This window comes from Salvelinus alpinus, chromosome 13 (genome assembly GCF_045679555.1).
Source record: "Salvelinus alpinus chromosome 13, SLU_Salpinus.1, whole genome shotgun sequence".
Taxonomy (NCBI): domain Eukaryota; kingdom Metazoa; phylum Chordata; class Actinopteri; order Salmoniformes; family Salmonidae; genus Salvelinus; species Salvelinus alpinus.
In genome coordinates this window covers 32,562,365-33,644,810 of record NC_092098.1, presented here as the reverse complement: position 1 = coordinate 33,644,810, position 1,082,446 = coordinate 32,562,365, and the positions used below count along the sequence as shown (strand labels likewise).

General features: G+C 42.6%; 1 protein-coding gene and 2 non-coding genes across 7 annotated transcripts; 1 reads left to right on the top strand and 2 right to left on the bottom strand.

The window, feature by feature from the left end:
- Positions 1 to 25,234: 25,234 nt before the first annotated feature.
- On the top strand, positions 25,235 to 25,369 carry LOC139538095 (small nucleolar RNA SNORA57). Its single transcript, XR_011667668.1, has one exon. It is a non-coding gene; the product is annotated as a small nucleolar RNA SNORA57 (small nucleolar RNA).
- Positions 25,370 to 178,682: 153,313 nt separating this feature from the next.
- Positions 178,683 to 704,985, bottom strand: LOC139537577 (cell adhesion molecule 1-like). Of its 5 annotated transcripts, XM_071339048.1 has the most exons (12): positions 704,860 to 704,985; positions 347,999 to 348,016; positions 319,041 to 319,187; positions 301,014 to 301,166; positions 294,623 to 294,760; positions 284,789 to 284,947; positions 270,033 to 270,129; positions 267,726 to 267,898; positions 241,710 to 241,796; positions 222,174 to 222,206; positions 186,575 to 186,703; positions 178,683 to 184,213 (listed from the first exon to the last, which is right to left on the bottom strand). In XM_071339048.1, exons 1-12 carry the CDS (start codon positions 704,930 to 704,932, stop codon positions 184,095 to 184,097), a joined length of 1,326 nt encoding a protein of 441 aa, XP_071195149.1. In that variant the 5' UTR covers positions 704,933 to 704,985; the 3' UTR covers positions 178,683 to 184,094. The 5 variants fall into 5 exon arrangements, with proteins under 5 accessions (XP_071195149.1, XP_071195150.1, XP_071195151.1 ...); XM_071339049.1 differs by lacking the exon at positions 222,174 to 222,206; XM_071339050.1 differs by lacking the exon at positions 241,710 to 241,796.
- Positions 546,158 to 546,213, bottom strand: LOC139538084 (U7 small nuclear RNA). The gene has a single exon (XR_011667658.1). It is a non-coding gene; the product is annotated as a U7 small nuclear RNA (small nuclear RNA).
- Positions 704,986 to 1,082,446: the final 377,461 nt, after the last annotated feature.

The window sequence follows — 1,082,446 nt, the reverse complement described above, 5'->3', positions numbered from 1 at the left end:
TTCACCTACTCTGTTTCACCAAGACATGGCGGTTGGAACCAAAAATCTGAAATTTGGACTCATCAGACCAAAGGGCAGATTTCCACCAGTCTAATGTCCATTGCTCATGTTTCTTGGCCCAAGCAAGTGTCTTCTTCTTATTGGTGTCCTTTTAGTAGTGGTTTCTTTGCAGCAATTCAACCATGAAGGCCTGATTCACACAGTCTCCTCTGAACAGTTGTTGAGATGTCTGTTACTTGAACTCTGAAGCATTTATTTGGGCTGCAATTTCTGAGGGTGGTAACTCTAATGAACTGCCGCAGAGGTAACTCTGGGTCTTCATTTCCTGTGGCGGTCCTCATAAGAGCCAGTTTCATCATAGCGCTTGATGGTTTTTGCGACTGCACTTGAAGAAACGTTCAAAGTTCTTGACATTTTCCATGTTCATTGACCTTCATGTCTTAGAGTAATGATGGACTGTTGTTTCTCTTTGCTTATTTGAGCTGTTCTTGCCATAATATGGATTTAGCTCCATTTGTTTTAAGACCTTCTGTATACCACCCCTACCTTGTCACAACAACTGTTAGGCTCAAACACATTAAGAAGGAAAGAAATTCCACAAATGAACTTTTAACATGGCATACAACTTTTAACATGGCACAATTGAAATGCATTCCAGGTGCACCTCATGAATCTGGTTGAGAGAATGCCAAGAGTGTGCAAGGCTGTCATCAAGGGAAAGGGTGGCTACTTAGAAGAATCTCATAAATTATATTTTAATTTTACACTTTTGGTTACTACATGATTCCATATGTTATTTCATAGTTTTGAAGTTTTCGCTATTAATCTGCAATGTAGAAAATAATAAATAAATAAAAACCCTGGAATGTGTAGGTGCTCTGTGGGATGGTGTGTCCAAACCTTTCACTGGGGTTGTATGTGTTCTGTGACTTACGTTCCCTCCCTGCAGTACAGTTGATAACATGGCTTTTTAGCATTAATAGTAAATCTTACTGAAGCATATATCACTTGTTGGTTTATTCCTCTGTACTGGAACATCTACTACTCACACGAATCCTCTCAGGATCCCTCCCGCTTGACCAATTTTCCTCTACTTTCTTCACTGCCTCAGCATACGACACCTTCAGCACTACTCTAACCCTGGAAACCTCAACCTGCCTCTCTGGCACCAAACATTTCTGATCCCCAGCCCCATGGGCACCCCTACAATTAACACACAATACTTCTTTCCCCAATGCTACGCATTCCTTTGTCTCATGCCCTTCTGCACACTTCTCACATCTAGGAACCTCCCTCCTACACACTGCTGCCACATGCCTTTAAACTTGACATCTGTAACAACTTAATTTATTCGGCACAAAAAAATGTAATATCCTGACATCACTTTGTCGGGCAAAGACTCAATATGAATACTCAAAAGAACAGACAATGACTTCGGTTTCACCACTCACGCCACCCTGTCTGCATTGCACCAAACGGCGAGCATCACAAACAGAGAATCGTTCCCTTCAGTTGGTCCACATTTACCGCTACGCGGTAATCAGTCCTTTCAATGGCGCCCTTTTCTTGAGAACAAAACCAGTCACATCTCTTGTCCCCATTCATTTTGCTTGAAGTGCCTGCTCCCTCTGACCAGCAGAAACAAACAATTATCACAAGACCACTTCTGATTACCTTCTCTGATTCCACAGCACCCGACTCTGTTTTCACCCAACCTGAAACCACAAATGGATCAGCCAAAAAAGTCACTCCTACTGCCAGACTCATCTTTATCCTGACCATCGGTGCAAGCCTTGAGGTCAGAGAACTTCACACCTGCCACCTCCGATAATTCGCCCTCATTCACTTCCATTTCTCCTCCAGACCTCGATTCGGTGTACGACTCACTCTGCTTACACATTCTTTTTCGACAAACCATCTCGCTTTTTTCCAGACACTTTTTTTTTTATGGATTCAAGCTCCCCCTCTTCCTCCCTCTCTCTGCGACCTCCTCTGCCTCTTGTTCCCCTCCATTTCTCCTCCATATTCCAAGTATATGTCTCCTTATGATAATATTGCACTTCTAACATACATGTCGTTCTTGCCCTCTCAAGGGACTCTATTTTCCCGAGCTCTCTACGACTCCAACAAAACCACTCAATCCTTCGTCAGTGGTTGGTCTTGGGGTTAGGTTGGCGGATTGCATCCAATTTAAAGGTGCATACACCGCCACCTACTGTATTAAAGTATGAGGCCAGTCACGGCTGACCTACATTACATTTTATTCCTGTTTCTAAAAGGAAAAGACGAATTCCACCACCAACTAACCCTCCACCTACAGTGCCTTCGTAAAGTATTCAGACCCCTTGACTTTTTCCACATTGTTACTTTACAGCCTTATTTTAAAATGCAATAAATAAAACAGCCGGCCACGACTGGGAGACCCATGAGGCGGCGCACAATTGACCCAGCATCGTCTGGGTTAGGGGAGGGTTTGGCCGGCCGGGATGTCCTTGTCTCATCGCGCTATAGCTACTCCTGTGGCGAGCCGGACGGTGTTTCCTCTGACACATTGGTGCGGCTGGCTTCCGGGTTAAGCGAGCAATGTCAAAAAGCAGCTGTAATCGCTGCCAAAGGTGTGTTTACAAGGTATTGACTCAGGAGTGTGAATACTTATTTAAATGAGATTTCAGATTATCAATTTTTTTTTCAATACATTTGCAAAGAATTCCCAATGTTTTTGCTTTGTCATTATGGGGTAATGTGTGTAGATTGAGGAAAAACACATTTAATCCATTTTGAATTCAGGCTGTAACACAACAAAATGTGCAATAAGTCAAGGGGTATGAATACTTCCTGAAGGCACTGTACACATTACTTCCACTACCTTGTACCGGTACTCCTTGAATATAGTGTCATTATTCTATTGTGTTACTATTTCCTTAATTTGTGCAAATTTTTGTTTTTTAACTCCATTGGTAAAGGCTTTGTAAGTGAGCATTTCATGGTAAAGTCTACACCTGTTGTATTCTGCGCATGTGACAAATAAAATTTGATTGAGACAATTGATTCTACAATGCCTTCAGAATGTATTCACACGCCTTGACTTTTTTTCACATTTTGTTGCGGCCTGAATTTTAAATTTAGATTTTGGACCACTAATCTGGACGCAATGTCAAAGTGGAATTAATACATTTACAAAAAATGTGAAGCTTTAATGTCTTGTGTGAAGCTTTAATGTCTTCATCCCTTTGTTATGTCAAGCCTAAATGCTTTCAGGAGTAAAGTTTTTTTTAATGGACTCACTTTGTGCAATAATAGTGGTTAACATGATTTTTGAATGATTATCCCATCTCTGTACCCCACACATATAAGTATCTGTAAGGTCCCTCAGTTGAGTAGTAAATTTCAAGAACAGATTAAACCACAAACACCAGGGAGGTTTTACAATGGCTCTCAAAGAAGGGCACCTATTGGTAGATGACAAAAGGGATTTCACCATGGTAGGGATTTCAGCATGAGGCCAATTGTGAGTTTATAACAGTTTAATGGCTGTAGTAGAAAAGTGAGGATGACATTGTAACAACATTGTAGTTACTCCACGATACTAACCTAAATAACAGAGTAAAAAGAAGGAAGTATGCACAGATTAAAAATATTCTAAAATATGCGTCCTGTTTGCAATAAGGCACTACAGTAAAACTGCAAAATATTTGGCAGAAAAATTCACTTTTTATCCTGAATACAAAGCAATATGTTTGTGGCAAATCCAACACGTTACTGAGTACCACTCGTCATATTTTCAAGCATGGTTGTGGCTGCATCATGTTATGGGTATGCTCGTCATCGGCAAGGACTAGGCTTTTTTTATTTTATAAAAAGAAACAGAATGGAGCTAAGCACAGGTCAATTCCTCGAGGAAAATCTGGTTCAGTATGCTTTCAAACAGACACTGTGACGTTCACCTCTCAGCAGTACAATAACCCAAAACACTACGCCAAATATACACTGAAGTTGCTTACCAAGACGACACTGAATGTTCCTGAGTAACTTAGTTACAGTTTTGACTTAAATCGGCTTCAAAATCTATGGGAAGACTTAAATGGCTGTCTAGCAATGGTCAACCACCAACTTGAGAGCTTGAAGAGTTTAAAAAATAATAATGGGCACATATTATGCAAAGCTCTTAGACTTACCCAAACAGACTCACAGCTGTAATCGCTGGCAAAGGTGACTCTAACATGTATTAACTCAGGGGGTTGAATACTTATCTAATCAAGATATTACTGTTTTATTTTTCAATTCCAATTGAAGAATTTTCCCCTGCTGAGCATGGCGGCTAGCATAGAATATTAGCAGTCTACCATTTCCTATTAACAGGCTAGTTTTACTTCGTCTATGATTTGTTAATGAGATAGGGCAGCATCTGCACCCTGTGGTAACATAAAACACCTTCACAATTTTCCACTCAGACACATCATTACTCTTTCCTACCTACACCAAAGATTTTTTATAACTAACGTTTAACCCAAGACAGACCACAGCCTGTAGTTTCCAATGGGAGCAAATTATTTAGTTGTTAGAACAAGCAAGGAGGTGGGCAGAGCCAAGCATGAGCTAGTGAGTTCCTATTGGCGCGTTCTAGCAAGTATTTGCATATTTCCATTAGGGAACGCCTACTCTGAAGTGCGCGTGTGCAATAACCCTCTTCACACGGTCATAACTGGCCTGTTTGGGTCAGGTTACCGTGGATCACAGTCCTACAGAGACATCTCTCACTGCCGTAGAGGGGTGGTTTTATGACACCTCACGCCCATTGTAAATCTTAAGGCAGCAGATGTGAGTGGACCCTATGGAGAACCTCACTCAGAACAGTAACATGCAATAAATGGACTTTGGGACAATATATTTCATCAGCCAAAATGGTGGTAATAACGATAAATGGAATATGAAAATGAATGTCGTTTTTGTTATTAAAAGTGAAATGATGACGTTATGACAATGTAACTTGAAGAGTTTATAATATTTACATGTTTGCATACTGTGCGTTGTGTGGAAAGTATCCAAATCAAAGGGAATATTTTTGTATAAGTGAACTGATTTTAGTTGTCTTTTATTTATTTTAATTTGATTTATTTCACCTTTATTTAACCAGGTAGGCTAGTTGAGAACAAGTTCTCATTTGCAACTGCGACCTGGCCAAGATAAACGCATAGCAATTCGACGCATACAACAACACAGAGTTGCACATGGAATAAACAAAACATAGTCAATAATACAGGAGAACAAAAGGAAAACAAAAAGTCTATATACAGTGAGTGCAAATGAGGTAAGATAAGGGAGTTAAGGCAATAAATAGGCCATGGTGGCGAAGCAATTAAACCACTGGAATGGTAGATGTGCAGAACATGAATGTGCAAGTAGAGATACTGGGGTGCAAAGGAGCAAGATAAATAAATACAGTATGGGGATGAGGTAGGTAGATAGATGGACTATGTACAGGTGCAGTGATCTGTGAGCTGCTCTGACAGCTGGTGCTTAAAGCTAGTGAGGGAGATATGAGTCTCCAGCTTCAGAGATTTTTGCAGTTCGTTCCAGTCATTTGGCAGCAGGAAAGGAAAGGCAAGGCGGCCAAAGGAAGAATTTGGCTTTGGGGGTGACAAGTGAGATATACCTGCTGGAGCGAGTGCTATGGGTGGGTGCTGCTATGGTGACCAGTGAGCTGAGATAAGGTGGGGCTTTACCTAGCAGAGACTTGTAGATGACCTGTAGCCAATGGGTTTAGCGACGAGAATGAAGCGAGGGCCAACCAACGAGAGCATGGTGGGTAGTGTATGGGGCTTTGGTGACAAAATGGATGGCACTGTGATAGACTGCATCCAGTTTGTTGAGTAGAGTGTTGGAGGCAATTTTATAGATGACATCACTAAAGTCGAGGATCGGTAGGATGGTCAGTTTTACGAGGGTATGTTTGGCAGCACGAGTGAAGGATGCTTTGTTGCGATATAGGAAGCCGATTCTAGATTGAATTTTGGATTGGAGATGCTTAATGTGAGTCTGGAATGAGAGTTTACAGTCTAACCAGACACCTAGGTATTTGTAGTTGTCCACGTATTCTAAGTCAGAGCCGTCCAGAGTACGGGTGCTGGACGGGTGAGCAGGTGCGGGCAGTGATCGGTTGAATAGCATGCATTTAGTTTTACTTGCGTTTAAGAGCAGTTTGTTGGCCACGGAAGGAGAGTTGTATGGCATTGAAGCTTGTCTGGAGGTTAGTTAACTTGTTTGGGATAGGGGGCAGCATTTTCACTTTTGGATGAATAGCATGCCCAGAGTGAACTGCCTCCTACTCAGTCCCAGATGCTAATATATGCATATTATTATTAGTATTGGATGGAAAACACTCTGAAGTTTCTAAAACTGTTTGAATGATGTCTGTGAGTATAACAGAACTCATATGGCAGGCAAAAACCTGAGAGAAAATCCAAACAGGAAGTGGGAAATCTGAGGTTGTAGTTTTTGAACTCACCCCTATCGAATACACAGTGGGATATGGGTTATTTTCCACTTCCTAAGGCTTCCACTAGATGTCAACCGTCTTTAGAACGTGGTTTCAGGCTGCTCATGTGAAGGGGGGCCGGATGGGAGTTGTTTTACTAAGGGGTCTGCCTACAGACTCGTTCTCAGTCATGCGCTTTCACTTGAGAGGTTGCTCTCTTTCCAGTGCAATTCTACAGACAATGGAATTCTCCGGTTGGAACAGTATTGAACTTTTATGATAAAAACATCCTAAAAATTGATTCTATGCTTAGTTTGACAAGTTTCTTCGACCTGTAATATAACTTTTTTAACGTTTCGTCTGAATGGACCAGATCGCGCTTTTGGATTGTTTACCAAATGTCCTAACAAAAGAAGCTATTGGACATAAATGGACATACATGATGGACATTATCGAACAAAACAAGCATTTATTGTGGAACTGCGATTCCTGGGAGTGCATTCTGATGAAGATCATCAAAGCTAAGTGAATATTTATATATGAATAATATGAATAATGTTGACTACCCAACATGGCGTATATTTCTCTGGCTGGTTTGGGCTCTGAGCGACCTTCTCAGATTATGCTTTTTCCGTAAAGTTTTTTTTAAATCTGACACAGCGGTTGCATTAAGGAGAAGTGTATCTAAAGTTTCATGTATAATAGCTGTATTTTCATCAACATTTATTATGAGTATTTCTGTGAATTCATGTGGCTCTCTGCAATATCACTGCATGTTTTGGAACTACTGAATCTAACACGCCAATGTAAAATAAGATTTTTGGATATAAATATGAACTTTACTGAACAAAACATACATGTATTGTGTAACAAGAAGTCCTATGAGTGTCATCTGATGAAGATCATCAAAGGTTAGTGATTAATTGTATCTCTATTTGTGCTTTTATCCGCTAGCGGAACCCCAGTCCTAGACAGGTTAACACAGTGTCCAAAGAGGGGCCAGAAGTATATAGAATGGTGTCGTCTGCGTAGAGGTGTATCAGAGAATCACCAGCAGCAAGAGCAAACATCATTGATGTATACAGAGAAGATAGTCGGCCCGAGGATTGAACCCTGTGGCACCCCCATAGACTGCCAGAGGTCCGGACAACAGGCCCACCGAATTGACACACTGTACTCTATCAGAGAAGTAGTTGGTAAACCAGGCGAGGCAATCATTTGAGAAACCAAGGCTGTCGAGTCTGCCAATAAGAATGTGGTGATTGACAGAGTCGAAAGCCTTGGCCAGGTGGATGAATACGGCTGCACAGTAATGTCTCTTATCGATGGCGGTTATTATGTCGTTTAGGACCTTGAGCGTGGCTGAGGTGCACACATGACCAGCTCTGAAACCAGATTGCATATCAGAGAAGTTACGGTGGGATTCGAAATGGTCGGTGATCTGTTTGGGTCTAGAGTGTCACCCCCTTTGAAGAGGGGGATGACCGCGGCAGCTTTCCAATCTTTGGGAATCTCAGACGATACGAAAGAGAGGTTGAACAGGCTAGTAATAGGCGTTGCAACAATTTCTGCAGATAATTTTAGAAAGAGAGGGTCCAGATTGTCTAGCCCGGCTGATTTGTAGGGGTCCAGATTTTGCAGCTCTTTCAGAACATCAGCTATCTGGATTTGGGTGAAGGAGAAATGGTGGGTTGCTGTGGAGGGTGCCGGGCAGTTGACTGGGGTAGGGGTAGCCAGGCTGAAAGCATGGCCAGCCGTAGAGAAATGCTTATTGAAATTCTCAATTATAGTGGATTTATCAGTGGTGATAGTGTTTCCTAGCCTCAGAGCAGTGGGAGGAGGTGCTCTTATTCTCCATGGACTTTACAGTGTCCCAGAACTTTTTTGAGTTAGTACTACAGGATGCAAATTTCTGTTTGAAAAAGCTAGCCTTAGCTTTCCTAACTGCCTGTGTATATTTGTTCCTAACTTCCCTGAAAAGTTGCATATCACGGGGGCTGTTTGATGCTAATGAGGAACGCCACAGGATGTTTTTGTGCTGGTCAAGGGCAGACAGGTCTGGAGTGAACCAAGGACTATATCTATTCCTAGTTCTAACTTTTTTGAATGGGGCATGCTTATTTAAGATGGTGAGGAAGGCACTTTTAAAGAATAGCCAGGCATCCTCTACTGATGGGATGAGGTCAATGTCATGCCAGGATACCCCGGCCAGGTCGACTAGAAAGGCCTGCTCGCAGAAGTGTTTTAGGGAGCGTTTGACAGTGATGAAGGGTGGTCGTTTGGTCGCAGACCCATTACGGATGCAGGCAATGAGGCAGTGATCGCTGAGGTCTTGATTGAAAACAGCAGAGGTGTATTTGGAGGGCGAGTTAGTTAGGATGACATCTATGAGGGTGCCCGTGTTTACGGATTTGGAGTTGTACCTGGTAGGTTCATTGATAATTTGTGTGAGATTGAGGGCATCAAGCTTGGATTGTAGGATGGCCGGGGTGTTAAGCATGTCCCAGTTTAGGTCACCTAGTAGCACGAGCTCAGAAGATAGATGGAGGGCAATCAATTCACATATGGTATCGAGGGCACAACTGGGGTCAGAGGGAGGTCTATAGCAAGCGGCAACAGTGAGAGACTTGTTTCTGGAAAGGTGAATTTTTTGAAGTAGAAGCTCGAATTGTTTGGGTACAGACAAACAAGTTTTTTTGCCAAACTAACAATGTCTTACTGTATTTAAATTATTTTATTTGATTTCAACTAACTTATTTTTTAATTCAATTAAGTTAATTGAAGATTTCGATAGCTTGCAGAGTTCTGTACTACTATCTTTGTAGTAGATTGCAACACCACCCCCTTTGGCAGTTCTATCTTGGAACAGTTCTAAATGTTATAGTTAGCGATGGAGATTTCACGTTTTTTGGTGGTTTTCCTGAGCCAGGATTCAGACACGGCTAACACATCCGGGTTAGCAGAGTGTGCTAAAGCAGTGAGTAAAACAAACTTAGGGAGTAGGCTTCTAATGTTAACATGCATGAAACCAAGGCTTTTACGGTTACAGAAATAAACAAATGAGAGCACCTGGGGAGTGGGAGTGGAGCTAGGCACTGCAGGACCTGGATTAACCTCTACATCACCAGAGGAACAGAGGAGAAGTAGGATAAGGGTACGGCTAAATGCTATACGAACTGGCCGTCTAGCACGTTTGGAACAGAGTAAAAGGAGCAGGTTTCTGGGCACGATAGCATAGATTCAAGGCATAGTGTACAGGCAAAGGTAAGGTAGGATGTGAGTACATTGGAGGTAAACCTAGGCATTGAGTAATGATGAGAGAGATATAGTCTCTAGAGACGTTTAAACCAGGTGATGTCATCGCATATGTAGGAGGTGGGACAACATGGTTGGTTAAGGCATATTGAGCAGGGCTAGAGGCTCTACAGTGAAATAAGACAGTAATCACTAACCAGGACAGTAATGGACGAGGCATATTGATATTAGAGAGATGCATGCGTAGCCAAGTGAACATATGGGTCCAGTGAGTGGTTGGGCTGACTGGGGACACGGCGATTCAGACAGTTAGCAGGCCGATGCTAACACGCTAACAGTTAGTAGGCCGGTGCTAAACAAGCTAGCAGCTAGCAGACCGGAGCTGGCAAGCTAGCAGTTAGCAGACCGGGTTAGCAAGCAAGCAGTTAGCAGGGGCTAGCAGTTAGCAGACCGGGGCAGGCAAGCTAGCAGTTAGTAGACCGGGGCTATCAAGTTAGCCTTTGGGGGACGTCGTGATGGGGGTAAATCTGTTTTTGCCTCTTCGTGACGTCGATAGACCAGTCGTGGAGTTAGTAGGGTTCCAAGTAGCTCTAGGTAGCTAGCAGGCCTAGCAGGTTAGCAGAATGGGCCTTCAGCGGGCGTCGCGCCTGAGGGGCCTGTTGGAATCCTCGGGCAGATTATGTCGGTATTCCAGTCGTAGAGGATCGGTGGGGTTCCGTGCCCCGTACCGGCAGTAGAAGGGGTCCGGATATTGTAGCCCAGGAGTGAGCCGGGAGATGGGTCTAGCATGGGCTAGCCCCAGGCTAGTTGGTGCTAGCTCCGGGACGGAAACGTTAGCCAGGAGTAGTCAACCCGGGTTGCGATTAGCTAGCTGTGATGATCCAGATGAAAAGGTTCAGAGTTTGTGGTAGGAATTCGGGGATATGGAGAGAAAAATAGGTCCGGTATGCTCTGGTTTGAAACGCGTTGTACGAACTGGCGAGAGCTTTCCGAGCTAAAGGTTAGCTGATGACCGCTAGCAGTGGTTAGCTGACTGATAGCTGGTAGCTAGTTCGCTAGCTAGCTTCAGTTGAGGTATTCCAGTTCGGAGGTAAATAGAAATACTTTAGTAAAGAAAAAAAAACAGATCCACACCACATTGGCTGAGGCGGGTTGCAGGAGAGTATTTTGAAGTTGAGGTTTAGGAAAAATATGAAAAAGAATGCGAAGAAAAATATACACATGGGACGAGACAAGACAAAGACGTCTGACTGCTACGCCATCTTGGATTACAGTCTAACGAGATCGTAACTAGATACGCCCCAGAGAACTTGCCATAAAGATGGAAACGCCCCTTCCTGATCCGAGGGTATAAAACTTGTGAGTTAAGAATTTACAATTCGGACTAGGTGACAACGCACTGCAGCCAAGGTCTACGATTAGTCGCAACCACAAAACGCAACACGAGTTTGAAGACAAAAGTAACTCTTAACGATCAACGCTACGGTTGAGTAGTTGTATCTAAGGTGAATTCAAGCAGGACCACACGGTTATTCTCTCTAAGGAATCGTGTGTCTACACTGCTTTCATTCCCGCACTGGAACCATCTACACGGCTGACCGTCCTCAGAAACAGACCACTAAGAGAAAGGACACTGACATTGTGTGGACAATCAGACTTAACCAAAGAGGTGCCGCCATCAGAGGAGAAGGCGGAACTCGGTCCATGACGAGATACCCCAATGGAGACCTTCGACAAGTAATTATATTCTAACCCATAAGAGCGGCAGTTCGGGGCAAGGTGTTAGGGCAAACTAAGCATAGTTTACAGATGTATGCAAGTGTGTGTCACGACTTCCGCCAAAGTTGGTTCCTCTCCTTGTTCGGGTGGCGTTTGGCGGTCGGCGTCGCCTGTCTCAGCCTCCAGTATTTATGCTGCAGTAGTTTGTGTCGGGGGGCTAGGGTCAGTCTGTTATATCTGGAGTATTTCTCCTGTCTTATCCGGTGTCCTGTGTGAATTTAGGTATGCTCTCTCTAATTCTCTCTTTCTTTCTCTCTCTCGGAGGACCTGAGCCCAAGGACCATGCCTCTGGACGACTACCTGGCATGATGACTCCTTGCTGTTCTCAGTCCACCTGGCCGTGCTGCTGCTCCAGTTTCAACTGTTCTGTTCAACTGTTCTGCCTGCGGCTATCTAACCCTGACCTGTTCACCGGACGTGCTACCTGTCCCAGACCTGCTGTTTTCAACTCTCTAGAGACAGCTGGAGCGGTAGAGATACTCTCAATGATCGGCTATGAAAAGCCAACTGACATTTACTCCTGAGGTGCTGACTTGTTGCACCCTCGACAACTACTGTGATTATTATTATTGGACCATGCTGGTCATTTATGAACATTTGAACATCTTGGCCATGTTTTGTTATAATCTCCACCCGGCACAGCCAGAAGAGGACTGGCCACCCCTCATAGCCTAGTTCCTCTCTAGGTTTCTTCCTAGGTTTTGGCCTTTCTAGGGAGTTTTTCCTAGCCACCATGCTTCTACACCTGCATTGCTTGCGGTTTGGGGTTTTAGGCTGAGTTTCTGTACAGCACTTTGATATATCAGCTGATGTAAGAAGGGCTATATAAATCAATTTGATTTGATTCTAGCCATCATTGAACCGCTTTTCATTTTCCTTTTGTCTTGTCTTCCCACACACCTGGTTTCAATTCCATCATTACATGTTGTGTATTTCACTCTCTGTTCCCCCCCATGTCCTTGTCCGGAATTGTTTCTTGTAAGGGCTTGTGCACGTTATTTCTGGTGTGCGACGGGTTTCGTACCCATTGTATTTGATTGTTCTGTTTACGGTGATTTTATTTATTAAACTGCGCCGTTGTAACACAGTTTTTGCTCTCCTGCGACTGATTTCTCTCCCGCCAGTACGCACCCCTTAGTGTGCTTTTCTCTCATGCACACTCTTTCAAAAATCGTCATATTGTGTTGGTCCGGGAGGGACCAGTTTCATTGTACTAAGTTCTAATAAATAGCCTAGACTATCTTATATTATCATTTAGCTTGTTAGTAAATGAATAATCAACTCAATATGGTGTGTATGGAATGATTTAGTGAGACTCAAGTTTGGGCAGATTTACGAATTATGCGATGTTCAGGATGAGACTGTAGAGGAAATGAATTAGCGACTGCTGTAAAATGTATTATTCTTTGAGTTAATTTGGGAAATGGAAAATCATTAAAACAAACTTTTCCCATGGTGCCCCAGGTTACTGAGGTAATGATTACCTGACTGATTTAATCACGTAATTATATACATAATTATTCGATAAACAGCAGTTGTCACATTAAACCTCTACAGGATCGGTGGGTCCCTCTCGGGACGGTTGAGCTAACGTAGGCTAATGCAATTAGCATGAGGTTGTAAGTAACAAGAACATTTCCCAGGACATAGATACATCTGATATTATATATTTCTTTCATTTAACCCCTCCACCACCCCTCTTCTGAGGACACATCTATTTTTTTATTTTTTTTTTACAGCTTTTTTTGCTACATATACATGGTACTTTTATATATATATATATATATATATATAACAACAATATGTTACCTAACAAATGTATCATATCTGATATTGGCAGAAAGATTATCAAGAATAAGAACTGCACTGTAAAATGTAGTAGCTTTTGCAGTGAAATAATACCATGCTTTTGTTGAGGAGAGTGCACAGTTATGAACTTGAAAATCTATTGGAGTGTTGATGGTGGTTAGAAGGGTTCGCTTGTTTGAAATGCAAAAGCTTCTCGGTAGCTACTGACAAAGAACATCAAGATGAAGCAGCTGCTTTACAAGTGGAATGCACTGTTGAGCGCTGCATCCCGAGGGTTTTGTGCTGATTGTACTGAGATTGTGACAGCCGGTTAAATGGCGTCCCTTGAGAGGGCAAGAATGAGATGTATGTCAGGGGAAATGCAATATTATAAGGAGGCATATACTTGGAAAAAGAGGCAGAGGGTGAGCTTGAGTTGGTTAAACATTTTGGAAAAAAAGGGAGATTTGGTAAAGAAGAATGGTAGGAAGTGTACACTGGATTGAAGACAGGATGAGAAATGGACGTAAATGAGGGCAAAGTATCGACGGTGGTAGGTGTGAAGTTCTCGGAGCCTGTGGCTTGCACTGAGGCTCAGGATAAAGATGAGTCTGACAGTAGGAGTGCCATTTTTGGAAAAGGTGGACCCTTGCCTTTTTGGCTGATCCATTTGTGGTTTCAAGGTGGGTGAAAACAGAGTCTGGTGCTGTGGAATCAGAGAAGGTAATCAGAAGTGGTCTTGTGATAATTGTTTGTTTCTGCTGGTCAGAGGGAGCAGGCGCTCCACATTAACAGAATAGGGACAACAGAGCTGAATTGCTTTGCACTGAAGGAAAGGGAGCCATTGAGAGGAGTGATTACTGGGGTATGGTTAAATGTGAAAGTTAACCAACTGAAGGGGAAGATTCCTGGTGTTTGTGACGCTTGTCGCGACAGACAGGGTGGTGTGAGTGGTGAAACCAAGTCATTGTGTGTTCTTTTGAGTATTTGCCTGACAGTGATGTTAGGATATCCCATACAAGCTTTTTTTAAACATTTATTTTACCCAGTTTTCTCCCCAATTTCCTGGTATCAAATTGGTAGTTAGTCTTGTCTCATCGCTGCAACTCCCGTACAGACTCGGGAGAGGCGAAGGACGAGAGCCGTGCGTCCTCTGAAACACAACCAAACCAAGCCGCACTGCTTCTTGACACAATGCCCACTTAACCTGGAAGCCAGCTGCACCAATGTGTCAGAGGAAACACCATGCACCTGGCCCGCCACAGGAGTCGCTAGTGCGCGATAGGACAAAGACATCCTTGCTGGCTAAACCTTCCCCTAACCCGGACAAAGCTTGCCCAATTGTGCGCCGCTTCATGGGTCTCCCGGTTGCGGCCGGCTGCGACAGAGCCTGGACTCGAACACAGAATCTCTAGTGGCACGGTTAGCACTGCGATGCAGTGCCTTAGACCACTGCGCCACTCAAGAGGCCATACAAACTTTTCTACAGGTGTCAAGCTTATGGGCATGTGGCAGCAGTGTGTAGGTGGGAGGTTCCTAGGTGTGAGAAATGTGCAGAAGGGCATGAGACAAAGAAATGTGTTGCATTGGGGAAATAAGCGTTGTGTTAATTGTAGGGGTGTCCATGGAACTGGAGATCAGAAATGTCCGGTGCGAGAAAGTCAAGTTGAGGTTTCCAGGGTTGCAGTAGTGCAGAAGTTGACATATGCTGAGGCAGTGAAGAAAGTACAGGAAGCTGGGTTAATAGGGATAGGCATCCCGCTAGTGGGACACCAGCCTACAACATCCAGTGAAATGGGAGGGCGCACAATTCAAATAAATAATCTTAATATTAAACATTCATGAACATACAAGTATGTTATATAATTTAAAAGCTTAAATTCTTGTTAAACTAACGTCATTTTCCGATTTACAAGAGGCTTTACGGCAATAGCATACCATGCGATTGTCTAAGGACGGCGCCCCACACCAACATATCAGATCAGCCTACTGCTGTTATGGATTGTGAAGGAGTAAGTTAATTTGGCCATTAGGTTGATACTGCTGGGTGCATTACATGTCTTAACTGTTTTCCCCCGCCCACGTGAGCTTGCCTTTTTTTTACTGCTTAAGGATCTGGCTATTTTTTTTCAATTTTCCCTTAAAATGACATGCCCAAATCTAACTGCCTGTAGCTCAAGACCTGAAGCAAGGATATGAATATTCTTGATAACATTTGAAAGCAAACACTTTGAAGTTTGTGAAAATGTGAAATGAATGTAGGAGAATATAACACATTTACTCTGGTAAAAGATGATGCAAAAAACAAACATGCGTTTACATTTTTTTTTATTCATCCACATTGAAATGCAAGAGAGGCCATAATGTAATATTGCAGTTCAGTCACAATTTATATTTTGGCCACTAGATGGCTGATTGATCCAGTGAAGCATTGCAATACTGGCCTGCCAGAGGCACATTTTGCTGGGCAACTTGCTATTTTTACAATATTTCTGACTTATTTTTATTTTTATTTTTTTTTAACCCCTTTTCTCCCCAATTTTCATGGTATCCAATCGCTAGTAATTATTATCTTGCCTCATCGCTACAACTCCCGTACGGGCTCGGGAGAGACGAAGGTCGAAAGCCATGCGTCCTCCGAAGCACAACCCAACCAAGCCGCACTGCTTCTTAACACAGCGCGCCTCCAACCCGGAAGCCAGCCGCACCAATGTGTCGGAGAAAACACCGTGCACCTGGCCCCCTTGGTTAGCGCGCACTGCGCCCGGCCCGCCACAGGAGTCGCTGGAGCGCGATGAAACAAGGATATCCCTACCGGCCAAACCCTCCCTAACCCGGACGACGCTAGGCCAATTGTGCGTCGCCCCACGGACCCCCCGGTCGCGGCCGGCTGCGACAGAGCCTGGGCGCGAAACCAGAGACCACTGCGCCACCCGGGAGGCCCCTCAAAATTTCTGACTTCTACACAATTTTTTATCCGCCCTGATGTTTTCGATTGAGATCTCTTTCACTCAAAGATAAACACATTTTATATCTATTATAATTTGGTTTAAAACAACTCATTCCTCCAAACAGTTGCAAAAATTCTGTTTTGCAAGGAAAAGTAGCATATCTATTGGACAGGTTGAGATGGGTTCCTCTCTGTTTGCTGAACATGTCCAATAGATATGCTACTTTTCCTTGCAAAACAGAACATTTTGCCACCGTTTGGAGGAATGATTAAACACCTGTCAATGGTGTTTCATTTGCACAATGCTGAGGGTCCCTCAGTAAAAATGCCCTTAACTTCTCCAACAGGTTCAATAAGTGGTGTACACCAATTGGCTTGCTGTGCATTTCATTTACAGCTCACCCTTGTCTTGTGTTTATGGTGTTGGAAGAAACATCTTTCCTGGTAGAATGACTAACTTTTGTATATTGGTCAAAATGCATGCTTCATCAAGTGGGGATGAGGGAATAAAATTACTTGAATTGTATAATCCATTGAATATGGATCATCCCTGACATGTATTGGGGGGGTTAAAACATCACTCATTCAAAGCCTATACTGTTCTGTGTTCAATAACTGACAGCAAAATATGTCTGTTGCAGTTGAACTGGAGACCAAGTGTGCAAATGAAGTGCTTCTACACCTGCATTGCTTGCTGTTTGGGGTTTTAGGCTGGGTTTCTGTACAGCACTTTGAGATATCAGCTGATGTAAGAAGGGCTTTATAAATAAATTTGTTTTGAAATGCCACTGACTGGCTTTAACTACTGAATGGTTTCGCTTTGTATTAAATTTTACCTAGTTGGGAATGGTTGGATCTACATGGTCAATGACTCTGATTATTGCATTTACTTGCCTACCTTTCCACCTGGGGGAAACCGTTCAGGCAGGTGGTTCACTGGCAGTCTCTCCACCTTGTGCCCGTTCATTCTCCTTCACAATCCCATTAAGGAAATAGTCAGACTCACTGTAGACTTGTCATCCCCTATATTTATACATATGGGATGTAAATAGGGAAACGATTGGAAGCCCAACCTGGGCGAAGGCCAGTCAAACAATCGAGGACCCCAGTAGTGAGTATTTCAATCACCAAATTATGCTGATCCCATGTAATAAAATGTCAATGGACACATACAAATTTGACTTACCAAATCTCCAATTAAAATAGTATGTTCATGATATGGAGTTGCTGTAATGTGAACTCCATTTATTTTCTTGTCCTTCAGGTCCATATTACTGGCTATGGGTTCTTCATAGGATCCCAGTAGTAGTAGAGACCTTGCTGTGAGTATAACTGACATTTTTGTTATTGACGAATGTCCTGTGTTAAAATTAGGCCTAACTTTTGTGTTCCCTTGGCCCTGGGTTTACCTGAAGACATGAACACCAGCAGGAGTGAAGACCTTCTCTGTGAGCATGACTGACACATTTGGCTGGTTTAACATCCTTCAGGTCTTTTATTACATTGGGGGTTGTTAGTTGATCATTTAAATGAGCTTCATATCTCAAAGTAGTTATATTTCAGAATTGTAAGCATTAACAAATTCTCATTTTAGTAGTGAAGCCATTATGAAAACATATCTCATGTCATTTTGGTAGAATATACTTTCCTAATATGGCCAACATCTCAATGGCTAATAGATACGTTGTAGGGTGTGGCTTATACATTATAGCGTCAGAAGGGACATGGCTGCAAACACAGGTCGCTTGTGTAAAAGGCAAGCGCGCTAACACATCGCACCAATAGGGTTAACCCACTTGGTGGGAATTGTAACGCTGCTCATTAGCAATTAAAAACAGTTTGGCTCGGTCAGGTGTAACATTTTTGCATTTTCTCCTTCCGTTCTAGCGTTGTGAATAACATTCCCTGCAACTGGCGACTTCAGACTAAAAGTTCACCAAGTTCTCAACATTCGCTCAAGACTGTTTGAAGCCCTAAAGGAACTACTTTGTCTTCTGGTTTTCAAATCCAACTTCAGTCTCTGCATACCGGTGGATTATTGCAGAGAGGCTACCTCTGACATTTGTTGGTCAATTTCTTCAACAGAGGATCATGTCTATATAATAATAATCAAACATACATTAGTAATGGAACGGAAACAAAGACTCTTTGTTTAAGTATTAAAATTGTCCTTTAGTAATACAATTGTAGGCAGAAGTTGATACAGAGTACAGTATATGATAGCTCTCCCCAGGTTCTGCAAAATGTCTAAGACATCCTGTAACTCATAGCCTCTCCCAGTCCTCCTGGCGTGAGTTTCCATGGCAACAACATTTTAATAAATCTAACTTCACCCTGACAGCAGCAACCATCTTGTCAGCAATTAAAAGCTCAGAAGTGGGTTTGACCGAAACTAGACCTTTCATAACAAGGTGAACGAGTCCAAACATCTTCTAACAGGTGGTTGTTTTCATCAGGCCTGTGGCAGCCTTGGATTCTCAGAACCTCAGATAGCCAGGTGGGGCCCAGACAGGAGGAGTATGTATGAACGTAGGCAGTTTCCGCCTTCTGATAGTGTCTGAAGGGCACAACACTCAAAACAGCTGTTAATACACAGAGGTCTCCTAGAAGAGGAGACCTTACAGTTTATCATAACAATTTATTAACCCTTTAAAAGGTATGAGACCTTGGTTTAACCCCTTCACATTCCTCCGATGAACGTGGCAACTACTGTATATAAAGAAAGATTTACTGCCATCGAGGGATGTCAGAGGAACCTCTGCAATAATCCACCGGTATGTAGAGACTGTCCCTTGGGAGCCACATGGAGCATGTCTCCAGAACATGTCCAGGCTGCAGCAGGCATGGAACGCCAACTTATGGTGAATGCATTGTTATCCAGTGATCTGTCATACAAGGGTCCAAAAAGCTACATTGGATGTATTCTACACTAATCCATAGGCCCATCCCTCATGGCCAGCTCTGCGACATTCTGAAGCAAGACCGTCTGTGTGACATCCTGAAGCAAGGTCACTGGCGCAACCCATTGGAAAGATCGTTCCATCATCCAGCCTGTTCAGCCTGCCCTGGAGTCAGGTGAGAATTGCAAATTGTGTTGGTTGGCAAGTATCTTCTAATTCACGTGTCAAACTCGTTATTCCACGGAGGGTTTTCACTCCTCCCTTGTACCTGATTGACGCATTAAGGTTTTTGAGCATTTAATTATTATTATTATTATAATTTTTTTTACAAACTGCTTGTTTGGTATTGTTAGTTGGTGCACCCTAAATGTTTGAATATTCACATTTTTGTGGCTCAGTTGGTAGAGCATGGCGCTTGCAACTCCAGGGTTGTGTTCGATTCCCATGGGGGACTAGTAAAGAAAAAGTACAAAAATGTATGCACTCTTGATAAGAGCATCTGCATAATGTAAATGTTTAATAATTAACTGTAATTGTTGTATCGAACTTGGCTGTTTGGTTTATGAATTGTCCAACTGACAGCAGAATAAAATCTTGAATGTAGCTTATTCCAGATTTCTTGCACTACTAAATCTGAATACTTATCCAAATATGAACTTCAGTGCAACAATGCACATTTATCTTTGTTTTTCTCTTGCATGTAATATGTGGTCTTTAGATGTGTGGACTATTTTACTCATGTAATATGCTATGTGAAATGTCTGTTTTTGATATTTTGGCAACAATGATGATTTTATAAATAATTATTTTTCATGACTGTATATAGTCATATCTTCAAATTCGCCTCTAGAAATGCGTAGCGCCATGATCGGATCAGGCATTGTCCAATCAAATGAAAGATGAAGCGCATTCGTGACGAGGAAGTTTCTTTCCATTAGATATGTGCCATTTATGTAGTTTCTTTAAACCGGTACAGTAGTTGCAGATTGCTTACCCGAGTACATACCGCTGAGGTATGTCTACAGTTTTGATGACATTTTACTCCTCACCAAGTGGCTTGGGATAGTGACACTGGACACTTGAGTCAGGTATGGAACTCTACTGTATGATTACAGAAATGTCATGTATCGCTCTAATGTTTACAAATCTGAAATAAAGCTGCATGTTTAGGTGCGTAGTGGGATATGGGCTCATATTAATGATGTAGAATGAGGATTGATGGCAATTATTGGCCTAATAGCTACAATGTGTGTTGATATTACAGGAATGCCCCTTATCTGAAACATCGTCACGTATTATGAGGTGATGTCTTTTTGCCGTGACTCCTTTCAATTTTAGATAAGAATTTGTTCTTAACTGACTTGCCTAGTTAAAAAAAGGTTAAATAAAAAAAGATGGCCAACAATGCATTTTTTTTTAGGCCCATCTGACCCTAAAAAGCAATGCACACAACGTAACGTTAGTGTTTTTGTTTGTTGCCAAACGTGCTGAAGGTGTACATGAGCCTTAATTGTTACACTTGTAAAAGTACTGTATGCACAGTGCCTTCAAAGTATTTACACCCCTTGACTTTTACCACATTTTGTGTTACAGCCTGAATTTTTTTAATCTATTAAATTGAGATTTTGTCACTAGGCTACACATAATACCCTATAATGCCAACCAAAGTGGAATTATGTTTTGAGATGTTCAAGTAAATGTAAAGCTGAAATGTCTTGAGTCATTAAGTATGGTGAGCTGAAAGTATTGGGACAGTGACTTTTTTTGGTTCTGTACTCCAGCACTTTGGATTTGAAATTATATAATGACTGAGGTTAGTGCAGACTGTCAGCTTTAATTTGAGGGTATTTTTCATTTTAGAAATTACACCACATGTTGAACATTTTAAGGGACATAAAGTATTGGGACAAATTCACTTGTATTAAAGTAGTCAAGTTTAGTATTTGGTCCCATATTCCTAGCACACAATGATTAAATCAAGCTGGTGACTCTACAAACTTGCATTCATTTGCTGTTTGTTTTGGTTGTTTCAGATTTTGTGCCAAATAGAAATTCATGTTAAATTGTTCACTTTTTTATTGTAAATAATAACGTTTTTAAACACTTCTACATTAATGTGGATGCTACCATGATTACGGATAGTCATGAGTGAGGAAGTTAGACGCATATATCATACCTCCCCCTAAAGCATGCTAACCTCCCCTGTTATTGTAATGGTGAGAGGTTAGCATGTCTTCTACATTATTGTGGGTGCTACTATGATTACGGAAGGTCCTAAATGAATCGTGAATAATGATATTGTTTGTGTCTATAAACTCAGCAAAAAAATGAAATGTCTCTTTTTCAGGACCCTGTCTTTCAAAGATAAGTAAAACTCCAAATAACTTCACAGATCTTCATTGTAAAGGGTTTAAACACTATTTCCCATTCTTGCTCAATGATCCATAAACAATTAATCAACATGCACCTGTGAAATGGTTGTTATGACACTGTCGTGTCTTTGTCGTCATTAAAAGTGAAGACTGTTATTTTATCAAATCAATTCTGTCAGTATTACGTGATTAAACTAATCCTAGTTAATTAAATGTACATGAAGTCGGGGCACCACGGAAAATCTTCAGATTACAAAGTTATACTTTTGTGAATATAACTCTATAGATATTTTAATATCTGATCAATTAGTATTCTATTAATGAATTATTATTTACCTCACGTCAGTCTCATCTGAACGTTGTAAATTGTTGGTTATCTGCACGAACCCAGCCTTTACTATAAATCATCCATACACCAATTGGCTTAATCATTTATTTACTAACTAAATAATCACAGAAATGCACAAACAGTAGATATTGGTTACTAACAAATGATATGGAAAATTCCCTAGTGGGCTAAGCCGATACGATGGCTTGGTGGACTGAGACAGAAGCGGGAAAGACAAAAGCGATCACTACACACAATTGATAATTATATTAATTGAAATGCTAACCCTTCGCACATGAACGCTCACTCATTCAGGAATAATTGCAATCAATATATATTTACGCCCATGTGTCATTGTGATCTTCTCTGTTGGAATCCGGTCCGTCTGCTGGAGAGTTCATCCGAGTCTCTCTCTCTTTCTGTTTCCCTGAAGATCAAAGACTTTTGTGGTTAGAATGGATACTTCAGAGTACCATTCAGAAATGTTCTCATAGATAGATGTTTTGTCGGTATTGTCGTCCTAGGTTTACATAATTTCTAGCTACAGACTAGTAATTAGTATCTAAGATTTGCTCTTATTCTGTAGGGATCAATAGTCTCAGAGTTTAACCATTTCCAGCTGTGTAGCCAATGCTCCACATGGTGTGGTTTTCTAGTCTTGGTACTCAAACCTGTGCCACCTCCGCTTACACCGAGGTATGCGTGGTCTAAACTATTCGCAATCACAGCTCACGCTGTGTGTTTGCTCAGTCTGAAGAGGATTTTCTTAGGAGGGGCTTTTATTCGTAACAATAGGAAAGGCGGTTCCATGACGCCAGATTGTGTCTGTGCTCACGGGGGCAATGACTTAGTTAAACTTTAATGTGAGAGAATTGTATTCCCTTTAAAGGTTTAACATTACATCATTTCACAAATAGTTTCATCTTTACTCATTCATTTTATACAAGAATTAGATGCAAACACCATAATTGAGAAATGTACACATTCACAGATATAGTTGTGTGTTTCCTGTCCTTCGTGAGGTCACCAAATGAAACGCACTCAACATAACTGTCCCTTTATTGGTCCACGGACCCTTCCCACATTCTCACAAGTGGACACAGCTTAATTTTCCCATTTTGGGGATTTAGGAGTTCAGCCACGTGAAATCCTTTGTTCATTCTGTGGTCTCTCTTTCTGCATGGCCAGAGGGAGAGGGCCAGGGGGAGAGAGTCTATGCCAGGAATTTACGACCTGAGATAACAGAACCTGGGTGTAGGAGAGCGAGGGGGAATCCACGATCTATACCCAGAAAGGGCCACTGTCATGACAACACATCTGGTGACTGACACGGCCATGGCATATGGTTTACATAATTGTCATGCTCATCAAAACATTTAGTGACCACTTGTGCCCTGTGGATGGGGGCATTGCCATCCTATAGGGGCATAGCCATAAAAATTGAAAAAGAATGTCCTGCCCACCATTTTTACAAATGACCCTAAGCATCATGGGATGTTAAATTGCTTAATTAACTCAGGAACCACATCTGTGTGCAAACACCTGCTTTCAATATACTAGGTTTCCTTTATTTTTGCAGTTACCTGTAGGTCCCTTCACAGACAATGGCGAAAGTGCATGTACTACCACAAACTCCTCATTTGCAAAGTTCGCCGTATTGTACAGTGCTCTCGGTTACAATTTTTTTGTATCAACATTGCTACAGAATACTTGATCCAAATTCTAGCTCCATGACAGGTGGAACTTGAAAAAAACAAAAGTAGATTAGGCTGATTTATTGGCGCATTGAACCATGTCGCCGTGCTCAAACAATGTCATATCTGTATTTCTCCATATTAATGCACCTTCGCCATTGAAAGTGGATTGTTGCTGTATAAGTGATGTTGGAGGTGCAGTATTACAAATCAGTCTACAATAATGGACAAACACTGTATATTAAAAATGCACTATGCCGAAATCGCTCTGCCACTTCCTGACAAAACAAGCAACTGTAGTGTAGCGAAACATTGTACCATCTAAACTGTGGTGAAATATATTTTCAATAATCCAAAATATGGTATTTTCAGCTGTTTGACGCTGGTGTACAAAACCGAAAGTAGAAGATGCTAAAACAAAAGGTATGGGAAGCATAGAAGATGCTACCACATCATAGACTTGCTTTCAATGAGAGACCGATCTAAAACTCACATTTCTATGTGAATTTGGTCAGGTCACCCAAGAAGTTACACATATTGCAGCTTTAATAAGTCATATCATTCTGCTCATTCTCTTATGGAGTTAACATTGTCTTAAAGTTGATGAATAGTGATCCCTTAACGCGCCAATCCCGTTAACGGGATAGATTTGACAACATCCGGTTAAATTGCAGAGCGCCAAATTCAAACTACAGAAATATCAATATTCAACATTCACGAAAATACAAGTGTAATACATCAAAATAAAACTTAACTTCTTGTTAATCCCGCCGCTGTGTCAGATTTCAAAAAGGCTTTATGGCGAAAGCAAACCATGCGATTATCTGAGGACAGCGCCCCGCATACAAACACATGAAAATCATTTTTCAGGCAGGTGCGACACAAAAGTAGAAATAACGATATAATAAATGCCTTACCTTTTGAAGATCTTCTTCTTTTTGCAATCCCAAATGTCTCAGTGACACAATGAATGGTCGTTTTGTTTGATAAATTCCTTTATTGTTTGATAAATTCTTTATATCCCCAAAATGTCCATTTATTTGGTGCGTTTGATTCAGAAATACACCGGTTCCAACTCGCCCAACATGACTACAAAGTATCTAATAAGTTACCTGTAAACTTGGTCCAAACATTTCAAACAACGTTCCTAATCCAACATCAGGTATCCTAAAATGTAAATAATCGATCAAATTTAAGACGGGATAATCTGTTTCCAATACCGAAGAAAAATAACACGGAGCGCGCTCCTGTTCACGCGCAACAAAAGACTAGGGACCTTCAGAATGACACATACAAAGAACAGTACTACTAATTCATTTCTCAAAAGAAAAACATCGACCAATTTCTAAAGACTGTTGACATCTAGTGGAAGCCATAGGAACTGAAACCAGGTTCCTAATAAATAGGGCTTCCCATAGAAACCCATTGGAAAATCCTATGACCTCAATTTTCTCCCCCCTGGATGGATTGTCCTTGGGGTTTCGCCTGCCAGATCAGTTCTGTTATACTTACAGGCATTATTTTAACAGTTTTAGAAACTTTAGAGTGTTTTCTATCCAAATCTACCAATTATATGCATATCCTAGCTTCTGGGCCTGAGCAACAGGCAGTTTACTTTGGGCACGCTTTTCATCCGGACGTCAAAATACTGCCCCCTAGCCTTAAGAAGTTTTAACAAATGTGCACGTTTGCCCCTCCATTTCTTGGCCTATATATTGTTGCTAAGTACTTGTGTATGTAATGTACAGTGGTAGAACAAAACCAATGCTATTTCTTTGATACCCATGTGTATTGTCTGCTGGTCCTAGCCTCAATTGCTGGCACACTTGAAGTGATCAAACGGGTCCCTATGTTTTGTATGCCATTTATTCCTCAGCAAATATGTTTTTAAATACAATTCCTTTTGGAATCCTGTTCACTTAAATTGACCATCTCTGTGACGTGTTCCCTCCCCTCAGCACTTCCACAAGCCGCACCACGTGTGGAAAACCCACCACACTGTTTGTCAGCCACGCCTTCCACCCACTTGATGGCTTCCTGCAGGGCCTGCCTTACCACGTCTACCCCTTTCTCTTCCCCCTGCACAAGGTGCTCTACCTGGCCCTCTACATCTTCGTCAACATATCCATCCATGATGGCGACTACCCCGGCCCACTGAAAGAGGTGGTCAACGAGGAGGCACACCACACGGACCACCACCACCTCTTCTTTGACGTCAACTACGGCCAGTACTTCACCCTGTGGGACCGCATTGGTGGGTCTTACCGCAACCCCTCGGTACTTGAAGGGAAGGGCCCCCTCGACTGCATTCGCAGACTGACGGCTGAGGGGAAGATGAGCACTAATGGGGCTAATGCTAACGCCAATGTGCACACAAATGGGCATGCTAACGGAAACAGTACGAAGAGCAAGGAGGAGTAGTTTGCACATGTGGTCTAGTGTCATGATGAATGAGTGCTTAGCTGGTAACGCTAAGCTAGTTGTCATTGATAGCTTAGGTTTTTTTAAATGTTTAATTTCACCTTTAATTAACCAGGTAGGCCAGTTGAGAACAAGTTCTCATTTACAACTGCGACCTGACCAAGATAGAGCAAAGCAGTGCGACGCAAACAACACAGAGTTACACATGGGATAAACAAACGTACAGTCAATAACACAATAGAAAAGTCAATATACAGTGTGTGCAAATGTAGAAAGATTAGGGAGGTAAGGCAATAAATAAGCCATAGCGGCGAAATAATTACAATTAAACACTGGAGTGATAGATGTGCAGAAGATGAATGTGCAAGTATAGATAATGGGGTGCAAAGGAGCAAAACATTTTTTATATCAATATGGGGATGAGGTTGTTGGGTGGGCTATTTACAGGTGCAATGTTCGGTAAGCTGCTCTGACAGCTGATGCTTAAATTTAGTGAGGAAGATATGTGTCCAGCTTCAGTGATTTTTGCAAATTCGTTGCAGTCATTGGCAGCAGAGACCTTGAAGGAAAGGCGGGCAAAGGAAGAGTTGGTTTTTGGGGTGACCAGCGAAATATACCTGCTGGAGCGTGTGCTACTGGTGGATGCTGCTATGGTGACCAGTGAGCTGAGATAAGGTGGGTCTTTATCTAGCAAAGACTTATAAACAGCAAAAAAATAAACGTTCCCTCACTGTCAATTGCGTTTATTTTCAGAAAACTTAACATGTTCTCAATGGGATTGAGATCTGGGCTCTTTGCTGGCCATGGAAGAACACTGACATTCCTTTCTTGCAGGAAATCACGCACAGGGTCATGTCAGGATGAGCCTGCAAGAAGGGTACCACAGGGAGGAGGATGTCTTCCCTGTAACGCACAGTGTTGAGATTGCCTGCAGTGACAATAAGCTCAGTCCGATGATGCTGTGACACACCACCCTAGACCATGACAGACCCTCCACCTCCAAATCGATCCCACTCCAGAGTACAAGCCTCGGTGTCACGCTCATTCCTTCGGCGTTAAACGTGAATCAGACCATCACCCCTGGTGAGACAAAACCGTGACTCGTCAGTGAATAGCACTTTTTGCCAGTCCTGTCTGGTCCAGCGATGGTGGGTTTGCGCCCTTAGGCGACGTTGTTGCCGGTGATATCTGGTGAGGACCTGCCTTACAATAGGCCTACAAGCCCTCAATCCAGCCTCGCTCAGCCTATTGCAGACAGTCTGAGCACTGATGAAAGAATTGTGTGTTCCTGGTGTAACTCAGGCAGTTGTTGTTGCCATCCTGTACCTGTCCCGCAGGTGTGATGTTCGGATGTACCGATCCTGTGCAGGTGTTGTTACACGTGGTCTGCCACTGCGAGAACGATCAGCTGTCCGTCCTGTCTCCATGTAGCGCTGTCTTAGGCGTCTCACAGTACGGACATTGCAATTTATTGCTCTGGCCACATCTGCAGTCCTCATGCCTCCCTTCAGCATGCCCAAGGCCCCTTCACGCAGATGAGCAGGGAGCCTGGACATCTTTCTTTTGGTGTTTTTCAGAGTCAGTGGAAAGGCCTCTTTTTAGTGTCCTCAGTTTTCATAACTGTGAGCTTAATTGCCTACCGTCTGTAAGCTGTTAGTGTCTTAACGACTGTTACACAGGTGGATGTTCATTAATTGTTTATGGTTCATTGAACAAGCATGGGAAACAGTGTTTTAACCCTTTACAATGTAGATCTGTGAAGTTATTTGGATTTTTACGAATTATCTTTGAAAGACAGGGTTTCTTTTTTTTTGCTGAGTTTAGATGACCTGGAGCCAGTGGGTTTGGCAACGAATATGAAGCAAGGGCCAGGCAACGAGAGCATACAGGTCGCAGTCGTGGGTAGTAAATGGGGCTTTGGTAACAAAACGAATGGCACTGTGATAGACTGCATCCAATTTTCTGAGTAGGGTGTTGGAGGCTATTTTGTAAATGACATTGCCGAAGTCAAGGACGGTAGGATAGTCAGTTTTACGAGGGTATGTTTGGCAGCATTAGTGAAGGATGCTTTGTTGCAAAATAGGAAGCCGATGCTAGATTTAATTTTGGATTGGAAATGCTTAGTTTACAGTCTAACCAAACACCTAGGTATTTGTAGTTGTCCACATATTCTAAGTCAGAACCGCCCAGAGTAGTGATGCTAGACGGGCGGGCGGGCGTGGGCAGCAATCGGTTGAAGAGCATGCATTTAGTTTGACTTGCATTTAAGAGCAGTTGGAGGCCACGGAAGGAGTGTTGTATGGCATTGAAGCTCATCTGGAGGTTTGTTAACCGTGTCCAAAGGAGGGCTGGTTAACACATTGGTCCTTTTCATTCATCCCCATGAAAATAATCAATCTACAGTTGTTTACCTTTGTCCCTTGTCCCTTGAATTACTTTTTCCTGTTTCAATGCTAGGTAAAGGCACAAGGCAACCTTTCCTTAAAGACATTTCACTGAAAAGCACTATGCTGAATATACAGGTGAACAAAAAAATTGTGGAACTTAATTTCAGTTTCTATATTTGCCAAACAAATACTTAAAGGTCCAATGCAGCTGTTATCTCCGTATCAAATCATTTATGGGTAACAATTAAGTACCTTACTGTGATTTTTCAATTAAAATGGCAAAAATAAAACCAATAGCTTCTTAGCGAAGAGCAATTTCTCAGGCAATAATTTTGTTAGGACTGTCTGAGTGGGGAGGGAAATCTAGCTGTTATTGGCAGAGGTTGGGAACTATTTGTTAATAGTCTATTGCAATTTCTAAACCAGTGACAATTTTTCATTGGGATAACTTTAGCAGGGAGGGAAAATCACCACGCTATTCTCATAGTCATAGGCTATACAAACCTAGCAGGCCACTCACCATTTCCTGGAACTCACAATTGTTGCCTTGAGAAATATTTGCTTGTTTTCGCGTGCACTCAATGAATGCCACTGATTGTGTCTAATTAGATGTATTTTATTGTGACAACACAGGACTGTCTGAGCTGGGGGGCAATGAAATAGGATGTCTAGTGCTGATTTAATGCAAGCAAATAAATGCATGATGTTCCTTGACTATGTTACTAGTCAGATTTGGTCATGCTCATACCCAGTTTTAACCTCTTGTGGCTGAAGGGGCAGTATTGAGTAGCTTGGATGAAAGGTGCACAGAGGTGCCCAGAGTAAACGGCCTGCTCCTCAGTCATAGTTGTTAATATATGCATATTATTATTAGTATTGGATAGAAAACACTCTGAAGTTTCTAAAACTGTTTGAATTATGTCTGTGAGTATAACAGAACTCATATGGCGGGTAAAAACCTGAGAAAAAATCCAAACAGGAAGTGGAAATTCTGAGGCTGGCCGAGTTTCAACCAAGATCCCATTGAAATCACAGCGAGATATGAATGAGTATTCACGTCCTACGGCTTCCACTAGATGTCAACAGTCTGTAGAACTTTGTCTGATGACTCTACTGTGAAGGGGGGCGGAATGAGAGGAGAATTAGTCACCATTGCCATGAGGTGACCATTCTTTCACCATGCGTGTTCACATGAGAGGGAGCTCCGTTCCATCGCTCATCTGAAGTCAATGTAATTCTCCGGTTGGAACGTTATTCAAGATTTATTTTAACTACATTCTAAAGATTGATTCAATACATCGTTTGACATGTTTCTACTGACTGTTACAGAACTTTTGGACATTTCGTCAGGTTTTAGTGAACGCGCTTCGTGACTTTGGAATTGTTTACCAAACGCGCTAACTAAAGTAGCTAATTGGACATAAATAACAGACATTATCAAACAAATCAAGCATTTATTGTGGATCTGGGATTCCTGGGAGTGCATTCTGATGAAGATCAAAGGTAAGGGAATATTTATCATGTAATTTCTGGTTTCTGTTGACTCCAACATGGCGGCTAATTTGACTATTGTTCTGAGCGCCGTCTCAGATTATTGCATGCAAGTTTTTTTGAAATCTGACACAGGTATAAGACACATGTATGTCTGAGGAATTTTAATTATGAGATTTCTGTTTTTTGAATTTGGCGCCCTGCACTTTCACTGGCTGTTGTCATATCGATACCGTTACCGGGATCTCAGCCTAAGAAGTTTTTAAACCCTTTGGGACTTAGCGCCAACACCATTGGCTGCCTACAGAATGGTGCAGGATAAAAGTAAAGTCTATGATGAATCTAAGTGGGTGTGATTGTGTATTTGTATCTGAAAGGTCTGCTTTAAAACGCAAAACAATCTGGGGCAAAAATATCCCAAAATAGTAAGTGGCTGCCCATTCAGAAGTTGGACTTGCATTCATTTTGACTTTTGAACAATGATTTGGGGTTTACAAGCAGCAACAAGGTGAATCCTATTGTATATGGACACATCGAATAATGTATGGTAAGCTCATCCCATAGGCTGTTTTGCAGCGAACTCTTTTATTGCTAAACCATGAAAAATAGTTTGGCCACAACACTCACTATTGGATGAGGCAATGTGTACAGTAATGCATGTGGAATACTATTAAATCAAATAATTGACTGCAATTATGTCTGGAAGGGATAGGTTTTAAAACAGTGACTTGTCGTAGTTTCTCAAACCTAGAAACGAATATATAAAGATGTCTGTCACATGGAACTTAATCTTATTAAAGTACTGTGCAGTCTCCCATTTGAAACTATTGGAGGCTACAATTATATCAATATCTGAGAAGCCTTCTATTAATCCAAATAGTTTCATTACATATTCTTCTTTGTGTTGTCTCAAAAGTAATAATGATGGAATATTCCCAACTCCCAAGACATGTTTTCATGCATGACGCAGCACTCTTGGTGTTATTTCTGACTAAATACAGCAGAGGGAGCTATTGCATTACCCAAAGTATGTCCATTTCCCAAGGTTTTCTTTTCAGTGTCTTATCTTTTCAATTAATGAAACATCAGGTCAACACAGCAAAACAACACTCCATTGTGTTTTCGTTAGGATCCCTTTCTTTTACATCAATTGTTACAACGTAGACGCAAAACATGTAGCCCACAAATTCCTAAATTAATAGTCTGTATGGACAGTAAACTCATGGAATAGAACTGTAATGCTCTTGAGCTGAGATGCGAGGAGACAGTATTGGCTGTTTGATGCTGTATTTACATCAGTATGTGTAATTGTCATTGTATTTACCTCTGGCTTCAAAATAACATTTAAGAACCATCCACATTTGAAGGCAGTCCCACTACCTGCAAAAATGTATCTCTAGTTGCATAATTTCAACAAACTATATGGACATTAAGGGGGTGGGATTATTGATTAATAATATATTAATTGATAAGGATAAAGCCACAAAGGTATTTGGTAATGTTTAGGCTGATTCAAAAAACTCTTGAATGTTAGGGTGTGCCAGGCCCAATTTCTGGAAAGATTGACAATTTACAAGGTAGATTGCTCAATCTGTGGCATCAAATCCCTTTGAAATTGTAACAGCTCGCAAACAGTGCAATTCGGTTATGAACCAAACAAATCAAGTGAACGATATAAAAGAATAGTAGATGAACATGGCTATCTTGGCTGGAAGTGTTTTGGGATTCACATTTTCCAGTGTGCATATTTTACTAACACTCTTGATCTACCATCAAAATCATGCAGTAAATAATGAAACAATTATTGTCATGAAATTGTTTATACCAATTTATTTGTACACATTCCCTCCATACTTGTCTGGCTTCAATGGCTTGGTTGTACTGCTTCAATGGCTTGGCTGAATACTGTATATGGTTTTGTTGTACTACATATATTTTTTTAAATCATAATAATTAAAGTGAAAAATAAATGAAATTCAGGAGCACCACAATGCCTACTCAACCCATGCTCTACCAAGGTTTTCCCAGCACACAGCTTTGACCTAGTTGCTATGTTGGTCTATTGTAGTTCAAACAATGTGTATGCAGGTTGCTTAGGATTCAAACCTTCTCAAACAGACTAATTCATATCTTAGAGGAGTTGCTCCCACAATGTGTTTTGTATTGCATACAAGTTAGCATTGGATTCTTCGCACGCCACACTAATTCCATTCCACTACCTTTTCAAGTTTTTGTTTAAATATATGAAATATATGAAAGCAGGCTTTGCTTTTATACTTAAGACCATCATGCTCGATTGAGTGAGCTGTTTTGTCTTGTAATGTGGTGCCAGCCTATTTCCTTAAACCTTTATTTTAGCAATACATGTCACTGAGAAAAAACTATATTTCATAACATATTTCTTTGGTCAGTAGGTGCCCAACAACAACAGGTGGTGTGTTGGACATTCACTCATATTTGTGATCGATTGCCTCAATTCGTTCTTATGTAGCAAAATTTTAAAATGTGTTTTACATTTTATTTCACCTTTATTTAACCAGGCAGGCCAGTTGAACAAGTTCTCATTTACAACTGCAGCCTGGCCAAGATAAAGCAAAGCAATGCGACAAAAACAACGACGGAGTTACACATGGGATAAACAAACGTACAGTCAATAACACAATAGGGGGAAGAAAAAAAAAATCTGTATACAGTGTGTGCAAATGAAGTAAGGAGGTAAGGCAATAAATAGGACAATAGTGGCGAAATAATTACAATTTAGCAATTTACACTGGAGTGATATGTGCAAGTATAAAAAGTGGTGTGCAAAAGAGCAGAAAAACAAATATGGGGATGAGGTAGGTAGCTCACACTTAAAGTTAGTGAGGGAGATGCAGTTGACGTCGGAAGTTTACATACACCTTAGCCAAATACATTTAAACTCAGTTTTTCACAATTCCTGATATTTAATCCTAGTAAAAATTCCCTGTCTTAGGTCAGTTAGGATCACCACTTTATTTTAAGAATGTGAAATGTCAGAATAATAGTAGAGAATGATTTTCAGATTTGATTTCTTTCATCACATTCCCAGTGGGTCAGAAGTTTACATACACTCAATTAGTATTTGGTAGCATTGCCTTTAAATTGTTTAACTTGGGTCAAATGTTTTGGGTAGCCTTCCACAAGCTTCCCACAATATGTTGGGTGAATTTTGGCCCATTCCTCCTGACAGAGCTGGTGTAACTGATTCAGGTTTGTATGCCTCCTTGCTCGCACATGCTTTTTCAGTTCTGCCCACAAATTTTCTATAGGATTGAGGTCAGGGCTTTGTGATGGTCACTCCAATACCTTGACTTTGTTGTCCTTAAGCCATTTTGCAAAAACCTTGGAAGTATGCTTGGGGTCATTGTCCATTTGGAAGACCCATTTGCGACCAAGCTTTAACTTCCTGACTGATGTCTTGAGATGTTGCTTCAATATATCCACATCATTTTCCTCCCTCATGATGCCATCTATTTTGTGAAGTGCACCAGTCCCTCCTGCAGCAAAGAACCCCCCACAACATGATGCTGCCACCCCCGTGCTTCACGGTTGGAATGGTGTTCTTCGGCTTGGAAGCCTCCCTCTTTTTCCTCCAAACATAACGATGGCCATTATGGCCATACAGTTCTATTTTTGTTTCATCAGACCAGAGGACATTACTCCAAAAAGTACGATCTTTGTCCCCATGTGCAGTTGCAAACCGTAGTTTGGCTTTTTTTATGGCGGTTTTGGAGCAGTGGCTACTTCCTTGCTGAGCGGCCTTTCAGGTTATGTCGATATAGGACTCGTTTTACTGTGGATATAGATACTTTTGTACTTGTTTCCTCCAGCATCTTCACAGGGTCCTTTGCTGTTCTGGGATTGAGTTGCACTTTTCACACCAAAGTACGAGGACACAGAACGCATCTCCTCCCTGAGCGGTATGACGGTTGCGTGGTCCCATGGTGTTTATATTTGCGTACTAATGTTTGTACAGATGAACGTGGTACCTTCAGACGTTTGTAAATTGCTCCCAAGGATGAACCAGACTTTTCTGAGGTCTTGGCTGATTTATTTTGATTTTACCATGATGTCAAGCAAAGTTTGAAGGTAGGCCTTGAAATACATCCACAGGTACACCTCCAATTGACTCAAATGATGTCAATTAGCCTATCAGTAGCTTCTAAAGCATGACATTTTCTGGAATATTCCAAGCTGTTTAAAGGCACATTCAGCTTAGTGTATGTTAACTTCTGACCTACTGAAACTGTGATACAGTGAATTATAGGTGAAATAATCTGTCTGTAAACAATTGTTGGAAGAATGACTTGTGTCATGCACAAAGTAGATGTCCTAACCGACTTGCCAAAACTATAGTTTGCTAACAATAAATCTGTGGAGTGGTTGAAAAACGAGTTTTAATGACTCCAACCTATGTAAACTTCCGACTTCAACTGTAAGTCTCCAACCTCAGTGATTTAAATTTTTTGAAATTCGTTCCAGTCATTGGCAGCACAGAACTGGAAGGAAAGGCGGCCAGTGTGTTGGCTTTGGGGATGATCATATACCTGCTGGAGCGCGTGCTACAGGTGTGTGCTGCTATGGTGACCAGTGAGCTGAGATAAGGCGGAGCTATACCTAGCAAAGATTTATAGATTACCTGGAGCTAGTGGGTTTGGCGACGAATATGTAGTGAGGACCAGCCAGCGAGAGCATACAGGTCGCAGTGGTAGGTAGTATATGGGGCTTTGGTGACAAAACAGATGGCACTGTGATAGACTGCATCCAATTTGCTGAGTAGAGTGTTGGAGGCTATTTTGTAAATGACATTGCCGAAGTCAAGGATCGGTAGGATAGTCAGTTTTACGAGGGTACGTTTGGCAGCATGAGTGAAAGAGTCGTTGTTGTGAAATAGAAAGCCGATTCTACATTTAATTTTGAATTGGAGATGCTTAATGTGAGTTTGGAAGGAGAGTTTACAGTCTAGCCAGACACCTAGGTATTTGTAGTTGACCACATATTCTAAGTCAGAACCGTCCAGAGTAGTGATGCTAGTCGGGCGGGCGGTTGCGGGCAGCGATCGGTTGAAGAGCATGCATTTAGTTTTACTAGCATTTTATGAGCAGTTGGAGGCCACGGAAGGAGTGTTTGTATGGCGTTGAAGCTCGATTGGAGGTTTGTTAACAGTGTCCAAAGAAGGGCCAGATGTATACAGAATGGTGTCGTCTGCGTAGAGGTGGATTAAAGAATAACAGAGAAAAGAGTCGGCCCGAGAATTGAAACCTGTGGCACCCCCATAGACTGCCAGAGGTCCGGACAACAGGCTCTCCGATTTGACACACTGAACTCTGAGAAGTAGTTAGTGAACCAGGCCTAGAGCTAGAAAATGATATCATACACTGCAGTTGAGGAACAATGGGAAATTCATTTTGCTTTGAAAGTTGATAAACTTGTAATCCCACTTTTGAGAAAATGTCCCTTGAATATTTGGTACAACCTACTGGAGAGCTCTTTTGCCTACACCCATTCAGCATCGTTCACACCCTCTTAAGCTTTAGCCCATTTTATATCTTCAGACGGAATGGGTAATTAGAAACAGCTGCTTCTTGACGAGGGGGCGGGGTCAGCTCCAATGATCAATTGGGGCCGACCAATCAGCTGCTTGGGGAGTTTCCAGGAATTTCTCCTGAAACACACACACTCAAATACAAACCACAACACATAAACTGGGGAACGTAACACCAGCTGACATCATGTCAGTGATTCTCTCGTTAGCACAGGTGTGAGTGTTGACGAGGACAAGGCTGGAGTTCACTCTATCATGCTGATTGAGTTCGAATAACAGACTGGAAGCTTCAAAAGGGAGGGTGGTGCTTGGAATCATTGTTCTTCCTCTGTCAACCATGGTTACCTGCAAGGAAACACGTGCCGTCATCCTTGCTTTGCACAAAAAGGGCTTCACAGGCAAGGATATTGCTAGCTAGTAAGATTGCGCGTAAATCAACCATTTATCGAATCATCAAGAACTTCAAGGAGAGCGGTTCAATTTTTGTGAAGAAGGCTTCAGGGCGCCCAAGAAAGTCCAGCAAGCGCCAGGACCGTCTCCTGAAGTTGATTCAGCTGCGGGATCAGGGCACCACCAGTACAGAGCTTGCTCAGGAATGGCAGCAGGCAGGTGTGAGTGCATCTGCACGCACAGTGAGGCGAAGACTTTTGGAGGATGGCCTGGTGTCAAGAAGGGCAGCAAAGAAGCCACTTCTCTCCAGGAAAAACATCACGGACAGACTGATATTCTGCAAAAGGTACAGGGATTGGACTGCTGAGGACTGGGGTGAAGTCATTTTCTCTGATGAATCCCCTTTCCGATTGTTTGGGGCATCCGGAAAAAAGCATGTCCGGAGAAGACAAGATGAGCGCTACCATAAGACCTGTGTCATGCCAACAGTAAAGCATCCTGATACCATTCATGTGTGGGGTTGCTTCTCAGCCAAGAGAGTGGGCTCACTAAACATTTTGCCTAAGAACACAGCCATGAATAAAGAATGGTACCAACACATCCTCAGAGAGCAACTTCTCCCAATCATCCAGGAACAGTTTGGTGAAGAACAATGCCTTTTCCAGCATGATGGAGCACCTTGCCATAAGGCAAAAGTGATAACTAAGTGGCTCGGGGAACAAAACATTGATATTTTGGGCACATGGCCAGGAAACTCCCCAGACCTTAATCCCATTGAGAACTTGTGGTAAATCCTCAAGAGGTGGGTACACAAACAAAAACCCACAAATTCTGACAAACTCCAAGCATTGATTATGCAATAATGGGCTGCCATCAGTCAGGATGTGGCCCAGAAGTTAATTGACAGCATGCCAGGGCGGATTGCAGAGGTCTTGAAAAAGAAGGATCAACACTGCAAATATTGACTCTTTGCATCAACTTCATGTAATTGTCAATAAAAGCCTTTAACACTTATGAAATGCTTGTAATTATACTTCGGTATTCCATAGTAACATCTGACAAAAATATCTAAACACACTGAGGCAGCAGACTTTGTGAAAATTAATATTTGTGTCATTCTCAAAACATTTAGCCACGACTGTACAATAGACTGCCGTAATCACCCCGAGACAGACCTGGCTAATGTGATGGATCATGTACTAGTCTTTTGTTTAGACATGTAGCTAGCTAGCTAAACAATAAACCGGCATAATTCCAACTCATACTACTACCAATACAAACATTGTCATAGCTGTTATGAATCCGCAGGGAGCTAAAGCTAACAAACTATGTTCAATGTTAGCTAGTTAACATTAGGTTATAACTAGCAATGCAAATGGATTTCTGAATGGAATAATATTACTACACAGATCATACACATAAGGTTAGATGGCGAGCCAGCAAGCTAACGTTCGCTAGCTAACAGTACGCGTTAACTTACAATAAAAACGACTTTCTGACAAAATGAGGAACTTATATCTGAAAATGTTGCAAGACTCTTACCTGTATACATGGAGGAACGCTTCATGGCAGACTGCAACCATTTTACTAGTTTTGTTTGTAGCTACATCTTGTTTGGCCAGTGTTGTCAAGTGACTCTGGTTCACACTGACCGTGGCATGTGCAGAAAGTAGCCCATCACTTTGTTCAACTGATCTGTCGATAGCGGCTGCTAAATTCAGGGCATCAATGTTGTAGAGAAAAGTAGCAAAACTTTTGTAGTTCTCGATGGTTAAAATATCTTTAAAAAATGGTGCGGTAGAAAGGACTTTCAACACATACTGAACAGCTCACTTTAGACAAAACCATTCTACATGGCAGACCAATCCAAACTCATCTCCCGGTATGTCCAGCCCATTCATTACCTCAGCCAATCATGGCTAGTGGGAAGGTTCCTGGCTTTTTCCGTGGCTAAACCAACTGGGCTCGTAATTGTAATGTTTTATTTGTATTTATCGATGAAATACAAGTTTGTTATTAAGGAACATGAAACTTTGTTTTAGAAGGATTTTCTGCCAATAAACGCATTTTGATAAAAATGTTTACATTCAAATCCGTCTCGTGTGAAGTAGTGCGACATATGCCTAGTTTCCTGAAACGAGTCACATTTAGAAGTCTATAGATCCTGTCTCCATTCCTGATTTTCTGTAACCTTTAGCTTACCTGTGTAATATTGACATAAGCTCAGAAACACGTTGCTTTGCAAACACAGTCCTGTTTTATCAATTGCTGTGCTGATCAATGGGCAGTTAATTACCTCTGTCAAATGAATATGTAGCTTAGTTGTGTGTATTTTATTTTTGCAATAAAGATGGTGACGCTACAATAATACACATTTACAATATCTGAAAATACATACAGCCTAATGAGATATAGAGTTCACATCAAAAGTTTGGACACACCTACTCATTCAAGGGTTTTTATTTATTTTTACTATTTTCTACATTGTAGAATAATAGTAAAGACATCAACACTATGAAATAACACATATGGAACCATGTAGTAACCAAAAAAGTGTTAAACAAATCAAAATACATTTTATATCTGAGATTCTTTAAAATTAGCCACCCTTTGCGTTGATGACAGCTTTGCAAACTCTTGGCATTCTCTCAACCAGCATCATGAGGTAGTCACCTGGAATGCATTTCAATTAGCAGGTGGGCCTTGTTAAAAGTAAATTTGTGGAATTTCTTTCCTTCTTAATGCGTTTGAGCCAATCAGTTGTCGTGTCAAGGTAAGGGTGGTATACAGAAAATATCCCTAATTGGTAAAAGACCAAGTCCATGTTATGGCAACAGCTCAAAAAAGCAAAGAGAAAAGACAATCCATCATTACCTTAACACATGAAGGTCAGTCAATGTGGAAAATTTCAAGAACTTCATGTGCAGTCGCAAAAACCATCAAGTGTTATGATGAAACTAGCTCTCATGAGGACCGCCACAGGAAAGGAAGACCCAGACTTACCTCTGCTGCACCTCAGAAATTGCAGCCCAAATAAATGCTTCAGAGTTCAAGTAACAGACACATCTCAACATCAACTGTTGAGTGTGGACTGCGTGAATCAGGCCTTCATGGTCGAATTGCTGCAAAGAATCCACTACTAAAGGACACCAATAATAAGAAGAGTCTTGGTTGGGCCAAGAAACACGAGCATTGGACATTAGACTGGTGTAAATCTGTCCTTTCGTCTGATGAGTCCAAATTTGAGATTTATAGTTCCAACTGCCATGTCTTTGTGAGAGAAGCAGAGTAGGTGAAAGGATTATCTCCGCATGTGTGGTTCACACCGTGAAGCATGGAGGAAGAGGTGTGGGGGTGCTTTGCTGGTTACACTGTCAGTGATTTTTTTAGCATTCAAGGCACACTTAACCAGCATGGCTACCACAGCATTCTGCAGTGATACTCCATCCCATCTGGTTTGTGCTTAATGGGACTATCATTTGTTTTTCAACAGGACAATGACCTAAAATACACCTCCAGGCTGTGTAAGGGCTATTTGACCAATAAGGAGAGTGATGGAGTGCTGCATCAGGTGACCTGGCCTCCACAATCACCCGACCTCAACCCAATTGTAGTCCAAACCCAATTCCTCATGAAGCTGGTTGAGAGACTGCCAAGAGTGTGCAACGCTGTCATCAAGGCAACGGGTGGCTGCTTTGAAGAATCTCAAATATATTTTTATTTGTTTAACACATTATCTCATATGTGTAATTTCATAGTTTTGATGTCTTCACTATTATTCTACAATGTAGAAAATAGTAAACATAAAGAAAAAAACATTGAATGAGTAGGTGTGTCCAAACGTTTTGACTGGGAATGTATATACAGTGCCTTCGGGAAGTATTCAGACCCATTTACTTTTCCCACATTTTGTAATGTGACAGCTTTATTCTAAAATGGATTTAAAAAGTAAAAAACCCTTAGCATTCTACAGACAATATCCCATAATGACAAAAACAGGTTTTTAGGAATGTTTTAGAAATGTTTTCAAATGTATAAAAAGACAACAGAAATCCCTTATTTACATAAGTATTCAGACCCTTTGCCATGACACACGAAATTGAGCTCAGGTGCATCCTGTTTCCATTGATCATCCTTGAGATGTTTCTACAACTTGATATGAGTCGACCTGTGGTATATTCAATTGATTGGACATGATCAACAGCCTATAGGGAGGAGGTTAGAGATGGTCAATCACAACATTCTTATTGGCATACTAAACAGCCTTGGTTTCTCAAATGATTGCCTCGCCTGGTTCACCAACTACTTCTCTGATAGAGTTCAGTGTGTCAAATTGGAGGGCCTGTTGTCCGGACCTCTGGCAGTCTCTATGGGGGTGCCACAGGGTTCAATTCTCGGGCCGACTCTCTTCTCTGTATACATCAATGATGTCGCTCTTGTTGCTGGTGATTCTCTGATCCACCTCTACGCAGACGACACCATTCTGTATACCATTCTGTATACCTCTGGCCCTTCTTTGGACACTGTGTTAACTAACCTCCAGACGAGCTTCAATGCCATACAACACTCCTTCTGTTGCCTCCAACTGCTCATAAAATGCTAGTAAAACTAAATGCATGCTCTTCAACCGATTGCTGCCCGCCCGACTAGCATCACCTCTCTGGACGGTTCTGACTTAGAATATGTGGACAACTACAAATACCTAGGTGTCTGGTTAGATTGTAAACTCTCCTTCCAGACTCACATTAGACATCTCCAATCCAAAATTAAATCTAGAATCGGCTTCCTATTTCGCAACAAAACTTCCTTCACTCATGCTGCCAAACATACCCTCGTAAAATGGACCATCCTACCGATCCTCGACTTCGGCGATGTCATTTACAAACTAGCCTCCAACACTCTACTCAACAAATTGGATGCAGTCTATCACAGTGCCATCCGTTTTGTCACCAAAGCTCCATATACCACCCACCACTGCGACCTGTACGCTCTCGTTGGCTGGCCCTCGCTTCATACTCGTCGCCAATCCCACTGGCTCCAGGTCATCTACAAGTCTCTGCTAGGTAAAGCCCCGCCTTCTCAGCTCACTGGTCACCATAGCAGCACCCACCCATAGCACGCGCTCCAGCAGGTATATCTCACTGGTCACCCCCAAAGCCAATTCTTCCTTTGGCCGCCTCTCCTTCCAGTTCTCTGCTGCCAATGACTGGAACGAACTGCAAAAATCACTAACGCTGGAGACTCATATCTCCCTCACTAGCTTTAAGCACCAGCTGTCAGAGCAGCTCACAGATCACTGCACCTGTACATAGCCCATCTGTAAATAGCCCATCCAACTTCCTCATCCCCATACTGTATTTATTTATTTATTTATCTTGCCCCTTTGCACCACAGTATCTCTACTTGCACATTCTTTCATTCCAGTCTTTAATTGCTATATTGTAATTACTTCGCCACCATGGCCTATTTATTGCCTTACCTCCCTTATCCTACCTCATTTGCACATGCTGTATATATACTTTTTCTACTGTATTATTGATTGTATGTTTGTTTATTCCATGTGTAACTCTGTGTTGTTGTATGTGTCGAACTGCTTTGCTTTATCTTCGCCAGGTCGCAGTTGCAAATGAGAACTTGTTCTCAACTAGCCTACCTTGTTAAATAAAGGTGAAAAAAACTTTCCCCCTACCTACATGTACAAATTACCTCAACTAACCTCTACCCCCGCACATTGACGCGGTACCGGTACCCCCTGTACATAACCTCATTATTGATATTTTATTGTGTTACTTTTTTATATATTTTTTAAATTAATTTTATTTAATATTTTCTTAACTCTATTTATTGAACTGCAATGTTGGTTAAGAAATTGTAACTAAGCATTTCACGCTAAGGTCTGCACATGTATTCGGCGCATGTGACAAGTAACATTTCATTTGGAAAGGCACACACCTTTCTATATAAAGTCCCACAGTTGACAGTGCATTCTAGAGCAGAAACCAAGCCATGTGTCAGATGATGAGTGTAGCTGGTGCATGAAGCCAGGCCCAGGAGAGCAAAATGAGTGAGCAACGTACTTTACTCAATAAAATAAAGGCACAAGGTACAACAAATACACTTGACCAAAAACCCAACAGTAAACATTACGCACGGGTGAACACAGCACCCGTCAAAAAACCAGCCATCATACCGAACTGAACATAGAAATAAACACGCACAACAAACATGTGGGAAGCAGAGGGTTAAATACATGAACATGTAATTGGATAATGAAAACCAGGTGTGTAGAAAATAAAGACAAAACCAATGGAAAATGAAAGATGGATCAGCGATGGCTAGAAGACCGGTGACGTCGACCGCCGAACGCCGCCCGTACCAGGAGAGGGACCGACCTCGGCGGAAGTCGTGACACCATGAGGTCGAAGGAATTGTCCGAGAGCTTCGAGACAGGATTGTGTAGAGGCACAGATCTGGGGAAGGGTACAAAAAATGTCTGAAGGTCCCCAAGAACACGATGGCCTCCATCATTCTTAAATGGAAGAAGTTTGGAACCACCAAGAAGCTTCCTAGAGCTGGCCGCAGGCCAAACTGAGCAATCGGTGGAGAAGGGCCTTGGTCAGGGAGGTGGGCAAGAACCAAATGGTCACTCTGACAGAGCTCTAGAGTTCTTCTGTGGAGATGGGAGAACCTTCTCGAAGGACAACCATCTCTGCAGCACTCCACCAATCAGGCTTTTATGGTAGAGTGGCCAGACGGAAGACACACCTCAGTAAAAGGCACATAACAGCCCGCTTGGAGTTTGCCAAAGGGCATCTAAAGACTCAGACCATGAGAAACGAGAATCTCTGGTCTGATGAAATCCCAGATTGAACTCTTTGGCTTAAATGACAAGCATCGCGTCTGGAAGAAACCTGGCACCATCTCTACAGTGAAGCATGGTGGTGGCAGCTTCATGCTGTGGGGATGTTTTTCAGTGGCAGGGACTGAGAGACTAGTCAGGATCGAGGCAAATATGAACAGAGCAAAGTACAGTGAGATCCTTGATGAAAATGTGCTCCAGAGCATTCAGGACCTCAGACTGGGGCGAAGGTTCACCTTCCAACAGAACAACGACCCTAAGCACACAGCCAAGACAACGCAGGAGTGGCTTCGGGACAAGTCTCTGAATGTCCTTGAGTGGTCCAGTCAGAGCCCGGACTTGAATCTGATCGAACATTTCTGGAGAGACCTGAAAATAGCTTTGCAGCAACGCTCCACATCCAATCTGACAGAGCTTGAGAGGATCTGCAGAGAAGAATGAGAGCAACTCCCCAAATACAGGTGTGCCAAGCTTGTAGCGTCATACTCGAGGCTGAAATCGCTGCCAAACGTTCTTCAACAAAGTACTGAGTAAGGCCCTGAATACTTATGTAATATTAGCAAACACATAAAAACTTGTCTTTGCTTTGTCATTATGGGGTATTGTGTGTAGATTGATGAGTGAAAAAAACATTTAAATACATTTTAGAATAAAGCTGTAACGTAACAATGTGGAAGAAGTCAAGGGGTCTGAATACTTTCCGAATGCACTGTGTAGACACTGAGTGTTAGGAACACCTGCTCTTTCCATGACATAGACTATCCAGGTGAAAGCTAAGATCCCTTATTGATGTCACCTGGGGTATGCTAGTACGTGCCAGGTGCACCGGTTTGAGTGTGTTTTTCACACAGTTTCCTGTGTGTATCAAGAATGGCCCACCACCATTGGAGTCAACATGTGCAAGCATCCATGTGGAATGCTTTTGACACCTTTTAGATGCCATGCCCTGACTAATTCAGGCTGGGTGAGATGTGTTTTGTCTCACATCATTTATTGTCCAAAGCCCGGTTACCCAAAAGCCTCTTAAGACTAAGCTCATCTTTAGAACCTTTGTAGGCGCTATTGTTAACTCTGAGGTGTTTCCCAAAACCATTGTTACTAAAGTTGCACTTGAAAACACTTATTTACCAACTGCCTCAGACCACTTGTAGAACAGCTAAATGGGCCGTTCGATGCTTTCTTCCCCTTTTGCATCACTTTATACACAGAAGATCTCCGCTAATCATAGAATCAAGATTTTTATCTGTCTGTGACGGCCGATCCCTTCAGATCGAAGTTGACTACAATACAAAGTTGCCATTGTCTTGTTATAAACAAGCAACGGGTAGAAAGATGCTTCAAACGAAAACTGATATGACTGCATTAAAAGATAAATACAGTAGGCTACATAGGCCTATATACACTACATGACCAAAAGTATATTGACACCTGCTCATCGAACACCTCATTCCAAAATCACGGGCATTAATATAGAGTTGGTCCCCCCTTTGCTGCTTTAACAGCCTTCCTCCACTCTTCTTGGAAGCCTTTCCACTAGATGTTGGAACATTGCTGTCGGGACTTGGTTCCGTTTAGCCACGAGCATTAGCGAGGTCGGGCACTGATATTGGGCGTTCCAATTCATCCCAAAGGTGTTTGATGGAGTTGAGGTCAGGGGTCTGTACAGGCCAGTCAACTTCTTCCACGCTGATATCGACAAACCATTTCTGTATGGACCTCACTTCATGCACGGGGGCATTGCCATGCTGACACAGGAAAGGACCTTCCCAAAACTGTTGACACAAAGTTGGAAGCACAGAAGTGTCTAGAATGTCATTGTATGCTGTAGCGTTAAGATTTCCATTCACTGGAACTAAGGGGCTTAGCCCGAACCATGAAAAACAGCAGTTGGCACTATGCTCCTGGCATCCGCCAAAACCAGATTAGTCCGAAACCAGATTAGTCCGTCGTACTGACAGATGGTGAAGCGTATTTTCCACTGCTCCAGAGTCCAATGGCAGTGAGCTTTAACCACTCCAGCCAAACCTTGACATTGCGCATGGTGATCTTAGCCTTGCGTGCGACTCCTTGGCCATCGAAACCCATTTCATGAAGATCCCGACAAACAGTTCTTGTGCTGACGTTGCTTCAGAGGCAATTTGGAACTCGGTAGTGAGTGTTGCAACCAAGGACAGGCGTTTTTATGCGCTACTCGCCCAGTTACCTTCTGTGAGCTTTTGTGGCCTACCACTTTGCGGCTGAGTCGTTGTTGCTCCTAGAGTTTCCACTTCACAATAACAGCACTTACAGTTGACCGGGCAGCTCTAGCAGGGCAGAAATTTGTTGGAAAATTTGTTGGAAAGGTGGTATTCTATGACGGTGCCACGTTGAAAGTCACTGAGTTCTTCAGTACTGCCAATGTTTGTCTATGGAGATTGCATGGCTCTGTGCTTGATTTTATAAGTCTGTCAGCAACGGGTGTGCCTGAAATAACTGAAGCCACTAATTTGAAGGGGTGTCCACATACACTATATATACACAAGTATTTAAATCATATTGAAATCAATTTCATGTTCAATCAATTTAGTTTGTTTTGCTAATTGTAGGCTAAATATTAAATTTAGTGCATAGCCTAAGCATTAAAATAAGCCGCCTCAATATTTGCAGCCATAGGTAATCATTTATTTCTAGGAACGGATCCGTTGTCCGTATCTAATGTTGAGGTAAGATTTGAATGGAGAATGCTGATTCGAGAGCAGCGCTGCCTTTCATTTGATCCTATCAGTATCGACACATGCTCTAACGGCGCACTTATTGAAAGATCTCCCTATGTGGTGTTTTGGGAAACTTATGGGAGTTCTTCAGTCATTATAGAAACTATGCATCGTTAAAACACTTGTAAACTTAAGTTCTATTGCTATCGGGAAACTCGGCCCTGACTATTACTTCATAGATATGGCTACCAGTTCCTGTAATTGACTCTCAAAGTACTGAATAAGTTGAGTGAGCATTTGTAAAAAAATTAATGAATAATGATAATAAACATCCGGGGGAGTCCCCATAGAACCCCTACAGTTTTTACTTGTTGATGGGTACTTCCCACTTTGGGGACCTACGTCAACATCTTTGTTTTGGTCTTGTCAGGCCGTAATTTTTTTGTCTTTTTTGGTGCGGTCCAAGGCCCTTGATTTCCCTAAAAACACACCACTTCGATAAAAGTGACTATCCGTAGCAGGTTAGGAGAGCATTTTCGCTAACACTAACCCTTTTCATAACCATAACCTAATTCTCCTAACCTGCTGTGTTAATTCTCCCAACCGACTGCGTAAATTTTAACCTGTTATGAAAAAGTCGTAGCTGTATCAAAGTGGCAAGTTTTTAGGGACCAAATCTGAGCCAATCATAGACATCTATGTGTGGCGAAATCCTGCACTTAAGTGCTCTGCCACTTTAAGAGCGCATGAGCAGTAGGAAGGAGGAGATAAAAGAGCTCGTTAAGCTCTATTGGAGAGAAGCTATTGATTGGCGCGACAGTTTTTGTTGTGTGCTATGCTGCAGAGGTTTTTTGTTTGTCTTCAGCGTATGTGGTTGTACAGTGTTTGGATCAATCCTCGGTGTGATCGCTCGACGACGTGGTTGTTCTCATTTGGGACCACGATGGTTATGGATCAAATGGATAAGTAGCAACATTTGTTGTGAAGCGTTCAACTACAACCCAACATACCATCGGACAGTCAGACCGGATACCTGCAACCTCAAGACCACAGCTAAGCCCTCTCTTGTTCCCTTTCTCTCTTTCTCTTCACGCTATGTTCCAGTGCTTTACACTGCAACCGACTCTATTTTCTAAGTACATTGACGTTTCATTGGAGCTGGACTAGTGTGTATATGAACACCACACATTCATACCCTCTGCACTCCTTCCCAGGAAGAAAATACAAACTATTGCAAATCCTCTGTGTGATGACTGGGTTAATTTGTTATTGTATGAAGTTGCTGTTTATTGCTCTGCCATTATTGTTATATGAGGTATGTTTGGTGGGGTTACCAAGAATTGTGGAAGGACTGTGATGTGATGTGTGATCTATAGGGTGTGTATTCTTTTTCTCTCCGCTGGCTATCTGGTCAACAGGCTACACTCTAGGCAGTCTCTTCTGTTGATGTGTGTGGGTCTGGTAGTGGTACTCTCGCTGTTCTACTATTCTTTTCTTTCGGCAGGGTTAATACCTGCCTGGCGCCCGAACAAAATCTTCTTTACCTTTCTCTAATTAATACCGCTACAGAAGTGGCCCCCGAACAGGGACTTGAACAGAAACACCCCTGACACCATCCACACAAAGTTGAAATCATGTCTTTTGTTGGAACCCCATACTGTGTCAATGTGGACACACCTAATGGTAATCGTGTTCAAGATTCTTTCATTGTGGAAGGATTAGATGAACTAATGGAGTTGGATAGCACTGACCCTAATCCCCAGGTTTCTGTTTCGCCTATAACCTCTCCACCATTACCCTCACCTCAACCTCTTCCTGTTACCCTGCCCAGAGAGACTGGGAGAGGTGTCTCTGTGATCACTGGACGACTGGAACATCAATGGACCCACACCAATCATAGTTTGACAATGCAGGAGAATGCCATTCGCAAACTCAGTGAATGTGTGGAGGCTCATCAGACAGATGTGCAGCGGAGGTTGGATTACCTTCCCTGTCAAATGGAGGAAAACCAACAACAAATTGTTCAGAGACAGAAATATTCACACGATTCTCTGAAACAGGATATTCAGGGACAACTGCACCAGTTCAAAACGCAAATGGAATCTAACCATCAGCAAGTCCTAATCTATCTTGAGGAGGAACAAAAACAGAGAGCAGAGGAGTCAGCCTCTGTTGTGAAGGGAGTGTGTTCTTATCTGAAGGAAGTTATGGAGGACATGAAGAACTCTCTCACAGGGGAACTACGATTGTTGTTTGAACAAACTAAAAAGGACACCGTTAATGAGATGGAAAAAGCACAGAAGGCCACAAACCTTCAAATGGAAGAGCTGCACCAGGAGGAAATGAAAGGCTTTTCCCTTCTGGACAAATCTTCTGTACCTCCCTCAGGTTTTACCTCTGCCACTGGCTTGGTCAGTAACGGAATAGGAACAGGTAGCACTACAAAACCCCCTATGAAGATACTGTTAAACAGAACTCCCGCTGAAACTGTCATGCCTCCTCTAGAGCGCTCCCTCCCTATCAAACTACTTTTCCCCACTTTTGGCAGCCCAGAAGATGATGTTGATCCACTGTTTTTCTTATCTAAGTGTAATGATTTTCTTTCTATCCGGCCCCTTACTGACTGGGAGGTTCTTGCCACCCTCCGCAGTGCTCTCCATGGTACAGCAAGAGACTGGTGGGAGATAGCCTGTGAACATGTGAAAACCTGGGAGGAGTTTCAAAAAATATTCCTCTCAGCCTTCCTCTCAGAGGATTATGGGGATGAACTGGCGGAACGTGTTCGTAACAGAGTCCAGGGTGAAGCAGAGCCAATACGGGACTTTGCTTTCTCCTATCGAGTTCTATGTAGGAGATGGAAGGCTGACATTACTGAGCCGGAGATGGTCAAACTCATTCTAAAGAACATGATTCCCCGCCTTGCTAGTCAACTTCGAGAACGTGTGCAGAATGTGGATGATCTGGTGCGTCTGGGGACTCAGTTTGAGAAGGACTGGAAGCACCACCTTCAAACTAAAAACCCTGTTCCTTCATCCCAGTATACCCATAGCTCTCTGGGGGCTAAACCATCTCAGATATTTGTACCCAAGAGCCAAGACAAAAGTCCAGTGATGTGTTGGAGGTGTAAAGTCCAACATCCTCCAGGTTCTTGCCCGCTCTATGTCCAGCGTCAGGATTCCGGAAAAGGTCAGAAAGGACAGAAGACCGACAGTCTAGACAGACGTGGTGGCTTGCATACCATTGGGTCAGCCTTAATGCCCATGAAGCCTTTAGACATCACCCCTAGCTGTCTTATTACTATTCCGCAACAACTATTGGTGCCCCTGACTGTTAGGAACTGGCGAGGGAAGGCCATAATTGACACAGGAGCAACTTACACCCTGATGCAAGAGGCCCTGTGGCAGAACATGGCATTACCTCATGAGGAGCTACAAACATGGGAGGAGGGACCATTGTACTTGGCCAATGGAGAACCTACCACCCCTTTGGGCTGGATTAGTATAATAATACAACTGCATGATGAGACTATTAAACTTCCTGTGGCTATTCTTGCAGATTCAAGCCTTGCATTTGCTGTAGTCCTTGGTCTAGACTTCCTGTTCTTCAGTGGACTGACCATCTCGATGTCCGAACCCTCCTATCGGCTGCACTCTGACTATTCCCAGCCTCATCCATTTCAACCTGGTAATGCACTGATTTCAGGCTGGAGCCTGCTACATTATGCAGAGTCCGGACAAGGTCAAGTCAGAGATCGAGAAAATATAAAAAGACAAAGACAAAAACATGTTCCACCAGTGAAGTCGGAGAACCCAACTGTCACCCTGATTACCGCCGTACCCCCCCTTCTATCCGAGAGCAAAAGCAAACCTGATGCTGATTTCTACATCAAACAAGCAGTGGAACAGGCATGTCTGTCGGATGAGGAAAGGTGGAAGCTCTCCCAGATGTTGGAGATGAACAGTGAGGTCTGCACTCTTACACTCGGCCGTACAACCATCTTCAAACACAAAATCTATACCCGGCATGATGTCCCTATTAAGCAGCGTCCCTACAGGTTGTCCCCCGCCAAACTGTCAATCCTCAATGAACTGCTCAAAAGCATGTTGGAGAATGGAATTGTGGAACCGTCTTTTTCCGGATGGGCTTCTCCGGTTGTCCTGATTCCTAAGAAAGATGGTGGATATCGATTCTGTGTGGACTACAGGAAGCCGAATGCCATAACAGAAAGCGATGCCTACCCTCTACCAAACATAAATGACATACTGGAATCTCTGGCAGGAGCATCTATCTTTAGTCATCTGGATCTGAACAGTGGTTATTGGCAGGTGGCAATGGATCCCGCTAGTCAGGACAAGACTGCCTTTGTCACCCCTGCTGGTTGGTACTCCTTCAAAGTCATGCCTTTTGGTTTGAAGAATGCTCCAGCAACCTTCCAAAGGTTGATGGAGACTGTCCTGGGAGATCTGAGGGGTAGAAATTGTCTTGTGTATCTGGATGACATCATAATCTACTCTTCCTCTGTCGCGGATCATCTGAAAGACATACAGTCCGTCTTCGACAGACTAAAGGCTGCAGGTTTGACCTTGAACTTGAAGAAGTGTCGTTTCTGTTTGCTAGAACTCAAGTTCCTTGGGCATGTGGTTAATGCTGAAGGTATCCATGCAGATCCAGCCAAAGTTGCAGCCGTGCAGGAATTCCCCATTCCCACATCCCTCAAGGCTGTTCAGCGTTTTCTGGGTATGGCTGGATGGTACCACAGGTTTGTGCCTGACTTTTCAAAGGTCGCCGAACCCCTCAACCACCTTAAGAAGAAGGGTGTGAAATTCCAATGGACCTCTGCATGCCAAAGTGCATTTGAAACACTCAAAAACAGTCTCATTACTCCTCCAGTGCTTGGACATCCTAACTTGAATGCTCATTTCATTGTGTACACGGATGCAAGTCAAACAGGACTTGGAGCCGTCTTGGCTCAACAAACAGGACTTGGAACAGAAGAAGTTCTTGCCTATGCAAGTCGCACCCTTAATTCAGCCGAGAGGAATTATTCAACGACTGAAAGAGAGTGCCTCGCTGTGGTCTGGGCTTTGGAGAAATGGAGCTACTACTTGGAGGCGAAGATTTTCACCGTTGTCACAGACCACGCTGCTCTGCAGTGGGTTCTGGCATCAGGCAAGACCAACAGCCGTCTTATTCGCTGGTCTATCCGACTGCAGAAGTTTGACTTCATCATTGAGTATCGCAAAGGAAAACTGAACGTTGTACCAGATGCCCTTTCTCGGATTACAGAGACTGCCAATGTTTGTCCTCCCTTGTGCAGCACTTACACTACCGCTAAGTGTCTGGATGATTCCTTTCCTCTGGATGATGAGAGTGTATGGAGAGCACAGCAGAAGGATGCTGCCATCATGGTGATCCACAAGAGTCTGTCTGAAGAAGACTCAAAGAGTCGTTTCAATGATAAGTATAGCATAATTCAGGATACAGTGTATCGAAAAACTCCAAGAGGAGAGGGAATACACAGCTCCCATTATCGCGTCTTCATTCCCTCTACATTGAGTGACCAGATAATCCAAGCTTATCATGCTAACCCCATGAGTGGCCATCTTGGAGTTTTTAAGACGTATCGAAGACTACAAGAGGTGGTTTACTGGCCAGGCATGTGGGTTGATACCCGGAAGTTTGTACAGCAGTGTGAAGTCTGCCAGAAATACAAACCAGACATTGGCAGACCTGCTGGAAAAATGCAGCAGACCGTGGTAAACCATCCAAATGAAATGTTGGGAATTGACCTCATGGGACCTTTTCCTCCCAGCCGGGGAACCCGGAATGAATTTTTATTGGTGGTAGTGGACTACTACACACACTGGGTGGAGTTGTTTCCACTCCGCAAAGCCACTGCATCAGCCATTGCTCTAATTCTGCGACGGGAGGTCTTTACCAGATTCGGAATTCCAGACCAAATCCTCTCTGACCGAGGTCCGCAGTTCATATCAGGAATATACAAAGAGCTTTGTACCTACTGGGGTGTAATTGCCAAGCTGACCACAGCCTACCATCCTCAGACCAACCTGACCGAGAGGGTAAACCGTACCCTGAAAGGGATGATTGCTTCATTCGTGGGGGATCAGCACACAAGGTGGGATCAACATCTTCCTGAATTTCGCTTTGCACTGAACTCTGCCGTGCAGGAGACTTCTGGGGTCACTCCCGCTGAACTCCACCTGGGAAGACCACTAAAAGGTCCGATGGACAGAGTCTTGCAAAGTTCTAATGTTTCACCTGACTGCCCAGCGTTTGATGCCGTACAGCACCACCACACCTTGCTAGCCAGAGTGGAGGCCAGCAAAACCAAAGCCAAACAACGACAGCTGAGAAACTATGATAAACATAGACGAGACGTGTGTTTCCCACCCCAGTCTCGTGTCTGGGTACGTTCCCATCATCTGTCGAAGGCATCTAAGAAGTTCACTGCCAAGCTAGCTTCGAGATGGAAAGGCCCATACCGTGTAGTGCAGCAGTTGGGACCAGTGAACTACTTGGTCTGTTTGGAGGACACTGGGGAAGATGTCAGGACGGTGCATGTTGTTGACCTAAAGCCTTGCTACCCTACGGCAGAAGAGCTGGATCGCAGGCAAAAGCAACACCTGCAGAAACTCTTCGTGGAGGACTCTGATGATGAGGACTTCCCTGGTTTTGGATAGCAGGAACATTAACTTGTCAAAGCCTGCATCCTCTCTGTTTCTACAGGCTTTGTTTTTTTCATGGGGGGAGGAGTGTGGCGAAATCCTGCACTTAAGTGCGCTGCCACTTTAAGAGCGCATGAGCAGTAGGAAGGAGGAGATAAAAGAGCTCGTTAAGCTCTATTGGAGAGAAGCTATTGATTGGCGCGACAGTTTTTGTTGTGTGCTATGCTGCAGAGGTTTTTTGTTTGTCTTCAGCGTATGTGGTTGTACAGTGTTTGGATCAATCCTCGGTGTGATCGCTCGACGACGTGGTTGTTCTCATTTGGGACCACGATGGTTATGGATCAAATGGATAAGTAGCAACATTTGTTGTGAAGCGTTCAACTACAACCCAACATACCATCGGACAGTCAGACCGGATACCTGCAACCTCAAGACCACAGCTAAGCCCTCTCTTGTTCCCTTTCTCTCTTTCTCTTCACGCTATGTTCCAGTGCTTTACACTGCAACCGACTCTATTTTCTAAGTACATTGACGTTTCATTGGAGCTGGACTAGTGTGTATATGAACACCACACATTCATACCCTCTGCACTCCTTCCCAGGAAGAAAATACAAACTATTGCAAATCCTCTGTGTGATGACTGGGTTAATTTGTTATTGTATGAAGTTGCTGTTTATTGCTCTGCCATTATTGTTATATGAGGTATGTTTGGTGGGGTTACCAAGAATTGTGGAAGGACTGTGATGTGATGTGTGATCTATAGGGTGTGTATTCTTTTTCTCTCCGCTGGCTATCTGGTCAACAGGCTACACTCTAGGCAGTCTCTTCTGTTGATGTGTGTGGGTCTGGTAGTGGTACTCTCGCTGTTCTACTATTCTTTTCTTTCGGCAGGGTTAATACCTGCCTGGCGCCCGAACAAAATCTTCTTTACCTTTCTCTAATTAATACCGCTACATATGTTTCACAAGTTTGAACAGCACAGTACAGCAGAGTAGTGGTTCTCAAACCTCTCCATCGGGACCACAGACCGTTCCAGAGCTAGCACAAGCACACCTGATTCAACTTGTCAATTAATCATCAAGCTCTTAAATAGCTAGTTCAGAGCTACAGAAAAATTGTGAAACGTCTGGGAGTCCCCGAGGAGAGGTTTGAGAACCATTGCAGTAGACCACAGCAGAGTGCAGTACGTTACAGTACAGTAAAAAAAGTAGAGTCTTATCAACATTCATTCAGAACCGAAAATGAACCTGATTCCAACGTCCGGAAGAATGTATTTTCAACATCCGGAAAATGCATATTTTCAACTTCCTGAAAAAACATAAGATCAACACACCAGACAGACCCATTTCTGCTTGAGCATCCAGAACAAATTCCAGCCCTTTCCTTATGATGCATTAATTCAATACACCCTCTTCTGTCAATGCCATTTTTTTCATACCATTTCATCAATGTACTTTTCAGTGTTTTCCTGGAAACCTGAAACCAGTAAGCAAAATTGTTTAAAATACGTATTTTCCAGAGATTGAAGTTGGGTATTTTCACCTTTCATTGAGAACCTAAACTGAACCCAACTTCAATCTCTGGAAAATACGTATTTTAAACAATTTTGCTTACTGGTTTCAGGTTTCCAGGAAAACACTGAAAAGTACATTGATGAAATGGTATGAAAAAAATGGCATTGACAGAAGAGGGTGTATTGAATTAATGCATCATAAGGTAAGGGCTGGAATTTGTTCTGGATGCTCAAGCAGAAATGGGTCTGTCTGGTGTGTTGATCTTGCTAGCTAGATGGCATGTGCAGAGTCACTGCAATTCACAGCCAATGCACTTGCATGTGCACTTGCAAGGACCGGGTTTAGATTCAACATAGCTAACTGTTGTTTAGCAAGACTACAGTTTGTGTTGTGAGAGGCTGATCTTGGTTGAGGAAAAGTATGCTAGCTAGCAGTGTTTGAGCTGAAACTGACATCTGGCTGCACATACAGCTATCTACCCAGTTTGACTGTATCATGCAATTTATAAAGATGAGCAATGCCCGTTGCATGTATTATAAGTTAGCAGCATGGCAGTTTCCCAAAGTTTGGTGTTGACTATGCACTTTACTTAGCTAGGTAGCTAGCTAGCTATGTTTTATAGAAGAATGTAGATATCTAGCTAGGATATATTGTCAACATTGGTAGCTACAGTCTTGTTGGCTTGTAGCTAATGTTACTGGCTAGTTGGCTAGCTAACTGGCTATAATAGCAGCCAAGGATGTTCGCTAGCTTATTTGTTTGTGCTCTGATTTAGTTTACACAGATCTCAGCCATATGAAAAACCCTCCATAGCAAAATATACGTAGCTACTAACTATCTAGCTGCTGCAGTTACGCAGCAACCGAGTTGTTGGTCCTAGTTTAAGAACAATGCGATTCGGCTGAAAAGATGTTAGCATTGTCTGAAATTATACATAAAGGCAGCACAACGTTGGTTCTTGACGTACAAACATAAGCATGTGAGGGCGATCAATTATACATTTAATAACAACTGTTGCACCTACAAACTTAGTCAATCCAATCTTTTTTAAATCCAATTCTCATTTTACGGACGCTGTAGTCTCGTTTTAATCCAACATCTAGAATATGAGCTAGGTAGGCTCAAATAAAACTCAATTGCTGGAGACCCTGTTAAGAAATCTGGTATGTGGTTATTGGTAACAGCCAGACGGCTCATGAGAGAGAGTGTGTTAATTAGCAAGTTAATTAGCAAATTTTCATTGAGATTGGTGGTATATTGGGAAACATGAGTTTAACATTGAGCTTCAACCAATGCCTATACTATTTTCCCCACAGTAATACATTAAATGGCCAGTACTGGGTTTGACACCCCTTTGCCTTCAGAACAGCTTGAATTCTTTGGGGTATGGAGTTACGCAATTGGTATCAAGGGACCTAATTTGTACCTTGAAAAATGTTCCCCTCACCATTACACCACCAGCCTGTACCGTTGACACCAGGCAGGATGGGTTCAAGGACTCATGCTGCTTAAGCAAAATCCTGACTCTTCCATCAGCATGACGCAACAGGAACAGTGATTTGTCTTTTTCCACTCTTCAATTGTCCAGTGTTGGTGATTGCGTGCCCACTGTACTGTACGCCCTTCTTGGTTTTAGCTAATAGGAGTGGAACCCAGTGTAGTCGTCTCCTGCAATAGCCCATCTGTTACGAGGACCGACGAGTTATGCGTTCCAAGATACCGTTCTGCATACTGTTGTCCTGCACCATTATTTGCCATGTTTTTGGCCCGTCTGTTAGCTTACACAATTCTTGCCATTCTCCTTCAACCTCTCATAAACTAACTGTTTTCGCTCTCAGGACTGCCATTTGTTTCACCATTCTCGGTAAACCCTAGACACTGTTGTGCATGAAAAGCCCAGGAGGCCGGACGTTTCTGAGATCTTGGAACCGGCACGCCTGGCACCGACGATCATACCATGCTGTCACTTAGGGCACTCGTTTTCCCCATTCTAACCTTCAATCAAACAGTATCTGAATGGCTTGATGCCTGTCAGTGTCCAAGTGACTCACTATCTGCAGGAGCGAACCACTTTCGTGAACGGGGTGGTGTACCTAATACACTGGCCATTGAGTGCATCTTGCTCCTCGTTTGTCTCTCTATAAAAAAATACACATTTTGAAATTAGTGAAAAGAGGATGTCTCTTCAGTATTTGCGTTTGACACGTGACCATAGAGGTCTCCTCCTTCACTCTTTACATTCATCCTGCTCTCTTCCTTTTCATTCTGGGCGCTGGAGATAAAACATCTTTGTTACTCTAGTCCTCTTTGTGTTGAGACGGCAGTCAGCGCTTAAACGTTATTGTCCTCCCTGCTTGATCAGTCTTGCCTTTTGAGCTTGGACAAATGGGCAGACTAGGAAAGCCTCTTGAAGATCACACATTGGACTTACATCATTCTGGAAACAGAGAGCGAATCAGATTCAAGCGGAATTTATCTCAAGTCCTTAGTTTTGCCAGTGCTGAGCTCCACAGGTCCTGACCTCTTAGATTTGTAGCCTGGTCGGTTTCAAAGCCACCTTGTGTAGTACATTCTCGTGAACTTGTGGATACCATTTTTATGTCTCTGCGTGCAGTTTGATGGAAGTCGTTAACTAGCATTAGTGCAATGACTGAAAGTCTATGGTAACTGCTAGCATCCTAGTAAATTCCATACACTTCAATTGATTGCGCTAACACTAGTTAGCATTGGCTCGCGAAACTACCTCTAACTTCCTTCATACTGGATGCAGAGACAAAATTGTATCCATCAGTTCATCTGACTTTAAGGAAATAGAAAAAGGTCTTGATTGCCAAAATCCTGAAGTATCCCTTTAAACATTACAGCCTTTCCCCAGGCCCAGATGAAGCCTAGTCCTGGACTGAAATGCATGTTCAATGGGGATTCTCCATTCAAAGCGCTTTTTAGTCTAGGACTAGAATTAATCTGTGTCCAGAAACCATCTGTAGATAGATTATTAGTCACATGCACAGGGTTGCAGATGTGATTGCAGTGTACAGTGACAGTGCAGGTCAGAGAGAGTGAGTGAAACAATAACAAATAATGAAACAATAATAATAATAATAATAATAATATATACATATTTACAGATGGAACCATGATAAATGTCCATTGGGGGCAGGGTACATGTCCATTGAGAGTGGTGAAAATGTCCGGGGGGGTTAGGAAGTCTGGAGGGCAAGAGGGGGACGGGGGAGTAGGTAGCTGACTAGTGGTGGCTATGGTCTGGGGGTAGAAGCTATTGGCCAGTCTGACAGTTTTTGCCACGATGCTCCTGTACTGCCCACATCTGAGTGATGGAAGCGGGGACAACAGGATGTGGCTTGGCTAGCTGAGGTCCTTCTCGGCCTTCCTGTGACACCTGGTGTTGTAGGTGTTCTGGAGAGCAGCCAGTGTGCGTTCGGCTAAGCTTACCACCTTCTGTAGAGCCTTGCGGTCAGCGGCGGTAGAGTTTCCATACCAGGCTGTGATGCAGCTTGACAGTATGCTCTCAATGGTGCTCCTGGAGAACACTGTGAGGGCCTTCTGGGTCATGCCACATTTCTTCAGCTTCCTGAGGTTGAAGAGTTTCTGTCATGCATTCTTCACCACGGTGTCCGTGTGGTTTGACCATTTCAGCTCATCGGAGATGTGTATGCCGAGGAACTTGACGTTTTTGACCATCTCCACGATGGCACCGTTGATGAGAATAGGGTTGTGCCCAGCCTGGTTCTTCCTGAAGTCCACAATTTGGCTCCTTCGTTTTGCTGACGTTGAGGGAGAGGTTGTTTACCTGCCACCACGCCGTCAGAGTGCCTACCTCCTCTCTGTAGGCCGTTTCGTCATTGTTGGTAATTAGGCCTACTACTGTCTTGTCGTCAGCAAACTTGATGATGGAGTTGCAACTATGTGCGCTTTGTTGTGAGCTTAGAGGTCACTATGGTACTGAAGGCCGAGCTGTGGTCGACGAACAGCATCCTCACAAATATATTCATTTTTTCCAGGAGGGTGAGGGCAGTGTGCAGTGCAATGGCGATTGCGTCGTCCATGGATCTGTTGGGCAGTAGGCAAATGGTGATGGTCGAGTATGTCGGGGAGGGAGGAGTTGATGTGGTCTTTGACTGGCCTCTTGAAGCACTTCATGATGATGGAAGTGAGTACTACGGGTTGGTAGTCATTCAGTTACTTTCCCTTTCTTGGGCACGGGATGATAGTGGACATCTTGATTCGCTCTCTCCTGCAGTCTCCTGCTGTATCGACCTCTGAATGCTCCAACTGACATCTACTGCTGAGGTGCTGACCTGTTGCACACTCTATAACCACCGTGATTATTATTTGACCCTGCTGGTCATCTATGAACGTTTGATGGTCATGTACTCTTATAATATCCACTAGGCACAGCCAGAAGAGGACTGCCCACCCCCGAGAGCCTGGTTCCTCTCTAGGTTTCTTCCTAGGTTCCTGCCTTTCTAGGGAGTTTTTCCTAGCCACCGTGCTTCTACATCTGCATAGCTTGCTCTTTAGGGTTTTTGAAAGATTAGTGGAATCTGTGTGGGTAGCTGGACAGGTAGGATGACTGACAGTGAAGGTGAACAGGTGGTCACGTGTCAGGTGACAGAAGAATGGATGAGACTGAGGCAGGAATTCCTTTAACCATAAAGTGGTATATTTACTGAGTAGTCTGTGCTGCATAACAAAGGAAACAAAATAACATGTATCCAATCAAATTCATAATCACAAAGATCAAATCACAACAATCATTCATTATTAACATAATTAGGGAATTCAACAATCCAGTTCATTAAGAAGTCAATAGTAATCACTCGTGAGTCATTTAGGCTCTTAACTATTTATCATGAAATAAATACAAACAGTGAATGGTCATTCAATCAATAATCTCCTTTAGTTTGATATCAAAGTCGATCAGTTAGCAAACAATGACGTTTCTCATTTCACCCTTTCAATTGTCTTCATGTGTACATGTAATTAATTTAATTACATATTAACCATATCGATTGCATAATTGGCCTATGAGGATCCGTATGGCCGCAATCATTTACAATTCACATTACACAATATGTTTGAAGCGTGCGCTCCAAGCCGCGCTCCGCGATAATAACTATAAACAATAACTGATGGCCCACTCTCCCGATCGCAACAGATAGTTCAGATGAAAGGTAACAGAGTCGGTGGACTTACGTGGATTCATGGACGCACAGAACTTCTCGAGCAGACGGAGTTAAGGAAGAGAAAGCAGCGAGATCAGGCGATGGCGTTTTCCTCCTTTTATGTGGATGAGATCTGTCGGTCATTGCCACCTGACCTAATTAAAGCGCCCCTGGCCCAGCTGAGTAAGTGGCCATGAATTAAAGGATTATTCCACCAACTCCATGGGCCTTTTCTACAGTTTTAGACTGTGTTTCTGTATAAGTACTTTGTGACATCTGCTTATAAATACATTTGATTGATTGAAGCAGGAGTGGATAATGGCATGAGCTAGAGAGAGATTGAAAATGTCACAAAACTCATCAGCTTCCTGATCTGCACATGCTCTGAGGGCGCGGCTATGAATGCTGTCTGGGCCGGCAGCCTTGCGAGGATTAACACGTTTGAATGACTTGCATACGTCCTACATAAAAAACGTAAGCACTTAGCATTCATGGTCCTCTGGAGCTCTCCTCGGCAGCTCAGCGTCGTTATGCTTGAAGCCAGAGCGAAAGGTGTTTAGCTCGTCTTGTAGGGCGGTGTTGATATCCACGACTTTACTGGCTTTCTTTTTGTAATCCGTGATCATTAGAAGCCCCTGTCACATACTCCTCTTTTCACTTTGCTCCTCCACCTTGTCCCTACATTTGTGTCTCTCCATCTTGATCGATCTGTGTAGGTCGTATTTGTACTGTTTAACCATGCAATTATACCTGGTCACCCGTGTTTTTAAGCAGCATGACTCTCCTTCAGTTTCCCGACGAGGTTGCCATCAATCCAGGGTTTTGATTCAACACTTAAGCATTTGTTTTATGAATCCGGTGACATGAGTTGGCGTATTCGTGATATTATCCCCCGAGGAGACCCGGAACGTGATCAAAACAGTCCGGAGAGTGGATTCTGATTCCGTCTTGGAGCGTGGATTCTGATTGGTCAGACCAGCGTTGTACAGACCTGACCATTGTTACTTCCCTCTTGGCTCTTTTTTTTGTTGGCAGGGAGGAGCAAAATGGAGTCGTGGTCCGATTTCCTGAAAGGAGGATGGGAGAAGGCCTTATGGCAGACCGAACAATAGTGATTAAACCCTTTACCGCAATATCTTCATTCTAATTGATTCACCAGGGACCTTCTGCGTTTATTGGGGAGTGTATTAATCTAAGTATCTTTGGCCTCTTCAATCAAATATAGTATATCTCTGTAGAGATTAGGTTTCTAAGGTAGGGTAGCAGTTAATTCTAGCTACAGGGCTGAAATGTTATATATAGACATAAAGAGACAATGGTTTGGTGTGTTATGGCTTTGTCAAAAGCACAGTGTTATCATGGCTGACAAAGGTGACAAAAAGCTTGGTTTATCAATGGTTCAAATAAACTGAAATTGTGTTGCACTGATGATCAATTTCCTCAAAATCTGTTCCCACCTTGGTTCATCTACATAAATAATGAATCCAATAGCTTTGTCCAAAGACAACAATGTCCTTGTCTCCCTTGCCTCATAATGACCAACGATGAGTGAAAAGACAGGACATTGCTTAACCCTGTCAAGTCCTTTTCAGATCAGTGGACATTGAGGAAATGTCACAAGGTATTTGGAAGCTATCAAAGATATAATCTATCGTGGACAGATATGTATGTGTAAACCATAGAATCTGTAGGGACTGAATGGAATGTGTGGGATAACAAGCAGCAGTAGTTCTGGTGTTTGGGTTTTTGTCACTGGTTATTTGGATCAGGATTGGGCGAAGGAGGTGCTTCAACTGTTTTTCTTCGACTGCTTTCCGCATGTGTCCACACAGATTGGAAAGTGGGGTGGGGTGGGGGGGATTTCTCAAACCGGAACTCTCAATTTCTAACATGTATAGACCCAGAACTTAATCACAAAATTGACCAAATTACACAAGATTTTTGTTCTGGGTTAAGATTATCAAAGATTATCTGAGATTATCAAAGTTATGATAATTTGGTTAGCTTTTGGCTCTAGAATGCAGTGTTACTGCCATTGGTAATACATAAGATTTAAATGTAGAATATTGGATGTGGAAATCCCTGTTTTTCCACATTTTCCTACATTTCTCTTTTTTATTTTTTACTTGTCCACATAGCAACAGCAAATACAGTGCATTCAAAACGTATTTGGACCCCTTGACCTTTTCCATATTTTTTTATGTGACAGCCTTATTCTAAAATGTATTAAATCGTTTTTTTTTCTCTCATCAATCTACACACAATACCCCATAATGACAAAGCAAAAACATTTAGCATATTTATTAAAAATAAAAAACATATCACAGTTACATGCAGTACCAGTTTGGGAATAATTGAGCCTGCCTTTTTACGGTCTCCAAACCAATTGTGTTATTGTGTGTGTTTTTTCGTGTTATTTTTACTTATTTTGCACATAATGTTTCTGCCACCGTCTCTTATGACCGAAAAGAGCTTCTAGATATCAGGACAGCAATTACTCACCTCGTACTGGAAGAAGATTCTTTCTTTAACGAGTTGGACGCAAAGGATTTACTTCAGGCTCAAATCCCTGTGATGCGCATGAGAAAGAGACGGAAATATCGGGGACGTAGGTTGGGGTGCCTTGTAAGGATCCGACGGCGAGTGGGAAATCTGCCTCTACCATCTGTACTATTAGCCAACGTATAATCATTGGATAACAAAATAGACTAACTACGATCACGAATATCCTACCAACGGGACATTAAAAACTGTTGTATCTTATGTTTCACTGAGTTGTGGCTGAACGACGACATGAATAACAGCTGGCGGGTTTTACACTGTATCGGCAAGATAGAACAGCTGCCTCCGGTAAGACAAGGGGTGGCGGTCTGTGTATATTTGTAAACAACCGCTGGTGCACAAAATAAATAGTAAAGAAAACAAACAAACTGCATCTTATCCCCCAGAGAGACCGTCCTGGCTCAGACGTTGTTCAGTTCTTTGAGAAAAGTGTACACTTCTCCCGGTGTGTTGAAGAGATGGCTTCGGCCTTTGTACTGAACTTTCATCCGCGCAGGGTGGATGAGGCAGCCGGTGATGTTCTTCTCCTTCAGTGCTTTGGCGGCAGGTCTGAACTGCTTGCGACGTCTGGCGAGATCCGCGATATCTAAAGAAGTCTCGAGGTTTTGATCACCTGAGGTAGAGTATCTCATTATAAACTGTAGACCACACTATTTACCAAGAGTTTTAGTCTATATTCTTTGTAGCTGTCTATTTACCACCACAAACCAATGCTGGCACTAAGACTGAGCTCTTTACGGCAATAAGAAAACAGGAAAACGCTCATCCTAGTGGCCGGGGACTTTAATGCAGGGAAACTTAAATCTGTTTTACCTCATTTCTACCAGCATGTTAAATGTAGAACCAGAGGATAATAAACTCTAGACCATCTTTACTCCACACACAGAGACGCTTACAAAGCTCTCCCTCGCCCTCCATTTGGCAAATCTGACCATATTTCTATCCTCCTGATTCCTGCTTACATGCAAAAACTTAAGCAGGAAGCACCAATAAAGAAGTGGTCAGATGCTAAAATACAGGCCTGTTTTGCTAGCACAGACTGGAATATGTTCCGGGATTCCTCCGATGGCATTGAAGAGTACACCACATCAGTCACTGGCTTTATCATCATTGACCGTACATACCTCCACCCGGAAGCCATGGATTACAGACAACATCTGCACTGAGCGGGACTCTAACCCAGATGCTTATAAGAAATCCCGCTATAACCTCCGACGAACCATCAAACAGGCAAAGCGTCAATACAGGACTAAGATTGAATCGTACTACACCTACTCCGAAACTCGTCGGATGTGGCATGGCTTGCAAACTATTACAGACTACAAAGGGAAGCACAGCCACGAGCTGCCCAGTGACACAAGCCTACCAGATAAGCTACATTATTTCTATGCTCGCTTCGAGGCAAGCAACACCGAAGCATGCACGAGTGCATCAGATAATCCGGAAGACTGTGTGATCACACTCTCCATAGCCAATGTAAGTAAGACCTTTAAACAGGTCAATATTCACAATGCCGCAGGGCCAGACAGGACGTGTACTCCGAGCATGCTCTGACCAACTGGCAAGTGTCTTCACTGACATTTTCAAACTGTCCCTGACTGAGTCTGTAATACCAACATGTTTCGAGCAGACCACCATACTCCCCTACCCATGAACCCTAAGGTAACCTGCCTAAACTCTCCTTCCGTGGCCTACAACTGCTGTTAAATGCAAGTAAAACTAAATGCATGCTCTTCAACCGATTGCTGCCCGTACCTGCCCGCCCGTCTAGCATCACTACTCTGGATGGTTCTGACTTAGAATATGTGGACAACTACAAATACCTAGGTGTCTGGTTAGACTGCAAACTCTCCTTCCAGACTCACATTAAGCATCTCCAATCCAAAAAGAAATCTAGATTCAGCTTCCTATTTCGCAAAAAAGCATCCTTCTCTCATGCTTGCTAACATACCCTCGTAAAACTGACTATCCTACCGATCCTTGACTTCGGCGATGTCATTTACAAAATAGCCTCCAACACTCTACTTAGCAAATTGGATGCAGTCTATCACAGTGCCATCTGTTTTGTCACCAAAGCCCCATATGCTACCTACCACTGCGACCTGTATGCTCTCGCTGGCTGGTCCTCACTACATTTTCATCGCCAAACCCACTGGCACCAGGTAATCTATAAGTCTTTGCTAGGTATAGCCCCACCTTATCTCAGTTCACTGGTCACCAGAGCAGCACCCACCCGTAGCACACCCTCCAGCAGGTATATTTCACTGGTCACCCCCAAAGCCAACTCCTCCTTTGGATGCCTTTCCTTCCAGTTCTCTGCTGCCAATGACTGGAACGCATTGCAAAAATCACTGGAGCTGGAGACTCATATCTCCCTTACTAACTTTAAGCATCAGCTGTCAGAGCAGATTACAGATCATTGCACCTGTACATAGCCCATCTGTAAAGAGCCCAACCAAGTACCTCATCCCCATATTCTTTTTTTGTTTTTTTGCTCCTTTGCACCCCAGTATCTCTACTTGCACATCATCATCTGCACATCTATCACTCCAGTGTTTAATTGCTGAATTGTAATTATTTTGCCACTATGGCCTATTTATTACCTTACCTCCCTAATCTTACCTCATTTGCACACACTGTATGTACACTTTTGTGTTATTGACTGTACGTTTGTTTATTCCATGTGTAACTCTGTGTTGTTTGTGTCGCACTGCTTTTCTTTATCTTGGCCAGGTCGCAGTTGTAAATGGGAACTTGTTCTCAACTGGCCTACCTGGTTAAATAAAGGTGAAAAAATAAAATAAATTAAAATGACTACCGACCCGTAGGCTGGTCATGACTCACATCAACACCATTATCCCAAAAACCCTAGACCCACTCCAATTTGCATACCACCCCAATAGATCCACAGATTATGCAATCTCTATTGCACTCCACACTGCCCTTTCCCACCTGGACAAAATAAACACCTATGTGGGAATGCTATTCATTGACTACAGCTCAGCGTTCAACACTATAGTGCCCTCAAAGCTCATCACTAAAACCAGCCCCGTCGCGGACCAGGATGTCTTGCTCCCAGACAGACTAAATAACTTTTTTGCTCGCTTTGAGGACAATACAGTGCCACTGACACGGTCCGCTACCAAAACCTGCGGGCTCTCCTTCACTGCAGCCGAGGTGAGTAAAACATTTAAACGTGTTAACCCTCGCAAGGCTGCAGGCCCAGACGGCATTCCCAGCCGCGTCCTCAGAGCATGCGCAGACCAGCTGGCTGGTGTGTTTAAGGACATATTCAATCAATCCTTATCCCAGTCTGCTGTTCCCACATGCTTCAAGAGGGCCACCATTGTTCCTGTTCCCAAGAAAGCTAAGGTAACTGAGCTAAACGACTACCGCCCCGTAGCACTCACTTCCGTCATCATGAAGTGCTTTGAGAGACTAGTCAAGGACCATATCACCTCCACCCTACCTGACACCCTAGACCCACTCCAATTGGCTTACCGACCCAATAGGTCCACAGACGACGCAATCGCAACCACACTGCACACTGCCCTAACCCATCTGGACAAGAGGAATAGCTATGTGAGAAGGCTGTTCATCGACTACAGCTCAGCATTTAACACCATAGTACCCTCCAAACTCGTCATCAAGCTCAAGACCCTGGGTCTCGACCCCGCACTGTGCAAATGGGTCCTGGACTTCCTGACGGGCCGCCCCCAGGTGGTGAGGGTAGGTAACAACATCTCCACCCCGCTGATCCTTAACACTGGGGCCCCACAAGGGTGCGTTCTGAGCCCTCTCCTGTATTCCCTTTTCACCCACGACTGCGTGGCCATGCACGCCTCCAACTCAATCATCAAGTTTGCGGACGACACTACAGTGGTAGGCTTGATTACCAACAACGACGAGACGGCCTACAGGGAGGAGGTGAGGGCCGTCGGAGTGTGGTGTCAGGAAAATAACCTCACACTCAACGTCAACAAAACAAAGGAGATGATTGTGGACTTCAGGAAACAGCAGAGGGAGCACCCCCCTATCCACATCGACAGGACAGTAGTGGAGAAGGTGGAAAGTTTTAAGTTCCTCGGTGTACACATCACGGACAAACTGAATTGGTCCACCCACACAGACAGTGTTGTGAAGAAGGCTCAGCAGCGCCTCTTCAACCTCAGGAGGCTGAAGAAATTCGGCTTGTCACCAAAAGCACTCACAAACTTCTACAGATGCACAATCGAGAGCATCCTGTCGGGCTGTATCACCGCCTGTTACGGCAACTGCTCCACCCACAACAGTAAGGCTCTCCAGAGGGTAGTGAGGTCTGCACAACGCATCACCGGGGGCAAACTACCTGCCCTCCAGGACACCTACACCACCCGATGTCACAGGAAGGCCATAAAGATCATCAAGGACAACAACCACCCAAGCCACTGCCTGTTCACCCCGCTATCATCCAGAAGGCGAGGTCAGTACAGGTGCATCAAAGCAGGGACCGAGAGACTGAAAAACAGCTTCTATCTCAAGGCCATCAGACTGTTAAACAGCCACCACTAACATTTAGTGGCCGCTGCCAACATACTGACTCAACTCCAGCCACTTTAATAATGGGAATTGATGGAAATTATGTAAAAATGTACCACTAGCCACTTTAAACAATGGCACTTAATATAATGTTTACATACCCTACATTACTCATCTCATATGTATATGTATATACTGTACTCTATATCATCTACTGCATCTTGCCATCTTTATGTAATACATGTATCACTAGCCACTTTAAACTATGCCACTTTATGTTTACATACCCTATATTACTCATCTCATATGTATATACTGTACTCTATACCATCTACTGCATCTTGCCTATGCCGTTCTGTACCATCACTCATTCATATATCTTTATGTACATATTCTTTATCCCTTTACACTTGTGTGTATAAGGTAGTAGTTGTGGAATTGTTAGGTTAGATTACTTGTTGGTTATTACTGCATTGTCGGAACTAGAAGCACAAGCATTTCGCTACACTCGCATTAACATCTGCTAACCATGTGTATGTGACAAATAAAATTTGATTTGATTTGACTAAGCTAAGGACCCTGGGACTAAATACCTCCCTCTGCATCTGGATCCTCAGCCTGATCACAGACAACGATAAGACAGCCTATAGGGAGGAGGTCAGAGACCTGACTGTATGGTGCCAGGACAACAATCTCTCCCTCAACGTGATCAAGACAAAGGAGATGATTGTGGGCTACAGGAAAAGGATGACCGAGCATGCTCTCGTTCTCATCGATGGGGCTGTAGTGGAGCAGGTTGAGAGCTTCAAGTTCCTTGGTGTCCACATCACCAACAATCTATAATGTCCAAAAACACCAAGACAGTCGTGAAGAGGGCACGACAAAGCCTATTCCCTCTCAAGAGACTGAAAAGATTTGACATGGGTCCTCAGATCCTCAAAACGTTCTACAGCTGCACCATCAAGAGCATCCTGACTGGTTGCATCACCACCTGGTATGGCAACTGCTCGGTCTCCGACCGCAAGGCACTACAGAGGGTAGTGCGTACGGCCCAGTACATCACTGTGGCCAAGCTTCCTGCCATCCAGGACAAATTGTCAAAGACTCCAGCCACCGTAGGCATACTCTGCTACCGCACGGCAAGCGGTACCGGAGCTCCAAGTTTAGGTCCAAAAGGATTCTTAACAGCTTCTACCCCCAAGCCATAAGACTCCTGAACAGCTAATCAAATGGCTACCAAGATTATTTGCATTGTCCCCCCCTCTCTTTTACGCTGCTGCTACTCTGTTTTATATCTATGCATAGTCACTTTAAATCTACCTAAATGTACATATTACCTCAACTAACCTGTGCCCCCGCGCATTGACTCTGTACCAGTATCCCCTGTATGTAACGGCTGTCAATGTCGTTCTCCTCCTCAGACGAGGAGGAGCATGGATCGGACCAAGATGCGGATTGGTAAGTATTCATGATTTAATGGCAAACCAACAAACACTACAAATTAACAAAACAACAAACGTGACTAACCTGAAACAGTCCTGTGTGGCCCAAACGCTGACACAGGAACAAACACCCACAAAACACAAGTGAAACCCAGGCTGCCTTAGTATGATTCTCAATCAGGGACAACGATTGACAGCTGTCTCTGAGAATCATACCAGGCCGAACACAAAATCCCAACATAGAAATACAAACATAGACAACCCACCCAACTCACGCCCTGACCAACTAAAATGAATACAAAACAAAGGAAAACAGGTCAGGAACGTGACAGAACCCCCCCCTTAAGGTGCGAACTCCGGGCGCACCAGCACAAAGTCTAGGTGAGGGTCTGGGTGGGCGTCTGTCCACGGTGGCGGCTCTGGCGCTGGTCGTGGTCCCCACCCCACCATAGTCCACCCCCGCTTCCGTGGCCTCCTCCCAATGTCCACCCTCCATGTCAATCCCACTATACTAAAGAGCAGTAGCAGACTGAGGGGTAGCACCTGACTGAGGGGCAGCACCGGACTGAGGGGCGGATCCTGGCTGGCTGGCTCTGGCTGGTCCTGGCTGGCTGGCTCTGGCTGGTCCTGGCTGGACGGCTCTGGCTGGTCCTGGCTGGACGGCTCTGGCTGGTCCTGGCTGGACGGCTCTGGCTGGTCCTGGCTGGACGGCTCCGGCTGGTCCTGTCTGGTTGGCGGCTCTGGCAGATCCTGTCTGGTTGGCGGCTCTGGCAGATCCTGTCTGGTTGGCGGCTCTGGCAGATCCTGTCTGGTTGGCGGCCCTGGCAGATCCTGACTGACGAATGGCTCTAGCGGCTCCTGACTGACGAACGGCTCTGACGGCTCGGGACAGACGGGTGGCTCTAACGGCTCGGGACAGACGGATGGCTCAGACGGCGCTGGGGAGACGGATGGCTCAGATGGCGCTGGGGAGACGAATGGCTCAGATGGCGCTGGGGAGACGGGTGGCTCAGATGGCGCTGGGGAGACGGATGGCTCCGATGGCGCTTGGCAGACGGCCAGCTCTGACGGCGTTGGGCAGACGGGCAGTTCAGGCGCCGCTGGGCAGACGGGCAGTTCAGGCACCGCTGGGCAGACGGCAGACTCTGGCCGGCTGAGACGCACTATAGGCCTGGTGCTTGGTATAGGCACTGGCTGCGCTGAACAGGAGGAAAGCTCTGACAGCGCTGGACAGGTGGAAGCAGCTGGAGAGAGAACCCGGAGAGACAGCCTGGTGCGGGGGGCTGCCACCGGTGGACTGGTACTTGGAGGTGGCACCGGGTATACCGGACCGTGAAGGAGGACACGTGCTCTTGAGCACCGAGCCTGCCCAACCTTACCAGGTTGAATGGTGCCCGTAGCCCTGCCAGTGCGGCGAGGTGGAATAGCCCGCACTGGGCTATGCTGGCGAACCGGGGACACCATCTGTAAGGCTGGTGCCATGTATGCCGGCCCGAGGAGACGCACTGGTGGCCAGATGCGTTGGGCCGGCTTCATGACATCCGGCTCGATGCCCAACTTAGCCCTACCAGTGCGGCGAGGTGGAATAGCCCGCACTGGGCTAAGCACGCGTACTGGGGACACCGTGCGCTTTACCGCATAACACGGTGTCTGACCAGTACGACGCCCTCTCACTCCACGGTAAGCACGGGGAGTTGGCTCAGGTATCCTACCCGGCTTTGCCACACTCCTCGTGTCCCCCCCCCCAATACATTTTTGGGTCTGACTCTCGGGCTCCCAACCGCGTCGCCGCGCTGCCTCCTCATACCAGCGCCTCTCTGCCTTCGCTGCCTCCAGCTCCGCCTTGGGACGGCGATATTCCCCTGGCTGAGTCCAGGGTCCTTTGCCGTCCAGGATCTCCTCCCATGTCCATTCCTCTTCTCTCCATTGCTTTTGTTCTTGCCGTCCTTCTCCAATCCGCTTGGTCCTGGTTTGGTGGGTGTTTCTGTAACGGCTGTCAATGTCGTTCTCCTCCTCAGACGAGGAGGAGCATGGATCGGACCAAGATGCGGATTGGTAAGTATTCATGATTTAATGGCAAACCAACAAACACTACAAATTAACAAAACAACAAACGTGACTAACCTGAAACAGTCCTGTGTTTTTTATTTTTTATTTTATTTTACCGTTATTTTACCAGGTAAGTTGACTGAGAACACGTTCTCATTTGCAGCAACGACCTGGGGAATAGTTACAGGGGAGAGGAGGGGGATGAATGAGCCAATTGTAAACTGGGGATTATTAGGTGACCGTGATGGTTGAGGGCCAGATTGGGAATTTAGCCAGGACACCGGGGTTAACACCCCTACTCTTACAATAAGTGCCATGGGATCTTTAATGACCTCAGAGAGTCAGGACACCCGTTTAACGTCCCATCCGAAAGACGGCACCCTACACAGAGCAGTGTCCCCAATCACTGCCCTGGGGCATTGGGATCTTTGTTTAGACCAGAGGAAAGAGTGCCTCCTACTGGCCCTCCAACACCACTTCCAGCAGCACCTGGTCTCCCATCCAGGGACTGACCAGGACCAACCCTGCTTAGCTTCAGAAGCAAGCCAGCAGTGGTATGCAGGGTGGTATGCTGTGGCCCAAACGCTGACACAGGAACAAACACCCACAAAACACAAGTGAAACCCAGGCTGCCTTAGTATGATTCTCAATCAGGGACAACGATTGACAGCTGTCTCTGATTGAGAATCATACCAGGCCGAACACAAAATCCCAACATAGAAATACAAACATAGACAACCCACCCAACTCACGCCCTGACCAACTAAAATGAATACAAAACAAAGGAAAACAGGTCAGGAACGTGACACTGTATATAGCCTCGCTACTGTTATTTTACTACTGCTCTTTAATTATTTGTTATTTACATTTTTTACATATCTATTTTTTATTTAACAATTATCTTTCTTAAAATTGCATTGTTGGTTAATTAAGGTCTTGTAAGTAAGCATTTCACTGTAAGGTCTACACCTGTTGTATTCCAAGCATGTAACAAAAAACATTTAATTTGAAAATTGGACACATCTACTCATTCAAGGGGTTTTCTTTATTTTTACCTTTTTCTACATTCTAGAATAATAGTGAAGACATCAAAACTGTGAAATAAAACACATGGAATCATGTAGTAACCAAAAACGTGTTAAATCAAAATATATTTTATATTTGAGATTCTTCAGCATTGCACACTCTTGGCATTATCTCAACCAGCTTCACTTGGAATGCTTTTCCTTCACTCTGCGGTCCAACTCATCCCAAACCATCTCAATTGGGTTAAGGTCAGGTGGTTGCAGAGGCCAGGTCATCTGATTTAGCTCTCCATCACTCTCCTTCTTGGTCAAATTGCCCTTACACAGCCTGGAGGTGTCATTGTCCTATTGAAAAACAAATGATAGTCTCACAAAGTGCAAACCAGATGGGATGGTGTATCGCTGCAGAATGCTGTTGTATCCATGCTGGTTAACTTCTTATGGCTGCAGGAGCAGTATTGAGTAGCTTGGATGAAAGGTGCACAGAGGTGCCCAGAGTAAACGGCCTTATGTCTGTGAGTATAACAGAACTCATATGGCAGGCAAAAACCTGAGAAAAACATATATGTATTGTGTAATATGAAGTCCTATGAGTGTCATCTGATGAAGATCATCAAAAGTTAGTGATTCATTTTATCTCTATTTGTGCTATTTGTGACTCCTCTCTTTGGCTGGAAAAATGGCTGAATTTTTCTTTGAGTTGGTGGTGACCTAACATAATCGTTTGTGGTGCTTTCGCTGAAAAGCCTATTTGAAATCGGACACTTTGGTGGGATTAACAACAAGATTACCTTTAAAATGGTATAAGACACATGTATGTTTGAGGAATTTTAATTATGAGATTTCTGTTGTTTGAATTTGGCGCCCTGTACTTTCACTGGCTGTTGTCATATCGATCCCGTTACCGGGATTGCAGCCATAAAATTAAGTGTGCCTTGAATTCTAAATAATACACACAGACTGTGTCACCAGCAAAGCACCCCCACAACATCACACCTCCATGCTTCACGGTGGGAATCACACATGCGGAGATCATCCGTTCACCTACTCTGCGTCTCACAAAGACATGCCAGTTGGAACCAAAAATCTCAAATTTGGACTCATCAGACCAAAGGACAGATTTCCACCAGTCTAATGTCTTTTACTCATGTTTCTTGACCCAAACAAGTCTCTTCTTCTTTTTGGTGTCCTTTAGTAGTGGTTTCTTTGCAACAATTCAACCATGAAGGCCTGATTTCATGCAGTCTCCTCTGAACAGTTGATGTTGAGATGTGTCTGTTACTTGAACTCTGAAGCATTTATTTGGAATGCAATCTGAGGTGCAGGTAACTCTAATGAACTTATCCTCTGCAGCAGAGGTATCTCTGGATCTTCCTTTTCTGTGGCGGTCCTCATGAGAGCTAGTTTCATCATATAACTTGATGGTTTTTGCGACTGCACTTGAAGAAACTTTCAAAGTTCTTGAAATATTCCACATTGACTTCATGTCTTTAAGTAATGATGGACTGTCGTTTCTCTTTGCTTATTTGAGCTGTTCTTGCCATAATATGGACTTGGTCTTTTGCCAAATAGAGCTATATTCTGTGTACCACCCCTACCTAGTCACAACACAACTGATTGGCTCAAACGCATTAAGAAGGAAAGAAATTCCACAAATTAACTTTTAACAAGGCACACCTGTTAATTGAAATGCATTCCAGGTGACTACCTCATGAAGCTGGTTGACAGAATGCCAAGAGTGGGCAAAGCTGTCTTCAAGGCAAAGGTTTGCTACTTTGAAGAATCTCAAGTATAACATATATTTTGATTTGTTTAACACTTTTTTTGGTTATTTCATAGTTTTGATGTATTCTCTATTATTCTCCAGAGTAGGTGTGTCCAAACTTTTGACTGGTACTTTAAGTTTTCAGACTCTTTACTCAGTACTTTGTTGAAGCACCTTTGGCAGTGATTACAGCGTAGAGTTTTATTGGATATGACGCTACAACCTTGGCACACCTGTATTTGGAGAGTTTCTCCCATTCTTCTCTGCAGATCCTCTCAAGCTCTGTCAGGTTGGATGAAGAGCTGCACAGCTATTTTCAGGTCTTGCCAGAGATGTTAGATCAGGTTCAAGTCCGCGCTCTGGCTGGGCCACTCAGTGACATTCAGAGACTTGTCCAAAACCATTCCGGCATTGTCTTGGCTGTGTGTTGGAAGGTGATATTTCGCCCCAGTTTAAGGTCCTGAGCGTTCTGGTGTAGGTTTTCATCAAGGATCTAAGTACGACCCTGCCTCACGCAGGAAGCGGCGCAGGTCCTAATCCAGGCACTTGTCATCTCCCGTCTGGATTACTGCAACTCGCTGTTGGCTGGGCTCCCTGCCTGTGCCATTAAACCCCTACAACTCATCCAGAACGCCGCAGCCCGTCTGGTGTTCAACTTTCCCAAGTTCTCTCACGTCACCCCGCTCCTCCGCTCTCTCCACTGGCTTCCAGTTGAAGCTCGCATCCGCTACAAGACCATGGTGCTTGCCTACGGAGCTGTGAGGGGAACGGCACCTCCGTACCTTCAGGCTCTGATCAGGCCCTACACCCAAACAAGGGCACTGCGTTCATCCACCTCTGGCCTGCTCGCCTCCCTACCTCTGAGGAAGTACAGTTCCCGCTCAGCCCAGTCAAAACTGTTCGCTGCTCTGGCACCCCAATGGTGGAACAAACTCCCTCACGACGCCAGGTCAGCGGAGTCAATCACCACCTTCCGGAGACACCTGAAACCCCACCTCTTTAAGGAATACCTAGGATAGGATAAAGTAATCCTTCTAACCCCCCCCCCCTTAAAAGAGTTAGATGCACTATTGTAAAGTGGTTGTTCCACTGGATATCATAAGGTGAATGCACCAATTTGTAAGTCGCTCTGGATAAGAGCGTCTGCTAAATGACTTAAATGTAAATGTAATCTTTGCCTCAATCCTGACTAGTCTCTCAGTCCCTGCCGCTGAAAAACATCCCCACAGCATAATGCTGCCACCATCATGCTTCACCGTAGGGATGGTGCCAGGTTTACCCCAGACGTGACGCTTGGCATTCAGGCCAAAGAGTTCAATCTTGGTTTCATCAGACCAGAGATTCTTGTTTATCATGGTCTGAGAGTCTTTAGATGCCTTTCGGCATCTCCAAGCAGCTGTCATAAGCCTTTTACTGAGGAGTGGCTTCCGTCTGGCCCTCTACCATAAAGGCCTGATTGGCAGAGTACTGCAGAGATGGTTGTCCTTCTGGAAGGTTCTTCCATCTCCACAGAGGAACTCTAGAGCTCTGTCAGAGTGACCATTGGGTTCTTGCTCACCTCCCTGACCAAGGCCCTTCTCCACCGATTGCGCAGTTTGGCCTGCGGCCAGCTCTAGGAAGCTTCTTGGTGGTTCCAAACTTCTTCCATTTAAGAAAAATGAAGGCCAGGGTGTTCTTGGGGACCTTCAATTTTGCAGAAATGTTTTCTTACCCTTCCCCTTATTTGTGTCTCTACACAATCCTGTCTCGAACAATTCCTTCGACCTCAGCTTGTTTTTTTCTCTGACATGCACTGTCAACTGTGGGACCTTATATAGACAGGTGTGTGCCTTTCCAAATCATGTCCATGTAAATAAGGTATTTCCGTTTTGAATTTTTTTAAATAAATTTGCTAACAATTCCAGAAACCTGTTTTCACTTTGTCATTATGGGGTATTGTGTGTAGATTGCTGAGGATTGTTGGTCATGTCAAGGGGTCTGGATACTTTCCGAAGGTACTGTATTACTTTGCAGAATAACCATGAAAAAGTAGGAAATTATTGAACAGAGGAAGAATTCTTTTAACTCTCACTATCATCCAAAGGTCAGAGTGCTACACGAAATGGATTAATATATATATAATTTTATAGAAATTCAATGTATGGGTGATTATGCAACTTCGGGCACTTTGGCCGTGCAAACTTTCAGAAATGAAAACTTATTCAAGCACCATTTTAACAGTATTGTACTTGTCTTTGATTTGTCTAGAAACTATATCTGATAATGGCTGCGATCGTACTATTCAGGAATTTATATATTTTTGTCATTTTTCCCAGACAGCCAATACACAAATGTCATTTCCATCACGTCATTAAACATCCAGTTTAGTTGAAATAGAAATATCATACAATTGATTTATAACGGATTTCTTATACATTTGTACATGAACTTGTATTGAATATTATTTAAAGTGATTTTTAAGGTTTTCCTATTTATTAATAATTCAACATGATGCCTGAATGTATAAACTTGCCTTGGTGACAGCTGAACACATTTTATTTATCAAGAAAAATAAGATATTTTCACCCAACCTTTTTGTGAGATTATGATAACAACCATATATTTCCATATCTAAAACAAATACATGTATGTAAATTATACATAATATACTCATTTACCTCAAAATATGGGTTGTGATGGAAATGACGAGGTGTGGTGGAAATGACAAGGTGGGGTGGAAATGAAATCTATGTAAAAAAAAACATATGAAAACAATATTTTATTGCAAACATTTTGAACAACAACCATTGTTAAACATTTCAGACCTATACTGGGTTGTAGGCCCATCACTCACAAAGTGTACAGCAGTAGCCGATGGGCAGAGCTCAAGGAAGTAGGCCAGTGTTTTTGAGAGATGGGCCCAGATAACAAAGGGGTCATGCCGCATAGAAGAGCTCAGTCAGTGAGTAAAGTGAAACTGTATAATTTGTGGTATATCCAACACAGGTGTGGAGGGTCATTTGCTTGTGAGAATCACCAAAGTGAACTGCCTGGATTTCACTGGTGTATTTACACAGGTAGTTCTCTGCAAAGTCAATATGCACAATGATCTCCTCTTTCCCCAGATTCTCTTAATTCTCTCAGTTTGGAGTATTGGTGTCGAATGTTGTACACGTGTTTCCCCAACTTCTCTTTCAATCCTTTGGAGAAGTCCTCCAATAGAATCTGCAGTGTGCCACATACCTTTTCTTTTACTGTCAAATGTACAGTGAACTTCTCCATGTTTCCCTTGTTTTTCTTCTCTCTCTCTTCAGCTTTGTTTTTCCACTCAAACCACCATGTCTGCTCACCAGCATCAAAGTCAGATGGTTTAAGCTCTTTTGCATGACAAAGGCAGCACTCTCTATACATGCACTCTTTCTTCATGTTCTCACAGCACAAAGACTCAATAAGTTTCTCAATGTTGCTGCAGCTGATCACTTTGTGATGCTGTAGTTTGTCCGCCATGAACTGGATGTTGGCGTGGGTTTTGCAGAGACGTGTCCCTATCCTGGACTGCTGGCTTGACAACCCAAAATGGACTTATTTTGCAGATTTCACAGTAGGAAATTTGAATTTCTGAATATTCCCTCTTAAACTTCTAATAAAGGTTCTGAATTGTGCCATTCAAGAAGCACTTCTGCTTTTTCTTCTTGTTCCTCGTTACTGTGTCCTTTTTCCCTGTTGTTGCTCTGCTGTTGTCATCACGTTCATAGAATCTAGTGATTTTCTCTTCTGTGGCAGTGCTAATTCTGTTTGACTGATTTTTCCTGGAGTATTGAAGACTTGATGGCCTGTTTTCATTTGCCATCATTGCTTTTGCTGAAAATCCAAATTCTCTGTTTGTGGCTTTGACCAGGCCATACTTTCTCAGGATGTTGCCTCTGAGCATTTTTGAAGCCACTTGTTTGTCTTTGGCACTGCACATTTTTTTATACTTTTGTTTTAACTCTGCAATGATGAAATTTTGAAACAATAAAATCCTTCTCAAGTTCTTCGGAGTTCCCTTCATTTGCTGTTTTGTCTTTTGGGAACCTTGTCTCTTCATTTTGTTCATCAGTTGGTCATAACCTTTTTTTGTATTTCTCAGCTTTCCGTAAAGCATTATCAAGTTTGACATTTGTCATACTAAGATCTCTGTATTCTTTTGAGCGACCTCTTCCAACCTTTTTCCTTCCAGCAAGTATTCGACTTCTCATTCCTGTTGCAGACGATGAGGAAGGGGTATCAGGGCGTGCATCAGGGGCAGGCAAGTTAGGGGCAGGTATGTTACCCTCATGTTCTGGCTGCAAGTCATCTGGTGACTGAGGTGGTGTGTTGCCTGATAGGTACAGTGGGGAGAACAAGTATTTGATACACTGCCGATTTTGCAGGTTTTCCTACTTACAAAGCATGTAGAGGTCTGTAATTTTTATCATAGGTACACTTCAACTGTGAGAGACGGAATCTAAAACAAAAATCCAGAAAATCACATTGTATGATTTTTAAATAATTAATTTGCATTTTATTGCATGACATAAGTATTTGATCACCTACCAACCAGTAAGAATTCCGTCTCTCACAGACCTGTTAGTTTTTCTTTAAGAAGCCCTCCTGTTCTCCACTCATTACCTGTATTAACTGCACCTGTCCACACACTCAATCAAACAGATTCCAACCTCTCCACAATGGCCAAGACCAGAGAGCTGTGTAAGGACATCAGGGATAAAATTGTAGACCTGCACAAGGCTGGGATGGGCTACAGGACAATAGGCAAGCAGCTTGGTGAGAAGGAAACAACTGTTGGCACAATTATTAGAAAATGGAAGAAGTTCAAGATGACGGTCAATCACCCTCGGTCTGGGGCTCCATGCAAGATTTCACCTCGTGGGGCATCAATGATCATGAGGAAGGTGAGGGATCAGCCCAGAACTACACGGCAGGACCTGGTCAATGACCTGAAGAGAGCTGGGACCACAGTCTCAAAGAAAACCATTAGTAACACACTACGCCGTCATGGATTAAAATCCTGCAGCGCACGCAAGGTCCCCCTGCTTAAGCCAGTGCATGTCCAGGCCTGTCTGAAGTTTGCCAATGACCATCTGGATGATCCAGAGGAGGAATGGGAGAAGGTCATGTGGTCTGATGAGACAAAAATAGAGCTTTTTGGTCTAACTCCACTCGCCATGTTTGGAGGAAGAAGAAGTATGAGTACAACCCCAAGAACACCATCCCAACCGTGAAGCATGGAGGTGGAAACATTCTTTGGGGATGCTTTTCTGAAAAGGGGACAGGACGACTGCACCGTATTGAGGGGAGGATGGATGGGGCCATGTATCGCGAGATCTTGGCCAACAACCTCCTTCCCTCAGTAAGAGCATTGAAGATGGGTCGTGGCTGGGTCTTCCAGCATGACAACGACACGAAGCACACAGCCATGGCAACTAAGGAGTGGCTCCGTAAGAAGCATCTCAAGGTCCTGGAGTGGCCTAGCCAGTCTCCAGACCTGAACCCAATAGAAAATCTTTGGAGGGAGCTGAAAGTCCGTATTGCCCAGCGACAGCCCCGAAACCTGAAGGATCTGGAGAAGATCTGTAGGGAGGAGTGGGCCAAAATCCCTGCTGCAGTGTGTGCAAACCTAGTCAAGAACTACAGGAAACGTATGATCTCTGTAATTGCAAACAAAGGTTTCTGTACCAAATATTAAGTTCTGCTTTTCTGATGTATCAAATACTTATGTCATGCAATAAAATGCAAATTAATTATTTAAAAATCATACAATGTGATTTTCTGGATTTTTGTTTTAGATTCCGTCTCTCATAGTTGAAGTGTACCTATGATAAAAATTACAGACCTCTACATGCTTTGTAAGTAGGAAAACCTGCAAAATCGGCAGTGTATCAAATACTTGTTCTCCCCACTGTAGGTCTCCATTGCAACGGTTCTCTTTAAAGTCTGTCTTCTATTCCGTTGGTTACATTTCCATTGCCATCTCTTGTTTCTTTGTTCTCGCTTTGTAAGCTCAGAGATAGACTTCACCTCTCCCTTCTCTTTTTTCTTCCAGTATCTCTCCCTGTCTTTTTGCAGATGTTCCTGGTATCGTATACGAACATTTTTTTTTTTTTTTCAATGTCTGTGACCTCTGTGCTGTTTTAAGTGGCATCTTCTAAAAAATAAAGACAAATACTACTTCGTTTTCAACTTGTGGACACCTTGGAGCATTTTATAGATTAAATTAATTTAAAACATGATTAAATAGCCCCAAAGTAAAAAAAAAATTAAAAAAAATAAGTAAAAACGAATAAGATAATGGATTTGGGTCATTTCCACCACTTTCTGTCATTTCCACCACACTTAAGTTTGTGATGGAAATTATTGTGATGGAAACTACATTTCTACAGTTTCTGGAGAAAATTGACAGACAGCTTAACATGCTTTGATTAGTATTACAGCTAGCATATCGTTTACACTAAATACACCAATTACATTCAAAAGTTCTACCACAAATTCTACCACAAATTAAAGAAATTATAGCCTGTTTGGAAATGACTGACAATTAAAGTATTTTCTACACAAGCAATATTTACCTCGATATTTCTTCAACTTCTGAACATCACATCTGGAACAACTGTCCACTGCAGCCATGTGCCTCAGTGTCACAATATGTTTCCATGGAAACTAAATTAACATTCTCTTGAAAAAACTTTATTAATGAGGAATTTGTCCTCAGTGGTAGAAATGACACCACTCCCAAAGGACAGGTATATTTTGTGTAAAAAAAAATATAAGGGCATACTCACAATAAATATTGATATAGATTTTATTTAATTGACTCTTTCTGTAGTACATACCATTATATAATGTGTAATTATTAATGTTTTCTCATAGAAAAACATAGTAGAAGCTTAAAAGTCTGGGTCAGGGACAAGGGCAAAATAGTGAAATTGAGGTATAAAATGCATCTGAAAAGTAGCTAAAAGACTTGATAGAGAAGTGTTTTAAAAAGTATGGGGTGATTCCAGTGTGAACTTAACATACAAATATTTGTTTTATTTTTATAAAATCCCCCAAATTGACCCGGGGACATGGAAGTGCCCGTAGTTGCAGAATCACCCGTATACATTTTTTATATACTGCTTTTCAGCATGTGTCTGTGTGTGTGTGTGTGTGTGTAGGTGCAAATCCGTGTGTGTTTGTTTGAAACTTAGAGAGGCAGTGTTTATGAACCCAATCACTGAACTTGAAAATTATATTTTATTTCCTGCTGGGTGAAATGGATTTATTATACTGTAGATGTGCGTGGGGTGCTGTGTGACTCATTTGAATCCTGGCAGCTCGCGGAGGTGACGTGAGACATTATTTAAAATTTAACTTAACTGTTTAGAAATACTCGGGAAGAAGCCGTATAGAGGTGGCCGCCACATTGAGCACAGCCATGCTACAGCACTTCCCTGTTATTGGCAGAGAGGTTTGGAACTCTCTTATTAATATTAACTCATTTACAACAACAAAAAACATCACACCAGAAACGAGCTGAAATTTCTGGTGGTCTTTTCAAACAACTCTTACACTAAATGGGCATTATCATCATTTTCACATTTTCACAGTATTATTCCAACCCAGGGTTTTCGTTAGGAAAATGGGGCACTGGACATTTGACAGGCAACATTTACCGGACATTTGTGAAATCTGCCGGTCCCATGTGTATTGGGTGCGTAACCTGATCAGGGTGTTCACCCATGGTGCTCAGAATGACACAAATCACATTTACATTATGGTCATTCATATTAACAAAACATGCAAGTCGAGGAAGGAATGATGTGCTGTCCTTACTAAATGTTGATGTGTACTTTGAAGATGTTACGGGCATAAGCATTTTCACAATTTCACAGTATTATTTGAACCTCAAATGTATTTAAAACTCAGGAAATCACGTTTTTGACTGCACTGGGCCTTTAAAGAGAACTGATTATGGTCCACAAAGGAGTGGACCAATCTGTCAGCATTCATCTACCTGCAGTAGTGGCATCATAATCCTACCTTAAAGATGAACTACAGATCAGACTTTGTGTAGTCTAATTTGTGGGCATTTTCTATCATACTAAATAGAGCATGATGGAAAATTGCTTCTTGGTTATAAGTCTTCATGGCAGACTGCAGATTAACCTCCACACCAAATATTCCCTTTAGAAACACTTGGCCCAGTGTTTCGGTCTGCCAAGTAAGATCTAGAAATGGGGCGATAGGATGCCAAGTTTGGCACGAGGGGAGATTGCCTGTCTGTTTGGGACTATATTTCCTCTTGGAAGACACATTCATGCCCTGACCCAGTGTTAGTGATTGAGACAAAAATGTCACAGCGTGCCTTCTAAATGATCTCATTATGTACCTAACAGCTGTTCTCCCCCTGCACTGTGTCAGTGATGGTAACGAGGCAACGCTTCCCAAGGACACCCACAGTGTCTCAAGGTTGCAGACCAGTGTTATGTCAACTCATTTCAAATACTTATGCTGGGCTTGATTGAGCTTGGCTGGAACAATGGAACCAATAGAAGAATCACAAAATTGTTATCCCTTCCTATCTGTAAAAGTATTTGAAAGATTCCCAAATAGTATTTGAACCCAAGATGGGAAGGTTGGCGGCCCGAATTAAAGTAAAATTGTATTGATCGCGTACACATATTTAGCAGATGTTATCGCAAGTGCAGCGAAATGCTTACGTTTTATGTCTCCAACAGTGCAGTAATACATTATAATGCAAAACAATGCACACAAATCCCGCAAATAAAAAGAAAAAAATGAAGAAACATCAGAACGAGCAATGTCAAATCTGGAATATATATATACATATATATATAGTACCAGTCAAAAGTTTGGACGCACCTACTCACTCAAGGGTATTTATTTATTTTTTACTATTTTGTACATTGTAGAATAATAGTGAATACATCAAAACTATGAAATAACACATATGGAATCCTGTAGTAACCAAAAAAGTGTTAAACAAATCAAAATATATTTGAGATTCTTCAAAGAAGCCACCCTTTGCCTTGATGACAGCTTTGCACACTCTTGGCATTCTCTGCCTTGTTAATTTGTGGAATTCCTTTCAACCAAGACAAAAAACAAAACTCCCCGATGTTTCTTTTAGTGGTGTCAGCGTTCCGTGAAGATCGACACTGGTAGACGAGAAGCAGGTACAGGGGGAGCATTTAATGAGCAAAGGACATGGAACAGGACAGGACTGGGTCTGGACGGGAGAAAATAACGACATCAATGCTGACACAGGGAACAAATGGGGGAGCAAACAGTTATAGACGGGGCAATCAACAAAGGGAAGGAGTCCAGGTGAGTCCAATGAGCGCTGATGCGCGTAATGATGGTGACAGGTGTGCGTTAGTAGCCTAGTGGTTAGAGCGTTGGGCCAGTAACCGAAAGGTTGCTAGATTGAATCCCCGAGCTGACAAGGTAAACATCTGTCGTTCTGCCCTTGAACAAGTTAACCCACTGTTCCTAGGCCGTCATTGTAAATAAGAATTTGTTCTTAACTGACTTGCCTAGTTAAATAAAGGTTAAACAAAAAATAAAATAAATAATGAAGGACAGCCTGGCACCCTCGAGCGACAGAGACAAATTGAGATGGTTTGGGATGAGTTGGACCGCAGAGAGAAGGAAAAGCAGCCAACATGTGGGAACTCCTTCAAGACTGTTGGAAAAGCATTCCATGTGAAGCTGGTTGAGAGAATGCCAAGAGTGTGCAAAGTTGTCCTATATCGACATAACCTGAAAGGCTGCTCAGCAAGGAAGAAGCCACTGCTCCAAAACCGCCATAAAAAAGCCAGACTACGGTTTGCAACTGCACATGGGGACAAAGATCGTACTTTTGGGAGAAATGTCCTCTGGTCTGATAAAAGAAAAACAGAACTGTTTGGCCATAATGACCATCGTATTGTTTGGAGGAAAAAGGGGGAGGCTTCCAAGCCGAAGAACACCATCCCAACCGTGAAGTCTGGGGGTGGCAGCATCATGTTGTGGGGGTGCTTTTCTGCAGTAGGGACTGGTGCACTTCACAAAATAGATGGCATCATGAGGTATGTGGATATATTGTGTGGATATATTGAAGCAACATCTCAAGACATCAGTCACGAAGTTAAAGCTTGGTCTTCCAAATGGACAAAGCATACTTCCAAAGTTGTGGCAAAATGGCTTAAGGACAACAAAGTCAAGGTATTGGAGTGGACATCACAAAGCCCTGACCTCAATCCCATAGAAAATGTGGGCAGAACTGAAAAAGAGAGCAAGGAGGCCTATAAACCTGACTCAGTTACACCAGCTCTTTCAGGAGGAATGGGCCAAAATTCACCCAACTTATTGTGGGAAGCTCGTGGAAGGCTACCCGAAACGTTTGACCCAAGTTAAATAATTTAAAGGCAACGCTACCAAATACTAATTGAGTGTATGTAAACATCTGACCCACTGCGAATGTGATGAAAGAAATAAAACCTGAAATAAATAATTCTCTCTACTATTATTCTGACATTTAACATTCTTAAAATAAAGTGGTGATCATAACTGACCTAAGACAGGTTAAATTTTTTTTTTTTTTTAAGAGTTTAAAGGTATTTGGCTAAGGTGTATGTAAACTTCTGACTTCAACTGTATGTATGTGTGTTTGTGTATACAGTATGTTTATACAGTACCAGTCAAAAGTTTGGACACACCTATTCATGCAGCACTCCATCACTCTCCTTCTTGGTCAAATAGCCCTTACACAGCCTGGAGCTGTGTTGGGTCATTGTCCTGTTGAAAAACCAATGATAGTTCCACTAATCAAAAACCAGATGGGGTGGCGTATCGCTGCAGAATGCTGCGGTAGCCATGCTGGTTAAGTGTGCCTTGAATTCTAAATAAATCACTTACAGTATCACCAGCAAAGCACAATCACACCACCTCCTCCATGATCCACTGTGGGAACCATACATGCGGAGATCATCCGTTCACCTACTCTGCGTCTCACAAAGACATGCCAGTTGGAACCAAAAATCTCAAATTTGGACTCATCAGACCAAAGGACAGATTTCCACCAGTCTAATGTCCATTACTCATGTTTCTTGGCCCAAGCAAGTCTCTTCTTGTTATTGGTGTCCTTTAGAAGTGGTTTCTTTGCAGAAATTCAACCAGGAAGGCCTGATTCACGCAGTCTCCTCTGAACAGTTGATGTTGAGATGTGTTTGTTACTTGAACTCTGTGAAGCATTTATTTGTGCTGCAATCTGAGGTGAAGTTAACTCTAATGAATGTATCCTCTACAGCAGAGGTAACTCTGGACTTGGTCTTTTGCCAAATAGGGCTATCTTCTGTATACCACCCCTACGTAGTCACAACACAACTGATTGGCTCAAACACAATAAGAACGAAAGAAATTCCACAAATGAACTTTTAACAAGGCACACTTGTTAATTGAAATGCATTCCAGGTGACTACCCCATGAACCTGGTTGAGATAATGCCAAGAGTGTGCAAAGCTGTCATCAAGGCAAAGGGTGGCAACTTTGAAGAATCTCAAATGTAAAATACATTTAGATTTGTTTAACACTTTTTTGGTTTACTACATGATTCCAAGTGGGTTATTTCATCGTTTTGATGTCTTCACTATTATTCTACAATGTAGAAAATAGTACAAATTATGAAAAACCCTTGAATGAGTAGGTGTTTCCAAACTTTTGACCAGTACTGTATGTACTGTATAGTTAAATGCACTAAATAGGAACAATGGCCAATGGGTACATATTGAAGAAGCGCATGTTCACCCCCAGAGTCTTTTTACGTGTTTATTTCCAAAGGATAAAGCTAAGACATGAACAACTTCATAGTTAAGAACACTAAAACAATATGGAAGAAAATTAAACGTATTCTACAAGAACCAATATACTTCCCACAAAACACAACCCTATGGAGCAATCATTGAATAGCTTTTCAGAAATCAACGATAAATTGGTCCACATGGAAAACTAAAGACATTGAAACCATAAATGTATTTCTATGACTGAATTAAAAAGCAATTTTGGACTGACCAATGTAGATAATTTCAAATAATGCAACTTAAAAATGTAATGTCATGAAATGTCTATTTGAAATCTTTTGGAAATCAGAGTAACCTTGAGGGAATCTTATTTGAGTCAGAAAAGGATGTTCATACAATATGTAAGATATACAAAACCTTGCAAAGAGCATATCCAACTGATGGGGGTGTGAGCAGGTGGGTCTGGGCAGATGAGATGTAGTCGTAGTTTGTCTATGCTTGTAAGTTATTTTTCGTAAATGTATTTGTATTTTGTAAAAGAAAAATGCAATAATAAAAAGGTGCATTGAGAGCCCCAGGTTAGTCCATCTGCAAATAGTGGCCTAGTAAATTCTCAACACTCTGACTTTACCTCTGTCTAAATGATGGTGAATCTCCACAGGGATATGTGGAAGAAATAGATGATTGATTATGTAAGGCTTATGGTCTATTCACTTTGGGGCGGCAGGTACCCTAGTGGTTAGAGCGTTGGACTTGTAACCGAAAGGTTGAAAGATCAAATCCCCCACTGACAAGGTAATCATCTGTCGTTCTGCCTCTGAACAAGGCCGTCATTGAAATTAAGAATTTGTTATTAACTGGCTTGCCTAGTTAAATAAAGGTAAAAAAATAATAATAACAATTATTTTAAATCGGCATCTTTACAATTAAGATCTAATTAATTGTCTTTGCATTTTAGTTTTGTCTCATGAAAAGGAATAGAAGATCTTCAATGATGGTTACTTTGATGAGATTGAACAAAGTTTTATAGTGGGTTTATTAGTTCATCTCAAACACACCTAATTTTCTCAAATTGAAACATATAACAGGCAAATGCATAAAGTAGTGTGCATGGTGTGCATTTCCAACATGTTCTGTTTAGAGTGGGCCTCGCCACCACAACTTAGGATAGATGAGAAACTGTTTCCTTTGAAAGTGTCTGAATTCATATTGCTGATGACAGAGAGATGCCATCTAGCTTTGATGATCAATGGAGTAATTAAAATGCAATTTCATTTAGAAATTCTTTCAGAATGGCTCGCGTAAAGTAATGATGTGATGCAAATTCCCATTTTCTTTGTTGCAGCAAAAGAGAATGTTATTATTTCGACAGATTTGTACTTTTACATAAGAGAAGAATTAGTGTTCCGAAGAGAATCTTCAATTCTACTCAGTCATAAATATGTGATCTGAGAAGAAAGCAAGGGAGACTGTGATAATTACTACACATTGGAGAAGATGACGTGGAGTTAGGTCATGTTTTTTTAACCAATAGCTCAATCACAATGCTTTCTGAATGAATGCTCAGCATCTTTTCTGGCTGATAGATTCATTACCAGACTCGAATTAAGATACCTGGCACTCCATATCCAAGAACCTTATACAAAGAAGAATGTAATTAAACATTCATGTAAATAGGTGTTTGTGTTGTTGAAAGCTGGAACTGTGTATGAAAAAGGAACACCCTTTTGTAATGTTGTTCAAGTTGACCCTTGATTAGATCTCCTGCTTTTTCCAGTACCCCAATCTCCAATGTCAGCAGTTCTAACAACTAAACTTAATTGGCTAGCTAATTAAGTGAGGGTGACTGCTAACTTCAAGGAGTCAAGGAAAGTATCGTCACCACACAATATTTTGAATCCTTACGAATCTTTGCTACACCAACACTACATTATTTTGATAACTGTGCCCCTATGGCTTGGAATGCCTACTGTAGCTGTAAGAAAAAGGCAGCTCTGTACTCTTTGAAGAAATGTAGTTCCAGAGGGGCTCTTTTTAAAAAAGAATGCTCATGCTGCAGGATACGTTACAGTGCTGCTTGTTCAGAGCTGCTATTTAGTTTCCCTGCACACATCAACTAGTTTCCTACTGTCCCTGTCTGTCTGCGTCCCACAGCAGGCATGGACGCTTGGTCTCAGACAATTTTTTGCCCAGTCATGGACAAGTCTTCTACACTGAACAAAAATATAAAGGCAACATATAAGTGCTGGTCCCATGTTTCATGAGATTAAATATAAGAGACGAGAGGAAATTTGTTTACATCCCTGCCAGCGAGAACTTTTCCTTTGTCAAGATAATCCATCCACCTGACAGGTGTGAAATATAAAGAAGCTGATTAAACAGCATGATCATTACACAGGTGCACCTTATGCTGGGGACAATGAAAGGCCACTCTAAAATATGCAGTTTTGTCACACAACACAATGCCACAGATGTCTCAATTGTCGTGCTGACTGCAGCAATGTCCATCAGAGCTGTTGCCAAAGAATTTAATGTTAATTTCTCTACCATAAGCCACCTCCAACGTTGTTTTAGAGAATTTGGCAGAACGTCCAACCGGCCTCACAACCGGTAACCATGCCAGCCCAGGACCTCCACATCCGGCTTCTTCACCTTGCGGGTTCGTCTGAGGGAGGATGGGAGGGTGGTGGAGTGGAGGAGTATTTCTATCTGTAATAAAGCCCTTTTGTTTGGAAAAACTAATTCTGATTGGCTCGGCCTGGCTCCCAAGTGGGTGGGCCTATGCTCTCCCAGACCCCCTCCTGGCTGCGCCCCTGCCCAGTCATGTGAAATCCACACATTGGGCCCTAATGAATTTATTTCAAATGACTGATTTCCTTATATGAACTGCGACTCAGCAAAATCGTTGATGTCCTGTGTTCCACAGATTCAACTAAGATGATTGGGTATACATTTGTCCTCAGTTGGGTGATGGTTATGTGTTTAGAGCCAAAGACAACATTGGCATGTGGACCACGCAGCTAAACCACTCTAAACCATTTTAAATGATTCTTCCAAGGGTTCTTCGCCGTGTCCCTGTACCCCTTTTTGGTAGCAGGTAGAACCTTTCACCCTTTAGAACCTTGTAGAACCCTTGTTCCTGTAGAATAACCATTTTAGAACCGTCAAATCAAATGTTATTTGTCACATGCGCCGAATACAACAGGTGTAGTCCTTACAATGAAATGCTTACTTACAAGCCCTTAACCAACATGCTTTAAGTAGAAAATAGAAAATAAAAGTAACAAATAATTAAACAGCAGCAGCAAAATAACAAGCCAGGCTATATACAGGGGGTACCGGTACAGAGTCAATGTGCGGGTGCACCGGTTAGTTGAGGTAATTGAGGTAATATGTACATTTAGGTCGAGTTAAAGTGGCTATGCATAGATTATAAACAGAGAGTAGCAGCAGCGTAAAATAGGGGTCTGGGTAGCTGTTCAGGATGTAGAAGCTGTTAAGAAGCCTTTTGGACCTAGACTTGGTGCTCCGGTACCACTTGCCGTGCGGTAGCAGAGAGAACAGTCTATGACAGTCTATGACATATTTGGAGTATTTGACAATTTCCAAATAAAATAAAATTGTATTAGTCACATGCGCTAAATACAACAGGTATTCACCTTACAGTGAAATGCTTACTTACGAACCCGTAACCAACAATGCAGTTTCAAAAAATACACATAAGAATAAGAGATAAAAGTAACAAGTAATTAAAGAGCAAATAGTCTGATCAGAAGGCCTTCCTCTGAGACCGCCTGGAATAGAGGTACTGGATGGCAGGAAGCTTGCCCCCAGTGATGTACTGGGCCATACGCACTACCCTCTGTAGTGCCTTGCGGTCGGAGGCCACATACCAGGCAGTGATGTAACCAGTCAGGATGCTCTCAATGGTGCAGCTGTAGAACCTTTTGAGGATCTGAGGACCCATACCAAATCTTTTCAGTCTCCTGAGAGGGAATAAGCTTTGTCGTGCCCTCTTCATGACTGCCTTAGTGTGTTTGGACCATAATAGTTTGTTGGTGATATGGACACCAAGGAACTCTCAACCTGTTCCACTATAGCCCTGTCGATGAGAACTGGGGCGTGCTTGGTCCTCCTTTTCCTGTAGTCCACAATCATCTCCTTAGTCTTGATCACATTGAGAGAGAGGTTGTTGTCCTGGCACCACAAGGCCAGGTCCCTGCCCTCCTCCCTATAGGCTGTCTCATCGTTGTCTGTGATCAGGCCTACCACTGTTGTGTCATCGACAATCTTGATGATGGTGTTGGAGTCGTGCTTGGCCGTGCAGTCATGAGTGAACAGGGAGTACAGGAGGGGACTGAGCACAAACCCCTGAGGGGCCCCGTGTTGAGGATCAGCAAGGCGGATGTGTTGTTCGTACCCTTACCACCTGGGGGCGGCCCATCAGGAAGTCAAGGATCCAGTTGCAGAGGGAGGTTTTTAGTCTCAGGGTCCTTAGCTTAATGATGAGCTTTGAGGGAACTATGGTGTTGAATGCTGAGCTGTACTCAATGAATAGCATAGGTTGAATAGGTTGGAGTCATTAAAACTCGTTTTTCAACCACTACACAAATTTCTTGTTAACAAACTATAGTTTTGGAAAGTCGGTTAGGACATCTACTTTCCAACAATTGTTTACAGAGAGATTATTTCAGTTATAATTCACTGTATCACAATTCCAGTGGGTCAGAAGTTTACATACACTAAGTTGACTGTGCCTTTAAACAGCTTGGAATATTCCAGAAAATTATGTCACGGCTTTAGTGTCAGAGCTGCTAGGAGTACTGGGTGGAGGAGTCAAGCGCAGAGAGCAGGTATTCAAGAACGTGGATTTTATTTCCTGTAGACAGGGAAACGATCATGCCCAAACACACGGGCGCATGAAAATACCAGTCCAAACACACAGGACTAAACTGTCCGGAAAATATAGAATCCACATAAAATCCAACACCAAATAACAGAGAACAAGCCCGCACAACAGCCAGCGGGCCACCTACCCTTAAATAGCCTACCCACCAAACTAAACTCAAAACAGGTGCACCCAATCAGCCCAAACTAACAGAAACAAAAAGAAAATAATCGATGGCAGCTAGTAGGCCGGTGACGACGACCGCCGAGCGCCGCCCGAACAGGAAGAGGCACCATCCTCGGCGGGATTCGTGACAGTACCCCCCCTCTGACGCGCGGCTCCCGCAGCGCGCCGACCCCGGCCTCGAGGACGACCCGGAGGGCGAGGCGCAGGACAATCCGGGTGGCGACGGTGGAAATCAGCCAAGAGGGAAGGATCTAAAATGTCTCTCCCCGGTACCCAGCACCTCTCCTCCGGACCGTACCCCTCCCAGTCAACGAGGTACTGCAAGCCCCTCACCCGGCGTCTCGAGTCCAGAATAGCTCGTACAGCGTACGCCGGGGACCCCTCGATATCCAGAGGGGGCGGAGGGACCTCCGGTACCTCACCTTCCTGAAGGGGACCAGCTACCACCGGCCTGAGGAGAGACACATGAAACGAGGGGTTAATACGATAGTAAGAAGGGAGTTGTAATCTATAACACACCTCGTTTATCCTCCTCAGGACTTTAAATGGCCCCACACACTGCGGCCCCAGCTTCCGGCAGGGCAGGCGGAGGGGCAGGTTTCGGGTCGAGAGCCAGACCCTGTCCCCTGGTGCGAACACAGGGGCCTCACTGCGGTGGCGGTCAGCGCTCCTCTTCTGCCGCTCACTGGCCTGCCTGAGAGAGGCCTGGACTGCCCGCCAGGTCTCTTTAGAGCGCTGTACCCACTCCTCCACCGCAGGAGCTTCGGTCTGGCTCTGATGCCACGGAGCCAGGACCGGCTGGTACCCCAATACGCATTCAAATGGCGACATCTTAGTTGAGGAGTGGCGGAGTGAGTTCTGGGCCAACTCTGCCCACGGGACGTACCTTGCCCATTCTCCTGGCCGGTCCTGGCAATACGACCTCAGAAACCTACCCACCTCCTGGTTCACTCTCTCCACCTGCCCATTACTTTCGGGGTGATACCCAGAGGTAAGGCTGACCGAGACCCCCAGACGCTCCATAAACGCCCTCCATACCCGGGACGTGAACTGGGGACCTCGATCAGATACGATGTCCTCCGGCACCCCGTAGTGCCGGAAGACGTGGGTAAATAGAGCCTCCGCAGTCTGTAGGGCCGTAGGGAGACCAGGCAATGGAAGGAGACGACAGGACTTAGAAAACCGATCCACAACGACCAAAACGGTAGTGTTCCCCTGAGACGGGGGAAGATCAGTCAGGAAATCTACCGATAAATGAGACCATGGCCGTTGTGGAACCGGGAGGGGTTGTAACTTCCCTCTAGGCAGGTGCCTAGGAGCCTTACTCTGTGCGCATACCGAGCAGGAAGAGACATAGAGTCTCACGTCCTTAGCCAAGGTGGGCCACCAGTATTTCCCTCTAAGACCCCGCACTGTCCTCTCAATCCCTGGATGACCCGAAGAAGGTAGTGTATGAGCCCACCGAATCAATCGATCACGAACACCAAACGGTACGTACCTCAGGCCAGTAGGACACTGAGACGGCACAGGTTCTACCCTCAACGCCCGCTCGATGTCCGCGTCCAACTCCCATACTACCGGGGCCACCAGACACGAGGCTGGAAGAATGGGAGTCGGATCGATGGGCCGGTCATCCGTGTCATAGAGACGAGACAGCGCGTCGGCCTTAGTGTTGAGGGAACCTGGTCGGTAAGAGATCGTAAATCTAAAACGAGTAAAGAACATGGCCCACCTAGCTTGACGCGGATTCAGTCTCTTCGCCTCTCGGATATACTCCAGATTGCGGTGGTCAGTCCAGATGAGAAAAGGGTATTTAGCCCCCTCAAGCCAGTGTCTCCACACCTTCAGGGCTTTTACCATAGCTAGTAACTCCCGGTCCCCCACATCATAGTTCCGCTCCGCCGGCTCCAGCTTCTTAGAAAAGAAAGCACAAGGACGCAGCTTCGGTGGTGTGCCCGAGCGCTGTGATAGCACGGCTCCAACACCAGCCTCGGACGCATCCACCTCCACTATGAACGCTAACGAAGGGTCCGGATGCGCCAACACTGGAGCCTCAGTAAACCTTGCCTTCAACTGGTTGAAGGCTCCATCTGCCTCGACCGACCACCGTAGACGCACCGGGCCCCCCTTCAGCAGTGAGGTAATGGGTGCCGCCACTTGGCCAAAACCCCGGATAAACCTCCGGTAGTAATTGGCAAACCCTAAAAACCGCTGCACCTCCTTTACCGTGGTTGGAGTCGGCCAATTACGCACGGCGTTAACGCGGTCACACTCCATCATCACCCCCGAGGTGGAAATGCGATAACCCAGGAAGGAAACGGCTGGTTTGGAGAACACACATTTCTCAGCCTTGACGTACAGGTCATGCTCCAGCAGTCGCCTAAGCACCCTGCGCACCAGGGAGACATGCGCGGCGCGTGTGGCAGAATAGATCAAGATGTCATCAATATATACTACCACACCCTGCCCCTGCAAGTCCCTGAGAATCTCATCTACAAAGGATTGGAAGGCGGCTGGAGCATTCTTCAACCCATACGGCATGACGAGGTACTCATAGTGGCCTGATGTGGTACTAAACGCTGTTTTCCACTCGTCTCCTCCCCGAATACGCACCAGATTATACGCGCTCCTGAGGTCCAGTTTTGTGAAAAAACGTGCTCCGTGGAATGATTCCATCGCCGTAGCGATGAGAGGTAGTGGATAACTAAATCCCACTGTGATTGAATTTAGACCTCGATAATCAATGCACGGACGCAGACCTCCCTCCTTTTTTCTCACAAAAAAGAAACTCGAGGAGACGGGTGACATGGAGGGCCGAATGAACCCTTGTCCCAGAGCTTCCGTGACATATGTCTCCATAGCCAACGTCTCCTCCTGTGACAATGGGTACACGTGACTCCTGGGAAGTGCAGCGTTCTCCTGGAGGTTTATCACGCAATCCCACCGTCGATGAGGTGGTAATTTAGTCGCTTCCTTCTTACTAAAAGCGATAGCCAAATCGGCATATTCTGGGGGAATGCGCACAGTGGAAACCTGGTCTGGACTCTCCACCGATGTGGCACCGATGGGAACTCCCACACACCTACCTGAACACTCATCTGACCACCCCTGAAGAGCTCCCTGTCGCCAGGAAATGAGGGGATTGTGAATGGCTAGCCAGGGAACCCCCAAAACCACTGGAAACCCAGGTGAATCGATAAGGTAAAAGCTGATCTGCTCCCTATGATCCCCCTGGGTTACCATGTCCAGCGGAATCGTGGCCTCCCTGACCAACCCTGATCCTAACGGTCGGCTATCTAGGGAGTGCACGGGAAAAGGTGGGTCTATCTGCACCAGCGGAATACCCAACTTACGGGCGAGTCCGCGATCCATAAAACTCCCAGCTGCGCCTGAATCGACTAGCGCCTTATGCTGAAGAGAGGGGAAAAACGCAGGGAAAAAAATAACCAAAAACATGTGACCAACAGGGAGCTCTGGGTGAGTCTTGTGCCTACTCACCTGGGGTGGCCGAGGAGTATTCCGCCTGCCATCTCGACTCCCAGATGGACTCCTCCAGCACCGGTCCGAAGTGTGTCCTCTCCGGCCACAGTAGGTGCAAGAGGAGCCACCTCCTCTGGTCCCCCTAGATGCAGCTCCTCCCAACTCCATCGGAGTTGGAGCGGGAGGGCTGGGAGGTGGAATGGACAGGACCCCCTCTGAACGCCCGCGGGCAGCTAGCAAGTTATCCAGTCGGATCGACATGTCTATCAGTTCATTGAGGGAGAGTGTGGTGTCCCGACAAGCTAGCTCCCGACGGACGTCCTCCCGGAGGCTGCAACGGTAATGGTCTATTAAGGCCCTGTCATTCCACCCCGCACCAGCAGCCAACGTCCGGAACTCTAAAGCGAACTCCTGGGCGCTCCTCGTCTCCTGTCTGAGGTGGAACAGACGCTCACCCGCCGCTCGGCCCTCTGGTGGGTGGTCGAACACAGCCCGAAACCGGCGGGTGAACTCCGCGTAATGGTCCCGAGCCGAGTCTGGGCTGTTCCAGACTGCGTTGGCCCAGTCCAGGGCCCTCCCCGACAAACAGGAGACAAGGAGGCTTACACTCTCCTCACCCGAGGGAGTCGGACGCACGGTAGCCAGATAAAGCTCAAGCTGGAGCAGAAATCCCTGGCAACCAGCCGCTGCTCCATCGTACACCCTCGGGGGGGTGAGACGCAAAGTGCTGGTCCCAGCCGATGACCCTGTAGGAGTGGGTTGTGTCGTCTGCAGGGGAGCTGAAGGGGCCGTCGGGAGACCACTCCTCTCCCATCGTTCCATCCTCTCCATCATCTGGTCCATCGCTGACCCGATACGATGAAGGACAGCGGTATGATGATGGACACGCTCCTCCATAGTTGGGAGAGGGGTGGTCGCTGCTCCTGCTGACTCCATATGGTGGTGCGGGCTTCTGTCAGAGCTGCTAGGAGTACTGGGTGGAGGAGTCAAGCGCAGAGAGCAGGTATTCAAGAACGTGGATTTTATTTCCTGTAGACAGGGAAACGATCATGCCCAAACACACGGGCGCATGAAAATACCAGTCCAAACACACAGGACTAAACTGTCCGGAAAATATAGAATCCACATAAAATCCAACACCAAATAACAGAGAACAAGCCCGCACAACAGCCAGCGGGCCACCTACCCTTAAATAGCCTACCCACCAAACTAAACTCAAAACAGGTGCACCCAATCAGCCCAAACTAACAGAAACAAAAAGAAAAGAATCGATGGCAGCTAGTAGGCCGGTGACGACGACCGCCGAGCGCCGCCCGAACAGGAAGAGGCACCATCCTCGGCGGGATTCGTGACATTTAGAAGCTTCTGATAGGCTAATTGACATCATTTGAGTCAATTGGAGGTGTACCTGTGGATGTATTTCAAGGCCTACCTTCAAATTCAGTGCCTCTTTGCTTGACATCATGGGAAAATCAAAAGAAATCAGCCTAGACCTCAGAAAAAACATTTGTAGACCTGCACAAGTCTGGTTCATCCTTGGGAGCAATTTCCAAACGCCTGACGGTACCACGTTCATCTGTACAAACAATAGTACGCAAGTATAAACACCATAGGACCATGCAGCCGTCATCCCACTCAGGAAGGAGATTCTGTCTCCTAGAGATTAATGTACTTTGGTGCGAAAGTGCAAATCAATCCCAGAACAGCAGCAAAGAACCTTGTGAAGATGCTGGAGAAAACAGGTACAAAAGTATCTATATCCACAGTAAAACGAGTCCTATATTGACACAACCTGAAAGGCTGCTCAGCAAGGAAGAAGCCACTGCTCCAAACCGCCATAAAAAAGCCAGACTATGGTTTGCAACTGCACATGGGGACAAAGATCATACTTTTTGGAGAAATGTCCTCTGGTCTGATGAAACAAAAATAGAACTGTTTGGCCATAATGATAATCGTTATGTTTGGAGGAAAAAGGGGGATGCTTGCAAGCTGAAGAACACCATCCCAACCGTGAAGCACGGGGGTGGCAGCATCATGTTGTGGGGGTGCTTTGCTGCAGGAGGATCTGGTGCACTTCACAAAATAGATGGCATCATGAGGTAGGAAATTATGTGGATATATTGAAGCAACATCTCAAGACCTCAGTCAAGAAGTTAAAGCTTGGTCGCAAATGGGTCTTCCAAATGGACAATGACCCCAAGCATACTTCCAATGTTGTGGCAAAATGGCTTAAGGACAACAAAGTCAAGGTATTGGAGTGGCCATCACAGAGCCCTGACCTCAATCCTATAGAATATTTGTGAGCAGAACTGAAAACGTGTGTGTGAGCAAGGAGGCCTACAAACCTGACTCAGTTACACCAGCTCTGTCAGGAGGAATGGGCCAAAATTCACCCAACTTATTGTGGGAAGCTTGTGGAAGGCTACCCAAAACGTTTGACCCAAGTTAAACAATTTAAAGGCAATGCTACCAATACTAATTGAGTGTATGTAAACTTCTGAAAGAAATAAAAGCTGAAATAAATCATTTTCTCTCCCACTATTCTGACATTTCACATTCCTAAAATAATGTGGTGATCCTAACTGACCTAAGACAGGGAATTTTTACTAGGATTAAATGTCAGGAATTCTGAAAAACTGAGTTTAAATGTATTTCGCTAAGGTGTATGTAAACATCCGACTTCAACTGTAGTTTTACCAACATTTAAGAGCAGTTGGAGGCCACGGAAGGAGTGTTGTATGGCATTGAAGCTCGTTTGGTGGTTTGTTAACACATTGTCCAAAGAAAGGCCAGAAGTATATAGAATGGTGTCTTCTGTGAATAGGTGGATCAGAGAATCACCAGCAGCAAGAGCGACATCATTGATATATACAGAGAAAAGAGTCTGTCCGAGAATTGAACCCTGTGGCACCCCCCATAGAGACTGCCAGAGGTCCTGACAACAGGCCCTCCGATTTGACACACTGAACTCTATCTGAGAAGTAGTTAGTGAACCAGGCGAGGCAGTTATTTGAGAAACTAATGCTGTTCAGTTTGCCGGTAAGAATGCGGTGATTCACAGAGTCGAAAGCCTTGGCCAGGTCAATGAAGACGGCTGCACAGTACAGTCTTTTATCGATGGCGGTTACGATATTGTTTAGGACCTTGAGCGTGGCTGAGGTGCACCCATGTCCAGCTCAGAAACCAGATTGCATAGCAGGGAAGGTACAGTGGGATTCTAAATGGTCGGTGATCTGTTTGTTAACTTTGCTTTCGAAGACTTTAGAAAGGCAGGGCAGGATAGATATGGGTCTGTAACAGTTTGGGTCTGGAGTGTCTCCCCCTTTGAAGAGGGGGATGACCGTGGCAGCTTTCCAATTTTAGGGATCTCAGACGATACGAAAGAGAGGTTGAACAGGCTAGTAATAGGGGTTGCAACAATTGCGGCAGATCATTTTAGAAAGAGAGGGTCCAGATTGTCTAGCCCAGCTGATTTGTAGGGGTCCAGATTTGGCCGCTGTTTCTTAAAATCAGCTATCTGGATTTGGGTGAATGAGAAATGGGGAAGGCTTGGGCAACTTGCTGCGGGGGGTGCAGATCTGTTGGCCGGGGTAGGGGTAGCCAGTTGGAAAGCATGGCCAGCCGTAGAAAAATCCTTATTGAAATTCTTGATATTCATAGATTTATCGGTGGTGACAGTGTTTCCTAGCCTCAGTGCAGTCGGCAGCTGGAAGGAGGTGCCGTTATTCTCCATTGACTTTACAGTGTCCCAGAACTTTTTGGAATTAGTGCTACAGGATGCAAATTTCTGTTTGAAAAAGATAGCCTTTGCTTTCCTATTTGAATGTGTATGTTGCTTCCTAACTTCCCTGAAAAGTTGCATATTGCGGGGGCTATTCGATGCTAATGCAATACGCCACAGGATGTTTTTGTGCTGGTTAAGGGCAGTCAAGTCTGAGGGGAACCAAGGGCTATAACTGTTCTTAGTTCTACATTTTTTTTATGGGGCATGCTTATTTCAGATGGTGAGGAAAGCACTTTTAAAGAATGACCAGGCATTCTCTACTGACGGGATGAGGTCAATATCCTCCCAGGATACCTGGGCCAGGTCGATTACAAAGGCCTGCTCGCTGAAATGTTTTAGGGAGCGTTTGACAGTGATGAGGGGTGGTCGTTTGACCGCGGACCCATTACGGACGCAGGCAATGAGGCAGTGATCGCTGAGATCCTGGTTGAAGACAGCAGAGGTTTATTTAGAGGGCAAGTTCGTCAGGATGATATCTATGAAGGTGCCCGTGTTTACGGATTTAGTGTTGTACCTGGTAGGTTCCTTGATAATTTTTGTGAGATTGAGGGCATCTAGCTTAGGTTGTAGGATGGCTGGGGTGTTAAGCATATCCCAGTCTAGGTCACCTAACAGTACGAACTCTGAAGATAAATGGAGGACAATCAATTCACATATGGTGTCCAGAGCACAGCTGGGGGCTGAGGGGGGTCTATAACAAGCGGCAACAGTGAGAGACGTATTCTGGAAAGATGGATTTTTAAAAGTAGAAGCTCGAATTGTTTGGGCACAGACCTAGATAGTATGACATAACTCTGCAGGCTTTCTCTGCAGTAGATTGCAACTCCTCCCCCTTTGGCAGTTCCATTTTGGTGGAAAATATTGTAGTTGGGAATGGAAATTTCCAAATGTTTGGTGTCCTTCCTATGCCAGGATTCAGACATGGCTAGGAGATCAGGGTTGGTGGAGTGTGCTAAGCAGTGAATAAAACAAACTTAGGTAGGAGGCTTCTGATGTTAACATGCATTTAACCAAGGCTTTTACGGTTACAGAAGTCAACAAATGAGAGCGCCTGGGGAATAGGTGTGGTACTGGGGGCTACAGGGCCTGGGTTAACCTCTACATCACAAGAGGAACAGAGGAGGAGTAGGATAAGGGTACGGCTAAAGGCTATAAGAACTGGTCGTCTAGTGCGCTGTGAACAGAGAATAAAAGGAGCAGATTTCTGGGTGTGGTAGAATAGATTCAGGGCATAATGTACAGACAAGGGTATGGTAGGATGTGAGTACAGTGGAGGCAAACCTAGGCGTTGAGTGACTATGAGAGAGATTGTATCTCTGGAGGCACCATTTAAGCTAGGTGAGGTCTCTGCATGTATCTGGGCTTTAGGATTGATAATAATTTGGATTGACTTTTTAAAAAATATAAAAAAGCTGAGATTTAAAGTAGGCTTCTTTTATAGAAATATATCATGCCTCTCTCTGAACAGCAGGAGGCAGATTGTACAGTCAACTTTCCTGCCAGTTCTTGACTACGGTGACGGCATTTATCGGAAAGAAACAGCAACTTCTCCTAAACCTTTGGATGCCGTCTACCATAGCGCCCTTCGCTTTATCACAGGTCATACTTTTAATAAACATCACTGCATCCTGTATCAAAAGGTTGGCTGGTCCTCATTGAAGTCCAGTAGATCACTTAATTACTCCCTTTTTGTTTACAAAGCTCTCCTATACAAGCTTCCGACTTACTCAACTTCGTTGTTTAAGTATGAAAACATGATATATCAAACCCATTCACAGATAACTAGAGATGCCTCGGGTCTCCACCGAAATAAGTAAATCCGCTTTTCTAGTTTTAATGCTCCACGTTTTTGGAATCACTTATAAAATGTATTACATTTGGATTCCCTGGTGCCACTAGGGCAATTAAAAAAAATGGATAAATGAGTTTCCCAAAGTGTGCAATTTTTTTATTGACTTTATGAATTTGTTTATGATGTTCTAATGTAATGTACTTGTTATTATATCTTGTTATTCTGTCTTGTATCTTGAAGTTTTTAAATATTTTCTATAATCAGGGGAGCCCAATTGAGACCAGGGTCTCATTTTCAATGGTGCCCTGAGTACCTAAAATAAAAATGTATAAATGAATAATAGCAAAAAATCTAAATGAGCCTTTATTCCTCTTTCAGCTGGGCTTAATTAATTATTCGAACCAATGTAGCAAGTAAGGCTAGGTCAATCACTGTGCGACGGGGCAACTTCAGGGTCAAGAAAAATAATTTAAACGCATAAATACATTTAAGTGTGTACAATGCTGTACAAAGCCACTGAAAGATGATTGCTTGATCAGATACTTACCGTGTCAGCAGGTTCAAACGACTGTTGCCTTGGTGACCTGTATTTTGGTTTTCAACAGTTGCCTAATTTAATTGGTGCTTTGCTTGATTGCTCTGCCTAACTCCATTTTGGTCCTTGCACTCCAAAAATAAAAAGCCGTTTCCACAGAGGTAGTCATGCATTGTCCTAGCAGAAGAAAAGCTGATTGTCAAGGGACTTTATAACACAATGTCAATATAAATCTGACCTCTTTCTGAATATAGACTTTTAAAGAGAATTAAAAGGCCTTGAGGGTAATATAGATTCTCCACTTTCAAAAAGTGGTAAAAGACTAAGTGTCCCTGCATGGATGGCACATCTCGTCAGTCTTTTTTGATTAACAAAGATTTTTCCTCGCTCTAATATCCATTACATTTGCTAAGAGAAAGATTTTGAAAATGGCAATAAGACAATCTACAATTGATATGTGTTGGGTGCTACAAAAAAAGTGCCTTAAGGACTAAATAGTTGTCCTGTCATTGTCCTGACATTGTCTCGTTATCTTGATGTTGTCCTGACATTGCCCCATTATACTGATGTTGTCCCTTTATCCTGATGTCCCATTATACTGATGTTGTCCCTATATTCTGATGATGTCCTGACATTGTCCCATTATCCTGATGTTGTCCTGACGTTATCCTGATGTGCTTCTCAAAACATGACAATTGCATTACAAATGCCTCATAATGATATCCCTCTTTAAACGTATTGTATTCTTAGAAGTACAAGTATCTGGAAGAACCTTTTGTGTTGCCACACCGGCGGAACCTTTCCAGATCAAAAAGGTTCCTCGAGGAATCCCTCTGAAAAGGGTCTTCGAAGACCCGCTGTGTAAAGGTTCCTCGAGGAATCCCTCTGAAAAGGGTCTTCGAAGACCCGCTGTGTAAAGGTTCCTCGAGGAATCCCTCTGAAAAGGGTCTTCGAAGACCCGCTGTGTAAAGGTTCCTCGAGGAATCCCTCTGAAAAGGGTCTTCGAAGACCCGCTGTGTAAAGGTTCCTCGAGGAATCCCTCTGAAAAGGGTCTTCGAAGACCCGCTGTGTAAAGGTTCCTCGAGGAATCCCTCTGAAAAGGGTCTTCGAAGACCCGCTGTGTAAAGGTTCAAATCGGAAACTTTCTGTGATGGGAGAGGTTCAATTTTGAACCTTTTTAATAATATATTGTACAGGTGGCAGCCTATCAGATTGGAGGTGTGGCTTATTGGAGGCATGGTTTTTCTGATAGTTATTTTTGACCACCCGTTAGTGCAAAATACATTCCTGTTCATCATGTTATGTTTGTACACAACAAATAAAAAATTACCCTGAAAAGTTTTGCATATTCTACTATAATATTAATAATATTAACATTGCTGATTACATATAGTAATAAAGTGGTAACTATTCCAACTTTGGGATTTCCATAGGCTCTTGAGGAAATCATACATCTCTGTTAGCCTCATTGAAGCTATAAAACTGTCATTGTTCGACCTTAACATGTGATGACAATATAATAGAACAGATGAACACGAATGACATTTACTCCAACGAGAAGCCAAAAAAGATCTGTTTAAAAGCCACACTCCTACTAGGGTTGGGCTGTATCAAGATGTTCATACCGTTATACATTTAGATTTAGGTTGGTTTCAACCACTCCACAAATTTCTTGTTAACAAACTATAGTTTTGGCAAGTCGGTTAGGACATCTACTTTGTGCATGACACAAGTAATTTTTCCAACAATTGTTTACAGACAGATTATTTCACTTATAATTCACTGTATCACAATTCCAATGGGTCAGAAGTGTATATACACTAAGTTGACTGTGCCTTTAAACAGCTTGGAAAATTCCAGAAAATTATGTCATGGCTTTAGAAGCTTCTGATAGGCTAATTGACATCATCTGAGTCAATTGGAGGTGTACCTGTGGATGTATTACAAAGCCTACCTTCAAACTCAGTGCCTCTTTGCTTGACATCATGGGAAAATCAAAAGAAATCAGCCAAGACCTCAGAAAAAACAATTGCAGACCTCCACAAGTCTGGTTCATCCTTGGGAGCTATTTCCAAATGCCTGAAGGTACCACGTTCATCTGTACAAACAATAGTAAGTATAAACACCATCGGACCACCATCGGACCACGCAGCCGTCATACCGCTCAGGAAGGAGATGCGTTCTGTCTCGTAGAGATGAGCGTACTTTGGTGCGAAAGTGCAAATCAATCCCAGAACAACAGCAAAGGACCTTGTGAAGATGCTGGAGTAAACCGGTACAAAAGTATCTATATCCACAGTAAAACGAGTCCTATATCGACATAACCTGAAAGGCCGCTAAGAAAGGAAGAAGCCACTGCTCCAAAACCGCCATAAAAAAAGCCAGACTACGGTTTGCAACTGCACATGGGGACAAAGATCGTACTTTTCGGAAAAATGTCCTCTGGTCTGATGAAACAAAAATAGAACTGTTTGGCCATAATGACCACCGTATTGTTTGGAGGAAAAAGGGGGAGGCTTGCAAGCCGAAGAACACCATCCCAACCGTGAAACACGGGCGTGGCAGCATCATGTTGTGGGAGTGCTTTGCTGCAGGAGGGGCTGGTGCACTTCACAAAATTGATGGCATCATGAGGTAGGAAAATTATGTGGATATATTGAAGCAACATCTCAAGACATCAGTCAGGAAGTTAAAGCTTGGTCTTCCAAATGAACAATGACCCCAAGCATGCTTTCAAAGTTGTGGCAAAATGGCTTAAGGACAACAAAGTCAAGGTATTGGAGTGGCCATCACAAAGCCCTGACCTCAATCCTATAAAAAATGTGTGGGCAGAACTGAAAAAGCGTGTGCGAGCAAGGAGGCCTACAAACCTGACTCAGTTACACCAGCTCCGTCAGGAGGAATGGGCAATTTAAAGTTAATCAATTTAAAGGCAATGCTACCAAATACTAATTGAGTGTATGTAAACTTCTGACCCACTGGGAATGTCTTCTTGGTACTGTCTTCTTGGTAAGCAACTCCTCCGGAAAGTATTCAGACCCCTTGACTTTTTCCACATTCTTTTACGTTACAGCCTTATTCTAAATTTGATTAAATAATTTTTTCCCCTCATCAATCTACACACAATATATCTTAATGACAAAGCAAAATCTGTTTTTTGAAATGTTTTTTAATTTATAAAAAATAAAAAACTCAAATATTACATTTACATAAGTATTAACATAAGTATTTGGCAGTGACTACAGGCTTGATTCTTCTTGGGTGTGACGCTACAAGCTTGGAACACCTGTATTTGGGGAGTTTCTCCCATTCTTCTCTGCAGATCCTCTCAAGCTCTGTCAGGTTGGATGGGGAGCGTCGCTGCACAGCTATTTTCAGGTTTCTCAAGTCCGGGATCTGGCTGGGCCACTCAATAACATTCAGAGACTTGTCTCGAAGCCACTCCTGCGTTGTTTTGGCTGTGTGCTTAGGGACGTTGTCCTGTTGGAAGTTGAACTTTGATGCCTGTCTGAGGTCCTGAGCGCTCTAGAGCAGGTTTTCATCAAGGATCTCTTTGTACTTTGCGCCGTTCATCTTTGCCTCCCTCCTGACTAGTCTCCCAGTCCCTGCCGCTGAAAAATTTCCCCACAGCATTACGCTGCCACCACTACTCTTCACCATAGGGATGGTACCAGGTTTCCTCCAGATGTGACGCTTGGCATTCAGGCCAAGCGTCAATCTTGGTTTCATCAGACCAGAGAATCTTGTTTCTCATGGTGTGAGAGTCTTTAGAGGCATTTTGGCAAACTCCATGCGGGCTGTCATGTGCCTTTTGCTGAGAAGTGGCTTCCGTCTGGCCACTCTACCATAAAGGCCTGATTGGTGGAGCGCTGCAGAGATGTTTGTCTTTCTGGGAAATTCTCCCATCTCTACAGAGGAACTCACCTTCCTGACCAAGGTCTTTCTCCCCCGAATGCTCAGTTTGGTATTGTGTGTAGATTGCTGAGGATTTTTAAAAATGTAATACATTTTAGAATAAGGCTGTAATCTAACAAAATGTGTAAAAAGTCAAGGGGTTTAAATACTTTCCGAAGGCACTGTATATTTGGCCTTGTGTTTAAGGTTATTGTCCTGCTGAAAGGTGAATTCACCTCCCAGTGTCTGGTGGAAAGCAGACTGAACCAGGTTTTTCTCTAGGATTTTGCCTCTGCTTTGCGCCATTCTGTTTCTTTTTTTATCCTGAAAAACTCCCCAGTCCTTAATGATGACAAGCATAACCATAACATGATGTAGCCACACATGTGCTTGAAAATATGGAGAGTGTCACGGATCCCCAGGTACTGCTGCTTATTCTGTTCACCAGTTCCGGAGGTCTACTTAACCGGCTTTCTCGGCTTCACTGAACAGGATTCATTATCATCCACCTCGGACTGTATTGTCTGACTACACACACCTGGTTCCCATTCCTCCTGATTAGTATGTTATATATGTGCCCTCTGTTCCCTCTGTCTTTGTCAGTTATTGTTCCCATGTCCATTGGTCGTGTGAGTACCTATGTGTTGGTGCAGCTGTTATGCTGCGTGCTTTATAAAATGTGTATTACGGGTATCGTCCCGTGTTGTTCAACCAGGTTTACCCTCACTCTTATGTTTGGGTACAGCCCAGTGTTTTTGTATACGTGTTTGTTTTGGATGCATTAGAAACTCCTATTGTGTATTCCTGCGCCTGTCTCCAAATCCTTTATACCAGTCTGACAGAGTGGTACTCCGTAATGTATTCTATTAGCTCAACCGTCCCGTGGAAGGGACACCGATCCTGAAGAAGTTTTAAAGGTATATTCAATGTCTGCTTTTACCCATCTACCAATAGGTGCCCTTCTTTGCGAGGCATTAGAAAACCTCCCTGGTGTGTGTGGTTGAATCTGTGTTTGAAATTCACTGCTCGACTGAGGGACCTGGATAATGTTATGTGTGGTATACAGAGATAAAGTAGTCATTAAACAATTATGTTAAATACTATTGCAGTGTGAGTCAGTCCATGCAACTTATTATGTGACTTGTTAAGCACACTCTTACTCCTGAACTTGTCATAACAAAGTGGTTGAACACTTATTGACTCAGGACATTTTAGCTTTTCATTTTTAATGAACTTGTAAAACTTTATAAAACAAAATTCCACTTTGACATTATGGAGTGTTGCCAGTGACACATTTTTTTATCTCATTTTGGGCCTCCTAAGTGGCATAGTGGTCTAAGGCACTGCATTGCAGTGCTTGAGGCGTCACTACAGACCCGGGTTTGTTCCCAGGCTGTGTCACAACCAGCCGTGACCGGGAGTCCCATAGGGCGGCACACAATTGACCCAGCATCGTATGGGTTAGGGGAGGGTTCGGACGGGGTGGCTTTACTTGGCTCATCGCGCTCTAGCGACTCCTTGTGGTGGGCCGGGCACCTGCAGGCTGATCCTGATAGTCAGTTGAACAGTGTTTCCTCGGAAAGAAAGGTGCGGCTGGCTTCCGGGTTAAGCGGGCAGGTGTTAAGTAGCATGGTTTGGCAGGTCATGTTTCGGAGGACGCATGACTCGTCCTTCGGCACTCCCGAGCCCGTTGGGGAGTTGCAGTGGTGAGACAAGATCGCAATTGGATATCACAAAATTGGGGAGAAAAAGGTGAAAACTTTTGTTCTGATTAAAGTATCAATAAAACTGGCCATCCTTAGACTAGTTGAGTGTCTGGAGTATCAGCATTTGTGGTTTTGATTACAGGCTCAAAATGGCCAGAAACAAAGAACTTTCTTCTGAAACTCGTCAGTCTATTCTTGTTCTGAGAAATGAAGGCTATTCCATGCGAGAAATTGCCAAGAAACTGAAGATCTCGTACAATGAGATAGAAAGAGGAGTGGGAGGCCCCGGTGCACAACTGAGCAAGAGGACAAGTACATTAGAGTGTCTAGTTTGAGAAACAGACGCCTCACAAGTCCTCAAATGGCAGCTTCATTAAATAGTACCCTTAAAACACCTGTCTCAACGTCAACAGTGAAGAGGCGACTCTGGGATGCTGGCCTTCTAGGCAGAGTTGTGTACTACTCCCTTCACAGAACAGCGCAAACAGTTTTCAGCTGTGCTAACATAATTGCAAAAGGGTTTTCTCATGATCAATTAGTCTTTTAAAATTATTAACTTGGATTAGCTAACACAACGTGCCATTGGAACACAGGAGTGATGGTTGCTGATAATGGGCCTCTGTACACCTATCTATATATTCCACAAAAAAATCTGCCATTTCCAGCTACAATAGTCATTTACAACATTAACAATGTCTACACTGTATTTCTGATCAATTTGATGCTATTTTTTAATGGACAAAAAATTTGCTTTTCTTTCAAAAACAGGGACATTTCTAAGTGACCTCAAACTTTTGAACTGTAGTGTATATATAATCTCAATTTAATCCATTTTATATTCAACAAAATCTGGGAAAAAATCAAGGGGTGTGAACACTTTTTGAAGGCACTATAACTGCCTTAGAAGCTAATGTATTCACAATTTTTTTTAATCTTCTGTACAAAAAGTGAAGGGACTACACATTTTGAACAAAGGTCTTGTCATTAGTTCAATCAAAATTGAGACATTAGCTGTAGGAAGATTATTAGAAAATACAATGTGTCAATGTGTTTGATATGTTTGGTAATCTTGACAGAGAAGACAAGCTTAGAGTACTCCACATAGTGTCCATCACTCAACAGGCATCTCTCTGGTCTTTACACTTCTGCCACTAATGTAATGGACATTCTGTCTTGGCTGGGCCGGGTTGTCACATCCACTCTGAGAAATATTGGGGACATTGTCCATGTGGGGACGTCTGTGTTTTCCCTTTGTTGTCTCTCCATGTTGTCCATTGGTCCTCAGACCATTCTGCTTGTGGTTTACAGGTTGGCCACAGAGGGTTCATATGGATGTGTTGCCTGGAACCCTCTTCCCCCTGCAGATTATGAGGTTTTCCAGGAGTTGGCAGGCCATCTCTCTCTCTCGCACGCCTGCACACACACACACACACACACACACACACACACACACACACACACACACACACACACACACACACACACACACACACACACACACACACACACACACACACACACACACACACACACACACACACACACACACACACACACACACACACAAACTGGAATCAGAATATGTTGGCCACAGTTCCTCTGATGCCTCATTTGATCTTTTCCTATCTGACTCCTTCAAGCATATCCAACCTCCCTGAAACATCTCTGCCAGACTTCTCCCTCTCTTCCATGCAACAGATTTCACTCCTGCTCTCCGTCCCTCCTACACAGACTGGTCTTGCTTTAGATGAGATGTTACACCAGGCTCCAAACCATCGCCTGCTGCCTATAAAACCTCTGACTCGCTGTTGTAGCACAACATTTTGAGTATTGTGTTTCACTATTACTATTGTTTATTCACTATTATAAACTGGGTGGTTTGAGCCCTGAATGCTGATTGGCTGACAGCCATGGTACACCAGACCGTATACCACAGGTATGACAAAACATGGCCAATATACCCCAGCTAAGGGCTGTATCCAGGCACTCCGCGCTGTGTCATGCATAAGAACATCCCTTAGCCGTGGTATGTTGGCCATATACCACACCCCCTTGTGCCTTATTGCTTAATTATGATAACCAAAATTGCTTGTTTTGGAATTGCATTAGGTTTGAGCCAGCCCACCAAATTTGGGCAGTCGCGCTCACTTATGCCGATATTGTCTCATAGTGATTATTTTTAAGGTCTATGTCCCTAGAGTTGGAAAAGGTGTGATTATAGTGCAGCAATAGTAGCTTTCTGTGTGTTATCACTTTTTCTTCCATTTCTCCATCCAATTAATTTTTCCCATAGGGATTTTACCCTATGACAAACAATGTCCGTATACACAAAGTTATTGCTCACTTATACCCTCCAATCACACAGGTTATCATTGGAAAGCTTGATTCCCAGCTATACACTACACACACAGAACTTTGACCTTTGACCTCTAGGTTATATATCAGAATTACCTGTATAAATTACTTTAAAAAGGAAACCCTGATGCATTTTAAACTTTATTTGACAAGTGGTTCAGAAAGGTCCTTTCAAATTATCTACTATATAACCAACTTTGAAAACACCAGCTACAAATATTGTAAAAATCGCCCATATTGGATGCTAAGCCATAGAATTCAATTTAATAGAGCAGCTATGTTTATGGGTTCTAACTTTGGTGATATACAGTAGATTCGGAAAGTATTCAGACCCCTTGACTTTTTCCACATTTTGTTACGTCACAGCCTTATTCTAAAAACTTTAAATTCCTCATCAATCTACAGATATGTTAGCATGTAAATCTTGGTGGGGCCACAAAAAAAAAAGTGTGATGCATGCCAGCAAAACCACAACACTAAACAATACATGAATTGCACTATAACGGTGACAAACGGTGCCCACAAACTGTTAGGGCCTACATAAAACTGTCCCAACGTAAGTCCCAACATCTTACCACTGCTACACCTGGCTATCAGTGGAGCCTTGTCTGGCAGTGAAACTGTTCATTCAGCCTCATATACTGTCTTAAAAAAAACATAGCTGATATGGATGACTTGTTTAAACAAATGTGGTTTCTAATGACAATTGATATGTAGAAACTATGGCATAAGAGGACGACAAGCGGATAAGAGGCAATCCATAATTTCGATTGACATTCATGAGCGAGCTAGGACGGACGTAGTCAATATAACTATTTGTTTAGCACTTTTGAAATGTACAGCTACAGAATTCAGAACATCTTACAGTGTTCTCCCTGTACACCAAGTCAGAACCTTAGGACAAATAAAGGGGGCATATAAGCAGACAATGAAACCTCTTACAATATTCAATGATTACATTTCTCTAAAACAGGTTATAGGTTACATGTCAGCACAGTACACGAAATTAAGAAGGGTAAATAGACCAAATTATTTGGGTGAGGCACATGGCCTACTAACATCTTACTACACAACATACCTTTAGTATTACTTTCTTAGCTACAGTATACATATCTGCCTGGCATATTACATAATTTATGCAGCAGGATACAATACATTTTTGGACTCACCTTGTTGTGCTGTGCTCACTTGAACAGGAAGGTGGCGCGGTGGTCCTTTGTGGGCAAATTTTGTCATCAAAGTCTGTCATTCTCTGGATTTATGGTGCTTTCAAAACAACTGGGAACTCAGAAAAAAACAAGGTTGAATCATGATGACGTCATTGATCTTCAGGTTGTAGCTCTAGAAAGAGGCCGGATTTACAATTCCGTGTTGGATGACCGTTCAAAACGTATTTTCCCAGTCGGAGCTTGTTTATTCTCGACTTTCCAGTTGTCTTGAACTCACTGAAGTCAAGTTTTTGCAGTTCTGAGTTAAGTTGTTTTGAGCGCGGCACAAATCGTGCTTCATTGACAGCATGACCAATGTTGAATGTTTATAATTTTAAACTTGGAAAAGTGCTCCTTAATCCCATATTTGGGACCACACAGCCACTCCACTGAATAGCAGGCTAGTGATTGCTTTGCAGTGCTTGCAGTTAGCCACTGTGTCACTGATTCCTTCCAAACCACTCATTGTTAAATTTGCAATTTCCAACTTGTTGTGTAATGTTTATGTCCAATGGCCGATGAACACTGATACGTTTTATCTATCATTTCTCTTCATTATTTCTCTTCATATGACAAGGATTAAAAAGGATTTGCCAGTAGATTGTCGACTTGATTCATGATAATGACTGCTACCTAAGATTTTGAAAGTATGATGTTAACATGATCAGTTCAACCAAAGCTACTGTACATATAATGTGATTTGACATCATTTTATCTGTGGCCAATGACCTTGAGCCTTCTTGGATGGGCACTTCTAATGTAACTCTATGGCAGCACCCAAGGGGCTAGAATTTTCTAGCTCTACCCTTAAACTTGGTAGTGACGTAGTGTCCCCATGAGTGACAGAGCACTAAGCCAATCACGGTGCAATGCTCCATATTTTCTGCTGACTTGCCCCTCCACCACCACAGAAAGCACTCAACTAGGTTGAAACACCTGCATTTTGGAGCTGACTTACTCAAGAAAACATAAAAGAGACCATGTTTCTATGCAGATTTATTAACTCAGTGATATATACTACCGTTCAAAAGTTTGGGGTCACTTAGAAATGTCCTTGTTTTTGAAAGAAAAGCAAAATAACATAAAATTGATCAGAAATACAGTGTAGATGCTGGCCTTCTTGGCAGAGTTCCTTTGTCCAGTGTCTGTGTTCTTTTGCCCATCTTAATATTTTCTTTTTATTGGCCAGTCTGAGATGTGGCTTTTTCTTTGCAACTCTGCCTAGAAGGCCAGCATCCCAGAGTCGCCTCTTCACTGTTGACGTTGAGACAGGTGTTTTAAGGGTACTATTTAATGAAGCTGCCATTTGAGGACTTGTGAGGCGTCTGTTTCTCAAACTAGACACTCTAATGTACTTGTCCTCTTGCTCAGTTGTGCACCGGGGCCTCCCACTCCTCTTTCTATCTCATTGTACGAGATCTTCAGTTTCTTGGCAATTTCTCGCATGGAATAGCCTTCATTTCTCAGAACAAGAATAGACTGATGAGTTTCAGAAGAATGTTCTTTGTTTCTGGCCATTTTAACACAACGTGCCATTGGAACACAAGAGTGATGGTTGCTGATAACGGGCCTCTGTACACCTATGTAGATATTCCACAAAAAAATTGCCATTTCCAGCTATAATAGTCATTTACAACGTCTACACTGTATTTCTGATCAATTTGATGCTATTTTAATGGACCAAAAATTTCTAAGTGACCCCAAACTTTTGAACGGTAGTGTATATTTTATTGACATTGTTTGCAAACTGATATGTGACACGTATTAATGCCAAAATAACATGCAAAACAGGCAAGCTCTACCCCACCTGCCCTGAATGATGGGTTGCCACTAACAATACTCCATAAAGACAAAGCAAATAGTTTTTTTTGTGCAAAAATGTAATTACATTATGAAATATCACATTTACATAAGTATTCAGACCCTTTACTCAGTACTTTGTTGAAGCACCTTTGGCAGTGATTACAGCCTTAAGTCTTCTTGGGTATGATGCTACAAGCTTGAAACATCTGTATTTTGGGAGTTTCTCCCATTCTTCACTGCAGATCCTCTCAACCTTTGTCAGGTTGGATGTGGAGCGTCGCTGCACAGCTATTTTTACCGTAGGGATGGTTCCAGGTTTCCTCCAGACATGACGCTTGGCATTCCGGCCAACGAGTTTAATCTTGGTTTCATCAGACCAGAGAATCTTGTTTCTCATGGTCTGAGAGTCCTTTAGGGACCTTTTGGCAAACTCCAAGCGGGCTGTCATGTGCCTTTTACTGAGGAGTGGCTTCCGTCTGGCCACTCTGCCATAAAGGCCTGATTGTTGGAGTGTTGCAGAGATGGTTGTCCTTCTGGAAGGTTCCCCCATCTCCACAGAGGAACTCTGCAGCTCTGTCAGAGTGACCATCGGGTTCTTGGTCACCTCCTGGAAGGCTCTAGGAAGAGTCTTGGTGGTTCCAAACTTCTTCCATTTAAGAATGATGGAGGCCACTGTGTTCTTGGGGACCTTCAATGCTGCAGATATTTTTTGGTACCCTTCCCCAGATCTGTCCCTCCACACAATCCTGTCTCGGAGCTCTACGGACAATTCCTTTGACCTCATGGCTTGGTTTTTTCTGTGACATGCACTGTCAACTGTTGACCTTATATAGACAGGTGTGTGCCTTTCCAAATCATGTCCAATCAATTGAATTTACCACAGGTGGACTCCAAACAAGTTGTAGTAACATCTCAAGGATGAAGAATGGAAATAGGATGCACCTGAGCTCAATTTCGAGTCTCATAGCAAAGGGTCTGAAAACTTAAGTAAAAATAAGGTATTTCTGTTTTTTATTTTTAATACATTTGGAAACATTTCTAAAAACCTGATTTTTCTTTGTCATTATGGTGCATTGTGTGTAGATTGACGGGGGGGAAATGTATTTAATCTGTAATTGTAATTTAAGGCTGTAATGTAACAAAATGTGGAAAAAGTCAAGGGGTCTGAATACTTTACGAATACAATGTAGGCACGAAATTGCACACCAACAGCTAGAACAGGGTTTTAAAAAGATTTGTATATATATTTCCATCCCAGAATTTACACATGAACCACACAGAGCCTTTTCCCAATATGGTTGCCAAACAACTCAATGGGGTCTTGCTGGACCATACCTTTTTGTAATATAATTGTAGTATATGCTATACCCAGAAATACCTTAATGTTCATAGTGATGTAGAATAGACAACCCATGAGCCAGGTGTGCCAGATATAAAGATATTAAATTATTCACAGAATTGTCTTAAGAATATGCCAAAAAGCTGTCTGAATCGCTGATTTCTGAAGATATTATAATCACTATTTCCAATATTTCTTCAAATGTTTAAAATTGATATGCACATGTGAATAGTCCTGGATGTAAGCTGATTAAAATGATATACAATGTTATCCTATTAACTTTTTTTTCATAAAACAGAGGACAAGAAACTGGTCACGTACAAATCATTGTGCTGCCTTGTTTATAGACCTTTTCAAGGCCTTTGACACTGTTGACCATCTCATTCTCATTTGAATTGACTGAAATAGGCCTGGATCAGGCTCCTTGTATGTGGTTTGAGAAGGATCTCTCAGACAGGATACAATGTATGATTTCTTATGGTGTTAAATCTAGTTTCCTGGATATGTCAAAAGGTGTACCGCAGGGGTCAGTATTGGGACCTGTTCTCTTTACTATTTATATAAATAATATTGGTCTATCTGTTAAAACTTGTTATATTCATCTGTATGCAGGCGATAATGTTATGTATGCCATTAACCCAACTGTAGACCAGGCATTGTTAGAGCTGCAATCTGACTTTGTTGTTTTACAAAAAGCCCTGGTTGGTTTAAAACATGTACTTAATGTGGGCAAGATTAAACATATGTGGTTCTCAAGTTCTCTTTTTTTTTCAAATGGACTACATATTTATTCTCATCGATTGGGTTCCCGCCTATAAATATCTGGGCATTTGGATTGATAAGGATTTAATGTTTAAAAAAACATACTGATGAGCTATTGTAGTTAAAAAGCTAAGATTTAAAGTGGACTTATTTTTTAGAAATAGATCTTGCCTCTCCCTAAACAGCAGGAAGCAGATTGTCAACTTACCTCCCAGTTCTTGACAATGGTGACACCATTTACCAGAATGCAGCAGCCACTACTCTTAAACTTTTGGATTCCGTTTACCATAGAGTGCTTTGCTTTATCACAGGTGACAGTTTCAATATGAATCACTGCATCCTGTATCAAAAGGTTGGCTGGTCCTCATTAAAGTCCCGTAGATCACTTCACTATTCTCTTTTTGTGTACAAAGCTCTACTATACAACCTTACAAATTACCTAACTTCGTTGTGGAAGTATAAAAACATGAGTCACCAAACCCGTTCACAGGGTTGGTTAACTCTTGAGGTTCCTTGGGTCTCCACCGAATTAGGTAAATCCACCTTCAGTTTCAACCTGCAGAACTCCCTGCGTCTTGATTCCCTGGTGCCGCTAGGGGAGTTAAGTAGTCTGTTGATTTTCTATTGCCCTCATAATGAAAACAGCTAATACGATAACATCGTATATCATTTTAATCCGGTCACATCCATGACTATTCACATGTACTATACATATCCATTGGTTGAAGATTAAATATTGCAATTATAAATTATAACATCTTCTGAAATCAGCGATTCATACTGCTTTTCAGGAACATTCTTGCCACATTTCTGTGAATAATTATACATCTTTATATATCTGGCACACCTGGCTCATGTGGTTGTGTATTCTACATCACTAGGAACATTTTAAGATATTTTTGGGCATACTACAATTATATTTCACACAGGTATGGTCATGCGAAATTGTCCAATTAGACCCCATTGAGTTGTTTGGCGGCAATATTGTGAAAAGGCTTCTGTGGGACTAATGCATAAATATTTTGATGGCCCTGTATCTACAAATCTTTTTAATACCCAAGCCTAGCTGTGTGTGTGCAATTTGGTGACTGTACTACATGGAATTATATGGCTAAGCTTTCAACATTCAATGGCACAATATGGGCAATTTTGAAACAATAGTTGCAGCTGGTAATTTCAAAGTTGCTTATATTATATATCATTTGAAAGGTAATAGACCTTCAAAAAAATCACTATGAGACAACACCTCTGGCTCATGGACTACTATGAACTCCTATTTAAAATACTTTACCAGATATGAGCTCAAGCCATGGTCACAATCTTATTTGAATATCAACTTTGCAATTTGGACTTGGTTAAGCTGCAAGACAGGCAAAATATAAAAAACGAGACCAGAGACACTATTTGTGAAGTTTCTTATTTTATTTTAATTTGGCCCTCAAAAACAAAATGCATGAATAGAAGAAGCCTGCGATATGTATCCCGAGCAGAAAATGAAGGCAGAGGCGCAGGCATCAAACACCATCTCTGGTACGTCTCATTGCCTCTGCGACAGGGTAGACGTCAGCCTTTGTTAACACAAGTGTCCTCAGGCTCGCTCTGTTGTGCTTCTGTGACCTATGGGAGTTTGTGAGTGAAATACAGTGAGGGAGTGGAAGAGAGTGAGAGGGGAAAAGGGAGAGAGACAAAATAGGACTATCTCACTGAGGATGTTGTGCCTACTGAGATTCACCTAGAATCTGTTGCACTTGAGGCTGCTGCCCCCCCCGCCCCGACTCTCTCTCCCACCCTGTTTATTTATTTTTGTGCTCTTTGCTCCCACTCCATCCCCTTGTTTCTTTCTCTGTTGTTTGTGTGTGTACGCTACAGAACATGTATCCATTGTTTTGTTTATCGCCCCTCAGCCTTGCTATGAGCCGTGCTCTAATAAAGCCCAGAGTTTTTAGGGTCTGACTGATACTGATACAGACATAGTGGAGCAAATCAACACTCTTTTCCTCACTGATTACTCATTGTATAGATAGAGAGTGGTTGGAGTGAGACAGCTCCACAGTGCTCTTGTAGTTCAATAGTTTAATATTCATGAATTATTGATTACCACCTGAGACTTAATAAACAATAACATGACTAAGGCATGAGAATTTGGATTGCAGTTCTCCGAGGGAGGATTTTGTAGATGATGATGCTTTCAGCATGCATTATTTGCTGCACCACTGAATATATCAAGCTATTTGGACAACATCCCATCCTTGTAGTCATTCCATACCGTCAGAAAAAGCATAGGAGTAACAATTCACTCTGTACAATAATGACTTATATAGTTGGCAACTGATCAGGGTACAACAGTACATTGATAGCAATCAACTGAAAATTATGGAAGGTGATGACTCATAGGGCAAGGATGACCAAATGACTGGCTGTGCCCAGACAACCCAGAGACAGTGATTGACTAGGTAGATCTGGATATTGTTCAGGGGGATTTGTTTGGTACAAACAGTGATATGAAGATATGCAGAACAGTAATAGAACAGTGGTTGCATTTCAATGAGCTTCTACTTCTAACTGTATGGGAGGTCATCTTGTGCAGTCTTAATAAAAATAATAATATTACATTTAAATTATAATGCGCAGTCTTGCTCACCTAGAGATCACTCTCTTTAATCTGTAGCGTATATGTGGAAAACAATTTGTGCAGCAGTTGTGAGAGCCAATACAGTTTTGATGATACTAGTATTAAATTTGATACGACAGTCTTCTTTTGCATATGATATTCTGTGAGGATGATCCAATCCCCCAATGAATATGCATGCAAGGCATCGACAATCTTTCACCCGTCCAAACTCTTCAAACTTGGTAACCTGTGCGAGAGGCAATCCTTCCAATCCTACAGCAATAACAGCTACTGACAAGGCAAGAGAAGGTGATTCTACATAATTTCATCCTGCAGACAGAAAGCTCAGAGGCCCGTGCTCAGTAATGATTCAGCAGCAGCAGTGCAGATGCAAGGCCTAGCTCTGGAACAGTGCACAGCAACACGCATTCAAAGGCAAGGTGCCGATTGCCGAATCCTTACCTCAAATAGACCCCCCCTTTTTTTTATAGACGACATGAAAAAGGAAGAAGTCTGCTTCGGAGGGCACAGCACCTCTGGCAGACATGGTATTTATGGGGAGAGTAAGGTGAGAGTGTTGCTACTTGTTGGCTCACTACTTTTTAGACTAGATGCTCCTCAACCAGCACACTACTTTAGGTGAATGTCCTCAGCTTTCATTTGCTGATGTGATACATTTGAGGTGCCAGGTGCTTTGAGTGAAAAAGACATGATTGATGGCTGGGAAATCGCAGATACTTAAACCAAACTTTGCCAAGGAACTCAGAAGTCCAAAGAGCCTTCCCACTAATTTGATATTTTTGTTTTTCGCTCTTGGGAATCCTTGCCTCAATTTCCCTTCTGAGCTTCTCTGACAGGGAAAATACGCCTTGTTGTCAATTTGGATTAGGAACAAGGAGATGTCACGAAATGGCCCTACATTTATTAGTGTCAAAAAGTGCAGTAGCTAGGGGGGACATAGAAGAGCTGTCTTAGGGGAAAAAGACATTGTCAAGTTTTGGGATTTTGTAGAGAAAGTTAAAGCCTTCTGCTTCTCTGACTGACAGTGACATTGGCAGTGTTTTGATGATGCAATACCTGCACCAACTCCTGTCACACTTGGTTCTCTTGGGCCTTAGTGTTGTTACCTATCTAACGACTTTACTATTTTTAGGATAAATAATACCAATTCAGTAGTAGCAAGACATCATGAAGACATCCTGTTGTTAACAGCTTCCAAACAGTGTCTGTCTAACTTGTTATTTCAGAGATGTAAGTTATGCATTATTTTGGTTGCGGCTTATAAACAAACCGAAGACTTCAAACATCCAAATCCCATAATGCGTATCCAGGTAGAACTAAATAAACGAGGACTTAAATAATAAAAATTGATGCCAGCTGTTCATTTGTGTCAGAATGAAGAGACAAAGATGTTTTCAGTCCCTTTTTATACCTGACATAACCAGGGAATCAGGCAACTACTTCTCCCCAAAACAACAGTGAAAACTCCAATGGCAGGCATACAAGCCGACAAGCATACAACCAGTCAGTCAGGCATCCGGCTAAATTTGCATTCACCTGCTGAGACGCCACCACTCTGTCAGTACTCGAGGAGCGAAGAAGGCCGTCACTCATAGTCTCTTCAAATGGCCCACACCGCTCTTGTGAAAGTGTGTTACTCAGGGTGGTGCATTGACATAGCGCTCCGAGAGCCAAACTGTCCCACATGGCATGGTCACACAATGCGACAGCGAAATGGGAAGTATTTTTTTGAGGATCTTTCACTTCCATCAGAATGCATTTCATTTCTGAATTAATCATTTCCTGAAGTCCTCAATCTCAAGCAAACCTTGATATGTTATTCCAATGTCATGTTGGAGTATTTCCCCTCTAGTATCCTAAAATGTATGGGTTAGCTGAAGATTGACTGGAATGGGAGCGTTTCATGATGTAGTGTTATACACAGAGTACAAAACATTAGGAACACCTTCCTAATATTGAGTTGCTCCCCCTTTTGCTCGAAGAACAGCATCAATTCGTTGGCACATGGACTCTACAAGGTGTCGCGTTCCACAGGGATGCTGGCCCATGTTGACTTCAATGCTTCCCACAGTTGTGTCAATTTGGCTAGATGTCCTTTGGGTGCTGGACCATTCTTGATACACACAGGAAACTGTTGAGCATGAAAAAACCCAGCAGCGTTGTAGTTCTTGACACACTCAAACCGGTGCGCCTGGCACCTACTAGCATATCCCGTTCAAAGGCAATTCAATATTTTGTCCTACCCACTCACCAATCCATGTCTCAGTTGTCTCAAGGCTTAAAAATCCTTATTTAACCTGTCTCCTCCCCTTCATCCACACTGATTGAAGTGGATTTAACAAGTGACATCAATAAGGGATCGTAGCTTTCACCTGGTCAGTCTATGTCATGGAAAGAGCAGGTGTTCCCAATGTTTTGTACACTCAGTGTATACCGTTGGCACCATACAGGCCGTTTCAAGATTTAGATGCGCAGCTCTTCTTAGTTATCCCTAATAAGCATCAGCTGTCAGAGCAGCTTACCGATCACTGCACCTGTACACAGGCCATCTGTAAATAGCCCACCCAACTACCTCATCCCCATATTGTTATTTATTTTTGCTCTTTTTCACCCCAGTATCTCTACTTGCACATCATCATCTGCACATCTATCACTCCAGTGTTAATGCTTAATTGTAATTATTTCGCCACTATGGCCTATTTATTGCCTTACCTCCCTAATCTTACTACATTTGCAAACACTGTATGTAGATTTTTCTGTTGTGTTACTGACTGTACGTTTGCTTATCCCATGTTTTACTCTGTGTTGTTGTTTTTGTCACACTGCTTTGCTTTATCTTAGCCAGGTCACAGTTGTAAATTAGAACTTGCTCTCAACTGGCCTACCTGATTAAATAAAGGTGAAATAAAAAAATAAACGAAATATATTTTGCGCTCCAAAAACTTCACAAAAAGTTGACGGAAGAAATTGTGCACAACCCAACTCTAACTAACAAGCTAAAAAAGATATCCTTCCTTTCATCTATCACACGGCTTAGTGTAGATGGCTTTTCCCCAGCTAGCCAAGCGGGAAAGACCTGAAGTTTGCTTTCATGGAAACGGATGTAAACTTTCTGAAATATCAAAGGAATGTTGCCATGTCCAGAAGATGCTTGCACAGCTGTCCTCTCCACTTAGCTGGCTGCATCCGACCTCTTTGGGGTGATGTTCATTAGTACTGCACACTTTGCTTGAGTCATTGAAATGTGGTTTTCAAGGTCAGTTCCATGAAAACCACCAATGAACTTATTTGACTTCCAAGAGACATTGATGCCAAATAATTGTAATGTAAATCTTACTCCCCCCTTTCCCCACTAAGTTGGTGGAACTGAATGAGTTGATGAGTATGGCAGGAACTTTCTGAAAACAGTACAAAAAACATTTTTGCTAGATAGTGAAGTTAGACGTTTAGTATCATATGATAGCATACAAAGAGTGGATGATTAGGGACACAGTATTGCTTGAACACAAACTACATGTGCAAAATGACCCTGGTGTCTAAAAACTGTAGTGTAGAGAGTAGTGTAGTGTAATGCTGGTGTAGATGGTAGTAGATGGTAGATGGTATTGTTTCAGTATCTCACAACTTCATTAATTCAATTCAATAGAGATAATCTTCATTTCCAGAACTTAAACCTACAGTGGTTGCTATCACCACACACAAACTGATAAGACCAAAATTGTCTCTCTATTGAAAACAAGTAATCTATCTGGTGCCAAGTAATGACGATTTCCCAAATCCAACAAGTTGTTTTCCTTATCCCACGACGACTGGGGTCTGTCACGTGTAAGTGGTCCGTATGAGGAGTACTTGGGGTCTTGACAGCCCCCCTCTTTATTTAGCCCCCATTCGTATTTCCGCCTCACACCACTGACAGTCGGATAACAGCATATATATATTTAGCCTGTTATTGAGTCACCTGCTGATGTTATTTGAAATCAAGCATGACAAGATTTGGTAATAGCGGGAATTCAATGATCCATACCCCTGGCTCTCCTTCACTTGAAATTAAACTAGTGGTCTTGCTTACATCTTCTCAGAGGAAAGCTCCAGTAACGTTAACAGCTTCTTTGTGAGTTGTTTCTTTCTCTCTTTTTTTATTTCTCTCTTCCTCCGAATGTATTTATCCGAATGATCACAGTTCCTCCTCGTCCAGATGCGGAGTCGAGACAAAAGTCGGGCCCTGCTGTAATTTGGTTTCAATCGGAGTCATCCTTGTCAGTTACCCAAAAAGAGATGGTCTTTGAAGTGGCATGCGGAAATGTTGCCCGTCTAGTCAAGAGGTTCAGACGCATTTCATAAACAGCCAGCCTACCCCAGCAACAGAATATTCTGTTTTCATGTTCAGGCTTTTAATCTATATTCAGTTTCTGGGAATACAAAGGGCATAGTTTAATTCTATAGTGGTTATTTGCTGTTATGATAACAGTAAGTATGCTAATTTCAAAACTTGAACATATTGTTCCTTCAGAAATCATAGTGGTTATTTGCTGTTATGATAACAGTAAGTATGCTAATTTCAAAACTTGAACATATTGTTCCTTCAGAAATCGTTCATACTTACTTACTTATTCCACATTTCGTTGCATTACAACCTGAATTCAAAATGGATCAAATCTTTTTTTCTCCCCCATCTACACACAATACCCCATAATGACAAAGAGAAAACATGTTTTTAGACATTTTTGCAAATGTATTGAAAATGAAATACATAAATACCTAATTTACGTAAGTGTTCACACCCCTGCCCTAAATCACTACTTTGTAGAAGCACCTTTGTCAGTGATTACAGCTGTGAGTCTATCTGTGTAAGTTTCTAAAGCTTTCCACACCTGGATTGTGCAACATTTGCCCATTTATTATTTTCTAAATTCTTTAAGCTCTGTCAAACTGGTTGTTGATCATTGCTAGACAACCATTTTCAGGTTTTGCCATAGATATTCAAGTAGACTTAGGTCAAAACTGTAACTTGGCCGCTGTCTTCTTGGTAAGCAACTCCAAAGTATATTTGGCCTTGTGTTAGGTGATTGTCCTACTGAAAGGTGAATTCATCTCCCAGTGTCTGGTGGAAAGCAGACTGAACCAGGTTTTCCTCTAGGATTTTACCTGTGCTTAGCTCCATTCCGTAGATTTTTTATTCAGAAAAACTCCCCAATTCCTTAACAATTACAAGCTTAACCAGATGCAGCCACCACTTTGCTTGAAAATAATGGAGAGTGTTACTCAGTAATGTGTTGTTTTGGACTTTCCCCAAACATAACACTTTGTATTCCGTACAAAATGTTTATTGCTTTGCCAATTTTTCTTTGCAGTATTACTTTAGTGCCTTGTTGCAAACAGGATGCATGTTTTGGAATGTTTTTAAGCTTCCTTCCTTCTTGTCGGTGTATCAATTAGGTTAGTATTGTGGAGTAAGTACAATGTTGTTGATCCATCCTCAGTTTCCTCCTATTACAGCCATAAAACTCTGTAACTGTTTTAAGGTCCCCGTTGGCCTCATGTTGAAATCCCTGAGCGGTTTCCTTCCTCTCCGTCAACTGAGTTAGGAAGGACACCTGTATATTTGTAGTGACTGGGTGTATTGACACACCATCCAAAGTGTAATTAATAACTTCACCATGCTCAAAGGGATATTCAATGTCTGTTTTTATTTTTTACCCATCTACCAATAGGTGCCCTTCTTTGCGAGGCATTGGAAAACCTCGCTGGTCTTTGTGGTTGAATTTGGCTTTGAAATTCAGTGCTCAACTAAGGGACCTTACAGATAATTGCATGTGTGGGGTACAGAGATGAAATAGTCATTCAAAAATCATGTTAAATACTATTATTGCACACCGTGTGAGTCCATGCAATTTATTACGTGACTTGTTATGTGACTTATTATGTGACTTGATCCAAGTTCCAAGATGGCGTAGCAGTCGAACATGTGTTTTGTCTTGTCGCGTCGCATGTAAATATAATTCTCCATCCGCCCGCCCGACTAGCATCACTTCTCTGGACGGTTCTGACTTAGGTATTTGTAGTTGTCCACATATTCTAGGTGTCTGGTTAGACTGTAAACTCTCCTTCCAGACTCATATTAAGCATCTCCAATCCAAAATGAAATCTAGAATTAGCTTCCTATTTCACAACAAAGCCTCATTCACTCATGCTGCCAAACATACCCTCGTAAAACGGACTATCCTACCGATCCTTGACTTTGGCGATGTCATTTACAAAATAGCCTCCAACACTCTACTCAGCAAACTGGATGTAGTCTATCACAGTGCCATCCGTTTTGTCACCAAAGCTCCATATACTATCCACCACCGCGACCTGTATGCTCTTGTTGGCTGGCCCTCGCTACATATTCGTCGCCAAACCCACTGTCTCCAGGTCATCCATAAGTTTTTTGCTAGGTAAAGCCCCGCCTTATCTCAGCTCACTGGTCACCATTGCAACACCCACCCGTAGCACATGCTCCAGCAGGTATATTGCACTGGTCATCCCCAAAGCCAACACTTCCTTTGGCCGCCTTTCCTTCCAGTTCTCTGCTGCCATTGACTGGAATGAATTGCAAAAATCACTGAAGCTGGAGACTTATATCTCCCTCTCTAACTTTAAGCATCAGCTGTCAGAGCAGCTTACCAATCACTGTACCTGTACACAGCCAATCTGTAAATAGCACACCCAACTACCTCATCCCATATAGTTTTTTATCTTCTTGCTCTTTTGCACCCCAGTATGTCTACTTGCACATCATCATCTGCACATCTATCACTCCAGTGTTGATGCTAGATTGTAATTATTTCACCTCTATGGCCTATTTATTGCCTTACCTCCCTACTCTTCTACATTTGCACACACTGTACATTGATTTTTCTGTTGTGTTACTGACTGTACATTTGTTTATGTGTAACTCTGTGTTGTTGTTTTTGTCGCGCTGCTTTGCTTTATCTTGGCCAGGTCGCAGTTGTAAATGAGAACTTGTTCTCAACTGGCCTTCCTGGTTAAATAAAGGTGAAATAAAAATAAGTAAATAAAAACTTGTTAAGCACAATTTTCATTGTTAATCTATTTGTAAACATTTCTAAAAAATAGAATTCTTATTTGACATAATGAGGTAGTCTGTAGACTGTATTCATTTGAAATTCAGGCTGTAACAACAACATTTGGAAAAAGTCAAGGGGTGTGAATACTTTCTGAAGGCACTGTGTGAAAATCATCTTCTGTCATCTGAAATGGAGATTGGTGATTCTGGTGATTCTTAATTTAGCCTGCTTGTTATGATAATAGTAAGTGTATATGGCAATTTCAAAACTTATAACTCAGTCAAAGTCGATGTAAAAAGCATCACCAATTCAAAAGATGTTGGATTTTACTTAGCAGATGGCGTAGACAGTTGTAGCACACCTGTTAAGTCCCAACGGTGTCGTATGCATCAATTCCTCAAATTTTTGCAGTCCATTCATCTCTTAATTCTTTCAGTCTCATTCATGAAACAATCACAATACAGCGACAACAATACGTTTCTATATTAAAACACAAATGAATAAACAAAACATTATTACGATATTGCACACTAGCCCCATCTATCCTTATCACTTATGAGTGCTCACTCTACATTTGTGACTCTGTTCTCAGTTCAATTACCAAGTGCTGCAACTGGGGAGTTGCCTCTCCAAAATGAATACACTTTGATCTCTTTTGAAGTTGTCAGTACTAAATAACTCTGTCACAGCCATCCACAAAAAAATACTGATATTTGTTCTCTCTCCAATTGCTTTGTCATACTGACTGCCAGCTAGGATGAATAACAATTAGGTGACAGTGAATAGGAAGATCTACTTTTCTTTTCAATGGTGTCTACCGTCTTCAAACACATATTTACCATACACATTGTCATTCCGCCTTGTACGCACAGACACTCAGACACATTTAACAGTTCAACGTAAATGTGACAAAGCACTTGTACTGTGAAAAAATATAAAATATACCTTCAAAAGAGAGCCTTTAGATTACATTGTCACATTCCAGCAGTTACCTGGTTGCTTTTATTTCTGTTTGTATTAAACATACACAGAACTGTTTTGTTGTTGATTATTTGACATTTTACTGCATTGTTAGGAGCTAGTAATATAAGTATTTCGCTGCACACGCTATAACATCTCCTAAACTGTGTACGCATCCAATAAACTTTGATTTGAACATTATCATTTGAAAACATGATAATGTCTACTTAAACAGATTTCCAAGAATGCTCTTTTATTGCATGAGTGAGTATTTGCAGACATTCCACTATTAGCTATGGTTAGAGAGATAATGTGGCTAAAATGTAAAACATCTTTCTTTATTATGCCTATTGCTATTGTCATGGTCCTGGTGCTATCAGTGAAGTGTATCCTTATGGTGGGAGGTTTGTGGTCTGAACCCAAGCTCAAGTCTTCAGTCTGTCTGAGCTGTGACAGTATTGTTTAATGCATTTACCTCATACAAAGCACTTAGTTCCATAATCATTTTTAAATCAGGTCATGGAGATTGACAGTACTTACAGTATAAAAGGATACAGTGGGGAGAACAAGTATTTGATACACTGCCGATTTTGCAGGTTTTCCTACTTACAAAGCATGTAGAGGTCTGTAATTCTTATCATAGGTACTCTTCAACTGTGAGAGACGGAATCTAAAACAAAAATCCAGAAAATCACATTGTATGATTTTTAAGTAATTAATTTGCATTTTATTGCATGACATAAGTATTTGATCACCTACCAACCAGTAAGAATTCCGGCTCTCACAGACCTGTTAGTTTTTCTTTAAGAAGCCCTCCTGTTCTCCACTCATTACCTGTATTAACTGCACCTGTTTGAACTCGTTACCTGTATAAAAGACACCTGTCCACACACTCAATCAAACAGACTCCAACCTCTCCACAATGGCCAAGACCAGAGAGCTGTGTAAGGACATCAGGGATAAAATTGTAGACCTGCACAAGGCTGGGATGGGCTACAGGACAATAGGCAAGCAGCTTGGTGAGAAGGCAACAACTGTTGCCGCAATTATTAGAAAATGGAAGAAGTTCAAGATGCCGGTCAATCACCCTCGGTCTGGGGCTCCATGCAAGATCTCACCTCGTGGGGCATCAATGATCATGAGGAAGGTTAGGGATCAGCCCAGAACTACACGGCAGGACCTGGTCAATGACCTGAAGAGAGCTGGGACCACAGTCTCAAAGAAAACCATTAGTAACACACTACGCCATCATGGATTAAAATCCTGCAGCGCACGCAAGGTCCCCCTGCTCAAGCCAGCGCATGTCCAGGCCCGTCTGAAGTTTGCCAATGACCATCTGGATGATCCAGAGGAGGAATGGGAGAAGGTCATGTGGTCTGATGAGACAAAAATAGAGCTTTTTGGTCTAAACTCCACTCGCCGTGTTTGGAGGAAGAAGAAGGATGAGTACAACCCCAAGAATACCATCCCAACCGTGAAGCATGGAGGTGGAAACATCATTCTTTGGGGATGCTTTTCTGCAAAGGGGACAGGACGACTGCACCGTATTGAGGGGAGGATGGATGGGGCCATGTATCGCGAGATCTTGGCCAACAACCTCCTTCCCTCAGTAAGAGCATTGAAGATGGGTCGTGGCTGAATCTTCCAGCATGACAACGACCCGAAACACACAGCCAGGGCAACTAAGGAGTGGCTCCGTAAGAAGCATCTCAAGGTCCTGGAGTGGCCTAGCCAGTCTCCAGACCTGAACCCAATAGAAAATCTTTGGAGGGAGCTGAAAGTCCGTATTGCCCAGCGACAGCCCCGAAACCTGAAGGATCTGGAGAAGGTCTGGAGGGAGGAGTGGGCCAAAATCCCTGCTGCAGTGTGTGCAAACCTGGTCAAGAACTACAGGAAACGTATGATCTCTGTAATTGCAAACAAAGGTTTCTGTACCAAATATTAAGTTCTGCTTTTCTGATGTATCAAATACTTATGTCATGCAATAAAATGCAAATGAATTACTTAAAAATCATACAATGTGATTTTCTGGATTTTTGTTTTAGATTCCGTCTCTCACAGTTGAAGTGTACCTATGATAAAAATGACAGACCTCTACATGCGTTGTAAGTAGTAAAACCTGCAAAATCGGCAGTGTATCAAATACTTGTTCTCCCCACTGTATCTGTCATTGGGTTTTCTGGTGCAAAATGTATGTTGGTATTTTTTGTGTGATTAACAAACAAATTGAAAAACATGATTTGGTCTTTCAATTTTGGCCTTATGAATGTGGGCCTTGGCAGTGGTTGTGCAGGAGGGAGCTCCTAGCTTTGCTAGTGGGACAGAGTGAAATCAGTGATCTTGTCCCGCTCACTCTAGCCCTGCATGCTATCAGAGCCAGCCACACTAATGTGATGGACATAGCAGACATTCACCGCTTCTTTTACCAACAGTGCTTCCAGATTTGTTAGCTCTACAAACATGGGCACCACACAAAGCTTCTCTCAAGCCACCACCAGGCAGGCACAATGCTGTTCAATGCCAACTGGCAAGATAATAAAATGGCTGCCAGACACTTTGTCAATATTTCTCTCTTTGCACAGCCTGGCTAGCTGCTCCCTGATAGAAGTAATGTTGACTGAATGGGTTTGAGCAGCTCAATGGGCACAGAAGTAATTTCAATGTCTAGTTTTGGTTTACATTTGGTTGAGTTGTCAACTAACGTGAATTCAACAAAACATTTCACCATGTCATTAGATTTAGGTTGAAAGTAGTGTGAAAATAAGATATTCCCTCACGTTGATGACTTTTTCAAACCCAATCAGTTTTCCACGTTGATTCAATGTCATCACATTGAATTATTATATTTTTAAATGATGTGGAAACAATGTTGTTCAACCAGGTTTTGCCCAGTGGGATGCCTCTGGTGTGGCACGCCAGACCACAGGAGAGGAGAGCGGGGAGGAGCAGATGGGGGAAATTCTTCAGCAAAGCAGTTAATTAAAAACAGATGCTGAGTGAATGTGGCGGTGGGAGAGTTCAGGACAGCACACCATGCACGATAGAGATGGCAGTGGCATTGCACTCTATACCACTGTACCTCTAGTCTGTACTGGCCAAAGACCTGTCGAGTTGGGCCATGTTCAGGAGTTGTTCTTTTCATCATTTAGCTGTGCACATAATTGATTTACGAGCTGCAGGATGCAGTCTGGGTTTGTTGAGGTCTAGGATGCTGCAGAAAATAAATATTGACAAGACAGCACATGCTGAAATATGTTGCTTTTATTATCCAAACATTCTGCTCATATATCGAACGGCTTAGTACTTTATGTATACTCAATTAATTATATACCGAACATATTTTTATGTCCAGCGCTTTTCATTTTCCAAGAACAGACTTGCTAAAAGTATTTGTTTATTTTCTTCCTAGTGTTATCATGTGATTTTTAGTATCGTGGTATTTGTTGTATTGGGTGTCAGATACAATAAACCTAACAAAAGCACAAAAGGATTTTAATTTGCTTCCTATAACTTTGTGTAATATTTGTTACTTGGGTACATTAATGCAAGACAGAGTGAGGAGCTATAGGTACTGCCCGAGGCATTTTAGAACCATAAGCTCTCTAACTGTCTGCTCACCTACTGTCTCCTTGTCAACAGAGCGCAGTGAAACGGAATGCAATCCAAGTCCTCTAGTTAATTATACACTATGGCTTTTATTTGATGGATTCCTAATGTATGTCCATTTAATTAATCTTGTCACTTTTAATAACCAGTCCTATTTATTTAACGAGGGAAAATGGAGCAGTATTATTAGCAATAAAGGTAACAATGTTCTTCCAGAGGCCTACTGCATGTTTTGGCAAAGCCCATACTCTTGGTTTCTGGTTGTATTAGTGCTTTGTGTGTTATTGAATTGTTGTGGATGTTCTGCATTGTGATATAGTTAAAAATGTCATCTCATATATCAAAAAAGGTTAAGATGGTTGTGATATAGATTTGTTACTGTTTCAACCTGATTATTGTGTTGCCAGATTGCATAGGCATATATTTCTTTACGTACTTTTTTTATTTTTTTTACCCATATTGAGAGTGCAAGCTGCCGAGCATGTTAAGCGATGTAGGTCCAGTTAACAGTGCAGAAGGCTAATAGACTTAAAAAGTGATTTTCAGTGCTTATGGAGGTCTCTGTTGGCATGAATACGTATTATAATATTTTGTATATTATACTTGGTCAATGTCAGGCATATAGAATTGGATATAATTTGATCTCATTACCAAAAGCCTAGAGCATACTCTGTAAAGCTGTCCAGTGAGTAGACTATTGCTAGAGGACAACTGCCCAGAAGTGGCCTTTGCTCCCAATGTTTCCTGCACTTGTGTGCATAGCATGTGCACAGGTTATCACCACAAGATGAGACTTTCTCTGGCTTTCAATCATTAAATAACAGGCAAGTGTATGAAGCTCCTCAATGTAATGATCCCTGGCAACTTGGAAAGTTCAAAGTAAATTGGCAAGGGCAAAAAAAGGACCATCATCTCAGGGTTTTCGCCACTGATCAAAATAGATAAATCAGCCAGTTTCGTTAAATAGAATTTCCATCACTGCTCAACCAGTCCCACAAATAGGTTATCTAGGATAATGGCTGTGAGGCTTCATTACCTCCTTATCAAATTAGATTTCTCTTTCTCCTCAAGGCAGATTGGAGAATGATTACTGATTTAACCAAGAAGGCTCTTCAAAACTCCCAAAATTTAGAAATGCTCTAATGAAAGGGAAATTAGTCTATTTCATCCTCAAACTTTGCTAAATCACACCACATAAAAAGAGGAGTACTGTATAAAGAGATGAATATGAGGGCTGTGATTGTGTCTGTCTGCAACTAACTTTTTGGAGTTTTGAAGCATATATGAAACAACTTCAAACGCTTCACAGATAAGTTGAAACTCCATATGGTTAAAGTATAGTTTAACTGCACTGAAGAAAAATATAAAACGCAACATGTAAAGTGTTGGTCCCATGTTTCATGAGCTGAAATAATAGATCAGAGAAATTTTCCATATGCACAAAAAGCTTATTTCAGTTTTTTTGTGCACAAATTTGTTTATATCCCTGTTAGTGAGCATTTTCTCCTTTGCCAAGATAATCCAGCCACCTGACAGGTGTGGCATATCAAGAAGCTGATTGAACAGCATGATCAGTACACAGGTGCACCTTGTGCTGGGGACAATAAAAGGTCACTCTAAAATGTACAGTTTTGTCACACAACACAATGCCACAAATGTCTTAAGTTGAGGGAGCGTGCAATTGGCATGCTGACTGCAGTAATGTCCACCAGAGCTGTTGCCAGAGAACTGAATGTTCCTTTTTCTACCATAAGCCTCATCCAACATCGTTTCAGATCATTTGGCAATATGTCTAACTGGCCTCACAACCATATACTAAGTGTTTGGTGTCGTGTGGGCTTGCTATTGTGAACGGAGTGCCCCATGGTGGCGGTGGGGTTATGGTATGGGCAGGCATAAGTTACGGACAACGAACACAATTGCATTTTATCAATGGCAATTTGAATCCACAGAGATAACGTGACGAGATCCTGAGGTGCCTTGTTGTGCCATTCATCCACCGCCATCAATTAATGTTTCAGCATGATAATGCAACACATCACGTTGCAAGGATCTGGAAGCTGAAAATGTCCCAGTTCTTCCATGGCCTGCATACTCACCAGACATGTCACCCATTGAGCATGTCTTGCATGCTCTGGATTGATGTGTACGACAGCATGTTCCAGTTCCCGCCAATATCCAGCAACGTCGCACAGCCATTGAAGAGGAGTGGGACAACATTCCACAGGCCACAATCAACAACCTGATCAACTCTATGCCAAGGAGATATGTTGCACTGCATGAGGCATATGGTGGTCACATCAGATACTGACTGGTTTTCTGATCCACTCCCCTACCTTTTTTATAAAGGTATGTGAACAACAGATTCATATCTGTATTCTCAGTCATGTGAAATCCATAGATTAGGGCCTAATTTATTTCATTGGCTGATTTCCTTATATGAACTGTAACTCAGTAAAAACGTTGATATTGTTGCATGTTGCATTTAGATTTTTGTTCAGTTAAAGTTATTCTGGGCTGCATTTTACAATGAGCATAGATATATATGGTCATTAAAGATCCCATGGCACTTATCGTAAGAGTAGGGGTGTTAACCCCGGTGTCCTGGCTAAATTCCCAATCTGGCCCTCAACCATCACGGTCACCTAATAATCCCCAGTTTACAATTGGCTCATTCATCCCCCTCCTCTCCCCTGTAACTATTCCCCAGGTCGTTGCTGCAACTGAGAACGTGTTCTCAGTCAACTTACCTGGTAAAATAACGGTAAAATAAAATAAAATAAATAAATATAGAACCACATACGCAATCTATGTTATTGCTACAGTATGTTACATGCTTTGCCAATGACATTCCTGAGGTAATATAGTGTGCCAATATTCTTGGAAAGTGGATTGTGTCAAATTCTATAAAATGTACACACAACTGTAGATACCAAATCTTCAAAAATGACAAGGTATTGCCACAACAGTATTACAATAGCTAGCAAAATAGGGTAGGGGCAGTTGCTAACTGACTATCTAGCTAGCTAAATAACTTGGCTCATGTTGGGCAAAATAAACACATTTACAGCCAGTTAAGCGCTGCTCCACTCTCTACTAACAAACTGGTATCTTCACTAATGTTTACAATTTTATGTTTGCGATATCTCCACTTCCAAAGCATTTAGAAATTCGAATAGATACAGTACCAGTCAAAATTTTGGGACACACCTACTCATTCAAGGTTTTCCTTTTTTTTCCTTTTTTTTTTTACTATTTTCTACATTGTAGAATAATAGTGAAGACATCAAAACTATAAAAGAGCACATATGGAATCATATAGTGACCAAAAAAAGTGTTAAACATATTTTATATTTGAGATTCTTCAAAGTACCGACCCTTTGCCTTGATGACAGCTTCATGAGGAATGCTTTCCAACAGTCTTGAAGGAGTTCCCACATATGCTGATCATTTGTTGGCTTATTTTCCTTCACTCTGTGGTACAACTCATCCCATCTCAATTGGGTTGAGGTCGGGTGATTGTGGAGGCCAGGTCATCTGATGCAGCACTCCATCACTCTCCTTATTGGTCAAATAGCCCTTAAAACAGCTTGGAGATGTGTTTTGGGTCATTGCCCTGTTGAAAAACAAATGATAGTCCCACTAAGCCCAAACCAGATGGTATGGCGTATCGCTGAAGAATGCTGTGGTAGACATGCTGGTTAAGTGTGCCTTGAATTCTAAATAAAATCACTGACAGTGTCACCATCAAAGCACCCCCCCACCATTAAACCTCCTCCATGCTTCACGGTGGGAACCACACATGCAGAGATCATCCGGTCACCTACTCTGCGTCTCACAAAGACACGGTATCAAGGCACAAGGCGAGACTCAAATGCAGATAGTTGGAGTCTTACAATGTTTATTAATCCAAAGAGGTAGGCAAGAGAATGGTCGTGGACAGGCAAAAAGGTCAAACCAGATCAGAGTCCAGGAGGTACAGAGTGGCAAACGGGCTCGTGGTCAAGGCAGGCAGAATGGTCAGGCAGGTGGGTACAAAGTCCAGAAACAGGCAAGGGCCAAAGCGGGAAAAACGCTGGTTGACTTGGCAACATACATAACAAACTGGCACAGAGAGACAGGAAACAGGGATAAATACACTGGGGAAAACAAGCAACACCTGGAGGGGGTGGAGACAATAACAAGGACATGTGACACTGATCAGGGTGTGACAGTACCCCCCTCCCCCTAGGGACGCCACCTGGCGTCCTACCTGGGCGCATACCTGGCTGACCGGGGTGTCGGCGGTGGAAATCGGCGATGAGGGCCGGGTCCAAGATGTTTTTAGCAGGAACCCAGCACCTCTCCTCCAGGCCACAACCCTCTCAGTCAACCAGGTACTGGAAACCCCTGCCCCGTGGTCGAACCTTCAGGAGGCGTCTCAACGTATACGCTGACTGGCCACCGATAACCCGGGGGAGGGATGGGCCTGGAGACAGAAGACAAAGGACAGTGAGACACGGGCTTAATCCTAGACACATGGATGGTAGGGTGAATACGGAGGGTACTGGGTAACACAAGACGGACAGCAGTGGAACTCAGGACTCTGGAGATGAGAAAAGGACCATTGAACCGGGGAGACAGCTTGCGGGACTCTACCCGAAGGGGCAAATCCCGAGTGGAAAGCCATACCCTCTGCCCAATGCGGTAGCTGGGGTCCGGCGATGGTCCGCTCGTCTACGATACACCTAGTGTTGGTCTTGAGAATAGCCTCCCTGGCTCTTCTCCAGGTACGTCGACAGCGGCGGACAAACATCTGGGCCAAGGGTACGCTGACCTCCTGCTCTTGTTCAGGGAAGAGTAGCGGCTGATACCCCATGTAGCACTCAAAAGGGGAGAGTCCCGTGGCAGAACTGGGAAGAGTGTTCCGGGCATACTCCATCCAGACCAGTTGACGGCTCCAGGTAGTGGGGTTAGTTGAGACCAAGCACCTTAAGGTGGTCTCCAGGTCTTGGTTGGCTCACTCCGACTGACCGTTAGTTTGGGGATGGATTCCGGATGACAGGCTGGCCGACGACCCATAAGGGGTGCAGAATGCCTTCCAGAACTGAGACGAGAACCCCGATCGGAGACCATGTCTACCAGGAGTCCATGGATCCGGAAGACATGCTGCACCATAAGCTGGGCCGTCTCCTTGGCAGAAGGTAGTTTGGGGAGAGGGATGGAATGGGCAGCCTTGGACAACCGGTCGACTACTGTTAGAATGACAGTGTTGACATCAGACGGAGGGAGCCTGGTGACAAAGTCCAGAGATATGAGACCAGGGACGATGAGGAACTTGTAGTGGCTGCAGGAGGCCAGCAGGAGCTTGCCGTGGAGTCATGTTTTGAGCACACACAGTGCATGCAGTGACGAAGGCAGAGACGTCAGGGACCATTGTGAGCCACCAGAAACATTGTCGGAGGAAGGCTAGTGTACGACGGGACCCTGGATGACAGGTCAGCCTGGAGGAATGAGCACATTCCAGGACCCGGGACCGGACTGGGTTAGGAACAAACAGCCGGTTAGCCGGGCCCCCTTCAGGTCCAGGTTGGGAGCATTGCGCCTCGCGAACCAGGTTCTCAATACCCCAATTCACAGTGGCAGCAAGGCATGAGGTAGGGAGAATGGTTTCGGAAGTCGAGGGTGTGGCAGAGGAACTGTATAGGCGGGAGAGAGCATCAGGCTTCAGATTTTTAGACCCAGGACGGTAGGAAATGGTAAAGTTGAATCTGGTAAACAGGAGGGCCCACCGGGCCTGCCTTGAGTTGTGGAGCTTGGCTGAACGGAGATATTACACGTTTTTATGGTCGGTCCAGACCAGGAATGGCTGTTCTGCTCCTTCCAGCTAATGCCTCCACTCCAACGCCATCTTCACCGCCAGGAGTACTCGGTTGCCAACATCGTAGTTCCTCAGCAGGATTGAGACAATGGGACAGGAAGGCACAGGGATGAAGCTTCTGATCCTGGGCAGATCGCTGGGACAGGATGGCCCCCACTCCAACATCCGAAGCATCCACTTCACCACAAATTGACACGACGGGTCTGGATGGATGAGGATGGGTGCTGTTGAAGATGATGGTGCAATCTCTATTGCACTCCACACTGCCCTTTCCCACCTGGACAAAAGGAACACTTGTGAGAATGCTATTCATTGAGTACAGCTCAGCGTTCAACACTATAGTACCCTCAAAGCTCATCACTAAGCTAAGGATCCTGGAACTAAACACCTCCCTCTGCAACTGTATCCTGGACTTCCTGACGGGTCGCCCCCAGGTAGTGATCTGCCACGCTGATCCTCAACACAGGAGCTCCCCAGGGGTGCGTGCTCAGTCCCCTCCTGTACTCCCTGTTCACCCACGGCTGCATGGCCAGGTACGACTCCAACACCATCATTAAGTTTGCAGACGACACAACTGTGGTAGGCCTGATCACCGACAACGACGAGACAGCCTATAGGAAGGTCAGAGACCTGGCCGGGTGGTGCCAGAATAACAACATATCCCTCAACGTAACCAAGACTAAGGAGATGATTGTGGACTACAGGAAAAGGAGGACTGAGCATGCCCCATTCTCATCGACAGGGCTGTAGTGGAGCAGTTTGAGAGATTCAGGTTCCTTGGTGTCCACATCAACAACAAACTAGAATGGTCCAAACACACCTAGACAGTCGTGAAGAGGGCACAACAAAGCCTGTTCCCCCTCAGGAAACTAAAAAGATTTGGCATGGGTCATGAGATCCTCAAAAGGTTCTACAGCTGCAACATCGAGAGCATCCTGACTGGATGCATTACTGCCTGGTACGGGAATTGCTTGGCCTCTGACCCGCAAGGCACTACAGAGGGTAGTGCATATGGCCCAGTACATCACTGGGGCTAAGCTGCCTGCCATCCAGGACCTCTATACCAGGCGGTGTCAGAAGAATGCCCTAAAAATTGTCAAAGACCCCAGCCACCCCAGTCATAGACTGTTCTCTCTACTAGCGCATGGCAAGCGGTAGCGGAGTGCCAAGTCTAGGACAAAAAGGCTTCTCAACAGTTTTTACCGCCGAGCGATAAGACTCCTGAACAGGTAATCAAATGGCTACCCGGACTATTTGCATTGTGTGCCCCCCAATCCCTCTTGTTACGCTGCCGCTACTCTGTTTATCATATATTCATAGTCACTTTAAATATACATTCATGTACATACTACCTCAATTGGGCCGACCAACCAGTGTTCCTGCACATTGGCTAACCGGGCTATCTGCATTGTGTCCCACCCGCCAACCCCTATTTTACACTACTGCTACTCTCTGTTTGTCACATATGCAAAGTCACTTTAACCATATCTACATGTACATACTACCTCAATCAGCCTGACTAACCGGTGCCTGTATGTAGCCTTGCTACTTCTATTGCCTGTCTTTTTACTGTTGTTTTATTTCTTTACCTACCTATTGTTCACCTAATAACTTTTTGCACTATTGGTTAGAGCCTGTAAGTAAGCATTTCACTGTAAGGTCTACACCTGTTGTATTTGGTGCACGTGACAAATCAATATACTTTGATTTGATTTGAACCGATGCTTCAGGTCCACAAAGGCTTTGTCGACAGCTGGAGACCATTTGAACGGTACTTTGGGTGAGGTGAGTGCCGAGAGGGTGCTGTAATTCCGAATGAAACGGCGGTAGAAGTTTGCAAACCCAAGAAATCGTTGCAACTGCACCCTGGACGTCGGTTCAGGCCAATCCACCACTGCTTTCACCTTTCCAGGATCCATCTGAACATTGCCCTCAGCAATGACATATCCCAGAAAGGTGAAAGTAGAGCGGTGGAACTCACACTTCTCGGCTTTCACGAACAATTGGTTCTCCCGAAAGCGCTGAATGACCTGTTTAACATGGAGTACATGTTCTTGGGCAGATCGGGGGAAAAAACAGGATGTCGTACAGGTAGCCGGACATACCGGTTTAGCATGTCCCAAAGCACATCATTGACCAAAGCCTGGAAGACAGCGGTGGCGTAGGTGAGTCCAAATGGCATGACCTAGTACTCATAATGTCCACTGGCTGTGTTGAAGGCTGTCTTCCACTCATCGCCCTCGCGTATCCGAACCAGGTGGTAGGCATTTCGAAGGTCCAACTTGGAAAACATGGTAGCCCCTTGGAGAGGTTCAAACGCCGAGGAGAGGAAGGGTACACCGATTTTTGACAGTGATATCGTTAAGTCCCCGGTAGTCAATGCACAGGCACAGGGTCTTGTCCTTCTCCAAAAAGAAAAACCCTGCACCGGCAGGAGATGCAGAAGGACGGACGACCCCAGTGGCCAGAGACTCCTCTATGTACTCCTCCATAGCTTTGGTCTCTGGTTCAGACAGAGAATACAACCGACCCCGAGGTGGTGTAGTGCCTGGGAGAAGGTCAATGGCACAATCATAAGGATGGTGCGGTGGAAGGGAAGTAGCACGTGCCTTACTGAACATTTCCAGGAGGTCATGGTATTCAGTAGGAATGGCAGAGACATCCACTGTCTTGCTAACATCCTGAAAAGGATGACTTCGGGAACGCTGTGCTGCTTGAAAGCAGTGGGAATAGCAAAAATGACTCCAACCCAGGATGGAGCTTGTGGTCCAGTCAATCACAGGATTGTGTTTTTGTAGCCAGGAGACCAGACCTCTCACTCTTGCGTTCTCTTAGGCGTCCATCAATTTTAATGGTTAAGGCGATACGAGAATTGAGGTCCACCAGCAGTTCCCGAGAAGCTAGCTCATCCTTTACCTCAGATAATCCGTGCAGAAAAGTATCAAAAGACACTCTGGATTCCAGGCACTCTCGGCGGTCAACGTGTGAAAGTCCACTGCGTAGTCTGCTACACTAAGGGAATTGACGCAAGTCAAGCAGTTTGCTGGCCGCCTTTCTACCAGATACCGGAGACTCAAACTTTTCTTACCTCCGCCATGAATTCCTCCAAATGACAGATTGTTGTTCCCTAACTGCCGTAGCCCAGGAGAGCGCCCTTCCCAACATTAGCGTAATTATATACGCTATCTTCGATCGGTCTGAAGAAAACTAAGACGGCTGTAGCTCAAAAATAAGCGAGCACTGAGAAAGAAAACCCCGGCAGGTACCACGATTCCCCGAATAACGCTCTGGAGGAGGTAAGCGGGGTTCACGGGGAGTTGGGATAGGCTGTACAAACTCACAACAGATAGGGAAAAAATTCATGGGTGATTGGGCTTTTTCAGAGGTGGCAGACAGCTAACTCCCTGATTTACTCCATAATAGCCTTTAACCCATGGTCGTGGCGTTCCGTCAAGGAACTGAGCCATTCCAAAAGGCCCTGTAGCAACTCCCGATGTCTCCCAATGGTGGCTCCCTGCAAGGAGACAGCTTGGCGGAGCTGGTCCAAGTCTGCTGGGTCTGTCACTGACAGTTCGTACTATCAAGGCGAGACCCAAATGCAGACACAGGAGGCAGATGGTTGGAGTCTTGCAATGTTTATTAATTCAAAGGGGTAGGCAAGATAATGGTCGTGGACAGGCCAAAGGTCAAACCAGATCAGAGTCCAGGAGGTACAGAGTGGCAGACGGGCTTGTGGTCAAGGCAGGCAGAATGGTCAGGCAGGCGGGTACAAAGTCCAGAAACAGGCAAGGGTCAAAACCGGGAAGAAAAATGAGAATGCAAAAAGCAGGAGAACGGGAAAAACGCTGGTTGACTTGGAAACATACAAGACGAACCGGCACAGAGAGACAGGAAACAGGGATAAAGACACTGGGGGAAAAAAGCGACACCTGGAGGGGGTGGAAACAATAACGAGGACAGGTGAAACTGATAAGGGTGTGACACAAGGCAGTTGGAACCAAAAATCTCAAATTTGGACTCATCAGACCAAAGGACAGATTTCCACCAGTCTAATGTCCATTGCGTGTGTGTCATTGCACACGCAAGTCTCTTCTTCTTATTGGTGTCCTTTAGTAGGTTTCTTTGCAGCAATTCGACCATGAAGGCCTGATTCACGCAGTCTCCTCTGAACAGTTGATGTTGAGATGTCTGTTACTTGAACTCTGTGAAGCATTTATTTGGGCTGCAATCTGAGATGCAGTTAACTCTAATGAACTTATTCTCTGCAGTAGAGGTAACTCTGGCTCTTCCTTTCCTGTGGCTGTCCTCATGAGAGCCAGTTTCATCATAGCGCTTGATGGTTTTTGCAACTGCACTTGAAGAAACTTTCAAAGTTCTTGAAGTGTTCCAAATTGACTAACCTTCATGTCTTAAAGGGATGATGGACTGTCATTTCTTTTTGCTTATTTGAGCTGTTCTTGCCTTAATATGAACTTGATGTTTTACCAAATAGGGCTATCTTCTCTATACCAACCTTACCTTGTCACAACACAACTGACTGACTCAAACGCATTAAGAAGGAAATAAATTACACAAATTAACTTGACAAGGCACACCTGTTAATTTAAATGAATTCCAGGTGACTACCTCATGAAGCTTGTTGAGAGAATGCCAAGAGTGTGCAAAGCTGTCATTAAGGCAAAGGATGGCTATTTGAATAATCTCATATATTTTGATTTGTTTAACACTTTTTTGGTTACTACATGATTCCATGTGTTATTTCATAGTTTTGATGTCTTCACCATTTTACAATGTAGAGAATAGTAAAAATAAAGAAAAACCCTTGAATTAGTAGGTGTCCAAACTTTTGACTGGTACTGTATGTAGAATCATATAACACCTAGTATGAAAAATATATCATTAGGCAGTGCAAGTAAGGATAGGAGACACTTAAAACATTTGCTGTCTGTTGGTTGACAGTATTAGTAGTAGCTTCTTTGTACATCACCTCAAGGGTCCCTCAGTAATTCAAGCTAGTATTCCCACAGTTTATGCTCTGGCAATTTAAGGCCCTGGTCTGCAAGGGGCTTCAGTGGGCAATCCAGTTTGACAAATGGCCAAAGTGACAGCACTCTGTCACAAACTCACTCAACAACTCAGTGATAGCTCGCTCTACCCAGTAGTAGTGCCTGCCTCTCTGAATGATGAAACGGGAGACAAAGTAATAGATGCGACCAGGAGACAGGCCCAAGAGAGGTCAAACAAGTCAGAATATACAGTCAGAAGCTGTATATTCTTGCCAATTCCCCTCGAGGACTCCTCAGAATGCATGACCTTAAATTACTCTGCTAGAGTATATCCCTTCCCCACTTTGCTCTTCAGCTAATTAGTCAAAAGTAACAAGAAAGACTAGCCTTTATTAGCTTTGGAATGCAATCAATCACTGCCGTGCAGTTAATTGGTACGGAAAAAGGGCAGAGCTAATTGTCCACTGAAATGTACTTCCAGCCAATCAGTTTCATTATCTCGGCACAGGCCAGATGCTAAATTAGATGCAATGAAGTTATACATGTAGTCGTTTGCACGTTTTGGGAGGTAATGTGAGATGCGCTTATCTCTTTGATACTACATATCCTTGAGCCTCGGCTTGATTTGTTTTTACTTTGATTTATGGTTAAGTTGCGTGATCCCGACAGGTTTTTATTTTTTAATGATGTACAAATCGAATACCAATATACAGTGGGGTCTGAAATTATTGATACCCTTGATAAAGATGAGCAGTAATGACTGTATAAAGTAAATAATTAAAATACTGAGCTATATTATTGTATGCATTTTTATTTGAAAATGTTGGCTGGGTTGTGTTTAGGAGGACGCACGGCTCTCGACCTTCACCTCTCCCGAGTCCTCTCCTAAACTGCAAACACATCCAACAAGTTTGAAAGTATATACTGAAGAGCTGCGCTACAGTGCAATAGAAATTTAAAGGCAATGTTCCCGCGCTGTATATGTCGGCTCAATCGGAAATGACCTTTACATTTCAATCGCGCTAGAGTGCTGAACTTAAGCAATATGGATTGAATCCCTACCATAGCAGCAATCTTTAATGCAAAAGTCAAATCTAATAATCAAATAAATAATGCATGTACTCACTACAAAGTCTTGCTACAGGCATTGATTTGATAGGTTGATTAGATTACATTAGAGAGGCAGAGATGCTGGTTCAAATCCCAGGGCTGATGTGGAAAATCTGGAGGGAGTATTTGTGATCCCTGATTTTGAAGTCATGTCAATCAAATTTGTTATAGTTCCAACTTGTCTGTGAGGCCTCTTTTAGAGTGAAGGCCTTTTGATCAGGTATGCGCTACTTACAAAACACAAAGACAAGTCACAACTGATCCTGCTTGAAAAGCCTACAATTGAAACATACATTCAGACATAAGATTCTGTATGCTGACGTGTTATCAAAAGTGAGCTTTTAATGCTGTAAGCAACACAAACATAGCGCCTGAGGCTGGTGCTAGGCAGGGATGTTATACATTATGCGAGAGTGAGTCTAAACACAAATGCAGACATTGTGAATGTATTGTAATATCATTTATTTTTGTCCTGTTGCATTAGCCATATACTATGACGGACTTTGTGTGTAATCATAAAAACATTGTCAAAGTGATTTTTATAGGCTCCAAGCTTGATCTGAGGATGAAAGGTATTTGTCCTTGCTCTCTCACATTTTCAAAAACATTCACAGTAATATTTTACATCCAGTTGCAGGTTTGTGCTTCCCTTTTAATGTTTCCCTTTGATTTTCCTATTACCAGGTGATGAAATGACTTCTCTGTGCTTGCTTACCTTGAATGCCTGGGATGGAATGCAATGCATCCTGTTGTTGCTTTCTTTCTGAAGACACTTCTACACTTGGTTTAGAGCTACAAAACTTTTGCACAGTTTAAAGCAACATCATGCTCCCAGGAATTTGGTTAGCCAAGTCATTCGCACAGTAGAGGTTAGGCTATATGACCCAAAACTGAGGACATATTAGTGTTAAACTGTAGCCATTTGAAATCTTACAGGAACAAAAAGTATTTCGTACCTACAACTCACAAGTCTGCAGTAACAAACACATGTAGAGATTAATTTCACTAGGTTTGAGTTTAAATCTGAGGAGAATTTACCAATCAAAATATGAGGTCTACCAGGCTACAAACGGATGAGTTTGCAGTAGGCTAACCTTTCCACGATTCAGTCCACTGTGAAATTATGTTGTTAGCCTCCAGTGTGGGTAGCCTACCTGATGAGTTTGCTGAGGTGGAGAGTAAAGTGCTGGGTGGACACGGTTCAGGTAGGGTAAGGTGAAGTACTTCAGGGAGTGGGCGCTAACAACTAGATCTCGATTCCCTCTAGAAGCTAGAGCCCTATGCTATTCCCACTGTCTGGCCAAATCCACACAGTGGCACAGTGTTGCTTTATAGTTCCATAGAATGATAGTTTCTCTGACTTCCTCTAGGCACCCTTTACAGTGAAACTTTTCAGTTAGAAATGTATTTTTCATGAATGAAACACTGATATAAACCAGGTGTTTATTTGGTGTTTAGTAAACACAGAGATGTCTATCTGACCACCTCCATGGCCGCACATCCTTTAATGTTTCTCACATCTCATGACCTTATTACAATCTTGATTTCATAGCAAAAATAAAAACAGCACTCTGTGGTCTATCTATTCAACATCCTGCTCTCCATCTCTCTGCTGTCTGTCTGTGGACTGTGGATACTGAGAGAATGATTTCACCCGTCATGCCCCAGTGCCTCCGTCGCCATACCATATGATGCATCGTCCATTAGGCTGAGAAAGAGTGAGAAACAGATAGCGAGACACAGGGACTGGAGTCATTGTGTGGGCTAAATACTGTCCCCCCGAAGCCACGGCGCAATTACTCTTCCCTCCACGTGCTGGGTTATCTGTTCCCTTGTACATGAAAGCAATAACGTCTTCAAAAGGGCAAAGGCAGACAGGGCTCTCTGCAGGGATGCAGAGCGAGCCAGCTTCGGGGAGTCTCTGTCAAGACACATTATCTCTGAGAATTAACAAGGTAAAGAAAGTCTGCCAAAGACAATTTTTCCACAAGACAATCAACTAAAAGACTATTTTGGTAGGAAGAAGAAATCACACTCCATTTTGAAATTGTGTACTGCAGCAATGACCTGCAGCGGAATCTATGGGAGCAAACATATGGGAGTAACATCTCGATATTACTGATATGGGCGCGTCACTTATGCCGGAAAGGTAAAATTCACAACAACAAAATGGCCAAACAGTAAATAACGTCAAGGGCATTGGGCACATAAAATCGGAGACGGCACTTAAACGCTTGTTTGACACAGAAAGAATGGTGGTACCCACATGGAGGGGAGATAAATTCCTTGTGTTCCCTCCTTGTCCTTTCCCCAGTTAACCTCCTCTTACTGGCTGCCTGTCCCGACTTGTCCGCGGTATCTAGCTGGTTTGCGTGATTGGTGGCAGGGAACACTGACAGATCCTCATTTTGTCAAAGCACTCCTGTCACAGTCGTTGGTGTTAATGCCTTGTAAAAAACAATTCCCCTTGTTCCGCTTCTCTGAAGCTTTCCAATAAACACAGGTTTATTCTAGATGGTTTGCCTTTCCAAAAGCCACCTGGCCCTGAAATCACGGGGGAATTTGTGGTTTGAGATCGAATATACAGTGCATCCGGAAAGTATTCAGACCCCTTGACTTTTTCCACATTTCCTGCAGATGTGACACTTGGCATTCAGGCGAAATAGTTCAATCTTGGTTTTGTCAGACCAGATCATCTGAGAGTCCTTTAGGTGCCTTTTGGTAAACTCCAAGCAAGCCGTCATGTGCCTTTTACTGAGGAGTGTTTTCTGTCTGGCATGCTACCATAAAGGCCTGATTGGTGGAGTGCTGCAGTGATGTTTGTCCTTTTGAAAGGTTCTCTCATCTCCACAGAGGATCTCTGGAGCTCTGTCAGAATGACCATCGGGTTCTTGGTCACCTCCCTGATCAAGGCCATTCTCCCCCGGGCGGCCAGCTATAGAAAGAGTCTTGGTGGTTCCAAACTTCTTCCATTTAAGAATGATGGAGGCCACTGTGTTCTTGGGGACCTTCAGTGCTGCAGACATTTTTGGTACCCTTCCCCAGATCTGTGCCTCAACATAATCCTGTCTCGGGGCTCTACGGACAATTCCTTTGATCTCATTGCTTGGTTTTTGCTCTGACTTGCACTGTCAACTGTGGGACCTTATATAGACAGGTATGTGCCTTTCCAGATCATGTCCAATCAATAGCGTTTACCACAGGTGGACTCCAATCAAGTTGTAGAAACATCTCAATGATGATGAATGGAAACAGGATGCACCTGAGCTCAGTTTCGAGTCTCATAGCAAAGGATCTGAATACTTATGTAAATAAGGTATTTCTGTTTTTAATTTTTAATACATTTGCAAAAATGTCAGAACCTGTTTTCGCTTTGTCATTATGGGGTATTGTGTGTAGATTGATGATGAAAAAAAGTTACTTAATCAATTTTAGAATAAGGCTGTCTGAATACTTTCCGAATGCACTGTATATATTTGACTTTGACTAAGAGAACTGTCGGTTGTAAATTGTGTCTGCCGGATTGTAGGCTGTGTACTTTTAATTGCAGTTCAAATATGTTAGTTATTCCCATCTGACCTGAGTGATATGATTGCCCATAGGTAATTTCCAGAATGAGACTGACTTACGGAGATGCTGTTTCATGGTTACTGAACATAGTCTTCCATGGCTGTTTGCTGCAGTCTTTATCTAACTCCTTAGACCTGGGTCATCTCCACCCATTTGCTCTGCTCAGATGTTTCTCTAAAGGGGCAATGGCACAATACAAAACAAATACAGTCATGGATGTGTACAAAGATGTCAAGGATATGTCATATATTTACTCAATATTCTTTGGCTATTCATTATACATAAAAATACATGTATTTTCATGGCTGCCAAGTCCCAGAGGGACTATTATTTGCTGGGAACTACTGTATCAAACTTCTTCCAACTGTTTGCAAACGTCCATCTGGCTTGTGCATGCTTAGCAGTTTTGAATGCTCTTTGGGACTGAGCCACCTCATTTTCAAAGGGTAACTCTAAAACAAGTTACCTCACTGGTGTTCATGCTACCGTTCACGTTTCACAGAAATATGAATGAACTAACAGTACTTTGATGTGACAAGGTTATATAGAGACATTTAATGTAGGATCTTCATTTGCTCACTCTGTTGCAGGCTGGCTCAAATTAAGATCTGTATGTTTGCAAGTGATGCCTCCTGTATTTTGGCATATGAATACCCAACCCCCTCCTACAGGTGCGTATACTCCATACCATTATTGATTCGTCTCACCAGCTTGAGTAATGAAGGTGACTAGGGGGTGTATTATTTTTTAGGATACTGGTAAGTAGGCAACTGATGTTTGTGTGTGTGTGTATGTTTAAATAGCACATCTCTGATGACACAGTTCTCTCTTCTACCTCTCTCTCACTTTTCTCTCCCTCCTTCCCTCTCTGCATGAGTCTCCTATACTGTCAAAGCTTTAATTTGACAAGTTCCTGGACCACCGCTTCAGAGATCTTATATTGAAGGAAATTCAACAATACCTTTCCATTCTCCCCCCATCCTCTCCCCTCTCCTATCCTCGCCCCTCACCCGATCCTCTTCCCTCCCCCGTCCTCTCCCCTCACCCCACCCTCTCCCTTCCCTCTGTGAAACCTCCCTGAGACCCTTGGAGCTAAACCCAGAATAAAAACTGTCAATCTCCACTAGACAAAATACACAAAATGCTTCCTTCTAATTAAGTACATTTCTCAGTTGTATTCTTATTAAAACATCTCCAGCTTGGACACTTTGGAAGCATTAAAGATCCTCACACTCACGCTTTTGAAAACCTTTAATAGCGGCTTAGGGAATAAAATTGGGTTTGCTGAGTATTTTTCCTCTCCAAATCTCTTATCCCATGAGGAGAAAAGAGTAAATGACTCAATTGGTGAGTCTATTAATTTCTCTGATGATTGAAAACTGCAGACTAGTCCACAAGAGTCTTCATTGGGAGCTGTTAGTGGATAAACAGGACCTACTTATTTTTGTTTGGAGGAGCAGTCCACTCTTTTTCTACCGCCAAAAATGTTTATGCTAATTAGCGTTGAGCTCTTGGATTGAGATCAGGTACAAGACCGGAAGTTTAGGCATTTTAATCAAGCACTGCCCTTTAATGTGTGTTGATGACTTAACATCCAACACTACTGAGTATTACAAGTGGTGTCTTTAGGGGCATTGGTATTTGAGGGTCAGGGCAACCTTAGCCTTCCGAAGTCTGAGCACTCTTGACTTGATAAACAAAAGAGTTTTGCGGAACAAAGACGCTTAAATCAATTGCTGCTTATCTCCTTTTAGCCCACACTTGTTAGACAAACCAGACAACAAAAGGTCAAGTCTTTCGAATAAAAATAAATTGCCATTGTTTTCTAAAAACATTGTGAATGTGAGAGCCAGTTACTCTTTTCACTTAGTGTAGAGGAAAAAACTATTTAGCTCTCGTTAAATATATTTCCTACAATCTGTATAACCGCTCCTTACAGACTTATTTTCTTGGTTGTAGTTGACACAAATAACAACAGTTATATTGATACATATGAGTTGACCCAGATGCATAAGGACAATAAGTCCATTTAAGTCCATTATATTTAATTTCAACTCTCCCAATCTGAGTTTAACCCACACATCTTCAAAAAAAAAAAGTTTTATATTTCTTTTAAAGATTTCATGAAAAATATATGAAGGGCATAGGCTGCTGCATGTATATGAATGTAAATAGCATAAAAATAGAACAGCTCCCTCTTCCCCCCATACACAACCACCCACACCAAATCATGTCAAACTGCACTAACAGAGTGTCACCGACAGCAGATTGTCATGGTCACTCCTGACATGAAGGCTGATATCGCAGCATATCACACTGTATGTAGAATCCAACACACCTGAATAGGAATCGTGATCTATCTGTGCCTTTCTGGACATCGATCGAAGGTGTCATCTCAAGTGTGCATTGAGCAAAGGCAGTTACAGAAGTACTTAGTAGACAGAGCAATACGCTCTCATAGGGGAGAATCATAACTCCCAGGATCTGACCTCTGGAGCTGGAGATGCTGTTGAGGCATCAAAACACTTTGAAGTTCAATAATGAGGATGACTGCGAACACAGCTGTCTGTAAATACATCAAGGCAACATTATAGCTCTCACTCAACATGAATAAGAAAACCAAACAGACAGCGGGATTGACAAACTGAATCCTTTGATATTCACCAGTTTGTTGACAGAAACTGATGTACTTGACTGACTGTGAATATGCTGTCAGCGTTTGTGCACACGTGCGCCCCTATTTGCCAGCACACATGTTCGGGTTTAAGGCTTTCTGAACACAAGTTCAGAACACAAAATCTTTGGAATATGCATTGGATTCAAATTGCAAATGAGAACAGGCGTCCAAATCCTTTGGTTTCTGACTACAAATGTTAAGTGTGTCTTACTATCATATCCCCATCACTACCATTTGATTGGGAAACAGAAAACAACAACAACCCACCATCCAAACAAATGGTGCCCCGGAAGAGGAATGCAAACAACATCTCTAAATGCAGAAATGAAGCCTCGTATTTGAGTGAAGTCAGGAACCTGGAGTCATGTCAAGACTCCTCTTCATTTCATCTTGGTGCCAGCCACTTAACCAGATGTCCAGCAACATGGCTGCGTGTGTCTGGCCCCTTTGTGGATCCTGCCAAAGGCTGTGGGAATAATTCAAAAATAGTGCTTGATGGCCAGGGCCTGGTTGGGTCCCTCTACATTCAGCACAGGCACAAACACAAACAGTTGTGTACGCACACGCACACACACACACACACACACACACACACACACACACACACACACACACACACACACACACACACACACACACACACACACACACACACACACACACACACACACACACACACACACACACACACACACACACACACACACACACACATGCCATATGCACACACAGACAGAAACAAAGAGGTAGGCACACAAATGCTCAAATGCACAGGCAAACACACACACCCTTACACAAACACATTGACACACACACACTGTGTGCAGCTGAGCCCCTCTCTGATGAGAAGCAGTGGGGGTGGGTGGACCAGAGTGAGTCCTGCTGGGGCGGCATCCACAACCTGCTGCAGGGTGGGAGAATGCCTGATCAGGGCAGTGAAGATTGGACATAGGTGGAGGTAGGGGAGAGGACAGGAGGAAGAAGGGTCTCTGTGTGTGTGTGTGTGTGTGTGTGTGTGTGTGTGTGTGTGTGTGTGTGTGTGTGTGTGTGTGTGTGTGTGTGTGTGTGTGTGTGTGTGTGTGTGTGTGTGTGTGTGTGTGTGTGTGTGTGTGTGTGTGTGTGTGTGTGTGTGTGTGTGCACGAGCGCGTGTGTGTACGCGCGTGTACAAATCCACACACTACTACAGTTGCCTAGCTAATAGAGACTAACAGACAGAAAGAGATTTTCTGGATTTTTGATATCATTATTGCTCCCATTCATCGAGGACTGTTGGCATCAGATGTTGCACTTCAGGAGAATTACATATTTCAGGAAAAATTGGAAAGGATTTAACAGCATGTCTGCTACAGATAGACATTACAAATAAAGCCTCTTTGAATGTTTCCAACCAGTAAGAGCTCCATTGGGATGAATGGACCTTGTTATTTCTCTTTTTCTCTTCAATCCCTCTTAATTTACTGTTGTGTTGGAGGATATGGTTCCAATCATTAATCAAGAAGGGACAAATGGAAAGAGAGGGAGAAAAGATAAGAGGGAGGGAAGGAAGGATAGAAACTCTGATTAATTAATCTTGTTCTAGTAGGACATGTCTAATTGTAAGATCCATTAAGTTGATATTCAGGACTCCCATGTATTGTGCTAAATGTCAATGCAATGGCTGGCAGACATTGAGACAAGATTATTTCTTCCTGTTGGAAAAAACAGGATGCCTTGGTGACCTTTACGATCATTCGGAGATACCAATGAGTAATCAATTACATTGCCAATCAAACCGATGCAGCACTAATAAGTCATAATAACTTGTTTATTCAATGCAATTAATTTTAACCTCCCATAAATGTAAGAGAGACATAAGACAATTATTCAGGTTATAATTTAAGTAGTATCAAATTTGGTTTTGAATAAAGCTTTTCAGTAAGGACCTTGTTACATAAATGTTCACTCCCCAATATGTTATTCACAATAAAACACTATATATAGGAGGAAATAGTGGAGAAGGCTTCCAAATGGGGATGTGCAGGGATAGAGGTGGATGTTGCTGTCTGTACCCAGGTTGGCCACTAGAAGGAGCTCTGGTGCCTGAGATCTCTCCCTGTGATGTTCAGAGGGATAGAAGTAGACAGAGGTATGAGTTAGTGTGTTTATGAAAAAAAACTTAATCTCCAGTGTTTGCAGTGCATTATCTACCACATGTCTCTGATGTAGACGGCTTTATTGCATACATACACCATTGCCTGTACTGGACTATCTCTGATAATTGGAAACCAGTGATAATCTCAATGTATTGAATGAAGGCAATTGAGTACACATTTCCACAAGATGTTTCCACACCTTGTATGTGTACATGTATGCATGCACGCCCTATGTGTTAGACATTCGTGATTACAGTACATCTGATGCAGTAAGGCTAACTGATGCAGTAAGGAAAATTGCCGTGTTTACAATGTAGATCCCAATGTGATATACAGTACATCAACATCAGTGACACAAATGCTTACACTAGATGTAATACCAACAGCATGTGATATCTGTATATGAGTCAGGTGTGGTAGTTTGTCCTCAATGTCCAGTAACACTTCTGTGATCTGATGAGAACTCCCATTCTGTCTCTGTTGAATGTACAACAAATTAGGGAATAACATTTTTATTATGCATTTAACAATAAAGGTATAATTTTTGAGGGCATTGTTTGATGGCAAATACTTCCTATGTAGGTAGTACATAACTGTTGGTGCAATGATCATGCAGAGGGGTTTTTCCACACGATGAGCGAGCACACAGCACTCACTCTCACTGTGCCTGTGCCCTAGCGTTGGAGGGCAAATACTTCCTAGTCCTATCGCTCCCTGACGTCCCTTCATGTCAGCTCATTACCTTTATCTGCGTGAGGAGCGATCAGAAAAAAAAGTCCTCTCACATCCTGTGGATTCGGAGCAGTACGCCTTTAGCACGGGGGCCTCTGGGGCACTGTGAGGGGTCACACCTCCGATTCCCGAGTCATCATACTCATTGGTGAGTCGTGTGAGGAGCTGTTGATTTATCACTCTGATTAAAGAAGGCGAGACAGAGATGGTGTTTTGTCTGTTCCTGGGTTCCTTTGGTTGGCCACACCTCCGTTAGCATATTAGCGTTAGGGGGTAGTTTAGCATAAACAAGAAAACAGCTGTGTAGTTTAAACTGAACTCTATGTGGAATTGTTATCACCCCATTTCTTTTTTATGTAAGCATATCACCTTTATAAAATATTAGTATGCTCCATGCTAGTATCGTCCAGCTGGGAATCAACAATGATTTCACAACATGAAATTTAACCTGTGACTGACTCAGACCTGCTACAACCGACCGCAAAGGTATTGCTCAGTGAATGTCTTTTGGATGACTGAGCATTTAGTTGTGTTGACTTGTAAAACAAGTCTACATTTTCTTACAGTTGAACATCTTCCATTTTCTTTTAGAGATGTTTTTGAGTGTACATTTACGTGGAACATCACTAGTGGTCCTGTAAATTAATCATTAAACACTTACCAGTTTAACCTGAAGTGGCGTTAAATTGAAAGTTGAATAATTTTAACAAATTTCATTGGATGCCCTCATCATACATGCATTGACAAACTTTAATTGGGAATTGAACCCGGATTTACCTAGCTTTAGATCAGTTGTTATTGTTTTTATGGATCTCTTTTTCTTACAATGGAGTTATTGTTAAATGAGGAGAGTGGAGAAATGAAGCTGAGTCTATCCTAATTCACCTGCCGTGAGCGAAAGGTACACTTACTGTTCTCCAGTAATTGGAAAAGTTTGGTTTCCATGGAGAACAAATGACAAATTGTCCCTCCAGCCAGACACTTACAGCACACTTTAATTACATTCAAATAATGTAAATCAAACAAATAAGCAAAAAGCTGTTATGATAATGGCCATGCAAAAACAGAACACTTAGGACTCTATTCAATCTGTAAAACTGAAGCATTACAGATTCCGCAATAGAAATGTAAAGGTAATATGCAGCGTTTACCGTGAATGCAGTCTCCGCTAAAACGGGAACATGGTGGCTTTTCCATTTCAATCACCCTGTAAAGCTGAATTTCCGCTATGCGGATTGAATAGAGCCCTTAAATGCCATGCCTATTGAATCCTCTTAATGTTTAACACATGTGAACTCACAATGCTTTAATACTCAGAAAATAAAATTTTAATTTAACCGTTTGGAAATGTAAGAGACACTGTGAAGATGAACAGCTAAAACCAGCAGGTGGCTGGGGTGTGCTAGTTGTCGACAACTGGTGGCAATTCAACATGTTAAATCGTTCCCTTAATGACTGCCAATATTCTGGTCAGAGGCGATATTGTGGCCAAATCAAATTGTATTTGTCACATGCGCCAAATAAAGTGAAATGCTTACTTACAAGCCCTTAACCAACAATGCAGTTTTAAGAAAAAAGTGTTAAAGTATATACTAAAATAAATTAAAATATAATAACAAAAAAAAACAAATAACAAATAATTAAGGCGCAACAATAAAATAACAGCAGCGAGGCTATATACAGGGGATACCGGTACAGAGTCAATGTGCGGGGGCACCGGTTAGTCGAGGTAATTGAGGTAATATGTACATTTAGGTAGAGGTAAAGTGACTATGCATAGATAATAAACAGAGAGTAGCAGCAGTGTAAAAAAATGGGGCTGGGGGGGGGGGGAGACAATGCAAATAGTCCGGGAAGCCATTTGATTACCTGTTAAGGAGTCTTATGGCTTGGGTGTAGAAGCTGTTGAGAAGCCTTTTGGACCTAGACTTGGCGCTTCGGTACCGCTTGTCGTGCGGTAGCAGAGAGAACAGTCTATGACTAGGGTGGCTGGAGTCTTTGGCAATTTTTTGGGCCTTCCTCTGATACCACCTGGTATAGAGGTCCTGGATGGCAGGAAGCTTGGCCCCAGTGATGTACTGGGCCGTACGCATTACCCTCTGTAGTGCCTTGAGGTCGGAGGCAGAGCAGTTGCCATACCAGGCGGTGATGCAACCAGTCGGGATGCTCTCGATGGTGCAGCTGTATAACTTTTTGAGGATCTCAGGACCCATGCCAAATCTTTTCGGTCTCCTGAGGGGGAATAGGTGTTGCTGTACCCTCTTCACAACTGTCTTGGTGTGTTTGGACCATGATAGTTTGTTGGTGATGTGGACACCAAGGAACTTGAAGCTCTTGAAGCTTTTCTGTAGTCCACAATCATCTCCTTTGTCTTGATCACGTTGAGGGAGAGGTTGTTATTTTGGCACCACACTGCCAGGTCTCTGACACCCTTCCTAAAAACTGTCTCATCGTTGTCGGTGATCAGGCCTACCACTGTTGTGTCATCGGCAAACTTAATGATGGTGTTGGAGTCGTGCTTGCCCATGCAGTTATGGGTGAACAGGGAATACAGGAGGGGACTGAGCATGCACCTCTGAGGGGCTCCTGTGTTGAGGATCAGCGTGGCAGTTGTGTTGCTACCTACCATTACCACCTGGGGGGCGGCCCGTCAGGAAATCCAAGATCCAGTTGCAGAGGGAGGTGTTTAGTCCCAGGGTCCTTAGCTTAGTGATGAGCTTTGAGGGAACTATGGTGTTGAACTCTGAGCTGTACTCAATGAATAGCATTTTCACATAGGTGTTCATTTTGTTCAAGTGGAAAAGGGCAGTGTGGAGTGCAATAAGGATTGCATCATCTGTGGATGTGTTGGGGCGGTATGCAAATTGGAGTGGGTCTAGGATTTCTGGGTTGATGGTGTTGATGTAAGCCATGACCAGCCTTTCAAAGCACTTCATGGCTACAGACGTGAGTGCTATGCGTCGGTAGTCATTTAGGCAGGTTACCTTAGTGTTCTTGGGCAGAGGGACTATGGTGGTCTGCTTAAAACGTGTTGGTATTACAGACTCAGACAGGGAGAGGTTGAAAATGTCAGTGAAGACACTTGCCAGTTGGTCAGCGCATGCTCACAGTACACGTCCTGGTAATCTGTCTGGCCCTGCGGCCTTGTGAATGTTGACCTGTTTAAAGGTCTTACTCACATCGGCTACGGAGAGTGTGATCACACAGTCGCCCGGAACAGCTGATGCTCTCACGCATGCTTCAGTGTTGCGTGCCTCTAAGCGAGCATATAAGTTATTTAGCTCGTCTGGTAGGCTTGTGTCACTGGGCTGCTCATGGCTGTGCTTCCTTTGTAGTCCATACTGGTTTGCAAGCCCTGCCACATCTGACGAGCGTCGGAGCCGATGTAGTATAATCCTGTATTGACGCTTTGCCTGTTTGATGGTTCCTCGAGGGCCATAGCGGAATTTCTTATAAGCGTCCGGGTATAGAGTCCCACTCCTTGAGAGCGGCAGCTCTACCCTTTAGCTCAGTGCAGATGTTGCCTGTAATTCATGGCTTCTGGTTGGGGTATGTACGTATGGTCAATGTGGGGACGACGTCATCGATGCACTTATTGATAAAGTCAGTGACTGATGTGGTGTACTCCTCAATGCCATTGGAATAATCCGGGAACATATTCCAGTCTGTGCTTGCTAAACAGTCCTAGAGCTTAGCATCTGCGTCATCTGACCACTTCCTTATTGAGCGAGTCACTTGTACTTCCTGCTTTAGATTTTGCTTGTAAGCAGGAATCAGAAATTGGGAGGTCCAACCCCTACAGCTAAAATGCATTCTTGTCCACCTCGGGTGGAGGTTTCACCAGATCTAACTCTATATTATTAGACGTGCCAACCTTGAAGAATGAGTACCACATCAGTGCGGCGGCAGTGCCCCTGACTCCCACGACAGCACCCACACACTTCTCAAATAATAGGCAAATGCACCTTTTTTAGCCTTAATAATAATAATAATGATTTTGGCAGAAGACTGCCTCAGTAGCAATGGTAGGCTGTTATGGGTACTTGGTCATTGGCTGCTCTCCCTGTAAGTAACTAACTAGAAAAAAGTGTAAAATCAGGGTTCTCCCTTGGAGAGGAGGTAGCAAGGTAGGCCTAAGTTGGTGGTGATGGTGCTGCTAATGAATTATTTTCTACTTAATGATTGAAAACAAAGCGAGAACCGGTGGAACCCTGCCCATAATAAGAGCATGTGGACATAAAACCAAGGCAACATGCTTACTTCAAACCCAAAAAACATCTTGCCTCAAAAAAACGTCTTGCATAGTGTCAAAAATGATATCGTACCAGCGTAGTTTGACCTCAAATTGCATAGCGTGTACAGGTTGGCAGGTCTGTATTATTTACAGACTCAATATCCAACCACAGAGACAAACTCCATAGGTGTGAGAGACTACAGATCCAATCATATGGCGCATGCCAACACCAGGCGTAAACTGGGTCTTAGTTGGTTCTACAGCTTACTAAAATACACTAAATACAGAATCCTTAGTTTGCCGTATTCTCAGATTTAATCATGTCCACTGCATTACAAAAGTTTTTATTGGCCTGAGCGTTTTCGCCCTAAAGGTCCAATGCAGCCGGTTGTATCTCAACACCAAATCCTTTCAGGGTAACAATTGTTTTATTATTATTTGTATTTATTTAACCTTTATTTAACTAGGCAAGTCAGTTAAGAACAAAGTGTTTTTTACAGTGGTGGCCTACCCCGGCCAAACCCAGACGACGCTGGGCCAATTGTGCGCGAAACTATGGGACTCCCAAACACGGCCGGATGTGATACAGCCTGGAATCAAACCAGGGACTATAGTGACGCATCTTGCACTGAGATGCAGTGCCTTAGACCACTGCACCACTCGGGAGCCCATTAAGTACCTTGCTGTGATTGTTTTAAATTAAAATTGTCAAAAATAAACAAAAATTGCTTCTCAACAAAGTGTAATTTCTCAAACAAGAATTTTGCTAGGACTGTCTGAGTGAGGAGGGGAATACTGAAGAAAAAAACCTGTTATTGGCAGAGAAGTTGGGAACTATCTTTGTCATTGGTCCATTAACAAATGTTTTGCCTGTTGATGTCACCAGGCAGGCCAAAACTCCATCCCACCAAGACAGCTCTTACACTAAAAGGGAATTATGATAATCTTCTATATTTCACAGTATTATTCCAACCTCATAGTGTGGAAATATACAGTGCATTCGGAAAGTATTCAGACCCCTTGACTTTTTACACATTTAGTTACGTTACAGCCTTATTCGAAAATGGATTAAAACACAGGAACATTTGACTGCACTGGGCCTTAAAGGCCAGTTCTACCTCACAAAATAGAGTTTCAGTGTGTTATCACAAGAAGAAAAACAAGACAGCAGATATAATTTATATCCCAAATGCTTTCAGTTCAGAGTAAGATACATTTTTGGCGGACGGGTGAAGAGATTAATTGATTTTATTATCTCCCCTGCTGGAACCTTCTGTCTGTGTAACATTAATATAAATAACAAAATAATAATAATACAAACGTTTTATTATGAGGACAGGAGCATGATATGACCTTTTGATACAGAGGAGAGCGCGCCACTGCCTTTTTCCTGAATTGATATTGGCGCAGTGTTGACAGAGGGACATCAGCTACAACACACATTGCAATTAAATGGCTCCCAGAGCAGCTGTGAATGGTCCATTGAAATGGGAGCTCCATTTGAAGAAGGTTGGGGGCTGTAAATGGTGGAGCAGGGTGACTCAGGCCATTACAAAGCCACAATGGCCACCGCGGCGCTCGCTATCAACTAAAGAAGTGAAAGCAGGCTCCCGATGGGGAAGCAATGGGGCTATGTTACAGTGGTTGAGGAAAATTAATGGATAGGCAACTGTGTTTACTTGCCTGCCAAAGTCTTCATAGAGAGTAGTCCGTTTTAATGGCAGGGTAGGTAAACAACCTTTCTGTCCACTCCTAGCATTGAAAAGGACAGATCTATTTCTGGTGACAGGTTATGATTAGACAGTGAGTCAGGCAGGCAGGCAGCCTTGAATACTCCAGTTCCGATGGCACCAACAGAACATTTTGTCCCTAAATTGTTTAATTTCAGTAAATAACCTTTCAAAGCAAGCTTCTCTAATGCCTGCACTAACCACCAAACACCCATTATTTTCAATGTGCAATTATTAGCACAGCAGTGATTCAGCAGAGGTAATTACAAATTAGGTGGGATGCTTTATCTCAGCAATTTGTGTCCAACTACAAACCCGCAGAAGTACAACTGAAAATCTGACTTTGTTTTGTCCCCTCTTCATTTTTCTTACACCCATATGTAAATGTCAGAATTACTGGCTACCCAGCAAACCAAAACGGGTTCTGTGAATGTTCATTAAGTTGTGGGAAAGCTGTAAGAACATTCCCCCAAAAGTTCTAATAACACAAATTCTGTCCAGTTGTATTGGGTTGGGGTCAATTTCAGTGTACTTCCTGAATTGACTGGAATTGAAAAAGCCCTTACCCCAACCCTGGTTGGTGATTCTACAAGGTTGGTATTAGGGTAGAAAAACAGTCCTCTGATATTGCAAGAATGTTAATAGAACATATATTGATGTTCTTTTAAAGTTCCTAAAACATTTCATTATGTTGTGAGAACTGTATGGGGACATTACAATATATACACTCTAAAAATAAAAGGTTCCTGGAGTATCCTTTAGGGGTTCTTCAAATTGAAACTGTGGGGGAACCCCTACAAGTTCTTCGAATAACACTTTTAAAGGGTTCTTCAAAGAACCATGTTTTAATGGATTCTCAAATAACCTTTTGAATAACCTTTTAGGGTTCGTTTTTGAACTACCCCCCTATTATTATTATTACGCATAACAATAACACAATATTTTTGTTGTCGGTGTTTATTATGATTTTAATGGCAAAGGAGAATAGAAAAATCCAAATATGAGGTAAAGTCCCAGCAGATCCCCATGTCCAATTGATATATCCTCTGTGTAACGGCATTCTACGTCGTCCTCCTCCTCAGACGAGGAGAGGAGAGGAGAGAGGGATCCACTTTTCATTTTCCATTTGTTTTGTCTTTGTCTTACACACCTGGTTTCAATTCCCCAATTACTTGTTCATTATTTAACCCTCTGTTACCCCATGTTTGTTTGTGAGTAATTGTTTATTGTATTGCGGTCCGTATTTGTGGCCTTATATTTATACAACGTGTATTGTGATATTATTGAGTAAAATTGCTTTCATTACTCTTATCTTATCACCAGCTACACACAGACGCTTTACAGAATTACTCACCAGAAATTGAGTCAGCAGGAGCAGACGACCCCCCTTTTGCGGTCGAAGAGTGCGTCCAGCAACACGCGGATAGATGGGAGAGAGAAGGAGGTCTTCCAACGCCTCCACCAGCCCCACTACAGCAGGCTCCACTGTCCACCCCTCCTTCACCCGGTCCCAGCGGGATTCGGCTCGCACTCCCGAGGGAGTATGATGAGACGGCTGCCGGATGCCAGGGGTTCCTACTCCAGCTGGAGCTCTACCTAGCGACCGTCCACTTGGCTCCTTCAGGACGTGAGAGCGTGTCTGCCTCTCAGGCAAAGCCCTGGAGTGGGCCAACGCCGTATGGAGTGAGGGAGACACGGCGTTGGACCATTACGCAGAGTTCGGGTGAACTCCACCTGTGGCAGGGGACGAGGAGCGCGCAGGAGTTCGCTTTGGACCTCCGGACCCTGGCCGCCAGCGCGGAATGGAACAACAGGGCCCTGATCAATCACTACCGGTGCAGTCTGCGCGAGGACGTCCATCGGGAGTTGGCCTGCCGAGACACCATCACGTTGGACCAGCTGGTAAACCTGTCCATCCGGCTGGACAACCTGCTGGACACCCGCGGACGTCCGGATCGGGGCCCGTCAGTTCCATCCCCCAGCACCTCCGATCCGATGCCCATGGAGCTGGGAGGTGCTGCGTTTAGGGCGACCGGAGGAGTGGTCATTCCCTGCACCATCTGTGGCCGCAGAGGGCACACTTCTGGTCGGTGCTGGGGGGTTCCTCAGGGAGTCGAGGCAGCAGGCAGGTCACTATCGTGTCACCCCAGGTGAGTCGGCACCAGGCTCACCCAGAGCCCCCTGTTGCTCACATGTATGTTTCTATTACATTTCCATGAGTTTTCCCCGCATTCCCAGCATAAGGCGCTCGTAGATTCAGGCGCAGCTGGGAATTTTATTGACCGTTCATTTGCCCATAGTTTAGGGATCCCCCTTGTTCCTGTGGATAAGCCCTTCCCTGTGCACGCCCTAGAGAGTCGACCATTAGGGTCAGGGCTGATTAGGGAGGCCACCGCTCCACTAGACATGGTTACGCAGGAGGGTCACAAGGAGAGAATCAGTCTCTTCCTTATTGATTCTCCTGCGTTTCCCGTGGTGCTGGGCCTACCCTGGTTGGCCTGTCATGACCCCGCTATTTCGTGGTAACAGAGGGCTCTTAAGGGGTGGTCACGAGAGTGCTCAGGGAGGTGTGTAGGGGTTTCCATCGTTGCGACTACGGTGGAAAGTCCAGACCAGGTCTCCACCGTGCGCATCCCCTCAGAATTTGCCGATTTGGCTCTCACCTTCTGTAAGAAGAGGGCGAATAAATTACCACCCCATCGACGGGGGGATTGTGCGATAAATCTCCTGCTAGACGCAGCACTTCCCAGGAGTCACATGTATCCTCTGTCACAGGAGAAGACGGCGGCTATGGAAACATATGTCTCCGAATCCCTGGGGCAGGGATACATTAGGCCCTCCACTTCACCTGCCTCCTCGAGTTTATTTTTTGTGAAGAAGAAGGATGGGGGTCTGCGCCCGTGTATTGACTATCGAGGTATCAATCAGATCACTGTGAGGTACAGCTACCCGCTGCCTCTCATTGCCAATGCGATCGAGTCAATGCACAGGGCGCGCTTCTTCACAAAATGTATTCTCAGGAGCGCTTACAACCTGGAGCGTATCCGGGAGGGGGACGAGTGGAAGACTGCATTTAGTACCACCTCAGGGCACTATGTGTACCTCGTCATGCCGTACGGGTTGATGAATGCTCCATCAGTCTTCCAGGCCTTTGTTGACAAGATTTTCCGAGACCTGCACGAGCAGGGTGTAGTGGTGTATATCGACGACATTCTGATATACTCCGCTACACGCGTCCGGATCCCCCCCGACCAAGCACCCTGTTCACCAGGGACACATGCTCGACTGTTGGAGCATGACCTGTATGTCAAGGCTGAGAAATGTCTGTACTTCCAACAGTCCGTCTCCTTCCTAGGGTACCACATTTCCACTTCAGGGGTGGAGATGGAGAGTGACCGCATTTCAGCCGTGCGTAATTGGCCGACTCCCACCACGGTAAAGGACGTGCAGCAGTTTCTAGGGTTTTCCAACTACTACCGGAGGTTTATCCTGGGTTTTGGTCAGGTAGCAGCTCCCATTACCTCACTGCTGAAGGGGGGACCGGTGCGGCTGCAGTGGTCGGCTGAGGCGGACAGGGCTTTTGGTGACCTGAAGGCTCTGTTTACCTCGGCTCCCGTGCTGGATCATCCGGATCCCTCTTTGGCGTTCATAGTGGAGGTGGACGCGTCCGAGGCTGGGATAGGAGCTGTGCTCTCTCAGCGCTCGGGCACGCCACCAAAGCTCCGCCCCTGTGCTTTCTTTTCGAAGAAGCTCAGCCCGGCGAAGCGAAACTATGATGTGGGGGACCGGGAGCTGTTGGCTGTTGTCAAGGCTCTGAAGGTGTGGAGACATTGGCTCGAGGGGGCTAAACACCCTGTTCTCATCTAGACTGACCACCGCAATCTGAAGTACATCCGGGCAGCGAGGAGACCGAACCCTCGCCAGGCAAGGTGAGCCATGTTCCTTACCCGTTTTGTTTTCACTCTGTCCTACAGACCAGGTTCCCAGAACGCTAAGGCAGACGCACTGTCCCAGATGTATGACACAGAGGAGCGGTCCATGGATCACACTCCCATACTTCTGGCCTCTTGCCTGGTGGCACCGGTGGTGTGGGAGCTGGACGCGGACATCGAGCGGGCGTTACGCACAGAGCCCACTCCCCCCCCCCCCCAGTGTCCAGCTGGGCGCCTGTATGTTCCGTCTGCTGTCCGCGACCGTTTGATCTATTGGGCCCACACGTCACCCTCCTCTGGTCACCCTGGCATCGGTCGGACGGTGCGTTGCCTTAGTGGGACGTACTGGTGGTCCACATTGGCCAAGGACGTGAGGGTTTATGTTTCCTCCTGCTCGATGTGCGCCCAGTGCAAGGCTCCCAGGCACCTGCCCAGAGGGAATTTACAACCCCTACCCGTTCCACAACGGCCGTGGTCGCACCTGTCGGTGGACTTCCTGACGGATCTTCCTCCCTCACAGGGCAACACCACGATCCTGGTTGTTGTGGATCGGTTTTCTAAGTCCTGCCATCTCCTCCCTTTGCCCGGTCTCCCTACGGCCCTACAGACTGAGGAGGCCCTGTTCACTCACGTCTTCCGGCACTACGGGGTGCCTGAGGACATAGTCTCTGATCGGGGTCCCCAGTTCACGTTCAGGGTCTGGAGAGCGTTCATGGAACGTCAGTGGGTCTCGGTCAGCCTCACCTCAGGTTTCCACCCCGAGAGTAACGGGCAGGCGGAGAGAGTAAACCAGGATGTGGGTAGGTTTCTGCGGTCATATTGCCAGGACCGGCCGGGGGAGAGGGCGGCGTTCATCGCCTGGGCAGAGATGGCCCAAAACTCACTCTGCCACTCCTCCCCTAACCTCTCTCCCTTCCAGTGCGTACTGGGGTATCAGTCGGTTCTGGCACCTTGGCATCAGAGCCAGATCGAAGCTCCTGCGTTGGACGAATGGTTTAAGCGCTCGGAGGAGACATGGGACGCCGCCCATGTGCACCTGCAACGGGCCGTGAGGCGGCAGAAGGCGAGCACCGAACGCCACCGCAGTGAGGCGTCGGTGTTCTCACCGGGGGACCGGGTCTGGTTCTCGACCCGAAACCTGCCCCTCCGCCTGCCCTGCCGGAAGCTGGGTCCGCGGTTTGTGGGGCCATTCAAAGGAGACTGAATGAGGTATACTACAGGTGACAGCTTCCCCCAGATTACCGTATTAATCCCTCGTTCCATGTGTCTCTCCTCAGGCCGGTGGTGGCTGGTCCACTCCAGGAGTCTGAGGTGCGAGGGGGCCCCGCCGTATGCTGTTCGAGCCATCCTGGACTCGAAGCGTCGGGCGAGGGGCTTTCAGTACCTCGTGGAGTGGGAGGGGTTCGGTCCCGAGGAGAGATGCTGGGTGCCGGTGGAGGACGTCTTGGACCCTTCGTTGCTGCGGGAGTTCCACCGTCTCCATCCGGATCGCCCTGCGCCTCGTCCTCCGGGTCGTCCCCGAGGTTGGTGTCGGCGCGCGTCAAGGGGGGGTACTGTCACGACGTCCGCCGAAGTCGGTCCCTCTCCTTGTTCGGGCGGCGTTCGGCGGTCGACGTCACCGGCCTTCTAGCCATCGCTGATCCACTTTTCATTTTCCATTTGTTTTGTCTTTGTCTTACACACCTGGTTTCATTTCCCCAATTACTTGTTCATTATTTAACCCTCTGTTCACCCATGTTTGTGAGTAATTGTTTATTTTATTGCAGTCCGTATTTGTGGCCTTGTATTTATACAACGTGTATTGTGATATTATTGAGTAAAATTGCTTTCATTACTCTTATCTGCTGTCCTGCGCCTGACTCATCTCACCAGCTACACACCGACGCTTTACATTTGGGGGCAATTTTTAGTGCCAAGAACCCTAAGGTTCTTCAAAGAATTTTGAGGATCTGAGAAAAAACCTTGTTGAACCCCTAATTTTTAGAGTGTAGGTATCTAAAACACAAAACATGTCCAGTTGTGATGACATGCTTGCAATGTTTGTATCAGAGTGTTATTCCAATGTTCCCTGAATGATAAATGTTTTGCACAGTCTATGGAAGTTTCGTTCGTGTCTTATAGATAGTGATGAGCGATTAAAAAAATGTCTTCTGAATCAGGGTTAGTTTGGCAGCTGGGGTGAAAGAGGAGCGATTACGATAGAGGAAACCAAGTCTAGATATAACTTTAGCCTGCAGCTTTGATATGTGCTGAGAGAAGGACAGTGTAGCCTCTAGCCATACACCCAAGTACTTGTATGAGGTGACTACCTCAAGCTCTAAGCCCTCAGAGGTAGTAATCACACCTGTTGGGAGAGGGGCTTTCTTCTTAGACCGGTCTGATCAGTCCAAAATTGCGATTTTGATTCCAACTGCTGTGTCTTTGTGAGACGCAGAGTAGGTGAACGGATGATCTCTGCATGTGTGGTTCCCACCATGAAGCATGGAGGAGGACGTATGATGGTGTGGGAGTGCTTTGCTGGTGACACTGTCGTTGATTTATTTAGAATTCACGGCACACTTAACCAGCATGGCTACCACAGCATTCTGTAATGATACGCCATCCCATCTGGTTTGCACTTAGTGGGACTATAATTTGTTTTCAACAGGACATTGACCCAACACACCTCCAGGCTGTGTAAGGGCTATTTGACCGAGAAGGAGAGTGATGGAGTGCTGCATCAGATGACCTGGACTCCACAATCACCCGACCTCAACCCATTTGAGATGGTTTGGGATGAGTTGAACTGCAGAGTGAAGGAAAAGCAGCCAACAAGTGCTCAGCATATGTGGGAACTACTTCTAGACTGTTGGAAAAGCATTCCAGGTGAAGCTGATTGAGAGAATGCCAAGAGTGTGCAAAGCTGTCATCAAGGCAAAGGGTGGCTACGTTGAATAATCTCATATATAAATATATTGGTTTAAAAACTTCTTTATGAAAGGTGGCAGCATTTTCAATTTTGGATGAATTGCGTGCCCATAGTGAACTGCCTCCTACTCTGTCCCAGATGCTAATCTATGCATATTATTATTACTATTGGATATAAAACACTCAGAAGTTTCTAAAACTGTTTGAATGATGTCTGTGAGTATAACAGATCTCATATGGCAGGCAAAAGCCTGAGAAAAAATCCAAACAGGAAGTGAGAATTCTGAGACTGGTCAATGTTCAACTCATCGCCGATTCAATTCCCTGTAAGATATGGATCTGTTTGCACTTCCTACACCCTCCACTAGATGTCAACAGTCTGTAGAATGTGGAATGAAGCTTATGCTGTGTTGTGGGGCCGGATGGGAGGGGAATGAGTCAGTGGTCTGGCAGATTGCCAGTTCCTGGTCACGTGCTTTCCTCATGGTATCGCCTTGCGTTCCATAACTTCTACTGACATGAAGGAATGCTCCGGTTGGAACGTTATTGGATTAATATGATAACAACATCCTGAAGATTGATTCTCTACTTAGTTTGACCAGTTTATTCGACCTGTTATATAACTTTTTGAAGTTTTCGTCCGAGTTCGCCTGCATTTGCGCGAGCGTTTGGACATGTGCACTAAACATGCTAGTAAAAGTAGCTACTTAGACATAAGTAATGGACATTATCGAACAAAACAACGATTTATTGTGGAACTAGGATTCCTGGGAGTGCATTCTGATGAAGATGATCAAAGGTAAGGGAATATTTATGATGTAATTTCGTATTTCTGTTGACTCCAACATGGCAGAGAAATGTTGTTATGTTTGAGCGCCGTCTCAGATTATTGCATGGTGTGCTTTTTACGTAAAGTTTTTTTGAAATCTGACACAGCGGTTGCATTAAGAACAAGTGTATCTTTAATTCTATGTAAAACATGTATCTTTCATCAAAGTTTATGATGAGTATTTCTGTTATTTGACGTGGCTCTCTGCAATTTCTCCGGATATTTTGGAGGCATTTCTGAACATGGCGCCAATGTAAACCGAGATTTGTGGATATAAATATGCACATTATCGAACAAAACATAAATGTATTGTGTAACATGATGTCCTATGAGTGTCATCTGATGAAGATCATCAAAGGTTAGTGATTAATTTTATCTCTATTTCTGCTTTTTGTGACTACTATCTTTTGCTGGGAAAATGGCTGTGTTTTTCTGTGGCTATGTACTGAGTTAACATAATCGTTTGGTGTGCTTTCGCCGTAAATCCTTTTTGAAATCAGACATGTTGGCTATATTCTCAACATGTGTAGCTATAATTTGGTGTTTTTCATGTTTGATTTCATTAAAGATAGATTTTTATGGTAATATATTTGAATTTGGCGCGCTACTTTTTTTTCTGGCTTTTGGCCAAGTGGGACGCTACCGTCACACATAACCCAGAGAAGTTAAAACTTTTTTGGGTTACTACATGATTCCATATTTGTTATCTCATAGCTTTGATGTCTTCGCTATTATTCTACAATGTAGAAAATAGTTAAAAAAAATAATAATAACAATTTAATAAGTAGATGTGTCCTAACCTTTGACTGGTACTGTAAATGTAAGCAGAGTGAAAGTGACTGTCAGTAGGATAAATGTTCATGTAAATAGTAGCAGCAGCGTATATGGTGAGTGTGTTGTGTGTGTGTTCATGCTTGTGTGGGCGTCAAGATGTGTGGGTGTAGGTGCGTGTCAAAGGTAAAATGGGGCGTGCTTATATTTGTCCTGTGTGTGTGAGTATGTGCGTATGTTGGTTCTTCTAGCCTTGTGGGGACCTAAAATCCCCAAAAGTCCCTACAAGGATAGCCAAACAAGGAAAATTCTCCCATGTCCCATGAGGACAAAGGCTATTTTAAACTTTGGGGTTAGGTTTAGGGTTTGGATTAGAATTAGGGTTAGGGTAAGAGGCTAGGGTTAGGAGTTAGGGTATGGGCTAAGGTTAGGAGTTGGGTTTGTGTTAGGGTTAAGGTTAGGGTTAGGGAAAATATGATTTTGAATGGAAATCAATTTTAGGTCCCCACGAGGATAGGAGAACAGAAGGTGTGTGTGCGTGCGAAAGTGTCAGTGTAAGTGTGTGTGAATATGTGGTTATAGTTAGAACCTGGAGTGTGCATGAGTCAGTGCAGATAGTCAGTGCGGACGCCCACGACAGATAGTGTGGTCACTGGGTCTGTCATGGATCACAGATACTGTATGTAATGTAAAGAACATCCCAATGGACAAAAACTGGTTGAATCAATGTTGTTTCTATATAATTTCAACAAGAACATTTTATGTGATGACGTTGAATCTACGTTTAAAACCGTTTGGATTTGCAAAAAGTTATCAACGTACGGGAATTTAGTATTTTTGTCACTTAACTTTTAACCTAAATTGAATGACATGGTGAATTCACATTGAACTGCCATCTGTGCCCAGTGGGATGCTATGTTGCTCAGATTCCCCCACGCGGCACCAAGGTACCCAAAGAAAACGATGGACAGAGTTTCACCCAGCGCGTTTGGTTTGACAGTATAAGCTTGTCTTTAAGCACAAGTTATTTATCAAAACCAAAATAACAGTGAGCCAAACTGCAGAACAATTTTCAGGTGGAGGTAAACCAACAAATTCCTGTGTGCTGTATTAACTGCTAGGTAAGTGGATTGCACAAAATAATGACTTAAACCAACTATGAGGTAGAAATGACAATATTTCTCCCAGTTACTAAGCTTCAATTACACATTGTATTGAATTGTAACAAAGCAACAAAAACAGAATATGTTTAGCTAAATTATGACAACTTATAAAAGATAACCCTGCTGTATAATTTCAACAGTGGTGAGGCAGGAGGAAATATTTGAAATAGACAGATTATTTGTGGACCACAAATGAATTCGAAACGTAAAAAGGCTAGCATGTAGCTTTTTCCTGCCAGTGGTGGACATAGTTTGTGTTGAGCCATAGAAACACTTTTGTTGAGTTCAATAGACAATTCCACCTACCTTTTTTCCTCTCAAACTTAAGCAATTTTGATAATCAGCATCCTCTCCACCTCTTGAACTTGGTCATAGTGAGAAGTATATTGATGCAATTTATGTCCCACTTTTCTCAGGTGAAATTCTTCCTCCGTCACATAGAGCATTAGTGGTTCCATTTAGATCTAAAGAGGAAAATTATAGCTCCATTTATGGCCATAATAAAATGTGCCTTCAGAAAGTATTCATACACCTTGATTTATTCCACATTTTGTTTTGTTACAGCCTGAATTGAAAATGGATTAAAAAAGACACATTTATCACCCATCTACATACAATAAATACCCAATAATGACAAAGTGAAAACATGTTTTTAGAAATGTTTGCAAATGTGTTGAAAATGAAATACAGAAATCTCTCATTTACAGTATTCACACCCCTGAGTCAATTAATGTGAGAATCACCTTTAGCAGTGATTACAGCTGTGAGTCTTTCTGGGTAAGTTTAAGAGCTTTGCAACCCTGGATTGTACAATATGTGCACATTATTCTTTAAAAAATTATTCAAGCTTTGTCAAGTTGGTTGTTGCTCATTGCTAGACAGCCATTTTCAAGTCTTGCCATACATTTTCAAGACGATTTAAGTCAAAACTGTAACTAGGCCACTCAGGAACATTCAATGTCATCTTGGTAAGCAACTCCAGTGTATATTTGGCCTTGTCTTTTAGGTTATTGTCCTGCTGAAAGGGGAATTCATCTCCCAGTGTCGGGTGAAAAGCAGACTGAACCAGGTTTTCCTCTAGGGTTATGCGTGTGCTTAGCTCATTCCGTTGCTTAACTATTACAAGCATTCCCATAACATGATGCAGCCACCCCTATGCTTGAAAATATGGAGAGTGGTACTCAGTAATGTGATGTATTGGATTTGCCCCAAACATAACACTTAATATTCAGGACAAAAAGTCCTGTGGCAGTGTGGCAAAATTGGTTTGCCACATTTTTTGCAGTATTAGTGCCTTGTTGCAAACAGAATGCATGTTTTGGAATAGTTTTATTCTGTACAGGCTTCCTTCTTTTAACTTTGTCAGTTAAGTTAGTATTGTGGAGTAACTACAATGTTGTGGATCCATCCTCAGTTTTCCCCTATCACAGCCATTCAACTATGTAACTGTTTTAAAGTCACCAATGGCCTCGTGGTGAAATCCAGGAGCGGTTTCCTTCCTCTCCGGAGTTAGGAAGGATGCCTGTATCTTTGTAGTGACTGGGTGTATTGATACACTATCCAAAGTGTAATTAATAACTTCACCATGCTCAGAGATATTCAATGTCAGCTTTTTTTTTTTTACCCGTCTACCAATAGTTTCCCTTTGCGAGGCATTGGAAAACCTCTCTGGTCTTTGTGGTTGAATTTGTGTTTGAAATTCACTGCTCGACTGAGGGACCTTACAGATAATTGTTTCTGTGGGAAACAGAGATGAGGTATTCATTGAAAAATCATGTTAAACAGTATAATTGCACAGAGTGTGGCTATTCAACGTATTATGTGACTTGTTAAGCACATTTTTACTCCTGGAGTTAGGGGATTGAATACTTATCTTTTTATTCATTTTATTAATTTGTACAACTTTCTAAAACATAATTCCACTTTGACATTATGGGATATTGTGTGAATACCAGTGGCACAAAATCTCAATTTAAGCTATTTTAAATTCAGGCTGTAACACAACAAAATGTAAAAAGAGTCAAAGGGGTATGAATACTTTCTGAAGGCACTATTATGTACAGTTTCTCTTTTTAATGTTTTTTTTTCTTTTTTTCTTTCCCCCCCTCTTTTTAAAGGGGTGGATCAACTTAATATTGTGGAAAGAATGTTGCTGTAACGATCGTCTTCGGGAGAAAGAGAGGAGGACCAAAGCGCAGCGTGGTAAGTGTTCATGTCTTTAATATAAATCCAAAAACTGAACACAGGAACAAAAACAATAAACGATGAACAAACGAAACAGTACCGTGTGGCGACAAACACTGACACGGTAACAAACACCCACAAACCAAAAGTGAAGCCCAGGCTACCTAAGTATGATTCTCAATCAGGGACAACGATTGACAGCTGCCTCTGATTGAGAATCATACCAGGCCGAACACAAAACCCCAACATAGAAAAACACACATAGACTGCCCACCCCAACTCACGCCCTGACCATACTAAATAAAGACAAAACAAAGGAAATAAAGGTCAGAACGTGACAGTTGCTTCCAATTTAATTGTCTGCATCATTTCCAATCTCCCATATTATTTTTGTAAATATATACAGTTGGGAGAACAAGTATTTGACACACTGCCGATTTTGCAGGTTTTTCTACTTACAAAGCATGTAGAGGTCTGTAATTTTTTATCATAGGTACACTTCAACTGTGAGAGACGGAATCTAAAACAAAAATCCAGAAAATCACATTGTATGATTTTAAGTAATTCATTTGCATTTTATTGCATGACATAAATATTTGATACATCAGAAAAGCAGAACTTAATATTTGGTACAGAAACCTTTGTTTGCAATTACAGAGATCATACGTTTCCTGTAGTTCTTGACCAGGTTTGCACACACTGCAGCAGGGATTTTGGCCCACTCCTCCATACAGACCTTCTCCAGATCCTTCAGGTTTCGGGGCTGTCGCTGGGCAATACGGACTTTCAGCTCCCTCCAAAGATTTTATATTGGGTTCAGGTCACAGTTGAAGTGTACCTATGATAAAAATTACAGACCTCTACATGCTTTGTAAGTAGGAAAACCTGCAAAATCGGCAGTGTATCAAATACAGTACTTGTTCTCCCCACTGTATATCCATACACGTATGCATACATATACACATATACACATATATACATACACATACCTATATAGACATACATACTTTTTTAAGGAATATACCTTTATTATTATTCCCCGCAAATCCTACCACCGATCCCCCAATTGGAGTAAACTAATAAACACTTCTGCTTTTACCTTCAATTTATACATCTTATACACATTTTACAGACACAGTCTACTTTACAATAGTTCTCTCTTGTTTGTTCTTAGTCCTTCCTCTATTTCTGATGTCCATCCAGTTTGATTTCTATTTGTAACTGTGCTATTTCACAAAAGTTCCGAACCTATATACATTTTACAGATCCCGTATGCTTTACATTGTTTATCTTGTTATTAGTCCCACCCTTCAGCTCCATTCAACCCCTCCCATCTATCTCTCAACATCATCCATTTCGGATTTCTATTTGCCATATATTTTTCAACTGTGCTGTGATACTTCACAAAATAATTGAACCTTCCTATTCTCATAGCTTCTACAGATTGTAAATTCAAAATACAATTTTTTGCTAAAATAATTATTATTTATTGATTGATTGACTATGGCTTTTCAAATCCCCCAGTATTGCTATCTGTAGCGTTAGTTCTAGGCAAATGTTGCAATTCTTCAGCCATTCCTGGACCTGTGACCAAAAACGAGCTACATATGGACAATACCAAAATAAATGATCTAATGACTCTGCCTCCTCACAGCATAATCTGCAGAGCTGGGAAGATTGTATCCCCCATATATATAACATTCTATTAGTTGCAAGAATTTTGTATAGTAATTTAAATTGAAAAATTCGACGTTTTGAATCCGGCGTTGTTTTGCGTATCAATTCATAAACCATGTGCCATGGAATGGGTACATCGAAAATCTCTTCCCAATTATTTTGCAATTTATATGGCACAGCTATCAGTTTTTTGGTCCTTAAATGAAATTGGTATATGTTTCATTTATCACACTTCACCGTTCTTGTGATCATTTTGACCCCACGGGGTGAGATCTTGCGTGGAGCCCCAGATCGAGGGAGATTATCAGTGGTCCTGTATGTCTTCCATTTCCTAATAATTGCTCCCACAGTTGATTTCTTCAAACCAAGCTGCTTACCTATTGCAGATTCAGTCTTCCCAGCCTGGTGCAGGTCTACAATTTTGTTTCTGGTGTCCTTTGACAGCTCTTTGGTCTTGGCCATAGTGGAGTTTGGAGTGTGACTGTTTGAGGTTGTGGACAGGTGTCTTTTATACTGATAACAAGTTCAAACAGGTGCCATTAATACAGGTAACGAGTGGAGGACAGAGGAGCCTCTTAAAGAAGAAGTTACAGGTCTGTGAGAGCCAGAAATATTGCTTGTTTGTAGGTGACCAAATACTTATTTTCCACCATAATTTGCAAATAAATTCATAAAAAATCCTACAATGTGATTTTCTGGATTTCTCATTTTGGCTGTCATAGTTGAAGTGTACCTATGATGAAAATTACAGGCCTCTCTCATCTTTTTAAGTGGGAGAACTTGCACAATTGGTGGCTGACTAAATACTTTTTTGCCCCACTGTATATCTCACTAGGTCAGGGTATTTAAGTCTCCATACATCCATTAATTCCAATATATCCATGACATTCATGATTTCCTTAAGTGCCTGAGGGTGATAGTTTGTATTGTGATTTCCTTTCCGGTCCATAGAGGTATTTAAGACCGTATTAAAATATCCCACCATAATAATAGAGTCTAGTGTTGCTTGTAGAGTTGATAAATTCTTATATATATTTTCAAAGAAGCTTGGATCATCATTATTCGGACCGTATAGGTTAATAAGCCATATCTGTTTATTGTCCAATAACATATTTAAAATAATCCATCTACCTTGAGGATCTGTTTGGACAATTTGCACATTTGGATCAAAATTATTGTTAATTAAAACCATCACCCCTTTTGAATTTCTTTGCCCATGGGAGAAATATATTTCGCCCCCCCCAGTTCTTTTTCCACAAAACTTAATCTAAAACTGTTGAATGGGTTTCCTGTAAACAATAGATATTATATTCCTTCTCTTTTAGCCAGGTAAATACTGATCGTCTTTTCTTATTATCTGCTAGTTGTATTATCTGCTACAATTGTAACTGGCTATACTTATTTCACCACTTACCATAATGAGACACAACTTTCAATTATTTTTATCAAAATATATGTTTGTAAACGTACTATTAAAAAGTAACATGATGATTGAGTGTCTATATAGCTGTACCATGATATTTGCATTTCTACTAAGTAAACCTCCAATTGGTCCCTACTATTCCACCCGCTAAAAGCCCTCCTCATCCCGAGTTGGGTTGTCATCCCAATGCCCGGCAGACCACCCTCGACCCCCTGTATCCCATAGCCCTGAACCGACTGGGACCCATCCTTTGAAAAGAGCACACTTTCCGAATTGAAGTAGATCAACTGCCAAATGCAATTCCATCGCCCTCACCTCGATTTGTATTATATATAGCTGTGGATCATCCTCTATTGTCCCTAACATCTTTAACTCCTTCGCAACAGTTGTGGGATACACACATACACCCACACACACTCAACCCTTAACACAACCATAAGCTCACTTTCTCAACAATTGCACCATCCCAGAGCCCAACTCAAGATAGGTCTTGATTTACAAATGCACTTGCAGTTGCAGCTGCATGAGAAGGCCTGCAAGACCGCACAAAAAATGAGCAAAAATTGAGAGATTTTATTTACCATTGTCACATCCTAGATGATGGAGGTCAAATGTACACCTTCTTCCTGAAACACCCACAATACGGTCACCCGTATTGACCAAATTCCCAAGCATCTCCATGCAGTCCGACTTTGATTTTGTGCCACCAGGGTCACAATAATATGCCCCCTCTCTGAATGTCCGAGTGTGACCCCCTCCCCATGGATTACTGCAGCTAGTGTTGCCAGCACTGCCACTGCCTGGGTGGGGGCACCCCACCAGAATCCCCACCGGCTAGGTACAAGGTCGTCAAGGTTTTCATTAGCAGCTTTGAGAATTTACTTTGTGTGGTATGCTCTCCCTTTAGGGGGCTTTGGCTTTGCAGGACCAACCCTGCCAAGCAGGCTTAGAATCTTGAGGGGGCGGTGCTGCTCTTGGTCTCTGACCTCATTTTGGCTGCATACAGACCGCTTACAGCAGGCACATAAAACAGTTAGGGACTTCTCCTTAGTATCTGGGTCATTCAGGTGGGTGTCTAGGGTATGGGGTCATGGACCGTACCATTAAAATAGGATCATAAATAAATAATTAGCTATAATTTATTTAAAAAATGTAGTTCCCCATGATAGGACAATACTAAATCAAATGTATCATTTATTTTAAAACTGTTCCACCATGATAGGACAATAAATAAATAAGACGTATAATTCATTATAAAAGTATATCCATCATCTGAATAACATTGAAAGCCCTCTCATACCCCGGCTCACAGCAATACATTGGCTCTGGGATATGCAACCATTTCATTACTCACTCACTCAACTTTCCAAACATAACAAATAAAATAAAAAATAAACACACACCACACCATCCACACATACTGTGCCTTCTGTTTACTTAGTTTTTTGTCTTCACTATGTTGAATTAGTGCTTGTGTGTTCAATTAGTTATATGTGAAGATATATAGAAAAGCTATATTTTTTATTGTATTGTTACAATCCATAACCGGGCTAGAATTGTGTTTATTTTCCTCATCTATGAGAACTTTGTCATTTTTCAAATAACCATGGAGTAGTCTTTGTGTCTCTGAACAACTGGTTATCAATATATAGTTTATCAACGACGAGAGCTACTCGTTTCGCTTTTAATTTATTTTCTTTGAAAATTGGATACATAACTTTGCGCCGTTCTGCAATTTCCTTCGGAAACTGATCATTCATGCCAATTTTGGTCCCAGCAAGTCTTTTACCCAGGCTTTTAACCATTATTTTATCTTTAAATGAAGCAAATTTGGCAACGATTGGGCGTTCATACCTTTGGGCTCTCTGTCCGAAGCGGTGTACACGTTCAAGTTCAAGTTGGATTTTGTCGATACCTTCGCGTGGGATCTGAAGCGCTGTAAGGAGGAACTCTCTAACTACAGATTCAGGAACTTCCCCTTCTTTCTCCTGGATACCTGTAAGTACCAGATTCTCTCTCATTGATCTAGTTTGTATGTCCAGTAAGGCTTCCCTCAGAACGGTGTTCTCCTTTTTCATTTCGGTTTCAATCTTATTGACTGTCCCTTTTAGCTTGTGTGTTTCCTTCTCCAATGTCGCAGCTTTTTCATCACTCATCTTTAGGCTTGCCTTCAACTCTTTTATATCCTTACTAACTAATTCAAGTATACCCAGTTTGTCATTTATTGATTTTAACAGATCGGTTTCGACCTTTACCATTCCCGGTGGTGAAAATATTTAATCTTCTGTGTCTGTAGAAGAGTCACGTTTCCGTTTTGAAATCGGTTCCCCTGTCTTACTCTCCGTCATGTTTGGGTATTGCTTGTTTTCGTAATAATTGTCGATAAATGTCTCTAGTCTTAAGATTTGTTTTGTGTTATTATCCAGATTGAAGGTTATCACCCACCAGATTATGTAGTGCTAATATTTTAGTCTAACTTGCAGATATTGAATATTACGTTTTATCTTGAGGTGCTCTACATAACTTCGTTCAGTCCGCCATTACCTTTACGTCCGCCACCTTATGTACTGTTTTACCTGTCACATTGTTAATGTTTTGGTCGTTTTTCAGATATCTGCATGCCAGCAGTAAGTGCAAACATGGAAATAGTAATTGTGTGTCAAAACTAGAGTAAAATCACAGTCAGAAATGTGAGTGAAAAATAACACTTTGCTCATGCAGTGCTTCTGTTCTTCCAGGCGAAGTAAATGCCAGGGGAACTGGTGCTCATGCCTTGACATGAAATCTCCGAGCAACACATGTGGATCATTATGGAATCCTCCTGACAGGGGGTTCCAAGTTTAACACGTCCCCCTCCTCTCCCCTTCTCCTCCTCCGCAACCACAAATGTCTTTATGTCTCAGGACAGCAGATGATGCCACATGACATCTGTGCTGGGCTCTGGCAGCCCGCTAGCAGATAGGCTTCTATCAGTGGTACAAGGTGACTTTGAGCCCTGGCAGCATGACAAGCTGTTCCAGCGACCTTGCTCAGGCAATCAAAAGCCAGGGCTTCATACAGACAACATCCCAAAGTCAACATCTGCAGTAGGCTGTCGCGAGAGATTGCCGCTGAGAGTAGGGGTGAAACTTCACCATAAGACACCTTGATTGCGTGGGCAGCAGTGGTGAGAGCTGCTGTGTAGTTTGGAGAGATATAGACTTACTTTGAATCTCTTGCAGTATTGTCCAACAGTGGGAAATGTCAAAATGTCTCGGCAAAGGAAGAATAACAACAAAATGTAAAGTATCCAAGAGCGTAGGAATGCCAATTCTACCTGAATGGCTAGGGTTCAATTTGGAGAATCAACATGGCATTGCAATTATAGTTTGAATGAAGCACAATAGTTCTAGATCTTGACATTTGTATTGCTTTTATATAATATTTTTTACAGCAGTCCGTATGTTTGAGTGGACACACTTTGTTTCGGGAACACTCAGAGAGGGTAAATAGCTCCATTGTGTGCCGAAATTGTGTTCTTGACACAAGCATGGGCAATCTATAGGCATGGCCATGGTTGAGCAGTCACAGAAAGTGTGTTGTTTGAACTTCTAAAGGCTTCCACCATGGGCTCTGTTCAAAGAGAATTCAAAATGTTAGATGAAAAACTATAATCAGGAAATGTCATCAGGAGTGTGTGTGTGTGTGTCGTAACTGTGTCAAACTATAAGTGAGGATGCATCACGTCTTATTTCGATGTGGAAAACAATTTCCATAATCACAATGATTTCAGTATGACATCCTTCTAAAATGTTTTGCTGAATCTGTGACTAAGCAATATGGAAAGATATTAACATTGTACTATACTGAATTTACTCTTAAACCCATAGAATCTGTCCAGAGAATCCAGAGTTTCTGACCTTTTCAGAAGTTGTCACATTAATTGAGTCTTAAGAGGCTCTACCAATCGTTTTATAATTTACTTAATTCATTCCAATATCCATGTTTAAATGTGCTGCTACTTGAACTTCATTTTGGTGAACTTTTAATTCTACCTTTCAAACTGCCTCTGCCTCGTAACGTTTCAACACACCTAGTTGATATTAATTTAGACAAAAGTAGAAATGCACTGAGAGGAACTCTTTGTTAGGAAGTGATTCATGATCATAAGATGTAACATGTGAGCACTGGATATAGACTAAAATGTCTGTATTATCACATTAATAAAAGGTTAGTCATAAGCACAACCTAATGTTAAAGGACCAGTGCAGTTTTATATATACTGAACAAAAATGTATAGTATTGGTCCCATGTTTCATGAGCTGAAATAAAAGATTCCAGAAATTGTCCATATGCACAAAACGCTTTTTACTCTCATATTTTGTGCACAAATTTGTTTACATCCCCCAAAAATTGGCATTACGTCCAACTAGGGCTGTTACAGTGACCATATTACCGCCTGAGTCATGAGTCATGGTAACTAGGCTTCTCCAAGCTCGGATGCTGCTGATGGTCATTAGTAGCCTACCAAACTTGATAACTGTCTGGTACTCAGCACTCAATTGTCGCTCTAATCACTTTGACATCAATGCAAATGTTTTCGAAAATCAAATCAAACACTCAAGCCCATGAGCTCATGTTGTGCAATATTTATATAGGCTATGTAATTGCCTAAGAAAACAGAGTTTTGATGGCCTCTATTAAAAAGAGGATCCTATCAGCTTTCTATAGACTAGGCCTACTATATTTATTATCAACTTCCCTAATATTAAGCACATTGCTTAGCTTTACAAAAGGAGTATAGCCTACCTGTTTGGCATGAAAATGAACCATGGGAAAAGCGTCCTCCATTCGCTATTTAAGCGCATAAACGCCAGCCCCTGTTCCGAGCAGGTGCATAATAATGGTCAATTCTAAATCCAGACTAATTTCACACAAATATTATTTAGTATTTGTAAAGACAACATTAAATTAAGAAGACGTCTAAGGAGTGACAATAGCTTGTCACTTGTGCACAGCTTGTGTAGTAAGGCAAGAAACAGCACACCTTTTTTTGTGTGGCTTTTTCAAATCATAGTCACACATCTCATTTAGCTTAGCCCATAGGCCTATATATGTTTTGATAAGGTTTGATAAGGAGGGCGAAGTGGTGGGGGCTAATAGGGCAACCCTGTCTGTTCCCCCTATAGAGAGGGAAAGAGGAAATAATCCCATTGGTAGCAATCCTAGCTTTAGGACAGTGATTTAATCAAGTTTACAAACACGGTGCCTAACCCTACCTTTCCAAAACGCAAAAGAGATATGGCCATTTGACCCTATCAAAGGCCTTTTTGGCATCGAGGAAGACTACTACACTAGGTTATTTGTTTTTGTTAGCATGGTGAATTATATCAAAGAACCTTCTGAGATCATTGGAGGACAATCTATTAATTATGAAGCCAGTCTGATCTGGGTTGACCAGCAGAGGGAGCAATAACTCTAGTCTTTTAGATAGCATCATGGTGATCAGTTTACAGTTTGTATTAAGGAGAGAGAGTGGTCTATAGGAGGCGCACTTTTGCAGATGTTTCCCTTTCTTGTGAATTACTGTAATCACAGTTTGAGAGAAAGAGTCTGGAAAGCAGTTGTCCTCCCCGTCTTTTTTAAGTACCTCCATAAGGTAGGGTACCAACAGCTCCTTAAATTCTTTATAGAACTCTGAAGGGAAGCCATCCTCCCCAGGAGATTTATTAGAAGATTAAGATTTAATGGTCTCCAACAATTCAGGGACTGAGAACTGTTCACTCAAGCGTTCTCTGTCTTCCTCTGACAGGCATGGGAGGTTGAGAGTGGAGAGAAAATAGTCAATCTCTGATAGATCATCGCTTGATTGGGAAGTATAGAGGTCCTCATAGTATTTCTTAAAATTATCATTCATTTCAGTAGGGTTGAAATATCTCATTAGTAAGAGTTTCTATAGCATTATTTCTCCTCTTACTTTCCTCTGCTTTCAGTTACCATGCCAATACTTTGTGTGCTTTCTCTCCTAAGTTCGTAGTAACGCTGTTTTGATTTAGTGATGGCCCTCTCAGCTTGATACGTGTTCAGAGTATTATATTTCAGTTTTTTATTTACCAAAAGCCTGTATAGGTCTTTAGTCGGGCCTTTTATCAGATTCAAGGCCTTTCAGTTCGGCACCGTGTTTTCTCTTCAACCCTTTAGTATAAGCAATGATCTGTCCCCTCACATAGGCTTTCAATGCGTCCCAAAGAATGAAACTGTCAGGAGCAGAGGGTTTGTTTGTCAAAGTGAAAATATTGATCTGCTCTTTGATGAATGCACAAAAGTCAGGTTGCTTCAGGAGTGTAGAATTTAGTCTCCATGCTCCATTTACCTTGGTAGGAATGGAGATTGATAACACCAGAGGAGAATGGTCACTAAACAATCTGGGGAGATAATTGGTATCTAACACTCTATGAAACTGTTGGGTTGTTAGCAGAAAGTTATCTATGCGTGTTGTGTGGGTGTGAATAAAATCAGTAGTCCCTATCCTGTGGGTGCATCCGTCTCCAGACTTCTAGTAAATTGAGATCCTTCATGAATGACATGGTGAGCTTGGCGGCTTTGGTAAGAGGAGAGTGTTTCAGAGGACCTATCAAGAACTGTATCTAAACATTGTAATCTCTTCCAGCCAGTAGCCATCCTGGTGGTGCTTGAGCAAACATATTGTCATCGAAGTTACGAGCATAAATATTCAATAGGGTCCAATACTTCGAATACATATGCCCATGCACCAAAACAAACCTGCCTGAGGGATCAGACATAGTGTTGCTGACACAAAAGGGGATGTCTACTTATCAAAAGTGCAGCTCCTTTTGCTTTTGAGTTGAAAGAGGATGCAAAAACGTGTCCTACACATACCCTCTTTAATTTCTTGTATTCACTGGCTGTAAGATGTGCTTCTTGTAAGAACCACTACTAAAGGACACCAATAAGAAGAAAATACTTGCTTGGGCCAGGAAACAGGAGAAATGGACATTAGACCGATGGAAACATGTCCTTTGGTCTGATGAGTCCACATTTGAGATTTATGGTTTCAACCGCCGTGTCTTGTGAGACGCAGAGTAGGTGAACGGATGATCTCTGCATGTATGGTTTTCACCGTGAAGCATGGAGGAGGAGGTATGATGGTGTGGGGGTGCTTTGCTGGTGACACTGTCGTTGATTTATTTAGAATTCAAGGCACACTTAACCAGCATGGCTTCCACAGCATTCTGCAGCGATATGGCATTCCATCTGGTTTGCGATTCGTGGGACTATCATTTGTTTTTCAACAGGATAATGACCCAAAACACACCTCCAGGCTGTGTAAGGGCTGCATCAGATGACCTGGACTCCACAATCACCCGACCTCAACCCAATTGAGATTGTTTGGGATGAGTTGGACCGCAGCGTATGTTTGGAAAATGTATTACCTGCACAGAAGGACAAGTTGGCCAATCGAATAGGTCAACTTTTGTATCATGGGGGATAGTAGATTGACATAGGCTAGTGCTTCTGCTATTCGTTAGGCCTACCCCATCTTGTTGGCTGATGAAAAGTAGGTTAAATGTGGACAGTTCTTCCAATATCTTCAATATTTTTGTAATTTTTTTTTTCACCTTTATTTAACCAGGTAGGCAAATTGAGAACACATTCTCATTTACAATTGCGACCTGGCCAAGATAAAGCAAAGCAGTTCGACACATACAACAACACATAGTTACACATGGAGTAAAATATGCGCCTCTGAATTTGATAAGAAGGATGCGCACAGTTGCGTTCCCGATGTGTCGGTCTTCACTTGTAGCCTACTTCTTAGCTGTGAGAAGGACCGATCATGTGACGGGCATTGGCTACTAAGAATTGAGATATCGGAGAGAGCCATGTGAGTGAGAGGTGCTTCAGAGCATGGCAGCAGGGGGAAGGGAATTACAATTATTATATTCAGCCTAAGGGTACAATGACGATGACGATGGTCATTATGGCCAAACAGTTCTATTTTTGCTTCGTCAGACCAGAGGACATTTCTCCAAAAAGTACAATCTTTGTCCCCATGTGCAGTTGCAAACCGTAGTCTAGCTTTTAAATGTCAGTTTTGGAGCAGTGGCTTCTTCCTTGCTGAGTGGCCTTTCAGGTTATGTCGATATAGGACTCATTTTACTGTGGATATAGATACTTTTGTACCTGTTGCCGCTAGCATCTTCACAAGGTCCTTTGCTGTTGTTCTGGGATTGATTTGCACTTTCACACCAAAGTACGCTCATCTCTACGAGACAGACCTCGTCTCCTTCCTGAGTGTACTATTGTTTGTACAGATGAATGTGGTACCTTCAGACGTTTGGAAATTGCTCCCAAGGATGAACCAGACTTGTGGAGGTCTACAATTGTTTTTTCTGAGGTCTTTGCTGGTTTCTTTTGATTTTCCCATGATGTCAAGCGAAGAGGCACTGAGTTTGAAGTTAGGCCTTGAAATACATCCATAGGTTCACCTCCAATTGACTCAAATGATGTCAATTAGCCTATCAGAAGCTTCTAAAACCATGACATCATTTTATGGAATTTTCCAAGTTGTTTAAAGGCACAGTCAATTTAGTGTTTGTAAACTTCTAACCCACTGGAATTGTGAAACAGTGAATTATAAATGAAATAATCTGTCTGTAAACAATTGTTGGAAAAATGACTTGTGTCATGCACAAAGTAGATGTCCTAACCGACTTGCCAAAACTATAGTTTGTTAACAAGAAATTTGTGGAGTGGTTAAAAACTAGTTTTAATGACTCCAACGTAAGTGTATGTAAACTTCCGACTTCAACTCTACATATCTTTATCCCAGTCATGTGAAATCCATGGATAAGGGCTTAATTAAATTATGTGACTGATTTCCTTATCTGAACTGTAACTCAGTAAAATCTTTGACAATGTTGCGTTACTACTGTATTTTCGTTCAGTATATTTACACACTATGAGGTTGGAACAATACTGTGAAATTGTGAGAATGATGATAATGCACTTTTAGTGTAAGAGCTGTTTGAAAAGTGGATGGTGTTTTAGTGGGATGCCTGGTGACATCGCCAAAATTGTTAGCAGACCAATAAGAAAGTTCTAAACCTCTGTGCCAATTACGTCTATCAGTTTTCCCTCCCCGCTCAGAACACTCCCAGACCACATAGAGAAACAAGATTCTCAGGTCTGATGAAACCAAGATTGAACTCTTTAGCCTGAATGCCAAGCGTCACGTCTGGAGGAAACCTGGCACCATCCCTACGGTGAAGCACGTGGTGTCAGCTTCATGCTGTGGAGATGTTTTTCAGTGGTAGGGACTGGGAGACTACTCTGGATCGAGGGAAAGATGAAATGTGCAAAGTACAGAGAGATCCTTGATGAAAACCTGCTCCAGAGCGCTCAGGACCTCAGACTGGGGTGAAGGTTCACCTTCCAACAGGACAACAACCCTAAGCACACAGCCAAGACAATGCAGGAGTGGCTTCGGGACAAGTCTCTGAATGTCCTTGAGTGGCCCAGCCAGAGCCTGGACTTGAACCTGATCGAAAATCTCTGGAGAGACCTGAAAATAGCTGTGCAGCGACGCTCCCCATCCATCCTGACATAGCTTCAGTGGATCTGTAGAGAAGAATGGGAAAAACTCCCCAAATACAGGTGTGCCAAGCTTGTAGCGGCATACCGAAGAAGTTGAGGCTGTAATCGCTGCCAAAGGTGCTTCAACAAAGTACTGAGTAAAGGGTCTGAATACTTATGTAAATGTGATGTTTTGTAAAAAAAAATATATAATCTGAATGCACTGTATTTTCAACATTTCAGCCATGTTGCTGACCTGAAATGGGCCTTCATAAGGTAGCAAAGCTCAACAGAGTGATGCAAGGTTCTGGCAGGAAACTCCAGTCAGTCTTTATCTCAGCTGACAACCAGTGCGCAGAACGCTACCAGATATTGACAAACTCTCCTACATAATGGCACTCTACGTACGTTGACCAGTCCAGCAAACAGAATTGTAGTGCAACTTTGCTGCTGCTTTTGCCCACCTCCACCTGCTTTTAGTTGCGCTTTTTAGTCTGTTGGGAGGGAATGGAATATATTCTGCTCCCTGCCCATAACCTGGACATAACAGTAGTAGTCGTTTTTTATTACATAACATGTAGGCCGTACGTGGCAGCTAAAAACTGAATTGCACTGGCCCGATTATGGATGCATACAAAATGTTATTTATATTATGAGAGCATCATCCTTGGCCCGTTGACACTGTACATTGCTGCTATGATGTTTGAGTGTCCACAAATAGTAGCGGCTCTTTTGGACTTTCTTTGACTGACTCGCCATGTATTGCTCTTCAAAAATGTAAATGTGTTATTTCTCAAGAGATTTCCATTTCCACAGATTCTACAGTTACCATTAGATTCCCACACTTACTGCTATCTCTGTTTTCATGAAAATAGTATCTCCTCTTATTGAAGATGTAGCTCAATGGGTAGTACTGCACTTCCCATTGGGAGACCACTAATAGATTTTCTGGCAGAGCACAAACCTTGTAAAATGTATTGTGTCTCTCTTGGTGCTCCTCAGAGTATCATATTTCTATTAATTAGGAGTAGTTTTTATACATGTCCATGTGGGTTATGTGTGTGATGAAGATGTCATGATATTCGTAGCAGAACTGTATTGGTTTGGAGGATGAGCTTGTTCTTAATATGCTCCTCAAACCACAAAAAGGGGTTAACGGACTATGTAACAGCTCTGAAAACATGTGAGGCCATCCATCCAATATTAAGCACCACATTTTGTCTCTTTATACATGAAAAGAATGAAAGGAAAAATGAAAAACAACACATACACAAGTTACTTTGAACATTAATATCTTTTTCTTTTTTATTAAGACAAGAACTCTTAATTTTTTGTAAAAATGTCTATTTATGAACCAATACAAAATGTGTATGGGAATGTGGATATATTTTTCTTCATTAATACACATTAACATTGCCCTAGTACAGCAGAAAAACTAAAATAATCAACCGAAAAACAATGAAGTGATAAACGACCAAACGTTCTGGAAGGAAAACTAAACGTCCAAGACATGTTTAAATTGATAGTTGCACAGCCACAGCTGTGTGTTCTGTTCCTGCATCATTTTAACAAACGGAGTACTCTTTCATTGTGAACTATGTCTATACAAAAAAATACTTAAACATCTTATACAGTGCACCGAATATTTAAGAAAATTCATAAAACATGTACAGCTTAAATGCAAAACAAATCACCAGTTGTCTCTTGATCTAAAATGATTGGTGTACTTTTTTATATATATACTTCATCAATGTGTGGTGGGCCTTAGACTTTGCATTCTACCTGAGATGCAATCACACCATTCAATGCACATGAACCTGAGACAGGGCATTAACAAAGAAATGTAAAAAGTAATTTGATAAAATAAAAAAGAAATAATCAACACTAAGACTACCAAATTAACTGTAGCATGAGTAACAAAGGGGACATTTCATGAAGAAGAAAAAACTGATAACACACAGAAACAGAAATGACAAAAATGACATTCTATACTCAAATATCAAACTAATTCCACACATCTCTGGACTTGTTACACCCGCCCAAATTGTTGTCCATCATCGAATTGTATTTGATTTGCTGTTCATTTCACCAGGGTTAAAGGAAAATTCCATCCCAAAACTTTCAAAATACATAAATCGAGCCGGTATGATCCATTTCGCATCATATGATTCAAAACGCAGCTATATTTATGTATTTTGTGTATTTTGACAGTTATATATCTTCAAAACTTGATTGCTGACATGCAAAACATTTTGGGACTATATCAACAATGGACTAATGAAACAAATACCAAAATATAGTTTTGGGGTGGAGTTTCCCTTTAAGTAGGTGATCATACAAATTAACATTTGTTTTATGTCAACTACGCTCGAGTTGCATATACTTTCCCCAATACACTCCTGTTTCCTATTGGTTCTGACAGTGGTCACCATTACAAACGACAACACACACCAGTAAAAGGTTAAGCAGAAACATATACAGTACCAGTCAAAAGATTGGACACACCTACTCATTCAACGTTTTTTCTTTATTTTTTACTATTTCTACATTGTAGAATAATAGTGAAGACATCAAAATGATGAAATAACACATATGGAATCATGTAGTAAACTAAAAAGTTTTCAATTAAAATATATTTTAGATTCTTCAAAATAGCCACGCTTTGCCTTGAAAGCTTTGAACACTCTTGGCATTCTCTCAACCAGCTTCACCTGGAATGCTTTTCCAACAGTCTTGAAGGAGTTTGCACATATGCTGAGCACTTGTTGGCTGCTTTTCCTTCACTCTACTGTCCAACTCATCCCAAACCATCTCAATTGCGTTGAGGTTGGGTAATTGTGGAGGCCAGGTCATCTGATGCAGCACTCCATCACAGTCCTTCTTGGTCAAATAGTCATTGCACAGCCTGGAGGTGTGTTTTGGGTCATTGTCCGGTTGAAAAACAAATGTTAGTCCCACTAAGCGAAAATCAGATCGGATGGCGTATCGCTGCAGAATGCTGTGCTAGCCATGCTGGTTAAGTGTGCCGTGAATTCTAAATAAATCAACGACAGTGTCACCAGCAAAACACCATCACACCTCCTCCTCCATGCTTCACAGTGTGAACCACACATGCAGAGATCATCTATTCGCCTACTCTGCGTCTCACAAAGACAAGGCGTTTGGAACCAAAAATCTGAAATTTGGACTCATCAGACCAAAGGACAGATTTCCACCTGTTTAATGTCAATTGCTCGTATTTCTTGGCCCAAGCAAGTCTCTTCTTATTATTGGTGTCCTTTAGTAGTGGTTTCTTTACAGAAATTCGACCATGAAGGCCTGATTCACACAGTCTCCTCTGAACAGTTGATGTTGAGATGTTTCTGTTACTTGAACTCTGTGAAGCATTTATTTGGGCTGCAGTTTCTGAGGCTGGTAACTCTAATGAACTCATCCTCTGCCGCAGATGTAACTCTGGGTCTTCCTTTCCTGTGGCAGTCCTCATGAGAGCCAGTTTCATCATAGCGCTTGATGGTTTTTGCGACTGCACTTAAAGAAACGTTCAAAGTTCTTTACCTTTTTCGGATTGACTGACCTTCATGTCTTAAAGTAATGATGGATTGTTATTTCTCTTCGCTTATTTGAGCTGTTCTTGCCAAAATGTTTTTTTTACCAAATAGGGCTATCTTCTATATACCATCTCTACCTTGTCACAACACAACTGATTGGTTCAAACGCATTAAGAAGGAAAGAAATTCCACAAATTCGCTTTTAACAAGGCACACCTGTTAATTGAAATGCATTCCAGGTGACTACCTCCTGAAGCTGGTTGAAAGAATGCCAAGAGTGTGCAAAGCTGTCATCAAGGCAATGGGTGGCTACTTTGAAGAATGTAAAATGTAACACTTTTTTGGTTGCTACATGATTCAATATGTGTTATTTAATAGTTTTGATGTCTTCACTATTATTCTACAATGTAGAAAATAGTACAAATAAAGAAAAACCCTTGAATGAGTAGGTGTGTCCAAACTTTTGACTGGTACTGTACATCGACCCAGTCCACACAGCTGTGAGTACATGTATTAAAATGCCAACCTACAGAATGAGTGAATAGATGTGTTCACTTTGTAAGAACAGACTTTTTAAGGTCCAGTTTTGAATGGAAGCCACCACACTTTTGACCAAAGCAAAATAATGCTCACTGTTAAATACAAGTCACACAACCTCAATCTAAAAGACGGTTACATTCTCTCTGTTGTTTGATCTATTGAAACAACAGAGGGGATCCAAAATGTTTCACATGAAGTCACACAGTCTAAAATGGAGCATTTAAACGAGCCAGAAAGCCACCACTGTCCCGATAAACAACCAGCATTGTCGTCATACAGTATTAAATCAGTGGTAGCTCCTTGTTCAAGATATTATATTCGGAATAAACATCAAATCAAACACGTAAGCAACAACATCTTTTCAACCTAATTGTCAGGTCAACAACCTCAGCAGGACAGTAACTAAATTCAACAGCAATGTTTACTGTAGTGATGTAGAAATGAAAAGTAACAGTTCCCCCAAAAGTACTTTTGGCATTCCCCAACTCTCCCTAACTGGCCCTTCCACATTGTATCATCTTTAAGCTTAGGCAGATCATTTGTAAAGAAAGAAAAATAGGAGACTGTATTATGTTGTTTTAGAGGTTCACACTCACATACATGCAGTGTTGTGTTGGCTGACTGTTTGGGCAACTGAAAATTGTTGCATCATGACAAGACCATGTACAGTCCAGAGGCTGGGGTGTGATAGTAGGGGAAATAAGGCCCTGTCTCCCGTGGTAATTCCGAGTGACACACATGCTCCTCAACTGTCATGAGTGTTTTACAATATGGAGTGACAAAACTCACAACAAACAGCTTGTGATAATCAGAAAAAACACAAAACTATTCTGTCATGAAATTCCACTAGGTTGTAAAAAATATTTCCTGGCACGGGTTTGTGTATAATACATTGGTGTAAATATAATGTCTGGACATAGTTTGTATATTGTTGGAACTATTCGTTCTGGTGCGTCTGAATTGTTTTGAGATTATGTTTTGTATTGAAATCATATCCTTTGAAAAAATGCCTTAGACAATGATTGTAGGTCCTTTGCTCATACAGAAGCTATGATCACCTATGTATCACCATCTCCTTTAAAATCCTATAACCCTTTTAAATCCTCTAGTTCTAATTTATACACAAGGCTGGAAGAATACAACTACTCTACATGTGAGATTTGACTGTTCAGCATGTAACAATATGAAGGTAGTATCGCTTTATAAATGTTGATTGCAGTTAGTACCTCACAACCTACAGTAGATTGATATATGTATTATAATGAGGATATTCACCTTTGACAGTCAACATTCATTTATTAGTTTGGAGATGTCTTCCGGTAATTTCTTATTGAAATTAATCCTATCAGTGTTACCTTTTTTTTTACCAACTTTATTACAGCTTGGCTAAAGCGAGGCAGCTTGATTGAAAGACAACGGGTGAGTATACACCACCAAAGAAACCATTAAAAACAATTTATTTTTAAAATGTTTTGTTGTTTGTCAAAAATATTTCTGAATGAGAGAGACGATGTAAAACCCCAAAATGTCATCATAAAACATGAAATGCCTGCAGGGGGATTGCGGTTCCATTCATTGGAACAGAACAAAAACATAATTGTACAGAGAATAAAAGGTAAAAATAGTGAATTGAAAATGCTTTTAAGTTCAGCATAGCGAGGGTGAAATAATGTGCCTTCTACTTTGCTTATTCCAAATAGTACCAATGTTTTAAATGTGCTGGCATATCTAATAAGAAAAACAAATTGAAGAGAGAGGAAAGAATACAAGTCATCCACAGTGAATAGGAATTGGCTCAGATAAAATGAAAACAAGGACAGTTTGAGACCAACTGTCCTCCATTGTCTTCCTTTAGATTATATTTTTGTGTGTCTATTTTAAAGAGGGGGGTAATGTTATTTATGTGTAATAATATGTTCCTCATGTACATTTTTCGAAGATGATACGTAAAGCGTTGGATGTGTTTTGGAGTTATCAAAAGGTTTGGAAAAAAAGAAAGGTAGTGGCTTGAGACTAGGCCTGCTCACAGTTTAGTGGAAATAGGGTTCTTCTGAGGTTTTGGTATGCAGAAGAGAACGTGTGTGCGAACACAGTGGGAGAGATGAACAGAGCCACTGTGTAATTCAACACTCATAGGAAAGCCAACAGCACAATCATAATGAAGAGAGTGAAAGAGGGAACGGTGAGGAGCAACGGCATGTTGACGGGGGGAAAAAGAAGAATGAATAGAAAAGAAATTCAGAACAAGGCACAGAATTTTCTGCAAATGGTTGAACTAAACAAAATTCGTACCAGCAGTTTTGGGAGGTGTCGAATGGTGAAGCTCTACAGTGATTTCTGGCAACATCTGGCAACCCCCAAACCCCCCTCCCTCCCTACCCACCCTTACCAAAAACCTACTCTCCCTTCCCTATCTTTCCACCTTATACACACAAAACTGTTCCTCTTCAGCTGCACAGACTGGACTATACATTGTTCAATCCCTGGCAATCACCACTAAAACCAACCCATCCTACCCAACCATACTTAAACCCCAAGCACCCCTCACCCAAAGACAGTATGGTGTCCCACAGGGGACAGTATTTGGACCCTGTGATTTCTATATGTAGTACTCCTTTTTCTCGTCCGAATTGTTGTGGCCCCCCTCTGCGTTGATAATGGCCGTGTCTGCATCTGCTGCATCGTCGGCTCCTTTAGCTTCATGCGTGAAGTAGGTACCTGAAGGGGGGAAAGGATAAGGAATTAAAAAATTGATCAAAATGGACACTTCATTCCTAAGCTCATGAATGACTACTGATACGTTTCCTTGACATTAACAAGCAAATCATTGAACCAAAACGACCCATCAGGTTAACTGTAAAATATACAGTCGTGGCAAAAGTTTTGAGAATGACACAAATATACATTTTCACAAAGTCTGCTGCCTCAGTTTGTATGATGGCAATTTGAATATACTCCAGAATGTTATAAAGAGTGATCAGATGAATTGCAATTAATTGCAAAGTCCCTCTTTGCCATGCAAATGAACTGAATCCCCCAAAAACATTTCCAATGCATTTCAGCTCTGCCACAAAAGGACACAAAAGTAATTCTCTTGTTAACACAGGTGTGAGTGTTGACGAGAACAAGGCTGGAGATCACTCTGTCATGCTGATTGGGTTCGAATAACAGACTGGAAGCTTCAAAAGGAGGGTGGTGCTTGGAATCATTGTTCTTCCTCTGTCAACCATGGTTACCTGCAAGGAAACACGTGCCGTCATCATTGCTTTGCACAAAAAGGGCTTCACAGGCAAGGATATTGCTGCCAGTAAGATTGCACCTAAATCAACCATTTATCGGATCATCAAGAACTTCAAGGAGAGCGGTTCAATTGTTGTGAAGAAGGCTTCAGGGTGCCCAAGAAAGTCCAGCAATCGCCAGGACCGTCTCCTAAAGTTGATTCAGCTGCGGGATCGGGGCACCACCAGTACAGAGCTTGCTCAGGAATGGCAGCAGGCAGGTGTGAGTGCATCTGCACGCACAGTGAGGTGAACATTTTTGGAGGATGGCCTGGAGTCAAGAAGGGCAGCAAAGAAGCCACTTCTCTCCAGGAAAAACATCAGGGACAGACTGATATTCCGCAAAAGATACAGGGATTGGACTGCTGAGGACTGGGGTAAAGTCATTTTCTCTGATGAATCCTCTGATGAAAAGCTTGTCCGGAGAAGACAAGGTGAGCGCTACCATCAGTCCTGCATCATGCGAACAGTAAAGCATCCTGAGACTATTCATGTGTGGGGTTGCGTCTCAGCCAAGGGAGTGGGCTCACTCACAATTTTGCCTATGAACACAGCCATGAATAAAGAATGGTACCAACACATCCTCAGAGAGCAACTTCTCCCAACCATCCAGGAACAGTTTGGTGACGAACAATGCCTTTTCCAGCATGATGGAGCACCTTGCCATAAGGCAAAAGTGAAAACTAAGTGGCTCGGGGAACAAAACATTGATATTTTGGGTTCATGGCCAGGAAACTCCCCAGACCTTAATCCCATTGAGAACTTGTGGTCAATCCTCAAGAGGCGGGTGGACAAACAAAAACCCATAAATTCTGACAAACTCCAAGCATTGATTATGCAAGAATGTGCTGCCATCAGTCAGGATGTGGCCCAGAAGTTAAGTGACAGCATGCCAGTGCGGATTGCAGAGGTCTTGAAAAATATTGACTCTTTGCATCAACTTAATGTAATTGTCAATAAAAGCCTTTGACACTTATGAAATACTTGTAATTATACTTCAGTACTCCATAGTAACATCTGACAAAAATATCTAAAGACACTGAAGCAGCAAACTTTGTGGAAATTAATATTTGTGTCATTCTCAAAACTATTGGCCACGACTGTATATTGTATTATCTCCTAAAATGTATGCCTTTGGCACGTCTACACAAACTCTAATGGAAACTGTAGCTTCAAAATTATACATCAGGTACTAGGTTTTTAATTCTGGTAGGTAAATTCTTTATTTGGCACTGCGAACCCCTCTGTTGGCATTCCTTGGTTGGCATTCAAGATTTGCACATGAAAATCTATTATTTGATTTCCATGAAACAAGCCAAACCAAGGGATGCTCAAGATTCAGCTTCAGCTCGGCTCATGCCTCCAAATTAACCTTGTCAAGTTCAACGAACGTGTGTGAATGAGCAATCCACTTCAAACTTCATTTCCGACAGGGATTATTCACATCCCAACAGTTTTGGGCCTGATAATAAAGGCGATAGCCCAGATTGAATGGAGAAGGGCAAGGAGTAATTTGGAATCAAAACCAAACTATTGGCTGCACTCCAAAGAAGACCCCTTCAAAAGTACAGTAGCCATAACAGAGAGAAAATAAGATGGGGCTCAGGAGGTATGGTAGAATTTCTAAAACAGAGTTTGGGGGGAGAGGGAAGTGGTTTTCTGATTGCTCTGGACAATACTAGTATGACACTGAGTAAAATAAATCATAAAATGATAGTGTGTCTGTGCTCTTTTAAAATGTTTAACCTTGTGATTCCACAGAGGTGCTTCTAGATAGAAAACAAAAGGCTTCGTAACATACCTTTGTGTCTTGCAAAGTACCGTCCCAAAATGATGAGTAGACAGAGCATGGCAAAGACAACCACAGCCACCACTCCTCCGATGACCGCATGGTCGACCGCTCTCGGTGCTCCCTCTCCAGCCCTGGAATCTGTAAGCAGAGTAACAGACACCTTTTACAGAATCCACTAACAGTGCATGCCAAAGGGAAGACATCATGTCCACTTTGGTGGATAAGAGATCTCCAGAGAAATAATTATGACATAAATCACCTATAGTATATTGTCAGCTACTCCAGCCTTTGGAGTTGGAGATTAAGGGCTGATATTACAAGTTGGATGTAGGGGTGTAACGGTTCACCAAGCCCACGGTTCGGTACGTATTGCGGTATTGGGATCACGGTTTGGTTTCGGTAGAGAGGGAGATTTAAATGCCAACAGTCACTGTAGTTCATTTGTATTTATTTAAGAAAATACAAAGTGTTGGTACACCATGATTCCATATATGATCATGAGTCATATAATACCTGATGAGAGCACAATCAGGAATACCAACACTTTGTATTTTCTTAAATGAAAACCCATGATTACTCAATAACGACACTAAAATAAAGTGCAATATAAACATGGCTCAGACATTGTATAGGACTATGCTATAATGTTTTCTTACAAAGACAAAAATATCCACACTTCTGTGACTCTCATAAAGGGTTAATATAGCACGGTACTTCTCATTTGCCACTCCGGGGTAATGTGATGGGCTGTCAGTGTTAAGTAGCTCTCTGTAGCCCTGGAGGTCCAGCCATCTGTAGTAAGCGCAATACAGGGTACATTGGACAATTAATTGACAACTTTGGCTTCATCTTGCTCATAAAGAGTGGGTACTATCGGTTTGCTGAAAAGGGTGTGAGAGGACAAAGTTTGTAACGTGGCTCAAGCACTTTTCATGAGATGCTGAAACCCCCTATTCTTCTCAACCACCGAGAATGGGCGCATATCCATGGCTATAAACATACCCATCACTCTTTAATTTATTTTACCCAGTCAAAATAAGCTGCAAAAGGGCTGCTTGAATGCAGAGGGGAGATTAAGTTGTTTTGTTGTCTTTTTGCGTTTCAGTCTTGCTCCGGTGGTAGGAATACTGGGGTGATGTCGGCGTAAATGTGTCAACATTTGCATTGGCTATTCTCGTTGAGCAGTGGCAACATACTCTCTCTGTCCATCGCCGTTGTAATCTACTGGGAAGACAAATGTTCCCAAACGGGAGATTTAAACGATGATGGAAGATCCTCCAATTCTGGTTTATCAACCCCACCACTCGCCATCGTACAGAACTAGTTCCCAGCTGCGCCTCACAAAAGGACCATTTGAAATGCTCCAATTAAGATTTTAATTTTGATTACAATGTGTACAGGCTCTACGGAATGGCCTGAAAAAAAAAAAAAAGGAGTTTATATTTAATCAAGAGGCCTACAAAGCAGTATAGGCATTGCCTATAGACCTAGTGTTTTAATTTTGTATCTATCTTTTTTTATGTATTAATTTGGGTTCACAGTGTGGACCGAACCGAGGTTCATGTACCGAACGGTTCGGTACAAATACGTGTACCATTACGCCCCTCCGCAAAATGAGAATTATCAAAACATTTATGAAATTAAACAAATAAATGATCTTTCTAAAACACAATGTGAATCAAGTTAAATTTATATTTTATATTGCAGCTTCCACTATAATGAAACTAAATATCAAATTGACTGAATCATATAAAATGGCCAGAATGTGGCTTGAGTTTGATTTGTTAGGCAAAATGACTGTCTTCAGAGAATCGCTATACAAAACGCATTTCAAATCAAATCAAATCATATTAGTCACATGCGCGAATACAACAGGTGTAGACCTTACAGTGAAATGCTTACTCACGAGCTCCTAACCGACAGTGCAGTTTTAAAAAATACAGATAAGAATAAGAGATAAAAGTAAGAAGTAATTAAAGAGGAGCAGTAAAAAAATTACAATATATACAGGGGAGTGCCGGTACAGAGTCAATGTGCATATCACATAGTATGTTATCCAATTTACAGTAAGGGGATGCATAACTCTACTGTGGTTGGCCATTTACCTGAACAGCAGACGATAGTAGAGCATTTAAACATGATTTATGAAGTGATACAGGCGGTTCTCAACTTCAATATACCAGAGCAAGCACCACTGTTCAAATAAATCTGGCCCCTGCCTTGTCTCGAGTCAGGGCAATACATTTAGCCTGCAATGACTAAAAAGTGCGGATCCCAGGCAATTTCTAAGAAAGATTTACACCAGCTTGGCGTGAAGAACAAGGCACTTGCCTTAGAGGCTCCAAGCTGTAATGATATGTGAAGGCTATTGATCAAGTGTAGGGATCCATGACAACCAAAAGTTAATGGCGGTTTGTGGACTTGATTGGTTCTTCACAGTGCAAAGGAGGAGCAAAATCTTTCATCAATAGCTCACACTGCTAGGAAATGATAAAGTTTGGGGGAGAGAATAGATAGGAGGCCGGGGGCATTGACAAGGCCTTATGTCAGTGAGAGGGAAACGTTTCAGATTCATTGAGGGGTTATACATTTGTAAAAGTGAGAAACTAGTTGTCCTTTGGCAATAGCCTACGGTCAGTGGTGTAAAGTACTAAAGTAAAAATACTTTACAGTACTACTTGAGTAGTGTTTTGCGGTATGTGTACTTACCTATTTATATTTGACTACTTTTACTTCACTAGATTCCTAAAGAAAAGTATGTACTTTTTACTACACCCAAAAGTACTCATTACATTTTGAATGCTTAGCAGGACAGAAAATGGTCCAATTCACACACTTATAAAGACAACATCCCTGGTCATCCCTACCGCCTCTGATCTGTCATCTCTACTGCCTCTGATCTGGCGGACTCACTAAACACAAATGCTTTGTTTTTAAATTATGTCTGATTGTTGGAGTGTGACCCTGGCTATCCGTCAATAAAAATAGTGCCATCTGGTTTGCTTAATATAAGGAATTTAAAATTATTCTTACTTTTACTTTTGATTCTTAAGTATATTTTAGCAGCTACCTTTACTTTTGATACTTAAGTATATTTAAAACCAAATACTTTTAGACTTTTACTCAAGTAGTATGAGAATAGTGTATTTTTTCCACCATTGCCTATGCTAAATATCACAGCTACATTCCCATATACTGTATATCAAAAGACACACAGGTTCCATTTTGTCATTCCGGGTGTTTAACTCCAGACTTATTTATGTTAACAGGTGCATCTCCTCCAAAGAGCTATCTCGGAAAGATAGGAAGGCTAGAGGGAATGGAGAAAAGGAGGGAAAAATGAACAACCATCCTCTTTGCAATCGACTCGCGTGGAATCCATCAGCCCATCCCTCATAGGTACACACTGCAATCTCTCGCACTCATCTCTAGCCTAAATCCCAGCTCAAGGCTTTTCCTGTGGGAGCTCAAAAAACTAAACTGGCAAGCCACAACTTATTATAGGATAACGAAGAGTGAGAGAAGCCCATGCTGTTGTGGAACACGCCCCCCTTCTCCTCACCCAACTCACCTCATAAACAACTTACTGGTGGGGGAGGGAAAGGGGAAGAGAACGCCACAGTCACAGTGCTACCTGCCAAACTCAACCAAACATTACTTGATAAGCCTAATAGGTTATTTTAAATTCAGATTTCCTTTTCCGCGCTGGGCAGATTCAATTAAAGTCAGCAGAAATCCTTTTGACACCTAATTCGCTCTTGTCAAAGAGGGAGGTAAAGACGTGCGTTAACACACTTTCCTATTAAGATGTTAAAGTGGATCTTGGGCTGCACCAGTCCGTCGGGGCTGGGGGATAAACAGAGGCCTATGGAAATGTCAGGGAATTTCGCTCTGTCCTCTCCCCTGGATAAAAACCTGTCCTTTTTCAGTAAATTCTGTACTGAATGAGGGACGGGTGGATGAGGAAGGGAGGGAGGAGAGGAGGCACTGGGTCCACGGTGGGTTTGACGTCCCACTCAGGTCATTCGCTCCGACTGCACTTGTACTTGACACTAATTAACATAAACTGACAAATGGACTGGGCTTGGGGAGCCGACTGTCGCCTCCCATCCCTCCTCGGGAGTGATCTGGCTCCCATTTGACGTCCACCCCTAACCCCTCCCTTCCTCCCTTGCCCCGCCCTCCCCTGCCAGCCTCTGTGGAGCAGCCGTATGACATGGGGCTGGGGAATGCAGTCAACAACAATCAGGCTGTAGATTGGCGTTTATGATGGCTCGCAGTAAGGGGCGTTGCTCAGGTAATACAGAACGCCACTGTACTCGAACGCAATCAGAAGAGGAGAAATTGTAATTTTATAAAAGTCCACTGTATACCAACATTGTTGCATTGTGTAATTTCAGAGAGGGCAGATGGTTTGGAAATTAGTTGCTTCACTCTCGCACACAAACCAACAAACGCCTAACACATAAGATGGCGCCGAAGACCATTGCTGACGTTTTACATCCTCCAAACCAATTGTGCAATTTTGTTACTTTTTTTCTATAACTTACTTTTTTACTTATTGTGTATATAATGTTGCTTCTACCGTCTCTTAATACCGAAAATAACTTCTGGACATCAGAAAAGCGATTACTCACCACGGACTGGAAGAAACTTTTTCCTTTAACGAGTCCGACGTGAAGGATATCCTGCTTTCACTGGAAAAGGCCCAGATCCACGCCTTTTGCGTGAAGACGCGGAAAAGGGGACGCAGATCGGGGATCCTTCCGAGAATCCAGAGGCGAGCGAGTAAACTCCCAATGCCTTCCATTCTTCTTGCCAATGTGCAAACTGCAACATCTTGTGTTTCACCGAGACGTGGCTGAACGAAGAAACCGACAACATAGAGCTGGTGGAAGAGACGGTACCTCTGGTAAGACGAGGGGTGGGGTTGTGTGTCTTTTTGTCAATAACAGCTGGTGCACGATGTCTAATATTAAAGAAGTCTCAAGGTATTGCTCTCCTGAGGTAGACCACCTTTACTCCACACACAGAGATGCACACAAAGCTCTCCCCCGCCCTCCATTTGGCAAATCTGACCATAATTATATCCTCCTGATTCCTGCTTACAAGCAAAAACTAAAGCAGGAAGTACCAGTGACTCGCTCAATAAAGAAGTGGTCAGATGACGTGGATGCTAAACTACAGGAGTGTTTTGCTAGCACAGACTGGAATATGTTCCGGGATTCATCAAATGGCGAGCTGCCCAGTGACCCGAGCCTACCAGACGAGCTAAATGCCTTTTATGCTCGCTTCGAGGCAAGCAACACTGAAGCATGCACAAGAGCACCAGCTGTTCTGGATGACTGTGATAACGCTCTCGGTAAATGATGTGAACAAAACCTTTAAACAGGTCAACATTCACAAAGCCGCTGGGCCAGACGGATTACAAGGATGTGTACTCAAAGTATGCGCGGACCAACTGTCAAGTGTCTTCACTGACATTTTCAACCTCTCCCTGACCGAGTCTGTAATACCTACATGTTTCAAGCAGACCACCATAGTCCCTGTGCCCAAGGAATTGAAGGTAACCTGTCTAAATTATTACCGCCCCGTGGCACTCACGTCAGTAGCCATGAAGTACTTTGAAAGGCTGATCATGGCTCACATCAACAGTATCCTCCCAGACACCCACTCCAATTCGCATACTGCCCCAACAGATCCACAGATGACACAATCTCAATCACACTCCACACTGCCCTTTCTCACCTATGCGAGCATGCTGTTCATTGACTAGAGCTCAGCGTTCAACACCAAAGTGCCCACGAAGCTCATCACTAAGCTAAAGACCCTGAGACTAAACACCTCCCTCTGCAACAGGATCCTGGACTTCCTGATGGGCCGCCCTCAGGTGGTTAGAGTAGGCAACAACACGTCTGCCACGCTGATCCTCAACACTGGGGCCCCTCAGGGGTGTGTACTTAGTCCCTTCCTGTATTCCCTGTTCACCCACGACTGCATGGCCAAACATGACTCCAACACCATCATTAAGTTTGCTGACAACACAACAGTGGTAGGCCTGATCACGAACAACGATGAGACGGCCTATAGGGAGGAGGTCAGAGAACTGGCAGTGCGGTGCCAGGACAACAACCTCTCCCTCATCGTGAGCAAGACAAAGGAGCTGATCATGGACGACAGGAAAAGGCGGACCGAACAGGCCCCCATTAACATCGATGGGGCTGTAGTTGTGCGGGTCGGGAGTTTCAAGTTCCTTGGTGTCCACATCACCAACAAACTATCATGGTCCAAACATACCAAGACAGTCGTGAAGAGGGCACGGCAAAACCTTTTTCCCCTCAGGAGACTGAAAAGATTTGTCATGGGTCCTCAGATCCTCAAAAGGTTCTACAGCTGCACCATTGAGAGCATCCTGACCCGGTTGCATCACCGCCTGGTATGGCAACTGCTCGGCATCTGACCGTAAGGCACTACAGAGGGTAGTGCGAACGGCCCTGTACATCACTGGGGCCAAGCTTCCTGCCATCCAGGACCCATAAAAATCGCCACCGGACAATTTACATTGACATCCCCCCCTGTACACTACTGCTACTCGCTGTTTGTTTGTTACCTATGCATAGTCACTTCGCCCCCACCTACAGTTGAAGTCGGAAGTTTACATACACTTAGGTTGGAGTCATTTAAACGTGTTTTTAAACCACTCCACAAATTTCTTGTTAACAAACTATAGTTTTGGCAAGTGGGTTAGGACGTCTATTTTGTGCATGACACAAGTCATTTTTCCAACAATTGTTTACAGACAGATTATTTCACTTATAATTCACTGTATCACAATTCCAGTGGATCAGAAGAATAAAGTTGACTGCCTTTAAACAGCTTGGAAAATTCCAGAAAATTATGGCTTTAGAAGCTTCTGATAGGCTAATTGACATTAATTTAGTCAATTGGAGGTGCACCTGTGGATGTATTTCAAGGCCTACCTTCAAACTCAGTGTCTCTTTGCTTGACATCATGGGAAATTCAAAAGAAATCAGCCAAGACCTCCGAAAAAAGTTGTAGACCTCCACAAGTCTGTTTCATCCTTGGGAGCAATTTCCAAACGCCTGAAGGTACCACGCTCATCTGTACAAACAATAGTACGCAAGTATAAACACCATGGGACCACGCAGCCGTCACACCACTCAGGAAGGAGACACGTTCTGTCTCCTAGAGATGAACGTACTTTGGTGCGAAAAGTGCAAATCAATCCCAGAACAACAGCAAAGGACCTTGTGAAGATGCTGGAGGAAACAGGTACAAAAGTATCTATATCCACAGCAAAACGAGTCCTATATCGACATAACCTGAAAGGCCGCTCAGCAAGGAAGAAGCCACTGCTCCAAAACTGACATAAAAAAGCCAGACTACGGTTTGCAACTGCACATGGGGACAAAGATCGTACTTTTTGGAGAAATGTCCTCTGGTCTGATGAAACAAAAATGGAACCGTTTGGCCATAATGACCATCGTTATGTTTGAAGGAAAAAGGGGGAGGCTTGCAAGCCGAAGAACACCATCCTAACCGTGAAGCACGGGGGTGGCAGCATCATGTTGGCATCATGAGGAAGGGAATTATGTGGATATATTGAAGCAACATCTCAAGACGTCAGTCAGGAAGTTAAAGCTTGGTCACAAATGGGTCTTCCAAAAGAACAATGATCCCAAGCATACTTCCAAAGTTGTGGCAAAATAGCTTAAGGACAACAAAGTTAAGGTATTGGAGCGCCATCACAAAGCCCTGACCTCAATCCTATAGAAAATGTGTAGGCAGAACTGAAAAAGCATGTGCGAACAAGGAGGCCTACAAACCTGACTCAGTTACACCAGCTCTGTCAGGAGTAATGGGCAAAAATTCACCCAACTTATTGTGGGAAGCTTGTGGAAGACCCAAGTTAAACAATTTAAAGCCAATGCTACCAAATACTAATTGAGTGTATGTAAACTTCTGACCCACTGGGAATGTGATGAAAGAAATAAAATCTGAAATAAATCATTCTCTCTACTATTATTCTGACATTTCACATTCTTAAAATAAAGTGGTGGTCCTAACTGACCTAAAACAGGGAATTTTTATTCGGATTAAATGTCAGGAATTGTGAAAAACTGAGTTTAAATGTATTTGGCTAAGGTGTATGTAAACTTCCGACTTCAACTGTACATGTACAGATTACCTCAACTAGCCTGTAGCCCTGCACACTGACTCGGTACCGGTGCCCCCTGTATAAAGCCTCGTTATTGTTATTCTTATTGTGTTACTTTTTATTATTACTTTTATTTTAGCCTACTTTTGTAAATAAGTATTTCACGGTAAAGTCTACACTTGTTTTATTCTGCGCATGTGGCAAATAAGGTTTGATTTGATTTGATCTCATCCAGTCCATTCTTCTCCTGTAATATTCAATAATTCACAGGGAATTGGCATGGTAATGAAAACCCCTGAAATGTCTGTCCATCTAAATTGACTGAAATGTGTCACTTAATTATACATATTGCACGGTGCTTATAGAGAAGTCATTACCACCAACAGCAATCCTTGTTAAACACTTAAGATTTACTCATATAAGACTGGAGGAATGGCGTCTTCCTGCCTTTCTATACATCAAACAGATATGGAGGTTAATAAGGAGATAACATGGTGTATGTTTTCAACTGATTGAAACAAAATCCTTAAGGCACATTAACCCTCCGTCTCCCTTCACCATGTGGATTAAGATCAAGGCCATAGTCAATCAAAACAGGTATACAGTCGCTTTCGGGTGAGGCAACACAACAATTCTCCTTGTGTTGCATGTTGAAAAAAAAGGTTGACTTTTTTATCTCACACAGTACACTTGGTTTAAAATTAATCCAATTGTGCATTCTCACAGCACAACAAAGTGTTGTTATGTCTAACCTAGACAGACCTGGTTCATGTTTTGTCTGAACAGGGCCCAGAATGCAAACCTCTGTGTAACCAAATGCCTTTGAAGACAAAGTGCCAGGACCCAGCGAGCACAGGCACCCAGATCTCTCTATCCTCCATCACTCATCTTTCGCCACAGCTGCCCCCCCCCCCCCGCCCCCCCTATGGAGAGGGAGATTGCTACAGACATGGAGAGATGGCACAGTGCTACAAGATGCCAGGAAATCAGGGCTGAACGTTTTCCTCCATCCCCGGGCCTGTCTGGGCCCTGTCTGTCCAGAGGCTGGAGCCCCCCAAGGCACAATACTATGGACCAACCTGGTGTTAATAGGGCACAGTGGGCAACCCTTCTTTGTGAGGCATCAGGCCTGTCTCAAGGTCAACTAAGGTCATGAGAAGAGAAAGTGTATGAGTTGGAAAGTTAGAACTACGTTCTATAGTGCATTCGGAATGTATTAAGACCCTTGACTTTTCCCCAAATAATGTACGTTCCAGCCTTATTCTAAAATATATATATATTTTTTAAATCCTCATCAATCTACACACAATACCCCATAAGGCCAAAGCAATTTTTTCTCAATTGAAAAACCCCCCAGAAATATCTTATTTACATAATTATTCAGATCCTTTGCTAGAAGACTAGAAATTGAGCTCAGGTGCATCCTGTTTCCATTGAGATGTTTCTACAACTTGATTGGAGTCCACCTGTGGTAACTTCAATTGATTGAACATGATTTGGAAAGGCACACAACTGTCTATATAAGGTTCCACAGTTGTCAGAGGAAAAACTAAGCCATGAGGTAGAAGGAATTGTCCGTGGAGCTCAGAGACTGGAATGTGTTGAGGCACAGATCTGGGGAAGGGTACCAAAACATTTCTGCAGCATTGAAGGTCCCCAAGAACACAGTGGCCTCCATCATTCTTAAATGGAAGAAGTTTGGAACCACCAAAACTCTTCCTAGAACTGGCCACCCAGCCAAACTGGGCAATCAGGGGAGAAGGGCCTTGGTCAGGGAGGTGACCAAGAACCCGATGGTCACTAAGACAGAGCTCCAGAGTTCCTCTGTAGAGATGGGAGAACCTTCCATAAGGACAACCATCTCTGCAGCACTCCACCAATCAGGCCTTTACGGTAGAGTGGCCAGACGGAAGCCACTCCTCAGTAAAAGGCACATGACAGCCCACTTGGAGTTTGCCAAAGGGCACCTAAAGGACTTTCAGACCATGAGAAACAAGATTCTCTGGTCTGATGAAACCAAGATTGAACACTTTGGCCTGAATGCCAAGCGTCACATCTGGAGGAAACCTGGCACCATCCCTACGGTGAAGCATGGTGGTGGCAGCATTATGCTGTGTGGATGTTTTTCAGCGGCAGGACTGGGAGACTAGTCAGGATCGAGAGAAAGATTAACGGAGTACAGAGAGATCCTTGATGAAAAACTGCTCCAGTGTGCTCAGGACCTCAGACTAGGGCGAAGGTTCACGTTCCAACAGGACAACAACCCTAAGCACACAGCCAAGACAACGCAGGAGTGGATTCGGGACAAGTTTCAATGTCCTTGAGTGGCCCAGCCAGAGCCTGGACTTGAACCTGATTGAACATCTCTGTAGAGACCTGAAAATAGCTTTGCAGTGACACTCCTCATCCAACCTGACAGAGCTTGAGAGAATCTGCAGAGAAGGATGGGAGAAACTCCCCAAATTCAGGTGTGCCAAGATTGTAGCATCATACGTAAGAACACTCGAGGCTGTAATCTCTGCTAAAGGTTATTCAACAAAGTACTGCGTAAAGAGTCTGAATACTTATGTAAAAGTGATATTGCAGGTTTTTTTAAGTGTAAAACCCTGTTTTTGCTTTGTCATCATGGGTATTGTGTGTAGACTGATGAGGGGAAAAAACAATTTAATCCATTTTCCAAATGCACTGTATTTCGGTAAGTTACTGTTTCTCACAGGTGCAAGGCAAAAAGCAAGCCATAAAATCTGAGAGCCTTCAATGAATTCTGCTTACACTATGTTCACAAAAGTGAAACTGAATTGTGAACTGTACATAGAAATATTTAGACTTCAACTTCATTTGAACAAATGGAACCAACATTTTTGAAAGTAAAGGATGAAAATATATTTTTCAAGTTCATTGAAAAGTCATCTAAACTTTTCCTTTCAGCAAATCTACGTAAATCTAAAGACTGAGTCTTTTCAACTGCCAAAACACAACATTCAACCCAAGGTAAGTTGATGTATTGAAGTCAGAGAGTCGTCTTCTTTGTATGGAGAAAATGGCAGACAGAACCAGTCTCTAGGCAGTCCTCAATCAGACAACAACTGAAACAAACACCCAAGTGACATTTCTGGGTTTTCAAAGTACAACTCCAAGACAAAGACCAAAAGAGAAAGAGGAATAGGTCCCAACAAAACTGTGTGGATGCAGGAACTTGGGGTTGAAGTGAAATACCAGTGTGAACACAGTCGTGATGAAGGGAATTAAAGGATGACTCTCAGGGGGTGTCCATCTGCAGACCTCATTGGGAGTGATGTCATGTGGGGTTACCCTCAAACACGCTTCCCTGATAGAGTTGGTGACCGGCCCTTATAGGAAGTCATCCACGGACAATGGAGTCACGGTAACACTCGCTGAGGGATGGCTGGCTTGATAGGGTCGATGCACTCTGCTGCCCACACCTTTTATAACCCGAGACACATTCTCCGACAACCAGAGAGGAAAACACAGGCATGATGGAGTCTATGGCGTGTTGCTGCTGTGATGTGGCGATGTGTCATGTGAGTAGCAACGCCTTCCTGTGGGGATCATCAACTTGGATTCCTTTGGACCAAAGACATCACCAAAGAAGGAGCGTTCTTTTAAGATATGTCCCCTCTTGCTTTTTCAAACAGGAAACCTTGGGGTAATATTTCTCTCTCTCTCTCTCTCTACTGAACAAAATATAAAAACAACATGCAACAATTTCAAAGATTTTACTGAGTTACAGTTCATATAAGGTAATTCATTAGGACCTAATATATGGATTGGACTGAGAATACAGATATGCATGTTGGTCACAGATACCTTTAAAAAAAAGGATCAGAAAACCAGTCAGTATTTGGTGTGACCACTATTTGCCTCATGTAGTGCGACACATCTCCTTCACATAGATTTGTGGCCTGTGGAATGTTGTCCCACTCTTTAATGGCTGTGCGAAGTTGCTGGATATTGGTGGGAACTGGTACACTCTGTCGTACACGTCGATCCAGAGCATCCCACACATGCTCAATGGGTGACATGTCTTGTCAGTATGCAGGCCATGGAAGAACTGGGACATGTTCAGCTTCCAGGAATTCTGTACACATCCTGCTTGCAACATGGGGCTGTGCATTATCATGCTGAAAAATGAGGTGATGGCGGAGGATGAACGGCACGACAATGGGTTTCAGGATCTAGTCACGGTATCTCTGTGCATTCACATTGCCATTGATAAAATGCAATTGTGTTTGTTGTCCGTAGCTTATGTCTGCCCATACCATAACCCCACCGCCACCATGGGGCACTCTGCTGACATCAGCAGACCGCTCACCCACACGACACCATGTACCATCTGCCTGGTACAATTAAAACCGTGATTCATCCGTGAAGAGCACACTTCTTCAGCTTGCCAGTGGCCATCGAAGGTGAGTATTTTCCCACTAAAACGACGGTAAAGGTGGCTTATAGTAGAGAAATTAACATTACATTATGTGGTAACAGCTCTGGTGGACATTCCTGCAGTCAGCATGCCAAGTGTACGCTCCCTCAAGTTGTGTGACAAAACTGCACATTTTAGAGTGGCCTTTCATTTCCCCCAGCACAAGGTGCACCTGTGTAATTATCTTGGCAAAGGAGAAATGCTCAATAACAGGGATGTAAACAAAATTGTCCACAAAATCTGAGAGAAATTTGCTTTTTGTGCGTATGGAACATTTCTATGATATTTTATTTCAGCTCATGAAACTTGGGACCAACACTTTACATGTTGCGTTTATATTTTTGGTCAGTATATATTGTCAGTGGGAAAGTAGAGAAGATCTGTGTCTATAGTTCTTGCTGAAAATGTATTGTCCCCAGTCATCCATACCTCCCTGTGGTTCTGGGTTTTGATCTAGAACAACACACTCCAATTTACCCCCAAATGACCTAAATGACAAACGCCCAAGCTATATACTAAAGCCCCACAGACACCTGACTCTGTCCTCCCTTCACTCCTTTCCGTACTCGTTCTCTCTTTCTCTCTATGATTGTTTTGTTAAGTGTCGCCAGAGGATAGAGAGGGTGAGTGTTTCCATCCCTCTCCCAGTTGTTTGCTGTTCAGGTGGAGAGAGAGTGGAAATGTGTTGTTCTCCCTCTTCCACCCCCCATCCTTCCCCCATCCAATCCCCACCCCCCAACTTCTCCCCATCTCGTGAGTGGAGCCTGTAGCCACACTTGATCTTGCTCTCAGAGTCAATTACTTTGCTTCCTCGGGATAAGGCTGCTGTTTTGTAGCACCCTGGATCGGGGTGCTCATTGTCAAGTTCTAATGACTTTCTCAAAGGAAGCAATAGATGCTATCCTCTGGTGGACAATTAAAATAGTATTCAGTCTGGCCTATCGCCATCTCTCCTTGTTTTGTTGCTTTTCGCCATTTAGGATGCACTCACACACAAACCAATATGCACAACATTATTTTTGTAAATCTCCACTATGCATTTCAAATACATTAGTCGAGCCAATTTATGAGCATCGCTCACTGAAATCAAGGATACGTTTCAGGGTGTCTTTGAAAAGATCTTCTCTGTTTCAATAAGCTAAATTTGTGAATTACCTAGCCAATTCCAGGAACGGCCCTCCCACTCCAATTGGTCAGCTGTTGGAATGTAAAATAAATCCCGATCTGTGAACTATCCTACAGAGGCTAAAGGCTAGCCTAGAGATGCTTTGTCTACATGCCATAGGTACTGTATACAAAACTGCAAACAAAAATGACTGTGTGTATGTGAGTGAGTGAGTGTATTTGTGTGTGTCCAAGTCTGTAAATATGTGATTGAATGTGTTGGGTTCTGTGAACACACTGCGTGCCCGCTCATGGTGGCGTGTAGATCTGTAGCTCTGGCCTGTCCCCTGCTGAGGTCCGTGTGTATTATGATAAGGAATGAGGAGACTAAGCCATTTTCAGATTTAATATCTCATGATTAGAGATAATTAGACGGCAGCACAAGGAGGCAAAGCATGGCAACAGTCCATCTCGGGCTCTGGAGTGTGTGCCTATGCTGGTGTTCACAGGGCAAGACGTGTACACGTGTCTGTATGTGTGTGTGTGTCACAGGGACTAGGGGTCATACCTTGGGTGCTGCCGCAGCATTCTGTGGCACGTAATTTAATTCTCGGCCATTTTTTCTGTTACTGCTAGTGTGACTATCAGAGGGCATCTTTGAGAAGCATTTGATAGTATTCCGTATTGGCATTACCAAAGAATTTAAAACCTTTTTTGTAATAACATAGTATATGGGTTTTATTTTAAGAAATTTGCGTAATTCATTTGATTAATATTATGGTGTTGCTATTCAGAGAAAAGTGAAAACGAAACCCTCAGCGTTTCCGTTAGGATGGAATGGAAAATATGGCGCTGTACAACATGACGGTTGGGAGTAGGCTACTGGATTGGATGATTCTAAATTGTTTGCCTTCATTAGACAACTTTATTCCAATATTTCTGTAAATCAGTGATATTTACTCCCAAATTAATTGGTTATGGATCCATAACTAAAGCAACATCTGCATTTTGAAAGAGTCCCATGTTAACTACAGTATGTATTGTAGACTGCACAGTAGCCTAATAAACAAATAAAAACATTTCGTTAATAAAATAATGATAAAAAAATACTCTTCCAAAATGCAGATGTTGATTTAGTTATGGATCCATAACGAATTACTATGGGAATAAATATCACTGATTTACAGAAATATTGGAACAATATTAGTTAGAAATGTAACACTTTAGAGTACTTTAGCATTGAATATATTGCAAGTTGAGGGACTTTCACAACAGTAGCCTGGTTATAAAAAGTATATTGTCCTGCTAATAGGAAACATTTTCATGATGGGCTACACCTGCTACAGTTGTGATGTCTTCACTATTATTTTACAATGTAAAAAATAGTAAAAATATAGAAAAATCCTTGAATGAGTAGGTGTGTCCAAACTTTTGACTGGTACTTGCTTAATTAATTTGATTAATATTATGGTGTTTCTATTCCATGAAAAACAAAAAACCATCTGGGTTTCTGTTAGGATGGAACAGAAAATATGGCGCTGTACAACGTGATGTCCGGCAGTACAGTACTGGGCTTTTTAGCTAAAGAATCCCTGTGTCGTGCTTGTCTCAGAGCAGAGTAAAACAGTGCTAAAATAGTTGTAGGCTTTTGCTTCTAACTTCAATATGCTCTTTAAATAAATAAGACCAACTCCATTTTTAACAGTATATCTAAAAATATTTTTTTCAATGACATGACTCTCCGCCAATAATTACATTTAGAGGATTGGAGGACTCTATATTAATATCTAAGGGGCATTTTCCGTTAGGATCTGTGAGAATATCTAAGGGGCTTTTATATAATTCTAAATTAATTAATAAAAATAATTGCTTTGTTTAAAAAGTAACAACATTTTGGAGATTTCGTTTTCATTTAACCTAGAGTGAGCAAGAAAAAGGCAATTCTTGTAAATAAAGCCAGTTATTTAGAATTATTTACTTCTGGAGAAACCTAACTTGATTATTTAGCAGACATCACTTGCTTATATTCAGTTAACACATATCTTAAGAATATCATGGAATATTTGAACATTTTCGTTTCTCCATGCTTGTGTCTCAGAGCAGCGCGAAACGGTGCAGAAATAGATTGCCTCAGCGGGAAGGCTATGTATTCTGTGCCCACCCGTGGTATCTCTCTTTGGTTACACATCCTTGGAATAGCAGAACAGCATAACGGTCCGGGCAGCCCTTGCTGTGCCTGGTGAGCAGTTAGTCAAGTTCTGTTGTCAGAAGAGGAATGGAAATATCAGCGTGAACCGAAAACCTGACGAACCCACCACGTGCTGTATGTTGACTCTGCCTGTCGGAGGTGGAGTTACAGAGCTCCCAGGTGTGCCTGGCAGTGTCTCCTGACCCCTCCTGTCTCAGCCTCCAGTATTTATGCTGCAGTAGTTTGTGTTGGGGGGCTAGGGTCAGTTTGTTATATCTGGAGTACTTCTCCTGTCTTATCCGGTGTCCTGTGTGCATTTAAGTATGCTCTCTCTAATTCTCTCTTTCTCTCTTTCTTTCTCTCTCTCGGAGGACCTGAGCCCTAGGACCATGCGTCAGGACTACCTGGCATGATGACTCCTTGCTGTCCCCAGTCCACCTGGCCGTGCTGCTGCTCCAATTTCAACTGTTCTGCCTGCGGCTATGGAACCCTGACCTGTTCACCGGACGTGCTACCTGTCCCAGACCTGCTGTTTTCAACTCTCTAGAGACCGCAGGAACGGTAGAGATACTCTTAATGATCGGCTATGAAAAGCCAACTGACATTTACTCCTGAGGTGCTGACTTGCTGCACCCTCGACAACTACTGTGATTATTATTATTTGACCATGCTGGTCATTTATGAACATTTGAACATCTTAGCCATGTTCTGTTATAATCTCCACCCAGCACAGCCAGAAGAGGACTGGCCACCCCTCATAGCCTGGTTCCTCTCTAGGTTTCTTCCTAGGTTTCGGCCTTTCTAGGGAGTTTTTCCTAGCCACCGTGCTTCTACACCTGCATTGCTTGCTGTTTGGGGTTTTAGGCTGGGTTTCTGTACAGCACTTTGAGATATCAGCTGATGTACGAAGGGCTATATAAATAAATTTGATTTGATTTGATTGTGACGCCATCTCATTCCTTTTCAACACGTGTGAGTCAATGACTATTCAAGCCATTGACTCACTGATGAATGAAGATGATGAGCGATCGGCAAAGGCAATCTGTGGGCATCACGGCTCGGTAAGAAATGTTTTATTTATATATACAGTTGAAGTCAGAAGTTTACATACACCTCAGCCAAATACATTTAAACTCAGTTTTGACAATTCCTGACATTTAATCCTAGTAAAAATTCCCTGTCTTAGGTCAGTTAGGATCAGCACTTTATTTTATGAATGTGAAATTTCAGAATAATAGTAGAGAGAATTATTTATTTCAGCTTTTATTTCTTTCATCACATTCCCAGTGGGTCAGAAGTTTACATACACTCAATTAGTATTTGGTAGCATTGCCTTTAAATTGTTTAACTTGAGTCAAATGTTTCGGGTAGTCTTCCACAAGCTTCCCTCCTGACAGAGCTGGTGTAACTGAGTCAGGTTTGACTTGCAAGCCCCCCCCTTTTTCCTCCAAACATAACGATGGTCATTATGGCCAAACAGTTCTATTTTTGTTTCATCAGACCAGAGGACATTTCTCCAAAAAGTAAGATATTTGTCTCCATGTGCAGTTGCAAACCGTAGTCTGGCTTTTTTATGGCGGTTTTGGTACAGTGGCTTCTTCCTTGCTGAGCGGCCTTTCAGGTTATGTCGATATAGGACTCGTTTTACTGCGGATATAGATAATTTTGTACCTGTTTCCTCATCACAAGGTCCTTTGCTGTTGTTCTGGGATTGATTTGCACTTTTCGCACCAAAGTACGTTCATCTCTAGGAGACAGAATACGTCTCCTACCTGAGCGGTATGACGACTGCGTGGTCCCATGGTGTATATACTTGCGTACTATTGTTTGTACAGATGAACGTGGTACCTTCAGGCGTTTGGAAATTGCTCTCAAGGATGAACCAGACTTGTGGAGGTCTACATAGTTTTTTCTGAGGTCTTGGCTGATTTCTTTTGATGTCAAGCAAAGAGGCACTGAGTTCGAAGGTAGGCCTTGAAATACATCCATAGGTACACCTCCAATTGACTCAAATGATGTCAATTAGCCTATCGGAAGCTTCTAAAGCCATTACATCATTTTCTGGAATTTTCTAAGCTGTTTAAAGGCATAGTCAACTTAGTTTATGTGAACTCTGACCCACTGGAATTGTGATACAATGAATTATAAGTGAAATGATCTGTCTATAAACAATTGTTGGAAAAATGACTTGTGTCATGCACGAAGTAGATGTCCTAACCGACTTGCCAAAACTATAGTTTGTTAACAAGAAATTTGTGGAGTGGTTGAAAAATGAGTTTAAATGACGCCAACCTAAGTGTATTTAAACTTCCGACTTCAACTGTATGTAAATATATATATATATATATTTGAATTATCAGAACATTAACCATTTGTGTTCTGTAGTTTCAACCCAATGTTTCGTCTGACTAACAAAGAACTTTGTGTCCTGCAGGCCCAGGGATGGATCAAAGCTGGTGAGACATTCAATAACGTCCCCTTCACAGACGAATCAACCGTGGCCCTTGAGCAATTTGCTCAAAATTTGTTTTTGAGGTCACATGCCATTTCAATGCTAGCCTATGGGAAAAACAAATAGATAGGACCCAGATCACAGTTCCTATGGCTTCCACTAGATGTCAACAGTCTTTAGAAAGGGTTACAGGTGTGTTTCTTGAAAAACGAACAAGTAGTTGTAGTTTCTCCAAGGTGTCCCTCATTAGAAAACTAGTCTTGTTGCGCGCGTGAATGAGATGCGCGCGCTCTTCGTTATTTATCTTCCCTATTGAACATACTATTCTCCGTCTTAAATATGATTGTTTATTTAGATGTTAGAGTACCTGAGGATTAATTAGAAACATCGTTTGACTTGTTTGGACGAACTTTATCGTTAACTTTTTGGATTCATTTGTACGCATGTTGAACGAGTGGATTACTGAAATCAATGGCGCCAACTAAACAAACCTTTTGGGATATAAAGAGGGACTTAATCGAACAAAACGACCATTCATTGTGTAGCTGGGACCCTTGGGATTGTAAACAGAGGAAGATCTTCAAAGGTAAGTGATTTATGTTATCGCTATTTGTGATTTTGTGACGCCTGTGCTGGTTTGAAAAAGTATTTTGATGTGGGGCGCTGTCCTCAGATAATCGCATGGTATGCTTTCGTCGTAAAGCCTTTTTGAAATCTGACAAAGCGGTTGGATTAACAAGAAGTTAAGCTTTTAAACAATGTAAGACACTTTTCATGAATGCTTAATATTACGATTTTTGTATTTAGAATTTCGCGCTCTGCAATTTCACCGGATGTTGTCATAGTGGCATGCTAGTGGGACACCGATCCCAAGGAGGTTTTTCAGCATTGAATACATTGCAAGTTGAGGGATTTTCACAACAGTAGCCAGGCTATAAAAAGTCTATTGTCCTGCTAATAGGAATCATTTGCATGATGGGCTACGTTCTTTATTGTAACCACAATGTCATACATAATTTGTATCTACCTTTCAAATTACTTTTAGAGTTTGGGAATTACACATGTGCGCTTTCTTTTTAGTTACATTGTTTTAGTTCGAACGTGAAGACTTTTTTTCTTTAAATTATTGTTTTATGTAGGATGCTACATTTTTGACCAGTTGCAATTGTAAGTAGGTCTAATAAAAAAATCCTACTTCTAATAGGCTGTTAAGCCTCATAGTCTACCTCAGCCAGTTAAAATAACTTATGTAGGCCGAGGCTCCGAAAGAATAGGCGCCAATTAAGCCCTCTTGTTGTTTGTAAAGTCAAATTCAAAATTAAAAAGGCACTCGCACATCTGAGCTATCTTTTTTGCAGGTGCATGGTAACAGACGGATAGATGAGGGAAAAGAAGGAACGCGCACACTGCTCTTGATCGTATCACTGATCTTTAATAAGTTTTATATATCGGAGTTTTTGTGAGTTTTTTAAATTAGCACCCTTATCTAGACCTAGCCACACCCACATCCGTTCCACGCATCGAAAAGGGTTGGAGGCAAATTAAAAACAAAGTGCTACAAAATATAACAATATGCATTTCATAAATATTCAAATAAAGTGTGTACATGAAGCGTATTAAACGTCTGTAAAACCACAATGAGGACGTCGACCTACCAAGCAAGTTTTCATAAATCATTGAGTACAGCGTAAGAAAAAAAAGTCAGAGTAATCTGAAATAGGGGCATAATTCATGTTCAAATTCACAACATAACATACACAGGCATTTTATCACTAAGACCTTTAGGAAATAATGTCTGGAGGGTGATAATCCAAAAACATTCTGGCTGATTTTCTTTTGTGGCTGGCAGTTGGCATGGACCATTTTATCGCGTAAATAAAACATGCCAGTGTTTCTTGACCGCATCTCCTACTTTTTGCGAGTTCAAAGTATATGTAGTTGTGAACATTACAGGGTGTTCTTAAGCTTTAACGGGTCTTTTTTGTAGCAGTTCATGTCTTGTTTTCAGCAATGCTAAATTAAGAGCTTCATCCATACATTGTGGAGAAAACCCTCTTATTAGAATCCCATTGCGCATCTCCTCTGCTTTTTCTAGATAGTCCTGAAAATGATTTGTTGCAAGTTGGTTAGGAGGGGGGTTCACACCTAGCTCAAGTTGGGGAGGGTGTCACACCTAGCTCGGCTATTAGACACGTCTTTAGTAAAGGTTGAATAGTCTACTGTTCAGCTAATAGCCCATCCTGCTATGCTTGTGAAAAACGAATAATAATACTTTTTCCCCTTTCCACGTTAAAGATTCCAATTGATAAAGTGTTTTTAGCCACAATCGGCCCCAACCCCAAGTAATACATTTGGGCACAGTTGATAGTGTGCTGGACTTCGGGCTAGAATGTTGAGGATTCGAAACCTGCTCCCTGCTTGCTATAAAGAATGAGTTTGATACACCTGGTAATGGATATGGCTGAAAAAAAACTGGCTAAATAGCGATTTTTGTAAATTACCTTTGACAAAAAATATGCTCAATCGATTGTCTCTACATTAACTAACATATTCCTCTCAATTGTACATGTTTTGCTTGACTCATTATGACGTTATAACTACATACATTTGCTTCCCCGTAATTATTTGTCAGCCATCTTTGCTGATGTCACTATGGACGGGTGGACCACATCAAATTCGTCATTGGAACCACTCGATATGATTGGTCATATAAAAGCATTGAGACCCAAATGCATAATGAGTGCTCTAACTCCCCCTTGTGGTGGTCTGGAGCAATGAAGCCGTGACGCTGGGTACCTCTAAGTCCCGCGCTGTAAGCTCTCAACTTTTAAAGGAGGAACCACTGTAGCTCTGCAGTATGCCACGCCAATCTTGTATATCACACACAGCAGCATGTTGATATGCATGTTCTCTTATGGTGCTATCCTTCTCATTGTCTTATACTTAAGCAGGTCTTATAAGTATAAGGCAGGGTTGGGGTCAATTCCAATTGAATTCTTGAATTCACTCATGAAGTGAAGAATTTACATTGAATTCAATTAAAATTTCAATGATCTCCAAGTTATGAAATTGGAATTAGACTGTTTGAACTGGAAAAAAATGTAATGTTTGGAATTTTATATTTGTACATTTCTCAGTAAATGGAATGAATGCGCTCAGTATAAATAATATACTGCAGGATTTGTTTTAGATCATTTAAACTTGTATTTTGATTTCCAGTGCCTGAACAATGACATGATCAGCCTGAAAGCCTGAGGGAATTGAATTTGAATTCAAATTTGTAGAATTGTTGGGAATAATATTGAATTGGCAATTTAATTATTGGAATTTACCTAACAAAGGAATTAAATTATCGCTGAATTCAAAGACTGAATTTGAATTGAATTAAATGGAATTTACAGGGGAGGGAATCGAATTAGAATATAATTTGTGGAATAATATGAGGAATTAACCCCAACCGTAGTATAGTAATTTGAGGAATTAGTAATTTGAGGAATTAACCCCAACCGTAGTATAAGGTCTGAAGTGTTTTACCCAACATCAATATGCCGATAAAGGTTAAGGATATGTGTCACGTTCTGACCTTAGTTCCTTTGTTATGTCTTTATTTTAGTTTGGTCAGGGTGTGAGTTGGGGTGGGCATTCTATGTTGTTTTTTCTATGTTTTGTTCTATTGTTCTATTTCTATGTGTTTGGCCTAGTATGGTTCTCAATCAGAGGCAGGTGTCAGTCGTTGTCTCTGATTGGGAGCCATATTTAGGTAGCCTGTTTGTCATTGTGTGTTGTGGGTGATTATATTTTCTGTTCTGTGTTTATGTCACCTGACAGAACTGTTGCGTTTCATTCTCCTTTGTTATTTTTGTTTAGTGTTCTCTGTTAAATAAATCTAATGATGAACACTTACCACGCTGCGCTTTGGTCCTCACCTCATTCCAACGACGAGCGTTACAATATGTGAAAAAACTCACTCACTCTTCCATAAGTGTCAGTTAGAAGCATGGTCACCTCACTCAGGAGCACAACCAACAAAGGCAACTGGGGCAACATGTAGATATCGCTCTGCCATTATCTGGTTGCTAAAATTATGCATTGGCCAATTTCAGTTTATGTGACAAAACAAGCAAGCGTAGAGAATCATTGTACCATCAAAATCACTTTTAAATATCTTTAAAATAACAAACAATTTTGTATTTTCAGCAGTTTGAAGCTGGTGGACAAAACTGAAAGTTAAAGACTCAAAAGTTAAACTTAAGGAGGTTGCGGGGGAGGGGATGAGGATGAGGGGGTAGAGTTGTTTGAATTCAGGTGTTATAGGCAATTCACCTAGTTTCCACAAGGGGGCTTTGTTTCACATGTATCTCCTTTAAGTACCACCATTTTAGTATGTGTACGGTAAAGTCAGAGGCAGTTCAAGAAGGAATAGTGAATTAAACCTGTGTGCAACTTGCCCAAACACATTTATCCAAACCATGCGTCTCTTTCCACATTCTCTGAAATATAAATCAAAACCTCCAAGAGCGTACGGAAACAATTGTCCACACGCCAAACAAGCACATTGCCGTTTCGGGAGTACGATCAATTTGAAGCGGAGCAATGCCAACCCCTGGGGGGCACCAAAAGTATCTAATTTCAAAGGATGTGTTGGCAGCGGCCTGATCTGAAAGACAGGAGATCTGCTAATTGGATCTTCTAATCTGGTAATTAAGCATGATTGCAGTGATTGCAGTGGTACGGCTGTGTGCTGCCTGCAGATAGGAAGAAAATCAAAAGACAGAAGCATCCAGCAGGTGGGTGCCATACAAAACTACATTCATAACTACATATACTACATGTGTTATTGCATAGCCTCACTAGATATACCTGCATCACTACTGCACTGGCCCTGCTGTCAGTACGTGTAATTTAAAAGTCCATCGAGCCAATTTAATGATGTCAATTTAATATTTTGCCTCCTGGATAATGCGTTAGTTTGCTTGTAAATAAAGTACCTCAGCTTAATGCAAGTCAAGAAGCCTTTTGACACAGAATGTGTGTGACTAGACTTTGGTAACTGCTTGTTTAACTTGTAAGAAAGAACCTGTACAAGTTGACAGACAGTCAGATGATTGTGTGCCAAAACTGAATTGGTTGGATGGTTAGATTCTTTAGAGTGAATTTCTTTAAACACTGGGAAACACAATTTTAAGAGAGGTAAAACTGTCCTGTTTTTACCTTCACAGAAGAGAAAGCATCAAGGAAAGTGTATAAATATAGTGTTTATTTTCGATAACAACTACCTATTTGAGATGTGTGTTCCAGATAGAGGAGTGTCTCCTTTTAGAAAAAGACAAACAATGATTCTAATTACCGATTACACTGAGGCGTGGCCTACTGAAGACAACAACCCTGCTCTATTCAATTCCATTTCCACAACATTTCCTCAGCAGAGAACCTCTGGCGTTGCTTTGAAAGCGTTTTCAGTTAAACATATAAACAATCTAATTACTTCAAAAACACAGCTTTGGTCAGTTTGAATAGAGAAAAAAACAACAACCTCAGTCATAATTTAATTTCCAAATCATGATCTGGGATAGCTCTGCCATTTCGATCTTAATTGTTTAGTTAATACATTTAATCTGGGTGCCATGGTAACGGTAGACTGATAGGTGGAAGGCATGACATCTCTCCAAAAGCCGTTTCAATCCATGGAAGAGTATTATTAGGTCATGATTAAGGCTTCTCTATTATGAGATACGGGGACAGTGGGGAAAGGTGAAAACAATGTAAATTAATACCAAGTCTTTTGTTGTTTTTCCACTGCCTGTACAGCCATTATGCACATAATGAATGAGAAATTGGGTTCCATGCTACTCCATGAAGTCCCCTCTCCATTCACTGAGTTTGGGGTCAAGATTTTAATGAAAGAAAAAGTACTCCTCTCATTGCGGTATTGAACCAGGTTTTCTGAGTTGGACATCTTAGGAAAGACCTACATACATTTGGATGTTTTAAATGGAGCTCTCTATGGTATCTTGGCAACCATTTTAAAACCTAATTGAGACTTTGATATAATCATGGACTTTGAAAAATAGACCAAACATAACTGACATTCAAGTCTATGAGCTACAAACTCAGGAAGTTTGAGTTAGAACTAGGTCATGGTTCTCTCCATAACCACATCCTAATGTATCCCAGCGGCCTCTTGAGTTTGTCAAAATGTTCAGGGGACTCGCCAAGTCCAGAGACTCCGCAGCTCGTCTCATAGATACACCACTAGCCACATTGATAGGAGGCAGAAAAAAAGAACAGAACAGCGGAGCAATAACTGCTTTCGCTTCGCCGTTTGCCCTTTCTTCTCCTCTCCCGTCTGTTTATCATCCCCTCTCCAATTCCCCCCCTCGCTGTCACCAAGCTGCCTGGAGCCTTGTCATTACCGTGCCGGCCGACAAACTCCCCAAGATTTATATTTACAGTAGCGAGGGGCGGACAGGAGTGGGCCGCCGGTGTGGCACGGAGGAAGGGGAGGGAGAGGAGGGCAACCTTTACAAGCCGGTTAAACCAAATATATTTTTAGCTTGACAGAGGGTGCCTGAGGACTCCTTGTATCAGACAAACAAACCACCCCATTAAATTCCTGCCACTTCAATGTAGTTGTAAAAAAATAAAAATAAGGAAAGGCAGAATATCCTGTGGCATGTGAAGAATTAGGGATGGACGTTGTGGCAGGGCTTGGTTGAAATTGGATGTTGCTTATTTTCTTAGTGTGTCCACATATAGATGCCCCCCCATCCCACTGTGTTGCATATGTAAATCTGTGTTAACACCACAAGACAACACTGGCGACCAGAGTTTGCCCATTGTGCAAGAGCCAGGGGAAGTGAGGATTGTAAGGGCTAATCCAGGGATAAGATGTCTGTTCCAGGGAATGGTGCAAAGCCTCGGGCGAGCAGGGCCCATTTCTCAAGAGCAGAGGGATAAGGGCTCATTCTTGTCCCTGGCTGCCAAGGAAGCAGTCGACCCTCACCGACGAGCATACAGGGAGGTTCGATTTGACAGCCGCCACCTTTGCCTCAGCGCGGTGGTGGCCGGCGTTCAGCTGGTTGATGGCTTTGAGTTGGACAATGAAACCTCCACAAAAAGCAGGGAAAACAGGTGGAGAGAATAAAATGTGGTAATGAATGAATGTTGGCCTAGCAGGGTTTCATTTCCTAGCTGTAGGCCACTGTGAGCTGACATTGTCAGGTTTTGGGGTGATTTTCTGTCCCTTTTTGAGGATACACGGCGCAATCTTGCAGAGCTTTCTTGTTGAGGCCATTGTTCACAAAGCACGCAGTGATAATGGAACCCTTTATAGCAGACTGAGTACAGTGTTCAGAAGAGGTGATCTCTAATCCAAAACCTCATCTCAAAGGGGTCTCTGCTCTCATATCTGCTATTCCACAGATCGGTTCATTTTTCAGTCAGTCATTGTACCGTTGCTTTAAAAGGCTTACGGCAATCAGAATGTGCATCATTTCTTTGCAATATAAATCTTAAGATCAAACAAAACAAATTAAGGCAGATTTGGAAATACATTTTCTTTGAGGGGCCAAATCAAATCTTCACACCATGCAGAGAACTGAAACAAAAAAAACTGCAGGCTAAGAATCATTGCCAGAGAAATACAAATTGTAACTCTGCCATTTTAAACAAAATTTCTAAACTGGGTCACAGAATGAAAAATGGAACAATAATTGAAGAAAATGGCTCAACTGAAGGGCTAGAGCTTGCCCTGTTGCCAGCAACCACCACCATTGATTCTCACTTCCCGCCAAACGGCAGGGAGTCCAAGCCCCAGACGGCCCCTTGGGGGTCCACTTAACTGTCAACCGAGGATGAGTTAGAGTGGGAGAGGAAGAGAGTCCCCTTTTGGTTGTCTGCCTTAATGGTTTTTAAGTCTCCTGGCTAATTACTGCAGCATATGTGCCTAACCTGAGAGAGCCCCACAGGTGGGCTTCCAGGAATGGAGTGGCAGGCTCACAGACACACCACGTGCTACAAACACACACCAAAAATCATTAACACAAATACACCTAAACCCACACATTCATATACTATCAACGTCCACACAGACAACACACATAAAGCGAAACAGCTCTCAGACATACATGCCATTTACAAGCATTCCGTGTTCACACATAGTTTCTCCCACCTCTTTCCCTGCCAGTAAGCATGACTTCCAAAGTCAGTGGACTCATTAAGGCAGTAATCAAGGAATCAATGAAAACCCTGACAACTCCGAGAGACCAAAATAATAAACACACCAGGGGGGAAAAAATCAGAAGTGGCATGTCTCGCAACGACTTGTGTTCCCGTCATTTAATGACCAGATCTTATTTTTTAAGGCATCCAAATGTGGCAAACTCTGTTCCGTATTAAAGAGAAAAGATAAGTCTTCCGCTTCACCTGCCACAGTTCCAGCTGGGAGCAAAATGGCCATTATCCTGCCGTCTTCCCGCTCCGCCATTGCTCTGCCAGGGGCTTCCTGGGCCTACTTCAATTATCCCCTCCTCCTCTCACACGCCGCCCTCACAGGCACGTTGGCAGGGGTGTCCTTTCGAGCGCGCTCACCTCTCCACATAGAGGGCAGAGCTCGCCATCAACTAATGGAACAGACGTCCGACTATGCCCTTTCCAAAAATAAAATGTTGATAAGAGCAGAAGATTCTGTAGAGATGTAGCCCCCACGCCAACCCAAACAGGGGCTCTCAAGGGTAGCACTAAGCAGAGCGTGATGTATGAAATACTTATGTAATACATTTTACAGTGCTACAACAGGTTACACTGAAGATGTCTAAGGTAGTCCATAGGCCAGCCGTACATGCTATAGAATGCTTTACATTCTGTTGTGGAGAGGACAGCAACAACAGCACTGCAGTCATCTTCATCTCTATGCATGGGGAAATCAGTCACCATATCTGCACTGTCAATCTCTGGTGTGGTGCGCTCATTAGAGACAAAAAAGTCGGGGCAAGTCTAATCCCATCTCTCTCTCCTCACACACCTGGGCTAAGCTAGGCTATTCATAGGGATGAAACGGGCTAAAACACTGACTCAGCAAGTCATCTCTCTGTTGCCCCGACTTTTTTGGGATGTGTCCATCATTTCTTCTACTTCACCCTCGCATTTGGGAGAAACATTCCAATTGGAAGGTGTGTGTGTGTATGTGTGGTGGGGGGGTTCTTGAAACAAGATGTTCAATAACGCCAGCTTCTATCTGCAACAACAAGCAGGGGCATCACCATGGCAACAGCTTTCGGGGGAGAGAGGATGAGGCATGAGGTAGTTAGCTAGCACTGGCACTCTCGGCATGTAAAACAGGCGCGCATCAGCGGAGGCTCAGCTCATGTCAAACAGAGGCTTAGGTTACTTTACGAGGGGAGACAGAGAGAGAGAAGGGGGAAAGATAGAGGGAGAGATGCAAATAAGATGTTGCTTAATGTTCCCAAGATGCAAATGTCTTTTTTTTGTTGAGGATAGCAGGAAGTTTTCTTCAGGAGTTGTAGCGACAGCTTCAGGAATATGAATGAAATTCATTCTGAATAGCATTCAGAAAAGCACAGGGCCCTCAGCTACACATTGGGCAATGGTGAGCAGGTATTTACTGGCCTTGAGGTAATTTAAGCATGAAAAACAAGGTAGGACAACGACCAAAATCATGTACTCCTAAATGTCATGCATGAAATTGACACACACAACCACCCACCAAAAAACAAGTGGTCCTTGAAATTAAATTGCATTACTTCGACAATGAGGTGAAACATTATTGCCCTGCCACCAACCCTCCTTCTGCCTTGATCTGTGTAGTGATCTGAACACCGGCACTGGCTGGCTTCTTGTAGATCTATATTTTTTGCAATCCAACTACTTAAGGCACATCATTAACCAACTGGCCTGGACAGGCTCATGTTTGCCGAAGCCGGAGCGAAATGTGTTGGCTTTGCCACCCTGAACAAGGGATGATGAAATGACAGAATGAAGTGAAGTGTGTTCAATCATCCTCTTTGGAAATGAACAGAGAGAACGAGGGACCATGCCTGAATGCATCCACAGAGGGAGCGAGGGAGAGAAAGAGAAAACACGGGGCAGCAGACCAAATGAATGGGATTCTTAGAATAAAAAGTCACCAGACTTCTCCATTCTAACAGAGGAAGAGAGCGGATGCACTTTTCGAATAGAGAGAAAATGCCAACGTAATTTATCATAAAATAACACTTTAACCCAATAACACAATGGTAACACTTTACTTGACATCTAGCGTCATAACCATGTCATAATATGTCATAACAGATGACATAACCTGTCATAATATGGTCATAACACTGCCATTACCCATATATTTACACCTGTGTTTTTTTAATGTGTTTTTTTTATGACAGCTACAAAAGTGTCAAAACCCACATGTATTAAAATGTTTTTCCCCCACGCTAATGTCCCACTTGGCCAAAAGCCAGTAAAAATGCAGAGCGCCAAATTCAAATATATTACTATAAAAATTTAACTTTCATGAAATCACACATGAAAGACACCAAATTAAACCTACGCTGTTGTTGTGAATCCAGCCAACATGTCTGATTTCAAAAAGGATTTACGGCGAAAGCACACCAAACGATTATGTTAGGTCAGTACATAGCCACAGAAAAACACAGCCATTTTTCCAGCCACAGAGAGGAGTAACAAAAAGCAGAAATAGAGATACAATTAATCACTAACCTTTGATGATCTTCATCAGATGACACTCATAGGACTTCATGTTACACAATACATGTATGTTTTGATCGGTAAAGTTCATATTTATATCCAAAAATCTGAGTTTAGGCGGGACGCTACTGTCTCACTTGGCCAAAAGCCAGAGAAAATGCAGAGCGCCATATTCAAATAAATGACTATAAAAATCTAACTTTCATTAAATCACACATGAAATATACCAAATTAAAGCTACACTGGTTGTGAATCCAGCCAACATGTCAGAATTCAAATAGGCTTTCCGGCAAAAGCAAACAATTCTATTATCTGAGGATAGCACCATAGTAAACAGAAAGAATCATATTTCAACCCTGCAGGCGCGACACAAAACGCAGAAATAAAAATATAATTCATGCCTTACCTTTGATGACCTTCTGTTGTTGGCACTCCAATATGTCCCATAAACATCACAAATGGTCCCTTTGTTCGATTAATTCCATCGATATATATCCAAAATGTCAATTTATTTGGCGCGTTTGATCCAGAAAAACACTGGTTCCATCTTGTGAAACGTGACTACAAAATATCTCAAAAGTTAACTGTAAACTTTGCCAAAACATTTCAAACTACTTTTGTAATACAACTTTAGGTATTTTTTAATGTAAATAATCGTTAAAATTGAAGACGGGATGATCTGTGTTCAATACAGGATTAAAACAAACTGTAGCTAGCCTTCTGGTCATGCGCCTCTAACAAACAGGACACGTCGAGTGACCCTCAATCAAGATGGCCGTACTTCTTCATTACACAAAGGAAAAACCCTCAACCAATTTCTAAAGACTGTTGACATCCAGGGGAAGCGGTAGGAACTGCAAGAAGGTCAATTAGAAATCTGTATTCCCAACGAAAATCCATTGAAAAGAGAGTGACCTCAAAAAAAAAGAAATCTGAATGGTTTGTCCTCGGGGTTTCGCCTGCTAAATAAGTTCTGTTATACTCACAGACATGATTCAAACAGTTTTAGAAACTTCAGAGTGTTTTCTATCCAAATCTACTAACAATATGCATATCTTATTTTCTGGGGATGAGTAGCTGGCAGTTGAATTTCGGTATGCTTTTCATCCAAACGTGAAAATGCTGCCCCCTATCCTAGAGAAGTTAAATCCACGTTGTTGTTGTAATTAATTATTTAAAGTTGTATTTTTACACTTTATGACACTGTCAAGAAGTATTATGACCATTCTGAGTCACTTTACTTGGACTAAGAAAATACACTTTATGATACTGTCAAGAAGCATTATGACCATCAAAATCATATAAACCAGATTGGCCTATCACGTACATTCCTTTAGGTCAGTCACCAGTCAAAAAGAGGGTGTCCTGGCCTGCCCCTGAAATCTGCTCCTGCATTCATCCCAGTCATCAACAACAGAGAATATGGTCAATTTCAGAAAATGTTACATAAAAAAAAATACTGTTGAGAAGTAGGCTATGGTGTAATGGAATGTTTTGCCTTGTGTGGTAGGTTTGACACTCCTATGTAGGTGTCATAATCAGCCATAAAATAACACAATATTTGTCAGGTCTAAATATGTGTCATGACAGTTATGACCATTGTATGACAGGTTATGACATGTTATGTCAGCTGTTATGACATATAATGACATGGTTATGACACTAGGTATCAAGTACAGTGTTACCAATAAAACACACAAGTTGACACGCTATTGATAAATCATACATTTTAAAAAGTCCGGGTGGCCTCTGGCACAGTATGACATTAAATACACGTGGATCAGGTAAAGGAAATGCCATTAATACCCTTGGTACCAGTGTGTGGCGATAGAAGTGCTGTCTGACAGTGAGGCTGACGTGCTGATAAGGGTTTGATCTATCTCACCCGAAGAGCAATGCTTCCTCTGGCCCTGCACTGCAATTCATATTCCTGAGGTAACCCCACCAACTGAATAGTGTCAGCTACAGTGAAGAACTTCTGACAAAGGGGATGATGCAACAATGTAGCATAAATACACAAATGGAACTGCTTTTCTTTGGTGGTAATGTACTGGTTAATCTTCACTGACTTCCTGGTTTACTGCAGTATCTTTCTTATTTTTGTAACAGCTTGTTGCAATAGGCAAAAAATACACTGTTATTAGAGAGGAGAAACATCTCCAAAACAGTGAAAGGGCACCAAAACAACAAGAAGAACACATTTTGCAATGATAGAACACAAATGTGTAATACTTCTGTAACAGACTAATATTTCACAGCGACCTGTGTGAAACGTGTTTTGTTGGCGTCTTTGTATTTTGTTGGCGTCTTTGTGACTAAAATCTTTTTTTAGACCACTGAAAGAATTTTCTGAACAAGTTTCTGAACAGAGTTGCAAAAACACAGGTTAATCAATATTTTCTATCTCGCCGATAAAGAAAAGCCGTAATGTTATTCTCAGAACCAAGAGAGAGATGCACAGGTCTTACAGGTCACAAACATTGATTCAGCAGTCGGAGTGAAATAAATCTGCTTGACATTTTACATTAAAACACATTTCACACCAAACTTGGCAATATTTTAAGAATTTGAAGAAATTAGATTAATTGTGTGTGTATACAATACCATACACCCCCCCCCCCCCTACTTTCCCAGAATAGCTTTACATGTACACATACAGTACCAGTCAAAAGTAGTATACTGAAGATAACCGTATTTGGTAAAAGACCAAGTCCATATTATGACAAGAACAGCTCAAATAAGCAAAGAGAAACGACAGTCCATCATTACATTAAGACATGAAGATCAGTTAATGTGGAACATTTCAAGAACTTTGAAAGTTTCTTCAAGTGCAGTCGCAAAAACCATCAAGCGCTACGATGAAACTGGCTCTCCTGAGGACCGCCACAGGAAATGAAGACCCAGAGTTAATTGTGTTAACTTAACATGACACAACGAATAGTTTCCAGTTTAACAGCGTTTACTAAACCGTATTTCCACAGTACATGGTTGGCATTGCACTCAGGTCAGGTCCATCAACAGTGAGACTACCGCACAGGCGTACTAATAACAGAGTGATAGCACCGTAATAACAGAAATATAGGGATACTTAAAACATGAAGTTAACAAACTGCATCTCAGATTGCAGCCAAAATAAATGCTTCACAGAGTTAATAGACATCTCAACATCAACTATTCAGAGGCGACTGCCTGAATCAGGCCTTCATGGTCGAATTGCTGCAAAGAAACCACTACTAAAGGACACCAATAAGAAGAGACTTGCTTGGGCCAAGAAACACAAGCAAAGGACATTAGACCGGTGGAAATCAGTCCTTTGGTCTGATGAGTCCAAACTTGCGATTTTTGGTTCCAACCGCCGTGTCTTTGTGAGACGCAGAGTAGGGGAACGGATGGTTCCCACCGCGAAGCATGGAGGAGGAGGTGTGATAGTGTGGGGGTGCTTTGCCGGTGACACTGTCAGTGATATATTTAGAATTCAAGGCACACTTAACCAGCATGGCTACTACAGCATTCTGCAGCGATACACCATTTCATCTGGTTTGCGCTTAGTGGGACTACCATTTGTGACCCGTTTCAGGAAACTAGGCATAATGTCGCAAGCCACGACTTCACAGGAGAGCCATTTGGAGGTAAACTATTTTTTCAAATCAAAATGCATTGTTTGGCAGAAATGCCTTCTCGAACAAGTGAACCTTCATGTGCCTTAATAACAAACTTTTATGCCATCTGTAAATACGAATAAAATTGTTAAATTACGAGCCTAGTTGGTTTTCCTGCTAGCCATGATTAACTGAGATAATGAGTGGGCTGGACATGCAGAGAGATGAGTTTCAGATTGTTCTGCGGTGTAGCATCGTGTCTATAAAATGAGCTGCTCGTTATACGTAAATAATCCATTCTACTGCAGTTTTTTCAAAAGATATAACGTTAGCCATGGAGAACTGCAAATATGTTGCTTCTGCTCTCAATAACTTTGCTGCCCTACATTTATCAGTTGTGATGGACTACTTTCTGGAGGACAATCGTGCCATGCTGACACTCTCCGACTCTGAAAACGAATCAGACGATGAGGAAGTTCCGATTTAGGTAAAAACATTTTTTTTGAAGACATTATTGTAGTCTTCTGATGACAGTGATGGGGAAGAAACGGCGATCAACAGTGTTGTTGTCACGGAAGAAGTTGACCGAGTTTTGAAATCAGTGGAATTTCTGTGCAAACTAAACGGAAATGACACAGGACGTCTTATTTAATGAAAGGGGTTGCAGTCTGCCGTGAAGCTAGCTACAGTTTCAGATATTATACGTTTCTAATTTTGTCAGGAAGTTGTTTTCATTGCAAATTTAAGCTTGCTGTTAGCTAGCTAGCTGAAGTTCGATGGATGGCTTGCTAGCTAACATTGAACCTATTTGGTTAACTTTAGCTAGCAATGACAATCGGTTTGTATTGCTAGTACTCTATGGATTGGGATTATAGTTCATTGTTTAGATAGCTAGCTAACGTTAAAGTGGCATGTCTAAATGACGTGTATATCACCTCAATTACCTTGTCTAACCGGTGCCCCCGCACATTGACTCTGTACCGGTACCCCCTGTATATAGCCTCGCTACTGTTATTTTATTGTTGCTCCTTAATCATTTGTTGTTAATATTATTAATATATTTTTTACTTCAGTTTATTTTAGTAAATACTTTTAAACTTTTTCACTGGAAAAGATTAACGGTTGAGTTTGATATAAATTATCTAAAAACGTTCGCTTTCACATATGCTTAAACCCTAATTTACATAACCTGAGCATAATCTTGAATAAAGGGTGGGTGTCATTTCAATCATATAAATACAATTCATAGAAGGGACCTATCCCTTCAGACCACAGAAATTTAGCTGGTGTCTGTTAATATTGGTTAATATTTGTCAGAACTCTGCAGCAACAGCTCGTGATCTGAGTTGAGTGTTCTGAGCCAATGGGGATTAGCTGATAGAATGTGATGAAGGCCAAGGGTTTAATTAACATATTAGCCTACGTAGATATTAGCCTACATAATCACAGGAGAGATGTATCAACACAGGTGCCTAAAAATACATGAACTTGAGGTTGTACATCCCTATGTATAATTCATATGCGCTCCGAATGTCACACCCTGACCTTATTATTCTCTATGTTTGGTTAGGTCAGGGTGTGACTCGGGTGGGAAAATCTATGTTTTCTATTTATTTGTTTTGGACGAGTGTGGTTCCCAATCAGAGGCAGCTGTCTATCGTTGTCTCTGATTGGGGATCATATATAAGTTGTCATTTTCTTTTGGGGTTTTGTGGGATCTTGTTTTCTGTATAGTTTATTTGCCTTACAGAACTGTGCGCTTTCGTTTTCACATTGGTTATTTTGTTTGAGTGTTTTTTGAAAATAAATATCATTAACACTTTCCACGCTGCGCTTTGGTCTCACTCGTTCAACGACGGACGTTACACCGAGGGTTATAAGGGTAGTTTTCTTCCAAAAAACACCAGTCAGTGTTAAGTCTATTTTTTGCCGAATACAAAATTGCCTTGCCTTCTGAGCTCTGTGAAAAGTTTGCTGTTTGTGCCTTATGTGGACGGAAACAAAGTGGTAATTGTCTGTCAAACTGAACTACGCTGTCTGAGTACCTGAGTGGTAGCTAAAGGTTTGTGATGTATCACCTTAATTAAGAAACCAGACACATAATTTAAATTAATGAAAAAATTATTTGAGGCGGGTTATTATTTATTACTTTTGGGTGCAAAATGAGGACACTTAAGGCATACTTCAACAAGGAAGTATGCACCCTCATGGAGATTACGAGTGGGCATTTTGATTAAAGAAACCCAAATGGGGTGATTTTGGATTTAAGGTGAACCAGCGAGGGTTTCTAACACTGATGGCCAGAAAGACAGACGGAAAGACAGGAAGACAGACAGACAGAAAAAAGGATGGATAGTCATACGATAGCCTGGTCCCATTTTGTATGTGATGTAGCTAACTCTTCTCTCATTGTCATGGCATACAGGTTTGGCATAACAAGCTACGAACACATAGAGGAGTTATCTAAAAGCACAAACTGGCTAAACGGACCAGCAGGCTTGTCATACAAATGCCCAACCCCAAATTGACCCCTAACTCCTCTCTTATAGGGGAATTTGGCCTACATAATATGTATCAGCAATGCTGTCAAAATTCCACCTAGCCTATCAAAGGGCAAGATGGAGCTAATACCATATTGGCTATACCTTTCTGATTCTTTCAGATCTACACAAGTGTGTAGGGGCAAGGTGATGTTTTGGGATTGAGCAATAGATGTAAAAACAGACAGAAAAACATACACATAGACAAACAAGCAGAGACAGACGAATGAAACCATAGCAAGTCATCTTTTCATGTAGTGGCAGAGAGTACAGTAGAGTAATCAAAGGAGAGCAAGACATTAAAACAGCGCTGGTAATCAGGTGCCATGCTGTGGTGGGGCATGCTGTGGTGGGCAGAAGAAAAAGAGGAGGGAAGAGATACCAACCGTGAGCTGCGGGTTCAGCGCTGGGCGTAGTGTCTGAGCACACGAGGGTGAAGGAGAGGAGCGAAGCGGAGGAGCAGTGGTGGTGGTGGAGGGAGGAAGGGAACAGGTGGCATGCAAAAAAAGGAGAAATGGGGGCGGGAGGGAGGGAGAAAACAAATGGAACCCATAAGCAAGCATTTAGAGACCAGTACACGACAAGGACTAAGACATGAGGCTTGAGGGAAATCAAAGAGAATCAAGGTAGCACAAAGATAAAGCACAAACACATCGTACGTCAAACTGTGAGGGGAGACACAGACAGCTCATCAATAGAATACAACTGCACACACACACTCCTGCATTATGTTGGAGTCCATTGTGGACATATGTGATTCTGGGGCGTTGGGGAAAACATTTCACATATTTCGGTATGGCTGTGCATATTTCGATCGATATGACATGACTTTGGGAATCTCAATAAATTACAACAGCTGAAACAACCTTTGTCAAATGCAATCATACTAACCTTGATGTGACAAACTGCAATGTTACAGGGCATGCATACTACCAATTGGACCTTTGAGTTAGGAATTAAAAATGTTTTGGTTCCTTAGAGGAGAGAAAATATCAATTTTTCGCAGTCTAAAGCACTGCATATGAAAACCTTCATCCATTTTTATATTTCAGTGACAAATATTATATTTTCACGATCAAGAGTATTCCAATGAATTACATGTGGTTTGCAGAGGACATTAGGTGATAAAACAAGCACTGCTCTATCTCTGCAGCCAATAAATCTGAATTTGCTGTTTATTTAATTTATCCTTTCAACTACAAATATCCATGATGGATCAATATAAACAAGCCATTAGTTTTGCCGTTGCCTGTACACATTTAAATTCACAATGTACTATCGCAAATTAGTCTAATGCATGGAAGATCTTTGTCATTGTCCCCATGCAGTGCCATTGTGGGGACACAAGCAAAGGTTGTTTTCCCTTTACCAGACCTTTACTTCATCAGACCTCGAGGTGCAGGAAACTGTAAAGCTTGTTATGCAATGTCAATCGCTGCAAGAGTGTGGTGTAACTCCATATTCTGCTCCCTCTCCAGGGAGATTAAACCAACATCTAGTTGTAATCCGATTGTGGTCTTTTGATGATTTTGGGTAGAGTTTTACCAGTTTCCTCTGTGTTTATCCAAAATCTTAGGAAACAAAGGAGATACAATTTGACTGCGCTCCACCGTATCTGTGTAGGGGGAGATGGGAACAGGGGGACTGACTGCGATCGGATTACTTTACATATTGCCTTCAGAAAGTATTCATACCCCTCGACTTTTCCCCAATGCTTTGTTGTTACAAATTTGAATTAAACTGGATTTAATAGTATTTCTTTATCTACCCAATATTTTGACAAAGTGGAAGATTTTTATTTATCAAGGAAAATAAATGAAAAAACACTAATATGCACTACGTGGCCAAAAGTACGTGGACACCCCTTCAAATTTGTGGATTTAGCAAGTGACTTTCAATGTGGCACCCAATATGGGATGCCACCTTTCCAACAAGTCTATTCGTTCAATTTCTGCACTGCTAGAGCAGACCCGGTCACTGTAAGTGCTTTTACTGTGAAGTGGAAACATCTATAAGCAACAACTGATCAGCCGCGAAGTGGTAGGCCACACAAGCTCACAGATCGGGAATGCCGAGTGCTGAAGCGCATAACGTATAAAAATGATCTGTTCTCGGTTGCAACACTCACTACCGAGTTCCAAACTGCCTCTGGAAACAACGTCAGCACAATAACTGCTCGTCGGGAGCTTCATGAAATGGGTTTTCATGGTCGAGCAGCCGCGCACACAAGCCTAAGATCACCATGCACAATGCCAAGCGTCGGCTGGAGTGGTGTAAAGCTTGCCGCCATTGGACTCTGGAGTGATGAATCAAGCTTCACCATCTGGCAGTCTGACGGACGAATCTGGGTTTGGCGGATGCCAGGAGAATGCTACCTGCCCAAATGCATAGCGCCAACTGTAAAGTTTGGTGGAGGAGGAATAATGGTCTCGGGCAGTTTTTCATGGTTCGGGCTAGGCCCCTTAGTTCCAGTGACGGGAAATCTTAATGCTACAGCTTACAATTACATTCTAGATGATTTTGTGATTACAACTTTGTGGCAACACTTTCCTGTTTCAGCATGGCAATGCCCCTGTGCACAAAACAAGGTCCATACAGAAACGGTTTGGCGAGATCGGTGTGGAAGAACTTGACTGGACTGCACAGAGCCCAGACCTCAACCCCATCGAACACCTTTGGGATGAATTGGAACGGCAACTTCAGCTCCTGACCTCACTAATGCTCTTGTGGCTGAATGGAAGCAAGTCCCCGCAGCAATGTTTCAACATCTAGCGGAAGGCGTTCCCAGAAGAGTGGAGGCTGTAATAGCAGCAAAAGGGGGACCAACTCCATATTAATGCCCATGATTTTGAGATGTTCAATGATCAGGTGTCCATATACTTTTAGCCATGCAGTGTATCTTAGTTAGATAAGTATTCAACCCCCTGCATCAATACATGTTAAAATCACCTTTGGAAGTGATTACAGCTGTGAGTCTTTTTGGGTGAGAGCTTTGCACACCTGGACTGTTCAATATTTGCCTTTTTTTAATTATTATTATTTTTAAGCTTTGTCAAGTTGGTTGTTGATCATTGCTAGACAGCCATTTCCAAGTCTTGCCAGAGATTTTCAAGACGATTTAAGTCAAAACTTTAAATAGGCCACTCAGGAACATTCAAAGTTGTCTTGGTAAGCAACTCCAGTGTATATTTGACCTTAATTTTTTTAATTTGTCTCCCAGCGTCTGTTGGAAAGCCGACTGAAAGAGGTTTTCCTCTAGGATTTTGCCTGTGTTTAGCTCTATTCCATTTATTTTTATCCTAAAAAAACTCCCTAGGCCTTGCCGACGAGCATATCCATAACATGATGCAGCCACCACCATGCTTGAAAATATGAAGAGTTGTACTCAGTGATGTGTTGTGTTGGATTTGCTCCAAACATAATGCTTAGTATTCAGGACAAAAAGTTAATTTCTTTCCCACATTTTTTGCAGTATTACTTTAGTGCCTTATTGCAAATAGAATGCATGTTTTGGAATATTTTTATTCTGTAAAACTTCCTTCTTTTCACTCTGTCATTTAGGTTAGTATTGTGGAGTAACTACAATGTTGTTGATCCAGCCTCAGTTTTCTCCCATCACAGCCATTAAACTCTGTAACTGTTTGAAAATCCCCATTGGCCTCATGGTGAAATCCCTGAGCGGTTTCCTTTCTCTCCGGCAACTGAGTTAGGAAGGACGCCTGTATCTTTGTGTCTGTTAATTTTTTATTTTTTACCCATCTACCAATAAGTGTCCTTTGCGAGGCATTGGAAACCCCCCTAGTCTTGTGCTTGAAATGCACTACTTGAGGTACCTTACAGATAATTGTATGTGTGGGGTAAAGGGATGGGGTAATGACAAAAAATAAGAGTGAGTCCATGCAATGTATTATGTGACTTGTTAAGCAAATGTTTACTCATGAACAAATTTAGGCTTGCCATAACGAAGGGGTTGAATAGACATTTCAGCTTTTAATTTTTAATTTGTAACAAATTCTCACAAAAAAATCCACTTTGACATTGTGGGCTATTGTGTGTAGATCAGTGGCACAAAATCTCAATGTAATCAATTTTACATTTCTGAAGGCACTGTAGTAGTGAATTATATAGTGAAAATAGGGCCATTTGGGACATCCTGGGATGAAACACGGAGGACTCGGCTGCTTTTAGAAATGCATGGAGATGTCTGCTTGCCAATCAAAGCAGCCTGTCAGGTAACATGGTTTCTCACTGTTTATCAAAGCAGGCCTGTACCCAACCAATGTTAGGTTTGTTGTTGAGAAACCTGTCAACAAAAACAGATACTATCTAGCACATCATAAATCACGTGAACAAGGTCAATGTGTCAATATTGGTAACATAACAACAATATATGTATCAAACATATCTAATTCTGACAGGTTTGACCATCTCAGTCATGGTTAAGTCGGGTCTGGATGCATTTCCAGAGGTATATGTAAACAGACCACCCATGTTGACTCCGTTTCCCTTTCTTATCTACTGTAGACATAAGAGAGTGAGTGGAGGGAGGTGTTCTCACTTTCCATACCACTCTTCTCACTACCTCTCATGTTGCATCATTGCGCTGTGCCAAGGAGTGCAGGCTTCTCTACACTTCTACATATCAAACCGTCAGGGACACGAGAGTTAACGCTTCGCCTCCCTCGTATTTATTGCCAAAGGAACAGGGAACGGGTAGAGATCTCAGAAGGCAAGACCAGATAAAGTCCCTATCAGAGACTATTCCTATGGTCCTCCAGAAGAAACACATTGTAGTCTGTGTTAAGTAATGCCACAGGCCTCCAGTTAGGATGACAGCTCTTTAGCATAATCACTTGAGGAGCTTCTCAGCGAAGCCACTGGCTGTGTCCGAATACGCGTACTTGCGTTCTAAATAGTAGGCATTTTGGTTATGCAAAAAATATTATATATATTATGTGAAATTTTGAGTATGCTTTAAAACCTCTTATCGCTAGGGGTCAGATAAAAAAAAAAAAACATTTAAAAAAATAACGTACCCAACGTAAACGGACATTTTCTCTGGCCTAGATCGTAGAATATGCATATAATTTACAGATTAGGATAGAAAACACTCCAAAACTGTCAAAATATTGTCTGTGAGAAAAATAATACTTATTCTGCAAGCGAAATCCTGAGAAAAAGTAACCCGGAAGTGATATTTAAAAAAAAAAAATCTTTGTTTCCTGGCCTGTCTAACCTCCATTTAAAGAGGTATCAACCATATTCTTTTACCAATGGCTTCCTCATGCTGTGACCAGGCTTTAGACATTTAGATGTTTCAAAAGAGGTCAGGTGTCCTCTCTTAATGAATAGGTTATGCTCCGGTTGAAATATTATCGATTATGTTTGTTAAAGACAACCTGAGGTTTGATTATAAAAAACATTTAAAATGTTTCTACGACCATTTCGGATACTTTTTGGGATTTGTCGAACGGAACACGGCTTTTGTTTTCTCAAAATAATGCGCAACCCAAATAGCGTTTTTTTGTGATAAAAGTAATATTTACCGAACAAAAATAACATTTGTTGTGTAACTGGGAGTCTCGTGAGTGGAAACACCCGAAGATTATCAAAGGTAAGCGATTAATTTTATTGCTTTTCTTACTTTCGTGACCAAGCTACCAAGCTAATATAAGGCTAAGCTGTTATAGCATTGAAAGCTACACTCACAAAAGCTTGGATTTCTTTTGCTGTAAAATATATTTTCAAAATCTGACACGATAGGTGGATTAACAACAAGCTAAGCTGTGTTTTGGTATATTTCACTTGTGATTGCATGATTATAAATATTTTTAGGAATATCTTTGAATATGGCGCCCTGCAATTCAGCGGTTGTTTAGGAAAGTGAACCCGTATTCGGTATCCGTAGCGCAGAAAAGTTAAATGCCAGGATGTCATACTAATTTCGGCTTTTCATCTAGTAGAATTCGCTGCACACTATTGAGGATAAGAATCGTCTTTTGAGACGTGTGTTTGTCAACAGCTGATAATCAGCTGAGGGGACGAGCTGCACCAAAATTAACGAATGACGGGAATCAACGTAATTGAGCGTTAGACTACGCATTCTTAGTAGGATGAGCCGTATCAGTATGCTGATACGTGTTGTTTAATAGTATGTAGTACGATTAGTAGACAGTATGCAGTTTAAATAAGTAGTAGGCAAGCAAGATTTCGGACACGGCCACTGTTTCACCTCCTCGGCCTGCTCTTTAAAATGTATTCTGACCTTTTAAAAAGGGTTCACTGCTTCACTGTTCGCTTTTTACTAGCGCTTCCTTAATTGGGCTGATTGTAGGCCTGATCACCTCTGGTACACTTGAAAGTAGAATGAGTTATCAAAGAGGAGCAGACTGCGTGTCCTCAGGAAGGAGGGAAGAGAAAGACGGTGCGGTTCAATGACAGTGTCCTGAAACAAGTAGGCATGAAGAAAAGAGAATCAAACGTCTGGCACAGTCAAATCGTTCTACATTTTAAGACGTAGTATGACATCACAGCCTCTGTTTGAGGTCTAGTAAAATCTTTTCGGGAAAGACGGGCTCTAAGCAGTCCTCCTAAAACAGCTGGAGGGGCTGCTCAAAGGGCTCCGCTAGGGATGTGTCCTGGTTATGTGTGCTACACTAGCCTGCTATGCGGTAGTAATATATCGCTGCTCATTCAAATCAAGCAATACAATAAAGCATCTGTCTCTGCAACCCTCAATCATTGGTGGCCCCTGGATGTCTGCTAACCCCATTACTTGGCTGTGACTGCTGCACCAGCCGGTCAATATGTCTACTGATGAGCTATCGCCAGCCCATGATTCGGACCTCCTCCTCCCCCTTCTCCCTTTCTCTCTCTTGCCTTGTGTCGCAGGTCACCTGAGGCACTAGCGTCCTTGCTGACATCAGCAGACGTGACAACGGGCTACTGATAATACCACTGCACCACAACCACTGCAAAATCTGTTCTGGTTGACAGTACATAGGAGAGAATCCCCACTGGAACCAGTGTCTGCACTGTAGAAGTAAAATGCCCACAGTTATATCATGCTTTTTAGTCCAGGAGGCTTGATATGGGTTTGATAAGAGTCAAAATCAGTGGTGTAGTGGAGGGTAAACACTCATACAGATCTGCAATCTTAATTTGACCAATTTCTCACAGAGGGAAAGTAATCCTGCAGCAACAGGAAACGTGAATTATTATGTGGATTATAATTATCTGACATTTTTGTAGGGGTTTTTCAATTTTTCGTTAGGGAGAATACATTAGGCGTAAAATGTTTTTGCAAAGTGTTTACCCACCTTTTGTGAAAACAATTATTGAAAGCATTACTTTACTCACTGCGAATGGTGATCAGCGTTTACCAAACTATTTTTTAACTCTACATAATTGGTAAAAATACTAATCTTTAGTGGAGTACATTATCTGAGGAAAGATACTATGATATGACCCTCTGGATAAACACTACATGACCAAAAGTATGTGGACACCTGCTTGTCGAACATCTCATTCCAAAAACATGAGTGTTAATATGGAGTTGGTCCCGCCTTTGCTGCTATAACAGCCTCCACTCTTCTGGGAAGGCTTTCCACTAGATGTTGGAACATTGCTACCTGGACTTGCTTCCATTCAGCCACAAGAACATTAGTGAGGTCGGGCACTGATGTTGGGCAATTAGGCCGGGCTCCCAGTCGGCGTTCCAATTCATCCCAAAGGTGTTCAATGGGGTTGAGGTCAGGGCTCTGTTCAGGCCAGTCATGTTCTTCCACACCGATCTCGACAAACCATTTCTGTATGGACCTCGCTTTGTGCACGGGGGCATTGTCCTACTGAAACAGAAAAGGGCCTTCCCAATACTCTTGCCACAAAGTTGGAAGCACAGAATCGTCTAGAACTTCATTATATGCTGTAGCGTTAAGATATCCCTTCACTGGCACTAAGGGGTCTAGCCGGAACCATGAACAACAGCCCCAAACCATTACTCCTCCTCCACCAAACCTTACAGTTGGCACTATGCATCGGGGCAAGTAGCGTTATTCTGGTATCTCCCAAACACAGATTTGTTCGTCGGATTGCACATTGTGATCTTAGGCTTGTGTGTGGCTGCTCAGCCATGGAAACCCATTTCATGAAGCTCCAGATGAACAGTTCTTGTGCTGACATTGCTTCCAGAGGCAGTCTGGAACTCTGTAGTGAGTGTCGCAACCGAGAACAGACGATTTTTACCCGCTACGCGCTTCAGAACTCAGCGGCCCCGTTCTGTGAGATTGCTGAGCCGTTGTTGCACCTAGAAGTTACCATTTCACAATAACAGCACTTAACATTGACCGGGGCAGCTCTAGCAGGGCAGACATTTGATTTACAGACTTTTTGGAAAGGTGACATCCTATGACGGTGCCACGTTGAAAGTCACTGAGCTCTACAGTAAGGCCATTCTACTGCCAATTTTTGTCTATGGAGATTGCATGGCGGCGTGCTCAATTTTATATACCTGTCAAATGGGTGTGGCTGAAATTTGAAGGGGTGTCCATATACTTTTCTATATACAGTGCCTTCGGAAAGTATTCAGACACCATGACTTTTTCCACATTTTGTTACGTTACAGCCTTATTCATTTAAAAAAAAATTAAACACACACAATAGCCCATAATGACAAAGCAAAAACAGGTTTTTAGAAATGTTTGCTAATTACATTTTTTAAATAAAAATGAAACAACACATTTACGTAAGTATTAAAAACCCTTTACTCAGTACTTTGTTGAAGCACCTTTGGCAGCAATTACAGCATCAAGTCTTCTTGGGTATGACGCTACAAGCTTGGTACACCTTGGGGAGTTTCTCCCATTCTTCTCTGCAGATCCTCTCAAGCTCTGTCCGGTTGGATGGGGAGCGTTGCTGCACAGGTACTTCCAGGTCTCTCCAGAGATGTTCGATCGGGTTCAAGTCCTGCCTCTGGCTGGGCCACTCAAGGACATTCAGAGACTTGTCCCGAAGCCACTCCTGAGTTGTCTTGGCTGTGTGTTTAGTGTCGTTGTCCTGTTGGAAGGTGAACCTTTGCCCCATTTTGAGGGCCTGAGCACTCTGGAGCAGGTTTTCATCAAGAATCTCCCTGTACTTTGCTCCGTTCATCTTTGCCTCGATCCTGACTAGTCTCCCAGTCGCTGCCGCTGGTGGTGGCAGCATGATGCTACTTGTTTCTCATGGTCAGAGTCTTTAGGTGCTTTTTCGCAAACTCCAAGCGGGATGTCATGTGACTTTTACTGAGGAGTGGCTTCCGTCTGGCCACTCTACCATAAAGGCCTGATTGGTGGAGTGCTACAGAGATGGTTGTCCTTATGGAAGGTTCTCCCATCTCCACAGAGGAACTCTGGTGCTCTGTCAGTGTGACCATCGGGGGTCTTGGTCACCTCCCTGACCAAGGCCCTTCTCCCCGATTGCTCAGTTTGGCCGGGCGGAAGATTGTCGGAGGTTCCTAACTTCTCCCATTTAAGAATGATGGAGGCCACTGTGTTCTTGGGGAACTTCAATGCTGCAGACATTTTTTTGGTACCTTTACCCAGATCTGTGCCTTGACCCAATCTTGTCTCGGAGCTCGGATAATTGTTTCGACCTCATGGCTTGGTTTTTGCTTTGACATGCACTGTCAACTGTGGGACCTTATATAGACAGGTGTGTGCCTTTCCAAATAATGTTCAATCAATTGAATTGACCAATCAAGTTGTAGAAACATCAAGGATGATCAATGGAAACAGGATGCACCTGAGCTCAATTTCGAGTCTCATAGCAAAGGGTCTGAATACTTATGTAAATAAGCTATTTCTGTTTTTTAGTTTTAATTCATGTGCAAAACATTCTAAAAACGTGTTTTCGCTTTGTCATTATGGGGTATTGTGTGTGAAAAAAATATCTAATACATTTCAGAATAAGGCTGTAACGTAACAAAATGTAGAAAGTCAAGGGGTCTGAATACTTTCCGACAGCACTGTATAGTGTATTCTTATTCTGTTAGTGGGTGGTTACAGCAATCACTACAGAATGACATTGCTTTGGCCACAGATTATATTAATCATAATAGTCCCAACATTCTATATTTAAATTAACTTGACATCAATTATCTTGCTTAATTGACATCAATTATCAGAGAATGTCCATTCAAATCAAGGTGTAAATACAACAAAAATGTAAGAATCAATCCTTCTGTTGATGCTCACACGCACACCAAGCTTCATTGTTGTAGGACGTAGGTGATTCAGGCCTAGCTAGCTGATTACCTTCCCCAGCCTGCTTTATGACTTCCATCTCCTTGGAGCCATCATGGAGTGCAAACATTGCCTCAAATAACAATATACCTCTACATAAAAAAGACGTATTGGGTGCATTTCTGTGTTTGCATGTTGCTAAGCCTAATAAATTCAGCGGGATGCGCTCAATGAGCGGTGTATCACACAACTGCAGTTGTTGTTTTCCCCCATTGTAAAGCAATTGACCTTTAGTGAATTAGCCCATCCTCTGCCGGCGAGCCATCACTCTCTGTCCCTGCTTTATGCTGCTGAAAAGAATCAAGAGAAATGGACAACTCTATCTTGCAAGTGCTTGTGCAGGCAAGGGCAATTCATTTGTTCAATCCCAAAATCAGTTTACCAGATGGTGTTTATGCAATTTAAGTATTGACAAAAGCGTTTTTGTTGTTGTCGTCGTTTTTATGTTTTTGTGTTTGGAGGGGGGTGAAATGAATTGGTTGCCGTCTCTGTTTATAGCTTTTCATCAATTAACAGGCGGTTGCACCTCGGTCTCCTAATTCATTTCCGTTTTATTAGCGGGGGTACATTTTATTAATGGCTTTTTCTGTCTCCCAAACGCTGCTTTACGAGTGTCTATTTACGTTGCTGGGTTGAGCTGACTGTAATTCTCTGACGTCTCGTTTTGGTACATCATTAGTCATATACTGTATTTAAGCTGAGAGAGAAAGGGAGCGAAGAAGTAAGGGGAGGGTGGGAAGGAGAGCAAGGGATGGAGAAAGAGAGGGGAGAGTAGGAGAGAGAGGGAGCCAGAGAGAATGCTAGAGAGGTGTATGAAGAGAGAGCAGGAAAGATAGAGGTAGGGAGTGTTCTAGATGACTGAGTGTCTTGGTATCTGTGGACTTTTCCAAACAGGAGTGGGTCCGCATTAGAGATGACATTAGAGATGACAATAACTACTGTTGCCCCTGACTACCAAAAGGACAACGGCCTGCCCTTAGGACAGGGCCAGCACAAAACGCTGCATGTCAAGCGGAAAAGCTCTTGCTTTGCCTTTCTGACTGACATAAAGATAGAGAAGGAGATGGAGGGAACGAATAAGGGAACAGAAGAAATGGAGGGAAACAATACAAAGAGGGAGGGCAAGAATAAGGGAAGCTGAAAGAAAGATTTGGTAGGAAGAATGCTTTGGGAATAGGACCAAAAAGAATGCGAGATAAAGGGAGGGATAAAGTAGATGGGAGAGGGTAAAAATGGAGACGTACAGATAGAACGAGATCGAGCTTTGGCCTTTAATCACATTTGTAAAAGCTTTTTAAAAGCAAAAAAAAAAAAAGGCTAAATATCGATAAACATACATTTCGGAGCTGTGTTTAGAGGGCATTTTTTAAATTTTATTAATGACATCTGTCCCTCGTGCGGATGGTAGTGAGCAAGGTCCTTCCATATAGCCATTTATTTGCTGTGTAAATGGCAATTTAGTAATATCTAAATGTCACCTCCTGAAGCCGCTGAGCGCCTTAGTCTTGAGTTGAGGCTATAATAGATTTTTATAAAAGTGCAGCATACCCCCATTCCAGTCTCCTTATAGCCAGTTTATCAAAAATGTATTACATTTCTAAGTGGCATCTACCCCGCGGGGGCTTTGATAGATTTGCTTGCCGCTACTGCCTCTGATCTATACGCATCTGCGCTTGTGGAGAAATATAATCAGCCGGCAGAGCGCATAACGTCCATAAGAGACTGTTCCCTCACATCTAAATACACAGGAATAATGTTAAAAGCTAAAAGCAAAAAGACGGCCTGGGAAAGATACCCGTAAATGGGGTTTATCTTTCTAATAATGACGAGTCTGCCATGTTGAGTTCCACTTTATTAAGTGCAACAACATAGGAACAATGTGTCATCATTATTTACAGTGCAGTATGTCTACAGCATGTGCAAGTTAAGTTTGTCACTGCGTTCCTGCATAAGTAAACTTCATTCTCAGTAAATGTTCAGTGCATTAACGTCTATAATCGTGCAGGAATGCTGTACTGCGGCTGACCCATTGCTTCCAACTCATTGGGGTATGTGTGTGTCAGGGTTTCCGTTAGGAAAATGTGTCACCGGACAACGGGACCAGGAAGATTTGAATTCACTGTCCATTTAATAAACATCTTTTGGGAGCATAATCCATTAGGGCGTCCATCCACTGTGCTCAAATCACATTGAGATTATGGTAATTCATCTTAACAGAATATGCAACTCCTCATTTTCAAACACTTGCCAAAATGTAATTTGCGGGAAAACTCTATTCTAAACAGCGCACTTGATGACAGTGGTTCCATATGTGACAGAAATGTAAATCTCCGTTAGAAACTTACACTGAACAAAAATATTATCGCAGCTTGCAACAATTTCCAGTTAAAGTTCATGTAAGGAAATCAGTCAATTGAAATAAATGAATTAGGCCCTAATCTATGGATTTCACATGAATGGGCAGAAGAACACAGCCATTGTTGGGCATGGGAGGGCATAGGCCCACCCACTTGGGAGCCAGGCACAGCCAATCAGAATGAGTTTTTCCCTCAAAAGGGCTTTATTACAGACAGAAATATCCCTCAGTTTCATCCGCTGTCCGGGTGGCTGGTCTCAGACAATCCCGCAGGTGATGAAGCTGAATGTGAAGATCCTGGGCTGGCGTGGTTACACGTGGTCTGTGGTTGTGAGGCCGAGTGGGCGTACTGCCAAATTCTCTAAAACAACGTTGGAGGCGGCATATGGTAGAGAAATTAACATTCAATTCTCTGGCAACAGCTCTGGTGGACACTCCTGCAGTCAGCATGCCAATTACAAGCTTCCTCAAAACTTAAGACATCTGTGGCATTGTATTGCGTGACAAAACTGCACATTTTAAAGTGGCCTTTTATTGTCCCCAGCACAAGATGCACCTGTGTAATGATCATGCTGTTTAATCAGCTTCTTGATATGCCACACCTGTCAGGTGGATGGATTATCTTGGCAGAGGAGAAATGCTCACTAACTGGGGTGTAAACAAATTTGTACATAAAATTTGAGCAAAACAAGCTTTTTGTGCGTATGGAAAATGTCAGGGATTTTTTTATTTCAGCTCATGAAACATGGGACCAACACTTTACATGTTGTGTTTATATTTTTGTTCAGTATACATAAAGCAGACAAATAAAAACAGTAGAAAATATGATAAATTAAGGTTCTTTCAATTGCATTCATCCTCCCTTTCGATATGTCTTGAACTACTCTTTTTATCAATTCCCCATTATATACGTTTACTACTAGTGACATACAGTACCAGTCAAAAGTTTGGATACGCCTACTCATTCAATGGATTTTCTTTATTTTTACTATTTTCTACATTGTAGAATAATAGTGAAGACATCAAAATTATGGAATCATCTAGTAACCAAAAAAGTGTTAAACAAAGCAAAATATATTTCAGATTTTAGATTCTTCAAAGTATCCACCGGTTGAACAATAAAACACCTCATATTATTTTATTGCGATACTAGATTACATGAGTCTGACAAAGCAGGTAACAGCCTACTTAGACACACCCACTTGTTTGGTGTGAGTAGAAGGTGTAACTAATCAGCATCGTTATTAGGTCTTTGGTCTTTCACTTAATCCAATCAGATGGCATAATCGAGCACAATGCCTGTTTTTTCCCAGTCTAGATTTGTTCCAACCGTGCGGAGAAAGGTCTGTCAGAGACTTTGATTGGATTTCTAGTTCAAGGCTGCTCTGCTCAAACACCAGTTGTAAAGTGTTGTTTTGTTTAAGCACAATCAGGAGATTTGAAATTGCAATGCCAAAAATGGCCTTTAGCAACTGTTTCTGACAATGAGTGTCATTATGAAGAGAGAATCGTGCATTTACTAACCGTTGCAGATGGCTTTATGTGGCACTAAGTTGAAAATCTAATACAATCAAATGGTTATAGTTAGTCCACAATAGTATGGCAACCGAGATGTCGTATTGACCTAATAATAGAGTTGACTAATGATTTGTGACAGTTGGCGATAGTGACAGGTCACATCCATGTCCATTACTCACTTAACAGAATGTTTCAACATCAATTATAGATCAGCTGGCAGCCTGCAAATACTAGGGCTCGTTGTCAAAAAGCGTCTCACAGTAGAAGCGCTGATCTAGGATCAGGTCCCCCTGTCCATGTAGTCTTATTCATTTTTACCTCAAAGGCAAAACTAATCCTAGATCAGCACTAGGTAAGTACATGCGGTCCCAGATCTAGAGGACCCATTGGTATCTTGTCAGTGTTTCTCCAAGACAAAAAACAATTCAAGTCTGTTTTGTTTGGGGGGCTTAAAAGTAAGCCTATGCAGTAGTAAGGAGAAACATTGAATCTGCAGTAACTGGTGAGCTAAGGTAGCATGAGTTGCAACAGAAAAATAAAATCTATTGCCTGTTCATTGCATCAGGTACAAGATGATACAAGAAAGGCAGGGGAGAGATCAGAGCTAAATGTATCAATCTAACTCCTTTCTGTATAATAGCCTTAACAGGAAATAGGATCAAACGAGTGACTCCATGCAATGATAACATCAGTGCTCAGCATTTACAACGCCGGCTCCAAAGGCTAACAAAAGTTTAGTCGAGCACCGATCTGAACTTTAACATATCACTTTACCGCTAACTGTCGAGGTCATTGTGAATGCATTCTCGCGACAGCGCAAGGTGACAGTTAACTTTTTCCATATCGCTTTTGCATAAGGCAAATATATTTTGAGGAGTGGCAAGGGACCTGAACTTTTCTGGTCGAAGTGAGACGCACCTCACTAGAGAAAAGAAGAGTCTATGGCGCTACAATATATGAATGTGAATGGAAGAGAAGGGAGTCGTCCGCCTGTCCCAGTCCCAGCTTTCTTGTCTGAGCGTTTGAAAATAGGGCGTCATTGTCACCCCTTAGGAAACACAAAGGAGTCAGACAGGACGGGATACAGCCCCAGATCATGATAAGATTGTGGGAGCAACGAGAGAGAGAGGAGAGAGAGGGGGAGAAGGGAGAGGGAGATGGTGAGAGGGAGAGAAAGGGAGAAAGAGAGAGGGAGAGAGAAAGCGGGTGAACATTTTAGAGAGAATTGTGATGGGCGCAAGCGGGCAGCTCTGAGGAGTGCCATTGACAGCCTCGAGTTGCAGTGGGAGGGACCCTGAGCCTCTCCAGTAGGAACACAAAAATATAATCCAAGATGGCAGCCAGACAGTCTGTTCATTTGTATGTCTGATCGTTGAGATCTGAGTTTGTGTTTTAACACTATTTTTCTTAATATGAATTACAAATGTAAATATCTCTGCCATTTTTAAAGTCATGCCCCCTTCCATCCTTGAACTTTCCAAAATAAGTATATTTAACACACGTATGCTTTTAGAATTTTGATAAGAAGTTAAGAGGACACGTAATTTCCAAGAAGTTACTTGTTTAAGTCACATGAAGGTAAGACGTTTTTATTTATATACAGTATAGTATCAGAAAGAGCAGAGTCTGAGGTTTCCAAAACAATTAAAATACTACCAAATTGAAGAGATGAGCTCTATTTCAAAATGTAACTTTTTCCAAGAATAACCACTGTTCCATGCGCTCCACACTTGAGCACATGGAAACAGATAGCCTATATTAACATTAACGAATTAAAAAGCTATTGTGTTCTTTGAATTATTTTTGTATTCTAATGTTACTCAAGACCTTCATAAACACAACCAAAATATTTGTTTTACGATAGCATACTGTATATGAAATGTGTTTATTATTTATTAATCTCTGAAGCTGGAGACTCTTACCTCCCTCACTAGCTTTAAGCACCAGCTGTCAGAGCAGATCAAAGATCACTACCCCTGTACATAGCCCATCTGAATAGCCCATCCAATCTACCGCATCCCCATACTGTATTTAAAAAAAAAAAAATTATCTTGCTCCTTTGCACCCCAGTATCTCAACTTGCACATTCATCCTCTGCACATCCTACCATTCCAGTGTTTAATTGCTATATTGTAATTACTTTGCCACCATTGCCTATTTATTGCCTTACCTCTCTTATCCTACCTCATTTGCACATGCTGTATATAGATTTTCCTACTGTATTATTGATTGTATGTTTGTTTATTCCATGTGTAACTCTGTGTTGTTGTATGTGTCGAACTGCTTTACCTTATCTTGGCCAGGTCGCAGTTGCAAATGAGAACTTGTTCTCAACTAGCCTACCTGGTTAAATAAAGGTTAAATAAAATTTAAATAAATTATTAGACTGTTAGAATATTGGAGTCAAAATTACTTGTTTTGGCTTGAAGGGGGGTCCCCAAGAAGCCAGGCTTTTCTAGTGTTAATTACCCTGATCCTGTCACTTTGATGTAAATGTGGATGCTATATACAGTTGAAGTCGGAAGTTTACATACTGTACACTTAGGTTTGAGTCATTAAAACTTGTTTTTCAACCACTCCACAAATTTCTTGTTAACAAACTATAGTCGGTTATCTACTTTGTGCATGACACAAGTCATTTTCCCAACAATTTACAGACAGATAATTTCAGTTATAATTTACTGTATCACAATTCCAGTGGGTCAGAAGTATACATACACTAAGATGACTGTGCCTTTAAACAGCTTGGAAAATTCCCGAAAATTATGTCATGGCTTTAGAAGCTTCTGATTGACATAATTTGAGTCAATTGGAGGTGTACCTGTGGATGTATTTCAAGGCCTACCTTCAAACTCAGTGCCTCTTTGCTTGACATCATGGGAAAATCAAAAGAAATCAGCCAAGACCTCAGAAAAAAATTGTAGACCTCCACAAGTCTGGTTCATCCTTGGGAGCAATTTCCAAACGTCTGAAGGTACCACGTTCATCTGTACAAACAATAGTACACAAGTATAAACACCATGGGACCCCGCAGCCGTCATACCACTCAGGAAGGAGACGCATTCTGTCTCCTAGAGATGCACGTACTTTGGTGCGAAAAGTGCAAATAAATCCCAGAACAACATCAAAGGACCTTGTGAAGATGCTGGAGGAAATGGGTACAAAAGTATCTATACCCACAGTAAAACGAGTCCTATATCGACATAACCTGAAAGGCCGCTCAGCAAGGAAGCCGCCACTGCTCCAAAACCGCCATAGAAAAAGACAGACTACAGTTTGCAACTGCACATGGGGACAAAGATCATACTTTTTGGAGAAATGTCCTCTGGTCTGAGGAAACAAAAATATAACTTTTAGGCCATCGTTATGTTTGGAGGAAAAAGGGGGAGGCTTGCAAGCCGAAGAACACCATCCCAACCGTGAAGCACGGGGTGGCAGCATCATGTTGTGGGGGTGCTTTGCTGCAAGAGGGACTGGTGCACTTCACAAAATAAATGGCATCATGAGGGTGAATAATTATATGGATATATTGAAGCAACATCTCAAGACATCAGTCAGGAAGTTAAAGCTTGGTCGCAAATGGGTCTTCCAAACGGACAATGACCCCAAGCATACTTCCAAAGTTGTGGTAAAATGGCTTAAGGACAACAAAGTCAAGGTATTGGAGTGGCCATCACAAAGCCCTGACCTCAATCCTATAGAAAATTTGTGGGCAGAACTGAAAAAGAGTGTGCGAGCAAGGAGGCCTACAAACCTGACTCAGTTACACCAGCTCTGTCAGGAGGAATGGGACAAAATTCACCCAAGTTATTGTGGGAAGCTTGTGGAAGGCTACCTGAAACGTTTGACCCAAGTTAAACAATTTAAAGGCAATGCTACCAAATACTAATTGAGTGTATGTAAACTTCTGACCCACTGGGAATGTGATGAAAGAAATAAAAGCTGAAATAAATCATTCTCTCTACTATTATTCTGACATTTCACATTCTTAAAATAAAGTGGTGATCCTAACTGACCTAAAACAGGGAATTTTTACTAGGATTAAATGTCAGGAATTGTGAAAAACTGAGTTTAACTTCTTGACGCTAGGGGTCATATTTTTTTAAATAACGTTCCCAAGGTAAACAGACTATTTCTCAGGCCCAGATCGTAGAATATGCATATAATTTACAGATTAGGATAGAAAACACTCCAAAGTTTCCAAAACTGTCAAAATATTGTCTGTGAGTATAACAAAACTGATTTTGCAGGCGAAAACCTGAGGAAATCTAACCTGGAAGTGATTTTTATTTTTAATGTTTTTTTTATTTTTAATTTATTTTTAAATCTGTGTTTCATTGCCCGTCCCTCTTCCATTTAAAGGGGTAACAACCAGATTCCTTTTCCAATGACTTCCTCAGGCTGTGGACCAGGCTTTAGACAGTTTCAGGCTTTTATTTTGAAAAAGATTTTTCAAAACTAGTTGATTAGTTCCTGCGCGCGAGAGGGGTAGCTCGATATTTTCTTTCTCTCTTTTATTGAATAGGTTACGGTCCGGTTGAAATATTATCGATTATGTATGTTAAAAACAACCTGAGGATTGATTATAAAAAACATTTGATATGTTTCTACAATACTTTTAGGAATTTTCGTCGAGCGGAACGAGGCTGTGATTTTCTGAACATAACGCGCAACCCAAATGGCGTTTTTCTGTTATAAAACTAATATTTATTGAACAAAAAGAACATTTATTGTGTAACTGGGAGTCTCGTGAGTGCAAATATCCGAAGATTATCAAAGGTAAGCCATTAATTTTATTGCTTTTCTGACTTTCGTGACCATGCTAATTTGGGGCTAGCTGTTCTAGCATTGATTGATACACTCACAAAAGCTTTGATTGCTTTCGCTGTAAAGCATATTTTCTAAATCTGACATGATAGGTGGATTAACAACAAGCTAAGCTGTGTTTTGGTATATTTCACTTGTGATTCCATGATTATAAATATTTTTAGTAATATTTTTGAATTTGGCGCCCTGCAATTCAGCGATTGTTTAGGAAAATGATCCCGCTAAAGGGATCTGTGCGCAGAGAGGTTAAATGTATTTGGCTAAGGTGTATGTAAACTTCCGACTTCAACTGTATGTCCACTATTATTTTTTAGATCTCAGTCTCAATTTTATGGAAATTGTTTGGAAAAAGAATCCTGACTGATTAGGCCTGTTTTTGCCTTGGTCTATTCATGACTGACACCTGTTTGGAATGTTGGGACGTGCTGAGCCAGGAGCGTCTGTCGGTGCCCAAGGCCTGCGATTCTGATAACACCATTATGTCTGCATTTGTCATATTTGCTCATATTTTCTAAATCATGTCAATTTTCGGGGTTAGACTTCTGACATTATTATGTACCAGACCAAGACATGCTCTATTTTTTAATCAGACTTGGTAGAGATTGCATGGTATCTACCAGCCCAGGATTTGGTTGCAAACTTCCAGAGATCAACAATAAAAACATAACAATACGTCTCAATCTTATCAGGACTGGCAGACAGCAAATATTTCAATTTTCCTCACACACTAGGGGGTTGTCAGGTCATACATTACCATGAGTAGAGGGTGGTGGTAATGATACCTGTAGAATAAACATGCTTACATACACACACACTCACAGTGTGGATGTTGTAAGTGGTGGTGTTTGTGGTGTGGTGGGTAACGCATATGCACACAAACAATGCACGCACAACCAGCACACGCACACACAAACACAGGGAGGTGGTGGGAGGTTATACTGTACCTGCAGTGGCTTCAGGGAGAGAGATGGTGGTGGTGGTGGGAATTGTGGTGGTAGCTGTAGTGGGTATAGGGGTAGTGGTGGGGGCATCTGGATGAAGAAAACAAATACATGACAGACACAGAAACTAATGAGTAAACCATGAAAACAAAATACACAACGAAACAGACCTGGGGTAAAATACCACTTGAAATCTTTCAAATACTTTGAGCGTTTGTGCTTGGCCGCCTAGAGTGCCAGATTGGCAGGGTTGAGCTTTGAGACTGTTGTATTGGCATGAAGTCAGGCCAGCATAATCAAGCACAGATAAAGTATTAGAAATGATTTAAAATAGTATTTGGACCTAGGTCTGCAGTGAAATAAGGCAATTGTGATGAGGACATTATTGATACCAGTGATAGTGTATTTGTGTACCTCTAAGCCTGTCATAAACCAAGTTATGTAAAACATTAATTAAGTTTAGGTATTCATTCCAAGTAGTTAAGAAGCCGTAACTCACGGTTTAGCCCTTCCTCATTGCGAGGCTACAGTATGTTAACAGGCAATCGCATTGCCCCTATTGGACAAGTAATTACCATGTACAATACCAGTCAAAAGTTTGGACACACCTACTCATTCAAGGGTTTTTCCTTTATTTTTACAATTTTCAACATTGTAGAATAATAGTGAAGACATCAAAACTATGAAATAACACATATGGAATCATGTAGTAACCAAAAAAGTGCTTAACAAATCTAAATATATTTTATATTTGAGATTCTTTAAAGTAGCCATCCTTTGACTTGATGACAGCTTTGCACACTCTTGGCACTCTCTCAACCAGCCTCATGAGATAGTCACCTGGAATGCATTTAAATTAACAGGTGTGCCTTGTTAAGAGTTAATTTGTGGGATTTATTTCCTTTTAATGAGTTTGACACAATCAGTTGCGTTGTGACAAGGTAGGGGTGGTATACAGAAGATTTGGTAAAATACCAAGTCCATATTATGGCAAGAACAGCTCAAATAAGCAAAGCGAAACGACAGTCCATCATTACTTTAAGACATTAAGGTCAGTCGCAAAAACCATCAAGCACTATGATGAAACTGGCTCTCATGAGGACCACCACTGGAAAGGAAGACCCAGAGTTAACACTGCTGCAGAGGATAAGTTCATTAGAAATACCAGCCTCAGAAATAGCAGCCCAAATAAATGCTTCACAGAGTTCAAATAATAGACACGATCAATTGTTTTTCAACAGGACAATGACCCAACACACCTCCAGGCTGTGTAAGGGCTATTTGACCAAGAAGGAGAGTGATGGAGTGCTGCATCAGATGACCTAGCCTCCACAATCACCCAACCTCAACCCAATTGAGACGGTTTGGGATGAGTTAGACCGCAGAGTGAAGGAAAAGCAGCCAACAAATGCATATTTTCCAAGACTGTTGGAAAAATCATTTCAGGAAAGCTTGTTGAGAGAATGCCAAGGGTGTGCAAAGCTGTCAAGGCAAAGGGAGGCTACTTTGAAGAACCTCAAATATAAAATATATTTTGATTTGTTTAACACTTTTTTGCTTACTACTTATGTGTTATTTCATAGTTTTGATGTCTTCACTATTATTCTACAACGTAGAAAATAGTAAAAATAAAGAAAAACCTTTGAATGTGTAGGTGAGTCCAAACTTTGACTGGTACTGTAAATACGTACACCATAACGTAAATTCACCATTCTCGAAAAATGCTTGGCTAGTGCATAATCCACTGGAGCTGGCATTATATCAATAAAAACCCCCATCACAAGTTCAAACAGAAAAAAACTAGAAATCCCAAACTCTATCCTTTAAAAAAACATGGACATGATTAGTGATGAAAATGCAATGTCCAACGCCCATGACATCAACAAACAAACAAACACAGTTGCACAACGTGATGTCCAAGGGAGGGAGGGACGTTCGACACACAGACTTTCAGCTCAAGGCATTTTACTTTTACTTCATTAGTCGGCTCACCCCCCACCAATAACTGTAGGGGGACATCAAAAGTGACATTCTCTCAGTCGGAGTGCTGGTGCTGCATTAATAAGAACCTGGGGCTGAGGCTTTCAGTCAGGAGAGAGGCTCGACACTCGGCATGCTGCTCAGATTGCCTGAGAGTGTACCAAAAAACAGTGGGAAGTGTTAAAGTAGTGCAAAGAGCGAGTGATTGGGGCAGCTTTTTCCAGCGATGAGAGAGACAACAACCAAACAGGTTAATGAAATGAGGGGGGAGAGAGAGAAAGAGGGAAATAGAGAGAGAGAGGAGAGAATTTTCTGTTGTGCTGAAAGGTGTGAGCAGTGACTTGCGCCCGCCGCCACAACTGTTTGCCGGTCTGTCCCTATCTAGCCAGACAGATTCCACTGTGTTAACATCTGTGTAGGTGGGGGGAAATTTGCAGACATTCTCCCTTCCTACCTCCCTCCCTTCTTTGTTTGTTGTCTGTGTTCCATCAGAACATCACGGCAGGAGGGCCCAGAGACACTTTCCAACAGACTAATGATGAGATGTGGAAGACAGGCAGGCAGGGAGGGACACATCAGAGAGACGGACGTGCGTGGGCAGTGACAGCTTAAACGTTGTCTTCAAACATGCTGTGTTTACCAAGCCTTTTAATATCACTGACAGGATAAGCAAATAATATTTGAAATTATGCTCTTTTTTTTTTAACCTTTATTTAACTGGGCAAGTCAGTTAAGAACAAATTCTTATTTACAATTTACGGCCTAGGAACAGTGGGTTAACTGCCTTGTTCAGGGGCAGAACGACAGATTTTTACCGATCTAGCAACCTTTCGGTTATTGGCCCAACGCTCTAACCACTAGGCTATCTACCGCCAATAATGCCAATAATGCATGGCAATAAAATGAAATGAATGCTGCCCATCCCTGCAGGAAAATGATGTTTATAAGAAATCCTGCTATGCCCTCTGACGAACCGTCAGACAGACAAAGCATCAATACAGGACTATGATCGAATCCTAATACACTGGCTCTGACGCTCGCTGGATGTGGCAGGGCTTGCAAAATATCACAGATTACAAAGGGAAACACAGCCGTAAGCATCCCAGTGACGCAAGCCTACCAGGCGAGCTAAATGCCTTCTATGCTTGCTTCGAGGCAAGAAACACTGAACCATGCATGAGAGCATCAGCTGTTCTGGACAACTGTGTGATCACGCTCTCCGTAGCCGATGTGAGTAAAATCTTTAAACAGGTTAACATTCAAAAGGCCGCAGGGCCAGATGGACTTCCAGGACGCTTACTCAAAGCATGTGTTGACCAGCTTGCAAGTATCTTCACTGACATTTTAAACCTCTCCCTGACCCAGTCTGTAATAACTTCATGTTTCCAGCAGACCACCATTGTCCTTGTGCCCAAGAACGCCAAGGTAACCTGTCAAATTACTATTGCCCTGTAGCACTCACATCTGTAGCCATGAAATGCTTTGGAAGACTGGTCATGGCTCACATAAACACCATCATCGCAGACACCCTGGACCCACTCCAATTCGCATAGCGCCCCAATAGAACCACAGAAGACGTCATCTCTATTGCACTCCACACTGCCTTTTCCCACCTGAACAAGAGGAACACAGATGTGATAAGGATGTTCATTGACTAAAGCTCAGCGTTCAACACCATAGTGCCCTCAAAGCTCATCACTAAGCTAAGGACCCTGGAAATGAATACCTCCTCCTGCAACTGGATCCTGGACATCCTGATGGGCCGCCCCAGGTGATGAGAGTAGGCAACAACACATCCACCACGCTGACCTTCAACACGGGGGCCCCTCAGGGGTGCGTGCTTAGTCCCCTCCTGTATTCCCTGTTCACCCACAACTATATCAGGCGGTGTCAGAGGAAGGCCCTAAAAATCTTAAAAGACCCCAGCCACCCAAGTCATAGACTGTTCTCTCTGCTACCGCATGTCAAGCGGTACTGATTCACCAAGTCTGAAACCAACAGGACCCTGAACAGCTTCTACTCCAAGCCATAAGACTGATAAATAGTTAATTAGTTAACCAAATAGCTACCCAGACTATCTGTATTGACCCTTTTTGCACTAACTTTTTTGACTAATCACATATGCTGCTGCTACTATTCATTATCTGTCAATTTATTCCTAGTTATATGTACATACAGTATCTACCTCAATTACCTCGTACCCATGCACATCAACTCTGTACTGGTACCCTGTGTATATAGCCAAGTTATCGTTATTCATTGTGTATTTATTTTTACTTGTATTATTATTTGTTTTACTTTTCTATTTCTCTATTTTCTTTCTCTCTACATTGTTGGGAAGAGCCCATAAGTAAGCATTGCACTGTTAGTCTACACCTGTTGTCAAAATACATTTGATTCAAGCTTGAAGGTAAAGAAATTAAGAAATGGTGCTTGTATCTGCTGAAATGGAGGATTACATTTCTCCATCACTTTCATTGCTTTCGGTTCTGACTGACAGTTTGTAATACTAGCTGCAACTTGTGTGTCTGAAATGAGCATATGCCAGTGGGCTTTTTTCATAGCTTATGAATGATGTCAAAAGAGATTTGAGGGAAATCTAAGGACCTCTGCTATGACTTCAACTCAAAATTTTAAGCATACTTGGTGTTGACTAGGGCTGTGTCTCAAATGGCATCCTATTTCCATTATAGTGCACTATTTTGACCAGGGCCCATAGGGCTCTTGTCATAAGTAGTGCACTAAATAAAAAAAGAGGGTTTCATTTAGGATGTAACCAAGGCTATTGAACATTTTCAATTGACCTTCCAGAGCTAAAAGCTGGGGTAAATAAAACAGGTGTGACTTACAGATGTGACTGGCATGCCAACCCATAACTCTAACCCTAACCATAACCAATTGGGTTCACTGGTGCCATATCCCTTTAGTTTTTCCAGACTGAAACACACATTCTTTAATTTTACTACGAGGATCACATCACAATGGGCAGCAATACATCTTTCCAAATGTTTCTTCACGTCAACAACACTCAAAGTCGGCGGCCATCTTGTGGTGTATACAAGGGTCACCTTCCCTTTACTGGAGCCCACCCAGAATACCGTCGGTATATCTGTAGCACTTTCCATCTCCCCAGGGGGGGACAAGTGGACGAGTTTGCCAGCATATTTCTCCAAGGGAGAGGTACTTAAAGAGATTTGTATGTTTGGCTTGTCAATAAAGTACATTCATGGATCATGGGATGTCAGAGCTTAGTTGGTACCTGTCCCAAACTCCCTGTGATTCATAAGGCGTGCTTTGACAGGGCAGTTGCTTTCACGTCGTTTTTCGGAACAGTGCACCCATGTTAATTATCTTTGCCAAAGGTGAGACAGGAGGGAGCTTGGGGAGTAGTGGCATGATGAGTTTCTACACTGACTGAAGAAATCAGCTTGGCGTTAAGAAGAAGAAAGTAGATTGATGAAGTGCCTATAGTTGATCATCTTCTGTGTAAAGGGGTATATTTAAACTGTACTTTACTTCAGTACATTAGACAAAGAGGAACAGTTGTAATATACACTACCGGTCAAATGTTTTAGAAGACCTACTCATTCAAGGTAGTGTTTAACAAATCAAAATATATTTGATTTTTGAGATTCTTCAAATAGCCACCGTTTGCCTTGATGACAGCTTTGCACACTCTTGGCATTCTCTCAGCAAGCTTCACCTGGAATGCTTTTCCAACTGTCTTGAAGGAGCTCCCACATATGCTGAGCACTTGTTGGCTGCTTTTCATTCACTCATCCCAAACCATCTCAATTGGGTTGAAGTCGGGGGGTTGTGGAGGCCAGGTCATCTGATGCAGCATTCCATCACTCACCTTCTTGGTCAAATATCTCTTACACAGCCTGGAAGTGTATTGGTCATTGTCCTGTTGAAGAACAAATGATAGTCCCACTAAACCCAAACCAGATGCTGGTTAGGTGTGCATTGAATTATAAATAAATCACAGACAGTGTCACCATCAAAGCACCCCTACACCTCCTCCTCCCTGCTTTACGTTGGGAAATACACATGCGGAGATCATCCGTTCACCCACACCGTGTCTCACAAAGACATGGCGGTTTGAACCAAAAATCTCCAATTTGGACTCCAGATCAACGGACAAATTTCCACTGGTCTAATGTCCATTGCTCGTGTTTTTTGGCCCAAGCAAGTCTTCTTTTTGGTGTCCTTTAGCAGTGGTTTCTTTGCAGAAATTAGACCATGAAGGCCTGATTCACGCAGCCTCCTCTGAACAGTTGATGTTGAGATGTGTCTGTTACTTGAACTCTGAAGCATTTATTTGGGCTGCAATTTCTGAGGCTGGTAACTCTAATGAACTTATCCTCTGCAGCAGAGGTAACTCTGGGTATTCCATTCCTTTGGCGGTCCTCATGAGCGCCAGTTTCATCATAGCACTTGATGGTTTTTGCGACTTTGCACTTGAAGAACATTTCAGATTTAGACATTTTCCGGATTGACAGACCTTCATGTCTTTAAGTAATGATGAACTGTCGTTTCTCTTTGCTTATTTGAGCTTTTCTTACTATAATATGGACTTAGTCTTTTACCAAATTGGGCTATCTTCTGTATACCCCCCTACCTTGTCACAACACAACTGATTGGCTCAAATGCATTAAGGAAAGAAATTCCACAAATTAACTTTTAAGGCACACATGTCAATTGAAACGCATTCCAGGTGACTACCTGTGCAAAGCTGTCATCAAGGCAAAGGGTGGCTACTTTGAAGAATCTCAAATATAAAATACATTTTGATTTGTTTAACACTTTTTTGGTTACTGCATGATTCCATATGTGTTATTTCATAGTTTTGATGTCTTCACTTTTATTCTACAATGTAGAAAATTGTAAAAATAAAGAAAAACCCTTGAATGAGTCGGGGTTCTTAAACCTTTGACTGGTAGTGTACACTGAACAAAAATATAAAAGCAACATGTAAAGTGTTGGTCCCATGTTTCATGAGCTGAAATAAAAGATTGCAGAAATTGTCCATATGCACAAAAGCTTATTTCTCTCAAATGTTGTGCACAAATTTGTTTACATCCACGTTAGTGAGGATTTCTCCTTTGCCAAGATAATCCATCCACCTGACAGATCTGGCATATCAAGAAGCTGATTAAACAGCATGATCATTACACAGGTGCACCTTGTGCTGGGGACAATAAAAGGACACTCTAAAATGTACAGTTTTGTCAAACACCACAATGCCACAGACGTCTCAAGTTTTGAGGGAGCGTGCAATTGGTATGCTGACTGCAGGAGTGTCCACCAGAGCTGTTGCCAGGTAATTGAATGTAAATTTCTCTACCAAAAGTAATTTTAGAGAATTTGGCAGTCCCTCCAACCTGCCTCACAACCGCAGACCACGTGTATGGCATCGTGTGCGCGAGCGGTTAGCTGATGTCAACGTTGTGAAAAGAGTGGTGGCGGTGGCGTTATGGTATGGGCAGGCTTAATCTCCGGACAACGAACACAATTGTATTTTATCAATTTGAATGCACAGAGATACCGTGACAAGATGATGGGGCCCATTTTGTTTTAAAGGTATCTGTCACCAACAGATGCATATCTGTATTCCCAGTCATGTGAAATCCATAGATTAGGGCCTAATTAATTTATTTCAATTGACTGATTTCCTGATATGAACTGTAACTCAGTAAAAAAAAAATATTGTTGCATGTTGCATTTATTTTTTGTTCAGTATATTTTGTTGTAATGTATTCTGTTCGACTCCAGAAGGCTTTTTCACCTTATTAAATAGATACACGTGTGGAGAAGAAAGTCCACAAAATGGTTCCCTTTTGCGTTCCTTTGATATTTTAAGTAGAAATCGTGCACCAATATTGCATTTTAAAAGCCTGTTATATTAAATGAAGTGCCCTTTAATATAGACCACATGGAAAATTCAACACGTCAGATTTTTTATATGAATAAAGACTTAAATTGCCAATTTCAGCATTTTGACATGTCCCTCTGAGTAGTCTCTGTGACTTCTAGGAAGATTTTAACCAACCATCATTGTAAAGCCCTAGTTATTTTGTTGCTTTGACAAAGTCATTTTTGAAGATCATACATTTTTTCATGTGATTATTATTATTTTTTTGGTCCCTCATTTTATGGGCAACCCTTTTATGTGGACTGAATTACTTGTTGGTGAAACTATTCCTTAAATAAATAAATAAAATCAAACATGTCAAACCTGTTACCCATAGACAGAATTTTAATTATTTTAACAATTTCATAAAAAAAAAGAAGAAGCTTTCAATCAATTGCCCACCCCTGTTACACACAACAAGCTTCAGTACCTCTGTCACAAGGGGATTTATGGCTGATTTAAGATGAAATCGTCAACCCTGTTACTTTTTGGGGAACTTAATAGGAATTCACTATAGTATATATATTTTTTTACTTAACCTCTTGAATTGGGAAACATGTTTTTTATTAAGTTGAACATGTGTTCTTCATGACAGAATGTAAAAGTTCAGTGAAATCAAAAGTTACACGACCCAAAGGGGACTCATTTCGTGGAACGACCCGCATTGCTTTTGTTCCAGCATGGAACAATTTCAGAATCAAACCAACCCGGCCTTGAGGCGGTCTGCATTTGTACACACATTCCATTAATCTTCTATTATTTTTTTGGTATTATTTCTAACAAAGAACATATTCCATTCCTATAAACAGAGGCTTGAAAAAAATAATGGCTGAACAGACAAATAGGGGGGACTATCTTGCGGCGGGAGCCTTACTAACTGGGCTTGTGCCACTGATGAGTTTCACACACGTCGGGAGCTGACAAACTCGAGCTCGGTGGTGGTGCTACTTAATTGGATTTATCCCATAATGAACTGCAAGGGCCCAGCAGATGTTTGGGTTCATCGGTGTCAATAGCTCATTAAAAACTTGGCAGCGATAATAAGATCTATACTTTCCCTGCTTGCCACCCTCCAAACAGGCTCGACTGGAGCAAATATTAAGCAAGGTTTCCTTACAAAAAGCAGCACTCCACGCTACCTGCTATTCCAGTGATGTTGTATCAAACGCAGTGGAAGCTTATTGACTTCAAATATAGGAAGCTGAGTGAGTTTCCCTGTTGAGTCACTGTGGCTTGTATACCGGGCAGAATAAGAATTGTCCCAGAGTTCTTGGAGCGGAGGCTGCATTAAAATACTGGGACTACCTGACAGACAGAAAATATCCCTCCCTAGTCAAGCTAAGTGCTAAAAACTCCAGAGGTGGAGTTTTTCACCTCCAGTGTCTCGTTTTTATCCCCTTAGACAGCGGAGTATAAACACACCTCTGAAAATTTGCTCAGGTGGATATGACACAGCAGACATACACAGACATGTGGAGGGGAGGGGAGAGGCAGGCAGGCAACAGGCCAATTAATCCTTTAACCAAAAGAGAGGTGTGGGAGTGGCAAACTAGCACGTGGGGGGTAGTATAAGAACCTCACTCAAGTCAATGAGGAAAACAGAACAATCAAATCAAATCAAATGTATTTATAAAGCCCTTCTTACATCAGCTGATATCTCAAAGTGCTGTACAGAAACCCAGCCTAAAACCCCAAACAGCAAGCAATGCAGGTGTAGAAGCACGGTGGCTAGGAAAAACTCCCTAGAAAGGCCAAAACCTAGGAAGAAACCTAGAGAGGAACCAGGCTCTGAGGGGTGGCCAGTCCTCTTCTGGCTGTGCCGGGTGGAGATTATAACAGAACATGGCTAAGATGTTCAAATGTTCATAAATGACCAGCATGGTCAAATAATAATAATCACAGTAGTTGTCGAGGGTGCAGCACGTCAGCACCTCAGGAGTAAATGTCAGTTGGCTTTTCATAGCCGATCAGTAAGAGTATCTCTACTGCTCCTGCTGTCTCTAGAGAGTTGAAAACAGCAGGTCTGGGACAGGTAGCACGTCCAACAATCTGGCTAATAGAGCTCTTAAAGTATACTGTACTTTGGGCTGTGGATTTCCCTACCAGCCACAGCTTTACATATTGGAGAGGAGTGGAAAGTAATCCGGTCAAATCTCCCAAATGGCTCTCTCCTGCTCGGAGGGTAGGAAAGGTCTGGGAAGACCAAGCCAAACTTTCTCATCCTGAGCCCTTCGAAACTCAATAATAGTGCATCCCCTTAAGTTTTGCATATCCAAAGGCAAAAACAGATTGAGGTTGATAAACTAAATATCCACACCTCTTATGACTAGGCCCCGTAGCGCAAGGCGGTATGTCAATAAAAACTAGAGGACAAAACACAGGTAGAGCTTTCGTTCTGATTAAAATCCCTCTTACTCAATCATTCCAGAGATGTATGAAATAAGGGTGGAGATGGGTGAATGATGTGACACTACAGCACAATAACAATAACTAAAGCACACACATCTCCCACTGCTAAAAGAGCACTGGGGGTGGTTGACTCCAATTAAAAGCTAATGAACAGCACAGAGGAGTGACCCCCCCCCCCATTAATCGCCCTGGCAGATAGTAGGCGACTCTTAGCGAGGCGCTGGGCATCCCTCTGTCACCCGCACATCAATGGGATGGTGCCCGACACTTGCTGCGCAAAGAATTAGAAACCCCCCTACCTCTCCCAAATCTGCCAGCTGCATGATATGAGAAATTATATTGATGGGGGCCCCTCTTAGGAGGCGGAGAGGAGGAAAAGAAGAGCTGAGGAAAACAATTACAGTCTCTGGCAACGGCACCAAGCTAACAATGGCCGTTGGAAGCCAATGGCACACCTGCAGCGAATGCTTGTCTCACGCAATCAAGGGGCGGACAATTACGCATTAATAAACGCTGTGTGGGGTTGCGAGGGGGAATGTCCCTTGTCGGGCCCACTCATGTGTTTTGAATGGCATCTGTTCGTATGTTAACCTAATTGTGTTCATTTTCATTAGAGGGAGTGAATAGCACGGAGACCTCTGCAAATTACTGTAGCCCATCTTCGCTGGGGTAAATCAATGCCATCTTGCATCGTGGGAAGCAGTACAATTTCCTAATTATGCAATTGTGTGTTATTCAACCATAAAGATGGAGAGAAGCTATCTCTTCCATATTGAAGGCTGATATCGACACAACAGTGTTAGTCCTGATTACCAACGATGACTAGACAGCCTAGAGGGAGGAGGTGAGGGCAGTGAAGCAGTGGTGCCAGAAAAATAACCTCTCCCTCAACGTCAACAAAACGACAGAGCTGTTCATGGACTTCAGGAGACAGCAGGGATAATGGCGCCGGAGGGGATGGCTGCCGTTTTACGGGCTCCTAACCAACTGTGCTATTTAGTTTGTTTTTTCACATTGTTTGAAACTCATTTTGTACATAATGTTGCTGCTACCGTCTCTTAGGACCGAAAAGAGCTTCTGGACATCAGAACAGTGTTTACTCACCTCAAACTGGACAAAGATTTTTTTCGTTAATGAGTTTGGTCCTGGTCAGTCCCTGGATGGGAGAACAGATGCTGCTGGAAGTGGTGTTGGAGGGCCAGTAGGAGGCACCCTTTCCTCTTGTCTAAAAAAATATCCCAATGCCCCAGGGCAGTGATTGGGGACATTGCCCTGTGTAGGGTGCCGTCTTTCAGATGGGACGTTAAAAGGGTGTCCTGACTCTCTTTGGTCACTAAAGATCCCATGGCACTTATCTTAAGAGTAGGGTTGTTAACCCCGGTGTCCTGGCTAAATTCCCAATCTGGCCTTCATACCATCATGGCCATCTAATCATCCCCAGCTCACAATTGGCTCATTCATCCCTCCTCCTCTCCGCTGTAACTATTCCCCAGGTCATTGCTGTAAATGAGAATGTGTTCTCAGTCAACTTACCTGGTAAAATAAGGGTTAAAAAATGTAAAATAAAAGGCAGACAAAAAGGATACACTGCTTTGTCAAGACAAGGCCCAAATCCCTGTCATCAGCGTGAAGAAAAAAACGGAGGAAAAGGGGGAGGAGGGCGGGGAGCCTTGTAAGAATTTGCTGACGAGTAGGTAAACCACCACTTCCCTCCGTATTATTGGCCATCGTGCAATCATTGGAAAACAAACTGGACGATCTGCGATTAAGACTATCCTACCAACGGGACATTAAAAACTAATATCTTATGTTTCACTGAGACGTGGCTGAACGACAACAAGGATAATAAAGACCTGGCTGTCTTCTCCGTGCATCGGCAGGACAGAGCAGCTACGTCTGGTAAGACAAGAGGCGGGGGTGTGTGCCTATTTGTCAATAACTGCTGGTGCGCGATGTCTAATATTAAAGAAGTCTTGAGGTATTGCTCGCCTGAGGTAGAATACCTCATGATAAGCTGTACACCACACCATCAACCGAGAGTTCTCATCTATATTATTCGTAGCCGTCTATTTACCACCACCGATGCTGGCACAAAGACCGCACTCTACAAGCTGTATAAGGCCATAAGCAAACAAGAAAATGCTCATCCAGAAGTGGCGCTCCTAGTGGCCGGGGACTTCAATGCAGGCAAACTTAAAACCGTTTTACCTAATTTCTACCAGCATGTCAAATGTGCAACCAGCATAAAAAAAACTCTATACTGCCTCTACTCCACACACAGAGACGCATACAAAGCTCTGCCTCGCCCTCCATTTGGTAAAATCTGACCATAATTATACCCCCCTAAAGCAGGAAGTACCAGTGACTCGCTCAATATGGAAGTGGTCAGATGACGTGGATGCTAAGCTACAGGACTGTTTTGCTAGCACAGACTGGAATATGTTCCGGGATTCATCCACCTAAGTCACCGGCTTCATCAATAAGTGCATCAACAACGTCATCCCCACAGTGACGGTACGTACATTTCCCAAACAGAAGCCATGGATTACAGGCAACATCCGCACCGAGCTAAAGGGTAGAGCTGCAGTTTTCAAGGAGCAGGACACTAATCCGGACGCTCATAAGAAATCTCGCTATGCCCTCAGACGAACCATCCAACAGACAAAGCATCAATACAGGACTAAGATTGAATCCTACTACACCGGCTCTGACGCTCGTCGGATGTGAGTTGGCGCCCCCCCCCTTGGGTTGTGCCGTGGCGGAGGTCTTTGTGGGCTATACTCGGCCTTGTCTCAGGACGGTAAGTTGGTGGTTGAAGATATCCCTCTAGTGGTGTGGGGTCTGTGCTTTGGCAAAGTGGGTGTGGTTATATCCTGCCTGTTTGGCCCTGTCTGGGGGTATCGTCGGATGGGGACACAGTGTCTCCCGACCCCTCCTATCTCAGCCTCCAGTATTTATGCTGCAGTAGTTTATGTGTCGGGGGGCTAGGATCAGTCTGTTATATCTGGAGTATTTCTCCTGTCTTATCCGGTGTCCTGTGTGACAAGACCGTGCTGCTGCTCCGGTTTCAGCTGTTCTCTGCCTGCGGCTGTGGAACCCTGACCTGTTCACCGGACGTACTACCTGTCCCAGACCTGCTGTTTTCAACTCTCTAGAGACAGCAGGAGCGGTAGAGATACTCTGAATGATCGGCTATGAAAAGCCAACTGGCATTTACTCCTGAGGTGCTGACCTGTTGCACCCTCGACAACCACTGTGATTATTATTATTTGACCCTGCTGGTCATCTATGAACATTTGAACATCTTTGCCATGTTCTGTCATAATCTCCACCCGGCACAGCCAGAAGAGGACTGGCCACCCCTCATAGCCTGGTTCCTCTCTAGGTTTATTCCTAGGTTCTGGCCTTTCTAGGGAGTTTTTCCTAGCCACCGTGCTTCTGTAACTGCATTGCTTGCTGTTTAGGGTTTTAGGCTGGGTTTCTGTACAACACTTTGAGATATCAGCTGATGTAAGAAGGGCTTTATAAATAAATTAGATTTGATGTGGGAGGGCTTGAAAAATATTACGGACTACAAAGGGAAACCCAGCCATGAGCTGCCCAGTGACGCGAGTCTACCAGACAAGCGAAATGCCTTTTACGCTTGCTTTGAGGCAAGCAACACTGAAGCATACATGAGAGCACCAGCTGTTCCGGACGACTAGGTGATCACGATGTGAGCAAAACCTTTAAACAGCTCAACATTCACAAAGCCGTGGGGCCAAACATATTACCAGGAAGTGTACTCAAAGCATGTGCGGACCAACTGGCAAGTGACTTCACTGACATTTTCAACCTCTCCCTGACCGAGTCTGTAATACCTACATGTTTCAAACAGACCACCATAGTCCCTCTGCCCAAGAAAGCGAAGGTAACCTGCCTAAATGATTACCGCCCTGTAGCACTAACGTCACTTCTGCCACGCTGATCCTCAACACTGGGGCCCATCAGGTGTGAGTGCTTAATCCCCTCCTGTACTCCCTGTTCACCAACGACTTCGTGGCCAAGCACGACTCCAACACCATCATTAAGTTTTCTGATGACACAACAGTGGTAGGCCTGATCACCGACAATGATGAGACAGCCTATAGGGAGGCCAGAGACCTGGCAGTGTGGTGCCAGGAAGATAAACTCTCCCTCAACGTGAGCAAGGCCCCCATTAACATCACACAGGCCCCCATTAACATCAACGGGGCAGGTCGAGGTCGAGAGTTTCAAGTTCCTTGGTGTCCACATCACCAACGAACTATCATGGTCCAAACACACCAAGACAGTTGTGAAGAGGGCATGACAACACCTTTTACCCATCAGGAGACTGAAAAGATTTGTAATGGGTACCCAGATCCTCAAAAAGTTCTAAAGCTGCACCATCGAGAGCATCATTACCGGTTGCATCACCGCCTGGTATAGCAACTTCTCGCATCTGACCGTAAGGCGCTACAGAGGGTAGTGCGTACGGCCCAGTAATCACTTCCTGACATCCAGTACCTATATACTAGGCGGTGTCAGAGGAGGCCTCAAAAAACTGTCAAAGACTCCAGTCACCCAAGTCAAAGCTGTTCTCTCTGCTACCGCACGGCAAATGGTACCGGAGTGCAAAGTCTAGTACTAAGAGACTCCTTAACAGCTTCTACCCCCAAGTCACTGCTGAACAATTAATAAAATAGCCACCTGGACTATTTACATTGCTGCTACTCGCTGTTTATTATCTATGCATAGTCACTTTACAAATTACCTCGACTAACCTGTACCCCCGCACAGTGATTCGGCTACCGGTACCCCCTGTATATAGCCACATTATTGTTATAGTATATTCTTGTGTTACTGTTAAATTTTTTCACTTTAGTTTATTTAGTAAATATTTTCTTAACTCTATTTCTTGAACTGCATTGTTAGTTAAGGGCTTGTAAGTAAGCATTTCACGGTAAGGTCTACACTTGTTGTATTCGGCACGTGACAAACAACATTTTATTTGATTTGGAGAAGGTGAAAAGCTTCAAGTTCCTCAGCGTACACATCACTAACAATCTGAAATGGTCCACCCAGACAGACATTGTGGTGAAGAAGGCGCAACAAAGGGTGGTGCGGTCTGCCCAACGCATCACCGGGGCTACATTGCCCGCCCTCCAGGACATGTACAGCACCCGGTGTCACAGGAAGGCCAAGAAGATCATCAAGGACCTCAGCCACCCAAGCCATGCCCTGTTCACCCCGCTACCATCCAGAAGGCGAGGTCATTACAGGTGCATGAAAGGCCATCAGACTGTTAGTCACCAATAGCCACTATCCTCAGCCCAGTATCAGCGCCGGAGGAGAAATGGCGCCGGAGGAGATGGCCACCTTTTTACGGTCTCCTAACCAATTGTGCTATTATGTTTTTTTTTTTTTTCTGTATATCTTATATGCATAGTCACTTTAACTATACATTCATGTACATAATACCTCAATTGGCCCGACCAACCAGTGCTCCCGCACATTGGCTAACCGGGCTATCTGCATTGTGTCCCACCACCCGCCAACCCCTCTTTTTTATGCTACTGCTACTCTCTGGCCATCATATATGCATAGTCACTTTAACCACACCCACATGTACATACTACCTCAATAAGCCTGACTAACCGGTGTCTGTATATAGCCTTACTACTCTTATATTCAAATGTCTTTTTACTGTTGTCTTATTTCTTTACTTACCTACACACACAAACATACTTTTTTTCCCACCGCACTATTGGTTAGAGCTTGTAAGTAAGTATTTCACTGTATTCGGCGCACGAGACAAATACATTTTGATTTGATTCTGAACTTTAGTCACAGGCACTAGCCGGCTATCACTTGGTTAGACTGCTGCCCTATGTACATAGTCATGGAACACTGGTCACTTTAATAATATTTACATGTTTTACCAACTGCACATGTATATACTGTTCGCCCCAATTTCATGATATCCAATTGTAATCCAGTCTCATTGCTGCAACTCCCCAACGGGCTCGAGTCATGCGTCCTCCGAAACATGACCCGCCTAACCGCGCTTCTTAACACCCGCCAGCTAACCTGCACCAATGTGTCCGAGGAAACACTGTTCGCCTGATGACCGAGGACAGCCTGCAGGCACCCGGCCCACCACAAGGAGTCGCTAGAGCCCGCAAGTAAAGCCCCCCCGGTCAAACCCTCCCATAACCCTGACGACGCTGGGCCAATTGTGCGTTGCCCTATGGGAATCACGGCCATGGCCGGTTATGACAGAGCCTTGGATTGAACCCGCGTCTTTAGTGACGACTCTGCGATGCAGTGCCTTAGAGCGCAGTGCCACTCGGGAGGTTGTATATACTGTTTTCTAGTCAAAACCTATCCTACACTGAACAAAAATATAAGCGCAACATGTAAAGTGTTGGTCCCATGTTTCATTAGCTGAAATAAAGATCCCAGAAATGTTCCATACGCACAAAAAAGCTTATTTCTCTCAAATTTGGCGCACAAATGTGGTTACATCCCTGTTAGTGAGCATTTCTCCTTTGCCAAGATAAACCATCCACCTGACAGGTGTAGCATAGCAGGAATCTGATTAAACAGCATGATCATTACAAAGGTGCACCTTGTGCTGGGGACAATAAAAGGCCACTCTAAAATGTGATGTTTTGTCACACAACACATTATCACAGATCTCAAGTTTTGAGGGAGCGTGCATTTGGATTGCTGACTGCAGGAATGTCCTCCAGAGCTGTTGTCAGGTAATCTAATATTAATTTATATATCATAAGCCGCCCTCAACGTCATTTTAGAGAATTTGTCAATTCGTCCAACTGGCCTCACAACCACAGACGAGTATGGTGTCGTGTGGGCGAGCGGTTTGCTGATGTCAACGAAATACCCCATGGTGGCGGGGGGGTTATGGTAAGGGCAGGTATAAGCTACGGACAACAAACTGAATTTGAATGCACAGAAATACTGTGACGAGATCCTGAGGCCCATTTTGAGGCCCATGTTTACATATAGGCATAAATGGGACCCATGTCGCCCAAAAAGTTATACTTTTGACTCATCTGTCCACAGAACATTCTTCCAAGAGTCTTGATGATCATCCAGGTGCTTCCAGGTGCTTTTTGGCAAACTTGAGTCAACTTTTTGGACAAGATGGGTCCCAATGTGTCTGACGAAAACCAAACACTGCATTCCACAGTAAGAAGCTCATACCAACAGTCAAGCATGGTGGTGGTAGTGTGATGGTTTGGGGATGCTTTGCTGCCTCAGGAACTGGACGACTTGCCTTAATAGAAGGAAACATGAATTCTGCTCTGTATCAGAGAATTCTACAGAAAAAACTCAGGCCATCCGTCTGTGAGCTGAAAATGAAGCGCAACTGGGTCATGCAGCAAGACAATGATCCAAAACACACAATCAAGTCTACATGAAAATGGTTAAAAAGCAAAAAATGTGACTTTTTGGAATGGCCTAGTGAAAGTCCAGACCTAATCCCAATTGAGATGTGGCAGGACTTGAAACGAGCAGTTCATGCTTGAAAACCGACAAATGTCGCTGAGTTAAAGTAGTTCTGCATGCAAGAGTGAGCTAAAATTCCTCCACAGCGATGTGAGAGTCTGATCAACAACTACAGGAAACATTTGGTTGCAGTTATGGCAGCTAAATGTTTTTTTTTTTGTTGAGTTTATTAACTTGACCATTAAAAAAAAAGCACACATAAAACTTGAAAAGCCTTACATGCACATTAGTACAATTATTGAGGATTACACACAAAGTCTGGACTTATTTCCATTGTGGTCCTCTTGAGACAAGATGGCTAGGCAAGATCAACACGGTTGCACACAGTTGATAGCGAGATAATAAAACATAAAAACAAAGAAGAACATCTACGTCATCATTGCAGTTGCATCGTAAGGTATATTGAATAGGCACAGAACACATCAAACTGATTTTTGCCCAGAAAGGACGTTGTTTTTATGGGCAGAGGCAACACATTCCAATCTGAGGCTCCAGTATACAAGAAAGTACCTTTCCCAGCATTACATGTATAAGCACACATTAGCAACACCTGATCTGGTGCTGTGATTGTGTGTATCTTTAACATGGGGAAAGTAATCAGTTAGATATCTGGGCGCAGAACCACAAATATTCCTGTAAACCATACCCAGTCTAATCTGGGCACCTTAGCCTCAACAGGCAGCCTGTTTAGTTCCTGAGAGCAGCTTATTCTGGAGCTTCCACATCAGAAGCATAGATAAGCACCCAAACCAGGAAGAACTAGCGTAGTCAAAATGGCATTGAATGAGGGAAGTGGCCATCACTAGCACTACCAGTTATTGAGTGTAAGGGAGCAATTATTTTTTCACACAGGGGAATTGGGTATTGATTAACTTTGTTAATTAAATAAATAAAATAAGTATATATATTTTTTGTTATTTGTAAACTCAGGTTCCTTTTATCTAATATTAGGTTTTGGTTGAAGATCTGAAATGTTTCTATATTTCAAAACGATAGGTGGTCATTGGACAAAGAGACTGTCAAATCAAGTGAAAACCGCCTGTCTCTTTGGTGCATAATGATGGCTGTCCTTCGTGGGCTAATTGACGTGTTGTGTAGCCAATACGTAATGTAGAATGATGAAACAAAGTTTAGTTGCTTTCTAGAGTGACTAAGGATTGCACAGAAACTGAACTTGACTGGGTGAAACAAGGTTTAGCCAGTGAAATTTCATAGATAGTTTTTTTGCAAGTTGAAAGACTTGGATCGTGTTAGGATATAAAAATTTATTTTATCAAACAAAACTACCGAATGTAAGTACATTATATACAGTCAGAGGTGAATGAATCAAACCAGTTGCCTTGATAAGTGTTTTGTTGTTGTGCACTATCCTCAAACAATAGCATGTTATTTTTTCGCTATAATTGCTACGGAAAATTGGACTGCAGTTAGATTAACAATAATTTAAGCTTTCTGACCATGTAAGACATGTCTATGTCCCGGAAAGTTGGCTTTTGTATACAATGCCTTTCTAGTCAAATATCGCATATATTTAGCCGCAACTGTCCCGATTTTGGGACACTGATCCAGTAAAGGTTCATTTGTGGAATATCTTTCATTCTTAATGCATTTGAGTCAATCAGTTGTGTTGTGACAAGGTAGGGGTGGTATACAGAAGATAGACCTATTTGGTAAAAGACCAAGTCCATATTATGGCAAGAACAGCTCAAATAAGCAAAGAGAAATGACAGTCCATCATTACTTTAAGACATGAATGTCAGTTAATACGGAAAATGTCAAGAACTTTGAACGTTTCTTCAAGTGCAGTCGCAAAAACCATCAAGCATTGTGAAGAAACTGGCTCTCATGAGGACCACCACAGGAAAGGAAGACCCAGCCTCAGAAAATGCTTCAGAATTCAAGTAACAGACACATCTCAACATCAACTGTTCAGAAGAGACTGCGTGAATCAGGCCTTCATGGTCGAATTGCTGCAAAGAAACCACTACTAAAGGACACCAATAAGAAGAAGAGACTTGCTTGGGCCAAGAAACACGAGCAATGGACAATAGACCAGTGGAAATCTGTCCTTTGGTCTGATGAGTCCAATTTTTTGATTTTTGGTTCTAACCGCTGTGTCTTTGTGAGATGCAGAGTAGGTGGACGGATGATCTCCGCATGTGTGGTTCCCACCGTGAAGCATGGAGGACGAGGTGTGATGGTGTGGGAGTGCTTTGCTGGTGACACTGTCATTGAATTATTTAGAATTCAAGGCACGCTTAACCAGCATGGCTACCACAGCATTCTGCAGCGATACACCATCCCATCTGGTTTGCGCTTAATGGGACTACCATTTGTTTTTCAACAGGACAATGATCCAAAACACCTCAAGGCTGTGTAATGGTTATTTGATCAAGAAGGAGAGTGATGGAGTGCTGCATCAGATGACCTGGCCTCCACAATCACCCGACATCAACCCAATTGTGATGGTTTGGGATGAGTTGGACCGCAGCGTGAAGGAAAAGTAGCCAACAAGTGCTCCAACATATGCGGGAACTCCTTCAAGATGGTTGGAAAAGCATTCCAAGTGAAGCTGGTTTAAGAAGGCACACATGTTAATTAAAATGCATTCCAGGTGACTACCTCATGAAGCTGGTTGAGAGAATGCCAAGAGTGTGCAAAGCTGTCATCAAGGCAAAGGGTGGCTACTTTGAAGAATCTCAAATATAAAATACATTTCGATTAGTTTAACACTTTTTGGGTTACTACGATTCCATATGTGTTATTTAATAGTTTTGATGTCTTCACTATTATTCTACAATGTAAAAAATAGTAAAATTAAAGAAAATCCCTTGAATGAGTATGGGTGTCCAAACTTTTGACAGGTGTGTGCCTTTCCAAATCATGCCCAGTCAATTTAATTTATCACAGGTGGACTCCAATCAAGTTGTAAAAACATCTCAAGCATAATCAATGAAAACAGGATGCACCTGAGCTCAATTTCAAATCTCATAGCAAAGGGTCTGAATACTTATGTAAATAAGGTATCTGTTTTTAATTTTTAATACATGTGCAAAGAATTCTGAAAACCTGTTTTGCTATGTTATCATGGGGTATTGTGTGTAGATTGCTGAGGATTTTTTATTTATTTTATTTTTTTAAACCCATTTTAGAATAAGGCTGTAGCGTAACAAAATTTGGAAAAAGTCAAGGGGTCTGAATACTTTCTGAAGGCACAGTATATATTTCTTAATTCCATTCTTTTACTTTTTAGATGTGTGTATTGTTCGATACTACTGCACTGTTGGAGCTAGGAACACAAGCATTTCGCTACACCCGCAATAACATCTGCTAAATATGTGTATGCGGCAAATAAAATTTGATTTGATCTGTTTCTATACATTTGCATGTTATGAGTGTCACAGTAGTCACTAGCCATGTCTGACATGATCTCATAGTCTACCATTGATCTCAGGCTGCCTTGTAAAATTGAAGTGCCAGCTCGAGCCCTAACCAGGAGCAATGAACGAGCACAAGACCCTGGTTAAGAATGGGGGTTGGAGGAGGTTGTCAAGAGGAGAGAATTTACGACTTCATTATAATGGCTGGCTGATGGGAGTGGGTCTGGCTGTGGCAGGACTGCACATGTTGTTTGCCTGCAGCTGGTGTCCTGTAGATTTTCTCCAGTTAGGCTGCCTGATTGCGAGTCACATCTGATGACAAAATATGTTCCCCTATACTAGGTTAGGGTGTGTAATAGGAACCGGTGGCTCTTTATTTGCGACAATGTTTTTCATTATGTTTTTCATTTTCCAAGCCAGCGTGTAGATACAACTGTAGGATGAAGGCTAACAAGGTTACTGTAAAGGGTCCAATACATTTTTTCAGCTTTGGCTGTGTGTCTCCTTACAGGGGGCATTAATACTGTACCGGCCACACAATAATACAACTTCCATTTCCACAAACTGTTGGCGACACTTGACTCAGGTCGGGTGTTGGTGGTTGGGATAAACAAAGCTCCACTCCAGAACAGTTTTGTAGAGTGTATCGCCAACAGCAGCGATGGTTCTTCAGCGCCGATGCCAGGGGCTGGGAGGAGGATGCCAGGGGCTGGGAGGAGGATGCCAGGGGCTGGGAGGAGGATGCCAGGGGCTGGGAGGAGGATGCCAGGGGCTGGGAGGAGGATGCCAGGGGCTGGGAGGAGGATGCCAGGGGCTGGGAGGAGGATGCCAGGGGCTGGGAGGAGGAAACCCCTGGAAGGAGGAGGTGGAACTCTTAGGGAGCCGAGAGGAGAGCGACAAGCCGCAGAGCACGGAGGACTAAAAGGCAGAGCTTGTGAAGAAGGGAGGTCCTGTTTATTGGGTTAACGCTGGCTCTGTAAACTGGTTAAAGTCCTGGGTGCTAGGTCTCATTCGACTGCAGGGCCCCACCGATTTTCCTTTTTCCACGGGCCACTTGAAGAAATGGGTACCGGGGAATGCATTCTTTCTCCCGGTAAGCAGGTTAGTGTCAGCTGCACTCCCGGTGCTCTCCATCACTTAGTTTCACAATAGTCGAGGAAACAAACGTATTAGAGGGATGGGTGCCAGTGCTACATCTGTTCTGCCTGTTGACTGAGGGGAGGCAGGATGGGGAGGGATAGGGAGGCTTCTTGACTTACTGTACGGGAGCTTTGATTGGTTCAGAAGTGAATGGTAAATGATGGAGGGGGGGAAAGCCTATAACACATTACATTTCCAGACCACTCCAACCTAGAGGATATTGAGCCCCCCACTGAGCATACTGGGACAGTAATAACTCAAATGGATTTCCTATTGTAATTTGCCATGACTTAACCAGCAGGAAAGTGCATTATAGTGAAAACATGTAGTACCAGTGTAGCTAGTAATACCTGAAATAAACACTTAACTATAAACATCTCTGAATGTCACACACACATTACTCACTTTTGCAGATTTGTTTGATTTTTTAAATTATGTATTTTAGCAGAACCCTGAGGTATATTTTCATAATGGCTCAGACAACATTTGTATTAACATGTGTGTGCATCACTGTTTGTGTGTGTATGTATGTCAGTGTGTGACTCGCTTGACATCACCGATATGTCGGGGCTGCTGTGTTTGTAATAAGAATATGTCTGTCTGTGAATTTGAAGGGGAATGTGTGCAGCTACACGCAGATGCCATCACTGCCTGTCTTTGAGTTGAGAGCTGGAGAGAGGGGAGGATATTTCAGTGTCAGTGAGTTCGCTTCGCTAACATCTTGCCGCTCCGGTGAATTTTGCGCGCACTTGCATGTGCGTGTTAGAGGAACATGGCGCAAGATTAGGCGCAGACAGCCCGGGCCCTGCATTGTCCTGTACATCCCTTCATTACCAAGTTTAATGTGGGACATGATGCATGACTGAATTACAGTAGGGCTGCGTGGTTAATGGCACCCTATTCCCAATATAGTGCACTACTTTTGACCTGGTCCCACAGGGCTCAGATCAAATGTGGTGGATTATGTAGGGAATATGATGCCATTACGGGCACTACCTAAATGTTAGAGCGGGGGTGCAGAAACCAAAGTCATCAAAGAGCAGACAGAGGCTTTATTATCATAGAGGCTGATGTTAATGGGAGGAGAGCTATCTTTTTCTCTTTTCTGCAGTCCACATGTTGCCTGTGTTGTTTGTTTCTCACAGTAGGAGAGGAGGGAAAAGTAGAGGGCGCTCTCACGTGCCCAGAGCGGAGGTTCAAAGCTGGTGGAGAGATGTGGAAAAAACCCTGGTGCAATTACCAACCACAGCATTTACACCTTGAGCTGAGGCTAGCTTTTGGAACACAAGCAGTGAGAAGTGGAAGAAGGAACCGGGACTCGCTGATAGTCATATATTGTCTGTGATGGCAGAGCGACTGTGTTCACATACACAAAATGTTTATGAATACAACTCACTCACTCACTGCCCATCTCTCTATCTTTGTCTAACACTTAACATACAGACACACATTCCCTAGCTTCATCTATCAATCCAAACGGCTCCGTCCATAAACACATTTAACAAGGGCAAAAAAAAGGTGGAAAAAAACGCTTCACAGTCTTTCACGAGCCTCGTTGTTTTACCACATTCGTCATTAACACTACCTCCTGCTCTTCCATTATTCAGCATTCATCTGTCAGGCAACAAGACCTTTTTTAAAAAGGTTATTCTCAGTCCATTAATGCCCTCTGAAAATAGCAGCCAAATAATTTCTCCCGCAGGCTTAGTAAGGCTCAGTAAGCTATATCAGCCGAGTACATTTTGCGGAGGGAAAATGGTCAGATTAGATGGTAATGTCCTGCAGGGAAGGAAATGTCATTCGAATCAATGGTATTGAACTGTGTTCAGATAACGCTGTGGGGAGAGAGAGAGGGGAAGAGAGAGAGAGGGAATGGGGGATAAAGAGAGAGAGAGATGGATAGAGAGAGGTGGGTGGGAGATACGTACCATGAATATAGAATATCAGAAGGAATAGAGAGATAGGGGATGGGGGGATAAAAAGAAAGAGAGATAGACAAAGAGAGGGTGGTGGAAGGTACGTACCATACACGCAGAGTATGTACATTACCAGTCAAAAGTTTGGACACACCTACTTTACTTTATTTTTACTATTTTCTACATTGTAGAATAATAGTGAAGACATCAAAACTATGAAATAACACATATGAAATCATGTAGTAAAACCAAAAAAGTGTTAAACTTATTTTATATTCTTCAAAGTAGCCACCCTTTGCCTTGATGACAGCTTTGCACAGTCTTGGCATTCTCACAACCAGCTTCATGAGGTAGTCACCTGCAATGCATTTCAATTAACAGGTGTGCCTTGTTAAAAGTTAATTTGTGGAATTTCTTTCCTTCTTAATGTGTTTGAGCCAATCAGTTGTGTTGTGACAAGGTAGGGGTGGTATACAGAAGATAGACCTATTTGGTAAAAGACCAAGTCCATATTATGGCAAGAACAGCTCAAATAAGCAAAGAGAAATGACAGTCCATCATTACTTTAAGACATGCATGTCAGTCAAAGCAGAACATTTCAAGATCTTTGAACGTTTCTTCAAGTGCAGTCGCAAAAACCATCAAGCATTGTGAAGAAACTGGCTCTCATGAGGACCACCACAGGAAATGAAGACCCAGAGTTACTTCTGCTGCAGAGGATAAGTTCATTAGAGTTACCAGCCTCAGAAATTGCAGCCCAAATAAATGCTTCAGAGTTCAAGTAACAGACACATCTCAACATCAACTGTTCAGAGCAGACTGCGTGAATCAGGCCTTCATGGTCGAATTGCTGCAAAGAAACGACTACTAAGGGACACCAATAAGAAGAAGAGACTTGCTTGGGCCAAGAAACACGAGCAATGGACATTAGACCAGTGGAAATCTGTCCTTTGGTCTGATGAGTCCAAATTTTAGATTTTTGGTTCTAACCGCTGTGTCTTTGTGAGATGCAGAGTAGGTGAACGGAGGATCTCCGCTTGTGTGGTTCCCACCGTGAAGCATGGAGGACGGGGTGTGATGGTGTGGGAGTGCTTTGCTGGTGACACTGTCTGTGATTTATTTAGACTTCAATGCACGCTTAACCAGCATGGCTACCACAGCATTCTGCAGCGATACGCCATCCCATCTGGTTTGCGCTTAATGGGACTACCATTTGTTTTTCAACAGGACAATGACCCAATACACCTCCAGGCTGTGTAAGGGTTATTTGACCAAGAAGGAGTGTGATGGAGTGTTGCATCAGATGACCTGGCCTCCACAATCACCCGACCTCAACCCAATTGAGATGGTTTGGGATGAGTTGGACCGCAGAGTGAAGTAAAAGCAGCCAACAAGTGCTCAGCATATGTGCAAACTCCTTCAAGACTGTTGGTAAAGCATTCCAGGTGAATGCCAAGAGTATGCAAAGATGTCATCAAGGCAAAGGGTGGCTACTTTGAAGAATCTCAAATAAAAAATATATTTTGATTTGTTTAACACTTTTTTTGGTTACAACATGATTCCATATGTGTTATTTCATAGTTTTGATGTCTTCACTATTATTCTACTGTAAAAATAAAGAAAAACCCTTGAATGAGTAGGTGTGTCCAAACTCTTGAATGGTTCTGTAGTCATCCGAGAGAGAGAGGGGGAGGATTGAAAGATAAAGAGAGAGAGAGACCGTGTTGAATCGAGAGGTACGTACCGTAGACGTAGAGGATGTAGTCGTCATACGACTCGCCCACTGAGTTGGCAGCGAAGCAGCGGTAGGTGCCGTTGTAGGTCTTGTTGAGGTTCTCGATGTACAGGTCCGGGCCGGTGATGAGGGCGTGTGAGGGCAGGTCATCATCCACCTTCACCCAGTTGATCTGCTGAGGACTACAGAGAGAGAGAGGGGACAGCAATGTCACTCAGTGATCAAATAATCTGTGTTTTCACCTTTGGAACTATTCTATTGGCTCCATAGGAGAGCGAGGGGACAGTAATTTCATTGGTCAGACACATCGTTTCCCCTAGACCTAGATCTTGAATACACATTATGCCAAATAATTACAAATAAAGATAGGTTACCTTTTTTGGACTATATTCAATTGGTTCCTTTGTACCTGGCGGGCTAAATCAATCACCACCCCAAGTATATATATATATATATATATATTTTAAGTTCTTGTTTGTTTCCCCTTTTAAGGCTCCGATAGGGCGCATCCGATAGGGTAAACATCAACACACCCAATGAGATTCTTTCACCTTTGATTGCCAAACTATTTGTGTGTGTATATGTGTGTGCTATTTAGGTGGGGAGCCTTTTATGTTCCTGGCCTAGTGATGTGGCTAACTACATTACCCAGCCATCTTTGTTCCCTCACTACCTTGGCAGGAAGCTTACAGGAAGTGCTGGATCTGGATCCCATTTCTTTGACGAGCTATGTAAGAACCAGAAGCCACCGAGGGGGGAAAAACAAAGCGCCTCTTAACTCTGTTTTGCTCTCGCAACTTTCAATGGCTGGCTGCTAGCTAGCTAACACGCCGTTATGTCCCTTGAGTGGGTGCCGAGGACTCTCTCTTGTTGTTCTGTTTTTGTGTTGCTGTTTAAACTTGTTTCCTTCCATTTGAAAACACTTGGTTTGGAGAGAGCAAGGGAGGGAGGGAGAGAAAAAAGGGAGGAAGAAAGAGAAAAAGGGCTAAGCCTTGAAACAAAAGAGCAGTTTGAGCTCAGTAACAGTTGAACTCTCGCCTTTGTGGCGGGGTGAAAAAACATTTGATGGCTGCGGCGGCGGGCGGCTCGAGAGAGCAAATTGGAATCCCTCGTCGGGGCAAGAATCTTAGGGAACCGGAATCAGAGGTTAAATATACACACACAGTGTCAGCCTAAAAATGGAGTAATGACCTAGAAAAAGAGATTTACTGGGGGGTGGGGTGACACATGAGAGATAGAGAGAGGGAGAGGAGGATGGAGAGAGAGAGGGAGGCAGTGGGGGAAGAGAGGAAGGTAGATAGAATACAAATGGACACACGGCCAGAGCCTGTCACTATCTCGGCTTAGTAATGAGTTCAGAGAACTCTCACAAGCTCTAATGAAAATGACTTCCAATTCTCTGGCCCACTGTATTGATTGTATTTTCATCTTTATTAAATTAATACGGGTGAGATCCGCCTTTACTCTCCCTGCTGAGTGCAAAACTTGAAGGGGAGAGGGAGGGAGGGGCCTGTGTGGTGTGTGTGTGTGTACACATCTGACATGTATTGTTCACAATTAATGCGCCTCGGGACAGGAGGCTTCGTAATGATGTAAGGTCTTCGCGGGGATCGCACGGCTGACGGCGTCATGTAATGACCGTTTGTGTCCCAAACGGTCATTGCACGAACGTACGAACACACACAGAAGTCAGAACCATGGACAGCCACATCATATTTAGCATACGTTGACTGGACTAAATTGTTTTTGGTATCTTTTAGTTGTCACTGTATTAGATTAAGCAGAGGTGATTTGATGATGCTGAAATGTTGAAGTTGAAATGGTGCTGGAATAGTGGAGGCAGCTCCTGTTTTCATTGCGACTTGCGGTAACTCTGTGGTTCTAAATCAATAGTTGTTTAGTGGTCAGAAAATGTCAGTAACAGTGACTTGCTTGACCATACTGTAGGTTATGTAACTATTTGTTACATGCAATATACTTTGTGGACTTCACTGGACAGAGGTTGTTCTCCTGTTTTGTGATGAAACAAAGGTGTGCTTGGATTTATTCTGCCACTGTGTCTTCTTATTGTCTCGGCCTTTAGGCCTATATACCACGATCGCAAGGCATATGAACAAACAGGTTATAGAGCAACACAATTATCCCAACAAATAGGTTGTAATGTGCCATTTGGGGGGGGGTTGGGGTTTCCCAAGAGATTTTATTCACTCACTCCTACTGATGTACACTTGTGTGTGAGCTCTGTTCGCTGCATTCCCGCCATTTGGCAAAATCCTAATTTAAAGTTACATGTGTGGGTTGTGTGGTGTGTCTTACTGGGGTTTGCCTTTGGCCTGGCATGACAGCTCCATGTTCTGTCCCTCCCTTGGCAGCCCATCAGGAAACTCCACTATGATCTTCACCTCCGGTTTATCTGTGGGGGGGGGGGGGAAGAGAGAGAGAGAGAGAGAGAGAGAGAGAGAGAGAGAGAGAGAGAGAGAGAGGGGAGAAATGTGGGGAGAGAGTGCGTCAATGTGACATGCAAGTCATTAGTTCTGTTACAAGTTTATAAAGTAGCTAGGCTTCAGTCTGCTTAATGTTTCTTCATTCCAAGTTTATGTAGGCTACGTGATGTGAAATGTACAGACGTGTGGTTGGGAAGTTCACAAAACAAGTGTTCCGGAGGACTTGTCTGAGGACAAAATCGGACTTCAAATCCCTGTACAAAATTGAGGGTGGTTGTGTATAATTGAGAGTTGTTTGTATACTTTCACAACACTTAACTAGAGACCATTGGAAGAGCCCACTCTATTCCTTACTATTATGAGATTATCATATTCTAGACGGTTTACCTGGATGCTAGTGCAGGGAATGCTTTGGTTTTATTTTATAGCAATAATGGGTGCGATAGCATCCTGCTGTTTCCCAAGGACTAGACCTGATTGATACGTGGATGGGGGACCACTTGGGAAAACCAGGCTGCTGCTGCTGGTATGGATCAGATTTGGGAGAGGAAATATAGTCAGACCTGTTCTTTAGGTACTTTCTTTAAGGAACACTGGATTACCTGGAAGGTCTCTCCCTACCAACTGTCACTGTGGTCATTAACATTACACTTCATTTTGAAAGACCAAATACTTGTTTTCCAGGGTCAAGCAGCATGATAGAAAACCCAAAACAATAACTCCCTGTATGACCAGAGATACTCTCTAAAGAGTTCCAAAAAGATTAGAAAATAACGATGCCAATATATCACTTCATAAAATCCTTCATGTTCCTCGGAACACTGCCTTGGAGCGGATTTTAACATTTAATACTGGGAACTTAGTTTAATAGTAGTGCTCAAATGGTGCATGGTTTGTGTAAATTGGATATGACATTTGCGAAAACTAGACACTACTGCTGTAGTCCCCAATGTAGATGCTGCTATAGATCCACAGAGGTTTTCTCTTTTCTACTGCCAACCTTAAACCCATAATTGCACCTCAGTCATGTTTGTGCCTGGTGGGCAATATTGGCAGAATTTTTTAAAAACAAGCTAAAAATGTGGACCTGTCATTATAAGTGGAATCCAGGCCTGGAATGCTTAGAGGAAGAAACATGACATCCAGCTCTGAAGTTGGCCAAACTCTCTCAACTCTTCAAACTCTGGAACGTTTGTATTGTAGTTAGGTAAATCTTTGTGAGATTTTATTTTTTACTATGCCATTCGAAGGTCTTTCCGAGTTTGGGCCTCAATACGTAGCCTCCTAGTGGAGGCTAGTGGAAGGACAAATCACAGGACAGGCTCCTTCCAACCATTACAATGAGCCCATCCTCTGATTTCTCCCTCCACCAGCCTCTACTGGTCCACATTCTCCTACTGTAACCTCCTATCTTCACAGCAGCACACTGTCCACTGTGCTCCAAGCCTTTCCTCTCTCTTCTTTGAGGTGCAGTTTGTCAACAGTCCATGGGGCCTGTGGCAGGCAACATCGACACCATTGACCTTTCTGGTCCATCAGTAACAATCTTTTGCTCATCCATTAACATGACTGGCCTGACTAGCCACCACACGCAGACTGGTCAGGTTCTACTCTCTTCCACCACCACCACCACCCAGTCATAGATAGCAGGTACTGAAGAATGGCTGTTAGTTGCCAGGCTCTAAAGGGATGGCTTGATCCATGTGTCATCCATACAGTAGCTGCTTACGCTGTTTACAACATTTGTGTGAAATGAAACAGGCTTGTGACATGGGGGTGGGGGGCTTGCAGTATGGTTTGGGTGTCATTATTGTACAGAACCTTAATGATTGCTTGGCTAGCTATCTTAGCTGACTGTTAGCTTTCAAAAGATGCATTCTGCCTTCTTCACCCACAAGTGGCTGTGAGTGAACTGCAGTGTGGTGACGGCAGGAGGCTCCCTCGTAGTGAGGAAGACATTATACTCTGGACTGGTGTGTGGTGTGCCGGCAGCAGAGGAAGCATAGTGGAGGAGTCACCCAGTGGCTAAAGAGGGAGCTGAGGATTGACAAGAACAACGTCTGAAGAGAGGACAACTCCAGCTCCATTACCATCATCAATCCTGTCCCTACCACCCAACTCAGCTGCCAGCAGAATAGATGCCATTACCAGGAGCAGGCACTCTCTGAAGCTAGACTTAGCTGCTCTCCATTTATTTTTTCTTCAGCTAGCTAACTGTTATCTCCTTTTTTTCTTGTTTCTTTTTTGTCTATATACTGCAATTCAGCTTTTAGCTGCAAACGTGTACAAGACAACTTAACCAATAATAAAATAATTTCAGAGATTCTGACTTTAAGGTTGTTGGAGTGTGTGAAGGAGTGCCCCAGATAAAACTTTTGTTTCTTTTTAATTATCGTTTTAGGGGAATAGTTGTTATATCGATAGGTTATCTAGAGGTGTTCCTTTGCAGGGTGCAATTAGTCAAAATAAAATATGTCCCTTCAAGACTAACGACAGTCATTGTAAGGTTTATGAACTTCCAACACCGTCTGCTGTCCTTGTAGTATCCGGGAAGGGAAACAAGATCAAATAAGAAAAAAAATCTGCCCCGCTAACTAGACTGTCTGGACGTCAAAGACGCTTTATGTAAGAAAGCCATAAAAGGTCCTTCTCAACAACAGTTAAGACAGAAACAGGATTATAAAAGTGGGTACATCAGCCCGGGCCACCTTTGAATGCTGCCTAAACACTAATAAGGCCCCCCTTAGCTCCCTTTGGTGTTCAGAAGAAAGATCAGCCTCTGTATTATGTACAGTGCTAATGAGAGCAAGGGGAGAAGAAAGGGAGAGAAGAAAGAGACAGACAGACGGGGAAAGTGAGAGAGAGACAGAGAGATGCAGAGAGGGGAAAGAAAGAGAGAAAGGTAAGAAAGAGAGACAGAGAAAGGGAATAGAAAGGGCAAGAGAAAGAGAGAGGAGAGGGGACAAGAGAGAGAGAAAAAGGGAGCAATTTAATTTGAGAGAGAGTGAAGGTACGAGAGTGAGAGAGAAGGAAGCGAGAGAGAGAGAATGTCAAAGAAAGCACACCATTACCTCCCTTTATGAACAGTTCCCTGGCAACAACAGCTGGCGTGGACCATGAAAATAAACACACAGTATGGCTACTGCACTACTGCTGGGTGTTGTGTTAATATGACCACCAGGATCATCACCGTCATCATCATCATCATCACCACCACCATTTTAATGTTACTGCTTTTATCAACAGCAGCAGCAGTATAAGTTGAAGTAGCAGAGTTAGCTAGTTGAGGCATGGTAAAGGAAGCAGTACAAGACAGAATATAAGAGGCACCAAATTGTAAAACATGTCCTTTAGGATCCCTTGGAAAAATATGCATCTTGCCTTCGTATTTAGGCCTAATAGCTTTTCCAAATCGAATATTCTCCCTGTGATGGAGCTTGCAGTGCTGCCACATACAGTGGTTTGTCCTTTAAAAGTTGCAGCGTACTGCAGCACAGCTTGCGTGGCGCCACAAAATTCTGTGCCAACCACTGGTACCATTAATGCTAGTTAGTGCTAGTTTGACCACCAGAGGGCATCTTTGTGAAGCATTTGATAGCTTTCAATAGTGGCTGTACTAGAGAATTGAAAACGTGTTTTTGTGAAAACATAGTATATGGGACTGATTAAGAAATTTTGCTTAATTTATTTGATTAATATTATGTTGTTTCTATTCCAAGAAAAACGAAAAACCCTCTGGGTTTCCATTAGGATGGAACGGAAAATATGGAGCTGTACAACGTGACGGTAGGGAGTAAGCTACAGTGCTGGGCTATTAAGCTAAATAATCCCTGTGCCGTGCGGGCACGCGGGAGACCGGGGATCAATTCCCCGACGGGGAGGAAGGAGGAGGCTGTCCTTGTAAATAAGAATTTGTTCTTAACTGATTCCATAAGTGTTTTTTCATAGTTGTGATGTATTCACTATTATTCTACAATGTAGAAAATAGTAAAAATAAAAAAAAATCCTGGAATGAGTAGGTGTGTCCAAACTTTTGAAGCAATAAAAATGTTTTGGCTAGAGAAATTGACGATACTACAATGCAACAAATACATTGATCCTCTCAGCAAGGTTTTCCCCATGGTCGTGGAGCAAGGTGGAAGTGCAACTAAAATGTAGTTTAAATAACTATCTGCATTTTGAATGTCTTTTTCTAGTTATTTTATTAACTAAAGCATAAAGATGTTGATGAAGAAATACTGTACCGCTGTTTTGAGTTAGAAATGTAACACTTCAGAGTACTTAAGCATCGAATACATTGCAGGTAGAGGGATGTTCACACCTACAGTAGCAGGGCTATGAAGAGTCTATTGTCCTGATAATCGGGCTACAAGTGTTTGAAAACCTGTTTTCAAAATGCCACGAGCTGTCCATCACTAATGTAAATAAAAACACAGCATCTTGCTTACATCCTTTATTGTAACAACAATGTCACAAATAATTTGTATCTACCTTTCCAATTACTTTTAGAGTTGGGATAAATTAGATTAATATTATGGTGTTTATTTTCCAAGAAAAACGAAAAATCCTCTGGGTTTCCGTTAGGATGGAACATAAATATGGCGCTGTACAATGTGACGGTCGGGAGTAGGCTACACAGTACTGGGCTATTTAGCTACGAATCCCTGTGTTGTGCACGGGCACACGGGAGAACGGGCTTTAATTACACTAAGAGCATAACATTTCTACACCATGATTTTAGTCTAACCAATACTCAAACAGAGATTCGGGATGCATCGGGATACTGGCCTTCTAGGCAGAGTTCCTCTGTCCAGTGTCTGTGTTCTTTTGCCCATCTTAATATTTTCTTTACATTGGCCAGTCTGAGATATGGCTTGATCTTTGCAACTCTGCCTGGAAGGCCAGGATCCAGGACTCGCCTCATCACTGTTGACGTTGAGACTGGTGTTTTGTGGGTACTATTTACTGAAGCTGCCAGTTGAGGACTTGTGAGGCGTCTGTTTCTCAAACTAGACACTCTAATGTACTTGTCCTCTTGCTCAGTTGTGCACCGGGACCTCCCACTCCTCTTTCTATCTCATTGTACGAGATCTTCAGTTTCTTGGCAATTTCTCGCATGGAATAGCCTTCATTTCTCAGAACAAGAATAGACTGACGAGTTTCAGAAGAAAGTATTTGTTTCTGGTCATTTTGAGCCTGAAATCGAACCCACAAATGCTGATGCTCCAGATACTCAACTAGTCTAAAAACGGTCAGTTTTATTGTTTCTTTAATCAGCACAACAATTTTTAGCTGCGCTAACATAACTGCAAAAGGGTTTTCTAATGATCAATTAGCCTTTTAAAATAATGGATTAGCTAACACAATGTACAATTGGAACACAGGAGTGATGGCTGCTGATAATGGGCCTCTGTACTCCTATGTACAGTTGAAGTCGGAAGTTTACATACACCGTGGCCAAATACATTTAAACTACATTTTTCACAATTCTTGACATTTAATCCTAGTAAAAATTCCCTGTTTAGGTCAGTTAGGATTACCACTTTATTTCTATAGGCTTGAGGTCAGGGCTTTGTGATGGCCCTCCAATACCTTTACTTTGTTGTCCTTAAGCCATTTTGCCACCACTTTGGAAGTATACTTGGGGTCATTGTTCATTTGGAAGACCCATTTGCGACCAAGCTTTAACTTCCTGACTGATGTCTTGAGATGTCGCTTCAATATAACGGCATACATTTCCACCCTCATGATGCCATCTATTTTGTGAAGTGCACCAGTCCCTCCTGCAGCAAAGCACCCACACAACATGACACTGCCACCCCGTGCTTCACGGGTTGGGATGGTGTTCTTCGACTTGCAAGCCTCCCCCTTTTTCTTCCAAACATAACGATGGTCATTATGGCCAAACAGTTCTATTTTTGTTTCATCAGACCAGAGGACATTTCTCCAAAAAGTATGATCTTTGTCCCCATGTGCAGTTGCAAACCGTAGTCTGGCTTTTTTATGGCGGTTTTGAAGCAGTGGCTTCTTCTTTGCTGAGCGGCTTTTCAGGTTATGTTGATATAGGACTCGTTTTACTGTGGATATAGATACTTTTGTACCGGTTTCCTCCAGCATCTTCACAAGGTCCTATGCTGTTTTTCTGGAATTGATTTGCACTTTTCGCACCAAAGAAGATGCTCATCTCTAGGAGACAGAACGGGTCTCCTTCCTGAGCGGTATGACGGCTGCTTGGTCCCATGGTGTTTATACTTGCGTACTATTGTTTGTACAGATGAACGTGGTACCTTCCGTCGTTTGGAAATTGCTCCCAAGGATGAACCAGACTTGTGGAGGTCTACAAATCTTTTTCTGAGGTCTTGACTGATTTCTTTTGATTTTCCCACGATGTCAAGCAAAGAGGCACTGAGTTTGAAGGTAGGCCTTGAAATACATCCACAGGTACACCTCTAATTTACTCAAATTATGTCAATTAGCCTATCAGAAGATTCTAAAGCCATGACATAATTTTCTGGAATTTTCCAAGCTGTTTAAAGACACAGTCAACTTAGTGTATGTAAACTTCTGACCCACTGGAATTGTGATACAGTGAGTTATAAGTGAAATAATCTGTCTGTAAACAATTGTTGGAAAAATTACTTGTGTCATGCACAAAGTACATGTCCTAACCGACTTCCCAAAACTATAGTTTGTTAACAAGAAATTTGTGGAGTGGTTGAAAAACGGGTTTTAATGACTCCAACCTAAGTGTATGTAAACTTACGACTTCAACTGTAGATATTCCATAAAGAAATCTGCCGTTTCCAGCTACAATAGTCATTTACAATACTAAGAATGTCTACACTGTATTTCTGATCAATTTGATGTTATTTTAATGGGCAAAAAATTTGCTTTTCTTTCAAAAACAAGAACATTTCTAAATGACCCCAAACTTTTGAACGGTAGTGTGTGTCTTTAGCAGGGATATAAAAAAAGGCACTGAATCAGCTAGCCTGATCTCCTCTGGCAGACCACTGCAAAGTCTAGGAGCTCCTAATGGTAAATGCCCTGTCTCCTTTCATTCTCAACCTAAACTTTGAAGATCACTAAATATGTCAACAGCGTAGCTCACCCCAGCCGCTCTGCTGTACGACCTTTCCGGTCAACACACAGCAATCTGTAGGCCGTCCATCCGTCCAAATTACAGACCTGGCAGAAGCTGTGTTGCTCTGTCTGAGTGATGGACAGGGCTGGGCGTGGCGCCACGTTTGTTGGACGGGCATGTACCATTTTTACGAGTGAGAACTTTGTTTCGGGGTTGGGCTGTGTTAGTTTCTCAACTGCACTATCCCAAAGGTTATTGTAACCACTTTGCCCAGAACTTGTGGTTGGTGGATTCAAATTAAACCGTTACATGGAGTGCAGAGGGTCGTACTGACAAAAGACACTACAGTACATCCCTTATTTTCCTCCCACTGCAGTGTAGTATCTCCTGTCATTGTCATCTTGATATCATGAAAGTAGAGGTTTAGTGTTTTGAACGCTACAGTACCATCGTCTGTCTCAGAGTCGTACTGTCTTAGACTCCTTAGACACAAACACTAAACATTCCTGTGACTTCCTGATATTGCCACTTGGGGAAATTAAGAGCAGCTGTATCGTACGAGGGAGATGGCCATTATCATTATGCTAACAGAATTATTTGCTTAGCTTTATTATTGGTGTCCCCCAGCAGCTCTTAAGCCTCAGCCCTCCACCTGCCCACGGGGGGAAGAAGCAATAGCGCAGTAGGGAAAATGTCTTTGCCTTGCCCAGCCAGCCATCTATATTATTACTGAGCTTATTTAATATCCCTGGACATGTTTTTTCTTTTTTTTCCCTATGGCAGAATGAAGTCTATTAGGACAGCCTGTGCACTCAATGATTTTAACATCGATTGCTTTTGCCTGCCCCGGCAGCATGGCGAGACATGGAGAAGCGATGTGTCTGATGAGAGCATGTGAGGCAGACCGTGGAATGAGAACGGTTATAATTTGGTCTGTTGGCTGGCTCACCTTGGAGAAGAATTTCAAGATTGATAGTTCATTATCACATTATTTTTTAGTATTTGCTAAAATGTCAAATCCAATTTACCCTTGGCTAAGCCCCATAAGCTAACGTATGGAATTGTTTTAAGAAGGTCATACCAAGGATCATTTAGCTATTTGATTTAGAATTTTAGGACCCCGTAACATATAAAAAATTATTCAAAAATTATTTGATGAAACCTTGAATTTGGATAAACAAATACATGTAGTTCCCCCACAAAAAAATGTAAAGGAAGTTTCTGTCCTATATCTGAGAGATACAGTGCATTTGGCGTGAAGCTTGGCATTCAGGCCAAAGAGTTCAATCTTGGTTACCTCAGAAAAGATCATCTGTTTCTCATGGTCTGAGAGTCCTTTAGGTACCTTTTGGCAAACTCCAAGCGGGCTGTCATTTGACTTTTACTGAGGAGTGGCTTCCATCTGGTAGAGTGCTGCAGAGATGATGGGCATTCTGGAAGGTTCTCCCATCTCTACAGAGGAACTCTGGAGCTCTGTCAGAGAGACCATTGGGTTCTTGGTCACCTCCCTGACAAAGGCCCTTCTCCCCCAATTGCCCAGTTTGGCCGTGCGGCTAGCTCTTGGAAGAGTCTTGGTGGTTCCAAACTTCTTCCATTTAAGAATGATGGAGGACATTGTGTTCTTGGGGACTTTGGTCAGGGAGTTGACTAAGAACCCGATGGTCACTCCAGAGTTTATCGGGACACGTCTCTGAATGTCCTTGAGTGGCTCAGCCGGAGCCCGGACTTGAACTTGATTGAACATCTCTAGAGAGACCTGAAAATAGTTGTGCAAACGTCCTCCATTTAAGAATGGAGGCCATTATGTTCTTGGGGACCTTCAATGCTGAAGAAATGTTTTGGTACCCCTCCCCAGATCTGTGCCTCGACACAATCCTGTCTCGGAGCTGTACGGATAATTCCTTCGACCTCATGGCTTGGTTTTTGCTCTGACATGCACTGTCAACTGTGGGACCTTATATAGACAGGTGTGTGCCTTTCCAAATCATGTCCAATCAATTGAATTTACCACAGGTGGACTCCAATCAAGTTGTAGAAACATCTCAAGGATGTTCAATCGAAACAGGATGCACCTGAGCTCAATTTCGAGTCTCTTAGATAAGGGTATGAATACTTATGTAAATACTCTGTTTCTGTTTTTTGTTTTGATTTTGATTTGCAAAAAACACGTTTTCACTTTTTCATTATGGGGTATTATGTGTAGATTGATGAGGATCATTTTTTAAAATCCATTTTAGAATATGGCGGTAACGTAACAAAATGTGGGAAAAAAATCAAGGGGTCTGAATACTTTCCGAATGTATTGTATAAGAAAGATCAGGAAATATATATATATATATATATACACAGTGGGGAGAACAAGTATTTGATACACTGCCGATTTTGCAGGTTTTCCTACTTACAAAGCATGTAGAGGTCTGTAATTTTTATCATAGGTACACTTCAACTGTGAGAGACGGAATCTAAAACAAAAATCCAGAAAATCACATTGTATGATTTTTAAGTAATTCATTTGCAGGTAATGAGTGGAGAACAGGAGGGCTACAGGTAATGAGTGGAGAACAGGAGGGCTTCTTAAAGAAAAGCTAACAGGTCTGTGAGAGCCGGAATTCTTACTGGTTGGTAGGTGATCAAATAATTATGTCATGCAATAAAATGCAAATGAATTACTTAAAAATCATACAATGTGATTTTCTGGATTTTTGTTTTAGATTCCGTATCTCACAGTTGAAGTGTACCTATGATAAAAATTACAGACCTCTACATGCTTTCTAAGTAGGAAAACCTGCAAAATCGGCAGTGTATCAAATACATGTTCTCCCCACTGTATATACACATTTATTATTATAATTTTTTTTATACATGTATTTAACCCCGTATTTTAGGCACTAAACTATTTCCATAGAAACTGAGTGTACGAAACATTAGGAACCATGACATAGAATGACCAGATGAATCCAGGTGAAAACTATGATCACTTATTGATAACACTTGTTAAATCCACTTCAATCAGTATAGATGAAGGGGATGAGACAGGTTACAGAAGGATTTTTAAGCCTTGAGATAATTGAGACATGGATTGTGTATGTGTGTCATTCAGAGGGTGAATTGGCAAGACCAAATATTTAAGTGCCTATGAACGGGGTATGGTAGTAGGTGCCAGGCGCACCGGTTTGAGCGTGTCAAGAACTGCAAAGCTGCTTGGTTTTTCATTATCAACAGTTTCACGTGTGTATCAAGAATGGTCCACCACCGAAAGGACATCCAGCTCACTTGACACAACTGTGGGAAGCATTGGAGTCACATGGAATGCTTTCGATACCTTGTAGGGTCCAAGCCACAATAAATTGAGGCTGTTCATTTTGCAGGGCTCTGGCAGTGCTCCGCCTTGCACAAAGGCGGAGGTAGCGGTCCTGCTGCTGGGTTGTTGCCCTCCTACGGCCTCCTCCACGTCTCCTGATGTACTGGCCTGTCTCCTGGTAGCGCCTCCATGCTCTGGACACTACGCTGACAGACACAGCAAACCTTCTTGCCACAGCTCGCATTGATGTGCCATCCTGGATGAGCTGCACTACCTGAGCCACTTGTGTGGGTTGTAGACTCCGTCTCATGCTACCACTAGAGTGAAAGCACCGCCAGCATTCAAAAGTGACCAAAACATCAGCCAGGAAGCATAGGAACTGAGAAGTGGTCTGTGGTCACCACCTGCAGAATCACTCCTTTATTGGGGGTGTCTTGCTAATTGCCTATAATTTCCACCTTTTGTCTATTCCATTTGCACAACAGCATGTGAAATGTATTGTCAATCAGTGTTGCTTCCTAAGTGGCCAGTTTGATTTCACAGAAGTGTGATTGACTTGGAGTTACATTGTGTTGTTTAAGTGTTCCCTTTATTTTTTTGAGCAGTGTATATAAACCCTGGATGACTGACAGGGGGTGCTGTATTGAAGCCACCGCGCAGCCATCTTAGTGGTACTCCTCCATTATAAAAATGATTTTGGAAGCTATAGAAATGCATTTATTAATGTCTGCATTAGTTTTTGACACATTTATTCTATTACAGATGCCTTAATGCATACATTTAAATTATATGATGTGAGCTAAACATAAAAATGACAAAAATATATTAAAACATTAAAAGTACTAAGGATACTGTTCCCACTACAAAAACAAAACATACTTAAATACATGTAATTTTGTCATTGAAATATTTAATTTAAATACAGCAGAATTCCATTAATTCCTATGGAGGACTGCTCCGACTGGATGGAGGACTGTGTCAATATGGCCGACCGGTGGCTTTAAAGCCTCTCAATGTCCAATACATAGCATCTGCAATCCAGGGTTTATATGGGGTGGCAGGTAGCCTAGTGGTTAGAGCGTTGGACTAGTTGGAAAGGTTGGAAAGGTTGCAAGTTCGAATCCCTGAGCTGACAAGGTAAAAATCTGCCGTTCTGCCCCTGAACAAGGCAGTTAACTCACTGTTCCTAGGCCGTCATTGAAAATAAGAATTTGTTCTTAACTGACTTGCCTAGATAAATAAAGTTATATATATATAATAGGTTGCAACCAAGGAGGTGGGCTTAGCGAAGGGTCAATTGCTGCCATATTGGGGGTCCATGTGAAATTGTGGACATGTCTAATCGTATCCGCTCTGCCTCTTCCATATGTATTCAGCGCAATGTGAAAAAAGCAATTGGATAGGCAGCCTAACCAGGCTCTGCTCAACCAATTGGATAGGCAGCCTAACCAGGCTCTGCTCAACCAATTGGATAGGCAGCCTAACCAGGCTCTGCTCAACCAATTGGATAGGCAGCCTAACCAGGCTCTGCTCAACCAATTGGAGGGGCAGCCTAACCAGGCTCTGCTCAACCAATTGGATAGGCAGCCTAACCAGGCTCTGCTCAACCAATTGGAGGGGCAGCCTAACCAGGCTCTGCTCAACCAATTGGAGGGGCAGCCTAACCAGGCTCTGCTCAACCAATTGGATAGGCAGCCTAACCAGGCTCTGCTCAACCAATTGGATAGGCAGCCTAACCAGGCTCTGCTCAACCAATTGGATAGGCAGCCTAACCAGGCTCTGCTCAACCAATTGGATAGGCAGCCTAACCAGGCTCTGCTCAACCAATTGGATAGGCAGCCTAACCAGGCTCTGCTCAACCAATTGGATAGGCAGCCTAACCAGGCTCTGCTCCACCAATTGGATAGGCAGCCTAACCAGGCTCTGCTCAACCAATTGGATAGGCAGCCTAACCAGGCTCTGCTCAACCAATTGGAGGGGCAGCCTAACCAGGCTCTGCTCAATCAATTGGAGGGGAAGCCCAAACAACCTCGAGCCCTATCTGCTACTGTCATGGGAGAGTGACTAAATGTCATGTCTAGGCAGATTTGGAAAGGTCCGATGGAGCATCCTTTTTTAATTCCTGGACGGAAGCTTTTTACAGAACGGACAAAGCTCCAAGAGTGACTACAAGCACGGCTTAGGTTAACCATGGTACAGCAACACACTATCAATGAGCCATATGTCAAGGTTTGAAAGGAAAGGCAACGTTTTGGAGAAAATATCCTTACCCTTTTGCATAGATAATGGGATCTGAAGCCTAGGTCTTCAGCCAAAAGGCCAAGTCAAGCACTTCAGGGCCTTATCCATTGTATCATAATACCACTACTGCATATTAAACATAGGGCAAATATAAAAATTGTGTATTTTAGCTCCTGATGCATAGACAGCTCAAATGCAGGCTGAAGGCCGTGGTCTGTTGTCTGAGTATGGACAAAGGCCTCTGGGATCTTTGTTCAAGGAAAAAGGGGCAAACTTGTGTGTAAAAAATTATGGATAGACTTAAAGTTAACTTCTTTGGGGTAGGGGGCAGTATTTTCACGTCCGGAGGAAAAGCGTGCCCAGAGTAAACTGCCTGCTACTCAGGCCCAGATCCTAGGATATGCATATTATTAGTATATTTGGATAGAAAACACTCAGAAGTTTCTAAAACTGTTTGAATGATGTCTGTAAGTATAACAGAACTCATATGGCAGGCAAAAACCTGAGAAGAAATCCAACCAGGAAGTGGGAAATCTGAGGTTTGTAGGTTTTCAACTCTTTGCTTATCCAAGATACAGTGGAAATGGGGTCATGTTGCACTTCCTAAGGCTCCCACTAGATGTAAACAGTCTATAGAACCTTGTTTGATGCTTCTACTGTGAAGTGGGGGCGAATGAGAGGAGATTGAGTAAGGTCTCTCCCAGAATGCCATGCGCTGACAATGCGCGTTCATGTGAGAGTTAGCTGTGTTCCATCGCATTTCTGAAGACAAAGGAATTGTCCGGTTGGAACATTATTGAAGTTTTATGTTAAAAACATCCCAAAGATTGATTCTATACATCGTTTGACATGTTTCTACAGCCTGTAACGGAACTTTTTGGACTTTTCGTCCGTACTTTCCACTGGACTTGCACGCGCGTCGGGAGTTTAGATTGTGTACTGAACGCGCGAACAACAAGGAGGAATTTGGACATAAATGATGGACATTATCGAACAAAACAAACATTTATTGTGGGATTCCTGGGAGTGCATTCTGATGAAGATCATCAAAGGTAAGTGAATATTTATAATGCTATTTCTGACTTATGTTGACTCCAACATGGCGGATATCTCTTTGGGTTGATTTGCCATCTTAGTGCCGTACTCAGATTATTGCATGGTTTGCTTTTCCTTCAAGTTTAAAAAAAATCTGACACAGCGGTTACATTAAGGAGAAGTGGATCTAAAATTCAATGTGTAACACTTGTATTTTCATCAACATTTATGATGACTATTTCTGTAAATTGATGTGGTTCTCTGCAAAATCACCGGATGTTTTGGAACTACTGAACATAACGCGCCAATTTAAACTCAGATTTTTGGATATAAATATGAACTTTACCGAACAAAACATACATGTATTGTGTAACATGAAGTCCTATGAGTGTCATCTGATGAAGATCATCAAAGGTTAGTGATTCATTTTATCTATATTTCTGTTTTTTGACTCCTCTCTTTGGCTGGAAAAATGGCTGTGTTTTTCTGTGAATTGGCACTCACCTAACATAATCGTTTGGTTTGCTTTCGTCGTAAAGCCTATTTGAAATCGGACACTGTGGCTGGATTTACAACAAGTGTATCTTTAAAATGGTGTAAAATACATGTATGTTTGAGGAATTTTAATTATGGGATTTCTGTTGTTTTGAATTTGGCGCCCTGCAGTTTCACTGGCTGTTGACGAGGTGAGACGCTACCGTCCCACATACCCTAGTGAGGTTAAGTCAACATTTGAAGAACAAAATCTAAACGATATCCCTCACTCAGTAGAATACATGTATCTCACATGTACAGCCCCTTGCCCTCCATAAGTATTTTGTATATAGTTTGCGAGGCACATTACTGTGAAAATAGACAAGATGGCATTTAATCTTATTTTCTAGGTTTGAGTCACTCAGGAAAGACATTATTAGTGGACAAAGACACTTGGAAGTATTATTTCTCTCAAGTGTTTGCCCATACTCACAATGTACCACCAGGTACGTCAGGGCTTGGAAGTCTTTGACGGCTGGGTGGTCCACGATGCACACCACGGGCACGCCGTCGTCCTCCTTAGTGACGATGAACCTCAGCTGGCTGGTCACCGTAAACATGTGGTCATATGTCTCCTCCACCTTGGATATGCCTGGGAGGGATGACAAAAACAGCCACGTTTAAAACGCTCAAGGTTCTGGGGGAGTTTCTACTAAGCCAGGAATCATCAACTAGATTCAGCCGCGGGACGATTTTTTGTTGAGGGTATGGTCGGGGGGAAATAATAAAACATGATCATTTCGCCTCCCGAGTGGCGCAGCGGTCTAAGGCATCGCAGTGCTAGAGGTGTCACTGCAGACCCGGGTTCGAATCCAGGTTGATATCTCTAGCTTAAACTGACGGATTTTGATGGCGATTTTTGTATTATGCTAATTAGATTTCCTCGGGGCCACATACATCAACTCTGGGGGTTAATAGGACTTGTTTATTTTTACGAAATATAGCTAACATTCACCTACTCTGCGTCTTACAAAGACACGGCGGTTGAAACCAAAAATCTCCAATTTGGACTCATCAGCCCAAATGACAGATTTCCACCGGTCTAATGTCCATTGCTCGTGTTTCTTGGCCCAAGTAAGTCTCTTATTATTATTGGTGTCCTTTAGTAGTGGTTTCTTTGCAGCAATTCGACCATGAAGGCCTGATTCACAGTCTCCTCTGAACAGTTGACGTTGAGATGTGTCTGTTACTTGAACCCTCTGAAGCATTTAGTTGGGCTGCAAATTCAAAGGCTGGTAATTCTAATGGACTTATCCTCTGCAGCAGAGGATAAGTCCATTAGATAACTTTCAGGGTCTTCCTTTCCTGTGGTGGTCCTCATGAGAGTCTTTTTTGCATTTTTCGACTGCACGCTTTTGTGTTTTTTTTGCGACTGCACTTGAAGAAACTTTCAGGTTTGACTGATCTTCGTGTCTTAAAGTAATAATGGACTGTTGTTTCTCTTTGCTTATTTGAGCTGTTCTTGCCATAATATGGACAAGGTATTTCACCAAATAGGGCTATCTTTTGTATACCACCCCTACCTTGTCACAACACAACTGATTGGCTCAAACTCATTAAGGAAAGAAATTCCACAAATTAACTTTTAACAAGACACACCTGTTAATTTAAATGCATTCCAGGTGACTACCTCATGAAGCTGGTTGAGAGATTGCCAAGAATGTGCAAAGCTGTCATCAATGCAAAGGGTGGCTACTTTGAAGAATCTCAAATACAAAATATATTTTGATCTGTTTAACACTTTTTTGGTTACTACATGATTCCATATGTGTTATTTCATAGTTTTGATCTCTTTACTATTATTCTACAATCTAGAAAAACCCTGAAATGAGTAGGTGTGTCCAAACTTTTGACTGGTACTGGGAAACTGGTCAGGATCGAGGCAAAGATGAACGGAGCAAAGCACAGTGAAATCCTTGATGAAAACCTGCTCCAGAGCGCTCAGGACCTCAGACTGGGTCGAAGGTTCCTCTTCCAAAAGGACAATGACCCTAAGCACACAGCCAAGACAATGCAGGAGTGGCTTCGGGACAAGTCTCTGTATGTCCTTGAGTGGCCCAGCCAGAGCACTGACTTGAACACGATCGAACATCTCTGGAGAGACCTGGAAATAGCTATGCAACGACGCTCCCCATCCAACCTGACAGAGCTTGAGAGGATCTGAAGAGAAGAATGGGAGAAACTCCGCAAATACAGGTGTGCCAAGCATTTAGCGTCATACCTAAGAAGACTCGAGGCTGTAACCGCTGCCAAAGGTGCTTCAACACTGAGTAAATGGTCTGAATACTTATGTAAATGTAATATATTTCAGTTTTTTTAAATAGTTTAAAAAAATAACCCCTTTTCTCCCCAATTTCGTGGTATCCAATTGCTAGTAATTACTATCTTGTCTCATCGCTACAACTCCCGTACGGGCTCGGGAGAGACGAAGGTGGAAAGCCATGCGTCCTCCGAAACACAACCCAACCAAACCGCACTGCTTCTTAACACAGCGCACCTCCAGCCCGGAAGCCAGCCGCTCCAATGTGTCGGTGGAAACACCGTGCACCCGGCCACCTTGGTTAGCGCGCACTGCGCCCGGCCCGCCACAGGAGTCGCTGGTGCGCGATGAGACAAGGATATCCCTACCGGCCAAACCCTCCCTAACCTGGACGACGCTAGGCCAATTATGCGTCGCCCCACGGACCTCCCGGTCGCGGCCGGCTGCGACAGAGCCTGGGCGCGAACCCAGAGTCTCTGGTGGCACAGCTAGCGCTGCGATAGACCACTGCACCAGTATTTCAGTTTTTTAATTTGTAATAAATTAGCAACATAAAAAAAAAACTGTTTTTGCTTCTATCATTATGGGGTATTGTGTCTAGATTGATGAGGGGGGAAAAAACAATACCTTTTACAATAAGGCTATAACGCAACAAAATGTGGAAAAAGTCAAGGGGTCTGAATACTTTCCGAATGCACTGTACTACCCGGCTACCTTCAGACTAGTCTTGTAAGGCTTGTGGGCATCCTAAATGTATGTGTTTGTGAGAGACTAACCTTCCATAGAGGGGTCATATTAGTGTGTAGTCCAAACTGTTCGGACACTACAGACAGAAGTTGGCAGATCAGCTGTTCTGACTTCAGATGAGACACGTGACGCTTGTGGGGGTCATGAGTCTCATCTTTCCATAGAGGGGTCATAATAGTTTGTGGGCCAAACAGTTTGGACGCTACATACGTTTTCGGGATGTCTCATGGTCTGACAAACACCGCTCTAGCTCTGCCACCTTTCACCGCAGATGCAGAAGGGCGACATTGGCGGATGCAGTGAACTGAGACACAGCCCATGCAAAAAAATCTAACATTTAAACTGACGGATTTGGATGGGGATTGTTTTATTATGCTAATTAGACTTTTGCGAGGCCGCGGATATCAACTCAAGTGCGTTAAAAGCCCACTGATATTTACAGACTTAAAAAAAAAAATATTGTTTTGTTATTTTGGGAAGTGGGTCTTTACTAAAGACTTCAGGGACCTATTGTATGGCACCCGATGAAGACCTGAGTGGTTGAAACGTTGTCTCAATTGTCACCAATAAACCACATGTAAGCACAGTTTTGCAGTGTGTAGAATTTATTTTTATTGTTTACTGAACAATATCCGGCACCTGCTCAAAGACATTGTGTGTGTGTGTATCATGTTTTAGGGAAGAAAACCAGCCATGTTTCAACACAAGACCGTAGGAACCTATTGTAAAGCAGCATCTTTAGACCGCAAGTCATTCATGTAACTGGCCTGTACATAAAATGGTCTTTGGTACTTTTCGTGGAATTGAGTACACCTGAAATATAAATAACTGAAAACCAATAAGCTCCTATGAAAAGCTGCTGTTGTGTAACTATGTGTTCCCACATTGAATTGGGAGTGGAATACGTTTATTTTGTAACGAAATTGTAACAAAGGGCTACTGTTGCGCTCAAGGCTACGGGGGAAGAGTAGTAGTAACTCAGCATAAGGGAGAGAGGCGGCCATTGTGCGTCTCTGAATGGAGTGGCTCTGTGAGTGACCTTATACAGTACAAGTAGGGGAGAGTGAACGGAACGTCCTAGAAAATGGTCAATGGTAGGTGAATCAGCTGGAAATTGCTCGCTGTCAAGGGCTGTTGTACTCGTGAGTCACTCAATGGCTGCTGGGGTAGTTGTTGATGGGACAGTTTATTTGTGTTTTATGAAGGGATTTTGATCCAAAGTAACCCCTGCCAACAGTACACAGCAAGGTGTGAAGTAAGCCTCGTTCTGATGAGTAACTGGGGTGTTACTACACAATACAGACAACACACTCTTCACACGCTGAATAGGCCAACTTTCTTTCCCCATTGTCCCATTTTGTAATAATATTTGGTATCAAGAATGTCATGTAAATAAAGCGAATAGAATTTCATTGGATTGAGACAGGGAGGTTGTTCAGGGAGAAAGAGCGGGAGAGGGAGAGAGAAAGAACAAGGGGAGGGGAGGAGAGAGGTAGAAGGGAGGAGAAAGGGAGAGGGAGAGGGGGGTGAGGGATAATGCACCTGACAGAGGATTTATTTTCATATACAGTGCCTTCAAAAAGTATTCACACATGTTACAAAAAACATAATTTAGAATTTTTGTCACTGGCCTACACACAATACTCCATAATGTAGTGGAATTATGTTTTTTGATTTAAAAAAATAAGAATTAAATGTCTCGAGTCAATAAGTATTCAACCCCTTTGTTATGACAAGCCTACATGAGATCAGGAGTAAAACTTTGCTTAACAAGTCACATATTAAGTTGCATGGACTCACTGTGTTTGCAATAATAGTGTATAACATTCTTTTTGAATGACTACCGCATCTCTGTACCCTACACATACAGTTATCTGTAAGGTCCCTCAGTCGAGCATTGAATTTCAAACACAGATTCAACCAAAGACCAGGGAGATTTTCCAATGCCACGCAAAGAAGGGCACCTATTGGTAGATGGGCAAAAAAAAAAAAAAAAAAAGATATTGAATATCCTTTTGAGCATGGTGAAGTTATTAATTACACTTTAGATAGTGTGTCAATACACCCAGTCACTACAAAAATAAAGGCGTCCTTCCTAACTCAGTCGCCGGAGAGGAAGGAAACCACTCAGGGATTTCACCATGAGGCCAATGGTTACTTTAAAACAGTTACAGAGTTTAATGGCTGTGATAGGAGAAAATTAACGATGGATCAACAACATGGTAGTTACTCCACAATACTAACCTAATTGACAGTGAAAATAAGGAAGCCTGTACAGCAGTCACCAACCAGTCAATCGCGATCAACTGGTTGATCTCCAAGGCATTCCTAGTCGATCAACAAACATTTCTGCAAATAGCCTTGCGTTCCTATTATTATTTAATTTTTTCCCTCACTGTTGGCGGTAGGTGCATTTGATTCAGCAACCCTAGCGCCGGGAAGGCAAAGTGTTCCCATTTTTTAACAATTTCATGTGTCTGAAGGTAGAACTCAACCTACCCGGCAGGCCCAGAGAGCAAATCAAGTGCACCTTTAGGCTTACCACTGGCCAATCAGATAGCTCAGATGACCGTGTCTGCACAGTTTCCTTGAGCCATAGATTGTAAAAAGACGCTGAGCAAAGTTGATACTGTGAGATTTCAAAACATTTAAAACCATGACTAGAGAGATTTGATGAATACAGTAGAGTTGCTGTTTTTATGAGTAAGCTCATGTTTAAGTTGATATTCAGCACTGTCAACACTAAGCCATAAAATGTGTGTCCTCCCTACTTACACTTACACTACAACCAGCACTGCAGCTGCATTGAAGGAGTACAGCAAAGTGTTTCGATAAGCTTGCGTTCTTATTATTAGAGTATTGTGTCTTTTTAATATCTGGGAATATTTCACTATCTCTGGTCATAGGAGTAGCAACATCATTTGGTGCATGAGGCAGAAATAATGCAGTGCGACTTGAGTTTCGCCATCAGCTGGAAGACTGTGTCCCCGTTTCTCATTGGAGGGAGGGAGAGAGGAGGGACGCTGAGTGGGGTTAGAGGCAGCCTCACAGCTGCTCCCTCCCTCCCTCAGACTGACCATCAGATGCAGGCCATCAGTCCAGTAAAAAAACTATTATGCTCACTCAGCTATGAGTCAAGTAATACAACAAATTATATATCACCAGTGTGATCATATACCACATTAAAAAATATATAATTTCAAAATGGTGTGAGAAGAACAACATTGGCAGGGCAATTCAGGCATAGAAATATGCAATGAAATGTATTGGTCCTATAGCCTACTGCACAAACCTCATTGCTATAGAACTGTTTTTAATTGGAAAATGTTGCATAGGCTTACCTTTAAGTCCTGCTTAAGAAAAACTCAGAAAGTGATCTTGATTAAAAAAAGGTTGGTGACCACTGCTGCACAGAATACAAATATTATAAAATATGCATCCTGTTTGCAACAAAGTAATACTGAGTACCACGCTCCATATTTTCAAACATAGTAGTGGCTGCATCATGTTACAGCCATGCTTGTCAAGGACTGGGGAGTTTTTCAGGATAAAAAAGAAATGGAATGGAGCTACACACAGGCAAAATCCTAGAGGAAAACCTGGTTCAGTCTGCGTTTCACCAGACACTGTGAGATGAATTCACCTTTCATCAGGACAACAACCTAAAACACATGGCCAAATGTACACTGGAGTTGTCACCAAGAAGATAGTGAATGTTCCTGAGTGGTCAAGTTACAGTTTTGACTTAAATCTGCTTGAAAATCTAGTGCAAGACCTGAAAATGGTTGTCTAGCAATGATCAACAACCAATTTGACAGAGCTTGAAGAATCTTTTAAAGAATAATGGGCAAATGTTGCACAATCCAGGTGTGGAAAGCTCTTAGAGACTTACCCAGAAAGACTCACAGCTGTAGTCACTGTCAATGGTAATTCTAACAGATATTGTCACGGGGGTTGAATACTTATCTAATCAAGATACTGTATAATAATGTTTTTTTTTTTTTTTTTTTTTTTTACAAATGTTCACATTTGTCTTCCACTTTGACATTACAGATTATTTTGTGTAGATCGTTGACAAAAAAATGACAAATAAATGTTAATCCCACTTTGTAACATCAAAATGTGGAAAAAGGCAAGGGGTGTAAATACTTTCTGAAAGCACTGTAGCTTTGTATTATGAGGATGAAATGGCGAACTGCCTTTGTGTGCTGTTGTTCCTCAGCTACAGGTATCTGATGGATATTGAGTTGCCACTTCACATCCTGCTCCATCACCGCAGAGACAGCTGTCTCCGAGGCTGATGGGAAAACGAGTCTTTGTGACAAACAGGTGTGTTACCCCATTTGACAAGCCAAGCGCTGTAGAAACTAATTTGAAACCGTAAAAAAAACAAATAGCAACGTGGAGATGGATCAGCGAGGTGTCATGCTTTTTAACTAACTGACAGCGTTTTAAAGAACCAGCTGAGTTAGACCTGAGAAATAAGCTAAGGTGAACGTCTGACCAATGATAAAGTGAACAATTTACTACCAGGGGGAAAGGATTTAATTTGATTATCCATACATTTTATTTTATTATTACAGCACAGTAGATAATTACCAACATGTTGAATATCACTGCACTGTCAACATTATGCAATAACAAACGTGTTGGGCACTTGCTCAATGGAAGAGAGATATGCAAATACCTTTGAATTGGATGATGCGTACTGAATCTTATTTACTTATGAAGATATCATCTTCCCACGGTGATAGCATCTCCGTTTGATAGCCGCAGTCTCAGATGTGGCGCTCGATATTACTCCAACATTATTTTTTGGAGTGCTAGCGAACATATTCATGTAAATGAAAAGCTAATTGCTTTTGTAGTCGAATAGTGAAGCTCGGGGTTCAAAATCAAAGCAGGGAGAGTTGATGCACTGTTAATGACTGCACTTAGCTATTCCTTCAGATGCAGAGCCATTAACAGTCCCCTCTATTTTACATTTGAAAATAATCGTTAATTGTAATTTCAGCACCATTTAAGAGCATGGGGGCCTGCTTTTGGGGAGAGTGGACTCGGATGCATCAAAGTGCCTTAGACATTCCTTGACTACTTGCCCTTAGCAAGTTCAAATATTATTTTATAAATTTGCCAGTCATTCTGGCAGAGTAATTGAAATCACCCCGGTAATTTTCTTTAGAAGACTTAAGGCTAATGGCAGTGCTCGGCCCCGTCCGTCACTGCCCCCCCCAGTCTCTCTCCCTCTCATCTCGTCTTGAACAGACAGAATAACCTGTGCTGCTGGAACTCCCATTGTTCCTTGACTTTCATTTCACTCGTACGCTTAAGTGCTGGAGATATCTGTGAAAGACAGGATATAAAAGAGGGGGAAATATTAACCACAACACAAAACTAGCAGGATAAGAGAGGACAATAAAGCGGCAGAGTGGGGGAAGGGTGAGGGGAGAAAGAGAGAGGGGGGAGAGAGAGAGACACAGAGAGGGCAAGAGAAGGGATATAATGACAGTAGGATAACTGGGGCTTTGCTTTCGGGTGCCGAAATCTTGGTTTACATTCGCGAGTGAGCAGGACGGGTGTGTAACCTTTAAATGATATTTAAAACATGCCCGATTATCCATTAAGGTAATTAGGTTTAATTAGAAATAGATCTGCAAGGCGAGAAGCCGGCCGACACCGAAAGCAATTTGGAGCAGCCGGCGAGTGGCGTGGACTGCGGTGACGCGCTCTTTCCCTTTTGTAACCTCTCACAATTCGTCATTCCATGATTCCTCACATCGTATCTCCTTGCCTCCTTCTGAACCGTATTAGAGGTCCAAGGTCCCTCCCCTCAGAGGAGGCAGGGAGAGAGGATGCAAAGAAACCAGGAAATATGGCTTGACAAAGAGCCCCTGTCTCTTTTGTCCTCACGTTTCCTGCTTCTCAACCTCCACATTCTGTCCATTCAGTCAGTCAGTCAAACTCCCACTGAACAATGCGGCGTGCCATATTTATCACGTTGATGTGGCAATTAACGGGGAAAACATGGACTCCACTCCACTCCACATCGTTCAAGATGACGCAATACTACTTTCAGAGGTGGTTGGCAATAGAAATCCCTCTTAATTACCAAATGAATAGGCCACATTACAATACAAATAGGCAATGGACAAAACGTTTTACACGGCTAGCAGTTAAGCTCAGATCTGTGAACTCACCCTCTGTTTGTTGTCAAGTAACTTTTCTTGTCAACACAGAGCGTAAGGAAGGATATCATCCACACATCTAGGCCTAGCCAGTGCTATTCAACAACACTGTAGTAGTTACGCTAATGCAGGGAAGGGGCAGTGAAGTGCCGCAGTGTGTGAAGGCTTTTGTTCCTGCACGGGACTAAAACACCAAATTCACCTAAACCTGGTCTATATTAATTAACGACCACAATTAGTTGATTATGTGAAACAGGTGTGTTAGCGCTGGGCTGGAACTTAAGCCTGCACACACTGCGCACAGTTATCCAGGACCAGAGTCAGCCTACCCTCTTCTGGGTAAAAGTGTTTATTGAGTAGATGAAACCAAGGCCTTGACTCCACATTAGGGCTGTGCACCATTCGTGGTTGGTATGAGGTTGTGGTTATGACGTGAGTGACGGGCTTTGGGCTCTGCTGAGTAAGAGCTGGAACAGCCCGGGGTCATTCCATTGGCCCAATCTATGGGCCCCCTAATCGTCCAGCTCCCTTTGAAGAGAGGCTTGAAAGCTGTCACTCTGCCAAAAGGCTAGGTGACCACTGAGCCAGCCCATCACTCTAATGGAAGTCATTCAGAGCCATGGGAGTGACCTAATTAGGCTGAGGTGTCGTTGACGTGGGGCTAATTATAAAGAGACGAGTGAAGGAAGGAAGAAGAAAGTTAGAAAGAGAGTGTAGAGGCACCAAGAGATGGGTTAAAGAAAACATCTATGAAGATGATGTGAGGTGTTTTATTATTGAATAAAGCTATGGTCATGAATGTATGACTAAATCATTGGGTAGACTCGTAGGGAATGGAACATTTGTAGGGAATGGAAAATTATGCATGAACATTAATAGACAACTCTACAATTCATACAGAGTAATTCCCTACAATTACCTTAACCCTCGGCCTTTTTATCGCTCTTCATCTGAAAAATCTTGTTTTAAAGAATATTCAGTCTTTTAGTCAGAGTCCAACTGAGTTATAATAGAGAGCTAAAGTGTTTTGGACGTGACTGGGTTGACGTGACGGTGTTGATGGGTGTTAACCTACCTTGGAGCTCTTTGTCTCCCTTCATCCATCTGATTGTGGCGGCGGGCTTGCTGCCCATAGCGGTGCAGGTCATCTCTGTCTCGTTGCCCTCAATCACCTGCCCCTCCCGGGACTCGATGATTGGGTTGCCTGGAGGGACTGGTAGGGGGGACAAATAGACACCGTGTTTAGGGAATGTGGGGCATAAATCACCCTAACAACCAATTGTACTGTATCTGTGAGAGGTTTATGGAAATACTTTGAAATAAATTAAATTGACTACAGTACAGTCATTTTCTTCTAAACAAAAACAACGTCAGAATGTGCGCAGAGAAGAAAGTTATATTTAAGTGCGCGTTTCTCAAGTCAGAATCGGCCACTATCAGCTTTGGCGAAAGGCCTTACACTTAAAAAATGTTTTATCATCCACTTTATAATAAAGCCCATACAATGATTATATGCAGTACACTTCAGATGTTTTAGGATGCTTTTCCAACCTTCTCTCAACTAGACTCTTCCCATAAATGTGCGAGCTGAGACCACTCATCGATTTTGAATTACATAATTCCAGCTCTCGCTTGCTACCTACTGCCACTCAAAACAGCTTGATGCCATTTGCGCTGATCTACTCCTGCCTTGGCCCAGACACGCAGATTCATGCCTGTGCCAGTCTCTCCATCTCCTCCGTGTGAAAATTTCCAAATCACAAACACTCCCCACATCCCGCTGTCAAACTTCATTGCCAAAACGGCATCATTATGTCTAAGTACTTACTCTTGCTTCAAGCACGCTCTGTATGTCGTAACGTCTAATACACACACAATGTAATTTCCCCTAAATCCTGCTAGGATGCACAATGGAAAACTGGCTGGGCACTGGGTATTGATTGGCGTGAATCTTGTGTTTCGGCATTGACGTCAAATACGGCTATGCGCTAAGGACAATGTTCTTCGACTTGGATTGTTTTGATGTCAGGTCCTGTATGTATGCTTAAAAAACGAAGTGCAAGGTCAGGGTTCTAAATTAACCTCTTGACGCTAGGGGTAAGTCCAGATCGTAGAATATGCATATCATTTACAGATTAGGATAGAAAACACTCCAAAGTTTCCAGAACTGTCAAAATATTGTCTGTGAGTATAACAAAACTGATTCTGCAGGCGAAAACCTGAGAAAATCTAACCCGGAAGTGCTTTTTTTAAAATTTGTATTTTTTTCATCTGTGTTTCCTGGCCCATCTTTCTTCCATTTAAAGGGGTATCAACCAGATTCCTTTTCCAATGGCTTCCTCAGGCTGTGACCAGGCTTTATACATAGTTTCAGGCTTTTATTTTGAAAAATAATAATATAACACGTTTTGTTGTGTTACAAGGTGGGATTAAAATGTATTTATTTGTATTTTTTTTGTTAACGATTTACACAAAATACTCTAATGTCAAAGTGGAAGAAACATTGTAACATTTGTAAAAAATTTCAGAAAAATAAAGCAAATATATCTTGATTACATACGTATACAACCCCCTGAGTCAATACACGTTAGAATCACCTTTGGCAGCGATTAAAGCTGTGAGTCTTTCTGGATAAGTCTCTAAGAGCTTTGCAAACCTGGATTGTACAATATTTGCACATTATTCTTTTCAAAATTATTTTATCTCTGACAAGTTGGTTGTAGATCATTACTAGACAGCCATTTTCAAGTGTTGCCATAGATTTTCTAATAGATTTAAGTTAAAACTGTAACTAGGCCACTCAGGAATATTCTGTCGTTTTGGTAAGCAACTCCAGTGTATATCTGGCATTCTGTTTTAGGTTATTGTCCTGCTGAAAGGTGAACTGATCTCCCAGTGTCTGCTGGAAAGCAGACTGAACCAGGTTCTCCTCTAGGATTTTGCCTGTGCTTAGCTCCATTACGTTTAATTTTTATCCTGAAAAACTCCCCAGTCCTTAACAATTACAAGCATACCCATAACATGATGCAGCCACCACTATTTTTGAAAATATGGAGAGTGGTACTCAGTGATGTGTTTGGCCCAAACATAACGCTTTGTATTCAGGACATCATTTTTTTTGTAATTTTACTTTAGTACATTATCGCAAACAGGATGCATGTTTTTGAATATTTTTATTATGTACAGACGTCCTTCTTTTCACTCTGTCATTTAGGTTAGTACTGTGGAGTAACTATAATGTTGTTGATCCATCCTCAGTTCTCCTATCACAGCCATTAAACTCTGTAATTGTTTTAAAGTCACCATTGGCCTCATGGTGAAATCCCTGAGCGGTTTCCTTCCTCTCCATCAAATGAGTTAGGAAGGATGCCTGGATCTTTGTAGTGACTAGGTGTATTGACACACTATCCAAAGTGTAATTAATAACTTCATCATGCTCAAAAGGATATTCAATGTCAGCTTTTTTTTTCTTTTCCCCATCTACCAATATGTGCCCTTCTTTGAGTTCCATTGGAAAACCTCCCTGGTCTTTGTGGTTGAATCTGTGTTTGCAATTCACTGCTCGACTGAGGGACGTTACAGATAATTGTATGTGTAGGGTACAGAGGTGAGGTAGTCATGTTAAACACTATTATCTTCCACAGTGTTGAAGTCCATGCAACTTTTACTCCTGAACTTATTTAGGCTTGCTATAACAAAGGGGTTGAATATTTATTGACTCAACACATTTCAGCTTTTAATTTGTAATTCATTCCTAAAAACATAATTCCACTTGGGCATTATGGGGTATTGCGTGTAGGACAGTGACACAAAATCTAAATTTAATCAATTTTAAATTCAGGCTGTAACACACAACAAAACAGTCAAGGGATGTGAATACTTTGAAGTAAGTAGACAGTAAGTAGACTATATGTATTTTAGCTACGTCTGAAGCACATTTTGTGCCCTAGAAACACATTTTTAACCCTGTAAATACATTGGTTTATTATAAAAAGCTAAGATGTTGTTACAAATACCTGTCATTGAAATTACAAAGTCATTTGTGGAACATTAGGTTTCCACATTGTGTAAAAGCACAATATTGAGATGCATTACATCAAAAATTGTACACTGTCTCTTTAAGAACATCAAGTTCGTTAGTGATAACATGCAACAGATCAGTCATTTGGAAGATCTCAATTGCATACTCCTCACATCCCCTCTCCTCGTCTCCTTCTCAAAACACATTGGATGAGAGAGCCAGATGTCCCTTCCCTCTGACCTTCTTCTCCAATGGGTTTTGAAAAGAAGAGGAGATAGGATGCGAGGAGTATGCAATTGAGAGCTTTTCATTCATTTATTGCTGTGATTATTGATCTCCCGAAGAAGCGATCACTTTTCCTTTCTTTCTGTGCCCCCAAATGTTAGGATACAGAACAGGGCTCCGGGCAGCCGAGCGGAAATGGAGGAAAACTCGCCTCCCTGCGGACCTGGCATCCTTTCACTCCCTCCTCTCTACATTCTCCTCTTCTGTCTCTGCTGCTAAAGCCACTTTCTACCACTCTAAATTCCAAGCATCTGCCTCTAACCCTAGGAAGCTCTTTGCCACCTTCTCCTCCCTCCTGAATCCTCCTCCCCCCTCCTCCCTCTCTGCGGATGACTTCGTCAACCATTTTGAAAAGAAGGTCGACGACATCCGATCCTCGTTTGCTAAGTCAAACGACACCGCTGGTTCTGCTCACACTGCCCTACCCTGTGCTTTGACCTCTTTCTCCCCTCTCTCTCCAGATGAAATCTCGCGTCTTGTGACGGCCGGCCGCCCAACAACCTGCCCGCTTGACCCTATCCCCTCCTCTCTTCTCCAGACCATTTCCGGAGACCTTCTCCCTTACCTCACCTCGCTCATCAACTCATCCTTGACCGCTGGCTACGTCCCTTCCGTCTTCAAGAGAGCGAGAGTCGCACCCCTTCTGAAAAAACCTACACTCGATCCCTCCGATGTCAACAACTACAGACCAGTATCCCTTCTTTCTTTTCTCTCCAAAACTCTTGAACGTGCCGTCCTTGGCCAGCTCTCCTGCTATCTCTCTCAGAATGACCTTCTTGATCCAAATCAGTCAGGTTTCAAGACTAGTCATTCAACTGAGACTGCTCTTCTCTGTGTCACGGAGGCGCTCCGCACTGCTAAAGCTAACTCGCTCTCCTCTGCTCTCATCCTTCTAGACCTATCGGCTGCCTTTGATACTGTGAACCATCAGATCCTCCTCTCCACCCTCTCCGAGCTGGGCATCTCCGGCGCGGCCCACGCTTGGATTGCGTCCTACCTGACAGGTCGCTCCTACCAGGTGGCGTGGCGAGAATCTGTCTCCGCACCACGTGCTCTCACCACTGGTGTCCCCCAGGGCTCTGTTCTAGGCCCTCTCCTATTCTCGCTATACACCAAGTCACTTGGCTCTGTCATATCCTCACATGGCCTCTCCTATCATTGCTATGCAGACGACACACAATTAATCTTCTCCTTTCCCCCCTCTGATAACCAGGTGGTGAATCGCATCTCTGCATGTCTGGCAGACATATCAGTGTGGATGACGGATCACCACCTCAAGCTGAACCTCGGCAAGACGGAGCTGCTCTTCCTCCCGGGGAAGGACTGCCCGTTCCATGATCTCGCCATCACGGTTGACAACTCCATTGTGTCCTCCTCCCAGAGCGCTAAGAACCTTGGCGTGATCCTGGACAACACCCTGTCGTTCTCAACTCACATCAAGGCGGTGACCCGTTCCTGTAGGTTCATGCTCTACAACATTCGCAGAGTACGACCCTGCCTCACACAGGAAGCGGCGCAGGTCCTAATCCAGGCACTTGTCATCTCCCGTCTGGATTACTGCAACTCGCTGTTGGCTGGGCTCCCTGCCTGTGCCATTAAACCCCTACAACTCATCCAGAACGCCGCAGCCCGTCTGGTGTTCAACCTTCCCAAGTTCTCTCACGTCACCCCGCTCCTCCGCTCTCTCCACTGGCTTCCAGTTGAAGCTCGCATCCGCTACAAGACCATGGTGCTTGCCTACGGAGCTGTGAGGGGAACGGCACCTCCGTACCTTCAGGCTCTGATCAGGCCCTACACCCAAACAAGGGCACTGCGTTCATCCACCTCTGGCCTGCTCGCCTCCCTACCTCTGAGGAAGTACAGTTCCCGCTCAGCCCAGTCAAAACTGTTCGCTGCTCTGGCACCCCAATGGTGGAACAAACTCCCTCACGACGCCAGGTCAGCGGAGTCAATCACCACCTTCCGGAGACACCTGAAACCCCACCTCTTTAAGGAATACCTAGGATAGGATAAAGTAATCCTCCTAACCCCCCCCTCCCCCTTAAAAGAGTTAGATGCACTATTGTAAAGTGGTTGTTCCACTGGATATCATAAGGTGAATGCACCAATTTGTAAGTCGCTCTGGATAAGAGCGTCTGCTAAATGACTTAAATGTAAATGTAATACAGCCTATAAGTAAAGTTACTAGGTTGTTAGCTAGCTAGCTAATAAGGTACATGACTGAACAAGGTTTAAACAAAAAGGCCCGTGAGTAGTTTTAGAATGGCACGCGACATGGTCTATGAATGTAAAATGCGGCTTGCCAATTCACCACAGGAAGAAGAAAAAGTTGCACCGGTTATATGGGTCATATCATTTGAACCGTTTGGTCTACAAACAAGCCGTATTCACTGTAGTAATGGTACAATCATTACAATGGAAAACAATTGTAGGCACACAGGTCGCACAGCTAAATATTTAGGAACATATATATGACCAAAATGGTCGCACTTTAGAGCCCTGTGCGAGGTTATGACATTTAAAGTGACGTTGAGGACCAGATTTAAAACATATTTAGATTTCAGTGAAATGGCATAATCCCTAAAAGTGAGAGAGACTTTCAGTCTTCACGTCACTTTTACTCCCGTTACATTTTTATCAAGGATAATATTATAATTCAATTCATGCTTTGCACTGTGGCTCTACACCTTGGTGAATGTTTATTATTTCATAGTAAGTTTGTCTCTGAGTGCAAAAGTGAGTTAGATACAGCTATGGTATCAACCACTCCATCGGTCAATGACGTGCCAGTGATAGCTGTGTGTGTGTTAGTGATGTGTGGGTCAGCCGTTTGTTCACCCGCACCCACCCGCAAACCTAAATGTAGCATATAGATATGAATTGCACAAGACTGATACATTTATGGAATTTTAATACATTGTTTTCTCTTTATTCAATCCGCCTGCCCTTCATCCAAACAATATTTCTAGACCCTAAACCCACCCGTACCGTGGATATAACCTCAGGAAATGCGGGTTATGGGTAAACTCGTGTATCACTAGTGTGTGTGTGTGTGTGTGTGTGTTTTCAATCATACTCTCATAATGAATGTCAACGTAGACGGTTTAAGACATTTTGCCCCTCAACAAACATTGTGTGTGGTGTGTGTGTGTAGTCATACTCAGCACAGTGATGTCTGCATAGGCCTCCTGTGGGGGGTCCGTGTAGAGCTGGCACACGTATCTCCCCTCATCCGACAGGCTCACATTGGATAGAGACACCCGCAGCTCATTGTCCGAGAAGTTGACCAGCTGGAAACGAGCATCTTTCAGGGCTGGGGATCAAAGAAAGAGAGATGGGGAGAGAAAGAGTAAGGGAGATAAGGGCAGGGGGGGTCAAAAGAGGGTACCATTGTCATTGTCCATGCATTGACTCTGGCAGTGTTTCCCAACTCCAGTCATTGAGTACCCCCAACAGTACACATTTTTGTTGTAGTCCCTCACAAACTCACCTGATTCAACTCATTGAGCGCTTGATGATTAATTGACAAGTTGAGTCAGGTGTGCTTGTCCAGAGCTACAACAAAAAAGTACTCGAGGACTGGAGAAACACTGGACTAATGATTGTTGACCGACTCTGTGAGAGGATTCATGTGTATATTTGAGTTTAGTTCCAGGAGTTAGATTATGAGTTAAAGTCTACAGACATGTGTAGGGATCGATTGAAGCTCAATGTAAAATTCAAATCTCCTTACCAATATATAAACTCAGCAAAAAAAGAAACATCCTCTCACTGTCAACTGCGTTTATTTTCAGCAAACTTAACATGTGTAAATATTTGTATGAACATAACAAGAATCAATAACTGAGACATAAACTGTTCCACAGACATGTGACTAACAGAAATGGAATAATGTGTCCCTGAACAAAGGGGGGGTCAAAATCAAAAGTAACAGTAACAGTCAGTATCTGGTGTGGCCACCAGCTGCATTAAGTACTGCAGTGCATCTCCTCCTCATGGACTGCACCAGATTTGCCAGTTCTTGCTGTGAGATGTTACCCCACTCTTCCACCAAGGCACCTGCAAGTTCCCAGACATTTCTGGGGGGAATGGCCCTAGCCCTAGCCCTCACCCTCCGATCCAACAGGTCCCAGACGTGCTCAATGGGATTGAGATCTGGGATCTTCGCTGGCCACGGCAGAACACTGACATTCCTGTCTTACAGGAAATCACGCACAGAACGAGCAGTATGGCTGGTGGCATTGTCATGCTGGAGGGTCATGTCAGCATGAGCCTGCATGAGGGAGGAGGATGTCTTCCCTGTAACGCACAGCGTTGAGATTGCCTGCAATGACAACAAGCTCAGTCCGATGATGCTGTGTTACGCACGCCTCTGTGAAGAGGGAACGCAACACCCTGCTACAACTCAACTCCCCGTGTAGTGAAAGAGGTATGGACTGTAGGTGCGAGTAAGGATGACAAAAAGGCAGAATGTGGTACCGTTTACAAGGACTTTATTCCTTTACACGGTAATATGGGGAAAAGGGGCTGGACCCTACTTACCTAAGTTAGCACCACCTGGTGCACTAACCAAAATACAGGGGGTGGTTCGCCCAGGTCTTACCTAGTGTGCCTAGACAGTGAATATACTACGGGTATATGTATGCCCACGGGCCTCTTGCCTAAGCACTCCCTAGGTCCCTTCCCCCCTTGGAACAAATGAAACAGAATATCAAACAATTACTCAAACAAACTAAGAAACCAAGGACATCAAATAAGCTCTATCTGATAATGCAACAAACTAACACAGTACATACCAAATCGCTTTCTGATAAACAACCAACACTATATAACCCTCAGCTCCCTGAAAAACAACCAACACAGTTCTCAGCAATTGAATTCCCTATATCACAATCAAATTATCTCTGAATTCCCTCTCTCTGCAATGATCTAAGCCTGCCTATGATCTCTCAGCAAAAATCTCTATCACAATCAATCTTTCTGCAATCTCCTCAGCCTGCAATGATCTAAGCCTGCCTATGATCTCTCTCAGCAAAAATCTCTACCACAATCAATCTTTCTGCAATCGCCTCAGCCTGCAATGATCTAAGCCTGCCTATGATCTCTCTCTTCTGAACAACAGAACATTGGCTTTTATAGCTTCAGAAGACATTGGTAATTAGAGACAGCTGCGTCTTGACGAGGGGGCGGGGTCAGCTCTCCAATCATCAATTGGGGCCGACCAATCAGCTGCTTGGGGAGAATTTCAGGAAGCCATCTCCTGAAACACACACACTCAAATACAAACTACAACACAGAAACTGGGGAACGTCACATGCTGTGACACACCGCCCCAGACCATGACAGACCCTCCACCTCCAAATCGATCCTGCTCCAGAGTACAGGCCTTGGTGTAACGCTCATTCCTTCGACGATAAACGCGAATCCGACCATCACCCCTGGTGAGACAAAACCGCGACTCGTCAGTGAAGATTACTTTTTGCCAGTCCTGTCTGATCCAGCGACGGTGGGTTTGTGCACATAGGCGACGTTGTTGAGGACCTGCCTTACAACAGGCCTACAAGCCCTCACTCCAGCCTCTCTCAGCCTATTACGGACAGTCTGAGCACTGATGGAGAGATTGTGCGTTCCTGGTGTAACTCGGGCAGTTGTTGTTGCCATCCTGTACCTGTCCCGCAGGTGTGAAGTTCAGATGTACCGATCCTGTGCAGGTGTTGTTACACGTGGTCTGCCACTGAGACGACAATCAGCTGTCCGTCCTGTCTCCCTGTAGCGCTGTCTTAGGCGTCTCACAGTACGCACATTGCAATTTATTGCCCTGGCCACATCTGCAGTCCTGATGCCTCCTTGGAGCATGTCTAAGGCACGTTCACACAGATGAGCAGGGGCACTGGGCATCTTTCTTTTGGTGTTTTTCAGAGTCAGTAGAAAGGCCTCTATAGTGTCCTAAGTTTTCATAACTGTGACCTTAATTGCCTACCGTCTGTTGTGTCTTAACGACCGTTTCACAGGTGCATGTTCATTAATTGTTTATGGTTCATTGAACTAGCATGGGAAACAGTGTTTAAACCCTTTACAATGAAGATCTGTGAAGATATTTGGATTTTTACGAATTATCTTTGAAAGACAGGGTCCTGAAAAAGGGATGTTTCTTTTTTTGTGACTCGTTTCAGGAAACTAGGCGTATGTCGCACGTCACTACTTCACAGGAGAGCGATTTCAACGTAATCTTTTGTTTTTAATCAAAATAAGTTTTTGGCAGAAACTCCTTCTGGAAAAAGTGAACTTTCATGTGTCTTAATATCAAAATTGTATGCCATTTGTAAATGTGAATAAAATTGTTCAATTACGAGCCTAGTTGGTTCAGCCACAGAAAGAGTCAGCAACCTTCCCTCTAGCTATGATTGGCTGAGATAATGAGTGGGCTGGACATGCCGAGAGATGAGTTTGGATTGGTCTGCCATGTAGCCCGCTTCTTTATATTTGAGCTGGTGAGTATGTGTAGGTAATCCTGTCTAACACGGCTTTAAAAATATATATATCACGTAGTAGAACTGCATAAATGTTGTTCTCCACTTTCTGGGGGACCGAGTTTTGAAATAAGTGGAATTAGAGTAAGATAGCTGAGGAGATGGAGAAAACACCTGTCACCGGATTACATCTTCAAACTAAGGGCAACCATGGCATCCGTGACAGAGGGAGAAGCGTCCATCCATGTATACGGGTAAGAGAGTCTAGCTAGCTACATTTTCAGATGTTACACGTTTTTTAATTTGGTCAGAAAGTTGTTTTCATTTCAAGTTAACTTCTCACGAGTCACCAACCCTGATCCGGTAGCACCCCCCCCCCCCCCCACTGAGTAGCATAGCTAGCATAGCGTCACAAGTAACTTGTAGCATCTAAATATCATTAAATCACAAGTCCAAGACACCAGATGAAAGATACAGGTCTTGTGAATAAAGCCACCATTTCAGATTTTTAAAATGTTTTACAGGGAAGACACAATATGTAAATCTATTAGCTAACCACGTTAGCAAAGGACACGATTTTTTTACTCCCAACAGCTTTTTCCTGCGTCAGTAGCTATCACTAATTCGACTAAATAAAAAAATATATAGCCACTAACCAAGAAACAACTTCATAAGATGACAGTCTGATAACATATTTATGGTATAGCATAGTTTTTGTTTGGAAAAATGTGCATTTTTCAGGTATAAATCACAGTTCTACATTGCAGCTGCAATCTGAAATAGTGCTGACCCAGCCAGAACAATTACAGACACCAACGTCATATAACGAATTACTCATCTTAAAACATTTCAGAAAAATACACAGCGTACAGATATTGAAAGCCCAACATCTGGTGAATCCAAACAATATTTCAGATTTATTAAATGTTTTATAACGAAAACAAAATGTAGCGCTAAATTAGCATAGCTATACCAGGCAGATTCGGCTAGGCGCCCACGGCCAGTTCACATGCACAACAGATATGATATAACATCGTAAATTGGGTCTTACTATGGCTGATCTTTCATCAGAATGTTGATCAAAGTGTCCTTTGTCAAGATGAGTCGTTGGTTCCGTTCAGAATTGTTCCTTTCCCACTCCATTTAGCACAGGTACTGGTCGAGTGGCACGGATCTCTCAAACGTAAATAAAATCAGACAACGGAACACCACAAAACTCCCGAAAAAATTCAAATAATCTGATTAAACTATATTGAAAAAACATACATTACGATGATCTGGTCACATGTATCAAACAAACTTCGAGACGGAGATAGTTTTCATCCATAATGGCCGCACAACAGAAGACAATCGCAGCTACAAGTCGCACGATTTAGACAACCGGAAGTTGTCGGTCACGCCAAAGAATTAGCTCTCATTTCACGTCAGTCCCAGATAAACAAGATATTTTTCCTCTGACGTCCTCTTGACACCCAGAGGAAGGCCAATGAGGTGTGTTTCGGGTCATAGGGGGCACGACCATATATAGGCAGAGCGTTGAAGCTGGCATACACATCTTGCTTTTTTCTTCTTGGTCATGGAAAGTGCTGTCAAATGACTTCTGTATCACTCAGAGACAAAATTGAAACGGTTTTAGAAACTAGAGATTGTTTTCTTTCCAATGGTATTATTTATATGCATATAGTAAGAGCAATAATTGAATAAGAGGCAGTTTAATCTGTAGAGCAAATTATGCTAATGGGAAAATAGCACCCCCTGTATTCTCAAGAAGTTAAAGTGTACTGTTAGCTAGCTAGCTAACGTTAGCTGGCTGGCTCGCTAGCCAACGTTACGTTTATGATCTGTGTAGTAATACTATTCATATGTCAGAGCCATTTGCTTTGCTAGTTATAACCTAATGTTAGCTAGTTATAACCTAATGTTAGCTATCTAACATTGAACCTGGTTGGTTAGCTACCTACAGATTCATGCAGGATAGTCATGTCATGAGTTGGGATTATGGTTCATTGTTAAGCTAGCTAGCTACATGTCTTAACAAAAGACTCCACTACGCAAGTATCCATTTCAATAGAATGTTTAAGATGTCACTGCGAGCTGTTGACAGACATAGCTGGTAAATTCGCTCTGGCTATCTACTCTGACTTTAGAGCACTCTCGTCTGCGTGTGCCAGAGCGCAGAATAACTTATGAATTTACGAACGCTCATGGCTCATTGTTTAGCTAGCTAGCTACATGTCTTAACAAAAGACTACACTATGCAAGTAACCATTTCAACAGAACGTCACTGTGACAACTGTTGATAGACGTAGCTGATAAATTTGCTCTGGCTATCTACTCCGATTTCAGAGCACTCTCTAATTTGTGTCTGGAAGTAGCTAGCAAGCTAGCCAATGTTAGCCAGGTAGCTTGGGTGCTTGATTGCTGTTGTTAGAACAGAACGCTTGGATCGACACTTAAGTGATGGGTGGGGTTAAAGCTGTGAACGATGTGTGAACGATGCTGAATGGGTGTAGGCAAAGAAACGCTCTCCAGTAAGTGTACCAAAACATTCAAAGGCCATTTTCTCAAACGTGAGGTCACAAGTTTATCAACTTTCAAAGCAGAATCACTTTCCCATTGTGATATACCATTTTCTAGGTCTGTCTCTACTTTTATCCAATGTAAAAAACACAATTTCAAATTTTGCGACATAAGACCGAATCGAGCCTATCGGTCAAATATAAGCCAATATGACACCAATATGTCAATGAAACTTTGCAAATCAACTTGATTGGAGGTACACAACACACTCCCCGCCTCCTGTCATGAGCCGTCCAGCCGTTACGAGAACCACATACCGTATTTTTAACAGGGTCGTTAGAATTATTGCCCAGACCTAGCTCAATATCTAGGCGTCGGATAAGAACGAGACTACAGCGTCCATAAAGTGACCATTAGACTTACCACCTTTTCGGAATGAATAAGTCTGTAGGTGCAACAGTTTTGATTACATTTATAATTTCTTTCTGTCACATGCTCATTTCCGTCCATTAAGAACCATTTCTGACAATGTTAACATATTTTTTTAGCTGAGGCTCAGCTACATGGTGGGTTGGTTGCTCAGCTACATGGTGGTATTCAAGCTGTTAATCAATAAATGCAAACAGATATTCTGATTAGCTAGGTAGCTAGCTAACCTGAGCTTGCTTGTCGAAAGTCCAGCAGCTAGCCTCTGTTGCTATCTAACACCAGTCAGCTGAAAGCTAGCTAGCTAACGAACAGGCAAAGAAAAGTCACTTAGCTAGCCAATGAATGTGGTTCTGTTTTGATGAGCTAGGTAGCATTCTGGCTAGCTAATGTAACACTATACCAGTCAGATGAGAGCTAACGTTGGCTAGGTAGCTAACCAACAAGCGAGAAAATCTAGCTATATTTGGCCAAGTAATGTTTTTCATATAAGGCTGAAGTCATCATGTGTAAACTGCTAACCGAGACACTTGCGTGTAATCCGAGCACAAAGAAATATCAGCTTTAAATTTACCATTTAAACATTTGCAAGGACAATAAACCATTTTCATTTTTCTAGCCAACATTCCCATTGAAGCATGAAGTGCAACCTGTTCTACCTGTTGTATTTCTATGTGCTTGAGTGTAAGGGGTTCTCAACTCTTAGAGGATCTCCTGTCAGACTTTCACACTCTCCTTTCTTAACTCTGAGATAAACTCATCTCCAACAACAACTCATAAAACGATTAATCATTACCATACAAGAAAATTCTAGCTATATTTATCAGATTTATTTCAGATTTGTCAGATTTAGTTTAGTTTAAATAGTTAGCAGGTCTGAATTGTTTTGGCGTAGGCTACTAGCTAGCAGCTGGCTATGCCTTTATGTGGACCTAGTAGGTCTATCTGATACATTTTTTTACTGACCAGAATCATCTTATTGAAGAAGAACATTCAACGACCTAGCTGAGACTTACAAGTAAGTTAAACACAGATAGTAGATATGTCAGTAGTAGGCTAGTATGTGTGAGTCTCACCAGTTAGCCTTAGACAGCCAACTAATACTTAAACAGACCAGTGGTGAGCGACTGATAATGAGCATTGAGAGTGACAAAAACATTAGCCTGTGCTATTAGCACAGCATGGCTACATTAGCTGTCATCCAGTCAGAAATGATGTGTGATCCGTTTTATATTAAATGGACAATTCGGCCGCCGCCTAGTTGACTTGCTATTATTACATTCACAGTCACACCTCGCCTTGGCGAGAGAGAATACTTCAGAGGCAGCCCCCCGCACCTCTCTGATTCAGAAAAATCAGTCACATGTTTATTACTACTAGACTGGAACATGTCTCCATTCATTGGAGTCTTTAGTTCAGGGGTTCCCAAACTTTTACTGCACACAACCCCAAATTGACACCAGAAAATACAGGGGACCCCACTTGGACAAATTATATTTCCTAGTGTGTTCATATTCACTCAACTGAACTCAACGCAGGCTGTCAACTGATAATAATACATAACAATGACACGAAAGAGCATTCTAATAGAGTAAGGAGGTCCTAATTGACACCAGAGCCAAATACAGTGCATTCGGAAAGACCACTTTAATTTTGCTACAGCCCTATTTTAAAATGTATTAAATAAATGTTTTCTTCTCTAATCTACACATTACTGTATATCCCATAATGACAAAGCAAAAACAGGTTTTTATAAATGTTTGCAAATGTATTAAAAATAAAAAACTGAAATACCTTACTTACAGAAGTTTTCAGACCCTTTTCTACGGGACTCGAAATTGAGCTCAGGTGCATCCTGTTTCCATTGATCATCCTTGAGATGTTTTTACAACTTGATTGGAGTCCACCTGTGGTAAATTCAATTGATTTGGACAGGCACACATCTGTCTTTATAAGGTCCCACAGTTGACAGTGCATGTCAGCGCAAATACCAAGCCATGAGGTCGAAGGAATTGTCCGTAGAGCTCGGAGACAGGATTGTGTCGAGACACAGATCTGGGGAAGGTTACCAAAAAATGTCTGCAGAATTGAAGGTCCCCAAGAACACAGCGGCCTGCATCATTCTTAAATGGAAGAAGTTTGGAACCACCAAGACTCATCCTAGAGCTGGTCGCCCGGCCAAACTGAGCAATCGGGCGAGAAGGGCCTTGGTCAGGGAGGTGACCAAGAACCCGATAGTCACTGTGAAAGAGCTCCAGAGTTCCTCTGTGGAGATAGGAGAACCTACCAGAAGGACAACCATCTCTGCAGCACCAAATACAGGTGTGCCAAGCTTGTAGCGTCATACCCAAGAAGACTCGAGGCTGTAATCGCTGCCAAAGGTTCTTCAACAAAGTACTGAGTAAAAGGTCTGAACACTTATGTAAATGTGATCGTTTTTTTTATTTGATAAATTAGCTAAAATAAAAACATTTTTGATTTGCCATTATGGGGTATTGTGTGTAGATTGATGAGGGACAAAAAACGATTTAATACATTTTAGAATACGGCTGTAACATAACAAAATGTAGAAAAAGTCAAGGGATACTTTCCGAGCAGTGACTGTACAAAACATAAGAACACCTTTCTAATACTGAGTTGCACCCCCTTTTCCTCTGTAGCTGTTGCTAAGTGATATTTACTGCTTCCGCGTTGTGCTGTTTATTTCTGATAGTTTTTAAAACATATGAAGATGTCCATTGAAAGCAGATATGCAATTTGTTGACACTACAACACAGTAAAGACTTGGATACACATTATCCAGAATGCTGATCAATAAAAACGTCCGTTAAATTCGCTGCTCTGTTTTGCTTGTTTACAGCGGGTCATTTCATAGGAAACTGTCAGAGGCACTCTCGTAGTGTTACATCACCAACATGTCAAGAATCAGTTCTATATAGGCGCTAACATGGCGGCCATTCTAAAACACTGCCATAACTCTCTCTATATATGACTCTGGTTAACACTAAATGGTTATATACTATACCCATTTCAAGAGATACAAATTATTAATTTGATTGATAACATTTCCGATTTTCTCATTTCCCACATGCGATACCAAGCCTGGGAATCACGGCTGTAAAGCCGAAACGTCTGTGTACGCTATTATCTCTGAAGCAGTGAAAATAATAACAAAATCTAAAAATTAAGTGAGCTTTATGCAATGTCTTTTTGAATGTGGATCCATTACACCTTTTGTTTGTCTGGATATAAGTAACTGCACATAATATTACTTACATGGGGTTTACATGTGTTTTTTATTGAAAATGGATGATCTACATTAAAAGTAAAAGAGAGGCATTAGGGATACTACAAGAAAGTGGCATCAAATGCATTGGTTGCACAGATTGTAACTGTAGTTGTCTGCCGTCAGAACTGCAAGATTAGATGGACTTCGCACAAGATCAAGCACACGCTGAAAGTGAAGCGGTCCGTCCAAAGCATAATAATATAAAAAAAGACTGACCCAAGTTAATGAAGTGTGTGCAAAACGTATCTGAGTTTGTTGACTCCAAAACGAGTAGCATCAGGCATAATTTGCTGACCTGTGAAAACTTCTGTGACCTAGTTGAAGGAAAGTGGATACACACTTGCACATCAGAGTCCTACTTTTGGGAGGTGACCAAGAACCCGATGGTCATTCCGACAGAGCTCCAGAGTTCCTCTACGGAGATGGGAGAATGTTCCAGAAGGACAACCATCTCTGCAGCACTCCACCAATCAGGCCTTTATGGTAGAGTGGCCAGGCAGAAGCCACTCTTCAGTAAAAGGCACATGACAGCCCACTTGGAGTTTGCAAAAAGGTACCTAAAAAACTCTCAGACCATGAGAAACAAGATTCTCTGGTCTGATGAAACCAAAATTGAACTCTTTGGCATGAATGCCAAGAGTCACGTCTGACGGAAACCTGGCACCATCCTTACGGTGAAGCATGGTGGTGGCAGCATCATGCTGTGGGGATGGTTTTCAGTGGCAGGGACTGGGAGACTAGTCAGGATCGAGGGAAAGATAAATGGAACAAAGTACAGACATATCCTTGATGAAAACCTGATCCAGAGCGCTCAGGACCTCAGACTGGGGGCGAAGGTTCACCTTTCAACAGGACAACGACCCTAAGCACACAGACAAGACAACGCAGGAGTGGCTTCGGGTCAAGTCTCAATGTCCTTGAGTGGCCCAGCCAGTGCCCGGACTTGAACCCGATCTAACATATCTGGAGATATCTGAAAATAGCTGTGTAGCGACGCTCCCCAACCAACCTGACTTGGGAGAATGGGAGAAACTGGACGAAATTGGAGAACTCCCCAAATATATAAACATTTTAGTGATTTAGCAGACACTCTAAAACAGAGCGACTTACATTGGTGAGTGCATACATTTTCATACTTTTTCTCATACTGGTCCCCCTTTGAAATCCAACCCACAACCCTGGTGTTGCAAGCGCCATGCTCTACCAACTGAGCTACACAGGACCAGTACAGGTGTGCCAGCGTCATACCCAGACGACTACAGGCTGTAATCGCTGTCAAAGGTGCTTCAACAATGTATTGAGTAAGAATACTTATATAAATGTGATAACATTTTTGTATATTTTCCAAATTTGCACAAATTTCTCAAAAACAGATTTTGTTTTGTCATTATGGGGTATTGTGTGTAGATTGATGAGGGCAAAAAGCTATTTAATCCATTTTAGAATAAGGCTGTAACTTAACAAAATGTGGAAAAAGTCAAGGGGTCTGAATACTTTCCAAACTGTATCATTTTCTAGCTCTGAGTCGCTACTTTTTTCCAATGTAAAAAACACAATTTTAAATGTTATTACATAGGACCGAATCGAGCCCATCAGTCACATATTGGGGAAAAAACACTTGTGGTATGTTGTTTTCCTGACCTTTTTCCAACAGGAAAGGTGGAAGGCTTGATGTCAGAGTAAAGAACAGTTTGCTTACTGTCTGTTGACCCCAGAGTTCAGAGTATATTTTTTATTTGTTTTGGAAAAGTGAGCTGGGTGCTCTACCTGGGAGTATTGCACATACCTTAAAATGTTCTCTTGAGTTTAGCAGACTTAAAGAACACGACGAATCTCCTCAGGTGAATCTTAAGTATTCTTGGTAACATGCGCAGAACTAAAGAATACTGGTATGGTTGACATTCTGAGGTCATGTGTATGCTTTAACACTTTGGAGCGCCATCATAGTTTGTGACTTTAAACTGTTCTGAATACAGCTGGGAAAAACTCATATTGATGCCAGGTGAGCTTTGTTTAATGCACCCCAAAACAGTCTCTCTCCATTTATCATAATTTCCTTTCTTTGTTGAAATTCATCTGATCTTTGAGAATATTTGAATCCTAAGCAACCTCCCTACATATTTCTTGAAGTACAATAGCCCAATATAGCTACTGTAGTAGGTCAAAGCTGTGTGCTGGAAAACCTTGGTAGAGCATGGGTGAAGTAGGTATTGTGGGGTTCATGTGAATTTCCTTTCTTTTCTCACTTAAAACTTTGTTTTTTTGTTTCTAATTAAAACAGGAGTATGTGGTGACACACACACGCAGAATAATGAGCAATCCATTAGGGAGTTGTTTTGCCTGGCAAACGCAATGGAGAATCCCAATGTCTGGTTCAGATGAAAGCCTCCCCCCCACCACCTCTGACAGATTGACAGCGGCCATTTACTGCTCTCTCTGTCTTCTTTTTCTCCCCACACCACATTTTTTCTCACCCGCAGCAGCCCAGTTCAAAGGAGCAAAAGCAACAAGAAAAAAGAGGTAGCATTAATACATAACTACATAGACGGAAACAAATAACTAAATTAAGAAATCATCTGGGATTATTACAGTTTGCGGCGGCGGGCACATGAAAGCCAGGATTGTGATAGTGATGGGGGGGGTGAAGCTGATTGTTCTGGGTTCCAGCTGGTTAGCCGTGCTCTTTCGCTTTTATGCAAAAAGAGAGAAAGCCAGAGAGCGAGTGAGGGGGGAAAAGAGGAAGAAAGAAAGGCTGTCAGCCTTCTCTCTGGTTCTGCTGCTGTGGAGGGAGTGGAGAAGCAAAGAAATACAGAGCGTGGCTCCATCTCCGCTGCCATCCACCCTTTTTCCTTGAGTTAATCCTCTCGACCTTCCCGACCGACCCCCCCCCCCCCCCCCCCCTCTCCCAGCACCTCGGAGTAGCCACGTGCCCCCTCATCAGAAGACCCCATCTCGATTCCACTCGCCTCCTCTTACTCCCACAAGGACAAGCCACATGGCGCAAAAGGAGCGGGGGTTAAACATGTTGCCGTGCCAACTCATCGCTAATGTCATTCGTCCTGCTGCCAGGGTGGTGGTCTTGGAATATCAGAAGAGAACAACGAACAGAATAGCTAACAAGTGTGTGAATTCAGAGTAAGTGACAAATGTTCAAAGGAGAGCTCTATTTTTAGCATGTGGGCCCAAGATTTAAGTCAAATCAAAACATAACTCCTCATCATTCAACTCCATTTTGCAAAGCTATTCTGGTGCCCCAACTTCTTGACTCAAGTACTTTAATTATTAAGTTACTTACCTATGCTACTTTTCAACGCTAACCGCTAACTTTGGTGCCAGTAGTCATTATGCTTGGCTCCTCTGTTAGCAGTGGATGAACACAACAGAGGCTAACGTTACACACAGATAATGTGTGACTAATTAAAGTGGCTGACTTGAAAGCAGGGTTAGGCCTGTCAGTGCGAGGGGCAGCCTGACACTAATGATTAAATTAAATGTATTGATTTGAAGAATGTGCTGGGATTAAAACACTCCAAAGCGAGGCATCACGGGCTAAACTGCTGGTAATCTGTTGTGCGACTCGGCGCTAGGTGGACACCAATAGGAATGATTAAAGCATTATGTCAACACCGATAATGTTCATAATGGCACTAAAGTCTGGTGTACTGTGGGTATTTGAAAAATGGCCTCCAGTCCATTGTGGTATACTGTATGCTCAATGCATACCTTGCATACAATGCCTCCTTTAACATGCTATATCTTGTTGTTGTGTTAATATACTGTAAGTGTATATCTCCACTACATGACCAAAAGTATGTGGACACCTGCTCGTCAAACATCTCATTCCAAAATCATGGGCATTAATATGGAGTTTGTCCCCCTTTTGCTGCTATAACAGCCTCCACTCTTCTGGGGAAGGCTTTCCACCAGATGTTGCAACATTGCTGCGAGGACTTGCTTCCATTCAGCCACAAGAGCATTAGTGAGGTTGGGCACTGATTTTGTGGGATTAGGCCTGGCTCGCAGTCGGCATTAACAATTCACCCCAAAGGCGTTCAATGGGGTTGAGGTCAGGGCTCTGTGCAGGCCAGTCAAGTTCTTCCACACCGATCTCGACAAACCATTTCTGTATGGACCTCGCTTTTTACACGGGGCATTGGCATGCTGAAACAGGAAAGGGCCTTCCCCAAACTGTTGCCACAAAGTTGGAACCACAGAATCGTCTAAAATGTCATTATATGCTGTAGCGTTAAGATTTCCCTTCACTGGCACTAAGGGGCCTAGCCTGAACCATGGAAAAACAGCCCCAGACCATTATTCCTCCTTCACCAAACTTTACAGTTGGCACTATGCATTCGGCTGGTAGCGTTCTTCTGGCATCCGCCAAACCCAGATTTGTCCGCCGGACTGCCAGATGGTGATACATCACTCCAGAGTATGCATTTCCACTGCTCCAGAATCCAATGGCGGCGAGCTTTACACCACTCCAGCCGACGCTTGGCATTGTGTATGGTGATGTTAGGCTTGTGTGTGGCTGCTCGGCCATGGAAACCCATTTCATGAAGTTTCCGCCGAACAGTTATTGTGCTGATATTGCATCCAGAGGCAGTTTGGAACTCGATAGTGAGTGTTGCAACCGAGGGCATATGATTTTTAGGGCGCTATGCGTTTCAACACTCGCCAGTCCTGTTCTGTGAGCTTGTGGGGCCTACCACCTCGCGGCTGAGCCGTTGTTGCTCCTAGACGTTTCACTTCACAATAACATCACTTACATCACTTACAGCAGCTTTAGCAGGGCAGAACTTTGACAAACTGACTTGATGGAAAGGTGATATCCTATGACGGTTCCACGTTGAAAGTCACAGAGCTGTTCAGTTAGGCCATTCTAATGCCAGTGTTTGTCTATGGAGATTGCATGGCTGTATGCTCGATTTTATACACCTGTTAGCAACAAGTGTGGCTGAAATAGCCGAATCCACTAATTTGAAGGGGTGTCCACATACTTTTGTATATATAGTGTATATCAACAACACAAAAAAAAAACAGACATAATTGGAGGTGGTGAGAAACTGGATACTGATCCATTTTTGAGGTGAAAAACAGCATTAGGGCTTGACAACATCAGATCTGTGTCCAACGAGGAACATGGCCTTTCTCTAGCGCAGTGGTCCTGGACACAAGCGTGGCCATGTGAGGACTCAACAGCGGCCCGCCATGTCCCAGGAGGTTGTCCCCCATGACGACACAACAACGGCGCCCTCTCACAGCATCCAGCTCACTGTGGGGGAGCCCGGGATTGGTCATGCAGCAGTGATGTCCAATGGGGTGAGTTCCGGGGAAACAAAGGCACTAGTAGTAGAAAGCAATTCCACTCAAGAAAACAAACTGAATATGTCTTTTGATGTTGTTTTGTTCTTTCAATTCCTTTAGTTTGGCAGAGGGTTTCTCAGGTAATCAGTGGAGGCTCCTGAGGGGAGTTTGGCTCATAATAGTGGCTGGAACGGAGCAAATGGAATGGCTTCAAACACATTGTTTGATGTATTTGATACCATTCCACTGATTCCACTCCAGCCATTGCCACGTGCCTGTCCTCCCAATTAAGGTGCCACAAACCTCCTATGCAGGTTATGTCTTTTTTGGAAGGTACAAACACAAGGAAAGACAAAATTGGGCAAGAAAATGCAGTGACTATGGAGAGACCTCTGAGGCAACAAACACTTAAACAAAACGTGGGAATAAGATTCACAGTGGCTAGGAACAGGGACAAAAACAGCCACAAAGAAGAAAAAGAAGGGAGGAGCGCCATACACGTCTCAAAACACAGCAGTACCCTATTCCTGCTGATTTATACTTGAATACAGTAGCTATAGGGGTTTCAAAACCAGCTAATATATTTGTTTTAACGGCCACACAAGGCAGAGAATTTGATAAATATTTGTACTTCATCCATTTCATTTCCGGGATGTATACGTTTCATTTCCATGATGGTCTTGAATTAGATTGTGAAAACCAAAGTCCATCTTCTTCATACAGCCTCTATACAACCAAACAAACAGCCTTTCTATGAAAATAAAGTATTTCTTTAAATCTTATTCACAGATTCACATTGCAAGCTATAGTACTAAAAAAAACATGCCTCAATTCACCTATTTTGTTAATAACATCGTACCAGAAGGCCCCAAGTCATCTCACAAATAAAGTGATCTTACTTATGTTTAAAATAATAAAACAGATAAAACTTTATTTTCAAGATTTCTTATTAATTTGCCTGAGTCAGATCAATGTGGACAATGGATTTTTTTTTCTCCACTCAACTCCATTTGAGGGGTGGACAGTCGCCTAAAGTGGTGTTGAATATACATTGCTTATTTTCCTGTTATCGCAAATAGCCAAAGGTCCGTTCGGCACCATCGAGGAAACGGGTGATGGGGCACAAAAGACTGCACAAAAACACATCGCCATATCCATTGAGTCCTGGCAATCTCTGCATTGAAATGAAGCTGACTTGAAACACAAAAGGGGGGGAAATAAACTGAAATTCAGAGCAGAGCGAAAAAATAAAGATGAGATAAACAAAACTTTTATGGCTGCAATGGGTTATTCTTTTCTTCCATCTTTCTCCCTCTCTCTTCATATCTCATTTGTGTTGTTTCTCCCTGGTTTCATTGAGGAGGGCGGGCTCCAGCTTCTTTGAGACGAGCTTCTGGCTTCTTCTTAAGTGGCGGCAATCAATTCTGATTAGCGGGCCTGGCTACTTTTTGAGAGGAGCCCATCAAAGTTTTATTAAGGAGTGAGAGAGGGAATGGGTAGGTGGGTGAGGGTAATTTGGCTCTTCACACAGACTCCCACCACACACATGCACACACGATACACACACACATGGAAAAGGGATTTGTGGCGCCCAACCTTCTTCTTGCCCTTTAGCTGGCTCCATGCTGTTTTCGCCATCTCACTTTTAAACGTTGCCAGAGAGAGACACCTTTTAATGATAAGGAGAGCGGCAGAGAGATTAGAGGGTGACCTTTTTGGCTTGGCAGCTGTGGACCTGTTAATGACGAGGTCAGTGCTTTGAAAACACAGAGGATATGGAGGTGATGTCCTCATTAAGAGATTGGGAGCTGGTGGTGGTAAAGGTAAGGTAAAGGTGTCCTTTGGTAATGCAGAGGCTACTTTCAGACAGGTACCGTACGGGGCCCAGCGGACTCCTTACACAAGTGGTCTCTGGTCTTCAAAAACACTGGCGTCCACCCACTACACAGGTTTCAAGTGTCTGCCTCTTCACTTTGAGTGCCAGTGCAAAAGTGTGTGTGTGCCTCTTAACTCGCTGAGTGTGCCTACAGTATATGTGTGTGTGTGTGTGTGTATGTGTGTGTGTGTGTATGTGTGTGTGTGTGTGTGTGTGTGTGTGTGTGTGTGTATGAAGGAGCATGAAAATATGTGTGTGTGCTCACTTTGTGTGCAGAGGGCCACGCTGGGGAGGAACCCTCATCCACACCCGGCTCCAACCGCTCCCTTGAAGTGGGGTCACATTAATTTCAGATGCGATGGAGAAACATGCTACCGCTGAGCTTTTCCGCAACTAGGATGTCAATGTCAAAGCTTTCTCCTCTATCTCCCTCCTTTTTTCCCCAATATGGATTTCAGTTGGAGCGGCCCAATATGATATTCAGGGAGGCTGGTAGAAGAGCCAAGCTATAATTAAGAAGTGCAGCTGCAGTGAAATGCCCGAATGTTCTCGGGAAAAGATCACAAGAGATCAAGGCGCCCCGTCGGAAGATGAGATGCCCTTGACAGCCAGCTGTGGGCTTGGTATTTGGTGCCCCAGCGAAACAGAAAAACACGAGGCACGATATATATATGCCAGGGGGATCCTGAGGACCTGGCTGTGTGGCTGTGTGTGAAAGAGAGTGTGGGTGAGTGAGGAAGAGTTTGTGGTGGTAGGATGGGAGGGAGGGACAGAACGTTGTATCCATCAAAGACAGATGGGAGCCCTTCTGATGTGGCTGCTTCTCTGTGTGTGTGTATGGTGTGTGTGTGTGTGTGTGTGTGTATGTGTGTGCGTGCTCACGCCTCATCTCTGAGACAGAAGGAGGACTTGAGGACTTACTGCAAATGTGTGCGACCATTATGTTTGTTTGTGTGTGTGTGTGTGTGTGTGTGTGTGTGTGTGTGTGTGTGTGTGTGTGTGTGTGTGTGTGTGTGTGTGTGTGTGTGTGTGTGTGTGTGTGTGTGTGTGTGTGTGTGTGTGTGTGTGTGTGTGTGTGTGTGTATGTGTGGGTGCATTTAGTCTTTTCCAACCAGTGGAAAGTACTAATAACATCTGTAAGTCTCTGAAGTGGACCAAAATATTATTGTAGAGTTGATGTGACAGTATGTGTATGTCCGTCTGTGTAGAACTAGTAGGCCAATCTATTTTTAAGGTGTGTGTGTATGTATAAGTTTGTGTCAGTGTGTATGGCAGCCTGTGTGTGTGTGTGGTACTCACGTCGGACGTCTCTGAAGTAGATGGTCTGTCTGTTGGGGTTGAGGAGCTGGATGACAGAGTCGTCGTTGTTCTTCACCCTGCAGCTGATGACGGCCACGTCACCCTCCACCACCTCCACATTGTCTGTCACCAGGTTCTGACTCTGGACTGGAAGGCACAGACAGACACACAGTAGTCATTACAACTGCCAGGCTGTGTGCAGTATAGTTTTTCACACCACTGAGCTGAACCGAGCCAAGCTGTACTCAGCCTGGATACACATCCACCACATTTGCAGGAACTGTGCTGAAATGGTATGAAAATATCATATCTGAGCGAGCACAATTTGGTTTGCAGACATGTGATCTCAAGTATAGAATGAATTCAGGTGGTACTACCATTTGGCAATACTTGTAAGAGATCAATGCCAACATGATATGTATCCCAAGTTATAATTCAAAATAAGCCCTTCAGTCCATAACAACTTTTTATTTTTTTTATTTTATTTCACCTTTATTTAACCAGGTAGGCTAGTTGAGAACAACTTCAAGGAAGCGCGGAGAGATTTTTATTTACCAACTGGGGAAATTTTGTTGGGCCCCACAAGGTCAAATGCTATTTGTAGAGGGTTTAGGGTTACGGTTAGAATTAGTGTTAGGGTTAGAATTAAGTTTAGGGTTAGGAGCTAGGGTTAATTTTAGGGTTAAGAGCTAGGGTTAATTTTGGGGTTAAGGTTAGGAACCAAGGTTAGGGTTAAGGTTAGGTTTTAGGGTTAGGGTAAGAGTACAGGTTAGTTTTAAGGGTTAGGGAAAATAGGATTTTGAATGGGACTGAATTGTGTGTCCCCACAAGGTTAGCTGTACAGGACTGTGTGTGTGAATGTGTGCTTTATGAGCAAGCTGGTAAAGGTTGCTCCTGATGCCTGACCTTGTGGGTGACGGCAGACCCTATCACAGGGCAATGGAAGACTTCATAAACGGGTTTTAGCTACTTCATTAAAGTCAGGAAAGAGATTTTTGATTTTCTACTTCTCCAAGATTAATGTCTTGCCTCCTTGATGCGTAGCTTAAATAAAATAAAAATAAAAATATATATTATACAGTTGAAGTCGGAAGTTTACAAACACTTAGGTTGGAGTGATTAAAACTAGTTTTTCAACCACTCCACAAATTTCTTGTTAACAAACTAATTTTGGCAAGTTGGTTAGGACATCTACTTTGTGCATGACACAAGTAATTTTTCCAACAATTTTTTACAGAGATTATTTCACTTATAATTCACTGTATCACAATTCCAGTGGGTCAGAAGTTAACATACACTAAGTTGACTGTGCCTTTAAACAGCTTGGAAAATTCCAGAAAATTATGTTATGGCTTTAGAAGCTTCTGATAGGCTAATTGACATCATTTGAGTAAATTGGAGGTGTACCTGTGGATGTATTTCAAGGCTTACCATCGAATTCAGTGCCTGTTTGCTTGACATCATGGGGAAATCTAAAGAATTCAGCCAAGACCTCAGAAAAAAAATTGGGAGCAATTTCCAAATACCTGAAGTTACCACGTTCATCTGTACAAACAATAGTACGCAGGAATAAACACCATGGGACCAAGCAGCCGTCATACCGCTCAGGAAGGAGACGCGTTCTGTCTCCTAGAGATGATCGTACTTTGGTGCGAAAAGTGCAAATCAATCCCAGAACAACAACAAAGGACCTTGTGAAGATGCTGGAGGAAACAGGTACAAAAGTATCTATATCCATAGTAAAACCAGTCCTATATCGACATATCCTGAAAGGCCGCTCAGCAAGGAAGAAGCCACTGCTCCAAAACTGCCATAAAAAAGCCAGACTACGGTTTGCAACTGCACATGGGGACAAAGATCGTACTTTTTGGAGAAATGTCCTCTGGTCTGATGAAACACTTATAGAACTGTTTGGCCATAATGACCATCGTTAGGTTTGGAGGAAAAAGGGGGAGGGCTTGCAAGCTGAAGAGCACCATCCCAACCGAGAAACACGGGGTTGGCAGCATCATGTTGTGGGGGTGCTTTGCTGCAGGAGGGACTGGTGTACTTCACAAAATAGATGGCATCATGAGGAGGGAATTATGTGGATATATTGAAGCAACATCTCAAGACATCAGTCAGGAAGTTAAAACTTGGTCGAAAATGGGTCTTCCAAATGGACAACGACCCCAAGACTACTTCCAAAGTTGTGGTAAAATGGCTTAAGGACAACAAAGTCAAGGTATTGGAGTGGCCATCACAAAGCCCTCAATCCTGGGCAGAACTGAAAAAGCGTGTGCGAGCAAGGAGGCCTACAAACCTGACTCAGTTACTCCAGCTCTGTCAGGAGGAATGGGCCAAAATTCACCCAACGTATTGTGGGAAGCTTGTGGAAGGCTACCTGAAACGTTTGACTCAAGTTAAACAATTTAAAGGCAATGCTACTAAATACTAATTGAGTGTATGTAAACTTTAACACACTGGGAATGTGATGAAAGAAATAAAAGCTTAAATAAATAATCCTCTAATATTATTCTGACATTTCACAGTCTTAAAATAAAGTAGTGATCCTAACCGACCTAAGACACGGGAATTTTTACTAGGATTACATTTCAGGAATTGTGAAAAACAGTTTAAATGTATTTGGCTAAGGTGTATGTAAACTTCCGACTTCAACTGTATATGTATTGTTCTCTAGCCGATGAGTTAATAGGAGGAGCATGAATGGACTGTGATTTGCGCGGTGGGGAAACCTGCAAATTTCCATGCCTCAGTTGTCATGCACCTCTAAACATCCCTGTTATTTAAAGAGGAGGGGGGAGAACGCAATCGCCTCCTCAAATGTCGACAGATAAGGACAGGATTTAAAATAAGCCTGCCAAACGATACCCCAAACAGCCCTGAAATCAAATGAACCATATGAGAACAAGCCACACTCCCCAACTTTTTTGCCCGCTTTGAGGACAATACAGTGCCACTGACACGGCCCCCTACCAAAACCTGCGGGCTCTCCTTCACTGCAGCCGAGGTGAGTAAAACATTTAAACGTGTTAACCCTCGCAAGGCTGCAGGCCCAGACGGCATTCCCAGCCGCGTCCTCAGAGCATGCGCAGACCAGCTGGCTGGTGTGTTTACGGACATATTCAATCAATCCTTATCCCAGTCTGCTGTTCCCACATGCTTCAAGAGGGCCACCATTGTTCCTGTTCCCAAGAAAGCTAAGGTAACTGAGCTAAACGACTACCGCCCCGTAGCACTCACTTCCGTCATCATGAAGTGCTTTGAGAGACTAGTCAAGGACCATATCACCTCCACACTACCGGACACCCTAGACCCACTCCAATTTGCTTACCGACCCAATAGGTCCACAGACGACGCAATCGCAACCACACTGCACACTGCCCTAACCCATCTGGACAAGAGGAATACCCATGTGAGAATGCTGTTCATCGATTACAGCTCAGCATTTAACACCTGAGTACCCTCCAAACTCGTCATCAAGCTCGAGACCCTGGGTCTCGACCCCGCCCTGTGCAACTGGGTCCTGGACTTCCTGACGGGCCGCCCCCAGGTGGTGAGGGTAGGTAACAACATCTCCACCCCGCTGATCCTCAACACTGGGGCCCCACAAGGGTGCGTTCTGAGCCCTCTCCTGTACTCCCTGTTCACCCACGACTGCGTGGCCATGCACGCCTCCAACTCAATCATCAAGTTTGCGGATGACACTACAGTGGTAGGCTTGATTACCAACAACGACGAGACGGCCTACAGGGAGGAGGTGAGGGCCCTCGGAGTGTGGTGTCAGGAAAATAACCTCACACTCAACGTCAACAAAACAAAGGAGATGATTGTGGACTTCAGGAAACAGCAGAGGGAGCACCCCCCTATCCACATCGACGGGTCAGTAGTGGAGAAGGTGGAAAGTTTTAAGTTCCTCGGTGTACACATCACGGACAAACTGAATTGGTCCACCCACACAGACAGCGTCGTGAAGAAGGCGCAGCAGCGCCTCTTCAACCTCAGGAGGCTGAAGAAATTCGGCTTGTCACCAAAAGCACTCACAAACTTCTACAGATGCACAATCGAGAGCATCCTGTCGGGCTGTATCACCGCCTGGTACGGCAACTGCTCCGCCCACAACCGTAAGGCTCTCCAGAGGGTAGTGAGGTCTGCAGAACGCATCACCGGGGGCAAACTACCTGCCCTCCAGGACACCTACACCACCCGATGTCACAGGAAGACCATAAAGATCATCAAGGACAACAACCACCCAAGCCACTGCCTGTTCACCCCGCTATCATCCAGAAGGCGAGGTCAGTACAGGTGCATCAAAGCAGGGACCGAGAGACTGAAAAACAGCTTCTATCTCAAGGCCATCAGACTGTTAAACAGCCACCACTAACATTTAGCGGCCGCTGCCAACATACTGACTCAACTCCAGCCACTTTAAAAATGGGAATTGATGGAAACTATGTAAAAATGTACCACTAGCCACTTTAAACAATGCCACTTAATATAATGTTTACATACCCTACATTACCCATCTCATATGTATATACTGTACTCTATATCATCTACTGCATCTTGCCATCTTTATGTAATACATGTACCACTAGCCACTTTAAACTATGCCACTTTATGTTTACATACCCTACAGTACTCATCTCATATGTATATACCGTACTCTATACCATCTACTGCATCTTGCCTATGCCGTTCTGTACCACCACTCATTCATATATCTTTATGTACATATTCTTTATCCCTTTACACTTGTGTGTGTATAAGGTAGTAGTTGTGGAATTGTTAGGTTAGATTACTTGTTGGTTATTACTGCATTGTCGGAACTAGAAGCACAAGCATTTTGCTACACTCGCATTAACATCTGCTAACCATGTGTATGTGACTAATAAAATTTGATTTGATTTGATTTGACTTGTAAGAAGTGAATTCAGCCTACTTTTCAATAAGGAGGGCCGTTATTGGATATATGCTATGCTAACATACTAGGCCAATATGCTAATATACTAGGCTCGAATGATATGCTAATATGCTAGGCTCATAAATGCTAACATGTTAGGCTCATATGATATGCTAATAGGCTTATATGATATGCTAATATGCTAAACTAGTACAGTGGGTATCTAGTATAGTGGGTATCGCCGTGGCGATGCTGCTAAATTTAGTCTCCTACTATGTTGGGCTAGGAGTTTAAAACCTGGGTGGTGTTCATTTGGTTAACTTCTCTAGGATAGGGGGCAGCATTTTCATTTTGGATGAATAGCGTGCCCATAGTGAACTGCCTCCTACTCTGTCCCAGATGCTAATATATGCATATTATTATTACTATTGGATATAAAACACTCTGAAGTTTCTAAAACTGTTTGAATGATGTCTGTGAGAATAACATAACTCATATGGCAGGCAAAAACCTGGGAAAAAATCCAAACAGGAAGTGAGAATTCTGAGGCTGGTCGATTTTCAACTCATCGCCTATTGAAATTCCAGTGGGATATGGATCTGTTTGCACTTCCTATGCCTTCCACTAGATGTCAACAGTCTGTAGAACGTTGAATGAAACTTCTACTGTGATGTGGGGCCGGATGGGAGCTGTTTTAGTCAGTGGTCTGGCAGAGTGCCAGTTCCTGGTCACGCGCATTCCACATGATATCGACTTAAGTTCCATTACTTCTATAGACACAAAGAAATTCTTGAATATTTATGATAACAACATCCTAAAGATTGATTCTCTACTTAGTTTGACAAGTTTATTCGACCTGTAATATAACTTTTTGAAGTTTTCGTCCGACGTTCGCCTGGATCTGCGCGAGCGTTTGGATATGTGTACTATATGTGCTAACAGAAGTAGCTACTTGGACATAAATAACGGACATTATCGAACAAAACAACGATTTATTGTGGAACTAGGATTCCTGGGAGTGCATTCTGATGAAGATCATCAAAGGTAAGGGAATATTTATGATGTAATTTCGTATTTCTGTTGACTCCAACATGGCGGAGAAATGTTGTTTATATCTGAGCGCCGTCTCAGATTATTGCATGGTTTGCTTTTTACGTAAAGTTTTTTTGAAATCTGACACAGCGGTTGCATTAAGAACAAGTGTATCTTTAATTCTATGTAAAACATGTATCTTTCATCAAAGTTTATGATGAGTATTTCTGTTATTTGATGTGGCTCTCTGCAATTTCTCCGGATATTTTGGAGGCATTTCTGAACATGGCGCCAATGTAAACTGAGATTTTTGGATATAAATATGCACATTATCGAACAAAACATACATGTATTGTGTAACATGATGTCCTATGAGTGTCATCTGATGAAGATCATCAAAGGTTAGTGATTAATTTTGTCTCTATTTCTGCTTTTTGTGACTCCTATCTTTGGCTGGGAAAATGGCTGTGTTTTTCTGTGGCTATGTACTGACCTAACATAATCGTTTGGTGTGCTTTCGCCGTAAATCCTTTTTGAAATCAGACATGTTGGCTGGATTCACAACAAGTGTAGCTTTTATTTGGTGTCTTTCATGAAAGATAGATTTTTATAGTAATTTATTTGACTTTGGCGCTCTGCATTTTTGTTAGCGTCCCACAAATTCCAGAGGAGTTAATTGTTCTTTCACTGGTAAACAAACACTAAAACACGAGTTGTAAGGGGGGGAATACTTACGAGAGAACGCGCTCATTAACGACAACATCAAACGTGTACAGATGTCATCCAGAAAATGTCAATCTTATCGAGTCACTGCCAACAGCTACATTAGCCTAATCTGGTATAATATTGATAAAATCATAGTAGCAATGGCTCTTACTATGGTTCCTTATTTAGGAAATGTAATTAGATCAAATTAAATGAGTAAGTCAAATTAAGAGAATATCAGCAGGTGGTTACCAAACGAAAAGAGATGACACTGCAACACAAATGGTTATGATAATACTAAATATCTCATGTCAGAAACTGCATTCAAAAACTACAACTCAGAAAACCATGTCACATGCCTTAAGCGCCCAGATTTTTTGATCAATCATTCTCAAAATATTAAATAGTCTCGATCTGCATGTGCCTTGGCAACTCCTCTAACTATCCTTGTGTGGATCTACTAACATACATGTTTGGCACAACAAAGAACAAATGCAGCAGAGAGAGTTGGATAAATCACATAGCCTCGCCTACAGCTGGGACTGAGCTACAGCTCAACATACAGTACCAGTTAAAAGTTTGGACACACCTAATCATTCAAGGGTTTTTCTTTATTTTTTAAAACTATTTTCTAGATTGTAGAATAATAGTGAAGACATCAAAACTATGAAATAACACATATGGAATCATGTAGTAACCTAAAAAGTGTTACATATTTTAGATTCTTCAAAGTAGCCACCCTTTGCCTTGATGACAGCTTTGCACACTCTTGGCATTCTCTCAACAAGCTTCATGAGGAATGCTTTTCCAACAGTTTTGAAGGACTTCCCACATATGCTGAGCACTTGGCTGCTTTTCCTTCACTCTGCGGTCCAACTCATCCCAAACCATCTCAATTGGGTTGAGGTTGGGTGATTGTGGAGGCCAGGTCATCTGATGCAGCACTCCATCACTCTCCTTCTTGGTCAAATAGCCCTTACACAGCCTGGAGGCGTATTGGGTAATTGTCCTGTTGCAAAACCAATGATAGTCCCACTAAGTGCAAATAAGATGGGATGGCTTATAGCTGCAGAATGCTGTGGTAGCCATGCTGGTTAAGTTTGCCTTGAATTCTAAATCACAGACAGTGTCACCAGCAAAGCACCATTACACCTCCATGCTTCACGGTGGGAACCACACATGCAGAGATCATCCATTCACCTACTCTGCATCTCACAAAGACACGGCAGTTGGAACCAAAAATCTCAAATTTGGACTCATCAGACCAAAGGACAGATTTCAACCAGTCTATTGTCCATTGATTGTGTTTCTTGGCCCAAGCAAGTCTCTTCCTCGGATTGGTGTCCATTAGTAGTGGTTTCTTTGCAGCAATTCGACAATGAAGGCCTGATTCACGCAGTCTCCTCTAAACAGTTGATGTTGAGATGAGTCTGTTACTTGAACTCTGTCAGGTGCAATCTGAGTTGCAGTTAATTGCAGATTTCTGAGGCTGGTAACTCTAATGAACTTATCCTCTGCATTAGATGTAACTCTGGGTCTACCTTTCCTGTGGCGGTCCTCATGAGAGCCAGTTTCATCATAGCAGTTGATGGTTTTTGCCACTGCACTTCAAGAAACTTCCAAAGTTCTTGAAATTTTCCAGATTGACTGACTTTCATTTCTTAAAGTACTGATGGATTGTCATTTCTCTTTGCTTATTTCAGCTGTTCTTGACATAATATGGACTTGGTATTTTACCAAAAAGGGCTGTCTTCTGTATACCAACCCTACCTTGTCACAACACAACTGATTGGCTCAAACGCATTAAGAAGGAAAGAAATTCCACAAATGAACTTTTAACAAGGCACACCTGTTAATTGAAATGCATTCCATGTGACTACCTCATGAAGCTGGTTGAGAGAATGCCAAGAGTGTGCAAAGCTGTCATTAAGGCAAAGGGTGGTTACTATGAAATATATTTTGATTTGTTCAACACTTTTTCTTTTCTGGTTACTACATGATTCCATATGTGTTTTTTCATAGTTTTGATGTCTTCACTATTATTCTATAATGTAGAACATAGTAAAAATTAAGAAAAACCCTGGAATGAGTAGGTGTCCAAACTTCTGACTGGTACTGTACATACAGTGCATTTGGAAAGTATTCAGACCCCTTGACTTTTTCCACCTTCTGTTAGGTTACAGCCTTATTCTAAAATGGATTTAAAAAGAATTCCCCTCATCAATCTACACACAATACCCCATAATGACAAAGCAAAAACAGGTTTTTAGATATGACATTTACATAAATATTCAGACCCTTTACTCAGTACTTTGTTGAAGCACCTTTGACAGCGTTTACAGCCTAGAGTTTTCTTGGGCATGACGCTACAAGCTTGGCACAGCTGTATTTGGAGACTTCATCCCATTATTCTCTGCAGATCCTCTCAAGCTCTGTCAGGTTGAACTGGGAGCGTTGCTGCACAGCTATGTTCAGGTCTCTCCAGAAATGTTCAATCGGGTTCAAGTCCGGGCTCTGGCTGGGCCACTCAAGGACATTCAGAGACTTGTCCCGAAGCCACTCCTGCGTTGTCTTGGCTGTGTGCTTAGGGTCGTTGTCCTTTTGGAAGATGAACCTTCGCCCCAGTCTGAGGTCCTGAGCACCCTGGAGCAGGTTTTCATCAAGGATCTCACTGTAATTTGCTCCGTTCATCTTTGCCTCGATCCTGACTAGTTTCCCAGTCCCTGCCGCTGAAAAACATTCCCACAGCATGATGCTGCCAGCACCATACTTCACCGTAGGGATGGTGCCAGGTTTCCTCCAAATGAGAATCATGTTTCTCAAGGTCTGAGAGACCTTTTGGCAAACTCCAAGCGGGCTGTCATGTGCCTTTTACTGAGGATTGGCTTCCGCCTGCCACTCTACCATAAAGGCCTGATTGGTGGAGTGCTGCAGAGATGGTTGTCCTTCTGGAAGGTTCTCCCATCTCCACAGAGCAACTCTAGAGCTCTGTTAGAGTGACCATCAGGTTCTTGGTGACCTCCCTGACCAAGGCCCTTCTCTCCCGATTGCTCAGTTTGGCTGGGCGGCCAGCTCTAGGAACTGTCTTGGTGGTTCCAAACTACTTCAATTTAAAAATGATCAAATCAAATCTGATTTGTCACATGCGCCGAATACAACCTTACCGTGAAATGCTTACTAACAAGGCCTTAACCAACAATGCAGTTAAGAAAAATATTTACTAAATAAACTAAAGTAAAAAAATAAAAGAGCAACAATAAAATAACAATAACGAAGCTATATACAGGGGGTACCAGTACCGAGTCAATGTGCGGGTGTACAGATGGAGGCCACTGTTTTCTTGGGGATCTTCAATGCTGCAGACATTTTTTGGTACCCTTCCCCAGATCTGTGCCTTGACACAAACCTGTCTCAGAGCTCTATGGACAATTACTTCGACCTCATGGCTTGGTTTTTGCTCTGACATGCACTCTCAACTGTGGAAACTTATATATAGACAGGTATGTGCCTTTCCAAATCATGTCCAATCAAGTTGTAGAAACATCTAAAGGATGGTCAATGGAAACAGGATGCACCTGAGCTCAATTTCGAGTCTCATAGCAAAAGGTCTGAATACTTATGTAAATAAGGTATTTGTTTTTATTTTTTATACATTTGCAAACATTTCTCAACCTGTTTTCACTTGGTCATTATGGGGTATAGTGTGTAGATTGCTGAGGGATTTTATTTTATTTGATTGATTTTAGAATAAGGTTGCAACGTATCAAAATGTGGAAATATTCAAGGGGTCTGAATACTTTCCAAATGCACTGTACATGTATAGATGTGCATGTGTCTGAGCCACAAGGGGGAGCCACCTTGTCAAATTCAATGGGAGAGATGTGTGTGCATATTGGATGAAACTTTAGCAAAAACCTAGCTATACAGCAGCACTCATCAAGGGTGATTTGTGGAAAAGCCTTTCAACCCAACACTGCATGCAGCTGACCAGAAAGCAGGGGATAAACAACAAGATCGATATGGTCTAATACAGGGTTTCCCAAACTCGGTCCTGGGGTCCCCCACTGAGTGAGCATTTTGGTTTTTGACCTTAGCACCTACACAGCTGATTCAAACAATCAAAGCTTGATGATGAGTTAGTAATTTGAATCAGCTGTGTAGTGCTAGGGCAAAAAACAACACGTGCATTCAGGAGGGGGGGGGGGCACTACCGAGTTTGGTAAACCCTGGTCTAATAGATCCATAATGGGAATAGGGACATGTGTATAGTAATTGGAGGATGCCTATTGTATCTATGCTTCAATGAATTGATTGAACAATAAAATACATTCATTCTAAGCAAATGTCATCTCGTAAACAGAGGACCGAACTACCATGTGCAACATACTTTAGCTTTGCTGTAGGCCCACTTTGATGTGCATTTGCTTTCTGTGAATGCGTCATCAACAAGGCTTGCCGTCATGTAGCCAAAGACTTTCGTTGCATTTGCATAACTTGTTCAAACAGATCTGTTACATTATCTTTGTATTTAATTAGTGGAATTCAAAAGCACTAGCACAGAGCATTGATCATTCTGGCCTAGATTAAACTTGTCAGACGAGGATGATCTGTACTAGCCTACACTGTCTGTGTGCCTGTGTGTGTAAGCTCTACTGCACTTGTCTGAGTGTGTTGGAGCACACATTTGAGTGTGTGTGTGTGTGTGTGTGTGTGTGTGTGTGTGTGTGTGTGTGAAAGAGAGAGAGACCCGCGTGTGTATGCGCCAGTGTGTGTGGTATATTTCGGCGTTCGCTCTGACAGAGAGAGAGCGCACCAGCAGTTGGGAGAAGACCACCTGCGCAGCATGTCATAGACAGCTGGCTGAAGGCTGCAGCGCACCGCTGGGTTGGAAAGGTCACCGGGCCCTCACTGGCCCTGTCCTCTATTTAGAGGGGAGCGTAGAGGGTCCGGCAGCCAGGGCCCGGTAGACCCCCAGTACACGCTCAGCATGTTCAGTCAGTGAAAATAGCACCAGTGTCAAATTAGCATTAACCAGTGGGTTTGCATATGGAAGGGGCTCTTGAGCTAGCTAGCACACAGCAGGCTATTAAACAGGCAGTGAGCAGTGACAGGCTCTTACTGTGCCACACCCCTTGGTGAGCTGTACCCTGCTAAAGCTAACCGGCAATAACTAGGTAATGTTGCAAGACTGTTATTGGAATGTTAACGGAGTGTTTGTAGAGCACTTGACCCTGTTGATATGCACAAGGCAGGTTCTACCTTGAGATGATCACTGATCTAATTGGGTGGGTGAACGCAAGGTTGCCACTGTATTCGTTATACCTATCCAGTTAGGTCAGATTAGTTTTGAAGGGTCTATTTTCCCAGTAAATAACTAGGACTGTAGCTTCTGCTTACGCTTATCTTATGTATCACACAACAGCTAAGGAGACAATTTACAACAAACAAACAATGGTGTATTTTGACATGGTGAATTTGGAGGTCAAATAGTCATATCTCACTGAGAACGTGTTTTGACAGGGTGTATCTAAGCACCCCAGATGATTTGACTCTCATCCGCTAGCATTCTGTGTGTGTGAGTTTCGCTGGTGTTCTCTCAAAAAACAAGAGGCACTTCTTTTCTCTCCCTTTGATTTTTCACAACCCAATACTGCTGTGGACTGGATAAGTTTGGGTGGCCATTGACCACTCCATCTGTGAGTAGGAGACCCAGTTCTCAACCCGAAATGCACAGTGATGCAGCCCTGCCAAAATCCCTAACCAACTAGTCACTGTATTGTAAAAAAGCATCAAATTCACATGTAGTACACTGCCTTAATGCAAATAACCCTACCTATGTCCCAATGTGTTTGGGCTGTCATGCCAACTTCTACGGCCATTGTCATGCAAAGCCATAGTTGATTCTACAGCACACACCTGGTCTGGGACTAGGCTAAAAGTACCCTGCTGCTCAAGAATATAAAATATATTAAGCCTGATTTAAGCCTTTTAGAAATGGCCTGCTTTTAAGATTAAACAAATCTTATTAAAGGGAGTAAAAAGGACGTTTTAGAGATATTTTATCGCACAGTAATGAGATCAAAGGTTTGATAGGGATGATGTTGAATCATTGAACGACATCAAGTGGTTTAATTTTCCTCAGAAACGTTCATGGTTTCTTAAATACTGAGGATGTTTTAGTATTTGAGATAGCTACCTCATTCAAAGGGAATGACTTGGAATGATCCCACATCATCTTTGACTTGTTCTATGCTTCCCCTTGTAATTTCACTAAGTGGTTTTTCTCCAGAGGTATATGAATAAAAAAAACTGTAAAAAAACACACAAAAAAACACTTATGAAAAATTCTGTACTACTTATTATGTTAGTGAACCAATGCCACCCATAATCATAAAGCATATTCCAATACAAAAAGGGCCTAAAGCTTAAGTTGTGATTACTCGTCCCAAAGAAAAGTTTGAAGAAGCTTTTGTAGTGGCTAATTAGCAACAATAGCATGGCGTTTTTATGCAGATTAGGAGACAGTGTTTATAAACTGACCTCTGCATCAACACTTTGGAGGAGAAGAAAAACTGAGACAATCCTTTAAAGGCTATTCTGTGCTATTATTCCCTTCCTCCCTCATCATCATCCCCCTCTCCACTCTGAGAGGAGACAGTGGGGAGACATTTGCAGTGCCTTTCAATAAAGGAGGGAGAAGAGAAGTAAAGAAGGAGGGGGAGGCCTGTGTGGTGCTAATGATCAGTAAAATGGAGGTCACGTGGGAGCTGTGCGTGGATGGATGGATGGATGGAGAGGAGAGCAGAAAAGCGTCCAAATCAGTGGAGTGATGGGACGATGTGTGTGTATGTGCTTTTAGTGTCATTAAGTGTGTGTGTGTGTGTATAGCTGCTTGCATGCATGTGATTTATGTTGATGATCATGCATGTGATTAATGCATGATTATGTGTGCATTTACTGTGACTCTCTGTGAAGGGATTTGTGTATGTGCACCAGCATGGCGTGAGTGTCTATCTGTACTACTTTGTGTGTGTGTGTGTGTGTGTGTGTGTGTGTGTGTGTGTGTGTGTGTGTGTGTGTGTGTGTGTGTGTGTGTGTGTGTGTGTGTGTGTGTGTGTGTACTATGTGTGGGAGGGGAGGGGGTGGCATCCCAGAGATTAATGCATCAGAGGCAGTGGTGCTATAACCAGAGGGCCTGCTATTATGCTCGCTCATTTGGAAATCTCTTTCAGGGAGGAGAGGGAGAGAAGCAGGGAGGGAGAGAGAGGGAGAGAAGCAGGGAGGGAGAGGCAGGAGAAAGGGAGAGAGGGAGGGAGAGGCAGGAGAGAGGCAGGGAAGGAGAGAGATAGGAGGGATAGAGTGGGCTCATCTCCTCTACTCCCAGCCAGATAAACAAAAACTGGTTGAGACCCTGCAGACAGTCTGAAGGAGGAGAAAGAGAGAGATGGTGAGAGAGAACAACAGGGAGATACAGACTTAGAGAGAAAGAGAGAGGTGGGGAGGTAGAGGGCACTGCAGCAGAACACAGGCTATCAGCATCCCTCTTCCCCCCTCTCCTCCACACTCACCATTTCTCCTCTTGGTTAGCAGTGTGTGTGTGTGAGAAAGTGCACACTTAAGTGTATGTACTATGTGGCTCTAGCACCTGGCTGTCTCTCCACAGCCACCTTGTACATGAATACAAAATAAAGTATTCAGAAACCTGCTGCTCAGTACTATATGTTATTTCATAGTTTTGATGTCTTCACTATTATTCTACAAATAAGAATAACCCTGGAACGAGTAAAAACTCAACTCGTCGTGTTTGGAGGACAAAGAATGCTGAGTTGCATCCAAAGAACACCATACCTACTGTGAAGCATGGGGGTGGAAACATCATGCTTTGGGCCTGTTTTTCTGCAAATGGACCAGGACGACTGATCCGTGTAAAGGAAAGAATGAATGGGGCCATGTATCGTGAGATTTGGAGTGAAAACCTCCTTCCATCAGCAAGGGCATTGAAGATGAAACGTGGCTGGGTCTTTCAGCATGACAATGATCCCAAAGACACCGCCCGGGCAACGAAGGAGTGGCTTCGTAAGAAGCATTTCAAGGCCCTGGAGTGGCCTAGCCAGTCTCCAGATCTCAACCCCATAGAACATCTTTGGAGGGAGTTGAAAGTCTGTGTTGCCCAGCAACAGCCCCAAAACATCACTGCTCTAGAGATCTGCGCCAAAATACCAGCAACAGTGTGTGAAAACCTTGTGAAGACTTACAGAAAACGTTTGACCTCTGTCATTGCCAACAAAGGGTATATAACAAAGTATTGAGATAAACTTTTGTTATTGACCAAATACTTATTTTCCACCATAATTTGCAAATAAATTCATAAAAAATCCTACAATGTGATTTTCTGGATTTCTTTTTCTCATTTTGTCTGTCATAGTTGAAGTGTACCTATGATGCAAATTACAGGCCTCTCTCATCTTTTTAAGTGGGAGAACTTGCACAATTGGTGGCTGACTAAATACTTTTTTGCCCCACTGTATCTCTGAACACCATCCAGTTTTGATTTATATTTTCCATATATTTTTCAACTGTGCCGTGATGTTTCACAAAAGTTCTGAACCTTTCTATTCTCATACATTCTACATATTGTAAATTAAAGATAAACCTTTTTGCTAAGAGTATTATTATATTATTAATCGATTGACTATGACCTTTTAAAACACCCAGCAGTGCAATTTGCAGAGTTAGCTCCAGGTAAATGTTGTCAGCCATTCCTGAACCTGCGACCAAAAATAAGCTACATATAGACAATAACCAAAACAAATGATCTAATGATTCTGTCTCTTCGCAGCAAAATATGCAGAGCTGGGATGGTTCTATCCCCCATATACAGTGGGGAGAACAAGTATTTGATACACTGCTGATTTTGCATATTTTCCTACTTACAAAGCATGTAGAGGTCTGTAATTTTTATCATAGGTACACTTCAACTGTGAGAGACGGAATCTAAAACAAAAATCCAGAAAATCACATTGTATGATTTTTAAGTAATTAATTAGCATTTTATTGCATGACATAAGTATTTGATACATCAGAAAAGCAGAACTTAATATTTGGTACAGAATCCTTTGTTTGCAATTACAGAGATCATACGTTTCCTGTAGTTCTTGACCAGGTTTGCACACACTGCAGCAGGGATTTTGGCCCACTCCTCCATACAGACCTTCTCCAGATCCTTCAGGTTTCGGGGCTGTCGCTGGGCAATACGGACTTTCAGCTTCCTCCAAAGATTTTCTATTGGGTTCAGGTCTGGAGACTGGCTAGGCCACTCCAGGACCTTGAGATACTTCTTACGGAGCCACTCCTTAGTTGCCCTGGCTGTGTGTTTCGGGTCGTTGTCATGCTGGAAGACCCAGCCACGACCCATCATCAATGCTCTTACTGAGGGAAGGAGGTTGTTGGCTAAGATCTCGCAATACATGGCCCCATCCATCCTCCCCTCAATACGGTGCAGTCGTCCTGTCCCCTTTGCAGAAAAGCATCCCCAAAGAATTATGTTTCCACCTCCATGCTTCACGGTTGGGATGGTGTTCTTGGGGTTGTACTCATCCTTCTTCTTCCTCCAAACACGGCGAGTGGAGTTTAGACCAAAAAGCTCTATTTTTGAATCATCAGACCACATGACCTTCTCCCATTCCTCCTCTGGATCATCCAGATGGTCATTGGCAAACTTCAGACGGGCCTGGACATGCGCCTGCTTGAGCAGGGGGACCTTGTGTGCGCTGCAGGATGTTAATCCATGACGGCGTAGTGTGTTACTAATGGTTTTCTTTGAGACTGTGGTCCCAGCTCTCTTCAGGTCATTGACCAGGTCCTGCCGTGTAGTTCTGGGCTGATCCCTCACCTTCCTCATGATCATTGATGCCCCACGAGGTGAGATCTTGCATGGAGCCCCAGACCGAGGGTGATTGACCATCATCTTGAACTTCTTCTATTTTCTTCTATTTTCTAATAATTGCGCCAACAGTTGTTGCCTTCTCACCAAGCTGCTTGCCTATTGTCCTGTAGCCCATCCCAGCCTTGTGCAGGTCTACAATTTTATCCCTGATGTCCTTACACAGCTCTCTGGTCTTGGCCATTGTGGAGAGGTTGGAGTCTGTTTGATTGAGTGTGTGGACAGGTGTCTTTTATACAGGTAACGAGTTCAAACAGGTGCAGTTAATACAGGTAATGAGTGGAGAACAGGAGGGCTTCTTAAAGAAAAACTAACAGGTCTGTGAGAGCCGGAATTCTTACTGGTTGGTAGGTGATCAAATACTTATGTCATGCAATAAAATGCAAATGAATTACTTAAAAATCATACAATGTGATTTTCTGGATTTTTGTTTTAGATTCCGTCTCTCACAGTTGAAGTGTACCTATGATAAAAATTACAGACCTCTACATGCTTTGTAAGTAGGAAAACCTGCAAAATCGGCAGTGTATCAAATACTTGTTCTCCCCACTGTATATAACATTCTATTGGTCGCAAAAATTTTGTATAATAATTCAAACGGGAAAATTCTACCTTTTGAATCCAGCAATATTTTGTATCAGTTCATAAACCATGTGCCACGGAATCGGTACATCGAAAATCTCTTCCCAACTATCTATATGGCACAGCTGTAATTTTTTGGGTCCTTAAATTAAACTGGTAAACTTTTTTATTTATCACAATTTCCTTTAGCCAATTTTGGTCTTTAATGCAGGGGTGACTCAAGTTCCTTACTTTCTCCCCCTTCCACTTGTCTCTTCCATTTTTGCGGTAATGTTGCAATTAGTTGGTTGTAATTTCTTTCTTTCGGGATATGAATACCAAGTATGTCCACTTCACCGTCAGACCATTTTATTGGTAAACTACACGGTAATTTAAAAGTTGTATTTTTTGTGATACAATATGCAATATAGTACACTTATAATTCAGTTGCAATCCAGAGGCTAGAAAAAGTATCCAGTTCATCCACAAGGCTGTGGAGGGATCCAAACCGCGGATCCAAAAGAAAACATGAATCATTAGCGTACAATGACACCTTTGTTTTTAAGCCCTGGATTTATAGGCCTTTAATATTATTGTTGGATCTGATTTTAATAGCTAACATTTCGATGGCCATAATAAATATATATACGCCGATAGTGGACAACCAACCTTGTTTTACTCCTCTTGACAGTTTAAAAAGCTCTAAGAATTAGCCATTATTTACTATTTTACACCTAGGGTTACAATACATAACTTTGACCCATTGTATAAGAGATTCTCCAAAATTGAAATATTTCAGGAATTTATATATAAATTCCAGTCATACTTTATCAAAAGCCTTTTTAAAGTCAGCTATGAATACCAGGCCTGGTTTCCCTGATTTTTCATAGTGTTCTATTATTTCCAGTACTTGTCTTATATTATCTCCAATGTATCGTCCATGTAAAAAAACTGTCTGATTAGAATGAATAATATTAGACAATACCTTTTTCATTCTAAGCGCTATGCACTTTGCTAGAATTTTTGCATCACAACACTGAAGTGTAAGGTGCCTTCAATTTTTTAAATGGACTGGATCTTTATATTTACCACTTTGGTCCTGTTTCAGTAATAATGAAATCAGGAGCTTCTTGTTGAATATCTGATAATCTACCATTTTATAAGAGTGGTTAAAACATAAAAATAATGGTCCTCTGAATACATCAAAAAAGGTTTGATATACCACAACTGGTATGCCATCCAGCCCTGGAGTTTTCACAGGCTTTAATTGCATCAAGAAGTTCCTCCTCTGTAATTTGGCCTTCACATGAGTCTTTCAGTACAGCTGTTCATTTTACATTATTAATAGAAAGAAAATCCTTGTAATTAACTTTGGTTAGTGGAGATGGAGGAGACTAACAAATACATATGCTTAAAGTACTTTGCTTCCTCTTTCAAAATATTGTTTGGTGAATCATGGGTGACCCCGTCATTTGTAACAAGTTTCAGTAAATTATTTTGGTAGCATTTTTATATTGAAGATTGAAAAAAAATTGGTATATTTTTCCCCATATCCCATCCTGTTTGCTTATTTTTTATAATATATTACGCTTGATCTTTCTTGAATAAGTTCTTCCATTTCTCTTGTTTTTCCTCTAACATATTATGTGCCTCTACGGTACTGTTTTTATTGATATCTAACAGTACTGTTAGTCTCTCTATATCCTTTAATATGGATTCTTTTACTTAAATTGCTTTTGTTTTAAAGATGAATATTGAATTGCATGGCCTCTAAAGACACATTTAAAAAAGTGTTGCATACAGTAAGGGGTTCTGCTGTATCAATGTTATGTAGGATAAAGTCAGTTATACATTCTTCTGTCCTGGTGAAAAACAAGTTGTCATCCTAACATTTTTGATAAAATGTCCAATATCCTCGCCCACGTGGAAATTCTGTAAGAGTAATGTATATGCCAATTATTTGATGGTAAGCTGTCATTGTGAATAAGAATTTGTTCTTAACTGACTTGCCTAGTTAAATAAAGGTTCTTCACAGATCTTCATTGTAAAGGGTTTAAACACCGTTTCCCATGCTAGTTCAATGAACCATAAACAATTAATGAATATGCACCTGTGGAACGGTCGTTAAGACACAAACAGCTTACAGACGGTAGGCAATTAAGGTCACAGTTTTGAAAACTTAGTACACTAAAGAGGCCTTTCTACTCACTATGAAAAACACCTAAAGAAAGATGCCCTGATCATCTGCATGAACGTGCCTTAGGCATGCTGCAAGAAGACATGAGGTCTGCAGATGTGGCCAGGGCAATAAATTGTAATGTCCGTACTGTGAGACGCCTAAGACAGCGCTACAGGGAGACAGGACGGACAGCTGATCATCCTCTCAGTGGCAGACTACGTGTCACAACACCTGCACAGGATCGGTACATCCAAACATCACACCGGCGGGACAGGTACAGGATGGCAACAACAACTGCCCGAGTTACACTAGGAACGCACAATCCCTCCATCAGTGCTCAGACTGTCTGCAATAAGCCGAGAGAGGCTAGATTGAAGGCTTGCAGGCCTGTTGTAAGGCATGTCCTCACCAGACATCACCGGCAACAACGTCGCCTAAGGGCACAAACCCACCATTGCTGGACCAGACAGGACTGGCAAAAAGTGCTCTTCACTGGCGAGTCGCAGTTTTGTCTCATCAGGGGTGATGGTCGGATTCGCGTTTATCGTCGAAGGAATGAGCATTACACCCAGGCCTGTACTCTGGAGCGGGATTGATTTGGAGGTGGAGGGTCCGTCAGGATCTGGGGCGGTGTGTCACAGCATCATCGGACTGAATTTGTTGTACTTGCAGGCAATCTCAACGCTGTGCGTTACAGGGGAGACATCCTCCTCCCTCATGCAGGCTCATCCTGACATGACCCTCCAGCATGACAATGCCACCAGCCATACTGCTCGTTCTGTGCGTGATTTCCTGTAAGACAGGAATGTCAGTGTTCTGCCATGGCCAGCGAAGAGCCCGGATCTCAATCCCATTGAGCACGTCTGGGACCTGTTGGATCAGAGGGTGAGGGCCAGGGCCATTCCCCCCAGAAATGTTCGGAACTTGCAGGTGCCTTGGTGGAAGAGCGGGGTAACATCTCACAGCAAGAACGGGCAAATCTGGTGCAGTCCATGAGGAGGAGATGCACAGCAGTACTTAATGCAGCTGGTTGCCACACCAGATACTGACTGTTGCTTTTGATTTTGACCCCCCCTTTGTTCAGGGACACATTATTCAATTTCTGTTAGTCACATGTCTGTGAACTTGTTCAGTTTATGTCTCAGTTGTTGAATCTTATGTTCATACAAATATTTACACATGTTAAGTTTGCTGAAAATAAACACAGTTGACAGTGGGAGGACGTTTCTTTTTTTGCTGAGTTTATGTCTCACTAGGTCAGAATATTTAAGCCTCCGTATATCCACTAGTTCCATTATATCCATGCTTTTCTTAAGTGCATAAGGGTGAGAGTTTGTAGTGTGATTTCCTTTTACGATCCATTGGGGTTGTAAGGGCTGTTGTCCTCCTCTTCCTCAGATGAGGAGAGGAGAGAAGGATCAGTGGACCAATACGCAGCATTAGGGAAATATGCCATCTCTTTATTTGACACGACGGCACACGAAAACAAAACACTTACAAAATTACAAAACAAGAAAACGACGTAGATGAAAACCTGAACATGAACTTACATAACTAAAACGTAAAACTCACGGACAGGAACAGACTACATCAAAACGAACGAACAACCAAACAGTCCCGTATGGTACATACATCGACGACACAGGAGACAATCACCCACACACAAACAGTGAGAACACCCTACCTAAATATGACTCTTAATTAGAGGAAAACGCAAAACACCTGCCTCTAATTAAGAGCCATACCAGGCAACCAAAACCAACATAGAAACAGAAAACATAGACTGCCCACCCAAAACTCACGCCCTGACCATATACACATACACATACAAAAACAACATAAAACAGGTCAGGAACGTTACAGGGGTATTTAAAACCGTACTATAATCTCCCAGCATAATAATAGAGTCTTGTATTGCTTGTACATTAGGCTTTATAAATGATTATACAGTGGGGAGAACAAGTATTTGATACACTGCCGATTTTGCAGGTTTTCCTACTTACAAAGCATGTAGAGGTCTGTCATTTTTATCATAGGTACACTTCAACTGTGAGAGACGGAATCTAAAACAAAAATCCAGAAAATCACATTGTATGATTTTTAAGTAATTAATTTGCATTTTATTGCATGACATAAGTATTTGATCACCTACCAACCAGTAAGAATTCCGGCTCTCACAGACCTGTTAGTTTTTCTTTAAGAAGCCCTCCTGTTCTCCACTCATTACCTGTATTAACTGCACCTGTTTGAACTCGTTACCTGTATAAAAGACACCTGTCCACACACTCAATCAAACAGACTCCAACCTCTCCACAATGGCCAAGACCAGAGAGCTGTGTAAGGACATCAGGGATAAATTGTAGACCTGTACAAGGCTGGGATGGGCTACAGGACAATAGCCAAGCAGCTTGGTGAGAAGGCAACAACTGTTGGCACAATTATTAGAAAATGGAAGAAGTTCAAGATGACGGTCAATCACCCTCGGTCTGGGGCTCCATGCAAGATTTCACCTCGTGGGGCATCAATGATCATGAGGAAGGTGAGGGATCAGCCCAGAACTACACGGCAGGACCTGGTCAATGACCTGAAGAGAGCTGGGACCACAGTCTCAAAGAAAACCATTAGTAACACACTACGCCGTCATGGATTAAAATCCTGCAGCGCACGCAAGGTCCCCCTGCTCAAGCCAGCGCATGTCCAGGCCCGTCTGAAGTTTGCCAATGACCATCTGGATGATCCAGAGGAGGAATGGGAGAAGGTCATGTGGTCTGATGAGACAAAAATAGAGCTTTTTGCTCTAAACTCCACTCGCCGTGTTTGGAGGAATAGAAGGATGAGTACAACCCCAAGAACACCATCCCAACCGTGAAGCATGGAGGTGGAAACATCATTCTTTGGGGATGCTTTTCTGCAAAGGGGACAGGACGACTGCACCGTATTGAGGGGAGGATGGATGGGGCCATGTATCGCGAGATCTTGACCAACAACCTCCTTCCCTCAGTAAGAGCATTGAAGATGGGTCGTGGCTGGGTCTTCCAGCATGACAACGACCCGAAACACACAGCCAGGGCAACTAAGGAGTGGCTCCGTAAGAAGCATCTCAAGGTCCTGGAGTGGCCTAGCCAGTCTCCAGACCTGAACCCAATAGAAAATCTTTGGAGGGAGCCGAAAGTCCGTATTGCCCAGCGACAGCCCCGAAACCTGAAGGATCTGGAGAAGGTCTGTATGGAGGAGTGGGCCAAAATCCCTGCTGCAGTGTGTGCAAACCTGGTCAAGAACTACAGGAAACGTATGACCTCTGTAATTGCAAACTAAGGTTTCTGTACCAAATATTCAGTTCTGCTTTTCTGATGTATCAAATACTTATGTCATGCAATAAAATGCAAATTAATTACTTAAAAATCATACAATGTGATTTTCTGGATTTTTGTTTTAGATTCCTTCTCTCACAGTTGAAGTGTACCTATGATAAAAATTACAGACCTCTACATGCTTTGTAAGTAGGAAAACCTGCAAAATTGTCAGTGTATCAAATACTTGTTCTCCCCACTGTATATATTTTTAAAGAAGCGTGGATCATCATTATTTGGACAATATAGATTGAGCCAAATGTGTTTATGGATCAATAACATATTTAAAATAATCCCATCTACGTTGTGGATCTGTTTGGACAAATTGTACATTCGGACCAAATTATTGTTAATTAATATCATCCCCCTTTTGAGTTTTTTTGCTCATGGGACGAGTATATCCCCCCCAGGCCTTTCTCCACACAACTTCATCTAAAATTGTTGAATGAGTTTCCTGTAAACAATAGATATTAAATTCTTTCTCTTTTAGCCAGGTAAATACTGATCGTCTTTTCTTATCTGCTAAGCCATTACAATTATAACTGGCTATACTTTTTTTCACCATTTACCATAATGAGATATAAGTTTCAATTCTATTTATCATAATATATGTTTATAAACGTACCATTAATAAGTACCCTGGAAGTTTACATACACTTAGGTTAGTTTTTCAACCACTCCACAACTTTCTTGTTAACAAACTATAGTTTTGGCAAGTCGGTTAGGACATCTACTTTGTGCATGACACAAGTAATTTTTCCAACAATTGTTTACAGACAGATTATTTCACTTATAATTCACTGTATCACAATTCCAGTGGGTCAGAAGTATATATACACTAAGTTGACTGTGCCTTTAACCAGCTTGGAAAATTCCAGAAAATGATGGCAAGACTTTAGAAGCTTCTGATAGGCTCATTGACATCATATGAGTCAATTGAAGGTGTACCTGTGGATGTATTTCAAGGCCTACCTTCAAACTCAGTGCCTCTTTGTTTGACAACATGGGAAAATCAAAATTAATAAATAAGCCCAAAAAATTTAACTGTCTCCTAGAGATGAACGTACTTTGGTGCAAAACGTGCAAATTATTCCCAGAACAACATCAAAGGACCTTGTGAAGATGCTGGAGGAAACAGGTACACAAGTATCTATATCCACAGTAAAACGAGTCCCATATCGACATAACCTGATAGGCCGCTCAGCAAGGAAGAAGCCACTGCTCCAAAATCGCCATAAAAAAGACAGACTACGGTTTGCAACTGCACATGGGGTCAAAGATTATACTTTTTGAAGAAATTTCCTCTGGTCTGAAGAAACAAAAATAGAACTGTTTGGCCATAATGACCATCATTAGGTTTGGAGGAAAAGGGGAATGCTTGCAAGCTGAAGAACACCATCCCAACCGTGAAGCACGGGGGTGGCAGCAACATGTTGTGGGGGTGCTTAGCTGCAGGAGGGACTGGTGCACTTCACAAAATAGATGGCATCATGAGGGAGGAAAATTATGTGGATATATTGAAGCAACATCTCAAGACATCAGTCAGGAAGTTAAAGCTTGGTCGCAAATGGATAATGACCCCAAGCATACTTCCAAAGTTGTGCCAAAATGGCTTAAGGACAACAAAGTCAAGGTACTGGAGTGGCCATCACAAAGCCCTGACCTCAATTTGTGGGCAGAACAGAAAAAGCATGTGTGAGCAAGGAGGCCTACAAAGCTGACTCAGTTACACCAGCTCTGTCAGGGGGAATGGGCCAAAATTCACCCAACTTATTGTGGGAAGCTTGTGGAAGGCTACCTGAAACGTTTGACCCAAGTTAAACAATTTAAAGGCAATGCTACCAAATACTAATTGAGTGTATGTAAACTTCTGACCCACTGGGAATGTGATGAAAGAAATAAAAGCTGAAATAAATTATTCTCTCTACTATTATTCCGACTTTCACATTCTTAAAATAAAGTGGTGATCCTAACTGACCTAAGACAGGGAATTGTTCCTAGGATTAAATGTCAAGAATTGAAAAACTGAGTATCAATGTATTTGGCTAAGGTGTATGTAAACTTCCGACTTCAACTGTAGCTATACCATGGTATTGGCACTGCTATTGAGTAAACCTCCAATTGTTCTCCACTATTCCACCCGCTAAAACCTCCCAAGTTGGATTGTCGTCCCAGTGACTGGGATACCACCCAGGTCCCCCTGTATTGTAGGGCCATTGAGAGATTGGGACCCATCCTTTAACCTGTTATGGCTGCAGGGGGCGTATTGAAAAACTGGAAAAAGGTGCCCATTTTCAAACGGCCTCTTACTCAATTCTTGCTCGTACAATATGCATATTATTATTACTATTGGATAGAAAACAGTCTCTAGTTTCTAAAACCGTTTGAATTATTTCTCTAAGTGGAACAGAACTCTTTTTACAGCCCATTTCCTATCCGGAAGTGAGATTTCCAAAATCGATGTCTCTCTTCAAGAGCTTGTCTATAAAAGGGCATGTCACTTAGGACTGTAGAAACACGTCATACGCCTTCCCCTGGGTGTCATGCGGAAGTGAGAGCAGAAATGACTTGATTATCTCGTCCTGGGATTGAACACAACCTCTTGGAGTGAGATGTGCGCACTTAATTTTTTTTCCTGGGCGCGAAGTTGGACCTGGACTCGGCTCCTGGAAAACCCTCGTTAAAGGTGAATATGATCTCTGGCTTCGATTTTATTTGATACATGTCACAATATCATCCTAAAGTATGTTTTTTCAATATAGTTTAATTATATTATTGAAATTTATTCTGGACTTTAGACGTGATGCGACGCAAGAATTTTGTCAAGAAGGAGAGGTTAGCGCCGCACGGCCAGTGTGCTTGCTAACTCAAGAGGGAAATCGTTCGTTCTGGATCCAAATAAAGACGGTTCTGAACAAAGGACCCCTTGGAGAACATTCTGATGGAAGATCAACAAAGATAAGGACCCAATTTGGGATGCTTTTTCATATATCTGTCGAACTGTGCTATCGCTACCGTTTGACTAGAATCAATGCTGCTGTGTGCTAGCTATTGTAGTAAGCTAATATAACGATATATTGTGTTTTCGCTGTAAAACACTTCAAAAATCGGAAATATTGGCTCTATTCACAAGATCTTTGTCTTTCATTAGCTATCCACCATATATTTTTCTGAAATGTTTTATGATGTGTAATTAGTAGTTGACGTTGGTGTCTGTATTTTCTCTGGCTACTCCCGTGCGATTTCTGACTGTAGCTATGATGGTAGCAGTAATGTAAAACTGATTTATAGCTAAAATATGCACATTTTTTGAACAAAACATAGATTTATTGTGTAACATGTCATAGGACTGTCATCTGAGGTAGTTTTTTCTAGGTTATTTAGGTTGGTTCTAGGTTAGTTAGGTTGGCTTGTGCATGCTACTTGCATCCTACTAGTGCTGTGAAAAATGTCTGTCCTCTTTTTTATTTGGTGGTGAGCTAACATAAATATATGTGGTGTTTTCTCTGTAAAACATTTAAAAAATCGGACATGTTGGCTGGATTCACAAGATGTTTATCTTTCAAATGCTGTATTGGACTTGTTAATGTGTGAAAGTTAAATATTTTAAAAAAATTGATTTTGAATTTCGCGCCCTGCACTTGAGCTGGATGTTGTCATAGGTGTACCGGTGTCGGGCTGCAGCCATAAGAAGTTTTAAAAAGAGCACACCGTGCTGTTAAGGGAATAGTACACAGCGTTGTATGAGATCTTCAGTTTCTTGGCAATTTCTCGCATGGAATAGTCTTCATTTCTCAAAACAAGAATAGGCTGATGTGGTCTTTGTTTCTGGCCATTTTGTGCCTGTAATCGAACCCACAAATGCTGATGCTCCAGATACTTAACTAGTCTAAAGGCCAGTTTTATTGCTTCTTTTATCAGAACAACAGTTCTCAGCTATGCTAACATAATTGCAAAATGGTTTTCTAATGATCAATTAGCCTTTTAAAATGATAAACTTGGATTAACTAACACAACGTGCCATTGGAACACAGGAGTAATGGTTGCTGATAATTGGCCTCTGTATGCCTATGTAGATATTCATTTATTTATTTTTATCCGCCGTTTCCAGCTACAATAGTCATTTACAACATTTACAAAGTCTACACTGTATTTCTGATCAATTTGATGTTATTTTAATGGACTTTTTTTCTTCTTCTTTTCTTTAAAAAAAAGAGGACATTTCTAAGTGACCCCAAACTTTTGAACTGTAGTGTATATAAAAAAATCTACCATATCTTAATTTATTTCCACAATTAACAAATAATATGCATAATAATGTTGACAGTTCACACAAAGGATTGTTACCTATAACCAGGATTGGCATTACAAAAATTACATTTTTGGCAAGCAATTATTATTTATTATTGTGATTCATCCTGTCATCCTATCAAATAACTTGTCGCTCTTTTTTGTTAGATTGGGTCGTTTTCAAAGGACAGTACCTTACCTAACCTAAATCAAATTCCAGTCAGTTTTACTAAAACAGGATCAGTCTAAACAATTGTTCTAGACTGATTTAGACTGAAACACAAAGGTCTCAGATTTAAATATGAATGTATAACGGAGGTGGTGGTTTTACTGGGCGCAGTGTTGCATTACTAAGTATTTATTCTAATCAAGTGTCTGGAGAATGTATTTACTCCTCAGTACCTGCAACAGACTCTGTTGATCGTCCCTTCAGGAAATGAAATAGAATTCCAATCACAAATTGAGAAAATGCCCATAACGTCAGCTGAAGAATTGAATTCAAATTCACAACTTAAAATGGACTGGAGTGTATCCCGATCCTACTATCGAACGTTAGGTCCAAAACCGCAAACTAGCTCCTGAAATGGCTCAGAGGTAGATCCCTCGTATGAGAACATCCTGGGTTGAATGCTGTCCTTTGTCTTTTTAATTATTTCGAAGTCCCGAACTTCTTTCATATTTCATTGATTCTTTTAGACAGGACAGTTGGATGTGAGACCAGGGGATACACATTGGAGAAGGAGACACAGAGAGGAAGGGCACAGACTTTGCTGAGCCGAGGCTCAAAACTCCCTTCGCCAGGGGGTGTGCTAGGTCCAGACCTGTGCCGCAGTGAGGACCGTTGTCAAGCAGTCTAGTTTCAACGTCTGACTGTCCTCAACCTGGTCTACAGTACGTTTGGCTAACGGGCTAAAAGCTAATGGTCTGGTTCGGATACGAGCCACAGAGTGTGCAGGCTTTGGTTCCACTCCAGCACCAACAAATCTATTTCAGCAAATTAACTAAGCGTTCAATTTAGAGCTGGGATGGAATAAAGATGTACACACTCCAGGACTGGAGTTGTGCTATAGTTGGTGAGAGAGTAGTGACTGTATGCTATCTGCCAAAGCACTATTTAATTGTGGCTGACTGTATGAAAGACAATCAAAGTTGAAGACAAAAAAGACACCTTACTTTGTAGCTTGTGTCACTTATTTTAGTTCCTACCCATGAATTCAGCCCAGTTTGCCATGGTGCCATGGAGCAACACAAACTTAAGTGTTTGAGTGGCCAATTCGGGTGATAATTGGTGATGGCTTAGATTAAAACAGCCCTTGTTAGCAGGCAAATGAGAGAAGGCTGTTATTTTAAAATCAGGCATGTCCAGACATGCCATCCATTTCACAGTGTCTAAGTATGAATGAAGTGGCATTCTTAAAATAAGCTCTGAGATTTTGCTTAGGAGTATCAAAATATATTTTATCGACAATGCAAACAATTTCACATACCACAGACCATCAACATCTAAAACACTAACACAAAACACTGAGAAGAAAAAGAGAACGTGATAAGCTGAAGCTCTAGAGTCTAGTTACCTTCTGCTCATATCATCTGGTTTCAGATCAGCTCTCCCTGCCCCAAAGTTTTCCATCATCCATTATGCAGTACTCAACAAAACTGACCCTAGACCAGCTATAGCGAGCAAAAGGTATCCAGAACAAGAGAGGGATGAGGAAGAAAATAAGTGAAGAAGAAAAAAAAGCAAGTACAGAAGCAACAGATAGTCTATCAGCAGCTATGCAGCGGTGGCGGTAGACATACGAAAGCAGAGCCGAAAGAAAGAGAAAAAATAAGTCAGAGAAAATAAAATTGATATGGCGAAACCAGTGTTAGTTAATATGCAGCACACAGAGACGCTGAGCGGCGACCATTCAGTAAAAGCGAAGAAGAGAAGGGTACTAAACAAGTAAGAGAAAGACAAGTAAATGAGAAGAGAGGAGGAGGTAGGGGGTTTACCTGGGTACTGAGCAGCTCCTGTGTCAGGGGAAGGGAGGGAGAAAAAGAGAGAAGCATTTGTATTAGCGATTAGCTCCATTCACCACAGATTAACAGCTTTGAAAAGTCACTAGCATAGCATGAAGCTAACCTTTTGCTGCACCTGCTTTCTCATCTGCTTATCTGTGTACGCGACTAATACACTTATATTTGATTTGATTTTAAGAAGGCAGGGAAATAGGATTTCTAGTGTACTCAATTTATTCTCAGGGAAAAGAGTGAATGGTTTCATAGATTCAATAGCACACCGGGCATTTTCAATTCAGTCAAGTCACCAGCAAAGGATTTGACTGTTCAGTTATACGTTATATTCAATAACAACATAGCCAGTGACATAATCACAGCATAATAAACATATTGAACATCTCAGAATTGGTCTAAATAGCAAGCACAACCTTATTGGTGGTTCAATTCAGTTTTTATATGACAGCAAAAGCAAATGACACCATTTCAAAGATCTTAGGTCCCAGATTGTCCATCTGCGGTTTCTGCCATCGCTATCCCCCTGAAAATGACCATCTTCACCCATAATGAACCCATAATGCAATTCACCTGGCACCAGTTAAATCCTTAAAAACCACTCTACGCCAACCGAGTGTCAGGATTCTGCTCTGAGGCTAGTTCTGATTAGACAACCCATATTCCTTCAACATTTGCCAAATTTCCATCACGGTGACATACTAATGCAATTCTCCAAGAGACAGATGGGAGTTTGTCGATTCGTCCTAGCACCCGAGAAATCAGTTGAAAATGTTAGTGTGGAGACTGAAAATAAAATATATCCTATTTGGTTTTCTTTTGTATCCTGAGAGACATTTTAACTCTTATTTCTGGTGCCAATGCATCTAATGGATGTCTGACATGGCTTAAAACGAGTCATCGGATGACATCGTCTCAAGCAGTTTCTTTGACAAAAATGGCCCATTTGACAAAGATTTCCTAAAAATCAAACAACATAAGTGGTACACAGTTAGAAAAAGGGGTTCCAAAAGGGTTATTCGTCTGTACCATAGGATAACCCTTTTTGGTTTCCATGTAGAACCCACTGTGGAAAGGGTATGTATGTATGACGATTGGGTACTTTTTCCACCACTGGTTAGTAAGCTAAAAGCCATCAATACACACACACACGCACGCACGCACGCACGCACGCACGCACGCACGCACGCACGCACGCACGCACGCACGCACGCACGCACGCACGCACGCACGCACGCACGCACGCACGCACGCACGCACGCACGCACGCACGCACGCACGCACGCACGCACGCACGCACGCACGCACGCACGCACGCACGCACGCACGCACGCACGCACGCACGCACGCACGCACGCACGCACGCACGCACGCACGCACGCACGCACACACACACACACACACACACACACACACACACACACACACACACACACACACACACACACACACACACACACACACACACACACACACACACACACACACACACACACACACACACACACACACACACACACACACCACCGCGTCTCTCCTGCTTAAAGATTCCAGTCATGGGCCAGGCCACGGCCACTAAGTGGTTCAGAGAGCCAAGGGGGACCTGGGCCACCCTGGTGACAGGTCAGGGGGAAGGGGCTCGCCATGTTAAGTAAATGCCAGACCGGTCAGAATAACTCTGCATGGCCATTTCAACCCCACCGGTCCTGAGGGGCCTGCCTGGCTAACCCACGTAACGGCCAACCCCACTTCCTCTCTTGCACGGCATGGCCGTGTCACCGGTATGCAACCATCCAACCTCAGAGGTGAGGTTAAATGCTATACCAGAGAGATGCATTAAACATGAGTCATTTCAAATGAAAGGTAGCTGCTCTCTCCTCTAGAAATGATAGGAACATTAACCAGGGGTCAGCCAGCCTGGGCTGCATTAATGAAGGACTGATGCCTCTCTTTAGATTCACCTCTACAGCCCGCAAGAACAATTCACTTCACAAAATGGCTACGAAAACCAGCTCAAAGACAGGCTGGCCTTCTCTCTCGCACATGCATACCCATGCACATCCCCATGCAAGACACATACAAAAACACACATTTCTGTGAGTGTTGCTACCATGCTGTGTTGTCATGTTTTGCTGTTATGTTGTTGTCTTAGGTCTCTCTTTATGTACTGTTGTCTCTCTCTTGTTGTGATGTGTGTTTTGTCCTATATTTATATTGTATAATTTTTTTCATCCCTGACCCCCAGCTCCGCAGGAGGCCTTTTGCCTTTTGGTAGGCCGTCATTGTAAATAAGAATTGGTTCTTAACTGACTTGCCTAGTTAAATAAAGGTTAAATAAAAAAACACAATAAAAAAAAAACTATATTGCAGTAGCACAAATGACAACTTTCATATTCAAAGCCTCAATATAAAATACAGACCTTATTGCATGTGGAATATGGAGACCTAGGTTAATAATCTATACATAGCAATCTGCTACGGTCAGCAACATCCTATCAAGTCAAGGAGCTTCTGACTGCATTAACCCTCTGCTGAACTCTCTACATTAACATTATTTCTTACAACCCTTTCCTCCACTGATCTAAGGCCTTATCAGAGGAACCATACCACCACACTCCATACCTCTAACCTTGTCAACCTTTCATGTAGTAGTCCCAAAAGTGCCAGCCATAAATCAAGTGCACACAACATATTTGAAAGAAAACAATAGCCAAACTATTTTCACCCAGGTCTGAATGGCACAGATAAGATATTTTGTTAAGGGAAAGGTGGATGTGGCTGGGTCCTCCTCCACCCATTTCAAAAAGTGCAGTATAACTGCATTATGCCGTGATTAAATCGGAAATATGCAGCTAGAGGGCCATGAAATTGGACATGATGAGTGTGCCACATTAAAAAGTAATTATCAATACCACTCTCCCATTGTCTCCCTTACAAGCCGCCGCAGTGAATCAAAGCCTGAATGAAAATGGATTTGAACTTATTCCAGACAACAATGTGACAATGTGTTTTGTTTTCAAAGCCCCAGTGACCCAATTGTGACTACATTACCATGAGAGCCTTCCTCTTGCGATTGAGACCATACTGTATTGTGTGTGTGTTGTCACTGTGATTGTGTGTATGTGAGTGACACAGACTGCAAGAAAGAGATCTACATGTCTGAATCATCACTTACTCACACACACCGGGGGGGTGGGAGGGATGAGACGACAGCTGCCGTTGAACTGTGACACAGCGGAGCTCTATGAAATCTATGAACCAGCCATTTTTTTTTTCTCTCTCCCTTCCCCTACACTGGAAGGCTTGGCTCGCTCATCCACGCTCGGAGCTTGAGTCAGTAAGGAGAGGGACGGCGCTGTCTGCGGCACCACGATTAGACGCTCACGCTGTCACATCCATAAGCTGCTGTTGATGGGAAAATTCCCCCACCGTGTCCCAGTGTGACCTGGGAGACAAAGGCGAGGTCAGCACCACAATCATGTGTAGCGTCAACAAATGGGAAAAATATAAAACCTTGAACTAATGTAGGTTTCTTAGTGTTTCAGGAGGGGGAAAAAAGTAAACGTACTGCAGAGCAGATTTTTATATATTTTGTGTGAGTTTTCGAAGGCACAGATAAGGTCTGTTGTTACTTGGCATTGTGATGCACTGTGCTGATCGTGTGTGACGTCTCTTTATTTATCAAAGGTTAATATGCACTGAAATACCATAAGTGGCGGAGAGTCATGTAAAACCACGACCGTCGTCATACTCCTAACCGCAAACACAAAGTCCCTCACTCATCTCTGAGTGTACCTCTCTCCACTAAGCCAACTCATTCTGCACTATCTAGGATAAAATAGGCCACGTAGAGGTTATACATAGCATACGTACTGGCTACATAAGTAATGTAAGGACCATAAACACTATGTTAACTTTTTTATTTGCATGTGAATTTATGTAACCATTGCTGCGTAAGAGTCACTAAGAGATAAGAGAACACTTTACATTACAATACATTATTCCAGGGCACAGGTGGTTATATTGGGTCAACTACTCACTACTGCAGCAAAAATGTTGTCCATGTAGACAAAAACATGCGCGCAAAAGTGGTAGATGCTACTGTACATATCTGCAAAGTAACTCATCTGTTTTGAGGTTATATAATTATTCCTTTAGTAGTTGCTGTGTTATATTTAAGCAAAAAGGCACGAGGGGGTGTGTGTGGTATATGGCCAATATACACAGGTAAGGGCTGTTCTTACGCAAGACACAAAGCGGAGTGCCTGGATACAGCCATTAGCCGTGGTATGTTGGCCTTCTACCACAAACTCCTGAGGTGCCTCATACCTGTTGTATAAGGTCTGATATACCACAACATTCAGCCAATCAGCATTCTTAGCTCAAATCACCCAGTTTATAAAAGGCCATTGCCCATGTTAAGTGTGACCTATGGCCCTAATACTATCACTTGTGTAGTACCTACAGCCCTACACCAAAATCAGGGCACACTAACATCTCAACTCGTATTTTATTGTAGCACTGACAGGCAGCGTCCCTATCCGAGCCTCCCTCCAACATATGTTGTACTGTGATTTGGCCAGAAACGTTATCTTATCACTGGTCACAGATGTTCTGTTTTGGGGCACGCTGGGCTATTCCACGCAGGGCTCTGTATTGCTATTACCATGTTTTACTGTAGGAGTGTTGAGCTCAACGAGACAATTCTATTTACACTGCCCTGCTTGGATGTGGGGGCAACTGTCGGGCAAGTGTCGTGCGCGACCTTCGGTGGTAGCGGTCAAGTCCTGACAAGTTTGGAAGTTCACATTACAGTAAAAGGTCTATCTGAGGGTATTTTCTCTAAATCTCTAGGCAATATCTCATAGTTAGAAGAGGCCCTTAGGTTGATTTATTGGTCTGCCACCACCACCACCACTTTTGAGGACAATAAACAAACAAATCCATTTGATGAGTTTCGTTTTCAGTATCACTTTCTATAAACCACTTTCTACATTATGGATGCCCCACTGCACTTATTAGGATCAATAATAGCCTACTTGTGCAAAGTTATACTTATGATTTTTTAAATTTTATTTAACCTTATTTAACTAGGCAAGTCAGTTAAGAACAAATTCTTATTTACAATGATGGCCTAGGAACAGTGGGTTAACTGCCTTGTTCAGGGGCAGAAATAAATATTTTTACCTTGTCAGCTAGAGGATTTGATCACTAGCCCAACGCTCTAATCACTAGGCTACCACTAGGCTACCTAAATTAATCCATTTAGGCTAGTCTTTTAAAAGGCTCATACAAGGGGCTGTGAGCTGTCATGACACAGCATCATTATTTTTGTGTTTAACAACACAATGCCCAATGTTGGGAAAACCAATTTTTATGCATCTGAAATGCATTCATAGAACATTAGCCTCTACATTAGTGAAAGTGTTACCAAACTGTCTATTGTGTGGTATATAGTGAAGGTTAAAAAAAAATGTGTTTAAGCAACTCAAACGTCTTTTTACAGGGAGTGTTTAAGATGTCATTCAGTTAGCATAAAAACATGTAAAACATTCAACATTCAATAGCTTACGTGGTTCAATATTTCACTGATTCCGAACAATGACCAACATATGGAACCACGGCCCCACAAACATGAATAATACATTTTCCAGAGACCAAGGACAGACATTACTGTACAACACTGGACAGGACAGAGACATTATTATTGTAAACAATGCAAGGAATTTTATAAAAGGAATTTAATTACTACTCAATAACAAATTAAGAAATTTAAGGGGGGAGAAAAAAGTGACATTTAGGAATCATGCCAAGGGCAACACATAAGCTAGGTTTTATTTTTATTTCAGTTATTTTGAATCTGGTCAGTATTTTTTAGGTTATGTTGAGAGATGTCAAATCAGAGAAAAATGTATTGAAGATCTTACTTTCACTTTTGTGGTGACTGATTATCAATAAGTTTAGGCCTATACGATTTTAGTTGACATGCAGAAAACATTTGGTTACCTACTTTTCACCCCCCCCCAAAACAATTCTATAAACCTTCACAATGTAGTTTACATGCCACATATTCAACACATCTCCCATTCTGGTGGAAATTAGTTTTAGAGGTAGGCTAAAGAGTGCTCCAATACAACGTTTTCTCCAAACCCTTCAGATAGATACCTTGAGCCATGCTGCTGCTGGGACTACAACGCGCTGCTTTTCCATTTCCTCTGTCTGCCCTGGTTTTGTCTCTCAAGAAACTAGGCGTATGTCTCGGGTCACTACTTCACAGGAGAGGTGTTTGAACATAAACTATTTTTTTATCAAAACATTTTTGGGGGCAGAAATGTCTTCTGGAACATGTGAACTTTCATGTGCCTTAATAACAAACTTGTATGCCATCTGTAAATACGAATAAAATTGTTAAATTACGAGCAGAGTTGATTAAGCCACAGAAAAAGTGAGCAACCTTCCCGCTACCCATGATTGGCTGAGATGAGTGGGCTTTTGAGTGGGCTTTTTTTTTTTTTATGGCGGGTGCGGAAGCGAAACCTACTGCGTGATAGTAAAAAGGGGAGATATGTCGTGTGGGGAAACAGCTTTTTTCACCCAATCTGTCCAACTTATTTTAAATGTTTTTATTTAACCTTTATTTAACTAGGCAGGTCAGTTAAGAACAAATTCTCATTTACAATGACGGCCTACCAAAAGGCAAAAGGCCTCCTACGGGGACGGGGGCATGGGATTAAAAAAATAAATACAATATAAATATAGGACAAAACACGCATCACAACAAGAGAGACAACACTACATAAAGAGAGACCTAAGACGACAACATAACAAGGCAGCAAAACATGACAACACAGCATGGTAGCAACACACCATGGTAACAGCACAAAAACTTTGTTTAATGGGCAAAGTCAACAGCACAAAGGTCAAGAAGGTAGAGACAACAATACAATATACAAAGCAGCCACAACTGTCAGTAAGAGTGTTCATGATTGAGTCTTTGAAGGAAGAGATTGAGATAAAACTGTCCAGTTTGAGTGTTTGTTGCAGCTCGTTCCAGTCGCTAGCTGCAGCGAACTGAAAAGAGGAGCGACCCAGGGATGTGTGTGCTTTGGGGACCTTCAACAGAATGCGACTGGCAGAATGGTGTTGTATGTGGAGAATGAGGGCTGCAGTAGATATCTCAGATAGGGGGGAGTGAGGCCTAAGAGGGTTTTATAAATAAGCATCAACCAGTGGGTCTTGCGATGGGTATACAGAGATGACCAGTTTACAGAGGAGTATAGAGCGCAGTGATGTGTCCTATAAGGAGCATTCGTGGCAAATCTGATGGCCGAATAGTAAAGAACATTAAGCCGCTCGAGAGCACCCTTACCTGCTGATCTATAAATGATGTCTCCGTAATCTAGCATGGGTAGGATGGTCATCTGAATCAGGGTTAGTTTGTCAGCTGGGATGAAATAGGAGCGATTACGATAGAGGAAACGAAGTCTAGATTTAACTTTAGCCTGCAGCTTTGATACAGTTGAAGTCGGAAGTTTACATACACTTAGGTTGAAGTCATTAAAACTCGTTTTTCAACCACTCCACACATTTCTTGTTAACAAACTATAGTTTTGGCAAGTCGGTTAGGACATCTACTTTGTGCATGACACAAGTAATTTTACAACAATTGTTTACAGATTATTTCACTTAAAATTCACTGTATCTCAATTCCAGTGGGTCAGAAGTATACATACACGAAGTTGACTATGCTCAGCTTGGAAAATTCCCGAAAATGATTCCATGGCTTTAGAAACTTCTGATAGGCTAAATTACTTCATGAGTCAGGTGTACCTGTGGATGTATTTCAAGGCCTACCTTCAAACTCAGTGCCTCTTTGTTTGACATCATGGGAAAATCTAAATTAATAATCCAAGATCTCAGAAAAAAATTGTAGACCTCCACAAGTCTGGTTCATCCTTGGGAGCAATTTCCAAACGCCTGAAGGTACAACGTTCATCTGTACAAACAATAGTACGTAAGTATAAACACCATGGTACCGCGCAGCCGTCATACCGCTCAGGAAGGAGACGCATTCTGTCTCCTAGAGATGAACGTACTTTGGTGCGAAAAGTGCAAATCAATCCCAGAACAACATCAAAGGACATTGTGAAGATGCTGGAGGAAACAGGTACAAAAGTATATCCACAGTAAAACGAGTCCTATATCAACATAACCTGAAAGGCCGCTCAGCAAGGAAGAAGCCACTGCTCCAAAACTGCCATAAAAAAGCCAGACTACAGTTTACAACTGCACATGGGGACAAAGATTATACTTCTTGGAGAAATTTCCTCTGGTCTGATGAAACAAAAATAGAACTGTTTGGCCACAATGACCATCGTTATGTTTGGAGGAAAAAGGGGGAGGCTTGCAAGCCGAAGAACACCATTCCAACCGTGAAGCACGGGGGTGGCAGCATCATGTTGTGGGGGTGCTTTGCTGCAGGAGGGGCTGGTGCGCTTCACAAAATACATGGCATCATGAGGGTGGAAAATTATGTGGATATATTGAAGCAACATCTCAAGACATCAGTCAGGAAGTTAAAGCTTGGTCGCAAATGGATAATGACCCCAAGCATACTTCCAAAGTTGTGGCAAAATGGCTTAAGGACAACAAAGTCAAGGTAATGGAGTGGCCATCACAAAGCCCTGACCTCAATCCTATAGAACATTTGTGGGCAGAACTGAAAACGCGTGTGCGAGCAAGGAGGCCTACAAACCTGACTTAGTTACACCAGCTCTAAATTCACACTGCTTATTGTGGGAAGCTTGTGGAAGGCTTCCCAAAACATTTGACCCAAGTTAACCAATTTAAAGGCAATGCTACCAAATACTAATTGAGTGTATGTAAACTTCTGACCCACTGGGAATGTGATGAAAGAAATAAAAGCTGAAATAAATAATTCTCTCTACTATTATTCTGACATTTCACATTCTTAAAAAACAGCGGTGATCCTAACTGACCTAATACAGGGAATTTTTACAAGGACTAAATGTCAGGAATTGTGAAAAAACTGAGTTTAATGGATCAAGCCAAACCTTGACCCATAAAATATAAAAAACTATCGGCCTATATCGAATCTTCCATTCCTCTCAAAAAAAAATGAAAAAGCTGTTGCGCAGCAGCTCACTGCCTTCCTGAAGACAAACAATGTAGACGAAATGCTTCAGAATAGTTTTAGACCCCATCATAGCACTGAGACTGCACTTGTGAAGGTGGTAAATTACCTTTTAATGGCGTCAGACCGAGGCTCTGCATCTGTCCTCGTGCTCCTAGACCTTAGTGCTGCTTTTGATACCATCGATCACCACATTCTTTTGGAGAGATTGGAAACCCAAATTGGTCTACACGGACAAGTTCTGGCCTGGTTTAGATCTTATCTGTCGGAAAGATATCAGTTTGTCTCTGTCCTCTGACAAATCAACTGTACATTTCGGTGTTCCTCAAGGTTCCGTTTTAGGACCACTATTGTTTTCACTATATATTTTACCTCTTGGGGATGTCATTCGAAAACATAATGTTAACTTTCACTGCTATGCGGATGACACACAGCTGTACATTTCAATGAAACATGGTGAAGCCCCAAAATTGCCCTCGCTAGAAGCCTGTGTTTCAGACCGAAGGAAGTGGATGGCTGCAAACTTTCTACTTTTAAATTCGGACAAAACAGAGATGCTTGTTCTAGGTCCCAACAAAGAGATCTTCTGTTGAATCTGACAATTAATCTTGATGGTTGTAAAGTCGTCTCAAATAAAACTGTGAAGGACCTCGGTGTTACTCTGGACCCTGATCTCTCTTTTGACAAACATATCAAGACTGTTTCAAGGACAGCTTTTTTCCATCTACGTAACATTGCAAAAATCAGAAACTTTCTGTCCAAAAATTATGCAGAAAAATTAATCCATGCTTTTGTTACTTCTAGGTTAGACTACTGCAATGCTCTACGTTCCGGCTACCCGGATAAAGCACTAAATAAACTTCAGTTAGTGCTAAATACGGCTGCTAGAATCCGGACTAAAACCCCAAAATGTGATCATATTACTCCAGTGCTAGCCTCCCTACACTGGCTTCCTGTTAAGGCAAGGGCTGATTTCAAGGTTTTACTGCTAACCTACAAAGCATTACATGGGCTTGCTCCTACCTATCTTTCCAATTTGGTCCTGCCGTACATACCTACACGTACGCTACGGTCACAAGACGCAGGCCTCCTAATTGTCCCTAGAATTTCTAAGCAAACAGCTGGAGGCAGGGCTCTCTCCTATAGAGCTCCATTTTTATGGAATGGTCTGCCTACCCATGTGAGAGACGCAGACTCGGTCTCAACTTTTAAGTCTTTACTGAAGACTCATCTCTTCAGTGGGTCACATGATTGAGTGTAGTCTGGCCCAGGAGTGTGAAGGTGAACGGAAAGGCTCTGGAGCAACGAACCACCCTTGCTGTCTCTGCCTGGCCGGTTCCCCTCTCCCCACTGGGATTCTCTGCCTTACAGGAGCTGAGTTACTGGCTTACTGGTGCTCTTTCATGCCGTCCCTAGGAGGGGTGCGTCACTTGAGTGGGTTGAGTCACTGACGTGATCTTCCTGTCTGGGTTGGCGCCCCCCCCTTGGGTTGTGCCGTGGCGGAGATCTTTGTGGGCTATACTCGGCCTTGTCTCAGGATGGTAAGTTGGTGGTTGAAGATATCCGTCTAGTGGTGTGGGGGCTGTGCTTTGGCAAAGTGGGTGGGGTTATATCCTTCCTGTTTGGCCCTGTCCGGGGGTATCATCGGATGGGGCCACAGTGTCTCCTGACCCCTCCTGTCTCAGCCTCCAGTATTTATGCTGCAGTAGTTTATGTGTCGGGGTGCTAGGGTCAGTTTGTTATATGTGGAGTACTTCTCCTGTCTTATCCGGTGTCCTGTGTGAATTTAAGTATGCTCTCTCTAATTCTCTCTCTCTTTTTCTTTCTCTCTCTCGGAGGACCATGCCTCAGGACTATCTGGCATGATGACTCCTTGCTGTTCCCAGTCCACCTGGCCGTGCTGCTGCTCCAGTTTCAACTGTTCTGCCTGGGGCTATGGAACCCTGACCTGTTCACCGGACGTGCTACCTGTCCCAGACCTGCTGTTTTCAACTCTCTAGAGACAGCAGGAGCGGTAGAGATACTCTTAATGATCGGCTATGAAAAGCCAATTGACATTTACTCCTGAGGTGCTGACTTGCTGCACCCTCGACAACTACTGTGATTATTATTATTTGATCATGCTGGTCATTTATGAACATTTGAACATCTTGGCCATGTTCTGTTATAATCTCCACCCGGCACAGCCAGAAGAGTACTGGCCACCCCTCATAGCCTGGTTCCTCTCTAGGTTTCTTCCTAGGTTTTGTCCTTTCTAGGGAGTTTTTCCTAGCCACCGTGCTTCTACACCTGCATTGCTTGCTGTTTGGGGTTTTAGACTGGGCTTCTGTACAGCACGTTGAGATATCAGCTGATGTAAGAAGGGCTATATAAATAAATTTGATTTGATTTAAATGTATTTGGCTAAGGTGTATGTAAACTTCCGACTTCAACTGTATGTGCTGAGAGAAGGACAGTGTACTGTCTAGCCATACTCCCAAGTACTTGTATGAGGTAACTACCTCAAGCTCTAAACCCTCAGAGGTAGTAATCACACCTGTGGGGAGAGGGGCATTCATGACCTTTGTTTTCGAGGTGTTCAGAACAAGGTTAGTGGTAGAGAAAGCTTGTTGGACACTAAGAAACCTTTGTTGTAGAGCATTTAGCACAAAATCCGGGGACGGGCCAGCTGAGTATAAGACTGTATCATCTGCATATAAATTGATGAGAGAGCTTCCTACTGCCTGAGCTATGTTGTTGATGTAAATTGAGAAGAGCGTGGGGCCTAGGATTGAGCCTTGGGGAACTCCCTTGGTGACAGGCAGTGGCTGAGACAGCAGATTTTCTGACTTTATACACTGCACTCTTTGAGAGAGGTAGTTAGCAAACCAGGCCAAAGTAACTTTGGCCAAGTCAATACAAATAGCAGCACAATATTGCTTAGAATCAAGGGAAATGGTGATATCACTGAGGACCTTTAAGGTTGCAGTGACACATCCATAACCTGAGCGGAAACCAGATTGCATACCCTTATCACCTCTAAAATGCAAATAAAACACTATAAAGAGTTTATGTAATGTGTCATTACATACCTATTTGAAGGTATTTAGGGCGGAGCTAAAGTTATATTCAGAAGTAAACAGCGGCTGTCAGAGCTTTTGAGCGTGATGATGGCTTGCAGTGATGGCGCAAAAAATGAATGCATTCAGTTGTACAATTGACAAGGTATCCCTCTTACCCTGTTCCTTTCTTGTTTTTAATCTGCAAGATAAGCGCTACACCTGGAAAGAGGCTGTATGACACAGAATAAGTTGCATAATGCGTGCCGTACGTTACGTCATGACCCGTCACGATTTAACGTACAGTGTCAGAGGGGTCCGTTTTTTCAACTTTTCTCCGATACTATTGGCCATTACCATGTCAATCAACACTTGAATAAAAACGTAGGTCACATCCCGGATTTTGATGCCAACACAGTCGCTACAGTCCCATTAGTTTTCATTGCAGCCTCGTTTGAATGCCACGGTTGCGCAAAATTTGTACGGAATGGGGTTAGTCACCGTTAGCTGCTAGCTAGCTCCATGTATAAACAAAAGACCCCAAATTAAAGTTCACTACTGGATTGCTAGCTAACATTATGTTTATGATCTGTGTGTAGTAATGTTATGTCAGAATGCCATTTCGCATTGCTGGTTATAGCCTAATGTTAGCTAGCTAACTAGCTAACATTGAACCTATTTGGTTAACTTTAGCTAGCTATGACAATCGGTTTGTATTGCTAGTACTCTATGGAATAGGATTATGGTTCATTGTTTAGCTACCATGTCTTAACAAAAGACTCCACTTCGCCAGATGAGTACACGCGTCATCAAGTTAGCCAGGTGTGTCTGACGGTGATTACGGCTATCTATTGTATAATAATGCCAAAATATTTGTGTCTGGAATTTGTCTTTCAGCATCAGTAGAACACACCTGACTCTCCTCCACCAGTCACACAAGGAGAATGTTCTAATGCCTCCCATCAAAAAGAGAGCTGGCCCAAGCAAGCTCCTGAAGGATGAGGACTTGCAGCAAGTGGTGAACTTCATCAACAACTACGCAGAGGATAATGCAATAGTATTACCAGGACGACACCCACGACACAAACACTTTGGTGGAAAGCTGCTGCCATCCCATGTGACAATAGCAGCAAGGAATCATTACAAGGAATCGATGACAACACTTGGTATGTAAAGCATAAACAATACATTTTGATTATTTAATTAACCTCCAACATGATTGGCACTACTTTTATTGATTTCCCATTATTTCTGTATTTTCCAGATATAGATATGTACGTGCAGTAAGGCTGTGTGTTTTCATTTTAACTTCCAGTTTCCAAGATGATGTTTCTGTATGCAGTGCTGTGGACCATTGTCATGCTGGTGATAAGCCTTGTAACACCCTTAAATGGGGCCCCTAGATCTCTGCTGTCTGTCCGGCGGTCACTATCTAACAGGAGAGCAGGGGGCCTAAAAAATGATATTACGTTTTACGTTACATTTTCTTTTTATTAACTTACCTCTGGTATTGTGCCTGGCGGACCATGCACAAGCTCCACCAGTCTGGACACTTCCTGATCACAGGCCACACCAAGTTTTCCCCTGACTGGTGCTTTGGCCTCATCAAGCAGCGCTTCAGAAAAACCAGAATGAACACTTTGTCTGAGATCGCTGGTGTTGTCAAGAACAGCACTGTGACAGGGGTCAACATCCCACAGCTGGTTGGACTGGAGGATGGTACGGTGCTGGTGAAAAGCTATGGCTGGCAACAACACCTGACTCCGTTCTTCAGGCTGCTGCCACAGTTCAAGCAGTACCAGCACTTCAGGTGAATATAATTTTTATTGCATTGTATGAGGTTATTCTTTTTATCTAAACTTGGGAGGTGAATTGATGTTGTGCAAGATTGTAATGTCTTATTTCTTGTTGTTATTTCCTGTTTTACAGCTTCGATGCTCTGGAAACTGATGGTGTTGTCGCCAAGGAGTGTTCGGACTCAGTCGGAACCAGGTTTCAGCTGCTGCGCAACCCTGACATCCTTCCTCCCATAGATGGTCTGCCTGTACAAGCACCACCTGGACTGGACACAACTAGACAAACTTGTGTTTTTGACAAGATCAGGGAGTTTTGCGACAGAGGCTATGGACATCACATGCCCTGCACCAAAGTCAAGGGCAGGACAGAAACAGGCTCTCCGAATATAGATTCCCTTGTTCATGCGTGGTTCAGATGGACCAGACATCAGCCCCATCTGCAGTGCCTCTATTCAAATGATTCTCTCCTAACACACACACCATACGTTGCTGCTACCAATTTTTTTTTAAAGTATCCTGCTGCTCAGCCACTTTACCCCTGATTGTATAACTCATCTATTACTGATATTGCTATTGATATTGTTCTTGTACATACTGTATATTATTTTATTTATTTTGACACTATCTATTTCTGATATGGCTACTATGCAAGTAACCTTATGGCTGTACCGATTAAACCTTCTGTAGAGACCCATCCACTTGGCAATAATATGTGGCTGGGTGTTATAGCATTTATTTCACATGACCCATCAATTTAGACAAGTGTGTCTGTGTTATCGTCATCTAATATTTATAAAATATGTTTATCTGGACACTTTCTGTTTACCAGGAATTTTTCCTTATTGTAGGCTACTTTTATTCTTAATCTTTACTACACTACTCAATGTTAAGCACATGACCTCACATGTGAATCCTTAAAGAGATGTGTGGGGCTGACTTAAGAGGGTGTGAACAATGCTGAATGGGTGTAGACAAAAGAGCTCTCCAGTAGGTCCCAAATATTAAAGGCCATTTTCTCGAAAGTGAGTTTACAAGTTTATCAACTTTCAAAGCAGAATTACTTTCCCATTGTTCCTCAAATACAGTGTATGATATACCATCATGTAGTCTCTACTTTTATCCAATTTAAAAAACACAATTTCAAATTTTGCTACATAAGACCGATTTGAGCCTGTCGGTCACAAATGAATCAGCTTGGTCCTGTCCACATATCTGATATTTTTTAGAGATGGGTTATAAAGGTTTTGTATAATTTTAGCCAGTAGTTTTGAAACTCACGAGCCAAAACAGGTACCCGAAAATTGTGTACAACGTCATCCATTTCTTATGTTACGGCCTGCAAACCCCCTCCACCCCAATTCCTATATGTTATGCTACGAATTCCAATTCGTACAATATCTACAATTCGTACAATAAGTGCTTAAGATCCCGTTCAATCTCTAACAGAATACAAAAACATATCCCTTTCTTGCCAGCTATTACCATTACAAGGAGAGGCAAAAAGATTGATGCTTTAATCCACCCGGATCAGAGTACACAAAAGAGAGCGTTGCCCGCAGTCAGCTATTAGCCACATATTCACTCCTAAGCCCCGTGTTCAAACCTGGAGGCTGCCCTGACACTGCCCGACAGAAATTACAACAACCACAACCCCATTCCTCTTCAAAGGCACTCTCATCCCAGGCAACAGATAGCAGTAAACAACTCTTCACATACACTAGGCTACATGTTTAGATGGTCACTATTTTTGGTCATGGAGGTTCACTCCAACTGTACTGGTCATTGTCAGCACATCGATTATATGACCACTGACCAGGGTAATATACTGTATGTGTATTATAGTGGGGGCAATAGCAAATACAGTATTTGTCATTGAACCTCCAGGTCATTCACCAACAGGTCCCCATCAAAAGACCAAGAACGTCAGCATTAGTGAGCATCTGTTTTCTGCACCTCATCTCATCTGGTTGTCTAACAGGGGTCAGTGTCTGTGCAATGGAGCTGTGAGAATGGACCATTGTCATGCTGGTGATAAGCCTTGTGACACACACACAACCCATCAATGGGGCCCCTAGATCTCTGCTGTCTGTCCGGCGGTCACTATATAACAGGGGAGCAGGGGGCCTTGTATAATATATGACAACATGCTACAGTGACCATGAGTGCGTGTTGGTGTCAGTGGTGGGATACTCAATTTGTTATACGTTTGTTGTGTCAAGCGTAGGTTGGACCCCAGGGGTCCATTATTTCTGCACAGCTGGGGCCCTTGGACTAATACTCTCATTTAGGAGGTTTCTGCTGATCATTATACATTAGGGTGCCATTATAGCATCCACTCCAGCATCACTGATTTTCCCCCAACAAATACGTGACTTCAGGGACTGCTCTGCATCAGCCTCCCTCGTTCCCTCTAGTATGCTTCTCTCTCTCCCTCAACACACTCTCTATCCATCTCTCTCTCTCCCTTACTTTATTTCCGTCCAGCCCTTTCTCTGTCTGTACCTCCCTCTCTTTCTCATATTTTTTCATTGTGTCCAGAGCAGCGTATAATTGAATCTGCAGAGAATGCATGAGCAGGAACAAGTGATGCAGTCAGCTAGAAAGTGTGCATTCCTGTACAGTAGGATAAACAGTCAAATAATGAAAGAGGAGGGGGAGAATGATTTTGCACTGTATCTGACAAGGCAAAAGAGAAACACAGCTGACGCTTTTCCCACTGCACTCTGACAAAGACAGGGTACCCTCATTTTCCAATGCACCGATTGTTGTTTTCCCCCCTAAGGCTCCCATTCTGCCTACATTGAGTTGTGGTACAAAAATAATATCCTTGAATGTCTGGTGTCAAGCCCATGTTGATAGCCCTATCATGTATTTACCAATTCCCTTTTTAATTGCGTTTATATGTTGATGGAAGAAAAGCTTGCTTCACAGGCGAACTCGGGGATCCTCGCTTGATTGATCTGTAAACAATCGTGCCTTTAATTTTACAGACTTTAGTTGAATTGACAGATAAAACCTGCTTATTAGCAGGGAGCAGCAAGGGGCATCCCTTCCATTCCTCAAGTCAGTGTCGCAGATGGGACGGCAGACAGCAGACTGCATCTATTGCACCAAAATAACCACCTCTGGTTGCCTCTAACGCTTATATAATTACAACAATTCATGACACTGTTGAATTCATGAATGCATAAGCCAGAGTAAACAAAAAAAAGGCACTCATATTCAAGGAATAAAACATATATATTTTTTATTTTTTTTATTTTTTTATATAAACAGAGGGAATATCTTACTCCATTGAGCTGACATTGGCAAAGAGTGGCCATAAATACTTCATAAACACCAATTACCCCCAGAAACGGAAAAGGGAAAGAGCAGCCGTTTCAACCAATTACAGAACTCCTTATTCAAAGGGTGGGGGGAGAAGATACTTCCTTTTTAGGCCACTCTCTAAAGAAGGAGCTGTGATGTCACAGGCCCAATAACGTCCCTTCCACCTTCATGTCAGGGATGAAAGCTCCAACGTCCTTTGAGTAAACCCCAGAAGACTTGCATCAGTAACGTGTCTATCCTTGAAGACGTCTGAGGGGACTACACAAATTCCTCCCGCAGGCTTTGAGTCTCTCTCGCCCTCTCTCTGTCTCACTCGCTCTTTTCCATCTCAAAAGTCCTTCCTTGCCAGTTGGATAACAGAAAGAGAATAAGGAGGCAGAGGGTCACTGCAGTTCACGTCGTCGTCAGGCTGAAAATGGGGCAGCTGCTGTTGGAGTCATCATTCATCACACACCCTGGCTGTCTTCATCTCCCCCCTCTGCGTGGCACACAGGCTGTCTTCATATCCCCCCTCATCGCAGCACACAGGGCTAAACACATTTACTTCAGAGGATTGGCTGCACTTGGAGGTGGCAGTAATTCTCCCAACAACCGTCCCAAGTTCTGCAGAAGCAATCCTCAAACGCTTCCCTTTCAACTGCTGCAAACTCTCAGGGCAAAAACTTATACTGTAGTAGTTTGGGGTTGTGGCAGCCACAGAACTAGAATTATATAAATTATATTACTATAACGGCAGCTACTGTACTGTCATGACACAGACTTTGAGAGGAACGGAGAGTGGAGCAAACAAATGAATGGTCAGCTGTTATTCTAAGCGCCCCTCCATTTAAATTAAGCTACTGACATTCAGCTACAAAGTGGCGATTACGGGGAAAAGGTTACCCGGCCTATTGCAGATATTGCAGTACCGACGCCATTAAATATAAATTCTAAATCTCTTCACCCAATGAGCAGTGAATCAGTGGTACTGTGCAGATATAGCCTAGCCTAACAGCCTATTAGAAGTGTGGGACAATAAAAGAAGTGGAACATTGCACACTATCGGACTCTCAGAAGCTCTTGGAATTTTGCAGAGGTGTGAACAAACAACCCTTAGCAATTCGTGCCACACTACGATGAAGCGAGTGCATGTGTGTATGTGCTTGTCTGTGCCATTACTGGCACAACGGCTGATTTTCTGCAGACTGCTAGGCCGGCGTAAGTCCTTACCCACTTGCCATTACGGAGTGCAGATTCTTTCTGAAAAACCAAAACAAGCCCCAGGACACTCTGCCCCGAAATTAAACTCTTAGGGTGCACTCATTCTCAAACGGGCATGGGGAAGCAGAAGGTCATGACAATTGTTGACAGGCAACTGGGAGAGGATGCAGAAGAGGCAACAAGCGCAATTCTCTAGACCCCAAATATTGCTCTTGAGACAGAAGTGGCTCCTTGACGATGGGTCACAGCTGTGTCTCCTTAATTATTCATCCTCAGTGTTGAGATTTTGTTGCCCAGAAACCCCAGTTACACCTTCCTAGAGCAAGTAAAAATAGCAGTATCTTTTGAACCACTGAGTTTGATGTATAATGTAACTAGGTGAGAAAACGGTAGTCAGAGAGAGTTTGAAGGAAGTACAGTCCCTAGGAAATGGCCAGGCTGAATATGACCAATGCCATCGCTACAAATGACTCGGTCACGCATTACTACTGCAACACTGAGTCCACAAAACTTGCTGAACCAACAAAATAAGGTTGGCATTAAAGCTTGAGGAGAACAACTCAAGCATCATGGCCAACGTAATAATTATATTTTCAAGTGTTATATGATGTACTGTTTTATCTTTTGTTTTATGTGTAACATAAGTGACTTAATGTGTTTGGACCCCAGGAAGAATAGCTGCTGCCTTGGCAGTGGAGCTGCCAAACGTAGGCTAGTGCAAATAAGAGAAGATGTATTCACAACGACGGCTCTGGAAGGCGATGCAGAACCCTAGATGCCAAGCTACAGAATGTTGTGAGGATGCATCCCGTTTCTTGGCCAAATGTGGCTCTTGTTCACCAACACAATGTCACAGACCGTCGCTACTCCATTTAGACATCGGCCATAAGACAAGACTAACTTTCACAGCTGCCACCAATCAAGGCTGTCCACCCAGACACCACTGTACACCTGCCATTATGGCATATGTAATGGCGTAATTCTGGCGTAATTCAATTTACCACTCAATTCCATTTTCAGCTGCTGTCAGACTTCCGCCAGCAGAAGGCACTGACTTTAAAAATCGGAATGGCTGGTGGGAACCGCGAGGTAGGGAGGGGTGAGAGCCGCGAGGTAGGGAGGGGTGAGAGCCGCGAGGTAGGGAGGGGTGGGAGCCGCGAGGTAGGGAGGGGTGGGAGCCGCGAGGTAGGGAGGGGTGAGAGCCGCGAGGTAGGGAGGGGTGAGAGCCGCGAGGTAGGGAGGGGTGGGAGCCGCGAGGTAGGGAGGGGTGGGAGCCGCGAGGTAGGGAGCCGCGAGGTAGGGAGGGGTGAGAGCCGCGAGGTAGGGAGGGGTGGGAGCCGCGAGGTAGGGAGGGGTGGGAGCCGCGAGGTAGGGAGGGGTGGGAGCCGCGAGGTAGGGAGGGGTGAGAGCCGTGAGGTAGGGAGGGGTGAGAGCCGCGAGGTAGGGAGGGGTGGGAGCCGCGAGGTAGGGAGGGGTGAGAGCCGCGAGGTAGGGAGGGGTGGGAGCCGCGAGGTAGGGAGGGGTGGGAGCCGCGAGGTATGGAGGGGTGAGAGCCTGCGAGGTAGGGAGGGGTGAGAGCCGCGAGGTAGGGAGGGGTGAGAGCCGCGAGGTAGGGAGGGGTGAGAGCCGCGAGGTAGGGAGGGGTGGGAGCCGCGAGGTAGGGAGGGGTGGGAGCCGCGAGGTAGGGAGGGGTGAGAGCCTGCGAGGTAGGGAGGGGTGGAAGATGTGAGGTAGGGAGGGGTGGGAGACGCGAGGTAGGGAGGGGTGGGAGTAAATAAAGGCACAAGGGAAAATAAAGACCAAAAACGGAAGAAAAAAAAGACATAGCATTACGATGATACACTCAGTGGCCAGTTTATTAGGTCCACCCATCTATTACTGGGTCGGACCCCCCTTGCCTCCAGAACAGCCTCTTTGGGGCATGGATTCTCTAAGGTGTGGTGTTCAAATAATGCTCAATTGGTGTCAAGGGACTTAACGTGTGCCAGGAAAACATTCCCCACACCATTACACCACCGCCACCAGCCTGTACCGTTGACACCAGGCAGGATGGGGCCATGGACTCATGCTGCTTACACCAAATCCTGACTCTGCCATTAGCGTGACGCAACAGGATCCAGGAGTCATCGGACCAGGCAATGTTTTTCCACTCAATTGTCCAGTGTTTGTGATTACGTGCCCACTGGCGCCACGTCTTCTTGTTTTTAGCTGATAGGAGTGGAACCCGGTGTGGTCGTCTGCTGCAATAGCCCATCTGTGACAAAGACCGACTAGTTCCGAGATTCCATTCTGCACACCACTGTTGTACTGCGCCGTTATTTGCCTGTTTCTGGCCTACGTTAGCTTGCAAGATTCTTGCTATTCTCCTTCGACCTCTCTTATCAACGAGCTGTTTTCGCCCACAGGACTGCCACTGACTGGATGTGTTTTGTTTGTCGCACCACTCTCGGTAAACCCTAGACCAGAGATGGACAACCCACGGAGCAATTTAACAAACAAACAAAAAATTACTGTTGAGAGTTAGAATAATAACATTTGTTTGTGCATCAGCAGTCACTTAATTAGCCCGTGCCAGCATTTTTTTAAAATTTATTGGCAAGTTAGTCCAGAGGCCAGCTATCTAAACGTGTAGTAAGCATGGTTGAATTACTGACCGGTGTGGGGCCCAGTGATCATCACTTAAAACCTGCAAACATTTGCATCCACCCTATGTCAAAATGTGTAGAATTCCAGACAATTTGCTGTAAACATTGCATTTTTTCTCCTGGCAAAATGAGTAGAATTGCAGGGGGAGGGGGTATGAATGTGGGTTCGCAGACTCACAAGCCACTATGGCCCCGCATGATGAGTTCTGTTTTTTGTGGCCCCCACCCCCATCAAAGTTGCCTATCCCTGCCAGAGACACTTTAGTGCGTGAAAAGCCCAGGAAGCCTGCTGTTTCTGAGATTCTGGAACTGGCGCGCCTGGCACCGACGATCATACCACGCTCAAAGTCGCTTACTTGTTTTGTCCATTCTAACGTTCAATCGAACAGTAACTGAATGTCTCGATGCCAGTCTGCCTGCTTCATAGAGCAAGCCACGGCGACGTGACTGTCTGTAGGAGCGAAACATTTTAGTGAACGGGGTGTACCTAATAAACTGGCCACTAAGTGTGCGTCTCAACTGAAAGGCATCTGTATTATTTGAAAATGGATTAGAGGGTACAGTCAATGAACGGGCGGGGATTCTACAAGCAGTATGAAGACTTGTAGAAAGGGTTTCTATGCCCCGACATCAGTTATATGCGCCAACATCAGAAGAGGGACTTGAGGATTTCGGTGGCCAATGCATGGATTTTTCTTTCTTTCCCCCTATCATCCATGTTAAGAAGCAACAGAGTTCTTTGGATTTCTGAAGGAAGCTTTGGGAGTCGTACAATCTAGCCAGTTGACGGACGAGAACGAGGAGTGTTTGGTGTTTGACATAGCTAGCCTAAGTCTAGATTGTGTAGCCTAAGAGCCCATGAACCCCTCTGAAGAGTGATTTCCTCTGTTTGCTCTCTTTCTTTCTTTCTCTACCCTGCACTTGTTTCTAGTCTATGCGTCCGATATGGAATTAAACGGTTTAAGGTGCTTCCTTGCATTGGGTAGAAAAGCAAATGCTCACTAACAGGTTATAAACTACTTTTAAATCAAGTAATTTGCTAATCCACACTGATCCAGTGTGATTAGGACAGGCTTAACAGTGGAAATCAGTGCTCAGACAAGGCAATTAATGACTTTGATTACTATCAGACTCGTGGCACTAGAGCCTTTGGTCATTGACAGCAAATGGATTCCCAAATAAATGAATCTTTCATTGTGATTCACCACAAAGATGCAGTAGAGAGTCCTTCACATAACGGGTCATTGTTCACTGTGAATGGGTTAAGAAATCATTCCACAAACCAATATTGTCAACATCACACACACACGTATTGCCTTTCGAGTATTCCCCCTTATCACTTAGTTGGCCATATCAAACCCCATTCTGCTATTGAGACAGCCTATGGCCCCGGTCTCCCGTTCACAAATACCCCTGAGGGGTTTATTTTTATGGTTCTTTCTGTGTACTTCCATTTTCTGACCATCTGATGACACCTGTGTTTCCCCAATTCGGAAGACAGCCTCCCTGGTAGTATCATCCATCAGGCTTGACACAATTTACAGAAAAGCACTGCAAAAACGTCTTTCTCCAATTTGCGTGCCATTTTAATGTTTTTCTGTGAAGCTCAATCAGACACCTGTCACAAACACCTGCGTCCTACTCTCCCGAGTGTGTAAAAAGGAACAGAGGTTTATAATCGGGCGCTCAATTTCTAATCTTTACCCACTATTTTTATCCGTTCACTTCCTTCCCTCCACTTCTTATGAATTAGACATGATGCACACACGAGGACACACACACATAAACATGGCTACACGCACAACCCTCTTCCGCCCTCACACACACACACACACACACACACACAGCAATCCCTTTCCACGGATATCGCAGGTATCAATCAGCCATGGTTTGAGGCTAGAGAAAGAGAGGCATCCCAGGAAAAATATGTGGCGCATGGAGCACAGGGGAGTAGAAGCCTTCCATTTCAAACACATGACAAGTCTGTAAGGGCTGGTAGCATGCTGGATGCAAAAAAAGCCTTATTTGGTTTCAATATGAATGACCTACAGTGCATTCTAGTGATGCACCGATATGACATTTTTGTCCGATACCAATATCCGATATTTTCCTTGCAAAAAAACAAAACGATACGATAACCAATATTTCATATTTTTGCGGCCTTTTAAGCATTCTAGTACAGTTAAATAGTTACCACACACACACACACACACACACGGACGCAGCAGTCTAAGGCACTGGATCTCAGTGCAAGAGGCGTCACTACAGTTCCTGGTTCGTATGCTATGATGCTGGTAAAGTTGTCTCGCGCACCTACAGTGCTGGTCATTAAAAAAAGCTAGCTAGCTCATGGATGCAAACAATGTTCTTCCCCAAAAACATAGCAAAACGACATAATATGTTTCAGCGGCTATAGTTAGCTAGCTAACTATATAGCTAGGTGTCATCATCTAAAATAACCCTAATTTATAAGCAGTTCTTATTTGATTAATGGTGGTCGAACCCATCTATGTGAAGCTAGCTCCAATAAGGATTAGCCACAATAGTGGACTTTGCGGTTAGCCTTCAAAATAAAAGTATGGCATAATTATACTATTTGTATTAATTTGCATCACTGTCAATGACATACTTTTATTTTGAAGGCAAACCGTAAATTCCACTATTGTGCCTTATCCTTATTGTGGCTAGTTTCACAACACATAACGGGTTGTGAACACATAACCCGGTCCAGTCGAGCCTCAATAGCCAGATAGCTGGCTGCTTATAACGTTGGCTTTGGGCAACAGGGTTGAGTAGCTGGCTAGCTATTTATTTTCATGAACTGAAGTTCTATTTCAATAGGCGAACAACAAGTGGCAACCTAGCTAATACTTACTCATAAGGATTCCTAAATCATTGCTAAGAATAAAGATAATGACTGCATTGTTTTCAGGCTGGTGATATTCATGCTAGCTAGGTACCAAGCTAAAGCTAGCTACCCAGAAGTTGCGGTCTAACAAATGATGCTTTATTACCGACGTGGTATTGTAAACACATAGTTCGTGGCCGGTGTTTGCAGACTTTTTTGTACAGCTTTGTCAGTGCTATTGTATCTTTTTTGACACGCAAACACCCAAACGGCGTTCCATAGTATGTATGTCGTGAAGCTAATAGCAATAGCAGTGACGCTATTACTGTGTAACTCCAGTAGGGCAACATCTGAAAAATAGAGCACTTGGTAGTGTGTACCGGTGCTCGACCAGTTGGTGAAAGCCAACATCACCCACGACAGAGAACGGTTGATTGTCAAGGGCAATGAATTCCATTATCTTGGCTTTAATGGATTTCGCCTTTGAGTTGTCTTGCTGAAATTTTTTCTTACTCTTTCAAATGACTACTCGACTTGTTGACTGCTCAATCCACACCAGCAGACATTGTGGGCTAGGTTAGGAATGCTGTGTTGCACGTGCAGCGCAACATTTTACGTGGCGTCATTACGTCATGTACATTATATAGGTATGTACGTCAGCTTTGACATTGGTTTTGCACATTGGCGTTAAACTAGACACCGGCCGATACCGATGCTGGCATTTTTAGCTAATATCGTCCGATTCCGATATGTTCACCGATATATTGTGCATCCAGAAAGCATTTTACACATTTTGTTATGTTACAGCCTTTTTCTAAAATGAATTAAATTAAAAAAATCCTCAATCTACACACAATAACCCATAATGAAAAAGAGAAGAGGTTTTTAGACGTTTGCACATTTATTAGCAAATAAAAAATTATCCATAGTATAACCATCTTAAAACAATTCCATATGTTAGCTTAGACCCTCCCCCCGCAATGGCTTAGATTTTGAAGAATTAACATCCAACTCTGATGTTGATAAAACATCTCGGTCTTGCTAATATGTCAGCCTACGTGTCTCATGAAAGCTGAATCCACCACCCGAGGCTACTAGGACAAAATAATGATAACAAAATACTTTTCTAGGAGTCTCGTGCAATAGCCTAGCTTTCTCTTCTCACCCCACATCTCTTTCCCTCAACCCTTGTTATGGACAGCTAATAAACCCATGTGGCCAGGGTGGGTGATAACATTTCAGCTGGGGTGTTGTCAAATAAGACTTCGGAACTCCCCTCCTTCTCTATGCAGGTGCTTATTTTGCTGAGTCTCATACCTTTCCCACAGAAAGCTGTCAGATGCCTCTGTACTCTAGCGCTCTCCCCTGCTAGCTACCGTCTCTCGCCTAGGCTCTGTCCTTGAAACCGAGTCAAAACAAAACACCACACACACACACACACACACACACACACACACACACACACACACACACACACACACACACACACACACACACACACACACACACACACACACACACACACACACGCACAGCTCCTGTCCTGTCCTGTCATCTGAGAACGCTGTCTGTGACGCGACGGGAGAGCGACGGCTACATGATGGCAACAGACAGACACGCCAACGTTTTTTTCCAAAACCCTGTGTCTACTACGCCAAGAGGTGTCTGAGAGCCGGGTTTGTGAATCAGGGAAAATAACAAGTCTCCTCTCTAATAATATCAGATACTCAGTCTGACAGGCCCTGGCAGGGCCCGTGTTGTTAGCTCTCTCTGTTGGGCAAGGTGGTATATGGAAGCCTTTAAGCTTCCTGAGCCTGGAGAAAGGAAGAATTGATCAGCAGGATATCTCACCAATGGGGAAGCTAGTTAAACTTAATTTTGTGTTTGCACTTCGTTGGTCGAGGGGGTCGTTGCTGAGAAATGGTGAGAGATTGAGTGAGAGAGCACACAATAGACAACAGTACAATGTAGCAGCAGCAACCCTACGGGCAGCGTCGATACTGAACTCGGCAAACACAAATGGGCTTGGATCTGTTACATCCTGCGCACAGGTAGTCTCTTCTGATGCCTATTGATCACATTCAACCGAAGGCAACTGGCTGGCTTAAACAGCCTGCTTGAATAAAACAGTAATGATGCACTTCTACACCCTTTGTGCGACAAATTGAACACGCTTTACTGTCTGGATCCAAGAGAAAATCAACTGTAGGTAAGAGAAAATGACTAATTGTGGCTTAGGGATGTAAGTTTAAATGTAGTCTAAATGATGAAGAATCTGAAGGAACACTGAAAATATAATAGCCAGTATATAACAGTCATGAGTAGGGTTGCACATTTTGGGGAATATTCAGAGGTGGAAACTCTCCGTGGGAATTAACGGGAATATGAGAATTAACGGGAATATATGGGAATAAATGGAAATATATGCAAATTAATATTAATACCATTTAAATGTAGATGTTTTTTGCATTGGATATATTTACCATATCATATGGAGACAGAAACAAACATTTTACCTTATCATAAGTTGACAATTTCAAATGATTAATTCCTTCCAATAGAAACTTTTTAAAAATGTAGTTACGAATTGAACTTCAATTAAATGAGTAGACTCTTCACATGGTATGATGTCACTGAACAACAAAAGAAAGGGAAAATTGAATGATCAACAATGATCCATGGACCTCCTCAATGTCCACCTCTTGAACATCAGACTCTGTGGCCTCATCTTCACTGTCACTTTCCAACCTGGTTGAGGATGGCTCATTGTCAGGCTCAAAAAGCCTCAAATTTGCCCGGATGGCCACCAACTTTTCAACCCTTTTATTGGTCAGCATGTTGCATACTTTGGTGTGTGTGCTCCCAAACAAGGATCAGTTGCGCTCTGAGGCGGCTGATGTTGGTGGGATTTTGAGGATGATGGAGGCAACAGGGAAAAGAGCCTCAGATCCACAAAGTCCCTTCCACCAGGTGGCTGATGAGATATGTTGGCACGACTGCCATATTGCATCTCCTTCCCAAAGCCCTTGCTTGGAAGTGTACTTCGCCACATGTGCCAAGAACCTTGCTCTCATCCAGGCCAAGGGGGCAAGACATGGTAGTGATGACACCATAGGCCTTGTTGATCTCTGCACCAGACAGGATGCTCTTGCCAGCATACTTGGGGTCCAACATGTACGCTCGGCGTGTATGGGCTTCAGGCAGAAGTCTTCACGCTTTTTGATGTATTTCAGAACTGCAGTTTCCTCTGCTTGTGAAGTGGGCAGGGCAATACGGATTTATTATCTTACATCTGCAAGCAGAGTCTGAACATCAGACAGGATGGCATTGTCTCCCTCAATCTGTGCAATGGCTACTGCTATAGGTTTCAGGAGTTTCAGGCTGCTTACCACTCTCTCCCAAAATACATAATCCAGGAGGATCCTCTTGATGGTGCTGTCCATATCGGCAGACTGTGATATGGCCATTTCTTGGAGAGACTCCTTCCCCTCCAGGAGACTGTCAAACATGATGACAACACCACCCCAACGGGTGTTGCCGGGCAGCTTCAATGTGGTGCTCTTATTCTTCTCCCTTTGCTTGGTGAGGTAGACTGCTGCTATAACTTGATGACCCTTCACATACCTAACCATTTCCTTGGCTCTCTTGTAGAGTGTATCCATTGTTTTCAGTGCCATGATGTCTTTGAGGAGCAGATTCAATGCATGAGCAGCACAGCCAATAGGTGTGATGTGAGGGTAGGACTCCTCCACTTCAGACCAAGCAGCCTTCATGTTCGCAGCATTGTTTGTCACCAGTGCAAATACATTCTGTGGTACAAGGTCATTGATGACTGCCTTCAGCTCATCTGCAATGTAGAGACCGGTGTGTCTGTTGTCCATTGTGTCTGTGCTCTTGTAAAATACTGGTTGAGGGGTGGAGATGTAATTATTCCTTGCCCATGAACATTCGACCACCCATCAGAGATGATTGCAATACAGTCTGCTTTCTCTATGATTTGCTTGACCTTCACTTGAACTCTTTTGAACTCTGCATCCAGCAAATTAGTAGATAAAGTATGTCTGGTTGGAGTGGTGTATTCTGGTCAAAGAACATACATAAATCTCTTCCAATACACATGGCCTGTGAGCATCAGAGGTGAACCAGTTGCATACACAGCTCAAGCAAGACATTCATCAGCATTTCTCTGACTACGTTCCTCCGTTGAGTCAAAAACACTTCTCATTCCAGGAGGACCATGAGCTGTTGCTCTCAATAAGGTGTCTGATTCATCATTTTCACCTCGAATAAAAGTAGAGGGACTTTTGTCAGAGGTTGCTTGTTGTGAGCGATGAGGGAACTTTATGCACTTGGCCAGATGATTCTGCATCATTGTTGCATTCTTCACATATGATTTGGCACAGTATTTGCAAATGTACACATATTTTCCTTCTACATTAGCTGCAGTGAAAATGTCTCCACACATCAGATAGTGCCCGTGGCATTTTCCTGTAAAGATTAGAAAATAACAAATACAATTCCATGTACAGATAAATAGTTAAGCAGTTAGATTAAACAACTCATTTGTAAGATAAATGTTTTAAAATTAAATATATATGGAAACAGGTGAATTAACACTCCTCAGTTAGCAGGCTCAAGCAAGCTAAAACCCACATGGTAGCAAAAACTAACGAGCAGAAGTTAGAAGTTAGAAATGATTTAAACCCACTTTGCTGTATAATACTATTTACTTGTTAACAAAAAATCATGTATGTCAAATAAAATATATTCACCCCACCCAGTATGGTAATCAAAACTTACCAGAAAGCATGTAGTCCTTGGCTCAGACAGTGTAGTAGTGTGGGCTTAATAGCATCTCATTAGTGTGCAAGATCTTGAGAATCAGCTGTACATGTGATGGAAGAGTGCACTGCACATGTGATGGAAGAATGCAGTGTGCATACAGAGGGTTGCAATTCCATTGAATTGGGGATAGTTTAACCAAAATATGCCACAAGAGCTATAATTGGCATATGTGTATCCCAAAAAAAAGGTTAACTGTTATAAGCTAACTTTTTTGATGAATCTAAGCAAAATTCCCAGAATTTCCAGGCCTAACTTCCTATGGAAAATTTCTGGAAATTTACCAGAAAGTTTCTGACCCTTTGCAACCCTAGTCATGAGCTTCCTAGCCAGAAATCATAACAGTATCTTGAACTGCCCTTGACAACCAGCCCTCGTTTGAATTCCATTTGTTTTTACAGTAAATATTCTCTAGCAAAGGAAGAAACGAAAGGCCTGTGATTGTCCAAGCATGACACCAAGCCCACAGGTGACATCCAAATCCCTCTGATAAGACCAAATGAAATGGAAAAGTGTCAACACACGCAAAAGAAAAGGACCTTGTCTGATCGCCATGAAGCACCTTTACTAAAGAAGTGAAAGGGAATATTCCATTGGCTGCTCTCCAACTGCACCGAATGAAAAGTTCAGCAGTGTCATAGTGAGATGCTCACACACCCATCAGGTTATAGCCAACCTAATTAGGGGAATACAGCCTGCAGTATTCTCTTTCACTTCCACTGTGCACAACCACTAACGGGAGGAGAGAAGGCCTAGCTACTTGTGCAGAGAGAGCAGCTGCAGCCGCCACAAACAGACTTATTAAACCAAACAGGCCCATGGCGCTGCTGCTGGAGAGGTAAAAAGAGCGAGGGAAGAAGCTTTGTGATGTGGATAGGGGATGAGGTGGGGAAGAAATAAATATGTGTCTGCATTCTCCACCAGCCAAACCACTGTGGATTTGTGATTTGTGTAATTGGCTTATTAGTGTTTCAAATGGCAAGACCTATATTTCTACTCATATATGGATTAAATCAATTCTAGATTTTTTCAATTTCATTGGTGATTCAAGACATACAGTGCATTCGGAAAGTATTCAGACCCCCCCAACTTTCTCCACATTTTGTTAAAAAATGGGTCTCAACCGCGCCCTGCGCAAACTGGGTCCTGGACTTCCTGACTGGCCGCCCCGAGGTGGTGAAGTTAGGAAACAGCACTGGCCCCATCTTCAACACTGGGGCCCCACAAGGGTGCATGCTCAGCCCCGTTCTGTACTCCCTGTTCACCCATGACTGCGTGGCCATGCACGCCTCCAACTCAATCATCAAGTTTGCAGACGACACAACAGTAGTAGGCTTGATCACCAACAACGATGAGACAGCCTACAGGGAGGAGGTAAGGGCTCTGGGAGTGTGGTGCCAGGAAAACAACATCTCACTTAACGTCAACAAAACAAAGGAGATGATTGTGGACTTCAGTAAACAGCAGAGGGAGCACCCGCTATCCACATCGACGGGAAAGCAGTGGAGAAGGTGGAAAGTTTTAAGTTCCTCGGCGTACATATGACTAAAACTGAAATGGTCCACCCAACAACACCTCTTCAACCTCAGGAGGCTAAAGAAATTTGGCTTGTCACCCAAAACCCTCACAAACTTTTACTGATGCACAATTGAGAGCATCCTGTCGGACTGTATCACCGCCTGGTACGGAAACTGCACCGCCCACAACCGTAGGGCTCTCCAGAGGGTGGTGCAGTCTGCACACCGCATTACCAGGGGCAAACGACCTGCCCTCCAAGACACCTACAGCACCCGATGTCACAGGAAGGCCAAACAGATCATCAAGGACAACAACCACGCGAGCCACTGCCTGTTCACCCCGCTACCATCCAGAAGGCAAGGTCAGTACAGGTGCATCAAAGCTGGGACATAGACACTGAAAAACATCTTCCATCTCAAGGCCATCAGACTGTTAGAGCCATCACAAGCACAGAAAAGATGCTGCCTATATAAACAGACTTGAAATTATTGGCCACTTTAATAAATGGAACACTAGTCACTTCAATAGTGTCACTTTAATAATACTTACTTATCTTGCATTACTCATCTCATATGTATATACTGTATTCTATACTATTCTACTGTATCTTAGTCTATACTGCTGTGACATTGCTCATCCATATATTTATATATTCTTAATTCCATTCCATTACTTATATTTGTGTGTATAGGGCATATGTTGTGAAATTGTTAAGATATTACTTGTTAGATATTGCTGCACTGTCGGAACTAGCACAAGCATTTCGCTACACCCGCAATAACATCTTCTCCTAAACAAGTGTACAGTGCCTTGCAAAAGTATTCATCCCCTTTGGCGTTTTTCATATTTTGTTTTGTTACAACCAGTAATTTCAATTGATTTTTATTTGGATTTTGTGTAATGGACATACACAAAATAGTCCAAATTGGTTAAGTGAAAAATAAAAATAATAATTGAAAAGTGGTGCGTGCATATGTATTCACCCCTTTGCTATAAAGCCCTAAATAAGTCACATAATTAGTGAAATAAAGTCCACCTGTGTGCAATCTCAGTGTCAAATGATCTCATATATACACACCTGTTTTGAAAGGCCCCAGAGTCAGCAACACCACTAACAAAGGGGCACCACCAAGCAAGCGGCACCATGAAGACCAAGGAGCTCTCCAAACAGGTCAGGGACAAAGTTGTGGAGAAATACAGATGAGGGTTGGGTTATAAAACAATATGAGAAACTTTGAACATCCCATGGAGCACCATTCAATTCATTATTAAAAAATGGAAAGAATATGGCACCACAACAAACCTGCCAAGAGAGAGCTGCCCACCAAAACTCATGGACCAGGCAAGGAGGGCATTAATTAGAGAGGCAACAAAGAGACCAAAGATACAGCGGAGATTGGAGTATCTGTCCATAGGACCACTTTAAGCCGTACACTCCACAGAGCTGGGCTTTACAGAAGAGTGGCCAGAAAAAAAGCCATTGCATAAAGAAAGAAATAAGCAAACACGTTCGGTGTTCGCCAAAAGGCATGTGGGAGACTCCCAAAATATATGGAAGAAGGAACTCTGGTCAGATGAGACCAAAATGTAGCTTTTTGGCCATCAAGGAAAACGCTATGTCTGGCGCAAACCCAACACCTCTTATCACCCCGAGAACCTCCATCTCCACAGTGAAGCATGGTGGTGGCAGCATCATGCTGTAGGGATATTTTTCATCGGCAGGGACTGGGAAACTGGTCAGAATTGAAGGAATGATGGATGGCGCTAAATACAGGGAAATTCTTGAGGGAAACCTGTTTCAGTCTTCCAGAGATTTGAGACTGGGACGGAGGTTCACCTTCCAGCAGGACAATGAACCTAAGCATACTGCTAAAGCAACACTCGAGTGGATTAAGGGGACACTTTTAAATGTCTTGGAATGGCCTAGTTAAAGCCCAGACCTCAATCCAATTGAGAATATGTGGTATGACTTAAAGATTGTTGTACACCAGCGGAACCCATCCAACTTGAAGGAGCTGGATAAGTTTTGCCTTGAAGAACGGGCAAAGATCCCAATGGCTAGATGTGCCAAGCATATAGAGACATTCCCCAAGGTTTCTCTACAAAGTATTGAATGTTTTCTGTTTTTCTGTCTTGTTACTTGTTTGTTTCACAATAAAAAAATTGCATCTTCAAAGTGGTAGGCATGTTGTGTAAATCAAATGATACAAACCCCCCAAAAATCTATTTTAATTCCAGGTTGTAAGGCAACAAAATAGGAAAAATGCCAATACTTTCGCAAGCCACTGTATGTGACCAATCAAATTTGATTTCATCACAGAGAAAATTATACATAGTACGTAAACACTGCAATGGCATATGTCTAGAATCCATGCCAACGTTACATCTTTAAGGGCAAAGGTGAATAGGTAGAGTATATGGAGGCCGGATGTTACTATAACAACAAAGCGTAGGTAGACGTCAGCATGTACAATCGTGGGCAAAAGTTTTGATAATGACACAAATAATAATTTCCGCAAAGTTTGCTGCTTCAATGTCTTTAGATATTTTTGTCAGATGTTACTATGGAATACTGAAGTATAATTACAAGCATTTCATAAGTGTCAAAGGCTTTTATTGACAATTACATGAAGTTGATGCAAAGAGTCAATATTTGCAGTGTTGAGCCTTCTTTTTCAAGACCTCTGCAATCCGCCCTGGCATGCTGTCAATTAACTTCTGGGCCACATCCTGACTGATGGCAGCCTGTTCTTGCATAATCCATGCTTGGAGTTTGTCAGAATTTGTGGGTTTTTGTTTGTCCACCCGCCTCTTGAGGATTGATCACAAGTTCTCAAGGTCTGGGGAGTTTCCTTCAATAATGGACCCAATTATTGATGGTTTGTTCCCCGAGCCACTTAGTTATCACTTTTGCCTTATGGAAAGGTGCTCCATCATGCTGGAAAAGGCATTGTTCGTCACCAAACTGTTCCTGGATGGTTGGGAGAAGTTTCTCTCGGAGGATGTGTTGGTACCATTATTCATGGTTGTGTTCTTAGGCAAAATTGTGAGTGAGCCCACTCCCTTGGCTGAGAAGCAACCTCACACATGAATGGTCTCAGGATGCTTTACTGTTGGCATGACACAGGACTGATGGTAGCGCTCACCTTGTCTTCTCCGGACAAGCTTTTTTCCCGGATGCCCCAAACAATCGGAAAGGAGATTCATCAGAGAAAATGGCTATAAGGCTGTAACGTAACAAAATGTGGAAAAAGTCAAGGGGTCTGAATATTTTCTGAATGCACTGTACATAGACAAAGACAATAAAACACTTAACATTTCACAAACATGGATCCACTAAACTAGACAATGAGTTGGCTGCGACTTTATGCCCAAAACACCAACTCAGACGTAGATACATTTCAACAAACATTAATGACATCATACTTGCTCAGACCTACATGTTCCCACTGTATTCATTTATTGTTTGTTTTTAGTATTGGAATACTTCTATGACATATGCTATATGGCTAAACAGTTTTACTACACTGAACAAAAATATAAACGCAACATGCAACAATTTTTAAAGATTTTACTGAGTTCCAGGAAATCATTCAATTTATATAAATTCAATAGGCCCTAATCTATGGATTTCACATGACTGTGAATACAGATATGCATCTCCTTCGCATAGAGTTGATCAGGCTGTTGATTGTGGTCTGTGGACTGTTGTCCCACTCCTCTTCAATGGCTGAATATTGGCGCGAACTGGAACATGCTATTGTACACGTTGATCCAGAGCATCCCAAACATGCTCAAGGGGTGACATGTCTGGTGAGTATGCAGGCCATGGAGGAACTGGTACAATTTCAACTTCCAGGAATTGTGTACAGATCCCTGCGACATGGTGGCCTTCATTATCATGCTGAAACGTGAGGTGATGGCGGCGGATGAATGGCACGACAATGGGCCTCAGGATCTCATCACGGTATCTCTGTGCATTCAAATTGCCATCGATAAAATGCAACTGTGTTCGTTGTCTGTAGCTTATGCTTGCCCATACCATAACCTCACTGCCACAATGGGGCACTCTGTTTACAACATTGAAATCAGCAAACCGCTCGCCAAAAACAACGCCATACACTCTGTCTGACCCTGGTGAGGACGACAAGCACGCAGATGAGCTTTCCTGAGACTGAGACTGTGCAGAAATTCTTTGGTTGTGCAAACCCACAGTTTCATCAGCTGTCCAGGTGGCTGGTCTCAGGCAATCCCACAGGTGAAGAAGCCGGATGTGGAGGTCCTGGTTACACGTGGACTGCGGTTGTGAGGCAGGTTGGACGTACTGCCAAATTCTCTAAAACATAGTTGGAGGCGGCTTACGGTAGAGAAATGAACATTACTGCAGTCAACATGCCAATTGCACGCTCCCTCAAAACTTGAGACACCTGTGGCATTGTGTTGTGTGACAAACTGCACATTTTAGAGTGGCCTTTTATTGTCCCCAGCACAAGGTGCACCTGTGTAATGGTCATGCTGTGGATGGATTATCTTGGCAAAAGAGAAATGTTCAATAACTGGGATGTAAACTAATTTGTGCACAACATTTTAAAGAAATAAGCTTTTTGTGCTCATAGAACATGGAAACATCACTTTACATGTTGAGTTTATATTTTTCTTAAGTATATTTCGTTTTTCTCTGTAGCCCAAATGTTTTCAATATTTAAACAATAATGCATTTAATTCATCCACTGTCTTAACGATGGATGATCATTTGATGCATCTTCTACATTTATCCATATGAAAGGCCAATTCTCTTTTGTCCACTCGCTCTCAGTTTTTGTGTTTTTGTGTTGGACATAATTGGTCAAGAAACGGACTTGTTAAACATTTCTTTATGAACAGTCTTTCTGACGATGACTGTCAGTCCCGACACAGTCCTTGTAGTACACAGTGTCCTTTAAATAGATGTACAGCTATGGTGCGCACCAAAGCCCAACTGTGACGAAAGCGAGTTGAGGCACTGCTGCGCTCCATTCAACAGAGGATAATGAAGGACGGTTGGTCGCTAGGCTGCAACTATACGCTTTATAAATGCTTTGTTTGCTTCTGTGGTAGACTACAGAGGAAGTAGTCCAGCCATGATAATGACGCCACTTGACTACGGCAAACATACACACAAGTAAATTAAATTATATGAAAAGCCAAGGTATTTTTTGCTAAAACCATGCATGGCCATCATATTTCTAATGTTTATCATAGAAAGAATATAGACAGCTATTTCCTAATGGTTTGCTTGAATTTAATCTGGCATTGTAACTTGCTACCGGAGAAAAACAACATGGGAGAAAAGTACTGGAGAAAAAGTAGGCTACACATCAGTCGGAGTACTGTCTGGTGATCCAATGCCAATTCGTGAATAGTGGAATTTGATTGGTCAAGATGAGCACAAAGATATTTTATCTGAGTGGAGAAGAGCAATTGAAGCACAGCAAATAAATGTGTATTTTTTTTCTCCCCAATTTTGTGGTTACGATCTTGTCTCATCGCTGCAACTCCCCAAAAGGCTCGGGAGAGGCAAAGGTCGTGCTTCTTAATACCCGTTCACTTAACCCGGAAGCCAGCTGCACCAATGTGTCGAAGGAAATACCGTTCAACTGATGGCCCAAGTCAGCCTACAGGTGCCCGGCCTGTCACCAGCAGTCGCTAGAGCACGATGAGCCAAGTAAAGCCCCCCCCCCCAGCCAAACCCACCCCTCACCCAGACGACGCTGGGCCAATTGTGCACCACCCTATGGGACTTCCAGTCACGGCAGGTTGTGACAGCCTGGGATTAAACGTGCAGTGTCTGAGACCACTGCGCCAGTCTGGAGGCCAAATGAGTTATTTTTCAATCACGATTTGGAGCGAACCCTGACTGAAGGCGAGCAGCATTTACAAAACGCAACAAGTAATTTTTTCTATGTTTTATCTACCTTTTCTGCGTGAAAAACACAGAATCCTGTGTTAATGCAACCTCTGGGCTTTGTTGTCTGGCACTTACGGTCACAAACTCTACGACGACAGTAAGAAGAAAAGCTGGGAAATGACAGGGACCTCACGATACAATATTATCACGATACTTATGTGCCGATACGATATGTATTGCGATTCTCACGTATTGTGATTTGATAATGTAAATTTATTGTGATTCGATGTTCCAAACATATTGCTCACCATATGTCTGGAGCAGAAGGACAAGAGAAAGCCATGATAAAATGAGTCATGGAAATAAAATAGCTGAAAAGAAATGTGGCTGCCTATTTAAAAAGAAGATGGAGAACAAGCTATTAAGGAAAAATACTGGAGTTTTGGTGCAGGTACAGCCAACTAGCTCCCAAATAATATTACGATATTGTCAAACCAATACGAAACGATATATCATCAAAAATAATATCCCGATATGTAACTATCGCTCCCCCCCATCACTAGTAAGAAGGTGGAAGCACTTTCATCCTTTCACTGTGATTTTTGAAGCTGGAGGATGAAACGTCCGTTTCAAAGGGAAAGTCACTTTAGGCCAGAGCAATAGTCACTGATTCTGCTGCTACAAAGGAATTCCAGAGCAGTGGTTGGCTCCTGATCTTTTGTTGCTTGTGGAATCGGATTGTGCAGACGAACAGGATCTCAAACTGTCTTTGTATTTACAATACATGATTTTCTTAGGAGAAGTCTGTGTTGACGACAGCACGTAGGAAAAAAGCCACAGGAGTCAGATCTTTGCGGGAAGAGGCCGCTCGTTGATCACGTTTAATTTACAATGGAAAACAATGCTGCTTGTCCGGTCTACCTCCCGAGCATGCCCTGTGTTTTCCTATGATCTGAATTGCCTGTGACACCTAGAACGTTGCGACAGATTTAAATAATTGTTCTATTTGTTTTGCACATTGGAGCTCACCGAGCAGCTGTTATGAATGATTTTCAATTCTCTCTCTCTCTCCAGAAACACAGAGGATAAAGTCAATGAGACTAGATGAATCTACACAATGTGATTCTCTATTTTTCGGGTGAAAATGCTTCTTTCATTGATTTGTTGGGTCTCTACACTGAGAAAGAAGGCCATATGACAGTAAATAGATGTAAAGCATTTACTCTCAGGGTGCATGTACTGTAATCTGTTACAAATCAAATCTGATGCCAGGATATTTTCACACTACTACCCTCAAATTTAGCAAAAATCCAGCAAAAAGGCCTCTCCACGCACACCTATTTTCTATTATTTTCAGAATGTTACACAACATGCACTGTTACACAATGCACTTCACATGACAAAACACACACAAGTGTGTATACACACTAGGGATGTTCACTGTTAATCAGTTAGCCGCTGAAAATACATTTGACCAGTCATGCTTATCGGTCTACAGGTTAATTCTCATAATGTAGTGGAATTAAATTGGCGCGTGTGAATTTTCACTTGTCGTCATGTATCTTATTTATCACACACACGGCATACAGAGCCAAGTTTGAGGAGCAGAATAGCTTATCACCTGTCAGCTCCTCATAAAGCTGGTACTGGTGAAACATGCTTTTGTAAGCCCAGTCACTGCGTAACAAAAAACGATTCCAAATGCAATCATTTATTTTTTGTTCACCTTTAATTAACCAGGTAGGCCAGTTGAGAACAAGTTCACATTTACAATTGCGACCTGGCCAAGATAAAGCAAAGCAGTGCGACAAAAACAACAACACAGAGTTACACATGGGAAAAACAAACGTAAAGTCAATAACACAATAGAAAAATCTGTATACAGTGTGTTTCAATGAAGTAAGGAGGTAAGGCAATGAATAGTCCAATATTGGGCAGTCAAGTCTGGAGTGAACCAAGGGCTATGTCTGTTCTTAGTTAAAAAAAATTGAAAGGGGCATGCTTATTTAAGATGGTGAGGAAAGCACTTTTAAAGAACAACCAGGCATCCTCTACTGACGGGATAAGGTCAATATCCTTCCAGGATACCCGGGCCAGGTCGATTAGAAAGGCCTGTTCGCTGAAGTGTTTTAGGGAGCGTTTGACAGCAATGAGGGGTGGTCGTTTGACCACGGACCCATTACGGACACAGGCAATGAGGCAGTGATCGCTGAGATCCTGGTTGAAAACAGCAGAGGTGCATTTAGAGGGCAAGTTGGTCAGGATGATATCTATGAGGGTGTCCATGTTTACGGATTTGGGGTTGTACTTGGTAGGTTTCTTGATAATTGTTGTGAAATTGAGGGCATCTACCTTAGATTGAAGGACGGCCGGGGTGTTAAGCATATCCCAATTTAGGTCACCAAGCAGTACGAACTCTGACGATAGATGGGGGGCAATCAATTGACATATGGTGTCCAGGGCACAGCTGGGAGCTGAGAGGGGTCTATAGCAAGCGGCAGCAGTGAGGGACTTATTTCTGGAGAGATGGATCTTTAAAAGTAGAAGCTCGAACTGTTTGGGCATAGACCTGGATAGTATGACAGAACTCTGCAGGCTCTCTCTATAGTAGATTGCAATTCCTCCCCAATCGTGTGATAAAAACTATTTTGATGGCCACAATTAAAAAGAGCTACTATTAAAGCACACCTCCCATTCACCATTAGACTGCATAGGCTATAGACAACAGTAGGCAGGCTATCTGCACATAATTATTTTATAAAGACTTCCTCATACCATTAACCAGCATTTCTCTCCTGCTCTTTTGGTTTTCATATCAACTTCCTTTTGTTGTCCTTAAGCCAAAGACACAATCCTCGTCATATTAGCGAGCCATCCCAGTTGTTGCTATTAGATTCCCCCTCTTTCTTACTTTCTAATGGAGATTTTCATCTCTGTCACATATGGAACCACTCACATTAGGTGCGCTATTTAGAATTGTGTTTTCCCGCCATATTGGCAAATGTTTGAAAATGACATTTTATTAGCGGCTTCATTACAGGAGTTAAATAAAAGGCCATAGCGTTTGGACTGTAAGACAATAGGTTTGCTATTGTTGCGTGTTTCCATTAAGCTCTTAATGAAACATGTATGTTACTTGTATGGATGCATAGTGTTACTGTTTGTTTGAGTGTTGGTTAGTCAGCAGCAAAATGTACCAACATGTGCATCCCTAACACACACACACCCACACCCACACCCACACCCACACACACACACACACACACGAAATCTGCCATTTCTCTTTTATTCCCCTCATGTCAGAGCCGCCTCACCTCTGAGCCCCCTGGCAGGATTCTTCAGGATATAGGTGTGGGTGCTCTTTAAAGTAAATGCCACGGAAATGTGCCACGGCAGATCGGTCCACTCTGTGCTGTCTGATATGACAACACCGTTCAGACAAAGGACACCCCCCAACTGCCTATTCATCCGCCTGCCAGTCCCAAAGTGCTTACTTAACATTTGAGGCTATAGGATAATGTGTAGGGAACCATTGATTTGGTGCCATTTTCTCTCTGTGGTGGTCCTTGCCTGTAGACTGCTCGACCCCTGAGTGAATTCAAGGCTAGATACAGCACTTTCTCTCTCTTGCTCAAATGCCACAGCTCATGTAATTAGGTGTCTCAAACCTTTTTTTCCCTCCACTACTTGTTGTGTTTCTGCTTTTGTTCCTCGTTGGATCATGAGACAAAGCAGCAATGTGAGAAAATAGGTCCCTTGGCCAAGTGAAGATTATTCACACACGCTGCACTGGGGTTGAGAGTTGCCACTGCCCACAGACAGTTTGCTTTGTTTGACTTTTTTTTTTTTAATGGAAACTGCACAAGCGACTGATCTTTCAGCTCTCTGACTAATTGGTAGACAACTCTCGCACAGTCTCACACAACATGAGAAAGAAAAAAAAACATGATGTAATACAGCTGGATATGGTGCAACCAGATAATACTCTGTCATAATTTCAGGGGTTCAATTGTCAATGCTGCGTTTGGATATAGGCCGAAGACACATTTCCCCAAACCACTTTAAAACCCCAAAGCCTGACCCCCCCCCCACGGACTCCACCATCTCACTGCCTATCCAACTACCACACAACACCCCTGTCAATGTGTACTGTAACTAAGCCAGAGAAAGAAAAAAAAAAAAAGATAAGAGAAACAGGAGAAGCGGCCTGACAAGTGGATCAGCTTAAACCTTGCACCGGAACCATCCATCAGGCTGTGGAATCAGCCCTCCGGGTTTACTCATCCCAAACGGGAGGTGAAATTCCCAACTCTGACAGGTGTGACCGGAAAGATAGCTCACTGGATGGCCAGCGCCTCATCTAGCAACCTTTAAATGTCATTGCAGATGGTGATTTTGGTACATGATAAACAGGAGAGGAGAGTGGAGGGATGGGGGAGAAGAGAGTGGATGGGACGGGAAAGGGAGAGAGAAAGTGATGGATGTAGGAGCTATGTAAGAATGCTGTTCATTGACTATAGCTCAGCATTCAACATCATAGTACCCTCCAAGCTCATCATTAAGCTTGAGGCCCAAGGTCTCAACCCCGTCCTGTGCAATTGGGTCCTGGACATCCTGACTGGCCACCGCCAGGTGGTGAAGGTAGGAAACAACATCTCCACTTCACTGATCCTCAACACTGGGGCCCCACAAGGGTGCGTGCTCAGCCCCCTCCTGTACTCCCTGTTCACCCATGACTGTGTGGCCATGCACGCCTCCAACTCAATCATCAAGTTTGCAGACAACACAACAGTAGTAGGCTTGATTACCAACAATGACGAGACAGCCTACAGGGAGGAGGTTAGGGCTCTCGGAGTGTGGTGTCAACAAAACAAAGGAGATGATCGTGGATTTCAGGAATTAGCAGAGGGAGCAGCCGCTATCTACATCGACGGGACAGCAGTGGAGAAGGTGGAAAGTTTTAAATTCCACGACGTACATATCACTGAAACTGAAATGGTCCACCCAACAGTGCCTCTTCAACCTCAGGAGGCTGAAGAAATTTGGCTTGTCACCCAAAACCCTCACAAACTTTTACTGATGCACAATTGAGAGCATCCTGTCGGACCGTATCACCGCCTGGTACGGCAACTGCACTGCCCACAACCGTAGGGATCTCCAGAGGGTGGTGCAGTCTGCACAACGCATCACCGGGGGCAAACTACCTGCCCTCCAGGACACCTACAGCACCCGATGTCACAGGAAGTCCAAAAAGACCCAAGCCACTGCCTGTTCACCCCGCTACCATCCAGATGGCGAGGTCAGTACAGGTGCATCAAAACTGGGACCGAGAGACTGAAAAACAGCTTCTATCTCAAGGCAATCAGTTAAAGAGCCATCACTAGCACAAAGAGGCTGCTGCCTACATACAGAATTGAAATCATTGGCCACTTTAATAAATGGAACAGTCACTTTAATAATAACACTTTAATAATGTATACATTTACATTTACATTTAAGTCATTTAGCAGACGCTCTTATCCAGAGCGACTTACAAATCTTGCATTACTCATCTCATATGTATATACTGTATTCTATACTATCTATTGCATCTTAGCCTATGCCGCTTCATCCATATATTTACATTTATATATTCTTATTCCATTCCTTTACTTAGATTTATGTGTGTTAGGTATTTGTTGTGGAATTGTTAGATATTACTTGTTAGATATTGCTGCACTGTCAGAACTTGGAGCACAAGCATTTTGCTACACTCACAATAACATCTGCTAACCATGTATATGTGACCAATAAAATTTGATTTGATATAGGGAGGTTGAGTTGGAAACATGGTGTCTGTGTTGATGGGGAGAGAAGGATGGAGGGGGGGGAAGAGGGATGGATAGGAGGAGAGCGGGATGCATGGCTGGATGGATGGCAAAGGGAAATTAGAGGAGAAGAGGTGGTTGAGTGTGTGTTGAGAGGGATGGATGGATGGAAGGAGGAAAGGGGGAGGAGAAGAGGTGTTTGAGTTGGAAACAGGGTGTATGTGGGTGATTATGCATTATATTGGCATCAATCCATGTGAGAAGGACTGATTAAAGATAGAATAACATTCATGGTGATGTTGGTGGTCGGACTGCATGGGGCATTTGTTAGTTCTGACTAAAAGTAAGATGCTCTCCTGTGCTTAGAAATTGTGTTCGTATTCCAAATACACTGTGGTATAAAGTTGTTCGGGCATTCAATTGAATCCAATGCTGAATTCTGAATGATGGGTCTCAGCTGAACTGCAACCCACTGTATTACATGCAGTATTCAACATGTGCTCCATTGAATGCACCATTTCGCTGGCTAGCTACCTGACTAGAAACACAACCTGTGTGAGTGAGTGTGTGTGGTGCTCTGTCATTGCCAAACATGGAATGAAGGTGAGGAGAGAGCAGGGGGCTACATGTGTAGCTGTCTGGTATTCTTAAGCATGCTTGCCTGTCAAGTGCAATCACACACACACACACACACACACACACACACACACACACACACACACACACACACACACACACACACACACACACACACACACACACACACACACACACACACACACACACACACACACACACACAATATGAATGCAATCCTATACCCCTCATAACCTACATAGTTGTGGAACCTAATAGAAGAGAGCAAAGCCTGTATCAGAGACGATGTAGATAGAGAACGACCGATATCGGTTTTTAAGGGGCTGATGCCAATACCAATTATTGTGAGTAAACGAGGCCGAAGGCCGATATTTTATGCCGATAATAAATATAATTAAATCTGAACATTTTGATGGGAAATGTTCCCAGAGACAGCCATGTATGCATTAACAAATGGACATTTACATTTTAGTCATTTAGCAGATGCACTTATCCAGAGCGATTCACAGGAGTGCATCAATTTTTTTGTACTGGTCCCACGTGGGAATTGAACCCAGAACCCTGGCATTGCAAGCATCATGCTCTACCAACAGAGCTACACGGGACCATCAATTATACAACCATAAAAAAATGGTAACTTGTTTTTAACAAAATAACAATCTACATAACAATAATTTATTTGAATGGTAAATCTCAACTGGGTAAATCAAGATGGCATAGGCCTACTCACAATAAAGGTAAATTCATATTCAATAGGACTGTGTGCATGCATTGAGTTATTGAGATCGTTCAGGCTGATTTCAGTCTTCTATGGGGCTACAGATGACAATCTGTTTCCTTTTCATTTGGGAGCATATTAGGCCTACAAAAGAGAAAAGACACCACTTGCTAGTCATGTAGCCTGTCAGTTCAGCTAGGCCAGGGAAAGACAACTCATTTAGATAACAACATTTTTGGTGACAATCAGCTTTGAAATTAGCATATTAGCTATCACAAATAAAGTTCTAGGGTAGAGAATTGACATTAGCTTCATAGCTAGCAAAGTTGTCTCTGGTAATGCTGAATGATGTTGTTTACCTAGTTAGATAGGTATAAAAAAAAACTAGTTAGCTAGGTAAACAATAGCCCAAAGGCTGGTAGATGTCGTTTCATCTTACTGTCCAAAGGGAATGTATGCAGCCGGCTATACACTCGTATCCCCCATGGACCGGTTCTTATATAAAACATTCCCCATTCAGGTTGCAAAGGCGTCAAATTCCTCAACTCGATTTAATGGCCGATAAACTAGGTAAGGCTAATATCGGCCCAATTACCAGTCGTTCTCTAGTTGTAGAAAACAGAACATTTAATCAAACAAAACATGCATGTATTGTGTAACATGAAGTCCTATGAGTGTCATCTGATGAAAATAATCAAAGGTTAGTGATTAATTGTATCTCTATTCTGGTTTTTGTGAAAGCTATCTTTAGCTGGAAGAAATGGCTGTGGTTATTGTGGTTTAGTGGTGACCTAACATAATCGTTTGTAGTGCTTTCGCTGAAAACCCTATTTGAAATCGGACACTTTGGTGGGATTAACAACAAGATTACCTTTAAAATGATATTAGACACATGAATGTCTGAGGAATTTTAATTATGAGATTTCTGTTTTTTGAATTTGGCGCCCTGCACTTCGACTGGCTGTTGTCATATCGATCCCGTTACCGGGACTGCAGCCATAAAAGGTTATTAAGTTCATATTTATATCAAAAAATCTGAGTTTACATTGAGGCGTTAGATTCACTAGTTGCAAAAACATCAAGTGACTTTGCATAGCCACATCGTTTCAACAGAAATACTCATCATAAATATAGATGATAATACAAGTTATACACATGGAATTATAGATATACCTCTCCTTAATGCAACCGCTGTGTCAGATTTCAAAAAAACTTTGCGGAAAAATAAACCATGCAATAATCTGAGACGGAGCTCAGATGAATAGCCAAATTAGCCACCATGTTGGACTCAACAGAAACCAGAAAATACATGATAAATGTTTCCTTACCTTTGATGAATTCATCAGAATGCAGTCCTAGGAATCCCAGGTCCACAATAAATGCTTGATTTGTTCGTTAATGTCCGTTATTTATGTCAAATTAGCTACTTTCGAATTGTTTACCAAACACCCTAACCAAAGTCTCAAAGCGCGACCACTATAACGTGAAGAAATGTCCAAACGTTCTGTTACAGTCAGTAGAAACATGTCAAACGATGTACTGAATCAATCTTTAGAATGTTGTTAACATACATCTTGAATAACGTTCAAACCGGAGAATTACATCGACTTCAATTGAGAGATGGAACGGAGCTCACTCTCACGTGAACGCGCCAGTTCAATGCGTGGGCACCTCATGGCAGTGATTACTAATTTCTGTCTCCTTCGACCCCCCTTCACATTTGAGTCATCAGACTTAGTTCTATTGACTGTTGACATCTAGTGGAAGCCGTAGGAAGTGAAAACTCATCCATATCTCTCTGTATTTTCAATGAGAGCTTGGTTGAAAATATGGCACCCCCAGAAAAAATCCAAACAGGAAGTGGAACTTCTCAGGTTTTTGCCTGCCATATGAGTTCTGTTAATCTCACAGACATAATTCAAACAGTTTAATAAACTTTGTGTTTCTATCCAATACTAATAATAATATGCATATATTAGCAACTATGACATAGGAGCAGGCCGTTTACTCTGGGCACCTCTGTGCACCTTTTATCCAAGCTACTCAATACTGCCCCTTCAGCCATAAGAAGTTAACAGTGCTTAGGGCAGTGTTGTTCAAGCCTGGTCATGGGAACCAACAGGTTGTGAAGGCTTTTGTTCAGACCAGCACTAACACACATAATTCAGCTTATCATCTCATTCGCAAGCTTTGTTAAGTCAGGCGTGTTAGTGTTTCTCGAGGGGAAGACAGGCTGTAGCCTACTAGTGGACCCGTGTTACTGATTTCCAGTAATGACAGAATTGTAAACATCGGGTAATGCTGTGCTAATGTTGCATTAGCATTTCCTGAACCACTAGGATTACACCAGAGATCAACAAATTACAGATACAGCTTTCATAAAATGAGGACAGGACAAACATTTCAGCAAAAATTTGAAACATCCTACAGTTCCTCATTTCTGATAGAATATCAAATCCCCCGACGTGTAGTCTATGCATGTTGGATATAGTAGCTACATGGATATTGGATATATTATATTTAGAATTTGAATATATATAAAAATAGAGATGGAAAAAATATAATATAAAGCACTTGATATCACACATCAGTAAATAGGGACAGGAAATAATGAACTCCCCTCTCAAAATCCACAAAATTATGACCTGGTTTACTCCTTTGAAGAACTCCTTTGAAACCAGCGTATCAAAGGCTAAGTAGGACACTAACAGGTCAAGGTGTCTCGCCCAGGGCCTAACCTCAGCTTGACTTCCTACACACCCTGACACATGAGCAGTGTCGCGCACTAAACCCTATGCCACAGGATACAGACAGTAGATAATCCATCATGTCTCCAATCCACAGCAGGTGCCAAATGAACAGACCCGCGCCGCACTTCATGTGTGTTGCCCCGAAAGGGGACGTTTGAAACAAGACACCTCATGCATTTTAAAACTAATCCCAAGTTTAACCTGACACACCTTGCAAACGAATTATCACTTGGTAATGATGTGATGAATGTCTGTGCCCGCGCGCCAGCCTTCCTACCTAAAAAGTCACCCACCTGAAGTTTGAATTTGAACTTCATATGACTCTGAAGAGTACATAAGGCGGATATTAACCGGAATGAAGGTCAAATTTATTTAAATCTCGGTCCACTGAAATGTAATGACATTAAAAATAAAAATTTAAATTCTGTCAAATTCAATGCATTGCTTTACCTGAATTGGGATACATTCGACCTACATGTAAATTCATGTTGAGGAAAGAGTTTTATCAATCAAGGTATCCAGGAGTAAGAAAACACCCATCATACTGTACATTGTTTCTGAATTGACTTGACAGATGACATTTTGCTTCCTGCATTTCGACCCACATACACTTCAAATCAAATGTTATTGGTCACATACACATGGTTAGCAGATGTTATTGCGAGTGTAGCGAAATGCTTGTGGTTCTGGTTCCGACAGTGCAGCAATATCGAGCAAGTAATCGAACAATTATACAACAACTACCTAATACACAAACATATCAGTAAAGGGATGGAATAAGAATATGTACATATAAATATATGGATGAGCAATGACTGAGAGGCATAGGCAAGATGCAATCGATGGTATAAAATAGTGTATATACATATGGGATGAGTAATGCAAGATATGTAAACATCATTATTAAAGTGGCATTAATAAAGTGACTTGTGCTCCATTTGTTAGAGTGGCCAATGATTTCATGTCTGTATGTAGGCAGCAGCCTCTCTGTGTGGTAGCGGGGTGAACAGGCAGTGGCTCGGGTGGTTGTTGTCCTTAATGATATTTTTGGCCCCCTGTGACATTGGGTGCTGTAGGTGACCTGGAGGGCAGGTCATTTGCCCCTGGTGATGCGCTGTGCAGACCACACCATCCTCTGAGGAGCCCTGCAGTTGTGAGTGGTGCAGTTGCCGTACCAGGCGGTGATACAGCCCAACAGGATGCTCTCAATTGTGCATCTGTAAAGGTTTGTGAGGGTTTTAGGTGACAAGCCAAATTTCTTCAGACTCCTGAGGTTGAAGAGCCTTCTTCAACACACTCTGTGTGGGTGAACCATTTCAGTTTGTCCGTGATGTGTACGCAGAGGAACTCTCCACTGCTGTCCCGTCGATGTGGATAGGGGGGTGCTCCCTCTGCTGTTTCCTGAAGTCCACGATCTTCTATGTTTTGTTGACGTTGAGTAAGAGGTTGTTTTCCTGACACCACACTTCGAGTGCCCTCACCTCCTCCCTATAGGCTGTCTCGTTGTTGTTGGTGATCAAGCCCACTACTGTTGTGTCGTCTGCAAACTTTATGATCGAGTTGGAGGCCTGCATGGCCACGCAGTCATGGGTGAACAGGGAGTACAGGAGGAGGCTGAGCACGAACCCTTGTGGGGCCCCAGTGTTAAGGATCACCACCTGGGGGCGGCCCGTCAGGATGTCCAGGACCCAATTGCACAGGGCCTCAAGCTTAATGATGATCTTGGAGGGTACTATGGTGTTGAATGCTGAGCTGTAGTCAATGAACAGCATTCTTACATAGGTTTTCCTCTTGTCCAGATGGGATAGGGCAGTGTGAGGGTAATTGCACCGTCTGTGGACCTATTGGGGCGGTATGCTAATTGCAGTGGGTCTAGGGTGACAGGTAAGGTGGAGGTGATATGATCCTTGACTAGTCTGTCAAAGCACTTCATGATGACAGAAGTGAGTGCTACGGGGCGATAGTCATTCAGGTCAGTTACCTTTGCCTTCTTGGATACAGGAACAATGGTGGCCATCTTGAAGCATGTGGGGACAGCAGACTGGGAATCAATGATCCTCTTCTAACTTGGCCTTTTGCCTTAACACGACAGACATCCTGACCATGTCTGTGAAAACGTTGGCTATTCAAACACACTCAGTGTAGTATTAGTACCTTATCTTTAATCACATTATTGTATTCATACACAAGATAGTAGTGGGCAGCATACATTTCCCTCTCTCTTCCTTCTTCCTTACTGTCTGTACTCCTTCCCCCTCCCTCCCTCCATTTTACTACTGTCCCTGAAGTAGCTGAACTCTGCTCACTGAGAAATATAATTAACTCAGTAATTTATGGTGTGCTGCTATTACACAGGGCAGCGGCTAAATGTATTCCCTGAGTTAGTTCTTAATTTCCAGGATCCATGTTCCCCATATTAGCCAAATTCATTAATGCAAACTATAGGGAGGAGGAAGAGAGGAGGAGAGGAGCACTGCCTAGGCGAATGTATCACTGTACCCTGGATCTATAGAGCTATGAACATGGAGCTCTGGAGCTATGGATCAGTCTCTGCTACCTCTCTCACAATTAGCCCAGGGAGAAAGGGTCATGCTAGGGCTGTTTATTCTGGAGAGCTGGGAGGTTGGATCAGTTTGTGTGTGTGTGTTCCGTGAGTGGTGTGTGTGTACCTGTGTGTGTATGCAACCTGCACGCATGCGCACGTGGCCCAGCTCTCTTCAAAGGGAGCTTCTTGGATAGATCACGGCTTTGGCATGCATCCAACCTATCAATAGGCTGGCAGGTACTGGAGCCGCCAAGGCTTTAATCTAGGGAGATGATAACAAATAAATGGGGTGGGTGGGTAATGGTTTCTTCGCAATGGCTGGGATGGGGGTGGGGGAGATGTTTGGTCCAGAGAAAAGGACCTGAGTGGGGGGTAGAGGTATGTGTGTGGGTAGAGAGGGGGGCATAGGGTGGTAGTAAGTTTCATGACACCAACTGAGACACCCAACCTTAACAAGGCCCCAGCTGAGGGGGGAGGAGAACTGGACACATCCCCACTGGGGAAAGGGATGGAGGGAGTTAGGGAGGGAGAGGAGAGTGGGATAGGGAGGGAAAGAGTTGGAGGGAAATAAGGAGTGAGAGAGACTGAGGGGGAAAGGAGAAGAGAGTGGTATATGGAGGGAAAGTGGGTTGGAAGCAGGGAAGCAGAGTGTGAGGGTGAGATGACATGAGTGGGGAGGATAGTAAGTAATAAAGGGAAAGAAGGAGGGGATGAGAAAGAAAGATGGATTAAGAGGAGCAAGGTAGGGAGCGAAATAAGGAAAGAGGAAACAAAACAAGGGGAAATAGGAGAGAGGGGTAGCAGTGATGGAAAGAGATAAACAGAAATGAGGGAGCCATCGCCTGCCTTAGCGATGAACACTCATGGGAGCCAACGTGTGTGTGTGTTCCTGTTCATGTGTACCCGTGCGTGTGCGAGGGGAAGAAGGGTAATCAGACGCACCCCAAATTGGAGCTACGATGATGGAGGACTGACTGCCTGTGATCTGCCGCCCATGGAACGAGCCCATTAAAAGATGGGGGTGACAGCTGTGAGGCAGAACAACACCACCAGGGGCAAAACAGAGGGATGATGGGGGGTTACCTTTGATCATTAGCACGTTTGCCAGTCTCTCTCTAGGCCTCTATGGGGACCCAACCATTACATCGTCTTAAAACTTGTTAGGGATAGGGTCTATTTTTCTCAATTTCCGCCTGACTGACGTGCCCAAAGTAAACTACTCAGGCCCAGAAGCCAGGATATGCATATAATTAGTAGCATTGGATAGAAAACACTTTGAAGTTTGTAGAAATGTTAAAATAATGTATGAGACTATAACACACGACGAAGAGGACGGCGCGCGACGAAGAGGACGCAAAATTTTACTTTTCTATTGAACATACTACTTTCCATATCAAATATTATAGTTTATTTACATTTTAGGATACCCGAGGATTAAATAGAAACGTAGTTTGACTTGTTTAAACAAAGTTCAAAAGAAAGGTACTCCTTTGTCTGCATGTTGAACGAGTGGATTACTGAAATCGATGGCGCCAACTAAACTGACTTTTTTGGGATATAAAGAAGGATTTTATCTAACAAAACGACCATTCATGTTGTAGTTGGGACCCTTGGGATTGCAAACAGAGGAAGATTTTCAAAGGTAAGTGATTTATTTAAATCGCTATTTGTGATTTTATGAAGCCTGTGCTGGTTGAAAAATATGTTGATGTGGGGCACCGTCCTCAAACAATCGCATGGTATGCTTTCGCTGTAAAGCCTATTGTAAATCTGACAATGCAGTTAGATTAACAAGAATTTAAGCTTTTAAACTATATAAGTTCATAAATGTTTAATATTCCAATTATTTATTTGAATTGCGCACCCTCCAATTTCATCGGATGTTGTCGACAGGTGACCAGCTAGCGGGACGCCTAGCCTTAAGAAGTTTTTTAACCCCCCCCCCCCCTCTCCACTCAGACAGGTGGGAGATAGAGAGACCCTAGAGGGGTGAGGAGGGAACCACCAACCATGGGACCTAATCTGTTTCCCAAATGTCACTCTATGGGCCCTGGTGAAAAGTAGTGCACTACATAGGGTATAGGGTGCTATTGGAGAAACAGTCCTAGTCGTGATCTGTACCTTATTATAAGGGCATAGAATCATGAAGGGGGTTAGAGTGGGAATAGACTGGCAACCATAAGGGGGCTAAATCAACCAGGCTGCTGGGTAGGGGAAGGTGATGATGAGGGGAGTGAGGTCAATAAAGGAACTTGGGGAAGTAGGGAAGCTCCTCTGACAATAGGGGGGAGGGGAGGGTTAATGCCAGTTGATTAGCACTGAAAGGGTTTCTTTAAAGAGGTACGTCAATACCTTTTAACATTATTGACCCTGGTATGGTGCTGGAGATAATGAGAATGATGTTAAAAAGTGTTTAAAAACTTCTTCAGGATTGATGGGTCCCCTGCGGGACGGTTGAGCTAACGTAAGCTAATGCAATTAGCGTGAGGTTGTAAGTAACAAGAACATTTCCCAGGACATAGACATATCTGATATTGGCAGAAAGCTTAAATGCCTGTTAATCTAACTGCACTGTCCAATTTACAGTAGCTATTACAGTGAAATAATACCATGCTATTGTTTGAGGAGAGTGCACAGTTTTGAATATAAAACGTTATAAATAAACAAATTAGGCACATACATTTGGGCAGTCTTGATACAAGATTTTGAACAGAAATGCAATGGTTCATTGTATTAGTCTAAAACTTCACACATACACTGCTGCCATCTAGTGGCCAAAATCTAAATTCCACCTGGGCTAGAATAATACATTATAGCCTTTCTCTTGCATTTCAAAGACGGTATTATCTTTTACCAGATCTATTCCTTTCACATTTCCACAAACTTCAAAGTGTTTCCTTTCAAATGGTACCAAGAAAATGCATATCCTTGCTTCAGGAACTGAGCAACAGGCAGTTAGATTTGGGTATGTCATTTTAGGCGATAAAAAAAAAAAGGGTCCAATCCTTAAGAGGTTTTAAGAGAAACAGTTTCTAACAATGAAATGAATGACAACATGATTAAGACTAAAAGTGAGGTCTGTCAGACTAAAACAGACTTTTGTGTATTATTTTGACGCTTAATGCAATACTGCAACATTTTACTGCTTGATAATCGGAACACTGGCAATTGAAAAGCAAGTTTCTTATGAATGGAAGCCTAGTCTTTGTTTTTTTCTATACTGCAGGGTTAGGGCTGTGATGTATTGTTGTACCAACTATTGTCTGTGGGCATCCAACCTTTTCTTGCTTTATTCCAGCATGTAGGCTAAGATACATCACCATTGCCTTGCCTATAGGGATGAGGAACCACACTGTGATGCAAAGCTTGGAGTGCTTGACCTGATGTCAGGTATAAAGCTTTGCATCAGCCCACACAGACACCACTTCCGTAAATACTGCTGCTGTCCCGATGGCACACGGAGCGGAGCTACTGAGGTAAAACACTACATGCTTAGTCACACTAGGAGTGAGAGGGGGGTAAAGAGGGGGGCGTGTGTTTTTTTGGGCAGGGGTGGTTGTGTGTGTGTTCCTGGGTGCAGAAGACATTTAGAGGTGAAAACTGAATCTTCTCCTCAGGAACAAGGACTGTGCTGTTTCAAAAGATAATCATCTCAGAAAAAGCAAGAACAATTGTTCACACGTCTTATAATAGCAGAATAGGTGCCAATGGAAACTCTCAGACTGGTCTCCTATTCCACATTTACAAAACGCTACAACCCCAAATGATAAAGCTGAGGTTCACTACTCCAAAGGATATTTTGGCTAAAAAAGACTTGCCTATTCAATGATAAACACATTTGTCAAAGATGAGAAAACTCCAAGGGAGAAAACACCAAAAGGCCTAAAAAAATAAACAAACCAAATGGAAAAAATATGAATCATCACATTTGTTTTTGTAAGTACTTTGCCACAGTAGGTGGACTATAGTCATACAACCACAGTAGGTGGACTATAGTCATACTACCACAGTAGGTTGAATGTAGTCATACAACCACAGTAGGTGGAATATAGTCATACAACCACAGTAGGTTGAATGTAGTCATACAACCATAGTAGGTGGAATGTAGTCATATAACCACAGTAGGTTGAATGTAGTCATACAACCACAGTAGGTGGACTATAGTCATACAACCACAGTAGGTGGACTATAGTCATACTACCACAGTAGGTTGAATGTAGTCATACAACCACAGTAGGTGGAATATAGTCATACAACCACAGTAGATTGAATGTAGTCATACAACCACAGTAGGTGGAATATAGTCATACAACCACAGTAGGTGGAATGTAGTCATACAACCACAGTAGGTTGAATGTAGTCATACAACCACAGTAGATTGAATGTAGTCATACAACCACAGTAGGTGGAATATAGTCATACAACCACAGTAGATTGAATGTAGTCATACAACCATAGTAGGTGAAATATAGTCATACAACCACAGTAGGTGGAATATAGTCATACAACCACAGTAGATTGAATGTAGTCATACAACCACAGTAGGTGGAATATAGTCATACAACCACAGTAGGTGGAATGTAGTCATACAACCACAGCAGGTTGAATGTAGTCATACAACCACAGCAGGTTGAATATAGTCATACAACCACAGTAGGTGGAATGTAGTCATACAACCACAGTAGGTTGAATGTAGTCATACTACCACATTAGGTGAAATATAGTCATACAACCACAGTTGGTAGCATGTAGTCATACTACCACATTAGGTGAAATATAGTCATACAACCACAGTAGGTGGCATGTAGTCATACTACCACATTAGGTGAAATAAAGTCATACAACCACAGTAGGTGGCATGTAGTCATACAACCACAGTTGGTAGCATGTAGTCATACTACCACATTAGGTGAAATATAGTCATACAACCACAGTAGGTGGCATGTAGTCATACTACCACATTAGGTGAAATATAGTCATACAACCACAGTAGGTGGCATGTAGTCATACTACCACATTAGGTGAAATATAGTCATACAACCACAGTAGGTGGAATGTAGTCATACAACCACAGTAGGTTGAATGTAGTCATACAACCACAGTAGATTGAATGTAGTCATACAACCACAGTAGGTGGAATATAGTCATACAACCACAGTAGATTGAATGTAGTCATACAACCATAGTAGGTGAAATATAGTCATACAACCACAGTAGGTGGAATATAGTCATACAACCACAGTAGATTGAATGTAGTCATACAACCACAGTAGGTGGAATGTAGTCATACTACCACAGTAGGTGGACTATAGTCATACTACCACAGTAGGTTGAATGTAGTCATACAACCACAGTATGTGGAATATAGTCATACTACCACAGTAGGTTGAATGTAGTCATACAACCATAGTAGGTGGAATGTAGTCATACAACCACAGTAGGTGGAATATAGTCATACAACCACAGTAGATTGAATGTAGTCATACAACCACAGTAGGTGGAATATAGTCATACAACCACAGTAGGTGGAATGTAGTCATACAACCACAGTAGGTTGAATGTAGTCATACAACCACAGTAGATTGAATGTAGTCATACAACCACAGTAGGTGGAATATAGTCATACAACCACAGTAGATTGAATGTAGTCATACAACCATAGTAGGTGAAATATAGTCATACAACCACAGTAGGTGGAATATAGTCATACAACCACAGTAGATTGAATGTAGTCATACAACCACAGTAGGTGGAATGTAGTCATACAACCACAGTAGGTTGAATGTAGTCATACTACCACATTAGGTGAAATATAGTCATACAACCACAGTTGGTAGCATGTAGTCATACTACCACATTAGGTGAAATATAGTCATACAACCACAGTAGGTGGCATGTAGTCATACTACCACATTAGGTGAAATAAAGTCATACAACCACAGTAGGTGGCATGTAGTCATACAACCACAGTTGGTAGCATGTAGTCATACTACCACATTAGGTGAAATATAGTCATACAACCACAGTAGGTGGCATGTAGTCATACTACCACATTAGGTGAAATATAGTCATACAACCACAGTAGGTGGCATGTAGTCATACTACCACATTAGGTGAAATATAGTCATACAACCACAGTAGGTGGAATGTAGTCATACAACCACAGTAGGTTGAATGTAGTCATACAACCACAGTAGATTGAATGTAGTCATACAACCACAGTAGGTGGAATATAGTCATACAACCACAGTAGATTGAATGTAGTCATACAACCATAGTAGGTGAAATATAGTCATACAACCACAGTAGGTGGAATATAGTCATACAACCACAGTAGATTGAATGTAGTCATACAACCACAGTAGGTGGAATGTAGTCATACTACCACAGTAGGTGGACTATAGTCATACTACCACAGTAGGTTGAATGTAGTCATACAACCACAGTATGTGGAATATAGTCATACTACCACAGTAGGTTGAATGTAGTCATACAACCATAGTAGGTGGAATGTAGTCATACAACCACAGTAGGTGGAATATAGTCATACAACCACAGTAGATTGAATGTAGTCATACAACCACAGTAGGTGGAATATAGTCATACAACCACAGTAGGTGGAATGTAGTCATACAACCACAGTAGGTTGAATGTAGTCATACAACCACAGTAGATTGAATGTAGTCATACAACCACAGTAGGTGGAATATAGTCATACAACCACAGTAGATTGAATGTAGTCAAACAACCATAGTAGGTGGAATATAGTCATACAACCACAGTAGGTGGAATATAGTCATACAACCACAGTAGATTGAATGTAGTCATACAACCACAGTAGGTGGAATATAGTCATACAACCACAGTAGGTGGAATGTAGTCATACAACCACAGTAGGTGGAATGTAGTCATACAACCACAGTAGGTTGAATGTAGTCATACAACCACAGTAGGTGGAATATAGTCATACAACCACAGTAGGTGGAATGTAGTCATACAACCACAGTAGGTTGAATGTAGTCATACTACCACATTAGGTGAAATATAGTCATACAACCACAGTTGGTAGCATGTAGTCATACTACCACATTAGGTGAAATATAGTCATACAACCACAGTAGGTGGCATGTAGTCATACTACCACATTAGGTGAAATATAGTCATACAACCACAGTAGGTGGCATGTAGTCATACAACCACAGTTGGTAGCATGTAGTCATACTACCACATTAGGTGAAATATAGTCATACAACCACAGTAGGTGGCATGTAGTCATACTACCACATTAGGTGAAATATAGTCATACAACCACAGTAGGTGGCATGTAGTCATACTACCACATTAGGTGAAATATAGTCATACAACCACAGTAGGTGAAATATAGTCATACTACCACATTAGGTGAAAAATAGTCATACAACCACAGTAGGTGGCATGTAGTCATACTACCACATTAGGTGAAATATAGTCATACAACCACAGTTGGTAGCATGTAGTCATACTACCGCAGTAGTTGCATTGTAAGTCATACTACCGTAGTAGGTGGCATGTAGTCATACTACCACAGCAGGTGGCATGTAGTCATACAACCACAGTAGATTGAATGTAGTCATACAACCACAGTAGGTGGAATGTAGTCATACTACCACAGTAGGTGGACTATAGTCATACTACCACAGTAGGTTGAATGTAGTCATACAACCACAGTAGGTGGAATGTAGTCATACTACCACAGTAGGTGGACTATAGTCATACTACCACAGTAGGTTGAATGTAGTCATACAACCACAGTATGTGGAATATAGTCATACTACCACAGTAGGTTGAATGTAGTCATACAACCATAGTAGGTGGAATGTAGTCATACAACCACAGTAGGTGGAATATAGTCATACAACCACAGTAGATTGAATGTAGTCATACAACCACAGTAGGTGGAATATAGTCATACAACCACAGTAGGTGGAATGTAGTCATACAACCACAGTAGGTTGAATGTAGTCATACAACCACAGTAGATTGAATGTAGTCATACAACCACAGTAGGTGGAATATAGTCATACAACCACAGTAGATTGAATGTAGTCATACAACCATAGTAGGTGAAATATAGTCATACAACCACAGTAGGTGGAATATAGTCATACAACCACAGTAGATTGAATGTAGTCATACAACCACAGTAGGTGGAATGTAGTCATACAACCACAGTAGGTTGAATGTAGTCATACTACCACATTAGGTGAAATATAGTCATACAACCACAGTTGGTAGCATGTAGTCATACTACCACATTAGGTGAAATATAGTCATACAACCACAGTAGGTGGCATGTAGTCATACTACCACATTAGGTGAAATAAAGTCATACAACCACAGTAGGTGGCATGTAGTCATACAACCACAGTTGGTAGCATGTAGTCATACTACCACATTAGGTGAAATATAGTCATACAACCACAGTAGGTGGCATGTAGTCATACTACCACATTAGGTGAAATATAGTCATACAACCACAGTAGGTGGCATGTAGTCATACTACCACATTAGGTGAAATATAGTCATACAACCACAGTAGGTGGAATGTAGTCATACAACCACAGTAGGTTGAATGTAGTCATACAACCACAGTAGATTGAATGTAGTCATACAACCACAGTAGGTGGAATATAGTCATACAACCACAGTAGATTGAATGTAGTCATACAACCATAGTAGGTGAAATATAGTCATACAACCACAGTAGGTGGAATATAGTCATACAACCACAGTAGATTGAATGTAGTCATACAACCACAGTAGGTGGAATGTAGTCATACTACCACAGTAGGTGGACTATAGTCATACTACCACAGTAGGTTGAATGTAGTCATACAACCACAGTATGTGGAATATAGTCATACTACCACAGTAGGTTGAATGTAGTCATACAACCATAGTAGGTGGAATGTAGTCATACAACCACAGTAGGTGGAATATAGTCATACAACCACAGTAGATTGAATGTAGTCATACAACCACAGTAGGTGGAATATAGTCATACAACCACAGTAGGTGGAATGTAGTCATACAACCACAGTAGGTTGAATGTAGTCATACAACCACAGTAGATTGAATGTAGTCATACAACCACAGTAGGTGGAATATAGTCATACAACCACAGTAGATTGAATGTAGTCATACAACCATAGTAGGTGGAATATAGTCATACAACCACAGTAGGTGGAATATAGTCATACAACCACAGTAGATTGAATGTAGTCATACAACCACAGTAGGTGGAATATAGTCATACAACCACAGTAGGTGGAATGTAGTCATACAACCACAGTAGGTGGAATGTAGTCATACAACCACAGTAGGTTGAATGTAGTCATACAACCACAGTAGGTGGAATATAGTCATACAACCACAGTAGGTGGAATGTAGTCATACAACCACAGTAGGTTGAATGTAGTCATACTACCACATTAGGTGAAATATAGTCATACAACCACAGTTGGTAGCATGTAGTCATACTACCACATTAGGTGAAATATAGTCATACAACCACAGTAGGTGGCATGTAGTCATACTACCACATTAGGTGAAATATAGTCATACAACCACAGTAGGTGGCATGTAGTCATACAACCACAGTTGGTAGCATGTAGTCATACTACCACATTAGGTGAAATATAGTCATACAACCACAGTAGGTGGCATGTAGTCATACTACCACATTAGGTGAAATATAGTCATACAACCACAGTAGGTGGCATGTAGTCATACTACCACATTAGGTGAAATATAGTCATACAACCACAGTAGGTGAAATATAGTCATACTACCACATTAGGTGAAATATAGTCATACAACCACAGTAGGTGGCATGTAGTCATACTACCACATTAGGTGAAATATAGTCATACAACCACAGTTGGTAGCATGTAGTCATACTACCGCAGTAGTTGCATTGTAAGTCATACTACCGTAGTAGGTGGCATGTAGTCATACTACCACAGCAGGTGGCATGTAGTCATACTACCACAGCAGGTGAAATATAGTCATACTACCACAGCAGGTGGCATGTAGTCATACTACCGCAGTTGGTAGCATGTAGTCATACTACCGCAGTAGTTGCATTGTAAGTCATACTACCGCAGTAGGTGGCATGTAGTCATACTACCACAGTAGGTGGCATGTAGTCATACTACCACAGTAGGTGGCATGTAGTCATACTACCACAGTAGGTGACATGTAGTCATACTACCGTAGTAGGTGGCATGTAGTCATACTACGACAGTAGGTGGCATGTAGTCATACTACCATAGTAGGTGGCATGTAGTCATACTACCGTAGTAGGTGGCATGTAGTCATACTACCACAGTAGGTGGCATGTAGTCATACTACCACAGTAGGTGACATGTAGTCATACTACCACAGTAGGTGGCATGTAGTCATACTACCACAGTAGGTGGCATGTAGTCATACTACCACAGTAGGTGGCATGTAGTCATACTACCACAGTAGGTGGCATGTAGTCATACTACCACAGTAGGTGACATGTAGTCATACTACCACAGTAGGTGGCATGTAGTCATACTACCACAGTAGGTGGCATGTAGTCATACTACCACAGTAGGTAACATGTAGCCATATTACCGCAGTAGGTGACATGTAGGCATACTACCACAGTAGGTGGCATGTAGTCATACTACCACAGTAGGTGGCATGTAGTCATACTACCATAGTAGGTGGCATGTAGTCATACTACCACAGTAGGTGGCATGTAGTCATACTACCACAGTAGGTGGCATGTAGCCATATTGCCGCAGTAGGTGCCATGTAGTCATACTACCACAGTAGGTGGCATGTAGTCATACTACTACAGTAGGTGGCATGTAGTCATACTACCGTAGTAGGTGGCATGTAGTCATACTACGACAGTAGGTGGCATGTAGTTATACTACCATAGTAGGTGGCATGTAGTCATACTACAACAGTAGGTGGCATGTAGTCATACTACCGTAGTAGGTGACATGTAGTCATACTACCACAGTAGGTGACATGTAGTCATACTACCACAGTAGGTGGCATGTAGTCATACTACCATAGTAGGTGGCATGTAGTCATACTACCGTAGTAGGTGGCATGTAGTCATACTACCATAGTAGGTGGCATGTAGTCATACTACCACAGTAGGTGGCATGTAGTCATACTACCACAGTAGGTGACATGTAGTCATACTACCGTAGTAGGTGGCATGTAGTCATACTACCACAGTAGGTGGCATGTAGTCATACTACCGTAGTAGGTGGCATGTAGTCATAGTACCACAGTAGGTGGCATGTAGTCATACTACCACAGTAGGTGGCATGTAGTCATACTACCATAGTAGGTGACATGTAGTCATACTACCGTAGTAGGTGGCATGTAGTCATACTACCACAGTAGGTGGCATGTAGTCATACTACCGTAGTAGGTGGCATGTAGTCATAGTACCACAGTAGGTGGCATGTAGTCATACTACCACAGTAGGTGGCATGTAGTCATACTACCACAGTAGGTGGCATGTAGTCATACTACCATAGTAGGTGACATGTAGTCATACAACCACAGTAGGTGGAATATAGTCATACAACCACAGTAGATTGAATGTAGTCATACAACCATAGTAGGTGAAATATAGTCATACAACCACAGTAGGTGGAATGTCGTCATACAACCACAGTAGATTGAATGTAGTCATACAACCACAGTAGGTGGAATATAGTCATACAACCACAGTAGGTGGAATGTAGTCATAAAACCACAGTAGGTTGAATGTAGTCATACAACCACAGTAGGTGGAATATAGTCATACAACCACAGTAGGTGGAATGTAGTCATACAACCACAGTAGGTTGAATGTAGTCATACTACCACATTAGGTGAAATATAGTCATACAACCACAGTTGGTAGCATGTAGTCATACTACCACATTAGGTGAAATATAGTCATACAACCACAGTAGGTGGCATGTAGTCATACTACCACATTAGGTGAAATATAGTCATACAACCACAGTAGGTGGCATGTAGTCATACAACCACAGTTGGTAGCATGTAGTCATACTACCACATTAGGTGAAATATAGTCATACAACCACAGTAGGTGGCATGTAGTCATACTACCACATTAGGTGAAATATAGTCATACAACCACAGTAGGTGGCATGTAGTCATACTACCACATTAGGTGAAATATAGTCATACAACCACAGTAGGTGAAATATAGTCATACTACCACATTAGGTGAAATATAGTCATACTACCGTAGTAGGTGGCATGTAGTCATACTACCACAGCAGGTGGCATGTAGTCATACTACCACAGCAGGTGAAATATAGTCATACTACCACAGCAGGTGAAATATAGTCATACTACCACAGCAGGTGGCATGTAGTCATACTACCGCAGTTGGTAGCATGTAGTCATACTACCGCAGTAGTTGCATTGTAAGTCATACTACCGCAGTAGGTGACATGTAGTCATACTACCACAGTAGGTGGCATGTAGTCATACTACCACAGTAGGTGACATGTAGTCATACTACCACAGTAGGTGGCATGTAGTCATACTACGACAGTAGGTGGCATGTAGTCATACTACCATAGTAGGTGGCATGTAGTCATACTACCGTAGTAGGTGGCATGTAGTCATACTACCACAGTAGGTGGCATGTAGTCATACTACCACAGTAGGTGACATGTAGTCATACTACCACAGTAGGTGGCATGTAGTCATACTACCACAGTAGGTGGCATGTAGTCATACTACCACAGTAGGTGGCATGTAGTCATACTACCACAGTAGGTGACATGTAGTCATACTACCGTAGTAGGTGGCATGTAGTCATACTACGACAGTAGGTGGCATGTAGTCATACTACCATAGTAGGTGGCATGTAGTCATACTACCGTAGTAGGTGGCATGTAGTCATACTACCACAGTAGGTGGCATGTAGTCATACTACCACAGTAGGTGACATGTAGTCATACTACCACAGTAGGTGGCATGTAGTCATACTACCACAGTAGGTGGCATGTAGTCATACTACCACAGTAGGTGGCATGTAGTCATACTACCACAGTAGGTGGCATGTCGTCATACTACCACAGTAGGTGACATGTAGTCATACTACCACAGTAGGTGGCATGTAGTCATACTACCACAGTAGGTGACATGTAGTCATACTACCACAGTAGGTGGCATGTAGTCATACTACCACAGTAGGTGGCATGTAGTCATACTACCACAGTAGGTAACATGTAGCCATATTACCGCAGTAGGTGACATGTAGTCATACTACCACAGTAGGTGGCATGTAGTCATACAACCACAGTTGGTAGCATGTATTCATACTACCACATTAGGTGAAATATAGTCATACAACCACAGTAGGTGGCATGTAGTCATACTACCACATTAGGTGAAATATAGTCATACAACCACAGTAGGTGGCATGTAGTCATACTACCACATTAGGTGAAATATAGTCATACAACCACAGTAGGTGAAATATAGTCATACTACCACATTAGGTGAAATATAGTCATACTACCGTAGTAGGTGGCATGTAGTCATACTACCACAGCAGGTGGCATGTAGTCATACTACCACAGCAGGTGAAATATAGTCATACTACCACAGCAGGTGGCATGTAGTCATACTACCGCAGTTGGTAGCATGTAGTCATACTACCGCAGTAGTTGCATTGTAAGTCATACTACCGCAGTAGGTGGCATGTAGTCATACTACCGCAGTAGGTGGCATGTAGTCATACTACCACAGTAGGTGGCATGTAGTCATACTACCACAGTAGGTGACATGTAGTCATACTACCGTAGTAGGTGGCATGTAGTCATACTACGACAGTAGGTGGCATGTAGTCATACTACCATAGTAGGTGGCATGTAGTCATACTACCGTAGTAGGTGGCATGTAGTCATACTACCACAGTAGGTGGCATGTAGTCATACTACCACAGTAGGTGACATGTAGTCATACTACCACAGTAGGTGGCATGTAGTCATACTACCACAGTAGGTGGCATGTAGTCATACTACCACAGTAGGTGGCATGTAGTCATACTACCACAGTAGGTGGCATGTAGTCATACTACCACAGTAGGTGACATGTAGTCATACTACCACAGTAGGTGGCATGTAGTCATACTACCACAGTAGGTGACATGTAGTCATACTACCAAAGTAGGTGGCATGTAGTCATACTACCACAGTAGGTGGCATGTAGTCATACTACCACAGTAGGTAACATGTAGCCATATTACCGCAGTAGGTGACATGTAGTCATACTACCACAGTAGGTGGCATGTAGTCATACTACCACAGTAGGTGGCATGTAGTCATACTACCATAGTAGGTGGCATGTAGTCATACTACCACAGTAGGTGGCATGTAGTCATACTACCACAGTAGGTGGCATGTAGCCATACTACCGTAGTAGGTGGCATGTAGTCATACTACCGTAGTAGGTGGCATGTAGTCATACTACGACAGTAGGTGGCATGTAGTCATACTACCATAGTAGGTGGCATGTAGTCATACTACCGTAGTAGGTGGCATGTAGTCATACTACCACAGTAGGTGACATGTAGTCATACTACCACAGTAGGTGGCATGTAGTCATACTACCACAGTAGGTGGCATGTAGTCATACTACCACAGTAGGTGGCATGTAGTCATACTACCACAGTAGGTGGCATGTAGTCATACTACCACAGTAGGTGGCATGTAGTCATACTACCACAGTAGGTGGCATGTAGTCATACTACCACAGTAGGTGGCATGTAGTCATACTACCACAGTAGGTGGCATGTAGTCATACTACCACAGTAGGTGGCATGTAGTCATACTACCACAGTAGGTGGCATGTAGTCATACTACCACAGTAGGTGGCATGTAGTCATACTACCACAGTAGGTGGCATGTAGTCATACTACCACAGTAGGTGGCATGTAGTCATACTACCACAGTAGGTGGCATGTAGTCATACTACCACAGTAGGTGGCATGTAGTCATACTACCACAGTAGGTGACATGTAGTCATACTACCACAGTAGGTGGCATGTAGTCATACTACCACAGTAGGTGACATGTAGTCATACTACCACAGTAGGTGGCATGTAGTCATACTACCACAGTAGGTGGCATGTAGTCATACTACCGCAGTAGGTGACATGTAGCCATATTACCGCAGTAGGTGACATGTAGTCATACTACCACAGTAGGTGGCATGTAGTCATACTACCACAGTAGGTGGCATGTAGTCATACTACCATAGTAGGTGGCATGTAGTCATACTACCACAGTAGGTGGCATGTAGTCATACTACCACAGTAGGTGGCATGTAGCCATACTACCATAGTAGGTGGCATGTAGTCATACTACCGTAGTAGGTGGCATGTAGTCATACTACGACAGTAGGTGGCATGTAGTCATACTACCATAGTAGGTGGCATGTAGTCATACTACCGTAGTAGGTGGCATGTAGTCATACTACCACAGTAGGTGGCATGTAGTCATACTACCACAGTAGGTGACATGTAGTCATACTACCACAGTAGGTGGCATGTAGTCATACTACCACAGTAGGTGGCATGTAGTCATACTACCACAGTAGGTGGCATGTAGTCATACTACCACAGTAGGTGGCATGTAGTCATACTACCACAGTAGGTGACATGTAGTCATACTACCACAGTAGGTGGCATGTAGTCATACTACCACAGTAGGTGACATGTAGTCATACTACCACAGTAGGTGGCATGTAGTCATACTACCACAGTAGGTGGCATGTAGTCATACTACCACAGTAGGTGACATGTAGTCATACTACCGCAGTAGGTGACATGTAGTCATACTACCACAGTAGGTGGCATGTAGTCATACAACCACAGTTGGTAGCATGTATTCATACTACCACATTAGGTGAAATATAGTCATACAACCACAGTAGGTGGCATGTAGTCATACTACCACATTAGGTGAAATATAGTCATACAACCACAGTAGGTGGCATGTAGTCATACTACCACATTAGGTGAAATATAGTCATACAACCACAGTAGGTGAAATATAGTCATACTACCACATTAGGTGAAATATAGTCATACTACCGTAGTAGGTGGCATGTAGTCATACTACCACAGCAGGTGGCATGTAGTCATACTACCAGCAGCAGGTGAAATATAGTCATACTACCACAGCAGGTGGCATGTAGTCATACTACCGCAGTTGGTAGCATGTAGTCATACTACCGCAGTAGGTTGCATTGTAAGTCATACTACCGCAGTAGGTGGCATGTAGTCATACTACCGCAGTAGGTGGCATGTAGTCATACTACCACAGTAGGTGGCATGTAGTCATACTACCACAGTAGGTGACATGTAGTCATACTACCGTAGTAGGTGGCATGTAGTCATACTACGACAGTAGGTGGCATGTAGTCATACTACCATAGTAGGTGGCATGTAGTCATACTACCGTAGTAGGTGGCATGTAGTCATACTACCACAGTAGGTGGCATGTAGTCATACTACCACAGTAGGTGACATGTAGTCATACTACCACAGTAGGTGGCATGTAGTCATACTACCACAGTAGGTGGCATGTAGTCATACTACCACAGTAGGTGGCATGTAGTCATACTACCACAGTAGGTGGCATGTAGTCATACTACCACAGTAGGTGACATGTAGTCATACTACCACAGTAGGTGGCATGTAGTCATACTACCACAGTAGGTGCCATGTAGTCATACTACCACAGTAGGTGGCATGTAGTCATACTACTACAGTAGGTGGCATGTAGTCATACTACCGTAGTAGGTGGCATGTAGTCATACTACCACAGTAGGTGGCATGTAGTCATACTACCATAGTAGGTGGCATGTAGTCATACTACCACAGTAGGTGACATGTAGTCATACTACCGTAGTAGGTGGCATGTAGTCATACTACCGTAGTAGGTGGCATGTAGTCATAGTACCACAGTAGGTGGCATGTAGTCATACTACGACAGTAGGTGGCATGTAGTCATACTACCACAGTAGGTGGCATGTAGTCATACTACCACAGTAGGTGGCATGTAGTCATACTACCACAGTAGGTGGCATGTAGTCATACTACCACAGTAGGTGACATGTAGTCATACTACCACAGTAGGTGGCATGTAGTCATACTACCATAGTAGGTGACATGTAGTCATAGTACCACAGTAGGTGGCATGTAGTCATACTACCGTAGTAGGTGGCATGCAGTCATACTACCACAGTTGGTGGCATGTAGTCATACTACGACAGTAGGTGGCATGTAGTCATACTACCACAGTAGGTGGCATGTAGTCATACTACCACAGTAGGTGGCATGTAGTCATACTACCATAGTAGGTGACATGTAGTCATAGTACCACAGTAGGTGGCATGTAGTCATACTACCGTAGTAGGTGGCATGCAGTCATACTACCACAGTTGGTGGCATGTAGTCATACTACCATAGTAGGTGGCATGTAGTCATACTACCACAGTGGGTGACATGTAGTCATACTACCACAGTAGGTGACATGTAGTCATACTACCGTAGTAGGTGGCATGTAGTCATACTACCGTAGTAGGTGGCATGCAGTCATACTACCATAGTAGGTGGCATGTAGTCATACTACCACAGTGGGTGACATGTAGTCATACTACCGTAGTAGGTGGCATGTAGTCATACTACCGTAGTAGGTGGCATGCAGTCATACTACCACAGTTGGTGGCATGTAGTCATACTACCGTAGTAGGTGGCATGTAGTCATACTACCACAGTAGGTGGCATGTAGTCATACTACCACAGTAGGTGGCATGTAGTCATACTACCACAGTTGGTGACATGTAGTCATACTACCGTAGTAGGTGGCATGTAGTTATACTACCACAGTAGGTGGCATGTAGTCATACTACCACAGTTGGTGGCATGTAGTCATACTACGACAGTAGGTGACATGTAGTCATACTACCGTAGTAGGTGGCATGTAGTCATACTACCGTAGTAGGTGGCATGTAGTCATACTACTGCAATAGGCCAACATGTTGCATGTCTCGTATGATTTAAGAAATATGTCATTTTGATAAGCCAACAGCAAAACACACAATAGGACAGCTAAATGACTGAATCACATTGAGTTAATAGCAGTGACTCTAGAATTGTTCTGCATCACACCTTAAAGTTGGACTATAGCGGTGAAAATGCCACGTCCGTTTGCGATACTACAACAAAGACATTACCTCAAAAATCATTGCACACATGATAGAACAGCAGAATATGTACACAAAACATATTCACCACGAGGTCTTGATGAAGTCATAGTCTGCCTGTGTTTGTTATGACTCATGCTTTCTGGTGGCGACACTGAGTAGGCGTGCACTGTTTGTGTGTGTGCGATATGCACCTACGTACGTGTCTTCTGCTGAAATGAGGAATATATGGTAAGCTGACTGGCACCATATGGTTATGTGATACTAAAATAAGATGTAATCATACACACACACTGTCAGGCACAGTATAGGCTTAAAGACTCTGCATGGTCAATCTGAAAACTGCAGTGGCCGTACAGCATAAGTCAGGGCATTTATACTTCATGCACTTCTTGGAGCAGAGCTGTTGTCAAGGGAGTTGTCAAGAAAGTGTGTATGTTTTTATACAGGACAACCAGCCTTCACCTACCGTCAACCAGCGGAGCTACACGGAGCCCTCTGTATTGTTACAAAAATTGTGAGGCACACAGCGATGTGTTACAGAGCTCGATTTGGCATCCGCAAGCCCCCGGAGACTCCGCAATTGCGTCACACCCTCCTTATGGAGCCTCCGGATTGCATTGCTGGAGCCTCAGGATTGCATTGCCAGAGCAAGCATAAATGTACTTTTAGTATACACACACACACATATATCGTGTCTTCTGCCTCACTCATCTCACTGACTGACGCTTACCTCACCGAGTTACAAAAAGAGAATCATCTCTCTTTTCTGCGTATTTTTCTTTCATTACACATTCTGCCTCTCCTACCCTTGCCCCTTCTCTTTCGGTCTCATCATGATTACAAACCGTTCATTACAGCCACATAATTGCAGACCATGAATTCTACTCGCACTGGGGACGGAGGCTCCTACAGCATTTTACGGCGAAGGGGCCTAAGCAGTGGATCATTGGCCGAAAATGTTTGTTGTCGGGCGGATTAAAAATAGAATCATAAACTTTATTTTCCTCACCCCACCCCAAAAAATGGTAGTCAGTAGTAAAGGTGAAAATGTGGTCGTTATGGGGTTAGCGGGCCCGCAGCCACAGTTGAAGTCGGAAGTTTACATACACCTTAGCCAAATACATTTAAACTCAGTTTTTCACATTTAATCCTAGTAAAAATTCCCTGTCTTAGGTCAGTTAGGATCACCACTTTATTTTAAGAATGTGAAATGTCAGAATAATAGTAGAGAGAACCATTTATTTCAGCTTTTATTTCTTTCATCACATTCCCAGTGGGTCAGAAGTTTACATACACTCAATTAGTATTTGGTAGCATTGCCTTTAAATTGTTTAACTTGTGTCAAACATTTCAGGTAGCCTTCCACAAGCTTCCCACAATACGTTGGGTGAATGTTGGCCCATTCCTCCTAACAGAGCTGGAGTAACTGAGTCAGGTTTGTAGGCCTCCTTGCTCGCACACTTTTTCAGTTCTGCCCACAAATCTTCAATAGGATTGGGATGGTGTACTTTGGCTTGCAAGCCTCCCCCTTTTTCCTCCAAACATAACGATAGTTTTATTTTTGTTTCATCAGACCAGTGGACATTTCTCCAAAAGTACGATCTTTGTCCCCATGTGCAGTTGCAAACCGTAGTCTGTCTTTTTTATGGCGGTTTTGGAGCAGTGGCTTCTTCCTTGCTGAGCGGCCTTCCAGGTTATGTTGATATAGTACTCGTTTTACTGTGGATATAGATACTTTTGTACCTGTTTCCTCCAGCATCTTCACAAGGTCCTTTGCTGTTGTTCTGGGATTGATTTGCATTTTTCACACCAAAGTACGTTCATCTCTACGAGACTCCTTCCTTTAGCGGTATGACGGCTGCGTGGTCCCATGGTGTTTATACTTGCGTACTATTGTTTGTACAGATGAACATGGTACCTGCAGGCGTTTGGAAATTGCTCCCAAGGATGAACCAGACTTGTGGAGGTCTACAATTGTTTTTCTGAGGTCTTGGCTTATTTCTTTAGATTTTCCCATGATGTTAAGCAAAGAAGCACTGAGTTTGAAGGTAGGCCTTGAAATACATCCACAGGTACACCTCCAATTGACTCAAATGATGTCATTTAGCCAATCAGAAGCTTCTAAAGCCATCACATAATTTTCTGGAATTTTCCAAGCTGTTTAAAGGTACAGTCAACTTAGTGTATGTAAACTTCTGACCCACTGGAATTGTGATACAGTGAATTATAAGTGAAATAATCTGTCTGTAAACAATTGTTGGAAAAAGTACTTGTGTCATGCACACAGTAGATGTCCTAACCGACTTGCCAAAACTATAGTTTGTTAACAAGAAATTTGTGGAGTGGTTGAAAAACAAGTTTTAATGACTCCAACCTAAGTGTATGTAAACTTCCGACTTCAACTGTATGTTGTGCTCTAATGTAGCAAGATGACAGCTAGCTAGCTGGTACTGGGGGGGATTGAGTAGTGAATGTGAATCTCTGGGAACTTAGGTAAAAACATTAGCATATCCCCGGTCCTCCCATCTGCATGCCCGTTGCAATTATGGCCCCTGTGGGGTGCCGTCCAGGATGCGATATCGCTGTGGCGACCACAGAGCCCATCTTGGTGACAGGGAAAAGGCATCACCTGCTCTCTTTTTCACATTTTGTCTCTCTTGTCTAATTTTCTCTCTCTTTCTCCATTTCTCATGTTGTCTCGTTAATCATGTTAATCAAGTGCCCGGATCTCAAGCAGTTATTGGATCCTGGCTATTTACAACCGCAGCTAGGAAGGATGTTGTGCTTGGGAGTAGTATGGCTGAGGTATGACTTCGTTTGAAAGACTGTGGGAGGTTTTATGATGTGACAAAAGAGGGAACTGTAATGGTGCAGTATTCGGCAACAACAGGTGTGGTAATGGTGAAGCCATAATACATTAAATGGGTGACTAATAGTGGTGCAGTATTTGGAAGACACTGAGTGGTGGTGGTTGAAGCGCTATGTAATGTGACACAGGGGGGACTGTAATGGCACAGTACTTGGCAGGTCGGGGGATTAGAGAGGGAGCGATGGACAAGAAAACAAAAACAGAGAAGATCAATTGAGAGAGCAATTGACATGCATTCCTCCTCAGTGAATTTCAGAAAAATCTAAATTGTGAAACATTAAAAAAAGTTTAAAAAACTATACTATTCACGTCACCATATAATTTATAAAAACACACTGTTTTGCAATGAAGGTCTACAGTAGCCTCAACAGCACTCTGTAGGGTAGCACCATGGTGTAGCCGAAGGAAAGCTAGATTCCGTCCTCCTCTGGGTACATTGACTTCAATGCAAAACCTGGGTGGCTCGTGGTTCTCACCCCCTTCCATAGACTTACACAGTAATTATGACAATTGAACTGACATGTTGTCCACCCAATCAAAGGATCAGAGAATGAATCTAGTACTGAAAGCATAAGGTACAGCTAGCTAGCACTGCAGTGCATAAAATGTGGTGAGTAGTTGACTCAGAGAGAGAAAGACAATAGTTTAACAGTTTTGAAAAAATGTATTTCTTAAAAAGTGAAGGAGTAGCCAAAGAGAGAGAGTGCGAGAGAGAGCTATCTGTATTGCATATTTTTTTCACTTCTCACTTTGTTTTTTATGAATTTATTACCACGAGGCCCGCCGATGTAACTGCTAAACTGCTTGCTGACTGTACACTGTACTGCATGATTGTAGTGGGTTAACTAACGCATTAGTTCTAGTAGCTATGTTGACTTGACGTTAGCTAATATGGTGACAATGATGTAGCCTGTGTGTAGCGGTAAGCGGTTATGATATGAAGGTTTGGCTTGGAAAGGTTTTTAAGGGAACGGGTAGATGTGAGAAGGAATGCAACGATCAAAGGGATCACGCTGTTTGTATGTGGCTGCTATGAAAGTGAACTGTGTTTGAGTGTGATGAGGGGTGTATTCATTCCGCCGATTTCTTAAACGGAAGCAAACACGGATAAACATACCTAAATTTGTCCAATAGAAACTCTTGTTTACAACTGTTGTACTAATGATTACACCCTAGATCAACTAGATGCAGGCAAGATTGTGCAAGGCGATATTGAATGTGTCAATGTCTGTCACCTCTCTCGACCTGTGCACCTACGTTGTAAACGGTCATTCATAGGCTAGGTTGTAGCAACCTCATGATGGGTAGAGGGGAAATGTTTGTGTCGTGTAGTAGCCAAAACCTTTCGATGTTACGTTGAGCTGGGTGAATGGAATATGAATGACAGTCATCTAATATACTGTAATAGAAATAAGGCCACGCTCATAATTGTTTTTTTATCATACTCTCTCATCTTAAACGGCACCGACCGCCACTGGTCTAAATATATTTATAGAGAGATGCAAAGCCACTGGGCTCCCAACAGAGAAACAACAGTGAGCTGGAGCGTCGGGCTGCCAGACCCGAAGAGGGAGGGAGGAGAGACAGTAGCACTTCAGTATGCAGTCAATGTGGAGGAAGAGAGAGCAAGAGAGAGCGAGAGATGGGGATAGGGGTTGTCTCACATCACCCAAGAGCCAGTGACCATGGCTGAAGGCTGCAAGGGGTGGGTCACACATGCCAGGGAGCGTGTTCAAGTGTGTGTCCAGATGTATCCTGTCTGCAAGAGTGTATGTGTGTGTGTGTGTGTGTGTGTGTGTGTGTGTGTGTGTGTGTGTGTGTGTGTGTGTGTGTGTGTGTGTGTGTGTGTGTGTGTAGGAAGGGCTTGGACAGAGCTGATGCACCCACTCACACGCTGGACCGTGGCGTCCTTTGAGCTTAACTGGAGGCTTGAGGGTATGTCACATCAACCATGAGCCACTGAGCACAGCTGGGGAATTGGTGTGTGTTTGTGTGTTTTTTTCCTGTGTGTTTTGAAGAAAACATTGGAATGGGGAGGGTAAGGCACCTTCGAGGGTCTGAGAGCAAGGTTTGAGTGAGGCTACAGCAAGCCACATAAAACACACCTCAAACACACCCATCACAATAATATTGCCCCTAACAGCCATTAAGGGAAGTAAAAATGAAGTCACACATGAGCATACTATAATAAGGCCCATACAACAACATGACATGTTCATACAGTATGTGTCATCTCCGGGGAACTCTCGGTTGCTGAGGAGAAAAACAACACGTTTCTAAAGCCCTTTATTTAATTCCACCTGTCGTGTTGCAGCAAGTGTTGTACATTTTGTCAATATTAGATCTATGTAAACAATGCCATCAGCTGCATCCTGTACCAGATAAAGTGATGTTCGTTATCACCCTGCCAATGTTTCCCCCATCTTTAATTTATGCTAAAACAAGAGATGTCTGTCTGTAGGATGTGATGTGTGGACAATTTTAGCCGTTTCTCTGCAGTGTATAGTGTGTGTGTGTGTGCGTGCAGTATGCATTTAGGGTGTCTATGATGTACATTTGTGTTTTTGTGTTTATGGCAGGTGTGTGTGTGTTAGAATGAGATGTGTGTCTGTGTCCCTGTGTGTGTGTTGTGTGTTGTGTGTCCCCACCAGATGCTGAATTAAGCATGACAGACACAAAAGCCTAATCACCTTCACAGCTCCAGCTCCAGCCCCGGCCTCATCTCCTCACTGGCTTGTGACCCAAAGAGTTGCTATGGCAACAAACAAAGTCTAATTTATCTCCCAACATTTGCATTATTTTTTTCGGAGGTGGTGGATAGTTACTGCATTACCGTACCCACGCCTTTTGATAATACAGTATGAGGCTCAAAGGTTTGATCATGCAAACCAACTCAACATATCTGGAAATAGTAACCACTATCATCTTAGATTTGCAGTGGTGGAAATGAGGAGCCCAATGTGGTGCTTATTCAAACTAAAAATAGCCACCCTGAAGCTCATTATCGAGTTGCATTTCAATTAAATGATTTGTACATTTTTTACACTAGATCCCATCTAATCCGGGCTAATTCCAACCAAAGCAATGTGAGCAACACATCATGTAGCTGAACTGAGTGGGTGCTAGTATGTGTGTGTGTGCGCACATCTGTGAGTTTGCAGGAGTGCCAGTACAGCTACACTAGAGTGTGTGTGTTTGAGTGTGAGTGTGCACATGTGCCTGTGCACGTGTGGTGATGAATCTCCATGTGGGCACCTCGTGCACACCTCCAAAACACTGCAATAAATCACACACCACCAAAACACTGCAATAAATCACACACCTCCAAAACACTGCAATAAATCACAGTGCAGTGCCACGGACACCGTGTTTCCTGGCCCTGACAGCTTCAGATGGATGGAATGAGAGACTGGGCTTATTAATACACTTCGAGCCCAGCTCACAGGACAGGTAATCGCCACACGCCGCATGCTAATGTTGCTACATAATGACTTATACCTAGCCTAGCGGCGCTAGCGGCGAGCACTGAAGCACACTGACAGGAAATATCAATATTCATTCATAAAGTTATTTAGAGAGGGCAACTAACGGCCTGAATGGCTGAAAGCACGAGTGAGAGGTGCTTGTCTTGTAGATGGGACGCTTGTGGTTGACAGACTAAGCAGAGTAAGTTGTCGGCGTAACAAATGGAGCCGTCTGTTTTTGATTGTTTGAAGTTAGCCATTTTCTCAGTTTCGTTGTGCTAAATGGTAACCTCCGGCTATCCTTTTAAATTAGAACCAGTGTAGCTAAATTAAAATCAACTGTCAGAATGCAATTAATGAACAGCTCTGGTAAAGTCTACAATGTGTTCTCACATGCAATAGATACAGTATGATGTGAAGAGGTAGTACCTTTCTTTTGGCCTTTTTTACTTTTTTCTACACGTGCAATGCATTGTATGGTGTGGCAATCCATAATTCAATCACATGTTATTTGTCCCAAACAAAACACATGATTCTTGGCCCAGAGATTTCAGATCAATGAATTTAACATGTGTGCCGGCTCACCTGGGCCTCCCTGGGAGCTTTTACATGAACAAAGAAGGAGCGCGACAGACTAATCTTGGAATAACGTGTTAATGCAGACCCAGCGTAAACAATCCACTCGAGCCAATGATCTGCGAGTCAAGTGGTGGTGAACTGCTACAATGACAAAGAACTGGAAATATGGATTCAGTCATGATTGCATTTAGATGCCGATTTAACTCCACTCAATACGCCAATGGTAGGAGATATGCTTTTGCAGGCAAAAATCCACCAATGACACTCGGCTCATGGACTCAACCCTTCAACACACCCAAAAGGATATGGAAAAACTTGTTTGTTATGAAGTTAAACATGAGCTTTTTATGACAGAATGTAAAAATGTTGTGAAATAAATCATTATTTAGAAAAGATTACACTACCCAAAAGGCACTTTATTTGTGGTATGACAAAGCTATGAAATAATCACCTTATCTTAGCAAAATCAGCAGTGAGAACCCTACCTACTTCTAATGAGGTAACAGGTAGGCCTACGCTTTAATACAAACAAACGAATCAGCAGATTACTGCCTGAAGAGGCACAAAAAGGCAATAGTTTGCTAAATGACAGCTTCTTAGTATGGGAGTTTGTTTGCTGTTGTTTTAGCAGTTCCTACTGAAGGTTATTTTCCCCTCTTAATCTTAGTCATTGTTGTTCTCTGTCACTTTGAGTGGAGTAATTGTCAGAGCTGAGCACCTTTCAGCATCGCGCAGCAAAGTTGCTGTGTCTTGCCAGTAAACAGAGCTGTACTTTGAATACCTAATGCGCCCCGCCAAAAGGCCATGTGCACTGATAGCAGATAGCACCTGCGACTAAAAGGAAGATAAAAGGAGTGAGGAAAAAGGGTTCTTCTGTAATCCATCGGTGAAGGACGTTGTTGAGAAAAACAATTATATGCAATGCCTGTAAAGTTGAAAAGGTGAATTAGGAATGTAATTTTTATTTTATTTTTATTATTATTATTATTATTTTTTAAATATTGGATTTACGAGTTTAAGGGTTTCAGATTCTAATTTGTGGGTTAAGGTGTTTTCCCCCCAGTTTCGTTTCAGGTGTTCCACGTCCCTGCTCTTTTATTTTATATGGGCTCAGTGAGGTTCGTTAAAAAGTTCAAGAGAAGGAGAACATACAGATCTCACCGACTTTTTGCTCCAAGCTAAAAACAAAAGTGAGGCCAGCAATTTGGGCTTGTGATCTTATCTTGCTTGGACCACTGCTTCAGGGAGCAATGCTCAAATGAGATTTAAGAATTATACAACATATTTATTTTGAAACTACTTTCTGTGAAAGTAATTCATCTATACAGGCAAAACTAAATTGAACCTGATTGATGTTGTTCTCAGTTTGAGCCAGTTAACATTTTCAGTATGAAAGTACAATTCATTGCTGTAGCATAGTTAAGTACAGCAGTACACATATTCAAAGCTATAATCACATTCCGTTATTGCAAGTCAGCCAGGTGAATGTGGGAGCAAAACAGCATTATTGCATTGTACAGTAAGGTTACAACTGTGTGATTAACGCTTGTTATACGACAATACAGATACGGATGCAGAAAACTGTCAGCTGTTGGTTTGAAGAGGTACAGTAGGCCTATCAGTGGTATAATATCTATTTTTTTTTGTATACAGTTTTTGTAGTTGTTCTGAACCCACTGCCGCAAGTCATCAGGATGTGGTCAAGTTCGCCACCCGTCTGTTGGTTGCGGCTGTTGGTCTGCCCTGTACGGAGTTTGCGCATGTCCGGTATCCCAATATGCATGATACAAGCTACCTAGTTTAAATATCAAGGGTACTCCTACAGCAGAATAACATTTGATTAACACCCGATAACACTTGATTTACATTATCAATATTCGGTCTGGTTAGCTGATAGATGCTGCTCGTAGGCTACGACCCTTTGACCTAACTCCATCTTTTCTTCAGTCAAGAGTTGCACGTGTGTCAGGGCAGCAGCAACACAGGTAGCTAACCTCCATATACTTATTTAAGAGCATTGAAGATAAATTACAATCAGTAAAAAATATATATTGAGCTAACCAACTAGCAGATCAATCATCAACATAAATGACCATCTTTTCAGGCACTAACTAGCTTGCTTACAATTTATGATGAGTGACTGTTGTTGAAGAAATAAATAGGGCTATTTTCAAAAAGATATGGATTATGAAATCATTATGAAATGTTTTTTTCAAGGGGTTGGGGGGGGGGGGGGGGGGTGTGCCTGAAAGGTATGTGCACGGCCCTGCTAATACAGCATGAACCTGATGGACCATACAGCATGTAGTGCAGAAAGGCTGCTGGAATGATGGTAATAACCATATAGTGCATATCACCATGTCCATTTGCGCCTCATTGGCTGGCATACTGCAACACTGCAGAACTGAGCGCCCAACAGCATATCCAGACTCCAGTTCATTCAGACGAGAGACAACGATGCGATTCCCTTTGGAACGAGGGTGATTCACTCTGCATTACGTTTGCTTCCCTATACATTATATAATATATGCTGCATTTGTGAATGTGAACATATAAATCAAAGTGACAAACACAATCAACGGACAAAAAATACATTCACGGGTCTGCATGAAATATAGGCGGAATTCAGTAGGAGTTTAAGAAAAAAGGAAGGACAAAAAAAACTGCTGACATAAATGATAGAAAAGGGCCAAGCCACATGTTGTATCTTCAGCTCTAGTGGGGTCTCTCATGTTTTCATGTATACACTGATCAGGAATTTGCTCAGCTTAGTCTCCTGTCCACACATCCATGCTGCCAATTAATGGGTGGAGGTATCAAACATGGCATGTGTTGCCCAAGTATGGACAAGAAAAGATGATTAAGCATTTTACCTTTTGACTACAGGCTCCGAAGCTAAGCAACTGAGTAGCGGTGGGAGGAATCCTGCTGAGTCCCTGCTGATTTATCACTACACCAAAAGGAGCTTGGCAGCCGACTTCACAGGGAAGTTGTGGAGGGGAGGAGGAAAACGCAAGGGGAAGCTCGTGAGGTCAAAAGCAATCAATAAATTATCCCTGAGACAAAGGCTCCATTATTTAGAGGGGGATCGATACAACTTTTGTGACTCAAAGACTACAACCTATTCTTCTTGCTTATAAGCAAACTTCGGCTGAGGCACTTTTCCATGGTCAATTATTAAAATCAACTCGGCCGGCTTCGTAAACATCTACTCGGTGGCTCTGTAGATTTATGCTTGCATCGTGGCCCTCCACAAGGTCATTTCCGTTAAATGGCTTTTACGTCTTGACTTTGAAGTTTATAAACCGTTATTTAGATTTATTCAGACTCAGATAATTCCTCAAAATCAATTAAAAACCCTTTTATTTTATTATCAAATGGGGCTCTGGCAAAGGGAATGGGGAAATACAAACCGTTGACCGTTCATTTCTCTCTAATGGTTACGGTCAAAGCGGTTGTTCAATTTCCAGATGACACATTACAGCATCAGTGGGTACAACTCAAGACCACATGATTTAACTGATTCATGGAAATGTTCTTTAACTTTTCCAAATTATTCATCAATATGAAATGGACCTCGATCTACTCATCAAAGGCCTAGGTGCTACAATGTAGAGTAAAACAAATCAAGAGCAGCAGAAGAGATTTGGCTATGATACCAAATGTGGTGAAATACGTAAACATAAATCTGCTCCTAATAATAAAAGTCGTATTTGCTATGCTCCTATAGGCTACTTGGTTATCCAAAGAAACTAGAGTGTACACGGCCGAGCATCTGTACACAAGCCTAAGATCACCATCTGCAATGCCAAGCGTCGGCTGGAGTGGTGTAAAGCACGCCGCCATTGGACTCTGGTGCAGTGGAACACCGACTGGGAGCCAGGCCTAATTGCCCAAAATCAGTGCCTGACCTCACTAATGCTCTTGTGGCTGAATGGAAGCAAGTCGCAGCAATGTTCCAACATCTAATGGAAAGTCTTCCCAGAAGAGTGGAGGCTGTTATAGCAGCAAAGGGGGGACCAACTCCATATTAATGACCATCCTTTTGGAATGAGATGTTCGATGAACAGGTGTCCACATACTTTTGGTAATGTAGTGTACTTCTCTCGCTCTCTCCTTTCACTCCTACTTTCCAAAGACTTGACTGTGACAGAACTATACCCTTCTAGATTACTCCTTCTCTATCCCTTCCTCTCTCCACCCCCCCCTCTCTGTCTCCCTCTGCTTTCCAACTGCTTCTGACTGGGAGAGGAGGAGGACTATCCCCTTATCCACTTGGGGAAATTAATCAGAGAGGCGGAGAGAGTGAGAGAGAGAGGGGGGGGGCAGAGAGGGGGGAGACATGGAGAGAGAATGAGAGATGTCTGAGCCTGCCTTCCAATGAAGTCTGATTCACACCACCAAACCTCTCCTAGCCCCTGGTCTTACTCACACCACCAAACCTCTCCCAGCCCCTGGTCTTACTCACATCACCAAACCTCTCCCAGCCCCTGGCCTTACTCACACCACCAAACCTCTCCCAGCCCCTGGCCTTACTCACATCATCAAACCTCTCCCAGCCCCTGGTCTTACTCACACCACCAAACCCCTCCCAGCCCCTGGCCTTACTCACACCACCAAACCTCTCCCAGCCCCTGGCCTTACTCACACCACCAAACCTCTCCCAGCGCCTGGCCTTACTCACACCACCAAACCTCTCCCAGCCCCTGGCCTTACTCACACCACCAAACCCCTCCCAGCCCCTGGCCTAACTCACACCACCAAACCTCTCCCAGCGCCTGGCCTTACTCACACCACCAAACCTCTCCCAGCGCCTGGCCTTACTCACACACTCACATCATCAAACCTCTCCCAGCCCCTGGTCTTACTCACACCACCAAACCCCTCCCAGCCCCTGGCCTTACTCACACCACCAAACCTCTCCCAGCCCCTGGCCTTACTCACACCACCAAACCTCTCCCAGCGCCTGGCCTTACTCACACCACCAAACCTCTCCCAGCCCCTGGCCTTACTCACACCACCAAACCCCTCCCAGCCCCTGGCCTAACTCACACCACCAAACCCCTCCCAGCGCCTGGCCTTACTCACACCACCAAACCTCTCCCAGCGCCTGGCCTTACTCACACCACCAAACCCCTCCTAGCCCCTGGCCTTACTCACACCACCAAACCTCTCCCAGCCCCTGGCCTTACTCACACCACCAAACCTCTCCCAGCCCCTGGCCTTACTCACACCACCAAACCCCTCCTAGCCCCTGGCCTTACTCACACCACCAAACCCCTCAAGAGACTTCTCTACCCACACTTGCATCTCCCCAGATGAGCGCCCCGCCACTTTTATCTTCTTCTCTCCCAGATATGTCACCACGTGTAACTATTGCTTTAAAAGTTGTCTGTGATATCTGACCTTTGGCGTGTTCGCAGTAGATAAGGTCTGGTATGATATCTCTGCTCTCTGGAGGTCTTTGTGAAGTCTCTCTTTTTTCCACCCTAACTCCAGGAGACCTTTACTAACCTTCAGTTTTTAAAGGAAATGAAAGATGTATGGTGTGTGTAAAGGAGAGCGTGTGTATTAGCTGTGGAGGAAGAGGGGGAAAACGGTTAGATCAAGGCCCGGACGAGTCAATTAATAACGCTAATATCCCTAAAAAAGCCAGTCAATAGTACTCACTTTTTAGCTCCTCCGTTTCAAAGCACGTCTACCTGGCTTGCACACACTGTGCTTAGTCAGTCTCCCTTAACCCACTCAATGCCATGGCTCAGTTCTCCAAATAGACAAGATGACAGACATCCTCCAAATACAAACACAGCCACGCCAACAGCTCCCGCCCTGAGACAGACACCTACACCACATGGCTTCAATCCGCTGCCTGACATTTTTTTTAAATCTTCCATTTAGACTCCACTCCCTAGGGGCTCCTCCTGTACACACAACACGCACACAGTGTCAAAAAGTCCTCAGTAGCACCCCGAAACAAAACAATTCAAAAACTCTTCATTTCCCTCACCTTATTCCTTTACATCCCCCATTCCCTCTATCTCTATCACCCACCCCATCCTTCTTTCTCATGTTACTATGCAGCAGATTATATGGCACAGTCCTCAAGACAGAGACAGTAGAGGAGAGCAGAGAGGACTGAGTCTACTGAACATTGGAGGTAATTAGTGATCTTGATAATGGGGTGAGGGCAAATGGGGTGAGGGCATCAGGTTGCCACTGATCTGGCCTAATTGCTCAGATCCATGCCAAAGTGCCCGGGTAGGAGACTGAGGCGGATAATGGCCTCAGTGCCCGTTGCCAGGGATATGCCCGTGACTCGGTTTTTAACGACATTCAGGGGTGGGTGGATGGGTGGCGCCCCGACCATTGTCTCCATGCATCCTTCAAGGGGGACAATCTGAACACACAGCTGGGCAAAGGGATAGAGAAAAGAAAAAGGTCTCGAGAAGGCACCATTATGTAAGCATTAGGCCAACTGTGTGTATTCATCAGTTCAACGTGTGGCCAAATCTCTGAGATGCATTATCAAAAGTTGGGTAGTATGAGAAGTCAACGACATAAACATGCAAACAGGATAAAAATGTGTCATTGATGCTAATTGAGAGAAATAAAGATACATATTTTCTTATACAGGGATTCAAGATTTATGCCTCGGAACGTATATGATATGTTGCGGAGAGTATGGAAAAAAACTAGATGCACTCAAGATAATACAAGACAGAGATTTTTTAAAGACACAAACTTTCAGATAGCTATAAGCAAGGTTTTGAACAAATACTACAGTGCTACTACTCAGTATTAAGACAAGTACAAGGAGGGATGCATAAATGCTCTACTGTCTTATATTAATGCCATACTCAGTGTAACTTAGCTCAATGTTTCAATCGGAACACCTTTGACAACCACAAAACAATACGTTTATTATGTCCCACACAAGAATGGAACATCTTCACAAATGTCTCAACCAACACACCGTTGCAGTCAACAAAGTGTGCTTTTTTCTCAAGGGGGACTTAATTCACCAATAGCAGACGCAAACAAATTGGACAGTTTCTTCGTACCTGGAAGTAGAGTTGGACACTTGACCAAAGTGGCGAGAAGCTAGGACACTGCAGGAGTTGGGAAGCATTCGGAATAATCCACACACTGTTACAATGGTACTTACCTAGAGAGAGAGATTGAGAGAGAGAGAGAGAGAGAGATTGAGAGAGAGAGAGAGAGAGAGAGAGAGAGAGAGATTGAGAGAGAGAGAGAGATTGAGATTGAGAGAGATTGAGAGAGAGAGAGAGAGAGATTGAGAGAGAGAGAGAGAGAGATTGAGAGAGAGAGAGAGAGATTGAGAGAGAGAGAGAGAGAGAGAGAGAGAGAGAGAGAGAGAGAGAGAGAGAGAGAGAGAGAGAGAGATTGAGAGAGAGAGAGGGAGAGAGAGAGAGAGAGATTGAGAGAGAGAGAGAGAGAGAGATTGAGAGAGAGAGAGAGAGAGGGAGAGAGAAACACAGGTTAAACAGTTGCTAAACAACACTTTAGAAGTCTCATTGAGAAAAACAAACAATTCAAGGTTTATACACACAAAGGTAAAGCATAAGGAGGAGAGGATCTAATGGACATGAAGGGGACAGTGTCTCAACACAATTAAATTGCTTCATTCCTTTCCTCATCTCCTTGACTGGTGAAAGGAAGCCCTTTTTAGTTTCAGCAATATCCACATCAGTGGTGATAGAGGAAAGGAAGAGGAGTAAAACTATTGAGACCCAGCCCTCTTCCCTGACTCTCTGAACTCCGACTCTCTACACCTCTCTGCTTTAAAGGGAATGACTCCCTAGTGCGTTTTCACATAGCTAACAATCTTGACTGCAAGGCACAATTAAGTGGGAACTTCTGAACCGTGTCCAAAATTGTAATAAGACACCAAACATTTTATTTTCCGCATACCATTAGACTGCATCTGATTAATAATTTATCACAAAAATTACAGGGGAAAATTAAAGGCTTTCATGAAGCTGCCTTGCAGGGAAAACGACGGCAGGTCGTGAAGGACGGAGGGGAAGAGAAGAGGCTGGCATTTAATAACTCAGGCACCCTGGGATGGCAATTACGAACTCCCATAATAATCTGGCAATCGCCTTTATTAGGTGGATGTAACAGTAATGACTGAGCGCTGCGCATTATGCGGGTGACGTGTCAACCCTGTGCCTGGGTTATAGCCGAACGAGGGGGGTGTGGGGTGGGGAGTAGCTTTTTAATCAAGGTGACAATCATTCTGTTCGTCAGAAACATAAAACAGGCCGGATTTTTCACATCCCTGTGTTTGCTTGCACTTTCATCCGGGTTTTCCTGCATAATGTGTCACAATGAAAGTGCTCTTGACAGGCAGTAGTACATCGAGGGGGAGAGGAAGGAACCTCAAAGAAGTCAGAAAGTGGAGATGGAGAACTTTGTAAAGAAAAAGATTTTCAGAGAGGCGAAGACATTTAAATTCCTCTCATCAGGAACCAGGGCTGGTTGATCGTCCCCCCTCCCCCGCGACAGTCTTAAAAAATGGTGCCGCTCAAAAAATTATATAGATACTGTATGATGTGACATTTATTTTGTGACGAACTGAGCGCTCCTTTGGAGTAGAGTGACATTTCAGCCATAAGACTTTATTTTTCAAACGCTGTCAGTCTATCTGACATCTGGGTTGGAGATTGAAAAAAGGGCAGCTCATTCAAGTCAAAGGTTCTTCCTCCGATTGTGAAATCTTTGGAATAATGGCTTTGAAATGCAGTGTGTGTGACAGCCGAGTCTGGTAACACCGAGAGGTGGTGGTGTCAAATAATAAAAGAGCTCACGTATCTCCTCATTTTGACGCATACAAACATATCACATTACTAAACATGATACACATAAGTGCATCCCTGGGATCTGAGTGTATTCAAGACCAATCCAGCACTGCCTCAAATGCCAGTGAGTTAATTCCTCTTGATAGTTAATGAGACACATCAAGAAACAATCCCGATCACATTGTTTTGCGCCGCAAACGGATTTGATTGGCGCCATATAGTTGTCGCATGGTTCCCATCACACACTATCAAAGACAACAGCCCATAGACGATCCAGCCGAGCGAAACGCACATTAGGGACTTCGAGCAGTGTGCAGCACAAGTCCACTCCAACCTGTTACTCTCCACTTCAATGGCCATCCTTTCCAGTTCCCTTAATTCAATCAGAGAGGGGGATCTCAGAGCCCCTGCCAGTGTTGCTTGCTGACAGCTCAAGGCTCTTTGGAAACCCTCTCATGACTGCACCACCAGCATTGCCATCTCTGGGCCCCTTCCGCTCTGGCAGTGTCTTACTTATACATGGAAGAGAGGGAGGAAGAGAGAGAGGGAGGAAGAAAGGGGCTAGGAGCTTCTCTTTGTGATGTGACACCAGGGTGACAGGGTGGGATCACTAGTGAACACTCCAGCTGACAGCTTGTTTGTGACTTGCCGTGTTTGCTAGCTGAGAGCTTGCACAGTTAGGGCGACAGAGCTAGGATTACTTTATACTTCCCCTGTCTTGGCAAGCGCAGCCATTACCACATAGCAGGACACAGGGGTAAAGCGTATTGAGAGCACCCCCGAAATAAATTGGCTAATTAGGGTATGGAAGTGTATGGCCTTGCTACAGAATGACTAGTTGTTTTGCTAAGAGGGATTACATTTTCAAATGTGGGTCGACAATAGAGATGGGGAAAAAACCTGAAGCCCTTGATGACTCACGTCTAATTGATACTAATTGATTACAATCTGTGGACATGACATGGAAGCCTATAATCAACATAAAAAAAGCCAAGATGTCATTCCAAGCAGCTTTTATTTGGTTAATTCGTGTTACAACAATACGTTACATATCGACATATGGGTATTTACGATTATCATTAATTCCAACCTCCTCTTAAACAAGCCACATCACCCCTCTGTCGAGTTCACTGTGTGATAAACTGATGACACTTATTTTGTATGCAGGGTATACAGTGAAGCTCCACCCAACTAATTCTCTTTTGCGGCTAAATAAGATACTTACGAGCTATGATACATGGACTCATCACTGACTAATGCCATCCAGGTTCGAGTTCCAATTCCAATTCCTTGGGAAGCGCGGTAGGATTTCAAAAAGCCTCAAATGGAATGTGTCATAGATTTTCCATTCGTATGTGCAGTCAGTTTGCATACTAATGAAGATATTAATGAGCCATCATGAGATTAAACTTTTAAATATTAATGTGCTGTCATGGCCACTTTCAAATTAAAACATTAAATACATGTTAGCAACATATTAGGACCAATTTGTTTCGTATGAAAGAAAGTGGGGTTTTTGTCTTTCAGTGTGGATTTTGAAATATCAGCTAAATTTGCTCCAGGTCAGGTGAAGATGCTCTGATGAATTTCAAGTCTAATTAAAGGACTTGGTGAAAATGTTATCAACACCAGCAACCCAAGAGTTACTTGTGTAAGACAAAATACTTCCAGCACTGCACAAGTGCTGTCTGACTCGGAAACCAGAAACTCCTGGATACTAGTTTTGATTGAATAGGGCCATTAGAGCTGACAAAAGTTTGCCAAGATCTAAAACACACAGAAGGTATGGAAGACTGCATGGCGACTAGCCTTTCTTTCAGTCAAACCTCTCTGTGAAGAAACGATTTAGGCTGCACAGAGAGAGTACAGTGAAACGACTTGTCTAGGCCTAGTACCAAAGACGAATGTCACACAATGTAACCCAGATTTCATATTCGTTCAACATGGTCAGTGTCATGACGTGGCACTTTCTGGGTGTAGATCGTGGCTTCCCCCTCTCTCACTCTCTCCTACACCCAGGTTCTGTTATCTCAGGACGTAAATTCCTGGCGGAGACTCTTTTCCCCTTTTCATGCAGAGAGAGAGACCACAGAGTGAACAAAGGATTTCACGTGGCCAAACTCCTAAATCCACAAAATGTCCACTTGTGAGAATGTGGGAAGTGTCCGTGGACACATAAGGGACAGTTATGTTGAGTGTGTTTCATTTGGTGACCTCACAAAGGACAGGAAACACACATAGCTATATCTCAGAATGTGTACATTTCTCAAGTATGGTGTTTGCATCTAATTCTTCTATAAAATGAATGAGTAAAGATGAAACTATTTGTGAAATTATGTAATGTGATGTTAACCGTTAATTTTGAGAGAATTGTATTCCTTGTAAAGTTTAACTAGTCAGCGGCCACGCCCCGTGAGCACAGACATGATCTGGCATCATGGAACCGCCTTTTCTATAGTTACGAATAAAACCCCCTCCTGAGGAAATCCTCTTCAGACCACGCATACCTCGGTGTAAGCTGAGGTGGCACAGGTTTGAGTACCAAGACTAGAAAACCATACCACGTGGAGCAATGGCTACACGGCTGGAAAAGGTTAAACTCTGAGACTATCAATCCCTACAGAATAAGAGCAAATCTTAGATACTAATTACTATTCTGTAGCTAGAATGATGTAAACCTGGGATGTGAATACCGACAACAGCCGAAACATTTATTCTAAGAACAATGGACGCCTGACGTATCCATTACAACAGACACTATCAGGAGCCTCCGAGACCTACAACCACTCTCTGATGAACTGACTCTCCAGCAGACGGACTGACAATTCCAACAGAGAAGATCACAACGACAGATGGGCGTAAATATATTGATTGCAATTATTACCAAATGAGAAAGCGTTCATGTGCAAAGGATTAGCATTTCAATTCATATAATTATCAACTGTGTGTAGTGATCCCTTTAGTCTTTCACGCACTCTTTCAGCCCACACCCCCTTCCCTTTGTCCACCAAGCCTTCATATCGGCTTAGCCCACTAGGGAATCTTCCCTATCTTTGTTAGTAACCAATATTTACTGTTTGTTTATGCTTTTCTGTGATTATTTAGTTAGTAAATAAATGTTTAAGTAAATTGGTGTATGGATGATTTATAGTAGAGTCTGGGTTTGTGCAGATAATTTACGACGTTCAGATGAGACTGACGTGAGGTAAAGAATAATTAATTAATAGAAGACTATTTGATCAGATATTAAAATATCTGAAGTTATAATCAGAAAATTATAACTTTGTAATCTGAAGATTTTCCGTGGTGCCCCGACTTCCTAGTTAATTAAATGTACATGATTTGTTTAATCACGTAATAATAAATACAGAGAATTGATTTGATAAAATAACAGTCTTCATCTTTAATGATGCCAAAGACACGACATCAGGAACAACAAGCGTTTAATAATACATGGCATCAATAACGAAATGTGTCTGGCGACTAACAAAAGGAGAAGCAGTTAAATAATTAGCGTGCCCAAACGAGGCGGTGCGACCCCATTTGGGGTCGCCTGATATGAAAATAGGGTCGCGCAAAAATTCCTGAAAATCCTGGGAGAAAAAAATAATATATACAGTATATATATATATATATATGCATTCAGAAAGTATTCAGACCTGTTGACTTTCTCCACATTTTGTTACGTTACAGCCTTACTTTAAAATTGATTCAATTGTGTTTTTTTGAAGCAAAAACTGTTTTTTGTTTTTACATTGCAAATGTAGAAAAAAAATACTTAAATATGACATTTAAATAAGTATTCAGATCCTTTACTCAGTACTTTGTTGAAGCACCTTTGGCAACGATTACAGCCTCATGTCTCTTTGGGTATGACTGTACAAGCTTGGCACACCTGTATTTGGGGACTTTGCCCCATTCTTCTCTGCAGATCCTCTCAAGCTCTGTCAGGTTGGATGGGGAGCGTCGCTGCACAGCTATTTTCAGGTCTCTCCAGATGTTCGATAGGGTTCAAGTCCGGGCTCTGGCTGGGCCACTCAAGGACATTCAGAGACCCCAGCCTGAGTCCTGAGCACTCTAGAGCAGGTTTTCATCAAGGATCTCTCCGTACTTTGCTCGGTTAATCTTTGCCTAGATCCTGACTAGTCTCCCAGTCCTTGCTGATGAAAAACATCCACACAGCATGATGCTGCCACCACCATGCTTCACCGTAGGGATGGTGCCAGGTTTCCTCCACATGTGACGCTTGACATTCTGGCGAAAGAGTTGAATCTTGGTTTCATCAGACCAGAGAATCTTGTTTCTCATGGTCAGAGTCTTTTAGGTGCCTTTTGGCAAACTCCAAGGGGGCAGTCATGTGCCTTTTATTGAGGAGTGGCTTCCGTCTGGCCACTCTACCATAAAGGCCTGATTGGTGGAGTGCTGCAGAGATGGTTGTCCTTCTGGAAGGTTCTCCCATCTCCACAGAGGAACTCTGGAGATCTGTCAGAGTGACCATCGGGTTCTTGGTCACCTCCCTGGCTGCCAGCTCTTGGAAGAGTCTTGGTGGTTCCAGACTTCTTCCATTTAAGAATGATGGAGGCCACTCTGTTCTTGGGGACCTTCAATGCTGCAGACATTTTTTGGTACCCTTTCCCAGATCTGTGCCTCGACAATACTGTCTTGGAGCTCTGCGGATAATTCCTTTGACCTCATTGCTTGTTTTTTTCTCTGACTGCACTGTAAACTGTGGGTTCTTATATAGACAGGTGTGTGCCTTTCCAAATCATGGCCAATCAATTTAATTTACCACAGGTGAGCTCCAATTAAGTTGTAGAAACATCTGTTTTGATCAATGGAAACATTATGATCAATGGAAACATTATGCATCTGAGCTCAATTTTGAGTCTCATAGCAAGGGTATGAATATTTATGTAAATAAGGTATCTGTTTTTTATTTTTAATACATTTGCAAACATTTCTACAAACCTGTTTTCACTTTGTCATTATGGGGTATTGTGTGTAGATTGATGAGGATTTTATATTCATTTTAATCAACTTTAGAATAAGTCTAACGTAACAAAATGTGGGAAAAATCAAGGGCTCTGAATACTTTCCGAATGCACTGTATATACAAAGACGATATTTTTTTTGTATCTCAAAATCATTGTAATGTGGTTAACTTTAAACATGTCAATTAAAATAATCAAAAAATTCAACCAGAGTCGATATTTTGGGTCCATGGCCAGGAAACTCCCCAGACCTTAATCCCATTGAGAACTTGTGGTCAATCCTCAAGAGGCGGGTGGACAAACAAAAACCCACAAATTCTGACAAACTCCAAGAATTGATTATGCAAGAATGGGCTGCCATCAGTCAGGATGTGGCCCAGAAGTTAATTGACAGCATGCCAGGGCGGATTGCAGAGGTCTTGAAAAAGAAGGGTCAACACTGCAAATATTGACTCTTTGCATCAACTTCATGTAATTGTCAATAAAAGCCTTTGACACTTATGAAATGCTTGTAATTATACTTCAGTATTCCATAGGAACATCTGACAAAAATATCTAAAGACACTGAAGCAGCAAACTTTGTGGAAATTAATATTTGTGTCATTTATCAATAAATCCCCTCGCAGTTCCTGCAGCCGGACAATTTTCTCATTTACATTTACATTTAAGTCATTTAGCAGACGCTCTTATCCAGAGCATGGCTTCTGGAATGAAATGCTGTAGGAATGCTCAACAGGTGTCGCTCATTCAGCCAACAGAAACTTTCAACTGGTTTTCCCCATTATGCAACGAGTCGGAGTCAGAGTCTGGGCCTTCTCTGGTCTCTCCTCCACACGTTACGGGTTCTGAGACGCCGAAGCCTCCCACCATTAGCTCTGACAAATTGAAAACCCTAGTCATTGGCGACTCTATTACCCGCAGTATTCGACTTAAAAATAATCATCCAGCGATCATACACTGTTTACCAGGGGGCAGGGCTACTGACGTTAAGGCTAATCTGAAGATGGTGCTGGCTAAGGCTAAAACTGGTGAGTGTAGAGAGTATAGGGATATTGTTATCCACGTCGGCACCAACGATGTTAGGATGAAACAGTCAGAGGTCACGAAGCGCAACATAGCTTCAGCATGTAAATCAGCTTGAAAGATTTGTCGGCATCGAGTAATTGTCTCTGGCCCCCTCCCAGTTAGGGAAGATCTGTACATATTTTCCTCAACACAAAATATTAAGGCGGTCCTTGTGGTTACTAAACATATTTTAGATATGTCTTTATGCTATAGCTTATTCCATGTTTACATCTTTGGTTAAATTACTTCAAATGTAAAACTGAAATTTGCTTTGTGGAATGTCCGAGGAGTTTGTAAACTATCCAAGCTTACAGGTTATTACTACGCTTAAACAACTTCATTAATCTATTGTGTTCCTACAAGAAACTCACTTGTTGAAGGATAAGCTACTTAAAGTATGCAGGAGATGGCAAGGACAAGTAATAGCATCCTGTTTCTCCTCTCATTCTCGTGGTGTTATGGTTTTAATTCACAAATCTGTTCTGTTTCAAGTGGATAATATTTTAACTGATACAGCTGGTAGATACATTTTGATACGGGGAACTCTTTTGAATGATCGTATTAATCTGGCTAATGTTTATGGTCCTAATGATGATAATCCCAAATTCTTTGAGAATGTATTTATATTGATAGCCTCCCTTCCTGGTAAAGTCCTAACGGCAGGGGCGTTTAATTGCACTCTTGATTGTCATCTAGATCGCTCCTCTGGTTTAGACACTCCTCTGGTTTAGACACTCCTCTGGTTTAGACACACCTCTGGTTTAGACACTCCTCTGGTTTAGACACTCCTCTGGTTTAGACACTCCTCTGGTTTAGACACTCCTCTGGTTTAGACACTCCTCTGGTTTAGACACACCTCTGGTTTAGACACACCTCTGGTTTAGACACTCCTCTGGTTTAGACACTCCTCTGGTTTAGACACTCCTCTGGTTTAGACACTCCTCTGGTTTAGACACTCCTCTGGTTTAGACACTCCTCTGGTTTAGACACTCCTCTGGTTTAGACACTCCTCTGGTTTAGACACTCCTCTGGTTTAGACACTCCTCTGGTTTAGACACTCCTCTGGTTTAGACACACCTCTGGTTTAGACACACCTCTGGTTTAGACACACCTCTGGTTTAGACACACCTCTGGTTTAGACACTCCTCTGGTTTAGACACTTCTCTGGTTTAGGCACTTCTCTGGTTTAGGCACTTCTCTGGTTTAGGCACTTCTCTGGTTTAGACACTCCTCTGGTTTAGACACTTCTCTGGTTTAGACACTTCTCTGGTTTAGACACTTCTCATGCTGTAATTTCTCAGAAACTACAGCATTTCATTAAGGACTTAAATCTATGTGAACCTTGGAGGACTCAGCACCCAAGTAAAAGGGAGTATTCATGTTACTCATCGACATTTAAATCATATTCTCATTTAGACTACTTTTTATTTTATCTTGCTCATTGCTTCCCAATGTACCAGGAAGTGGATATGATAGTATTGTTCTGAGTGACCATTCCCCTGTGTCATTATTCTATAGGGATACAAAACTAGTAAAAGGATCCTCTAGATGGTGTTTGCATCCCAGATGTTTACAGGACCCAGACTTCTTATATTACGTTGGAGTGCATATAGACGTTTATTGTACATTGAACACTGACCAGCGATAACCAGATGGGAGGCTTTCAAAGCATATATTAGGGGGCAAATGATCAGTTTTCAAATCAAATCAATTAAATTTGAAAATGAGAGAGATGCAGCAAAATCTGAGAATTGGAGAGGGAAGCTTTTTTGGATAACTCAGAAGAAGTAAGGAAATATTTGCTCTTAAAGCTCAGAATGAAGAACTTTCCAACTCAAAGGCTGCAAACAGCTTAACGTGGCTCAAACAGTCCTTCTATGATCAAGGTGAAAAACCTGGTAAATTGCTGGCCTGCCACATTAAGAAGTTAAATTCAGACAGAGCCATTAATGCAATTAATAATTCACAAGGACAATTTTCAATGGATCCTGTAGAAATAAACTAAATATTTGCTTCCTACTACAACACACTTTACAACTGAATCTCCTGAGAACTTAACTAATTAGACATTTCTGGATGTTCTTGATTTTCCCTCTATTTCAGAAGACACAACATTGGATCTGGAAAAGGAATTTGATGTTGTTGAGGCAGGTCCAGATGGGCTCCCAATAGATATTTAAGATATTTAAGGACACACGTCTAGGTCCACTTTTGGATATGTATGCTGAATCCTTTCAGCAAGGTTGTTTCTGTCCCTCTCTAAGGGGTGCTTTAATCACTCTTATTCTGAAGCCTGATAAATCTCCAACAAAATGTGAAAGTTAGACCAATTTCTCTTCTGAACTCCGACTGAAAAATTATTGCAAAAGCTTTAGCCAGGAGATTGCTGATGCTCCCACATCTAATACAAAATGGCTTCGTGAAAAAGTGTCAAGATTTTCACAATGTGAGGAGAGTACTAAATAGTGCACATGTGTGAAGGGTCCCCTGATACTGACATACTCTCACTTGATGCAGAGAAGGCATTCAATAGAGTTGAGAGGTCTTATTTATTTCAAGTACTTAAGAGATTTGGGTTTGGGAACTACTTCTGTAAATGGATTAAGATATTATATACCGACCCCACTGCAGAAGTTGCCACTAAGAAACTGATTTCACAACCTTTTAAGCTTTTTCGGGGAACGAGACAAGGATGTCCGGCCAGTCGAGGACTCTTTCTTTTAGCTATAGAACCCTTTGTCATTGCAGTAAGGTCCACCTGTCAATTAGTGGAATTAAACATCGGCTTTTGAACATCGAGTGGCCCTGTATGCCGATGATACGCTCTTAATCCTAACAGATCTTAAGAATTCTATCTCTTCCCTCTCCAATATAATTAATAACTTTGGTCAGTTTTTTGCGTTTAAAGTGAATAAATCCAAATATTCTATCCTTTTCCTAAACAACAAGCAAGAGACTGAATCCAGTTGTACAGCATCCATTTGTGAATACAGAACAAGGTGTCACATATCTTGGTATTAAAATCCCACCAGCAATTAGCTCCTTGAGTTCAACAAAATATGAACCCATGGTAAAGAGTGTAACAGAATCCATCAACAGATGGACATCATTGCCTATTTCTATTATTGGTATAATAAATATCATTAAGATTAATATCCTGCACAAATGTCTTTATTTCAATCAATTCCTCTGGCTCCATCACCTTTACTTTTCCCAAAGATCAGAAAGATATTCTAAAATATTATCTGGAGCAACAGGCTTACACTTTTTCGTCTTTATTTGCCCTATGACAGAGGGTTGCAACTTCCAAACCTACATTGGTATTACTGGGCTACACAATTTAGGTTCTGGTTCTCCAAGAAACCATACTTACCCTTGCTGCAGACTGAAATGCTGTCCACAAAAGGCTTCACTTTGGATGGATGTGTGTACTCTGCTCCCTTTCAGAAGCTAAAGAAGAATACTAATAATATTTTTTGTTAAAAACACCCTAACTATATGGCACGAAGTACAGCAATATCTGGGTGAATCCCCTGTATTATCCAGTTTTACACCAATTTGGGACAAAAAAATGACTTGGACTTTAAAGAATCAATAAGGTATTGTTAAAGTAATGGATTGATACAACTAAAAAGGGCTCGTCGTTTGAAGAACTAAAGGGAAGATTTAACTTATCACAAAAGCATTTGTGACTCACAACCTGGATTCGGTTTTATGTAGCAACATTTGAATTTCTGTTTTTTACATTGGATAAAAGTAGAGACTACAAAATTGTATTTCATACACTGCATTTTGAGGAAACAATGGGAAAGTAATTCTGCTTTGAAAGTTGATCAACTTGTAAACTCACTTTTGAGAAAACCGTCTTTCAATGTGTTGGTACTACTATTGGAGAGCCCTTCTTTGTCTACACCCATTCAGCATTGTTCACACCCTCTTAAGCCTTAGCCTCACCCATCTCTTTATGGTTTGATCCGTGCGTTCTGTACTAACTTGACAGCTACTTCCAGACATCTAAGAGAGAGAGAACAGCTCACTGAACATTACTCGCCCTAGCAGAGCTGGTTACGCTGTTATGTTATCCAGAGCGTTGGTGACTGAAATGCTGTCCACAAAAGGCTTCACTTCACTGCAACTGTGCTGTTAGATTGTCTATTCGTAAATTCAGAGCGTTTGGCGTTCAGAGTGCACACTGGACGCTCTGGCCAATAAGTAGGGTTGTTCTGAAAGCTCTGACCTCACAACGACAGTCAAACACCCAAGCTAACTGGCTAACATTGACTAGCTACTTCCAGACACATAATGAGAGAACACCCCACTCTGACCATTTTACTCCCCCTAGCAGAGCCATATCTCAGACTGGCCAATAAAAAGGAAATATTAAGGGGCAAAAGAACACATACTCTGGACAGAGATATGGCTTTTTCTTTGCAACTCTGCTTAGAAGGCCAGCATCCTGGATTCGCCCCTTCACTGTTGATGTTGAGACTGGTGTTTTGCGGGTACTATTTAATGAAGCTGCCAGTTGAGGACTTGTGAGGCATCCGTTTCTAAAACCAGACACTCTAATGTACTTGTCCTCTTGCTCAGTTGTGGACCGGGGCCTCCCATTCCTTTCTATTCTGGTTAGGGCCAGTTTGCTCTGTTCTGTGGAGGGAGTAGTACACAGCGTTGTACGAGATCTTCCGTTTCTTGGCAATTTCTCACATGGAATAGCCTTCATTTCTCAGAACAAGAATAGACTGACGAGTTTCAGAAGAAAGTTATTTGTTTCTGTCCATTTTGAGCCTGTAATCGAACCCACAAATGCTGATGATCCAAATACTCAACTAGTCTAAAGAAGGCCAGTTTAATTGCTTCTATAATCAGGACAACAGTTTTTAGCTGTGCTAACATAATTACAAAAGGGTTTTCTAATGATCAATTAGCCTTTTAAAATTATAAACTTGGATTAGTTAACACAACGTGCCATTGGAACACAGGAGTGATGGTTGCTGATAATGGGCCTCTGTATGCCTATGTAGATATTCCATAAAAAATCTGCACTTGACTGTCATAGCCCCATCTTAAAAGTATATGAAGGTGAGTTGAGAAGACAATCAGAAATATTGTTACACATTTTTTCAATTGACTGCTATAGCCCCAGATATCGTGCCCAAAACGTTTGGGAACCCAATGTATTCAAATGAGGGTACGTACTTACATGCGCTCAAAGTGTAATATTTAATAAAGGTTCCTTGTACAGTTATGTGACTGTCATCTCGGCACTCTGCTTACGGCTGTGTGTCATCGTAACATCTTAATAAGAGTGCCAGGTTTCTGTCCTTTCCTTCTTTGAACAAAGTGGGGTGATGATGACATCGTTTGTACTGTAGCAACTCTGCTTGTTCTTCTCACAACGCCTTTCAGGATCTCGTTCTCTCACGATGAACTTTAACCTTCCTCCGTGCTTAAAGCTGGGTTCAAATTGACTAGATGTTGAAAATAATCGCTGTAGGGAGGGGAGTGCACAGGTTTGTATAATGTCACAGGGGACATTCAGTGTGCTAAGACTCTGCTTTTACTTTAAACCCCTGACTTCCATACAAGCCCCACTGACCCAACATCCCCCTCACCCATTTTCTCCGTCCCACCTTCCCTTAGGCCAGAGGTGTTAAAAAAATAAATATTGGGGGCCCGCAATCGGTCTTCAACAAGGTCTGGAGGTCTGCACAAATTTTCTTTTCCGATTTCCTTGCCATCAAAATGTGCAAAAAATAGTGCTCTATCCATCGTTTTGGGAATTTGATACTCCCTGACTGTCGAGCTTTCATGTCAGTGATTATTAGTGAAACTGTATGAATGTAGGTCCATTACCATTTTTACACAGTTTCAATTGGTCTTAGCAATTTTAAAGTACATACGGCCCGGATTAAACCTCCTCGAGGGCCGTATGTTTGACACCCCAGCCTTAGGCAGTATATCTCTATGATTGACCTTCATGTGGATTGCTGCAGCTAGCATCAACTATCTGGAGGCAAGGACCCCCAAACACAGGCTAGTTTCAGTGGAGAGAAAGCGCCCACGCTTGGGAGAATAGGGGGTGGGAGTAGTGGTGTGGGGGCCAGAGAGGGAGAGATGGTAGATGGAAGTATGGAAAGACTCCTTCAGCTAGCTAGAGCCCCTGCGTTGCGCCCAAGGCAACACGTTGCCTGCAGGGGGTTACTAGCCTGGATGCTTGTGAAAGTGGGTGAAACTGCTGTAGCGCTTCTTCTCATCCCTTCCTCACGGGTAGTCTCACTGACAGTTCATAACACAATTGCCCCTACTTTATCTCTGGGAGACCCCCAGATTCTGCTCCCGGTTATGATAACACACATTCATTCACAGCGATAGCTTACAAACGTGTCAACCTTATAGCAGGATGAGTCCTTGACTTGGCAGACAAGTTTGTCTTGAGGGTCAAGTATGACATAACACAGGGCTGTCAGCGACGATCACAGAGACTGTTCTCTGACGCTGGCTGTGAGGTTAAGTGTGTCACAACCTGTCGGGCGCAGAATTCAAATAAGACGGATGCCTCTTATTCAAATGTTAATTATTGCTTAACACAATTAGCTTGTGATACACCAGGCTACGGTAAAAGGGGGCATAGTTGGAATAGAAGACACAAGGTCAGACAAGGGCTATGAAAATGTTTCCAGCATTCACATTCAACTGCTGCCATGATTTCCCTGAGGAGAAACCTACCCCGACAGAATGGCCTGGATCTTCATTACATGGCATATTTACAGTTGAAGTCGAAAGTTTACATACACTTAGAGGTTGGAGTCATTAAAACTCATTTTTCAACAACTCCACAAATTTCTTGTAAACAAACTACAGTTTTGGCAAGTCGGTTAGAACATCTACTTTATGCATGACAAGTAATTTTTCCAACAATTGTTTACAGACAGATTATTTCACTGTATCACAATTCCAGTGGTTCAGAAGATTACATACACTAAATTGACTGTGTCTTTAAACAGCTTGGAAAATTCCAGAAAATTATGTCATGGCTTTAGAAGCTTCTGTTAGGCTAAATGACATAATCTGAGTCAATTGGAGGTGTACCTGTGGATGTATTTCAATGCCTACCTTCAAACTCAGTGCCTCTTTCCTTGACATCATGGGAAAAACGAAAGATATCATCAAAGACCTCAGAAAAAAAAGTGTAGACCTCCACAAGTCTGGTTCATCCTTGGGAGCAATTTCCAAATGCCTGAAGGTACCACGTTCATCTGTACAAACAATAGTACACAAGTATAAACACCATGGGACCACGCAGCAGTCATATCGCTCAGGAAGGAGACGCGTTCTGTCTCCTAGAGATTAACGTACTTTGGTGCGAAAAGTGCAAATCAATCCCAGAACAACAGCAAAGGACCTTGTGAAGATGCTGGAGGAAACAGGTACAAAAGTATTTATATCCACAGTAAAACGAGTGCTATATCGACATAACCTGGAAGGCCGCTCAGCAAGGAAGAAGCCACTGCTCCAAAACCGCCATAAAAAAAAGCCAGACTACGGTTTGCAACTGCACATGGGGACAAAGATCGCACTTTTCGGAGAAATGTCCTCTGGTCTGATGAAATAAAAATAGAACTGTTTGGCCATAATAACCATCATTGCGTTTGGAGGAAAAAGGGGGTGGCTTGCAAACCGAAGAACACCATCCCAACCGTGAAGCACGGGGATGGCAGCATCATGTTGTGGGGATGCTTTGCTACAGGAGGGACTGGTGCACTTCACAAAATAGATGGCATCATGGGGGAGGAAAATTATGTGGATATATTGAAGCAACATCTCAAGACATCAGTCAGGAAGTTAAAGCTTGGTTGAAAATGGGTCTTCCAAATGGACAATGACCCCAAGCATACTTCCAAAGTTGTGGCAAAATGGCTTAAGGACAACAAAGTCAAGGTATTGGAGTGGCCATCACAAAGCCCTGACCTCAAGCCTATAGAAAATTTGTGGGCAGAACTGAAAAAGCGTGTGCGAGCAAGGAGGCCTACAGACCTGACTCAGTTACTCCAGCTCTGTCAGGAGGAATGGCCCAAAATTAACACAACTTATTGTGGGAAGCTTGTGGAAGGCTACCCGGAACGTTTGACCCACGTTAACCAATTTAAAGGCAATGCTACCAAATGCTAATTGAGTGTATGTAAACTTCTGAACCACTGGGTATGTGATGAAAGAAATAAAATATTAAATAAATCATTCTCTCTACTATTATTCTGACATTTCACATTCTTAAAATAAAGTGGTGATCCTAACTGACCTAAAACAGGGAATTTTTACTTGGATTAAATGTCAGGAATTGTGAAAAACTGAGTTTAAATGTATTTGGCTAAGGTGTATGTAAACTTCCGAATTCAACTGTATCTCTGGGTGCCGAGTCAATGCAAGAAGATGTTGTGCACTGTAGATGTCCAATGGGCAACCCGTTGGCCTGTCCTGGGCCTGGCACTCCACTCCTCTAACCAAACAGTCAGTTCTGCCTGAGGTCTGTTTGACATCGACAGCGATGGATGCAAGACGGACTCAGATTGACAGCCGCGGAAGCACATCACCACTGAGGAAACTTATCTCAGCCAGCCAGGTTCTGCTGCCTGAGAGGAGAAGGCAGTGGTGAGCGAGCTGAGGAGACGAGACCCCGTCTCTGAGTCGAGATTCTGCCCGCGTCCACTTTCCTTTTTCGTGAAAATGAAGTTAAATCGGTCAATCAGGGGACTACTTGTGAGTAGAAAGAAATGTCAGAGAAGATGGCCAGAGGGCACGGTTCAATTAAATGTTGATTTATCAAGATGGAGGACTCTTTTCGAGGCAGTTCATCTTCAATGAGGATGTCCAAGTGAGATGACTGAGCTTTTTTCCACGCTTTCATATTTCCACATTGTGTTACCAAATAAAATTTCACTTAGGGTTCCCACGCCCGAAACATTCTCATTGCGTGGCCCACCTTCCATTGTAAGATAGTGGTTAAAATGTAAACGGGAGTGTGAAAAATGATGTGCCATCAGAGAGATGACAGTCAATTAATTTGAGCAATGCAGACACAGTGGGGAAAAGAGAGAGAGAAGTAATGCAGCCTCTCCATGTGGCCCTTCACAATAACAACTGACGCTGAAATCCAATGCCTCATAGTGGGTGGCTAATCCACACCATTCAATGCCGCCACGCCAAATTGCCAACCTTGATTGATGCACCGTCTCCTTGCTTCTCACTCGCGGTGATAAATAAATTCACTATTTCACTGCATTAGTGAGCCCCTCGTCTCCCCACAATATAAAGAACGCTGAACTGATATTCTCTTGATTTAATTATTAATATTTCTTAAGCCGGTAGCGGAGATAAAAGAAAAACAGGAGCCTGTAAATATTGTTCAATTAAGGCCCGAGTCTGAGAAAAGACTCCGTCTTACATCTTCTTTCACAAAACGCAGAGGGCTTTCTCTCTTTTGATGATAATCATATCTGTAAGATGTTGCATGATACACACTTGGGGGTTGTGCTCTCAGCTGAATTCACAATCAATCTCTCTGCATTCATCTACGGCCCCCCCACCTTCCTGCCCTCAAACCCTCCATCTCTCCCTCCGTACCCCAGCCAATCTCCCTGTCAGTCTGGGAAGAGGGGAGAGGAGGAGGAGACAGGAGGCAGATTTAATCATCTGAGCCAGCGCTGCTTGTGCTGAACAACAACTCCGATCAGCTTCAGGATTTACAGTGATCAACGTGAGGCTGCTCTCTGTGGCTATCGATTAGACTTCCCAGGATGCTCCTCGGCTGCTGCCCACTGTTGACTCAAAGGATACCCTCCACAAAGTTAGAATTTGAATTTTGGGGGGAAGGATGAAGATGTGAGTAAAGGGATAAGCTAAAGTGAAGGCCTCTAGCTAGATTTCCTAGATTTACTTGTGCAAGTAAACAATGTGGGAAATGTTCTGAACCTACCCCATGGCAAGTTCTCTTCATCCTGACTAAGAAGTTTCTCATCCAAACCAACAAAGTTAAGGTACTTCTACGTTTTGCCGGAGAGAGGTAGGTAAGAAAACTGAAGGGACTGAGCTGAACTTTCTTCCCCACACACTTGTCATCGCATACGATGTACAGTTGAAGTCGGAAGTTTACATACACTTAGGTTGGAGTCATTAAAACTAGTTTTTCAACCACTCCACAGATTTCTTGTTAACAAACTATAGTTTTGGCAAGTCGGTTAGGACATCTACTTTGTGCATGACAAGTACTTTTTCCAACAATTGTTTACAGACAGATTATTTCAGTTATAATTCACTGTATCACAATTCCAGTGGGTCAGAAGTTTACATACACTAAGTTGACTGTGCCTTTAAACAGCTTGGAAAATTCCCGAAAATGATGTCATGGCTTTAGAAGCTTCTGATAGGCTAATTGACATCATTTGAGTCAATTGGAGGTGTACCTGTGGATGTATTTCAAGGCCTACCTTCAAACTCAGCTCCTCTTTGCTTGACATCATGGGAAATTCAATAGAAATCAGCCAAGACCTCTCCTGGAGATAAACTAACTTTGGTGCGAAAAGTGCAAATCAATCCCAGAACAACAGAAAAGGACGTTGTGAAGATGCTGGAGGAAACAGGTACAAAAGTATCTATCCACAGTAAAATGAGTCCTATATCGACATAACCTGAAAGGTCGCTCAGCAAGGAAGAAGCCACTGCTCCAAAACCGCCATAAAAAAGCCAGACTACAGTTTGCAACTGCACATGGGGGCAACGATCGTACTTTTTGGAGAAATGTCCTCTGGTCTGATGAAACAAAAATAGAACTGTTTGGCCATAATGACCATCGTTACGTTTGGAGGAAAAAGGGGGTCGCTTGCAAGCCGAAGAACACCATCTCAACCGTGAAGCACGGGGGTGGCAGCATCATGTTATGGGGGTGCTTTGCTACAGGAGGGACTGGTACACTTCACAAAATAGATGGCATCATGAGGTAGGAAAATTATGTGGATATATTGAAGCAACATCTCAATACATCAATCAGGAAGTTAAAGCTTGGTCGTAAATGGGTCTTCCATATGGACAATGACCCCAAGTATACTTCCAAAGTTGTGGCAAAATGGCTTAAGGACAACAAAGTCAAGGTATTGGAGTGGCCATCACAAAGCCTGACCTCAAACCCATATAAAATGTGTGGGCAGAACTGAAAAACATGTGCGAGCAAGGAGGCCTACAAACCTGACTCAGTTACTCCAGCTCTGTCAGGAGGAATGGGCCAAAATTGACACAACTTATTGTGGGAAGCTTGTGGAAGGCTACCCGGAACGTTTGACCCAGGTTAAACAATTTAAAGGCAATGCTACCAAATACTAATTGAGTGTATGTAAACTTCTGACCCACTGGGAATGTGATGAAAGAAATAAAAGCTGAAATAAATAATTCTCTACTATTATTCTGACATTTCACATTCTTAAAATAAAGTGGTGATCCTAACTTACCTAAGACAGGGAATTTTTACTTGGATTAAATGTCAGGAATTGTGAAAAACTGAGTTTAAATGTATTTGGCTAAGGTGTATGTAAAATTCTGACTTCAACTGTGCATCAGATTAAAAAAAACAGGTTGTCATCTCTGTAGTGGCTACACTGCACTGTATGACAGTAGTCAATGAGAGTCACATACGCAATGACCACGGAGATGGCACAACACTAATTGAGCACGACACTCATGAAAGAGCAACAGTCGCAACAGAGAGAAGGAAAGAGAAAGGGATCATCTTCCATATTAATTGTCTTTACAAAGTGGATGGCACATTTTGAGTCTCATGTAACCTATTCAGGTCTAGATGTCTCCGCTCTGTCAGATAAAATGACAACATCACTTTGTGACAAGAACACAACTCCCCTTGATATGAAATATAAGAAAAATACACTGCTTTCATCTTGTAAAAAACGTGTTGAATCAAGCACTAGAGTTAGTGGAAAGTCTACGGCGTACAAAGAGCTACCCCTCTTCCCACCCACACTGTGTAAAATGACAAAGCCACAGTCCTTGTGCGAGCCACAAAACAAATATGTATTGTTGTTTAACACAATGGTAACGCACCATAAAGGACTTATCTGTCAAAAAATGTATATGTCTAACTTCTTTGTGCTCTGAGCTCGGCCTTGGAGTTGCCAAAGTGCCTCTGTTGTCCTTGGCTGAATGTTTCAGAGCACAAATCCATGCATATTGAACAATAAGGTCTCCCTCTCTCATTTAACCGGCAGATGGGTGCTGCGACTTCCTTTGCTGCAGTGCATCTATATCAAGATATGACCAGATCTCAGCGCTGGTTACAGACACAGAGCAGAAGGCCGGATATCACTTCTGATCATACATCACTGTACAGATGCTGCAGTATAGGCTACTTGACTTGCCACTTCGCTTGATCTCTTACAATAATGCCTCAATTAGTGTATGGACTGTATCGGAACACAAAGCTCTAAAAGTAAACAAGCACAAAGTATGAGGCCAGCTACCTCCATTTGCAAACAACAGTAAACATGTAGTCCTCCACAAATGATGCAACAGCCCCCTAGGTCCAATCAGTGTAATTTTGGAAATGACAGATCCCTATGGCAAGAAGCATTATCCACCAAAGTTTCGGCAAAATCAGACCAGTGCTGTTGGAGACATCACATGTGACTAACGTACGTACAGTTGATGACTATAGCACCCCCCTTTGGCCAATCAGTGTACCAGTGGTATCTGAGATATCGTGTGGGTTAGTTCAACTCATAATCCTGAGCATGTGTGCCAAATTTCAGTGCTCAGTCAAACAGATCAAGAAATATAAACATGTGCCCATTATAGCGGTCATTCGGTTCCAGAAGAGTAGTGTTTTAAGTGTTTTTCACTAAATTCAAAATGGAAGAAAATCCATCATGGTGGACCTTATGGGTCCTTGAGGCAAATGTGTTCCTTGTGAGGAGAGGAACCTATGTGCCAATCTTGTTATAGCGCCACCATCTGGCCAATCAGTGTACTTTTGTAAATTGCTGGATCCTATGGCAAGGCGCATCATTCACCCAAGTGTCGTCAAATTCAGGCAAGTGCTGTCTGAGATATCACGTGTGAATAACGGACGGATGGAAGGAGACAGATGACTGTAGATCTATCTCCCCAAATTCATGGTGGGGGTCAATTTCACACCTACAGTATTAAAGAGAGACTGGCTTTAGCTCCATGTTCATATGTCTCGTGACTGTCCTCCATAGCTTAAAAGGTCAATGAACTACAAAAGTTGGACTAATTGAAATGCAACTTTCATGATTTCAAAGAAGCCTAGACTAGAATATTGTCTTACTGTTACGCATTCCTTTGTCATTAAATTAAGTAATGAATAGTGAACTATGAGCTACAATTGGAGCCTTTCACAACATTGAATTCAGTATTATTGCCTAATATTCAATATAAAAAAACATTGCATCAGGTAAGCAACCGTATCCAGTCTAGTTTAAAACCGTATCCAGTCCGTATCCAGTCTAGTTTAAAACCGTATCCAGTCCGTATCCAGTCTAGTTTATAAAAAAACAAAACTGTACACACCAGAAATACACTCCATTACTTACATAGTAAAAATTACACAAACCTGTAAATATATATGTTGTAAACAGAAAGTACTTCAACCTTGGGGGATTGCACTTCATAGCCAGGACTAGTAACTAACCCACATACTTCACCTAGCCTACTTGAGGAAAATCTTTCCCGTATGTCACCAGCAACACCATACCATGAAGGGGATTAGGTGGCCTTGGCACGAACCCCCAGACATTCAGCTTACATTTTATCAAGTGAGAACATGGTATGGGGAGGGTATTCTACTGGCTTTGAACTTTGCACAACTGAAATGAAGCCCAGAGTTATTTGTGTTTTGCCATTGCGACATAAACATCTACTTGATGAGCTTTTGTACGCCGCAAGCCCTGCCTAAATTCATAAAACACAGCCAACAGTAAAATATAGCCTGATTTACATTTGTTTCACACTACATATTTTATTTCCCCCACCTTAAGGCACCATTATAACAGAATTTCAAATTGATTGAATAAAGGCCAACGTATCAAATATCCTTAAGCCTTTGTGTGCATACACTAACGTATGTGCTTATATTAACTATCATGTACTGCGAAACTACCTTTTCACTGCGTACAACCCGTCCCCACTTTCCACAACAACGACAACAAGAAATGTAATACCATCTGTATTCCTTGCAGCCCACGTCTCTCAATAAACACCATCAGATTAGCAACTTGCCTTGTCAGCTGACAATGGGTCTTATCAACCAAAGCTGAATGGTAACACTGAGTAAGTATACCAATAAATCATTGAAATGATTGAGACCGGGCAACACCGATATCTGGCAACTCTGCCAGTTTCTTAATTGGGAGAGCAACTAATTCTGACAGTTTTGGTGTCGAGAAGTATCACAAACACACGTGATCAGAGATAGGATGTACCCAAAGCCATGGGTGAGAGAGACACATGAGAGGCACATGAGAGTTGCTAAACTCTGGCATCTAGCAACAACTTGGATAAACTGTGGAAATCCCTTAGAGAAGAAAACAGTTGGTTTGCAAATGGCCTTTTCTGTTAATTACATCCAATAATGCATCCACCCGATTAGCATGTACTAATTAACGTTTTTAAGCACATCCTCAGGTAAAAGACGGAATCAGAGAGGGAGACAGAGAGATAGTGGTGGAGAGAAGAAGTGTAAGACAGTGAGAGAGGGGGGGAGAGACACGGTAACAGAGTCAACTAGTGTGAAACAGCTGGTAGCGTCTTCTCTTTGATACAGAGGCGATCTCGCATCGGGCTGCTATTCTGAGACGGCGCCAAAACACGGCAATATGTCGGTTGTCATCGCGCTGCTAAAGTAGCTCCACAAAGCTGGTGGGAACGGCTGCTGCCACTGCCGACTCTCAGCTGAAAGACATTACTCCTAGAGAAAAAATACAAAGAGCATGTACAGTTACAGTCTGGGCTCACAGAGTGGTTGCCAGCACTGCTAAATTAGAACAGCAGCGCTCTTTGTTGGGTCCTGACAAGCACACCGGTGGGTTTGCTGAAGTTAAGCGCAGGTAAAGCCGGCATTTCGTATCCCAGGATATTCATCGGTAGAGGAGTTGATGTACATTACATCTCCATCGTGGTGCACTAGCTCATGCTCCCTCGATCGCTCATTAGCATTTGGGGACGATGTTTGTTTTTGCATAGCATCAAAGCTTTCCGCCCCCTCACACATGACAGGGGTTCTCGAGGTGCACTCCTACTGTGTGGTTCATGGGAGTGCACACACATACACAAGCTGGCTCGCAAACTCCAACAACGAGGCAAATTAATTGTGACACATGAGGTTTAAAGACTTCGTGAGCTTGCGTAGCTCGGTGGCATGGTTGGTTGGTGCATTTGGAGACACATTGGCATGCTCAGATAGCTAGTGGAGGGTATATGGGGATGGAGGTGGTTGGAGGAGTGATTTGTGGGACCAGCTGGGAATTGGAAGAGTATGGGGAAGGGAAGGTAGGTGTGAATGGAGGGAGCTCCAGCCTGTCTCAGGCTTTAATGCACTTGACTACACTTAGCAGAGTCACCCAGGCGTGGAGAGATGCACATGGGGGATATGGCCCACTGCCTCTAAGCCTCCCTTCACTCCTCTTTCACTCTCTCTCTTCTACAGACATGTCTCTCTTCTAAAACACTCTCAAAGCATAGGATGAAGTGTATGTGTGTGTGTGTATGCATGTGAGTGTGAGAGAAAGATTTGTCTAGAAACTTTGGCAAAAATGTAATTTCCAGGAATAAAACTGTTTGTTTTGTCATGAATACAATAGAATGGTGCAGCACCTCCAGCAAAACCTCCACTGTGGGTTTGTGTGTAGGTGGAAGTCTTAGAAAGTCATCATTAAGTCAGGAAAATAAATAACAAAGAAAAAACAACAAAGACTCTTATTCTTCTCTATATTCTTCCGAGCTTTTGAAAAAGCAGCGCCTCTCTTCAAGAAAAATGCCCTGCGGCCATTCTAACCATACTGTCCAAAAAGCTGCATATTGAAGAAGGCACCACAAACGCCAACCTCTCCCAGGAAAGGACCCCTTTATATGTGCAGAATGGGCAGTCCAGTGCGTCCAGCGTCACAACTAACCAACCATCTATCCTCATATGCCACACTGTGGCTCTAACCGCTACGCTTGATATCTATGTTTCGTCACTATAACTAAACTCCAACCTGTCTATAACCCCTTTAAAAAGGTAGTCAAATGCTTGATTAAAGTAATACATTGTGGCAATCTTAGCGGGGAGCCAAATTAATGTCTCAGTTCCGCTATATCTCATTAGCTTATATTGGGGAAAGGTGCCTCTTCATGTGGCCGGAGAACAACGGCTATTTGTTGAGCCAAGATATCGCATTTACTTCTATTGGGGAAATGTGACTCTTCCTGTGGCCGGAGAACAACTGCTATTTGTTGAGCCAAGAGAGGAGGTGGGGATAGGGGGATGGATCAGGGGTTGCTTTGGCAGAGAGGATGGAGTCAGGCAGTTCCGAATAAGCATACCTTCATCCATCACCTCACACACACATACACACTAGGCTTGGGCGGTATACCATACAGTATATCGGGGTATTTGAAAATAGCCATGGTATGATTTTCAAGGTCAAGCTTCTTGGTAACAGCAGCAGAGACACTCCCCTCCTGGATTAAGATCCATGCTGTCTAAGATTTGCTTTGTGGGTGCAGCAAACTGAGCTTTGAGATACTATTTACCTAGCTAGATAAACAACGTGTAAGATCAAACACGTCACATAACGTTAGCTAGCAAGCCAGCAATATGTTTGGAATATCGAATCGCAATAAAATCACAGTATCGAATTGCAATACATATAGAATCATGAGAATCGCAACACATATCATAGCTACTTAAACAACACTGAACATAGTGTCAAATCATGTTGTTACAACCTGCATGAATCTCCTGGGAGCTAACCAAACAGGTGCAATGTTAGCTAGCTAACATTAGGCTCTAACTAGCCAAGCAAACGTCTCTGGGATACAAATAATAACAACATACACGTAACATTAGCTTGGGAGCCAGCCAGCTAAAGTTAGCTAGCTAGCTAACAGTACACTTTAACTTAAGACATGTAGCTAGCTAGCTAGGTAAACAATGAACCTAGTTAGGTAAACAACGTGTAAGATCATACACGTCACGTAACGTTAGCTTGCAAGCCAGCCAGCTAACGTTAGCTAGTTAAACAACAATGACCATAATGCCAACTCATGGCTTTACTACAACTTGCATGGATATGCTGGTAGTGGTAACTAACCAATCAGGTTCAATGTTAGCTAGCTAACATCAGGTTCTAACTAGCAAAGAAAGCGGCTCTGAGATATGAATAAGAGCATCATACACGTAACGTTAGCTAGTGAGCCAGCTAGCTAACATTAGGCCCTAACTAGCCAAGCAAATGGCTCTGGGATACGAATAATAACTTCATACATGTAATGTTAGCTTGAAATTAAACCACTGTCAAAATTAGAAATGTGTAATATCTGAAAATGTAGCTAGCTAGACTTTCTTACCCATATACAGTGGCTTGCGAAAGTATTCACCCCCCTTGGCATTTTTCCTATTTTGTTGCCTTACAACCTGGAATTAAAAGAGATTTTTGGGAGGGTTTGTATCATTTGATTTACACAACATGCCTACCACTTTGAAGATGCAAAATAAATAAGAAATAAGACAAAAAAAACAGAAAACTTGAGAGTGCATAACTATTCACCTCCCAAAGTCAATACTTTGTAGAGCCACCTTTTGTAGCAATTACAGCTGCAAGTCTCTTGGTGTATGTCTCTATAAGCTTGGCATATTTTGCCACTGGGATGTGCCCATTCTTCAAGGCAAAACTGCTCCAGCTCCTTCAAGTTGGATGGGTTCCACTGATATACAGCAATCTTTAAGTCATACCACAGATTCTCAATTGGATTGAGGTCTGGGCTTTGACTAGGCCATTCCAAGACATTTAAATGTTTCCCCTTAAACCACTCGAGTGTTGCTTTAGCAGTGTGCTTAGGGTCATTGTCCTGCTGGAAGGTGAACCTCCGTCCCAGTCTCAAATCTCTGGAAGACTGAAACAGTTTCCCTCAAGAATTTCCCTGTATTTAGCGCCATCCATCATTCCTTCAAATCTGACCAGTTTCCCAGTTCCTGACGATTAAAAATATCCCCACAGCATGATGCTGCCACCACCATGCTTCACTGTGGGGATGTTGTTCTCGGGGTGATGAGAGGTGTTGGGTTAGCACCAGACATATTGTTTTCCTTGATGGCCAAAAAGCTACATTTTAGTCTCATCTGACTAGAGTACCTTTTTCCATATGTTTTTGGAGTCTCCCACATGCCTTTTGGCGAACACCATATGTGTTTGCTCATTTTTTTCTTTAAGCAATGGCTTTTTTCTGGCCACTCTTTCGTACAGCCCAGCTCTGTGGAGTGTACGGCTTAAAGTGGTCCTATGGACAGATACTTCAATCTCTGCTGTGGAGCTTTGCAGCTCCTTCAGGGTTATCTTTGGTCTCTTTGTTGCCTCTAATTAATGCCCCTCTTGCCTGGTCCATGAGTTTTGGTGGGCGGCACTCTCTTGGCAAGTTTGCTGTGGTGCCATATTCTTTCCATTTTTTAATAATGAATTTAATGGCGCTCCGTGGGATGTTCAAAGTTTCTGATATTTTTTTATAACCCAACCCTGATCTGTACTTCTTCACAACTTTGTCCCTGACTTGGTCTTCATGGTGCCCCTTGCTTAGTGGTGTTGCAGACTCTGGGGCCTTTCAGAACAGGTGTATATATACTGAGATCACATGACACTTAGATTGCACGCAGGTGGAATTTATTTAACTAATTATGTGACTTCTGAAGGAAATTGGTTGCACCAGATCTTATTTAGAGGCTTCATAATAAACAAGTTATTTTTTTCATTTCACTTCACCAATTTGAACTATTTTGTGTATGTCCATTACATTAAATCCAAATAAAAATCTATTTATAAATTACAGGTCGTAATGCAACAAAATAGGAAAAACGTCAACGGGGATGAATACTTTTGCAAGACACTGTACATCATTATGCATGCTAGTAACAAAAATCTATCAGGATTATGGTGGAGTAGTAGGCTGGCACAAACCTCCCAGAGAAGAAACGCCCACAGCAGACCTGGTGGGGCCTGGCCATTCCATTGCAACTCGGCTGGGTACCAGGCCAAGAGAGAGGGCTAGGGACCCTACTACATTTAACATTTACATTTAAGTCATTTAGCAGACGCTCTTATCCAGAGCGACTTACAAATTGGTGCATTCACCTTATGATATCCAGTGGAACAACCACTTTACAATAGTGCATCTAACTCTTTTAAGGGGGGGGGGGGGGGTTAGAAGGATTACTTTATCCTATCCTAGGTACTCCCCACCCTTGGATCTTGGGGATAGGGGAGCAATGGAGGAAGTCTTTGTACACTGTGAGGCAGCCAACCTCAACCACACTAGATAAACAAATGGTTCTTTCAAAAGGCAACCGCATGACAGTATGGTTTATCAAACAGATTTGTTTCTACCAGTTTGATTACCGGTTCAACATTTATTGATCATGTAGCAGTTGCATAAAAGTTGACGACATACCATCGACTGCGCATTTAGAAAATAACTTGGCAACCAAGTGGGTGCTTTGAAGATCGCCTTGGTATTCTCATATTTTACTTCACTCTCCAAGGTGTAAAACCGAACAATCAATAGTAGCTTGGTACTTCGAATACAGCAGTGGTCAAATGCCCACACAAAATTATTGATTTAAAACAGTAGCCGACTACATCTTAAAAATGCTATTCAGCACCAATTACATTGGGGAAATTGTTACAATGCACCATAATGTCCATCACATGAATCCAAATGTCTTGTTGCATATTCCACATGACAGAATAACTTTAATTTTCTCCAGACAATTACTTTTTCAATTCCAATCACCACATATTTGGAGGGGCTAACAAAATGATAATGCAGTTGACGTCTTCATCTACTCTGCTTTTATGAGCATTATTCATAAGAAGGTAGGCAGTGGCTTAATAAAGGTTGAATCATTTCATTCACTCCTACTTCTCAAGGCCCGAAGAGTATCGTTTTAATTGCAAACGTTTCTCGTTTTCAAATGGTGCTCTAATTCAAACTAATTAGCCTCCATAATTATTTTGTCTGCGCTCAAGACAAGGCCCGGCAGTTCTGTGAACGTGACTTCCAAGAGAATAAATAAATACAACTAATGCTTAGCATTCTCTGAAATAACTTATTTACCAGGATCAGCTTCAATCAGAGTAGGAAATGTAGGTTTACTAGCTAGGCTACCTCCCGATTAAATCTAACCACCAACCTAGTCTCACCAGCATGCATCAGCTAAGATCTGCTGAGAAGCCTGTTCCCTGCAGTGCACTTTATTCTCCAATTGCAATAGAGCTTATGGTCTTGCTTCGTGTTTACTTAACCTTTAGGAAGTCCTCATTAGCCGATTCACTCCAAAGTGGGTACTGGATTGTCAAGAAAGAGCTAAATGAACAGTGGGAGCATTGTGACTAATGCCTTGATCCGGGATCATGTTGGTCAGTATGCTCAATGTAAATACTTCATCACCAAGAAGAGAGTTTTCTTAAGTGATTAATCGGGCAAGCTGGGACTTTCCTACCCCACCCCCCTATTCCTCCCCCACCCCACCCAGCCCTCCCAACCCCCACCCCTGCAGTACACTGTCAAAATATGGTGAAAGTTTGCCATCAGCCCGTTAGCAGCTAAATCAGCGAGAGCGTCCACTGCGGCTCGGCTGAAGGTGCAGCAGCGCTCTTTGACAACTCGGCTCGGGCTCTGACATACATTGCAATAATGAGAGAGGAATCCTCAGGGTGTCCCCTACCAGGGAGCCAGAGAAGTCAAATCAAAACTTAAACCTGCTACCTGTGCTCTAATAGGGTGTTGGACATGGTCTGAAACTGCAAGGGTGTAATTTGTATGGTTATTGATTATGCACGACAAACACATAGACAAGCCTCCTGCCACTGCATTGGTAATCCGGAAATGCCTCGGTGCTACTCCCGTGCAGTCACATAGCAATAGCAAGCACAGAGCAACTATTTTTCATTTTCCAAGGACGTGCAAATGGCCCCAAAAATGTGATCCATCCAGTTAGGAGACTCGATAGCGGGATGGCAGGAAAAAAGGAGTAGGCAGAGGATGGAACATTGTGGGGTACCCTGCACTGTAGGTGTTTGATCAGAGGACACCGTAGTCAAACAGTAGCACACACAGTGACTGCAGTGGATGGATACAGTGTCACAGCATATGGAAAAAGCTGAGAGGGAGAGAAAAAAAAGAGAGGGGGGGAGAGAAAAGAAGGGGGGATAGAGGGACACCAAATTATGTTACCACTGTGATCTCTCATTTTTGGGCCAATAATTAAATCTCATTAGCCAAGTGAAAGACACCCAGGCGGACGTAATGAAGCCCAGCACAGTGTGAGTTAGCCGCTCCACGCTGAGACAGGGGGAGGGAGGGAAGGGGGTGAGAGGGAGGGGAGAGAGAGAGGGCAGGAGAGGTGCCAGGATAGTGACAGAGGGAGGAAGGGATGGAGAGCAGGAGTGAGGCACCAAATCCATAAGTAGGAGGAGAGGGAAGGCAGAAGGAAGGAGGCAGCAAGACAGAGCAAGTCAGTAGGTAGTGGAAGGAGAAAGAGACGCAACTTAGCAGTGGAGGGGGATGACATTAAATCCCGACGAGACATCGGAAGAGGGAAAGATCGAGAGTGTTGAAAAAAGGAGAGAAATACAGAGTGACCAGGGTTAGAGGTTGGGGGATATTGGAGGAGACAAAACATCCCTGACCCTTGCAAGAGGGAATGGAATGCCCCACACTCCTTGCCAGCTTTTACAGTATCACTAATTGACAGGCGACTCCTCCTGGTCCCTCTTCCGAAGCCAACTTGTACAGTTTTTTTCTTAAACTTCTAGCCGGTCGATTGGCGTGTGATAATTGGATGGCCTTGACGGGCACACTACTGTCCCCAGACCCGGGGCCTGTCGTTCCCTCCCACCACACACAGCTGGTTCTCCTCTATGGTTGGTTGGTGGGTTGTGTTTGTGACAGCTGCCTAGGAGAGCATGAGCCACAGCCCCCTAGGGGAATATAACGCAGTGGCCGAGCTTTCAGTCAACAGCACTAAAAATACCCATGGCCTGCCAAAGCATGGGCTTCACAGCTGAGCCCCCGCCTTTTCCTTTATCACCTCGATGCAGCGAGGGAAAATGGCACCACCATCAACATTAGTTTGAGCTAATACTTCACTTGTGATGAGAATGACACGGGTGAAATGTAGTCTTTAGGGACGAAGTGTAGCCTATGTCGGACGGGTTTGCCTGATGTTGTACGGGGGTGGGACTACAGGGCCCACATTCAATGAGGAATCTTCAGCAAAGCTGTCAATCAATGACAATGAGCTAGCTATGACGCATGTTGACTTCAGTCATCTGGTCTACAATATGGCCCTACAGCCTTCATATTCCAAGCAAGTAATAAGACAACCGAGAAGAATCCTTATCAACAATATAATCTGGTACGCTAAAGATTTAAAAGGATATTAGAGCGTTTTCTAAAGACCTATATAGCCTGGTGAGTGATGCTGTCCCCATCCCTCAACACAAAGTGGGAATTAACTATGAAGGACCAAAGCCACAGATTCTGAAAATAACCTTACTCCGAGTAAGTTCAGGGGCATTCACATCTTTCTGACAAATCATGCACCTGTACCAGGTGTGTGCGTGTGTCATGATATGTCTGCGATTGCATGCTGCACACAACCCCAACCTTTCATCGGGGGAGATGAAATCACTGCCTAAGCAAGCCTGATTGCGAGAGTAATGTGCATTTTGGCCACTGTCAATGTTCCACTATGGCAAATGACCTTCCTTTGATTCACCGGATCTAGTCATTCACTGTCCAGCCATTTTAATCACGGCCCTTTTTACTTCATTATGCAGATGGTCCGACCAGTCCACGTTGTTGTCGCCTGGCCTTTCAAACTATACGTCACCAGTTTTCTCTTTCTTTAACAAGTCATGACTCTCTATGATTTCTGCTCTAAATGTAAATGAGGGGACGGGGGATGAATATTGCAGCCCACTTCTTTAGTGTATCAGACATTCTCTGTACAGGCATGCTCTTTATGCTGCCGTCGAGCAGACAGACGCACAAACATACCCTCACCCTCTGAGCACACAGGGGGGTATTAGCAGCTCGGCAAATGAGTGATTTTGCATTTCTCTCTCGTCAGATGGCTCCGAGCCAAATGACAATCAGGGACAGTGCTTAGACTTGGCTTCCCGGCTTCTATAGCCTCTCTCAGGCTTTAATTTACAGAGATTACAATTTCCAGATAGTCCCTCCGTGTTGCCAATTAAACATAGCACTGTTTCCTGAGGGAATGCAGTATGGATACCAGGGTTAGCCACAATAAGCACAAACGGGCATCAAGCAACACAATAGAAAAGATAGAGAGTAGAAAGTGTAGCCTATCATGTGTTGAGGATGTCGTAGTGTGTGGTCATAGCTCTCTATCGATCTCTCTTTCTTCCTCTCTCGTTACCCTGCTCCCTTAGGCTGACATGGCTTGGCTGGCCTTGTTAGCATTTAGCATCTATAGCATGTAAGATGTGTAGTGGTAGAAACTTTCCCATTTAGCAACTTTAGAATGTAACACTAGTAGGTTATATTTGGCATTAAGAAGTAGCATCATTAGCCATTGGGTTATTACTACTATCCAAGTCACGTCCAGAGAGGGGGACAGTCGCTCACTCTCACACGCTCCCTCTCTCACACACACACTTCTACGTTGTTCACTTTGGAGAATATCACAGAAAGGGGACGTCAGCGCTTGGACATGTGTCCTTTCTGGCGCGTGCACAGCAAAAAGGCATGTCCTCTCTGAGACTACATGTACTATTACCATCTGCCTTTTTTTACCACTACCACAAATCCACTTGGCTTTGCATGCCTCTAGGCAACGCACAGATCATTTCCAGTGTATTGTAGTGTAAACATACAGAAAACACTTTCTATGAATGATACAATCCATCTTATAATACCAATCATATTGCTTTCAGTTGAGTACATGAACTCCTGCTTTTTGTCCTTTGAGATTCTATCAATGTAGGTGCGGGTTCCAGAGATGGCAAGATAGGCCAACATACAGTACACACTTCACTTCTTTCTTCTCTTCTCTCCCATCTGCTCCAATGAAGCCATAGTAATCTATTTGCGGGCCATTGATATGAGATGGGTGCCTAGGAGTTCATTGAGCGGCACTGATGGGGGGAAATAGTGGAGCGTATCATGTGCATTTCTTTCTCTCTATTGGATTAATCATTCTGCGGGGTAAGAAATATGGTCTTGTCTTTTTAACCAACCAACGCCAGGTGGCCAGGAGTCAAGGCCCTCTGGCTTGCTAGGAAAGCGCACTTCCGCTATAATCAATGAGATTCATGTTCCTAAGTGCCCTTGTGTTATTATCTTAAGATAAATAGTCTTATTTCAGGCCATACTGGGAAATTGTTCTTCATTGGTATTCCTTCCATCCGCTCATTGTTTCAGGATGCTCGCTAATGGGAGCCAAACAAAGTCTGCCGGTGAGATGTGGCCGCGTGGAGGAATATTTGTTTAACTAAGAAAACAAACAAGGTATCTACCTGGGATTTATCATATTTTATGTAGGCCAACTTTTTCATGCATAACCAGTCGACACAGCTCATACATCAACAGTAACTACAGACCAACACCACTACACTAGAGGTCTGATGCATGGAGTAGAGCAGGGATCATCAACTAGATTCAGCTGAGGGACAAACTTTCTTGAGCGGTTGGTCAGGGGGCCGGAACATAATGAAAATATTTTGTAGACTGTAGACTATGACTAAAACATAATCATGTCAAACCTTGCTTACGATCACTCTATTATGTGTAGGAATACTTTGGAACAGATTAAAACAATTCTAATCACTTGGAGCTGATGTGCTATTGTTTTTAATCTGATGTCAATTTTTTGGGGGCTCAGAAAACTTGAAGGGCCAAAGTTGGGGAACCCTGGACTAGAGCAATCAACACAAGGTCCATGACCCTAAACATGTAAGCTCACATGAAAGAGAATTGAAAACACAAAGGGAAAGACCAGATGTGCCATGGATAACAACAAGAGACAAAGCACGTGTCAGAAAAACAATAGGAACCTAGACCAACCAATTAGAGAAGAGGGTTGTTGAAGTCAAGGAAGCTCTATGAAAAAGACAATTGTCCAAGCCAGGCCTATATCCAGGTCGGTATTACACAAGGTCTACTTCAAAACGGAACTGTCAGAGAGAGCTTGTATTCCTTTCCCATTCATTCTCAAACGCCTGCCAAGATGGTACTTTAACAATTTTTCCCTCTTACAATTTAGTGCGCTAGATTATTGATATTAACGAGCGTGAGAAAACTATTTAATTTGGAGTGAGGACGAGACTGTTGATGCACAACATTGGGGACAGATAAGACTGTTGGAGGGAAATTTCATTTTTAGATTAGAGCCACGCTGTGCAAAGACCTCCTATAAAAAAAAGCTGTATCTAAAAATGTATTTTTGGGTGAATTTAATGCCTTGATTAGATTAAACTTTAAATGTGGTCGGAGAAAATCTCAAAATATAGTTAGGTTTTTTAAATGGTGAACTAGTGACACACTTGGCAGATTGATATCCTTTGGCTTATCTCCACCACTTGTTGCTATTTAATGGTGAAATGTTACTGTAATTATACAGTAAATTGAAACCATAATTAGAAATGAGCACCCTGTATAAAGAATCAATCTTGGGAGTACAAGGACCATTGAGAAAGATTAGAACCTGAGCCTGACACTGGACATGAAACTCCCATAGAGAGAGCGAATGGTGCCCAGAATAGCCGCGACAGCACTCTACTCGACACTCAGAGTTAGCCACGAGCCACCTGCCCTGATTCAGAAGACACTACAGAGAAATTTGAACACATTTGCTATCTATGACTGGTCAACAATTCAAAAAACTTCTGTGTACAAACTGAGCTTGAAGAATGACTACCATGTGAATTCCAATGCAGTATGTATTGCAGCTGCAGAAAGTCTGCCTTCAAACTTCAAAGTTCACCATATGAGGAGCTGAAGCCAGAGGGCATCCTCATTATAACATTAGGTCTTCACATAAAGGAACGTTCTTCCAAAGCAGTTATGCCAACTATATTTAGACTAGCTGAACTAAGATGATATTGTGCTCTACAGAGACTGCAGTAGCATACTTATTCTAAATAAGGTCCGCATGCAATTTGTTTTTCCTTGCAAGACAACGTCTCATTAATTTATTATTTTCCTGAAAACTAGTAAGAGAGGTATTGATTTCCATCAAAAAAATAAGACAAGACGGGCTTATGTGGATAAATGATGCAAAACATTTGAAGCAGAAAATGCTGTGCACAGGATCAGCTTGACTGACCACCCAAATTTTGAGAAATATCAAGGTTAAATGTTGATATAAAATATGTATTATCTTAAGGGGTAATTAATTGTGATGTATTATATGGTTGTGCGATTACACAGGCATCTATATATAGAGGGACATCAGCATTAAATTAAAGTTGATGTTCCTTAACAATGCTATTCAAATTACATTAGTCTTGGGCAAAAGTGAATCAATAGTTTTCAGCTTGTTTAACCAGCTCACCATGACAAATAGCTGTCCTGGCTGTTGAAAAAGGCAAGACATTGAATACACCTCTGCAAAGACTGTCTTTCTAAGGTGGGAAAACCCGCTAATATAACTATTAACAGGCGTGCGAACACAAACGAACACCTGTATGTTCACCATCTTTCCATAGTCTTGTGTTAACTCTTGACCTTATAAGTGTTGTTGCATTTTAAAGAACACTTGCAAACATTTAAAGAAGATCTACAGTAGAAGTCTTCACAGGTCCACCTGTACCCGATTACCCAAGACCCAGTCCAGAACCCGGGTGGGTCCGGGTCCGGGTCCAGAATTTCTAAATTATCTCACGGGTCGTGGTAACTGATTGATTGTCACGGTTCTCGGGTAGGTGTAATTAGAACTGGCTTGTTTGAAAGAATCCGCAAAGACCCGAACGCAACTGCTGCGAGAGAGAAAGAGAGAAAATTATATAATGTATGCTGCTGCTCAGGCTTTAAATGAGAGTGGCACGTGTAGTTTTTTTTTTTGGTCAGCCAATCACAAGTAATCGAAGAGCGTCCGTGTGTTGAAAGCAAGTCAGGAGATTAATGGAAGATGGAATAAAAATTACAGAATTAAAAGTTAATAATCTAACTAGCTAATAAAAATGGCCTTTTCTGTTGCTTCCCTCACTAGGATCGGACCTGAACCCTACCGGGTCTATATGCCTTTGGGTCCATTTGGAATGGGTCTCTATAGTTAAAAAAAAATATGTATGCATATCGGGTCCGAATGGGAAAGCCCCGGGTCCATTTCGGAACAGCGCTGTGTGAGATCTGAGGCTTACTTCACTCAAGCGATAGAACTACCAAGCATAAGTTTCCTCTTTCTTGTACTTTTTTTTTTTATAACAGTAAACGTAAAACCTGGATTTGGAGGCTTTTCATGGGGCATTTCTAGAGAAGTGTAGCAAAATTGGAAAGAATCTGAGGAGAGCTCTCTCAGCATCTGCCTGAGCCAAGGGATGCAACGCAGCAGCACTCATTATCCACACTCCCCACAGCTACTTTTAAAAACTGATTAACTTCCCAGCAGATTATGACAGTTGTGCTAAAAAAGAAACATTTTACCATTAAATTGAGTATTACCTTAACCTTATTACCTACATAGTGAGAATTGTCAAATTGATGCTACTTCAAGAACATAACTTTTTTGGCGTACTCCATCGGCAGTTGACTAGGAACAGAGGGCCCTCATACAATGCCTCGCTGGAGAAGGTATTTCCAGAAACAAAGTGAGTGATTAAGCGCTCCTCTTCTGTTGTGTAGACTCTCCCTGCGGTCCATTTACTTCCCTCAACCTCTTCCCTCCATCTCACGTTAGCAAACCACACCCGCAAACATATTGTGCGGCAGGTGAATCTCTTTTAGTGCTCTGCTGAGTGATTTGTTTGTGTCAACTCAAAGATTATTGCTCGGCACAAGCCGTTCATTAAACAGGGCCCCCAGTTAAGACCACCTTAAACCGCCACGTACTCTGGGAACTTAAATAAGTCAGAGCAGTAATGCTATCATTGCCTAACTGTGGTTCCGTGACTGCCTGTGGTTCAGAGAGCACTAGTCATTATGCAGGGTAGGAGACGTGGCAATTCTAGGACAAAGGCGAGGGCACAGCTAATGAGATACTCCACCGGTCAAAATCTGGAAAGGAAGTAGTAGCTGAAAAGACATAGCCTACACCTAACATTTGTCTCTCTTCATTATACAGAGCATTCGGGATGTATTCAGACCCCTTCCATGTTTTTCCATGTTTTTTCCCACATTTTGTTACATTACCGCCTTATTCTAAAATGTATTAAATCAATATTTTCCTCAATCTACACACAATACCACATAAAAAAATATATAATAATAAAATAAAAAACTGGTATTTAGATTTTTTGCAAATGTATTAAATAAAAAAAAAAAACTTATTTACAGTACATAAGTATTCAGACCCTTTGCTACGAGATTTAAAATTGAGCTCAAGTGCATCCTGCTTCCATTAATCATCCTTTTGATGTTTCTAAAACTTGGAGTCCACCTGTGGTAAATTCATTTCATTGGACATGATTTGGAAAGGCACACACCTGTCTATATAAAGGTCCCACAGTTGTCAGTGCATGTCAGAGCAAAAACCAAGCCATGAGGTCAAAGGAATTGTCCGTAGAGCTCCGAGACAGGATTGTGTTAGGTCACAGATCGGTGGAAGGGAACCTAAATAAAACATTTCTGCAGCATTGAAGAGCCCCAAGAACACAGTGGCTTCAATCATTCTTAAATGGAAGAAGTTTGGAACCACCAAGACACTTCCTAGAGCTGGCAGCCAGGCCAAACTGAGCAATCGGGGGAGAAGGGCCTTGGTCAGGGAGGTGACCAAAAACCCGATGGTCACTCTGACAGAGCTCCAGAGTTCTGTGGCGATGGGAGAACATTCCACAAGGACAACCATCTCTGTAGCACTCCACCAATCAGGCCTTCATGGAAGTTTGGCCAGACGGAAGCCACTCCTCAGTAAAAGGCACATGACAGCCCGCTTGGAGTTTGCCAAATCGCACCTAAAGAACTCTCCGACAATGAGAAACAATATTCTTTGTCTGATGAAACCAAGATTGAACTCTTTGGCCTAAATGCCAAGCATCACATCTGAAGGAAACCTGGCACCATCCCTACGGTGAAGCATTGTGGTGGCAGCATCATGCTGTGGGGATGTCTTTCAGCAGCAGAGACTGGAAGACTAGTCAGGATCGAGGGAAAGATGAACGGAGCAAAGTACAGAAAGATCTTTGATGAAAATCTGCTCCAGTCCTTGAATGGCCCAGGTAGAGACTTGAACATCTCTGGAGAGACCTGAAAATAGCTGTGCAGCGACGCTCCCCATCAAACCTGGCAGAACTTGAGAGGATATGCAGAAAAGAATGGGAGAAAATCCCAAAATACAGTGGTGCCAAGATTGTAGCGTCATACCCAAGAAGACTGTAACCGCTGCTAAAGGTGCTTCAAAAAAGTACTGAGTAAAGGGTATGATATTTCACATTAAAAAAAAAAGAAAGTTTTTGCTTTGTCATGATGGGGTATTGTAAGTATTTTGATGAGTAAAAAACAAACAGATTTAATACATTTTAGATTAAGGCTGTAACGTGTGAATGTAATAATCACATAGGGGAAAATGTCCAGCTTTAATGCAATTCCTAATATTTTGAAAATTTCAGAAGCACCACTGTAGAATAGGATGACTCTATAGTGCCTGCGCAAACTTATTTAGAGTTCCTATAATCACACACTTGCGACTGTGTTGGTGTGTGTTTCTGAAACAAAGGCTTAGCGGTGGCTGCTAGGATTCTACACTGAACAAAAATAGAAAAGCAACATGTAAAGTGTTGGTCCCATGTTTCACAACCTGAAATAAAAGATGCCAGAAATGTTCCATATGCACAAAAAGCTTATTTCTCAAAAATGTGGTGCACAAATTTGTTTCATCCCTGTTAGTGAGCATTTCTCTTTTGCCAAAATAATCCATCTACTTTACAGGTGCATACACTATATATACAAAAGTATGTGGACACCCCTTCAAACTAGTAGATTTGGTTAGTTCAGTCACACCTGTTGTTGACAGATGTATACAATTGAGTACACAGCCATGCAATCTCCATAGACAAACATTGGCAGAAGAATGGCCGTACTGAAAGGCTCAGTGACTTTAAATGTGGCACCGTCATAGGATGCCACCTTTCCAAGTCAGCATGATCATTACACAGGTGCACCTGGGGACAGGCCACTCTAAAATGTGCAGTTTTGTCACACATCACAATGCCATAGATGTCTCATGTTTTGCGGGATGCTGACTACAGGTATGTCCACCAGAGCTGTTGCCAGAGAATTAAGTGTTAACTTCTTATGGCTGGAGGCAGTATTGAGTAGCTTGGATGAATAAGGTGCCCAGAGTAAACTGCCTGCTACTCAGGCCCAGAATATAAGATATGCATATTATTAGTATATTTGGATAGAAAACACTCTGAAGTTTCTAAAACTGTTTGAATGATGTCTGTGAGTATAACATAACTCATATGGCAGGCAAAAACCTGAGAAAAAATCCAACCAGGAAGTGGGAAATCTGAGGTCTCTAGGTTTTCAAGTCTTTGCCTATCCAATATACAGTGTCTATGGGGTCATATTGCACTTCCTAAGGCTTCCACTAGATGTCAACAGTCTTTAGAAAATGTTGCAGGCTTCTACTGTGAAGGAGGAGAGAATAAGAGCTGATTGAGTAAGAGGTCTGGCAGAATGCCATGAGCTCAATCACGCGCTTGCGCCCGTGAGAGGTAGCTGCGTTCCTTTTCCTTTCTAAAGACAAAGGAATTCTCCGGTTGAAACATTATTGAAGGTTTATGTTAAAAACATCCTAAAGATTGATTCTATACATCGTTTGACATGTTTCTACAAACTGTAATGGAATTGTTTGACTTTGTCTGGCCTGCGCCTCGTGAATTTGGATTTGTGAACTAAACACGCAAACAAAAATGAGGTATTTGGACATAAATGGACTTTATCGAACAAAACAAACATTTATTGTGGAACTGAGATTCCTGGGAGTGCATTCTGATGAAGATCATCAAAGGTAAGTGAATATTTATAATGCTATTTCTGACTTCTGTTGACTCCACAACATGGCGGGTATCTGTATGGCTGGTTTTGGTCTCTGAGCGCTGTACTCAGATTATTGCATGGTGTGCTTTTTCCGTAAAGCTTTCTTGAAATCTGACACAGCGGTTGCATTAAGGAGAGGTTTATCTAAAGTTCCATGCATAACACTTGTATCTTTTATCAATGTTTATTATGAGTATTTCTGTAAATTGATGTGGCTCTCTGCAAAATCACTGGATGTTTTGGAAGCAAAACATTACTGAACATAATGCGCCAATGTAAACTGAGATTTTTGGATATACATATTAACTTTATCGAACAAAACATACATGTATTGTGTAACATGAAGTCCTATGAGTGTCATCTGATGAAGATCATCAAAGGTTAGTGATTAATTTTATCTTTATTTCAGCTTTTTGTGACTCCTCTCTTTGGCTGGAGAAATGGCTGTGTTTTTCTGTGACTAGGTGCTGACCTAACATAATCGCATGGTATGCTTTCGTCGTAAAGCCTTTTTGAAATCGGACACTGTGGTGGGATTAACAACAAGTTTATATTTAAAATGGTGTAAAATACTTGTACTTGAATTTGGTGCCCTGCACTTTCACTGGCTGTTGTCATATCAATCCCGTTAACGGGATCTCAGCCGTAAGAAGTTAATTTCTCTACCATAAGCCGCCTCTAATGTCATTTTAGAGAATTTGAGAATTTTAGAGAGTCCAACTGGCCTCACAACCGCAGACCACGAGTAAACCACGCCAGCCGAGGACCTCCACATCCGGAATCGTCTGAGACCAGCCACCCAGACAGCTGATGAAACTGTGGGTTTGCGCAAACTGTCAGAAACCGTCTCCGGGAAGCTCATCTGTGTGCTAGTGACCTTGAACTGACTGCAGTTCGGCGTCGTAACGGACTTCAGTGGGCAAATGCTCACCTTCGATGGCCATTGGCATGCTAGAGAAGTGTGCTCTTCACAGATGAATCCCGGTTTGGCATCGTGTGGGCGAGTAGTTTGCTGATGTCAACATTGTGAACAAAGTGCCCCATGGCGGCAGTGGGGATATGGTATGGGCAAAAATAAGCTACGGAAAACTGTTCATCGAAGTTACCATCGATAAAATGCAATTATGTTATTGTCAGTGATACTGTGACAAGATCCTGAGGCCCATTGTCTTGCCATTCAATCGTCACCATCACCTCATGTTTCAGCATGATAATGCATGGCACCATGTCACAAGGATCTGTACACAATGGCATATTTTGGTTAAACAATCCCCAAATGTATGGAATTGCAACCCTCTGCATGCACTTCCATCACCAGTGCAGTATTCCATCACATGTACAGCTGATTCTCAAGATCTTGCACACTAATGAGATGCTATTGAGCCCACACTACTACACTGTCTGAGCCAAAGACTGCTTTCTGGTAAATTTTGATTACAATACTGGGTGGGGTGAATATATTTTATTTGACATACATGATTTTTTGTTAACAAGTAAATAGTAGCCTACAGCAAAGTGTGTTTGAATCATTCTTTACTTGTTAACAATTTCTGCTCATTAGTTTTTGCTACCATGTGGGTTTTAGCTTGCTTGAGCCTGCTAACTGAGGAGTGTTCATTCACCTGCTTCCATACGTTTCATTGTTGTTTAATCTAACTGCTTAACTATTTATCTGTACATGGAATTGTATTTTTTTTTTACTCATTTTTTCCTAATCTTTACAGGAAAATGCCACGGGCACTATCTGATGTGTGGAAACATTTCACAGCAGCTAATGTAAAAGAAAAAGCTGTGTACATTTGCAAATACTGTGCCAAATCATATGTGAAGAATGCAACAAAGATGCAGAATCATCTGGCCAAGTGCATAAAGTTCCCTCATCGCTCACAACAAGCAACCTCTGACAAAAGTCCCTCTACTTCTATTCGAGGTGAAAATGATGAATCAGACACCTTATTGATAGCAACAGCTCATGGTCCTCCTGGAATGAGAAGTGTTTTTGACTCAACGGAGGAACGTAGTCAGAGAAATGCTGATGAATGTCTTGCTCGAGCTGTGTATGCAACTGGTTCACCTCTGATGCTCACAGGCAATGTGTATTGGAAGAGATTTATGTATGTTCTTTGACCAGATTACACCACTCCAACCAGACATACTTTATCTACTAATTTGCTGGATGCAGAGTTCAAAAGAGTTCAAGTGAAGGTCAAGCAAATCATAGAGAAAGCAGACTGTATTGCAATCATCTCTGATGGGTGGTCGAATGTTCATGGGCAAGGAATAATTACATCTCCACCCCTCAACCAGTATTTTACAAGAGCACAGACACAACGGACAACAGACACACCGGTCTCTACATTGCAGATGAGCTGAAGGCAGTCATCAATGACCTTGGACCACAGAAGGTATTTGTACTGGTGACAAACAATGCTGCGAACATGAAGGCTGCTTGGTCTAAAGTGGAATAGTCCTACCCTCACATCACACCTATTGGCTGTGCTGCTCATGCATTGAATCTGCTCCTCAGGGACATCATGGCACTGAAAGCAATGGATACACTCTACAAGAGAGCCAAGGAAATGGTTAGGTATGTGAAGGGGTCATCAAGTTACAGCAGCAATCTACCTCACCTAGCAAAGTGAGAAGAATAAGAGCACCACATTGAAGCTGCCCACATTAAAGCTGGGTGGTGTTGTCATCATGTTTGAAAGTCTCCTGGAGGGGAAGCAGTCTCTCCAAGAAATGTCACAGTCTGCCGATATGGACAGCCCCATTAAGAGGATCCTGCTGGATTATGTATTTTGGGAGAGAGTGGTAAGCAGCCTGAAACCTATAGCAGTAGCCATTGCACGGATTGAGGGAGACAATGTCATCTTGTCTGATGTTCAGACTCTGCTTGCAGATGTAAGATAAGAAATCCGTACTGCCCTGCCCACTTCACTGTTGCTCCAAGCAGAGGAAACTGCAGTTCTGAAATACATCAAAAAGCGTTAAGACTTCTGCCTGAAGCCCATACACGCTGCAGTGTACATGTTGGACTCCAAGTATGCTGGCAAGAGCATCCTGTCTGGTGCACAGATCAACAAGGCCTATGGTGTCATCACTACCGTGTCTCACCACCTTGGCCTGGATGAGGGCAAGGTTCTTGGCAGTCTGGGCAAAGTACACTTCAAAGCAAGGGCTTTGGGAGTCGTGCCAACATATCTCATCAGCCACCTCATGGAAGGGACTTTATGGATCTGAGGTCATTTCCCCTGTTGCCTCCATCATCCTCCAAATCCCACCAACAGCAGCCGCCTCAGAGCGCAACTGGTCCTTGTTTGGGAACACACCACCAAAGCACGCAACATGCTGACCAGTACCAGGGTTGAAAAATTGGTGGCCATCCGGGCAAATTTTTGGCTTTTTCAGCCTGACAACCAGACCCCCTCAAGGTTGGAAAGTGACGATGAGGCCCCAGTCTGATGTTCAAGAAGTGGACAAGACATGGAAGCCTGAGAGGAAGACAGACTGGAAACTAAAGCTTTGGTTATCATTTTACAGATGTATGTTGAAAACGTTTCTGGGAGATGCGATGGATCATTGGGATCATTCAATATTCCCTTTCTTTTGTTGTTCAGTGAAATCATCCCATGTGAAGAGTCAACTCATTTAATTAAAGTTCAATTCGTAACTAAATTGTTATTTTTATTTCTATTGGAAGGATTTAATGATTTGCAATTATGTCTACTTATGATAAGGTAAAATGTTTATGTTTCTGTCTCCATATGATATCGTAAATATATCCAAAGCAAAAACCATCTACATTTAAATGGTATTAATATTAATTTGCATATATTTCTGTTAATTCCCATATATTCCAGTTAATTCTCACGGAAAGTTTCACCTCTGAATATTCCCCAAAATGTGCAACCCTATCTGTGACCAACAGATGTATATCTGTATTCCCAGTCATGTGTAATCCATAGATTAGGGCCGAATGAATTTATTTAAATTAACTGATTTCCTTATATAAACTTTAACTCAGTAAAACCTTTGAAATTGTTTCACGTTGCGTTTATTTTTGTTCAGGGTATAATCAACCCTGGGTTTTAAATAGACAGTGTCTTCCTGTTTCTGTCTCGTACAAGAGATCAGTAGTATTTTCAGTCCCTTCAGAAAGTATTAATACCTCTTGACTTATTCCACATGTTGTTATATTACAGCCTGAAATCAAAATGTATTACATTTATTTTTTTCCTCTCATCCATCTACACACAACACCCCATTATAACAAAGTAAAAACATGTTTTTGGAAATGTTTACAAATGTATTGAAAATGAAATACAGAAATCTCATTTACATAAGTATTCACATCCATAAGTCAATACATGTTAGTCTTTCTGGGAAAGTCTCTAAGACCTTTGCACACCTGGATTGCACAATATTTGCCCATTATTGTTTTCCAAATTCTTCAAGCTCATTCAAAATGCTTGTTGATCATTGCTAGAGACCCATTTTCAAGTCTTGCCATAGATTTTCAAGCAGATTTAAGTCAAAACTTAAAAAACAGGAACACTCAATGTCTTCTTGGTAAGCAACTCCAGTGTAGATTTGGCCTTGTGTTTTAGGTCAGTGGTTCCCAACTAGGGGTACTACAACCCCTCGGGTACTTGGCCTATCCACAGGGGGTACTTGAGAAATCTCATGAGACCATAGGCCTACTGGTAAAATGCACACGAGGAGGTACTTCAGGGGTACTCTGGGCAGAGAAAAATTCAGTTGGTGGTACAGTAACAAAAAAAGGTTGGGAACCACTGTTTGGTTATTGTCCTGCTGAAAGGTGAATTCATATCCCAGGGTCTGGTGAAAAGCAGACAACCAGGTTTTCCCAATTTTGCCATTGCTTAGCTCCATTCCGTTTATTTTCTATCCTGAAAAACTCCCCTAGTCCTTAACGATTACAATAATGTTATACCCATAACATGATGCAGCCACCATTATGCTTGAAAATATGGAGAGTGGTACTCAGGAATGTGTTGTATTGGATTTGCCCCAAACATAACACTTTGAATTCAGGACAAAAAGTGAAATGCTTTGCTACATTTTTTGCAGTATTACTTTAGTGCCTTGTTGCAAACAGGATGCATGTTTTGGAATATTTGTATTCTGTACAGGCTTCCATCTTTTCACTCTATCAATAAGGTTAATATTGTGGAGTAACTATCATCTTGTTGATCCATCCTCAGTTTTCTCCCATCACAGCCATTAAACCGTAAGTGTTTTAAAGTCACCATTTGCCTGAGCGGTTTCCTTCCTCTCCGGCAACTGAGTTAGGAAGGACCACTTTATCTTTGTAGTGACTGCTTGTATTGATACACTATCCAAAGTGTAATTAATAACTTCATCATGCTCAAATGGATATTCAATGTCTGCTTTTTTTTTTTTTTTTTTTACCCATCTACCAATAGATGTTCTTCTTTGCGAGGCATTGGAAAACCTTCCTGGTCTTTGTGGTTGAATCTGTGTTTGAAATTCACTGCTTAACTTACAGATAATTGTATGTGTTGGGTACAGAGATAAGGTAGTCATTAAAAAATCAAAAAGGGTGTGAATACTTTCTGAAGGCACTGTACGTGTCTTGGGAGAACTGTGTGTGTCAACGTGATTAGTAGAAGAACCAACTGTGTTGGCAACCAAGGCACCAATATCACACAAACAGTAGGTAGACACAGCTGATGTCTCTCCAGACAAAATGGCACCGTTTGACAAGAGGGAAAAGAATGGCCCTGCAATCCAATGACTTTGCAGTCAATATGTGATGTTAGTAAACATGGAACATTGTTGTTTCTGTACTCTGAGATGTATAGGGCTTTGGTGAATTATCCCCATGCAACAAAGATGGTTGGAGGGACGCGCCCAGGCCGGCCGGTGCTATGGACAGACTCTTTCCCTTTGACTTGCTCCAAAATAATCAGAGCACATTCAAAACGACTGTTCCCCACGTCAGTGGATGGGAGAATTCCGAAGTATGTCCATAGCACCGGCCGGCCTGGGCGCGTCCCTCCTGAGGTCTGAGAGCAGAAAATCCAGCAAAGTTTCACTGGTAATTAGGCTGTTGAGCCTTAAGCTTTTATATTCCCATTTGCAGTGTACGGTGGAGGTGCAGGATTTGGCTCGACAGCAGAGAGTCACTGGGGGCCTGGCTGCATGGAGCTATTCTGATAGATCAGCAGTCAGACCTGTTGAAATGAGGGGCGCCGTACGTGCAAGGGCAAGACTCTCCATGTCAAAAGAATCTAAGACTTGGACTGGCTTATTAGTCTGCTGATTTCATAGAAGAGCCTTTTTCATAGGGAAATAATGTATTTATTTCTCTGAGTGCTGATATATTATTTTGCTAAAATATTTGCAATTAATACAAGGTTGTGTTTACAACAACTAGCCTATCTAGAGAGGCCTGACAGCTTTGCATACCAAAGATGTCAAGTAACAAAATCGAAGACACAAATCTTTGACAATACTTAAAATGCATAATAAAGCAAAACGTTTCAGAGCTGCTTCCTGTCTCGCTCTCTCTCAGGGCGGTGCCTCCCCTCTTGTCTTTTGTTATCCAGCCAGGATGGCAGTGATGAGCGGCGAGGCCTTCCACTTCACCACGGCCCACGGGCCACTATTAGCATATCGCTGACTCCAGCCTATACCTTCTCCGTCCATCTTAACCGGTGGGGATTTAAATAAGCAGACCTACACCGCGTTGGAAAACCCCCTTAAAGTGGAAGAATGTCTCAAAAGGAGAAAGGGATCTGTGTGTGTATATGAGTGTGCTAAATGAACCTGATAAATAAATCAGACCTGCCCTACTTCCCAACCCCTTGACAGTGAGAAAGCAACAAGATAGAGGGACGAGGGTGTCCCATTGAAGTGTGTTCACAGACCCTATGGTAGCACAACCAAGTATGTGCTAATAACAAAGAGGGTGTTTAAGGTAGAAAGAAGTTATACGGAGCAAAAAGATGATGAGACTGTACTAGGAGATTGTTAGCGAAATCAGTGTTTCTCAAAGTGTAGTAGGTAGGTGAAGCCCCAAGGGTACGTTAGGCAGCATTAGGGGGACTTGGAGAGACATTGCATAATGGCAGACTTTGCATGTAGGCCTGTGTTTTAAAATCCAGTTCTTCGGTGTGATTATTTATACTGAACAAAAATACAAAGCAACATGTAAAGTGTTGGTCCGATGTTTCATGAGCTGAAATAGAAAATCCCAGAAATGTTCCATAAGCACAAAAAGCTTATTTATTTGTTTACATCCCTGTTATGGAGTATTTCTCATTTACCAAGATAATCCATCCACCTGACAGGTGTGGCATATCAATAAGCTGGTTAAACAGCATGATCATTACACAGGTGCACCTTGTGCTGAGGACAGTAAAAGGCCACTAAAATGTGCAGTTTTGTCACACAACACAATGCTACAGATGTTTCAAGTTTTGAGGGAGCGTGCAATTAGCACGTTGATTATAGGAATGTCCACCAGAGCTGTTGCCAGAGAATTGAATGTTATTTTCTCTACCATAAGACACCTCCAACGTCATTTTAGAGAATTTGGCAGTATGTCCAACCGCAGACCACATGTAACCACGCCAGCCCATGGCCTCTACACCGGCTCCTTCACCTGTTGGATCGTCTGAGACCAGCCACCCGGACAGCTATTGAAACTGGACAGTGTTTCTGTCTGTATTAAAGCCCTTTTGTGGGGAAAGCCTCATTCTGATTGGCTGGGCCTGGCTCCCCAGTGGGTGGGCCTATCCCATGCCAGACCCACACATGGCTGCTCCCCTGCCCAGTCATGTGAAATCCATAGATGAGGGCATACTTCATGTATTTCTATTGATTGATTTCCTTATATGAACTGTAACTCAGCAACATCATTGAAATTGTCGCATGTAGCGTTTATATTTTTGTTCAGTATATGGACTAAACGCCTGAAAAGTTCCTTCATGATGTGTTGAGTAGACCTATAGTATACCTTTGGCAAAAGCGACGGTGTCAGCATACACATTTTTGTCCTGAGGTTTACAGAGGGAGCTGGTAGACATTATTAGATAGATTACTTTGTGGTACTGAAGTTCACAGAGGCATCTGGTAGACATGATTAGGTAGGTGACTGTGGTCCTGAGGGTTACAGAGGTGGTTTGGCAACCATTGGCCGGGTGTTTTCCTGGTGAAAAGGAAGAATAAGCCAAAACAATTGGTGGTGAGTAAACATAGCCACTCACATTCTGTGTCGCCCACGGCCTGTGACTTGAGTGACATTCTCACCTTGAGCACGTGTTAACCTATTGAACTCATAAATGATGCAAGTCACAACAGAGTGCCGCTTGGAGTAGGATGAGATAGAAGTCAACTATATCTAGGTCAGGGAATTGACTCAAGCCCCTTCTCCATTCAGATGAAAGTCTTCTGGAATTCTGCATTTCTGCATAGCAGTGGGATGATGGTGTGTGGGAGGGATGTGTGACATCTTAATGCTGTAATCTTGCCATCAGGAGACATCCAATGAGAGATCTTGAGGTGGTTTATCCCAAAAATTATTTTGCTATACGCCCTTTGATGGAAATGTGTTGGATGCTTTTGTTTGTAATTGCCCACTCTCAAGGCTGTTGTGGTTCTTGTGTAACAAACTGCTAAGAAGGACAACTTGGAATGAATTGAAAAGTTTAGAACTATGTTTTCACCTTGTTTGTTATATAAGCTTGAGTAGCATGGATAAACTGTATCAGAGGGGAGAAATATACTTAGGACTGTTAACCACTCAGAAATTGTGGAGGTTTAGTGCTTTGTGTAATATCAGTCTTCTAACATTTCAACATCGCTTCCGACATTGTCAAACTTGATCCCATTGTTTAATTAGTATTTAATCCATTGTGGCGCACTGATAGGGAAGCAAAGGGGATTATGTGTGGGAGTCTGTTCTGTGGTGGAAAAACAAGTTTACAGAGATATTACCTTTGCATGGCCACGTTTCACTTCTGGTGATGGTTGAATTGTGGGGTTTTAAGCACAAGGCCAGGATGGGATTGCAATTACAAAATGTACTCAGTTTGAGTGATACGAATTCAGCCAGGGGTGGCCACAGTATCAAACATGAACACACATTGCCTGTCCCTCCTTCTCCCTCTAACAGGGTCCATGAACCTCTGTTAAACTGTGACATGCACTTTTGTTTTACTTCCTAGCGAAGAATGGCTACAGTATTGGCTTTTTCTCGACACTCAACATGTCCTTGAAAAGCACACTGTGAAAGGCTTAACACTTTCCCACTGAACCCCACATCCACTGCATCCCAAAGAGAAACCAGAAAAATATGGGGCTAACATTACTGTACATATACAGTACTGGCCTGGGATAGGGGTAATTCAATATAGCTTAGGTCATTCTGTCCTAACCACAAGGAAATTAAACTAACAAACCACGCCAAGGAAAATAATCATATGTATTTTTACAATGATAAGCAGCTATAGAAGTCTACATCGAGCATGCTGAGCTACTTTCTTTAGTTAGCATGAGGGAAATGGAAGCGGTATCCGTATCACCAATCCATTTCCCCTGTCCACATGCTGCCTTCTCTAAAACAAATGAAGTGCACAGTATTATACATATTCATGTAGGAGAGTTTTTGCAAACAGGCATGTGTGAGCATACATTACTGTCACTGGTATGCACATCAGCCCACTGGAAAAGTGTCAAAGCGAGAGGTTAAAACACATTCCCGCATCAAAATAAATTGGTCGGTCTCAACTGAAAGCACAGATAGATAGGCCTAGTTCAAATCTAAAGCATTTGAGTGCTCATATGCGCTCTGTGTTGGTTTCACTGTGTCGATATGACAGTGGAATGTTTCTACTTTTGATTACTTTAATGGATGTGAAATGCAACGGCTATTTCCTGATTAATTTCTTTGTCGGCCAAAGAAACCTGCATGAAACGGCAGTAAAATGACTCACCACAGCTGACAGAGAAAGGTCGTAGACATTGGCCCTTGTAAATATGGCAGAACATGAACCACGGCTTTCAATATCTAGGCTATTCTACGACGTGAGTGCCTTATAAATATAGTCTGTAGGCAATTTAAGTGTCGACCGAAAACTGCTTAGGATGGTATACTATGTCTCAATGGCTTTTATTTAGTAAGGCGGCATTGGCAATGAATTTAGCCGAAATGACGACAAATTGATGGCAACAAAGCATTCCTGGCATGAGAATACTGGCATTTTGTTTTTATAAAGCTGTTTTGTCAGTTGCTGTTTAAAACAGTTATTTAGCCAGCTAATACTTGAGACACCTAGGGAGTGTGTACGTGTGAATGAATGAATGAATGAATGAATGAATGAATGAATGAATGAATGACGGTTAAAACCCATTTAGCCAAGTGCTAATTATAATTCTGGGATAGTGATAGGCTACAACAAGAAAGAAAGTCAAGCCAACTAATCCAGCTACTGTCAAAGGGTTATCAAAATACGAAATGATGACAAATTGACAGAATTATTACTAAAGCCCACACAAGGTCCTTGCAGCAATATACTTCAATATACTGAATTGAAAAGTTAAATTGGGTGTTAATTTGGCCCTTGAAAGACATTTCTAAAGAAGGGTGCCCTACATTCCAGAACAAACACCCCCACTGGATTGACATACGAGGGCATACCGCTGCCAAGATCCAACTGTGTATCTCTCCCAGTTTACATCCCCGTTTTACTACTAGGTCAAAGGCAAATGGTGAGTGACTACATGGATAGACGTTTGGCTAGCAGGCCACAAAGAGAGAGAGCCCATTCACGTTGAATAATGCAACACCGGATTGAAAAATCAACCCCAACTCCAGCCTTCCAACTGGGGTAAGGTCCCCACACCTCCACTTCTTACTTCACACATACCAAGCGTTTATAGTGTGTTAAGTCCCAGTGAGGTTAATTATCTGGAGCATGATGTGTTTAAGTTTGCCCACGCGCACTATGCCCCCTGATCCATCCATTGCAACCCAGTGAGCCAGGAAGTGGGATGCCATTGGAAATCCTGATCAGTGTAATACCAACATGATGCCTTTACACACTCTGAACACACACGCGCAGATGTGGGCGGCTCGGATTGAGATGTCAACGGAGCTGGAGCACAAAAATGTTTAGCGTCAGCAGATGCATTGAATATGCCTCATGTCAAGAGTATTCAATGCGGTTAAACTCTGGATATACTCTTTTAATCTTGAAAAACAGCTAAATCAAAGAGGTGCTCCCGATTGCATTGACTAGAACCGACGATGACCATTGATATCACTAAGGTAAAGCTGAGAGCTAACGCTGATATTCCACCTGAGACAAACTAACACACCCTCCTCACCTCCACCTTCAATCCCTCATTCTCCCACAATCCCTGTGGGCTGATAGTGAACTGGGCCTTGCCTTCATTATCTGTCCTCAGACAATGGAGGCTAGCTTTCTTTACGCCAACACTCCTCCTCTCATCACATGACTGTCTCTGGGCTTCCCCTGAGCGATCGAAAAGAGGTAAGAGGAAGGAGCGATAGGAAGGGGAAATGGGGGAAAACCATTACTGTAATACAATCCATTGAAGGGGGTAGGTCAGCGTTAGGCCATTCTTCTCTATGGGCCACTTTACTTTGGACTGCTTCTGGATGTGGAACCCCTTGGGGGTAAGTGGAATAACCCTATAGAGACTTAACTTCTGAAGTTCGAGATCCTCTGTAGCTCAAAAAACACCCACTACGAACCCCTACTCTGTCTATCTCCCGCTTTACCGCTCCCCTGTAACCCCTACTCTGTCTATCTCCCGCTTTACCGCTCCCCTGTAACCCCTACTCTGTCTATCTCCCGCTTTACCGCTCCCCTGTAACCCCTACTCTGTCTATCTCCCGCTTTACCGCTCCCCTGTAACCCCTACTCTGTCTATCTCCCGCTTTACCGCTCCCCTGTAACCCCTACTCTGTCTATCTCCCGCTTTACCGCTCCCCTGTAACCCCTACTCTGTCTATCTCCCGCTTTACCGCTCCCCTGTACTTCCAACAGACTAGCAGCAATAGAGTGCTGTGATATCCACTGCCCCCCTAATGCAATTTAAATCAATTATCTTCTGCTATGGATTGAACCGCTCTTATCTTCATGATTCTTTTTCTATCATCCAGTTAGATATAATGACAGCAATACAGAGGGAAGCCAACCCAGCCCATCAACACCAATCACCAATTTTGGATATCTCACGCAGCATTGCAGAGCAGTGGAGGCTGCTGAGGGGGAACGGCTCATGAATGAATGACATTTTATTTTTGTGTCAAATCGCCAATTTGCAAACCATTCCTTATGGGATAATTGACATACGCATTACTATAATTCACTGTAGTAATTTAGCGATAATTATTTCGGTGTTCTCTGCAGTGCGCTTCGCAATTTTTTTTTACAAATTAAAAGGTAAAAATCAATACATAAGAGTAGATAAGGTTATCCAAACAATAATTATATCCCTAGAGCAGTAAAATAATATATTTTTTAATTGAACCTTTAACTAGGAAAGTCAATTAAGAACACATTCTTATTTACATTGACGGCCTACCCCGACCAACACAGGGCTAACTGTGCGCCGCCCTATGGGATTCCCAATCACAGCCTGGATTCGAAACAGGGAATGCAGTGACGCACGCCTCTTGCACTGAGATGCAGTGCCTTAACTGCGCCACTCGGGAGCCCAAATATGCATGCAGTATCAGTGAAAAGTTAGGACAAACCTACTCATTCCAGGGATTTCCTTTCTTTTTACTATTTTCTACAAAACTATGAACTAACACCTGGAATGCATTTCAATTAACAGGTGTGCCTTGTTAAAGTTAATTTGTGTAATATATTTTCTTCTTAATGCGTTTGAGCCAAATCAGTTGTGTTGTGACAAGGTAGGGTTGGTATACAGAAGATAGCTCTATTTGGTAAGATACCAAGTCCATATCATGGTAAGAACACCTCAAATAAGCAAAGAGAAACGACAGTCCATCATTACTTTAAGACATGAAGGTCAGACAATCTGGATAATGTTAACAACTTTGAATGTTTCTTCAAGTGCAGTCGCAAAAACCATCAAGCGCTATGATGAAACTGGCTCTCATGAGGACCACCACAAGAAAGGAAGACCCAGAGTTACCGCTGCTGTTCATTAGAATTAAGTGCACCTCAGATTGCAGACAAAATAAATGCTTCAGAGTTCAAGTAACAGACACTCTCAACATCAACTGTTCAGAGGAGACTTTGTGAATCAGGCCTTCATGGTCGAATTGCTGCAAAGAAACGACTACTAAGGGACACCAATAAGAAGAATAGACTTGCTTGGGCCAAGAAACACGAGCAATGGACATTAGACAGGTGGAAATCTGTCCTTTTGAGTCTGACACTGATGAGTCCAAATTTGAGATTTTTGGTTCCAACCGGCGTGTCTTTGTGAGACGCAGAGTAGGTGAATGGATGATCTCCGCATGTGTGGTTCCCACCGTGAAGCATGGAGGAGGTGGTGTGATGGTGCTTAGCTGGTGACACTGTCAGTGATAGATTTAGAATTCAAGGCACACTTAACCAGCATGGCTACCACGCCATTCTACAGCGATACGCTATCCCATCTGGTTTTCACCTAGTGGAACTGTCATTTGTTTTTCAACAGTACAAAGGAGAGTGATGGAGTGACCAAGGAGTGCTGAATTAGATGACCTGGCCTCCAATCACCCAACCCAATTGAGATGTTTTGGGATGAGTTGGACCGCAAAGTGAAGGAAAAGCAGCATACAAGTGCCCAGCATATGTGGGAACTCCTTCAAGACTGTTGTAAAAGCATTCTTCATGAAGCTGGTTGAGAGAATGCCAAGAGTATGCAAAGCTGTCATCAAGGCAAAGGGTGGCTACTTTGAAGAATCTTAAATATATTTTGATTTATTTAACACTTTTTTGGTTACTACATGATTCCATATGTGTTATTTCATAGTTGTGATGTCTTCACTAATATTCTAAAATGTAGAAAATAGTAAAAATAAAGAAAAACCCTGGAATGAGTAGGTGTATCCAGACCTTTGACTGGTACTGTATGCCCTCCTCATCCCGCTGCTGCTGGCCTTTGCAGATTCTGCTGTTATGCTCCTGAAGTTGCAGGTAATAAGCTACACCAGGGGTCGGCAACCTTTTCCATTTGGAGTGCCAATTTATTTCACCATTTCTACTGATCTGCATGCCAGTTATAATTTTAAATTGCGCATTTTCTTGGAACTGTTTGATTTAATTTATAATAAAGTCTTCGTATCTCAAAATCATTGTCATGTGGTTAATCAAAATTCTCCAAGTGGGTCCGGCCTGAAATTCACACTAGCACACTTGCAACATTGTATAAAATATTCTGGGCCCTCAGTTTATGCCAGTGAGCTCGGGACAGACACAGCTGTAGGCTATTTGTTCAAGGGTAATCAGGTATTTTGTGACATTTCCATTGGATCAGAGCATTACATTTTTCACTTTCATGCCGAGTGGTTATTGAAAGGGAGAGAGCTGAAAATGTTTTTCAAATATATTGAGGAACCATTGTCATTCTCAATGGATTCTAAAAACATACTTTTTTTACATGCTGTTTGAGAATAACTTTGCAAAGCTCCACAGCTCATTAGTGGTGGTGAGTTAAGACAATCAGAAATACTATCAGACATCCCTAAAATCCCCTACAATTGCACGCAGATATCCTAGGCCTACTTCTATATGCATTAATCAGGTGCGTGTCATTACTCAATATTGACAGAAGCACTGCAAACAAAAAATATTGAATAAATTGACAAAACTCATAAATGGAATGAAATAAACCAAAACTTGTTTCTCAGGTGTAGCCTAGGTTGTGAGCTCTGCAAACAATGTGTCCACTCCAACAATGACAACGGTAAATGACTAATAATAATATGTTGAATGCATGAACAGAATCCAAACAAACTTTGTAGATTAGAAATGATGGGGATTAATGGTAAATGTACTACTGGTGATATATGTAATGGGGAATTGATAGACACTAACAATCAAACGCAAACAATTCACACAATGAAGATATGAAACAATGAATGTGCATGAATTGGCGAGTGCATTCTGGAGAGATATGCGCCTTGTGCATCGTATCCACACTCCCTTTCTTCTTGACTCAATATTTAAAATTATACCCAAGACACATCATCTTCAAACATACTGTAGGCTTAATACAAACATACTGTAGGCTTAATACAAACAAACTGTAGGCTTAATACAAACATACTGTAGGCTTAATACAAACATACTGTAGGCTTAATACAAAACATGCTGTAGGCTTAATACAAAACATGCTGTAGGCTTAATACAAAACATGCTGTAGGCTTAATACAAAACATGCTGTAGGCTTAATACAAAACATGCTGTAGGCTTAATACAAAACATGCTGTAGGTCTAATACACAATAAAGTAATGAAAAAAACGCACAAAATGGCGGGAGAGAAACGTGCCTTAAGCATCTTAGCCACACTCCTTCTCGTACCGTACCATCCCAGCGGCCTCCGCAATGGAGTAGTCCACTGAGACAGACATGACATTTTTTGTGACTGCTTGACTAAAGAAATCTTGGTCAAACAACAGCCTATCAACCAAACAATTGACCAGTCGACTAAATGGGGTCAGCTCTAATTCATACCGTTGTTTTCTTTTTTTTCTGAAAATCTTCAGGTTGTGTTGGTGTAGGCCTAGTGGAAATGGAAATTAAACTTGAGCACACTTTGTTTTGGTGTAGATCTAGTTGGAATTGAAGTTTAAGTATAGCAACGGTACAGAGGTTTGGTATTCTTTTCTTTCAGTTCCTCTGTTCTATTTGAGAGTGTTGGGAGATGAAGGGAAAAGACGGATGCTTTTAGAGCCGAAGGGGTTACGTGCTCTGTGCCATAGTAGACGATCCCTAGGCGTGAGTTCTTTCCAGAGTTCTTCCTTGCAACCGTCTTTGTCACTTGGAATTTCTTATCATGTGTGTGTGTGTGTTAAATAAGAGAGAAAGAGAGAGGGGGAGGAATAAAAGATGAGAGAGAGGATATTGTCAGGAGAGCCATTGAAAGACAAACGGAGAAGCGCTCAAGGGGCATTGTCGGGCTCCTGTGGAACCTTCTGGAATGACTGCTGCACACAAAGTCAAACCAGAGGCATCATTAATGGCTCCCCGATGGTTGCCTTTGCAAATAATTGTGAAAGAACAAAAACTCAGATGACCATTCACGCGTGAGAAAATCCTGGGTTGGGCAAGTTTTTAGCTCAAGCTATCAGAGCAGATCACATGAAACAGCTATTCTGATCAATCATAATGCACAATTTGTACCTTCCCAGGTATTCGCAGACTTTAATGGTCAATATATTGTGGTCTCAGGGATGCTGTATAATATTCTGGTGGTTCTGGCAAATATTTATGCCCCTAATATGGACGATATAAACGTCATGGAAAATTTGGTGTCTATACTGCCTGATATAAACACCCATCAACTGATCCTAGGCGGAGACTTTAACTTTGTGCTGGATTCATTTTTGGACCACTCTTCTAATAAAAAGGCCTCTCTCTCTCTCTCTCTGAACAGTTTGATGTTTGGAGGGCACTAAATCCTACAAGGCAATCCTCTTTTTTCCCCCCCATGTTCACCATACCTTTTCATGTATTGACTACAAACTGATGTCACTTGTTAAGTTTTGCAACATTTTACTATCTTACCATGCTCCACTTGTCCTCCAGTTTACAGTCCCTCGTAGAAAAACCCCTAACAAAGGCAGGTGCCTTAACAATAATCAGTTGAAATACTTTTACTTTGATTTATATCACACTAAAGCCTCTGGAGATTCCTCTTCGACAGACACTTTCCTACCAAAGCTAAACGACAAAGTGAGAATGGATCTTGATAAACCACTTACCACTTCAGAAATTTTACACGCAATGAAGTCCTTAAAGAATGGCAAAGCACCGGTACCAGACGGGTTCTCAGCTGAATTTGACAAACAGCTCGTACCGCTTTTAGCCTCAGCCTTCTCCCACTCCTTTGATAGGAAATCTCTACCCCAGACGTTTTACCAAGCCACTATATCAATCAATATAAATAAAGACAATCCCCTCGTGTGCCTCCTACACGCCTGCACTAGGCAGGGTTGGTAGATGTCTCCACTCCTTTTTTCTATAGCTATAGAGCCACTACCAATCGCTCTACTGTACATAGCAGTGAGGTAGCGAAAGGGGTGATAGGAGGTCTCAAACACAACATCTGACTTCATTCTGATGATATACTTGTATTTATCTCTGATCCAATGTTATCTGCACCAATGGTTTTGAATCCTCTTTAAAACCTTTGGGGAAATATCTGGGTATAAACTGAATGCTGAAATGTTTTGTATTCTGCCGCATTATGGATCCACCAGTTTGGCTACACTTCCATTCAAAAAGGTCGCAAGCAAATTCACATATCTGGGTGTTTCAGTTAACCGAAATGTTAAAGATCTCCTAAAGGCAAACTTTACAAAGCTATTAGAACATACTAAACATGACTGAGCGTTGATCGCTACTCCTCCTTCCGTCATCTGGACGCATAAATACTGTGAAAATGAATGTCTTGCCAAGGTTTATCCACCTATTTCAATGTGTTCCAGACTTCTTTCTAAATCCTTCTTCTACAATCAAGATCAAGTTATTACCGTGTTCATTTGGAATTTAAAAAAACCTGCGGCTACGTAAAATATTCCTTCAAAGGCCCAAAAATCAAGGAGGCCTGGCATTACCCATGTCTGCCAACATCAGAAATATTATGTAGTGGCTAGATTCTCCAAATTATTCAAGTCATCCCTCTTGGGTGCAAGCCTGTTAAACATCTTTATCCACACTGTTATGTACACCCTTACCTCTTCCGATATACAGCTACACATCTAATCCAATTGTTAAACAATCTATGAGAATGTGGATCCAATTTCGAAAAATATTCTGCCTCACTCAGCCTCTATTTGCATGTCACAAAACAATCACCGTATGAGAAGACAGCATTTGATGTATGGCAGAGGAAAGGTGTTTATTCATGTATTTTTTTCTTCTGAACAATAATTTTGCCTCGTTTGACCAAGATGTCATTTATTTTGTTATCTTTAGGTATGCAACTTTTACTCCCCCCCTCAGCTTTACTATTAGATATTATTTTAATCCAGGGCTTGAAAAGGTGAAAATTGCAACAATGTATGCCTCTCTCTCGTTGGTTCAACCCTCCCCTATTCTAGATATTAAAACTAAATGTTCCTCATTCTCAAATGAGGAATGGAAGCAAGTATTGTTGAGGCTTCATTCATCGTCTATTTGTGCTAGACATGAACTTGTTCAGTTCAAGCTGCTACACCGAAGTCCAGGCTAAGTCAATGTATCCAAACCTAAATGTTTTATGTGACCGATGTAGAGGCTTCTGCAGATCTTACTCATGTGTTTTGTCCTGTCCTAAGATCGTTACATTTTGGTCAAGTGTTTTAGCAACAATGTCTGTCATTTTTGGAGTCAATGTAGAACTGTGCCCTCTGGTGGCCCTTATTGGACTACCACCTACTGGCTTAATTAATGGTGTCCAGACCAGTTCAGGATGCACTTGCTTTTTCTACTATCCTCGACAAGAGAAGTATAGTTCTTGAGTGGAAAAACATCCACCCTCCATTGCACAGTCGATGACTGCACGATTTGATTCACATTTTAAAACTAGAAAAAACACGTTATGCATTAAAAAGGGGAAAATGAGGTTTCTCGTTCCACCTGGGGACCCTTGTACAAGGGCCAGAACCTCCTTTTGACTTCTAAATTGTCTGCCTTACTGACACGGTTGCCTTTTTAATTGATTTTTTATATTTGATTTGCCTCCATTATGTTTGGATGGCTTGGTCCTGCTAAGAATCTGTTACCATACCTGTCTGTATACCTCAGAGTTGTGCTTCTTGGTGCTGCCCCTCGGACCCATCAAAACTTTCATTGGTGTTAGGGAGGTTCCGGGGGAGAGAGAATGTGCAGCACTTTGTGTCCCCAGGGCACAAGAGAGAAAGCATTTCCATCCAACAACGTAAAAATCCATCCTTAAATGTACAGTACCAGTTAAAAGTTTGGACACAGCTACTCATTCAAGGCTTTTTCTTAATTTTAGCTATTTTCTACATTGTAGAATAATAGTGAAGACATCAAAACTATTAAATAACACATGGAATCATGTAGTAACCAAAAAAGTGTTCGACAAATCAAAATATATTTTAGATTTTAGATTCTTCAAATAGCCACCCTTCGCCTTGACAGCTTTGCACACTCTTGACATTCTCTCATCCAGCTTCATGAAGAATGCTTTTCCAACACTCTAGAAGGAGATCCCACATATGCTGAGCACTTGTTGGCTTATTTTCCTTCACTCTGCGGTCCAACTCATCCCAAAACATCTCAATTGGGTTGAGGTTGGGTGATTGTGGAGGCCAGGTCATCTAATTCAGCACTCCATCAGTCTCCTTGGTCAAATAGTCCTTACACATCCTCGAGGTGTGTTTTGGGTCATTGTACTGTTGAAAAACAAACGATAGTTTCAGTAAATGCAAACCAGATAGGATGGCGTATCGCTGCATAATGGCGTGGTAGCCATGCTGGTTAAGTGTGCCTTCTAAATGAATCACTGACAGCGTCACCAGCAAAGCACCCCCACACCATCACATCTCCTCCTCCATGCTTCACGGTGGGAATAACACATGCGGAGATCATCCGTTCACCTACTCTGCGTCTCACAAAGACATGGCAGTTGGAACCAAAAATCTCAAATTTGGACTCATCAGATCAAAGGACAGATTTCCACCGGTCTAATGTCCATTGCTCGTGTTTCTTGGCCCAAGCAAGTCTCTTCTTATTATTGGTGTCCTTTAGTAGTGGTTTCTTTGCAGCAATTTGACCATAAAGACCTGATTCACACAGTCTCCTCTGAACAGTTGATGTTGAGATGTGTCTGTTACTTGAACTCTGTGAAGCATTTATTTGGGCTGTAATTTCTGAGGCTGATAACTCTAATGAACTGATCCTCTGTCTTCCTTTCCTGTGGCGGTCCTCATGAGAACAAGTTTCATCATAGCGCTTGATGGTTTTTGCGACTTCACTTGAAGAAACTTTCAAAGTTCTTGAAATGTTCCTCATTGACTGACTTTTGTGTCTTAAAGTAATGATGGACTGTCGTTTCTTTGCTTATTTGAGCTGTTCTTGCCATAATATGGATTTGGTATTTTACCAAATAGGGCTACCAAACCACCCCTACCTTGTCGCCACACAACTGATTGGCTCAAATGCATTAACGAAAGAAATTCCACAAATTAACAAGGCACACCTATTAATTGAAATGCATTCCAGGTGACTACCTCATGAAACTGGTTAAGAGAATGCAAAGCTGTCATCAAGGGTGGATATTTTGAACAACTTTTTTGGTTACGACATGATTTCATAAATGTGTTATTTCATAGTTTTGAAGTCTACAATGTAGAAAATAGTAAAAAGAAAGAAAGATCCTGGAATGAGTAGGTGTGTCCAAACTTTTGACTGGTACTATAAAAATATTTTGGGTTAGGCTATCTTGATCTCTGGCTACCCCTTGAGTCATTTGTGTGTCTTAATTATTTAAATCAAACAGTGTGATTGAAAGCATCAGACAAGCTCAGTACCCTACATATTGTTGATTTTACTAAAATATAAAATATATATGGAAAAATACAAGTTTGGTCGACTCTTGGGGTCGAGGACAGCTATAGTCTGAATGTATTTTTATTTTTTTTGTATCATCAAGGATGGCAGTAAGTTGACCCCCCTCGAGTGATTCTCATTTTCAATTCATGGTGCAAATCTCCCAAGAGATTACAGCGTGGAGCCTTGGGTTAAAACAAACCCAGATGACCTTTTTACCAGGTCTAATCGGGCTGGCCTGATAAGGGAGGTGAAACCCTGGGTGGCTTCACCAATCTGCTCTGCTCAGGGTGCCGATGGCTGCTCTCCGGTGACATTCTTAGTATGACCATAGTTGATTTTAATGAGAGCGAAGGAACTCTGGAAAAGAGAGTATTGACTGACCGCTGTCAGTCTGAGGTAAAAGACAGTCTATATACACTGTCTATCACTGGTTGAGATATGTGCTTAAGCATGTGACTGTATACTTCAAGAAAATTGAGATTGCGCCTGATCAGAGGCATTGGAAAAACAATCGTACAGACATTTTTCTGAGAATCCTTGGGGTCTTTAAATAATCATAAAGACATTAAATTGGTGCTATGAGATTCCCACAACCAAATGACTACAGCCAATTCCCAATGTGTCAAGGGCAACATAATACAATTGTCTAGAAACCATTACATTCTATACTTTCTCTTTCCGTCAAGCCATCTATTGATTTGTTGTGAGACTCTTGAGACCTGTTTAATACAACAACAACAAAAAAATCGGTAGATACCGAAAACACCGGTACAATAAACTAGCCTCATTGGAATGGCACCGTAGCGGTGCTCTCTTTTGAACTGCCTCTCGAAGCCTTCACTCTGGTTAACACAAGACAAAGCCAAGGGGATCATTTTGACACAATATGAATTTAAAATGGAAATATCTCTGCCATTTTTAGTCATGCCTCTGTCCTTGAATTTTCCTAAAAAAGTCAATTTAAAAGTATGTTATTAGAATTTCGATTTCACAAACAGTTTTAAGAAGACTTGTTCTTCCCCCAGAGAGCGAAAAAGTTACTTTAAAAATCCTCCTATATAGTTACATGCAGGTAAGACATTTAGATCTCTATATAGTATCAGAAAGAGCAGATTCTGAGGTTTCCAAAACGCCATTGCCAAATAACCCCAAAAAATAAGATGAACTCTATTTCAAAATATCCCCTTTTCCTAAAATAACCACTGTTCCATGCACTCCACATGTGAGCACCAGCAAGTTGTTTTTAAAGTTCTAAGAAAAAAAAGAGTGTATTCTAATGTTACCCAATACCTTCATAAACACAACCAAAGTATTATTTTCCGATAGCATACATGAAATGTATTTATTAGACTGTTAGAATGTTGAGTCAAAGGACTCCTCATTGGCCTGAAGGGGGGTCCAAAGAGGCCAGGCTTTTCTAGTGTTACAAATTCCCACTCATCGGCCGCACAACAAACACAAGACCCTATCCTACATGGACGGCATCGTCTTGGATGGACTTCTTTGATTTGCCCACACAGAGAAAATAAATAAACTATCTTGGAGGAGCGGCGGAGAGGAGTGCAGTTACGGGGCGAGACGAGGCAGCGATTGTTTTTTAATCTGCTATTGATGAGTGAGGTCACCGGCAATGATTAAAGTGTAGGGGTACCATCATGGCCACGTTCCTCTGTTTGCACCTTGATGAGATGAAAAGACACAGGCTTGAGGGAATAGAGTGCCACGCCGCACCTTAATCCCTGATTTACTGCCTCCCTCCACAGGGCATTGATTGAAAAGAACAGAGCGGCACTGCTGATCGGGCTGACACAGGGGTAATAGTGTGTATGTGTGTCTCTGGGTGTGTTTCAGAGAGGCAGTTGGGGGTCAGAGAGCGCCACAGAATGGACTCCACTGAGTGTGAAGTCACATACAGATCTAAGACGTCATTGAAGAAGGGGGAGCAGAGATCCATACAGATCGAGATGCAGACAACACTGGTCTGCAATAAGCAGTCACAGAAGACACACCCACGCTGGTACATTTGCAGACAGACAACGCTTACAGCCATACAAGTTTACTCATGCACTCGTTCATTCACATTTACACCAATGACGGTTGACACAGATTCACGAGAAACTCACACGGCCAAAAACACAGATGTGCGCAGTCTGCATGCGCACAAACACACACACTTTCAACTTTAACACTACTGACACATTCACCCTGTAGTCATCTACAGTTACCATAGCCCACTCTCTGCAACATGACAATTTCTGCGAAAGATGCATCTTCATGGTTCTGTGTGTGTGTCCACAAACAAAAGCTGCAAAGGCCACATAAGGGTAATTTATAATTGCTTGGTCAGACTTTTAAAATGAATATTCTGCGGCAGTCTGCCTTTTCCACAGCAAAGGGAACCTGAGCCTGGAGGTTGTGGAACTGCGTCGGAACCAAAATACTAATTGCTGTACCCCCCCGTTTCGGATGTTATTACAAAACGAGGGGTCCTTTGCTTTCCTCAACGCCTTCTCTCCCTCCTCCTTTCCTGAGAGACAGTGAGAAAGAAACCTGCCAAGTGGTTTAACTCTATAATTTGCTCAGAGGCAGAGTCCTCGACGAGAAGTAAATTAAAATGTAACCAGAGCTCAGACAGACACTTTGCTCCTATGGCAACTTCGACTCTGTCGATTACTTGTCAAAGGTACCCTGGACGGCACGCTAACAGGTGTACCGTTGAAAGGCTGCTTGTCCATTGGCTTGCAGAGTCTTAGGGTTCAGACACACCAACAGCGGTTGCTGAACGATTGGCAGACGAATGCTAGATACACATTCGGTATGATGTGTGAAAGCCTTAAGAACAACACCTTGTTATGAAGCCACTCAAGACTTAAAAAAGATCACATCGATAACATGAAACATACCATATAAAGTTGCCATCTCATATAAACTTACATTGTATTAGAAAATACAGTGGTCCCCTGTATTGCTCTGATCATCTTGCAGTTTACGGAACTGCAGATACAGGCCTATGCGTGTAAAACGCTAATATCGGTACCATGAATTTGTGGCATTTGTGGCACAAATCTTATTCAAGTCATGGTAGGATATTAGCATTTTTCGCACATCATCTTCAAATCATCTATAAGTGACAGTGTTGAGCTTCACAATCAATTTTAGATACTTTTAAATGATTTGGACATGATGCGTGAAAAATACAAATATCGGTACTAGGACTTGGATAGGATTTGTGCCACAAATCCTAAAACGTTAGCATTTGGAAACAATGCCAGGCAAACTAAACCAAAGCATGGATTGCTGTCAAACCCTTTCCATAGATTGGTTTCCTTAATCTTTAAGCAATGTCATTTTGTAATTTGGGTGAACTATCCCTTTAATATCAAAAACATATTTCTTCAGGAAAACAATTTTCTCAAACTTCTCTATCCCAAATGGGAAACGCCACTTACAGTAACGCTCAGCAGAACATAAATACACCCATCTAATCCCGTAATGTAGCCATGATTTCCAAGAACACATTTCTGGTCCAAAGAATCTCATTATCTTTTGCAGCTGTTCTCTCTAAACCCCTAATGAAGCACCATACAGAGATATACTCTATGCAACAATACATAACATAATATAAGGATGGGCTTTTGAATAGATAATACTGTGAGTTGAAAAATTGACAAGAAGGGAAAAATAAATGGTGGTCTTTGGGAGCATATAGGTACAATTTGTTTGTGATAAAACTAAAGGTTGTGCCTTGCAGAGTGGTTAAGCTTCAGGCATTAGCAAGAGGAGCCACAAATCCAATTAGCTGTTCAACTGAGATATAAATGAATAGGGCTTCAATTTAAATGAGGAAAATATAGCAGATTTTTTATTTTATCAAGGATATGGGCACATTCAGTCATTGCTGAATTCATTATCTTAAGAAGAGATGAAATGTCAGCTTGTGTATTGTGCCACAACTATTTTAGGCAGGTAATCTTGTGAAAATGTTGCTGTATGTCTAAGGCTCTATTTCCCACAATGAGATATGAAAGACAGTCTGAGGAGCGGGGTGGAGAAAGAGAATTCTACTTTTCAATTCACATTACATCATTGCCTTACCTTACCTTTCGTTGTGGCTGGCAACGCAACATTCTTGGTCCGCAGCTCAAATTGACCGTAAATATCACAGAAGCCACTAGCCAGTGAGCACAAACTAATCAACAATGACAAACTTTTCTTCTAAAACCTATGACACTATTGAATAATGCAACCAAACCATATTACACTCTTGAATAATGCAACAATTCACAAGCATTTATGTGCAGACAATTAAAGGTTTTATTTACTCGTCTGTAGGCTACAAATTTTAGCTTCAAGACAAAAGCACACAGTTGATATAACAGCATGTCTTCATCAAGTAAGGCTAGCCTATCAAAAATGAACGATTAACCCTCTCATAAGAATATAAGACTACAGTAGGCCTACCTTACAACAAACCAGGCTTCACTTTTATCAATATCATGCAAATCATTACATGTGGTAAAAGCAAATTGCGACTGACCATGTGGGTATACTGTAAGTGAATTCACCGTGACAAGCTGTTTTATATGGAAGACCATCCCCACCACCATTTTTACAGGCACAAAAAGATCCCACCTTGTCTCACTTATTTCCTTTTGTCGACATTTTGAAAGTTTACTGACATTTTAGCAATTTCCTTCAGGCCTGTCGTGAATTTTTTGATCCAACATGTACTTTACTTACTAAAAATGTAATGCCTCATGATTTGTCAACGTGCACAATTAGCCTGTGCTTCAGTCTGATCAACTGTAGCCTAGAGAAGCCTATGCGCTCTGATCTCATCTGGGCCTGGCCAGGGGACATGTAATATAATGTTTTTATAGCCTAAGCTATGCATTTACAGCCTAAAATACCCCAGAACACAAATAAATGGGCCTAATGTAAATTTGATCAAATTTGGTTTATATTGTCAGGTGGCTAGGCTACCTTGTGATGACATATTGTATGAGTATATTTTTATTACAGATGAAAAGGCCTACACAATGCAGCCCTGCATACAGAGAGCTCAGCCCTATTAGTTTTTGTCTAATCTGAGTTTTTGTCTCTGTCTGTAACCAGGTTTCCATCCAACCTTTTAATGAGAGTAAAGTACATGTGGGTAAAACATTTCACGACAGGCCTGATGGAAAGTGCAAAATTGTCAGTGAACTTTCAAAATGTCGACAAAAGAAAATAAGGTGTGATCTTTTTGTGTCTGTAAAATTGCTGGTAGAAACACTTTAATGCACAAATATTGACATAATAACCATCATATCTCAGTAAACTTGGAGTCACGCGATAATATGTTATGTGGTCCTCCCACTACGACTCGGGAAAGCATGAAGTTTATTAGAGTACAGATTAAATAATTTATGAAGGAAGTTCAGGATGGTGAATGTGCACAGTGATGATCTGATGCTCAACACTGTCCTTTTCAAAAAATATTGAGGGTCTTATTCTGGTAACATGATGGCTGCCGTTTCACAACTAAAAATCTTGCTATTTGTTCCATAATAATCTCATCATGTAGTGCTCTATACCAGTACTGTATCTGCGAGCTATTGGATAGAGCTCACGTGCCAAGACCAGAGTGAGCATATTCGCTATATAACCATTGTTTGGGGTGACAAAACCATCAGTAGAGTTGAAAAACCCATTTACATTTTCTTTTTTATACGGTATATGGGAATTTCACTGCAAAAGTTATGTTTATGTGTACTACGTCATCATCCACAGCCTTTTATCCGGGAACATGGAAACAACGGTGGGAAAATGAGCATATGTGACTTGTTTAAGGAAACTAGGCGTATGTCACGCATCACTACTTCACAAGAGAGCCATTTGAATATAAAACTTATTTTTTTAAATCCAAATGCGTTTTTGGCAGAAATGCCTTCTGGAACATGTGAACTTTCATGTGCCTTAATAACAAACTTGTATGCCATCTGTAAATACAAACAAAATTGTTAAATTACGAGCCTAGTTGGTTTAGCCACAGAAAAAGACAGGAACCTTCCCACTAGCCATGATTGGCTGAGATAATGAGTGGGCTGGACATGCTGAGAGATGAGTTCGGATTGGTCTGCCATGTAGAACGCTTCTGTCTATAACATGAGCTGGTCAGTATGTGTAGGTAATCCTTTCTAACGCAGCTTTATTGAAAGATATCACATCGGCATAGTAGAACTGCAAAAGTGTTGCTCTCCACTTTCTGGAGGACCGAGTTTTGAAGTCAGGGGAATTAGAGTATGATAGCTAAGGAGATGGAGAAAATTCTGGCTTTTAATTGCAAATATGCAGAGGGTTAAAGCGTACTGTTAGCTATCTAGCGAACATTAGCTGGCTGGCTCGCTAGCTAACATGACATGTATGATCTGTGTAGTAATATTATCTCAGAGCCATTTGCATTGCTAGTTATAGCTTAATGTTAGCTAGCTAGCTAACATTGAACCTGGTTGGTTTTCTACCTGCAGATTCATGCAGGGTAGTAACTTCATGAGCTGGGATTATGGTTCATTATTTAGCTAGCTAGCTACTATGCAAGGAACCATTTCAATCGAATGTTCATGATGTCATTGTGACAACTGTCGATAGACGTAGCTGGTAAATTCGCTCTGGCTGTCTACTCTGATTTCAGAACACTCTCGTCTGTGTATGCCAGAGCGCAGAATAACTGACCAATTTACGAACGTGGACTGTTCTCTCATTTGTGTCTGGAAGAAGCTAGCAAGCAAGCCAATGTTAGCCAGTTAGCTTGGGTGCTTGACTGCTGTTACGTCAGAATGCTCGGATCAACCCTACTCCTGGTCCAGTGTGCGCTCCGAGAGCAAAACACTCTGAATTCACGAACAGACAATCTGACAACGCTCTGAGTTTACAGAGTGCGCACTGAGCACACTCTGGCTCTCCAGATTGAATTTACGTACACACCCGTAGTATAAGGCTTAAGAGGGTGTGAACGATGCTGAATGGGTGTAGACAAAGAGGAGCTCTCAGTAGGTTTCCCAAAACATTCAAAGCCGTTTTCTTAAAGTGAGGTTACAAGTTTATCAACTTTCAAAGCAGAATTACTTTTCCATTGTTCCTCAACTGTAGCGTATACTAGCTGAGTCTCTACTTTTATCCAATGTAAAAAAATATATATATTTATGTGGATTTGTAAACACCATATTTATGTGGATTTTTGCATATTTGTATGAAACCTAGCTTGTCTAAATGGTTTTAATGTTTTCATTCTCCCTGGTCCAGGAGTTTTTCCAGGAGAAAAAAAATAAAAAAGGAGTAAAAAAATGCCCTATAAAAATAAAAATAAAATGTTTTACAGCTGATTTATTACTATGTCACACGCTACAACTAGGGTCCAGAGTTAGTTAGGTTAGCCTACTATCAGATCAGGAAATACTCTGGGCCCCTGGAAAACAATTCCCCCCTGTGGTGCCAACAAATCCCCACAGAATGTTACAAATTAAAAAAACATATCCTCTTTGTATGATCTACATTTGACAGGTTTTTGGTGAAGGGGATGGGCTTCCATAGTTTTACGTGGCTCCGCTCAGTATAGCCAGCAGCAACTGCAACAATTTCAGAATGTAACCGGCTGTTACTGCAATTTCAGGTAGAAATTCAGTAAAAAAAGTATCAAATATTAGGAAAATGTCCATACATTTCAATCCTCTGCTATTACCATTGATACTGTAGGAGTGTTGGCTCAACGATACAATTCTGTTTACCCTGTCCTGCTTCAAGGGGGGCAGCGGTCTAAGGCACTGCATCTCAGTGCAAGAGGCGTCACTACAGTACCTGGTTCAAATCCAGGCTGTATCACATCCGGCCGTGATTGGGAGTCCCATACGGCGGCGCACAATTGGCCCAGCATTGTCTGGGTTTGGCCGGGGTAGGCTGTATTATACATTTAAAAATGGTTCTTAACTGACTTGCCAAGTTAAATAAAGGCTAAATAAAAAATGTAAAAAAAATGTTTTTTAAACTGTTGGGCAAGTGTTGTGTACTACACAAGTTAACATTTGAGTAATATGCGTTGCCAACTGTATTTTTACGAAAAGCGTAGTAAGTGTGAAGAGGCTGTAAACTGGTAGAAACACGTCTTCTTATCCCTAATCCTATTATTCCTTTAGATTAGAACTAGAAATGCAATACATTAGGCCTATACATCAGCTCCACTTTTCTCAAAGGTAGAAGAGCTACTGAGGTGCACTGAAGTCACGTCCCACAAGTCTTCCATATCTGCCTGCATTTTGTTTGTCAAACAGTAGCCAGGGCCTCTTTAGACCTTGGCCTTCACAGAACCTGCAACTTGCTTGCTTTTATTTTGGACCTCCCATTGGGATGTAAACAGAGAGCAGAGAGAGAATGAGAGAGCGATAGAGAGGAGAGAGAGAATGAGAGAGAGAATGAGAGAGAGATGGGAGAGAGATGGGAGAGAGAGGAATAGGCGAGAGAGAGAGAGAGAGAGAGAGAGAGAGAGAGAGAGAGAGAGAGAGAGAGAGAGAGAGAGAGAGAGAGAGAGAGAGAGAGAGAGAGAGAGAGAGAGAGAGAGAGAGAGAGAGAGAGAGACTCTTGATTTTGCCCTATTTCCCTGTTCACCTAAAGCCTTGGACAAGAGGAGGCCGTCGCTCCTCCTTAGGCATGGATCAGGGATTCACTGTTGCTGTTAGCCGGCCCAAAACCTTGTACTGACAAATCGAATCAAGGGGATAAGTAGACAACCTTGGCTAGGCCCTCTGCTTTTACATTCTCTCACTCTCTACTGTTTTGCCCATCTCCCCTCCCATCAAAGAGAGAAAATGGCCACAGATGGAAACACTATTGGCAGGCCTGTGCTATTTACAGTGTAGCTGATCCCCAATCCGCCTTTGCATCCAAATGGGGCTATTTCTGCCCCGTGCTTGTCAATATATCCGTGCACGTGGCCGTGTACAAAGGCCGAGCCCCAGCTGAGGGATATTCAGGGATTTATTGTTCCCACTTCCCAGATATGAAAGGCTTGTTTGACGACCGTTTGTTTCAATAAGAGGGAACAGAAATGATGTCCTTACACTTGTCGCATATAGCCTGGCTATTACAAAAGAAAAGCCATTTTGCTGCTCGAAGTGGAATGAATGCACTTAGAGAAATTGTCAGCTTCCCAACCAAACTGTTTCAGTTGTTTGTATGGTGAGTGGGCAGTGAGTTACAGACTGAGATGGCGATGGGAGAGGTAGGTAGGAGAGAGAATTTACCTCCCTCGTCCACTACCATCTGATCTGTTTTACAGGGCCAAAATAGACCTAGCACTGTCGATTTTGGCCAAAAATAAAGAGCTTGATGACATAAATCAAAGGCCAGTTAAGGTTGGAGTTCAAATTCTGGCAACATGTTGATGATCAAATCCCACATTCAAAATCTGGATGAATTTAAGAATGATGTGTTTGGACAACAATTTGTGCATCGCAGTAGTCCTAACATTAAGGAGGGTCAGATCAAAAGCTAGTTAATTCCTTTCTTCAACCTCTCTCCTCTGTCTAGTTATGGGGTCTGAGATTCAATGGTCGGAGATGGGATGGGGACATGACATCAGTCCAGGGTGTGTTAGTTTGGAAGAGCCAGGGCTACAGACATCTCTCTGAGCCCTGAGCTCACTGGTACAGTGTGTCACCTTAAATCGGCCCCCCTCGCAGCGGGGGAACCATCAGGAGCTGCCGGCAACATGAGGTGCTCTCACTCAAACCCTCCCCATCATCATCATTACCACCAGGGGCCAAATAAAAAGCTGACCTAGATGGGGGGGAAGAGGATTATTCAAGCAGCAATGTTAAGTTACACTCAGTAGGTCTATGAGCTCATTCAAGATGATCCACCCCTCTCCACCCATACCCCTCTCCACCCCTACCCCTCTCCACCCCTACCCCTCTCCACCCATACCCCTCTCCACCCATACCACTCTCCACCCATACCCCTCTCCACCCATACCCCACTCCACCCATACCACTCTCCATCCCTACCACTCTCCACCCATACCACTCTCCATCCCTACCACTCTCCATCCCTACCACTCTCCACCCCTACCACTCTCCACCCATACCACTCTCCACCCATACCCCACTCCACCCATACCACTCTCCATCCCTACCACTCTCCACCCATACCACTCTCCACCCATACCACTCTCCACCCATACCACTCTCCACCCATACCACTCTCCACCCATACCCCTCTCCACCCATACCCCTCTCCATCCCTACCCCTCTCCACCCATACCCCTCTCCACCCATACCACTCTCCACCCATACCCCTCTCCATCCCTACTACTCTCCACCCATACCACTCTCCACCCATACCCCTCTCCACTCATACCCCTCTCCATCCCTACCACTCTCCACCCCTACCACTCTCCACCCATACCCCTCTCCACTCATACCCCTCTCCATCCCTACCACTCTCCACCCCTACCACTCTCCACCCCTACCACTCTCCACCCCTACCACTCTCCACCCCTACCACTCTCCACCCCTACCACTCTCCACCCCTACCACTCTCCACCCATACCCCTCTCCAACCATACCCCTCTCCAACCATACCCCTATCCAACCATAGCTTTCCTAGGGAGAGGTGAATGAGGGCATCCTATTAGGACTGTGAATGATCAACATACATTTCCAGATTTGTTCCCCACCAATGTGATAATTACAGCATTGTAGGACAGCCATTATCAATAAAGCAAATGAAAACAAAACCTACGTAGACAGAACACCTGCTTCTGCCACAGCTTGGAGTGACTTGGTGGGTTTTGCATTAGGAGTCTGATTGTCAATAAGTCTGTGCTTAGTGATTATCAACATCCACAACCGCCATTTATCATAGTCTTGCAGACCACCTTTAGAAAGACTACACCGGTTAAGATGAAATAGAGCTACAGCGCCGTAAAGCACTGAAAAGAACAACCCATTTTAATGCAAGTGACCTTGGCTGAAATGTTTTGCCTGTGGCTTTTTCATTTGTCTCATTTTTCACCAAGACGCTAACAAGCCTAAGACTACAATTCCACATGAAAAACATTGCGAGCTTCCAAGCAGGCACGGGTGATCAAGAGTGGCAGCTAAAATTGCCCAAGAGGAAGAGGTACTAATGCACAGAGCGGAGGGGCAGGATGTTCGAGTCGGTGGATGGAGAGATTGCATTATTTGGCTCCAGCCTCGGCCCGAATTGAGACTGATTGCAGCTTCGTTGAGCTAAGCCTACAGAGCAGCCAGGGCAGAGAGAGAAAATCACAGACGTTGAACACAGAAAAAGAGCAGCAATGGCAACAGTAAAACGCTACTACCTTGTTTGTCTGAAAACAAAGTGCCCCTCTTGTACCAACTCAATGGTCCTAGCTATTTGCAAGGACCATTGACTCTCAAAACAATGCAGCCTTTTCTTTCTCCTTTAATTCCAAAGTTTCAAATAAGAGGTAAAATAAGATGCAGTGCACTCAATGAATTAGCCTTATAACAGAGCAGGGCTTGGTTTGATGTGATAAGTACATGTATTAAGGGCAGTAAGGGAAACAATGACAGCGTGATTTTATGTTTGAATTTTCCCAAACCTCGGCTTTGTTACTTGGCGAGGGGAGGAGAGTGAAGAGAGGAGAGGTGAGGAGAGTGAATAGAGGAGAGGTGAGGAGAGTGAATAGAGGAGAGGTGAGGAGAGTGAATAGAGGAGAGGTGAGGAGAGTGAAGAGAGGAGAGGTGAGGAGAGTGAAGAGAGGAGAGGTGAGGAGAGTGAAGAGAGGAGAGGTGAGGAGAGTGAAGAGAGGAGAGGTGAGGAGAGTGAAGAGAGGAGAGGTGAGGAGAGTGAATAGAGGAGAGGTGAGGAGAGTGAAGAGAGGAGAGGTGAGGAGAGTGAAGAGAGGAGAGGTGAGGAGAGTGAAGAGAGGAGAGGTGAGGAGAGTGAAGAGAGGAGAGGTGAGGAGAGTGAATAGAGGAGAGGTGAGGAGAGTGAAGAGAGGAGAGGTGAGGAGAGTGAAGAGAGGAGAGGTGAGGAGAGTGAATAGAGGAGAGGTGAGGAGAGTGAATAGAGGAGAGGTGAGGAGAGTGAATAGAGGAGAGGTGAGGAGAGTGAATAGAGGAGAGGTGAGGAGAGTGAATAGAGGAGAGGTGAGGAGAGTGAATAGAGGAGAGGTGAGGAGAGTGAATAGAGGAGAGGTGAGGAGAGTGAATAGAGGAGAGGTGAGGAGAGTGAAGAGAGGAGAGGTGAGGAGAGTGAAGAGAGGAGAGGTGAGGAGAGTGAAGAGAGGAGAGGTGAGGAGAGTGAATAGAGGAGAGGTGAGGAGAGTGAATAGAGGAGAGGTGAGGAGAGTGAATAGAGGAGAGGTGAGGAGAGTGAATAGAGGAGAGGTGAGGAGAGTGAATAGAGGAGAGGTGAGGAGAGTGAATAGAGGAGAGGTGAGGAGAGTGAATAGAGGAGAGGTGAGGAGAGTGAATAGAGGAGAGGTGAGGAGAGTGAATAGGGGAGAGGTGAGGAGAGTGAAGAGAGGAGAGGGGAGTGAAGAGAGGGGAGTGAAGAGAGGAGAAGAGAGGGGAGTGAAGAGAGGAGAGGTGAGGAGAGTGGATAGAGGAGAAGTGAGGAGAGTGAAGAGAGGAGAGGTGAGTGAAGAGAGGAGAGGTGAGGAGAGTGAAGAGAGGTGAGGTGAGGAGAGTGAAGAGAGGAGAAGAGTGAAGAGATGAGAGGTGAGTGAAGAGAGGTGAGGAGAGTAAAGAGAGGTGAGGTGAGGAGTGAAGAGATGAGAGGAGAGTGAAGAGAGGTGAGGAGAGTGAAGAGAGGAGAGGTGAGGAGAGTGAAGAGAGGAGAGAAGAGGGGAGTGAAGAGAGGAGAGGTGAGGAGAGTGAAGAGAGGAGAGGTGCGGAGAGTGAAGAGAGGAGAGTGAAGAGAGGAGAGGTGAGGAGAGTGAAGAGAGGAGAGGTGAGGAGAGTGAAGAGAGGAGAGGTGAGGAGAGTGAATAGAGGAGAGGTGAGGAGAGTGAAGAGAGGAGAGGTGAGGAGAGTGAAGAGAGGAGAGGTGAGGAGAGTGAAGAGAGGAGAGGTGAGGAGAGTGAAGAGAGGAGAGGTGAGGAGAGTGAATAGAGGAGAGGTGAGGAGAGTGAAGAGAGGAGAGGTGAGGAGAGTGAAGAGAGGAGAGGTGAGGAGAGTGAATAGAGGAGAGGTGAGGAGAGTGAATAGAGGAGAGGTGAGGAGAGTGAATAGAGGAGAGGTGAGGAGAGTGAATAGAGGAGAGGTGAGGAGAGTGAATAGAGGAGAGGTGAGGAGAGTGAATAGAGGAGAGGTGAGGAGAGTGAATAGAGGAGAGGTGAGGAGAGTGAATAGAGGAGAGGTGAGGAGAGTGAAGAGAGGAGAGGTGAGGAGAGTGAAGAGAGGAGAGGTGAGGAGAGTGAAGAGAGGAGAGGTGAGGAGAGTGAATAGAGGAGAGGTGAGGAGAGTGAATAGAGGAGAGGTGAGGAGAGTGAATAGAGGAGAGGTGAGGAGAGTGAATAGAGGAGAGGTGAGGAGAGTGAATAGAGGAGAGGTGAGGAGAGTGAATAGGGGAGAGGTGAGGAGAGTGAAGAGAGGAGAGGGGAGTGAAGAGAGGGGAGTGAAGAGAGGAGAAGAGAGGGGAGTGAAGAGAGGAGAGGTGAGGAGAGTGGATAGAGGAGAAGTGAGGAGAGTGAAGAGAGGAGAGGTGAGTGAAGAGAGGAGAGGTGAGGAGAGTGAAGAGAGGTGAGGTGAGGAGAGTGAAGAGAGGAGAAGAGTGAAGAGATGAGAGGTGAGTGAAGAGAGGTGAGGAGAGTAAAGAGAGGTGAGGTGAGGAGTGAAGAGATGAGAGGAGAGTGAAGAGAGGTGAGGAGAGTGAAGAGAGGAGAGGTGAGGAGAGTGAAGAGAGGAGAGAAGAGGGGAGTGAAGAGAGGAGAGGTGAGGAGAGTGAAGAGAGGAGAGGTGCGGAGAGTGAAGAGAGGAGAGGTGAGGAGAGTGAAGAGAGGAGAGGGGAGTAGAGTGAAGAGAGGAGAGGGGAGTGAAGAGAGGAGTGAAGAGAGGAGAGGGGAGTGAAGAGAGGAGAGGAGAGTGAAGAGAGGGGAGTGAATAAAGGAGAGGTGAGGAGAGTAAAGAGAGGAGAGGTGAGGAGAGTGAAGAGAGGAGAGGGGAGTGAAGAGAGGGGAGTGAAGAGGGGAGTGAAGAGAGGAGAGTGGGGAGAGTGAAGAGAGGAGAGTGAAGAGAGGTGAGGAGAGTGAAGAGAGGAGAGGTGAGGAGAGTGAAGAGAGGAGAGAAGAGGGGAGTGAAGAGAGGAGAGGTGAGGAGAGTGAATAGAGGAGAGGTGAGGAGAGTGAATAGAGGAGAGGTGAGTGAAGAGGAGAGGAGAGTGAAGAGAGGAGGAGAGGGGAGGAAAGTGAAGAGAGGAGAGTTGAGTGAAGAGAGGAGAGTGAAGAGAGGAGAGGTGAGGAGAGTGAAGAGAGGAGCGGTGAGGAGAGTGAAGAGAGGAGAGGGGAGTGAAGAGAGGGGAGTGAAGAGAGGAGAGTGGGGAGAGTGAAGAGAGGAGAGTGAAGAGAGGTGAGGAGAGTGAAGAGAGGAGAGGTGAGGAGAGTGAAGAGAGGAGAGAAGAGGGGAGTGAAGAGAGGAGAGGTGAGGAGAGTGAATAGAGGAGAGGTGAGGAGAGTGAATAGAGGAGAGGTGAGTGAAGAGGAGAGGAGAGTGAAGAGAGGAGGAGAGGGGAGGAAAGTGAAGAGAGGAGAGTTGAGTGAAGAGAGGAGAGGAGAGGAGAGTGAAGAGGGGAGAGTGAAGAGAGGAGAGGTGAGGAGAGTAAAGAGAGGAGAGGTGAGGAGAGTGAAGAGAGGTGAGGTGAGTGAAGAGAGGAGAGGTGAGGAGCGTGAAGAGAGGAGAGTGAAGAGAGGAGAAGAGAGTGAAGAGAGGAGCGGTGAGTGAAGAGAGGAGAGGGGAGTGAAGAGAGGAGAGGTGAAGAGAGGGGAGTTGAGGAGAGTGAAGAGAGGAGAGTGAAGAGAGGAGAGGTGAGGAGAGTGAAGAGAGGTGAGGAGAGTGAAGAGAGGAGAGTGAAGAGAGGAGAGGTGAGGTGAGGAGAGTGAAGAGAGGAGAGTGAAGAGAGGAGAGGTGAGTGGAGAGAGGAGAGGAGAGAGGACAGGGGAGTGAAGAGAGGAGAGTGAAGAGAGGAGAGGTGAGGAGAGTGAAGAGAGGAGAGGTGAGGAGAGTGAAGAGAGCTGAGGAGAGTGAAGAGAGGAGGAGAGGGGAGTGAAGAGAGGAGAGGTGAGTGAAGAGAGGAGAGTGAATAGAGGAGAGGGGAGTGGTGAGGAGAGTGAAGAGGAGAGGTGAGGAGAGTGAAGAGAGGAGAGGTGAGGAGAGTGAAGAGAGGTGAGGGGAGTGAAGAAGAGAGGTGAGGAGAGTGAATAGAGGAGAGGGGAGTGAAGCGGAGAGGTGAGGAGAGTGAATAGAGGAGAGGGGAGTGAAGAGGAGAGATGAGGTGAGGTGAGTGAAGAGAGGAGAGGGGAGGGAAGAGGTGAAGAGAGGTGATGAAAGGGAGAGAGGAGAGGTGAGGGGAGTGAAGAGAGGTAAGGGGAGTGAAGAAGAGAGGTGAGGAGAGTGAAGAGAGGAGAGGTGAGGAGAGTGAAGAGAGGTGAGGGGAGTGAAGAAGAGAGGTGAGGAGAGTGAAGAGAGGTGAGGGGAGTGAAGAAGAGAGGTGAGGAGAGTGAATAGAGGAGAGGGGAGTGAAGCGGAGAGGTGAGGAGAGTGAATAGAGGAGAGGGGAGTGAAGAGGAGAGATGAGGTGAGGTGAGTGAAGAGAGGAGAGGGAAGAGGTGAAGAGAGGTGATGAAAGGGAGAGAGGAGAGGTGAGGGGAGTGAAGAGAGGTGAGGGGAGTGAAGAAGAGAGGTGAGGAGAGTGAATAGAGGAGAGGGGAGTGAAGCGGAGAGGTGAGGAGAGTGAATAGAGGAGAGGGGAGTGAAGAGGAGAGGTGAGGAGAGGTGAGTGAAGAGGAGAGGTGAGTGAGGAGGTGAGTGAGGAGAGGTGAGTGAAAAGAGGAGAGGAGAGGTGAGTGAAGATGAGAGATGAGGTGAGGGCAGTGAAGAGAGGAGAGGGGAGTGAAGAGGTTAAGAGAGGTGATGAAAGGGAGAGAGGAGAGGTGAGGGGAGTGAAGAGGGGTGAGGGGAGTGAAGAGGTTAAGAGAGGTGATGAAAGGGAGAGAGGAGAGGTGAGGGGAGTGAAGAGAGGTGAGGGGAGTGAAGAGAGGTCAATGATCACCCCCATCTGCCCAGTCCACACCTAACAGTATTGTTCCCTCAAAGCTGACCAATTAGGAAAAGGAACAGTGTGAAACAAAAGATGAAAAAGGCATCCAAGAACCCTCCCTTGCTCCCTCTATTTCAATATTAAAGTCATAAAGAAGAGCTCAAACCCCAGACAAAGGCAGACCTCTCTCCAAATGCTCATTTGCTGAACAAGCTGCAGATGATGCAAAATAAGGCCTTCACCTACTCCTGCCATACATAATTCATACTATTGACTGGTGATACCACTTTCATTCACTGGGCACACAAAGTGGTGCCACTTTCATACACCGAGGCGAGCCAATGACTCCAAACATACTGTGCAGTTACACTGAGCACACAATGGGGCTTGGTGTGAAATGTCCACACAGACACACTGGACCACTCAAGCTCTAAGAGCACACACAGACACTCTGACTTTCAAGCATGTAGGCCTACAAGCAACACGCACACAGGCCTAAACAAAGGAACACCCGGATTGAAGCACACTCACACACTTTACATTTTCACAAACACACACACGAAAGCCCACGATCAGAAACAAACTATGACATTTGCTCATACCATTCGTAAACCCATTCAGACATTTCACAGGAGCATGTAAATAAGAGCACCAAATGCATGACCTTCATTGTCTCCAGAATTATTCATAGCCTGAGTGTTCCAGTGGCATGCACTGAAACACATGGCTTTCTTTTGCTAAATAACTATGAATTAACAGGCTTATTGTCTAATAATTGTCAACATGTAACATCACATTACGGTGTGGGACGTTCACTGTATTGCAGGTCTGTTTCACTCCAGCCACGGGCATATTCTGTGTGTTCACCATGAACCTGTGGAAACATGGCAGCTCCCAACACCCGACAACAGAACGAGTTGTCCACTACTATCCAACTTTCAATTAAAAGCCATACATTTTGCACTGCTCACTTCTAAAGTGAATACCTACTCAACTAAAGTGGGACGTTTGGAGACAGTGGCAAATGTGACAGAGGAGCAACTCCATGGCCTGGAAACAGAGTGAACTAAGCTAGAAGGGGAAAATCAATCTCCTCCAAGAGATGACAAAATCACTCAAAAATATTTCCCGTAAACTCAATGTGCGGTATATCGTATGTACTATATACCACGGTATTTGGATAAAGCCACAGGATCGTTTTTCAAAACCATCAAAACTATTAGATTTTTTTTTTTTTTTTTTTTTTTTTTTTACATTTGAATATTTGTAGTTACTTTTAAAGTAAATACAGTGCATTCGGGAAAAGTATTCAGCCCCTTCCCTTTTCCTACATTTTGTTATGTTTAAGCCTTATTCTAAAAATGATTAAATTGTTTTCTTCCCTCAATCTACCCCATACCCCATAATGACAAAGCAAAAACAGGTTTCTTGAATTTATTTCAGCGTTCTGTTAAAATTCTATCTGAATACATTTACAAAGAGGGAAAGACGTAGGAGGACTCTCCGTATCAAACTTGAAATTGTATTTCCAGTCACTAGCATTTCGCAACATGATTCTTCTGCCTCCTGGCTGAGTATAGAGAGAAATATGGTGTCTCCTATTGCCCTGGAAGAGGTAGTCTTCATTTTTATATCCCTTAAACAATGTAAATGATGCTTTCGTCCTATTATTGCTCACACAATTTCTATATTTGACGCAAAATGTAAAAACAATGTAACTGGGAATCAAAAAATGGTATGTCCATATTAAAATATTTCACAATAATGCCTTGCGATCTGGAGGACAGTCTTTTGCATTCCCCCATAGTACAAATGTGGAATCCTTATCCTTACCTATATCATGGACTGTAATGGTTTGAGAACATTCCAAGATTTGAAAGATACATAGAGTACATTACCAGGCAACATCCAATGATGGGATTAATAAATAAATGATCTGGGCTCTCAAAAGGACTGATCTCTATGATATATTTAAAAAACTTTTGGAAATAACATTCTGAGCTAGCCATTAAACAAGTATGGTCCACAGAGCTAACTGAATCTGAACAACCCTTTAATTGGAACAGAATACGGAAAAATCTGACATCCTGTAATCCGAACTATCAATTTATACACTACTGTTCAAAAGTTTGGGGTCACTTAGAAATGTCCTTGTTGTTTAAAGAAAAGCAAAACATTTTGTCCATTAAAATAACATCAAATTGATCAGGAATACCGTGTAGACATTGTTAATGTTGCAAATTACTATTGTAGCTGGAAATGACAGATTTTTTATGGAAAATCTAAACTAAAAGGAAACGTCCTCTCACTGTCAACTGCGTTTATTTTCAGCAAACTTAACATGTGTAAATATTTATATGAACATAACAAGATGTACCGATCCTGTGCAGATGTTGTTACACGTGGTCTGCCACTGTGAGGACGATCAGCTGCCTGTCCTGTCTCCCTGTAGCGCTGTCTTAGGCGTCTCATAGTACAGACATTGCAATTTATTGCCCTGGCCACATCTGCAGTCCTCATGCCTCCTTGCAGCATGCCTAAGGCACGTTCACGCAGATGAGCAGGGACCCTGGGCATCTTTCTCATGGTGTTTTTCAGAGTCAGTAGAAAGCCCTCTTTAGTGTCCTGAGTTTTCATAACTGTGACCTTAATTGCCTACCGTCTGTAAGCTTTTTGTGTCTTAACGACAGTTCCACAGGTGCATGTATATTAATTGTTTATGGTTGATTGAACAAGCATGGGAAACCGTGTTTAAACCCTTCACAGTGAAGATCTGTGAAGTTATTTGGATTTTTACGAATTATCTTTGAAAGACAGGGACGTTTCTTTTTTTTGCTAAGTTTACATAGGCGTACAGAGGCCCATTATCAGCAACCCTCACTCCTGTGTTCCAATGACACGTTGTGTTAGCTAATCCAAGTTTATCATTTTAAAAGGCTAATTGATCATTAGAAAACCCTTTTGCAATTATGTTAGCACAGCTGAAAACTGTTGCTCTGAATAAAGAAGCAATAAAACTGGCCTTCTTTAGACTAGTTGAGTATCTGGAGCATCAACATTTGTGGGTTCGATTACAGGCTCAAAATGGCCGGAAACAAATAACTTTCTCCTGAAACTCGTCAGTCTATTCTTGTTCTGAGAAATTAAGGCTATTCCATGTTGTACAAGATCTTGTACAACGCTGTGTACTACTCCCTTCACAGAACAGAGCAAACTGGAACTAACCAGAATATTTTCCACCATAATTTGCAAATTAATTAATAAAAAATCCTACAATGTGATATTCTGGAATTTTTTCTTCTCATTTTGTCTGTCATAGTTGAAGTGTACCTATGATGAAAATTACAGGCCTCTCTCATCTTTTTAAGTGGGAGAACTTGCACAATTGGTGGCTGACTAAATACTTTTTTGCCCCACTGTATATATATATATATATATATATATATCTGGTAGTTGTGGGGGAAGGCCGGAGGGGATTGTGAGTGGGGGGGGGGTCGACTCTAGTTACCACAGCCACAATGTCAGAAGGCCCGCTGACTCAACCAATCAGATGAGGGAGTGTGATGATGCGTATGCTGACCGGCTTAGAGGGGCATACGAGAGACATGCATTTATTTTATCTAGTTCTCCATCAATGATTTTGTTATTTATTAGCTATAATGAAACCAACCGTTCAAAATGCAAAGTGGTAATCGGATGTCTTATTCAAACTCAGCTTGCAAGCTTATCATAATGTTTGCCCTTACCCGTTTTTTTTCATTGGCAAGATTAGCAAATTTAGGCATGACATGACAGCAACAAACGCTGACTCTACACATCCAAGTATATATGACCAAATTATTAAAGACAAGCTTTGTCATTTTGAATTCTGTAAAGTGAGTGTGGAAGAGGTGAAAAAATTGTTGTCCATCACAATGACAAGCCACCGGATTCTGACAACTTGTATGGAAAATTACTGAGGATAATAGCGGACGATATTGCCACTCATATTTGCAGTATTTTCAATGTAAGCCACTAGAAAGTGTGTGCTCGCTCTCAGGCCTGGAGGGAAGCAAAAGTCATTCCACTAGAATAGCAAAGCCTCCTTTACTGACTCAAATAGCCGACCAATCAGCCTGTTAGCAACCCTTGGAAAAGTTTAGATTTTTTTTTTTGACCAGATACAAAGCTATTTCACAGTAATCAAATTGACAACAAACTTTCAGCATGCTTATAGGGAAGGACATTCAATAAGCATAGCACTTACACAAAGGACTGATGATTGGCTGAGAGAAATTGATGATAAAATGATTGTGGGGGCTGTTTTGTTTGACTTCACCGATCATAGTGTGCAGCTGGAAAAACTGTGTTATGGCTTTAAACCCCCTGCTATATTTTGGATCAATAGTTACCTGTCTAACATAACACAGAGGGTGTTCTTTAATAGAAGCCTCTCCAACATAATCCAGGTAGAATCAATTATTCCCCAGGGCAGCTGTCGCGGCCCCTTACTTTTTTCAATCTTTACTAACGATATGCCAATGTGTCTCAACACTATACACATCAGCTACTACAGCTACTGAAATAACTGCAACACTTAACAAAGAGCTGCAGTTAGTTTCAGAATGGGTGGCAAGGAATAAGTCAGTCCTTAATACTTCAAAAACTAAAAGCGTTATATTTGGGACAAATCATTCACTAAACCCTAAACCTCAACTGAATCTTGTAATGAATAATATGGAAATTGAGCAAGTTGAGGTGACTTAATTGCTTGGAGTAACCCTGAATTGTAAACTGTCATGGTCAAAACATTGATACAACAGTAGCTAAGATGGGGAGTGGTCTGTCCATAATAAAGCACTGCTCTGCCTTCTTAACAGCACTATCAACAAGGCAGGTCCTACAGACCCTAGTTTCTACCTTCTTAACAGCACTATCAACAAGGCAGGTCCTACAGGCCCTAGTTTCTACCTTCTTCACAGCACTATCAACAAGGCAGGTCCTACAGGCCCTAGTTTCTACCTTCTTAACAGCACTATCAACAAGGCAGGTCCTACAGGCCCTAGTTTCTACCTTCATCACAGCACTATCAACAAGGCAGGTCCTACAGGCCCTAGTTTCTACCTTCTTCACAGCACTATCAACAAGGCAGGTCCTACAGGCCCTAGTTTCTACCTTCTTCACAGCACTATCAACAAGGCAGGTCCTACAGGCCCTAGTTTCTTCCTTCTTCACAGCACTATCAACACGGCAGGTCCTACAGGCCCTAGTTTCTTCCTTCTTAACAACACTATCAACAAGGCAGGTCCTACAGGTCCTAGTTTCTACCTTCTTCACGGCACTATCAACAAGGCAGGTCCTACAGGCCCTAGTTTCTACCTTCTTAACAGCACTATCAACAAGGCAGGTTCTACAGGCCCTAGTTTCTACCTTCTTCACAGCACTATCAACAAGGCAGGTCCTACAGGCCCTAGTTTCTACCTTCTTCACAGCACTATCAACAAGGCAGGTCCTACAGGCTCTAGTCTCTACCTTCTTCACAGCACAACCACAAGGCAGGTCCTACAGGCCCTAGTTTCTACCTTCTTCACAGCACTATCAACAAGGCAGGTCCTACAGGCCCTAGTTTCTACCTTCTTCACAGCACTATCAACAAGGCAGGTCCTACAGGCCCTAGTTTCTACCTTCTTAACAACACTATCAACAAGGCAGGTCCTACAGGCCCTAGTTTCTACCTTCTTAACAACACTATCAACAACGCAGGTCCTACAGGCCCTAGTTTTGTCGCAACTGGACTACTGTTCAGTCGTGTGGTCAGGTGCCACAAAGAGGGACAGGAAAATTGCAATTGGCTCAGAACAGGGCAGTACAGCTGGCCCTTGGATGTACACAGAGCTAACATTAATAATATGCAGGTCAGATTTTCCTGGATCAAAGTGGAGGAGAGACTGGCTTCATCACTACTTTTATTTATGAGCGGTATTGACATGTTGAATGCACCGAGCTGTCTGTTTGAACTACTAGCACACAGCTTGGACACCCATGCAAGACATGCCACCAGATATCTCTTCACAGTCCCCAAGTCCAGAACAGACTATGGGAGGCACACAGTACTACATAGAGCCATGACTACATGGAACTCTATTCCACATCAAGTAATTCATGCAAACAATACAATTTGATTTAAAAAAAACGGATAAAAATACACCTTATGGAACATCATGGACTGTGAAGCAACACACATTTTGGCACAGACACATGCATACACACACGATAACATAGGCACTATACACACACCTACACATGGATTTTGTGTAGATATGTGGTAGTAGAGTAGGGGCCTGAGGGCACACAATGTGTTGTGAAATCTGTTGTGAATGTATTGCAATGTTTCATGATGTTTTTAAATTGTATAACTGCCTTAATTTTGCTAGACTCCAGGAAGAGTAGCTGGATCCATAATACAAAGAGTTGATCATCTTAAACCAAAATAGGTTTACTCCACTACCTGCATGTAGACAAACAAATTTAGATTTTTATTTTCCAAATCAACAAGTAATCCACAAGTAAAAGGTTCACAGTTTCACAGATTTTTTATTGGCTGATTTAAGATAAACTTCAACCCTGTTACTTTATTTGGCACCAAGGCACTTACTATAAACATTTATTTATTTAACTTGCATAGCCTTGCAGTCCAACTATTTGGTATTTTGGACCAGTTTCCATCTCTGTACAAAGGCATGATGTTCAAGCTATGGAAGATGGCAAAACAATAAATAATAATAATGGATTGAACAAATGGCACTGAGACACCCAAAGCTCTTTCAGTGAATTCGGAAAGTATTCAGACCCCTTGACTTTTTCAACTGTTACATTACAGCCTTATTTTAAAATGTATTTGACTTTTTTTTTTATCCTCCTCAATCTACACACAATATACCCCATTACAACAAAGCGAAAAAACATTTTTAGAATTTTTTTCAAAACATTTATAAAAAATTATTAAACAGTAATAGCTTATTTACATAAGTATTCAGACCCTTTGCTATGAGACATGAAATTGAGCTCAGGTGCATCCTGATCATCCTTCAGATGTTTCTAAGACTGGATTAGAGTCCACCTGTGGTAAATTCAATTGATTGGACATGATTTGGAAAGGTACACACCTGTTTATGTAACCTTTATTTAACGAGGCAAGTCAGTTAAGAACAAATTCTTATTTACAATGACGGCCTTCATCGGTCAAACCTGGACGATGCTGGGCCAATTGTGCGCTGCCCTATGGGACTCCAAATCACGTCCGGTTGTGATACACGGACGGTCTACGTAAGGTCCCACAGTCGACAGTGCATGTCAGAGCAAAAACAAGCCATGAGGTCGAAGGCATTGTCCGTAGACTTCCAAGACAGGATTGTGTCGAGGCACAGATCTGGGGAAGGTTACCAAAAAAATGTCTGCAGTATTGAAGGTCACCAAGAATACAGTGGCCTCCATCATTCTTAAATGGAAGAAATTTGGAACCACCAAGACTAGAGCTGGCCGCCCGGCCAAACTGAGCAATCGAGGGAGAAGGGCCTTGGTCAGGGAGATGACCAAGAACCTGATGGTCACTAAGATAGAGCTTCAGAGTTCCTCTGTGGAGAAAGAACCTTCCAGAAGGACAACCATCTCTGCAGCACTCCACCAATCAGGCCTTTATGGTAGAGTGGCCAGATGGAAGCCTTTCCTCATTTAAAAGGCACATGACAGCCCGCTTGGAGTTTGCCAAAAGGCACCTCTGACTATGAGAAACAAGATCCTCTGGTCTGATGACACCAAGATTGAACTCTGGCCTGAATGCCAAGCATCTCGTCTGAAGGAAACCTGGCACCATACCTAGAGTGAAGAATGGTGGTGGCAGCATTATGCTGTGGGGGAGGATTTTCAGCGAAAGGGACTGAGAGACTATTCAGGATTGAGGGAGAGATGAAAATAACAGAGAGATCCTTGATGAAAACCTGTTCCAGAGTGCTCAGGACCTCAGACTGAGGCGAAGGTTCACCTTCCAACAGGCCAATGACACTAAGCACACAGCCAAGACACTGCAGGAGTGGCTTCGGGATAAATCTCAATGTCCTTGAGTGGCCCAGCCAGAGCCCGGACTTGAACCCCATCAAACATCTCTGGAGAGACCTGAAAATAGCTATGCAGCGACGCTCCCCATCCAACCTGACAGAGCTTGAGAAGATCTGTAGAAAATAATTGGAGAAACTCCCCCAAATACAGGTGTGCCAAGCTTGTAGCGTCGTACCCAAGAAGACTCGAGCCTGTAATCGCTGCCAAAGGTGCTTCAACAAAGTACTGAGTAAAGGGTCTTAATACTTATATAAATGTGATATTCCAATTTTAAAAATACGTTACATTTTTTTTCTAAAATCCTGTTTTTGCTTTGTCATTATGGGGTATTGTCTGTAGATTGATGAGAAAAAACAAACAATTTAATCCATTTTAGAACAAGGCTATAATGTAACAAAATGTGGCAAAAGTCAAGGTGTCTGAATACTTTTTGAATGCACTGTATAGTGTAAGGTGAAACTCACCACCCTACCTCCACTTATATACACTGCTCAAAAAAATAAAGGGAACACTAAAATAACACATCCTAGATCTGAATGAATGAAATATTCTTATTAAATACTTTTTTCTTTACATAGTTGAATGTGCTGACAACAAAATCACACAAAAATTATCAATGGAAATCAAATGTATCAACCCATGGAGGTCTGGATTTGGAGTCACACTCAAAATTAAAGTGGAAAACCACACTACAGGCTGATCCAACTTTGATGTAATGTCCTTAAAACAAGTCAAAATGAGGCTCAGTAGTGTGTGTGGCCTCCACGTGCCTGTATGACCTCCCTACAACGCCTGGGCATGCTCCTGATGAGGTGGCGGATGGTCTCCTGAGGGATCTCCTCCCAGACCTGGACTAAAGCATCCGCCAACTCCTGGACAGTCTGTGGTGCAACGTGGCGTTGGTGGATGGAGCGAGACATGATGTCCCAGATGTGCTCAATTGGATTCAGGTCTGGGGAACGGGCGGGCCAGTCCAGAGCATCAATGCCTTCCTCTTGCAGGAACTGCTGACACACTCCAGCCACATGAGGTCTAGCATTGGCTTGCATTAGGAGGAACCCAGGGCCAACCGCACCAGCATATGGTCTCACAAGGGGTCTGAGGATCTCATCTCGGTACCTAATGGCAGTCAGGCTACCTCTGGCGAGCACATGGAGGGCTGTGCGGCCCACCAAAGAAATGCCACCCCACACTATGACTGACCCACCGCCAAACAGGTCATGCTGGAGGATGTTGCAGGAGGCAAAACGTTCTCCACGGCGTCTCCAGACTCTGTCATGTGCTCAGTGTGAACCTGCTTTCATCTGTGAAGAGCACAGGGCGCCAGTGGCGAATTTGCCAATCTTGGTGTTCTCTGGCAAATGCCAAACGTCCTGCACGGTGTTGGGCTGTAAGCACAACCCCCACCTGTGGACGTCGGGCCCTCATACCACCCTCATGGAGTCTGTTTCTGACCGTTTGAGCAGACACATGCACATTTGTGGCCTGCTGGAGGTCATTTTGCAGGGCTCTGGCAGTGCTCCTCCTGATCCTCCTTGCACAAAGGCGGAGGTAGCGGTCCTGCTGCTGGGTTGTTGCCCTCCTACGGCCTCCTCCACGTCTCCTGATGTACTGGCCTGTCTCCTGGTAGCGCCTCCATGCTCTGGACACTACGCTGACAGACACAGCAAACCTTCTTGGCACAGCTCGCATTGATGTGCCATCCTGGATGAGCTGCACTACCTGAGCCACTTGTGTGGGTTGTAGACTCCATCTCATGCTACCACTAGAGTGAAAGCACCGCCAGCATTCAAAAGTGACCAAAACATCAGCCAGGAAGCATAGGAACTGCGAAGTGGTCTGTGGTCACCACCTGCAGAACCACTCCTTTATTGGGGGTGTCTTGCTAATTGCCTATCATTTTCACCTGTTGTCTATTCCATTTGCACAACAGCATGTGAAATTTATTGTCAATCAGTGTTGCTTCCTAAGTGGACAGTTTGATTTCACAGAAGTGTGATTGACTTGGAGTTACATTGTGTTGTTTAAGTGTTCCCTTTATTTTTTTGAGCAGTGTACTTTATTTCATTGGCCCATCCATCCACCTCTTCGGAGGTCAAAAGTAACTTTGTTTTACATTTGTTTTTTACAGATATGTTGTTACATATAAATTATTCATACCCTTTACATAAATGTAACTTTATACAAAGTATTACATAATAGGAATACAGTTTGATATACACATTACACGTAAAATAGTACTCATTATTACATACTCTTGCAATAAGTGCCATGGGATCTTCAGCGACCACAGAATTAGGACACACATTTACAGTCCCATCTTCTTCAATTTTATTGAGGAATATTACATTGTTAGTTTGTGCTTCAACATTATTAAAATTAAATTCAAGTGCATGGTATAAATTACAGTGATCCGTCTTTGAACTTACTACCTTCTTGTTCATTTCAGCAGCATATTTCTCTTTGGCTTTTGTTTGTCTGTCTTCCCCTGGTGGCATTCATACGTCTTTGTAGGGTTGTCACGATGCCAGTATCGCGGTAATACAATACCTGATTTTCCATGGCAAAAAAAAAAAAGCAGACTGAACCATTTGGTCCTTTAAAAACCTACAGTATGTAAAATAGTGTGTGCTATAGCTTGGAAAATAAACACCTTCTGGGTGACATGAGGCTGCTTGTTTCCAACATTAAGACTGTAATGTTATGGTTAAACTCAAAAATACTGATTAATAAAAATAAAAAAATGATTATTTTAATGGTATTATATTTATTAATTATATTATGAATAGAAACGGAGGAGTTATGTCACATATGCAGCTATCGAAAATATATGGGAATATCTGCTCAATCCAAATTTACAACCAACTGACTGCAGCATTACCACAAAAATGGAGGCGGCAAGTGGAAAAGGGAGAAGGTAGGGAACTTGTTTGCCTGCCATATATTAATAGATACAAATTGGCTGAAAAGAACTGGTATAAATAGAAAAATATACCAGTTTCATTTGAGGACAAAAATGTTGACAGCTGCGCCAAACAGGTTGCAAAATAAATGGGAAGAGATTTTCGATGTACCAATTCCATGGCATATGGTTTATGAACTGGTACAAAAAACTACACTTGATTCAACAGTTAGAGTTTTTTTATTTAAATTAGTAAAATATATATACAGTGGCAAAAAAATGTATGTGAACCCTTTGGAATTACCTGGACTTCTGCATAAATTGGTCATCAAATGTGATATGATCTTCATCTAAGTCACAACAATAGACAAACACAGTCTGCTTAAACTAATAACACAAACAATTATACGTTTTCATGTCCTTATTGAACAAACCGTGTAAACATTCACAGTGCAGGGTGGGAAAAGTATGTGAACCCTTGGATTTATTAACTGGTTGACCCTCCTTTGGCAGCAATAACCTCAACCAAATGTTTTCTGTAGTTGTGGATCAGACCTGCACAACGGTCAGGAGGAATTTTGGACCATTCATCTTTACAAAACTGTTTCAGTTCAGCAATATTCTTGGGGTGTCTGGTGTGAACTGCTCTCTTGAGGTCATGGCACAGCATCGCAATCGGGTTGAGGTCAGGACTCTGACTGGGCCACTCCAGAAGGCGTATATTTTCTTCTGTTGAAGCCATTCGGTTGTTGATTTACTTCTGTGTTTTGAGTCGTTGTCCTGTTGCGTCACCCAGCTTCTGTAGAGCTTCAATTGGCGGACAGATAGCCTTACATTCTCCTGCAAAATGTCTTGATAAACTTGGGAAAACCTTTTTCCGTCGATGATCGCAAGCTGTCCAGGCTCTGAGGCAGCAATGCAGCTCCAATCCATGATGCTCCCTCCACCATACTTTACAGTTGGGATGAGGTTTTGATGTTGGTGTGCTGTGCCTTTTTTTCTCCACACAGTGTTGTGTGTTCCTTCCAAACAACTCAACTTTAGTTTAATCTGTCCACAGAATATTTTGCCAGTAGCGCGGTGAACATCCATATGCTCTTTTGCGAACTTCAGACATGCAGCACTGTTTTATTTGGACAGCAGGGGCTTCTTCCGTGGTGTCCTCCCATGAACAACAGTCTTGTTTAATGTTTTACGTATCGTAGACTCGTCAATAGAGATGTTAGCATGTTCCAGAGATTTCTGTAAGCCTTTACCTGACACTCCATGATTCTTCTTAACCTCATTGAGCATTCTGCACTGGTTTCTTGCAGTCATCTTTGCAGGACGGCCACTCCTAGGGAGAGTAGCAACAGTGCTGAACTTTCTCCACTTATAAACAATTTGTGTTACTGTGGACTGATGAACATCAAGGCTTTTAGAGATACTTTTGTAACCCTTTCCAGCTTTATGCAAGTCAACAATTCTTAATATTGGGACTTCCGAGATCTCTTTTTTTTGAGGCATGGTTCACATGAGGAAATGCTTCTTGTGAATAGCAAACTCAAATGTTGTGAGTGTTTTGTATCAGGCAGGGCAGCTCTAACCAACATCTCCAATCTCGTCTCAATGATTGCACTCCAGGTTAGCTGACTCCAATTAGCTTTTGGAGAAGTCATTAGCCTAGGGGTTCACATACTTTCCCCAAACTAGACTGTGAATGTTTAACTTACATATTCAATATAGACAAGAAAAATACAATAATTTGTGTGTTATTAGCAGACTGTGTTTGTCTGTTGTTGTGACTTGGATGAAGATCAGATCTAATTTTATGACCAATTTATGCAGAAATCCTGATAATTCCAAAGGGGTCACATACTTGTTCTTGCCACTGTATGTATATATAGCAAAAAAGCTGTAAAAAAAAAAAGAAGATATTTTTACTCCGAAGAGGTGGGGTGGTGGAGGAAAAAAAAGAGACTTTTCCTCAGGAAATGTAGTCCGCTTCATGTTGTTTCCATGCCACAATACTGCTGGGTATCGCGAAAGTAGTATCGTGATGTCTTGTGCCCACAATTTGAAACGGGACACCATTGAAAGGCTTGTAGGGAAACTAACATTGCTTTACCAAACAGAATAACTCCTCTGTGCTTGGAAAGGAATCCATTATGCTAGCCAGCTCATTTTAGAGGAGTAGCAAAAATTGGTTTCAACTTACCCTTTTGCCCAAACCTTTTGTCCTTTCTCAAAGCTATGAATTCTTGTTCTTAAATGTATTTCCTTATTTGATCCTCAAACTTGAACTCGATATGTCATTTAGAAAATGAGGCGTTTCCCGCAAACCGGAATACGCATCATCACGTTCACTCATCTGATTGGTCGGGTAGACGGGCCTTCTGAGCCGGCATACGTGTCATCACACTCCCTCTCACCTGATTGGTCGAGTAGGCGGGCCTTCTGACTTTGTGGCTGCGGTGATGACCGGTTTGTGGGGGGCGGGACTCGGGATGGATAGGTAGAAGGTGGGGAATGGGTTGGGGTTTACTTATTGTGCATTTCTATGATTGTTTTTTTGTACTGGTAACCCCCCCCCCCAAAAAAAAGAAGACAAAACTAAATAAAAGTTGGTCAACAAAATAATAATTCATAGCCCAATTCACCAGTTTCCACAGGGGAGCATTACATATCAATTGTGATGTGCTCCTTCATCTGACCCACAAAAGAGAATCCCATCACAGCTGCCACAGAAGGGGCTCTTGGCTTCCACTTAGGGCCGGGAGGATTGCCAGCTACAAAGCCCCCTCAGAACAGCATGCCCCAGAGATTCTTGCTATCCTATAGTTTCAATTGTGGACAGGAATGTAAACAAAACAGAGTATGACTGTTTCTTGTGAGTACGACTGTACATACTGTATGTAGAACAGTACGGGCAGCGTTGACACTCAAACCGGAGTGTGCTGTTAGACATATTCCGATCTGCTCTGAGCAGATGGCCATCACCATTGGACTGAATTTGGCTTGGGTGTGTGATTAGTATTAAGACTTGGAACCAATGGACATTGTAAACATTTGTGGTTCACTGTTGGAAATCCAAAAATATTATTATATCACTTAAGCAGCATGAAAATGTGACACATTAACGTCTGTTTGAGTGTGGGGCCTTGGTAAAGTGAAGATTGTTTTTTTTATGCAGTATGCAGAAATGGCCTCATGATAGTTGGTTTTTGGAGTTGTGAAGATGTGTCAATATGAAATTTGCCAAATTTTCACAACTCTGAAATTTATGAAAGATTGATCACAAAAAAGCAAACAGTCTTCCCAATTGTTTGGCAAAACTTGACAGTCACAACACTGAGTACAGTGTTACATGATAATATGATTATTGTGGATAGTCAGATTAATATAATAGTTGATTTGAAATGTTTACCCCACTGCTGGCTTGCTTCTGAAGCTAAGCAGGGTTGGTCCTGGTCAGTCTCTGGATAGGAGACCAGATGCTGCTGGAAGTGGTGTTGGGGGGCCAGTAGGAGGCACCCTTTCCTCTGGTCTAAAAATGCAACAGGGCAGTGATTGGGGACATTGCCCTGTGTAGGGTGCAGTATTTTGGATGGGACGTTAAACAGGTGTCCTGACTCTCTGTGGTCCCTAAAGATCCCATGGCACTTATCTTAAGAGTAGGGGTGTTAACCCCGGTGTCCTGGCTAAATTCCCAATCTGGCCCTCATACCATCGCGGTCACCTAATCATCCCCAGTTTACAAGTATCTCATTCATCTCCCCTGTAACTATTCCCCAGGTCATTGCTGTAAATGAGAGTGTGTTCAGTCAACTTACCTAGTAAAAAAAGGGTTAAATATAAATATAAATAAAATAACGGTTTCCCAAATAATCCTGTTTACATGGAAAATCAACTATCCAAATATACGTTCTACCACAGCTACCATGTTATTTTTGCGATGCCTGTTTGAGTTCTGACAAAGTCTGTATGTGAAAATTATTTCTAAGATGCACACTAAGTTTTTCCAAACTCACTTCACTTGTTCATAACAGGGAGGCTTGCGCTACTGGTGCTGGCACATGCGCAGATCAAATAAACAGCTGGAACGCCAATCAAGCTGTTCACATGTCCTAATAATTCAAAATATTGTTCAGGAAACTAGGTGTTTTAATCAGCGTATGCTTACTTCCATTATGACCTTACACCGATTAAGATAAGCAGAGTAAAGCTTTTACATGACTATTGCCATACTCAGCCTACTGCCATCGGCTAATCAGTTTCATATTGAATTATTAGTGTGCATGTAAACGTACTCACTGTCAACGTTATGTTACATTCAGCTGACAGTGCTTTCGACGCTGTCCTTCCAGTTTTCTAGATGGAGTACACAAAAAGAGTGGCTCCCTGCGCTTTTCCTCTGACTGATTACCAATACATGAGAAGACAAAAGTGGCCAAGATGACAGATGTCAATAACAGGAGGGGTGCTGTAATGTCTGATTGCCTCGATCGCTTCATTATTACGGGTTGAACCCGTCAAACGACACATTCATGTCAGTGCTTTTGATAAGGCTGCGTTGAGTCTCAAGAATGCTGGGGAGCGTGTGGCTTTACAGCATGGGGTCTTTGTATGAACATCTGCAAAGAAGGAAGCGTCTGTCAAAACAAGTCTCTGTAAAGGGCATATTCCGTCACTTTGTTCCGTCTGTACTTGTGCTGAATAGCACTGCTGATGGAGTAGGAGGGCAGTTAGTATAAGTTTTAATTTGCATAGCACTCAAAAGGTCATCTCACTCCTTTTCATAAGAGAGTACACTTGAAAAGGGACACTTGGCTTGGTATTGAATTCCATGACTTGATTGATTAACGGCCGAAGCCTCTGAACTTTGCGGGGGTTTGCCCACCGCCGCTTTCTGAACAACCGTAAAGCACTGGAGACGTTTGTTGCGCCGTAATCATCATTCTGTTGACTCGGAAAGAGGTCTTTAAGAAGAGAAGCCCATTCCCAGAGCATGCCCATTATTCAGTGGCGATGTGGGGACAAGGTTAATGGTGATTTCTCCGGCTCATTCGTGGCGTAGCCTCCTCAGAATGATGGCGCAGGGCAGCCATGGAGAGAACATGACCACGCCGCAACACCATAAACCATCTTCTCAAGGGACTACTCGGTAATTGAACAGCTCATTAAAGCCAAAACTACTTGAATTATTAATTGGCCATGTCAGAGTTGTCCTTTCCGAGTCAAATTTAATTTCCTTCTCGGAGCTGCCATGGCATTTTAAGATTGGCCTTATCCGCTGCTTCTGCTCCTCCAATTCCGCCCTCAAGAGAAGTTTAAGATCACACACCTGACACCTCGCCGTGTGCTCCCACTGTCTGAGGAGCTCTCTCTCTGCTTTTCAATTCTCACTCCTAGAGCAAATCTTAGGACAACTGGTTTGATGTTTAAAGTGAAAGGGCTTGAAAGCTTTCCACCAACCACCCAGAATCAAGAAGACTCCCTTCAAAAAGCAGACATCAATTGGCTTAAGAAAACGTTTCAGACTGTACACAAACATGGGCTTGACTCTCCCCACAAACATACACTTCCCTAACTGAAAACCAACCTGAAAAATGCACGTGGTTTTCGGACACGTGTGAACACACATGCAAACAAATCACATAATTATAATACATTTTTTAAATCACTAGAGTCAGAAGTTTCACTTTTTCATGTGTTTTTTCCTGCAGATTTGTTTTTTTAATGTTAATTCTTCACATTATTTTTCACAACTTCCACCTACATCTGGTCACATCCAGGGTTCTATATTGCTGGAATGAATGTGCACAAAACTTGCAACTGGAAATAAGGCAGCAAAAGCTAAGGCAAGAATTAAACAAACAAAGACTGGGCAAATTGCCAGAAAGCGAGGCGTTTTATTTAATTACATTATCATGAAAAAAATCCCTGAAAACTTAAGTGAGATTTTCTGTGGAGTTGTTTTACATGTGAAATTGCAATTTCACATTTATAAGGTACCTTTTGCCTTGGGAGAGGATGTACACTACATGACCAAAAGTATGTGGACACCTGATAGTCGAACATCCCATTCCAAAATCATGGTCATTAATATGAAGTTGGTCCCCCCTTTTCTGCTATAACAGCCTCAGATCTTCTGGGAAGGCTTTCCACTAGATGTTGGAACATTGCTGCGGCGACTTGCTTCTATTCAGCCACAAGAGCATTAGTGAGGTCGGGAGCACTGATGTTGGGTGATTAGGCCTGGCTCGCAGTCGGCGTTCCAATTCATCCCAAATGTGTTCGATGGGGTTGAGGTCAGAGCTCTGTGCAGGCCAGTCAGGCCACACCGATCTCGACAAACCATTTCTGTATGGACCGGGGGTATTGTCATGCTGAAACAGTAAAGGGCCTTCCCCAAACTAAGCACAGAATCATCTAGAATGTCATTGTAAGCTGTAGCGTTAAGATCTCCCTTCACTGGGGCATAGCCCAAACCATGAAAAACAGCCCCAGACCATTATTCCTCCTCCACCAAACTGGCACTATTCATTCGGGCAGGTAGCGTTCTCCTGGTATCCACCAAACCCAGATTCATCCATCAGACTGCCAGATGGTGAAGCGTGATTGCAACAGAGAACAGACTATTTCTACGAGCTACAGCACTCGGCGGTCCCGTTCTGTGAGCTTGTGTGGCCTACCACGTCGCTGTTGCTCCTAGACGTTTCCACTTCACAATGACAGCACTTAGTTGACCGGCAGCTCTAGCAGAGCAGAAATTTGACAAATTGACTTGTTGGAAAAATGGCATCCTGTGACGGTGCCACGTTGAAAGTCACTGAGCTCTTCAGTAAGGCCATTCTACTGCTAATATTTGTCTATGGAGATTGCATGGCTGTGTGCTCTATTTTATACACCTGTCAGCAACGGGTGTGGCTGGACTAGCCAAATCCACTATTTTGAAGGGGTGTACACATACTTTTGTATGAGTTGTGAATTAATAATCATCCTTGTATAACTCCCTTTATATCCCGCAACAGCCGTGTCAAAAAAATATATTAAAAAATGAAGAATAATTTAACGATATTGAAAAAGAAATGCAATCAGAATATGCAAAAAATGTAATTAAATTAAAGTCAGTTCTCAGTCAATGCTCTGGTCATACACTGAACAAAAATAAATGCAACATATAACAATTTCAAAGATTTAACTGAGTTACAGTTCATATAAATAAATCAGTCAATTGAAATAAATTCATTGGGCCCTTATCTATGGATTGCACATGACTGGGCATACAGATATGCATCGGTTGGTCACAGATACCTTTTTTTTAAAGTAGGGGCGTGGATCAGAAAACCAGTCAGTATCTGGGTTGACCACCATTTGTCTCATGCAGCACGACACATCTCTTTCACATAGAGTTCATCAGGCTGTTGATTGTGGCCTTTGGAATGTTGTCTCCCACCCCTCTTCAACGGTGGTGCGAAGTTGCTGGATATTGGGGGGAACTGGAAAACGCATCGTACACGTCGATCCAGAGCATCCCAAACATGCTCAATGGGTGACATGTCTGGTGAGTATGCAGGCCATGGAAGAACAGGGACATTTCCAGCTTCCAGGAATTGTATACAGATCCTTGCAACATGGTTCCGTGCATTATCATGCTGAAACAAGAGGTGGTGGTGCCGGAATGGCACAACAATGGGCCTCAGGATCTCGTCACGGTATCTCTGCGCATTCAAATTGCCATTGATAAAAATGCAATTGTGTTCGTTGTCCGTAGCTTATGCCTGCCCATACCATAACCCCACCACCAACATGTCGTGTGGGCGAGCAAACCACGACACCATACACGCTGTCTGCCATCTGTCCTGTACAGTTGAAACCGGGATTTATCCATGAAGAGCACACTTAGTGGTTCTTCCATTAAAAGTTGCAGCGTACTGCAGCACAGCTTGCGTGGTGCCGCAGAATTCTATGGCACGTTATTTAAGTGCCAACCACTGGTACCATTAATGCCAGTTAGCGCTAGTTTGACCACCAGAGGGCATCTTTGAGAAGCATTTGATAGCCTTCAATAGTGGCTGAACTAGAGAATTTAAAACCTTTTTTGTTAGAACATAGTGTATGGGACTGATTTAAAGAAATGTTGCTTAATTAATTTGATTAATATTATCGTGTTTATACTCGAAGATAAACGGAAAAACCCTCTGGGTTTCCGTTAGGATGGAACGGAAAATATGGCGCTGTACAATGTGACGGTCGGGAGTAGGCTACAGTGCTGGGCTATTTAGCTAAATAATCCCCATGTCGTGCGAGCACGCGGGAGACTAGGGTTCAATTCCCCGACTGGGAGGAAGGAAAAGGCTGTCCTTGTAAATAAACATTAGTTCTTAACTGATTTCATAGTTGTGACGTATTCACTATTATTCGACAATGTAGAAAATAGTAAACATAAAGATAAACCCTGGAATGAGTAGGTGTGTCCAAACCTTTGACTTGTACTTGCTTAATTAATTTGATTAAAATTACGGTGTTTCTATTCCAAGAAAAACTAAAAACCCTCTGGGTTTCCGTTAGAATGGAACTTCAATATGCTCTTTAAATAAATAAAACCTACACTACTTTTAACAGCACATTACTCAACACAAGTGAGACTCATTTCGCCTATGGTAGGCCTACAATATATAGAAAAATATGACGTGATTCTCAGCTAATAATTAAATATAGAGGATTGGAGGATTCTAAATTAAAACCAAGAGCCTCCTGGGTCTCCCGGTGGCGGCCGGCACAGGTATCGAATCTGCATCTGTAGCAATGCATTTTGCACTGCGCCACTCGGGAGGACCCATCCACAAAGTATCAAAATACAGAGAGGTGTTGGTAAAGGTATATTGTCCTGCTAATAGTACACAATGGGCTATTATAATACTGTACATAGTGTCCAGGTCAGGATAACCAAAACATTTCTTTAAGACTATCAGAAATAATGTTGGTACTTATTTATTTTGATCTAAAGCCATGAATGAGTGAGTCAGCTTTATGTAGGTGCCGGCTATATGACTGTGCCATCAAATTCATAATATACAGTGGGGCAAAAAAGTATTTAGTCAGCCACCAATTGTGCAAGTTCTCCCACTTAAAAAGATGAGAGGCCTGTAATTTTCATCATAGGTACACTTCAACTATGACAGACAAAATGAGGGGGGGAAATCCAGAAAATCACATTGTAGGATTTTTAATTAATGTATTTGCAAATGATGGTGGAAAATAAGTATTTGGTCACCTACAAACAAGCAAGATTTCTGGCTCTCACAGACCTGTAACTTCTTCTTTAAGAGGCTCCTCTGTCATCCACTCGTTACCTGTATTAATGGCACCTGTTTGAACTTGTTATCAGTATAAAAGACACCTGTCCACAACCTCAAACAGTCACACTCCAAACTCCACTATGGCCAAGACCAAAGAGCTGTCAAAGGACACCAGAAACAAAATTGTAGACCTGCACCAGGCTGGGAAGACTGAATCTGCAATAGGTAAGCAGCTTGGTTTGAAGAAATCAACTGTGGGAGCAATTATTAGGAAATGGAAGACATACAAGACCACTGATAATCTCCCTCGATCTGGGGCTCCACGCAAGATCTCACCCCGTGGGGTCAAAATGATCACAAGAACGGTGAGCAAAAATCCCAGAACCACACGGGGGGACCTAGTGAATGACCTGCAGAGAGCTGGGACCAAAGTAACAAAGCCTACCATCAGTAACACACTACGCCGCCAGGGACTCAAATCCTGCAGTGCCAGACGTGTCCCCCTGCTTAAGCCAGTACATGTCCAGGCCCGTCTGAAGTTTGCTAGAGAGCATTTGGATGATCCAGAAGAAGATCGGGAGAATGTCATATGGTCAGATGAAACCAAAATAGAACTTTTTGGTAAAAACTCAACTCGTCGTGTTTGGAGGACAAAGAATGCTGAGTTGCATCCAAAGGAAACCATACCTACTGTGAAGCATGGGGGTGGAAACATCATGCTTTGAGGCTGTTTTTCTGCAAAGGGACCAGGACGACTGATCCGTGTAAAGGAAAGAATGAATGGGGCCATGTATCGTGAGATTTTGAGTGAAAACCTCCTTCCATCAGCAAGGGCATTGAAGATGAAACGTGGCTGGGTCTTTCAGCATGACAATGATCCCAAACACACCGCCCGGGCAACGAAGGAGTGGCTTCGTAAGAAGCATTTCAAGGTCCTGGAGTGGCCTAGCCAGTCTCCAGATCTCAACCCCATAGAAAATCTTTGGAGGGAGTTGAAAGTCCGTGTTGCCCAGCAACAGCCCCAAAACATCACTGCTCTAGAGGAGATCTGCATGGAGGAATGGGCCAAAATACCAGCAACAGTGTGTGAAAACCTTGTGAAGACTTACAGAAAACGTTTGACCTCTGTCATTGCCAACAAAGGGTATATAACAAAGTATTGAGACACTTTTGTTATTGACCAAATACTTATTTTCCACCATAATTTGCAAATAAATTCATTAAAAATCCTACAATGTGATTTTCTGGATTTTTTTTCTTCTCATTTTGTCCGTCATAGTTGAAGTGTACCTATGATGAAAATTACAGGCCTCTCTCATCTTTTTAAGTGGGAGAACCTGCACAATTGGTGGCTGACTAAATACTTTTTTGCCCCACTGTATATATAACGATATTTTGGAGGTTATTTCATTTTCAAAAAAACGAAAGTAAGTGATTGACATCTGAATAAAGGCCAAAATAATATTTGTAAAGGCCAAAACATATATTTCTGTTTTTAGAGGGAGAGAAACGCTGGGCCAAATGTGCGCCATCCTATGGGACTCCCAATCACGGTCGGCTGTGATACATAATTATAATAATACCTAACTTAGAAATACATTTGACGACAGAATTCTCCCCCTACCCTCCATTTAGGCAAGTCTATTGTCCAGCTACCTGCTAGAACAGCGGGAACGTTTCCCTAGTCAGCGCCATTATTACTTCAATGCCCCTTAAAGTGTTGCTCTGTGCTACCCAGTGTGGAATGCCCCTTAAAGTGTTGCTCTGTGCAACACCCCCCCCCTTCGTCCTCCACCCTTCCCCATGGGCAAGGTCAGACAGACTGGATGGAGATGGCTTGCTTGTCAGGACTAAGCGAAATCTGGTCTCTTAAACATCCTCTTAAACACAGACATTTCTATGATGTGTCGTGTGATGAAATGTCACTATTGGATGTATGAGTGTTAAACAGATATGTCAACCGGTGAGAAAGACTGTAGATTTTCAGGCCTAAATCTACAGTACGATCAACTATAAACTTGAAGATAAAATGGCCCGAAAAAAAGGATAAAGAGGGATATTGGTAAGCCTGCGTGACAACCATAGTTGACTGTGGGTCATGAGAGGGAAGAGTCAGAAATTCAATTCAACACTCGCAGTCTCGGAGTCTCCTCTAAGAAACCCTATTTGTCTAAGTCTGGTGTCCTAAGATTGTCAGGAAAATGCCATAAGAAGGCCTCGGATCCAAAGTCTGTTATAGAGGATTTCCCAAAACCCTTTCTATTACTTTTCCAACTATTTTTAGAATTTTGATATACCTCCATAGTTTTATAATGCATACAGGTGAACATACACCCAACGATCCCATGCCCTTCAAAAAGTGTTGTCTGTCTTGTAAAGGGAGCTAAACAATTATTTTAAAACGGTACTGTCGACGGTGAGAAGAAAAGCCACAAGAGCAGAAGCCTTCACAGAGGAGACCACACAGTGCCTTCAGAAAGTATTCACACCCCTAGACTTTTTCCACATTTTGTTGTGTTACAGCCTGAATTTGAAATGTATTAAATTGAGATTTGTTGTCACTGGCCTACAAACTGTCATTATTTACAAATTAGTAACGATGTCTCACCTCACTTTAGGTTATTTGAAAACGAAATAATCTCCAGAATATCATAATTTTTTTAAACAAAGCAATTATTATTATTAATTAATTTAGAATTATATAAAAGCCCCATAGATATTCTCACAGATCAGATTTGCCTAAACGAAAAATGCCCCTTAGATATTAATGTAGAATCCTCCAATCCTCTAAATCTAATTATTGGCTGAGTAACTTCATTGAAACAAATATTTTTTGATATACTGTAGGTCTACCGTAGGCGACATGAGTCTCACTAGTGTTGAGTAATGCGCTGTTAAGTGGTGTAGGGCTTATTTGTTTAAAAAACATATTGAAGTTAGAAGCAATAGGATTTGAAGCGTTAGCCTACAACTATTTCAGCACTGTTTCGCGCTGCTCTGAGACAAGCATGGGGACTGGTCTTGATAAATCAATGAGATTTTTATTTTGACTGAATCTCCTTTTGGGTATTGGTTAGACTACACTTAGGGTGTGGAAATGTTATGCTCTTAGTACTGTAGCCTACTCCCAACCGTCACGTTGTACAGCGCCAGATTTTACGTTCCATCCTAACGGAAATCCAGAGGGTTTTTCGTTTTTCTTGGAATAGAAACACCATAATATTAATGAAATTAATTAAGCTACATTTCTTCAAATCAATCCCATACACTATGTTCTTACAAAAAAGGTTTTACATTCTCTAGTACAGCCAATATTGAAGGTTATCAAATGCTTCTCAAAGATGCCCTCTGGTGGTCAAACTAGCACTAACTAGCATTAATGGTAACAATGGCTGACAATTAAATAATGTGCCATAGATTTCTGCGGCAGACCGCAAGGTGTGCTACAACTTTTAAACGAAGAACCACTGTACACTAGAGCTGAGTGATATTGAACTAATTTGATTAATTCAAATTTATGTTGAAGCGATGTTCTAAATGCCTGTATCGCAAGAATCTAGGTTAGTTTATTTCCCCTTCCATTTTTATGAGTGTTTGTCTTTTTGGTCTCGTCTCCTTCACTCCTTCTGTGCTGTGTGCTGTGTTGCAACTCAGACAGACACCTTAACCCTCCCCCTGCCACTCACAACAACAAAGAGACAAAAGATAACTTCTTCCACCCTGACAAGCAGTTTCAACTCGCTATTTGCTATTTTACAAAATACATTGAGACATTACTTTACTTTAATAGAGAAGAAATTAACCTTTGTAACGATACCCTTATTATGTCTCAACTCCCAAAATGTAGAACAGAGAACGGGTGGGTGTATTCACAAAAGTTCAATTGTTCTACCTTGTTGTCAAACAAATAGAGCCATGTTGGTTAGACTTAAAAAATAAAGATTAGTTGGTTACTCAATAGCACTGGACTTGTGCTTGAGAGAGGTTTTTATAAACTGTTAATTTTCTATAATGCATGACGTTGGTTATCATTAGTGAATGTGCATGGTTCTGGTTACATGTGTAACAAAAGGGGATTTTCATAGACTTGAAAGCCAGATCATTGATTAGAGAAAAAAAGCAGGTTACACAATTTTGATAATTAGATTATAGTGGGTCTTATAGTTGAAGGCTGATATTTATATTAGTTTTACAAGCCCTGAATTCATTTGATAATTCCTGACTGTTCAAAATGCAGTGTACTGACCTTTAGTTGTGCAACCAAGCTTATAAAGAGAAAAGTAATAATAAATATATATACACTGCTCAAAAAAATAAAGGGAACACTTAAACAACACAATGTAACTCCAAGTCAATCACACTTCTGTGAAATCAAACTGTCCACTTAGGAAGCAACACTGATTGACAATAAATTTCACATGCTGTTGTGCAAATGGAATAGACAAAAGGTGGATATTATAGGCAATTAGCAAGACACCCCCAATAAAGGAGTGATTCTGCAGGTGGTGACCACAGACCACTTCTCAGTTCCTATGCTTCCTGGCTGATGTTTTGGTCACTTTTGAATGCTGGTGGTGCTTTCACTCTAGTGGTAGCATGAGATGGAGTCTACAACTTACACAAGTGGCTCAGGTAGTGCAGCTCATCCAGGATGGCACATCAATGCGAGCTGTGGCAAGAAGGTTTGCTGTGTCTGTCAGCGTAGTGTCCAGAGCATGGAGGCGCTACCAGGAGACAGGCCAGTACATCAGGAGACGTGGAGGAGGCCGTAGGAGGGCAACAACCCAGCAGAAGGACCGCTACCTCTGCCTTTGTGCAAGGAGGAGCACTGCCAGAGCCCTGCAAAATGACCTCCAGCAGGCCACAAATGTGGATGTGTCAGCATATGGTCTCACAAGGGCTCTAGTTCTAGTTCTCCGTGGCTGACGTGAGTAAGACATTTAAGCGTGTTAACCCTCGCAAGGCTGCCGGCCCAGACGGCATCCCTAGCAGAATCCTCAGAGCATGCGCAGACCAGCTGGCTGGAGTATTTACGGACAAATTTCAATCTCTCCCTATCTCAGTCTGCTATCCCCACTTGCTTCAAGATGTCCACCATTGTTCCTATACCCAAGAAAGCAAAGGGAACTGAGCTAAATGACCATCGCCCCATAGCACTCACTTCTGTCATCATGAAGTGCTTTGAGAGACTAGTCAAGGATCATGTCACCTCTACCTTACCTGACACCCTAGACCCACTCCAATTTCCTTACCGCCCCAATAGATCCACAGAATGCTATTCATTGACTATAGCGTAGCCTTCAACACCATAGTACCCTCCAAGCTCATCATTAAGCTCAGGGCCCTGGGTCTGAACCCCGCCCTCTGCAACTAGGTTCTGGACTTCCTGATTGGCCGCCCCCAGGTGGTGAAGGTAAGAAACAACACCACTTCGCTGATCCCCAACACAAGGGCCCCACAAGGGTGCGTGCTCAGCTCTCTCCTGTACTTCCTGTTCACCCATGACTGCATGGCCATGCACGCCTCCAACTCAATCATCAAGTTTGCAGATGAAAAAGTAGTAAGCCTGTTTACCAACAATGACGAGACAGGCTACAGGGAGTAGTGAGGGCCCTGGCGGAGTGGTGCCAGAAAATAACCTCTCCCACAACGTCAGCAAAATTAAGGAGCTGATCGTGGACTTTAGGAAACAGCAGAGGGAGCACGCCCCTATCCACATCGACTGGACCACAGTGTAGAAGGTGGAAAGCTTCAAGTTCCACAGCGTACACGTCACTGAACATCTGAATTGGTCCACCCACACAGACAGTGGGGTGGAGGCTGAAGAAATCTGGCTTGGGCCCTAAGAGCCTCAAACTTTTACAGATGCACAACTGAGAGCATCCTGTCGGGCTGTATCACTGCCTGGTATGGCAACTGCACAGCCCGCAACCGCAAGGCTCTCCAGAGGGTATTACGGTCTATCCAACGCATCACCGGGGGTACACTGCCTGCCCTACAGGACACCTACAGCACCCGATATCACAGAAATGCCAAAAAGATCATCAAGGACAACAACTAACCTGGCCATGGCCTGTTCACCCCGCTATCATCCAGAAGGCGAGGTCAGTACAGGTGCATCAAAGCTGGGACCGAGAGACTGAAAAACAGCTTCTATCTCAAGGCCATCAGACTGTTAAATAGCCATCAGTAACCAGCTACCACCCAGCTACTCAACCCTGCACTGGCCACTTTAATAATGGAACACTAATCACTTTAATAATGTTTACATACTGCTTTACTCATCTCATATGTATATACTGTATTCTACTCTACTGTATCCGACATTGATCGTCCTAATATTTATATATTTCTTAATTCCATTCTTTTGATTTTAGATTTGTGTATTGTTGAGAATTGTTAGATACTACTGCACTGCTGGAGTTAGGAACACAAGCATTTCGCTACACCCGCAACAACATCTGCTAAATATGTGTATGTGACCATTACATTTGGTTTTGATTTGATCTCTATAGGCTATGCAATTGCGAGAGAAAACAGAGTGATGGCCTCTATTAAAAAGAGGTTCCCATCAGCTTTCTCTATAGGCTAATATTTTTACTAATATTAAGCACATTGCTTATATTTACAACAGGAAAACGAAATACATGGCTGGCATGAAAATGAACCACAGGAAAAGCATCCTCCATTCGCTATTTAAGTGTAGAGATGACATGTACTTTTCCCCTGCCCCTGTTTTGAGACAGGTGCATGATAATGGTCCATTCTAAAACAAAACTAATTTCACACATATATTATTTAGTATGTAAAGACACGATTAAATCAAGAATGGTCTGATGGGTCACAATATTAGCCTATCACTTAAGAATTATATATTATTACACAAAAACATTGCCTTTTTTTGTGTGACTTTCTAATCATTGTCGCACACCTCATGTAGCCTAGTCCCTAGGCTTATATGTTTTGATAAGGTTTGTATCAGAACTAAAGTGGCCAAATAACTTCTTAAAATGAAGCACATTAATCCTCTTACAAGGGGTGTAGAGCCTAACTGGCGTGCATGAGTTTAAAGTTTGATTAGATCATTTTAACCATAAAAATGCACCTTCATAATAAAAACATTACATGCATAATCGGATATGTGGTCACTTTTGATAATGGAACATTCACGCTTTTAGCCTACTGCCGTGTGCCCATTGCTGTGCTTATAATGTGAAGAAATTACCTAATAATTCATCAACATTTTAAGGTAAGCGTTCTGATCTGTTGTGTCAGCCTCACTTTGTAAAAAAGGTTGTTTATGCTAGTGGATGTATTCATTTGCCATCTATCGCATCCCACAACTCTCCCAGACTAAGTTTGGAATATTTATTTCTCGCACAGAATAGGTCAACTTTTGTACTACGGGGGATAGTAGATTGCCATAGGCTGGTGCTTTAGCTGTCCGTTAGGCCTACTCATCTTGCTGTCTGACGAAAAGTAAATGTGGACAGTTCTTCTGATATCTTCAATAATCACCTCAGAATTGGATAAGGACGTGCGCAGTTGCGTCCCCGATGTGTCCGTCTTCACTTGTAGCCTATGAGACAAACTAAATCACGTGATAGAGAGCCGTGTGCGTGAGAGGTACTTCAGAGCAGGCAGCAGTCAGGGAGATTTTTTTAAGGTGCATTATGGCCTCACAAAACGGATGCCACCGGGAAATTCTAAGTCATTATCAAGTGCTTCTCAAATTTTGAATGAAAGACTGATGAAGTGTGTACAGCCTGCGCAAAAAACAAAGCATAGCTCATGCCTTTCAAGCGACTTCTTTCAAATTATCGTTTGAGTCACATCACGCAGCCTTACAATGTATTAAAATCAAAACATATATAGCCCAACGTTTGTTGAACAAGATACATTAATAACTCTAAATTAAGCATATAGGTGCATCTATTTCTTTGTTAACCGCTCAACACAATAGCTGCATGTGCACACTCCTTCAAATCGTTTGGAGAAAATATCATTTATATTTTACTCAGCTTTGTTCAATTGTATTCTTCATACTATAAAATAAAATAATGCCACGGAATTCTAAGCAAATCTTGTCTGCTAAATGAACTAGTGTAGCCCACAGCCATATGGCATAGCCAGATCAGGATCTAACATAAGGACAACTCAGAGTATGCTATTCTGTTCTTCTGAAATAGACAACATTTTCTTCATATCATGTTTCTTTAAACCTGTCTAAAATAAATAATGGATTTATTATGAAGGTGTAGTCTATATTACTTTTTTTTTTTTTTAAATGTAGATGTTCCAAAGGTCTGCATCAGTGGCTTGTAGAACACTGATGTGTGGAAGCCAGGAGGTGCTAAATGTGTTTATGTTAATTAACGGTCAATTACTGTGAGAGCGACAGTTATTTGCTTGACAATCAACGGCTGACAAAATCTGGTGAACGCTACAGCCCTATACGAGTATGCCTGTAATTGTTAAGGACTGGAGTTTTTCAGGACCAAAAAGAAACGTAATGGAGCTAAGCAGAGGCAAAGTCCGAGAGGAAATCCTGGATCAGTCTGTTTTCCACAAGACACAGAGATGAATTCACCTTTCAGCAGGATAATAACCTAAAACACAAGGCCAAATCTACACTGGAGTTGCTTACCCAGAAGACAGTGAAGGTTCCTGAGTGACCAGGTCACAGTTTTGACTTAAATCTACTTTAAAATTTATGGCAAAACCTGAAAATGGTTGTCTAGCAATGATCTACAACTAATTTGACAGAGCTTGAAGAATTTTTAAATAATAAATGGGCTAATATTGCACAATCCAAGTGTGGAAAGCTTTAGAAACTTACCCAGAAAGACGCTGCCAAAGGTGGTTCTACAAAGTATTGACTCTGGGGTGTGAATACTTATGTAAATTAGATATTTCTGTATTTCATTTTCAATAAATGAGCAAATATACATTTTCCCAAAAGTTTTCACTGTCATTATGGGGTATTGTGTGTAGATAGGTGATACAAAATATAGATGTAATCAATCTTGAATTCAGGCTGTAACACAGCAAAATGTGGAATAAGTCCAGGGGTATGAATAATTTCGAAAGGCACTGTAACTCACGGTAAATAACTTCAGGGCCTTGTCAGGCTTCTCTCCGCCTGACCGTGGTCCATTTGACATTTACATTAGAATTAGCTCCACGGAGACACAAGCAGAGAATATCGGCAAAACCTCACTTCACCTCCTTCAGAAAGTCAGTCAATATGTTTCTCTCAAAGCCAATCATATGGTGGGCAGTAACCCGATAACATCAACATGCATGCAGTGTCATCTGATCCGTGCTCCGGCGGTGGCATGTGCAATATCTATTATTCTGCCAAGGTGGTCTCAAAAACGGCTCAACGAGAGCGGATGCAGCAACCCTAGTCATTGCCGAGCTCCATTATTCATTCGCTCATTCAGATAGTTTCCTTTGTTTTGTGGGGGCACACAGGTATGTTTATACCTCAGTTTGTGTATGTGTGTGTGAGTCAGGCGCATACCGTTTGCCATATCAAACCAACACAGCTGCCATTCTGTCCTCTTCTCAGATCGTTCCTGATCAAGCCTCACTGACTGGCTGCTTCATCTCCTCAGTCCTCCACATATTCCTTAGTCTCCCAGGATGTGCTAAATCCTCAGCACCCATGGGGTTTTGCCCTCAGTGTTTCCTCTCCCTCTCTCCATCTCTCGGTGGGGCCGCTACGTGTGGAGCAGCCCGACGGCAGGAAGCAAAAAAAAGGAAGCAGCGAGAGAGGGTGGGCGTGCTAATCTTCCCCCTATTCTGTGGTTGGGCTACGTTAGTTTACTGCCATACTTGAGATGGAAGTAGAGAGGGAACGAGAGAGAGAAAAAAAAGAAAAGTTCCATCAGCACCTGGCCTGAGTTTTTACACTGGCGCTATGATCCCAGTGGGCTTGGCAGGGGGGGAGGAAGAAGAGAGCCTGAGGGGTGGAGGGAGGAGAGAGGTGGGAGCCATTGAGGAGGAAAGGGATTATTTCACCTAATCCAAATGACAGCTACTACTTCACATAAGGGACTCCCTCTCCCATCACTTGAACGAGTCTTGAAACAATTCAAATCTAAATTGCTTCTCTTAGCCCCGAACACACCTGTAAGCTCTTTGGTGGGTGACTGTATGGAAGGAGGTCAAGGAGAACGAATCTGGTGGCGGGTGCATCGTGGGATATCTAGGTTTACCGCCAGAAGGGGGCTCACAGACCCCCCACCCCACCCACATTTGCATTGAATATTACAATGCGGCTTCGGGTCATTTAATTAGAAATCAGCAGAGCTGTGACAGCCAGGAGAGGCAGACGAAGCCTGGTGCCGTGGCCACAGTAGTGTGCCTCTCCGTGGGATTAGTTGCCGCACCAGCACAGGGGTGCCCTGGTGGTCCACTTAGCTTAGCTGTATGGCCTTTAGCTCATAGCAGCTTAATAACCATCCCATTAAGGGATGTCTTTATCCTTGACATGGGCTTTAAAGCCGATGGAAGGGCCAGCTCAAGGGCTAGGGTCGCTTGTAACCAACGTGTTTCTGTTTATTGGATCTATTAAAAGTTCCCTGGCTGGCTTCCTCCTCCGGTTTGGGTGTTTTATAGAAGGAAAGTGAGGGAGACCGCCATTTGTGACCGCCCCTCTGAAGTCAAGATATTCAGCGTCTGACCCCGGAGAGAGAAATTAATGACATCTAAGGATTTGGCCTCTTTCCCCACAAAGCAGGAAGAAAGAGAGAGCTGTCAGGAGAAACATGGAGTGTATTAATCCACCCCATGTGCTTATCCTGCTAACAACTCAAGTAATTTTTTTTCATGAATGTCATGAACATTTAAAATGCTTCGCTTCCAAAAAATTATACAGACAAACTTCCCAGGCAAGGAAAGGATTAGCATCTCACTCTCCTCTCCACCATTGGGGTAGAAACAAATAAAGACATTAGCTGTGTTTGAATACTCATACTAACCGCACTAATCGTACTATTTGTGATGTAAATTAAGTATATAGTATGCTTATTGGTCATAATATTGTTATAGTTAGTATAACAAAAGTTCCCGGATGTCGTACTACATTCGCCAAAATACGAAATATACAAGCAGTGGACACTATTTCCGTGCTTTTAGGGCCCATAATGCAATTCTTCAAAAAATGCCGTGGCTTTACATCAGTTTCAGATTTTAAGAAAATATGCACCCAAAGTCCAACAATTCATTGCTTTAAATAATTATGACAACTGTTAAGAAAATGTTGAGCAACGTTGAGCAATGACTTTTCAAATAAGTTACCTTACACGTTATGTTGGCTGACAATTTGTTCGCTACGCTATCCTTACAAACCACATAGCATATTATTACAGCAGTATGTACCGGTATGTTAGCTAGCTACCTAACGTTAGTTGGCTACTAACCAACGTTTATTGACTTGATTATTCCAGTCATACTTAGCTTAGCTAAGTGGTATAGTCATTGAGCGTTGTCAATGGACATTTAGGTGCTTTCGTAAATTCGCTCTGGCTATCTACTCTGATTTCAGAGCACTCTCGTCTGAGTGTACCAGAGCGCAGAAAAAGTGACGAATTTACGAAAGCTCAAAACCCATGGAATATAACCGGTGTCAGTAAACATCTGCAAAAATCGTAATTAAATTGTTGACAGCAGCACAGTTTGTCACCAACGCTCTGGATAACATGAAAACTGCCTAACCAGCGCTGCTAGGGCAAGTAAAATGGTCAAAGTGAGGTGTTCTCTCATGTGTGTCTGGAAGTAGCTAGCAAGCTAGCCAATGTTAGCCAGTTAGCTTGGATGCTTGACTGCCATTGTAAGGTCAGAACTCTCGAATCAAGCCTACTCTTCGGCCAGAGCATCCGGTGTGCGCTCTGAACACTACGAGAGCTAAATGCTCTGAATTTACAAACGGACAATCTAACAACACTCAAAATATGAACGCCCAGAGGGCACTCTGGCACTCCAGATTGAATTTAACTTCTTATGGCTGCAGGGGCAGTATTGAGTAGCTTGGATGAAAGGTGCACAGAGGTGCCCAGAGTAAATGGCTTGCTCCTCAGTCATAGTTGCTAATATATGCATATTATTATTAGTATTGGATAGAAAACACTCTGACGTTTCTAAAACTGTTTGAATTATGTCTGTGAGTATAACAGAACTCATATGGCAGGGAAAAACCTGAGAAGTTCCACTTCCTGTCTTGATTTTTTCTGAGGCTGGTAGATTTTCAACCAAGCTCCCATTGAAATTACAGCGAGATATGGATGAGTTTTCACTTCCTACGGCTTCCACTAGATGTCAACAGTCAATAGAACTTTGTCTGATGACTCTACTGTGAAGGGGGGCCGAAGGACACAGGAATGACTCACCACTGCCATGACCTGACCATGCTTTGACCACGCGCGTTCACGTGAGAGGCAGCTCCGTTCCATCGTTCATCTGAAGTCAATGTAATTCTCCGGTTGGAACGTTATTCAAGTGGTACGTTAACAACATTCTAAAGATTGATTCAATACATAATTTGACATGTTTCTACTGACTGTTACGGAACTTTTGGACATTTTGTCACGTTTTAGTGAACGCGCTTTGTGACTTTGGAATTGTTCACCAAACGCGCTAACCAAAGTAGCTAATTGGACATAAATAACGGACATTATCGATCAAATCAAGCATTTATTGTGGACCTGGGATTCCTGGGAGTGCATTCTGATGAGGACCATCAATGGTAAGGGAATATTTATCATGTCATTTCTGGTTTCTGTTGACTCCAACATGGCGGCTAATTTGGCTATTGTTCTGAGCTCCGTCTCAGATTATTGCATGATTTGCTTTTTCCGTAAAGTTCTTTTGAAATCTGACACAGCGGTTGCATTAAGGAGAGGTATATCTATAATTCCATGTGTATAACTTGTATTAACATTTATGATGAGTATTTCTGTTGAAACGATGTGGCTATGCACTATCACTGGATGTTTTTGGAACTAGTGAATGTAACGCGCCAATGTAAACTCAGATTTGTTTATATAAATATGAACTTTATCAAACAAAACATGCATGTATTGTGTAACATGAAGTCCTATGAGTGTCATCTGATGAAGATCATCAAGGGTTAGTGATTAATTTTAGCTATATTTCTGCTTTTTGTGACTGCTATCTTTCGCTGGAAAAATGGCTGTGCTTATTGTGGTTTGGTGTGACCTAACATAATCGTTTGTAGTGCTTTCGCTGAAAAGCATATTTGAAATCGGACACTTTGGTGGGATTAACAACAAGATTACCTTTAAAATGGTATAAGAAACATGTATTTCTGAGGAATTTTAATTATGAGATTTCTGTTGTTTTGAATTTGGCGCCCTGCACATTCACTGGCTGTTGTCATATCATCCCATTACCAGGATTGCAGCCATAAAAAGTTAAGAACACACCCGAAGTCTAAATGTCTAGCTAGTAAACTGTTATGCTAACAAGCTAGCAAGAGGTTGCATAGCAACAGCATAAACTTCCAGTAGACCGGTGAAGCACTAATACGCTCAACTGAAAGGATACCATTCGTTTAGCAGTGGTTCCCAACTTTTTATAGTCCTTTACCTCTTCAAACATTCAACCTCCAGCTGTGTACCCCCTCTAGCACCAGGGTCAAAGTCTTTGAAGCTGTCAGGCATACTCTTGGCAGCAAGAGCCTCTCGGTGGATGCTGCAGTGTACCCAAGTGGATTCGGGAGCAACTGCTTGCAAGCGCGTTACCACTCCACTTTGTCTCCCTGTCATGACTTTTGTGCCATCAGTACAGATACCAACACGTCTTGATCACCAAAGTACATTTGATGTCACAAAGCTGTCCAGAACTCTAAAAAAATAATCTCATGTTGTCCTGGTTTCCAGTGGTTGCAGAAGATGTCTCCCCCCTCTCCCCCATCAACGTAACGGACATATACCAGGAGCTGTGCCAGGCCCGCCACGTCTGTTGACTCATCCAGCTGTAACGCATATAATTCACTAGCTTGTATGCGAAGCAGTAATTGTTTCAAAACATCTCCTGCCATGTCACTGATGCGTCGTGAAACAGTTGTTGTTGTTTGATGAAGTCATTGTCTGTATAGTTTTTTTGGCCTTTTCCCACAGCATTGTCCCAGCCATATCCACGGCAGCAGGAAGAATTAAATTCTCCACAAAAGTATGGGACTTGCCTGTCCTAGCCACTCAGTAGCTCACCATATAAGACACTTCTAGCCCCTTCTTATTAATGGTATCTGTTGCTTTTATAAACTCCGCAAACTGTTTATTTTCAGAAAACTTAACATGTGTAAATATTTGTATGAATATAAGATTCAACAGACATAAACTGAACACAGACATGTTCCACAGACATGTGACTAACAGAAATGGAATAATGTGTCCCTGAACAAAGGTGTGGTCAAAATCAAAAGTAACAGTCAGTATCTGGTGTGGCCATCAGCAGCATTAAGTACTGCAGTGCATCAACTCCTCATGGACTGCAACAGATTTGCCAGTTCTTGCTGTGAGATGTTACCCCACTCTTCCACCAAGGCACCTGCAAGTTCCCGGACATTTCTGGGGGGGAATGGCCCTAGCCCTCACCTACAGCAACGGTGGGTTTGTGCCCATAGGCAACGTTGTTGCCGGTGGTGTCTGGTGAGGACCTGCCTTACAACAGGCCTACAAGCCCTCAGTCCAGCCTCTCTCAGCCTATTGCAGACAGTCTGAGCACTGTTGGAGGGATTGTGCGTTCCTGGTGTAACTCGGGCAGTTGTTGTCATCCTGTACCTGTCCCGCAGGTGTGATGTTCGGATGTACCGATCCTGTGCAGGTGTTGTTACACGTGGTCTGCCACGGAGAGGACGATCAGCTGCCCATCCTGTCTCCCTGTAGCGCTGTCTTAGGCGTCTCACAGTACGGACATTGCAATTTATTGCCCTGGCCACATCTGCAGTTCTCATGCCTCCTTGCAGCATGCCTAAGGCACGTTCACGCAGATGAGCAGGGACCCTGGGTATCTTTCTTTTTCAGAGTCAGTAGAAAGGCCTCTTTAGTGTCTCAAGTTTTCATAACTGACCTTAATTGCCTACCGTCTGTAAGCTGTTAGTGTCTTAACGACCGCTCCACAGGTGCATGTTCATTAATTGTTTATGGTTCATTGAACAAGCATGGGAAACAGTGTTTAAACCCTTTACAATTTAGATCTGTGAAGTTATTTGGATTTTTATTAATTATCTTTGAAAGACAGGGTCCTGAAAAAGGGACGTTTCTTTTTTTGCTGAGTTTACTTCTCTTACTTACTTGAAAGTCGTCTTTATTCTCGCTCAAAAAACTCCTGTGGCTTATTTTTCAAATTGTCATGTTTCGTTTCTAAATGTCTGCGCAAGAGTGAAGGTTTCCTGTATTTGACATTGTGTTGTTATTTCGCTGAACACTAGATGGTTTAATTTTTGGGGGGCAGAGAAACGAGGCTACTCAGGAGAGAAAAAAAACTCACCCAAATGTATAGCTCAGTTGGAAAATATAAATGCACTGTTTGAAAATGTGAAGATTTTTTAATGTTTTATTATGTTTTAAATGTGAATCACATTTTTATTTGGCGTACCCCTGGGGGTAAAAAAAAAATCTATCCACTATTCAATTTCAACAAAATGCCAAGCAACAGTAAGTCTTCTTCATTAAAAATTGTGTAGGTGGTAACAGAAATGAAAAAGCAGCCTTGTCATTACCTATGAGCCATGGGGTTTTGGATACCGTGATGGAAGCATTTTGAGTATAGTTTACTAAACAATAGGCTCCTGCTGGCATTTATTCATCCAGAACTGAACAATGTCCCATGTCAAAGCCCCACGTTATGAAAGCTCCGAGGCTATAACCATCACTCAGGGTATATTCAACAGGCTCTGGGGGTGTCAATTCCCCACGTTATGAGAGCTCCGAGGCTATAACCATCACTCAGGGTATATTCATCAGGCGCTGGGGGTGTCAATTCCCCACGTTATGAGAGCTCTGAGGCTATAACCATCACTCAGGGTATATTCAACAGGCGCTGGGGGTGTCAATTCCCCACGTTATGAGAGCTCCGAGGCTATAACCATCATTCAGCCTATATTCAACAGGCGCTGGGGGTGTCAATTCTCCACGTTATGAGCGCTCCAAGGTTATAACCATCACTCAGCCTCATATATTAAACTTCTCATCATATACCAGAATGAAAATGAAAAGCACGCAATAAAAACCATCATTACAATCAAAACATTCCTTCGAAAAACAGAGGAGCAGGTGGCACACTACGAATCTTGAGAAAAAAAGAAAGCAGATGACCAACTCTGGCATCGCAAAGCATTAATCAAGGCCCTAGCCGGCCAGGAAATTAAATAAGGAGACAAAGAAATGGGCTGGGGAGGGGGGGGGGGGGGGGGCTTTTGACCCCATGATATTGAGAGACGGTGCACTTGGGCTGCGGTATTTCATAAATTCATCATTGGCATAAAGGTAATAGAGCTTCTGAGGGGGGCAGCTAACGCTAACGATCACCGACAGACAGCCCTCCCCCTGAACGAGATGAAAAGGTAGAGCCTTTATGACGTGAGATTATAAAAGGTAAAAATGTGCTGCTAATGAGTAATTAGGGTGTTCTGTTGGAGGGACAGGCTCAGAGCCAAAAGGCAGTAGTCTTTTGAGGACCTTGACACGGAGACGACAGTAATTGCGGCCGTCAGAACAACCATTGATTCTCATTTTGAAATAAAACCCGGCTCGACATCGCCAGGCAGCTCCTGACGGGCGTGGGCTGACAGGTACTGTCGGCTGTAGTGAGGAGGAATATAGGCCTACCAACAGTCCTAATTTTCGCCCCAGAACAGTCCAAATTGGCTGTGCTGTTATGCTCAGGGCATTTGTCCAGTGGGTTGGTATTTGAGCAAAGTTACTGGCTAGCTATAATCCCTCCAGCAAAACAACCTGCCCTTTATGATTCCTGTCCAGCTGATCAGTTTGTTTGGAGCAAGTAAGGACCTAATGATGAAGGGATAGAACAACATTAACAAACCTCTGTTGATGTAGGCTTACTTGACCTGAAATTATGAAGTTTCCTACCAACTACGCAAAGCCTAAAATAGATGACCTGGACTGTGACAGATGTGACAGGAGATATGACAGCTATGCCCAAGGTCATTGGCAGGACTAGGCTTTTGAAAACGTTATAGTACTGTAGGCTATATGATCTAAGAGGCTGAGCTCACTCAATGCTCAAATCAGTTTGAAGTGTTGAAACTGGAGGTAAGACCAACGGCGTCAACATGTGTCATTTGGGCCACACACAGTTAACATGGACGATGACATCAGCACTGAGAGAGTCCCTTCAGGCTTCACAAATCGCCAGGTCCGCCTCATTGGGCCCTCCTGTCAAAGCATGCTGGAAAAGGAATTAAAAGCATCTATTGACCAAATTGACTCGGCTGGCAGAAGGAAGTCTCACTGAATGTGTGGTGTACTTAGCGAGGGGGAACTGTTGCCAATATCTGCACTTAAGAACAGAATACTCAGGCTAGTTCCAGAGACACAGCAAGGGTCCTCCAGAAGCTTCATTTATTCTCAGCAGGAAACTGAGGCTGAAATGAGTTCTGCCGGAGACATAAATAGACTGTCAATATGAGAGGTCAGAATAAAAGCCCTTTTATTCCATCGCAGGCTAGATTTCCATGTCTTTATATTAGAGAGAGAACAGCAAATCAGAAATAGACATTAACTTTTTCTTGTCGTTATTATCTTAAACACAACAAATGTATGTGTTGTATGGCAGCTTTATTCACGTCCAATCCAAGCTTCAGTTTCCATACGACCGTATCACTAATGAAGTGATTAGATTGATGCAGCTATCTGGACAACTTCAACCATTGATTCCCTGTCGGTAATATTGACCTGTAATATTACATCAGACTGTGGTATTCCTTAGAAACATTGTTTTAACCTGAGATGGCCAATCACAGTAAAGATTATTCATGCGAAGAGCAGATCTCAACGCAACTTGGCATACCTTTATGAAGATACGTTATGCCCCATAGAAAACCACCAGGAGCAATGCCTCTAACTGGGTAGGGGGATGTAGGCCTAAGCAGCATAGCCTAACTTGTGTTGCAACAATGTGTCATTGCAATTCAAATCTGGTAGAAAAGGCTGCTATTAACCCCATTTCTGACTGGTGAAAATAACCATGGAAAGTATTTGGAAAGGACATGGACACCAAGTCAGTTAAGAACAAATTCTTATTTACAATGACGGCCTACCCCAGCCAAAACCGGACGACGCTGGGCCAATTGCATGCCGCCTTATGGGACTCCCAATAACGGCCGGATGTGATACAGGCTGAATTCAAACCAGGGACTGTAGTGACGCTTCTTGCACTGAGATGCAGTGCCTTAGACCGCTACGCCACTCAGGAGCCCAATTGCCAATGGACATGAATCCCTGAGACCTGAAACTCAATGTAGGAAAGAACACAGCCACATCCCCCTCTACTATCTATGGCAGGGTTCCCCAACTGGCGGCTGGTGGTTTTATTTGGCCAGCCAAGTTTTCTGAGACTTCTTTATTTATTTATTTTCATTGTTGGACATAATAGACTGTAAAAACACCAGGAAATCAGCTCCAGGTGATTTTAATTAAACTTCTCTAGGGTACGGGGAAGCATTCGGAATTTTGGATGAAATGCATGCCCAATTTAAACTGCCTGCATCTCGGGCCCAGAATATATGATATGCATATAACTGGTAGATTTGGATAGAAAACACTCTAAAGTTTCCAAAACTGTTAAAATAGTGTCTGTGAGTATAACAGAACTGATTTGGCAGGCGAAAACCTGAGAAAAATCCATTCAGGAAGTAGTTTCTTTTATGGTTTTGTAGTTTTCTATTCAATGCCAATACAGTATCCATTGACTTAGGACTCAAACTGCAGTTTCTATGCCTTCCACTAGATGTCAACAGTCTTCAGAAATTGTTTCAGGCTTGTATTCTGAAAAATGAAGAAGTAAGAGCAGTCACAATGAGTGGACCCTAAAGTGTCACAGAGCTTTTTCCTGCGCAAGACCGAGAGAGTGCGTTTCTTGTTTACCTTTTAAATTGACGACGTTATTGTCCGGTTGAAATATTATCGATTATTTAGGCTAAAAACAACCTGAGGTTTGAATATAAACATCGTTTGACATGTTTCTATGAACTTTACGGATACAATTTGGATTTTTTTGTCTTCCTGTTTTGACTGCGTTTGAGCCTGTGGATTACTGAAGAAAACGCGTGAACAAAACGGTTTTTGGGTATAAAGAGACTTTATCGAACAAAAATAACATTTGAGTAAATGAATGTCTGCTGAGTTGAACCATATGAAGATCATCAAAGGTAAGGGATTCATTTTATCTCTATTTCTAAATTGTGTAACTGTTCTACCTGGCTGGCTAGTGTTTGTAATGATTTGTCTAGTGGGCTATGTTCTCAAATAATCGTAAGGTATGCTTTCGCCGTAAATTTGTAATTATGTCCTTATTAATTATGTAATTATGTCCCCCCCCCCCCCGACCATCCACTCAAGAAAATAAAAAAATCGGCCTGCGGCTAAATCTGGTTGGTGATCCCTGACCCATGGTATTCTCCTCAACCCCCACCACAACTCTCCCTCTCCCGGCAGACCCTGAGCTGAAGAGGTTAGGGCAGGCTAATGTTTACAATCTGTAATAATAACGCTGGGAACTGCCACTATAATCATCCTTGAACTAGGTTTAGCCTGGGCCTTATTGCAGGTATTACAGAGGTAATTCAAGCCACCGCTGAGAATCTTTAGATTTCATTTAAGCCTTTTTGGATGATGCTGGGCGCTGACAATGGCCGTCCATCTTTCTAAACAGTCCTTATCTGAACGGAGGATCCCAGCCTCCGATTGTGCCGTTGATGGATAGCTCTCCCGTTTTTTTCCCTTCGCACTCCCCCTCTCCTTATTTCTCACTTCACATACTGTCTGAAGACTTTCCATTATCGCATAGTGAGAAGAGGCCACAGCGGATATAGTGGCTGTCCAGAAAAAAACTGGGGTCTATGAGAAGGCAAACGAGAGTAGACAAGACGTGCTCCCCAATCTAAAGTTGCTTCCTCTCTTTGTTTACTTTCCTTCTTCTGCACTGATATGAAAACAACTCACCCGAGTACTAGGCCTACTGAGTAACCTTCTTTCATCTGTCCAACTCTTTTAAAATTAGTATGAGGAGAATAGGACAGGTAGAGTGGGTATACAGTATGAGACTGCAGGCAGGCCACTCAGAGAATATAATAAAATAAAGAATGTTCTAGTGTAACATACACCAGATAAGTGCAGTGAAAGGTGTTGTTTCACAGGGTCAGCCAGACTAGTACAGTGCCCCTCGAGAAAATTTGGGTTAAGTGCCTTGCTGAAAGGCACATGGACAGATTTTTCACCTTGTCTGCTCGGGCATTCGAACCAGCGGCCTTAAGGTTACTGGCCGAACGCTATAAGACCTAGACTACCTGCCCCCATAAAAATGGGGGCTTCTTCAATTGAAGATGCCTACTTGACAAATACTAAAAGAGCTAGTTTTCCAACTTGGAAGACACCTGATGCTCATGTGGGAGTCCCTCTTATGTCGGTAATGAGGCAGCCTTCATTGCAATATCTGAGAAAAACTGCCACACAACTTTCTTTTTTATGCTATATTAAAAAGACAAGCATTCATTGCCCAACTGCTTGGTGGAATCATGGATCTCTTTACAGGTCATAACTCAACTGAAGATATCTACATTCTCAGCCAAGCAAGGGTTGAGAGAAGGTAAAAAAATAATGTTAGGAGAGAACAGAGAGAGATAAAGAGAGATGGAGAGAGATAGAACCAGAGTGCGAACCAGAGAGAGAGAACCAGAGAGAGAGATACAGCGAGAGAGAGAAGTCTGGCAAAGTTTAGAGCTGCCACCCAGCCTCCCAGAAGGCGGAATTGCAGTCAGCTTATGAGTCAAACTCCACTCAACCTTTCGTTTCCTTGTCTCCTCACTCTCCCTTCAACACAGAGAAAAGTATGGGGCAGAACAAGAAAAAGGGAAAACAAGCTTAACTGCTTAGAAATTCAAGGTAAACAACTCCCGTGTCGGGTGGATTTGAACAAAGGCTGCAGTTTTTTCCGCACCCAGTCGCACTAGCCGAGAATGCTAAATTAGCCCCAAATAAATGAACACAATGAAAGGTATAAAAGACTCGCTCCAGGAAAATTTGGCCCTCGTCGGAAAAAAAACATGGTTCAGCGGGTCATTTAGCACATTCCCTCAATGATGAAACCTATCAAAGCCTGGTATTAGCCCCTCAAAAGCTTGACAGAAGCCCAGAAGATTACTTTAATCTAATAAACAGAGAGTTAAGTGACAATCCCACTGTAAAGCTGAAGTGAATGAGCTGGTGATGAAACATCTTGCTTGCCGAACACAAAACCGAGCCACCGATAAGACCAGAAAACACCTCTTTAAGACGAAGACATATACAGTAAAAGCTCAAAAGGTTTGGACACACCTACTCATTCCAGGGATTTTCTATATTTGTATTATTTTCTACATTGTAGAATAATAGTGAAGACATCAAAACTATGAAATAACACATGGAATCATGTAGTAACCAAAAAAGTGTTAAACAAATCAAAATATATTTTATATTTGCGATTCTTCAAAGTAGCCACCCTTTGCCTTGACAGCTTTGCACACGCTTGGCATTCTCTCAACCAGCTTCATGAGGTAGTCAACTGGAATGCATTACAATTAACAGGTGTGCGTAGTTAAACATTTATTTGGTGGAATTTCTTTCCTTCTTAATGCGTTTGAGCCAATCAGTTGTGTTGTGACAAGGTAGGGGTGGTATACAGAAAATAGCCCAATTTGGTAAAAGACCAAGTCCATATTATGGCAGGAACAGCTCAAATAAGCAAAGACAAATGACAGTCCATCATTACTTTAAGACATGAAGGTCAGTCAATCCGGAAAACAAAGTCGCAAAAACCATCAAGCGCTATGATGAAACTGGCTCTCATGAGGACCGCCACAGGAAAGGAAGACCCAGAGTTAACTCTGCTGCAGAGGATAAGTTCATTAGAGTTAACTGCACCTCAGATTGGAGCACAAATAAATGCTTCACAGAGTTCAAGTAACAGACACATCAACTGTTCAGAGGAGACTGCGTAAATCAGGCCTTCTTGGTCAAATTGCTGCAAAGAAACCACTACTAAAAGAACACCAATAATAAGAAGAGACTTGCTTGGGCCAAGAAACACGAGTGATGGACATTAGACCGGTGGAAATCTGTCCTTTGGTCTGATGAGTCCAAATTTGAGAATTTTGGTTCCAACCGCAGAGTCTTTGTGAGACGCAGAGTAGGTGCATGGAGGTGGTGTGATGGTGTGGGGATGCTTTGATAGTGACACTGTCTATACTAATATTCTAATATTCTAATATTCTAAAATGTAGAATATAGTAAAAATAAAGAAAAACCCTTGAATGAGTAGGTGTGTCCAAACTTTTGACTCGTACTGTATAACAAACTCATTGTTTCCTTTTTATCAAGAGCTAACTATTAGCCTTAGGCCTCCAATGGACATTCGTCAAAGATGGCTTCGTAGATTCCTGATTTGGAACTCAAAGGGTTGAAGGGCATTGGCAATTAAGAATCTCATTAGCAATAGCCATAGCATGCTCTCTGCTCCTGTATTGTGGACTTCCAACACCCTCTAACATCATTAGCAGTCAATGCCAATCAGGAAGAAAAAAGAGGGGGGGTATTTGTAGTCCAGGTAGCAACCATGATTGTTTACCCAAATGCTCAAAAGCTTAAAAAAACGGATGGGAAATGTGTTTACTGACACAGCGTGGTACAGCACAGTCATTAAATAATTACGGCAAGCATCAATGCCTTAGGAATTAAAATAAAATAAACACTTTGGGCGTTAAAATAAACAGCCATGCTAATCCATCAGGCATCATCAGAGACCTCCTGTCATCTCGCACAGTATACCACCCGTCCGCAACTGTAATTAACTCATTTTGGTACGACATGACAGCAAACAAAAAATATTAAATGAAAAATGACAAACAAGACTTCGGGAAAAAAGTACAGGAAGTTGCTATGGAGACCAAAAGCATATCAGTGTTCTAATTTGGAGTGGGCCCAGCTAAATCATTGCCAGAGTTAACTAACCAAATCAGAGTTCTAGCTGTCGATGGCACATAATGAATCATGCTATCAGATGTGCTATGGCCGATTAAATGTTTGATAAACTATATTAAATCAAATCTCAAATAAAAGAAATTTCACACTAGTTTCAAATAAATGAGTTTAAATAAACCTCTCAGAATAGAGTATCATAGAGCCCGCTCAATTGACCAAGTATCATAGTGAGATTCACTGATTCGTTTATTAATTAATTTGACCATTATAAAAACAAGCACACATACAACTTGAAAAAGACATACAGTACCAGCCAAAAGTTTGGACACTCAAGGGGTTTTCTTTATTTTTACTATATTGTAGAATAATATTGAAGACATCAAAACTATGAAATAACACACATGGAATCATGAAGTAACCAAAGAAGTGTTAAACAAATCAAAATATATATTATATTTGAGATTCTTCAAAGTAGCCACCCATTGTCTTGATGACAGCTTTGCACAAGCCTGGCATTCTCTCAACCAGCTTCACCTGGAATGCTTATCCAACATTCTTGAAGGAGTTCCCACATATGCTGAGCACTTGTTGGCTGCTTTTCCTTCACTCCGCGGTCCAAGTCATCCCAAACCATCTCAATTTGGTTGAGGTCGGGGGATTGTAGAGGCCAGGTCATCTGATGCAGCACTCCCATCACTCTCCTTCTTGGTAAAATAGCCCTTATACAACCTGGAGGTGTGTTGGGTCATTGTCCTGTTAAAAAACAATTGATAGTCCCACTAAGCCCAAACCAGATTGGATGCAGAATGCTGTGGTAGCCATTGGTTAAGTGTGCCTTGAATTCTAAATAAATCAGAGACAGTGTCACCAGCAAAGCGCCCCCACACCATAACACCACCTCCTCCATGATTTACGGCATCTCACAAAGTGGTTGGAACCAAAAATCTCCAATTTGGACTCCAGACCAAAGGACTAATTTCCACCGGTCTAATGTCCATTGCTCGCGTTTCTTGGCCCAAGCAAGTCTCTTCTTCTTATTGGTTTCATTTAGTAGTGGTTTCTTTGCAGGAATTCAACCATGAAGGCCTGATTCACGCAGTCTCCTCTGAACAGTTGATGTTGAGATGTGTCTGTTACTTGAACTCTGTGAAGCATTTATTTGGGCTGCAATTTCGGAGGCTGGTAACTCTAATGAACTTATCCTCTACAGCAGAAGTAACTCTGGGTCTTCTATTCCTGTGGCGGTCCACGTGAGAGCCAGTTTCATCATAGCGCTTGATGGTTTTTGTGACTGCACTTGAAGAAATGTTGAAAGCTCTTGACATTTTCCGTAATAACTGACATTCATGTCTTAAAGTAATGATGGACTGTCGTTTCTCTTTGCTTATTTGAGCTGTTCTTGCCATAATATGGACTTGGCCTTTTACCAAATAGGGCTATCTTCTGTATACCACCCCTACTTTGTAACACAACCGATTGCCTCAAACGCATTAAGAAGGAAAGTTGTATGATGGCGTCGACAGAGACGATCGCCTCGCTTCGAGTTCTTAGGAAACTATGCAGTACTTTGTTTTTCATGTATTATTTCTTACATTGTTACCCCAGGAAATCTTAAGTCTTATTACATACAGCTGGGAAGAACTATTGGATATAAGAGCAAAGTCAACTTACCAACATTAGGACCAGGAATACGACTTTCCAGAAGTGGATCCTCTGTTCGGACCACCACCCAGGACAATGGATCTAATTCCAGTAGTCGACCCAAAACAACGGCGCCGCAGAAGGGGCAGAGGAACAGGTCAGCTGGTCAGGCTCCATGCACGTCGCCCACCGCTCCCAAGTATACTACTAGCCAATGTCCAGTCTCTTGACAACAAGGTAGATAATATTCGAGCAAGGGTTGCCTTCCAGAGAGACACCAGAGATTGTAACATTCTCTGTTTCACGGAAACATGGCTCACTTGGGATATGCTGTCGGAATCGGTTCAGCCACCGAGCTTCTCCATGCATCGCGCCGACAGAGATAAACACCTCTCTGGGAAGATGAAATGGCAGGGGTGTATGCTTCATGATTAACGACTCATGGTGTAATCATAACATACAGGAACTCAAGCCCTTCTGCTCACCCGACCTAGAATTCCTTACAATCAAATGCCATCCATTTTACCTACCAAGAGAATAATTGTCAGTTATAGTCACAGCTGTGTACATTCCCCCTCAAGCAGACACCAAGACGGCCATCAAGGAACTTCACTGGACTATATGCAAACTGGAAACCATACATCCGGAGCCTGCATTTATTGTAGCTGGGGATTTTAACAAAGAAAATTTGAGAACAAGGCGACCTAAATTCTACCAGCATATTGATTGCACTAAGCGCATGGGCAACACCCTCGACCACAGCCACTCTAACTTCCACGATGCATATATGGCCCTCCCCCGCCCTCGCTTCGGCAAATTTGACCATGACGCCATCTTGCTCCTACCATCTTATAGGCAGAAACTCAAACAGGATGTACCAGTGGCGAGAACCATTCAACGCTGGAGATGTTGTACCCACTGTGACAATTAAAACCTATCCTAACCAGAAACCATGGATGGATGGCAGCATTCGTGCAAAACTGAAAGCACGATCCACCGCATTTAACCATGGAAAGAGGTCTGGGAATATGACTGAATATTAACAGTGTAGTTATTCCCTCCGCAAGGCAATAAAACAAGCGAAATGCCAGTACAGGGACAAGGTGGAGTCGCAATTCAACGGCTCAGACACGAGAAGTATGTGGCAGGGTCTACAGGAAATCACGGATGACAAAAAGAAAACCAGCCACGTCACGGACGTCACGCTTCCAGACAAACTAAACACCTTCTTTGCCCGCTTTGAGTATAATACAGTGCCACCGTCGCAGCCCGCCAATAAGGGCTGTGCCCCCCCCTCCTCCTCCTCCTCCGTGGGTGATGTGAGTAAAACATTTAAATGTGTTAACCTTCGCAAGGCTGCTGGCCCAGACGGCATCCCTAGCCACGTCCTCAAAGCATGCGCAGACCAGATGGCTGGTGTGTTTATGGACATATTCAATCGCTCCCTATCCCAGTCTGCTGTCCCCACATGCTTCAAGATGGCTACCATTGTTCCTGTACCCAAGGCGGCAAAGATAACTGAAGTAAATGACTACCGCCCCGTAGCACTCACTTCTGTCATCATTAAGTGCTTTGATATACTAGTCAAGGATCATAATCACCTCCACCTTACCGGCCACCCTAGACCCACTTCAGTTTGCATACCTCCTCAACAGGTCCACAGACGACACAATCGCCATCACACTGCAGACTGCCCTATCCCATCTGGACAAAAATAATACCTATGTAAGAATGCTGTTTATTGACTAGGCTCAGCATTCAACACCATAGTACCCTCCAAGCTCATCGTCAAGCTGGGGGTGCTAGGTCCCAACGCCGCCCTGTGCAATTGGGTCCTGGACTTTCTGACGGCCGCCCCCAGGTGGTGAAGGTATGGAACAACATCTCCACTTCGCTGACCCTCAACACAAGAGTGCATGCTCAGCCCGCTCCTATACTCCCTGTTCACCTACGATTGCGTGGCCATGCATGCCTCTAACTCATTCATCAAGTTTGCAGATGACAACAGTTGTAGGCTTGATTACCAACAACAACAAGACAGCCTACAGGGAGGAGGTGAGGGCACTCAGCGTGTGGTGTCAGGAAAACAACCTCTCATTCAACGTCAGCTAAACAAAAGAGATGATCGTGGACTTCAGGAAACAGCAGAGGGAGCACCCCCCTATGCACATCGAAGGGACAGCAGTGGAGGTGGAAAGTTTTAAGTTCCTCGGCGTACACATCACAGACAAACTGAAATGGTCCACCCACACAGACAGTGTGGTGAAGAAGGCGCAACAGCACCTCTTCAACCTCAGGAGGCCGAAGAAATTTGGCTTGTCACCTAAAACCCTGATAAACCTTTACAGATGCACAATCGGGAGGATCCTGTGTCACAGCCTGGTATGGCAACTGCACCACCCTTAACCGCAAGGCTCTCCAGAGGGTGGTGCGGTCTGCACAACACATCACCGGGGGCAAACTGCCTACCCTCCATGACACCTACAGCACCCGATGTCACAGGAAAGCCAAAAAGATCATTAAGGACATCAACCATCCGAGCCACTGCCTGTTCACACCGCAACCATCCAGAAGGCGAGGTCAGTACAGGTGCATCAAAGCTGGGACCGAGCGACTGAAAAACAGCTTCCATCTCAAGACCATCAGACTGCTAAACAGCAATCACTAACTCAGAGAGGCTGCTGCCTACATTGAGACCCAATCACTGGACACTAATAAATGGATTACTAGTTACTTTATACAATGCCACTTTAATAATGCTTACATATCTTACATACTCATATCACATGTATATACTGTATTTTATTCCATCTATTGCACCTTGCCTATGCCACTCGGGCCATCGCTCATCCATATACTTACATGTACATATTCTCAATCCCCCCTTTAGATTTGTGTGTATTAGGTAGTTGTTGGGGAATTGTTAGATTACTTATTAGATATTACTGCACTGTCGAAACTAGAAGCACAAGCATTTCTCTACACTCGCATTTAACATCTGCTAACCATGTGTATGTGACAAATAAAATGTTATTTGATTTGAGAAATTCCACAAATTCTATTTTAACAAAGCACACATGTTAATTGAAATGCATTCCAAGTGACTTCCTCATGAAGCCGGTTGAGAAAATGCCAAGAGTGTGCAAAGCTGTCATCAATTTGAAAAATCTCAAATATAAAATATATTTTGATTTGTTCAACACTTTTTTGGTTACTACATGATTCCGTGTGTTATTTCATAGTTTTGATGTCTTCACTATTATTCTACAATGTAGAAAATAGTACAAATAAAAACCCTTGAATGAGTAACAATTTTATTATTGCAGTTACATCGTAGCAGAAAAAAAGTAAATTGAGCGGCCTCCCCAACCCCTTATAGACACCTTATCTAGATTAACTCTGTTGGCGGCTGGCAGGCTAAACATGTACCAACCTTACCTGATATCTAATGAAATGTAGGCCTGGGTCTATACATCCTTGCTGAAAGGTAACCAAAGGTGCAATTAAGACCAAAGTGCATACTGTCTGATACGCCTGCCTCTCCGACGCGCAGATGTGCTACAGTCAATGCAATGATTCTGGCGCAATCCTCCCATTATCGCTGCTCGTCTGTTTTCTCCTCTCCTCTCCCTCTTTATCCCAGCACCATGGTTTGTCTAAGTGCCTCACCTATCAATCATCTTTATGCTGCACTGAGAAGATTCATTATACCTAGAAGACAGTCGAAGATGAGATTCACTAACTCCAAATTAATGATTTGGGGTAAAAACACGTAGGCAAAAACACTACAGGATGGCTGCCACGCACAAGTACTGTACATGTAGCCAAACACGACGGGAGGATCAATCAGGCTAATGGTGCCTTTCAGAGACAAGTGTAGGTAACCAGGGCTAACATGCACCAGTGGCTAGATTGCATGTAAAGATGGAACAAACAGAGGACTATTACATGATAAACAGAGCTGGCAACATGCACCATGGCATGGTTGCCCCCCTCACTTTTTTCTCTCCCTCTCTCTCCCTCTTGCTCTGTCTGTCTCTTTCGCTCTAGCTCTGTCTCTCGCCTATTAGAATTTATGTTCCAGAAACATCTCGGGGCCAGGAGCCATTTGGAGCTGAAATAAATGTTGGCGAAAAACGAGCAGAGCAAAAGGCGACATTACCTCATGGGGAAGGAAAAGAGGCACATAGAATGAGAAACAATCTCCTTCAGCCAACTTTCACACAGTAAACAGGGTGGAGAAAAGGAAGAAAATACTAGAGGACTTACCACACAATTGGCCAACCTTTCTTTGTGAGGTATAGAATGTTCGATATATCTAACAAGCAAGCGAGTTATGAGTTTACTTAGGGCTTGGCGATATGGCCTAAAGAAAAATATGGCCTAAAAATTTTTTTTTTTTTTACGTATGGGTGATTCACATCTTTTAAAAAATGTATTTCACCTTTATTTAACCAGGTAGGCCAGTTGAGAACAAGTTCTCATTTACAACTGCGACCTGGCCAAGATAAAGCAAAACAGTGCGACAAAAACAACACAGAGTTACACATGGGAAAAACAAACGTACAGTCAATCACACAATAGAAAAATCTGTATACAGTGTGTGCAAATGAAGTAAGGAGGTAAGGCAATAAATAGGCCAACAGTTGAAGTAATTACAATTTAGCAATTGACACTGGAGTGATATATGTGCAGATGAGGATGGGCAAGTAGAAATACTGGTGTACAAAAGAGCAGAAAAACAAATATGGGGATGAGATAGGTAGTTGGATGGATGGGCTATTTACAGATGGGTTGTGTACAGCTGCAGCGATCGGTAAGCTGCTCTTACAACTGATGCTTAAAGTTAGTGAGGGAGATATGTCTCCAACTTCAGTGATTTTTGCAATTCGTTCCAGTCATTGGCAACAGAGAACTGGAAGGAAAGGCGGCCAAAGAGGTGTTGGCTTTGGGGATGACCAGTGGGGCTTTGGTGACAAAACGGATGGCACTGTAATAAACTGCATCCAATTTGCTGAGTAGAGTGTTGGAGGCTATTTTGTAAATGACATCGCCGAAGTCAAGGATCGGTAGGATAGTCAGTTTTACGAGGGTAAGTTTGGCAGCATGAGTGAAGGAGGCTTTGTTGCGGAATAGGAAGCCAATTCTAGATTTAACTTTGGATTGGAGATGCTTAATGTGAGTATGGAAGGAGAGAAAATCTACAACATGTTCTCTAAATACGCTTTGTTGTACAGTTAAAGGTAAAATACACTACATTTCAAACAGTCAGGAATAATCGAATGAATTCAGGGCTTGTGAAATTATACCTAGGCTAAATATAAGCCTTCCACAATCATAAGACACAATAATAATGTAATTATTTTATAAAAATAAATATTTTTTAGTTTGTTAACATTTACACATTTAACTTCTTGCAACTATAGGGGGTGCTGTTCCGCATTAGCATTTTTGGACCATTCTGTTGGACCACCATGCAAAATGCACATTCACTAATAATGACCTAGTTCTTGTAGCAGGCATTATAGAAAATTAACAAAAATGACCTAGTTCTTGTAGCAGGCATTATAGAAAATTAACAAAAATGACCTAGTTCTTGTAGCAGGCGTTATAGAAAATTAACAAAAATGACTTAGTTCTTGTAGCAGGCATTATAGAAAATTAACAAAAATGACCTAGTTCTTGTAGCAGGCATTATAGAAAATTAACAAAAATGACCTAGTTCTTGTAGCAGGCGTTATAGAAAATTAACAAAAATGACCTCCTTCTTGTAGCAGGCGTTACAGAACATGAACAATCTCTCAAGCACCAACTCAAGTGTTAGGTAGTAGCCAGCTAATTTTTATATACACTGAACAAAAATATAAATGCAACAATTTAAAAGATTTTACTGTGTTACAGTTCATAGAAGGATATCAGGCCCTAATCTATGGATATCACATGACTGGGCATGGGCCCAACCACTTGAGAACCAGGTCCACCCACTGAGGAGCTAGGCCACGTCAATGAGAATTAGTTTTTCCCCAACAAAGAGCATTATTACAGATAGAAATTCTCCTCAGCACCCACCCCCGCTCCCTCCCTCCCCTCCCCCTCAAACAATACCGCAGGTGAAGAAGCCAGATGTGGAGGTCTTGGGCTGGTGTGGTTACACGTGGTCTGCAGTTGATTGGATATACTGCCAAATTCTCTAAAACGACGGAGGTGGCTTATGGTCGAGAAATGATCATTACATTCTCTGGCAACAGCTCTGTTGGATATTCCTGCAGTCAACATGAATGGCTGGGCTCCCTGCTTGTGCCATCAAACCCCTGCAACTTAACCAGGCGGGCTGCTGCGTTATGGATATCAACCTTTCCAAGTTCTCTTCTGTCACCCCGCTCCTCCGCACACTCCGCTGGCTTCCAGTCGAAGCTCGCATCCACTACAAGACCATGGTTCTTATCTATGTAGCAGCAAGACGAACTGCCCGGCCCTACCTTCGGGCTATGCTCAAACCCTACACCCCAACCCTAGAATTCCATTCTGCCCCCTCAGGGCAGCTCCCACTCAGCCCAGTCCAAGCTCTTCTCTGTCCTGGCACCACAATGGTGGAACCAGCTTCCCCCTGATGCTAGGACAGATGAGTCCCTGCACATCTTCAAACATCTTCCCTACCTCTTCAAACAGTATCGTAAATAATCCTCCTCACCTCGACCCCCGCCCCCTTTAACCAGCACTTAAACTTGACCCCACCCCACTCTCCCTTCTAGCTCTGACTTTACTGATAGCTACTTTATCGAGGAAACATTTTCTTTCTATGCCTGTGATATGTGGTTGTTCCCTCCTAGCTATCTTAAGATGAATGCACTCACTGTAAGTTGCTCTGGATAAGAGTGTCTGCTAAATGACTCAAATGTCAAATCTAAATAATCTTGGCAAAGGACAAATGCTGACTAACAGGGATGTAAACAAATCTGTGTACAAAATTTGAGAGAAAGCTTTTTGTGAGTATGGAACATTTCTAAGATCTTTTATTTCAGCTCATGAAAAATGGGACCAAAACTTTACATGTTGCGTTTATATTTTTGTTGAGTATATTTAAAATCTAGAAAGCTATCAAATTAACATGGTAGAACAGTTGAATTGTTATGAACACACCCTTCTGTTAGTCTCCAAATGAACAGAATGACAGCCTGTCGGCTTTCTTCAGATATTGAAATCAAGTGGCCTATTTTACTTCTATATAATTGTTTTGTATACTCACTTACAAAACACAGATTAGACAGCTAGTATAACAGTCTGTGGCTAAAATGCTGTTAACGGTACGACAATGGAGCACGCGACAAACTGAGCATTCATTTTCCAGAATCTATGTTCATTGACTCCTGTTTTAGTAGTGTCTGCTCTTCGCAAAATGTGAGGAGTTGAGACATGAAAAAGGGTATCGCTATAAAGGTTAACTTCTCTATTACAGTAAAATAATGTCTCAATGTGTTTGTGTCCATATGACCCATTCTGTTGGACCAAACCTCAAACGCAAAGAGCGAGTTGAAAACACTTCTTGTCAAAGAGGAAGAAGTGATCTTTCATGTTTGTTGTTCTGAGTGGCAGGGGGAGGAGCTTGTTGTCTGTGTGTGTAAATGGAAAGGTGCACAGTCACAGCAAAAAGAGTGGAGGAGACCTGAAAGACGACATGAGAACATGCAGACAAATTATTATTATTTATTTTTTATAACCTCAAATCTTGCGATACAGGCATTTTGAATATTGTGCTAAAACACATTTGAATTAGGGATTTTTGGTTCCAACCGCAGAGTCTTTGTGAGACGCATAGTAGGTGGAAGGATGATCTCCGCATGTGTGGTTCCCACTGTGAAGCATGGAGGAGGTGGTGTGATGGTGTGGGGGTGCTTTGCTGGTGACTGTCAGTGATTTATTTAGAATTCAAGGGACACTTAACCAGCATGATTACCACAGCATTCTGCAGCAATACGCCATCCAATCTGGTTTGCGCTTAGTGGGACTAAAATTTGTTTTTCAACAGGACAATGACCCAAACACACCTCCAGGCAGTGTAAGGGCTATTTGACCAAAAAGGAGAGTGATGCATCAGATGACCTGGCCTCCACAATCACCCGATTGAGATGGTTCGGGATAAGTTGGACCACAGAGTGAAGGAAAAGTGGCCAACAAGTGCTCAGGATATGTTGGAAAAGCATTCCTCATGAAGCTGGTTGAGAGAATGCCTAGAGTGTGCAAAGCTGTCATCAAGGCTACTTTGAAGATTTGTTTAACAATTTGTTTGGTTACTACATAATTCCATATGCGTTATTTCATAGTTTTGACATCTTCACTATTATTCTACAATGTAGAAAATAGTACAAATAAAGAAAAACCCAACTTGCATTGGGGTGCCCAAACTTGAAGCAGCAGCCGCAGCACAATCAAACAGAAATGGACAGCTCATGGTGCTGAAAGTAGGCAAACTAATTTCAACCATCTTCATTTTAATTAGACTTGACTAAAAACAAGAGGGCCTTGTGTTGGAGCATATTTCTTCCTATTTAAGAAAAAATAGATTTTGTCTGTCAAACAGGTAGGCCTATAGGCTGATATATCCATAGATTTATCAGTCAATTCTTCCACCCACCATGCACTCTTTAAATAGCCTCGCCTACCTCCGTGTCAGTGAAGGGCTGTTAAGTGAAACCCAAAACTAGTATTGAGGAGGTATGAGAGGGTATACCTTAGGTCTACCTTTTATTAAAGAAAATGGCAAAAAAACACAGGTCTACCCCTTGTTAGCTTTAGAAAAAAAATAAACCGATCCCATTATATAAAGTGATCTATAACAGCACTTTGGTCCGCAATGCTTTATGCTAGAAACAAGCTGTAAAATTTGCAGGAAAGACTTGACTACGATGTATATGGGGACATTCAGCAGCTGGGCTACAACCGGAGACAAAAAATGTACTTTGCTCGGGAAGTAATCTAATTCTGTCACTATCAATTGATTAAACTATTCACTTTTTGTACCATAGAAGATGTTTAAACTCAGACAGCTTTTAGGGAAACACTTGTGGCCTTCTCTCGGTGGGTTAAGCCACGGAAGAAGAGTAGCCAGCAGTTAAAGCTTACATTTTTTCTGCATTGGTAGGACTACTCTGTCTGGGGTGGAAAGGTAGGCCTATATTTGGAATGTACCATGCTCAGTCAGATTCCTAATGACGTCTCAGATTTAATTATTTGCAAACAGGAACAGTTTCGTTGCAACCAAGACACTGATTTGCCATTTGAGAAATATGTTAAGATCAACACAGGCCTATCTCTCTGTCCATTCTAAGCCTGTAATTTCTGTAATTTGTGTGGTATTAAAAAATATTCTGCTAATATGTAAAATTATGTAGAATTGCATGACATTTTTATAAAAGGCTATATTTTCTCTGACCTGAAAATACAATATGAGATTCATGCAATGCTTTTACTAGAAAGGAGATCTTTCCACTCCTACTCTTGTCCACGGTGGTCTGCAAACCCAAAAGCTTCTGGCCCCCAGCCCTGTGCGCTATTAAAATTCCTGCGTTGCCATGTAATGCTTAAAGGATGAAGAACAGTTTCTAAAATGACATATCTAAGGCTCTGGTCAGTCCAGGAAGTGAGGGTAAATGGTTGACATGTTCTCTACTATCCACTTCTCTTTAATTATTATTTTGGGTATATGGGAGGGTCACTTGTTTTTTTCAAGTGTTCAGGTAGGGTTTAGGCAAAATATTTTTGGCTGAAGGGGCCATCCATTTGAATTTCAGAGAGGTCCGATTTTGTCCGTGTAATTATTTTTAAAATTTAACTCGGCAAGTCAATTAAGAAGAAATTCTTATTTACAATGACGGCCTAGGAACAGTGGGTTAACTGCCTTGTTCAGGGGCAGAACGACAGATTTTTAGCTTGTCAGCTCGGGGATTCAATCTAGCAACTTTTTGGTTACTGGCCCAACGCTTTAACCACTAGGCAACCTGCCGCCCCATGTAACCCTTACTATAAATAACATTCACTCCCTTAACCGAATTAATTAGATTTTTCACCCAGCCCTAAATATAATATAGCCTTTATATACAAAATGTAAAAGTGACATTCACATGTGTACCTGTTACATCCTGTGACCAACTGACTGTTAAAAGCTAGGCCTAGTTGGTGTCAAAAGGTTATAGGATTAACATGTTTTTCCATTCTGGGCAGACTTTCTACTTTGGTACTAATAACATCATCATGATTCTATGCCAATTGTGGACCATTCGAAAAATCCCAAATGGGACCACTGTATGACTACAACCAGGTGGCAACTAATTCGGGAAGCACACATTCCCTTTGTGGACATTTTTTATTTTATCAAAAATATGGAGATGAAATGTAGGCACTTTCAGACAGATTTTCTATGAGGAATGAAATACTGTTCTTGGACAGCCCAGCATTATGTGAATGCCTCGAGAAAAAATCTGCTGTACCGTATTTTAAAGTTCTCTTTGCCTTCTACCCAGGAAGCTTGAGTTCACACGGTGACCATGAAAAGCTTGAAGCTTCTACAATAGCACTGCTCATGACTTTGATTGAAAAAAACAGCAAGAGAAACGTCTCAAAGTGGGATATCAGAAAATTCAACGTTAGAAGAGTCAGACATTTTTTTAAATGCGTAGAGGAAAAGCATATGCCTAATATTTGTATTTTCCTTAAATGATGTAGCCTAATTAGAAAGCTGTGCTACATTAACGATTTTGTTACAGTGCCTTCAGAATGTATTCATACCCCTTGACTTATTCCACATTTTGGTGTTACAGCCTGAATTCAAAATGGATTAAATATTATTATTTTTTATTCTCAACCATCTACAGACATATCCGTTCATTCAATGTACACTGATGTGAAAGAAGTGGAAAGGTAAAAACAAATCCCCAGTGGGTGTCAAGCTGAAAACGGGGTTATTGGTTGCACCAAAAGCTTTATTTAAAATGGTTGCTGTCAAAAATATGTTTTAGCATAGTTCTGCTGTTTAACATGACGTGTTATTGAGCACAAGATCTTTGAGGCTTGGAGAAGGTGGCAGTGAAGTTGCCTGTTGAGCCGACACTTTGATACAGAGCTGAACAAGCTGAAGATGTTGTGAGAAAGGAAAGAAAAAAAATACATACTTATTCACAACCTTCAAAAGCAGTAACTTAACGAGTAAATTCTAGCCATGCTCGTGTGCAAGAAAGTAATATTGATATAAAATGTCTTAATTAGTTGGTCACGACAAAAACAACACCCACACGCTGGTTGGTGTCACAAAGCATGTTGTCTTTAAAACGTTTGTTACCGAAATACCTTTCATTCACTAAAAGCAAAGTAAACAAACCAACCACAGGTTTACAGCTAAGTGCTTTTTTTCTCCTTTGATCCCGTTACCGCATCGTAATATGACACTTGCAACCGTCGGCCGAAAGTCAGAGCGGCACAATGGTTCATCGATGATTGACCCTTTTAGCCATGCTAATTAATAAATGGCAGGCATTAGCTGCAGCTCGGAGTCGATTGTGTTTCCAAGTCAATCACTCCACCTGCTGTGCAGTGTACAGCAGGCTCCAGAGTCCTGGCGCTAGCGCTAATGGGCCTAGCCTCTAGTTACTGACTCATAATCCTATCAATAATAAAACAAGCCAGGCGTCTGAGGGAACACACCCTTCCCTCTTTCACTTTCCATTTTGGATGAGAGCTTTTCGCTGTCATTGTTGCTGCACCTCTTGGCCCCTTCTCTTTTGCAATCGCTTTCTTAGAACTCTTCAAAAAGATGTTTCTTCAAAGCTCTTTGGTTTTCCAGAGGGATATTGTTGTGTTCCCATCATTTTCTGATGCTAATGGAACGGTATGACAGAAAGCACCAATAAAGCAATGTACTGTTGTTTGTGTTGTCTGTTCGGCTGTAGATCAAGGTAAAGGGAGAACACAGCACTGAAAAGTGCCTTGAAACATTGAAGCTTCTAATAAAGATAAAGCCCTCGTGACAGGTACATTACATGTGATGATAGCAGATTATCTCTCTGGGAAAAATCTTTCTAAAACTAGCCTATACTACCAAACTGTACTCGACATGTCAGGCTCTTTTCAAATGGACCCTATGAGCGAACAGTTGCACGCACTGACACCGCTGCCACCAAAAGAAGCTCAGTCAAAAGCACAAACACTTTTATGGCCTCCCCATTTCATGAACAGCTCTTTGAAACATGCCACTGTGCTCCCCTACATGGGTAATACGTCTCCTTTTGCCGCCCATCTCCTCCCCGAATGAAAGCAATCACACTTTCTGCGACGAATCAGCATGTGAATCGCTCTTTGTTACCACAGTTGAGACAGAGGAGACTGCGATGAGCACAATGGAAGTCAAATGCCTTGTGCCCCATTGAGACGAAACCCCATTCAGCCCCTGCCATCGTCGAGCCTGCATCCCAAAACACTAGGAGTCATTATGGGGCTAGGGGAGGCCTAATAGACTGACTGACGGATATTAACTTTGAAAGACCTGGGGGATATCAAAGGGATGACAGCACAATACAGCAAGTCTGAAAGTATTTTAAGGGTATGGGGTGTATACTCACTGCAATGCTCCCTTTATGCTACAACGTGGTTGTTATTGCGGAGTGGTGGATGGTACTGTAAGCGAGGGAGGGCAAAAGTTTGTTGTGCTGGTCTTTGCAAGACTCTTCTGGAGATAGGAGGCAGGTAAACAGTACAGTGACTCGCACAATTTGGACGGAGTGGTGAACTGTGGGGAGATCAAAGTGGAAAAACAGCAGATGGGCTGTTACAGTACCATCATACTTCAATGCTTCTAAGACTCCTCCTGTATGTATAAAAGGTAAAACAGATTTTATTTTACCTTTATTTAACTAGGCAAGTCAGTTAAGAACAAATTCTTATTCTCAATGACAGCCTAAGAACAGTGGGTTAACTGCCTTGTTCAGGGGCCTTTTATTTAGTTTTTTACCTCGTCAGCTTGGGGATTCGATCTTGCAAACTTTCGGTTACAAGTCCAACACTCTAACCACTAGGCTACCTGCCACCATCTTCAGAGTCAAGAACATAGCAGGGTCACATAATCGTAGGAGAAACACTGTAGGTTGGGTTCAAAGGTTTAAGAATATTTCATAATTCCGCTTAGTGTTCCTTTTGTTAATATTTAATGAGTGTTAAAATTATAATGTAAAATAGAAACATTCCTGGTAATCAAAGACAACATTTTCTTCAAGTAGTCAAAGTAGGCTAACTCATGGCATGAAATGTTAGTTCTAACCAAAACTAATACCAGCTCGCACACAGGAAGTGACACGTCCGGCTAAACTAGCAGGTGGGGCCTGACAGTTACAGTAGCATTCTAGCCGCAGTCTCTGAACATCAGCATTGCCAGACATGGCAGAGAGTATGATTAGCATGAGCGCCCACACTCTTAAAAACAGCCCAATTGAAGCAGACTGTTGTGCGTCGGGGAGTGCCCGGGCTCCATCTGTGAGAGGCAATGAAGCTGCACGGCGCAGCCATAGGGAGAAACTCCACTGGCTGTTGGGTAGGTAGTGTAACGGTGTCATCGGTGACCGAGTTCCCTCTCCTGTTGCTGTTTTCCATGCTAATGGCTCCGCAAACAGAAGGGCCAGTGCCTTGTCAACGCAAGGCAGGCTGTCATCCGGGGAATGGAATTTATGCCCCCGGTATCCCTCTTTAATGGCCCTTGTGCTTGACAGCACTCTATTAAGCGCTCGACAGAGGGCCCCGAGTGCGGCCTTAGTTGCCATCACATGCTCGCTTTAACCTCAGCTATATTGCACCTGACGCAGACAGGCAAATGCTAGAGGGTGCGGCACTGTCAATACGACCAGACGTGTGGTTGCCAACGGTGGAAAGAAAAGTGACAGGTCAGTCTTCATCTCACATCCAGCAGGTCCCCCTGGCTCTGACCAAGATTCTCTGCTACCGGCTTGCCCCCACCAAAAACAACAACAAAAAATCGATGAAGGTATTGTGGAAGTCTTGTTTTCTCAAATGCACTGTCAGGACTGCTTAATTAGACATGATTGACACCTCATGTTATGTTTCAGAAGGGATGTAAAATGAATCCGACAGAGTATAATTTCAAGATTCTGTTTAAAAAATATGGCAATCAAAGTTGTCAGTGACTACAGTGGGAGATAAAACAAATAATTGGAGGATGTGTCAGTGGGAGTGGGGACTGCCATTAAAAAGTCAAATACCACGGCCCTGAGCCTGAACTGACAGTGTGATGATAAATTGTCACACTAACTAACCAGATTCAGCTTTACAGTCACATTTTTTTACAGAGCAAACCGTGCTGTCGTTGGTGTTTATATAAAAATTGCGGTGGCACTGTTTTTCCTCGAGCAGTCTCATTCGGTGCACATCAGATACCCTCTCCTCTTTCACTTGGGTAAACAATGTGAGAGAATGGCGGTGAGAGCCTTTGGGGGGACGGCGTAGTTCAAAGCCATTATGAAAGTTTAATCAACACGAGCAGGAAGCTGTAGTTAGTCCCAACATAAAGGGGCTCAGGCCACCAACAGGAAGCTTGGCAAGAGGTCTCCTATCAAATGTATCAGTCATTAGAATGGCTAACAACAAACAATGGCCAATGCAGGAAGCCGGGGCTGTAAAGGACTGCACGATGGCGCCAACAGAGATGGTCACCTTGTTCAGGTCCTTAGGAAACTATGCAGTAATTTGTTTTTTTATGTATTATTTCTTACATTGTTAGCCCAGGAAATCTCAAGTGTTATTACATACAACCGGGAAGAACTATTGGATATAAAAGCGATGACAACTAACCACCATTATGACCAGGAATACGTCTTTCCTGAAGCGGATCCTTTGTTCGGACCTCCACCCTGGACATGGGATCTTATCCCAGAGGCCGACCCAAAACAACGCGGTTCCCGCAGGAGAGGCAGACGGAGCAGCTTACTGGTCAGACTTAGAAGGCGAGCACACCATAAGCCACTTCCGAGCATATTACTCGCCAATGTCCAATCTCTAGACAACAAGGTGGACGAAATTAGGGCACGAGAGAGACACAGAGACTAACATTCTCTGTTTCACGGAAACATGGCTCACTCAAGATATGTTGTCAGAGTCGGAACAGCCACCTGGTTTCTTCACACATCGCACTGACGGAAACAAACATCTCTCTGGTAAGAAGAAGGGCGGGGGTGTATGCCTTATGATTAACAACACATGGTGTGATCATAACAACATACTGGAACGTAAGTCCTTTTGTTCACCAGACCTAGAATTCCTTACAATCAAATGCCAACCGCATTATCTACCAAGAGAAATCTATTTGATTATAGTCACAGCTGTGTATTTCCAGCCCCCCCCCCCAAAAAGCAGATACCGACGGCCCTGAAAGAACTTCACTAGACTCTATGTAAACTGGAAACCATATATCCTGAGGCTGCATTTATTGTAGCTGGGGATTTTAACAAAGCTAGTCAGAACAAGGCTTCCTAAATTCTATCAGCATATCGAATGCGCGACACGGGCTGGTAGCAACCTCGACCATTGCTACTCTAACTTCCGCGATGCATACAAAGCCCTCCCCCGCCCTATCTTCGGAAAATCTGACCATGACTCAATTTTGTTGTTCCCAGCCTACAGACAGAAACTAAAACAGGAAACACCCGTGCTAAGGTCTATCCAACACTGGTCTGACCAATCGGATTCCACGCTTCAAGATTTCTTCGATCATGTGGACTGGGATATGTTCCGGGTAGCCTAAGACAATAACATTGATGTATTCGCTGACTCTGTGAAAGAGTTTATTAGGAAGTGCATCGGTGATGTTGTACCCACTGTGACTATTAAAACCTTCCCTACCCAGAAACCGTGGATGGATGGCAGCATTCGCGCAAAAGTGAAAACGCAAACCAGTGAAGCTATTCCCTCCGCAAGGTAATCAAACAAGGAAAGTGGCAGTATACAGACAAAGTATAGCCGCAATTCAACGGCCCAAACACAAAATGTATGTGGCAGGGTCTACAGTCAATCATTGATTACAAAAAGATGTCCCGTCGCGGACATCGACGTCTAGCTCCCAGACAAATTAAACAACTTCTTTGCTCGCTTTGAGGACAATACAGTGCCACTGACACGACCCGCTACCAAAGCCTGTGGGCTCTCCTTCACCGTGGCCAATGTGAGTAAAACATTTAAACATGTTAACCCTCGCAAGGCTGCAGGCCCAGATGGCATCCCTAGCCGCATCCTCAGAGCATGCGCAGACCAGCTGGCTGGTGTGTTTATGGACATATTCAATGAATCCCTATCCCAGTCTGCGGTACCAACATGCTTCAAGATGGCCACCATTGTTTCTGTTCACAAGAAAGCTAAGGTAACTGAACTAAATAACTATTGCCCCATAGCACTCACTTCTGTCATCATATTACCTCCACCCTAGCTGATAGGTCCTCAGACGACGTAATCGCCATCACACTGCCCTATCCCATCTGGACAAGAGGAATACCTATGTAAGAATGCTGTTCATCGACTACAGCTCAGAATTTAACACCATAGTACCCTCCAAACTCATCATTAAGCTCGAGACCCTGGATCTCGACCCCGCCCTGTGCAACTGGATCTTGGACTTTGACTGGCCACCCCCAGGTGGTGAGGGTAGGAAACAGCATCTCCACCCCGCTGATCTTCAACACTGGGGCCCCACAAGGGTGCGTGCTCAGCCCTCTCCTGTACTCCCTGTTCATCCATGACTGCGTGGCCATGTACGCCTCCAACTCAAATCATCAAGTTTGCAGACGACACTACAGTGGTAGGCTTGATTACCAACAATGATGAGACGGCCTACAGGGAGGTGGTGAGGGCCCTGGGAGTGTGATGTCAGGAAAATAACCTCTCACTCAACGTCAACAAAAGGAGATGATCGTGAACTTCAGGAAACAGTAGAGGGAGCATCCCCCCGATCCACATCCACTGGACAGTAGTGGAGAAGGTGGAAAGTTAAGTTCCTTGGCGTATACATGACAGACAAACTAAAACGGTCCACCCAAACAGACAGCGTGGTGAAGAAAGCGCAACAGCGCCTCTTCAACCTCAGGAGGCTGAATAAATTTGACTTGTCACCTAAAACACACCAACTTTTACAGATGCACAATCAAGAGCATCCTGTCGGGCTGTATCACCGCTTGGTATGGCAACTGCTCCGTCCTCAACCGCAAGGCTCTCCAGGACACCTACAGCACCCGATGTCACAGGAAGGGACAAAAAAGATCCTCAAGGACAAAAAAGACTGAAAAACAGCCATCACTAACAGAGTGTCTGCTGCCAGCATACACTCAAATATCTTGCCACTTTAATACATTTAATAAATGGATTTAATAACGGTAGCACCAGTCACTTTAAATAACGCCACTTTAATAATGTCTACATATCCTACATTACTCATCTCATATGTATATACTGTATTCTAAACCATCTTGCCTATGCCGCACAGCCATCGCTCATCCATATATTTAGATATACATATTCTTATTCATTCCTTTACATTTGTGTATAAGGTAGTCATGAATTTGTTAGATTACTTGTTAGATATTACTGCACTGTCAGAACTAGAAGCACAAGCATTTCTCTACACTCGCATTAACATCTGCTAACATGTGTATGTGACCAATACAATTTGATTTGATTTGAATGAAATGAAATGATGTTCCCCATCTTAGCTGTCCCACAGGAGAGGCTAAGGGGAGCCCTGGGCGTCTGGACATTTACGTGGATAAAAAAAAAATAGAATTCAACAATACAGAAGAGAAACAAGTGAAAGAAGGAAGAAATGACAGTTGATAACGCCAGAAATACCTCCAATGGTGATTAATTGTGGTTCCATTCATGACCTTAAGAATAAGAAAAAATATATATTTTAAGTTTGCCTCAGTAGCACAATATGGAATTAAAACCAAGGCTGTGGGGAATTGTCGTTTGTCAGTCAATAACAAAGATAATCTGTTAGGCCCTATATGAGTTGTGAATTGTGACAGTTAGGTCTCCTGTGACATTTATCCTAAACCCCTAATTTTAGACTGTCAATATTGCCACCAAGGGTGTATGAAATGCATTGAATAGTTACATTTGCCATCTGTGTCCTATAAATGTGAATTCTGTGAGACAAATGCCTCTTGGGATGGTAAAGTGTCTGGCCTAAGGGGTAACTCCCACACTGGGTGACAAATATAGGTTTCTAGGAAGTAAATGCACCAGGAGGAGAAAACAGGTCAGAAATTGTGAGGTCAGACATTTTCACAACACCGCGCCAGAGGCTGCAGGGTGTTATTGAGAGAGGTTACAGAGGAGACATTCTGTGCATTATGGGATTACAGTTACACATGACAACCTGGTGGATGGTTCAGCACCACAAAATAAGACAAATCTGTTACTTATACAACCATTTCAGAATGAGCTGGGGGCTGGGGGACGTGAGTGAACGTGGCTGAGCATAGCATGATGAATGATGTTATCACGCATTTCCTCTCACTAGTTAAGTAGTCCCCAGTCACAGCCTTTTTCTGGGACAGTGGCTAATTAGTCTAAAAGTTATGTCTGCCACCACCATAAAAGCAGAGGCTATTTACCAGGACAAAGTGTTGCAGTCTTCTAAACCCTCTAATTCACAACGCTGGAGGCATTAACAAGAACTGTCAGTTAACTGTATGAGAAGTAGTTTGTACATTGAAGCCTAATTAGAAAATCATGGCATAAGCACCATCAGACCTTTTAAGCGGGACATTTTGATATTGTTTACGAACAAACCAGATCATTACATAACATTTAAACATGTGTCTATCTAGATGTGACCAAAATGACAAACATGACATTTAAGAATTCCTCCGGAGTCATGGCATCTGTTAATGATGAGAGCCCCTTAAGTGGTGCACTAGGGGGTTGCTATAAAATCACTCATGGTGCCCATATGGTTGTGCTGTGTCTACCCAGTCTAACTGATAGCCACATGAAGAAGACGAGGGGATGGCCTGTTTGAGGTTCCACTGAAGTCCCACGAGTCAATGTCGAAAATATTTAACAAAGGTACGGTTTGAAATTCTGCTGCTTAATTAACGTCCGTCAGGTCATCTTATGAGGTAATAAAGTAACACAGGACTTGGGATTTTAAGAGCCACAAGGTCCCTGGTACGTACACCTCACGCACCCGCAAATTGTCCAGCATAAGAGAAGAAACGAATTCAAGCTTCAAACTGGGAGAATATGGAAATATTAATAGCTTTGTGAATCATTTGATATTTCCTTAAAACAATTATGCAGTCATCGCTGTAGTCCCTTTCGCAATAGGTAGCTAGCTACATGTCTATAAATGATTAGGGGCATTTTAAAAATGTTTTTTTAAAGCACTGCAGGGCTGTAAGTAGAAACGTAGAAATAGATTGCAGGCATATGTTTTGTTCTTTCCCAGATGCATTCTAACAATTTTAACCACAGCACAGACCAAAGCAGTGAACATGGGGGAGAGGATGAACTGTAATGAAAGACAGACCCTCCATCGGCGCTGTGGTCGACTGGCAAAGGAACTATAGGCAACCTTCAAAGGTAGCTTTTGATATCTGACACCTGTGCCGCCGCGTCCTCTGCGTTTTTCACTCCTGTATGTGGCATGTCAAGTTTGACATCTTATGGCAAACCACCTCCAATAGCCTCATAGCCTCGGATCCTTTGAGTAGTGAAAATAAGTCAAATGTATCTTTGCAGAGAGCCGCTAAGGGAAAGATGCCACGGCACACCTTGACTGAGGATCCGGGAGATAATGTCACAGGTGGCTCGAGCAGTGGGGGTTCCCAAAATCTCCATTACCAGCCCTGAGGACCTGAGGAGAGAGGGAGGAGACAGGGGCGAGTGCAATATGGCCAGTTTATTTTCACCTGGCCTCACAGTTTGACCTCTGTGCCATGTGTCGACCCCTCCAGAAGAGCCTGAAAATAATTAAAGGGCAAAAACTAAAATGGGCTGTTTGAGAAAGAGAGAGGGAAAAAAGTGTATTCAGAAGAGGATATGTTATGCATCTTAAAATGCAAAGCAATGCAGGGACTCCAAAAAGGCCTGCTCGCTGCTGAAATTTGTGATAATGATGAGATGTTTCCACACACACACAGCTCCAGTCACTGCAGCAAAGATTTTGTATGTATGTAGACCAATGCAGGCTGGCTGACGCTCGCCTGGCCTGAAGCGCATTATTGTCTTTCTCAGATGTTTCTCAGTTGAACCGTGGTTAATGCCCACATGGTTAAGAGAGGAAAGACATATGAAAAACAAGTACAAGAAAGAGAGTGAGAGGGGAAGAGGGAGAAAAAAATTGTAGGACAGAGTGAGAGAGAGAAAAGACAGATGAGCCAAGAAGGCGGGGGAGAACTCTGGACAAAGAAATAGAAGAGAGGAGGAGACCTCCTTTCCCGCTGGCCCCCTCCCCCGAGCGGCCAGGTGGCTGAGCCTTCCACAGGGAAGAATGCAGACGGCCCTCCCACCCCTCGCCATTCTGTTCCCCACCATCACACGGCACAGGGCTGTGACGCCAGGCAGAAGGACACAAAGGGGCGGTACACCATGTTCATAGGCATGACACATCTACACAGACTAAAAACATTAAATTGCTACAGTACCTGACAAGGGGAGAAATGGATGCCATTTTCAAAGCAATTATTCCCATAAAATTACCTTGAAGTCGTCGCCCATCTGCCGGGCAAAATAATAGTTTACTCCGAGTCGTAATAATGAATGTTCTGGGTAATGCTGTATTTAGATACTTTATAAATAGCTCAAATAGATCTAACGGTTTGCTGCCAAAGGCTTAAATTCCCTCGTTGAGTGGGTGCCAAAGTGAAGGTCACCAACTACAGGTAACTGCCAAAATAAAGGAAATACCACCATAAAGTGTCTTAATAGGGTGTTGGGCCACCACGAGCCAGAACTGCTTTAATGCACCTTGTCTTGAAATTCAATTCCATTTAATTTGTGTTTTGGTGATGGTGGCGGAAAACGCTGTCTCAGGCGCCCCTCAAGAATTTCCCATAAGTGTTCAATTGGGTTGAGACCTGGTGAATGAGACATGGTTTACATCGTTTTCATGCTCATCAAACCATTCAGTGACCACTTCTGCCCTGTGGTTGGGGGCATTGTCCAATACTTTAACTCCGTTTTGTTTGTACAGCGAGTTTGGCCCACACTGTGTTAAGTCACTCTGGTTCACACTGACCTTTTGCAGAAAGTAGTTCATCACAACTTTCTCCCATCTTTGTCAATAACGCCTGCTAAAGGCAGGCAACAATCAGGGCAGCAATATTGTTGACGGCAGTAGCAATACTTTTGCAGTTCTCCATGACTAACGTTATATCTTTTGAAAAAGCCGTGATAGCAAGGATTATCTAAGCATACTGAGCAGCTAATGTTCTAGACAGAAGTATGCTACATGGCAGACCAATCCAAACTCATCTTGGCATATCCAGCCCATCCATTATCTCAGCCATTCATAAAATTTGTATTAGTATTTACAGATGGCATACAAGTTATATATACGTTCAAACGCCTCCTTTGAAGTAGTGACGTGCGACATACGCCAAGCTTCCTGAAACAGGTCACATGTCAAAATTTATATTTTCTTAATTTTAGAAAAAAAGAGGTATAAATAATAATATAAAATCGATTCAGGATAATATTTTATGTCTATTTGAGTAGAAAGTGTACTCTTTTGCCTTAGGATTATGTGCTCTCCAGGAATCAATGATGTTGTAATCAGAGAGTATATGTTAGAGAGCCTTGGTTGCGTGTGGATTGTAGTTGGTCTTATTAGATTTGTCCCGCATGTCCAAAATGGCATTCATCTCTGTCCCAATAACCAGGTGGACTTCAGTTAATTCTAACAATAAACTGTTCAGATACTCAAGAAAAAGCGTTCTACTTTTGGGGTGTTTTTGGGGCATTTATTTTTTGGGTCAAACAGTAAAAAAAAAAAAGTGCATTAGGCCTATCCTGATTCCTGCAATCAAAGTGTCTGCCCCTGTGGCTGTTTCACTGTCGGGAAGGATTTAGGTAGAGTATCTGTGATGAGAGAGCCACACTCCCTCCCCCCCTGCGTGCTCCCATGTAGAGAGAAAAAATGCATTCTCATTTCAAATGCAATTGCGGGAAAAAATAAGTGGGGGGGAAAAGTGTTGAAACAACTCCAATTGTGCAAGTTGTAGGTATTAATATTGAGCGTTTTAGCACCATTTTACAACCAAAGTAAACCAACTGGTGGCTTTGAGATGCGGAGTGCAGGAAGTGTGCATCGCCCATTTGCAGTGATTGCATAGGCCTATTTAGACATCATTGGGTAGGCCTAGTATGCTGCAAAGTTTTTTTTTTAGGACATTACATTTATTGTTAGATTAATCCATTACACAGCTAACTAGCAGCACATTCTATTTGGTGATATAACTAACGGGTTTTAAGTTTCCCACTGTGATATTAGAACACAAAAAAAGATACAAAAATGTATATCTATTGAACAAAATAAATCTGAAGGTCTGGAGCCCTATTTTGAGAGTAAAATATAGACACAAAAGCCTAATTGTCAACACAAAAACATAACAATCCCTGGTTTAGGTTTCACATAAAAAATATCTTGAATTAGGTGTTCCTGCTGCTTGGACATGTAAGATGAAACAACTTATTTTTTATTTATTTAACTTTATTTCTTCAGTCATACCATCTCGGTAGCACTGTGAATGACTTAAGTTCACTACAAAATGTTGGTGCGACCAAATCATGGGCTGAGGCCACCAAATGAAAATGTTACTGGCACCAGCGCTACCATGGGAAAAAGTTTGTCTGGAGCCCTTTTTTTTGCCAACCTACTGTACAGCAGAACCAGCAGCAGGTCACCAGTCCCTTAAGGACAACAAAGTCAAGGTATTGGAGTGGCCATCATAAAGCCCTGACCTCAAGCCTATAGAAAATGTGTGGGCAGAACTGAAAAAGCGTTTGCGAGCAAGGAGGCCTACAAACCTGACTCAGTTACACCAGCTCTGTCAGGAGGAATGGGAGAAAATTCACCCAACTTATTGTGGGAATCTTGTGTAAGACTACCCGTAACATTTGACCCAAGTTAAAGTATTTAAAGGCAATGCTACCAAATACTAATTGAGTGTACGTAAACTTCTGACCCACTGGGAATGTGATGAAAGAAATAAAAGCTGAAATAAATCATTATCTCTACTATTATTCTGACATTTCACATTCTTAAAATAAAGTGGTGATCCTATTTTTACTCTGATTAAATGTCAGGAATTGTGAAAAGCTGAGTTAAATATATTTGGCTAAGGTGTATGTAAACTTCCGACTTCAACTGTATATAAAACATCTGAAGGATTTCCAGGCCTTGGATTCATATGCGATCCGACTGAGCAACGACGGTCTTATCTTTAACTAATAAGCAGAAATGTATCCATCAATACTACAGAATGTAGGCTTAACACAAACATTTTAAATGAAATTACATAGCCAAGACTACCATCTGTACTTCCATGGCAGATGTCAGAGCCACTCCCTCATGTGTGAATCCTCGGGGCCCTGAGGGGCTGCAGTAATCTCACGTTGCCATACTTCTAAAATAACGTCAATTTCATGCCTCCCTTTTTGCAAAGAGCCAGAGACCCCTGGCATCGCTTAACCTTCATAGACCTCAGATAAATGCCGTACATCGCCCCCTCCCGATGGCCACCGCGAGAAAACCCATCCCGCTTCCACTGACAACGCGGCAGCTTTTCCACCGTTCGGAGAAACAAAGTTCAGAACCGAGAAAACAATTGCTGTTGCACCCCGGTTGCATCAGATGGGAGCCAAGCCGAAACAGCGTTGCTCAGGAATTCGTCATCCACAAAGCAAACAAGCACTTCAAACCAATGTTTTGCCAAGTGATTGATCTTGGTGGCATAAACATGTTTCTCCCTCTTTTAAAAAGAAGAGTGACTTTGTAATGTAGGAGACCCCCACAATAGGAGCTGCCCCACCTCTCGATTTAGTAACACTGACTTAGCTGAAAAACAGTTAAATGGATTAATCTGTTCCTCCTGGAGGTGTGTGATAAAATACTTTATGGCTGCATCAGTGGGAAGAACGCGAGGTGATGCTTCTCGCGTGATGAAGCCAAATTGTGCTTCAGACACATTCTGATGATAATTGTGTATCGCCCACTTTCAAGGTCAGGATTCTTCATGCTCGAATAAAACATGTTAGACCTACCTTTAATTGTTGCATCTGCCTACCAAATGGCTGTGTGTTGATTTTCTAGGCGTAATGCAGTTGGTAAACTTTATTTTCTCAGATATCTGAGGTATCTAATGCTCATCCATGACCTCTTAAGGCCAAATCAGTGAGCTATGAGCATGAATCAAGCAGTAAGCTACTTATGGGCATGAACAACTGCAGCCTTGTGGCTCTAAACTCCCACCCCACACAGATATTCCTCATCTTTTGTCAGCTCAATGTCCTAAAAGGGGTGCATTGTTCTCTTTTATTACCTTCATTAGAGCCCCCCCCCCCCCCACATCAATCTCCTAAACCTCTATGTCACGGGCCGTTCTTCGGTTTTAGACTGCCCAATAAATATTTCATGTGTTTCAGGAGTTAAAGGGAACATTACAATGATCCATATGAGCTCACAGCCCCTCTAGATTTCCTGTTTGGACACGAGTTGAGCAGGGTTTATTTTCTCTGCTGTGGCGTGGTGAGAGGAAGAGCATTTATTATCACTCTGCTCCCTTCTCGCCGATGAATCACCTACTGTAGGCGCCCGTATCTCGGGGGTACGTCCTCCAAGGGGGTGGGGATGCACAGTTAGGATGAAGGAGATGAAAGTCCAAACATCACTTACCTAGAGGAAATGGAGAGAAAAAAAGTAATGTAAATCAGGATGTGCGCCTCCTAGTGAGTTACATATGGCCGCCATATGCTACCTGGTACACAGGGACAGCTTGGTTAAACATCTCAGGTAATAACAGAGTTGTTCACGTTTAAGATGGCAAACACATATTTCAGGGGCTCTGTTAAATCAAAAAAATTATGCTTGTGTCCCTCGCCAAAGTGGTCAGGGGCCATTAGCAACCTGGAGCGACATCTGGGCTGGAGCAGCCATGTAAACCGACAGGAGGCATTGTCACATCCCCGAGTGAGACGGAATGTTTTTTGGCATTGTTGCCAGACTAAGCAAACAATCGAGTGTGTGTGTGTGTGTGTGTGTGTGTGTGTGTGTGTGTGTGTGTGTGTGTGTGTGTGTGTGTATAGCCAGGGTAAATGACAGAAGACACGAGGCAGAGTTATCTGCTACTGAGAGTAGGACAACAACAGCTCCCAATGATTCCTCAGCTACACAATGTTCACTCAGGCATATTGAACTAAGTTAACTGAAAGTAATTGGCTGGTGCGACTGAATCACAGAATACGAACATCTTATAACAGAAATGCCAATGTGTACTTAAGCCCAAAGCCAAGTTAAGATCTGAAAATCGGGTTTCCCGATATCAGCAGTCTACCACCGAAGCTTTGAGGTGTGAGCAGAGTGAGGGAGCATGGGAGAGATACACATATTTTGTTCTTCCCACTTAACTGTATCTGAGATTTCTTCAGCAAGGTGATGTAACTTGTCATTATCTACCATTAAAATATAGGCTACTAGGCACTATTTTGCTTGAAATCAGACAAACTCCAATTAGGCTAACATTTCCCACTTCTATTGTCTGCAAAACCACATCAACTACCACACCTAGTAAAGTAGTACTGTTAAAAACATTTCCTTTTCTTTATGGCTCGTAGTGCAGGTAGTGGCAGTTGGCTGTAAGTGCAATTGATTTAGAAGCCCTGCGCACCGGGTAAGTGTTCCCATTTTAGGAGTGTCCCCGACTGTCCCCCATTTCAATTAACAAGTGTGCTTTGTTTAAAATTAATTGTGGAATTTCTTTCCTTCTTAATGCGTTTGAGCCGGTCAGTTGTGTTGTGACAAGGTAGGGGTGGTATACAGAAGATAGCCCAATTCAGTAAAAGACCAAGTCCATATTATAGCAGGAACAGCTCAAATAAGCAAAGAGAAATGACAGTCTATCATTACTTTAAGACATAAAGGTCAGTCAATCCGGAGAATGCAGTCACAAAAACCATCAAGCGCTATGATGAAACTGGCACTCATGAGGACTGCCACAGGAAAGGAAGACCCAGAGTAACCTCTGCTACAGAGGATAAGTTCATTAGAGTTACCAGCCTCAGAAATTGCAGCCTAAATAAACGCTTCACAGAGTTCAAGTAACAGACACATCTCAAAATCAACTGTTCAGAGACTACGCGATTCAGGGCTTCATGGTCCAAATGCTGCAAAGAAACCACTGCTAAAGGACACCAATAAGAAGAAGAGACTTGCTTGTGCCAAGAAACACGAGCCATGGACATTAGACTGGTGAAAATTTGTCTTTTGGTCTGATGAGTCCAAATTTGAGATTTTTGGTTCCAACCGTCGTGTCTTTGTGAAACGCAGAGTAGGTGAACGGATGATCTCTGCATGTGTGGTTCCCACCGTGAAGCATGGAGGAGGAGGTGTGATGGTGCTTTGCTGGCGACACAGTCGGTGAGTCATTTAGAATTCAAGGCACACTTAACCAGCATGGCTGCCACAGCATTCTGCAGCAATACGCCATCCCATCTGGTTTGCACTTAGTGGGACTATATATTTTTTCAACAGGGCAATGACCCAACACACCTCCAGGGCTATTTGACTAAGAAGGAGAGTAATGGAGTGCTGCATCAGATGACTTGGTCTACACAATCACCCGACCTCAACACAATTGAGATGGTTTGGGATGAGTTAGACCGCAGAGTGAAGTAAAACAGCCAACAAGTGCTCAGCATATGTGGGAACTCCTTCAAGACTGTTGGAAAAGCATTCCAGGTGAAGAAGGTTTAGAGAATACAAAAGAGTTAACCCACTGTTCCCCGGGCACCGAAGATGTTGATTAAGGCAGCCCCCCGCACCTCTCTGATTCAGAGGGGTTGGGTTAAATGCGGAAGGCATTCAGTTGTACAACTGACTAGGTATCCCCCTTTCCCTAATGGTGAGGAAAGACAATCAGATAGTAACATTTATAAGTCTACATTTACACGCAGGTCCGCTAGCCTAGGCCTACTTCTATGTGTAATCAAGTGCGTGTCCTTACTCAAGAATGACAGGAGCGCTCCAAATAAAAGACAATGAATAAATTGACAACTTGTAAATGGAATGAAATAAACCAAAAATGTTCTCACAAGTGTAGCCTAGGTTGGGTGCTCTGCAGACAATTGGTCCATTCCTACAATGACAACAGTAAAACTGCAATAACAATAATAATAATAATAAATTGAATGCATCAACACAAATTACTCTAACACAAAAAAACATTGTAGATGAGAAATTATGGTAATTAACGAAAAATGTACTATTGGTGATACTGGTGTGCCATCACCGCAGCCTCCACAATTGATTAGTCCACTCAGACAGGCGTGAGTGTCTTGTTTGCCATAAAATATTTGTATATATTTGCCATTGCTCGACAAAAAAGCCTATCGAACAGTCGACTAAATGGGGTCAGCCCTATCCTATTTTGAACTATTTCATTTGTTTGAAAAGACTAACTCTGTCTACCCAGCGGACCTCAGCAACACTCAAGGCCCTAAACGATATCATAACCACCATCGATAAAAGACAGTACTGTGCAGCCGTCTTCATCAATCACCGCATTCTTATCGGCAGACTCAATAGCCTTGGTTTCTCAAATGACTGCCTCGCCTCGTTCACCAACTACTTCTCTGATAGAGTTCAGTGTGTCAAATCGGAGGGCCTGTTGTCCGGACCTCTGGCAGTCTCTATGGGGGTGCCACAGGGTTCAATTCTCGGGCCAAATCTTTTCTCTGTATATATCAATGACGTCGCTCTTGCTGCTGGTGATTCTCTGATCCACGCAGACGACACCATTCTGTATACTTCTGGCCCCTCTTTGGACACTGTGTTAAGTAACCTTCAGACGAGCTTCAATGCCATACAACTCTCCTTCCGTGGCCTCCAACTGCTCTTAAACGCAAGTAAAACTAAATGCATGCTATTCAACCGATCACTGCCCGCACCTGCTCGCCCGTCCAGCATTACTACTCTGGACGGCTCTGACCTAGAATACGTGGACAACTACAAATACCTAGGTGTCTGGTTAAACTGTAAACTCTCCTTCCAGACTCACATTAAGCATCTCCAATCCAAAATTAAATCTAGAATCGGCTTCCTATCTCGCAACAAAGCATCCTTCACTCATGCTGCCAAACATACCCTCTTAAAACTGACCACGCTACCGATCCTCGACTTCGGTGATGTCATCTATAAAATAGCCTCCAACACTACTCAGCAAACTGGATGCAGTCTATCACAGTGCCATCCGTTTTGTCACCAAAGCCCCATACACTACCCACTGGCTGGCCCTCGCTTCATACTCGTCGCAAAAACCCACTGGCTACAGGTTATCTACAAGTCTCTGCTAGGTAAAGCCCCGCCTTATCTCAGCTCACTGGTCACCATAGCAGCACCCACCCGTAGCATGCGCTCCAGCAGGTATATTTCACTGGTCATCCCCAAAGCCACCACCTCTTTGGCCGCCTTTCCTTCCAGTTCTCTGTTGCCAATGACTGGAACGAATTGAAAAAAATCATTGAAGCCCTATATCTCCCTCTCTAACTTTAAGCATCAGCTGTCAGAGCAGCTTACCGATCACTGTACCTGTACACAGCCCATCTGTAAATAGCACACCCAACTACCTCATCCCCATATTATTTATTTTTTGCTCCTTTGCACTGACACTTTAGGGTCCACTCATTCAGACTGCTCGTACTTCCTAATTTTTCAGAATACAAGCCTGAAACAATTTCTAAAGACTGTTGACATCTAGTGGAAGGCATAGGAACTGCAATTTGAGTCCTAAGTCAATGGATACTGTAATGGCATTTAATAGAAAACTAAAAAAAACTACTTCCCGAATGGATTTTTCTCATGTTTTCGCTTGCCAAATCAGTTCTGTTATACACACAGACACAATTTTAACAGTTTTGGAAACTTTAGAGTGTTTTCTATCCAACTCTACCAGTTATATGCATATCATATTTTCTGGGCCCGAGAACCAGGCAGTTTAATTTGGGCATGCTTTTCATCCAAAATTCCGAATGCTGCCCCCTACCCTAGATAAGTTAAGATGGTGAGGAAGGCACTTTTAAAGAATAGCCAGGCATCATCTACTGACGGGATGTGGTCAATGTCATTCCAAGATACCCCGGCCAGGTCGATTAGAAAGGCCTGCTCGCAGAAGTGTTTTAGGGAGTGTTTGACAGTGATGAGGGGTGGTCGTTTGGTTGCAGACCCATTACGGATGCAGGCAATGAGGCAGTGATCGCTGAGATCTTGATTGAAAACAGCAGAGGTGTATTTGGAGGGCAAGTTAGTTCGGATGACATCTATGAGGGTGCCCGTGTTTACGGATTTGGAGTTGTACCTGGTAGGTTCATTGATAATTTGTGTGAGATTGAGGGCATCAAGCTTAGATTGTAGGATGGCCGGGGTGTTAAGCATGTCCCAGTTTAGGTCACCTAGTAGCACGAGCTCAGCAGATAGATGGGGGCAATCAATTCACATATGGTATCGAGGGCACAGCTGAGGGCAGAGGGAGGTCTATAGCAAGCGGCAACAGTGAGAGACTTGTTTCTGGAAAGGTGAATTTTTAGAAGTAGAAGCTCGAATTGTTTGGGTACAGACTTGGATAGTAATACAGAACTCTGCAGGCTATCTTTGCAGTAGATTGCAACACCGCCCCCTTTGGCAGTTCTATCTTGGCGGAAAATGTTATAGTTAGCAATGGAGATTTCAGGGGTTTTGGTGGTTTTCCTAAGCCAGGATTCAGACATGGCTAAGACATCTGGGTTGGCAGAATGTGCTAAAGCAGTGAGTAAAACAAACTTAGGGAGTAGGCTTCTAATGTTAACATGCATGAAACCACGGCTTTTACGGTTACAGAAGTCAACAAATGAGAGCACCTGGGGAGTGGGAGTGGGGCTAGGCACTGCAGGACCTGGATTAACCTCTACATCACCAGAGGAACAGAGGAGAAGTAGGATAAGGGTACGGCTAAATGCTATACGAACTGGCCGTCTAGCACGTTCGGAACAGAGAGTAAAAGGAGCAGGTTTCTGGGCTCGATAGCATAGATTTAAGGCATAGTGTACAGACAAAGGTAAGGTAGGATGTGAGTACATTGGAGGTAAACCTAGGCATTGAGTAATGATGAGAGAGATATAGTCTCTAGAGACGTTTAAACCAGGTGATGTCATCGCATATGTAGGAGGTGGAACAACATGGTTGGTTAAGGCATATTGAGCAGGGCTAGAGGCTCTACAGTGAAATAAGACAGTAATCACTAACCAGGACAGTAATGGACGAGGCATATTGATAGAGAGAAGCATGCGTAGCCAAGTGAACATATGGGTCCAGTGAGTGGTTGGGCTGACTGGGGACACGGCGATTCAGACAGTTAGCAGGCCGATGCTAATAAGCTAACAGTTAGTAGGCCGGGGATAAACAAGCTAGCAGTTAGCAGATACCAAAAGGCAAAGGCAAGAGTGGCTTGCATGTACATTAATATGGCTTGCACATAGTAAGAACAACCAGCGATTTAGCTCTGTTAGCCGAATGTGCAACAAAACCATCATAGTTAAGCTCATGTCTGAGTTTAAAGAAATTTAATTTTTACACCTCACTGGAAATATTACCCAAAAACCAGCTGCTTCTCTCTTTTGTAGCTCAAGGTCAAAATGATTGCCCATAAATCACTGAGACTAAGGTAACACAGGAATCTTTGAAGATTCCACTCTGGCTCTAAAGGGCAATTCAATTACATACTCTAAAGCCAATGTTGAATTTTCATGTTCAAACCAAAATACATTTTGCAAAGTATGATATTCAAACATAATATGCCAGCCAGTATTCATAGGGTCAGACCCAATTAATTTGTTCACTTCCTCTCAACTTGCTTACAGCAACAAAAAATGTAATGCTAACGCTGATTTTTTAATAGTAATAATGAAATTATATTCCATGGCATGTGGCCAAATTAAGAGGGGGGGACAACAGACAAAGTGCCTGAAGCTACTTACCAGTACCCCTGCAACTTCAGGGGAGTTACGGGAGTAGCTTTAGATATTTTAAGGAAGCAGGTATATACAGCTGATTTGGTAGACCTCTCTATTGAGCTGTGAATGTCTCGCAGTAAATCTCACTTCATCACACTTTCGCCCTGTCCTGTCCATAAGCGTTTTTTCTTGGGTACAGCCCTGCAGAGTGGCGTACACAGACAGACTACGGCTTGCACACGGAAGAACATTCGCCCACTCATTGGGCCATGCCTCAAATAATATTCAGCGTTTCACTGACTCTCACATGCAAACTGCTGTTCCTCTTAGGAGCTAGACTCAGGCAAGGGCAAGTCGAAGTGGGCCAATGAAAACTAAACATGTCACTGCTACAGTAAACAGCTATAGTCAAGTCGTTGCAAGCACAATAATGTGCTTATCACTCGCTCGTTAGCACACACCGTAGTGTGCACAAGTCTGGACTCACCCTGAACGTGAAATTCCAATACACACGCCTGCCTTTTGGCTCGGTTGCTGCAACATACTCTGTTACAGAGGGGGAGGGTCTTTCAAAGAACGAGAGAAGGTCTTGAAAGCTCTTGGGAACAAGGGCTGACTCATTACTTTTTGCCACCTTGTGTCTTGTGACAACCTGTGGTAGACTGCTTGTGTGGTTTTCAGTTCCGCCCAATCAGTGCTGCCTTGCCAGCCATTATGCTGAGAATGAAGTGTTTCATTTTGGAGCCCGGGTGACATCACCTACTTATTGTGTTCAATCTGTACACATTAGGCTATACAGTGAGTGCCGCTTGAGGAGCTGTCAAAGGAGAGACGCTCTGCGTATGCAAATATGCCATAAATAAGTGATGACGGGCAGAGGGATAGCATAAATAATCCATCGGATGGAGGGTTGGGAGGGGGAGAGGATCTCCAAACAGCTTTCGCAGAGGGGAGCTAGGGATGCATCTGCTGGCAGTGAGCGACCGCGCCTGTCTCTCCCCACCCCCAACACCACCACCCTGCTGCCTAGTCAGTTGGACATTTCCATCACGGGATAGTGGCTGTGTTACTGAACAGATGGATAATGAGCCCTTGTAACAGTGGCCGTTTGGAGTGATGCTCCCTTGACCTCTTCCGGTTCCCTGAGGTAAAGCCCGTCTGGTAACCCCTTGTATGGGTCACGAAGGGTTAGTCTCTAATGGACACGGGACAAATCACTGGCTCAGGCTACAAAAGCTGTGACAGATTGGCGCTGGCCACTTTTTGCTGCCAGCCTCTGTTGTATTAAGGTTTCTATGGATATTACCTGCTTGCCTTTAAGCTCTGTAGCTCTTTTCCCCTAGGCTGCTGTCGCAGTCACAAACCTGTCCACAATTGTACAATATGGTAACAGAACAACACAGGCCTAGCAGAATTCATTCACTTAATGAGGTAATATTTCAGCTCTCCAGCTGTCGACCTCTCCACATGACAAATAGGAGTGCCGAGCAGCTCATTGTGAGCGAGTTAGTGCGGGTGAAACAATAGCATATCTCAGTATTAGTTACTGCAAAGTGTGTAAGACTAGTTTAAATTTCAAACGCTGGCTACAGGCAAGCTGTAACTCTTGTCATAGTATCGCAGTTTAACAGTGGTGCACAACAAACCATATAGACGGTGCTGTAACCATTGTTTGAATCAGATGTATCATAGGCCTGTGAATTCACTCAGGGGTGCTGAAGCTGTCAAATCTGCTCCAGATCCACTCTGGGGCTTCAGCAGTGTGCTTTGCTGCAGTGTTAAGACAATGACAGGAAGCAAATATTATGGAGGGGGAAAGACTCACTTGGGGCAGCCCACAGTCCTATTACACCGTTTCCCATAAATCTCTTTGCCTAGGATAAAGCTCCTGATTAATAACAGGTGCACATTAAAATCCAGATCGGGCTCAAGAGCACCAGCTGCGTGTCTAACCCTTGCTCACTCTTATACAGTGGCGAAATCTGGGATAAGCAGAGGAGAGGCCAGGGAAGTTGGGTCAAACAACATCTGGGGAAAATTTCCACAGAAAATACAGGCAATAACCTGTAGGCTACGTCATAAACCCCTCCTCCTCTTGCAAGTTAACATTTGAAATCATACAAACGCAACCCGACAATACGGGATATGAAGAGAGGCTTTTGCCCAGCCATCGTAACGCCAACTGGTGGGGGTTTTACGGATGGAAATTATTTAGGCATGAATGGTAATATCGCCATAACATTTCATGGACTCAATTATCTCCAAGGATAATTTCTTGTTCTTACACAGCTTGAACCTGTGTAGATATACATGAAATGTCATTATCCCGGCAGCCGAATGTGTAGGTGTGTAGTTAGCGAAGCTGTCATCCGGTCTATCAGCACCAGAGACTGCAGTGAACTCGTCACATTGAAAGTATATGTGAAAGTCAACATCAAGTCAAATGTGCAAGCAAATCATGATAATGATTATGTGCTCAGTAAAATATTATTCCCAGTGTCAGATTACAATTTTCCAGGAATCACTTATTTGCCATGATAGAGAAAATATATGCACGATATGTACTGTATGAGTTTTGCCTTAAATAATGATTTTGTACCAGAAATTAAATACGTATTTTTTTATGACTTCAACATCCCTCTAAGGCAGGGGGGGCTCAGGACCGAGTTTGGGAAACACTGCTCTAAGGGATGAATTTTTTATTTTATTTTTACCTTGTCTTCGACAAAAAACAGATGTAAGCAAAGCCAAGAAGAGAGCATTCCCACTATGTATATTGGATACATTCCCCAAGCAAGTGAAAACAAACTCTTTGATGCGTCTATCAGTTAGCACGTGCTTTGACTGAAGCCATTTATTATTAAAAGGCATCAAACCTCACATTGGCAGGTGATGTTGGGGACGGGGGTGGTGCTTTGAGCTGTGAACAGGCGTGCCCTGAGGCATGGAGAGTAGTGTGAATTTCTCTGCAAACAAAGGCCAAAGTCACCTCGAGGATACTCCCCTAGGATTTGTGCTGCAAGGTCACCAAAAGGTCACCAGACTTTGCAGAAAGTGCCAGGGATGACAAAGTGTTGCGACAAAAGAGGGAAGAAGCAGGAAGAAGCTCCTGTTCAGTTAGCCCTGTGTGCCGTGTCTATGGGGAGTAAATGAAAAAGCAGGTTAATGCATTCAGCTCTCATTACACCCTTCTGGAAGAGAGGGTACCGCCAGTATGGAGAGGCACGGTGCAGGAAATCAAAAACAGTGAGTGGCGCGGTGGCGCTTGACGCCAACCTGTTACTGGCGGACGAGATCTGTTCACCTCGCTCTTTCTGAGTGAGCCATCCTGCATGCCAGAACTGATTAAATGTCACTCGGTGAGTGCCCAAGCGTCGTTGCTATGCTGCTACGTTCTTAAGAGAATTTGTCAGGTGAATTACCGTCTAGCTATCCCGTTCAATTGCAGTGTCTGGCTACTAAATACTATAGGGGGATGCTCTCCAGAACTGTGTGTACAGTACAGTGGGTACCATATGGGTCATCAATTCCAGATTGTTACCAGCCTCTAACCTACAGTACAAAGGAAGGATTCTCTAATACAAACGTAATTTCCATTTTGTTCCCCTGACAGTGTTGTCCTATTAAATGGCTGTGTTTGGCTGTAATACCCTCTTTAATAAAACTCTCTAGGAGAGAGAGAGCTCCAGGGTCTATAGCAGTGTGAGGCCAGATTGTCTCTGACTCCAAGCCCAGATGGGCCGCTATGACCAATTGCTTTGGTGCCAGTGGCTCTGGCGTGCTGACCCGCCCACACCGTTGTAAGAGAGAAGAGGCAGAGACAGGCTTGACAAGCCGAACAGAGGTAGAAGCAGCTAGCATCTCCGGTGAGGGAGAAACCCTGCATCAGCATGACATGTAATCGCTGAAAAATGGACTGTCTGGTCCCTAAAACATCCCAAAAATCGTGCTAATGAGACCTCTGAACTTAAATCCATACCGCCACTGTAACCCCTGTGAATACAACACAACACGGTGTCGAATGACAGCTTTAAGCATTAGTTAGCGCAAACCTCGATGGAAGGGGAGTAAGAGCTACAGAGCCGATGCTACAGGTTTAGGTGTCTGGCTGAGCGTTCAAGGAAAATTGCGTCCAAATGAAAGAGGGGGTGATCTATTTACTTTCACCAGGAATTACAGCAGAGCCATTCAGCACAATCTGCACCAATCAGTGAAAGTGCAGCCACTCCCCACCCAGTCGCTGTTCCCCCAGCACCCCCTCACCCATTATCCCAACCCAGCTGCATCTCTGTGCTTAGGAATAATGCCCATTACTGTGCTTCCGAATGGGGCCTTTCTAACAGGTGAATGTGTCTCCAAAGAAATGTTCCATGATGAAAACAGTCAGCCCCGGATGAGTATTTTTCCTCATTCATCATTCTTACAGGTTGTGGTGGCTTGCTCATTTCTCCCTAACGGCTTATCGCCAGCTTCTCTCCCCCTCTCCCTCTGTGTAAGCAATGCCTCAGCAAATCCCCACTGCTAAATGCTTTTTTCACTGAAATCTAATGGAAGTGATTTGACTGCAGATTAATAGGCCAGCAGTCGCAAAATGCAGGGGTGTGCACACGTTGCAGCACTGTGGATATTTTTGCTAAATACATGGCTGCATGGAAAATGATACTGGAGGATATTTTTTTTTTTAATGGCATTTGGCTAGTTTGATTTAAGAGATGTGTTTTTTGTGGCAAGTCCTGCCTCCCATGTAACCCCCTTGTTGTGTGTTTGGGTAATAACGCCTTTGTTGAATGAATCTACACCCAGGAGTGCCCTTTCTGATTTATAGACAAACTGTCTAGATGTGCACTCACAAAGTCAAACTCCCAGTTATTTGCGCCTCACAATATAAATATTATATTGTGCTTTCACAGAACCAGGACATGGCAGCCTGGGGGACGTTCTATAAATACTGTCTAACAGGCAACATGGCTTTTAGAGTTCTCAGTTCGTTCACTCGCCTTGCTCCCACTAAAATCTCTGTACTCCGATGGACTCTGAGGAATGATCACGTTTCTTCTGGCTTCACTGTGATGTGATCTCATTCAGTAAGGGATGTTCCCCTTTCAAAGGCCCAGGTTTGTGCATGCCCAAGGGATATGGGAGGATGGGGAGTTGAGATGGAGAAGGAGATTGGATGGATGGGTTGACTGCATTAGGGTATGCATCCTGGCATCTAGGCTATATGGCAGCAATGGTTGGATTGAGTGTCACTATTGATTCATACTCTGGCTGGATGATAGTTATTGTTTGTGTTCATGAAGCCAATTGACTATTCACAAGAAGCTAAAGAGCTTCAGAACTTTGACTTGAAAATAAAATGTTTCATATTGCGAGACAAAGCAAGCACATGGATTGAAATGTGTCAAAACGATGCCAGAAAATGAATTATCACTAGCTATTGTGCATATATTTGAAGAGCAAATGCGCAGCAATCTTAACCAACCCTCATCCCTGCCCTACTACAGTGCACATTTGCTAAACAACCAAGCAAACGAATCAAACTCCTCTAAAAGTTAAACTATCCAAGCCAAATTCAAACTGCCATAATTCGGTGAAGCCGTTTTTTGGAGCGCAGACTCTCCTCTTCCATTTCAAGTGGGCGGAATTCTGATTCTCTACCCCATATGCCAGCAGAATGGAGGAAAATATCTTGTGTCCTCCGTACGCCCAATATTAGCATCATTCTAAACAAAACAGCACCTGGCACGCCATTACAGCTCACTGCTTACCCTCTCAAATGATTTAATTACAAGGCTCCAGATGAGTGTGTATTTTAAGCCGTCAATATCTGCCTGAGCACGCACGTGGTTGGAGAGTTGTAAATGTGGCAGGTTTGCACCATATCAAACGCCTAATGGTGCCAGGCAATAGACCGTGGAAAAAATAGTCAGAGGCTGTTTCTTATTGCCTGATCATTTTGGGGGAGAAAGAAAAAAAAAAAAAAACATTAATTAATTAAATACAAATCAAGGGCTAAATAAGCTTGCGCTTGTCGTCCGATTGTGTTTACGGCAAAGTCCAGTGATCGCCACATGTGGTTAGAGCAAACGAGTCTCTAAAGACTGAGTTAGTGGATTATACATTTAATTAGCCTACTCCTCCCACTACAGCTCCAAAGCAGATGAAAATGTCCTTAAAATACTTTCTCATTTTCACTCAGCTTCATACACTCAAACAATGCTAATAGGGCCACCAAGGCAGTTAAAAAAACGAATCTTCAATGTATCCTTCTCAACTCAGTGGTCATGTTACTCGCATATGCGCCTAAAAATAGATGTGCAAACTGAAAAAGTCAAATATGAGAACATATGGGAATTGTGATTTAGAGCAAAACAAAATCTGCCGTAACTATTTTTAAAGTATTTCTGCAGTTTTGTTTCATAGCTCGTAGTTAAATCACACAAAGAACTACGAATCCTATATAGCTATCCCACCTCACGCAGCAACACTGTGGAGCTGTGCACACTGTGTAAAGTGCTGAAAGATTCCGTTTTAGAAGCCCACAGGCATAGAAGTTGGTTGAATTTACCCAAAAGGCTTTAAAGTCACTTTGTCCTCACGTTTCTAGTTATTCGCATTGTTAACTCACTAAGTTGTTTTCAATGTTAGTTTGAGCTTGCGCAACTGCTAGTGAAGTGACATGTCAGAGAATCTCATCTCTCACAGACAGACATGGGTCCCACCATTACCATGGTAATAGACCGACCCTTAGAGGGACAGGTGAACATTGTCTCACCTAAGTGACCCAAATATTTGAGGGTACATTGTACTTAATTGAGCATGGAACACTACAAAAATATTTTATTCATGAACTTTCAGTCATTTTTTATTATAAAAACAATCCTTAACTTTTATTGTGCTACTACATTTTTCAGCGTAGAGCCCTGTGACATAGTTCAGTACAGTCACAATACAGGTATCACTCAGCATGAGGCAGTAATCTGCATTGAGTCACTGAAGGGCTAAATAGGAGTTAAAAATAACAGCAAAAATCCTCTCCCTTAGATGTGTTATGATTTGTTTATTCTGTCCATCAGATAAATTACAAGGAATCGGTTTGGCAGTGCCTGTTCTCCCCCTTTCTCTAAGACACACCCTAGAGTATCCTTGAAACATCCTAAAATAGTGTGACGAAGTATGTATCTTGGGGAATTATTGTACCGTAAATCATAAATTTCCCCTTGTTGCAAAGAGCAGCAGTGAACCGCTGACCCAAATGCTCTCTCAGGGCTAGCCAGTGTGGCTTGGCATAACTGTTTGTAAAAAAAATAAGATCCAGCATTCTAAAGTTTAACACTTGCTTGGATGTTGCATGTAAATGCTAGGCCTACAAAAAATGTTTACAACTTGGCAGGCAAATCTGAATATACACCGAGTACACAAATCATTAAGAACACCTGCTCTTTTCATGAAATAGACTTACAAGGTGAAAGCTATGATATCTTTTTGATGTCACTTATTAAATCCACTTCAAAATCAGTGTAGATGAAGTGGAGGAGACAGGTTAAAGAAGGATTTGGAAGCGTTGCTAACATTTATGATAGCGAATTTCAATTTACAAATTTCAATTTCGTCTTTTGAGCTTCTAGTCATAAAAATCTATGCAGCCTACTCAATCACTTTTTATAGCTACTGTTTACAGGACTCCTGGGCCATATACAGCGTTCCTCACCGAGTTCCTAATTGGACCTTGTAGTCATGGCAGATAATATAAAAAAAATTGGTGACTTTAATATTCACATGGAAAAGTTCACAGACCCACTCCAAAAGGCTTTCGGAGCCATCATCGACTCAGTGGGTTTTGTCCAACATGTCTCTGGACCTACTCACTGCCACAGTCATACTCTGGACCTAGTTTTGTCCCGTGGAATAAATGTTGTGGATCTTAATGTTTTTCCTCATAATCCTGGACTATCGGACCACCATTTTATTATGTTTGCAATTGCAACAAATAATCTGCTCAGACCCTAACCAAGGATCATCAAAAGTCGTGCTATAAATTCTCGGACAACCCAAAGACTTCTAGATGCCCTTCCAGACTTCCTCCGCCTTCCCAAGGACGTCAGAGTACAAAAATCAGTTAACCACCTAACTGAGGAACTCAATTTAACCTTGCTCAATACCCTAGATGCAGTCGCACCCCTAAAAACCAAAAACATTTGTCATAAGAAACTAGCTCCCTGGTATACAGAAAAAACCCGAGCTCTGAAGCAAGCTTCCAGAAAATTGGAATGGAAATGGCGCCACACCAAACAGGAAGTCTTCCGACAACTTGGAAAGACAGTACCGTGCAGTATCAAAGAGCCCTCACTGCTGCTCGATCATCCTATTTTTCCAATTTAATTGAGGAAAATAAGAACAATCCAACATTTATTTTTGATACTGTCGCAAAGCTAACTAAAAAGCAGCATTCCCCAAGAGAGGATGGCTTTCACTTCAGCAGTGATATATTCATGAACTTCTTTGAGGAAAAGATCATGATCATTAGAAAGCAAATCTTTAAACCTGCGTATTCCTCCAAAGCTCAGTTGTCCTGAGTCTGCAACACTCTCCCAGGACCTAGGATCAAGGGGGACACTCAAGTTTTAGTACTCTATCTCTTGACACAATGGCGAAAATAATCATGGCCTCTAAACCTTCAAGCTTCATAATGAACCCTGATCCCACTAAACTACTGAAAGAGCTGCTTCCTGTGCTTGGCCCTCCTATGTTGAACATAATAAACGTCTCTCTATCCACCGGATGTGTACAAAACTCACTAAAAGTGGCAGTAATATAGCCTTTCTTGAAAAAGCCAAACCTTGATTCAGAAAATATAAAAAAACTAAATCGGCCTATATCGAATCTCCCATTCCTCTCAATTTTGTTTTGAAAAAGCTGTTGCCGTCCTGAAGACAAAACAACGTATACGAATGCTTCAGTCTGGGTTTAGACCCCATCACAGCACTGAGATTGCACTTGTGAAGGTGGCAAATTACCTTTTAATGGCGTCAGACCGAGGCTCTGCATCTGTCCTCGTGCTCCTAGACCTTAGTGCTGCTTTTGATACCGTCGATCACCACATTCTTTTGAAGAGAATGGAAACCCAAATTGGTCTACACTGACAAGTTCTGGCCTGGTTCAGATCTTATCTGTCGGAAAGATATCAGTTTGTCTCTGTGGATGGTTTGCCCTCGGTGTTCCTCAAGGTTCCGTTTTAGGACCACTATTGTTTTCACTATATATTTTACCTCTTGGTGATGTCATCCGGAAACATAATGTTAACTTTCACTGCTATGCGGATGACACACAGCTGTACATTTCGATGAAAACATGGTGAAGCCCCATAATTGCCCTCGCTGGAAGCCTGTGTTTCAGACATAAGGAAGTGGATGGCTGAAGACTTTCTACTGTTAAACTCGGACAAAACAGAGATGCTTGTTCCAGGTCCCAAGAAACAAAGATCTTCTGTTGAATCTGACAATTAATCTTGATGGTTGTACAGTCGTCTCAAATAAAACTGAAGGACCTCAGCGTTACTCTGGACCCTGATCTCTCTTTTGACGAACATATCAAGACTGTTTCAAGGACAGCTTTTTCCCATCTACATAACATTACAAAAATCAGAAACTTTCTGTCCAAAAATGATGCAGAAAAATGAATCCATGCTTTGTCACTTCTAGGTTAGACTACTGCAATGCTTTACTTTCCGGCTACCCGGATAAAGCACTAAATAACCTTCAGTTAGTGCTAAACACGGCTGCTAGAATCTTGACTAGAACCCCAAAATTGAATCATGTTACTCCAGTGCTAGCCTCTCTACACTGGCTTCCTGTTAAGGCAAGGGCTGATTTCAAGGTTTTACTGCTAACTTACAAAGCATTACATGGGTTTGCTCCTACCTATCTTACCGATTTGGTCCTGCCGTACATACCTACACATACACTACGGTCACAAGACGCAGGCCTCCTAACTGTTCCTAGAATTTCTAAGCAAACAGCTGGAGGCAGGTCTTTCTCCTATAGAGCTCCATTTTTATGGAATGGTCTGCCTACCCATGTGAGAGACGCAGACTTGGTCTCAACCTTTAAGTCTTTACTGAAGACTTATCTCTTCAGTAGGTCCTATGATTGAGTGTGGTCTGGCCCAGGGGTGTGAAGGTGAACGGAAAGGCACTGGAGCAACTACCCGCCCTTGCTGTCTCTGCCTGGCTGGTTCCCCTCTCTCCACTGGGATTCTCTGCCTCTTAACCCTATTACAGGGGCTGAGTCACTGGCTTACTGGTGCTCTTCCATGCCGTCCCTAGGAGGGGTGCGTCACTTGAGTGGGTTGAGTCACTGACGTGATCTTCTTGTCTGGGTTGGCGCCCCACCTTAGGTTGTGCTGTGGCGGAGATCTTAGTGTGCTATACTCGGCCTTGTCTCAGGATGGTAAATTGGTGGTTGAAGATATCCCTCTAGTGGTGTGGGGGCTGTGCTTTGGCAAAGTGGGTGGGGTTATATGTTCTGTTATAATCTCCACCTGGCACAGCCAGAAGAGGACTGGCCACCCCTCATAGCCTGGTTCCTCTCTAGGTTTCTTCCTAGGTTCCTTTCTAGGGAGTTTTTCCTAGCCACCGTGCTTCTACACCTACATTGCTTGCTGTTTGGGGTTTTAGGCTGGCTTTCTGTACAGAACTTTGAGATATCAGCTAATGTAAGAAGGGCTTTATAAATAAATTTGATTTGATTGCGTATGTGTGCCATTCAGAGGGTAAATGGGTAAGACAAAAGATTGAAGTGCCTTTGAACGGGGTATGGTAATAGGTGCAGGCGCACCGGTTTGTGTCAGGAACTGCAACACTGCTGGGTTTTTCACGCTCAACAGTTTACCATGTTTATCAAGAATGGTCCACCACCCAAAGGACACCCAGTCAACTTGCAATCTCAGGAAAACATTGGAGTCAACATGGGCCAGCATCCTTGTGGAACGCTTTCGACACCTTGTAGAGTCCATGCTCCAACGAATTGAGGCTGTTCTGAGGGCAAAGGATGCATCTCAATATTAGAAAGGTGTTGCTAGTGTATACAGTGCCTTGCAAAAGTATTCAGACCATTTGGATATCTTCACATTTTATTGTGTTATAAAAATGTGTTACTCCATGTTTGTAAGTGAAATAACATTTACTAAACTTTTTATTTTTTAAATTATCGTTTACCCACGTATTATTGTATTCCCAGTTTTGATCAAGGTTCAGAACGCTAATGTTATTGATCTAAATCGTGCCTGTGTCCCGGATCTTCCTGGTAATACTGCTCCTTCTGTTCACCAGTTCCAGAGGTCGACGTCACCGGCCTTCTAGGCTGCACTGAACTGTGTCATTACGCACACCTGGTTCCAATTCCTCACTGATTGTGTTTGTATAAAAGTGCCCTGTGTGTCCCCATTGGGCTGTTGATTATTGCTCCCATGTCCTTTGGTCGTGTGAGTACCTATGCGTTGTCTTAGCCTGTGCTGCGTGAATTGTGTATTACGGGTCTCGTCCCGTGTCATTCTACACTCGCTCTTTTGTTTGTGTACATCCCATTATTTTGTATACGTGTTTGTTTTGGGTGTATAAAAACCCAGATGATTTTTATTTTTTTATTTTTTCACCTTTATTTAACCAGGTAGGCCAGTTGAGAACAAGTTCTCATTTACAACTGCGACCTGGCCAAGATAAAGCAAAGAGTTACACATGGGATAAACAAACGTAGAGCCAATAAGACAACAAAAATCTATGTACAGTGTGTGCAAATGTAGTAAGATTAGGGAGGCAAGGCAATAAATAGGCCACAGAGGCGAAATAATTACAATTTAGCAATTAAACACTGGAGTGATAGATGTGCAGAAGATAAATGTGGAAGTAGAGATACTGGGGTGCAAAGGAGCAAAAAATAAATAACATGGGGATGAGGTAGTTGGGTGTGCTATTTACAGATTGGCTGTGTACAGGTACAGTGATCGGTAAGCTGCTCTGACAGCTGATGCTTAAAGTTAGAGAGGGAGATATAGGGCTTCAGTGAACTGGAAGGAGAGGCGGCCAAAGAGGTGGTGGCTTTGGGGATGACCAGTGAAATATACCTGCTGGAGCGCATGCTACGGGTGGGTGCTGCTATGGTGACCAGTGAGCTGAGATAAGGCGGGGCTTTACCTAGCAAAGACTTATAGATGACCTGGAGCCAGTGGGAGCGTACAGGTCGCAGTGGTGGGTAGTATATGGGGCTTTGGTGACAAAACGGATGCCACTGTGATGTATTCCTGTGCCTGTCTCCAAATCCTTTATACCAGCGTGACAGCTTGCCTCTGCGAACGAGTGGAATCATGATTCAGGTATGCTCATTATGTTCGCCTGCTCCCCACAGATTTGCCTTGGTAGCAGCGTATTCATTCACCACTCTGTCCTACGACAAACTCCGCCTATGCCACAGGCTGAGACGTGAAAATAACTACCTCAGCCCAGACCAACGCTGACAGTGGCCTTGCAATATGCTGGACAAAAAGGCAATTTTTTTAAATGCCCCTCGACTCCTGCAAAAATAAGAATAATCCTGACTCTCGGAGAATGAGAGTAGGCTACAACTACTACAACGTCACCGGCCTTCTAGGCTGCACTGAACTGTGTCATTACGCACACCTGGTTCCAATTCCTCACTGATTGTGTTTGTATAAAAGTGCCCTACAAAGCTGATATTTCAGTCAGATGGCTTGCTAGCTACAGTAGCTCAAGGGCTCTAGCTACTGTTGGCCAGATAGCTAGCTAAAACTAAATGGCTAGAAGGATTAAGACAGAAGCTAATGTTAAACGGAGACTAACATTAGGAGCCGTTAACTGAAATTATGCTAGCTATAATCTTAAAAGATAGTAGCCTATATCAACAAAATAACTTTGCTTTACAGAAGAGTGTGAGACAGAGTGGTACGGCAGACTGCAAAGGAGAGACAGAGAGGAAGCAAGCAGAGAACGAGGGAGGTCAGTAGTACAGTAGTCACCAAACTTGGGGTCGGGGACCCATGTGGGGTCCTCAAATTGAAATAGGGTTCCCTGAGAGAATCATTAATCTTATCAAACAAAAAACTTTCTTCTTTTCAATGGGTATACAAAAAAAGCATTTTAGAGTCAACTATGGGCTGTTTACACTGCTAAAATGCACTTCCATGTCGTTTTGTGTTGGGACAGGCTATGGGACCAGATCTTCCCAGTTCTTCCATGGCGTGCACTCACCAGACATGCCACCCATTGCTCTGGATTGATGTGTACGACAGCGTGTTCCAGTTCCTGCCAATATCCAACAACTTTGCACAGCCATTGAAGAGGAGTGGGACAACATTCCACAGGCCACAATCAACAGCCTGATCAACTCTATATGAATGAGATGTCACGCTGCATGAGGCGAATGGTGGTCACACCAGATACTGACTGGTTTTCAGATTTTCTGAAAGGTATCTGTGCGCAACAGTCATGTGAAATCCATAGATTAGGGCCTAATTAATGTATTTCAATTGACTGATTTACATATCTGAACTGTAACTCTGTAAAATATTTGAAATTGTTGCATGTTAAGTTTATATTATTGTTCAGTATATTTTGGGAGGGCAAACTGAAGAGCATTGTGTAATTTTTAACTACAGAAAATTACATTAGGACTTCCCTATAGACCTGCAGTCTAGCCATGACTATAGCCTATAGACCTTCTGTCTAGGCGCATATGCGAGTAACATGGTCATTGAGTTGAGAAGGATACATTGAAGATTCGTTTAACTGCCTTGGTGGCTCCATTAGCATTGTTTGTGTAATGTGGTGCGTGCTGGTGGCAGGGTAATCAGGCGCAGGAGAATGAACTTGGTAAAAACGGAGCTGTTTAATAAACATCAACCTCCGAAAACCAAAGTATACAAAATGACAAATAGAGGGTGCAAAACCCATCCGTCGCACACCAGAATTAACAATAAACACCTTCATACAACAAACAATCTCTGACAAGGACATGAGGGGAAACAGAAGGTTAAATACACAACATGTAATTGATGGGATTGGAACCAGGTGTGTAGGAAGACAAGACAAAACCAATATGGATCAATGATGGCTAGAAGACACCACCCGAACAAGGAGAGGGACCGACTTCGGCGGAAGTCGTGACAGTTTGAGTGTATGAAGCTGAGTGAAAATGAGAACAAAGTATTTTTAAAGATATTTAGGCTGTAACAAGGAAATTATTAAACTGAAATAAATTCAGCCTTAATATATGGATTTCACATGAATGGGAAAACAGATATGCATGTGTTGGTCACAGATACCTTTAAAAAAGTTAGGGGCGTGGATAAGAAAACCAGTCAGTATCTTGTGTGACCACAATTTGCCTCATGCAGCGCAACACATTTCCTTTGTATAGAGTTGATCAGGCTGTTGATTGTGGCCTGTGTGGACTGTTGTCCCACTCCTCTTCAATGGCTGTGCGAAGTTGCTGGATATTGGCGGGAACTGGAAGACGCCAATCCAGAGCAATCCAAACATGCTCAATGGGTGATATGTCTAGTGAGTATGCAGGCCATGGAATACCTGGAACATTTTCAGCTTCCTGGAATTGGCTACAGATCTTGCATCATGGGGCGGTGCATTGTCATGCTGAAACATGAGCTGATGACGGCGGATGAATAGCACGACAAGTCAGTTAAGAACAAATCCTTATTTTCAATGACGGCCTAGGAACAGTGGGTTAACTGCCTTGTTCAGGGCAGAACAACAGATTTTTTGACTTGTCAGCTCGGGGATCCGTTCTAGCAAACTTTTGGTTACTGGCCGAATGCTCTAACCACTAGGCTACCTGCCGCCCCACAGTGGGCCTCAGGATCTCATCACGGTATCTCTGTGCATTTAAATGACCATCGATAAAATGCAATTGTGTTCGTTGTCCGTAGCTTATGCCTGCCCGTACCATAACCCCACCACTACCATGGGGCACTCTGTTCAGCAAACTGCTCGCCCACACAGTGCAATTTGCCATCTGCCCAGTACAGTAGAAACCGGGATTCATCCGCGAAGAGCACACTTCTCTAGCATGCCAGTGGCCATCGAAGGTGCGCATTTGCCTACTGAGGAGGACGAGCACGCAGATGAGATTCCCTGAGATGCTTTCTGACAGTTTGTGCAGAAATTGTTTGGTTGTGCAAACCCATATTTTCATCAGGTGGCTGGTCTCAGTCGATTCTGCAGGTAAAGAAACCAGATGTGGAGGTCATGGGCTGGCGTGGTTACACGTGGTCTGCGGTTGTGAAGCCGGTTGGACGTATTGTCCCCAGCACAAGGTGCACCTGTGTAATGATCATGCTGTTTAATCAGCTTCTTGATATGTCACACCTGTCAAAGGGATGGATTATCTTGGCAAAGGAGAAATGCTCTAACAGTGGTGTAAACAAATTTCTGCACAGCTTTTTGTGCGTATGGAACATTTCTGGGATCTTTTATTTCAGCTCATGAATAATCCACGTTACGTTTTTATTTTTGTTCGGTGTATTTTTTGCATTTTTGTTGCAACTGGGGCGAGCTGGGCAACTTTTTAATGCTACAATCATTGAGTGACTGCTGCTTTCATGTTAATTACATCTTATGTGGAAGAAATTCCTGTTCACATTTTATCTAAGCTTTATTAATTGACACTATATGTCTTAATATATGTTCCTTATTCACTCCCAGTGACTTCACTGGATATAATTCACTTGTGGTATTAGGTTCATACACACTTAGGAACACTCGCGGTGAGAGTGGAGGCGAGTTCCTGGCCCAAAAACGCAGAACACCTGACAGGCCGGTGGAATTTGGTTTAGGCCTTAAATGAACTTACGCCGATGCCGAAATGTAAACAGATAGGCACATCCAATACACAGTCAAACTCATTTCAAGTGGAGGTTGGTGATGCGGAGGCAATTTGCATATCAACGTGTTAACCCCACCCGGGTAACCCCTAAGCATGGAAAAGAAATCACAATTCGTTGCACACCAACTTGGGATGGGCTGGATGACTGCTTCCAACCAACAACAAAAAAACTGATAATGAATCCGGGAAGGACTTCCCCCAAATGTGGACCATCTCAGATTCTACCTCCACTCATCCTTGGTCAAACAACATCTGCTTAAGTGTGTTGCTTTGTGACTGTATTGGAGTGTGTGACTAATGTTGAAATTTGGTGGCGCAAGGCCTGTTATCCTACACACATTCACCCACTGTAAAACGAATTGTACTGGTCTGCGGTCTCATATTAAGCAAGGCTTCATGTTTAGCACTTTTAAATTAAGTCCTAGAATTCTGTTCTATAAAGAATTCTGTTCTATAATTTACATAACTCAGATACCTACCGAGTCAGACTTGTCTCTTTTCCTTTCAAATGCCCTCGGGGACCCAATTAAAAAATATGAATAATCCATAGTCCCTTGTTTCAGGTCTCGGTTTGCCAAATTGCACAGGTTTTAGGGATTAACCCAATGTGTGTTTGAGCTAAAGCCTTCTGGGTTGTACCATTGGATTTGTTTATTTCTTCTGCATCCGTAGATACCAAGCATTAGTCTATGTGATTAACGGGGGCATGAGCTAGAGAGGTGTCCCGATGGGGCCCAGGGCCAGGTCTTCTATACAAAAAACTAAGGATGCACGATATATCGGTGAACATATCAAAATTGGACGATAATAGCTAAATATGCCAACATTGGTATCGGCCCGATGTCAAAGCTGACGTGCATACCTATATAATGTAGGTACATGACGTAATGACGCCACGTAAAATGTTGCACATGTAGTGCAACACAGCATTCCTAACCTAGCACACAATGTCTGCTGTGTAGATCGAGCAATCAACAAGTCAATCAGTCATTTCAAAGAGCAAGAACATTTCAGCGAGACATCTGAAAGGCAAAATCCATTAACGCCAAGATAATGGAATTCATTGCCCTTGACAATCAACCGTTCTCTGTCGTGGGTGATGTTGGCTTTCACCAACTGGTCGAGCACCGGTCCACACTACCAAGTGCGCTATTTTTCAGATGTTGAACCTACCGGAGTTACACAGTAATAGCATCACTGCTATTAGCTTCACGACATACTATGGAACGCAGATTGGGTCTTTGCGTGTCAAAAAAGATACACGTCAAATAACACTTTTTGACATGTTAAATAAGCTTTCAATTTGACATGTCAAATAACACAGTTCTATTATAGACTGTTGTGTGTTCTGAATTTGCACGTGCAAGCCAAGCGCCACCACTACTATCAGTAGCACTGTCAAGGCTGTACAAAAAAAGTCTGCAAACACCGACCACGAACGATGTGTTTACAATACCGCGTTGGTAATAAAGCATTATTTGTTCGACCGCAACTTCTGGGGTAGCTAGCTAGCTTTAGCTTGGTACGTAGCTAGCACCAATACAACCAGCCTGAAAACAATGACCAGTAGAAACTACAGTCATTTTCATTATTCTTAGCAATGATTTAGGAATCCTTGAGAGTAAGTATTAGCTAGGTAGCCACTTGTTGTTCGCCTAATGAAATTGAACTTCAGTGCATGAAAATAAATAGCTAGCTAGCTACTTAACCCCGTTGCTCAAAGCAGCTAGCTAGCTTCATCTGGCTAATGTGGCTCGACCGGACCGTGTTATAAAGCTAGCCAAAATAAGGATTAGGTATTTGCGGTTTGCGGTTTGCCTTCAAAATATAAGTACCTATTTGAAAGTGATGCAGAAGGTTACAATTGGTGGAATCATGCCATATTTAGACTAGATAATGTTAAACAAGGTTGGAATGTGAAGCAATGAAATGGGGTATCAGTCTACTCGGTGACACCCACAGAATACAACTGTGAAGAGTTTACGCAAATATTAGCGTTGTAGCTCATCGCGGGACTGTGACCATGTGAAATCATTAAAATTGTCATTTGTTGATTTTATATAACATTCCAACCTCGTTTAGCATGATCTATTTAATTATGGCATAATTCTCTTATTGGTATTCATTTGCATCACTGTCAATGACATACTTTTATTTTGAAGGCTAATCGCAAAGTCCACTAGTGTGGCTAATTCTTATTGTGGCTAGCTTCACATAGATGTGTCCGACCACCATTAATCAAATAAGAACTGTCTTATAAATTAAGGTTAATTTAGATAACACCTAGCTATATAGCTAACTATAGCTACTGAAGCAGATTGTCGTTTTGCTATGTTTTGGGGGAAAAACATTGTTTGCATCAATGAGCTAGCTAGCTTTTTTTATGACCAGCACTGTAGGTGCGCGAGACAACTTTACCAGCATCATAGCATACATGTCGATGAATCGTTGTGACATGAAACACGAGTGATAGTGCAATCAATGTGTAATAACTACATTAAAAAAATTATGAATGTGTTAAATTATGTGACGTGCCAGTCATATTCAGGTCCTGATTGGTCAACAAGCTTATTTGACACGCAAAGACAAACGGCATTCCATAGAAATCCTGGTTGAGAATGAAACGACTAAACAACAAAACAGCACAGCAAGTAAGTGAAAAAAATTGGTTTTGATTATTATTATTAGATTATACTGGTAATGGGGACATATGTAATTGCAAACAAAATAACTTTTTGGTCATTGTGTGTAACCTTTATTTAACTAGGCAAGTCAGTTAATAACAAATTCTTATTTACAATGACGGCCTACCCCAGCCCAACCCGGACGACGCTGGGACAATTGTGCGCCACTCTATGGGACTTCCAATCACGGCCGGATGTGATACAGCCTGGATTCGAACCAGGGACTGTAGTGACGCCTCTTGCACGGCGATGCAGTGCCTTAGACCGCTGCGTCCATGTGTGTGTGTTAACTATTTAACTGTACTAGACTGCTTAAAAGGCCGCTAAAATGTTAAATAATCGGTTATCGGTATCGTTTTTTTGGGGCAAGGAAAATATTGGATATCGGTATCGGCCAAAACTGTCATATCGGTGCATCCCTAGTTTGACCTACAAACTATTAAAAGCTATCTATGAAAATCTGAGGCGAACGCGCACGTTTTACTCTGTTCGTCTACATAGAACATAGGAAATCCCAGCACAAAGTGCTGTTGCTGTCACTGACTAGTTGGATATTAATTTCACAGTGAGCAAAGAATTTCTGTACTTACAGAAATCATATATATTCATTTTTATCAGGTTTTGGCTTTGGCAGACATTTGTCAATAAAACTCATGAATGCAACTGTTTGTCATTGCTTTGTGTTCTACTTGTAGCCCTGTTTGTCCTGTAAAGAAAATTGTAAAACAGTTCATTGTGAGGCTAAATATAAAGCCTGGACATGCAGTTAAATGAAAAGCCGATTTTTGTTGGGGTCTTGGGACTGATAGGGTTGATCTAAGAATGTGGAGAAATAAGAGGCTTAAATCAGCGTTCCTTATTCAAACAGAAGGCTTCGCTCAGACAGCCCCTGCCTGTAGGAACTGTAAGGCAGTGGGAAAAGTACTCAATTGTCATACTTGAGTAAAAGTAAAAGATACCTTAATAGAAAATGACTCAAGTAAAAGTGAAAGTCACCCAGTAAAATACTACTTGAGTAAAAGTCTAAAAGTATTTGGTTTTAAACATACTTATGTATCAAAAGTAAATGGGATTGCTAAAATATACCTAAGTATCAAAAGTAAAAGCATAAATAATTTCAAATTTCTTATATTAAGCAAAAAAAATTGGGGGACGGCTAGCCAGGGGCACACTCCAACACTCAGACACACACAGAATGTGTTTAGTGAGTCCGCCAGATCAGAGGTAGTAGGGATGACCAGAGATGTTCGCCTGATAAGTGTGTGAATTGTACCATTTTCCAGTCAAAAAGTAACGAGTATTTAAGGGTGTCAGGGAAAATGTAAGCAGTAAAATTACATTATTTTGTTTAGGAATGTAGTGAAGTAAACGTTGGAAAAAATATAAATAGTTAACTAAAGTACAGATACCCCAAAAAACGACTTTATTACTTTGAATTATTTTTACTTTACACCACTGCTGTAAGGGACGCCATGTCTAAACAGGCCAGGATGTTAAGTGCTTTCCACCAGCCTGACAACCCGCTGTAATTACAGTGACAATCAGCCAGCTATGCTAATGACATGGTGGCCATAAAAATTTAAAACAGGTGGCCATGTTCAACGCAATAGAAAGACTAAATTAAATAAGATCCTGATTTCCACAAGGGTCCCCCTTTCTTGTCTTGTTTTTTCCTTCTTCTCCCTCCACCCCAATTTCATTTCCTTTAAAAAAATCAAATTAAACCATTGGCAATTGCGAAATTTAATTTGGAAATCTAGCAAATTAAATAAATCAAAGGAAGCGTCTTATAGCTGTGAGGGTTAGGGAGGCAGGATGATGGATTGGGGTCCCATTATTCATGATTTGTTATTCAATAAATCATTGATGTGTTCTATGAATAACTGTGGTGATGGACAGAGAGTGAGGAACCGGGCGGCCAGTGTTGCTGACACAGCAAATTGTGTGCTGGTATATTTGTGATACGCAATGCACATTCAATGTGGCTCAGGGTGTAGTGTACGGCCTTGCATACAATAGCCTCTGATATGATTCATTGTCCTGCGTTGTTTGGTGGCGATACAGACTTTACAGTATCCATAGACTAACACTAAGGTGGCTGGCTTTTGGCTCTCATACTGTATGCCACAACAACTCCACCTCTTGCCAACTTTAAAGAGATTTCTACGTGCCAATATAAGCTCCACTGTGGGATCTTTGTACAAAATATCAACCCCGGAAATACTTTCTGACCTTCTAGTTAACAAAATTACTAAACCCAATTATGTTGGTAACTTGGATTGACAGGACAGACAATATTCAATAGGAAGATGAAGTATCATATTTTTTTTTTTAACTAGGCAAGTCAGTTAAGAACAAATTCTTATTTAAAATGACGGCCTACCAAAAGGCAAAAGGCCTCCTGCGGGGACGGGGGCCTGGGATTAAAAATAAATACAATATAAATATAGGACAAAACACACATCACAACAAGAGGGACAACACTACATAAAGAGAGACCTAAGACAACAACATAGCAAGGCAGCAACACATGACAACACAGCATGGTAGCAACACAATATGGTAGAGGCATAAAACATGGTACAAACATTGTTGGGCACAGACAACCGCACAAAGGGCAAGAAGGTAGAGACAACAATACATCATACAAAGCAGCCACAACTGTCAGTAAGCGTGTCCATGATTGAGTCTTTGAATGAAGAGATTGAGATAAAACTGTCCAGTTTGAGTGTTTGTTGCAGCTCGTTCCTTCGCTAGCTGCAGCGAACTGAAAAGAGGAGTGACCCAGGGATGTGTGTGCTTTGGGGACCTTTAACAGAATGTGACTGGCAGAACGGGTGTTGTATGTGGAGGATGAGGGCTGCAGTAGATATCTCAGATAGGGGGGAGTGAGGCCTAAGAGGGTTTTATAAATAAGCAACCAGTGGGTCTTGCGATGGGTATACAGAGATGACCAGTTTACAAAGGAGTATAGAGTGCAGTGATGTGTCCTATAAGGAGCATTGGTGGCAAATCTGATGGCAGAATGGTAAAGAACATCTAGCCGCTCCAGAGCACCCTTACATGCCGATCTATGAATTATGTCTCATCCACGGTCTTTTGGAAATCACGTGGAAAGCTATTTTTAAGGCCTGGCATAAAAGAGAAAACTGCTAGGCCTATATTTCAGCACAAACAACTCTGCATATCTGACATCTCGCCAGATCAAATGGTACTGGTCTGAGAAATGGCTATATGTAAGCTCGAGATAAGCCTAGGCATCATTTGTCTCCATGCCCCCGTTAAAAACAGCATAGCTATTAACAATAACAGGAGAGTTCAAGAAATGTGGATGAATTGGGCTAGGAAGCAGCGTGTGTGTGTGCTGCAAAGCTGCCACAACAGTGTTGACTACCAGTTGATCAAGGCCTCTCTTTCCCTCTCCTCCTCCTCTCAATGATTCTGCCTTTAGGCTGAGTGATGCATCACTGTGGGAGGCTGGGCGTTACCCTAGCAACAGCACTGAGACACCCAGACACTTTTCCCCTCCCACCAGCAGCCCACCACCTCAATTTTGCCAGGGGTAAGACACACTTTGCCAGGGGTAGGGCCCCTGTTCACAACCTATGTCCCCTGAAACAAATCAATGACAAACAGGAAGGGAATAGAGATTGAGGCAGAGTGAAGAGATTTGAGGGAGGGAAGATGGAGGGTAACAGAACAGAGAGAGAGAAAGTGAGACAGACAGGGAGAGAAAGATAGATAGGGAGGAGTATGAGAGAGACCTTAGAGAAGGAAGGGTTGGTTGAACACGTCTGATCACCTGGAAAAGTGATCAGTCAAGATGCTCTGAAGCAGGCAGCCTGCACATTTGCCTGATTAAATTAGAGTCTGCAAGCAGTGGAGGTGCATCTAAACAAGTCAAGACGTTTCCATCATCTACGTAAGCAATTGCCAGTCAATTGCATTTCCATTTGATTAAACTTGGGTCTGCAATGCTGGGGTAGGTAGAGCGACGTTGAGGACTGGAGCACCATGAAGCTCCCGCTCGTAACTCTCTCAGGTTTGTTATGATAATCTGTAAATAGGCCTATGTATTATGGAGCTATGCAAGAACCCTTCTATTTGGTTTCAAGCACGGCCCAGACAGACGATAGTAGTCGGAGAAGGGGACACAATTTCCACCGTCATTAATATAAACTGAAAATGTGAAACTATTTGATGACACTACTACCACCCCACAACCCCACGTCTGTGCCTCTGCACTGGTAACCCTCTCCATCTACCCCATACTCACAAAAACATATTATATTTGCTTCATTGGTCCTAAAAGGGATCGCTTTCTCTGGAGATAGGAGTTCAGGAGAGGTGCTTGCATTGGTTAAAAGGCAGTTCAGGAGAGGTGCTTGTATGGGTTAAAATGTGGTTTTAACTTCTTATGGCTGCAGGGGCAGTATTGAGTAGCTTGGATGAAAGGTGCACAGAGGTGCCCATAGTAAACTGCCTGCTCCTCAGTCCCAGTTGCTAATATATGCATATTATTATTCGTATTGGATAGAAAACACTATAAAGTTTCTAAAACGGTTTGAATGATGTCTGTGAGTATAACAGAACTCATATGGCAGGCAAAAACCTGAGAAAAAATCCAAACAGGAAGTGGGAAATCTGAGGTTGGTCGATTTTCAACAGACCCCAATTGAACAAACAGTGGGATATGGAGGAGTTTGCACTTCCTACGGCTTTCACTAGATGTCAACAGTCTGTAGAACCTTGTCTGATGCCTCTACTGTGAAGTGGGGCCGAAGGAGACAGGAAATAGTCAGGTCTACCATGACCTGGCCATGCTCTGACCATGCGCGTTCACATGAGGGAGCTCTGCTCCATCGCATATCTGAAGTCAATGTAATTCTCCGGTTGGAACGTTACTGAAGATTTATGTTAAAAACATTCTGAAGATTGATTCAATAAATCGTTTGACATGTTTCTACTGACTGTTACGGAACTTTTGCACATTTCGTCTGCTTTTAGTGAACGCGCTTCCTGACTTTGGATTTGTTTACCAAACACGCTAACAAAAATAGCTATTTGGACATAAATGATGGACATTACCGAACAAAACAAACATTTCTTGTGGAAGTGGGAGTCCTGGGAGTGCATTCCAACGAAGATCAGCAAAGTGAAGATTTATAATGCTTTTTATGAGTTTTGTTGACTGCACAATTTGGCGGGTAACTGTATGGCTTCCTTTTGTGGCTGAACGCTGTTCTCAGATGATTGAATATTGTGCTTTTGCCGTAAAGCTTTTTGAAATCTGACACAGCGGTTGCATTAAGAACAACTGTATCTTTAATTCTATGTAAAACATGTATCTTTCATCAAAGTTTGATGAGTATTTCTGTTATTTGACGTGGCTCTCTGCAATTTCTCCGGATATTTTGGAGGCATTTCTGAACATGGCGCCAATGTAAACTGAGGTTTTTGGATATAAAAACATATGTGTATTGTGTAACATGAAGTCCTATGAGTGTCATCTGATGAAGATCATCAAAGGTTAGTGATTCATTTTATCTCTATTTCTGCTTTTTGTGACTCCTGTCTTTGGCTGGAAAATTGGCTGTGTTTTTCTGTGATTTTGCGGTGACCTAACATAATCGTTTGTGGTGCTTTCGCTGTAAAGCCTATTTGAAATCGGACACTTTGGTGGGATTAACAACAAGAATAACTTTAAAATGGTATAAGATACATGTATGTTTGAGGAATTTTAATTATGAGATTTCTGTTTGAATTTGGCGCCCTGCACTTTCACTGGCTGTTGTCATATCATCCCGTTAACGGATTGCCAAAGGGATCCTTCATTTTGGCTGCCATCAGATTGAGCCCTCAGACACACTCCTTCACCTTCTCAGCCTTTTTATGAAAATGCCTCTCATTTCTCTCTCTGCAGCACTTTTTTCTCCCTCTTCCGCTTCTACCTCTCCCCAGCCCCCTGCTCTTCCAGACAGATAAATGCAAGGGAGTTGAGACTGAATAAACTTTTACAAATTATCCCACTTCCACGCCGGCAAACCAATTACCATGACGAAGATAACCCCCTTCTTTTTCCAGGCAGGAAGAAGCGGCCATTGTTGTAGCTCAGCCTTTTTCAACAGGCCTCTGGGAAGTCAAAAAGTCATCCTTAGTCACTTTCAGCAGCCCCTCCCCCAACACACAAAATAAATGCCTTCTTTCTATGCACCCAAACATGCCACTCTCCACAGACAGACCATGCTTTAAAAATATAAGTGACATTTCTCATCCAGCACTTCATTTGCATTTTTCTCTCTATCTTTAAGTGATAAATGTCATCGCTCTGCCTCAGGGCTATAAGTCACACTGCTATGACGATGACTAGGTCTTGTTGTAGTGCCAAACTTGGGGCTGTGAGCTAAGAGCTTTCATTTATTCCTCCTGCTTCACTTCCACTAACTTTGTGATTTATGCTTTGTTTGGGGGACATTTTCTGTCTCTACCAGAACAAGGCTGAAGGCCATAAACACATAACGGTGAGGATACATTTAATGACATTCACTGTAGATTAGTAGATCATACTAAAGAGTAAAATCCAGCTAGAAAGTTGACAACTTCATCTTAATCGAGATGCGATTTGCCAAGACGCTTCCCTCATCCCGGCAAGCAAGCTTTCGTCAAGCTTTTATTTCTCCTTGGTGACAAAAAGGAAGTTCACTGGAGTAATCCCAATTGATTTCAAGTTTAATATTGTTAAAAAGAAAAATGCTATTGCAACCTCTTTGCAATAAGGAATTGAGCCCAAACGCTCAAGAGAAGTTTCAAGTGTTTAATACCAAGGATACAGTCAGCTGAGTGAATACATTTAGAAAAGTCACAAAACATCTTATACTCTTCCCTCCTCTTGGTCCCCACCCTCTTATAGGTGTCACCTCCACAGCTATACATTTTATGACTCCAGTTCCCCTCCTTTCCCCTGTGGAATGTCCATGGTCCTTTTTGTTTAGCTAGATGTCAGAATTACAACCCGTCCATCTTCATTGTCCTGGATCTGACACTGCTCTCTGATCCCAGGCAATTTCCTCTAATCTGATTAGGTCAACCTTTCTAATTAGCATACACACAGTTTCATGGCCTAAACTCCATTAATACTCACAGTAATCATTCACTAAACAGGATACAAACCAACTACAGTTTAACTTGAAACATGTTATATTTTGATATAGTCTACACATCCTTTCCAATAAAGAGCATCTCAAGCACGTCAGCAAATGTTTCTATTTCAATAAACTCACTGTTAGAGTTGGCTAACCAACCAAATGTTTCTATTTCAATAAACTCACTGTTAGAGCTGGCTAACCAACCAAATGTTTCTATTTCAATAAACTCACTGTTAGAGCTGGCTAACCAACCAAATGTTTCTATTTCAATAAACTCACTGTTAGAGCTGGCTAACCAACCAAATGTTTCTATTTCAATAAACTCACTGTTAGAGTTGGCTAACCAACCAAATGTTTCTATTTCAATAAACTCACTGTTAGAGCTGGCTAACCAACCAAATGTTTCTATTTCAATAAACTCACTGTTAGAGTTGGCTAACCAACCAAATGTTTCTATTTCAATAAACTCACTGTTAGAGTTGGCTAACCAACCAAATGTTTCTATTTCAATAAACTCACTGTTAGAGTTGGCTAACCAACCAAATGTTTCTATTTCAATAAACTCACTGTTAGAGCTGGCTAACCAACCAAATGTTTCTATTTCAATAAACTCACTGTTAGAGTTGGCTAACCAACCAAATGTTTCTATTTCAATAAACTCACTGTTAGAAACATTTGGTTGGTTAGCCAACTCTAACAGTGAGTTTATTGAAATAGAAACATTTGGTTGGTTAGCCAACTCTATTTCAATAAACTCACTGTTAGAGTTGGCTAACCAACCAAATGTTTCTATTTCAATAAACTCACTGTTAGAGCTGGCTAACCAACCAAATGTTTCTATTTCAATAAACTCACTGTTAGAGTTGGCTAACCAACCAAATGTTTGAGCACAAAGTACTCCCCTGATGCCAGGGTAAACTATTTATGGTGTCTCTCTGCAAACATCCCACTGGGCACACACTGGTTGAATCAACGTTGTTTCCACGTAATTTCAATTAAATTACATTGAACCGACGTGGAATAGACGTTGAATTGACGTCTGTGCCCAGTGGGATGTTACAAGATTGGGAAAACACATTCCACACGGCAGCCCTGGCAGGAAATGAACTGCAATGAAGGAGCCAAGATAGAATGCAAATGTTACATTAAATCGGGTTAGTATAGAATTTGAACATAAGCAATACAATATTAGATATCGCGTATAATATAAAAGTGTGTGCGCACATGCGTTCATGGCCACGTGTCTGTCTATCCGTCTGTCCCTGCACTTCTACACACGCCACCAATACATAAAGTGCACACGGCATGCTTCCCTTTAAAAAAAACTATTCAGTCACAAAAATGACCACTTATTGTAGCACAGCCAGTGAAAGTTGAAGCCTTGCTCTGTGGCTATTGTGTGTGGTTTTGTTTCTAAGTGGCTGGCCTTCTGTGAGATTCCTGCAGCTTACTGTATCGGTCCAGCACCCTGCTCAAGGTTAAACAGACCTGAGGGCCTTGCGGGCTCTTAGCCAAACAGTTGTAGATAAATTTAACAAGCCAGATATGTAAACTCATCCATCTTGTCCGTTTGTCTAGCGCCGTTATGCTGAACTGCCATAATTGGACGGCCTCCAAAGAGGCACGGTGAAATGAATAAGTATGGGAAAAAAGCTGCTGTTTTGTTTGTGTGTGTAGTAGTGTTTCCCCTAGGAGTTTTTTCAGCAGCGGTAGGAAGGTTAGAGTAGGGGGGAGGGGGCTTGGTCTCCGACCAAACATTTGAGGCCTTCCTCTTGGCCGCACAGACAAAATGTTGCTTAATTCCCTGCAATTCTACAAATGTTGCAATGGCTTATGCCATATTCTTAGGTTGTCTGAGTGACTCAAACATTAACAAAATGAATGGGAATTTTAGATTCTCCATGAAGGTTTAGTTTTTCCTTCTTGTGGTTGTCAGTTCTCAAAGACGATCTTAAAAAAATATATATAGCTCCATTATCTTTTATATATACTGAAAACGTTTAACCATACCAATTTTGATTTTTACCAAATTTTGGGGAGTGGAACTCGCCGTTGCTAACTGAATATCGGGGAAACACTGGTGTGTGTGTTTTCTTCCTCTGTCAAAAACCACTTAAATGGCTTGGCTCATTAATTTATGGGCTTAATTAACATTAAGTGTATAATGCTTTACTCTATAGAAACAAAACTTTGCATTTTAAGAAGTAGATTCCACTGCATAATCGCTGAATTCAAATTAGTGGGTTCTCATGATGTCGCGTTAAACAAGACTTGTAACTGGAATGATAATCTCTAAGGCAATGCAGGAGAATGCAAGTCTACTTTTTCTGCTACCATCATCATAAGGAGGCTGCCATGTGCCTTTACCAGCCATGAATTTCTTTATTCTAAAGCCACCACAAATGTCAGCCAGTGCTGACCACATAATTACGTGGTATGAAACAAAATCAAATTGCACTCCTGGCATTAAGATTAAGAATCCTTTGTTGGTCAATTCCAACTGAAATTTGATTACCGCTTTTAACCCAACCCCTCCGAAAGAGACACACACTGCCACACTGGGCGCCCGAGGACCTGTTGATGCGGGGGGTTAAGTGCCTTGCTCAAGGGCACAATGGCAGGCAAAGGCATCTAGGTTTTTATACAAGCAACCCTCGGGTTGCCAGCTCCCTTTCCGCCCTATTTTTCCCGTTGGACACGGGATTCAAACACGGGATTCGCCACTCTTACCGCTAGGCTACCTGCCGCCCGGGGGATAAAAATCTATTTGACACACTGCCATGATAATAAAACTGGTAGGCCACAATCAGGGGAAAGTAACTGCTGTTACTATCATACATCATTGGACCGTTGATTTAATCATTTAATGTTTTGCATACTGTGAAACAGAAAACAAAACTTACAGTATGTTTTGTGACCTTCCGTAATGGATCATTATTTGTCAAGAATGAAATGTGAGTTTTCTGGAAAAACACAGTTACTTGAAAGAAGTGCATTTCCCTTAAAAAAGCCAGTGCAGTGTGTAGCCAAGATGTAACAGCAATTTGTGAGCACCTGTGTTATTCAGGTTTGAAACACTCGAGTCATAACATTGTAATCACAGAACAGAAGGAATGCGTTACACTATATATGTGAAAGCAGCAGAATAAAAATCAGTCTAGGCTTATCCTTTTTGCCTGTCGCAAATTTCAATACCGAAAAAGCCAGTAGGAGTGTTCTTATTTTCTCAACACTTTATTTTGCATATTTTTATGTGCTTGCAGAGGGCTCTGGTGATTGTTGATGGATAGATACAGCACACAGTGACAAACTGGGAGACAATGGGAAGACTGCTGCACTAAGTGTCAGCATGCAAGTGGCAAGAGCTGTGTTATACTTTAATTGAGTAGACTCCATGTGCATAATGGTAAGAATAATGCTGTGCATTGTCAAACAGCGAGGCATACTCATTTGGCAACACTGAGCGACAACAATGGGATACCAAGATATGAATTCAGACATCAGCACTGGCAAACAAAGGGTAATGGAACCAGGCAAATTACATCAAAGTTTGAGATAAAGTGGTGATACAGTTCAAATGCAAAAAGGCCTGCTGGAGCTACAAGCGACTGAGACTAAAAGCATCTGCCATGCAGTGAGCTAGAATTGAATGAGTACAGGGACAATAAATGTGACCGCCTGGCTCAATTCGGTCTTATGTAGCAACATTTTAAATGTTTTCTTCTTTTTTTACATTGGATAAAAGTAGAAACTCACAGTTAGAAAATGGTATATCATACACTACAGTTGAAGGAACAATGGGAAAGTAACTCTGCTTTGAAAGTTGATAAACTTGTAACCTCACTTTTGAGAAAATGGACCTTCAATGTTTTGGTAGACCTACTGGAGAGCTCTTCTTCTAAGGATTCACGTGAGAACATGTACTAAAACAACCAAATATTTCAAGACTAAAGGATGGCTTATACTACAGGTATGTTCGTAAATTCAATCTGGGGTGCCAGAGTGTGCACTCTGGGCGTTGGTAAACTCGGAGCGTTCAGGGCGCACACTGGATGCTCTGGCCGAGGAGAAGGGTTTATCCGAGCGTTCTGATCGAACAGCACCAGTAAAGCACCCAAGCTAACGTTGGCTAGCTTGCTAGCTACTCCCAGACACAAATGAGGGAACTCTGACCATTTTATGTTATCCAGAGCGTTGGTGACTGTTGTCACAGTGACATCATGAACATTCTATTGAAATGATTACTTGCATAGTGGAGTCTTGTTTATACATGTAACTAGCTAGCTAAACAATTAACTATAATCCCAATCCATAGCATTACTATTCTGCATGAATATGCAGGTAGCTAACCAACCAGGTTGGTAGTTAGCTAGCTAACATTAGGCTATAACTAGAAATGCAAATAGCTCTGAGATACTAATAATAATAATACACAGCTCATACACGTAACGTTAGCTAGCAAGCTGTACACTTTAACTTGAAATGAAAACAACTTTGTGACAAAATTAGAAATGTGTAATATCTGAAAATGTAACTAGCTAGACTCTCTTACAAGTCCGTATACATGGATGGACGCTTCTCCCTCTGTCACGGATGCCATGGTTGCCCTTAGTTTTTAAGATGTAATCCAGAGACAGGTGTTTTATACAACAGCCTTCTGTGTGTTCTCTTTTTGACTCCCTCTGCATATTTGCAATCAAACGCCAACATTTTCTCCATCTCCTTAGCTATCATACTCTAATTGCACTGTTTTCAAAACTCGGTCCTCCAGAAAGTGGAGAGCAACACCGTCGCAGTTCTACTTCGTGATAGCTTTTTAAAAAAGCTGCGTTAGAAAGGATTACCGACACATACTGACCAGCTCATGTTAAAGACAGAAGCGCGCTATATGGCAGACCAATCCGAACTCCTCTCTCAGCATGTCCAGCCCACTCATTATCTCAGCCAATCATGGCTAGCGGGACGGTTCCTGGCTTTTTCTGTGGCTAAACCAACTAGGCTCGTAATTTAACAATTGTATTTACAGATGGCATACAAGTTTGTTATTAAGGCACATGAAAGTTCACATGTTCCAGAAGGCATCTGCCAAAAAACGCATTTTGATAATAAAAAAAAGTTTACGTTCAAATGGCTCTCCTGTGAAGTAGTGACGCGCGACTTACGCCTAGTTTCCTGACATGAGTCACAAAGAGGGAGGGATGTATGTCAGTCAGAATAACAAACCACGAATGTACACCTCATATAGCCTAGGTCTAAAGAATGTTAGTTTCAAATGTGAAACAAGTTCAGGCTATTCCATTGAGCAGAACTCCCTTAATACAGAACCCATTTCAACCTAATTCTTGTGGATCATGATGTAGGTTTTGCCCATGAATGTCTGCTTTAATACATCACAGGTCCAAGCATCACTGGCTATGTAAAGTGGAAAAGGCTAATTGAATGACCACATCAAATACAAAATGTATTACCCTGCAATTGCTCTTGACAGGTGAATTGATGGCATACATTACACAAGCGAATGAGAGGTTTCTGCAGTGTAGCCTAGCTGTCCTCACATAGCCATTCGACAGTAGGCTTTAATTGCTACTCTGGTCACAAAGGCGCAACATCGCGAGACTTGCAAGAAAGCTTGCGAAACAGACCAGGCAGGGCTTTGGGGATTGAGAAGTCAATGAGAGAAGTGACGTGTTCTCGAAATCTAAAAAGGTACAAGCTAGATTTGCGCCAATGTCTTAAATTGAAGGTCCCCCCTAAATAGGGGACCTTCAATCAATTTTTTATTCAATGTCGTGTAAAACGATAGCCCCTATCCGTGAATACAGTGTCTCCTAAAAGCTGGGGACCTTGGCTTTCCAGCCGTACCATACAATCTTTGGTGTGACTTACTACCAAAAATGGGCATACAGCCGTATAAGGGCAAGTCACACCCATGAGCCCATTTCAAGATGGCTATGGAGAAGCTAAAACTATATAAATCTTGAACAACATTGATATGTGGTGAAAGTGAAGACTCCACAAATGACAATGATATGTTATTGGTCGGCCTCTGACCTACCATTATCGATTCACAGCCCAGAGAGTCAAGAAGTTCATTTTATACTTCGTTTTCACGAAACAACAAACATCTTACAAGGTAAGCTTTGATTTGGTCTGTGTTTGAGCTAGAGCTAAATGATTGATAGGTTTTTACAAACAAAAGTAGCCTATTGTCAATGTTCTCCGATAATGCATGGCTGAATTAGAACATCAAAATGTGCACCCAATGACTACATCTTTGTGCACAAAAAGTGGGGTGTTATCTTTCGACCTGTGGTATAGCGTTAGACTGAGGAGTGGGTAAAGTTAAAGATGGACAGCCGTGTCGCCAATACACATTAAGCTTTACAGCCATATCCGATGACCTGGGTGGGATCATGTAGGACTTGAGTATGTCTTTTGAGTAATATGGCCCATTGCTACCAGCATTGTGAAAGGACTCTCAGAACGCACAGAGCGCATCATAGTATTTTGAACGGATTCTTTCATCGCTTTGAAATAAAAATGTAGTCTCGCGAAAAACCAAGCAAACTACCCAAAGGGGAGTCTAAAGATGTCAAGCCAGGTATACCGAGAAAGAGTATTGAGGAAATTGTTAGTGAGTCAGACAGATGATGGGAGCGTCCTGGACCAAGATGACTTGGGCGGAGAATTTTTTTGTGTGTAGCTTATATCCTATCTATCATTCTAAAGTAATTACACATGACATATATTTCACATTAGTTTGCTGGTAAAAGTTGCATATATTCTGTGTAACTTTCGAGGCAAACAAATTATCATGGCCAATGTTAAACTGCGTCCCACTGTTTGCATTGTATAGGCTAGTATATTACTTTTACATAACAGTAATGTAATTTTGTTATAGTTGTGGTCAGCTTTTTGTGTGTTTTGGACTATATGTATAGCTTACACCCAGTATAGGCCTATGTAACTGTGTCCCGTTTATGCAATATTTCAAATTTGTTTTCCACTGGCAGGGGTGTAGGCATCAGATTGAACAAAAACAAACCATTATTACTACAAAAATACTCCTCAGCAACCCCCCTCCCCTCCCTCCCCATTGGCCCATCCAAACGTATGCAGGCCCGCCGACCAACGAACTTCTGCCTGCACCCCTACTGGGAGGCTATCAAACTCGTAGCCAGTGCTCCTTTGTCTCTTATGTGTCCCACTGTTTGCATTGTGTGTTTCACACCTCAATGTGAGGCACTCTCCAGACAGTGTCCAAATAATCTTATTCATTATGATCTAAAAAGTAAAACTGCTTCTAGATCAGCACTCCTAATCAGAGATGCTTTGTGGACAGAGGTGAGCTTAGTGCTCTTTCTCACCTGGCCAGGTGTGACAGGCCAGTTTACAAAGGCCCTGGCCTGATATGTCCAGTGGGGGAGGGGAGCCTACTGAAGGAGTTAGACATTTACAATGTTTGGCTGTGAGATGGTGTGCTAAAAGTCACCAGTAGGGAATTTGTAGCAACGTTTAGGCTGGGTATTATCTTTTTGCATATTGCTTTTACATTAAACTCCCCCCCCCCCCTCCCAAAGGGGGAGGAGTTGCAATATGCTGCAGCGATAGCCTGCAAAGTTCTGTCATACTTTCCAGGTCTATGCCAAAACAGTACGAGCTTCTAATTTTAAAAATGAATCTCTCCAGAAATAAGTCTCTCACTGTTGCCGCCTGTTACAGACCCCCCTCAACTCCCAGCTGTGCCCTGGACACCATATGTGAATTGATTGCCCCTCACCTAACTTCAGAGTTCGTTATGTTAGGTGACCTAAACTGGGATATGCTTAACTTCTTATGGCTGCAGGGGCAGTATTGAGTAGCTTGGATGAAAGGTGCCCATAGTAAACTGCCTGCTCCTCAGTCCCAGTTGCTAAGATATGCATATTATTATTCGTATTGGATAGAAAACACTATAAAAAGTTTCTAAAACTGTTTGAATGATGTCTGTGAGTATAACAAAACTCATATGGCAGGCAAAAACCTGAGAAAATATCCAAACAGGAAGTAGGAAATCTGAGGTTGGTCGATCTTCAACCAAGATCCCTATTGAACAAACAGTGGGATATGGAGGAGTTTGCACTTCCTACGGCTTCCACTAGATGTCAACAGTCTGTAGAACCTTGTCTGATGCCTCTACTGTGAAGGTGGGCCGAAGGAGACAGGAAATAGTCAGGTCTACCCTTCCAGCTGTTTCAGCTCTACTACACCACCCTCTGTGCTGGGGACACTAGTTTCCAATACCAACAAGTATGGAGACAAGCAGCAGCACGGAAGGGGAGAAGAAGCAACGGAAACATGTCACCATGGGCAACATGCTCTCGTACATTTCCCTGGTGATATACACTACCGTTCAAAAGTTGGGGTCACTTAGAAATGTCTTTGTTTTTGAAAAAAAAATAACATCAAATTGATCAGAAATACAGTGTAGACATTGTTAATGTTGTAAATGACTATTGTTGCTGGAAATGGCTGATTTTTAATGGAATGATGTGGAAGATGGCAGACGGAAGGGAGGATGGTGCAGCAGGTGCCGCTTCTCCTACAGATGCTGTTATTTTATCTAAAACATCAGGTGTACGCCGACTCCAGCTAAGTCATGCAAAGATTTAAAGCGCAATTATGCATATTATTTACAGTACATTGCCACAATTGTCAGTTATGTAGCTGCTCTACTGATAATCTCAGTGCGTCCTTGCTGGGATGACACAATCAATCTACTGCCGGAGAATACCAACACCAAACACATTGGTTCACTGTTTTACGGGAGCGGACAGTACACAGCATACCATAATGTTCTGAATAATGGCCAAGTCTACCTCGCTCCCTATTCCACTGAACCGCTTAGGAGTAACAAACACAAGTCCAACATTTATCGGAAACTGTTAAACTACCGGTTCACTACCCTCCTGCTCTCCGGGGATGTACAACTCAACCCTGGGCTTAACATCACCGAGCCAGCGATACTCACCGGAGTGGAAAGCAGTGGATGGCCTTGTCCACAGATCATCGCCGCTGCGGAAGTGGGTGAGTGCTATGGCCCCATGGTCACCCGGTTTCTCTCGAGTCATAACTCTCAAGTTATCTGGGACCCACGAGCTAAGCCCAAGGGACTACCAGGGGGGCACTTGAACATTTGCAGTGTCATTCCAAAAAGTGATCAAAATCTTCTCACAGACTCCAACCTAGACTTCCTCTGCCTTTCAGAGACATGGCTCCATAAAAACTCTCCACATGCTGCTTTGATTGTGCCTGGCTACAATGTTTTCAGGAGAGACAGGATTGAAGGAAGAGGGGGTCTGATGATTTACATTAAAGAACATATCCGATGTAAACAAATTGAGTGGTCATGTGATAATGAACTAGAATGTATTGGCCTAAACTTTACACCGTCTCCCGAAATATATTTTACCCTTATTGGAACGTATAGACCACCGTTTTTTGATCAGTTTAATAACATGCTTAGGGAATGTGATTCTGGGAAAGAGGTCATCTTAACGGGAAATTTTAACATTAATTACAAGTCTTGTAGGAAAACCCTCAAACGGATCAATAATACCTTTGACCTTACACAGCTAGTTAAAGGGCCAACCAGGGTGACTTGTTGCTCTAAAACACAGATTGATCTGGTGTTTAGTAATAAACCAGAGAGAGTGACTAAATCATTCAATATGGTTACTGGACTATCTTATCATAATCTGACACTTATAGCCAGAAAGCTTTCTAAGAACAGGTTTAACCTCTACTGTTAGGTATTCTGAGTTGATCAGGCTTTCTAAGTTAATTAAATTATTTTGAAAACGCAATTAAGGGAATTATCTGGAATGATCTCTAGTCCTATACAGACGTGGAAGCTGATTGGATTGTGGATCGAAAAACCTGACTACAATAAATGGCGTCCTAAAGAAAATCAGATCCAAACCTGGCCAAAGGAGCACTCTTCCTTGGCTAAATGGATAAATCTGGAAACTGATGAAAGAACGAGATCATGCTCTAAAAACATCCCTAAATTCCAAATTAGAGCATGACAGACGTAGGTTTACCATGTTGAGAAATAAGGTGATTAAAGAAATCAGACATGCCAAGGCAAACTTTTTAATTAACATAATTGGTGAAGCAAAGGGAATTTCTAAATTAATCTAGGAGAATCTAAAAAAGTTACAGGGAAAGACCATAGTAACACTGCAAAAAGACTAGAAATCACGGTGAATAACAATCTAACACAGAATGCAGTCGAAATAGCAGTAGCCTTCAATTCCCACTTTGTTGACTGTCAGGGTACTGACACAGAACCCCTCCACTGGTTTCTTTGGCTCAGTGCTAGAGAATGACACTCAACCTGTCTTCATCATAAGGGAGGTTTCTGAGTCAGAGGTGGAGGTGATTCGCTCACTAAAGAATTCTAAAGCCAAAGATATGTTTGGGCTGGACTCTAACTTTCTTAAAAACTACAAGAGTCACTCATTGGCCCCATTACTCAGGTCACCAACACATCTATTGGTCCGGGAGTGTTTCCAAGGGTCTGGAAGTCAGCCATAATAATGGCCATCTTTAAATCGGGTGACCCTGCTGACGTGAGTAACTATAGGCCCATTAGTATACTACCTGTGTTGTCGAAGGTTGTTGAGAAGTGTGTAGCAGAACAACTGATTGCAAACCTCAACAACAGCCCCTTCACATTACACACACATGCAGTTTGGCTTCAAAGCAAAACACTCCACAGAAACGGCCAACTGCTTTCTTCTGGAAAATGTGAAGTCCAAGATGGACAAAGGGGGCATTGTTGGGGCTGTGTTTCTGGACCTAAGCAAGGCTTGAAGGCAGAACTCGGTGTGTCAGAGTGAGCAATGAGCTGTCGCCCACTCTTAGCTATGATGTGTCAATACTGGTGCCCCTCCTGTTAAGCCTGTACATTAATGATCTGCCTTCTGTCTGTACTGGGTCTGAAGTTCAAATGTATGCAGATGATATAGTGATATATGTGCATGCAAAGAGCAAACAACAAACTGCACAAGAACTCACTACTGTAATGGTCCAGGTTACAAAGTGGCTCAGTGACTCATGTTTGAGTCTCAATGAGAGAAAAAACTGTCTGCATGTTCTTCACAAAGAGGGCATTATAGCATTATACTTGATTCCAACCTCTCTTTTAAAAAGCATGTGAAAAAGGTAACTCAAATAACCAAATTCAATTCAAGATAATTTCAGATTTATACGAAGTTGTTTGACTAGAGGTAGCAAAACTGTACTTCAAATCTATGATACTCCCCCACTTAACATACTGCTTGACTAGTTGGGCCCAAGCTTGCTGTACAACATTAAAAACCATTCAGTCTGTCTACAAACAGGCTCTCAAAGTGATTGATAGGAAGCCCAATAGCCATCATCACTGTTACATCCTCAGAAAGCATGAGCTCCTGAGTTGGAAAAATATTGTGCAATACACTGACGCATGTCTTGTATTCAAGATCCTAAATGGCCTGGCTCCCACTCCACTCAGTACTTTAGTTAAACAAAAAACACAAACATATGGCAGCAGATCCACAAGGTCTGCCATGAGAGGTGACTATATAGTTCCCTTAAGGAAAAGGACCTTTAGTCAATCTGCTTTCTCTGTGAGAGCTTCCCATGTTTGGAATACACTGCCATCAGACACACACAAATCACACTTTCACAAAAAAACATGAAGAAATGGCTAAAGGCCCATCAGACTTGTGAACATAATCCCTAGTTGTGTATTGCCGCTTTCCATGTTGTCTGTAGCTTGAGGTGTGGAAACACTGTTGCTTTTATGGATTTCGTCTTGTTGCTTTTTGTGCTATATTGCTCTGTCTGCATGCTACAACTTGCTTGTCCTATGTTGCTCTGTGTGTGCTCACTGCTCATTGAATGTCTGTATTGGTATTGAAATTGTTTTTAATAACCTGCCCAGGAACTGCGATTGAAAATTAGACGGCTGAAAAAAAACGGAACTTTTACAGAAACGTTGATTAATGTGCACTACATAGGCGTACAGAGGCCCATTATCAGCAACCACCACTCCTGTGTTCCAATGGCACGTTGTGTTAGCTAATCCAAGTTTATCATTTTAAAAGGCTAATTGATCATTAGAAAACCCTTTTGCAATTATGTTAGCACATCTGAAAAATGTTGCTCTGAATAAAGACGCAATAAAACTGGCCTTCTTTAGACTCGTTGAGTATCTCGAGCATCAGCATTGTTGGTTTCGAGTACAGGCTCAAAATGGCCAGAAACAAAAACCTTTCTTCTGAAACTCGTCAGTCTATTCTTGTTCTGAGAAATGAAGGCTATTCCATGCGAGAAATAGCCAAGAAACTGAAGATCTCGTACAACGCTGTGTACTACTCCCTTCACAGAACAGAGCAAACTGGCTCGAACCAGAATAGAAAGAGTGGGAGGCCCCGGTGCACAACTGAGCAAGAGGACAAGTACATTAGTGTGTCTAGTTTGAGAAACAGACGCCTCACAAGTCCTCAGCTGGCAGCTTCATTAAATAGTACCCGCAAAACACCAGTCTCAACGTCAACAGTGAAGAGGCGACTGCTGCCCTCAAAGCTCATCAATAAGCTAAGGACCCTGGGACTAAACACTTCCATCTGCAACTGGATCCCGCCCCCTGGTGGTAAGGGTAGGTAACAACACATCCGCCACACTGATCCTCAACACAGGAGCCCCTCAGGGGTGTGTGCTCAGTCCCCTCCTGTACTCCCTGTTCACTCATGACTGCACGGCTAGGCATGACTCCAACACCAACGTTAACGTTGCCGATGACACACCAGTGGTAGGCCTGATCACCTACAACAACGAGACCGCCTATATAGGGAGGAGGTCAGAGACTTGGCCGTGTGGTGCCAGGACAGCCTCTCCCTCACTGTGATGAAGACAAAAAGGTGATGATTGTGGACTACAGGAAAAGGAGGACCGAGCACGCTCTCATTCTCATCGACGGGGCTGTAGTGGAGCAGGTTGAGAGCTTCAAGTTCCTTGGTGGTCACATCACCAACAAACTATCATGGTCCAATCACACCAAGACAGTCGTGAAGAGTACACGACAAACCTATTCCCCCTCAGGAGATTGACAATATTTGGCATGGGTTTTCAGATCCTCAAAAAGTTTTACAGCTGCACCATCGAGAGCATCCTGATGGGTTGCATCCCAGCCTGGTTTGGCCACTGCTCGGCCTCCGAGGGTAATGCGTACGGCCCAGTACATCACTGGGGCCAAGCTTCCTGCCATCCAGGACCTCTATACCAGGCGGTGTCAAAGGAAAGCCCTAAAAATTGTCAAAGACCCCAGCCACCCTAGTCATAGACTGTTCTCCCTGCTACCACACGGCAAGCGGTACCAGAGCATCAAGTCTAGGTCCATGAGGCTTCTGTACAGCTTTTACCCCCAAGCCATAAGACTCCTGAACATCTAATCAAATGCCCCCCTTTACACCGCTGCTACTCTATTATCTATGCATAGCCACTTTAATAACTACAACTACATGTACATATTACCTCGGCTGGCCGGTGCCCCCGCACTTTGGCTCTGTACCAGTACCCCATGTATATAGTCTTGCTATTGTTATTTTACTGCTGCTCTTTAACTACTTGTTACTTTTAGTTCTTATTCCTATTTTTTATACTGCAATGTTGGTTAGGAGCTTGTAAGTAAGCATTTCACTGTAAGGTCTACACCTGTTGTATTCGGCACATGTGACAAATACAATTTGATACACTACAACCTTACCACTGTGGTTGTCAACTCTGCAAGTCGGTCATTAAATGAACACGTCTCTGTAGCATTAAGTGCTTACGCTTAATTTGTAGTTTGTCAGGTTTGCAGACAAGGTATGTTGACAGAATGGAAGGAAAGGAAAGCTCAGGTTGATAATTGATAGTGAAGTTTCCTGGACCCAGGAGGGCACTGCTATGCAAAACAAATGCTGCCAAACTCAGTTTTTCAGCGTCATGCTACACGACCGTAAACAGATTAAATGCTTCAACACCAGGTGTTGGTCTCATGACCTGATGCTAAGGTTTATGTATTTTTCTTTACAAAACTTTCCCCAGTTTATCTCCAGTTCAGTTCCCGCCCATCTTGCAAGAAAAATCATTAAGGCAGATTTTGCAGACCTGTTCAATTTGGACAACAAGATCTCGGAGATACAACAGAAAATCTAATGGCAGCAGAGAAATGTTGGTCCTTAGGGAACACTCACCAGGTTGAAAGGATTGCTGTCAATGCCATATTTTTCCAGATTGGTCAGCAGCTTCTGTACTTTGCAGGGGGCTGCCGGGAATAACGAGGAGGAGCGACTCCCACATGATCAATTATAACGCTTTCCAGACACACCAGCATGCTACTGTCTCTCCCAGGCTGGCAACTGACCTTGCTCACCAAAATACTAACGTGATCGTGTTTTCTTCAGTATGCCAGCCTCTCCTCAGCAAGTAGAAGTGGTGGTGGTGGTGGGGGGTGAATAGAACTTTTCAGGGAGATTGAAAGCCAACTGACGCTGTGCAGTTTCAATGAACAGTTTAATTTCATATTACTATATTCTAATGTGCTTCTCATACAATATACAGCCTGCATTTTCAATTATAGAAGCACATGGGCAAATTAGTATTTAAAAAAACACATTTTCCAATTAAATTTCTTTAAGCTAACGGAGTTTTAATGATGCCTAAAAATACAAATCATGGCTTGAGCTCAGACTAGTGCTGAAAAGCCATGACCCTGTACGTGTCTGAACGACGAAAGGTGCAGAAATGGATGACCTCTTACTTGGTGGTTTCAATTATGTCAACGTTCTATGTCCTCTTTTGCTGACAAAAAAGCACATTCACATTTCTTGCATAACTGTACAATTAGGAATGGTACATTTATTTTACACTCAATGCAGTCCCTGATAAACACAAGTAGGCATACTGTAACTGTGAAAATAGTAAAAAGAGAAAATATGCTGTAGGCATAGGCCTAATAAAATGTGTGAGAGCCTAGACCAGACCATGGCAAGAGAAAATAAATGTCCAACTTCCACATAGGCACTATGAAACAATTTGAGCACATGGCCCTAGAGGTTGAGGTGTGATGACGGTCAACCAAGATAATACCTTGTAACAACATACTGAAACCAGCTTCCATCTGATATTCATGGACACATTTTTCCATTAATGGTTCAGTACAATAAGGGGAATCATACATACTCTGTGTACAAAACATTAAGAACACCTTCCAAATATAGAGTTGCCACTATTTTGCCCTCAGAACAGCGTCAATTTGTCGGGGCATGGACTCCACAAGGTGTCGAAAGCGTTCCACAGGGATGCTGGCCCATGTGGACTTAAATGCTTCCCACAGTTGTGTTAAGTTGGCTGGTGGACCATTCTTGATACACACGGGAAACTGTTGAGCGTGAAAAACCCAGCAGTGTTGCACTTGACACACTCAAACCGCTGTGCCTGACACCTACCATACCCTGTTCAAAGGCACTTAAATATTTTGTCTTGCCCATTCACCCTCTGAATGGCACACATACACAATCAATGTCTCAATTGTATCAAGGCTTAAGATCATTTTTTAACCTGTCTCCTCTTTATCTACACTGATTGAAGTGGATTTTACAAGTGACATCAATAAGGGATCATAGCTTTCACCTGGATTCATCTGGTCAGTCTATGTCATGGAAAGAGCAGGTGTTCATAATGTTTTGTACACTCAGTATACATCACTGACATTGAGCGTCTGACCTACAACAACTAAATTGCTATTGATCTGTGGCAGTGGTCATGTTAATAAGAGAGAAGGCCTCTAAACTCAACTGGTGCCTCAATGTACTTGCTCCATCCCTAAAGACTAAGTGACCAAAACCAATCATTCTCTATAGCCTAGAATTAACATACTGTATGTAATTTCTCATGCTTAATTTTTCAGGATACACAAAACATCAGTCCTGGCCTCTCATCTGCACAGACAAATTAAAAAAAAATAATAATAATAAAATGTAAAAAAGGAAAGTCTCACACAGGCAACATCTGTGTGACAATGTCAGCTGGTAGTCACACCAGATAGGTTTTTTGCATAACTTCCCCATTGAGAGGACATGAATGCCATGTCATCAGAAGTATCGACTAAGTACGAGGCTCCCAGTCAGTGGGCCTCAGCGGCTTGGCAGTCCTTGGCCATTTTTTCCTGTCGCTGTTTTGTCCAATAAATTGCTACTCTTGGCCCATTCAAGTCCCGACATGAGGGCAATTAAGAGTGTGCAGCAGGAACCTTTGCCTTCGATTAACATTAGCTGGGAAATATAAAAGAGCAGTGGATGAGAAAAAAGGATTAGGTGCCTTCCCTTTACGATGCAGCTTTATCACCCCATTACATTCACTGAGATGTCCCTTACCATGGGCACCGATCGATAGGCTACTGGTTTGGGTGAAGTGGTATTATTGCTTGGGTTGCACTCTGCAGACTCTGCTGAAGATAACATTTGGGGGTGGGGGGTTCAGTGGCAGGGCAATTAAGACTGTTAAAGTAAGCCACAGTAACGACTCATATGTTAAACAGCCCAAGCAAATGACCTGGAATAAACTTGCTTTGTCCTGTAGGCTTACACAGTTCTCTTATGAAGACTAGCCTATTCTCTCTCTGCATAACTTTCAACATCGTGGTAATTACTTGGTAGAAGCCCCAGCAGCATCTCAGAGAGCAAAATCTTTTGCACAACAGGGAACATTTATCCTGGCAAAGAGTAGGTTACCGAAGCACGTACACTAATCCCTCAATTGGATGAAAAGTCTGTCCTTGCATGAATATATTCTTGCTTCATACAGTGCTGCAAGTTCCATTAATTCCAAAACCTCATTCTGACTTATAGTATGTTGAGAGAGACAATGCAACATGGCATTACATACATGATAACACTGAGGAACTGTAACCATCTCAACGCCAAGAGCTATTGAGGGAGCACGACTTGCAACAGCATCGCCAATATCATGCAAATTATTTAAAAAATGGGAAAGTGATACGCCGCTAAGAACAAGAAAAATCCACTCCTGGAAAATGACTGACTTAATAAATAATAGACCCGCGCTCATATGAGAAGAATAATTCTCAAGTGGAGGAATGATGGCACCTCGATATGAGAAAAGAAAGTGCTCCTTGAGGATTCCACAGATTTGCGCCACGCATAGCCTACACACGCGTCACAATTCATTGACATCAAACTACCATCGTCTCACAGAGATTGAAGAATACACATAAAATAGTAGGACGTTGATAAAAACAAAGTGGCCATAGGAGAAGACATTTCACAAAAGCAGTAGGGGAGCGGAGAGGACAGTTGGAAGACTGTGCCACTACAGACAGAAGAATTACAGTTTAAGAGGAGAGTTACAGCTCTACTGCCTGCTAGCATCACATTTATCTCAAATTAAGGTAAGGCACTATATGCCTTCCCAGAACACTGCTTTCTGTTATCCAAAAATAACTGAATAACAAACCATGTCATTCTGAGCATTTGGCCTGTACTTTAGCACGGTATACATTGCTAGAAAACAATTGCTGACAAACAGAATAGAAGGCGCAGAAACTATATTGAAATGGGAATATTCATGGCACCCTACTTATGTCACTGACATTAGAATAATGAGGGAGAGGCACTTGCACTTAGTGGTACATTCATACAGTCTGTATGAATAGCCAGTAGATTACTGACTCTGGGGAAAACACACAACAAGTGAGCTAAATAAAGCTTCTTATTTGCCTGGAACTTCCCATGTCCCCAAGGGTAGCCTCAACTTTTAAAAGGGTCGGATTAGGAGCTTTCAATACGATCTCACAAGGCCTCAAGAGACCCACCTTTTCCCTTGCATTCATTTCAGGGCATCACTATTCCCAATACGCTAGCTCCACATTAAATATTAATTCTGTGGGTAAGAGCTCGGAGTACCCATAAATACATCTAAGGTAGAACACAAAATGCTGAGCAAGATTTAATTGACTGAGGTGTCACGATCGTCTTCTTGACAGAGATTGGACCAAGGCGCAGCGTGTGCAAAATACATCTTCTTTTATTGAGAAGAGAGAGGAAACACAAAACGAACACTATATACAAACTAACAAAACAACAAACGACCGTGAAGCTAAATAACGTAAGTGCACAGACACGCAACAAACGTTCAACATAGACAACTACCCACAAAAGCCTACTGCCTATGGCTGCCTTAAATATGGCTCCCAATCAGAGACAATGAATGACAGCTGTCTCTGATTGAGACCCAATCTAGGCAGCCATAGACATAACTAGACAACCTCACTCTTCTCTACCCCATACACATACAACCCCCTAGACTAAACAAAAACACACAAAGACAACCCACCCCAACTCACGCCCTGACCAACTAAATAAATAACAGAAAAAGGAACAATAGGTCAGGAACGTGACATGAGGAGAGACTTCTGTTTTCTTAATAAGCAGTGCAGAGTTGAAACATTTTCTGATTCCAAGCCATAGCACCCAACTAAAATCAGCAAAAAAAAGATAATTCATAAAAATCCAAATAACTTCACAGATCGTCATTGTTAAGGGTTTAAACACTGTTTCCCATGCTTGTTCAATGAACCATAAACATGCACCTGTGGAACTGTCGTTAAGACACTAACAGCTTACAGACGGTAGACAATTAAGGTCACAGTTATGAAAACTTAGGACACTAAAGATGCCTTTCTACTGACTCTGAAAAACACCAAAAGAAAGATGCCCAGGGTCCCTGCTTATCTGCGTGAATGTGCCTAAGGCATGCTGCAAGGAGGCATGAGGACTGCAGATGTGGCCAGGGCAATAAATTGCAATGTCCGTACTGTGAGACGCCTAAGACAGCGCTACAGGGAGACAGGACGGACAGCTGATCGTCCTCACAGTGGCAGACCACTGGCACATCCAGTACATCCGAACATCACACCTGCGGGACAGGTACAGGATGGCAACAACAACTGCCAGAGTTACACCAGGAACGTACAATCCCTCCATCAGTGCTAAGACTGTCCGCAATAGCCGAGAGGATGGAGTGAGGGCTTGTAGGCCTGTTGTAAAGCAGGTCCTCACCAGACATCACCGGCAACAACGTCACCTATGGGCACAAACCCACCGTCGCTGGACCAGACAGGACTGGCAAAAAAGTGCTCTTCACTCACTGTCTCACCAGGGGTGATGGTCGGATTCGCGTTTAAGGTCGAAGGAACGAGCGTTACACCGAGGCCTGTACTCTGGAACAAGATCGATCTGGAGGGTCCGTCGTGGTCTGGGGGCGGTGTGTCACATCATCTTTGGACTGAGCTTGTTGTCATTGCAGGCAATCTCAACGCTGTGCGTTACAGGGAAGACATCCTCCTCCTTCATGTGGTACCCTTCCTGCAGGCTCATCCTGACATGACCCTCCAGCATGACAATGTCACCAGCCATACTGCTCGTTCTGTGCGTGATTTCCTGCAAGACAGGAATGTCAGTGTTCTGCCATGGCCAGCGAAGAGCCCGGATCTCAATCCCATGTAGCACATCTGGGACCTGTTGGATCTGAGGGTGAGGGCTAGCGCCATTCTCTTCAGAAATGTCCAGGAACTTGCAGATGCTTTGGTGGAAGATTGGGGTAACATCTCACAGCAAGAACTGGCAAATCTGGTGCAGTCCATGACAAGGTGATGCACTGCAGTACTTAATGCAGCTGGTGGCCACACCAGATACTGACTGTTACTTTTGATTTTGATCCCCCCTTTGTTCAGGGACACATTATTCCATTTCTGTTAGGTCACATGTCTGTGGAACTTGTTCAGTTTATCTCTCAGTTGTTGAATCTTCTGTTCACACATGTTAAGTTTGCAGTGAGAGGATGTTTCTTTTTTTGGTGAGTTTATATAGAGAGTATAAATAACACAACTATATTAACATTCCAATGTTGGTGGTTGAAAAATATGTAACTCCAATCTTACACTACATGACCAAAAGTATGTGGACACCTGCTTGTCGAAATCACAGGCATTAATATGGAGTTGGTCCCCCCTTTGCTGCTATTACAGCCTCCAATCTTCTGGGAAGGCTTTCCACTAGAACATTGCTGCGGGGACAGCCACAAAAGCATTAGGGAGGTTGGGCACTGATGTTGGGCACTGATGTTGGGCGATTAGGCCTGGCTCCCAGTCGGCATTCCAAATTATCTCAAAGGCGTTCGATGGGTTAACGTCAGGGCTCTGTGCACACCAGTCAAGTTCTTCCACACCGATCTTGACACAACAATTTCTGTATGGACCTCGCTTTATGCTCGCTGTATGGACAATGCATGGGGGCATTGTCATGCAGAAACAGGAAAGGGCCTTCCCCAAACTGTTGCCACAAAGTTGGAAGCACAGAATCGTCTAGAATGTCATTGTACGCTGTTGCATTAAGATTTCCCTTCACTGGAACTAGGGCCTAGCCCGAACCAGGAAAAACAGCCCCAGACCATGAATTCCTCGTACACCCAACTTTACTGTTGGCACTATGCATTGAGGCAGGTAGCGTTCTCCTGGCATCCGCCAAACCCAGATTAATTCGTCAGACTGCCAAATGGTGAAGCATGATTCATCATTCCAGAGAACGCGTTTCCACTGCTCCAGAGTCCAATTGCGGTGAGCTTTACACCAATCCAGGCGACGCTTGGCATTGGGCATGGTGATCTTAGGATTTTGTGTGGCTACTCTGCATTGGAAACCCATTTCATGAAGCTCCGGATGAACAGTTATTGTGCTGACGTTGCTTAGTGAGTGTTGCAACTTTTACGCGCTTCAGCGGCGCCATTCTGTGAGCTTGTGTGGTCTACCACTTCATGGCAGAGCCGTTGTTGCTCCTAGACATTTCCACTTCACAATAACAGCACCTACAGTTGACCGGGGCAGCTCTTGCAGGGCAGAAATTTGACAAACTGACTAGTTGGAAAGGTGGCATCCTATGACGGTGCCACGTTGAAAGTCACTGAGCTCTTCAGTAAGGCCATTATACTACCAATGTTTGTCTATGGAGATTGCATGGTGGCGTGCTCAATGTTATACACCTGTCAGCAACGGGTGTGGCTGAAATAGCCATATCCACTAATTTGAAGGGGTGTCCACATACTTTTGTATATATACCCTGATTAGTTGCTATTCAAACACCAGAGAAACTGGCACTATTTGTTTACTTTCCATAGATGCTCATACGTGCATTATAACAGAGTCTAGAGGTCGACCGATTATGATTTTTCAACGCCGATACCGATTATTGGAGGACCAAAAAAAGCCGATACCGGTTAATCGGACGATTTTTTATTTTTATTTGTAATAATGACAATTACAACAATACTGAATATAATACATCAATAAAATCAATTTAGCCTCAAATAAATAATGAAACATGTTCAATTTGGTTTAAATAATGCAAAAACAAAGTGTTGGAGAAGAAAGTAAAAGTGCAATATGTGCCATGTAAAAAAGCTAACATTTCAGTTCCTTGCTCAGAACATGAGAACATATGGGAGCTGGTGGTTCCTTTTAACATGAGTCTTCAATATTCCCAGGTAAGAAGTTTTAGGTTGTAGTTATTATAGGAATTATAGGACTATTTCTCTCTGTACGATTTGTATTTCATATACCTTTGACTATTGGATGTTCTTATATGTTCTTATATTTAACTACCCTAGAGAAGTTAAAATGGTCGAATCCGGAAACTATCATTTCGAAAACAAAAAGTTTATTCTTTCAGTGAAATACGGAACCGTTCTGTATTTTATCTAACGGGTGGCAACCATAAGTCTAAATATTCCTGTTACATTGTACAACCTTCAATGTTATGTCATAATTATGTACAATTCTGGCAAATTGGCTAAATTGGCTAAATGTATTTTATTGATGTATTATATTAAGTTAAAATAAGTGTTCATTCAGTATTGTTGTAATTGTCATTATTACAAATAAATAAAAAATTGTTCATTAAATCGGTATCGGCTTTTTTAAAAATCATAAATCGGTCGACCTCTAATATACATATATATACACATATATACAGTGGGGAGAACAAGTATTTGATACACTGCCGATTTTGCAGGTTTTCCTACTTACAAAGCATGTAGAGGTCTGTAATTTTTATCATAGGTACACTTCAACTGTGAGAGACGGAATCTAAAACAAAAATCCAGAAAATCACATTGTATGATTTTTAAATAATTAATTTGCATTTTATTGCATGACATAAGTATTTGATCACCTACCAACCAGTAAGAATTCCGGCTCTCACAGACCTGTTAGTTTTTCTTTAAGAAGCCCTCCTGTTCTCCACTCATTACCTGTATTAACTGCACCTGTTTGAACTCGTTACCTGTATAAAAGACACCTGTCCACACACTCAATCAAACAGATTCCAACCTCTCCACAATGGCCAAGACCAGAGAGCTGTGTAAGGACATCAGGGATAAAATTGTAGACCTGCACAAGGCTGGGATGGGCTACAGGACAATAGGCAAGCAGCTTGGTGAGAAGGAAACAACTGTTGGCGCAATTATTAGAAAATGGAAGAAGTTCAAGATGACGGTCAATCACCCTCGGTCTGGGGCTCCATGCAAGATTTCACCTCGTGGGGCATCAATGATCATGAGGAAGGTGAGGGATCAGCCCAGAACTACACGGCAGGACCTGGTCAATGACCTGAAGAGAGCTGGGACCACAGTCTCAAAGAAAACCATTAGTAACACACTACGCCGTTATGGATTAAAATCCTGCAGCGCACGCAAGGTCCCCCTGCTTAAGCCAGTGCATGTCCAGGCCTGTCTGAAGTTTGCCAATGACCATCTGGATGATCCAGAGGAGGAATGGGAGAAGGTCATGTGGTCTGATGAGACAAAAATAGAGCTTTTTGGTCTAACTCCACTCGCCGTGTTTGGAGGAAGAAGAAGTATGAGTACAACCCCAAGAACACCATCCCAACCGTGAAGCATGGAGGTGGAAACATCATTCTTTGGGGATGCTTTTCTGCAAAGGGGACAGGACGACTGCACCGTATTGAGGGGAGGATGGATGGGGCCATGTATCGCGAGATCTTGGCCAACAACCTCCTTCCCTCAGTAAGAGCATTGAAGATGGGTCGTGGCTGGGTCTTCCAGCATGACAACGACACAAAGCACACAGCCATGGCAACTAAGGAGTGGCTCCGTAAGAAGCATCTCAAGGTCCTGGAGTGGCCTAGCCAGTCTCCAGACCTGAACCCAATAGAAAATCTTTGGAGGGAGCTGAAAGTCCGTATTGCCCAGCGACAGCTGAAGGATCTGGAGAAGATCTGTAGGGAGGAGTGGGCCAAAATCCCTGCTGCAGTGTGTGCAAACCTAGTCAAGAACTACAGGAAACGTATGATCTCTGTAATTGCAAACAAAGGTTTCTGTACCAAATATTAAGTTCTGCTTTTCTGATGTATCAAATACTTATGTCATGCAATAAAATGCAAATTAATTACTTAAAAATCATACAATGTGATTTTCTGGATTTTTGTTTTAGATTCCGTCTCTCATAGTTGAAGTGTACCTATGATAAAAATTACAGACCTCTACATGCTTTGTAAGTAGGAAAACCTGCAAAATCGGCAGTGTATCAAATACTTGTTCTCCCCACTGTACATACATACACCCACATAAACATGACTATTTATCACAAAATGTGATTATAAATATGTAAAATCAGTCGTCTTCCTTAAATGAAGGGAATGATGATGCAATCTTTGCGAGAGGGAGGGAATCAGATTTCATTGGTCCTCAATTCATGGCTCAGTAATTTCATTCAGAGAAAGTGGAGTTGGCTGTGAATTAACCTGCCCCAGAGCAAGTTAGTTCTGAAGGATTTGTTTGCCAAAGAAATTTCTGGCTAAAAGGTGACCCACTTTGTATTTTGTTATTCCGAGTTGACAAAAGTTACCTCGCTAACACCTCAAACCTGCTTCGTAGGATACCCATCAGGCGTGCAAACATAAAACAGTGCGGACTCAGAAATTTGAACAATTAAATTAACCTGCAGGAACAACTACCATTCCTTTTCGCTGAAGCAATGAAATCTAAATCTAAGCATACCGGAAATATAATGATCAGGCTTTTGTACTTACTGACAGGACGTCTGGTGGAAAAACCGGCAGTACACAGCATAGGCCCCCGCAAATACAAATCTACTGTTCCATCACTAATTCAAATTTATTTTCCCCAATCCTTTTGCTACATTTGAAAAGAAATACAAAATTACAAGTAAGGGTAATTTTCCTTGATATTAGACTTCCATAACACCAAGCTCATGGTCTGTAGATCCCCAAACTCATAACTGTAAATTATAACTGAACTAAATGTACTGGAAAATGCAAAATTCTGAGTAAACCCCATTGGAGTCACAGACCCTAAACTCAGCTTTGGTTTCAAATCAGTACTTTCTGATGTGTGGAATACGGAAAGCACTAACATGTAAAACAGTTTCAATATTTTAATATTCTAGTAAATGAAAATCGTGGGGGGGAATATGTGAAAGCTCCAACAAACAGTTCCTAGATCATAATTTTAGCAAATTAACAAGTATACAAAATATTACGGACACCTTCCTAATATTGAGTTAACCTCCCCCTTTTTTGCCCTCAGAACAGCCTCAATTCGTCAGGACATGGACTCTACAAGGCGTCGAAAGCGTTCCACAGGGATGCTGGCCCAGGTTGACTCCAATGCTTCCAACAGTTGTGTTAAGTTGGCTGAATGTCCTTTGGGTGGTGGACCATTCTTGATGCTCATGGGAAACAGTTAAGCGTGAAAAACCCAGCAGCGTTGCAGTTCTTGACACTCAAACAAGTGCGCCTGGCACCTACTACCATTTCCCATTCAAATCCACTTAAATCTTTTGTCTTGTCCATTCACCTTCAATGGCGCACATACACAATCCATGTCTCAAGGCTTAAAAGTCCTTAAAAGTCAATCTTCAGTGCACCATAGAATTTACGCTTTTCCCTATGTTGCTATGTGCATAATAGCAAAGTTAACAAGCATATTGAGAACAATACGGAGGCAGCAGCAGCGACGAGGAAACAGCCCTTGCCTTAGCCTAATTGTCTAAGAGGAAATCTGGAGAGGGGGGGGCGAGAGGAAATCTCAACTAAAATTAGGTCTATAAATCAATAGTCTATAATCAATAGCTTAACTGTTAAATGAGCCTGGCTTTATAAATCATCCATATATAGTGGGGAGAACAACTATTGGATACACTGCCGATTTTGCAGGTTTTCCTACTTAAAAAAGCATGTAGAGGTCTGTAATTTTTTATCATAGGTAACTGTGAGAGACGGAATCTAAAACAAAAATCCAGAAAATCACATTGTATGATTTTTAAGTAATTAATTTGCATTTTATTGAATGACATAAGTATTTGATACATCAGAAAAGCAGAACTTAATATTTGGTACAGAAACCTTTGTTTGCAATTACAGAGATCATACTTTTCCTGTAGTTCTTGACCAGGTTTGCACACACTGCAGCAGGGATTTTGGCCCACTCCTCCATACAGACCTTCTCCAGATCCTTCAGGTTTCGGGGCTGTCGCTGGGCAATACGGACTTTCAGCTCCCTCCAAAGATTTTCTATTGGGTTCAGGTCTGGAGACTGGCTAGGCCACTCCAGGACCTTGAGATGCTTCTTACGGAGCCACTCCTTAGTTGCCCTGGCTGTGTGTTTCGGGTCGTTGTCATGCTGGAAGACCCAGCCACGACCCATCTTCAATGCTCTTACTGAGGGAAGGAGGTTGTTGGCCAAAATCTTGCGATACATGGCCCCATCAATCCTCCCCTCAATACGGTGCAATCGGCCTCTCCCCTTTGCAGAAAAGCATCCCCAAAGAATGATGTTTCCACCTCCATGCTTCACGGTTGGGATGGTGTTCTTGCGGTTGTACTCATCCTTCTTCTTCCTCCAAACACGGCGAGTGGAGTTTAGACCAAAAAGCTCTATTTTTGTCTCATCAGACCACATGACCTTCTCCCATTCCTCCTCTGGATCATCCAGATGGTCATTGGCAAACTTCAGACGGGCCTGGACATGCGCTGGCTTGAGCAGGGGGACCTTGCGTGCGCTGCAGGATTTTAATCCATGGTGGCGTAGTGTGTTACTAATGGTTTTCTTTGAGACTGTGGTCCCAGCTCTCTTCAGGTCATTGACCAGGTCCTGCCGTGTAGTTCTGGGCTGATCCCTCAACTTCCTCATGATCACTGATGCCCCACGAGGTGAGATCTGGCATGGAGCCCCAGACCGAGGGTGATTGACCGTCATCTTCAACTTCTTCCATTTTCTAATAATTGCGCCAACAGTTGTTGCCTTCTCACCAAGCTGCTTGCCTATTGTCCTGTAGCCCATCCCAGCCTTGTGCAGGTCTACAATTTTATCCCTGATGTCCTTACACAGCTCTCTGGTCTTGGCCATTGTGGAGAGGTTGGAGTCTGTTTGATTGAGTGTGTGGACAGGTGTCTTTTATACAGGTAACGAGTTCAAACAGGTGCAGTTAATACAGGTAATGAGTGGAGAACAGGAGGGCTTCTTAAAGAAAAACTAACAGGTCTGTGAGAGCCGGAATTCTTACTGGTTGGTAGGTGATCAAATACTTATGTCATGCAATAAAATGCAAATGAATTACTTAAAAATCATACAATGTGATTTTCTGGATTTTTGTTTTAGATTCCATCTCTCACAGTTGAAGTGTACCTATGATAAAAATTAGACCTCTACATGCTTTGTAAGTAGGAAAACCTGCAAAATCGGCAGTGTACCAAATACTTGTTCTCCCCACTGTACATCTACAGAAATAAGACAGCTCTTGCTTCTGTTTGAGTGTTTGTTTACTAGCCTACTGATTCCGTGAGCAAGAAGGCTCATGAAAAGGATAAAAAATGTTGGATAAAGCAATTTCACAGATTCGGCTGTTTTTAATATTTGCTATGCTGTAATAAAGGCTTTTCAATTGTTTTTCGTTACACTGTTCCAAATGGTCAGAAAAAATATATAAATATTGTAATCTAACAGCAACAGTTTGGCACACATAATATACACGCAACGCTTGCTCCTTTACAATCAATTTTCTTGATCTCCAGTAGTTTCGACAAGTAAGTCAAATGTCTTCCACAGATCTGACTTCCCCTTTCCCTCCTGAGCAACCAGTAAACATTCACCTGTTTCGAGTTTCATTTGCAAGTCCTACGCATCAATTTTGCGGTCACGTGTTACGATTTTGTTACACCCGATTTATTGATGTGATTATTACAGGCTGTAGGTCAGTCCCAATTGGTCACATGCATGCGATGCTTATATGTTTCACATAGAGAGAGCAAGAATTGAGGGAATAAGAGAAAAATACATCAACAAAATATGGATTTCAGTAACAGAGTTCAGTAAGAAACTAAATAACTGAAACTGTTGCAGTTTCAGCACAACACACACTTGTTGTGATGCCTTTTCAATGCAGTAGGGAGGAGAGAGACGACATGCACCAGTCACACAGGCACTCGCTGTCATTTTTTCAAGCTCTTTGAGTAATTTGTGTGTGTTAATTATTTAACCAAACACTGTGCTTACAGCATCAGACAAGTTCAGTGAATATGTACCGTACCAGTCAAAAGTTGACACCTATTCATTCCAGGGTTTTTCTTTATTCATACTATTTTCTACATTACGGAATAATAGTGAAGACATCAAAACTATGAAATAACACATATGGAATCATGTAGTACCCAAAAACATGTTAAACAAACATTCTAGTAGCCAGCCTTTGCCTTGATGACAGCTTTGCACACTCTTGGCACTCTATCATCCAGCGTCATGAGGAATGCTTTTCCAACAGTCTTGAAGGAGTTCCCACATATGCTGAGCACTTGTTGGCTGCTTTTCCTTCACTCTGCGGTCAATCTCATCCCAAACCATCTCAAATGGTTTGAGGTCTGGTAATTGTGGAGGCCAGGTCATCTGATGCAGCACTCAATCACTCTCCTTCTTGGTCAAATAGCCCTTACACAGCCTGGAGGTGTGTTGGGTCCTGTTGAAAAACAAATGATAGTGGGGCTAAGCACAAACCAGATGGGATGGCTTATCGCTGCAGAATGCTGTGGTAGCCATGCTGGTTAAGCGTGCCTTGAATTCTAAATAACTCTCAGAAAGTGTCGCCAGCAAAGCACCCCCACATACCTCCTTCTCCATGCTTCACGGTGGGAACCACACCAACGGAGATCATCCGTTCACCTACTCTCTCACAAAGACACAGCGGTTAGAACCAAAAATGTCAAATTTGGACTCATCAGACCAAAAGGACAGATTTCCCCTGGTCTAATGTCCATTGCTCGTGTTTCTTGGCCCAAGCAAGTCTCTTCTTATTATTGGTGTCCTTTAGTAGTTCTTATTATTGGTGTCCTTTAGTAAGGGTTTCTTTGCAGCAATTTGACCATGAAGGCCTGATTCACAAAGTCTCCTCTGAACAGTTGATGTTGAGATGTGTCTGTTACTTGAATTCTGTGAAGCATTAATTTGGGCTGCAATCTGAGGTGCAGATAACTCTAATGAACTTATCCTCTGCAGCAAAGGTAACTATGGGTCTTCCCTTCCTGTGGCAGTCCTCATGAGAGCCAGGTTCATCATAGGTTTTTGCGACTGCATTTGAAGAACTTGAACTTTTCCAGATTGACTGATCTTCATTTCTTAAAGTAATGGACTGTCGCTTCTCGTTGCGTATTTGAACTGTTCTTGCCATAATATGGGCTTGGTCATTTACCAAATAGGGCCATGTTCTGTACGCCACCCCTACCTTGTCACAACACAACTGATTGGCTCAAACGCATTAAGGAAAGAAATTCCACAAATTCACATTTAACAAGGCACACCTGTTAATTGAAATTCATTCCAGGTGACTACCTCATGAAGCTGGTTGAGAGAATGCCAAGAGTGTGCAAAGCTGTCATCAAGGCAAAGGATGGCTACTTTGAGAATCTAAAATATATTTTGATATGTTTAACCTCAATAGGGTACGTGGGACGCTAGCATCCCACCTGGCCAACATCCAGTGAAATTGCAGAGCGCCAAATTCAAAAACAGAAATACTCATTATAAAAATTCATAAAACATACAAGTGTTATACATCGGTTTAAAAGATTAACTTCTTGTTAATCCAACCACAGTGTCAGATTTCAAAAAGGCTTTATGGCAAAAGCATACCATGTGATTATCTAAGAACAGCGCCCAGCAGACAAATCATTACAAACAGTTACCAGCCAAGTAGAGGAGTTACACAAGTCAGAAATAGCGATAAAATTAATCACTTACCTCTGATGATCTTCATATGGTTGCACTCACAAGACTCCCATTTACTCAAAAAATGTTCCTTTTGTTCGATAAAGTCCCTCTTTATATCCAAAAATCTCAGATTTGTTCACGCGTTTTCTTCAGTAATCCACAGGCTCAAACGCAGTCACAACAGGCAGACGAAAAATCCAAATAGTATCCGTAAAGTTCGTAGAAACATGTCAAACGATGTTTATAATCAATCCTCAGGTTGTTTTTAGCCTAAATAATCGATAATATTTAAACCGGACAATAACGTCGTCAATATAAAAGGTAAACACGAAAGGCGCACTCTCAGTCGCACGCATGAAAAACCTCTGGGACACTGTAGGGTCCACTCATTGAGTGGTCTTACCCTCTCATTTTTCAGAATACAAGCCTGAAACAATTTCTAAAGACTGTTGACATCTAGTGGAAGCCATTGGAAGTGCAATTTGAGTCCAAAGTCAATGGATACTGTAATGGCATTCAATAGAAAACTACAAACATAAAAAAATACCACTTCCTGGATGGATTTTTCTCAGGTTTTCGCCTGCCAAATCAGTTCTGTTATACTCACATACATTATTTGAACAGTTTTGGAAACTTTAGTGTTTTCTATCCAAATCTACCAATTATATGCATATCCTAGCTTCTGGGCCTGAGTAGCAGGCAGTTTACTTTGGGCACGCTTTTCATCCGGAGGTGAAAATAGTTGCCCCCTACCCTAGTGAAGTTAATACTTTTTTGGTTACATGTTATTTCATAGTTGAGGTCTTTACTATTATTCTACATTGTAGAAAATTGTTTTAAAAAAATATAGAAAAACCCTGGAATGAGTAGGTGTGTGTGTCTAAACTTTTGACTGGTACTGTAGTATTTTATTCAAACACATTGGTTGAAAGAACAAGACAATTTTTTTGGGGGGGGGGTTCAGGGACAGCCCTAGTATTTTACATTTCTCATATGTTCAAATTTTGAAATCACAGAGAAGTAACTCAAGCTTTTTTTATCAGTTATTTTCACACCTATTCCCAACTTAACCCGCCAAGACAATGTGCTGTAGGATGTTGGTACCCAGCTGATGCATCTCCCTCTCCTCTCACTGAATGAATGACAAATGGATGAATAGGCAATAATTGTACACATTACTTCACAATTGAATAAAAATTAGGCCTAACTAAATGATAAGGAGGGTTTAGAGGTTGATTTAATTTAGAAAGACAACAGTGTAATGATGAGTTTGTGTTATGCCTAGTTATCAGCTTTGGCACTCATGTTAATAGCAAATAATTTGACCGCGCAACCTTGCGTGTTGATATAATTTCCTTTTACATTTTACTTTGAAAAAGAAGCTGTTACAGAACTGTTTTATTTACTGTAACTCAAATGTATTGTAAGGGAAAGGAAAACATGCTACGTGTTGTAGTAGGCCTTTAGAATAATGCAAGACATATGCTTGACTATCCGAGTTGATGATCAGGAGGGACGCAAACGATGCCAGCCCACTGAATGAATGACGAATGGGTGATAATTATGCACATTACTTCACAATCAAATTTGAATTAGGCCTAAATTAATGATAAGGAGGGTGAGGAGGTTGATTTAATTTCAAACAACAATAGTGTAATCATGAGTTTGTGTTATGCTTATTTATCAGTGTTGCGCTCATGTTAATAATTTCACTGCGCACCTTGCAGGTTGATACCGTTCTCTTTTACGTTTGATTTGTAAAAAGAAGCTGTTACGGGACTTTTTTATTTACTATAACGCTATTACTAATCACATTTAATGTAAGGGAAACAAAAACATGCAGTAGGCCTTTAGAATAATGCTAAACATACAATGCCAGTTAGCCTGCACATCCGGCCAACTGAAACTACACCTAAACTACACCGAAACTAATTTCACATAATAAAAGCTAGCCTGGACACAAGATTAAATTGACAATAGTTTGATGAGTGACAGTATTATCAGTTGTCAAATTGTACAAGAGATTGGTGCATCTTGTAATCGTCAGATGCAGAGAAAGGAGCAATACTTTATCAAATCATCCTTCAGTCACATGCAGGTAAAACGTTTTTATTCTAGTGCCTTCAAAAAGTATTCAGACCTCGACTTTTTCCACATTTTGTTATGTTACAGCATTATTCTAAAATTGATTAAATAAAACAATTAGCAATCTACACACAATACCTCATGGATTGGTTTTTGCTCTGACATACACTGTCAACTGTGGGACCTTGTATAGACAGGTGTGCATCTTTCCAAATCATGTCCAGTCAATTGAGTTTTTGTAAAATTGTAAAAATATCAAGGATGATCAATGGAAACAGGATGCACCTGAGCTCAAAGTCTCATAGCAAAGGGTCTGAATACTTATGTAAATAAGGTATTTCTGTTTCTCTTATAAATTTGCAAAATTTCCCAAAAACTGTTTTCACTTTGTCATTATGGGGTAGTGTCCAGATTGCTGAGCTTTTAAAAAAATATATATATATTTTATTTCATCCATTTTAGAATAAGGCTGTAACGTAACAGAATGTGGAAAAGGTCAAGGGGTCTGAACTTTAATATGCACTTTAATATGCTTGGGAACACTTTTTTTGGTGGGGGGGGGGGGGCAACTAATATCAACCCCGTAGTCATGCGTGGGTTTGTTCACCCGCAAATGCTAATAACCCATCCTCAACCACCCAACTATAAGTGACTTAGTGAAAATCTCGACCCTAACCCGCCAATATAGAAAATGCGCTTTAACGCTACAGTCAGAGGTGGCAGAACAATTTTTTTGACAGGGGGCATAAAAAAATTTGGGGCCTGATCTAGATATGGTTCTGTTTAAAATTTCTGACATTTTGGTAGGCTATTTGCTAGTCAATTTGTCTATAATTAGATACATGCTACTTCTCCTGTCATTATGTTGCCCTTGAAGACTAAATATACCCTTGCTCACCAGAATGTCAGAAATCAATAGAATGAATTTTAACCTTTTAACGAGGCAAGTTAGTTAAGAACAAATTGTTATTTACAATGATGGTCTACTCCCCGGGAACAAACCCTCCCCTAACCCGGACAACGGTGGGCCAAATGTGCGCTGCCCTACGGGACTCCTGATCACGGCCAGTTGTAACAGCCTGGGAATGAACCAGGGTTTGTAGTGACACCTCTAGCACTGCAATGGGTTTCCTTAGACTGAAGCATCCTTCCGGGTGGCACAGCAATCTGCTTCAATCTAGTTGACATGGGTAAAGTTCTGTAATTTCTGCTTCTTTTGCAGAGCAGACATTCAGGGACCAGGGAGAAAATGCTAAACAAAACAACAAAAAATGTGAAAGATTAACTGTGCAAAATGTCCAAATGGCATCAGTCTGACCGGTTGTAAGAAAACAGAAAGCTGTGAAAACAACCCAACATGTTTCTGATAGTTTATCAACCTCAAAATATGCATCCATGCCGAACTGAAAACTTATCAGCTTATTTGATACTGATAAAGATAGCACCTCTACAGACTCTATCAAACTACGTATTCGCCCTCTCTCAAGATGCCGAAATAAATAAATCCTATTCTCCACTCCTGCTCCCGAGTCAAAATGTAGCCTACATTTGGTGTAAACATTTTACGTCAAGAAATGGTTAATTCTGCTGGTTAACATTAAGGCTATGTGAGAGGTTATAGACATACAGTCAGTGTCCAGATAACAAATTCCATTTAACACATTTGAACCGCAGGCTACAAACAGAAATCCCATAATTTAAATTCCTCAAACATACAAGTATTTTCCACCATTTTAAAGCTACACTTGTTGTAAATCCACCCAAGGTGTCCGATTTCAAAAAGGTTTTACAACGAAAGCACACCAAACGATTATGTTAGGTATGAGCCAAGTCACAGAAAAAGACAGCCATTTTTCCAGCCAAAGAGAGCAGTAACAAAAAGCAGAAAGAGATAAAAATTTATCACTAACCTTTGATGATCTTCATCAGATGACACTCATAGGACTTCATGTTACACAATACATGTATGTTTTGTTCAGTAAAGTTAATATTTATATAAAAAAATCTGAGTTTAGGCGGGACGCTACTGTCTCAATTGGCAAAAAGCCTGAGCGCCATATTCAAATTAATTACTATGAAAATTACTATAAAATCAAACTTTCATTAAATCACACATGAAAGATACCAAATTAAAGCTACACTGGTTGTGAATCCAGCCAACATGTCAGAATTCAAATAGGCTTTTCGGCGAAAGCATACGATGCTATTTTCTGAGGAGAGCACCATTGTAAACCAAGAGAGATAAGCATATTCCAACCCTCCAGGCACGACACAAAACGCAGAAATAAAAATATAATTCATGCCTTACCTTTGACGAGCTTCTGTCGTTGGCACTCCAATATGTCCCATAAAACATCACACATGGTCCTTTTGTTCGATTAATTCCGTCGATATATATCCAAAATGTCCATTTATTTGGCGCGTTTGATCCAGAAAAACACAGGTTCCAACTTGCTCAAACGTGACAACAAAATCTCTCAAAGGTTACCTGAAAACTTTGCCCAAAATTTTGAAACTACTTTTCTAATACAACTTTGGGTGTTTTTTTTATGTTAAATCGATAACATTGAAGACGGGATGATCTGTGTTCAATACAGGATTAAAACCAACCGTAGCATGACTTCTGCTCAAGCGCTTCGATCGAACAGGACACCTAGAGTGACTCGACTTCAAGATGGTCGTATTTCTTCATTACACAAAGGAATAACCTCAACCAATTTCTCAGGACTGTTGACATCCAGTGGAAGCCGTAGGAACTGCAAGCAAGTCGCTTAGAAATCTGGTTTCCCAATGAAACCTCATTGATAAGAGAGTGACCGCACCCCAAAAAAATTCTGAATGGTTTGTCCTCGGGGTTTCGCCTGCTAAATAAGTTATGTTATACTCACAGACATGATTCAAACAGTTTTATCAACTTCAGAGTGTTTTCTATCCAAATCTACTAATAATATGCATATCTTATTTTCTGCGGATGAGTAGCTGGCAGTTGAATTTCGGTATGCTTTTCATCCAAACGTGAAAATGCTGCCTCCTACCCTAGAGAAGTTAACTTGGGTCAAACGTTTCTGATACCTTTCCACAAGCTTCCCACAATAAGGTAGGTGAATTTTGGTCCATTCCTCCTGACAGAGCTGATGTAACAGTCAGGTTTGTAGGCCTCCTTGCTTGCACACGCTTTTTCAGTTCTGCCCACACATTTTCTATAGGATTGAGGTTAGGGCTTTGTGATGGCCACTCCAATAGCTTGACGTTGTTGTCCTTAAGCCATTTTGCTACAACTTTGGAAGTATGCTTGGGGTCATTGCCCATTTGGAAGACCCATTTGCGACCAAGCTTTAACTTCCTGACTGATGTCGTGCGATGTTGCTTCAATATATCAACATAATTTTCCTCCCTCATGATGCCATCTATTTTGTGAAGTGCACCAGTCCCTCCTGCAGCAGAGCACCCCCACAACATGATGCTGCCACCCCCGTGCTTCACGGTTGCGATGGTGTTCTTCGGCTTGCAAGATTCCCCCTTTTACCTCCAAACATAATGATGGTCATTATGACCAAACATTTCTATTTTAAAACCAGAGGACATTTCTCCGAAAAGTACAATCTTTGTCCCCATGTGCAGTTGCAAACCATAGTCTGGCTTTTTTATGGAGAATTTGGAGCAGTGGCTTCTTCCTTGCTGAGCGGCCTTTCAGGTTATGTCGATATAAGACTCGTTTTACTGTGGATATAGATACTTTTGTACGCCTTTCCTCCAGCAATTTCACAAGGTCCTTTGCTGTTGTTCTGGGATTGATTTGCACCAAAGTACGTTCATCTCTAGGAGACAGAACGAGTCACCTTCTCGAGCGGTGTGTACTATTGTTTGTACAGATGAACGTGGTACCTTCAGGCATTTGGAAATTGCTCTCAAGGATGAACCAGACTTGTGGAGGTCTACAATTTATTTTCTGAGGTCTTGGCTGATTTCTTTTGATTTTTCCCATGATGTCAAGCAAAGAGGCACTGAGTTTGAAGGTAGGCCTTGAAATACATCCACAGCGCCACCTCCAATTGACTCAAATTATGTCAATTAGCCTATCAGAAGCTTCTAAAGCCATGACATAATTTTCTGGAATTTTCCAAGCTGTTTAAAGGCACAGTCAACTTCTGACTCACTGGAATTTGATACAGTGAATTATAAGTGAAATAATCTGTCTGTAAACACCTGTTGGGAAAATGACTTGTGTCATGCAAAGTAAATGTCCTAACCAACTTGACAAAACTATAGTTTTTAACAAGACATTTGTGGAGTGGTTGAAAAACGAGTTAATGACTCCAACCTAAGTGTATGTAAACTTCAACTGTATCTATGATAACTTTTCTGCCCGTTACCCCACAAAATTGCCGATTGCTGTGAAGGCAATTTGGCGTGGATACAGTTAGGCCCTAATGCTTAGGCTTACGCACTAATACCAGATAGTCTAAAATAATGAAAGAAAAACCTCAATGTAGCCTATAGATATAAAAAGGCAAAATAATTATACATTTATGAATGTACGGCATTGTTTTCCATTTATTCAAACTGCCCGCCACCCACATAATATTTCATGACCCTAAACCCGCCCGCCCCACGGATATAACCCAGGAGCTGCAGGTTATGAGTCAACCCGCGAATCACTAGAACCCTGATAGACACTGACTATTTAAAGTAAAACTGAAAACCTAATTGTAAGCCCGTTCAGCAGGAATAGTTAAATTTAAGTTGATTCTCCGGTAGCTTACTTTTATTCTGGTGTGAGACAAATCGATCTGCAAGTCGAACATGGTGAGATTGTAGACTGCTAAATTGATAGCGCAGTTTGTTTAGGAGATGTTACATCTAACTAGCTATGTTACATGCTGATAATGTCTTTACTATTGTTGTGTGTAGCTACGTTTGCTAGCCAGACAGCCCATACAGACCATTGCATTGTGGATTTGGTAGGCGACATTGTCGGCAACAATTTTCCATGTCGCTACCAACCTTATTATAACGCCAAAATGAAACATTGTCCACAAAAAATTGTTCTCAATTAAAGGAATGTGTGGTTTTGTGTGAATTTTTCCTTTAAACATTTGAATCATGGGGGCCGCTGCGTATTGGTGAATTGTTACATCCCTAATGAAGATTGTTAGCGGAATATGCTAGCTGTTCCCATAGACTTCCAGTCATTGAGCCAAAGACTATCCATTAAATGCGCCACTTGCCAGGAATATACAGTACCAGTCAAAAGTTTGGACACACCTACTCAATCAAGGGGTTTTTCTTTCATTTTTACTATTTTCTACATTGTAGAATAATAGCGAAGACATCAAAACAACACGTGACCTGTTTCAGGAAACTAGGCGTATGTCGCGGGTCACTACTTCACAGGAGAGTCAATTCAATGTAAACTTTTTGGGGGCAGAATTGCAATCTAGAACATGTGAACTTTCATGTGCCTTAATAACAAACCTATATGCCATCTCTAAATATGAATAAAATTGTTAAAATTACGAGCCTAGTTGGTTTAGCCACAGTAAGAGACATTAAACTTCCCGCTAGCCAAGATTGGCTAAGATAATGAGTGGGCTGGACATGCCGAGAGTCTACGCTTCTGTCTAATTGACCTGGTCAGTACGTGTAGGTAATCCTGTCTTAACACGTTTTTTGTTTTTTTTATGTATCGTGTAGTAAAACTGCATAAGTGTTTCCACTTTCTGGAGGACTAGCCATTTGCTTGGTTAACTGACATTGAACCTGGTTGGTTAGCTACCTGCAGATTCCTGCAGAGTAGTAACGTCATGAGTTGTGATTATGGTTCATTGTTTAGCTAGCTACCGACATGTAACACAAAGATTCCACTATGCAAGTAACCATTTCGGGTGCGTTCATGAATTCAGTCTGGCCATCTACTTCGATTTCAGAGCACTCTCATCTGAGTGTGCCAGAGCGCAGAATAATGACGAAATTACAAACGCTCAACACCCGTTGAATATGGCCTGTGTCAGTAAACATCGGCAAAAAAGCGTCTAGTGTGCGCTCTGAACTCGCCAAGAGCAAAACGCTATGAATTTACAAACGGACAATCTGACAGCACAGTTGTAGTCACCAACGCTCTGGATAACAGCCTAACCAGCTATGCTAGGGAGAGTAATGATCAGTAAACTGTTCCTTCATTTGTGTCTGGAAGTAGCTAGCAAGTTTGGGTGCTTCACTGCTGTTAGAGCAGATCGCTCGGATCAACTCAAAGAGATGGGTGGGGGTAAAGCTTAAGAGGGTGTGAACGATTCTGAATGGGTGTACACAAAGGGCTCTCCAGTAAAAGTACCAACACATTCAAAGGCCATTTTCTCAAAAGTGAGTTTACAAATTTATCAACTCTCAAAGCAAAATTACTTTCCCATTGTTCCTCAACTGTAGTGTATGATATACAGTGGTGTAAAGTACTTAAGTAGTACTTTAAAGTATTTTTTACTTATGTATATATATATTTTTTTCCTACTATTTATATTTGACAACTTTTACTTCACTACATTCCTAAAGAAAATTATGTACTTTTACTCCATACATGGTCCAATTCACAGACTAATCAAGAGAACATCCCTGGTCATCCCTACTGGCTCTGATCTGGTGGACTCACTAAACACAAATGCTTTGTTTGTAAATTATGTCAGTGTTGGAGCATGCCCCTGGCTAGCCGTAAATGTTTTTAAAAAATACATATGGTGCCGTCTAGTTTGCTTAATATAAGGAATTTGAAATTATTTATACTTTTCCTTTTGACACTTAAGTACATTTGAGCAATTTCATTAACTTTTGATACTTAAGTATATTTTAAAACAAATACTTTTAGACTTACTCAAGTAGTATTTTACTGGGTGATTTTCACTTTTACTTGAGTCATTTTCTATTAAGGAATCTTCACTTTTACTCAAGTATGACAATTGTGTACTTTTTCCACCAATGATGATTTACCATTTTGTAGCTGAGTCTCTACTTTTATCCAATGTAAAAAACAACATTTCTTCTCTGCTCCCTTGGCAGATTAATTTATAATCTGTAAAGGAAAGAAGAGCAACAAGAAGTGAGGGAATTGAGCAAAGAATCTTTGACAGTTACAAATCAGGTTAAAGACGAGGCGAAGTCTCCACAGGAATGTAGGCCAGTTATCGTAGTGGCAGAAAAGCCCCAAAAAGATTGAAACATAGGCAATCAAAACATTTCAAAATGCCTTTTATGCAAAGATATTGCTAGATATTTATACTGTATAAAATAGGATACTATTGTATGCTTTCTACTTGAAAAGACAGAGACCTTCTGCATTCATCCATTAATTAAGTGGCAGGCACAAATTAGACTTGACGCCCATAGAATGGGTACAGTAGAAGTTTCTGAATGGGGTACAGTACTGGCTGCGAGAATCGTCTGACCCTTGTGTTCCCACCCTCTGGCTGCCGCGCCCAAAGCCTGACGTCATCCTACCATGCTGCAGCTCAGACAATGAACAGTGTTCAGGGAAAAAAGTTGGGCATGGTGGGAAACAATGTCATAGTCCCCCATTCATCCCACTCTCTCCCAAGCTCTCTCCCGCATATCTTTCTCATTAGCACTGACCTGGCATGAATGGAGACCATTATTTGTCAGTCTGTGAGGGTGGCCGTTCCACCATCCCCCGCCCACTAATAATTGCTCACTTACCTGAACCTTCTACCAGGCCTTGTCTGTGTTTTTTTTCTACAGAGAGTGCTCCCCTTCGTCATTTTTATTACTGTCACAGTCAGACACTCCGGCGGCGCGTCTTACAACCCCATCGCTCTCATTTTGCTTTAACTTCTTATGGCTGCAATCCCGCTAGCGGGATGATATGACAACAGCCAGTGAAAGTGCAGGGCGCAAAATTCAAAAAACAGAAATATCATAATTAAAATTCCTCAGACATACAGTGGGGAGAACAAGTATTTGATACACTGCCGATTTTGCAGGTTTTCCTACTTACAAAGCATGTAGAGGTCTGTAATTTTTATCATGGGTACACTTCAACTGTGAGAGACGGAATCTAAAACAAAAATCCAGAAAATCACATTGTATGATTTTTAAGTAATTCATTTGCATTTTATTGCATGACATAAGTATTTAAACACCTACCAACCAGTAAGAATTCCGGCTCTCACAGACATGTTAGTTTTTCTTTAAGAAGCCCTCCTGTTCTCCACTCATTACCTGTATTAACTGCACCTGTTTGAACTCGTTACCTGTATAAAAGACACCTGTCCACACACTCAATCAAACAGACTCCAACCTCTCCACAATGGCCAAGACCAGAGAGCTGTGTAAGGACATCAGGGATGAAATTGTAGACCTGCACAAGGCTGGGATGGCCTACAGGACAATAGGCAAGCAGCTTGGTGAGAAGGCAACAACTGTTGGCGCAATTATTAGAAAATGGAAGAAGTTGAAGATGACGGTCAATCACCCTCGGTCTGGGGCTCCATGCAAGATCTCACCTCGTGGGGCATCAATGATCATAAGGAAGGTGAGGGATCAGCCCAGAACTACACGGCAGGACCTGGTCAACGACCTGAAGAGAGCTGGGACCACAGTCTCAAAGAAAACCATTAGTAACATACTACGCCGTCATGAATTAAAATCCTGCAGCGCACGCAAGGTCCCCCTGCTCAAGCCAGCGCATGTCCAGGCCCGTCTGAAGTTTGCCAATGACCATCTGGATGATCCAGAGGAGGAATGGGAGAAGGTCATGTGGTCTGATGAGACAAAAATAGAGCTTTTTGGTCTAAACTCCACTCGCCGTGTTTGGAGGAAGAAGAAGGATGAGTACAACCAAGAACACCATCCCAACCGTGAAGCATGGAGGTGGAAACATCATTCTTTGGGGATGCTTTTCTGCAAAGGGGACAGGACGACTGCACCGTATTGAGGGGAGGATGGATGGGGCCATGTATCGCGAGTTCTTGGCCAACAACCTCCTTCCCTCAGTAAGAGCATTGAAGATGGGTCGTGGCTGGGTCTTCCAGCATGACAACGACCCGAAACACACAACCAGGGCAAGTAAGGACTGGCTCCGTAAGAAGCATCTCAAGGTCCTGGAGTGGCCTAGCCAGTCTCCAGACCTGAACCCAATAGGAAATCTTTAGAGGGAGCTGAAAGTCCGTATTGCCCAGCGACAGCCCCGAAACCTGAAGGATCTGGAGAAGGTCTGTATGGAGGAGTGGGCCAAAATCCCTGCTGCAGTGTGTGCAAACCTGGTCAAGAACTACAGGAAAAGTATGATCTCTGTAATTGCAAACAAAGGTTTCTGTACCAAATATTAAGTTCTGCTTTTCTGATGTATCAAATACTTATTGTCATTCAATAAAATGCAAATTAATTACTTAAAAATCATACAATGTGATTTTCTGGATTTTTGTTTTAGATTCCGTCTCTCACAGTTGAAGTGTACCTATTATTAAAAAAAAATACAGACCTCTACATGCTTTGTAAGCATGATTCGCGCCAAATTCAAACAGAAATCTCATAATTAAAATTCCTCAAATATACATGTATTTTATACCATTTTAAAGGTAATCTTGTTGTTAATCCCACCAAAGTGTCCGATTTCAAATATGCTTTTCAGCGAAAGCACTACAAACGATTATGTTAGGTCACACCAAACCACAATAAGCACAGCCATTTTTCCAGCGAAAGATAGCAGTCACAAAAAGCAGAAATATAGCTAAAATTAATCACTAACCTTTGATGATCTTCATCAGATGACACTCATAGGACTTCATGTTACACATTACATGCATGTTTTGTTTGATAAAGTTCATATATAAACAAATCTGAGTTTACATTGGCGCGTTACATTCACTAGTTCCAAAAACATCCAGTGATAGTGCATAGCCACATCGTTTCAACAGAAATACTCATAAATGTAGATGATAATACAAGTTATACACATGGAATTATAGATATGTCTCTCCTTAATGCAACCGCTGTGTCAGATATTAAAAAAACTTTACGGAAAAAGCAAACCATGCAATAATCTGAGACGGAGCTCAGAACAAGAGTCAAATTAGCCACCATGTTGGAGTCAACAGAAATCAGAAATTACATGATAAATATTCCCTTACCTTTGATGATCTTCATCACAATGCACTCCCAGGAATCCCAGGTCCACAATAAATGCTTGATTTGTTCGATAATGTCCGTTATTTATGTCCAATTAGCTACTTTGGTTAGCGTGTTTGGTAAACAATTCCAAAGTCACAAAGCGCGTTCACTAAAACGTGACGAAATGTCCAAAAGTTCCATAACAGTCAGTAGAAACATGTCAAACGATGTATTGAATCAATCTTTAGAATGATGTTAACATACATCTTGAATAACGTTCCAACCGGAGAATTACATTGACTTCAGTTGAGCGATGGAACGGAGCTGCCTCTCACGTGAACGCACGTGTTCACCTCATGGCAGTGGTTACTCATTCCTGTCTCCTTCGGGCCCCCCTTCACAGTAGAGTCTTCAGCCATTATAATGAGCAGTCCTCCCCTCAGCAGCCTCCACTGATATAGTTGGATGTCTGTCATATTGAGGTGCCTAGCTATAAGTTAAACCTGATCAATAAAATGGATATGTGTAAGCAATTATGGGAATTCCAAATGCCCTTAACTAGGCGTCTTCGCTAGACAGAGAGGGGGAAGACCGAGGGAGAGAGAGAGTGAAAGACAGCAGTGCAAATGTACTTACACTTGAGTATTTCAACAACTCTGCTCTTCCAACTTTTTAGGCAATCATATCTACCTACGGGGGAAGGATGGCCAGCCACACACGGAAGGGTGATTTTTACTAAGGAAAAGGAGGCTGTGCTGACCGAGATGCATGCTGGCAATTTCGGAGTGAAGCGCATGATTGCCAAAATCAACGTACACTTCTTCTGACGGGGAAGTGTCAAGGAGGTGGACAGCTGGGCAAGTGAAATAATATTTTGTTTCTCAATCACATTCTATTATATGTGAAGATATTATGATTTCAATTAATGTTATAATCAGAGAGCACACAACATCTCAATTTGTCACTTTTTGCGTAAAGGTCAGTACCATGTCTAGTCTGCGGCGCCAGAGGTAAAGCCCATCAAAGTTGTTTCACCATGGCACATGTTCGGTAAGTGTCCGAATTCAAATTTTGCCCTGATAAGTTGTTCTGTAGGTTTCTTTATTTGACCACAGCAGAGTTCAATATTATAGAATGTGTGTGTGTCAGTATCCTTACAAATATGAAAATCTGCATACTGTATGACACAGATACGGGTAAGAATGAAGTAATCTTCTCACAAACACTTTAAATGTTAGGGGTGAACCTCATTGGACCCTTCACGAAATCCAGGAATGGCAAAGCTGGTGTCTGACTGCGACCGATCACTTTACCAAGTGGGTGGAGGCAATACCCATTAAGGTCAGTACAGGAAGAGTTCCAAATTCCCTTCTGTAACCCACAAAAAAAGGGTGCTTGGGACCAAAAATGTATTTTTGTTAAGTATGATACCCATTAGGGACGAGACTAGCGAGGCCACTTCAAAGGCGATGGTGTACATCTTCAACACCCACGGTTCTCCTGAGGTCATCTTGAGTGACCAAGGTCATGAACGCTGGAATAAGGTACGTTATATTCTGTTACAGGTTATATTCTGTCAACAATGGTTTGTTATATTTATTTTTTACAATTTGTTTTTCCATAGTACATAATCAGACATATTTCAATAGATATCGCTTTCCTACTGGTGAATGGACCAACCAGACCCTCAAGACTGCCATGGGCAAGTCCCTTGATTGGTATCAGGAAGGGTGGGAGAACAACCTGAAGGTAATTCTCTTTGCACACAACAGCAGCATCCAGGCTGAGTATGGACGGGAGCCGCAGCTAAAAACTGAGGTAAACAATGCAATTGTATATACAATTACTGCATATACTGTAGTCTTTCAAAATTGTGATTGACTTAGTGTTTGTCTATTGCTATTTTTGTATAACGTACTTTCAGATCACTGAAACCCCACCTGACGTGGTGGAAATTGTCGAACCAGATCAGAACACCTTCGAGTACTACCTTCAGGCACAGACTGAGAAGGATGTGGAGGTTTTTAAGCAGGTAAAAATGATTGTCTGCTGTTAATTTATTTTCTGTCCCTCCAAGAGATATGTAAGAAATGTATTTGTAATATGAAATATAATTGCATGTATTCCTGTCATCAATCAAGGTGAGACAGAACATGGACAAGGCGCAGGAGAAACAGAAGGAGAGCTACCGGAGCAGAATCAAGAAAAGGACCATGTGCTACGACCTCCGGGAAAATTACTTGGTTTGGAAGAAGGATGAAAGGAAGGCGAGACCTGTGAAACCTCGCTGCTCTTTCGCTCCTAGCTGGAGTCACCATCTGTTAAAGTGAATATAAAAATATCTCAGATAATAACTATTAGCATTTGGACCAAAAATAATGTGAAGCTAGTTTTAGTTTCCCTAACACTGATATTTTTCTCTGTCTTCCTAGGGTTACCTCGGTAGAAGCCAACAATCTTCTACAGTTGGAGCAGTTGGACGGTCGACCACTGGAAACACTGACGCCCTACACTTCAGTGAAGCCCAATAGACAAAGTATGTTAAGCTTTGGTTGACATTTGAGAAAGCAAATAATGGTAGTTATGCTAAACTTATAACAATTTACCTCACCAAATGACTTTAGGACCATTGACTGTCCGAGCCCCCCAGGAGGTATCCTATCCACCAGAACCAGTGAGTTCGGATCCGTCTGATTCTCTGTGCTCTGAGTCAGAGGGGGACCAGCTTGAGGTAGGCTATACCTTTCAAAAGTACATATCTACCATTTATAACACTAATCCATCAAATTTGCTCACAATAAAGTATAACCTGTGTGTTTGCTTGTTTACGTCTCCTATCCTGTTCCCTTTAACTCTGCTCCTGTTCCCCAGACGTGGATCCATCTGATGTCCTCCATTACCAACCACCCTCCAACTTTTCATTACATAATCTACAGCTATCGTTGTTGTCATTATCTGCTAAGAAAGTGATTGCTCTATCATACTGGGCACATAATATGTGAGATACACAGATTAACTAAAAACACGCAGAACAAAGAAAGCAGTAGTGCCTGGACTTTGCAGTCTTCCTCTTCAAGTACCCCTTCTGAGACTGGCTGCCTTTTGAGAACAAGTGAAAGGCAGAACCTCCCACCCACACAGCAACCACCTCCTCTATATTCCCCACACCAGAATTCACTATTAGATCTATGATTGCTATGTGAGTGCACAAAAAAAATAATCTGAAAATAAATTAATGTCAACTGACCAAAAACAAGTTGACGAATTAAAATCTTAAATATTACCAGACTGGTTTTCACAGCTGTTTCACAAGGTGTTGATTATTGGAAGTTGATGGTATTTTGTTCCACATTATTCACTGTTGTATCCTAGGACCTACAATAGATACATATAAACTAAGCAAAAAAATAAATGTCCTATCACTGTCAACTGCATTTATTTTCAGCAAACTTAACATGTGTAAATATTTGTATGAACACAAGATTCAACAAGTTCCACAGACATGTGACTAACACAAATGGAATAATGTGTCCCTGAACAAAGGGGGGGTCAAAATCAAAAGTAACAGTCAGTATCTGATGTGGCCACCAGCTGCATTAAGTACTGCAGTGCATCTCCTCCTCATGGAGCGCAACAGATTTGCCAGTTCTTGCTGTGAGATGTTACCCCACTCTTCCACCAAGGCACCTGCAAGTTCCCGGACATTTCTGGGGGGAAATGGCCCTAGCCCTCACCGTCCGATCCAACAGGTCTCAGGCGTGCTCAATGGGATTGAGATCCGGGCTCTTCGCTGGCCATGGCAGAACACTGACATTCCTGTCTTGCAGGAAATCACACAGAACGAGCAGTATGGCTGGTGGCATTGTCATGCTGGAGGGTCATGTCAGGATGAGCCTGCAGGAAGGGTACCACGAGGGAGGAGGATGTCTTCCCTGTAACGCACAGCGTTGAGATTGCCTGCAATGACAACAAGCTCAGTCCAAGGATGCTGTGACACACCGCCCCAGACCACAACGGACCCTCCAGCTCAATCCCGCTCCAGAGTACAGCCCTCGGTGTAACGCTCATTCCTGCGATGATAAACGCGAATCCGACCATCACCCCTGGTGAGACAAAACCACGACTCGTCAGTGAAGAGCACTTTTTGCCAGTTCTGTCTGGTCCAGCGACGGTGGGTTTGTGCCCATAGGTGACGTTGTTGCCGGTGATGTCTGGTGAGGACCTGCCTTACAACAGGCCTACAAGCCCTCACTCCAGCCTCTCTCAGCCTATTGCGGAAAGTCTGAGCACTGATGGAGGGATTGTGCGTTCCTGGTGTAACTCTGGCAGTTGTTGCCACCCTGTACCTGTCCCTCAGGTGTGATGTTCGGATGTACCGATCCTGTGCAGGTGTTGTTACAAGTGGTCTGCCACTGTGAGGACGATCAGCTGTCCGTCCTGTCTCCCTGTAGCGCTGTCTTAGGCGTCTCACAGTACGGACATCGCAATGTATTGCCCTGGCCACATCTGCAGTCCTCATGCCTCCTTGCAGCATGCCTAAGGCACGTTCACGCAGATGAGCAGGGACCCTGGCCATCTTTCTTTTGTTGTTTCTCAGAGTTAGTAGAAAGGCCTCTTTAGTGTCCTAAGTTTTCATAACTGTGACCTTAATTGCCTACCGTCTGTAAGCTGTTAGTGTCTTAACGACCGTTCCACAGGTGCATGTTTATGGTTCATTGAACAAGCATGGGAAACAGTGTTTAAACCCTTTACAGTGAAGTTATTTGGATTTTTACGAATGATCTATTATCTATTTTTGCTGAGTTTATATTCAACCACAAGGGTGTCTTTATGAGCTATGCGAGATAGATTTAGAGGACTACTGAAATTATATTATTTCAGTGTAAATAAGGGAAGGGCAGGTTAAAATAAAAACATGACAGTCAGACAAGCCAGTGTATGAATCAAAAGAATTTGCATATGAATGGTGTGGAAATTTGCTGACTTTGTGATCTGTAAGGTAAGTAACTAATGTGTAAAGCAGATTGCTATGTTTCAGAAATGGCAAAGAAAACATGTAATGTTCAAGATATGGATTTCATGTTTCCAATCTTAACAAGGTCCCCAAAAGTAGTTTGAATTCATGTTTATTTTACTAGCTAAACAAAACTTGTTTAAACAGCGAAATTGTCGCAGAAATCAGCCTTGCTTGCATAGCGATGATGAAAAGGAGAAAATTTAGGCTGTAATTAACAAAAATTCTGATCATTAGGTCATCACACCGTTGATATAGCAATGGACGCTAATAGTTTATCGAATCCCATTGTGACGTAGAGGGGGACACTATTTGGCTGGGGGACATTATATTGTTCATTGCCGACACCATTAGTGTCTGCTGCTCAGTTAATTAATGTCCTTTGAGTGAAAGTCTTAAAAAGAAGTGGCGGAGCACTCTGTGGTCGGCGTGGTGCAGACAGCGAACATGAGCCGAAACCCCTATACCTGGCAGCCAAGCAAGGAGCGGATGGAAGGGAGGAAAGTGAGAGCTCATGCTTGAATTAGCGAAGGTCCCCATTCACCCTTGAGAGCGCCGGAGCTACGGATGCGCTGCAGAGATAGGGTTACGGCCAAGCAAGTTTAAGCGGGTCCTTTTAAACGCAGAAACACACACACAAAGACATGTGCTCAGTACAATAGAGAGCCACACACTCACAGGCACACACTATTCTGTAGATAGACAAACTAAAGCAGCAGGGGACACACACACACCAAAAGAAGCATGAACAGACACACATCAGCTCTTTGCTCCCTTTTCCCTGCGCTTTTTCCTCTCCAAAACGGAGAAAAAAATGTTATGCAACTCCAGCTGTTTCCCCCAATCAGCTAATACAGTGTCAGAGAAAGACTGCGTCAAAGAGAGAGAGTGAAGCTTGGCCAGGGGCAAATCTCCCCACACATAACCAAGGACCCTTTGAAATAAAAAAACATGTCGCCTTCATGCATATTCCAAGGCTGTTGGATGGTAAGGATTTATGTTCTCTCTACTAGTAGACAGTGGTCTCTTAAGAGAGATTTCCTGTATGGACAAAAGGCATACGTGATTCTCTGTGACAACAGACTCGTTAGAGTGTTCACAAATCATAGCTGCCACGTTTCTGGTGTTGTATCCGCTCTGCCACTAAAACAAAAATCGGATAACAAAGTAAGGGTAGAGTGCCTTTTCATTTGTTTTTAAAACAGCATCATGAATCTTCCAAATTAGTGATTTAATTGACCTTCTAAAACAAAATAAAGTGGATGATCATCTAGAATCGATCAGAGTGGCCCGGCGGTCTCAAGTGGCATTTCCTCTGCCGATTGTTTCATCTTTCATCGCCTTTCTTTGCTTTCCTGTTCTGTTTCTCAGGCCTACAGCTGAGTAAGAGCATGGAGGAGGCTAACAAGGCCATGCTAATGCAACCCTTCATCTTCTAACCAAAGCCTTGTTTTTGTGTCAGCAAATTTTCCTTGCAAATGGAAAAAGGCACAGAATGAGAACTGGAGCCTGTCGACAAAGCCCAGGCCCTGGAAGCCAAGTGCTTGGTACTTTGCAGATTAGGAGATCAGTCATCCCCGGCATCCCCCCTCTGGACTGAGCAAAAGGGAGCCATGGAGAGGACCTTCTATTCGGGAAGCAATTCCTGCAGTGTTTTCCATCCCAGAGCAGCAGATTTCTACCCTGTTTGCTGAAACAGCTCCCAAAACCCAGCTTTGTTGCTGTAATGCAGACTAAAGCTCTAAATTACATTTTTGTGCTCGATTAACAGAAGTAAAAAGTATTGTACCTTTATTATGCAAATGAATGTTCTGATTTCAAATGATTAATTACTCTTGTCCCAAGTTTGATTAATAAAAAAGTGTTTTTCGGCTTCGGAATATTTAGTTTTTCAGGGGTGGATCACAGTAGGAATGGGAAGACAAGACAAAATTGGCGTAAGTAGATGTGATGCATTTCTTGAGTGTTTACAGCATAAGCTACGAGCAGTAAACTACTAGCAGTTTACAATTTTCATGGAGACATGTTCAAATTTCACCCACCTCACAGTAAAGTGAAGCTAGAAGGCCTAATCCAAGCCTTGTCTCAATGTCCCGTTCATATTGATGAGGGGAAGGGCTGGGTAGTATACCATATTTTACTATACACCGGTAAAAATCTTATGACCCGTTTGGGTTTAACTTTACCTTCTACAACAGTATTTTAATGTTTGGTTTGTTAAACATGATACGTGCCACTCCGGCACGTACTCCGTCTGCTACTTTAGTCGTCTCTCTCCTCCTGCATGCCGCTTCCCCATGCGCTTCCTTCAAAGCCCTGCCCCCTATCACTCAAGCACTTCCCGTACTGTTCACGCTGTCTCTGCATGATCAGATGCAAAAAGATATTGGTGACAATGCAGATTTCCACTTTGCTTCTTAATATACAATACCAGTCAAAAGTTTGGACACACCTACTCATTCAAGGGTTTTTCTTAATTTGTACTGTTTTCTACATTGTAGAATAATAGTGTAGACATCAAAACTATGAAATAACACATACTGAATCATATAGTAACCAAAACAGTTTAACAAACCAAAATATCTTCAATATTATTAATTCTTCAAAGTTGCCACCCTTTACCTTGACAGCTTTGCACACTCTTGGCATTCTCTCAACTAGATTCACCTGGAAAGCGTTTCCAACAGTCTTGAAGGAGTTCCCACATATGCTGAGCACCTGTTGGCTGCTTTTCCTTCACCATCTCAAATTGGGTTGAGGTCGAGTGATTGTGGATGACAGGTCAAATCAAATCAAAGTTAATTTGTCACGTGCGCGAGGCTATAAAAGTAGCGAGGCTACATACAGACACCGGTTAGTCAGGCTGATTGAGGTAGTATGTACATGTAGATATGGTTAAAGTGACTATGCATATGATGAACAGAGAGTAGCAGAAGCATATAAGAGGGGTTGGCGGGTGGTGGGACACAATGCAGATAGCCCGGTTAGCCAATGTGCAGGAGCACAGGTTGGTCGTCGCAATTGAGGTAGTATGTACATGAATGTATAGTTAAAGTGACTATGCATATATGATAAACAGAGTAGCAGCAGTGTAAAAAGAGGGGGGGGGCACATAATGCAAATAGTCCGGGTAGCCATTTGATTACCTGATCAGGAGTCTTACGGCTTGGGGGTAAAAACTGTTGAGAAGCCTTTATGTCCTAGGGGCTTCTCAACAGTTTTTACCCCCAAGCCATAAGACTCCTCAACAGGTAATCAAATGGCTACCCGGACTATTTGCATTGTGTACCCCCACCCCCAAACTGCCACAGGAAAGGTGTAGCACACTATCACCATCCTTCTTGGTCAAATAGCCCTGACACAGTTAGGAGGTGTGTTTTGGGTCATTGTCCTGTTAAAAAACAAATGATAACCTCATAGCTACCACAGCATTGTGGTACTAAGTGTGTCTTAAATTCTAAATAAATCACTGACACCAGCAAAGCACCCACACACCATCACACCTCCTCCTGAATGCTGCACGGTGGGAACCACACATGCGGAGATCATCCGTTCACCTAGTCTGCGTCTCACAAAGACACAGCGGTTAGAAACAAAAATCTCAAATTTGGACTCCAGACCAAAGGACAGATTTCCACCTGTCTAATGTCCATTGCTCATGTTTCTTGGCCCAAGCAAGTATCTTCTTATTATTGGTGTCCCTTAGTGGTTTCTTTACAGAAATTCGACCATGAAGGCCTGATTCACACAGTCTCCTCTGAACAGTTGATGTTGACATGTCTGTTACTTGCACTCTGTGAAGCATTTATTTATGGCTGCAATCTGAGGTGTAGTTAAATTTAATGAACGTATCCTCTGCAGCAGAGGTAACTCTGGGTCTTCCTTTCTTGTGGCGGTCCTCATAAGAGCCTGTTCCATCATAGTGCTTCATGGTTTTTGCGACTGCACTGGAAGAAACTTTCAAAGTTTTGGATTGACCTTCATGTCTTAAAGTAATGATGGACTGTCGTTTCTCTTCGCTTATTTGAGCTGTTCTTGCCATAATATGGACTTATACCAAATAGGTCTATCTTCTGTTTACTACCCCTACCTTGTCACAACACAACTGATTGGCTCAAACGCATTAACTTCTTATGGCTGGGGGGCAGTAGAGTAGCTTGGATGAATAAGGTGCCCAGAGTAAACTGCCTGCTACTCAGTCCCAGAAGCTAAGATATGCATATTATTAGTATATTTGGATAGAAAACACTCTCAAGTTTCTAAAAAACTGTTTGAATGATGTCTGTGAGTTTAACAGAACTCATATGGCAGGCAAAAACCTGAGAAAAAATACAACCAGGAAGTGGGAAATCTGAGGTTTGTAGGTTTAAGTCTTTGCCTATCCAATATACAGTGTAAAATGTGGTCCGATTGCACTTCCTAAGGCTTCCACTAGATGTCAACAGTCTTTAGAACCTTGTTTTAGGCTTCTACTGTGAAGGGGGAGAGAGTAAGAGCTGATTGACTAAGAGGTCTGGCAGAATGCCATGAGCTCAGTCTCGCACGCACCCGTGAGAGTTAGCAGCGTTCCATTGAATTTCTAAAGACAAAGGAATTGTTTGGTTGGAACAGTATTGAAGATTTATGTTAAAAACATCCTAAAGATTGATTCTATACATCGTTTGACATATTTCTACGAACTGTAACGGAACTTTGACTTTTCGCCAGGACCTAGTGCTCGCGCCTCATGAATTTGGATTTGTGAACTAAACGCGCGAACAAAAAGGAGGTATTTGGACATAAATGATGTACTTTATCGAACAAAAAAATGTAAATTTAGTTTTTGGGGGGGTTTTGTAGTTTTCTATTCAATGCCATTACAGTATCCATTGACTTAGTACTCAAATTGCAGTTCCTATGCCTTCCACTAGATGTCAACAGTCTTTAGAAATTGTTTCAGGCTTGTATTCCGAAAAATTAGGAAGTAAGAGCAGTCTGAATGAGTGGACCCTAAAGTGTCACAGCTTTTTCATGCGCAAGACCGAGAGAGTGCCTTTCTTGTTTACCTTTTAAATTGACGACGTTATTGTCCGGTTGAAATATTATCGATTATTTAGGCTAAAAACAACCTGAGGATTGAATATAAACATCGTTTGACATGTTTCTATGAACTTTACGGATACAATTTGGATTTTTTTGTCTGCCTGTTTTGACTGCGTTTGAGCCTGTGGAATACTGAAGAAAACGCGTGAACAAAACTGAGGTTTTTGGATATAGAGACTTTATCGAACAAAAGGAACATGTATTGAGTAAATGAATGTCTGCTGAGTGCAACCATATGAAGATCATCATCAAAGGTAAGGGATACATTTTATGTCTTTCTGACTTGTGTAACTCTTCTACTTGGCTGGTTACTGTTTGTAATGATTTGTCTAGTGGGCTATGTTCTCAAATAATCGTAAGGTATGCTTCCGCCGTAAAGCATTTTTTAAATCTGACACCGTGGTTGGATTCACAAGAAGTTAATCTTTAAACCTATGTAAAATATGTTTTGTTTTCTGAATTTTTATCATGAGTATTTCTGTATTTGAATTTGGCGCCCAGCAGTTTCACTGGCTGTTGAAGAGGTGGAGCGGGAATAGTAAATCCACAATAGTTCTATAATTACACTATTAGTTTCTGTATCTTACTGTCTGCAAATAGCTAGTTCATATTTTCTTAGCAAGTTGTGGCTAAAATAAATTGTGTTAGCCACTAATGCTAATTGCTGGCTAGCTAGCTATCTAAATGTACAGAGTCAGAGCAAACGTAGCTAGCCAATACAGCCTGATACCAGTGCTGGTGTAGGCCTTGATCAGTCTTGGTTGTGAAACAGAATCTTCCAAATCAGAGAGGAATAGGCAAAGCATGAATGTTAGCTAGCCCTAGCTAGCTCCATGAAGTAAGAGAAACAATTAACATTAGGGGAAACACTGACCCACACTTTGGTTCCTACTCTGTCACAAAAATTCCTTCCTGGCTTTAACAAAATCTTTGTCATGTCAAACAACAATGTATTTAAACTTTACCAACTACACTGCTCAAAAAAATAAAGGGAACACTTAAACAACACAATGTAACTCCAAGTCAATCACACTTCTGTGAAATCAAACTGTCCACTTAGGAAGCAACACTGATTGACAATAAATTTCACATGCTGTTGTGCAAATGGAATAGACAAAAGGTGGAAATTATAGGCAATTAGCAAGACACCCCCCAAAAAGGAGTGATTCTGCAGGTGGTGACCACAGACCACTTCTCAGTTCCTATGCTTCCTGGCTGATGTTTTGGTCACTTTTGAATGCTGGCGGTGCTCTCACTCTAGTGGTAGCATGAGACGGAGTCTACAACCCACACAAGTGGCTCAGGTAGTGCAGTTCATCCAGGATGGCACATCAATGCGAGCTGTGGTAAAAAGGTTTGCTGTGTCTGTCAGCGTAGTGTCCAGAGCATGGAGGCGCTACCAGGAGACAGGCCAGTACATCAGGAGACGTGGAGGAGGCCGTAGGAGGGCAACAATCCAGCAGCAGGACCGCTACCTCCGCCTTTGTGCAAGGAGGTGCACTGCCAGCGCCCTGCAAAATGACCTCCAGCAGGCCTTGGTGGAAGAGTGGGGTAACATCTCACAGCAAGAACTGGCAAATATGGTACAGTCCATGAGGAGGAGATGCACTGCAGTACTTAATGCAGCTGGTGGCCACACCAGATACTGACTGTTACTTTTGATTTTGACCCCACCTTTGTTCAGGGACACATTATTCCATTTGTGTTAGTCACATGTCTGTGGAACTTCAGTTATGTCTCAGTTGTTCATACAAATATTTATAAGTTTGTTTGCTGAAAATAAACGCAGTTGACAGTGAGGACGTTTCTTTTTTTGCTGAGTTTATTTCCATGATTTCAACAGTTCATCAATTAATTAGGCCTAGATTCTTTGCCCATATCATGCAGCCCTACATGGCACAGTGTGGAAATGATACAGCATTTGTGCAATCAGAACGGCGAAAGCCCCATTGAAATCACATAATTTGTGTGTTGCCACCCTAGGATCATGTTTAGAACTGTTTAGAGCATATTTAGAACTTTTATTATTCAAAAACATATACCGTCATAATAAAAAATAAAAAAATTATAACAAATATTGTAATATAATATTTTTGACATATTGCCCAGCCCTAATGAGGAGTCAAGACAAAAGCCCAACAAATGAAATGCATGAGCAGAGAGCACAATGGAGGCCATCTGAATGGGCTGAAATGAACCAGTTTGACAAAAGGCTATGGATAATTAAAAAAAACACCCACTCAAAGCCTTTGCGGCCTCAAAGCTGCTGGATGAGGTCCGATTTGCCATGCTGAATTAAAACGCTCAAACCAATCAAACTCAAACCCGACCTTTGACTCGTGCCTGTGTTCCACCTCAAACTGAAATGTTCTTCATTCTTCTTCACTCATTAGCACGAGATCAGAACTAGACTAGAACTCATACTTTGAAGGCCCTGTTAACCGTATAGAAGCGGGCCATATGAAGGAAGCTATTGAGTTGTGTTCTTTCAATGAAATTAACTGAGAACATAAAGGGTAGTGCCAATGAAGAAGGTCAATATTCAATGCCACAATTCTAAGGCAAGTTTCAAAGCTTGTACTAGGTGAATACCTAGCTAATAGGGATGGGCATTTGAAATAATTTCACTATTCAAATTATATAAAATTGATATTTTTCCAATATCTGGATAATAGAAATCCTAAATAAATTGACTCTTGACCAATCAGAAGGACCCAAATGCTGAGGGCACTGGTGCCAAAACAGCAGACAGGTTGCCCTTCTCCTGTAGTTTTTTGGCTAACCGCAAGAGTGTGTCACGCCCTGATCTGTTTCACCTGTCCTTGTGATTGTCTCCACCCCCCTGCAGGTGTCGCCCATCTTCCCGTGCATTTATACCTGTGTTTTCTGTCTGTGCCAGTTCGTCTCGTTTGTTCGAGTCAACCAGCTGTTTGAGTTCTCTGCTCCTGCTTTTTCCCCCAGTCTCTTTTCCTCCTGATTTTTACCCTTGCCTGTCCTGACTGAGCCCACCTGCCTGACCACTCTGCCTACCTGTACCTTTGCCCCCATACTCTGCATTATCGACCCCTGCCTGTCTTTGCCTGCCCGTTGCTACAATAAACATTTTTACTTCAACAGTCTGCATCTAGTTCTGATATAGTGAAAGAGAAGTCTGATGTTCACCATGATATAATTTTTTTGTGTGGAATCTCCATTAGGTGAAAGCCTGTAAACGCAATTTGAAGTGGGGGGAAAATAGCATCGGCTACTGTTGTCAGTGCTGGCTGGAGGGCTAAATGCACTATGATAGTAAAAATTTATTTTAATGTAAAACACAACAGGGAAAATCGTCTTTAAATTAAAAAAATTAAGTAACAATTTCAAATGGCAGGGTGTAGGCCTATCCTATGTAACAAATAATTTAATTTAGACAAAGCTTTTTCATTGTTAAAATAATAAAAAGTGAATAATTGCCCATTCCTAACAGAACTACCTAACAACCAAAAATATCAGGCAGTCTCAATCATATGTCCATGCCCCAGATTACGTCAAGCCTTTGGGTTAATTTCACAATAAACCTGCTACCATTGTTAGGCGTAATTAATAAGACAGCAGCTATACTATTGGACAAATTCCCACATGACAGAACACTAATTTCCTCTGCTGTGATTTTAAACACTTCCTTCCTATGGAAGATAAAGGAAGAGTGGGGATGGCAATTAAATGTTGCTCAACCTTTGTAAGATTACCCTCCAGAAAAAGGCATCCAATAAGACGGAGGTTATTAGTAGAGAGTAGTGAGAGGAAAGACAATATGCTACAAATATTAATGTATCAAGAGCTGAACAGGTACAATATATGGGAAGTCTTTGATATTCCCTGGAACTAGGTTAGCATGTGTGGAACATGTCGACTTAAACAATAACTCCCTCTACCTCACGTCGGTGTGTGCTTGAGGTTGCCAGGGAAATAACTACATGAATACCTTTAGATCCACTGGCACAGAGTCACACATTATGAAACAGATCCTAAATGTGGCTGTAAAGACAAGGCAAAAACAAAATGCATCACTGCATTGTTTCTTTCGTAGACTGATGAGTGTGGAAATCCAAGCATGGTGAAGCCAATCCCAGTGAGAGCCATTGCTTTTCTACGCTCCATTTAGACTGCCTACTTCTGTTGCGGTAATATTAGACCAATGTGCCGTGGCCCTTTCATTTACTATTCAATTCAAAATGGCCACTAGTGGCACATTGACTATAGTAACCACCAAACAGTGTTTCATCTAGCTGGGCAAAACCTCTTCATAGCTCATTGCAATAGACGGGTTGGTTGTTAAGCAACAAAACCGACTTGTGCACAACTATGGGGCAAAACAGATGGGGTTGGCATAGATTGTCGACAACATGTAAGCTATATTTAGTCTCAAATGTTTATTGAAAACAAATACATTTGCACAATGAACACTTTTTGTCTCAAATACATCGTTACAGTTGTTGGTTAGCTAGCTAGCAAATTTCAGCCATATTAGCATTGACATGACTATCAGTCAAAACAATACATGGTATCAAGGACAGGATGAAATGAGCTGAAACAAGCCATTACGATTCCCCACATGGAAGTGTGTCATTCTAGCAAGCAACCTGGCCATCCAGAATCACAAAAACACACTGTCAACTAACCCATCTATAGGGAAAGCAGGGGGGTGAAAGAGGCAGGCATGAGAACTAGGGGTGTGTCTCAAGTCTAAACAAGCTTCCTCCTGTTGTCTCCTTTCTCTACACTCCTTCTCTACACTGCATCTTTAAACACTGGCAAGATAAAATATGTTAAAATCAGGGCAGATGAAGAGGATTCCAAGGAAAGGAATCCACGATGGGCTGTTAAGACACAGCATGGGAGTGAAGCCAGGGCTCCTATCTGATATGAGCCAATGCCACAGCCCTGCCACAGGAGAGGAAGGGGTGTCTGGGAGGACAGACTCCACTGGAGGACTGGTGTATGATATTTTGCTACAGTGGCCTTCGTACGTACCTTGTTAGCATTTCAGAGTTGAAGGAAGTAATTATTGTAATAACTGAACTCAGAGGCCTCCCGGGTGGCGCAGTGGTCTAGGGCACTGCATCGCAGTGCTAGCTGCGCCACCAGAGTCTCTGGGTTCGCGCCCAGGCTCTGTCGCAGCCGGCCTCGACCGGGAGGTCCGTGGGGCGACGAACAATTGGGCTAGCGTCGTCCGGGTTAGGGAGGGTTTGGCCGGTAGGGATATCCTTGTCTCATCGCGCTCCAGCAACTCCTGTGGCGGGCCGGGCGCAGTGCGCGCTAACCAAGGGGGCCAGGTGCACGGTGTTTCCTCCGACACATTGGTGCGGCTGGCTTCCGGGTTGGAGGCGCGCTGTGTTAAGAAGCAGTGCGGCTTGGTTGGGTTGTGCTTCGGAGGACGCGTGGCTTTCGACCTTCGTCTCTCCCGAGCCCGTACGGGAGTTGCAGTGATGAGACAAGATAGTAATTACTAGCGATTGGATACCACGAAAATTGGGGAGAAAAGGGGATAAAATTATTCTTTTTTAAATTAAAAAATTAAAAATAACTGAACTCAGAATGACGAGCGTCATGCTCCAGCCCCATCTTGATTATCGCCCATGTCAATATCCTTATTTAGACACACACAGACACACTTGCATACAGTATATACACACCAAATACACAGAGTTAAATGCATATACACACTTCAAACTCTCCATACTCTTTTGGGTAAAAGCACCCTCCCCTTCCATTTTGCAGATCAGGCATTAACACAATTAGGATGCTGATTAACACCTGCCTCGGCTCTTGGGGGGGCTGACGGGCTAATGGTAGAATGTATGGGAAAATATCAGCTACTCAGTATTCAGTCCCTGTTCTCATGGCCTTTCTCTAAGCAAGAGGTACAGAGACTACTGGTTACCATCATAACTGATCAAATAGCCTTGGTAACTAGCGAACATGGAGAGCTCGTGCCTGGCAGGTCAATTTTCATATGTTGAACATCCTTGTGGGAGTCAGGGGATTGGTAGTATCAATGGAGCACGTACTAAAGCGTATGTGGCCTTTATACAGTATACATCTGATTTATGATATTTCACACATTGGAGGTTAAGGGAGTTAACTACCTGATATAGCAAATCATCAACATACTGTATATATTTAATATTTTTAATGCCATTGGCATCCCAAACTACCCTGTTCTGGGCCTACACAGTCTGCAGGTTATTTTTAAACCATCCCTACTTGTTATTAAATCAAAAGCTTGAGAGTCATAAAGCATTTCTCAGATGATTATTGATCAGTCTAAAATGTAACAAAAGGTGCAGCAAAGTAACCGGGAAGGGAATGTCTTCATTAGTAATGCAATATCGATACAGCTACAAGGGTCATGGTTTCTTTGCACACTGATTGTAGCCAATAGTCACACTCACTCTTCATTTGTCTTTGCAACTCAACAATTACACTCCTGAGATCTTGCTTTCAGTCTGTTGTGCCGACTTCATAAAATCTCACGATGATTGCCCTGTGGTTCAGAAATTAAGGTCTGGGGAAAGATAGTTTTTTTGTCAAGTGTTAGTGGTTCATGTTAAGTTCATGTTTTAAGTATCCCTATATTTCTGCTATTACGGTGTTATTAGTGCCCCTGCGCAGGAGTCTCGGAGATTAACCTGGCCTGCGTGCAATGGCAACCATGTATTGTGCTAATACGATTGAGTAAACGTTGTTAAACTGGAACCTTGTCATTTTGAGTTAACAGTTCATAGCATTGCTAGTTCCTACACAGGGCCTTCTAATCAGGTTTGTTTGGGTGGAAGTTTCAGCTTTCCATGGTGACATCACCATGCGGTAAATCTGCCAATAACAAGCTAGTTTTCAGTTCCCCCTCCCCATTCAGACCCACTCCCAGACAGTCTTACCAAAATTCTTGCTTGAGAAAGTATTTTGCTAAAAATATTTTATTTTATTTTAATGGAAATCTATTGCAGTGAAGTAGTTAACCTTTTTGGGCAAGGGGGCAGTATTCAGAATTTCGGATGACTGACGTGCCCAAAGTAAACTGCCTGTTACTCAGGCCCAGAAGCTAGGATATGCATATAATTGGAAGCATTGGATAGAAAACACTCTAAAGTTTACAAAACTGTTAAAATAATGTCTGAGTATAACAGAACTGATATGGCAGGCAAAAACCCAAGGAAAATCCAACCAGGAAATGGGATTTTTTTGATGTGAGTGGTTTCCATTGAAAGCCTATTGACTATATATGGTTTAGCACCCAGATTGCAGTTCCTATGGCTTCCACTAGATGTCAACAGTCCTTAGACATGGTTTCAGGCTTGTTTTTTGAAAAATGACAAAGAATAAGACCTTTTTGTAAGTGGTCTATGGAATCATGCAGTACTGGTTTGCACGTGTGACTGTGCGCACTCTTAGTTCATTTTCCTTTCTACTGAATATGCCATTGTCCAGTTGAAATATTATTGATTTAGAAAATTGACAACCTGAGGATTATTTATAAACATCGTTTGACATTATTTGACGAACTTTACCGGTACTACTGGGATGTATTCGTCTGCATGTTTTGACCGCCTTGGAGCCAGTGGATTACTGAACTGAAGTTTTTGTGATATAAAGAGGGACTTTATCGAACAAAACAAACATTTATTGTGTAGCTGGGACTCTTGTGACTGCAACCATATGAAGATCTTCAAAGATAAGTGATTAATTTTATCACTATTTCTGACTTTTGTAATTCCTTTACTTGGTTGTAAAATGTATGCTTTAGTAAGCGGGGCGCTGTCCTCAGATAATCGCATGGTATGCTTTCGCCGTAAAGCCTTTTTGAAATCTGACAAAGCGGCTGGATTAACAAGAAATTAATCTTTAAGCCGATGTAGAACACTTGTATTTTTTATGAATGTTTATTATGACTATTTCTGTATTTTGAATTTGGCGCTCTGAATTTTCACCGGATGTTGTCGAGGTGGGTCGCTAGCGGAAAGCCTGCACAAGAAAGGTTAACATGTTAAGTAATATGCTTGCATTATTATCATTCCAGTTCAGTGTATTGAATAAAAAGTCTGTTTTGCCAGCCTTTTAAATGGAAAAACATGTGGGTAAAAATAAATTTAACACGCTCTTCGATTGCAAAGAGGGTGGCCTATTATTATTATTATTTCCATGAAATAACAGGATGATTATGTCTTATAATAGGCTCTTAAATGTATTTTTATTTCACCTTTATTTAACCAGGTAGGCCAGTTGAGAACAAGGTCTCATTTACAACTGCAACCTGGCCAAGATAAAGCAAAGCTGTGCGACACAAACAACAGAGTTACACATGGAATAAACAAGCGTACAGTCAATAAAACAATAGAAAAAAAGAGTCTATATACAGTGTGTGCAAATGGCGTGAGGTGGTAAGGCAATAAATAGGCCATAGTGGCGAAGTAATTACAATTTAGCAAATTAACAGTAGTGATAGATGTGCAAGTAGAAATACTGGTGTGCAAAAGAGCAGAAAAGTAAATAAAAACAATATGGGGATGAGGTAGGTAGATTGGATGGGCTATTTACAGATGGACTATGTACAACTGCAGCAATCAGTTAGCTGCTCAGATAGCTGATGTTTAAAGTTAGTGAGGGAGATATAAGTCTCCAGCTTCAGCGATTTTTGCAATTTGTTCCAGTCATTGGCAGCAGAGAACTGGAAGGAAAGGCGGACAAAGGAGGTGTTGGCTTTGGGGATGACCAGTGAGATATACCTGCTGGAGGGCGTACTACGGGTGGGTGTTGCTATCGTGACCAGTGAGCTGAGATAAGGCGGAGCTTTACCTAGCATTGACTTATAGATGACCTGGAGCCAGTGGGTCTGGCGACGAATATGTAGCGAGGGCCAGCCGACTAGACCATACAGGTCGCAGTGGTGGGGTGGTATAAGGAGCTTTGGTAACAAAACGGATGGCACTATGATAGACTGCATCCAGTTTGCTGAGTAGAGTATTGGAAGCTATTTTGTAGATGACGTCGCCAAAGTCGAGGATTGGTAGGATAGTCAGTTTTACTAGGGTATGTTTGACAGCGTGAGTGAAGGAGGCTTTGTTGCGAAATAGGAAGCCGATTCTCGATTTAAATTTTGGATTGGAGATGTTTAATGTGAGTCTGGAAAGAGAGTTTACAGTCTCGCCAGACACCTAGGTATTTGTAGTTGTCCACATATTCTAAGTCGGAACCGTCCAGAGTAGTGATGCTAGTCGGGCGGGCGGGTGCGGGCAGCGATCGGTTGAAGAGCATGCATTTCATTTTACTAGCATTTAAGAGCAGTTGGAGGCCAAGGAAGGAGTGTTGTATGGCATTGAAGCTCGTTTGGAGGTTTGTGAACACAGTGTCCAGAGGGCCAGATGTACACAGAACGGTATCGGCTGCGTAGAGGTGGCCCAGGGAATCACCCGCAGCAAGAGCGACGTCGTTGATATATACAAAGAAAAGAGTCGGCCCGAGAATTGAACCCTGTGGAACCCCCATAGAGACTGCCAGAGGTCCGGACAACAGGCCCTCCGATTTGACACACTGAACTCTATCTGAGAAGTAGTTGGTGAACCAGGCGAGGCAGTCATTTGAGAATCCAAGGCTATTGAGTCTGTCAATCACCGTATTCTTATCGGCAGAGTCGAAAGCCTTGGTCGGGTCAATGAAGACGGCTGCACAGTACTGTCTTTAATCGATGGCGGTTATAATATCGTTTAGTACCTTGAGCGTGGCTGAGGTACACCCGTGACCAGCTCGGAAACCGGATTGCACAGCGGAGAAGGTACGGTGGGATTCTAAATGGTCAGTGATCTGTTTATTGACTTGGCTTTCGAAGACTTTAGAAAAGGCCGGGCAGGATGGATATAGGTCTGTAACAGTTTGGGTCTAGAGTGTCACCCCCTTTGAAGAGGGGGATGACCGCGGCAGCTTTCCAATCTTTAGGGATCTCAGATGATACGAGAGGTTGAACAGACATGAAATAGGGGTTGCAACAATGGCGGTGGATCATTTTAGAAATAGAGGGTCCGGATTGTCTAGCCCAGCTGATTTGTACAGGTCCAGGTTTTTTCAGAACATCTGCAATCTGGATTTGGGTGAAAGAAAAGCTGGGGAGGCTTGGTCAAGTAGCTGCGGGGGGTGCGGAGCTGTTGGCCGGGGTAGCCAGGAGGAAAGCATGGTCCTCCGTAGAGAAATGCTTCTTGAAATGTTCAATTGTCATGGATTTATCGGGGGTGACTGTGTTACCTAGCCTCAGTGCAGTGGGCAGCTGGGAGGAGGTGCTCTTGTTCTCCATGGACTTTACAGTGTCCAAAACTTTTGGGAGTTCGAGTTACAGGACGCAAATTTCTGTTTGAAGAAGCTAGCCTTTGCTTTCCTGACTGACTGCGTGTATTGGTTACTGACTTCCCTGAACAGTTGCATATCGCGGGGACTATTCGATGCTATTGCAGTCCGCCACAGGATGTTTTTGTGCTGGTCAAGGGCAGTCAGGTCTGGAGTGAACCAAGGGCTATATCTGTTCTTAGTTCTACATTTTTTGAAAGGGGCATGCTTATTTAAGATGGTGAGGAAAATACTTTTAAAGAACGACCAGGCATCCTCAACTGACGGGATGACACTAGCATTGAGAGAACCAGCAAGGCCATTTCATTTGCGGTGAATATAAAAATATATAAGCAATTGCTGAGCTTAGGTCATATTTCTGTCATCCAAAATATTGCACATGCAGAGAACACATTCAGAATATGGCGTTTATTGTGCTTGCTTGTGAGATGAGGAAAGACCATTTTGTATTTCGAAGGAAAAGTAATCTCTTCTGGCAGAAGTGGTAATTGTGTTAATGGGAAACGGGATTCTAATGTTTTGCGCATTTGTATTCCAGACTAGCATTACATTCACACGACATACACTACACAGGCAAAAGTATGGGGGCACCCCTTCAAATGATTGTGAAGTGGAAATGTCTAGCAAAGTGGTAGGCCACACACCCTAACAGAACCGCTGAGTGCTTAAGCGCGTAATGCGTAAAAATGATCTGTCCTAAGCAAGGTCAGCACAATAACTGTTCATCGGGAACTTCATGACATGGGTTTCCATGGCCGAGCAGCCGCACACAAGCCTAATATCACCATGTGCAATGCAAAGCGTTGGCTGGAGTGGAGTAAAGCTCGCCGTCATTGGACTCTGGAGCAGTGGTGTAAAGTACTTAAGTAAAAATACTTTAAAGAACTACTTAAGTAGCTTTTGGGGTTACTTTAGTTATACTTTTGACTACTTTTACTTCACTACCTCCCCTGAGAAAATATTGTACTTTTTACTCCATACATTTTCCTTGACACCCAAAAGTACTCATTACATTTTGAATGCTTAGCAGGACAGGAAATTTGTAAAATTCACGCTGTTACAGCAGCAAACGGGGGACCAACTCCATATTAATGCCCATGATTTTGGAATCAGATGTTCGACGAGCAGGTGTCCACATACTTTTGTCCATGTAGTGTATATTTTACATTCACCTTCAGAAAATATCTGATTGAGTCCTCCAAGCATTAGCCATATTCTTTTTTTTACCCAATGCAACCAGTAGCCTAGTTTTGTCTGGCATGCAACCATTTGTTAAAATATGAGGGATTATGCCAGGCTGTGCATTATTTTGTAATTAAATGTGGGTGTGAATTTAATGATCTATAAATTACATTTTACAAGGGACGTATAACACTGTTGCAATGATTTAGCAAACAACCCAAATGGCTTTAAAATAGTTTATTAGTTGGCAACAGTAGGGAGCCTAATAAATGTCAAACTATAGAATGGAAAGGTCTGCCCATTTTCAATAGTGCAGAGATGTTGAAATGTGATGTTATGCAATTTACAGGCAGCTAAACATGTACAGTATATGTAGGCTATACAACACAAAATGTGTGTAATGTAAGTTAAGCACACATGCTTGGTCATGATGTTTGCAAATAGGCTATACAGTATGCATTCATCTCACAGCAGTGATTTACTGTGTGTAAGAACCCTGATAGGAAAATATTTCCGAGGATAAAAATCTATGATGACTTGACCTGATGACCTGAACATTTTGATATCAGCGCATGCCAAGTCATCAATTTTAATGGTGGCTGGTAAGCCATTTGGTTCTGTAGAAATCCTAAAGGAACAATCATCATTTATCAGACACCCACTTCCCACACACTACAACAAAAATACATTGTAAACAGCTTTAGAGATATACAAGGCTGAGGCAAACATAGCATGTTCTAATTCTACCTTTTATTACCTTCCATTTTCATCAACTTTATGGCGACAACACTAAATGGCTTGCCTTAGTTTTCTGCTTATATATAATGATGTGACATTATAGAGCAAGTCAGTTTATTTAATTAGTCCAATTATATCTAATTTGAGGCTATGATACAGGCTCAAGCCACCTAAATATGGAATATGACACTTAGACCTTATTACCGTAATAGCATAGCTGCTTTAGAAATGGGTGGGAAATTGGCCATTTTCTCAAAGAATATTATTGCTTTGGGCAACATGCTTCCCTTATCGTCACTGATGGCTGTGGGCTATGCATACACACAAACGGGTATAGGCCAACTGAAAACAGTGGGGGTCTATAAGCTGGGTGGACCAATAACGCACTTGTGTTCCGTTGAGCACGACGACCATGTTGATTCCATATTGTTGGCTGTGCTTAGAGGGAAAATCACAGGCCTACCTCTCCATAGGCTTGACTGATTATTCTCAAAGAGTAGCCCAAGCGCACTGTAGTTCCCTTGTTTCCAACAGGTGCGGATTTTACCACCGTCCAGGAACTTTGATAACACAAACTTCAAAAGAAACTGGCGAGGTTAGGTGCCTAGGCTCTAGGGATTGTGGGTTAGGGGAAATTAAACATGCATTATCTATGGGGCTGCTTGATATTCAAGCACAGGTCCTCTTTGACATTGAAAACAGACATACCAGTGAAACGTTATCAAATAATTCTGGTGGAAAATGAATGCATAATGAGTAAAGGGCTTCTGTCCCCAGCCCCAAAACTCCACATTTTGTAAATTATCCATAATTCACCATGAGCTAGATTAGAAGGCGTAACATTACACACATTGCATCAGGTGCATGCTGGCCGGCACTAAATACACTCATACACAGGTCAACTGTGCTGACACATGCCCATTAAAATGTAATAACAGATCCAAAACAATTTTATATTTTGTTTTAGAAAATACAGAAAAACACCCTGCATTAGTAGTCAAGGGATGTTTTCTGACCTGCTAGCCTATGTACACTCCACCTATGTCAGAGAGAAAACAGAGAGGCTCTATTGGACATAAGGATGAGACAGCCAATCAAGGCTGACTCAAATATCTCAGAGACGACCTAAGAGGAATGGCTTTAATCACTCCGAGTGTCAGGTACAGAGCAGAGGGCCTAACTGAAAACTACTGCAGCCGCAACAAAGGTAGAGCCTTCAACATGAGGCGTCACAAATCACATTGGGGTGAAAACCCAATACAAGGAGGCAGGCAAGGTAAAGAAGAAAAGCACTTAGGGATGAACTCCGACAACTGAGGGGTGGAATTATATTTGCCGTTACTCACATTCAAAAACAACCTTGCTGAGAGTGTATTTCTGAGTATGTACAGTACCAGTCAAAAGTTTGGAGACACCTACTCATTCAAGGGTTTTTCATTATTTTCACTACTTTTTCATTGTAGAATAATATTGAAGACATCAAAACTATGAAATAACACACATGAAATTATGTAGTAACCAAAACAAGTGTTACACAAATCAAAATATATTTTATATTTGAGATTCTTCAAAGTAGCCACCCTTTGCCTCGATGACAGCTTTGCATACTCTTGGCATTCTCTCAAAAAGCTTCATGACGTGTGCCTTGTCAGAAAAGTTAATATGTGGAATTTCTTTCCTTCTTAATGCGTTTGAGCCAATCAGTTGTGTTGTGACAAGGTAGGGGTGGTACACAGAAGATAGCCCCATTTGGTAAAAGACCAAGTCCATATTATTGCAAAAACAGCTTAAATAAGCAAAGAGAAACGACAGTCCATCATTACTTTAAGACATGAAGGTCAGTCAAAATGATCTAAGATGGCGTAGCAGTCGGACGTGTGTTTTGTCTTGTCCCGTGTAAGTATAGTTTTCCTCGTTTTTGTCCGTATAAATTTTAATCTCAATTTCCATCTACGGACTGAATATACTCTCCTGCAACCCGCCTCAACCAATGTGGTACGGATCTGCTATTTTTATACTTTAGAACCAGAACCCCCACCAGCAGCTAACTAGCTACTAGCTAGTAGTCAGTTAGCCGCGGCCTTCACCATCAACTCGTACACCAGCCAGCCTCAGTCCGGTCAATACCAGCCAGTCTGCACAGCGCGATATCAACCAAGAGCATATCGGACTGCTTTTTCTCTACCACATCTCCAGATTCCTACCGCAAGCTCTGAACCTTTATAAAATATCATCGCAGCTAGCTAGCTGCAACCCGAGTGGCTACTCCTGGCTAACGTCTTTGTCCCGAAGCAAGCACCAGATAGCCTCGAGCTAGACCCTTTACTGCTGACACGGAGCCCTCCAAATCCATCACAACTGGCCTGCCGACGTAATCGTCCGAGGTGGTTTCAACAGGCCCGTCCGTTGCGATGACGCGAAGGCCCATCTGCTAGCCCCGGCCCGCTAGCTGTCTGAATCGCCGTGTCTCCAGTTCGCCTAGAGTAGTAGACTACTGAATCAGCTCCCTGACTCACCTATTGCTACTCATTGGACCCTATGAACATTAGGCTACACACGCCTCTCCCTAATTTCAATATGCCTTGTCTATTGCTGTTTGGTTAGTGATTGTCTTATTTCACTGTTGAGCCCCCAGCCCTGCCTTAGATAGCCCTTTTGTCCCACCTCCCCACACATGCGGTGACCTCCGCTGGCTTAACTGGTGCCTATAGAAACAAAACCTCTCTCATCGTCACTCAATGCCTAAGTTTACCTCCACTGTACTCACATCCTACCACACCCTTGTCTGTACATTATGCCTTGAATCTATTCTTCCACGCCCAGAAATGTGCTCCTATTACCCTCTGTTCCGAACGCACTAGACGACCAGTTCTGATAGCCTTTAGCCGTACCCTTATCCTACTCCTCCTCTGGTGATGTAGAGGTTAACCCAGGCACTCTCATTAGTTGACTTCTGTAACCGTAAAAGCCTTGGTTTCATGCATGTTAACATCAGAAGCCTCCTCCCTAAGTTTGTTTTATTCACTGCCCTGCCAACCCTGATGTCCTAGCCGTGTCTGAATCCTGGCTTAGGAAGGCCGCCAAAAATCCTTAAACTTCCATCCCCAACTACAACATTTTCCAACAAGCGGGAACTGCCAAAGGGGGCGGAGTTGCAATCTACTGCAGAGAGAGCCTGCAGAGTTCTGTCATACTATCCAGGTCTGTGCCCTAACAATTCCACCTTCTACTTTTAAAAATTCACCTTTCCAGAAACCAGTCTCTCCCCGTTGCCGCTTGTTATAGACCCCCCTCAGCCCCAGCTGTGCCCTGGACACCATATGTGAATTGATTGCCCCCACCTATCTTCAGAGTACGTACTGCTAGGTGACCGAAACTGGGATACGCTTAACTTCTCTAGGGTAGGGGGCAGCATTCGGAATTTTGGATGAAAAGCATGCCCAAATTAAACTGCCTGCTTCTCGGGCCCAGAAGATATGATATGCATATAAAACACTAAAGTTTCCAAAACTGTTAAGAGTGTCTGTGAGTATAACAGAACTGATTTGGCAGGAGAAAACATGAGAAAAATCCATTCAGGAAGTAGTTTTTTGGGGGGTTTTGTAGTTTTCTATTAAATGCCATTACAGTATCCATTGACTTAGGACTCAAATTGCAGTTTCTATGCCTTCCACTAGATGTCAACAGTCTTTAGAAATTGTTTCAGGCTTGTATTCCCGAAAAATGAGGAAGTAAGAGCAGTCTGAATGAGTGGACCCTAGTGTCACAGAGCTTTTTCATGCGCGAGACCGAGAGAGTGCTTTTCTTGTTTACATTTTATATTCACGACGTTATTGTCCGGTTGAAATATTATCGATTATTTAGGCTAAAAACAACCCGAGGATTGAATATAAAAATCGTTTGACATGTTTCTATGAACTTTACGGATACAATTTGGATTTTTGTCTGCCTGTTTTGACTGCGTTTGAGCCTGTGGATTACTGAAGAAAACGCGAACAAAACTGAGGTTTTTGGATATAAAGATACTTTATCGAACAAAAGGAACATTTATTGAGTAGTGGGCTATGTTCTCAAATAATCGTAAGGTATGCTTTCGCCGTAAAGCATTTTTTTAAATCTGACACCGTGGTTGGATTCACAAGAAGTTAATCTTTAAACCTATGTAAAATATGTTTTGTTTTCTGAATTTTTATCATGAGTATTTCTGTATTTGAATTTGGCGCCCAGCAGTTTCACTGGCTGTTGAAGAGGTGGGACGCTAACGTCTCACGTACCCAAGAGAGGTTAACACCCCGGCCATCCTGCAATCTAAGCAAGATGCCCTCAAATCTCACACAAATTATCAATGAACCTACCAGTTACAACCCTAAATCCGTAACCACAGGCACCCTCATAGATAGCCTGACCAACTTGCCCTCCAAATACACCTCTGCTGTTTTCAACCAAGATCTCAGCGATCACTGACACATTACTTGCATCCGTAATGGGTCTGCGGTCAAACGACAACCCCTCATCACTGTCAAACGCTCCCTAAAACACTTCTGCGAGCAGGCCTTTCTAATCGACCTGGCCCGGATATCCTGGAAGGATATTGACCTCATCCCGTCAGTCGAAGATGCCTGGCTGCTCTTTAAAAAGTGCTTTCCTCACCATCTGAAATAAGCATGCCCCATTCATAAAATGTAGAACTAAGAACAGATAGACGTTGGTTCACCCCAGACTTGACTGCCCTTGACCAGCACAAAAACAGGCTGTGGCGTTCTGCATTAGCATCGATTAGCCCCCGCAATCAGTCAGGAACCAATATACACAGTCAGTTTGAATAGCTAGCCTTAGCTTTCCTAACAGAAATTTGCATCCTGTAGCACTAATTCCAAAAAGTTGAGAGACACTATAAAGTCCACGGAGAATAAGAGCACCTCCTCCCAGCTGCCCACTGCACTGAGTCTAGGAAACAGTGTCACCACCGATAAATCTACGATAATTTCAATAAGCATTTTTCTACGGCTGGCCATGCTTTCCACCTGGCTACCCCTACCAACAGCTCCCCACCAAATCCAGCAACTTGCCGAAGCCCCCACGCTTCTCCTTCACCCATATCCAGACAGCTGATATTCTGAAAGAGCTGCAAAATCTGGAAATCTACAAATCAGCTGGGCTAGACAATCTGGACCCTCTCGTTCTAAAATTATCTGCCAAAAGTGTTGCAAACCCTATTACTAGTCTGTTCAACCTCCTTCGTATCGTCTGAGATCCCCAAAGATTGGAAAGCTGCCGCGGTCATCCCCCTCTTCAAAGGGGGAGACACTAGACCCAAACTGCTACAGACCTTTATCTAGCCTACCCTGCCTTTCTAAAATCTTTGAAAGCCAAGTTAACTAACAGATCACCGACCATTTCGAATCCCACTGTACCTTCTCCACTATGCAATCTGGTTTCCGAGCTGGTCATAGGTACACCTCAGCCACGATCAAGGTCTTAAACAATATCATAAACCTCATCGATAAAAGACAGTACTGTGCAGCCGTATTCATTGACCTGGCCAAGGCTTTCGACTGTCAATCATCGTATTCTTATCAGCAGACTCAATAGCCTTGGTACCTCAAATGACTGCCTCGCCTGGTTCACCAAGTACTTCGCAGATAGAGTTCAGTGTGTCAAATCGGAGGGCCTGTTGTCCGGACCTCTGGCAGTCTCTATGGGGGTGCCACAGGGTTCAATTCTCGGGCCGACTCTTTTCTCTGGATATACAGTGGGGAGAACAAGTATTTGATACACTGCCGATTTTGCAGGTTTTCCTACTTACAAAGCATGTAGAGGTCTGTAATTTTTATCATAGGTACACTTCAACTGTGAGAGACGGAATCTAAAACAAAAATCCAGAAAATCACATTGTATGATATTTAAGTAATTAATTTGCATGACATAAGTATTTGATACATCAGAAAAGCAGAACTTAATATTTGGTACAGAAACCTTTCTTTGCAATTACAGAGATCATACGCTTCCTGTAGTTCTTGACCAGGTTTGCACACACTGCAGCAGGGATTTTGGCCCACTCCTCCATACAGACCTTCTCCAGATCCTTCAGGTTTCGGGGCTGTCGCTGGGCAATACGGACTTTCAGCTCCCTCCAAAGATTTTCTATTGGGTTCAGGTCTGGAGACTGGCTAGGCCACTCCAGGACCTTGAGATGCTTCTTACGGAGCCAGTCCTTACTTGCCCTGGTTGTGTGTTTCGGGTCGTTGTCATGCTGGAAGACCCAGCCACGACCCATCTTCAATGCTCTTACTGAGGGAAGGAGGTTGTTGGCCAAGAACTCGCGATACATGGCCCCATCCATCCTCCCCTCAATACGGTGCAGTCGTCCTGTCCCCTTTGCAGAAAAGCATCCCCAAAGAATGATGTTTCCACCTCCATACTTCACGGTTGGGATGGTGTTCTTGGTTGTACTCATCCTTCTTCTTCCTCCAAACACGGCGAGTGGAGTTTAGACCAAAAAGCTCTATTTTTGTCTCATCAGACCACATGACCTTCTCCCATTCCTCCTCTGGATCATCCAGATGGTCATTGGCAAACTTCAGACGGGCCTGGACATGCGCTGGCTTGAGCAGGGGGACCTTGCGTGCGCTGCAGGATTTTAATCCATGACGGCGTAGTGTTTTACTAATGGTTTTCTTTGAGACTGTGGTCCCAGCTCTCTTCAGGTCGTTGACCAGGTCCTGCCGTGTAGTTCTGGGCTGATCCCTCACCTTCCTCGTAATCATTGATGCCCCACAGGGTGAGATCTTGCATGGAGCCCCAGACCGAGGGTGATTGACCGTCATCTTCAACTTCTTCCATTTTCTAATAATTGCGCCAACAGTTGTTGCCTTCTCACCAAGCTGCTTGGCTATTGTCCTGTAGCCCATCCCAGCCTTGTGCAGGTCTACAATTTCATCCCTGATGTCCTTACACAGCTCTCTGGTCTTGGCCATTGTGGAGAGGTTGGAGTCTGATTGAGTGTGTGGACAGGTGTCTTTTATACAGGTAACGAGTTCAAACAGGTGCAGTTAATACAGGTAATGAGTGGAGAACAGGAGGGCTTCTTAAAGAAAAACTAACAGGTTTGTGAGAGCCGGAATTCTTACTGGTTGGTAGGTGATCAAATACGTATGTCATGCAATAAAATGCAAATTAATTACTTAAAAATCATACAATGTGATTTTTGTTTTAGATTACATCTCTCACAGTTGAAGTGTACCTATGATAAAAATGACAGACCCCAGAAAACCTGCAAAATCAGCAGTGTATCAAATACTTGTTCTCTCCACTGTATATCAATGATGTCGCTCTTGCTGCTGGTGATTCTCTGATCCACCTCTACGCAGACGACACCATTCTGAATATATCTGGCCCTTCTTTGGATACTGTGTTAATAAACCTCCAAATGAGCTTTAATGCCATACAACACTCCTCCGTTGGCCTCCAACTGCTTTTAAATGCTAGTAAAACTAAATGCATGCTCTTCAACCCGCCCGACTAGCATCACTACTCTGGACGGTTCTGACTAGAATATGTGGACAACTACAAATACCTAGGTGTCTGGTTAGACTGTAAACTCCTTCCAGACTCACATTAACTTCTTTGGGATAGGGGGCAGTATTTATCACGTCTGGATGAAAAGCGTGCCCAGAGTAAAATGCCTGCTACTGAGGCCCAGTTGCTAATATACGCATAGTATTAGTAGATTTGGATAGAAAACACTATAAAGTTTCTAAAACTGTTTGAATGATGTCTGTGAGTATAACAGAACTCATATGGCAGGCAAAAACCTGAGAAAAATCCAACCTGGAAGTGGGAAATCTGAGGTTTGTAGGTTTGCCTATCCAATATAGTGTCTATGGGGTCATATTGCACTTCATAAGGCTTCCACTAGATGTCAACAGTCTTTAGAACCTTGTTTGAGGATTCTACTGTGAAGGAGGGGGAAATGAGAGCTGAATGAGTCAGGGCTCTGCCAGAGTGGCATGAGCTGATCACACGCCCTCACGTGAGAGTTAGCTTTGTTCCATTGCATTTCTACAGACAAAGAAATTCTCCGGTTGAAATATTATTGAAGATTTATGATAAAAACATCCTAAAGAATCATTCTATACTTCGTTTGACATGTTTCTACGAACTGTAATATGACTGTCTGAACTTTCGCATGGACTTTCCCGCGCATCGTGAATTTGGATTGTGTACTAAACGCGAACAAAAAGGAGGTATTTGGACATAAATGGACTTCATGGAACAAATCAAACATTTATTATGGAACTGGGATTCCTGGGAGTGCATTCTGATGAAGATCATCAAAGGTAAGTGAATATTTATAATGCTATTTCTGACATCTGTTAACTCCACAACATGGCGGATATCTGTATGGCGTGTTTTGTTGTCTGAGCGCTGTACTCAGATTATTGCATGTTTTTTTTATTTTTTATTATCTGACACAGGTTGCATTAAGGAGAAGTGGATCTAAAATTCCATGCATAACAGTTGTATCTTTTATCAATGTTTATTATGAGTATTTCTGTAAATTGATGTGGCTCTGCAAAATCACCGGATGTTAGCTTAAGATTTTGATTTTCTTTTTAACCGATCTCAATTTAAACTCAGCAAGAAAAGAAACGTCCCTTTTTCAGGACGCTGTCTTTCAAAGATAATTCGTAAAAATCCTAAACTTCACAGATCTTTATTTTTAAGGGTTTAAACACTGTTTCCCATGCTTGTTCAACGAAGCATAAACAATTAATGAACATGCACCTGTGGAACGGTCGTTAAGACACTAACAGCTTACAAACGGTAGGCATTTATGAAAACTTGAGACACTAAAGAGGCCTTTCTACTGACTCTGAAAAACACCAAAAGAAAGATGCCCAGGGTCCCTGCTAATCTGCGTGAATGTGCCTTAGGCATGCTGCAAGGAGGCATCAGGACTGCAGATGTGACCAGGGCAATAAATTGCAATGTCTGTACTGTGAGACGCCTAAGACAGCGCTACAGGGAGACAGGACAGACAGCTGATCGTCCTTCAGTGGCAGACCACGTGTAACAACACCTGCACAGGATCGGTACATCCGAACATCACACCTGCGGGACAGGATGGCAACAACAACTGCCTGAGATACACCAGGAACGCACAATCCCTTCATCAGTGCTCAGACTGTCCGCAATAGGCTGAGAGAGGCTGGACTGAGGGCTTGTAGGCCTGTTGTAAGGCAGGTCCTCACCAGACATCACCGGCAACAACGTCACCTATTGGCACAAACCCACCGTCGCTGGACCAGACAGGACTGGCAAAAAGTGCTCTTCACTGACAAGTCACGGTTTTGTCTCACCAGGGGTGATGGTCGGATTCGCATTTATCGTCGAAGGAATGAGTGTACTCTGTACTGGGATCGATTTGGAGGTGGAGGGTCCGTTGTGGTCTGGGGCGGTGTGTCACAGCATCATCGGACTGAGCTTGTTGTCATTGCAGGCAATCTCAACGCTGTGCGTTACAGGGAAGACATCCTCCTCCCTCATGTGGTACCCTTCCTGCAGGCTCATCCTGACATGACCCTCCAGCATGACAATGCCACCAGCCATACTGCTCGTTCTGTGCGTGATTTCCTGCAAGACAGGAATGTCAATGTTCTGCCATGGCCAGCGAAGAGCCCGGATCTCAATCCCATTAAGCACATCTGGGACCTGTTGGATCGGAGGGTGAGGGCCATTCCCCTCAGAAATATCCAGGAACTTGCAGGTGCCTTGGTGGAAGAGTGGGGTAACATCTCACAGCAAGAACTGGCAAATCTGGTGCAGTCCATGAGGAGGAAGAGATGCACTGCAGTACTTAATGCAGCTGGTGGCCTGACCAGATACTGACTAACTTTTGACCCCCCTTTTGTTCAAGGACACGTTATTCAATTTCTGTTAGGTCACATGTCTGTGGAACTTGTTCAGTTTGTCTCAGTTGTTGAATTTTATGTTTATACAAATATTTACACGTTGTTAAGTTTGCTGAAAATAAAATGCAGTTGACAGTGAGAGGACGTTTCTTTTTTTGCTGGGATTATATATATAATAAAACAAAGTTATGCAACACCCAATGCCCCTTTATGAAAAAGTAATTGCCCCTCACTTTCAATAACCGGTTGCGCCACCTTTAGCTGCAATGACTGCTACCAAACGCTTCCTGTAATTGTTGATCCGTCGCTCACATCATTGTGGAGGAATTTTAGCCCACTCTTCCATGCAGAACTGCTTTAACGGAATGTTGGTTTTCGAGCATGAACTGCTCGTTTCAGGTCCTGCTACAACATCTCAAATCGGGTTTAGGTCTGGACTTTGACTAGTCCATTCCAAAAACCTTACGCGTGTTGCTTTGCAGCCATTCTGATGTAGACTTGTGTGTTTTGGATCATTGTCTTGCTGCATGACCCAACAGCGCTTCAGCTCATAGACGGATGGCCTCACATTTTCCTGTAGAATTCTCTGATACAGAGCAGAATTCATGGTTGCTTCAATGATGGCAAGTCGTTCAGGTCCTAAGGCAGGAAAGCATCCAAAAACCATCACATTGCCACCACTATGCTTGACCGTCGGTATGAAGTTTTTACTGTGGGATGCTGTGTTTGGTTTTTGCACAAGATAACGGGATCCACGTCATCCAAAAAGTTGACTCAAGTTTGCCAAAATGCACCTGGAAGAAACTGGGTCCTGTGCATTCATAGTAAGAACCTCATACCAACGGTCAAGCATGGTGGTGGTGGTATTGTGATGGTTTGAGGATGCTTTGCTGCCTCAGGATCTGGATGACTTGCCATCCATCATTGAAGGAACCATGATTTCTGTTCTGTATCAGAACATTTTACTGGAGAATGTCAGGCCATCTGTAAGCTGAAGCGCAGATGGGTCATGCAGCAGTTCTGCATGGAAAAGTGGGCCAAAATTCCTCCACAGTGATGTTAGAGATGTTACAGTCATTGCAGCTTAATATGTCAAAACCAGTTATTGAGTGTAAAGGGTGAAATACTTTTTAAATCACAGGGTCATTGGGTGTTGCATTGTTTATTAAATAAACTAAGTATTGAATATTTGTGTTATTTGTTCACTCAGGTTCCCTCTAATATTAGGTTTTGGTTGAAGATATAACATTCAGTGTAAAAAAAAAAATATGCAGAGAGAAATCAGAAAGGCAGCAAATACTTTTTAACAGCACTGTATATTAGCTCAAACTAGGCTGACCCAGGAATGGGTCCCCTTTAGCATGCTCTGTGTGATAGGTAGACTCATTGGATTAACTTGAAGACAGTTTAGAAAAGGTTAGGATGTCTCTTCGTCCTGTATACAAACAACTCAGAACATTGCCTAGGACTACACGTTTTGGAACAGAATGTACTCTTAATGACCTTTCTCTTGACCTGGTGGAATGATAAAAGTATCTTTCATTTAAAAAGGACTTATGCCTTCGTTGTTACAAAATTCACCAGACCTCATTACTGAGCAAGCAGACATTTTGGGAGCGGGAATAGGACAGCCTTGGACTTCTATTTATGTTAATTCTGCATGGCGCTCTCATACCATGTCCTGTACTGTAATCCTCCCAAACTACAGCAATTTCCTCTTCTCTTGACCCAGAAAGGGGGAGCCACCCTATCTGTGCCTTCTGTCTTGTTACCGTGCAAGGGTAACTCCCTATGACCTAAAAAAAAAAAAAAAGCACACCCAGATGGCCACTGCATCTGTGCACGTGTCTGAAGCCCAAACATGTCTGGTCTGAGCATAGTAGGGGGTGACGAGCAGGCAGAAACCCCCATGATAAAGGGATTAGGAAATCCAGATTGAGCAGATTTGAGAACTTCTGCTCCCGCTTAAGAATCTCCGAAGCTACTAATGGTCTTAAAGTTGGACGCACTTAGCAATGGATATTATCAAAGAACTTGGAGGTCGAGTAAGAAGATCTGCCACTGAAACACAGGGAGATAATTGCTAAGGCGTTCTTGGTAGACAAAGGGTTTTCTTAGGTTAAGGTGGTCGGACTGGAGCACAACCGAGATCGGTAAATTTTGTTTGGCCATGATAATATCCTAGCAATGTCTAGCTACTGCATGTCATTATTTTTGTTAAATTTTTCTCTCCTTCTTCGACAACTCACCGTTCCTATTCATCTCTGCTCTGAACAACATCTGCGGCAAAGCATAAAAATAGGCCACTGAAGTCCTCAGGAAAACAGCAACCATAACATGTGTTTATATGCCATAAAGGGTTTTGCCCAATCCATAATATATTACCACATTCCATTATGGCTGGTGTTCATAATTCATTGGTTTGTTGCTTAAAGGGATACTTCTGGATTTTGGCAATGAAGCTCTTTATCTACAGATTAACTCATGGATACCATTTTATGTATCTGCATCCAGTATGAAGGATGTTAGAGGTAGTTTTGCAAGACAACGCTAACTAGCATTTGCGCAATGATAAAGTCTATGATATCTACTAGCATGCTAGCAGTTAACATCGACTTCAAGTCATTGCGCTAATGCTAGTTAGCAATTTCCTAGTTAGCAACTGCATGCAGAGACACAAAAATGGTATCCACGAATTCATCGGACTCAGAAAAAGTAGATAAAGGGCTTCATTGCCAAAATCCCTTTAAGTATCTGAACACGGCTAGAGACAAAGACTTGCAAAACTAGTATTACTAAAATATTTTCATCTACAATCTGCATACAGAGCAACTAACCGGATGTCCAGTGACATTTGTGACTAGTTTAAGGAAACTATGTCGCGCGTCACTACTTCACAGGAGAGGCATTTGAACGTAAAATGTTGTTTTTCCGTAAAATGTTCAGATTGGTCTGCCATGTAGTCTATAACAGGCCTGGGCAATTATTTTCCTAGGACGGCCACATTAGAATATATTTTTGCCATCGCAGGTCAGAATCATATTACAGGATTATACATCATGTGTATGACTGTTGACAGATATATCTACTGTAAATCACGTCCAGATATGCTACTTATTTAACATTCACAGAAACAAAACACATCCATATCTTCCTTTTGGTAGGTATTGTCATTATTAACCATGCAATGAACTACACGGAGGGAAAAGTACACTGTGCATTTAGCACCACGGACAGAATTCTTAACGGGTATGCACAAAAACACAAGAGAGAGAGCTCAACATTACACTTAAACTACTCAGTGTGAGGAGTGAAGTCTCTGACGGGCATTGACTAGAGCAGTGAAGTCAGATATAGTGTGACGTCGCTATGCGCAGGATTGCTGAGAGTCAGTATAAATGTCTGTTTACATCCATATGTTGACCCATCTTCTGAGCATGACTCCTAATCTTTGGAAAGTTCTGTTCATCGAGAGATGCATAGAACCTCGTCAGTGACATTGAAGAACAATTCAAAACAATCACTGCATCAGATTGAAGATCGATAAGCTCAAGTTGCAGGTCAGTGGGAGCGTTATCCACATTGAAGGTGAAAAGAGAGGAAACCAACAGCATGTCATTTTCCAACACTTTGAAATCCTCAAAATTATGAGAACTCACTGTTCAAAGCACGCAGCAGCGATGTATACTTCTTCCGCTGGTCATCTGATAGGGAACAGACTAGAAGTGTCAGAAGGTGGGTGAGATTGTTGGCTTCTGCTTGGCAGGTCAGGAGGAGTAATTTTCCCTTGAAGGCTTTGACATCTGATGTGCAAAAAAAGCCCTTTCCTTGTAGTTTTGAATTCAGTTCATTCATGAGGGCCATCATGTCCACAGTGAAGGCAAAAATCAGCCAACCATTCTTTTATCTTGCAGTTGAGGGAAATCCACATATATTCCTTTCTTTTGCAAGAACTCCGCAATCTCCGACTTCAGGTCCCACAGCCTTTTAGGCACCTTCCCCAAACTCAGCCATCTCACGTTTGAGTGGGAGGGGAGATCTGCATGACCCGACTCGGTCTCATCCAACAGTGAGACAAACTGCCTGTGGTTTAAAGATTTTTTGTCGGGGCTAAGTATTACTGCAGAGTCAATTAAACATTATTTAAATTAATTTTCCCTCAGTGAATGGCTTGCTATGTTTAGCAATTTTGTCATTTCCTGAATACGGTTTTGTGAAAAGTCCTTGCTGCTTTTGCAACTGAGAAAGCAACTCTTTCGATGCACTTGCCCTCTGCTCAGAAGACATATTCCTATATTTCTCTGCATGCTTTGTCTGGAAGTGTCGGGACAAGTTGTAGTCTTTCAAGACAGCGATGCTCTCTTTGCACACTAAGCACACAGCTTTCCCTGATACCTCAATAAAGAAATACTTCGATGTCCACTCTTGCTGGAACAGCCTACATTCATTTTCTTTGAAAAACGAATTTAAGCAATTTCTAGCTAGCTACTATTTGTAACTGTGACGTGTTTGTCAACGTGTCAGTCAATGTCTGTCCTTGTGCAGTTATTTATACATGACTTCAAAATAAAAATGTCCCACAAGGGGTGGGAGTTAAATCGTTACACAAAGGAGAGTATTCATTGGGCTTTAAATTTGAACAAATACGTTTTTCAAAACTTTACGATCGCAAATTCTTTGTGATCTGAGCATGATTCCGTTGGCCGTATTGAATCAGCAAGGCCGGCCCTTGCCCAGGCCTGGACTAGAGAGATAGGACTTGTTGCTGTGACAATAAGTCCCTTGCACAGACATAAATCTGACATTATTCCAGTGTCAGCTGATGACAAGAACATATTAAAATAGTCTTACTCTCTTTAACTGCTGCTCGTTCAGTAATCCGCTCTGAATGGCCATATTACTGAATCTCAGGTTCAGGTATTCAAAGGAAAACAATGACTGAACATTTTTGGTTAATTGGAGAATTACCGTCAATGCTTGCACTCCTTGGTCCATGATTACCATCTGAACCCAATCATAGCTCTCCATATAGCTAGTCAACTACAGTGCATTCGGAAAGTATTCAGACCTTAATTTTTTCCACATTTTGTTACATTACAACCTTATTCTAAACTTGATTAAACAAAAAAATGCACTAGCAGCACTGCTAGTGGCCGGTGATTTTAATGCAGGAAAACAGAAATACATCTTATGCCTACCAGTATGTCAGCTATGCAACTAGAGGTGAAAAAAATTATAGTTCACCTTTACTCCATACACAGAAACACAAAGCTCTCCCTCACCATCCAGCTGACCATAAATGTATCCTCCTGATTCCTGCTACAAGAAAAAAACTCAAATTGGAAGTACCAGTGACACGCTCAAAAGGAAGTGGTCCAATGAAGTGGATGCTAAGCTACAGGACAGTCTATGTTCCGGGATTCATCCGATAGCATTGAGCAGTTCACCACATCAGTCACCAGATTCATTAATAAGAGCATTGACGACGTCGTCTCCACAGTGACTGTACGTGCATTTCTCAACCAGAAGCCATGGATTACAGGCAACATCCGCACTGAGCTAAAGGGTAGAGCTGCCGCTTTCAAGGAGCAGGACTCTAACCCGGAAGCTTATAAGAAATCCCGCTACGCCCTCCGACGAACCATCAAACAGGCAAAGCATCAATACAAGACTAAGATCAAATCCTACTACACGGGCTCTGACGCTCGTTGGATATGGCAGGGCTTGCAAACTATCACGGAGTACAAAGAGAAACAGGCTGGCGCCTGTTACCAAATGTTTAGAAAGGCAGTTTATAGGTTCAGTAAATGTTTTAAGCAACAGCAAATGGTCCAATAATGTCCACTTGATTTTCATATGCACATCACGTGTGGCAGCTCTGATCAGCCAGCCGCATCCAATACCAGCCCACACTCACCTGCTTCTTTCCGTCCACTCTTCCTGCACATCAACTCATCCATCAATTTTTTTAAATATAATGTAGCCTTGATTGCGAGCGGGGATGAAGACCCTGATCGGTCTTCTGTTGTTACATTTGATAAATTGGAGAAGTGCGCAGAGCGAGCAAAGTAGATACATTATATATCATTTGATCCCTGACAGGTAGGCTGATATTTAATAATCTGAATGGAGGTGTTGTTATTTGTAACTGTAGGACAGGAAGAAAGTGCATGCAGCCTAGCTAGCTAGCTACAGCATCTTTGCCAACTAGCTTCTCTCGGTTTGATGCAGTCAAGACGGGTACTAAATAATCATATTGGATGATTAAAAAACAAACTACCTATGACAAGCTAGAAGTTAGTATTCTAGCATGAGACGGCTTGTTATGGTTGGTAACTGTGTCTCTCCTCCTCTCCTTGATGTAGTGTCACTCGCTCACAGTGCACACAGCGCAAGGCCCCTCTGCCTGCTCTCAAACACGCTGTATCAGCTCTTGTTAATAAAGTAGCTTACAAATTCACTTTTCTGCTGCTTCCCTCACCTCGGATCCAATCATGTCTATACAGAACTGTTAGTCCTCGGGTCCGTTCGGAACGATCTCTATATTGAAAAACGTATTTATGCATATTTGTCCGGGTGGGAAAGCCCCAGGTCCATTTCGGAACAGGTCCAACTTTTTAGACATCTACTTGAGAGGCTTAACATAACAATCCCTGTCCTATGAGTGTCATCTGATGAAGATCATCAAAGGTTAGTGATACATTTTATCTCTATTTCTGCTTTTTGTGACTGCTATATTTCGCTGGAAGAATGGCTGTGCTTATTGTGGTTTGGTGGTGACCTAACATAATCGTTTGTAGTACTTTCGCTGAAAAGCATATTTGAAAATCAGACACTTTGGTGGGATTAACAACAAGATTACCTTTAAAATGATATAAGACACATGTTTGAGGAATTTTAATTATGAGATTTCTGTTGTTTGAATTTGGCGCCCTGCACTTTCACTGGCTGTTGTCATATCGATCCCGTTAGCGGGATGCAGCCATAAGAAGTTAACAAGAGCGCATTCGCGAAAAAAGCACATTCGTTGCACAAATGTACCTAACCATAAACATCAATGCATTAACATCAATACACAGAAGTATATTTTTTTAAACCTTTAAACCTGCTAATTTAGTTAAATGATTCATGTTAGCAGGCTATATTAACTAGGGTAATTGTGTCACTTCTCTTGCGTTCAGTGCAAGCAGAGTCAGGGTATAATGTAGCTGTTTGGGCCGCCTGGCTCGTTGCGAACTGTGTTACTTCCTAACAAAGACCGTAATTAATTTGCCTGAATTTTACATAAATATGACATTACATTGCACAACCTTCAATGTTACGGAAATATTTAGACTTTGGGTTGCCACCCGTTTGACAAAATACGTAATGGTTCCGTATTTCACTGAAAGAATAAACGTTTTGTTTTCAAAATGATAGTTTCCAGATTTGACCATAATAATGACCAAAGGCTCGTATTTCTGGGTGTTTATTATAATTAAGTCTATGATTTGATAGAGCAGTCTGACTGAGCGGTGGTAGGCAGCAGCAGGCTCGTAAGCATTCATTAAAACAGCACTATCATGCGTTTGCCAGCAGCTCTTTGCAATGCTTGAAGCACAGCTCTGTTTATGACTTCAAGCCTATCAACTCCCGAGATTAGGCTGGAAATAATGTTGTTCTTATATGTTCTTATAGTGCCTATAAGAACATCCAATAGTCAAAGGTATATGAAATACAAATGGTATAGGGTGAAATAGTTCCTATAATAACTACAACCTAAAACTTCTTAACTGGGAATATTGAACCACCAGCTTTCATATGTTCTCATGTTCTGAGCAAGGAACTTAAACGTTAGCTTTTTTACATGGAACATTTGACACTTTTACTTTCTTCTCCAACACTGTGTTTTTGCATTATTTAAACCAAATTGAACACGTTTCATTATTTATTTGAGACTAAATAGATTTTATTTATGTATTATATTAAGTTAAAATTAAAGGGTTCATTGTTCATTCAGTATTGTTGTAATTGTCATTATTACAAATATATATATAAAAATCGTCCGATTAATCGGTATCTGCTTTTTTTGGTCCACCAATAAATCGGTATCGACATTGAAAAATGATAAATCGGTCGACCTCTAGTTCAAACACACCAAAACAGTCGTGAAGAGGGCACGACAACGCCTCTTCCCTCTCAGAAGGCTTAAAAGATTTGGCATGGGCCCTAAGATTCAAAAAAAGTTATACAGCTGCACCATCGAGAGCATCTTGACTGGCTGCATCACCACTTAATATGTACCGCACGGCAAGCGGTACACCGATGCACTAAGTCTGGAACCAACAGGACCCTGAACAGCTTCTACCCCCAAGCCATAAGACTGCTAAATAGTTAGTCCAGGTAGTTATTTGGTTAACTATCTGCATTGACCCTTTTTGCACTAACTTTGACACATACACTGCCGCTAAATGGTCACCCACTGTTCTCCTCTCGAAAAATACGATTTCTCCAACTCTTGCCCTTCAACAGGGACAAGGCATTATAAAATTAGGCTAAATAATATGAGGGCAGCAAAACCAACAAGTGTTATTTTCTGGCACACAAAAACCCACAACAGAAATGCAACAGGGGAATGGAAACAAATTAGAATGCACTCAATGAATCAATACCGGAACGCGACTAAATGAAAAAAGCCAAAATAGGCTCACAAGGCACTTGAGCATTCTTTAATGAATCGACTCAAACTACCAAAGACTGAATGCACAATTAGATTTTTCTGTCTGCAAGGAAACTTTGGCTTCAGCCACAAAAGAAACTGGGAACAAATTAAAACTGGGAACAATGTAAGCCATCAAAGGAAGGATTGTCATCCAAAGAGCCTAAAACTTCCAAGTCAATGAACTTCCGAAATTCTTCCAGCATGAGTTCACTCCAAAAGCAGGTAACGTCCAGTCGATACGAACTGCACACTGACTGAGGTGCAAAAACCTGTAGCGTACCAAAGTTGGACCTCTTGATCAAAGTGTCCAGAGGTTTATCCAGAAAATTGTCTATGACAGTGTGTTATATAACAAAGAATTCTAGTATTTTCTAATTGGAAATGTCTTTTGAAAATGCTTTAGCGCTGATTAAACTAAAATGCTGCGGAGCTAGACTATATACACCCATGACTATGTGGTGTGAGGTTGCAGTGGTAGTTAACTTGACTTCACACTGCTGAATTTCAATAAGAATTTATCATAATTCTTGCAACCAACCAAGACGGACCCTTTGCAGCAACTGTGGATGTTCTTGTTGAACAGCCACTCATAGATAAATCGATGGAAAATAACTGCGAAACATTACACAAAAAACAAATAATGTGATAAGAGCACACACCCGCTGAATATATTAAGTGGTTATGGTCTCAGTAGATTGCACCTTCAGAGTAGAATTAGCACAAGAGGGCATTTTTGTCTCAATAAAAGAAAACCTTTACTCTGAAAAATGGCATGATTGCCCTCAAACATGAGACATGAGGATGTTGTATGGGTTTTAAAGTAGTGCTAATGGATCTTCATAAGCTACACTTAATGGGAGATATTTCTTGTGTAGGAGGCAATATGATGTATGGGGTAGCAGTTTCTTCCGCTGCAATGGCTTCACACAAGTCAGGCGGTAGGGATGGCTAAGGTGGGAAGGTGGAGGGATGGGATTGCAGGAGGGGGACAAGCGGGGGGGTATGTATCTCAGAATTCAATTCCACTGCTCATTAACTACCTGCTGAATAGATTCAAACCATTCGTTAATAAGACGGTTCAAATTTCCTGCCAGCGTCAAGGTACATTCTGTTAATGACAGATCATGTTTACGTGTAAATTACTTTAATTTTTAGTGCAGGATAATTAGAATTGATGCTAAATGTTCAACATAGCCATATACGCAAAGCTATGGCACGGTGGTAGATGTGATGCAACCCTTAATGATATTAAAGATTGATTGATATCAATGAGATTTAATGTACGCCTAATGTTTACCAAAAACATTCCCAGTGAATGCTTCTTGGTCGTATTGTGCATATCAACCACTGGTTCAACCATTTGTTTATCATATATGCAAAGTCAACTTTAACTATACATTCATGTACATACTACCTCAATTGGCCCGACCAACCAGTGCTCCTGCACATTGGCTAACCGGGTTATCTGCATTGTGTCCCGCCACCCGCCAACCCCTCTTTTACGCTACTGCTACTCTCTGTTCATCATATATGCATAGTCACTTTAACCATATCTACATGTACATACTACCTCAATCAGCCTGACTAACCAGTGCCTGTATATAGCCTCGCTACTGTTATTTTTCACTGTCTTTTTTATTTCTTTACTTACCCATTGTTCATTCATTACCTATTGTTCATTATTTAAAAAAGGTAGACTCAGTGAAATGACGTTGCCACGAGCAGCACCGCAGATATTGGGCACATTTGAATGGTAAGGCTAAAACAAACGACTGTAGACGAAAGTGGATGAGTGATGTCGGGGGAGGTGCATCTGCAACAGCTGAAAGTCAGATATTAATGTGGTTTTCCAACAACAAGGCTGTGTTCTAACATGGCAGTGATGCCATCGTTTATTTTTTTTAAATGGTTGTCTTTATAATGATCGAAACAAACTGAAATCTTAATATTATCTGTGTACATTGTTCAATCACTTCGTGAGATAGATCCTCAAATATCACATGTATTTGTATAGACTGAGAGTACAAACAATTAAGGACACCTGCTCTTTCCATGACACAGCCGTATACATTCCCCCCCAAGCAGACACATCGATGGCCCTGAACGAACTTTATCTGACTCTTTGTAAACTGGAAACCACACACCCTGAGGCTGCATTCATCGTAGCTGGGGATTTTAACAAGGCTAATCTAAAAACAAAACTCCCTAAATTCTATCAGCATATCGATTGTGCTACCAGGGCTGGAAAAACACTAGACCATTGTTATACTAATTTCCGCGACGCTTATAAGGCCCTCCCCCGCCCCCCTTTCGGAAAAGCTGACCACGACTCCATTTTGTTGATTCCAGCCTACAAACAAAAACTCAAACAACAAGCTCCCGTGCTCAGGTCTGTTCAACGCTGGTCCGACCAATCTGAATCCACGCTTCAAGACTGCTTCGATCACGCAGATTGGAATATGTTCCGCATCGCGTCCAACAACAATATTGACGAATATGCTGATTCGGTGAGCGAGTTCATTAGGAAGTGCATTGACGATGTCGTACCCACAGCAACGATAAAAACATTCCCAAACCAGAAACCGTGGATTGACGGCAGCATTCGCGTGAAACTGAAAGCGCGAACCACTGCTTTTAACCAGGGCAAGGTGACCGGAAGCATGACCGAATACAAACAGTGTAGCTATTCTCTCCGCAAGGCAATCAAACAGGCCAAGTCTCAGTACAGAGACAAAATCGAGTCGAAATTCAACAGCTCAGACACAAGAGGTATGTGGCAGGGTCTACAGTCAATCACGGATTACAAAAAGAAAACCAGCCCCGTCGAGGACCAGGATGTCTTGCTCCCAGACAGGCTAAACAACTTTTTTGCCCGCTTTGAGGACAATACAGTGCCACTGACACGGCCCCCTACCAAAACCTGCGGGCTCTCCTTCACTGCAGCCGAGGTGAGTAAAACATTTAAACGTGTTAACCCTCGCAAGGCTGCAGGCCCAGACGGCATTCCCAGCCGCGTCCTCAGAGCATGCGCAGACCAGCTGGCTGGTGTGTTTACGGACATATTCAATCAATCCTTATCCCAGTCTGCTGTTCCCACATGCTTCAAGAGGGCCACCATTGTTCCTGTTCCCAAGAAAGCTAAGGTAACTGAGCTAAACGACTACCGCCCCGTAGCACTCACTTCCGTCATCATGAAGTGCTTTGAGAGACTAGTCAAGGACCATATCACCTCCACCCTACCGGACACCCTAGACCCACTCCAATTTGCTTACCGACCCAATAGGTCCACAGACGACGCAATCGCAACCACACTGCACACTGCCCTAACCCATCTGGACAAGAGGAATACCCATGTGAGAATGCTGTTCATCGATTACAGCTCAGCATTTAACACCATAGTACCCTCCAAACTCGTCATCAAGCTCGAGACCCTGGGTCTCGACCCCGCCCTGTGCAACTGGGTCCTGGACTTCCTGACGGGCCGCCCCCAGGTGGTGAGGGTAGGTAACAACATCTCCACCCCGCTGATCCTCAACACTGGGGCCCCACAAGGGTGCGTTCTGAGCCCTCTCCTGTACTCCCTGTTCACCCACGACTGCGTGGCCATGCACGCCTCCAACTCAATCATCAAGTTTGCGGATGACACTACAGTGGTAGGCTTGATCACCAACAACGACGAGACGGCCTACAGGGAGGAGGTGAGGGCCCTCGGAGTGTGGTGTCAGGAAAATAACCTCATACTCAACGTCAACAAAACAAAGGAGATGATTGTGGACTTCAGGAAACAGCAGAGGGAGCACCCCCCTATCCACATCGACGGGTCAGTAGTGGAGAAGGTGGAAAGTTTTAAGTTCCTCGGTGTACACATCACGGACAAACTGAACTGGTCCACCCACACAGACAGCGTTGTGAAGAAGGCGCAGCAGCGCCTCTTCAACCTCAGGAGGCTGAAGAAATTCGGCTTGTCACCAAAAGCACTCACAAACTTCTACAGATGCACAATCGAGAGCATCCTGTCGGGCTGTATCACCGCCTGGTACGGCAACTGCTCCGCCCACAACCGTAAGGCTCTCCAGAGGGTAGTGAGGTCTGCAGAACGCATCACCAGGGGCAAACTACCTGCCCTCCAGGACACCTACACCACCCGATGTCACAGGAAGGCCATAAAGATCATCAAGGACAACAACCACCCAAGCCACTGCCTGTTCACCCCGCTATCATCCAGAAGGCGAGGTCAGTACAGGTGCATCAAAGCAGGGACCGAGAGACTGAAAAACAGCTTCTATCTCAAGGCCATCAGACTGTTAAACAGCCACCACTAACATTTAGCGGCCGCTGCCAACATACTGACTCAACTCCAGCCACTTTAAAAATGGGAATTGATGGAAATTATGTAAAAATGTACCACTAGCCACTTTAAGCAATGCCACTTAATACAATGTTTATATACCCTACATTACCCATCTCATATGTATATATACTGTACTCTATATCATCTACTGCATCTTGCCATCTTTATGCAATACATGTACCACTAGCCACTTTAAACTATGCCACTTTATGTTTACATACCCTACAGTACTCATCTCATATGTATATACCGTACTCTATACCATCTACTGCATCTGCCATGCCGTTCTGTACCACCACTCATCCATATATCTTTATGTACATATTCTTTATCCCTTTACACTTGTGTGTGTGTGTAAGGTAGTAGTGTGGAATTGTTAGGTTAGATTACTGTTGGTTATTACTGCATTGTCGGAACTAGAAGCACAAGCATTTCGCTACACTCGCATTAACATCTGCTAACCATGTGTATGTGACTAATAAAATTTGATTTGATTTGATTGATTTGATTTGACAGACTGACCATGTGAATCTAGTTGAAAGCCATGAATCCTTATTGATGTTGCTTGTTAAATCCACTTCAAATCAGAGTAGATGAAGAGGAGACAGGTTAAAGAAGGATTTTTAAGCATTGAGACAATTTAGACATGGATTGTGTATGTGTGCCATTCAGAGGATAAATGACCAAGACAAAAGATTTAAGTGCCTTTGAACGGGGTATGGTAGTAGGTGCCAGGCACACTTGTTTGTGTCAAGAACTGCAACGCTGCTGTGTTTTCCCACGCTCAACAGTTTCCTGTGTATCAAGAATGGTCCACCACCCAAAGGACATCTGGCCAACTTGACAACTGTGGAAAGCATTGGAGTCAACATGGGCCAGCATCCTTGTGGAATGCTTTCGACACCTTTCGACACCATGCTCCAACAAATTGAGGCTGTTCTGGGGGCAAAAAGGGAGGGTGCAACTCAATATTAGCAAGGTGTTCCTAATGTTTGGTATACTCAGTGTATATTTACTGTACACATAAATCATGGCAAATTGGTTTGTTTCATATTCACCTGGGTAAAAAAAAAAAAACGAATGACTATTTGACAATAGAGCCACCCACAATGTAGGCGATAGCTGCAGGAGGAAGTTGCTGAAGAGCAACTGCAGAAACTTGCGGTCGACTGATCCTTATTTACATGATTTTTGTAAAATCATCACTTCTAAAGGAGGTGACCAACGTGCCCATCGAGATAAGTACGATGTAAAACTCTGCTCTCACACAGTCACACGGAATATCTGTGCTTGTGCACATGTGTGCTTCACGCTGCTACAACGTGGTAGCTGCGGGACCAAAACAGCAGAGGTTTAGCCTCGTGCTTCAACACTCCTTGTTGTTAAGGAAATTGACCCACTACTACTACTTACTTTATGCATCCATGTAATTTCCCTGAGTCGACCTTTAAACTAAACCTATGACCTGACCCAACACCTCATGCATTACTGCCCCACACTGGCAAAAAAGTGTCATCCCAAAAAACTATACAACACATAAATGGCTCCTATCCTGCCACTGTTAAAACAAAATAGAAAAGTTATTTTTTAAATTTAACTAAATAAACACTACTAAGGTGGATCTGAAAATTAACTGAAACTAAACTGAATTTCAATGAAAATATAAAAAACACAAAACTATAATATCAAAATGTTGGAAAACCTTGGACAGACAACTTTCATAAATTCAGCACACAAATCAGACCACTTCAGCTTAAATGCCTGTGTTGAATAAAGCTCTGTTTTCCTCCTTTAAATTTGAACAAAGAGCAGTTTTGAATGAATTACAAAAAATATTCTGATGCTAGTCAGCATACATTTTGGTAGTGAGGGTCTTTTGTTGATAGAAATTTAAGTCAGGGAGGTTATGACAGAATTTCAGTCAAGACATAAAAGCCTGTTGAGTCATACCCAAGAAAAGCGCATTATTCATTTCAACTCGGGTAATCATGTACATGATTGGTTTGAATAAGAGCTTTTGTCAAATGGCATTGATCTATATGAATTTTTCAACCACTGGCAAGAATTTCAAAGTTGAATGAGGCACTATATTGTATAGCACATGGTGCCAATAAAACAAAGAGAAATACTATCCAGACTTCCCATGAGAGAAAATGTAGGAAGGAATGTGGGTAGCACCGTCATAAATCAACCACCTAAGGCCTATGATTGATGACAGTGTCATGTATTTCACAAAGGCTGCATAAAAATGAAGAAAAATATCTTCCATAATAGATTGAGTAAAAATAAGCTATGCCTACATTGAGCTTAACATCAGTAGTCAAGTGGATATCAGAGCAATATGAGCGCAGCGTTAAGTGGCCATTTGAGAGCAACTCCATCTACACAGCATGTTAGTATCCGCCATATTGCTTGAACCTGTCTTGTCTTTTCAGATGAGTGAGGAGTCGAGGTAATAGCACCTAAGGGACACGATCACATGGACATTGGATTCTCTGTATATTAGCAAATCCCCGCTTGTGATAATGTATCAACTTCAACCTTTGCGTAAACACTATTCTATCCACTAGCCTATTGATGATTTCTACTTTTATCTGTATCAGTTGCTGAATCAATGTTTGCTGGCTCCCGTCTTAAATAGTTTATTACTAGTCATTATAAACCAAACCATCATCCAAGGATTTCATTTTAAAGAGCTGAGAATTTTTTTCAACAAAACGAAAGTAAATTACTTCAAAACCTAGGACTAAATGGTGAACTGAAGTTTCATAATGCAGTACAATTTAATTATGTATGAATGCCATCAACACTGCTTTTTGAAAACAATTTCAAAAGTTAACAGCTCCCTTCCGGGAGCATTTAGTTCAGTATGCCCAGAGCCATTATTGTTGTAACACTTATGTTGTTATTGTTGTGGCTGCTGCTGCTATCATTATTAATCAATAATGTAGGACAGAAGGCATCAGGAATAAGGCAGGAAATCTGTCTAAGTGTCCAAACTAAGTAAGAATTAAGAGGGATCTTGTCTCGCTCTCATTTCTGCAGGGCCAAGTGACCAATCAATAGGAAGGCAGTTTGCTAGTCTCCAGCCATAATCCTCAAAAATATTATTATGCGGATTAGTTTCTCCCTCACCCATTTCATTTTCAGTCTGGAAGGTATTAGTCTGACAGCAAAGTGGAGCCCAACCAATACTACACACTTCAAAGCAGCAGCAAACTGTCTAAGAAAAGCAACGTGGTTCAAACATTTCCTTTCATCTTTATTTTCAGGGTAAAACATAGGCTAGGCCTAGGCTGTGCCTACTGCTGCCCCTGTTGATAGATTGCTAATACAAAGTATTCACGCTAGAGTAGATTACAGTGTGTGTGTGTGTATATATATATATATATTTATTTATTTATTTTATTCTCCAACTCTGTTATTAGATAATAGTGCTATTTAGGGACACTACCTACTTCAAACGATTTACCACAAGGGAGGGCCTAGTGTGCATTTTCACACAAGACTTCCCTTGCATCACCCAGCTGACAGAGAAAATTGGGGTTCTATTCAATCTGTAAAGCTGAAGCATTACAGATTCCTCAACAGAAATGTAAAAGGTAATTTCAGATTGAACTGACATATGTAGCGTTTACCGTGATTGCAGTCTCTGCAAAAGAAGGAACATTCCCTTTAAAATTTCAATCATACTGTAAAAAGCTGAACTTCTGCGATGCGGATTGAATAGAGCCCTTAGACTGCATAATCCTGTAGCATCTGGCATTTGTGCAGACAAAACAGCCGAGAAGCTATCATCAGACAAGACACTGCAGCAATAGGTAGGAAACAAATGGACAGGAACTGAATACAATGATCACAAAGGATCCAATTCTGTGGGAGACAGTGAGGCTGCCTGGAGGGTCTCGTCAGAGCCAAATTCACTGAAAAGTAACGAGTGTTATGCTAATGTCAGACAAGAGAATGAAGATCACTCAAGCCCAATAAGGCCAGTTGATAGATACCTGTATTTTATTTTAAAGGATGCATTTCCCTTACAATGATGAAGCAGTATTTGTTTGTTCAGAAGTATGCATGAATATTATTTATGCTTCCATACATGTTTTAATTCATTGTTGAAACCAGCATTATATGGATGAATGCATGCAAAAAAATTGCCCACTTATATAATTCAACAGCTCTTCTAGTCTGATTTAATGACAGCTTGCTATAACAAGCTTATTAGGGGCCTAACAACTCTGGGGGGGGGGTGATCTAGCCCTAATCAAAATATTTGTTTTGGTACAAATATTTTCAGAGCAGTGGGCTAGGCTTAGGATCGGCTTAGGACCGTTGTTATGATGACATCTTCAAAGTCTAAGAATGTTTTTTTCCTACATTGCAGTGGAATAATGTGCAGTAGTTTTAAAATGGCTGATTTTAATCCAGCATCCCTCATCAGGGATTGTGTTGGTAGCTTTACTTGTTCAATCAGTTGGCACCTCAGTAAAGACTTAGTATAATCAAGACACAGAAGGCTAAGAGCACCGTCGCCAGATGTGACCAAGCCCAGTCATCTGTTCTGCGGCACAACCATTTCTGTTGAGAGAGGGGTACAGCAGCAACCCCCACAATAAAGCCATTGTTCTTCATTACTTCTCAGGGCACCAGAGAAAAACAGAGAGCAGCAGCAAATATAAAGGTCCATTTTCACTAGGGATGCACGATATATTGGTGAACATATCGGAATCGGCCGATATTAGCTAAAAATGCCAACAGTTGAACCCTGATGTGCAAAACCGATGTCAAAGCTGGACGTGCATACCTATATAACATGTAATGACGACACGTAATGCAACAGAGCATTCCTAACCTAGCCCACAATGTCTGCTGTGTGGACCGAGCAGTCAACAAGTCGAGCAGTCATTTGAAAGAGTAAGACAACTCAAAGAAGAAATCCATTAACGCCAAGATAATGGAATTCATTGCCCTTGACATTCAAACGTTCTCTGTCGTGGGTGATTTTTGCTTTCGCTACTTCGATGCAGACAAGAAACAGGGTTTATGTGAAATGTTACATAGACAGCTGGACAAGATGGAAACGGACACAGTGACAGTGGGCACCGAGGATGAGAGGTAACGAACAGACAGAGCTGAAACTTCACTGCTTGACATGTATGATGAGATCCTGGTTGAGAATGAAATGACTGAACAACGAAACAGCAAGTAAGTGAAAGAAATAGGTTTTGATTATGTTTTACTGGTAATGGGAACAAACGTAAATTCCAACAAAATAACTTTTTGGTCAGTGTGTGTGTGTGTGTGTGTAACCTTTATTTACCTAGGCAAATTTGTAAATAAGAATTTGCTTTTAACTATGACGGCCTACCCCGGCCAAACCTGGGCCAATTGTGCGCCGCCCTATGGGACTCCCAATCACGGCCGGATGTGATCAAGCCTGGATTCGAACCAGGGACTGTAGTGCCTTAGACCGCTGCGTCCGAGTGTGTGTGTGTGTGTGTGTTAAGCATTCTAGTGCAGTTAAAAGGCAGCTAAAATGTTTAATATCGTCATCGTTTTTTTGGGCAACGAAAATATCGGATATCGGCCAAAAATGTAATATCGGTGCATCACTAATTTTCACACCAGCTTTCAAATCACTGAGCTACGGTCTTGACAGCTATACAAACTCAATATAGGATACAGGAGGGGAAGCATTCAAATTATGTTAGGAAATGAGATCTCAAATCACCTAAACAGAGTTAAAAAGATTTTAACAGATTCAGTCTCACTAAAAAGGATATCCATACTCCAAACTAGTGGTCGACCGATTAATCGGAATGGCCAATTAATTAGGGCCGATTTCAAGTTATAGCAATCGGTAATCGGCATTTTTGGACACCGATCATGGCCAATTACATTGCACTCCACGAGGAGACTGCGTGGCGGGCTGACTACCTGTTATGCGAAACAGCAAGGAGCCAAGGTAAGGTGCTAGCTAGCATTAAACGTATCTTATAAAAAACAATATAGGACTCGTTTTACTGCGGATATAGATACTTTGTACCCGTTTCCTCCAGCATCTTCACAAGCTCCTTCGCTGTTGTTCTGGGATTGATTTGCACTTTTCGCACCAAAGTACGCTCATCTCTTGGAGACAGAACGCGTCTTCTTCCTGAGAGGTATGACGGCTGCGTGGTCCCATGGTGTTTATACTTGCATACTATTGCTTGTACAGATGAACGTGGTGCCTTCAGGCATTTGGAAATTGCTCCCAAGGATGAACCAGACCTGTGGAGGTCTACAATAGTTTTTCTGAGGTCTTTGCTGATTTCTTTTGATTTTCCCATGATGTCAAGCAAAGAGGCACTGAGTTTGAAGGTAGGCCTTGAATTACACACACAGGTACACGTCCAATTGACTCAAATTATGTCAATTGGCCAATCAGAAGCTTCTAAAGCCATGACATCATTTTCTGGAATTTTCCAAGCTGTTTAAAGGCACAGTCAACTTAGTGTATGTAAACTTCTGACCTACTGGAATTGTGATACAGTGAATTATAAGTGAAATAATCTGTCTGTAAAGAATTGTTGGAAAAATTAAGTGACTTAAGGAAGTTGGAAAAATGACTTGTGTCATGCACAAAGTAGATGTCATAACCGACTTGCCAAAACTATAGTTTGTTAACTTCTTGACGCTAGGGGTCAGATTATATATATATATTTTTAAATAACGTTCCCAAGGTAAACGGACTATTTCTCAGGTCCAGATCGTAGAATATGCATATAATTTACTGATTAGGATAGAAAACACTCCAAAGTTTCCAAAACTGTCAAAATATTGGCTGTGAGTATAACAAAACTGATTTTGCAGGCGAAAACATGAAGAAATCTAACCCGGACGTGATTTTTTTTATTTTATCTGTGTGTCATTGCCCGTCTTTCTTCCATTTAAAGGGGTATCAACCAGATTGCTTTTCCAATGGCTTCCTCAGGCCGTGACCAGGCTTTAGACATAGTTTCAGGCTTTTATTTTGAGTCAGGTGTCCTTTGATTAGTTCCTGCGCGCGAGAGGGTTAGCTCTCCATTTTCTTTCTCTCTTTTATTGAATAGGTTACGGTCCGGTTGAAATATTATCGATTATATTTGTTAAAAACAACCTGAGGATTGATTATAAAAAAACATTTGACATGTTTCTACGAACATTACGGATAATTTTGGGAATTTTCGTCGAACGGAACGAGGCTGTGTTTTTCTGAACATAACGCGCAACCCAAATGGCGTTTTTTTTATTATAAAAGTAATATTTATCGAACAAAAATAACATTTATTGTGTAACTGGGAGTCTCGTGAGTGCAAACATCCGAAGATGATCAAAGGTAAGCGATTAATTTTATTGCTTTTCTGACTTTCGTGACCATGCTAATTTGGGGCTAGCTGTTCTAGCATTGATTGATACTTACAAAAGCTTGGATTGTTTTCGCTGTAAAGCCTATTTTCAAAATCTGACACGATAGGTGGATTAACAACAAGCTAAGCTGTGTTTTGGTGTATTTCACTTGTGATTGCATGATTATAAATATTTTTAGTAATATTTGGTGCCCTGCAATTCAGCGGTTGTTTAGGAAAATGATCCCGCTAAAGGGATCCGTAGCGCAGAGAGGTTAACAAGAAATTTGTGGAGTGGTTGAAAAACTAGTTTTTATGACTCCAACCTAAGTGTATGTCAACTTACGAATTCAACTGTAGGTGGGAGGCTTGGGCGCTCCAGTACTGTAGGTGGCGGTAATGCACCATAACGTTGGATGCCAGCTGCCGATAAACCCCACAGAAGAGGCAGGGGCGACAACGGTAGCTAGCTTTAGCTAGTACACACTGATAGACAGTGTCCTTCGCCCCCGCCTGTCGAGCATTGTTTGAAGGTAAGCCTTGTAATACATCCACAGGTAGACCTCCAATTGACTCAAATGATGTAAATTAGCCTATCAAAAGCTTCTAAATCCATGACATAATTTTCTGGAATTTTCCAAGCTGTTTAAAGGCACAATCAACTTAGTGTATGTAAACTTCTGACCTACTGGAATTGTGATAGTGAATTATAAGTGAAATAATCTGTCTGTAAAGAATTGTTGGAAAAATTAAGTGACTTGTGTGATCCTACCCGACTTGCCAAAACTATAGTTTGTTAACAAGAAATCTGTGGAGTGGTTGTAAAACAAGTTTTAATGACTCCAACCTAAGTGTATGTAAACTTCCGACTTCAACTGTATAAATGTGAAGAATACACTTGGCGTTTCTAATCACTATCAAATATGGTTATGAGAGGAAGCCCACTGGCGGGCAGTGGGAGAAGATGGATTTCTCAATGATGAAAAATTTGACCTCAATACAGTTTTCTGTTCCCAAAACTAGAATCTGTTATGAACAGAGTGGAAGTTTTGCAGACTTTACCCTTTGCAAAAGTTTTTTTTTTTTAAATTTCATTGTTTAGAAGGTGTGCAAAGGCGAAATTTGTTAATGCACAAGCGCACTTCAGAGTAGGTGTTCCCTAACGGAAATATGCATGATACTAGAACGCGCCAATAGGATCTCACTAGCTCATGCTTGGCTCTGCATGTTCTTCCCACTATGGCACATTTTTTCTCTCTTGTTTTAATTGTATTTATTTTTTTACCTTTATTTAAATATTCAAGTCAGGTAAGAACAAATTCTTATTTACAATGACGGCCTACCCCGGCCGAAACCCAGACGACGCTGGGCCAATTGTGCGCCGCCCTAAGGGACTCCCAATCACTGCCGGATGTGATACAGCCTGGATTCGAACCAGGACTGTTGCACTGAGATGCAGTACCTTAGACCACTGCGCCACTTGAGCAAATCTTTGATGGCATGCTTCAAATTCAAATACCTCCGTCTTCATGCGCCATTGGGAGTTTTCCACAGGAATACGTGGATGAAGTCAGCACTATCACCATCTACTGGTTTTAATGTCTATGAAATATTCAGCCTAGCAGTGTGAGTGCTTTGTCTAGAGTGCGCTTTGTCTAGAGTGCGCAAGCTGCGTGCGCATCTTGTGGACGGCTATATCATAGACTATACAGTAGGTGTTGGTACTTGGTAGCTTTAATTAGGGTGAACCTGTTGATGATTACAGTAAACTAAACTCCCTATTGACTGAGTAGCCTAGCATATCATTTTGCATAATGGATAGAGTTTGCCCAACATTGTAAATCAACACGTTGTAGAAAAGAGATGGGTTCATCGAGGTTTTTGGGAGAAACATTGATTCGTTTCCACAAGACTAGGCTATGATAATTCAATAAATAACTTGAATTTTTAACAAACATGAATTACAGTACATATGACACAAATTGCAGTGATTCAATAGAGTTTAGCTAGCCACATCTGAATTGAATTGCCATATTTTCGGTTCATCATGAAATGTATTCCCAACGCATCTCTTGCTACAGCTCGTGGCATGATACAGTATTTGCAATACTGAATCAGCTGACAATGTGTAATAGCCTATCCAGTTGATTAGTCTATAACAGCACACACTCATGTTATATTTTAAGTAAGCCACTGATTTGACTTTTAAAAGGTGTTTAGGAAGCAAGCAAAATCAAAACAGCGCCACCAACAACTTATGTCTCCATCGGTGTACTGTACACCACTGACACCGTTCCCTGGGCATTCAAATGTAAGGTATAGCTTCAGAGTAGCATGCCTAGCTACATAGATACCTAGCTGTATCAACTGTCTGCCAGGTCACACATGCGACACACAAAGTGACAATTCAATCACGCTAGTAGGCCTACGGATCATAGTTTGAGCAAACTAAATCAAATTTCTAAATACATGTAATAAAGCTGAGCATTTTTCCGGTAAAGTGATGCAATGTAAATTAGCCTAAACTTCAACATGGTAACGCGCTCAGAATAGCTCCCGCTGCAAATATTAAGCATTCATTGTAGGCTACGGCGTTCTACAGAATCTGGACATTCGCAACACAAAAGTGTTCAGAACATCTGACTGGTTAATTATGACTAACCATATTAAACTTGTACACTGAAGTTGAATTTATGGTCTTTATACTTTGGAAAATCAACTATTTTCATATCTAATTTCGCTCATTTAAACTCCCAGTTGCAGCTTTGTGAGTATTACAGTGACACAGGGCTCAAGGCTAAGGGAAAACTAGCCAAAGTGATTTGTGTTGAGGGGTTAGTATGCAAGACAGAAACATCTGTAACGGCTATATGAGTGAAATGTAAATATTCAAAAGAATGTAACAAATATTTGAGTGTTCTTTAGGCACATGGAATATCGTATTCCAACTTGAAGAACAGTTAGGCTACACTCAATGATTAACTAAGAAACTATCACTCAAAATTATACGGGCACATCCAGAAAAAAGCTTGCTCTGTATGCAGACAAATTTTTGCCCCCTCCATGTCCGTATAAAATCATTAAAAAGACGTAGGTTTGTTTAGTTTATCGTCCGAAATCCTACCTTTGTGAAGAGCTGCTGGAATCATGAACAACAAGAGAAGAGTAGCGAGAGATCCGTTGCCTGTGATCGCCATGTTGTACACCTGCTTCAATCTGGCTGCGCGAGTAGTAGCTAGCTACTTCACCTAGCGACAACGCGAATCACTTTAATGATATGCATGGCGGGGAGGGAACAATTCAAATGAATTTTTTAAAAGATGGTTAAACAACTGAGAAAGGTTATACAAGTATTACGGTGGGTTCTTATTGAATAATGAACAACTGAGGGAAAATTGTTTATTTTATTTTCAACCATTCCAGAACATGGAATCATTTTTGTGTGAAGGGTTCAATGCGAAACATCCAGTGATTTTTCAAAACTTCCCTAATTATTTGTTTTGTGACAAACAGTGCTTAGATTACTCATAGATGACTCGTCACATGAACTGGGAAGTATCATATAGTTGGCAGCTTTTCCATCCATATATTCCTTATGTGCTATCAAAGATGTTGTACATGTCAATATGTTTTGCATCAATGGCATGTTCATTTGCGTAGAAAAATGGCCTGCACACACATTCAAGTAACACCGATAAGTAAATAGGCTACATCCACTTTGGGCATCATGCAACTAAAATACAAAAACAAGCATACAGTCCGTACTGCATTTTCAATACAGAGAATCTTGTTGAACATCATTTTCACCGTTATATTTTATTTATTTAACACAGTACAGCAAGATAGCGCAGTAGCCTATATGTCCACACTACATTGATATAAGGCGGGCTCATTAGAATGACTGCTCTCTGACAAAAGTAGTCTACAGAGTGGTGCCTCTAGCGGTGGTACCAAGTTACATCATTTAAAAAAAAATCAGAATCTCTTGCAGGAAGAAAGATGATCTTGAGGCTTTAGCATAAATTACATGTACTGATTAGAATTGTCCCAGTGGGAAGGCCACAATGACATATTAACTCTCTTGAAAATATACCAATTCATAGTAAAACACAAGTAATCCCAAATGCAATCATCAATCTGAAATCGTAAGGATTCTTCTATGCCATGTCATACCAAAAAATTATCAGACCTCTCTGTTCTCCCTCAATATCAGATTGCAATGTACCTGCCGGGTCTTAACATTCCTTGTAATTTACAAAAGTTTGACTAAATTCCTATTTTCGAAGGACTAAATCGGTATTGGATTTTAAGGTTGAGTCGAAGAAAGCTCAGGAATGATCTTCACAGTGAATCAGGATCAGATGAATGGCATAATACCTTTCTGATTTGAGCTGTATCCTGCAGAGATTGACACACACTGAGAGTGGAACTAAAGTATTGCTGCTGTGTTTGATGTAGTCACGCCTGTGTGTTGGAGGCCAGTTGAGGCCCAGTCTCATCCTGTGACGTTATCTAATTAAGGCCAGGCACCACAGGCTAAAATAAAAATTTTGCATCTGCTTATCAATTTCGAGATTGTTTGGTATTTTGGTCCATTAATATTGGTATTTGAAAATGTCAAAAAGTTTATGAAAATGTTATTTTTGTTAGTTTATCATATTACCGGCATCAACATTTCATGAATTGTAACCACTTAAATGGACATACATCCATAATTTCGCTAAGTACATTGAATCACACACCATTTAAAATCCCATTTCATATTGCATGTTACAAACTGGACTATATGTAGTAACTTACTTTGAAGAGATGGTGATTGGGTCTAAATAGGTCTTTGGAAGTCTAAATTCAGTGTACTTGCCTTTAATTGCACTTTCACGAGTCAGACTCTTCCCACACGCCAAATCATTTTGCTCACCCTCAGAAGCATCTACATACACCACATTTTGTGTGGTTATCCTTAGACGTTTCTCTAGACTTAAACATAGGGAATTGTTGATACGTTGTCAAGTGTTTATTTTACAAAAAAAGTATTATATTTGTGTCCACATTGAACTGGTAAAAGTTGATTGTGATATGGTTAAGGGGGAAAAAATAATGCCATATTAGGGTGTGGTGCCATGGCCTTAATAACCACACACATACAGTGCCTTGCAAAAGTATTCACCCCCTTGGCATTTTTTCTATTTTGTTGCATTACAACCTGTAATTTAAATAGTTTGGGGGGGGATTTCCATGTAATGGACATACACAAAATAGTCCAAATTGGTGAAGTGAAAAAAATAACTTGTTTCAAAAAAAAATGTACAGAAAAGTGGTGCGTGCATATGTATTCACCCACTTTGCTATGAAGCCCGTAAATAAGATCTGGTGCAACCAATTACCTTCAGAAGTCACATAATTAGTTAAATAAAGTCCACCTGTGTGCAATCTAAGTGTCACATGATCTCAGTATATATACACACACTAGTTCCGAAAGGCCCCAGAGTCGACAACACCACGAAGCAAGGGGCACCGCCAAGCAAGCGGCACCATGAAGACCAAGGAGCTCTCCAAACAAGTCAGGGACAAAGTTGTGGAGAAGTACAGATCAGGGTTGGGTTATAAAAAAATATCAGAAACTTTGAACTTCCCACGGAGCACCATTAAATCCATTATTAAAAAATGGAAAGAATATGGCACCACAACAAACATGCCAAGAGAGGGTCGCCCACCAAAACCCAGGCAAGGAGGGCATGTTGAATACTTTCGCAGAGGCAACAAAGAGACCAACGAACCCTGAAGGAGCTGCAAAGCTCCACAGCGGAGATTGGAGTATCTGTCCATAGGACCACTTTAAGCTGCACACTCCACAGAGCTGGGCTTTACGGAAGAGTGGCTAGAAAAAAGCCATTGCTTAATGCAAAAAAGGCAAAAGGCACGAAAAGGCATGTGGAAGACTCCCTAAACATATGGAAGCTGGTACTCTGGTCAGATGAGACAAAAATTGAGCTTTTTGGCCATCAAGGAAAATGCTATGTCTGGCGCAAACCCAACACCTCTCATCACCCCGAGAACACCATCCCCACAGTGAAGCATGGTGGTGGCAGCATCATGCTGTAGGGATGTTTTTCATCAGCAGGGACTGGGAAACTGGTCAGAATTGAAAGAATGATGGATGGCGCTAAATACAGGGAAAATCTTGAGGGAAACCTGTTTCAGTCTTCCAGAGATTTGAGACTGGGACGGAGGTTCACCTTCCAGCAGGACAATGAACCTAAGCATACTGCTAAAGCAACACTCGAGTGGTTTAAGGGGAAACATTTAAATGTCTTGAAATGGCCTAGTCAAAGCCCAGACCTCAATCCAATTGAGAATCTGTGGTATGACTTAAAGATTGCTGTATATCAGCGGAACCCATCCAACTTGAGCAGGAGTAGTTTTGCCCTGAAGAATGGTGTCACGTTCTGACCATAGTTCTTGTGTGTTTTGCTTGTTTTAGTGTTGGTCAGGACGTGAGCTGGGTGGGCATTCTATGTTGTGTGTCTAGTTTGTCTGTTTCTATGTTTGGCCTAATATGGTTCTCAATCAGAGGCAGGTGTTTTGTGTTGTCTCTGATTGGGAATCATATATAGGTGGCTTGTTTTGTGTTGGGGTTTGTGGGTGGTTGTTTCCTGTCTTTGTGTTTTCTCTGCACCAGATAGGGCTGTATCGGTTTGCCACATTTTTGTTATTTTGTATTGTTGTAAGTGTTCACTGTTTTCGTCTATTAAACATGTTGAGCACTGGCTACGCTGCGTGTTGGTCCGATCCCTGCTACACCTTCTCTTCTCTTGAAGAGGAGGAAGGCTGCCGTTACAAATGGGCAAAAATCCCAGTGGCTAGATGTGCCAAGCTTATAGAGACATACACCAAGAGACTTGCAACTGTAATTGCTGCAAAAGGTGGCTCTACAAAGTATTGTCTTATTTCTTGTTTGTTTCACAATAAAATATATTTTGTATCTTCAAAGTGGTAGGCATGTTGTGTAAATCAAATGATACAACCCCCCAAAAAAATCAATTTTAATTCCAGGTTGTATGGCAACAAAATAGGAAAAATGCCAAGGGGGTTGAATACTTTCGCAAGCCACTGTACAAATTGAACCATTAACTAGACAAGTCAATGCTTGGCTCTGCCCCCGTCCTTGCATGTTCTGCCCACTATGGCACATTTTTCCCATTGGAAACAACAAGCTGTGGTCTCTCATTTTAATTTTATAATTTTTTAACTAGGCAAGCCAAAACAAATTCTTATTTAAAATGACGACCTACCCTTGCCAAACGCGGACGATGCTGGGCCAATTGTGCGCCGCCCTATGGGACTCCCAATCACGGCCAGATGTGATACAGCCTGGAATCAAACCAGTGACTGTAGTGACACCTCTTGCACTGAGATGCAGCGCCTTAGACCGCTGCGCCACTCGGGAGCCCAAGTTGAGAAGCTGAGGTACTTGTGCTCACCCGCTTGAAGTTTGCATGTTTAAAGTGTAGTGACATGTTGCATTGATGTGTTACTTTGTGTCACTTAAACATATGAATGATAGTTCTGAACTCAAATGTTCAGCATGAAAGGTTAATTAAGCAATAAGGCACGAGGGGGTGTGGTATATGGACAATTTACCATTGCTAATTGCTGTTCTTAGGCACGACACAACACGGCCAAATACCACAAACCCCCGAGGTGCCTTATTGCTATTATAAACTGCTTACCAATGTAATTAGAGCAGTAAAAATAAATGTTGTCATACTCGTGATATATGGTATGATATACTACGGCTGTCAGACAATCAGCATTCAGGGCTTGAACCACCCAGTTATAATATAAAATTAAAGCATTGTTGGGGGGCAATAGGAGGGTTAAATAATTAGTTATACATAAGTTATGCATCCAGTGCTTAATTGGTTAGTGCTGATACTAATGACCAAATTGTTAATTGCCTGGTATAACAGGAAATAACTGGTCCGAGAGAAAAGTAGTTGGGATAGTGCAGATATTTTGAATGATTTAAAAGGTAATACTGATAAGCGTTGTTTATGGTTTTAAATCAATGTATGCAATTAGTTCCACATTAAGAAAGACCCTTCTTATCTAGGCTAATGAATGCCCAAAAGCTACATAACCTCCAATTATTTTGAGGGTGAACATTTATTTTATTACACAGCCTCCCATTATGGCAGACACAAGAGCGTCGAAAGAATGGAACAACGGGTCTGTCTGGCCATGACATGTGACAGATAGCTTTGAGAGGAATGTGAATGAGAACTTTTTAGTTTGATTTATATTTGTAATTACACCCATTCAGAACTCTAATCAGAGATTAGGCCAATCAACCATTATTTTTTGGAAGCGTATGATTTTCAAGTTTTATATTTCCTCGCCTATATTTGAAGGTTACAGACAAAGTCATCATTGCAGCCAAGAGGACGTCTTGCCATATTTTATGTGTCGCTGGGATAGGTTTGCACCTGTTATTTCAAACTCATAGGGTCTCTATTGACACATTACCTAAATATATGAATCATGCTCTTGTCTTTGTTGTCCCTTTTTTGCCTTGCAAAGAATGGCACCGATTGTTGCAAAAAAAGCAGATACTGAATATTCCTTTCAGCATTGTGAAGTTATTAATTAGGCTTTGGATGGTGTATCAATACACGCAGTCACTAAAAAGATACAGGCATCCTTCCTAACTCAGTTGCCAGAAAGGAAGGAAACTGCTCAGAGATGTCACCATGAGGCATATGGTGACTTTAAAACAGTTAGAGAGTTTAATGGTTGTAATATGACTACATTGTAGTTACTCCACAACACTAACATAAATGACAGAGTGTCACGGTCGTTTGTAGAATAAACGGACCAAGGCGCAGCGTGCGTAGAGTTCCACATGTTTAATTAAAGAAACTCACAAACAATACAGAACAAAAACGTAAAGTGAAGTCAATTGCAGTGCACATTGGCAACTACACACAAACAAACAAGATCCCACAAAAACCCAGTGGAAAAAGGCTGCCTAAATATGATCCCCAATCAGAGACCACGATAAACAGCTGCCTCTGATTGGGAACCATACCAGGCCAACGTAGACAAATAATAACCTAGATAACCCACCCTAGTCACACCCCAACCTAACCAACATAGAGAATAAAAGGATCTCTATGGTCAGGGCGTGACACAGAGTGATAAGAAGGAAGCCTGTACAGAATACAAATATTCCAAAATATGCATCCTGTTTGAAACAAGGCACATAAGTAATACTGAAAAAAATGTGGCAAAGAAATTAACATTTTGTCTTGAATACAAAGCGTTATGTTTGGGGGAAATCCAACAACACAACACTGAGTACAACTCTTCATATTTTCAAGCATGGTGGTGGCTGCAACATGTTATGGGTATGTCATAGGCAAGAACTAGGGATTTTCTTTGGCTTAAAAGAAACAGAATACAGGCAAAATTCTAGAAGAAAACCTGGTTCAGTCTGCTTTCCGACACTGGAAGACAAATTCAGATTTCAGCAGATTGCTAGTTGAAGATAAATACTTTTTCTAAGAGTATTAGTAATTGGATCCTAAGGATCCTGGGACTAAACACCTCCCTCTGCAACTGGATCCTGGACTTCCTGACGGGCCGCCCCCAGGTGGTGAGGGTAGGTAGCAACATATCTGCCACAATGATCCTCAACACTGGAGCAACAAGGGTGCGTGCTCAGTTCCCTCCTGTACTCCCTGTTCACCCATGACTGCATGGCCAGGCACGACTCTAACACCATCATTAAGTTTGCAGACGACACAACAGTGGTAGGCCTGATCACCGACAAGACAGCCTATAGGGAGTAGGTCAGAGACCTGGCCGGGTGGTGCCAGAATAACAACCTATCCCTCAACATAACCAAGACTAAGGAGATGATTGTGGACTACAGGAAAAGGTGGACCGAGCACGCCCCCATTCTCATCGACGGGGCTGTAGTGGAGCAGGTTGTGAGCTTCAAGTTCCTTGGTGTCCACATCAACAACAAACTACACTGCTCAAAAAAATAAAGGGAACACTAAAATAACACATCCTAGATCTGAATGAATGAAATATTCTTATTAAATACTTTTTTCTTTACATAGTTGAATGTGCTGACAACAAAATCACACAAAAATTATCAATGTAAATCAAATTTATCAACCCATGCAGGTCTGGATTTGGAGACACACTCAAAATTAAAGTGGAAAACCACACTACAGGCTGATCCAACTTTGATAATGTAATGTAATGTAATGTCCTTAAAACAAGTCAAAATGAGGCTCAGTAGTGTGTGTGGCCTCCACGTGCCTGTATGACCTCCCTACAATGCCTGGGCATGCTCCTGATGAGGTAGCGGATGGTCTCCTGAGGCATCTCCTCCCAGACCTGGACTAAAGCATCCGGCCAACTCCTGGACAGTCTGTGGTGCAACGTGGCGTTGGTGGATGGAGCGAGACATGATGTCCCAGATGTGCTCAATTGGATTCAGGTCTGGGGAACGGGCGGGCCGGTCCATAGCATCAATGGCTTCCTCTTGCAGGAACTGCTGACACACTCCAGCCACATGAGGTCTAGCATTGTCTTGCATTAGGAGGAACCCAGGGCCAACCGCACCAGCATATGGTCTCACAAGGGGTCTGAGGATCTCATCTCGGTACCTAATGGCAGTCAGGCTACCGCTGGCGAGCACATGGAGGGCTGTGCGGCCCCCCAAAGAAATGCCACCCCACACCATGACTGACCCACCACCAAACCGGTCATGCTGGAGGATGTTGCAGGCAGCAGAACGTTCTCCACGGCGTCTCCAGAATCTGTCACGTCTGTCACGTGCTCAGTGTGAACCTGCTTTCATCTGTGAAGAGCACAGGGCGCCAGTGGCGAATTTGCCAATCTTGGTGTTCTCTGGCAAATGCCAAACGTCCTGCACGGTGTTGGGCTGTAAGCACAACCCCCACCTGTGGACGTCGGGCCCTCATACCACCCTCATGGAGTCTGTTTCTGACCGTTTGAGCAGACACATGCACATTTGTGGCCTGCTGGAGGTTATTTTGCAGGGCTCTGGCAGTGCTCCTCCTGCTCAAAGGCGGAGATAGCGGTCCTGCTGCTGGGTTGTTGCCCTCCTACGGCCTCCTCCACGTCTCCTGATGTACTGGCCTGTCTCCTGGTAGCGCCTCCATGCTCTGGACACTACGCTGACAGACACAGCAAACCTTCTTGCCACAGCTTGCCTTGATGTGCCATCCTGGATGAGCTGCACTACCTGAGCCACTTGTGTGGGTTGTAGACTCCGTCTCATGCTACCACTAGAGTGAAAGCACCGCCAGCATTCAAAAGTGACCAAAACATCAGCCAGGAAGCATAGGAACTGAGAAGTGGTCTGTGGTCACCACCTGCAGAACCACTCCTTTATTGGGGGTGTCTTGCTAATTGCCTATAATTTCCACCTGTTGTCTATTCCATTTGCACAACAGCATGTGAAATGTATTGTCAATCAGTGTTGCTTCCTAAGTGGACAGTTTGATTTCACAGAAGTGTGATTGACTTGGAGTTACATTGTGTTGTTTAAGTGTTCCCTTTATTTTTTTGAGCAGTGTAGAATGTTCCAAACACACCAAGACAGTCGTGAGGAGGGCACAACAAAACCTATTCCCCTCAGGAAACTAAAAAGATTTGGCATGGATCCTGAGATCCTCAAAAGGTTCTACAGCTGCAACACCGAGAGCATCCTGACTGGTTGCATCACTGCCTGGTACGGCAATTGCTCGGCCTCTGACCACAAGGCACTTCAGAGGGTAGTGCGTACGGCCCAGGAATATCACTGGGGCTAAGCTGCCTGCCATTCAGGAACTCTATACCAGGCGGTGTCAGAGGAAGGCCCTAAAAATTGTCAAAGATCCCAGCCACCCCAGCCATAGACTGTTCTCTCTACTACCGCATGGCAAGCGGTACCGGAGTGCCAAGTGTAGGACAAAAAGGCTTCAGTTTTTACCCCCAAGCCATAAGACTCCTGAACAGGTAATCAAATGGCTACCTGGACTATTTGCATTGTGTGCCCCCCCAACCCCTCTTTGTAATCTACTTGAGAACCATTTAGGGTTCAAATAAAACTTTTGAATGAGTGAAGCTTTTAGAGAGAGGTTTATTGCTTTTATATTTAATAGTCTCAACCCACCTAATTCATATTCATTATATAGATAGGCACGTTTTATTTTGTCTGGTTTAGCGTCCCAGATAAAGCAAAATACCGAGTATGTCTACTTCACCATCAGCACTTTTTATAGGTCAACTGCAGGATAATGTCAAATTTGCTTTTTTTTAAAGGATCCAATACGTAATTTTGTACAATTATCATAATTAGGTTTTAGTTCAGAGAGGACAGAAAAGTTATCTAGATCTTCAATGAGACATTGCAGAGATCTAGCTTGCGGACTTAATATAAAACTTGAGTCATCGGCATACATGGACACCTTTGTTTTTAAGCCTTGGATTTCTAATCCTCTAATGTTGTTATTGGATCTGATTTTAATAGCTAGCATTTCGATGGCCATAACGAATAGATATGGTGACAGCGGGCACCCTTGTGTTAACTCCTCTTGACAATTCAAAACTCTGAGAAGTAGCCGTTATTTACTATTTTACACCTGGAGTTGCTATACATTATTTTTACCCGTTTTATAAGAGAATTACCGAAATTGAAAAAATCCAGGCATTTATAAATAAAATCCAGTCTTACTTCAGCAAATCAAATGTATTTATATAGCCCTTCTTACATCAGCTGATATCTCAAAGTGCTGTACAGAAACCCAGCCCAAAACCCCCAAACAGCAAGCAATGCAGGTGTAGAAGCACGGTGGCTAGGAAAATCTCCCTAGAAAGGACAAAACCTAGGAAGAAACCTAGAGAGGAACCAGGCTATGAGGGGTGGCCAGTCCTCTTCTGGCTGTGCCGGGTGGAGATTATAACAGAACATGGCCAAGATGTTCAAATGTTCATAAATGACCAGCATGGTCAAAAAATAATAATCACAGTAGTTGTCGAGGGTGCAGCATGTCAGCACCTCAGGAGTAAATGTCAGTTGTCTTTTCATAGAGAATCATTGAGAGTATCTCTACCGCTCCTGCTGTCTCTAGAGAGTTGAAAACAGCAGGTCTGGGACAGGTAGCACGTCCGGTGAACAGGTCAGGGTTCCATAGCCGCAGGCAGAACAGTTGAAACTGGAGCAGCAGCACGGCCAGGTGGACTGGGGACAGCAAGGAGTCATCATGCTAGGTAGTCCTGAGGCATGGTCCTAGGGCTCATGTCCCCCGAGAGAGAGAGAGAAAGAAAGAAAGAAAGAAAGAAAGAGAGAATTAGAGAGAGCATACTTAAATTCACACAGGCCACTGGAGAAATACTCCAGATATAACAGACTGACCCTAGCCCCCCGACACATAAACTACTGCAGCATAAATACTGGAGGCTGAGACAGGAGGGGTCAGGAGACACTGTGGCCCCATCCGATGATACCCCCGGACAGGGCCAAACAGGCAGGATATAACCCCACCCACTTTGCCAAAGCACAGCCCCCATACCACTAGAGGGATATCTTCAACAACCAACTTACCATCCTGAGACAAAGCCGAGTATAGCCCACAAAGATCTCCGCCACGGCACAACCCAAGGGGGGCGCCAACCCAGACAGGAAGACCACGTCAGTGACTCAACGCACTGAAGAGACGCAGCCCTCCTAGGGATGGGATGGAAGAGCACCAGTAAGCCAGTGACTCAGCCCCTGTAATAGGGTTAGAGGCAGAGAATCCCAGTGGAGAGAGGGGCAATGCCTTTTCAAAATCCACTACAGTTTTGACTTAGATCAGTATGAAAATCTATGGCAAGACTTGAAAATGACTGTGTAGCAATAAATCAATAATTAACTTGACCTAGCTTGAAGAATGAAGAATTATGACCTAGCTCATAATGAGCTGCTTTCTGTAGTTCTTCATCATTCTGTAATAAATAAAGTAGTTCCACTGTACAAGGTTTGTGGCAGAGTAGGCTAACACTTTACCTACAAAAATATAAACCCAACATGTAAATTGTTGGTCCCATGTTTCATGAGTTGAAAAGAAAGATCCCATACATTTTCCATACGCACAAAAAGCTTATTTCTCTAAAATTTTGTGCAACGTCATTTTAGAATTCGAATTTGGCAGTACGTCCAACCTGCCTCACAACCGCAGACAATGTGTATGGCGTCATGTGGCCGAGCGGTTTGCTAATGTCAACGTTGTGAACAGAGTGCCCCATGATGACGGTGGGGTTAATGTATGGGCAGGCATAAGCTATGCACAATGAACAGAATTACATTTTATCGATGGCAATTTGAATGCGCAGAGATACCGTGATGAGATCCTGAGGCCTATTGTCGTGCCATTCATCCGCCACCATCACTTAATGTTTCAGCATGATAATGCATGGCCTCATGTGGCAAGGATCTGTACATAATTCCTGGAAGCTGAAAATGTACCAGTTCTTTCATGGCCTGCATACTCACCAGACATGGTCATCCATTGAGCACGTTTGGGATGCATTATGGGAGCAGCAGATGATTACTGGGTAAGACCATGAAGGAGGTCTTCCACCGCCTCAACACCACCAGCAAGGTTTTCCATACCTCTGACGGATGGCCTCCTACCACGGGTCGTCACAGTGAGCCAGTCCGCCAGCCTACCCAGCCTTCCCCCCCACGTCAGAAATGCCTGACTGTTGCTTTTGGAGAAGTATGACGGCACTCCATCTTAATGCTGTGGCTTCTTACTCCAGTGCTCCCTATATTTTGCCTATCAGACGTGAGCCCCCACCACTGAGAGGGCCAAGGTCGCCACGGTCATTCCCTGCTGACCGGACGGGTGTTGGAGCGGCCTACGGCCGTCTGGGAAAGAGAAGAGGAGGAGCTGGGTTCCTATGAGAGGTTCAAGGCTCTGTTCAGGGCGGTCTTCATCCATCTTCCAGAGGTCAGAGAGGGAGGTGAGCGACTTTTCCAACTCCAGCAGGGTGCCCAGACCTCTGCGGAGTACGCCCTCACCTTTTGCACTGTGGGGGCCTCCAGCGGATGGAAAGAGCTGGCACTCCACACTCTATTCCACAGTGGACTGTGTGAAAAGGTCCAGACGGAGTTTCCGTGTCGGGATGACAACATATCCTTGGACACTCTAATCGCGATGGCGATTAGAGTGTCCACCTCGCCACTCACCTCCCTCTTTTGGCTGTCCTGAGGCAGAGCCTGAACCCATGGAGGTAGGGGCCACACACATCTCTGAGTCGCCGGAGACAGCTGGGGCTCTGTCCCTATTGTGGCCAGGAGGGGCTTCAGTGGTGTCCGGTGCGTCCTAACCTGAGGTCCACTAGAGCAGAAGGGCGCCTACCCTGTGACCTTCCATCTCCCAGGGTAGGCGTGAGTATTCCATTGTCATTGTTTTCCGCCAAACCTTTTCTGGCTCCCATTTCGCTGACTGGCTGTCCCTCAAGTGTTGTCTCTACAGCTCTAGTGGACTCCGGTGCCACGGGGAACTTTATCGACCAGGCCCTCGCTTCCTCCCTGAACTTAACCTCATACCCACTCTCCTAAACTACTACTTCCCCTTCCCATGCCTCAGCGGCCTTGGTCACATCTGTCGATAGACTTTGTATATGGATCTTCCCCTTTCTGAATGTTTTACCACTATTCTGGTGGTTGTTGACAGATTCTCCAAATCCTGCAGTTTTATCCCTGTCTCTGGTCTACCTACCGCTTTCCAGGTTGCTGAGGCACTATTCCAGCAGGTCTTCCGGCACTATGGCTATCTGGAGGACGTAGTTTCCGACCGTGGTCCCCAAATCACGCCGCGGGTCTGGAAAGCCTTTATGGAGAAGCTGGGGGCCATGGTAAGCCTCACATCCAGGTACCAGCCTCAGTCTAATAGGCAGGTGGGCAGGACAAACCAGGAGCTGTGGAGGTTCTTAAGGAGTCACTGCCAGGACCGGCAGGGGGAGTGGGCCTGATTCCTTCCCTGGGCGGAATACACCCAGAACTCACTTCGTCACTCCTCCACCGGGCTCTCCCTTCCAGTGGATATCAGCCGGGCCCTGTCTCCGTGGACTCTGAGACAGACGGAGGCTCCTGCAGTTGACAAATGGTTCCGGCATGCAGAGGAGGTGTGGAACGCTACCCACGTGAGGCTCCAGTGCACCATCAGCCGTCAGAAGGATCAGGCGGACCGCCACCGCAGTGAGGCTCCCGTGTTCCATCCTGGTGATCGCGTCTGGCTCTCCACCAGGAACCTCCCGCTCCGCCTGCCCTGCCGGAAGCTGAGCACCCGGTTTGTGGGGCCGTTCAAGGTCCTCCGGAGGGTCAGCAAGGTAACATATAGATTACAGCTCCCCACAAATTACCGGATCTCACCCTTGTTTCCCAGTGGTTCCTAGTCTCATGGCTGAGGCCGTCCCCCACGATAACCCCCCACCTCTCCTGGGCATAGAGGGAAGCCCAGCCTATGCCGTCAGATCCCTCATGCACTTCCGACGTCTGTGGGGTCTGCTCCAGTACCTGGTGGACTGGGAGGGGTACGGTCCAGAGGAGCGTGTTTGGTTCCGGTGGACGACATTCTAGATCCCAACATCATCCGAGATTTCCACCTTCGCCGTCCGGACCGACCCGCTCCTCGTACTCGGGGCGGTTCCCCTAGCTGGCATCGTCCTGCGGCCGGAGCCGCGCGTCCGGGGGGGGGGGGGGGGTTTACTGTCAGGTCTACTCCCGTTCCGGCACTCGATGTCGCCAGTTTACTAACCACCGGTTCTGGCATTACGCACACCTGGCAACCCTCATTACATACACCTGGGCCCCATCATGAGGCACACCTGGACTTTCTCACTACCCTGATTACTCCCCATTTATCTAGCACTCCCTAGCATCACTCTTCAGGCAGCATTGGTTCTGTTTTAATGTCCAGATGCTTATCTTGTTTTGTTAATCTCCATTTTCGTTATTAAACTCACCATCTGCACCCTGACTCCCTGCGTCTTCGTTACAATATTAAGCTATTACTTTACTGCTCTAGTATTCTATACATTATCAATGCAGGTTTTTTTCTCTACTGGTATCCCATGGTAGTCACACTTTCATTATGCACTTTATTGACATTCTGTGAAGTTAATTATAATTTTCAGAGAGGTCCAAATCACTCCTTTGATCCTGGCAAGTGTTAGAAATTCTGTTTGTAAACGGTCCATAGCTTTGGTCTGTCGAGAGCCTGTCAATTTTGCAATCTGACAACCCTGATTCATCTACTTTTTTCCCCCCAACAGAAATTGTAGAAGACAAACAATTGACATTTTCACTAGTATGCAGTGTCAAACAACTGCTTAAGCCAACCAACGCCAAGGTGGAATGCTCAGACACCTAATGATTACACATCCAGCTGTTTTTGTAGGATATTAACTCAAAAAATATAATTTAAGCGTAATCCAACGATGACAAATCTGACCACCGAAGCTAAAAATGATCTGAACACAAACATTTTAGAGACCAGATTAAGGGAGATTTCATGCCCAGTCCAAACCTTACCTCACCCTCCAAGAATTAGGACTTCTCATCAACAATATGTTGGCTTTATAATGTAAATTCATTGGTTGCTTTCTCAAATTTACTTGCAGTTGGAGCAAGGGTTGCAAATTGATAATGTAATCCAGGTAGCTCCTACCCATGATGGTGCATTATGCAAATGTTATGCTATGGCTCACAGGGTAAGTGCTTTGATTTTCTGGAAATGAAGAGGAATTAAAGTGATGTTTATACATGCCTCACATTTCAATGATAAACTGGAAAGACAACTCTCAGCCAAATCCATTCTGCACTTATCAGGGGTGGAAGCAATTGTCTCCAACTGGCAGTGTTCTTTCTGGAATAGCTAAATTCAGTTTTTTTCCCTCCAATAAAGTGGATACAGGATGTTCTTTACCTACTTTGTGTGACTTTGGGACACCCTGATACTGTACTTTGGTTGACAAATCATCTTTCATGGCATACAACTAGTGCACTTGGTCTGCATCTATACGCTACACCTCTCCTGTATAAACAGGTCCCTGCACTTTAAGACTATATGAATGGTAAACATTTTCGGAGCAGTAAGCAGCACAGATTACCACATGGTGAGACAGTATGTCACTGTTAGTTGCTCGCTCATGAGGTATTCTAATTCTAGGCAAATAAGTCTGTTTGTAACGTACAGTATAGGAATATTTCAGAGACTTATTTAATCAACAACATACAGTCAAATGCATGCCCACATAAGATGAACAGACCATTGTAACTAATATGATTAACAAATCTGCCCAAGGCATTAAGATAAAATAAATATAAACTAAATGCAATCAGTTAAAAATAAACCCACAGCTGCTCCCAGATTAAAGCAACTTCTAACAGGAGGCCACAGCAGGAATACAATGTAACCTTTGAACCCACTGGTGATGTTTTGAGATCCTGCCGTAATAGACTACAAGCTTTTGGTAGCTTGTTGGATCAACACTTTTCTTCTGGGAAGTTACCATAAGGGCTCTTCAGTTAATGAAATCGTCCTGTTATTTATTTATTTGCTTCAAGGTCTTTGTTCTTGTCTGCAAATAGAAGTTATTTGATTTGGAGCAAACGCTACAGTGCACTTCTGTCCCTGTAACGGGTGACGCTCTCCTCATCCTCGGAAGAGGTGAGGAGAGAAGGATCTTCAGACCAAAACGCAGGCTCAGGGAAATAAGCCATCTTTATTATAAATTACGATGGCACACGAAACGAAACAAAACACTTTCCAAACTACAAAATAACAAAACGACGTTGACGAGACCTGAACATAAACTTACATAACTAAACATAAACTTACGTACAGGTAACAGACGACATTGAAACGAAACGAACAACCGAAACAATCCCGTATGGTGTAAGACATAACACAGACACAGGAGACAATCACCCACAACGAACACTGTGACAACGCCTACCTAAATATGACTCTTAATTAGAGGAACGCCAAACACCTGCCTCTAATTAAGAGCCATACCAGGTAACCCAAAACCAACACAGAAACAGAAAACATAGAATGCCCACCCAACCTCACGTCCTGACCAACTAACACACAAAAACTAACATAAATAGGTCAGGAACGTGACAGTACCCCCCCCACAAGGTGCGAACTCCGGACGCACCAGCACAAAATCTAGGGGAGGGTCTGGGTGGGCATCTAACCACGGTGGTGGTTCAGGCTCGGGGCGCGGTTCCCACCCCACCATAATCCATCCTAACTTCCTCCCTCCAAGAATGTCCACCCTCTTTTGACCCCCACAAAATTCCCTTAACAACATATCTAATAGGGACAACCCCGGGACAGAGAGATAAATCAAGAAAGAGGGATAGATAAGAATATAGAGATAGATGAAGATAGAGAGGGAGATTAGGATAGAGGGGCAACTCCGGACTGAAAGGCAGCTCCGGACAGAGAGACAGCTCTGGACTGATGGGCAGTTCTGGGTATCCAGCCTTTTCAGGCTGAAGGGCAGCTCATGGCTGACTGACGAATCTCGACGCTCATGGCTGGCTGACGGCTCTCGACGCTCATGGCAGGCTGACGGCTCTCGACGCTCATGGCAGGCTGACGGCTCTCGACGCTCATGGCAGGCTGACGGCTCTCGACGCTCATGGCAGGCTGACGGCTCTCGACGCTCATGGCAGGCTGACGGCTCTCGACGCTCATGGCGCTCTGACGGCTCTGGCTGCTCATGGCGCTCTGACGGCTCTGGCTGCTCATGGCGCTCTGACGGCTCTGGCTGCTCATGGCGCTCTGACGGCTCTGGCTGCTCATGGCGCTCTGACGGCTCTGGCTGCTCATGGCGCTCTGACGGCTCTGGCTGCTCATGGCGCTCTGACGGCTCTGGCTGCTCATGGCTCGCTGGCGGCTCTGGCAGATCCTGTCTGGTTGGCGGCTCTGGCAGATCCTGTCTGGTTGGCGGCTCTGGCAGATCCTGTCTGGTTGGCGGCTCTGGCAGATCCTGTCTGGTTGGCGGCTCTGGCAGATCCTGTCTGGTTGGCGGCTCTGGCAGATCCTGTCTGGTTGGCGGCTCTGGCAGATCCTGTCTAGTTGGCGGCTCTGGCAGATCCTGTCTGGCGGGCGGCTCTAGCGGCTCCTGTCTGGCTGACGGCTCTAGCGGCTCCTGTCTGGCGGATGGCTCTGTAGGCTCATGGCAGACGGGCGGCTTTGCAGGCTCATGGCAGACGGGCGGCTTTGCATGCTCCTGGCAGACGGATGGCTCAGATGGCGCTAGGGAGACGGATGGCTCAGATGGCGCTGGGGAGACGGATGGCTCAGATGGCGCTGGGGAGACGGATGGCTCAGATGGCGCTGGGGAGACGGATGGCTCAGATGGCGCTGGGGAGACGGATGGCTCAGATGGCGCTGGGGAGACGGATGGCTCAGATGGCGCTGGGGAGACGGATGGCTCAGATGGCGCTGGGGAGACGGATGGCTCAGATGGCGCTGGGGAGACGGATGGCTCAGATGGCGCTGGTGAGACGGATGGCTCTGGCCGGATACGGCGCACTGTAGACCTGGTGCGTGGTGCCGGAACTGGAGGCACCGTGCTAATGATAAGCACCTTCCTACTAGTGCGGGGAGCAGGGACAGGGCACACTGTATTCTCAAAGCCTACTCTACCCCTGATGCGTGGTACCGGCACTGGTGACGCCGGGCTGAGGACAAGCACATCAGGATTAGTAGGGGGAGAATATACAGTGTGTACAGGGCTCTGGAGACGCACTGGTAGCTTAGTGCGTGGGGCCGGAACTGGAGGCACCGGGCTAGATACACGCACTACAGGGAGAGTGCGTGGAGGAGGAACAGGGCTCAGGATACGCACTGGTAGCCTAGTGCGTAGTGTAGACACTGTAGGTACTAGGCTGGGGCGGGGAGGTGGTGCCGGAAATACCGGACCGTGGAGGCGTACTGGCACTCTTGAGCATTGAGCTTGCCCAACCTTACCTGGTTGAATACTCCCGGTTGCCCGACCAGTGCGGGGAGGTGGAATAACCCGCACCGGGCTATGTAGGCGAACCGGGGAAACCATGCGTAAGGCAGGTGCCATGTATGCCGGCCCGAGGAGACGCACTGGAGACCAGACGCGTTGAGCCGGCCTCATGACACCTGGCTCAATACTCAATCTAGCCCTACCAGTGCGGGGAGGTGGAATAACCCGCACTGGGCTATGCACTCGTACAGGAGACACCGTGCGCTCTACTGCGTAACACGGCGCCTGCCCGTACTCCCGCTCTCCACGGTAAGCCTGGGAAGTGGGCGCAGGTCTCCTACCTGCCCTTGGCCCACTATCTCCTAGCCCCCCCCCAAGAAATTTTTGGGAATTACTCACGGGCTTTTTTGGCTTCCGTGCCAGACGCGTTCCCTCATAGCTCCGGTTCCTCTCCCCGGTAGCCTCTGCTCTCCTCCGTGCCTCCAGCTCAGCTTTGGGACGGCGATTTTCTCCTGCCTTAGCCCAGGGACCTTCTCCATTCATTATTTGCTCCCATGTCCAGAAATCCTTTCTCTCCTGTCCCTTACTCTGTTTAGTTTCCCTTTGCCGCTTGGTCTTAGCTTGGTGGGTGATTCTGTAACGGGTGACGCTCTCCTCATCCTCGGAAGAGGTGAGGAGAGAAGGATCTTCAGACCAAAACGCAGGCTCAGGGAAATAAGCCATCTTTATTATAAATTACGATGGCACACGAAACGAAACAAAACACTTTCCAAACTACAAAATAACAAAACGACGTTGACGAGACCTGAACATAAACTTACATAACTAAACATAAACTTACGTACAGGTAACAGACGACATTGAAACGAAACGAACAACCGAAACAATCCCGTATGGTGTAAGACATAACACAGACACAGGAGACAATCACCCACAACGAACACTGTGACAACGCCTACCTAAATATGACTCTTAATTAGAGGAACGCCAAACACCTGCCTCTAATTAAGAGCCATACCAGGTAACCCAAAACCAACACAGAAACAGAAAACATAGAATGCCCACCCAACCTCACGTCCTGACCAACTAACACACAAAAACTAACATAAATAGGTCAGGAACGTGACAGTCCCACAGTACCGTGGTTGTCCTCCCCTGCAGATCTGGGTTCAAATACTATTTCAAGTATTTCAATTACTTTTCAGTACATTTAAAAAATATATATAAACGTTATTGGAAAAAAGTAGTTGAATATTGGAATGTATTTGCACCATGCCAAGAGTGAATCCAAGACTGAGGCAATCTGGTCTGGCTTCTAATGCTCATAAAACAGTCAGGCGCTTGTCAACTGCTTCTTTCAGGTTTTTGACAAGATTTCCATTGTACCTGGTAGAGCTATAAGTGAGATGTTTAGTCAGTCCTCTCTGATGCATGGAATGATGTAGCTAGCTGTGACAATGTCAGATCCTTGCGCACAAAATCTGTGGCAACCTCAAATGGGGTTTGGATATCCACAGCATCAACAAGGACATACTTCTCATGCTTGGATAGCTTGGTGACAGGCAGTGTGTCAAGCTTTCCTTAATCCGCATTGAGAACTGAGCATTCAAGTTGAGAGTTCATCTTGTGACAGTGGCTGGTTGCAGACGATTCTCCCCTTCAAGGAGATCCTGTGCAAACGTTGACTTGCGGTCGTGGGAGACAATGTTGGAGGCTTTGAAAATGGCTTTGTTGAGGTTATCTGCAGATTTAAGGCCATATTTTATGGTGAGCTGTAGTGAGTGAGCAAAGCATTTTTCATGCTGTGGAAAGTGAACTTCATCAAGGTTAGTGGAATTTACCGGTTACAGATCTTCCTCATCTATCAGGTGTGAAGGTAAGACCCAGATGCAGACAACGTCGAATTAACAAGGGTTTAATAATACAACAGAGGCAGGCAATAGACAGGTCAAGGCAGGCAGGGGTCAGTAAACCAGAGGTGGGGCAATGGTACCGGATGGCAGGCAGGCTCAGGGTAGGCAGAGGTCAATAATCCAGAGGTGGGGCAAAGGTACAGGTTGGCAGGCAGGGTCAGGGGCAGGCAGAGTGGTCAGGTAGGCGGGCGCAGAGTCAGGACAGGCAAGGTTCATAACCAGGAGGGCAAGAAAAAGCGAGACTGGGAAAAGCAGGAGCTGAGACACAAAAACGCTGGTTGACTTGACAAACAGAGAACACAGGTATGAATACACAGGGGATAATGGAGAAGATGGGTGACACCTGGAGGGGGGTGGAGACAATCACAAAGACAGGTGAAATAGATCAGGGTGTGACATCAGCTTCATCATCAGTAACCTCTTCTTCAGAGGAAGGCAGCAACCATGTATTCATAGAATTGTATATAAACATTTGCCTTTTTGCCCAAATTTTATAGCAGATTATTTGAGGGTAATTTGAAATATGTTTGGGAAAAATGTATCTGAAAAGGTTTTTTCCCAGGTATGTATTTGAAAAAACTTTCAAATACAATTTAGTAAACTATTTGGTTTTTACAAATAACCATTCAAATATTCAAATAAAAGTAATTGTTTTTGGCCGTATATTTGAAAATACTCAAGAACACAGAATTTGAAATAACAAATACTCAAATACACATTTGATGATGTACACATGGTATTTGAAACCAGGTCTGCTTCCATGTAATGATTTGTTTAAAGTGCAGGTTTCCAACAGCACAAGAATCTGATTAATAAGAACTCAAAATGGAAATCATATTTGCTAACATCTGAAGTGATTTATCTATAAGCGCAGGCTTTTATCTGTAAAGTGGGCACAATGCAGGCTAATGTTCAGCACTAATACACAGAATTTGATTTTGCCCCCTTCAGTGAACAAATGTGTAGTGCTTTAAAATTGCTGGGATAAGATGGAATCTTACATTTTTTGTATTGATCATGTCACGTGAGTGGCTCAAGACCTCTGCTGTGCATGTTGTTCATTGGAGCTTACCCAAGCACACTATCTTTTGGCTGTCCATTGTATCATCTAATTGATTGCAGATGGAATCTCAACATTGAATACTAGCTACGTGATGTGTCTGACTGTTGAGTGTCATGTGATTGCTTAATAAAGAATATATGACAAGAGGCTATGCCCACCTGTCATGAGATTAAGCACAAGAAAGACAAAAGCAAAAATCATTAACTGGGTTTAACCCATTTCAAAGATAAACACTATACTATGCACTATATTGATATTATATTCTATAACTGTCATCTCCTTTTTGTAACATCCTAAACACTGACCCGTGGAAATAACCAATGACAAATGTGAAAATAACCAACCCACAAAGCTAACATTTTAATCAACAAAAATATCTTTGGAGACCCGCAGTACTAAAGTGTGTGTGTGTGTGCGTGCGTGCGATAGTATGTGAGAACACGTGTGTGTGTGTGTCTACATGCACGCTTGCATGTTGTATGTGCCTGCATCCGACAGCATACAGACAGAGGACCAATATTTTGGGGCAGTCTATTTTCCACAAATCTATTGTTATCAATATACTTCCCGGAGAATTGAAATTCAAGCAGGAAACTCAGGTTTGATCTCATTATCCATGCGAGCACATCCATTTCCTTTCCCTTTCATCTTCTCTCAAAGCCGTTGGAGACCTGTACAAGCTGTCAACTGGCAGCTGTCCTTACTTCTTATGGCTGAAGTCCCGTTAACGGGATCGATATGACAACAGCCAGTCGAAGTGCAGGGCGCCAAATTCAAAAAACAGAAATCTCATAATTAAAATTCCTCAGACATTCATGTGTCTTATATCATTTTAAAGGTAATCTTGTTGTTAATCCCACCAAAGTGTCCGATTTCAAATAGGCTTTTCAGCGAAAGCACTACAAACGATTACGTTAGGTCACCACAAAACCACAATAATCACAATAATTTTAGCTTCACAAAAACCAGAATAGAGATAAAATTAATCACTAACCTTCGATTATTTTCATCAGATGACACTCATAGGACTTCATGTTACACAATACATGCATGTTTTGTTTGATTAAATTCATATTTATATAAAAAAATCTGAGTTTACATTGAGGCGACTAGATTCACTAGTTGCAAAAACATCAAGTGACTTTGCATAGCCACATCGTTTCAACAGAAATACTCATCATAAATATAGATGATAATACATATATACACATGGAATTATAGATATACCTCTCCTTAATGCAACCGCTGTGTCAGATTTCAAAAAAACTTTACGGAAATATAAACCATGCAATAATCTGAGACGGAGCTCAGGTGATTAGCCAAATTAGCCACCATGTTGGACTCAACAGAAACCAGAAAATACATGATAAATGTTTCCTTACCTTTGAGGATTTCATCAGAATGCAGTCCTAGGAATCCCAGGTCCACAATAAATGCTTGATTTGTTCGTTCATGTACGTTATTTATGTCAAATTAGCTACTTTCGAATTGTTTACCAAAACCCTAACCAAAGTCTCAAAGCGCGACCACTATAACGTGACGAAATGTTCAAACGTTTCGTTACAGTCAGTAGAAATATGGCAAACGATGTACTGAATCAATCTTTAGAATGTAGTTAACATACATCTTGAATAACATTCCAACCGGAGAACTACATCGACTTCAATTGAGAGATGGAACGGAGCTGCCTCTCACGTGAACGCGCGTGTTGAATGCATGGTCACCTCATGGGACCTCATACTAAATTCTGTCTCCTTCGACCCCCCTTCACATTAGAGTCATCAGACTTAGTTCTGTTGACTGCTGACATCTAGTGGAAGCCGTAGGAAGTGAAAACTCATCCATATGTCTCTGTATTTTGAATAAGAGCTTGGTTGAAAATATGGCACCCCCAGAAAAAATACAAACAGGAAGTGGAACTTCTCAGGTTTTTGCCTGCCATATGAGTTCTGTTAATCTCAGACTTAATTCAAACAGTTTTAGAAACTTTAGAGTGTTTTCTATCCAATACTAATAATAATATGCATATATTAGCAACTGAGACTGAGGAGCTGGCCGTTTACAATGGGCACCTTTCATCCAAGCTACTGAATACTGCCCCTTCAGCCATAAGAAGTTAAAACAGCCCATAGTTTTTAAAACTCGTTATCTGGCTGAACGTTTCCCATTCACAGTTTGCATGTCACCCAAACTGGCTGTCTGACGGCAATAGTAACGAGGTGTGTAGGGTGTGGGGTGGAATAAGGTTAGAAAGCGGTGAGCAAATTAGTTTGAGTCTCTCTCAAAGTGAGCATGGACTGCCTTTAACTGGAGGATGTGATTAAAGGCTGTGTGTCCATTTTCCCATTGATTTCAGCTCCTTCCGCAAAAGAATGTGGTATGAAAAGCAACATTTTCAGAGACAATGTCTAAAGAACTCACACATACCACAACCTTCCAACTGGATAGGATAGCATTTATGTATATATCACATGTACATAAGTAATCAGACCCTTTATTCAGTACTTTGTTGAAACACCCTTGGCAGCGAATACAGTCTCAAGTATTCTTGGGTATGACGCTGCAAACTTGGCACACCTGTATTTGTGTACTGTAGTTTCTCCCATTCTTCTCTGCAGATTTTCTCAAACTCTGTCAGGTTGGATGAGGAGCGTCACTGCACAGCTATTTTCAGGTCTCTCCAGAGATGTTTAATGGGGTTCAAGTCCTGGCTCTGGCTGGACCACTCAAGGACATTCAGAGACTTGTCCTGAAGCAACTCCTGCGTTGTCTTGGCTGTGTGCTTAGGGTCATTGTTCTATTGGAAGGTGAACTTTCGCCCCAGTCTGAGGCCCTGAGCACTTTGGAGCAGGTTTTCATCAAGGATCTCTCTGTACTTTGCTCTGTTCATCTTTCCCTCGATCCTGACTAGTCTCCCAGTCCCTGCTGCTGAAAAACATCCCCACAGCATGATGCTGCCCCCACCATGCTTCATCGTAGGGATGGTGCCAGGTTTCCTCCAGACGTGACGCTTGGCATTCAGGCCAAAGAGTTCAATCTTAGTTAAATGTCCATTCAATTAAATTCAGTCAAGTTGTACAAACCTCTCAAGGATGATCAATGGAAACAGGATGCACCTGAGCTCAATTTTGAGTCTCATAGCAAAGGGTCTTACTTATGTAAATAAGTAAGTAATTTGTAATAAATGTGCAAAAAAATCAAAAAACCTGTGTTCACTTTGTCATTATGGGATATTGTGTGTAGATTGATGAGGAAAAATAATAGAATACATTTTTGAATAAGACTATACACAATGTGGAAAAGGGGAAGGGGTCTGAATACTTTCAGAATGCACTGTATATGCATCTGTTAGTCACAGATAAGTGGGTGTGTGGATCAGAAAACCAGTCAGTATCTGGTGTGACCACCATTCGACTCATGCAGCGCAAACATTTCCTTCGCATAGAGTTGATCAGCCTGTTAATTATGGCGTGTAGAATGTTGTCTCACTCCTCTTCAATGACTGTGCGAAGTTGCTGGATATTGACGGGTACTGGAACTCGTTGTCGTACACGTCGATCCAGAGCATCCCAAACATGCTCAATGGATGACATGTCTGGTGAGTATGCAGGCCATGGAAAAACTTGGACATTTTCAGCTTCTAGGAATGGTGTACAGATCATTGCGATATGCATTATCATGCTGAAACATGAGGTGATGGCAGCGTATGAATGGCACAGCAATTGGCCTCAGGATTTTGTCATGGTATCTCTGTTCAAATTGCCATCGATAAAATGCTATTGTGTTCACTGTCCGTAGTTTATGCTTGCCCATACTATAACCTCACTGCCACCATGGGTCACTCTGTTCATAATGTGGACATTAGCAAACCGCTCACCCACACAACGCCATACATCTGAGTTGGAGGCGTTTTCCATCTGCCTGGAAAAGTTGAAACCGGGATTCATCCATGAAGAACACACTTCTCCAGTGTGCCTGTGGCCATTAAAGGTAAGCATTTGCCCCCTGAAGTTGGTTACGAAGCCGAACTGCAGTCAGGGGGCAGGACCCTGTTAAGGAAGACGAGCACGCAATGAAGCTTTCCTGAGATGGTTTCTGACAGTTTGTGCAGAAATTCTTCAGGTTGTGCAAACCCATATTTTCATCAGCTTTCTGGGTGGCTGTTCTCATACGATCCCCCAGGTGAACACGCCAGATGTGGAGGTCCTGGGCTGCGGCTGTGAGGCCGGTTGGACGTACTGCTAAATTCTCGAGGCGGCTTATGGTAGAGAAATTCACATTCAATTCTCTGGCAGCATCTCTGGTGGACATCCCTGCAGTTAGCATGCCAATTGCTGTGTTTACGGATATATTCAATTGCTCCCTATCCCAGTCTGTTGTCCCCACATGCATCAAGATGGCTACCATTGTTCCTGTACCAAAGAAGGCAAAGATAATGGAACTAAGTGACTATCGCCCCGTAGCACTTACTTCTGTCATCATGAAGTGCTTTGAGAGGCTAGTCAAGGATCATATCACCGCCACCTTACCAGCCACCCTAGACCCACTTCAGTTTGCATACCGCCCCAACAGCTCCACAGATGACGCAATCACCATCACACTGCACACTGCCCTATCCCATCTGGACAAAAATAATACCTACGTAAGAATGCTGTTCATAGCCAAGCACGCCTCCAACTCAATCATCGAGTTTGCAGACAACACAACAGTAGTGGGCCTGATCACCAACAACGACGAGACAGCCTACAGGGAGGAGGTGAGGGCACTCGGAGTGTGGTGTCAGGAAAACAACCTCTCACTCAACGTCAACAAAACAAAGGAGATGATTGTGGACTTCAGGAAACAGCAGAGGGATCACCCCCTATCCACATCGAAGGGACAGCAGTGGAGAAGGTGGAAAGTTTTAAGTTCCTCGGCGTACACATCACAGACAAACTGAAATGGTCCACCCACACAGACAGTGTGGTGAAGAAGGCGCAACAGTGCCTCTTCAAACTCAGGAGGCTGAAGAAATTTGGCATGATACCCAGCCCTGACAAACTTTTACAGATGCACAATTGAGAACATCCTGTCGGGCTGTATCACAGCCTGGTACGGCAACTGCACCGCCATCAACCGCAAGGCTCTCCAGAGGGTGGTGCGGTCTGCACAACGCATCACCGGGTGCAAACTACCTGCCCTTCATGACACCTACAGCACCCGATGTCACAGGAAGGCCAAAAAGATAATCAAGGACAATAACCACCCGAGCCACTGCCTGTTCACACCGAGGTCATCCAGAAGGCATGGTCAGTACAGGTGCATCAAAGCTGGGACCGAGAGATTGAAAAACAGCTTCTATCTCAAGGCTATCAGACTGCTAAACAGCAATCACTAACTCAGAGAGGCTGCTGCCTACATTGAGACCCAATCACTGGACACTAATAAATGGATCACTAGTCACTTTAAACAATTCCACTTTAAATAATGCCACTTTAATAATGTTTACATATCTTACATTACTCATATCACATGTATATACTGTATTTTATACCATCTACTGCACCTTGCCTATGCCGCTCAGCCATCGCTCATCCATATACTTACAGTTGAAGTCGGTTTACATACACCTTAGTCAACTACCTTTAAACTCAGTTTTTCACAATTCCTGATATTTAATCCTAGTAAAAATTCCCTGTCTTAGGTCAGTTTGGATCTCCACTTTATTTTAAGAATGTGAAATGTCAGAATAATTGTAGAGAGAATGATTTATCTCAGCTTTTATTTCATTCATCACATTCCCAGTGGTTCAGAAGTTTACACACTCAATTAGTATTTGTTAACATTGCTTTTAAATTGTTTAACTTGGGTCAAACGTTTCAGGTAGCCTTCCACAAGCTTCCCACAATAAGGTGGGTGAATTTTGGCCCATTCCTCCTGACAGAGCTGGTGTAACTGAGTCAGGTTTGTAGGCCTCCTTGCTCGCACACGCTTTTTCAGTTCTGCCCACAAAATTTCAATAGGATTGAGGTTTTGTGATGGCCACTCCAATACCTTGACTTTGTTGTCCTTAAGCCATTTTGCCACAACTTTGGAAGTATGCTTGGGGTCATTGTGCATTTGGAAGACCCAGACCAAGCTTTAACTTCCTGACTGATGTCTTGAGATGTTGCTTCAGTATATCCACATAATTTTCCTCCCTCATGATGCCATCTATTTTGTGAAGTGCACTAGCCCCTCCTGTGGCGAAGCACCCCCACAACTTGATGTTGCCACCCCCGTGCTTCACGGTTGGGATGGTGTTCTTCGGCTTGCAAGCCTCCCCCTTTTACCTCCAAACATAACGATGGTCATTATGGCCAAACAGTTCTATTTTTGTTTCATCAGACCAGAGGACATTTCTCCAAAAAGTACAATCTTTGTCCCCATGTGAAGTTGCAAACCGTAGTCTGGCTTTTTTTATGGCGTTTTTGGAGCAGTGGCTTCTTCCTTGCTGAGCGACCTTTCAGGTTATGTCGATGTAGGACCTGTTTTACTGTGGATATAGATACTTTTGTACCTCTTTCCTCCAGCATCTTCACAAGGTCCTTTGCTGTTGTTCTGGAATTGATTTGCACTCCTGAGTGGTATGACTTAGGAAGTAGTGTATGTAAACTTCTGACCCACTGGAATTGTGATAAGTGAAATAATCTGTCTTTAAAGAATTGTTGAAAAAATTACTTGTGTCATGCACAAAGTAGATGTCCTAACCGACTTGCCAAAACTATTGTTTGTTAACAAGAAATTTGTGGAGTGGTTGAAAAACGAGTTTTAATGACTCCAACCTAAGTGTATGTAAACTTCCGACTTCAACTGTACATGTACATATTCTCATTCACCCCTTTAGATTTGTGTGTATTCGGTAGTTGTTGGGGAATTGTTAGATTACTCTTTAGATATTACTGCACTGTCGGAACTAGAAGCACAAGCATTTCGCTACACTCGCATTAACATTTGCTAACCATGTGTATGTGTCACGATCGTCTATAGGAGAGAGAGATGACCAAGGCGCAGCGTGTGCAAAATACATCTTCTTTTAATTATAAGAAGGAACAACGAAACAAAAGTGAAGCTAATAAAGAACTAGTGCACACATGCAACATAGAACATAGACAATTACCCACAAATACATGATGCCTATCACCGCCTTAAATATGGCTCCCAATCAGAGACAAATGAAAAACATCTGTCTCTGATTGAGAACCACTCAGGCAACCATAGACATACCTAGACACATTCACTCAACCATAGACTTCCCTAGAAACATTCACTCAACACAAACCCATACACTCTAACAAATCCCCCTAGACACTACAACCACCCAAGACAAGACAAAAACACAAACATACCCCATGTCACACCCTGACCTAACTAAAATAATAAAGAAAACAAAGAATACTAAGGCCAGGGCGTGACAGTATGTGACCAATACAATTTGATTTGATTTGATACTCCCTCAACTTGACACATCTGTGACATTGTGTTGTCTGACAAAACTGCACATTTTAGAGTGTCCTTATATTGTCCCCGGCACAAGGTGCACCTGAATAATGATTATGCTGTTTAATCAGCTTCTTGATATGGCACACCTGTCAGGTGGATGGATTATCTTGGCAAAGGAGAATTGCTCTCTAACAGGGATGTAAACAACATTTGATAGAAATAAGCTTTTTTTGCGAAGGAACATTTCTGGGATCTTTAATTTCAGCTCTTGAAACTTGAGATCAACACTTTGCATGTTGCGTTGATATTTTTGTTCAGTGTAGATTGAGGAGTTGGAAGTTCAACTCACGTAGGCCTCTGTGTTGACTACTAGCGTACAGCCACCTATAAATATGTATTGATATTGTGCACAGAGGAAGATATTGCTATTCTGCAGGAGTAAATCCATTGTATAATTCAACATTTTGCTAGGGCAAAAAGAGTATAATTGGCTGAGATGAGTGTTAAATACACATCTGTTAGCTTAATAATGCAGTAGAATTGGAGCATTAACCCCAACAAAGGACTGCTATGGGTGCAGTAAACTGATTTTGAATGGACTGATGTAACTATGCAGTAATGAATAAACATTTGAGCATTAAGGAGGCAGCCCCAGAATCTGCCAGGGATATCTTGATCATCGTGATTTTGATTCAAATTTCATTAACATATTACGTGCTTATTGATCACACAAACTGTCCTTATGTAAATGTATGCCCTGGATCCAGTGTTAACAGGGGAAACCTTTTTTAAGGTCTTTGGTATACTGTTTGTGCCACCTGAGCATGAAATGAAGCACTTCTGTGGATGTGTCAAGCATTTTATTTGCTGTTGTGAGTTCCAGTGGGGTGAGTTCTAGTTGTAGTGTAATCTGTAACCACTAATTTATTTTCCATTGGAGCCAACAGGTCTGCACGGTGGCCATTGTGCATCGACAAGGTAAAATTAGGTGAGATTGTTGAGACACACAGTAGGACTGGATATGCACACTGAACAGATATGCAGATGTCTGTGTATCAAGTTGTGGTGGCCAGCTTTTAATTGCAAAATATGGCCATTTAATTACAGTTCCCCCTACTGGCAACTACAAAAATGGCTAATGTTACAGCTACTAATTGGAACAAATGTTCTAGCGGAAACGTCACTAGTTTGAATCTCCTAGCCGACTAGGGGAAACATCTGTCGATGTGCCCTTGAGCAAGGCACTTAACCCTAATTGCTCCTGTAAGTCGCTCTGGATAAGAGCATCTTCTAAATTATTCAAATGTAATGTAAATGTAAACTATATTGTACAAGAATCACACTCACTTTCATAGAAGTACCTAGTTTTAAACATTCAAATGTCTTAGCAAATGTGAATATCATCATCCTAACAGCACATCTAGCAGTCTAAAACAGTTGAGTTGACGGTGAAGCTGTGATTTTCCCCATCGAACAACCCTTAATGCATCAAGGGAAAGGATGAAACACACATACGTCCACCAGGAAATTGGTTCATATTTTGCTGTGAAAAGAGGAAGAGAAGCAGCACAAGACATTCTTCAGCTGTGACTGGCTTCTGACCGTCCTTGTCGATATCTTTGACAGCCTTAACAACCTCAATCTGTCATCACCGAGCACGCGTTCAGCCATCATAGGACAAAATTGACGAGGACAAAATCAGAGCATTTCCAATCAAGTTGGAATATGTGGTGAGCTGGACACAGCCGGAGTGTTATTGTACGTTTCCTACTCGGCATCTATCATCTTTATCAAAGGTTTGGCTTGATGGGCGGGTAATGATTTTGACAGTGCTTTCAAAGACTGTGGCGAAATAGCTAGATAGCATGTCCAAGTTTTCCTCTGACTGTGACAGTGATGTACAATTTGAGATGGACTTCTGGATAGGCTTTGAAAGTTAAACAAAACTCTTCTTGTTTACTTCTCACCATCTTTTTCATCAGTATTTTACACCATCTAAAAAAATCGAAATATCAATGTGAACAATAAACATACTGTCATCAATATCCTCATCCTGTGTTTTCCATTATTCTGTCATCTTGCTTTCTTATACTCTCTTTGTGTATTTCTCTGATTATTTCTCAGATTTGTGGTCAAGCAAGTTTGTTGTGAGTGCAATATTATTCCTTTTGAGACCAAGTCTCAAATTCCCTAATCTTTTCTGTGTATACCTACAACTACCTTTACCCAGGACAACCCCTCTTCCCTGATGCATCAAGGCTGTTTTTAGTAATCGGAGCAGAAACCTGTTTGTTTCTGAGGAGAGCCATTACAGATGAATACAATCAAATCCTGTCCCCAGCTACATGCAGTGGATTTTTCAGTGCACCAACAATGAGGCCAATGTCATGAATTTTGCAGGTCACATTACTGACCATTGTCCTAATAGCTTGTATTCTAGTTTGCATACCCCATGCATTGGTTACTGGTAAACATATTGAGGAATTCCATTTTCATAACCTTATTCTCTGTTGTTTTGTTTACGTGTTTACAGTAATTAGTATTCCGCTAATCGGCCAACACATTGCAACAGCAGCATGAGTGTCTCGTTCTCTCTCTTTTATTGTAAGACCACACACACACACACACACACACACACACACACACACACACACACACACACACACACACACACACACACACACACACACACACACACACACACACACACACACACACACACACACACACACACACGTTAGCTTCCGTCCCTCCCTCTCCTCACCCCTACCTCGGCTCAAACCAGGGACCCTCTGCACACATCGACAACAGCCACCCTCAAAGCATCGTTACCCATCGCTCCACAAATGCCGCGGCCCTTGCAGAGCAAGGGGAACAACTACTTCAAGGTCTCAGAGCGAGTGACGTCACCGATTGAAACGCTATTAGCAAGCACCCCGCTAACTAGCTAGTTGTTTCACATCGGTTACACTGAGCCCAGGTAGGGGTGAGGAGAAGGACAAAAGCTAAACTGTTACATTGATTCTGTTGACCCGGATCACTGGTTGCTGCGGAAAAGGAGGAGGTCAAAAGGGGGGTAAGTGTAAATGAAATGACTAGCTAGTTAGCGGGGTGCGAGCTAATAGCGTTTCAATTGGTGACGTCACTCGCTCTGAGATCTTGAAGGAGTTGTTTCCCTTGCTCAGCAAGGGCCGCGGCTTTTGTGGAGCGATGGGTAACGATGCTTCGTGGGAGGCAGTTGTTGATGTGTGCAGAGGGCCCCTGGTTCAGGGCGAGGAGAGGGACGGAAGCTATACTGTTACACACACACACACACACAAATCCAGGATTTTGGGGGATTTTAAACGTTTAAACAATGTCACCGGATCATGTCTCTTACAATTAACAAAATAAACAACATTCTGTTCATTCCGTAAACCTCCAAAGGCACTGTATCATTTTTCCAATGTCCTCTGTAATTGCAGGACCAGCAATCTGCATTACATGAACTAAGACCACTGGCATAGGAACACCCCCCCCCGCAAGGCAGGGGGGCCCACGAGCTTTGGGTCCCCCCGGAGGTTGGGCCCCCCAGATAGCATATGAACACATCATAAGCCATGATTTGAATGACAGGAAATTAGCTTTAAGACTGCAATATTTTCTCTCAGCCTCAAGGCAAAATGTGTAATTTTGCATTAGATTAGATAAAAAACAATATAATTATTATAATAATTTAATAGGATATTTATGTATAAAACTGCTTGCTTGGACCTTGCAGGGGGCCCGACGAAACTGCGCTACGCCACACTTGAGTGTTGTTTGCATTTCAGCCATATCCGCATGAATCATACCGTTGCACAAACACCAACAGCCAGAAATTCAGAATTTAAACGAGCCCTACTTATGCTTGACATACAGTACACACTGCATATTGCCGTGCCGCCGGTGCTGCTGTGGATGTCATCCCTTCGGCAGGGAGCTAGAAATAATGAAATGACAGAGCATCCAAAGACCTTTCCGATGAGATGGGCAGCAGGCCACATCAATACTTGCAGATGATATCTGTTCTCCATCTGCAGTTTTTCTGCAGCCGAGCTTGACAGTGTCAGACAAGTAAGGCATTGGGTTACTGCACAGGCTGGAGATGATTTATCCTTCGGCTTCACTGCCCATCCTATCTCTGCTTCTGCGCACATACCTGTAGTAGCTAGGCTATCCACCACTAGCATCAGGAAAATGCACACACATTATTTTACCCCCTAGTGTGTGCACGGTTAAATCGCATGCCACAAAGCTATGCTTTTCTCCCAAGCTTTCTATTTCCATATTATTGGACAGTTGCAGAACAAATAAGAGGCATGGAATATTTTACATCCTGTGTCACTGTAAATTAGAACTAAACAACAAACTTTTGAATTCAATTTTGTCTACTATATCACACACAAGTTGCAATGCAGAAATGAGCCCCCACAACAGTAGTCCTAAAGCATTATTGAAAACCATAACCTTTAGAATGTATTATCATACCATTTCAAAACAGGTATTCTAGTCGTGCACTTTGGGACATTATTGTGATGGAATGTTTTCTTAACACTTTAAATATGAACTTTTTGTCATTTTACTACACTTTACCATACAACAGAGCCTAAAGGTAAAACCTGAGGATTACTATGAGGACATATTAAATGGGACTGTGAATGCTTATCACAATTCATACAATCACCAATAGGCTATATTTTGCCGTATTCCCCATCATCCTGTGCATGGGGTAGAAATGTCTAACAAATCAAACTATAGTTCTTACTGCCCTTGCCTTATGTGGTGCCATTAAAATGCGCTCTGTGTGGCCTAATGGTATATGTTTACCACGGCAACCACTCAAACGTTTTAATGGATCTTGACTTAACACTTTTATTTGTTCACAGTAAACAATCATCTCCTGTCTCTATTGATTACCTTGGACTGCCAAGAGCAATTTGCACCAATTATAGTATTATGTTACTGTACTTCAGACACAAAGGAGTTAACAATAGGCAAGCTACAGACCTTCTGTATGCAGCCTTGATAATGTTGAGATTCACTGTGATGTGCTGATGCAATTGAATTCATGGACCAATCGAGGCTATCTCAAAACTATTTCTGCCCGATTGGATATGGTACAAAAGACTGTAGCGTTGTTATCCATGTGGTTTGAATGTTCTCTTTTTCAGTTGAATTGATTGCTAAATCTCTAAGCTTACTCTCCTTCCCACTCTCTTTGTGAACTGAATGCTAATAAATATAACGTTCACAGTTCCCTGCTTTGGGAAATTGCCAGTCATCTTGACAACTACTTTTAAATAGCATGTGGCGCCCTCGAACTTGCTTCAATGAAAACTTTTCACTTCTGAGGTGTCATGCGTTCTGTCAATGACTATTCATGACTATTTTACTGCTGCTATTACAGAGTTAGTACTTTCTATGCTGCTGTTGCTACCACCTCTACAACTAGCACTGTTACTACTTTAACTACTGCTGCTACAGGAGTAAGTATAACTAGTTCTACTACTAGTTCTAATATTTCCACTTTTACTACTACTAATACAACTACTACTATTGTTGTTGCTGCTACCACTACAACCACTGCTACGATAACAACTCGATAGCTGTTTCGGTATTCATGACATACTACTGCTTTTACACTATAGAAATGGTTAGTTGAAGAACTTGACTGGGCTGCACAGTGCCCTGACCTCAACTCCATCGAACACCTTGGGATTAATTGGAACGCAGACTGCGAGCCAGGCCTAATCGCCCAACATCATTGCCTGACCTCACTAATGCTCGTGGCTGAATGGAAGCAAGTCCCTGCAGCAATGTTCTAGTGGAAAGCCTTCCCAGAAGAGTGGTGGCTGTTATAGCAACAAAGGTGGGACCAACTCCATGTTAATGTCCGTGATTTTGAAATGAAATGTTCGACGAGCAGGTGTTCACATACTTTTGGTCATGTAGTGTATATGATGATACTATTGTTGACAGCTGTGCTATACTCTAATTCCTATTACAGTCTCTTTTATCCATTTTCTTTTTTAATCGCAAATAGAACTGGTGTGGGTAGTGTTTGAGATATGGGCTTGCTAGGAGGGAAGAATTGTGAGGCTGGAACGAAGGCTTTCCAGCACAGATGACACAGAATCCTGAATGTTTTACAGACTATGAAATGCAGTCGATAGGCCTACTCCTCATCTTGAAATGGCTGATCTCTTCAGCTGGCTGCCTCATGCACTTCCTAAGCTGTGCCACACCTCTTTTTAGTGCTCACCCTTTCATTGAAGATGCTCAAGTCAAGCGATCAAACACGGTCCATGTGTACTCATTGAATGTGATTGCTCCGCGACCAAAGGGGACTGACAACGTCAGGCTTCTTTCGCTGGGAGAAGAACGTGACATTAATGAGAAGTTCGATCTTACAAGTCATTTTGACAGCATTTTTGGAAATAAAATATACATATTTCCTTTGAGACTAAAGCATAAATCACTTGCAAAGCACAAATTCTGTTTTATTTATTTTACAACTTTGGGACAAATGAGATCAGAGGGAACAGGGCATTAGATTTGCCTTTCAGCTTGCGATTGATCTCGATAGTAACCACACAGAAAATGCATTTGAACACCGTAAGACATCAGCAAGTAAAAAGCGGAGTAACTTTGTTCAACATAGGGTTGCAAAATTACGCAAACTTTACCAAAATCACCACGTTTTCCAAAAATCCCGATTGGAAGATTTCTGGAATCAGGAGGGAATACGCAGGAGATCTGGGAAATCTTCCAACTGAGATTTCTGTAAAACCTGGGAATTTTGGGCAAGTTACCAGAATTGTGCAACCCTAACTCAACATAAGAATACAACTCACATGTTTATATTTGACTTTGTCTTTCCTCCAGTGTAAGTTGGTGTAATATGAGATATTTCTATAGGCAACTTGTTGCTTGTAAACCCATTATGACCCCAACAAATTGAATGAATGGTTCAATTAAAAGTGATAAGCAAGAGCCTCCCGGGTGGCGCAGTGGTCTAGGGCACGTCTCTCCCGAAGGTCTCTCACGGGAGTTGTTGTCACGTTCTGACCTTTATTTCCTTTGTTTTATCTTTATTTAGTATGGTCAGGGCGTGAGTTGGGGTGGGCAGTCTATGTTTGTATTTCTATGTTTTGCTATTTCTGTGTTTGGCCTGATATGGTTCTCAATCAGAGGCAGCTGTCAATCGTTGTCCCTGATTGGGAACCATATTCAGTCTTTGTGTGTCTGCACCAGATAGAACTCTTTCGGTTTTCACGTTTGTTGTTTTTGTATTTGTAGTGTTCAGTGTTGGATTTATTAAAATAAGATGAACACTAACCACGCTGCGTCCTCTCCTTCTTCCACTCTTTGGTCCTCTCCTTCTTCCACCGAAGAAAACCGCTACAGTTGTAGCGATGAGACAAGATAGTAATTACTAGCAATTGGATACCATGAAAATTGGGGAGAAAAGGGGGTAAAAATTTAAATTAAAATAAATAAAAAAGTGATAAGCAAAGACTTCCCTGTTTTTTTCAAACGATTTACAACAGCTAAATACATCATATTATGCTATGGAGTAATATTTTGGTCAGAGTAGAGGTTGTATCCTTAATTCCTTTGTGACATTTTCACTTTTGGATGAATTGCGTGCCCAGAGTGAACTGCCTCCTACTCTGTCCCAGATGCTAATATATGCATATTACTATTGGATATAAAACACTCTGAAGTTTCTAAAACTGTTTGAATGATGTCTGTGAGTATAAAAGAATATGGCAGGCAAAAACCTGAGAATTCTGAGACTGGTCAATGTTCAACTCATCGCCTATTCAATTCCCTGTAAGATATGGATCTGTTTGCACTTCCTACGTCTTCCACTAGATGTCAACAGTCTGTAGAACGTGGAATGAAGCCTCTAGTGTGATCTGGGTCCGGATGGGAGGTGTTTCAGTCATTGGTCTGGCAGAATGCCAGTTCCTGGTCACGCGCGTTCCAAACGATATCGTCTTGCTTTCCATAACTTCTAAAGACACAAAGGAATTCTCCGGTTGGAACGTTATTGGATAGTTATGATAACAACATCCTGAAGATTGATTCTCTACTTAGTTTGACCAGTTTATTCAACCTGTTATATAACTTTTTGAAGTTTTCGTCCGAGTTCGCCTGCATCTGCGCGAGCGTTTGGACATGTGCACTAAACATGCTAGCAAAAGTAGCTACTTAGACATAAGTAATGGACATTATCGAACAAAACAACAATTTATTGTGGAACTAGGATTCCTGGGAGTGCATTCTGATGAAGATAATCAAAGGTAAGGGAATATTTATGATGTAATTTCGTATTTCTTTTGACTCCAACATGGCGGAGAAATTTTGTTATTTTTGAGCGCCGTCTCAGATTATTGCATGGTGTGCTTTTTACGTAAAGTTTTTTTGAAATCTGACACGGTTGCATTAAGAACAAGTGTATCTTTAATTATATGTAAAACATGTATTTTTCATCAAAGTTTATGATGAATATTTCTGTTATTTGACGTGGCTCTCTGCAATTTCTCCGGATATTTGCAGGCATTTCTGAACATGGCGCCAATGTAAACCGAGATTTGTGGATATAAATATATCAGCCCAGTACGTCCTGTGCCAACTCCACGCACCAGGCCTCCAGTGCGCCTCCCCAGTCCGGTATGTCCTGTGCCTGCTCCCCGCACTCGCCCTGAAGTGGGTGTCACCAGTCTGGCGCCATCTGTGCCGGCTCCATGCACAAGGCCTCCAGTGCGTCTTCCCAGTCAGGTGCGCCCTGTGCCTGCTCCCCGCACTCGCCCTGAGGTGTGTGTCACCAGTCCGGTGCCACCTGTGCCGACCCCAAGCATTAGGCCTCCAGTGCATCTCCCCAGTCCAGAGCTTCCAGTGACGGTTCCCAGCCCAGAGCTTCCGTCGACAGTTCCCAGTCCAGAGCTTCTGGCGACGGTTCCCAGTCCAGAGCTTCCGGCGACGGTTCACAGTCCAGAGCTTCCGGCGACGGTTCACAGTCCAGAACTTCTGGCGACGGTTCACAGTCCAGAGCTTCCGGCGACGTTTTACAGTCCGGAACCTCCAACGACGGTCCACAGTCCGGAACCTCCTGAGACGGTCCACGGTCCGGAACCTCCTGAGACGGTCCACGGTCCGGAGCCTCCTGAGACGGTCCACGGTCCGGAACCTCCTGCGACGGTCAGCGGTCCGAAACCTCCAGCTCCATGGCCGGAGCCTTCCCCTGCGCCGATGCCCAGTCCAGGCACGGCGTCCGGTCCAGCTCCATGGCCGGAGCGTTCTCCTGCGCCGGTGCTCAGTCCAGATACGGCGTCCAGTCCTGATCCATGGCAGGAGCCTTCCTCTGCACTGATGTCCAGTCCAGATCTGGTGTCCAGTCCCGCTCCATGGCAGGAGCCTTCCTTGACACCGAGGTCGAGTCCAGGCACAGTGTTCAGCCTGGGTCCATGGCTGGATCCACGGGATGAGCGGGTTCTTTGGCTCGCAACAGAGCCGCCCCCGATGCAGGCGGATCCGCGGTATGAGCGGTTTCTTCGTCCCGCACCAGAGCCGCCACCGACACTAATCACCCCCCTACCCTCCCCATTTGGTTTCAGGTTTTGCGGCCGGACCTTTAGGGGGGGGGTACTGTCACTGGTAGAGTAGGTCAGGGCGTGACTGGGGGTTAGTCTAGTTTATTATTTCTATGTGGGGTTCTAGTTTTGTTTTTCTATGTTGGTGATTTTGTATGATTCCCAATTAGAGGCAGCTGGTAATCGTTGTCTCTAATTGGGGATCATATTTAAGTAGCATTTTTTCCACCTGTATTTTATTGGATATTATTTTGTGTTCTGTGCATGTGCACTACTTAGTCACGTTTCGTTGTTTCTTTATTATTTCGTTTTGCTTAAGTTTCACTTAGAAATAAAGATGTGGAACTCAACCTCCGCTGCGCCTTGGTCCGTCTCTACACACGGTCGTGACACATTCATTCTACTGTTTGGCTCTGGGCATTTACATTTTCTGCTGTATATCAAGTGCTTTTATAAAATCACATTTGTTTTCATTCCGTGGCTTTAGTAATATCATTACAGCAACGACTCCAAAATGATGAATGCTGAAACATATTGCGGTTCATGACTTAGTTGCTTTATGACTTTGTTTATTTCTTCATGGAATCATTTATTTCGGGGTGATGTATTTAACAGTCACGTTAACTAAATCCTCTTTGTCTCCCTCTTGCCTGCTAGGAAATAGCGGAACTTTGACCTATCATATAAAGGCCATTTATAAATGACCAGGCGAGGGTCATTAAAGAGCTTTTAGTCTAGTGAGAGGTCTTACCCCGGAACATTGTAAGAGCACCTCTGAAAGACAATGCCATACATTCAGGGATAATGTCATACATGTGTTCATCCATCTTGCTTTTATAGATTCACATTATTTTTTAATGAAGGATAGGATATTTTAAAAAGCAATGGGCTGCCAGTTTATCAAATTTCTGCAATATCAACCACATCTTTGTTACATTTATGTTATACTCTATCCAGTTGAGGGAGTAGCAATGGGAAATGGCCACCACCCAAGACACAGTGATTCATAAAAATGTAATAATCAGGGAAATACACTACTTGGCCAACAGTATGTGGACAGCTTCAAATTTGTGGATTTGGCTATTTCAGCCACATGTATAAAGTTGAGCACACAGCCATGCAATCTCCATAGACATTGGCAGTAGAATGGCCTTACTGAATAGCTCAGTGACTTTTAACGTGGCACTGTCATAGGATATCATCTTTCCAACAAGTCAGTTTGTCAAATTTCTTCCCTGGTAGAGCTGCCCCGGTCAACTAAGTGTTATTATTGAGAAGAGGAAATGTCTAGAGAGGACCAACTCCATATTAATGCCCATGATTTTGGAATGAGATGTTCCAGCAGGTGTCCACATACTTCTGGCCATGTAGTGTATCCAGTTGTGTTCCCCCATCAGTTTTTAACTCTGACCCAATTCAGGGAATTGAACCTCATTGGAATACTGAATATTCAATATGTTGAATATATTTCCTTTCTGATTGTGTGGCTTTGCTAGTGTGACAGTAGCCTTTCCTTTTGATTCTTTGCAAATCATAACTTTTAAAGGCATCATTCTTTACTCATTCCTCACTCAATTAGTAGTAGACCCCATACAACTGATTGTCCCTGGCCTATTAATGACAGTCTTTTTTGCATTGACAAGTTTGTTTATTATCATAAATAATACCAAGCATTACTGGATTTTGTATTTGTCAATATTGTCCTAATCTCCCACTGAAATAACCCATTTATTCTAAGGGCAACAATAGATAGGAATTTTCTACTCAGCTTCACTCATCAAAGTTCAGGATTACAGTAAACAAACAGTGGCAGGTCTGGCCAGTGTTTCTTCATGGTATGCTGAGATAGTGCTGAATGTGTCATGTTTTGTCTTTGATCATGTCTTGTCCCTGTGCTTCCCTCTGCTGGTCTTATTAGGTTCTTTCTCTTTCTCTCTCTCTATCGTTCCGTTCCTGCTCCCAGCTGTTTCTCATTCTCCCTACGACCTCATTTACTCTTTCACACCTGTCCCCTATTTTGCCCTCTGATTAGAGTCCCTATTTCTCCCTCTGTTTTCCGCTCCTGTCCTTGTCGGATTCTTGTTTGATGTTTGCTGTTCCTGTGTCCTTGTTTCGCCCTGTCGTGTTCTTTTGCCTTCTTCAGATGCTGCGTGTGAGCAGGTGTCTATGTCAGCTACGGCCTGTGCCTTCCTGAAGCGACCTGCAGTCTGTGGTCGCGTCTCCAGTCGTTCCTCTCTATTGACGAGAGGATTTCAGTTTCCTGTTTTGGATTACCATTGATTTATATCCAGGAGAATCATTATTTGTTTTATACTGGAATAAAGACTCTGTTACTATTACGTCGCTTTTGGGTCCTCATTCATCAGCATAACAGAAGAATCCGACCAAGAATGGACCCAGCGACTACGGATTCTCGCAACACTGCCGTCGAGATCCAGGGAGCAATGCTCGGCAGACACGAGCAGGAATTGTCTGCTGCTCGCCATGCCGTTGAGACCCTGTCCGCTCAGGTCTCCGATCTCTCAGGACAGTTTCAGAGTCTTCGTCTCGTGCCACCAGCTACTTCCTGGTCTTCCGAGTCTCCGGAACCTAGGGTTAATAACCCACCATGTTACTCTGGGCAGCCCACTGAGTGTCGCTCCTTTCTCACCCAGTGTGATATTGTGTTCTCTCTCCAGCCCAACACATACTCAAGAGAGAGAGCTCGGATCGCTTACGTCATATCACTCCTTACTGGTCGGGCTCGGGAGTGGGGCACAGCTATCTGGGAGGCAAGGGCTGAGTGTTCTAACGTTTATCAGAACTTTAAAGAGGAGATGATACGGGTTTTTGATCGTTCAGTTTTTGGGAAGGAGGCTTCCAGGGTCCTGGCTTCCCTATGTCAAGGTGATCGATCCATAACGGATTACTCGATAGAGTTTCGCACTCTTGCTGCATCCAGTGACTGGAACGAGCCGGCGTTGCTCGCTCGTTTTCTGGAGGGACTCCACGCTGAGGTTAAGGATGAGATTCTCTCCCGGGAGGTTCCTTCCAGCGTGGACTCTTTGATTGCTCTCGCCATCCGCATAGAACGACGGGTAGATCTTCGTCACCGAGCTCGTGGAAGAGAGCTCGCGTTAACGGTGTTTCCCCTCTCCGCATCTCAACCATCTCCTCCCACCGGCTCAGAGACTGAGCCCATGCAGCTGGGAGGTATTCGCATCTCGACTAAGGAGAGGGAACGGAGAATCACCAACCGCCTTTGCCTCTATTGCGGTTCTGCTGGACATTTTGTCATGTCATGTCCAGTAAAAGCCAGAGCTCATCAGTAAGCGGAGGGCTACTGGTGAGCGCTACTACTCAGGTCTCTCCATCAAGATCCTGTACTACCTTGTCGGTCCATCTACGCTGGACCGGTTCGGCTGCTTCCTGCAGTGCCTTGATAGACTCAGGGGCTGAGGGTTGTTTTATGGACGAAGCATGGGCTCGGAAACATGACATTCCTCTCAGACAGTTAGGGAAGCCCACGCCCATGTTCGCCTTAGATGGTAGTCTTCTCCCCAGTATCAGATGTGAGACACTACCTTTAACCCTCACAGTATCTGGTAACCACAGTGAGACCATTTCCTTTTTGATTTTTCGTTCACCTTTTACACCTGTTGTTTTGGGTCATCCCTGGCTAGTATGTCATAATCCTTCTATTAATTGGTCAAGTAATTCTATCCTATCTTGGAACGTTTCTTGTCATGTGAAGTGTTTAATGTCTGCTATCCCTCCTGTGTCTTCTGTCCCCTCTACTCAGGAGGAACCTGGTGATTTGACAGGAGTGCCGGAGGAATATCATGATCTGCGCACGGTCTTCAGTCGGTCCAGAGCCAGCTCCCTTCCTCCTCACCGGTCGTATGATTGTTGTATTGATCTCCTTCCGGGGACCACTCCCCCTCGGGGTAGACTATACTCTCTGTCGGCTCCCGAACGTAAGGCTCTCGAGGATTATCTGTCTGTTTCTCTCGACGCCGGTACCGTGGTGCCTTCTTCCTCTCCCGCCGGAGCGGGATTTTTCTTTGTTAAGAAGAAGGACGGTACTCTGCGCCCCTGCGTGGATTATCGAGGGCTGAATGACATAACGGTTAAGAATCGTTATCCGCTTCCCCTTATGTCGTCAGCCTTCGAGATTTTGCAGGGAGCCAGGTGCTTTACTAAGTTGGACCTTCGTAACGCTTACCATCTCGTACGCATCAGAGAGGGGGACGAGTGGAAAACGGCGTTTAACACTCCGTTAGGGCATTTTGAATACCGGGTTCTGCCGTTCGGTCTCGCTAATGCTCCAGCTGTCTTTCAGGCATTAGTTAATGATGTACTGAGAGACATGCTGAACATTTTTGTTTTCGTTTACCTTGACGATATCCTGATTTTTTCACCGTCACTCGAGATTCATGTTCAGCACGTTCGACGTGTACTCCAGCGCCTTTTAGAGAATTGTCTCTACGTGAAGGCTGAGAAGTGCGCCTTTCATGTCTCCTCTGTCACTTTTCTCGGTTCTGTTATTTCCGCTGAAGGCATTCAGATGGATCCCGCTAAGGTCCAGGCTGTCAGCGATTGGCCCGTCCCTAAGTCACGTGTCGAGTTGCAGCGCTTTCTCGGTTTCGCTAATTTCTATCGGCGTTTCATTCGTAATTTCGGTCAAGTGGCTGCCCCTCTCACAGCTCTGACTTCTGTCAAGACTTGCTTTAAGTGGTCCGGTTCCGCCCAGGGAGCTTTTGATCTCCTCAAGAAGCGTTTTACATCCGCCCCTATCCTTGTTACTCCTGACGTCACTAAACAATTCATTGTCGAGGTTGACGCTTCAGAGGTGGGCGTGGGAGCCATTCTGTCTCAGCGCTTCCAGTCTGACGATAAGGTCCATCCTTGCGCTTACTTTTCTCATCGCCTGTCGCCATCGGAACGCAACTATGATGTGGGTAACCGCGAACTGCTCGCCATCCGCTTAGCCATAGGCGAATGGCGACAGTGGTTGGAGGGGGCGACCGTCCCTTTTGTCGTTTGGACTGACCATAAGAACCTTGAGTACATCCGTTCGGCCAAACGACTTAATGCACGTCAAGCTCGTTGGGCGTTGTTTTTCGCTCGTTTCGAGTTCGTGATTTCCTATCGTCCGGGAAATAAGAACACCAAGCCTGATGCCTTATCCCGTCTCTTTAGTTCTTCTGTGGCTTCTACCGACCCCGAGGGGATTCTCCCTGAAGGGCGTGTTGTCGGGTTGACTGTCTGGGGAATTGAGAGACAGGTAAAGCAAGCACTCACTCACACTGCGTCGCCGCGCGCTTGTCCTAGTAACCTTCTGTTCGTTCCTGTCTCTACTCGTCTGGCTGTTCTTCAGTGGGCTCACTCTGCCAAGTTAGCTGGCCACCCCGGCGTTCGGGGTACGCTTGCTTCTATTCGCCAGCGGTTTTGGTGGCCTACTCAGGAGCGGGACACGCGTCGTTTCGTGGCTGCTTGTTCGGACTGCGCGCAGACTAAGTCAGGTAACTCTCCTCCTGCCGGTCGTCTCAGACCGCTTCCCATTCCTTCTCGACCATGGTCTCACATCGCCTTAGACTTTATTACCGGTCTGCCTTCGTCTGCGGGGAAGACTGTGATTCTTACGGTTATCGATAGGTTCTCTAAGGCGGCACATTTCATTCCCCTCGCTAAGCTTCCTTCCGCTAAGGAGACGGCACAAATCATCATTGAGAATGTGTTCAGAATTCATGGCCTCCCGTTAGACGCCGTTTCAGACAGAGGTCCGCAATTCACGTCACAGTTTTGGAGGGAGTTCTGTCGTTTGATTGGTGCTTCCGTCAGTCTCTCTTCCGGGTTTCATCCCCAGTCTAACGGTCAAGCAGAAAGGGCCAATCAGTCGATTGGTCGCATTTTACGCAGCCTTTCGTTTCGAAACCCTGCGTCTTGGGCAGAACAGCTCCCCTGGGCTGAGTACGCTCACAACTCGCTTCCTTCGTCTGCTACCGGGCTGTCCCCGTTTCAGAGTAGTCTTGGCTACCAGCCTCCTCTGTTTTCGTCCCAGCTCGCCGAGTCCAGCGTTCCCTCCGCTCAGGCTTTTGTCCAACGTTGTGAGCGCACCTGGAGGAGGGTCAGGTCTGCACTTTGCCGTTACAGGGCGCAGACTGTGAGAGCCGCCAATAAACGTAGGATTAAGAGTCCTAGGTATTGTCGCGGTCAGAGAGTGTGGCTTTCCACTCGTAACCTTCCCCTTACGACAGCTTCTCGCAAGTTGACTCCGCGGTTCATTGGTCCGTTCCGTGTCTCTCAGGTCGTCAATCCTGTCGCTGTGCGACTGCTTCTTCCGCAACATCTTCGTCGCGTCCACCCTGTCTTCCATGTCTCCTGTGTCAAGCCTTTTCTTCGCGCCCCCGTTCGTCTTCCCTCCCCCCCCCCCGTCCTTGTCGAGGGCGCTCCTATTTACAAGGTACGGAAGATCATGGACATGCGTTCTCGGGGACGTGGTCACCAGTACTTAGTGGATTGGGAGGGTTACGGTCCTGAGGAGAGGAGTTGGGTTCCATCTCGGGACGTGCTGGACCGTTCGTTGATTGATGATTTCCTTCGTTGCCGCCAGGGTTCCTCCTCGAGTGCGCCAGGAGGCGCTCGGTGAGTGGGGGGGTACTGTCATGTTTTGTCTTTGATCATGTCTTGTCCCTGTGCTTCCCTCTGCTGGTCTTATTAGGTTCTTTCTCTTTCTCTCTCTCTATCGTTCCGTTCCTGCTCCCAGCTGTTTCTCATTCTCCCTACGACCTCATTTACTCTTTCACACCTGTCCCCTATTTTGCCCTCTGATTAGAGTCCCTATTTCTCCCTCTGTTTTCCGCTCCTGTCCTTGTCGGATTCTTGTTTGATGTTTGCTGTTCCTGTGTCCTTGTTTCGTCGTGTTCTTTTGCCTTCTTCAGATGCTGCGTGTGAGCAGGTGTCTATGTCAGCTACGGCCTGTGCCTTCCTGAAGCGACCTGCAGTCTGTGGTCGCGTCTCCAGTCGTTCCTCTCTATTGACGAGAGGATTTCAGTTTCCTGTTTTGGATTACCATTGATTTATATCCAGGAGAATCATTATTTGTTTTATACTGGAATAAAGACTCTGTTACTATTACGTCGCTTTTGGGTCCTCATTCATCAGCATAACAGAATGGATGTTTTAATAATAAACTGTGGCAGTGCGGAGCCCTAGTCTCCTCCTAACGCCGTTGGAAGCTGTCAGTAAAACATGTTGAAAATTCATTTCGAATCCAAATCCCATTTGTCTAAGACAACTCTTATTTTCCCAGCCATTCTATTGACTCGGCCTCGTGCTTCAAAACATTAAATCATATGTGTGTGACTCCAGAGTGGTTGCTATTTGCAACCGGCAGAAAAATCGGATTCATAAATCAAATGGACGGTTGTACAACTGGATATATATATTTTTTAAACTTTGCAGTGAATGACAATGATTTTGCAGAGAAAGAATGTACATTTACATTAGAGGGATTTCATGACCAGTGTGGCTTATACAGTATGTCATATTTCCTCATTGCGCCATGCCGCCCGCTCATTTCCTTGAGGATATGTTCCCAGGAATTATCCTGAAACCTCCTTGGCAGCAGGCGCAGAGGCATTAAGCTAGTCACAGATTAAATGCAAGGTCTTTAAATTAAGGGAAAGCCTTCACTGAACATGCCTTTGACGCTGAGGAAAAAAATTGAAACCAACAATGAATAACTCTGTAGCCATAACAGTAACAGCTACACGAACAGATACATTAATACGACTGCATCAATTAGCTTAATCAGTGAGCACACCAATTATTATAGTTTTACAATTATCTGGCCTGATTTAGTGTTAGGGATATGATTTTCGAGATGCATAACACTCACTGGGGCTTTGCCATGATATGGTAGCCTATTGTTTTCTTAGCTTGTTTATTAAAGCATTACTCATAATTAACATTGAAATGATCCATTTATTGGATGATTTTTTGTTTCGCTATTGATGCTGTTGTCATGGGAAACTTTAATATCAGTCTCTAATTCATGGCCATTGATCTGGAAGAACATTCGTAGAAGAAATTTGGCAGATAAATTGGCAATACTGAGCGCTCTCTCCCTCCCTCCCTCTATCTATCCATATCCCTTTCGCTTAGCTTCCCTTGGGAGAGAATGTGTGTTTGAAGCTAAGGCTTTGTTTATCCGCCTGTTTATACTGTGCTGTCAAATTATCTCTCTAAGTGACGATGTAGCATCCCCCAGGGTTTATAATGAAGAGGTGGAGGTGACACAAGGCTCGCTCTTGAGCTTAAAGGGTATCATCACCATGTGTTCCCTTAAAGCACATTGCTGTCCGGGCCAGTTCCAGGCATAAGCAACATCTTTTTTTAGGAACTCAGTTAGAGCTCAACTTACCATTGAATGTAGGAATAGTAGTATACAATGAAGCTCAAGAGCGAGCCTTGTGTCACCCCCACCTCTTCATTGTATTTTGAAATTTGGCTGTGCATAGGCAGATTTTCTATTGTTATGACAGTCACTCAATTAGCCATGTCAGCTAACCTTTTTTAGATTGTTAGTTAGCTATTTAAACTTGTAGTAATCCTGGCTGAATAATGACCAGGTGTAACAGGGTTAGTTACAGTACGATTCCACTTGCCACTGCAGAAATGTCAATTGAATGTTTATGTATTCTAATTTGTTGGTTCAAATTGGATATCAATAAGGTGTAATGACATTGGCTACGCTTGCAGATAGGGGGAGATCTCAAATGTAAATTCTTCCCAGACTGATATTGATATGCAAGCGAAGAATCACGAAACCTACAGTCATCAACATATTGTTGGGCTTCACATCCAATGTGCTTTCTTGTGTCTATCGTCAGAATAAACACTATCAACTGGGAATGTTGGCTGGACAGTCCTTTCTTTAAAAACATAACGCAAGAGAGTTACGAAGTACAATCACATTTGTTACACTGGTGCCGAGACCAGTCTTCTTGTCTTCATGGGACATGTGTTACATCGGGACTCAGGGCACATGCCCAGGGGCCTTGACCTCCAGGGGAACCGCATACATTTTTTCTGTCCACCATCAAGAGGGGGGCCACTAAAAAGTTGTGCTGCGAGGGCCCCCAAAAGGTTAGAGCCAGCCCTGCTGCTGCTGGTTGGAAAGCTGACTGGCATGGCTGGGTTTCTTGACACATTTTATTTATTGATTTCATGTGTGTCTGGAAATGACAACTATTAGTTGTTTTCTGGCAAAAAATAGTTGGCAATCATGAGAACATTGCATATGTATGAGACAATCCAGTGCAAAACTGAAAATGTAACCCAGCTCACTCCTCATTTCCAAGCATGAACTTGAAAACATCCCCTCTCTAAACCATATATTACGTGCCACAGCACATTCATAGTTTTACCGACTTTAAACAATTACCTCCACATTAATGGAGGCCTGTTGCTGTTACGGAGCGGAGGAAAACAATAAATAACTGGACACTGATCCATTGTCTCACGCTTCAAGTTGTCAGTCTCCGAAGGATAATTACAGTGACGGCGAGACAGCCATTCACTGTGCTTTACTGTCCACCCTAAGGTGAAGAGACAAATTGGAAATGTCCGGGCATCCAATGGAGACGATTTATGGGTCTTTTCAGTATTAATTCTCCCTGATGGCTGAAGTCAAAGTAGAGAGAGCCTTCCACCCTAGCCTCCAGGGAGGGATTAAGCTTAGTGCTTCATCGCTCTGATGTGGCAATCAGCTAGGAGGAAATGATGCCGGTCGGTTCGGTCGCTAGCTACCACAGGGAGGGCTAGTTTCTGTGTGGAGCGCCACAGCTATCTGTGACAGGAATGAAACCTTTCTGCCGCTTTCCTTGCATCCATTATCTATCTTATGGGGAAACAGCATGGGTCCTTGGAGGAAATTGTTTCGAAAGTATTAAACCTAACGAATGAATGGCGACAGAGGAGTTGATGTACTCTCTTCTGAAGTAACAAATGGAGTTGTGTTAAGCCTTTCTCTCTGCAACAACAGAGCAGAGTTTAAACAGTGCCTAAATTGGGGAAGAAATAAAGGCAGCAATTCATTTTTACAGCTGCATTGACAAATCAATGTGCCATTGGTCTGAAGGGAAGGTTCTGGTTGACCTATTTGCAATTGAAGAGTCAGTGTACACAGTGGTCAGTCTGAGGAATAGCGTCCCTGTCAAGTTGGATTGATGAACCTTAGGCCTATCCCTTGAGGCAAGAAGGAAAACCGTGATTCCATTCACTATGCAGTATTCAGTGTACATAGTACATGTAGTGCATGTATCAACATTCAAAAGTTTTATATTTGATTTGATTTCATGTCCCTGACTGACCCAATGTCCTGTTGCTGTTGGTAGGAGCTATGAGTTCCTAGAAATGAAAAGTATTTTTGCTTTCAAATAGTGGGGATCACAGTCTAACTGCACTTTGTATAGTGGGGATCACATTCTACTGTCCTTTGAATAGTGGGGATCACAGTCTACTGCCCTTTGAATAGTGTGGATCACAGTCTGACTGCCCCTATCAGTGGGAACCACGCTCAGGGCAACTCTTTACCAAATTGAGGGAGAGAGCAGCAAAAATACTTTTCATTTCAGGAAACAGTAGAGGGAGCACCTCCCTATCCACATTGACGGGACAGTAGTGGAGAGGGTAGTAAGTTTTAAGTTCCTCGGCGTACACATCACGGACAAACTGAATTGGTCCACCCACACAGACAGCGTGGTGAAGAAGGCGCAGCAGCGCCTCTTCAACCTCAGGAGGCTGAAGAAATTCGGCTTGTCACCAAAAGCACTCACAAACTTTTACAGATGCACAATCTGGTACGGCAACTGCACCGCCCACAACCGTAAGGCTCTCCAGAGGGTAGTGAGGTCTGCACAATGCATCACCGGGGGCAAACTACCTGCTCTCCAGGACACCTACACCACCCGATGTCACAGGAAGGCCATAAAGATCATCAAGGACAACAACCACCCGAGCCACTGCCTGTTCACCCCGCTATCATCCAGAAGGCGAGGTCAGTACAGGTGCATCAAAGCAGGGACCGAGAGACTGAAAAACAGCTTCTATCTCAAGGCCATCAGACTGCTAAACAGCCACCACTAACATTGAGTGGCTGCTGCCAACATACTGACTCAACTCCAGCCACTTTAATAATGGAAAAATGTATGTAAAAAAATGTTTCACTAGCCACTTTAAACAATGCCACTTAATATAATGTTTACATACCCTTCATTACTCATCTCATATGTATATACTGTACTCTATACCATCTACTGCATCTTGCCATCTTTATGTAATACATGTATCACTAGCCACTTTAAAAAATGCCACTTTTATATGTTTACATACCCTACATTACTCATCTCATATGTATCTACTGCACCTTGCCTATGCCGTTCTGTACCATCACTCATTCATATATTTTTATGTACATATTCTTCATCCCTTTATACTTGTGTGTATAAGGTAGTTGTTGTGAAATTGTTAGGTTAGATTACTCATTGGTTATTACTGCATTGTCGGAACTAGAAGCACAAGCATTTCGCTACACTCGCATTAACATCTGCTAACCATGTGTATGTGACAAATAACTTTGGATTTGATTTGATTTCTCTACCTTTGATGGGCAAACAGCTTACCGTGTGCAGTTAAATTCTGCCATTCCACATTTGTACTGTAGGCTATCGTAGTATAATGATTTTGATAGCACTTATCAAATTATTATCGAACACCTCTGGCAAAGGCTGTGCTTTTTTATACATTGTACTGTGAGGTATGTTTACATTTGCTGAAGGTATACTATTGCTGGTCAATGCTTCAGGTGAAGTTAAAGTCAATATCCCAAACAAGGCTATATGGCCTGAAGTTTCTTACCTGGGACCTTCAGACAAACTCAATTTTGAAGTTTGAAATCTGTCTGCTTTTAGTGTACTGACATTTGAACACACAAACATACTGAAGAATGACAATTAGGTATAAAATTGTATTGTCAACAATGATTGTAATTGGTTTTGTTTTAGGGGAGTTTTGTTCACACTTCCCTCAGTTTGCAGCTTGAGTGCTGTCCCTCAATTTGGTAAAGAGTTGGGCGACTTCAAAAGCCTATACTCTTATAAAAAAGGTGCAATCTAGAACCTAAAATGGTTCTTTGGATGATCCCATAGAAGAACCCATTGAAGAACCCTTTTGGTTGCCAGTAGAACCCTTTTGGGTTCCATGTAGAACTCTTCAGGCTTTAGCTCTGCAGGCTAACACTTTATTGTCAAATCAAATCAAATGTTATTGGTCGCTTACACATATTTTTCAGATTTTATTGCGGGTGTAGCGAAACGCAAGAACCCTTTTGGAACCCTTTTTTCTCAGAGTGTAGGCATTAACTCAGGTCTAACAAGTCTTTTTAAAATATTATTATTAAACCAGGTAGGCCAGTTGAGAACAAGTTCTCATTTACAACTGCACCTGGCCAAGATAAAGCAAAACAGTGCGACACAAACAACAACACAGAGTTACACAAACAAACGTACAGTCAATAACACAATAGAAAAATCTATGTACAGTGTGTGCAAATGTAGAAGAGTAGGGCGGTAAGGCAATAAATAGGCCATAGATGCGAAATAAATACAATTTTGCATTAACACTGGAGTGATAGATGTACAGATGATGATGTGCAAGTAGAGATACTGGGGTGCAATAGAGCAAGAGGATAAGTAACAATATGGGGATGAGGTAGTTGGGTGTGCTATTTACAGATTAGCTGTGTACAGGTACAGTGATCAGTAAGCTGCTCTGACAGCTGATGCTTAAAGTTAAAGGGAGATATAGGACTCCAGCTTCAATGATTTTTGCAATTCGTTCCAGTCATTGGCAGCAGAGAACTGGAAGGAAAGGCGGCCAAAGTAAGTGTTGGCTTTGGGGATGACCAGTGACATATACCTGCTGGAGCACATGCTACGGGTGGGTGTTGCTATGGTGACCAGTGAGCTGAGATAAGGCGGGGCTTTACCTAGCATAGACTAATAGATGTCCTGGAGCCAGTGGGTTTGGCGACGAATATGTAGCGAGTGCCAGCCAACGAGAGCATACAGGTCGCAGTGGTGGGTAGTATATGGTGCTTTGGTGACAAAACGGATGGCACTGTGATAGACTACATCCAGTTTGCTGAGTAGTTTCTTCAGGTCTTTGTGTTTCATTGAAACACCTCACTTACAGATGCATTCTAAAAAAAGCTAAACTCAACAACATAGATGGGCAGAAATAGTGAAAATATTGTGGTACATTGTTAGCATCGTCCTGCCTACTATACATGTTATCTTTCCAAAGAACACAGACAATCTTCCATAATGTATAAAGTGCATATCAAGAGTACCTAACCTTGATGTACTCTACAAGACAGGCTATTAATGTAAGTGGTAGTGTTCTCTATTAGGTGAATATACATTAATGATTAATTTCTCTTTCTGTTGTGAAGTACTCTAAACTTCAAGAAATTAATTCCTGGAATGACAAATTGAAAACAAAAAACAAACGTGAGATGCACATTTTGTTCAGTAGAGCCATTTTATATCCTCTGTCCATTGGCATTCACAGACTTGCCTATTGCCTTTTTCTAGAGAATACAGAAAGACTTGCTCTTGATGTGACACGTTAGTGAAGTCTTTCAATATTTACAGCCTGTGGATCAGTGCGGTCAGTGTCATTTATGACAAGGGAGGACATTTTTTCTTTCTTTCAGGAGCATGGCCTTATTTCTATTACAGCGTGTTGGATGACTGTCATTCATATTCCATTCACCCAGTTCAATGTAACATCGATAGTTTTAGGCTAGTACAGGTACATTCACTTTCACAAAAACATCCATGCCCTTTAGCTCATTCGTCTTCTCTTCAACTAGCTTCCTGACACTGAATGGTATTCTGCATACTGGCTGTGCAACAGCTGTGACACTCTCATCTACGTGAATTCCTAACTGGAAGTCTTTCAGTTTTCCCAGCCCTGTGAAACAGTCTTTGTATTCCTCCTGAAGTGCAGCTTTGAATGTCTGTGTGTCATCATCTCAAATCAAATTGTATTTGTCACATGTGCCGACAGGTGTAGACATTACAGTGAAATGCTTACTTACAAGCCCTAAACATCAATGCAGTTAAAAATAAATAAATCAAAATAATACAAAACCAAGGAGGCTCTTGGTTCTCACCCCCTTCCATAGACTTACACAGTAACTATGACAATTTCCGGAGGACGTCCTCCAACCTATCAGAGCTCTTGCAGCATGAACTGACATGTTTTCTGTAGTGTATTAGCGGCACCTAGTGGTGCAATACCAGTGGGGCACTAGGAGTCACATGAAGAACGGAGGGAGGCTATGCTTGGGGGACCAAGAATAAGGTACAAGTGAATGAGTCTGAGTCAAGTCGATACATTACAACTGGCGACGAGGATATGGAAATAAAATACACCTTATCCACTCAAAAAGCTGTGTGAGTGCAGGAAAAGTGAATTTGTAAAGGGTCTTTTCACAGCTAACCAGCAAACAAGTGTGCTAGCTAGTAAAATAAGCTAAGAATAATGGCACTTAAGCTTACCTTCTCTACCATCATTTTATGTGCATTCCGACCCAGATAGTGTCGGTTTGCGATGGGCAAAACGGATTAATAGTTTCAAACTGTTCATCACTGCTTCAGAAGTCAAAGATGCTGCACGAAAACAAGCTCTTTTCGGATGTGCAGGATATATTCACCACGTTAGAAGACATGGGGGAAGACAAGGACGATAAGATCGCGTTGACAAAGCTGAACGAGTACTTCACCGCACAAAAAAACATTCCCTACGAGAGACATTTGTTTAGGCAAGCTGAACAAGCGCAGGGGGAATCAGTGGACACGTTTGTGAGCAGACTGAAACAGTTGGCTGCTAAATGTGATTATGGAGATTTCAAAGACAATTTCATAAGGGACCAAGTGATTGACAAGTGTCACTCAAATGTGTTGCGCAAATGGCTTCTGCGCAAGAGGGACCTAACTCTCACCGGTCTAATGGATATGAACTCAGCAAAAGAAGAAACGTCCTCTCACTGTCAACTGCATTTATTTTCAGCAAATTTAACAAATCTTTGTATTAACATAACAAGATTCAACAACTGAGACATACACTGAACAAATTCCACAGACGTGTCCCTGAACAAAGGGGGGGATCAAAATCAAAAGTAACAGTCAGTATCTGGTGTGGCATTAAGTACTGCAGTGCATCTCTTCCTCCTCATGGACTGCACCAGATTTGCCAGTTCTTGCTGTGAGATGTTACCCCACTCTTCCACCAAGGCACCTGCAAGTTCCCGGACATTTCTGGGGGAATGGCCCTAGCCCTCACCCTTCGATCCAACAGGTCCCAGACGTGCTCAATGGGATTGAGATCCGGGCTCTTCGCTGGCCATGGCAGAACACTGACATTGCTGTGTGCAGGAAATCACGCACAGAACGAGCAGTATGGCTGGTGGCATTGTCATGCTGGAGGGTCATGTCAGGATGAGCCTGCAGGAAGGGTACCACATGTCTTCCCTGTAACACACAGCGTTGAGATTGCCTGCAATCACAACAAGCTCAGTCCGATGATGCTGTGACACACTGCCCCAGACCATGATGAACCCTCCACCTCCAAATCGATCCTGCTCCAGAGTACATGCCTCGGTGTAATGCTCATTCCTGCGATGATAAACGCGAATCCGACCATCACCCCTGGTGAGACAAAACCGCGACTCGTCAGTGAAGAGCACTTTTTGCCAGTCCTGTCTGGTCCAGCAACGGTGGGTTTGTGCCCATAGGTGACGTTGTTGCCGGTGATGTCTAGTGAGGACCTGCCGTACAACAGGCCTACAAGCCCTCACTCCATCCTCTCTCAGCCTATTGCGGACAGTCTGAGCACTGATGGAGGGATTGTGCGTTCCTGGTGTAACTCGGGCAGTTGTTGTTGCCATCCCGCAGGTGTGATTTTCAGATGTACCGATCATGTGCAGGTGTTGTTACACGTGGTCTTCCACTGCGAGGACGATCAGCTGCCCGTCCTGTCTCCCTGTAGCGCTGTCTTAGGCATCTCACAGTACGGACATCGCAATTTATTGCCCTGGCCACAACTGCAGTCCTCATGCCTCCTTGCAGCATGCCTAAGACACGTTCACGCAGATGAGCAGGGACGCTGGGCATATTTCTTTTGGTGTTTTTCAGCATCAGTAGAAAGGCCTCTTTAGTGTCCTAAGTTTTCATAACTGTGAACTTAATTGCCTACTGTCTGTAAGTTGTTAGTGTCTTAACAACCGTCCCACAGGTGCATTTTCATTAATTGTTTATGGAACAAGCTTGGGAAACAGTGTTTAAACTTATTTTACACTGCTGCTACTCTCTGATATTATCTATGTGTAACCGATGTGAAATGGCTAGCTAGTTAGCGGTGGTGCGCGCTAATAGCGTTTCAATCGGTGACGTCACTCGCTTTGAGACCTTGAAGTAGTGGTTCCCCTTGCTCTGCAAGGGCCGTGGCTTCTGTGGAGTGATGCTTCGTGGGTGACTGTTGTTGATGTGTGCAGAGGGTCCCTGGTTCGCGCCCGGGTCGGGGTCGTCTGTGAGACGTAAAGTTAAACTGTTACATATGCACAGTCACTTTAATAACTCTACCTACATGTACATATTACCTCAATTACCTAGACTAACCGGTGCCCCTGTACATTGACTCTGTACCGGTGCCCCTGTACATTGACTCTGTAACGGTACCCCCTGTATATATTTTACTGCTGCTCTTTAATTATTTGTTACTTTTATTTCTTAACCTTTCTGCGCTACGGATCCCTTTAGCGGGATCATTTTCCTAAACAACCGCTGAATTGCAGGGTGCCAAATATTACTAAAAATATTTATAATCATGCAATCACAAGTGAAATATACCAAAACACAGCTTAGCTTGTTGTTAATCCACCTATCGTGTCAGATTTTGAAAATATGCTTTACAGCGAAAACAATCCAAGCTTTTGTGAGTGTATCAATCAATGCTAGAACAGCTAGCCCCAAATTAGCATGGTCACGAAAGTCAGAAAAGCAATAAAATTAATCGCTTACCTTTGATCATCTTCGGATGTTTGCACTCACGAGACTCCCAGTTACACAATAAATGTTCTTTTTGTTCGATAAATATTACTTTTATAACAAAAAAACGCCATTTGGGTTGCGCGTTATGTTCAGAAAATCACAGCCTCGTTCCGCTCGACGAAAATTCCAAAAAGTATCCGTAATGTTCGTAGAAACATGTCAAATGTTTTTTTATAATCAATCCTCAGGTTGTTTTTAACAAACATAATCGATAATATTTCAACCGGACCGTAACCTATTCAATAAAAGAGAGAAAGAAAATGGAGAGCTAACCCTCTCGCGCGCAGGAACTAATCAAAGGACACCTGACTAGTTTTGAAAAATCTCGCTCATTTTTCAAAATAAAAGCCTGAAACTATGTCTAAAGCCTGGTCACGGCCTGAGGAAGCCATTGGAAAAGGAATCTGGTTGATATCCCTTTAAATGGAAGAAAGACGGGCAATGAAACACAGTTTTCTTTTATTTAAAAAAAAAAATCACTTCCGGGTTAGATTTCCTCAGGTTTTCGCGTGCAAAATCAGTTTTGTTATACTCACAGCCAATATTTTGACAGTTTTGGAAACTTTGGAGTGTTTTCTATCCTAATCTGTAAATTATATGCATATTCTACGATCTGGACCTGAGAAATAGTCCGTTTACCTTGGGAACGTTATTTTAAAACATTTAAAAAATCTGACCCCTAGCGTCAAGAAGTTAAGGTCAATGTACCAAGAGGAGGGCGGAAGCTAGCTGTCCTCCGGCTGCACCATGGTGCTACCCTATAGAGTGCTGTTGAGGCTACTGTAGACCTTCATTGCAAATCCGTGTTTTAATCAATTATTTGGTGACGTGAACATATTTAGTGTAATTTCAGATAAAAAGGATAACTTTAATGTTTTACCATTTTTATTTTGTATGAAATTCACTGAGTAGTGGTAAATATTGTTATGTTATGGTTGTATAAAGATGGCGAGTCCGCACAAGGTTAAAACAAAAGGACACTGAGTGGTGGTCATGGAATTTAGCTTCTCGCTTGGGACTGCAACACCCAACGCTTGCCCCCACCTCCTTACACAAATGTTTTTCTCCCCCCACTGTGACCTTAGCAATAAAGACCCTACATTCAGAGAGTCCATAACAGAGTTGTAGGGACCTATACCGTCATCATGGCAATGACCCTGGGCTTTCACACCACTGATACGACCTCACTGGATCACATCAACATCATCAAATCTTCTATCTTCTATCTAATCTTCTATCATCAAGCCTTGTACTAAGCACTGAACTCTGGGGCACTTACATCATGTCATTTCAGTGATACTGAAAAATACAATTATGACAGTGAAAATATCTAGCACCCTATTCAATAAAAATCAGTGACAGAGGATTTCCAGGTTAAGGCAAAAGTGTGTTCGTGCGGCACAAGTGGAATGTTGTTTAATTTCTAACCCCTGCAACTAAATGAATATGGATGGTCTTTAGCCTGTAAACTTTTGTTCTGTATTTCCAGAGATCCCTGGTTCTTAAATAGAATTACCCCCTTAATTCCATCTATAGAGATCAAGTGTAAGTTAATTTCCTTTATCCCCCTGTAGTTGTCAAATGCTCTTAGCAACTGTTGATCAAATTAATAAGGGTAGATTTCGAAGTAGCTAGCGGACACTTTGGTACTTTGGACCTCCGTGGAACTAGAAAAATAAACAGGAGACTGATATTTAAATCAACACTTACAGCAAATATTTACTCGCTCCTATATGTTCTCTAAGGTAGCCTACTGCATGGGACAAAGATGAAAATGATTGATTCTTTGAAACAAACTTTCAACGTATTCAAGAAGATTTTTTACTCTGTTAATTCAGTTTTATACACATAATAAGACAACACAGTAAACAATATAAATAATATTCTCAACTATAAAAAAATAACTATAAAGATATACAAATTAAACACATTGGGACGAAGGGTACAAAGGTTAACGGGCATTCTGTAGTTAATACAGGAACAGAGCGGTCACCTCGCCATTGTTCCTGTAAACAGACGAGGGATAGGAATGGAGAAATGCAACCATTCAGTGACACGAGCCTACCAGACGAGCTAAATTACTTCTATGCTCGCTTCGAGACAAGTAACAATGAAACATGCATGAGAGCATCAGCTGTTCCGGACGAGTGTGATCACGCTCTCCGTAGCCGATGCGAGCAAGACCTTTAAACAGGTCAACATTCACAAGGCCGCATGGCTAGATGGATTACCAGGACGTGTACTCCGAGCATGCCTGACCAACTGGAAAGTGTCTTCACTGACATTTTCCTGTCTGAGTCTGTAATACCAACATGTTTCAAGCAGACCACCATAGTCCCTGTGCCCAGGAACACTAAGGTAACCTGCCTAAATGACTACCGACCTGTAGCACTCACGTCTGTAGCCATGAAGTGCTTTGAAAAGCTGGTCATGGCACACAACACCATTATCCCAGAAACCCTAGACCCACTCCAATTTGCATACCGCCCCAACAGCTCCACAGATCATGCAATCTCTATTGCACTCCACATGGCTCTTTCCCACCTAGACAAATGGAACACCTATGTGAGAATGCTATTCGTTGACTACAGCTCAGCATTCAACACCATAGTGCCCTCAAAACTCATGACTAAGCTAAGAACCCTGGGACTAAACACCTCCCTCTGCAACTGAATCTTGGACTTCCTGACGGGCCGCCCCCCCCCCAGGTAGTAAGGGTAGGTAACAACACATCCGCCACGCTGATCCTCAACACGGGGGCCCCTCAGGGGTGCGTGCTCAGTCCCCTCCTGTACTCCCTGTTCACTCATGACTGCATTGCCAGGCACGACTCCAACACCATCATTAAGTTTGCTGATGACACATCAGTGGTAGGCCTGATCACCGACAATGATGAGACAACCTATAGGGAGGAGGTCAGAGACCTGGCCATGTGGTGCCAGGACAACAACCTCTCCCTCAGCGTGATCAAGAAAAAGGAGATGATTGTGGACTACAGGAAAAGGAGGACCAAGCACATCCCCATTCTCATCGACGGTGCTGTAGTGGAGCAGGTTGAGAGCTTCAAGTTCCTTGTTGTCCGCATCACCAACAAACTATCATGGTCCAAGCACACCAAGACAGTCTTGAAGAGGGCACGACAAAACCTATTCCCCTCAGGAGACTGAAAAGATTTGGCATGGGTCCTCAGATCCTCATAAAGTTCTAAATGAAAGTTTACAATGCTTTAAAAATGCTTTACAATGCTTTTTTTTATGTAAGTGTAAACAAAAAAAAAACAGGGCAAAACAAGCTCACATTTTAGGAAAGAGGAATAAGGCATCCACAAGTCACATTCAATAAGAATCAATAGGCACATCACCTCATTGTCCTCCCAAAAAACCCACAAAGAAATGCTCCTCCAACCAGTAAATCACAGAGGTGCCAAATACAGACTTATTTTAATAAGAATGCCATCAGAGGGTGGACTGTTTAAAGTAAGACCAGAATGAAGCATCATTAAACAGTTTGGAGTTCCCACGTGTATTGAATTGCATTTTTCTAAATTTCAGAGCGCACAACTGATTTGAATGTATTCTGACCTCAGTTTTGGAATCTTAAATATTGTGGCATATTTGCTTAGAAATAACAAAAATTATTCTATCTTCTTTCAATACATAAAGCAGATGGAATATAGCAGGACAGTTCTCACCATATTTCTCACTTTACACTCTCACTCTTTCCCACATACTGGGCCACCTGCTGTCGACATGTCTCCTCAATTCCTCACACAAACTCTATTTATGATGCAAACACTACAACTTCATTGTCAGTCTGCTACGGTACTGAGATCGACAAAATTGGAATGTCCTCAAGGTGACATTATCATCCGAAGTAACTTCACGGATTGTCAGATCATTCAGCAGATAAATAGAACATGTCTGATGATACAGTATGTGTTTTGCACTGTTGTTCAACCAATATGCCCAGGTATAATCTAGTAATTTTAATCCAGTTTGGTGGCAATTACATTGTAAGAAAAAAGTCCTTTGTGGATCCAGCAGCACTGCAGTACGATAGTCCCACTGAGCACGCCACACTCAGGTGACCTTTCCCTTGGTGAGGGGGAAGACGAAAACGTTTGCAATCTTATTGGTTGCCTGAGGAGGGGGAAACCTCTAGGAGGTGTCCTGAGGTGCCTACATCCCTGAGGCAGACAGCTGGTCTGGGATCAGACTGAATATGGAGAGTGATTCCCCTGAGCTACAGCTGTCGCTGCAACTCAAACTCCCAGTGCGTTTAATGACAGCATATGTGCCGGAGCATATGTGTCAGAGCTGGACTGGGATAGGCTCATACAGCCAAGCAGGGTCTGAGTGGTAACCAACCAGATCAATGCTCTCTCTCTCGTACTTAATCAAATCAAATTTTATTAGTCACATACACATGGTTAGCAGATGTTAATGCGAGTGTAGCGAAATGCTTGTGCTTCTAGTTCCGACAATGCAGTAATAACCAACAAGTAATCTAACCTAACAATTCCACAACTACTACCTTATACACACACAAGTGTAAAGGGATAAAGAATATGTACATAAAGATATATGAATGAGTGGTGGTACAGAACGGCATAGGCAAGATGCAGTAGATGGTATAGAGTACGGTATATACATATGAGATGAGTACTGTAGGGTATGTAAACATAAAGTGGCATAGTTTAAAGTGGCTAGTGGTACATGTATTACATAAAGATGGCAAGATGCAGTAGATGATATAGAGTACAGTATATACGTATGAGATGGGTAATGTAGGGTATGTAAACATTATATTAAGTGGCATTGTTTAAAGTGGCTAGTGGTACATTTTTACATAATTTCCATCAATTCCCATTTTTAAAGTGGCTGGAGTTGAGTCAGTATGTTGGCAGCGGCCGCTAAATGTTAGTGGTGGCTGTTTAACAGTCTGATGGCCTTGAGATAGAAGCTGTTTTTCAGTCTCTCGGTCCCTGCTTTGATGCACCTGTACTGACCTCGCCTTCTGGATGATAGCGGGGTGAACAGGCAGTGGCTTGGGTGGTTGTTGTCCTTGATGATCTTTATGGCCTTCCTGTGACATCGGGTGGTGTAGGTGTCCTGGAGGGCAGGTAGTTTGCCCCCGGTGATGCGTTCTGCAGACCTCACTACCCTCTGGAGAGCCTTACGGTTGTGGGCGGAGCAGTTGCCGTACCAGGCGGTGATACAGCCCGACAGGATGCTCTCGATTGTGCATCTGTAGAAGTTTGTGAGTGCTTTTGGTGACAAGCCGAATTTCTTCAGCCTCCTGAGGTTGAAGAGGCGCTGCTGCGCCTTCTTCACGACGCTGTCTGTGTGGGTGGACCAATTCAGTTTGTCCGTGATGTGTACACCGAGGAACTTTCCACCTTCTCCACTACTGACCCGTCGATGTGGATAGGGGGGTGCTCCCTCTGCTGTTTCCTGAAGTCCACAATCATCTCCTTTGTTTTGTTGACGTTGAGTGTGAGGTTATTTTCCTGACACCACACTCCGAGGGCCCTCACCTCCTCCCTGTAGGCCGTCTCGTCGTTGTTGGTAATCAAGCCTACCACTGTAGTGTCATCCGCAAACTTGATGATTGAGTTGGAGGCGTGCATGGCCACGCAGTCGTGGGTGAACAGGGAGTACAGGAGAGGGCTCAGAACGCACCCTTGTGGGGCCCCAGTGTTGAGGATCAGCGGGGTGGAGATGTTGTTACCTACCCTCACCACCTGGGGGCGGCCCGTCAGGAAGTCCAGGACCCAGTTGCACAGGGCGGGGTCGAGACCCAGGGTCTCGAGCTTGATGACGAGTTTGGAGGGTACTATGGTGTTAAATGCTGAGCTGTAATCGATGAACAGCATTCTCACATGGGTATTCCTCTTGTCCAGATGGGTTAGGGCAGTGTGCAGTGTGGTTGCGATTGCGTCGTCTGTGGACCTATTGGGTCGGTAAGCAAATTGGAGTGGGTCTAGGGTGTCCGGTAGGGTGGAGGTGATATGGTCCTTGACTAGTCTCTCAAAGCACTTCATGATGACGGAAGTGAGTGCTACGGGGCGGTAGTCGTTTAGCTCAGTTACCTTAGCTTTCTTGGGAACAGGAACAATGGTGGCCCTCTTGAAGCATGTGGGAACAGCAGACTGGGATAAGGATTGCTTGAATATGTCCGTAAACACACCAGCCAGCTGGTCTGCGCATGCTCTGAGGACGCGGCTGGGAATGCCGTCTGGGCCTGCAGCCTTGCGAGGGTTAACACGTTTAAATGTTTTACTCACCTCGGCTGCAGTGAAGGAGAGCCCGCAGGTTTTGGTAGGGGGCCGTGTCAGTGGCACTGTATTGTCCTCAAAGCGGGCAAAAAAGTTGTTTAGCCTGTCTGGGAGCAAGACATCCTGGTCCGCGACGGGGCTGGTTTTCTTTTTGTAATCCGTGATTGACTGTAGACCCTGCCACATACCTCTTGTGTCTGAGCTGTTGAATTGCGACTCGATTTTGTCTCTGTACTGGGACTTAGCCTGTTTGATTGCCTTGCGGAGAGAATAGCTACACTGTTTGTATTCGGTCATGCTTCCGGTCACCTTGCCCTGGTTAAAAGCAGTGGTTCGCGCTTTCAGTTTCACGCGAATGCTGCCGTCAATCCACGGTTTCTGGTTTGGGAATGTTTTAATCGTTGCTGTGGGTACGACATCGTCAATGCACTTCCTAATGAACTCGCTCACCGAATCAGCATATTCGTCAATATTGTTGTTGGACGCAATGCGGAACATATTCCAATCCGCGTGATCGAAGCAGTCTTGAAGCGTGGATTCAGATTGGTCGGACCAGCGTTGAACAGACCTGAGCGCGGGAGCTTGTTGTTTGAGTTTCTGTTTGTAGGCTGGAATCAACAAAATGGAGTCGTGGTCAGCTTTTCCGAAAGGGGGGCGGGGGAGGGCCTTATATGCGTCGCGGAAATTAGTATAACAATGATCTAGGGTTTTTCCAGCCCTGGTAGCACAATCGATATGCTGATAGAATTTAGGGAGTTTTGTTTTTAGATTAGCCTTGTTAAAATCCCCAGCTACGATGAATGCAGCCTCAGGGTGTGTGGTTTCCAGTTTACAAAGAGTCAGATAAAGTTCGTTCAGGGCCATCGATGTGTCTGCTTGGGGGGGAATATATACGGCTGTGATTATGATTGAAGAGAATTCCCTTGGTAGATAATGCGGTCGACATTTTATTGTGAGGAGTTCTAGATCAGGTGAACAGAATGACTTGAGTTCCTGTGTGTTGTTATGATGATCACACCACGTCTCGTTAATCATAAGGCATACCCCCCCGCCCCTCTTCTTACCAGAAAGATGTTTGTTTCTGTCGGCGCGATGCATGAAGAAACCAGCTGGCTGCACCGACTCCGTTAGCGTCTCTTGAGTTAGCCATGTTTCCGTGAAGCAGAGCACGTTGCAATCCCTGATGTCTCTCTGGAATGCTACCCGTGCTCGGATTTCATCAACCTTATTGTCAAGAGACTGGACATTGGCGAGTAGTATGCTAGGGAGTGGAGCGCGATGTGCCCGTCTCCGAAGCCTGGCCAGGAGACCGCCTCGTTTGCCCCTTTTACGGCGTCGCACAGGGTCGCCGGCTGGGATCAGATCCATTGTATTGGGTGGAAGGCAAAACACTGGATCCGTTTCGGGAAAGTCATATTCCTGGTAGGAACGATGATGAGTTGACGTTAATCGTATATTCAGTAGTTCCTCCCGACTGTATGTAATGAAACCTAAGATTACCTGGGGTACCGATGTAAGAAATAACACATAAAAAAACAAAATACTGCATATTTTCCAAGGAACGCGAAGCGAGGCGGCCATCTCGTTTCGGCGCCGGATGTTGCAACATGGGTGGTTGTTGATCAATGGGCCTGGTACATCAACTCGTCAGCAAAGAACTGTACAGCACGCCAAAGGAGCACACACCTTCCCAGGAGACCTTGTACAGCCCTCAGTGACTAACAGGCATCACTGCTAAATGTTTACAGGTTCAGATTAGAATAAGCAGGCAACCTTTACCCTATTAGTCAAATTTATGCAGCTGTGTTCCCATTTTCTCTGCATTTAACCAACCTCCTCAGGGACTTAATTGTGGATGTTACTGTGGGATCTTTCCAGTTGGGAGTGCGCTAATCATGTGACCATTGATGTCTCTCCATGGTCTTCTGAGCAATATAAGGTAGCCCTGCAGTAGCACAGGTCTTGAACTAAGAAGTCACTTTTCTGATTTGATGACGCAGAGTGCAGTGTCTATGTTGTGGGGGTTGAGCCACCTCCTGTGGAACTAATCTGAAAATTACTAAACAAAATTAAAAATGTTGGAATTGAGTGACCCCACCGATTAATAACAAAAAAATCATGCATGGGCAAACAAATGAAATAATGAGGCTTGATTCCAAAGAGACACCCAAAGCAGCACAGAAATTACCCCGGAAAAGCAATGGTAAACGAAGCTAATTAACGCTAGCATTCAATGCCCGGACTAAAAGAAGCCAGCATGGAAGCGTATTCATCTGCTAATAGGGTTCAGCGTGCAAAATAACAGTGGTGGCGAGTTTATGAGGGGGAAATTATGACAAAGCCATAAGGCTCCCGTATAACCAGCCTCCAGATACAATCTGCCCAGGCCTGAGGTAGGGAGTGCCTGCTGCAATTCTAGGTGCTGAGGGGATAGGGGGGTTGGAAGTGGTTGGAAAGCAAGACAAACAACCCTCTAACAAGCTCCACACACACACCACACACACACACACACACACACACACACACACACACACACACACACACACACACACACACACACACACACACACACACACACACACACACACACACACACACACACACACACACACACAGGTTTTGGGAGGCTACATTGCAAAGAACAATTACTGTAATCCGTTATGTTACTAGCAGATTACAGATACATTTTGAAAAAACAAGATGATAGGATTATTTTTTAACTCAGAAAGGATGTTTATGAAAATAATTATTTGACACTTTTCTGTTATCTCAATGACATTCAAATCAGCATTGGGAGTCTGACCACAAGTCAGAGACCACAAATGCATTCGATGGCTTTTGTAGGCTACAGTCCAAGCTATGTCTTCCAATGGTGCGACTGCTGTCGGCGTCCAAAGATTATTTAACTTTAATAAACGTTTGGAGGTAAGGACGACAGCAGTGGTATAGCCTACGGTGATACGGATATCACTTACTGATATTGATATTTACATCGAGCATTGATGTGAATCACACTGATGAGCTCTCATTTAGCTATTTACGCGGATTGTGGTTGTTGTGGATGGCTGTTCACAAATGTAGATGTATTTTAACCTAATAATGGTTGAATTGAAGAAGTTTAAGTTGCCTCTCAATCATTGTGTTTTGTGACCAGTCGAAAGCCAGCGAAAAATGTGCTTTTCCAACAGCTGGATTGTGATTTAAATTTAATTTAGTGGCGCAGCAGTCTAAGGCACTGCAGCTCAGTGGTAGAGGCGTCACCACAGACACCCTGGTTCAAATCCATGCTGTATCACAACCGGCCGTGATTGGGAGTCCCACAGGGCGATTGGCCCAGCATCTTCCGGGTTTGGCCGGTGTAGGCCATCATTGTAAATAAGAATTTGTTCTTAATTGACTTGCCTGTTTAAATAAAGGTTAAATAAATGAATTAAAAACAGCTGCAAATGATCGAGATATCAAAGTGTCACCAACAAAAACATAAACAATAGCCCTATAGCAAATGCAGCATACGGCACACATTTTTCACATGCAAATAGCACTTTTCGGTAGTGCTATTTTTCCCCATCAAGTGGCAAAACATTTTTGTGGCCCCCCTCTTGACCTCTGTAATGAATAATCAGGGAGAAAAAGGTGTAGATTCACGCGCAGAGAGCGGCATATGTTTATACAGCCTTCGCAGAAGGCAGGAATCGTGGTCGCAGGCAATAGTCAAACACAGGTAGGTAGTCAAAAACACACAATACCTCACAACCATACAAACCGAAAGAACTGAACTAAATAGGGAGCTGATAAGACCAGCTGAGAAACAATGAATCAATGAACAAAAATGAAAGACAGGGCTATGTTCCAGAACACAAGGAAAAATAACACAAGGTTGACTAAGAAAAGAAAAGTAGAACCTTATAACAGCGGAGAGAAGAATTTACATTTTAAAGTTAATTTCCTGCAATTCTACACATTTTGGCATGTGGCGTAGACAAAATGTTGCCGTTTTTGCAGTTGTACACATTTTGCTATGGGGCAGATTTTTTGGTGTGCAATTTTATAACACATTTCACGCAATTCTACTAATTTTGCCATGGAGCAGGGAGACATTTTTGCAGTTTTCAAGCTAAATTCCTGCAAATCTACACATTACGCCATGACTAATGTCATGTTAATGATATCTGAATGAGAGTGACTAACCTAATCAATGGAGAATCCCTGGAGGTCAAATCAAACTTCAGAAATGTCATAACTAAAATTCCTCAAACATACAAGTATTTTACACCATTTTAAAGATAAACTTGTTGTTAATCCCACCACAGTGTCCGATTTCAAAAAGGCTTTACGACGAAAGCACACCATCTGATTATGTTAGGTCAGTACCTAGTCACAGAAAAACACAGCCATTTTTCCAGCCGAAGAGAGGAATCACAAAAAGCAGAAATAGAGATAAAATGAATCACTAACCTTTGATGATCTTCATCAGATGACACTCATAGGACTTCATGTTACACAATACATGTATGTTTCGTTAGATAAAGTTAATATTTATATCCAAAAATTAGTTTACATTGGCGCGTTATGTTCAGTAATGTTTTGCCTCCAAAACATCGGGTGATTTTGCAGAGAGCCACATCAATTTACAGAAATACTCATAATAAACATTAATAAAAGATACAAGTATTATACATGGAACTTTAGATAAACTTCTCCTTAATGCAATCACTGTGTCAGATTTCAAAAAGCTTTACGGAAAAAGCACACCATGCAATAATCTGAGTACAGCGCTCAGAGACCAAAACAAGCCATACAGATATCTGCCATGTTGTGGAGTCAACAGAAGTCAGAAATAGCATTATAAATATTCACTTATCTTTGATGATCTTCATCAGAATGCACTCCCAGGAATCCCAGTTCCACAATAAATGTTTGTTTTGTTCGATAACGTCCATCATTTATGTCCAAATACCTCCATTTTGTTCGCGCGTTTAGTTCCAAAATCCAAATTGATGACGCGCAGGCCAGACGAAAAGTCTAAAAATTCCATTACAGTTCGTAGAAACATGTCAAATGAAGTATAGAATCAATCTTTAGGATCTTCAATAATAAATCTTCAAATAATGTTTCAACCGGAGAATTCCTTTGTCTGTAGAAATGCGATGGAACGCAGCTAACTCTCACGGGGGCGCGCCTGAGTGAGCTCGTGGCACTCTGCCAGACCCCTGACTCAATCAGCTCCCATTCCCCCCTCCTTCACAGTAGAAGCATCAAACAAGGTTCTAAAGACTGTTGACATCTAGTGGAAGCCTTAGGAAGTGCAATATGACCCCATAGACACTGTATATTGGATAGGCAAACCTACAAACCTCAGATTTCCCACTTCCTGGTTGGATTTTTTCTCAGGTTTTTGCCTGCCATACGAGTGCTGTTATAATCACAGACATCATTCAAACAGTTTTAGAAACTTCAGAGTGTTCTCTATCCAAATATACTAATACTATGCATATCTTAGCTTCCAGGAATGAGTGGCAGGCAGTTTACTCTGGGCACCTTATTCATCCAAGCTACTCAATACTGCCCCCAGCCATAAGAAGTTTAACCAACAGTGCAGTTCAAGAGTTAAGAAAAAATTATTAAAAGTAACACAATAACAGAACAATAACGAGGCTATATACAGGGGGTTCCGGTACCGAGTCAGTGTGTGGTTAGTTGAGGTAATTTGTACATGTAGGTAGGGGTGAAGTGACTGTGCATAAATAATAAACAGCAAGTAGAAGCAGCGTACAAAACAAATGGATGGGGGGAGGGGGTCAGTGTAATAGTCCATTTGATTAATTGTTCAGCAGTCTTATGACTTGGGGGTAGAAGCTGTTAATGAGCCTTTTGGTCCTAGACTTGGCGCTCTGGTAATTATTACCATACGGTAGCAGAGAAAACAGTCTATGGGTGACTGGAGTCTCTGACAATTTTATGGGCTTTCCTATGACACCGCCTATTATATAGGTCCTGGATGGCAGGAAGCTTGGCCCCAGTGATGTACTGGACCTCCAACCGCAGTACTCTCTGTAGTGTCTTGCGGTCGGAGGCCGAGCAGTGATGCAACCAGTCAGGATGTTCTCGATGGTGCAGCTGTAGAACCTTTTGAGGATCTGAGAACCTATTCCAAATCTTTTCAGTCTACTGTATAGTCGTGCCTGGCCATGCAGTCATGAGTGAACAGGGAGTACAGGAGGGGACTGAGCACGCACCCCTGAGGGGCCCCCGTGTTGAGGATCCGCGTGGCAGATGTGTTGTTGCCTACCTTTACCACCTGGGGGTTGCCCGTCAGGAAGTCCAGGATCCAGTTGCAGAGGGAAGTGTTTAGTTCCAGGGTCCTAAGCTTAGTGATGAGCTTCGTGGGCACTATGGTGTGGAACGCTGAGCTGTAGTAAATGAACAGCATTGTCACATAGGTGTTCCTTTCATCCAGGTGGGAAAGGGCAGGGTGGAGTGCGATTGAGATTGCATCATCTGTGGATCTGTTGGGGCGGTATGCGAATTGGAGTGGGTCTAGGGTATCCGGGAGGATGCTGTTGATGTGGGCTATGACCAGCCTTTCAAAGCACTTCATGGCTACCGACATAAGTGCTACGGGGCGTTAATAATTTAGGCAGGTTACCTTTGCTTCCTTGGGCACAGGGACTATGGTAGTCTGCTTGAAACATGTAGGTATTACAGACTCAGTCAGGGAGAGGTTGAAAATGTCAGTGAAGACACTTGCCAGTTGGTCTGTGCATGCATTGAATACACGTCCTGGTAATCCATCTGGCCCTGCGGCTTTGTGAATGTTGACTGTTTAAAGGTCTTGCTCACATCGGCTACGGAGAGCGTTATCACACAGTCATCCAGAACAGCTGGTGCTCTCATACATGTTTCAGTGTTGCTTGCCCCTAAGCGAGTATAAAAGGCATTTTGCTCGTCTTGTAGGCACGTGTCACTTGGCAGCTCGGTGCTGGGTTTACCTTTGTAGTCCGTAATAATTTTCAAGCCCTGCCACATCTGACGATCGTCAGAGCCGGTGTAGAAGGATTCAATCGTAATCCTGTATTGACGCTTTGCTTGTTTGATGGTTCATCTGAGGGCGTAGCGGGATTTCTTGGGCACGTGCCCTGCGTGCCCGGTTGGTATTTGACCATGATTACAACAAGTTTAGATAGCTGGCTAGCAAGTACCTGGCTAAACTAAAGAAAAACTGCTTATGCACAACCACATGTTTTACTTGCACCATGTGCAGGTTTTGGGTTATGCTCAGGTAAGACAATTTGGCTAATATATACAGTGCATTGGGAAAGTATTCAGACCCCTTTTTCCACATTTTGTTACGTTATAGCCTCATTTTAAAATCGATTCCCTTAAAAAAAAAAAAATCCTCATCAATCTACACACAATACCCCATAATGACATAGCAAAAGGTTTTTAGAAATGTTTGCAAATGTATAAAACAGAAATACCTAATTTACATAGGTATTCAGACCCTTTGCTATGAGACTCGAAATTGAGCTCAGGTACATCCTGTTTCCATTGATCATCCTGGAGATGTTTCTATAACTTGATTGGAGTCCACCTCTGGTCAATTCAATTTATTTGGACATGATTTGGATATACAGTGGGGAGAACAAGTATTTGATACACTGACAATTTTGCAGGTTTTCCTACTTACAAAGCATGTAGAGGTCTGTAATTTTTATCATAGGTACACTTCAACTGTGAGAGACGGAATCTAAAACAAAAATCCAGAAAATCACATTGTATGATTTTTAAGTAATTAATTTGCATTTTATTGCATGACATAAGTATTTGATACATCAGAAAAGCAGAACTGAATATTTGGTACAGAAACCTTAGTTTGCAATTACAGAGATCATACGTTTCCTGTAGTTCTTGACCAGGTTTGCACACACTGCAGCAGGGATTTTGGCCCACTCCTCCATACAGACCTTCTCCAGATCCTTCAGGTTTCGGGGCTGTCGCTGGGCAATACGGACTTTCGGCTCCCTCCAAAGATTTTCTATTGGGTTCAGGTCTGGAGACTGGCTAGGCCACTCCAGGACCTTGAGATGCTTCTTACGGAGCCACTCCTTAGTTGCCCTGGCTGTGTGTTTCGGGTCGTTGTCATGCTGGAAGACCCAGCCACGACCCATCTTCAATGCTCTTACTGAGGGAAGGAGGTTGTTGGTCAAGATCTCGCGATACATGGCCCCATCCATCCTCCCTTCAATACGGTGCAGTCGTCCTGTCCCCTTTGCAGAAAAGCATCCCCAAAGAATGATGTTTCCACCTCCATGCTTCACGGTTGGGATGGTGTTCTTGGGGTTGTACTCATCCTTCTATTCCTCCAAACACGGCGAGTGGAGTTTAGAGCAAAAAGCTCTATTTTTGTCTCATCAGACCACATGACCTTCTCCCATTCCTCCTCTGGATCATCCAGATGGTCATTGGCAAACTTCAGACGGGCCTGGACATGCGCTGGCTTGAGCAGGGGGACCTTGCGTGCGCTGCAGGATTTTAATCCATGACGGCGTAGTGTGTTACTAATGGTTTTCTTTGAGACTGTGGTCCCAGCTCTCTTCAGGTCATTGACCAGGTCCTGCCGTGTAGTTCTGGGCTGATCCCTCACATTCCTCATGATCATTGATGCCCCACGAGGTGAGATCTTGCATGGAGCCCCAGACCGAGGGTGATTGACCGTCATCTTGAACTTCTTCCATTTTCTAATAATTGTGCTAACAGTTGTTGCCTTCTCACCAAGCTGCTTGGCTATTGTCCTGTAGCCCATCCCAGCCTTGTACAGGTCTACAATTTATCCCTGATGTCCTTACACAGCTCTCTGGTCTTGGCCATTGTGGAGAGGTTGGAGTCTGTTTGATTGAGTGTGTGGACAGGTGTCTTTTATACAGGTAACGAGTTCAAACAGGTGCAGTTAATACAGGTAATGAGTGGAGAACAGGAGGGCTTCTTAAAGAAAAACTAACAGGTCTGTGAGAGCCGGAATTCTTACTGGTTGGTAGGTGATCAAATACTTATGTCATGCAATAAAATGCAAATTAATTACTTAAAAATCATACAATGTGATTTTCTGGATTTTTGTTTTAGATTCCGTCTCTCACAGTTGAAGTGTACCTATGATAAAAATGACAGACCTCTACATGCTTTGTAAGTAGGAAAACCTGCAAAATCGGCAGTGTATCAAATACTTGTTCTCCCCACTGTATAAGGTCCACAGTTGACAGTGCATGTCAGCGCAAAAACCAAGCCAAGAGGTCGAAGGAATTGTCCATAGGGGAAGGGTACCAAAATATTTCTGCAGCATTGAAGGTACGCAAGAACACAGTGGCCTCCATCATTCTTAAATGGAAGAAGTTTGGAACCACCAAGACTCTTCTGTGAGCAGGCCGCCTGAACAAACTGAGCAATCAGTGGAGAAGGTCCTTGGTCAGGCAGGTGACCAAGAACCTGATGGTCACTCTGTCAGAGCTCCAGTTCCTCTGTGGAGATGGGAGAATCTTCCATAAGGACAACCATCTCTGCAGCATGCCACCAATCAGGCCTTTATGGTAGAGTGGCCAGACGGAAGCCGATCCTCAATAAAAGGCACATGACAGCCCACTTGAAGTTTGCCAAAAGGCACCTCAGACCATTAGAAACAAGATTCTCTGGTCTGATTGAACTCTTTGGCCTGAATGCCAAGCGTCATGTCTAGAGGAAACCTGGCACCATCCCTACGGTGAAGCATGGGGGTGGCAGCATCATCCTGTGTTTTTTTTTTGCAGCGTCAGGGACTGGGAGAATAGTCAGGATCGAGGCAAAGATGAACGGAGCAAAGTACAGAGAGATCCGTGATGAAAATCTGCTCCAGAGCGCTAAGATTGGGGCGAAGGTTCACCTTCCAACAGGACAACAACCCTAAGCACACAGCCAAGACAATGCAGGAGTGCCTTTAGGACAAGTCTCCGAATGTCCTTGAATGGCCCAGCCAGAGCCCGGACTTGAACCAGATTGAACATCTCTGGAGAGACCTGAAAATAGCTGTGCGGCAAAACTATCTATCTAACCTAACAGAGCTTGAGAGGATCTCAAATCAAAGTTTATTTGTCACGTGCGCCAAATACAACAGGTGTAGACCTTACAGTGAAATGCTTACTTACAGGCTCTAACCAATGGTGCGAGAGAAAAAAAGGTATGTGTGTGTGTGTGTAGGTAAGTAAAGAAATAAAACAACAATAAAAAGACATTTGAAAAAAGAGTAGCAAGGCTATATACAGACACCTGTTAGTCAGGCTTATTGAGGTAGTATGTACATGTAGGTATCGTTAAAGTGACTATGCATATATGATGAACAGAGAGTAGCGGAAGCGTAAAAAGAGAGGTTGGCGGGTGGTGGGACACAATGCAGATAGCCTGGTTAGCCAATGTGCGTGAGCACTGGTTGGTCGGGCCAATTTAGGTAGTATGTACATGAATGTATAGTTAAAGTGACTATGCATATAAGATAAACAGAGAGTAACAGCAGTGTAAAAGATGGGTTGGGGGGTCACACAATGCAAATAGTCCGGGTAACCATTTGGTTACCTGTTCAGGAGTCTTATGGCTTGGGGGTAAAAACTGTTGAGAAGCCTTTTTGTCCTAGACTTGGCACTCCGCAACCGCTTGCCATGCGGTAGTAGAGAGAACAGTCTATGACTGGGGTGGCTGGGGTCTTTGACAATTCTTAGGGCCTTCCTCTGACACCGCCTGGTGTAGAAGTCCTGCATGGCAGGCAGCTTTGCCCCAGTGATGTACTGGGCCGTACGCACTACCCTCTGAAGTGCCTTGCGGTCGGAGGCTGAGCAATTGCTGTACCAGGCAGTGATGCAACCGGTCAGGATGCTCTCGATGTTGCAGCTGTAAAACCTTTTGAGGATCTCAGGACCCATGCCATATCTTTTTAGTTTCCTGAGGGGGAATAGGCTTTGTTGTGCCCTCTTCTCACGACTGTCTTGGTGTGTTTGGACCAATCTAGTTCGTTGTTGATGTGGACACCAAGGAATTTGAGGCTCTCCACCTGCTCCACTACAGCCCCGTCGATGAGAATGCGGACGTGCTTGGTGCTCCTTTTCCTGTAGTCCACAATCATCTCCTTAGTCTTGGTTACGTTGAGGGATAGGTTGTTATTCTGGCACCACCATGCCAGGTCTCTGACCTCCTCCCTATAGGCTGTCTCGTCGTTGATCAGGCCTACCACTATTGTGTCGTCAGCAAACTTAATGATGGTGTTGGAGTCGTGCCTGGCCATGCAGTCGTGGATGAACAGGGAGTACAGGAAGGGACTGAGCACGCACCCCTGGGGAGCGCCAGTGCTGAGGATCAGCGTGGCAGATGTGTTGCTACCTACCCTCACCACCTGGGGATGGCCTGTCAGGAAGTCCAGGATCCAGTTGCAGAGGGAAGTGTTTAGTCCCAGGTTCCTTAGCTTGGTGATGAGCTTTGAGGGTACTATGGTGTTGAACGCTGAGCTGTAGTCAATTAACAGCATTCTCACATAGGTGTTCCTTTTGTCCAGGTGGGAAAGGGCAGTGTGGAGTGCAATAGAGATTGCATCATCTGTGGATCTGTTTGGGCGGTATGCAAATTGGAGTGGGTCTAGGGTTTCTGGGATAATGGTGTTGATGTGAGCCCTTACCAGCCTTTCAAAGCACTTCATGGCTACAGACGTGAGTGCTACGGTCTGTAGTCATTGAGGCAGGTTGCCTTTGTGTTCTTGGGCACAGGGACTATGGTGGTCTGCTTGAAGCATGTTGGTATTACAGACTCATTCAGGGACATGTTGAAAATGTCAGTGAAGACACCTGCCAGTTGGTCAGCACATGCCCGGAGCACACGTCCTGGTAATCCGTCTGGCCCCGCAGCCTTGTGTATGTTGACCTGTTTAAAGGTCTTACTCACGTCGGCTATGGAGAGCGTGATCACACAGTCGTCCGGAACAGCTGATGCTCTCATGCATGCCTCAGTGTTTCTTGCCTCGAAGCAAGCATAGAAGTGATTTAGCTCGTCTGGTAGGCTCGTGTCACTGGGCAGCTCGTGGCTGTGCTTCCCTTTGTAGTCTGTAATAGTTTGCAAGCCCTGCCACATCCGACGAGCGTCGGAGCCGGTGTAGTATGATTCAATCTTAGCCCTGTATTGACGCTTTGCCCGTTTTATGGTTCGTCGCAGTGCATAGCGGGATTTCTTGTAAGCTTCCGGGTTACCTTGAAAGCGGCAGCTCTACCCTTTAGCTCAGTGCGAATGTTGCCTGTAATCTGCAGAGAAGAATGGGAGAAACTCCCCAAATACATGTATTCCAAGCTTGTAGAGTCATACCCAATAAGTCTTGAGGCTGTAATTGCTGCCAAAGCTACTTCAACAAAGTACTGAGTAAAGGGTCTGAATACTTATGTAAAAGTGATATTTAAAAGAAAGTTCTAAAATAAATGTGCAAAAAAAATCTAAAAACCTGATTTTGCTTTGTCAATATGGGGTATTGTGTGTAGATTGATGAGGGGAAAAAACTATTTAATCCTGTAACATAACAAAATCTGGAAAAAGTCAAGGGGTCTGAATACTTTCTGAATGTATTGTATTTCCATGTCCTATTCTTGAAGATCAAGGGGTATTAAATTAACTAAAATAACTGGAAATCTGACTGACTTTGATTTTTATCGTTATAATATAGCCTAATCGTATTATCTGTAGTAGAAAAATAATGGGTTAGAAGAAGTCTACATAACCAACCGATAAAGTAAAATGCAACATCCATTTATGGCAAGCTATGTAAACTGTAACATGTATTTATCTTGCTATGGATGTCGTTCAATTGGTAATGTTAATTTTTGTCTCTTCTAATGCTTCAACCTAAGAATTTTCTGCACAAATTGTCAGAATCCATCTCAGGGAAGCTCATCTGCGTGCTCGTTGTCCTCACCAGGGTCTTGACCTGACTGCAGTGGGCAAATGCTCACCCTTGATGGCAACTGGCACGCTGGCGAAGTGTGTTCTTTACGGATGACTCCCGTTTTCAACTGTACCAGGTAGATGGCAGACTATGGGGGCGTGTGAGCGAGCGGTTTGCTGATGTCAACATTGTGAACAGAGTGCCCCATGGTGGCGGTGGGGTTATGGTATGGGCAGGCATAAGCTAAGGAAAATTAACACAATTACATTTTATCTATGGCAATTTAAATGCACAGAGATACTGTGACAAGTTCCTGAGACCCATTGTCGTGCCATTCATCTGCCGCCATCACCTCATGTTTCAGCATGATAATGTATGGCCCCATGTCACAATGATCTGTACACAATTCCTGGAAGCTGAAAATGTCCCAGTTATTCCATGGCCTGCATACTCACCAGACATGTCACCCATTGAGCAGTTTGGGATGCTCTGGATCGATGTTTACAGCAGCGTGTTCCAGCTCCTGCCCACTATCCAGCAATTTCGCACAAGCATTGAGGAGGAATGGGACAACATTTCACAGGCCACAATCAACAGACTGATCAACTTTATGCGAAGGAGATATGTGGCGCTGCATGAGTCAAATGGTGGTCACACCAGACACTGACTGGTTTTCAGATCCACGACCCTACATTAAAAAATAAGTTATCTGTGACTAGAGCTGTGGCGGTCACAAAATCTTGTCAGCCGGTGATTGTCAAGCAAATAACTGTCAGTCTCACGGTAATTGACCGTTAATTAACATAAACACATTTAGCATCTCCTGGCTTCCACACATAGCCTACAAGCCACTGATGGAGACCTTTGGAACATCTACATTTTAAAAAGTCTAATTAATCCATGTAATAGCCCACACATTCACAATGAATCCCTTATTTATTTTAGACAGGTCTAAAGAAACATGATTTGAAGAACAAATATATAGTCTATTTCAGAAGAACAGAATAGCATACTCTGAGTTGTCATTATGTTAGGTCCTGGTCTGGCTATGCCATATGGCTGTAGGCTACATTAGTTCATTTAGCAGACAAGATTTGGTTAGAATCCTGTGGCATTATTTTATAGTATGAAGAATAGAATTGAACAAAACTTAATAAAATAGAAAGGATACTTTCTCCAAAAGATTTGAAGGAGTGCGCACATGTGGCTATTCTGTGTTGAGAGGTTAACAAAGAAATAGGTACTCCTATATGCTACATTTAGAGTTCTTAATGTAACTTTAGTTGTTCTACAAACGTTGGGCTATATGTTTATATTTTAATACAATGTATGCTGCGACTCTTATGATTATTTGAAAAAAGTTGCTTGAAAGTTATGAGTTCTGCTTATTTTTTTGCGCAGGCTGTACTCACTCATTCACAATTTGACAAGCACTTGATAATGCCTCGAATTTCCCGGCGGCATCCCTTCTGTGATGCCGTAATGCACCTTAAAAAAATTGCCTTTTGCGGCCAGCGGCTGTTGTTCTCTCCTCCCCGAGTACTATGTGCTCCGAAGCACCTCTCACTCACATGGCTCTCCATCACATGACCAGGTCTTTCTCACAGGCTACAAGTGAAGACAGGCACATCGGGGACGCAACTGCGCCTGTCCTTATCTAATTGCGAGGTACGTATTGAAGATATTGGAAGAACTGTCCACATTTACTTTTCGTCAGCCAACAAGATGAGTAGGCCTAACAAACAGCAAAAGCACCAGCCTCTGTAAATCTACTATCTCCCATAGTACAAAAGTTGACCTATTCTATTCTCTACAAGAAATAAATATTCCAAAATAACTTTTGTTATTGACCAAATACTTATTTTCCACCATAATTTGCAAATAAATTCATAAAAAATCCTACAATGTGATTTCTGGATTTTTTTTCCTCATTTTGTCTGTCATAGTTGAAGTGTACCTATGATGAAAATTACAGGCCTCTCTCATCTTTTTAAGTGGGAGATCTTGCACAATTGGTGGCTGACTAAATACTTGTTTGCCTCACTTTATCTGTATTCCTGTAACGAATGTTCTCCTCCTCGTCTGAGGAGGTGCAGGGATCGGACCAAAACGCAGCTTTTGTGGAGTACATAATGAATTTATTCAAACAAGACGAACACGAAGCACCCTTGAATAAATTACAAAACCGACGTAGACCTACCTGAACATGAGAACTACAAAACACGAAGAACAGGAACAGACTAAACAAACGAAACAGTCCCGTGTGGTACATACACTGACACGGAAGACAATCACCCACAAACAAACGGTGTGAACAGCCTACCTTAATATGGTTCTCAATCAGAGGAAACGTAAAACACCTGCCCCTGATTGAGAACCATATCAGGCTAATTAACAATGAACCTAAACATAGAAACACATAACATAGAATGCCCACCCAGCTCACGTCCTGACCATACTAAACAAAGACAAAATAAAGGAAATAAGGTCAGGAACGTGACAATTCCCAGTCATATGAAAACCATAGACTAGGGCCTAATGAATTTATTTCAATTGACTGATTTCCTTATATGAACTGTAACTCAGTAAAAGCTTTGAAATTGTTGCCTGTTGCGTTTATATTGTTGTTTAGTTTAGATTGTAGAAAATTCCTCAAGCGTAGCTATCAGGATGATATCATGAGGCTAAATGCAGGCAATGGGGTGTGGTAATATTTAACTGTCAGCTTTTTGTCAGTTTAGTATTTGGAATTGGCTCAGTTTGTAAAGTAGTTCTAAGAGGGAGAGCTGTAGAAATCCATGAATGAGAGAGAAGAGAGATTGTTATCCTAAGGCAAACAACCTCTTCATTATTTACAGTGTTAACCCTGGCTGATTCTAATCTGGTAATCGCATGGTGTGTAAAAGAGGATGCCAATTCAAAGGTGAGGAGTCCTCAGAGATTGTTTTAGGTCTTGTCAGTTACAAGACAGGAAACCAGCAGGTTTGTGGTTGGACAGTAGCGAGAGGTACAGCCAAGGTCAGCCATGGCGGGAGGAGGGATTGATTGGGCCTTGCACATTGCTACGATGAGCTACATGCTAACATATCTGATATCGGAAGAATTATTTATAGATGAGCAGATGAAGATGATAGATGGATGGTGGTGGTATTGCTGCTTTAAACTATGCAGGTAAAATAAAATGATGTTGCTGTATGGGGCGCGATAATGGTAGGGTATGATCGTAATGTTAATTTGTCTGACGACTCATTTCCGCTGCTCTATCTATAGTTACATACATTCAGTCTGAGACTGCCATCCTAGAAGTCCTTTCTGCTGACGTCAAAGTGAGGGCCGTTGTACTAAACAAGTCATCAGCAATGACTATTTCCAAAACGGCGCTTTACCCACGTGTGTTCAGGCTCTGGCCCAACCCATCGGTTTCTGGCACCACTCAGAATGGTTTGAATGTGTTAGCATTCGAGAAGTCGTCATGGAGGAGATCAAATCCAAACTAATCGTGGAGAAGAAACGTTAGTCAAAATGTTTTTACCTGCATTCTTAGAAAAAAGGTTCCTCATAGTACCAACTAGGGTTCTATGGTTTGCTTCATATATGGAGCCGCTAAAAGTTCTATATACTGTACTGTTGAACCTTTTTATAAGGTTCTTTGATCAGAACCCTGCATGGTGCCATTGATGAATAAATGGCTACAACTATTAAATAGCAATATTTTGAGCTAACAATATAATTTAATAAACTGTTAAATATGGACAAAAGAATACTAGCATAGTTTTTAGAATGTGTCATTATAAATATGCACTGGTAGCGAAGGAGGCATCTCTTTGTTTGAATGGTGGCCCATGTCAACCCTTTTCACCATTGGGTGAAAAGGGTCCATATCAGGGGATATCTGTACATGACACGTTTTTGATATTCTAGAGAATACAGACCATTTCCAATGCATGTTTTGTGGATTTGGACCATATCCTGACAAATTCTGAATCCAGATGTGTCTTTTAGACATAATGATATTGTGATTACTCTGAACATCACACATGGACTTTTCCTATGCCCGTATATGGACTCATTCAATATCCTGATATATGTGACATCCTATTTTATTTTTTCATGTTGACAAATACTGACTGTATACATTGCATATCTGTGTTTTCTCAGCACATTCAATATATTAAGCTATATTGATTCCAGATATGCTTTTCTTGGCTGAGGTCCATGTCCAGTTCTTGATATGCTTTTTTATATACTGAAAATAAGGACAATTTCTGATGCATTTCCACGTTTTATGCACATGCTCAATATTTTGACAAAATATGAAATCCATATTTTTCTTTCAGGCAAAAATAATTTTGGGATTCCCTCCGTATATCACACATGGTATGGCCGGATATTGACTCATTAGATATCCTGAGATAGGCCTATGCGGACATCTTATGTTCTCTATGATGACAAATACTGACAGTAGGCCTACATGGTATATTTTCTCAGCAAATACAATGCATATGCTCTTGACTGAGGTCCATACCTGGATATGCTTTTTGATATGCTAAATAAGGACAATTTCTGATGATTATTTTAGTTATGAGGACATGCTCAATAATTTGACAAATATTAAATACATATAATTCTTTCAGACACAAGTTAAACTTTACAGTTGAAGTCGGAAGTTTACATACACCTTAGCCAAATACATTTAAACTCAGTTTTTCACAATTCCTGACATTTAATCCTAGTAAAAATGCCCTGTCTTAGGTCAGTTAGGATCACCATTATTTTAAGAATGTGAAATGCCAGAATAATAGTAGAGATAATAATTTATTTCAGCTTTTATTCCTTTCATGACATGGGTCAGAAGTTTACATACACTCAATTAGTATTTGGTAGCATTGCCTTTCAATTGTTTAACTTGGGTCAAACATTTCAGGTAGCCTTCCACAAGCTTCCCACAACAACTTGGGTGAATTTTGGCCCATTACTCCTGACAGAGCTGGTGTATCCCCCTTTGAAGAGGGGGATGACCGTGGCAGCTTTCCAATCTTTGGGAATCTCAGACGATACGAAAGAGGTTGAACAGGCTAGTAATAGGGGTTGCAACAATTTCGGCAGATAATTTTAGAAAGAGAGGGTCCAGATTGTCTAGCCCGGCTGATTTGTAGGGGTCCAGATTTTGCAGCTCTTTCAGAACATCAGCTATCTGGATTTGGGTGAAGGAGAAATGGGGGAGGCTTGGGCGACTTGCTGTGGGAGGTGAAGGGCTGTTGACCAGGGTTGGGTAACCAGGTGGAAAGCATAGCCAGCCGTAGAAAAATGCTTATTGAAATTCTCAATTATAGTGGATTTATCGGTGGTGACAGTGTTTCCTAGCCTCAGTGCAGTGGGCAGCTGGGAGGAGGTGCTCTTATTCTGCAGCAATATCTAACAACCTTCTTCATCACACTTTCTGTGTGGGTGGACCATTTCATTTTGTCTGATGTGTACACAGGAACTTAAAACTTTCCACCTTCTCCACTGCTGTCCCTTCGATGTGGATAGGGGGGTGCTCCCTCTGCTGTTTCCTGAAGTCCACAATCATCTCCTTCGTTTTGTTGACATTGAGTGAGAGGTTGTTTTCCTGACACCACACTCTGAGTGCCCTCACATCCTCCCTATAGGCTGCTGGTTGTTGTTGGTAATCAAGCCTACTACTGTTATGTTGTCTGCAAACTTGAGGATTGAGATGGAGGTGTGCATGGCCACGCAGTCATGGATGAACAGGGAGTACAGGAGTGGGCTGAGCACGCACCTTTTGAGGATCAGCGAAGTGGAGATGTTGTTTCCTACCTTCACCACCTGGGGGCGGCCCGTCAGGAAGTCCGGGACCCAATTGCACTGGACGGGAATGAGACCCAGGGCCTCAAGCTTAATGATGAGCTTGGAGGGTACTATGGTGTTGAATGCTGAGCTGTAGTCAATGAATAGCATTCTTACATAGGCATTCCTCTTGTCTAGATGGGATAGGACATTGTGCATCGTCTGTGGACCTATTGGGGCGGTACGCAAATTACATTGGGTCTAGGGTGACAGGTAAGGTGGAGGTGATATGATCCTTGACTAGTCTCTCAAAGCACTTCATGATAACAGAAGTGAGTGCTACGGGGCGATAGTCATTTAGTTCAGTTACCTTTGCCTTCTTGGGTACAGGAACAATGGTGGCCATCTTGAAGCATGTGGTGACAGCAGACTGGTATAGGGAGAGATTGAATATGTCCATAAACACACCAGCCAGCTGGTCTGCGCATGCTCTGAGGAAGCGGCTAGGGATGCCGTCTGGGCCGGCAGCCTTGCGAGGGTTAACACGTTTAAATGTCTTACTCATGCTGACCACGGAGAAGGAGAGCCCACAGTCCTTGATAGCGGGCCGCGGCGGTGGCACTGTATTATCCTCAAAGTGGGCAAAGAAGTTGTTTAGTTTGTCTGGAAGCAAAGACGTCGTTGTCCGTGACGTGGCCGGTTTCCTTTTTGTAGTCCGTGATTGTCTGCAGACCCTTCCACATACGTCTCGTGTCTGAGCTGTTGAATTGCGACTCCACTTTGTCTCTATATTGACATTTCGCTTGTTTGATTGCCTTGTGGAGGGAATAACTACACTGTTTGTATTCAGCCATATTCCCAGTCAGCTTTCCATGGTTAAATGTGGTGATTCACGCTTTCAGTTTTGCGTGAATGCCGCCATCTATCCACGGTTTCTGGTTAGGATAGGTTTTAATAGTCAGTGGATACAGTGGGTACAATATTTCCTATGCACTTCCTTATAAACTCAGTCACTGAATCAGCGTATATATCGATGTTATTCTCTGAGGCTACCCGGAACGTCCCAGTCCGCGTGATCAAAACAATCTTGAGGCGTGTATTCTGATTGGTCGGACCAGCGTTGAATAGTCCTTGTCACGGGTACATCCTGTTTGAGTTTCTGCCTATAGGAAGGGAGGAGCAAAATGCAGTCGTGGTCAGATTTGCCGAAGGGAGGGCGGGGAAGGGCCGTGTATGCATCGTGGAAGTTAGAGTAGTAGTCATCCAGCGTTTTGCCTGTGTGAGTGCTACAATCAATATGCTGATAGAATTTTGGTAGCCTTGTTCTCCACCTTTGCCACCTTTGTTAAAATCCCCAGCTACAATAAATGCAGCCTCAAGATATGGTTTTCAGTTTGCATAAAGTCCAGTGATATACACGGCTGTGACAATAACCGATGACAATTCTCTTTGGAGATAATACATTTGATTGTGAGGAATTCTAGGTCAGGTGAACAAAAGGACTTGAGTTCTTGTATGTTGTTACAATTACACCATGAGTCGTTAATCATGAAACATACATCCACCCCCTTCTTCTCCTAGGAGCGATGTTTATTTCTGTCGGCGCGACGCACAAAGAATCCCGGTGGCTATACTGACTCTGACAGCATATCCTGAGAAACCAAGTTTACGTGAAACAGAGTGGAAAGCAACCCTTGCCCTAATTTTGTCTACCTTGTTATCTAGAGACTGGATATTAGCGAGTAATATACTCGGAAGCGGTGGGTGGTGTGTGTGCCTCCGAAGTCTGACCAGAAGGCCGCTTCGTCTACCTCTTCTGCGGCGACGTTGTTTTGGGTCAGCCTCTGGAATCAGTTCAAATGCCCTGGATGGTTCGGACAAAGGATCCGCTTCGGGAAAGTCGCATTCCTGGTCATAGTGCTGGCAAGTTGATATCCATGTATGTATGTAATAACACTTAAGATTTTCTGGGCTAACAATGTAAGAAATAATACATAAAAACAAAATACTGCCAAGTTTCCTTAGGACTGTCGGCGCCATCATGCCGTGATAAAAGTGTTTTGTTGTTGTGCACTCTCCTCAAACAATAGCATGGTATTTTTTCACTGTAATAGCTACTGTAAATTGGACAGTGCAGTTAGATTAACAAGAATTTAAGCTTTCTGCCCATATAAGACATGTCTATGTCCTGGAAAGTTTACTGTTACTTACAACGTTATGCTAATCACATTAGGGCACGTTCGCTCAACCGTCCCGGTATAGGGACACCGATATGGTAGAGGTTAAAAGTAATGTAATGATTAACTAGGCTAATGAATCATCCACTTATTAAGCATAATTTATTATAAATCATTTATACATACCAGTCAGCAACAGTATTCTAATGGCTTCATGAAACATACTGTAGGCTAGTCCCCTCACACTGAAATACTGAACTAAGATAAACAATTAGCTAATTGTCAATGTCAGGCTGTAGCTCTGTAGCTCTATTTGACATATCCCATAATAAAAAATAATATTTATTTGAAAGAGTTAGTTGACTAGCTTGTAAAGTGGCGAATTCATGTGGCCTAGCTGTTTCTCTTTAGCTAGCTAGCTTACAAATGTGCTCAAATTCTAATAAGGTTTAACTTTATTTATCTAGCCTATAGTTTATCATATGACTTAGGCTTCATATACAATACCAGTCAAAAGTTTGGACACACTTACTAATTCCAGGGTTTTTCTACATTGTAGAATAATAGTGATGACATCAAAACTATGAAATAGCACATATGGAATCATGTTGTTACCAAAAAAAGTGTTAAACATAACAAAATATAATTTACATTTGAGATTCTTTAAAATAGCCACCCTTTGCCTTGATGACAGCTTTGCACACTTTTGGCATTCTCTCAACCAGCTTCATGAGGTAGTCACTTGGAATGCATTTAAATTAATAACATGTCTGCCTTGTTAAATGGGAATTTATGGAATTTCTTTCTTTCTTAATGCGTTTGAGCCAATCAGTTGTGTTGTGACAAGGTGTAAGGCCTGGGTGTCGGAGTGTGAAGTCAAAGCGCAGGAAACAGCAGGTGCAAATCCAAATGTTCTTTAATGAACACGGACAAACTAGGCCACCCTACTAACACACTGGGTGTACTTCTTAACCAACCCCAGACACGGGGGAAACGAACACAGTCCAGTAAAGATGTAGCACAAAACCAACACCACTACTTACAAACAAACAATCCCGCACAAAGAAACGTGCGGGCCGGCTGACTAATAAGCCCAACTAATTAACCCTAATACAAAACAGGTGAACCCAATAAACACATAAGGAGGGGGAGAAAAGGATCAGTGGCAGCTAATAGGCCGGTGACGACGACCGCCGAACGCCACCCGAACGGGAAGGAGAGCCTGCCTCGGTCGAAGTCGTGACACAAGGTAGGGGTGGTATACTGAATATAGCCCTATTTGGTAAAAGACCATGTCCATATTATGGCAAGAACAGCTCAAATAAGCAAAGAGAAATGACAGTCCATCATTACTTGAAGACATGAAGGTCAGTCAATACTGAACATTTCAAGAACTTTGAAAGTTTCTTCAATTGCAGTCGCAAAAACCATCAAGCGTTATGATGAAACTGGCTCTAATGAGGACCGCCACAGGAAAGGAAGACCCAGAGTTACCTCTGCTGTAGAGGATAAGTTCATTAGAGTTACTAGCATCAGAAATTGCAGCCCAAATAAATGCTTCACAGATTTCAAGTAACAGACACATCTCAACATCAACTGTTCAGAGGAGACTGCTTCAAAGAAACCACTACTAATGGACACCAATCCGAGGAAGAGACTTGCTTGGGCCAAGAAACACAAGCAATGAACATCAGACCGGTGGAAATCTGTCCTTTGGTCTGATGAGTCCAAATTTGAGATTTTTGGTTCCAACCGCTGTGTCTTTGTGAGACGCAGAGTAGGTGAATGGAAGATCTTGCATGTGTGGTTCCCACCGTGAAGCATGAAGGAGGAGGTGTGATGGTGCTTTGCTGGTGACACTGTCTGTGATTTATTTAGAATTCAAGGCACACTTAACCAGCATGGCTACCACAGCATTCTGCAGCGATACGATATGCCATCCCATCTGGTTTGTGCGTAGTGGGACTATCATTTGCTTTTCAACAGGACAATGACCCAACACACCTCCAGGCTGTGTAAGGGCTATTTGACCAAGCAGGAGAGTGATGGTGTGCTGAATTAGATGACCTGGCCTCCATAATCACCCAACCTCAACCCAATTGAGATGGTTTGGGATGAGTTGGACTGCAAAGTGAAGGAAAAGCAGCCAACAAGTGCTCAGCATGTGTTGGAACTCCTTTAAGACTGTTGGAAAAGCATTCCAGGTGAAGCTGGTTGAGAGAATGCCAAGAGTGTGCAACGCTGTCATCAGGGCAAAGGGTGGCTACTTTGAAGAATCTAAAATCTAAAATAAATGTTGATTTGTTTTACACTTTTTTGATTACTACATGATTCCATGTGTTATTTAATAGTTTGATGTCTTCACTATTATTCTACAATATAGAACATAGTAAAAATAAAGAAAAATCCTTGAATGAGTAGGTGTGTCCAAACTTTTGACGTTCTATATAGTACCCTTTTTAAAAATGTAAATCTAAGAGAAATAAACACATTATTTCCTCTTTCTTCTAGCTAGCATTTAGTTTGCAACAGTACAGGTTTGTATGAACCTTGCGGTTTGACACTCAGACCTCGGCAACAATGTTGCCAAATATGAATTAGATCTTCCCCTTGCCATAGAGAGCTAACGGTGTGGATGTCAGAGTCATTTTTCTGACCAGGCGAAATCATGCAGTATCATTAATATGGATATCAATGTCAATGGAAAATGTCTAAAACAAATGAAAAGGGTATGTCAAATGTAATTGCAGAGTTTGATGTGACTGGGTTAGCTTTTGTTAGCAGTTGATTTCTAAAATCCCCATTACACTCTGGAGAACTGTCAAGGTTTTTTGCCTTCACTTGGTATATACACTCTGTACAAAACATTAAGAACACCTGGTCTTTCAATGACAGACTGACTAGGTGAATCCAGGTGAAAGCTATAATCCCTTAATGATGTCACTTATTAAATCCACATCAATCAGAATAGATTAAAGGCAGGAGACAGGTTAAAGAAGGATTTGTAAGCCTTGAGACAATGGAGACATGGATTATGTATGTGTGCCATTCAGAGGGTGAATGGGTAAGACAAAAGATTGAAGTGCCTTTGAACGGGGTATGGTAGTAGGTGCCAGGTGCACCTGTTTGTGTCAAACTGCAACGCTGCTGAGTTTTTCACGCCCAACAGTTTCCCGTGTGTATCAAGAATGGTCCACCACCCATAGGACATCCAGCCAATTTGACACAACTGTGGGAAGCATTGGAGTCAACATGGGCCAGCATCCCTGTGGATAGCTTTCGACGAATTGAGGCTGTTCTAGGGGGCAAAAGTGTGGGGGGTGCAACTCACTATTAGGAAGGTGTTTTTACTGATTTGTACACTCACTGTATATAGAACCTTTTTTAGTAAAGGGTTATTTAATCTCGTCCAAAGAACCAAAAGGTTCTATATAGGAAAAAAAAGGTTATTAGATGTTCTAAGAGTGTGGGTCTTTTTGCTGAATTTAAATTTTTGTGTGCGTGCGCCTATGTGTTCGGGAAATACATTGACGCACTGCAGCGGCAGAATCAAACAACTCGATGAAAGCCACTGAGTTGAGATGGGCACAGTTCTATTAAAAATATGAATTCCCAAACATCAAGCACCTTTTGATTTGATGTGAAGGCGCACTACTGCATTATGGAGATTTGCAGTGGGAAAAGCTGAAAGATTTGATCACTAAGAAAACATTTGTTCTTGATGCTGATTCAACAGGATTCTTCGAGACATTGATCAATAATATGGAGAGATACAGTACTTCCAGATTCTTTCTGTCTGTCTCTGTAATTTCAATTCAATAAATGCTTTATTGGCATGAATGGGTGGTTGCCACTGTTATATACAGTGACTTTATCCACATTTTGTTACGTTACAGCTTTATTCTAAAATGTATTAAATAAAAAAAAATCCTCATCAATCTACACACAATACCCCATAATGACAAAGTGAAAACAGGTCAGACATTTTAGCAAATTTATAGAAATTTAACGTATTTCTGATTTATTTGGTATTCAGACCCTTTGCTATGAGACTCGAAATTGAGCTCGGGTGCATCATGTTTCCATCGATCATTCTTGAGATGTTTTTACAACTCCCTGACCAAGGCCCTTCTCCCCTGATTTCTCAGTTTTGTAAGTGTGGCCAGCTCTAGGAAGAGTCTTGGTTATTCCAAACTTCTTCCATTTAAGAACAATGCTGCAGAAATGTTTTGGTACCCTTCCCCCGATCTGTACCTCAACACAATCTGTCATGGTTCCACCTGTCACCAGAGACCGTCCTAGAGACAATAATGACACTCAAGCGGTTTGTATCACTACTTATGATTTCCCTTTTAAGAGAGGTGGTTTAAGAGAGGTGTGATTTCTGTTTCTCTTTGCAGTAGCTTGATTCGTTTGCTGATTCCTCGTCTGGTCTCTTCTCTGCTCCTGGGTCCAACCTCATTCCGTCACAGCAAGCTACTACCCCCAACATGGACCCAGCAGAGATCACCCAGATCCAGAATGTTATAACCCACCAAGGAGCACTGCTGTGGCAGCAAGAACAACTCTCTCAAATAATAGAGACCCTCTGGGCACTTACTGATTCCCTCCAACCACGGCCCAACCCCAACCTAGGAGGAGCCAATGCCCAAGTCTCATAGCCCAGAGCTACAGACGTCGCCGTAATTCCTCCAGGGAAACTGCACCGGGAACCCAATATCCCAGCCCCCGAACAGTATGACGGCCACCTAGGAGGATGCAAGGGTTTCCTCACTCAGTGTTCTCTGTTGTTCGAGCTACAGTCCTCCTCGTTCCACACCGATCGGGCCATGATTTTCTACATCATCTCTCTACTCTCGGGCAAGGCCCTGGCGTGGGCAACGACAGTGTGGGAGCGATGGTGTGGGAACAGCAGCCTCCATCCTGCAGCTCCATATTAGCCTTCACTGCCAAGTTCCGCCGAGTCTTCGACCACCCAGTCAGCGGTCGAGAAGCGGCAAGCCGACTTTTCAACCTCTACCAAGGGGCCAGACCAGTAGCTGACTTCGCCATTGAGTTCCGCACCCTCGCCGCCGAGAGTGGGTGGAATATTGAGGCACTGGTCACCGTTTTCCACCAGGGTCTGTTTAACTCCATCAAGGATGAACTGGCCGCTCCGGGAACTGGGAGAGGACCTTGAGTCCCTGATAACACTGTCAATCAGGATTGACAACTGCGTTCGAGAACGTGTGAGAACCGTATCCCGGTTTCCGAAGCACCCCAAGCCCCCCGAGCCCAGTATTGAGGAGCCCATGCAGCTGGGACGCACACGTCTGAGCCCACAGGAACATGACAGGCGCATGCGTAAAGGCTGCTGCCTTTACTGCGGAGGTCTCGGCCATCTCCGTTCTACATGCCCAGAGTTGAAATCAATGCAGGGACGCAGATCCTCAGAGTGCTGAACAGGATTACGATTAAGAATCGTTACCCCCTACCCCCGCCACCTTGGAGTTGGCCCAAGGGGCCCAATTCTTCACCAAACTGGACCTCCGCAACACTTACAATCTGATGAATGAAAGACTGCCTTTAACACCCCTATTTGGCCACTATGAGTATTTAGTCATGCCCATCGGATTAACGAACTCACCGGCAGTCTTCCAAGCATTGATCAATGACAAGCTTAGGGATATGTTTTTTTGTTATTAATTTATGTTTACCACCCTTTCTCCCCAATTTCATGGTATCCAATCAGTAGTCAGTCTTGTCTCGTACAGACTCGGGAGAGGCGAAGGTCGAGAGCCATGCAACCTCCGAAACACAACCCAGCCAAGCCGCACTGCTTCTTGACACAATGCCCGCTTAACCCGGAAGCCAGCCGCACCAATGTGTTGGAGGAAACACAGTACACCTGGCAACAGTGTCAGCGTGCATTGTACCTGGCCCGCCACAGGAGTCGCTAGAGCACGATGTGACAAGATCATCCCCGCCGGCCAAACCCTCCCCTAAACCGGACGACGCTGGGCCAATTGTGTGCAGCCTCATGGGCCTCCCGGCTGCGACAGAGCCTGTACTCGAACCAGGATCTCTAGTGGCACAACTAGCACTGCGAAGCAGTGCCTTAGACCACTGCGCCACTTGGGAGGCGCTTAGAGATATATTGAATCGGTTCGGCTTTGTTTACCTCGGCGACATCCTGATCTTCTCCAAGACCCTTCCGGAGAACATCCTGCACATCCACCAAGTCCTGAGACGCCTCCTGCAGAGTCAACTATACGTCAAGATAGAGAAGGGTGAGTTCCACGTATCCCAAGTTTCTTGACATCCAAATGTACCCTGTAAAGGTGAAGGCGGTCAATGACTGGCCCCATCCCGCCTCACTTAAACAAGTCCAGCAGTTCCTCACGTTTGACAATTTTTACAGGCATTTTATACGCAACTTTGGTGCGGTGGCAACACCTCTCATGGCCCTAACCTGCAAGTCCCAGAAACGTTTTTGCTGGACCGAGGCTGAGAGTGATTTCGTGGATCTCAAGGGACGTTTCACCTCCAGACCCATCCTCATCCATCCTGATCCTATCCGTTCCTTCGTGGTAGAGGTTCAAGCCTCAGACACCGGAGCAGGGGCGGTCCTTTCTCAGCGGAACGAGGGGGACAAGAACCTGCACCCATATGCCTTTCTCTCCAAGCGGTTCTCGCCAGCGGAACATAACTACGATGTAGGCAACCGTCCTGTCCCACCAACACAATGTCTCTAATGAGGAGAGGGACTCCGAGCCCATCATCCCCAGCTCCCACATTGTGGACCCCGTGAGTATTCAGACCACGACCCCAAGCCCAGACACGACAAGCCCAGACACGAGAACTTGACCCCGGCGGGGGTCCCACTAACAGACTTTATGTTCCGCGATCAGCCCGTTCCTGAGTACTAAAATGGGGACACTCCTCTAAATTAACTGGGCATCCAGGGGTTAATCCGACACTGGAGTTCCTGAGGCAGAGATTCTGGTGACCCAACATGATTCAGGATGTGAGATCCTTCGTTACAGCCTGCTCCACCTGTGCCCAAAGCAAGTCCTCACGACAGCGACCGGCTGGGTTGCTCCAACCTCTGCCCATCCCCAGTCGGCCCTGGTCCCACCTGTTCATAGACTTTATCACAGGATTACCCCGAACCCAAGGGCTTACCACTATCCTGGTGGTCGTCAATCGATTCTCCAAGGCAGCCCATTTCATCGCCTTACCCAAGTTGCCCTCGGCGAAGGAGACCGCTGATCTCATGATTACCCATGTCTTTTGACTATACAGACTTCCCCAGGATATTTTCTCGGATCGTTGGCCCCAGTTCATTGCGTGGTATTGGAAAGCCTTCTGCTCCCTGTTGGGGGCGTCGGTGAGTCTCTCCTCGGGGTTTCACCCACAGTCTAATGGTCAGACTGAGAGGGTCAATCAGGAGCTGGAGAAGTTCCTCCCCTGTTTTGTCGCCACTCATGCCATAAACTAGAGCAATTTCCCTGTCTAGGCAGAATATGCTCATAACACACTGCCGACCTTGTCTACTGGATGGTCGCCGTTCGAGTGTCAGTTTTGGTTCTCCCCCGTTTCCTGAACAAGAGGCTGAAGCAGGGGTGCCATCAACCGAGGAGTTCATTCAACGATGTTGCTGCACTTGGATCAGAGTGCGATCCTCCTTGCTCCGCTCCTCTGCCCGACACCAACATGAGGCAAACCGGCAACAAAGGACTCTTCCACTCCTCCGACCGGATCAACGGGTGTGACTGTCATGGTGCCACCTCTCACCAGAGGGCGGCAGAGACCATCCTAGGGACAATATCACTAATTAAAATGTCCCTTTAAGAGAGGTGTGTTTTCTGTTACCCTTTCCAGTAGCTTGATTCGTTTGGTGTGTGCATTTGTTTCCTGAGCAAGTTTCTAGCCGTAGTGTTTATCCCAGTGATACTGTGAGCCTTCTGTTACCGTTTCTCAGTAAAGTATTTTCCTTAACCACTGATTCCTCATCTGGTCGCTTCTCTGCTCCTGGGTCAACCTCATATCGTCACACAATCCTATCTTGGAGCTCTCCGGACAATTCCTTAGACCTCATGGCTTGGTTTTTGCTCTGACATGCACTGTCAACTGTGGGACCTTGTATAAACATGTGTGGTGCCTTTCCAAATCATGTCCAATCAATTGAATTTACCACTGGTGGACTCCGATCAAGTTGTAGAAACATCTCAAGGATGATCAATAGAAACAGGATGCACCTGAGCTCAATTTCAAGTCTCATAGCAAAGGGTTTGAATTCTTACGTAAATAAGGTATTTCTGTAGTTTTTTTTCTCATAAATTTACCCCCAAAATTAAAGACCTGTTTTCGCTTGGTCATTATTGGGTATTGCGTGTAGATTGAGGAACATTTTTTAATTAATACATTTAAGAATAAGGCTGTAACGTAACAAAATGTGGAAAAAGTGAAGTGGTCTGAATACTTTCCCGCATGCACTGTATGTGATCTACTGTTTGGTGTTTAGGGAGGAATCCAATTGGACTTTTACTTAAACAGTTGTGTTCACTTAGAATGGCCTGAATTCTGGCATTCGTTATGCTACAGAAAACATTTCCGAAGTTACTACTAACAGAGATGCCTCTATAGTTAACTTGTTCATTTTTTTAGTATCGGTTTGATAAAGCCTTGGCTCCAGATCTCAAGAAAGTAGCCTACCCCTAACACTAGGTTAAACAGTTTGAGAATAGTCTCTTTCAGCTTAGGGCTGCTGTGTGTCAGAATCTCTGCTTGAATGCTGTCTGGCACACAGGATTTACAGTGTTTTAGGGGTTTTATTTTATAATTTAGTTCAGACAATGTAATAGGATTGCCCATTTGGTTAGTCTTTTACTGTTAATTGTAGTTATTTCTTTTTAACAATGGTATCTAATTTCCTCCATAATTTCCTAAATGAATTTTGATTGATTGCCTCCTCTATTTTATCAAGCTAATTGGTCATATAGAGGGATTTTTCCCTTCATAATAACTTCTCATATTGGCTTAGGGCTTGTTAGTATATGAGATGTGTCTCCTGGTTTATATGAGACGTGTTTCTGGTTTGACACAATAGTCTTAGTCGTTTTCTTGCAGTTCAACATTCTTTGTCAAACCATTTTCCTTTACTAGTTTTTTCCTTTTTGATGTTACATTTTTCACCTTTTTTTAGATTCAATTTTTTTTCTCCAGTTTGATGCATATGTCAATCAATTTATCAGTGGCTAAATTAATGCCATCTTTGTCTTCTTTAAATTTGGTAAGAAAACTGTAAATCAAGCTTTCAATGCTCTTTTAATTCTGCCTCATATTCATGGTTCATTTTTGTCCACTTGTATGTGGGTGGGAGAGGGTAGAGTTATGGTTGGGTTTTAAATTTAGGGGTGGTTTATCTGTGTTTTATTTTTCTTCAGATTAATTCTAATGTGGCAGTGGTCTGACAAGGGGAGTTGTGGTATGACCATAAAGGCATTGATTTTGTCTTGCTCTATATATGTTATGGCATAGACAACTACACTGTTTCCTAGGGCAGTGCGATAAGTAAACCTACCCAGAGTCACTCTTTGTCTTGCCATTAACAATGTGCAGACCCAGGCTTTTACAGAGCTGGAGCACTTGTTTCTCATTTTTGTTGACAATACTGTCATAGCTCTCTCTGTGTAGTCAGTATTGATTCATACACGGATGCAGTATCATGTACATGGGTGTTTCCCTCTAAATCTATGTAGTAGATTCCAGATCCCAGAATTAACAGAACTTTGCCTACTGACTGAAAATAATTTATATCAGAATAGAGTTTGAAAACAATATTTGTTAAAATATGGAGAGTCAGAGGGGGGCATATACATTGCACACATGTAAATGTTATGATCTAAGTTGACAATTTCTTATCTTTAAAATAAATCTTTAGCCTAATGTATGTTTTTCCTTTTTTCTCTGCTGTGATATAATTTGAAGATCTTCTTTAAACCAGATTATAATCCCTCCTAAATATCTGACACATTTTACACGTGTAATTTTTTTGGAGAGGATGCTTATAAGTCTCCTCGACTCAATGACCCTAAAAGAATAATAATGTCTGAACTATATAGAGTATCAATAAAGACTAGGTCTGCACAAACCCTGAATGTTAATGCTGCGTATACTTAAGGATACTACAGTTGAAGTCGAAAGTTTACATACACCTTAGCCAAATACATTTCAACTCAGTTTTTCACAATTGCTGACATTTAATCCAAGTAAAATTCGCCTGTTTTAGGTAAGTTAGGATTACCACTTTATTTTAAGAATGTGAAATGTGAAATCAGAATAATAGTAGAGAGAATTATTTATTTCATCACATTCCAGTGGGTCAGAAGTTTACATACACTCAATTAGTATTTGGTACCATTGCCTTTAAATTGTTTATCTTGTGTCAAACGTTTCGGGTAGCCTTCCACAAGCTTCCCACAATAAATTGGGTGAATTTTGGCCCATTCCTCCTGACAGAGCTGGTGTAACTGAGTCAGGTTTGTAGGCCTCCTTGCTCGCACACGCTTTTTCAGTTCTGCCCACACATTTTCTATAGGATTGAGGTCAGGGCTTTGATAGCCACTCCAATACTTTGACTTTGTTGTCCTTAAGCCATTTTGCCACAACTTTGGAAGTATGCTTGGGGTCATTGTCCATTTGGAAGACCCATTTGCGACCAAGCTTTAACTTCCTGACTGATGTATTGAGATGTTGCTTCAATATATCCACATAATTTTCCTCCCTCATGATGCCATCTATTTTGTGAAGTACACCAGTTCCTCCTGCAGCAAAGCACCCTAACAACATGATGCTGCCACCCCCGTGCTTCACGGTTGGGATGGTGTTCTTCGGCTTGCAAGCATCGCCCTTTTTCCTCCAAACATAACGATGGTCATTATGGCCAAACAGTTCTATTTTTGTTTCATCAGACCAGAGGACATTTCTCCAAAAAGTACCATCTTTGTCCATGTGCAGTTGCAAACCGTAGTCTGGCTATTTTATGGCAGTTTTGGAGCAGTGGCTTCTTCCTTGCTGAGCGGCCTATCAGGATATGTTGATATAGGACTCGTTTTACTGTGGATATAGATACTTTTGTACCTGTTTCCTCCAGCATCTTCACAAGGTCCTTTGCTGTTGATCTTGGATTGATTTGCACTTTTCGCACCAAAGTACGTTAATCTCTAGGAGACAGAATGCGTCTTCTTCCTGAGTCGTATAACGGCTGCATGGTCCCATGGTGTTTATACTTGCGTACTATTGTTTGTACAGATGGACGTGGTACCTTCTCTCACTCAGTCAACAAACTTCCATTCTGAGGGCTTGGTTGTCCTCCTCCAATTCTCTCATGGTTGACTGTAGCTCCCTGATCTCGCTGCGCTGTTGTTTCACCTGAGTCACCAGGCTGGTCGTCTCCTCTGTCGGCTGTTGACTGCCTCTGTTCTGTCAATGATTTTTCCCTGAACTCAGCAAAGTCTTTTCCCAGAACAGATAGACTGTCTTGGATAGACGGGGCTGCTGTCAGGGCTTGGAGGGGCCATCTTCTCCTCGATTTTGGTCTTTTTGGAGGGTTCTTGCTCCTTCTCTTGGGGGCTTGGAAGTCTTCCTGGAACTTCCTCATGCTGCTTTCCAACCCCTGAACCATGGTGCTGTTACGGTAGACGTTAACGTTGAGTCAGGGGCCTGTTTTTATCAATGTCCTCATTGATTGTTATCGGTCTGCCTTTTCAAATACCATTCTTTCTATATTTCGTGCAAAGTGAAGTGTGCTAGGCTGAGAAGCTCTCAGTATGAAATAAGAAATTTGTTGTTGTTTTCTTCCCCTCTAGTATTGAGAAGTCTGCCACCAAGGTCTCGGGTGACTCTCTCATTAATTGACTTAGCCTTAGAAGAGCAGACATCTGTAGGGTACATAACACCCTACTTGCTATTTTCCAAGCTTTTTTTTCAATGCAACAGCATCCCAAAAACCTTCATCAAAAATCAGCAGCGTATTTTCTTCTTCTTCAATTAAAAAGAGAAATAGTACAAGTAGCAAAAATAAAGTTTTTCTCAGCTATTTGATAGTCTTTTCTTTTTTAGGTTTTACTGTATTTCTCTCTGTCACGCCCTGACCTTAGAGATCCTTATTATTCTCTATGTTTGGTTAGGTCAGGGTGTGACTCGGGTGGGAAAGTCTGTTTTCTATTTCTTTGTTTTTGGCCGAGTGTGGTTCCCAATCAGAGGCAGCTGTCTATCGTTGTCTCTGATTGGGGATCATATATAAGTTGTCATTTCCCTTTTGGGTTTTGTGGGATCTTGTTTTCTGTTTAGTGTTTTTTGCCTGACAGAACTGTGCGCTTTCGTTTTTTGACTTTGTTATTTTGTTTGGTGTCATCAATAAAGTTACAATGTACGTCTACCACGCTGCGCCTTGGTCTCCTTCTACCAACGAGAGCCGTTACACTCTCTCTCTCATCCAGTGCTATTCAGTTTTACTTGTCACATACGATGCAGAAGAAGTTATTTCAAATTGCCAGTCATCTGGAGCACTTTGGATCTAGCCTTTGATGGCACACAAACTGACAAAGTTCAGTCTGCTTTTTTGCAATGTGAGTATCAAATAACACTCAATCGCAGATCCTTGGACTGTGGAGCAATTGACAACAACAAACAGAAACAGAAACAATTATGGAACATGGACAGCCAGGGTTTGAAATATCGCCATACTGTTTTTTTCAGCTAAAAAAATGTAATTACTATAATGTAGACTTCAGTAAGGATTTAAAAGGCTCCCCAGACATAGACCAATGACAAGTCACGCCCATTATTTTCTGCCTTTAGTCAAGATTGAAGAAGCCATGAGAGGAGCACATCTTACTCTGTTCATGACAGAGTTCATGCATCTTTTTACTGCCATTTGCAAGCCCACCATGAGGGCAGAAAGTAGAAGAAGCAGAGTTTTGACTACATCGGCACACAAGACTACAACTCTCCAAGGGAATTCTCACCATTTACTCTGAAGGCAAGGGATGATGCCTAAATGTTCTCATTTACATATATTACTTCTGGAGAGAAACACTTTGGGGAGGTTTTAAATTATGAACGTGTTTATTTCCTGAACTAGACTGTTTAACATTAAAGGAATCCAATCTCTGTTTAGACAGCTGCAAATTAGGCACAATTCATTATTTTTGTTGATTCGGGTATTGGGATTAGTCCAACCTGTTCTTGTCCATCTCTTTGCTCTTCTACGGGGTAGTTAAAATGAGATAGAAAATGCTCATGCTAGCTTCTTTGTGTGACCAAATGGGTTTGAATCCCGGGTTGTCTGTGCACAGAAACCTGGTTCTCACAACCACCTCCACTACATATGCAGACACATGGACAGTCAAATATAAAGGGTATTTATGATGGTACAAAACAGAGAAGTGATGTGTGGTTCTTAACAATCCCACACCTTCACAGGTCTTTACACCAGAGCAGTACTATATTAATATACTGCAGTATTTTCTCAAAGAATTACAGAGTTACATTTCATTATCACACCTCTACCAGCAATGGGGGAGTTTTGCATTGCTTCAGGCAGCTGTTAACATACATTTTCACATACAGCAATGACATTAATTATTTATACACAGGCTGTGGATAAAATGCTTGAAAAATAGGATTTCTAAAGGCAGTGGTTCCTGATGATTAAAATATGATATTCCCCCACCAGTCCCATGTGTAGTATCATTGGCGTTCTATTAGGATGATGCTGTGCTAGGCAGGGGATAGGGGTGAATAAGAACAAGCAGCGAAACAACCATTCTCATACATGACTTATTGGTAGGCTTCAGCTGCTACCATATACTTTCGATGGCTTGATGCCTCAACTGGATCTTTGTGAAAGGTTATAAAACGGAAGTTATGGGCTGGAAATTGAGACGAGGCAAATTAATGAAACTGTGAGAAACTGCAGTTTTCTTGAAGCCTCTAACAGGCTTTTGCCTTTGGTTATGAATCAAATCATATTTTATTGGTAACATACACATAGTTAGCAGATGTTATTACCGGTGTAGAAAAATGCTTGTGTTCCTATCTCCAACAGTGCAGTAGTATCTAACCATTCCCAACAATACACACAAATCTCGAAGTAAAATAATGGAATTAAGAAATATATAAATATTAGGATGAGCAATGTCAGAGTGGCATTGACAAGAATACAGTATATACATATGAAATGAGTATGTATGTAATCATTATTAAAGTGACCAGTATTCCATGTCTATGTACAAACTGAATGGCAGCAGCCTCTAAGGTGCAGGGTTGAGTAACCGGGTGGTAGCCGGCTAGTGACAGTGACGCAGTTCAGGGCAGGGTACTGTGTGGAGGCCAGCTGGTGATGGCTATTTAACAGTCTGATGGCCTTGAGATATAAGTGTTTTGAGATATGTATATATGTTATTAAACTCTGATATCTTGACCGTGCTCCATCGCTCCACCATCCCCTTCCTCAGTTACATCATGGCTGCTGGGAATATACAGATGGATCCCGGAAAGGTGAGAGAGGTTGTGGATTGGCCCCAACCCACGTCCAGAGTGCAGCTGCAACGCTTCCTTGGAGTTGCCCATTTTTTATCACTGCTTTATCCGGGGTTACAGCACCTTGGCTTCCACCCTGTCTGCACTCACCTCTCCCAAGGTTCCGTTCAGGTGGTCCCCAGCTGCTGACCGAGCGTTCCAGGACCTCAAGCACCGCTTCACTACAGCTCCATTTTAGTTCATCCTGACTCGTCCCGTCAGTTCGTGGTGGAGGCTGATGCTTCGGATGTCGGAGTGGGGCCTGTCCTGTCCCAGCGTTCTGTCCTGGACATCAAGCTGCATCCCTGCACCTTCTTATCCCATCGTCTTAATGCCACGGAGAGGAATTACAACGTGGGGAATCGTGAGATTCTCGCTGTGAAAATAACCAGATGTTTGTTCCTGACGCTGTCCGCCCCTCAGTCCTGGAGTGGGCCCACCCCTCCAGACTTGCCTTACATCCGGGCTCCTGTCGGACCCTGGCCTTTGTGTGACAACACTTTTGGTGGTCTACCATGGTACCTGACGTCTCCACGTTCGTCGCCGCCTTCACGATCTGTGCGCAGAATAAGACTCCTTGGCAAGCTCCGGCTGGTCTCCTTCAACCACTTCCTGTCCCTCACCGTCCCTGGTCACACACATCCCTGGACTTCGTCACTGGTCTCCCCCCATCTGATGGCAACACCGTCATCTTTACAGTAGTAGAACGGTTTTCCAAGGCCGCCCATTTCATTCCTCTCCCCAAGCTGCCCTCTGCCAAAGAGACAGCCCAGCTCATGATGTATTCCGGATCCATGGACTCCCGGTGGATATGGTCTCCTGACTGGGGTCCTCAGTTCTTGTCCTGGTTCTGCAATGTCGATGGAGCTAGCAAATAAAATTTCCTTCAGAAAATATTCACACCCCTTGGCTTTTTCCACATTTTGTTGTGGTACAGTATGAATTTAAAATGTATTCAATTTATATATTTTTGGTCACTGGCCTACACACAATACCCCATAATATCAAAGTGCAATCCTGTTTAACTAAATGTTTACAAATTAATTAAAAATGAAAATCTGAAATGTCTTGAATCAATAAGCATTCAACCCCTTTGTTATCTTCTTATGGCTGCAGGGGCAGTATTGAGTAGCTTGGATGAAAGGTGCACAGAGGTGCCCAGAGTAAACGACCTGCTCCTCAGTCATAGTTGCTAATATATGCATATTATTATTAGTATTGGATAGAAAACACTCTGAAGTTTCTAAAACTGTTTGAATTATGTCTGTGAGTATAACATAACTCATATGGCAGGCAAAAACCTGAGAAAAATTTCAAACAGGAAGTGGAAATTCTGAGGCTGGTAGATTTTCAACCAAGCCCCCATTGAAATCCCAGCGAGATATGGATGAGTTTTCACTTCCTACGGCTTCCACTAGATGTCAACAGTCTGTAGAACTTTGTCTGATGACTCTACTGTGAAGGGGGCCGGATGAGAGGAAAATTAGTCACCACTGCCATGACCGGACCATGCTTTCACCATGCGCGTTCACATAAGAGGGAGCTCCGTTCCATCTCTCATCTGAAGTCAATGTAATTCTCCGGTTGGAACGTTATTCAAGATTTATGTTAACAACATTCTAAAGATTGATTCAATACATCGTTTGACATGTTTCTACTGACTGTTACGGAACTTTTGGACATTTCGTCATGTTTTAGTGAACGCGCTTTGTGACTTTGGAATTGTTTACCAAACGCGCTAACCAAAGTAGCTAATTGGACATAAATAACGGACAATCAAGCATTTATTGTGGACCTGGGATTCCTGGGAGTGCATTCTGATGAAGATCATCAAAGGTAAGGGAATATTTATCATGTAATTTCTAGTTTCTGTTGACTCCAACATGGCGGCTAATTTGACTATAGTTCTGAGCGCCATCTCAGATTATTGCATGGTTTGCTTTTTCCGTAAAGTAAAATCTGACACAGCGGTTGCATTAAGGAGAGGTATATCTATAATTCCATGTGTATAACTTGTATTATCATCTACATTTATGATGAGTATTTCTGTTGAATAGATGTGGCTATGCACTATCACTGGATGTTTTTGGAACTAGTGAACGTAACACGCCAATGTAAACTCAGATTTTTTTATATAAATATGAACTTTATCAAACAAAACATGTATTGTGTAACGTGAAGTCCTATGAGTGTCATCTGGTGAAGATCATCAAAGGTTAGTGATTAATTTTATCTCTATTTGTGCTTTTTGTGACTGCTATCTTTGGCTGGAAAAATGGCTGTGCTTATTCTGTGGCTTGGTGGTGACCTAACATAATCGGACAATTTGGTGGGATTAACAACAAGATTACCTTTAAAATGGTATAAGACACGTGTATGTCTGAGGAATTTTAATTATGAGATTTCTGTTGTTTTGAATTTGGCGCCCTGCACTTTCACTGGCTGTGGTCATATCATCCCGTTACCGGGATTGCAGCCATAAGAAGTTATGGCAAGCCTAAATAAATAAGAAGTAAAAATGTGCTGAACAAGTCACATAATAAGTTGCATGGAATGACTCTGTGTGCAATAGTAGTGAATAATTTTTAAAAATAACTACCTCATATCTGTACCCCCCACATACAATTATATGTAAAGTCCCTCAGTCGAGCAGTGAATTTCAAACACAGATTCAACTACAAAGACCAGGGAGATTTTCCAACGTCTCGCAAAGAAGGGCACCTATTGGTAGATGGGTAAAAATAGAAAAAGCTGACATTGAATATCCCTTTGAGCATGGTGAAGTTATTAATTACACGTTGGATGGTGTATCAACAGACCCAGTCATTAAAGATACAGGCGTCCTTCCTAACTCAGTTGCCGGAGAGGAAGGAAAATGGTGACTATAAAACAGTTAGAGTTTAATGGCTGTGACATTGTAATTATTCCACAATACTTATCTAATTGACAGCAGGAAGAGGAGAAGGAAGCATGTACATAATTTATTTTCTCCAAAACATGTATCCTGTTATGGGTATGCTTGTAATTGTTAAGGACTGGGGAGTTTTTCAGGATAAAAAACCCTGACTGAACCTAAACACTGCCAAAATCCTAGAGGAAAACCTGGTTCAGTCTGCTTTCCACCAGACACTGGGAAATTAATTCAGCAGGACAATAACCTAAAACACAAGGCCAAATATACACTGGAGTTGCTTACCAAGAAGACAGTGCATGTTCCTGATTTGCCGTGTTACAGTTTTGTCTTACATCTACTTGAAAATCTATGGAAAGACTTGAAAATTGTTGTCTGGCAAAGATCAACATCCAATATGACAGAGCTTGAATCATTTTGAAAATGTTGCACAATCCAGGTGTGGAAAGCGCTTAGAGGCTTACCCAGGAAGACTCCGAGCTGTAATCGCCGCCTAAGGTGCTTCAACAAAGCATTGACTCAGGGGTGTGAATATTTACAGTATGTAAATTATATATTTCTTTATTTCATTATCAATACATTTGCAAACATTTATAAAACATGCTTTCACTTTGTCATTATGGGGTATTGTGTGAAGATCCCATGTAGCTCAGTTGGTAGAGCTTTGTGCTTGCAATGCCAGGGTTGTGGATTCGATTCCGATGGGTGACCAGTATGAAAAAAAGTGTTAAAATGTATGCACACACTACTGTAAGAGTGTCTGCTAAAATGCAAATGTAAAAAAACTGGGTGGGAAAAAAAGTATATTAAATATTTTGAATTCAGGCTGTAGCACAACACAATGTGGAAAAGTCAAAGGTTATGCATAATTTCTGAAGGCACTAAGCATTTCACTGTACCTTTCATACCTGCTGTAAACTGTGTACATCACAAATAAAATTTGATTTGAAGGGCAACCAACATGATCTATGTAGATTGTCGCAAAGCAGCCTAGAGCAACAATTTATTTGGGGTGTTTTTGTCTACTTTCTCCCTGGCCCATGGAAATAGACTAGTGAAGAGCCAAAAGTTATGGACTTGGGTGTTTCCTTTGTCGAAAACTATTTTCTCAGAAGTGTATTGTTTTGACTGAGAACCTCATGCAAAGTTTAGATGTGGAGGTATGTTTGTTTTTCTAATACAATGCAGGCTGTCCGCAAATGGACTGTCACATATACTCCCTCTCCTGCCTCTAGGTCATCAGGCTGCTGATTATCCCACACACCTGTCACCATCGTCTCGCGCACCTGCACCTCATGACACTCACCTGGACTCCATCACCTCCTTGATTATCTTCCCTATATCTGTCACTCCCCTTGGTTCTTTCCTCAGGTGTTATTGACTTTGTTTCATGTCGGTACATTGTTTGTGTTTTGTGTTTATTGTTTATTTTATTTATTAAAAAACACTCACTCCCTGAACTTGCTTCCCGACTCTCAGCACACTCGTTACATGGACAGGCTTTTGTACCATTAGGAATGGAGACAGTTTTGTGCTTAGGGCACAGGTAATCTTGGTTAACCCAGAACTAAAGTCTAACGTAATTGGTAAGATGATCTAATAAAGAGATGCTAGACTAAGGAGCGGAACCGGATCGAGGAGCTCCACCCTCTCTCTTTACAAAGTATGCGCAATTCTATGGGCCAAATATTCCCCCACATTTGTGAAATCATGATTTGTCCAAATAACCAGTGACGAAAAACCAAAGCACCGGAACTATTGCTGCTCGTTAGCAATCAGTGCCCATAACTGTGGTGGAATTATTGTAATCAAAAGGAGAGACTTAAACAATCACATTTTATTATTTAATTACTGCAGTAATGGAGCTGGTTGGTAATCACCCCTGGAGGTGATCACTGAGAACTCAACGAGCTGGTTTGAGCCACAGCATTTTATAGCAAAGTCCATCCTTCAGTCTACATGACAGCAGATGTATGGAATGGGTCACAAGGTTAAGATTTGTATGAAAGATACTTAAAATTCACAGCAGACAGTATCTGCTGTAAAAACAGTTCTAATTGTGTAGACTCCAAGGTATGGCCCTGGAGTCATCTCTCCCTGGTACCTTATAGAACAGAAACATTAACTCATGCTCTGGAATGCGGTATCACTCAAAGACATCGTAAATCTTCCAGAGGCCCATCCTCAGTAGAACACATACAAATGAGCATTCTAATAACCCCTTATTCTGTTGCATAAACAACCATTTGATGCAATTACAGCATTATAACATAATCTTGCCATTTTGCTCTCACATAGAATAAAGACAGATCTACATTACTATTGTTTACGTAGGCTGTCCACGAGAGATTAGGGCACACGTAGACAGTGCATTTCAACATACACATCTCACCTCTAGGGGGAAGCAGAAACCAGGCCAGGTGCTGAGATCGCATTATTGGAAAATGAGGATTGTTCTGAGTGCAGGCCTGGTTGCGTCTGGGACAATTTTAGAATTTTAGCTAATCCTAGTCCTTTTCCTAACCTTAAATTAGGTAGTGCATCGTCAGTTTTCTTGTTATGTCAGTTACTGACGGTCACTCAATTAGCCCATGACAGCTAACATTTTATAGACTGCTAGGTAAATTAGTCTATTTAAACCTTGTAGTAATCATGGCCGAATTACTGACCGGGCAGGAAAGGCACGTGCCCCGGGGCCCTGACCTCCATGGCAGAATGTGTAGAACTGGAAATTAGCTTTAAAACTGCAAAAAAAAATCTCAACCCTATGGCACCATGTGTAAAATTTCAGGAAATGAGCTTTCAAACCGCAAAGTTTTCACCACCATGGCAAAATGTGTATAATCACATGAAATTAGTCTTAAAACTGCAAAAATGTCTCTGCCCCACAGAAACATTTGTAGAATTCCAGAAAATGTGCTTTAAAACGGCAATATTTTCTCAACACCCCATGGCAAAATGTGTAGAATTACATTAACTTGAACAAATGTTTCTCTCCGACACCAAGAGGGGGACCAGTAAAACAATTGCCTGTGAAGACAAATCTCGCTTAGGGCCCCCAAAACGCTAGGGCCAGCCTTGATAACCTGCTATGAAAAGTCACTTCTGCTGTACAGGCCTGCCCGCAGAACAGCATGCGTTTCCAATAATGCAATACACCGGGCAGGTAGGCTTGACAAATTAGTAATTGCTCACAACTGTGGATGATTGAGAGTAATCAGTGAGTGAGAGGTGTATTGAGTAGCCTCAACTCTTTTTTTGTCTGTCACCATATGAACAAATGGAACCTGCTTGGGCCAGCCGACTCGGCTCAATCCTAAACCATCCCTTAAGCCCTGTGCCCTATGCACATCTGAGAGGAATTGACAATTAACCAAACTCGTAATAGCTCCACCTTGCCCTCTAGATGGAAGTTTTCCATATTGCTCATACCAATCAAATCCTCTCACATCTCCACAAGTGCATATGGATTAGGGGACGATTTGTGATTGTCCCTAGAGCTCGTATTGGACCTTGGTAAGTATGCTGTCTCCTGGTCGTGTAGGGGGAAAACGTTTATTCAGGTACTACCAGATCTTGTCCAATAAGTATACATACAGACTTTTATTTTCCCGGATTTACATTTACTATGTTACGTCTGCCCCCGAGTTCAAGTTGGTGTGTGCGTGTGCACAGTTGGTGATCCAACTATTATGTATAGAGAAGCAGGGGACAAATCCTACACAAACAAAGTGCATTTCAATGAGTGCCTAGGGAAGGGTGGTTTCGTACAAAAGGCAACTTCAATCTTATGTGGGAGGGTAGCTATTCCATGTTGAGTTATTGCAAGGGATTTTTGTTTACCACTAACACCAGAGGCGTTTTGTAGTTGTTGGACATTAGCCATGAAATGTGCTGCTTTGTCTACAAACCACAGCCATTGTTGCTAAGCTTTGTTATTCTTCCCCACAGTTTTTCTCAGGTTCTTTCTCTCCCCAACTCCCACACTCACTGTCTGTCCCTTATTATCTCTTTAATCCTCCAGCCACTCCTGAGGATTTATGGAATCTGATATGAGATAGGACATTTAATTAAAATCATAATTAAAGAGGATCTAATCATAAGCACACACCTGCTACACTTCACCGGGACATTGGATTCAACTGCGGAGGTTTTAGGTCTACATGTGTTAAGTAGCTCTTCATTCTTAATTGATTCATGCGCCATATGCTTGATGTGTCAGAAGGGAATCATACTCCTCTTCATAGTCTTGCTCAGGTTGACATAGCATACAGTTAACATGGGATTTATAGGTTATGACAGGTTAATACAGTTATGGCAGACATTCACACCATTACAATTATACAGATGCACCATTGCCATACGGATTTAACAATTATTTTCCCTAAAGGCAATCATCCCCTAGATCATGGGTGGGCAACTCCAGTCCTCGAGGGCCTGATTGGTGGCACACTTTTTCTCCATCTCTAGCAAACACAGCTGATTAGTCAAATTACATTCTAAACTGAAGCTCATGATTAGGTGATTATTGGAGTCAGGTGTGTTAGCTGGGGATGTGGCAAAACTGTGACACCAATCAGGCCCTCGAGGACTGGAATTGCCCACCCCTGCCCTAGATCAATACACTTAAAAAGCTGCAATTGCTTCATGGAGTCAATAGCGTCCAAGCTGCTGGACAACCTGTGTTCTGGTGCAAAGAGGAACGAGGCCTCTGTCTCTACGCTTTATTTTGGTTGTTAAAGTCAATAACATCACCTTTCAGCTGCGGCCAACTGTGCGGAGCTCTTTATCAAAAACAATAATATCAGAGTTGTGCATTGTAACGCAACTGAAATGGTTGCCTTGTTTATTGATGCATGGTATAATGGAGAATTGATCAAGGGCTTTTAGGATTTGCTCTCAAACGCCAATGTGCTGTTGTAGATGCATTGAGCGACATTGGTCGAATTGCAGTCTGTAGTTATACTGGGTAACAATTTACTGTATGCAGCTACTGTACATAAGACTACATTCAGCTACATAACAGCTACAACACATTTTAACATCATGAATAGCTGCACAAGATGTTATAAAGTATTGCGGCTGCAAGCTTGAGTCAAGATCTGAGAAGATCCATCTGTGTATTTTCCCATCTTGGCTTATGATATGCTTGTTAATAAGGACAGTTGGTTTTGCGTTCAGAGTCATTTTTCCTGTAGTCATTTTGACAAACAAATACCTGAAAGAATCCAATATGTATGTCTAAAATGCCCAAAAAGGCATATTGAAGGAAATGTATTTTCCAAAAAAAGAGCTCAGCCAAAAAGAGCTCAGCCAGATAAGATGTTTCAAAGCATTTTTTGTTAGAACCAAGCCCCTTGGTTGCTTGCCTTGGGGGGCAACCAAAGGAACTGCTCATTCCTTTACCTGCAGGCTATCAAACCATTAACACCTGCCAGACCATTCAGTTCTGTAGCCTCTAGATATCTGACATTCCCTCCTCTGTGGGAACATAGTTTATCCCAGTCATGCCTATGTTCACCAGTGGTAGAACCAGATTCCCAGCTCTGTTAGAATAGTAGAGTCACGTGCAGATCTGGAATAGAAAAGGAGTTGATCCATTGCCTGCCTTTCTCTGCAGACTAAAAACCAATGCATTTAAATCCTGGGCTGGGTGTCTGATTCTCTCTACCTTTACCAACAAAGTGTATACTCGTTCACTCCCCTCCATGTATTTAAAAGCAGTGAAAACTCTCTAACGTGATTACACCAATCCAAGTCCAGATATTTTAAATCCAAAAGGGGCAAGTGAACAAGTGTACTCTTCAGGGAGAACGGTAGAGAATCAGACCAGGAACTATGGAACTATTTTGGGTTATTGAATGACAATGTCTCAACTGTATATTTGCGCATGTATGCAATCATGCATGTATTGTATGTTTAAAATATGTTTTATTTTATATCTGCAAGCTGTTTTCACCAGTAAGCCCCTCCTTCCCTTACCTTCCCCATCATCTCAACATCATACCAGAAACCTATAGTCACACTGCAGTAAATTGACTACTTGGCACTGACCAAACAAGCAGATGCAGTAAAAATATTTTGGCTACAGATGTCAATTATGTAAAAGACATGGGAGGAAAAAAAGCTAATGTTCGCCATGCGGCAACACAGAAAGCACCTGATCTCCATTCAGCAGACCCTTTTGAAAAATACTATCCTAACAGTTCCTTAGAATTTGAGTCGCTAATTCACCATGATTTGGGGGGCAAATGGATCTGTAATTAGCCTCAAATGAAAGTTTGGCTGGACTACTTTTGTGGTTATTGCCAATTCTCTGATTAAGTCCCTCTCTGCCTCTCAGCTTCCATTAAGCAAATAAGTTGGCTTTACTCAAAAATAATTAGGAAACCGACTGCCTTGGAATCAGTACAGGCTAAAGTTAGGAGAACTTGTCGATCCAGTGTCTGATTTTATGTACGTGAATTAATGTTTGTCCTCATTTACAATCTAGCACTGCAAAGTGCCTTAGACCACTGCACCACTCAGGAGGCTAGAAAGATGCAGTTCTGATGATTGTTTTGCACACGCTCAGTAGAGACAGCGCTGTAACTTTTTGACATCACTGGTGCACTGGAGTTTGAGGAATTCCAGGAGTATACGATGAGAAACATACAGGTAACTAACATCGAGTGGCTGCTGCCAACATACTGACTCAACTCCAGCTCACTTTCATAATGGAAATTGATCAAAAATGTATCACTAGCCACTTTAAACAATGCCACTTAATATAATGTATATACTGTACTCTATATCATCTACTGCATCTTGCCATCTTTATGTAATACATGTATCACTAGCCACTTTAAACTATGCACTTTTATGTTACATACCCTACATTACTCATCTCATATGTATATACTGTACTCGATACCATCTACTGCATCTTGCCTATGCCGTTCTGTACCATCACTCATTCATATATCTTTATGTACATATTCTTTATCCCTTTACACTTGTGTGGATAAGGTAGTAGTTGTGGAATTGTTAGGTTAGATTACTCGTTGGTTATTACTGCATTGTCGGAACTAGAAGCACAAGCATTTCGCTACACTCGCATTAACATCTGCTAACCATGTGTATGTGACAAATAATATTTGATTTGAGTTAACTGCCAAAATAAAGGAAACACCAACATAAAGTCTCTTAGTAGGGAGTTGAGTCACCACGAGCCAGAACACTTTTAATTCACCTTGGCATAGAGTTCCAGAGAGTTTTAGAATCTATTGGAGGGATGCAACACCATTCTTCGACAAGAAATTCCATAATTTAGTGTTTTGTTGATGGTGGTGGAAAATGAAGTCACAGGCGCCGCCCCAGAATCAAGTGTTCAATTGGGTTGAGATCTGGGGACTGAGATGGCCATGGCATATGGTTTACATCGTTTTCATGCTCATCAAACCATTCAGTGACCACTCGTGCCATGTGGATGGGGGCATAGTCATCCTATTGGGCATAGCAATGGTAGCCAAAATAATGGCCTGCCCAGCATTTTTATACATGCTCAGCAACCACACCTCTGTTGAAGCATCTGCTTTCAATATACTTTGTATCCCTCATTTACTCAAGGGTTTCCACTATTTTGGCAGTTAACTTATATCACTAACTAACCCTGGGGCCACAGCATCCTGCCCTTAGAGCCTCAGCCTCCTATGGGCCTGCTAATAAATCTCCTCACTCAATATAAAGCTCTGCTTCTGGCTTTCAAATTATTGCGTAACCTTGTTCCGGCTACCCTAATAACCTCTGAGGATATGTCCCAGCTTTTACAATATTCCCACCGCTAGCCCAGGTAAAATGGATATCATCCTCTTCAATCATGCCCATGATCTCTTGCATTGCCTTCAAAACATAGTGTAAAATGTAGACTAACACTCAGTGGAATATACTGTAGTCAGTTTAGATTGATCCCACTTCTTCTCTTAGATTGAATCCATCTTCTCCTGCATAGAGGGAAATCACTCAAACGTTCACAGACATGGTTGTACAGTCAATGAGGTTTGTGTGTGTCGGCTAAGGTATGTTTTCGTTTATTCTGCTTATAAATACTTCAGAAGTACTCAAAAATAGCACAACGAGATCAAATAATATTTTACTGGTCGCGTACACACACATTGTTTACCAGTACAGCAAATTGGCATCTGACATAGATTTTTGGCAGTATAAAAGCCTCTTACTCATCTCTCACATGGTTGGAATGTGTGTTTGGATTGCAACAATGGTAGTCACTCTTTTCAATTCACAAGTATTAACAAGAGTTAGCCTTGACAAGAGGTGAGGGTAAATTCTATATAGAAAGCATCACATTTCTTTATGACAATGGCTGACGGAGCACATTCAAAATCCAAGTGAAGAATGTGGGGAAGGCTAGCTCTGTACCTTTTGAATAATTCTTGCATAAGTTGTATGGGTTGCAAACCAGCATTATACATAAATGTTTAGGTAGCAGAATACACCTTTAACTCCAATTCTTGTTTGACAAATTCACACTGGAACTCTTTCAACAAAATCACCAAACTATTGAAGAAACATAAAATATTATATATTTGGGGGGGGGGTTGAGATTGCATAAGCTATTAGTAAACTCAGCAAAAAAAGAAAGGTCCTCTCACTGTCAACTGTTTATTTTCAGCAAACTTAACATGCGTAAATATTTCTATGAACATAAGATTCAACAACTGAGACGTAAACGGAATAAGTTCCACAGACATGTGACTAACAGAAATGGAATAATGTGTCCCTGAACAAGGTGGGGGGGGGGGTCAAAATCAAAAGTAACAGTCAGTATCTGGTGTGGCCACTGGTACCGCAGTGCATCTCCTCCTCATGGACTGCACCAGATTTGCCAGTTCTTGCTGTGAGATATTACCCCACTCTTCCAACAAGGCACCTGCAAGTTCCCGGACATTTCTGGGGGGAAATGGCCCTAGCCCTCACCCTCCGATCCAACAGGTCCCAGACGTGCTCAATTGGATTGAGATCCGGGCTCTTTGCTGGCCATGGCAGAACACTGACATTCCTGTCTTGCAGGAAATCACGCACAGAACGAGCAGTATGGCTGGTGGCATTGTCATGCTGGAGGGTCATGTCAGGATGAGCCTGCAGGAAGGGTATCACATGAAGGAGGAAGATGTCTTCCCTGTAATGCACAGCGTTGAGATTGCCTGCAATGACAACAAGCTCAGTCCAAAGATGCTGTGACACACCGCCCCAGACCATGACGAACCCTGTCACGAGAATTTTCAATCCCAATGATGATAACAATCACTATAGCTTTGACCAATTCCCCCTAAGTGGTAAAGCTAGGGTTAATAAGAATTAGGCAAAGACTCAGATAATGCAAAAGGTTCGTTGCAGTTTATTCATGAGCTCTAAAGTCAACCAAAATTTGAACAGCCTTTATTACCCCCGCTACGCACGCACGCACGCACACACACAGACAGGTTTATCTGTCACGTTCCTGACCTATTTATGTTAGTTTGTTGTATGTGTTAGTTGGTCAGGACGTGAGTTTGGGTGGGCATTCTATGTTGTCTGTTTCTATGTTGGTTTAAGGGTTGCCTGGTATGGCTCTCAATTAGAGGCAGGTGTTTGGCGTTCCTCTAATTGAGAGTCATATTTAGGTAGGTTGTTTCACAGTGTTCGTTGTGGGTGGTTGTCTCCTGTGTCTGTATGTATGTTCGTGCCACACGGGACTGTAGCGTTTGTTTGTAGTCGTGTACCTGTTCGTGCGTTCTTCATGTTGTATGTAAGTTCCATGTTCAGGTCTGTCTACGTCGTGTTTGTTATTTTGTAATTTTCAAGTGTTTTCGTGTTTGTTTCGTAATTCAATAAATATCAGTTATGTCATCATACCTCGCTGCACATTGGTCTTCAGATCCCTCTCTCCTCTCCTCGTCCGAGGAGGAGGAGGAATTAGAGAATCGTTACAGAACCACCCACCAAATTACCAGAACCAAGCAGCGGGGAAAAGGGCAGCGACAGCAACCGCAGAGATCCCAGGATTCATGGACATGGGAGGAGATCTTGAACGGAGAAGGACCCTGGGCACAGGCTGGGGAGTATCGCCGCCCCAAAGCTGAGCTGGAGAAAGCGAAAGCTGAACGGCGGCGATATGAGGAGGCAGCACGGCAGCGGGACAGGTACGAGAGGCAACCCCATAATTTTTTTGGGGGGGGGGCTAGAGAGGAGTGTGGCTAAGCCAGGTAGCAGACCTGAGCGCACTCCTCGTGCTTATTATAAGCAACGCGTCACTGGTCAGGCACCGTGTTATGCGGTTAAGCGCACGGTGTCGCCAGTGCGTGCCCATAGCCCGGTGCGCTATAGAGCAGCCCCCCGAAAGTGTCATGTGAGTGTGGGCATCCAGCCGGGGCGTATTGTGCCTGCTCAGCGCGTCTGGTCTCCGGTACGCAGTTTCGGTCCAGGGTATCCTGCGCCGGCTCTGCGTGCTGTGTCTCCGGAGCGCTGGGAGGGTTCAGTGCGTCCTATGCCTACGCTCCGCTCGTACCGGGCAACCTGTGCCTGCACTCTGGAGGGTACGGGCTGGTGTAGTATTCCAGCCTGGGGGAGTGGTGCCAAGGCTGCGCACCAGAGCTCCAGTACTCCCCCACAGCCCGGTCCTTCAGGTGCCTCTTAACATCAAGCCTCCTGTAGGGCTCTCCAGCCTGGTGGGTCCTGTGGCAGCCCCACGCACCAGGCTGTCTCTCCGTCTCCTCCCTACAGGTGTGCCCGTCTGCCCAGCGGCGCCTGAACTGCCCGTCTGCCCAGCGGCGCCTGAACTGCCCGTCTGCCCAGCGGCGCCTGAACTGCCCGTCTGCCCAGCGGCGCCTGAACTGCCCGTCTGCCCAGCGGCGCTTGAGCTGCCCGTCTGCCCAGCGGCGCCTGAACTGCCAGTCTGCCCAACGGCGCCTGAACTGCCCGTCTGCCATGAGCCTGCAAAGCCGCCCGTCTGCCATGAGCCTGCAAAGCCGCCCGTCTGCCATGAGCCTACAGAGCCGTCCGCCAGACAGGAGCCGCTAGAGCCGTCCGCCAGACAGGAGCCGCTAGAGCCGTCCGCCAGACCGGATCAGCCAGAGCCGTCCGCCAGACCGGATCAGCCAGAGCCGTCCGCCAGACCGGATCAGCCAGAGCCTTCCGCCAGACCGGATCAGCCAGAGCCTTCCGCCAGACCGGATCAGCCAGAGCCTTCCGCCAGACCGGATCAGCCAGAGCCTTCCGCCAGACCGGATCAGCCAGAGCCTTCCGCCAGACCGGATCAGCCAGAGCCTTCCGCCAGACCGGATCAGCCAGAGCCTTCCGCCAGACCGGATCAGCCAGAGCCTTCCGCCAGACCGGATCAGCCAGAGCCTTCCGCCAGACCGGATCAGCCAGAGCCTTCCGCCAGACCGGATCAGCCAGAGCCTTCCGCCAGACCGGATCAGCCAGAGCCTTCCGCCAGACCGGACCTGCCAGAGTCCCTCAGCAAGGACCTGCCGGAGTCCCTCAGCCAGGACCTGCCGGAGTCCCTCAGCCAGGACCTGCCGGAGTCCCTCAGCCAGGACCTGCCGGAGTCCCTCAGCCCGGACCTGCCGGAGTCCCTCAGCCCGGACCTGCCGGAGTCCCTCAGCCCGGACCTGCCGGAGTCCCTCAGCCCGGACCTGCCGGAGTCCCTCAGCCCGGACCTGCCGGAGTCCCTCAGCCCGGACCTGCCGGAGTCCCTCAGCCCGGACCTGCCGGAGTCCCTCAGCCCGGACCTGCCGGAGTCCCTCAGCCCGGACCTGCCGGAGTCCCTCAGCCCGGACCTGCCGGAGTCCCTCAGCCCGGAGCTGCTGCCCCTTATCCCGGAGCTGCTGCCCCTTATCCCGATGCTGCCCCTTCATCTAGGTGGGTTTAGTTGGAGGGTGGTCATTGGGAGGGGGATACAGAAGCGGGGAGTGACTATGGTGGTGTGGGGACAGCGTCCGGAGCCTGAGCCACCACCGTGGTCAGATGCCCACCCAGACCCTCCCCTAGACTTTGTGCTGGTGCGCCCGGAGTTCTCACCTTAAGGGGGGGGTTATGTCACGTTCCTGACCTATTTATGTTAGTTTGTTGTATGTGTTAGTTGGTCAGGACGTGAGTTTGGGTGGGCATTCTATGTTGTCTTTTTCTATGTTGGTTTAAGGGTTGCCTGGTATGGCTCTCAATTAGAGGCAGGTGTTTGGCGTTCCTCTAATTGAGAGTCATATTTAGGTAGGTTGTTTCACAGTGTTCGTTGTGGGTGGTTGTCTCCTGTGTCTATGTATGTTCGTGCCACACGGGACTGTAGCGTTTGTTTGTAGTCGTGTACCTGTTCGTGCCTTCTTCATGTTGTATGTAAGTTCCATGTTCAGGTCTGTCTACGTCGTGTTTGTTATTTTGTAATTTTCAAGTGTTTTCGTGTTCGTTTCGTAATTCAATAAATATCAGTTATGTCATCATACCTCGCTGCACATTGGTCTTCAGATCCCTCTCTCCTCTCCTCGTCCGAGGAGGAGGAGGAATTAGAGAATCGTTACATTATCACTTTTTTACCAGCCTTGGCAGTAGATTAGAGGCCTTGGAAGGGCTCTCCTGTTGTCAGCTTTTTCAGAGTTATCATGTGTAGTCTACCAGCCTCTGTTTTCTCCACATATTTCTCCCTCTTAACTTGTCCCACACATGTATTATTGGAATATAGTATTATATGTTTCAGGGTGGAATTCTTTAGTCATTACTTTAAACATATAAATTCCCTTATCAATCCACCCTTTGACTAAATATTACACACTGATATGTCAACCTTGATTGTGATTGGAATTATAAATGTCACACAAAATCAAACCAAATCAAACAAAACCAATATACATGTATTAACCTCATCAAGGTTGTTCTAGGCCTATCTCCAATTATAACTCTTATTTTTAGGATTTTCATTATAGTCTCATCCAACATGGGCTCCTCGTGGTTGAAAGAATCGGAGCCGTCTACTAGTCCTGGAGGCATGTAGTTGTCATCCCACTGGTCGGAGCTCGGAATTGGTCCGTACCTCATCCTTTGTTGCGTCATCGATCTCTCTAGAGTCCTGGTAATTTAACCTCTCACACATGGCATATACTCATCAAACACAATATCAATACACTCATACAGGTGAAAGAAGCCCACATTTTCCGAACATACTATCGAACCACCCAGTCAGGGAGGTATCCACCCCAGAGTTCTCTGCTAACTCATTAGCCAATGTGGTTAAACCAGCCAGGGCCTTGGTCACTGATCCATCTGGAGCTGTGTTATTAGGAATAAATGTGCAGCAATGAACCCCTAACATTCTACATACCCCGTCCTTTTCTGCCAATAACATATCGAGAGCCAGCCTACTTTGCCAGGTCATGAGGGAGGTGGCGGATAATTGGTTAGAGATCCCCTTTACTGCATCCCTGGTTTCATTCATGAATCTCTGTTGATTATAATAGATGGTATTAATCCAATCCACATTTTTATTTATTGTCAATTACCAAAAGAATGTAGTGGTAAAGCCTTCACCTATTTGATTCATAGCTTTGTATTAATCTGTAACTCCCCTGGGGATGCCAATAGCATCCATCTAGACAGGGCTACTCCCATCCTGGTCAAAACTCCTCCTGTGCCTACTTTGGCCTCCTATAACTGGCCTCTGATGACTAACTCGAACTGGTTGGACCAATAACACCGGGGCGCAAGTACCTAACCACCATTTTGGTAGTGTCTGTCATATGCGTCCTTTGCTGGTACAAGCCTACCATACATCAGTTATAGGTGCTGTGAGGTTAAGAATTTTCTCCTGTACTTCCAAACCTAAGTCAGTCACATCAACTATTGCCTTACAGCCATTAAAATTACCTAAGTTCTTGGTGCCATTCTTGTATCTATAACACTGGTACTCATCAGGAGTTAAGTGAACCGAGGTGGGTTGGCCGAGTACTTCAATCTGGCCAACCCAATCCCTGTACAGTTGTCTGCTTCCCTAGGAAATTGTTTAATGTTTACCTTAAATCCTACATCTTGACCTTCTTTGACTCCTATTCTGTAAGTCACTTGTCCTTGATGGTCAGTATTTTTTGTTTGTTTTTTACTTCTTATCAATGACAACTGCGTCATATAATTAGTACCGGAAGATGGTGGATCTGAATGTATCAGAAAGATTACCAAGACTATGATGCAGCTCAGAGTCCCTAATATTCCCAAAAACCGCCAACCTTCTCCTGCCCTTAGTCGGTCTGCTAGGTACCACCCCATACTCACACCTCTAGGACCACACACAGTGATGAACGGTCAGGATAGGGAACCTTCGTTAAGGAGGTAACCCCCAGACCCTGTTGGTACTCGGTTCTTCTCCTAACTCTGTGTGTGATCAGCAGTGCTTATGTGTTCCTACCTCTTTGTAGTGGGTAATGTGGACCCAAGTGACTCTCTCAGCTATTCTGATGGCAAAGGCGGTGGTTAACTGTTAGGAATAAATAAATGATTTATATGTTTAAAGGATTGTGACAGTTAACAGAATTCTACCCTGTCTGATAAAGGCATGTTTCTACATAGGCAAAGAGGAAGTGTTAACAGACACATTGTGACAAACAAGTTGTGGCCACTGAAACTAACAGGAGGTAAGTCTCCCTACCCAGGGTGGGGAGAAACCGTTAGGCTTGTAGCAGATGATGTGATAGCATAACATAAGCAATGTGTATGCGTTGGAATAGAATTTAACAGCAGCTTTGTCATTTGTCAGAGGGGAGGAGGAACATTTAGGACGCTGTGTGTGATGTGATATATAAACCAATGTATGTTGTATTGGGGTAGAGCTCTCAAGAATAAATGGCACTGACTATTTTTAAACTGGTGTCCGTCTGTTTCACTTCCCCAGAATCTTACAACCTCTGGGTGCAGACTGAGTGTTTTAATTGAATTGGTTAATGAATACATAGGAATTAAAATTCCTCTAACATTAACAGAACATGGTATGGGCCTTCCCAACGGGGCTGCTTCCAGTCTTTTCTCCTGAGGGACTGGATCCACACCCAGTCTCCTGGTTGGATTGAGTGAATCACCTTCTCCTGTAATTCACCTGTTGGACACAAAATCTTGGACATACGGGTTTGGTTAACTTCTTATGGCTGCAATCCCGTTAACGGGATGATATGACAACAGCCAGTGAAAGTGCAGGGCGCCAAATTCAAAAAACAGAAATCTCACAATTAAAATTCCTCAGACATACATGTGTCTTATACCATTTTAAAGGTAATCTTGTTGTTAATCCCACCAAATTGTCAGATTTCAAATAGGGTTTTCAGCGAAAGCACTACAAACGATTATGTTAGGTCACCACCAACTCACAGAAAAATTCTGCCATTTTTCCAGCCAAAGAGAGGAGTCACATACTGAGCCATAAATATTCACATTTTTCGAACAAAACATAGATTTATTGTGTAACATGTTATAGGACTGTCATCTGATGAAGTTGTTTCTTGGTTAGTTTGGTTGGTTCTTGGTTAGTTAGGTTGGCTTTGTGCATTCTACCTGTGCTGTGAAAAATGTCTGTCCTTTTTTGTATTTGGTGGTGAGCTAACATAAATATACGTGGTGTTTTCGCTGTAAAACATTTTAAAAATCGGACATGTTGGCTGGATTCACAAGATGTTTATCTTTCAAATGCTGTATTGGACTTGTTAATGTGTGAAAGTTAAATATTTCTAAAAAATATATTTTGAATTTCGCGCCCTGCACTTGAGCTGGCTGTTGTCATAAGTGTACCGGCGTCGGGCTTGCAGCCTGAAGAAGTATCTCATGTCTCACACGCTCTATTTTAGGTTTCCCTCCTACTATACACCAATACTCAACAAGTTCAATCCCAGTGGGATTTCTATCTGTTAATTATCTTAATGTGTCTTTACACCAATACTCAACACGTTCAAACCTAGCGGGATTTCTATCTGCTAACTATTTTAATCTCTTTCTTATCCATATTTATATGATTATATTTTGCCTTCTATATTACGCTTTCCGGCTAATGTATATCAACCAGTTTTACTTTTAGGTCTTACTGTTAGATAGTTTACATTGGTAATGGCCACAGATACCTTGGGTCATTACGGACCCAAACTTACTTACTTCGAAATGTCTTACTGAGATCTGTGACTCAGTGCCGCCAACACTAACATAGATACTTTTGTCTTAAACTTTCTCTAAATTAGATTATATGGACGGTATACCCGATACAAATCTTACTTACTGTTAGTTTTACAGTTAAAATCGTCCCTCACATTTATCTTGACCAATGCTTTATAGGAATTTAATCCAGTCCATTCTAAGTCAATTTTAGTAAGTTTAGAATTTAACCCCAAACTAATGACTAAAGATTACTGACCTTATCTTGCAGCTGAGAATTCAATGTAGGTTGGATCTCGTCACCGTTTCTGTCGTGTACCAGTTCGCCACCGGCCTGTAAAGAACCCTCAGCATGGGGCCAGGTCTTTAATCTACGGATCTCTGATCCGCCCATGCACGGTTTTTGGCGCTCCCATGGGACGACAGAAACAGGTATTGAGATCCGGCTCGAAGGACCAAGCTGTCAAGAGATTTCAATCCCAATGATAACAATCACTATAGCTTTGACCAATTCCCCCTAGTTTGTAAAGCTGGGGTTAATAAGAATTAGGAAAAGACTCAGATTCTGCAAAAGGTTCGTTGTAGTTTATTCATGAGAGCTCTAAAGTCAACCAAAATTTGAATAGTCTTTATAACACCCTCTAACGCACACACACACATATTTCTCCCTTTTAACTTGTCCCACACATGTATTATTGGAATGAAGTCTTATACGTTTCAGGGTGGAATTCTTTAGTCATTACTTTAAACATATAAATTCCCTTATCAGACCCTCCACCTCTAAATCGATCCCGCTCCAGAGTATAGAGCACACTCATTCCTTCAACGATAAATGCAAATCCGACCATCCCCCCTCAGTGAAGAGCACTTTTTGCCAGTCCTGTCTGGTGCAGCGACGGTAGGTTTGTGCCCAAAGGCGACGTTGTTGCCGGTGATGTCTGGTGAGGACCTGCCGTACAACAGGCATACAAGCCCTCAGCCTCTCTCAGCCTATTGTGAACAGTCTGAGCACTGATGGAGGGATTGTATGTTCCTGGTGTAACTCGGGCAGTTGTTGTTGCCATCCTGTACCTGTCCTGCAGGTGGGATGTTCGCATGTACTGATCCTGTGCAGGTGTTACACGTGGTCTGCCACTGCGAGGACAATCAGCTGTCGGTCCTGTCTCCCTGTAGCGCTGTCATAGGCGTCTCACAGTACGGACATTACAATTTATTGCCCTGGCCACATCTGCAGTCCTCATGCCTAAGGCACGTTCACGCAGATAAGCAGGGACCCTGGGCATCTTTCTTTTGGTGTTTTTCAGAGTCAGTAGAAAGGCCTCTTTAGTGTCCTAAGTTTTCATTACTGTGACCTTAATTGCCTACCGTCTGTAAGCTGTTAGTGTCTTAACGACCGTTCCACAGGTGCTCATTAATTGTTTATGGTTCATTGAACAAGCATGGGAAACAGTGTGTAAACCCTTTACAATGAAGATCTGTGAAGTTATTTGGATTTTTACGAATTATCTTTGAAAGACACGGTCCTGAAAAAGGGACGTTTCATTTTTGGCTGAGTTTAGTATAAGATTTAAAACAACAGATGGCAACTTGACACTGATCAAGTCAGTTAAGCATTGCATTCTTCTAACACCCTAATACACTGCCATGTTTGTCAGTGGAGGCTGCTGAGGGGAGGACGGCTCATAATTATGGCTGGAACGTGATCAAACACATGGAAACCAAGTGTTTGGTACCATTCCACTGATTCCGCTCCAGCCATTACCACAAGCCTGTTCTCCCCAATTAAGGTGTCACCAACCTCCTGTGATTTGTGTGGTTCTGTATGTAGCATCACAACACAGGCCCAAGATCCCTTCCAAATGTGCTATCATGCTAATAGGAGAAAGCTGTGCAGCATTATCAGCTGGGAGCTGAGCACCTGTTTCAGCAATATGTGTTAAACAGATGCTGTTAACCTCATTGAAAGGCCCAGCATTGCTATCATGCTAATAGGAGAAAGCTGTGCAGCATTATCAGCTGGGAGCTGAGCACCTGTTTCAGCAATATGTGTTAAACAGATGCTGTTAACCTCATTGAAAGGCCCAGCATTGTTTGTCAAAGGGATGAGTGGGATAAAGAGGCGATGGGTCTGGTCTGCTTTGGTCGTCCTCTAGCAGTGGTGGAAACCCTGTTGCACCATCTGTTTGGCTTGGGAGGGAGGCAGGGAGTGTGTGTGTGTGTAAGGAGCAGCCCACCATGCCTAAACCCTGGGTTTCTTCAATGGACATGACATGGACCATTCATACCGACCCCGACACTGAGGTGAAGAAGGTGGAACAGCGCCTCTTCAACCTCAGGCAACTGAAGAAATTTGGCATGGGCCCTCAGATCCTCAAGAGGTTCTACAGCTGCACCATTGAAGGTGTCTTGACCGGCTGTATCACCGCCTGGTATGGCAACTGCACCACTCTTTAACCACAAGGCTCTACAGAGGGTGGTGCGGACAGCCCAATACATCACAAGGAGCAAGCTCCCTGCCCTCCAGGACATTTACACCAGGCGTTTGAGGAAGGCCTGGAAGATCGTCAAGGCCTCCAGTCTCCTGAGCCATGGACTGTTCAAAATCAAATACAATTTTATTTGCCAAATTCAACAGGTGTACAGTGAAATGCTGTCTTACAAGATGTTTCCCAAAGATGCAGTGTTGAAGAAAAAAATTAAAACATGAGAAGTACACACTCAAGAATGAAGCTATATACAAGTACCACCAATACCAAATCAATGTGAAGGGATACAGACACCTCCAAAATTATTGGCACCATTGATAAAGATGAGCAAAAAAAGACTGTATAAAATGAATACAAATACGAGCAACACGTTACTGCCAAAATAAAGGAAACGCCAATATAAAGTGTCTTAATAGGGTGTTGGGCCAGAACAGCTTCAATGCATCTTGGCAAAGATTCTTCAACTGTCTGGAACTCTATTGGAGGGATGCGACACCCTTCTTTCACGAGAAATTCCATAATTTGGTGTTTTGTTGATGGTGGTGGAAAATGCTGTCTCAGGCGCCGCTCCAGAATCTCCAGAATTGGGTTGAGATCTGGTGACAGATGGCCATGGCATATGGTTTACATCGTTTTCGTGCTCATCAAAACATGTAGTGCCCTGTGGATGGGGGCATTGTCATCCTATGGGGGAATAGCCATGGTAGCCAAAATAACGGCCTGCCCTGCATTTTTATACATGACCCTTAATATGATGGGATGTTAATTAACAATATACTTTGCATCCCTCATGTTTTCCATTATTTTGGCAGTTACCTGTATATTGTATGCAAAAAAAAAATGGGGATATTATATTTTATACAAAATCATTGACACCCGATTTCATAAAACTTTGTGCACTTAGCCTTTTTCTATAATGTTTTATGAGGTTGAAGAACATATTGGGAGGGATTATAGACCATTCCTCCATACAGAATCTTTCCAGATCCTTGACATCCTTTGGTCTGCGCTTATGGACTGCCCTCTTCAATTCAAACCACATGTTTTCAATGGGGTTCATGACTGGAGAACAGTGGAGGCTCCTCGGAGGAGGAAGGGGATGACCAATGTTCCCTCAACATGTTTTGCACTGAGCAAATTTAACTTGACGGTTGTGAAAATTCTGTGCAACTTCTGGCGCTCATTTATTGTGAACACTGAGCCTGTATCCGCTTTAAATTACAGTTTTAACACTGGCCAAGTAGGCTACTGTGGCTATTTGATCATAATGTCGGCCTACTATCAACAAATTGAGAAAAATGCATCCCATAACATTTTAACATGGGAATAACTGTTCTATCATTAAGCTTACACTAGCAGCCAATGTGTGGCATTTCAAGAAATGCACACATTTTGGGCTCTTGTAGGAAGCAACCACTCCTCCACTGTTGACTAGAACTTTTCTATAACTGCACTAATAACTCACTAACTAGCAAAGAATATGAACAAATGTGCACAGGTGGCTACATGTAGCTCTCGCTTTTATCTCAAAAGAAACTCGACTGCTCATGCTGAAACAAACAGAGTACCGTTCAAAGTGAATGGCACAGATCCATATATGGCAATGGCTATTTGCATATAGGCCTACTGCAGCTCTAATTGGTTATGGTGCACCGGTCTGTGTCAATGCAATAGAATCCTACTCCAATGCACTCTCCCTTCAAAAAAATCTCTTGCAGTTAGTTTTGCATACTAAGTCTTGCATGGTTTGTTTTGTGTCGGTATGTTACATAGAAATTGGCCAACATTGCGTTGATTCGATCACAATTCCCACAGTAGAGAGAAATGTTGATAGTGTTAACTAAAGTAAATTTTGAGTAAATTTCAATCTTGTGCTTCTCTGCACAGGCACATATTTTTCTGGAGGCTCATGGTTCTCACCCCCTTCCATAGACTTACACAGTAATTATGACAACTTCCAGAGGATGTCCTCCAACCTATTAGGGCTCTTGCAACATGAACTGACATATTATCCACCCAATCAAAGGATCAGAGAATGAATTTAGTACTGAAATCATTTTCACACTTATCGTTTTGAGAATTCGTTTTGTTAACTTGTACAAATAAATTGTATTTGTAAAATATTAAACAATATACATACAGTAGCTCGGTATTTGGATTATTCTTTTTTTGCTCATCTTTATCTAGGGTGCCAATCATTTAAGGCGACTGTATGTAGTAATTTAAGTAGATACTTTTGGTCATGTCGTGTATGTCGACGCCTGCTGGTCGACCATCTCATTCCAAAATCATAGGCATTACTATGGAGTTGGTCCCGCCTTTGCTGCTAACAGCCTCCACTCTTCTGGGAAGGCTTTCCACTAGATGTTGGAAGATTGCTGTGGGGACTTGCTTCCATTCAGCCAGAAGACCATTAGTGAGGTCGGACACTGATGTTTGGGTGATTAGGCCTGGCTCGTAGTCTGCGTTAAAATCCGATGGGGTTGAAGTCAGGGCTCTGTGCAGGCCAGTCAAGTTTTTCCACACCGATCTCAACAAACCATTTCTGTATGGACCTCGCTTTATGCATGTGGGCATCGTTACGCTGAAACAGGAAAGGGCCTTCACCAAATTGTTGCCACAAAGTTGGAAGCACAGAAACGTCTAGCCCGAACCATGAAAAACAGTCCCAATCTATGATTGCTCCTCCACCAAACCTTGCAGTTGGCAGTATTCATTAGGGCAGGCGGCGTTCTCCTGACATCTGCCAAACCCGGATTTGGCCGTCGGCCAGCCAGACGGTGAAGCGTGATACAGCACTCCAGAGAAAGCGTTTCCACTGCTCCAATGGTCGTGAGCTTTACACCACTCCAGTCGAAGCTTGGCATTGCGCATGGGGATCTTAGGCTTGTGTGCGGCTCGGCCATGGAAACCCATTTCATGAGGCTCCCGACAAACAGTTCTTGTGCTGATGTTGCTTCCAGAGGCAGTTTGGAACTCGGTAGTAAGTGTTGCAACCAAGGACAAATTATTTTTACGCATTACGCAGTTCAGCACTTAGCGGTCTCGTTCTGTGAGCTTGTGGCCTACCACTTCACAGTTGAGCCTTTGTTTGCTCAGAGACATTTCTACTTCAATATACAATAACAGCACATACAGTTGATCGGGGCAGCTCTAGCAGGGCAGAAATTTGACGAACTGACTTGTTGGAAAGGTGGCATCCTATGATGCTGCCACGTTGAGAGTCACTGAGCTGTTCAGTGAAGGCCATTCTACTGCCAATGTTTGTCTATTGAGATTGCATGGCTGTGTGCTCGATTGTATACACCCGTCAGCAAAGGGTGTGTCAGAAATAGCCGAATCCACTAATTTGAAGGGTTGTCCACATTTTTGTATATATAGTGTGTGTCCGGGTAGCCATTGGTTAGCTATTCAACAGTCTAATTGCTTGGCGATAAAAGCTGTCTCGGAGCCTGTTGAGACCTGATGCTCCAGTAACGCTTGCCTGACGGTAGCACAGAGAACAGTCCATGGCTTGGGTACAGCCTTGTGGTTGAGGGCGGTGCAGTTGCCATACCAGGCGGTGATGCAACCAGCCAAGATGCTCTCAATGGTGCAGCTGTAGAACTTCTTTGGATTCTGAGGGTCCATGCCAAATTTCTTCAGCCTCCTGAGGGAGAATAGGCACTGTTGTACCCTATTCACGACTGTGCAGGTGTGTGTGGACCATATTAATTCCTCAGTGATGTGGACACAGTGGAACTTGAAGCTCTCGAACCAGCTCCACGACAGTCCTGTTGATGTAGATGGGGGCATGCTCCCCCTGTTTCCTGTTGTCTATGCTCAGGTCTTGCAGATGTTGAGGGAGATTGTTGGCCTGTCACCACACTGCCAGCTAGGTCTTTGACCTCCTGTCTCATCACTGTCGGTGATCAGTTCTACCACCGTAGTGTCATCAGCAAACTTAATGATGGTGTTGGAGTCATGCATGGCCAACCAGTCATGGGTGAACAGGGAGTATAGGATGGGACTAATCACACACCCCTGGTTGGCCCCTGTGATGAGGGTCAGTGTGGCTGAGGTGTTGCTGCCTACCCTTACCACCTGGGGGCGGCCTGTCAGAAAGCCTAAGCTTGGTGACGAGCTTGGAGGGGACTATGATGTTGAACGCTGAGCTGTAGTCAATGAACAGGACACTCTTACTAACTGTTGTGGCTGCTCTGCATGATGTATTGTTGTCTCTACCTTCTTGCCCTTTGTGCTGTTGTCTGTGCCCAATAATGTTTGTACCATGTTTTGTGCTGCTACCATGTTGTTGTCATGTTGCTACCATGCTGTGTTGTCATGAGTTCCTGCCTTGCTATGTTGTTGTCTTAGGTCTCTTTATGTAGTGTTGTCTCTCTTGTCGTGATGTTTTCTTTTTTATTTCACCTTTTATTTAACCAGGTAGGCCAGTTGAGAACAAGTTCTCATTTTCATCTGCGACCTGGCCAAGAAAAAGCAAAGTAGTACGACAAAAAACAACAGTTACACGTGGGATAAACAAAAGTACAGTCAATAACACAATAGAAAAATCTATATACAAAAAAATAAAGCGAACACTAAAATAAAACACCCTAGATCTGAATGAATTAAATATTCTTATTAAATGCTTTTTTCTTTACATAGTTGAATGTGCTGACAACAAAATCACACAAAAATTATCAATGGAAATCAAATTTATCAACCCATGGAGGTCTGGATTTGGAGTCACACTCAAAATTAAAGTGGAAAACCACACTACAGGGTGATCCAACTTTGATGTAATGTCCTTAAAACAAGTCAAAATGAGGCTCAGTAGTGTGTGTGGCCTCCACGTGCCTGTATGACCTCCCTACAACGCATGGGCATGCTCCTGATGAGGTGGCGGATGGTCTCCTGAGGGATCTCCTCCCAGACCTGGACTAAAGCATCCGCCAACTCCTGGACAGTCTGTGGTGCAACGTGGCGTTGGTGGATGGAGCGAGACATGATGTCCCAGATGTGCTCAATTGGATTCAGTTCTGGGGAACGGGCGGGCCAGTCCATAGCATCAATGCCTTCCTCTTGCAGGAACTGTTGACACACTCCAGCCACATGAGGTCTAGCATTGTCTTGCATTAGGAGGAACCCAGGGCCAACCGCACCAGCATATGGTCTCACAAGGGGTCTGAGGATCTCATCTCGGTACCTAATGGCAGTCAGGCTATATCTGGCGAGCACATGGAGGGCTGTGCGTTCCCCCAAAGAAATGCCACCCCACACCATGACTGACCCACCGCCAAACCGGTCATGCTGGAGGATGTTGCAGGCAGCAGAACGTTCTCCACGGCGTCTCCAGACTCTGTCACGTCTGTCACATGTGCTCAGTGTGAACCTGCTTTCATCTGTGAAGAGCACAGGGCGCTAGTGGCGAATTTGCCAATCTTGATGTTCTCTGGCAAATGCCAAACGTCCTGCACGGTGTTGGGCTGTAAGCACAACCCCCACCTGTGGACGTCGGGCCCTCATACCACCCTCATGGAGTCTGTTTCTGAACGTTTGAGCAGACACATGCACATTTGTGGCCTGCTGGAGGTCATTTTGCAGGGCTCTGGCAGTGCTCCTCCTGCTCCTCCTTCCACAAAGGCGGAGGTAGCGGTCCTGCTGCTGGGTTGTTGCCCTCCTACGGCCTCCTCCACGTCTCCTGATGTACTGGCTTGTCTCCTGGTAGCGCCTCCATGCTCTGGACACTACGCTGACAGACACAGCAAACCTTCTTGCCACAGCTCGCATTGATGTGCCATCCTGGATGAGCTGCACTACCTGAGCCACTTGTGTGGGTTGTAGACTCCGTCTCATGCTACCACTAGAGTGAAAGCACCGCCAGCATTCAAAAGTGACCAAAACATCAGCCAGGAAGCATAGGAACTGAGAAGTGGTCTGTGGTCACCACCTGCAGAACCACTCCTTTATTGGGGGTGTCTTGCTAATTGCCTATAATTTCCACCTTTTGTCTATTCCATTTGCACAACAGCATGTGAAATTTATTGTCAATCAGTGTTGCTTCCTAAGTGGACAGTTTGATTTCACAGAAGTGTGATTGACTTGGAGTTACATTGTGTTGTTTAAATGTTCCCTTTATTTTTTTGAGCAGTGTATATTCACACTACCGTTCAAAAGGTTGGGGTCACTTAGAAATGTCCTTGTCCATTAAAATAACATCAAATTGATCAGAAATACAGTGTAGACATTGTTAATGTTGTAAATGACTATTGTAGCTGGAAACGGATGATTTTTAATGGAATATCTACATAGGCGTACAGAGGCCCATTCTAAGCAACCATCACACCTGTGTTCCAATAGCATGTTGTGTTAGCTAATCCAAGTTTATCATTTTAAAAGGCTAATTGATCATTAGAAAATGTTATGTTAGCACAGCTGAAAACTGGTGTTCTGATTAAAGAAGCAATAGAACTGGCCTTCTTTAGACTATTTCAGTATTTGGAGCATCAGCATTTGTGAGTTCGATTACAGGCTCAAAATGACCAGAAACAAAGAACTTTCTTCTGAAACTCGTCAGTCTATTCTTGTTCTGAGAAATGTAGGCTATTCCATGCAAGAAATTGAAGATCTCATACAACGCTCTTCACAGAACAGCGCAAACTAAATCTAACCAGAATAGAAAGAGGAGTGGGAGGCCCCGGTGGACAACTGAGCAAGAGGACAAGTACATTAGTGTCTAGTTTGAGAAACAGATGCCTCACAAGATCTCACCTGGCAGCTTCATTAAATAGTACAAAACACCAGTCTCAGCGTCTACAGTGAAGAGGCGACTCCGGGATGCTGGCCTTCTAGGCAGAGTTGCAAAGAAAAGCCATATCTCAGACTGACCACCTTCTGGATGATAGCAGGGTGAACAGGCAGTAGCTCGGGTGGTTGTTGTCCTTGATGATCTTCTTGGCCTTCTTGTGACATCTGGTGCTGTTGGTGTCCTGGAGGGCAGGTAGTTTGCCCCCGGTGATACGTTGGGCAGACCGCACCTCCCTCTGGAGAGCCCTGTGGTTTCGGGCGGTGCAGTTGCAGTACCAGGCGATGATACAGCCAGACAGGATGCTCTCAATTGTGCATCTATAAAAGTTTGTGAGGGTTTTAGGTGCCAAGACACATTTCTTCAGCTTCCTGGGGTTGAAGAGCCGCTGTTGCTCCTTCTTCACCACACTGTCTGTGTGGGTGGACCATTTCAGATCGTCAGTGATGTGTACCCCGAGGAACTTGAAGCTTCCAACTTCTCCACTGCGATTCCATTGATGTGGATAGCGTGTGCTCCCTCTGCTGTTTCCTGAAGTCCACAATCAGCTCCTTTGTTTTGTGGAAATTGAGTGAGAGGTTATTTTTCTGGCACCACACTACCAGGGACCTCACCACCTCCCTGTAGGCTGTCTCGTCATTGTTGGTAATCAGGCCTACTGCTGTTGGGTCGTCTGCAAAAGTTATGATTTAATTGGAGGGGCTGAGCACGCACCCTTGTTGGGCCCCTGTGTTGCGGATCAGCGAAGTGGAGGTGTTGTTACCTATCTTTATCACCTGGGGGCTGCCTGTCAGGAAGTCCAGGACCAAGTTGCACAGGGCGGGGTTCAGACCCAGGGCCCCGAGCTTAACCTGTCTAGGATGAGAGTGCCGCTAGCGGCACTCCCCCCCACCCCCACTGAAAAACCAGTGCCGCGAAATTCAAAAACAATATTTTTTTAAAATATTTAACTTTCACACATTAAAGTCCAATACAGCTAATGAAAGACACAGATCTTGTGAATCCAGTCAACATGTCCGATTTTTAAAATGTTTTACAGGGAAGACACAATATGTAAAGATGTACATCTATTACCTAAAAACACATTAGCATAATCCACCATCTTTTATTTGTCCACCAACACCAGTAGCTATCACCAATTCGGCTAAACTAAGATATTTATAGCCCCTAACCAATAAAAAAACTCATCAGATGACAGTCTGATAACATATTTATGGTATGGGATAGGTTTTGTTAGAAAAAAGTGCATATTTCAGGTAGATGGCATAGGTTACAATTGCACCCACCGTCACAAGTGGAATAGAAAAACTACTTAGAGCAACGTGTTTACCTACTTACTAATCATCAAACATTTCGTAAAAATACACAGCATACACGAATCGAAAGACACAGATCCTGTGAATACAGACAATATTTCAGATTTTCTAAGTGTCTTACAGCGAAAACACAATAAATCGTTATATTAGCATAGCACATAGCACATAGCAGCCCAGCATTGATTCTAGCCAAAGTGAGCGATAAAAGTAAACATCGCCAAAATATATTAATTTTTTCACTAACCTTCTCAGAATTCTTCAGATGACACTCCTGTAACATCATATTACACAATCCATATAGAGTTTGATCGAAAATGTTTATATTTAGCCACCAAAATCATGGTTAGACAATGTGAAATGTAGCTCAGCTGGTCAGAAAAAGTCTGTGCGCCACTTAGACAGTGATCTACTCTTATACATAAATACTCATAAACGTGACTAAAAAATATAGGGTGGACAGGGATTGATAGACAATTTAATTCTTAATACAATCGCGGAATTACATTTTTTAAATTATCCTTACTTTTCAATACAGCTTGCGCCAAGCGAAGCTACGTCAAAAAACATGGCGTCCTAAGCCACTAACATTTTTCGACAGAAACACGATTTATCATAATAAAAATGTCCTACTTTGAGCTGTTCTTCCATCAGTATCTTGGGCAAAGGATCCTTTCTTGGGTCCAATCGTCTTTTGGTGGAAAGCTGTCCTCTTGCCATGTGGAAATGCCAACTGCGTTCGGGATGAACTGGAAGCGTGCCCAGCAATTCACAGCGTTTCAGAAATAAATGTCCCAAAATCGCACTAAACGGATATAAATTGCTATAAAACGCTTTAAATTAACTACCTTATGATGTTTTTAACTCCCATAACGAGTAGAAACATGACCAGAGTAATATTACTCCCTCCACTAATGCTTGGAACAGGTGCGGGTCGGTGTCCTCTAGGCGCATGACGCAGCTCCAAAAGAGTGACTAGCCTCAGGGTTTTTTAATTTATAGTGCCTGTGAACGCGCAATCGACCCCATTCAAATCGTCATCACGTAAAGACATCCAGGGGAAGACGTAAGCAGTGTCCGTATAGTCATAGCAATAACAGTGCCCTTTTAACTGACTCCAGAACAGTGGCCAAAATTTCTGAAATAAGACTCCATGTCAGGGAAATTGCTGTAGAATGGGCTCTGTTCCACTTAGAGACAACATTTCAACTCCTATAGAAACTATAGACTGTTTTCTATCCAATAATAATAATAATATGCATATTGTACGATCAAGAACTTTGTGGGAAGCCGTTTCAAAAAATTACACGATTAGCATAAATAGCCACAACAGCGCCCCCATCCTCAACAGGTTTTAATGAGCTTGGAGGGTACTATGGTGTTGAATGCTGAGCTATAGTCAATGAACGAATGGTATTCCTCTTGTCCAGATGGGATAGGGCAGTGTGCAGTGCGATGGCATCATCTGTGGATCTATTTGAGCGGTAAGCAAATTGAAGTTGGTCTAGGGTGTAAGGTGGAGGTGATATGATCCTTAACTAGCCTCTCAAAGCACTTCATGATGACAGAAGTGAGTGTTACGGGGCAATATTAATTTAGTTTAGTTACCTTTGCTTTCTTGGGTACAGGAACAATGATGGACATCTTGAAGCAAGTGGGGACAGTAGACTGGGATAGGGAGAGATTGAATATATCCGTAAACACTCCAGCCAGCTGGTCTGTATATGCTCTGAGGACGCGGCTATGGATGCAGTCTGGGATGGCAGCCTTGCGAGGCTTAACACGCTTAAGATTCTCTGGCCTTTTAGGCATCCCAAAAGTTGGAGTAGCAGTGGTCGAGTGTTTTAGTAGCGTGAGTACTACAGTTAATGTGTTGATAGAACTTCGGTAGCCTTTTCCTCAAATTTGCTTGGTTAAAATCCCCAGCTACAATAAATGCAGCCTCAGGATATGTGGTGTCCAGTGAAGTTCTTTGACGGCCTTCATGGTATTGGCTTGAGGGGGAATATACATGGCTGTGACTATAACTGAAGAGACTTCTCTTGGGAGGTAATAAGGTCGGCATTTGATTGTGAGGTATTGTAGGTCGGGTGAACAAAAAGACTTGAGTTTCTGTATGTTATCACAATCACACCATGAGTGGTTGGTGGGGCTCGGTGTCCCGCTAGCGGGATAAAGCCGACAACATCCAGTGAAATTGGAGGGCGCCAAATTCAAATTAAGAAATCGTAATATTAAACATTCATGAACATACACAAGTGTCTTATATCATTCAACAGCTTAACTTCAATCCAACTGCACTGTCAGATTTCAAAAAGGCTTTACGGCGAAAGCATACCATGCGATTATCTGAGGACAGCGCCCCACATCAAAATATTTTTTCAACCAGCACAGGCTTCACCAAATCCCAATTAGCGATTTAAATAAATCACTTACCTTTTTGAAGATCTTCCATCTGTTTGCAATCCCAAGGGTCCCAGCTACAACATGGTTGTTTTGTTCAATAAAATCCTTCTTTATAACCCAAAAAGTCTGTTTAGTTGGCGCCATTGATTTCAGTAATCCACTCGTTCAACATGCAGACAAAGGAGTCCAAAAAGCTACCGGTAAACTTCGTCCAAACAAGTCAAACAATGTTTCTATATAATCCTCAGGTAGTCTAAAATGTAAATCAACTATAATATTTCAGACGGAAAGTACTATGTTCAATAGGAAAGGAAAATTCGTAAGCGCGCCCCGAAAGACTGATTTGGTCCAGGTGCTCTCCCAACAGAAACTCCAAATACTTGTTCATTTTTCAAAATAGAAGCCTGAAACCTTGAATAAAGACTTGACATCTAGTGGAAACCATAGGAATTGCAATTTGGGTGACGGACATAGGGGTTTCCAATAGGTTTATAAAATAAAAAATTCTGGTCGGATTTTCTTCTGATTTTTGCCTGCCATATCAGTTCTGTTATAGCCACAGACATTATTTTAACAGTTTCAGAAACTTCAGAGTGTTTTCTGTTCTATATATGCCTATACTGGCTTCTGTGCCTGAGTAACAGGCAGTTTACTTTGGGCACGTCAGACAGGCAGAAATTCAGGATACTGCCCCCTAGCCCTAAGAAGTCATGAAACATACACCCCCGCCTTTCTTCTTCCCGGAGAGTTCTTTATTCCTGTCTGCGCAATATACTGAGAACCCAGCTTGCTGTATGGACAAAGACACAGTATGTGAAACAGTATGTTACAATCCTTGATGTCGCTCTGGAAGGAGATTCTAGCCTTGAGCTTGTCTACTTTATGATCAAGAGACTGAACATTAGCAAGTAATATACTCGGAAGTGGTGGATGGTGTGGACTATAAGTCCACTCCGAATACCTCTTCTCTGCCGGCGGTGTTTTGGATCAGCTTCTGGAATCAGTTCAATTGTTGTAGTACGAATCAATTGGTGGTACAAACAAAGGATCCAATTCGGGAAAGTAGTTTTCCTGGTCGTAATGCTTGTGAGTTACCGCAGCTCTGATATCCCAAAGTTATTTTTACGGCTGTATGTAATAACACAAACAATTATGGAGGCCACTGTGTTCTTGGACCTTCAATTCTGCAGCCATTTTTGGTACCTTTCCCCAGATCTGTATATCTACACAATCCTGTCTTGGAGCTCTACAGGACAATTCCTTTCACCTGATGGCTTGGTCTTTGCTCTGACTTTCACTGTCAACTGTGCCTTTCAAAATCATGTCCAATAAATTGAATTTCCACAGGTGGACTCCAAGTTGTAGAAACATCTCAATGATGATCAATGGAAAGGATGCACCTGAGCTCAATTTCGAGTCGCATAGCAAAAGGTCAAAATACTTATGTAAATGAGGTATGTTTTTCATTTCTAAAAACCTTTTTTCGCATTGTCATTATGGGGTATTGTGTGTAGATTGCTGAGGATATATATAAAAAAACATTTTAGAATAAGGCTGTAACATATCAAAATGTAGAAGTCAGTCTGAATACTTTTTTGAAGGCACTGTATATACACACATGGTCAAAGCTGCTGTTCTATTATACTGTATACTTTTTATTCAACTACGCAACCTAGACACTACCCACTTTATATCTGTAAATACTGTCCTACTTGACTTAGCACATTATCTATACTGTATATCCTATTGTGCACAAATCAGTTTACTATGCATACTACCTTCTACTATTACCTGTTATAGTTACTGTACTGCAATGTTGAGGGAGATGGCGCATAAGCATTTCACTGCACCTTTTATACCAGCTATAAACTGTATACTTGAAAATACAATTTGATATCCTGGGGAGCAGGTTTTCAGAGCAAGGTACCTGAAAGGGTCAAAGGAACAAACTGTTGTAAAAACACAGCATTTGCTTAGTAGTGCTGTGGATATTATTGCATAACCAACCAGCATAATGTCATTCAACAGACTGTAAATTAGTTACTTCGCCCCCAGTGAAATAAATGAATGATGTTATGGTGCATTTGCAGAGAGCTGAATTAGTATGCACAGATGTTGCGATTCATAACTCTATAGTACAGAATGTCGGTATCTGTCACTCACTTTGACGGCATGCTAGTAATCAATTAAAATGCTATGCATTTAACCTTTCTGGGAATTAAACATAAATGAAATTATCAACTGTACATTAAATACTGGCCACAAAAAAAAAATCTGAATTATTTCAAAAACTGTTCATTTCTCAAAGCATGTACAGATGAAAGATCTTCATTTGATCTACACTACATAGTATACAGTCGTGGCCAAAAGTTGAGAATGACACAAATATTAATTTTAACAAAGTCTGCTGCCTCAGTGTCTTTAGATATTTGTCAGATGTTACTATGGAATACTGAAGTATAATTACAAGCATTTCATAAGTGTCAAAGGCTTTTATTGACAATTACATGAAGTTGATGCAAAGAGTCAATATTTGCAGTGTTGAGCCTTCTTTTTCAAGACCTCTGCAATCCGCCCTGGCATGCTGTCACTTAACTTCTGGGCCACATCCTGACTGATGGCAGCCCATTTGTTCTCAATGGGATTAAGGTCTGGGGAGTTCCCTGGTCATGGTGTCACGATCGTCTATGGGAGAGAGAGAGGACCAAGGCACAGCGCGTGAAAAATACATCTTCTTTAATGAAGGGAAAAACAACCACTTACAAAATGAACAAAACAAACGATCGTGAAGCTAAACTGAACACATGCAACATAGAACATACATAGACAACTACCCACACCAGCCTACTGCCTATGGCTGCCTTAAATATGGCTCCCAATCAGAGACAATGAATAACAGCTGTCTCTGATTGAGAACCAATCCAGGCAGCCATAGACATAACTAGACAACTATACTCTACTCTGCCCCATACACATACAACACCCCATAGACTAGACAAAACACACAAAAACAACCCACCCCAACTCACACCCTGACCAACTAAATAAATAAAAGAAAAAGGAACAATAGGTCAGGAACGTGACACACGGACCCAAAATATTGATGTTTTGTTCCCCGAGCCACTTACTTTTGCCTTATGGCAAGGTGCTCCATCATGCTGGAAAATACATTGTTCGTCACCAAACTGTTCCTGGATGGTTGGGAGAAGTTGCTCTCGGAGGATGTGTTGGTGCCATTCTTTATTCATAGCTGTGTTCTTAGGCAAAATTGTGAGTGAGCCCACTCCCTTGGCTGAGAAGCAACCCCACACATGAATAGTCTCAGGATGCTTTACTGTTGGCATGACACAGGACTGATGGTAACGCTCACATTGTCTTCTCCGGACAAGCTTTTTTCCGGATGCCCCAAACAATCGGAAAGGGGATTCATCAGAGAAAATGACTTTACCCCAGTCCTCAGCAGTCCAATCCCTGTACCTTTTGCAGAATATCAGTCTGTCCCTGATGTTTTTCCTGGAGAGAAGTGGCTTCTTTGCTGCCCTTCTTGACACCAGGCCATCCTCCAAAAGTGTTTGCCTCACTGTGCGTGCAGATGCACTCACACCTGCCTGCTGTCATTCCTGAGCAAGCTCTGTACTGGTGGTGCCCCGATCGCGCAGCTGAATCCACTTTAGGAGACGGTCCTGGTGCTTGCTGGACTTTCTTGGGTGCCCTGAAGCCTTCTTCCCAACAATTGAACCACTCTCCTTAAAGTTCTTGATGATCCGATAAATGGTTGATTTAGGTGCAATCTTACTGGCAGCAATATCCTTGCCTGTGAAGCCCTTTTTGTGCAAAGCAAGGATGACGGCACGCGTTTGCAGGTAACCATGTTTGACAGAGGAAGAACAATGATTCCAAGCACCACCCTCCTTTTGAAGCTTCCAGTCTGTTATTCGAACTCAATCAGCATGACAGAGGGATCTCCAGCCTTGTCCTCGTCAACACTCACACCTGTGTTAACTAGAGAATCCCTGACATGATGTCAGCTGGTCCTTTTGTGGCAGAGCTGAAATGCAGTGAAAATGTTTTGGGGGGATTCAGTTAATTTGCATGGCAATTAATTGCAATTCATCTGATCACTCTTTATAACATTCTGGAGTATATTCAAATTGCCATCATACAAACTGAGGCAGCAGACTTTGTAAAAATTAATATTTGTTTAATTCTCAACTTTTGGCCTCGACTGTACACAAGTATGTGGACACCCCTTCAAATTAGTGGATTCGGCTATTTTAGCCACAGGTGTATAAAATAGAGCACCCAGCCATGCGATCTCCATAGACAAACATTGGCAGTAGAATGGCCTTACTGAAGAGTTCATTGACTTTCAACGTGTTACGGTAGTAGGATGCAACCTTTTCAACAAGTCAGTTTATCAAATTTCTGCCCCGCTAGAGCTGCCTCGGTCAACTGTTAAGTGCTGCTATTGTGTTAAGTGGAAACGCCTCGAAGCAACAACGGCCTATCCGCGAAGTGGTAGGGCACTAGCTCACAGAACTGGACTGCCAAGTGCTGAAGCATGTAACACGTAAAAATTGTCTGTCCTCAGTTGCAACTCTCACTACGGAGTTCCAAACTGCCTCTGGATGCAACATCAGCACAATAACTGTTTGTCGGGAGCTTCATGAAATGGGTTTCAATGGCCGAGCAGCCTAAGATCACTATGCACAAATCCAAGCGTCGGCTGGAGTGGTGTAAATCTCAACGCCATTGGACTCTGGAGCAGTGGAAACGCACTCTCTGGAGTGATGAATTACGCTTCACCATCTGGCAGTCCAACAGACAAATTTGGGTTTGGTGGCCCCTTCGTTCCAGTGAATGGAAATCTTAACGCTACAGCATGCAATAACATTCTAGACAATTCTGTGCTTCCAACTTTGCGCCAACAGTTTGGGGAAGGCCCTTTTCTGTTTCAGCATGGCAATGCCCCCGTGAACTAAGCAAGGTCCATATAAAAAAGATTTGTAGAGATCGGTGTGGAAGAATTTGACAGGCGTTCACAGAGCCCTGACTTCAACCCCATCAAACACCTTTGGGAAGAATTGGAACGCCGACTGCAAGCCAGGCCTAATCACTCAACATCACTGCCCGACCTCACTAATGCTCTTGTGGCTGAATGGAAGCAAGTAAGTCCCCGCAGCAATGTTCCAACATCTAATGGAAAGCCTTCCCAGAAGAGTGGAGGCTGTTATAGCAGCAAAGGGGAGGATCAACTCCATATTACTTCCGATAATTTTGGAATTAGATGTTTGACGAGCAGGTGTCCACATAATTTTGGTAATGTAGTGTACAGTATATTGCCACAGCAAAATGATCCTGCAGCAACAGGTCCAAACACACCAAGACAGTCGTGAAGAGGGCACGACAAAGCCTTTTCCCTCTCAGGAAACTAAAAAGATTTGGCATGGGTCCTGAGATCCTCAAAAGGTTCTACAGCTGCAACATCGAGAGCATCCTGACTGGTTGGATCACTGCCTGGTACGGCAATTGTTCGGCCTTTGACCGCAAAGCACTACAGAGGGTAGTGCGTACGGCCCAGTACATCACTGGGGCTAAGCTGCCTGCCATCCAGGACCTCTACACCAGGCGGTGTCAGAGGAAGGCCCTAAAAATTGTCAAAGACCCCAGCCATAGACTGTTCTCTCTACTACCGCATGGCAAGCGGTACCGGAGTGCCAAGTCTAGGCCAAAAAGGCTTCTCAACAGTTTTTACCCCCAAGCCATAAGACTCCTGAAATGGCTACCCGGACTATTTGCATTGTGTGCCTCCCCAACCCCTCTTTTTACACTGCTGCTACTCTGTTTATCATATATGCATAGTCACTTTAACTATACATTCATGTACATACTACCTCAATTGGGCCGACCAACCAGTGCTCCCGCACATTGGCTAACCGGGCTATCTGCATTGTGTCCCACCACCCACCACCCGCCAACCCCTCTTTTATGCTACTGCTACTCTCTGTTCATCATATATGCATAGTCACTTTAACCATATCTATGTGTACATACTACCTCAATCAGCCTGACTAACCGGTGTCTGTATGTAGCCTCGCTACTTTTATAGCCTGTCTTTTTACTGTTGTTTTATTTCTTTACTTACCTATTGTTCACCTAACACATTTTTTGCACTATTGGTTGGAGCCTGTAAGTTAGCATTTCACTGTAAGGTCTACACCTGATGTTTTCGGCGCACGTGACAAATAAACTTTGATTTGATTTGAACATTTAGTCCATAGTGTTGCTTGGTCGATTCAGGCTGTTAGTTGGACAAAAGTAAGCTCCATGAAAGTGCAATACTGTTAATATAACCATGTGATGTCGGTTTTCAGTGAATTTATGTAAATTAAAGCTTATCTGCATAATTCTCAATGACAAAATAGTGATCCAATTAAGATCCTACATCTGTAGGCTGCTCTACCTCTCAAGTACCAAATACAACATAGTGGCATTTAGAGTATATAAAGTATAATTTGAAATGGAATTAAAGTAGAATTAATTGAACAACATTCTATGAAATTCAAATTCACTATACGGATACTTATTTTAGTGACTAATACTATGTTAGACATATGCTTGAAACATTTTATTTTTTAAGACCCATTCTCATTCTTTAACACATTTTAACTTCTTATGACTGCAGGGGCAGTATTGAGTGGCTTGGAGAAAGGTGCACAGAGGTGCCCAGAGTAAATGGCCTCCTCCTCAGTCATAGTTGCTAATATATGCATATTATTATTAGTATTGGATAGAAAACACTCTGAAGTTTCTAAAACTGTTTGAATTATGTCTGTGAGTATAACAGAACTCATATGGCAGGCAAAAACCTGAGAAAAAATTCAAACAGGAAGTGGAAATTCTGAGGCTGGTCGATTTTCAACCAAGATCCCATTGAAATCACAGCGAGATATGGATGAGTTTGCACTTCCTACGGCTTCCACTAGATGTCAACAGTCTGTAGAACCTTGTCTGATGCCTCTACTGTGAAGGGGGGCTGAATGAGAGGGGAATTAGTCAGGTCTGCCATGACCTGACCATGCTTTGACCATCCCTCTCACATGAGAGGGAGCTCTGTTCCATCGCTCATCTGAAGTCAATGTAATTCTCCGGTTGGAACGTTATTTAAGATTTATGTTAAAAACATTCTAAAGATTGATTCAATACATCGTTTGACATGTTTCTACTGACTGTTACGGAACTTTTGGACATTGTCAGCTTTTAGTGAACGCGCTTCCTGATGTTGGATTTGTTTACCAAACACGCTACAAAAATAGCTATTTGGAAATAAATGATGGACATTACCGAACAAAACGAACATTTCTTGTGGGAGTCCTGGGAGTGCATTCCAACGAAGATCAGCAAAGGTAAGTGAAGATTTATAATGCTTTTTATGAGTTTTGTTGACTACACAATTTGGCGGGTAACTGTATGGCTTGCTTTTGTGGCTGAACGCTGTTTTCAGATGATTGAATATTGTGTTTTGCCGTAAAGCTTTTTGAAATCTGACACAGCGGTTGCATTAAGAACATCTTTAATTCTATGTAAAACATGTATCTTTCATCAAAGTTTGATGAGTATTTCTGTTATTTGACGTGGCTCTCTGCAATTTCTCCGGATATTTTTGAACATGGCGCCAATGTAAACTGAGGTTTTTGGATATAAATATGAACTTAATCGAACAAGACATACGTATATGCATTGTGTAACATGAAGTCCTATGAGAGTCATCTGATGAAGATCATCAAAGGTTAGTGATTAAGTTTATCTCTTTGTGCTTTTTGTGACTCCTCTCTTTGGCTGGAAAAATTGCAGAATTTTTCTGTGAGTTGGTCGTGACCTAACATAATCGTTTGTGGCGCTTTCGCTGAAAAGCCTATTTGAAATTGGACACTTTGGTGGGATTAACAACAAGATACATGTATATTTGAGGAATTTTAATTATAAGATTTCTGTTGTTTGAATTTGGCGCCCTGCACTTTGACTGGCTGTTGTCATATCATCCCGCTAACGGGATTGCAGCCATAAGAAGTTTTAAACCAGAACATTTGTCTGGAAATATTCTAAGATCCTTTTGTAGGTTTATAATAATTCACTTACATGTTATTAAATATTAACAAAAATACATTTACCAGAATGTATCAAATACTCCAGAATTGCCGGAACAACCCAATGTAATGACTTTTGAGTTTTAGTCAAGATGATAGATTTATCAAAGAAATTAGACTTTAATGCTTCATATCTCAGTTGAATTTTCTGAATTGGTTTGAATTAAAATGCTACTTCATTTAATTCAAATTCTGCTTACTGTGGGGTGTGTCCAATTGAATTCCAATTCATGGATTGAATTAAATTCAGAAATTCCGAATTGAGAATGACATGATCATTTAGAAATCATTGATTGCATCCATGGAAAGCAAACATTCTCGTCTAGTTGCTTTCCAAGCGGTGTTTTTCCTGCGATTTGTATTTAGGAAATTAGCTGCACTGACAGTCGCACAACGGTTTGATAAAAGCTGCGCTAGTGCCCAAATTGCGGCATTCCCGAATGCTCAAATTACAGGTCAGCATGGGATGAAAGACATTCATACCAACGCCAATGATCTTTGTAGCTAAATTATGCTCTCTGTTGTAGTATTTTGAAAATGAATGTAATCCATTCCAGAGGTGGATAGATTTCATCCTCAAGGACAATTTTCCTGTTGCTTTGTAGGTTAAGCCAAAATAGTCACCTGGATGTCTGCTCTTGCCTTGAACGAAAACAGAGCTTTTATAGTTCTCAATTGACAAATGTATTTGCAAACAGATTACTGTATTACGAAGTTATTTGACTAAAGGGCGAATATGCAAGACAAACTCATTCTTACCACCCTTTTTTAACATCAACGTCCGCTTTGCACGGATTGCCATGATGTATAATAAAGAGTACTCTCTGGAACTCCGACACTTTCACCTAGAGGCACTTACTGGTACTGTGAGACAGACATCCTATGGCTATAACAGACTCAACCAGAGCACCATTTTCTATCAGGTGTCAAATCAAACTTTATTTGTCACATGCGCCGAATACAACAAGTGTAGGACCTTACCGTGAAATGCTTACTTACAAGCCCTTAACCAACAGTCTATTTAATTAAGATGTGTGTGCTAAGCTTTCATCCAAGTGACAGCCTGCAAATGTTGTACAGTAGCTACCACTTAGAGGTTCATTTAGATTTTCATTGAGCACATGCAGGCTGTTTATCGTTTAGCATCACGTAATCAATTTAGAAATGGCACATTGGTCATTTTATAAAGGTTGAGAGATGCACGTCCGCGGTATGGATCATCATGCATGTGAATGTATTAGAAAGGAGTTTCCATAGCAACAGCATGAGACCTGACTGCTCATGAATGTGGATTATTACATTTCCAAAAACACTTGTTCTAAAGCAGCACCTTTCTTTAAGTCACCATAGGCTAAATGATAAATGTCAGTCGTTAGAATGCACCTGCTTAATATATTTAGAGGAGGAAATATGCAACATGTTGCTTTAACTGCTCTGCATCTGCTATAATCTGTGTCATTGTAGTTGCAGATATTATAATTGTCTCAAATGGCACCCTATTCCCTATATAGTGCACTGTTTTTTGTCAAAAGTTGTGCACTATAAAGGGAATAGGGTAGCATTTGGGATGTAGAGTTTTTTTTAAAGAAGATCCCTATATGCTTCCCATTCCTCCTGTACAACCATTACTCTGACATAAGTTAGTCCTTTAATCTTCTCTATTTTCTTTTCTTTAATGCTAATGCTTTATTCTCAACTGAATGTACTGTATGTACACAAATAAAGTGAAATTTTGAAAGCCAGACAAAGGAACTCCACCACATACAGTACATAACTGACTGTGGTGTACCAACCACTGCCAAAGTGGTGCCTACTATGCAGCTGGAATATTTATGACCAACTTGAACTAATTGATGATGTGAACCAGATGCTATGATAAATACAGTATGTAGTTTTAAAAGTATACTTTTTTTAAACACTTAGTGTCTGAGAGCAGTAAAAACGAGGTTTACTAGAAGAGGAAAGTTTAAATATAGCAAATGTATAATAACCCTAGAGAAACATGTAAATATTTGGTGGTTGTGGTAAAAACAACAGGAACACGCCTGGGAAATAAACTCACTTTTTTCGATAATAATTATCGACTTCTCAAGTTAAAATTATTGGAAATTGTTATAGGACCAACTTTATTCTCCTTAAAGATGAAGGAAATATTACAATATTTCATTTTTCGATGAATATGGCATGAGACATCCAGACTTGTTGATTTACTGTACAGTATTTGACTGATTCGATAAAATACTTAGTGCTATTAGAGTGACATCACTCAATGAGAGGCTTTACTTCCTAAGTCTTCCAGACTGAGTAGGCCTATGTTGTAAGTTTTTGGTTTTGTCTGCTGTAAGAAATGCAGTACAACAGATTATGATTTTTAAATCCTTCATAAAGGTCTTGATTGTTGTCCTCTTGAGCCTCCTTAACAGTTTTGTGCCACGTAAAATCAAGGCCATGTCTCAATGGCATCTGAAATTACTATGGCTTTTTTGTTTAGTGTCCCAGAATATTGCCTCAATTCACTGTTCTTCTGTCATCTATAAACATATTCTGTGAGACATTCTGCATATTTACTGTACATTTGTCTGACTTTGGTGATGTTTTGAAATGTCATTCAAAATAGGTCTGTTCAACTTCACTTGAGGTGCACTTTTACACTGCCTTCATAATGCTGTCATGGTAACATCAATGGCATACCTTCTGTCTGGACAGTTTAATGTTGAAACAACATCAATGATGCCATCTGACATCACCTTTTTAATGACAAAACAGCTCTCACTGATGACACCTTATGTGTCACTTTAATAATCCATTCAACAGAGAACATTACATGTTAAAGTGGCATGACTGTCAGTTGTCATGAAGCCATTCATAACATGCTACAACAGTTTGTCATCCTTGTGACAGCATCATAAAGGCATTATTAAAGTGCACTTCAAATACGTAGTTCCTTAAAGCAAGAAAAAAAAGAAAACACAAATTAAAGTGAGTGTCTCTCCGCTACCCGCAGCAAGAGCAGTGATGATTAAGTAGAATTCCTCTGAGCTTCTAATTCAAGCCAGATTAAAAGGAAAGGCTGGCCGTCTGCAGAGATCTGTCGACTACACTTGCATCGATCCAAAACAAAGTATACTTGAGCTATTAACAACACATCCTCCTGACATAGCGCGCTTAATCAAGGAGGACATTTCCCCAAAGCCATGCCTAACTTGCCACGAAACATTTGGTCCGAATAGAAAATTGACTCAGTCAATGAAACATATTCTTGATTTCGATTCCAGTCAATTGTTATGTAGAGATGACTGGTTTATTTGTTTTGGCAGTCTCTGATGCCAACATATAGGTAGAATTTGGGCGAGGGAAAGAACTTTTTAAGTGTTAACTTTTTAAAAGCGTACCAAATTCTGCTGTCAGTTTACAAATCTATATTGCTTATTAGACATTTTCAGTCTACAGTGCTTAAATTTGAGCTAAGGAACATTGCCTCTTCAAATAGAACAATTCCTATGTACTGAAATAAGGGACATTTTAATGACGTGATTAGAGAACAGGCAATTTAGTAATGACAACATGAACGGACATCACTTGCTTTAGTTAAATTTATCTTGAGTACCATCTCTCGGCAGAACATAGCATGAGTTCAATGACAAATAAATGACGGAAACCTGGGAAAGCTACAACTGAGAGAATGGCTTAATAAACGTCAAATAATTAGACAGAAGTTATAGAATTTCCAATTGCTGCTTTATTATTAACTTTGACAAGTTTATGCCCTTTAACGATGTTCCTTCTCTTTTTAATTAAGACCCTGTGTCGACTCCACTAGTCAATTAAGTAACTATTTTACCAACGTTTTTCTGTGCTTTCAGAGAACTGGGATTTCCTAAGACACCAGTAATTCTCTTGAGACAAGTTTATGTCCAGGGATATTTTTAGTGTTAAAACTTTACTGTCGGGATAATTGGGGTACCAGTGCTTTGATGAGCAGAAAGTGCTGTATGATATATCAATATATTGTTAGTGACCAAATTTAATTTAGTATTATTATGTTACTTTCATATTGAACAGCCTCGTAGGGTAAGGACTGCTAACCTGGCACAATGTTTTTGGGTGAGAGCAGCGGCGACCCGTCATTCAGGGAAGATGGGGCAGAGTCCCACTTGTTATGAGCCCCACCTGTTTAGCAAAAAAATATATATATATAATATACACTGCTCAAAAAAATAAAGGGAACACTAAAATAACACATCCTAGATCTGAATGAATGAAATATTCTTATTAAATACTTTTTTCTTTACATAGTTGAATGTGCTGACAACAAAATCACACAAAAATGATCAATGGAAATCAAATTTATCAACCCATGGAGGTCTGGATTTGGAGTCATACTCAAAATTAAAGTGGAAAACCACATTACAGGCTGATCCAACTTTGATGTAATGTCCTTAAAACAAGTCAAAATGAGGCTCAGTAGTGTGTGGCCTCCACGTGCCTGTATGACCTCCCTACAACGCCTGGGCATGCTCCTGATGAGGTGGCGGATGGTCTCCTGAGGGATCTCCTCCCAGACCTGGACTAAAGCATCCGCCAACTCCTGGACAGTCTGTGGTGCAACGTGGCGTTGGTGGATGGAGCGAGACATGATGTCCCAGATGTGCTCAATTGGATTCAGGTCTGGGGAACGGGCGGGCCAGTCCATAGCATCAATGCCTTCCTCTTGCAGGAACTGCTGACACACTCCAGCCACATGAGGTCTAGCATTGTCTTGCATTAGGAGGAACCCAGGGCCAACCGCACCAGCATATGGTCTCACAAGGGGTCTGAGGATCTCATCTCGGTACCTAATGGCAGTCAGGCTACCTCTGGCGAGCACATGGAGGGCTGTGCGGCCCCCCAAAGAAATGCCACCCCACACCATGACTGACCCACCGCCAAACCGGTCATGCTGGAGGATGTTGCAGGCAGCAAAACGTTCTCCACGGCGTCTCCAGACTCTGTCACGTCTGTCACGTGCTCAGTGTGAACCTGCCAATCTTGGTGTTCTCTGGCAAATGCCAAACGTCCTGCACGGTGTTGGGCTGTAAGCACAACCCCCACCTGTGGACGTCGGGCCCTCATGGAGTCTGTTTCTGACCGTTTGAGCAGACACATGCACATTTGTGGCCTGCTGGAGGTCATTTTGCAGGGCTCTGGCAGTGCTCCTCCTGCTCCTCCTTCCACAAAGGCGGAGGTAGCGGTCCTGCTGCTGGGTTGTTGCCCTCCTACGTCCTCCTCCACATCTCCTGATGTACTGGCCTGTCTCCTGGTAGCGCCTCCATGCTCTGGACACTACGCTGACAGACACAGCAAACCTTCTTGCCACAGCTCGCATTGATGTGCCATCCTGGATGAGCTGCACTACCTGAGCCACTTGTGTGGGTTGTAGAATCCGTCTCATGCTACCACTAGAGTGAAAGCACCGCCAGCATTCAAGAGTGACCAAAACATCAGCCAGGAAGCATAGGAACTGAGAAGTGGTCTGTGGTCACCACCTGCAGAACCACTCCTTTATTGGGGGTGTCTTGCTAATTGCCTATAATTTCCACCTTTTGTCTATTCCATTTGCACAACAGCATGTGACATTTATTCTCAATCAGTGTTGCTTCCTAAGTGGACAGTTTGATTTCACAGAAGTGTGATTGACTTGGAGTTACATTGTGTTGTTTAAGTGTTCCCTTTATTTTTTTGAGCAGTGTAGTTGAAGTCGGAAGTTTACATACACTTAGGTTGGAGTCATTAAAACTCGGTTTTCAACCACTCCACAAATTTCTTGTTAAAAAAACTATAGTTTTGGCAAGTCGGTTAGGATGTCTACTTTGTGAATGACACAATGACTTTTTCCAACAATTGTTTAGACAGATTAATTCACTGTATCACAATTCCAGTGGGTCAGAAGTTTACATACACTAAGTTGACTGTGCCTTTAAACAGCTTGGACAATTCCAGAAAATTATGTCATTGCTTTAGATGCTTCTGATTCAGTCTGGTTCATCCCTGGGAGCAATTTCCAAAAGCCTGAAGGTACCACCTTCATCTGTACAAACAATAGTACGCAAGTATAAACACCATGGGACCACGCAGCTGTCATACTGCTCAGGAAGGAGGCGCGTTCTGTCTCCTAGAGATGAACGTACTTTGGTGCGAAAAGTGCAAATCAATCACAGAAAAACAGCAAAGGACCTTGTGAAGATGCTGGAGGAAACAGGTACAAAAGTATCTATATCCACAGTAAAACAAGTCCTATATCGACATAACCTGAAAGGCCGCTCAGCAAGGAAGAAGCCACTACTCCAGAACTGCCATAAAAAAGCCAGACTACAGTTTGCAACTGCACATGGGGAAAAAGGTCGCACTTTTTGGAGAAACTGTTTGGCCATAATGACCATTGTTATGTTTGGAGGAAAAAGGGGGAGGCTTGCAAGCCAAAGAACACCATCCCAACCGCGAAGCACGGGGGTGTCAGCATCATGTGGGGGTGCTTTGCTGCAGGAGGGACTAGTACACTTCACAAAATAGATGACATCATGAGGTAGGAAAATTATGTAGATATATTGAAGCAACATCAAGACATCAGTCAGGAAGTTAAAGCTTGGTTGCAAATGGGTCTTCCAAATGGACAATGACAATGACCCCAAGCATACTAAGACAGGGAATTTTTACTAGGATTAAATGTCAGGAATTGTGAAAAACTGAGTTTGAATGTATTTGGCTAAGGTGTATGTAAACTTCCGACTTCAACTGGTGTATATATATATATATAGTACCAGTCAAAAGTTTTGACACCAACTCATTCAAGGGTTTTGTTTAATTGTACTAGTTTCTACATTGTAGACTAGTAGTGAAGACATCAAAATTAGGAAACAACAGACATGGAATCATGTAATAAGTGTTAAACAAATAAAATATATTTTAGATTCTTCAAAGTAGCCACCCTTTGCCTTGACAGCTTTGTACACTCTTGGCATTATCTCAACCAGCTTCATGGAGGTGGTCACCTGGAATGCATTTCAATTAACAGGTGTGCCTTGTTAAAAGTGAATTTGTGGAATTTCTTTCCTTCTTAATGCATTTGAGTCAATCAAGGTAGGGGTGGTATACATAAGATAGCCCTATTTGGTAAAAGACCAAGTCCATATTATAGCAAGAACAGCTCAAATAAGCAAAGAGAAACAACAGTCCATCATTACTTAAAGACATGAAGGTCAGTCAATACTGAACATTTTAAAAACTTTGAAAGTTTCTTCAAGTGAAGTCGCAAAAACCATCAAGCGCTATGATGAAACTGGCTCTAATGTGGAACGCCAGAGGAAAGGAAGACCCAGAGTTACCTCTGCTGTAAGTTCATTAGAGTTACCAGCCTCAGAAATTTCAGCCCAAATAAATACTTCAGAGTTCAAGTAACAGACATATCTCAACATCAACTGTTCAGAGGAGACTGCGTGAATCATGCCTTCATGGTCGAATTGCTGTAAAGAAACCACTACTAAAGGACACCAATAAGAAGAAGAGACTTGCTTGGTCCAGGAAACACGAGCAATGAACATTAGACCGGTGGAAATCTGTCCTTTGGTCTGCTAAGTCCAAATTTGAGATTTTGGGATCCAACCGCCATGTCTTTGTGAGACGCAGAGTAGGTTAACGGGTGATCTCTGCATGTGTGGTTTCCACCGTGAAGCTTGGAGGGGTGATGGTGCTTTGCTGGTGATACTGTCTGGGATTTATTTAGAATTCAAGGCACAATTAACCAGCATGGCTACCACAGTATTCTGCAGCGATATGCCATCCCATCTGGTTTGCGCTTAGTGGGACAATCATTGGTTTTTCAACAGGATAATGACCCAAAACACAACTCCAAGCTGTGTAAGGTCTATTTGACCAAGGAGGGTATTGGAGTGCTGCATCAGATGATCTGGCCTCTACAATCACCCAACCTCAACCCAATTGAGATGGTTTGGGATGAGTTGGACCCGAGAATGAAGGAAAAGCAGCCAACAAGTGCTCAGCATATGTCTGAAGACTGTTGGAAATGCATTCTTCATGAAGCTGGTTGAGAGAATGCCGAGAGTGCAAAGCTATCGTCAAGTCAATGGGTGGCAAATTTTAAGAATTTAAAAAATATATATTTAGATTTGTTTCACACTTTTTTGGTTATTACATGATTCCATATGTGTTATTTCATAGGTTTGATGTCTTCACTGTTATTCTACAATGTAGAAAATAGTAAAAATAAAGAATAAGTAGGTATATCTTTTGACTGGTACTGTATATATTTGTCTATTATTTCAGCATAAATATGTGTCATAGTGCAATTAATGGGTTGTTTAGTGTTGTGTTTTGCTGGCATGCATCCCAAAAATATTTGTTTGCCCCACCAAGATCTACATGCTAAAATTGCCAGTGGGTGAGAGTGAATGTTCAGGTCAGAGAGTGAATGTACAGGTCAATGGTTACAGGAAGTTCGCTTCGGCAACACTTCAAAAATAAAACTATTTAGTCAGAGGGAGGCAGCCTCTTTAAACCAGTTCCCTATGCCGTTCTGTACCATCACTCATTCATATATCTTTATGTACATATTATTTATCCCTTTACACTTGTGTGTATAAGGTAGTAGTTGTGGAATTGTTAGGTTAGATTACTTGTTGGTTATTACTGCATTGTCGGAACTAGAAGCACAAGCATTTCGCTACACTCGCATTAACATCTGCTAACCATGTGTATGTGACAAATAAAATGTTGATTTAATTTGATTTAAAACAAAATGTAAATTGAACCTAACTTACTTATCTTCCCCTATCTCAATATTTTGCCTGAACACAATTATAAACTTTGAGCCCAAAATTCACTCACATGCTTTGTACTGCATTTGACCTCTCAGGCAACCTCCCACTGGGCACAGACGTCAATTCCAAGTCTATTCCACGTCGACTCAACCTGTGTGTGCCCAGTGGGCTATTCTGAGAGGAAACAAGGCTGAGAAGTTAGTTTTATAATCTTTGCTCCACAAAAGTGGTTTGTTTGTATCCCAAGGCCAGGTGTTGTATAGAGTTATGATTTTTTTTTAAACTGAAGAAAGTAGTTTGCCCACGCTTACCTATTGTGGTTGGAAAGTGTACCATATTATTTTAATAAAGTTTAACAATATAAATGTATGACCTTTATATAAGACCTTGCTCAAATTCTGTTTGGACATATTGCCCTTAGCTGACACATTGAAGTCTGAAAGGTGTCTATAGAAGCATGTAACTGAATACTGAGAAAGAAGGGAAGAAGTGAAAGAAGAAAGCATCTCCAGGTCTGTTTTCATTTGTTCACAGTCACTAGTATTCTTTGATTGTACTAACAGGAAGACTCAATGCACCTATAAAAGTGAGGAACTCTAAGACAAACAAACACAAGAAAGTTTAGATCATACTGAGCAAGTGATCATTAACAAATGCTGCAGAATGTATTCGAGTGGGTTACTGCAATAATCTGTAGAGACAGAGGTAAGGTGTGCAGCTTCTACAACCACACTTTATGGACTTTTGAAGTCCATTTTTCAAATGTTTGTTTTCAGCAGTGGATTAAAATAAGAGGGAAAAGAGGTTTAAGGTAGTATGTTTTCTTTCAGTATTAAATGAGGAGATATCCACTCTTGACTGGCCCTGGTTTAATGTGGTATGGCTCATTAGACACTGCTGACTGGGCCTGGTGTAATGTGGTATGGCTCATTAGACACTGCTGACGGCCTGGTTTAATGTGGTATGGCTCATTAGACACTGCTGACTGGGCCTGGTTTAATGTGGTATGGCTCATTAGACACTGCTGACTGGGCCTGGTTTAATGTGGTATGGCTCATTAGACACTGCTGACTGGGCCTGGTTTAATGTGGTATTGCTCATTAGACACTGCTGACTGGGCCTGGTTTAATGTGGTATGGCTCATTAGACACTGCTGACTGGGCCTGGTTTAATGTGGTATGGCTCATTAGACACTGCTGACTGGGCCTGGTTTAATGTGGTATGGCTCATTAGACACTGCTGACTGGGCCTGGTTTAATGTGGTATGGCTCATTAGACACTGCTGACTGGGCCTGGTTGGCAGATGAACATTAGCTTCACAGCTCATTACGCGGAACTGCACTCTTCAGGCAATTTGGACGTTACCAGTTCCAATTCATACCCCAGAGAGCTTTCAAAACAGGCTTTTTCCTCACACGACCTGCCAATCGCAGCAAGCACAGCGTGCAGAAAGGCTCCTTCTCATTTCCTTCCTGCATCCCCACCCTATGGACAACTATGGCTGTGTGGGTCTTTCATTTGTTTTCATACTGTTTGTATATAGCCTAGGTAAGACTGAGCCAACTTAAAAGTAGGATTCAGATAGCTATTTGACATGTTCCCCACGGTTGCTCTTTCCTACGTCAAATAGGAAAGTTACCCGACCTAGCTAGGCTACCTGTCATCAACGTACTCATGATTTCCAGCTATTTGTTATGGAGAAACCTGAGATTAGACATTTCAACATCTACATAAGTAGCTAGTTATCTATAAAAATATGCTAAGCTAACATTGGCTAGCTAGAAACCAACCAAACCAACTCCAAGTTAGCAACCGCAGGAGCAGACTCACATTTGGTAAATTGATATAAATGGATGTTTATCTAGTGTGCACCAATAGTAAGACTAGCGTTATGCTCAATTTGTCTATATCATAGGTCTACATCCATAGCAGTAGACATCTTTAAATATGTGACCACATACAGTACATTCAAACAGTTACTGTAATCTGGCAGAGTGGCAAAGGTATTGTCCATGGTTGAGTAATCTTATTTAGATATTGTATAAGAATGGATTGCAGCCTTCGTACAGGCTAGGAAGACAATTGTTACAGCTCTGTATCCCTAAGTAAGGTGGGAAAGTATCATGTTAAACAAATGTATGGCACAAAGGTATCTATTTAGATATTTCTGTACATATTTACTGTAAATTCTTATTGATTCTGAGGGGAAATTTGCTCAAACATGGAATGATATTTCACTTCGAATAACTAGCCCCAACACATGTGACTGACCTTTGCAAAGCTCTTAGTATGGTAGGTATTCTCTGAGTCTAGAAATGCATATATCCCTAATTAGCAGGCGATCCAATAACCTGGGGTGTTTCATTGACCACTGTCTTATGTCTAGCTAAGACTAGTTCAGCCAATGGCACTGAACTCTGTAACATATGGAACGTGCCAATTATACAGTCATACAATGAAAATATTTTTGGAAATAGAGGACAAATGAAAAGCAAAGCCGGAACCATACATAGTCAAACGATATGCTGATACAGCATCAAAATAAGATAATGGACTCCATGAGAGCTAGATATATATATATTCCCTAGATGTTAATGTAGAGTAAGCAACAAGCCAAGGAAGGGGAACTGATTAAATTTGCATTATCTGGTCGCATTGACCTCACAAGTGACCTAAGACGGCGTGAGTTGGACAAATCCCAGATCTCTATTACCCAATAAAATTCAGATGGCTTAATCAGATACTACCAGACTCTTTACTCTTTGGGTCAACATGGAGTCCTGCTGTGAATTAATCAGGCCACGGAGCAAAGAAGATGAAGAATTATGCGCATGATAAGCCAACGGCATGGCCATATCCCAAATGAGTATGTAGAGTATGCAGTATTGATACATGTACTTTTTTTTGTCTATGACTAGGAAAAAAGACATAGAGAATACATGTTGGCACCATGTTGTCTTTACGGACGATTACACATCAAATATTAAATTATGAGTTTGTGAGGAGTAATGACTGATAAAGTACGTTACACAGGCCTAAACTATAAAAAGTACCTCAAAGATATAAAAGAAAGCATCGAAAAATGAACTAAACTCAGCAAAAAAAGAAACGTCCCTTTTTCAGAACAAGGTCTTTCAAAGATAATTCGTAAAAATCCAAATAACTTCACAGATCTTCATTGTAAAGGGTTTACACACTGTTTCCCATGCTTGTTCAATGAACCATAAACAATTAATGAGCACCTGTGGAACGGTCGTTAAGACACTAACAGCTTACAGACGGTAGGCAATTATGAGAACTTGAGACACTAAAAAGGCCTTTCTACTGACTCTGAAAAACACAAAGAAAGATGCCCAGGGTCCCTGCTCATCTGCGTGAACGTGCCTTAGGCATGCTGCAAGGAGGCATGAGGACTGCAGATGTGGCCAAGATGTCCATACTGTGAGACGCCTAAGACAGTGCTACCGGATAGACAGCTGATTGTCCCCCCGTTGGCAGACCACGTATAACACCTGCACAGGATCGGTACATCTGAACATCACACCTGTGGGACAGGTACAGGATGGCAACAACAACTGCCCGAGTTACACCAGGAACGTACAGTCCCTCCATCAGTGCTCAGACTGTCCGTAATAGGCTGAGAGAGGCTGGACTGAGGGCTTGTAGGCCTGTTGTAAGGCAGGTCCTCACCAGACATCACCGGCAACAACGTCGCCTTTGGGCACAAACCCACCGTCGCTGCACCAGACAGGACTGGCAAAAAGTGCTCTTCACTGACGAGTTGCGGTTTTGTCTCACCAGGGGTGATGGTCGGATTTGCGTTTATCGTCGAAGGAATGAGCGTTACACCAAGGCCTGTTCTCTGGAGCGGGATCGATTTGGAGGTGGAGGGTCCGTCATGGTCTGGGGCGGTGTGTCACAGCATCATCGGACTGAGCTTGTTGTCATTGCAGGCCATCTCAGTGCTGTGCGTTACAGGGAAGACATCCTCCTCCTTCATGTGGTACCCTTCCTGCAGGCTCATCCTGACATGACCCTCCAGCATGAAAATGCCACCAGCCATACTGCTCGTTCTGTGCGTGATTTCCTGCAAGAATGTCAGTGTTCTGCCATGGCCAGCGAAGAGGCCGGATCTCAATCCCATTGAACATGTCTGGGACCTGTTGAATCAGAGGGTGAGGGCTAGGGCCATTCCCCCCAGAAATGTCCGGGAACTTGCAGGTGCCTTGTTGGAAGAGTGGGGTAACATCTCACAGCAAGAACTGGGAAATCTGGTTCGGTCCATGAGGAGGAGATGCACTGCAGTACTTAGTGCAGCTGGTGGCCACACCAGATACTGACTATTACTTTTGATTTCAGGGACACATGTCTGTGGAACTTGTTCAGTTTATGTCTCAGTTGTTGAGTCTTATGTTCATACAAATATTTACACCTTAAATTTGCTGAAAATAAACGCAGTTGACAGTGAGAGGACGTTAATTTTTTTTGTGAGTTTGAGACGAAGTCGGGTTGGATTGATGCAGAATAATAATTAAACATTCACCAATATTTCTGTACTATAGATTAAAATAAAACATACATGTACATTCATAACACAGCTAACTCCTGTATAGAAGTACATACAGAATCATAGCCATGCTGGGCTGTATAGAGTACAAAGAGGACCATTGGAGACAATACTTTGTGAACTCAAACTGAGTTTTTATGGACGATAGAATAAAATGGGTTTCTCAAAGATTGCTCCCGTAAGTGCTCGTAATTACAGTTCTATGAGAGAGATTGCTATCTAGAGGACACTAAATTTGGTAATAGGGTAACCATTAATAAAACTACATTGTAAGCATTCATTTCACCCAGCTGTTATGGCTGTCACTCCCTGATCTGTTTCACCTGTCTTTGTGATTGTCTCCACCCACCTCCAGGTGTCTCCTGTTTTCCCCATTTATCCCTGCGTTTCCTGTCTCTCTGTGCCAGTTGTTCTTGTTTTGCCAAGTCAACCAGCGTTTCTCCAAGCTCCTATTTTTTTCAGCCCTCCTGGTTTTGACCCTTGCCTGTCCTGACGCCGAATCCACCTGCCTGACCACTCTGCCTGTTCTGACCTTGAGCCTGCCTATCCCCTGGTACTGTTTGGACTGGTTTATGAGCTCTCGCCTGTCTCTGACCTGCCTTTTGCCTACCCCTTTGGTATAATAAATATCGGAGCTCAACCATCTGCCTCCTGTGTCTGCATTTGGGTCTCGCCTTGTGCCCTTATAATGGCTAACACCATTTCATGCCTAACCACTTTCTTAAGGTCCCATTGCTTTTAAAATGGCCAGCAAAAACAGTTTAGAAGAATTGTATTTATGCGATGCTAGACCGATGCTAGATTGTCATGGAAATAAACAAAATGTATATCAGTGGATATACCCTCAAAGCTTTTAAATACCTGTTACAAGAGATATAACTTAAAACACTGATACCTATCTCTAAAATCGAACAAAGGCTGTTTTCAGATCAAAGTAAATGATTAAAAACTAGAGGCCTTGACCCTCCACCACATCTCTTTCAATTACAGTTCTATAATCCAAATACCTCTCGACTCTAATAACAGTCAGTGAACTCTCATCTTTGTTGCTTCAGGAAACATCGGGCCTCATTCTCAGCACTGCTTTGAAAGTATTTTCTCTGATTTCAAAATAAAACAGGAGCCTCTGTTTTTCACAGTGTCAATCGTTAGCGTAACATTGAAATCTGTTATTGTAGTGTTAATCGTTGAATAGAGACCTAAAACTAATTGGCTCCAATGGAGCCTCCTTTCACTCCGTATTAATTTGACTGAAAGCAATTCCTAACGGAGTGAGGCCTAGAGTAAACTGAGCTGATTTGTGGATTAAAACATTGTTTTTTCAAACATACATCCAAGCCCATGAACATATCTGAATGAACTGTTGGGAAACCGCAGAGACCTCTTTCTCAGTCAGTTATCACTGTTTCATATTTTACCTTGTCTACAACAAACGTTTGGGATTTACTTATTCACAGCAAGAAGGTGATTAGGTAATTATGAGACTAGTGAGCAACTTTCGATTTTGATCATTAAAATTGCCTAGCAGTTCTGTGAATAAATAAGCAGTTGGGATTTATCATGCTCTCAGTTTCCATTATGTAGGGCTCCTGGAATGTATTTTATATATATTTTTTCATTTCACCAGGTAGGCCAGTTGAGAACAAGTTCTCATTTACAACTGCGACAAAAACAGAGTTACACATAAACGTATAGTCAATAACACAATAGAATAGAAAAAAACGTGTGTGCAAATGTAGAAGAGTAGGGAGGTAAGTCAATAAATAGGCCAAAGAGGCGAAATAATTACAATTTGGCATTAACACTGGAGTGATAGACGTGCAGATGATGATGTGCAAGTAGAGATACTGGTGTGCAAAAGAGCAAGAGGATAAATAACAAAATGGGGATGAGGTAGATGGGTGTGCTATTTACAGATTGGCAAGCTGCTCTGACAGCTGATGCTTAAAGTTAGAGGGAGATATAGGACTCCAGCTTCATTGATATTTGCAATTCGTTCCAGTCATTGGCAGCAGAGAACTGGAAGGAAAGGCGGCCAAAGGAAGTGTTGGCTTTGGGGATGACCAGTGAAATATACCTGCTGGAGCGCGTGCTACGGGTGTTGCTATGGTGACCAGTGAGCTGAGATAAGGCGGGGCTTTACCTAGCAAAGACTTAAAGATGACCTGGAGCCAGACGTAACGATGGTCATTATGGCCAAACAGTTCTATTTTTCTTTCATCAGACCAGAGGACATTTCTCTAAAAAGTACGATATTTGTCCCCATGTGCAGTTGCAAACCGTAGTCTGGCTTTTTTATGGCGGTTTTGGAGCAGTGGCTTCTTCCTTGCTGAGCGGCCTTTCAAGTTATGACTATATAGGACTCGTTTTACTGTGGATATAGATACTTTGTACCTGTTTCCTCCATCTTCACAAGGTCCTTTGCTGTTGTTCTGTGATTGATTTGCACTTTTCGCACCAAAGTATGTTCATCTCTAGGAGACAGAATGCGTCTCCTTCCTGAGCAGTATGACAGCTGCGTGGTCCCATGGTGTTTATACTTTCATACTATTGTTTGTACAGATGAAGGTGGTACCTTCAGGCGTTTGGAAATTGCTCCCAAGGATGAACCAGACTTGTGGACGTCTATAATTTTTTTTTTTAGGTCTTGGATGATTTTTTTTGATTTTCCCATGATGTCAAGCAAAGAGGCACTGAGTTTGAAGGTAGGCCTTGAAATATATCCACACGTACACCTCCAATTGACTTAAATTATGTCAATTAGCCTATCAGAAGCTTCTAAAGCCATGACATAATTTTCTGGAATTTTCCAAGCTGTTTAAAGGCACAGTCAACTTAGTGTATGTAAACTTTTGACCAACTGGAATTGTGATACAGTGAATTATAAGTAGAATAATCTGTCTGTAAACAATTATTGGAAAAATTCATTGTGTCATGCACAAAGTAGATGTCCTAACTGACCTGTCAAAACTATCGTTTGTTAACAAGAAATTTGTGGAGTGGTTGAAAAACGAGTTTTAATGACTCCAACCTAAGTGTATGTAAACTTCCGACTACAACTGTAGGCATTTGTAGTTGTCCACATATTCTAAGTCAGACCCGTCCAGAGTAGTGATACTAGTCGGGCAGGCAGCAATCGGTTCAAGAGCATGCATTTAGTTTTACTAGCATTTAAGAGCAGTTGGAGGCCACGGAATGAGTGTTGAATCGCGTTGAAGCTCGTTTGGAGGTTTGTTAGCACAGTGTCCAAAGAAGGGCCAGAGGTATACAGAATGGTGTTGTCTGCGTAGAGGTGGATCAGAAAATCACCAGCAGCAAGAGACATGTCCTTGTTCATCATTGATATATACAGAGAAAAGAGTCGGCCGAGAATTGAACCCTGTGCCACCCCCATAGAGACTGCCAGAGGTCCGGACAACAGGCCCTCCGATTTGACACACGGAACTCTATCTGAGAAGTAGTTGGTGAACCAGGCGAGTCAGTCATTTGACAAGCCAAGGCTATGGAGTCTGCTGATAATGCGGTGATTGACAGAGTCGAAAGCCTTAGCCAGGTCGATGAAGATAGCTGCACAGTAGTTGTCATCCATCCAACTATCTACTGTATGTATCTTTGGTCAAATATAATAAAAAAAGCTTAGTTTGCTGTATTTGGCTAAAAATCGTAGTATTGCAGGGCTGCTTTCCGACATGCTCTGACTGGGGATTTTTGGTCACATAGCAACTTTTCATAAGAAAACTTCCCCACCAATGTCCATGTTCAGTGCATCCAGCTCTTCCTAGCTTATGACTGCTTTAATACAAGGGATGCAGCACAAGGTCATGCTTTTGATAGATTCCCAAGGTCAGGCTATTTTATGGAGGAAGTCCATTTTTACTTGTAACATATGAACATAAATCTGAATCATTTTAATCAACTATTCAAAGTCTGCACACATACTGTACAAACGTCTTTAGTCTCGCAGTGGCTAATATATCTTAGGCTTCACAACCCTAATGTAAAATCACATGCACCTCAGCTCATTCAAAGATTAATTGGTGAGATTTTCATCAGAAGCACAGAGAGACTGTGGTCAATGAATTCAAGGACACTGGCAACATGCTATTTTATTAAGGCCATGAATACTTTATGGCAAGTTGTGTTTGAGAAAGACACCATGATATGATGTGTTCTCAGAATGTCAATGTCTTCACCTTTTTAATCACTGATTGAGCTACAAACACCAAGGATATGCTTAGTGTGATACAGGACATAATACAGTAAAACTTCACACTAGCTATTATCAATTCAAGCTATTTAGATTGAGCACCTTGTTTTATTCCACACCAAGCCAAGAATACTTGAAACAGCAACATTCTATTTTGAGGTTGTTTGAAAAGCAAGGGGCCATGACAAATGATCGCAACAAACTTCTCAGAAACAAAAATACTATTGGCCTTTTTTCTAACCAAGATGGCGTCTATGTATATATCTTTTTCTTTTTATATTTTTCTAAACCTCAACTTCAAAATACTCTCCTGCAACCCGCCTCACCCAATGTGGTGTGGATCTGTTTTTTCTAAAGTATTTTTTATTTACCTCGGAACCGGAATCCCCAAACAGAAGCTAGCCAGCTCACTAGCTACTGCTAGCGGTCATCAGCTAACCTTTAGCTCGGAAAGCTCTCGCCAGTTTGTACAACGCGACTCAAACCAGAGCATACCAGACCTATTTGCTCTCCATATCCCTGGATTCCTACCGCATGCTCTGGACCTTTTCACCTGGATCATCGCAGCTAGCTAGCTGCTATCCAAGTGACTACTCCTGGCTAACGTCGGTCCCGAAGCAAGCACCAATTAGCCTGGAGCTAGCCCATGCTAGGCCCTTTCTCCTGGCTAGCTAAAGAGGCCCATCAGCCACTCCTGGGCTACAATACCCGGACCCCTTCTACTGCCGGTACGGGGCACGGAACCCCGCTGATCCACGACTGGACTATGACGTAATCTGCTCGAGGGGTTACTCAACAGGCCCCTACATTGCTTCGTCCCCTGAATGCCCATCTGCTAGCCGCGGCCTGCTAGCTGTATAGGTCCATCGGCCAATTTCTTGGGCCACTATACCTATTTTTCCAATTGGACTTGGAACCCTACTAATCCATCACGACTGGTCTATCGACGTCACCGCACGCGGAGGCTAAACAGACTTTCCTCCGTTGAGACGTCCCTCTAAGGCCCTTCTGTCTGAATCACCGTGTCTCCAGCCAGCCCAACCACTCACTGGACCCCTATGATCACCCGGCTACGGATGTCTCTCCCTAATATCAATCTGCCTTGTCCATTACTGTCCTGGTTAGTTATTATTGTCTTATTTCACTGTAGAGCTTCTAGCCCTGCTCAATATGCCTTAACTTCTCTAGGATAGGGGGCAGCATTTTCACTTTTGGATAAATAGCGTGCCCAATTTCAACTTCCTTCTACTCATCCCCAGAATATAAGATATGCATATTATTAGTAGATTCGGACAGAAAACACTCTGAAGTTTATAAAACTGTTTGAATCATGTCTGTGAGTATCACAGAACTTATGTAGCAGGCAAAACCCTGAGGACTAACCATTCAGATTTTTGTTTTGAGGTCACCGTCTGTTCAATGAATTTTCATTGGGATACTAGATTTCTAATCAACCTGTTTGCAGTTCCTACCACTTCCACTGGATGTCACCAGTCTTTGGAAATAGGTTGAGGTTATTCCTTTGTGCAATGAAGAAGAACGGCCATCTGGAATCAGTGTAACGTTATGTGTACTGTTTGAGAGTTGCGCAAGACTAGAAAAGTATCGTTAGATTGTTGTCATCCTGTATTGGAAACAGATAGACCCGTCTTCAATTTGATCGATTATTAACGTTTACAAATACCTTAAGTTGTATTACAAAAGTAGTTTGAAATGTTTTAGCAAAGTTTAGAGGTAATTTTTTAGATATTTTGTAGTGACGTTGCGCAAATTGGAAGCTGTTTTTTTCTGGATCAAACGCGCCAAATAAATGGACATTTTGGACATATATGGACGGAATTAATTGAACAAAAGGACCATTTGTGATGTTTATGGAGTAAGGCATGATTTATATTTTATTTCTGCGTTTTGTGTTGTGCCTGCAGGGTTGAAATATGCTACACTCTCTTTGTTTACTGTTGTGCTATCATCAGATAATAGCATCTTATGTTTTCGCCGAAAAGCCTTTTTGGAATCTGACATGTTGACTGGATTCACAACGAGTGTAGCTTTAATTTGGCATCTTATATGTGTGATTTAAAGAAAGTTTGATTTTATATCATTTTTTATTTTATTTGGCGCGGTACATTTTCCCTGGCTATTGGCCAAGTGGGGAAGCGTCCCACATATCCCAGAGAGGTTAACCAACCATTTATTTCCACCTCCCACATATGCGGGGACATCACCTGGTTTAAACGTCTCTAGAGACAATATCTCTCTCATCATTACTCAATGCCTAGGTTTACCGCCAATGTACTCACATCCTACCATACCTTTGTCTGTACATGCCTTGAATCTATTCTATCGCACCAAGAAACCTGCTCCTTTTACTCTCTGTTCCCGAATGCACTAGGCGACCAGTTCTGATAGCCTTTAGCCATGCCCTTATCCTCTGTTCCTCTGGTGATGTAGAGGTTAACCTCTTTGGGCTGCAGGGCCAGTATTGAGTAGCCTGGATAAAAGGTGCCCATTTCAAACGTCCTCGTACTCAATTCTTGCTCGTACAATATGCATATTATTATTACTATTGGATAGAAAACACTCTCTAGTTTCTAAAACCGTTTGAATTATATCTGTGAGTAAAACAGAACTAATTTTGCAGCAAACTTCCTGACAGGATGTGGAAAATCTGAAATCGATGCTCTGTTCTAGGGCCTGCCTATAAATGTGCTTGATATATATTAGTATACATGCACTTCATACGCCTTCCACTAGATGTCAACAGGCAGTGAGAGAAGAAATGGAGTGTATAACTTGATCTGAGGTTGAATAAAAGCTCTTTCTTCTCTCTTTCTGGAACGCGCGAGAAGGGACCTGGTATTGCCTTCTGAAAAGCTGTCGTTATAGATGACTAATATCTCCTGCTTTGATTTTATTTGATAAATGTGACAATATCATCGTAAAGTATGTTTTTTCAATATAGTTTTATTAGATTACTGAATTTTTTTCGGGACGTTAGGCGTGTTGCTTTGTCTGCGTTTGTTCACGAAGGAGAGCTTCGCGCCACTTTGCTAGCTTTCCGTGCTAATTGACTGGAGAAGAGGACATTCTAAAACCAAACAACGATTGTTCCCGACAAAGGACCCCTTGTACAACATTCTGATGGAAGATCATCAAAAGTAGGACCCATTTTATGGGTATTTTCATATATCTGTCGAACATGTGTACTATTAGTTTGCGCCCAGATTTTGGGCACTCTCTCGCTATAACTAAGCTGGATGTCGTAATGAAGTTATTTTTAGAATTCTAACACGGCGATTGCATTAAGAACTAGTGTATCTATCATTTCCTATACAACATGTATTTTTTAGTAACGTTTATGAATAGTTATTTGGTCAGAATAGTTGAGTGTCATAAAAATATCCGGACATTCTGGGAAAAAGATGCTACGTTAGCACAATGTATAACCACATTTTCGAACAAAACATAAGTGTATGTGTCATCTGATGAAGCTTATCAAGGTTAGTCAAAAATTATATATTTTGCTGGTTTGTTACGATCGCTAACTTTTGCTGCTGGTAAATGGCTTGTGTTTCTGGCTATTGTGGTAAGCTAATATAATGCTATATTGTGTTTTCGCTGTAAAACACTTAAGAAATCGGAAATATTGGCTGGATTCACAAGATGCTTGTCTTTCATATGCTGTACACAATGTATTTTTCAGAAATGTTTTATGATGAGTATTTAGGTATTTCACGTTGGTGTCTGTAATTACTCTGGCTGCTTCGGTGCTATTTGTGACGGTAGCTGCAATGTAAAACTGATTTATACCTCAAATATGCACATTTTTCGAACAAAACATAGATTTATTGTTTAAAACCTGTTATGGCTGCAGCCCGACACCGGTACACCTATGACAACATCCAGCTCAAATGCAGGGCGCGAAATTCAAAATCTATTTTTTTTTTATATTTAACTTTCACACATTAACAAGTCCAATACAGCATTTGAAAGATAAACATCTTGTCAATCCAGCCAACATGTCCGATTTTTTAAATGTTTTACAGAGAAAACACCACATATATTTATGTTAGCTCACCACCAAATAAAAAAGAGGACAGACATTTTTCACAGCACAAGTAGGATGCAAGTAGCATGCACAAGCCAACCTAACTAACCTAGAACCAACCTAAATAACCTAGAAAAAACTACCTCAGATGACAGTCCTATAACATGTTACACAATAAATCTATGTTTTGTTCAAAGAAATTGCATATTTTAGCTATAAATCAGTTTTACATTACTGCTACCATCATAGCTACAGTCAGAAATCGCACGGGAGTAGCCAGACAAAATAGACACCAACGTCAACTACCTAATTACTCATCATAAAACATTTCAGACAAATATATGGTGGATAGCTAATGAAAGACAAATATCTTGTGAATACAGACAATATTTCCGATTGTTGAAGTGTTTTACAGAGAAAACACAATATATCGTTATATTAGCTTACTACAATAGCTAGCACACAGCAACATTGATTCTAGTCAAACGGTAGCGTTAGCACAGTTCGACAGATATATGAAAAAGCATCCCAAATTGGGTCCTTATCTTTGTGGATCTTCCATCAGAATGTTCTCCAAGGGGTCCTTTGTTCAGAAACGTCTTTATTTCGATCCAGAACGAACAATTTCCCTCTTGAATTAGCAAGCACACTGGCAGTGCGACGCTAACCTCTCCATCTTGAAAAAATTATTGCGTCGCATCACGTCTAAAGTCCAGAAAACATTTCAATAATATAATTAAACTATATTGAAATAACATACTTTAGGATGATATTGTGACATGTATCAAATAAAATCGAAGCCAGAGATCATATTCACCTTTACAGAGTGTTTTCCAGGAGCCGAGTCCAGGTGCTACTTCGCGCCCAGAAAGAAAAATAAACTGCGCAATACTCACTCAAAGAGGCTGTGTTCAAATACAGGACGAGATAATCAACTGATTTCTTCTCTCACTTCCGCATGACACCCAGAGGAAGGCGTATGACGTGTTTCTACAGTCCTAAGTGACATGCCCTTTTATAGACAAGGGCTCGAAGAGCGACATCGATTTTGGAAATCTCACTTCCGGATAGGAAATGGACTGTAAAAATAGTTCTGTTCCACTTAGAGAAATAATTAAAACGGTTTTAGAAACTAGAGACTGTTTTCTATCCAATAGTAATAACAATATGCATATTGTAAGAGCAAAAATTGATTAAGAGGCCGTTTGAAAATTTGCACATATTTTCCAGTTTTTCAATACGCCCCCTGCAGCCATAACAAGATAACATGTTATAAGACTGTAATCTGATGAAGTTGTTTCTTGGTTAGTTTGGTTGGTTCTTGGTTAGTTAGGTTGGTTTTGTGCATGCTACCTGTGCTGTGAAAAATGTCTGTCCTTTTTTGTATTTGGTGGTGTGCTAACATAAATATACGTGGTGTTTTCGCTGTAAAACATTTTAAAAATCGGACATGTTGGCTGGATTCACAAGATGTTTATCTTTCATTTGCTGTATTGGACTTGTTAATGTGTGAAAGTTAAATATTTCTAAAAAATATCTTTTGAATTTCGCGCCCTGCACTTGAGCTGGCTGTTGTCATATTGTGCCCGGCTTCGGGCTTGCAGCCCAAAGAAGTTAATTCAGGCCCTGCAATGCCTAGCCCCACTCCCACTCCCCAGGTGCTCTCATTTGTTGACTTCTGTAACCGTAAAAGCCTTGGTTTCATGCATGTTAACATTAGAAGCCTCCTCCCTAAGTTTGTTTTATTCACTGCTTTAGCACACTCTGCCAACCCGGATGTTCTAGCCTTGTCGGAATCCTGGCTAAGAAGAACACCAAAATCCCAGAAATTTCCATCCCTAACTATAACATTTTCCGACAAGATAGAACTGCCAAAGGGGGTGGTGTTGCAATCTATTGCAGAGAGAGCCTGCAGAGTTCTGTCTTGACTATCCAGGTCTGTACCCAAACAATTCGAGCTTCTACTTTTAAAGATCCACCTTTCCAGAAATAAGTCTCTCACCGTTGCCGCTTGCTATAGACCACCCTCTGCCCCCAGCTGTGCCCTGGACATCATATGTGAATTGATTGCCCCCCATCTATCTTCTGAGCTTGTGCTGCTAGGTGACCTAAACTGGGACATGCTTAACACCCCGGCCATCCTACAATCTAAGCTTGATACCCTCAATCTCACAAATTATCAATGAATCCACCAGGTACAACCCCAAATCCGTAAACACGGGAACCCTCATAGATATCATCCTAACCAACTTGCCCTCTAAATACACCTCTGCTGTTTTCAACCAAGATCTCAGCGATCACTGCCTGCATCCGTAATGGGTCTGCGGTCAAACGATCACCCCTCATCACTGTCAAACGCTCCCTAAAACACAACAGTGAGCAGGCCTTTCTAATAGACCTGGCCCGGGTATCCTGGAAGGATATTGACCTCATCCCGTCAGTAGAGGATGCCTGGTTGTTCTTTAAAAGTGCCTTCCTGACCATCTTAAATAAGCATGCCCCATTCAAAAAATGTAGAACCAGGAACAGATATAGCCCCTGGTTCTCTCCAGACCTGACTGCTCTTGAACAGCACAAAAACATCCTGTGGCATTCTGCATTAGAATCAAATATCCCCCGTGATATGCAACTTTTCAGGGAAGTTAGGAACCAATATACACACAGTTAGGAAAGCTACGGCTAGCTTTTTCAAGCAGAAATTTGCTTCCTGAAGCACAAACTCAAAAAAGTTCTGGGACACTAAAGTCCATGGAGAATAAGAGCACCTCCTCCCAGCTGCCCACTGCACTGAGGCTAGGAATCACTGTCACCAACGATAAATCCACTATAATTGAGAATTCAATTTTTAAAAAATTCTACAGCTGGCCATGCATTCCACCTGGCTACCCCTACCCCGATCAACAGCCCTCCAGCCCCCACAGCAAGTCGCCCAAGCCTCCCCCATTTCTCCTTCACCCAAATCCAGATAGCTGATGTTCTGAAAGACCTGCAAAATCTGGACCCCTACAAATCAGCCGGGCTAGACAATCTGGACCCTCTTTCTAAAATTATCCGCCGAAATGGTTGCAACCCCTAATACTAGCCTGTTCAACCTCTCTTTCGTATTGTCTGAGATTCCCAAAGATTGGCAAGCTGTCGCGGTCATCCTCCTCTTCAAAGGGGGAGACACTCTAGACCCAAACTGCTCCAGACCTATAACTATCATACCCTGCCTTTCTAAGGTCTTCGAAAGCCAAGTTAACAGATTACCGACCATTAAGAATCCCACCGTACCTTCTCCGCTATGCAATCTGGTTTCAGAGCTGGTCATGGGTGCACCTCAGCCACGCTTAAGGTCCTAAACGATATCATAACCGCCATCGATAAGAGACATTACTGTGCAGCCGTATTCATTTACCTGGCCAAGGCTTTCGACTCTGTCAATCACCACATTCTTATCAGCAGACTAAACAGCCTTGGTTTCTCAAATGATTGCCTCGCCTGGTTCACCAACTACTTCTCTGATAGAGTTCAGTGTGTCAAATCGGAGGGCCTGTTGTCCGGACCTCTGGCAGTCTCTATGGGGGTGCCACAGGGTTCAACTCTCGGGCCGACTCTCTTCTCTGTATACATCTATGATGCCGCTCTTGCTACTGGTGATTCTCTGATCCACCTCTACGCAGGCGACACCATTCTGTATACCTCTGGCCCTTCTTTGGACACTGTGTTAACCTCTCTGGGATAGCGGGACGCTTGCGTCCTAACAGCCTGTTAAAATGTAGAGCGCCAGATTCAAAAAAAGTATATAAAATCAAACTTTATTAAAGTACACATATAAGATACCAAATTAAAGCTACAGTCGTTGTGAATCCAGCCAACATGTCAGATTTCAAAAAGGCTTTTCGGCGAAAGCATAAGATGCTATTATCTGATGATAGCAAAATGTCAACAAGAGAGTGTAGCCTATTTCAAAACGCAGATATAAAATATAAAACATGCATTACCTTTGACGAGATTATTTTGTTGGCACTCCAATATGTCCCATAAACATCACAAATGGTCCTTTTGTTCGATTAATTCCGTCCATATATATCCAAATTGTCCATTTATTTGGCGCCGTTGTACCAGAAAAAAACAGCGTCCAATTTGCGCAAAGTCACAACAAAATATCTAAAAAATTACCTCTAAACTTTGCCAAACATTTCAAAGTACTTTTGTAATACAACTTAAGGTATTTGCAAACGTTAATAATTGATCAAATTGAAGACGGGTCAATCTGTTTTCAATACATGAGATCAACAAGCTCACGGTACTTTTCAAGTCTTGCGCAACAATCAAACCAAAACACAAGACGTCACTCTACTTTTTGGTGTTTTCCTTTGTCATTGTTCAAATGAATAACTTCAACCTATTTCCATACACTAGCGACATCCAGTGGAAGCAGTAGGAACTGCGCGTATAGTGATTAGAATTCTGGCCTGCCCATAATAACTCATTGAACAGACAGTGACTTAAAAAAAAATAAGGTTAGTCCTCAGGGTTTTGACTGCTATATAAGTTCTGTTATACTTACAGATATGATTCAAACAGTTTTAGAAACTTCAGAGTGTTTTCCATCCAAATCTACTAATAATACGCATATCTTATATTCTGGGGATGAGTAGAACGAAGTTGAAATTGGGCACGCTATTTTTCCCTAAGTGAAAAATCTGCACCCTATCCTAGAGAAGTTAACTAACCTCCAGACGAGCTTCAATGCCATACAACTCTCCTTCCGTGGCCTCCAACTGATCTTAAATGCAAGTAAAACTAAATGCATGCTCTTCAACCGATCGCTGCCCGTACCTGCCCGCCCGTCCAACATCACTACTCTGGACGGTTCTGACTTAGAATATGTGGACAACTACAAATATCTAGGTGTCTGGTTAGACTGTAAACTCTCCTTCCAGACTCACATTAAGCATCTCCAATCCAAAATTAAATCTAGATTCGGCTTCCTATTTTGCAACAAAGCATCCTTCACTCATGCTGCCAAACATACCCTCGTAAAACTGACCATCCTACCGATGTCATTTACAAAATAGCCTCCAACACTCTACTCAACAAATTGGATGCAGTCTATCACAGTGCCATTCGTTTTGTCACCAAAGCCCCATATACTACCCACCACTGCGACCTGTACGCACTCGTTGGCTGGCCCTCGCTTCATACTCGTCGCCAAACCCACTGGCTCCAGGTCATCTACAAGTCTCTGCTAGGTAAAGCCCCGCCTTATCTCAGCTCACTGGTCACCATAGGCCAACTCACTGGCCACCCGTAACACGCGCTCCAGCAGGTATATCTCACTGGTCAGCCCCAAAGCCAAATCTTCCTTTGGCCGTCTTTCCTTCCAGTTCTCTGCTGCCAATGATTTGAACGAACTGCAAAAATAACTGAAGCTGGAGACTCATATCTCCCTCACTAGCTTTAAGCACCAGCTGTCAGAGCAGCTCACAAATCACTGCACCTGTACATAGCCCATCTGTAAATAGCCCATCCAACTCCCTCATCCCCATACTGTATTTATTTATCTTGCTCCTTTGCACCCCAGTATCTCTACTTGCACATTCATCTTCTGCACATCTACCATTCCAGTGTTTAATTGCTTTATTGCCTTACCTCCCTTATCCTACCTCATTTGCACATGCTGTATATAGACTTTTTCTAATGTATTATTGACTGTGTTTGTTTATTCTATGTGCAACTCTGTGTTGTATGTGTCGAACTGCTTTGCTTTATCTTGGCCAGGTCGCAGTTGCAAATGAGAACTTGTTCTCAACTAGCCTACCTGGTTAAATAAAGGTGAAATACAAAAATTAATTAGCCAAGTTATGCTCTTACTATGGTTTTGATGTCACCATTTGAAAATAGCCTAAGGACTTTGGATTCGTTGTTTTAAGTCAACAGCACTCAAAGAAAAAAATATGGTATTTGCGCTGACAAGTGGCCTTATTGTTTGTTTCGTTGTTTTTGTTAGAGGCAGTTCAGTCAAAAATGAGATTTGACCGTTTATGATATTTCCACACTGAGGTCGAAATAACACTCAAAATTTGAAAAATATGATGCCATTTTTGGGTATGAGCCTGTTCAGGTGGGATGTTGTCCGCCCAGATCATGACATCACAATCTGATTATTCTGACCAATGACCAGTCATCTTTTATTTGCACATGTATCCTCCTACTTTGAAGAGGTAAGTGGGATAGGATCAAGAATGTAGACACCAATCAGGGCTGTTTAAGTAAATATATTTACATTTGTATCAACTTGCCCACACAATCAGATAGAGCATTTCAATGGCAAAAGGAGGCTTAGGAAAATAAACTAAAAATATTGAATCAGTCATGAAATTAAAACGTAGTGATTTATTAGACATACAGTGATCATTGAAAAATGTAATTAAAAAAATACTGCATGGGGCTTTAAGGGCTATATGTGAAAAACAGGGGTAATTGTAAATGGTGCTGGATATCGATTCCTAATCTCTATTCATACCAATGTGAGTGATGTTTTATGGAGTGTCAAACTAATAACACAGAATACTCAATGACTGTCATGGTTAAACAAACAATGACTAGCTATTGTGATGTGGGAGAATAAATACAGGTGCTTGATGAAGGGGAACGGGCCATTTGTTCTTGACTCGCCGCAGTCCACGAAAACAGGTTACAGCCATCCCAATCTCAATCATTTTCAGCCGCACACCGTGTCATTACGTCTCAAAGAAAACAAATGCAATTCGATAACCATTGACCTGGAGGTCAATCTGTGCTGTGCAATGAGGTGAATACACACACAAGAGATGCCATTTTCCTCAGACAGTTGCAGTTCCACATAGTTGCGCCATCTGGTGGCAATCCATCTTTCAAAAGGGGAACATAAACTAACAGTTTTTGTCCTATGAACCTCCCAACTGGCAAATTGTCATTGTGCCACAATTGATGACATGTTTATGACATTTGGCAGTGAGGCTAAGTATTATATTGGCATATTCTCAAAACTGTAACAACAAAAAATGTTTAGGTGGGATCTCTGTGATCTTGTGACATTGTATTGTATTTTGTTTGGGACATAATGTCTCAGCTCTGAATTGTCAGTGTTTGGAGAAGTCCTTGGAAAAAAGACATGTCAATTATTTTCACCCAAACAAAACGTCTTCTTAAAATGCTATGTTCTATTGTCTGACTGGATATTGCCAGTAGGTTGTCAAGGCTTCCATCAGAAACCATATGCGCAAAAATGGGAATAGAACATGAGAGTATAGGTGCAGAGCTATAAATAGGCCTGCAATTGTAGCTAATTAAAATGGAAGGTAATTAAAAAGCAGTATAATTGGCATGAAAGATACTTCACAAAAAACATGGAGAAGCATGCAGTGTAATCTGAAACACATTATCAGCCATTGTGGGTGAATCGACTTAAAGTATTTTGAAACACTTGTTATTTTACACCACCTTCAGGTGCTGGAGGATTCTCTTTCATGGCTGCATTTAATAGTAAGCATCTTATAACTTATAATATATAGTATTATTATGTGAGGAAAAACAAACTTTCTCTGAGGGCATCAGGTAGCCTAATGGTTAAGAGCATTGGGCCAGTAACCAAAGATCACTGGCTCAAATCCCCGAGCCAACAAGGTGGAAAAATCTGCCGTTCATCAAGGCAGGTAATCCCCAACAACTGCTCCCCTGCACCTCTGATTCAAAGGGAATTGTTGAATGCATTCAGTTGTGCAACTGACTAGGTATCCCCTTCCCTGTGCTGTAGGGAAACTTTACCTAAGGAAGAGAACAGACTTTTGCATTGCAGATGCCACTCAGCTTTAAATGTATGTAAAAATATAATGGAATCTTTTCGTTGACACTATCCAGGCAAATAGGGTGACAGTAACTAGTCCTCTTATGTAATTTGTTTCTTGTAATCTCTCGTATTAAATTGCATGTGTGCGTTTTCAATATTGGGTTTACTTCTCTCTGAGCAGCACATACTGTATGTGCAGGTAATTGAGTTTCCCAGGCAAAGAGAGCAGGAATTGGGATAAACATTGTCCAGCTGGTGCCTGACTCTAGAGGAAAATGGAAAACACAATTGTTTGTATTGTATTGTTGTTTCTCTGTATTGTGTCTTCTCTCCTTATCTGGGCTTCAGTGATGAGCCACCCATCCATATTGTGATCCATATCCAGTGATGAGAATTACCATGACAGTCATGTAGGACTCTATGGCAACAGATGCCATAAATAGCGATGGCATCCAATGCCCACATAAGATGTTGCCCAGTGCCTGGTGATGTTGTGAGTCAATTATATAGTATATTGTACAGGTGACTTACACCTTTTCAGGTACCATTAATGCAGCACATTCCCACTTAGTTCAGTGAGAAACGACTTTCCTGACTGATCAAAGTTTAATTTTGCCTTTGGTATTGCCTCAGATCCTATTAAATCACAAAATCCCCGTTGACTTTAAAATATTGATCAAATACAGCATTGCAAGGGCAAATTAAAACCAAAACATACCTTTCGTTTTGCCCAGACCATAACTAATGCAGTCAGCAGAGAGGGAGGGGGAGCTCTTAACAAACTTTCCTTAAAGAACAGTGAGATTAGTTATTGCAGCTCATGTTGTGTCTTCAAGCACTAATCAAGAAGCATATTGCTTATGAAATCTCAATCCCCAGGAGATGCCACGTGGAGCTCACTTCGAGAAAGATAAGTGCTATGAATGGAGGGGCAAACTATAGACTGAAGGTTTTTCTACAGCCTTTGCTAAGTAAGCACCCAAAACAAAAAGAGGTGGCTGAGCGTATTCCCCAGATTTAACAAGAGAGGGTTTAACATGCCCCAGACCCTGGCGAGCTGCTGGTTGACTTCCAGGGTTGTGTGCAGTCAGTCATTTTAATTAATGGCCTTGCCTGTGATATATCATGTATGAACTGTGTTGGAGTAGCCATTGCTGGCAGTAGTGCATTGATTTCTGAGCTTTAGTGCGAGGAAGTCCTAGGTGGTAAAGTTAACTAAATTAACCTCAGGGGAGCAGGGTGGGAGGCCTGAGTCTGAACCCTGATCTCAACCCTGGAAGAATGGAAGCAAGAACTACAGGGAAGAGGAGAGCTGTGTGCCTCTGATTCTTTACTTTGTGTAATTAGTATTCTCACAATAGCACATTGCTGGAATGGTGCTGCAATGGATAGCTGCCATTTTACGGGCTCCTGACTAATTCTGCTATTTTGATTGTTCTTTGGCGCTGATCTTCTTTTTGTATGTAATGGGTGTTTCTCAAAATGCATACTACCGTGCTCCGGGAGGTTCGGAGTGTGAGTCCAAATCAAAGTATGCGAAATGGAGGTCACTTCTTGAATGCCTACTCCGTTTGTACATATAAGCATGCATCGATGCAAGATTCAACAGAAAGTATCTAACGAATGTGCTGAGAGTCGGGAAGTAAGTTCCGGCGTGTGAGTGTTTTATAAATAAATGGAACAGAAGACAAGGAACACAAACAATAACACCTGAGGAAAAAAACAAGGGGAATGACAAATAGGGAAGGTAATCAAGGAGGTGATGGAGTCCAGGTGAGTGTCATGAAGTGCTGGTGCGCATGCCGATGGTGACAAGTGTGCGTAATAATCAGCAGTCTGGTGACCTAGAGGCCGGAGAGGGAGTATACGTGACAGTACCCCCTCCCTGACGCGGATCAGGAGCTGACCGTCACCTCTGCTGAAGCGCGGGAACCTGTCGAGCTGGTTGGTGCGCGGGAGCCTGGCGACCTAGAGCACCAAAGAAGGAGCAGACGAAATAGTACCCCCTCTCCGAAGCGCGACTCCAGCCGCAGGACGCCGACCAGTCGCCTCCGCCGAGGCACAGGAACCTGACGAGCAGCCTGAAGTGCCGGAGCCTGGCGAGCCAGCTGTGGCATGGGAGCCTGCCGAGCACACCCGGTCTTGAGAACCTGATGAGCTAGCTAAGGCATGAAAGCCTGACAAGCTAGCTGAGGCATCCTTGTTTGCTCTGGCAGCAGAACCCAGACCCGATGTCACCAACACAAAAACACTCCCTGATGCTTCCCTTTAGTGAGGTGTTATTCTGTAACGAATGCACTGGGAGTCGGGAAGTAAGTACAGGGAGTGAGTGTTTAATAAATAAACGGAACAGAAAACAAGGAACACGAACAACGCACTGACATGCTGACCTTCTAGGCAGAGTTGCATAGAAAAGTACATATCTCAGACTGGCCAATAAAAGATTAAGATGGGCAAAAGAACACAGACACTGGACAGAGGAACTCTGTCTAGAAGGCCAGCATCCCGGAGTCACCTCTTCACTGTTGACGTTGAGACTGGTGTTTTGCGGGTACTATTTAGTGAAGGCCAGTTGAGGACTTGTGAGGCGTCTGTTTCTCAGACTAGACACACTAATTGTCCTCTTGCTCAGTTGTGCACTGGGGCCTCCCACTCTTTCTATTCTAGTTAGAGCAGTTTGCGCTGTTCTGTGAAGGGACTAGTACACAGCGTTGTACAAGATCTTCAGTTTCTTGGCAATTTTCAACATGGAATAGCCTTCATTTTTCAGAACAAGAATAGACTGACGAGTTTCAGAAGAAAGGTCTTTGTTTCTGGCCATTTTGAGCCTGGAATCGAACCCAGAAAATGTTGATGCTCCAGATACTCAACTAGTCTAAAGAAGGCCAGTTTTATTGCTTCTTTAATCAGGATAACAGTTTTCAGCTGTGCTAACAATTGCAAAAGGGTTTTATCATGATCAATTAGCCTTTTAAAATGATAAACTTAGATTAGCTAACACAACGTGCCATTGGAACATAGGAGTGATGGTTGATGATAATGGGCCTCTGTCCACCTACTGTATGTAGATATTCCATATAATATCTGCCATTTCCAGGTATAGTCATTACAAAATTAACAATGTGTACACTGTATTTCTGATAAATTTTATGTTATTTTAATGGACAAAAAATGTGCTTTTCTTTCAAAAACAAGGACATTTCTAAGTGACCCCAAACTTTTGAACAGTAGTGTACATATTCCAACCAGAAGCCATGGATTACAGGCAGCACTGAGCTAAAGGCTAGAGCTGCTGCTTTCAAGGAGCGGGACACTAATCCAGACGCTTATAAGAAATCCAGCTACGACCTCAGACGAACCATCAAATAGGCAATCTTACCAAGCCAGCTCTGATGCTCATTGGATGTGGCAGGGCTTGCAAACTATCACGGATAGTGATAGGAAACCTAACCGTGAGCTTCCCAGTGAAGTGAGCCTACCAGATGAGCCAAATGCCTTCTATGCTTGCATCACTGAACCATGCATGAGAGCACAGCTGTTCTGGACAACTGTGTGATCACTCTCTCCATAGCCAATGTGAGTAAGACCAGGCTAACATTCACAAGGCCACAGGGCCAGGTGGATTACCAGGACGCATAGTCAGAGCATTCGCTGACCAGCTGGCAAGTGTCTTCACTGACAGTTTCAACCCTTCCTGACCCGCCCCGTAGATCTCACATCTGTATCCATGAAATGCTTAGATTGCTGGTCCTGGCTCACATCAACACCATCAGCCCAGACAACCTGGACCCACTCCAATTCGCATACTGCCCCAACATATCCACAGATGACGCACTCTATTGCACTCCACACTGCCCTCTCCCACCTGGACAAGAGGAACACTTATGTGAGAATGCTGTTCATTGACTACAGTTCAGCATTCAACACCAGTGCCCTCCAAGCACCTCACTAAGCTAAGGTACCTGGGACTGAACACCTCTCTCTGCAACTGGATCCTGGACTTTGAGGGACCCTACTCAGCTGGTGAGGGTAGGCAACAACACATCTGCCACACTGACCCTCAACACAGGGGCCCCTCAGGGGTGCGTGCTTAGTCCCCTCCTGTACTCCCAGTTCACCGACGACTGTGTGGCTGTGCACGACTCCATCACCATCATTAAGTTTGCGGATGACACAAGGGTGGTAGGCCTCATCACCGACAACGATGAGACAGCCTATAGGGAGGAGGTCAGAGACATGGCAGTGTGGTGCCAGGACAACAAATCCTATTTTATTGGTCACATACACATGGTTAGCAGATGTTATTGCGAGTGTAGCGAAATGCAACCTCTCCCTCAATGTCAGCAAGACAAAGGAGCTGATCATGGACTACAGGAAACGGAGTGCCGAACACGCCCCCATTGAACAACAACCAAGCTGTAGTGAAGTGGGTTGAGAGCTTCAAGTTCCTGTGTCCACATCGCTAAGGAACTATCCTGGTCCACACACACCAACACAGTCATGAAGAAGACACGATAAAGCCTCTTCCCCCTCAGGAGGCTTAAAAGATTTGGCATGGACCCTCAGATCCTCAAAATGTTCCAGCGCTGCACCATTGAGAGCAGCTTTAGATGCGTGGCATCTGACCGCAAGGCACTAGCCGGGAGATGGGCCTAGCTCGAGGCTAACTGGTGCTTGCTTCGGGACAGAGGCATAAGCCAGCAGTAGCCACTCGGTTGCAGCTAGCTAGCTGCGATGATCCGGTGTAATGGTCCAGAGCTTGCGGCAGGAATCCAGTGATGTGGTAGAGAAAAAGCAGTCCGATATGCTTTGAGTTGATAATCGCGCTGTGCAGACTGGCAGGTATTGGCCGAGCTTAAGCTGGCTGGTGTCCCAAGTTAATGGTGAAGACCACTAGCAGTGGCTAACTGACAGCTGGCTAGCTTCTGATGGGGGTTCCGGTTCTAAAGTATAACATTTAAATATTACTACATCTGTTCCAATGCCATACATTACTAGATTTTCCATGTTCAATGGATTTGATTTAAAAAGGAACATAAGCTGTTGCCCGAATGCAACACATATATGTTTGCGGAGCCGTTTACTAATCAGCACAACAAGCCATTCTTTGAGTTTTATAGGAATTCTTCGAGATTTGAGAAGTCAAGGTTTCAGGACAGAGCTTGTTATACTTGAGTGAAATTGTGGTTTGTCGACTAATTATACAGCCAAAAGTGGTAATGAAAACAAAATGATTTCTACTGGACAAGTAAGAATTCATTATCTCAGAAGGAAGGACGTGAAGAATAAACAAACATGTGAAGAATGAAGGTATAAATCATTAACAAATGACTAATTTTCACTTTTATTCATAGTTGCTATTCAACTAATGTTCTGAAATGTTAAATTACGCATAGAATTTAAGTTCAAGTTTAAAAGAGCACAATCACTTGTATTTCCTGTGTTTTCTGTTCCTTGGCATGACAACCAAATAACCATTTTTATTTTTCAGAAGTAAAAATATCTTCATTAGTCAGCACCTCACCAAATGGTGTGCATTATTTATTTTACAGAATGAAACTAACAAGACCACAACCAACGTAACAAGGCCGACAGGGTCAGAAGACCTAGTTGAGCTTTTGACCACTCACTTTCAGGCCCCAATTAAATTAATTGCAGAATAAAGGACAACTGCATGCGGGTTCACTCAATAGGATTCTGTTATACAGGAGTTCACAGACAAATTCAATGAAACTCAATGCATGTTTGATTTGCTGGTCTGGTTCACCTCATATTGATTTAATCATTTTATTTGTGTCAACCCCCAAGGTTTATAATAGCTGTGTGGTTGACCCATTATTATGATGTTACAATGGTCTTATTTTCGGTATCGCTTCAAAAGTGTATCACATAGCAATATACCGAATTTGGTATCCACAACACAAATCATTTGGAGTCACAAACAGGCCACATGATGTTGCTCTAAATAATAATGTAAAATATAACGCTCTTAATCTAGTAGCATTGTGCAGAATGTTTTCAATCTGCGAAAAATAGCTGCAGGGCCTCTGGTTTACGATACTGTAAAATGTGTTTTTCCCACAACACATGTTCGTCTACTCCCCCATACATATCTGAATATTTTATATAGCATTGTTATCAACAACATGCAGCAAGGAACAATAACAAAATGACCAGCTGAATGCACAAATCTTTAGCTATTTTCTTGTGCTTTGTGCAGATAAACTCCTAGTTTCCCAAATGAGAGAACAGAATTCTGATATGACATACAATATGTATGAATTTCCCCTACCTGGGTTGAAATACAGAAAACCACTGACCTGAAAAAGTGTCCTGGAAATTACAACATCAGTTGAAACACCCAGCAGATTTTTTTGTCATTCATTGGTGGTACAAAAATGGAGACCAAAGATGCACATCATATGCAACTTTATATTGTACTTACCATTTGACCCTTTCTGTCCTCTGTTTCACAAGCATGTGGCTTTTTTGTAAGACTTGTTCATCTCATCTCTACTCACTAAGGGGCAAATCTTATCACTTAACATCAATGCATGCCTAAGTGAAAAGCCAACTTAAGCACAAGTTAGGATTCACCCCTATGATTTACTCCATTCAGAAGGCTCCTGTATTTGTCCTTTATGTTGTATCCATCGTTATTATAACCCACTATATCAGGCTGAATCAATGTGTTCCTCTGTAAAGTAATTAAATAGGAATTAAAACACAGCCCTCAGTGAACCGTTGAGAACAGACTCACCATCGCCTCTGGCATGCCTCCAAGACATTCCTAGACATAGGTTAAACATGACACCTGAATTGATTATGAATAACTATATGGCCAGTTATCAATATAAATGCTTCTTCCAGTGTATACTGTGCAATCATATTGGCTACACTACATAATCATAAGATAACTATGAAATTAGTCAACACTAGCATTTCCTCAAAATGTGTTATATTTTTCAAAATGTGAGCACTCCACCCCAAGCTACAGTAGAGATAGCAGTGTTCCAGGTAAAAACCAAGAGGGAATTGAGAAAATGTACTTTAATATGATCTTTTGACATCCCGCAGAAAAATGTATTACTAAATAATAATTTTTCTCAACTCTGCATATATTTCAAGATAGAATACTACCCCTCCCGGCTTTGAAATGATGGAGTCATAAGAGCTGAGGAGCATGTCATCCTTTCCTTTGAGAGTTGGCTGGCACAGTCATTCTTCTCATTTGCGGTAGGTGGCACCAAGTCAAACTGTCGACTGAAGACAGGATTATAGATCAAGTTAAAGTTCTCACCCTCTACTCTGTTTTTGCATTCAGTTTCACCGCTCAATCCAGATATTCTGAGATGAGTAGCCTATGGCTATGGAAATGAAGCCAGCAGAGCACTGACATATATGGATTAGTGTCATGTTTTACATGGCATAAACAAGGGTTAAAGTAATTAGACAGATTTACCAAGTCGTATTTTCATTTATTTACCTTTATTTCAAAAGGGAAGTCATATTGAGACTAAAGTCTTTTTTTATAAATGAGCCCTGCACAATACAAAACAAGTACAAAAATAGGCGGCAAGTATTGATAAGCATAAATATACACAATAAACACATTAAATAAACATTCTTCTATATAAAAATCATCTGTTAATTGTCTGAATTGCCCTAGTGACACCGAAGCATCCAACCGAAACATATTTTGGAGATTATTCCAAACATAGGGTGCAAGGAAATGAAAGGCTGATTTGCATAACTCTGTAGACACCGAATGAGTATCCAGAGTTAACCAACCCTGTGAACAGGTTTGATAACTTGTAATCTTAACAGTGATGTTAGGTAAGTCGGAAGCTTGTGGAGCAGGGCTTGTGATAAAACGAAGTGCGCCATGATAAATAGCATCCAGGGGTTTAAGAATAGTGGCAGCTGCACTTTGATAAATAGTATCACCATAATCAAGAACAGGTAGAAAGGTTGACTGCACAATCTGCTTCCTGCTGACTAGAGGCAATATCTGTTTCTGTAGAAAAAGCACACTTTAAATCTTAGCTTAATAAGCTCGTTCGTATGTTTAAACGTTATATTGTCAAATTATTGCCAAAGCATTTGTATGCAGGGACTCGTTTGATTATAGAACCATCCGAAGAGTGAAGATGTAATCCATCTGAGACAATCTTACAAGAACTTGAAAACAACATGTATTTAGTTTTGCCAGTACTAAGCACGTTTTAAATCAGTCAAATCGGACTGTAGCCTTTTCACAGCCAGGTCAGCAGTCAGGGCAATTGGGTACATAATATTATCACCCACATATAGATTAAGTTTGAATTAACAGATTGACCAATAGCATTTATATAAATAGTGGAAAGAACAGGTCCTAGTATTGACCCCTTCGGACACATTCATGTACTTCAAGAAATGTGGACTTAACCCCATCAATCATGATGGCCTGAGTAGGCATCAGAGCCCAGGCCAATCCAGAACAACTTGTTCAATAAAATAGCATTATCAACAGTATCAAACGCTTTTGACAGGTCCACAAAGGCAGCGCAATTCATTTTAGCATCTAAAGCATTGACAATGTCATTCACAACTAATGTGGTTGCTGTGATAGTGCTGTACCCTGGTCTTAACCCAGATTGATTTATATTCAAAATACCATGCTCAGATAAAAAAAGAGCGAAGTTGCTTATTTACCAAAGCTTCAAGAATCTTAGCTAGACATGGAAGCCTGGAGATGGGACGATAATGATCAAAAGCACTACTATCCCCGCCCTTATGGAGTGGCAGTGCATAAACTGTTTTCCATACTTTGGAATATTTCCTGACACCAATGTTAGATTTAAGATATGGGTTACTGAGCAAGCAATGATGGGGGTGCACAATTGGTCAGCCCTTATGGATTTATCGGTATCTATAGCAAGTAAGGTACTGTATCAAGGACTTTTTCTTCTTCTGTGAATTGCCGAAATACAAAAACTTGACTAAAATTTTCTGAGTCAATCTTCAAAATTCCTGAATCAGCATTTAGCCCACTCTAGGGTGACACGCTCTTTCATAAAGATAGCCTGGCGAAATATGGTTTCCATCCAATTGACGTCAGATCTTCATGCAAATATTCTAATATCCGCATTTTCCCACCAGAGATGTTTCCATCGAATTGACTTGTTGCAGATAAAAGTCTGTGTGTGATGACATAGTGCACATAAAACTACCTTTTGCAGTTAAATTCGTATGTAGCGAATAACAAGTTAAATGGGTTTCGATCACATTTTCAACTCTACTGATGATTTTGTCACAAACAATGTTGCATTATATAGTGAGTGTGCCCACTCTGGTATTGGCACGTGCGCTATAAATCAACAGCGCGCAGGTGCCCTGTTGGCTAGAGCACACGTGTAGCCTACATGAGATTATTATGGACAAAAGAGCGAGAATATTTGTATTTGTCAAACGGCAGCCAAGCATCCATTGTCATGTCACCAGAATAAGACCCTCAATTATTGGAAAGGAGCATCAAGCTCATCAACTTGCACTTTCAACACCTTGTGAAGTTCATCATAACTTATATCATCTGTAGGCTAATAAACTGCATGCTTTCCCGAGTCGAAATGGGAGGACCACATAACATGTCATCACGTGACTCCAAGTTTACTTCGATATGATAGTTATTATATCAATATTTGCGCATAAAAGCGTTTCCGATATTTCTCAATTAATGAATTTTACCAACACAAAAAGATCCCTTCCTGTCTAGCTTATTTTGTTGTCGACATTTGGAACATTTATTGGAAAATGGTATGTTTCCATCAGGCCGGGAATTATTGGATTCCTTGATAAAGATTATCAAAAAAAAATACTAAGCTCAACATTTAGAAAAATCATTGTCATGTACTTTACTCGCATAAAAAGGTTTGATTGAAACATGGTTAGTGATGGCATTTTTGTCCTTAATGGGGCCAGAGTCTGAATTAATTTGTTGGGGCAGAGAGGAGGAAGTGCAGCCCTTCAAAGACTTGACAGTTTTCCAGAATTTCTCCTTACTATCAGAAAGAGTGGTTACATAATAATCAGACGTAGTCTGTTGCCTAAAAGATTGCCAATCCGGGCCTAAACCTGTGTTACTGGCCTTGACCAAGGCCACATTTCTCTTATGTGTCACGTTCGTCGTAATGTGGAAGAGAGGAGGACCAAGGCTCAGCGTGAAGTGAATACATTCTTCTATTTATTTAAGAAGAAACACTAACCAAACTAATACAAAACAACAAAGACGCTATAATTAACAGTGCAGACACAGGCAACTAACACATTGACAATCACCCACAACCCACAATGACAAAACAGGCTACCTAAATATGGTTCCCAATCAGAGACAACGACTAACACCTGCCTCTGATTGAGAACCATATCAGGCCAAACACAGAAACAGACAAACTAGACATACAACATAGAATGCCCACTCAGATTACACCCTGACCAAACAAAACATATAAACATACAAAGCAAACTATGGTCAGGGCGTGACATTATGAATGACTTTGGATAATTCAGGAGCGAAACAAGCATTCTTCTACCTTCAACTCTGAGTTTTGAAGGGGGCATGATTGTTTAGAATAGTATTGAAGACATTTACAAAAAGTCTTAAAGCTAAATCAGGTTCAGGGATAGCTGAGATACAATCAAGGTCACTAAAATAAAGATCATGTAAAAGAGCTTGTTCACTAACGTTATTAAAGTTCCTCTTAGTGCTAAATCCCATGTTGCCATATGAACATAGTTCCTCTTACTAAAAGGAGCTGTTCATATGTGTTAGCGTCTGTGGCTGCGGTCTTCTCCCGGTGTTGACAATCCCGCCTCGTTAATTAGTTAATTAGGGACTTGGCTTGTCACTAACCAGCCTCACTCTCATTACCATTTTGGTAATGGATCCCAGATTAGGAAAAAAACTTTCCAGTCACATTCCACAATGGTAGCTCTTGTAATTAGCTCATTATCCTCTATTGCAGTCACCCTGGATGCAGTGCAATTTAGTTCATAGCTGTCATACAATTTGACATTTTTATTTATATATTTTAGTTAAGCAAATTAATAAGATAATGCTTGCAATTGCTCGACTCAGAATGAATTAACTTTATAGGGTAGTATATAATTGAATGTAAGCTTGTTGAATGATGTGGTTTGGAAAGGAATGATTCAGTACCATAAAATTGCTTCAACAGGTTTGTGAAACAGCATGACATCAACGGTACGTCCTACAAGTAAAATATAAGGTACAGTGTAATACAACCATTGATTGAATGCTGGGACAAAACTGAAGTATAGATAGTGGGAAAAGTAAGTAGGTGAGATGTGACAGCTAATCTCAAACAAGTTCATATTACTGCAACTCGCAATTACACCGTGTGCATCCCATTTCCGTGCTGTTTACTTTAAATCTAGACTATAATGGCCATATTCTCATATACAGTTGTCACGTATACTCCCTCTCCTGCCTCTAGGTCATCAGGCTGATGATTATCCCGCACACCTGTCACCATCGTCAAGTGCACCAGCGCCTCATGACACTCACCTGGACTCCATCACCTCCTTGATTATCTTCCCTATATCTGTCACTCCCCTAGGTTCTTTCCTCAGGTGTTATTGATTCTGTTTCATGTCGGTGTGTTGTTTGTGTTTCGTGTTTATTTATTAAAACACTCACTCCCTGTACTTGCTTCCTGACTCTCGGCGCACTCGTTACAACAGTGGGGTCCGGAATTATTGGATTTCTTGATAAAGATTAGCAAAAATAAAATACTGAGCTATATTGTATGCTCAACATTTTAAAAATCATTTATTTTATACTAATACATTCACTCAAATATAATTTGTAATAAAAAGATAGCGGTGAAAATGATTGGATCCCGTTTTCAATACTCCAGCACCTTCCCCTTGCGAGGATAATGACACTGAGCCCTTTTCTAAAATGTTTAATGAGATTGGAGAACACATTGGGAGGAATCTTAAACCATTTCTCCATACATAATCTTTCCAGATCCTTGATATCCTTAATCTGCATTTGTGGACTGCCCTTTCAATTCAAATCACAAGTTTTCAATGGGGTTAAAATTCAGAGACTGAGATGGCCATTGCAAAATGTTGTCCTCTAACAATTTCTTTGGGGATTTTGATGTGTGCTTGGGGCTATTGTCTTGCTGGAAGATCCATTTGCGGTCAAGTTTCAGCCTCCTGGAAGAGGCAAGCAGGTTTTTCTCTAAAATGTCCTGGTACTGTTGACCTTAAGGGCCCCAGGACCAGTGGAAGCTAAAGATCCAAATTAAATAAAAGGTTATTTGTCACATACTTTGTTAAAAAAAACAAGTGCAAACAAACAGTGAAACACTTACTAACAGGGCCTTTTCCAACAATGCAAAGTTAAAGATAAAAAATAGAAATAGTGACACGAAGAATGATGTGCTGTACTCATCACCCTCTATAGCGCCTTGCGGTCTGGTGCCTTGCAGTTGCCGTACCAAGTGGTGATGCAGCCAGTCAAGATGCTCTCAATTGTACAGCTGGAGAAATTTGAGGAGCTGAGGGCCCATGCCAAATCTTTTCAGCCTCCTGAGGGGGAAAATGTGTTGTCTTGCCCTCTTCACAACTGTGTTATGTTTGTACCATGATAGAGCCTTAGTGATGTGCACACCGAGGAACTTGACACTCTTGACCCGCTCCAGTCCGGCCCCATTGATGTGGATGGGGCCCTGCTTGCCTCTGTTTCCTGTAGTCCTTGATCAGCTCTTTTGTGTTGCGGACGTTGAGAGTTTGTTGTTTTGGCACCACACTGCCAGCTCTCTGATCTCCTCCCTATAGGCTGTCTCATCGTCGTCGGTGATCAGGCCTACCACAGTCCGGTTGTAAGCAAACTTGATGGTGTTGGAATCGCGCGAGCTGCCTAGTGACACGAGCCTACCAGACGAGCTAAATTACTTCTATGCTCGCTTCGAGGCAAGCAACACTGAATTATGCATGAGAGCATCAGCTGTCCCAGACGACTGTGTGATCACGCTCTCCGTAGCCTATGTGAGTAAGACCTTTAAAAAGGTCAACATTCACAAGGCCGCAGGGCCATACGAGTTACCAGGACATGTACACCGAGCATGCCTGACCAACTGGCAAGTGTCTTCACTGACATTTTCAACCTGTCCCTGACGAAGTCTGTAATACCAACATGTTTTATGCAGACCACCATAGTCCCTGTGCCCAAGTACCCTGCCTAAATGACTACCAACCCATAGCACTCACATTTGTAGCCATGAAATGCTTTGAAAGGCTGGTCATGGCTCACATCAACACCAGTATCCCAGAAACCCTAGACCCACTCCAATTTGCATAGCGCCCCAACAGATCCACAGATGATGCAATCTCTATTGCACTCCACACTGGCCTTTCCCACCTGGACAAAAGGAACACCTATGTGAGAATGCTATTCATTGACTACAGCTCAGCGTTCAACACCATAGTGCCTCAAAGCTCATCACTAAGCTAAGAACATTTTGAAGATAAATACACAACGCAGAGGACGAGAGGTCAATAGAGTACTAACGATCAATGGATAGTGTTTTTTCTGTAATAGTGGATTAATGATCAATGGGTCTGAGACATGGGAGGAATTTCGGTCCGGGACTCATAGCTACATGGCAAGTTCTCATTCTTCCATATTGTTTACACATTGAACCTGAAATAGGATACTTGTTATTTGGCCATTGGCCCATTTTTATTGCAAGGACTTCTAACTGGTCAACCACAGGCTAGGGCTGGGTTATAAAACTACATCCTGTTCCTTTGTTCTGTGGAGAGAGTCACTGAAGAGAGAATCATTGAGGACAGGGGAGAATGAACATCTACCTCCCCACATGATTTGTTCTCTTTGAATACACCTATTTTCCTCCCCCTGATTTGCTTTGAGGTCTGTGTTATTGAAGAGTAACATCAACTGCTAACTGGACCCTGGGACTAAACACATCCCTTTGCAACTGGATCCTGGACTTCCTGACGGGCCACCCCCAGATGGTAAGGGTAGGTGTGCTCAGTCCCCTCCTGTACTCCCTGTTCACTCATGACTGCATGGCCAGACACAACTCCAACACCATCATTAAGTTTGCCAACGACACAACAGTGGTAGGCCTGATCACCTACAATGATGAGACAGCCTATAGGGAGGAGGTCAGAGACCTGGTCGTGTGGTGCCAGGATAACAACCTCTCCCTCAACATGATCAAGACAAAGGAGATGAATGTGGACTACAGGAAAAGGAGGACAGAGCACGCCCCCATTCTCATCAACGGCGCTGTAGTGGGGCAGGTTGAGAGCTTCAAGTTCCTTGGTGTCCACATCACCAACAAACTAACATGGTCCAAGCACACTAATGTCATGACGTTGGCCTGGGGTGTCACGGCTGTTGAAGGAGGAGGACCAAGGTGCAGCGTGGTGAGCGTACATTTGATTTATTTTCAAAAATGACGCCAACAAAACAACAAACGAGAAAACAAACCGTGAAGCACAAAGGCTATGTGCCCTAAACAAAGTCAACTTCCCACACAGACAGGTGGAAAAAAGGGCTATCTAAGTATGGTTCTCAATCAGAGACAACGATAGACAGCTGCCTCTGATTGAGAACCACACTCGGTCACTCTTTCACTCAAACCCAACCCCCGTTCTTTGTGTAACCAGCTGTCATATCTGTTCCGTCCGCTAGGGACGTTTTCCTTTATGACATAATTTGTAATCAAGGTATGATTCATTCTGTGTATATGTGATTAGTTAGGTATTTAGTAAATAAATAATTAAACTCAACTTGTTAGCCAGGGTTCGTGAAGATAACCAAGAATTTACAACTTTCAGATGAGACTGAAATAAGGTGACGATTAATATTGACTGCTATTGATGTAAAATATTACTAGGTCTTTAAGAGTTTATTCGGAAGATAACTGCTCTATAAATATTATTTCGTGGTGCCCCGACTTTCTAGTTAATTACATTTACATTATTAGCTCAATCAGGTAATATTAATTACAGAGAAAGGATTTTATAGAATAGCATGTCATATCACTTAATCCGGCATAGCCAAAGACAGGACACGAAGATGGTCATGAAGAGGGCACTATGCATAGTCACTTTAACTCTACCTACATGTTCACATTACCTCAATTACCTCGACTAACCTGTGCTCCCGCACATTGACTCTGTACCAGTAACAGCCTGTTGTATTCGGTGCATGTGACAAAAACAATTTGATTTGAACAGCATTCTTACATGTGTATTATTTTTGTCCAGGTGGGAAAGGGCAGTGTGGAGTGCAATAGAGATTGCGCCATCTGTGGATTTGTTGGGGCGGTATGCAAATTGGAGTGGGTCCAGGGTGTGTGGGCTGATGGTGTAGATGTGAGCCATGACAAGCCTTTCAAAGCATTTCATGGCTATGGATATGAGTGCTACGGGGCGATAGTAATTTAGGCAGGTTACCATGTTGTTCTCCACCACCATATTTTTCAGTGGGTATGAGGTACTATTCTGCATATGCCTCCATTTTTCGATGCCACACCCACCACAGCAACCGGTTCCAATCCAAGTGCCAATGCCATTTAGCAAACTCCAGGCGGTGCTATGGTCAGATTAAATGAAAATATAACTCTTTGGCCAAACACACCTGTGGTGGCCAAAGAAGCATATGCATAAAATTGGTCTGGCTTCATAGCACCTACTCATTCAAGTGTTATCACATAAAGGATAAGGAGAGGATTAAACTACCAAAGTCTGTAAAGTGTTAAAGTGGAGGTTAACGTGTTGTCTGAAGTGCTACTAAAGTGTATGCAAGGTGAAAGTGCCTAAGTTGGATTTTACTCCCTGCTTTTGATGAAAACACAAATATTCAAAATATTACCGTCCCGTGGGATGTCTAATATATCTGTCAAGGACAAATTCTGACAATCTCAAGATGAGACCATTAAGGTTGCTTGAGTGAAATGACTCAATATCAATTAAAAAATATGTTGTAGTGCATGTAACATCTGCACACACATTACTTCTAAACGCTGATTAATTGCCCAGTGTTTGATGAAAGCCAAACATATCACAAAATGTGTCTGAAAACATTTATAATATCCTTGGAAATGGAAAACACGATGAAATGACTGAAAACATTTGTGGTCTATACCTGGTAGAGTGTAGAGCTAAATATAAGTAGCAATACATGTTATGTTAAAAGCATACGCCAATCATTTTCTTGATGAATACCTTGGATCCAAGATGGCGTAGCAGTGCGGACGTGTTTGTTGTTGTCCCGTGTAAATGTTATGTTTTTTTCGTCTTTTTTTGTATATATTTCAATCTCTTTTTCCATTTTTAAATTAAATATACCTTCCGGCAACCCACCTCACCTAATGTGAAACAGATCTGCTATTTTTAGACCTTATAGCTAGAACCTCCATCAGAAGCTAGCCAGCAAATTAGCTACTAGCTATTTAGTCATTGTGATCCACTGCTAGCGGCTTTACCTTTAGCTCAGACACCAGCCGCTTTTAGACTGGATAATACCTGCCAGTCTGCACAGCACGATATCAACCCTGAGCATATTGGACTGCTTTTCTCCACTACATCACCGGATTGCTGCCATTAGCTCTGGACCATTACACCGGATCATCACAGCTAGCTAGCTGCTACCGAGTGGCCCAGCCCCGAAGCTATCCTTGAGCCAGTCCCATCTCCCGGCCTGCTCAGTGGACCCCATGATCACTCGGCTACACAGCTGATGCCTCCCGGACTCTTACCGGACTCTTCACTAACACGAGAAGAAGCCACTACATCACCGGATTCCTGCCGTAAGCTCTGGACCTCTGCACCGGATCATCGCAGCTGGCTAGCTGCTACTGAGTGACTATAGTGGCTAATGCCGTTGTCCCGAAACTAGCACCAGTTAGCCTCGAGCCAGGCACATCTCCCGGCTAGCAAACTAAATTACTCCAGCTACAATACCTCTTTTGCCAATTGGCCTAACATTTTGTTTATTTTGTTTATCTGTCGGCCCCAGCCTCGAACTCAGGCCCTATGTGTAGTTAACTGACCCTCTATACCATTCATCGCCATTTTACCTGTTGTTGTTGTCTTAGCTGATTAGCTGTTATTGTCTTACGCGTTGTTGTCTTAGCTAGCTCTCCCAATTAACACCTGTGATTGCTTTATGTCTCTCTAATGTCAATATGCCTTGTATACTGTTGTTTAGGGTAGTTATCATTGTTTTATTTTACTGCGGAGCCCCTAGTCACACTCAACATGCCTCAGACAGCTCTTTTGTCCCATCTCCCACACATGCGGTGATCTCACCTAGCATAACTAGTGCCTCCAGATTTGCAACCTCTCATCATTACTCAATGCCTAGGTTTACCTCAACTGTACCCGCACCCTACCATGCCCCGAATCTATCCTACCACGCCCAGAAATCTGTTCCTTTTATTCTCTGTTCCCAATGCACTAGACAACCAGTTCTGATAGCCTTTAGCCGCATCCTGTTCCTCGGGTGATGTATAGGTTAACCCAGGCCCTGTGTGTCCCCAGGTGCTCTCATTTGTTGACTTCTGTAACTGTAAAAGCCTTGGTTTCATGCATGTTAACATCAGAAGCCTCCTCCCTAAGTTTGTTTTATTCACTGCTTTAGCACACTCCGCCAACCCTGATGTCCTTGCCATGTCTGAATCCTGGCTTAGGAAGGCCACAAAATTCTGAAATTTCCATCCCCAATTACAACATTTTCTGTCAAGATAGAACTACCAAAGGGGGAGGAGTTGCAATCTACTGCAAAGATAGCCTGCAGAGTTTTGTCGTACTCTCCAGGTCTATGCCGAAACATTGAGCTTCTAATTTAACTTCTTTGGGGTAGGGGGCAGTATTTTCTTTTTAAAATGTTATTTATTTATTTGAATTTTACCCCCTTTTCTCCCCAATTTCGTAGTATCCAATTGTTAGTAGTTACTATCTTGTCTCATCGCTACAACTCCTGTACGGGCTCGGGAGAGACGAAGGTCGAAAGCCATGCGTCCTCCGAAACATAACCCAACCAAGCCTCACTGCTTCTTAACACAGCGGGCACCCAACCCGGAAGCCAGCCGCACCAATGTGTCGGAGGAAACACCATGCACCTGGCGACCTGGGTAGCGCACACTGCGCCCGGCCCGCCACAGGAGTCGCTAGTGCGCGATGAGACAAGGATATCCCTACCTCCCTAACCCGGACGATGCTAGGCCAATTGTGCGTCGCCCCATGGACCTCCTGGTCGCAGACGGCTGAGACAGAGCCTGGGCTCGAACCCAGAGTCTCTGGTGGCACAGCTAGCACTGCGATGCAGTGCCCTAGACCACTGCGCCACCCGGGAGGCAGGGGGCAGTATTTTCACGTCCAGATGAAGTGTGCCCAGAGTAAACGGCCTGCTACTCGGCCATAAAAGCTAGAATATGTAGATTTGGATAGAAAACACTCTGAAGTTTCTAAAACTGTTTGAATGATGTCCGTGAGTATAACAGAACTCACATGGCAGGCAAAAACCTGAGAAAAAAATCCAACCAGGAAGTGGGAAATCTGAGGTTGGTCGATTTTCAACTCAGCTCCTATTGAAGATACAGTGGGATATTGGTAATGTTGCACTTCCTAAGGCTTCCACTAGATGTCAACAGTCTTTAGAACCTTGTCTGATGCTTCTACTGTGAAGTGGGGCCAAATAAGAGGGGATTAAGGTCTACCATGACCTGAACATGCACTGACCATGCGCGTTCATGTGAGAGCGAGCTCTGTTCCATCGCACTTTTGACAAAGGAATTCTCTGGTTGGAACGTTATTGAAGAATTATGTTAAAAAACATCCTAAAGATTGATTCAATATTTCGTTTGCCATGTTTTTACGGACTGTAATATAACTTTTTTTAACTTTTCGTCCGTACTTTCCGCTGGACTTGCCCGCGCGTCGTGAGTTTGGATAGTGTACTGAATGCTAGAACAACAAGGAGGAATTTGGACATAATCGAACAAAACAAACATTTATTGTGGAACTGGGATTCCTGGGAGTGCATTCTGATGAAGATCATCAAAGGTAAGTGAATGTTTCTAATGTTATTTCTGACTTCTATTGACTGCACAATATGGCAGATATATTTTTGTCTTGATTGGGCTCTGAGGGCCAACCTCAGATTATTGCATGGTTTGCTTTTTCGAAATCTGACACAGCGGTTGCATTAAGGAGAAGTGCATCTAAAATTCCATGCATAACACTTGTATTTTCATCAACATTTATAATGAGTATTTCTGTAAATTGATGTGGCTCTCTGCAAAATCACCGGATGTTTTGGAACTACTAAACATAACGTGCCAATGTAAACTCAGATTTTTGGATAAAAATATGAACTTTACCGAACAAAACATACATGTATTGTGTAACATGAAGTACTATGAGTGTCATCTGATGAAGATCATCAAAGGTTAGTGATTCATTTTATCTATATTTCTGCTTTTTGTGAATCCTCTCTTTGGCTGGAAAAATGGCTGTGTTATTCTGTGAATAGGCACTCACCTAACAATCGTTTGGTTTGCTTTTGTCGTAAAGCCTTTTTGAAATCGGATACTGTGGCTGGATTTACAACAAGTGTATCTTTAAAATGGTGTAAAATACATGTATGTTTGAGGAATTTTAATTATGGGATTTCTGTTATGAATTATGAGAGGTTAAAAAATGTATCTCTCCAGAAATAAGTCTCTCACTGATTCCGCCTGTTATAGACCCCCCTCAGCTCCCAGCTGTGCCCTGGACACCATATGTGAATTGATTAACCCCCATCTATCTTCAGAATTTTTTCTGTTAGGTGACCTAAACTGGGATATGCTTAACACCCCGGCCATCCTACAATCTAAGCCAAATGCCCTCAATCTCACACAAATTATCAAGCAACACACCAGGTACAACCCTAAATCCATAACCACGGGCACCCTCATAGATATTATCCTGACCAACTTGCCCTCCAAATACACCTCTGCTGTTTTCAATCAGGATCTCAACGATCACTGCCTCATTGCCTGTATCCGTTATGGGTCTGCGACCCCTCATCACTGTCAAACGCTCCCTATAATACTTCTGCGAGCAGGCCTTTTTAATCGACCTGGAAGGATATTGACCTCATCCCGTCAGTAGAGGATGCCTGGTTGTTCTTTAAAAATAATTTCCTCACCATCTTAAATTAGCATGCCCCTTTCAAAAAATGTAGAACTAATAACAGATATAGCCCTTGGTTCACCCCAGACCAGCACAAAAACATCCTGTGGCGTACTGCACTAGCATCGAATAGTCCCCGTGATATGCAACTTTTCAGGGAAGTCAGGAACCAATACACACAGTTAGTTAGGAAAGCAAAGGCTAGCTTTTTCAAACAGAAATTTGCATGCTGTAGCTCTAACTCCAAAACGTTTTGGGACACTGTAAAGTCCATGGAGAATAAGAGCACCTCCACTGCACTGAGGCTAGGAAACACTGTCACCACCGATAAATCCACGATAATAAAATATTTCAATATGCATTTCTCTACGGCGTCCATGCTTTCCTCCTGGCTACCCCTACTCCGGCCAACAGCTCCGCACCCCCCGCAGCTACTTGCCCAAGCCTCTCCAGCTTCTTCTTCACCCAAATCCAGATAGCTGATGTTCTGAAAGAGCTGCAAAACCTGGACCCGTACAAAACAGCCATCGATAAAAGACAGTACTGTGCAGCCGTCTTCATTGACCTGGCCAAGACTTTTGACTCTGTCAATCACCGTATTCTTATCGGCAGACTCAACAGCCTTGGTTTCTCAAATGACTGTCTCGCCTGGTTCACCAACTACTTCTCAGATAGAGTTCAGTGTGTCAAATCGGTGGGCCTGTTGTCCGGACCTCTGGCAGTCTCTATGTGGGTGCCACAGGGTTCAACTCTCGGGCCGACTCTTTATATATGTATATATCAATGATGTCGCTCTTGCTGCGGGTGATTCCTTGATCGACCTCTACGCAGACGACACCCTTCTGTAAACATCTGGCCCTTTGTACACTGTGTTAACAAACCTCCAAACGAGCTTCAATGCCATACAACACTCCCTCTGTGGCCTCCAACTGCTCTCTTATGTGGACAACTACAAATACCTTGGTGTCTGGTTAGACTGTAAACTCTCCTTCAAGACTCATATTAAGCATCTCCAATCCAAAATTAAATCTAGAATCGGCCTCCTTCACTCACGCTGCCAAACATACCCTCGTAAAACTGACTTTTCTACTGATCCTTGACTTCGGTGATATAATTTACAAAATAGCCTCCAACACTACTCAGCAGTCTATCACAGTGCCATCCGTTTTGTCACAAAAGCCCCATACACCACCCACCACTGCGACCTGTATGCTCATTGTCGGCTGGCCCTCGCTACATATTTGTCGCCAAACCCACTGGCTCCAGTCTTTGCTAGGTAAAGCTCCGCCTTATCTCAGCTCACTGGTCACCATACCAGCAGGTATATCTCACTGGTCATCCCCAAAGCCAACACCTCTATGGCTGCCTTTCCTTCCAGTTCTCTGCTGCCAATGACTGGAACGAATTGCAAAAATTGCTGAAGTTGGAGACATATCTCCCTCACTAACTTTAAGCATCAGCTATCTGAGCAGCTTACTGATCGCTGCAGCTGTGCACAGCCCATCTGTAAATAGCCCATCCAACTACCTACCCTCATCCCCATATTGTTTTTATTTACTTTTTTGGGGGCTCTTTTGGACACCAGTATATATACTTGCACATCATCTGCACATATTTCACTCCAGTGTTCATTTGCTAAATTGTAATTACTTTACTACTTTGGCCTATTTAATGTGTTACCTCCTTACTCCATTTGCACACACTGTATATAGATTTTTCTATTGTGTTATTGACTGTACTTTTGTTTTATCCCACGTGTAACTCCGTGTTGTTTTTTGTCACACTGCTTTGCTTTATCTTGGCCAGGTCGCAGTTGTAAATGAGTGCTTGTTCTCAACTGGCCTACCTGGTTAAATAAAGGTATAATTAAAGAAATGTTTTAAATTGCACAACATGACTTGTCATACAATAAATTACTGACAGTGCGTTTGAAAAGTATTCAGACCCCTTGACTTTTTCCACATTTTGTTATGTTAAAATTGATTCAATTGTATTTTTCCATTCAATCTATACGCACCCAATAATGAAAAAGCAAAAAATTGTTTTTCAAAATGTTTGGAAATGTATAAGAATTTTTTTTGGGGGAAATATCACATTTGTATTAGTATTCAGACCCTTTACTCAGTACTGACTGGCGTAGTTAAATAAAATACTTTGTTGAATCACCTTCGGCAGTGATTACAACCTAGAGTCTTCTTGGGTATGACATTACAAGATTTGTACACCTTTTTGGGGGGAATTTCTGTCACGACTTCTACCGAAGATAACCCCTCTCCCGATTCGGTCGGCGTCGCCGGTTTACTAGCCGCCACCGATCCCTTTTTCCTTTTCTGTTTTTTTTGTCTGTGTTCATTTTCACACCTGGTTTCAATTGCGTTTATTTCTGTGTGTATATAGGGCACTTGTTTCCTGCCTTATTTCGTGCGGGATTAAGCTTGTGGGGGTTTTGCGCTCGTTTATCGTTGATATTTCTTGTTCTCGTATTTACGCACGTGTAGTTTATTTTCGGAACTGAGTTTGTTCCTCCGTGCGTTTGGCACGAGTTTCGGTTTTGTTTTCACTGATCTGCTCTATGAACTGTGAGACCTTATATAGAGGGATCTGTGCCAATTTTGTATTGGTGGACTATATATATATATAATTATTATATTAAACACGCTTCTCAGTATCCCTGCTCTCCTGCGCCTGACTCCTACACCTCTCACCGAGACGCACCTTATCACAATTTCTCCCATTCTTCTCTGCAGATCCTCCCAAGCTCTGTCAGGTTGGATGGGGAGCGTTGCTGGACAGCCATTTTCTGGTCTCTCCAGAAATGTTCTATCAGGTTCATGTCCGGGCTCTGGCTGGGCCACTCAAGGACATCCAGAGACTTGTCCCAAGCCACTCCTGCGTTGTCTTGGCTGTGTGCTTAGGGTCGTTGTTCTGTTGGAAGTCTGAGGTCCTGAGCAGGTTTTCATCAAGGATCTCTTTGTACTTTGCTCCATTCATCTTTGCCTTGATCCTGACTAATCTCCCTGTACCTCCCTCTGAAAAACATCCCCACAGCATGATTCTGCCATCACCATGTTTCACCGTAGGGATGGTTCCAGGTTTCCTCCAGATGTGACACTTGGCATTCAGGCCAAAGTGTTCAATCTTGGTTTCATCAGACCAGATAATCTTGTTTCTCATGGTCAGAGTCTTTAGGTGCCTTTTGGCAAACTCCAAGTAGGTTGTCATGTGCCTTTTACTGAGGAATGGCTTCCGTCTAGCCACTCTACCATAAATGCCTGATTGGTGGAGTGCTGCAGAGATGCTTGTCCTTCTGGAAGATTCTCCCAGCTCTATCAGAGGGACTATCAGGTTCTTGGTCACCTACTTGACCAAGGACTTCTCCACCGATTGCTCAGTTTGTCCGGGCGGCCAGCTCTAGAAGTTGTCTTGCTGGTTCCAAACTTCTTTGATTTAAGAATGATGGGGGGCACTGTGTTTTGGCACTGTGTTTTGGATTTAAGAATGATGGGGGGCAGAAATGTTTTGGTACACTTCCCCAGCTCTGTGCCGACACAATCCTGTCTTGGAGCTCTACGGACAATTCCTTCGACCTCATGGCTTGGTTTTTACTCTGACATGTATTGTCAACTGTGGAACCTTATATAGAGAGGTGTGTGCCTTTCCAAATCATGTCCAATCAATTTAATGTACCCCAATCAAGTTGTAGAAGCATCAAGGATGATCGATGGAAACAGGATGCACCTGAGCTCAATTTGAAGTGTCATAGCAAAGGGTCTGAATATCTATTTACAATAAATTTGCAACATTTTCTAAAAACCTTTTTTCGCTTTGACATTATGGGGTTTTGTTTGTAGATTGCTGAGAAGTTTTTATTTAATCAATTTTAGAATAAAACTGTAATGTAACACATACTGACTAACGAGGTGACACAAATCGGTGTTGCCGTACGTGCTAACGAGATATACATGCCAACCTCAAAACACAATTGGAAAATCCAAAACATGTAACAGCTGTTACCCTTGAACAGAATGGTATTAGAGAATTAACAATTCCATATGTGGAAAAATTACCACTGCAACATGTTAACACCACATTTTCACATGTGATGAAAATAACACTTTCACATGTGAACTTGCAATTGCACATGTGAAAACTATTTTGTAAGTAAAACATCTCTATCAATTTTTGATCATATGAAATAAATTGAACACATCCACCTATGTGGATTGGTTCTCCAGACACAGATTAAGGCAAATCCTGGACTATACATCTACTGCAATGGAGATTCGCCATTGACTAGGCTTTTCAGTTCTGGAATAGGCTTAATCTGTGTCCAAGAAACCATCCCATACTGTTCAGCAGCTAGTATCTGTTCTGCAACTAGAAATGTAGCAGCTAGTAGCTTTCATTTCAAAGGTAATGCAGGATGTAAAAAGAGAAAATATATCTAAAAGCACAGATTTGGGATAAACCAATAAACACTGCACATATGCACACACCTTTACATTCTTTGCACATTAGGCTTTTTATGTTTACCATACCAACACCTTATTCTACTTGGAGTGCAGTTGAAGTAAAAGAAGATACATTTACCAGAGAGTGAGAGAGAGAAAGAATTAACTTTGTTTTTCTTCACTTAGCTTTTCAGGCGTGCTCTTGCAACCCTCTCAGTGACTCTTTCTCCACCTTGTCGTCCTCTCGAACAGAGGAACGCTCCAACTGCCAAAAAAATGACCCTACATCCAAGCCTGTCACTGCTACACTAGCAGCTGCTCCCTCACATCTGACCCTGGACTATACCTGCTGCTTTCTCCTATAGGGGGGAGAAGGATAATCATTTTTTACATTCAGCATCACTATGTCAAGGGAAATATAGTATTCTTTCTAACAAAGATACTGTATCTACATATATATCAGGATGTTGTGTATCCCAGGAAATAATCAAAATTCATGTAAGCGTTACAGTTTTGAAAATCGAGCTTGTCCAAATAAAGTGGTCTCTTGGCACAACTTACCACTGAGTGTGGGGTAAATTGCGCCGCTGGACAGGGTAAGTTAAGCCGCCTACACATTTCTGTACTGAATTAAATGTTACCACTACCTTTATAAAACCATATCTGTCTTTGTTTCTCAAACCCAATTCAACAGAATCACAATTGCTTTTTTGTCTTTTAATAATCTTTAAACACAGGCTTAACACCTAACAAAGGTATTTCATATTTTTTTTTTTTAGATGCAATAAATTAGCAAAATAAATGTGCAAACCTGTTTTCGCTTTGTCATTATGGGGTAATGTGTGTAGATTGATGAGGGGGGAAAAAAATGTAATACATTTTTGAATAAGGCTGTAACGTAACAAAATGTGGAAAAAGTCAAGGGGTCTGAATAACTTCTGAATGCACTGTATATAGAACAATCTTAAAATGATCTACTTTGGTTTAGATACAAGCATCATGAAACCTATAAGACAATACATTAATTTGACTTGATGGAAATCTGTTTTTGGACCTAACTTGCTTACTTTTACATTGTGGATTTTTCCTTCACAGACCATGAAATGATGACCTTTTCCTAAATATTGGGTCAAATTAGGCATGGGTCCTCAGAAGGTTCTACAGCTGCACCATTGAGAGCATCCTGACTGGTTGCATCACTGCCTGGGATGGCAATTGCTCAACCTCCGACCGCAAGGCACTACAGAGGGTAGTGCGTACGGCCCAGTACATCACTGGGGCCAAGCTTCCTGCCATCCAGGACCACTATACGAGGTGGTGTTAGAGGAAGGCTCTAAAAATGTTCAAAGACTCCAGCCACCCTAGTCATAGACTGTTCTCTCTGCCACCGCATGGCAAGCGGTACCGGAGCGCCAAGTCTAGGTCCAAGAGGCTTCTAAACAGCTTCTACCCCCAAGCCATAAGACTCCTGAACATCGAATCAAATGGCTACCCAGATGATTTGCATTGCCCCCGCCCCCCTCTTATTATCTATGCATAGTCACTTTAATAACACCACCGGAATTACCTCAACTAACCGGTGCCCCAGTACATTGACTCTGTACCAGTACGCTATTGCTATTTTACTGCTGCTCTTTAATTATGTTACTTTTATTTATTTATTTAGGTATTTTTCTTAACTGCGTTGTTGGTTAAGAGCTTGTAAGTAAGTATTTCACTGTAAGGTCTACACCTATTGTATTTGGCGCATGTGACAAATACAATTTGATTTGAATTACCCCACTCTCCCCTACAACTCCTGGCATGGCATCTGACCTCTCGCTTGTCAGAGCAGACTAAATTACCAAGAGAGGTTCCACAATTATTATGGAAAATAAACATTGCAGTTTCTTTGTTAAACTTCATCCTCTTTCGATGATGACAAAATCTAAGGTACTAAGGTTTGTTCCATTTTGTAAGTCGTCAAGATAGAAATAATTACGGTCTTGCTTTGAATTTCCAAATGGAGTTGGAGTCTCATTTGAGCTTGGTATCATTACGTGCAATTACATAGGGATTTGTGATATTCACATTAGCATGGCATTACTAATTCATAAGGTTTATTATTGTCTTGCTTTGCCAGGCTTGATAATACTGTAACGGGTACAAAATGTACAGTGTTGTACAAAACAGAGAATCGTTAGCAAACCAGTAATTTACACAAACCAGAGCCAAATTAAGACTTAGCTAAACAAAGCATGTGGAATCATTATGTGTATTAATGTTTTCAGAGTGATTGGTTTGATCTGCACACTAGGGCGTTTATGACATCATCGGATGTTTAACATATTCATAGGTTGCACCTCCATCACTTGATTGTGTCAAGCCATTGTTAATGAACGTTCTCAAGCCACCCTCTGTCGGCGGCACCATATTTGTGCCCTAAAGTCGTCATAGCGCATTCTGGACGGAGGCTAACAACAGTTTAGTCTAAATTATAATGATGCTGTCAAATGTTTAGAAGGAAACAACTTTGCCAGCATTATCATGTCATCAAATTTACTTCAGATATATGGCAATGTTGTCATTAGCCAGCAAAGTTCGTGAAAAATAGTTAATCTTAGCGAACTAGCGTTATATCGTTTTACTGCATCTTATTACGTTTTAGGGATAACCCAGATGCAGGCAGTGTCAAAGTAACATAAGTTTATTACTAGAACAGGGGGCAGGCAAAATGACCGGTCAAGGGCAGGCAGAGGTCAGTAATCCAGTGTGGTGTGACAAGGTACAGAACAGTAGGCAGGCTCAGCGTCAGGGCAGGCAAAATGATCAAAACCGGAAAAACAGAAACTAGAAACAGACAGGAGCAAGGGGGAAAACGCTGGTAGGCTTGACAAACAAAACGAACTGGCAACAGACAAACAGAGAAAACAGGTATAAATACACTGGGGATAATGTGGAAGATGGGCGACACCTGGAGGGGGGTGGAGACAAGCACAAAGACAGGTGAAACACATCTAAAGTTAATAAAGATTTTCCTACTAATTATTTGCCTCCTTTTGAATGGCATTGTATTTCCAAGCCACTGTAATACACTTTTGATGAAATCTTCATCAACGCTCATTGACGATGCATTGAGTAGAATGTTCAATTGGGCATCAGTCGAAAACAAACGTTCAAAACAATATTGGGACGAAACATGCAACCCATTAATACCTCCAAACAAACTGAACCAAACATTTGAGCCAAGTAATCCAACAAAACCCTACACAGTATGATAGTGTCCTTAGTGTTGTCTGTGAATTGGATCTGCTAAGAGCACAACCATAAATAATCCACCTACCTGTAAGGCTGTTCTCTCAGCTACGTCCCTACAATGAAAACTTTAAACCTTTTCCCAATTGCTTTGCCGAGAAAACACCATAGCCCCCATGCCAAGTTAATACTATCTTAATCATAGTCATCACTCCAGGCAAATGGATTGAACACACTGGGTGAGTCATGTGTTGCCTCAGTCCTCTTCTCTGTTGCTCTTATGGATACATCAAATAACAGCAGTAACAAAATGGTACCTCTGCTTTGTTAAAAGCAGAGACATGTAAAAATGTACCATATCGAAAGTGTGAATATATTGTATGACAATTACCCATCATGGATGGCATGTATTGTCAATATGAAGACAATACCATATAAAAGGCTTTTTTTTAAGGGACAAAGTGTTTATTATTTGGTAAATATGGTATATGGTCATTATAGATCATTTCATGGTAATAATGTTGGCAGTAAGTAACCAGCCTACTGTCACCCCCACAATACTCCGGAGTATACAGTTTGTGCCGAGGGCACAAGGTCACACATAACAAATCTAGCCTCTCTGGAGTGTCTCGACTTGCCTCTAAATAATCAATACCCACTTTCAGCAGCAGCCAATGACCTGTGTGTTCTGTCTGGGGTTCCACTCTGAGATTGAGGGCTACAATCAACGTTCCAATCCAAACCGCACAAGCAAAAAGCAACTAAGGCATACACCACCACAGTCAAGGTGGAGATCTGTTCTGTGGCCAAGGAATGCCAGAGTAGCAACCTTCTGTTACCTACTGGGGGTCTTCTCCAAACCGATTGTCTGCAATCCCCTGCATGAGAATTGAGGATCCAAGCAGCTTACTGTCCATAAAATGCTTTGCAAGCAAAATGACTAATTCAACATACAGCAACATATCAACAAATACCATCCAAAGTATTCTATAACTAAATATGTATAATTCCTAGTTTCCAGCTCAAGGTCTGCTGTGTTTGTGGAACACTACATTAGTTGAATTTTTTGAGCTCTCAAGCAAACTTAAACTCTCAATTGCAAAATGTTCAGCAGGTTTAAAGGCAAACCTACAGTATCAGAGGAATTTCCAACCAAAAAATACTTTACTGCATGGAAATATATCGCAACTAATCTCGCCCGATTCAAATAATACCGCCACTGACTTTAAGTCCATGTAAAACTAAATTAGAGCCATGGGTGTCTTGGACTTAATCATGTTGTAGTTTTGATGATCAGATAGTGCTGCACTACTAAAGCAGTACAGTGCAATCAAAGAAGTTGTTGCCATGTTGAATTTCCTTCAGGAGCTAATTTGCGTCTATCCTGTTGGGTCATTAACTCGGTGTGACAGGAGAAATGGTGGCATCACTCCCCACGGTGACGTTGATGAACACACTGACTGGGTGGATGATTTAATCATCTACAGGTCAATTTACATATCACACAGTACATACAAAATGGGGGCTGAGGTTGAAAATGCAAGTATTATAGAATCTGAATGTATAGTAAGCAGAGACATGAGGGCATACAAGTAAAGTAACTGCAGTTAGTGCTCTCTTATTCCGAAGAAACCTTTGTATGATGATGTAGTCATTGGGTGCAGACAACACATTTCAAAACATAATGGCTCTTTACTGCTGTGAACCTAAAGAAATGCATTCTGAAAAAAAACATTATTTCATAGCATGTCAGCTGTGACAGGCAACACAATTTCTTGTTACGAACAGAGATGAAACATGTCTAGCCACAATTTGTTTTAGTCCTTTAACATCATGCAAATGGAATAGTAAAAATGCTCTCAATAGGATTTGGGTTTGTCTTGGTTGAGAATAAATCACGTTATGTCCCTAATAAATTGTGTGTCAAAAAATAAGTACCTTAAAAATGACAGCGCCTGTTAAATGATTAATAGATTTTGCATGACTAGTCATGTTTAGAATATTAAACAATTTGTACATCAATCCCTTATTATGCCTCAGTCTATTCCTCAATGGAAGTATGGATGGAAGTATGTAGCACAATTTCATTACATAATTAGAAAATATATATTTTATAGTTTCCACGATACTATTGTTTGGCTGATAAATCACATAATATATTCAGATGTGTAGCTTACTCAGGATCATACATTGTTCAGTACTCTTGGTAAATGGCAGCGGAGAAGAAGGCTGACATTCTACGTGTCCCCAACCGATTGTGTTTTTTTGTTTATTTATTTGCAACTTATTTTTTAAACGTATTTTGTACATAATGTTGTCGCTACCGTCTCTTATGACCGAAAAAAACTTCTGGACTGCGATTACTCACCACGGACTGGCAGAATCCTTTTTTTCCTTCAACGAGTCTGACAAGCCCGAAACAAATGATATACTGCTTTCTCGGGAACAGGCCCAGATCCCCGTGATTTGCGTGAAGAGGAGGTGGAGAAAAAGGGGCCAGAGGGCGGGCTGCCTTCTGAGAATTCGTAGGCGATCGGATAAACCCCACTTCCTTCCATTCTGCTAGCAAACGTGCAATCTTTGGAGAATAAAATCGATGACCAACGCGGAAGATTAAACTACCAACGGGACATTCAAAACTGTAATATCTTATGCTTCACGGAGTCGTGGCTGAACGACGACACTATCAACATACAGCTGGCTGGTTATACACTGTACTGGCAGGATAAGACAGGAAGTGGAGAAAAAAGGGGCCTAGCCCTAAGAAGTTATATGCTGTACCGGCAGGATAGAACAGCAACGTCTGGTAAGACAAGGGGCGGCAGACTATGTATTTTTGTAAATAACAGCTGGTGCACGATATCTAAGGAAGTCTCAAGCTATTGCTCGCCTGAGGTAGAGTTTCTCATGATAAGCTGTAGACCACACTATCTACCTAGAGAGATTTCATCTGTATTTTTCATAGCGGTTTACATACCACCACAGACTGAGGCTGGCACTAAAAGAGAATTGAATGAGCTGTATTCCGCCATCAGCAAACAAGAAAACGCTCACCCAGAGGCGGCGCTCCTAGTAGCCGGGGACTTTAATGCAGGGAAACTTAAATCCGTTTGACCAAGATTCTGTCAGCATGTTAAATGTGCAACCAGTGGGAAAAAAACAAAGCTCTTCCTCACCCTCCACTTGGCAAATCTGACCATAATTCTATCCTCCTGATTCCTGCTTACAAACAGAAATTAAAGCAGGAAGCACCAGTGACTAGATCAATAAAAAACTGGTCAGATGAAGCAGATGCTAAGCTACAGGACTGTTTTGCTAGCACAGACTGGAATATGTTCTGGGATTCCTCGATGGCATTGAGGAGTACACCACATCATTCATTGGCTTCATCAATAAGTGCATCAATGACGTCGTCCCCACAGTGACCGCACGTACATACCCCAACCAGAAGCCATGGATTACAGGCAACATCCGCACTGAGCTAAAGGCTAGAGCTGCCACTTTCAAGGAGCAGGACTCTAACCCGGAAGCTTATAAGAAATCCTGCTATGCCCAACGACGAACCATCAAACAGGCAAAGCGTCAATACAGGACTAAGGTTGAATCATACTACACCGGCTCTGACGCTCGTCTGATGTGGCAGGGCTTGCAAACCATTACAGACTACAAAGGGAAGCACAGCCGAGAGCTACCCAGTGACACGAGCCTACCAGACGAGCTAAACTACTTCTATGCTTGCTTCGAGGCAAATAACACTGAAACATGCATGAGAGCACCAGCTGTTCCGGAAGACTGTGTGATCATCCTCTCCGCAGCCGATGTAAGACCTTTAAACAGGTCAACATTCACAAGGCCTCAGGGCCAGACGGATTACCAAGACGTTACTGCGAGCATGCGCTGACCAATAACATTTGATTATATGTGTTCATATTGGACACTTCTGGGGTTCAAAGGTGACCCATATACACCTGAAATAGACCACGTTGATAGAATGATGGAAGTGTAAATTATGTTTGCTCGTTGCAATAGTGCTCTCTTTTTCCAGGTCTCCTCAATTGCACAGCAAACTGGATGATGCATTGCATATTAAATATACCTTCTACAAAATATTGGAAAACAGTGAGCCAAGCTTAACAGTGATCCCATTTTTGAGTAGCCACCATTTCAAATATGTCACTAAACAGCATGTGGCCTTCTTTTCACTTCCAGTGGTAAATTGATAGGATGTTACATGGTGGGGGAATGCCATGAGATGTCATCTCCAATAAAGAATCAATATGTTTCCTGAACAGGAACGCTTCAGAAATCAGAGGTGGTCGCCATGACATCCCAGCAATACCCAGCACCCCATCTACCTGTGGCTTGCCATCCAGGCCCATTTTTACAATTGCAAGAGGTTTAAGCTTGTTTAGGATTTTATGATCCCTATGTACAGACTAGAATACTAAGCAGTGGAGAGAAAGCACAAGCTCAATCACTTAAATCTGCCAAAGTTATGTTGAAGGAAGTCGTTCCAATATTTTAAATGGCAAGCCCAATATAGTTTACAGGGATTTACATAAACATCCTATATATGCTGCTGGCTCAACCGTTTTTGGTGCTGTTGCCTTAACTTCACTAGGGTAGGGGGCAGCATTCGGAATTTTGGATGAAATGCATGCCCAAATTAAACTGCCTGCTTCTCGGGACCAGAAGATATGATATGCATATAACTGGTGATTTGGATAGAAAACACTAAAGTTTCCAAAACTGTTAAAATAGTGTCTGTGAGTATAACAGAACTGATTTGGCAAGCGAAAACCTGAGAAAAATCCATTCAGGAAGTAGTTTTTGGTTTTGTAGTTTTCTATTCAATGCCATTACAGTATCCATTGACTTAGGTCTCAAATTGCAGTTTCTATGCCTTTCACTAGATGTCAACAGTCTTTAGAAATTGTTTCAGGCTTGTATTATAAAAATGAAGAAGTAAGAGCAGTCTGAATGAGTGGACCCTAAAGTGTCACAGAGCTATTTCATGCGTGCGACCGAGAGAGTGCCTTTCTTGTTTACCTTTTATATTGACGACGTTATTGTCCGGTTGAAATATACTATTGATTATTTAGGCTAAAAACAACCTGAGGATTGAATATAAACATCGTTTGACATGTTTCTATGAACTTTACGGACACAATTTGGATTTTTTTGTCTTCCTGTTTTGACTGCGTTTGAGCCTGTGGATTACTGAAGAAAACGGAGTTTTTTGGATATAAAGAGACTTTATCGAACAAAAAGGAACATTTATTGAGTAAATGAATGTCTGCTGAGTGCAACCATATGAAGATCATCAAAGGTAAGGGATTAATTTTATCTCTATTTCTGACATGTGTAACTGTTCTACTGTTTGTAATGATTTGTCTAGTGGGCTATGTTCTCAAATAATCGTAAGGTATGCTTTCGCCGTAAAGCATTTTTTAAATCTGACACCGTGGTTGGATTCACAAGAAGTTAATCTTTAAACCTATGTAAAATATGTTTTGTTTTTTGAATTTTTATAATGAGTATTTCTGTATTTGAATTTGGCGCCCAGCAGTTTCACTGGCTGTTGAAGAGGTGGGACGCTACCGTCTCACGTTCCCAAGAGAGGTTAAAAGACAGATAGATATCCTTCTGTCTGGCAATGCCATGTCTATAATTACATTACCCCTTTTATATACAGACAAAAATAACACTTTTTCCCCCCCATACCATATTTAACCCAGCTTTTGTTTCTGTCTGAAATGGGTAGGGTTAAAAAAAAAAAAACATGGAACATTAATAAAACCCACCTCAAGACCTAGTCATTAAACCTGTATTTTCAGAGACCCTCTAACCAAAAAACAGGTAACGGGGCTGTGAGAATGGCTCTCTGTTTTTATGCAGGTAAATTCATTAGCATTTTCATTGTTAATTAACAGCTCCCCGAAAAATATCTTCATTTTTTGGTTTAACGTGTTGTGTCACTTGTGTGTAAAGTAGTAGAAGTTGATTTTTTTTGCCTTTTACACTAAAACCTACCGTTTACCTTAGTTGGCAGCACTATTTTCATGTATTTCTGAAAGCCAGCATGTTGCTGTGAATGTGAACAGCAGCCCTTTAAAAGCATAGCAGGGGTGGGTTTAGAATGTATCAGACTTGATTGCAGAATTGGAGCTTGTTCCAAGTAAACAGTGGGTTTTATCTGGGGTTTGTGTAAGGCATGATCAGTGCCAGGGCTGCCTCTCCAGGAGGTGAGGGAGGGCACCATGCTCCCTGCAAAGCCCCAGATGATTGAGGAGGATGGGGCAGGAGTGGAGGGGCCAAGACCAAAACCTCCTTCTGCCACTCTTTGTTCAATTTAAAACATCTGATTTTTAATCACTGGAATGATAAATTGTTAACAATAAATACCCCCTGTTGGAGCAGAATATAATTTCAGCAAAGCTATGGCATAACTGGATGCAAGAAATTGACAGGTAGGGAATGATTTAAATCCCATTTGCTTTGAAATCATAATGTCTTTATCTTTATTCTATGTCTATTGATATCAGCTAAATTTGAAAACTGGTCATTAAATTGCATATCCATTTACTGTGGTGTTTTATTGGCATATGTACATTTGCAAAATACAGTATGTTAAATTAATATTGACAATTAAGCATGGTTGGTTACCAATAAAGCTACTCATTAATATTGGTAGTTAAGTTTAATAGTTAAAGTAATCTGTGATTTCTATTTGTATTTTTTTTTTAAATGAATGATATACACCCATTGATTCTTGAAGAATATAAATTATTCTCAGAAGTTATATATATACAGTATATATATAGTCGAAGTCGGAAGTTTACATACACCTTAACCTCAGATTTTCACAATTCCTGACATTAAATCCTCATAAAAATTCCCTGTCTTAGGTCAGTTATGTCAGAATAATAGTAGAGAGAACAATTTATTTCAGCTTTTATTTCTTTCAACGCATTCCCAGTTGGTCAGAAGTTTACATACACTCAATTAGTATTTGGTAGCACTGCCTTTAAATGGTTTAACTGGGTCAAACGTTTTGGGTAGCCTTCCACAAGCTTCCCACAATAAGTTGGGTGAATTTAGGGCCATTCCTCGTGACAGAGCTGGTGTAACTGAGTCAGGTTTGTAGGCCTCCTTGCTCGCACACGCTTTTTCAGTTCTGCCCACAAATTTTCTATAGGATTGAGGTCAGGGCTTTGTGATGGTCACTCCAATATCTTGACTTCGCTGTCCTTAAGCCATTTTGCCACAACTTTGGAAGTATGCTTGGGGTCATTGTCCATTTGGAAGACCCATTTGCGACCAAGCTTTAACTTCCTGACAAATGTCTTGAGATGTTGCTTCAATATATCCACATTATTTTCCTTCCTCACGATGCCATCGATTTTGTGAAGTGCACCAGACCCTCCTGCAGCAAAGCACCCCCACATGATGCTGCCACCCCCGTGCTTAGCGGTTGGGATGGTGTTCTTCGGCTTGCAAGCCTCCCCCTTTTTCCTCCAAACATAACGATGGTCAAACAGTTCTATTTTTGTTTCATCAGACCAGAGGACAGACCAAAGGACAGACCAAAAAGTGCGATCTTTGTCCCCATGTGCAGTTGCAAACCCAGGTCTGGCTTTTTTATGGCGGCTTCTGGAGCAGTGGCTTCTTCCTTGCTGAGTGGCCTTTCAGGTTATGTCGATATAGGACTCGTTTTACTGTGGATATAGATACTTTTGTACCTGTTTCCCCCAGCATCTTCACAAGGTCCTTTGCTGTTGTTCTGGGATTGATTTGCACTTTTCACATCAAAGTACGTTCATCTCTAGGAGACAGAACGCGTCTCCTTCCTGAGCGGTATGGCGGCTGCGTGGTCCCATGGTGTTTATACTTGCGTACTATTGTTTGTACAGATGAACGTTGTACCTTCAGGCATTTGGAAATTGCTCCCAAGGATGAACCAGACTTGTGGTCTACAACTTTTTTTCTGAGGTCTTGGCTGATTTCCCCATGATGTCAAGCAAAGAGGCACTCAGTTTGAAGGTAGGCCTTGAAATACATCCACAGGTACACCTCCAATTGACTCAAATTATGTCAATTAGCCTATCAGAAGCTTCTAAAGCCATGACATAATTTTCTGGAATTTTCCAAGCTGTTTAAAGACACAGTCAACTTAGTGTATGTAAACTTCTGACCCACTAGAATTGTGAATTATAGGTGAAATAATCTGACTGTAAACAATTGCTGGAAAAATTACTTGTGTCATGCACAAAGTAGATGTCCTAACCGACTTGCCGAAATTTGTGGAGTGGTTGAAAAAATTAGTTTTAATGACTCCAACCTAAGTGTATGTAAACTTCCGACTTCAACTGTAGTACCAGTCAAAAGTTTGGACACATCTACTCAATCAAGGGATTTTCTTTATTTGTACTATTTTTTTTTTTATATTGTAGATGTAACGGTCGTCTGTTGAAGAATGATCGGACCAAAGCGCAGCGTGGTAAGTGTTCATGCTTTTTATTACTGTAACGATCGTCTAAGGGAGTGGACCAAGGCGCAGCGTTTTGAGCGTACATACTTATTTATTAACGATGTCGCCAACAAGACAGTAAAACTCCAAACGAAACGTGACGCCAACGTAGTGCTTACAGGCAACTAAACATGGACAACTACCCACCAAACCAACATGGAAAATGGCAACCTAAATAGGCTCTAGAGTTTTTTGGTCATCTATGGTGATTTTGTATTGTCTAGGGGTATGTAGGTTTATGGTGGCCTGAATGGGTTCCCAATCAGAGACAGCTGTTTATCGTTGTCTCTGATTGGGAACCCATTCAGGCCACCATAAACCTACATACCCCTAGACAATACAAAATCACCATAGATGACCAAAAAACTATAGACATGACTAAAACCCCTAGACAATACAAAAACTAAACAAACCATCCTTGTCACACCCTGACCTAACCAAATAATAAAGAAAGCAAATATAACTAAAGTCAGGGCGTGACAATTACAACTGAACACTAATAACAAAAATAACAAAGAGAATGAACGAAGGTGTCAGGTGCAGAAAACACAACAGAAAATAACTACCCACAAAGCATCGGTGGGGAAAAGCTAAGTATGATTCTCAATCAGAGACAACGATAGACAGCTGCCTCTGATTGAGAACCACACCCGGCCAAAACATAGAAAATGAACATAGAATGCCCACCCAAATCAAAATAGAGACATAAAAAGCTCTCTACGGTCAGGGCGTGACAGTAGAATAATAGTGAATACATCCAAATTATGATATAACACATCATGTAGTAACCAAAAAAAAGTGTTAAACAAATCAACATATATTCTTCAAAGTAGCCACCTTTGCACACTCTTCGCATTCTCTCAACCAGCTTCACCTGCAAGACTGTTGGAAAAGCATTCAAGAAGGTTGGAACCAAAAATCTCAAATTTGGACTCAGCAGACCAAAGGACAGATTTCCTCCGGTCTAACGTCCATTGCTTGTGTTTCTTGGGCCAAGCAAGTCTCTTTTTTTTTTATTGGTGTCCTTTAGTAGTGGTTTCTTTAAAGCAATTCGACCATGAAGGCATGATTCACGCAGTCTCCTCTGAACAGTTGATGTTGAGATGTGTCTGTTACTTGAACTCTGAAGCAGGTAACTCTAATGAACGTATCTTCTGCAGCAGAGGTAACTCTGGGTCTTCCTTTCCTGTGACGGTCCTCACGAGAGCCAGTTTCATCATAACGCTTGATGGTTTTTGCGACTGCATGTGAAGAAACGTTCAAAGTTCTTGAAATTTTCCGCATTGACTGACCTTCATGTCGTTTCTCTTTGCTTATTTGAGCTGTTCTTGCCATAATATGGACTTGGTCTTTTTTTTTTGTCTCTCTGACCAAGGCCCTTCTCCTCTGATTGCTCAGTTTGGCCGGGCGGCCAGCTCTAAGAAGAGTCTCGATGGTTCCAAACTTCTTCCATTTAAGAATGATGGCCACTGTGTTCTTGGGGACATTCAATGCTGCAGAAATGTTTTGGTATCCTTCCCACAATACTGTCTGATCTCTACATACAATTTCTTCGACCTCTTGGCTTGGTTTTTGCTCTGACATGCACTGTCAACTGTGGGACCTTAGGGGTGTGCCTTTCCAAATCATGTCTAATCAATTGAATTGACCACCGGTAAACTCCAATCAAGTAGTAGAAATATCTTAAGTATGATCAATAGAAACAGGATGCAACTGAGCTCAATTTCGAATCTCATAGTAAAGGGTCTGAATACTTATGTAAATAAGGTATGTTTTTTATTTGAAATACATTTGCAAACACTTCTAAAAACCTGTTTTCGCTTGGTCATTATGGGATGTTGTGTGTAGATTGATGAGGGACATTTTTTAAATCCATTTTAGAATAAGGCTGTAACGTAACAAAATGTGGAAAAAGGGAATGGGTCTGAATACTTTCAGAATGCACTGTATATATATATTTATAAGCAGTAAGGCACGAGGGGGTGAGGTACACGCATATGGTCAATATACCACGGCTAAGGGCTTTTCTTATGCACGACGCAACATGGCGTGCCTGGTTACCAACGTAATTACAGCAGTAAAAATAAATGGTTTGTTATACCCGTAGTATACGGTCTGATATACCACAGCTGTCAGCCAATCATCATTTAGGGCTCGAACCCCCCAATTTATAAATATGTATACACAGTATATACCGTGACATTTTGAAAATGATGATAATGCCACTTTTCAACTTTGTCCACCTCTCGATTCCAAAAGCCCATAAAAATATATATTAGATGACAATTAACTTGTGCACATTCCTTCAATATAATTACACTATGCTCAACCTTAATTACCAACTTAGTCTTGGTGAAAACACTTAACAACTTTGAGTGAGGCAGGACAGGAATGTGGCCCGAAATGCTCATTGGAACTGGGAAATATGAGGTTTCAACTCTGTAATAACCACTTGAATGACCCTCCTAAGTCATATTTACCACACCTGTACAGGATTCATCCCCAAGTTTCATCAGTCTTGCCTCATTTGTATTTAAAAAGGAACTTATTTTTTTTTTAACAGCATCCTCTCCTGAGTCCGTAGGGGAGTTGCAGCGATGGGACAAGACTAACTACCAATTGGGGAGAAATGAAAGGTAAGGTCATGTGGACGAAGATACTTCAATTTTCCTCCAAGAGTTGCTGAATATCCTCCTCCTGTCTACTGTTTTAATATACAGTATTTGGCATTTCTTGAGTTTTTATGTCAGCTTTTTGCTCACTCCGGTAACCTGTGCCTTAACATTAATCTGAGTCTGATCCTAATTAATAAACTGGTCATATTAGATTCCTAGAACAATGATATGAGGTGTACTGTATTTTATAGCATAGGCTAAGAGAGATGACATGCACAGTGCTTTTATGGTCAATATAACTGATGAAAAAATATGTTAAGAAACAGAGCTATGGATGGCGCAACTGTTGCACATTGCATGCTAATTCAGTATCTCTGCACACAAGGATGTGTCTTACAAAATACACCTGAATTGACAGAGAAAAAGCGGCTTAACCAATTGTTGAAATATATTATTATATCAGTACAAACAAAAATGCTCAGAGATATTTGCCAATCATCTACGGGACTAATGGAAAACAAAACATCTGAACCAAGTGCTTTCCCCCCCACTCAGTCTCAGATATGGATATCAATTGTTACTGAAAAGCATGGAATTTTGCACAGATGGATAGAAAACAAGCAATTATGAATGGCTGTTAAGTGCCCAAAGCCTCGAACCATGTCATTGCATTTGAAAGAGAGACAGGCCAAATTTCCCTCGCTTCTTCAACATGAGCACACATAAATGTTGCTGGTCTTTTCCACTGACCCTTTTAAAAGTTAATCACGGTGAATTTACTCTGTGATTCTCAGCTTCTCATTGTTCCCCCACTGGCACAGGATGCAATTATTCTTAATGACAATTAAGATCCTGACCTTTAGTTTACTGAAAACAGAGGTGCACAAATTACTTTACAGCTTCTTTTGAGAAGTCCCAAGGTGCAGAGACTGAGATGAAATCTCATTGGAGGACTTAACTTGAAAGGTTAAGATACCAAGGACATTGACATTGTTGTGTGCTTCCCACACATTCAATCTATGGCATGTTCGATCTTGTTATAACAGTTGATATATACATTGGCCCTAAAGGGCAAAGTAGCGTTTAAAATGTAGTGATAGCATGCACACTTTTATACTTAGACTAGCAGGTTAGTCCATTAGTAGCTAGCTAGGTTTAACCCAAAAATGCTAATATGGCTAACACTTATTTGTACACGGTAGTTTTCTCTCTCTTATGAGTGCACAACAAGCACAATCAGGGCGGAAACAAAACACACAGCAACAAATGTTTGATTAGTCACGGCGTCTATTGCTCTTCTTAAATTTTGCACTTGCAAAACCCCCTCAGTCGTCCAAAACAGTGGGAATAAAAGCGCTGTGCTCCTTTAAGATTTAATTTAAAGTGCATTTTTAACCCTCAAAATACCAACATATTTACATTTACATTTAAGTCATTTAGCAGACGCTCTTATCCAGAGCGACTTACAAGTTGGTGCATTCACCTTATGATATCCAGTGGAACAACCACTTTACAATATTTGACATACATGGCCATCTGGAGTCATTTTGACCCCAAGAAAAAACTGTTGCTTTTTCCAATAATCAGCCTTCTTCTAAAACGTATTAACTTGTATTTTTTCCTCATCAATCTACACACAATACCCCATAATGACAAGGCAAAAACAGGATTTTATAATTTTTTGCATATGCATGTCATTTTGAACATGGTTATACAGTACCTAGTTATAACAAGTTATAACCATAGGCGAGTACATAAGGCGCTCCATCTCTGCAGGTGATCTGGTAAAAATCACGAATAGAGGTCCCCATCCACCCTCTGAGGATATACAGTAACAGTCAAAAGTTTGGCACACCTACTCATTCAGGGTTTTTCTTTAGTTTTACTATTTTCTACATTGTAGAATAATAGTGAAGAAATCAAAACTATGAAATAACACATATGGAATCATATATTAGCCAAATCTAAAATCAATTTTGATTTGTTTAACACTTTTTTGGTTACTACATGATTCCATATGTGTTATTTCATAGTTGAAGTCTTCACGATTATTCTACAATGTAGAAAATAGTCAAATTCAAGAAAAAACCTTGAATTAGTAGGCATATTTTTATATGCAACATTTTTTTGTTATTTTGTTTTTGTACACAGTCACACGATACGTGGTATTGAGTTGAACAATCTTAGGCGAGTACATGGGGTGCTATATCTCGGCAGAGGATCTGTCTATCTGGTAAAAATCATTGATACAGGTCACCCTCCACCCTCTGGTGGTATAGATACATTGTTATTATGTCTTCAGAGAAATCTAGATTCAAGTAAAGATCCTCTCTTTCAAATAAAACATTTGAAGAACTGAAATTTGAAGAACCACCTTTGGGCTATGATAAAAAATTATGTCGCTAGAATGAGGGTTAAACCGCAAAAAGGCATGATTTGTTTGCCTCAGCCAACCTTCCTCCTGTGATGGACAGTCAAACAGCAGCCTGACCTTTATGAAAAAGGAGTCCATCTTATTAAAGCCTGTTCATCTGTTAAACCCCTGTCACTGTAACGGTTTTCCTCTTCATCCGAAGAGGAGGAGCAGGGATTAAACCAAGGCGTAGTGAAATGACATGATTTATTAAACAAACAAAACAGACGAAAACGAACTATACTTGATAACTAATAAAACAACAAACGATGTAGACAGACCTGAAACGACGAACTTACATATAACGTGAAGAACGCAAATAACAGGAACAGACTACATGAAACGAACAAACCGCAAACAGTCCCGTATGGTGTAACATCGACACAGACACAGGAGACAACCACCCACAACGAACACTGTGAAACAACCTACCTAAATATGACTCTCAATTAGAGGAACGCCAAACACCTGCCTCTAATTGAGAGCCATACCAGGCAACCCTTAAACCAACATAGAAACAGACAACATAGAATGCCCACCCAAACTCATGTCCTGACCAACTAACACATACAACAAACTAACAGAAATAGGTCAGGAACGTGACAGTCACTTAATTATAATATGCTATTAATTCATTTCTGCCTTTTAACATGGACCCTTTTTTATCAGGGACCACAGGTCAATCAACACCAATATCCTGTTTGTGAAGGTGATCGTGGAGCCATAATTTACATCTTTCTAATATAATTAAAGAACCTTTTCCCCTCTCCATATTGCTTTATAAACTCATAATTATCATGCCTTAGGCTTAGTGCAATTTCACTGTGCAATCAAAAACATTAGTGTGCGAGTGAATTATGTGTATAGGTGTAATACAAAATGTGCAATGCTTGGTGTGTATGCTTGGTCACACTCTCAGGGGTGTGTTTTTTTCCACAGGTAACAGGCGTCGACACAGATGAGCTGTGTGCCTGGAGAGCGGATACATCGCATTTCTCGACATTTCAATTTCAGGAAGAAAGGGGCAGACAGTGCACACCAAATGGACCTTAAAATGGGTTAGGTTGACAGTGCAGACTGAGGATAGTGTCACCTACTCAACCCTATCCCAACACTATGCATTGATAATGGTAAGGGTACCCGACTTGCTGCCAACCAAATGTGTTTTTTTTTTACTCAAGGATGTGCTTGACTGGCCAACTCACCGAGATGCATTATAAGGCATACGCAGTACTATAGGCACATGCATTAAATGTGCATGTGTTACTCAGAAGCATGTCAACCACACTCATAGAAAAAAAGGTTTCCAAAAGGGTTTTTCGGCTGTCCCCATAGGATAACCCTTTTTGGTTCCAATGTAGAACCCTCTGCATAAAGGGTTCTACATGGAACCCAAAAGGGTTCTACCCAGAACCAAAAAGGTTCTAACTGCAACCAAAAATTGTTATTCAAAGGGTTCTCCTATGTGGACAGTAGAAGAACCCTAATACACTGATTACCAAAGGATCTGCCACAGGTAATAGAACTGCCACCACAAACACCAAACAGGAGCAAATTACTCCAAAAACGTTGAAAACGGTGTGCACCAATTTTGGGAGAATCACTCATTTACATACCATTGCAAAATGTTTTAAAGCATTAAAATAACTGAACAGTAAACACAGCACGTAAAAATCCTCACCAGGTCCTCCCGAGTGGCGCAAGGCACTGCATTGCAGTGCTTAAGGCATCACTACAGACCCGGGTTCGATCCCAGGCTGTGTCACAGCCTGCCGTGACACAGCCTGCCATGACCGGGAGACTCATAAGGTTGAGCATTATTGGCCCAGCATCGTCTGGGTCAGGGGAGGGTTTGGCCAGCTGGGATTTCTTTGTCCCATCGCGCTCTAGCAACTCCTTGTGGCAGGCCGGGTGCCTGTAAGCTGACTTCGGTTGCCAGCTGGATGGTGTTTCCTCCGACACATTGGTGCTGTCTGGCTTCTGGATTAAGCGAATAGTGTGTCAAGAAGCAGTGCGGCTTGGTTGGGTTGTGTTTCGGAGGACGCATGGCTCTTGACCTTCGCCTCTCCTGAGTCCGTAGGGGAGTTGCAGCGATGGGACAAGACTAACTACCAATTGGGGAGAAAAATGGGTAAAAGTTTTTTTTTTTTTTATCCTCTCAACATTAACCTATTCCTCTGATGCCTTTTTTGCCTTACTGGAGGGGAACATCCTATGGCTTATCCTACATTTATCATCAGGAGAAAAGTTGTCAGCAGTTCTATTCCAGGCTGCAGTGCGAGAGGGCCCTGAGCATGAATTATGGTAGGCCAAAAGTACATATTATGATAAAGTGGAATAATAGCATTTCACATTCATATGATATATTTCTACTTTCTGGTACAGACATTATTGGAGCAATCAATCAACGTAGGGAAATGAAAGATTACCTTTCTGCAGAAGTAGAAAATGTTAGTGGAAGTCTTATTTACATTTCCGTTCACCAGTTGTGAGCAATTTGAGGATTTCGCTTACGGGTGACCTCAGCTTTTAGAGTTAAGGGCATGTAGAGTTTACCCAAGGAAATCAGAATGTATTACTTTGGTTTATAATTCAAACATGAATAAAACAATTTGGCCTGATCAATACAACCAACCAAATTGAAGCAAAAATATTGTGCTGTGCCGCAGTCATTTTGATTTCATGCCACCCACGACATACACCCATATGTACAACATACCCCCATGGATGCTATGCTGTGTTCATAACCAAGTGGGTTGGTGGTATTTGCCAAGTACGACTGGAAAAAATCCACTTGAATGCCCTTTTAACTGGTAATTACGAGTGGTCCCTTTTCTATCATTCCTGAGCTCCAACTTCTCCCACATACTGAGCTCTTAAGTCACACTATAATTATTATTCTTTAAACACTATCATTTGTTTACATGATAGCTGTACTTTTAGTTTATGGTTGACACAGCTTGTTGGCCATTAGCCAATTGGCGTTTCTGAATGAGTTCAAAACATGTGAATGCATCCAACAGGTATTTATGACTTCACAACCGGTAATTGCTAAATCAATTAACATAGTTCTGAATATTTTAATTATCTTCCTTGGATGTTGAGACTATGTTTTAGTGGAATGTATGTTGCAATTAAACAAGTTTATACAACGGGTGGGTCTAATCCTGAATGTTGATTGGTTAAGACCGCATTCCAGTCGGTGTCTATTCCACAAGTTAACACCAGCTAAATATACTCTGTTCCATCTGACTGCGCAATCTACTGTCTCAGCAGCCCAGCCAGGCACTTTATAACCTCTATGGACAATTCCCTTGACCTCATGGCGAAGCATGGTGTTGGCAACATCATGCTGTGGGGATGTTTTTCAGCGGCAGGAACTGAGAGATTACTCAGGATCGAGGGAAAGATTAACGGAGCAATGTACAAAGAGATCCTTGATGAAAACCTGCTCAGTACCTCAGAGGTGTATATACACACATTTTGTTACGTTACAGCCTTATATCTTTCTCATCAATCTACACAATAACCCATAATGACAAAGCAAAAACAGTTTTTTTGAAATTGTTGTAAATGTATTAAAAATAAAATATTACTATTATATTTTGTGTTAAACTTGGAACATTGTTATACTCAGAAGTATACTATATAAAGAGTGAAAGAGACTGTTTTTTACATCAGAAGTTAATGGTTATCTGTAGGAGCCAGATGGCTGTGGAATGTGTTAATGGAGATTTTTGGATTAGGCCTCAAGGGGGTTGAGGTCAGGTCAGATTCCCTTAAGGTTGTTTTATCCTATCACTTCATCTTCCTGTCGGACCATAAAAGATGTAAGGATTGTAGAAAAGGAGGAGTGTCTAAATTTGAGTATATATACTTGTGGTGGTGGAAACATGTGTGGTCGGATACAGCTGTATTGACCCTCTGGACAGAATAAATTTGGTTAAGCTTTCATAAATTTCCGTTTAGTTTTTTACTCTGAGAATTAGAACCTAACAATACATTTACATAAGTATTCAGACCCTTAACTCAATACTTTGTTGAAGCACCTTTGGCAGAGATTACCGCCTTGAATCTTCTTGAGTATGACGCTACAAGCTTGGCACACCTGTATTCGGGGAGTTTTCCCATTCTTCTCTGGAGATTCTCTCAAGCTCTGTCAGGTTGGATGGGGAGTGTTGCTGCACAGCTATTTTCAGGTCTCTCAAGTCTGGGCTCTGGCTAGGCCACTCACAGACATTCAGAGACTTGTCCTGAAGCCATTCCTGTGTTCTCTTGGCTGTGTGTGTTAGGCGGAGCGACACAGGGGAACCCAAGAGCAGACAGACGAGGAAACAGGGATGAATGAACCAAGATATTGTGAATTTAAGTATGCTCTCTCTAATTCTCTCTTTCTCTCTCTCGGAGGACCTGAGCCCTAGGACCATGCCTCAGGACTACCTAGCATGATGACTCCTTGCTGTCCCCAGTCCACCTGGCCGTGCTGCTGCTCCAGTTTCAACTGTTCTGCCTGCGGCTATGGAACCCTGACCTGTTCACCGGACGTGCTACCTGTCCCAGACCTGCTGTTTTCAACTCCCGCAGGAGCGGTAGAGATACTCTTAATGATCGGCTATGAAAAGCCAACTGACATTTACTCCTGAGGTGCTGACTTGCTGCTGTGATTATTATTATTTGACCATGCTGGTCATTTATGAACATTTGAACATCTTGGCCATGTTCTGTTATAATCTCCACCCGGCACTGCCAGAAGAGGACTGGCCACCCCTCATAGCCTGGTTTCTCTCTAGGTTTCTTCCTAGGGTTTGGCCTTTCTAGGGAGTTTTTCCTAGCCACCGTGCTTCTACACCTGCATTGCTTGCTGTTTGGGGTTTTAGGCTGGGTTTCTGTACAGCACTTTGAGATATCAGCTGATGTAAGAAGGGATATATTGATTTGATTTGATTTAATGTAACACAGGGAGATATGGAGTGCAGATCCGGGGAAGCTCGGATGAGTTGCAGAAAACCAGATGTGGAGACTGAGGTTGGAGTGAGCTGGGTAGAACCAGGTAAACAGGTCCGGAGGGGAATTAAAGGTAGTGGTGGTGAGCTAAATCCAGAACAGGGTAGTAGGGTGGTGAGATGTGGAACGCGAGATAGGAGACAGAGACAGAGCAGTAAATGAGCAGAGATTACAATCTGGCAGAGTGGAAGTGGCAGGACTGAGTATTTGTAGAGGTCTTGATTATGGAACGAGTTGCAGCTGGTAGGGATCTGCTCTGACTCCAGCACACCTGTCTCCAACCACACAATCACTGAGAGAGAGAGAGAGAGAGAGAGTGTGTACTGGGGGAGTAACTGCCGGTCAAGAAGACACTGGATGAACACAAAAGGGCGTAGCAGGAGCAGATGTGACAGTGTGCTTAGGGTTGTTGTCTCATTGGAAGGTGAACCTTCGCCCCAGTCTGAGGTCCTGAGCGCCCTCGAGCAGGTTTTCATCAAGGATTACTTGGTACTTTCCCTGCTGTCTTGTCTATCATAAATGTGTTTGACTGTTATTTTATAAAATAATTACATACCACGTTCAATTATTATGCGATTAAATGAATCATATAACAATTAATTAAGTAGTAATCTGGACACCACGGGAAACGGGAAAGTTATTTGACGAGTTACTAAACTCTAAAGATATAAATATCTCTTACATAAGTCACAGTCAATTCATTCATTCTTATTTACCTTCAGTCTCATTATGAATATCACAGACTCTTGGATATCTGCATGAACCCTAGCCTGAATGATGAATCAGCAATATACAAATTGGCTTAACTTCTCTAGGATATGTGGGACGCTAACGTCCCACTTGGCCAAAAGCCAGTAAAAATGCAGAGTGCCAAATTCAAATATATTACTATAAAAATCAAACTTTCATGAAATCACACATGAAAGACACCAAATTAAAGCTACACTTGTTGTGAATCCAGCCAACATGTCTGATTTCAAAAAGGATTTATGGCGAAAGCACACCAAACGATTATGTTAGGTCAGTAGATAGCCACAGAAAACACAGCCAGTTTTCCAACCAAAGAGAGGAGTAACAAAAAGCAGAAATAGAGATAAAATGAATCACTAACCTTTGATGATCTTCATCAGATGACACTCATAGGACTTCATGTTACACAATACATGTATGTTTTGTTCGGTAAAGTTCATATTTATATCCAAAAATCTGAGTTCAGGCGGGACGCTACTGTCTCACTTGGCAAAAAGACAGAGAAAATGCAGCGCGCCAAATTAAAATGAATTACTATAAAAATCTAACTTTCATTAAATCACACATGAAAGTTACCAAATTTAAGCTACACTGGTTGTGAATCCAGCCAACATGTCAGAATTCAAATAGGCTTTTCGGCAAAAGCAAACAATGCTATTATCTGAGGATAGCACAATAGTAAACAAGGACAGAGAAGCATATTTCAACCCTGCAGGCGCGACACAAAACGCAGAAATAAAAATATAATTCATGCCTTACCTTTGACGAGCTTCTGTTGTTGGCACTCTAATGTCCCATAATCATCACAAATGGTCCTTTTGTTCGATTAATTCCGTCGATATACAGTGGGGAGAACAAGTATTTGATACACTGCTGATTTTGCAGGTTTTCCTACTTACAAAGCATGTAGAGGTCTGTAATTTTTATCATAGGTACACTTCAACTGTGAGAGACGGAATCTAAAACAAAAATCCAGAAAATCACATTGTATGATTTTTAAGTAATTAATTTGCATTTTATTGCATGACATAAGTATTTGATCACCTACCAACCAGTAAGAATTCCGGCTCTCACAGACCTGTTAGTTTTTCTTTAAGAAGCCCTCCTGTTCTCCACTCATTACCTGTATTAACTGCACCTGTTTGAACTCGTTACCTGTATAAAAGACACCTGTCCACACACTCAATCAAACAGACTCCAACCTCTCCACAATGGCCAAGACCAGAGAGCTGTGTAAGGACATCAGGGGTAAAATTGTAGACCTGCACAAGGCTGGGATGGGCTACAGGACAATAGGCAAGCAGCTTGGTGAGAAGGCAACAACTGTTGGCGCAATTATTAGAAAATGGAAGAAGTTGAAGATGACAGTCAATCACCCTCGGTCTGGGGCTCCATGCAAGATCTCACCTCGTGGTGCATCAATGATCATGAGGAAGGTGAGGGATCAGCCCAGAACTACACGGCAGGACCTGGTCAATGACCTGAAGAGAGCTGGGACCACAGTCTCAAAGAAAACCATTAGTAACACACTACGCCGTCATGGATTAAAATCCTGCAGCGCATGCAAGGTCCCCCTGCTCAAGCCAGCGCATGTCCAGGCCCGTCTGAAGTTTGCCAATGACCATCTGGATGATCCAGAGGAGGAATGGGAGAAGATTATGTGGTCTGATGAGACAAAAATAGAGCTTTTTGGTCTAAACTCCACTCGCCCTGTTTGGAGGAAGAAGAAGGATGAGTACAACCCCAAGAACACCATCCCAACCGTGAAGCATGGAGGTAGAAACATCATTCTCTGGGGATGCTTTTCTGCAAAGGGGACAGGACGACTGCACCGTATTGAGGGGAGGATGGATGGGGCCATGTATCGCGAGATCTTGGCCAACAACCTCCTTCCCTCAGTAAGAGGATTGAAGATGGGTCGTGACTGGGTCTTCCAGCATGACAACGACCCGAAACATACAGCCAGGGCAACTAAGGAGTGGCTCCGTAAGAAGCATCTCAAGGTCCTGGAGTGGCCTAGCTAGTCTCCAGACCTGAACCCAATAGAAAATCTTTGGAGGGAGCTGAAAGTCCATATTGCCCAGCGACAGCCCCGAAACCTAAAGGATCTGGAGAAGGTCTGTATGGAGGAGTGGGCCAAAAAACCCTGCTGCAGTGTGTGCAAACCTGGTCAAGAACTACAGGAAACGTATGATCTCTGTAATTGCAAACCAAGGTTTCTGTACCAAATATGAAGTTCTGCTTTTCTGATGTATCAAATACTTATGTCATGCAATAAAATGCAAATGAATTACTTAAAAATCATACAATGTGATTTTCTGGATTTTTGTTTTAGATTCCGTCTCTCACAGTTGAAGTGTACCTATGATAAAAATTACAGACCTCTACATGCTTTGTAAGTAGTAAAACCTGCAAAATCGGCAGTGTATCAAATACTTGTTCTCCCCACTGTATATCCAAAATGTCAATTTATTTGGCGCGTTTGATCCAGAAAAACACCGCTTCCAAATTGCTCAAACGTGACTACAAAATATCTCAAAGGTTACCTGTAAACTTTGCCAAAAAATTTCAAACTACTTTTGTAATACAACTTTAGGTATTTTTTAACGTTAATAATCGATAAAATTGAAGACGGGATGATCTGTGTTCAATACAGGATTAAAACCTACTATAGCTAGCTTTCTGCTCACGCGCTTCTATCTAACAGGACACTTAATGTGACTCTCATTCAAGATGGCCGTCCTTCTTCATTACACAAAGGAATAACCTCAACCAATTTCTCAAGACTGTTGACATCCAGTGGAAGCGGTAGGAACTGCAAGCAGGTCGATTAGAAATCTGGTTTCGAAAAGAGAGTGACCTCAAAAAAAGAAATTCTGAATGGTTTGTCCTCGGGGTTTCGCCTGCTAAATAAGTTCTGTTATACTCACAGACATGATTCAAACAGTTTTAGAAACTTCAGAATGTTTTCTATCCAAATCTACTAACACTATGCATATCTGATCTTCTGGGGATGAGTAGGTGGCAGTTGAATTTGTGTATGCTTTTCATCCAATCGTGAAAATGCTGCCCCCTATCCTAGAGAAGTATTATTTACTAACTAACTAAATAATCACACAAACAGGATAGCTTACACATTTATTTCTACACAATGCAATGAAAAGTCCCTAAAAAAAGTGGAAAAGTGGACTAAACCAATATGATGGCTTGTTACACAAAATGGCGGATTCAAAAGAGAGAGAAAGGGAGAGACAAAGGACTTCCACTATCGCACATACAGCTGATAACTATGCTCATGGTAATGTGAATACTTTGCACATGAACCGCCGCTCATTCGAAATAATTGCAATGTACACATTTACGTGAGCATGTCTTTGTGGTCTCTCTGTTGAAAACACTTGACCCATCTACGGGGAGTAATTCGACAGAAAGTCTCTGGTTGTGTAAGTCTTTGGTTGTCCACCAGAGATCACCATGTCTTTTGTATTCGTAGATTCTTGGTTTCGGAGTGTCTGAGAACGGATCTTCCAGAGGAAGTGTTCATTAGAATGGATCTTTCAACATACCACCTGGTGGTTCTCGGTCAAGTTTACTAGACTAAAGTACTTAAACAGTTGCAGACCGAATGTTCCTGTGTAGTCATCTTCTTCTTCTTCTTCGAGAGAGAGTTTGAGTTTCTAACCATGTCATACCTTTCAGCTCACGCTGTCAGTCCCGCTGGTCTAATGTAGAGCTAGAACCCTTTTACATGCCTGTAGCAACCCGGCAATGTACTGGTCTCTAGAGATTTTAATGTCTTAACCATTTGTAACGTATTCATTTAACGCTGCACGTAACTGGTCTATAGAGAGTACTTCAGCGGGTAATTTTAAATACCTGGGGAAAAAGGGTGTTCCATTAAATTTGGCATAATGTCTGTGCTCAGGTGGGTGTGGTTACTGACTGGATGAACTTTACATGAAAAAACATTTTCTCATTTAGAAGGCTAACATCACATTTCATCTTCTCACAAATAGTTTCATATTTAATACTAAAGGTCCCACATTTGAATGTAAACCTGACAACTGAGTGGACCAACTGTAACCTGATCCTTCAGATCTTCACAGGACAGCTCCGTTCATCTTTCCCTCGATCCTGACTAGTTTCCCAGTCCCTGCCGCTGAAAAACATCCCCACAGCATGATGCTGCCACCACCATGATTCACAGCAGGGATGGTGCCAGGTTTCCTCCAGACGTCACACTTGGCATTCAGACCAAAGAGTTCAATATTGGTTTCATCAAACCAGAGAACCTTGCTTCTCATGGTCTTAGAGTCGTAAGGTGCCTTTTGGCAAACTCCAAGCGGGCTGTTGTGTGCCTTTTACTGAGGAGTGGCTTCCGTCTGGCCACTCTACCATAAAGGCATGATAGGTGGAGAACTATAGAGATGGTTGTCCTTCTGGAAGATTCTTCCATCTCCACAATGGAACTCTAGACCTCCCAGACTAAGGCTCTTCTCCCCCGATTGCTCAGTTTGGCCTGGCGGCAAGCTCTAGGAAGAGTCTTGGTGGCTCTAGGAGCTGGCCGCTCGGTACCCTTCTCCAGACACAATCCTGTCTCGAACCTCTACGCACATTTGTTTTGACTTCATGGCTTGGTTTTTGCTCTGTCAACTGTGGGACCTTATATATAGACAGGTATGTGCCTTTCCAAATCATGTCCAATCAAGTTGTAGAAACATCTAAAGGATGGTCAATGGAAACAGGATGCACCTGATGTCACATATTTCTAGGAGTGGTGGGTGTAGAGTCAGGCGCAGAGAGCAAACTTCCAAAGAAATGCGTTATTGCGCGTGGTCTAGCCAAACAAACAGGCAATGACCATAGAACACGTATGTCTCCAAAACAGTGAAAGAACATACAACACAATACACAGGCGGAAAAAACAACAGCACCACTGACAGTAAGGATAAGCACGCAAAACAGCAAGCGAGCACTAAAGTATAAATAGACCAAATAAATGAACCAAAATGAGCAACAGGTGAAAACAATCAAGACAAAAGGGATCGGTGGCAGCTAGTAGACCGGTGACGACGACCGCCAAGCACCGCTCGAACAGGCAGAGGAGCCACCTTCGGTGGAAGTCGTGACAGTACCCCCCCCTGACGCGCGGCTCCCGAAGCGCGCCGACACCGGCCTCGAGGACGACCCGGAGGGCGAGGCGCAGGGCGATCCGGATGGAGGCGGTGGAAATCACTCAGCAGTGCTGGATCTAAGATGTCCTCCACCAGTACCCAGCACCTCTCCTCTGGACCGTACCCCTCCCAATCCACGAGGTACTGCAGGCCCCTCACCCAACAACGGAATCCCCGTCTAGAGTCCAAGATGGCACGTACCGTATACGCCGGGGGCCCCTCGATGTCCAGAGGGGGCAGAGGGACCTCCGGTACCTCACCTTCCTGCAGGCGACCAGCTACCACCGGCCTGAGGAGAGACACATGAAACGAGGGGTTAATGCGATAGTAAGGGGGGAGCTGTAACCTATTACACACCTCGTTTATCCTCAGGACTTTAAATGGCCCCACACACCGCAGCCCCAGCTTCCGGCAGGGCAGGCGGAGGGGCAGGGTTCGGGTCGAGAGCCAGACCCGGTCCCCCGGTGCGAACACGGGGGCCTCACTGAGGTCGCCCTCAGCACTCACCTTCTGCCGCCCACCAGCCCGTTTTAGCGATTCCTGGACGGCTCTCCAGGTCTCTTTTGAGTGCTGCACCCATTCCTCCACCGCAGGAGCCTCGGTCTGGCTCTGATGCCAAGGTGCCAGGACCGGCTGGTAGCCCAACACGCACTGGAAAGGCGACAGGTTCGTGGAGGAGTGGCGGAGTGAGTTTTGGGCCACCTCCGCCCATGGGACGTACCTCGCCCATTCTCCTGGCCGGTCCTGGCAACACGACCGCAGAAACCTACCCACTCTCTCTACCTGCCCATTACTCTCGGGGTGAAAACCTGAGGTCAGGCTGATCGAGACCCCCAGATGCTCCATGAACGCCCTGCAAACCCGGGACGTGAACTGGCGACCCCGATCAGAAACTATGTCCTCAGGCACCCCGTAATGCCGGAAGACGTGGGTAAATAAGGCCTCCGCAGTCTGCAGGGCCGTAGGGAGACCGGGCAACGGGAGGAGAGGGCAGGACTTCGAAAACCGATCCACAACAACCAGGATCGTGGTGTTCCCCTGAGACGGGGGAAGGTCGGTGAGGAACGTCCACCGATAGATGTGACCAAGGCCATTGTGGAATGTGGAGGGGCTGTAACTTCCCTCTAGACAGGTGTCTAAGAGCATTACTCTGAGCGCACACCGAACAGGAGGAGACATAAAACCTCACGTCCTTAGCTAAAGTGGGCCACCAGTACTTCCCCCTAAGACCTCACACCGTCCTCTCAATACCCGGATGACCCGAGGAGGGTAGCGTGTGGGCCCACTGGATCAATTTGTCACGAACACCAAGCGGCACGTACTTCCGGCCCGCTGGACACTGTGGTGGCGTGGGTTCTAACCGTGACGCCCACTCGATGTCCGCGTCCACCTCCCATACCACCGGTGCCACCAGACATGAGGCCGGAAGTATGCGGGTGGGATCGATGGACCGCTCCTCGGTATCATAAAGACGGGACAGTGCGTCGGCCTTAGTGTTACGGGAACCTGGTCTATAAGAGATGGTAAAACGAAATCTAGTGAAAAACATGGCCCACCTTGCCTGGCGAGGATTCAGTCTCCTCGCTGCCCGGATGTACTCCAGATTACGGTGATCAGTCCAGATGAGAAAAGGGTGCTTAGCCCCCTCAAGCCAATGTCTCCACACCTTCAGAGCTTTAACTACAGCCAGCAACTCCCGGTCCCCCACGTCATAGTTTCGCTCCGCCGGACTGAGCTTCCTTGAAAAGAAAGCGCAGAAGCTTCGGTGGCGTACCCGAGCGCTGAGATACCACGGCTCCATCCCCAGCCTCAGACGCGTCCACCTCCACCATGAATGCCAAAGAAGGGTCCGGATGAGCCAATACGGGAGCATCGGTAAACAGCGCCTTCAGATGACTAAACGCTCTGTTCGCCTCCGCTGACCACCGCAAACGCACCGGCCCCCCCTTCAGCAGTGAGAGCAGCCACCTGACCAAAACCTCGGATAAACCTCCGGTAGTAATTGGCAAACCCTAAAAACCACTTCACCTCCTTTACCATGGTTGGAGTCGGCCAATTACGCACGGCTGAAACGCGGTCACACTCCATCACCACCCCAGATGTGGAAATTCGATACCCCAGGAAAGAGACGGCTTGCTTGGAGAATACACATTTCTCAGCCTTGACATACAGGTCATGCTCCAACAGTCGCCCAAGTACCTTGCGCACCAGGGACACATGCGCGGCGCGTGTGGCAGAATAGATCAGTATGTCATCGATATAGACCACCACACCCTGCCCGTGCAGGTCCCTGAGAATCTCGTCTACAAAGGATTGAAAGACGGCTGGAGCATTCTTCAACCCATATGGCATGACGAGGTACTCATAATGGCCAGATGTGGTACTAAACGCGGTCTTCCACTCATCTCCCCCCCGGATACGCACCAAGTTATACGCGCTCCTGAGATCCAGTTTTGTGAAAAAGCATGCTCCGTGAAATGATTCCACCGGCGTAGCGATGAGAGGTAGCGGGTAACTAAACCCTACTGTGATGGAATTTAGACCTCTATAATCAATGCACGGACGCAGACCTCCCTCCTTCTTTCTCACAAAAAAGAAACTCGAGGAGACGGATGACGGAGGGCTGAATGTACCCCTGTCCCAGAGATTCAGTGACATATGTCTCCATAGCCACCGTTTCCTCCTGTGACAGCGGGTACACGTGACTCCTGGGAAGTGCTGCGTTTACCTGGAGGTTTATCGCACAATCCCCTCGTCGATGAGGTGGTAATTGGGTCGACCTCTTTTTACAGAAAGCGGTAGCCAAATCGGCATATTCTGAGGGAATGCGCACAGTGGAAACATGTTCTGGACTCTCCACCGTCGTTGCACCGATGGAAACTCCTATACACCTACCTGTCACGTTCCTGACCTTATTTCCTTTGTTTAGTCTTTGTTTAGTTGGTCAGGACGTGAGCTGGGTGGGCATTCTATGTTTTGTGTTTCTACGTTGGGTTTATTGTTTGGCCTAATATGGTTCTCAATCAGAGGCAGGTGTTTGTCATTGTCTCTGATTGGGAACCATATTAAGGTAGGCTGTTTCTCACTGTTTGTTTTAAGGTGATTGTTCCTGTTCGTGCGTTCATGTGTTTTATGTTCTCTCGTTCAAGACTGTAGCGTCGTTGGTTTCGTTTTGTTTATTGTTTTGTTCGTGTTAAAGTAAGGGTTCCAATAAATATGGAAACGTACCACGCTGCGCATAGGTCCTCCTCACGACGAGCGTTACACTACCTGAACACTCCTCTGACCACCCCTCTAGAGCCCCCTGTTTCCATGAAATCTTGGGGTTGTGAATAGCCAACCAGGGAATCCCCAGCACCACTGGAAACGCAGGAGAATCAATGAGGAAGAGACTAATCCGCTCCTTACGACCCCCCTGCGTTACCATGTCCAGTGGAACCGTGGCCTCCCTGACCAGCCCTGACCCTAACGGTCGACTATCTAGGGAGTACACTGGGAAGGGTTGGCCTATCTGCACCAACGGAATCCCTAACCTATGAGCTAAACCGTGGTCCATAAAACTCCCAGCTGCACCTGAATCGACTAGCGCCTTATGCTGGGAAGAGGGGGAAAACTCAGGAAAAGAGATTAGTACAAACATATGACCAGCAGGGGGCTCTGGGTGAGTCTGGTGCTGACTCACCTGGGGTGTCCGAGCAGTGTTCTGCCTGCCCTCTCGACTCCCAGACGAGCTCCTCCAGCACCGGTCGGCAGTGTGCCCTCTCCGACCACAACTGGTGCAGGAGGAGCCTCCTCCTCCGGTCGCCCTAGACGCAGCACCCCCTAACTCCATGGGTGTTGGAGCAGGAGTGCTGGGGGGTGGAACAAACAGAACCTGTTCTGGACGCCCGCGAGCAGCTAGCAGGTTGTCCAGCCGGATTGACATGTCGATTAATTCGTCCAGTATGAGGGTGGTGTCCCGAAAAGCTAGCTCTCTGCGGACGTCCTCCCGGAGGCTACACCGGTAGTGGTCGATCAGGGCCCTGCCGTTCGACCCCGCTCCAGCGGCCAGGGTCCGAAACTCCAGCGCAAAGTCCTGCGCGCTCCTCGTCTCCTGCCAAAGGTGGAACAGCCGTGAACTCTGGATAATGGTCCCTCCCAGACCGCGTTGGCCCACTCCAGGGCTCTGCCCGTCAGGCAGGAGACGAGGACACTCACACTCTCCTCTCCCGAGGGAGTTGGGCGAACGGTAGCCAGGTAAAGCTCCAGCTGGAGCAAGAACCCCTTACACACCGCAGCCGTTCCATCGTACTCCCTTGGGAGCGCGAGCCGAAGAGCGCTGGGTCCGGACGCCGCCGGAGAAGTAGATAGCGCAGGCTGAGGAGGAGCTGGAGACGAAGTAGGGAGGCCACTCCTTTCCCATCTCTCCATCATCTGATCCATCGCCGTCCCAATCCGGTGTAGGATGGCTGTGTGGTGGACACACTCTTCCATGGAGGGGAGGGGGGCGCGGCTGCTCCTGCTGACTCCATGACGTGGTGCGGGCTTCTGTCACGTATTTCTAGGAGTGGTGGGTGTAGAGTCAGGCGCAGAGAGCAAACTTCCAAAGAAATGCGTTATTGCGTGTGGTCTAGCCAAACAAACAGGCAATGACCATAGAACACGTACAGTGGGGCAAAAAAGTATTTAGTCAGCCACCAATTGTGCAAGTTCTCCCAACCAGGTGCTCCCAGCCAGTTCGTAAGAAGCATTTCAAGGTCCTGGAGTGGCCTAGCCAGTCTCCAGATCTCAACCTCATAGAAAACCTTTGGAGGGAGTTGAAAGGCTGTGTTGCCCAGCAACAGCCCCAAAACATTACTGCTCTAGAGGAGATCTGCATGGAGGAATGGGCCAAAATACCAGCAACAGTGTGTGAAAACCTTGTGAAGACTTACAGAAAACGTTTGACCTCTGTCATTGCCAACAAAGGGTATATAACAAAGTATTGAGAAACTTTTGTTATTGACCAAATACTTATTTTCCACCATAATTTGAAAATAAATTCATTAAAAAAAATGTGATTTTCTGGATTTTTTTTCTCATTTTGTCTGTCATAGTTGAAGTGTACCTATGATGAAAATTACAGGCCTCTCTCATCTTTTTAAGTGGGAGAACATGCACAATTGGTGGCTGACTAAATACTTTTTTGCCCCACTGTATGTCTCCAAAACAGGGAAAGAACATACAACACAATACGCAGGCGGAAAAAACAACAGCACCACTGACAGTAAGGATAAGCCCGCACAACAGCAAGCGAGCACTAGAAGTTTAAATAGACCAAATAATGAACCAAAATGAGCAACAGGTGAAAACAATCAAGACAAACAAACAAAGGAAAAAGGGATCGGTGGCAGCTAGTAGACCGGTGATGACGACCGCCGAGCACCGCCAGAACAGGGAGAGGAGCCACCTTCGGTGGAAGTCGTGACACCTGAGCTCAATTTCGAGTCTCAAGGCAAAAGGTCTGAATACTTATGTAAAAAAGGTATTTCTCCTCAGTGAATTTCATTTGAATGAATTAGCAAACATTTCTAAGACCCTGTTTTCGCTTTGTCATTATGGGGTAGTCAAGTGTGAATATTTTCCGAAGGCACTGTATATATATCATTGGAGGCTCCTCAGAGGAGGAAGGGGAGGACCATCCTCCTCAGTGAATTTCATAAAAAATGTTAAGTTAACCTTTTTAGATAAAACTATACTTAATGTATTCACGTCACCAGATAATTTATTAAAACACACCGTTTTGCAATGAAGGTCTACAGTAGCCTCAACAGCACTAGGGTAGGGTAGCACCATGGTGTAGCCGGAGGACAGCTAGCTTCCATACTCCTCTGGGTACAATGACTTCAATACAAAACCTAGGAAGCTCATGGTTCTCACCCCCTTCCATAGACTTACACAGTAGTTATGACAACTTCCAGAGGACGTCCTCCAACCTATCAGAGCTCTTGCATTATGAACTGACTTGTTGTCTACCAAATCATAGGATCAGATAATGAAACTAGTATTGGAAGCATAAGATACAGTTAGCTAGCACTGCAGTACATAAAATATGGGTGAGTAGTTGATTCAAAGAGAGAGAAAGACAATGGTTGAACAGTTAACAAATGAAAAAAGAGAAGCAGGAGAACTAGAGAGAGATTGTCATTTTATTTCAATTTCATATTCTTTGCTAGCAAATACAGCTAGCTAGTTTGGCCTACTCAAATAACCTGCTCAGAGGGATGCTACGTTGGCTAGCTGGCTATGACTATCCAACACAACACTGGAACTCTTCCAAGTCAAGGTAAGCTTTTGGTTTTACTAATTTATTGCCACCGGGGCTCACCGGTGTAAATGCTAAACTGCTAACTGACTAAACTCTAGTTAGTAACTGTTGGACTAATAACACCATAGACCAGCTAGATGCAGGCAATAGTGTATTGAATGTGTCACTGTCTGTCACCTCAACATTTGCTCTCGACCTGTGTGCACCTACGTTGTAATCTTTCAATCATATGCTTGGTTATAGGGAACATTTTTGTATCATGTAGTAGCCTAATCCTATCGATGTTACGTTGAACTGGGTGAATGGAATATGAATGATATTTCTGCTGTAACAGAAATAAGGCCAGACTCATGAAAAAAATAATTGTCCTCCCTCATCTTAAACAGCACTGACAGCCACTTATATAAATAAAGTTGAAGTCGGAAGTTTACATACACCTTAGCCAAATACATTTAAACTCAGAATTCCTGACATTTAATCCTAGTAAAAATTCCCTGTTTTAGGTCAGTTAGGATCACCACTTTATTTTAAGAATGTGAAATGTCAGAATAATAGTAGAGAACAATTTATTTCAGCTTTTTCCCCCCCAACACATTCCCAGTGGGTCAGAAGTTTACATACACTCAATAAGTATTTGGTAGCATTGCCTTTAACTTGGGTCAAACGTTTCGGGTAGCCTTCCATAAGCTTCCCACAATAAGGTGGGTGAATTTTGGCCCATTCCTCCTGACAGAGCTGGTGTAACTGAGTCAGGTTTGTAGGCCTCCTTGCTCGCACACGCTTTTTCAGTTCTGCCCACACATTTTCTATAGGATTGAGGTCAGGGCTTTGTGATGGCCACTCCAATACCTTGACTTTGTCCTTAAGCCATTTTGCCACAACTTTGGAAGTATGCTTGGGGTCGTTGTCCATTTGGAATACCCATTTGCGACCAAGCTTTACCTTCCTGATTGATGTCTTGAGATGTTGCTTCAATATATCCACATAATTTTTCTACCCCGTGATGCCATCTATTTTGTGAAGTGCACCAGACCCTCCTGCAGCGAAGCACCCCCACAACAGTCTACACACAGTCAACTTAGTGTACGTACATTTCTGACTCACTGGAATTGTGATACAGTGAATTATAAGTGAAATAATCTGTCTGTAAACAATTTTTGGAAAGATTACTTGTGTCATGCACAAAGTAGATGTCCTAACCGACTTAGCAAAACTATAGTTTGTTAACAAGACATTTGTGGAGTGGTTGAAAAACGAGTTTTAATGACTCCAACCTAAGTGTATGTAAACTTCCGACTTCAACTGTATATATATAAACTAAATAAACGTCCCTTTTTCAGTCTTTCAAAGATCATTCGTAAAAGTCCAAATAACTTCACAGATCTTCATTGTAAAGAGTTTAAACACTATTTCCCATGCTTGTTCAATGAACAGTAAACAATTAATGAACATGCACCTGTGGAATGGTCGTTAAGACACTAACAGCTTACAGACGGTAGGCAATTACACAGTTATGAAAACCTAGGACACTAAAGAGAACTTTCTACGGACTCTGAAAAACACCAAAAAGAAAGATGCCCAGGGTCCCTGCTCATCTACGTGAACGTGCCTTAGGCATGAGGACTGCAGATGTGGCCAGGGCAATAAATTGCAATATCCGTACTGTGAGACACCTAAGACAGCGCTACAGGGAGACAGGACTGACAGCTGATCGTCCTCACAGGACTGACAGCTGATCGTCCTCACAGTGGCAGACCAAGTGTAACAACACCTGCACAGGATCGGTAAATCCGAACATCACACCTGCGGGACAGGTACAGGATGGCAACAACAATTCCCCGAGTTAAACCAGGAACACACAATCCCTCCATCAGTGCTCAGACTGTCCGCAATAGGCTGAGAGAGGCTGAACTGAGGGCTTGTAGGCCTGTTGGAAGGTAGGTCCTCACCAGACATCACAGGGACAACAACGTCGCAGCAAAGCTGTCATCAAGCCAAAGGGTGGCTACTTTGAAGAATCTCAAATATTAAATATATTTACATTTGTTTAACACTTTTTTGGTTAGTACATGATTCCATATGTTTTATTTCATAGTTTTGATGTCTTCACTATTATTCTACAATGTAGAAAATAATAAAAAATAAAGCCCTTGAATGAGTAGCTGTGTTCAAACTTTTGACTGGTACTATATCTACTGCTGTACATATTCTTAGTATATAGATTGCTTTTAGATTACTGATAGTGTTCTTTGGGTTGTTCTGACATTTTTTGTTTCTACTGAAAAATAAATGGTGTACTTGTTTGACATTTTTCTGCACTGATAGGAGCTAGTAAGACAAGCATTTTGCTGCACCTGCTATAACATCTGCTAAACTGTTTATGCAACAGATCAACTTTGATTTGATATGTATCACTGTCATGATGTGTACTGTATCCATGTGTCCATTGTGTGCTGTTTCCAGATCAGATAAATAGGCTTCAGCTGTTTTTCGTTGCTTGTGCAATGCTGCCATCTTTTGAGGAGTAGTGAGTGACATTGCTTATCCGAGTTAAATTTTCTCTTTCTGAGTTACTGTTTCCTTTTGATTTCATCTTATTCCTAATGGTCTAAAACCTTTTGGGAAATGTTTGTTTCCATGCAAATGATACAGACCTGCCAAGGTTGACCCCAAAGATATGAAAAACTGCTCATAGAAATGTCACAGTAACTTCGCATTCTTTTGTATTTCTTTCTGTTCAATGGTAATTTCAATAATTGATATATACCCATTGCTTTTTTAATATAATTTAAATGCCCCATTATCTTAGTACAGAGCTGTAAAAAAAAAAATGTTTGACCTTTTTCTAACTAGGCAAGCCTAGAGCGCTGCCTTGCCCCATCATAACTGTCACGGACGTTTAAAGGAGTGGACCAAGGCGCAGCGTTTTGAGCGTACATACTTCTTTATTTAACGATGTCACCAACAAAACAATAAATATCCAAACGACACGTGAAGCCAATGTAGTGCATCCAGGCAACTAAACATGGACAACTACCCACAAAATCAACATGGAAAATGGCAACCTAAATAGGCTCCCCAATCAGAGACAACGATAAACAGCTGTCTCTGATTGGGAACCCATTCAGGCCACCATAAACCTACATACCCCTAGACAATACAAAATCCCCATAGATGACCAAAAAACCCTAGACAAGGCAAAAACCCCTAGACAATACAAAAACTAAACAAACCACCCTTGTCACACGCTGACCTAACCAAATAATAAAGAAAGCAAATATAACTAAAGTCAGGGCGTGACAATAACCCCAACTATAGTCAGGGTTGGGTAGGTTACTTGCTAAATGTAATCCGTTACAGTTACCTGTCCAAAATTGTAATCAGTAACGTAACTTTTGGATTACCCAAATGTAGTAACGTAATCTGATTACATTCAGTTACTTCTAGATTAGAAGGAGAAGACAAAATGGTATAGTACCTGTCAAAAGTTTGGGCACACCTACTCATTCAAGGGTTTTTCTTTATTTGAACTATATTCTACATTGTAAATAATAGTGAAGCCATCAAAACTATGAAATAACACATATGGAATCATGTAGTGAGCAAAAAAGTGTTAAACAAATCCAAATATATTTCATATATGAGATTCTTCAAAGTAGCCACTGTGATGGCATTTTCCTGTATTACCAAATGAGGAGAGTTGCAAACTACACACCAGTCAGAGTTATACTTAAACTTCATCTTTAATGAGCTTTAAGCTTTAGCCTTTGACTTTCAACAATTCACTATCTATAATGAATTTTGAGAGCCCCTACAGAAGAATACAAAGATATTTTATAGCCAAGATAGACCCCTCTCAACTTACATGACGAACCACAGATCTTAGAAACAGTTCACAAAGGTTAAGATTTGTATGAAAGATATCTATAAAACATAGCAGACAGTTACTGCTGTGTCAACAGTTCTCATTGTAAAGACCAGTGTCCTGCCCCCTCCTACTCCAAACTGGAACCCGTCTCACCCTGGTACGGTATAGCACAAAAACATTACCTTTACTCTCTGGAATGCTCTTTAGGCTTTATTACCCAAAGACATCGTAAATCTCCTCTGTCAGTCTTATCACATAGAGGCACTGGTGTGGAACACACACACACATAATAGTTGACAGAATCCTCTATTCTGTCTAATAAAACAACCATTCTAATGCAATACAAAGGTTATAATATAATCTTACAAGCACTATAACATAATCTTGCAATTTTCCACGACACCACCCATTGCCTTGATGGCAGCTTTGCACACTCTTTGCATTCTCTCTACCAGCTTCATGAGGTAGTCACCTGGAATGCATTTCAATGAACAGGTGTGCCTTGTTAAAAGTTAATTTGTGGAATTTCTTTACTTTTTAATGCGTTTGAGCCAATACGTTGTGTTGTGACAAGGTAGGGGTGGTATACAGAAGATAGCCCAAGTCCATATTATGGCAAGAACAGCTCAAATAAGCAAAGAGAAACGACAGTGTATCATTACTTTAAAACATGTCAGTCAATCTGGATAATTTCAGTCGCAAAAACCATCAAGCGTTATGATGAAACTGGCTCTCATGAGGACTGCTACAGGAAAGGAAGACCTTGAGTTACCTCTGCTGTAGAGGTTAAGTTCATTAGAGTTAGCAGCCTCAGAAATTGCAGCCCAAATAAATGCTTTATAGAGTTCAAGTAACAGACACATCTCAACATCAACTGTTCAGAGGAGACTGCGTGAATCAGGCCTTCATGGTCGAATTGCTGCAAAGAAACCTCTATTAAAGGACACCAATAAGAAGAAGACACATGCTTGGGCCAAGAAACACGAGCAATGGACATTAGACCGGTGGAAATCTGTCCTTTAGTCTGATGAGTCCAAATTTGAGATTTTTGGTTCCTACCGCCATGTCTTTGTGAGATGCAGAGTAGGTGAACGGATGATCTCTGCATGTTTAGTTCACACCGTGAAGCATGCAGGAGGAGGTGTGATGGTGTGGGGGTGCTTTGCTGGTGACACTGTCAGTGATTTATTTAAAATTCAAGGCACCCTTAACCAGCATTCTGCAGTGATACGCCATCCCATCTGGTTTGCGCTTAGTGGGAATATAATTTGTTTTCCAACAGGACAATGACCCATAACACCTCCAGGCTGTGTAAGGGCTATTTGACCAAGAAGGAGAGTGATGGAGTGCTGCATCAGATGACCTGGACTCCACAATCACCCGACCTCAACCCAATTGAGACGGTTTGGGATGAGTTGGACCGCAGAGTGAAGGAAAAGCAGCCAACAAGTTCTCAGCATATGTGGGAACTCCTTCAAGAATGTTGGAAAAGCATTCCAGGTGAAGCTGGTTGAGAGAATGCCAAGAGTGTGCAAAGCTGTCATCAAGGCAAAGGGTGGCTACTATGAAGATTCTAAAATATATTTTGATTTGTTTAACACTTTTTGGTTACTACATGATTCCAAATGTGTTATTTCATGTTTTTGATGTCTTCACTATTATTCTAGATTATAGAAAATAATACAACATTTAAAAAAAACCTGGAGTGAGTAGTTTCGTCCAAACTTTTCACTGGTAGTGTATATAATTTATAAGTCAAAATATTGATGTAGCAACTACAGATTGACCCTTTAAGTCTATCAAAAGTGTTTTTTTTCATCAGCATGAATTAGATTGAGCAATAAAAGCCTCACTTTTATTCCATAGGATCCGCACTATGCAGCTGTTGCAAGAACGCATTTTTCACTGGCTGTACACTGGTTTAAAAAACAATGAATGATAGGCAGCTTAAATTTCGCAAACATCCTTTCTGAATATTAAAGTAATCATTGAAGTAATCATCTAGTTTTTCAAAAGTATCTGTAATCTGATTACAATCTTTTTGCTGGTAATATAACAGATTACCGTTACCGTTTTTTTGTAATCCCTTACATGTAATGGATTACATGTAATTCGTTACTCCCCAACCCTGACTATAGGGGTGTATTACTCCATTGTTTATAGCTTGAGTTTTTTGTAAACACATACTCAGGATTGTGTCTTTAAGACTAATCATGGATTCATCTATATATCATTTGCATTAATGGTGATCCTGCAGTCATGTCCAACTCCATCTGTGGCAATGTCAGTTTTAAAGTTACAATAGACATGTATCTGTAGTATCCCATGTGATACACAGATAATGAGGTTGCACGCATTGTAGCTTAATTACTTTCCCTCTTATGCTCTGCTCATATACATACATCATACATTCGGGGCAATTATTTGATGACGTGACAATGCTTCTTTCGTGTGTGAGATTCCACTGTACACCTTTAGACGGTGGAAACTAAACCACCAAACCCACAAGATTGCTTGTGGTGGTCACTGCAATAATGTATCAGTAAAATAAACTAGGTTCGTGGTTAACCAGGAAAGCAAGTTATGTTTTTAAAGGTACAATTGAGTCAATAGCAGCATCAATAATAGAACTGTGACTGAATTTCAACAATGAATTTGTCATTGTCATTTTCCTTGGAGAATTAACTGCACACAAACGATCACTAGATGGCAGCAAGTCCATTTCTTTTACTCCAATAGTCGATTTCCATTTTGCGTCTACTGTATGACCTGAAATGGGGAAAAGATAGAGTGAGAACTGAAGAATGGCATGTGATGAATGCATTAGATGAACATACTTTTCGTCAGCGCAGGCATACAATAGGAAATGCCAAGGCCTCCACAATACCTGCACTTTGACTGTAATTTAAGTGCACAGGCCCTATGCAGTCAGTGTATGGGCAGGAACAACATTTTGCTACAGGGAATTGTTACAGTATTTATCATGCTTGACTAGATATCCCCCTTCAGTCATAATTAGAATATCTTTCAAATACAATATTTTGTAAACACGCCCTGATCTGTTCCTGTGACTGTCTCCACCCCCTCAAGGTGTCGCTTATTTTCCCCAGTGTATTTATCCCTGTGTTTCCTGTCACTCTGTGCCAGTTTGTCTTGTATGTTTAGTCAAGTCAACCAGTGTGTTTTTCCCCATACTCCTTTTGCTATTCTCCTTTTTATAGTCCTTCTGGTTTTGACCCTTGCCTGTTTCTGGACTCTGTACCCGCTATTCTGCCTGCCTTGACCACGTGCCTGTCTGCCACTCTGTACCTCCTGGACTCTGATCTGTTTTTGACCTTTTGCCTGTCCATGACCATTCTCTTGCCTACCCCTTTGGATAATTAAACATTGTAAGACTCTATCCATCTGCCTCCTGTGTCTGCATCTGGGTCTCACCTTGTGCCTTGATAATTTTGGTTAAAATACTGATGTTAGCATAGGACCTCTTGGAGCACACTATTGGACTGTGGATACTAAAATATTACAGGCCAAGTTTCATAGAAATAATCTCCATTAAGTGCTATTTGGTCAGGGACTAGGCTTAATTGGTGTCCGGGAAACAAGCCTTACTGTATGTCAGAGGTATTCGTTTTCAGAAGTCTTGGAAAATCTATAAGCAGTGTTCACAATCTACATTTTAGTCATCTTGTGAGTGATCAAAATATTTACAAGCAGAGTCAACTTTTGACAAGTTGCCCTGGATTTAAACTAGAGGTCGACCGATTATGATTTTTCAACGCCGATACCGATTATTGGAGGACAAAAAAAACCCGATACCAATTAATCGGCCAATTAAAAAATAAAAAAAAAAAAATGTATTTATATATATCATACACACACACACATTTTTGTAATAATGACAATTGCAACAATACTGAATGAACAATGAACACTTTTATTTTAACTTAATATAATACATAAATAAAATCAATTTAGTACCAAATAACATGAGAAAATATGTTAAAACGAACCACCAGCTTTCATGGGTCTTCAATATTCCCAGTTAAGAAGTTTTAGGTTGTAGTGCAGAAAGCAGAGCTTGTCTGCATGGTCCCCTGTCAGTCTGCTCCTCCGCGAAACACAGACCTTATTTGAAGTAGATCAAGACATTCTCTATGGAAGACATGAACGGTAAAATAATGAAGGAACCCCTTTCAAGTTCAGCCGCAAGTTATTACAGGAATTATAACGCGTCGACTATTTCTCTCTAAACCATATACCTTTGACTAATCCGGAAACTATCACCTCGAAAACAAAACGTTTATTCCGTTCCGTATTTGATCTAACGGGTGGCATCCATGAGTCTAAATATTCCTGTTACATTGCACAACCTTCAATGTTATGTCATAATTACGTAAAATTCTGGCAAATTAGTTCGCAAAGAGCCAGGCGGCCCAAACTGTTGCATATACCCTGACTCTGCGTGCAATGAACGCAAGAGAAATGACACAATTTCACCTGGTTAATATTGCCTGCTAACCTGGATTTCTTTTAGCTAAATATGCAGGTTTAAAAATATATACTTGTGTATTGATTTTAAGAAAGGCATTGATGTTTATGGTTAAGTACACATTGGAGCAATGACAGTCATTGATTGATTGTTTTTTATAAGATACGTTTAATGCTAGCTAACAACTTACCTTAGCTTACTGCATCCGCGTAACAGGCAGGCTCCTCGTGGAGTGCAATGTAATCAGGTGTTAGAGCATTGGACTAGTTAACTGTAAGGTTGCCAGATTGAATCCCCCGAGCTGACAAGGTTAAAAATCTGTCGTTCTGCCCCTGCCCCTGAGGCAGAACGTTCCTAGGCCGTCATTGAAAATAAGAATGTGTTCTTAACTGACTTGCATAGTTAAATAAAGATTCAATAAAGGTGTAAAGTTTTTTAAATAAAATAATAATAAATAAACGGCAAATCGGCGCCCAAAAATACCGATTTCCGATTGTTATGAAAACTTGAAATCGGCCCTAATTAATCGGCCGACCTCTAGTTAGGACATCTACTTTGTGCATGACACAAGTAATTTTTCCAATAATTGTTTACAGACAGATTATTTCACTTATAATTCACTGTATCACAATTCCAGTGGGTCAGAAGTTTACATACATAGATGACTATGCCTTTAAACAGCTTGGAAAATTCCAGCAAATTATGTCATGGCTTTAGAAGCTTCTGATAGGCTAATTGACATCATTTCAGTCAATTGGAGGTGTACCTGTGGATGTATTTCAAGGCCTACCTTCAAACTCACTGCCTCTTTGCTTGACATCATGGGAAAATCAAAAGAAATCAGCCAAGAACTCAGAAAGAAATTTGTAGACCACAAGTCTGGTTCATCCTTGGGAGCAATTTCCAAATGCCTGAAGGTACCACGTTCATCTGTACAAACAATAGTACGCAAGTATAAACACCATGGGACCACGCAGCCGTCATACTGCTCAGGAAGGAGACGCGTACTGTCTCCTGGAGATGAACGTGCGAAAAGTGCAAATCAATCCCAGAACAACAGCAAAGGACCTTGTGAAGATGCTGGAGGAAACAGGTACAAAAGTATCTATATCCACATAACCTGAAAGCCCGCTAAGCAAGGAAGAAGCCACTGCTCCAAAACCACCATAAAAAAGCCAGACTACGGTTTGCAACTGCACATGGGGACAAAGATCGTACTGTTTGGCCATAATGACCATTATTGGAGGAAAAAGGGGGAGGTTTGCAACCTGAAGAACACCATCCCAACCGTGAAGCACGGGGGTGGCAGCATCATGTTGTGGGGGTGCTTTGCTGCAGGAGAGTCTGGTGCACTTCACAAAATAAATGGCATCATGAGAAGGGAGGATAAATTATGTGGATATATTGAAGCAACATGTCAGGAAGTTAAAGCTTGGTCGCAAATGGGTCTTCCAAATGGACAATGACCTCAAGCATACATTCAAAGTTGTGGAAAAATGGCTTCAGGACAACAAAGTCAAGGTATTGGAGTGGCCATCACAAAGCCCTGACCTCCAGCCTATAGAAAATGTATGGGCAGAACTGAAAAAGTGTGTGCGAGCAAGGAGGCCCACAAACCTGACTCAGTTACACCAGCTCTGTCAGGAGGAATGGGACAAAATTCACCCAATTTATTGTGGGAAGCTTGTGGAAGGCTACCTCAAACATTTGACCCGTTAAACAATTTAAAGGCAATGCTACCAAATACTAATTGAGAGTATGTGATGAAATATATAAAAGCTGAAATAAATATTCTGACATTTCGCATTCTAAAAATAAAGTGGTGATCCTAACTGACATAAGACAGGGAATTTTTGCTAGGATTAAATGTTTGGAATTGTGAAATACTGAGATTAAATGTATTTGGCTGAAATGTATGTAAACTAGAGGTCGACCGATTATGATTTTTCAATGCCGATGCCGATACCGATTAAATCGGCCGATTTTTTTATTTATATTTGTAATAATGACAATTACAACAATACTGAATGAACAATGAACACTTTTATTTTAACTTAATATAATGAAACATGTTCAATTTGGTTTAAATAATGCAAAAACAATGTGTCGGAGAAGAAAGTAAAAGTGCAATATTTGCCATGTAAAAAAGCTAACGTTTAAGTTCCTTGCTCAGAACATGAGAACATATGAAAGCTGGTGGTTCCTTTTAACACGAGTCTTCAATATTCCCAGGTAAGAAGTTTAAGGGTGTAGTTATTACAGGACTATTTCTCTGTATTTCATATACCTTTGACTATTGGATGTTCTAATAGGTACTTTAGTATTGCCAGCCTAATCTCGGAAGTTGATTGGCTTGAAGTCATAAACAGTTCAATGCTTGAAGAGCTGCTGGCAAACGCACGAAAGTGCTGTTTGAATGAATGCTTACGAGCCTGCTGCTGCCTTCCACCGCTCAGTCAGACTGCGCAATCAAATCCTAGTGTCAGGGTTGTGTGCGGAGAATATTTGGAGTCAAACGCAGGACACAGGTGTTGAGCGAAACCACAGAGTTTTACTCAAAATAAATGCACAATTCCACAAATGGAAAATAAACAGATACGTACACGTATCAAATACAACACCTAACGCACAAACAATCACGGACAAACAGAAAAGAAAGCCAGAGGGTTAAATAGGGAACATGATGGGGGAATTGAAACCAGGTGTGTATAATACAGACAAAACGAAACTGAAAAATGGATCGATGGTGACTAGAAAGCCGGTGACGTCGACCGCCGAACACCACCCGAACAAGGAGAAGGGCCGACTTCGGCGGAAGTCGTGACAGTACCCCTCCCCTGACGCGCGGCTCCAGCAGCGCGACGACACCGGCCTCGGGGACGACCCGGAGGGCGAGGTGCAGGGCGATCCGGGTGGAGACGGTGAAACTCTTGTAACATGGATGGATCTAGAATGTCCTCCACCGGTACCCAGCATCTCTCCTCCGGACCGTACCCCTCCCACTCCACTAGGTACTGAAGGCCCCTCGCCCGACGTCTAGAATCCATGATGGCCCTTACGGTATACGCCGGGACCCCCTCGATGTCAAGAGGGGGCGGAGGGACCTCCCGCACCTCAGACTGCTGGAGCGGACCAGCCACCACCGGCCTGAGGAGAGACACATGGAACGAGGGATTAATACGGTAATCAGGGGGGAGTTGTAACCTATAACAAACCTCGTTCAGTCTCCTCAGGACTTTAAATGGCCCCACAAACCGCGGACCCAGCTTCCGGCAGGGCAGGTGAAGGGGTAGGTTTCGGGTCGAGAGCCAGACCCGATCCCCCGGTGCATACACCGGGGCCTCACTGCGGTGGCGGTCGGCACTCGCCTTTTGTCTCCTGATGGCCCGTTGTAACCGCACATGAGCAGCGTTCCAAGTCTCCTCTGAGTGCCAAAACCATTCATCCACCGCAGGAGCCTCAATCTGGCTCTGATGCCATGGTGCCAGGACCGGCTGGTAACCTAGCACACACTGAAACGGTGATAGGTTGGTAGAGGAGTGGCGGAGGGAGTTTTGGGCCATCTCCGCCCAGGGGATGTAAGCTGCCCACTCCCCCGGCCGGTCCTGGCAATAGGACCTCAGAAACCTACCCACATCCTGGTTTACTCTTTCCACCTGCCCGTTACTCTCGGGGTGGAAACCTGAGGTAAGGCTGACCGAGATCCCCAGGCGTTCCATAAACGCCCTCCAGACTCTAGATGTAAATTGGGGACCCCGATCAGAAACTATATCCTCAGGCACCCCGTAGTGCCGGAATACATGGGTGAACAGAGCCTCCGCAGTTTGTAGAGCCGTAGGGAGACCGGGCAAAGGAAGGAGACGGCAGGACTTAGAAAACCGATCCACAACGACCAGGATCGTGGTGTTACCCCGCGACGGGGGAAGATCCGTCACGAAATCCACCGATAGGTGTGACCATGGTCGCTGTGGAACGGGAAGGGGTTGTAATTTCCCTCTGGGCAGATGTCTAGGTGCCTTGCACTGTGCACATACCGAACAGGAGGAAACATAAACCCGCACGTCCTTAGCTAAAGTGGGCCACCAGTACTTCCCAGAAAGGCAGCGCACCGTCCGACCGATACCAGGATGACCAGAGGAGGGTGACGTATGAGCCCAACAGATCAAACGATCGCGGACATCAAACGGAACGTACATACGCCCAGCTGGACAGTCAGGTGGAATGGGCTCTGAACGTGACGCCCGTTCGATGTCCGCGTCCACCTCCCATACCACCGGTGCCAGCAGGCGAGAGGCTGGAATGATGGGAGTGGGATCTGAGGACCTCTCCTCTGTATCATACAGCCGGGACAGTGCGTCTGCCTTAACGTTCTGGGAACCTGGTTTGTAGGAAAGGGTGAAATCAAAACGGGTGAAAAACATGGCCCACCTTGCCTGGCGAGGGTTCATTCTCCTCGCCGCCCGGATGTACTCCAGATTGCGGTGGTCAGTCCAAATGAGAAAAGGGTGTCTTGCCCCCTCAAGCCAATGTCTCCACGCTTTCAGAGCCATGACAACAGCCAGCAACTCCCGGTCCCCCACATCATAGTTTCGCTCCGCCGGGCTGAGCTTCTTCGAAAAGAATGCACAGGGGCGGAGTTTTAGTGGCGTACCCGAGCACTGAGACAGCACAGCCCCTATCCCCGCCTCGGACGCGTGCACCTCAACTATGAATGCTAAGGAAGGATCAGGATGAGCCAGCACGGGAGCTGAGGTAAACAGAGCCTTCAGGTGACCAAACGCCCTGTCCGCTCCAGCTGTCCACTGCAGTCGCACCGGTCCTCCCTTCAGCAGTGAGGTAATGGGAGCCGCTACCTGACCAAAACCCCGGATAAATCTCCGGTAGTAGTTGGCAAACCCTAAAAACCGCTGCACTTCCTTTACCGTGGTTGGAGTCGGCCAATTACGCACGGCTGAAATGCGGTCATTCTCCATCTCTACCCCTGACGCAGAAAAGCGGTACCCTAGGAAGGAGATGGACTGTTGGAAGAACAGACATTTCTCAGCCTTGACGTACAGGTCATGCTCCAACAGTCGACCAAGCACCCTGCGCACTAGGGACACATGCTCGGCGCGTGTAGCGGAATATATTAGAATGTCATCTATATACACCACTACACCCTGCCCGTGCAGGTCCCTGAAGATCTCATCCACAAAGGATTGGAAGACTGATGGAGCATTCATTAACCCGTACGGCATGACTCGGTACTCATAATGCCCAGAAGTGGTGCTAAATGCTGTCTTCCACTCATCTCCCCCCTTGATACGCACCAGGTTGTAATCGCTCCTGAGGTCCAATTTTGTGAAGAAGCGCGCCCCGATCAGGGCCCGCTCATTCCATCCCGCACCAGCGGCCAGAGTACGGAAGTCCAAAGCGAAATCTTGAGCGCTCCTCATCCCCTGCCTGAGATGGAACAATCGCTCTCCCGCCGCTCTCCCTTCAGGTGGATGGTCAAAGACTGCCCGGAAGCGGCGAGAGAAGTCATCATAATTATCCAGGGTAGATCCCTCCCTTCCCCAGATGGCGTTGGCCCACTCCAGGGCTTTACCAGTCAGACAGGAGATGAGAGCGCCCACCCTCTCGTGTCCCGAAGGGGACGGATGAACAGATGCCAGGTATAGCTCCAGCTGTAGGAGGAAACCCTGACACCCGGCTGCTGTTCCGTCATACGCTCCCGGGAGCGAGAGCCGAATTCCACTGGTTCCGACCGGTGGAGGGATGGATGGTGGTGTAGGTTGAGGTGCGGGTGTTGGTGCTGGGTTATGATTTACCGGGAGACCTCCTCTCTCCCATCCTTCCATAGTTTGCAGCACGCGATCCATGGCTGTCCCTAAACTATGCAACATAGTCGCGTGCTGTTGAACCTGCTCCTCTACTGGGAGAGAAGGGCTGGCTGCGCCTGCTGACTCCATTTGAAGTATGGTCCGTGATTCTGTCAGGGTTGTGTGCGGAGAATATTTGGAGTCAAACGCAGGACACAGGTGTTGAGCGAAACCACAGAGTTTTACTCAAAATAAATGCACAATTCCACAAATGGAAAATAAACAGATACGTACACGTATCAAATACAACACCTAACGCACAAACAATCACGGACAAACAGAAAAGAAAGCCAGAGGGTTAAATAGGGAACATGATGGGGGAATTGAAACCAGGTGTGTATAATACAGACAAAACAAAACGAAACTGAAAAATGGATCGATGGTGACTAGAAAGCCGGTGACGTCGACCGCCGAACACCACCCGAACAAGGAGAAGGGCCGACTTCGGCGGAAGTCGTGACACCTAGACTTAATTATAATATAATAACACACAGAAATACGAGCCTTAGGTCATTAATATGGTAAAATCCGGAAACTATCATTTCGAAAACAAGACGTTTATTATTTCAGTGAAATACGGAACCGTTCCGTGTTTTATCTAACGGGTGGCATCCATAAGTCTAAATATTGCTGTTACATTGCACAACCTTCAACATTGTCATAATTATGTACAATTCTGGCAAATTAGTTCGCAACGAGCCAGGCGGCCCAAACTGTCGCATATACCATGACTATGTTAAAACGAACCACCAGCTTTCATGGGTCTTCAATATTCCCAGTTAAGAAGTTTTAGGTTGTAGTGCAGAAAGCAGAGCTTGTCTGCATGGTCCCCTGTCAGTCTGCTCCTCCGCGAAACACAGACCTTATTTGAAGTAGATCAAGACATTCTCTATGGAAGACATGAACGGTAAAATAATGAAGGAACCCCTTTCAAGTTCAGCCGCAAGTTATTACAGGAATTATAACGCGTCGACTATTTCTCTCTAAACCATATACCTTTGACTAATCCGGAAACTATCACCTCGAAAACAAAACGTTTATTCCGTTCCGTATTTGATCTAACGGGTGGCATCCATGAGTCTAAATATTCCTGTTACATTGCACAACCTTCAATGTTATGTCATAATTACGTAAAATTCTGGCAAATTAGTTCGCAAAGAGCCAGGCGGCCCAAACTGTTGCATATACCCTGACTCTGCGTGCAATGAACGCAAGAGAAGTGACACAATTTGCCTAGTTAATATTGCCTGCAAACATGAATTTCTTTTAACTAAATATGCAGGTTTAAAAAAATATACTTCTGTGTACTGATTTTAAGAAAGGCATTGATGTCTATGGTTAGGTACATTCGTGCAACGATTGTGCTTTTTTCGCAAATGCGCTTTTCTTAAATCAACCCTCGTTTGGCGAAGTTGGCTGTCTTTGTTAGGAAGAAATGGATTTCACACAGTTCGCAATGAGCCAGACGGCCCAAACTGCTGCATATACCCTGACTCTGTTGCACAGAACGCAAGAGAAGTGACACAATTTCCCTAGTTAAAAGAAATGCATGTTAGCAGGCAATATTAACTAAATATGCAGGTTAAAAAATATATACTTGTGTATTGATTTTAAGAAAGGCGTTGATGTTTATGGTTAGGTACACATTGGTGCAACGACAGTACTTTTTTCGCGAAGTAGGCTGTGATTCAATGATAAATTAACAGGCACCGCATCGATTATATGCAACGCAGGACAAGCTAGATAAACTAGTAATATCATCAACCATGTGTAGTTAACTAGTGATTATGTTAAGATAGATTTTTTTTTAAATAAGTTTAATGCTAGCTAGCACCTTACCTTGGCTCCTTGCTGCACTCGCATAACAGGTAGTCAGCCTGCCATGCAGTCTCCTCGTGGAGTGCAATGTAATCGGCCATAATCGGTGTCCAAAAATGACGATTACCAATTGTTATGAAAACTTGAAATCGGCCCTAATTAATCGGCCGACCTCTAATGTAAACATCTGACTTCAACTGTATCCTGTTGCCTTGTCACTTTACCCCTACCTATATGTACATACTGTATCTACCTACAGTACCCATCAAAAGTTTGGACACACCTACTCATTCAAGAGTTTTTCTTTATTTGACTATTTTCTACATTGTAGAATAATAGTGAAGACATCAAAACTATGAAATAACATATATGGAACCCGTAGTAACCAAAAAAGTGTCAAACGAATCAAAATATATTTTGCCTTGATGACAGCTTTGCACACTCTTGGCATTCTCTCAACCAGCTTCATGAGGTAGTCACCTGGAATGCATTTCAATTAACAGGTGTGGCTTGTTAAAAGTTAATTTGTGGAATTTCTTTCCTTCTTAATGCGTTTGATAAGGTAGGGGAGGTATAAAGAAGATAGACCTATTTGGTAGAAGACCATGTCCATATTTTGACAAGAACGGCTCAAATAAGCAAAGAGAAACGATAGCTCATGATTAATTTAAGACCTGAAGGTCAGTCAATTTGGAAAATTTCAAGAACTTTGAAAGTTTCTTCAAGTGCAGTCGCAAAAAACATGAAGCGCTATGAGGACCGACACAGGAAAAGAAGACCCAGAGTTACCTCTTCTGCAGAGGATAAGTTCATTAGAGTTAACTGCATCTCAGATTGCAGCCCAAATAAATGCATGTCAACATGTCAACATCAACTGTTCAGAGGAGACTGCATGAACCAGGCCTTCATGGTCGAATTGCTGCAAAGAAACCACTACTAAAGGACACCAATAATAAGAAGAGACTTGCTTGGGCCATGAAACACGAGCAATGGATATTAGACCGGTGGAAATCTGTCCTTTGGTCTGATGAGTCCAAATTTGAGATTTGTGTATTTATTCCTTGTGCTACACATTTTTTTTATTGTATTCTGTATTGTTGGAAAGGGCCGGTAAGTAAGCATTATACAGGTTGAATGAAAAACCACATTGACATGGTCTATAATCAGCAAAGTTACAATACCAGAGCTAGTGTTATGTAAACAGTACTGCGAGGAGCAAGTTTTTCTTTACATGCAGGTTAGGGAAATGTGAAATGTATAGTGCCACTTTACAAGATGTCAATATAATGTGGTTGTTTGTAATTTTGTCTTGCCTTTTAATCATTATGCTATTTGTTTTTACCATCGAGGACCACTTTGTAAACAAGTGTTTTAATTAATACTTTTAAGTGCTATTCTCTGTGTCCACATTGTGCATTTTGTTGTATGTCTTTTACCCAAATAAATTCAATTCAATAATATTTCCACATTAAATCAGATATTATTTGTCACACGCTTTGTAAACAACAGGTGTAGACTAACAGTGAAATGCTTAAACCATAGAGGCTAAATACATCTGATCTGAGTCATATGTCCAAACCATCTCTGCATTGAGCTTTGCTCCTTGAATGCCAATTGCTGAGAGAGCCCACTAGTCCTGTATCTGTGTGGTGGACCAATGGCTTGGTTGTCTGATTGTGAAACAGATAATGGATTAAGGCAGCCTGGAACACAACCATGCTCTGCATTGCTAGTGGGGGATGTCAAGTAGATTGCTAGCTAATTACAAACTCTCCAATGCATGTGGAGAGAATTCTATACTTACCCCTCTTTTAGGATGTGAAGGCCTACTCTGAAATACATTAGGTTACAACTTCTGTTGTTTTCAAAATCCTTTGGATTATCATTAATTCTGACTCCATTAGTCTTGTTCTTTGACATCAAGGCTTGTATTGTTGTCCAGATGGGTTGAATAATAGATGTAATACATGTCTATCACTGCCTCCATTTGGTAACATATGGTATTGAATGATTCAGTGGATGTCTGAAAATGCTGTGGTTTTGTGGACATCCGTCCTGACTCATGCTCTTGCTCAGTAACTATTTGACCATAACAAATTGTTTTCTTCAATTCCCAAGTTCTTCTGGCTTTAGTGAAATTGGGTGGCAAAGGAATACAGTGCTGCAAGGAATACATTGTGTTAACCAATGCAACATAAATATGTTATAGGATACTACATTATCTCATACAGTCCACGATAGTTAGAGAGGAAGGCAGCATATACATCTAAGCACTAAATAAAATACATTTTGAATATCCATATGTTGACATGCATACAGAGATCACAGGAGAAGGAAGGTGTTGTGTCTCCAGGAGGAAATTATTTCTGATTTGCACAGGGAGATGATAATGCAGACGGACATTTTAATATTTCTGCAGAGAGCCATGATCTCTGTATTCATATGGGCATCAGTGACAGTCATGCAACCATATAATAAATATATCCAGCACACAGCTCTGTATCAAAGGTAGTAGTACATAAAAAATCTGAATCAAGACATTTGTTGAATGATTCATGTTTTTACCTTCACATGGCTACTCAAAAGTTGAAATATGTGCAGGAATACATCCAAAGGCACATTAACACTATCAAATTAAATTCATCTTTCTAACATTTGGAGCAGGCCTATCCTTGGAATTGATATGACTAGCATGCCTTGGACATAATGATGAGATTATTGTGGATTCTATTTGTTGTTGTTTTCTTTTCAGCAGTGATTTCTGAGAAGTCTACAGTTAAGGTGTACTGTACATTGGCTAACTTATGTGACATAATGAACAAATATGTATACTGCCATAACAGCACAACTGTTATAGGATACTACATTATCCTACAGCTACTCTACATATTCCAATATTTTAGTTGTAATGAATGTCGAGTTACTTTGCACTAACTTTTCATATTTCATTTCGGCCAGCCACTAAATAACATGTTTTTAGAATGTAATCATCTTGCCTGGGACATAACGAGGACGATTAACAGGGATAAAAAAAATTGCAGAAGTGCTTCACCTGCCTTGACAGCATTTGATGTAGTTCACCTGTATTGACTCCGCATTTGTCAGTGGCAAAGTCACTATATAACAATTTCATAAAAGCATCAATTTGCTCTATATGGGGAGGCATGCTCAAAATAGATTCCATTAGAAACAGTGTTTGTGAGGCTTCAACCACCCGCATTGAGGGCTGCATAAGGAATAATGAGTGATACTTCGATCAAATCCTCACGCTGCAAAATGAGCCAAGGAAAAGTTCACATCTTTACTCATCACACTAAAGCACCATCTGCGCCCTACTCCAAGGCATAATGGCAGTTTGAAGAATGAAAAGCAATTTATTGATGCTACACAACGTGATTGGATTCAATGTCTCCATTACTAGCGACAAAGTGTGTTGCAGGTAACATATTTATCATGTCATAAATGCAGGGGGAGGGGAGTTTACAGAATTGTCAGGCACTAAGGGCAAAGTAGAACTGGTGGGAAGAGCCCTTGCAAATGGCTAGTACATCTCCATTTATTATCTCACAGGTCTTATGTACAGTACAGTGGGTATCATAAGTATTCACCCCCCTTGGATTTTGTCAAATGTTTTTGTGTTAGAAAGTGGGATATAAATGGATTGAATTGATCTACACAAAATACTCAATAATGTCAAAGTGAAATGAAATTTCTACAAATGTTTACAAATTAATCAAATTAAAGTACTAAAATATAATTGTTGTGTAAATATTCAACACCTTTGTTTAGGGTAGCCTAAATTAGTTCAGGAGTAAAATGTAATGTAAATGTAAAATGTAACAAAGCACATGCTGAAGGCTACTGTCACGCCCTGACCATAGTAAGCTGTTTTTTCTCTGTGTTGGTTGGGGCGTGAAAGTGACTAGGTTGGGTCATCGAGGTGAATTGTATTTCTATGGTGGCCTGATATGGTTCCCAATCAGAGGCAGCTGTTTATTGTTGTCTCTGATTGGGGATAATATTTAGGTAGCCATTTTTCCCATTGTTAGTTGTGGGATCTTGACTATGTTTAGTTGCCTGTCTGCACTATTTTGTATAGCTTCATGTTTCGTTTGTGCTTTAATGTTTCGTTTTGGTGAGTTTTCAGTTTATAAAAAATATGTGGAACTTCTATTCACGCTGCGCCTTGGTCTCACTCATACGACGATCGTGACAGCTACTTGGGCTCACTGTGTGAAATAATAGGGATTTACATTATTTTTGAAAGACTACCGTTAACTCTGTCCTCCATACATACACATCTTTAAGGTCCCTCAGTCAAATACTGAATTTCAAGCAAAGATTCAACTACAAAGAACAGGGAGCTTTTCGAAAGTCTCATAAAGAAGGCCAGATTAGTAGATTTGTAACAATAACAAATCAGACATTGAATATCTCTTTATGCATGGTCAAGTAAAAAAATGATGCTGTGGATGATGTATTAAACCACCCAGACACAACAAAGATACAGTTGTCCTCCTGAACTGAGCTGCAGGACAGGAAGGAAACTGCTCAGGTACAGTATGTTGCCATGAGGCCAATGGTGATTTTAAAACAGCTACAGAATTCAATGGCTGTGATGGGAGAAAACTGAGGTTGGAACAACAACATTGTAGTTACTCCACAATAATGACATTGTCACGATCGTTGGAATAAATATCGGACCAAGGCGCAGCGGATGTTGAGTTCCACATAATTTAATGATAAAGTGAAATTTAGCAAAGACAAATAAACATAAACTAACAAAGAACCGTGACTACAGTGGTGCTACGTGCACTAACTCAAAACAATATCCCACAAACACATGTGGAAAAAATGCTACTTAAATATGATCCCCAATCAGCTGCCTCTAATTGGGAATCATACCAACATAGAAAAACAAAACTAGAACCCCACATAGAATAATAAACTAGACTAACCCGCAGTCACGCCCTGACCTACTCTACCATAGAAAATAAGGGCTCTCTATGGTCAGGACGTGACAGTACCCCCCCCCCCCCCCCACTCCGGCCGCAAAACCTGAAACCATTAGGGGTGTCTAGTGTCGGCTCTGGTGCGGGGCGAAGAACCCGCTCATCCCGCGGATCTGCCGGGGGCGGCTCTGGTGCGGGACGAAGAACCCGCTCAGCTCGCGAATCCACCATCTTTGGTGGCGGCTCTGGTGTGGGCCGAAGAACCCGCGGATCCAGCCATGGACCCAGGCTGAACACTGTGCCTGGACTGGACCTCGGTGCAGAGGAAGGCTCCTGCCATGGAGCGGGACTGGACACCAGATCTGGACTGGACATCAGTGCAGTTGAATGCTCCGGCCATGGCGGGACTGGACGCTGTGCCTGGACTGGGCGCCAACGCCGAAGAAGACTCTGGACTGGACTGGACGATGTACTTAGACTGGGAATCGGCGCAGGGGAAGGCTCCGGCCATGGAGCTGAAATTTCCGGACTGTGGACCGTCTCAGGAGGTTCCAGACCGTGGACCGTCGTTGGAGGTTCCGGACCGTGGACCGTCGTTGGAGGTTCCGGACCGTGGACCGTTGTCGGAGGTTCCGGACTGGGGACCGTCGCCGGAAGCTCTGGACTGGGAACCGTCGCCGGATGCTCTGGACTGGGGATCGTCGCAGGAAGCCTGGTGCCGGCACTGGTGGTACCGGACTGGTGACACGCACCTCAGGGCGAGCGCGAGGAGCAGGCACAGGACGTACCGGACTGGGGAGGCCCACTGGAGGCCTGATGCGTGGGGCTGGTACAGGTGGCACCGTACTGGTGACACACACTTCAGGACGAGTGCGGGGAGGAGGAACAGGACGTACTGGACTGGGGAGGCGCACTGGAGGCCTGATGCGTGGGGCCGGTACAGGTGGCACCGGACTGGTGATACGCACGTCAGGGCGAGTGCGGGGAGCAGGCACAGGATGTACCGGACTGTGGAGGCGCACTGAAGGCCTGATGCGTGGGGCTGGTACAGGTGGCACCGGACTGGTGACACGCACTTCAGGGCGAGTGCGTGGAGGAGGAACAGGACGTACTGGGCTGTGAAGGCGCACCGGAGACCTGGTGCGTATAGCCTGCATCAATTGTACCGGTTCAATGACACACTTCGCACGACAAGTGTGAGGAGCTAGCACAGGACGCACTGGGCTGTGGAGGAGCACTGGAGACCTGGCGCGTAGAGCCGGCACAAAGAACCGTGACTACAGTGGTGCTACGTGCACTAACTCAAAACAATATCCCACAAATACATGTGGAAAGAATGCTACTTAAATATGATCCCCAATTAGAGACAATGATTACCAGCTGCATCTAATTGGGAATCATACCAATCACCAACATAGAAAAACAAAACTAGAACCCCACATAGAATAAACTAGACTAACCCCCAGTCACGCCCTGACCTACTCTACCATAGAAAATAAGGGCTCTCTATGGTCAGGACATGACAGACATACATTACAATAAAATTAATCCAAAGCATGCAACCTGTATGCAACAAGGAACTGAAGTTAACTGCAAGAAAACACAACAAAGGAATACACTTTTTGGCCTAAATGCAAAACATTATATTTGGGCCAATCCAACACAACACATCACTGAGTAAACTGCTTCCTTATTTTCAAGCATGGTGGTGGCTGCATCACGGTTTGCGTAAATACTGGGGAGCTTTTCCAGGATAAAAATAAACGGGATGGAGCTACAGTAAGCACAGGAAACATCCTAGAAGAAAACCTTCCTCAGTCTGCTTTACACCAGACACAGAGAGGAATTCACCTTTCAGCAGGACAATAACCTACAACAAAAGGCCAAATCTACAGTGTTGATTACAAAGAAGAGAGTGAATGTTCCTGAATGGCCAAGTTAAAGTTCTGACTTAAATTTGCTTGAAAATCTATGGCAAGACTTGATAATTGCTTTCTAGCCATGACCCCCAAACACCTTAACAGAGCTTGAAGATTTTTTTATTTTTTTTAAAGGCAAGTATTGCACAATCCAGGTGTGTAAAGCTCTTAAGAGACTTATTACCCAAGAAGACTCACAGTTACAATCGATGCCAAATGTGAAGAAATCCAAGGGGATGAATACTTCTAGTGTGTGAGTGTGTGTATGTCTGCACATTTGCCATTCTTTGTTTAAGATCGGAATAGAAAAGGCCATGTGCAGGAGGACCATAATCACATTTCTATTTACTGATCAACAAATCACAACCTGTGATAAACTGTGTAAATTAATTTCATTTGACTTATCATTACATACCTACACTTTCGAATAAGTCAATAAAGGTATATTATTTACACATTTAAAACCATAGCTACAAAAACCACAGCACCCCACAAATAATAATTTACATTTCATGACCTGAACTTATTTTCCATTCCTTTCGCCTACTTCTTTGTTTTATTTCACGTATGCTTAATTATGATGCTCCCTCTGCTCGCCTGCGAATCTCAATCATGTTCCTGTCTGGATATGATTGTCTACAAACAAGTTTAACACAAATGAACACGTCACTTCTGCATTCATGATCATTACATTCCTCATTGCATGATGCGTTGACAATCTTTATGTGGTCCATAACCATGGTGGAGTAACTCTAATATGTCAGTGAAACCCCAGAAGTTAATGATAGGCTGTTTAGAATAACGAGGACTACAGTATACTAAACAGGCCCAAGCAGGAAAAAGAGAGCAGAATTGTAGCCTTCCTTTGCGGCCACTGGTGGACATAATATACCCTTGCGGTATTGATATATTTAGGTTATCAGGCACCACCAGAAAACATGCAAAGCTGCAATACTCAACTCTAGAATTCCTTTGACTGTTGGTGTTGAATACTTATCCTGACCTTTGCTTCTCTGGGATGAATTGTAGTAGACTACGGTGCCAAGCTGGAGGAGAGAAGACAATGCACTCAATCTTCAACAGACACTGTTAAATCCTTCATTATGCTTTCTCTGGGATTTTCTATTATCAAGTCCTTGTTTCAGGAATAAAGCCTGCCTACTAAGCCTTTGCCAAAGGCAATGTGTCTCAAACCCTGCCATATTCGGGTTTGAAATAAGTACGGAAGTATGTCCTTCACAAGTTGTTGCAAATTTACTTCTCAACCATTTATCAATGTAGTGAATTCATTTGCATATTGTTGGAGCAGAATGTCACATTTCACCACAGTGCATAATTTGCATATGAATTGTACACAAGCTATGTAAGCTATGTTAAATCGCAACAAAATCAAACAGGAACCAATACTGTTTTGAGGCCAATGCAAGAGAAGAACAAAGTAAAATGCAAACCAATGTTTGCTGATGTCAAGGTAAATTACACCTGAAAACTTATATACAGTATTTCAGTTCCTCAATGTATTCAATATATATCCAAATTTGCATATCACCATTTTAAGTTGGAGTTCCTCTAAAAAGGTAACAGCAACTTATATCTATGTGTATGAATGGAGGAAACGGCCCTTGAAAGGCAAGAGAAATGCTGCTAATTTACTAGAGCCCAACAAATCCTTTCATGCTCGAGTAAGTCCAAACCAAGGTGATGAAACTGCACCATCCTGATAGGGTAGCCTGCATTTTATGCAAGTTACACATGCCATTGCCATTTAATGGTTTACTGACATTTATAGAGATGTGTATTTTATTGGGATAGTAGCGTCATGCTGAAATTCGTAAGGAAATCTATTTTGTGTTGTAAAAAACAAACACAAGCTAATTAGGGAACATAATGGAGCGATAACTACCAGACTGTGAAAACAACAAAGAATTCTCAGGAATAATTGCCATCTCTGATACTGCCAAATCTATATACAGTACTGCTCCAATCACTGCGACATTACTATTAGTAAAAAGCATTGAATCGGGGAGCAAGTTTCCTGGAAGCCACTTTCAAGGGCAAGTCCTTCGACGAGAGCGTAGACCTGGAGCGTAGACTCGAGTTGAGGAACGGCGACGGTTGGCTTGGGATTGGGTCCTGGTGGAGGCACGGTGAAGGGCAGCCCGGGCCCTCCTCCAGGTGCGATGACAACGGCGGATGTGGTCATGGACTAAGGGCACTGCTACCTCGACCGCAGGGAACAAAGGGGGTTGATAGCCCAGGGTGTTGTGGGCATATTCCACCCAGGGTAGCTGAGCACTCCAGGAGGAAGGGTTCGTCGAAGTCACACAGCGGTAGGGCAGTCTCCAGCTCCTGGTTGGCCCGTTCAGTCTGGCCGTTGGTCTGGGGGTGAAATCCAGATGAAAGACTAACATTAATACCAAGAGCTGAACAGAGGATCTCCATACCTGGGGTCCCGTCGGAAACGATGTCAGTGGGAATGCCATGCAGCCAAAACACATGGGATACCAGCAGGTCCACAGTCTCCCTGGAGGATGGACTCTTGGAGAGGGGAATGAAGTGAGCCGCTTTGGAAAATCTGTCGATAATGGTAAGGATGACTGAGTTACCGTTAGATGGGGGAAGGCCAGTGACGAAGTCCAGAGCTGTGTGTGACCAGGGGCGACTGGGTATGATAAGAGGGTGAAGCAGACCGGAAGTGGGTTTGGTGGAGGTTTTGTTCCGGGCAAAGACCGAGACGAACTCCCGGACGTCTCTCTCCATGGTGGGCCACCAAAAGCGCTGATGCAGGAAGGCGACAGTCCGGTTCATGCCAGGATGACAGGTGAGGTGAGTAGAATGGGCCCACTGACGAACTTCAGAGCAAACTGAATCTGGAACAAACAGAGCCTTTCTATGACTTACCTGGGTCAGGCTGGTTCTGCTGAGCCTGGCGAATACGGGACTCGATCTCCCAGGAGACAGCGGAAACGATGCAGGTGGATGGCATAATGGTCTCTGGCTCGGAACCTGTGTTGTTGGTGGTGAACTGATGGGAGAGGGTGTCAGGCTTGATGTTCTTAGATCTGGGGCGATAAATGAGTATGAAGTTGAATCTTCCAAAGAACAATGCCCACCTGGCCTGCCGGGAGTTCAGACGTTTGGCAGTCTGGATGTAGGACAGGTTTTTGTGGTCCGTCCACACAATGAAGGGAGGAACCTAACCCTCTAACCAGTGACGCCACTCCTCAAGAGCCAGCTTCACAGCCAGAAGTTCCCGGTTACCCATGTCTACATTTATTTCTGCAGGTGAGAGCTTGCGGGACAAGAAAACACATGGGTGGAGCTTCTGATCAGAGGGGGAACGTTGAGACAGAACAGCATCTACCCCGGTGTCAGAGGCATCCACCTCGACGACGAACTGGAGTTCTGGGTATGGCTAGGTGAGGATCGGAGCGGAAGTGAAGCGGCGCTTGAGTTCCCGGAACGCTGCCGCTGCCTCAGGGGACCAGTGGAACGGAGTAGAGGTGGAGGTGAGAGGGGCTGCCAAACGGCTGTAGTTATGGATGAAACTTCTGTAAAAATTGGCAAACCCCAGGAAACGCTTTAGCTGCTTCAGATTCGAGGGCACAGGCCACTCTGACTGCCCTAACCTTGGCAGGGTCCATCTGTAACTGTCCTTTTGCAATGATGTAACCCAGGAAGGACACAGAGGAAGCATGAAACTCACATTTCTCAGCCTTAACAAAAAGCTTATTCTCCAACAGCCATTGGAGAACTTGGCGAACGTGTTGCTGGTGAGCCTCAAGGTCCTTAGAAAAAAATAGAATGTCATCCACATAGACAAAAACGAAGCATCTAATCACATCCTTCAGAACGTCATTAACCAGGCTCTGAAAAACAGCAGGAGCGTTAGTGAGACCAAACAGCATGACCAAATACTCAGTGTCCAAGTGGTGTGTTGAACGCCGTTTTCCACTCGTCCCTCTCTCTGATGCAGACAAGGTGGTAAGCATTCCAGAGGTCGAGTTTAGTGAACACCGTGGCACCATGGAGGGGGGCAAAAGCAGAACTGATGAGTGGCAAGGGATACTTGTTCCTAACAGTGATACTATTCAGCCCACGGAAGTCTATGCACGGCCCCAGTGACCCATCTTTTGTCTTGACAAAGAAAAAACCAGCCCCTACCGAAGAAGGCCTAACATGTCCTGCAGCCAGGGAATCCTGGATGTACCCCTCCATAGCCTCTTGCTCGGGGCGAGAGAGGTTATACAACCAGCTACAGGGGAGAGGAGCTCCAGGCTGGAAGTCAATAGCGCAGTTGTATGGCCGATGAGGCGGCAGAGACAGGGTGTGGTGCTTGCTGAACACAGGAGCTAGATCGTGATACTCTGGAGGAACTGATGACAGGTCCGGGGGTTCTGGAATGGACTGGGGCACAGACAAGGCAGGGGGAAGGGCAGAATGTAGACAATTAGAGTGACAAAATGTACTCCAAGTGGTGACCCTTCCAGCGGTCCAGTTGATGTGTGGGTTGTGCAGCTTTAGCCAAGGATGGCCAAGAACCAGGGGAGAGCGAGGGCAGTCAATTATGTGGAAACTGATCCTTTCCTGATGATTCCCAGAGAGACGCAGGATGACCGGCACAGTTCTCACTGACACGGGCGAGGAGCTGTCCATTGAGAGGGTGGCATTGAGGGGTGAATCGAGTGGAACAGTGTCCAGACCCAACTGGGTAACAACACCTCGGTCCAGGAAACTCTCTTCGGCACCCGAGTCGATGAGAAAAATCCTGGCTTTGCCATACAAGAGTGCCATCTAGCAAGGGTCTGGGGGAAGATGGACCGGCGTTTTGACTCAACACTATATCCCCCACAACAGCCGAGCCACCCCCTTTAGCTGGCCTCAGTGAACAAGTGGAGACAAAGTGACCAACCTGGCCACAGTATAGGCAGCTCCGAGTGCTGACTCGCCGCTGCCTCTCCTCAGGAGAGAGACGGGCCCGGTCGAGCCGTGTGGGTTCTGTCCTCTCTCTGACGTTCACAGAGACATTTGTCGATGCAGATGGTGAGAGAGATGAGCTCCTCAAGGCCATCAGGCTCATCCCTGAACACCAACTCATCCTTGATGGTTTCGGTGAGAGCGTTCTGGAATGCTCCCCGAAGGGCCTCCTCATTCCAGCCGCTCTCAGAGGCGAGGGTGCGAAATTCGATCGTCATCTCAGCGACACTATGGGAGCCTTGACGGAGGGACAGGAGTTGCTTGGCAGCATCCTTACCGCAGACAGGGAGGCTCGTATACCAGCAAACATTGTAACAAAAAGGCTCTGCAAGCTCCGAGGTTGCCGTCGTAACGCTCGGGGGCCGGAATAAACAGCTCACGGAGCAGAGAGGGCGAACTAGGGCTGGTTGCGAGCTCCGGGCGAAGGTTCGGCCCTGCAGGTCAGACAGGCTCCGTGAAAACTCCTTGATGTGCCCCAGAAGGGTTTTCAGGGCTTGGTCATTTAGCTCGAGCAGGGCGCCTTGGCCGGCGAGGGTTTGGTGGAGAGGATCTGAGTCTGCTGGGTTCATATCTTTGGCCAGATCGTACTGTCACGCGGAGCGGAACAGGTGAACCCAAGAGCAGACTCAGACGAGGAAACTGGGACGAGGTAACCAATGTATTTATTGAAACACGGGGGGGGCAGATTGAGTGCAGGCCAGGGGAAGCTCGGGCGGGTTGCTGGAAACCAGGTGCGGAGGCTGAGGCTGGAGCGAGAGGTGTGAAGACAGGGTAAGCAGGTCCGGAGGGGAATTCAAGGGAGCACAGAGTGGGGAATCCAGGACAGAGTAGCAGGACTGACGAGAAGTCGGACTGGAGACAGGCACCAGAGTCAGAGCGGGCAGAATGGGCAGAGATTACGATCTGGTAGTGTGGAAGTGGCAGGACTGAGTATTTGTAGAGGTCTTGATTATGGAACTGGTTGCAGCTGGTGGGGACTCCAGCACACCTGTCTCCGCCCACACAATCACACACAGAGAGAGGGAGAGGGACAGAGCACTGGAGGAGTGGCGGCAGGTCAAGGAGACACCGGATGAGCACTAGAGGACGTGGCAGGAGCAGATGTGACAAGTAGGCCGATGAACTGATACATTTACTTGAATGAAAATTCCAGAAGATATTGTAGGTGATGAAAGTGTATTACGGTAAAATCTAAAATAGTGTGATTGGATGTGTAGGTGTATAATGCGAACATCTAGTAACCCAAAGGTTGTGTGTTCGAATATCCTCACTGACAACAGCATGTTAGCTAACCCTTGTCCTAACCCTAACCTTAACCCCTAACCCCTAGCCTAGCTAATGTTAGCCACCTAGCTAACGTTAACCACAACAAATTGGATTCGTAACATATCCTACGTTTTGCAAAATCGTAACATATTGTAGGAATTGCAATTCGTAACATTTCATAAGAATTTCTAATTGGAGAGAGCAAATTTACATTTACTATGTTACGTCTACCCCTGAGTCCAGGTTGATAAAACTCATTTCGATATCAATAGTCAAAATATTATTCTACGCATCATTTGGTACCGTTTTTGGTTGTGCCTCTGTGCCAAGATGCATCATTGCCCTGCAATCACCATGTAAGTAAACGCAAAATAAACTGTGTTATGCTATATTAATGGAGATGGTAACACGTATTAATATCAGCATACCTGTATTTAAAGAGTAAGTTTGAAGGAACGATGGCTAAAATCTGTGTCCTGTATTTGTTCCTTTGATGCCTGAAGCACCCATTAGAAACTGAGCAGTGGTTTCAGGTGTTGCAATAATACGCTCATCTGGCACAGGGGAGGGAGATTCAACTAGGAGGCTTGAGTAATTGGCCCAGTCTGCCATGGTCCTCAAACTACATGATGCCTCCTTACCTGGTTTGTAAGCAAGCTACTTTAGTAATGTTTAGCTTGTCAAGGTAATATTGATACAACTAGAATAAAACGGCAACACAAACAGTCCATAAGTAAAGCAGAAAACTGGTCTTGGAACACAAGGTTACAAAAAGGCCATGGAAAAAAGAGGCTTATTTCAATTTCTCCTCAGACCTTAGAGGTACAGTAAAACAAGTGATAAAATCTCCACATAATGAGAGGAGCCTCTCATTGGCTTTGGCAACAATGTACTACTCTCAAAGTTGCATCCACCACCAGGGGAAAAAATTCAGACAGATGTATTTAACAACAAATCACCAATTATCACCCTGATGAAGAAGGTATTGTCGGACGACATGGTTGACCAACCAAGGCTGTCTGAGTACATCATAATGCCCTTCGCTCTTCAGCAGTAGTGGTGCGTGGGTAAAATCCCTGGGGAAGCCAGAAAAAAAGGCATATGACAACCTATGTGTTGTGATAATTGCATTGTTTTTCACTATAACCTGTTAGTTCATGCCTTGACACCGTGATATATTGGCCTAAGGCCCAGACAATAAGAAGACACAGTAGCAGAATAAAGTCAACCACACCTTTGTTTCATCACAAGACCGGAGAGCAACATCTGTGAAGTCCACAAAACATATTGCATGTAACAAACAGTTACATGACCTACAGCATGGTGAAGAGAAATTAATGTTTCCGACATTTTCGGACTACTAAACAACTATTGATTTAGAACCACAGAGTTACAGCATGTCGCAATGAAAACAGGCGCTGCCTTCACTATTCCAGCACCATTTCAACTTCAACATCATCTAATCACCTATGCTTAGTCTAATACAGTGATTACTAAAAGATACCAAAAACTATTTAGTACAATCAAAGTAAGTTAATATGATGTGGCTGTCCATGATACTGATTTCTGTGAGTGTGTAAAACATATATGTTCACTCACCCTATTTGTAGAGAAATGCCAATACCACCATCATCATTCATGTTGCCTAAACAGTCTGACTCTGTCATACAGTACACGCTTTTAGTTTTTGTTGTCCTATGCTACCTGACTAAAATGTTTGCTAACTAGCCTAACGTCATGGGCAACGATGCGGCAGGCCAGCTAGTTAACATTAGCCTACTACATCTAGCTACATGTTGAACTTCCATCCTCTTAGGACAGGGGAACAATGTACAGTGCATTCGGAAAGTATTCAGACACCTTTACTTTGTCCACATTTTGTTACGTTACAGCCTTATTCTAAAATCGATTCAATAGTTTTTTCCACTCATCAATCTACACACAATGACAAAGCAAAACAGGTTTTTAGAAATGTTACATAAGTATTCAGACCCTTTACTCAGTACTTTGCTGAAGCACCTTTGGCAGCGATTACAGCCCTTAGGTGTGAGGCTACAAGCTTGGGACACCTGTATTTGGGGAGTTTCTCCCATTCTTCTCTGCAGATCGTCTCAACCTCTGTCAGGTTGGATGGGGAGCATTGCTGCACAGCTATGTTCAGGTCTCTCCAGAGATGTTCGATCAGGTTCAAGTCTGGCTCTGGCTGGGCCACACAAGGACATTCAGAGACTTGTCCCAAAGCCAATCTTGCATTCTCTTGGCTTTGTGTTTAGGGTCGTTGTCCTGTTGGATGGAGAATCTTCACCCCAGTCTGAGTTCCTGATCCCTCCGACGAACCATCAAACAGGCAAAGCGTCATTACAGGACTAAGATTGAATCATACGACACTGGCTCCAATGCTCATCAGATGTGGCAGGGCTTGCCAACTATTATAGACTACAAAGGGTAGCACAGCCGCGAACTGCCCAGTGACACGAGCCGACCAGATGAGCTAAATTACTCCTATACTCGCTTCGAGGCAAGTAACACTGAAACATGCATGAGAGCATCAGATGTACCAAACGACTGTGTGATCACGCTCTCCGTAGCCGATGTGAGTAAGACCTTTAAACAGGTCAACATTCACAAGGCCGCAGGGCCAAACGGATTACCAGGACATGTACTGTGAGCATGCGCTGACCAACTGGCAAGTGTCTTCACTGACATGTTCAACCTCTCCCTGTCCGAGTCTGTAATACCAACATTTAAGCAGACCACCATAGGGCCTGTGCCCAAGAACACTAAGGTAACCTGCCTAAATGACTACCGACCAGTAGCACTCATGTCTGTAGCCATGAAGTGCTTTGAAAGGCTGGTCATGGCTCACAACACCATTATCCCAGAAACCCGAGACCCACTGGTACAGCAACTGCTCCGCCCACAACCGTAAAGCTCTCCAGAGGGTAGTGAGGTCTGCACAACGCATCACCGGGGGCAAACTACCTGCCCTCCAGGACACCTACACCACTGATGTCACAGGAAGGCCAAAAAGATAATCAAGGACAACAACCACCCGAGCCACTGCCTGTTCACCACGCTATCATCCAGAAGGCGAGGTCAGTACAGGTGCATCAAAGCTGGGACCGAGAGACTGAAAAACAGCTTCTATCTCAAGGCCATCAGACTGTTAAACAGCCATCACTAACATTGAGTGGTTGCTGCCAACATAGTGACTCAAATCTCTAGCCACTTTAACAATTAAAAATTGGATGTAATAAATGTATCACTAGTCACTTTAAACAATGCCACTTTATATAATGTTTACATACCCTACATTACTCATCTCATATGTATATACTGTACTCTATACCATCAACTGCATCTTGCCAATGCCGTTCGGCCATCGCTCACCCATATATTTATATGTACATATTCTTATTCATTACTTTAAATCAAATCAAATCAAATGTATTTACATAGCCCTTCTTACATCAGCTGATATCTCAAAGTGCTGTACAGAAACCCAGCCTAAAACACCAAACAGCAAGCAATGCAGGTGTAGAAGCACGGTGGCTAGGAAAAACTCCCTAGAAAGACCAAAACCAAGGAAGAAACCTAGAGAGGAACCAGGCTATGAGGGGTGGCTAGTCCACTTCTGGCTGTGCCGGGTGGAGATTATAACAGAACATGGCCAAGATGTTCAAATGTTCATAAATGACCAGCATGGTCAAATAATAATCACAGTAGTTGTCGAGGGTGCAACAAGTCAGCACCTCAGGAGTAAATGTCAGTTGGCTTTTTATAGCCGATCATTAAGAGTATCTCTACTGCTCCTGCTGTCTCTAGAGAGTTGAAAACAGCAGGTCTGGGACAGGTAGCACGTCCGGTGAACAGGTCAGGGTTCCATAGCCGCAGGCAGAACAGTTGAAACTGGAGCAGCAGCACGGCATGGTAATAGGGCTCAGGTCCTCCGAGAGAGAGAGAGAATTAGAGAGAGCATACTTAAATTCACACAGGACTCCAGATATAACAGACTGACTGGCTAGGGTCACATAGCCTCCAGTATTTATGCTGCAGTAGTTTGAGACAGGAGGGGTCAGGAGACACTGTGGCCCCATCCGATGATACCCCCGGACAGGGCCAAACAGGCAGGATATAACCCCACCCACTTTGCCAAAGCACAGCCCCCACACCACTAGAGGGATATCTTCAACCACCAACTTACCATCCTGAGACAAGGCCGAGTATAGCCCACAAAGACCTCCACCACTGCACAACCCGAGGGGGGGCGCCAACCAGACAAGAAGATCACGTCAATGACTCAACCCACTCAAGTGACGCACCACTCCTAGGGACGGCATGGAAGAGCACCAGTAAGCCAGTGACTCAGCCCCTGTAATAGGGTTAGAGGCAGAGAATCCCAGTGGAGAGAGGGGAACCGGCCAGGCAGAGACAGCAAGGGCGGTTCGTTGCTCCAGAGCCTTTCCGTTCACCTTCACACTCCTAGGCCAGACAGCACTCAATCATGTGACCCACTGAAGAGATGAGTCTTCAGTAAAGACTTAAAAGTTGAGACCGAGTCTGCGTCTCTCACATGGGTAGGCTGACCATTCCATAAAAATTGAGCTCTATAGGAGAAAGCCCTGCCCCCAGCTGTTTGCTAAGAAATTCTAGGGACAATTAGGAGGCCTGCGTCTTGTGACCGTAGCGTACGTGTAGGTATGTACGGCAGGACCAAATCGTAAAGATAGGTAGGAGCAAGCCCATGTAATGCTTTGTAGGTTAGCAGTAAAACCTTGAAATCAGCCCTTGCCAACTTCTCTAGGATAGGGGGCAGCATTTTCACTTTGGATGAATAGCGTGCCCAGAGTGAACTGCCTCCTACTCTGTCCCAGATGCTAATATATGCATATTATTATTACTATTGTTTCTAAAACTGTTTGAATGATGTCTGTGAGTATAACAGAACTCATATGGCAGGCAAAAACCTGAGAAAAAATCCAAACAGGAAGTGAGAATTCTGAGGCTGGTCGATTTTCAACTCTATCGCCTATTGAAATCCCAGTGGGATATGGATCTGTTTGCACTTCCTACGCCGTCCACTAGATGTCAACAGTCTGTAGAACGTTGACTGAAGCTTCTACTGTGATGTGGGGCCGGATGGGAGCTGTTTGAGTCAGTGGTCTGGCAGAGTGCCAGTTCCTGGTCACGCGCATTCCACATGATATCGACTTGCGTTCCGTTAATTCTATAGACACAAAGGAATTCTCCGGTTGGAACGTTATTGAATATTTATGATAACAACATCCTAAAGATTGATTCTCTACTTAGTTTGACAAGTTTATTCGACCTGTAATATAACGTTTTGAAGTTTTCGTCCGACGTTCGCCTGGATCTGTGCGAGCGTTTGGATATGTGTACTCTACGTGCTATCAAAAGTAGCTACTTGGACATAAATAATGGACATTATCGAACAAAACAACAATTTATTGTGGAACTATGATTCCTGGGAGTGCATTCTGATGAAGATCATCAAAGGTAAGGGAATATTTATGATGTAATTTCTGTTGACTCCAACATGGCGGAGAAATGTTGTTTATATCTGAGCGCCTTCTCAGATTATTGCATGGTGTGCTTTTTCCGTAAAGTGTTTTTGAAATCTGACACAGCGGTTGCATTTAGAACAAGTGTATCTTTAATTCTATGTGAAACATGTATCTTTCATCAAAGTTTATGATGAGTATTTCTGTTATTTGATGTGGCTCTCTGCAATTTCTTTGGATATTTTGGAGTTATTTCTGAACATGGCGCCAATGTAAACTAAGAATTTTGGATATAGATATGCACATTATCGAACAAAACATACATGTATTGTGTAACATGATGTCCTATGAGTGTCATCTGATGAAGATCATCAAAGGTTAGTGATTCATTTTATCTCTATTTCTGCTTTTTGTGACTCCTATCTTTGGCTGGGAAAATGGCTGTGTTTTTCTGTGGCTATGTACTGACCTAACATAATCGTTTGTGGTGCTTTCGCCGTAAATCCTTTTTAAAATCAGACATGTTGGCTGGATTCACAACAAGTGTAGCTTTAATTTGGTGTCTTTCATGTGTGATTTCATGAAAGTTAGACTTTTATAGTAATATATTTGAATTTGGTGCTCTGCATTTTACTGGCTTTTGGCCAAGTGGGACGTTAGCGTCCCACATATCCCAGTTAACACTTGTGTGTGTAAGGTAATTATTGTGAAATTGTTAGATATTACTGCATGGTCGGAACTAGAAGCACAAGCATTTCGCTACACTCGCATTAACATCTGCTAAACATGTGTATGTGACCAATAAAATTTGATTTGAATTTGCATACGGCCCCAACAGATGATGCAATCTTTACTGCACTCCCCACTGCCCTTTCCCACCTGGACAAAAGGAACACCTTTGTGAGGATGCTATTCATTGACTACAGCTCAGCATTCAACACAATAGTGCCCTCAAAGCTCATCTATAAGTTAAGGACCCTGGGACTAAACACCTCCCTCTGCAACTGGATCCTGGACTTCGGCTGAGCGTGGCCGCTCCCATTTGGTTTGGTAAGGGTGAGGCTAAATAACAACATTTTTTCCCTTGCCACGTTCTTAAATGCCCCAGAACAATTCACAGCTGGGCCCCCTCAGGGGTGTCGTGCCCTACTGATTGGCTATTATTTTATTTTACTTCCTCGCTGGCTTCACTGTCATTCAATGCTGTTGGCACAACAATTTCATATTATTTTTTGACAGATGGGCTACACATACTGAGACAGAGGGGCGCTGTTTTGTTTGCTCGGATGCTTTCTCCAGTGAGAATTGGGGTGGTAGGTAGCCTAGAGGTTAGAGTGTTGGGCCAGTAACTGAAAGGTTGCTGGTTTGAATCCTGGACCTGACAAGTGTGAGGATCTGTGTTCATTGCACTATAACCCAAAGCTATATCACATGTGATATAATATTAGCAACTGTTAGCCTGGGCGCCTGTGTGTGTGTGCTGGAAGTAACAGTTAGCCCCAGATAAGTGTGCTGGGAAGCTGTGGTTAGCCTTGATCGAGAACAGTGTGCTTTCTATGCAGGTGCAAGTGGCTCAAACAATGTTACAGAACTGTCTGACCTCAGTCTCCAGGGTGTGGGAGCGTAATCTACACAGCAACAGCGCCGGACACCAAGGAGCGTCAAGAGGCTGGGACCAGTCTGATCGCCGGCGATAGGCTGAGCAAAGTTTAAACCACACTCAGCCTCTACTGTGATAGGCCAACAGATGGGTTGGAACTACGTCTGTGACAGTATAAGAACAGCTGTTTACTTACATCCTGCCAGTTCTCTGTTCTATCCTGCGAGGTGATACAGAGAACCCGTATATACGAAAATTGCATTTACCATTTATCGCTTGAGTTTAATAAAAATACTTAAAGTATATTCGGTGACTCTGAATCACATTTTGTCCTGATACCAGATTGAATTGACGCAATCCCTTATACAAGGTAAAAATCTATCGTTCAAACCCCTGGACAAGGTAGTTAACCCACTGTTCCCTGGTAGGCTGTCATTGTAAATAAGAATTTGTTCTTAACTGACCTGCCTAGTTAAAAAACATTTTGAAGGACATTTATTGAACACACAGAGATGAAAGATAAAATTGTTTATATGTTTTTCTCTATTTTTGGTACATTTTGGGGGGAATCATGGCTTCCCTTGGCATCTATGAATAGACATCACTGCTCTTTAGCCCTATAGAGAACATTGGATTTTGTCCTCCGTGGGATACAGTGGCAAAACGCATATACCTTGAAGATGTAATCATGCTGGGTAGAAAGTGTGGTCCCGAGTTCAATTCCCAAGGGGGATCAGTAAGATAAAGAAATGTGAAAATGTATGCACTCACTACTGTAATCTAATTGTCAAATGTACAGTGCCTTCAGAAAGTATTCATACCCCTTGACTTTTTCCACATTTTGTTTTGTTACAGCCTGAATTCAAAATTGACTAAATATATCTTTTTCTTACTCATTTACACACAATACCCCATAATGACAGTGAAAACATGTTCTTTGAAATTGTATAAAATGTATTGAAAATGAAATACAGAAATATCTCATTTACATAAGTCTACGGTCGCACTGTGAAGCAGGTTCTCATCAAGGATTTGCCTGTATTTGACTTATTCATTGTTCCCTCTATCCTTACCAGTCTCCCAGTCCCTGCCGCTGCAAATCATCCCCATAGCATGATGCTGCCACCACCATGCTTCACAGTAGGGATGTTGTTAGATGGGTGATGAGCTGTGCCTGGTTTTCTCCAGGCATAGCGCTTTGCATTCAGGCCAAAGAGTTAAATGTTTCTTATCAGACCACAGAATCTTTTGCCATATTTACATTTACATTTAAGTCATTTAGCAGACGCTCTTATCCAGAGCGACTTACAAATTGGTGCATTCACCATATGCTCTCAGAGTCTTTCACATGCTTTTTTGCAAACTCCGGGCTTCCGTCTGGCCACTCTCCCATAAAGCCCAATTGGTGAAGTGCTGTAGAGAGTGTTGTCCTTCTGGCAGTTTCTCCCATCCCATCCAAGGAACTCTGTCAGAGTGGTCATTGGGTTCTTGGTCACCTCCCTGACCAAGGGCCTTCTTGCCCGGTTGCTTAGTTTGGTCAGATGGCCAGCTCTAGGCAGTCTGGGCAGTTCCATATTTTTTCAATTTCCCAATGATAGAGACCACTGTGCTCTTGGAAACGTTCAACACTTTAGAAATAGTTTTATTCCCTTCCCCAGGTATATGCCTCATTACAATTCTATCTCAGTGATCTACGGACAGTTCCTTGGACTTCATGGTATAGTGTCTACTCTGAGATGCAGTTGAATTGGCCACAGGTAGACTCCCATCAAGTTGTAGTGACATCTGAATGATGATCAAAGGAAATTGGATGCACCTGAACTCAATTTGGAGTGTCATAGATAAGGGGTGTGAATACTTATTTAAATTAGTTATTTCTGTATTTCATTTTCATTAAACCTTCTAACATATCTAAAAACATGTTTACACTTTGTCAATATGCGATATTCTGAGTAGATGGGTGATAAAAAAAGAATTCAATCCATTTTGAATTCAAGCTGTAACACAACAAAATGTTGAATAAGTCAAGGGGTATGAAGACTTTCTGAAGGAACTGTAAGTGGAAATAGGATACAGCTCACAGTAGGGCTGGGTGGTATATCATATTTTACTATATATGGGTATTGTTCCACGCACCGTGTGGATTTGTACTGTACCTTATTTAATGGTATTTTAATGTTTGATTTGTTACATTTTATAAATGAGTAATGACTCAAATAAATTACGGCAACCATCCGTTTTAATAGACAACTGCTAGCTAACTTGCTACCACAACAAGTCAATAAGTTTGGGAGTGCGAGTTTGTCATAAATCAATCAGTGTTGAAAGTAAGAACTGCAATTGAACTCCAAAATACATGGTCACTGAGGAGAATCAATATTCTGATAAAGCAAAAAAAAATTGGGGACAAAATAGATGCATACTAAGACAAAAGAAACGTGACGTAGTGTGTGAACGATAACAAATTAGTTCAGGAAATGTAGACATTTATGAAAAAGCTGGAAATTAAGGAATAGAGGTAAAATGTTGGAATTGAACAAATACAGTGGGCATCATAAATATTCACCCCCTTAGATTTCTTCACATTGTATTGTGTTACAAAGTGGGATTAAAGGTTAGTGTTAGGACATAGACAAACACACTATCCAGGATACACTTCCACATTCCATTCCCCCAGGAGGCAGCAGCAACCTTGTCCAGGTGTGGAGCCTGGTTGATAAGCACATCAGCTGCTGCCAATTGAGGTGGTCGTCAGTCAGCGTCCCAACTTGCAAGCTGCTGGTTGGTTTGATGGCCATTAGGCCTTTCGTTTGGTTTAGAATCTTTACTTTGGGCAAACCTGTTTGTAGTTTCTTTTTTGTATGCATTTATTTTTGTCACCATCTGAACAAATAATAATCCGCTTGGACTGGACGACCAAGAGGTCAAGAGAGACAGAGTTGGCTCTGGACCAAGGTAAGATTGCTGTCTCCCTAGGCAAATGTGCATCCAACACAGTCCTCAAACACTGATTTCTCACAAATGCACACATTCATTCAGATTACAGACCATGTAACTAGGCCTAGAACCCCTAGACAATGTGAGTGCAACAATGTCCATAGGCTAGTTATTGGGTTCGTTACAATCCTCAGTTTTCTCCCATCACAGCCATTTCCATTTAACTCCGCAGCTGTTTTAAAATCACCAATGGCCTCATAGTGACAACCCTGAGCAATGTCCTTCTTGTCCTGCAGCTCAGTTCAGAAGGACAACTGTATCTTTGTTGTGCCTTGGTGGTTTAATACAAAAAGCCAGGAGTTTGTTGAATTCCCAATGTGTTATCACTATGCTTTCAACCATCTAAAAGCACAACCAAAATTCCAAACAATGTCCGATTTTTGGTTTAGTTGTCATCTAAATGTGTTATCACTGCACTTTTAACCATTCAAAAGCACAAGAAAGTTCAAATGGGAATACAATGTCATATGTTGTTTTTATACAACAACTTAGTTTGTTTGAATAAATACTCTTACATTTGTTTGTAAGAGGCTTAACGCTAGGCTATTTACTGTATTACAAAGTAATATTGAATTGTTTGGTTGACAACACAACCAAATATCAACATTTGAAGGACATGTAGGCCTATCTAACGCTTGGCTAGTTTAATCTTAGCAACTGGCTTAGTCCTATTCTTTAACTTTTATTTTTGGTTTAGTTGGAGACATGAATCCAACATATAATTTATAACTTGTCGACAAGTTAATAGGCTATTTACTGTATTGCAAATGGGATACTGAATTGTGTTTGGTTGTCAACACAACCAAATATCAACATTTGAAGGAGATGTATCTTCTGCTTGGATAGTTCCATCTGTGCCACTGACTTAGTTTGGCTTTAACTCCAGTTTGTCTACAAATTAATAATTTATATGTTGGATTCATGTCTCCGTCTCAACCAAAAATCTAAGTTAAAGAATAGGACTAAATTTAATCAAACTTTAAATGCACTTTAAATAAAGTTTGATTTGATTTAGTCCTACTCTTTAACTTAGATTTTTGGTTTAGATACAGTATTAACTTAAATACTACATTTGAAATCAACCAAAGCTTGAAACCATAGGCCCAAATGTATTGTCTATTTAAGTGATAATGGCCTTGAATCCGGTGTTTGGAGGATATTGGCACAGGTGTTGTTAGGCCCGAGACAAAGCCAATTTTGGCACAGACAAACCGTGCCAATATCCTCCAAACACCGGCTTCGAGGACATTATTACTTTTATACAACAGGTTACCAACATGTTCAAATAATGATTTACATATTTTGGAGTTATTATAATGGGTTATAGTCGGCTACTATAGCAGGCTAGAGTGAGTACTATATAATCATAAGCCATATAATGTTTTAAGCTCTCAGAATGTTTTAACTTGAACATTATGAAAGTTTTGTGGCTGTGATTAAATTTTTGAAGTTTAAGCTTGTTACATCATTAAAATGAATGGGGATACAACAAGCTTTATAGTTTATGAAGTAGGAATGATAACAACAATATGTGTTGAAGGCATCTAAGTCTGCACATGTCAATGTTGGTGTGGTGTTTATAGCTGTGGTCAGTAGTTGTGTGGTTGTGTTTCAGGTTCTTTGGGCCCTACAGTATATGGATGTGGTCAGTAGTTGTAATCAGTAGTTGTGTGGTTTTGGTCAGTAGTTGTGTGTTTATGGTCAGTAGTTCTGGTCAGTGGCTGTACTATAATGACGGCCTACCCTGTCCAAACCCGGACAACGCTGGGCCAATTGTGCGTCGCCCTATGGGACTCCCAATCACGGTCGGATGTGATGCAGCCTGGATTCAAACCAGGGACAATGAAATACATTGTTTTTTATGCAAATATAGCTGTAGTGTATAAAAAGTAGAAATAGTGTCAAATACTTTTTTCTCAAGCAACAGTACCAGTGCCAGTCTAAGTTTTTATGGTGTTTTGGCGTTGGTAGCTTTAACAGTTCAAGAGCAGTGGTAAATCAAAATACTTCCCATTTAAGCTTCTAAAGCTTTTATGAACATTTAAAACTGTTATAGCTCAAAAAAGTATAAATAGTATCAAAAAGCTGTATACAAGCAACTTATTCCAGACCGGTCTGCACATTTTAAAGTTTGGATGGTGTTTCTAGCTTAAACAGTAGAATTTAATTTAATTTATTTTGGGCTAGTTACGACCAGAATGTTTCCCATTTGAGTCTATGGCCATTGAAATGCATTGTGATTTGTGTAAATATGGTTGCAGTGTTAAAAGTATTAGTAATGCCCAAAAAGATTCCAAGCACGCTGTGGACGGTCAGCCTGCACAATTTAAACTTGTTTTGGTGTCAGTAAATTTTACGGTTCTGGCCCTACAGGTTGCAGCATACGAATAAATACAGTATAAGAATAAGTACAGTATGAAAGATTTCTAATCTTGTGCTTTGCTTTCAGCAAACACAACTGAAAAAGATTTCCCCCATTCAGTTCCACACTTGCAACCCCCCGAAAACCTTCTCACTGAGCTAGCTCACCCGACCTGTGTTGATTGACAGTTTGCTGGTCCAATGAGAGGGCAGAGTGTGATACTGTCTCTGGCTGCATGGAGAGTAATCCAGAGACTCTGCCACAAAATTAGTGACAAAACCTGGCTAGATAATTTAAAGTCATCAGTCTCAATTCAAGTTTTTTATGAAGTTGAGTCTGAAGTCTTCAAAAGTCATGTGACTCGAGTCCATTCCTCTGTTATTACCCATCTGCCAATCAATACCTTTCTTTATGAGGCTTTCAAAAAGCAACCTGGTCTTTGTCGTTGAGTCTCTGTTTGAAATTCTATATTTGACTGAGAGATCTTACATGTGTTGTATGTAATGGGGACAGAGGAATGGGTAGTTATTCAAAAATCATGTCAATCGCTTTTATACTGAACAAAAATATAAACACATGTAAAGAAATAAAATATCCCAGAAATTTGCCAAACGCACAAAAAGCTTATTTCTCTCAAATGTTTTGCACAAATTGTTTTACATCCCTGTTAATGAGCATTTCTCCTTTGCCAAGATAATCCATCCACTTGACAGGTGTAGCATATCAAGAAGCTGATTAAACAGCATGGTCATTACACAGGTGCACCTTGTGCTGAGGACAATAAAAAGCCACTCTAAAATGTTCAGTTTTGTCACACAACGCCACAGATGTCTCAAGCTTTGATGGAGTGTGGAATTGGCATGCTGACTGGAGGAATATCCACCAGAGCAGTTTCCAGAGAATTTAATGTTATTTTCTCTACCATAAGCCGCCTCCAGCGTCTTTTTCGAGAATTTGTCATTACTTCCAACCTGCCTTACAACCGCAGACAACGTGTAACCACGCCAGCCCAGGACCTCCACATCTGGCTTCTTCACCTGCTGGATCGTCTGATGAAGCTGTGGGTTTGGAAACCGAAGAGATTCTGCACAAACTGTCAGAAACCATCTCAGGGAAGCTCATCTGCGTGCTCGTTGTCCTTACCAGGGTCAGACCTGACTGCAGTTCGGCGTCATAACCAACTTCAGTGGGCAAATGCTCACCTTCCATGGCCACTGGCACGCTGGACAAGTGTGCTCTTCATGGATGAATCCCAGTTTCAACTGTACTGGGCAGATGGCAGACAATGTGTATAGTGTCGTGTGGGTGAGCGGTTAGCTGATGTCAACGTTGTGCCCCATGGTGGCAGTGGGGTTACGGTACGGGCAGGTATAAGCTACGGACAATGTGTCAGGACCCGGTGCGAGAAACAGTCACTAAATAATCGTCAGAACCCAGAAGATGAGGCAGACACAGCAGTATTAGAGATGGTGGTTTAATTAAAGAACAAAATCTTCAGGCAAAGAAACTAAATCCACAATGTCCAAAAATAAAGCCAAAAGGCACAAAATGGAAATCCTCCAAAATACAAAAGAAACTCCACAAAGTGGTAAAAAACAGCAGGGAAAAACAAACCTCAAAAGACTACTCAAATAATACACAAGAACTAAACCAGAGAACCTCTGGAAAATCCAACAAGAGAAATATCTGTATAAAACAAGGCTTGGGCTGGGGCTGGGTGCTAACTTACAAACACTGAGCAAGGAACTGAGGAACACACAGGGTTTAAATACTAACAAGGGAATGACCTACAGGTGCAAACAATAATAAGAGCAAGAAAAACAAAAGGTACAAAAAAGGTGCAATGGGGACATCTAGTGACCAAAACCCGAACAGTCTTGGCCAAAACCTGACACAATGAACACAATTGCATTTTATTGATGACAATTTGAATACCATGACAAGATCCTGAGGCCCATTTGTCATGCCATTCATCCATCACCTCATCTGTCAGCATGATAATGCACAGCCCCATGTCGCAAGGATCTGTACACAATTCCTGGATGGCCTCACCACTCACCAGACATGTCACCCATTGAGCATATTTGGGATTCTCTGGATAAATGTGTACGACAGCGTGTTTCAGTTCCCACCAATATCCAGCAACTTCGCACAGCCATTGAAGAGGAGTGGGACAACATTCAACATGACAAAATCAACAGCCTGATCTGAAGTTGATGTATTGTGCTGCATGAGGCAAATGGTGATCACACCAAATACAGACTGGTTTTCTGATCAACGCCCCTACCTTTTTTTTAAGGTATATGAGATCAATAGATACTTTATTCATAGTCATGTGAAATCCATAGATTAGGCCCTAATGAATTTCTTTATAATTGTCTGATTTCCTTATGAACTATGACTTATTAAAATCTTTGAAATTGTTGTGTTTATATTGTTGTTTTTATTTCACACATAGTGACTCCATGTAACTTATAATGTGATTTGTTAAGCTAAATTTTACTCATCAACTAATTTAGGCTTGCCTAAACAAAGGGGGTGAATACTTATGCAACGGCTATATTGTAGATATTAAATTTGTATTAATTTGTAAACATTTGTGGAATTTTCTTTTCACTTTGACATTATGAAGTATTTTGTGTAGATCAATGACAGATCAATTAAATCCATTTCAATCCCACTTTGTAAGACAACAAAATATGAAAAACTCCAAGGGGGGTGAATACAAGAGGATTTTGATTCCTATGAAAAGTTTTACAACTACTTCTGTCAGTTTTGTCCTACTATTATGTTGAACAGTATACAAATATCAGAATGGAGAAAGACCATTAAATACACTTACAATTCATTTGTTGCCGTCCTGGTCATGCACTAACCATAAAGCATATTATGAACTTTTATTATTCAGAAACATAAAATACCGTCATAGCATCAAAAATTGGAAAATTACTGTGATATGATATTTTGGCCATATCGCCCAGCCCTACAGTAACTCACAGAACCTGGAATAGGTTTTCAAGCATCTAAAACCGTATTAGTTGAAACCCTTCAAGTACCAACTACTAAAATAATAATTGTCACTGCTTGGACTTGTTATGAGTGGAAAAGACAGTGGACACTCAGTTCACTGCCGTTATGCCTACATTGCAGAGATATTATTATACAGTGCTACAAAAGAAAGACAGTCTGACAGAGCCAGTCTCTCTTGGGAATGAATCCTTCAGGAACACCTGCATATAAAGAATAAGCTAAAAAAAAAAATTTGAAAGGCATCCAGAATATAGCAACCTAAAGCATTTTAAAGCAGTCTGAATCAATATTGAATAATTGTAGCTCGCCAGCTTATTAGCTTCACTCTGGAAACTTCAGACTCTTATCAAGCTTTAATTATCCGACTGAAGGACAAATCCTGCACTTTACCAGGTGTTCAAAAATGCACACCTTAACCACTAATATGACTTAAAAGGAAAAACCTGACTGCATGTAAGGCTTGACCTGCAAGGCCATCTCATTTTCACATAGAAGTAGACCATAAACATCAGTGCTCACATTGGTATGAACAAATTGCCCCAATGGCTGTCAGAATCTAGCTGTAGTTATGATGTGAGATGAAAAAAATCTATGAAATGAAATACCTTTTATTTAAACTTTGTAGCAAACCTAAACTGAAGGGAATAATTGTCTGTGAAACATCCAGGGAGCACATATTGTGCACCCATGTCAACCAATTTAGTATGCCAGGTGTACCAACATACAGTATATCAACCAGGATGAACCAGCTGCTCAGTATTCATAGAGTGGTTGTAGGTCCAGTGTGTACCTCTGTCTGGCTTGGTCAGGACTACAGTACCACTGGGATGTGAGTATGAATACTAATTAAGACAGCCCCGGCAGCCATTCTACCCCTCCCTCCTTCCTTCTCCCGGGTTGTAATTAGCTGTCCCTACAGAGCCATTTGTACCTTATTACCAGACAGGTGGGCATGACACATCCATACAGAACATTAGACAGTGGAGAGCCTGCACAGAATGTGCTTTGGGGGCACTTTCACAAGCAAATGGAAAAAACATTGGGCCTACCTTGATGATTCAGGCTTGTGGCATCATTCTGAAAGGTTGAAAACATTCCCCTGTGAAGACTTTCAAAGTGCATTAATTAACTATTCTTGTCCATTAGTGGGATTCAATGTTCTGTGCCATGGGCTTATACACCAATAATTGCAGATGGTTATCTTCTCAAGTCCTGATAGAGTATCCTGCAAGTTGTGATACCAATATCCATTGCTGTGTTCCAGAACACGTCATCCAGTAATCCACGGGTCCTTCAGGTCTGACAGCACACCTACAGTAGCGGAAAAAAATGACCAAGATTTCATAAATTGTCTGTCATATTAGAGCAGAAATGTACATCATTTTCATCTCTATGTGCCCTAAGAGTTTGGTGGAAATGCTGGTCAACATGAAATAGTACAAACTTAAAAAATCTATTTCACATAATGAAAGAAAATGGAACAGTGGTGTAGGTAAACCTTGTGTATATAGTATGAAGTGGCTCTCCTTTTCTCCTTGAATTCCTTCATTTGCACTGACGGGAAGAAATTGGACAGGTGCAAGGAATTCCAGGTAGGGATTGAACATGTTGTTTTCATCTGCCCTGAAGATGAAGGGAAGAGATTAAGTCACTTTATAGCCTAGGCCTAGTGCCCTACTATTGAGATGTAGGCCTAGCTCTCCTTCACCCAAAAGGGGTCCTCTTGTGTTTTCATTGACAACAGTGTGGACAATGTGTGCCGATTAATAATCCTTGCTTGCAATACAGTTTTGGAAACATTTGGAACTTTACTTTCATTTCATCGAGAAATAATTTCCAAAAACAAAAGGTAAAATTACTAAACAACTTGTTTAACACGAATCCCACGGCCATATTTACATGTTACAACAACGCCAGAAACATTTCACAACTAAATAATACTGTTAGCTGCAGCTGTTGTAATACAGAGTGTATATTTAGCATTTGAACAACTATTTTTGATGTGATATGTAAGTAGAGGGCCTTATGTTTCTAGAACCGTTGAGAATCGATTCATGTTTAGATGGAGTATTAGGCTGTTTTGGATGCCAGAGCCAACTTACCTCCGAACATAATATTGTAATGACCTGACTAAATCATAAAGGAACAATTGTCCAGACAGAGGCCTGAGTTTACGAATTGACGGTTTATTAACCCAACTTTACACAGGCTACTGTTTGGCCGTAGCCCACGCCAAATAAATGAAAGAACCACAAGCCAACCGTGACCTTCTCTTGTGAAGGCCAGACATAAGAGAGAGAACAAAGGCTAAACCTGGTCTTAACCTGTAGTGTCATCTTTCTCCCCCTGGGAGGAAGCTGCACCCGGTAAACAACCTCCCCTAACCTCTCCAGGACACTGCAGGGTCCCACCCAGTGACTGTCCAACTTGGGGCATCTGCCTTTTTACCTTAGGGGGCTGTAGACCCAGACCAGCTCCCCAGCCACAAAGTGCCTTCCCCGGGTGTGCACGTCATAGTTCCTCTTCTGCCTCACACCTGCATTCACCAGCTGCTCTCTGGCGAAGGTGTGGGCTGTCTCCAGGCGGTCCTGGAGTCTCCGGGCATACTCCGGCCCCGGGGGAGCATGAGGGCTATCCAGGGGCCGACCAAACGCTATCTCCGCAGGGGTGCGGATCTCTCTCCCCAGCATGAGGAGGGCAGGCGTGCAGGAGGTGGAGTCTTGGACAATGGAGCGGCATGCCATGAGGACCATAGGCAGGTGCTTGTCCCAGTCACGCTGGTGTTTGGAAGAGACGATGGCCAGCTGCTGTCCAAGCGTTTTGTTGAAGCGCTCCACAAGGCCATCACCTTGAGGATGGAGAGGAGTAGTGCGGGTCTTGTGCATACCCAGCCTCTCGCACATGGTGGCGAACACACAGGACTCAAAGTTTCTGCCTTGGTCGCTGTGGATGGACTCCGCAGCTCCAAACCTGCTGAACATCCCCGCTGTCAGGGCGTCGACGATGGTCTCTGCCTCCTGGCCAGGCAGAGCATAGGCCTCGGGCCATTTTGTGAAATAGTCCATGGCCGTGAGCACCCAGCGGTTTCCACTGTCTGTGGTGGGGAACGGCCCAACTACATCCACTCCCACCCTCTCCATGGGAGCCCCCACTGGGAACTGTTGGAGCTGAGCATGAGAGAGGCCTGGGGGGCCCTTTATCGCTGTGCAGTTGTCACAGTGGCGGCAAAAGTCCTCCACATCCCTCTTGTGCTGCCCCCAGTAAAAGCCCTGACTGAGGCGGCGCAGTGTTTTTGTGACCCCAAAGTGTCCAGTCCCCACCCCCCCATGAGTACTCTGGAGCACAGCCTCCCGCAATGCTTTTGGGACCACCACCTGCCACCTCTCCCGTAGCTGACTCCTTTCATGCCCGCTGTAGCACGCCATCAGCCAGCCGCAGTCGCTCAAACTTTGACCACAACCCTTTGCTCGCGAGTGAGAGCGCTGTCACCTCTTCCCACGGTGGCCTCTCCTGCGCCTCTACCCACTGTAGCACTGGCTGTAGGTCTGTGTCCCGTCCCTGCTGCTGCCCCCATTCAGCCACGTCGACAGTCTGCAGCTCACAGCAGACAGGCCCACTCGCCCGACACACTGTGGCACAGACCCCCTCCTCTGCACACAGCTCTCTCTCTCGTCCCTCTCTCTGTTCACAGTGGCGGCAGCCATCTGCAGTACAGGGCCGACGGGACATGGCGTCGGCGTTGGAGTGGCGTGCCCCTGCCCTGTGCACCACTGTGAAGTCATACGGCTGAAGCTCCTCCAACCAGCGTGCCACCTGCCCCTATGGCTCTGAAAGACATGAGCCACTGGAGAGCAGAGTGATCAGTCCTTACAGTAAAGGGCAGGCCACCCAGGTAGTACTTGAAGTGTTTGACGGAAGCCACAACAGCCAAGAGCTCCCGCCGGGTGACACAGTAGCGGCGCTCATGTTTGTCAAATGTTTTGCTGAAGTACGCCACCACTCTCTCCCCCTCTGGCCCCACCTGGGCCAGCACCCCACCCATGCCCACATTGCTCGCGTCTGTGTCCAGGATAAAGGGCAATGTGAGGTCAGGGGGGGCGAGCACGGGGGCCTCGATCAGTGCATGTTTGAGGGTGTTGAACGCCTCCTCACACTCCACTGTCCAAGTGAAAGCCTTGTCCGGCAGCAGGCGGTTCAGGGGAGCAGCGATGCTTGAGAAGCCCCGTACAAACCTCCTGTAGTACGAGGCCAGGCCCAGGAAGCTCTTCAGCTGACGTAGGTCGGTGGGGGTGGGCCAGTCTCTGACAGCCCCTACCTTGTTCTCCATGGTGCTGATCCCCTCCTTCCCCACGCGGTGGCCCAAGAAGGACACCTCTCTACTCATGAAGTGGCACTTCTCGGGGTGGAGCTTCAGACCTGCGGCAGCCACCCTCTCCAGCACACGCCGTAGCGCTACCAGGGCTGACTGGAAGGAGCTGCCATGGGCCAGGATGTCATCGAGGTATACCAGACACTGCTGTCGGTGGATGCCATCCAGCACCCTGTCCATCAAACGCTCAAAAGTAGCTGGAGCGTTGCACAGGCCAAAGCACAGGACCTTGAACTGCCAGTGTCCTCTGTTAGTGGAGAACGCAGTTTTGGCTCTGGCCTCTGGGGAGTGGGGCACCTGCCAGTAGCCACTGCGGAGGTCTAGTGAGAAGAACCAGGAGGACCCCCTAACCAGGTCCAGCGACTCATCGATATGGGGTATGAGTCCTTCCTGGTTACCTCATTCAGCCGCCTGTAGTTCGCACAGAACCTCAGCTTGCTCCCCTTCTTCGGGAACCATGACGACTGGCGCCGCCCAGGGGCTGTCTGAGGGCTCAATGAAGTCTGCCCGCTGCATCTCCAACACAGCCTTGTCTGCCGCCTCCTGGCGTGCCAGCGGGATACGGCTGGGACGCATCTTGATGGGTCGAGCATCACCTGTGTCGATCTCATGCTGCACCAGATGAGTCTGACCCACCTCTTCCTCACTCAGCACAAAGCTGTCTCTGAATTCAAACAGCAACTGCCACAGCCGTTCCTGCTGCTCGGGGTCAAGACCAACACAGTTCCTCCCCCATATCTCCCTCACTGCAGACAGTGTCCTCTCCTCTCCCATCTGGGGTAGCTGGGCTGGGGGGGCGCGGCCCGGGCTCACAGAGGGCTGTGTCGTGGAGGTAGCTGGGGGAATGTAACACCGCCGTAGGTGACAGGGGGGCTGGGGAAAAGTCACACACAGATGTGGGGGAGGGGGGGGCAGCCATGAGTCTCTGCTGCTTTAACTGTTGGAGTAAAGGGTTTGTTGGGTTGAGTGAATGTGACATTAGGGGGGGCCATGGTGACTTCCGGCCCTCCCTGGAAGCTCAGTGTGCCCCTATTTAGGTCTAACTGGCAGCCTGTGCTCCTAAGAAAGTCCAACCCCAGGATACAAGGGTCCTGCACAGCTGTCACCCACACAGGATGACGCACAGTCCTGCCCCTTACTGTCAGAGTCATTATTCCCTTTCATGGGTGCCAGCTCACCTGTGACTGTGCGGAGCTGCACAGTTGTAGGCTCACACTGAGTCCAACCTGGCACAATATCTGGCCTCACCAGGGTTACTGTGGACCCAGTGTCCACCAGGGCGGAGCAGGGCACCCCCTCCACAGTGACAGGGACATGACGAAAGTCCCCAACACAGGTCCGGCCCACCACAACAGGCTCCATCCGCTTGCCCTCGTCTGCTTCTGGGGGAAGTGGAGCCTTGCTTCCCCGTCTGTGCCGGTGGGCTCCTCCTGAAGAAGATGGTGGTTGGGATAGAAAACCAGGGGTCCGCACTACCCGGTCTATGCGGACCCCGAGCCGTTTCCCTGAGCTCTGGGGGACATGGGGCAATCCCGGCGCAGATGGCCTGGCTGACCCTGGGACCAGGGCGTGTGTTTCGTGCCGCCTGTAGCGAAACAGCACGAATGAGTTCTGTCATTTCAGCCACCCATGCAGGCTTTTCCAGCTCCGGGCTGCTCCGCCCCCCAGCTCGCACAGAGGGTCTGTCTCCCTGCACCCCCACCAAAGCCCCAGCCCACACCAGCTCCCTCTCCAAAGCCATCTCCAAGGCTATCTGTAATGACTCAGGATGAGCCAGCTGGGTCTGTATGCGCAGCTCCGTAGGAGAGAGCGCCTGTATGAACTGGTCCCGTGCTAGCTCGCTCTGCACGGATGGGGGCATGTGAGCATATGCCCGCCGAGAGAGGCTCTCAATGTCATTAGCTAGTACCCGTAGAGGCTCTCCAGGCTGCCTGCGTCTATTACTCAGTTCGGAGCGCAGTAGCCCGGGCTGTACACACTGTCCATAGCGCCTCCTCAGTGCTCCCACTAAAGCACCATAATCACGTCTGTCCTCGGGGCTAATCAATATCAAACAGGCCAAAGCATCATCTGTGAGGCATAAAGCCAACTGCAGTGCCCTATCTTCATTCGACCACCCCCTAAAATGAGCTAACAGTTCAAACTGAGCATGAAAAGCGTCCCAATCCGCTTTACCGGAATACTTCGGGGTCTTAACAGATACCGACGCAGCCGGGAACTGGGCGTCGCCATGTTTGTTTACATCCTGAGCCCCAGATTCCTCCTCCCGCCGCGTCGACGTCACCCCTTCCGTCCGCCCACCAGAATCCGCGCGAAGCACTCATGCCCGCTTCAGCAGCCATCACTCTAACGTCCTCCCTCAAGCGGCCTCTGGGCTCCGACGCCCTGGCGATCTCCTCGGCCAGATCCTCCGACGTCCATGCACAAGCACCTCCTTGGCCATAATCGTCCCCTACCTTCATTTTCGGATTCCCTCGAAGCATTTTCAACCCCGTTTTCACCTACGGTAGCTACCCACAGAAGTCAGCTAGCTAGCTGGCTAACTTTTATCAACGTTTTTACTTCTGACACCAATTGTAATGACCTGACTAGATCATAAAGGAACAATTGTCCAGACAGAGGCTTGAGTTCACGAATTGACGGTTTATTAACCCAACTTTACACAGGCTACTGTTTGGCCGTAGCCCACGCCAAATAAATGAAAGAACCACAAGCCAACCGTGACCTTCTCTTGTGAAGGCCAGACATAAGAGAGAGAACAAAGGCTAAACCTGGTCTTAACTTCCAATGCTCCATCCCCCTGCCCAACCCCCCTCCACGCCACTCCGCCAACCGCCAGGATGCCCGGCATCAGAACATTCCAGGCATTCCCGTGATTGGCAGATAGCAGGTTGATTGGCATGTCGAACCCCGCGAACACTGGATACTGGTAAGTACAACACAACCACCTACTAGCCTAACACATAACACACAGCTGTCTGTGCGGGTTGCCACAATATATATTGTATTAGTTGTTCAGAACAGCACCATTTCCATTGAATCAAACGTTGCACACCGTTCTATGCTACAAGTTCTCAATATCGGGACATTTGAGTGTGCCTTGTCTTCCAAATGATTGTGTATCATTTTTATATTTTCGTTGCACTGAATTACTGCTTTATACATGGTGGATTCATGTAATTTTGCTTTGACTTTTTGTTTAGAAAAATATTCATAGCTGTATTTTAACCTCCTGGTGATATTCAAACAATTTCACATCCAAATAAAATTGTACTTTTCTTATATTATTGCAGGAGTTGGTGCTCACAGAGGCCAGGTCATCTCCCTGGGCTTACTAATGAACTGTATTCACAGATCTGGCTACAATACATGTACTGGGATGATCAAATTCCAGGAATAGCTGCACTTTGGGTAAGTAAGATAACTGTCCTTTTGCAGTCAGTAAAAGCTGGATAGCTGACAACTTCACTTGGCAGCACACTCATGTAAAGTGTGCTGTGAAATGAGAAACTGAACCCATACACTTGGAACTGATATGCATCCTGTGTCATACTCTCTATTGCCACAAAAAATGTCTCGCCGCTTTGTCCTTGTTTACTCCCCCTCACAGATCTGACACTATACATGATAGGTATAGGAAAAACTCCACGATGAGTTTCAGCAGCCATTTGTCTCACAAATTCAGTACTATCACATCCACGAAGAGAAGTGAACAACGGCATGTGGATGGAACAACACTGACCAGATGTGGTGCAGAAAGACACATTTAGATGTAAGCATGATGGGGTAAAATTAGGATAAGCTTTAAGCCAGACATAGAAGCAAAGATTATTTTATTGTTCTATTGTTCGTTTATGGGGTCTTTGAAAATGTCATACAGTATTTAGGTTTTGGTACCACATCATTGGTTCTCATCCCTAAGGGAATTGGAAAATAGTATTGACATTACATAAGTTGTTTTTGAATCAATTCTATATTGCCGAGTCTTAGCCCATGCATGACTATATTGCACTTTCCTAATTGAAATATTAGCAATAACCAATGGTAAATAACATCATACAATAAATCAGCATGAATGCTTTAGTCAGGCACCCATCTCAGATGTTGGCATTGCTTTCCAAAATATTAATAGATAGAATGAGAGAGATGATTGTGTCCCGGTTTAAAAACTTTGCTCACACTCGCTTCCACCCAGCCAGCATGTTTTGGATTTGACTTAAACATTTTTAAATGGAAACAGTAGAGAGAGACAGTGGGGTAGCCAACTGTGAAATTACTTGAATATCTCCATTTTACTTGTCGGCATTACTTATTTGTCTCTTGCTGTTGCTATGAAGCATTTTACCGAGTATACCAGACATTTCAATCATGCCCATTTTTTTTGGAGTGCTTTTTCTGTATTGGTGGAAGAATGCCAATTGAAGTCTCATTCATGTTCACATCTTTATTCTCTATTTGATAAATCCATACACTTGTTGTGTGGTATTTATCTTTCTCACCTGCCTTAATTTGGTCCATTTCATTTGTGTAGTGTGAATTTCATGCTACATTACATATGCAAATACAAATCCCACTGGTATGACATATTTGATAAGGAACAGGAAAAACAAATGTGTTTATTTAGTCAGGATAACAGCGAGCAGGACGGTTCTGAGACTAAACCAAATATAACCTTGACAGTTCTGTATGTTATTGAATGATATATTTTGTTTGAATATAACACTGACAAATTTGAGTGATACAGTGAATAACTGTATCCTACTTTGGTATACAGTAGTCTATTTAATGATATTTCAGCTCTTCTTTGAAACTAGGTGGAGAACAGTTAAGTTCTCATTGCTTTATTTGACTCTATGACAACTGTGTCCCAGTTGACTCAGCATACCTCCCTGTCCTCCTGACTCGCTTCCAGACAGTGAGATATAACAAGGAGGGGGTAACAAATTCAACATGGCATTCGATTTGCTTCCGGCAGCCAGGTTTGCCACATGCTTTCCAGTCCCCTGCCTCCTGTATTCATTCACCCAATCATGTTGGAATGTTGTGTGCACCTTGTCTGGGATCGGCCAAGTGCTGATAAAACTGTGGCAGATTGATTTGGAGAAATGTCAGAGGCTGTCTCACATACACAATTGAGCCAGGGCTGGGTGCTGGTACGCCAACCCTCTTAAAATGGAGATACTGTAGGATGTGTCACTCACCACGGGTCTCCATATACAGTACCTGTCAAAAGTTTGGACACACCTACTCATGGGTTTTTCTTTATTTTTACTACTTTTTACATTGAATAATAATAGTGAAGACATCAAAACTATGAAGTAACACATATGGAATCATGTAGTAACCAAAAAAGTGTTAAACATATCAAAATATATTTTAGATTCTTCAAAGCAGCCACCCTTTGCCTTGATGACAGCTATGCACACTCTTGGCATTCTCTCAACCAGCTTCACCTGGAATGCTTTTCCAACAGTCTTGATGGAGTTCCCACATATGCTGAACACTTGTTGGCTGCTTTTTCTTCAATCTGCAGTCCAACTCACCCGTAACCATCTCAATTGGGTTGAGGTCGGGTGATTGTGGAGGCCAGATCATCTGATGCAGCACTCCATCACTCTCCTTCTTGGTCAAATAGCCCTTAGGGTTAGGGTGTGTTGGGTCATTGTCCTGTTGAAAAACAAATTATATTCCCACTAAGCGCAAACCAGATGGGATGGCGTATCGCTGCAGAATGCTATGGTAGCCATGCTGGTTAAGTGTGCCTTAAATTCTAAGTAAATCACTGAGAGTGTCACCAGCAAAGCACCCCCACACCATCACAACAGCTCCTCCATGCTTCATGGTGGGAACCACACATGCGGAGATCATCCGTTCACTTACTGTGCATCTCACAAAGACACGGCGGTTGGAACCAAAAATCTCAAATTTGGACTCATCAGACTAAAAGGACAGATTTCCACTGGTCTAATGTCCATTGCTCGTGTTTGCTGGCCCAAGCAAGTCTCTTCTTAGTAGTGGTTTCTTTGCAGCAATTCGACATTGAAGGCCTGATTCATGCAGTCTCTGAACAGGTAATGTTGATGTGTCTGTTTCTTGAACTCCGTGAAGCATTTATTTGGGCTGCAATTTCTGAGGCTTGTTACTCAAATGAACTTATCCTCTGTAGCAGAGGTAACTCTGGGTCTTCCTTTCCTGTGGTGGTCCTCATGAGCCAGTTTCATCATAGCGCTTCATGGTTTTTGCGACTGCACTTAAAGAAACGTTTGAAGTTCTTGAATTTTTTCGCATTGACTGAATTTCATGTCTTAAATGATGGACTGTTGTTTCTCTTTGCTCATTTGAGCTGTTCTTGCCATAATGTGGACGTGGTCTATTATCAAATACGTTTATCTTCTCTATACCACCTCTACCTTGTCACAACACAACTGATTGGCTCAAACGCTTTTAGAAGGAAAGACATTCCAAATTAACTTAACAAGACACACCTGTTAATTGAAATGCATTCCAGGTGACTACCTCATGAAGCTGGTTGAGAGAATGCAAAGTGTGTGTGCAAAGCTGTCATCAAGGCAAAGGGTGGCTACTTTGAAGAATCTCAAATATAACATATATTTTGACTTGTTTAACAATTTGTTTTCTACATGATTCCATGTGTTATTTCATAGTTTTGATGGCTTCACTATTATTCTGCAATGTAGAAAATAGTACAAATAAAAACCCTTGAATGTGTAGCTGTGTCACGCCCTGGCCTTAGTATTCTTTGTTTTCTTTATTATTTTAGTTAGGTCAGGGTGTGACATGGGGTATGTTTGTGTTTTGGGTGTTTATTATGGTAAAGGGGGTGTTGGTTTTAGTGTATGGGTTTGTGTTGAGTGTATGTGTCTAGGATTGTCTATGGTTGAGTGTAGGTGTTTAGGAAAGTCTATGGTTACCTGATTTGGTTCTCAATCAGAGACAGCTGGTTATTGTTGTCTCTGATTGGGAGCCATATTTAAGGTAGCCATAGGCTTTAGGTGTTTGTGGGTAATTGTCTATGTTTGAACGTTTGTAGTGTGTGTGTGTGTGTGTGTGTGTGTGTGTGTGTGTGTGTGTGTGTGTGTGTGTGTGTGTGTGTGTGTGTGTGTGTGTGTGTGTGTGTGTGTGTGTGTGTGTGTGTGTGTGTGTGTGTGTGTGTGTGTGTGTGTGTGTGTGTGCACAACGTTTATAGCTTCACGGTCGTTTGTTTAGTTTATGTATAGTGTTCGTTTCATGTTTTCTCTCTTCTGAATAAAAGAAGATGTTCTTTTCACGCGCTGCGCCTTGGTCCTCACTCTCTTCAGTAGACGATCGTGACAGAATTACCCACCAACGGACCAAGCAGCGTGACAAGCGGCAACAGGAGCAAGGCATCAAGGATTCTTGGACATGGGAGGAGATATTGGAAGGAAAGGGACCTTGGGCACAACCAGGAGAATATCGCCTCCCTCGTGAAGAGCTGGAGGCAGCGAAAGCCGAGAGGAGGCGATATGAGGAGGCAGCACGGAGGCAAGGCTGGAAGCCCGTGAGTACTACCCAAAAATTTCTTGGGGGGGGGCTAGGAGGTAGTGGGCCAGGAGGTAGTGGGCCGAGGGCAGGTAGGAGACCTGCGCCCACTTCCCAGGCTTACCGTGGAGAGCGAGAGTACGGGCAGACACCGTGTTACGCAGTAGAGCGCACGGTGTCTCCTGTACGTGTGCATAGCCCGGTGCGGGTTATTCCACCTCCCCGCACTGGTAGGGCTAGATTGGGCATTGAGCCAGGTGCCATGAAGCCGGCTCAACGCGTCTGGTCTCCAGTGCGTCTCCTCGGGCCGGCTTACATGGCACCAGCCTTACGCATGGTGTCCCCGGTTCGCCTACATAGCCCGGTGCGGGTTATTCCACCTCCCCGCACTGGTCGGGCGACGGGGAGCATTCAACCAGGTAAGGTTGGGCAGGCTCGGTGCTCAAGGGAGCCAGTACGCCTGCACGGTCCGGTATTTCCGGCGCCACCTCCCCGCCCCAGTCCAGTTCCACCAGTGCCTACACCACGCACCAGGCTTCCAGTGTGTCTCCAGAGCCCTGTTCCTCCTCCACGCACTCGTCCAATGGTGCGTGTCTCCAGCCCATTACCACCAGTGCCTACGCCACGCATCAAGCCTCCAGAGTCCTGTGCATCCTGTTGCTGCTCCCCGCACTAGCCTTGAAGTGCGTGTCCCCAGCCCGGTACCACCAGTGCCGGCACCACGCACTAGGCCTAATGTGCGTATCCAGGGTCCAGTATGCCCTGTTCCTGCTCCCCGCACTAGCCTTGAAGTGCGTGTCCCCAGCCCGGTACCACCAGTGCCGGCACCACGCACTAGGCCTAATGTGCGTATCCAGGGTCCAGTATGCCCTGTTCCTTCTCCCCGCACTAGCCTGAAGGTGCGTGTCCTTAGCCCGGTGCCTCCAGTTCCGGCACCACGCACCAGGTCTACAGTGCGCCTTATCCGGCCAGAGCCATCCGTCTCTCCAGCGCCATCTGAGCCATCCGTCTCCCCAGCGCCATCTGAGCCATCCGTCTCCCCAGCGCCATCTGAGCCATCCGTCTCCCCAGCGCCATCTGAGCCATCCGTCTCCCCAGCGCCATCTGAGCCATCCGTCTCCCCAGCGCCATCTGAGCCATCCGTCTCCCCAGCGCCATCTGAGCCATCCGTCTGCCCAGTGCCGTTAGAGCCGCCCGTCTGTCCCGAGCCAACAGAGCCGATCGTCAGTCAGGAGCCGCTAGAGCCATTCGTCAGTCAGGATCTGCCAGAGCCGCCAACCAGACAGGATCTGCCAGAGCCGCCAACCAGACAGGATCTGCCAGAGCCGCCAACCAGACAGGATCTGCCAGAGCCGCCAACCAGACAGGATCTGCCAGAGCCGCCAACCAGACAGGATCTGCCAGAGCCGCCAGCCAGCCATGAGCGCCCAGAGCCGTCAGCCAGCCATGAGCGTCCAGAGCCGTCAGCCAGCCATGAGCGTCCAGAGCCGTCAGCCAGCCATGAGCGTCCAGAGCCGTCAACCAGCCATGAGCGTCCAGAGCCGTCAACCAGCCATGAGCGTCCAGAGCCGTCAGCCGGCCATGAGCGTCCAGAGCCGTCAGCCGGCCATGAGCGTCCAGAGCCGTCAGCCGGCCATGAGCGTCCAGAGCCGTCAGCCGGCCATGAGCGGCCAGATCCGTCAGCCGGCCATGAGCGGCCAGATCCGTCAGCCGGCCATGAGCGGCCAGATCCGTCAGCCGGCCATGAGCTGCCAGATCCGTCAGCCGGCCATGAGCAGCCAGATCCGTCAGCCGGCCATGAGCAGCCAGATCCGTCAGCCGGCCATGAGCAGCCAGATCCGTCAGCCAGCCATGAGCCGTACAGCCAGGATCCGCCAGAGCCGTCCAGCCAGGATCCGTTCCTCAGTCCGGAGCTGCCCCTTATCCTGGTGCTGCCCCTTATCCTGGTGCTGCCCCTTATCCTGGTGCTGTCCCTTGTCCTGGTGCTGCCCCTTATCCTGGTGCTGTCCCTTATCCTGGTGCTGCCCCTTAGTCCGGTGCTGCCCCTTAGTCCGGTGCTGCCTCTTAGTCCGGTGCTGCCCCTTATTCCAGTGGGTTTAAGAAAGCGGGTAGTGACTATGGTGGGGTGGGGACCACGACCAGTGCCGGAGCCGCCGCCGTGGACGGACGCCCACCCAGACCCTCCCCTAGACTATGTGCTGGTGCGCCCGGAGTTCGCACCTTAAGGGGGGGGTTATGTCACGCCCTGGCCTTAGTATTCTTTGTTTTCTTTATTATTTTAGTTAGGTCAGGGTGTGACATGGGGTATGTTTGTGTTTTGGGTGTTTATTATGGTAAAGGGGGTGTTGGTTTTAGTGTATGGGTTTGTGTTGAGTGTATGTGTCTAGGATTGTCTATGGTTGAGTGTAGGTGTTTAGGAAAGTCTATGGTTACCTGATTTGGTTCTCAATCAGAGACAGCTGGTTATTGTTGTCTCTGATTGGGAGCCATATTTAAGGTAGCCATAGGCTCTAGGTGTTTGTGGGTAATTGTCTATGTTTGAACGTTTGTAGCCTGTGTGTGTGTGTGTGTGTGTGTGTGTGTGTGTGTGTGTGTGTGTGTGCACAACGTTTATAGCTTCACGGTCGTTTGTTTAGTTTATGTATAGTGTTCGTTTCATGTTTTCTCTCTTCTGAATAAAAGAAGATGTTCTTTTCACGCGCTGCGCCTTGGTCCTCACTCTCTTCAGTAGACGATCGTGACAAGCTGTGTCCAAACTTTTGACTGGTACTGTAGTTTTGGGGGATGTGTTCAATGTTTGAAACCCCAACCCCGTGCATTTCCAGTTGGTATTCATACTGTGGGTCTGAAGCAGCAGCAGGCTGGAGTGGGTGAGCGATTTTGGAGATGCTCCCTTGTATGATTCATTAGAAACAAGACCAGGGGCACAATTCAATCAAACATGCAGTGCAGTATTTATGAAGTAAACCTTTTTTCCATGGGGTAAAACACAATTGAAGAAAAGTTGTGTTCTGACTCCAGTCAAGGGACAAGTAGACAGCGTCCTTATTTCAAGAACACTGCATGTAAAGTGCTATATCAGGGTTGATGAATGTCCTAAATTAGAGGGGAACTGGTGACCAACGCACTCCTAGACTGCTATGACAATATGACAATACAATTGTCGACAAACAAATGACTAAAAATACTGCATCTGGCAGCCTATTTGTATTATGCACATAGGCCTACTATCCACATGAGACTTATACATAAACTTGATTGGCCAAGGCAGGCATCATATCCTAGTTTAGTGTATCCACTCTGGCATGCATTATTGTCATAGCACCTCCAGAATGGTGCATTCTCTGCTGCCTTCTAATCCAGTAAGGTAACCTTTACATTGTGAATACGTTAACTCCAGCGAGCACAGCAATTGACATGATGAGCTGCTTAAATTGATATTTAATGAATAACAATAGTCATTTTGTGCTCATGGAAGGAAAACAATGGTGTATGTGTTGGAGCAATAGAATGTTAGGGGTTTAAATTAGAGGTCGACCGATTAATCGGAATGGCCGATTAATTACGGCCGATTTCAAGTTTTCATAACAATCGGAAATCGGTATTTTTGGGCGCCGATTTGCCGTTTATTTATATATATATATATATATATTTATTTTTTTACACCTTTATTGAATCTTTATTTAACTAGGCAAGTCAGTTAAGAACACATTCTTATTTTCAATGACGGCCTAGGAACGTTCTGCCTCAGGGGCAGGGGCAGAACGACAGATTTTTAACCTTGTCAACTCGGGGGATCCAATCTTGCAACCTTACAGTTAACTAGTCCAATGCTCTAACACCTGATTACATTGCACTCCACGAGGAGCCTGCCTGTTACGCGGATGCAGTAAGCTAAGGTAAGTTGCAAGCTAGCATTAAACGTATCTTATAAAAAACAATCAATCAATGACTGTCATTGCTCCAATGTGTATTTAACCATAAACATCAATGCCTTTCTTAAAATCAATACACAAGTATATATTTTTAAACCTGCATATTTAGCTAAAAGAAATCCAGGTTAGCAGGCAATATTAACCAGGTGAAATTGTGTCATTTCTCTTGCGTTCATTGCACGCAGAGTCAGGGTATATGCAACATTTTGGGCCGCCTGGCTCTTTGCGAACTAATTTGCCAGAATTTTACGTAATTATGACATAACATTGAAGGTTGTGCAATGTAACAGGAATATTTAGACTCATGGATGCCACCCGTTAGATCAAATACGGAACGGAATAAACGTTTTGTTTTCGAGGTGATAGTTTCCGGATTAGTCAAAGGTATATGGTTTAGAGAGAAATAGTCAACGCGTTATAATTCTTGTAATAACTTGCGGCTGAACTTGAAAGGGGTTCCTTCGTTATTTTACCGTTCATGTCTTCCATAGAGAATGTCTTGATCTACTTCAAATAAGGTCTGTGTTTCGCGGAGGAGCAGACTGACAGGGGACCATGCAGACAAGCTCTGCTTTCTGCACTACAACCTAAAACTTCTTAACTGGGGAATATTGAAGACCCATGAAAGCTGGTGGTTCGTTTTAACATATGTTCTCATGTTATTTGAGACTAAGTTGATTTTATTTATGTATTATATTAAGTTAAAATAAAAGTGTTCATTGTTCATTCAGTATTGTTGCAATTGTCATTATTACAAAAATGTGTGTGTATGATATATATATAAATAAAAAAATAAAAAATTTAATCGGCCGATTAATCGGTATCGGCTTTTTTTGTCCTCCAATAAATCGGTATCGGTATTGGCGTTGAAAAATCATAACCGGTCGACCTCTAGTCCTAACCAACTTGCCAAAACTATAGTTTGCTAACAACAAATTTGTGGAGTGGTTGAAAAACGAGTTTTTAGGACTCCAACCTAAGTGTATGTAAACTTCCGACTTCAACTGTAGATAATAGACAGTAGCAGCAGCATATGTGATGAGTGTGGAAGTGCCGAATGTGTGCCTGTGTGTACGTGTTATGTGTGTGTGAGTGTGTATTGGAGTGTCAGTGTATGTATGTGTGTGGGTAGAGTCCAGAGTGTGTGCATAGAGTCAACAAGAGTTTGTGCAAAAAAAGGTAAATGCAGATACCCTGGGTAGCTATTTGGTTAACTATTTAGCAGTCTTATGGCTTGGGGGTAAAAGCTGTTCAGGAGCCTTTTGGTCCCAGAATTAGCGCACTGGTACTGTTTGCTGTGCGGTAGCAGAGAGAACACTCTATGACTTGGGTGGCTGGAGACTTTGACAATTTTTAAGGCCTTCCTCTGACACTGCCTGGTATAGAGGTCCTGGATGGCATGGAGTTCGGTGGTACGTGTAAATGAACCCCTAAAATGAGTGTCCGATCACAATGTCTGCTCTATATTTGGACTTGGATTTTATTGTATGAGCTTTCTATCCTCACTGCATTTTTGACAGTTTAGTGTGACTTTTATTTTGAAAGCAGGTGTTTTTTGCCTTCTCTGGTTTATGCGCCAAGGGTAAATGGGGAAACGGGCGCGAGTTAAGGTTGAGGTTGTTAAGGTTGTTCAAGCACTCAAGAAACAACATCAAACTGTGCACTTACCTGGAAAGAGAACAAGGTATTTACTGCCTTTCAATATTGGTTTTGTTTCAGAAATCTTTCTAATTCTTTTGAACGTGTACTGAATGGATATTGTGTTGTAATTGATGTTCTAAAGTCTCCAAGCAATTTTACGTTATTAGCTGTAACCTAGCCCCACTGTTTGTGCTGGCTAATATTAGTTAATCTTAGGCCACATTAACAAACTATTAGCACTTAATCAACTATTCTGGTAGAAATTCTCATGCTTTTGATGTATCAAGCACACTAATGTAAAGTTGTGTAAAAGTGTATTGTTCATCTTGTAAGAGCATTTTTGGTTTGTTTCTCCATCAGCTCTTACGGTGTATTTATGGAAATGGTACCGCATTAAACTTTCATGAACCATCAGTTTGAGAGTTGAGCATTAATTCAGCTGGGGATGCTAAGGTAAGAACTACCCTCTGTAGCGCCTTGCGGTTGGATGCCGAGCAGTTGCCATACCAAGCGGTGATGCAACCAGTCAAGATGCTCTCAATGGTGCAGCTGTATAACTTTTTGAGGATCTGAGGACCCATTCTAAGTCTTTTCAGCCTCCTGAGGGGGAAGAGGCGTTGTCATGTCCTCTTCATGACTATGTTGGTGTGTTTGGACCATGATAGGTCCTTAGCGATCTGGACACAGAGGAACTTGAAACTCTCGAGCGTTCCACTACAGCCCTCCGTTTCCAGTAGTCCACGATAACCTTCTTTCTCTTGCCCACGTTGAAGAAGAGGTTGTCGTCCTGGTACCACACTGCCAGGTCTCTGACCTCCTCCCGATAGGCTGTCTAATCGTCGTTGGTGATCAGCGTGATTACTCACTTAGTAAAGACATGAATGGGACACTCCCAACATTTTTGTGTTTTTTTAAAAGAGAAGGGGGTGGAGAAAAGTCGAATTCAGGGCTATTTAACAAACCTCTCCTCTCCATATTGGGGTGGCAGGTAGCCTAGTGGTGAGAGCATTGGGCCAGTACCCGAAAGGTTGCTAGATCGAATCCCCGATCTGACAAGGTAAAAATCTGTCATTCTGCCCCTGAACAATGCATCTTAACCCACTGTTCCTAGGCCGTCATTGTAAATCAGAATTTGTTCATAACTGACTTGCCTAGTTAAATAAAGGTAAAAATAAATAAATGCGCTGTTAAAAGAATGAATGCATGCTGAAGTTGGGTACTCTCCCTAATCTACATACATGTTTGGTGAGTGGAGGGAATTTTACATGGCCATTTACGCAGCACAGGCACTTGTGTTACATCACGCAGCACTTGTGCTAACCAGAGCATGCTTGTTCTCTGGCAGTCAGGGCCACAGAGTGAAGAGTATAGAGCAGGTGCTGCTATTAAAATGCTGCCCGTCTCCATATCCTCTGGCTATGGTGGCGCCACAGTCATCCTGTCCAAGTGCAGCAGGTGCTGTTTCACAGGTCTCCCACAGAGGTCCCTTCCACTAATGGGATATATGACCAGAATCCAAAAACAGGGGTAAGGCAGCAAAGCAGCAGAGGAGTCTCTCACTGTCGCCCGCCTATAAAGAGTTTTCAAACACGGCCCAGGCTTAAGATGTGCGACAAGGCGAGCCACGGGGGAAAGTTGAGTGCTTGCCCATGTGAGCATGTTACCAAGTGATAGAGGTCCTTATTTATCAGATCAAACTAAGGGAGTCTGGGAAAGACGGGAAATAATGACAAGGATGGCTGAAAAAGAGAAAGTGTGGTCATTGCATTTGACAGCCCCGGGGAGACTGAATCCCCTCTCCTACTGGCTGATGTGCAGAAAATATCATTATCCTACTCTGTAATGTAATTATGTTGCCTCCAATGAATATATGCATATAAATTGCTCTCATGAGGGTCCGTTGGCTGCGAGGTTGAATAAATACCCACTAAATCGTCTATTAGAGTGGGTATTACTCTGATGCAACAAATACAACTAACTTTTATACTGACTAAAAAGGTTTTTGCGGTTGTAAAGTTAACACAGCTTTCATTGTCATTGATCAAATGTTGTTCAAATGTGGCCCTTCAACAGTTGATTGTATTCTGAATGTCTTTGAAAATCTTTCATTTCGCCTCTAAGCCTAAATATATTTCTTCATTAGAAGTATTATGATACGACAAATCTGACATAGCCTATACAGCAGGGATCATCAATTAGATTCAGTGGCGGGCCAACATTTTTCTGGAGCGGATGGTCGCGGGGCAGGGAACTTAATTACAAATAATTTGAAGACTGTTAATTGACCGCAAGAAACCCAAACAGATATATTGTTTGAATAAAACATAATAATTTTAAACCTTGATTACATTTCTATACCATCACGTCTCTCTTTTGTGAGAATACTTAAGAACATATTTCTTTACTTAAAAATCACTTGGAGCTGATTTCCGGGTGTTTTAAAGTCTTATGTAAAAAAAAAAAAAAAAGCTTTGCTCAGAAAGCTTGGGGGGTGGCAAAGAAAACCACCGCCAGTTAGGGAACCCTGCTATACAGTATAGTTCAAGCTCACAGCATTGCTGTTTATTTCAAATTGTTCCGTTTTGGAAGGAGTGTGCTTTTAAGTATTGATTGTGCACATTCCCCAATAATCATAATGTTCAAGAGAATATCCGCAAGTATTGCATTCTGAAGAACTGTTCTGTTACAGGTTTCTCCCACTAGATAGTATCACATTTGCATTATAATCTGATAGTGAGACATGACCGCTCTTATTGATCCAATACTCAGTGATGGCATAAACAATATTCACGATACTAGTCTTACAACCACCTGTAATACATTATAACACATGTATAGGCATTTAAACAGGATGTTATAAGGAGCTGTCATAAACAGCTGCCATGTTATAAGGAGCTGTCATGTTATCCTATATAGTTTATCTAAAACAGTTGGGGTGACTCACCCAATGTTTAAAGAATGCACTTACATCAGCACACAATCTAAAATGCAACAACTATTACGACTAGGTTACTAACCAGATCGTAGACTTGTAGCGTAAGCTACCAATTCTCTGGTAAACCAAATAATGAATACAACAATATGTTTATATTCCCTTAAAACATTTAGATTTTTTCTGACTTTGACATGGCAGAAAACCAACTTCACCCTTTCATATACTTTGTCTGTCAAATTCAAGAGATGAGTAGTTATTTAAAGGGAGCTGAACGCACCGATTCCAGAAGTGTGATTCTGCTGCTCGTGGTTCGTATTATGTTCGCTATATCTTACCCTGGCAGTTATTGTTTGTCCCTCTTGAGTCACAGTACCAACATTTCACCCTCAAAATAGTCAGAATTAATCTAAGATAAATAAAGAAATCTGTAATTCATTTTTATGTTTTTGGCGAGGAGGTCTCAGTTGTGCTATTTTACATCTAGGTGAATGGTACAGCGTTTCTCAAGTTGAAACATTTTCACTGCAGACAGTATCGGTCAGCTGCTGCTGCGCTCAAGACTGATTTCTGAGACATCATCAGCAAGTTGTCAAGCGATCGTAAATAAAGCACAAGCTACACACAGTTTATCAGTGCCCAAAATCACTAGCTAGCTAAATTCCAACACTGTTTGTCAATGAAGCTAGAGCAGGCACATTGAGAAGGCAGTCTACGTTAGCGGCATCAGCTAAGGGAAGTGTAAAAGTGCTTCGATAATGCAATAAACTAAAATAAAAATTATTTTGAATTATTTGAATTATTTGATGTCTCTAGCAGGAACCCAGCACCTCTCCTCCGGGCCGTAACCCTCCCAGTCAACCAGGTACTGGAATATTGACTTTGATCTCAGGCCCTTCTTATGATCACATTTTCCTCTATGAACAAGTCTTATAAATTGAAAAATAATTTTTACAGCTTATTAGCGTACACCTAATATGTTCCTCCTGTTAATGATGTTCATTATACGTATATTAAGGTTGAACCAAAAGATTACATGTAACAAAAATGAAATACAAAATTATCCTGTGAAATTGAATGATACAATAATGTATGTTGATGCTGATATTCCATTAAGTTTCTATATGATAACAATAGCATGATATATTTAATATGTCTTATACTATTTTTTAACAGTTTCACTAATTCATTTTAATTAACTTATGACACCCCTTACTGCTGTCATTGGTTACACTAATTGCACTGTGTGTCTACATAACCTGGTTCAAGTATTCATGACATTACACCGAAGAAGGCACAGTGATGCCGAAACGTTGGTAAATAGCCATTAAATTGATTACACATGGAGTGTGCGACTTTCTTTATTTTGAAAGTTTGTACGGAGATATTCCAAACCAAAAATGGCTGTTCTGCTCCTTCCAGCCAGTGCCTCCACTCTTCCAGCGCCATCTTGATAGCCAGAAGTTCTTAGTTGCCAACGTCGTAGTTCCTTTCTGCAGGATTGAGATTGTGGGACAGGAAGGCACAGGGATGGAGCTTTTAGTCCTGGACAGATTGCAGGGACAGAATGGCCCCCACTCCAACATCAGAAGCATCAACCTCTACCATAGATTGACGAGGATTGGTGCTGTGGTGAACCGATGCTTCAGGTCCACAAAGACTCTGTCAACAGCTGGAGACCACGTGAATGGTACTTTGGGATAGGTGAGTACAGAGAGAGGGGCCGCCAGGGTGCTGTAGCCCCGAATGAAATGGCGGTAGACGTTAGCATACCCCAGAAAGGAGATTGTAGAGCGGTAGGAACTCACACTTCTCGGCTTTCACAAACAACTAGTTCTCCAGGAGGCGCTGAAGGACTTGTCTGACATGGAGAACGTGTTCTTGGGCAGACCGGGAAAAAAACAGGATGTCGTCAAGATAGACGAACACAAAACGATTTAGCATGTCCCGGAGCTCATTGTTTACCAGAGCCTGGAAGACAGCGGGGGCGTTGGTGAGTCTAAACTGCATGACCTGGTACTCATAATGTCCGCTAGCTGTGTTAAATGCTGTCTTCCACTCATCTCCTTCGCATGTCCGAACCAGGTGGTAGGCATTCCGAAGGTCCAGCTTGAAAAAAAATGGTGGCCCCCTGGAGAGGTTCGAACGCCGAGGAGAGGAGTGTTAGGGGGTAACTATTCTTGATCGTTATATCATTAAGACCCCGGTAGTTAATGCACGGATGCAGGGTCTTGTCCTTCTTCTCCACAAAGAAAAACCCTGCACCGGCAGGAGATGCAGACGGACAGATGCCTCCAGTAGCCAGATAATCCTCAATGTACTCCTCCATGGCCTTGGTCTCCGGTCCAGATAGAGAATATAACCGACCACGTGGTGGTGTGGTGCTGGGGAGGAGATCAATGGCACAATCATAAGGACTGTGCGGGGGAAGAGAAGTAGCATGTGCCTTACTGAATACCTCCAGGAGGTCATGGTACTCAGTGGGAACAGCAGAGACATCCGAGGCTTTGCTTACGCCCTGAGGAGGACGTCTCGGGGACGGCTGTGCTACTGTAAGGCAATGGGAATGACAAGATGGGCTCCAACCCAGGATGGAGCTTGTGGTCCTGTCAATAACAGGGTTGTGTTTTTGGAGCCACGAAAATTCCAGAACAGGAACATGGGATGAATCAATGAGGTGGAACTTCTTGGTCTCACGGGTTTCAGGAAACCCGTATCTGAACGGGCACTGTGCTATGGGTGACTCTTCCAATTGAGTGGCCGTCCAGTGCCCTTGCATCCATGGGGACAGAGAGAGGTTGAGTAGGAATGCTTAATTCAGAAACCATGGTAGCATCCATGAATCTTTCATCAGCCCCAGAGTCAATGAGCACCCGGAGAGACTTAGACTGGTCTCCCCACAGCAGAATCACAAAAAAAGGTGTAAGGGTGATAGGAATTAGAGGACTCCCAGTCTGGCTCACTTGTACGCACTAGAGAAAAGGGCTTCTTAACAGGGCAGGTGGCTATATAATGTCCCACACCTCCACAGTACAGACAACAGTTAGAACTCAGCCCAACTGATAATCTAGCTCTTCCCAGTTGCATGGGCTCAGGAGTATCCAACTGAACCGTCATCGATGATTCTCGACGAACCTTGGGTATTTTCGGCTCACCTCGGAAATACACACTTCGGGGATTTCCAGATTCCTTAGGGCGTGCGCCAGCATCAACAGATGAACGAGTGTTCCCGAGGCCCAACCTCCTCTCACACCAGCGTTCTCTTAGGCACCCATCAATCCTAATCGAAAGGGAGATGAGGGAATCGAGGTCCAGTGGTATTTCCCGAGCTGTGAGCTCGTCCTTCATCCCCTTTTACTGTCCGTGGAGGAAGGTGTCGAACAGAGCCTCCGGATTCCAGGAATGTTCGCCAATGTGCGAAAATCTACCGCGTAGTACCGCGTATTAAAACATTTCTGCAGCATTGAAGGACCCCAAGAACACAGTGGCCTCCATCATTCTTAATTGGAAGAAGTTTGGAATCACCAATGCTCTTCCTAGAGCTGACCGCCTGGCCAAACTGAGCAATCGGGGGAGAAGGGCTTTGGTCAGGGAGGTGACCAAGAACCCGATGGAACATCTCTGGAGAGACCTTAAAATACAGTGCCTTCGGGAAGTATTCAGACCACTTTACTTTTTCCATATTTTGTTACGTTACAGCCTCATTGATTTAAATTGTTTTTCCTCCCCTCATCAATCTACACACAATACCCCATAATGACAAAGCAAAAACAGTATTATTTTATAAAACAGTATAAATTTTTGCAAATTTACAACAACATTTTTTGAAATATTATATTTACATAAGTATTCAGACCCTTTACTCAGTACTTTGTTGAAGGACGTTTGGCAGCGAGTATAGCATCGAGTCTTCTTGGGTATGACGCTACAAGCTTAGCACACCTGTATTTGCGGAGTTTCTCCCATTCTTCTCTGCAGATCCTCTCAAGCTCTGTCAGGTTGGATGGGGAGCGTTGCTGCACACCTATTTTTAGGTCTCTCCAGAGATGTTCGATCAGGTTCAAGTCTGGCTCTGGCTGGGCCACTCAAGGACATTCAGAGACTTGTCCCGAAGCCACTCCTGCGTTGTCCTGGCTGTGTGCTTAGGGTTGTTGTCCTGTTGGAAGGTGAACCTTCGCACCAGTCTGAGGTCCTGAACGCCCTGGAGCAGGCTTACATCAAGGATCTCTCTGTACTTTGCTGCGTTCATCTTTGCCTCGATCCTGAGTAGTCTCCCAGTCCCTGCCGCTGAAAAACATCGCCACAGCATGATGCTGCCACCACCATGCTTCACTGTAGGGATGGTGCCAGGTTTCCACCAGACATGACGTTTGGCATTCAGGCCAAGGAGTTCAATCTTGGTTTCATCAGACCAGAGACTCTTGTTTCTCATGGTCTGAGAGTCTTCAGGTACCTTTTGGCAAACTCCAAGCAGGCTGTCATGTGCCTTTTACTGAGGGGTGGCTTCTGTCTGTCCACTAAACCATAAAGGCCTGATTAGTGGAGCGCTGCAGAGATGGTTGTTCTTCTGGAAGGTTCTCCCATCTCCACAGAGGAACTCTAGAGCTCTGTCAGAAAGACCATCGGGTTCTTGGTCACCACCCTGACCATGGCCCTTCTCCCCCAATTACTCATTTTGGCCAGGAAGGCCAGCTCTAGAAAGAGTATTGGTAGTTTCAAACTTATTCCATTTAAGAATTACGGAGGGCACTGCGTTCTTGGGGGACCTTCAATGCTGCAGAAATGTTTTGGTAGCCTTACCCAGATCTGTTTCTCGACATAATCTAAGGACAATTCCTTTAACCTCATGGCTTGGTTTTTGCTCAGACATGCACTGTCAAATGTGGGACCTTATATAGACTGTGTGTGCCTTTCCAAATCATGTCCAATCAATTGCATTTACCACAGGAGGACTCCAAACAAGTTGTAGAAACATCTCAAGGAACATCAATGCAAACAAGATGCACCTGAATTCAATTCCGAGTCACACTGAAAACGGTCTGAATACTTATGTAAATAAGTTATTTCAGTTTTTTATTTGTAATACATTTAAAACAAATTCTAAACCTGTTTTCACTTTGTCATTATCTGGTATTGTGTGTAGATTGCTGAGGATTTGTATTCATTTAATCCATTTTAGAATCAGGCTGTCACTTAACAAATTGTGGAAAAAGTCAAGGGGTCTTAATAGTTTCCGAAGTCACTGTAGCTGTGCAGTGACGTTCCCCATCCAACCTGACAGAGCTTGAAAAGAATGGGAGAAACTCCCCAAATACAGGTGTGCCAAGCTTGTAGCGTCATAGCCAAGAAGACTCGAGGCTGTAATCGTTGCCAAAGGTGCTTCAACAAAGTACTGAGTAAAGGGTCTGAATGCTTGTGATATTTCAGTTTTTGATTTGTAATAAATTTGCAAAAACTTCTAAAAACCTGTTTTTGCTTTGTCATTATGAGGTATTGTGTGTATTTTGATGAGGGGAAAAAACAATTGAATCAATTTTAGAGTAAGGCTGTAAATTTACAAAATGTGAAAAAAGTCAAGGGGTCAGAATACTTTCCGAATGCACTGTACATTATTATAAATTTCAATATGATTACTATGGAGAGAGCACAATAGATCATCATTTGAGATCAAAAGGATACTGGCAGGTTCCATTGTCTCAGAAATCCCAAACCTAGGGCAAGAGCACACAGCTCAGGCTGTGAGTGTGGTGCTATAGTATAATTTAGTTATGGATACATTTTTGGTCAGGGATATCTAAAATACAGTATCAGACATCCATATTAGAGGTCGACCGATTAATCGGAATGGCCGATTAATTAGGGCCGATTTCAAGTTTTCATAACAATCGGAAATCGGTAATTTTGGATGGCGATTATTTTATTTATTTTTATTAATATATATATTATTTTGCTTTACACCTTTATTTAACTAGGCAAGTCAGTTAAGAACACATTCTTATTTTCAATGACGTCCTCGGAACGGTGGGTTAACTGCCTTGTTCAGGGGCAGAACGACAGATTTTTACCTTGTCAGCTCAGGGATTCAATCTTGCAACCTTATGGTTAACTAGCCCAACGCTCTAACCACCTGCTTCACGAGGAGCCCGCCTGTTACGCGAATGCAGTAAGAAGCCAAGGTAAGTTGCTAGCTAGCATTAATTAATCTTATCTTATAAAAAACAATCAATCAATCATAATCACTAGTTATAACTACACATGGTTGATGATATTACTAGTTTATCTAGCGTGTCCTGCGTTGCATATAATCGATGCAGTGCGCATTCGCGAAAAAGGACTGTCGTTGCTCCAATATGTACCTAACCATAAACATCAATGCCTTTCTTAAAATCAATACAAAGAAGTATATATTTTTAAACGTGCATATTTAGCTAAAAGAAATCCAGGTTAGCAGGCAATATTAACCAGGTGAAATTGTGTCACTTCTCTTGCGTTCATTGAAAGAAATGCCGATTTCTGGTCCCAGTCCTCCCCTGGCTTTGACCTTGCAATCATCTACTCTATGGTCATTGATTCAATTATCAACATTTTCAGGAGCAAGGATGAACATAGCAACAATAATAAAAAACGGAATAATTCAACACCTATTCAAATATGCTGCAAAGCCCAGACATTTGGATTCACATTATTCTCCTCTGTAATTAACCATCGATATCACACAATGAACGACGACGTTGTGCTATATCTGCATGTGGCCCCAGCGGTAACACTCAGGAAATTAAGTTGGCCTGGAAAAGAGATAGAATTACAGTATCTGCCTTATCTACTGTATGTGTGTACTCAAGACGGGACCCAGTGAAATACCAATTGAATTCTCACATTGTCCTGTGCATTAATGCGATACTGATTGCTCTCGCAGCGCATACAGAATGCAATGCCATGTTTCCGCAGTCTATGCATTTCAATGGACTTTTCGGGGCACCAGCTTGAGCCAGATGAAGACTGCATTGGTTTCTGTGGATATTGCTCCATATTAAAGGATGGCACAACTGCAGCCCACGGTCTCACATTAATAGGAGCTGCCAGCAAAGCCTCTCACGAACTCACCTGAACTCTGGGTTTTGAATTCATGGCTAAATCTCAAACCGAACACTTGGCCCCTAAGCCCTGTATCTAGTTGCCAGTTGCTTATGTGTTCAATATTGATCACTCAAGTCTGTTTTAAGCTAAATAAGAATTGAGATGATGTGCACTCGACGTCCCAACTGCCATTTGTCAATATTCCAAAATTCAAAATTAATTTGCAAACATTGCCTCCCAAGACCTGTCTTGTAGCATGACTCGCTATGAAACACCGGCACTCAGGCAGACACTAACGTACAGAACGAGTAAAAAGTTTGGACACACCCACTCATTCCAGGGTTTTTCTTACTATTTTCTACATTGTACAATAACAGTGAAGACATCAAAACTATGAAATAACAGATATGGAATCATGTAGTAAAACAAATCAAAATATGTTTTTGATTTGATATTCTTCAATGTAGCCACCCTTTGCCTTGATGACAGCTTTGCACACTCTTGGCATTCTCTCAACCAGTTTCATGAGATAGTCACCTTGACGTTTGACTGGTACTGTATACTCCGATAGACAGTGAGAAAGTTGTAAAAACAAAAAGACATCTCTCTACTCCTGCACACAATTTGCGCAAGTATATTGGTCGCCAGTGATTTAATCAGCTGATTTAGCTTGCTGTACTTCAGCATGTTTCCAAAGCACCAATCGCTACATTGTTACGTTGGGTCAGCTAAATGCACAGCGCAGCAGCAGACTCGATACTGTACTGACTCAGGGAAGAGCAGGCTGTTTGCTGTTTCATTAAAACTTGTTCCTTGTGATAAAATAATGTTACTACATTAGTTAACTAACTAGATTGTCACACCCTGATCTGTTTCACCTGTCTTTGTGATTGTCTCCACCCCCCTACAGTTGTCGCCCATCTTCCTCAGTATCCCCAGTGTATTTATACCTGTGTTCTCTGTTTGTCTGCTTGTCTTGTCAGGTCTTACCAGCATGTTTTCCTATCTCCCTGCTTTCTCAAATTCGGTTTCCTATTTTCCCCGGTTCTGACCATTCTGCCTGCCCTGACCCTGAGCCTGCCGTTCTGTACCTGTCTGATTATGACCCATTTACATCCTCTGCCTGTCCTGAGCCTGCCTGCTGTTCTGTACCTTATTGACACTGCCCTGGATTACGGACATCTGCCTGCCTTTGACCTGTCTTTTGCCTGCCCCCTGTTTGGGTCAATACACATCTGTGACTCTAGCTGTCTGCATTTGGGTCTTATCCTGAGCTCTGATATAGATAGCTAGCTTGGCACACCAATAAGTAGATTAGGAGAAACCCATGACCTTATTTTTCAATGGAAAATGCAGATACACGTAATCTCCCCTCTAAAGTCTTTGCTTTCATCATGATTTATTATAATGGTTTTGATACAAATGTTAAAGTCATGTCAAATATCCTTTCTCCCAATTAAGTTTCTATGTGAGTAATTTTTCGGGCTATCCTAGCGTGGAATCAACCTATTAGAGCTGTTTGTTTCTGAATTGCAGTGAGAAGGTTGGATGTAACCAAAATTACAATTTAAAATATAATATAAAATAACCAACACTGGACTACATTCATACAGCACAAGATTCATTTTCAAGGGACAAGCAACATATTTGTCAATTTTCAGAGATTTTAGTTGGGTGCCAATAGTTATCACAATACAAAATAAAAACAATGACTGACTGGTAATCCACATTAAGATGATGTAAACAGGAGTAGGACTAAAACCAAAGGCAAATGGCTTCAGTTGGTTCAAGTTGATGACATTTTCCAATGTACAGTTGAGCAGGTAACATATCCATATAATTTAAAGTCAACAAGACATCACCATATTGCACTTTGAAAATCACAAATGTAAATGATAATTTATTATGTCTCAGTACATGTATTGCAATCATCTCTATCTTAATTTGATCAATCTGTTGTCTCAGATAATTTTACTGTGCAGCAGGAAATGGAAACGTGTAATGTATTCAAGGTTTAAAAAGGCTTCTAAAGAATTGATTTTGGGCAGACTTGATTTGCCGTAACGAAAAATGTATCAACAAACCCCTACAAAAATGTCCATGAATTATAATAGTTCACATTTTCTGTTGCTGCAAGATAATTTTCCTGCTGTGAGAAACTGGAGAGGATTGTGTTTGAATGTTATGAGGTGGGTATGATATTTAATTGGAAATGAAGAATGTATTTGAAATTGATAATGGAGGTCTAAGATCATATTCATAGTCTAATAAATGCTATTCGTCTTTTAATTTGACAATACATTTTCATTATTGTGGGAAATAGGTGGTAGATTAAGCCCTGTCTTTGTGCATGTTTCTTTATACATTTCAGCCAAAGGCAATACAGTTTGGTGTCACTATTCATATGTTATAACCAACAGGGTTGGGTAGGTTACTTTCTAAATGTAATCCGTTACAGTTACTAGTTATCTTTACAAATTCAGTAACGTAATTTTGGATTACACAAACTCAGTAACTTAATCTGATTACTTTCACTTACAGTTGAAGACGTAAGTTATCATATACCTTAGCCAATACCTTTAAACTCAGTTTTTCACAATTCCTGATATTTAGTCCTAGTAAAAATTCCCTGTTTTAGGTAAATTAGGATCACCACTTTATTTTAAAAATGTGAAATGTCAGAATAATAGTAGAGAGAATGATTTATTTCAGCTTCTATTTTTTTCAACACATTCCCAGTGGGTCAGAAGTTTACATACACTCAATTAGTATTTGGTGGCACTGCCTTTAAATTGTTTAACTTGGGTCAAACGTTTGAGGTAGCCTTCCACAAGCTTCCCACAATAAGAATTTTGCCCATTCCTCCTGACAAAGCTGGTCTAACTGAGTCAGGTTTGTAGGCCTCCTTGCTTGCACACAGCTTTTCAGTTCTGCCCACACATTTTCTATAGGATTGAGGTCAGGGCTTTGTGATGGCCACTCCAATGCCTTTGTTGTCCTTTTTGCCACAACTTTGGAAGTATGCTTGGGGTCATTGTCCATTTGGAAGACCCATTTGCGACCAAGCTTTAGCTTCTTGACTGATGTCTTGAGATGCTGCTTCAATATATCCACATAATGTTCCTACCTCATGATGCCATCTATTTTGTGAAGTGCACCAGTCCCTCCTGCAGCAAAGCACCCCCACAACATGATGCTGCCACCCCCGTGCTTCACGGTTGGGATGGTGTTCTTCAGCTTGCAAGCCTCCCCCTCTAAACATAACGATGGTCATTGTGGCCAAACAGTTCTATTTTTGTTTCATCAGACCAAAGGAAATTTCTCCAAAAAGTACAATCTTTGTCTCCGTGAGCAGTTGCAAACCGTATTCTGGCTTTTTTTATGACAGTTTTGGAGCAGTGCCTTTTTCCTTGCTGAGCGGCCTTTCAGGTTATGTCGATATAGGACTTGTTTTACTGTGGATATAGATAATGTTGTACCTGTTTCCTCCAGCATCTTTACAACGTCCTTTGCTGTTGATCTGGGATTGATTTGCACTTTTCACATCAAAGTACGTTCATCTCTAGGAGACAGAACGCGTCTCCTTCCTGAGCGGTATGGCGGCCGCGTGGTCCCATGGTGTTTATACTTGCGTACTGTTGTTTGTCCAGATGAACGTAGTACCTTCAGGCGTTTGGAAACTGCTCCCAAGGATGAACCAGACTTAAGGTCTAGAATTTTTTTTCTGAGGTCTTGGCTGATTTCTTATGATTTTCCCATGATGTCAAGCAATGAGTTACTGAGTTTGAAGGTAGGCCTTGAAATACATCCACAGGTACACCTCCAATTGACTCAAATGATGTCAATTAGCCTATCAGAAGCTTCTAAAGCCATGACATTTTCTGGAAATTTCCAAGCTGTTTAAAGGTACAGTCACCTTAGTGTATGTAAACTTCTGACACACTGGAATTGTGATATAGTGAATTATAAGTGAAATAACCTGTCTGTAAAGAATTGTTGGAAAAATTACTTGTGACATGCACAAAGTAGATGTCCTAACCGACTTGCCGAAATTTGTGGAATGTTTGAAAAACAAGTTTTATTGACTTCAACCTAAGTGTATGTAAACTTCCGACTTCAACTGTACTTTTAGAGGCATTAGAATAAGAAAAAAAAGTATGCATCAAACGCATTTGGTGTGTCATCATACACTCTAAAAATCAAAGGTTCCTGGAAGATCTTTTTGAGGTTCTTCATTTTTTACCCCCCCCCTCCTATTGTTATTATTATTAATCAGCGTAACAATAACACAATATTTTAGTTGTCAATGTTTATTATGATTTTAATTGCAAAGCAGAATTTCAAAATGTAAATATAAGGCAAACTCCCAGCAGATCTCCAAGTTCAATCAGTACATCCTTCGCCGTGTTAATGTGTTGATATCCTTCGTATCCATAGTCAGAATTATTTTGCGGTGCATGTTGATTGAACAGGTTTCCAGTTATATTCATCAGCGGTGTAGGGAGGATGAAGTCTGTCAATACAAAAATAATAATTATACAGATGATTAACAAAACGTCAACACGACAGTATTCATACCTTGGTTTTTGTGGTAAATTAATAAAAATAAAAAACTGTTCACTTTTGACAACGGTTTTCATACACATACCTTGTCCATAATGTAGAGACCTCCGGGATCTTCATTGAAGAGGTCAGGGAGGAGGAAGATGGCTGCTGTGACTGAGTCCTATAAGGTTTTTGAGAAACCATTAAGGGATACATAATTATACATTTTTTACTTTACACTTTTTTTTTTTCTTAAAACTTCTTAAAGCATTGTTGGTTAAGGGTGTGTAAGTATGCATTTCACTGTAAGGTCTACACCTGTTGTATTCGGCGCATGTGACAAATAAACATTTTATTTGAAATATGGAATATTTAGTTATGCCACTGCCTGTCAGCTGACTTGTTATACATATTGTGGTGATAGAACTCAACTGTAACGTTGTTACATCTGTGAGGTGTTTGAAATGTGGTGAACATACATGACACCATCAAATCCTAGCTCTACTGCATCTGCCTGTGTATTTGTTAGAGGAGGAGATACTGACATCACCATTAATTTAGTTTACCTATGCGTCTGACAAGTCGTTAGCAATTTTTGGGAATGATGTCGTGAAGCTACCATTGTCCTACAGGTCTAAACCTTATATGCTTTTGATAGATGGCAATGATTTCTCATGTGCCACCGTTTTTGGCAAAACCTCATATGGATGAAAATGCATGACAATCTGCTGTCAAAGAGATCTGCTCCATAGTTAACATATTTTTTTCTCTTAAATGTTGAATTTCCAATCAGTGTTACACAATTTTGAAAGACTGGAAAATGTTATGGGTTTCTATTGCGTAGATAATTGCATGGATCTGTGCAGGATACTATTTTAAATCAGGTGAACTAGAAATGGAAAATTACCAATTGTCATTCTTATGACAACACTGAAATGGCTGGAAACCAAAGTTGGAAATTCCATCAGTCTGCATGGCTTTTGTAACCTAGATACGTAAAGAGAGGCGTTTCCAACTACTAATCTTGAGCTCATCGCCAGAATTGTCCTCAACTGGAAAATAACTCAGACAAGACAAGGTTCCACCTGGCCGGCTCTTGATGGCTATATTACTGAAAATGATCCATTGCATTCGATTTGCTGACAAGGTTCTCAGACCCTTTGTGCACTGCGAAATTACCTCTTATTGCTCGGTCACATCTACTGCTGGCCAGCCCATCTCACTGTTGCTTGCTCCCCCCAAAATATCAATTTTCAGCCTGTCAGTGAGATATGTGCAGTCTTAAAGTGACAGCATATCAAGCCTAGTGATGAAGCCAGGGAGAGGGTATGAACAGTCCCATTGCAGAAGCACGGTGTTCTAATCATTGCACCAAGCGTTGCATTTCAAATGTCTTCAAATGATATGTGATTGCATTATTTCAGATCGAGCCTCTATAAATTACATAGTGGGATTATTTGCTTAAATTAGCACTTCCACGATGTGAAGATATTTCACAAAGTTTTATTTAGCTAGCGCTACATTTGTTGATATGCAGCCAGCCATTTGGAATTGATTAGTGGTGCTCGATTTGTAGATGAGACGGTAGGATGTAAAGCTATTGAACTTGAAACTAAAGCACCCCAGTATCTGTGAACGATAACAAGTTGTGAAGTAGTGATCCTGTGATATGCTATAGCTTACATCCTAAGTGGATTTGTCCTACAAGGGGTGTGTGACTTGAACTGTAAGTGGTTTGAGCCCTTTTCCTAGTTATCCTCCTAAATTCACCGCAGTAGCTCAAAAGGTTCCCAACCTCCCATACTGTGTTATGGTCTTGAATGCAGAAGAGGCCGTTTTTCCCCACTGCCTGTTTGAAATTTCAGTGGTTGACCGTGCCATTGAATGAAACTGGCATTATCTGGCCAGTCACACATGTAAGATTTTGATATTAACAATTGAATATCCTTAGTACTTAGTTACATTTTGTCCAAAGAAAACTCTCTTATCTAAGCCTATATGGAGATGGTCAAACCCCTAACAACCCCTAATAACAAACAGCTTGAACATGAACAGAGGCGTTCTCTTCCATAGCTGCTCTGGTCTATCCGCATGCATAGATAGTAATTAATGAATCCAATTATATTCCTTTATTTAGAGATACATAATGGAACTATAGGGAACAATTAATTATTTCAGAAGCAGAAGAAAAACTTGAAACAACATTGCATACAAACTAATGTTGCGCACAGAAGTTATTGGGAAAAAAACTGTAATGCCTAAATGTTTATAAGAATCATCTTGATGTTGTCAGTTCACAATAGGTACAGTATGGGGCACTTGATGCTATAACAGTGATTTGCAATACTATGAAACATGTTATCATTAACGTATCTCTCAACTGTTCATTGTCAGAGGACATAGTGTACCTTCAATTAGCACAGACTATAGGATCTTGTCATACTGTGATACACTTCTGAAGTGTCGGCGAGCTGGGACTTCGATCTGTCACTCTCATCATATGGCCACGCCCCCTAACAATGGATTGGGCGCTAAACTTGTCAGAGAAGATCAAGAGAGAAGTATATTTTCTATTAGCTTCTGAATACCGCACATATTTGGCATAGATATTAGAACTGCCTGTGGCTGTGTGCTTTTATACCAGGTACATGGTAAAGTAATTCCCCTGTAGTTAACCTGGAATAACACCACTGATGTAATGCATTTGTCTTTTGTGGAGGACAATGAAGGCCATAGACTGGTGCATGAGCCAGGCTTGGATGAATATGGGGTTGGAGAGGAACCTGGGCTGATAGTACTGTAATAGTATGTGGCAAGGTTTCTCCGTGGTACTAGGTTATTCTTTAAACCTGGCCTTTGAGGCAGACACATCATATATGAAGACACCACACTGCTCTGACTTTCAAAAATAGTGTATTCTAAACCTCCAGCCTCAGCCATCCTGTACCTGACACTGCAGGGTATTGGAAAGAGAAGAGAGCATCAGTATTTCATCAGGCAGCCATGCACAATAGGATCTGAATTCAGTTAGGGGAAAGCACACTGTCTGTAGACAAGATGACAGCCAGGGAGCACGGCGCTGTATTTACACTCGGCAAAGGTGAAGAAGTATCACTTTGAGGTTTTCCCTGAAAGCAAATAGGTCAAATATACCCTTCACTCTCAAGGAGAAAATATACTATACTTGAGAAATTTTATTAACTCCGTATTTTGATAAGCCTACAGTACCACACAAACACTGTTCCCTGGATATTGCTGTTGAGTTTAGCTTTTTCAGGAAATGTAATCTTAACTTCAAAGTTAGCATTTTCACATTTTAAGTAAGAAGACGCGCTCTTAAACAAAGGCATTTGTGAATCAATTAAAACTGACTAAACGGGTATGTGACATATGTATGAGTTATTTAAAACGAAAATCTGGCATTCAACTCTATTTTCCAGAGTGCACAGTAATACCGCAACGTGCCTCCAGTCTTCTATTGCTACATCTGGAAAGTATAAACTCCTGGGGTAGCATGCCTCAGTGGAGAGCCTTCTAAATACTTCCTAATGTGCGTATGAGACATATGTCAGAAGCGCGTGATGGGAATGTGTCGAGGAATCCCACAGCAGAGTGTCATACTGTGCCGAAACACTTCAGACAGACACAGAAAGCTGTGACTCCATCTTTCCATGGATGGATAACCAAGTCATGGAAATGACATGATACCAACGTATACGCTCATTCCTTCAGCCTTTTGCATCCCCTTACTGCTATGCCACGTTGTACTGTATTTCTCCTCCTGTACATTGATAAGCAGAGATGGAGAAGGTTGGAAACAGGAAAATTCTCCAACCAGATGCTGTGTGTGTTTGTGGCCAGTGGGGAGCAGTCTTCCCTCTGTACTGTAACATTGAGGAACATACTGTTTTTCCTTCACTGAAGAGGATCCTTTCAGTGTTTCCATGTACCATCATCACTTTCAGAGATGTCTTGTCTGTTCCGTCAGCAGTTTAATTGATTGACTCAGGCACACCCACCGACATCCAAGAGAATTGAATCTGAAGAATAGCTACTGTAAACCAGTCACTCATGTAGTGTTAATGTGTCTTTGCCAATTCTCAAGCCATTTCAATGCATGGACAAGTAGTCAGCTACTACATATACTGCATTTAACCGCATTTTATAAGTAAGGAAGTGCCGATTGAGACTAATGTTTAAAGTGATAGACTCCCTGGCAGTGCACTTCAACCTTTCAATTTAAAGGAACTTGATCCATGAGCGAGGCAGTCTGGTCTGGGCACAGTAATGATCCAACTGGATTAGTCTGACACAATTCCTTGTCTCACTAAATGCACCGCAACAGCTATGTGAACATTATAGCATATCTGATGACTGATCTTGTCACACCCTGATCTGTTTCACCTGTCTTTGTGATTGTCTCCACCCCCCTCCAGGTGTCACCCATCCTCCCCATTATCCCCTGTGTATTTATACCTGTGTTCTCTGTTTGTTTTATTCATTCTAACCTACCACTGTTTTCCCCCTTGCTCCTGTCCTGTCTATAGTGCCTGTTTTCCCAGTTTTGACCTTTCTGCGTGCCCTGAACCTAGCCTGCCTACAATCCTGTACCTTTGCCCCACTACTCTGGATTAACGACCTCTGCCTGACCTGACCCTGAGCCTGCCTGCCGTCCTGTACCTTTGCCTGCCCATGTTTGATTTAATAAACTTTTGTTACTTCGACATTGTCTGCACCTGGGTCTTACCTTCAAACCTGCCAGATCTAAGGGATACGGTACATCCTAGCTAACTTGAAGGAAACCCCCAGTGTGTCTATTCTGTTTCACAGTGGACATTCTCCCATTGTGATGCACCAAATCCTTAGATCTGCAATATGGCGGTGAGCAGTGGTGGAAAAAGTACCCAATTGCCAAGGGTAAAGATACCTTAATTGAAAATGACTAAATTAAAAGTGAATGTCACCCAGTAAAATACTACATGAGTAAAATAATTCACACAGTCTCCTGTGCAGTAGGTAGCCTAGTGGTTAGAGCGTTGTGCCAGTAACCGAAAGGTTGCTAGATTGAGTACCTGAGCTGACAAGATAAAAACCTGTCATTCTGCCCCTGAGCAAGGCAGTTAACCCATTGTTCCTAGGCTGTCATTGTAAATAAGAATTTGTTCTAAACTGACTTGCCTAGTTACATTAAGGTTAAAACATATATATACAGTTGAAGTCGAAAATTTACATACACCTTAGCCAAATACATTTAAACTCAGTTTTTCACAATTCCTGACATTTAATCCTAGTAAAAATTCTCTGTTTTAGGTCAGTTAGGATCACCACTTTATTTTAAGAATGTGAAATGTCAGAATAATAGTAGAGAGAATGATTTATTTCAGCTTCTATTTCTTTCATCACATTCCCAGTGGGTCAGAAGTTTACATACACTCAATTAGTATTTGGTAGCATTGCCTTTAAATTGTTTAACTTGGGTCAAACGTTTCGGGTAGCCTTCCACAAGCTTCCCACAATAAGTTGGGTAAATTTTGGGCCATTCCTCCTGACAGAGCTGGTGTCACTGAGTCAGGTTTGTAGGCCTCCTTGCTCGCACACTCTTTTTCAGTTCTGCCCAAACATTTTCTATAGGATTGAGGTCAGGGCTTTGTGATGGTCACTCCAATACCTTGACTTTGTTGTCCTTAAGCCATTTTGCCACAACTTTGGAAGTATGCTTGGGGTCATTGTCCATTTGGAAGACCCATTTGCGACCAAGCTTTAACTTCCTGACTGATGCCTTGAGATGTTGCTTCAATATATCCACATAATTTTCCCTCCTCATGATGCCATTTATGTCGATATAGGACTCGTTTCACTGTGGATATATATACTTTTGTACCTGTTTCCTCCAGCATCTTCACAAGGTCCTTTACTGTTGTTCTGGGATTGATTTGCACTTTTTGCACCAAAGTACGTTTGTCTCTAGGAGACAGAATGTGTCTCCTTCCTGAGCGGTATGACGGCTGCGTGGTCCCATGGTGTTTATACTTGCGTACAATTGTTTGTACAGATGAACGTGGTACCTTCAGGCATTTTGAAATTGCTCACAAGGTTAAACCAGACTTGAGGAGGTCTAAAATTTATTTTCTGAGGTCTTGGCTGATTTCCCATGATGTCAAGCAAAGAGGCACTGAGTTTGAAGGTAGGCCTTGAAATACATCCACAGGTACACCTCCAATTGACTCAAAAAATATATAAATATTATTAAACCTTTGTTTAACCAGGAAGGGCTCATTGAGATTTAAAATCTCTTTTTCAAGAGCGTCCTGACCAAGATAGGCAGCACCAAGTCATTACAAAAATTACAGACAAACAACATGAAAAACTACAAGTAATCTAGTAAAAACCATAGAATTCACAAGAGTATAACAAAACATTGACAGGTCAGGGAATCAGTCTCAAGATCATTCATCAGTGATTTAAAAATACCAATCGGGACAAGTTCTTCCATTTTAAAAGTAATTTGTAAGGCGTTCCAAGACAATGGCGCAGAGTACATAAAAGCAATTTTACCAAATTCAGTTCGGACATTTGGAACAGTTAGCAGGATAAAGTCCAGCGAACGAAGAGTACCCACCACATTTCTGAACAATAAAAATGGCCAAATAAAAGGTAGTAAACCCAAAATGGCTTTGTAAATAAAAGTATACCAGTGACTGAGCCTACGAGTGACTAGAGAAGGCCAGCCAACCCTGGTATACAAAGTGCAGTGGTGCGTAAGGGTTTTGCAGTTTAAAATACATCTCAAAGTGCCATGGTAAAGGGTGTCAATTGATCTCAAACACTGAGCGGAAGCATTTATATATAAAATATCCCCATAGTCTAGTAAAGGCATAAATGTAGCTGATACTAGCCTCCTTCTGGCTTCAAAAGAAAAAAATGATGTCAATTAGCCTATCAGAAGCTTCTAAATCCATGACATTTTCTGGAATTTTCCAAGCTGTTTAAAGGCACAGTCAACTTAGTGTATGTAAACTTCTGACCCACTGAAATTGTGATACAGTGACTTAAGTTAAATAATCTGTCTGTAAACAATTGCACAAAGTCATGCACAAAGTAGATGTCCTAACCGACTTACCAAAATTATAGTTTGTTAACAAGAAATTTGTGGAGTGGTTGAAAAAATGAGTTTTAATGACTCCAACCTAAGTGTATGTAAACTTCCGACTTCAACTGTATAGATAATAATATGTGCATACCATATGCACCAGGAACAGAGGCGTGCTACAAAACAGTGAAAAATTTAAATATAATGAATCTGATGTATGAGGTGTCTTTGTACAGCCCAATTGCAACATCATTTGGCTGTTAGGAAAGTTTTGAGCCATTTCATAACATTTCTTGATAGCAGTGTTCAAGGTGGGCAAGGTCCACTGACTGATATTGAGCTCTCCAAACAAATCCAATTATTTAATTTAGAGGGGAGGAAACCACTTTGCTAACAAGTGATTATCTTTCCTCCTCTTTCCTTCCACGCTTGGCTGCATAACGGTGTAATAATCTTATTACATTGTCCATATTAGTTTACTGGCCATGTGCCTTTTAGAGACCTTTAAAAAAATGGAACCGTCTAAGCTTACTATAGGTGGAAAGTCAACATTTTCATAATATAAAAAATATACCAAAATTCTCGTCAAGCCACAGAAAGATGGAAAAATACCAAATTTTGCATTAAATAAATTACATTTAGCAAAATTGTTTGGGTTCCCCAGCTCTCGATTGTCTATGGAGCTCAGAGCAGAAAAGTGTTTACGTGAGAATTATCCTGCACACCGAATTTCATATTTATATACCAGTCAAAAGTTTGGTCGCCCCTGCTCATTCAAGGGTTTTTCTTTATTTTGATTATTTTCTACATTGTACAATAATAATTAAGACATCAAAACTATGAAATAACCCATATGGAATCATGTAGTAACCCAAAAAATATTTAATATTTCAGATTATTCAAAGTAGCAACCCTTTGCCTTGATGGCAGATTTGCACACTCTTGGCATTCTCTCAACCAGCTTCATGAGGTAGTCACCTGGAATGCATTTCAATTAACAGGTGTGCCTTGTTAAAAGTTCATTTGTGGAATTTCTTTCCTTCTTAATGCATTTTAGCCAATCAGTTGTGGTGAGACAAGGTAGGGTTGGTATACAGAAGATATACCTATTTAGTAAAATTATTATCTTATATTATATTATTATCCTATTTAGCTTGCCTACGGAGCTGTGAGGGGAACGGCACCTCCGTACCTTCAGGCTCTGATCAGGCCCTACACCCAAACAAGGGCACTGCGTTCATCCACCTCTGGCCTGCTCGCCTCCCTACCTCTGAGGAAGTACAGTTCCCGCTCAGCCCAGTCAAAACTGTTTGCTGCTCTGGCACCCCAATGGTGGAACAAACTCCCTCACGACGCCAGGTCAGCGGAGTCAATCACCACCTTCCGGAGACACCTGAAACCCCACCTCTTTAAGGAATACCTAGGATAGGATAAAGTAATCCTTCTAACCCCCCCCCCTTAAAAGAGTTAGATGCACTATTGTAAAGTGGTTGTTCCACTGGATATCATAAGGTGAATGCACCAATTTGTAAGTCGCTCTGGATAAGAGCGTCTGCTAAATGACTTAAATGTAAATGTAAATGTAAAAGACCAAGTCCATATTATGGCAAGAACAGCTCAAATATGCAAAGAGAAATGACAGTAAGACATGGAGGTCAGTCATTCCGAAAAATTTAAAGAACTTTGAAAGTTCCTTAAAGTGCAGCCGCAAAAACCATCAAGCGCTATGATGAAACTGGATCTCATTAGGACCGTCAGAGGAAAGGAAGACCCAGAGTTACCTCTTCTGCAGAGGATAAGCTCATTAGAGTTAACTGCATCTCAGATTGCAGCCTAAATAAATGCTTCGCAGAGTTCAAGTAACAGACACATCTCAACATCAACTGTTCAGAAGAGACTGCGTGAATCAGGCCTTCATGGCCGAATTGCTTAAAAAAAAACACTACTAAAGGACACCAATAATAAGAAGACACTTGCTTGGGCCAACAAACACGAGCAATGGACATTAGACCAGTGGAAATCTGTCCTTTTAGTCTGATGAGTCCAAATTTGAGATTTTGGGTTCCAACCGCCGTGTCTTTGTGAGACGCAGAGTAGGTGAACGGATGATCTCTACATGTGTGGTTCCCACCGTGAAGCATGGAGGAGGAGGTGTGATCATGTGGGGATGCTTTGCTGGTGACACTGCCAATGATTTACTTAGAATTCAAGGCACACTTAACTAGCATAGCTACCACAGCATTCTGCAGCGATAGGCCATACCATCTAGTTTGCGCTTAGTGGGACTATCATTTGTTTTTCAACAGGACAATGACCCAACACACCTCCAGGCTGTGTAAGGGCTATTTGACCAAGAAAGAGAGAGCTGGAGTGCTGCGTCAGATGACCTGGCCTCCACAATCACCCGACCTCAACCCAATTGAGATGGTTTGGGATGAGTTGGACCGCAGAGTGAAGGAAAAGCAGCCAACAAGTGCTCAGCATATGTGGGAACTTCTTCAAGACTGTTGGAAAAGCATTCCAGGTGAAGTTGGTTGAGAGAATGCCAAGAGTGTGCAAAGCTGTCATCAAGGCAAAGTGTGGCTACTTTGAAGAATCTAAAATCTCAAATATATTTTCATTTGTTTCACACTTTTTTGATTACTACATGAGTGTACTCAGTCTACTGTTGTCCAACTTGTGGTTTCCATATTGTGGTTTAAGGGCCTTTGTCTGAACGTTGGTTGGCTTAAACATAATTTTGCAAAAGGGAGCAACAGCATGAAATGTTCTTTCTCACAGTGAAAAGAGAATGTGGATCTGTAGTGTCTTTTTTTCTTAATAACACAGTGTGGGTAGTCTCTTTAAAATATAATCAAATTGAATTGGCAGTGCTGGGTGGTAGTTTCGTAGAAAACTGGTTTACATTCTGTGTACCAGAGGAGAGCAGTGTATTGTTGAGCACAGCACACTGAGTTAAGAGAGTTGAGATCAGGGACTGAGTGAACAGGGTTTTTCGAGTGCATTGGGTGGATTTATTTTTGGGATTTCAATATTTTTATGAATATTACAAGCAACAACAGAATAAGCACATTTTTAATGACCTACAGTAGAAAAGAGCAGCATATCTTATTTCTAATTATGTGAACTTTTAATTTGGAGCAAATTATCCTCACTGGCGCTAATTGCGCTCACTGGAGTATCTGAATTACTGTAGGCTTTGAAAAAGCACCAGCAATAAGCTTTCTTGACTTGGACTTACATTTTTGCCAGCACATGGCTAACCTTTGTTTACCAGCTAAACAGCTACTACTAGCAAAAATGTGTTTGGAGTTACAGCTAATAGGCTATGTTAGTGGTGAAACTGTAGGGAGGTCAAAATAATGAAAATAATGAAAACTATCCATCAAATGTACCAAATGTACAAAATGTTGATTACTTCTCTTTGTCATTTTCAAGACAAGGGGCTCTATTCTCGGCTAGCGTTACGCCAACGCAATTGTCAAACGCACACTGGTTTGCAATTTCAACCTGTTAAAGCCGGCACTATTCTATTTTCAAACCCTGGCGTCAGGATTGGTAATTTATCTGTTTTATATGTGCTCGCTTGTGCTGAATGTGGGAGGTGTGGCAATATCTGAGGTGTGTCCTTGAAAAATCATGTGCCAAAGTGCCAATTTTAGTATGCACTAGTGGGGATATTTTAGACCAACCAAAAGCTGGTCTTAGAGGTAACGTGGTTGGTTAAGGCATGGATTTTGACAACGGAAGCACAGCCTATCCAGCCGTGACACACAGTGCCCATATGCACATGGAACAAGAGCTTTTAGTGCCCATAACTATAGTTTTTTCCCATTTGATAAAAAACATAGCTTCCCCTTCTCTCAATGTAGGCAGTTTTTTTGTCCTGCCCAATGCATTCGTCAAGTAGTCAAGACCATCGATGAACGGTTTGGCTCGTGAGACCACTTGGAAATAAATCTTAATCACCAAAGCTTTATTCAAACATCAAGTTTGGGAGCAGCAAAACAGTGATCAGTCATCTCCTTTTTATCTCTGTAGGCTATTGTACATTAATATATCCAGCTCCTGTTATTTGGTATGTGCGTAAAACCCCTCCATGTAGGCTATATGCCCATCATGGAAAGACAGATGAGATCATTTAGAAACATTTGAGTTATTTTCGTGTAACAATTGCTTGTTTTCCATTTCGTCTGATTAAAAAACAAGCCCTTAGTAGGCTACCCTTACCCTACTTTAACGAATGCTGGTCAGTACATCTGGTGTCTTTCTTATTCTGGCTGTGAAAAAAGCCAAAATATTTCTGACATACCCCCAGATCTATAGCTCTACCACCAGCGTTTAGATTTACCATTGCGTTCAGTTTGTTAAAATAGAGCCCAAGAATTTAGGGATCCTGGGCGGGGATCCCTATGCAAGAAAAGTTAAGACCCCATGTTGAAAAAGTAATTCTCATCTTGCCATATGGGTAGATTGGAGCCAAGGAAGCTTGCCGCTCTTAATTTGATTTGAACTAATTCGTTTTGGGGGATTTTTAATGACTTAGAAAAGCAGCAGCTCTCATCCTAATATGTGGGTATTACTGCTAATTGCACTTGGCCTTGTGTTAAATATTCCTAGTTTCCTGAACTATTATGTACTTAATGTTGCTATTTTGTATCATATAAAATGTTTAATGACAGAATCTCATGCGTATAATTTCAGCATTTATAATATTAATCCATCATGACGTTACAGTGTTAGCTCACAAACTATCCTTTTGCAACTTTCAGCACATTCAAACACATGCATAGCTCAATGTGGGGCAGTTATTAAGAATTGTTGTGTGTGTTATGCCTATGCCATACTATGCTTTTAAAGATCAATGAGAATTGGTGGGCTTGGTCAGAGAGGAAGAGGTGAAGCGAGAGGTTTGACTCTGTCTGCGCAAAAAGCATTAACCAGTGAAAGTATGGAGGTCAATGAGAAAGTGTCGAATGTGGTCAACATAACATTCAATTGCTAATTTGTTATGTGAGACTTATTTTTAAAATGTATTTAACCTTTATTTAACTAGGCAAGTCAGTTAAGAATTCTTATTTACAATGACGGCCTACATGGTATTTCTAAAATTGTATTTCCATGTCTAGTCCTCAATTCCAATTCAAAATGTATTTATAATATACAACATTGAAAATTGAACTTAAAAAAATTTGTTTTCCAGCTAGCCTAAAACAATGAGATGGGGGCCTGGATGTCCTCAGTATTTGCAATGTACTCAAAGTGGAGTCTATCATACGAAGAAGGAGAAAGCAACAGAAAGCATGAAACTTGCAAAAGCCCAAGTAATGGTCCAGAGTCTTGCGCCTAGTGTCCATATTTCTGAATCTCCCACTCCCTGTCTTTTTGATCGAATAAAAGTTTCAGAATGTTTAGGGTGTTACGAATGTACTGTTATAAGTGGACTAGTGGCATTCCGGTAACTGTGAGAAAAATTCTGGCTAGAATGTTCCTGCCTGATCACGCCTTCTCTTGCCTGCCTTCTGCCATTGCAGATATTTATTCCGCTATGGCAGTATATATCTTGTCAGTATATAGATACTCCTTGGTTTGGTTGAGTTTGAATCTTAGTAGGCCCCTCCCCCTGAGATGAGACTGAAGGTCAGACATATTAATCAAGCCCTGTCAGGAGTATCACACAAGCCATGATGCTCAGAGTGATCTCCCTATTCAGCATGTAATGATTGGAAGTTGTTGTTAAGAAACGTGCTGATGATGGGGATGATAATGATAACATTGTTGAACATGATAATAATGATCGAGATGATGATGTTGGCTGTGGTGGTGGGTATGATGAGGGCGAAAGTGAGGATGATGATCATGGTGATGACAGAAAAGCATAGTGTGTGTGATACAAACACCTCGATACAATAAAGACATACAGCCAATCTGAAATATGGTTCATCCCCACTGCTTAGTTATTTTTGGAGGACTGTGGGTTGTCTAGCCTTGGACAAGCAGTACATCATGCCCAGTGGCTTGGACACAGGGTGCTCAACAACAACAAAAAACAGGTTGTGTCACCAACTCGGTTGGATTTCAGCAACACTGAAGTATCACTAGCAGCAATGATACTTCTCATTCCTCTCTCTGTACAGCCCTACAAATAATCTGCGTCAATACATCGACAGCAACCTGAAAGCAGCAGCTGCTTTCTTGTATCCTATAACACAGACTACTCACATTTGAGGGTGTCGTACATCACATACATGGTGGCATGGATCTCTTATGAGTTTGTCAGCTTGTTGGTGTTTTGAAGTAGATGACCTTGGCATCTTCAATGAAGCAGAGAGACACATCTTTGCTCACCTATGATGAGAAATACAGATGACTCATTTAATTTTGAATATGACTATGTCTGACAAAGGACTTAAATGTCAACAGGTTAAAGAAACAAATGTAGCAAATACTTATAAGCCACTGTTTAAAAAGAGGGTGCATTACTTGTAGTTGTTGAACTTTAGGAGACTGTTCAATGTTTTGAAGCACCTTCGTACTATTAATTAATGTGTAGAGTCATACAAATGCACCCTTGAGTATTACTTTTGGCATTGTGTGCATTTTGTATTTATTTCTAGTTCATTATGTGGATTCATATTTTGGCTAAGACAAGGAATGAATTGTAATTGCTTAGAGGCAGGGGTTTATTGATGTCTAACAACAGCACGGTTGACTCCTTTTAATACACAGTTTGGGGTTAGCTCCAGCAGAAATGGCTTTATTGTATTTCAATAAGAATGCGTAATTAAATTTGAATAGCAAAATCTCCTGCTCTCGACTACTGAAAGCACTGTAGCACTGACACCTGTTGTGGTGAGTGTATAAGGTCTTTAAAAGGCTGCTAGAGTAAATTAGGCCAACATTTCTCCTCTGCACTGAATGCTTGCGCTTACCATAATGTGATTGAAGGGTTATTTTAGTGCAGTGAAAAATGGATTAGCACAAAAGAAGTGAACACATTATTGGTTTTAAAATATTGCAGGAGAACAAATAAGCATGCACTGTTTCATTCAATTAAAATATATCTCTGTAATTATTATCCCCATTGTCTGTTTCAATTAAATGCTTAATGATCACTTTAATTAGCCCAATCAAAATATCTTACATCTTAGACTTCCTACAAACAAACCCCTCTGGGGTGGTAAGCTAGAACAACTTTGCTTCTGGGCTTCCTCACATCATTCCATCACAGTTTAATTTCTTATAACCGCTCATCTAAAAATAATCGTTTATTGCATATTTGTTCCTCTGTCCTATTCAGTGTTACCATATTAAGACCGAAACTTGCACAATGATGGATTCCCCACCATGTTGCCGTTTTGTCTGGTGGGCTCAGAAAATTGAAAAGGAGCGTCATGGCCAATTGTTCGAACGAATGTGAACTGTTTAAGAACAGCTGGAAGAGGGTTTGTCTGATAGGGGTTTGGAGGCCCACGCTCAGTAATGTATGGTTCCAAACAGTCATGCGAAAAGAGACCTCTGTTCTGTGGAGCTAATGCATATTTCATTTTCCCTAATTACACTGAAATGTTCTGTTAGTCCATGCTGGCTGCTTAATCACCTTCTATCAGAGTCCATTTGGAATGGCGGTCCCCACTTTGTTCCCGTCCCACCCACTCAGACAGACGCTCACACAGCCACTTCCCAGGGACCCGGCCTAATGTTGTTTCAACCATTCTGTGCAAGCCACATTGACTCATTAAAATGACTGAATTCATCAGTCACTTGGTTTGATGGATAGAGAACAGCCATGCAGAGAATTCAGTGTGCTCCTGTGACACAGGAAGTAAATTCAGACCAAGCCAATGGGTGTCATTGGCTGAATTGTGGCGGACCTCGTCAAAATACTTTTTAAAGAGCATGACCAGGAAATTGCTTTAACCAAAATGATATGTATTTTTTATTTTATTTAACAGTTAAGAACAAATTCTTATTTACAATGACGGTCTACCCCGTCAAAATCCTAACCCCGGACGACGCTGGGCCAATTGTGCGCTTCCCAATGGGACTCCCAATCACGTCCGGTTGTGATACAGCCTGGTATCGAACCAGGGTCTGTAGTGACACCTCTAGCACTGAGATGCAGTGCCTTAGACTACTGCGCCACTCAGGAGCCCATTTGAGCCTATTACTGTGTCATTTGCCTCCTGCAAAATGTGATCATTCCACTCCAGCTTCCAGCTCCCTCTTCACAGCCACAGGGCGTGACAGTTTTGAAGGAGACACAGACTAAATAATATGGATTACCAATTAATTTCACGTTGATGGCAGTGTAGGTGAAATAAATGACCTTGTTAGCTACAGTGTTTAGACTTAGTCAGGTTAAAGTGCATGCATGATCAAGTCATATTTAAGTCAGTTAATATTAAAATCAATATTCGACTAGAAAATGAATACATGTACAGTGCAAGTATCAGGCTGAGGGATATTACAAGCTTTCCAGCATTTTCGAGTTTCATGTTCTTTTCATTATATTCTCCTCTGGCCTTTAAGTCTAGGACTTATTATTATTAGTATTGGATAGAAAACACTGAAGTTGTACAGACAATAATATGCATATATTAGCATCTGGGACTGAGTAGGAGGCAGTTCACTCTGGGCATGCTATTCATCCAAAACCCAGCCATTTTTCCCGCCAAAGAGAGAAGTCACAAAAAGTATCCTCTGAACTTTTGATTTGCCTGGGCTGTCTCTTCGCTGCTGATTATCAGGCCTACTACTGTCATGTCGTCAGTTAACCCCGTTCCGCTAGCGGAACCCCTCGCCAACAGCCAATAAAATTGCAGGGCGCCAAATACAAAACAACAGACATCTCATAAATCAAATTTCTCAAACATACAAGTATTAGGCACCATTTTAAAGATAACATTCTTGTTACTCCAGCCACAGTGTCCGATTTCAAAAATGCTTTACAGCGAAAGCTCCACAAACGATTATGTTAGGTCACCACCAAGTCACAGATAAACCCAGCCATTTTTCCCGCCAAAGAGAGGAGTCACAAAAAGCACAAATAGAAATCAAATTAATCACTAACCTTTGATGATCTTCATCAGATGACACTCATAGGACTTCATGTTACACAATACATGTATGTTTTGTTCAGTAAAGTTCATATTTATATCCAAAAATCTTATTTTACATTGGCGTGTTAGATTCAGTAATTCCAAAACATGCAGTGATATTGCAGAGAGCCACATGAATTCACAGAAATACTCATAATAAATGTTGATGAAAATACAGCTATTATACATGAAACTTTAGATACACTTCTCCTTAATGCAACCGCTGTGTCAGATTATTTTTTTTTAAATACGGAAAAAGCATAATCTGAGAACGGCGCACAGAGCCCAAACCAGCCAGAGAAATATACGCCATGTTGGGTAGTCAACATTATTCATATATAAATATTCACTTACCTTTGATGATCTTCATCAGAATGCATGCCCAGGAATCGCAGTTCCACAATAAATGCTTGTTTTGTTAAATAATGTCCATCATTTATGTCCAATAGCTTCTTTTGTTAGGGCATTTGGTAAACAATCCAAAAGCTGGTCCATTCGGACGAAACGTTCAAAAAGTTATATTACAGGTCGAAGAAACTTGTCAAACTAAGTATAGAATCAATCATAAATGTTCAATACTGTTCCAACCGGAGAATTCCATTGTCTGTAGAATTGCACTGGAATGAGAGCAACCTCTCAAGTGAAAGCGCGTGACTGAGAACGAGGCTGTAGGCAGACCCCTTAGTAAAACATCTCCCATCCGGCCCCCCTTCACATGAGCAGCCTGAAACCACGTTCTAAAGACGGTTGACATCTAGTGGAAGCCTTAGGAAGTGAAAAATAACCCATATCCCACTGTGTATTCGATAGGGGTGAGTTCAAAAACTACAAACCTCAGATTTCCCACTTCCTGTTTGTATTTCTTCTCAGGTTTTTGCCTGCTATATGAGTTCTGTTTAGAAACTTCAGAGTGTTTTCTATACAATACTAATAATAATATGCATATATTAGCATCTGGGACTGAGTAGGAGGCAGTTCACTCTGCGCATGCTATTCATCCAAAAGTGAAAGTGCTGCCCCCTATCCCAAACAAGTTAAGCACTGATATCAACCTGCACTCTGCAATGAGGTTCATAACATGTAGCATAGGAACGTCTTCATCCAGTCATCCCAGTATCCTCTGAACTTTTGATTTGCCTGGGCTGTCTCGTCGTTGCTGATGATCAGGCCTACTACTGTCATGTCGTCAGTGAACTTGATGATGGAGTTGGAACTGTGTGAGGCCACACAGTCGTAGGGAACAGGGAATACAGGAGGGGACTGAGGACGCACCATTGTAGGGCCCATGTTGAGGATCAGAGTGGAGGAGGTAATGTTACCTACCTTCACCACCTGGGGGCAGCCCGTCAGGAAGTCCAGGACACAGTTGCATAAGGAGGAGTTCAGACCCAGGGCTGTGAGCTTTGTAATGAGCTTATAGGGCACTATGGTATTGAAGGCCGAGCTGTAGTCGATGAACAGCATCCTCACATATGCATTCCTTTTGTCCAGGTGGGTAAGGGCAGTGCAATGGCGATTGCGTCGCTTGTGGATCTGTCAGGGCGGAAGGCGAATTGGAAAGGGTTCGAGTGTGTCAGGTAGGGGAGAAGGTGATTTGGTCTTTGACTAGCCTCTCGAAGCACTTCATGATGATGAAAGTGAGTGCTACTGTTCGGTAGTCATTCAGTTCAGTTACTTTCCCTTTCTTGGGCACAGGGATGATAGTGGACATCTTGAAGCAGGTGGGTATAGAGGCCTGAGCTAGGGAGTGATTGAAAATGTCAGTGAACACAACAGCCAGCTGATCTGCACATGTTCTGAGAGCACGGCTTTTTGTTATCTGGGCCGGCAGCCTTGCGAGGGTTAACACGTTTGAATGACTTACATACATCCTCAGTGGAGACTGTGTGTGTAGCCCACGTTGTCATCGGGGGCTCTCCTCAGCAGCTCAGAGTCATTGTGCTCGAATCTTTAGAAAAAGGTGTACAGTGTCTGATCTTGTTTCACCATTTCCCCCAGATACACGCCGCAGCGGCTCTGCTGGTAAAACCACAGCTTGGCACTTTAATTGTGAATCTCACAGACACTTTTTGAAATGAAAGTACCGTTGTGCTCCTGCCGTGTGTGGAGCAGTGTGAGGCGCCACCATTAAAAGGAGCCCGAGATGGAATGATTCGTATTAGCAAGACAATTAGTTTGTGATTAATATTCTGTTATTCAAAGCCCCAAAGGGATTAGGGGAAATTATACCATTATGCTGGGGGAAAACATTTCTCAGTTTTGACAAATGGGCAGATAGGAGATTTCCCTTCCAGCCACACCTCAGGACACTCGGCTGCAGGCAACGTGGGGGATTCACCACAGGTTCTCAAGTTTTTCCTGGAGGTCCTGGTTTATTGTTGTTAGTGGAAAGCCAAAGCAATAACACATGTTTGTGATTATTGTCAGCTGGCTCATATAAATAATTGGGCTACACAGTAAAACTATGATAGTTATAACTGGAGTGAGGGACAATGCATGAGCAAGCAAGGGGGGTGCAGCAACATGGTACTTGTAGACTGCTAAAATATGAGAGGGAGAGGGAACTTTGTATTAAGATTTTTATTTGTAATTATCAGTGGATTAAGTGTGTTAAATAGCAGCCCAATCGGCTACCTTCACTTTTACTAAACTGCACAGGTGTCCAGTTCAGAAGGACATTATGAGAAGGGGTGAAGTAGAGAGATTCTACATTTACATCATTTAGCAGACACTCTTATCCAGAGCGGCTTACAGGAGCAATTAGGGTTAAGTGCCTTGCTGAAGGGCACATCAAAAAAAATGACACCTCGTCGGCTCGGGGATTCGAACCAGCAACCTTTCAGTTAGTGGCACAATGCTTTTAAGCGTTACCTCAAGACTTACCTTTCCATTTCCTATATAAGCTGTATTACCCAAAGTGTACAGTATTTCCACTTAAGAATAATTCTCAAAAACAAAATCAGTTTATTCAAACAAATGGCTATAGTTTCATGTGCCGTTCACATGCTCCATCGCTCCATTAAGCAAATTAAATAAAGGTAATCTCTCTATTCGCTGAGCGATGATTGAATGCTCAATAAAAATGATATTAGGTCGGCATAAATTGTATAGGTTCTTAAGTAGGGAAGCATTCACACTGCCATTAATAAAAGGTCAGTTCATTTGATGGAAAGTACGAATGTCACCCTAAATTCTCAGCGTGGAGTCATGGCTCTGCGTTTGCTAGGTCTAAGTGTAACAGTATAACTTTAGACCGTCCCCTCGCCCCGACACGGGCGCGAACCAGGGACCTTCTGCACACATCAACGGTCGCCCACGAAGCATCGTTACCCATCACTCCACAAAGGCCGCGGCCCTTGCAGAGCAAGGGGAAACCCTACTTAAGTCTCAGAGCAAGTGACGTAACTGATTGAAATGCTAGTAGCGCGTACCCGCTAACTAGCTAGCCATTTCACATCCGTTACACTCACCCCCCTTTCAACCTCATCCTCACACATCAACAACTGACACCCACGAAGCGTCGTTACCCATCGCTCCACAAAAGCCGCGGCCCTTGCAGAGCAAGGGGAAACCCTACTTAAGTCTCAGAGCAAGTGACGTAACTGATTGAAACGCTACTAGCGCGTACCCGCTAACTAGCTAGCCATTTCACATCCGTTACATAAGTGTCTGTGCCCACTCAGATGTAGATCTACTGAGAATTTCAAATGTTGTTTTGGTGTGCATTAAGATAAGTCAGAACGAGAACGAATGTGATGTTTAAAATGTTAAGAATAGGCTACAATGGAGACAATCAGGGTTAATGTGCACTTGAACAACTGCGGGTGGTGAAATGAATTCTGAACAAAAATACAAAACGCAACATGCAACAATCTCAACAATTTTACTGAGTTATAATTAATGTAAGGAAATCAGTCAATTGAAATAAATGCATTAGGCCCTAATCTATGGAAGTGGAGGGCCTGGGATGGCGTAGTTACATGTGGTCTGCGGTTGTGAGGCCGGTTGGACATACTGCCAAGTTCTCTAAAACAATTTTGGGCAACTGGCACTCTGGCAACAGTTCTAGTGGACATTCCTGCAGTATGCATGCCAATTGCATCTGTCACATTGTGCTGTGTGAAAAAACTGCACATTTTAGAGTGGCCTTTTATTGTTCCCAGCACAAGGTGCACCTGTATAATGATCATGCTGTTTAAATCAGCTTTATCAGGTTTCAGGTAAGACCCAAGTGCAGACTGTTGAAATAACAATGTTTATTGCAACAACAGGGGCAGGCAAACGACATGTCAAGGCAGGCAGGATTCGATAATCCAGAGTAGCGGCAAAGGTACAGGACGGCAGGCAGGCTTAGGTCAGGCAGAGGTTGGTAATCCAGAGGTGGAGCAAAGGTACAGGATGGCAGGCAGGTTCAGAGACAGGCAGTGGTCAGGCACAGGTTCAGAGACAGGCAGTGGTCAGGCACAGGGTCAGGACAGGCATAGGTCAAAAACCAGGAGGACGAGGAAAAAGAGCGACTAGGGAAACCCAGGCGCTGAGACAAACTGCTGGTAAGCTTGAACAAACAAGATGATCTGGCAACAGACAGACAGAAAACACAGGTATAAATACCCATGGGATAATGGGGAAGATGGGTGACACCTGGAGGGGGGTGGAGACAAGTACAAGGACAGGTGAAACAGATCAGGGCGTGATAAGCTTCTTGATATGCCACACTGGTCAGGTGGATGGATTATCTTTGCAAAAGAGAAATGCTCACTAACAGGGATGTAAACAAATTTGTGCACAACATTTTAGAGAAATAAGCTTTTTGTGTGAATGGAACATTTCTGGGATCTTTTATTTCAGCTCATGAAACATGGGACCAACACTTTACATGTTGCGTTTATATTTTTGTTCAGTGTATAATTGGCAGTGCTCTTCGAGGGTCATGTGGTGAAACCACTCAAGTGGTTAATACCACAGGTAAATATTTTTTATGAACTGAAGAAGAAGGTGTTTTCAGGGCAAATGAGTGTGTTCGGAAATTGTAAAGTTCTACATTTAAAAGCAGCAGTGGAGAAATTAAAGTTAGACATTTTAGACCAATTCAAAATGCTCTGTTGAAACTGGGAACTCGGTCGACCGTTCATGGGTAAGATCTCTAGACATATTTGGAGATGAATCCTTCCTCAATCTCTTTCGAGATGCATGTTTCATATCGCTGGGTCTACCTTTAACCCACACACAGTCTGTGGTAATAGTTCAGTCAAAAGGAAATTCAGAAAGACCTTGGATTATTTCTAAACAGACGCCTCACAGGTCCTCAACCGTCAGCTTCATTAAATAATACCCGCAAAACACCAGTCTCAACGTCAACAGTGAAGAGGCGACTCCGGGATGCTGGCCTTCTAGGCAGAGTTCCTCTGTCCAGTGTCTGTGTTCTTTTGCCCATCTTAATCTTTTCTTTTTATTGGCCAGTCTGAGATATGGCTTTTTCTTTGCATCTCTGCCTAGAAGGCCAGCATCCCGGAGTCACCTCTTCACTGTAGACGTTGAGACTGGTGTTTTGCGGGTACTATTTAATGAAGCTGCCAGTTGAGGACTTGTGAGGAGTCTGTTTCTCAAACTAGACACTAATGTACTTGTCCTCTTGCTCAGTTGTGCATCGGGGCCTCCCACTCCTCTTTCTATTCTGGTTAAAGCCAGTTTGCGCTGTTCTGTGATGGGAGTAGTACACAGCGTTGTACAAGATCTTCAGTTTCTTGGCAATTTCTCGCATTGAATAGCCTTCATTTCTCAGAACAAGAATAGACTGAGGAGTTTCAGAAGAAAGTTATTTGTTTCTGGACATTTTGAGCCTGTAATCGAACCCACAAATGCTGATGCTCCAGATACTCAACAAGTATAAAGAAGAACATTTTTATTGCTTCTTTAAGCAGAACAACAGTTTTCAGCTGTGCTAACATAATTGCAAAAGGGTTTTCCAATGATCAATTAGCCTTTTAAAATGATAAACTTGGATTAGCTAACACAACGTTTCATTGGAACACAGGAGTGATGGTTGCTGATAATGGGCCTCTGTACACCTATGTAGATATTCCATTCAAAAATCAGCTGTTTCCAGCTACAATAGTCATTTACAACATTAACAATTTCTACACTGTATTTATGATCAATTTGATGTTATTTTAAAAACAAGGACATTTCTATGTGACCCCCAATCTTTTGAACGGTAGTATATATATACACAGTACACCTACTCATTTAACATGTTTTATATTTGAGATTCTTCAAAGTAGCCATCCATTACCTTGATGACAGCTTTGCACACTCTTGGCATTCTCTCAACCAGATTCATGAGGTAGTCACCTGGAATGCATTTAAATTAGCAGGTGTGCTTTGTTAAAAGTTAATTTGTGGAATCTCTTTCCTTAATGTTTGAGCCAATCAGTTGTGTTGTGACAAGGTAGGGGTGGTATACAGAAGATAGCCATATTTGGTAAAAAGCCAAATCCATATTATGGCAAGAACAGCTCAAATTTGCAAAGAGATACGACTGTCCATCATTACTTTAAGACATGAAGGTCAGTCAATGCGGAACATTTCAAGAACTTTTAAAGTTTCTTCAAGTGCAGTCGCAAAAACCATCAAGCGCTATGATGAAACTGGCTCTCATGAGGACAACCACAGGAAAGGAAGACCCAGAGTTACCTCTGCTGCAGAGGTTAGGTTCATTAGAGTTACCAACCTCAGAAATTGCAGCCCAAATAAATGCTTCACAAAGTTCAAGTAACAGACACATCTCAACATCAACTGTTCAGAGAAGACTACATGAATCAGGCCTTCATGGTCGAATTGCTGCAAAGAAACCACTACTAAAGGACACCAATAATAAGAAGAGACTTGCCTGGGCCATGAAACACGAACAATGGACATTAGACCGGTGGAAATCTGTCCTTTGGTCTGATGAGTCCAAATGTGAGATTTGTGGTTCCAACCGCCGTGTCTTTGTGAGACGCAGACTAGGTGAACGGATGATCTCCGCATGTGTGGTTCCCACCGTGCAGCATGCAGGAGGAGGTGTGATGGTGTGTGGGTGCTTTGCTTGTGACACTGTCAGTGATTTATTTAGAATTCAATGCACACTTAACCACCATGGCAACTGTGAGAGAAAAATTACGTATTTACCTGCTTTGTTTTAATAAAGGGATGGTTCCACTCTAGCTCCCTGCAGCTGGTCTGGGCGTATCATCGAGGACATGGGGTGACTCGGGTTAGAGAAAGTTTTATTAACAGAACAGACTTGTTATCATCTTTGCTTCTGAGAAACTAAGCCACTGGTGGGTTAACAACACCCGGTGCACATAACCACAATATGAACCCGAGGTGGCTTGTGATGCCCCTAGCTGCCGAGAGGGATTTGAACCAGCCATGACTAAGCATTTTTAGGTCTACATTAAAAGACCTCAGTTTTTCCGGAATGGTTGGCCTCTCAACGATCACCCACGGGTGGTCGTTGACCAGCTCCATTATTGCAATAATGAGTCAATATTAAATATAGGTGATTGTTTGAAGAAATTGAAAGTCTCTTCTCCCTTACTTGATTATAATTTTCATGACACTACCACAGCATTCTGCAGCGGTACGCCATCCCATCTGGTTTGCGCTTAGTGGACTATCATTTGTTTTTCAACAGGACAATGACCCAACACAACTCCAGGCTGTGTAAGGGCTATTTGACCAAGCAGGAGAGTGATGGTGTGCTGAATTAGATGACCTGGCCTCCACAATCACCCGACCTCAACCCAATTGAGATGGTTTGGGATGAGTTGGACCGCAGAGTGAAGGAAAAGCAACCAACAAGTGCTCAGCAGATGTGGGAACTCCTTCAAGACTGTTGGAAAATAATTTCAGGTGAAGCTGGTTGAGAGAATGCCAAGAGTGTGCAAAGCTGTCATCAAGGCAAAGGGTGGCTACTTTAAAAAATCTAAAATCTAAAATATATTTTGATTTGTTTAACACTTTTTGGTTACTACATGATTCCTTATGTGTTATGTAATAGTGTTGATGTCTTCACTATTATTCTACAGTGTAGAAAATAGTAAAAATCAAGAAAAACCCTTGAATGAGTAGGTGTGTCCAAACTTTTGACTGATACTGTATGTATTTAGGTTTTTCTCATTCCCTTTCGACAATGGGAGACAGCAAAAATGTACAGTATGTCAGTCACTAAGAGAGGACTCTCATTCTCTTTTGTTAGTGGAGCACAAAAGGAAATTGTGTTTTTGTTCCTCCATTGTGCAGAACTACTTAGGCTGTGATGTAAGCACTCTCTGTAATACGTGTGGTTGCTCTGCGATGTTAACCCCAGGTTAGCTCAGCAGACATAATTTTACAATTGTTATTGTTCTCTACAAGACCCTGATTTCGCAAGGTCTCCCTGTGCGCTGTTTAACACTGGGATTTGCAGCTTAAACATCTATTTCTGTTTCAAAGGTTGAGCGGAGAAAACAGGGATTAGTGCGATATGAAACAGTGTGGCTCATCACTTCAGCTTATCTCTTCTCAGGCTACCTTCAGGGGTGCCCCCAAGGGCCAATCTCGCCAGCCTCAATCACGGTCTTCGCCAAAATAACCAACACTATTTAGATTGGCCTGAAATGTATGGGGCAGTATTTTGACTGAATAGCACTTTGGTTGAAGGGGCACTGTATAATGGCTGTCTTTATTAGCAAAACGCCTTCATAAGGAGTATGGATAGAAAATGTCTGACAATTGTGAATTCTTCTTGGGCTAGCAATTGTATACTCCAGGCTTCTCTATGTTATGTGAAAATGTTGTGTATTAATGTGCTTATGGAAGCATCATGTGATAATTATGAAGGTGACGCTGTTGTTATGGAGCACCAGTCTCAAAGTCAACAGTGAAGAGGCGATTCCAGGATGCTGGCCTTCTAGGCAGAGTAGCAAAGAAAAAGCCATATCTCAGACTGGCCAATAAGAAGACAAGATTAAGATGGGCAAAAGAACACAGACACTGGACAGAGAAACTCTGCCTAGAAGGCCAGCATCCCAGAGTCGCCTCTTCACTGTTGACATTGAGACTGGCGTTTTGCGGGTACTATTTAATGAAGCTGCCAGTTGAGGACTTGTGAGGCGTCTGTTTCTCAAACTAGACACTCTGATGTACTTGTCCTCTTTCTATTCTGGTTAGGGCCAGTTTGTGCTGTTCTGTGAAGGGACTAGTACACAGCGTTGTACGAGATCTTCAGTTTCTTGGCAATTTCTCACATTGAATAGCCTGATGAGTTTCAGAAGAAAGTTATTTGTTTCTAGCCCTTTTGAGCCTGTAATCGAACCCACAAATGCTGATGCTCAACAAGTCTAAAAAAGGCCAGTTTTATTGCTGTGCTAACATAATTGCAAAAGAGTTTTCCAATGATCAACTTGGTTCTTAACCTATATATGTTTTACGGGCACAGTATGCTTTACATTAGTTATATTGTTGTTATTAGTCCCAACCTTCAGCTCCATTCAACCCCTCCCATCTATCTCTTAACACAATCCATATTGGATATCTATTTGCCATATATTTTTCAACTGTGCTGTCATGTTTCACAAAAGTTCTGAACTTTTCTATTCTCATGGTTTCAACAGTTTGTAAATATTTTTTTTTGCTATAAGTATTATTATATTATTGATTGATTGACTATGACTTTTCAGATCGCCCAGTAGTAAAGATAAATATTACAATTCCTCAGCCATTCCTGGACCTGTGACCAAAAACAAGCTATGTATGGACAGTACCAAAACAAATGATTTAATGATTCTGCCTCTTCGCAGGCAAAATCTGCAGAGCTGGGAAGGTTGTATCCCCCATATAAATAACATTATGTTGTATGCAAGAATTCTGTATAATAATTGAAATTGAAAAATTAAATGTTTTGAATCCGGTGTTGTTTTGCGTATCAGTTCATAAACCATATGCCATGGAATCGGTACATCGAAAATCTCTTCCCAACTATTTTGCAATCTATATGGCACAGCTGTCAATTTATTGGTCCTTATATTAAATTGGTATACTTTTTTATTTATCACACTTTTCCAAGACAATTATGGTCTTTAATGCAGGGCTGACAGACAAGTTCCTTTCTTTTTACCCCTTCCACTTTCCTCTTCCATTTTTGCGATAATGCTGCAATTAGTTGGTTGTAATTTTGGGTAGAGCAGACATTTCCATATGATTTAGTTAGCTGCATGTGTGACATAACTCCACCAGTAGTATTTATATCATTTATGAAGATAATCCCCTTTGTAAAAAATTATGTTTTCTTAATCAATTGGTATATTAGAATTATTTGTTCTGTATTTTTTGGTAAATTAAATTGAAATTGCAACCAACTTTCTATGTCTTGTTTTAAAAAGAGCGATATTTGGGAGATGATTTCCTTTTCAAATAACTGAAAGTGAGAGGTTGTAACCTGAATAAAGGGAAAAAGTCCTTTCTTGAACATACTGTAGGGTGAGACATTCTTACTAATTTGCCCTCCGAATTCATATTCATTATATAGATAGGCCCGTTTAATTTTGTCTGGCTTTCTTTTTGTTTTCCCTCTAACTTATTCTGTGCCTCCATTATTCACTTTTTATTGCTATCTATCTGTTCTGTTAGATCTTCTATTTCCTTTGTTAGTATGGACTCCTAAATTGCTTAAAAAAAAAAAAGTTGAGTACTGAATTGCATGGCCTCTAAAGGCACATAAAAATGTCCCATACAATAAGTGGATTTGCTGTACTTACTGTATGTTATGTCGGAAAATTTCAGTTATAAATTCCTTTGTCCTAGTTAAAAACAAGTTATCATCAAATAGGCTTTGATTAAATTTCCAATAACCTCGCCCTCGCCCACGAGTAATGTATATGCCAATTATCTGATGGTCCGATCACATTCTATCCCCCTATCAAAACTTTTTTCACTTTTGGTGCTAACGAGAATAACATAAGAAAGAAGTCAAGACGACTAGCTTGATTGATCTTTATGTGGTAAAATTGTATCATGTGCCATCATCCCAAATAATACTTTTCTGTATTGCCGTTGAAGCACATGGCTGGACCAATGTTTTGTGACTAACATATTTATTGTGATTTAGCACTGCTGTCAAAACTGTTGACGTTCCCATATCTTATATCAACCTGTGAAGTGAATACATTTTGTTAATGCCCCTTATTTAATTTCCCCATTTAATGATTTACACCAACATCTGACTCAGCTTTTTACAGCTGTGGATGCTGAACTGAAGCTTTAGACTGTAAACAACAGAGTGATCATTTTCCAAAGCTATTGTTTGTCTCACTAGCCTTGCACTGTACTGAACTATATAACAATTAAACTGTAGAGTTGTCAAGGAAGTGTGGAAATCATGCTGTGTTGAGGGATATCATATTGTATATTATGTAATGTGATGAGTCCGTTGTCCCAGTCACCAGTCATTTATATGTCATCATGGCCAAGTGGATCAGTTCTGATGGCCAGGATGATCTGCTGGAACTTTACGAGGTATGTGAGGGACGGTGTAAAACGTTTGGCCTGCAGCTCCTGTGAGACAGCAGTCCTGTCAAACTCTGGGGGAATGGAGTCGTTAGTTATATGGCGTTTCTACACCCAGATATCAGCTCTTGGCCTGGCAAAAATTCACTGCAAAATGTATTTTCGTGTCCTGAAGCTATCTAGATTTGCTACAAGGAATATCACCTGATCACAAATTGGAATATCTGCAGAGAAATCTCTCTTCCTGAAATGACCTTGTTTGAAATATTCGCCATGTTGAGACGAATTGTAGTGTAGATAAGGTAATCAGGAAAGATGTACGTAGATTTGCTACTTTGCAATAATGTTGAGAGCCCATTTGCGTGCCAGGAAGCATTGCGCTATTGAACATGCCACCTATTGACCTATCACACTGTCACATCCTATTAGTTCAGACAAATCCTCTTAAAGTTTTTACAACCTTTGCATAGCTTTCACTGTAGACTATGAATTGAGTGTGGAGATGGCACATACTACTTGATTTAGACACTTGAGGGCCATTACCCAGCAGCATGTTCACTAGTGCCCTGTAAATTGTTAAATCTTGAGCTACTGGAGAGAGTGGATAAAGTGTTGCTAATTGAATGTTAACAGAACTCAATGGTTCAGCTAGGTACTGGCGCAGAAGCCTGTTACCACGATGACCCTTAAGGTAAAGAATGACTCAAGGACAGGGTTCTAGAAGGGAGGAGGAGGCATGTCAGACCTGTTCATTTTGTCTGTCTCTAATGCTCAATAAGCTTAGAGTCATTCTTTGAATATGTATTATTAATACATCAAGATTTATACACCTAAATAGTGGTTGTGAGAACATGTATTTCCAGTTTATACCTTTTATATCCTCCTATCTCTTATGTTTACTTTATTGGTCATATTATACAATTTCCTCAGTGGTCTATGCACATGGGGGAAAAAAGCATATTACCGCATCTTTGTCAAAGTTGAACCATCTTACACAGATATGTTCATCTTATGAATGAGACTGATGACTCATGGTCTACACAGAGGCAGCCAGAGATGGGCACAGTCCATGCCCATGTCAGTGTCACTGCCATGGCCTTCGTTTCTATGGAGACACAGGGCCCGGGGGTTTGTGACCTCCATCCCCACTCAGCAGCCTTGTATAGCAACTCAGTTACCATGATTGATTTACGACCTCCCCAGACTCTAAACACTCCCTGTCTGAGAAAATGGTGGCCTCTGTCCAAGGCAGCACCAGATACCGTACCGCTGGCAGCAGCATCACCCACTCAGATGTGGTGACAGCAATGCTGTTGCCAGTTATTACAACACCTCAAAAAGCACTTGATGAAGAAGTATGGGGGTGATTAAGAAAGGTGCAGCTGTAGCATGTTATAATGTGGTGAAGTCACCCACTGTGCCTATGGTACTGTTTAATTTTTGGGCCACGGAACAGCAGGGCAGACAAAGGTAGAAGGTTTAAATATTTTAGCTGTGTGCTTTTATAAGGTACTGTGGGACATCCCTCCCATTTGAAAGATCAATACTTTTCTTAGACCTGATGAATAGAACTTCTCCATACAGTGTCATAAGATACTAAATGACACAAACCATGTGTTAAAATACTGGAAAGCGAAATATGATTAACTTTACAAGGTGTCTTTTTGGTAGCTTACGTTTGTCTCAAGTGTGGCCAAGATCATGTCACTGTAAGAGAGGAGTTTATTGTCAAATTCACATGGCGTATAGACCCATTTCCGGGCCATGTTATGAAAAGTTGGGCATGCCGTTTGGAATCAGAAAACTCTTTGTTTACCTAGCAGTGGATACGATCACATGCAACTTCAAATACAGCTCATGCAAGTTAACAAACACGTAATCAAATAGTTATTGCCTACAACATCGCAGATGTCATCAGAGGATTGATTACCTAGCAAGCCAGCGAGGCAAGGTACAGTTGAAGTCAGACGTTTACATACACTTAGGTTGGAGTCATTAAAACTTGTTTTCAACCACTCCACAAATTTCTTGTTAACAAACTATAGTTTTGGCAAGGCGGTTAGGATATCTACTTTGTGCATGACAAGTAATTTTTCCAACAATTGTTTACAGAGAGATTATTTCACTTATAATTCACTGTATCACAATTCCAGTGGGAAAGAAGTTTACAAACACTAAGTTGACTGTGCCTTTAAACAGCTTGGAAAATTCCAGAAAATGATGTCATGGCTTTAGAAGCTTCTGATAGGCTAATTGACATCATTTCAGTCAATTGGAGGTGTACCTGTGGATGTATTTCAAGGCCTTCCTTCAAACTCAGTGCCTCTTTGCTTGACATCATGGGAAAATCAAAAGAAATCAGCCAAGACCTCCACAAGTCTGGTTCATCCTTGGGAGCAATTTCCAAATGCCTGAAGGTACCACGATCATCTGTACAAACAATAGTACGCAAGTATAAACACCATGGGACCACGCAGCCGTCATCCCGCTCAGGAAGGAGACGCGTTCTGTCTCCTAGAGCTGAACGTACTTTGGTGTGAAAAGTTCAAATCAATCCCAGAACAACAGCAAAGGACCTTGTGAAGATGCTGGAGGAAACAGGTACAAAAGTATCTATATCCACAGTAAAACGAGTCCTATATCGACATAACCTGAAAGGCCGCTCAGCAAGGAAAAAGCCACTGCTCAAAAATTGCCATAAAAAAGCCAGACTACGGTTTGCAACTGCTCACGGAGACAAAGATTGTATTTTTGGAGAAATATCCTCTGGTCTGATGAACTATTTGGCCATAATGACCATCGTTATGTTTGGAGGAAAAAGGGGGATGCTTGCAAGCTGAAGAACACCATCCCAACCGTTAAGCACGGGGGTGGCAGCTGCTGCAGGAGGGACTGGTGCACTTCACAAAATAGATGGCATCATGAGGTAGGACAATTATGTGGATATATTGAAGCAACATCTCAAGACATCAGTCAGGAAGTTAAAGCTTGGTCGCAAATGGGTCTTCCAAGGGACAATGACCCCAAGCATACTTCCATAGTTGTGGCAAATTGGCTTAAGGACAACAAAGTTAAGGTATTGGATTGGCCATCACAAAGCCCTGACATCAATCCTATAGAAAATGTGTGGGCAGACCTGAAAAAGCGTGTGCGAGCAAGGAGGCCTACAAACCTGACTCAGTTACACCAGCTCTGTCAGGAGGAATGGGCCACAATTCACCCAACTTATTGTGGGAAGCTTGTGGAACGCTACCCAAAACATTTGACCCAAGTTAAACAATTTAAAGCCAATGCTACCAAATACTAATTGAGTGTATGTAAACATCTGACCCACTGGGAATGTGATGAAATAAATAATTCTCTCTACTATTATTCTGACATTTCACATTCTTAAAATAAAGTGTTGATCCTAACTGACCTAGGACAGGGCATTTTTACTAGGATTAAATATCAGGAATTGTGAAAAACTGAGTTTAAATGTATTTGCTAAAGTGCATGTAAACTTCTGTCTTCAACTGTAAGTGAAAGTAATCAGACTAAGTTATGACATGGACTCTACAAGGTGTCAAAAGCATTCCAAAGTGATGCTGGCCCATGTTGACTCCAATGCTTCCAACAGTTGTATCAAGTTGGCTGGATGTCCTTTGGGTGGTAGACCATTCTTGTTACACATGGGAAACTGTTGAGGGTGAAAAACCCAGTAGCGTGCAGTTCTTGACACAAACCAGTGCGCCTGTAACTAATCCACTCAGGAACATTCAGTGTCGTCTTGGTAAGCAACTTAAGTGTATATTTGGCCTTTAGGTTATTGTCCTGCTGAAAGGAAAGGAAAGTAGAATTAACTAGGATTTTGCCGGTGTTTAGTTTTATTCCGTTTATTTTTATCCTAAAAAACTCTCTAGTCCTTGCCGATGACATGCATACCCATAACATGATGCAGACACCACTATGTTTGAAAATATGAAGAGTGGTAATCAGTGATGTGTTATGTTGGATTTGCCCCAAACATAACACTTTATATTCAGGACATGAAGTACATTTTTTTGCAAGTAGTCTAATGCTTAGAGCGTTAGGCCAGTAACCGGAAGGTTGCTGGATTGAATCCCGAGCTGACAAGGTAAAAATATGTTGTTCTGCCCCTGAGCAAGGCAGTTAACCCACTGTTCCCCGGGCACCGAAGATGTCGATTAAGGCAGCCCCCGCACCTCTCTGACTCAGAGGGGTTGGGTTAATATACGGAAGACACATATCAGTTGGACAACTGACTAGGTACCCCCCTTTCCAAACAGGATGCATTATTTAGATTTTTTAAATTCTGAACAGGCTTCCTTCTGGAATTCACTTTTCACCTTTCACTTAGTTATTTAGGTTAGTATTGTGGAGTAACTACAATGTTGTTGATCTCTCCTCAGTTTTTTCCTATCACAGCCATTAAAGGGATACTTCAGGATTTTGGCTAGTTCCTCAATATCAGATGAACTCATGAATACCTATTTAATGTCTCTGTGTCCAGTATGAAGAAAGTTAGAGGTAGTTAGCATAATGGCTGGAGGTCTATGGGTATCTGCTAGCATGACTCTGGGGAAGTAGGTAAAGAGCCTCATTGCCAAAATCCCGAAGTTTCCCTTTAAACTCTAACAGTTTTAAAGTAACCATTGGCCTCATGGTGAAATCCCTGAGTGGGATTTCCTCTTAAGCAACTGAGTTAGGAAGGACGCCTGTCTCTTTGTAGTAACTGGGTGTATTGATACACCATCCAAAGTGTAATTAATAACTTCACCATGGTCAAACGGATATTCAATGTCTGCTTTTTTTATTTGTACCCATCTACCAATAAGTGCCCTTCTTTGCGAGGTATTGGAAAACTTCCCTGGTCTTTGTGGTTGAAATTCATTGCTCGACTGAGGGACCTTACAGATAATTGTATGTGTGGGGTACAGAGATGAGGTAGTCATGTTAAACACTATTATTACACACAGAGTGAGGCCATTCAACTTATTATGTCAAATCAAATCAAATGTTGTTAGTCACATGCGCCGAATACAGCAGGTGGTAATCAGTGAAATGCTTACGAGCCCCTAACCAACAGTGCAGTTTCAACAAAATACAGATAAGAATAAGAGACAAAAGTAACAAGTAATTAAAGAGCAGCAGTAAAAAATAACAATATATATAGGGGGATGCCGGTACAATGTGCGGGGGCACCGCTTAGTTGACATAGTATGTACGTGTAGGTAAAGTTATTAAAGTGACTATGCATAGATGACAACAGAGAGTGGCAGTGGTGTGGGGAGGGTAGGGGGGGGGCAATGCAAATAGTCTGGGTAGCCATTTGACTAGATGTTATGGCTTGGGGGTAGAAGCTGGTTAAACGCCTCTTGGACCTAGACTTGGCACTCCAGTACCGCTTGCCTTGTGGTTGCAGAGAGAACAGTCTATGACTGGGGTGGCAGGAGTCTTGACTTGTTAAGCAAATGTTTACTTATTTAGGCTTGCCATAACAAAGGGGTTGAATACTTAGACATTATGGGCTATTGTGTGTGGGTCAGTGACTCAAAATCTCATTTTAAATTCAACAAAATGTGAAAAAGGTCAAGGGGTGTGAATACTTTCTGAAGGCACTGTAGAATACCAAATACTGTACATTATTCCTCACACACATCCTTCAGTTTTTGTAAATACTTTTCTAAGATTGCTAATGATCAATCAATCAAATACATTTATAAAACCCTTTTTACATCAACTGTTGTCACAAAAGTGCTTGTACAGAAACTGAGCCGAAAACCACAAAGAGCAAGCAAATGCAGAAGCATAGTGGCTAGGAAAAACTCCCTAGAAAGGCAGGAACCGGGGTGGCCAGTACTCTTCTGGCTGTGCCAGGTGGAGATAAGAGTACATGGCCATTAAGGCCAGATCGTTGATCAGTTTAATTAGTGATGGGTGAAAAATTGATACAGTTGAGTATAGCGATATTCTCTTTGACAATATTATATAGATATTCTGACTCGGTAGTTAACGTTAGCTAGTCAGCTGTACCTGCGCAAAAACTCTGGTATTTCTCATCCTATAGCTTGTTCCCCATCTTTTTAAATGGGGAGTCACCATGTTTCCAGCACTTTCATATCCATGACTGTCTTTCTCTTGTCACTCTGCAGCAGACAAATAGTGAGCATATTGTTTGGGACATAAAATCGCAGTATCGAATGTTAATACATATAGAATCGTGATACGTATACACTGAGTGTAAGCTATGATCCCTTATTGATGTCACCTGTTAAATCCACTTCAATCAGTGTAGATGAAGGGGACGAGACAGGTTAAAGAAGGATGTTTAAGCCTTGAGACGATTGACACATGGATTGTGTATTTGTGCCATTCAGAGGGTGAATAGGCACAACAGAATATTTATGTGCCTTTGAACGGGGTATGGTAGTAGGTGCCAGGTGCACCGGTTTGAGCGTCAAGAACTGCACCGCTGCTGGGTTTTTCACGCTCAACAGTTCCATGTGTGTATCAATAATGTTCCACCGCCCAAAGGACATCCATCCAACTTGATACAACTGTGGGAAGCATTGGTGTAAACATGGGCCAGCAGCCCTGTGGAATGCTTTCGACACCTTGTAGAGTTCATGCCAAGACAAATTGAGGCTGTTCTGAGGGCAAAGGGGGGGTGCAACTTCATATTAGGAAGGTGTTCCTAAAGTTTTGTACATTCAGTGTAGAATCACAATACATATTGTATCGGCACCTAGTATAAGTACCGTGCTAATATTGTATCGTGATGTCCTTGTCAATTCCCAGCCCTAAGTTTCATACTCCTTTTGTATGCACCATCTATCCCTAAGGGTCATTGAAAAGAAATCCCATTCTTGATATTGCATTTTAAGCTTGCAGTACTGTTTCTCTGTGCAGTAGATGCATATCATGAATAGCAATGGCTGTTTTTTTTCTCTGCCTTTTTGTCAAAAGCACCACTCTATTCAGGAGAGTATGGCCTTGTCTGTTTATTGCATAATGTATGGAATTTCTAATCCAGCATATAAAAAAGCTTGACAGAAGGGACTGTATTTTCAGTCAGAATCAGCTTCCTTAGGCTTTTGGCCGGTTCTCGGTGCCTCCAGTGCAACTGATTTTCTGACAAGATTTATTTGATCACTGGAGGGAGACAAGCCGATGCTGTCTCATGTCCAAGGTCAAGCCCTGTCAATACTGATTGTTAAGGCAGGGGTTGGAGTGTCTGTCTCTCTCTCTCCTCCCCCTCCTCGCAGATGGATTTTCAAGAAAAGCTAAAACCTTGCTGAGGGTACAACTAAGTGTTTAGTAGGAATTCACTGTGTTTGGCATCCGAGGCTGCCTTACTGTATGCCATAACGTTGGAAATTAGCACATCGATTCAACCAGGATCACTTACTTAAAGCACTTTACCTTTTTTGTTTCTTGAAAGTGATGGTAAACTGTATTAAGGTAAACTGTATTAAGTACACGCGAAAGGCGAGAGCATGCACTTCAGTTGATTTGGTCCTAAGATGAAGACGTTTACTGCTTGGAAGAAGTGAGGAAAACCGTGTTCACAGCATAGTGACTTATTTGAGTTACTGGTTACAGCAAGGTTAATAGAATAGCTAATAATAATTTAAAAAATACAGTACTAAGCACGCAATCTTAGTTCAAATAAGTTTTATATTCATGCGGGTGCACAGTCTGACCAAACAATGTTTGACATAATCAAATCAAATCAAGTTTATTTTATATAGCCCTTCGTACATCAGCTAATATCTCGAAGTGCTGTACAGAAACCCAGCCTAAAACCCCAAACAGCAAGCAATGCAGGTGTAAAAGCACGGTGGCTAGGAAAAACTCCCTAGAAAGGCCAAAACCTAGGAAGAAACCTAGAGAGGAACCAGGCTATGAGGGGTGGCCAGTCCTTTTCTGGCTGTGCCGGGTGGAGATTATAACAGAACTATGCCAAGATGTTCAAAATATTCATAAGTGACAAGCATGGTCAAATAATAATCATGAATAATTTTCAGTTGGCTTTTCATAGCCGATCATTAAGAGTTGAAAATAGCAGGTCTGGGACAGGTGGCGGTTCCATAACCGCAGGCAGAACAGTTGAAACTGGAATAGCAGCAAGGCCAGGTGGACTGGGGACAGCAAGGAGTCATCATGCCCGGTTTGCCGTGACGTATGGTCCTAGGGCTCAGGTTCTCCGAGAGAGAGAAAGAAAGAGAGAACGAGAGAGAGCATACTTAAATTCACACAGGACACTGGATAAGATAGAAGTACTCCAGGTATAACCAACTGACCCTAGCCCCCCGACACATAAACTACTGCAGCATAAATACTGGAGGCTGAGACAGGAGGGGTCAGGAGACACTGTGGCCCCATCAGAAGAAACCCCCGGACAGGGCCAAACAGGAAGGATATAACCCCACCCACTTTGCCAAAGCACAGCCCCCACACCACTAGAGGGATATCTTCAACCACCAACTTACAATCCTGAGACAAGGCCGAGTATAGCCCACATAATGTATTGTGACACCTGCTTTTGACTTATAGTACCATTATTAATCTATATGAACTGTTGAGCAAAAGAAAGACCCATTTCAGGTGAAGAGTGCATCGTGTTCGCTGGCTGTGTATCCAGATTTCCTTTGGTCTTAATTTTTTTCTTCTTTTCTCGCATATCCAAAGTGCTTTAATGACAGTCAACACTGATAGGTTGGTGGCAAGGCCTCTATTTTTTTGGGATACCCCTACCCGAGGTAGAATAAAACACAACTAATGTCTCCCATTTATGAAATGAAAGGTTGTGTAAGAATATTTGACTGCAAAAGTGGTTACATTTATAGATATTGAGACAAACCCCTAAACCTGAAAAGTGCAGAATAATGCCTCGCTGGAGAGGGAATGGGCCACATAAACTCTTATAGCGCAATATTGCAAGCTCTGAAATTGCTCAAATGTGGAATACAAGTAGTCAGTTGTCTGCTGTACATACACAAACAAACAACATTAGGTATGTTAATGCATATGGGAAATATAGACCTGTAAACACAGATACAAAAGGCAAAAATATCAACTATGAATATTTATGATGAATGTAAGCTTTACTTTTTGGTAGCTGATTAATAGACAACTTTCCAAGTCGAACTTGCTTTCATTCAGTGCAGTATGGTTCTGCCGGACAAAAATACATACAGTTACACGTGTTTTGATGTTGTGGCTATTGTAATCAGCTCTAAGGAAAACAACAGGGAAACAAAGTTCCTTGAAGGATTTTGTATCTTTAGCCCCTGATCTTGCAATTTAGTCAGGGGGCCACCACATATTATTTTTCAGGCCACCCTGGATTTGGCCTCAAATCCAATATGGCATCCAAAATCCAATATGGCGGAGGTCAAATGTAAATATGAATTTTGTTGATTTTTTTTCAGAATAATGTACAACACTCATGCCCATAAAGACTGTTTTGGTGTGAATACAATTGTATTCTGAATCCAATATGGCCAACATAATTCATCTCACACACCGTTTGCCTGCATATAAACTGCCCTGTTTTATTTTGTATTGTCTTACCCTTTTAAAGACAGAATATCATACAGCTCTTGGTATAACCAGGACTATGAGTGGTACTGAAGCCAACTAGCTTTTCAACCTGTGTTCATGTTTTTCACGAAAGAAGCATACAGAAGCATAACCAAGTTAAAGGAAAGCAGCCTGTAATACAACAGTCAGTCACTTGTAGCGTATACTGTATGTACAGCTCTAACATTTCTCTTTTCTCCACTGAAACTAAGTGTGCAAGGTTGATTCAATGTCTTGGAGGTGACCAAGGCATGAGTGTGTCGTAACGGCAAGGAGACAAAGTAGCCAGTAGTGGTTGTATTTCTGGGGCCTGACCAGGTTGCACAGCTAACTGATCATTCTGGGCAAGCTGCAGTGACAAAGGCAGTCTCTGTATGACTGGTCGGGTATTCAAGGCTGTGCGGTGACCAGTTTCCCTTTTTACAACAGTTGGGTACAGGCACTTAGCTGATGCAGCTTGCATGCCAACGAGACCCGTTGACTAACTGGAATGCTATCTCAGCCTGAATGCTGGGAATATTCCAGTAGTGGAATGTTGGTTGTCTGGTTATGAGGGAGAGTCTGGGAAAGGGATGTCACAAACAGACATGCCCTTAGATCTTTACAATACCTAATTTATATTGAATGTGGCAAAAAGTCCTGCTGGTCACATCCTATATATTCCTTTGGAAGTCGGGTAGGATGAATATTTGGCAGATATTTACTGTGGGTTATTACGGTTTGGGGCAGGCCCAGCAGGAGATGAGGAGAGTGACAGAAGTTGTGAGAGTGACCTCAGGTTACCTAGAGATTGCTTAGAGTGTAGGTCATAGACTACAACTAGGAAGTGTTGGTTATGAGGGAAGTAGCACAGCTCCATGCATATATACTGTATATATATTTGAAGATGATCCCTGGGCTTTGATGGAAAGTAAAGGGGTTGCAGAGGTGGTGGAACTGATCAAGCATGGTGCACAAAGACCACTATCTTGGCAGCAGCTAATGGGGATCCTAATAAATACTAAATACTAAAATACTAAATATCTCAGTCAGTCCCCAGCCGCCATACACGATCACATACAGCATCTTTGTTTAAGTTTGACTATCCTAAAGGGCCTCTTGTTTGACATTGATGACATTATGTTCTTATAGGGATGCTGGGATTACTGAACAGTTTCCCAAACTAATGCATGAATCACCACTGCATGAGAGCTCATTTTTCACATACGAGTGCATCTCAGGTGTCACATGGGCTGGCAAGCCATGGGTGGTAGCAAAATAGGTACATATGAGGGCAATGCACACCAGCACTTTCCAGATGGCATTTTGGCTGTTGAATTGACTCCTGGCATGTGGAAGTCCAGTACATGGCGTCTCTGTCTTTATTAACAGCCAGAGGTGGACTGATGGTGGAGTGGGCCTATCGAGAACAGTTCCTCTGAGATTCAGGATGGCATTGAAATTGGTGAGGTGTGTTGGTTCAATGTGGTGAACACCTGTCTTATGAGCTTGTCATCATATGTGGTTGCATCCTCCCCATACACCATAATGTCACCAAGTCAACATATACGGCAACTCCACTGCAGATTCAAGATGGCATTGACATCAGATAGACACAATTCCTATGACGTGTTAAGGCCCACTAAGTTAATGGCATTTCTTGTCAATGAGTTTCAGGTTGTGTTGTTTTATTGTTGTGGATGCTTGGTTATGTCCACTATGGTGGTTTTTCAGTAGCATATTGTGAAGTAATAATGTAATGAAACAGAATCATTAAAAGCTTTAAAGGAACCTGTAACCACACCTGTAAAGCATAAGAAAAAACAATATACAAAAGAAATAGACACACTTTGTAATCCAGATGCATGCATAGATAAGAAATGTCATAATCAATATAATGAATGTACTTGTACCGTAATTTCTGGACTATTAAGCGCACCTGAATATAAGCTGCACCCACTGAATTTTTTACAAATATGTATTTTGTACATAAATAAGCCGCACATGTCTATAAGCCGCAGGTGCCTACCGGTACATTGAAACAAATGAACTTTACACAGCCTTTAAACGAAACACGGCTATCTTTGCATCAGTGAATTTGTGTAAATTTGCGGAAGTTTGAAACTTTTTCCTCGTAGTCGTGAGGGAGCTGCTGACACAGACTCGTCCGTACCTTGATGGACAGGCCTTTACGTCTCATAAATCTTAGACACCACGATGGTCCACCTCTAAAATCCTCAAACTTCATTGCGGTGGCGATTGTTTTGGCTTTCAGTCGGATCTGCACAGTTGAAACACCTCGGCCGTCTGCTCTCTGTGTGTTGACCCAGTCTTCAAGCTCATTTTCTAGTTCGGGCCATCTGCTTTTCTTCCCTCTGAAAGCTTTTGTTGTCTTTTTGCACTGAGTCAGTTCCTCACGCTGCTGTTTCCAACGTCTTATCATCGACTCATTAAGGCCAAGCTCCCGTGCAGCAGCTCTATTCCCTTTTCCAACAGCCAGATCGATCGCCTTCAACTTGAAAGCTGCATCATATACATTTCTCCGTGTCTTTGCCATGATGAGGCTGACAAAATGACTACCATAATCAGAATGATGGGAAGTTTGAGCGCGCTCGATTTACGTCACGTTATGTGACGGTGCTCAGTTTTTTGGCGGCATGAATCTTGTGAAAGCGGGAAAAATCCATAAATTAGCCGCGTCATTGTATAAGCCGCGAGGTTCAAAGCGTGGGAAAAAGTAGCGGCTTATAGTCCGGAAATTACGGTAACTATAGCCTGGTGGATGCTGATATAATCTATATAATGAATGTACTTGTGACTGCAGCCTGGTAGAGGCCCCTATTATTTTTTTACCAAACTGTCACAGTTGCGCCACAAATATAATCGGTCCAGTGATTTGTAGTGTTAAATGATTTGTAGATTCGGGAAAAAGCCAGCCTCAAAAAATTACTTAGGGTGGGAAAACAATAGTGGTGTGAAACCAAAAAGAGTTGATCATTAACATAAAGAGGAGTAACCATGTATGTGATGTAAGGATGAAAACTGTATAAAAGGCGTGTGCCGAGGCTGGGAAGAGTTGATCAATGGACCAGCTCGGCGTGTTACTTTGATATAAAATATATTTGAATTCACATGTTCTGGTATCTTAGAAATATTACTGGACCAATATTTCTACGAGACCACCCCAAACACCATAATGTCACCAAGTCAACATATACGGTAACTCCAGGGCAGACATGGTGGACATGATTTTTTTTTAAAGAAATGTGTGCCAGCTCAACCCAAACAGCATAAGAGTGCACCGGAACCTCCCAATGCAATGAGCCAGCGGAAGGTCATTTTTAATTCAGGCAGTCGTATTGGACTAGCAATGAATCAAAGCTTACTTCTAAATAATGAGGTGACTTAAGAGCCCATTCCTGGAGACACAAGTTATACCACAATTGGTATACCGCAAGTAGAGCTAGGGAGAGGGTGTCCAGGGTTCTTTTTCCTTTCGTTGGAGCCTCCGAGTTGCCTCATTGATCCTCAAAGAGGCTTGTGACTTGGATTACTTACCTTTTCTATATCCAGACAATGGTGTTTGAGTGTAATTATGGAAGGGTCAAAAATAGTTGAATTACACAAAACTAGTATTAAGTACAGTACACAAATCTGAAAGATGTCTCTCATTTAAAACATGTATACAGAGGATTAAACCACAATTTAATGGTATTGTGGCAGCCATATTGGATTTTTGACTAAATAATGTATTTGGAGTCAAATCTCCGAATATATGGGGCTGAACATATCAAATCCACAGAGGAACATTTCACTGAAAATAAATCACTATTTTCACTCAGCCCACTTGTTTCCTTAGAGCTGATTGGATTATAATAGCCATAACATCAAAAACCGTGTAACTTTATGTATTTTTGTTAGGCAGGACCATACAGCACTGAAAGAGAGTACATTTGACTTGGAAAGTTGTCTATTAACCAGCTACCAAAAAGTAAAGCTTACATTCATCATAAATATTAATTGTTTATATCTCCGCCTACTGTATCACTGTGTTTACAGGTCTATATTTTCAAGATGCATTAAGATATCGTAATTATGTTTTTTTGTTTATGTAGGGTAAACAATTGCCTACTTGTATTCAACATTTTAGCAATATCAGAGCTTAAAATAGCCAGGGATTTTACTTTTTTACACTTTTTTAGTTTAGGGGTGGTTTACAATATATATCAATTTTACAGTAGAATACTTCTACATGGAACCAAAAGGGTTCTACCTGGAACCCTTCTTCAAAGGGTTTCCCTATGGGGACAGCTGAAGAACCCTTTTAGGTTCTAATCAGCACCTTTTTCTATGATCCACTGTTACATAGCATTGGGCTGTAGCCTATCCCACAACCCCTCCTCCCCCGGCTCCTGAGAAAGCATGGTTCACTCCATTCCACATCATCAGCAGGGAATAATCAACAGAATTTATTTTCAATGCAGAGATCAATGTGGCAACTCTTGGCTGTAATAAACGACACTGTGGGGGGTGGATATTGGCCTCACACCAATGCCCCCCCCCCCCCCCCCACTGCACCCAGATTACCCACTGTAGTCATCGATAAACTGAATGGATAGCTTGGCTGCAGGTTCGCGGCTTGACACAGTGAACTGTAAGCGTATTGGATGCTCAAAGGAAATTGTGAGAGGGGGAGAAAAGCTTTAGCCACAGAATACACACCCATTAGTACCCTTGATCCTTACAGCTCAGAGCGTATGGAGGATTCCAAACACTGATGTACAAGCCATGCACACATGTTCTCTAATTAATGATATGTGCTTATAGGCTTCCCCTAGCATGTAAAAGCTGTCAGATGTTTGTTTTGTCTTTTTGTTTTAGTATGGTCAGGGCGTGAGTTGGGTGGGTTGTCTATGTTAGTTTTTCTATGATTTTCTATTTCTGTGTTTGGCCTGATATGGTTCTCAATTAAAGGCAGCTGTCAATCGTTGTCCCTGATTGGGAACCATATTTAGGTAGCCTGTTTTCTGTTGGGTTTTGTGGGTGGTTATTTTCAGTCTTTGTGTGTCTGAACCAGACAGAACTGTTTCGGTTTTCTCTTTGTTGTTTTGTATTTGAAGTGTTCAGTTTTGGATTATTATTAAATAAGATGAACACTAACCACGCTGCGCTTTGGTCCTCTCCTTCCACCGACGACAACCGTTACAGTGACACGTTTGTTTTAATGTTTATTTGTAAAGGTTTCATTGGTTTACAGTGTTCCCCAGTGAACTATCTCTTTTTTTCTATTAGAATAGTTTTACTTGATGGCTTGAACAGTGGTTATACATTGAAGTGGTCCTTTAAGTACTGTACTTTACATCTCTGTTTTGGATTTTAAATCTCTGTTTTGGATCTTAACAAATTGCGTTAGGTGCAGCATTACTCAATGTTTATAAAGTGAATATAGAGTCTGGTGAATCTTGAATATGAAATCTCCTCGATGCATTCATTCCATTTCTATCTGTAATATTAAAAAGCACTACATTGTGTTGTAAACCAAATGCATGTGGTATAATATGGAGACATCAAAAGAGAGAGCAATCCATATAATTTGTCAGGCGATTGCACCTTTGCCCCAAGTGCAAATATTGATACATAGTTCCTAGCCGAGCGCAAAAACTCCAAACTTTTAATATTTAGCCATAAACAATATAATTAATTCTTATGATTCAACCTGCACAGCGCAAACAATACTGGTCGAAGTCTTGTATTATAGAACCTAATGCAGCAGCATGATTTGTCATATTGATCTCGCCACCAAACTCTCTGCCTTGATTTATGACAAAAACAAAGGAGAGGCACACTGCAGTTGCACCCAGCATAAGGAGTGCACTGCACACACACAAACTTTATAAAGATCTACTCGCCTTCAAGGTTAATAGACCTCAAATCATACAGCGCAGAGAGGGTGGCACTCGCAAAGAGCCAAGTGAAGTGGTTGTCAGGATGGAAATGAAAGAAGTTAGCTACAGTGGTCTGCTCATTATTCCAAGGTATTGACTATTACAGGCATGCGTGTAAAGTAGTGAAACACATTTAGTATGCGTGCCTGACCCACTGCAGATGTTGAAACAAAAAAATACCTATGATTCTGAATATCCCATAGGCTGTATGTTTAATAGCCTCTCCTTATAATCAGAGTAAATCAAATATTGTTACATAATAAACATACCTGTACACCGCCATTCCATAAATTGTACAGAGCTGAAAATTATTTGATATTCATTCATGTGTAAGAAGTAAGGATATGACATTTGGAGGTTTTCCATGTGCTATCAATCATCAAATGTTAGCCCGTTGATGCAAAGCGCAAGGGAACTACCAGTGGCTAACCTGACATGACATTTACATTAGTTCCTTCACATGTTGGCGTCATTATGATGATGTGAGGAACAAAAGTCAAGCAGAATCTCCAGTGGATATGTTCTGTCATTGGCGCTTCATCATTTCATTGACACATAATTATCAAGTTCCATGTCAATGGAGCAGCAACAGATCAATTATTCCAATAGACAATTCACAGAATGTGATTATTGCATGTTTATTTAAATTTTACCTTTATTTAACTAGGCAAGTCAGTTAAGAACAAATTCTTATTTTCAATGACGGCCTAGGAACAGTGGGTGCCCACTGCAGAACGACAGATGTGTACAGCTCAGGGATTTGAACTTGCAATGTTTCAGTTACTAGTCCAACGCTCTAACCACTAGGCTACCCTGCCACCCTACGTGGTGTAATAGCATTGCTCTGATACATGACTAAACCATAGTGAATAGGAAAGCGACACACTAAAGCCAGAATTCAACCCATCCTACGCATAATTAAAAGCCGGCAAACCAGTGTTTTTAATCATTTGATTAATTATGCAATGTTTACAGGGTGATAAAGCTAATCTTTAAAGCTAAGATTTTCAAGGCAGCAACAAGTAACAAGAACACATGTCATGTTGCCTATAGAAATGTTTTGCCTATAAAATATTTTCCTATAATACTGTAGAAGGCACACCAAACCACCACCAGCATTTAACATAGTTTTACTAAAGTTTTCCTGATGATTTTGTAACAATTCCTGTGAAAGAGAGCATGGTTTCTGCAGTAAAAATCTAATATTTGTCACATACACAATTTACAGCAAGTATAAAAGGTGCAGTGAAATGCTTGTGTGCTAGTTCCCTCAATAATTCAGTGCATTCATCAGTACATGAACCAATATACTATATAATAACAATAAAAGAGTAAAGTTGCTGTGCAGTAGAATAAATAGTATATACAGTAATAGAACAGTAACGCTGACCGCGTGTGTGTGTGTGTGTCTGAGTTTGTGTGTGTACTTGTTTGTGTGTTAGGGTTGGCTGTGTGGAGAGTCAGTGCAAATAATCTCTACGGTGCAGTTAGTATCTAAGGTGCAAATAGTCTCTAGGGTGCCGGTCTATGCTGGGAGACAGCCAGGGTTAGCTGTTCAACAGTCTTATGGCCTGATGGCAGAAGCTGTCTCAGAGCCTGTTGGTCCGTGACGTGATGCTCTGATACTACTTGCCAGATAGTAACAGTATGAACAGTCCGGGGCTCGGGTGACTGGATTCCTTGATGATCTTCCGGGCCTTCCTCAAACACTACCTGGCGTAGATGTGATGTATTGGGTCGTCCACGCCACCCTCTGTAGAGCCTTCCGGTTGAGGGCAGTGAAATTGCCGTACCAGGCAGTGATGCAGCTGGTCAAATTGTTGTAGAACTTCCTGAGGATCCGAGGGCCCCATGCCATATTTATTTGTCGCCTGAGGTCGAAGAGGCGCTGTTGCGACCTCTTCTCCACAGTGGTGGTGTGATTGGTCCATATCGGGTTCTCTCCACTGCAGCACTGTCGATGACAAGTGGTGGGGCACTTAAAATGTTGATAAGACAAACTAATATTTGGTCATGTAACCTTGCAAGGGGTTCACTGTTGAGGAACATTCTCAGTTTGGATGGGATGCGGTGGTACAATTATTTATTTATCCCAGAAATGAAGGGATACTTTAAATCTCATCTACCCATCTGCGCAACATGCAACACAGGAGATAGAAAGTACATTTTCCAAGCAATTTATTCAGCTTTTTTGTATACATGTATTCTGCTGGATGATTTAGCATAGGTAGTTAACTAGCTAGCATTTGCCAGCAGTGTTGACTAGCTAGTTAACTCTAGTTAGCTAAAGTTAGCTTCACTGGCGTTTTTGTTAAGCCTACCAACTAGCTATTTAACATCTACAGAATAGACTTTCCATGCAGGTTAGCTAGCTAACTAGTCACTTGTGTCAACACAATATGAGTAATGTTAGTTATTTTCAATGTAGCTAAACACTAGCTAACTTAGTGTTAGCAAGCACTATTATCGCTAGGTGGATAACGCAGCAACTAGCTAGGTAGTAGGTCTAAACTATAGAAATCATGATGATAATAACTAGTCTAGAGTAATGTAAATTGTCACAGCTACATTTTTCTTCTCTAACACAGATTCTCACAAGGTCTCAGACTCGTTGTTACTTGTAATGTTAAAAAGGGAAGAAAAAGACAATCCCATTTTTCTAAATGAGCTATCTATACTACTACCCACCACCATTAGAATAAATATTTTTATGTTATTGAGTTAGGCCTAAATCTTTGTTTCATCAAGTGATTAATCTAACAATACATTTTTTTTGTAATTTTCTAAGAAATATAAGGTGATTTAAAGTTACCTTTTTTTAAGTTACCTTACATGTTGCAATATAGTTAACTAAAGGAGAAGCTCATCTTTTGTTTGTAGGTATTTTCACTTGGTAATGAGTAGTCAGTCATTATATAGAAATTGCTCATAGGTAACTTTAAAGTTACAATTAAATAGCTAAATCCAATGTTACAACTAGCTATGACCTTGAACTTATTCAGATATTACAGATATGTACTCTGTGGTGTATTCGTATGTTTATTTTCTCACTTGGATGGCGCTTTCAGAAGCTGATGATTAGCTTGTCAGAATGGGTAAAATACTTTCTAATTACATAATAACTACACCTCAAAAGACGCTTAATCCTGTGTAACAGCTAGTAATTACATTGTACTTATGCAGATATCACATGCACCTTGTGGTGTACTAGTGTGTTTTCTCACTTGAGTGGTGCTTTCAGAAGCTTTGCAATTAGGGTCAGGTTGTCAGGATGGGTAATATACTTATAAGTACACAATAATTAATTAGTAATTACATTGTACTTATGCAGATTGTAGATGTAATCTGTGGTGTACGTGTGTGTTTATACTCCAACTTGAGGATGACACCCGTATGGTAGACCCCAGTCAGTGAAGTTGACCTACATCTTATCTGGTTTTGTAAACTCAACCAAGTTAACCCAGATGGTGCGCTTTTTGTCATGCTAGCAACAACATTGAATTGTGTGCATTCACGGGTAGGTAATTAGAGCCTATGAAATCTCAGGAAATCCAGTGCATCTGTCCACAAGAGATTACAACCTTGTGATAGTTATTACTGAATTGGATGCAGGTGAGAAAAAATGAAAAACTAAATTGGTAAATTCAGTGGAAACTTGCCAATTTTAAACAAGCATTCATTGTTACACTTCTGTAGTCACCGACTGCAATTACCACCATTTACATGTTATTACAGTTATTACAAAAAACAATAATGCTAATGTTAAGGACCCCTTAAAATGAAGTGTTACCCTTTATTTTATTTTTTAAGGGGGTGCTGCACGACTTCCCACTTGGTTTTGCTGACTTTATCGGAGAGGCTGTTTGCCTGGCACCACTCTGCCAGGGCTCTAACCTCCTCCATGTAGGCTTAGTGTGGAGGGGACTATGGTGTTGAACGCTGAGCTGTAGTCGATGAACAGTATTCTCACATATGTGTTCCACTTGTCCAGGTGGGCGGTGTGTAGAGCAATGGCGATTGCGTCACCCATGTATTTGTTGGGTCGTATGCAAATTGTAAATTGTGTCAGGTAAGGTGAAGCTGATCTGGTCCTCTCGAAGCACGACATGATGACAGAAGTGAGAGCTACAGGATGATTATCAGTTACGCACGTTACCTTAAATTGCTTGTGTACAGGAACAATGATGGACATCTTGAAGCTGTATCACATCCGGCCGTGATTTGGAGTCCCATAGGGCAGTGCACAATTGGCCCAGCATCGTCCAGGTTTGGCCGTCATTGTAAATAAGAATTTATTCTTAACTGACTTGCCTAGTTACATTTTTAAAAAGCATGTGGAGATCACAGACTGGGACAGAGAAAGGTTAAATATGCCCATGAACATTCTAGCCAGCTGGTCTGTGCATGCTCTGAGGACGTGTCAGGCAGTGGAGGCTGCTCAGAGGAGGAAGGTGAGAACCATGCTCCTCAGTGAATTTCATAAAAATGTAATATTGAAACAGTTGTCCTTTTTAGATAAAACTATACAAAATATATTCACATATCACCAAATAATTGATTAAAACACACTGATTTGCAATGAAAACCTACAGTAGCCTCAACAGCACTCTGTAGGATAGCACCATGGTGTAGCCGGAGGACAGATAGTTTCCGTCCTCCTCTGGGTACATTGACTTCAAGTCAAAACTTAGGAGGTTCGTGGTTCTCACCCCCTTCCATAGACTTACACAGTAATTATGACAGCTTCCAGAGGATGTCCTCCAACCTATCAGAGCTCTTGCAGCATGAACTGACATGTTGTCCACCCAATCAAAGGATCAGAGAATGAATCTACTTCTGAAAGCATAACCTGCAGTGCATAAAATGTGGTGAGTAGTTGACTCAAAGAGAGCGAAAGACAATAGTTGAACAGTTTTGAGCAAATACATTTATTTAAACATGAAGGAGAAGCAACAGAGCGAGTTGAATTTTTTAATATTTTTAAATCACTTTCACTTAGCTAGTGAAGCCTACTCAAACACCCGGCTCAAACAGAGAGGGATGCTATGTTAGCTAGTTTGTTATAGCTATCCAATACTGGAACTCTTCCAAGTCAAGGTAAGCTTTTGGTTTTATTAAATTATTTCCACCGCGGACCGCCAGTGTAACTGCTTAACTGCTTGCTGACTGTACACTGTAGTGCATGACATTAGCTAATATGGTGACAACAATGTAGGTTGTGTGTAGCAGTTATGATATGAAGGTTTGACTTGGAAAGGTTTTTTCACCTGGTCACAGACAGCTGATGTGTTGTGCACTGAAGCCCACAAGCGAAGGGAAAAGGTGAGAGGAGGAGAGCGAGTAGATGCGAGAAGGAATTCTTAAACAAGCAAAATTATCATGCTGTTTGTTTGTGGCTGCTATGAAAGTGAACTGTGTTTGCGTGTAATCAGGGGTGTATACATTCCGCCGATTCAGTTGAAAAACGTTTCTTAAATGGAAGGAAATGGAACGAAACGGGGATAAACATACCTGAATTTGTCCAATAGAAACTCTCGTTTGCAACTGTTGGACTAGTGATTAGACCAGTTAGATTCTGGCAAGAGTGTGCAAGTTGGTATTGAATGTATCACTGTCAATCACCTTGATGAAATGTTTCTCTCGACCTGTGCACCTACGTTGTAAACTTTCATTCATAGGGTAGGTTGTAGCAACCTCATGATAGGTATAGGCAGAATTAGAAATCATGTACAGTAGTAGCCTGAACCTATCGATGTTACATCCCTCTCAATGTCAACAAAACGAAGGAGCTGATCGTGGACTTCTGGAGACATTGACGGGACTGCAGTGGAGAAGGTGAAAAGCTTCAAGTTCCTCGGCGAACACATCACTGACAATCTGAAATGGTCCACCCACACAGACAGTGTAGTGAAGAAGGCGGAACAGCACCTCTTCAACCTCAGGAGGCTGAAGAAATTAGGCTTGGCCCCTAAGACCCTCACTAACTTTTACACATGCACAATTGACAGCATGCTGTCGGGCTGTATCACTGCCTAGTATGGCAACTGCACCGTCCGCAACAGCAGGGCTCTCCAGAGGGTAGTATGGTCTGCCCAACACATTGCACACTGCCTGCCCTCCAGGACACCTACAGCACCCGATGTCACAGAAAGGCCAAAAAGATCACCAAGGACATCAACCACCCGAGTCACGGCCTGCTCACCTATCATCCAGAAGGCGAGTTCAGTACAGGTGCATCAAAGCTGGGACCGAGAGACTATCTATCTTATCTTAAGGCCATCAGACTGTTAAGTAGCCATCATTAGCCAGCTACCACCCAGTTACTCAACCCTGCCCATAGACATGGAATCACTGGTCACTTTAATAATGGAACACTTGTCACTTTAAAAAAAAGACATACTGCTTTACTCATCTCTTATGTAGTATATACTGGACTATTCTACTGTATTTTAGTCAATGCCACCACATTGCTGTCCTAATATTTATATACAGTGGGGCAAAAAAGTATTTAGTCAGCCACCAATTGTGCAAGTTCTCCCACTTAAAAAGATGAGAGAGGCCTGTAATTTTCATCATAGATACACTTCAACTATGACCAACAAAATGAGGGAAAAAAATCCAGAAAATAACATTGTAGGATTTTTTATGAATTTATTTGCAAATTATGGTGGAAAATAAGTATTTGGTCACCTACAAACAAGCAAGATTTCTGGCTCTCACAGACCTGTAACTTCTTCTTTAAGAGGCTCCTCTGTCCTCCACTCGTTACCTGTATTAATGGCACCTGTTTGAACTTGTTATCAGTATAAAAGACACCTGTCCACAACCTCAAACAGTCACACTCCAAACTCCACTATGGCCAAGACCAAAGAGCTGTCAAAGGACACCAGAAACAAAATTGTAGACCTGCACCAGGCTGGGAAGACTGAATCTGCAATAGGTAAGCAGCTTGGTTTGAAGAAATCAACTGTGGGAGCAATTATTAGGAAATGGAAGACATACAAGACCACTGATAATCTCCCTCGATCTGGGGCTCCACGCAAGATCTCACCCCGTGGGGTCAAAATGATCACAAGAACGGTGAGCAAAAATCCCAGAATCACACGGGGGGACCTAGTGAATGACCTGCAGAGAGCTGGGACCAAAGTAACAAAGCCTACCATCAGTAACACACTAAGCCGCCAGGGACTCAAATCCTGCAGTGCCAGACGTGTCCCCCTGCTTAAGCCAGTACATGTCCCGTCTGAAGTTTGCTAGAGAGCATTTGGATGATCCAGAAGAAGATTGGGAGAATGTCATATGGTCAGATGAAACCAAAATAGAACTTTTTGGTAAAAACTCAACTCGTCGTGTTTGGAGGACAAAGAATGCTGAGTTGCATCCAAAGAACACCATACCTACTGTGAAGCATGGGGGTGGAAACATCATGCTTTGGGGCTGTTTTTCTGCAAAGGGACCAGGACGACTGATCCGTGTAAAGGAAAGAATGAATGGGGCCATGTATCGTGAGATTTTGAGTGAAAACCTCCTTCCATCAGCAAGGGCATTGAAGATGAAACGTGGCTGGGTCTTTCAGCATGACAATGATCCCAAACACACCGCCCGGGCAACGAAGGAGTGGCTTCGTAAGAAGCATTTTCTGGATTTTCTTCCCTCATTTTGTCTGTCATAGTTGAAGTGTACCTATGATGAAAATTACAGGCCTCTCTCATCTTTTTAATTGGGAGAACTTGCACAATTGGTGGCTGACTAAATACTTTTTTGCCCCACTGTATTTCTTAATTCCATTTTTTTACTTTTAGATGTGTGTGTATTGTTGTGAATTGTTAGATTCTACCGCACTGTTGGAGCTAGGAACACAAACATATCGCTACACCCGCAATAACATCTGCTAAATATGTGTATGTGACCAATAACGTTTGATTTTATTTTATTTGAGCTGGGTGAATGGAATATGAATGACAGTCATCCAATATGCTGTAATAGAAATAAGGCCATGCTCATAAAAAATAAAATCGTCCTCCCTCATCTTAAACGTCACCGACCGCCACTGGTGTCCGGGGATACCATCTGGGCCGGCTGCTTAGTGAGTATTTAAATGCTTGAAGGTCTTAGTCACATCGGCCACAGAGATTGAGGTGCTTCCTGCTTTTATTTCTGCTTATAGGCTGGTAGAAGCAGGATGGGGGGGGGGGGTGGAGAACCAAGCGTTTGTGAGTGGGATACAGTGTAAGTGAACAGAAGTGGTGGGACACCCGTAAATACATGTAAGAAGAAGGTCTGGAAATTGTTGGTACAATTGCTGCATGAAAGGGAATAAAAAGTTTAATAAATCACTACCAACTTACAGAGGAGGCCATTTACATTTTATGCAGACACAAATAAGTCATTTGAAAAAGACAACTTACTATCTGTGAAATATTTTCATAGCGAGTCATTTGAGGGTGTCAACTTAAGCTTCAGATGGTAAAATGACACTCATGTCCCCATTTTAAGCCCACACATACACATTTGTGCACACATGTACAGTTCCTGTACATGGATTCCTACAGTCTTATTATTGATTGAAAGAGCTATCTTAGAAGTTGTGTTTTTTTAAATCAGAGCTTAATCAGGTACTGTAGTTAATGAAAACATTTCTGAATATCAGGTTAATGATAGATTGAGCTACATTTCCACAGTTAATCAACCCTGCTTTATAGGTAATGATTTTGCATATAAAGTTTGATTGGTATTTATGGAGCTTTATTGGAGTTTATGCTTGACTTCATCGCACACTGTTTGGGTATCTCTTCCTGTTTGGCCTAGTAATACCAAGCTGTTTCACATCCCATGAGTTAGCGATGTCTTCCCGCTAAATATTATGTGAATGTATGAATAATGCATTGTCACTTAAAGTGGAACTGACAACATTTTAACTACTTTGTAGATATGAAACAAACAGACAATGATAATATCAGTCAAAAATATCAAATTCACAGTTTATGCTACAAAACCAACTTTATAAGAGGTTTTAAAAATACAGTAGGTTCTATTTGACTCAAAATTCTATTATGTAGAGTCGGGCATTGTTGGCAGACTAGATGGAAGCAGTCAATGCATAATTCACCAATACATTGCTTGGTATTCCAATAAATATTGTTATCAGGTTGTAAATCACAGCTTGTACATTGTTTGCTGCCTGCAGCCGATCGGGTGATGAACTGTTTGAGTTTCCCTTACACAATATTTTGGACAAAAACGGAGTGCAATGACGTCATGGCTAATAGGCTAACATTTATTTAGCAAGCTAAAAACACAGAGCCTTGTAGCTAGCTAGTTGCTGGGATGGGATGTCATGTCATACAAGCTTGGATGAGTTGGTGAGTGACTTTTTTCCAAAACATTTTATGCAGATTCAGTGGCTACAAGTTGCATATGTGATTTGGTTAACTAACTCACTTAGCTAGATATGCTGACCTTGAACGACTGTTATCCACAGTTAGCACATATCTCTTTGTTGTCGATCAAATGGGCATGCAAGCAAGCTGGTAAATCCCATTCAGTTGTAAAGAAAAATGTGAGTAATGATGACAGAAGCATGCATTGGTAGGCAATTGAGTAGGCAAATGTTCCCCATGGTATCAGTGCAATTTTGACGGTCAACTAGGACTAGGCTACATCTAAATCTCTTATTTCCCAACATGGGGACAATTGGGAACCAAGTTTTTGTAATTGTTTTATTTACTGCAGTGTCTATCAATTGCCCGAAATAACATATGCCTTCCGATTCATATTACGATAGAATTTTAGCAAATACCCAACTCTGTCATTTCCAAATATTATTGTAAAAAATAAAACATTGTTTTGTCATATCCTGCCTGAGGGTGTTTGATGGTGCTAAATCTGTTTCAGTTCCTCTTTAACTGTCAGGGAGGCACTGATGTGAAATTTCTAGGCCGATAGTGCTAATAGATATTTTCTTGGCTATGGTGGTCAATACTGATACTATTATGGTATTGTATTTAAAAAATACAGGACTTTCATGTCCTCAATGAGGCAATTCATTTTTCAGCATACATAGTATACAGACAAAATCCCCATAAACCAAATGAGTTATATCAAAGGCCTGTTCAGCATTGATAACAGAGTAAATTACAGGGTTAATTCAGCAAAATTACAATTTGATAGATTTGTTTATTTACCTTTAAAGCAGTTTATTGACAAGGAGAGAGTATAATCCACACTTGTTTTCTTAAACTAGCCACTGCCACCAACCGCTAATACTAAAAACACATGTAACTCAAGGTCCCCTAGTTATAGTAATATGCTTCAATCATACCTAAAGTTTCAAAGTTTGAGCCATGCAATCCCTTTCAAAGATTATTCTGACAATAATTATATCCTCACATACTTGTTTACAGCATAGAGTAGTAGCTAGTCTAGTTGGTTTGTGGCAGGTAGTTTAGGATAATCTTAAAATATTCTTAATCACTGCCCCTCTTAAAGGTTTTTTGTTAGCTCTCTTTCCCATCCTTGTTTTCAAAGGTCAAAAAATGGCTATCCTCATCATAGGGAAGACATTATTTTTCATCCACAAAGGGGTTTCAAGTCATTTCAAAGGGTAAGCATCAATAATAACATTAATTGAAATATCATGCATCTAATTGAACTTCCTAACAAGAATATCCAAGCAGTCATATTTCTAAAATCAAGGACACATTTGATGTGAACTTTCAAAAATAGAAGGTACAAGAAAATGAAGAGATTCCCAGGGACTTGTGTGTGGAAACACTGGGGACAATCTGTGAAAAAATTAAATCAACCCAGTGATTAATACATTTACTCAGCAAATAGCTTAGGCCTTATCTCACAGGGTGATGTATACACTGAGTGTACAAAACATTAAGAACAACTTCCTAGTATTGATTTGCACCCCCTTTTGCCCTCAGAACAGCCTCAATTCATTGGGGCATGTACTCTACAAGGTGTCAAAAGCGTTCCACAGGGATGCTGGCACATGTTGACTCAAATACTTCCCACAGTTGTGTCAAGTGTGCTGGATGCCCTTCGGGTGGAGGATAATTTTTGATACACGCGGGAAACTGCTGATCGTGAAAAACAGCGGTGTAGTTCTTGACACACTCAAACCAGTGCACCTGGCACCTACTACCATATCCCGTTCAAAGGCACTTAAATATGTTGTCTTGCCCATTCACCCTCTGAATGGCACACATACACAATCCATGACTCAATTGTCTCAAGGCTTAACAATCCTTCTTTAACCTGTCTCCTCTTCATCTACACTGATTGAAGTAGATTTAACAAGTGACATCAATAAGGGATCATAGGCTACACCTGGATTCACCTGGTCAGTCTATGTCATGGAAAGAGCAGGTGTTCCTAATGTTTTGTACATTCAGTGTATGCCTGAGCCCCTGTGAAGTGCTCAGATTTTCCCCTAACAAAATACAGGTTGAATATGTGGTCATTATCATAAATAAACATGAGCAGTATTTTACCTCAGGTAAATCAAATCAAATCAAATTTTATTTGTCACATACACATGGTTAGCAGATGTTAATGCGAGTGTAGCGAAATGCTTGTGCTTCTAGTTCCGACAATGCAGTAATAACCAACGAGTAATCTAACCTAACAATTCCACAACTACTACCTTATACACACAAGTGTAAAGGGATAAAGAATATGTACATAAAGATATATGAATGAGTGATTGTACAGAATGGCATAGGCAAGATGCAGTAGATGGTATAGAGTACAGTATATACATATGAGATGAGTAATGTAGGGTATATAAACATAAAGTGGCATAGTTTAAAGTGGCTAGTGATACATGTATTACATAAAGATGGCAAGATGCAGTAGATGGTATAGAGTACAGTATATACATATGAGATGAGTAATGTGGGGTATGTAAACATTATATTAAGTGGCATTGTTTAAAGTGGCTAGTGATACATTTGTACATACATTTCCCATTATTAAAGTGACTGGAGTTGAGTCAGTATGTTGGCAGCAGCCACTCAATGTTAGTGGTGGCTGTTTAACAGTCTGATGGCCTTGAGATAGAAGCTGTTTTTCAGTCTCTCGGTCCCTGCTTTGATGCACCTGTACTGACCTCGCCTTCTGGATGATAGCGGGGTGAACAGGCAGTGGCTCGGGTGGTTGTTGTCCTTGATGATCTTTATGGCCTTCCTGTGACATCGGGTGGTGTAGGTGTCCTGGAGGGCAGGTAGTTTGCCCCCGGTGATGCGTTGTGCAGATATCATTATGTGTAACTGAAAAAGTTATTTTTTGCAGTTGTACCCTTTTGACAATACAATGGTCAGTGGTCCCTTTCGTAGCCCCCCACCCAACCCCACTCCCGCCCTTATCTAGGGACATTTCCTTGAAATATGTTTACTTATAACTACTGGACAGTTTTTGAAATATAAAACTGTGTTCTGAAAAATGCTTGAAAGGAATTACGCCTCAAGATATGCAAAACACTTTTCTGGCATATATTCCAGCCTGGTGTCCAGTTATGGTGGTTTTGAAGTATGGAAAGCCTTTGCCTCTATCCATCTGGATGTCGTTTTCTCTCAGAGAACTACAGACCCACAATTCATCCCCTCAAAAGCTAACTCCCAAATTTACCATTTTTGATTCACAGTGCCATTGACTTTGAGGTTACATTTCATGTTGGTTGGGTTCTGGGATACTGGCTCTACCATGTAGCTGAAACAGGAGGTTTGTGGAACCTTAATTGGGGAGGACAGGCCCATGGTAATGGCTGGAGTGGAGTAAGTGGAATGGTATGAAATACATCAAATATATGGTTTCCATGTGTCTGATGCATTCCATTTGCTCCATTCCAGCCATTATTATGAGCCATCCTCCCCTCAGCAGCCTCCTATGGTAGCTGAAATGTCTAAGGTATTTGTACCAAACTATAATTTTAATAACATATTGCTCAAGGACAACCAGGATTTCAGTCTTCTTCAATCCCTTCACATTGTGTTTTTTTTTTAAATACATCTGTATGGAAATTATATTTTTTGACAAATAAATGCCATGGACATTTGTCATTATGTGTGTCTCATCATTTGACCTCTTATTAGGATTAATTCTCGTCGAGTCAGAATGAGGCGATTGTGGCTTTTTCACTAGATATCAATTTTAATTCAAGGTTACTTTATTTAGATTTGTGCTGACAGTTTTGCCTTTAAATTGGAAACAACCTGCTGAAAATGACATGTCTGGCACGCTGGCGAGGTTTGGTCATGCATTTTATAGTGTCTGGTTTCTCTTCATCTCTGTCTGGGTTCTCGTCATTTTTTTGTATCCGGCCTTTTGCTCTTTCAACGATCCTCATTATATGTTTCTACCAAAGTTCACCGAAAGCCACTGATTATTTCCACTAGCTAGGTCTTTTGGCATGGGGGACTCAGGTTTCAGGGTTTGAACTTGTGTGTGGACTGTGAATAAGTGGATGATGAAGTGAACCCTAACCCTTGGGTGTCTCTTTTTTGAAAAATAACTTCATATGGGCCTGCTACAGTTCTACCATCCTCAGCATGCATGTTCCTTCTTCTGGAAGTCGGAAGACAGGAAGCCTGTCAAGATAGTGGGGTGAAAGTTGTGTTACTTTCAGTTTATACAGATTAGAAAGGGGCTTTTTGGTGTTTTATTCCTGTTTGAAATAATACCAAATAAGTATCAAGTGTTCTTTTCTTCTCATGAAATGCATTTGGTTTATTGAGAGGTGAGAGGTAAAAACTACATCAATAGATAAAATCAGTGGCGGTTCCAGCTTATATGGCTCCCTGGGCGAACCCCACCTTCAGCCCCCCCCCCCCCAAATAAATAATCATAACCTGTAAAACTATATAAATATATATACAAAAATAAGACTCGTAAATATCAAAAAGAAGTAACAAAGACAAATGTTGATTTGACACTCAAGCATCAATGCATTACCCATCCCCCAAGACTGTCAACCAAGAGTCAAGACCAAACCAATTCACCTTGGTGGTGTGTAGACTGGTTTTATATTATTCTGAACGATTTCGCACAAACCAGAAAAAAAAGCAACAATATGTCTGTGAAACTATATCTTCACAGTTTTATGAATGAATTGTGGTTTATTTGGTAGCATTTCGTAGTGTGACTGATTTTACTAATTGCATTAGTACTGTACAAAGTTAGAGGTGCGCTATTTGATAGATTCCCCACTCCCCCTACCCCCACAGTCAACCTACCCCCACAGTCCCACACGGTGACATGATATCATTGACGTGATGTGCAAATAAATGATAGAAAACCGATTGCGCAAATGTCACCATTCCAAATTGTTTGTGCGGGCACCCTGTGCCGCCCCCGGCAAGATGCCGCCCTGGGCGGCTGCCCATGTCGCCTATACCTAAATCCGCCACTGGAGAAAATAATCACATCTGCAAATCAAAATGGCAGGGCTAAACCTTTCTCCGTCTTGACTTCACTCCAGCCCTTGGCTCGGATGCCCTATATCTCACTCGCTCGGTTTATGGCAAGTTCTTCTAGGACGATGGCGGTCTGAAGACAGCGGTGCAGAATGACTCAAGACAAAAACGTAATATTCAATATCTGTAAATCTGACTAAATATTAACACTTCACTCCACATACTCGATAACTGTACACTGGATAACAACACAAAACAAATTATAAGGCTAGAGAAATGTATCTACCAATATTACCAACACAGTTAACACCAAAACATGTCGGAGAGTAAGCATGGAGAACCAATCCCCAAATGAAAATGAGACTCCTCGACTGACACAGACGATGCTTTTCACCACCTGGTATGGTAAGTGTAGAAACCGATAAATTATCAATTGGGAATACTTGAACTAATCAGTAAAGCTATTGAGGAGTTGAAGGCGAGCCTCGAGATGAATGACAAAAAGCTGCGACAACGGAGAAACAAACAAACAAGCTAAAAGGTACAGTAATTACTATTGAAACAGATGTTAAAGATCCTAAAAAAAAGAACATGTTTCTGAGAGAAGCCTTACTTGAAATACAGACTAGAAGATAATGAGGGTGAAGATCCAGAACGGCGCAAAGTGCTGTACCCACTCTTTAAAGTGAATAGACTAAAAGGGAAACGTGTAGCTCTCGTAGTCGATAAATTGTACATTGATAACAAAGTGTGCCGAGTCACCAAGACTAATCCATGGTTTTTCTAAATAATACAAAAGGTTCCCATAGAGGAGTCTAATAATGGAACACCCAATTACTATCCATGGTAGAGATAATAATAAACAGGAAAACAATAAAATACAACAATTGATGAAGAAATAATACTACAAATACACTATACCATTCAGGATAGGGAATGTTGTAAAATAATTAGTATTCAACTTTCTATTTATAGTATTTATAAATAGATAAAAGATAACATTATAATAAAGGACAATTATTGAAAAACTACATCTTCATATATAAGCAACTGGAACACAAAAGTACTCAAAAGCCCAAAATTATGTAGGAATCAACATGGTAGAGATGCAAACAGAGGACATAGAAGGAACAGTATGTCGGTATGTGCGGGTGTACATGTGGGGGGAGTGTGGTTGTGATGGAAGATGGGGTGTGTGTTTTTGTGATTGGAAAAGGAAAATGGTTACAAATGCCATGTAGGCCATGTGTATCTGCGAGCAGGAGTTGTGACAGAGAGAGTATTCGATTTTGTGAAGATATTGGATATACATTATAAATAAATTACCAACATAGTTTATTTGTTTATTGTCCTATCATGATGGAAGGGTCCCCAACCCTATACCCTAGACACCCACCTGATCGAACCACATACTAAGGATAAATTCTTATGTTTTATAGGCCTACTGCAAGTAGAAAAGTGTTACCAAGATTATATAATCCCCCAAATTCTAACCTCTGTTGTCATTGTTAATGGTGAGAGGTTAGCATGTATTGATGTAGCCTCTAACTTTCTCACTCATCATTATTCATGATTTTTGTTAATCATGGCATTTTCAGGATTAATTTAGAAGTGTTCAGAAAGAAAATTACTCCTGTCTTTATATAAAGCGCTTATATTATATAAAGTGCTTTAATTTCTAAACAGTAAACAGATATGTATGAGAAATACCCTAAAATAAAAGGTACTGTCGCCTCATATGAAACATTTTGTCTAAAATCCAAAATGCTGGAGTATAGAGACAAATAAAACATGTAGCTGCAATGTCCAAATACAGTACATATTGAGGAGAGTGTAGTTAGCAAATCGCTCATACACTCTTTTTCTAGCTATCATAGCACTCTCACTAAAGACTTCAGTCACACAAAAGCTATACTTCAATCCAAACTGGTTCTCTAGCAGATTAGTAAGAATGGCTCACCCCATGTTCAACAATGACCTTTTTCCTTTTATTCACATTATAAACTTCCACTTTTCGATTATTTGAAAATGAAATAATCTCTAAAATAACGCTATTTTTTAAAACAAGCCATAAAAAGTTGGTTGCAATTTCAGTTTAATCCACCAGAAAAGACTAAACAAATATTACAACAAATTCTATGGTTAGACTCAAATATACTAATTGATAAAAAAAGAAAGATATTATCTTTGTAAATTATATCATAAATAAGACTGGCAGAGTTGTGTCACACATGAAGACCAAATATGGAAATGTCTGCTCCATCCAAAATTACAACCAACTAACTGCAGCATTATAGAAAAAATGGAAGAGGAAAGTGGAATGGGGAGAAAGTAAGGAACTTGTCTGTTGGCCCTGCATTACAGACCAAAATGTGACCCGTTTCAGGACACTATGGCATATGTCGCGGGTCACTACTTCACAGGAGAGCCATTTGAACGTAATTTTTATTTTTTTAGGGCAGAAATGCCTTCTCGAACATGTGACCTTTCATGTGCCTTAATAACAAACTTGTATGCCATCTGTAAATACGAATAAAATTGTTAAATTACGAGCCTAGTTGGTTTAGCCACAGACAAAGCCAGCAACCTTCCTGCTAGCCATGATTGGCTGAGATAATGAGTGGGCTGGACATGCCGAAAGATGAGTTTGGATTGGTCTGCCATATAGCACTCTTCTGTCTATTTGGTTTAAGAAAATTGTGATAAATTAAAAAGTAGACTAGTTTCATTTAAGGACCAAAAAATTTACAGCTGTGCCATACAGATTGCAAAATAGGTGGGAAGAGATTTTCGATGTACCGATTCCATGGCACATGGTTTATGAACTGATTCACAAAACGACTCAGGATTTAAAAACATCGTTTTTCAATTTAAATGATGATATAAAATTCTTGCAACCAATAGAATGTTATATAAACTCAGCAAAAAAAGAAACGTCCCTTTTTCAGGACCCTGTCTTTCAAAGATCATTTGTAAAAATCCAAATAACTTTACAGATCTTCATTGTAAAGGGTTGATTGTACAATGAACGAACATGCACCTGTGGAACGGTTGTTAAGACACTAACAGCTTACAGACGGTAGGCAATTAAGGTCACAGCTATGAAAACTTAGGACACTAAAGAGGCCCTTCTACTGACTCTGAAAAACACCAAAAGAAAGATGCCCAGGGTCCCTGCTCATCCGTGTGAACGTGCCTTAGGCATGCTGCAAGGAGGCATGAGGACTGCAGATGTGGCCAGGGCAATAAATTGCTATGTCTGTACTGTGAGAAGCCTAAGACAGTGCTACAGGGAGACAGGAGGGACAGCTGATCATCCTTGCAGTGGCAGACCACGTGTAACAACGCCTGCACAGGATCAGTACATCTGAACATTACAGCTGTGGGACAGGTACAGGATGGCAACAACAACTGCCCGAGTTACACCAGGAACGCATAATCCCTCTATCAGTGTTCAGACTGTCCACAATAGGCTGAGAGAGGCTGGACTGTTGTAAGGCAGGTTCTCACCAGACATCACTGGCAACAACGTCGCCTATGGGCACAAACCCACTGTCGCTGGATCAGACAGGACTGGCAAAAGGTGCTCTTCACTGACGAGTCACAGTTTTGTCTTACCAGGGGTGATGGTCGGGTTCGTGTTTATCGAAGGAATGAGTGTTACACCAAGACCTGTACTCTGGAGCGGGATCAATTTGGAGGTGGAGAGTCCGTCATGGTCTGGGGCTGTGTGTCACAGCATCATCGGACTGAGCTTGTTGCCATTGCTGTGTGTTACAGGGAAGACATCCTCCTCCCTCATGTGGTACCCTTCCAGCAGGCTCATCCTGAGATGACCCCCCAGCATGACAATGCCACCAGCTATTCTGCTCGTTCTGCGCGTGATTTCCTGCAAGACAGGAATGTCAGTGTTCTGCCATGGCCAGTGAAGAGCCCGGTTCTCAATCCCATTGAGCAGGTCTGGGACCTGTTGAATCGGAGGGTGAGGGCTAGGGCCATTCCCCTCAGAAATGTCTGGGAACTTTGCAGGTGTCTTGGTGGAAGAGTGGGGTAACATCTCACAGCAAGAACTGGCAATTCTGGTGCAGTCCATGACAAGGAGATACACTGCAGTACTTAATGCAGCTGGTGGCCACACCAGATACTGACTGTTGATTTTGACGCCCCCTTTGTTCAGGGACACATTATTCCATTTCGTTTAGGTCACATGTCTGTGGAACTTGTTCAGTTTATGTCTCAGTTGTTGAATCTTGTTATGTTCATACAAATATTTACACATGTTAAGTTTGCTGAAAATAAACGCAGTTGACAGTGAGACTTTCTTTTTTTGCTGAGTTTATATATTCTAGGTGTCACCAGTTTTCTCCATCTTGGCCCATTGTGACGGGTGTGTACTGGAGGCGAAGACAGGTGCAGGAGAGCAGAGTAGTTCACTTCTTTCAGCTAGGGGGCAGAATTTTTATGTTTGGAAAAATAACGTTCCCAAGGTAAACAGACTATTTCTCAGGCCCAGATGCTAGAATATGCATATAATTGACAGATTAGGATAGAAAACACTCTAAAGTTTCCAAAACTGTCAAAATATTGTCTGTGAGTATAACAGAACTGATTTTGTAGGGGAAAACCTGAGGAAATCCTACCCGGAAGTGCCTTTTATTTGGAAAAATCCCTGTTCCGTTGCCTGCCCCTCCTCCATTTAAAGGGGTATCAACCATATTCATTTTCCAATGGTTTCCTCAGGCTGTGACCAGGCTTTAGACATAGTTTCAAGCTTTTATTTTGAAAAATTAGCGAGATTTTTCAAAACGCGTCAGGTGTCCTTTGATTAGTTCTTGCGCGCGAAAGATGTAGCTCGACATTTTCTTTCTCTGTAGTATTGAATAGGTTACCGTCCGGTTTAAATATTATCGATTATGTATGTTAAAAACAACCCGAGGATTGATTATAAAAAACGTTTGACATGTTTCTACGAACATTACGGATACTTTTTGGAATTTTCGTCTGCCTTTCAGGACTGGAACGAGGCTGTGCTTTTCTGAACATAACGCGCAACCTAAATGGCGTTTTTTTGTTATAAAAGTAATCTTTATTGTGTAACTGGGAGTCTCGTGAGTGCAAACATCCGAAGATTATCAAAGGTAAGCGATTAATTTTATTGCTTTTCTGACTTTCGCGACCATGCTAATTTGGGGCTAGCTGTTGATAGCTAGCATTGATTGATACACTCACAAAAGTTTCGATTGCTTTCGCTGCAAAGCATATTTTCAAAATCTGACCCGATAGGTGGATTAACAACAAGCTAAGCTGTGTTTTGGTATATTTCACTTGTGATTGCATGATTATAAATATTTTGCGCCCTGCAATTCAGCGGTTGTTTAGGAAAATGATCCCGCTAAAGGGATCCGTAGCGCAGAGATGTTAACAGGTGCACTTTTTATTACGGTCCAAACGAAAGCACATAAGTACATAAACGTGCCCAAAACACAGAACATGAACAAAAGTCTGGCGCGTGACAATACCCGCATAACATAAAACAATTTCACACAAAGACATGTAGGGTAACAGAGGACTAAATACATTCAGTGTGATAGGGAATGAAGACCAGGTGTGTATGGAACAAGACAAAACAAATATAAATATGAAAAATGGAGCGGCGATGGCTAGAAAGCCGGTGACGTCGATCGCCGAACGCCGCCCGAACAAGGAGAGGGGCCGACTTCGGCGGAATTCGTGACACCCATATATAAATATCCAAATAAACAAAAACAGTCCTCTTGGGTAATATTTCTGTAAATACAGCCTTTAGCCACTTTTCCCTAGATATTGAATGCAAGCTGTCATGAAAGTAGCCAATCCTTTTTTGATGGATATACTGAAAACCAGCAAGGGATATTCATTAACAAAGAGATAGCAAAGACATGCTCTAGTATCAGGATTTTTCTCTGATTTGTCAGTTACTTAATGGCATCCTATTTAATACTTGATTTTGAGTGTGAATTAAGTTGTCATTACGATGGAATTCCCCACAACCAATCTACATACCGCTGGCTAGTTTTGAATGCACCACTGGTCTTTCAGGTAGCCAGCAGGTGTGAGCTTGAATCTTTTTTCTCTGCAGGAGAAGTGTGTGTGTGTCCCGGCAATCTAAAACAGATTAGTTGCCAGGAGACACCCACTGGGCACACCACATAATGTGGAGAATTGGGTAATATTTGGTAGATACGTTGATCAATGAGAACCTTTTTTCACCCGCTCAAAAAGACAGACAATAGTTTGTTGAATGATCAATGTGTTATCACTATTCTTTCAACCATCTAAAAGCACAGCCAAATTCCAATGGAAAACCAATGTTTGATTTTTGGTGTAGTTGTCACCTAAAGGATTTATCACTGCGCTTTCATCCATTTAAAATCACACAAAAGTTCAATTGGGAATACAATATCAGATATTTTGTTTATTTATACAACAACTTAATGTGTTATCACTGTGCTTAATCTAATAGCACAACCAAATGACCTGGATTGCAGTTAGTTCTGTGCAGCTGATTATAGAAATAGTGAAGTTTTCCACAGACCTGCGGCCCTGAACATGCACACTTTCTATGATTACATAAGACGACATTTATTGTTACAGTAAACTCAAAATGTGGTCTTGGATGTGTTACAAATTTTAAGGTTGAATAAATACTGTTACATTAAGGGAGTATGCGAGTGTGATTTGGCTCCGGCTTGCCTCTAGAAAAAATTTGGTGTGCCCGAACAGCCTAAAAAACCCTCACCGAAGTCCAAAACGAACTAAAACATCACAAAATGTAGTCATAATATACAGTACCAGTCAAAAGTTTGGACACACCTACTCATTCAAGTGTTTTTCTTTTTTTTACTATTTTCTACATTGTAGAATATTAGTGAAGACATCAAAACTATGAAATAACACATATGGAATCATGTAGTAACCCAAAAAGTGTTAAACAAATCAAAATATATTTTATATTTGAGACTCTTTAAATTAACCACCCTTTGCCTTGATGACAGCTTTGCACACTCTTGGCATTCTCTAAACCAGCTTCATGAGGAATGCTTTTCCAATAGTCTTGAAGGAGTTCCCACATATGCTGAGTACTTGTTGGCTGCTTTTCCTTCACTCTGCGGTCCAACTCTTCCCAAACCATTTCAATTAGGTTGAGGTCTGGTGAACTTTTGAGGCCAGGTCATCTGATGCAGCACTCCATTCTCCTTCTTGGTGAACTAGCCCTTACACAGCCTGGAGGTCTGTTTTGGGTCATTGTCCTGTTGAAAAACAAATTATAATCCCACTAAGCGCAAACCATGTGGGATGGCGTATCGCTGCAGAATACTGTGGTAACCATGCTGGTTAAGTGTGCCTTCAATTCTAAATAAATCACAGTGTCACCAGCACATCACCCCTACACCATCATATCTCCTCCTCCATGCTTCACGGTGGGAATCACACATGCAGAGATCATCCGTTCACCTACTCTGCATCTCACAAAGACTCAGAGTCGGTCGGTCTAATGTCCATTGCATGAGTTTCTTGGCCCAAGCAAGTCTCTTCTTATTATTGGTGTTCTTTAGTCGTGGTTTCTTTGTAGCAATTCGACCATGTCAGCTTCATTAAATAGTACCCGCAAGACTCTCGGGTACAACAGTGAAGAGGCGACTCCGCGATGCTGGCCTTCTAGGCAGAGTTGCAAAGAAAAAGCCATATCTCAGACTGACCAATAAGAAGAAAAGATTAAGATGGGCAAAAGAACACAGACACTGGACAGAGGAACTCTGCCTAGAAGGCCAGCATCCCGGAGTCGCCTCTTCACTGTTGACGTTGAGACTGGTGTTTTGCGTGTACTATTTAATGAAGCTGCCATGGTCGAATTGCTACAAAGAAACCACTACTAAAGGACGCTATTTAATGAAGCTGCCAGTTGAGGACTTGTGAGACGTCTGTTTCTCAAACTAGACACTTGTCCTCTTGCTCAGTTGTGCACTGGGGCCTCCCACTCCTCTTTCTATTCTGGTTAGAGCCACTTTGCACTGTTCTATGAAGGGAGTAGTACACAGTAGTATTCAGTTTCTATACATAGTATTCACTTTCTTGGCAATTTCTCGCATGGAATAGCCTTCATTTCTCAGAACAAGAATAGACTGAGGAGTTTCAGAAGAAAGTTATTTGTTTCTGGACATTTTGAGCCTGTAATCGAACCCACAAATGCTGATGTTCCAGATACTCAACTAGTCTAAAGAAGGCCAGTTTTATGCTTCTTTAATCATAACAGTTTTCAGCTGTGCTAACATAATTGCAAAAGGGTTTTCTAATGATCAATTAGCCTTTTAAAATGATAAACTTGGATTAGCTAACACAACGTACCATTGGAACACAGGAGTGATGGTTGCTGATAATGGGCCTCTGTACGCCCATGTAGATATTCCATTTAAAATCAGCCGTTTCCAGTTACAATAGTCATTTACAACATGACCAATGTCTACACTGTATTTCTGATCAATTTTATGTTATTTTAATGGACAAAAAATGTGCTTTTCTTTGAAGAACAAGGAAATGTCTAATTGACCCCAAACTCTTGAACCGTAGTGTATATATTTTTTTATTTGCTAAAAATGTGTCTCAGCCCCACCTGCCCCGAATGACGGATCGCCACTGGTTATTTCATAGTTTTGATGTCTTCACTATTATTCTACAATGTAGATGTAACGAGTGCGCTGAGAGTCGGGAAGCAAGTTCAGAGAGTGAGTGTTTTAATAAATAAATGTAACATAATACAAAACAAACACGAACAACGCACAGATATGAAACAATGACACCTGGGGAAGGAACCAACAGGAGTGACATGTATAGGGCAGGTTATCAAGGAAGTGATGGAGTCCAGGTGAGTCTGACAACACATGTGTGCGCATAACGATGGTGACAGTTGCGCGCCATAACGAGCAGCCTGGTGACCTAGAGGCCGGAGAGGGAGAACACTTTCCAGTAAAGAAAAACCCTTGAATGAGTAGGTGTGTCCAAACTTTTGACTGGTACTGTATGTGCAAACTCTTTCGAACTATTTCGGCTGGGAAGCATGCGGATGCCTTTAACATTAGGCTACTTACCATATTGCAAAAGTGATATTTAATTGTGTTTGTGTCACATGGATAACGCTGGAGAGACAAAGCAGGTACGGGGAGTCAAACATTTAGTATAGAACGGACATGGAACGAGACAGGAACAGCTTAAGCAAACGATTAATACAGACAAAAAACAATTAATGCCACAGCGGGGAACAGAGCAAGGTAACTGACAAATATAGGGGAGGTAATAAACAGGTGATGAGTGAGTCCAGGTGAGTCGAACATCATATGAAACATTTTGTCTAAAATCCAAAATGCTGGAGTATAGAGACAAATAAAACATGTAGCTGCAATGTCCAAATACAGTACATATTGAGGAGAGTGTAGTTAGCAAATCGCTCATACACTCTTTTTCTAGCTATCATAGCACTCTCACTAAAGACTTCAGTCACACAAAAGGTATACTTCAATCCAAACTGGTTCTCTAGCAGATTAGTAAGAATGGCTCACCCCATGTTCAACAATGACCTTTTTCCTTTTATTCACATTATAAACTTCCACTTTTCGATTATTTGAAAATGAAATAATCTCTAAAATAACGCTATTTTTTAAAACAAGCCATAAAAAGTTGGTTGCAATTTCAGTTTAATCCACCAGAAAAGACTAAACAAATATTACAACAAATTCTATGGTTAGACTCAAATATACTAATTGATAAAAAAAGAAAGATATTATCTTTGTAAATTATATCATAAATAAGACTGGCAGAGTTGTGTCACACATGAAGACCAAATATGGAAATGTCTGCTCCATCCAAAATTACAACCAACTAACTGCAGCATTATAGAAAAAATGGAAGAGGAAAGTGGAATGGGGAGAAAGTAAGGAACTTGTCTGTTGGCCCTGCATTACAGACCAAAATGTGACCCGTTTCAGGACACTATGGCATATGTCGCGGGTCACTACTTCACAGGAGAGCCATTTGAACGTAATTTTTATTTTTTTAGGGCAGAAATGCCTTCTCGAACATGTGACCTTTCATGTGCCTTAATAACAAACTTGTATGCCATCTGTAAATACGAATAAAATTGTTAAATTACGAGCCTAGTTGGTTTAGCCACAGACAAAGCCAGCAACCTTCCTGCTAGCCATGATTGGCTGAGATAATGAGTGGGCTGGACATGCCGAAAGATGAGTTTGGATTGGTCTGCCATATAGCACTCTTCTGTCTATTTGGTTTAAGAAAATTGTGATAAATTAAAAAGTAGACTAGTTTCATTTAAGGACCAAAAAACTTACAGCTGTGCCATACAGATTGCAAAATAGGTGGGAAGAGATTTTCGATGTACCGATTCCATGGCACATGGTTTATGAACTGATTCACAAAACGACTCAGGATTCAAAAACATCGTTTTTCAATTTAAATGAATGTTATATAAACTCAGCAAAAAAAGAAACGTCCCTTTTTCAGGACCCTGTCTTTCAAAGATCATTTGTAAAAATCCAAATAACTTTACAGATCTTCATTGTAAAGGGTTGATTGTACAATGAACGAACATGCACCTGTGGAACGGTTGTTAAGACACTAACAGCTTACAGACGGTAGGCAATTAAGGTCACAGCTATGAAAACTTAGGACACTAAAGAGGCCCTTCTACTGACTCTGAAAAACACCAAAAGAAAGATGCCCAGGGTCCCTGCTCATCCGTGTGAACGTGCCTTAGGCATGCTGCAAGGAGGCATGAGGACTGCAGATGTGGCCAGGGCAATAAATTGCTATGTCTGTACTGTGAGAAGCCTAAGACAGTGCTACAGGGAGACAGGAGGGACAGCTGATCATCCTTGCAGTGGCAGACCACGTGTAACAACGCCTGCACAGGATCAGTACATCTGAACATTACAGCTGTGGGACAGGTACAGGATGGCAACAACAACTGCCCGAGTTACACCAGGAACGCATAATCCCTCTATCAGTGTTCAGACTGTCCACAATAGGCTGAGAGAGGCTGGACTGTTGTAAGGCAGGTTCTCACCAGACATCACTGGCAACAACGTCGCCTATGGGCACAAACCCACTGTCGCTGGATCAGACAGGACTGGCAAAAGGTGCTCTTCACTGACGAGTCACAGTTTTGTCTTACCAGGGGTGATGGTCGGGTTCGTGTTTATCGAAGGAATGAGTGTTACACCAAGAACTGTACTCTGGAGCGGGATCAATTTGGAGGTGGAGAGTCCGTCATGGTCTGGGGCTGTGTGTCACAGCATCATCGGACTGAGCTTGTTGCCATTGCTGTGTGTTACAGGGAAGACATCCTCCTCCCTCATGTGGTACCCTTCCAGCAGGCTCATCCTGAGATGACCCCCCAGCATGACAATGCCACCAGCTATTCTGCTCGTTCTGCGCGTGATTTCCTGCAAGACAGGAATGTCAGTGTTCTGCCATGGCCAGTGAAGAGCCCGGTTCTCAATCCCATTGAGCAGGTCTGGGACCTGTTGAATCGGAGGGTGAGGGCTAGGGCCATTCCCCTCAGAAATGTCTGGGAACTTTGCAGGTGTCTTGGTGGAAGAGTGGGGTAACATCTCACAGCAAGAACTGGCAATTCTGGTGCAGTCCATGACAAGGAGATACACTGCAGTACTTAATGCAGCTGGTGGCCACACCAGATACTGACTGTTGATTTTGACGCCCCCTTTGTTCAGGGACACATTATTCCATTTCGTTTAGGTCACATGTCTGTGGAACTTGTTCAGTTTATGTCTCAGTTGTTGAATCTTGTTATGTTCATACAAATATTTACACATGTTAAGTTTGCTGAAAATAAACGCAGTTGACAGTGAGACTTTCTTTTTTTGCTGAGTTTATATATTCTAGGTGTCACCAGTTTTCTCCATCTTGGCCCATTGTGACGGGTGTGTACTGGAGGCGAAGACAGGTGCAGGAGAGCAGAGTAGTTCACTTCTTTCAGCTAGGGGGCAGAATTTTTATGTTTGGAAAAATAACGTTCCCAAGGTAAACAGACTATTTCTCAGGCCCAGATGCTAGAATATGCATATAATTGACAGATTAGGATAGAAAACACTCTAAAGTTTCCAAAACTGTCAAAATATTGTCTGTGAGTATAACAGAACTGATTTTGTAGGGGAAAACCTGAGGAAATCCTACCCGGAAGTGCCTTTTATTTGGAAAAATCCCTGTTCCGTTGCCTGCCCCTCCTCCATTTAAAGGGGTATCAACCATATTCATTTTCCAATGGTTTCCTCAGGCTGTGACCAGGCTTTAGACATAGTTTCAAGCTTTTATTTTGAAAAATTAGCGAGATTTTTCAAAACGCGTCAGGTGTCCTTTGATTAGTTCTTGCGCGCGAAAGATGTAGCTCGACATTTTCTTTCTCTGTAGTATTGAATAGGTTACCGTCCGGTTTAAATATTATCGATTATGTATGTTAAAAACAACCCGAGGATTGATTATAAAAAACGTTTGACATGTTTCTACGAACATTACGGATACTTTTTGGAATTTTCGTCTGCCTTTCAGGACTGGAACGAGGCTGTGCTTTTCTGAACATAACGCGCAACCTAAATGGCGTTTTTTTGTTATAAAAGTAATCTTTATTGTGTAACTGGGAGTCTCGTGAGTGCAAACATCCGAAGATTATCAAAGGTAAGCGATTAATTTTATTGCTTTTCTGACTTTCGCGACCATGCTAATTTGGGGCTAGCTGTTGATAGCTAGCATTGATTGATACACTCACAAAAGTTTCGATTGCTTTCGCTGCAAAGCATATTTTCAAAATCTGACCCGATAGGTGGATTAACAACAAGCTAAGCTGTGTTTTGGTATATTTCACTTGTGATTGCATGATTATAATTATTTTGCGCCCTGCAATTCAGCGGTTGTTTAGGAAAATGATCCCGCTAAAGGGATCCGTAGCGCAGAGAAGTTAACCTTTCACGAGCCTCTACCCCGGGTCCGGGATCACCCCCCACCCCCCCCACACACTGATTAGCATAGCTTCACAAGTAGATAGTAGCATCTAAATATCATTAAATCACAAGTCCAAGACACCAGATGAAAGATACAGATCTTGTGAATAAAGCCACCATTTCAGATTTTTAAAATGTTTTACAGGGAAGACACAATATGTAAATCTATTAGCTAAACACGTTAGCAAAATACACCACTTTTCTAACTCCATCAGTTTCTTACTCCTTCAGGTGCTATCACCAATTCGGCTCAACTAAGATATTGATAGCCAATAACCTATAAAAAACCTCTTCAGATGACAGTCTGATAACATATTTATGGTATAGGATAGGTGTTGTTAGAAAAAAGTGCATATTTCAGGTAGAAATCACAGTTTACAATTGCACCGACCATCACAAATCGACTAGAATTACTAGATAGAGCAACGTGTATGACCAATTTACTCATCATAAAACATTTCATAAAAATAGACAAAGCATAGCAATGGAAAGACCCAGTTCTTGTGATTTCAGACCATATTTCAGATTTTCTAAGCGTTTTTCAGCGAAAACACAATAAATCGATAAGTTAGCATACCACATGTGCAAACGTTACCAGAGCATCGATTCCAGCCAAAGAGCGCTATAACGTAATCACCGCCAAAATATATTAATTTTTTCACTAACCTTCTCAGAATTCTTCAGATGACACTCCTGTAACATCATTTTACAACATACATATACAGTTTGTTCGAAAAGGTGCATATTTAGCCATACAAAACCGTGGTTACACAATAAAAATACTAGGAAATCAAGCCTCAATATGTCTGACGTCATCTATCAGAGTGATCTAGTTTAATTGAAAGCTAATCATATACTTGACTAAAAAATACAGGGTTGACAGGAATCGAAAGACAAATTAGTTCTTAATGCAACCGCTGATTTACATTTTTAAAATTATCCTTACTTTTCAATACAGGGTTCGCCAAGTGACGCGATAACAAACAAAATGGCGAAATATGCGTTTAAAATATTTCGACAGAACAACAATTTATCATATTAAATATTGCTTACTTTGAGCTGTTCTTCCATCATATTCTTGGGCAATGTATCCTTTCTATGTTATAAACGTCTTTTGGTCGATAGATGTCCTCTGTCCTTCGAAATGTCCACCACCAACGACCGACACCCCGAAACGTTTCCAAAGCTAAAAAGGGCACGACAAAGAAATTCCTCAAAATCGCACTAAACGGATATAAATTGCTATAAAACGGTTCAAATTAACTACATTATGATGTTTTTAACAACTATAACGACTGAAAACATGACCGGAGAAATCTAACTAGTTAAACAACGATTTGGAATGAGGCAGGTCCGATGCCTATCTTGCTTGTGGCGCGCGGAGAAGAGAGGGAGGTGCTCCCACGTTTTGTGGTTTTATATGGGCTGGGATTGTGCAATCGACTCCATTCAAAACGTGATGACGTACAGACACCCAGAGGAAGACGTAGGCAGTGTCGGTTTCTTCATAGCATTCACTGTCGCCTTAAAAACAGACTCCAGATCAGGGGTAAAAAATTCTGAAATCTGACACCTGTCATGAAAAGTGCTGTAGAAATTGTTCTGTACCACTCAGAGACAAAATTCCAACTTCTATAGAAACTAGAAGGTGTTTTCTATCCAATAATAACAATAATATGCATATTGTACGATCAAGAATTTAGCACGAGGCAGTTTAATTTGGAGACCCAAATATGCTAATGCAGAACAGCACCCCCTATAGTTGCAAGAAGTTAACAGGTGCACTTTTTATTACGGTCCAAACGAAAGCACATAAGTACATAAACGTGCCCAAAACACAGAACATGAACAAAAGTCTGGCGCGTGACAATACCCGCATAACATAAAACAATTTCACACAAAGACATGTAGGGTAACAGAGGACTAAATACATTCAGTGTGATAGGGAATGAAGACCAGGTGTGTATGGAACAAGACAAAACAAATATAAATATGAAAAATGGAGCGGCGATGGCTAGAAAGCCGGTGACGTCGATCGCCGAACGCCGCCCGAACAAGGAGAGGGGCCGACTTCGGCGGAATTCGTGACACCCATATATAAATATCCAAATAAACAAAAACAGTCCTCTTGGGTAATATTTCTGTAAATACAGCCTTTAGCCACTTTTCCCTAGATATTGAATGCAAGCTGTCATGAAAGTAGCCAATCCTTTTTTGATGGATATACTGAAAACCAGCAAGGGATATTCATTAACAAAGAGATAGCAAAGACATGCTCTAGTATCAGGATTTTTCTCTGATTTGTCAGTTACTTAATGGCATCCTATTTAATACTTGATTTTGAGTGTGAATTAAGTTGTCATTACGATGGAATTCCCCACAACCAATCTACATACCGCTGGCTAGTTTTGAATGCACCACTGGTCTTTCAGGTAGCCAGCAGGTGTGAGCTTGAATCTTTTTTCTCTGCAGGAGAAGTGTGTGTGTGTCCCGGCAATCTAAAACAGATTAGTTGCCAGGAGACACCCACTGGGCACACCACATAATGTGGAGAATTGGGTAATATTTGGTAGATACGTTGATCAATGAGAACCTTTTTTCACCCGCTCAAAAAGACAGACAATAGTTTGTTGAATGATCAATGTGTTATCACTATTCTTTCAACCATCTAAAAGCACAGCCAAATTCCAATGGAAAACCAATGTTTGATTTTTGGTGTAGTTGTCACCTAAAGGATTTATCACTGCGCTTTCATCCATTTAAAATCACACAAAAGTTCAATTGGGAATACAATGTCAGATATTTTGTTTATTTATACAACAACTTAATGTGTTATCACTGTGCTTAATCTAATAGCACAACCAAATGACCTGGATTGCAGTTAGTTCTGTGCAGCTGATTATAGAAATAGTGAAGTTTTCCACAGACCTGCGGCCCTGAACATGCACACTTTCTATGATTACATAAGACGACATTTATTGTTACAGTAAACTCAAAATGTGGTCTTGGATGTGTTACAAATTTTAAGGTTGAATAAATACTGTTACATTAAGGGAGTATGCGAGTGTGATTTGGCTCCGGCTTGCCTCTAGAAAAAATTTGGTGTGCCCGAACAGCCTAAAAAACCCTCACCGAAGTCCAAAACGAACTAAAACATCACAAAATGTAGTCATAATATACAGTACCAGTCAAAAGTTTGGACACACCTACTCATTCAAGTGTTTTTCTTTTTTTACTATTTTCTACATTGTAGAATATTAGTGAAGACATCAAAACTATGAAATAACACATATGGAATCATGTAGTAACTCAAAAAGTGTTAAACAAATCAAAATATATTTTATATTTGAGATTCTTTAAATTAACCACCCTTTGCCTTGATGACAGCTTTGCACACTCTTGGCATTCTCTAAACCAGCTTCATGAGGAATGCTTTTCCAATAGTCTTGAAGGAGTTCCCACATATGCTGAGTACTTGTTGGCTGCTTTTCCTTCACTCTGCGGTCCAACTCATCCCAAACCATTTCAATTAGGTTGAGGTCTGGTGAACTTTTGAGGCCAGGTCATCTGATGCAGCACTCCATTCTCCTTCTTGGTGAACTAGCCCTTACACAGCCTGGAGGTCTGTTTTGGGTCATTGTCCTGTTGAAAAACAAATTATAATCCCACTAAGCGCAAACCATGTGGGATGGCGTATCGCTGCAGAATACTGTGGTAACCATGCTGGTTAAGTGTGCCTTCAATTCTAAATAAATCACAGTGTCACCAGCACATCACCCCTACACCATCATATCTCCTCCTCCATGCTTCACGGTGGGAATCACACATGCAGAGATCATCCGTTCACCTACTCTGCATCTCACAAAGACTCAGAGTCGGTCGGTCTAATGTCCATTGCTTGAGTTTCTTGGCCCAAGCAAGTCTCTTCTTATTATTGGTGTTCTTTAGTCGTGGTTTCTTTGTAGCAATTCGACCATGTCAGCTTCATTAAATAGTACCCGCAAGACTCTCGGGTACAACAGTGAAGAGGCGACTCCGCGATGCTGGCCTTCTAGGCAGAGTTGCAAAGAAAAAGCCATATCTCAGACTGACCAATAAGAAGAAAAGATTAAGATGGGCAAAAGAACACAGACACTGGACAGAGGAACTCTGCCTAGAAGGCCAGCATCCCGGAGTCGCCTCTTCACTGTTGACGTTGAGACTGGTGTTTTGCGTGTACTATTTAATGAAGCTGCCATGGTCGAATTGCTACAAAGAAACCACTACTAAAGGACGCTATTTAATGAAGCTGCCAGTTGAGGACTTGTGAGACGTCTGTTTCTCAAACTAGACACTTGTCCTCTTGCTCAGTTGTGCACTGGGGCCTCCCACTCCTCTTTCTATTCTGGTTAGAGCCACTTTGCACTGTTCTATGAAGGGAGTAGTACACAGTAGTATTCAGTTTCTATACATAGTATTCAGTTTCTTGGCAATTTCTCGCATGGAATAGCCTTCATTTCTCAGAACAAGAATAGACTGAGGAGTTTCAGAAGAAAGTTATTTGTTTCTGGACATTTTGAGCCTGTAATCGAACCCACAAATGCTGATGTTCCAGATACTCAACTAGTCTAAAGAAGGCCAGTTTTATGCTTCTTTAATCATAACAGTTTTCAGCTGTGCTAACATAATTGCAAAAGGGTTTTCTAATGATCAATTAGCCTTTTAAAATGATAAACTTGGATTAGCTAACACAACGTACCATTGGAACACAGGAGTGATGGTTGCTGATAATGGGCCTCTGTACGCCCATGTAGATATTCCATTTAAAATCAGCCGTTTCCAGTTACAATAGTCATTTACAACATGACCAATGTCTACACTGTATTTCTGATCAATTTTATGTTATTTTAATGGACAAAAAATGTGCTTTTCTTTGAAGAACAAGGAAATGTCTAATTGACCCCAAACTCTTGAACCGTAGTG

What these genes read in the sequence shown, in the direction of transcription:
- LOC139537577 (XM_071339048.1), bottom strand. Translation starts at nt 704,932, where the DNA reads ATGGCGATCACAGGCAACGGATCTCTCGCTACTCTTCTCTTGTTGTTC. An exon ending in CTACTTCAGAGACGTCCGAC is followed by an intron (nt 301,167 to 319,040) that starts GTGAGTACCACA and finishes TTTGATCCCCAG; the next exon opens with CCCTGAAAGATGCTCGTTTC. An exon ending in GGGAGACAAAGAGCTCCAAG is followed by an intron (nt 284,948 to 294,622) that starts GTAGGTTAACAC and finishes CATCCCTCCCAG; the next exon opens with GCATATCCAAGGTGGAGGAG.